At 39.0% G+C, this 1,153,433-nt stretch overlaps 2 protein-coding genes across 3 annotated transcripts; one reads left to right on the plus strand and one right to left on the minus strand.

Moving 5' to 3' along the window:
• Positions 1-208,293: 208,293 nt before the first annotated feature.
• On the plus strand, positions 208,294-638,372 carry LOC150088243 (suppressor of lurcher protein 1-like). Its single transcript, XM_090369404.1, has 8 exons — positions 208,294-208,565; positions 402,095-402,281; positions 467,688-467,878; positions 547,964-548,002; positions 568,434-568,602; positions 597,321-597,520; positions 602,681-602,728; positions 637,885-638,372. The coding sequence occupies exons 1-8, from the start codon at positions 208,406-208,408 to the stop codon at positions 637,971-637,973; spliced, it is 1,083 nt and encodes a 360-aa protein (XP_090225530.1). The 5' UTR covers positions 208,294-208,405; the 3' UTR covers positions 637,974-638,372.
• Positions 637,965-925,383, minus strand: LOC150088244 (frizzled-10-like). 2 transcript variants are annotated; one of them, XM_090369403.1, is made up of 2 exons: positions 923,177-925,383; positions 637,965-638,016 (listed from the first exon to the last, which is right to left on the minus strand). In XM_090369403.1, the coding sequence occupies exon 1, from the start codon at positions 925,122-925,124 to the stop codon at positions 923,274-923,276; it is 1,851 nt and encodes a 616-aa protein (XP_090225529.1). In that variant the 5' UTR covers positions 925,125-925,383; the 3' UTR covers positions 637,965-638,016; positions 923,177-923,273. The 2 variants fall into 2 exon arrangements, with proteins under 2 accessions (XP_090225529.1, XP_090225528.1); XM_090369402.1 differs by lacking the exon at positions 637,965-638,016 and adding an exon at positions 783,848-783,955.
• Positions 925,384-1,153,433: the final 228,050 nt, after the last annotated feature.

Raw genomic sequence — 1,153,433 nt, forward strand, 5'->3', positions numbered from 1 at the left:
TTTCCTGTCGTGGAAACTAGGTGCTCCCATGTACGCTGTTTTCTTTCTCTGATTTTTGCTGTGTATTGATTCCTTGCAGTTCCTTGATTCCTCCTATCGTGTCTGGGCAGAATTGCAGACACTTTCATATTCAACCCTATTTCACGGCTTTTTTTCAACAGTGACCTGTACTTGTTGAGTAATTCCGCCGGTCTCCTACTCTTAATATCATTAGTGCCAACGTGTACAACTATATCACCTTTTGTGCCCTTGAAAGATGATATCCGCTCTACAACGTCATCAACCTTTGCCCCTGGCAGACATACCCTGGTCCTGTTCCACCTATCCTTTTTACAAAGCATGTTCCCCGTTTCCCTGACAATAGAGTCACCAACAACTACTAGTTCCTGTGGGACCAGCGCATTCTGCCTTAGGGGTTGCCGCTATGTTGCGTGATGACCAAGTGCAAGCTCTGGCGTTGATGTGGGCAGCTGAGAGCCTGATGGGCCCCTCAATTTAGATCTTTCGAGGGCATCCACCCTGTCCTTCAAACTCTCATATAGGCCCATAACAACGCTGAGTTGTCGCCTGATTTCCTTACACTCCTTACATCGCGCACACACAAAGACATCCCCCATGGCAATATCATGTTCCGTTCCAGAGAGTTCGGCAAACATTTCACAAGTTGCACATTTTTTTAGGCTGTGATGCGTTGGAGAATTGCCCCCCTCAGTTCTCCCCCGAGTCACAGCACTCCTGCCACTTTGTGCCCGTTGCTTTGCTGCTCTAGTCTGGGGCATGGTAGTTTAAATTAATAAAATCAATAAATTAAATGTCAATAGTATTTGAATAGAAACTATTAAATAGAAACAGTGAAGGGTATTACTATATAATTATGCGTTAGAGCTACCTAGCTACCTCAATTAAAAAATTTGAATTCCCTACCACTATATCCAAAAACAATGGCTACAAAAATGGAACGAAATAACGGTTTTACCTATCGTAAGTAAAATCCACAAAAACTCTTTATCTAAATTAAAAATAAAAAATAACCAGCGTAACTATAACTATATGACTACGTATTAAGTACAATATAAAATAACAATCATGTAAATAAAAGGCAAACACATCGTTTTTGCGGAGCCTGTAACTGACAGCTGTAACTTTTAAAGAGATTCAGCGCCCTCTCCCGGTATGGCAGAGTGTCCTGTGGTAGTGCTACCCATGCTTTGCTCAAGTGTACGGTAATGCCAGCACATTGTCAGATGGATGGTCGTATCATCGAAATGTTTTTATCCAGTAGGTCCCAAACATGCGCAATTGGGTCGAGATCGGTGAGTTTGGGGCCACGAGAGAAAGGAGAATTCACTGTTATGTTGCTGAAATCAGTTAGCAACCTGCCGGACCTTGTAGTATGGCTCGTTGTCTTGTTGATAGACGCGGGGGTCGTTTGGATATACTGTCATCATGAAGGGATGTACTTATTTGGTAACGACAGAAAGGTAGGCATGCTCATTGAACTGTTGATCAGAGGACCCAAGGCACGCCACAAAAACAGTTCCCAAACCAATTTCTATATCAGCAGTGTATTTGGCAACAGAAAAATCTGACTGGAGCTATAAGTTAGCGTGCGAGCAGTGCTGTGTTATTACAGTCCCCGCCCCCACCGCTTTCAATCTGCCGAAGGCCATAGCACCTGGATGCTATGGCCTCATATTGCTTTCTCTAAATGCTGATAAGCTCATCAGCACGAAAGATTTGGAAACTGAACTGGATTCATCAGACCACTGATAGATTTCCATATGTCGGTGGTCCCAATGGTGCTGACTTGCCCATACAAAGTCCAGGTTCTTCGTCTCGAACTGAGCGTGGGTACCTAATGACAGTCGTCGTTAGCATGAACGAGCTCGTGTCCGGCGCATAGTTCATGTGGGTATTGATCTTGCTATTCCTACGTTGTTCTGGGATGTTAGCTGGACCACTGTGCTGTGTCGCTGCTGTGTTACGAGACGAGACACACGGCACTCACCACAGGCGTTGACCATATGTGGTTGCCCTACGTGTGACCTTTGGCTGGTTGTTCAACAGCTGTTAAACCAGTAATAGTATACGTGTAGTTTACTATTACTGTCGTAGTAATAGTATATTCGTAGCACCACAGAATACTTAAAGGACAATTAATGTTGGCAGTTGTCGAAATATTGGTATCTTAACATTGTGCCCACACAATCATTCCTCGTTCAAAGACCGAAAGATCTCGACGTCGACCGATTTTTCCTCACAGCCACTCAACTGATCGCCACTTGTGTGAACTATAATTTTATATCAGCCATTTACAGCTTTGAGTCTTCACCAGCATCACAGACCAGTTCATTCCTAAACAAGGAGGGAGGGGAGTAATTGCACATGAAAAAATCCAACTCAGTTTCTCTCCCTCATTTATATTAATTTTTGTTCAAAATAATAAAAGAATAGTTAGGGAGAAAAAAAAAAAAAAACGTCCAAGTCTGAATTGCATCACGTGTGCAGTGCAACTAGTATTTGTGTAAATGCATCAATTATTTGATTTCGCATTTAAAAATGAACTCTTTAAATTCTGGTTAATATAATCTCGATTCTTTTTGAGACTTTTCGAATGATTTGTAGGTGGAAAATTCGAGGCAATATCGTGAAGAAAATATTCAACAACAGTTTTCATAATATATGAAATTCATAATACATTGGAATATCGGCAGCGTATTTGGCGATAGAAAAATATGATTGGAGCTATAAGTTAGCGTGCTAGCAGTGCGGTGTTATTACATCACGTACTATTATTATTACTCATTAAATCAAGAGCAATGACGGTTCATCAACTTGGTAAAGATTCAGGGTACAACTATATCGGCGCGGTTAATACAGAAATTGAGACAATTCGGCCGTCTGCCAGAAAGAGACATCGGAGATAAATTGCCCAATAAAGTGGACAATGTGTGAATCTTACTGAATGAATTACGTTTCCCCCTAAGGGAAACGTAATTCTACACAAATTACGTCTCAGCGGTTTGCACATTACGTAGTTAGACAAAAATCGGCTCTGGCAACTGCTTTCATTTCTCGATTCTGAGAGGCGTTAATTCTAACTAGAGGTGACTAAATTTATTATTTCATGAATAGGGATATGGAAAAGCGCTTTGTTCATGTCTGTTCAAAAAAGGATTATCATAGATCACAGAACGGATGACAGCTATTCCAGGCATAATTGAAGTCCGCATATTTTTTCGTCGGGTTAATCAAAATAAATCCCAGTAAATATGACTGTTTAGAAGAAAGCTCTGATGAAGAAGATTGCTCTATAGTAGGGCCGTCTTTATCAATCTTTTTCACAGATGACAAAACAAACAAACAAACAAAAAATCATCAGAGCCTTGTTCTAAAAGCGTCATATTTACTAAGATTTATACTGAATAACACGTCGAAGAATATGCAAACTGAAATAAATGTTCAAATCATAAAAACTTAAACGCTAAAAAAAAGGTTAAAGGAATTAGATAATTTGACATAAACCATGGCAGTGTAGGTTCCGACTGAACGGCGACTATAAATCAGAAACTGATAGTTTTTGAAACAAATTTACAACACAAATGAAAAACATCCCAACAATTTAAAATAAGCATTAATGCACTTAAGTTAAAAATCAGCAATGTGTTTGTGTGTAAGGGGGTAGAGAGACTCCCGATGACGAGTGATAGCGAAACAATTCATCTAGAAGTGGTGTGGAAGCTTTTTGAGGGATAAATTTAATATTAAATCACTATATAATTTTATACTTTTCACTTCACCTGCTGCTCACTCGTTTTTAATGTAAATTGCGCCCACCATAATTTTTTTCTAAAGCCGCGTTATGTCTTTTCTCCCAGTCTCTGTGTAGTGTACACCCACACGTCTGTTCGCTGATAAAACGGCATTCCCTCCAAAGGTGGTCATAGTGGCACTCCGAAACGGTGAGAGTTCCTGTAAATAAATAGCAAAACCTTTCCCATTTGGAAAGTGCTGTATATTTCAATATAGTGATAAAGGGTCAATCCGAAAGTGAAAAGCCGCAGTTCGACACCGGGTGAGAGAAGCAAAATCATGTCAGAAAGACTTTTTTTTTTTTTTTTTTTATATTTTCAGGCTAGAACAGGAATAAACTGGGGATGTTCTTTATATTCTACATAATTCCTCAGGTTTAGCTTGGCAATAAATAATCATTTATTGCCAAAAATACAGGCAAGACCATCACGGCCATGTGTGGCTAAGAGCAGGAATTTACGAAAGTTACACATGCTATTAAAAAAAAAACAAAAAACACAATGTTAGAATCAAGGATTAATAACAAATGAGCAACCTTTGGTACGTTAGTTTTATTAGGAGACAATATTTTATACACAGAATTCAGTTGTATATTTAGTTGAACTTTGATTAATATGTAAATCAATAATTATCTGTGTAAATATTTTTTATAATTATTCATTCGAATTCTCTTACTTGATGTTATGTCACACCAACTGCAGGTACGTGCGCTTGTTTCTGAGCTATAAGCGTGACCTGGGATTATTAATTTTCGTAGTTTTGAGGACCTCAGCGAGGGAGTGGTTTCGGGATTTTTAAAATGTTTGAGAACTTATCGAGTTTGTAGATAGACCTCCTCTGTGTCGAAGACGTGTCACGTTCATTGCACCTCCCCACCCACATGGTCCTGGCTATAAATCTGTGTCAGTCGTCCACTTTTTGTTAATTTTCAACAACACCACTTCTAGATACGTGTATCAATCGATATCCATTTATGGTTCAACTTTATGAAAATTTGCGAAATTAATAAACTGAGGACCATCCTGTCCTTCTATGTTTTGTTTCTGCCAGCAGATTTCCAAGAGCATTGAGATGATGTTGTGGTTTTAATACTCAGAACGAACTTTCTTATCCACGAGCTGCTTGAAGCTGCACTACTTTTAAACAAACGCAAATGGCATCACATAAACACACTATCCTGTTATTTTTTGTTTTTTTTCAAAAAAAGAAAAACTCCGCTATGACACCCTGCTTCGAGATTTACTGGTGAACTCCATTAGAGAATTTTTGACGAATTGTATGTCGTGACGTTCGGCGAGGCATCGCTTTAAAAAGAAGGTAGGAGCGCGCACTGTAGTAATTTTTAGTGTGAAAGCACACCAAAAGGTGTGAAACTGATTTCGTTAACTAGAAAAACTAAAAGTCTCCAAGTGGCGCGACTGAGCAGTCGTCTCTTAAATTCCAAATTCATAACGAGCCACAAAATGAGTTCGAAACGTTTTCTAAAGTTGAGCGAATTGCTGAGTTATTTACCTTGGATCAATGAATGAAACAAAAATGCACAAATTGTTTTAATTTTCATGACTGTATTTATTTATTCAGTTTTAACCCCCGTACAGTGTTTGCGCTAGGAGCATTACAAACTTGATACCTATTTTGATTAGCTAATTGGATTACATTAACGCAAATAGATAGTATACACATGGGATTACATACAATAACATTAAGTTAACCATTTAGAAATAATATAGCATAAAATTATACTTAGTTGGGAGGAGTACCCGTTTATTTTATAATTAGGCAATGATAGTTTTTCAGTTAGGACATATGGTGAATTTATCAACAGACTAGAACTCGTATCAAAATGACAGGCCTTCATTAGACTTATATATGTTGAAATGTTTGTGACAAGGACTGGCTCTGTATATCTTACTACTGCGTATCTAATTCACATTTCGGCAGAAGATGTTGCACAGAGGAATTGTATTAACTGGGAAGAAGTTTCGACGTAACCACGGTTATTACGTTTAGAGCGCGATTGGTTGTTATGGGTATAGTGTTTCGTTTCTCCTCCTTAAGGTCTGCCAGATACACAAAACTGTTTGAAATTTCGTTTATCCTAAGATAAACGCTCTTCATAAAAGACAGGAGCATCTTATACGAACTGATTTTCAAATTTATGGAAAATTTGTTGAACAGATCATCAGGGAAATTAAGTTGCAGAATGTTTCTCGCAATGACACATCGCGAAACGAGATCTAAAACCTTAATGGATATTTCCAATAGCCTTGCCCATGAATTAATGTTTAAATGACATTGTTGCGAAATGGCTGCTTCTCGATAAAAGAGAATCATCAAGAGATAATCCTCATACTTTGAGTGCATTTCCTTCTCCAAGAGAATGCCCAAGTACCCATTTTATTACCCGGCCGTGCCGTTAGTTTTGCACTTCAAAATGACCCAGTATCCGTAGACAAACTTAGGAGTGAGCGACAGCAGATATCTGCCCATTATTATTATGCGTACAATCAATATAAATAAATATTCATTTATTGCAAATACAGCAAGCCCATCACAGCACATGGCTAGGGTAATAATACAAAGGGAATAACATAAAATAATCGAATATATGTACATAGCAGATTTCATACAGACATTAACAATGACTAGGAATTATAGTTATGAGTTAAAGAATTTGCAGAACAGGACATTTGGCTTTCAGTCGCAATTACTAGGTTGGATTATTTTTCCTCATTTTATCGGAGATCTGACTCCTGTGGGCTTCAGAGTTGGTTAACCTGTTGCAATCAATGTTGTGATGATTTATGAGGTGAAGGGATAATTTGTAATATCAGTATAGTATTAAAGTATTATCAATATAATAAAATCATAATGAATGAATTTTTATTGCCAAAAGTAAAGTAAGTACAGAAAATAAGAAAATTAACATTGTCCTGAGATTGTAACTTATAGGAATTCACAGAAATACAATAAATTATACAATTGTATATTTTATTCCTGTTAGCCCTTCTAAAATTCTCATCAGATATCAACAAGTTTATCTGTGTTTCGGACAAGGAATATCGGGGCGGACAACCTTTCAAGCGGAAATAATCCGTTTTTTATGAGGACAAACGAAATGAGTGGTGTTGAATAAACCGGTAGTTCAGATCCTTTCAGAAAACGTAAGTGGTGCCTGGAGGATTGTAAATGGAAATTAACATCAATAATACATTATTGATATTTGTGCTATGAGGCTAATAAGATATTGTGTGTCCACTAATCAGCGAAACAGCATCATAAAGTTTGAAAAATAAAAATAGTTTCAATTTATTCGCCTAGTTTAGAAATTGTGCCATTAGAAACTCGGCGGAGAGCGAGTGATTGACAGATAAATATAATTATATATGCTATTTCTCTTATACATGTGTATAAGGGAAAACTCGCTGTACGTTAACAAAACAAGACGTTTCAGTGCAATCAATAAACAACAGGTATTAAAGCAAACCTGTTAACATTGAACAAAAAAAAAAAAAAAAAAACACCAGACACGCTTTTATGCGAGTATACCGTAATCCCAGTTTCTGCTAGTTTCGTCAATAGAATAAAAGACAGACTGAAATTACAGCCATATTGTCAGTGTACAGTACAGAGTAACTCACTCGACGTATTCTGTGCACTCGATGGCCACAAAATAAGGTAATATTATTGCAGTCCCGATCTTGTAAACACCTATTACTCTAGCTGGAAGGATCGAATTATGAACAGAGAATTTATTTAGTTTTATTTACTGTTTAATTAATTAATTTAAATAGATGAAGTCGGTTCACATTGGTGGCTAGGATTGAATATCTTTTTTTCTGCTGACTGTCAGCCAGGCAGATTTTCAAGGGATCCGTCACTCCTAGGACTTGCGTCATCATTCGTAATGGAGTGCTGTTGTCCAGAACAGCGGGGGGAGAGCATGTCGTTGGAGCAGTGCCCCCTTCAATAATAGTGGCAGACGAAAAGGAGAGAAGTGGCACCTCCTTCAAGCGAAGGCCACGAAGGTCCGATCCGGTGGTTGGGTTGTTACTGTCGCTGATGCCCAATATGTTTTAGTGGAGCGTTCCCGGGAGCAACCTAGGCCGAGAGATTGCTGGAAGCCCAACCGGTTGATGAAGGGATTTGTTAATATCGTCACCAAAAATGGAAATCCGTTCTATTTTGATGGTAATCATATCAGTATAGAAATCTTGATGAAGGTGAAAGAGGTTCTTTTTGAATGCCCTACATTAGAAAAATTCCTTTATAGAACTTAGGCTATACAAATTCTCTCTAGTCTGCACTCTTTGAGTCAGAAATAAATTTTGATCTGGCGTGGCAAGCATGTCCTTCTGTACGTTTTTTTGGCCCAGTGGCAAGATTGGTCAATGCATACAGCATTGCACTGGTTAAAGAGAGAGGGAAGAGGAAAGGATCTGTTTTAGTTTCTTTCCTGACGCAGTCGAATGCTCAGCGCAGGAAAGCAGTAGTACTTTGAGTTAATAGTGGTTGGAACTCATGTGACTGCTAAATACGGTTAATGATTGCCAAAATTAACTCAAAATAATGGTTATAACCTACTCCAGGACGTGGTCGTGCCGGAATATAAACAGAAAATAACTGATGCAACTAAGTGATATTTGCTTCAAAAGTATATTTATTAAAACCAAACAGCAGTGTGTGCTGTTTTGGTTTTAATTTAATAAATAGAATTAATAGGTGAAGCACATAATTCCTGAAATATGTAGAATTAGCATATATGTATTAGCAATTACTGTATGTAGAAATATGTAGATTCATGCATATTTGAAAATGAGTATCTAGACATGGAGGATTAATAGGGGTATGATTAACTCTTACAGCCAGACAACAATCAATGGATTCTCGTTATGTTTTGACTTATATAATTAGAATTAGCAAAGGCACATGATACAAGAAAACAAGCAAGCTTTTATAGCATCAGCCAAAAAAAAAAAAAACAAAAAAAAAACACACACACGCCCTCTTTCTCATTTCACCCATCCAACTAGCTCCAATTGTTTGTCTAGTTCTGCCCTGAATCTGTTTAAGCTATCGACTTCTGCAACGACAGATGGAAGTTTGTTCAAGCAATCAACCACCCGCTGGCTAAAGGCAAACTTCCGCACATATATCCTACAACCGTCTTTCCTCAATTTGAATTTATGCCCTTTCAGGCAAGTATTCTGAGCAAGAGGAAGAATCCCACCAGCATTGAGCATACTCAAACCATTCAAGGCTTTATACACCTCAATCAGATCACCTCTCAGGTGCCTATGCTCCAGACACTGTAATTTGCAAAACTTAAGCCTTTCTTTGTAAGAGCAACCCTTTGTTCCATTCACTAATCTTGCTGCCCTTCTCTGTACGCGTTCCAACAGCTCTACGTCGTTCTTAAAAGGAGGCCTCCAGACCAGTATACAGTACTCAAGGTGTGGCCTACCATTGCCTTATACAAAGGAATAATCACCTCCTTATCCCTGCTAGAAAAATTCCTGTATGTCATTGACAAGACACCATGAGGTATTCTTGTAGACCGTCTGCACTGCTCAGAAAACTTCATATCTGTCTGCACAATTACCCCCCCCCCCCAGGTCCTTTTCACTCTCTACCACTGTCAGTGTAGTACCACAGAGTTGATACTTACTCTGGGGCTACTGCTTCCCACATGCAATACTTTGCGTTTGTCAATGTTAAACTTCAGTTGCCACCTCTCAGCCATTCTACTCAACTTTTCTAGATCCTGTTGCAGCAGCGTACTGTCATTAGTGTCATTAACAACCTTGCCGACCTCCGTATCGTTTGCAAACTTGGACATTAAGCCTGATATACCATCATTAATGAATACAGAAAACAACAATGGACTAACAATAGACAGTAATGAATGCAATAAACTTGTTGATCCACACAATACATGTGAAGTTATTACTAAATCTGTTAAAACGTGCAATGCGATGTACTTGCATTCTCTAATATGTGACTAACTGCGAAACTTTAAAAAAAATGACCGAAAACTTTCGTACGTCTCATTCAATTATGTAATTTCCGTAATTAAATTATTTTATTTAATTCTTTTAAATGCCGGTTAAATAAATTAACTGGAATTAATTTATGTAAATCTGATTAATAACACGAACTCTGTTTCACTCATTCATAATATTAAGCTCTTCCAAATCATGTCTTTTTAGATACAAAACTCGATGGCAAGTTCATGGATAAACATGTATTCAAGGAACAGTTCAACACATTCTGAATTGGCCGACTACATGCAGTAAACAAAAATGAAAAAAAAAAATAAAAAAAAATTGCCACTGCGTATTCTTATATAAAATACTTATTGACAGAGTTCAAACTCACCGGAATTCTTAAGGCACGCTGCTTGTTAACTTCGTGTTCTCGATATCTCTTTGTGATCTTCCATTGTCATTTATTCTTGTTCGGTGTTGTCTCGCTAGAGTTAAGTTTTGCCAAGACCGAGATTTGGCCGATATCAGGTGTGTGTGTGTGTGTGTGTAGAAGTTCCGTAAAACAGCTTGGAAACCCATGAGACTCCACCTCAACACAAATGGCAAGCGATTGTCTCAAAAAAAGAAGAAAAAAAAGATAAGGAAATAAAACACCAGTGAATTCTTTGGTAGAAAAAAGATTTTTTTGGTTGCTGCTCCTATCAGAGAGAAAAAAAAAAAAAAAAAAAAAAAAACCATCAAAATCCAGCCACTTTTAAGCTATCTTTCCTGAAACAGAGTACATCTTGCTGTACTGTCATAATTTAATAAAACTTACAATTTTTTCCCTTATTCTACAAAATTTGACTAGAAATGAATGCTTTGAACTCTGTATGTCCGGTCTCTCGTCAGAGCGACGAACCAAGAATTGGCATCTTAACTCCTAATTCTTGGTAGCATCACTTTCTTTCATCTCCTATTGGATGTTTCCTGTCTCTATCGGTTACTTTTGCGATTTGAAAAAAAAAAAAAAATCACTTAGCCGTGGCATCCTGTTTGATGTAAGATTGCTTTCTTCAAGATGTTTATATGTGACTAAACATCTTGCTTTCTTCAAGGTGTTTGGTCGCATATAAAATGCTAACTTGGGAACCGTGATGTTTTTACATTTATTTATTTAAATCAAGATGAAGTCTAAAATTCTTCCTGAAACGGCAAATAGTATACTCGTATATCAGGTTTTGTTGTTATTTGGCTTCAGGATGATTTCCCTCCTTCATTTCTCTGTATTTCGGGACCTGATATCACTAAGAGGTTGTTGTTGAAATCAGTTGAGTAGTTTTAAAACTAGTTACTAGCAACGTGTTTCCATTTCACATTTATAAACTCAGAAGTGTTGAATATTCTTTCTGGGCTACTGAATTTTAATTCACAGCGATAGTCCCGAATGCCCTACGTACGAAGAACCACTTCAACGATCAATTAGTATATCTCACATATGTCTTATTCATTCGGTCAGTCAACAATCAGTTAGATGCTGAAGTCATGGAATGTCTTCCTGGTTCACTTATAGAGATCAAAATAATCATATTTGAGATCAAAATGGATGTAAATAGACATCATTAATAAAAAACTTCTTTCAGTTGTAGTACTGGAAAGTAGATGCTCGTCTTTTGACGAGCTAAATTGCGCTTCTGCTGAACTAATCGGGAAAGCCTCTGGCGAAGCATAAGCTTTTGAAGATATATCAACTGATATTTGTTTTATATATATACTATGAAATTTTTGATTGAAGTTGATGTTGAAAATTATGCTGGACCAGACAACTCGTTTCAGTAAGCAAGTCACAGGATAATTCTAGTGAGTGGGGGCGGATTGGAGGGAAACTAGCGTTATTTCGTTTACGTACTATGTAACTAAACGGATAGACACACTATGTGAAAAGACATCAACGATTTGCAGATACCGAAATTATAATGTTTGAAAAAGCGGGTGGAGCGAATCAGGGTTAAAGGCTAAATAAAGTACGCTGAACGCCATAAATTTACTTTCTTGTTGGCTGCCGTTGCGTTGCGCAGTAAAACCTCCAACAACAACCTTACTTTCTTATTACTAGTTTCTCTATCTTTTTGCATTTTTGGTTTATCAAAGTTCGTAGACAGCAGCATTTTAGCTATTGTTATTTGGTTTTTTTTAGGAGCATTAGCAACTAAGGCCATATTGCTCCGGGATATGCGGTGGTCATTCCCTGACCTTTCCGCATCCTCCGTATTTGGTGGTGACGGGCTCGAACCCCGGTCTAGTCAAGAAGCGTGTGCTACGCACTGCTGCTGCTCCTTCCCACCTGGCTACGGAGGCGCCTCAGCATTTTAGCTTATCGGTCAAATAGTCATGGGTCACTTATTGGCAACTGTTGTCTCCCATCATCCCTGACAGCATGTTTTCAATGTATGTACTCGTAAATCGTTGGGCTTTCATAAGATGCAGATTTCATCATAAGTTTTGTTATAATGAATTCGCAACATACATCGTAATAAAACAGCACTTCTAGTGTATGAACTCATTCTATTAGTATTATCTTATTAATGTTTCTTTTTCAAAATAAGGACACAACAATCATGTGCGTGTGATTAAAGAATAAAGTTAATGCGTGACGTGTACCATTCACCAGAGGAATGTAATATTCGAGATGCAGTGATTCATACATTACAAAATGTGCAGCGTGTAACAGTAAGAACTAATTCACCCGGTAAATTTTCAAGATGCAAAGTAACACCGAACGGTGGAGCGGTACATTGATGCAAACCTATGCGTTCAACAAACATTCGAGTTGGTGATGGACTTCAGTGCTTCCACTCGAATGTTAACCAATTAATATTTTTTATCTTTATGTAGTCGAACCCAGTTTTTTCTCCTCATCTTTAGCTCATAAAATGCAACAGAAATTTAATAACCTCCTTCCCAATGCACTTAATATAGACGTGTATAGTCCGTAAAGACGTTTGCGCACCTGAATGAAAAAGAGAAATAATTTCACCTTCCCCGCGAATATAGAAAGATCTGTGTTCATTCTTCTGCCCCCGAGAGAGATAATGCTTGGATACGGCCACCTCCAGGCTTCCGTGTTAACACGGCCCTTAAAAGAATGGGAATGAGCAAATAACTCTGTGCCTCATGTGAAATACTCCCGAAACCGTGGCATAGATCTCAGCTCCCTTTACTATGTTCTGGTGCCTTCTGTGACCATATGATGGATTCGCCATTTATAACTTCTTTAGGGAGATCTGGGTTCGATCCTGTCAGAGATTGGAGAAATTCCTAAAGCCTTTTTCATTCGGAGTTCTAATTAGCCCATCTCAGGGGTTTTTCCCTGTGAATTATTCTAGAATTATCACCCCCATAACATACATATTCTTATCAAAACTAAAGAACTGAAATGGACTTGGGCACGACACATAACTCGAAGACATGATGACAGATGGATTAAGAAAATAACAGAATGGTGCCCGAGAGGAGCTAAAAGAAAACCTGGAAGACAACAACGGAGATGAAATTCAAGAGTTCCTGGGTAGCAAATGGATGGCCATTGCACAAAACAGAAGGAACTGTAAAGTAGCTGGAGAAGCCTTCATCCTGCAGTGGATTGAAAATGGATGATGATGATGATGAACATATACATGCACGCTTGTACAGATATAATACTCAATAAATCATATGAACCGGCACGCTAAAACCAAAACCAGTTGATGCGCTAAGGCGTCTACAAAAATAACTACACCTTTAGCTCCTACCAGAACACTCAACAAAAATGCTCGTAATTGTAACAAGCGACCTGAAGGAACTGCTGCATGAATAAATGTTGGGGGAGAGAAAAACAGGAGTGAATCGCAGTGAGAGAGTTAGGTAAGCAATAATATACAACAAGAAACTTAATCGTTTTTACAAGTTATTCCTATTATGTGGGACACTTTAAAATTAGAAAATTTAAATGTCATACGCGGGATTTTTTGCAGGCTGGAACGTCTTGTATTAATGAAATACTGGTTATATATTAAATGTTCAATTCGCTTGGAATGACTAAACTTTTAGATATTTGCTAGAATATACTTAAATGCGCATAAATCTTAACAGGTTACTGAAAATTTATGTTTCTATAGAAATTGAAGAATCACTATTAAAAAAAAAAAAAAAAAAAAAAGCTACCGCTTCTTGGGATAAGCACAACAAAGGTGAGCACTTTTGTGTCATCAGAAAATATGCCTACTGTAAAGAAGCCAGTTCACGCCTTTATGTAAATGCCCTTCTTCCTGTTACCCTTCCACTTTTATTACCTCGCTTCGCCAACTTTGAAGGTCCATACGTCAACTTGATATCTGATTCGCTTTTTTGGAGCTGAAGTTAGCGATGCAGACTTCAAAACGGTTAATATGATTAATGGTTAAATAAAGATTTCAGTAGCTGACACTTATGCAACCGCTAGAGAAATATAGGATATGTCGAAACTCCAAGAATAAATATTAATAGTATTATTCCGAAATATAAATTAGATAATATGTTCGCAAAATTTTTTAATATTTGTTTTCTGGGTGCAGAAAGCAAAGTAAACAGGAAAAAATATTTTTCTGTACACAACGCTTACAGAATAGTAAAACGAAATACTGAATATTCCTATCTGAGTACTAAATAAACAATTCTGTGGAAGGAGAAACATTACTAAGTGTATATGGATGTGGTAACACTTAAATAAATGCATTTTAAAATACATTCACGTAGTATAAGTGTACTTAGTTTTTTTTATCAAAACCACAAGCACGAAAGGTATTAGGACTTCTTTCAGAATTAAAATCTATTTCAAACCCACGTACGGTACTAAGTGCCGTGCATGGGTTGAAGGTTCGAAAGACGGAAAGAGATTGCTGTTGACATTATACTTGAATTTTTGTAGATTTTAATCTTAAGGAAATGATGTGAAGGGATATTGTTCCAGAAAAGAAGTTGAAGGGATAAATGAGGAAGAAGAGGAAAAGTTTGTTCTGAGAGTTTGAAGTTGGACAGTAAATGGATGTCGACTGATTGAGGCACGTGTTCGGGTTTGGAAGACAGAGAGGAGGAATTATAGAAGCCAGTTCAAAATAACAGTGCCCATGGGAGTGTCTATAGAAAAGGTACGCCACACAAACAGAACTTCTATGAGACAGAGTGGAGAGACTTTGTAAGAGAGGGATCATTAATTAACCTAATTTCCCTCTTTTGAATTACTTCTAGAATGAGAAAGGTGATGGGGCATCTCCCCAGATGTAAAAACAATATTCCATAGTAAGGCGGATTTAAGATTTGTACAGAGTGAGTAGCTGTTTAGAAGAAAAGTAATATCCAACAACTGCCGTGGCCAGCACGATCACAGACTTAAATCCGATTGAACAAGGGTGGAATGCCCTTGGACGTCGCATTGCACACCCACTGCCAGCTCCTCGGTCACTTGGTGAGCAAAGGTCTGCGGTGATGGAAGAAGTGTAAAGTGTATTCATGTCTAGCGGCACCAGGAGTTTCTCCCATCTCCGCGTTGCTTTCATTGTGGGTGTAACAGTTCACTGTAAAGGCCAGAGATTTAAAAGTGTATGGATTTTGTAAGTGCAGTGTTGTGTATCGTTGTTCTTCTGACCATTTAGCCGCTAGGCCCCTGTTAGAGCCCAACGCTGCCCACACTTAGCCTCGTGGAGGCAGACCAGGTACCCAGTGGTCGATATTTTACTCTGGCAGGTCCTGCCACCTAGTTTCCTGAGATTTCAGTGACTAGGGCCTTAAAAAAAAAAAAAAAAATGAGGGAATAATCACTGAAAAAGGTTTAAGCCGAAATAGTATTGTATTTTAGTTATTAGCACGCGTCTGTGTTCCTCATACACTTATTCGTGCATAATATGACGCCATATTATGGCGTCATATCAGGCTCGCCGCTGCTGCAAGTTAGTTCCTCCGTTATACCCAGCATGTTCAATTTTGCCTTGAATGGGCCATGGCCCGTTAGTCAGTAGGTTGCATTTAATCCTGGGTTAAACCACCGGGGGGGGGGGGTGGATACGTCTTGGCAATCAGTGGTATGAATCTCTTCGTCACTTCGCCTTTGTTTGATGCTGTCCATCTGTTCTGCCACAGCTGTAGCAGATGAGCCACGATTCTATGCTTTTCTGCTTTGCGGTTGTTGTTTGGTTCTAGGGTGAGTCCACAGATGGGTGTTCCCTTAGACAGGTGATACATCAGCCCACAGCGGTGATGGAATAAAAATGTGTAAAGTGTATTCGTGTCTAGCGGCACCAGGGGATTCCCCCATTTCCGTGTTGCTTTCATTGTGGGTGTAACGGTTCACTGCAAAGGCCAGAGATTTAAAAGTGTATGGATTTTGTAAGTGTAATGTGTATCGTTGTTCTTCTGGCCACTTAGCCACTAGGCCCCCTGCTGGAGCCCAACGTTGCCCACACTTAGCCTCGTGGAGGCAGTCCAGGTATCCAGTAGTTGATATTTTACTCTGGCAGGCCCTGCCACCTAGTTTCCTGAGATTTCAGTGGCTAGTGTCTAAAAAAAAAATTGTAGGGGAATAATCGCTGAAAAAGGTTTAAACCGAAAGACTTTTGCTTGCGCGGTTTAAATTTGGACATGTTTTAATTTTTGACATTGTGCGGGACATGCGCTGGTGTATATAGACAAAGTAGGGAGGAGACTGAATACTGGGGGAAAAGTCAGAAGAATGGGGGCAATAGAGTAGGGTCCCCAAAAGCATTGGGGCAGCCCCATTCCCCACCAGGATTAGAGAAGTGGTGAGTGGCAGGAGGGGGAGGAAACAGGAAACCGTTTCTCACCCTGCCAGGGGATTGGGGAATAAAGATGGATAGGGCCAGGGAGTCCTATTCAGACCGCCATATGGCATACCGCAGTTAGTTCCTGCATTTATGTCCAGTCCGAGATTTCGGTGATGGAAGAATGGGATTTGATGCCACGAATCTTATAGACACCCATATATATAGAGCATAGTTTACATCTGTTTAGCAGTTCAAGGGGATCATTCGCCGTACTGATATCATGTGACCATATTTTCGAGCATCTTGTATCAACTTCTGTAATGTGATCTTTTTGGTAATTCTTATACAATTCCTATAAATATCCCTTATAGCTGTCCTAAGTTCTAGTTGTCTCCTAAATTCATCGTTATTCCATGGTACACAACCATGCCAAATTTTGCCCCGCTTCATCGCAAGCTGCACCAGTTACACCATTTTTCTACGTGTATTGTTTATTTTGTCGAGCAGTGTATAAAAAGCTTGGTAGCTTCTATCATTACTTCCCAGAATGCATCCACATTTAGAATTTGCAGTTGGTAAACATCATCAGTTGGTTTCGCTGAAAGGAATTTAAAAACTAAGACCACTGGAATCGTTTTATGTAACAGTTATATCTTTAAGTATATCTCACATCAATATACACCGATGAGCCAAAACATTATGACCACCTACCTAATATGATGTTGGTCCTCCACGTGCAGCCGAAACAGCTCGTACCCGGCGAGGCATGGACGCTGCAAGATTTCTAAACGTGCCTGTGGTATCTGTTACCAACACGTAACCAGCAGATCCTTTAACTCCTGTAAGGTCCGTGGTTGAGACATCGGAGGTGCTGTTCCAACACAAACCACAGATGCTCGATGGGATTGATATCTGTGGAATTTGGAGGCCAGGACAATACCTAGTAGTCTTCCTCATGTTCCGCGAACCAGTCTCGAACAATCCGGTCGGTGTGGCTTGGCGCATTATAAATAAACCTGCTGAAAGACGGCACCGTCAGAGGGGAAGACCGTTGCCATGAAAGGGTGTACCTGCTCAGCAATGATGTTTAGAGAGGTATAGATATATTTGGGTCTAACGGCTCCTGGGATTTCTCCCATCTCCGCGTATGTACACTGAATCGGACAAGCCAGGGATTTAAAAGTGTATGGGTCATGTAGTATGTAGCATTTTTTGGATTCCAGCGTTGGCATTCGAGGTGAGCGGGCGAGCTTCGTCAGGGCTCCTCAGTTAAGTGGATTGTTGATTCGTGCTTTTAAATATTTGATTTATTTAGATATTGATGGATTATTTTGTTATACGTTTTCCTGTAACAGTTTGATTTTAATAATATTATAGATATAATTTTTTAAAGTTAATTTTCATTGATATTTAGCAAATTTTATAATGGTAGTTACGAGATCTGCCTTAAACATGTCACAGGGTATCGTGGCTCACACGGAAATAGCCGATGGCAATTTACGGGTGAGTCATGATTTAACCGTTGCGGAACATGTGGAATGTTTTCCAAGGTCCACCTGGTGACTAATCATAACTCACCTGGGGATTCTTTTCTGTGATCGATATAAGGAGTGCACCGATCTTAAATTACAATTTTGTGCACTGATGGAACAATTTGAGTACCTGAAAAAATGGGTGCTTGCCCTCGAGAATAATGCATCTGGGAGCTCGTCAGGGACTCAAGACTCCAGCAATCTACCAAGTGATGCACACCTGATTCGGGCCTCAAAACACAAAAACCAAGTGCAAACTACTCTATTTAAAAAGTACATTGTTCTATTAGGAGACTCCATTGTCAGGGAAACGGGGAATATTTTTCGTAATAAGGATAGGTCGAGTAGAACCAGGGTATGTCTGCCGGGAGCAACTATTAATGATGTCACCAACAGATTGTCAGATTTTAAGGCGGAGAAAGAGAATATTATTATTCATGTGGGGACTAATGATATTAAACGTACATGATCTGACGATTTGTTGGAAAAATACAGGACCATGCTGAGGAAATGCCGCGAGCTAGGCCACAATGTCTATGTGTCTGCAATTCTGCCCAGACACGATAGGAGGGATTATGTTAAAAGCCTTTTTAACATAATCCTTGTGGATTAACTCAAGACTTGGACTCTGCAAGGCTATAGGGGGGGAAATTTCTATCAGCTTGGCCCACACTTGCAGGTAGAAAGAATTTGTTTTGTAGAGACCGGATACACTTAAACAAAGGTAATGCAAATATTTTGCCAGTATTATTGAGGATACTTTAAAGGTTCAGAGAAACTGTTAGTTAGGGGGGGGGATGTGGGTAATACTGACACGTGTTTATCTGATAATATTGGTCAAAGTAACTCTTGCACCCCTAACTGGACATATTATCTAGATGTTCTGGGGACAGAAACGTTTCAGGTGAGCGGGTAGCTAATGCCAGGGAAGAGAGCCTAAAAAACGTCAAGGGTTGTGTTAAGGTTGTTAAATATACAAGTACAGTAAGTCTTAATTGTTTATATAGTAATGTTAGAAGTGTCGTCAATAAAATGAGCGAATTCGAACTGCTGGTTAAAACAAGTAACGCGGACATAATAGGGCTTACAGAGACGTCGTGCCACCCGGATATTGGGGATGATGAGTTTCAGTACGGCTTGTATAATGTATTTAGGAAGGATAGGATAGATAGAAGGGGTGATGGGGTAATGCCTTTTATCAGAAGCAGCCTGAGTGCGACGATAGCTTTCCCGGATTCAGACGTTTCACATGCTACTATAGAATCTGTTTGGTGTGAGATAGTTGGAAACAAAGGTATAATGCGAGTAGGAGTAATCTACAGACCAGGTGATTGTGAAGATTATGATGAAAGCCTCTACATGCAAATGAAATGGGCAAGTAAGCGTCAATGTCTTATTATGGGTGATTCCAATTTGCCTCTAATTGATTGCAGTAAATGGGAAGGAAACTCGACATGGGGAACAAAATTTTTAAATCAACTAGATGACTGTTATTTGTGTCAACATTTCAGGGAAAGTACTAGAGAAAAGAATATCTTAGACCTCATCATCGCCCATGAATCAGATAACATAACAAGGCTGACAGTAGAGGAACCAGTAGCAGGAAGTGATCACGGAGTTTTACGGTGGATGATGACGAGAGAGGTAGCAGAAGTAAAAGGCAAAGGTTTTAATTTCAGGAAGGAAATTACGATGCCTTAAGGTGCTACATGGCCCCTATTAACTGGGTAGATATCGCGCAGAGAATGAATACATTTGAACTCTGGTATGCTTTTAAAACATTAATCACAGATGCCTTGAATGCGTATTTACCATTAAAAAATACTCCACGAGGACCTCAGTAGGGGTTCAGCGGCTAAATGACCATATGAACAACGGTACACGACAGTACACATGTTGAATATCCATACACTTTTAAATCTCTAGCCACAACAGTGTTCTGTTTCACATGACAATGTGTACTACGCGGAGATGTGGGGAAACCCCTGGTGCCGTTTGACACGAATACACTTCACACTTTCTCCACGAGGAGGGTTCCAAGTTGGATGAATAGTGAAGTTGCCACATTACTTGAGCAGGAAAAGGTGGCATGGAAAGGTTACAGAGCAATAAAAAGTACTGAAGCCTATAAGAGCTACAAGGTGATCTGTAATAGAGCCACAGAAAAGGTTCGACAGGCAAAGGCAGTTTATGGGAAATCACTAGCAAACAGAGTAAAGAGGGGGGGGGGATAAGGAATTCTTCACATATATAAATGCCAAGAAGAGCAGGACAAACCAGATCGGACCTTTACGTAAGGGAAAAGGGATTGTATTAAATACACCAGCTGCGGTTGCAGATGAATTCAACAGTTATTTTGCATCGATATTTACAGATAATGAAAAACCTTTTATATTGCATCGATAATGAAAAACCTTTTGTGGCAATGGGAAATTGTGGGAGCGAAGTTTAAAAATATGTAATTAATGATATTGAAATTTCCGAAGATCATTTAATGAAAAGCCTTTCGAGCCTACAAGCCATTAAGGCTCCTGGAGTTGATGGAATATACTCTATAATCTTAATGGAGGCGGCAAGTGAGTGCATTGAACCATTGCGGCTAATTATGTGAGCATCACTAGACTCTGGGGAGATTCCCTTGGATTGGAAAAGTGCCAATGTATCTCCAATACATAAGGGTAGCTCTAAGAGTGAAGTGGGAAATTATCGACCTGTGAGTCTGACTTCAGTTGTAGAAAAAATCATGGCGGCAATGATCAAGGGTGGAATTCAATATCATTTGGATCGAATTGAAATTCTGAAGGGTACTCAGCATCGTTTTTTAAAGGGAAAATCATGTTTAACAAATCTGGTTCGCTATTTTGAATTGGTCACTCACGAGCTGGATTTAGGGAATAATTTCGACATTGTTTATTTAGATTTCCGCAAAGCTTTTAACTCAGTCCCACATGAGCGGTTGCTTTATAAGCTGGAACAGGTTGGAATCACTGGGAAAATCCTTAGATGGATAGCTGGATGGCTTCAGGGCAGGAGGCAGAGGGTTGTGATAAATGACTATTCCTCAGATTGGGTTGATGTAAGAAGTGGGATTCCCCAGGGATCAGTATTAGGACCACTGTTGTTTTTAATATTCATAAACGCTATCGATGAAGGGATAGAGGGCGTGATGTCTAAATTTGCAGATGATGTTCAAATTGGTAGAGTAGTTAATGATCACTGTGAAGCTGAGCTTCTTCAGGGAGACCTAGATAGACTTCAGGAATGGTCAGAAAAATGGCAGCTATGCTTTAAACCAACAAAGTGTAAGGTATTACAACTGGGAAACAGTAATCCCAAAATAACTTATTCACTTGGTGGAGTTCAACTAAACCCAGTACTGGAGGAAAGAGACTTGGGTGTTACGATACGGTCAGACATGAAATTCTCTGAGCATTGTAAACAGGTTGGAAGGAAGGCCCATGATGTCCTATTAATGATCTATCGAACTTTTTCAAGTATAGATAGGGACGTGATAATCCCATTATATAAGGCTTTTGTTAGACCACACTTGGAATACTGTGTTCAAGTATGGAGACCGCACCTAAAGAAAGACATCGAGCTTCTTGAAAGGGTGCAAAGACGGGTAACTCGCTGGTGAGATCGGCAAAAGGGTGTCCTTATGAAGAAAGACTTCGAATATGTGGGTTGCAGAGGTTGGAAACTAGACACCTTAGAGGAGATTTGATTGAGGTGTTTAAGGCTCTGAGAGGTATCAGTAAAATGAATGAGGACGGAATTTTCAAGGTTATAAATGATGCTGGAAGTAGGGGACATAAATTCAAGTTATGGGGAAAATGTTTAGATTGGACTGCAGGAAGTTTTATTTTAGCCAACGAGTTAAAAATTACTGGAATAAGTTGCCTACATGGATGGTAGAGGCTGACAATTTGGGGAAATTTAAAGGTTATCTGGATAGTACCTTCGGGTCAAGGAAGCCCATAGGATGATAGGTTTAATTTCCTTTTCTTTTACTAATTATTATTTATTCATTTTATTTTATTATTTTTTTATCATTGTTTTATTCTGTGTGTTTTTTTTTTTTTTTTTTTTTGGCCGGTGCAGCATAAGCCATAGGCTTTCTTGCACCATGCGGCCGATACTAATACTAGTACTGTGCCCATGGCTCATCCCTCCTGTTAGCCGCCGGGCCCCTAATGCGACCGGACGTTACCATACCTTGCAATGGGGAGGCCGGGCCCGAGTGTTACTTGTAATATATAGTACTCTGGCTGGTCCTGCCACCTCCTTTCCTGGGATTTCAGTGGCTAGGACCTGAAAAAAAAAATAAATAAAATGCTGCGGTTAGTCATTAAGCGTTTATTAGGATAATTTAGAAGAAGCTTGCGAGAAGAAGCATACGCTGAAATAATATTTTCCATATGCGTAAATGGGTCGGGCAAGAAATTTTGATGTAATTAAATTTGGACGTGTAGGGCTGAAAACGTGAAAGTCAACAGTAAAGGGGTGGGAAGACTGAAGACTGGAGGGAAGAAAAGGAAGTAAGGGGCCGATAGAAAGGATGGCCCCGCGTTTGTAGTGGAGCAGGCCCGTGCCCTACCAGAGGGAAGAGATTTGGGGAAGGGGAGAAGTACGGGCGACGAAGTCCCCCTCTCCTCACCGGAAGGGAAAGAAAGCACCGTTCAAGAGAGAAACAGTGTATGATTAGTCATATGACTACCTTGGATGTCCTTTAGTCCAGGTGCCCAACAAGGCGATATGAGGTTCTTCTGTGATGTGTTGATGAGTTGAGTCACAGTGGAGGACACTGATATGTCCTACTTCGTCTTTATTGGTGTGTTTTCTTTTTCTGTGGTAAGAAAGTCGCTCCCATGTTTTGGTCCATTCATATCGTAGCAGTTTGTTGTCGTTTTGAAGATCAACCTACACCCGGCTGCCTCTCAGTTTGGGAATCCATTCCTGTTGTCAATCGCTTAGGAGGTCAAGGGGGAAACCAACTACCTGATCTTTATCAATGGGTTTCTTTTCAAAGTAGTATAGACAGATTATAATCTCATCCCTGTTTTGGACCATATAGGTTGTATAAGATTTGTTGTCACTAAGGTGTTGAACCAGATCCTGGTTGCCTCGCAGGTTAAAGCTCCATTCCAGTGATACAGTGAGGTGTATAGTTTTTCCTTGGTAATTTCCCGACCTGTGTGAAATATCCGGAGTATATTTCGGACATTATTTCTGTTGTTCCTTAGAGAGCGGTTTCTCTGAATTTAGTGAGGTCTTAGTTGGATTTCCGTTACTCTGAGCCATTCAGGGATTGAGTGTCCTCTTCGTGGATTTATGAACTTTTGGGATACCTCCACTCACGGGGAGGGTAGGGTCCGTTGTCTTGTGAATAGATTTTGTGCAAAAAGTGCGAATGCTTTGTAGGTCTCTTCCTCTTGCAGAACGATGTCCTCCAGGTTTCGAAGAAGCTAATAAATCCTCGTGTATAGTTGACATCTGAGATCCTCATAGTGGTCACATTGGTAGACCAGGTGCTCCCAGGACTGCTATCCACAGGAGCACTGCGGAGTAGCCGAGACTTCGAAGTCATATAGTCTCTTTCTAAATGAGCCATGTCCAGTCAATAGGTAGGTAGTTTGGAGTCTGGGCGAAAACCATGCTAGAGAGAGTGGATAAACTTGTTCGACTTCCAGTATAAACCTCTTAGTAATTGGAGCTTTTGTTAGTGAGGTTCCAGCGATTTTGCCATAGTAATTTCATATGTTGTACAATCCGTATGTTCTCCGCGGTTTTGGAGTTTGCTGGGTCTGTGGTGAATCCTATGTGGGAGATTATTTTTCCTTTGGAATGTTGGTACAGCAACCCCCACTGTGCAATCTCCAAGTCCAGGGAAGGCATACCACCTGGACCTGGAGTGCGTGGTTGCTCGCAGCAGCTTAGATTAAAACAAAAAACAAACAAACAAACTATTATTTTTAGGCCACCTGAATAATTAAATTCATCTGCTGTGCTGTGTGTCTTATGTTTGTTAATTGCGTGTATTCTATGGTCGATTTGTCTGTTTTGCTGGACAAAAAAATTCTAGTTTCAGGTGGGGAGACCTTTCTATCTTCGCCTGAGACCGACTAACTCAGCCACGGAGTGAAAAAAGCCCATTAAAGTTCCTCGCGTTATCGACGGGATTCGAACCCGGGGCTTTTCCACCCGGTGTTGGGAGGACGGTGACGATACCACTGTGCTATCCGCGCAGACTTGCAACTTAGATAGGTGGTAGACGTCAGAGTGTCCGGCACAAGGATGACTGGACCCGGGGTATCCCAACAGAGCATCGCCCAAAGCAACACACCGCTGCCACCGACTTGTTTTCGTCCCATGGTGCATCCAGGCGCCATTACTCCCCCAGGTAAACGACGCACACGTACCCGGCCATCCACATGGTGCAACAGAAAACGTGATTCATCGTACAGACGACTTTCTTCCAATCACTCAAGGTCCAGTTTCGATGCTCGCGTGCCAATTGTAGGCGCTGTCACCGGTGAACCATGGTTAGCATGGGCATTGGGATCGGCCTGCGGCTAGGCAGCCCAATTTTCAGCAGGGTTCGATGTACTGTGTGTTGTGACACATTATTCCCGTCACTAGCATTGCAATTACCGGCTAGTTGCGCACAATCGCTCTTCTGTTGCCACGTACCATCCCTTCGCTCACCTTGAGCATCGATGAGCCGTGGCAAACCAACACCTCGCCGGGGTTAGTGAGTTTCCCCTCGTCGGACCACTTTCGGTAGGTACTACCATAGGTGACCATGAGCATCCCAACAGCCGTGACGTTTCGGATATGCTCTAACCCGTGGGGGCTATTATACAAAATTATGAGAAACAAACTTAAAACTAAAGAAGTCCTTTGGACTATTGTACCTAATGGTGTCGAGACTAAAAACTGGTCTGAGTCTGTATGTGTTATACTTGACTACTTGTTTCCGATTGAAGCAAATTCCTTGTACATATTAAATTCTTATTCTGAACCATTTACTGCTGCAGAGTTAGAGACAGTTACAAAACAGATCAATATAGGAAAATGTCCGGGTATAGATATGCTGGAGAATATATTTATTGTGGAGACTGCAAAACGTAAACCTGAAATTCTATTACAGTTATTTAACAAATGCTTGGAGGAAGGACACTTTCCAGAGCTCTGGAAAACTGCTCTTCTGAGATTGATTAAAAAGCCCAACAATTCCCCAGACGAGCCCAGATCTTATCGGACAGTTGCACTGCTGACCAATTTGGTGAAATTGTTGGAACGCCTAGTTGCCATAAGGTTGAACTCTCTTTTCCTTGAAAAAGATCTTCTTGCGTCCAACCAGTATGGTTTTTCACCAGACCGATCTTGTGAGGATGCCATTGTAGATTTTATTTGCCATGTTGAAAACTCTCCGTTCAAATACACATTGGCTATATTCATAGACTTCGAGGGTGCCTTTGAATCCCTTTAGTGTGATAGCGCCCTCGAATGTCTGCGTTCTGCAGAATGCCCTAAACAGTTATATCTTCTTCTCAAGAGCTGTTTTACAAACCGACTCGTAACAGTCAGATCCAAGCATGACCAGATTCTACGTCAAATTTCTAGAGGGTGTCCTCCATCTTAGGACCATTATTCTGGTACGTAGTGTTACAGGACTGGATAAAGAGAACATTTGAAAATACCAAGCTAATGGCTTACGCCGATGATCTAACAGTACTTCTTAGCGGCAACTCAAGATCTACCTTGGAAGTATCAGCTAGAATAGTCCTAGAAGACCTACAGATTTGGACCCACGAAAATAAATTGAAGATAAGTCCTCCCAAGACCAAGATCATGGTTCTTGGGGGTAAACCTGACATCCAGCGTCCACCTACGTGTAAAATAGGCAATGTTCAAATCCCTATAGTAACGGAAACTAAATTGCTGGGTGTTATTATTGATCAAAAATTGAATTTTGAGGCACAATTTTCAAGCTTTGGTGCAAATTTTAAACGCTTTGCCAATGTTGTAGTTAGAGTTTCTCGAAATGAGTGGGGGCCTGTCCAGACGATCCTTGAGGTGGACTATGCTGCAGGCGCATGGTTCCATAGGGTCAAAATTGTAAAGTTCAACAATTTTGGCAACATCAGGTGGATCAGAGTCTCGAATTGAGACATCACGAGCACTATTGGGACTGGTCCACCTTCCCGTGGTGTGGACGAGTACCCAGAATCATCTGTCCAGGTGACTGATGCTTCTGGGTAGCCAAGTGGCCAGAACAGAACACACAAACCTCCGTCACACACGTATCTGGTCCATTTGTAGTGATACTGTTCTTCATAGAGATACGAGGCGGAGATGAACCGCCTCGTACAAGGAGTCGCCCTTTACAAAAACACATGACATGGCCATTACAATTTGGGCTTTGTCAAACTCACTTAAGTCCACTGCCTTTACCTTCTGAACAACAAGAGTAACACTGATTAACGGAGCTGAGTATCAGGTGTTTTTTATACTGTGTCCCGACCCGCGCACGCGCCGTAGTTCACCTGCAGTTGCTTCGATTTGCATAACGACTCTCTGGTCATAATGTTTTGGCTCATCGGTGTATAATGATCATCCTTAATTTTTAACCCATGATAATTCACAGCTGATAATCAGATCAAGAGTATTGCTTTCTCTTGTTGCCTCTCTAATATGCTGCTGTAGAAAACATTCATCCAACAAATCCACAAAAGTCTTACTAGTATGAACAACCCACTAGTTCCAGTCAATATCTGGAAATTTGAACTCTCCCATTATAATATTTTTTGATTTACTGACCCAATCTATTTCTCTGTATACGTGTATGTTTTTCTCATCAGACCATTACGCCAATAACACTCTCTTGCTCTCATTTTAATTTTCCCAGTGCTTAACAGTGCAATAACATTGCACTGTCCACCCTTATCATCTCGGTGCGCTGTCAGATTCTGTGTGCGTCTTAACTAAGAGCATTAGTTGTTCTCCCCACCCTTCTGTCCCCCTTGTCCTTTCTGTACACATTGGACTCACCAATTTCAACTTTCGTATCGCTTGTGTTTGGGAGCCACCATGTTTTCGATATCCCTAATAGGCTTTCATTTGTGGACTTAATTCGTATTTCAAATTCATCAGATTTGTTTACTGTACTACAATCAGTATATATGCTCCTGTTTTTGCTTTTAGTAACCGTCACAAACCCATCTATTTGCTTGTTTCATGACGATTTCCAGTAGGCCTTGTAATCCACAACACCTCGCTTTTTAGGCATATTGTATATGCCAAGAGAAGCATCGCAAGAATCTTTCATCTGTCTGCGGCTACTGTTAATTTATTATTATTTTGTGTCCCCCCCAGGGTATTGGTTTTCTAACCCTCCTAACACTACCTCAATAGCACCAGCAAATATTCTTACACTTATAATATTTAAATGCAAAAACTGTCTCTCCTGCTAACAAGCACACCACGCTGGGAAAAATTCTACCCCTTGAGCCTTTTCTAGTCAGTCAATTGGGCTAGTCTTTCTTTAGGCTCCAATTCACTGATTAGGTTCTGATCATGTACTCCTATCGTGTGTGGGCAGAATTGTAGACACTCAATTTTTTCCTAGCGCGTGGCTTTTTCTCAGCATTAGTCTGTACTTCGTGAAGCAATTCCTCAGATGTCCTGCTCTCATATCATTAGTCTCAAGGTGTACAACAATGTCATCTTCTCTGCTTTTAAAAGATGATAGCTTCTCTACAGCATCATCAAATTTAACCCCATCAGGCATACTCTGGTCCTGTTCCATTTAGCCTTTTTGCAAAATATGTTTCCCGTTTTCCTGACAGTAGAGTTATTGACGTCTCACTGTTCTCAAAAAAAATCTGTCCACATTCTCTAAGCTGCTAACCCTTCAGATTGATGCCCCATCGATAGAGGATATTATCTCACTTCCAAAGGCAAATAATAGAAACCACCAGAGCGGGAAACGTCCACTTAGAATTAAGCTCACTACCTTGGACTCCGACCCGCGGAACGTTCCCGTGTAACATGATCCAACACTTCAACACCTTCTCAATAGATCCAAATAAGTTTGGAGAAAACAAAACATACAGAAGCCAAATTATGGACGAAATCTGGACCAAATCACCAGAACTACTAAAAAATCTGAGCTTTATACAGGGTGTTTCAGTTAAACGTTTCAGAACTTCTAAGAGGGGTAGGGTACATCCTGACAACTCGAAATCATATAGCAATGTGGGGTCGGAAATGCTTTCCTGAAGCGGTGTTGTACACAGAATCACCATAAAAAGAAAAGAGACCGTAAGTGAGAAATCGTTTTAATAATACATGAAAAGAAGCAAAAGGTACATGGATTAAAGTAAGTGTTCGAAGTTTCTTCAACCTCGTATTGCTTTCGCACAGTGGTACCTTGGAAAATGTGCTACAAATCCCCTTTTTCCTGCTGAAGTGTTGTTTTCCGATGAGGCATCCTTCACAAGGGAAGGAATTTTCAACACGCATAACGACCATATCTGAGCGGTCGAGAACCCGCATGCAATACGACGTCGTGCAGCACAGATTCGATTTTCGGTCAATGTATGGGCCGGTAGTATGGGAGATCACCTCATCGGACCTTACCTGTTACCGTGTCGTCTAACCGGACCTATCTACTGGATCTTTCTGCAGCAAGTATTGCCACAACTTTTGAGAGATGAACAGATTTCTGCATCGACGCAACAGACAATGTGGTTCCAACACGATGGAGCCCCTGCCCATTATAGCGGAGATGTTCGTAACTACCTGGATGTCACATTTGGTCAACAGTGGATCGGACGTGGTGGTCCCGTGCGTTGGCCTGCTCGGTCATCCGACCTATCATGTCTTGATTTTTATTTCTGGGGTCATATGAAATCGCTAGTTTATGACACCCCTGTTGACAATCCTGAGGAGCTGGTTGCAAGAATCGCAGTAGCTGCCGAAGAAATTCGAAATTCGCCTGGAGTATTCCAGAATGTTCGGATGTCCATGCATCGGAGATGTGAGGCGTGCTTGTAGCCCGTGGAAGAAACTTCGAACACTTACTTTAATCCATGTACCTTTTGCTTCTTTTCATGTATTATTAAAACGATTTCTCACTTACGGTCTCTTTTCTTTTTATGGTGCTTCTGTGTACAACACCGCTTCAGGAAAGCATTTCCGACTCCACATTGCTATATGATTTCGAGTTGTCAGGATGTACCCTACCCCTCTTAGAAGTTCTGAAACGTTTAACTGAAACACCCTGTATATATGAGAAATGTAAATAATTTAACGTAAAAATATTTGTAAAAGCTAAACAAATTGTAATGACAATTACAGAAATGAAATGAAATATAGGTCAAGCTGTATATATAATTACAATTTTAATTTAATATCAATTTTATTTTTAAATTAATCGTTACTACTATTAAGTAAATATAATTTTATAAACAATGTCACATTTTAAATATCGAAAATTTGTATAAAATTGTATGCTATGTATAAAATATTTACAGTATTTATATATTTATACACCCTTCTAGCCCATTGGCTGTTCACAGAGTGAACCTAAGGTGAATAAACAGATGATGATAATAATAATAATACTTACTGTGCGATCAGAGATCTCTGCCATCGAAAATCTCGTATTGTTCGAGTACCATACGACCCTCCCGTGAAACCAAATAACTGAAACCTTTGTGAAAAAGTCCATATTGCCTCGCGTCATTGAAGAGATTCAAATTCATCCCTTTTCCAGTCGCTGTGGCTGGACGCTGATTATAACCTCAGTGCTACTTGCGAGGGCGCCTCTCGATTTTGGTAGATTCTGTATGAATCTAGAATATTCTAGACTGGGTTTACAAGAAGCACCTCGATATATTGTCCTTCTTTAATTCACGAGAGGATCAGGTTCTATTTACGAACAAAAGGAACACTAAAAGTGAAAACATATGTACAAAATTATAATACAACGAAGTACAGTAAAATAAAACTATTAAAGCTAGGAGTAGAATATGAATAAATAAAAGTATTACAATCAGCGAAATAGCCAAGATTCAAAACGATAGTTAACTTAAAAGGCGGACGTCAGCAGTCATAATCAGCTGAATGTTTTAAAATAAATAATTTGTGCCGTGTTGACCTGCTAAATACGCCCAAAATGAACAAACTACAGCATTTTATTTCGTTTTCAGACTTTTTTCCGTTATTACTGAACGGACGTCAGCTTATTCATAATAACAAAGAGGTTTTTCTGCAGAGAAAAAAATTCCCACTTAAATGAGGAAAATGTTTATAATTCGTGAACAGATAAAGCTGTCTTCAGTTTGTTCATTTTTTACCTCATCCATATCCCAAATTTGATCGTGCTTCTTCCAACGAGTAAGTACGCCACTTGCTACGAAATATCAAAACCATTTCAATCGCAATTAAAACTTTCTTCTGATCGGTAACTCAAATGATCCTGTATTTTTTTTTTCTTGTCACGCATAATTGGTGAACCTTGAACGCACACTCTCTCTGGCTGTGCAATATACTTCATTTCACCTTCAGATGCTCGCTCCTTCTCCGTTAAGTTTCAGCACCTGAGCATGTATTTAATCTTCCGAGTGATTTAGTACGTTCATTCGTTCTCATGCGCCATTTCCAATATTTATATGTTCTTTATCGTGCACTTTATCATTACCCACCTGAAATGTAGAGCTGAACACTACATTTAAAGTGCCACTTTTATCTTTCATCCTCGTCTTTTACTTTGAAGCCAATTCACGAAATTTCCATTTATCTTGCCATTACTATTCCTGCTCTTCGTTAGCGATCGGGTAAACCTTCCTTATTTCATTTTTTTTTGCGAAACTCTCTTCTTTAGGATATATTTACTATAAAGATTTTTCTTATCTGTAGTTGATTTTACCTTAAATTAATATTGTTTTCTTTGATATTGTTACGGTTTCAATTTCTTTCATGGTATTTTCCAAGATAAATTGCTTTTTTATAATACACTGCTTCGATTGGTATCAGTCGTACTTCTTTTCAAAAACAAATTGTCGTTATTGTTTTTGAAGTAGAGCTTTAGGAGCGTCTGCAACTAAGGCCACGTTGCTCCGTCTATGTTATCTGTAAATTGCGTATGTTCTGAGGTCGATTTTCCATTTTCTGGACGAAAAACCCGAGCTACCAGGAGAAAAAACCATGCTACTCCCGGCTGAGACCGACTAACTCAGCCACCTTGTGACAAAGGCCCGTACAAATTCCCAACGTCATCGACGGGACTCAAACTCAGGTCTTTTCCACCCGGTGTGGGGGAGAACGACGATTCTACCAACGAGTGCTGACCACGAGGACGAGTAGATATATGTGAGTTGAACAGTTTATATACAAAAAAAGTACTGTTGAGTGTACGAGAATGTATGAATGCGAATAAGGTATAAGGTATGTTAGTGTCTAACGGCTCCTGGGATTTCTCCCATCTCCGCGGGTGTACATTGTATCGGGGCCAGAGATTTGAAGTGTGTGGGGGTCATGTGCTGTATATTGTGTTGTGCCCTTTGTTCCTCCGGTCTATTAGCCGCCGAGCCCCTAGTGGGACCCGACGTTTCCACACCATGCCACGGGGAGGCTGACCGGGTGTACCACTGTAGCTAGAGTACTCTGGCGGGTCCTGCCACCTACTTTCCTGGGATTTCAGTGGCTAGGACCAGATTTGAGAATGAGATGATCGTTGTTTCTTGAGCAACGGTTGTAATTTTAACAGAGCGTAGGGTTGTTCGCTGATAACTTGTTCTAGGGCCAAATAGGTCGGGCAGTAATTTTGATGTTTTTAGATTTAGACCTGTGGGGAATGCGTGTGTGTGTGTATATATAAATATATGTATATACACACACACGCACACACACACATATATATATATATATATAAACTAAATAAAAAAAAAAAAAAAAAAAAAAACGTTGTGCAAGAGAAAAGTAAGGGAGGAAGGCAGAAGACTGGAGGGTAGGAAACAGAAGAAAGGGGCCAATAGGGAAGGTGGCCCCTGATGACAGTGTGGCAAGCCCAGTGCCTCACCAGAGAGAGGAGTGGGGTGGCGGGTGGACGAAAACCACCACCCCACAAAAAAAAAAAAATAAATAAATCATTCTGTAAGAGAAAAATAGGGGGGGGAGTAAAAGAACGGATGGCAGGAAACAGAAGAAAGAAGCCGGAAAAAAAAAAAAAATGAGAGAGAGATATTTTTTATTTATTTATTTATTTTTGATTTGGTAGTTGTTGGCGCATCGGCTTCTGTGGCCATATTGCACCTCCCAAGGTTTTTGCAGTACTTTGATCCAAGCCCGAGGCGAGAATCGAACCCGCGACCTTTGGGTTGCCGGGCAGGTACTTTACCCACTCGGCTAGCCCGGTCGGCAGAGAGATATACTCCGCAAGTTCAGGGTAGGTAACAGCTAGCACGGCCAGTCAGTTGGAGCCGACAACTTGCTGGAAATCCAGCAGTGTGAGTGCTGCTATGGTGGATGGGTCATGTTCAGTAAGGTCTAGTTCAGGTGCCGTCATTAGGACTCCATTTGGTGAGTCTGTGTCGCATCCAGACTGAAGGCTGGTCCAGTAGTCCATCAGAACGAACAGTGGGGGGTGGTCAAAACCGGGAGTCCAAGATTGATGGTCAAGTCCAATGATCGATGCTAGGCCTCTTCTTGATGAGATGTGTCACATCTGGTCGAGAGAAGTTTGTCCAGAAATCAATGATGAGGAATTTGTCAAGGTATGTGCGGACCATGAATGCGAATGTGTGGCCGTGCATCTGGTGTATGTGCTCGACAAAATTAAGAGAACAAAATGTTTTTCATAAATATTTTATTGTGAACAGTGTCGCCGAAGGCGCATATTTGATATACAGGCATCCTGGCATGCAAACTCCGAATATCCAATTAAAATCGATTTACTACGTTACAGAGCCACACATCATTCAAATTATGCATGCCTATGAAAATACGAGTTGCGACCACATAACTTCATTATCATTTTTTGGCTTGCTCAGTGGGATAGCCACATCTACAGTACTCAGGATGGCAAGTCATCGACGTTTAGATGATTCTTTGAGATGTCGGGCCGTTGGACCACTTGAAGCTGGGAAGTCGCAGGTGGAGGTGGCACGTTGGCGTAATGTGTTATGCAGTGTCGTCTCAGCACTACAGAAGCAGTTGGGTCGCCAATATGGCCCCCTTACTGTTCGGACGTGCTATTCATCACTCCGTGAACTTCGCTTTTAAATATGTGGTTTAAGTGTATTTTATCTCCGGAAAAGTGCTTTTAGCTAAAGAGTAACATCAGTGGACTCCTCCGGTGAGATACTTTTGGTGTTTTACTGGGTTTATCACCAGATATTTACGTTAGTATCTATTTACTTTGTTGTGAGACTGCACTGGTCACCATGTGGCACACAACATTTTTATTTTATTTTTATTTATTAACACACAACTGTATATACATTCTCAAGATATCTTAATCAATTTATATACAATATTAATCAATTTATATACAATATTTATATACAGATTTTATATACAAGCTCTTATATATACTGTAGTCTTTCTGTACATTGATTGTGTGTGTCCTGATATGAAGGGTGGCTCCTAGACACAAGCCCATCTCCACCTTTTACTCCTGAGAAAGCTCAGAACGTCTGCAAAACAGGCCTGAAAAAAAGAGCATTATGTCAGGCCATTTCGCCACCAGGGATTAACTAACACCTGGATCCACCATTCTCTATGTGTGCTGTAATGCACAAATCCTGCACCTACCGGAAGTAGTGCTATACTGGTAGGTGCCAGCAATCCCGCCCCCAAGGCTGTCCAAACTTGGAGGCCAGCGAAAAAAAAAAAAATAATAAAATAAAAAAATAAATAAAATAAAATAAAAAATTTTCCAACTAAGAACAATGTACACTTGTTGAACAAAAGCAACATTATACGATTATCTACATGTAAATAGCAAATACATACACTTAGAATGACATTAACTTAACACTTAGAAACATTAACATTAACATTATCTCCACTTTAGAGTCCATCCACAAATGCAAGCCTGCAATTGGGTGTCCAGGAGCAGAAGATCATCTCGCTGTAAACAAGAAACATCCTATAAAGATGACATTACATGAAGTGTTCTGTCGTCAAATGTGCAGCACTTCCCTTAATTGTTATCCTGCAATAGATTTCTTAGCTCCTGTCTTCTTTTAAAAACTTTGGCCGAGAATTCCTGAAGCAAAGCAAAGATGTCCCACCTCTGAACCAAGAGAGGTAAATTATTCTCCGTGAGGTTTGGCAACCTATTTAGTAATTCCTGCCTGTCTGAAGTATACAGTCCGCATTCAAGGATGACATGTCTCCAAGATTCCACCTCACCGCACGAACAGTAGGGGTCAGGTTCTAATCCTCTTTCAAATAGTTTGGCCCTTAAGCCATGTCCAGTGATTAAGTAACTCGTTGTCATGGTGGGAGCAAACCAAGACGACACCCTCCTGTCCATTGCAAAGCTTACGGCTGGAATGAAGCCTCTTGTAATGGTTCCATACTCACTCAAATCCCAACGTTGCTGCCAGCAATTCACAAGCTCGCCCCAAATTCTACGTTTTTCCTCCTTTATGTTGTTATTTGGATTAGAGGTGATATTCAATATTTGTAACGCCCTTCCCTTCTTTAAGTTATATACAATACCTCGGAAAATAATGTGTAAATCCAAGGGGATGGTACCTGCAATAACCTGTAAGGCATTTGTCGACACTGTCCTTGGAGCGCGTATTACTGTAAGCAACATTGTACGTTGCAGGGACAGAAGCTTGGCTTTAGTTGTAACCTTGGTAGCAGCCGCAAACCAAATACCAGCACCATAATCTACAATGGGAAGAAATATCGTCTTGTAGTACAATACCAGAGTTTTTTTGGATAAACCCCATTCCTTGCGGGAAATTCTAACAACTGCAGCTACGAACTTTTTGATTTTTTCATTGATTTTAGTGACATGTACATGAAACCTGAGACGATCATCTAAAGTTAAACCCAAATACTTGGTGTTCTGTACATATGGAATTTGAGTACCATATAGGGTTACCTTTGGCGGCCTTCCATAATCGAAGTGGTGTTTAAACACCATGAAATTGGTCTTGGTGACAGAAATCTTTAGTTTATTCAAACCCGCCCATGCCACTAAATTATTCAAAACTGACTGAATTTTTTGTTCGAGAATTTGTCTTGATCCTCCCTGCACCGCCACCACCAAGTCATCTGCATATGCAACTTTGATGAACTCATCGCTATCCTTCGTGAGCCACTGGTCTAGCACTGCATTCCAAAAGAGAGGTCCCAAGACTGAACCCTGAGGGCATCCTCTTGAAACGGTAGTCGTGTATGATAAATGCTTTGCACATACTCTAATTTGTCGATCCTTAAAGTAAGATCTGAGGACTCTGAACAGGTAGTCATCACACTTTGCCAGTTGCAGTGACCTGAGAGCACTCTCCCACCAAAGGGAATCGAAAGCGCCCTCAAAGTCAATAAAAACAGCAAGAACATATTTGCTGTTTGCCTCCTGAATGTAAGTCAGCAGGGTTGAGATTGCGTCCTCAGTGGAACGTCCTTTTTTGAATCCAAACTGGCAATCAGAGGAGAGTTTACGTTCTGTAAATAATTTAAAAATCCTTGGGGCAATCATCCTTTCAAATAATTTGCCAAGATTTGCCAATAAAGAGATTGGCCTGTATGCTCTGGGGTTTGTTTTTGGCTTTCCCGGTTTATGCAAGATTTTTAAGAGCGCAAGCTTCCATTCGAGAGGGAATGTGGCACACAACAGGGAAATAGAGAGGCACAGCCGACCGGGCTAGCCGGGTGGGTAAAGTGCCTGCCTGGCAACCCAAAGGTCGAGGGTTCGAATCCCGCCTCGGGCTTGGATCAAAATACTGCAAAAACCGTGGGAGGTGCATTATGGCCACAGAAGCCGATGCGCCAACAACTACCAAAAAAAAAAAAAAATAATAATTGAGAGGCACCGATATAACGCGGGGGCCACGTACCTATCTCTTCACTGGGGTAATGTTCAGTGAAAGTAACTTTGGACAGTGATCGTGTCCCGACTAACTCCTATCAACTTAGTGAACTTCCAACCGGAAACAATGATTTTTTGTTTTCCCCTCTTCTCTACCATAAACTGACCATGGAGAGAAGCTACTTCGTTTCCGATGATCTTTTCAACAAAATAACACCACCAACGTCTTCGCTGATATCAAATACCCAATAGGAAATTAACCCCGTTCTTCTAGGGGCATTTCCACATCTGGCTGTCCCCCACCCAAGTGATAGAGGGGGATAACCCACAATCTTCGCTGAAGGACTATTCACCTCCAAATTCAGATACTAGACAAAGGTGGCTTCTTGCTCACCTCCACGAGCTCTTTCCCGCGGGACCTCATAAACTCCGATTATCCGTAAAAGTTCGATACTTCTCGTTTGTTACAAATGTTTAATTTATGGTCACTCTGCAAGAAACTGTCGTCAAACGGAACATACATGTGGTCACTGTGGTGAGTTAGGACATCAAATAGATGATTGTACAAAGAAAGATTCCCCTGTGGTTTTCCCAAATTGCAAACTGAGGAAGAAGCGTGCGGATCATTCTTATCGAGACATAAAATGTCCCGAATATATAAGGGCACAAGAATCAACCAAACTTTGGACTAGTTATGTATGATAACGGCATAACTGGGAAACTGTTAGTGTAAAAGTTAAAAGTGCTGCAGTTAAATTGTCAGAGAAGTGTCTCGGTAATGCATTGATCTCTCAAAATTGATTGATAAACATTACATTTCTGTCCTAAATTTACAAGAACCCTACTCGTACAAAGGAGTTATTAAGGGTTTACCTTTTAGATCTAAGATTGTTCAATCCAATACTGAGACAACTGGGTGGGAGGAAATGCAGTGGCTAGGGTCTGGGCAGCCTTGGCTGTTCTGGATACTACCATCACTGTAACTAAAATTGTGGGACTTTGTTCAACTCATTCGGCATGTGCTTGCCTTTAAGGGTCTTTCGGGCAGATTTATTTTATTTCAACTTACTTTCAACGTAGCCAGTATCACCAACACATCGAACTTTTCATAAACTGTTTGGAGAATGCCCTTCAGAGGCTTGCTGGAAGGAGGGTGATAGTGTGCATGGACGCTAACGATTCTTCCAGAATGTGGAATAGCCCAGTGTCTAACCCGAAAGGTGATCTGTTAGAGGAATTTATTCTGACCAAGAATCTTACCCTTTGGAATACGGCAGGACACCCACCAACCTGTGTTACAGTTAATGGATAATCGTACATCGATATCACTGTTTCGAACAGTGCCTTTGGTAGACACATTAGCGATTGGAGGGTACATACCTCCTGGCTGTCAAGCGACCATAATGTTATAACTTTTAACGTCAATACTGGTACTACTAATTCCCCTGTTTTTAGGTCATCACATGATTTTCCCAGATATAATACTCAGGGCACAATACTGGAAAATTTTGATAGGAACCTAAGAGAGAAAATAACACCTGAGATTTCAAATTGTCTCTCCCTGTTGCCGGCACAGTCCCAGGCGGAAGAAAATCCAAATTCTTATAAGGGAAGTATGCGATGCATCGTTTAAAAAGAAGGAAAAAAACAGGAATTATGTACCATGGTGGTTATTAAACCTTTCAAACTTGAGAAGAAGTATTAAGAATGCCAGGAGAAACTTTAAAAGGGCTAAACGGAGTAACAGACCTGCCGACGAAGTGGGCAGTTTGGCCGAACTCTACAAGTCTGCTAGACGTCTATATTTTAACACAATATATAGAGACTAAAAATCGGCTTAGGAGCGAATGGTTGAGCAGACACTAAACAGCAAACCCTACAGCATGGCTTAAAAAATAGTAGCTGAGAAAATTCACCCCAGCGATGTATTTTCATTACTGTTAACGATTGATAGAAGGGAGACCTTTTCCTGGGCTGATTCTATTAACACTGTATTGGATAATATCATCTATCAGGATAGCACTCTTCCGAAAACTACACAACACACAGATATGAGGATTGAACACTAGACTTAGTCACTTGAAGAGCCTTTTACTTATGAGGAAACTACGCAGGCTATTGATTCAATGCGGAATGGGAAATTCCCCTGATTGGATCTTATCGAGGTTGTGATTTTGAAAAGAATTTGTCCCGTGTGCTCACAGCTCATTTTAAATTTATTAAATTCTTGTCTAAGGGATGGTTTTTCCTAGTATTTGCAAACGAGCGGATCTCAAAATACTGCTTAAGCATTCGAACAGGTATTCCAATGATGCATCGGCCAATTGCCCTCTTGCCTATGTTGGGTAAGGTGTGAGAGAAGTTAATCATAGGCAGATTTTTGGTATACTATCAAGACAAAAATTTACAGGTGCAATCCCAGTATGGTTTTAAAAGGGTAAATGCACGGTTGATGCTATCAGACACGTGATCGATTCTGTTTCATCTACGGAATCAAAATGTGTCTTCGGCCTCTTCGCGGACTTCAAAGGGCTTTTTGACACCTTATGGTGGCAGTGCCCTGGCGAGGTTCCGGGAGGCCGGGGTCTCTGCTCCTATCTATAGGAGCAGAGACTACTTTAATGATAGACATATTTTGGTCTCATCAGGCTATTGCTTTGTATGTATACCTGTTACTAGGGGCTGCCCTCAAGGATCTGTACTTGGTCCAATTTGTTGGATCGCGGTCTTTGATGGGTGCCTGGCTGTTGAGAATGAGGTCCTGAAAATATCGTATGCTGATGACCTTGTGGACTTAGTATTTGGGGAATCTAGACCTGAGTTATAAATAAGAGAAAATGATATACTAAGTCATTTACGTTGTTGGTCCAAAATTCATAAGCTACAAATTTCGACATCTAAGACAAAATAGATGCTTCTGAAGGGCTATTTAAACTTGAATATACCACCAAATATTAGACTCAATAACAATGATATTCAAATTGCAAGATCTTATAAATATTTAGGGATTATGATGGATGACCTTTGCACTTATAGGGCACTTTTTAAGGTACTTACAGGGAAAATAATTAGAATTTCAAAATGTGTCTGTGGTGTAAGTCTGCTACTTTAAAGCTTTATTAGAAATGTATCTTTATTCCTATAATATGTTAGGCTGCAGGTGCGTGGGGCTATCGTTTCACAAATTGTCAAGTCAAAAAATATATAATACAAGCAAAACGCTTTTTTTCTACTTGCTATATCTAGAAATTGTAGAATTATCTCCACTTTTGCTCTGTAAGTTGTAAATGGAAAGCTACCAATAAATTATGAAGTTATGTATCACTATCTTCAGTATTTCAGGCGGAAAGCCTCGCCGACTAGAGTCGAGAATTTCTTTATTGATTTGGACACACTAAAGGAAGGCAATGTTAGAATAAGAACAGACTTTATAAATGACTGGAAAATGGTCTGGTCTGGTCAACTGCTGAACAAGGTAGAGTAACTAATAAATTTATCCCAAATGTGAGGGAATATACTAAACATGATATTGCTTTGTTTAACCGAAGTATGAATGTGTCTTTTTTACTGACTGGTCATGGTAGCCTTAACTCTAAGCTATACAAGTTTGGGTTGGCTGCCACGCCATTATTAAATGTGGAGCTGAGGAGACTGTTGTCCATTTAATATTTGAATGTTATTTGTATTTAGATTTATGAAATAGTCTACAACTCCTCACAAATGTGTACAACGAAGATGATTTGCCTCAGCTTCTTGGTTGCAAGGAAACTTTTTTTATGCTTTTTCAGATTTAGCAGATAAATTGATTAGACGAAGAAAGCGAATTAATGATAATGAATTAGATGCAAATGGTTAACTTATAGTAAGTAAATTTAATGCTGAATAGTGTTCAGATTTATGTTTTACTACGTCAAAAGTTGTAGCAAATGTAAATATATACGGAAGTCCTTATAAGACAAGGCACTATACTTGTTAAAAATTGTAAGGAAATTTTTTGTGTTGGTCTTGGTGATGGGAGTTTTTCTGGTTTACCTGACAAATTGAGTCAGAATGAGACTTTTTGAGCTAGTGTTTTTTGCTAAATTAAAACACCATTGGTCTTGGGTTGTATATAAATTATGTTCTTTAAGTTATAGAACTGTTAAATTGCAGATCTTTATGTTTGTATCTGAACTGGAGACTATAGGTTCAAAGGCTCCTAGTTGAGACTGTTGCACTGATTATTAATGTAGCAGTGATTTGGTAATTTGACAAGAACTAGATATTTTATTGGACAATAGAAATGGGTTGTATTGAAGTCTAACTATTCTGTCAACTGAGTGGAATTGGCTTTGAATACCGGTAAATTGTTTGCAGTTGGATAATGATGTGACAGCTGTTTTGTCATGAGTGCTGAAATGAGATATTGTGACTGTTAGACTGGTTGATGGTCGTTCGGGTTGAGAACGTTTAAAAAAACAACTGACTTAGGGAATTCTAACATGACGCATAGCACAGTTCTTAATGAATATTTAGATGGTTTGACATCTTTGCCTGATGGATTGTTGGATAATGATAGAGAGAGAGAGGCTAACGTTGATGATGTCTATTTACACTTGAAAATAAATTGTCAGTGTCTTCTGCGTCTTTCTAGGAGCTTGGGCTGCACCTGGACTGTTTGCCAGAAAAGAATGGGTTTTGTTGGTCTATAGAGCTTTTAGACAACTGGTCGTCTGTAAAGTGTAACTTGTGGCCTAATATAATGGTTTATTCTGGTGGTTGGCAAATTATATCAAATGTATGGATTCTTTTGGTTTGTTCAACTGATCGGGAACTGTGTGGACTGAATGCCCATGTGTATTGAGTTTGCTTGGATTCATTCTTCTAAGCTGTATTTTGATTGTGAACCATGTTTTAAGTTGACAACAGGTTGTGTTGTTCTTGTAGTCTAGAAATGAGTTAAAAGAGAATTTCTGACTCTGTCTGCAGTTGGCAGACTGGAATAATTGTATATATGTAAATAGCTATGTTGCTAACTATGTACCATAACACATTGTAGTTTTAGTTTTAAGGTTTTTGGGTGTATATATGTAAATAACTATGTTGCTGGCTCTGCACCATAAAACATTGCAGTTTTAGTTTTAAGGTTTTTAGGTGTTTAAGGCTGTGTTAAAATTGATCCACTATATGTTTATTTTCTGTAAACTTTTTCACACTTCTCTCTTATTATTCAGAGGATGTCTTTTCTTTCTTCCACTTGCTTTCTGTCCACTTTCCTTCCCTTCCATTTCCCATACCATTCCAGCTACATCCTATTTCCTTTCCTTGAATACCTTGGGGCTCCCCGGCTTGACTGATCGCTCCAGTAAGAGTCTACTTTTTGCTAGTTGATCCTGGATGCCTCCACGTGGCTTGGGATGGGAGTCAGGGTGCGGGGACCAGGTGTCCTCTGCCCCCTGGCTGCGAAATGCCAGGTGCTGGCAGTCAACATTCAACACAACCCACACATACACTGTACATACATACACGTACTTGCTGGCATTGGTGCTATGTCTTGTCACATGCATCAGCTGCTTATAGGCGAAATCCTGGAGACTGCCGTACAAATACTTTAAAATCCCACTGTCTGTAACGCACTCGGAGTAATAGAAGAGTCCACATGCACCTGTGGAGAACCTGAAACCTGGCAGCATATTATGCACGACTGTGAATGCTACGAAGAGCACAGAAGTAGACTTATAACTGAGATTCAATACTTTCCGAAAAATCAAGAGTACCATATATTGGATACAGAATATGAATACAAAGCCCTCAGCCGATTTGCACTTGACGTTTTCAATAGACGACGAACAGAAATAGCCATCCACAACGAATAGATGACCACAAATAATAAATAAAGGCAAACTGATAAAACATGAACACGGAGGAAAGGATCGCAAAATACCTAAGGACAAACGGCGTAATATGCAGTAGAATAAATGAAACAGCATCGACCTAGGAACCAATGGGAGTGGCTCCAGCCAGGATGTCGTCGCTCCCAGGATGAACCCACACACCTAGAAAAGGACCAAACCCCACCAACGAGTCATCATCAGACTGCACTTGCTGGAGGGCACTGCAAATTGCAGCTATGGCGAACTGGGCAGGGCTCCCTTGCCCAGCCCACTTTCTCTCCCTATCCCTGGTGGGGTGAGGGGAAGGACTTTCTGATACCTCTCCACCCCACCACCCCCTCATTTCCCTCTGGTGGGGCAAGGGCATGCCCACTGATATACTTGGGGTCGCCTTCCCTATTGACCCTATACTTCTGTCTTTTCCCCCCAGCCTTCCGTCTCTCCCCCCTACTCTACCTATATCGCCAGCGAAAAGCGAATGCCCCACACAACGTAAAAATTTTATATGCCAAACTCGACACACTTGCAACCTCTTTCGGCCTAATTAAATTCAAGCGTTTATCCCCCCCCCCACATTTTTATATATATATAGGTCCTAGCCACTGAAATCTCAGGAAATTAGGTGGCAGGACCTGCCAGAGTACTTATCTAAAAATACTGGTGTACCTGGTCTGCCTCCACGGGGCTAAGTGTGGGCAACGTTGAGCCTCAGTAGGGGGTCCAGCGGCTAAACGGCCAGATGAACAACAGAACACAACACTACACATGTACAATATCTATACACTTTTAAATCTCTGGCTTTCCCAGTGAACTGGTACACCCACAATGAAAGCAACGCGGAGATGGGGGAAACCCCTGGTGCCATTAGACACTAAATACACTTTACAATTTTGTCTGTAAGCTTTGTCCACTAATATCTTTTAATCTTTAATCTCTTGCTGACTTCCTCTTCTGGGGATATCTATTTCTTTCATCCCTTTGCTTTCCTTTTCTTTCTCATCCATACCATTACCCCTACTTCTCACGCTATGATCCTTCTTTTTCATTTTTCATTATTTATTGGGATAACAAGTTTTCTTGTTATCCCCACTAAGAGTCTTTACCTGTTTTTGGTCCCTCGCACGCCTCCACGTGGCATGGGATGGGAGTCGGGGGCAGGGGACCAGGTGTTCACGGCCCTTTTGCTGCGAAGTTGCCAGGTGCCGGCACTCAACATTCAATATAACACACACATAAACTTTACACACCAACGCTTATTCCCACTTTCTGCCTTTGGCATATTTGGTTTTCAGGCGCTACTGCGGTACATAGGCCTCCGTAGCCAGTTGGGAAGGAGCAGCAGTGCGTAGCACACGCTTCTTGATTAGACCGGGGTTCGAGCCCGTCACCACCAAATACGGAGCATGCGGAAAGGTCAGGGAATGACCACCGCATATCCCGGAGCAATATGGCCTTAGTTGCTAATGCTCCTAAAAACCAAATAACAACAATAACAGCGGTACACAGGGGAAACGCGGAGACCGCCTCAAAAAACACAAGAATACCTTAAATACCTTAAATCTCACCATAGAGCTCATCGAAACCGGTGCCATGAACATGTGACTTGAATCCCTGCCAAATATGGTACGGTTCTGTTAACTGATGAGTCCCATTTTAGCCTACAAGCAGATTCTAGACATTATTTCGTCTGGAGACAACGAGAAATGCGGTACCATCCTCCAATACGGGTCTGCTGACGGGGTCTGCTGACGAGGCTAGTACGGGCCAGACGTGTTCAAAGCCTCTAAGTGGATTTTTCTTATTTATTGATTTGAAATTATTGTTTTTCTAAAACTTTTGATTTAAATTTAGTAGTATAGCATTATTTTGTGATATTTCTGATTAATCTGGTGTATTTATTTTTTACTCGGCCTTGTAATTGCATAAAGTATCGGTAAGGGTATCAAATCCACGTGTTACAAGTTACAACTCCGCTGAACGAGAAGTTTTTTTAGCCAAATTTAGCCGCTTATTGAATATCTTTTACATCAAATTATTTTTTGTAAGTAGCTTATAGACCTAGTAAGGATCGTTGGTTTATTCTGAATTGGGACAGCGAGATTTGAAAGTTAATTAATACTTAAGTGTCCATAGATTACCGTTCGTAACTTCCGCCTTTGTCTTTGTTATACGATCGTTATACAGGGTGTTTCAGTTAAACGTTTCAGAACTTCTAAGAGGGGTAGGGTACATCCTGACAACTCGAAATCATATAGCAATGTGGGGTCGGAAATGCTTTCCTGAAGCGGTGTTGTACACAGAAGCACCATAAAGAAAAGAGACCGTAAGTGAGAAATCGTTTTAATAATACATGAAAAGAAGCAAAAGGTACATGGATTAAAGTAAGTGTTCGAAGTTTCTTCCACGGGCTACAATGCACGCCTCACATCTCCGACGCATGGACATCCGAACATTCTGGAATACTCCAGGCGAATTTCGAATTTCTTCGGCAGCTACTGCGATTCTTGCAACCAGCTCCTCAGCATTGTCAACAGGGGTGTCATAAACTAGCGATTTCATATGACCCCAGAAATAAAAATCAAGACATGATAGGTCGGGTGACCGAGCAGGCCAACGCACGGGACCACCACGTCCGATCCACTGTTGACCAAATGTGACATCCAGGTAGTTACGAACATCTCCGCTATAATGGGTAGGGGCTCCATCGTGTTGGAACCACATTGTCTGTTGCGTCGATGCAGAAATCTGTTCATCTCTCAAAAGTTGTGGCAATACTTGCTGCAGAAAGATCAAGTGGATAGGTCCGGTTAGACGACACGGTAACAGGTAAGGTCCGATGAGTTGATCTCCCATAATACCGGCCCATACATTGACCGAAAATCGAATCTGTGCTGCACGACGTCGTATTGCATGCGGGTTCTCGACCGCCCAGATATGGTCGTTATGCGTGTTGAAAATTCCTTCCCTTGTGAAGGATGCCTCATCGGAAAACAACACTTCAGCAGGAAAAAGGTGATTTGTAGCACATTTTCCAAGGTACCACTGTGCGAAAGCAATACGAGGTTGAAGAAACTTCGAACACTTACTTTAATCCATGTACCTTTTGCTTCTTTTCATGTATTATTAAAACGATTTCTCACTTACGGTCTCTTTTCTTTATGGTGCTTCTGTGTACAACACCGCTTCAGGAAAGCATTTCCGACCCCACATTGCTATATGATTTCGAGTTGTCAGGATGTACCCTACCCCTCTTAGAAGTTCTGAAACGTTTAACTGAAACACCCTGTATATCGAACCTAGATAGCGTTAGTATAATATACGTTATAATATTTTCAGCGATCGGTAAAATCCATTAAACTTGTTCAACTTCGTTGGGATTTAAATTGCACTTTTAACTAAATACATATACCGACTTAGATTACAAACGTAATCTAATAAATACGTATAATTAATTAATACATAACTGATACGGAAGTTATATAAAGGGAACTCGGAGATAATTAATACTCGACTGATAGATTAATACTTCACGCTAAAAATATATATCCCGTTATAGCTGTGTTGGGAGATAAGTTAGGGTTATAAACTGAAATTGAAATTTTATTTAAATTAAAAGTAATCATGACTCAGACCAGAGCAGCAAAACAAAAGGCTCAAGCTAATGGAAGTGCTGTGGCTCAGAGGAGAACTAAGGGGTGCAGTTGCCTCCTGAGTCACAGCCTTCTAAAATGCACAGCTTGCATGATGTTTGTGGAGCATTCAGGTACAGGACATGATATTGCCATGGGGGATGTCTTTGTGTGTGCACGATGCAAGGAATGTATCGAAATCAGGCAACAACTCAGCGTTCTTATGGGCCTATATGAGAGCTTGAAGGACAGGGTGGATGCCCTCGAAGGAACTAAATTGAGGGGCCCATCAAGCTCTCAGCTGCCCACATCAACGCCAGAGCTTGCACTTGGTCATCGTGAAACACAGCGGCAACCCCCAAGGCAGAATGCGCTGGTCCCAAAGGAACTAGTAGTTGTTGGTGACTCTATTGTCAGGGAAACGGGGAACATGCTTTGTAAAAAAGATAGGTGGAACAGGACCAGGGTATGTCTGCCAGGGGCAAAGGTTGATGACGTTGTAGAGCAGATATCATCTTTTAAGGGCACAAAAGGTGATATAGTTGTACACGTGGGCACTAACGATATCAAGAGTAGGAGACCGGCAGAATTGCTTAACAAGTACAGGTCACTGTTGAAAAAAAGCCGTGAAATAGGGTTGAATTTGAAAGTGTCTGCAATTCTGCCCAGACACGATAGGAGGGAGTATATGATGAGAGCCTTGTCAATCAATTCGGCCCTGGAAAGATTATGCAAGGCTCAAGGGGTAGAATTTTTTTCAGCCTGGACTGTACTTGTTAACAGGAGGGATTGCTTCTACAGGGATGGGATACACTTAAATAGAAAGGGTGCAAGAATATTTGCTGATGCTATCGAGGCAGTGTTAGGTGGGTCGGAAAACTGCTAGCTTGGGGGGATACAAAGACAAGTAGATTAACAGTAGCCACTGGCAGAGGTGAAAGAGATTCTTGCACTGCTTCTATTGGAATGAGCAGAAGCCTGAAAAACAAGATTCAGGATATTTCAGAGACTGCTGGGAGTCATTGCGGTACAAGTAAACACATGGGTTGTGTTAGGGTAGCTAAGAATAGAAATAGGTGCATGTATACTTGCTTGTACACCAATGCTAGGAGTTTAGTAAATAAATTTGATGAATTTGAGGTATTGCTCAAAACATCAAAGGCAGATATTGTTGGGATATCAGAGACTTGGTGTCACACAGATATAAGGAATGCAGAACTGGAATTTGGGGAGTACAACGTCTACAGAAAAGATAGACTGGATAGGAAGGGAGGAGGGGTTATGCTATTAGTTAAGAAATACATAAAATCCAAGGAAGTGAAGCCAGTGGACATCGCTGGACAGTGCAGTGTTGAGTCAGTTTGGTGTGACATAAGCATTGGGAGATCAAAATTGAGAGTAGGAGTGTGCTATAGGCCTAATGACTCTGATGAGTGTAATAAGAAACTGTTCAGGGAAATAGAGTGGGCCAGTAAATCAGAGAGTCTTATAATGGGAGATTTTAATTTCCCAGATATTGACTGGAATTTGTGGGCTGGTCACTCACACACTAGCAAGGCTTTTGTGGATTTATTGGATGATTGTTTTCTACATCAGCATGTTCGGGAGGCAACTAGAGGGAGGAATACTCTTGATTTGATTATCAGCAGTGATTCTTCATGCATTAAGAATCTGCAGATAAATGAACCACTAGGTGGCAGTGATCACAGTGTGCTGAAGTGGGATTTACTCAAAGAGGTAACTACCATTATGGGTAAAGGGAAGGGTTATTGCTTTCGTAAAGGCGACTACGATGGACTGAGACAGTATTTAAATTCTATACAGTGGGACCAACTGATGATGTTACCAACAGTAAATGCAAAATGGGAAGCATTCAAAGAACTTATCTTGGAAGCTACCAGACTTTACATACCAACTAAGAAATATTGTTCACGGTTTAGGCCTAAATGGATGTCAGATGAACTGATGAGGCATATGGCAGAGAAGAAACATGCATGGGATACATACAAATTAACACATGACACAGAAGCCTATGATAGATACAAGTTGATCTGTAACCAAGTTACAAAGGAGGTTAGGCAGGCGAAGGCAGATTACCAGAAATCTTTGGCAAGGGATGCAAAGAAAAACAGCAAAGAGTTCTTTACTTATGTAAACTCTAGAAGGAAGGGGATGAATCAGATTGGTCCACTTGATATCGATGGGTCAACTGTTGATGATCCTGCTCAGGTAGCTAACAAACTAAATGAATATTTTGCATCGACATTCACACATGAGGAGTTATTTATCGAGGGGAATGCCAGAGGTGTATTCAACTCTAGCAGTAAGCTAGAGATCTTGTAATAACTGAGAGTAAAGTGGAGGAGAAATTGTTGAAGATAAACACAAGAAAGGCACCTAGGGTGGATGGGATCTATCCAGTTATATTAAAGGAGGCAGCAAAGGAAGTAAGCAAACCCTTAGCCATAATTATGAGAGCTTCCTTGGACTCAGGGGAGGTACCCATAGACTGGAGATGTGCAAATGTGACCCCAATTCACAAAGGAGGAGCAAAAGCTGACACAAGCAATTATAGACCTGTGAGTTTAACTTCTGTTCCAGGAAAATTAATGGAGGCACTAGTTAAAGAAGCACTGCAGGATCATTTAGACAAGACTTCAGTTATAGCTCGGACACAGCATGGTTTTGATTGGATACTATGATGTAGTTTTGATTGGATACTATGATGCAGTCACAAAGGAACTGGATGCAGGGAATAACTTTGATATTATATACTTGGATCTTAGAAAGGCTTTTGATACTGTTGCACATGGAAGACTGCTGCACAAATTGGAGCAGTGTAACATTGGAGGCAAATTGCTGCTGTGGGTAAAGGGGTGGCTGAGGGGGAGAAGACAGAGAGTGGTAATCAATGGACACTGCTCGTCGTGGACTAATGTTATTAGTGGAGTCTCTCAGGGCTCAGTGTTGGGTCCATTATTGTTTTCTGTATTCATAAATGATATTGATGATGGTATATCAAGCTTAATGTCGAAGTTTGCAGATGATACAAAGGTAGGCAGGGTTGTCAAGGACACTACTGACACTATGCTGCTGCAACAGGATCTGGAAAGGTTGAGCAGATGGGCTGAGAAGTGGCAAATGAAGTTTAACATTGACAAATGTAAAGTACTACACATGGGAAACAGCAACCCCAGAGCAACGTATCAACTCTGTGGTATTACACTGACAGTGGTAGAGAATGAAAGGGACCTGGGGGTGGTTGTGCAGGCAGATATGAAATTCTCTGAGCAGTGCAGACGGGCTGCAAGAGTAGCTCATGGTGTATTGTCAATGATATATAGGAATTTTTCTAGCAGGGATAAGGAGGTGATTATTCCCTTGTATAAGGCAATGGTCAGGCCACACCTAGAGTACTGTATACAGGCCTGGAGGCCTCATTTCAAGAAGGATGTAGAGCTGCTGGAACGAGTACAGAGAAGGGCAACAAGATTAGTGAATGGAACAAAGGGGTGCTCTTACGAAGAAAGGCTTAAGATTTGCAAATTACAGTGTCTGGAGACTAGGCACCAGCGAGGTGATCTGATAGAGGTGTATAAAGCATTGAATGGTTTGAGCATGCTCAATGCTGATGGGATTCCTCCTCTCGCTAAGAATAATCACCTGAGAGGGCATAAATTCAAATCGAGGAAAGACAGATGTAGGATAGACGTGCGGAAATTTGCCTTTAGCCAGCGAGTGGTTTTTTTTTTTTTTTTTGGCTGATGCTGCATAAGCTTGCTTTCTTGCATCAAATGCCTCTACTAATGCTAATGCTAATGCTAATACCTTAGAAGAGGACACTTACGGTGGAGGCGATGTTCTCATGTTGGGTAGAATAATGATCAATGGCTACAACCCTCTTCATGTTTTTAAAAGGGGTATCGTGACTGCCCAGACCTACCGAGAACAAATCCCCAAACACTATGTGTGACTTTTTAGAGGTGTGGTTGGCTCAGATTTTCTTTTCATGCATAACAATGCTACTGCATATAGAGCTCAAGTGGTGGAGGAATATTTTGAAACTGAAGAAATCCAACGACTGCCGTGGTCAGCACGATCACAGACCCTTGTGTGTCGCATTACACGCCGACAACCACCTCCTCTGTGATTTGGTAAGCTGACATCTTCGCTGGTGGAAGAATGGATTTGCTGCCACAAAATCTTATAGACATCCTTATATTGGGCGTCGGTCATCGCTGTCAGAACTGTTTAGCCGTTGGAGGGGATCATACGCTGTACTATGTTCTGTGATCATATTTTCGAGCATCTCGTATCGACTTCTATAAAGTGAGCTTTTTGGTAATTTTTATACAAAACCTATAAATGTCCCTTATACCGGCCTGGAGTTTCTCGATGTCTCCTCATTTCATCGGTATTCTATGGTACACCACCACCACACCAAATTTTGTCCCGCTTCATCGCAAGCTGCACGAGCTAGACGTTATTCCACGTTTTCTACACGTTCTGTTAATTTGGTGGAGCAGTGTATTACGTGCTCTGCATCGAAAAACTAAGTTTTCTTTTTTTCTCTAGGAATTACTTTTCTTCTAAACAATTACCGAACCGTGTACAGATCTCAAATCCACCGTACTTGAATATTGTTTACACATCTGGAGTTGTACCTCCTAACACTTCTGTGCTCCTAGACTGTATCCACAAAAGAGCAATTAAGTTATTCCACATCTTTTGCAGCCAATCCTGTGTTTTGTCGTTTCTTTCTTTCCATCACAGAGAATCTGTTTCTGCTAAATGCCTTTTCTATAAAATTTCCAGGGACACTCTTCCTAATTTCTAACTTCCTAATTACCTCGCGGGTTGCTAGCAAGTGGATGTAGTCACCGTTCTCTTCACACCCAGTAGAAAAGGCCTGAGTTCAAATTTCATGAATAAATCAAATAAAGGGAACTTTTTTTTTTTTTTTTTTTGGATTTTTTTTTTCACGACGTGGCTGAGTTATTCGGTCTCGGGCGAAGATTACAGCGTCTTATATTTGGGTTTTTCATCCAGCACACAGTTAAAGCAACCACAGAATACATGAAATTTACAAATGTGTGCTTTAGTTGCTTTTGTGCATAAAACAAATTTATTCATTCATTCTTTCGAATTTGTGCCTGTGATTCCGCTCCTCTCTTCCATCACATTTCGGACACATTCCTCTATTAGTCAGTATCCATTGATTGTTCGGTTCCGAACTCGTAAAAGTAACCTTTGCTTTGTTATTTTTGTTCTGTAGAACAACCTTCTTTCATATGTATTTCTTGAAACTTATAATCTAGATATATTCAGATCCAACGTCAAGCCCCTTCAGTCTTTTCAACTTTCACCCCCATACATAGTACTAAATTACTATACTGTAAGTTTTCAGACCTTCGAGTTTGGGGAGGTCACCATAAAAACGAGCTTGACACCGGCTTCCCCTAGCTTTCTACTGAAAATATTTCCTAAGGTGATTATTTGCAGCGGAAGTCAGACTCTGGCAGAATGCACATTATATGTGAAACAGGACCATCGTTTTGTTATATAAGGGTCTGTTCGCAGCATGTTTATACTCCTCCAGGGTATACTGTGTAGTATACCCTGGGCGGAGACCAGCTAGGGAGGTTATCTCTACTGCCTGACTCACCTTCTAGTGGTATGTACGGGCAATGTGGAGTCCCATCAGGGGCCCCGCGGCTAAGTAGCCAGAAGAACAACAGAGCATGACACAATCTACATAAACCGCACACACACACACTTCTGGCATTTATAGAATACTGTACTGCTTTCCTCACAAGAGTACTAAAGGCGCCCCCACAAACACTGTGTTCACTGTAGCATATGTGAAAATGTTAAAAATATGAAGTGCCGCTTAAGTTTTGAAACTAATTCCTGCACATCTATACCCACCCAGGTATAACACTGGTTCAAACAAACAACAACAAAAAAAAAAAAAAAAAACTTTGCCCACTCAGCTGGTGGGTGGGAAAAGTTAAATGTAATCGTCAGGCATTTAGGAGAAAATGTGAGTCATAATTTTCCAACAATATTTGGGAAATTATTCTGAATTCACTACACTCCTCCCATAGTTCATGAAACTCTCGTGGTAAGAACACTCTTGCTGAAAATAATGAAGATACGCACAAATATATGACTCGACTTATAATTTCAGATAAGGCAGCGAATGTGGTGACAATGACATTGAAAGATGAAGCACTCCGCTCTTATTGATTAAGTTGGATTTGGTACCAATTTCTCTTATTTATACTGTGAATTGTGTCCTGAAAATCTGTGTCATCCATTTATTAATGACTGGAACAACCAGTGGAAAAGAAGACTGTTTCATCTGTCTGTAAACACTTAAAATGTCTCGCTGGTGTGCGATATGCAGAAAGGACTTGTAAATCTATGGCACTGCTTATTCGATTATTTATTCATAGCAGCTGACTAGCACTTTGTCCATCGAAGTTGAATATGCTGATTGTCTTTCTGGCGTGCCTATTGTATGTGTACTTGGAAGACTAAATGCCTAAGAGGCCTATGGCCGTTATTGTCCAACGTATGAAGACCACAGCTTACGACAAGATTGCTTCATTATTAAAGGCATATCGAACACTTAGCTAGACGTTCAATTTTACAAGTGAGAATGCTAGTTCCATAGGGGCAAAAATATATACTGTCGAAAAAGTAAATCGGTATCGGACTCATTTGAAGAAGTTTTAAGTTCGCATTCCGTTAGTGAGTGTAGGAATTTCTTAGAGCTGTTTTCATGCCGTGGTTAAAGTTAGCTGGTCTTTGGGGCGGTGCCGTGTTCTTATCATATTTATTCTCACAAAACAGGTAAATTGTGCAGCGTATTCATGTATTTTCATTACTCACATTGCCAATGGTGTATACTCTATAATGGGATGTTCTTGTCATAGTGAATTACGGTCTCCCCAGCCACATATCCATTAAGAAAATTATTGTTATAATTAGCAAATCGTTAATATTTTATGTTCTTCTGAGAAAGGGATGTATTCGAGCTCTATCAATCACCAGAGGCCAGCAACAATTTTATAGTTCATATGTCAACCAATTATGTATTCAGTTTTTATATGAATTTACATTCTTTCATAAGCAACATTTTAAAAACATTTTATAGGTGCACTTGTAGTGTTTTAAAGAAATAAGTTTTCAGTTAAAATAGACTTTTAATTAAAATCATTAAAGGCATATTATAATAATTGCATAATTATAATATTAACCGTCACACGTCATTACACGATTACATTATAATTATCTTTCTTTTTAATTTTAAAGATTCGATAATAAAAAAAATATATTAAAATATGAATTTGCAGCTCTTATTAAATAATAGAAGTTGGTTTCATGCAAACAGAAGTTCTGTGTGGAATCAGAGAAGGCCGACCGGGCTAGCCAGGTGGGTAAAGTGCCTGCCTGGCAACCCAAAGGTCGCGGGTTCGAATCCCGCCTCGGGCTTGGATCAAAGTACTGCAAAAACCTTGGGAGGTGCATTATGGCCACAGAAGCCAATGCGTCAACAACTACCAAAAAAAAAAAAAAAGAAGCTGAGAGATCAAAGCCATTTTTTTTTCGCTTCATTTTTAACATTTTACCATTTTTTGAAAGATGGGTGGAATATTAGATTTAAGAACCTGTAAAGTTAGATTGACTTTGTCTTAGCGTAAAAAAATCGCAAAAGCTGACTAGTGATACAGTGCGGGATGAAAGTTTGAATTTGAAATATTCATGCAGTTTGGAGGTCCCCTATAATCCCTGACTTGAAGAGAAGAAAATCTTTTTTCAGGTTGTTTTTATTTTAATCAGAAGAAAGCGTTTAGTGCTTTAATGTAGCTCTTGCGGCGATGCACATTTCCTTGTTAGAAGACTAAGAGATAATTTTGTTCTTCCATCTCATTTCGCGATGTCCTTGTTGCGATCTACTTTTTCGTGTAATTTATTTCGTTGTGCTTTCTGTGTTAGGAGCCGGTATAATCTTCGAATTCACCATGGGGCTTATTTACATCCTTTTAGGAGATTCCGTTGGTCTCCTCTTTTGTAACAAAAGAAAAACTAAACGGGCCGGTATGACGGAATGTGTAATGAGCTGCGAAACAAGGGAGTGTATCCAGCAATGGAGGAAAATCTTGTAATAAAGAAAACTTGTCTTCCTGCAAACGATAAGTCCAGAAAACAACAAGGAAATTCATAACGTGCGTTAACTTGCATGGAGACAAAGAAAGAAAACTAGGGATGTTAGCGTATGAAAAAATCCATTGGCAACGAATGCTGTTTTCATATTGTTTGCTCCCAGTTACTAACACTGACTTTTATCGTTATTTCCCGACAAGTAAGAAACTATTGCTTATGGAATACCTTCCAAGACTGTACTTATATGAATTGTTGAGTGTTGTTTCGGTAATATTCCTTACTGTACTTTAAATGAAAGCGATCATTACATTTTGTGAATTCGTTTGTCTTAGAATCATATTCGCACCCTCTGGGCATGCTGGGGGTGTGATCCCAAATATGCCTCGCTTCCCATTCCAAAACGTCCTATAGGCGTTCAATTGGACTGAAGTCAGGTGAATTTGGAGGCCACTCAAGATGGGTAAATATCTTTGCTGTAGCCCATTGCGAGCCCTGTGACACTGCGCATTATCGTTTTGGATGATTCTGTTTCTGTCCGGGAAAAAAATGCAACATGGCAGGGTGCACATCGTTTCCTAAGAGCTGCCGGTAAAAAAAAAAAAACTATTTATTAGAGTCACCTGGAGATGTAATTTCAAATACCCATGTGTATTGTGTCTGTAAATTTCCTGAGTTCTCTAGTCGATTTGTCTGCTTTGCTGGACGAAAAACCCCAGGTTCCAAGGGGGGGAAACCTTGCTATTTCCGCCTGAGACCGAGTAACTCGGCCAACATAGTGAAAAAAATGCCCATACAAGTTCCTCACGTCTTTGACGGGATTCCGAACGTGGGTCTTTTCCACCCGGTTGGGGAGGACGGTGACGATGCCACTGTGCTACCGCGCAGATCAAGAGCTGTCGGTGTAAGACGTATTTAGTGTCAGTGACGTATTTAGTGTTAGCACCAGGGGTTTCCCCCATCTCCCCCTATTTTTCATTGTGTAGAGAGCTGTCGGTAGACATAACCAATGAAACGTTCGTCCATACGCAGCAGGGGTCCTAGTCCTTGCTAGGAAAACATACCCCATATTACGCAACCACCGCCACTTGCATGGACAGTGTGCACAATGCACGATGTATCCATGGACTCGTTTTGCTTACACACACACGGTGTCCGTCGGATTGTTTTCTGACTCATGTTGCAGCAGAAGGAAATGTGGACGAAGAAGAAATGTTTCTTTTTTTTTTTTTGTTGTATTACCTGGGTATCTGCCCGCCCACTGATGATGAAGCCTCACAGCTTCGAAACGATCGTCTGGGTGGTGGTACCGCTGAAAATAAATAACAGTAGTCTTCTCTACTAGAGAAGCGTTATTTATTTGAAGTAGTGCAATACCAGCTATATCGTTGTGAAGGCAACCACAATATGAGATACTATTAAAACGATGTCTTTTACAATACATACGTAATTCAAATACATGGGTTAACTATGGTGTATTTACACCGATACTATACAGGGTGTTTCAGTTAAACGTTTCAGAACTTCTAAGAGGGGTAGGGTACATCCTGACAACTCGAAATCATATAGCAATGTGGGGTCGGAAATGCTTTCCTGAAGCGGTGTTGTACACAGAAGCACCATAAAGAAAAGAGACCGTAAGTGAGAAATCGTTTTAATAATACATGAAAAGAAGCAAAAGGTACATGGATTAAAGTAAGTGTTCGAAGTTTCTTCCACGGGCTACAATGCACGCCTCACATCTCCGACGCATGGACATCCGAACATTCTGGAATACTCCAGGCGAATTTCGAATTTCTTTGACAGCTACTGCGATTCTTGCAACCAGCTCCTCAGCATTGTCAACAGGGGTGTCATAAACTAGCGATTTCATATGACCCCAGAAATAAAAATCAAGACATGATAGGTCGGGTGACCGAGCAGGCCAACGCACGGGACCACCACGTCCGATCCACTGTTGACCAAATGTGACATCCAGGTAGTTACGAACATCTCCGCTATAATGGGCAGGGGCTCCATCGTGTTGGAACCACATTGTCTGTTGCGTCGATGCAGAAATCTGTTCATCTCTCAAAAGTTGTGGCAATACTTGCTGCAGAAAGATCAAGTAGATAGGTCCGGTTAGACGACACGGTAATAGGTAAGGTCCGATGAGGTGATCTCCCATAATACCGGCCCATACATTGACCGAAAATTGAATCTGTGCTGCACGACGTCGTATTGCATGCGGGTTCTCGACCGCCCAGATATGGTCGTTATGCGTGTTGAAAATTCCTTCCCTTGTGAAGGATGCCTCATCGGAAAACAACACTTCAGCAGGAAAAAGGGGATTTGTAGCACATTTTCCAAGGTACCACTGTGCGAAAGCAATACGAGGTGCATAATCCTCCGGTTGCTGTGTCTGGACACGCTGCACGTGAAACGGATGCATGTCTTGTTCTCGGAGAATCCTCCAGAAGCTGCAATGGGAAACCCCGACTGCGTTTGCTAGACTTCGTGTACTCGTTCTTGGATTCCCCTGTACATGCTGCAGCACATTCTGTTCGACGGCTGGAGTCCGTGCTGTTCTTACCCTGTCCCTGTCAGCTCTTTCAAATGAACCTCTCTCAGCTAACCTCTGGTGCAGTCTTGCAAAGAAATTATGACTGGGAATACGCCTCGTCGGATATCGTTCCGTGTACAAACGCTGTGCGGCTGGCCCACTACAATTTGCAGCCCCGTACGCCAAATGCATATCGGCTAACTCTGCGTTCGTGTAATCATCCATCCTACTAACTTGGCGTTCTTGTTCAAGAAATTCGAAATTCGCCTGGAGTATTCCAGAATGTTCGGATGTCCATGCGTCGGAGATGTGAGGCGTGCATTGTAGCCCGTGGAAGAAACTTCGAACACTTACTTTAATCCATGTGCCTTTTGCTTCTTTTCATGTATTATTAAAACGATTTCTCACTTACGGTCTCTTTTCTTTATGGTGCTTCTGTGTACAACACCGCTTCAGGAAAGCATTTCCGACCCCACATTGCTATATGATTTCGAGTTGTCAGGATGTACCCTACCCCTCTTAGAAGTTCTGAAACGTTTAACTGAAACACCCTGTATAGTTTTTTTTGTATAGGTAACCTTCGTATATTTTTTGTAATGTAATATTTGATTTGGCGACTTTTTATGGGAAAATGTGAACTTTTAACTGCTTTTGACGACTTATTAGTAGCGAGAGTTGGAAACGCTCGTTTACGTTGATCACTTGTGTTGCCTGATCTTGCATTCAGGAATGTTGCAGTTGAGCACGTGAACAATATTTACCAGAGGTTTTGAGTTTTTAGTTTTTTTTTTTTTTTTTTCAAATACGGAAAAAAATGCATACCCATCAAAATGAATTTCGATAAATCGAAAGAAAATTGGAAAAGTGATGAATATATTATGGCAGTTAAAAAAAAAAAAAAAAAAAAAACATGCTAAAAGAAATCGTTTCGTGAAATACAAAATCTAGCTACTGAAGAGAAAATTGGTGCCGTTCAGTGCATAAAATGCCATTCTCTTTTAAGCTACTCTGCCAAATAAAACTGGATCATTAATTAACATTAATCGTAATTCTTGTAAAACCAGTGCTGGGCATAGCAACATAGAGAAACACATCCACCTTCTTTACGTGTACCACAGAGAGTAAAGGACGAAGTGTCTAAACTTGTGTCTCGCTATGTCGCAAAGATATTAGACCCTTTGACATTGTGACTGGTTCTGCTTTATAGAGTACATCCAGTTTTTAATGCAAGTAGTGTCGCTGCACGGAAATCTGAATGTTAGAGATTTGTTACCTCATCCTACTACAATCTCCCGCAATTCACAAAAGGAAGCTGAAAAGTTGCGCAAAACACCCATTCCCAGTATACAGATTATTTGATGTACGTCAAGGTAATGTGTCTACCATGTCGACAGATGACTATAAGCACATATCCTATATAACGCTAACGTTGCACTGTATTGATGACAATTGGAAGCTGTGGATTAAAGTACTGTTCATGTGTGAATTTCCTGACGATCGTAAAACTGCCACTAATTTCAGAAACGAGTTCAGTCGTAGGCTTTTGAAATTAGGTCTTCAGCTTGACGTTCTCTCCAAGTTAATTTTGTAACAGATCAAGGAGGTAAAATTGTATGAGTCCTTGAGTTGTGCGTCAGGCTAAACTGCAGTCCAAATATGATCAATACCGTTCTAAGAAACATCTTCAAAAGGGAACTCCTGGAAGCAAACTTACCTCGTGTTAGCTTATTAACACTCGAGGTTAAAGTTGTTGTGACATACCTTAAACGTCTGGTCTTTATAAGACCCGACTGTTTCAGGGTTATCACGTCTTGAAAACTACTGGGTATATTTGAGGTATATCATGTCGCCTAAAAACTACTGGGTATATATCACAATCCTAAAACTGTCCACTTCAAAACCACCGTTCATCGAGGGAGCGAACCACGTTGGCATAACAGAATAAACATGCATGAATCATTTGATGTTAATTATCAAGATACTGAAACATTCTAATAAAAACGAGAAGTTGGAAGGTTTCACGTTCAACATTAGACCCTACAGACTCTGGTGAATGTCCATATACAATTCAAGGGTGCTTCAGGTCTTGGATGGAATCCTAACCAATAGGGTACTGCTGGTTTATCAAGTTGTAATTATTAGCATATACCAAAAAATTAGCATATACCCATTTTCTGACAAGAAAGGTTCAAGTGCTGCTGTAATATTTCCTCAACACTGTTTCCAGCAGCACTTGTACCTTTTCTTGTCAGAAAATCGTAATTTTTTGGTATATGCTGATAACCTGAAACTCCTCGTTCCTTCAAACACTCCGGATTTTGTTAAAATAAGTCAACCTGGAGGTTCAAAAAAAGTAATGCTTGACCTAAATAATTATCGACATTCTATTGGACTCCACCTAAATAAAGAAAAATCGGCATAAGTCACATTCTCGTAGAAGCGTGTAGGAAATGACATCTGCGTCAGCGACCTGGAGCAAATCCACAAGGTAATTTTCCATAAGGATCTGAGTGCAACGAGGGACTAATAGTTGGATAATTTTGTTATATAATGTAATTAACAAAATTACAATAAAATCTTCGAGCTTAACGGTATAGCCTAATATATATAACGCAAACTTGGTAGCGTGTTAATATTATTGCTGCGTAACTGGTGAATTGGAGTAGGATTATTATTGCATTTAACTTTTCATTTAGAATTAGAAGTACTGAATAGTTTATTATCTGTGATTCTCTGATCACGTTGGTGAATATATGTTACTTATCGTTTATAATTGCTTAAGGAACAACATTCGACTTCTGCCACCATTTTTTATATCGATGAGAATATTCGAATTTTAATTGTATATAATTAATAACGTAATCTTCATAGCATAATCGGTGCATAGTGTTTTTGGTTGAATTAATGTTATTAAATAAATAAATCTTTATTGTGAAGTAGAGTTACAGCACAATATCCCATCACGGCGACGAGCGCCAGGGGTTCACACATATAGATAAGATAAGTACCGCGTACAAATACAAAAGGCTACAAAATACAGCGAACACATACAAAAAGGCTACAAAATACCGATCACAAATGCAACAGAAATACAAATACAGCATAAAAACACAGAGCTAGACACAAATACAGAAATCAATACATAAGAAATGCAAATAAATAAATATCAGGGTTCAAGGGCTTTGATAAAGTTGTGTCTGTCCTTCTTGTTATTTATTATGCTGTCGATGTCGGCGTCCACACGGTTGAGGGCAGCGAGCATCTGCTTGGGAAGAAATCTCTCAGTGAGTACAAGCCTGTTGTGGCGAACAACGAGTGCTGGTACCGACTTTAGGCTTGGCTGTGGAATCCTCCAAGAGCAAGCGTTCCAAATATTTGGAGATGATATCTGGCCTGTGATGAGTTTGGCTGTGAAGACCAGCCTCTTTTCCACAATCAGGAACTTCATCCTCGTGATGTCGAGTGCTTGTGCTATCATGGTGGTTGTGGTAGCTGGAGGTAGCCGAAGCTTGTTATTGGTCCATTTCAGTAACCAGTATTCAGCGGTGTACACCCGCTTGAGGTTTGTATGTGCAGCAGAGGCCCATATTTCTGCACCATAGAGAATGGCGGAGTAGACGGTGGAGGTGATGAACCTTTTAACAGTGACAGGATGTCGGACGTGTAGCAGCTGCTGTTTTGAGATCCACCGTAGACGAGAAAACCTGGTACTGATTTTGTCGATCTGGTTGACAAAGGACATCTTTTGGTCAAACATAACGCCAAGGTCTGTGTGCGAGGGTACGTTTGGTATTCGTACCCCTGCGAGTGAAACGTTGAGTACTGTCGGCATGGATTTAAGGGAGAATATAACCTGAGCTGACTTCAGTGAGTTTATTTTTAGATTGAAGTTTGCCAGGTACAATTCTAGATCCTTAAGTTGGGAATTGATCCTGTTGCTGAGATGAACGAGGTTGTCGCCAGGGTTAATTTGAGTCAGCAGTTTGAGGTCATCGGCATAGCATAGGAGACCATTCGTTGAGGCAATAATGAGCACGATGATAGCTGTGAACAGGACACCAGATAGGATAGCCCCCTGCGGTACTCCAGCAGTAATGTCGCAGGATAGGGTATGTTGCTGCCGATAGAGAATAAGTATTCTGTGACGGAGAAGAGATTCCAAAAAGCACAGCATATCACCTCGAATGTGAAATTTCTCCTTAAGTAGGAGGAGAAAGGCCGGGATCGACACGGCATCAAAGGCTGTGCTTATGTCGAGATATATGGTTGCTAGCTCAGCTCTTTGTTCGAATGCTGAGAGAATGCGTTCTGTGGTGGCTGCCAAGTTAGTGATTGATGATTTTCCTGCGATGGCATAGTGGATTTCAGGTGGTTTCGTCTGGAGGATATGTTGAGTGATTGTGGGTAGCAAAGCCTTTTCAAGAGTTTTTAACAGTGGAGTCCCTCGGGGTTCGGCGTTGGGCCCAGTATTTTTTTTTTTTTTTTAATATTTATATGATATTGATTAAGTCATATCAGGCTCAATGTCCTAGTTTGGAGATGATACCGAGGTTGACAGGGTGGTTAAAGATGGGAACGACGGTATGTTACTACAACAGATCTAGAAAAGTTTGGCAGATGGACTGAGAAATGGCAATTGAAGTTTAACATTGACATATGCAAAGTACTGCATATGGGTAGCAGTAACCCCAGAGTAAGGTATCAACTGTGTGGTACAACGGCCTCCGTAGCCGAGTAGTCAGGAGCGGGAGTGCAGTAGCACACGCTCTTTGAGTAGACCGGGTTTCAAGCCCCTGACTGCTGAATACAGTTGATCTGCCAACCCGCACATGACCAGAGTGGCAGATTATGGTCCATTTCCCTCAGCATGAATTGTTGAGGAGGCTTCTGTGGGGGGGGGGGCGGTTTAGTTTGTTACTTTACTTTTATCTTTATTATATATATTTTATTTATTCAGTTCCTTTATTTATATCTTTTCCTACTTTATAGTCTTATTTAATTAATTCTTCACTAAACTCTACTATGCCCCCCTTTTAATCCCCTCCCACATAGCACCTGACTTGTTAACTTCCAGAAGATTCTAGGCCCTAGGGGGATTCCGTAATAATGTATTCCTCTCACGGACTATTGGCTCAGTTTTCAGAAGGACTGATACAACTCATATATGAACTATATACAAATTTGTTTATTAACAAATTTTCTGTATATAATAAAGAGTTCTTCTTAAAGGAAAAAAACTAATTTGTTTATCGGCCGGAGATACATTATTTCTCAAAGAAATTTTCAGCTGTTCGTGTGGTCAGCTCCATTTAACAATTCTAAACTGACACGATTTCTATAGCCTAAGGAGATTAGTATTCTCCCTTTCAACTGTCAAAGTAAATGCCAACTTTCTTTAGATAAAATGAACCTGAAGCTTATTTTCCCGTCTGCTGACTACAAACTGTTCACCTCAAGTTACTACTTCAGTATTGCCTACATTCATACGAGTTATCATGCCTATACCACTATTTGAGATACCTTATGCAGTCTGTATGTCTAAATATAAGTAAACTTTCAATTCTATACCCTCGCGCTTGACCATTCGGCTCCTGGGAAACGTCACTGTCATTTAGTGGCAGCTATTTTGAGGAAGAACAGAGACCCTATGACATATACTAGGATAACTGAACAGGATTCATAATAAAATTTACCTCGATTGTATTGTGCTATGCTGAAGTCCTCGCTGGTAACTGAGTAGTTATAAAGACCGTCCTCCAAACCGTTAAGAAAGGTCTGGGTTCGAATCCCTCAATGAGGCGAGGAGCGTTATGGGCATTTCTCACACCGTGGCTGAGTTAGTTGGTCTCAGGCGAGGACAAGAAGGTGTTTTATCCAGCCCTCCAGAAAAATAGCAAATGACCAGGGAACATACGCATTTTTGGAGATAATACACATAGGTGGACGAGCTTGTTCTCGTGGGTAATCACCCTAATATGAAATATTTATTTATTTTAAGCTAAAGCATGTATTAAATTTTTATTGTCCCAGACCATCTCGATAATAAATATGTACGTTTTTTACTATTTGTCACATATTATATAAAATTCAGAAAGATTCAGTAAAACAATATATAAATTAAATGACAAACTTATTTTTTTTTCCTTCTGTGCCGTTATATTTTGAGGAAGAGATTACTTTTTAACTCCGTTTTGTATCTGGAGAGTTTTTCTGATTGCAAAGACGATGTAAACAGGCAGTTTAAAAAAGTTAGGCAACTGGACAGCCGAAAGGTCGATCATAAAGCAGACAGGAGAAAGAGCGAGGCAGTAGAAACTCGTATAAAGAACGTAAAACAGTATATAAATTTAGTTCAGTATTTAAAAACGGAAAGTTTCTTGTAGTACTTGATCGATCGAAGAAGCAAAAATTTTAATAAAATCGTTATATGTGACAGGATTGGATCACTACTGCAGTTTCAGATTGGTATCTATAAGTCAGTAATATTGTTGAAGCAGCCTTAACGAGTCCTACAAACTTTGGAACTACCCTTTAGAAAGAAATAAAACCAAAAATGTTTAGGTCATTCAGAAAACAGAATTCACCTTTGTTTGCAATAGCAGCACCTGTAATTAGCAAACTAAATCTGGAACTTCAGTATCAGGAAGAAACAAAATTTTAAATTACACATACACTTATAATTATCTTTCATCATTTGGTGAATTTTTGTTCTGTATTACTAAGGTTATGAAAATAAACAGGGATTCCTAGGCTCTATGTGATAGCAAATCAATTACACTGAACAACAATAAAAAAAAAATCAGTAGAAATATAACGGACTTGGTGTTTTATTTTACTCTGATTTCGAATGTGCAATCACATTTTTTATTAGCAACCTCAGTTCTCAAATATTTCATATTTTAGCTTTAACGTACTTTAATTTTGGCGTAACTTTTCATATTAAAATAAATAACAGTAGTCTTCTCTACTAGAGAAGCTTTATTTATTTGAAGTATGCAATATCAGCTATCTTGTTGTGAAGGCACCCACAATATGAGATACTATTAAAACGATGCCTTTTACATTACATACGTAGTTCAAATTTATGGGTTAACTATGGTGTATCTACACCGATATTATATAATATCTATTTATGTACTAGCATAAATAACACAGTATATATTTCAACAAACTCTATATTGTAACCAATAACTCGGCAGGGCTACTGTTTTGAAGGATCGGGTCTGAATTTGTCGACTTCGCCGACCTTTGATCCATTACTGACACCGTATGAAACCTCTGCCCCAAACGAGCAACAAATAACGAAACTATTAGGTTATCACAGAGGACTCGTGTCCATATGTCCACACCTATGTGACCATATAGTCGTACCTCGACTTAAAAGACTTTTGATTTTGCGTACTTACGATCCGATTCAACTGACACCAGGATTCGGACTTTTGCGAAATTTACTAGCGATGCTTGTTCTCCCTCCCTTTCCTAACTGATGCCCTCGAATAGTCGTTCGCATTGCATTCATTATTCTTTAACAGGAGTGCTATGGACTGCATGTGAGATTTAATTGCGCAATCACGGCATGCAGTACCGCCGTGGTATGGTAGGCACCTAGGAAAATGCCTAGGGTGCTTTGGGTAGGGGCCCTTCGCCGTCGTGCGGATTTTTTCATTTTATGGGTAATGCATCTGCCCAAATGCTTTTGCCTAGGGCGCAAAAATATCTCACGACAGTACTGACCAGATGGCATAACAAAAGCTATCTGGTGAATTAACGTACTAACGGACAATTAAATGGACTGCCTCCTCAATCAGGTCCAATTAAGAGAGTACCACCACCCAAACGATCGTTGCGAAGCTAGTGGGCTTCATCATCATCAGTGGGCCGGTAGGAACCCTGTTTATTTGAAGTAGTGCAATACCAGCTATCTCAAATTTATGGGCTAACTATGGTGTATCTACACCAATGTTATATAGTTAATTACCAAAACCCGTAAGGATTATGCCTTGTGTATTTCGTTTTCAAAATAAATAGATATATTCATCTCTTGTTTATTATAGTATAAACCAGAGCTCTAATGCTCAATACGTTCTACGTTGATATCAATATTTGTAAAAAAATAAGAGAAGTTTACCTCAATATGATACGTAGAACACTTCCGTGTAATACTCTCCAGAAATTAAAACGAAAACAATTAAAAAATCGAAAATCTTACATTACAGTAAAAAATAATTAAAAATAAATTGAATACAATTAAAAATCAATTTAACGCAATTCAAAATAATTTTTTTTACTGAATGAGCATATAAGGAAAATAATTCTAAAATCCTATGTTTGGAACACGGCCCTATATGCATCCAAAACCTGGACGATAAACAAACGAGACGGACAGAGAATTAAAGCATTTGAGATGTGGTGCTGGAGAAAATTCAAGTAAACATGCTGGACCGAAAAAAAAAAAAGACCAATGAAGAAGCCTTAGAAGAGCTAGGAGAAAAACGAAAAATGATAAACCTAATCAAGGAGCGAAGAGGAAGGTGGTTCGGACACAACCTAAGACACAGTGAAATGTTAAGCCTGATTATAGAAGGAAAGATTAATGGAACTAGACCCAGAGGGCGACCCAGAAACAGTTTCTTAAAGCAACTGCAAAGGGATACAACAAGATCATACCAGGACTTGAAGAAGCTGGCACTCAACAGAGAGATGTGGAAAAAAGTCATCAGTGCTACCAACCAGTCGTAGAGACTGAAGGAACCCATGATGATGATGAATTTTGAATTGCGTTAAATTTATTTTTAATTATTTTTTTACTGTAATATAAGATTTTCGATTTTTTAATTGTTTTCGTTTTAATTTCTGGAGAGTATCATACGGAAGTGTTCTACGTATCATATTGAGGTAAACTTCTCTTATTCCATTACAAACTTGTTTATTATAATAATTTTAACAGACCTCTTATACACGTTATCGTTGTAATTTTATAAATGTAAAAATGCTTCTTTGAAATATATATTGCCAGTTTTTAATACAATGAGAATTTCTTCCATGGACATAAATAAATAAATTGACGATTTCGTCCATCATTATATTTTATCTTAAAATAAATTATGGGGTCAGCGTTCTGTACGGACATTTCTCAAATCTGGCACTGGTCTGGGTTAGAATATCAGGAGTTCTTATATAGATTTGTTCAGTGGAAATTGTAGTTTATTGGTCTCAAGCGGAGAAAACTGGGTATTTTCCTGTGAATTATTCCTTGGGTTTACCACCGCGTAACATTCAAATCGGCCTGTGAAATTCTCACGGGCACACACATAAGGATTGGGGAAAGTACTCGAAGCCCAAAAGTTCCCAACAACAAAAATCAAATGCGTTATGGCGGAAGGGTTGATAGCAAAAATTTAATAAACTATTAGACTTAATAATTCGTATGCTGAATTTATTTTTTATTTTAGAATCAGGATTTGACAATCAAATATGTCGGTTAGCTTACCGGTTAATGATAAAAAGCTGAAGTTGATATAGAAAATAAAATCTGAAATTATAAATTTTTCAGTCATTTCCATAAAGTATGGCCCTTTCGTGATTTGGATATTGCTGTGTTTGCTTCAATTGAGCACAAATATCGCTTCTTAACCTGTTCAGCTTTTCTGATCAATCTAAAACGTCTGTCGTTTTATCTAGAAAAAGCATTAAATAAAATAAAGGAGCATGCGTGAATAGTAATAAAAGAGATTTTTGATTATCTGATTAATTTTAAAATACGGGTACGTTAACGATTGATGGCACATCACACGGGATAGAGAGAAATGCATAATTTGAAACTTTTACGAGTTTAGCCTCTATTTGGTATTCAGCGATTGGTTTAAACTGCATTGTCTGTAAGAGGCCTGTATGTAATTATGATCTCGAATTCGCTTGAAACTATCATGAAAGCTGTTACAAAAGCTCTAAAAAGTTCATTCTTTCGCAGGCTCTAGAGATAAGAGGCAGTTTCGGCTCTGCTAAATGGAGTGAATTTAATACATAAAACTTTGCTGATCTATAACGGCGTATAATATTATACGCTTAAACATTTCCAATTCTTATCTAGAATGCTGAAAAAGAATTGCCGCTTTCTGAACTAACTCTCTCTGAACATGTGAAATGGCTGAGTAAATTGTCTTTTTACAGATATTTTTCATTACCTTTTCGTGTTGCTAATATGGCACATTCCCAGTGAGCGTAACTGTCAAAATTTGAAATAACTGAAAATATTTAAAAGAAATGTAGTAGGTGTTTTAAAACATTTTTCGCAGTTGAGGAACACGTATATGCCGAATGAGTTTTATATGTATTATTATTATTGCTCTTATATTATTTGGCGCCTCCGTAGCCAGGTGAGAAGGAGCAGCATGCGTAGCACACGCTTCTTGATTAGACCGGGGTTCGAGCCCGTCACCACCAAATACGGAGGATGAGGAAAAGTCAGGGAATGACCACCGCATATTCCCGGAGCAATATGGCCTTAGTTGCTAATGCTCCTAAAAACCAAATAACAAACAAACAAACAAACAAACTTATATTATTTCTCCCTGATTGGGGTTTCCACCTCGTGACGGGTATTGCTAGCAAGTACACAGAGTGGTTGTTGTTATGTCTGGTGTTACTGTTGGTCGAGGAACTTTCTGACTATCCTACAGGTGTTCAGGATTGCGACTTTTTGGAGTTCCTTGTAGGTGTTCGCTGGGAGACCTATTGCTGCTAGATTGTTATGTAGGGTCTTTGGCACCATACCGATGATCGGGATCGTCGTTACTTGTTGCATATGCCACATCTCTTTGATCTCCTGTCTTAGGTTCGTGTACTTCCTGATTTTTCCCCATGGGTTTACTGTAGATTGACAGTGTTGGGTACCACTATGTCAATCAAATAGGTAGCCTTTTCCTTCTTGTCCACAAGGGTTATGTCCGTTCTGCTGTGCGGGATTGTCTTATCCGTTATTATGGCGCGGTCCTCGTACAGCTTGTGGGTTGGGGTCTCTAGTACTGGCTGGGATTCGTACTTGTAGTATGGTACACTTTGTTCGATCAACTGCTACTATTATTATTAGCCATATGGTGCAAGGAAGCCTGAGGCTTTTGCTGCACCAGCCAAAAAAAAAAAAAAAAATTCTGAGTTACCCTGAGAGAGAGAGAGAGAGAGAGAGAGAGAGAGAGAGAGAGAGAGAGAGAGAGAGAGAGAGAGAGAGAGAATAACCAAGAAAGAGAAGAATGAAAGAATGATGATATCCTACCCTTGGGTGTGCCAAGCCCCAGATGTGAGCACCTTGGGTTATATACGTGTTCTCAAAAAAATCACAAAACAAATGAAATTCGGAAGTAATTTTTAATACTTTCTGAAATATATACCGGAATTGCATAGTTTAGCATGCTGGAAAAACAATAAAAAACCAAGTAAAAAGAAGTTTGATAATGGATGCAGTGCATTATTTTTAAGACCACTCGATTTTTTGTTAAACTGAAATAAAAAGTAAATAACTAATCATTTTTTTTTTCAATTTTTTTTTTTTTGTAATACTTTACTATTTCCTCCTGAATTCACGCATTTCTGGGGTCTCCTTTAATTTAATAAAATAAACGAATAGAAACACCTACGTGTACCTCTGATTGTAATACGGAGTCAACTTTTTTGTAATATACTTTATTTATTTCCTCCTGGATATTAATGAAAATTTAAATATAATACGAATTTCCCATTTCTGCTGTGATTAATATAATAAGCAAATATTATAATTCATTATTTATATATATTCAGTAAATTGACGTCCAAATTAAACGAACTCTTCAAAAAGCAACGAGTTTCATGTGCACATTGCTCAAACTGAAAACGTTCCCCTTTCTCAGCTTTTGCTATATGTCCAGTAATTTCTCCAATAAGCTCATTGTAACAACATAATATCGAATGCTTCAGCTGCAATATATGTACAGTATATGGATAAGCTACGTGATGCGTATGAATAAAAGATATAATACTTGCGGAATTTATATCTGTTCGGTTTTAATGAGACGTGTGATAGCAGCAAAAAATCTTTCTAAAGAAGCCAAATACAAAATTTCACGTCTATTAACAGTTAAGTTGCCAGATGCAGACGAACGTTGGAAAGATAAAGGCCTAAGTCATTCTATTCCTGTCTCAGAGTGCTGTGGAAAAGCTGCAGAAATCGATCACTACACAGAGAAAATATCACATTCCCATACAAAAGGCAATTATATACCTGCAACGCAATCCTCAAAATGAAAAGGTAAAAATTCCACCGAGTGAGCATTCCACGTCTCTTCCAACCAGCCGTAGACCAGCCATCGCGAGTGCCTCACAACCTATACACGGGCACAACTCATCAGTCCCATTCATGCAGTCGTCAAGAAAGTCCAGAAATTATGCCATCGGTACACACGAGAATTGCACCAAGAAGTGACATCATACTACGGAACCGCTAGTTCACGACGCTGAAATTCATTTTAATAGAGAGGCCATCAGAACAACATGGGCAGGCATTGTAGCCAGAATTGAGCCCCATCCCACTCACAATACTCCATCACCAAATGTCAAACAGTCACAGAAACCAGGTGCACGGATGAAAAACGCATGTGTAATAGGCACGTCAAATTCTTCTAGGCTCAGAGCCATGACGCCACATCCAAACAAAACCTCTACGAATTTTTTAATTTCGAGGCTGCATCCCCTAACAACTCCTGAACAAATAGCTAACGTCCTCCTTCAAGACCTCAACGTCAGTGCAGAAGTCACTAAGCTACCTACCAAGAGCGATAATTACTCTTCATTCAAGTTATCCTGTGAAGCAACGTCCGTCGAAGCTATCAGTAACCTCTCTTCCTGGCCGATTGGTGTTATCGTCCGTACGTTCTACCCAAGCAGCAGCGTTAGAAGGAGAAACATCGTGGAGTACGCATCAAACACTCGATTGAATAGAAGCTGACTCAAGATCCAGACTCAACAAAGGTCGCGCCCCTTATGCCATACGGAAAACAAGATAGTCGGTTCTACCATCTCAGTAGACAATGGCTTGATTTTATCCCATAGCACAAATTCTCCGAGCAAGCAAGACAAGTTACGCTGGCCGGTCTCAACAGTGATCACAATGAGACACCCACGACCTTATGTGGTACGTCCTCTCTCGAGGTCTAAAAATTTAATGCAAGTACCAATAAAGACTACGGAGCAAATCCTGCTAGCAGGCGAATTCGATATCTTAGCTATATCCGAAACATGGTTTGAGCACGAGCAACAGAACATAGTGATAGCTACACCAGCAGGCTATGTGGCAGAGTTCATCTCCAGGAGGAATAGAAAGGGAGGTGGTGTTGCTATGTTCTTCAAAGACGCGCCCTTCAAATTGATCGACACTAACTCCAGTAACTCACCAAATTTCGAAGCCCTAGCCATCACACTACTCAGAAACGCATCCATAATAGATATCTGAGTACATATCCTGCCGGTACCCATAATTGATATCATTACTGAGGCAGCCAACTGGGCAATAACCCACTTTCATCCCTCAGTTCACCATATCGTCATCGGCGATTTCAACTTCACTCCACAGCCCACAAGAAGATCCTCGTTGACTACCTGAAGTCAGCAAATATACATCTTATCGATCACTGCCCTACTAGAGGAGAAAACCACATTGACTTGCTTTTTTCTCCTACCATGTGTGATTGAAGAACCACCTGAGACGCACTACAAATCGGATCACCAATCTATCTACGCAAAATTAATTATTCCTACTCGTGGACCACCTGCCCGAAAAAAAACTTTCAAACCGCCGTCATCGTCATCCCCAAGCTCCTTAACGTCCAAAAATGCCTGCAAGCTGCCACTCTTATACCTTGGCATGTCCTTTGAAACGTGTGACTTCTCGCTTGCGGTAACACTATTAACAAACTGGGTAAACACCATTGCACAATATTACGCATCAAAGAAGATAAGGATCTCGTCTCACTACAAAGCCTGGTGGAATCCAAATGTACACATGGCCTTCCTATTAAAGCAGCAGCTACACCAGATCTGGAAAATAACTCAACGAGTTTCTGACCGGATATCTTATGCAACACGTGTGTGTGTGTTTTACCTGTATCAAGGGTGGCTCCTAGGCCTTAGCCCATCTCCACCTTGCACGTCTGTGGTGGTGCAGAAACTCAGCAAGCTTTTTATCGCTTGTGTATGTCCACCCTGCCATCAGGGAGCAGCCAACACCCAGGCAGCCGCTGCCTGCCCCCAGGCACAAGCAGCCAAGCCTGGGTCTACTATTACCTTAAGTGCCATGGGCACAAATCCCACACCCACCGGAGATAGTGCAATACCGGTGGGTGCCAGCAATCCCGTCCCCAGGTTGCCCAAACCTGGAAACCAGCAAAAAAAAAAAAAAAAAAAAAGTAAATATTTACATATGTACAAAAGATAATAGGATTTTGACTCTAAATCCTAGTAATACAATTCAATTTTACATATCTGACAAGTCATCCTATTTATATTTAATGGGATACCAACATTTATATTAACTGCTCAGCTGTCAGATTTATACTCGATTTTGGATTTGAGTTCTTAGTTGAAGTCTTTTCTTGAAGACCGATTCTGCAAAGGTCTGGAAAGTCTCAAAGTTTGTTTTGTTCTCAACTAGTATTTTCACGTTGTCCTCAGCTAGATCTGGAACCTGATTAAGTAGCAATACTCGTTGGTCTGTATATTGCGGACAAAACAGTAAAACATGGATCCAGTCCTCCATTTGACCACAAGTGCAAAAAGGATCCGGCTCCAAACCTCTGTCGAAAAGTTTGGCCCGCAGAGATCCATGGCCTGTTAATAAGTACGTTGTAAACATGCTTGGTGCAAACCACGAAACAGAAGGTTGAGTAGAAGCAAACTCAACATTTTCAATATACTTCTTTGTGACTTCGCCGTGCACAGACGCATTCCATCTACTTTGCCAAATACTAATCATTTCACTCCATAATCTTTTCCGTTCTGTCTTTAAGTTACTTATGCAACAGCACGAGCGCAATTTAATAGGGAGAAATCAAGAGCAATAACAGCACACCTGGGCGCCCAACTCCAAAAAGTGAAAATCCCATACCGCTTCAGATCACAAAGATTTCCTAGTCATCTAGACCCAGCTCAATGGCTAGATCATATTACCTGATTCAGTACGCCTGCAGGTCAACTAAACTTTCTTTTATGTCCCTACAATGAATTACAACAAGACATCTTGCATTCCATCACCATCTCTACACACCAACTGACAGCAGCGATAAACTCCCTTCCAGCGACAACAACCGCGGGGCCCGACAAAGTGCCACAATTCATGGTAAAATGCCTCGGTGCGTTCATCCTCCAATTGCTCAGGTCCATCTTCAACGGAATTCTAACCACAAGAATCTTTCCTAAAGCGTGGAACAGCTACCTTGTCAGACCACATCCAAAAGTTCGAAACCCCACTCTACCTAAGCACTTTCGGCCGATACCTGAAAATCCTGGAAAAAATTATGCTGCCCACCTTAATGATCAGATCCTTGGAGATAAGTCGCCACAGAACCACTACGCCATCTGAAACCGATCCACAGTGACTAACCTCCTTGCAACCACAGGTTAATATATTGTCTGCCTTTGAACAGCAAGAGGAACTCGCAATCACGTACCTGGATATTGAAGCTACCTTTGACGCCATCAACGTGTCGGCGCTCCTCCGTTTACTGGAAGATCACCTATCTGATCCAAGGAAATATCCTCTGGTTCATAGCATCACTCCTCTATGATAGGGTATATCACCCTAGCAACTAGGAACCTGGCGAACCACGTGACCGACTGGAGGGTGGAAGACGCTTGGACCACCTCGGACCATCGGGTAGTCACCTGCAAAGTAACAAGAACGCTGCCAAGAATAACACCAAATATACAAACACCTCACAGATACGCAGTTGCCAAGGCAGATTGGCCCCAATACAAAGAGCTACTAACTACAGCGGTTAACAACAAACCTCCGTCCCTAGATCCACAAAATAATCCGAACGAACTGCAGAAGGCAACTACTGAATTGATGATAGACATCAGCAACCAAACTATCAGGAAAAAACACCCTCGACTGGGCGCAGTCCCCTGGTGGACCCGGGACATTGCCATGCTCCGGCGACAAATGAACAAGAGTAGGAAGGACTTCCAGAGGGCCCGAAGAACATGGCCAGCAAATGAGGTTGAAGCCCTGAGGCAAAGATATAGACAAATAAGAAACCGGTACACTGACGCCATAAAGACAAGTAAAAGAGGCTCTTGGGAGTCCTTGTTATCCACAGCAGGGAACAATGACCCCTGGGGCATTGTCTCAAAGGTAACAACCAATAGACTGCCTAGGGGTCGGAGGTGATTGCTACCACTAGGACTCGGCAGGGAGATCTCACCACAACCTGGGAGCAGTCGATGAATAACATACTCGAGACAATATATCAAAAACCAGATATGCTAACTATGCCAGCTCAGCAACAGACATGCGACAGAAACGATAACTACAGAAACCAGGCAACTGAGCCCCCTTCACCCTGGATGAACTCAGCGTGGCCGCTAGTAGGATCAGAAATAGAAAATGCCCGGGCCTCGATCTTATTGAGCCTGAAATACTCAAGAAAACCGTGGAATACAAGCCACACCTACTCCTCACACTATACAATAGATGCTTGGAAACAGAACATTTCCCAACTGCATGGAAAACAGCAAAATTTAAAACTAATACTGAAAAATCCTACCAAAAATCCAGAATTCCCGGATTCATATCGATCCATCGCACTGCTCCCAGTGGCAAGCAAATTGTTTGAAAGATTATTCCATGTGAGAGTTAAAAAAACACTATGAAGCGGCAGGCCTACATGCCAGAAATCAGTATGGCTTCAGACCAGGATCCTCAACTGTGGACGCCCTGGGAAACTTGCTAAGGATATTCCAGGATTGTAGACGAAAGTATCTGCTGCTCATCTCTGTTGACTTTGCTGGGGCGTTTGATTCACTTTGGTGGCCAAGCGTCCTGGCAAGGCTGAGGGAGGCTGAGGTGCCTCTTAACCTCTACAAAGTAATTGAAAGCTATTTAACGCAAAGAAGAGTGGAAATCAACGTACACTATCAAAAAATAACAAGAGAGGTACACAGAAGATGTCCTCAGGGGTCGGTGCTCGGGCCGCTCCTGTGGACAATGGTCTTCGATGAATTCCTGACGACGGACCTGGGTTCTGTGGCAGCACACGCCTTCGCGGACGACTTGACATTGACAGTAGAGGCGGACTCCAGGGCCCAATTGGAGATGCTGGCAAATCAGGCACTGCAGCGGCTGCAGCAATGGGCATCAAAGAACCAGCTGAAAATCTCGTCAGACAAGACCTCATCGATCCTCCTAAAGGGGACTCTACAACTACGACGACCCCCACAAATTAAAATCAGCAATGCAATAATCAAATTTGTGAGCCAACTGAAGTATCTGGGCGTTATCCTAGATAAAAACCTGACGTTCCAGCCGCATCTGAAATACATCCGAAAAAAAATCAGAGAATACTGTGGACTGGTAACCAGAATCACAAGGAAAGATTGGGGACTCAAGAAAAAAACACTGATCCTTTACTATAAAACAACCTTCCTGCCAGCAATCACCTACGCAGCAGCGGTGTGGTATCCAAAAACGACACTGGTAGTTAACAAAAGAACACTAGAAATGACCCAAAGGACCATACTGCTATCAACAACGCGCGCTTGCAGCACGGTAAGTACTCCAGCATTGCAGGTACTTGCTGGAGCACTCCCTCTGGACCTGGAGGCAGTTCGGGCGGGGCTACTGTTTTTGCTGGCCAGGGGAGTGGCCGCTACCTACCAAGGATACTGACCCGGCGGGCAACCTAAAACACGAAAAAATTAGGCTACAGACCCACCTCCTAGATATTTGGCAGAGAAGGTAGACAGAGACTACAAAAGGTGAAGTGACAAAAAGATTTCTGCCAGCCCTCTGGAAAATACACCCAAAGCAGCAACCGTGGACTTCCCAGGGTACCATATGACAACACTATTAACCGGACATGGACCCTACAAGGAGAAGCTGTTTGGCTTTGGACTCGCTGAGGATCCCAACTGCATATGTGGGGAAACTACTCTATTGGCCCCATATTTCTGTCTTTCCTCCCAGTCTTCGGTCTCCTTCCCCTCTCTACCTTCATCATAGCGAAAGCCCCACACTTCAAAACCTTAAAATGATAAAATTACCTTACGCCCAAAACTCGGCCTAGCAAATCAAAGCGATATTATCCCTACGATAGCGGAGATTTTTCACTTATTCATATTTTTTCTTTATTTATATATATATATATTTATTATTATTTTTTTATTTTATTTATTTGTTTTTATTATTTATATATATATATATATATTTTTTTTTTTTTTTTTTTTTAAGGTCCTAGCCGCCGAAATCCCAGGAAATTAAGCGGTAGGACCTGCCAGGGTGAATCTACAGCTACTGGGTTCCTGGTCTGCCTCCACGCGGCGTAAGTGGGACAACGTTGGGCTTCAATAGGGGTCCAACGGCTAAATGACCAGATGAACAACGGTAGAGAACACAACACATGAACAATTCCCACACACTTTTAAATCTCTGGCATTTCCCAATGAACTGGTTCACCACAATGAAAGCAACGCGGAGATGGGGGGAACCCCTGGTCCCGTAAGACAACAACACACACACTTACACTTACGAGTCGATGCCCTGCGTGGGTAGCACACTGGTATCGTCACCGTCCTCCCCACACCGGGTTCGAATCCCGTCGAAGACGCGAGGAACTTTAACGGGCTTTTTTCATTCCGTGGTTGAGTTAGTCGTTCTCAGGCGTAGATAGCAAGGTTTTTCGTCCAGCAAACAGACTAATCGACCATAGCACACACGCAATTAACAGATATAAGACACACAACACGGTAGATGAATTTAATTATTCGGGTGGCCCAAAATATAATAATTTTGTTTTTTACAAGTCGATGCCTAATAACAATCGCACAAGAAGGCGATCTCTGCTGGTATTCCGCAAGAAGGAGTCTTATCTGCCTTATTATTTACAGCCATCATTGTGCCTCTTGTCCGTGAGATGATAAAAAAATTCTAACGCCTATTGCTTCCAACAATCACTTTGAGGGTACAGCGTGTGTCAATAATAGTCTCATCAACGTCGCCTCTTACCTCAAACAGTATGGACTCTCAATCAACCCCCAAAAAACAAAACTAATGGTGTTCTCTCTCCGACCAACCACTACAATAATAGCCCCAACACGCGATGGAATTTTAATATCTGCCACTCCACCTATGCGGATTTGGGAATAGTATTTGACCCAAAACTTCGGTTTCACGCTCATGTAGACAAGCTCACGTCCAGAGCAGCCTTTCTCCGATGGGCAACTAAACAACAACACTCCTCTACTTTGCTGAAGTGTGGGCATCATCAACTACTACAACGAAGAAACCAATCCTCGCTGCAGAATTCTAGCTACTTAAATGGGCTAACCGGAAGGCCTGTCTCCCACCACAGGACAGCACTACTGCCTTAGCTACTTCACTGGGGATGCAGCGAATGCCTGATATAATCGAAATACAACGACTGATAGCTACAGTTAAAATGATCACAGGTCAGATCTCAACACCGTCCATTTGGGATTCGTGTTACTGGCGAATACCCAAGCCAGAACTTTGGTCAACCCTGATGCTCTGTTCGAGGAATCGGAGGCTTCATATCTCAGACCGCTTCCTCCCAAACCAAATGCTACCGGAAATACAGTACCTCGACGCTGACTTGCATAGGTTTTTGCAGCAATAAAACCTACAGGAAAGAATGTATGGGAAGAGCTTCTGGAAGTATTTAAGCCGGATGCCCCCTCCCTAGGATGGATGGCAGATTTCTGCTTTGTAGGGATCGCGGAGTGGATGGCTGAATAAGGATTTCTGCCATGGAAGGATACTTCCATTCTCTGTGAGGGACGTGGACGTTAGTCTTAGCAGAATCTTCCAGGAGAACCAGCCTATCGAAGAGCAGAGGATGCATTTTGAAATGGAGAATAGCCTTCTTGGCCAACCAAGGATCCAATATTGTTTCATCGCTTTTTTTTTAACACCATTTATTGCGCTTTTTTTTTAACACCGTGGCTGAGTTAGTCAGTGTCGAGCAAGAGTTTCACAGTTTCTTAATCTCGAAAACTTCGGATTTTTAACCAGCAGAACAGTCAATTCGACGATAGTCTATATACAAACACGCAATGTACAAACGCGAAACACTGACGCCACCAGCCTTAGTTTGTTGATGAAAAAAGAGGTGCAAAAGATAGACTACCCTCTCCATTTGACTAAAAAAATAGCAATCGCTATATCGATTTATTTATTGCTAGGAGTTATTAGACTTAATCCAATGAAACTCGTTCGTGACTATATATACATGTACGAGCTATCCATACATATACGCTTTAAGGAAGTATTCTCCAGGAGTGTTTACTTTTGAAAGCTAACAAGCAGAGGTGTATTGCTAAAAAAAATAGTACCGGAACGCTCGTTCTCCAGAAGACTATATGATAGCGCCACATCGACTGTACCGTAACTGAATCAGACTTCAGACTCACGGTTCATAGAACAATCAGTTCTAGCGTTCAGCTTATGGCGAATCAAAATGCAGCATTCGCACGCATCATAGTATATCTCATTCGTTGGATCTCTTTATATAACACATTGTACTCTAGTAAGAAACGTTCAAATTTCATTGTGAAATTTATATTTTTGTTTTTAAATACATTTTTAAAGAAATCTATTAATTTTAAAGATTACTATTAATATATATTTTATTAATATAGTAATATAATATATTAATATAGATTTTTAGTAGCAATGGGTAAAATAGATATTTCCCCCTCCCCTTTGATTATGCCATTGTTTCATAATGATATTTTCTATTATGACATTTAGAAAAAGGTACCGGAACGTTGTTCCGGTGCGTTCCAGCCCGAATACACCACTGCTTACAAGTTGCAATCAGAGCAGGCATCAAAACCGAATTGATAGACGCAAACGATACAAACTTTGCTGTACAATCTTCGACAAAACTCTGGACGAGGATGGCTTGACACCACGGTTTGTTTTTAGTGACGAAGCCACTTTGCGCTTTATTGGGAAAGTAAATCGCCACGACATTCGCATGCAGGGACAGTGGCTATTCTGGTCGAACTAACACTTATTTCTCCCATGATCCTTTGCGCGGAATGACCTTATCAGTAGGAATGGGAATAGTGTAAATTTTATGTTTTATTTTATTTTATATTATTATTGTTCTTAATTTCATTTAAATTTTTTGGCTCATGCAGAAAAAGTCCACTTCTTAACGTCATTTGCTCTTACTGTTGCTGATATTGATTACCACGGGGACATTTCTTATAGAGTTGTGTATAGTAATAGCAGTAATAAAGTCTTATGTAGTTGTAGCTTATGACTTATGTAATAAGTCTTACTGGAATTGGGCGCATGGTTCTCTCTCTTGTAAATTATAGTTTCTATTTTCCCCAAGCTGAGCGAGCCCTCGTGGGTAGTACAGTTGGTAGAATTGCCGTCCTCCCCACACTGGGTGAAAAGGACTTGAGTTCGAGTCCAGTCGATGACTTGAGGAACTTTTACGGCCATTTTTTACAAAGTGGCTCAGTTATTCGGTATCAGGCAAGGCATAGTTTTTCTCCCGGAAATTTGGGTTTTTCGTCCAGCAAACAGAAAATCCACCGCAGAACGCATGTAATTTACAGATAGTATGCACGGAGCAATATAGTCTTAGTTGCTGATGCTCCTAAAACCCTACAACAACAGGCAAACTGATCCGAGAATATAGAGATTGTTCTGTAAATCGCGTGATTTACAGACACGATACGCTAACATCTCTTGTAATAAGATGTTTATGATAAATTCTACTCGATAAACCAGTATCTGCTTCCACAGTAACTGTCCCAGAATGTTAAATAAACTCGGAGGCTTGTTTGTTTGTTATTTGGTTTTTTGGAGCATTAGCAACTAAAGCCATATTGCTCCGGGAATATGCGGTGGTCATTCCTTGACCTTTCCGCATCCTCCGTATTTGGTGGTGACGGGCTTGAACCCCGGTCTAATCAAGAAGCGTGTGCTATGCACTGCTGCTTCCACCTGGCTAAGGAGGCGCCAAACTCGGAGGCAGTTTTAATGTTCAGAATACGTTTCTATTCTGATTCTAAATATAAAAAAAAAAAAACGTATATTTGGAACACGTTTTTATATTTAGAATTGGACATCACAATGGTTTCATTCTTTAAATCGCAGTTACTGTGGTTGTTTAGAAGTGCGGAGGACACTAAAGCCAAATGCTTTAGTAGGTCGTACCTACAAATTATATGAATTTTACGATTGTTTTATCCACCATGTGTGCGTGTGTTCACACACACATGGTGGATGAAAAATAAAAGTAACCTGGGAACATGCAACTGTCGTGTGATACCGAACGGCTGGGCCACAATGTGAAAAAAAAAATCGCATGTAAAAGTTTGTTTCTTTGTTTGTCTGTTATTGGCGTATCAGCGACTTAGTCCATATTGCGCCGCATAGATTATGCCTGTAGATTGCATGTGTTCTTTGGTCGATTTGCCTGTTTCCTGGCGAAAAACTGCAAAGAAAAAAAAATCATACTATCCTCGTCTGAGACCAACTAACTCAGCCACGTTGTGAAAAAGGCCCAACAATTACTTACAGCATCAACGGGATTCGAATTCATGTCATTTCCACCTTGTCTAGAGGACAGCAATTTTATCAACTGTGCTATCCGCAAGGCGCCACATGTGAAAGATGGACATCATTTTCTCCAGAGATCGTGTAGGAATGCATTAACGGTTTTCTGAAGTGCGGCAAGATATTAGCAATATCACTCACTTTCTTTCACCTCGTTTAGAAAAGTTCAGGTTTGAACTTCGTTGATGGTGTAAGAAATTTTACTGTGGTCTCTTTATGGACAGGAGCTGATTCAGCTGGTGTTAAACGGAGGTGTAAAAAGGGTTTATCCTTAGATTTGTTTTCCCGTTTTTAATCCTAAAAACAAGCCCACCAGACTTAGAACACGCACACAATTTCAGTACCTCAAATTCTGTGCGTTCTAATACTACAAACAAACACACATAATTTGGGGTTCTGATTGCTCATTTGGTAGTTGTTCGTATCAACCTTAACATTGATCCAAACCACTCCCAAAGCTTGTCATATATTTCCTCAGACGAGAGAGTCCGAATTCATCCTATAATCGTACTCGGGATGTTTGACTTTTCTGTATTTTTATTTGTTTTTCGTTCCCATCTGTTCTTTTAAAAAACCTAAAATGGAAAATGCGAGCCATGAAATCTGCGTGGTGCTTAATTATCCAGAAACGACATACGTAGGATGTGCTAGTTTTGACCTGTTAGATGGTATCCTAATGTGCGTTCTTATTGCTACGTCTCTCTCTCTCTCTCTCTCTCTCTCTCTCTCTCTCTCTCTCTCTCTCTCTCTCTCTCTTGATGGGATTGACAGAGACGACGACATCCTGATGTTGAGATTAGCTAAAGGCAGTGACTGAGAGCCGCAGCACATTCGCTGTCGATACGATGTGACGACTTCCATTATAGTCTGCACCTTTACGCGAGGTGCTTCCGCTAGTAGGAAGTGTATGTGGGATTTCTTCGAAGTTTTGTTCCTTGTCTTATAAGACGTCCTCGTGCGAAATTTCACGAAGAAGGTTGACGGCACCTTGAAGTAATCAAGACAGTCGTGTCAGTTGACTTCCACAACAAGTTTGTTGCTCGACAGACTTGCTGCTGATTTGGTCTTGACAATTTACTTTTTTTTCCTTCATTTTTACTTATTTGTTCGTTTTCCATCGGTAGTAAATAATCGATATTTCAGTTGTACAAGATTCAAATATCATTATGGAAATTTAAATTTGTAAAGTTTTTTTAATAAGGGATGCAGTCCAATCTCTGTAAGATATGTCACCAATTAAATTTTTTTTTTTTTATGTGACTACTGCTCTCGAGGTGGCAAGTGGTTGTAATTAATGGTTATATCCCGTACCGGGTAGAGAAGGCCTCAGTTCGAATCTCGTCAATAATGCGAGGAACTTTTATGGGCTGTTTTTTGCAACATGACTGAGTTAGTCCGTCTTAGTCGAGGATTACATGGTTTTTCACCGACCGGGCTAGCCGGGTGGATAAAGTGCTTGCCTCGCAACCCAAAGGTCGCGGGTTCGAATCCCGCCTCGGGCTTGGATCAGAGTAGAAAATGCAAAAACTTTTTAGGAGGTGCAATATGGCCACAGAAGCCGATGCTCCAACAACTAAAAAATAACAATAACATGGATTTTCTCCCAAAAACTCGAGCTTTTCGTCAAGTAAAGAGAAAACCGACCAATTTATGTACGTAATTGCAGATACAGTATTACTGGTGACCATCGCCTTAATTGTTTGGCGCATAACACACTTCTGCTTTATTAAAATATTTTCGCAGTTCACACGTTGAAAGGTTTTAATCTATTTTGTTTTGACCTAACTGAATGTTGACAGCTAATTACTAATATTAAATTGCTGGAATATAATAGTAAAATATATCTGCTTCTGTGTTGATATTGCGATGGGCTATTTTCTGCTTAGTGCTTTAAACGATCAGTACCTTGAAAGATATATTTTCCGCTTAATGATCGGAATTGATCATTAAGATCCGAAAGAGCTAAATCAGTATCAGAAATTTCTGCTTGGGCAAAAAATTTAGAGAACACTGCGATACATCCGCAAGCATTTACAGAGTGATGTCAGGTGTCGTAATTTCTTTCGGAACATGATTAATTGGAATTAATTGCTTTGCTCATTAATGATGGTATAAAGGAGTATTATTAATATTCTTTTCTATCATGTTCTGTGCGGTAAGTAAGTGGCTACCCAATTCCGCCTTAAAATTCTCCAAACTCTCAACTGCGGCGATCCTGGCACGTAAATGCATTCCAGTAATTGACGAGGGATAAACTTTCTGCGATCCAGTGTATTGTTACTCCTATTCAATCTACATGCATCCTAACGTTGAAAATATGCTACCTTCATTCATTTCATCGATCCCCTTTTGGTCAAGTCCGGTACGAAACATAATCCAATTAAAAAAGGGTAGATTGAAAGCAATTAATTCTTATATAATTACATTCATATTAATTACCATAATGATAAGTGTAATAATGAAGAATTCAGAAACCCATCAAAACGAAAAAAAAATCTTCTTCAAAAATATATGTTGGTTGGTGCGCTTGGTAGTGCAAAAGGACGCGTGTCTTTCTCTTAATTATGTTTTTTCTTCTTGTACAATTTACCAATTATTTAACCTCTTCCATTCAGCACTTAATATTACCAATCACTGAAAAGAGTTATTGACAGTTCGTATTTTTAATGATATTCGTTCTAAGTGTCGAAAACGTCTTCATAAAATATTTAAAATCATATCATCAAGCTGGATACTCTTTAAATACTGATTAAAAAGCAGTAGCTACGGCCGTAATGGTTATTATGCAATAATCATGTCATTACAGATATGATATGATTAATTACAATTACCGTTTACATAAGTTAGAATAATCTAGCTGCATCATTGTTCCTAAGATTTCATTCATCTGGAAAAATGATTTCAAAAATTGCATTTGCTTTTCTAAAATGATTCGCCACTTACTGGAATAAATCTTGGTGTTCGAGCAGAGAAAAGAGTCAGTCCCTTCCCACGCCCCCGCCATTACGATAATAAATTGACAGCAAAAACCATTTGGAAAAGCGAAATCTCTGAAACATCATGTAGACTTTGTAAGGGCCACTCAGTACTCTTCATGGGGAAAAATAGTGAGTTGAGAGAGAGAGAGAGACCTTGAAGATAAGAGATATTGTACATTGCGAAACAGCCATTCTTGTACACGGCAACCGGCCATTACGTTCTATATCATCAATGGAGGCAATATCCTGCAAAGTTTGAAAAATTAATGGAATCAGGAAAGGATATTGATATCTGTCAGAAACTACAACGTTTAAAAGAAGGTTTCAAGAAGAAGCATTTATGTGACTTAATAAAGAGTCACACTTAATAAAAATTCACGTTATTTAAAAATACAAAAAACAACACAAATTATTGCTTGGCTCCACTCCTTTTGTGAAAGACGAAATTATATGTAAATGAATTTGATGAGTGTATTGCCGTATACACATAAGCAAACTACGAATTGCCATCAAAGCAGTGAATGCAAGGGAATTCACATTTGCTAGTTTATACAGCTCTGAAATTGTTTTAAATTTATTTAATAACTGTGATATGGTATTGGGATCATTTCACGGATTAGTTAGTTTAGTACAGTTGGTAGCATCTATCGTTTGTTCCATCGTTCAGTTTATATTTCAGTACTACATAATACTGCAGGGTGCCTTCACCGCTTCGCTATTGAGCGGTGTGGAACCAACATTAAAACACGTGACTTTGATATAGGGATAGTTAAAATGCGAACTGTTTGAATGCAATTGACTTCTGTTATTTATGCAGCTCAAATTTTCTGTTGTTAACAATTCTACAATAAAGAGCTTCTTTTTGTATTGACACTTAATAGCATTCCTTCTATAAAAGGAAGAAACAATTACACGAAACAATAAAGGCTAAAATCCTCAGAGTGAAAACGGTTATAAATAAATAGTATATTTATTGACTCTACTGCTCGGAATGTACTGGAGTGCACCAGGACGCCATTCGGATTCGTCATACACGTTGCAATTATTGTGTTCATATTTGTTTTGTTTTAGCCGGGTGGGTAACGTGCCTGCCTGGTAACCCAAAGGTCGCGGGTTCGATTCCCGCCTCGGGCTTGGATAAAAGTACTGCAAAAAAACCTTGGGAGGTGCATTATGGCCACAGAAGTCTATGCGCCAACAACTACAAAAAAAAAAAAAAAAAAATCATATTTGTTTTATTACTGAGCATTCCGGTTCGTTAAATTTTCTATTTCCAGCTCTGAGTTCAACAAATATCTTAAAAATGAACTTCAAATTACTTCTAATTAAGAGAAAAGACGATCAAAGCATTCCTCTGCAAAATGATTAGAACTCATTTTTTGCTCTCATTTTTTGTTTTAGGAAAACTATAGCAGATAACAACACTTACTCAATCCAGTGTACAATTCGAATACTTTAATATTTAATAATAGTACGATTAAAGCTTGTAATTTAAGAAAATGCGTGTAGTAACAAGATAATAAAAATATTCATGTTTACATTTAACTTTTTGATATGTGATGAATCTTATGGCGCCATTGGTTTTTCTCTTTGGTGGCAGTTAAAGGTTTTCTGATTTTGTAATATTTATAGGTATTACACATAGTTGCTTACTACAGTAAGTACTATAGGCGTATAAAAGCTTATAGTATTCTTATAATACTTTTTTTTTTTCAGTTGAAGCTTAGTTCACATTGTATATGTCAATATGTCTTTCCACATGGGTACTTCGAATCATTTTCATGGGTTTCGTATATCATAATACATCCTATACTTGTAGAACTGTTATAAAGTTACAAATATTTTGTCAATTTTTATGACAAAATATGTCATGAAATATGTCAAGGTGGGGAGATCGTTGATCATTTGTGATTAGGGCTTACAATACCGGTCAAAAGCTTAATACCGGTATTTTTAATTTATGAAACCGGGATACTGGTATTAATATCTGTATTCCAAAAACAAACGTTTTTTTCTCAATAAATTTTGATGACAATTAGGCGCAATAAAGTAAGGAAAAAAACAAGTACTGTAATTACTTGAATTCATGTTTTAAATAAACTTTTATTGCAATAATAAATATTGTGAAAAAAATCATTAAAAATACAGTTATTCTAAAAACAAAAAAATACATATTGTTACTGCAAAGTTTAGTGATGTTTAAGCACCCATGCTACCTGTCCGAATAAAGTGAGCTCTTAAAAAACATACGCAATCAACAGTATGATCCTTTAAAATGGAATTTTCTGGGATACACAGCACAGTTTTGTAAAGGTTTTTTTATTTTTTTTTTTGTAGTTGTTGGTGCATAGGCTTCTGTGGCCATACTGCACCTCCCAAGGTTTTTGCAGTACTTTGATCCAAGCCCGAGGTGGGAATCGAACCCGCGACCTTTGGGTTGTCAGGCAGGCACTTTACCCACCCGGCTAGCCCGGTCGGCTTTTTGTAAAGGGAAAATCATGTTTAACAAATCTGGTTAGCAATTTTGACAGATCACTCGTGAACTGGATTTAGGGAATAATTTCGACATTGTTTATTTGGATTTCAGCAAAGCATTTGACTGAGTCCCACATAAGTGGTTACTTTATAAGTTGGAGCAGGCTGGAATCATGGGGAAAATCCTTAGATGGATAGCACGATGGCTTGAGGGCACCAGGCAGAGGGTTGTGATAAATGGTTATTCCCCAGATTGGGTTAATGTAAGAAGTGGGGTTCCCGAAGGATCAGTATTGGGACCACTGTTGTTTTTGATTATCTTAAATAACATCTATGAAGGGATGGAGGGCGTGAGGTCTAAACTTGCAGATGATGTAAAAATCAATAGAATAGTTAATGATCGCCGCCAAGCAGATCTTCTTCAGAGTTACCTTTTTTTTTTCCTTGTTAGTTGTTGGCGCATCAGCTTCTATGGCCATAATGCATCTCCCAAAGTTTTTTTGCATTTTATTGTGATCCAAGCCCAAGGTGGGAATCGAACCTTTGGGTTGCCAGACAGGGACTTTACCTACCTGGCTAGCCCGGTCGGCCAGAGTTACCTAGAGAGACTTCCGGGATGGTCAGAAAAGTGGCCGATATGCTTTAATTCAGCAAAATGCATGGTCTTACACCTGGGGAACAGCAACCCTAAAATAACTTATACACTTGGTGGAGTTGAACTAAAGTCAGTAGTGGAGGAACGGGACTTGGGAGTTACGATACGGTCAGACATGAAATTGTCCAAGAATTGTGGACAGGTTGCAATGTTGCATGGTGTCCTATCGATGATTTATCGAACATTTGCTAGTAGAGATAACGACGTCATAATCACATAAAGTTGATTTTATAACCTTTATGTGATTAAATTATAAACTGTTATTTTTTTTTAATTAGTACCCAAAAACCGGTATTTTTTTGTATCAATACCGGTGTTTCAATACCGGAAAAAAATGACCGGGATCCCGGTATTGTAAGCCCTATTTGTGACCCTGTACAAGATAAGTTTGATAGGAGCATTTGCTGAAGGTTAACGTGTTAACTTCATCCCGTGGATGTACGCCTACACTATGCTCGCCTACACGATACATATACAGTACCTACATATAACTATTCTGTGTGCCTATACTAATCATTTAAACTGTAAATGATTAGCATGAATACTTTTTTTTTTTTTTTTTTTCGAGTCAGCAGCTAAAGTTTGCGAATTTCTGAAAAGGTTCAGATGAGTTGTTAATATTATTTTAAAAGGAATACAGGTTGGAAATAGGGTGATGAACAGTTTATTTAGTGTGTCTGAGAATAAAAGTAATGAACGTCATATGAGAATAAACATATATCAACATTAAGATGCTGAATCAGTTTGAGCGATGAGGAAAGAACCTATCGAGAGAAATGATTCGATTAGAGAGAGAAAAACGAATTAATAAAGCCTAGTACTCCTCGGGTGGGGAGGGGAGAAAATTCCATTCAGCCTTATCCTAAATAGAAGGATCTTGCCAAGCAAAACAGAACAAACCATTATTCCGCTTATGTTGATACATTTAACCAAGTTTTGTACAGCCACTGTCACAATAGACTTTTTTTTTTTTTTTTGAAAATCAGTAGAAATTTTTTTTTTCCGTAATCGTCGTTTCTATAAGCTACTCTCTCTCTCTCTCTCTCTCTCTCTCTCTCTCTCTCTCTCTCTCTCTCTCTGCAGATAATGTGTATTTCTCGTTTAGGGCCTTGCGATATTTTACGCAGAGCACAATATTCATAGGAGTTATGAGCTTTGCTAAAAGAGGTAGAAAAGTGGAACTATTTTCGAAATTCTGTGTAAAGCTGCACTGATTACTTTGTGCAGCTAAGTGTAAAACAGGTAAGCGTTTCTTAGGCCGATTAAAAGTAAATGGTGCATTATTATTTTGCATTACAGTTCATGCCGGATTAGCCGCGCGTATACTTCATTTTGTAATTCACAGTCAGCTGACCTCCACTTAATGAAAAGTGGGCTGTAAACCAAGACTCAATTTTTATAATGCGTAGTCCTGTTGTTACAGTGTATTATTTGCTGGAAAAACAGAATAAATTTCACATTCGTTACGCGGCCACACAAAGAATACGAAAGTAGAATGGCCATTTATGGTTCAGACTTGTGTATTTGGTTCGTAACTTATTAAAAGATATAGCATGATATTACTCTGTCTCACACAAAAAGGTTTTCATCATTGTATCCTCCCTATCCTAACGTATGGTTATGAAACATGGACATTGAATGCAAAATCTTTTCAAAGACCGGGGGTCACACAGAGAAGGTATGGAGCGCCGAATTTTGAACATAACCAAAAGAGATCGAAAAACATGTGCATGGATTCGCTAACAAAATAAAGTCTGTGACATCACTGAAAGAACAAATTGATTAAAAATGGAAATGGACAGGTCACATATCAAGAAGAAATGACGATAGATTGACCAATCAAAATTTTGAAATGGAAACCACTTGATTCTAAATGACCAAGAAAAAGACCAGAGATAAGGTGGAACGATGAAATAGTGAAATTTGTTGTTTACAATGGCGCAAACAGAAAGCATGTGGCCGCAGTTGCTGGAAATGTGTCGAGGAGGCCTTCATCATTTAGTGGATCGACAATGGCTGAAGATGATGATGATGATAGCGTGATATTAAAATGATTGCATTTCTCCATTATTTTTATAAGTTAAAGTTGATAAATGCAATAAACTAAGGTAATGCTTTCTTTCTCCGACTACCTAACAAATATTAGAGAGTGTAGTTAATAAGTTATTAATTAAATTTTAGGATAGTATAAAGAATACTATTAACTATGAAAGATTTAAAATAATACGCTTTTCCACGTGTATTTTAATTAATCTGTCAAAATACTTCAGAAATTAATTTTAAGCTGTAATTTAAAAGTCTGTTAACTGGAGAATTGGATTCATGATGTGTATTGTTTGCTTTTGTTAACTTCTCTTTGACATAATTCTACAGAACATAAAACACGTAGTCCTGAAGACGAATTTCGATTCTGAAATTCGAAACGTAGCCAATTCTACTTTAGTTGTTGGAATTGTTTGGGATCTAATTATAATAATTTGATCCAAAACTGATCATCACAACATCAAACTGATTTGTCAGTACATTGATAGGCATCTCACTCCGATACCTCTATGTACCTCTGAAATATGGTCTTCCGCACCTGTGCCTTAATCCGAATTTGGTCTACCACCGCACGAGCCTTGTATGCATTGATTTGAATAAACTTGATTTCTCTAGTATTAAAACGTTTATGCAGAGTACCCATAGTCAGTTCTTGTTTGTTAAATACTCTTTTGTTTTAAGTAGACCAGGGCGCTTACTCTCCCGTATGGAGTGGTTATGATCCATGTTCTGTGCCTTGCAGTTTGCACAGACAGGCTTGGCTGAGTTGTTGGGGCATGTATTGTACTCATGTCCTTTCCCTGCGCGATGCCCACAGGTTGATGTTGCCTGGGCGCACTTGTGCGTGGTATGTCCATATCGGTAGCATTTAAATCATTTAGGGACTGCTACATGCTCTTTAAAGCGGTAGCTTCCCCATTTTATATAAACTGTTTTTCGTGGAAATCTTTTGCTAAGCAGGGGGGGAAGCTCTATTACCCAGTTGGTAGCTCCCCCATTTCTTGATTTTGTCTTGTATTTTGGCATGATCATGCTCTCTTTTTCCGCGTTTGGGAAGTCAGTCTGGAGACTTCTATGGTGTATTTCTTCTTTTAATATATCCGGAGTAATAACTTTCTCAACTTCAAAAATGATGATCGCTTTCGCTTGGGTCTCTCCGCAACTAGCCCGAGCGCCTATATCCGTGGATTCTCTAGGATTTTGGCAGCTTCCTCCTGCGTTTCAGTTTCTATAATGACTCCGACTGTCCGAGTTTTTCGAATGGATTTAATCTTCATGGTCCTTAAATCTTCTTTCAATTTCGTGATTACAGTTGTTTTAACTCCCTCGTTGGTTTTCGGAGCGTCTTCAGATGCTGGTTTCACAATCACTATGTTGGGTTGTTGGATTAATGGTCTTTCTTTGGTGCAGTTTGTTTGGCGGGGGCTGGCAGTTTGTCAGCCGGCTTCCTCAGCGTGTCGGCATAAGATAGGGTACGCTGTGGCATTTGTTCTGCCCTATCCAGGAGGATATCCATGATGCCTCTTCTTGGGCCTCATACTCAAACTGTTGTTTCTTTCTCCTTTTTCTAACTTGTTCTGTCTCAAAGTTTGATGATGTCTCTAGCTCTTTTGTAATCTCAGCAGCATCTATTAAAACTTGTTAAACTCTCATCACATCTGCAGCCCACAAGGTTATTCTTGGTCACTTGCAATTGGCATATAGCTGAATTTAAATTAGCTATCTTATTTTGTAGTAGCTTGCTTGTAAGATTGACTTCAAAAAGGATGTTATACCATGTAACAAGGGATACCACAAACTTTAACTTACAAATTGCATCAGCAAGGCCCTTCAATTCGGGAAGTATTTCCAAATGAACCTCTTAGGCTTGTGTCACAAAGATCTCTATTAAAGCATCAAATATATTACCAAGGTGATATCTCAGTGGTTTCAAAGCATCGATGCCATCTTGTTTCACTCAATGGCTTAACAGTTATGTCTGATACATGGCTAGTCAGAATTTGTCAACGCTGAGTCGATGCAGAGAAATAATTATAGATCTGTTGAACCAAACTTAGTAATTAGTTGCTTTCAGAAAACACTTAGCGGCATCATTGACTACTAAGTTTAAAGAGTATGCATTTGTAGGGCACAAAAAAAAAGTCACATGGGTTTATGTCCTGGACTCTCTTTTTTTCGTAATTTTCTTTGCCTTTCATGTTACTCTCATTATCATACCATTGACCACGCAGATTCTCAATTGGTAATCCCATTTGCCCAAACTGTCCAAGAAGAGCTTCTGTCATAAAGGCTCCTTTAGTGGAACAAATCCCAAGAAATGTTCTCTTATAATAAACTCAGGCTCAATCATCTCATTATCTGATGGTTTGATTACATCAACAAAACGTACAGTCGTTGTTATTTGTTCAATATGACTAACATCAGGCACACAGTCCAGGATAATTGAGTAGTATTTGGTTGAGTTGCATGTGCTAAAATTTTCTGCTTGATAGCACCGCTTATTTTAGATATCTTTTCCTAGGTAGTGAACCTTTGTTTCTTATAAACAACACATGTTGCCAACTAAGAAGAATAAGAGATTTTTTTCTTAGCCAAAAATATCACTAAATTTCAAAAAGAAAAATAAACAACATATAAAAAGGATAAATAAAAAAACAGAGTATAGAAATTTTTTTATAAGACTTTATAATTAATTAAAATTCATTGCACTGTTGTGGCATTTATCTTAAAATAAAAAAATATAAACTGTCAGTTGCATCTTTTACATGGGTTAAAAAACTAATCTGTATAAAACTGTGCTCCTCAAAGGTCAGTACTGCGCCCCTCTGAGGTCTACGCCATAGGCGGCTGCCTAGTTTGCCTAATGATAGCACCGGCCCTGAGTGTAGCGTTGGTCGATACCCTTAATCTGAGTCCTACCAGAGACTCCTCTCCCAAATTTGCAGTTTTTCTGACCGTTTAAGTTTTGCTTTATGCCATCAGCATTGACCATAGGACTTCTCCTGTTCCTTTGAATTATATCCTTACAAAACGAATCCCTTATTTTAATCAGGACACACCAAGATGCGAAAAACTTCCCTCCATAAGATTTGCAGAGTTCCCCATTATTTCGTTAGAACTTTATACAATGATCACAGAAGCTGGCACTTAATATTTATTAATTACACGAAAAGACAAAGTATAGCTGTTCTTTCTAACGTGACTGCTGAATACGTTCTTGTATCCCGAAGTATAATTAGAATTTTTTTTTCATTTATTTATAAAAGCAACAAATAAAAACACTGAGAAAACCAACTAGCAGACTTATAAAACACCACTGAAATTGTCTTTTTACTTTAGAAAAAAACAGTTAAAGTACAGCAGGCTGGATTTCTTCGTTTACTTTCGTGTATTTAACCAAAGTTTCATGAACATTAGTAATGCTGCGTTCGTGATTCTCTCCCTCTTTTTCTCTGGAACCAAATCAACCAGGACCATTTTTTTCTCTAATGCTTGATGAAATCTATTAGTGACTATGTCCCATTCTCTCTCAGTGTCACCAAGTAATGAATAACGGTGATATCAAAAGGTACCATATATTATTCAAGTCTCCGTTGCGTGGCACGACTCAGTGAATAAAACCATTAACAAGGCTAGCACAATGGGTGTATATCTCCACAGAATAACGGTGCCCTATTAAGACCAGGAATGTTTAAGTAAGTAATTATGTTTTTATATCAAATGTCGCGGTCAGCGTATTGAGAAAGGCAAATTGGAAAACAAAAAAATAGAAATCTTTCGATGTAACGTTTCTTATTATAATACTTCGACACTCGATACAATAAAATGTTCCGACAAATGCTTCTAGGAAAAAAATATTTTAATCGTAAATATTATTAGGACATATAAAGTGCGTGGGAGGTATCTGCAAGGCAGCAGCAGCATGCCTTGCAGAACAAAATATTTGTATGGTGGGCAGGTTCTCCATACTATACAGAGAAGAGTTACGGGTACTGTGAAAAGAAATCATTGTGCAATTCAATTACGTTTATGAGCAGACTGAGGACATTTCGTTTCTACGCATCCACCGTACTGCCCATTAATTTCTCCAATGAACGCTTGGCAGCAAACACTGCTCAGTGCCTCAGTTACAATATGTTAACTGTAGGGAGCTGCATGAAATTTTACGGAAGAGATGCAGTACAGAAACAAACATACATCGCAGCACTTAATGTACAGTGTTGCCGCACAAACCATCGTAATTGGTTCCTGGAATGGTGGAAAGTTGTGTAATGGAATGACGAAACACAGTACACGGTTTTTCCATCTGAAGGCCGTCTTTAGATCTAGGGAGTGGTGAGAAAAAGTTATTTATGATACACCTGTCGTCCTACCTTTGAAGTTTAGTCGAGGCACTCTCACCGTCTGGTTGTTTTTAATCGTACGGACCACTGGTTGTTGTTCCTGAAAGCGGAATGTCAAGAGATACATTGATATTCTGGACAGTTCCATTCATCCTATAATATGGGAGCAGTATGAGGAGGGATCTTCTCTCTTTCAGCATTACAATGTACCACGTCATACTGTACAGCCTACGATGACTCGGTTTGAAGATATGTAGGCGAAAGAGCGTATTGGCTTACCGGGCGTTCCAATCCTTTGTCTATTGCAATTCTTGGGATTAACTGAAACGACGGCATCGGGCCAAGCCAAAATTCTCTCGACCAATAGCTGAATTGCCTACTGTGTTGAAGAAAGAATGCGCCAAAATTCCGGCTTCTGTTATCAAAAATAGGTTCAGAGATTACAGACGTAGCTACAGTGAGGCCAAAATTAATGGAAGCCAAAGATGGGCAGACTCGTTATTAAATATTGTATCAGTAAAAAGTTATTACTGAAGATTTACTATTATTATTTTTATTCTTTGTTATTTTTTTATTTTATTTGTTGAAACCCTCTAATATGTCAGGGATTAGAACTTAGTGCTTTATTTAGGTTGAAGACTGAGTTGTTGTTGTAGGATTTTAGGAGCATCAGCGACTAAGGCTATATTGCTCCGTGTATACTATCTGTAAATTGCGTGTGTTCTGTGGTCGATTTTCTGTTTGCTGGACGAAAAACCCGTTTTCGGGAGAAAAAAAAAATGCTACCATCTCCTGAGATCAACCAACTCAGCCACGTTTTGAAAAAGGCCCATTAAAATTCCTTCTAAACTGAGGGACTCGAACTGATTACCGCACGGTTTGAGGAGGACGGCGATTCTACAAACTGTGCTAGACACAAGCGCTGAAGACTGAGAAGACAAAAGATGGTTGTTGGCATTACACTTGAATTCCTCTGCATTGTAATTTTCGGGAAATGTATGAGAAGGAAGGTTCTTCCAAAACAAAGGGTTTTTTTTTTTCTTTTTTTTATTGCTCCAAAACAGCCTAAGCCTTACAGAGGAGAAACAAATTTTGTTTCTGATATTATTGATATTAGATTTATATGAGTATTGTATTATTATATATTTTGTTTCTCCCTACAGAGGAGAAACAAAATATATAATAAAAAAATAAAGAAATTTACATTTAAATTGAAAGCACTATAAAAAAATAAATGATTTTCTAAATAATACATTTGTCACTTTTATCTAAACAATTCATATTTACTCCTCATTAACAGTGATTAACTGATTAAATGTTTTTAGTTTATTTTAATTTATGAGGTCATTATTATTTTTTTTCAATAGCTTATATATTTTTATTTTTTAAATAAATTTATTTAGTTATTTATTATTTATTTTTTTATTTTAATTTTTCTTTTTTTGTTCACTGGACTACTCCATCCTGATTACATACATAATAAATGTATAGCCATATCTTATTAAATACATACATATTGAAATCATAAACGTATCTATAGGCAAAGTTCTGAAATAAAAATTACTTCTTTTCCATTTGCTCATAGAACCTTTTAATTTCATTTTTAATATTGATATGCTTATTTAAAATATCAATATTAGATTCATTTAATAATCTAGCAGTCCTATTGAAAAATTCAACTTTAAGTGATTAGTTTTGAATGGCCCTTGTACAAATAAATCATGCCTTCTCAATATTCTCTGTGGGCATCCAAATGTATGAGGCAGAGTAGCTCAGGTGCATCCAACTTACCATTAATTAAATTCATAAAGTACTTGCACTCAGCAACAACCCTACTTTGATAAAATGGTAACATATTGAAATGAGTGCATCATTCTTTATAAAACTTTTCTGAAAATTCTAATCTTGATTTGCACACTAAAAATCTAATCATGGATCTCTGAATATGTTCCAACTGTTTGATAAGTATTAAAATATGGGGGTTCCAAATCTGTGAAGCATATTTAAGAACTGATTATTAACCATCATACATGCAGTTTTTATTAGTTCTATGCTGGTGAAGTAAAAAAAATAATCTTTTTAATAACCTACGGGACTTAGAAGCTTTTGCAGTAATCCTTTTAATATGTAAGTTTGAGAAATAATCGAAGAAGAGAAAAAGTTGGTGCACTCAGTCTGGAGCTCTACAGTGAGCGCACAGAAAGTATTCAAACCTCGTTCCAATTACATTCAATAATAATAATAATAATAATAATAATAATTTAAATCTAAGTGTTCCAATATTGTACAACTTAACTGTGAGAGATCTGCCTCTGTAATTAATGATGTTACTAAAATTATAGTAGATAAGAAAGTCAATATTCTTGGCGTGCAAGACGTATATGCTTACAAAGGCAAGGCTAAGGGTCTTCCCTTTAATTGTCGCTGGGTTCAATCAGATACACATGTTATTGGTCATGGAGGAAGTAATGGTGCTGCGAGGGTCTGGGCAGCCCTGGTTATTGCGGACCCTTCCTTAGTTGTCACAAGGGTTAATATCCTCTGTTCTGCTCATGCTGCTTGTGCTGGATCGAGGGAGATTTTGAAACATTTTTTGCCATCTCCCTTTATATTCAATGCTCCCAGGACCCTTTAGCCAATCTGGAATTTGATTTTCAACACCATTCTGGCCATAAAATTTTGGTAATGGTAGATGCTAATGCTTTCTTTCCTCTTTGGTCTAGTTCCTCATTAGACCCCCAAAGGAGAAATTCTTGAGGATTTTATAACCTCCGATGATCTCTTAATTTGGAATTCCCCTGGTAGTCCTCCAACTTTCCTTTCTTCTTCTGGACAGTCTTGGATTGATATCACTCTTATCAACAGGGCCTTTGGTCTTTGTATAAATTCTTGGATGATCCATCCTTCCTGGTCAGGGAGTGATCATAATGTCATTACCTTTGAAATTAATTTTGGTACATATGTGGGTCTTCCCAAACAAAACTTAGACTTTCCTTGATATAAAACAACAAATATTGATTGGTCTAAATTTGATGGTTTTCTATTACGAAGTTTTAACCCTGACTCTATTAACCACTTAGGTTTACTGAATATAACTGAATAACTTGCTGAATTTATAAAACTTATAACTGCCGTCTGTGACTCCTCTCTCTAGAAGCGTCGAAGGCATTCTGCCTCAGTTCCCTGGTGGTCATCAGACCTTACTTTACTAAGGAAAAATATGAAAAATGCAAGGCGGAACTATCAGAGATCCAAAAGATTCCATAGACTTCTGACTGATATTGATTATCTCAATGAGATATATAAAAATGCTAGAAGAACCTACTTCAATAAAATATATAAGTGTAAACGTGTTGCCTGGGGTAACCTGGTGAAGCGTTCTGTGGATAAAGAGCATTGGGGGCTCGTCTACAAACTAATTGCCGAGAAAATACATCCTGGTGCTATTGCTTCCTCTGTTTTAAAGTCTGGTGACACTGAATCTCTTACTTAGTCAGATACAATGAATACTATACTTAATGAAATCATTAAACTTGATGTTTCTGTCCCGGAAAATTCTGGACAGACTGCCATGCGAAGGAGTCACCTTACTAATGTTGGTTTTAGTCATGAAGATCCTTTTTTATTTCCTGAAATTTCAATTGCCGTTGATTCATTGAATTCTGGAAAATGTCCTGGTCGCGACCTGATGGGGGCTTCAATCTTGAAATGAATTTGGCTTAAATGTCCTAAAGTTATTCATAATCTCCTAAATTCTTGTCTTAATAGTGGTTTGTTTCCAGCTCCCTGGAAAAAAGAAAAATTTTAAAAATTCTTCTTAAAAATCATGACAAACCTCGTAATAAACCTTCATCTTACAGACCAATAACACTTCTTCCAGTTCTTGGTAAGGTCCTGGAAAAACTTTTTGTATCTCGCTTTTTGTATCTCTGGATTTTTTTGTATCCAGAAAAGTTATTTTGACCTCCGTCTTCAGGCTCCAACACAATTTGGTTTCTTGAAGGGTAAGTCGACAGTTGATGCTATCAAGCACACTGTTAACTCTGTGGCTGCCACTAATAGCAAATACGTCCTTAGCGTCCTGGTGGACTTCAAAGGGGCCTTTGACACCGTTTGGCGTCAGAGTGTCCTGGAGAGGTTCAGGGAAGCTAGGGTGTTCGCTCCAATATATCGACTAATCTTCAGTTACTTCTCTGAGCGGTTCTTCGTTGTCTCTTCTGGCACTTGTGCTGTCTAGAGACCGATTATTCGTGGCTGCCTTCAGGGATCTGTTCTTGGCTCTCTTTGCTGGAACGTGGTCCTTCACGGGTGGCTTTCAAAACATTTTGACAGTATTACCAAATCTGCGTATGTCGATGATTTGGTTGGCCTCTTTCATGGTAACTCCAGATGGGAGTTAGAGAATCGAGCCAATGAGGTTCTTCTAGATCTCAACTGTTGGTGCCAATTGCATAAACTTGAAATCTCAATTGAAAAAACTAAACAAATGCTATTCAAGGGGCGGTTTGACCTGAACAGACCTCCAATCATAAGAATTCAAAACCAATCAATAAAAATTACAAGGATCTATAAATACTTAGGTGTTATGCTTGACGACAAATTTAGTTTTGTTCAACACGCAAAATATGTTTTGCAAAAAATTAAAACTATAACAGGCAAACTTATTAACATTACAAGAAATTCTTTAGGTTTAAAGCCAAGTACTTTGAGATTATATTATAAATGTATTTTCATTCCCATAGTTTGTTATGCCTCTGGTGTTTGGGGGCTGCAGATTCATAAATATCGTATTAATAAATTCCTTTTGCAAGCTCAACGTTTTTTCCTTCTAGCTACTTCGAGGGCTTGTAGGACAATATCCATCTCTGCTCTGCAAGTCCTGCTCGGTAAGATACCTATAAAATTTGAAGTGATTCAACTCTGCCTAGTGTACTCTAGAAGAAAAAATACCCCTCTTATTCTTGAACATTATAACATTGATTTGGATCTGTCCCTTAAGGATGATCTTGCCAGGTTGAGGAGTTTATTTCTCCAGACTTGGCAACTAGATTGGGATAATAACTTAACAGGCAGACTCACTCATAAATTTATTCCTTATGTACTAGAATTTAATAAAACGTACTCCTTTGGTTCTCCCCAGGGTTGTTTCAGACCTTTTTTTCAGGTCATTGTAGTCTGAATGCAAAACGTCATGCACTTGGCCTGGTTACCTCCCTAAATTGTGGGTATGGTGCTCTAGAGACGGTACTACATTTATTTTTCCATTGTCTTTATTATTTAGACCTTAGATTGGAATTACAGCTTCAGAGTGATGTTTATCAGGAAAGTGACTTGCCTGTTTTGATTAACTCTAAAGAAAACTATTTATCTTTTGCTGAGTTTGCTGATCGTGTCTGCAAACGAAGAAAGAGATACGTGGCTACTGGCTTTCCTTGATGTTTGAACCTGCTATGACAGTGAACTAATTGTTATTGTCTTGGTAGTTGGTAATTGTCAAAATAACTTATGAAGATGCTTGCTATGTCTACCTGTTTGCTTATGAATTTGAAATTCACTGCTCTGTTGGTGCAACTTGAATATTGACAATCAGTTGATTTATCTATGCAAATGAACTAGTATACATATAATTAGCTGACTTCATGGAATTCAAATTCACTGTTTTGAGGGTGCAACTTGAATATTGACAATCGGTTGACTTATCTATGTAGATGAACTAGTATACAGATAGTTAGTTGACCTAATTCAAGGTTATGCACTGATCTTACCTTTATAGGTATTGACATTCTAAATGTGTAAAACTTAGTGGTTTTCACATTGACTTGTCTGATAACAATTGTAAATATGTAAATGATTTCTTGGGGTTTGCTTTCACTCACATAGCTTTTAAGTACCTAAAATTCATATGGAATCTTATTGTGTTTTTGGTTCAACCTGAATTATCATTATATATATGGTTACTTTTAATATCTTTGATTAGTCATAGCTTACTTTTGGTAAGCAAATATGACATTTCCTATTCGTAATTCTTCATGCATTCAGAATCTGCAGATAAATGAACCACTTGGTGGCAGTGATCACAGTGTGCTGAAGTGGGAGTTACTCAAAGAGGTAACTACCATTAGGGGTAAAGGGAAGGGGTATTGCTTTCGTAAAGGCGACTACAATGGACTGAGACAGTATTTAAATTCTATACAGTGGGATCAACTGATGATATTGCCAACAGCAAATTCAAAATGGGAAGCATTCAAAGAACTTATCGTGGAAGCTACTAGGCTTTACATACCAACTAAGAAATATTGTTCAAGGTTTAGGCCTAAATGGTTGTCAGATGAACTAATGAGGCATATGGCAGAGAAGAAAAATGCATGGGATACATACAAATTAACACGTGACACGGATGCCTATGATAGATACAAGTTGATCTGTAACCAAGTTACAAAGGAGGTTAGGCAGGCGAAGGCAGATTACGAGAGATCCTTGGCAAGGGATGCGAAGAAAAACAGCAAAGAGTTCTTTACTTATGTAAACTCTAGAAGGAAGGGGATGAATCAGATTGGTCCACTTGAGATCGATGGGTCAACTGTTGATGACCCTGCTCGGGTAGCTAACAAACTAAATGAATATTTTGCATCGACATTCACACATGAGGAGTTATTCAGCGAGGGGAATGCCAGAGGTGTATTCAACTCTAGCAGTAAGCTAGAGAATCTTGTAATAACTGAGAGCAAAGTGGAGGAGAAATTGTTGAAGATAAACACAAGAAAGGCACCTGGGGTGGATGGGATCTATCCAGTTATATTAAAGGAGGCAGCAAAGGAGGTAAGCAAACCCTTAGCCATAATTATGAGAGCTTCCTTGGACTCAGGGGAGGTACCCATTGACTGGAGATGTGCAAATGTGACCCCAATTCACAAAGGGGGATCAAAGGCTGACACAAGTAATTATAGACCTGTGAGTTTAACTTCTGTTCCCGGAAAATTAATGGAGGCACTGGTGAAAGAAGCACTGCAGGATCATCTAGACAAGACTTCAGTTATAGCTAGGACACAGCATGGTTTTGTTAAGGGGAAGTCTTGCCTGACCAATTTGATTGGATACTATGATGCAGTCACAAAAGAACTGGATGCAGGGAATAACTTTGATATTATATACTTGGATCTTAGAAAGGCTTTTGATACTGTTGCACATGGAAGACTGCTGCACAAATTGGAGCAGTGTGGCATTGGAGGCAAGTTGCTGCTATGGATAAAGGGGTGGTTGAGGGGGAGAAGACAGAGAGTGGTAATCAATGGACACTGCTCATCGTGGACTAATGTTATTAGTGGAGTCCCTCAGGGTTCAGTATTGGGGCCTTTATTGTTTTCTGTATTTATAAATGATATTGATGATGGTATATCAGGCTTAATGTCCAAGTTTGCAGACGATACAAAGGTTGGCAGGGTTGTCAAGGACACTACTGACACTATGCTGCTGCAACAGGATTTGGAAAGGTTGAGCAGATGGGCTTCGAGGTGGCAAATGAAGTTTAACATTGACAAATGTAAAGTACTACATATGGGAAACAGCAACCCCAGAGCAACGTATCAACTCTGTGGTACTACACTGACAGTGGTAGAGAATGAAAGGGACCTGGGGGTGGTGGTGCAGGCAGATATGAAGTTCTCTGAGCAGTGCAGACGAGCTGCAAGAGTAGCTCATGGTGTATTGTCAATGATATATAGAAATTTTTCTAGCAGGGATAAGGAGGTGATTATTCCCTTGTATAAGGCAATGGTCAGGCCACACCTAGAGTACTGTATACAGGCCTGGAGGCCTCATTTCAGGAAGGATGTAGAGCTGCTGGAACGAGTACAGAGAAGGGCAACTAGATTGGTGAATGGGACAAAGGGGTTCTCTTACGAAGAAAGGCTTAAGTTTTGCAAATTACAGTGTCTGGAAACTAGGCACCAGCGGGGTGATCTGATAGAGGTGTACAAAGCCTTGAATGGTTTGAGCATGCTCAATGCTGATGGGATTCTTCCTCTAGCTCAGAAAAATCACCTGAGAGGGCATAAATTCAAATTGAGGAAAGACAGATGTAGGATAGATGTGCGGAAATTTGCCTTTAGCCAGCGGGTGGTTGGTGGGTGGAACAGACTTCCATCCCTTGTCGTGGAAGTTGATAGCCTAAATAAGTTTAAGGCTCAGCTGGACAGGTATTTCGAACGAACAGAGGGGTGAAGTGGAAGTGGTTATTTTTATTTATTTATGTTACTTTTTTTTTTTTTTTTTTTTTTTTTTTTTTGGCTGATGCTGCATAAGCTTGCTTTCTTGCATCAAATGCCTCTACTAATGCTAATGCTAATGCTAATGCTAATGCTAATGTTTAAAAGTTAAAATGACAATGACTCTTTTGATTGAAACTCATGCTTATTGCTTGGCAATAAGGTCTTACTGCTATGTTTATTCAGTAACTTATAATGCTCAACAAATTAAACTTGCTGCTGATTTTATAGATTCCCGTTGTTTGTCTGTCCCAGAGGGTTCTCTATGAAATGTTATGTTTATAATTCCAGCTTTATAGTTGTTTGGATTAATTTAAATCTCTAATTTATTATGATCCAATGTTCAGGTTCTCTTTAGGGCTTAAATAATTTCCTAGCTTAGACGCATGTTTGCTCTGTTTAAATTTATTAAGATGCATTGCAAGATCATTTAGACAAGACTGCAGCAATAATTCACACACAGCATGGGTTTGTTAAGGGAAAGTCTTGTCTGACAAATTTGATTGGTTATTATGATGTGGTCACAAAGGAACTGGATGCAAAAAATAATTTTGATATCATATACTTGGATTTCAGGAAAGCTTTTGACACTGTTGTGCATGGAAGACTACAAATTGGAGCAGAATAGTATTAAGGGTAAGTTGCTACAATGGATAAAAGGATGGTTGAGTGGGAGAAAACAGAGGGTGATAATCAATGGGTACTGCTCTTCGTGGACTAATGTTATTAGTGGAGTCCCACAGGGTTCGGTGTTGGATCCACTGTTGTTTTGTATGTGCGAAAATTTATTTTTATTTTGTTACACAGAGCATTAATAAAACTACAATAAATAAATTATTTATTTATTTATTGTAGTTTTATTAATGCTCTGTGTAACAAAATAAAAATAAATTTTCGCATTATGAATCCAGAGCACGTAGGCCTGTTTTATTATGTTTTGTATATTTATCAATGATGTTGATGAAGGTATATCAGGCTTAGTGTCGAAGGCTGGACGAAAAACCAAGTTTCTCCGGGAAACTTGGTTTTTCGTCCAGCAAACAGAAAATTGACCTCAGAACACAAGCAATTTTCAAACAATATAAACAGAGCAGCGTGGCCTTAGTTGCCGATGCTCCTGAAACCCAATAACGATAACAATAACCACATTTGAAGCCGAATGAACCATACAGTGAATATTTATGGTTTCATTAACAAAGTAATTGTATATTTGATTGTACACTGACGTCTATCATGCAAGATAAGATGTTATCTTTGATAACACCAAAAGTTAATTTTTGTTTTCAGTGACATAAAGGAATGTGCTTCTTTGTCATACTTTACTATTAAAATAATGGTAATAACAAGCTTCGAAACTGCTTCTAAAGTATGCCTCTTTCTGTATCTCGCTTTCTCTCTCTCTCTCTCTCTCTCTCTCTCTCTCTCTCTGTCTCTCTCTCTCTCTCTCTCTCTCCTCGAAACTGAACCTCTCGCTAAAGTGGCTATCTTAGATATCTGAACTGGATATCCAACGACCTTAACTTGCGAAGAAGATTAAGGAAACCGTTATTGCGTAAATCACTTTGGTACCACATTGGCAGGCGATGAGTAATGTGGGGAGCACTTGTAGTGCTTAAACAGCAGGTGGAAGTAGACTGAAAACCACAGTTTCTCAGCGAGAAAACCCGAAGCCATTTTTCTTTATAACAACAACAAAAAAGGTTCCTCCGTCACCGTTGGGATTCTAAGCTATTCTGGAAAATGACAAACTCCTTGTAAAAGAGATGCTCGTGGTGTTGCGACTTTCCTATTTCACGACAGGAGGAAAAATTTTAGTTCTGCTCACATAACATGCATTCCATCAGTGTAGATTCACTGGTAATATATTCGCTTATGTTACTCATCTGTGGGCAAATTCAATGGAAAAGTTTGATGAAAATAAAGCAGTTGTGACATTTCTAAGGCTTTTGATCGTGTTTGGCATAAAGGTTTTCCATCTGTTTTCGAAATTGGATATCCAGTTTTCTGTCTGACCGCTCGCTGCGGGTAATGGTAGATGGCTTCTGTCTTCTAATTTCTCCACTACTACTGGTGTTTCACACTGTTCAGTTCTTTCTCGCACTCAATTCCTATTGTGCATTAATTACCTTCCTCCACTGACTGAAAACCCTAGTATAGATTTCTGATGATAGTACCCTACAATAAACCTTTCAGTTTAAGAGACCTTTTCCTGCAAAAACGGCCTCAAATTCTTGAATATCATGCATCAGTTCCTTGAATGTTCTCTCCATAAAATTCTCCAACTGGAGAAGAAAACTTAGTCAATCAATCCTTCTAAAACTCAGTCCTGTCTTATTTGTCCCCCAAAAAGAGTCTATTGTTACTATGCTCAACTTCAATCAGACTGAGATTTCTGGACGATATCACATATCTCTATTAGGGATTATGCTGTCTTCTAATCTCTCTTGGCATAAGCACATAATTCACAAATATTGCTTCCTTTGCATCTAAAAAACTGAGTTTTATCTTTCGCTCTCGGTTTGTAACACCGAGAGCGAAAGATAAATCATTCACTCTGTACAAATCTCAAATCCGCGCTACCATGGAATATTGTTTCCATAACTGGGGAACAATTCAGACTTCTAGATTCAGACTTCCATTCAAAACAGGACAGTCAGGTTAATTAATGACCCCTCTCTTACAAAGTCTTTCCTCTCTCTCTCTCTCTCTCTCTCTCTCTCTCTCTCTCTCTCTCTCTCTCTCTCTCTCTCTCTCTCTCTCTCTCTCTCTCTCTCTCTCTCTCTCTCTCATGGAAGTTCTGTTTATGCTGAATGCTTTTTCTATATATATTTCCATGGGCAGTGTTCTTTTGAATTGGCTTCTATAATTCCCTCTTTCTCTCTTCAAAATGATTGTGAAAACGTGCTGCAACCAGTCAACAACCATTTACTCTCCAACTTCAAATTCACAGAACCATATTTTCTTCTTCGTCATTTATCTCTTCAGTTTCTCTTCTTTGGAACCACCTTGCTTCACATGAATTTCATAAAAATTGCAATATACAGGAGTTTTCATAAAAAACAGAATGCCGTCGTGCTGAACGGTCACAATAATTTTGTTCATATCCAGCTGTTCTGAGAGACACCGTATCATTTAAAGTCGAAATAAAAAGCACATTTCGACATCAAAGGGTGTGTGATCTTTCAGAATTGGAGAATGTGAACTGATACACTTTCACAAGGAAGTCACGTGCGACTTTTACATTTTTCTAATATCGATGTATTTTGAGATTTCATGGAAAACTTCATTATGACTCTATATTTCCCTAAAGAAAAGGTGACCGACTCGCCAGCAAGTTATACGACCTTCTTAGTACTCAAACGATTCCATAAAATGACGTTTATGCTTTGAGAATATGCTCGTGCATGATTGAACTTCCTCGAAGTTTTATTAGGGACGAACGTCCTTTACGTCTTCGAGTCCATGCAAGAAGGCCAAGGTTTGATTGCCATCGATGACTGAAGTTACAAAATTGTTTCTTCTAAGGATGAAAGAAACTGTTATGGGAATTTTTTTTTGGTTGTGGTCATGTTAATGACATCAGTAGATGATGCATGTTTTTGCTCGATAACTTCAGATCTGCATCAAGAAAACTGACCACAGAATTCAATAATAGACACTAACAGTAATGCACAATTTACAGATTCGATATTTTGCTGCCTCATGATCATAGCTGCTCTAAACCACAACCTTTACTCATTAAGAATCTTCCATAGAAAATTTACTGGCGACACATCGTGAGATAAATTTGTTTCATACTCATTGATTTGCCTTCTTGTTTCCCGGTCACGAGTTTTATTTTCCGGAAAACAGACAAATTTTCCTTAAAGTATAATTTACAGATAATCACATACTGACGCCCCTTGATCGCAGTTTCCTTGTTGTAATTTTAACAGCTGAAAGTTTGCTTGCTTGTTCGATTTAAAATCATAACATCACTCTTGATTTTTGCTTATGGGATTTAAAGATGTGCGTTTAATACAAATATCACCGATTTAAAAGAAAGTATCACGCAAAATTTTAGCAACACTAACCTGAGCATGGGACACTATTTTGCAGATCATGCAAAGATTTAGTTTCAGGTTTTGTTAGACCGAAAGGTAAGAATAATTTTTTTTTTAAAAAGGTCGAAAAAATTCTAAATTTTGTATAATTTACTACGTGGTTTTATCTGCTCTGAAGGAATGTCGAAGCAGGCTGTTTTTAATTAGGCTGCCTGGTACAAAGCAAATAATACCCAGCATACACAGAAGAAGGTTATATAACTCCTAATCTTATTTGCGCATTCCAATTACTGAAAATATATCAAAATAATGTTGAGGCAGGATACGGTTTAAGTGGACATTTGCTGCGGTTCATGTATATTTTAACATCGTTGAAATGACGAAATTAACTGAATTTACATGGTAGTTTAATAGTATTTTGTTATAATATGCCTGTCTCAGCTTCGAATTATTACTAAATAGCTTCATTAAAACTTGTAGAGCGGTACACCTAATGAGAAATACACTAGCAATGTTCAAACATTGCAGCATGATAAGATGATAAGTAAATTTTTCACCATCTTGTGCATATTACTTAAGATTTTCACAAGGTGATATTCATCTGCTTTATGTTGAATACGGCTCCTTCACGCCTGTGAAAGAATACCCAAGTGGTGCGGGGCATACAGCATATCAAGATGACAAATAAGTTGTAAAATAATTTGAAGCGGGTTTTGTGAGCTCCTTCTGGATAGGTTTAAAAGTTCCTGACAGAGAAGAGTTTCTTTCTCCTCCTTCCTTACCTCCACCTCACTATGGTGATAGATGTATTTGACATAGAAGGAGATACGCGAGGTGGCTAAAAACATTAATGAGTGATGTTCAAGCTCTCTCCAATTAGTGAGAAGTGCAAAACTCGGATTTTTAGGTCAAGTGATGTCCAAAGTTTTCTAGGGCTCTGAGGGGTCAGTCATGAAGGCATCAAGAGCAAGCAGCAATTACCAAAGCTGAGGATACTGCAACAGTTTACATTAAATTTGAAATTACGTTTCAAAACAAGGGAGACCAATCTCTCTTTCTCTCTCTCTCTCTCCTGCCGATTATCAAGTATACAAACCATCAAAGGAGGCCTAATGGGATTGTGGATTCTCATGCAGCAATCTTGCAGAGGCATGGACAGAATTATCAAAGCAGTCCTTCGGAAATGATGCACAGTAACTATATTAAAGGAATATGATGAAAACTTTTCTAGCAAGGGATCATCAGCTTCTCATGCGTATGCTTTTCCGGTTGTAAATGTACACACCGGGCAGAATGACTACAGTTGAACAGCATGCCTTTTTTCTTATTTTATTTTATGTAATCTAATTAATTCATAGCATAGAGGAAAATGTTTTTATCTCTCGCAGCGTTTATTTATTTTAAGCCTCTGATTTTTCTCATAGCTTAACAAGCACACCATGAAGCTACCTACACGAGGTATAATTTTAAAATAATGAAAGTGAATTTCGAGTGCGACTTGAGGAATCAGAGAAGGAGGAGCAGCGCGATCATAGCTGAAATGTATATCCATTTGCAGAATGAGAAATTTTAACGTAACCCGACCAGTCTTGTGCTGACTGCCGTGGTAAGTAGAAGTAGAGGGTTGTTTTATGTAGGCGTAAAAATGGCTGACCATTATTTACGGCAAAGAATTAATATCAATATTTTTTTGAAATTAAAGAGGTGAGACAATTAAGCGCAACAGAAGAAGCATATAGGAATGAAGTAATGTCACGAGGAAGTTCTACGATCATATTTTCGTGTGGAAAAGTTCTTCAGTTCTCTCCTAACATGCATGACTTTCTTAGAATATTGTTCATAAAATTATACGGAGTGAAATTTGAAGTTGACAGCTTGACTTTCTGTGATTGGCACCCACGCTCCATTACTTCAGAGTCCGTGGAGACCTGCATATGGAGCTTTCTACCGTTTGCTAGAAAGGCGTTCATCGACAGCTTCAAGATTCTACAAATCCAACATCCGACCGCGAGGAAAGTGTGCTGATTTGAAACGTCATCTAAAACGGTGTTATTATCATGGGATGCAACAAGATTTCATTTTTGTCAATGAGATGTAATGCATAGAAAGGACGGCTACGAAACAGTAACAAAAAGACAGAAAGTGGCAAGCTTAAGAAATGCATCCCAAAGAAGTCTTTAATTTATATGTAAAGCAAGGTAGTAACATAAACAACTTTCTTACTTTGGATTTTTTCACATTACGGGAAATTAAATTTTTTTTTTGTTTCCTTTTTTATAATTATAAAACAGGATATAAACAATAATATTTATAATTATAAATAGAAAAATTCATTCTTATAATTACATATCGGCTTGCGAATGCGACACTTCCGACCTTGCTTAATGTTCTTCGTTTGAGACTTTCATCTGCCATTACTCAAAGTTACGTCACAGTAAGTCAGATAGAAATGCAATAATGAAACATTCCACAGCTCCGGATAGCCAATTAGAGAGAGATTACATTTGATCTTTAGCCTTCCATCGGCAAAGAGGATGGCGAACAGCGTCTAATGTAAATGCGCTCCACAGCGCATTTAGTTGAGATAATAGTTAAACTTTGATTATGCACGTGTTTCGTTGTACGGAGTTTCATCAATGCCATAAAGTGATGGTTGTATTCCCTTGTGTAATGTTAAATAGCTACAGGAAAGGGGAATAAGGGCGTAGTAGCATTGTCTTCTGTTAATTCTAGTACTTCGATCAATATTCTACTGCGAGTAGCTCTTCAGCTACAGTAGGAATGCTCAGGAGGTTTAATTACTCTGCTGTTACAGACACGCTTAATAGAATCCTCAATATATTTGGAACCACAAAAGGGTTTGTGCATAGCTACGTTTGGCTGTTTAGAAAAGCTATAATTTCAGCTAGAATTCTTAAATGTTAGAAAGAAACTTCTTTGTGAACTATAAAACTGAATGAACCTTTGGACATTCAGGTGGCTGATGATGATTTCCATATTCTTGATGTCATAAATATCTCTGAAAATGAATGTAAACTAACTAAAAGAAAATGAGTACAAGCTGGTGTTTGACCATGATATTTTGATATACTGTGACTTACTTTATGAACTTTTAATGCAGGGGAATCACATTTCAGCATTTTTTACTATTTCTGTGACTGGCACAAGAAATCATTTGACTATGAGCGATGACTGGAATGTATGCACCCCAGTCCGCTACATTACTTCTGATTCCGTGACAACCTACACGTTTAATCTCTATAGACTCGTTCCAGGTCTGCTGGAAACCGAAAACGTTTCGGAATGAACTATTGATCTGTTACACAGATCCACTTGTAACACAACTTTCAAACTCAATCCTTCAGCTTATACTATTTAGTATATTCTGAAGAACTGACCTCTGGTGATAATAATAATAATAGACGACTTTATTAACAGCACATCAGAAATTTTTCATAAAATGACCAGAGGAATTTTACAGAGAACAGACAATGTATAATTTCAGAAAAAAATTCGCAAAATAAACAAAATGTACCAACATAGTCGATTCGCGATAAACAATATTAAAAATTGATAATAATAATAATAAATAAACAAAAGATAAAATAATATAGAAATCATTCAGTAGATGGAGGAAACAGCTACGACTGAAGCTGGCCTGGCGGATAACGGCCAGGTATAATACAGCCGTTCCGAGCTTCAGCCATTACGGCCCTTTGCATTTAGTAAGAGATTCCAGAAAGGCATCGGGATAGCACTTCTCAATCGACCATCGGTCGATTGCGAAGTGCTATCTTGGTCCATGCTTATTTGACTCTGGAAACACTCAACTAAGCGAACTGAGTATGTCCAGAGTCTCATTAGTCTACTGAGGCTTTGTAACGTGTGGCTCTTTAACGCATAAGCGAAGCGTCAAACAGACATAGGCATTTTCAGGTATAGGCATTTGCAGCATATGCATCAAACAGGCATCTGCACAGACGTGTTTGACTTCCAGGAATTCGCTACCTAGTAGTGTACCAAATTTTTGTGTGATCGTATTTGGTCTAGCACAGGTGCAGGAAAGCCTTGATCGTCGCACACATAAGTTCTGTAAAGTTGGAACAGAATTCAGTCATAGATGTAGTGTAAGGAATTCAGGTATTTGTGTTTCCATACGTATTATCCATTCGTAAGACGTACCTAATAGTTTACAGAATTCCAATGAACTGCAAGTAAAAAAAAGGTTTTTATCTCAAAATTTTAGCGATTTTATCAGAATACATTTAACCGTTACAATAACACTCGCTACGGCTTTAGGGATATGACGATAGCGTTACTTATTTTTGTTATCTTTATTTCTCCTAGGAGACACCCGGTTACAGCTACTGGCCAGAGGGCGAAGATAATACATATTTAATTATATTGCAGAATATAAGACTATATACAATTTTAAAATACATATAATACAGTACTTTTTATTTGATTTATACAATATTTGCGAAACTAAATATATCTGGATTATACAATATAAGAATATGCTTAAGGCTTAACACTTAATTAATATCAACGAGTAAAACTTTATATTGTTACATTTAAAGCGTACCTTCTGAGTTGACCAACGTAGTGGGAGATTCACCGTATTTACATCAGCACAAATATTTACAGCTGAACAGCGTACAACACGAAACAACGAAACTACAGGTGCGACAGTGACAAGTATTCAAAGTATTTTATTATTTTCTGCGGGCTCCAGGGTTTCCCCTGTCCGCCGCTGAAGAGTAACTGTACTTTATTTACAATCTGCGGTTTAGCAAAACATCTTTGATCCAGCATCTTCACAGGAATAATTACAAACAATGTCTCTTGCCTGAGACTAATGTAGTATAGCCGCACATTTGACCATATTGTATATCCATAACACTTGCAACTCAGTTATTACAATTGTTGAAGGCACCAATTTCTATATTAACCTTCACAACTTATACAACTATACAGATAGTTAGGACCTACCAGTTCGGTTACAATGAGGTCCGACATATATCTCACAATTTATACAATTTATGCACCTTATTAGAGGCCGAAGTCCCAGGACACTGCCCACCCAACAGTGATCCTGGCAGATCGACTTATATATTCTAAACGCTAATATTTCCTTCCGGCAGTAAACACAAATAAATTTTCTCATCAGAGGTCCTGTAACAATTCGATTAATATCAAGGCAATATATACAGTGGTGGTACGCTTATTACATAATTATTCTCAGTCGTCAAGTCCTTTCCTACTGCGGAAAGCCTTGTCAGCAAAGTTAGCCAGTGCCTGAAAATTTTCCTTACATTCTAAAAACTTGGTGAAGTTATTTACATCATAAACTTCTGTCAATCTCTACATAATATCGACATTCTAAGATGATATGTTGTACTGTCTCCTCTGAGTCACATTTACGTAGAGGAGACGCAGCCAAACACAGAGTAAATAACTTTGAGTTTAGGCTGCCATCCCCGGATAGAAGGAAAGTTAGGTGAAGACTTGGGTTAAACCTGGGCCAATGTTTTTTGTCAAATTCGGCAACCTGAGGTTAGTAATTATAAGGATAGTAATTATTCCAGTGTTGGCATTAGTCCATTCGTTTTGCCATTCATGGAGGAACTGGTTTCTTATTCTAGTGTTGTCTTCTTTCACTGGCACGTCCAGGTTAGCAGAAAACTGGTTGAACTATGTTGCAGTACTCTTCCTTTTACAATACTGAGGGTAATTGTACAGTACTTTATATTTAATTGGCAATTTGCCGTTAATTACTTGTAGTGCCAACGTTGAAATTGTGCGACAAGCTCTTGAAGTTGCAATCAGGAAGAAGCGCTGGGCTTGAATCAAGATTTTTTTCCACCATGACTCTGCGTATACTGGGACCCCAAGCGCCCGCAGCATAACAGAAAATAGGAATACATAAGCATTTGTAATACAGCTTGAGAGTGGAGGGTTTCAGACACCAAGAACCTTTGGTAATTCTGATTATTTTGCCTGTCAAAGTCTTGATTTTGTTTAGTACATATTTAGCATGGGTAATGAATTTAAGTTTGTTATCTAACATAATTCCTAGGTATTTGTACGAGTTAACTAATTTTATTGATTGTTCTTTAATCTTAATATTTAGAGGTCTATTTGGGTCTAATTTTTCTTTGAGAAGAATTTGTTTTGTTTTGGGAACAGAAATAGTTAATTTATGTGTACTACACCACTCATCTAGGTCTGATAGGACTTCATTAGCACGGATTTCAAGTTGTAGTCTGGAGTTTCCAGAAACAAGGATAATTAAATCGTCTGCGTAAGCGATCTTAGTAGTGCAATTATGTTCAGTAGCCAGCCACTCATCAAGGACCACGTTCCAGCATACTGGTTCGAGAACTGATCCCTGAGGGCAACCGAGAGTCACAGGTCTCGCAACAGAGCAAGATCCACTGGAGACCACAAGTGAGTGATTCTGAAAATAATCCGTGATGAGACGATGAATAGGCACGAAGACCCCGGCCTCTCGGAACCTCTCCAGGACATTTTGCCACCAAACAGTGTCAAAGGCCCCTTTGAACTCAACGAGGAGGTCGAGGACATACTTTTCATTGGAGGCTGAAACATTATTAATAACTAGGTTATGGCATCCATTGTAGACATCCCGGCAGTGAAGCCAAACTGATATCTGTAGTTTAGGTTTCTTTCTTTATAACGCTTTTGGAATCTCGCTACAATCAGCTTGTCTAGTATTTTTTCGAAGACCGGAAGTAAAGCGATTGGGCGGTATGAATTTGCCTGATTTGCTGTTTTGTTGGGATTCTTAATGAGTAATTTAAGATTTGCTTTTTTCCAAGGAGAGGGGAAGGATCCATATTGTAGGCAGGCATTAAAGAGATTCATCATCAGTTGGGGGCAGGTGCTCCAGATTCTTTTAACAATGGTAACTTCTAATAGGTCCAGTCCAGGGCATTTTCCATCACGCAAAGTCGCAACAGCAAGACCTACCTCGTGTCTGTCAAAATCATCTTCGTGGCTTTGGCCTACGTAGGAAAGATGTTCTAAACGAATGACTGTTTTAACGGACTTTCAGGTACAGTTTCATCCTGCATAATCAGTTCATCCAAAATTATTTCCATAGTCTCGGTCCATGTCAGAGTTTCGGAGTTATCAAGTCTAAGTACAGAGGAGAATATTTCCCCCCGGATGAATTTTGTCTAGAGTCAGCTTGTAGATCAAGCCCAGGGCTCCTGGTCCATAGTTTGTTTAACTAAGCGTTTCCAAGCGGAGCGTTTTTCTTCTTAAATATTGTTGAAATATGCCCTTCTCGCATTTTTGTATATTTCATTCAATTGGTTTATCTGATCTTCAGGTCTACCAGCTCTCTGAACATCTCGTCTTGCGCTCTTTGTATGATTCCTTAGAGTAAAAAGGTTCTGGGATCACCATGGACAAAACATGTCTTCTCTGTTTCTTCTTAATCGTATCGTTGCTTATTTCGGTGATGATTGCCATCAATTCTTTTAGATGTTGGTCCAAATTAAGATCTGTCAGATTTATCAGTTTTTCATCCGTAAAATTTTCCTTAAGTAGTTTCTCAAAAGGATTCCAATTGACGTGTCGAGTTTTGTATCTGGGGAAGTCATCAGTGACTCTCAAAGCTGCTGCGTTTTCATTTGATATTGTCAAAGGTTATTACATTGTGGTTACTTACCGACCAAGAGGAGTGAACAGTCCAGTTTTCTATGCATCTCCCGAATGTTGCATTCGACAGAGTGACCTATGTAAGACTGACCAGAAGGCGATGAGTAAGTGGGCAGATGCCCAGGGGAGTTCCAGACAATCAATCCGTTAGTTATTATGAGTTCCTCCAGTAATTCACCTTTATTATTCGTTATGGGGCTGTTCCACATGGTGGAAGAAGCATTTACGTCGGTCATAATAACTATCTTTTTGCCTAATAACCTAATTAAAGCTGTCTCAAGGAAGTTTAGATAAGGCTCAATTTTTTGAGAATGCTGTGAGCACTGCATGTAGATTGAGATGAAGAATATTTGTCCAAAACTACCTTCCAAGCATGCACATGCCGCATGCTCGGAGCAGAGACCATTTACCCTTGTGATCTGCTTGTCCGCTATAACAAGAGCTGTCCACACCCTTGCCACAGCATTTGCACCCTGTCCTGTAATAGATACATTAGATTGAACCACCCTACAGCCGTTTGGTAATCCTTTAACTTTGCCTTTGTAGGAATATAATTCCTGAAGTCCTAGAATGTCAATTTTGTGATACGTAATTAGTTTGGAGATATCACTCATTGCAGGTGCAGAACGTTGCCAGTTTAACTGTAATATTTTTAATCTCGGACCATGCTGTACATTTTTTATCTTACTGAATGTAATTTGTGCGACATTTGGTGACCTCCTGAGCTCGCAAGAACTCAAGACACTTCGAGTCACGATATGAGTGATCTGATTTCCTCTTTTTTATTTTGCAGTTTGGGCATGTAACGGTTGATTCAGGAATGGGACACGATTGCGATTGATGACCTTGCAGTCCACAATGCCCACGTGTGTAGTCCTGCTGTCTACAATATCTAGCCGAGTGGCCATAAGCCAAACATTTAAAACAACGTAAAGCGATAATAAAATCCTTCACGTTGTGAACCGACCAGCCCAGGTAGACGCGAACGTCATCTTTTAATATGATTCGCCTGATATAGGCAGGAACTTCAATTATCCAGAATTTGTTGTTTTTGTTTTTAGCGTTAATCTTAAACCTCGCCTTAACCCCCTTTTTGAACTCTTCCTCACTAACATTGTGCTTGCCCAAATTTTTGACCTACAGATCCTTCAAGAATTCTTGGTCTGACATATCTTTTTTTGTATGTCATAGAGTATCACAGTCGGGTTTAGTTTTCTGGGCAAGTCTACAATTAATTTGTGTTCCCCGAATTTCGGGCGGTTCTTTAATTTAGTGATGTCTTCGTCAGTGGCAGTTTCAATTGCAACGCCTTTTTCTCTAACTTTTGTGATAGATTTTATTTGAATCTGTTTTAAGTTCGGATTTAAAATTCATTGCAATTACTTGTTTAACTTCTTCACTCGTTTTTAATTCACATTTTTCATTAGATTTAATCAATACTACATGCTTTGACTGAGTTCCCGCGGGAATCAGTCCAGCAGCGGTCTTTATGCCTGCGCTCGCTGCAGCAACCTTAGCATAAGTGGCCACAGGGGTGGCCACTTATGCTAAGGTTAGGCACTTAGGCAAAACTCTTAAATATATATTTGGTTTTAACCTCTCATTATCAATGGTGAGATCAAACATCAATCGTTCCATACTGTTCCAGATTTTACCAGCTTTCACCATCATCAGGGGGGTAACGGTGGATCCTGACTTAAAAATATCTAGAAAATTATTTTTCAGGATACTATCTAAATTAAGCGTACAGTTCGAATGCCCCGGGTTATTTACCGATTGAGAATCAGCTGTACCTTCAGGTGATCCCAATTGGGGTAATTCCTTCCCTAGCATATCTATAAATTCATCTAAAAGTTCTTTCAACCCAGTATTTAGAAAGTCTGGAGCTAATGTTAGATCTCCAGGCATGTCCGATAAAGAATAATCATCAGACATCGTTACACTGGTTAACAGTTTTCCTGTTACAAAACTAAACTACGCCTGGAAGAAACACCTGACTTTAACTTAGTCCAGTTAGCCGTGAGAGTTTTCGTTCACATCAGGAGCAGTCCACAAGGAGAATTAGGATTAAGCGATTTCTGGCTCCGCTGTACAGCAGTCACTGTCTTTATCCTTGCAATTAGTCCAGCAAGGTAAGAACAGTTCGAGTATGGCTAATTGAGCCACATGCATTTGCTTGGCATGTTAATCTGGATATGGTTCGTTTTACAGTAGGAATGTACTACAATTGTCTTTCCCATACTGTTTCAAATTCCTTATTTATGTGAAGGCAGTGGAGAAGCTTCAGGCAAAGATTAACCTGCAGGGGTCACTTCCATGGCTTCTCCTTGAGAGGCTCGCGGCCTTGACGACGTACCTTGAGCAGTCTGACTATGCCAATATAGTCATTTATTAACAGAATTTTCGAAAGCAATTATTAAAAATTTTACCTGTTGTACATGTCCTAGAGGATGGAGATTAACATTTTATGAACTGTGCGTTGCGCCCTCACGATAGGCAAACTTTCAACACCGTTGGCGACTTAGATCCGACCAGAAAACTATGTTGAACAAAGAGCATAGTAAAATGTGATCCACAACACATATACAACTTCAACCGACCCGACTGTGATACAATATAATACAATTTAATTTCAGGGGATATTCAGGGGGGGGGGTATTCATGTGTTATTGAGGCGGATCCCAGGGGTTCCCCCATCAGCCGCCGTCGTACATCTTGTGTAGAAGCTTACGCCCATACCGGCCATTTTATGTAGTGCGTTGGATGTGTAAGTGTAGTGATATGGTGTGTTGTTATGTTTTCGGCCGGTACCTGGCTCTCAGCAGATGGGAAGTAGCAACACCTGGTCACCACGTCCCAACCTCCATCCCCACCACGTGGAGGCGGCCAGGATCTACTATCACCTGTTGGATTAACCCAGGGCAAAATACCGGAGAGAGCCCAAATTAGGGTGAAATGAAAAGGCTATAGAAGGAGGAGTTTGGGAGCTGGAGAGGTAGGAAAGAATAGAAGAGAGGAGGATCAAACAGAGGAACCCTCCAATAGTTAGAAGGTAGAAGAAATAAAGCAAGACTAAAGGAGATAGAGGTGGAGAAGTGGACTGACTTTTCATGCTATGGGAAATAATGCCATGGAGGATCCCATCCTAGAAGCTAGGATCAGCAAGGTTTCTTGAAATATAATTATGTCTAATCTCTTGTAGACAATCTCTAATCTCTCCAAGCACTTATATATATATATATATTTTTTTTTTACCCCAATCACGCTATAAATAGGTTCCACGTCTTCAGAAGAACACCAAGAATATACACACACTAGATACAGGAACACGTTCAATGTCCAGCAGGGTATATTTGATTACAATGAATGCCCAATCATCATCGACTTCTGATAAAATTATCCCAAAGTAGCAAGTCTAAGCTCCTATCTTCTTTTAAAAGCACGTGAGTACAATACAGTTTAATACCAAATAAAAACTTGAAAGTTCATTTTACTGTTTCCAGAAGCCGGTTTCTTCTGTGGGTGAGGGATTCCTAGAGCCCGCCGGCTTATTCTGTTACAGAAATGATGAGGAAAACTTCCGTGTCTTGTGGGGAAGTTTTGCGGTGGTGTCTTTCTACATCGAGGCAACGGAACGGCACTGTGGTTATTTTTCGCATATTGTGTTTATGTAAAGAACTATCATTACTCAGTTCGTTTTGACTTGTTAAAGGACTTTCAAACTGTGATTAAATTATTTCAGCCGTGATTAACTTAAACATTGTTTAAGTTAATCACGGCTGAAATAATCACAGCTTAAATAAATTCCTCCGTTTCTGGAGGAATTTATTTATTCGCTATTTGCCACTTTTATTCCAATGCCTATATTAGAAATGTGACTGCTAAACACGGTGCTGTTTCTTGTATTCTCTCTATCTTGTGAACTCCTCTGACTGTGTGGCGTTCCAAAGTATAAACAGAAAATTTATTTATTATTTCACCAAGACGTTCTAGTTTTAATTTGTCATCGAAACGTTAGCTTCTACTAAAGGAGATTAAATGTTATTTTTTGATTACACAAGAACTCTTTCCGTTTTTATTCTCAAAAAAGTTTTATCAAAAGAGATCGAAACAAGGAAACTTGAAAACCCATCAAAGTTAATACGTGATTTCACAATTCACACTGAATTGTTGGCCTCTTATGAATCCACCTACTATTGAATCCAATCAATTTCCATATTTTAGTATTTGCTTTCAGAGGTTTCGTATTAATTAAAATGTAAATTCTCACGAATTCCAACGGGTGGAGTTAATCAACATATTTTAATAAAAATATCCTTTAAAGCTTCTCACGCCAGGAAGATACTAGTGTTAAGAAAATTAGATTAAGAAGAGAAACGAATACGCCAATGACTCACACTTTGTTGGCTCTTAAACCAAAAATAAGAAGTCAGACGGGAAAGAGTAGTGGAATTGTAAAAAAATGTACCTTGTAGCCAGCCAAATAAATTCTGTTTTTTTTTGTCGATATTAAAAGAAGAAAGAGTACCTGACTGTAGATAAGTTCAAATTGAATTAAAGAATTGTTATTATATCGGTTAGAATTCTGTAGCGGAGTGAGGAGTCCATGGTATTAATGGACTTAATTAATTAATTATAACAGGAAATTAATTTTTATTTTAATTTATTACAAAGGCCGGAGCATATTTTAATTTAAGAGTAATCCCCAAACGGGAGAAGTGCTCTAATGTTTGCAATGTTTCACGCCTCTTCTAGTATGTACATTGTAGCTATGGTGATTAGCATCATCATATTCTCTGTGCCACATGCCAAAGGACTTGGGTCAAAATGAAAATGATAAGAGAACCGGATGAAAGAAGAAGAAGATGGGATAAAAGGAAATATAGAGCGTACAGTAATAGATGAAGAAGAAGAAGAAAAGATGATGCTAGAGAAGAATGTCTAAGGGAAGAACGGCTATTGTTAGTAACTTTTAAAACCACTGTTTAGAATGGAACCATTTTGATGATCAGGTAAATGTATAAGAAATTTGTCTCATTGATATGGATATTTCCCCATGAATTGCATCGAACTCTTGAGGGTTTCGCCTTCTCTAACAAATTTTTATTTCGTGATTTAAAAACGCTTAATAAACAGAACACGATGGCTTAAAACAAAATTCAGAGAAATAGTTTAAATTAACTTGCATTTAAAAGGTTCGGAATTAGACTACCGAAAACTTTACAGAAAAAGACAATCTCCCCTACTCCATGGATAATGTTTGAAATTTTATTTAAGCTAGAATTACGAAAATGGCGATATGGGGCCTAAAAGAGAGTTAACAACTGTGGTGATACTCAGCCAGATGGACAGACAGAAGCCCACTGTTAACAGTAGATGTCGTAAGGATTCAAAGATGCGACATACAGAGTTATGTAACTTCTCGTTCAGTACTTGGCCACAGCCGGCCAAATAAATTGTGTTTTTGCTCCAGGACTACCATTGCACATGAGGTTTGCGACTTCAGGATGTTTCAGCTACTGTTGGAAATGGACCGCGTTTGTCGCATCGTGTTGATGCACGAATTGAATACAACTCTCTACCTGCACGCTAATCACTAGTCCATTTCCCTACCGGTGAGCTATTAACCTCATAACTTACTCTATTTTAGATGGATCAATCAGAGAAAACAAAATTCTCATATTCTTTTAAAACTCTCCTTTTAACATATAGAAAGTTTTAATGTCACTCAAATTTATTTTAATAGTATGAAAATTTCTAAGAATATGTGTTATGATCTTTATCTTTTTCATATAGCGAAAACAGTATAAAAAACATCATTAAGATTCTTGAAAAATTCCTTTGCTAAAATGTGTGATTAGCGTCTCACAAGTAATTCATGTTTTTCACAAACACATTTATGGATTTTTGTTTTAAGCAGTCCAAAGTGAAAGCTTGGAATTTTATTACGTCACTGTGGCGTACATAATGAGGCAGCATTACTTCCAATAGCGGGTTGGTATAGCTAAAATTTCAACGAGCATACATTCCATTAAAAAAAAAAAAAAAAAAAACACATTTACTTAAAGAAGCGCAGTTTGTTTCATTAAAATTTTCCTTTAAGTTTCCATTGCTCTCTTTCTTCTTCCAGTCTTTTAGATTTTGTCCATTAATGTCTGAGCACCAACTTCTAAGTTCCTCCATACTTAACCCACAAAACTTCGGTCCGATGCTTACTTTAAACGTTCTGCCCTTTCTGGAAGTGCCTATTTTATCGAACGTTCGCCACCCCACTGGCATGAGATATGTGGAGACGAAGTTTCACTGATAGAGTTTGTCATTAGAGCATGACACAGAGGCTCATTAAATGGTTGACTCTGATGCACTTTGGCCTGCAGCCAAGCTTAATTTAACTTCCTTTACCTTTTTAGAATTAGAGAGGAACAAATTAGCTTTATGTGTGATGGTGGGAGATGATTTGCCTCGACACATAACCCAATTATTAGTGCCATTCATTTGTTTTTATGTCTCTGTGTAGTTGGCGTCGGAAGCAGACATCTAGCGCTGCCTCACAGGTCATTATTAAAGATTCATTGATATGTGTTAGGTGATTAAGATCTGAGGCATTGAAACCTTTGTACTTGTGATTTCCAGTTATATCACGCCGCATTCAGGGTCGAAATATCTGAAAGAAAAAATACCTTGCTGTGATACTTTTTTAATTATGATCTTTGAATACCAGTCAAGAAGAATGCTATTAGTTTTTGAAGAGGATCTAAGTAGAGAGGATAAACTCAGTTTCGTAGGACTTCCGTAAAACTCATTTCATTTTTATATCGTAGACAGTTAGTGTGGGAAACTCTTAATTGTCTGATTCCAGTTACTTGACACGTTATGAATAAACAGTTATTTTTTTTTGTCAAAAAAGTAGGATCCATTATAAGAGCCACAAACACATACAAATTTTTGTGATTTTTTAAGTTCTTTATTGAAGCATTTTAAGCATTTCTGTTTGAACTCGCTGGTTACATTTTAAACCTAAGATGACGACAGCTGTTCAATAGGACACATCCACAGTTACAGGGGATAGAAATTAAAAACTTGTTATAGACATTAAATATTCTAAAGGTATTTAATACCTTCTAAAGGTATTAAACGAATATCTCTAGAACGAATACTGATAGGCAAAAATATCCAGCAGTACGCTAGAACATGGAGAAACAATTACATTACAACTTTTGGAGGAAAAATAAGTTAACAATGAACTGAACAAATGAATGTTTTATATATTTAAGCGTATAAATAATATACTCAATTTAGATTTAAATGTAATATTTTATATTGTATTAACTGGCATTAAATAATATAAAATACTAAAATAAAAATTACCTGAACCAAGGATTAACTGGTCATAAGCCATTACACCATCAATTTATATTATTTTATTTTAGTATTTTATTTTCCTTGTTCTACCTCATCCCTCCTAATGAGGTAGAACATGCATTGAAGAAAATGAAGAAACAGAAAGCCCCGGGGGAAGATGAAGTTACAGTAGAGTTATTAAAATTCGGAGGAAGAGACATGGCATAAAGGCTGGCAAGACTCTTCACAAAGTGCATTAGAAAAGGTGTGATGCCTAAGGAGTGAAATAATGCAATCATAGTTTTGCTGCATAAGAAAGGAATAAATCAGAAATTGGAAATTATAGACCAATTAGCTTGTTATCCCATATCTACAAGTTGTTCACAAGGGTCATTACTAACAGATTAGAAAGAATACTTGATGAGAATCAATAGAAAGAGCAAGCTGGCTTTAAGACAGGATTCTCAACTGTAGTTCACATTCACGTAATGTCACAGCTAATGAAGAAAGCAAATGAATATAAAACACCATTATTCCTGGCATTTGTGGATTTTGAAAAGGCATTTGAGTCCATACAGCATAAGGCAATGTTTCGGGCACTGGAAAGACAAGGCATAGATATCCCATATATTATGATTTTGAAGAAAATATATGAGAACGCTACCTCCTTTATTAGACTTGACAAAGACAGTAACAAATTTAAAATTGAGAAAGGAGTTCGACAAGGAGACACAATATCCCCGAAGTTGTTTACTGCTGCCCTTGAGGAAGCTTTCAGAAGATTAGACTGGTCGCAGAAAGAAGTCAATGTGAATGGAGAGTACCTAAACCATTTAAGTTTTGCAGATGACATTGTGGTCATAAGCCACGATCCCAAAGAATTAGAGAAAAATCTTAATCAGTTATTTGATGTTAGTTTATTAAGTGTTATTTCGATCCTGTTCGTGTATTCACTCAGATTCAAATTATGCATTTTCGAGGGTTCATCCCGTTGCTTTCAAACTTAAAATTTATTTTACTGGTATTTATGAAAGGTGACAAGTATGCTGTGGGGGGGAATATATTTGAATTTAATTTGCATTTCCACCTTACTGAAGTCTCAAACCCACCCCACAAACGCATATCTGACCGCAATTCATAGAAAATTCTAGATTCTAGGGTGTGTAAAGCGGGTGTTAGCAGAACATTAAAGACATACATTTATTTACAACAATTTATTTTAAAATTGTAATTTAAAAAAATTACAACCTTTAATAAACACTATATACACTATACAGCATTTACACAAAATAAACAAATAATTAGATACAAACATACCAATTTCCATATAAACCATACTATAGTACAATACACTATCTCTCTCTCATCAACTATTATCAATTTACAAATTATTAACATCAGTTTGTATCAGGTGTATCTTACTAAATATGAATCCTCGGTGATTATTCAATCATTCTCTTATATTACCAAGTTTTATCACTTACATCAGTAACTCATTTCAACTCTTATTACTCTTTTTGTATATTTGTTTCTAGCCTTTTGCACATGAAGTGTATTAAAACTGGTATCCTCTTACCTCAATAATGTTCACTATAAATCACTCATTCTACCTTAGCTGCTGTCTTGTTTTCATCTTAGTCATCCCTCTTTACTCATAAGGTTTCTCTAATAATAAACCTTCTTTCTGTTTACACCTCATCTTGTATGTTATCCTGTGTTGGCACCTGGCCTAATTTAATGATATAGATTAACAGTATGATACAGTACAACTCTTATAAATATAATTTCTTTACTAATTCCGTTATATTATCACTTTCTTTTTATTATCCCTGTACCACCCTTACATTATTTCATTAACATTCATAACAAATTGCCTCAACCTTAATAAATAACTTGCCTAATACAAGAGCAATGTACCTTTTTTAAAAGGTACACCACTCAATTCCTTACAGAACTAGGTTATGAGTCCTTGAGTTCAGAATTCGAGAAAAAAAAAACAGGAACAGTCTTACTTTCCGAAATGGCCGCTACTTCCAATTTCTTTGCGTTCAGGCTTTCTTCCATTTCTTGGGCACTCTGCTTTCCTTAATGGCAGACGGGCTTTCTTTCTTTTTTTGGCTCACATATCTGCACAACTGGTCATGATCACTGCCTTTTGATGTCAGACCAGGCTTTCTTTGTCTTCTTGGCTCACTTATCTTTAAACTTAACCACCGCCTTCACTGCCTTCCGATGCCGGACAAGGCTTTCTTTCTCTCACGGTTTTTTTTCTTTTTCTTCTTCATCTTGCTACCACGAAATGTGAACTCCGACCACCAAAAAATTTACTTCACTTCAACCTGCAAACTCACGACTTTCGACCATACAGAAGTCAGATACAGAAAGGACACTTTCTCAAATTACTCCCTCCGAACTTTACTCTTTCCCTCAAGTTTGGAACGCCTCCCCCAAGGACCCCAACCAATCCCCATACTGTTTAATTTTTTTCATTCCTTCCTATTTGCTAAAACAACTCACCCCAGCTGTCGCCCTAGCGCGCAAACCAACCCTTCTCTAGAAATTTCTTATTTTTTGTCACATAGTATGACCTTTTCATGTTTGCCAGGTCACCTCCAAAACACCCATTTTCGTGTTCACACCTCTGCTAAATATATTGAACTTAACCGAAATATCAGTTACCCTGACGCCGTTTTCTTTGGACGCGAACACTGGACGTACATCTCATTTCCTGTTTGCTTCTTAACGGTGGCTTAGATCAAAAGAGACGCTTCGTAAATCCTGTTTCACGATCCTATTGTTCTTGCCCTCAGCAACCCTTTCATGCCTGTTCTCAAATGGAACCCCTTCCTTAGTACTTTCCCTGTTTTCTCTCTATATTACTGGAAATGACTTGTTTCCATTTATCCGCTATTTAACATATACGTCTATAACTGTCCATTACTAAATCCAGTGTTCTTCAAACTTTAACCTTATTTACATTAAAACTAAATATCCAATCTTAATACTTACTATCTTTAACTTAATACTCGGGCATTAATGATAATTCTCACTTACCATTGCTCTTTCTGGATTTATTTTAGCTAAACAAATATTTCTGTTATATTTGTAAAATCTAAATCTTACACTGCCTTTCACGGTTACAGATTTATCTAAATTTTATATCTGTAAGACTAGAGATATTCGAAAACTTATTTTCGTATGTAAGCGCAGAATCATTTGCTGCGTTTCACATTACTAGTAACCAGTTTGGCGCTGTGCGCTGCCTTACCAATACTGATGAGACATCAAAGCATTCTACTAATGCACGTTCTGTAGTTATTTTCCAATTTCATTCGGTATTGTTCAGATCACAGTACCCAAACTGATGTAGCAAGAATTTGAGTGAGTCCATTTTTTTCAAGATATTGGATATATGGTAAATTGCAGAAATCGTTTTTACGGTATTGAAGACTTTTCAAACCAAACAGCATCACTGAGATCAAAGACTCCTATTCTTAGACTACTACCTCTGAAAGACACTTCTTTCAGAGGTAGTAGTAGTAGTGGCATGTGATGCAAGAAAGCAAGTGTATGAGCTTATGCAGCATCAGCCAAAAAAAAAAAAAAAAAAAATTTACAAAACAAATCCCTCTAAATGTTTGTCCAGTTCCTCCTTAAATTTATTTAACCTATCAACTTCCACAACGACAGATGGAAGTTTGTTCTAGCAAAATTGGCACTGCCAATAGTCCCCCCTCCTCATGCTCATAGACACGGTCTTCCAACTTTCCGTCAGGTTCACCAGCGTAACATACCTCACAATCAGGGCACTTGATGCGGTAAATAAACCCGCTTTGCACGTACGAAGGGACGGGATTTTTTACGTTAGTAACGAGAGATGGCAACTTTCCGTCAGAGAATTGCAGGTATCTAATACAGTAGTTTCGCAATACCTTGGCAAGGCGTTCGGAAACACTAGGATAGTGAAAGGCTGTATGCAGTATATAAAAATTAATTATTAAAATTAAGTACAAAAATTAAAATTTTCGAATTGATTGCTTCGAAAAAAAAATTATATTTTACCTCTTTCAGTATAACTTATTTTTAATTCTTTTTGCCATATATATTTTAATAAAATTCGGTCGGTTTGTGCTGTTTTATGTCTAAATAAGCGTGTGTTCAGGGTCCAGATGCATATAATGAAAATTTCTTATCGTAACTGATCGGTCTGCTTTGAACCGTGAGGTTATAAATATCGATAAATTTTAATTCTCTCGTTTTCATTCCTCTCGTACAAATCTACAACAAACCATTTCCAATGAGTATGTGCAATAGCATGGTAACGTGTAAGCATAAATATTTTTTAAAGAGGTCGCTTCACTTTCGAGCATAAAAATTAATTTTTTTTAAAGTTAAAAGACTAGTCTAGCTCCCTTTTTGAACTTAGAGTTATACATAAGTTTAGAATTTGATGAATAAAATAAAACAATTTAGAAAGTACTGGCCGTAAGTTGCGTGATATTTTAGTCGTTCTTCTAGTGGCTGAAACAAAGTGATACTATTCCTTTCACAACACATACTTAATCATAAGTTTGTTACAACACAACACGGATCAGAATCTGAAGGGATTTTATTCGCCAAACTGGACTTTGATTAAATAACCTAGTCAAATTTCCTTTCTTGTCTTGTCTTTTGGGTGTCAAGAGGGAACCAACCAAGGAACCAAGGTTGGTAAGACCTGGAAGGGATTATGTAAGCTATTTTTCAACTTTTTCTTGGTTTATGGGAGGTCTGAAAAGCAAAGGTTGCGTTCGATCGATATTTTTCATCTGCTTGACTTTCGCTTTAAAAATTCTAAATTCAAATATCAAGCTCAGTGAATCAGTTTTCTTTGAACTTAATTTTATTTTTCAGGTCGAAAACAACACACGGAAGTAACCTCTTTCAGACTATACCTTTTTATGATTAAAGCATGGCTACAATTAACTTTGTTTTAATCATAGTACTGTAACTGTTTACTATAAAATTAGTTGGTGCTTATTAAAGTATCGATAATTAGAGCTTATTACTGATTAGTGGAAATGGGCCCTTAGAGGATCCTGGCTCACCTGCTGGCAACACCAGGTGGACCAGAGTCTCTTTTGAGACAGTACGTATTTTACTGGGACCGGCCCACCTTCCCGTAGTGTGGAAAAGTACCTAGAATCCTGTCGTCTCTCCAGGTGATTGATGCTTCTGGGTAGCCAAGCGGCCAGAACAGAACACGTACAAACACACTACATACACAAACCTACACCAACACATTTCTGGCCCTTTTACAGTTGATTCTGCTCTTCACAGTGACACGAGGCGGAGTTGAACAGACGTTCTAGTTACCGCCCTCCACAAAAGCACGTGTTAACATGTTATTCACTGACTAGTGAATAATCTGCAGAGACAGCTCAATTTTCTTGAAGAGTGAAATGTAGACATCCACCCATCTCCAAGCCTCCAGAAGGAGCTTGTTGTTTATAACTTTTGCTGTTCTTCGAAATTTCTAAAGGAATTCCAAAGCTGCAACAGAGATTGTTTTTAGAAAGAATATTTAGATATCGGTGAAAGACAAAGACGCGTCACATGAGTGTACGGTACCCCATATCCAAATACTTTTTTGTGTTTTTAAAAGTATTTATAGATACAAACCAAATATTAATTGAATAAAGAGGTGTGTGAAGGTACTAGGTGCCTTAACGAGGGGGGGCGGATATTTCGAATTCCATCGGCCATCTGGTAAAATGTTTGTTATTCAAATTAGTGGCGGCGCCTCCGTAGCCAGGTGGGAAGGAGCAACAGTGCGTTGCACACGCTTCTTGATTAGACCGGGGTTCGAGCCCGTCACCACCAAATACGGAGGATGCGGAAAGGTCAGGGAATGACCATCACATATCCCCGGAGCAATATGGCCTTAGTTGCTAATGCTCCTAAAAACCAAATAACAAACAACAAATTAGTAGCCAAACTGGTTTAACTCATATTCTGAGCAGAGTATTTATAACCTTTTAAATACTTGTTTACAGTCACAGCAAACTAAATTTACAGTAGGCTGCATATAAGGAAGGGAGCTGAGTTAACCTCGGTGGTTATTGACTCTTGATATTTTAAGGAGTCCTTATGTGCTGCGATGCAAAATAGCTTTGCTTAATTTTTTTTTTTTTTTTTTTTGAGTGCTGAAAAATTAAGCTAAGCTATACCTACGACCTCGGTGGTAATTTTAATTTCGATACACCACCTGGAAACAAGATTGAAATAGGGTCCATTATTTACTATGTCCAAGAATGAAAAAAAGAAACTCCATTAGTTCTACTTAGAACTATATTTTTTTAATTAACTAGCAAATGCGGAGGTTAATAAAATAGAATTAATGTATATGCATTTTTTACTCTCTATTCCATATATACGTATCTATTTTACCATTCACAGATATCCATAACAAGTAAAAACACACCCCAAACTTCAAGAGAAAATCAAAAATTTAACACACACAAACACGCACACACACATCATTTTATTTTCTCAGTCTTATTCTTAAGGTTATACTAAGGATAGCACTTTGTAATTTTCTTCTTCAAATTAATACAGCACAATCTTTCCCAAGAGTAGATGTGTTATTCACATTTAAACCATAGTCCTAGAAGTTCTGATTTGTGTGCATGTGTCCTTCTAATTATAATGAATCACCTATGTCTGTAATATAGTCAATTTAGACAAACTTTTAAGGCTGTTTCCTTTATAAAGTCATCAGGCCTTCTCCTCTGCCTATTATTTGCTTAACAAAATTCCCAGTAGAATAATTTCCACAGGGAAGAGAATTTTAAGTGCCCAAAATTTTCTTAAAAGGCGAGCTGAACTCTACATTGTTTCCAAGGGAATGAAACCTGTTTCAAAACTTTACTTTTATATAAACAGTGCTGCATTATGGAAGAAGCTGCAAGTTTCATACATAAAGACCATGTTGTTGTTGTTGTTGTCTGTAATAGGGTTTTAGTAGCATCGGCGACTAAGGCCATATTGCTCCGTGTCTTTAAATTGCGTGTTTTTTGAGGTCGATTTTCTGTTTTGCTGGACGAAAATCTCCAGTTTCCGGGAGAAAAACCATGCTACCCTCGCCTGAGACCGACTAATTTAGCCACAGAAGGAATAAAATTTATAAAAGTTCTTCGCGTAATTCAGGGGATTCGAACCCAATCCTTTTCCACTCAGCGTAGAAGAGGACGGTGCTTATAACCACTATGCTACCAGGGCAGACCAATGCAGTTGCGTATAGATAGTCTGGAGGCTACTTAACTTCGTCCTGAAATTCCGTTTCTTGAAATATCTTCAGTGACTGGGGAGTCTGATCGTCCTGTCAGGAGGTTTGACATGGATTTGTTGGTTCTTTGTTGTACGGTAATTTGATATCGCTAAGAAGATGATGCTCAGATTTGATAAGAGGATCCTCTTGATATTGCAAACATTTTACCGAAATGCCAATTCACCATCTCTAGCGTGGTCAATGTTAGTATGACGATTACATGAGAGTGACTGGGGACATACATGTATTATTTTGGATAACAGTGATCACATTCCAGTACGTAGTGGTGTTTTATCCATGGTAGACTACGTCATGGGACAACATAAACACGTCCATATAAACATCCACAAAAACTTCTTCCTCAGCCGAGAAATAATTCAAGCATTATGAATTTTTAGCATCTCCAAAAATTCACAAAGGTAGAAACTGCGAATATTCAGTTTGAATGGAAACAACCAGCACTGTTTGATATAAAATGACAATTAATCAAAAAAAACAAACAAACACTCCCTCCTTTTTTAGTTGATAACTAGAAATGTTAAAAGGAAAACAGTTTTTTAAATCTGTTTTCTAATGGTACACTTCAGAAAAAAAGTATTCTGGCATCCCTGTTTTATAGTCAACCGGACCTTCTCGATAAACAAGTTACTTAAACTAGTACATGAGAACGCTGTTTGAGCCACTTTTTTCTTCATGGCATATAGAACCGACCTGACCAATTTCAAGCGGAACGTTATTGTCGTATGTTACATTGCCGACTTGTTGATTTTCGCAATTTCTTGCACCCTACACCTTCCAAAGTCGACTATCGGTGATATTATCATGAAATGGAAGTGCGATGATCAGGGAATACTCGGAAGGGTTGTACGACCATCTTGTCAGCCACCTCTGCAAATATTAACAAGGCGTTTAAGGCGTCAACAGGGAATTGAGGTCTGTGCGAACACACTACGAATCTTTGTTTTCATGGGAGAATGGTGGCATAAACCAAACATCACCAACAACAATCAGCGGTCTTCCTCGGTTCTATGGAGTGCCGAATTCTGGAGATCATCTATTGCAGAGTACTGCACTGTGCTGCCAATAATGAAGTTTTGTGGAGGTTTGTTATTTGTTATGATGTGAAGCTATTTCTCGTGGTTGTGTGTGGGAACCATGAACACCGACGCCTATGTTAACATTTTGTAAAATTCCACGCTTCTTACGATGTAGTAGTTCTTTAATATAGACTTTTTTGTTTAAACAGCATAATTCCCTATGCCTTATTGCCGGTGCTCTTCGAGAATGGTTCCTGGGCATGAATGTAAAAAAGTTGAATGTCTTGTGCAGAGTCAGATTTGACCTTATGGAACGCCAATTGGATGAACTTGTACGGTCTAATGAGGAACAGACCTCATCCGACCGTTCCAGTCATTTTGGCATGTCCCAGACACACCAAATAGGACACAACTGGATAATGTAGCGTCCTCACGTGATAGCAAAGTGGATTTATTTGTTTGTTTGTTTGCCACACATTATAGTTTGATACATTTCCGATGTGTGAGACTATGGAAATATCAGTTATGTATTAGTCAATTACATAAGCTAATAAAGAGAATATAAAATGAATATTGTATATTGAATATAGAATAATAAACAAATAAAATTAAACTGTTTGAATACATAATTTGTTTAGGGCAATAGCCTCAAGTTACGAAGAAGTTAATTAACGTATAGTGTACAAGTTAGCGCAATTGCATCATTTCTGTACGTAGCCAACTAATTAAATAGCTGGCTACGTACAGAAATAGAAACCTAAAGTAAAGGTTTGTGCTATATAATCATGTTATACGTAGCCGACTAATAAGTAGTTGCAAAATTGGCATCGTTTCTATTACTGTATACCATCAGGCATCTCTCATATTGTGCAGTTATACTTTGCAACACCAGAGTACAGTAACAGACAGTACAGTAATTGACATTAGACTGTTGGTTCGAGGTGAGCGGACGCGCTTAGACAGGGCTCCTCACTTAAGTGGTTTACTTTTGGATAGTGCTTTTAAATATTTGATTTATTTAGATATTGTTGGATTATTTGTTATAGGTTTTCCTGTAACTGTTTGATTTTAATAATATTATAGATATAATTTTTTAAAGTTACTTTCATTGATATTTATTTAATTTTACAATGGTAGTTACAAGATCAGCCTTAAACACGTCACAGGGTATCGTGACTCACACGGAAATAGCCGATGGCGATTTACGGGTGAGTAATGATTTAATCCGTTGTGGAACCTGTGGAATGTTTTCCAAGGTCGACCTGGTGACTAATCCTACCTCACCTAGGGATTCTTTTCTTTGTGATCGATGTAAGGAGTGCACCGATCTTAAATTACAATTTGGTGCACTGATGGAACAATTTGAGTCCCTGAAAAAATGAGTGCTTGCCCTCGAAAATAATGCATCTGGGAGCTCGTCAGGGACTCAAAACTCCAGCAATCTACCAAGTGTTCCACACCCGATTCGAGCCTCAAAACAGAAAAACCAAGTGCAAACTACTCTGGTTAAAAAGGACATTGTTTTATTAGGAGACTCTATTGTCAGGGAAACGGGGAATATTTTTTGTAATAAGGATGGGTGAAGCAGAACCAGGGTATGTCTGCCGGGAGCAACTATTGATGATGTCACCAACAGATTGTCAGATTTTAAAGGGGGTAAAGAAAATATTATTATTCATGTGGGGACAAATGATATTAAACGTACATGATCTGCCGATTTGTTGGAAAAATATAGGACCATGCTGAGGAAATGTCGCGAGCTAGGCCATAATGTCTATGTGTCTGCAATTCTGCCCAGATACGATAGGAGGAATTATATGTTAAGAGCCTTGTGGATTAACTCAAGACTTGAAGGAATCTGCAAGGCTTTAGGGGGTAAATTTCTGTCAGCATGGCCCATATCCGTAGGTAGAAGGAATTTGTTTTGTAGAGACAGGATACACTTAAACAAAGGTGGTGCAAACGTTTTTGCCAGTATTATTGAGGATACCTTAAAGGTTCAGGGAAACTGCTAGTTAGGGGGGGTGTGGGTAATACTGAGATGCGTTTATCTGATAATATTGGTCAAAGTAACTCTTGCACATACCTTAAGAGTTCTTATCTGTTACCCCAACTGGACGTATTATCTAGATGTTCTGGGGGCAGAAACGTTTCACGTGAGCGGGTAACTAATATCAGGGAAGAGAGTCTAAAAACTTCAAGGGTTGTGTTAGGGTTGTTAAATATACAAGAACAGTAAGTCTTAATTGTTTATATAGTAATGTTACAAGTGTCGTCAATAAAATGAGGGAATTCGAACTGCCGGTTAAAACAAATAACGCGGACATAATAGGGCTTACAGAGACGTGGTGCCACCCGGAAATTGGGGATGATGAGTTTCAGTACGGCTTGTATAATGTATTTAGGAAGGATAGGGTAGATAGAAGGGATGGTGGGGTAATGCTTCTTATCAGAAGCAGCCTGAGTGCGACGATAGCTTTCCCGGATTCAGACGTTTCACATGCTAGTATAGAATCTGTGTGGTGTGAGATAGTTGGAAACAAAGGTATAATGCGAGTAGGAGTAATCTACAGACCAGGTTATTGTGACGATTATAACAAAAGCCTCTACATGCAAATGGAATGGGCAAGTAAGCGTCAATGCCTTATTATGGGTGATTTCAATTTGTCTCTAATTGATTGGAGTAAATGGGAAGGAAACTTGACATGGGGAACAAAATTTTTAAATCAACTAGATGATTTACTGTTATTTGTATAAACATGTCACGGAAAATACTAGAGAAAAGAATATCCTAGACCTCATCATCACACATGAATCAGATGACATAACAGGACTGACAGTAGAGGAACCAGTAGCAGGAAGTGATCACGGAGTTCTACTGTGGATGATGACGAGAGAGAGAGGTAGCAGAAGTAAAAGGCAAAGGAATGGGTTTTAATTTCAGAAAAGGAAATTACAATGCCTTAAGGTACTACATGGCCTCTATTAATTGGGTAGATATCGCGCAGAGGATGAATACAATTGAACTGTGGTACGCTTTTAAAATATTAATCACAGATGCCTTGAATGAGTATATACCATTAAAAAAATACTCCACGAGAAGGGTTCCAAGTTGGATGAATAGTGAAGTTGCCACATTACTTGAGCAGAAAAAGGTGGCATGGAAAGGTCACGGAGCAATAAAAAGTACTGAAGCCTATAACAACTACAAGGTGATATGTAATAGAGCCACAGAAAATGTTCGACTGGCAAAGGCAGTTTATGAGAAATCACTAGCAAACAGAGCAAAGAGGGGGGATAAAGAATTCTTCACATATATAAATGCCAAGAAGAGCAGGACAAACCAGATCGGACCTTTACGTAAGGGAAAGGGGATAGTAATAAATACACCAGCTGCCGTTGCAGATGAACTCAACAGTTATTTTGCTTCGATATTTACAAATGAAAAGCCTTTTGTGGCAATGGGAAATTGTGGGAGCGAAGTTGAAAAATATGTAATTAATGATATTGAAATTTCGCAAGATTATTTAATGAAAAAACTTTCGAGCCTACAGACCAGTAAGGCTCCTGGAGTTGATGGAATATACCCTATAATCTTAAGGGAGGCGGCAAGTGAGTGCATTGAACCATTGAGGCTAATTATGCGAGCATCACTAGACTCTGGGGAGATTCCCTTGGATTGGAAAAGTGCAAATGTATCTCCCATACATAAGGGTGGCTCTAAAAGTGAAGTTGGAAATTATCGACCTGTCAGTCTGACTTCAGTAGTAGCGAAAATCATGGAGGCAATGATCAAGGGTGGAATTCAGGATCATTTGGATCGAATTGAAATTCTCAAGGATACTCAGCATGGTTTTGTAAAGGGAAAATCATGTTTAACAAATCTGGTTCGCTATTTTGAAAGGGTCATTCACGAGCTGGATTTAGGGAATAATTCGACATTGTTTATTTAGATTTCAGCAAAGCTTTTGACTCAGTCCCACATGAGCGGTTGCTTTATAAGCTGAAACAGGTTGGAATCACTGGGAACATCCTTAGATGGATAGAAGGATGGCTTCAGGGCAGGAGGCAGAGGGTTATGATAAATGGCTATTCCTCAGATTGGGTTGATGTAAGAAGTGCGGTTCCCCAAGGATCAGTAATTAGGACCACTGTTGTTTTTAATTTTCATAAACGACATTGGTGAAGGGATAGAGGGCGTGATGTCTAAATTTGCAGATGATGTTAAAATTGGTAGAGTAGTTAATGATCACTGTAAGAGCTGAGCTTCTTCAGAGAGACCTAGATAGACTTCAGGAATGGTCAGAAAAATGGCAGCTATGCTTTAATCCAACAAAGTGTAAGGTATTACACCTGGAAAACAGTAATCCCAAAATAACTTATTCACTTGGTGGAGTTCAACTAAACCCAGTACTGGAGGAAAGGGACTTGGGTGTTACGATACCGTCAGACATGAAATTCTCTGAGCATTGTAAACAGGTTGCAAGGAAGGTCCATGGTGTCCTATCGATGATCTATCGAACTTTTTCAAGTAGAGATAGGGACGTGATAATCCCATTATATAAGGCTTTTGTTAGACCACACTTGGAATACTGTGTTCAAGTATGGAGACCACACCTAAAGAAAGACATCGAGCTTCTTGAAAGGGTGCAAAGACAGTAACTCGTCTGGTGCGATCGGCAAAATGGCGTCCTTATGAAGAAAGACTTCGAATATGTGGGTTGCAGAGTTTGGAAACTAGACACCTTAGAGGAGATTTGATTGAGGTGTTTAAGGCTCTCAGAAAGATCAGTAAAATGAATGAGGGCGAAATTTTCAAGATTATAAATGATGTTGGAACTAGGGGACATAAATTCAAGTTACGGGGGGAAATGTTTAGATTGGACTGCAGGAAGTTTTATTTTAGCCAGCGAGTTATAAATTACTGGAATAAGTTGCCTTCATGGGTGGTAGAGGCCGACAGTTTGGGGAAATGGGGAAATTCAAAGGTCATCTGGATAGTACCTTCGGGTAAGGGAAGCGCATAGGATGATAGGTTTAATTTCCTTTTTTTATTAATTATTATTATTTAGTTATTTATTTATTTATTATTATTTTTTTATTTTATTTATTTTTTTTATTATTGTTTTTTTTTTTTTTTTTTTGGCTGGTGCAGCATAAGCCATAGGCTTTCTTGCACCATGCGACCGTTACTAATACTAATACTAGTACCTGCCCACCCACTGATGAGGAACCAATAAGCTCTGAAACGGTGCCGTCTGTGGGGGTGGCCTGATGGCCATGGAGTTTCCGAGAATAGGTAACAACAATCTTCTCTACTGGGGAACCGTTGCCTATTCGAGGAATTTTTGAGTGGTGTAAGTTGGAGTAACTGTCCCTTTCTTTCTTCGACGGCATTTCTTCCTCTCCTACTATCATCTTCCTACATCTTTTTTGCTCTCCTAAATCTAATAAGGATAGTATGAGCATAACAGAGATATTTATCCCATACTATATTTCAAACGGTGCCGTCTGGGTGGTGGTATCCGCCTGGAATGAGAGTAGTCTTCTCTATTAGAGAAGCGTTACTTATTGGAGGTAGTGCAATATCATGACAACTTGTTGTGAAGGCATTCACAATATGAGATATACTTAAACGTTACTCCAATTTTGTTACTTAGAGTTCTGTTACAATACGTATAAACATGCTGCTGCAGAACCAACCTGTACATTGTTTGAATGCTTGTTGAATTTTCAATTGAAATAATGTACAAAATAGATAATTTTAATATATATAAAATTACTGATTAATCTTAAAATTAATGTGATAAAATAAAATCTATAACACAGCAATTCTGCTGGTAGCATTGCAATAATATGGATTTGATTAAATAAATTAATGGGAAAATAAATTAAACCTAAAAAAATTAATGGGAATAAAAGGGTCATTATCATTTTTATTTAAAATATTTAGTAAATAGAAGATTGGGCTGCGTTTCCCATAGTCTGTTCAATACTTTAATAAAAAAAGTCTTTTCTTTTTGTAATTAAAAACTGGAATGCAAAAGGAAACGTATTGCAATAATGAGTTGGTACATGGACTTATCCTAATTGCCATCTTCTCTGATGAAGGGATAGATAAGGGCTTTTAATGATATATCTTCAAATAGTGGTCGTTATCTGCTCTGTAATAATGCCAAGCCTGCCATGTCTAATTAAATACTTGATTATTTTTGTTTGCACGTTTTCTAATTTATTGACGAGAGAATCAAAGTTTTGATACCAAAGAGGACGTGCGAACATTGTTATAGGAAAATAAAGAATTCAGAATTCTGAATTCTTTATTTTATCTATGGAATCCACAGGTACCACAGGACTCTTCAATTTTATTATTATAGGAAGTACTAATGTGGTAAATAATAGTTTTTGTTACTTGTGTTTCGAAAAAGATGAATAACGTCTGATGAAACCTACTATTTCGTCTGTCTAGTTAGGTGATCTACTTAAGAGGAAAAAGAACAGTCACTCGAAAATATTACACCTAGGTCTCTAATATAGTTTTCTTTATAATTGATAACTTCTGTTGTTGAATTGTGTAGGCGAATATTATTCCTTTCTTGTGAGGATCTTTGTAAGATACTACATTGAATTTTTGTGCATTATGATCAGATTATTATGCTTAGTCTAATAATAATTGGATTATAAGAAAACTGGAGTTTAATACAGTCATTTAGGGAATTACAGGATTTGTATAGTTTAATATCATCGGCGTATATCAAAAGTTTATCTGTGGTCTGGGAATATATGTTATCGTTTATATAGATATTAAAAAGAAGAGGATCCATAAGGAATGCCTATAGGAAAACATGCTTCACGAGATGTTGAGCCATTCTAAATAATTTGATATGTACGATCTTCAACATAATCCTATATCTAGTTTAGAAGTGGTGTAGATCACTTCTGAACATCATAATTAGAAAGTTTTAAATGTAAGCATTCGTGATCCCCACGAATCACATCAACCCAGTTGTTTCGATCAATCTCTATGGTGGCAAATTGCCAAATTACAATCTGATTGGTGATAACGAATCCTTCAGGACGAAAGCCATGTTGGTCTTCAGTAAAAATAGGAATGAAGCATGATACCAATTTACACTGAAATGTTGTGCCTAATAGTTTTGCTATTATGTTAATTTGTGTAATTAGTCGTTAATTATTTACATGGAAGTTTTGATCCGCGTTTGTGTATGGATTTTATATGAGCTTTAAAACAAGCAAGGTAAATGCCATCTTTTAGTGATTTATTAAAAATATGTAATAAAGGAATTTACTGGAAGTAGTGACTTGATCAGGTTGTTGGTAACTGATCAGAGCAGTACTTCCAGAAAATATGTGGAATGTCGTCTGGTCTTCTAACGCAGTGGAACCCAATCTTTTCCCGTACAGGGGCCATATTCAAAGATCAATAATTTCAAATTGCAAGCTGGGATTGTATTTTTCAGCCATAGAAATAAATGGGTTCTCAAACAAGCTGATGTCTTTTTCACGGGATCTTATATCAGAAAATCGACTTTCCGACTCGTCAAAAAGTAATTTAATAACGAGAGGCAATGATTTTTTTGAAATGTGTTTCTCCTTTAGCTCGGCACAACATTCAAAGTGAACTAAATCGTCTTGCTCAATTTGGGATTAAAATAATAACAACTAATTCTGAAATGATTTGATGTCACCAAACGAATTAGATCAATTTTCTTTTCCCTTTTAATTTTAATTAAGAGCGTTTAAATGACTAGAAATGGCTGTATGAATTTGACCTTGCAATTCATACTCCTGGCATGAATTGCAAGGCCAAACAGCTTTGGGCGCCTCCGTAGCCAGGTGGGAATGAGCAGCAGTGCGTAGCACACGCTTCTTGATTAGACCAGGGTTCGAGCCCGTCACCACCAAATACGGAGGATGCGGAAAGGTCAGGGAATGACCACCGCATATCCCGGAGCAATATGGCCTTAGTTGCTAATGCTCCTAAAAACCACATAACAAATAACAAGCCAAACAGCCACTCCATATTTGATAGTTGTTTTATTGGTTTCCCTTTTTCTGTCATAAAAATATCAATTTCACGACATAGTTTAAAGAACCGATGTAATACTTTGCTACGACTAAGTCATCTCACTGCACAATATAAAATTACATCTTCGTATTCAGCTTCAGTTTCTGAAAGAAACTGTTGAAACATTCGGTGATTAACGCCATGTGATCTTATAAAATTTACATTCGAAATAACCACATTCATAACGTGTTGAGATCCAATACTTTCCCATAAAGAGCTTCTTGATACAGAATGCAGCGAATTCTAATTGGAGTTTCAGCTCCGATATCTATCATTTTCTTGGTTATGCTACATATAAGCCCAATGTTTTTACCAATCATATTTATTGCGCCACCAGTTCTACTTGGTTTTTAATATTTAATCCTAACTTTTCAATAGAGTGGCAAAAATTTTCAAAAAGATTTTCATCTGCAGTTGTTCAGTGCATCTGTAGATCATCTAAACCTTCAACAAGTACAAAATTACCATTAATTCCACGCATGAGGATAAGCAGTTGGGATGTGGTCATTTAAATCAGTACTGTCAATTCAGTTCCCCACTAAAATATTTCATTTGTTTTATGTTTTCAAAAAATTGTTCGAACAAATTCTTTTCTATATCTTCTACTCTTCGCATAATTGTTTGTCGAGACAAACTAATGTCTTGCATCATTGTTTGTTTCTCCGTACACATTATTCCACAACTTTTAACAAACAACGCTTAACAAATAAATCATGACTGAACGGTTTACTTTCAAAAGCGATCAAATGTGCAACTTGATAACTGGCACTTACAGCAGAGAAATTTCTTGACTGATACATTTTCAGTGTGTTTTTTTTTTTGTTTTCTTAATTCCTTTTGTAACTCTGAACACTCTGTTGCAATCTCATTGCAACACCCTTTATGTTAATCATAAGATTTACGCTTGAAATCATAGTGTCGTTTTAAATTACTGTATATTCTTTAAAAAAGCACACAGTCTCCTTACACACAAAACACACAGCTTTTCGTGGTAATCAACGTAGAAATACAGTAGTCTTCAGTCTCCCTTTGATTAAAAACACAACACTCCAAATCGACTTTCCTCTTTTGGAACATTTTTAAAGATGATTTTTTTTAATTCAATACAAATTAATAATAATTCAATACAATGAACAAGTTATATCAAAATAGTAGAATTTCACAATATGAAAAGATTGATACGTACATGATTGTATTTAGCGTTCATTAGCATTAGTAGAGGCATACGATGCAAGAAAGCAAGCTGATGCAGCATCAGCCAAAAAAAAAAAAAAAAAAATCCTCCCATTTCATCCCTCCATCGTTCCAAATGCCTGTCCAGCTGAGTCTTAAACTTATTTAGGCTATCAACTTCCACAACAAAAGGTGGAAGTCTGTTCCACCAATCAACTACCCGCTGGCTAAAGGCAAATTTCCGCACATCTGTTCTACATCTGTCTTTCCTTAATTTGTAACTGTGCCTCCTCAGGTTCTTAATCTGAGCAAGAGGAAGAATCCCATCAGCATTCAGTTGCTCAACCCATTCAAGGCCTTATACACCTCAATCAGATCACCTCGCAGGTGACTACTCTCCAGGCGCTGCAATTTGCAGAACTTAAGCCTTAAGTACGCGCGTGAGCGTATAGTGTGTGGCAATGAGCTCCGATTAAAGTTAATAACTTGTACATTTATACTATTTTGATTTTCGAGAAAGATGTACTAAAGAATTCATCTGTCCGGTAATGATGCCAACTCGCCTGCATCTTCCTCGGGTAATGTTTTATTGTACATAATTATTTTGGCTGATTGTATCAATACGACACAATACTTCCGTTACCTGACTATAGAACAAAAGCAGTTGGCTATTGACAATTCCCGATGGACCCACCAATGAGAAATCCTTCCTTTCCAGTGTTTTACGACTGTGAGTGCTCCCACCTCGTGGTATCTAGGTCATTGCTGACGAGGCTAGTGGGAATCAGACGTGTTGAAAGCCGCTAAGTGGATTTTCTTATTTATTGATTTGAAATTATTGTTTTTCTAAAACTTTTGATTTAAATTTAGTAGCATTTTGTGATTTTCTGATTAATCTGGTGTATTTATTCTTTACTCGGCCTTGTAATTGCATAAAAGCATCGGTAAGGGTATCATATCCACGTGTTACAAGTTGCAACTCCGCTGAACGAGAAGTTTTTTAGCCATATTTAGCCGTTTTATTGACCGAGTGTTACATCAAATTATTTTCTATAAATAGCTCATAGACCTAGTCAGGATTCTTAGTTTATTCTGAATTGAGACAGGGAGATTTGGAAGTTAATTAATACTTAAGTGTCCGTAGATTTTACCGTTCGTAACTTGCCGCCATTGTTATACGACACAACGTCATATTCCGAACTAGATAACTTAAGCTTAACTTAAGCTTAAGCTTAGTATATAATATAATATTGTCAATTAATCAGTAAAATCTATTAATTTTGTTAAACTTCGTTGTCAATTAAATTGTACTTTTTAACTAAATACATATAACGACCTAGATTTTACAAACGTAACATAATTAATTAATACATAACTTGATACGGAAGTTATATAAACGGAACTCGTAGATAATATTTGATACTGAAAAATATATATACCGTTGTAACTGTGTTGGGATACAAGTTTATGGTTATAATTTTGTACTAAAATTGAAATTTTATTGAAATTAAATCGAAATCATGACTCAGACCACAGCACCAAAGCAAACAAAAGGCTCAAGCTAATGGAGTGCTGTGGTTCAGGGGAGAAATGAGGGGGCAGTTGCCCTATGAATCACAGCCTATTAAAATGCACTGCTTGCATGATGTTTGTGGATCAATCGGGTACGGGACATGATATTGCCAAGGGGGATGTCTTTGTGTGTGCGCGATGCAAGGAGTGTAACGAAATCAGGCGACACCTCAGCCTTGTTATGGGCCTATATGAGAGCTCGAAGGACAGGGTGGATGCCCTCGAAGGATCTAAATTGAGGGGTCCATCAAGCTCTCAGCTGCCCACATCAACGCCAGAGCTTGCACTTGGTCATCACGCAACGATACAGCGACAACCCCCAAGGCAGAATGCGCTGGTCCCACAGGAACTAGTAGTTGTTGGTGACTGTTGTCAGGGAAACGGGGAAGATGCTTTGTAAAAAGGATAGGTGGAACAGGACCAGTGTATGTCTGCCAGGGGCAAAGGTTGATGACGTTGTAGAGCGGATATCATCTTTTAAGGGCACAAAAGGTGATATAGTTGTACGCGTTGGCATTAATGATATTAAGAGTAGAAGACCGGCAGAATTACTTAACAAGTACAGGCCACTGTTGAAAAAAGCCGTGAATTGGGGTTGAATTTGAAAGTGTCTACAATTCTGCTCAGATACGATAGGAGGGAGTATATGACGAGAGCCCTGTCGATCAATTCGGCCCTGGAAAGATTGTGCAAGGCCCAAGGGGGTAGAATTTTTTTCATCCTGGTCTGTACTTATTAACATGAGAGACTGCTTCTACAGGGATGGAATACACTTAAATAGAAAGGGTGCAAGAATATTTGCTGATGCTATAGAGGCAGTGTTAGGTGGGTCGGAAAACTGATAGCTTGGGGGGATACAAGGACTAATAGATTAACAGTAGCCACTGGCAGAGGTGAAAGTGATTCTTGCACTGCTTCTATAGGAATGAGCAGAAGCCTGGAAAACAAGATGCAGGATGTTTCAGACACTGCTGGGAGTCATTGCGGTACAAGTAAACACATGGGTTGTGTTAGGGTAGCTAAGAATAGGAACAGGTGCATGAATACTTGCGTGTACACCAATGCTAGGAGTTTAAGTAAATTTGATGAATTTGAGGTATTGCTCAAAGCATCAAAGGCGGATATTGTTGGGATATCAGAGACGTGGTGTCACACAGATATAAGGAATGCAGAACTGGAATTTGGGGAGTACAATGAGTACAGAAAGGATAGACAGGATAGCAAGGGAGGAGGGGTTATGCTATTAGTTAAGAAACACATAAAATCCAAGGAAGTGAAGCCAGTCGACATCGCTGGACAGTGCAGTGTCGAGTCAGTTTGGTGTGACATAAGCATTGGGAGATCAAAATTGAGAGTAGGAGTGTGCTCTAGGCCTAATGACTCTGATGAGTATAATAAGGAACTGTACAGGGAAATAGAGTGGGCCAGTAAATCAGAGAGTCTTATAATGGGGATTTTAATTTCCCAGATATTGACTGGAATTTGTGGGTTGGTCACTCACACACTAGCAAGGCTTTTGTGGATTTATTGGATGATTGTTTTCTACACCAGCATGTTCGGGAGGCAACTAGAGGGAGTAATACTCTTGATTTGTTTATCAGTAGTGATTCTTCATGCATTAAGAATCTGCTGATAAAGGAACCACTAGGTGGCAGTGATCACAGTGTTCTGAAGTGGGATTTACATAAAGAGGTAACTACCATCAGGGGTAAAGGGAAGGGTTTTTGCTTTCGTAAAGGCGGCTATGATGGTCTGAGACATTATTTAAATTCTATACATTGGGACCAAATGATGATGTTACCAACAGCAAATTCAAAATGGGAAGCATTCAAAGAACTTATCTTGGAAGCTACTAGGATTTACATACCAACTAAGAAATATTGTTCAAGGTTTAGGCCTAAATGGATGTCAGATGAACTAATGAGACATATGGCAGAGAAGAAAAATGCATGGGATACATATAAATTAACACGTGACACAGAAGCCTGTGATAGATATAAGTTTATCTGTAACCAAGTTACAAAGGAGGTTAGGCATGCGAAGGCAGATTACGAGAAATCTTTGGCAAAGGATGCAAAGAAAAACAGCAAAGAGTTCTTTACTTATGTAAACTCAAGAAGGAAGGGGATGAATCAGATTGGTCCACTTGATATCGATAGTTCAACTGTTGATGATCCTGCTCAGATAGCTAACAAACTAAATGAATATTTTGCATCGACATTCACACATGAGCAGTTATTCAGCGAGGGGAATGCCAGAGGTGTATTCATCTCTGGCAGTAATCTTGTGATAACTGAGAGTAAAGTGGAGGAGGAATTGTTGAAGAAAAACACAAGAAAGGCACCTGGGGTGGATGGGATCAATCCAGTTATATTAAAGGAAGTAAGCAAACCCTTAGCCATAATTATGAGAGCTTCCCTGGACTCGGGAGAGGTACCCATAGACTGGAGATGTGCAAATGTGACCCCAATTCACAAAGGAGGATCAAAGGCTGACACAAGTAATTATAGACCTGTGAGTTTAACTTCTGTTCCATGAAAATTAATGGAGGCACTGGTTAAAGAAGCACTGCAGGATCATCTAGGCAAGACTTCAGTTATAGCAAGGACACAGCATGGTTTTGTTAAGGGGAAGTCTTGCCTGACCAATTTGATTGGATACTATGATGTGGTCACAAAAGAACTGGATGCAGGAAATAATTTTGATATTATATACTTGGATCTTAGAAAGGCTTTTGATACTGTTACACATGGAAGACTGCTGCACAAATTGGAGCAGTGTGGCATTGGAAGCAAATTGCTGCTATGGATAAAGGGGTGTTTGAGGGGGAGAAGACAGAGAGTGGTAATCAATGGACACTGCTCATCGTGGACTAATGTTATTAGTGGAGTCCCTCAGGGTTCAGTGTTGGGTCCATTATTATTTTCTGTATTTATAAATAATATTGATGATGGCATATCAAGCTTAATGTCCAAGTTTGCAAACGATACAAAGGTTGGCAGGGTTGTTAAGGACCCTACTGACGCTATGGTGCTGCAAGAGGATCTGGAAAGGTTGAGCAGATGGGCTGAGAGGTGGGAAATGAAGTTTAACATTGACAAATGTGAAGTACTATATATGGGAAACAGCAACCCCAGAGCAACGTATCAACTCTGTGGTACTACACTGACAGTGGTAGAGAATGAAAAGGACCTGGGGGTAATTGTGCAGGAAGATATGAAGTTCTCTGAGCAGTGCAGACGGGCTTCACGAGTAGCTCATGGTGTCTTGTCAATGATGTACAGGAATTTTTCTAACAGAGATAAGGAGGGGATTATGCCCTTGTATAAGGTAATGGTCAGGCCACATCTTGAGTACTGTATGCAGGTCTGGAGGCCTCATTTCAAGAAGGATGTAGAGCTGCTGGAACGAGTACAGAGAAGGGCAACAAGATTAGTGAATGGAACAAAGTGTTGCTCTTACGAAGAACGGCTTAAATTTTGCAAATTACAGTGTCTGGAGACTAGGCACCGGCTATAAAGCCTTGAATGGTTTGAGCATGCTCAATGCTGATTTGATTCTTCCTCTTGCTCAGAATAATCACCTGAGAGGGCATAAATTCAAATTGAGGAAGGACAGATGTAGGATAGATGTGCGGAAATTTGCCTTTAGCCAGCGGGTAGTTCTTTGGTGGAACAGACTTCCATCCCTTGTTGTGGAAATGGATAGCCTAAATAAATTTAAGGCTCAGCTGGACAGGTATTTCGAACGAACGGAGGGGTGAAGTGGAAGTGTTCTTGTTTTTTTTTTTTTTTTGGCTGATGCTGCATAAGCTTGCTTCCTTGCATCATGTGCCTCTACTAATGCTAATGCTAATTGCTTCCGGCTGTTCAAGACTGCGCCTGAAATAAACTAGCTATGCTACGACAAACAACTTGCCTAATCCCTTTATAGCAATTATCAGAAAGTGTTCTGCTTCGCCTTCCGTTCCTCCCTGGTAACCACCAAAAGTCATTATTGTCACTTTCCGTCATACTGCAATGCCGTCTAGGAACACCAAAAATCAACTAAAGACACATACTGTCGTTTTCAGCCGCTGCAACGAGCAAGTCAGTGAAGATGTCTCACGTAAATTATGTTCCACCTTGCTTTGCGAATCATGTTCAGGCCTAAAATCCCTACATAAATTAAATGCCCTGCGTCGCAAGAAATTGACATGTATTCCTTGCAAGAACAACCAGCCGAAAAAATATAGGTCCTGGGAGCAGTTTACCAGTTGCACAGACAAACAACTTGGTGAAGCGATCGCAGTCCCATTCGTAGCTAATAATGATACATCAACAACCTCCATCTCCTCAGCTGCTGATACATTTCATCCAACTGACTGCTTCCCAGATATAAGTTCCGGATCCATGGATCGGCTTATTTCCAATTGTGATATCAGTAATACTGCAACCTGTTTGGTTGACCATGATGATGAAAATTCTAGCTTCTCTAACAGAAGCGAAAGATAAGCCCCACCATCGCAGTGTCGCCACTATAGCGACTCAAACAGAAGACTTCGCCAATATCCCGCATGCACAGCCAAGAATGCATGCGGATCCCCAAAGAAGAGACTCCCCACCTTCTATCACGTTTACTAATGTATCTACACAAACTGATTTTTCGCTGGCTGAATCTCTGTCTCCCATTCAGGGAATGACCACCGCATATCCCGGAGCAATATGGCCTTAGTTGCTAATGCTCCTAAAAACCAAATAATAACAACTAACAACATCTGTCTCCCAACTCCTCCACGTGCCTCTTCAAGGACCGTAAATCACTTGAAATTATAATAACATCAATCCTTGAAGATATCAAACATCGCATGCTCTGAACTACTAATAACTACGTAGATGACTTTCATCAACCGGTGAAATACCACCACTTTGCTTATTGGAGGCTTGAAGTGGTGAAACTCATGTTTAGTCTCTAGGGCAAAGTTTCCGGCATCTCCCCTCTCCCCATACTTCTCCTTCAACCCATGCACGGTACTAAGTACTATAGGTTTTGATACCTTTCGTGTTTGGGGTTTTCATAAAAAAAAAAAAAAAAAAAAATCCTCCATAGCTGATAATCTTTCGCAAGACCTAAGTTTGTGTAGATGTAATGATGGTGGCCAAGCTATTAAATGCGCTAAGACACAGACCTGCGGTACTCATCAGGCTCACTATAACCTATCCTACAGCACTACTGTTTTGAATTCAGGCCAAACACTAAATTGCTCTGAGATCCAGATAGCCGAAGAACTTCCCTGCCAGGACAACCAGACCAGAAACCTTGCCAATCCTACGGAAGAATCAGCTAACCCAGATAAACCACTTAGTGTCCCACTCCACAAATCACAGAGTCCCTCCACCAAATTACAATTGAAACCCAACCCTGAAACTATCGTCGAGCCTTACTCGTACCCAAGCCGGGTGTATAAACCTACAATGCCGAAGAAACCTGAAATCCACAATTGCGGCCCCTCGCTGCTACCATTGCAACCATCCTGGGCGGAAGTTGTAGCTGCACCTCCTCCACTTGTGGCCTGCAGTAAGCGTCGCCCCCCTGAAGTGGGTATTAAATCAAATTAAATTACTATATTAGGGTTACCCGTAAATGATTACATTAACCAGTATTCGTGTCTGTAAATTGCGTGTGTTCTCTGGTCGATTTGCCTGTTTTGCTGGACGAAACAACCTCGGTTTCTAAGGAAAAAAACCTTGCTATCTACGCCTGAGACCGACTAACTCAGCCACGGAGTGAAAAAAGCCCACTAAAGTTCCCCGCGTCATCGACGGGATTCGAACCCGGGCCTTTTCCACCCCGTGTGGGGAGGACGGTGACGATACCACTGTGATACCCACGCAGACCCCCTGAAGTGGGTAAATTGGGAACCCCAATGTACTAAAGAAAAGGCGACCATTTAAAATGGGCACCTTGGCCACCTCCAAGCTGCAGGATACGATGCACCCGCCAACTGTCTGTCTTCGACGAAGTCTATTCGTTTCCCGCCTGGTCCCAAATACAACTCCAGATGATATCGAATCATACATAATGCATGAGCTGCACCTTAACGTGTCTGTCACACTTCTTAAGAAAGCACCCCTCCATACATCGTTCAAAGTCGAGTGCGATGCACAGCATTTCATGTCCATATCACCGACTGCCCTTTGTCCGTCTAGATCACTGCTCAGGCCATACTACGGATCTAAATCCAGTATTATCTCCACGTCCAGCCATGGCTAATCCGCTATCCCACCAAGACAACTTCCAATCGTGGCTCCATGATAGACATTCCTATTCTTATCGTGTGACCCTGTTTCCAAAATCTAGGAAACAGGATCACACGATGATGAGCCCTATACATACCCTGATGACAGAACCTCTGATCAATCTCTGAAATACCACAGCTCCAATGAAATCCACCCTCAGCTGATACCAACTATTATAACCAACCGTGCTAAAAAGCCAACGAAGAAAAAATCCTGTCTTCAAATCACCACTCCTGAAGTTTCGTGTCACCTTCCACTCAAGATTTTTACCCAAATGTTCGCAGTATTCGAATTAAGCTTGAGACACTTGAGCAGATACTCCTGTCCCAAATGGCTGATGTCATCTGCACGTCTGAAACCTGGCTGGAACCACAACAAGAATCAATTGCCTCCGCCCAAGCTGCCAGTTACAAATCTTTCTTCACCTCCCGATCTCACACCTGTGGTGGAAGTGTTGCTGTTATCATAACTGCCAGCAGACTTGGGTTCGTACATGTAGTATCCAGAAAATCCAATCTGTTCGAAGCATTGATTGTAACGGTCAAGATCAACTCCTGCTTATTAGATCTCGGCGCAATATATATACCCCCAACACCCGATGGTCATTTTTTTCATTCATTTATTAATTACACACAATATAGTCTCAACATTATGTACATAAAAGTATATACATGAATTATATACAAGATATAGTTACATATAATTATATGCTCTGACAAACATTAAACTCTCGTGTGTGTGTGAAAGTGTGTTCTTATTCAGGGTAGCTCCCAGGCATAAGCCCAAATCTATCTTGAGAACTTGGGAATATGTAGTCTTTACAAAGCAGTCCTGAAAAAGTATGTTAAATTACCTGAGTCTGATTTTACTGTAGCGCAATTCGCACTTGAAATCCCGCACCCACTGGAGGTAGTGCAATACCACTGAGTGCCAGCAATCCCGCGCCCCGGGTTGCCCATACCAGGGAGCCAACAGGAAAAAAAAAAACATATAATAAAACAGTCTGGATGGCACAACTATAAACTTCAAAAATCACAGTTCAACTAAATATTTCCTCAGTTGCTGTTTCACATGCACTGGAACCTCCAAAACCAACAACGGTACTATCCGACAAATCTCCAACTTAACGCCATGGATAATAGAACCTTTAAACGACCAGACCCGACGCAATGAATCAGATCAAGCACCCCAGAATCCATAATTGAGTATTCATGATCGCAGCACAAAAGACAACTAACCAGAGCACCAGACCCAACACCATGAATCAGGTCCAGCACCCCAGCTGCTAGCCAGATGTAGAAACAAATAGTGAAAGTCCATGAAGACAATTAAGTCACTAGGTTTGCCTCTCAAGAAAGGCTCTGAGAACAGTTCTTCTTGCAAAAACAGCAGCTGAAAACTCCTGAAATAAATTAAAACAGTCACGATTTGCAATAAGCAAATGCACTGTATCAAATGTGTCAGGAATATGCGCCATCAATTTGGTCAATTTGGCCTTTGGTCTTCATACTCCCGACATAAAAAAATTACATGCATCCAAGTCTCCTGCTCGCTACATGTACAGAAAGGATCTGTCTCCAACCCTCTCTCATATAGTTCTTCAAATAGGCCTCTGGGGTTGGGTATATTCATACTATGATTTTTTAGTGTTTTTCACCAACCATTGAAGTAAAAAAAAACCGAAAGACGAAAAAACCAAATTCTTAAAATTTTAATATTTACAATAAATTTATTTACAAAACAAAATACCATATTACTGATGATAGCAATTTTAAAATAAGACAACTATGATAAACAGTAAATATACAAGGTGATAATACAAATACCGAATTTAAAATACAATAAAATATATTAGGTTAAAAGCACTAAAATACTAACTGAAGCTTTCAAAGGCTTCTGCCTTCTTTCTCAACAGTGTACTTCTATTCTGCGGTGCATCATTAAATACCAGCAGGTTCGCAGTGCGTCTCACGTAAACGTATACTGTTCCCGTCGGAACCGGATGTGGCTCGGGAGCGTTTCAGGCAAAAACGTTCATCCCCTCCAAGGATTACCGCCTCAAAGAGGGGATGAATGCGTGTGCCCCTATCTCTATTTATAATATTCTCAATAGAACTAATTCGTAAGCTCTCGAGCCACTTGCGGTCCCAAAATCTATGCGCCCGATCAGTGATGACAGCTTCGTCTGGGGAGATTTGATGTTGCTTCTCCCAGAAATGTTCAGCTACGGCGGATTTACCATAGTCTGCATTTCGTATCGCATTTGTGTGCTCCCCCAGACGATCTTTGATCTTTGAGACGCCGTTTTGTTTCTCCCACATAACATTCCCCACACTCCGGGCATTTAATACTATATACGACCCCACTTATATTTTCATTTAAGACAGGGTCCTCTCTCTCATATAATTTGGCCCTAAGTGAGCCGTGTCCTGTTAACAAATAAGAAGTGTACATAGAAGGCGTAAACCAAGATGCCACGGTTTTTGCCAATGCATAGTTCACCTGGGGAATATATTTCCTCGTCACAGCTCCAACATCACCACTTTCCCATCTGGTCTGACATAAATCCATTAATTTGTTCCATATTCGTTGTTTTTCTTCTTTAATATTATTCTCCAAATCGATTGTAATATCCAAAAACGTTATTGATGTACCCTTTTTCAATTTGTACAAAAACCCTCTGTAGACAATAAATAAATCCAAAGGCATATGGTACCAGCAATTACCTGTAGGGCGTTTGTAGACGCTATTCTAGGTACTTTCAATAAAGTTAATAACATAGAGCGCTGAAGCGATAAGAGTTTCGATCGAATCCTAGTTTTAGTTACCATATAAAACCAAGCAACAGCCGCATATGCCACTATCTGGAGAAAAATAGTCTTATAATACAATGACAACACCCTCTTATTCAATCCCCACTCCTTACGAGAAATCCTAGCAATGGAGCCAGTAAAGTGTCTTACTTTTACACCCGATGGTCAGACAATCAATGATATTGCGTCCTAGCTAATAAATACGCTCTGCACATCTGCCATCCATGTCATTTGCGAAGATTTTAACTTACCGCCAAGTCTCCAAAATCGTCATGAGTCACTTATGGCTAAGATTGCACCTAGTGGCCTCAGGATCATAAATGAAAGCCCAACTAGAGATCTTCATCGCCTCGACCTCATATTATCGTCTGGTTCCTGTAGCGTCGACATTAAACCTGAAACTCACTTTGAATCCGATCATGAACCTATCGTAGTCCTATTGCAGCTCCCAGCGCCCAACTTTAATGTCTCCAACAACGTGAAAAGGAGAATAATCATCTCTCCCACCTTCCTACAACCGAACAGATGCCGTGATGCAGCAAGATTAATTCCCTGGGGAGTTCTTTAATCAGGAGACCCGGAACAGGCCCTAGACATATTAACTAGGTGGTTGCACACTGTTACCATGTTCTCAGCAGCTAAACAGGTCGCTATCTCTGCTAGAACTAATGTTTGGTGGTCTTCGTAGCTAAATTACAGTTTCAAGTGCAAACAGTCCATCCATAGAGAATGGAAACAGTCTGGTACAGCATATGACCGAATTCAGTACTCCAAAGCTAGAGCACTGTTTAACAGACTGAAGTCTCAAGCCATTAAAACATATACTGACAAGACCTTATCCAAAGCCAAAGTGCCATTCTCTACATCTAACTCTGAACCAGATTCCAACTTAAATCCAGCTGAATGGATCAACTATGTAGCCAGATTTCAAGACAACACCACACAACTATGTGATTACCAACTAGATTCCATTTCTGGTCCAGATGATGAGCTGTTTTCCATTCAAATGGATCGACAGCAGCTCCTGTATCAACCTACAATGATCCTTCAAGCTCCTTCAAGCCATCAACTCGCTGCGTACGTCATGCACTGCTGGCGTGGATAAAGTCCCGCATTTCATCGTAAAGTACCTCAGTCCATGTACTCTTGTTCCTCTGCTCTACTTGTTCAACTCTATCCTCTCTCATAGTGTTTCCTGCATCCTGGAGCAAATACACTCTCGCCCCACTACCTAAAGTTCAACTACCAAGCCAGCCAAAGCACTATAGACTGATATCCACTACATCCACACTCCTAAAGCTACTGTATTAAGTCCTTCCGCATATAACACGCCATCTTCTTCCACAACCACCAAAGCAACTCCATTATGTTCTCCCTAATAGATCAACTGTCTCCAACCTTCTGCCAGTCCAAAACGGCAATTCTAAATGCATTTGAGGCCAATCAGAAATGGCGGTTGTTTATGCCGATATCGAAGCTGCTTTTGAGAACTTCAATATCACAGCCCTTCTGAATCTCCTAACCAATTCCTTCCAGATAAAAGGTGACGTTTTAACTTTTCTGCACTCACTTCTCTGGAATAGAACAGTGTACCTCACTCATCGCAACCTCTCCTATACCCGATCCATCAATGAAAGTGTGCCGCAAGGTGGCGTTTTATCGAGGCTACTTTTTACCGCCCTCCTTTTTCCGTTTGTGTGTAACAGAGATGATGTTATTACCTACGCCGACGATATAAAGTTCCTAACCGAAATACCACCATCAGCCGAGAGAGGCGTGATCACATCGGAAATCTGTAATAAGATCACAGCTTTCTCTAGCCATGTCAACCAATTCGGTCTTAAACTGAACCCCCAAAAATCCGTTATTATGGTTTTCTCTCTGAAGAAGTGTCCCACATTCATAGAACCCTCACTGGAGGGTACAATGATTCCAAGTGTAACTAAACAGAAAGATCTCAGTGTAAACTTCCACCGAAACCTTAGGTTCAACTGTCACATCGAATGTGTTCTACGCAATATCAGCCGAATACGCTGGATTGCCGTCAACACCATCTTCATAACACAGACGCAAGAACTACAATCAGTTATCTACAAACCGTTGTGTATCCCACCTTTCTGTATGCCTCTCTGAAATATGGGCCTCCGTGGTGCTTTCTCTCATGAAGCCCATCCTCGCCAGCGAATACTGGATGCTGAAGTGGGCAACCCGTAAATATCGACTTCTCCCCCCCCCTCCCCCAACAAAGGCCACCAGCATGGCCGATCAACTTCAAATCCCACGGCTGCCTCAAATAATCCGCATGAGGAGAACTGTGACCAGTATCGAAATGCTGGTTGGCAAGATCAACTCCCCTGACTTCTGGGATATATGGCAGTGGCATGTCCCACTACCTTCCCTAAGAGCCACCCCTCTTCTTCAACTACAGCGGAACAAGCTGAAGATCAGTGCAGATTTCTTCCCGGCCAAGTACTTCCTACAATACAAGCCCTGCTAATGATCGGAGTTGACCTCCAGAAATTCGCTTCGGATCGCAATTACAGGCCGAACTTATTCCACCATTCAGATAAGTAATTATAAATGGTTATGTCTAAAGGAACTATTAATAAGATTCAAAATAATCAGCAAGTCATTCGACTACTTCTTTAGTGGTTGACGCTTTGACTTCATTCTAGTTCGATGATGTTATTGTGTAAGATTTGTAATGTTTAATTGACCTTATGGTTCCAGAAAGGACTCAGGTCATTTACTTTTGAAATACTTTCTATCTGGAATCAGTGTATTTTCCTTTCAGTAAGCCAATCACTTTTTTTTTTAATTTCCTTACATAAGGTTGAAAATTACCTTTTATCCGAAAACAAATTGTAATCATTGTGTAATTTTTGTTTACTTTTCAGTATCCGTTTTAATTCACTATTGAATCATACAGGATATTTTTTATTCCTTTTGATATTAGAGGAACAGTACTATTTATGACCTGATCTATTATTATATAACGGTAGTTGAGACATTTAAGGATTGTTCGTATAAAGACAGAATTTATGGGATACCTGGTTCCTGAGCAACGTGACGCTGTCACCCCTCTCGCTAGTGGACGAACCCACTGCTTGGCACGTATATGGTTACATTGCACCACTGCATTCACTTAGACTCTAATTCGATGTCAGTATGGGTAAACGTCGTGAGTTAACCGACTTTGAAAGAGGAACAGTGGGGTCCGACGCATGGGTCACTCTATCGCGGCGGTGGTACAGAAATTGCACTATCCTCGTTCGACAGTATCAAGAGTGTATCGAGAATATGCCATTTCCTGAATAACATCTCATCGTGGACAGCGCTGTGGGCGGAGAAAGGTGGTGGAATAACGTGGCCGTCGACGTTGTTTTAGCCAACTGGAGAGAGAGACAGTGGCACAAATCACTGCCGCCCGCAGATCATGGCCAGAGGCTGAAGTAGAAGCCCTCAGGCAGCAGTACGGGGAAGTTCGGAATACCCCGCATTAATTAGGAAGCGCAAACGAAAATCATGGGATGGCCTTGTTTTTACTTTTGGCGACTCTGATCCCTTGGGGGGGGGGGTAGTCTTCAAGGTCACCACCAACAAGCTCCCCAGAGGTGAAGGGATTCCATCCACAAAAACCCCTCTTAGAACTATGACCACGAGTTGGCAAGCATCGATAAATAACTTACTTGGTATAATATTCAAACAGCCAGCTGCCCCATCCACTCCGCAGCAAATACAGCAAAAGTTATACCACGCAACAGCAGGAGCCTCCATTCATAGCCGAAGAACTCAGTATCGCAACATCAACACTGAGAGACAGAAAATCACCGGGACTAGACTTACTAGAACCGGAAATTGTGAAAAAAGGTGGCGGAGTACAATCCAGAGCTTCTCCTTAATCTTTTTAACCATTGTCTCCAGCGTGGATGGTTCCCAACAGACTGTAAAATGACGAACATCAGGCTAATTTTGAAAAATTTTAGCAAACACCATGACCAACCAGATTCCTATAGAGTCTAGACTCATCGCTCTCCTGTCAGTAATAAGCAAGTTGTTTGAGCATCTTCTAAGGCAAAGAATAAAAACATATTACAACAATGCAAACTTACTGTCCCCAAATCAATATGGATTCAGAAAGGGTCGTTTCATTGTTGACCCCCTGGAGAACATGATTGAGGGTGCAAAGAGCACGGGCGTCTCCGTAGCCAGGTGAGCAGGAGCAGCAGTGCGTAGCACACGCTTCTTGATTAGACTGGGGTTCAAGCCCGTGACCACCAAATACGGAGGATGCGGAAAGGTCAGGGAATGACCACCGTATATCCCCAGAGCAATATGGCCTTAGTTGCTCATGCTCCTAAAAAAACCAAATAACAATAACAACAGCAAAGAGCACGGACAGAAAATATTTCTTAGCCATTTCAGTGAACTTTGCTGGGGCGAGTAATGCACTCTGGTGGCCAAGCTTAGTCGACAGACTCCATACAGTAAATCTCCCTGGCAACCTGTACCAATGCATAAAAAATTATCTATCACAGCGGACATAACCGTCAGGACACCATCTAGCAAAGTTACGCTCCAAATCTACAGAAGATGTCCCGGGGGCTCTGTCTTGGGCTCCCTTCTGTGGAATATCTTACTTGATGAGTTCCTGAACATAGACTTGCAGAATGTCCAGTGTCAAGCATATGCAGACGACTTAGCCCTTACCCTTGCCGCTGATAGTAGATCCCAACTGGAAGCCGCAGCAAATAGAGCACTCGGCACTTTACAGCACTGGGCCTGGCACAACTACCTGGAAATCTCACCAGTAAAGACAAATTCCATCCTACTTAAAGGCTCTCTGAACGTAGCGAGGCCACCACAAATCAAAATCCGAGGGAGAACTATCCGGTTAACAACCGAGATGAGATATCTTGGAGTGATCTTGGACAGGAACCTATCTTTCACACCACACCCGAAATATCTACGTACCAAGATTCGAAAATATACTGCACTCGTGGCAAGAATCGCATGTCGGGACTGGGGGTTGAAGCGACGCGCGCCCACCCTCTTCTATAAGGCTATGTTCACCTCCATAATCACCTATGCATCAGCTATCTGTTTTTCAAAGCCCACCACAGCAGTTAACAAGAGGAAACGACTCGATTCAGCTCGTCATCCTGCTCACCATCACCCGGGCCTGCTGCACGGTCAGCACCCATGCCTTGCAAATGTTGGCTGGCGTGCTACCTCTAGATTTAAAATAGTCAAATGTGGTTTGCTTTATATGCTTTCCAAAGGTAAAGCCATCTCCTGTCTGGATTTTATCCCCGATCCCTCAAATAACATCAAGACCGAGAAGAAGCGCCTCACTGCATACTTGCAGCAGGTCTGACAAGCTAGGTGGACACAGTATACAAAAGGAGAAGTCACCAGAAAATTCATTCCTACAATAGCAACAGTATACCCGAAATCATCCACATGGTTCTCCATTAGCCTATACGTCACCTTTTTGTTAGCTGGCCATGACTCTATCAGAGCAAAGCTCACTGCACTCGGGTTCACCGAAAATCCACAATGCCTTTGTGGTTCCTTCGAAAGTTGGGACCACCTGATGTACGAGTGCGAAATATATGAAGACTTGAGATGCCTCCTCCTGACTAGGTTACATTACCTTCCTAAAAACTAAGAATTTGGTTTTTAGGAAGGTACATCCTAGAAAAAGAAGGCAAATCCTCTAAAAAGAAGACTATGTCGCCTTTACACGCTATGCACAAGACTTATTCGCACGACGGAAGACTCTACCATGGATATAGTCACTATTTGCATCATCATCTAAACCAAGAGAAGACAACCACCTATATTTTGGGAATCAATGCAGAGGCATACCAGCAAATGAGACTACACCACCAAAAAATCCGAGAAGATCCAGTATAGGACAGCCACAGCTGCATTCCTATTTATATTCCTACTGACTTAGACACAAATAACCGGATAGGACTTTACTACCTCACCACTGAAATTGACATCACGACCGGACCTCAATGAGAGGAGTAAGTAGATTGTGTCAAATGGCGATCACGCTTGTGCTCATTTACACGGCAACTTTCTTATCCCATCCCGTATTTTCGCCTGATGGATATATTCCATTATACCAGGGGGGATGCCTTCTTCTTCATCCCCCCTTTCTTGACTCTAAAGCCCACACCCTCTTACTTATGTTACATTGGTCTCTGTCATGAAGCTTAGGCGACCTTGGCAGAGACTAGCCAGAGAATAATGGGCAGCCTGGCTAGCTCCTAGCGGTGTGTGCGGGCAACATGGTGCCCACCAGGGGTCCTGCGGCCAAATGCCAGGACACCCAATAGAACCCAAAACAGTACTACGTATTCAACACGAACACTTTTTTGGCATTTTCAGTAGTTCTGTATTTCTTCACAGTGTACATATTACGAAGATGTGGGAAACAGAGGCGGTGCCTGACCTTAATACTATGCACACTCTGCCGACTTCAATGAGTGAGGTGCCAGAAACGTTTCCACCAAGACCATCAGTCGATCATTAGTCGCAATAGGTTATGGGAACCGCCGACCCACTAGAGTCTCATTGCTAACACCAGGACACAGGACTCTATGCCTCAACTAGGCGAAAGAACATTGAGACTGGACCTTGGATGATTGGAGATGGGTCTCCTGGTCCGATGAGTTTCGTTTCCAGTTTTTCGAGCGGACGAGAGGGTGCATATCTGGCGGATACGGCAGGAAGCTATGCACCCGTAATGTCAACAAGGAACTGTTCAGGCAGGTGGACGGTCAGGAATGGTCTGGGAGGTGTTCAACTGGCACACGTTCGGACCTCTTGTACATCTAGGTGCATCACTGAACGGGCCAGGTTACGTGTCCATCCTTGCACACCATCTGCATCGCTTCATGGTCATTGTGCACCCAAAGGGCAATACAGTATACTTCACCAGCAGGACAATGCGCCTCCCACAGAGCCGTGGTGACTAAAACATGGTTTGAAGGGCATTCCGCAGATTTTACCCAGGGAATGGCCTCTCCGTTCATCGGACATGAACTTTGTATTTCATTTTTGGGTTGCTGTGGAAAGATCCATTCGAGCTTTGGATCCTCCACCCAGGAATGCTACGGAATTATGGGCAGCGGTGTAGCAAGCATGGAAGGAAATACCTGTGGAACGTTTTCGTAAAATAGTGGATTCAATGTTTGCCGTGTGACTGCCCTTATCCTGGCGAAAGGTAGGCCTACCCGTTACGAGGTAGGTATTTCACGATTTCTGTCCACTCAGTGTTCTCCTATTGATGAGTAATTTTAATTTTGGTCAATCTTCTTTATGACAATTGGCTCTAATTTCTACAACGTTGGCTCTAAGTGTTCCATTAACTCGTTTAGGGTGGGTTAATTTTTTCTGACACTGATCGTATATTACCATACATTTTACGTGAGTATTACCTCATTGGCGGAGACGTGCTCTGGTTCATTCGGACAATGCTTGAGAACAGGACTATTATTGTTCGCGATGCCAATCGGCGCTACACCAGAACTATTACAGCTGGAGTCCCACAAGGTGGGGTCCTCTCTGGTATTTTGTTCTCAGCTGTTTTTCTGCCTTTCGTGACGGGCCGAACTGATATTATCACCTTCGCTGATGATATAAAGCTGTTCACTGCTGTCAACCCTGGAGATACTGCTGACTACACAAATGTCTTATAATCGTACAGAAAATCCAGAACCTCAAGGCCTTCCTCTCCGGTTCCGGCCTTCACATCAATCCTGAGAAGTCGAAACAGTTGACTTTCTCGCTCAAACGGAACCCGACAATGGTGCAACTAAATATAAGAGGATCCGCGATTTCAGCTGTTCAGCAACACACCGATCTGGGCGTTATTTTTGACCAGAAGCTCTCCTTTCTACTACGCATAGACCACCTGCAAAAAAAATTCTGTCGACTCCGGTGGATGCTAAAGCAACGACTTATGCATGTCCATGACAGGCCGTTGGGTGCAGGTATATTAAGACAGGTGTCTATCCGGTCATTCCTTATGGAGCAGAAGTCTGTACCTCAACTGCCGCAACGCGTCTGAGACGGATATTTGCAGGCGAATTTTGGCTATTGAAGTGGGCCATATGGAAATTTCGGCTTTTCCCTGCACCAAGGACCACCCAGATGGCAGCAGCTCTAAACATCAGACGTCTTCCTGCCATTATCCATGAGAGAAGACTCGTCTTTGCTGTAAAAATGATGGTTGGCATTATTTCGGACACAGACTTCTGGGCTAACTGCGGTTGAAGGATCCCAGTCCCAAGCCTTCGAGCCAATCCAGTCCTTCAGGTCACCCCAAACCTGTTAAAGTTATCCGATCGATTCTTACCCCTGCAAATGCTGCAGTACATATACTTCTTGGATGGCGACCTCTACAAGTTCGCATTGGATAAAAAATACAGACAGAACTTACTCCATCCACTTCCTTCTCAGGACCACGTCACAGGACATTAGAACCTGCTCCCAAGGATTGTCCATCACTGCCATGGATCCCTCACTACATTATTTCAACTTTCGGCGCCTGCTGAGATGATTCCAGCACTGTAAAAGGACTGCTCCCTGGAGAATAATTTAACATGAAAACATGCTGTTGTGTGTATATGTTCATATGTAAATTTTTAATTTGCTTTCGTACACTTGTATAATTATTAATAATATTTTTTTTTCTCCTATCTCATCCTTGTTTATTACATCGTATTAACCTTTACTGTAATATTGTATTAGCCTTTACTGTAAACCCTTGGCTTGTAGCCGTGAAGGGTATTGTGTACGGCATGTGCGTTTTGTATGCAATAAAGAGTTCTTCTTCATATATAAATTAGAAAGGAAACTAGAGTGAAAGAGGTTTTGACGACCTCTCCGTTCTTGTTGTACTAAGGTTTTAGGAGCATCAGCAACTTAGGCCATATTGCTCCGTCTACATTGCTGTGAAAAACTTAAGGAACAACACTATTTCTAAAGGTTGCAACCACAAAATCTTTACTTAAGGTATTCTTTACTGAAGAGAGTACATTCAGTCTCAGCAGCGATTCTGGGCGTCAGCTAATCTGACGAGAGGTTGGCACACGGTATCACCCCGCAAACTTCATTGAAAGGGATCGATATGGTGGTCGAGGTGTTCTCATCTGGGGAGGCGTTATCTTGGATGGACATACACAACTCCAGATATTGCAAGGCGGTATTGTAACCGGTACACGCTACTGTATTGAGGTAATCCCTCCCCATGTGCATCTGTTCCGAGGTGCTATTGGCCCCGAGTTCGTGTTTATGGATGATAACGCCACACCCCATCGCACTGCAGTTGTGATATGCTTTTGGAAAGTGAGGACATTGTTCGTATGGATTGGCCTGCCCGTTCCACCGATCTAAATCTCATCGAACACATATGGGACGCTCTGGGGAGACGCCTAGCGGCACGTCCACACCCATCAGAAAATATTCACCAGCTGAAGATGGCGATGACAGAGGAATGGACGATGTTACCGCAAGAACTTATCAACAACATTGTTCTAGGTATGGACAGGCGGTGCAAAGCCTGCATCGACATTAGGGGTGGCCATATCTCCTACCGAGGACCACCTTCCCTTTGCTCCATCTTTGGCAGTGATGCATCTGTAACATGGCAGCCAGTGCTATGTTGCAATTTTTGAATAAAGTCCATCTGTACCATTTTTTTCCGTTGTTGAGTCGGTGTTGTTTCCTTCATCATTTCTGTACCTCACAAAGTTCCTTTGGTATGCTTTTCCCATATCCAGGCCACTCCTATGAGAAGCTACAGGTGAAAACCTGACTGGTCCTTAAATTTTGCACACTAGTGTATATTGTCTATAAATTACGCATGTTGTGCGGTCGATTTTCTGTTTTCTGGACGAAAAACCTGAGTTTTGGGAGAAAAAAAAAGTGCTCATCCGAGACCGACTAACTCAGCTACGTTTCACAACATGGCTGAGTTAGTCGTCATAAGCCCCATAAAAATTCCTTACTTCATCGACAGGACTCGAACTCGGGTCTTTTCCATCCGGTTTGGGGAGGACGGTGATTCTACCACCTGTGTTACCCACGAGGGCACGCGAATGAAGGAGTTGGATTAGGAGCATGTTGCAACTGCTCACACTGCATTGCCTGACCTAGCGGGTGCTAGAAAATTTTCCGTTCTCGTCTGTTTGCATGTTGTATTTCTGTGCTTGCAGCCGGATTAATTGATGGGATAAATATTTGAAATGAATCAGTTAAGAACTCTGTCTGGATCTGTTACAGCCTCTCTGCGTGGCTACTTTAGATTTCTAAGGCGCCTTATGCCGCGTGAAACTGCAGCGGTGCACTTTGGATACTTGGGGAAGCTGGAAGCGCTGTGCAAACCGTTAACTACCCTGCTGCAGCACTGGTGATCCGTGAATGTGAAATTATCGATTAATAATTATGGTTAGCAGGAATGCTTCATTTTTATAGTGGAAGACTTGCAATCGAAGGTAACTTGGATGTAATTAACAGTCGCGCAACTTTTAGCTTAATCGAACCAGGGAACACAAACATTCCCGACAGCTGTTCGCTTTCTTGGCTTTCTGCAACCGTGTAATGTTAAGTATTAAATGCACTGGCTCCTTAGGAAGAGGTGAAGATAAACCAATTGATAAATTGTGCTCGTTTCAGTCCACCTTGCAGTTTAAGTTTTGTTCTCCCGCTATATTGAGTGTCTGCCGTGTTATTTATTAGTCTCATCCTTGGACAGCCGCTCTTTCCCTGCCAGAGGGACTTAATGGATGAATTGCACCCATAATGTCTGACCATTTTCTATCCTAAACAGCGTGATACTGCTGTTGTAAATATCGTTAGCGAGTAAACAAAATTTTTTATGTTCCCATCCATGCAGGAGAAAGGATTAATTTAACAGCATGCTATTTATTTCGACTTTTACTCGAAGGTGGTGTAAGAATGAGTTCTTTTGGTTTGAGAAAGGATGTGATTATGATTTTCACACTTGAGAAAGGTAGACAGAGACGTTACCACATTTATCCGCAGAATCATCCCAACCTCATCCCCAATGTCCAATATTTTTGGGAAGAAAATTAATTTAAAAATTATTTTCTCCTTTCATTTTAATAATGAAAATCTTTCAGTAAGCAATATCAGGCATGAATTGTTGTTATTATTTGCGTAGAGTACTACTTAGATGTCAATCACTCTTTACTTTTTCCAAGCAATGTGAAGAAAATCATATTGAAAAGCTACCTTAAGGCCTAGACTCAAGTTACCTTCTCAAGAGATACTTCTGTCCCTTACTGCTTTCAATTTGCAGTGCCTTCACTAGCGCGTATTGGGCTAGTTCGTGCAGGCACTGCCTGTTGCTAATGGGGAATGTGGAAACGAGAGCACAACATGGAAATCACGACTTCCAGTATTCCCACGTACGCAATTTCAGTCGATGGAAATCTGCAGAAAATAATTAGCGTTGTCTTAATATATTTATGCTGAAATTTTCCTATAAATAGGCTATTCTAATTCTATGTAAAAGCAATTTAATCTAACTAATCGATTTGTACACAGCTTCAAATTATCGAGATCGTTTGAAGCTCTTCACAAATTCTTACAAGAATTTCTAGTACTTAGGTAGAATTTGTACCACTAGTAGCAGTAGTAGTAAAAATTTAAATATGCGTATTACTTTCTAAGAATCAAGATCTCGATTTATGATCGAGACTTCATTTTCACTGAAATCCGTTCTGGCTGATATTTAATTACGCTGAATATCACATAAGTGATGAAATGGTGGGAAAACTGGTAAGCGGAATTTTGTTCTCCGTCCCTTAGAATATGATGAAACTCATTTGAACCAACAAAATATTTTTTGATAATTTTGTACTTTTATAGTAAATAAGAGATACACTGTGCCGCCACTTTATTAGGTACCCCTACCTAGTAGCGTGTTGAGCCTCCTTTAGCCTTCAAAACAGCCTGAATTCCTCTAGGCATGGATTGAACAAGATGCTGAAAACGTTGTGCAGGAATGGAGTACCATGCAGACATGAATGTGTCACGCAGTTCCTTGCGATTCGACGGAGGTGTAGGCCTTCAGCGAACAGCCTTTTCCAGCTCATCCAAAAGGTGTTTAATAGGATTGAGATCCGCAAACTGAGCGGCCACTACAGCAAAGAAAAGTCATTGTCATGTTCCTGGAACCATTCCATAGTGATTCGGGCTTTCTGCACCGGCGCATTATCCTGCTGGAAGTAACCATCTGACTGAGGATAAACTGTCAACATGAACGGATGTACTTGATCAGCAACGATGTTTAGGTATAATGTGGCATTTAGACGTGAATCTATGGGTATCAATGGACTCAACGTGTGCCAAGAAAATATTCCCTACACCATAACATTGCCCCCATCACCTTGCACAGTAGTCGTCAGACATGACCGGTCCATGGATTCATGTTGTTTTCGCCAAATTCTGAGCCTTCCATTAACATGATGCACCAGGAATTTCGACTCGTCAGACCAAGCAACTGTTTTCCAATCCTCAATAGTCCAGTGCTGGTGGTTCTGTGCCCACAGGAGGCGTGCTCTCTTGTTCTTCATTGATAACAAAGGTACGCCATGTGGTCGTCGGCTGTTGTAGCCCATTCGCGACAAAGTGCGACTAGTGGTCCGTTGCGATATGTTCTGCGCACCAAGGTTGTATTCTGACGGGTTGTGCGACATTGTGGCCCGTCTGTTTGCTTGCACAATTCCAGTCACCCTCCTCTGACCTCTCTCATCAACAAGAGATTTTCTTCCACAGGAGTGCTGCTGAGAGGATGTTTTCTGTTCGTTATACCATTGTCGATACACTCTTGAAACTGTGGTGCGTGAAAAGTTCGGGAGAACTTCCGTTTCAGAGATGCTTTGTCCAGCACGTCTTCCAGCTACTACCGTGCCACGTTCGAAGTCAGTTAGATTACTCCTTTTCCCCATAGGCGTCTCCGTATTTTTTGATTTTGATTTGGTAGTTGTTGGCGCATCGGCTTCTGTGGCCATATTGCACCTTCCAAGGTTTTTGCAGTACTTTGATCCAAGCCCGAGGCGAGAATCGAACCCACGACCTTTGGGTTGCCGGGCAGGTACTTTACCCACTCGGCTAGCCCGGTCGGCGCGTCTCCGTAGCCAGGTGGGAAGGAGCAGCAGTGCGTAGTACACGCTTCTTGATTAGACCGGGGTTCGAGCCCGTCACTACCAAATACGGATGATGCGGCAAGGTCAGGGAATGACCACCGCATATCCCGGAGCAATATGGCCTTAGTTGCTAATGCCCCTAAAAACCAAATAACAAACAAACAAACTTTTTTTCCCCCATTCTTGCTACGGTTTGTACGCTTAACTGATACTAGAAAGGTTGTTCTGTTGCATTTATATCCACAATTGGTGGTCATGTGACTTGCAATGGTGTGGGACAAACCATTTGTGTGCACAGCAGGGGTGTACCTAATTAAGTGGCAGCACAGTGTAAGTATTTATACGCATACGCATAAACCCACAATTATAAAAATAATAAAATTCAGTGCAGTGAAAGATATTCGATAGAGTTATCCGATAATGTTTTTCCTGAATACAGCTTAAAGTAAGTATCTTAAAGGGAAAAAAACTTAATATTAAAATCTCAATATTCAACAAAAGATTAGCACATCTTGCTTCAAAAAGAAAAGTTTAATGTCTGGATGAGAACTAAAATCTTTCGGAAATCGTGGCGTCGTCAGAAGTCAGCAGTTTTGTTCCCTCCCATGGGGTGAGCAAAATCAGAATAATTAGCACATTCAATTCTAGTCAGTGAGTTGTGTTATTAGTCGGTAAGAAAGGCGAGGATTGGGAAGGTGACGCAGTCCTAGTTATTTCTTCATTAAGCGGCGAACAGCAGTTAGCTTCTCTCATAAAGCTCCTGCAACAACACTCGTCCTTTCATTCAGCGTGCGTTAGAAACTTTTAATGGGCAGCGCCACCCCTCTTAGCATGTGCAGTTTTATAATTAATTTGCTCTCTCGTAACACTTTGATTACCACCTGTGTGCGTTTGCTAACTCCGTTAGGTTTCCGTACGTGACAGCATTAATTTAATGGCAAACTGCCGCAAATATGAGTGGACAAATTCTAATTTGCGACTGTCATCGTTCTGATCTCTTCGTATTGGCCGACGACATTGCACGTAGCGATCTTCTACCGCTTGAAAGAGCCGGTAATTGTTGTCAACTCAGCTTTGCTAAAGTTGCTGAAACGCAGTTTAATTAAGGACAGAATGAAAAGTAGGCCGGGAGACAATGAAGGGGAATATATATACATGCTAGCATAGGTTGAATACAGCTAAAATAACACTATTTACCAAACTACGATAATTGATCTTCAACCAACAGGGATGTGGCAGGTCAGAAGCTGCAGTCGGGAGAGAGAGAGAGAGAGAGAGAGAGAGAGAGAGAGAGTTCCAGTCTTGATCTGAACCGTAGCAAAATGCTTGAGTTCAAGGTTTATTCTACATGAGAATGGTGGGGCTTCTGGTGGGTTGCTTTTTGATAATGAAAATTTGCTGAGAAAGGGGTGCCAGAGACAAACTTAAAGGCTAGGATAGCATCATCAGTGAGGCGACTATTTGCGTCGCTCCATCTGCCGATCAACTGGAAGAACTAATTGTAATTCCGTTTAAGGGATTCTGCCGGATGGCCTCTGGAAGCCGGTTATTATAAGCAAGGATAAATATCATCATAATAATAGCAAAGGTAAATATTATCATAAAGGTCAACAGAAAAAGAAGTTATTCGAAAGACATTTAAGGAAATGATGTGCCTTTCCCGATCATCTATCGACGACTGCAGGAGTTTAGTATTAGTATTAGCAATGGCCACATGGTGCAAGAAAGCCTATGGCTTATGCTGAAGCAGCCAAAAAAAAAAAAAAAAGAAAAGAAAATATAAATAAATATTCATTTATTGCAAATACAGCATGCCCATCACAGCACATGGCTAGGGGCAGATAATAATACAAAGGAAATTACATAAAATAATCGAATATATGTACATAGCAGATTTCATATAGACATTAACAATGACTAGGAATTATAGTTATGAGTTAAAAAAGAATTTGCAGAACAGGACATTTGGGTTTCAGTTGCAATTACTGGGTTGGATTATTTTTCTTCATTTTTCGGAGATCCGACTCCTGTAGGCTTCAAAGTTGATTAACCTGTTGCAATCAATGTTGTAATGATTTATGAGATGAAGGGATGCATTGGGGAACATTCTGTCCATTTGTTTGAGCCTGGAGAGGTTAGATTTGAATCGCTGGTTTCTTGAATTTTCCCTGTTGGGGGCAGCTATTATATTGGCTAAGTTTGGTGAATCGCATGCAGAAGTGATTAACTTTGCAAGGAGCATGACTCCAGATTAGTTGATCATCTGTTGCAGAGGTTTTGTTTTTTGGTTTTCATAAAGCTGTTGCCTGGATATGGGGAAAACGAAGCTTACTGTTGAGCCATCTAAGAACCCTATATTCTAGGGCAAGGAATTTCTTGACGGTTACTTGAGGAGTACCAGACCAGATTTCCGAAGCATAGGACAGAATCGGAAAGATGCATCGTTGAACATGCTAATGACTGTTTTTCTATCTTGAATCGCTGCTGTTTCTTGTTTGATTAACCATTTTGCTTTTTGAATTTTTGAGCAACATATAAATAATGGGCATCAAAGGAGAGATTTTTTATCATAAACAACTCCAAGGTCTTTGTGAGCATAGACATTTGGGATTGGGACATCTGCAATTTTTATTTCTTTGTGGTTTGGTTGTTTGTGAAGGGAATAAGTAATTTGAGCAGATTTGCTTGCATTTATAGTCAGACCGCGATCTTTCAGATACTTTATGATTTCACAAATCTGTGAATTCGCATCATTGATAACTTTGGGAATATGATGACTGGCTTTGGAGATTATAAATAACTTTAAATTATCGGCATATGCCAGTAAATTTGAATTTTCTTGTAGAAGTGGTTGAAGATATGCTGAAAATATAGTACTGGAGAGAACGGCTCCTTAAGAACGCCTGTTGAGGTTGTGGCGAGAATCTTGTCGGTACTAGTGGGGAAGAGGAGAAAACTGCGATTTAGGCTGTATTGAAGATAGGAAATAATCATTGTGTCAATCGAGAAAATGATTTTTTAGTATTTCAAAAGCTTTTTGAGATCTATGTTGTCGAAAGCACCTTTGATGTCAAAATAAAATACATCGCATTGTGCCTTATTTTGAAACGCAGTTTGGATGCGTACAATGGTGTCAGCTAGGCTTGTTGTTGTGGAGCGCCTTCTAGGACCAAAATGAATATTGACAGGTGCATTAGCGAAGATTGCATGTTGAAGATATGGGAGCATAATTTTTTCCATAATTTTAGTAATTATTGACGAAACAGCAATTGGTCGATGGCCGGGATGGTTATTTCCGCAAGCTTTTTTAGGAATCAGCGTAATCCTGAAAGTTTTCCATTGTCTTGGAAGGAATGGCTGGGAAATGTACCTGGAAATGATATGCACTAACGAATCAATGATGTATACGCTGGACAATCTAACAATAAAACCAGGGATGCAATCAGGACCTTCACTACTATTAGGGCGTAATTGGTTAACTGCACGCTGAACAGTTTCGCTGATAATTAATCAACCTATTCACAAGTTGGTTAATTAGCAGGCAAACTGTCGCAAATAGCTTCACCCGGACACATATCATGTTGCATGTTGTCTGCTTGTTTATTAAATGCTATAAATCTGTTTTGTATACCTTCAGTGCAAATGTCAGAATTGCTTGTTTCCGTATTGCATCTTATCCATTCAAAAACTAGATCACACTGTAAGGTTGTTTTTGTAGAAAGTGCTCTTTTATTGTGCTTTAGCGTGGACATGACAAAACATAACATTTGTATGACTGAATTTTTTTGAGTTGAAACAATGCTCTGCTCTTTATATTTTGTGTGCTGATGAAGTGCCGTATTTCTTCCACTGTCTGTGGTATTTTTGCTTACACTTAAAGTATGGTTTCAGGTGGGATTTGAACCAAGGTTTGGACTGAGAAGATATTCTAACAAGTTTGGATGCCGACTCTGTTTTCACTTAATTCAGCCATTTTATAAGAAGAAAGATGACGTCCTGTATAAGAATATTTTTAAGAGAATCCCATGGGTAGTATTTTAAGAGCTGTAAAAACTTTTCTTTCTGAAGGAATTTAATTGATGATATTCTTTTAGTGATTTTCGAAGGGGGGGGGGGGCAGGATTCCGCAGCAAATTGTTGCTTTTTTTTTTTTTTTTTTTTTTGATTTGGTAGTTGTTGGCGCATCGGCTTCTGTGGCCATATTGCACCTCCCAAGATTTTTGCAGTACTTTGATCCAAGCCCGAGGCGAGAATCGAACCCGCGACCTTTGGGTTGCCGGGCAGGTACTTTACCCACTCGGCTAGCCCGGTCGGCGCAAATTGTTGCTTGCAGTACTATATTTTTGTGGTCAGATTTAAATGTAATGTTGCTGGAAGTTTTTCTTGCAGTGGAAAATTAGTGCATACAAGATGAAGCGCTTAATTACCTCTTGTAACAGGAAATATAATAATAATAAAATAAATAAATAACAATAATAATAAATTAACAAATAAATAAATTAAATTAAATGATAAGAATAAAATAATAATAATAAGAAGAAGATAATTAAAAATATATAATAATAATAAATAAATAAGAGAAAAGGAAATGGACACCTAAGCGCTTCCCTCTTCCCGTAGCTGACCTTTGAATTTCCCCAAACTGTCAGCCTCTACCACCGGTGTAGATAACTTATTCCAGTAATTTATAACTCGCTGGCTAAAACAAAACTTCTTGCATTTCAGTCTAAACATCTCCTCCCGTAACTTGAAGTTATGGCCCCTAGTTCTAGAATCATTTATAACCGTGAAAATTTCGTCCTCGTTGATTTTACTTATGCCTTAACACCTCAATCGAGTCTCCTCTAAGGTGCCTAGTTTCCAAGCTCTGCAAACCACATATACGAAGTCTTTCCTCATAGGGAGGCCCTTTTGCCGATCTCACCAGGCGAGCTACCCGTCTTTGGACAATAATAAGAAGCTCGATGTCTTTCTTTAGGTGCGGTCTCCATACTTGAACACAGTATTCCGAGTGTGGTCAAACAATAGCTTTATATAATGGGATTATGACGTCCTTATCTCTACTAGCGATTGTTCGATAAATCATCGAATGGACACAATGGGCCTTCCTTGCAACCTGTCTACAATGCTCGGAGAACTTAAAGTCTGACCGTATCGTAACACCCAAGTTCCTTTCCTCCGTTATCGGCTTTAGTTCAACTCCACCAAGTGTATAAATTATTTTGGGATTACTGTTCCCAGGTGCAATACCTTACACTTTTCTGGATTAAAGCATAGCTGCCATTTTTCTGACCATCCCTGAAGTCTATTTAGGTCATTCTGAAGACGTTTGAAAAGTTATATATATATATATATATATATATATATATACACTGAGTGATCATTGAATGATGACCACCCCTATGAAAACTAAATGCGACCCGTTGACCACTTGAGGTACGAGAGTGCGCAGTTAGTCGACCTACGTAGCATAGATAAGGTGTCAGTGGTTCAGTAGGTAGTAAAATTCCGAGTGTGATGAGTAAAAGGAAGGGTTTGTCGGACTTTGATAAAGGACATATTGTGGGAGCTCGACAAGCTGGCACCTCGATTTCCCAAACGGCTGAACTGATGGGGTGTTCGACAGCCGCCATTGTTAAAGGGTACCAGGAATGGCTTCAAGATGGTCAAACAACGACCCGACGGCAAAACTGCAATGCTCAGCGAAAGGTCGATGTTAGAGTTGAGCGCCGGGTCCGACGACTCGTACAGGCGAACAGGCGCGGCACTGTTGAACAATTGACTACCCAATACAACATGTGACCACCCAGAACCATATCTAGCATGACCATGCGTCGCACGCTCGGACGTATGGGCTATACCAACAGATGACCCCTACGGCATCCTCTCCTAACCAAGGTTCATCGGCGTAAAAGTCTTGCCTGGTGCAAAGCACATGCAAGTTGGACGTTAGAAGACTGGAAGAAGGTGTGCTGGTCAGATGAGTCACATTATTTACTCCACACCATGGATGGTCGGGTACGGATTTGGCGTCATCAACATGAGGCTCTTCATCCATCATGCATGGTATCAAAACTGCAGGCCGGTGGAGGCGATTGTATGGTGTGGGGCATATTTCACTGGCAGGAACTTGGACCCCTGGTGCATGTGGAACAACGTATCAGTGATCTCCGCTATCGGCAACTGCTTGCTGACTGTGTACACCCCGCTATGTTGCACACTTTCCCGAATGGCGATGGTGTTTTCCAAGATGACAATGGACCGAGCCATCGGGCACTTGTTGTGCAGGAATGGTTTGAGGAACACAGTTTTGACGTACAGCATATCGACTGGCCTCCGAACTCCCCTGATACTAATCCCATAGAGCACTTGTGGGACATTATGGAAAGGCATATTAGGCGTCTGAATACACCAATCACCTCCATACCCGGATTGCTGACCGCATTACATACACTGCTTCGTTGGCCGTACCTCCCGAACACTTCCGACATCTTGTTGAATCAATGCCACGTCGGATAGCTGCTGTACTGAGGGCAAAAGGAGGACCTACAAAGTATTTGGTAGGTGGTCATAATTCAGTGATCACTCAGTGTATGTATATATATATATATATATATATATATTATATATATATATATATTATATAAGAATACTTGATGAGAATCAACCGAAAGAACAAGCTGGCTTTAGGAGGATTCTCAACTATGGATCACCTTCATGTAATATCACAGCTAATGGAGAAAGCAAATGAATATAAACACCATTATGCCTGCCATTTGTGGATTATGAAAAGACATTTGAATCCATACAGCATAAGGCAATGTTTCCAGCACTGGAAAGACAAGGCATAGATACCCCATATATTATGATTTTGAAGAAAATATATGAGAACGCTACCTGCTTTATTAGACTTCACAAAGATAGTAGCAAATTTAAAATTGAGAAAGGACTTCGATAAGGAGACACAATATCTCTGAAGTTGTTTACTGCTGCCCTTGAGGAAGCTTTCAGAAGATTAGACAGGTCGCAGAAAGGATTCAATTTGAATGGAGAGTACCTAAACCATTTACGATTTGCAGATGACATTGTGGTCATAAGCCACGATCCCAAAGAAAATCTTAATCAGTTATGCAGCGTTAGTAAGGATTTTGGACTAAATATGAATATGGCTAAAACAAAAGTAATGATGAACAAGTATGCCACAGAAAGGGAAATAATGATTGGAGGAGCAGTAATTGAAAAGGTGGAGGCATATACTTTTCTAGGACAAGTTATTAGCTGTAATAATGATAAATGGCTGGAATTCAAGAGAAGAATAAATTTTGGATGGATAGCATTCAGGAAATATAGTCACATAGTGAGGAGCAAAATCCCAGTTTGTCTGAAACGTAAAATAACGAACCAGTATACACTCCTCACAATGACTTATGGAAGTGAAACTTGGGCACTCACCAAAAGAATGGAAGAGAAGCTGAAAACTACACAGCGAAGAATGGAACGAATTATAGTAGGAATCAGACTTTAGATAAGAAGAGAAACACATGGATTAGGCAGCAAACTCAGGTAAAGGACATTCTTATCAAAACTAAAGAACTAAAATGGTCTTGGGCAGGACACATAGCTAGCTCGAAGACATGATGGCAGATGGACTAAGAAAATAACAGAATGGTACCCAAGAGAAGCTAGAAGAAAACCTGGAAGACAACGACGGAGATGGACAGATGAAATTCACGAGTTTGTGGGTAGTAAATGGATGGCCATTGCACAAAACAGAAGGAACTGGAAAGTTTCTGGAGAGGCCTTCATCCTGCAGTGGATTGAAAATGGCTGATGATGATTATGATATTACATAATAATAATTTGTGTGTATATATATATATATATATATATATATATATATATATATATACGAGATATGTATTTTTATTTAAAACTATAAAGCTTAAGAAAAAGGTGTAACCATAACCTACTAAGGGCCCTAATAAAGTTTTAGACGGCATAAATCTAGATCAGATTCTAAATCATTTTAACTATGCACTGCCGTTATCTAATTCTAGTATTGGAACTAGATTCAGCTCGTTAAGCCTATTGAACTTAATATACAGTATATATACACACAATATATACACACAATTAATAATTAATTATGTATACATTATATATTTAATAATTAATTAAATTAATTATTAAGTATTAATAATAGGTATATATTAATAATTAATTTTATATATATATATATATATAATACAGTGTACACACACACACATATATATAATTATTTTGTAATGGCTTTCAAGAGTTCTGTTTGATTACATCTTATTGGGATAAAAAAAAAAAAAAACCCGAATAATTCAGGTTTTTTTTCTCGTTTGAGAGCAACTAACTGCAGCGTCAACGACTTGAGAAGTTCCTTCAGTCATGAACGGAAACGAAGCCAGACTATGTATGTAAAATATACTACAACGATTGAAAATTGCATAAGACAGCTGCCTATCCGATATTGTACGGAACAACATTTTGGGCTACCACCACACTTAAAAAATGCATGCAATGCAATTTTTGCTATTAAAGTAGGCAAAAATAGATGTCATTAAAATAAACCAATATTGACGATCATGCGGCTAGTGAAACAATTTTGTTCGGACTACTAGGCTTAATTGACCAAGAAACGTTGGCCGAAGTCACCTTGCTTTTTGGCAGCTATATGAGTGGCACATCTTACTTCCAACTTACTATGTGCTAAATCCTCGAGGATTAAACCAAGAGATTGAGGACTGCGGATAGATTCCGACCAGCCAGAGTCCTTAACTGAATTCATGGGCTGTTCGCTATCAGAATTAACCTTCAAGAATTAACAACAAATACTCTACAGGAAATCCGCTATCACGTGTTTGGCCCAATCCGTAATTGCCTGGCTGTGTGTCTGAAGCCTTTTCCAACGTTCAGGCTTTTGCATGTTTCAAAAATCTGTATTATCGTAAAATTCCGAACGTCGCCCATTTATGCGTAGTGGCCGTGTAAATTCACTACGAAAATCAGAAGAATTTCTTTTTCTTCTTCTTTTTCTTATTATTATCAGTTTATTTATGTAACACCCCTGTACAGACATTATCTAGGAGGGTGGCTAATACAGACATCCTACAACAAATTATACGGCAACATAGAAAATCAGAAAATACATAAGAATAAATAAATCAATAAATGCATAAGAATAAATACAACAACAGTCACTTGACACAAAATCGTTTATTACAGATGATCAAGAGTTCATAGTTCCACAGAAATGTACACTCTCCTCTTCATTAAATTTGTAGTGTAGTATACAAGTTTGCTGCTATCAGCTTCCTGTAGGCTTTGTCATGGCAGTACCTGTTCGGGTCGATTTCGAAGTCTCTAAAGAGCTTCAGAGTATTGGCAGGAAACATCCGCCTTAATCCCTCTGTGTGATGTAGACCGCTTTGGAGACTATGAGGGTAGTAGAGCCTGGTCCCAGGCGTGGTCTGACCACAAGATTATCAATTTGTGGGGCATCTAAACTCCCAGTCAGAAGTTGTGCAAGAGTGCTGATGTTACGCATGGTGAACATCTGTATCCATGGAGCTACGTTTAAGTTTGTATACAGTATGGATTTTGAAATCGTAAAGGGCTTCCCGGCAATCCTATTCAACCACCGGAGCACCCAGTCTTCTATGCTGAGAAACTTCCTAATATAGGTATTTGGGGCAGAAGACTCTCATCATACCTTGAACAAAGAAGAGCATTTATATTAGAAAAACCCTGGGACAGTATAAACTGCATGCTGAAGAGACATGTCCACAAACTCTGGATAAATTCGGGTTTGCCGGGGTACTGTTAAGCATATATAATTTGTATAACGTGAACACCGCGATCACTCTGTGTTTGTGGTGTTACCCGAATTGTAATATCATAACCGGGATCTAGTGTACTGCTGTGCTTAAATTTATATTTATTTTAATTTATAATTTTTTGTTGTATTATTGGTTTCTCTGATTACTTTTTTCACTATTTTAGTCTATATTTATTTCCTGGCTTTGTACTGTAGTGAGGTGAATTTCTCTCTTACCAATACTATCTCATTAGTGTAACTCATTTAGTAGGACAAATAAATATTATTTATGTATTCATTTATTTAAATCCATTATTAGCAAAACTATTATTCTGCGGGTCATAGAATAATAGTTTTCGACTCCCAGCAGATGGATTTTGGCAATAACTGTTCATATTTGTTGTCAAACATGTGGTTAATCCAATTTTCTACGTCGTTTATAACTCCAGAAAAAAAATTATATTTGGGCATTTTAAAACGATTTGGAGAGTTGTCTCAAATTTGATTAATCCAACAGTTATTATTTTTTGAAATCCGACGATTATTACTTTTTGCCCGTTCATCCGCATGTAATAAATGGACTTCCATTGAATGAATTTCCATGAAATTTCATATATTTCGTTTTTTAGAATGATTTGTGGATCGTTCCCAAATTTCATTAAAACATCTGACCAAGAGAAATCCGGCTATTATTATTTACCTTTCATGTATGTCATAGGCTATCCATGAGCCGTAAATGTAGCTGAAGCACTGGATAATTTGTTTTTTCCTTGCTGAAGAGCTGATTGGAGGAATGTGATAAAAGAATAAAATTCGTTGTTTTTTTTCCTTTTTTTTTTATATATAAATCATGAATTATTACTATTTGCTAATGATTAATAGAATTTTTCTTTTTCTATTAATCACAGAAAAAGAAAAATTCATGTAATGGAAAAAATAAAAATCTAACGCGCCTGAACGTAATGCACCACATACATTAACTAACTTGTTTAATTGATCGTGCCATCGATTTCTTGTACCTCTTATTATAATCTCTTAATATAATCTCTTTCTAAGTAAATGACTCTTTATTCAAATGTGACAGGAGACGACTCTATTCAAACGTGTTTTGTTTTTTAGGTTAGCTGTTTATGATTCAGATGTCTGTTTTGAACAATGTCTGATAACCCCTACCCAGTTCAAGATATATCATTTATTTTGTTTCTATTTTGCGCGCGGGTGCTAGCTGTAGTATGGCTGTTTCTGTAAACTCCCTGGACTCGTAAAAAATAGAAAATAGTGTGGTTATTCTTGATGATTTATTTTTCCATTGTAACTTTACCTTAACAGACATTGTTTAGTCTGTTTACAATCTCATTTACGTTTTTGTGATCTGTCAATGTTTTGTGTCAGTAAAATCCTATCTGCGCTGTTATGTTGGTCCGATTACTACGCTATACAATAACTTAGAGGAAAAAAAGATGATTTTTTTTTTCTGAAGTTATAAAACTACGTAGAAAAATGGATTAACCAAATGCGTGACAACAAATATGAACAGTTATTGCCAAGGTCTGAAATTTTTCACTCTTTAAATTGACTTTCCAATAGTAAACGCATGGTACTTTGAAATTTTTTAGCCATTACCGTACAGTTTTAGTTGCCATGCTCGACTTGATTCTATGTTTTATCCTGATAATGATTTTATGTGTTATCTTGATTCCGACAATCTTGATTCTGTGAATAATCCTGATTTGCACAAAATCCTGATTCTGAGGTAGGTATCCGTTCAGTAAATCTTTTAATCGCATAATATTTTTTAAAACTGTTTAGAAAGGGATACTTTTTTTTTTGCCTTAATTCGTTTATAGATGCAGCCTTCTCTTCCCGTACCTTCGCTCAAAACAGAGTCCAAATTTAATTTAAAAAACAAAATCTAAATCCAAAATATCGAAATCGATTTTTTTGTTGTTTAAAAGGTTTTCACAAAAGAAATAACTTAAAGACAGCTGCTGTGACAGTAATACCCGAAGCATGAACAATAATAAAATTGTACTTTGATAATTGAGAATCAACTGACTTAGAGACATCCTGGAAATCTGATGGTCTCGAAAGTGTGTGTGGGTGTGTCAAAGAGAAGCGACCCCTGTTTTTTTTTTTTTTTTTTTTTTTTGATTTGGTAGTTGTTGGCGCATCGGCTTCTGTGGCCATATTGCACCTCCCAAGGTTTTTGCAGTACTTTGATCCAAGCCCGAGGCGGGAATCGAACCCGCGACCTTTGGGTTGCCGGGCAGGTTCTTTACCCACTCGGCTAGCCCGGTCGGCAACGCGACCCCTGTAGCAGTGGCAGATGCACCCTAAAGGAGAGAACTACTTGCCAGTTCTGTTACATGTCAGGTACTCCCTCTGGGGTGATTAGATTCCCTAAAGAGAATGGGGTAATCTCCGAGGTGGGAGAGACAAGAACTATTTCGTGGAGTACGTGAGAGAAATTTCATTCATTGGTAACTGACAGTCCGAAAGGATTCAGTGGCATAGTCGAAAGCGATACTGTGAAGGAGAAATCAATCAGAGCGTGACTCGGTTGCAGTTATAATTTGTAGGAAAGTTGGACAAAAGTTTTTCTCAAACACAAAAGAAAATAAATGTTTTCCATAAAATAAGTTTGCAAAACACCAAAAGTTTTACTTGATTAAGTGTGCCTTTGTAATAAAATATTTTTTGGTGATTTACATGAAGTACTTACTATATAGACGATTATGGTTGTCTCTGAGACTACTGTGCAAAAAGAGATTCTAATTACACCACGAAAATAATGCGACGAACCGGCTGTATTTGGAAAGGCACGATTTGGTTACCTGAGGAATAAGACTCACTCCAACAATTAAATTAAAATAAAATAAAAAAACTAACTGAATTGTAATTATTATATTAATTTTAAGCATTTGTCTCGTAGCATGGTTAGTGTTTTTTTTTTTTCCTACAATAAATTAGTTTCAAACCGTTTTCGATGTAGACACTGTAGCCGAATTCATTGTTTACCAAACATAGATTGCAAGACATTGGTGGAAAATATTTGCGAAATTTGCATGCTGGCAGAGTTTTGAATAAATTGTTAGCTGAAACAGTTCAGTGGCATATCACGCCAAACAGTTAAAAAAAAAAAAAAAGTTGTAAGCACAAAGAATTTTCTTTATGTTCAAAAAATATTACTAAAATAAATCAATTACAAACTTCAATTTGTATTAGTGTTCTATATTAACTTCGTTATTTAGGAAGTTCATTTCACTTCATTTATATATTATTATTATTATTAACATCATTTTATTTCTATATCAGTGGGCACCCCCAGAACAGCCTGGTTCGGCTAGAGGGGTGTACATAATAAATATTCAAGTCAATTACAGGTTACATTGAGTTTAAAAAATAGGAAAACACATTGCATTTACAAGTAAGCTGACATAAAATAAATTTGAAGTTTCGAAACTGTGAAGGTGGTACAGTCAGTAGTTCTACTTTGTACAGTTGTTTCAGGGTGTCCTGTCTGTAGCGCTTCGAGTTGCAGAAAGCTGAGGCATCGATTCCGAGGGAGTTATATGGTCCGACCGTATTTGTAGGAAACACTGATCCTAGGTATTGGAGGTTTTGTAGAGAAGATCGTGGACAAGGAGTTCGTTGGATGGTCCGAGAGTTTATCGTCACTTCTCAGATGTCGGGCGAATTCATTCGTCCACAAAGGAGTTGAGCCAATATGTGCAGGTTCCTCTCCTTGATGAAGGTTTCCCATGGTTTCAGGCCGAGGTTTGCATAGAGAACGCTCCGAGAGATGGTAAAAGGGTGGCCCATCACCCTGTTTAACCTCTCAGGAGCCAGTACTCGGTCCCAAGGAATCTCTTGAGTTGAGCAGGGGAGGCCCCTGATAAAAGCACAGATGCATAGAGCGGTACAGGGATCAAATTTCTTTGAACGTGATCCAAAAGGAACCCTCGAGGACTAAGACCGACCAGCTCCTGTCGGATTGCCCAGAAAGCAGTAAGCGTTTTCTGCCTGACCATATTGAGGCGGTCTTTGAAGGTTAGTCTGTCATCCCACTTCAACCCCAAATCGCTGTGAGAGTTAACCTTTTCAATGACGGTCCCGTTGATTTTTAGTGCAATTTAATTCTTTGTCTTCCTTTTTGTGAAGGTCATCTAGGCTGCTTTCTTGAGGATTTAACTTTAACCCGAGAAATCGTAGATAATCCTGAAGTTCAACCAGGACATTCTGTGTTTCAAAGGCGACTGCATCTACTTTTGCTGGATCATCTAATGTGAAAAGCATCTTGAGATCGTCAGCATATGAGAGGAAGTTTGGGTGTTTCGCAAGGAAGGGCTCTAAAGCAGTGGCAAAGAACCACGAGGAAAGAACTCCCCCCCCTTGCCGACAGAGGTCGTGATGGTGCTCTCCAGTGTATGGTTATCTTTGATAATAATTTTCCTGTTGTTAAGAAGTTGATTTAGAATAGCAAGTAAATCCGTCGATTCTGGAGTAATATTTCAAAAATTTCACCAGCTCTCTTGTGCAACGTATGTTAAAAGCTACGTGTATATCCAGGAATACGATTTCGAGTTGTTTCTTATCATTTAGGGCTTTTTGGATTGCCCAGCTGGTCATTAAGAGATTAGACAGTGTGGACCTTCTAGGAATAACAGTATGGAGATGCTGTGGTGGTCCGTTGAAACTGTGTTCGACTAAGATGGGCTGGATCGTTTTTTCAAAAACTTTTAACAGCCCGCAGGATATGGAGATTGCTCTGTAGCCTTTTAGGACATTCGGTTTGCTAGTTTTCGGTACTGCTAGGGAGTGATAGGGGTTCCACATTGTCGTTGTGAAACCAGACTGGAGAATGTCGTTGAATATGTCGTGCAAAAGGTCGATCACGTAGATACTGCAAATTTTGAGAATAAAGAGCGGAAATCCGTTAGGACCAACTGTAGTTTTGTTAGGTAGGCTGTTAATTGCTTTCATTATCATATCTCGCGAGATCGGAGCATGCGAAAGTGAGGTCCTGACTGTATCTGTTATGACTGCTACAGGGAGGGGTGGAGGATGTTCCAGATCAGGGTGGAAGGTTGACTGTATCCACTGTTTGAAGGATTCTTCATCCATTACCACCTGACGCCCACGTGTAGTAGCGATGCGTTTAGAATGCCTGAGTCTTCTTTGAATATACTGAAGTTGGGCTCTCCTCCTTACGCGCAGGAAATTCGCTCTTTGTTTGCTGTAATTGATGTGGTCTTTACATAGAGTACTGATGCAATACTAATAACAACAATAATTCCAGAGGTTTAACATAGAATTATAATGAAATGATAATTATAAAGAATAGTTATTTACAGAGGATAGTTATTTATGTGATTTCTTTTAACCACGATGGTCATCACAGTTCATGCTTGCTTGGCATCGGCAGGGTCGCCGGGTAATTTCTGGATTACTTTGGAACCGCATATGCACCCACTTAGCTTATTTGTTTTAAACATATAAGCAATCCAACCAGGTCGGTCCTTGAAGGGAAAGGGACGCAGTGGATGCGATAGCCGAACCCACTATTTAAAAGTTAAATAGTCGGTCGGGTACATGAGACCCCAGTTAGGACCTGTCCTGAATTTCACGCATCCTCAACGAGCCTCAATATTCGGCTTAACATACACAAATATATAGATAAATAGAGGCCTCCGTAGCTGAGTAGTTAGGCACGCGATTGCAATAGCGCCTTATCGTGGTTTTTATTATTATTATTATTATTATTATTATTATTATTATTATTATCAGTTTATTTAACAAACACCCCTGTACAGAAATTTCCTAGGAGGGTGGCGCATACATACATCACTTATTAGAGTGTAACAGGATTAAATATCAGCAAATACATAAGATATATACACATAGAGGAAGAATTACATACAGACATCCTGCATTCACAGAAAAATTACATACCAATATATGTACATAGAAAAATTACAAAATTACAAAACAATGTACATACATAGAAAAATGACATCGTCATTTACACTATGAATTGGTCCTCATTTTTATTCTCTGAACAAAAGGAATACCCTCAGTCCTATAACAGTCTTTTGGAAACACAATATATCGTTCATTTAAGATTTTTATGAGTTCGGCACTTGAAGTCTTTCTTCAATTACTTTCTTTATCATATTTGTAGTTCTGTGTACAGATCCTCTGCAATGAGCTTCCTGTAAGTTTTCTCGTGGCAGTACCTGTCCGGGTCTATTTTGAGATCTCTAAACAGCTCCAGAGTATTGGCAGGAAACATCCGCTTTAATCCGTCCGTGTGGTGGAGAGCGCTTCGGAGACTATGAGGGTTGAGGAGGCGGGCTCCAGGGCGGGGCCTAACTACAAGATTTTCAATTTGAGGGGCATCTAAACTTCCAGTGAGAAGTTGTGCTAGAGTGCAGATGTTACGTATTGTGATCATCTGAATCCACGGAGCTATGTTCAAGTTTGCGTACAGTATGGATTTCGAAATTGTAAAGGGCTTCCCGGCGATCCTATTTAACCACCGGAGCAACCAGTACTCCAGGCTGAGAAATTTCCTGATATAAGTATTTGGAGCAGAGGACCAAATTGTCGAAGCATATAAGGATACAGGAACGATACATCTTTGGATATATTGGGTCACTAGCTGCTGGTTTCGAATCCCAGTTTAGTCCTCTGGCTGCTAAATACGGTCGATGTGCCAATCCGCATTGGACCAGCATGGCAGATTATGGTCCATTTTCCTCAACATGACTTGTTGAGCAGGTCTCTATCCTGCAGTGGATTGACAATGGCTCCAATTTTATTTACTTATTTTATATAGATCAAACAAATAATAATTAGCACAAATATGTTTTCGAAAAATATGCTCACTAACTGTGGGGTTGAAGATTAAAACTGTGTGACTGGCCTAGTTGAATCAATAGTTTGTTCATTAAAGCAGCACTAGCATTTCAGTGTATGATAGCGGCTCAAAAGTTGGACTTTTTTGTTTTACGACTATAAAAACCGGAATTTTATTTTGGAAAATCCCGTGTTCTTTACACGGTTACGAATAATTCGATACCAAACAGAGAAAAAAAATTCCAGTCATCGGATGGATTAGAAACCCAGACTTTTTCATTCGTCAAACACAAGTCATCCATCACCGCTCCACTGCAGCCATGCAGTAACTTAGCTGGAAAATCATCACTCCATTATGATTATGACCATTGTCCTTTCACTACATATGAAAAAGGTCCGGTTCAAATCCCGTAAATACTAATGAAGCAGTACATCAAAATGGGCCTTATCCCCATACCTACGTATGCATCACAAATCCAGTCTTCACCACCAGTCTCGAACATCAACAAGTTTCCTAGACTCTAATATCGGATTCGTAGGTGGCTGAGAAGAGTCACAGGAAACTTTTTACCATTTCAAAATTCGTCTTATATGCAACTTTACTCGTAATATTCATGCAACCTCGCATCTCTGATAAATATATGGGTTGAGAACAAGACAAGAACGTGCAATGACGAGTCACCTACTCTAAGTTGTGTACTGAAAAATATGAAAGAAAAGAAAGTCGGGGTGGACCGAGGTGCAAAAGCGTAGTGAAGACATTAGACAACGAAGTCTGGTTAATGCTCCCCATCCAATATCTCGTTCGTGGAATTTACGCAAAATCTCAAGACCGACGTGCCCAGTTAGGGTTCGGTTATAGTAGCAACTGAGAAACAATGTGAATTCATGAAAAATATAATGAGAGACACTATAAGATCGATGTATTATGCATCTTAATTTATTTATATGCAAATACTTCATTTATACGAGGTGTCCACAAACCTCCTTTACAAAACTAAAACTTTTGTGAATAGCGTACATAATACAAACCTAAAACTACTTCCAAGTGATAGAAGATATCTTACAGTTTTTATTCACTAATCTGAATATGTGTGCGCTGAGGTGGATGGCAGCTAATCGTAAGACTGCAGTCATGGCGGAATTCATTTACAGAATTCCATCCTCTTCGTTTTTTTGTCGATCACAGCTTCTGTAGCGCTAAAATTTGTATGTTTCATCCTGAGACGGAGACGTAACCAGTTACACACTGGCCACGACATGTTAAGATTACGATCAGCACGTCGTATGGATTTCTCTCAGCTTTGTCAAAGCTTCCTCGAACAGGCTGCCCGGCTACCACCTCGGCCGGGATTATTGCACAAGCATTGATCGATTTTCCGAACCATTGCAGGTACGGAACTGTAGGTATACTCGGCGGCTTCATTTTAAACCGTGTTCGAAATTTACGCATTACGCATAACACCTGTGGCAGATTGCCACCGCTATGAAGGTTGAATCAAATTATGCACTGTGGCCGCCGTTCCGTCCGGACACATTATTTTGCGCTCTTGATATTGTGTGGAAATTACTAGTGTAAAATGCGTAATCAGTTTAAAAAAGTGTTCTACCTGAAAGAGCTTATCTGGCGGATTCTCTAGTTGAGATTAGTTTTACTATCTACTGGGAATTTAGTAAATTATCTGTGTCCTTTGTTGTCAGACTACAATGGTCACCATTTGGCTGGCAGAATGGCCATAGAGAAGCACTGATATAAAGCGTTGGTAGTTTACCCTTGACTGGGGAGTTTCCCAAACTGTGTTTAAAACTGAGCTGAAAGCCCGCTCCACCGAACTCGTATAGAATCGTGTGTTATCTAAACCAGAAACAATGACTCTTTGTGCTTCCCCCCTGCAATAAAGAAGAACTCTTTATTGCATACAGAAGGCACACACCATACACAATACCCTTCACTGCTACAAGTCAGGGGTTTACAGTAAAGGCTAATACAATGTAATAAACAAGGATGAGATAGGAGAGAAAAAAAAACCAATATTATTGCTAATCATACAAGTGTAGGATTTAACATTGGAAAAAAAATGAAAAAAAAATTACATATGAAAATATATACACAACAGCATGTTATCAAGTTAAACTCTAGGGAGCAGTTCTTTTACAGTGCTGGAGTCATCTGAGCAGGCGCAGAAAGTTAGAACACTGTGGTGATGGATCCATGGCAGTGATAGACAGGTCATTGGGAGCAGGTTCTAATGTTCTGTGACGTGGTCCTGAGAAGGAAGTCGATGGAATAAGTTCTGCCTATATTTTTTATCCAATGCGAACTTGTAGAGGTCGCCATCCAAGGAGTTTATGTTCTGCAGCCGTCCATGGTGAGTTCAAACTTTTTGCCTGTGCGACCAATGAAAAAAATACTGATCCTGAACGCACAGACTTGTGTGATACCTTGTTTTATTCAGAATTTTAGTTCCTACAAGAAGGGGGAAACCTTCTACCCGATTATCCGGATACTCGTAAATCCGAAATGAGAAAATCAACCCGAGAGCAATGGCAGGAAGGTACCAGCAGGCAGCCTGAAATCCTGCAACTGGATTCCGACCGTGAACTGACAATCACAGATCACCAAGGAGTCCCCGAAGACCCAAGGCCGACCCCCTAGCCAAAAAAAAAAAAAAAAAAAAAATCGCAAACAACCAGTTCCAAAGAGAGACAGGGAGACCAGACGCCAGAGTGAATCTAACGATCCTCTGGACGTCACTGGTAAATAACTGATTGGAGAGTTCAGGACGCTTGGACCACATTTGACCACAGGGCCCTGACCTTAAAATTAAACCGAGACTACCAGAGACAGCACTCTACAGGAAGCATGCTTCTTAGATATGCCATACAGCTGATTGGAATCATTTCCAAAACATCATCATCACTGAAAATAATGTCCGCAAACCAGACATGGACGCAACCCAGGATCCAGACGAACTGCAAAAAACAGTTACGGCAATCATCACCAAAGCGGCAAACGCCGCAATCAAAAGAAGGAAGCCTCTGCCAGGCGCCGTCCCTTGGTGGAACCCCGTACTTCAAAGACTTCAGAAAGAAGTACAAAACAAAAGGAACGTGTTCCAGAGAGCCAGACGCTCGTGGCCTTCCCCAGAAGTAGATGTGCTTCGTGAATCTTACAAGGAGGCAAGAAATGCATATACCCTACCCATCCGCCGAAGTAAGCAATAATCCTGGGAAAACGTCACAGCTATGGGAAATTCCGACCTCATGGGGGATGGTCTATAAGGTGACGACTAACTAGCTCCCCAGATGGGAGAGAACTCATGGGAGGAATTAATTAACAAAATATTGGACGTGACGTACCACCCACATGTAAACCCACAAACGCCAGAACAAATCACTATCTGCCAGGAAAACGACAAATACCGGAAAGACTCCAGGGAACGAGCCTTTGCACTATAGGAACTCCAAGCGGCTGCATGCCTCATCAAAGGGAAAAATGCCCGGGTCCGAATCTTCTGGAACCGGAGATTGTGAAAAAAGTAGTCGACATAGCCCCTGACCTTCTCCCATTGATACTGATTTTGTAGAGGTCGCCGTCCAAGGACTGTATGTCTTGCAGCATTTGCACGGGTAGGAACCGATCAGATAGCTTTAACCGGTTTGGAATGATCTGTAGGATTGGATTAGCCCTAAGGCTTAGTTGATGGGAAGGTATTAAAAATAATTATAATGATTGAAAAGAGCCGAAACTGCACTGAGTGTGTAAAAATAATGAATGAGAGTATTCTTAATATTTAAGTCAATTTAACATTAGTATTAGGTGATCCAGCAAGCAGAAATGTATCTAAATTCAACCTTGTGATGTCTGGTTATTCCTGTTATACAGTTGTATTAATGAAATCATAATTGTGCAAAACTTTATAATCAGTTACACCAAATGGGTAATCACATTTTCAACTGATTGATGTTGCAATCTTCAATACGTAGTTTTTTGAATTGAATTTTGATTTTCTTTCGAAGATAAAACGGAGTTATCTAATTCGCTAAAGAAGTGTACTATGGATTGTGAGAGAACATGTTTACCCAAAATATATATAAATCAGACAGTTTCATTGACCACAAAATCACATTTGTAGAAAACAATTTCACCTCCTCATACATAATTTCATATCAGAGACAGAAGTGTCCAACTTTCTCAAATGAATTTTGTAGCAAATTACGAGCCCTCGCGGTTAATACAGTGGTTGTAATTTCCATCCTTCTATGCCAAGTGAAAAGACCCTACTTCCAATTCTGTCACGATGGCTAGAACTTTTATGACCTTTTTCACACCGTGCCGAGTTAGACAAAGATAACACGGTTTTACTCACAGGAACTCGAGTTTGCACATCCATCAAACAGACAAACCGACTATAGGGTATATGATGTAGTTAACAGACATGAAGGGAATTTCTTAGTTGCTTCCGCACAAACCCAATGTAGCAGCTACAGCTACATTGGGTTTGTGCGGTTAAAATTCTGTTTGATGACAAACAGAATTCTTAGCGATGAGGCGCCATTCTATTTCGATGTTGTTTCCATTATTGATCAATCTTCATTGAACAAGTGAATCAGACATTCAGAACGATCCTACGATAATTGCGTGGTCTCAAATTCATGAGATCAAACTGATCAGACCGTACTTGTTTTAATAGAAGTAATCCAATACAATTAATGGAAAATGTGACAGGTGTGATTGGTATCACACGTAGATGATTTTGCCTCGCCTCATCTTTTAATATCTCACCCTTTTTAATGAATAATAATGTTCTTTCACAGTTTGAACTAGTAATAAATGTTCACAACTGGATGGACAAAACAAAACAACGGTAGGAAAATGTAATGGACAACCCATTGAATGGCATCTCAGAGGCATAAACCAGATTCAATTGGGGTTTTTTTACCTCCTTTGGGACAGTTTAAAAAAATTTCGTTACGTCTACAGGCAGAAAACGCTTGAGCGGAAATCAAAATCCGATAGGTGTGTAATACACTGGTGTGCCAAACTTAAGGATCAACACTATTTCTAGAGGTTACAACCACAAAATCAAACGAAACAGCCTGTGACGATTTGCATAACTGTGGCCGTTCAGTAGAAAGCTGGTGCACATGCAAAAATTTGAATCGTCATGAGAGGGGCTCACATAAACAGATAAAAGCAGCAGTTATATGCAAATTACCGAATGGTGAGCACGATTGTTACAGACGTTCGATTGGTTTCATGCTACAGACAACTAAATGGCCAGAAGACAACATCTCGATTACTTTACCCGGGGTCGGATAATTGGGAAGCTCGAGGAAGGTCGAAGTGCGAGGAGTGTGGCTGCAGAATTCGGTATCGCCCATAGCATCGTCTCACGTGCGTGGTTGGCCTTCAAAACGACAGGTACAGCTGTTCGAAAAATAACTCCCAATGACGACCACTATATACTACTACAGGCCAAGAGGAACAGACACCAGGCAGCGGGATCCATTGCAAGCCAGCTATGTCCCTTTAACATCTGCCCATCGAAGACATCGTTTACAGTAGTGCATCGAACAAAAGGACTGGACAGTAGCGCAGTGGGATAAAGTACTCTTTACTGATGAGAGTAGATTCAGTCTCAGCAGCGATTCTGGACGTCAGCTAATCTGGTGAGAGGTTGGCACACGGTATCACCCCGCAAATATCGCTGAAAGGGACCGATATGGCGGTCGAGGTGTTCTCGTCTGGGGAGGAGTTATCTTGGATGGATGTACACAACTCCAGATACTGGAAGTCGGTACTGTTGCCGGTACATCTTTCCTTAATGTAGTCTGTTCCGAGGTGCCGTTGGCCTCAAGTTCATGTTTATGGATGATAACGCCACACCTCATCGCACTGCAGCTGTTGATATGACTTTTGGAAAGTGAGGACATTGTTCGTATCGATTGGCCTGCCCGTTCCACTGATCTAAATCTCATCTAACACATATGGGACGCTCTGGGGAGACGCCTAGCGGCATGTCCACACCCACCAGAAAATGTTCACCAGCTGAAGATGGCGCTGACAGAGGAATGGACGATGTTACCTCAAGAACTTATCAATAACATTGTTCTATGTATGGACAGGCGGTGCAAAGTCTGCATCGACATTAGGGGTGGCCATATCTCCACTGAGGACCACCTTTTCCCTTTGTTCCATCTTTGGCAGTGCTATGTTGCAATTTTTGAATAAAGTCCCTCTGTACCGTTTTGTTTCCCTTGTGTTGGTGTTGTTTCCTTCATTATTTCTGTACCTCACGAGGTTCCTTTGCTATGCTTTTCCCTTATCCAAGCCACTCCTATGAGAAGCTACAGGTGAAAACCTGACTGGTCCTTAAATTTCGCACACGAGTGTAGCGTCACTCAAGCACACTTACAAGCTTTACTGCGTCTTTAATTGGGACAATCACTGCGAGTACAGTGGCTATGACCCTGTGTTCGATTTCGGTTAGAACGAGAGAAACGTCTATGGGCTCTTTCATATTGTGTGTGTGTGTGTGTGTGTGTGTGTGTGTGTGTGTTATAGATCTTTTTTAGAGCTGGAGTTTTCCACTCAGGTTTCCCATCCTACAGATCTTTAGATGCGAAAAAGTCCAACTTCAGGATTTGTTCGAAACGACCAAATCAAAGCCAGTATGCCTAAAATCAGAATTTAGAACGAAATTCGAATATTTTATAATAAATATGTGGGAACGAAGTTTATGGCATATATTGTATTTTACGTTAAGGTGTTCTCAGTCTTTTAAGACTCGTAAAATAGATAAAATAAATTGTCGGTTTATACTCCAGGACGATGCAGTCAGAAGTTTCCACAAAACAGAATATAAGAAACAGCATCGTATTTAGCAATCACGCATGCTTGAACCACGGTCACTCAAAGCACGTGCACTTATGCACCGTTAATCTTGACCAGTAGGTGGCTGTTCCATCCATTAACGGTTTTCGCTTTAAATTTCTTAGATTTGATCATCATGAAGTTCAGCGATATTTATTTTGATTTGTAAATTGTTTCTCATACATGTAGGCAACATGGAGGGAAAAAATTGACATTTACATTTAAATGAGCTCTGTCAAAGAGAAGAAGGTGTTGTCTTATTTAAAGGGCAGAGGCGAATTAACGGTTGCATTTATTAACTTGTTTGGCTTACTTTTTTAAAAATATAATGTATATTTGGCTAATTTTGAATTATTTGATGATAAATAAGCATTGAGGGGCACTTCTGTGAGCTCTGCAGTGTGAAACTCTACAAAGAATTTTTGAAAGCCAACTGATCACCGATTAAATCTTTGTTTTCTCTCAGCAAATTAGTTCTTAATATTTTTATAAATAGCAATATCCAGCTGAGAAATAATGGACTTTATGGGGAGAGCAGCTAAAAGGAAGTAATATAAGAAATGTATGTGCGTTGAATTGACCAGGACGTATTTAAGGTACTCACAAAACAGCAACCAAACCCTTTCAAATATGTCACCTCCATCTGCCAGCCTCGTGGCCAACTACACAAAGGAATAAAGTATTGCTACAAAAACTTTCTACTGAAACTTCTCGGCAGTCATTTGAACACATTGCCACTGGCAGCTCGCGCAGTTCAGTGCTCACTAAATTGCCTGCCAAGAGGAAGTTCTGGACGCTAAAAGGTCCGATGAACGCGTGCGATTAAAGTCATGCTGAGGTTACGTTCGCGGAATCGTACTTGATATAAATTACGGAATTCTTTACGCTCCTCCGCTTCTCGAGTGAAAAGTTTATTTTTCCCATTCGTAGTTTTGTTTTTATTATATTGTTTTTACAGCTACAACGTAAGCTTGTTAATTACTTCAAAGCATCGTAATTAATGATGACGATTAAATTAGAGGACTGTAGCGTTCGAGTCCATGTTATCATTCTCCTCATCACATCAGTGGATATTATTATTACAGCTGCGTTACCTTATGCTGTTTTGTTTCTGCTCAATATATTCTATACGCAAAGGAGGTGACATCGCAAAATACGTGTTAAGCTATTTTGAAAAAGTGTCATTCCGCTAACGCTACTTCTTCAATTGCTAAATGTAGCTTCTGACATCATTTGCTATGGAATCTGCGCGTTTAACTCATTTAAGTACCAGATGAAGTGAACGCTAGGGTCCTATTTTACCAAAATGCATTTTAGATACGCTAATGTAGCTTATAGAAACTTAAATCGCACGAGTAGTTCGATTTCTTGTGAGCTGTCTTTCGATATGAATACCATCTATCTACGTTGTCTGCTCCATCTGCTTTTATAGCACTTTGGCTCGCTGGAAGGAAAAGCAGAAAGTGAAGGCTTTTAAGCAACCATGAGAGACAAAGCTATTTACGCAGCTTCACTGAGAGCGAAGTTTGTCTCGCCTAGAAAGCCAAATGTGACTGTTGTCAATAGTGGAATTAGTTACTGATGCGCGAAAGGACTTCATTAGGATGGCCAAAACATTAGTCATGTGGAATGAAATAAATAAGCGAACATATATTTTTTAAATTTCTGAAATTAAATCGTGGTTACACTTTTTGGTAAGCGTCACTTATTCCTAAGCACCTGATATATTTTTGACATTCGTTCATTTCAGAATGCTTCTGTCCACGCTTGTACAGCTAAAAGTTTGAAATATGCTATGTGTAATATATCAATTAGTTATCAACGTCGTTGTGGAAAGACGCTTTTGTTTTTTATACCACTGTAACGTAACATGAAAATCCAGTTTTAAAAATGAAATGTATCCATTTCAAAATCCAAAAGGATTGCATGTCGTTTTGGAATTTCTGACATTACTTACTAACAGTTTATTAACACAAGATTCACCCCCTGTACAGCAAGTGGGCTAGGAGGGTGTACAGAAATTTTAAAATATACATTATACACTTTTGTACAAATTTTCAGATCTTTACAATATAATTATTCTATAATAATAACTATTAAATAGATACAAAGTATATACATTTGCTTAATTGTATTCACTTTGAAATAACATATATCTTGATAACTGAACAGTTAAATACACAGGTTGACTTCTTTATCAGCAACCAACATAACAGATTTATTTATATTCATTACATTATTGCATTTAATTGTTCATATCAGCAATCCTAGTGATTTAGTCCAGATTTGGTCTATAATTTGGCTTCTGTAGGTTTTATTGACTTCAAACTTTACCGAATCAATGGAGAAGGTGTTGAAGTGTTCAATGGTATTACATGGGAACGTTCCTTTTAGGGAGTCCAAGTTTGATAGCTTCATCCTAAGTGGGTGATGGCTTCTATTTCTTCCTCTTGTTAGTGCGATGATATCTTCTATTGATGGGGCATCAATATGGCGAGTTAGCAGCTTGGTAAGCGTTTACAGATTTTTTTTTTTTTGAGGACAATGAGCTTCCAGTAGGTCATGCCTAGGTTGACTAGGAGAATGGATTTCGAGATGGTGAAGGGGTTCCCTCCCAGACGGTTCAGCCACTGCAGAATCCAATATTCCATTGACAGAAATTTATTACATCGAGAGGTAGATGCAGAGGACCAGATCTCTGAGGCATATAGTGGTATGGGTGTGAGACATCTATTAATGTATTGTCCAATCAGTTTGGTGTTGTGACAGCCTGCGAGATCCTGGCGGATAGCCCAGAAAGCAGCATAGGTCTTCTTCTTTGCCTTTAGGAAGTGTTCCTTGAAATTTAAGTCTTCTTCCCACGTCATTCCCAGGTCAGTATGAGATGAAACTTTGGGGACTGACTCACCAATAACCTTAACTCGCATGTCATTCTTGACCTTCCTCTTCGTGATTGTCATGTGGGCTGATTTGGCATTGTTGAGTTGGAGTCCAGCTCGCTGTAAAATGAAAATTAACTGTTGAATTTGCATGGAGGTTTCATTATTAATTTTTTGTATCTGTTTTTTGAGTCTTTTGAATTGATAAAGAATTTTAGATCATCAGCGAAGGAACTAAAATTTGGATTTTTTGCGAGGAATGGTTCAAGTAGGATTGCAAAGAGGGTTGTCGACATCACCTCACCTTGAGGTACACTCCTCGTTGTATAGGTTGTTTTCTGGTGAGTTCCGTTGGCTATAATTAAGTGTCTCCGCTGTAGTAAGGACTTCAGAATGCTGACAATTTGGTTAGATACTTTGAAATATTCTATTAAGATGCCTATAAGAGTAGGAATGGAGACAGTATCGAAAGCAGATTTGATATCGAAGAAGATTATGTCCAGTTAGTCTCTGTCATTCAAGGCTTTTTGTGCTCTGAAGAGAGTATCGAGGAGATTAGAGGTCGTGGACCTATTATGGTGCAGGACTGTGTGGAGGTAGGGTGGTCGGTGAGCAAAACAGTGTTGAATAATCACCGGGTGTATGAGTTTTTCAAATATCTTTAATAATGTGCATCCTATGGAGATTGGAAAGTCTTTAGGCATCTTGGGATTTCCAATTTTAGGGACTAGTTTGACATAATAAGATTTCCAGATTTCATACACAAAGACATTAGATCTACCAATCGCTTGTTGCATGCGTTCGGCAAAGGCACTGAGACATAATAGATAGAAAGACTAAGGGGTCTTGGGGGTGCTGGGAGTTGACCCAACGTACCTCTTGGACGTCCTTGTTCGCAACGAATTTATCGAAGCTCAATTCCTGAGCCAAGAAGAGCGTGTGTGTGTGTGTGTGTGTGTGTGTGTGTGTGTGTGTGTGTGTGTGTGTGTGTGTGTGTGTTATGGAGGTTTAGGGGTGCATAAGCTGCCGGGGCTATAGTGCGCCTATTCATAGGTAAAAGCTAAAAACAGAGTTCAGATATAACTCATTTTTATTACCAAGATCTTTTAGAATTTATGGTATAGTCCAATTTTTTTAGGAAAGAGAAAAATTCATTGATGTTTGCATCCTCGCCAATAATATGTCGTAGTGTCATCGGTTCTCGTAGATTTGTCAAAGAAAACAGGATGGATGTTCTGTCATGTAGATAGTGCGGACATTCAATCAGGATATGTTTCACTGTCAAAAGTGCTGAACAGTGTGGATACTGAGGAGGATCCTCTCCTGTCAGTAGATGGAAAGTGAGTCAGATATGTGTGTCCTATTCGTGCTCGTGCAAGTACCGCTTCTTCTCTTCGCACTGTTTTCGCGCTAGAGCGCCAAAACTTTGGTTCTTGTTTTAATTGGTAGAGTTTATTATTGGTTTGGGTGTGCCATTGCTCTTTCCACTGTACGAGACATGCGGTTTGTATGATGTGATTATAGTCATAGGATGGGACTGGGGCGGAGGTTAAATGAAAGGTTGTTGGATTTTTGGCGGTTTTGTCATCTAGTTCATTCCCCTTTATCCCCGAATGTGCAGGGATCCAGCAAAAGGTCACTGATTGTTGACTTTCTTAAATTTTCAGGAGGAGACTTCTGATTTGATTTAAGACAGGGTGAATCTTGTAAGAAGAGTTTTGCACTGCTGTAATTGAGCTCAGTGAATCTGCGTGTAATACGTATTTTACAGAAGGGTAGTGATTTACGTTTTCTAAGGCTAATTTTATTGCATAGAGTTCTGCTGAGAAGCTGCTATGCTCGGGGTGGAAGAGCAGCCGAAATGATTGTACAAGGAAGTACTGCCGCTGCTCCAACGGCTGAATGTGATTTGGAGCCATCAGTAAATATTGGCAAAAAAATCAGGATATTTTTGAATATGGCTTGTATGGAGTTGCTTCACATTGATTATGGGTAGGTGATTCTTTTCCCACTTGTAAGTATCGATAAGTATCGCAGGTTAGTTGCGGAGGGGGAGTCCACAGTGATTGAGAGTAATTCATTACTTGTTGCCTATTGACAATAGCAACATTCCAACTCTGTGTTAATTCAATCAGGTGTAAGCCTGCTGATCTTATTTTAGTGGGTTTCTTTCTATAGAGATTTTGCAGTGGTGGATTAAAGAGGTATGGCTCAATAGGATGCTGCCAGCAACTTTGTATTCGGGCTGGATACTTAAAAGCAGCGTTTTTCTGCTGAGGTAAAGAGGGAGGCTGCTGTTGTTGTTGTTGTTTGGTTTTTAGGAGCATTAGCAACTAAGTTCATATTGCTCCAGGGATATGCGGTGGTCATTCCCTGACTTTTCCGCATCCTCCGTATTTAGTGGTCACGGGTTCGAACCCCGGTATAATCACGAAGCGTGTGCTACGCACTGCTGCTCCTGCCCACCTGGCTACGGAGGTGCCATAAAGAGGGGGCTCATTAGCTTCGATATACAAACTATGAGTAGGGGATGTCCTGAAAGCACCAAGTGCAATCCACTATGCTGTGTAGGATCCAGACATCGTAGTATATTCTTACGGGCAGAATCATAAAGTGGAGCACCATAATACAATCGGGATCTGATCAATACTCTATATAATAGAAACAAAGATGTACGGTCTGCTTCCCAAGACAAGGCAGATGAAGCTCTTACTACGTTCAGCTTTTTGAGGCAGGATGTACACACAAATTTAATGTGCTCAAGGAAATTTAATTTCCTGTCAAGAATTAATCCTAAGAATCTGATGTTGTTAGTCACTGGAATGGTAAAGTTTGACATCTAAAGTTCAGGATTTGTATGCATTTTCCGTTGATTACAAAAGTGGACTGCAACAGTGTTCTGCTGTTAAATGGCTATAGACGATAGCCATTTAACAGCAGAACACTGTTGCAGTCCACTTTTGTAATCAACGGAAAATGTTAAATGGCTATAGACGATAGCCATTTAACTCTGCCCACCTTTGGACTTTATTCAAAGATATTTGCAGTTGCCATTCAATGGATCTCATGTTCTGAGAATGGCAAGAAACAGATCATCGGCGTAAAGGTAGGTCTGAACGGTATTTGGAAGTTCTTTTGTGATGAAATTGATTCTAAGGGCAAAAAAGGGTTGCACTCAGTACAGACCCTTGTGGCACTCCTTCTTCCTGTAAAAATGTCATAGAAAGCGAGTTGTATCGAACTTGGAACGAACAACTCTGGAGAAAGTTCCTGATGAATATAGGAAGGTTGCCTCGTCGACTTAGAGCATGGAGGTTACTGAGAATGTCGCGACGCCAGGTAGTATCAAATGTCTTCTCTATGTCTATGGAAATCATAAAAAGATGTTCATTTTTTACAAAGGCATTATGAATTGCAGGCTCAGCTTTGATCATGAGATCTAAGGAGAACCTGTTCTTTCGAAAGCCATGCTGATTATTACTAATTAGTTTTTGCGTTTCGATGATCCAAACAAGACGATTATGGATCATTTTTTCAAGTAATTTACAGAGGCAACTATAACGGTTAGGATCTTTACCAGGTTTCAAAAAGGCAAGAACTGTGGCATGATGCCAAGAGCCGGGATAAAGGTTTTCCATAAATATCCGGCTATAGTAAATCAGCAGTATTGGTAAATTTTTGTCACCAAGGTTCTGTAACATAATGTAAGATATTCCATCTGGCCCAGCGGCACTGTTGCGTGTTGTTTTAATGACATGTTGAAGTTCGTGATATTGAAGAGGCTTGTTATATGGAAGGAAAACTGAGGTTCGAAAGTTGATGGCTCGTTGTTCAGTCTTGATCTTTATTTTCTGAAAATCCTGAGAATAAGTTGATGCCGCTGAAACCTGGGCAAAGGTTTTGCCCAAAGCATTTGCTATGTCCTCGGCAGCAGAGAGTTCCTACCCATTCCATGAAAGAATTGGTGAAGGGGTGGTTGGAAATTTTCCAGAAATCTGCCTGATTTTCTTCCATATTAACCTGGAGTTAGTGTTTCTGTTTATGGTAGATGCAAACCGAATCCAAGAATTCTTCTTGGCTTGCCTTTGAATAAGACGTGCTTTCGCTCTTAGCTTCTTGTAGTTGATAAGATTAGCTGTGGCTGGAGATCTACGAAATAAATTGCACGCTTTATTTTTTAACTTCTTTGCTTTTGTGCAGTCTTCATTCCACCAATAGTTAAGGTGCAGTCGGAACTGGGGATTTGACAATGGAATTGAACATTTAGCTGCAGATAGTAGGTGTGAAGTGATGTAATCTGTGGCCTCATCTATCGACTGGGTTCGTATATATATATTGTTCATCAAGGGTGACAACTGATTGAAATTTGAACCAGTTGGCTTGAGAGAACTTCCATTTTCTGCAGGGTTTGGCTAATGGTGGTTGTGCAGTGAGCAGATCACAAATAATCGGAAAATGGTCACTGCCCAAAGGATCGTCCCCAACAGACCATTCTATGATTGGAAACAGAATCGGGGAGCATATTGATTGATCGATTGAAGACGTTTGTCCAGTTAATAATTTGTTGACTCGAAAAATATACCTTCTGTAACAGTTATGTAAATATGTAAGTTATATATGGAATTATTAGTGAATTGTAAATATATGATTTGTATAATGTATGTACAGAATCATTAATGTGTAAATACTGCATATATTAAATATAAAATGTCTATATAATATTTCGGGACGAGACTACATGTTCAGTATATGTAACCCACTGCAGGTAGTATCTCGTACCCTGATATGTACTTAGCACCCTCCTGGCACTTTGCCGTCCCGGGGTGGTTTCCTTATGGAAATAAACAGATAATAATAAAAAAAAAAATAATAATAAATAATTGTATGTGAGTAGGTGCACCTGCATCAAGCTACTGTAGTGTGAATGATATCATTTATCCAACATCGAATAACTAATATAATAGGTGCTACTGAGGGATATCTCAAAATAAACCTACCAACTGCACCTCATCGACACCATCTAACTCATATGGGAGAACGCATTGGCATATACACAACTAGTAATCCAGCGGCACAATGCCTTAATGAAGGCTTTACTGAGTGGCCGTATCTTGAAGCTAATACTTCATGTACAACACATTGAAATCTGCGTGATTTTCTCCCGGTATAGAATGCTGCACAGTGTGTCAACACCACAACGCCAAGTTGACTGAATAGTATATCATATGATAACAGAACTAATGCATCCAAACAGACATATGCTGAAGGACATCCCTTGCCTGCCTGCTCATTTAGCCGCAGAAGGACCAGTCGCTACAAATACCTTAACAACAAGTACTGCAGTGGTATGTCATGTGCATTAGTCACCTCTTGAATAAAACCCATGATCGCATGACTCAACCAGCACTCAAAAACCATCTCAAAAACTCCAGACCAAATTATGTCAGAATGCCTACGACTCATGAATATAACTGTAAGAGTCACCCTTCTGAAGAAAGCATCCACATATGCGTCCTTCAAAATTGAATGTGATGAAAGAGATATTAATAATGTTGCTGCCACCTCCTTCTAGCCTACACGAGTTCTAATCAGGCCATTTTATCACAACAACCGTCCGAGAATTAAACCACCACGCTTTTTATTTCCCAGTAAGACAACCACATGAATCTGAGCCATCACAGAATATCCGTGCATGGTCAGTTTTGCAGGATAATGAACCTCTGCCTGATTGCCAATCAAATGTCAATAAAATTCATACAATTGTCACTACCCGACACGAAATTATTTGAACAAGTGTATATCTCGCATAGCAGATGTCATGTTAAGCTGAACGTTTTACTACAACTGACAGGACTCTACACAGAAATGTAGTGATGAGACTTTTTATTTCATTTTATGTTAATCCTCTGGAATTTTCTGCTGTGAAGGGAATTTGTCTCATACCAATGTACTACTATATTTATATTTTGTAGGACAAATAAAGTCTTTCTTTTTTGACTTAGAAGCTGGAAAAGTTACATCTGGAAGGAAATATCTTGTAACGGCTCCTTGTGGGGGGGAGGGTGTCCCATCGAGTCTTTCAGCTCGTTGTAACAACGGGCCTTCTCCGTGTTTGGACCTGTGTTTACGTTTAGTTCTAGGCTGAAGATAGTGGTCGGTATTTTCTTTTTGATGCGGAAGGTGAGGCCTCTATAAACAATGTGCAGATCTAGAAGAAGGGTACTGTCACACTACAGCAGCAATCACTTGAATAGCTGCTGTAGAGACAGTACGGCAGATTCTGTGGGTTGTGAGAAGCATGGTCTGCTGTATAGAGTTGAGCTTGTCCCGCATTTTGACCAGTCCAACACGATGGAACCAGACCCCCGTCGCATAGGAGACGATGAGAAGAAAGATCGCCTTGTAATAAAGCGAGAACTTTCGCTTAGACAACTCCTACTCGTTCCTGGAGACTTTCAAGATGGATGTGGAAAATCTTTTTATCTTGGTACTAAGATTCAGTAGGTGAGGAAAGAAACTGAGTTTATGGTCAATGACCACACCCTGGACATTGGCCTGGGAAGTCGGAAGCTAGGGATTTTGACCTACGGAGGCCTCCTGAGGTCCAATTTGTTTTTGAAAAGCAAAAACAAATTGGGCAAGCCATTGAGAACAATCCCAATGGCATTGTTCTCACTGGCTTGCCTTGATTTACCAGAGACCACAACAGTAAGTTCATCTGCAAAGGCTATAATCTTGGTGCTATCTAAGGTGCGAGGCAAGCCAGTCCTGAAGACCATGTTCCAAGCAAGGGGCCCCAGAACTGAGCCTTGAGGGCACCTCCCCCCAAAGATGGGCCTGGTAACAATGTGAAACTTAGATCTGACAAGAAGAAGTACGATCGGTGAAAGAGCTTTGGTAGAGTTTGTATAACTGGGTGGAGCATCTGACAAGGTGAAGGCGTACCAGGACACTGTCCCACCAAACATTGTCGAAGACTTCCTCAAAATCTTCGAAGATAGCGAGTTAATGCAGTCTGAGCTTTCAGTATGAAGAGTAAGTTCAAAGAGGGCCTCCTCGCAGGATTATCCTGGTGTAAACCCATATTGGGAAGGAGAAAAGAGTCCCTAAGTTTGGAATAGGGTCTTAGTTCTTATTGCTATGAGGTTTCTTGGATTTTGCCGAAATTAGTCAGAAGAACTATTGGCCGGAAAGAGCGAGGATCTGTTGGCGGTTTATGTGGTTTTTTTGATAAGGCGTAGGATGGCAGCTTTCTAGGTCTTGGAAAGAGACTTTGCAATAAGAATTTATTTTAAAGTAATAGGATATAGAGTTGTCTTATCTTAAAGAGATGAACGATGAAGCTGTCCCCCATTAGTCTGCAGTGGGAGTAACGTATCAGGAAACCTCCCCCAACCTTGCCGACGTCATGCCCTCTGCTCTGAGGCATAGCGTGAGATCTGCGGACACTGGTTTCAGCAGGCCTGGCAGTGTGGGATTTGAAACAGAGAAGTACTGTAAAGTATGTTTGCATTGCGATCTTATACCCCAATCTATGACTTTAGTTCCCTTCAAAACCTGTATTCCTTCCCCACCTCTCATTCAAACCTTTCGCCTAGTGTACCCTACCACCACAAATCTTTCTCTCTTCGTAACAGTCCCCACCCTGTGAGGCATGGGCTCCTTCCACAGGGGGTACCCCCTCTAATCCTTTAGCTTTCGTTTTCTAGGTGGAAGCTTTCCTATTATTCACCTTCTTGAACTTCACCTTTTCTCCAATACTCAAATTATCATCCCCGCGCTCCTTTTCCAATAAAAAAATTTCCAGAATATTTTAGGGGCCCTTCCCTAGCAAGCTCAAGCAATGCCCAGAGTTTTCTTCAGCCTGAGACTTTATCTACATCCTACACCCGGCCTACTTCCTCGTAGTGATGGACGGGCAACTGGGATCCCACCAGGGGCGCCGCGACTAAATGGGCGGAAGAACAACATACCAACACACCCCAACGCTAAAACCCAACACTACGCTAAAACTCACACTACCTTTAGCCTTTATAAAGTTTGCATTGCGACACAGCGTATATTACCCGGAGTTGGGGGTGGGACAGTGCCGCTTGACAGTAAACACTATATGCTATAACCCCGTTGCCGATATTTCAATAAATAAATATATTATTAGCATTCGCAATAACTGGTGGATTTGCAAATGTAATTATTAAATGTAAAAAAAAAAAAACTGTAAATACAAATGTAAATAACGAAAATTAAATTTTATTTCGAAAAAAGCATAATTCGTGGTAAAGAACTGGTCTTGTGGTCCGTAACCCGCTTGCTGCAACTGGGAGGAATTTTTATGGGTCTTTTTCACAAAGTGGCTGAGTTAGTCAGGGGATATTCAGGGATATTCATGTGTTGTTGTGGCGGATCCCAGGGTTTCCCCCATAAGCCGCTATTGTACTTCTTGTGTTGAAGCTTATGCCAAAACCGGCCAATTGTATGTAGTGTGTTGGACGTGTAAGTGTTATGATGTGTTCTGTTGTTATGTTATCGGCCGGTGCCTGGCTCTTAGCAGATAAGAAGCAGTAACACCTGGTCACTACGTCTCACCCCCCCATCCCCGCCACGTGGAGGCGGCCAGGATCAATTATCTCCTGCTGGGCAAGCCCAGGGCATAACACCTGAGAGTGCCCGAAAAAGAGAGTGAAGTGGAAAAAGAGGAATACAGAGGGAGAAGTTTGGGATCTGGGGAGGTAAATGGATAGAATAGAGGAGAATCAACAGAGGGACTCTCCAATAGTTAGAAGTGAGAAGAAGTTAAGCAAGAATAAAGTAGGAAGAAGTGGAGAAGTGGACTAACTTCTCTAACCATGGAGACCTATCTCATGGAAAATCCCATCCTAGAAACTAGGATCAGCAAAACATCTTAATTACAGTTTGCCTAACCCCTTGTAGGCAGAACGTCTTCAGTTGTTGAAGAAGGCTGAGTTAGTCAGTCTCCGGCGAGAATTGCATGGCATTTTCTTCCGGAAACTCTGGTTTTTCGTCCAGCAAACAGAAAATTGACCTGAGAACATACGCCATTTACAGACAATATACACGGAGCAAAATGGCCTTAGTTGCTAATGCTCCTAAAATCCAACAACAACAGCGTGCTGCAACAACCCATGCGGCCCGCGACCTTCAGCAATTTATCTATTTTGGTCCCTAGCCTAAAACGATTGGACGCACCTGGTTTATCTTGTACAATGGCTATTGGAAACCATGCGTAATATTTTGATTTTACGCTCCCAGAAACAGAAATTTTCAAACTTCTAACCCAAGATCAATGATACCATATTTTTCTGTGTGCTGTTCCATTCTCACTTCTCTCCTCTCATCAAAAGCTAAGAAAATAATAGAGGGCGCCTTCTGTAACGTAGTTTGTGTTGTCTGATTTCTCAGATCTCTAAACTATCCAGGTAGCATACTCCCCCAAATACTACTGCGTGTCGCGTGAATTCGTGTGCTCCTTATCGTAACAACCCAATTCGGAAACTTTTGGAAGGAGCGAAACTTGATAAGAATTTCTTGAATGGAATTCTTAGAATAGCAATGCTGTGCCACGTAGACGAAAAACTTGTTTTGCATTGTATAATCATTTACGATACCAGCTTTGTGCTCTGAGATTAAACAAGTTTTTTTTTTAATAACATTCTGTTTCGAAGTTATTTGAAAAATGCTCGGCCAGGCACTTTCATTCTTGGAATACAGTTTCGTTACTGGTTGGTGGTAATTATCCCGTGAGATAAGTTTTAGCCTTATTCTGACATTATTAATAACTGCAGGGATTTGCTTTCAGCATCTTCTTAGATAAACAGGGTACCATTTTTCAGGACTCCGTGAATAATTTAGGTCAAGGAGATCGTTTGTCGAGAGCGTGCTACACGTTCGTGGACCACGCATCGGATAATTTTTCTCAGAAGAAATAACCCAACAATGAGGTGGAGGTCGGTGGGAGGAAGAAATTGCAATTTTCTCTGATGCTCTGAATTCTTTTACGTGGTTCGGAAATTATGATTAGACATTCCAAAGTAGCGTGATGTCCATGGTTGAAGCAAATGGAAGTTCCCGTAATACTGATTTAATTGCATCGCAGTTTTTCAAGGTAAGATATTTCTTGATAAGCCATTATCTGCCTTGATCTGCAATTAAAATTCAAATTAATACCAAACATAGAGCATTTTATAAGTCAAAAGTCAAGTTTGAAAACTCAATGTACTATGTGACGGACATTAGTCACGTTGCACTTTTGAAATTGGTCACTTTCTGTATGTTACATTTAAAATTTAATACCATACTATTAAAATTAATATATTGTAATAATGAGGTGTCAAACTTTTGTCGCTTCAGAGTTTATTGTGCGGCTTAGAAGTTGACTTTTGCGCCATAGAAGTTCACAGCGTTAAAATTTTACTTTTGCTGTCAGTTTTTCAGATTCATGGTGTTTACTTTTTATGAAAATAATGATAGATAGCGATACTTAAATTTGGAGAGACTCAAATCTTATAAAATTCTAATAAAATTAATAAATAAGGGGGATCTTAAGTTTTGCTAGTCACCGGATCGTGTGATTATATTCACGGGGGCGGGTACAGTACGCTAGAATGTTTGGTTATACTCCAGATTATGGGTACACCTCCGGAGGAAGTGACTTTTTCTAATCCGTCCCAAATTACTGGCGTAAACTAACATAACCTTTTTCACTAGCCAAAAATGAAAGTCTATTAAAAAATCCACACTTCTTTTGCTTGAATCCATCCCGAATTTGGCTATGCCCGCAAAGCGGTGACATGGTGTACCCATAATCTGGATTCAGCCGAACGTTTAGCGTATTTTCCCCCAAGCGGCAATTTGACGTGGAATACGCATTACTTATGTATAAAATACGTTAATGTGTCATAACATAGTATGTTTTGTGAAAAAAAACAAAACAACCCGTTTCATGTGCTTCAAAGGAGCGAAAAGATTCAGTTGGAATTAGAAATGTTCCTTCTTTGATAATGAATGATATCAAAGGACTGCTAAGTAAAAAAAAAAATTCAGCTGCACAAGAATGGGAAAGAATGGATAAATCTACTCTAGTATATAAGTGTTTAATGCTTCTAATGGATTTAACGTAATGTAATTTCCATTTATCGATGCATCCAAATGTTTATTGCAGAAATAGTTTGTCTTTAAATAATGGAAGCTGTTCATGTTTCGTTTTCCTTTGCGTTTTTTTAACAGTGGCAGTCTAGCCAGGGACTATAGACTCTCCTTTAATTTTTTTTTCTTTTGTAGCAGACACATGATGATTAAGGGTGTCCCCTAAACACTTTATTCCCTCCTTAAGAAAATCCTGGGACTATCATTCTTTTTTTAGTCACTTTTGAACTTCTGACGATCTATGACAAGGGCAGTGGATCTTTTTCTGACTCTTGTTCTTTGGTGACACGTTTTCCACTACTCTTACACTAATCAACTCGGCTCTTGTAATTTTAATAAATCGCTGTGACTCATGGGACCCCAGTCTTATCAGCATACACACTATCGAATCTCCCATTCAAACTTAAAGCGAATCACTTTTCAGGTGTTATCAAAGACCATCGTGAAACTGAAATGCTGTTTCTCCCTAAAACTGGTATCCATTAATTTATGTGCGCGGTGTACAGTGGTCACAATTAATGGAATGGCTAATGATCAAAAGAACTCAGAGTTTGAGCTGAAGTGAAATTCGGAGGCCGTTTTCAGGTTGAAGTTCCTACTTAAGATTCTATCCAATTCCAAAGAAATACGGCGAATCTTATATAGAAAGATACATTAATTACCAGCCGTCGTAAATGAGATTCAACAAGACTCGCACAGTTTGGTTTTGCAATACAATAAGATCGTAGTCATCAGTTCACTTTCGCGTCACCACCTTGTTCTACATCAGTTTCACAGCCTGACAGACCTGAATAATTCAGAAACGATTGCCATGGGAGCGATTAATCTACGCTTTGTGGTGGGTAGTAACACATACTGCACTGTTTACACTTTACATCTAACAGTAGCTAGTCATGTTTTCCTCACTATGTAAAGTAAATTGTGCTTCATTAGACTTCAGAGTTAATAATGCAATAAAAGCTAGACACCAGATTTCGTCGTATATCATTGAATGTGAAGGGATGAAGACGACAACCAGTACAATGATACACTGAAAACACAAATTTCCATAGCCCATTTATAAACATCTTTTAAAAATGGTGTGCAAAAGTGGCTTTAATGTAAAGATCATGTGATTGTAATATCTTTTTAAAAATCAGTGTTTATATTTTAAAACTATTCCGCTGTTATTTAAAAAGCGTACTGTAATTACAAAGTAAGTGAACTTCTTAAAATAGAATTAAGAAGCTTCATTTTAAAATTAAATTATAAAACAGGCACATTTTTGTTACACATTTTGGAACGATATGTTATCGGACCCGGTGGCACCACCTGCCACTCATTTGGAGAGGTCTGAGTCTCGTCTGTGATTGTAGGAATTCTTTAGTCTTCTTCAGACGGAGCTATAGTTAGCATATCTCAGGAGAAGGAGCAGGGTTTCCCATGTGAGTCACTGTATTTTTCCGCTCGAACAACATGCAAAATCGGCACGTGAACACACTTGTACGGTCAAAAGACACATGGCTCGTATTAGATAAGTTACGCGATATGGTTGGTGGAGAATGAAGTGGAGTTGACTGCAAAACGAAGGGAAGTGCTTCTCTACCGATAGCTGTGCTTGTGAGGTCACCATATTGGGATAATAAAGAGAAATCATCTCGTGGACCACCTCCTACTTAGGGGATGTCATTGGGGGTTGATTCCTGTTGTATCGTTTTCAGTGTCTCTTTGCAAAATTCCTGGTCTGGAGGTACTGCTCCCAACATGACATCACTTTCATTCCTACTTATGAATATTTGGCGCATTATAGCCCTAGCAGCTGATGCGCCATTAAAACCCAAACAATCAACCAACTTATGAATATAATATAACAGTATAATAAATATAATACTATATTTGGAGCAGTATGTCGTGAATTTTCATAATTCAGTGCTTTTACAGATGATTTGTGGAGATTCTGGAAATCAAGCTTATGATTAAACATTGAAGCGAACTTTGAAGAAAATAACGAGACCCTCTTTGGTAGGGAACGATGATGAATACGTTATAAAACTCGAGTATAATTCCAACCTATAACTAAAGAAAGGTTATATTCATTAGCTTTCCGGATGTATTCTATCGCTTTAGCTTGCTTTGGAAGAAGGGGTGTCAGATCTGAAATCGTTCTGATATAAATAAATCAGGAAGATTTGAGATTAATACCAGTTTTTATCGGATTGAGAAAAAAAATCCCTCTTCTGTAAATTAAACATCTGTCATGATCCAGAAAGCCATAGGATGTGATACACTGCGTATCCCACAAACAAAATACATTAAGTTCTTAATGAATAATGCGCAGGAGGAGACCATCCAAGTTAATTCACACCTATTGTAAATGTACTGTACCTGCAAGTGTTATAGAGATATGCTGTAACTCCTTGGTACAGACAGTGGTAAGTCGCTTTCACTACCAGATGTTGATTGATTCCGCGTTTTGGTTATTGAAGGCTCCATTGGATCAAACCGATGTGTATAACAGAATTAAATTCTGTAATTTCAGCTTTCTATTATTTCTACAATCGAGTATGAGTGATTACTTCAAAGGGTGTGACAGGCGTTACAAAAATGAGACGTTAAAATTGTTACTGCTTTCAAGAGGGCGATGTGTGTGTGTGTGTGTGTGTGTGGAGTATTTTGTGAAATAATCAGTGCTGTGGATACCAAACATTGTTAAACTTAGTTTAATTAATTGTATGTTATGTTAATTTTTGTTTTGAGCCAAGAAAACTAAGGTCATTAGTAGTTAGTACATTGTATCTATGATCCAGTGTATTCTATAATCGGTGTGCCGGATATAAAATTTGCTTTCCAGGGAGAGGTGGGAGGAAACATGGAACCGGAACGTCAACCAGAGACCGAATAATTTGACTACAACGATGCCAAGAAAGCCAATAAGGCTTCTTTTTCGTTTTGAGGGATCACAGTCCATCATTGTTCCGTTTTCAATGTAAAGCTTATTAAAAATATATATGTATGCATACATATATAAAATATAATAGTTCCAAAGGACTATTTCTTCCGAAATAGCGAATTATGCTAATTGGTTAGTAATGCTAATATACAACCTTATTTTTCATTAATCTTTTGGATGAGACATAAATGCATGAATATCAGGGCCCAATGGGAAACAAAAATGGAAACGATTATAATATCAGAATTATTAGTGGGTGCTCCTGATAATAAAATTTCCCCATTAACAAAAAACTGTTTTTCTGTTAACCTACATTACTTTGAACTAGTTTTAGTACAAAATGGATGTCGTGATTATTTAAAATAGGCTCGCAAGCAGCTAAGGACATGTGTCGCTACTATATGGCGTAATAAATCGTGTATATTTTCTGGACGGTTTTGTGTATTTAGAGGGATGAAAAAAATTATTTCAGGGATATTTCATATATGGGGAAAAAAAACCCCATTTAGCTTGCTCAATCCATTCAAAGTCTTAAACCTCAATCAGATCTCTCCTCCCAATTGCCTGGTCTCCAGGAGCTGCAATTTTTAGAACTAAAGCCTTTCTCGGTAAGACCACGCTTTTTCCCCCTCACCAATCTCGTTGCCCTTCTCTGTGCCATTTCCAGCAGACTCATATCCTTCCTAAAAGAGGCCTGCAGACCTGCATGCAATACTCAAGATGCGACCTAACGATTGCCTTATAATGAGATGATCACCTCTTCCATCGCTGCTGGAAAAATTCCTGTATATCACTTATAAAACCACATGAATTGCTTGGTGTTTAGTCCAAAAACTATCCCCCCATAGTTTTCTTCCTTCTGCACTAACCGGAGTGTCAGTTGTCTGACGGCACCAGGGGTTCGTCCCATTTCCGTGCACTAACCGGAGTGTGGTACTACAAAGTTGGTATGTTAATAGGGATTACTGCTACCCACATGTAGTACTTTTCATTTGTCAATGTTAAACTTCAACTGCCATTTCTTAGCCCATCTGCCTAATTTTTAGATCTTGTCGCAGTAGCATACCTTGATTTCTGTCGTTAACCACCCCGTCAATGTTTGTATCATCTAAAAATTAGATATTAAGCCTGATATACCTTCATCTATATCATTAATAAATATATTTAATGTGTCCATTGATAACCACTCTGTCTTCTACTTCTCAACCATCCCTTTATCCATAGAAGTAATTTTCTTTTAATGCTACATGCTCCAATTTGTAATGTGCAACGGTATCAAAAGCTTTCCTGAAATCCAAATATATAGTTATTTTTTGCATCCAGTTCCTTTGTCACTGCATCATAGTGTCCAATCAGTTTGGTCAGACAAGATTGCCCCTTAACAAATCCATGCTGTTGCAGTATAACTGCTTTCTTCTCTAGATGGTCCTGCATTAATTTTAACTAGTGTCTCCACTAGTTAAATTACTTTTATTTAGTGACTCCATTATTATCCCTGGTTCTGTAATTATTCATGTTTGGGATACATCTGCAAATCTCCAGTGTACAGGAACCTAGCCTGAATCTAAATATGCTTTCATAATTATAGCCAAGGGTTTGCTTGCCTCCCTTAATATAATTGGATAGATTCTATCCACCTCAACAATTTGTTTTCAACAATTCCTCTTCCACTTTCCTCTCAGTTATTTCAAATATCATTTATTTCCTTGTTAGTTTGATAAACTTCTGGCATCTCCCTCTCCTAAGGAATTCCTCACCTGTGAATGTAGATGTAAAATACCTATTCAGTTTGTCAGCAACCTGAGCAGGATCATCAACAGTTAAACCTTTGGTATGAAGTGGGCAAACGTGATTCATCCTCTTCTTTTTGTTGTTTACATAAGTGAAGACTGTGCATCCTTTGCCAAATACTTGTGCCTTTGCTTTCCTAATCTCCGTGGTGAGGAAAGTTAGGGAAATTAACATGATAATTGCATAATCTGATAATTTATATCCGCCCCATACATTTATTTCCTCTGTAACGACTTTCATTACTTCTTCTTCTGACATCTTAGGTCTAAGCCTTGAACAGTATTTTTAATTGGTATAAAAAAGCCTTTTAGCTTGTGCAATTACTTCCCTGAACGCTTCCAATTTAGAATTTGCTGTGTACACCGTCATCAGCTGGCGCATTGTATAGAATTTCAAAGGTCACTGCTTCCTAGTGGCACTGATCAAAGTATATTGATGTTGCACTTTCTTTTACCTGCAGGGTCTTAATGCATGAAGAATTGTTTCTGATAATCAGATCAAGATTATTGCCTTCTCTTGTTGCCTCTCTAACATGCTGCTGTAGAAAACAGTCATCCAAGAAATCCAAAACTCTTGCTAGTGTGTGTGAGTGACCAAACCACAAGTTGTATTCGATATCTGGAAAATTAAAATCCCCCATTATAAGATGTGTGTTACTATAAAAGCTTGCAATTCAGAATCTTCGGATTTACCAAAGTGAATTGGTAAATATTTGATTGGTAATTAATTGGTATATTACTGTTAAATCCTAAAATTTACCGACTTTTACAGTAACATATACATAGGCTAACACCGTAAGTTGGTAGTACATCGCAGATCTTCGCAAACAGTTTCCAATTTTGTTATGCTTATCTTCTTTTTTAACAAGCATAAATCTGGCATATCAATTTCCTTACTGTAGAGTATTAACGTCATTTGCAGATATTATGGGAAAAAAATAATATAAATCACTAACATGAAATAATTTATAAAAAAAATCATTTATATTCACTAGGAATAATATTGCTATCTAGAGTCCAAATTAAACACACTGCGGTTAAAAACTGTCAAAACGATATTAACCTCAGTAATTCTATTATTTAATCCCAAACCAATCACGCTCCATTTAATGATCCATTTGGAATGTTTGAAAACTTGTCTTAGTTCTGTAATGCTAGAACATTTCCATATAATCATGAGGGAATTTTTCCAGTTTTTGAGTAAGGCATTTAACTTTTTGATTCGACTCGTGTGTTTCCTACTCCATTGAACTTTGCATATATTCTGGCAACTGAGTAGCAGTGATTTCCAGCCCCCTCGGGTGGGGAGGGGGTGACTGGGTAACAATTCTCTTCGATTCAGTTATCGTACTTGTATTTCTCCATTACTTAAAATAATGAAGAAATGCATTTGCTACCAACATCAACTACAACACTATCTCGAAACCGCCAATCATATTAATGATCATCGCTATGGAATTCCACCTGTGTTGATACAGATTTTGCATGTTACCGCTTGTCTTTATAGAAATTCCATGGAAATTTTTTTTGAGAAAAAAGTAGCTCTAAACCGTAAGGGATTTAATTGCGTTTTGGATAGGATTGGTTCGATCTTTTGCTTTTTGCGATTGGGTTGCTATAGCGGACTGTGACTCCTCAATGATTACAGATAACTCTCTGCTTTAAGCAATGTTGGATTCCCTCAAATTCTGATCCTTCGTTTGTTCTTTTTCTCTTATATATTACTGACCCTCTCCCATTTAAAGTAAGTCCTACTCATAGTTTGGGTAATAATAATAGTATAACACTGAATTTCACCGAGTTTTCCCTGACAAGCTGCTACTCAAATATTTATTGCCAGTTCCTTAAAATACTAATATCCAAGAAATTACTAGCACTCAAACTTACCTTTCAAAACACGATGCAGTCTTATTTCTGGAAGATCGTCACCTCACTTGTCTGAAGAAGTCTGGGTTCGAATCCCGTTGAAGACACGAAGGAATTCCCTCGTGTGTAGCATAGTTGGTATAATCACCGTTCTCCCCACACCGGGTGGAAAAGACCTGAGTTCTAATCTGGTCAATGACGCGAGGAATTTTTATTGCTGTTTTTAACAATATAGCTGAATTAAACGGGCGTGGGCAGCAGGGTTTTTTCTTCCGGAAACTCTGGTTTTTCATCCAGCTAACAGCAAATCGACCACAGAACACGCAATTCAAAGACATTATACATGGCGCAATATGGCCTAAGTTGATGCGCCTAAAATCTCAACAACCAAGCAAACCAATCATGGATTTAATTAGCCGATCTGAGTCGAAAGGGAGTAGGTGTTTCTCCCATGAGTTATTCCATGTGTTTCTGTCTAGAGGGCCTAGAAACTGCGCTTACACAGGCATAATACATGATACGATTTATAGAGCCTTTGACAGTAAGGAGGACGTCATTGTCCCACTTTCCAAGGTCATAGACTACATTTGGAATATTGTATGCGGGTCTGGAGACCGCACCCGAAAAAAGAAAACTATTGGAGAGAGTTTATCATAGAAGGGCGACCAGATTGGTGATGAGTGCGAAGCGATGAATATATGAAGACTGTTTAGAAGATGTGGATTGTAACGTTTGGAAACTGGATATCTAAGGGAAGATTTCGAAGGGGTTGAGTAAAATGAATGAGGAAGGCTTGTTTTACCTTGTGGGTGAGATGAAACAGACGACACAAATATAAAATCTCAGAGAATAACAGCAGATTGGATCCCACGAAGTTCACTAATTGGTACGTGTTGAACATTGAAATAAATTGCCTCCCAATGTGGTGGCGGAGGCAGTAAGTTTGATTACGTTTAAAGCAGAAATACCTTGTGGGAATGAGAATAACGAATATTGTTTTATTTTAATAATAATTATTATTAAAAATTTTACTTCTGGCTGTGTCGAAAAAGTTTACTTTTTTATCATTTATTCTTACTAACGCGAAAATACGAAAGTCACTCCACTCCCTATTGCATAAAATTTAACCTTTTGCTGCCAGCTTTTACGCGGGTATTTCTTTGGGTACGATGCCTATGTGCAAGTATATAAAAAGTTTTTCAAACGGTCTTACGTACACGTAGATCCGTGTGGATTATTTGCAGTGGACTTTATAACCGTTGTCAGGGAATTAGTTTTAGCTTCTATGTTACCCAGTATGATTCTTGCTTCAAGAAGACAACTTCGATTTGCTTAGCGCTTTCTCTGCAGTGTGATGATAAAGCACGGACAAACACGCCAACTACTCACCAGGTGCGGTGAAGTGGAAGATATTGGATAGCGAAAAAATTCGCTATCGAATCGGGCCGCCTTTGTTTCGAATAACAGCAGATGTTGTTGTTATTTGGTTTTTAGGAGCGTTGGCAACTAAGGCCATATTGCTCCGGGATATGCGGTGGTCATTCCCTGACCTTTCCGCATCCTCCGTATTTGGTGGTGACGGGCTTGAACCCCGGTCTAATCAAGAAGCGTGTGCTACGCGCTGCTGCTCCTTCCCACCTGACTAGGGAGGCGCCCCAACAACAGCAGATGTGCGGCGCGGCATGGATTCTACAATGTGTTTTAGTGCGTTTTGGTCTAGTTGTAACCATTCTTCCAGCAAAATATCGAGTTGCTGCAGAAACGTTGAGTGAAGAGGACTTCGTTGTCGAATAGCTGTCTCCAGCATATTCCACATTCTCAACAGGCTTGTAATCAGATGATCGTGGGGACCAAGGATGTTGAGAACGTGGAATATGCCGGAGACAGCCATTCGACAATGCTAGATGATCGTGGGGACCAAGGATGTTGGTGGAAATCCGTGTCATGTTATCCGAACCATTCTTGCACGTTGAGCTGTTGCATTGTGATTCATAAAATGGACATCACCTTCGGGAATCAAGTGTAACGTTGCAAGATACAAAATTCAGGCGATCTCTGGATGACATTCTAACCCTCCCCCCCCCGTATCAACGTACTCGCCCGTGCCAAAAAAAAAAAAAAACAAATTCCTAGCCGTGATATTACCTTCACATGCTTGAGTTGTCTTAACAAGGCAAGGAGAATCCATGATTTTCTTCCACTGTTCAATCACAACGTTCTCGACATCGCTGCAAGAGGATTTTTCTGCTTTTCTCTGAAACAAGTGGCTTCGGAATAAGGAGGCGTTTGCCTATATCCGATTTCTTTAATTCCTTGCGCGTGGGTCCTTTAGTTCTGGGCCTCACGATAAGACTTTAAGTCTGATACATTATGCAGTTTCCCCATTCAGGCTTCAGATTACTGCAGTGCATGTGCTATCTATATACTCAACGAGGCAACACATGATCACACCACGTTAGTTTTCTTTGCATCTATTTGCATTTATTTGTATTTCTTCTGTCTGTGACTGTCTTAATAGAAAGGTTCATATTGTTTTTACCAATGTTTGCATTTTGCTATTTTAATATGAAAAAAAAATCGATAGAGAGCATCAGAAAATTTCTGCTTCGTATTTGAACGACACCGAAACAGTCCTTTTAACTAACTCCATAAGAAATTTATCATTTTGCATTATTATCCAAATGGTGCCTACCGGATTTGGCATTTTGTACTATTTTTTTTCGGAAAAATAATACAAAATGTCAGAAGTATAAAGCATTGAGCTTTGTTTCCGCTTTATATCTCAACTTTATCATTTGGTCTTTTGCAATGAACACTGTGCGTCGAAGTTTTCATGGCAATGGATTTAGAGTACATTCCGCGTTGAAATTCTTCTTCCCAGAATTCACGACGCCCGTTTCCGGGCGTCGTGTATTATTCACGTCACGTAATTTTTTTATTATTATTTATTTTTTTTTTTTCACATTTCATCCCTTGCACCGATTTCCTGAATCACGCATCAATCCAACCGCGTCCTTCTTCCCATTTATTTCCTTCATATTTTTCTTCCTACTGTTTACACAGTGACATTGAACATTTCCATTATCTACATTGTTTGAACTGCGTAATTCCTGATGAAATGAAAGTCCCTCAATGGTAGCAAAATACACACATTGGCCTTACGTCCATCTATTTGATATATTGATTATATTATTGGCCTTTGTAGGGAACCATAAACTGAGTAATATCGGACATGCGTCAGTCTTTGAATTATTTCTGTTTGCTTCGCTTTATGAATGTCATCTCTCTCTCTCTCTCTCTCTCTCTCTCTCTCTCTCTCTCTCTCTCTCTCTCTCTCTCTCCTCCCCCTCTCCCCCCCGCAACACACAAATCACATCATACCTCTAGTAGCATCACCCTTCTCTTATCCTCGAAATCATATGCTGCTGGCGCTTGAACTAAAACCTTATTAGCGTCAGGTAGGCAGCAGGTATAAGGAGGCAAGAAAAGAAACGCATCATCCGCTGCTCTGAGATCCCAGTACTCATCAGCTACGCATGCGTCCTTAGTTCCTCTGGCTATGTGGTTCTGTATGTAGCTGGCATCAAACGTCTCGCTTCGGTGGAAGCCAGTGGTGGTGTATGAGTGCAACAAGATCACCACGAGCTTCTGCGCGTTCCTCGGCGTTGGGTGTTTCGTCAGTATGGCTACGATGGCCTCCTTCTGTCTCCATGCTGACGCCAGAAACGATGCTACCCCTCCTGGCCGAAGAAGACGAGCGTCCAGCTATGCTACTGCCATACTGCTCATCGTGATGTTGTGGGCATCTGGCGGCGAGTGCGGAGATCGCGCCGTACATGGCGGTAAGTGGCTCCGTGACTTTTCGCATAGTAGGAATTACGTGTTTTTTTCTTTACGGCCATCCTTTCTAGTATTTGGGCACGTGAAAATTAGACGGTCATGCTTGGAAATGGTACGGCCGTCAGGTCAGTTGTCTGTCACGTGCGATATTGCATTTCATACCGGGGAGCTTAGCACACCTTGTGGTATTAATACCTGTGCAAGACTTACGATGCTGTAAATGTATGGGTAAGGTGGGATATCTAGGGAAGTGGATGAAGGGTTTGTCATTAATTTGCACATAGGTTCATTGTTTGTTGTCAGATGATAAAACTGAATCCTATGAAGTTTATAAAATTATTGTAGCCACACAACTATGATTCATCGTGCAACAGGGTATAAAAGCAGAATGCAGAGAGGGATGAGGAATTAATTTCGTTGACGCTGTGCATCTGATGTTGGTCCATTTCAGATCAGAAAGAGACCCAAGCAGAAAATGAGCTACTCTCAAATCTTAAGGTGGGATTAAATAATTGACCCGGAACTCCATAAGACACGAGACAGAATTAAGAAATAATTTAGATTTAGGTGTTCATACTTTAATACGCGTTATGAGAATCGAATATACAAACTTTTAAAAAGATAATGAAAGGAAAACTCTTAGTGTACATACGCTAATCATGATAAGCTCTAGTGTAATGATCAGCGTAGGTAAAGTGATCATTACATGATAAATTCTAGTGAAATGAACAGTGTACCTACGCTGATTATTACATCAGAACATATCATCTACGCTAAATCAGTTTTCTGTTTAATATTCAGCACGAATGATAACACATCGATAAACATCGATAACCTGCTGAATGCCAAATAGCTGTTAAACATTGCTAAATGAAAAATACTAATTATACCAATGTATGCTCGGTTTCTGCTTTCGGTTAAACTGGGATTATGGTTGATTTCAAATATAGGGAAGTTGCATAGTTATTTGACTGGATTCTTCAATAATTTTTAAACCAATTGTTCTGACTCTCAACTTACCTTATATGCTTTTTCGAGTAGGGATGTGTAGAGAGAATATTTAGAAGCGAAATGGAAATAATTTGGAAATCGAGTCAGGGTATTCTTGTCTATTAAGCACCAGAGAGATTCACTGAGTGAAACTTTGAAGCTTTGTCTCACTCTTTTATTTAGGCAATCACTCATGTTCAGATGGGCATCGAAGTCAAAGTGATGTGTGGCTGTAACGGGAAACGACCCTGATCTCTTGGTGTATCGTTTTACATACTACTATAGTATAAATTAAGATTGACAACAACCGATGATATTGTACTCCATCGGAATGCGGAAGTTTCTTGCAGTGGAGGATTTCTACGGCTGTATAGTAGAGATCATTTTCCAACAGATTGGAAATATTCGAGTTGAAAAATATCGATGAATTGAGGAACTTAATGAAGCATTGGCAGGTGGAGCTGAATTGACCGATCTCAAGTAGAGATACAGGATTTCGTTTGGACTCTTTCCCCCTTTTTTTCGTCCTTGGAACGGATAATTTAGCCTTGGAAATGCAGGATATTCATGAATGCGAATTATGGATGTCTTATTGCTATTCAGTTGTCTTTTACATTTATGAAAAACAGTCGAACCATTCCTGCAGAGATCCTCCATTAATACTGACACCTGGTGGTCTCTAGCTGTTAATGTCATGTTTGAAAGACGAAGGAACTACTTCTTGGTTTGTTTTAGTAAAGATCTCATTAAGAATCGGCTTTGATCGCCCTCTATATGATAAAATCACTAGGAAATTAAGTTCAGAATTGTTTACTCCATTTTGCTTTTTTATAAATTGTTCTAAGTTTTAGTAAAGCCCCCTTTATACTAAGCCACACGATCTACGGCAATCTTTCAAAGCAGACTTCACATTCTCTCTCTCTTCGACCAGTCAGTATTTTCGTAATGGAGATCGCATTAAGGCAAAAACTCCTCATTGCTGGCAAATGGCGTTCATTAAATATAAACAAGGTTTTTTTTTTTACAAAAATATTGATTATTAAAATAGAGATTCTTATAAGCATTGTGTAGACTCCATTCTGCAATTTCAACAGTAATGGGAGAATCTTAACTACAAATAATTCTGTTTTAAATATAGCAGGAAGTTCCGTGAAATATAATACCACGTTTTGTAAAATCACACTTTACCACGTAAATATTGTTTTATATGGCTTAATATCCAGTGTGTTGAAATAAAAAAAATAAAAAAAAAAAAAAAAGCGGCTACGTTTCTGAATTCCTTAATTCATCAAGTATTGGATTATAAAGTTACTTAAATAAGACCGATACCAGAACTTCATCGTGTACGCCAACAGTGGTCTCATTCAGTAACTTTAGAGCCAAAAACTTCTCCCGATTCAATAGAATTTCAGAAATGCAGCTGCTTTTTAATTTGCCCGAAGTATTTTGTCAAAATACTTCAGGTGTAGCTGGTCGATATTAGAAAATTGTTATAATACTTTCAGGTAACGCGAGATGCAGGTTCTAGGCAAGCTAGAGAAGGAATTCACCAGACGTGAGCACAAATTTTACTCGTACGTTGTTCACTGTTACTAGCATTAGTGGTCTTGTGTATATCACATTCCTGCACTTACATGTGCAAGAGTGTAGGGGTGGGGTACAAAGAGAACAAACCGCTAAACGCGGCGTAGCACCCACTGAACAATATAGATGCAGATGGAAAAATGTCATGGACGTTTTTACTTTCTGAGAATTGTTTCTGGAACTTATCACACTTGTGCGCGGTAACGCAAGCGGCTGGGTAGTGGTAATCTGTGCTGTTTAGAATTTTAAAAGGGAAAAGAGAAATATCGTGTACTGAGTACGTCACTTTGTCTGTAAAGAGGATCTAAGTTGGAATTGTGTTGCCGATGGATCGAAGTTTTCTGAAACTTTTATTTTATTTTATTATTTTTTTTTCAAATGAGATTCAGCTAATTTATTTCAGGCCGAGGTTTCGAGATTTATTAACCGGAAATTTCGATTTTTCTCACTTAAAGTAGACAATTTCCTAATTTTGTAGCAACTTAATCTGCGAAATAATAGGATTCCAGCAAAAGCAAACAAACAGAAAATCAATCTGGGAAAAAACAGTTAACTAGTCTTAATGTGTAATTTATTTTCTAAATTCGCTACACAAAAATCTTCCATTACATCATGAATTTAATCAATGCCACGTGATCATGGAAAAAGGCTGATGAAACAGTTCGTGGGCATTACATTTAAGTATGCTTGAGGGGCAACATTTATCTGACGATTTTAAATGAAGAATTAAAATTAATGCTGGAATTATTCAATAACTTCGAAACAGAGTTGAGATTGCTAGAAGCGTCGTTGCAGCCACAGAACAGGGACGAAAAAGGACTATAACTGTACTTTTAAACCCCTTTTCTGGAAGGTCACTCAAGTAAACAGTGTCTTGTTGAAAGAATTTCAGGGGATGCACAAAGATCATACATGTCTCATCCGAGAACGCTTTCCCCGACGGAAATATTATGTCATGAAGGAAGTGCATGAGCAAAGAATCACCACTTATTTTGACTACCATGTACTTCGGGGACCACTGGAACCATTATTTTATAGGACAGACTTCAGTCCTATAAAATAATGGTTCCAGCGGGTCCCGAAGAATGACCTAGAGATCGCCCTCCATCAAAATTAACTACGGTCTCGAATTCATTATCTTAGTTCTAAAAGAACTGAAAGAATTAATCTTTATTGTAAAGTACATAGTGTATAGTGTTTCTTGTCTAGCGGCACCGGGAGTTTCCACTACAAACGGCAAGGTAAATATTGTGACGCAATACAAACTATAAATGCCAGAGACAGTGTGAGTATTTGAGTAGTGCAGTGTGTGAGGTTATGTTGGTTTATTGTTCCTACGGCATTTAGCCGCTAGTGTCTCCTAGTGGGACCCCGCGTTTCCGTCCACTGTCTCGGGGAGACAGCCAGGTATTGCAGGAAAAAGAATCTGGCGGGGGTGAACCCTAGATTGCGCATGAGCTTTCTAGGGAGGGGCCCCATTTATAAAAAAAAAAAAAAAAAAAAAGATTCTGGAAGGAGAAGACGTGAAAAGGGGTGACAGTGAAAAGCAGGGACCAGAGCAAGAAGTTATGGATGATAGGTAGGTTGTCCACTAGAAGTAGGAAGTTAAAGGAATAGAGGTCCTCTGGTGGGAGGAGCCCATCCTGCACATGGGGACTGACAAGAAATGTAAACGTTTTTTTGGTGATAAGAGCCAGGCGAAGAATAGGGGAGGTGGGGGAAGGGAGTGCTAAATTAGGAATAAAGCATAGTGCCTGTGTGAGGGAGAAATCGCATTGCTGACAGTGGTTTTGTGTTTAAGCCCTGACCAGCTATAGACGGTGTCAGTATATCACGCCACAATGAAATGGATGACGTCATATAGGCCCCCCATGCAGTCCAGTTTTGGGGAACCTGCTAGAACACACTAACCATTTTTTTCTTCCCGAGTACACCGCTATCATACTTACAATTACAGTACTCAAGTGCACATTTTTTTTTTAATATAATACTTATTGAAGGGCAGTCTGGTTTTGACAATACATGACACGCACTCATTTACCGTGTTTCATCCATCGTCAACACTCACAGGACGCAGATGCTGCCTAAACTGGACAGTTATATTTATTTAGACACTTACTATACTTTTTTTTTTATTTAAGAACAATCTATATTACATATACGCTGTCGCCGCATAGTTTACACAGGTGACCAATCTTTTCATTGCAAATTTTACTGCTTAACCTTTGAAGGTAAAGCATAATTTTTTTTTATATATATTTAACACATTCAGGGTACAGCAATCAGCATGAACAGGACATGCTGATTGCTGATTTTTTTTTCTCCCACGGTAAATTGGACGCTTTTCCCACTCAGCAGTTTGCATGTTTGGATACCTCATACATACACTCATACAGTTATTCTCTCAAGCACACATACTCACCTACTATGATACAAAAAAATAAAATGCTTACACACATTTACATCTACTCATTTATTTACACATATAGATTCATCTACATACATACTTATTGTGACACACACACTCGAGCCGACCGGGCTAGCCGAGTGGGTAAAGTACCTGCCCGGCAACCCAAAGGTCGCGGGTTCGATTCTCGCCTCGGGCTTGGATCAAAGTACTGCAAAAACCTTGGGAGGTGCAATATGGCCACAGAAGCCGATGCGCCAACAACTACCAAATCAAAAAAAAAAAAAAAAAAAGACACACACTCTCATAACCACACATTCAGACGCCCTCTCAGGCAGATAATTGTTTGCACCGATATACATATATACCCAGACATACTTTTTTATACTAAAAAACACACTCACATATACCATTAAAGCATCTAGTGATGTTTTTTAATGAACATACATAATAAATTAAAATAAAAAAAATATCTAGAGAATATTATTACTACAGTATTGAGTAACAGTCTAGAAAACATGTACATCAATAACAATATCTTGAAAAGAAATGAGCTAGCTACTATAATAGCTAGCTCACTGAATTTTAACCTTTCTCAAGGCTATTGCCTTCTCAGCAATCTTTATCTGGGGAGGTCGGTCTTCGAATATTCAACTTACTTTTTAATAGAATAGATTTAGTCTTTGTTACTAGTAATAACCAGTTTATGGGTTTTTGCCCAGTCCCATAGAAAGTTCAGGGCATTGTTTGCATTTTGTTCCGAGGCTCTTCTGGTATTGCCTTTTTCAAGGAGAACCAGATCATCAGCAAGGGTGAGCTTGTCCACCTGGCCTTTGTACTCTCCCAGGAACTCATCCAGCACCAGGTTCCAAAAACAGTGACTCAGCACTGAATCCTGCGGGGCAACATTCTTTTGTATGGATTGAAATCTTGTTTGCACTATTATTTTTCTGTTGTGAAGGTATGTCTATAAACAGTTGTAGGTTTGGGATATTCCAGCACGTAGTATTCTGTTGAGAATGCCGGGCCACCACTCTGTCTCATAGACTTACTGTTTCTGCTGCATGCCTCTTCTACAGATACTTCCATGGGCACTGTTCTTCTGAATTGGCTTCTATAATTCCCGCTCTTTCTTTCAAAACAATCCGAACACGTGCAGCCAACATCCATTTACTGTCCAACTTCAAACTCACAAAACCAACTTCATCTTCCTCGTTTATTCATTCAACTGCCGTTTTCTGGAACAACCTTCCTGCATACGTATTTCCTGAAAATCCACAAGTCCACAGAAGTTCAAGTCTAATGTCAACAAATATCTTCTTTCGTTTTCTCAACCTCCAACCCATGTACGATTCTAATACCTCGTGTTTGGGGTTTTTATAAAAAAAAAAATTCTCATCGCATATTTTGGTTTATTTTGTAGTGAGTTTTAACTTTGTTTGGGAACAGAATCAAGGATATTATTGACTGTTCCGTCCCATGTGTAGGTTGTTTGTCCAGTCGTGGTATCCATGGCGTGTACCACATCACATTTAGGCAGCTTATGGAGACTGAGGTAAACAACACTCAGGGGTCTGCATTACCAGAAGCAACTACAAGGGTCCTACTTGACTCCTTTTCCTTCAGCCTTATCGGTTTGGTGTAGTTATATCTTAGGGAGCGGTATGTCTCCCTCCGAGCTTCAACCTCTGCTAGTGGCTAGCCAGATCTAGATCTCTGAAAATGCTTTGGAGCATGGTGCACCCTTCGCCGGAGTGTATCGAATTCAGGGCACTACCAGTGGACTACACCTCCGGGGGGATTTTTCTTTTTGAATGTGGTTCGTGTAGCTATTCGGATTAATTTAGAGAATTTGAGACCTGATCGTCCGTCAGGAGGTAACTTTATGTATTATATAAACTGATCATTATCATTTTTAATGCTTCTGTAAATTTTTTCCAGTCTTGTTTGTTTGTTATATCTGGTAATGTCATATATTGTCAGGGGGGATCCAGTTTAGCTGCCAAACCAGTTGAAAAGTTATGGCTCAGTCTCCAGTCTGTAAGTTTATTTGCAATGGCATAGTGACGTAAATTTGTAAGTTCATTTGCAGGCACAGTGACGTCAATTGCAATGCAACGTGGAGCCTGTACGTTTCAAGTTTGTTCAATGATTTAAGATTCTGATTTTTGAGGCGACTATGAACGCCAGATCTCGCTCATTTTGAGTGCTCGCTTTGTCTGGGCTGTTTGATGTGGCTATATCATAATGGTGACCTGTTTGCATCTAGAGATACCAGAATTTTATTTCCAGGTAGGGTAGTGTGGCAGTATGTAAATACTGTAGATATGGGTCTATATCTCGCCCTGGTTTGCAATATAACGAGATTGTGTGGAAACTTCCCAAAGATGCAGTAATTTTGTTAAAGGCTGCTATTGGTGTATGGAGATTACTAATTCTGGTTACAGCGAAGGTGGTATTTCTTTTTATTAAGATAGCCCACGTAGTATCAGTGGTCGCCTCAGCAATTCTGTAGGATTCTGGATGTCCTTGAACCCTACAACCCATGGGTGTAGGGCTCTTGGATGCAGACGCTATTTCTTTTTCTTCCATAATTAGCTTGCGTTGATCTACAACTGCACGAGATCTCTGGGCATTGAGCTGTAGGAAATTCACAGCTTGGTTATTATTCTAATCCATATTTTTTTATTTATTTTTTGTTTTAGCTGGTGACAGCTTTTATATATACGGGTCATTTTGGTTCTCTAACTGAATGTGTATAGGAGAGCTCAGCAGTTTTACGATTGGCACGTTTGCCCTCCTGTTCTTTCGATAAGACTGGGACTTCTGCCTCGGAGGCATGAAACGCACGTGCACCGAAGATCAATCACTTATCGCTCTCGCCGTCTTTGTGTGTATATTCATATTCCTTAACAGCATAATGGCCACACGTGGTTTTTCTTTGGGTGCAGGTGTGAGATGTGTGCCCAAATCTCAAGCACCTGTAACACTTAAATACTGGGAAATGTTCCCTATACCTATGGCTACCCCATGCTATATAGATATCTTGTTTTCAAATGATTTGTCAAGTTCTTGATGATAGTTCTACTATCCAATTACATGTTTTCTTGGACCTTGCTCTGTTATTATATTTTAATTGAAATTCATTGTACGGTTATTCCACAGTCATGTAGTTCTGGAAATTTTTTGCATGTATTTCTCCAACAATTCTTTCTTAGACTTGTCTGGGTCTAAGTCATATATCATTATATTAGGCTTTGTCTAATTTTATCAGCTTCCTTCTTGTTAGCTGTTTGTATTACAATTCCTTCCTGTTTGGTTTTCCTAATTCACTTGTATTTTCACATTTTTGAACTGTTCTTCAACTTTGTTGGGTACAGCCTCACTTGAATCAGTATTAAATGCTTCTGTAGGTCTAACATTAAGAATCCTGTCCTCTGTGTTGCTTCATGACTTGTTCTGGATTTTTTTTCTTATTTCCAGGATGGTTAGCTTTTAAGACCTGAGCATATGTCTCATTTTGATTCTTTTTGGTTTCAATTTTAGTTTCGTTGTTCTCTAATTTGTTCTTAAGAATCTGATTTTCTAGGTATGTTACTGTTTGCTCTAAGACAGTCCAGTAACCTACAATGTCTTTGCGCACAGCAGCTTTAATTCTGCCTTTTTGTTTTTCATTTAATGCCTCTAATTTTAGTCTCACTTGACTATTTTGTCCAAAGCAGAACCAGCTGCCTGGATAGTGCCTGTTATATCCTCTGCGGTTGTTTCTTGGATATTACTGTCCTCTTTATTAGGCAATTCATGTCGCGATCTTAATTTTTTCTTTTTGACTTGAGATAGAGCCTTATTATTATTATTATTATCATCATCCTCTAATGTGAATAGGGTTTCATTGTTTTAGTTCTTATTATACGAACAGAGGGTTGAAAATTTTGACTCAGAAGCTGAGGTCGTTTTCTTTGTATTATTTGCATTGCTATCTTTGTTTTTATGACTTGCAAAGTACAATGGTACACGCGCAGGTATCTTGACTTTACATTATGAAACTCTTCGTGGCAACAAGCCAGGGTTTAACAAGAGGCAGAGGTGGCACCTCGCCAGAAATATTATACAGGATAACACAGGCGCTATAATAAAATAAAAATAAATGGAAAATAATAATAAAATAGATTAAAAAAAACTTAAAAGAGAAGAGTCCGAACTAGTGTCGTAATTTATATCTAGCAAACTACTTAGGTTAAATCAACTTTTCTCAATAAATTAATTAGAACAGAAATGATGATGCAGCAAGCTAAGCAACCCTATTCCCCCCCTCCTCTTTTAACCTCTAAAAAGATATTTCTAAAATTAAGAAATTGCCTTGTTTGGCCGCGTTGGGTTACCCTAAAACGCAAACAGGTTGAGGAACCGTGGTATTCTCTGAAAAGACATGTCAGGTGTTTTTATATTGAGTTTCGGTAATAATTAAACAACTCTTTTAGAAAAATAAATAAGTAGGTATATTATCTCTAATAAATGTATATTTCAGAATGTATCACAGTATTTCAAGATAAAATTAAAAACTGTTTAATTTATTTTAATTCAATTTATTTATTTAATTCCTTTCAATTCATTTAATTTATTTATCTAAATTTTGAATGCTTCCTGCTAAAATAATTTTTATAGCATCTAAACTAACTTTTTGAACAACTAAATTCTATATTTTGTTCAAAGAGAATAGTTAAAATTAACAACATTCGGTGTTTTTTATTGATTTATTATTTTTTAGTGTTCCCTTGTATGGCTACCTTTTATTAAAAGTTTTATTTTCCTAGGTGGTAACTTGAATGAAGAAAACACTTTTTCCTGTCTATAAATTTTTATAATAATCTTGATGACTTATTTTACTTGGGAGAAGATGTTCACTAAATAACCATTTTATTTGCATGTATAATAATTCCATCTGTAAGAACGCCGAATTCTGAATTTCCAAAATGCGAAGTTTGCCTGTTTTTAACTTAACTTTTATGAAAATGAATTGCAGTAGATCAAGAACAGCTCATTCCTTTATAATCTTAACTGATTTGGAATAACTGTCGTTTAGAATAAAAACATCTTTCTTCCGTTTAAACTTTTCCAATAACATAAATAGTAGCATATCATTTGTCTTTCTATTCTCTTTTACACACTTTTGTTATCAGCGCCATTGGTGTTCAATTGCGTATCATAGCTTGCTTTCACATGAAAGCAAACTGACGTGGTCTGTTATGGTAACAATGATGAGGGAAAAAGGTAAAATTAACGTTAAATAAAAAAAACACATTTTTACTAAAACAAAGCTGCATTTTAGAAGCTAACTATGAAAATTTGTGAAGTTTTGATTATAACAAACATGATCGTTACAATAATTTCAACGAAAAGCATGTCTTTTCAGTCTTTGCTACTACTCCATTTGTAAATGAAGTTACTAACATTAACATTCTATACTAGTACATGACAGTTCCTTGAATTGTTTCTTTGACAAATTCTTTCATATAATACCTTTGCAGAGACGGTAAGATCTCAATTCAGTTGATAATTGTGGTGGATATGTGCGATCAAGAATGTGACGTCTATATCTTTTTTGTCATCTGTGAATTTTCAGAGATCAGCATCCAAGGATTGAGCTAGTTGAAGGTCTTTATAAAGGAGGAAGCGGTCCATTAAAAACTTATTTTAATACGGTGTTGAAAATTATTAGCTGGAGATCAATTAGATACGGGCTCAAACTTTTAAATGACGAACTGCGGAACTTTGTCTTTTCTCTCAGTGAGTTGCAGTCAATTACTTAATGGGGTCGTGCCTTGATATTTGGATGGTGGCAAGCGCATCACATCATTCTCAAAGATGGAAGTATCCCTGAAATCCTAGTTGCTTCTCCGAAATCCTAGTTGCTTCTCCGAAATCGTGCAAAAAAGTCCAGAATTCTAATCAAACTGTGAGGAGAGTTCACAGTATTGTATGGATAAGGTGGGGCGCTCTTACCAAGTGCTATTTCAAGGTGATGTTTTATTGCTTGAGACGTGTTTAGAGTATGATATATTCGGTCTGATATTAATCTTGCGCTTTTTCATTGTTTGTTAGTTCTTGCTTAGGCTTAAATATATTGATCAGCTCTGGGATCCACTATCCTCTCATACGTTCAGAGATGGTTATTTTCTTCCAAGCTTCAAAATTAAAGATTGTGACTGGCCAGCGAGTTAAAAGTTATAACGCTGCTCGAGTGCAGTCCATGGAGTTGCAGTGTTCAAGATATTTGCTGATTCTGACAGTTTGGGGCTCGCTGTTACTTTCGTGCAGACCTGAGTTGAGACATCGTAGTCTGGAGTTGGAAAATACAAATTAATTAAAATTGGCATATGATCAGATAGAAAGACCTTTTCTACTATTGAATGAAGTTTGCAGTTGTTGATAGCAAAAGGTCAAGTTGGTTATTACCTTTGGTGAGATATTATTAAATATTTAATGGATTATTAAGAAGTAAATATTAATTTAATTTTTTTCTACTTTCGAGACGATATGTGTTGAAGATGGGTTCTGAAAAGGTAATCTTCCAACTGAATTTGATCCCTATTGTAAAATAACAAATGATACACAGAAATGTGATTTTTACATCTCTTGATTACTCGTTCGTTTTCGATCCCAAAAGGAAAAAAAAAAACAGATTATTGATAATTTTTCCCCCATTGGGAAAAACAATTTCCATTATCTTCAGTTAATTCCATATTAAGGGTTCTCGTATTGATACATCAAAAGCGCTATAGTTTCGATTCCCGTGAAGTGCAGCAGCTGCAATTACTGTTTAAATATTTTATGGAACCATGAATAAATTCTCTCAAATCCTCTTTAAAATAATGCCATTTAAACCACTTGCCGCAAATTTAGCGTGTTTCAACAGTTTCTAATCAAATAATGGGATTAATAATTAATCACCACACATTAATGGAGAAAACAGTATGCATAGAGGACAGTTTTCCTCACATCCAAAATTGAGTTCATTGTTGGTTTCCCTTCATTGTTGGTTTCCCTTCATAAAGTGAGCTAAATTAACCCTGTTCTCTAATCTTTGTTTTCTTACGATTTTAGCAATTTTTTAACAAACTAATCCTCAGTTAGCAAAACCCGTAAAGCAGTTCATTCCTTTGCTACAGTTACTGACGACCACAAATGATAGAAGTTGAAACACTCATTAATTCTTTCCGCCGAACAACAGTTGGGAAGTAAATATAAGTAAAAACCTCTTTCCTTTTAGTAATAACTGTCGATTCCTAGTAGATGTCTTTCTAGAGTTACAGTGGATTACTCTTGGGCATTTGGTTAACTTCTCTACTTAGATCATGCTCTTGGACAATCTTCAGCCGTTATCGGCCAATATCGTAGTCTTTCTACTTCACTAAGATTTAGATCGTGCTGCTTTACCCTTATGGGAATATATCTCTAAAAACTTCTCTTTCTAATGCTTCTGGAATGCCCAGAGCCATTAACTTTCTCATCTTGACTATTTTCCCTCATTTCTTGAGCTTTTCTCTGCTGCACTGTCCCCTCCCACTCAAGGATTAAATTTTGATCGTCTCTCTTCAAACGTTCGTTGTATTTCACTCCCTTTCCTTTTCCAGTGCCTTACTGTTTGGTATTTTTCATGTTTGCTAAACATGAAGATGATTCAAGTGATGGCTCTTTGAACTATGCGAAAGCGATTTTTTTTTTTCAGGTCTTATTTTTTCAGCAGAACATCTGACTATGCAGAATCAGGAGTAATACTTGTGAAATATTTTGTGGTTATTTCCATACCTATCATTGTCCGAAGGATTCCTATATCTTCTAAGGATAATTGGGAGGACTCAACGGAAACCAGAGGATTTCGGATTTCCGAATTTTAGCCATGTCTTTCCATATTCCCATTTTTTTTTTTTAGCTTTACACACTTACCATATGATGAGCTTAAGGTTTTAGAGGTGCTGAAGGCATATGGAGTTTATAGAAATGTTATACAAGTTAACGTCAAGGTTTCTTTCCTTCAGAAAAGCAATCGTTACACTATAATAATCAATATCAACTTATTCTTTATGTCAATTTCCTTTGGGAGAAAATCTGAATACCGCATAGCTGCGGTTTGATTCCAAGAAGTTTATATAGAACCTGGTGGCTAAAGTATTGCGAACAATTTCACAGGTAGCTACTTCCTGATGATACGGATTGCTTGGCGGAAGTCATAGCAGGACTTCTGTTTCCGTTATATTTTCTATTCCAAGCTCAAAACGACACGGATGGTGGCGGATGAATAACTTCGATAAGACTAGGACTTCTGCCTCGCAGGCATGAAACGCACGTGCACCGAAGATCGATCACTCATCGCTCTCGCCGTCTTTGTCCGCGCGCGTACACACACACACACACACACACACACACAAAGAAAATCCAAATACATGTAAACTGTACGTGGACACTTTCTTCCATTTCTTTGACATCAGTTTTCTTTTCATACGAATTCACATTATAATAATAACAGTGTAGTATGCTGCCTTGTCATTTCAATGGTTCTAGAGGTGCGTTGATTAAATTGCTTATAAATGCCCTTTGTGGGACTAGGAGTTGTTTTCATTGCATTCGACTTGTAGTTTGGCGACTGAATAATAAAGATCTAGTATAAGGCGACTTAACTTTGGTGTTTAGAGTGAAAGGATTCCCGATCGTTTTTAAACGGAGAAAAATGGGAGGGGATCTTGTAGCATTTGACTCTGAGAACTGCAAAATCATGACATTGGTATTTTAAATTGTTTAGTTTTAGAATGAAAATTTATCTTGATATAAACAAGAAAACTAAGCATTTCAAAATTCCATGAACAAAGTCAAAGAAGAATCAATGTACTGTGTGCGTAAATGGAATATATTTTTTTGGGATTGGTTTCTGAGGTTTTTATCCCTCAAAAGACGGACGAAACCCCCACAAACCGACAGTGCAAAACGTTGAAACTCTGGCAACCCTTGCTCGAGACCGATGGACTAGGCTAGAGTATGAAAAAAAAAGTTCCTTCCCTCCAGAAGGGAAATATTTCTCAACTTCGGCTGGAATTAGGAATTGAATCCATTCCATTTCTCACTTATGCACAGAGCATTAGCATTATTCAGTGTTGCTACCTGAGTGTGCGTGTGTTACGCCTCAAAAAATTAAGACGCCCCATATTAGTCTATGAAGCTTCAATATATTGTCTGCAATTGCATGTATTCTTCAATCGGTTTGCTGTACAAAAAATCCGAATTTCCAGAAGATAAAACCCTTACCCGAGACCAACTAACTTGGTACTTTATGAACAAAGCTCATAAAATTCCTCGAATCATTCACTGGATTAGAACTCCGGCTTTTCGATCTATTGTGAGAGGAAGGTGATTATAACCACTATGCTACCCGCGAGGGCTGTGATGAGCTATCATATTTATTTATTTACAAACTTCTCACCCACAGGGCACTCAGACTTGTAGGTTAGAGCTCAGTCCTTATCATTATATTATCGTGTGTGTGTGGGTTGTATTATCATATAATAGTATGAAATATACAATATATTAATAAAAATCATTCATTCAATCCGTCAGAGTCAATCATATTAATAAGAATAATTATGTATTACTATATATTGGTAAGAAATCTAAGCATTACAGTGAATCAATACAAAGCAATCATATCTAGTAAAATACAGTACATACAAAATTATAAATAATGAAACAGTAAAAAGTATTTGGGGATAAGAGTGTGACGTGGTGTTTGTTCAATACTTGGAGGAAACGGAATAAAAAAACTAGCAAGTAAATGTTGCGTACGAGGGACAGGCAGTGAGAAATTAGTTTTATAACGAGAATTCAAGCTGAGTATAGTGAAAGGTTCGAGAAGAGATGGAGAATTGATAAGAGAGTTTGGTATTGTAAACAAAAATAGAACCACAGTTGTCGTTTAGATCGAAGATAAGGGATTCTGAAGTGATGAATATGTGCTTCATAGTTTCGATGGTGAAAGGGAAGGACGATTTAGAAAGCACAAGGAATTTGATTTAATGAATTTTGATTTGAATTCTCAAGTCTATGGGTAAGACATTCCTGTTATGGAGACCAAATAATATCACAATAATCAAAAACGGGAAGTATAACCCTGTTGTAGAGAAGAATTATAACTTTGTCACTCTTAACAACAGAAGAATGCTTAATTAAACCGGGAAGTTTGGAAGTGTGAGATATGAAATCGAATGGCAAAAGGGATGAAGATCAAATCGGATTAAGACACCTAAGTCCTCAAATGTATCAGTACTTGCAATAGAATTTCCAATATCATAATCAGTAAAGATCAAATCGAACTGTACGATTCGAGCGGAAGCAATATAATTTGCTTCCGCTCGAAAGCAACATAATTTGCATTTCATTGGGTTATGTTTTAAATGGGTTATTTCGATTGACTATCTGGAGTCCAGGCGAAGTCCATGGAGATTCTCGAGAAGATAGACTCTCCACTCATTATGCAGTTTGAAAAGTTTGTTTTTTTAAAACTCCTGCACAAACACAGATTTCATGGTATAAGACAAAGCAAAACTGGCACTAAATCTTGAGTCGTCTTTTAAATGAAAAGATTTATAATGATCTACAAAATCCACAACTGCTTACACTAACATTTGTTGTAATGGTTGTTAGCTCTGTTGACTACAAATGAGTCTCTTGATGCAGCTTCCTTTTATCATCTTTTTTGATACGTAAAATTAATTTAGTTCCTGTTTTCTTTTCCTTTTTTCTTGTTTGGTTAATATTTCCTGTGGATGGCAGATGATTGGATTTACTTTAATTTTCCTTTTATTTGCTCTTTTATAACAGTTAATCTGAGTTGAAGGCAAATAGCCAGAATACGATTTTCTTCCATTCATTTTCATATGATTTATTTAGGTCCAATATTATTGACGGTTCTGTCTAATTTTGGCTGAATTTTACTTTACTACATATGAATTACATACATCACGCATAGTTGTAACTTTGTCATTTCAACATCAATGTAACTGTTAGACTTTACAGCTCGTTATTCATGGCATGGGGAATGAATTCCATCAGGAATATTATAACGATTCAATAGTCTGGTTGCAGTGCTTTCGAATCCTCTAACTTTACTACCTACCGTTGCAGCTCTGTACCAAGCTATAGCACACAATTCTCCAAATCGAGACTTGGAGAACGGAGAAAGAAGATTGTTGCCCAACCCGATGATAAAACGTTGTCAGCTGTTTAAATTCACGCAGTAAAGAGTTGGAGAATATGAACTGTATATGGTAGCAAGTAAAGAAATTCAATTTGACTTTCTTAGCAGCATTTTAAGGCTGAGGAAGGATGATTGATGTCCATATATAATCAACAAACTTTTGCCTGACTTTTTTGTGCTTGGAGAAATTTTCAACCATAACAGAAAGATATTCCCATTAATGTAATCAGACTGTGTAATCAAATTGTTTAGCTACTATAAATTATATCATCATATATTTTTTTTAAATGTTACAAAATGGATTTTGATCCATTTTACTTTAGTTTCATTCAAATATGATGATTTTTATTATTTTGATGGGACAGAGGACAGACGAAGAAACGAGCCAGTACTGCTAACTTGAAAAAAAAAAAAAAAATAGGTTATCCATCCTCCTCAACTTCAATCTTTACATTTTCGGCACGATTTATAGACCCATAGTCGCTTAAATAACAAGCTTTATTCACAGAAAGTTCTTCAAATTGCCTCTATGGAAGATTTTTCTCTAAGTTTCAGAAATGCTTCAATAATGCATTACATCTTTTAATTATATATAAAAGGAAGTTTCTTGTTTTGTTTTGTTTTTCATTATGTGTATTTAAAGATGAAATGCCCGAGGCATAATTATGTGGCTTTTGTTTAAGTAATTAACTATATAATATCGGTGTTTACCCATATATTTAAACTACGTATGCAGCTTAAAAGGCATCGTTTTAATTGTATCTCATATTGTGGCTGCCTTCACAACGAGATACCAGGTATTGCCCTACTCTAAATAAGTATCTCTTCTCTAGTATAAAAGACTACTGTTATTTATTCTCAGTGGATACCACCACCCAGACGGCGCCGTTTCAAAGCTGTTGGTCTATCATCGGTGGGTGGGTTTAAATTTATGGGTAAACTATGGTGTATCTACGCTGATATTATATAGTTAATTACTTAAAAATCCATATCTAATTATGCCTTGTGCATTTAGAGAGAGAGAGATAATCTTTAATGCCCTTCACGGCCAAAATGCCAGGGGTTTACATTTTTACAGAATCCCGAAACGTCCAGGAAAATAGAACAATTAATTTACAAAAACAGGTAATTTTACAAAAGAAAACATATTTTGATACAAAGGAGAGAACTCCTTACGAGAGTTAGGTCTGATTGAGCTGGCTTAACATCGAGATAAGAGCACCAGCTCAATCAGACGGGAACAGATGCAAGGTACACATGTCATTGCTGATTAGTCCTAGTAGACATAATTTTTTTCCGGTAAGTCCGGTCAGCAGCGAATTTGTTCAGGTCGGCGTCCAGTGCCTGGGTTTGCTTGAGCATCTGCTGAGGAAGGAACCTGTCCGAGAGATGGAGTCGTGCTGAATGCGAGTGGAGCTCGGGACTGGCCCTAAGGGCAGCAGGGGGGATCCTCCAGCCACAGGTATCCCAGAATGAAGGTGTTGCGATTATGCCTGTTATCATCTTGACTGTTGCTAGGAGGCGTTGGTCGTCGATTAAGGTGGGAAGCCGTGGAATCCCGAGAGAGTTAGCAAGCTGCGTGGTATGAATCAGAGCTGGAAGGTTGTGCTTCCTGTTGGCCCACTTTAGGAGCCAGAATTCTGTGGCAAAGAGTGGTTTCTTTATTGATGGTACCGCTGACGCCCAAATTTCAGCAGCATAGAGTAAAGGTGGAAAGATGATTGTTCTTATGTATCTCACGGTTGTCTTTTTATCTCTGATATGAAGGAGATGTTGTTTTTCTATCCATCGGAGTCTTGAAGCACGTGTGAGGAGCATGTCATCTTTAAATACATTATCTGTACACTATTTGGCATCTCTCATATTGTGGAAATAACTTCGCAACTGTGATGCGAACGTGCATCACAGTTGATTACCGGGATGCCTGCCCACCCACCGAAGAGGAGCCAATCAGCTCCGAATTGGACCCAGCCGGGGTGGGGGATGATGGCCACGTAGTTTCCGAGAATAGGTAACAACAAGGTTATTCGAGGAATTTGAGTTTTTGAGTGGTGTGAGTTGGAGTAACTGTCCCTTTCTTCTTTTAAAAGCATTTCTTCCTCTCCTACTATCACCTTCCTACATCCTTTTTGCTTTCCTAAGTAATTGGGATAGTATGAGGATAACAGAGATCTTTATCCCATACCATATTTCAAATGGTGCTGGCTGGTTGGTGGTATCCACTGAGAATAAATAACAGTAGTCTTCTCTACTAGAGAAGCGTTATTTATTCAAAGTAGTGCAATACCAGCTATCTCATTGTGAAGGTAGCCACAATATGAGATAAAATTAAAACGATGCCTTTTAGGCTACATGCATAGTTTAAATTTATGGGTAAACTATGGTGTATTTACACCGCTATTATATAGTTAATCATTGTGTATATACTTTTCCCACTGGTGCAACAGAGCAGTAACGCTATTTAATGTGCTACTGGAGTGTGTGTGTGTGTGTGTGTGTGTGTGTGTTAAGTGACACATTATATTGAATGTAATGATCACTTGACTGATCATTGCATTCTTTCTTCATGACTTATGGCAGACTAATAAACCTTAATTCATATCAAAAAATCTGTTGAAGGAAACTATTTCTGCGAATTCTTTGTAGTTTTTTAAAGGATAAGTTGATTCTTTTAAAGAACATGCGGTTATGGATATTGCATTCATTTTTAATTTAACTAAGTTCTGGTCATCTATGTGCATTTGTTTTCTAAAATATAGATCGATTTTTAGCCGCTTTGATGCAAATATAGTTGACAAGTATTTTAATTCTTACACAGAGATCTCATCTCCCCTTTCACCGTTAAAGTTAACGGGCGAATTACGAATTCTGAGAAAGAGAAAAATTCTATTTTTCTTTTTTGGAAAAAGTAAGATGAGGGATTAATTTTTAAGGTGAAATAAGAATGGTAGCTTACGGCGAACCTGCCTTTAAAAATGTTTTCCTTTAAAACAGTAGAGAAAGGAGACTCGACTTAATGTCATCAGCATACAACTGACAGCTCGGTAGAAATTCTATCAAACGCAAAAAAGAAGGGAAGAGATTTTCCCTCTTTTCACGGCACTTTTCTCACTGCTTTTTGCAGTGTAAAGAATGCCGCTTTATAGAATTCAACATTTATAGCCAGAGAAAGGGGAGTGCAAACTGAGAAAGGAAAAGCACTCAAAGATAAATCTAAGCAGGTTCCCAAAAACAAAAATGTAGCAAAATGTGCTAGTAAATGAGTTAACATAAAGATGTTGACAGCATCAATCAAAATACTCGCAAGGAAGTTTTTAAAAATTGTGATTTCTTCCGCCGAAAGGTTTGCTAGTATCGTTCCACCCCCCACCCCACCCCCCGGTTTTTGTCACAACTGTACAGAAATTTTTCGTATTAAACGAGGATGGCGTAATCAGGACTTCCGAAGTACACAAAAATCACGAAAACATCTTATAATTACTAATTATAATAATCATGCATAAATGCGCATGGAGAAATTGTTTAAGTGGAAACTTAGGTCTGCTTTTAAATAAACTACACAGAATTTATTTAAAATTGTAATAGAAAATTATAATGCGCAGTAAACATGCAGCGCGTATGTAAAATGCAAAAGATAATTTAAATATGAAAGGGCTACTAGTTATGTCTTCTTACCGATTTCTTTCCAAATTGAAAGAGGAGAAAGGGAAACGCATTGCGCTTGCAAAGAAATAAGAATGACACGAAATAATCTGTTCATCTCAAATAATAACGTGCGTTTAATTAGTGTATTATTTTGCATACAGCTGTACTTTTCATTCAGTTGCTATAATCATTAGGTACAGTTTTATATAAGTTGTCCCCTAAATTTTATACTGTTCAGTACAAAAATAGCGGATAATTCTTTCATAAAATTATGGGGAACTGTTGCAATATCGAGGTAACTCGGAATTCTCTTCGAGTTGCGCCGACCGGGCTAGCCGAGTGGGTAAAGTACCTGCCCGGCAACCCAAAGGTCGCGGGTTCGATTCTTGCCTCGGGCTTGGATCAAAGTACTGCAAAAACCTTGGGAGGTGCAATATGGCCATAGAAGCCGATGCGCCAACAACTTCCAAATCAACCAACCAACCAACCCTTCGAGTTGCATGTTTTTCGCCTATAACCGCCATAATATTACGCTGGAGTGGAATTGTAGTTTTTAATCTGGGAAACTAGAAACTTATGCTTACCTGTATTAAACACATATAGCATATTTTATAAGGATTTTAAGTAATTATAAGACCGCATTTTAAAACCCATTTGTAAAATAACAAATGCAATTTTTTAAAGGTTGAAATAGTGCAACACTGAGACAGCCTATTGTGAATGTGACACATGCACTGTATGAGAATAAAGTTAAATGTTTTAAAGAATTAAGCTTAAATTTTAAATACAGTATTTCGTTTGATTCAACAAAACTCGGCGAAGCAAGGTTATTAATTCATCACAATTTAATGTAGCCAGGTGGGAAGGAGCAGCAGTGACTAGCACACGCTTCTTGATTAGACCTGGGTTCGAGCCCGTCACCACCAAATACGGAGGATGCGGAAAGGTCAGGGAATGACCACCGCATATCCCGGAGCAATATGGCCTTAGTTGCTAATGCTCCTAAAAAACCAAATAACAAACAATTTAATGTAAGAGTGCACTGGATATCGGATAAACCTGACTCCGAAGATTATTTAACTGACTTATTACGTTAATTGGCTTAACCATTGGCTTCTTCCTTTGGCAAGTCATGCGATTTATGGAGATTTTAACCTATTCTCACGAATTGTGCAATCTAAACAACCATTGTCCACTGGAAATCCACTGAAAGGAGAGAGAGAGAGAGAGCGGTAAAGACCTCAAGAAGCGTCACAAGTCCAATCAACGGAGAAAGAAAAGAGAAAAACCAGGAGGAATGGAGTATTGAGTCTCATTTAAAGAAAATTTACCGCAAAATTACAGAAATAGAAACTATAAATATGTCACTTTATCAACGGAGTTCTTTGACCACTAAAGGGCTGAAGACACATGCGAAAGAAAGATCTGGAAACGAAAAATTTTATTCCCGCAGCAGTGAAGACAAGTTTTTTTTTTTATTTTCCGTCCCTGATCTTTATGGTCTTAATGTGTATCGTGTAGTGAAATTTCCCAACAGACCTGCACCTGAAAAACGGTCGAGTCTTCAGCAAAACATGAAGACTGACTAACAAGGCCCATAAAATTTCTTCCAAATCTGACGAAAAATAATTCTCAACGTCATTCGGAAACTGGAATCGAACTCAATCCTTTATGTTGCATTCATTATACTGAAATACATTGTGTTTAAAAATAGTGTTTATGCTGTGAATTTACCTCTTTCAGCTTTAAGAATCCGAGTTTCCAGAAAAGAGAGACAAACAAACAAACACCATGTAACTTACGTAGAACACCGACCAAATCGTACAGGAAACGAAAAGTCTATAAAAATCCCTTTCATTGAGTTGGAACCATATTGGAACCAGAACTTTTCTATAGTAACCATAGCTACCTTGTACCCTTGAGAGCGATTAAAATTTTTCTTGTAGGTGAGAGTCATAATGCAGTAACTTCGCCAGAAGTCTTCCATTGGAGCAGCTGCAAACTTTGTTTCCACTAATATTGCGTTGAAGCAAAAGGAATGTTTCTTTTGATGCGTAGCTGTAGAAACAAACTATATATATATATATATATATATAATATTAATTTAGAATATAAAGGAAATAAAATGCGAGGAGACAATGTAAGAGGAAATTGAAAATGAGCCTATAAAGAAGCAGGGACTAATATAGCCAATTATAAAATATTAGGACAAAAAAGTTTTAAGTATAATAAGAAATATAAAAATATAATATAGTGATCGTCAAACCGTAAAATTTAAATAAATACAAATATTTAAGGAAAATGCCAAAAACTAACAAATAAGACCAAAAGAAATAAATTTAGAAACCACTGAAAAGACTAACTGTAGATCCGAGCTCGCGAAATACGCCAAAGCTCAACGATAAACATTATACTTGTACTTCGAAATGTGTAGAATCTAACCATGGAAAGTGATGTAGCGAAATTAATAGAATTAAAAAGACCATGGTTGAAATAATTTAAAAATTTAAGTAACTGAAAGCCGGAAAAAGGCTGTATAAATGTCAAAGTAAACATAATTTTAAATGAAATCGTCACGTAATACCGCTTGGGACAGAAAATGACTTAAAACGCAAGAAGTCAGGTTAAATCCGTCTAGTATATTCTTCCAAATATCTAACAAAGCACTGAGGACGAAGAAAAAGCATCCTTCATTTCTTCTAAAATAAACATAAATCTTTAGAATTTTCCAGCCAGTACCAAATAGCAACTTCGATTTATAAAATTCTTACCCACTGCTCACATACATGCATGCCAGCGTACACGTTGAAACGCTAGAAAGTTCATTCGCCCACTATCTAAGGGGGATTATGAAAGGTTGTTCTAATAGAAACATTATAAACGAAATTGGGGGCAGCAAGAAAAATAAATTTGTGAATGGACTAGGCCCTGGTTCTCCAAGCAAATGAAATCATCTTTCAATGAAAAACAAAAAGCCTAGCGAGAATGGCGAAAAACACGCACCCCAGAATTCTATACATTTTTTTTTCAAAATGAAAAGAGCCATATTCAACAGGATAAGAAGACAAGCCCATTATAAAATCTGAGAAACTTGTAGTAGGAAAGAGAATCTGTAACAACTCGAAACAACGCTTCCACATGACTTTGGGAGCCTTTCAAAGAATGGAGAAATCACACTTTTAGTAATTAAGGTAATACACCACCTTGCTTAAGTCAACCTCTTAACCCAATAACCAGTCGGGGCCCCCCATTGGAGAAGCTATCCATCTTTATTAGAGAAATAGCAGCGGTCATCAGGGACCTACCGAACAAGTGCACCACAGGCCCAGACAAATTCCCTCTTTTAATTATTAAGATATGTTAGCCCTTACTTGCTGGACATACTGTCCCATACTTTCAATAGAATCATTGAAACAGCCACTCTCGCTAATGCCTGAAAAGCTGACTACAAAAACCAGTAGACCTAAAACCTGCAAAGGCTACAGACCTATCTTCATAGGATGCAACCTATTAAAATTTTTTGAGAAATCCATAATCAAACAAATAAATAATCAATGTTTTTGCCATCGCCCATCCTATCTCCACTCAGTCATTGAAAACAGGTCTACTACTATTAACCTCCTAGAGACAAGTTGCAGGATCCAAACCGCCCTGAACAGTAAAAGTCAGATGGATATCCTATTCCTGGACATCAAAGCCGCTTATGAAAGGATAGCGATCCAACCCCTCCTCCACTTCCTGGAATTTCACTGTTGCATTACAGGAAACTTACTTACAGAGAGAATCATAATGGTAAAGCATGAGGATTTTAGCATCAATTACACAGTAAATAGAGGAGTTCCCCAGGGAGGGGTGCTCTCTTCGACACTATTTGCCGCAACCCTCGATCCTTTACTCTCACTGCAATAACGTCATAACCTATGCGGACGACCTGAAAATATTCTTCCCATCCAGCAGTAATGACAGTGAGCAAAACGTTCTCTAGAAGCCGCACAGCAGTTAACTAATCCGGCCAACTTCCTTCTCTAGACTGGGCTTGAAATTAACCCTCTAAAAACTGCCCAGATATCCTTCTCCAGAAAGCATAAAATACATAGCATGACCATTCTCTTAAATGGCCAACCCATCAAAAAAGTCGATCATCGCAAGGATCTGGGAATTACCTGGGACAACAAGTTATCCTTCACTGAGCTTTTCACTACCACCAGGAAGAAAACACTAGCCGCCATCTGGCGCTCAATATAAGAATTAGCTGGGTTGAAAATACTCAACTGATGAAGGAATACATTGTTAGGTGCATTGCCTTATACGCTTCTGTCATCTGGTCCTCAGCTCCTGAAACGTACGTTAAAACCTTCCTAAACATAGAATATTGGATACTCGGATGGCTAAACAAGATTTTCCAATTCTCCTTCACTGTATCCAGAGGCATTTTGTATGCAAATATGGAGTGGACACAGTGGAAAGTTTGTCATTTGGACAAATATTCATATACTGGCCAAGCTATTGACAGGAAGATATGATGCGCCAGTACTTACAGGCATCATCTCGAACCCACGAAGTCAAAGGCAATCGTGCAGCCTGCAAATTAAGCCACTTCGCTCTAATCTAAAATCCTTGAAAAGTTTAAACAGGATGTTCCCACTAAATACTATAGAAACCCCTAAACTTGTTTCAGGTTAACTGTGAAAACTGTGCTCTAATAAGGCCTACAGAAAGACTACCTGCCAACAAACAACTGAGTTGCAACACTACTAGCTGGGACCCACAGTCTTTTAGAGTTATGCTGTCATTACGACATTCGAGTAAGAAGTTAATAACGTTTAGTGTTGTGAATCTCTACGAAGACATCCAGAAATGACGAACAATTTTTTTTTATTAATATACATTTCCTTTTATCTGTAAAGATTTTTGTAAATTTATCCTCTGCATTGTAAATATAACCCCCTGGCTTGCACGCCGTACAAGGGGCGGTTGTATCTTACAATCAACTGAAAAATAAATAAATAAAACTGGAAATTGATGTAAAACAGCGTATCAAAATCAAGGCTGCACTTCGAATGCGTATAAATCTGTCTTCTTCCAACAATATAAATGTCATGGCCTTCACCATCCATATGAAATTCAGTTGCAGACGCCTCTTCTCTGACATTTAGAAACCGATTTCTGTACAACGCTGTGAACTAGGTGCACACCTACGATTATTTCTGTAGCCACATTGCGGGTTTTCTGCCTCTATTCGTGAATATATTTCCACCAACAGTCATTTATGATTTCTCACACAAAAGGAATTCTTGGCGATGATTGAAATCCGTTTTTCTGCTTTTCTTCCACAAGTTATTTCCGCATTGTGCTGAGTCCGTTGGATAAAGAAACTTCTATACAAAACCTCCATCCTCTCTATATGGAAAATTATCAATTTTAACTCTATATAAAGTCTAGAAGATTTATTTATTTTTTATTTATTTATTATTATTTTTTTCTATACATCAAGAAACTCTCGCATTATTCAGCGTTGCTAAACGTGATCATACAGAAGCGTTTCGCTCCAAATATCTCTGGAAGGAGTCTTTCACTGCATAATGGACTACCCTTACAGTGAAGTTTAGTGTTCGTTCTAAAAGATTTCTCCATTAATTTTCTGACCTACTTTGGTCGCGTTTCTGTATGGAAGGCGCTAGTTTTCAGTGATATGAAACATCAAGACCGTACTGCAGGAGATGGAACGATGATCGCATTGCTGCCGGACAGAAGGTGGTCCTATAACATTTCGTTTATTTTTAAACGGCGATCCATGGAAAATAAACAAACAAACAAAAAAGAATGCAACTGTGACCCCTCCTGTCTTAAGCAACGGTTTTATTATTTACCAACTGTTTATTTATTTATCTATCCGTCCATAAATCCACAGGATCGAGTCCTACGAACGGATGTAATCATCTCATTTTACAAAAAAGAGAATGCAGTACAATAATATACCAGAATACATATAAAAACAGTGTCACAGTAGATCTTCACGTAATACCATCGAATATCATATTAGAAAACAGAAATATATAAAATTAATCTACAAAATAAATAAATATATAAAATGAATAGAATGTAAAACTTTGTTTGCTGTCACAGCATATCGAAAGATGAATTCACTAAATCACAGTAATAAAGAAAAATAGTTTCTTATTAATCTTAGGACAGGGCGATAAAGCCTGAGTCGCCAAGCTCTGGACAGGCGATAATTCTCAGGCATTGGTTAGCAACAGAAAAATCCTTGAGTAATCCACTAAGGTCTGGGAATCAGGAAGCAGGCGTATAATATCTAGAACCAGACATGAATCCAGAGGGGAGGTATATCTGTAAATTATTCTTTTTCTTTCCCTCTCTGTGAATGAAATGGGCATTGGGGTTTGTTGGCTTTGGAATGTAATGACGGTGTTACCTTAATAACTTTTTTAGCTAAAATAAATCGTTGCATTACCACTGATAATAGACTTCTGAAATATTGTAACAAGAAGCCTCCATTAATTGTAATATTCTTTAGTGAGAAGGAATCTTTGCTACAAAATACGTACCGGCCACGCGTGTAGAGGAATCGGAACTTGTAGATAATTAATTAAAATGAGAAACGATCACAATAACCCAATAATGGGGACAAGAAGTTGGTTGTTTGTAAGCCATCTATGTTTAACTTTTTTCCAGTCTGTGCCAAAAATAAGTGGAAACAAAAATTTAAATGTTTTTGCGTGCCATTAGAAAAAAATTGATTAGTAAATACCTTATTAAACACAGCATCTGTTTAGTAACGTAAGCTACTAAACAGGTGTGTTTCCCCCTAAGTTAACATTCAGTTTTATTTCAGACTATTATCATATCTGTCCCTAGTCTGTGTTGCGTAAGTGATGAATGATTACTTTTATTTACATTACTGGTTTTTAAATGGTTATTTATAAGTTAATATTTATTTAACTTGCAGTCAAAGAAAGTTACAACTTGGAACGCGTTTAGTTCAATTTATAACAATTCCTAAATTCAACTTCACATGAAATACAAATAGTGCAGTACCTTCGTTTCTTAGTGGTAAAAATGATTTTTTTGAGAAATCCTTGCATTTATTATTAATCGATAATTTATTATAAATTAATTCGCGAAAGAATATTTTCAAATTTCAGTTAGTTTTGAATTTTGTTAATTCACCCTGTGTTAGAAATGGTTTCGTAGTGGTGATAACCCATCATTAAATTAGTAATTAGAGAAGTAGTTTACATTAAAAGTTCTAAGAAACTTCATGCTTATGGGAAATTAGTTTAAAGTATTTCCTTTGTTTTAATTAGTATTATTAATTAAAATAAAGGAACGAAATCCAAGTTTCGTAATGAGTATCTACAGAAACGAAAGAAGTGTTAAAAGTTTATAGTTAGCTTTTCCGTTCTAACTTGGTTAAAGACAGTAGTGGGATATACTGTTAATTTCCGTTGCAGGATTTGAGGGAATTTTCAGGGCTTTACATACCTCGAGATAATTTGACGAAAAAGTTAAACCGGCGGCTGATATGAATCGAAACTTTTGAAACTGGAGCGAAAGAGTTTTGTACTGATGATCCAATTAATAGATATTCGATTTTAAAATTATAGATGAGAGAAATACAGTACTTGAAAAATATTATAGTCACTTTGTTTAAAACAGAAATAAACAAGCGTCATTAAGAAGCGTTCCACTATCCTAAAATTGTTCTAAAGTATGATACCAATAAAGAATTCCCTCGACTACATTGATAGTTTAGTTGTCTTTCTGATTAAATATATTTTTCATCCCAAAGTTACTTTGAGCGTGTTTATTCAAGGAAATCTCGATTTTAGCTTCACGCCACCTCTTCTTGCACTTCTTAAATGGAAATGGCACGTAGTAATGGATGCATAGTCAGCTAGTCGATGAGCAATGAGGTTTTGTTGTTAAGTTTAATCATTCGGTTGGAGTTGCATAACTAGCGCTTTCTGCGCCGAGATCCGGTCAGTGACTCAGCCAAACAGTTTCAGTATCAAACTGAAGCAACAATACTAACTTCAATTTGGCATGCAATTTTCAGCCCTCTAACTTTTGACACGTATTCTTTCTAATAAGAAACGGAGTTTGGTCCTTTCCACTGATTCTTTCCATTATCTTGTCTATCGATGCCATTCAGAAAAGATAAAGTTTCTCTCCCTTAGGAATAAAATTGTTAATCTCTTGCCGAAAACACGGAATCCAAGGATTTTTTTTTTTTTTTTTTTTTTTGCTTTACCCTGGTTTGATGGAAAGTTTAATGGCCGTGCAGCGAATAATGTAAAGCACAGAACAGAAACGATTTATATACTGAAACGTCTTTTATTGGGATTCTCCTACGTGTAAATTATGTAGGAGTCTCAACGCTAATCATAGATTTTGGATGCATTAACTTTAAATGTTTTTGTTGGCGGAGTGAAAGAATACTACCTTACATTTGTAAGGCAGTATTGGAGTCTCCAGGTAATTATTATTATTATATATTTAGTATGGATGTACGCAATCCTGCCAAAAGTTATGGAAACCCCTCTGATTGTAGGAAATTTGGTATAACTAGGAATATGCAAATAATTTAGCCTACAAATGTGAGAAGCAGTTCGTCTCAAATTCGTTTTAAAACGTGCAATCTGAGCAATGAGCACATGGAAAGAGCAGTTCAGAGGGGCAGTATGATCGTTGTATGTCATCTGGTAAAAGTGTCTGAAGATAGATGTTTGCTATTGCTCAGTAAATAAACATTCTCAAGTTGACAATTGATACTGTGCTGAAGAAACGGGAGTCCAAGTGAGACCAAAAAAAAAAAAAAACACCAGATAGGAGTAAAATAATAAACGACATATGTCAACGCGCTTTGAGTTGGTAGGTTATATGTTATTTGGTTTTTAGGAGCATTAGCAACTAAGGCCATATTGCTCCAGGATATGCGGTGGTCATTCCCTGACCTTTCCGCATCCTCCGTATTTGGTAGTGACGGGCTCGAACCCCGGTCTAATCAAGAAGCGTGTGCTACGCACTGCTGCTCCTTCCCACCTGGCCACGGAGGCGCCGAGTTGGTAGGTACAACACTCATGTAGTAAGGGGATATTGGAATACAGAGTGTGTTTTAACCTATTAGCAGCTGATCCTCTCACTGGGTAACCTAAAACAAGTAGTTAAAGATACAGTAGCAAAGGCAGGTCCCCTCTCAGAAGGCCTGAGAGGCTTGGCCATTGTGTAGTTTTTATGTAAAATTCTTTTAGTCATATTTGTGCAAATGCACAGTTATTGAGCATTTATTTTAAATCCATTTTAAAAACTATTTGAGGTTCTTTTGATCTGGAGATCCATGTAAAATGTCCCCTTGAAGACCATTTGGACTGAGCCTCCCCTCAGTGGAATATCCATTGTCCATGGGTGAGTAAACACCGATACCGAACACTGGAGTGGGAAAAAAGGTTGCCTGGTAGTATAAATCCCAGTTTCTAGCTATTCCATACAAACGACAAGATCAACAAATGGTTACAATGGCATGAATTATTGTAACCACTATATCAGCTTGTTGACACTGCAGGATGATTATGGTTCCAAGAGCGCATGAATATCAATGGGATGGGGTGAAATTAGCTGTTCACAGTAATTAGCTGTCCAACGCCGTCTAGTCTGAGGCAACTGCGAAATATCGAATCTCCATGGGTCAGCATTCGTGTAGAATTCTTTGAGCATTTCGTGTAGTCCGTGTACCAACTTATGGCCATTTTGAGAACTAAAGGATTTGCTATTCATTATTAAGTTGGTATATAATGAAATAACAACTGAGTTTGAACAATATACTTGTAAATAAATGCATTTCATCCATAAATTTTGCTTTTTGCCAATTCCATTTTTTTTCCGATTCGCATACAGTCGACTTTGAAAGACCTACCGATCGCAACATGTGCAGAAGACCAACTGGGTTGAATTTGATTCCTGTCATTATTAGCTGAACTCAGGGAAAGGAATTGATTCGGAAATCAATCTGTCTGGTCCCAAGTAACCAGACTAGAGAGACTTGTTTCTGCATGATACGGCCGTCGTAGCCGAGTTGTGAGTCGCCAGGGTGCATAAATACACGTTCTTTGAGTGACGGAGGTTCAAGCTAGTGACTGCTAAATACGGTACTGTTTCTTGTATTCTGTCTTGTGAACTCCTCTAACCGTGTGGTCGACCCCGAGTATAAACAGAAAATTTATAATACTACTGAACTGTTCGCCAGCAGCAAAATAGACTGCGACCAGATGTGTGATCCAGCTTCCCAAAGTTGATGCTCCCAGGTGTTCCATGCTCACCAGACAACGCCTGCCTGGTTCTCTAATGTGTGTGCTGAGTTGAAAAGTGAACTGATTGTTGTGTAGATAAGAAGTCATCAATCTTTGATCGTAATGTGCTGTTTTTAACTGTTCACTTTCTTTCCCCAACGGTAAGCTCACATTACTTATACATGCGTAACTTCATGTCTCATTATAAATTAATAAAATCATTACTTGACACTCAGATTTGAATGAGAAGTATTAGATGATCCACTTGAGAATTACTATTTTCACATAATCTGCAAACTACATCAAATTCTCCCCAAATGGAACATCATATGAAATGGAAATTTCCAGAAAAGGTTTAGCATTAACATCAACGTATCGATTATGTCGCAGTACATAAAAACTGCAAGCAATGCTAAGCAGTGGTGGAGGGTAATATGGAAAGTTGTCAGACTATTACTATAGCACTCTCAAATCAACAACGAGCTTTTCCATACAGGACGAAAACCACGTCAGTGAATATATTGTATAATATCCTGCTCAGTAGAAAAGAGAGGTCATACTTGCCAGGGCGTGCAGTGGTCATAACTACCTGATACATATCTCTTTGCTTATTGGTGAGGACCCATGCCTATATTCACACTGCCGCTCTCCACTAGGGTAAAGAATATGCTTTGCTGGTAAGCACTGTCATAGATTGTACTTACCTGCAAAGCAATAGGCAAATATTGTGCAACCTCCCTTAGTATGGTATAATATTCACATGTCCTCTTTAGATATATGAATATTATACAATATTCATATCCAAGGAGCTCTTATACTTCAACAGATAACAAGAGAAGATGCAAACCTAACAGAATTCCTTACGTTTCTTAAAAAAAAAATTTTATACTGTGTTTATTGTGAACTTCACACACACACTTTGCAGTAAAACTGCACCAAGCACGTCGAAAAGCATAATATGACCACAGCAGCCCTTGTGCCACTAAACACCTAATACAGTAACAATGATACCAACATATAGTGTGGTTATAAAGTACTTTCCAACTTTTAAAAATTAATAACTCGAAAACTATTAGCCGTATCGAAGAACAATTTATTTTGTGCATTGCTATATGTGGAGGTTATTCTATAACATTTATTCCAGTAAACAAATTCACCGTTGCATTAGTGGTCATGTACTTCGTCATGATAAAAAGCTTACACCGACATGTCCGCCACTACAGAATCTCCGAGGGACTCGAGGCCCCGGGTGCCAAGCGATTGTGACTAAGCGATTTCTCAGTACTTCCAGTGCAATTTCCAGAAAGCGATTTACAGTTATTTTTGTTCTTATCGTTAAAAAATCTACTCATTTTACAACAGTTCTCGTAACAAAAGTCCCTGTACAGAGCAAAGGAAGGAAAGCCACCTTTCTTTTTTCTCATAGTATATTACTAATCCCTACTAATCTTCGCTTGGTCACACCAGGCACTGCTCCTACCTCCCCGTGGCGGGGCCGGAAATCTTGGCAGAAAAGTCTCTCCGCCAAGGGCTAAAAGTAGCAAAGATGGAACATACCAATACTGACTCTTGCGGGATCAATGCCCCATCACATTCTAGAGAGCAGGAAGATTATAACCCTTCCTTTGCTAAGAGACAAAAGAAGGATACAGACCAGAATATCTGGCCTCATTTCCTCATAATACATTCTTTGACTGACCAGCGAGTCAGCAAGCTTTCTCCTTTTCTGATCCAGTAAAGTTTAGAGAATGTCGCTGGCTCACCAAAAATGGTTCGCAGACTAAAATCAGGTGACCTGCTTGTTGAAACAACACAATCCAAGCATTCTGACAAGCTACTTAAATTGAAAACACTTGGAAGAACTCCCATAGAAGTGTCACCTCATGCCACCTTAAACTACTCAAAAGGAGTTGTAACAGAATGGGATCTCCTACATGTATCCGAGGAAGAAATTAAACAAGAGCTTTCAGAACAAAATGTTATTCAGGTAAAAAGAATACTAATCAAAAAGGATGGTTCACTACTTCCAACCAGAAACATTATACTAACTTTCAACTTGCCAAATCCACCAACATCTGTAAAAGTCGGATACTTGAACTGTCATGTCCGACCGTACATACCGAACCCAATCAGATGTTTTATAACATCTGATTGGGTTCGGTAATGTCATAAATATCAAAAATTTGGGCATTCACAGACAGTATGTCGAGGGACTGCTGTATGTGCTTCATGTGGATCTAAAGACCATATCCATACCGAATATTCTGCACAAACCTTGCAGTGTCCAAACTGCAGAGGCAACCATTCCGCTTACTCCAAAGACTGTGAAACATGGAAAAAAGAAAAAATGATTCAGAAGTATAAAACCGAGCACAGTTTCCTACCCTGAGGCAAAAAAACAAATATCACCAATTACAATAACACGCTCATATGCAGCAACTGTCCAACAACATAAACAGATAACTGCTGCTACCACCACTACCACTCCAGTTCAAACCAACGTTACAGTCAGACCAAACATCTCTATTTCTGATTGGGCTCACTCAATCCTAGCTCCATCAGCAAAATCATCTTCAACCTCAACTTCTAATCAAGCCATAAATACACCTGATACAATTCCGCCAAAATTCCTTCTATGTCACGGCCAATCATGAATACTAAAAACATAGATAAAGATGACAAACCCCCTGCCCATGATCATATGGATACATGTGAAAAATAAGTCCCAGAAGAACCAATCTTAGAGATACATGCTGAGGAAGAGATGGAAGTTCGCCCAATCTTCCCCAGAAAAGAGAAAAAGCCTGAGCGATCCAAGCAGACCCCCATTCGTAAAAAGTCAAAGACAAATACAAAGCCAATATAATGCGCACAATAATACAGTGGAATTGTCGAGGTTTCCGCAGCAACCTGGATGACATTCGCAACCTAGTTGATAAATATCACCCGGTAGGCGTCTGCCTTCAAGAAACTAACCTAACGCCACAAATAAACGCAGCAGTAAACCACTACGGTACCTATAGACAAGACCGAAGATTTTCCGGAGGAGCTCATGGTGGAGTTTCAATCTTAATTGATTGCAAAATTCCGTGTAAACGCCTCCAACTACAAACTCTCTTGGAAGCAGTTGCAGTTAGAGTCTCAATACATTTTACTTTATCGTTGGTCTCACTCTACCTTCCCCCAGATGAAGAATTTTCATATTCAGATTTGGAAGCGTTAGTAACCCAGCTTCCACCTCCGGTCTGTATCATGCGAGATTTAAATAGTCACCATCCCACGTGGGGATCCCGTCATCAAGACAAACGTGGTAAATTGATTGAGAAATTACTGGAAGAGCAAAATCTCTCTCTCCTTAATACTGGTACTGAGACATACATCCATTTGCCCACTGGAACAGCCTCTGCAATTGACGTATCCATATGTTCACCTGTCCTATACCCATTGATTGAATGGTCAATATTGAAGAATCCACTAAATAGCGACCATTTTCCTGTGGTCTGCAAAATACTAACAAATGATGTTGCACATCACGAATGCCAAAAAAGATGGAGATTCCATAAAGCTGACTGGACTAAATATAAAACAATTGCAGAAATAATGAACAAATAATCACCACTCAGCCCATAGACAATGCTACAGCTCATGTCACAAACCATATTTTAATAGCAGCTGAAGCTACAGTTCCTCGGTCATCTGGAAAATGCCATAAACATGACACAGCATGGTGGACTGAAGAATGCAGTGTGGCCAAAAGAGAGAAGAACAAAGCTTGGAATCTCTTCCGAAAATATCCCATTTTCATCAATCTCATAAATTTTAAAAAAGCCAGAGCCAAAACTAGATATCTCCAGCGTAAAAGTAGAAAGGAATCATGGATACGTTTCGCCTCCATAATTAACAAAAATACAGATACCCGTGTCATATGGAACAAAATCAGAAAACTAAATGGGAAATTTCTTTCAGTTCTAACTCCACTAATAATCTGGAATGGACAGGAGATAACAAACCCCAAGGAAATCGCAAACTTACTAGCAACTACTTTTGCAAATATATCAGCAGTATCGGCATATACTCCATCTTTTCAGAAAACTAAACCTGTAGCTGAAAAATACAGATTAAATTTTAAAACCAACCAACAACTCCCATATAACCAACCTTTCAACATAGAAGAATTACAAAAAGCTCTGGCTAAGTCTAGGAAAAGTGCAGCAGGACTTGATGGAGTTCACTAGTTCACTATGAAATGATTCAACAACTTAATCAAAAATCTCTAAAGGCATTGCTTATGCTGTACAATAGAATTTATACGGAAAACTACTATCCAAATTCCTGGCTTCACTCCCTTATAATTGCCTTACCAAAACCTGGCAAAGATCACACGATGCCTACAAATTATCGACCAATAGCGCTAACAAGTTGCCTTGGGAAAATCCTCGAGAAAATGGTGAACAACAGATTAACCTGGTTTCTGGAAACATATAACATACTTAACATAGCTCAATACCGATTTCGAAAAAACAGATCATCTCTGGACCCCATGATAAAAGCAGAAGCAAATATCCGCAATGCTTTTCTAAGGAATGAGCATCTAATAATGATCAGTCTTGATATAGAAAAGGCCTTTGATACTACCTGGCGATACGGCATTCTTAAAGATCTCCACAACATCGGTTTGCGAGGAAACTTACCACTCTTGGTAAAAAATTTTCTGAAAGATAGAACCTTCCAGGTAAAATACCAAAACGATCTGTCAAAAATATACACACAGGAAGAAAGAGTACCCCAAGGCTCAGTGCTGAGTGCAACCTTATTTGTCATCAAAATAAACTCTATTATAAAAGACCTGCCAAAAAGAGTTGAAACATTCCTTTATGCAGATGATGTTACTATCTCGTGCCATTCACAAAACATGAACATGATTCATGAACAAAACATGAACATAAAAGACAATTACAAAGCGCAGTGAACAAAATAGAACTGTGGACTAAAAACAATGGCTACAGATTATCAGAACAAAAAACAATAGCTGTACACTTCTGTAGAAAACGAAAAACGCATCTAGATCCAGAAATAAAACTCGAAAACCAGCTGATACCTCTAACAAATAGTATACGTTTCCTTGGCCTGATTCTTGACAAAAAACTTAACTTTTTGGAACACATCAAATACCTTCGAACAACCTGTCAAAAAAAAACTAAATATTCTCAGAGTTCTTTCTGCAATGAAGTGGGGAGCCGATCGGTTCACACTTCTTCACCTATACCATGCTATAATCAGATCAAACTAGACTATGGAGCCCCTGTGTATAGTTCGTGTAGACCAAGTGTCATCAAATGGCTCGATTCCATACATCATAGTGCCTTACGAATCTCTTTAGGTGCATACAGAACATCACCAGTACAAAGCTTATATGCAGAGACTCATGAGCCCTCATTATATCTCCGGAGGCAAATGCTGCTATTAAACTATGCAATTAAAATCCGAAGTCTTCCTCACCATCCTACTTGGCAGTATCTTTTCAATCCACAGTGGGAAATCCTCTACAGCAATAAACCCACAGTAAATAAACCAGCCGGAATACGACTAAAAGAAATAGTTTCAAAATGGGGCCTAAGCTTTGAAAATGTACACGAGGATAATAGCATAAGTATTCCACCATGGCACACTTTCATACCAAACTGTGACACTTATTTTCAACAATGGGGAAAAAGCACTCTGGCAAATGTCAACATAAAACAGATGCATGCAGCCCACGCATCACAGTTCTCGGAATACCTTCATATATATATATACAGACGGCTCTAAAACAGACACCAAAGTTGGTGCTGCAGTGGTATTTCCACACACTGTTCTCTCACAACAACTTCCAAACCAATGCAGTAGCTATTCCGCTGAACTATTCACCCTAGAAATGGCCTTAAAATACATAGATTCTTCCCCTCTTCTAAAACATCTCATCTACACAGATTCATTGAGTGCAATACAAGCTCTCCAACAAAGACTCCATCACATCCCATTCTCTATCAGATACAAGCTCACCTTGTGAAACTTAAAAGCAAAATGAGGCAAGTAAAATTCTGTTGGATCCCAGGACATTCAGGCATTGAAGGTAATGAAAGAGTTGATCGAGTAGCAAAGAATCCTACAAACACAAACCAAAGGTTTTGCAAAGTTCCATATACCGATTACAGACCAATCATAAAACAGTTTCTCCACAATCAGTGGTCACAAATGTGGCAAAATGAATTAAACAATAAACTGTTTCAAATAAAACATGAGCTACAGCCATGGAAATCGAGTCTTCGCAAGAATCGGCATGAAGAAGTCATATCCAGATTACGCATTGGACATACACATCTTACGCACAATTATTTACTCACCAAAGCAAATTCTCCAGAATGCCTTCACTGTTCTTGTCAACTCACTGTAAAACATTTCCTTATAGAATGTCCACAATACCACATGGCGCGACAATCAGCATTCCATCTGCCTATAAATTTCCAAGATTCTCTGACCTTATCACAAATCCTAGGCGATAACTCCAACATGAAAATATGTTTACATATTTAAAATTAATAGGATATTTTGACCAGATATAAATCATATTTAAGAAATATAAATGTCCTTGTCACTAAACATTAATAGATAGGCGCAATATGGCCAAAGTTGCTTTTGCGCCAAAAAAACCCAACAACAACCAACCCAACCGAGGGACTCGACGAATGAATTGGCATGATTGTAGAGGATGGTTTTGGGAGATAGTTCAGCAGTCTAGCGGAAGGAGGGCGAGGTGGAATCTAGTTTCGTCACAGAGTAACAGATCCAGTCAAGTTCGTTTTGGAAATCTTTTCTGAAGATAATGCAGTTTCGTCAAACTTTATTACAAGATTGGCGATAGTGCTATTTCAGGAGTCAGAGTGTAGGAAAGAGAGAAAAATGTTTCAAGGCCTCCTTAGTTGAGAAAAACCATATTAAATGTTGTAAGGCGTTTCGAAGTAAGTTACATGATTCTAAACACACATAAACGTAGAAGTGATCGTCCGTCAGCATCACAAGATGTACTGGACGCAGTTCATCCGGAAGGCAATGCATCGGAAAAGAACCAAAACTCTATCCTTGCATATTAGAAAATGATAAATAATAATAAATGTTAGTATTAACGGACCCCCATTCCCCAAGAGTACATTATAACTAAGTGTATTTGTGTCTTTAGAAGCGTATTTTGGTGGACTGATTCGCATAATATAGGAGCTCAAAAAAAACGTAATAACTCACGGATTGGGACACGTATTTCTTCCGCTTAAGATCCGCTAAATATAGTTTGATTGAAGAGGATTTGAAAAATTCTTCTCGTCGGAGGCTATTAGACTATGATGGTGGGCACGTGGAGATTTGATCGCCAATTAAAATTTGTGAAATTTACGTTTGTGTTATTTTTAACAAAAATGATTTTGTGCATCACTGGTGGTTCAATTTGTAACTCATTTATTATTGTTAAAAAAATGCTTACATATGATAAAATCCTTTCCCACTTTTTAAAAGTGTAAAAGGATTTTAGATATCAGTTTTCTTCAAAAAATGTTTAATCTGAAGCATTTTTTTTTTTTTCAATCTATCTACATCATCAGTTTTGTCATAATTTCAAAGCCACCTTTCACAAATTTCCTTACGCTGATTGCACTGTGGAATATTTTATAACTAGATGTCACGTGCTTTTAAAAAACAAAATCTTGCATTCAGATAATACCATCCTGCTCATCTACTGATTACTAGTAAAATTTAATAACCGAAGTGTAAAAGAATCGGAAGATTAATTACGACTTTTCTTAATTATTTTTGTTACAGTTCTTAACGCTAAATCCCTAATGTTCAATTATTTTTCTCTCTTTGCGTCCCTTCAATTATCTCCAGTGCGTCGTATTAATTTTTTATTATATTAGGTTAATCTTCACTGAACACTCCGTGATCAGCGCGTGCTTCGTTAGTAGTTGCAACGTGGAAGCGAGTTAGTTTCGTTTGTCCGGCGGAACGAGAAGTCGCATTTCTTTAATAGCGAATATTTGCTTGTCTTTAAGTTTCACTCATTCTTGGTTTAAAACATAGGTCTCTTCATTCGGATGCAATAATGAACAGAAATAGCTATATTTTACAAAAGTCCTATTTATGAGACTCAAAAAACCTCTTCAAAATAAAATCACTTTCCACGGCGACCAAAGTGCAGCCTCTGTATTATAAAGCATATTTCGCACTACGCGAATAACGCATACAGTGTATTTATAATTTCTATATAGAAATAGTATGAAAAAAAGCCACACTGAAAACATTTTAGTGGGCTATTGTTGTTAGCCCAAAGGCAACTAGGAAAGTAATGCGTGCATATGCTTATGTAAATTTTATTCTCAATACCTTTCATTAGAAAAACTGATTTCGTGGAGAGAGAGAGAGAGAGAGAGAGAGAGAGAGAGAGAGAGAGAGAGAGAGAGAGAGAGAGAGAGAGAGAGAGAGAGAGAGAGAGAGAGAGAGAAAATTAATAGTACTTCCCATTGCTTTTAGACAGAAATTGGGTTTCTACTTTGCTCTTGATATATAAAATTATATACGCACACATGGAGCCTCCCAGAGTTGGCACCATCTTCAGTCACTGTAAAGTGTGTTCATGTAAAACGGCACTAGGGGTTCTCCTCATTGCTTTCATTGCGGGTGTAGTACAGTTCACTGCAAAGGCCAGAGATTTAAAAGTGTATGGATATTGTACATGTGTACTATTGTGTGTCGTTGTTCATCTGGCCATTTAGCCGCTGGATCCCTGTTGGGGCCCAAAGTTGCCCACACTTGGCCCGTGGAGGCATATCAGGTACCCAGCACTTTAAGTTTTATTCTGGCAGGTCCTGCTACCTAATTTCCTGGCATCTCAGGGGTTAAGAAAAGTGACTAGAAAAGCCGAATGAGGTTATTATGAACGCAATTAAATTTAGTCGTTATTAAATTTTGCAACTTACGTGGGGTATACGCTAGTGTATTAGGTAGAGTGGGGGATCAGACAGAAATATGGGGACGATAGAGAAGGCGACTCCCGATAATCAGTGGGGCAGGCCCATACCCCACCAGGCGAAGAGAGGAACGACGTGAAAGGGAGGGGACGGAAATATCGTCCCCTCCCCCACGCCGGGGGAGAGGGGAAAAGATAGGAGCATGGTTTGAGGGCCAGCATGGCTAGCAGGAAGCTGCAGTTGGTCTTCAGTCGTGTTAGTGTTCCCATTTGGGATATCATTCATGGGACCAGGTCCCGTCTAGTTCAGTCAAGTCAGTGAAGTCCTGTGTTGAAAATGTAAGTCCGGTGGTTTGTCACTGTTGGCAAGTCCTGTCCAGTTAGTACAATGTCAATTCCAGGTTTCATAACAAGTGCAGTGATCACGTTCCTTCAGGGCCAAGTTGCATTCGGGAATAGCAGTATCTGCTAAGATTTCAGGAGTGAGGGAAAAAAACTGTCTTTTCCTTATTCTTTAGACCGGCAACCCTCTGTGCCTTTGTCACAGAGGGTTGCCGGTCGTTGTCAGGATTGCTGATATATGGCCAGTTCCGGTGGAATTTGCTTGTTCCAGTTACGGTCCAGTCCCTTGCTCAGTTTGTGCCGCTAGCTGGTATTTCTTCCATTACAATAGACTTTGTCATTTGCTAGGCCTGTTCAGTTGTCGTTCCTGGTTGTCATGTGCAGGGTTCAGTTGCGCTCCATCGCAGTGAACACTCGTCTTCTTGCGAAGAGCTCTTGGGTGTAACAGGGGAAAGCCTGGTACTCCTCCTTTATAGCCAGTATGTTGTGCTCGTCCTCTGGGACAATATAGAATCTTTGTTATTAGGATTTTGCGGAGGTCGTCATAAAGCTGACAATCATACATTAGGTGTTGCCAGCTCTCTAGATGGCTGCAGACACAGGTAGGGTCCTCTTCAATTCACAAAAGGAAAAGTTTGGCATTGATGGTGCCATGTTCGGTGAGTAGGTATGCCGCATGGAGTCCAGATGAGAACCAGGTTCGGAACTTAGGGTGTACACCCTGCCAATGTTAGGTATAAACTTTCTGGTTATCTCCCCTGTGTGGGAGTTCGTCCATCTCTCTTGCCGCACCTGCAGCAGGTGAGCGTAGAGCCTCTTCTTTTCGGCGGCGCGGTTATTTGCTGGGTTAGTTGTATGTATGTCCGAGACAAGTCCTTGATGTGCCCTTTGCCAGGTGGTAAAGTAATCCTTTGCCCACATTTTTATTATTATTTTTTACTTTCTGCTGGTACTCAGGACTGGGCATCCTGAGTACGGAATTGCTGGCATCCACTGGTATTGCACTACATCCAGTGGACGCGCGATTTTAGCGCACTATTGTGGCGCATATAGTAGATTATGCCCGGCTCCACGTGCCTTGGGACAGGCATCAGTTGTTCAGGTGTTGGCTGCTCACATTTCAGGCCCTGTTTACACAGATTCTGTAGTCAAGACAGACAATTTGCGGAGATGGACCCAGGTCCTGGAGCCGCAACAAACAGGCCACATACATACGCACATACATAAATGTCATTGAGTGTGCATACATGTATTTCTTTTACTTTTGAATCTTTCAGAGTTTTGTTGCGTTTTCCAAATTTTGTAAGAGAAGCTCCATTTTCTGCTGGAGTTTCTTACACAGGTTCGAATGATTGTAAATAGTGTTTGTATTTATATAAATAAATATAAAAAAAATCTGCAGGTCAAGGGGGAGAACCCCAGTTAGGACCTGTAAAGCGTGGGTGCTGATCGTGCTTCAGGCGTGAGAAGTAAATAATAGAATCGATCTTTGGGTTGAGTCGATGATACGTTGGTTGACTGCAGTGGTAGCCTTGTGATACCATACACCAGAGGCATATGTGATGATAGCTATGAATCCGGCTTTGTAGAAGATATGTAGCGTATGCCGGCCAAGGCCCCAGTCCCTTCGAGCCACCCTAGCAACGAGGGCAGCGTATTTCCTAATCTTGGTTCGGATGTTTTGTAAGTGGTCTTTGAACGATAAGTTGTGATCTAAGATGACCCCTAGATACCTGAGTTGTTTGGAGAATTTGATTGTCGTCTGATTTATCTTAATTTGAGGAGGTCGTTGTAGGTTCAGGATCCCTTTCAGCAAGGCTGAATTGGTTTTTTCCGGTGATGTTCTCAGGCGATTCTGTTTCGCCCAATTTTGCAGTAGCTCCAAGGTCAGTTTGCAGATTCTTCCAGTTTTTCCCTTGAGTTCGCCGAGTCTGAGGTCATCGGCAAACGCTTGAGCTTCCACTTCTCCGAGGTCCGAGACGAGGAAGCTGTCCAAGATGACGTTCCATAGGAATGGTTCCAGGACCGAACCCTGCGGGCAGCCCTAGTGATGCTTCTAGACAGGGTCTGATAGGGCGAATTCACTACTAGGAATCTGTTGGATAGGTATTTCTGTAAGGTCTGGTAGAGGTTTCTGGGAAGATTTGCCGCTCTAAGTCTGGCCAGGACTCTCGACCATCAAAGGGTGTCGAACGCCCCAGCGAAGTCCACAGAGATTACTTAGAAGTATTTTCTGTTGCAGTTCTCCACCTTCCGCAGGAGGCAAAATGACCCTATCGAAAGCCGAACTGGTTGGACTTTGTTAGTCCTGCAGTATCGTAGTGATGTTGGAGACAAGCATGTAATATGCGCTCGAAGAGCTTGCTGATGACCGAGAGCAAGGCTATAGGCCTGTAAGAGTCTGGGAGAATAGGCGGCTTGGAAGGAAGATTTTTTAGATTAAGTTTGACGTTTGCGAATTTCCGTCGTGTTGGAAAGACTTCAGTCACTGTATCCGAAGAACAGTTTATTAATTTGAATGCTAGTTTTAATACTGCATAAATTCATTGACATGTAATTTTTCACTGAAACCGAAACCTCCATCAAAGGAAGAAACAGTACAGGAACTATGTTATTTGCTAAAGTAGCAGTGTTTTGTGAATCAGTTATTTTCGCAACAAGAATCCTTAGCTGTTAGGTAGTTTTAATGTGCAATGTAGCTACAACGTCATTTCCCACTTTTATGAATTAGTAACTCTAAAACTGTCATATCGAAAAATGTGTTTTTGCACTGTTTTGTGGGATTTTTTTAGACAATAAATTTTTTCTTTGAGGTTTGGTGACCAGGGAGTTAAGAAATTAATTCAATAAACAATTTTTTATTATATTGGTACTGGTGTGAATAAACAAATTAGGTTTCGCGTTCGTTATAGAAAGGAATGACTCTGGGGATTGGACAACTCGAATTTTTGCTTGTCGTGGTGGTTTTTTCTATGAAGACAGAGCTTGAAGCTGTAGACCTTTCGCCATCCTTCACACACCAAGTGGAAAAGACCTCAGTTATAGTCCCGCCAATGACGGGATGAATTTTTATGGGCATTTTTTCACAACGTAGTAGAGTTAGTCGGTCTCAGGCGAGGGTTGCATGGCTTTTTCTCCGGGAAACTTGGGTTTTTCGTCTGGCAAACAGAAAATAGACCCCAGAACATACGCAATTTACAAACAATATAAATGGAGCAACATGGACTTAGTTGCAGATGCTCCTAAAACCCTACGACAACAGTAATGATTAATAATATAAGTAACCAAGTTCATGCTTTTTGTCTTGAAGCGCTTTACATTAAACTTTATTACAAAAATGACAATCATATTATAGCACCCAAAGTGTATCAAAGACAGAAAAAATTCTCAAGATCTCCTTTTTCCATGAGAATCATGTTAAATATTATAAGGCGTTTCGAAAAATGCTACTTAAGGCCTAGAAGTGGCTATCCCTCAACGTCCCAAAAAGTGATTTAAAGAAATAATCTGGGCAACATGAATAAGCACGATCAAATTATTTAATATTATCTGGTGCTTGCTATACATTTCGTATGATGACTAATATTCCCTGCAGTACGTGAAGCTTTAAATTGGGCCTCCGTCTGCTTCCCTATAAAGTCAAACATCTGAATCAATTGTAACAAGAAGACTGTTAAAGCTGGAATGAGTTTGTGGATAAATAAACAAATAAATAAATCTATTTTTATTTGTCCTACCAAACTAAAAGTGTTACATTGGTGAGTGACAAATTCCTTTCACAGCAGTAAATGCCATGGGATTTACATATAGTACAATATAAAGGAATAGAAAATATAGTGATTACACTTACACTGCATTTCTCTCTAGAGTCCTGACAGTTAACTTGCAAGTTGCTCAGCATACCAACTATAGACAACTTGACACTTGTTCACTATACACACCATTGCGTACACACAGTTGTTCAAAAAAACGCACGGAACTATTAGGCGAGAGTAGCCTCGGCGAACCACATCGCCGTTTTTTTTTTTTTTTTTTTTCGGTATTTCGGATCCTCTATTGGCCTTTCGAGGTTAATTCCAATTTGAGATAAGCAGCAATTTGATTCCAACTCCCTGGCTGATATGAACCTATCAGCCATCTTCAGTCCGTTTGCTTTCATCCTCAGGGATTTGATGCCTCTTAAGGCAGATGGCAAGATGTGCCACTCACAAATCTGCCAGAAGCACGGTGAGGGATACTACGCCTGTCATCATCTTTATTGTAGTTATCAGTCGTTTCCAGGCAATTATGTCTGGAAAACACTGTAATTTCAGCAGTTCAGCTAGCTGCGTGGTCCTTAACTTATGGGGGGGGTGCTTATTGTTGTCCCACTTCAGCAGCAAGAATTCAGCTGCATGTATTCTCCTAATGTGGATAGGGGTGGTTGACACCTACAATATAGCCAAATACACCGTTCTTCTTATATATCGTGCGGTTGTCGTCGCTTGTCTCACGTGCAAGAGGTGGTGTTTGCATGTCCAACGTAGATAGTTCATCCTCTTTACAAGTAAATCAATATGCGACGTGAACATAAGTTTGGTGTCAAATATTATCCCCAGTTCTTTGAGCTGTGACAATTGGAATATACATTCCATTTATTTTTGGATGTACAAGCGTTGGTGATTTTTTGAGAGAGTACACCATCATCACAGTCTTTTGCGATTTAGGGCCAGGCCAAATTTATCTAACTGCTCGAATAACTCCATAAACATATGATTGATCTGGTCATGTTGACACTACTGGATACAAGGCCTACTTCAAATCGAGAATTAGAACTAGGGGTTGGAGGAGTAGCCCTGTTTGTATGTGATAACGGATTTCAGATGATCTCAGATTCAGAGCTTAATAAGGCAGTACTTGTCACATTAAAAGTTCACATTGCACTCTTGGATATATATATATATATAGTTTTATTTATTGAGTAGAGCGGCCCTTAGCCCACAAAAAAAAAAAAAAAAAAAAAAAAAAAAAAAAACCTGTAAAATCCGCCATACATATAGAAATGGTACAGTACAGTATACAATTGTTAACAATACAAATTTCAGATTTACATTACAAAACTATACTGTGCAATGGTCATTCCCTCAGCTACAGCACAACAACCTGCCAAGTAGGCTACAGCAGAGACTGATGAAGAGAGACTGTCCACAGATGAGCACAAGCATTAAAACCTAGAGACTGATCATCGCAGCCATCTACCAGCAGTGAGAGAGCTCGACAGAAGTTACTCATATTAACCAGCAAAAAAGCCAAGCTGGAAGGTGTTATTGCATGATCAAATCCAAGAAAATATATATCAGTCGTCTACATCCCTCCTATCCTTAATCTACAACTGATAAATAACGTAGTATACTGGCTTCTCAACAACTGCATGTGTCAGCCACCTATATAATGTGGAGATTTCAACCTTCCACCACAATTCAATAACCTGCTAGACACCATGTTAAATCCGCTGCAGCCATGCTCCATCTCTCTCTCTCTTATCAATGACCAACCCACAAGAGGTGAAAATAGACTAGACTTGATTGTATCTTCCGATAAATGTCGCCAGAAAAGTTATTTCTATCCGATCACAGTCCAGTTGCTATGCTCATAATGCTACCCTATATTGACTTCAATGTTAAGGACAAATGCGAGAGCCAGCTTTTCTGGATCCCAATGAATCCGTTTCTGCTGATAGCTGTATCCCACGCAATTGTTTACTCACATGTGACGCCTTTCTCGTAACATCGCTCTTAACCCAGTTGTTTCAACTCTGTTGCAGAATTTGCGGCTACCAAACTTGTAAGGATCTAATCAAGATCGAGAGCCTGGTGGAACTCGAGCCTAACTGTCCTGTTTAAATTAAAGCAAACTCTGCGCAGAAAATGGAAACTATCAAACAATATACAAGACAGAATTAACTACTCATTAGCCAAAGCAACGTTTAAAGCAATCAACTGCTACATGAAAGATACACTTGACAAAGGAAAGCTGCCCCGATGCAAGCATAGGAATGACACATACTAGCTAATTTACGATTAAGCTTGGATTGATCGCATCAGTAAATTCTCCAGCATACATCAGTTGGTTGGTTGGTTGTTGGGCTTTATTGGCGCATTAGCAACTAAGGCTATAATGCGCCAGGATACATACATCAGTCACAAGTTATGGAGTTTCATTGGGTACCGTTAGTTGATAATCACAAAAGAAGAACTGATACAGAGTATTAGCTCTCTGAAGGCTACTAAGACAGCTAGAGTCCATTGGATTGCTCACTTCATCGTAAAGTGTCTCAGCACATATCCAACTGAACCACTGCAAGCTCTTTATAACCTTGCTAATAAGAGTTTTCCAGGAAAACTGGATCATGGCCAGTCAGCCTCAACGAATTCATTGTGCAATATCTAACAGATCAACAATTACGAACCTCGATATTGAACGCTTTCCAAGCCGGAAATGACTTTGCAATAATATATGCTGACATAAAGGCCGCCTTCGATAGTGTGAATGTATATGCCCAAAACGTCTGCTGCAACACGCCTTCCAAATGAAAGGAAATATGCTGAAGTTCCTAAAGTCCCTACTACCTTGCCGTTCCATTTACATCCATACAGACAGTTTGATCCTCCAACAACCAGTCCATGCAGAAGTTCCACAAGATGGTGTCTTATCTGGACTTGGGCCTCTTGGTGTGGCTGCAGCCAGGTCTCGATGAGACACACAATATCAGCAGAGCACGACAAGAGCATTTATTCCAACGTGTCTAACTTGTTACGTATGCTTCTAATATTTTGATAGAATATCTTCCCCATGGCTGTTGGTTTTATGTGTGCCCTCGTAGGTCTTCTAAGAGATATTGTCTTACGATGTATCAAGCGTCGTTCCATGACTACTGTAGTAATTTTATTGACGTTTGACTGACGATCTGACAGAGGCTACTCATCCAGCATAACTGACAGGGCATGGATATTCAGCGATGGCTCAGTTTCATGCCTGTTGCGTCATTCTTGCGAGTTTATGGTTGTTTTACTAGGAAATACATAGCGTGGTGGTTTAATTCTCGGAGGGCCGTTGTGATAAAATGGCCTGACGAGAGTTACCTCTGACCAGAAGGAGGGGGCAGCAACATTATTAATATCTTCTGCATCACAAATAATTTTGAAGGACGCATATGTGGATGCCCTCTTCAAGTAGGGTGACTTTTACGGTTATCTTCGTGAGTCGCAGGAATTCTGACCTAATTTCGTCTGGAGTAGACTGAGGGTCGATTCGGGAAACAAATGGCCAAAGTTTGCCGGATGGGTCTTGAGATCATTGTTTTTATTCGAGAGGCGACTAGTGAGCCTGGTATCCTACCGCAACTGCTGTTGGTAGAGTGTTGTATAGTGGAGGATGATTGACAAGGTTGCACAGGATCCCGAATGGTTATTTAGCATCCTGCGTACACGTTCACTTTAACCTTTCGGGATCTAATGTCGAATTTCGGCTAGAGAAAACCTACATGTGTTTGAGGAATTATTCTATCCATTGACGTCAGTTTGGTGTGGATTTACGGCATACTCTATTATTTGAACCGTTTTCTTTAAAAAAACTAAAAATCGAGGACAAGATGTTCTCTATTTTTAAACAAAATTTGTTGAGACAGGTACATTCAATCGCATACGGTATCTTTAGCCAAAATTATCCCAGAGATAATTTTGGTCTTCAATGGACGTGGGTTACATGGAAGCATAATATGCAGGATGGTGTTACACCCGGAAATGACAATGTCAACATCTACAAGAAATTTTCACGGAAAGGAAAATTATCAGTCTTCATTTACCGCATCACTGGCAGCATTCTAGATCGGCCAATCTAACTCCAGTAGACTTTTGGTTGTTGGAATACCTAAAACACCATGTTTACAAAGAATTCTCTTCAGCCTATTTCAGATTTGAAATTCTAATCCATTGGTAACCAGTGAACAGAAATTTTGAAGACAACTGTGAATAACAATGCCCTGTCTTGACTGCTTATCAGAAAATAATGGTCTCTATGTAGAGAGATTTGATAATCAATAAAGATCGGCGAAAAATTTGCATTTGTGTTTTTTTTTTTTTTTTCTAAATTAACACAATTAAAAATCAATTTAACGCAATAAAAAATTAAAAAGAATCTAACGAAAATATTCAAAAGGTTTTGAATATTTTCGTTAGATTCTTTTTAATTGTGTTAAATTGATTTGAATTGTGTTAAATTGGTTTTTAATTATTTATTTTTTACTCTAATGTAAGTTTTCGATTTTTTCGTTTTAATTTCTGGAGACTATCAGACGGAAGTGTTCTACGTACTATATTGAGGTAAACTCCTCTTATTATTTTACAAATATTAATATCAACGTAGAACGTATTGAGTATTACATCTCTGATTCACACTATCTAATACTGATTATAATAAAAAAATAAGTTTTTCGATATGACCTACAGATTTCGATTGTTTAATTTTTAAATCCGGTGAAGGACTTCATAACCATCCAGTACATGTTAATCGGAAGAGGAGAAGATAATTACAAATGTAGCCTGTAATTTTTGCTGATCCGACCTTGATTCTTTGTCTTTTATTGTGTATAACCTATCTGAAACGTAAGTTACTGTTTATTTTGCAGAGAGGGAGAAATCTGTGCAACCCTCTGCCTACGTCGTCTAGCTCGGCCACAGTGTTAAAATGCCTAGAAGAGGCCATTTTGAAGGATGGGAATTTTACCACTGAACCAGCCACGTATATGAGGTGACTGCTTACATGTTTGTATCTGGGACTGATTTTGAAACAATCAAGATATAAAGATGGCGTAAAATCTTTAATATTGTTGGGGTGTGGAATATGATAAAGACATCGATAAAATCTATCGGATCACGATCGGAACTATCAAGTTGGTTGTCTGGGCCTTTATCATTTTCAAAAAAAATTCTGTAGGAAATAAAATACTGCAATTATTCATAAATGTTTTAAGTTTATTTCACTTCAGTGAAGTTGAATAGGAGAGTTTCAGCTTTTTTATCTCTCTCTCTCTCTCTGACACACACACACACACACACACACACACACACCTGTTGCGCCAAAATCCACTTATAAATCCTTCTCTTTTACTCATTTTTTCTTGCTTTCTCGTACTTTCTGTAGATTCTGATGAACGTGCACAGATGAACCAGGAGCCACCATAGATCTTCAGAGAGAAACGCACCTGCCAGGAATCTATTACCCTAACGACTTTACATACTGCAGAAGAGATTATGTTCCCATTTTCAACCACATTCTTCCTTTAACCACCCGGGTTCCCTTGTCGTCGCTGTTTGACCGGATAATAGGCAATTTGCCACTACCCCTTAATTATTTTTTGCTTTTTGTCAACTGTTGTTCATGGAGGCATCGTGGTCGTTGTCATGGTGATATTGACAAACCATCGTTATCGGCAAGAGTCACGAGACGTCTTAGTAATCGAAATACATTCTTTAATGCAGCTGTTTATTATGATCTGAATTTGTTACCCTCTGAGAGGATGAATAAAAGAAGAAGAATACATTAGTACTACAACTGGGGACAAAATTATAGGAGGCATAATAAAAACTAAAATTTAAAAATTGCATGATTATACTTCAGAAAGCGAATTTCTCATCAAAATAAGCGCAGACAAGCTACTACGTCGAATATTTATCATACTGGCCGCATCAGAAAATAAGCAAATTCGAATCTCAGTGCAGCAAATGACTACATAAAGTGGACAAATTAAGAAAGCATGTGCTTTGTCATTACTGCTTATTGAACATCTTGTTTCTGGATAGTTAATTCCCATCTGTATCCTGTTATTTCTTCTGTAACTTGATTTCAACTCTCCTTTCAAGAATAGTTTTAAATAAATGATTTTCCTTTTGCACTTGATAGGACACCGATTGGCCAGATGAGTTTATTGCACCATTTTAACTGATTAAAGGCTGCTGATATAAGAAACCCTCCAGTTAACAGTGGACCGTGTATAGTTTTTTTTTTTTTTTTAGTAGGGATATACGGATGGACTTACAACAGGCACGTAAAGTACGTGATCATGGTCAACCCAACTGTTTATACTTTATACTCGTAACTGTCATTCCACAGCAGTTTCTCGTATTTATTTTTTATGAAACCCCCAAACATGAAGGGTATTAGAACCTGTAGTGCTTAGTACCGTCCGTAGGTTGAAGGTTGAGAAGACATTATTCTTGTTAACATTGAACTTGAAATTCTGCAAATTGCAATTTTCAAAAAATACATGGGAAAAGTTTCTCCATAAAACACAAGTTGGAGCGATAAATGAAGAATAAGAAAAGTTGGTTCTGTGAGTTTGAAGTTGGGCAGTAAATGGATGCTGAATGGTAGCGAACGTATTTAGACTGGTTTTGGGAGAGAACGGTGGAATTGCAGATGCTATTTCAGAAGAATAGAGTCCGTAGAAATACCTAGAGAAAAGGCATGGGGCAAAAACAGTATGAGACAGAGTGGAGAGAAGTTGTAAGAGATGGGTCATTATTTAACCTGACTGCCATCTTGTGAATAGTCTAGAAGCCTAGGGAAGGTTTCGTTCGGGTGGGGCATCATCCCTGATGGGGGAACAGTATTCCACGGTAATGCGGATTTGAGATTTGTACAGACATTTTTTAGAAAAAAAAGTACGCTGAGAGCGAAAGAGAAAACCCAGTTTTTTTTTTTTTTTCCAGATGCAGAGACAATATTTGTGATATTCTTATTCTAAAAGAGATTGAGAGGATAGTACCTAATAGAGATGTCTTGGCTAGAAATCTAAATGTCACTAAAGATAAGTATAACCCCTGGCTTTTAGCCGTGAAGGGTATTGTGTACGGCATGTGCGTTTTGTATGCAACAAAGAGTTCTTCTTCATAAGAGCTTATCTTATGATTTTATTTAATAAAAAATGGAAGGCGACTTATACGCCGAAATAAACGATAGTTAAGTATATTTAAATGTTTATCTTAAATATGGCAGTTATTACAATCTACGCGTAATTTTTATTTTTTCAACCGAGCACCTTTGTTAGTATTTAACTAATATATTATATTATGTAATACTCGTACATTAGATATTTTTAATCTCTTCCATACATGTTTCATGACAAGGAGAAATTTAGTCCAGTACTTCCTCCTGTGTCTACCGAACACGGCGAAAGATTAGCAGGAGACTGCAGGTTTGTGCTGCTGCAGTCTTCTCATCATTGAGCTTTTTAATGGCGCTATAAATGTTGCAAGAACTCCAGCAGGAGTAGGAAGAAGATCATCTGCTACCTCTGTGATGAAAAAAAAAAAACATATTTCCTAACATTTTATCACATCAAATGTTTGATGAAAATCTCTGCCGATGCTCTCAAAATACTCCCATGAGTCAGAAAATCGGGAGCAATAAGCATCTCCTGGGTATTCGGAGGTTTATTGCATTTTCTTCTCTTTACTTTTCATTAGTGTAACAATTTTTATTTCCGAGTTTTCCCTTTATACAGCAAATTAAGCATCAAATATGACTATTTTCAACTAAAAAGACGGCCTGCAGTATTTTATTGAGAGAATGAAGATTTTCCTTCGGTCTCTGTTGCAATGAGTGCGAGTTGTCCTGGTCGGCAACAAGAACCACGAACGAAGTCTGGTTGTATACTTTATTGATTTTTCTTAGCATTTAAAATGATCGACATTCTCTCGCAAAATATGCACTGTCTACTTAAAATAAGCCAAACTCTGCGCACATCCGCACTATTTTTGTATTCAATCGCCGCATCAAACCGCACGCATTCTGCAGGGTAGTACGAGAACAGAATTGACTATTACGGGGGGGGGTTCTAAAAAGAAAGAGAATACAAAAGCGAAAAGAATATTCACTACTTATTGTTATATTATGAGATTAAAGATATTTTTGACGTCACGATCTTCATCTTTCTAATAGAATGTTCCAGCAGAAGAACTAATCTCAAATCGAATTTCGCAGCGTTTATTAAGTATTTAGGTCATTTCGTCTGGTTATGATTTTAGTGTTCAGGGAACGCACTAAATGAGCAGAGCGATGTCTAGATTCATCAGGCTGCCGTAGCCGGGTGGTCAAGTGAAAGAGGACGTAATACACCTTGCTGTTTATTATATTTTCTCCATCTTGTGAACTGCTCTGTGGGCGTTTCGGACTATAAACAGAAAATTTATTTTACTTGATTGACGGATTATAGGACTGGCCTTTTTGTGTTGTGTTTTTTAGAAGCCAGTTGTGACATATGAGTAACTTTATCAAATTAAAATGTATATCCGCTCAACTTTGTCTCGATAACGTATGGCCAAAGTCGGATCCAAAACGGCGATAACAACACTGTATTATTTATTATATCGGGCTTGTCTTTTGGTAAGAAATAGGTTTAAGTTGCTCATCTAATTTCCACTTTGGGAACTCAAAAAAAAAACATTTAAAAATAGTGTAAATAACGTAGAGCCAAGTGTTTAATTTTTAATAAAAATATATTAAAGTTTGACGTTTACACTAGATCTGCCGGCTATCGAAAAATGCCCGAAACTGCCGTTGCCGGTCATTTTGACCGCTTTGCATAAAATAGACTTAAATTGTGTTTTTAATATTTTATTATAAGCATTGATATAAAGTAACTTTCAACAGTACACAATGTTGTGCTTATGGTAATACACGTAAAAGTAATATTTCTGATAGCAAAAATTTGAAAATAAAACTTTTTTTTTTTTTGTTTAGGAAATAAACTGAAATTTAAAAATTAATTCGCACAATTTAAACAAATGTACACTTTCTTCATTCATACTTTTTTGCACACAGTGCACATTTCTGTAGTTTTTGTTTGCCTTGCATCGCCTAATTTCGCATTGATGCCTTTTGAGAGGTTGACATGGCCGCCATTGTAATTGGTTTCACCTGCTGCTTTCTGTGTGAATCTGTATATTATTTTCTTCAGCTAGATTCAATATAAAATCTCTTCTCTTCATAATTTACCTTGTCACTTTATAAATATACTCCGTAAAGGCCAGATATAGTGCAAGTTTTAGTGTAGTCTGCGCAGGTTAGTGTTGGTATGTTGTTTCTTTGGCCACTTAGTCGCGGATTGCCAAGAGGAGTTGGTGCTGCAATTATCTGTCTTAAGTGTTACACTTTTTGCCATTACAGTAAACTCCATTACCAAACAACTTCCTCCAACTGTAAACAGTACCCTCTATGTTAATGACTTCAGCATATTTACTCAATCATGCAATATGAGGGTCATTAAGAGACAACTGCAGTAAGGCGCCTCCATAGCCAGGTGGGTAGGAGCAGCAGTGCGTAGCACATGCTTCTTGATTAGATCGGGATTCGAGCCCATGACCACCAAATGTGGAGATGCGGAAAGGTCAGGGAATGATCACCGCATATCCTCGGAGCAATATGGCCTTAGTTGCTAATGCTCCTAAAAACCAAATAACAACAACTTAGTCGCGGGTCCCCCTGGTGGGACTCCTGTTTCCGTCCGTCACCACTAGGAGGTAGGCCGGGTGTAGAGTGCAGATAAAGTCTCTGGCTGGGGCAAACCCTGGGCATCGCCTGAGCTTCTCAGAGAGGCCCCTAAAAAGAAAAAAAAACGAAGTTTTTAATCAGATGAGGAGCGCGTGAGTTTAATTGTAAAAGGAGAGTGTTCGATTATTCTAGAAAAAGTGAAGATAAAGAAGGTTGGTGATAGGAAGGCTTCCAACTAGAAAACGAAAGTTAAAGGGACAGAGGGCACCCCTGTGGAAGGAGCCCATTCTTCACAAGAGGGGGGGGCTATTAAGAAGAGGGAAAGATTTGTGGCTGTAGGATCCACCAGGGAAAAGGTTTAGATGGGAGGAATACAGGTATTGAAGGGGGAGTGAAGTCAATGGACCAGGGCGTCCTGTGTGGGAAGGGAAGAAGATCGCACTGTAAACATAGTTTACAGTACTTCTCTATTTCAAATCCCACACTGGCCAGGCCAGCTGAAACCAGCGTCAGAAACACACTCAGACTAAGGCTGCGGGATTTCCTGGTAGGTTTTGCTCTCACAGAGTCTAATGGGAGAGCCTCTCAGAACAACACACACTCTACATGTAGTCAAACCGTCTGCTGTCATACTTACCCATACATAAGTACAGGTTTTTTTTTTTTTTATTGGTCTACATCTTTTTATAATGTAGACCAATGTCTATATTGTTTTATATCTGCGGGGATGGTAATTGGGACAGTTGTATAGGACATGGTCCAATCCTCATCAACTCCACAGGTATATTTAGGATCCTGGGTGAGTCCCAGTTGGCAAAACTTTGCATTCAGGGACCCATGCTCAGTAAGTAGAAACGTGGCATAGAGTCCTGTGGAAAACCAAGGCCGTAGTTCGGGGAAACTAGGGTTACCTTAGGCAGGAACTTCCTTTTGACTTTCCCTTTGGTTGTCAGATCTCATCTGCTCTGCCATTGCTTGCAGAGCGAGGATAGAATTTTTTTTCTTTTCTGTTTCGGGTGGGCTTCAGTGTGTATTGTGATCCGTAAGATGTCAGTGGAGATTTGCCTCGAGCCTGTAGTTGAGGCTTGACCTTTAGGTCAAGGGAAGTTCCCCTGTCAGAGCCTGCAGAACAGGCGTACTGACAGTACGGCATGCCCTTGTTATGGTCAATAATATGATTTGCTGGATGGAGTCTAATTTTTTTTCTGCCTTTAACCAAAACAGACCTAGCTGTTTGTTTGGTCTTTAGGAGCATATTGCAACTAAGGCCATATTGCTCCGGGGTTATGCGGTGGTCATTCCCTGACTTTTCCGCATCCTCCGTATTTGGTGGGCACGGGCTCGAACCCTGGTCTAATCAAGAAGCGTGTGCTACGCACTGCTGCTTCTGCCCATCTGGCTACGGAGGCGCCACAGACCTAGAGAACCAAGCATTGTCATCATAAGTGGTAATTGGGATGAATATTGCTTTATAGATAAGTGTCCTCCTTTTTAAACCTCAGCCAGATCGACGGAGCAGCCTACAAACACGAAAAAGAAAATGTTATAAAACATAAGAGGAATACCTGAGATGTGAAGATACAAATTGGTAAAACTGTTGAGAGAGAGAGAGAGAGAGAGAGAAAAAGAATGTGTTTCAGTCTTCTAAGTTTTTTTTCACTTTATTTCAGTTTTATCGAAAGAGGTGAGCGAGAACCTCTTCTGTCAGTCTCGCAAGCGAATGACGTTCATAACATAAGGAAAGCGAAAGTCTCTCCAAATATTCACTTTATCTACTTTTGCAGTCATCGTGCACGATGGCCAATAAGGAGGTGATGCAGCTGATGTTCTTCCTTCGTCTTATACTTTACGGCAAAATCGGCCATAAAATGGTTGAGTAGAAAGAAAGCGGTAGAATGCATACATGTTAAACGCTTCCTTTAGAAGTCAAAATTTGGATGCCTTTAAATTTTCTACCTTTCTTGGTGTACTTGAAAGGCAAATTTTCGGAACTCCAGTAGCTTAAAAGTTTCGTTTTTGTTGTTGTATCGGCCTTCTTGATGTGTGTTTGTCAATCTTAGTTCCCTATCATCTCTATTTTTTGTCATATTTCTTCAACTTTTCCTGCTGCCCCTCTTTTTCTCGGTATTTCAACATATCATATGCTTTAGTCATCCATTTATCAAAACTTGTTTATATTTTTAAAGATAAATTATTCGGTCTCCTAGCTTCTACAAAACAAGAAGGCAGTCGAATTCATAAAATCTTCTCGATACAGACACGAAACTGTTGGATGAAAAAGTGGTCTGTAGATAAAGTAACTTCCTGGAAACTGCATTTTTCTATTGATTCTATTTAGAACGCTCATCTTTCAAGAATTATTTCAGATAGTTGATATCACTTTCCAAAACTTGTTTTAAGATAACGAAATTGTATGAGGATGTAACGCCAACCTTCACCAATGACTGCTAAAGACGTTTTCAGGTTAAAAGTGTGCTTTCAATTTCGCTTAGATATACAGTACAATAATGCTTTTCTCTTATCGTTTTTAAATGTAAAAAAAAAAAAAAAAGGATAGTTGTAGTATGGATATGCGAAAATTTATTTTCAGACAGAGTAATTGATTGTTGGAACAAACTTCCATCTGGTGTTTGGAAGTGGGTAATTTTAATAAATTTAAAGAAGAAGAAAAACTATTAGAGAGGATAGGCAATTGATATGGGTAACTTTTTTTTTTTTTGCTATTGCTGAATGAACTTGCTTCCTTGCACCATATACTCTACTAATACTAAAAACACCTACACTGAGTGATCACTGAATTATGACCACCCCTATGAAAACTGAATGCGACCCGTTGACCACATGAGGTACGAGAGTGAGCAGTTAGTCCACCTACGTAGCATAGATGTGTCAGTGATTCAGTAGGTAGTAAAATTCTGAGCGTGATGGGTAAAAGGAAGGATTTATCGGACTTTGATAAAGGACAGATTGTGAGAGCTCGACGAGCTGGTGGCTCGATTTCCCAAACGGCTGAACTGGTGGGGTTTTTAAAGTGTACCAGGACTGGCGTAAAAATGGTCAAACAGCTATCCGACGGCAAAACTGCCAAGGTCAGCGAAAGGTTGATATTAGAGTTGGGTGCCGGGACCGACGACTCGAACAGGCGCAGCACAGTTGACTACCCAATACAACATGGGCCAACCCAGAACAATATCTGGCATGACCATGCTTCGCACGCTCGCACGTATGGGTTATACCAGCAGACAACCCCTACAGCATACTATCCTAAACAAGGTTCATCGGCGTACAAGACTGACCTGGTGCAAAGAGCATGCAAGTTGGACGTTAAAAGAATGGAAGTTGTGCTGGTCAGATGAGTCACATTATTTACTCCACACCGTGGATGGTCGTGTACGGATTTGGCGTCAACAACATGAGGCTCTTGATCCATCATGCATGGTATTAAAAGTGCAGGCCTGTGGAAGCGGATGTATGGTGTGGGGCGTGTTTCACTGGCAGGAACTTGTACCTCTGGTGCATGTTAAACAACGTATCAGTGGTCCCCGCTATCGGCAACTGCTTGCTGGCTGTCTACACACTGCTGTGTTACACCTTTTCCCGAATGGCGATGGCGTCTTCCAAGATGACGATGCGCCGAGCCATCGGGCACTTGTTGTGCAGGAATGGTTTGAGGAACACAGTTCCGACTTCCAGCATATCGATTGGCCTCCGAACTCCCCTGATATCAATCCCATAGAGCACTTGTGGGACACTATGAAAAGGCGTACCAGGTGTTTGGATACACCAATCACCTCCATACCTGCATTTCTGACCTCATTACACACAGCTTGGTTGGCCATACCTCCCGAACGCTTCCGACATCATTGTTGAATCAATGCCACGTCGGAGAGCTGCTATACTGAGGGCAAAAGGAGGACCTAAGAAGTATTAGGTAGGTGGTCATAATTCAGTGATCACTTAGTGTATATTGTATGCCTCCAAGTGCATAGCACATTGATTACAGTTGCTGTCATTCCACACCGCCTTAAAAAGACTGGTTCAAATCCCATAAAAACGGGAAGAATTTTTTCGGCTTTTTTATCAGGCTGTGGCTGAGATAGTTGGTCTCGGGAGAGCATTGACCCCACCCTTCAGGAAACTCTAGTTATTTTTCCAGAAAAATAAGCAAACCGACTATAAAATAGGCGCAATTTACAAACACAATGCACTTATGCATCACAGCTTTACTTGAATTCTCACAAAATTTAACATGAGCGCATGCCTTGAAGCAAGTAACTGTTTCTGCCAGAAATCGCATTCAAAATATGTGATATTAAAAAAATTAACGTTTTCCTTTCTGTATTGACTTTGCACGACATCATCATTTAATACGTACGTGCAAAACGAATGCATATTGGCAAATGGGGATTTGCATTCGTTCTGCATTCAACTGATTTAAAATAAGACTTTCTTCTTTCCAAATACCTTCGTTATCATTTTGACTTAATCTGGATTTCAGCAGCCGAGAAAATCTCATTTAGGCATTATTTACTACGAAATCCTTACTTTTTTCCGTATTTCATCTGATTAAACATAAAGCCACATTCTAGCAATAAGAGAACATTTCCATAACTATATAAAAAATTTATTGTGGCATCCTTCATTTTGCTGTATAAACAGTCGTTTCGAAAGTGAGAATTTAAGCTTCCACTATTAGCAAATATAAATGTGTAAAATTTATATTTTCCTGTATTAATAAATGCAAACCAGTACGAGTGCGACGACATCTTAGAAGGGAGAAGAAAACGCTTTGAGTCCAGTTCTCCTCAGAAACGATTTCGGTTGATAAGGTATTGTTGTCCATCCTCAAATCAGATGACATCAAAGAAACAAAGAATAAGGGAGAGAAAAAAGTCTTAAACGAAATGTAAAAAAAGATCCGTCTCAATAACTTTCTCCTTTTCAGAGAGTAAAGTTTGATTAAGAAAAACCGACTATAGGAGAGGAAAAAGAAGTGAATAATCTAAAAATTATCTATAAAAGAGACGGGGATTTGATTGAGCTGTTTAGTGTAAATGCCGATGCAACTTAGGCCATGAGGCAGTATATAGTATCTGGTAAAGCCCATACTCAGTAGTCGTACTGCGTGTTTTGGGCGTTGATGGAAACAAAAGCCACCCACTTCTGAAAATTGAGGAACTCTATCACGGCTCAAGGGCAAGAATTCAGGTAAGTGGGTAATTACCCACCCTGATTATTCCAAAAGCATGTTTTAGCATGTCATAAACAACGATATTCACATGTAGTTACTTACCTTGATTTTCTGTATTCCCCCTCGCAATACAGATATTCTGGGGCTTATTGATAGGCACAACTGCGACGTGGTTACGGGACTTGCATCCAACCTTTCAGGGCGAGAAGTTATTTAGAATTTCTCCGATCGTCTTCTCGTCCAAATCCTTTCAATACTACATAGGAATGATTTCCCAGCGAGGTAAGCTACAGCATTTCTTAATTGCGGCATCCAAAGGATAGTATAAGAAGTGCACAATAATTCCATAAGAGAGACAGAGACGCATATCCTTTTTTATTAGTGTAAAAATTCCTTAAGAAGTAATTTTATAACAAATCGTCATCACCTTCACGTGCGTGATTTTCCCATAACTTTTCTTTACAAAAAAATAATGAAGCATTGCCTTTGCGTTCCTGGACAATGTACCGTTATTCTGCCATGGAATAAATAAATAAAACGCGAAACAATGTCAACATAAGCAGAATTTATCGTCAGCCTCCCCACCCTGAGAAACTACTCCCCGGTTCCCTCCTTGTCTTTATTTTCTCCCGTGTGTATCTGTCAAAACTTTCTATGCAATTATGTGCTTTCTAATTCAACGGGTATTATTTACTGACATTCATCTTATTACTGAAACCCTTACTAGCCCCGAGACTTTCCCTCATCATTATCTATTTTGCTTTATCTTCAGATTTATATCCAGAATTTATAAGCTACAAACGCAATCCCCATTTTAACTACGCCACTTTATATTGCTTGCCTTTGTCTGGCGCTTCCGTTAAGCAAATTAAAGAGTTTTTCCAATCCAGCTGGGAAGAAGAGATAATACTTTCTTGGTGAGAAAGCCTGCCTCGGTAAATAAATCCCACACTTTCTTACCGAGGTCTCTCCGCCAATGAAATGCTTCACCAACAAGGAGGCAGAAAATAAATTCTGTATCGCAATGGCGAACGCCCACTGTAAGCATTTATTTAGTTTTACTCTTAAGTTATCAGAACTGTATAGGCAATAAGAGATCAGTGCTGTCAGCTATTACTATGAAAGCATGGGCTTAGGTAGCAGGCTTCTAGTTTTTAATTGGGAAACTCTGCAGTTCGAATGTCATTAATGATTAGCGCAAGTTTTTCTTGGAATTTTCTCCTTATATTAAGTTGGTGAACTTGGCTAGATGGGTTTAAGAAACTGCAGGTCTTCATCTTGCAGCGCATCATAGGCATAATTACCTTACCAGCAATTTAAACAAAACACAACCGCCTGAAGTGCTTGTAAAAAAATATTGGTTACCCAAAAAAAAAAAAGTATTTCCATCTATTTTCATATGGTTCTGTGATCATAACGTCTTTGTAAAATATTTACAAAATGTAGCATGCTGTTCCCAATCGTCGAAAGATAATATGCACAGGAAGTGATTTGGCTTATCAGTAGCAGCCCACCATAGAAGAGGGAAACCATTAATTCTCTCTTAATGAGATTCATTATATAACGGGCAAGAAAGAGTACGCAATATGAAAACAGAACATCCTTGAAGTAATCTGATTGCAGATGGCCAATCATGTTTTTTTTTTTTTTTTTTTTGATTTGGTAGTTGTTGGCGCATCGGCTTCTGTGGCCATATTGCACCTCCCAAGGTTTTTGCAGTACTTTGATCCAAGCCCGAGGCGAGAATCGAACCCGCGACCTTTGGGTTGCCGGGCAGGTACTTTATCCACTCGGCTAGCCCGGTCGGCGGCCAATCATGTAATTAAACTGAAATCGTTTATTACGAGCACTAGATTCAAAAGAGTTTAACTTTGTTGAGTTACGATGTCGCTGAGATTAGGGAAGTCGTGGTTATTTAAAATCGAATAGGGATAATGATAACAAAAAGACTTGATAATAAAGACAAGAAGAAAATCGCGGAAGTGGGAAGGCGAATGAAATTAAGAAGTGTTTTCAGTGGTATGCGTACATTACAAATAATTCTGGAATAATATTAATTAAATTAAATAAATGTGGAAGAGTTGCCACCTCCTCCCCCATAAGAACCGTATGTTTATTATTACTGTATTTTGTGGAATCCCGTGGATTCGGACATGCACCATGAATAACTTTGTACTTTTGCAGTGAATACCCAGCTGCAATCTTACCTCTGTCGCAGTAAGATCCCACTGTATCGGCCACAACAACCTGACCGACGCTAAAATTATATATACAAGGTGTTTCAAAAGTGATGGTCAATAATTTAAAGGTAAACTGCACAGACTACAATATGCAAAAAAAAGTTAGTAAACATGGGTCCTTAAGTGAATCGTTTTCGAGATATTGCACATTTCTAGTTGTTATTCACTACTAACAAGGTGAACTGTACAGAGTTGGGATCCACCACTGACTTGTTTGTTTAGGTTAAGTTATGTTCATTCTCTCCGTTCCCCTCTCTCAATGCTCTGAGACGTAGCAGGCATACTAGTACCTGTCAAAGGATAGTCAACATGGAAAGAGGTTACAGCAACGAAGTTTCTGCGGACATGCACTTCATATATGGCCGACCGGGCTAGCCGGGTGGGTAAAGTGCCCGCCTGGCAACCTAAAGGTCGCGGGTTCGAATCCCGCCTCGGGCTTGGATCAAAGTACTGCAAAAACCTTGAGGTGCATTATGGCCACAGAAGCTGATGCGCCAACAACTACCAAACAAAAAAAAAAAAAAAAAAAAAAAAAACTTCATATATGGCAATGCACTCGGGGCTGCACGTTTGTACCAAGAAGCATTTCCCCTCCGATGCAGCCCAACAGGCGCACATTCATCAGGGTACATCAACGCCTTAGAGAACATGGGCGCTTCGCACATCGAGTACCAGCAGGTAGGCCAAGAAGCATAACACCTGATGAAGAAAGGCTGTTAGAAAGAATAGAACGAAATTCATCAATTTCGACTAGGAAGGGTGCTTTGCAAGAGCGTGTACTCAGTCATAGCAGTGTGTGCGCAAATTTTACATCGCCAATTACTGTACCCCTACCATATCCAGCGTGCACAAGGTCTCAGCAATACAGACTACTCTCCCAGAGTGAACTTCTGCCAGTGGATGCAACAAGTGTGTCCTGAACCCCCAATTTTTAAATTCACAGCTTCGTCAGTGATCAAAATGTTCACCGACGGAGCTGGGTTTACTCGTGATGGTATTTTTAATTTTCATAACTGTCACGTTTGGTCCGACGAAAATCCTAATGCAATTCACGAGTCACGACATTTAACGAGAAACGTTGCTGATGTCGTGACTCGTGAATTGCATTAGGAGTCACGACATTTGCAACGTTTCTCGTTGAATGTCTAGGCAGAACTACTAGGAGACCGTCTAATAGGACCACACTTTCTGCCAAACAGACTAACAGGAGAGCTGTACCTTCAGTTCCTGCAGAATGTTCTTCCAGACCTTCTTGATGATGATAATGTTCCACTTCAGCAAAGCCAGAACACGTGGTTTATGCATAATGGTGCACCGGCACATTTTGCTCGAGTTGACTCGGTATCTAACTAGAAGGTATGGTCAACGGTGGATAGGTAGAGGTGGGCCTGTAATGTGGCCTCCCAGATCACCAGACTTAAATCCTATGGATTTTTGTATCTAGGGTCATGTTAAAAAGCTTGGTGTACACTTCTGACATTAACACAGGTGAGAATTGCAGCGTCGGGTTGAAGGAGCCTTTCAGCAAATCAGAAATGACCTAGGAATGCTCGAGAGGATTCGCAACTCAATGCAGAGAAGACTACAAAGATGCAAGGACAGCATTTTGATCACCTTTTGTAACATCTGTAAAATCCTATGGTGTTGAAACAAAAAATTAAAAATATATCTTATATTTAATAAAACTACTTTTAGCAAAGGATTCACAGCTTTTTGCTAAACTAGTGCTCCCACAGTCAGTGGCAGATCTTAACAGAAAATGTGCATTATCTCGAAAAAAAAAAACGGTTCATTTGCCCCCCGATGCTCACTGGGACTTTTGTGCTTATTTTTGTTTGTACTTTTCACCTTTAAATTATTGACCAAACGAATAAAATATAAGATAACTAGGAACAGAATACACAAGTTTCACTTCTTTTATATGTATATGTTGTTTTATATAACATAAATTCTTCATATAAGAAGAATTCTTTATTATATACAGAAAGCACATTGCTGTATACAACTCCCTTCACGGCTACAAGCCAGGGGTTTACATAAAAGAAATCATATAATACAATAAACACACAAAAAAAAAAAAAAAAAAAAAAAAAGAGCATTATGACTCCTGAAAAGTTTGTACACTGTGATGATGGATTCAGGGCAGTGATGAATAGGTCTCCGGGAGCAGGGTCTACTGTCCTCTAACGTGGTCCTGGGAAGGAAGTCGACCGAGTACTTTCTGCCTATATTCCTTGTCGACTGCGAATTTGTAGAGGTCGCCGTCCAAGGACTGTATGTCTTGCAGCATTTGCACGGGTAGGAACCGCTCAGTTAGCTTTAACCGGTTTGGAATGGCCTGTAGGATTGGATTAGCCCTAAGGCTTGGGACCGGGATCCTCCATCCACAGTTAGCCCAGAAATCTGGCACTGAAATAATGCCGACCATCATTTTGATGGCAAAGACGAGTCTTCTCTCGTGAATGATGGCAGGAAGACGTCTCATGTTGAGAGCTGCCGCCATCTGGGTGGTCCTTGGTGTAGAGGGAAGCCGAAATTTCCATATGGCCCACTTCAGTAGCCAGAATTCCCCCGCGAAAATCCGTCTAAGATGGGTCGTAGCAGTTGAGGTCCAGACTTCGGCGCCATACAATATTACCGGATAAACACATGTCGTAATATATCTGCACCCCACAGCCTGGTCATGGACGTGCATTAGTTGTTGTTTAATCATCCACCGGAGTCGACAGAACTTTATTTGCAAGTTGTCTATGTGCGGTACAAAGGAGAGCTTTTGATCAAAAATAACGCCCAGATCTGTATGTTGTTGGACGGCAGAAATCGCGCATCCTCTTAAAATGGGTTGTACTATTGTTGGGCTCCGTTTAAGAGAGAAAGTCAACTGTTTTGACTTCTCAGGATTGATTGGAAGTCCGAAACCGGAGAGGAAGGCCTCAAGGTTCTGGATTTTCTGAAGGATTAAGGTATTGATGTATTCAGCAGTGTCTCCAGGGTTGATAGGAGTAAACAGTTTTATGTCATCGGCAAAGGTGAGGATGTCAGTTCGGCCTATCACAAATGGCACGAGAATAGCTGAGAACAAGATTCCGGACAGGACCCCGCCTTGTGGAACTCCAGCTGTAATAGTCCTGGTATAGCGCAGATTGCCATCGCGAACAATTAATGGTCCTGTTCTCGAGCATTTTCTGAATAAACCAGAGCACGTCTCCACCAATGAGGTAATACTCACGTAGTAACCTTGCCAATGCGTGAACGGATACGGAATCAAATGCTGCCTGGACGTCGATATACGTAACGGTGATTTCCGAACGGTGCTCAAATGCCTCGAGGATCTTGGTAGTGGTGGTGACTAGATTTGTAGCGGTGGATCTTGACCGGGTAGCATAGTGGATCTGCGGTAGCTGTTGTGGAATAATTTGGATGGTTAATGTTCTTAGAAGAGCTTTTTCAAAGAGCTTTAATAGGCATGATGCAGAGGAAATTGGACGGAAGTGACTGGGCTGAGAAGCAGAGCGTGTTTTCGGCAGCGGTCTTACTAGATAGACAGGCCACGTAGGCGGGAAGAAGTTTTGATTAAGGATCTTGTTAAATAAGGACAGGATTGGATCAACAACAAATGTACTGAGGCATTTCAGCATAAACTGAGGAATTCCGTCGGCACCTGATGCGGCCGTAGGTGCTAAGCTATTCATTACGTCGATCAGCTGGTCTCTGGTGAGGTGAACTGAATTTAAAGGGTCTATCGAAATCGGATTGATTGGGAATTCCATTGGTGTAGTGGATTCTGGCTGAGCAGCGAACCTAGTTATATGGTCGAGCCAGCTCCTCATATTGAGTGAGTCAATGGCATCCTCTGATTGGATTCCATGGAAGGGCTTCCCCTTATTTATGGTATCCTCTAGGTGAAGTTTTATTGCCTTCCTCTTGTTCCGAATAAAAAGCGCCCTAGCTCGGGAATAGGCAGTTCTGTCCGAAGGTGAGCCGGAGTTTTTCCACTTTTTGTGCAAATTCTGTTTAACGTGGAAACTTTCAGAGACTTCTGGGTTCCACCAGGCCTTTGAATGCTCTGTGATGGTTAGTTTCTTCGTTGCAGCATAAAGAGAAACAGTGGCTATCCATCTTGTCATCAAGTCAATCCCGAGTTCGGGATCACATTCCTCAAGGACAACCCATGGGATTGCTTGAGCCGCATAGACACACTTTTCAGGATTAAGGTATTTGGGCGCTGTAATTGTTTTGGTTGTGACTTTCCTTCTTCCAGAAATGATGGGCATTTCTATTTGCACAGAGAGAATGATGGGGTTGTGATCAGACTGTATGTTGCTTGTAGGATTTTGATTAGCCACACAATTTGCTGACACGAACGCAAGGTCTAATGTGCTTTCGCCCCTCGTGGGTGGTGTGCTAACCAGTTTGAGACCTAATATACCTAGATGCTGATTCAGTCTCCTCCTGAGGTTTCCCTGAGTATTCGGGAGATTGAAATCCCCACACACGACGTGTTTCAGTGATGAATGGAGATGGTTAAGCAACCAATTGAGGAGTTCATCAACTACTTGTGCGTCTGGAACCGGTGGGATATACACTGCGACAATGTCGAGAGAATTGTTCTGGCTGTTATTGTTTTTAGGTTTTAGCGTAACTAGAACTGCCTCGAAAGAGTCGGACTGGCTCGATACTGAGTGGAGGATGACGTAGAAGAGGACTTAAAGATCATGAGAATAAGAAGTTGGGCTTACAGGTGGAACATCGTCGAGAAGACGTTATAATTCCAGTGTGGTTATAACGTCCATATAAAACAATATGAATTCTTCATATTGTTTTATATGGGTTTTTAAAAGTCAAATTATACATACTGCGTATAAATATTTATATAAACAAAATATATTTTGGAATGCAGTTAAAAAAAAAAGTGCCTAATAGTTCTGCCATTTGGTATTCAATTATGAATAAATAGTGGACTAATAAAACGGTAATTATTAGTATATTAATGTAACAGTATGGTTATAACGGTGTAATCGATTTGATTCTCCAAATAAATTGACTTTTCTCGTTCTGGATGTTGTTTTGACTGTTTTCCCTTTTTCCTTCCTTTAAGCTCACTGAACAATGTAAAATATACTCAGGATATTTGAGAGCATTTAAAGAAAGCGAATTTTAAAGTGGCTGACTCAGATGCAGAAAACTTACTTAGAAAATCTGACTGGTTCGGAGATTTCGCTCTAAATAAGAAGCTCTCACGGAGAGTAAGGACCGATCGTTCGGACACGTAGTAGTGACACCGCCTCTTCAGGTTCGTGAGTGCATTTCTTTCTCTCCCCACGTGTGCGAGAAGCAATTCCGACAGGAGGTAGAAAGTGCGGTGTTATCAGCGGCTTTACATCTTAATCTTGCAACGCACATCGGGTCTCGGTTATTTACTTCTCCATAAAGTGTCCGTAACTACTCCAACGGAAATAACGGAACCGGTCGTTTCTCTCCAGTTCCTCCTATCTCTTAATCTTCACGTAGCTGGAACGATATTTATCAGGAAACATCGATTGCTCCGGGGAGCTTTTCTCAAAACTTTTCGCACTTTAAGTAGTCTTAAAGGGAACAAAACTCTCTCTGCGTATTGAGCACGAGTGCTTTATATTATGGATGTGCGCTCAGGTGGTTTTTAACTGGATTATGGGAAGTCGCAGGTGCCAAGGAATTATCGTTAGTCTAGCTAGGGGTGGGAAAGAAAAGTTTTTTTTTTTTTTTATTTTCTCTTCTCAGACCGTCTCTTGCTTTACTACAACATCGCCTTATAAGACACGCTAAATATCCTTTGTGATAAGTTCAGGAAATAAGTCAAGCGAAGTAATTAAATCCTTCTAGAAATATCTATGTACGTATCTCAATTATTTCAGGAGTTATTATGGGGAATAAGGGATTTTTGGAGGAGCGACATTAAGAAGTAAATTATTTGTATAAAAGCTGGTAATCTGCACACGTCCATGTCCGAATAATAATATAGGTTTGGATGTATAGTAATTTGTTAACTAATCCCATAGTGAATTTAGCCAGGATCAGACGAGGGCTTCATGTATCCGTCTTTCCAGAAACTAGCTTTTTATCCTATCAACAGGCAAAAGAACATATGCAATTTACAGACTACAAGACAGTGGATATCCTGAACAAATAACTGATTATATTCTTATAAGTAAATATAGATAATTTTCATGGATGGGATTATTACAGAATAAATATAGTAATTTCGTTTTGTCACTAGATGTGCATTTACGTTTCCGGCGAATATTTGGGCCGTGCGGTTTATTACCTTGTAATTTTATTACAAAGTAATTAAAACCGTCCTGGCAGCTAATAAGAGCCATTTAGGTTTTCACACTTCGACGATAATGCAAAACTAACAAGGATACAGTTTGATTTCAGTCGCATACATTTCTAGACAGGATACGACATAAATTGCGTCCAAGTGTTGTCATTAAAAAAAGCCACAACAATGAAACCAAACCAATAACAGTGTATGTTTAATAAAGTTTTGCATATTTAAAAGTGAAAATTAGTTTATCTATGCGTCCTATTTGGCATTAAGCAGTTCACAGACGCCCAAACGGATATTTCTGGTGAATTTCGATAATTGGCATTGTGGTAGGCTGCCCTGCACGCAGGAACATTGGCAGTAACTGCACTGCTCAAAGACATGTGTGAGCATTTTGTTGAAGCTTTCGTGGCACTTGCCACGAAAGTGTGAGTAAAATAAAATATCAGAAAGGACTGAAGTTTTCACGTGTTCATTGCTGTCAGATTGATTTTTGTCGGTTCACAATGAACTAGTAATAAAATATGATGGAAACTGTGGTCAATATTGTTCCCTCAACCCTGGTAATCATTTTCGTAGCTCACGGCTCTTAATTGCCACCTCCAGGATTTAATCTTCCCATGCCGAATACGTCACTAGCGATGAATGTTTCAGCGATTGGAAAGTAGAGAAGAAAATAAAATCTGTATGTGTCGATATATTAAGAATACTTGCTGCTGGGTGGTCACAAATACGCTTCGATGTGTACGACGGAGTATTTCAGAGTCCTGTGACGGAGACGAGTGTTCTTGACTGTGCACCTTAACTAGCACGAAGATATTAAGTTCGAAGGTTTGCGCGTGTGCGAGAACCTGTGGGCTCGGACAAATAGCAGCTAGCTATCTTATGGAGGTTAACTATGACAACAGTGTTTCACTATCCTCTGATAGCAGGAGCATAGATTTTTATCATCAGGTTTTATTACATTGCAGTGTGGAGGAAACTAGAAAATGACACTGAACTGCAGAGCTCTGTCCATATTTTTCTTTTTCCAGCGACTTGAAATTTTTTTTTATCGTATGATGTGAGCAATACACGAAGGGACCAGTTTTTTCCTGCTTTCTTCGTGTATCGTGGCCGTGAGATTCAACCGGATAGTGCGGCACCATCGTGATATCCAAGCCCGAGGCGGGATTCGAACCGCTACCTTTGGTTGCCAGGCAGGCACTTTACCCACCTGGCTAGCCCAGTCGACTGACTTGAAAGGATTACCATATCACAGGCTGGAACCTTGCTACCTTTGAATCTAAAATACTGATAACATTGATACTCTGATCCTATTTTCAGGTCCGGTGAACGGAATTTCGGTTGTAAAATCTGATCGTTGTGCGAAAACAAACCCTCTACTTGCACCTTCACGATGGTAGGACTGTTAGTAACCTTGAGTGTACTGCACCTAGTATACCGGAGGTGAGTATCAACGTCTAAACCAACATAAGCAGAAGTTGAGGTGTGGCGTCCACATCACGCGAAGAAATGCCACCCATCTCTGCTACCAAGCAATACTAGGTAGTATTGCTTGGTAGCAGAGATGGGTGGCTACTAAGTATTGCTTGGTAGCAGAGATGGATGGCTACTAAGTATTGCTTGGTAGCAGAGATAACGCTCAGCATACAGTGCAACGTTACGAATGTCCTTGTTTGAAGTAGCAAAGCCATGTTTAGTCTCCAGAGCAACGCTCTAGCAAATCCTGTCTCTTCCATCGTGTAATAAGAGTGATGTCTTTTGAATTATGATTGGCACCCCAGTATTCCTTACATTTCGAGAATATAGCTCTAAAATGGTATTCATAGGTTGGAAGCTTGAGAGTCCTATTAAGAGCTCTCTAGAAGACACCCGGATCAACTTGTATATATTACTGCTGCCTCTACTCTGCCAGCTAGTGACTGCAGGAAGTCCGAGGAGGGCATTGTCGAGGGGCCACGTTATGTCAAGGAACAGTGTATATTCTTTTTGTGTGCATACCATATCGAAAACTTTCATTAATTGCTACAACGTATTATCCCCCCCCCGAACTTATCTGCGAAAAGGGCTAAATCTCCGAAAATCTTCCACATATATTTCACAAATACGTGGTCTCGGTTCACAACCTCAATGATATACATTTCCACCTACAAACTGTCAAACTCCACTTACTTTTTCTGACACAATCTCAATTATTAGTCTCAATACTTTCCATCCGATTTGACCTAACTATTCGTTTTCTGATACCTTTCTTTTCAAAGGTGGTACTTCTGCTTACGTCCGTTCTTATATTTTTGTCGGAGACTTCTTAATTTGGAATATCCTCTTTTTCTTATCGCACCTGCCTTAAAATCTCGCTGCCCCACTCTGTCAAATTCATCTGTTGCTTGCATCCCTCTTCGATCTCTACTAATCACTTGGAATTCTTGAATTTCCTTTCTTTGAAACTAGACTTTCTCCATTCTAACGTTCATAACAGTAAGTTAATTTTTTCTTTGTGATTTTAATGTTCTCACAACTGTAGTTGCCTTCAGTTTTCCAGTTGCTCGGACTCAGCTAGTGAAGATGCAAAGGCTTTTGCAATTACTAATGTCCTCACACTGCTTGTTCATTTGCCTACTAGAATACCTGCCAATGCTAACCACACACACACACACACCATTCGATCTTTTTCTCACTAACAATCCTTCGAAGTACACACATGCTAATGGTTCCCTAGGCACTTCAGGTCACATGGCGATCTCTTCGCCAATGGAATCGCTCTCTCGCTCATAACCGTTTTCAGACTCTTGTTTCTTTGCATTACAAAAGTGCAAAATGGGATGATCTGTATGATGATTTCTGTTCTTATTTTCCTCTGTTGGAGTATTGTTTTAAACCTTCTGAAACCAATGCTTGTTCAGATCATGCCAGTGAAATTATTCTTGTAGGGATGAAATCGTTTATTCCTCATTCCAAACTTCTAGCTCCTTTTTTAAAATTTTGGTTTATACATATGTTAATACTTTTAAAGATTAGAATGGAGCATATCACAATTGACTAGCATCGGATCTCCAGCTTCATTATTTGCCTATACTAAAGCTTTCAATAATTGTAAATCAATTACAACTTAGTTACAACCTACAGCTACAACTTCTGTCTATCAGTACCACCCCCACCTCAGTTACAACTTGATGGTTCTATTGCATCGTCAGTTACAGACAAAGCCGACTTGATCCTGTTATAATCAACACACTTCACTCAGTCTCTCGTGATCTTTTGACAGAAATGCATTGTCGTGATATAGATGCAGGAGCTTTAAGGATTGCTCCTGTATTTATATCGCCTTTCTAGATGTTCTTATTCTACTAGTGTTTACTTCACCTTAAAAATTTGCTCATATTCAGCCAATTCCTAAAAAAAAATGGACAAATTCTCCCAGCACAATTATCACCTCATTGTTGCTCACTTCTACTCTTTCCATGTAATGGGGCGATAATTGGATGGGAGGGATTTGTCCATCTGTTCAGCAATTGGTTGGGCATGAGCAACCCCTAAGAGAAACCTCAGTTCAAAACCTTCCATCTGATCAATGATCGTCACTATGGATTCCGTAAGCGTCCATCCAAATATTTTGATCATTTTATGGTCTGTCTACTGTTTTTGCAATTGAATTTTCTCTCTGAATGCTATCTGCAGGTGATAGTCGACAGTGCTATGTCTTCTAATTTCTCCACTAATCCTGGTGTTCTCAAAGGTTCAGTTCTTTCTCCCACTATTTTCCCTCTTGTATATTAATTGCCTGTTTCCATTGACTGGAAATTCCTCCCTAGTTTTTCTGACGTTAGCGTAATTTACATTCCACCTTCAAGTTTGAGAAACTTGCCCTGCTCAAACAGCTTCAACTTCTCGAATAGCCACTACCAATTCCTTAAATGTTGATATTCAGGTAATTTTTCAATCGAGCGAAGAAAATGCAGTTTAAATCCTGTTAAATCTTAGTCCTATTTTTTTTGCAATAAAAGAGATCTTACTGCTCCTTATGTTCATCTTCGACTTCTAGACAAGATCACATATCTCTATTAGGGATTACTCTAAATTCTAATTCCTTTCGGGACATCACAAATATGATGCGCTTTTGCCAAGCACAAATATTGTTTCCTCTGCATCTGAAAAACTAGGTTTTCTTTTTCGCTCTTGGCGTTACTTTTCTTCAAAATAGCTATAATGTTCCCATAGCTTGGGTAGTGACCCTAAGACCTTTCAAACAACTTCATAACTCCACTTAAGAGAGAGAGAGAGAGAGAGAGAGAGAGAGAGAGAGAGAACAGTCAGGTTAATTAATGACCCTATTCTTACAGTCTCTCTCTCATACACTGTTTCTGCTGCATTCCTTTTCTGTAGATGCTTCCATGAGCAAGGTATATACAGTTTTTCCATGTGAAAAAGGGTTTTAATGTTACATAATCTAATCATGAATTGGTAAGTTTGGATTGTACTGTATTATCATTAAATTTATAATAGTTAAGATGTCACTTCGACTCATTAATGATTGAATTATATTAAGATGCATTTAGAAAACTGATCATTTTAAATGCATGCCAAGTGCCTGTTAAAGGCAGTACCAATGAAAAGCAATGTGTTTTGCAGGTAACAATTGCAATGTCTTTTATCATGGCCTTAGATTTGGAGTATGGCAGACAACAGTGTGGGTTTACCGTACCTAGTTGCGAAATAGCATGCATGGCAATCTTTTTGCGAATCTCTCAAGGGGACAGATAGAATTTTCAGTTTCACTGCTGGTAGAGTGGTTTAAAAATGGGAGCTGAGATGCGAAGGTTATCAAGATATTAGCTATTGGAGGTCCAGTAATAATATGAACATAAACAAAAGGACGAAGAATTGCTAAATAACATTTTGCTTAAATTCAAAAGCTACACACACATTACTTTATAAAGAGAATATTAAATTACATGATATGTATACAAACGAAACATTAAAAAAATTGATGCATTGCACGTTTTGTCGACAACATGTGCAACTGCATTAATGATTACACTTAAATAGCTTGACCAATATGGGAGATTTCCACTTGCTTGCAATTTGGATACCCGCTATGCAATGCATCAGCCGGGAAGAGTGTAATTTCCAGCACGCAGCGCTTGTTTTTGACAAATTTAATTAAGCTTTTATATAAGCCCTAAGCGAAGAATATCTGAACTAAGGGAAAGTTATCGGCCTGCCACGGATACAGCATAGCTCTCTCCAGGTAGAAGATTTTCCACTTTCCTGTTAGCATTGTAATAAGCCTTTTTTCAGCAATATAATGGAGAACTGGTGTTGGGAAACCCACTACAGCACTTCGATGACTGTAGCAGAATTATCACTTCTCATTCAATATGGGATGTCTAGGTTGGAATTCTAAATAATTCTTTATTTCTCTTACCATAATTAATCAGATATTAATGTCCAGTCTCCCATTATGTTTTTTATCTAAACAACTGTCGACTGGAGATTTTCTGAAAGGCCTCCTTACCAAGGAAATAACCTACTCCTTTTGCCAGTCAAGGCAAATGGTGTAGGTTATTTCACAGTTTAATCTAAGACCAGTTAAAATTTCTGCTTTTATTTATTATTTTTTTCCCAACCAGTGCTGTTACTGCGTTTCTGTTAAAACTAAGGCAAGTGGAAACAAGCAAATAATTATTATCATTTATGATAATTCCTCTTTTATGAAAAGATCACATAAACAGTTGTGGAATTCAGCAAGTTCATTTAGCAGCAACAACAAATTCCCCACTGTATATACAGTACAGTATATTGTGAACGTAGCTGCAATCTCCCTTAAACTTTTATATTCCCTTCAAAATAACGCATTAACGAACGTTGTTCTCTGATATTTCTCTTGTCGGGATTAATGTCTTTTCTCTTGACGAACTTATAACTAATATTTCGGCTCTTCCACGAAATAAATATTGGATATTAGCTTTGCTGATTCCTTATGTTATGAGCATCAAAATCACATTGCATTCAGGAGCTGTATAGTGTGCACTAAAATTCAGATGGGGTATGAAAATTAATAAACGAAATTCTTATGCATATTTTCATAAATATCATTTTCTTATGTTTCCGGTATAATTAAAAAAACATTTTATTCCAGATTTCTACTGTTCTTTCTATTGGGCAACAGGTATGAAATATGCAGTTGGCAACGAAATATTTCATACCTGGGGATCAAAGTGCAAGAACAACATTAAGCACATTGTGTTCCTCTCCACAAAATACAGTAATGTCCTTATAAATCCTTTGATCCTATATATGACTCTCGGGTTACAAAAAGAAATTTTTTTATATATATTTTTACTTATACAGTACTTGTATTCTTTATAATTATGGGGGAAAGTTTGTTTTTAACTTTACTCCATTACTCCATTACACAGCCAAATGTTTTGCCTTTATTTTAAATATTAGGAAAAAATACACGAACGATAAACACTAGCTCTCCTGTATTCCACGCATTTATCATTGCGATTGATGTGGGTATTTAAATCGCAATTCTTTCAACCACTTCTGTAGTTCGAAATTGTTCATTTTGTTCAACCGCTTAGGGGTTTCCTCGCCAAACGGTGATGGAACTTCGCCAGTTATTTTAAACCAAGGGAATCCAACCATCTGAGCGCATAAATATCCGAACTACTTAGGCGCATGTAGATTCCAAACTTTCTTGTGCGTTCTATATGCAAAATATATCAAATTATGTGGGAGAATATTTCAAGAATGTAGAATCTTCTGGGTGGCTTTCCTTTGCACCACTCTTTGAATATCGCTTCTAAAGAGAATGCATTTATTTGTTTTTGCGATGCAAAGGACCTTTAATTAACGAGTCGAATAAATGGAATACAGGAAATAAAATAATCATTTAGTCGGAAATACCGTAATGAGATCACATTGCCTCTGGATTCCATTTTTAAACAGCTACCCATTCAACTTTACAGCCCTCTAACGGTCAATTCCACGTTATGTCTCTCGACCTGACGTGCGGTTGTGTTCCTTGGATTCTATCAGATGGTGCACGTGTGTGGAGCCACTATCTGCCATTTTTCCGATTACTCCTCAGATGGAGTGGATGTAAGTTGGCCGAATGGATGAGCTGTTATAGTTCGATTTTTTATAAGAATAAAACTGGTAAGTTTTCGTCAGATTTCATATGTTGAAAGGGTACGATATAAGAATCATAGCATCCTTTTGGCATTAAGTATCGGTATTAGTATCGTAAAGTGTGTTGCCGTTGTTAAGCAGTTATGTTGATTTTATATTGAGCCTTTTATTTCAGAACAAAAAGTGATTTATGCATTGAATCTTATCTTTGTTAATTTCTGTTATCAATCTTATGAGGTCACACATTTCACTTCTTCATAAAGGGTATGTTTTGCAAAGAGACAATAGAATGTGCGTTTCGGATATTATAGGCAAAATCCCTAGTATGTGCCATAGTGAGTGATTTCTAATAGCATATCAGATCACCTCTGTACAAACATATGCAATATATTACATGTGGAAATTAAATAGCTGATTGTTCAACAATTTTAATTTTATTTTTCGTAAGCTGCTATTAAAATTTAGGTTATTGACGTAAGTTATCACAACAGCTTATGATTTACATGAGCGCCTATATATAGGCTGTATTACATAAACTATTTACAATACTTATAGTTCTGATTAACTTACAAATATGCATAATTACAATGCATTCAGATCCTGCTTCCGTGTCTGTGCTGGCTGTTACTGGCCCATTCGATGGCAACGTTTTATATGATATTAAATGGAATACTAACACATCTTGCTATATATATTTGTATACCTCGAACTGGGGAGGACATTTCCATTTCCTAGCGTCTGTGGGCTTTGTCCTCACCTACCTCTCAGTATGAATTTGAAGGAAAATTCTCCATGTGTTTGTCCAGTGTACTTCGAAAAAATTGATTCATATTTACATACACTTTCACTATGTGACGAGTGCAAGGGCAATGCCAGTGGTCTTGGGAGCATCCTTTTTGTGGGGGGGGAGGACTTAGAAGAGGAGCTGAGCTAGTGTTTCAATATTGTGGCCCGTGATGAATTGCTTTTAGAGCGTAACTTTTTTGTTTGTGTGCATCGTGGATTTGTTTATTATATTGCTAACATAGCAGGATATGCATCTCTTACATAAGAGGATTGCCCACTGGCAACTCAGGCTTAGGAACAATGCATTTTTTACACATTATGAAATTGCCAATTGATTCCCGTAGTTCTTGTTTAATGGCCCACGTTAATTATGTTTTTGTTTTCAACTTGGAAAAATGCTGTTGGAATGTGACACCATCCCCAGCGAGCCCCTGGATCTGTGTCTGTGTGTGTAATATCATATTTTTGACTTTTGTTGCATTTTACTGATGTATATTTAAATATTGTTTCTTATTTTATTTTTGATAAGTTATTTGGACTGTTTTTTCCGGTTCATTTAGCGGTCTAGAAGATAGTTATTCTTTTATTTTTCATACACACACTAGGGGGCTTCGTCCCCTGCTCGCTTTTCTACGTAAAATAGAGGTATGACGGAGTAAGTCAAATCTTTCTACGCAAAAGACGCACCTGTCGAAACGCATTGATCGATATCTAATCAGGAAATGATTGTAATTATTTACACGTGCATTTGTAGTGACGCAATTTTTCCGCCAACTTGTATCACGTAAACCTCATCCTCTTCTCCCATTGGCTGTCCCATCCCCTCACCACGCGGCATTCTCAAGGTCGAATAAATATCACTTATGTAATTATTTGCCTGCGTTTACATACGTAACTTAGGAAAAAGTATTTTGCTTCGGGTTCAATAATGAAGGAGGAATATTGTTGCATACGAAAGAGCAGGGCGAAATTATTTACAAACTATAGCAATATTTAAAATATTTACAAAATACTACACTATTTACAAATATACAAACTATATCGGGTCCCTTCATCAGCTGATATTACAATGGAACATCATATGATGCTGTGCGTGATCATATTTTAAAGAGTGAAGCACGAGGTTGGTGAACGTTATGGAGGCAGCTGTCTTTCAATGGAGGTCAACAATGTAATTATTTACCTGCGCATTCTCCCATTTGCTCGAATAAATATCACTAGGAATAAAACATTATTTTTTTAATGTATAGAGAGATATATCTTTACGTATTGCATTTCCTGTTTGTTGGGAGGCAGATCCTGCACAGAAATTCTTAATTTCTGATTTTGTAAAATGTTATATCTACTCGCAAGGTGAGATTAGTTGACCTCAAACTATGCCTAAGATAAAAATAAAATTTTAAATGTGTGAGTTCACCTTCCAGTATAATAAAAGTGCTTATCTGATGATTTTATTCCTGAAATGCGTGGAATTTTTTTGCAATTTGAGTCACCAGTATTCTGTATTTTATTGAGTTAAATCATCCTTGGCGATTATGGTTGTTGTCGTGGTTTTATTGCTCCTCACCCCAAGAGATATAGATTGCGATGAACTGTAACATGTCATATGGTTTGCGCATTCGATAAAGTATTTCCATGTTTTGTTTTCTAGATCTAATTTGGAAGCGTTTATACAGGGTGTTTCAAAAATTATGGTCAATAATTTAAAGTTGAAAATTACAAACTAAAATAAGCAAAAAAGTTCCAGTGAACGTCGGGCCGCAAATGAACCGTTTTTGAGAAAATGCACATTTCCTGTTAAGATCCGCCACTGACTATGGGAGCACTCTGGGAGGGTAGTCTCTATTGCTGAGACCTTGTACACACTGGATATGGTAGGGGTACAGTAATTGGCGATGTAAAATTCGCCACACACTGCTATGACTCAGTACACTCTTGCAAAGCAACCCTCCTTGTCGAAATTCCTGGATTTTATTTTATTCTTTCTTAAATTCATTCAATACAAAAATCCATGCTGCCAACTATTTTAAGAGTATGTAAAACAGTATCCACAAATGCGTTGCAAGTCATTGCCGATGCCTTACCTTTAGATTGGTTTATCGTACATAGGGCATTTAGTTATTTTTGAAGAAGAGGTAAACAGATCACATTTATGGGTATAACAAATAATATTTTGGTTGGTAGAAAAACTGAGGGAAAAACATATTGTTAAAATTACAAGAAATACGGCAAGACTGATGGAATACAAGTGATACTGGAGCAGTCACCAGGTTGTTCATTCCACATGTAGGTTTTAATGTGGGTAAAAGTAATAAATGGTTTTATCCAACGATGTAAACCTCGTACTTGCTTACTGGGCATGGTTCGTTAAAATCCAAATTGTGTGACTTAGGGTTGGAAACAGATCCCCTGTGTTCTTTCGGTCTCCAGAAACTTGGGAGCACGTCTTGTATGACTGCCCGATTTATGAGGAATACACAAGTATTTTGATATCTAGTTTTTCTGAATTTAACAGGGGTACTGAAACAATGGATGTCTAGTTTTGACAATTTTGCTTTAGGATTATTGTAAGAGTATTACATAAACGGAAACAATTGTCTGTATTAATTCATGTTTAAAATTGGAGTTTCATGATCAGACTTATTGGGTGTCTGTCTAGGGGAGGGGTTGTACCCCCAGATTGATGACCGACTCTTTGGGGGTAGGAGAGTTTTTGTTGTTGTTTTGTGTTTAACGGATTTGCACGAGTCTTTATATTCTTAAGTATCAGGAAAATAATACTGATATGATTTGCACTCTTGCGGGCATGTATGTTTTTTTTTTTTCCCTGCAGGCGTCGGGCAGATTTTGCAGATGCGGGTTATCGGTCTTGCGGGTTTGTTAAACACTTTTTTTTTTTTTTTTGCTGGCTCCTTAGGTGTGGGCAGCCTGGGAGCGGGATTGCAGGCACCCATCAGTATTGTTTCTAATGGGTGGGTGCGAGATTGTGTGCTTACAGCACAGAAAGTTTAGTAGACCCAGTTTCGGCTTCTCATGCCAGGAAGGGGCGCCAGGTAGCGGATGTCCTGGTGGCGTCTGCTCCCTAGTGGCTAAGTGGCCTGCAAATTATACTACCCTACACTTACACTGACACTGCATGCCTATATGTGTAATATCCACTCGAATAAACAAGATACAAGATGGAGATGGACATTAACCTGGGTGCCGCCGAAGACAAGTTCGCATACAATACGATACGATATTCTTTCTAACATGAACTTCTTGGAGCTCGCGCTTAACTTCCTCCGCTCTAGGAATAACCTCATTACCTAGGATGTCAATGCAAAGTGACATTTCTGGCTCAGTGCTGTTTCTGACCCCCGAGGTCTTCTTCTTGAGGACTTCATTTTAAGTCACAATCTTGCAGTCCGTAATCAAAGTCCAACTCTCCACCAGTTGCAGCTCAACTGGTGAGTCGAACATTGACGTTACACTCACCACCAGTGACTTAAATTCACGGATCAGTGGCTGGGTTACAATCCCAGATTAGACAATCAGCGATCACAGAGCCATTGTTTCGCATCTCTGTCGATGCACCTACCAACTGAAACTCACCTAGAACACCAGACGTCGTCCAGTTCTGCACAAAAACTGTTGACTGGGACTCTTGATGCCTCCATCACTAATGGCTTTCCATTAAACGCTCCAGACAGCTCCAGCTTAACTTCTGAGGCACCTCCGTAGCCAGGTGGGAAGGAGCAGCAGTACTTAGCCCACGCTTCTTGATTAGACCGCGGTTCGAGCCCGTCACCACCAAATACGGAGGATGCGGAAAGGTCAGGGAATGACCACCACATATCCCGGAGCAATATGGCCTTAGTTGCTAATGCTCCTAAAAATCAAATAACAACCTAGCTTAACTTCTGCAGAAAATCTAGCCGAACGTATTCAATAATCTCTTATTAAAGTCTCCTCTAAATCAGCAAAGAAGAAGACCATCCGCTCTAAAGTCCGCTCCTGGTGGTCCCAGTACCTTACTACGCTTCGCAAATCAGTTCACCGCGCTCGACGGTTATATCAGCGACACCGCAACTGGCCGGCTGACGACGTTATGGGATTATATAATGACTACATTGGCAAAAAGAATGCCTTTAGTAAAGCAATTGCAACGAGAAAAGGAGAAACCTTTGTCTTCTTTCAAAAGAGTCTTTGTAAAATAATCCAAGAGAAAATCCATAGGGCCTCATTTACAAGACAGCTCGTGAGAGAACATTTACCTCTGATGTCCTTGCCCCTGTTACTACTGAGTTTCATGAAACCTCTGGCTGGACAGACTATCAACCAAATTCTTGACAACTTATTTCCTATGGATAATCCTTCTGAAGATTCTCCAGAGCATATGGTAATTCGGGAGGCAAATAACAAGTACACCACGACTGAAGAACGTACTGAGCCATTTACTTTAGAGGAACTTACCTTGGTGGTTAAGAAGATCAACGTGAAGAAGTGTCCAGGAATGGATATGATTGAATATGTGTTCATTCTCCGGTTGTTAAAATTAAGAGCTCTCTACTTGCTCTTGCTCTTCAATAAATGCCTCATGAAAGGCATCTTTCCCTATGTTTGGAAGGTTTCTTTGCTCTGTTTTATCAAAAACCCAGATAAACCTGCCTCAAATCCACGTACCTACAGACCAATCGCGCTGCTTGCTAATTTTGGGAAGATCTTGGAGCACATTATGGCTCTTCGACTAACAGCTCTGTTTCAACAACAAAATCTTTTCTTCCTGTCAATATGGCTTCACCCCAGGTCATTCTTGCGAGGTGGCCTTGTCTGACACATTGTAAATTCTAAATCCAAATTTGAACTAGCTATTATGGTCGACTTCGAGGGCGCCTTCGACACTGTTTGGTGGGACAGCGCCCTTGAACATCTGCCAGATGCTCCTTTCATACGTACAAATTAATTCAAAGCTGTCCCTCCGACCGCTCAATAATTGTCAAGTCAATTTCTCCAAGTCTCTAGGAAGGTCTTTCGAGGATGCCTCCGAGGTTCAGTCCTGGGACCTCCTTATCTGGAACATTGTGCTTCAAGACTGGCTGGACCGCTATCTCCAGAATTGTAAAATTTTTGCTTTCGCCGATGACCTGACAGTTGTGGTCTCAGGCAGTTCTCGTGCGGTGTTAGAGGTGAATGCAAACCGGATTTTAACTGACCCTTCCACTTGGTCATTAGCTAACAAACTTAATTAATCCAGTGAAAATAAAAATGATGCTTTTTTGGATCTCAGACGGCGTCCTCAAGTCAATTTTTGGCAAGCGGTTCCTTATAGTCACTGGGGCAAAACTCTTTGGAGTCATTATTGACCATAAGCTTTCCTTCTATCCTCATCTGATTCTCATAAGTACTAAAATCAAAAAATTTCACAGGGTCAATTATTAGAATTTCCAGAGGGGAGTAGAGTCTCTCCAGGAAGTCATTCTTTCTCTCCATAAAGCATAGTCGCCTATACAGCAGGAGCTTCGTTTCATCGGGCCACCAATTCCAAAATGAGGTTAAAACTGAATTCCATCCAGCGGAGCATGCTCCTCTCTATTCTCAGACTCTGTAGAACAGTTTCCACCGCTGCAGTGCAAGTTATTGTGGAGATCCCTTCCGTTGGATTTATTTGTTATCTATCGTGGCCTCTGCTTTCAGACACAAAAAAAACAAATACTTTCAGAATTACTTGGTATCCAGCTAAATTTAAATTAAGATCCTAAAAAAGAGAAATCCAAATGCTTTAATTAGCATCTGGCAAACCAGGTAGGACACCACCCCACTTGGAGTGGCCAGAATAAAATTCCTGCCTGATGTGGCCTTCTTACTCTCTAAATCGGTTAAAACCTAGTGCTCCTTAACTACGTAAACTTCTTTTCTGGTAACTGGACATGGCTCTCTCGATCAAAAACTCTTTCAGTTTCACATGCATCACACCGATCTCTGTAGCTGCAGGAATACAGAAGATTGGAGTCACCTGCTCTTTAACTGTGCAATCTACGACGATCTTAGGGTGAAGCTCCGAACTGACGTTCCAGATCTCTTTCCAGGGTGGGAGGAAATGCTTCTGAACAATAAGAATCATCTCTCAGCTCTTCAGAACTTTGCCTCCAAGGTGTTTGCACACAGAAAGAGAAGCAACGCCGGAGTAGCGCACCAAAACAATTCACCAAATACACCTGTGTAAGCAGGACAATAGTTTGCTTCTCTGCTATCCCGGATGACAAAACATGTACTTTCAGGGAACACTCAAATTTCTGTGCAGTGCTGAGCTACTCATGAATTAAGCACAATCGCATCACAGTTCGATATATTTTCTTCTATGGCTCATGTACGCAAGAATTTTCATTGCAGTGATCCTAAAGGTCAACAGTTCCACATCTGATTTATCCTGGAGAGTACATATTGAAGACTGCTTTTCTCTTTTTTTTTTCATCCCGCACCAGTCACTTTTTTTTTCTTTTTACCAGCACCAGCCTTTTTCTTTTTTATTATTTGTTTATTATTATTTTAATTTTATTATTTATTGTTATTTATTCTAACTAGTTTTTTATCCCGTGTTTTTTTTCCTCCTCTCTCGCTCCTTTCTTTTCCTCTGGTATGGTCCCCAGAGGATCATGGCCCACCTTTTATCATCATTAGGTGGGTCAGCGTTTCTTTTGAGATATTACGTGCTCTACTGGAACTGGTACTCATCCACACCTTCCCGTGGTGGGGACGAGTACCCAGAATAATCTGTCCAAATGATCGATGCTTCTGGATAACCAAGCGGCCAGAACATAACAAAACACACACACAGAATGCACACAACCCTACACCAACACGTTTCTGGCCCATTTACAGTTGATTCTGCTCTTTACAGAGACACGAGGCAAAGTTGAACAGACGTTCTAGGTGCCGCCCTATACATATCCACATATTCTTTCTAACACCCTTGCCTCAACATCAGGTGTTATGCGTCTGGACCTACCTGCTTGTACTCCATGTGCGATGCGCCCATGTTCTCTAAGGAGTTGATGCACCCTGATGAATGCGCGCCTGTTGGGCTGTCTTCGGCGGGGAAATGCTTATTGGTACAAACGTGCAGCCTTGAGCACACTGCCGTTGGCTTTACCATACATGAAGTTCATGTCCGCATACTCTTCGTTGCTGTAACCTCTTTTCATGTTGACTATCCTTTGACAAGTACTAGTATAAGTGCTACATCTCTCTCTCTCCCTCCCTCTCTACTCATTCTCTCCCTTTCCCCTCTTTCTCAATAGAAAGGGGAAAGGGAGAGAATGAGCCTAACCTAAACAAACAAGTCAGTGGTGGATCCCAGCTCTGTACAGTTCACCTTGTCAGTGGTGGATCCCAACTAGAAATGTGCAATATCTCGAAAACGATTCACTTAAGGACCCATGTTTACAAAGGTTTTTTTTTTTTTTTGCATATTGTAGTCTGTACAGTTCACCTTTAAATTATTGACCATCATTTTTGAAACACCCTGTATAAATTCATTCAACCAGTTCCGATAGAAGACGAATAGTGTAGCCATTCATCAAACTGTACTAGAACATTTAAAGGTAAATAAAATGCGTGACGTTCAGAAAGTAATTAGACGGGTGCTTCAACTCAACCGAGCAGCTGTGTATAGCAGTGTGCACTTCTGTCAATGCTTCATTGTGTAGAAAGATGGATTTCCGGACTCGTCTTGTGGGCGCGTACGTTAACTACACAAACATTTACGCAACGTCATCTGAAGTCTGAGAAACGAACTGCCTTTGAAATTGAACCTCATACCGTGATACAGAGGGCTTTTAAGGAAAAGTTGTATTATAATGGCTAAATGATGCAAGGAATAATAATTGCAATGATCACAGGATACTGATGTGGGATTTACTCAAAGATATAATTACCATCAGGGGTAAAGGAAGGGGTTTTTGCCTCCTTAAAGGTGACTACAGAGGTCTCAGACAGTTTTTAAATTCTGTACAGTGGGATCAACTGGTGATGTTACCAACAGCAAATTCTAAGTGGGAAGCATTCAAGGAATTAATCGTGGAAGCTACTAGGCTTTTCATGCCGATTGAGAAATATTGTTCAAGTGTTAAGCCTAAATGGTTGTCAAATGAACTAATGAGACTCGTGGGATGCATATAAATTATCATGCGACAAAGATGCGTATGGTAGATATAAGCTAGTCTGTAATGAAGTCACTAAAGATGTTAGGCAGGCTAAGGCAGATTACGAGAAACCTTTGGCAAAGGATGCTAACAAAAACAGCAAGGAATTCATTACTTATATAAATGCTAAAAGCAATGGGATGAATCTGATTTGTCTACTTGATATCGATGGTTCGACTGTTGATGATCCCGCTGAGATAGCTAGCAAACTGAATGAGTATTTTGCATCCACATTCACATAAGGCAGGAAAATTCCAGACAGTTTATCAAACTGTAACATGGTGCTTAATGATTTTGTAATAACTGAGAGCAAAGTGGAAGAGATTGTTCAAGTTAAAAATAAGAAAAGATCCTGGGGTGGACGGGATCTATCCAGTTATATTAAAGGAGGCCGCAAATGAACTAAGCAACCCCTTAGCCATAATTATGAGAGCATCCTTGGACTCAGGGAGATACCAACGGACTGGAGATGTGCAAATGTATCCCCAATTCACAAAGGGGGATCGATGGGTGACACGACTAATTACAGACCAGTTAGTTTAACTTCTGTTCCGGGTAAAATAATGGAGTCACTGGTTAAAGATGCATTGCAGGATCATCTAGACAAGACTGCAGCAATAATTCAGACACAGCATGGGTTTCTTAAGGGAAAGTCTTGTCTGACAAATTTGATAGGATATTATGATGTGGTTAGAAAGAACTGGATGCAAAAAATAATTTTGATATCATATATTTGGATTTCAGGAAAGCTTTTGACACTGTTGCGCATGGAAGACTATTGTACAAATTGGATCAGAATGGTATTAAGGGTAAGTTGCTACAGTGGATAAAAGGATGGTTGAGTGGGAGAAAACAGAGGGTGGTAATCAACGGGTGCTGCTCTTTGTGGACTAATGTTACAAGTGGAATCCCATAGGGTTCGGCCCACTGTTGTTTTGTATATTTATCAATGATATTGCTGAAGGTATATCAGGCTTAGTATCGAAGTTTGCAGATGTACAAAGGTAGGCAGGGTTGTTAATGACGGTAATGGCAGTGTGTTACTGCAACAGGATCTAGAAAATTTGGGCAGATGGGCTGAAAAGTGTCAACTGAAGTTTAACATTGAAAAATGCAAAGTACTGCATGTGGGTAAAAGTAACGTACCAGCTATGTGGTACTACACTTAATGTGGTAGAAAATGAAAAAGACCTGGGAGTAATTGTGCAGGTAGATATGAAGTTTTCTGATTAATGCAGACAGGCTACCAGAGCAGGTCATGGGATTTTGTCAATGATATACAGGAATTTTGCTAGCAGGAAAAAGGAAGTGATTATCCCTTTGTATAAGGCAATGGTCAGACCACGCCTTCAGTACTGCGTACAGTTCGGAGGGGGGGGGGCTCTTTTAGGAAGGATATAAAATTGCTTAAACGAGTACAGAGAAGGGCAACTAGATTGGTGAGGGGAACGAAGGGATCCCCCTCTTAAAGAGAAGCTTAAATTCTGCAAACTGCAGCGGCGGGAGACTAGACACTTGCGAGATGATCTGATTGAGGTGTATAAGGCCTTGAATGGGTTGAGAACGCTGCATTCTGATGGGATTCTTCCGCTTGCTGAGATTGCGAACCTGAGGGAGCATAAATTCAAATCGAGGAAAGACAGCTGTAGAATATATGTGCGTAAATTTGCCTTTAGCCAGCGGGTGGTTAATTGCTTGAACAAACTTCCATCTGTCGTTGTGGAAGTTGCTAACTTAAATAAATTCGAGGAGGAACTGGGCAAACTTTTAAAGGGAATGGTTGTTGAAAATTTTTTTTTTTTTTTTTTGATGATGCTACATAAGTTTATACGCTTTCTTTCTTGCATCACATGCCTCTATTACATCTCAGGGGGCTGTCATGGGTGCTGATTTATGAGTATTATAAGCTTATAAGTAGCAAAAATACTAACGAGGTAAGGGAGGTGAAAGCTGAGGACGAGTAATCCCTGGCGGCTATCTCACAAGAGTATGCAAGTATATCCCAGGATTTTTTTTTTTTTAAAGCTGAATTATATCTTTAGCCTCTTTTTTTTTTTTTTTGCGAAACGCAATATGCCTATAATAGGTTCTCCATCATATGCATGTCAAACTCTATCGGACAAACTACGTTCTTAACGGGTTTTGAACGTCCCATTAAATCGAGAACCAAGAGAAAATAGACTAAATGATTAAAGATTGCCCAATAACCTTCTGTCAAATTGCAGATAAGCTGGACATTCACCAGCGTCTTGAAACCGCTTGTTATCCCCCTGCTATCGCTGTCAGATTGCGCAGATTACGATTGGGAAATGAGAAGTAGACTGATAATCCACCCATCCCGTTTATTTTCATCTTCAGAAAACGGGCAAATAATACCTGTTTATGCACGGATGTGGAGGCTGATACAGTTCAGTCCTGTACATGTGAGTCAAATGCTTATTGAGTCTTCCGTGAAAATAAATTGGGCTCGCCACTGGTTACTCGGTTGAATGCAGTCGTACATAGAATGAATTTTTGTTTCCTCTTCAATCGAGACTAGTTAGCTGACTTGAGAAGCAGGGAATTGGGCTTCCACAGGTATTTATTCGGACTTTTTAGCCTGCTCAGTATTCCAACTGGCACATGAACGAACATATATCACCGACATAATACGCAAGAAACAATAAGAACTATTGCCATATGACTTGGTGTAATGAGCAAATAGTCACGCATCAAAAATTCACAAAACAGCAACCCCTGTGGAGGTTAACAACTATTTAACTGATCTCCAGCAGTCTTCGTATTGGATAAACTTTGCCTCGAAAACAGGATGAATATGTATGGTTCCTGTTATGTGTTACTTTCAGGATCCAGTCACGATCTATTGATTAAGATCAATACAATGATCAATCATTTAGGTATACTCGGTTAATAATAATTTAATGTTAATACGGTTAAATTATTAAGTTAGGGCGGAGTGGGCGAGGTTAGCCGTACTTAAGGCCGTTTTATGCCAAAATATGCAGTTTCCTTTTGTAGTAAATTATCCTCCAATTCGAGAACCCTAAGTGATAGCCTTTTTTTCTCATAATATGTCGAATGTAGAGGGGGTTTTTGCTTATCTTAGCAAAAAACAGATAGATAAATTCCCCTTTATTTTCGATACGGCAGAGGCCAGAAGAGTTCCGTGCTGGTGTCACACACCTGCAGTGAACTTGGGAAGAAAATGTTTTTGTAGACTATTGGAATAGCCAAAAGTACTGTACTATTTGCCTCTTTCATAACACATCACCGTTCCGTATATTCAATATGAATCTGTTCCTCTGTAAGTTGATTTCTAACGAATAAACTGTGATAACCGTAAAACTACTAAATATGGGTCGTAGTTAAGCTTACTATCTCTCCTGGATTCGGATTAAAGTTCCTTTTGCGTCTAGTTACAGATTTATTTTCAATCACTTCAGCAAACCGTGAGTTGTTTTCGCTGTTTGCTAGCGACCAACGTATAAAATGCAGTAAACAGCAAAGCGGAATTTGTTACAGAAGTAATTCGAAGTTCGTTGATGTAGATGTCGCTGAGTATCAAGAGACCTTCGTCCATCCATTGTTCGAGAAGCTAGAATTTGCCGGTTGTAACTTTTGCAGCGTTAGGTACTCGGTATCAGATCCTATCCCGATGACAACCCATTCATCATTCAACCACACGAGGCAAACTCTTCCCTTCACCACTCTGATAGGTGGAGGAGCTGAATAGAACACAAGTGAATTGATTAATTAGGCTAAAGTTTGGTGTTTAATCTACTGAAACGCGTTAACTGATTCCTTCAAAAGATCAGCTATCCATTAACGGTGTAGATCGCAACTCGGCTTAGTAGATAGTCGAGACATGCACAGAAGTAATCTAGCACTTGTCTTCTGCTGATAAAGGGAAAATATCTCGTGTCGCAACCGCTCTGTATTGCGTGTTAACTTTTCTCATGTAGTCAGCATAATTATGACCATTCAGGAAACGAATTCGTATGGCTCGATAGGACTTGGACCGGAAGATGGACGCGCCGTCTCATTATCTAATCTCTCCCTTCTTTCTTATACTTTTTGCATTGCGGACGCTTATTTTTTTCACTTAGAGCTTATAGTTTATTCATACACCATGTGGATAAACTATAGGACAAAAAGTTTTCATTTTGAATGTCTTAAAATGTCTCGGGCTGTAATTTAAAATTGCCTCGCCAAAGTAGTCTGTGGTATTGTTTACTTGCTTTAAAAACAGTGCATTGCATTTTGGCGAACATATGCTGTAATAAACCACTTTTCGTGTTAAATAAAGAAATTTTACTTTATTTCTTTCTCTCCTGGAACTTTCTAAAACTTATTTATATTTCTTTGCCTTTTGTTGTTTTATATTTCTATTTCTTTCTCTACTTCGGAGTCTTCTGTGTTTTGTTTGTTATCACTGCAGTTTTCTCTCTCTCTCTCTCTCACACATTTACATATTGTATATAACTCTTCTTTCTGCTTCTTTCAAGCGTCGTTTGTATGATACTTTTCATATGTAAGCACACTCGGACTATATTTAATACTTTCAACACAAAGATACAACAATTCTCTCCAAACCCTTTTACCGGTTTTTCTATAACAATCTGATGACTGAAAGAACGGAGTCAAACAGAACCAAGCATTATTGCTAGACGTTTGCTCGCTAGATTGTTCTGCTGGACCCCTAAGCGATGGAAGCGTACAGAGAATGAGTGGCAACATGTAGGAGGACAAAGAACAGCAAATAACGAACACAACTGAATGCGCTCCTGCTCGCGCGCGCTTGCACACACAGAAGCAAGACGGTGAAGGAATGAACGAGCAGCATCCGAAGAATTTAATTCAGCTCACGTTGCTTGTGCAATTTCCACAGCAGAGTATACAAGTGGACTTGATTGCCTCAGCGGGAAGGTCACGAACTGAAAACCGTGAGTGCGGAAGGCAATCAAGATGAGTCCAATGACCAAGCGAGGGAAAAGTGACCAGCACTTTCGGTTACTTCCTTCCGAAACATCAAAGGTAAATAACTTTGCTGATGGCGCGCGATACAGGAAAACGTTTCCGACTGTTCCCTTATGACAAATGATGATTTGTTGAACCGGAGCATATTTGTCATTCCACCGTTCTGCGGAGAGGCAGCCGACTACAAAACTTTTATGGAATGTGCGATTCTGATTCAGTAGTGGAAAATGTCTAAAGAACTGCGAGAACAGTAAGGCTTTCTCAAAAAGTGAACAAACGCCGTCGAGACTTGTTACATGACAACAGAAGGGCCTTCTACGCTAATCATCTTTGTTCTCAAGAATAGTTAAATGAATAAACATAAAGGTTTCCTGAGCGAGAGGGGCCATTACTCCATGTACACTGCATAACGAGAAGGCGCCTCCGTAGCCAGGTGGGAAGGAGCAGCAGTGCGTAGCACACGCTTCTTGATTAGACCGGGGTTCGAGCCCGTCACCACCAAATACGGAGGATGCGGAAAGGTCAGGGAATGACCACCGCATATCCCCGGAGCAATATGGCCTTAGTTGCTAATGCTCCTAAAAACCAAAACAACAACAGCATAACGAGACCAAATACGGCTTCCGCTTGTTTCAGATTCTCAGTATTTTCATTAGACTTAGTTCATCATTTTGATTTAAATATAATCTTTTACAATATTATTTATTTAGTTTTAGCTTTGTTATAAATAGCTGATCAGTATTTAGTAATGCCGAGTGATTCAAATGAGAGAAACCAGGTTGCTACTATCTTTAAACGGACGTTTGTTTTTACTCTGTTGGTATTTCCATTAAGAACTTAATTTTTATCGTAGTATAATTGTTTTGAAGCTATACCGGTTCCTTTATCACATGGCTGACCTTTTTAGTTTATGAAAGATGGTAACACTTAAGGGCGGGGAGCCGCACAAACAGCAAAGGGTCTACAGCATCCCAGAGTAAACCTCGGATGAACTTAATAGATTCTTTGAATACAATTGTTGGGTGGTGTGGAAGCACTTGATTCCACTTAAAGGTGAGCATGTTGAGATAATTTGTATCGTATTAAAAGGACCGGATTCGACTAGGAGTGAATATGGTAGAGTAACATGACGTATTTATGAAGAGAAAGAAAAAAAAAAATGTTAATTCTATCCACGTGGACAGGAATCGCCATATTGTAAGTAGAAACTTCAAACATTAGGAATGTTATCAGTTTTCTCTTATTTTATCACTGGATATACAGAAAATTAAAACAAAGTTACAGTCAGCTGTTTCTTTTCTTTACTTGTGCTATGCGATGGATGCGAGCACTGGAGTTAGCATTTCCAGTGCTAAAAAGAGCACTGGAGATGCTAACTGCAGTGCTCTTTTTAATTGATATAATTGACCATTAGGAATTACTCTATATGTTGGAAAGAATGAAATGAGAAATAAATAGTTCTAAGTATAAAAAAATGCGTTCGTTCACGTTGAAAACAAGAGTTAATGAATCTTCTTTTTGTCTTTCATGTTTCTTGTAAAATAAAAGTTGGACACTCTCCTTTAAGCATAAATAGGAGTTTCTGCGTGAAATTCACTTACGAAAATACATGCTCTGTGAGTTAAAGAAGGGTTTAAGGGCTGTTCTAATGGTTCGACAAAATTGCTATGAAAAAGATACCTTGGATGCTCAGAAGTGTTAGAGGCAAATTTGAAAGTCATCATCATAAGCCATTTTCAATCCACTGCAGGAAGGCCTCTTCAGCAACTTTACAATTCCTTCTGTTTTGTGCAGTGGCAATCCATTTACTACCCACGAACTCGTGAATTTCATTTGTTCATCTCCGTCGTTGTCTTCCAGGTTTTCTTTTAGCTCCTCTTGGGTTACCATTCTGCTGTTTTCTTAGTCCATCTGCCATCATGTCTTCGAGCTAGCTATGTGTCCTGCCCAAGAGCATTTTAGTTCTTTAGTTTTGATAAGAATGTCCTTTACTTGAGATTTCTGCCTAATCCATGTGTTTCTCTTATCTAACAGTCTGATTCCTACTATAATTCGTTCCATTCTTCGGTGTGTAGTTCTCAGCTTCTCTTCCATTCTTTTGGTGAGTGCCCAAGTTTTACTTCCATAAGTCATTGTGAGCAGTATACATTGGTTCGTTATTTTACGTTTCAGACAAACTGGGATTTTTCTCCTCAGTATGTGATTATATTTCCTGAATGTGCTATCTATCTAAAATTTATTCTTCTCTGGATTTCCAGCCACTTATCATTATTACAGCTAATGAATTCTCCCATATCCACATTTTCACTTAGTATTCCGTCAACCATTATTTCCCTTTCTGTGGCATACTTGTTCATCATTACCTTTGTTTTAGTCGCATTCATCTTTAGTTCGAAAGAAATCCTTACTAACTCTGCATAACTGATTAAGATTTTCCTCCAATTCTTTAGGATCGTGGCTTATGATCACAGTGCCATTTGCAAATCGCAAATGGTTAAGGTTCTCTCCATGCACATTGACTCCTTTCGGCGACCACTCCAATCTTCTGAAAACTTATTCAAGGGCTGCAGTAAACAACTTCGGGGTTATTGTGTCTCCTTGTCGAACTACTTTCTCAATTTTAAATTTGGTACTGTCTTTGTGTAGTCAAATAAAGGAGGTAGCGGTCGCATATATTTTCTTCAAAATCATAATGTATGGGTGTCTATGCCTCGTATTTCCAGTACCCGAAACATTGCCTTATGCTGTGTGGAGTCAAATGGCTTTTCATAATCCACAAATGCCAGGCATAATGGTGTTTATATTCATTTACTTTCTCCATTAGCTGAGACATTGCGTGAAGGTGATCCATAGTTGAGAATCCTGTCTTAAAGCCAGCTTGCTCTTTTGGTTGATTCTCGTCAAGTATTCTTTTTAATCTGTTAGTAATGACCCTTGTGAACAATTTGTAGATGTGACACAACAAGCTAATTGGTCTGTAATTTCTAATTTCTGATTTATCGCCTTTCTTATGCAGCAAAATTATGATTGCATTATTCCACTCCTTAGGCGTGACGCCTTTCGTAATGTATTTTGTGAACAGGATTGCCAGTTTGTGTCATGTCTTTCTCCTAATTTTAACAACTCTACAGTAACTTCATCTTCGCCCGGGGCTTTCTCATCTTCAATTTTCTTCAATGCATATTCTACTACATCAGGAAGGATATCGGGTTGTTGTTATTTGGTTTTTAGGAGCATTAGCAACTAAGGCCATATTCCTCCGGGGATATGCGGTGGTCATTCCCTGACCTTTCTGCATCCTCCGTATTTGGTGGCTCACGGACTCGAACCTCGGTCTAATCAAGAAGCGTGTGCTACGCACTGCTGTTCCTGCCCACCTGGCTACGGAGGCGCCAGGATATCGGATAGGTTTTACCTGTTGCTAATTTGTGATCCATCTTCCCCATTGCTTGCATCATTTCCCCACTCCTTATATAATTTTTTATAGTAGTCGTCTGCTATTTATAAGCACACCATCACTATTCTTCAATTTCAATATCATTTGTCTTTCTGTATTATTGCTCATTTAAGTCTTCTGTTTTCCCTTAATGGTTGTTCTACTTTTCTTGCGTTAGATCTTCTTATGTCTTCCCTGAGTCTCTTTCTAATGGCTTCGCATAACTCAGTATACTCAATTTTGTCTTTGTCAGTGTTTATCTTGCTCTTCATTTGTCGTCTTCGCTTCATCATAAGTGTTTCTTGACTAATTTTTTCGTCTTTGGATTTCTTTTTACCAATAGGTTTTTCGGGCTTCATCACTTTAAGAAAACTATTATATTCCTTGTCGATATCTTGGTCCTGAAGGGTCTTCAGAAGATCAAACTTCTTAAGTTCCAGTACATACTGTTTTTTTATCTTCTGTTATCTAAAAAACCTTCGTATTATTTACTCGAGTCAGTTTTTTCCTTTGTTTTCTTACATATATATCAAGTATGCACTTTACCATTCTGTGATCACTACCGACATTTGTATTGTTCAAGACGGTAACATCGTTCACAATATATCTTCTGTTAGTGAGGATGAAGTCGATTTCATTAGTTGTTAATCGATTTGGGCTCTTCCATGTCCACCCTATTCTTGAAAAAAAGTGTTCAATACCGACGTTCCTCGTGATTCTGCAAATTCCAAAATTTCCTATAGTTTCCCTTTCTGTGTTGTTTTGTCTCTTTCAGACCTTAGCATCGAAGTCTCCCATAATAAGGTGTAGTGAGTTTTCTGTTCATCTATAAGTCTCAATTTCGGTGTACATTTATTCAACCTGTTCATCATCATGACTTGATTTTGGTGCATATATCATTAAAACCTTTAGTTTGTACCTCTTAGAAATCCTGAGTGGTAGTTTTGACACCCTTGGTTGTATATTTTTGAATTCTAAAATGTTGTTTTTTTATATCTTTATGGACCAGAAAGCCAACTCCATCTTCGCCCTTTTCATTGTTTCCATCGGTGTACAGAAGGTTTCCACTTGATAAACTTATAAGTGATTCATTTCTTCTTCTTTAAGCCCAGCTGATGATATTCCAATTCACATTTTCTAATTCCTTTTCCTGTTCTAATATCCTATCTTCACCGATGAGGGATCTTACGTTGTACCAGGTCAAGTTCAGTTTCCGTACATGGCAACCTGGTCGTACCCAGATATTTTTAGCACACTGCTTCTGCTCTGATGCCCTCGCTGCTGTAAGAGGGAGAGTGAAGGCTGCTGGGGACTGAGGGCCATTTGTCTCGTCGTGTTATATGCTGGAGGGTTCGTTCTTTTCTTCTTCACGCTGGCCAGGCGTCTTGAAGAAACACCTCTACATGTTCGCTGTCACCAAAGTGACGTAACAGGGCTTACCATCAAGAAGGTGTGCATGAGTGTATTTTAGTGAGGAAGGCCAACCGGAATTTTCCTAAATCTTCTAAAATGGAAAGATATTGGATCCATCAGTGTTTTAGACTGAGTGTCTGATAACACGCAGAATGCCTGTGTGTCATCTAAGCCTCATTTCAGAAGCATGATCTGTCTAATTGATCTAGCTTTAATCGATCGACTGAGATCAATATTGCTGATCCTCCAGCTATGGTGAAAGCCGATCCCCGGATTAATTCTGTAAGTTGTCAGAAGCTAAAAACAGTACATATGATTTTTAGTACTCAACAATAAATCATAAAAAGCCCCGAATTTTGATATTCTAGTTCCACATGAATTTATGGAAACAACAGTGCCCAACGAATCTCAGTTTTCTCTCTCGGCAAAAGACAAGTCCATGAGGCATTCTGATTGGAGAGAAGTATGTAGTACATGAAAACATTCTTCGCAAAAGGCATTTGCAGAGTCCATTGTCTAATAGGCCAATGTATAACCAAACATGATACAAAAAAGCTTATATACTTCACCAATCAACCACAAAAGGCAATTTCTAACCACAGTAGGTCACACTTTACATATAAATAAATGAATTTTATACGCCGAGACGGCATTGTAAGATCAAAGAAGTATACCAAATAACAGTAAAAGTGTTTTTTTTTTTTATTCATCATACTATTTCTTTTCTTTGCAGTTTCGCACGTTTCCAATTTTTCGTACCAACGGTATCATCATCATTGTGTAGAGAAAGGTTTGGAGATTTGCATTTGGTTGGCACATTACACTGCAGGCATTGTCTTTTGACAAGTAGTTTTTAAGCGCTACCTTGAGTTGTGTGGCAGAGGGATGCCATGGCCTCCAGTGTTCACTGATTTAAATCCATGTGACTTTATTTTTAGGGTTATATCAAAGACAGTGTTTCAAAAGAATCCACGAAGCATTCCTGCCCTTAAGAAAGGGATTGGAAATAATGTTTTCTGAGTTGAATGAAATGTCTGAGTTTTTTCTTAATTTCACATTTCGACTACCCCAGGTGCCATATGCTTCTGTGGCCAAGCGAATCTTGTGTGTTTAAAGAGCGTTTTTTGTTCCTCCGAATGTTTTCCTTATTTTTCTCTTAATTATTAAACTTTTCTGTTAAGCAGCTCTACTTTCTTAAAAGCACTAACAAGAGAGCCTGTAAAAAGGAAAATACTTTTTTGTTTAATTTTATTAGTCCTACTAACTATACTAACCTCCGCAATAGGCCCCCAAGCGGCACTGCTCTTCCCTTCCCTTGGATCCTAGTAGGTAGCACTGTTGGTAGTGCCGACCGAGCTAGCCGGGTGGGTAAAGTGCCTGCCTGGCAACCCAAAGGTCGCGGGTTCGATTCCCGCCTCGGGCTTGGATCAAAGTACTGCAAAAACTTTGGGCGGTGCATTATGGCCACAGAAGCCTATGCGCCAACAACTACCAAAAAAAAAAAAACTGTTGGTAGGATTGCCGTCCTCCCCACACAGGGCGGAAAAAGACCCGATTTCGAATCCTGTTGATGACTGAACGAATTTTATGGGTCTTTTTCACAACGTGACTGAGTTAGTTGGTCTCAGCGAGGGTAGCATGGCTTTTATTCCCCGAAACTCTGTCCAGAAAACCTACTTCAGAACACTCAATTTACAGACAATCACACGGAACAACATGGCCTTAGTCGCCGATGCTCGTAAAACCCATAAACCAACCAACCAGCCATCCCGTGGTGGGGCCAGTAACCAGGGTGGTAAAGATAAATCCCCAGTGCCAAAAGGAGCCATCATGGATACAGAGTTATCCACCTATATAGCTTTCAAGACCAGAAACTTCTGACAGCGACCATGATTCCAATCAACCCAAAAGGGTACGAAGAGAAGCATAGTGTCATGATGACATACCAAATTTCCTGGTAATACGTTCTCTATCCACCCAAACTGTGGGCAAGTTATCCCCATTCTTGATCCAGAAATATTTGGAATGTATTGGTTGATCACCGAAATTAGTGAAAAGATTACAATCCGTAGACCACCTGATTGAAACAGCCACCTAAAAACATTCTGAGCGCCTGTTAAAGACAAAAACATTTGGTGGGTTGCAAGTATCAATTACTCCCCACAAAACCTTTAATTCATCAAAAAGTGTCATCAACAAGTGGGACCTAATTACAATCTTCGAAGAAGAACTTTTCTAGAAACTCAGCATTTAAAAATTAATAAATGTGAAACGGATCATGACTAAAAAAAGATGTAAATTTCGCTCCAACTAGATCATTCAGGACTCCAACCAATCTGGAGCCCTAAATATTAAAATGATTCATCATTTTAGCTTTCGAGACTCCAAATTTACCATTCTCAATTAAAACTGTCTATTTAAACTATAAGGACTCCGTAGCCGAGTGGTCAGGAGCGGGAGTGCAGTAGCACACGCACTTTGAGTAGACGTTCAAGTCCCTGACTGCTAAATACACGGTCGATCTGCCAACCTGCAGTGGACCAGTGTGGTAGATTATGGTCCATTCCCATCAAACATGAATTGTTGAGGAGGCTTCCATCCTGTAGTGGGTTGATAATGGCTGCAGCTTACTTTACCTATTTAAACTATTGGATTCGATCTTGCATTTCGAAACCCGTTCGTTGTTTTAAATATCAGAAATACGGTCATTCCGAGCAGGCATGTCGAGGTGACATCTTATGTCCCATCTGCTGATCTAGAGTACATTCAAACAGATTGCACAATCACTGTTTATCCGAACTACAAAGGAAAGCTACCTGGCCTTTTTCAAAACCTGTGAACTATGGATAACTGTAAAGAAAATACAAAATAGAAAATGGAGTCACGTTTCTTGAGACACGTATGCAAGTTAAGTTGAGCATGCCTAGTAGTCTTCCTATGTAGCCCGTACTTGAAATTTTGTTTCTACTGCCGCACAAATGGATGTATCAATTTCGCCTAACACCTCTCTAGTGAAAGAGTCTACTCTTTCAATATCTAAAAAAGGTATCATCCAAAGAAAACTAGCGAAGCTACAAATACCGCAATCAGCATCCTTAGTGATACTCCATCAGTCCCTTCCTCCAATAGTATGGATGTAGACGAGATTTTAGATAATAATAAGCCATTTTAGAACTCCATGCAAATGCACCATGGATACTGGACGCCTCTTTTCCTGAAAAATGACAATAAAACGAGAGAGAAATGCTCCACTTTCAAAAAACAGTCGTATAATCTACCACAATTAAACCTAAATAATGTCTAATGATTTACAGTGGAACTGCAGGGGACTAAGCAGCAGTTCTGACGGCTTAAGAGATTTACTAATTCAATTCAATCCGATAGGAGTATGTCTTCAGGAAACTTTCTTATCACAAGCTCCATAAAAAAATTTTCAAATTGCACGATGTATAGAAAATACATCTAGAAGCCGTGGCAGCGCGTATTTCAATCAGTATCTCAATAACACTAGCTTCTATATATACTGTATATTCCACCTACTTAACCATTTTCCAACACAGGACTTGATAATCTTATTATGCTACTCCCATCGCTTTTGTTGTGACTTCAATGGTTACCATCCATGATTGCATACGATTGATACAAGGGCAAATTGATCGAAACATTCATGAATAATAACAACTTAACTATATTACACTTTGGATCTCCCACTTATATTCACCTACCTACAGGATCTGCCTCTGCAATAGTTTTATCAATCTGCTCACCATCAAGTTTTCCAATATGACAGGTCTGAGATAAACCATCCTCCAAACAGCGATCGCTTTTCAATCATTTGCTCGTTACAAACACGGATAACTTCAACTCTCGATCCACCTGGAAATTCAAGAAGGCAAACAGAGACAGTTAATCCACCCAGGTCCAGTTAGACAGAAGTTTTGTTCAACAACAACTGATTAGCGATGTAACTGCTTTAATTACCAATCAAATAGTAACTGCAGCTAAAGATTCCATTCCGAAATCACGACCTCCCAAGTGCTTCCACCATGACAACCGTTGGAATACAGATTTCTCTGATCAACGCGAGAAAAACTGTGCTAAGAACAACTTCTGTAAGTTTCCTACCACCAGTAATCTTATCGGATATAAAGAACTTAAAGCCAAAGCAAGGCAGATTAGGCGAAAAGGCAAACGAGACCCCTGGATCGCGTTTGCCTCAACTACTAACAAAGATACTGACCCACATATCACAATTTCATCTGGAGAAGAATACAAGCGCTAATTTGAAAATTCTTTCGATCACCCTCTCAAATACCTCGCTGGAATGGGAAAGATCTGTCTGCACCTAAAGCAATCGTCAATGCGTTAGCACAATCACTCTGTACAATATCTGCTTCCTCTTCCTACTCCGTCTCCTTTCAACGGATCAAGGCAGATGCAGAACGCCACAAAATTAACTTAAAATTAATCTCCTGAAATTTTCTGCTGTGTAGGGAATTTATCATGTACCAGTGTATCAATATATTTATATTTGGTAGGACAAATAAACGTCTCCACACATCTCTTACTTTCATGCAATTAACCGTTTAATTTAATAGAACTTAAGGATTTCTTGAATAAAGCTTAGCATGAATTGTTGAGGAGGCTTCCATCCTGCAGTGGGTTGATAATGGCTGCAATTTATTATTATTTTTTTTTAAATAAAGCTTCAAATAGAGCGTACCAGCACTATTTCAACATTTCCATCCCAACATTCAAGAACAACTTCAAATTTTGCCACATGCGAGACTTACATGGATCTCAGAAACAGAATCTTTTATCAGATCAACAGTGTGGCTTTCGGAGAAACATCCATTCTCGACTTACTCATCAAAGCTGAATCCAGTATTCGCAGTGCCTTTGTCATTAACCAACATTTAGTCATGGCCAATAAAAAATTAGCTGTACTAGCCAAAAAAATAAATCAATAAATAATTAACAACAACGGTACGCCAGTGCAAATATGACCGAGCGCCTTAATGGCACGACCGAAAAGTTTCTTTTATTCCGACATAATATGGAAAAGACGTTTGATTTTACCTGGCATTATGGTATTATTATAGACCTTTACCATCTAAGGCTAAGGGGTATTTCCCTCAGATAACTCAATTTTATTCGCCTATTCTCTTTTCGTATTTGCTTTCAAAACATACTTTTTGGATCCCATATTCAGGAAGAAGGGATATCAACAATTGAATGTTGAAATTCAAACTTAGAATGTTTGAAGAGCCTCGCCGACTCTACCTGTTCCACCCTGGTTTCATTCTCCTGCTTCTCATGATGACTACTTTCGCTAATGGGGAGAATGTTTTATCTTCCTCCAGTATCAGACAATTGCACGCACCTCACGCTACCCTGAACTGCAATGCCCGTACAATATACGCAGATGGATCGAAAAATGAAAATGCGGTAGGTGCTGCGGCAGTCTTTTCTACATTCACATTTACCGCTTCATTACCAGCTGAATGCAGTATCTTTACTGCCGAACTCTGTCATTTGACCACATTGTTGAATTTTCCATTTCATCTGCACTGACTCTGTGTGATCTTTGCCATAAAGGAAAATTTCTCTTCCTCTAATTTTACACTGAAAGCCATCCACTATCAGTTACTCTCCTGCAGCGAATCCAATCAATCAGTAACATTTTGTTGAATCCTGGAACATTCCGGAAAATGAGTGTGTCGATCTTGCCGTTAAACAACCTATTCCCATTATTTGGATTTGGCGCATTATAGCCTTAGTTGCTAATGCGCCAATAAAACCCAAATCAAATTAAAACCTATTCTCACAACAACTCCAGGTTCGTTATATTGAATACAAACCTATAATTCACAAGGCAAGTTACCATAAAATTTGTTTTTCTCATGTGTATCTCTTTTGTAAATATGTTTTGTTAACCCCTGGCACCACCATGCCGTGACGGGACTAATTGTATGTATCATTGCTGCAATTAAAGATTCTATTCTATTCTATAACTGATCACAGATCTGGCAAGCAATACCACCAACAAATTTTACCAGATAAACCAAAATTCAGAGTTGTGGCTCTTCGGATTCAGATGGAACAGATGAGAATAAGTGGTATTGGCAATAACTGATAATTGGGCACACTCGTATGTCTAATGATGATCCCATTAACATTTCTAAAGGCATGATGCGCTCACATACAGCTTTTTATACTTTAAGAAGATGTATAACATCCACGCCTGGGACCTTTCCTTTGCTCAATTTCAGTAGTTTCCCTATTAGACTCTTCTACGAGATTGATATATCAATTTATTAAAACAAGCAATCTTGACTTCTTGCCACTGTACGCTCGTGGTTCCGTTTTTCGGACACACACCCAAGGAATGTAAAACTGTAAGTGCTGATTCAGATACTGTTCGGACTCCATAGGTCCGATAAACGGGGGGGGGTGGATTTGCACTAGAGCGAACGAGGCCATCGTGGCGTCCATACATTGTATTTGTAAAATTCTAAATTATTCAGATTTTAAATTATTATTACAGTTTCTGAAATCAAAAGTTAATTTTAATAGCAACAGTGAATCCTCGTTGTTTGTAACGATTTGATTAAAATACCAGAGCGCCTAATCTACGGGAATCGAATTTCATGAAAATGCCGATTCTGTAACAGAAAATTGTTTCTTTCGTACATGCGTGGGTATCGAGTTGGAGGATTTCTCTCACTTTAGCGTTGTGCAATTGCGTGTGAAAGCGTGAATGAAAAACTAGGTTAACGTCATCGTACCTTACGTATAACCTGCCAGAGCAAATTTGCATCAACAGTTGCAAAACTAGCAAGTATTGTCTCGCTCCCGTAGCACCAGGAATTTAGCGACGTTATATGTCGTTAAATTTCTCGTGCAACACAATTTCTGTTTTCCGAAATTGCATTGCACATTACTGAACTGATGTTCAGGAAGTCACGGGGAGTGCGTGTGGGGGGGGGGGGGGAAGTGCAGCGGAGAAGTAACGTAATAAATTATTACATGGAACCATAATAACTAGTTGTTCTGTGCATGAATAATCCATTTTGAAGTTACTATATTGCACGGTCAAAATTAAAGCGAGATCACTAAAAAAAAAAAAAAAAAAAATTTTCTCTACTACAAAAATGTTTGTTTAAAATTTATGGTTCGGTATTATGTCGGAATAAAAGAAACTTTTCGGTCGTGCCATTAAGGCGCTCGGTCATATTTGCACTGCCGTACCTTTGTTGTTAATTATTTATTGATTTATTTTTTTGGCTAGTACAGCAAAAGCCTGTGGCTTCCGTGCGCTATATGGCGGTACTAATGCTCTCAGAAGCTCAACTAGAAGTTGAAGTTTATAATTTTTTTTTTTTTTTTTTTTTCATCAGACTTTGTCTAAATTACCTTTATAGGTAGCACAGTTTTACAGAGACCGTGTGGAAAAGGCCTAGGTTGAAATCCTGCCACACCCAGTGTATTTATGGACATTTTTCGTGACCTAATGCCAGTGGTTTCGGACTCGTGCTGCATATCCTCTTCTTCGAAACTGATTTCTCTTATCCGGTAAACTGACCTATAGACAGTACACGGAACTTAGAAACGCAACATAGGGACTCCTCATAACCTTCTGCAGTGAACAAAAAAACACATTGTCGAAATTTAGCCAGTGGTGTATTTACTTTGCTTATTTATTTTTTGGGTTATGCTTGGTTTGTTTGATGTAATGTGGAGAAGACTGGAAAGCCTTCCGTACACAACGTATTTGAAATCAACCTTTCTTTGTGTGGGATAGAAGCTCCTTTGGCTAATTTAACGCTTTCGGAGCTTTAATAGCAACATTTCTTCGGAAAGGGGGGATGAATTTGTGCGTAAATGCACAATTGAATTCTCTGTACACAAAGCCTAAACGCGCCTTTCATACTTTTTTTTTTTTTTTTTTGAAAAGAACAAAATCAATTTAATGTTAAATTTAGAATCACTTGAAACATTTATTTAAAATACGTTTTCTATTTATACTCCAGGAGTGTCACGATCAGGAGTTTTAAGAGATACAGAAAATAAAATAACAGCACCGTATTTAGCAATCATGGGCTAGCGGCATGGTTAGATCTATAGCATGTGCTGTGGTGCCCTTGTATTTGGCTACAGCGAATTTCACAGTCAGTGCCATCTCTGTATTCTAAAATGCAGGATGGTGGCAAATATACTCTTTTGTTCAATGCAAAATCGTTTTTCATTAATTCGTGGTAATTTGTATTTGCTAAGCGAAATGTTTTTTCCTGACGTAATAAACTTTGGAAATAAATTGATATTACTAATAAAACTTTTAATTAGTCAATTTGAGTTGAAGGAATTAATTCGAATAATAAAGTGAGGAATAATTGCAGAAAGCAAATAATCCAAAAAAAAAAAAAAAACGCATTCATTCTTTAATGGTGAAATTCATATCTTCCAGAAGCATTTGGGTGTGTTTCGCAAACATGGTCATTCAGTGACAAGAACGGAGAGATTTTTGTAGCAGTGCTGAATGGGGAGTTGACTTCTACTGACATAGCTAAAGAAACTGCTTGATTATCCATACGGTTTACTACATCGAGATCCCCTTATTCGTTGAAAAACGTAGTCCAACGAACAGTTTGTTTGATTTGTTGTAGCAAACGAAATTGTACTTTTTAAGTCGGTAATGTTTTAAATGAATTGAAGTATAATTATCGCACATCAAGTGACTATCCTCTTCTTATAATGCATCGTTAATTATGAAGGAAAGGAGATTAAGCAGGAACTTTAAATTACTGCGAGTAAGAATGAAAAATACAAACAATTAAGCTTTTAAATCGTGAAAAGGAACATCAAATATCATTAGCAACAGTTTTTAATTTTGTTGCCTTAGAAGCGCGTGATTAATGTAAAATAACGACAACGCTCATTATTATAATGAGATAAGATGAGAGCTTAATGGAAGTTTAAAAAAAAAAAAAAAAAAACGAGTGAAATTTTAGCATTCTTAAAATGGGAACTTGAATCTCTGTGAGTGAAATCTTTCTAACCGGGCATAAAGGGCGTGCGATCATTGCTTACCATTAATACTCCTCCGATGATAGTTGGTTACTACCTACCCAAACACCACGTGTCAGACACAAGTAACAATATGATCGTAACTCAAGGGGACAGTAGTACTATTGGGAGTGAAAGATGCGGGGAATGATAATAATGCCACATGAGCAATCGTTACATGACATTTCAACAGCACTCACGATCCCTAGGTCGAGATTTGTTGTGCGCTGAGGTCAAAGCCACAGTTGTGATCGACCCATGGGACACTGCATATGTCTGAAAGATTTCTACCCACACAAATCTTAACGACGATACAATCGCTAGATGTGGATCCGAACCGGTTTGCCTGTGAGAAGCAGTACAGGAGAATGATCCTAACGAAAGCACGTGGTTTTTCTTACCCACCCAGTAGGATGACAAAAATCTAAACTGTAAATTTTATCTGTTAACTCTGAAAAAAATCAATCTGTGCCACTGTATTCTGTGAACCAAGAATCCTGTAATCTAGACGTATGGAGTATTGGTTCACATGATATCTGTTCGTGGATTTTATTTTATTCATTCAGTTTTGCTATTTTATTATTATCATTATTTACTTTATTTTATTATGTTACTAACCATGTTGAAACCCCTGGCAGCATGCCGTGATGGGTGCATTGTATCGTGTCTTTACGTTCAATCAAGACTAATACGGTGATATAATCTACAAATAAAAGCGCACTGGTTCCGAAACCATCACGAAATGCCCGAAAAACCTTGTAGGATGACGGAACTGACAAGAGACCTAAGAATCATCCGCTCGAAACGCAAGTCGACGTTATCTCAGCGCACACAAATCCTCAGTGAGACGATCGGAACGTATGTCAGCACCAGGACATTGCATGATATGGGCTACTACGATCGTAGCAGCCGTTCGCAAGCCACTCATCACCCCAATTCCGGACACCCTCTGAATTGTAATGGCTGCTGTTCTTGAACCGTATGTGGACCCGTAGCAAGCTGTGCCTTTGAGCGATGAGTCACGGTACGTGACCTTACAGTCAGACGGTCATGCCTGGATGTGGCAGATGCCCGAAGAAAGCTACCTACCGGACTACATCGTGGCAGCCGTTCGGACAATTAAGTTAGACAGGGGCAGCGGAGCTGTTTTTCATGGTTTGCCGTGGGATCATTGGTTGTTTTGGACAAAACCCTGAATGCTGGCGTCTATATAGACGTCCTGGATATTAATGCGTTACCTGCATTATGACAGCACGTCGGAGAAGCTCGGAGTTTCCTATAAGCAGGGTAACTCTCGATGTCATTGTACAATTCATCTCAGAGGCCCTAACCTCTGAGATGAATTGTATCGTCGCGTGCTTGTGAGGAGAGACTGTCCAAAAAACATAGTTGAACTGGTTGCTGTTTTGAATGGCGAAAAATGTCTCAGGAAAAAAAATATATATTGGTGGACAGTGTTCCACGGACAGCAGAGGCTAGCATTGAGGTTAAAGATTTCAACGCATATTATTAGTTTTCCTGTAAATAAAGTATTTGCAGATATGCAAGTGTCTCGATATTAATGGTAGAGCAGCATATACAAATTTGTATGTTTCCCGCGTTATTAAATAAATGCAGTATAGCGTGTAGAACCAAGAAACCGTCTTCAGTAAGTTTTAATTAAATTCCATCAGTTTCGCGAGCTGCATTAAGTTGCTAAGAACTTTTGTGCAATTCAGCTTAACCAAAGCAGTTGTAATCTTTCCCTCCTGTGGAAAGTATCCTACAGTTCGTACTTTCCCCTCTCAACTACAAATGTTGAATAGAAAACGCAGAAGGAATCATATTTATCTTTTATAATTGTTGAACAGCGGAATAATTAAATTAAAACGGTGAAAAATTAATGAAGCCGGAAGGATTTAACATCGAAATAACAGCTTTTGACTTTTCTGTATCTCTCTAGCGGAATCACCGTGAGGGGTGCTGGACTGCTATGCGAAGACAACAAAATGTTGTTACTAGTGGATTACATGTTAATACTGTAAGATTTATTTAATATGTTAGACATCTTTCTTGAGAGAAATACCAAGGCTAATTAAGTGCATATGCTGTGCTGTTGTTTAAATCGTAAATGCGTTCATTAGACAGACGAGGAAACTCATTGTAAGCTACGGTACAAACAAACTTAATTATCAGTGGCTGAAAATTCTCCGAATATATAATTAAGATTGCTATTCGCAGTAAAGCAATTTCTACACAGAAAGCGCTTATTATAATTTCATAAGATCAACTTCGGCGGAGACCTGAATTAAGAATTCGCTCTCAGCCAAATGCTATGGATTAATGAGCCAACTTGGAAATCCATAACCGGAGAGTTAATGTTTCAAAATCTACATCTCATAACAGGATTCCGTTGAAAGCCATTGTCATACTAATTATTTCCTGGAAATAAGTCTCTAGACTTCATTCAAATCCTTTGTGAAATGCCTGCAAATAAATATCCCCTCCATAACTTTCAGTTCACTAAGAAATTAAAATTCTGGAAAGAAATGCTCTTCTTACAGCTTTTTAAATAATGGACATGTAAGAAGTTGCATTCTTAACGGTTTGTAGTCTATTTCTAAGAGCTCTCTACATGGAAAGAATTTCTGTTAAATTATGTGCAGCTAATTGTTAGTACTCCACTTAATTGCAATCTGGTCAAGGAGATGTCGACAGGTCTACCATTGTTCGTTTCTCTGCTTCTGACTTTATTAATACAGCTGTTAAAACGTTACAAACAGAAAAAGCCTGGCTGACGCTATATTTACTAGGGAAACCATATTTTCTCCTAATGTCCCTCGTAAGAGAATTGCAAAGGTGAATGGACAGTGATCCTGCCAGGTTGCCCTTCAATTAGGAGAGAGTATGGTTGTAGAAGACTGCTACGTTCTGCTGGTGCAGGAGCCGTAATGTTGTGGCCTGCAAAACTAAAAGATTAGCATTAGCATTAGTAGAGGCATTTGATGCAAAAAAGCAAGCTTATGCAGCATCAGCCAAAAAAAAAAAAAAAAAAACCCACTTCTACTTCACCCCTCTGTTCGTTCAAAATACCTGTCCAGCTGAGCCTTAAACTTATTTAGGCTATCAACCTCCACCACAAGGGATGGAAGTCTGTTCCACCAACCAACCACCCGCTGGCTAAAGGCAAATTTCCGCACGTCTATCCTACATCTGTCTTTCCTCAATTTGAATTTATGCCCTCTCAGGTGATTTTTCTGAGCTAGAGGAAGAATCTCATCAGCATTGAGTATGCTTGAACCATTCAAGGCTTTATACACCTCTATCAGATCACCTCGTTGGTGCCTAGTCTCCAGACACTGTAATTTGCAAAACTTAAGCCTTTCTTCGTAAGAGCACCCCTTTGTTCCATTCACTAATCTTGTTGCCCTTCTCTGTACTTATCCAAGCAGCTCTACATCCTTCTTGAAATGAGGCCTCCAGACCTGTATACAGTACTCTAGGTGTGGCCTGACCATTGCCTTATACAATGGAATAATCACCTCCTTATCCCTGCTGATAAAATTCGTGTATATCATTGACAATACTCCATGAGCTACTCTTGCAGCCCGTCTGCACTGCTCAGAGAACTTCATATCTGCTTGCACAACCACCCCCAAGTCCCTTTCATTCTCTACCACTGTCAGTGTAGTACCACAGAGTTGATACGTTGCTCTGGGGTTGCTGTTTCCCATGTGTAGTACTTTACATTTGTCAATGTTAAACTTCATTTGCCACCTCTCAGCCCATCTGCTCAACCTTTCCAGATCCTGTTGCAGCAGCATAGTGTCAGTAGTGTCCTTGACAACCCTGCCAACCTTTGTATCATCTGCAAACTTGGACATTAAGCTTGATATACCATCATCAATATCATTTATAAATACAGAAAACAATAATGGACCCAACACTGAGCCCTGAGGAACTCCACTAATAACATTAGTCCATGATGAGCAGTGTCCATTGATTACCACTCTCTGTCTTCTCCCCCTCAACCACCCCTTTATCCATAGCAGCAATTTGCCTCCAGTGTCACACTGCTCCAATTTGTGTAGCAGTCTTCCATGTGCAACAGTATCAAAAGCCTTTCTAAGATCCAAGTATATAATATCAAAGTTATTCCCTGCATCCAGTTCTTTTGTGACTGCATCATAGTATCCAATCAAGTTGGTCAGGCAAGACTTCCCCTAACAAAACCATGCTGTCTGAGCTATAACTGAAGTCTTGTCTAAATGATCCTGCAGTGCTTCTTTAACCAGTGCCTCCATTAATTTTCCTGGAACAGATGTTAAGCTCACAGGTCTATAATTACTTGTGTCAGCCTTTGATCCTCCTTTGTGAATTGGGGTCACATTTGCACATTTCCAGTCTATGGGTAACTCCCCTGAGTCCAAGGAAGCTCTCATAATTATGGCTCAGGGTTTGCTTACTTCCTTTGCTGCCTCCTTTAATATAACTGGATAGATCCCATCCACACAGGGTGCCTTTCTTGTGTTTATCTTCAACAGTTTCTCCTCCACTTTACTCCCAGTTATTTCAAGATTCTGTAGCTTACTGCTAGAGTTGAATACACCTCTGGCATTCCCCTTGCCTCATGTGTGAATGTCGATGCAAAATATTCATTTAGTTTGTTAGCTACCTGAGCAGGATCATCAACAGTTGAGCCATCAATATCAAGTGGACCAATCTGATTCATCCCCTTCCTTCTAGAGTTTACATAAGTAAAGAACTCTTTGCTGTTTTTCTTTACATCCCTTGCCAAGGATTTCTCGTAATCTGCCTTCGCCTGCCTAACCTCCTTTGTAACTTGGTTGCATATCAACTTGTATCTATCATAGGCTTCTGTGTCATGTGTTAATTTGTAAGTATCCCATGCATTTTTCTTCTCTGCCATATGCCTCATTAGTTCATCTGACATCCATTTTGGCCTAAACCTTGAACAATATTTCTTAGTTGGTATGTAAAGCCTAGTAGCTCCCAAGATAAGTTCTTTGAATGCTTCCCATTTTGAATTTGCTGTTGATAACATCATCAGTTGGTCCCACTGTATAGAATTTAAATACTGTCTCAGTCCACCGTAGTCGCCTTTACGGAAGCAATAACCCTTCCCTTTACCCCTAATGGTAGTTACCTCTTTGAGTAAATCCCACTTCAGCACACTGTGATCACTGCCACCTAGTGGTTCATTTATCTGCAGATTCTTAATGCATGAAGAATCACTGCTGATAATCAAATCAAGAGTGTTACTCCCTCTAGTTGCCTCCCGAACATGCTGATGTAGAAAACAATCATCCAATAAATCCACAAAAGCCCTGCTAGTGTGTGAGTAACCAGCCCCCAAATTCCAGTCAATATCTGGGAAATTAAAATCTCCCATTATAAGACTCTCTGATTTACTGGCCCACTCTATTTCCCTGTACAGTTCCTTATTATACTCATCAGAGTCATTAGGCCTATAGCACACTCCTACTCTCAATTTTGATCTCCCAATGCTTATGTCACACCAAACTGACTCAACACTGCACTGTCCGGCGATGTCGACTGGCTTCACTTCCTTGGTTTTTATGTGTTTCTTAACTAATAGCATAATCCCTCCCCCTTCCTATCCTGTCTATCCTTTCTGTAGACGTTGTACTCCCCAAATTGCAGTTCTGCATCCCTTATATCTGTGTGACACCACGTCTCTGATATCCCAACAATATCCGCCTTTGATGTTTTGAGCAATACCTCAAATTCATCAAATTTATTTACTAAACTCCTAGCATTGGTATACACGCAAGTATACCTGCACCTGTTTCTATTCTTAGCTACCCTAACACAACCCATATGTTTACTTGTACCGCAATGGCTCCCAGCAGTCTCTGAAATAACATGCATCTTGTTTTTCAGGCTTCTGCTCATTCTAATAGAAGCAGTGCAAGAATCTTTCACCTCTGCCAGTGGCTACTGTCAATCTATTGGTCTTTGTCTCCCCCCAAGCTAGCAGTTTTCCGACCCACCTAACACTGCCTCGATAGCATCAGCAAATATTCTTGCACCCTTTCTATTTAAGTGTATCCCATCCCTGTAGAAGCAATCTCTCCTGTTAAAGATATCCAATTGGTTTTAGAGTAGCGCAGCATGATGAAGGATGTCATTATTAGGAATGTTGATATAGCAGTGACCCAGGTGTCCTCTCTAACTTTCACGCATCGAGTTGATTGGAACGTTTGGAAGGCTGTATGTCTATTGTCAGTTTAGGGTGGGATCAATATTATACCTACAGTATATTGACAAGGTGTCAGTAACTGCTGACTAAGCATTTTTTATTATTGGATTTGATTCGAATGGAATCTCAGTTTTATGGGGCGGAATTGAGACAGGTGATCGTCGAGGATTATTTGAAGATTGTATAACTTCAAATAGATTAGAGATTTTGAATAAATCTGGACAATTACCCACGTTTGCCTCTACACCGGGGGAATCATTCATTGGTGTGACTGTTTGCAGTCAATCCATGGTGAATAAAATGCATAACTGGCGTATGGTGGATGATTGGTCTACCAGTGACCACAGAGTAATTTTATACCAGGTGGTTAGATGTGAGATAGATATAACCTTAGAAGATATGGAATGATATCTGGTGTCCTCGGCTGACTGGCAGAAATTTGATGAAAAATGAACAAAATCAGTTCAGAATAAGTGGGACAGCAGCTTGGCTCCTGAGAGAGTGAGAATACTAACTGATATTTTAATTCGAATTTCTGATGGATCGATGAGGAAGGGCAGGAAAATTTGCATCTCAATACCCTAATAGGAATGTAGAATTGGCTAGATTGTGGAAATGTGTCCTAAAGGCCAGACACCGCTTAAAGAGGGCAAGAAGGAACAGTACTAGTGAGGAAATCGAAGAGTATAAAAGGGATATATAAATATAAAAAGAGATTATGTTAAGAATATAAGTAAATGTTAGCAAGTTTTTCTTCAACAAGAAGGAAACCAATTTATGTGGTTTACCTTATAAAATGGAAAAAATGAAAATAGAGAAAGTGCTGAGCACTGTCCAGTTGAAAGGCGGCGCGACGATAGGCTGGAGGGGCACAATGCAGCAAATTCTGAGAGAATTATTCCAAGATGATAATGAAACTGGGTAGCAAGTCAGTATTAGAAGAGAAAATGAAGATTATTCCTGTGAAGATAATATTGAACCTTTCACTATGAGCTCATGTCGAGAAATGTAAAATTAAGAAGGCACCTGGAAAGGACAAGATTGTTTTTGAAGTTGTAAAACACCAGGCTAAACAGATGCCTGAGCTCTTGCTTGATACATATAATGTTTGCAAGAGTGCATGTTTCCAGTATGCTGGAAGGTCGCTGAAATCAGGTTATTACTAAAAAAAGGCGGATAAGGAATCAAGTTCATATAGACCAGTGGCACTCTTATCTGTATTAGGAAAGATTTATGAAAGACTTTTGTTATACAGAAATAGGTTTGCATTTAAAAAGGGCAAATCTGCTGAGAATGCGATTTTTGAAGCTGTGGAAAGAATAAGGCTTTCCTTAAAAAAAAAAAAAAGTACGTCGTTGAGGTGTTTCTTGATTTTCAAGGAGCCTTTGATGATTGTGGTGGGAGAATGTTCTAAGAAGACTATGGAAAGTCGGGTGTCCGAATAATTTGTATTGGATAATCAGAGATTAATTAGAGGAGCGTGAGGTCATGGTTCGAACAAAATAAATAAAAGTTAGTAAAGAAGTAACAAAAGAGACAGGATTCCATTATGGGACCTTTTATGTGGTGCTATATGATTGATGAATTGCTACAAGACTGCAAAGCAATGACCTCATGGCATATGTGGATGATATAGTTATCCTGGTGTATGCAAATTGTAGACTTGCCTTGGAACAGAAAGCTAAATGGGTTCTAGATAAGATTGTAAAATGGACAAAGACCCATAATCTGATCATCTCTCCTACCGAGGCTCTAATGATAGGGCAATCTAAGGAAAGGGGAAATTTAGTGCAACAGAATTTCCTACGATTAAATTGGAAGAAAAGACCGTCGGTTTTGTTACGGACATGAGGTACCCTTCGGTACCCTTCATATTTGGAGAGAGGCTGAGCTAGCTTCATCCCACATTTTGAGTTTTTGAGGAACAAGGTGAACATTATATATGCTAAAATTAAGAGAATAATCAGAGTAAAATGCGGACTAAACGTAAGAGGGCTGGATGTTCTTTACAGTGTATGCTCATTCCCATTGACTTCTGAGAATGGTGCTTGGGGCTCAGCGGTTCAGAATTCACATATGAAAAGGAAATTGATATCAGCTCAGTGGTTTGCTCTGACGAAGACTAGTAGAACTGTCTTGAATGATGTGCTGCAGATTATTGCAGGCAAGGAGCCCGTTGGCTTGGTTGTTGCTGTAAAGAGTTTGTTGTGTATAATTGGGCGGAATCATTCAAGAACAATTTTTGGAATAAGATCATGCCCATTAATTTCAAGAGAGTATACTAAGATGAATATAAGAAGAAAGAAAGAGGTTTTAGAAATAAGGCAAAAACGATGGAATGATTCCGAATTAGGACTTATAAAATGATACCAAAAGTAGATATGCAGAGGATGAAGTGGCCAGGATTAGAACTTGAACAGACTAAGATTATCACTGGTCATGGTATGAATGTACACCTAACTCAGCTGGGTGTAGAGCAGGAATCAAAGTGTATGTGTGGTGAGGTAGAGGACAGCCTTCATGTCCTCCTGGGTAGTGTGGCTTTTGATGATTTGAAGCAAGTAGCTTTTTAAAAAATGGACTGCCCTTCCTTAGAGTGTCTGTCGGATATATTCGAAAATAAAGAATTTTATATGGAGTTATTAAACGAGGCTTTAAAACACTGAGAATTTTAATGAAGAAACAGTTTTAAATTATACTGTATTGTATATTTGTAAATATGATTGTATATATGTATACAGTTTCATGATGGAGCTTTAGACAAATTGCAATGCAATTATTTAAGTTTTAAATACTATGATAGTTGAAACCCGCCTCCAGCAGGGGCAAAGATTAATTCAAAATTTTATTGTTTTAACCATCTATGAGCTTTAGCTTGGGTGATGCTATATGTTTAAAATGATGATGATTATGTCCCTCATAATTAGCAAGTGATTATAATTGCTGCCCTCCTACACTAGATGGTAAACGTCTGGGCTATAAAGCGAGAAATTCTTATGGATTTTTTTTTTTCGCAATGTGTTGCATATTTTTTTTCCTGCCAGAAACTTGGGTTTTTCCATCAAGGAACCCTACTACAAGCAATATGCTGACATCGCCTATCCTTACTTGCTTTGGTGCTTAACACACACGCCTAACATTACCTGCTCCTAATAATTTAAGTAATAAAAAAAAAGAAAAATTGCAGTTATTATATCAATATATCGATTACACGGTATCATGCTATTGATCTACTGTTCCCAGAATATCAAACAAAACAAGAAATTTAAATAATTGGCATTTTATTTTGCTAAGTACAGATATGATGCTGCTTCTTGGTATCACAACTACAGAAAACAATTGTTTTAAGTGGTTTTATGCTTGAAAACTGCAGACGTCGAGCGAATATTTGTTAAAACGTTCCTCATATTCTCGAATGCTCCTGTGGTTCCAGGGAGATTTTCATAAGGTATGTTCTCCGAAATATCCTTAGCAAAGTTCTTGTAGTCTGGCAGTCGGTTAACTTCGTTAGATGTCAAAACAATTTGTGTTCCCAAATGTATTCCGGTGGATTTGCATTCAAGACTTGTAGATGGAATCACTGGAGTTTCATCTGTTATTAGAGTATCATTTAAGGTTTGAGAAATGTTTGAACAACCTTTCTTAGAACTGATGAGAGAATCAGCTGGGGCATCTACAGGTTGATTGTTATGCATGCTGCCAGATTTAGAACACAAGGGTAATCCTGCTGCATCGGTAAGCATTTCAGTGTGGCCTTTTCCAAATTGATTAGAGTTCTTCAGGTCAACTTCTTTTTTTCTTCCTTTTTCTTCATATTTTTGAAGTGCGTGTGAATAACATGATTTCTTAAAAGTCTTATAAGATTTCAGATGGTGGCCGCTAAGCATTGGTAGCTGAAATCTTCTGCACTCATCGCTGACTCCACTGGGAAGGGGTACATTAAAGCCGGGATAATCGATCAACTTATTGGGATCGTAATTTATCAGATTATTCGGTTGATGGAGCCCCTCTTTGAAACTTTTGTCTTTACCGTCGTATAGGACAATCCCTGAATCCCTGACTTCGGCTTCCTTTAGCCAACCAGGAGGATAGCCAATGACCCTCATGCGGTATATAAACATTGGAACTTGGTTGGGGTTTAAGTTAAGTGCTTCACGAAGAGTGTTGCTAATAACCCCTGCTTTTGCACAATGCAAATCATTACTATGTTCATAGTAGCGACAAATTTTCTCGCTGTTTGACATGAAATTTTGGCGGTTCTGATAAATCCTCTTCCAGTCCAGCTTCTCTTGACATTCGCGCAAATTATGAGGACCGTCACAGTTGAAACACCTAATCTGAACTTTCTCATTAAGCTGTTTGCTGTTACCAGATTCGGATTCCGTTGATTTTGATTCATTTTCCTCTTCAAGAATCTCATCATAAATTTTATTGTAAGTTGGAACAGTAGTAGACGAAACTGCAGTTTCATCCAGATGATAATTTATGTTGTCAGTGGAAAATTTGTTCCGTGAATCCATACTTTCATCTGCATTCATCAGTGAATCCATACTTTCATCGGCATTCATCAGTGAATCCATACTTTCATCAGCATTTATCAGTGAATGATCCATACCAGGAAATAAGTTTTGCGCAACTTGACAACTATGCAGAGATTCTAAAGAATAAATATGGAAAGGTTTATTCTATTTATTAAAAAGATATACAATGAAGATATTGGATGATACATGGATAAAAAAGAAATTTAAAAAGGTAGTTAACTTTTCATGAATAAAAAAAATTTAACTAAATTAGTGATTGTTGAGCAGATCCGAGGCAAATAATGCAATATGGTTTATGTATGTCATGTCTGTGTTGTCTATGATCAGACTGCAGAATAAAAAACTTCAGCTGCTACGATTTAATAGAAAAAAAAAACACGTTTCTCCCGTCCGCTGGAAAGAAAATAAGCCTTTATTAAAAAAAAAAAAAAAAACGTAGGATAACAGCGGTATGGTCACTGTCACGAGTACGCCACTTAATGGCAATGCTGTATCTAAATGAAGGTAAATTGTAATGTAATGTTTACCTACATTGTATTCAAAATTAGAGATAATCTCAATGTTCGAAAATGAAGCTTAGCAAAGGAGTTCAACACACCATCCGGAGAGAGCAAAATCTTTCTTCATTCTGAATAATTCTAAGTTTTCTCAATCAAACGGTTTTGTGTTATGATAATAACACAATACCGATTATGATCACAGTCACAATTGTGATCACTTTTCCCAATCAAACGGAATTGTGTTATGATAATAACACAATACCTTTTATGATCACAGCTGAGCTACTGTCCGAAGAAAAAGGGTAATGTGGTAAAAAGTCCACTGAACAATCGCCTCCATTTTAAAAACTGATATACGATGGGACAATTTTCATTTCTTTGATTTTCTTCCAGATCCTTCTACTTTACCGTCCCTCTTCAGCATTGAACAATAGTCAGCCATCGTGTTGACATTCCACTTCCCCTGGTACCTCACCTTTGTCTTTAATGTTCTTGTGAAACCTCTCACACTGTTCTTCACTAACACTTCCTAGATCTTCGGGAAAATAGTCGATGTAGGAGTGTGAAGATTCTTGAAGTTTGCCAACGTATTTTCAACTTTTATCCTTGTTGTTTCCTAAGAAGTTCTCAACAACTGACCTGAAGCTAATCCATTCCTGTTTTGCACATTTATTCATAGTTCCCTCAATCTCAGTCCCTCATCAGTTTACGAATTTGAGGTCCAAAAAAATACCTTGTTTTTGCTTCTACTGGGCGATCGATGGGAAACGTCTACCTAAGGTAAAGCTTTAACAAACTGTTTAATCTAACACAGTTTGATATGAAGGAGAGCAGATTTTGCGGTCTAACAGTGGTTTATGAAGTATGGTCTTTGATCCAGAGAAGAAAATGCCCACTTTGGTCAGACTTTTGACATCTCAGAGCTAAATCCTTGCCCGACTGCTGTCCAAGTAACAAGTCTAAAAGCTACTTTAAATCCCAACTTCTTATGAATTAATGGATGAGATTGACTAAAGGGGTCTGGATATTAAAACTTGTTAAAATTAAATTGCATAGAGGAAAGTGCAACTTTATGAATGCTTCACATACACCGATGAGCCAAAACATTATGACCACCTACCTAATATGCTGTTGGGCCTCCACATGCAGCCAAAACAACTCATACCCGGCGAGGCACGGACGCTATAAGATTTCTAAATGTGTCTTGTGGTATCTGGTACCAACACGTAACCAGCAGATCCTTTAACTCCTGTAAGGTCAGTGGTTGAGAGGCCGCAGATCAGAGTTGCTGTTCCAACACAAACCGCAGATGCTCGATGCGATTGATGTCTGCAGAATTTGGAGGCTCGGGCAATATTAGGTATTAGGTATGTTCGGGGTCTGACGGCACCTAGGATTTCTCCCATCTCCGCGTATGTTCTCTGTATCGGACAAGCCAGAGATTTAAAAGTGTGTGGGATATGTACTGTGTAGTTTGTTGTGCGCATTGTTCATCCGGCCTGTTAGGCGCCGGGCCCCTAGTGAGACCCGACGTTACCAATACCTGCGACAGGGAAGGCTGGCCGGGTGTTACCAATATTTGTACTCTGGCTGGTCTTGCCACTTACTTTCTTGGGATTTCAGTGGCTGGGACCAAAAAAAAAAATAAAAAATAAAAAAAATAAATAAATAATAATAATTATAATAAATAAATAAATCGAGGTTGATATTAGTGATACTTAGCAAGTTAGTATTAATAGTACGCGACGTGGGGCTGTGCGGTGAAAGTGAGTTTTAAAAACCAAATAGGCTCGGGCAATACCTGGAAGTCTTCCTCATGTTCTGCGAACCAGTCTCGAAGAATCTTGGCTGTGTGGCATGGAGCATTATTCTGCTGAAAGACTGCGCCGCCAGAGGGAAAGGCCGCTGCCATGAAAGGGTATACCTGGTCAGCAATGATGTTTAGGTAGGAGGTGAGGTTTCCATGGTCGATGTTGAGCCTACAGTAGAAGTGAAAGCAGCCATACAATCCCTGAAGAATGGCAGGGCACCAGGAGTGGACCAAGTCACCACAGAAGCGATCAAAGCCGGGGGAGATGTACTGCTTCGCCGACTACACTCGCTCCTCAAAACCATCTGGTGCACTGAACAAATTCCGCTAACATGGAGGAAAGCCATTATCGTACCGATCCACAAGAAAGGTGATAACCGGGACTGCAAGAACTACCGTGGCATCAGCCTCCTTTCCATCATCGGAAAGGTCTTTATGAAGATCATCCAGTCAAGGCTGCAAAAACATCGCGAGCAAACCAGTCGAGAAGAACAGGCAGGATTTAGACCCGGGCGAGGATGCTGTGATCAAATCTTTGCCATTCGTCAGCTGATGGAGGAGAGGATCCGGTGTGGACAGCGAACCGTCATTGTTTTCATTGACTTTAAGTCTGCTTTCGACTGTGTCCACCGGCCTGCCTTATGGAAACTACTAGAGGTTGAACATGTACCTCGAAAAGTCATCACACTCCTCCAAACTGCATACAACGGTTTAACCAGCCAGGTTCGCATCCAGAACGATTTATCTGAGGAATTTACCATCCAAACTGGAGTCCGCCAAGGGGATGTAGCCTCCCCGTTGCTTTTCAACATCGTGGTCGACGCCATTATGAGGCAAGCATTCAGAAATAGACAGGGCATACAATATGACAAGGATCACTATGTGACTGACCTGATGTTTGCTGATGATAGTGCTATCCTTGCCAGTAACGACGCTGAAGCCACGGACATCCTCTACGACATTGCCCGCATTGCCCGGCCATACGGTTTGAAGATCAATGCTGGTAAGACAAAGGCCCTGACAACAGATGGGTAGCAAGCCACCATCTATCTCGAAGGCGTCCAGATCGAGCAAGTGCAGGACTTTAAATACCTTGGGTCGCTGGTCCAGGAGAAGAAAGTTGCATCCACCATGGAAATCCACAGCAGAATTGGACAGGCGGCCACTGCGTTCGCCTCGCTCAAATGGTGTCTGTGGAAGAGGACCAACATTTCCACAAAGACTAAAATCCGACTCTTCCGGACTTTGATCCTGCCCATTCTTCTTTACGGATCGGAAACATGGATTTTTCTCAAGTTAGATTTGAACAAACTTGAGGTATTCCAAATGCGATGCCTGCGGCAGATCTTGGGCATCTCTCTTCGCGACCGCATCACTAATGATACCATCCGCGCCAGATGCCAACAGCAACCAACCATTGCCGACCCAAATCCAGAAGCGAAGGCTTAGATGGTTTGGCCACGTATGTAGAATGGGCACGAACAGAATACCATCCAGACTCCTTTGGAGACAACGACCCACACAATGGAGCATACAACGGACCGCGCCTAGGAAAACGTGGGCCAAGCAAGTGGAAAATGACTTGAAGAGCCGACGTCTCGACCTTAACCAGGCCAGGACTGACGCCATTGATCGTAAGGTATGGAAGAACATCACAGAGCAAGTCCGGAACCCTGCGGCACCTACAGCAGCATACTGGTTGCGTGGTCAACCGCCTCCCCCAGCTGCCAGCTAAGGACCAAAGAAGAAGAAGGTAGGAGGTGGACGTAAGAGTGCCAGGCACATGGATGACTGGGTATCCCAGCAGATTACCGGCGAGTTGCGCCATAGTCGCCCTTCCCTTGCCACGTACCATCCGGGAGAGCCTTCGCACCCCTCGGACCACTTTCGGTAAGTACTAACCACGGCTGACCGTGAGCATCCCACCAGCCCTGCTGTTTCGGATATGCTCTGACCCAGTCGTCTAGCCATTGCAATTTGTCCTTTGTCAAACTCGCTTAAGTCCGCTTCCTTTCTCATCTGAAGAACAAGAGTTACACTGATTAACGGAGCTCAGTATCAGATGTTTTTTATACCGTTTCCCGACCCGTGCCGTAGTTCACCTGCAGTTACTTCGATTTTCATAAGAATTCGGTGGTCATAATGTTTTGGCTAATCGGTGTATGTATTTCACGATATAAGATAACTGATCTTATATAGTGAAATATACAGTATTCCAGTGATCTGGTTATGTATACAGTAAACCCTCACTAATCCAGATCGAAATATTAAAAACTCTGCTCACAATTAAGTACTGTACTTCGAAAGACACATGAGATTTAGGAAGGCAGATGAGTAACTCTTACTGCTCGTAATTGACTGCGCGCACACAGAGAGAGAGAGAGAGAGAGAGAGAGAGAGAGAGAGAGAGAGAGAGAGAGAGAGAGAGAGAGAGAACGTATATTACATTGTCTTGCGTGTTGTTCAGCACCGTTGTCGACTCTGAGTCGGACGGATGTTGCTGCTTAAATCGCTTCATTTGCGTACTTCTTTATACGTATGTACATAAGTTAACATATTTTATATAATTAGGAGTTCTAAAGAATTAAAATGTAAAATAAAAAAAAAACATTTTACTTTAACTATCATTAACAAGTTCAAAAGTGATAAAACGACTTAAATGGTGTTCCTGGGGATAAAAAATTGCCGAAGAATTTGGTATTGGCCAACAGGCTGTGTCAGATATTATTAAACAAAAAGAATCTATAAAGACATTTCCTTTAAACTTCGATGTGGGAGGGATAAAAGCAGTCTATCAAATAGACAGACGTTAAAAAGCCAAAAGAAGTGTTGCTGGAAGAAGCTGTATTTAAGTGGTATTTCTGTTCACAGAACGATCAAGTGGCTTGGCGTGCAACATATCATTAAATTTTCCATTTATTTGTGTTCTGAGTTTTTTTTTTTTTTTTTTTGTCTTGTAGGGCTATCTTTTGCTTCACTAATGCGGATTATCGCTTAATCCGGATGACCTCTCCCCCAATTACTCCGGATTAGCGATGGTTTACTGTATATGTACATGTTTACTGTATATCACTATAACCACATTATAAGCAACATGTGGTGGATAATGCATTGCAGCCATTGATGTTTCATATACTAATTTTCTTTCTTTCTTTCCCTTTTTCTATTCTCTTGCATATTTAGTTAAAGTTTATTTTATGTTATACGTTTAGTATTGAGTAATGTAGCGCTCATACTGACATATATACCCATACATGCCCTAATTTTTTTCGGGATATATTCTTATTTAACATTGATTGGTTGTGTTGTTTGGTTGCAATATGAGTGCTTGGATCTCTTCTATTGTAATTTTTCTCTGTATAAGGGCCACCATTATTAATCAGGTTCATTGTATTTACGGGTTGATCGGTGTATCATATCGGCGATGCATGGATTGTCTAATGTTCAAAATGCAGTGATTCCCTGACCATTATTAGCCTTGTGGTCCTCCGACGAGAGGAGGCATTATGGTCAGTCTATTTTGTTTAATTTTATTGGTTACATATTGCAGTTGGTTTTCGTGTCTTATTTTGGTAATAATTCGCGTAATTTGTACTGGTGCTATCTTCTGGGAGCCCCTAAATTTGAATTAATTGGCATTTTATAAATGTATGTTATTTGGTATTTTTTTTCAATTGGGTTTTTCTAAATTAATTTATGAGCGTTCCTTCTACAATACCCTTTACTTGATTCTCCTCCCCTTTTTGCTTTATTGTGTATTAGTTTTTTTAATTTTCGCTCTACCGGTTTGCAGTGCCATTGGAACCTGTTTCATTTACTTTTATTATAAGCAACATGTGATGAATAATGTACTACAGCCACTGCTGTTTGCTACACTAATTTTGTTTCTTCTCCCTTTTCTGCCTCTTGCATATTTAGTTTTAAAGTTTATTCTATATGTGTGTGTGTGTGTGTGTGTGTGTGTGTGTCAGTGATATAGTGTTATTTGAAATATATATGTATAAGATCATTGATCTTGTATAGTGAAACCCATACGACGAGCATTGAGAAGGGTGCACTTTCCTATATGCAATTTAATTTTAACCAGTTTTAATGTCCTTACTCCTTTAACTAAAGGATTATCGACAAAATTAATATTGTCTAAGATTATTATTATAACTGCACTGCACTGTTTTGTTTCGTTTAAAATTTAAAGCTACTTCAAAACGGAATAACAAAGAACATCACTTTCAATTTTAAGTTCTTCTCCGCCGAAGAAAGATAGATATCTGGATCTTTCTGCGTATGACACTAAAAAATCTACGCATATTAGCCGAAATAGGGAAATTAAGTGTAATGCAGTAAAGGATTTACTGCATTACTTGCAATAATTAATTAATAAATTTGTTCAGTTTATGCAGATGAATAAAATATTGAGAAATGTGCTTAAATATTTGTGTTATCCGTTTCTAAATTAAAAGTTTATAAACGGATTTAGAATTCATTAAAATTTTAATTAAATTAAAATTTTAGTGAAAATATAATATCGAACATTAGCAATTAGTACAAACTACTAATTAAAAAAACAATGCGTATAGGTATCGATAATTAAAAATAACGGAAATTTTTTTTACCTTATTATAAGAAAAAAGTAAAATAGAGTAACAATAAGTAATAGTTAATATAATATCAATGTATAATTATTTTAATAATCCGTAATTCCAGTGATATTGGACTTACTAGGTAACGTGTTCCTGGCCAGATTCTGTACAATGTACTGTAGTTACAATACGATAGCCCCCTCCCCTTCTCCCCCTACGCATTTCAATGCTATTTACTGTTCGGCTCACCCGTCTTCCATGACTGTTTGTGTTCGAATTTCGTCGAAGAGAAAAAATAAAATAAAATCTTGAAGCTTCTGCAGTTAACCAATACATTATATAACTTGAGATGCGCTAAAAAAATCCACACCAAAACTCATTTCCGTCATCCTAGGGATGGACAGGCCGTTGCGATCCAATAGCCGGGCTAGTCAGATCGCCTAACTAAATCCTTTAGATCTTTTCTTAAGCTTGGAAGAGTTAGGTTCTCGGCTCCATGCAGTCATAACAAACTGTGGAGGTTCTTTGCTCAAAATGTGTACATGACAATCAGCATCGCCATTTTATGATGTAACGTTATCAATCTTTAATTGAAAATATCTAATCACATAAAAGTCAGATCGATAAACAATATGAATTTTTTTTTTTTTTTTTTCGGCCAAAGGATCCTGTGCCGATTTTGCATTAACACCACACCTTGTATATCACCGGCTCAATACGTGCTGGGAAGGTTTTAAGTCCAACCCCCCCCCCCCTACAGAAAGGTTGCTATAAATTTGGAACAGCTGCTCAATTCTTTAAAAATACTTGGACTCAGAATACTCGCATAGATTCTTGTATTAATGTAGACAAGTTAACTATTTTCATTCACCCATCCCCGCTAAGAAGTACTCCCATACAAAACGTATCTCACGAGCACCCATCACATAGTGAAGTATACATTACTTCACAATGAAGTACTGTATACAGTTTACTCACCCATATGTAAGTCATTTTAGCTATGTTCATTATATTTATTCTTATTTTCTATTAAATTGATATTTTTAAGTAAAGTATAAGCGTGCCAGTTATTTCTTGTCCCTCCCAGTATGAAATTTTCAACAGGAACTAAGGTTTTAAGGCTTCAGAAATATGTAAAAGATAAACAGAGACCTAATGTATATTAGACGATAATACAAAATATTACCTGTAAGAATTCTGCTTGGCATAAGTTTATGAAAGTAAGACATATGCTGCTGCCATTTGGATTCTTAAATAGAATAACTAGCCTAAAAATAAGTTGTGAATGCGGTGTTTCATAAAGCATTGATGTTGTTACTCTTGAGTTAAAAACGAAACTTATTCCGAAATCGTTCGATTCAGCAATGAACGTTCTTACGTGGTCTGATAAATGCATAGTTTTCTGGTTGAAGAAGTAGTTAAAGCTATAGGACCCACTACTTTAGGTAACATTATTCTTTATTAATATTTCTATTTTTATATACATACACATACTTACTGTATTTAATTATTGGTAATTTATCCAGCATATGGAAGGATAAATTGATACTACTAGACCCAAACAGTTTTTCAGCTCGACATGCTTGTTTGGATCTAATTGTACCAATAAATCAATTAAAGTGTTTTGTTAAATTCTTTACTTAATAGTATTAAAACAAACAAAAAAAATACTTACATGTCTTTAGTTTTACCTTTTTGAAGAAAGTCGTCTGTTCACAATAGTCCCTTCTTGCAGTATGCTGGAGAACTGAGAGGTGCAAGTGTAAGGTGTTCTGTGGATGCACTCTCATTGGACGAATTTCGAAATGTTGTGGTGGAGAGTTCAAAGTTCCCGGGGTTTGAGATTATCTCTGTGGGATTAATTGTCTGCCTGGAGCTAAAATAACTGTTATTAAAATGCCCAGGGCACGTTAAGATCTTTGTTGGATTAACTGGATAGGTTGGATACTAACCATGGATCCCTCTTTTCAAGGTTAACAAAAAAGGTTCGTCTCATAATTCCTTTCACAATAAGAAATGTCTTAGGACAGACTTTTATTTCAAAATTTAAAGTTAATTAATTACTGTTGGTTAACACATTTAAAATTAACGAATTATAACTATGAATTCATTTATTTTAATGTTAATGAACTTAATTAATTAAAATTGGTTAATAAATTTAAAGTTAATCCAACAAAGGGAATCTCAAAGCCAGCACCCCAAACACGTAGCATATGGTAATCTGGAACCAAAGCACATTCATGGAATACTTCCCAAAATTTGTATAACTCAGTTTCGAGCCATCGTAGAAACAACCAATTCCACTACGGTATAGTGCATGGTTATTCTAAGCAGGAGGGATCATTTACGTCAGCAAACCTAGCAGTTTAACAAATCGGAAGTAAAATCATAAGATTTGGCCGCCGTAAGTCGACAGTTAATTTCTAGGCTAAGTATAAATGGGCCTGTTGTGCTGGGATCCATGGTACAATGAAATAAGTGTAAATCCAGTAAATATCTTTAATTATGAATACTTTGGAATTATGAATGCTCCAAAGTATTCATAATTAACGATATTTGCTGGATTTACACTTATCTTATTTCATAATGTCTAGGTTTTTGTTGGAAAAAAAAAAAATGATGATATTTTGAAAACCTCTTCTTTGAGGAAGTTTCATGTGGAAACGAGTTGCTTGGAATTCAACGACTTTGCCGTGTCTGGCTCTTAAGGTTATCGTTGGCAAATATAGTCATGATTGTCAGTTAGAAAATCCGAAGAACTGGCAGTAATTTTTTATTTTATTATTTTTTGAAGCGGGCGAAAGACTTTTTTTTTTTAATTAGAATTTGGCCCCCCCGACTTACAAAATGATTGTGTTTGTTACATTTCCACATATATATCCTGAATAATTTATCGATATTGGGGGAGTTTTAGATAGTTTTTCTCCGATGACAAGTGTTTTTATTATAAAAACGCTTTTATTAAAAAAAAACCCACAATCCAACCAAAAATTACCTTAATTTAAATGTTAATTTCAATTAAATCATAAAGAGGGTTCGCGAGACAGTTTGGTCATTAGAAGTATCTAGCAAAGAAAAACAGCATTGGTCCACTAGATATGAATGCTTTCACTGTGTTCAGGTTGCTAACAAACAGAGTAGGTGTTTTGCATCCACGTTCATACGTGAGTGAACGTGGATGCAAAAGTAATTCAAGACCATCTATATAGAAAGGCAGTTATACTGCAGTCACAGCATGGATTTTTTAAGGGGAGATCTTCTTGACCAATTTTATTGGACCATGACACAGCAACTGCATGCAAAGGATAATTTTGACATTCAGATTTCAGAAAAGTCTTTTATATTTTTGCACATAAAAGGCTGCTATACAAATTGGGGCAGTGTGACATTAAGGGCGACTTACTGCTTTGGATAAAGGAACGGTTGAGTGGAAGAAATCAGAGTGGTTTATCAATGGACACTGCTCTTCTAGGATATTCTGGTGCATATTTTTAATCAAATGGTTACTAGCGCGAATCCCCCAGAAATTTGGAACACATACTTTTTGCGCCCAATACCAAAATATAAGCATCTGAAGGACTACAGGCCCATCGACCTCGCCTTTGTATACTTCAAACTCTTTGAGAAGCCATTCACTCTGCGCTAACAGAACATTGCTTCGACCACAGGTCTCCTACCAACCTGCTGAACACACAAGAATACAAAGAACCCTTACGGCCGAGCGTCTGGAGTTCATCTCTTGGCGTCAGAGTGATCTGTAGGTAAATATATTAAACAGAACTGAATACACATTGTGGTACTTAATGATCGCAGAGACGACTTCAAATTCATGTGACTGACTCACTGCCACTTTAGTTGTGTTCAGTGCTCAGCGACAAATAGTTGGACATCACCTCTTACTGACCCTTGGATTCCCCATACGCTTATAGGAAGAAGTTTGTAAGATCAAGTTGCGTCTCCTCCTTCAGCCAGGTCTCAGTGAGGCAAATAAAGTCAAATTTATTAAGAAACGAAAGTCTAGAGTGGGTGTAGTTTATTAGATAAGCTACACACATTTTGTAAAAAAAAAAAAAAAAAAAGTGCAACTGGGTAGAGTTCTTATCTGGGCAGAGGCTGCAGATTGACTACTATGCAGCCTGTTGATTGGTAGTCCTGACTTGTTGGTGCCACCTAGCACTGAAGGGTTCTACGAGGGTACCTGGTGGCCACCAATTCAAATCTAAGACGACGTGCCTAAAACTATTAGGGCATGTGAATGACATGTAAGTTGGGTGTTTTGTTTTCGACGCCCTGACAACAACAGTTATCCCGTACTCCTTTTCAAAAAGACTGTCTTGGTACAAAAATCTTCTCTGGTTTGTACCGTAGTAATGTTGTAGACGTCGTCTAGTTTCTTAACTTGCCTACTGCGAGTCGTGTTCGGTCTATATTTATGGGTGGTTTCTATTTCTGAATGGCTCTCTTAAGTTGTGATCTGGATCACAGTAAGATTGTCATTCGGACATTGGTGGTTCCAAGGGCCATGACTATGTTGGAAAGATGCCACTTGAGCGTAAGTGGTTCTTCTACTTTGGGTTTGATCGATAGGCCCTTCCATACGAACGTCCGACCAAGGGTAGGGGACAGCCCAATTGGGCCTAAATTTTCCTCTGCAGGAGGAAAGTCGTCGTGGTTTCGAGAAGGGATATATCCCTTTTCTAGAATTGCCAGATGAAACTTGAGCACTGTGAGACAGTGGTATTTCTTGGTTCACATGTTTTGGAATGGGAAAAGTAATCATTAATATCTATAATAATACTGGACACAGGCAAGAGATTTGATTTTCACTGATGAAGTGAAGGATGGACCGTCAGCCAACCCAGTAGATTCTGCGAGAGAGGGAGAGTAACACAGTACCTGGGTTGTCTAGAAGGTATTCCAACTTCGCTGATGAACTGCTTAAGGCCATGCAGGTGGGTTTTCATGCTCTGTTGGACGACTTCATCCATGCTCTGTTGGATGACTTCATTTTGATTTCCGAGAGAGAGAGAGAGAGAGAGAGAGATTTTAGAGACGCCATTGGTCTGCATTCTGGTCACAGGTTATTTTTAATGACTATGGAGATTTCGGTTATGAAGGAATCTTGCACAGGATCAAAGTGGGTCTGGCAGTCTTGTGTTTCCAAATTCTTGTACTGGTAGGTGATAAGTTTCATCCAGTCGTTCTCTATCTAATGTGTCGTAGCTTTTGCCACAGCAGAAATGGTTTCGTTGGTTATCGAGTTGGCATCCTCTCGTTTTTTCTGTTGACCGTGTTTGGTCATAATTGATATTTGAAGATATAGAGTTCTTTTCTGCGCTTGTGGGATGTTCTCGTCACTTTTTTTCCCGACAAGTTGGGCACTGCCATTTTTTGCTTCGTTGCTTCCCGATCTTTTTAATGTTAGACAGGATTCACAGAAAGATCTACAGCGGAAAATGCACGTGATGTGGATTGCCGATTCTTTACGGCAAATTAATCAGATCGATAGCTTCACCTGCTCTAATTTATCTTGCATTCTCTTTGGTTTATTGATTTTAGAACTCAGTATATAAACGCTATTAGTGAGAAGGAGCTTGTTCTGGTGACCTATATTTGCAAGAGTAAAAGCAGTTCAAGGGGTTAAAAATCGCCTTAAGGTGGATTGCGAGCTCTCAGCAACTTTGACTTGGTATTGTTTGCACTTCTGTAGGCAACCTTTAACTTTGTTTCACAAGACAATATAGAGATCATTTATCATGGGAATATTCAGATGAATATTTACCTGATGTGCACGTGGAATGCGTATCGTTTTATTCAGTTCTTCGAGAGGAGTTTTGCGGTACTAAATACTAAGCATTACAAAAGTATACTAAATACTTAGTAATACTAAGCATTTTTTTTTTTTTTTTAATAAAAACCATGGAGCACAATCATTTTTGGACGCACACGAGAGTGCAACGATGAACACATCGGTGTCTCATAGCTTACCTAACTTGACGTATTAAAACAGTTGGTATTTGTATCATATTTTTCAGCGATTTTGGATAATTACTTTATTTAAGTGAAATAACCATCCTAAATTTCGTTTTGCATACTTGGTTCTACTCGTTTTTGTTTATTGTAATATCAATATACACGTATTACTTAGTTAATTTACCTGTTGTTAATTTACCTCGTTTCTTGCAATAAAATTTAAAAAAAATCGTTGTAATATCTTCCCTTAGTAAAAATATTTAGAAAAGAAAACGTTCATAAAACACTGTCACAAAAAAACGGCCCATTGTTGATTGTGGGGCTGAAAATCCGGCTATCATTAATAATTCAACATGTATGCAGTCGCGATGAATTTAACTCAATTGGCCTAGGCCGTCTAGAGAATAAATGAATATTTATTTATTTATAATACTAATAAATTAAATTACGAAAGGAACGGTGAAAAAAAAATGAGAAAATTATTAGTCGATAATGTTCTCCCCGGTTCCATTTATCAGTTAAAATGTCATCAAGCGCTCCGTGTTCTTCGACCAGACATCATTGAAAGGAGACGCTATAAAAAGGTCTGCGTTTACGTGAAAACAAACATATTTTGCGATATGCTACTGGTCACCATTTACGTGCACTTTTTAATTACAAGGCTTACGCGATATTAAATTCTTAAGGTGTTTAATGCCCATTTTTGAATATATATAGAAGGGATTAACTCTGGTGAAAGATTATCTGTGCTCTGCAAGCACATTAATTATTTTATAACTAGATACAGTGGTAAACATTATCTGCAATCTCTGATCAATTTCCTTAGAACCTTCGCTTATATTCTGGGATAAAATTGGAGATAAATATTTAAAACTGATTCTTAAATATGAGTGTGTTTATCTAAATGGATATTTTTGATTTTAAACTGTCATTAATAGTCATAATTAGCTTAATCAAGGTTTGAACAGGCAACCGAAATCAACACAAAATGAAAAGATATCAGTATTATACCAAATTCATAAGAAAACATTTTTGTGGGTCAGTAATCCTGACAGAAAATGCACGTGACTGTGAATGGCCGTGTGCTTGCGGTTACAATTTTATACGAATATTTCTAAAAATAATCCAATCCGATTATTATCCGTTAATTTTCCTTCGTTGGTCTGTCTTTCACCGTTAAGATTAGGAAACAATAAGCTTTCTCTACGGGTGGTAGAGAACTTTAATAAAATAAGTAAATATTTTCAGAGATTTGTGGAACAATAATAAACGAGCTTTCGTTATGAGGCTGTGTTCGAGATTATTATAATTATCCACGTGCCCATATTTAATTTTGTGCGTGCAGTTAATCCGATTAATCCTTTACATTGTATTTGGCGATTTACATCTCTCAAGTGGAAACGTGTTGGTCACGAGATTATTTCCAAAGAAAGTAGGAACAATCTAGAGGTAACGTCACATTATTCTAGAACCCATTCGCTTTCTACTTTGTGATCTTTACACAGGGTTACCTGACCCCCTCGTTTCCGAGGACATGTCCTAGTTTAAGGCCTCCTCGTGGATTTTACACTTGATTCCTACTTTTTTGTAATTAACATTCATAAAATGAATGTTCATTAAATATATTACGTGCTTTGCACCTTCGGTAAATACAACAGAATAACTAAAAACAATGCGATGGTTGCATTAAGTGGACTTTATTATCCCAAAATTACACTAGTGGACTGTATCATCATCAATTGTCTAATTGAAAATCGATGAAAGTAGATTATTTTCCCAATTTATGAAATTTAAGGAATTTGTTTCTGAGAAAAAGAAAATTGATAATTGGGAAAACTTATTAGCCGATTGAAAGTGAGCAGAATATTTTAATCAATGCAAGAGATCAGAGGATTGTTCCCAGCTTTTAAAAATTGCTCAATATACACTCTTTTTTTGCCCACAATGGGAATGTAAAGCGTGTATTTTCATTAATTAGCAATCAGTGGAACAACATTAGAAATAAAATGGAAACAAATACTGTGAATATTATTTTGTTGGTTACTTATAATTTGAAAATGGATTGTAAAACAATTTTACAATTGCTTACTTTGTACTCCAAACTTACTGAAAATGATTGGCAATAACGATAAATATGTATTGGGATTTTTTAGTAATAAATTTAATTTTTTAAATGTCCTCGTTTTTAAAACTAAACATGTCCTGGTTTTTTCCTAGTTTCAGTTCTAGATCTGGTAACCCTATCTTTACACAATAATAATAAATAAGCAATAAAATATAAAGAAACAACTGCTTTTTTATTTCAAATTAATTTTAATGTATATAAATCAAACGAGGAAATCTTTCTGTTATTCAGTAATACAAAAATATACGCATTTGTTTAATTGGACTATCAGAGTTCAAATTTAAAGCTAGCATTAAATAGCTTTTAGTACATTTTGTATAGTAGCAAACGGCATCTTTCTGGAATCTTTGAAAACCATTTTTAATATTTTAAAAATGATTAAAATCTCTAAACACTATACATATATAAAACAATGAAAATTTCTTGAAATGGGTTTCTTGCAATTAGCAAAGATGCGGAGTTTGTCGAGAATTTTTTTTTTTCTCAGCTTAATGTTACGTGCATTCAGCGGGGAACAGTATTGGCAGCCACACTGACTCTTCAGTTGCAGTAATACTCAATTTTATATTCTGCAATACAAATACAAAATTCTTAGTGTACACACCACTTAACGAAGCATCATTTTGTATTGCCAAATCCCTGACAATAAGCTGTTTGACCCTTATACTTACGTATTCGAAGATAAGAGATACATCCTTTACTTATTCGAAGATGAGCTATTATGAAGGATTTCACCTATAAGACGTCTAACGCTGCCAATAATAAATTTTGGTTTGTTTCAGCTATGTACAGAATTGTTGCAAATACGTCACTTGTACGTCAGTTGAAAATTTATATCTGGGCCTTTACAGCACTAGAAATGTACGGTTTGCATAAAATATACCCAGGATGCCGGAAATCAAAATGATAATAAAGAAGAGTAAATAATATAATATATGGTAAATAATATTATTAATGTGAGGGGAAAGCCTTAATAAATTTTCTGTTTATACTCCGGGACGACCAAATGGGCTGAGGGGTTCACAGGATAGACGGAATACAAGAAACAGCACTGTATTCAGCAGTCACCGGCTTGAAACCCGGTTACCCAAGACACGTGTGCACCCGCGCGCCTGACCACTAGGCTAATGTGATAGATAAAGTACAGGTAAAGTTGCAGCCATTATCAACCCACTGCAGGATGGAAGCCTCCTCAACAATTCATGCTGAGGGAAAAATGGACCATAATCTGCCACGCTGGTCCAGTGCGGGTTGGCAGATCAACCGTAGTCAGTAGTCAGGGGCTTGAACCCCAGTCTACTCAAAGAGCATGTGCTACTGCACTCCCGCTCCTGACCACTCGGCTACGGATAACGTTTTCCATTCGAAAGCATTTCAGTTGTCCAAACTGGTTCATCTGTTTTGACGATCCCCTATTAAGAGGACATTTTGTAGGTAGGTGACATTACGTTCGGTCTACATTTCTAAGAAATGAAACAAAAAATCATTACGGATAGTTATTACAATTAATTAAGGAGTATTCGGAATCATTTTGCTAGGAATAGCAATTTTAATACATTGAGACTATAGTGTACATCGCTTAGGATAATCATTTCGGGACTGAGTTGCTTGATAACATTAACCGATGAAACAAGTATGCAGCTGTTCAGCTTTTTTATTGATACATGGCGGAAATGTGTACACATGTGGTGCACGTGTACAGAAAGAACATTTAAAGTCAAGAAATATAAAATACTTTGATTTGACTGTCCACTCTTTCTATGAGAACGTCATCATTAAAAATGAATCGGTTATTTCTGGTAATCCGTACCATCCATTAAAAACAAAAGAAGAAAATATTAAAATCAAGAATTAGAGGATGCTCTACTGTAAAACGGTATGATTGGTAAGGGTAGAGATACAGTACTATCTTTCACGGAATAACGACATCGACAACCATGCAAACTGTACGAAGCAACAGCAATAACCGGCCACGCAATATGGCGGAGTCCAAGACCAGATCAGGATGTTACTTCTGCGCATGTGTAAACTGCAATAAGGCAAAAAAAAAAAAAAAAAACTGATAAAATCCGAAGCACCGATTAAAATAATCAACGTTCCTTATATGTATTAGTATAAGTCTGGTCTTTTCTTATCTGATTTTTTTCTCTACTGATATGAGTGAAAAGTATTGCTCTATAGTCCTACTGCTAGGTAGCAGCACAGGAAATCCCAGTTAGGTTCCCCATATATCTGATAGTTTCTACCAAGTGCGTGCGCAGTTTCGATATCATCTCGTAGGAGGTGTAGCTGGCTGACTAAAGCCAATTGTCGATATCCCTATCACACTAGTTATTTGTGTGAAAAGGCTGCCTTCCTAATTTAATTCATTTTCAATTAGCGCTTGAGGCTCCTGAGGAAATTCCAGTTTTGAAGAAAACAGAGTAGGATGAAGAAACTTACTCTAGACACAAGTATAATTTAAGAAAAGTTTAATTTAATATTTTCAGACATAAATTATACAATACAACATATGAGCAATTTTGTCCTCAGTAAAACTTATATATGTATAAGTAATTACCCCCTTGAGTAAAGTTAAGCATACTAACATCTATAATTAACATAATAATTATTCATAATAATCAAAATCTTACTTCCATCAACCAATAAAATGAAGTTTCTATATTTCCAATCTCAGGATAAAGTGTTTTCAATCTCAATTAGCGTACATCTTTTTACCAGAGTTCAGATAATTATCCTGTAGAATTAACTGCAATAAAACGTAATGAGTTCACAGGAACACTGAACTCATTACGTTTGCCTTCTAGGGATTCCATTAAATGCTTATTCTGGACATATTTTGGGAAGGAAAACTTTATACGGAAACTTGCTACTTACGGTTTCCGTCAGGTTGGGCTAGCTTACTTAACAAGGATATTGCTTCCATTATGGATTTCCTGCAACCTTTTTATGCTTTCTCCACTTGCCTCTAGACCTCCAACTTGACTCAGATACTATTAGGCTTCTAATTGTTCATAATTTTTCGTACACCTTTGGGCAGTGACTTTTCGACCACACTTCCCAAAATGTTGATCCTACTTTCCTCACACTCCGCTGTACTCTGTCACTAACTAAACAATACTTCCGCCTTCCCCCCCAAAAAAAAAAAATCTCTCACGCACTACGTCTATACACGACTGCACTTCCACGCACCACTCCAACACTCTCTAACACTCACCCGGTGATTCGGACATCCCCTTATATATGTATGTATATGAAACCGCTTTCCATTTCTCTCCCTCCCCCGGTTAATCCTTAATTTTTTTTTCCGGTTTTCCCTTGTCCATCTAAAAGCTTTGCTATATTTGGCTTTCAAAAAAAGAAATACGCCTTTGACCCTTCCATTGCCTTTATCCTACTGATACTGCTCTACTTCGCAGAATTTGTCCGACTCATGTCTAACTCAACTCTAGGTATAAAATTTTCCCTTTACGAATGGGGGTAATGGCGAAAGCTTACAGAGGTAAAAAATTTCAACATGTACGCTGTTTACACTGCACGCTTATGGTGTGAGTTGGCTTGGCACAAGTTCAAAACAACCTGATTCAAAGAGATTTGTGAATTGATTGATGACAAACTCACCTTTGTACCTCCCTTCACAGATGCGAACGAAAAAAAAAACCTTTTTGTATCACTGTGACATGTTAGACAAGGATACAAAGTTCTACTCTTGTAACATGCTTTACTTTGAGATGTTTGTTCCCACTTGTCCTGTATGCTTCCCTGTCTGGGCCTCTGTCCAGCCGTTAATCCCAGGGTATTCCTATATACATTTATCGTTTTTTTATATTATTTTGTCTTCTAAACCTCAGTAGTAGAAATGATGTGATATAAATAATGTAAAATTTGTGTCTATAACCTCTTGATAATGTAGGCCTTTTGTTTAACTTATTGGTTTGTAACTTATAAGAAAATATCGAAGACCCAAAGCATTCCATCCCTTCCTGTAAGAAAAACTGACAACGTCCATAATGTATTACAGTTGAAATTAATCGCAAAATGTTTCAAGAATCAAAGAAATCTAATGGCAGTGCTATACGAGCTTTTAGCATCCAGTGATTAGATTCCAGAGGATAAGACGCCACGTGTACACGCGCCGTCTTACCTGCTGGAATCTATCCAGTGTATTTCTTTGTGGCAGTCAAGAAGAGCGTTTTGAACGTCGCTTTGGATGAGCATTCCTTTCGGCGTGCGCAGGAGGAACGCTGCATGTGACATTCTGCCCACGCATGCTGACGCATTTATTTTTGAAACTAGACGAGAGGTTGATATATTTTCTCAAGTGAGCAGCGGAGTGGTTGTGTGAACTAGTTTTTGATACTGAAAAATTTACTAAGTACCCCGACTTTTTTTTTTTTCTTTATTTCTCTTCTGTATGTTATTTATTTCATCTAGGTGTTATTTTATGCGATAACTGAAAAATACACAAAACTGTAGAGATATAGTCTCTTTTTTTAAATTAACTGTGCAGAGTTAGAGCTTCAAAATTATAAAATAGTTCATATTAATATAAAGGCCAAATAATATTAAGTCTGGAAGACTGTATTTCCCTTTCACGTGTTTTATTTTTTTTTTCGGTCCTCAGGACTTTTAAACTGTGCAATGGTTTTATAGCTCACGGTAGCCAGATCCCGAATCGAAACTAGACAGCCAACTAATACCAGGACATGGGCAAAAGCAGAGCGTTCCTGTTTTAGCCTAAACAGGAACTCTCTGCTGCCTATTTCTTCACATTGTGCCTTCCGCAACCATGTAGGCAGCTCTTATGCGTCTCCTGAGTTTAAAATTGGCGTGTCACCAAATAGTTTTCACATTTACTTTTGAAAATCGTTTTCGGTAATATTCAATTTTTCTTTATCAATGCATCTTGCTTAGCATGCATCTTCCTTAGTATTTAACATTGTTAACGGTTTAATAGAAATTTATATGATGTAAACAATTAAATGCAAAAATATAATGAAAAATAAGTAAATTTGTTATGTCAGTTGCTGAAGAAAAGATATAAAAGTGAATGGTAAACTTGCAATTAAGTAAATGATTATCTATTTAATATCATTATTGTAAATATCTTGAAAATTTGTGTGATGTATATTTCAAAATATCTGTACACTCCACTAGCTGCACAGGAAGTGAACCTAGGGTAAATAAACATGATGATGATAATAATAAGAAGAATGTTATCAGTGTTATGTAATAATTGTTAATTTTGTATTTAATTATTAAGTGTAAAAAATTAAACTGTAAATATTCAGTTTATAAGCTTGATTTCACCACCGGTACAGCTGGTTGGCTGGAAGAGTGTACATAGAAGTTAAAAATACATATATTAAAAAGACAACAGATAATGTTTGACAATACACTTGCCTATAGTATAGGTAAAAATATTACAACAGGGAGAAAACTTAGAATTAATTAAGTTTACAATCTAATAAAAAGACAGTTTTAAAGAAAGTCTTGAAATGCAGAGAATTTTATGCGTCTATCGATGGCATGTGATGGACTTGTATATCGCGTGACTTGATCATGTTGGTCAGGATTCACTGGAGGTCGGTGCTTCGATGCAAGTCTTCCGGGATATTCTTCCTGTATTTCTTTTCATCCAATAGTTTGTTCCGGTCAATTTGCAGATTGTTGAAATGTTTCACAATGTTTTCTGGGAACATATCTCTAAGGCAAGTAAGGTTGGTAAGAGTCGACCTATAACGTTGTTTATGTCGCTCTCTTGGATGGGTACCTGAGGCTAAGATGATTTCGTACACGTTGGGGGAATCAATCCTATTAGTTAATAGTATGGCAAGAGTGATGAAGTTCTTTTCCAGAATTTAGATTTTCCATGGTGTCATGTTTTCATATAGAATAGATCTACAGATGGTGAATATGAATGTTGACAAGATAAAAAATTAAATTCTGTTGCCGACCGGGCTAGCCAGGTGGGTGAAATGCCTGCCTGCCAACCCAAAGGTCGCGGGTTCGACTCCCACCTCGGGCTTGGATCAGAGTAAAATGCAAAAAACCTCTGGGAGGTGCATTATGGCCACAAGAACCGATGCGCCAACAAAAAAAAAAAAAAAAAAAAAAAAAAAATTCTGTTTGTTAAAAAGTAAATGTCTAATAGTGGTAAGGAATTGTTCTTTCGGCCTGTGACTTTTAGCATTTTATATGGTTCGGCCCTTAGCCAAAAAAGGCTGCGCATCCCTGAAATAAATATTTCTTATATCAAGTGAATAATTCAACTTATTTTATTAAGTGCTTATGAAGTTGACGTGGAACGATGTTCCACGTCTACTTCATAAAGCTGCTGAATTCACCTTTAAATGTCCACCTGCCTGAGTTATAGACAACGTTTTCCTTTTTTTTTAATGCTTTGGAAAAACAAATTATGCGAAAATGATATAATTTACGTAAGTGGTGAAAGACTAAACACATACTATTTTGTCATTGTTTTCATTTTATCACTGGAATAATCCGAGAACTGGTATGTCTAGGAAAACATACCAGTGAACATTCCAGCTGCAGAAAACTTCGCCTATAAACCAGATCTGCTATTGACAGATGGAAGCTGTTGTAGACATCTTTAGGAATGGTTTAAACATGCAGCTGACATGCTTTGCGTTCTTGGAGCACAACAGTTTTTTTGTAAATAAAAAGAGAGCACGCAATTAAAAAGAACAGAATAAACCCACAAATGAAGTTTAGCAAATACTACAACTATTAGAATAATTACTTCATAAGCACTTAATAAAATAAGTTGAATTATTCACTCGATATAAGAAATTTTCGTTATATAATTAATTTACGAACCATTACTTCTAGACATCGCGTGTAAAATTTCTTCCGGTCATTCTTTTGTATTTTATATAGGCGGAATTTATCTTCTTTAGCATTAAGTTGTCAAACTCTGTCAGCATATAGAAAAATACCACCTTGGTTGACTTTTCCAATGTCATCTCTCCGTTCGATCTGTGCGGCATTCGATAGAATTTAAATGATATTTCTCTTTCAAAACTTTCCCTTTTTTGAAAAGGAAATATAAGGAACGCTAATTTTTTTTTGTAAACCAAAAAACAGGGTTCATAATCGAATTATTGAATACCACTGTTTAAAGGACGCCCCTTTTGAAGAATTGCTGATGTGAGGTAGTATCGAAATTGAAATAAACTTCGTCTTACTTCAAGCATGCAAACGAGTAAGTCGCCGTTCTCGTATAGTGAAACACTTATACGGGTGAATTCCAGTGTTCTATATTTTAATGTATAGTAAGGAGTTTGTGCTTAAAAGATAATCACAGAAATGTAATGTAATCCTGCTGCAGAACTACAGTCCAAGCTGCTTGCTCCTTTTAATTACATGTTCAGAAGGGCACATTGTAATGCTTCTGTGGTTCTACGATGCGAATAACAGCTGCACGTGCACATTTTCATTTAATGTATATTTAATGAATATGATGCAAACAACGCAATTCGTGTTGAATTCCTGATAATAGGGTCGAATTCCCCACAACTGATGTTGGTATGGAAGTACATTTGGATAGTGGTAAAATACCTGGCTAAGTAGCTTTCAACAGCTCTTTGTATACATCGCCAAATTGAGACCTGGAATGTAATTATTTCAAAAGCCTTGCAGGGAAAATTCCAACACAAAGTTTTAGCCCTTCTGAAACAATCGAGGGCACAACAAGATTCGAACAACAGATACATTGTCAATGGAATTTCCGAGTCGCCATCAATGATCTTCACAATCTAATATCTGAACATGCACCGATAAACCTCTGCCTACGAGCGACATATTTAAATCCAATGGTGCACAAATATAACCACTTCAGAAAAGACAGAATTCAGCGTAGTACGTTTCATGGGAAAGCTGCAATTCTCATCAATCATCACATATCCACCAAACGAAAACAAATATTGATATTAACGGTTCCCATGCGTGCTGTCATAACCAAGTATATTACATCTATAGAAGTGGGTTTGTGTTCACGGGCTAATTTGCATGCTAAGTGGGCTAACTCACAGGTAGGAAACCCTATTCTCCGCCTGAGATCAGCCAACTAAGAGCCTCGAATGAAGAGGACTTGAGTAGGCATTCCTCGTCGTCGACGGGAATCGAACTCGGACCTCTTCAAAGATTGCGATGTATTGTGCCGATTAGGCTGCGCGAAGGGCTAATACACACCCAACAACAACAAAAATGTCATATTACGGTTTCTCGAGAACAACCTCAACTACTCACATGTATTATGTCCATAAATTGCGTGTGTTCTCTGATCGGTTTGCTTGTTATCCTGTACGGGAAACCGGAATGTTTGGGAAGAAAAAACTTTGCTATTCTCGCTTGAGACTAACTAACCCAGCCATGGGATTTGAACTTGGTATTATCCACTCTGTGTGGAAAACGGTGTAGCACACGCGAGGACTTACCCACCCAACAGATAACACGCTAATAAAGGCAGTGGCCGTCCAACATGCTGTTGGTATGTGTATCACAATCTGTTATTTGTATGCACCGCCAAATTGGGACGTATAATGCAAAGATCTAATAGATGTTGGAATTGCAAAGATCTAATCTTTGCAATAATATAATGCAAAGATCTAATAGGTGTTGGAAATTGCCCTGCAATTTCCAACACCTTACAGTATTTTATAATAAATCGTAGAGGCCAACTATAATTGAAAAATTCCAAGATGACAATCTCTCTCCTCAAGGATTGTAGAGATGAACCTTGCACATTTCTTCGGGCGCAAACACTCCAGTAGATTTAACGATATCTTTCCAGTGCTGTTCCCAGTGCTTAAGTTGAAAGCAATCAGTAATTTTCTTCACAGTGAATACTTTCAGATAGTAATTAAACTGTTAGATGAAACTCCAACTCATCCTCACAGAAACCAAGATGGAAAACCGGAGAAAGCTGATTGGCAATAATATTAAACAAAATATTGTATGCTGATGACAGCGCTTCCCCTAGAACATCCACGAAACTGCTAATGCACATTGTTAATGCAACTAAATTAGGCTTCTACATGTACGCTAATGACAGGAAATATAGTAGGGAAGGCCAACAAAGCAATACTCAAGAAGGATGCCGAGAACTGGTAAAAACTTCAGGAAGAATACTGTAACTAGAACTCGCAATCCTGGTTATTTTATGACAGTTGTGTGTCTCTAATATCCTTAATCGCGAGATCTCTAATATCCTTTGTTTATATGAGGAACTCTTTATTGCATACAAGAGGCACACGCCGTACACAATACCCTTCACGGCTACAAGCCATGGGTTACACACACACACACTGAGTGATCACTGAATTATGACAACCTACCTAATACTTCGTAGGTCCTCCTTTTGCCCTCAGTACAGCAGCTATCCGACGTGGCATTGATTCAACAAGATGTCGGAAGCTTTCGGAAGGCACGGCCAACCAAGCTGTGTGTAATGCGGTCAGCAATGCAGGTATGGAGGTGATTGGTGTATCCAGACACCTGATATGTCTTTCCATATTGTCCCACAAGTGCTCTATGGAGTTGATATCGAGAGAACTCGGAGGCCAATCGATATTTTGGAAGTCAGAACTGTGTTCCTCAAATCAATCCTGCACATCAAGTGCCCGATGGCTCGGCGCATTGTCATCTTGGAAGACACCATCGCCATTCGGAAAAAAAGTGTAACATAGAGGAGTGTACACAGTCAGCAGGCAGTTGACGATAGCGGAGACCAGTGATACGTTGTTCCACATGCACCAGAGGTACAAGTTCCTGCCATTAAAACATGCCCCACATCATACAACCGCCTCCACCGGCCTGCATTTTTGATACCATGCATGTAGGATCAAGAGCCTCATGTTGTTGACGCCAAATCCGTGCACACCATCCACGGTGTGGAGTAAATAACGTGACTCATCTGACCAGCACACATTCCATTCTTGTAACGTCCAACTTGCATTCTCTTTGCACCAGGTCTGTCTTTTTGGCCGATGAACCTTGTTTAGGAGAAGATGTCGTAGAGGATGCGAATGTGCGATTCATGGTCATGCCAGATATTGTTCCGGGTTGTACCATGTTGTATTGGGTAGTCAACTCTTCAACAGAGCTGCGCCTGTTCGACTGTAGGAGTCGTCGGACCCGACGCTCACCTCTAACATCAAACCTTTCGCTGTTTTGCCGTCGGGTCGTTGTTTGACCATTTTGACGCCAGTCCTGGTACACTTTAACTACGGCGGCTCTCGAACACCCCACCAGTTCAACCGTTTGAAAAATCGAGGCACCAGCTCGTCGACCTCCCACAATCTTTCCTTTATCAAAGTCCGATAAATCTTTCCTTTTACCCATCACGCTCGGAATCTTACTACCTACTGAACAGTTGACACCTTACTATGCTACGTGGGGCGACTAACTGCGCACTCTCGTACCTCACGTGGTCAAAGGGTCGCGTTTAGTTTCATAGTGGTAGTCATAATTCAGTGCATATATAAACAGTATTAACTGTTTATATAATCTTCATTTAATACTGTAGAGAAACACTATTAAATAAAGATCTTATATGTTGTACCTCATTTTTTTTTCTGTAAATCGGTTTGTAATATAACTGATGTTTAAATTCTTGTTTTTAAACTGATGTTAAGTAATGTAATGTACTATGAACCATATTAGCATTTTTCTGTCCCGGGGTTCTCTCTAATTGAATAAAACAAAATAAATAGGTGTTGAGGGAATACCATTGCCTGCTTCTTAGCTTAAGAACAAAACAAACACTGAAACAATTTTCCTCGCACCCCAACCACGGCGAACTACCTTTAATCCAAATTAGCTGGCAAAGGAAAGATATATTAGACACCCACACCAAAAGGCCTGCTGGATATGATTCTCTTCAACAATAAACCATAGGATACCCTCCAAAAATCTAAAGCAATCAGCAAAATGAACAGATAAAAATATATATTGATAAAAAACAAAAAATAAAAAAATAAGTAAATAGACACCATGACAACCCTTGGAAAGTGCAGAACGCCCTTGGAGAAACTACTGCCCAGGTCTCAGCAATAGCATCATATCCACCAATTTTCCAGGATCACAAAATAGTACCGGAATAACATAATCACAACTAATCCTCAGAAGGAGATGAATAGTGGAACCAGATCTTCAGTTTATGGTCCTCGTGGGTAGCACAGTTGGTTGGATCGCCGTTTTCCCCCCACCGGGTGGAATAGACCTGAGTTCGAGTCCCGTTGATGATGGGGGAATTTTAATGTTTTTTTTTTCCCCCGGAAACTCGAGTTTTTTGTCCAGCAAATAGAAATCGGCCTCAAAACACACGGATTAATATGCTCTTAGACGCTGACGTTCCTAAAACCCTACTGTAAAAACATAACAGGTCATGAGCTATCTGAAGTCAGGGCTTCGAGAGAGAGAGAGGGCTAATGTGACCCCGATAAAAAGAAAAAAAAAAGAAGGAAAAAGTGCATGATGGGTGCCTCTTGTATTTGTGTGTAATGCAAGCCGTGTGCAAAGTGCGTGAAAGTGTACTCCCTTCTGTTTGTGTATACGTGTGTATGTCTACATGTAATGTGAGTGTTAAAAAGCAACAAATCAATTCTAACATAAATCACTGAATAAAATAATAATAAAATAACAATACGTTATTGTTATTTTAAATTTGTGGAATTTTTTTACGATAATTAAAAATGAATTTAATTACTTAAATGTGATATAAGATCTCTGCTGCGCCACTTTGAAGAACTGCGAGCCCAAAAACTATAATTTCCTTCCTTGATGAGTGAGATTTCATTACAGTCTCTTTTAGTTGTACAATAACATATATTCAGAAAATTCCTTCTGAATAAATACTAGATCGGTACAGAGCAATAACACTATTGTGCTATTGGAAAAACTTGCTAATCAAATTCATTAGAAACCTTTAACACCAAATTCATGAGAAACCTATTGTCTTGACCAGATAGATGCCTTTGTAAATTATTCGAGAAAATGGTTAACCGCATTCTTATGTAGTATTTGGAAAATTATGATATCATCCACAATAATCCATAGTGGGATGAGAAAAAATAAGTAAACATTTGACACTTTAGTAAAGTCACCATACTTCATCATAAATGCTTTCAGTCAAAATTATAATCCTACCTTTTAAGATACGGAATCCAGCGCGATTTGCATCTCCATGGACTCTATGTACTCGTGCCTATTTTCATACAAAACTTTCTGCAACGGCGCACGTTTTAAGTGTACATTAAATCCCCAATGTCCAGAGTATGTATTTTCGCAGGAAGAGGGCATTCTTAAGGAATCAGTGATACTTTATTGAAACAGAACTGTGATACTGCAGTTATACATTATTAAATCTTTGGATATTTTAAATCTGTATGATTCTGTTTGCGAGGTATTGTACCGCATTGTTTGTATTTTCTGTATGATGTTCTAATTATTAATCTGTATGCTGTTGTCTAATATACAGCGGGGTTGCCAAAGGCCGCAGCGACCGCCTAATACTTTAAATAATAAAACAACAACAAAAGAAAAAATAAAATAAAAATACTGTATTCATTATTACAATAAATGCATCTTCCAAACAGAGTGGACATAGCATTGTTTGTTGATGATCTTAGTATTTCTTGTCACTATTAAAATATGAGAACTATAGTTTCAAGGAATATAAGAACTCTGCAAGAATGGGAATTCACAAAAGCATGTATATGGGGGGAAAAATCAATGGCTTCAGATTTTCTTTGGTTTGCCTGATTTGGTGGAATATCAGGCAAACCAGAGAAAATGGGACATAAAAACACGAGTATTCCTACGAGTATTTCCAAATACAGTACCACATAAGAATGCGGTTAACCATTTTCTCGAATAATTTTACAAAGGCATCTATCTGGTCAAGACAATAGGTTTCTTATGAATTTGGTGTTAAAGGTTTCTAATGAATTTGATTAGCAAGTTATTTCAAAAGCACAATAGTGCTATGGCTATGTACTGATCTAATATTTATTCAGAAGGAATTTTCTGAATATATGTTATTGTACAACTAAGAGAGACTGTAATGAAATCTCACTCATCAAGGAAGGAAACTATAGTTTTTGGGCTCGCAGTTCTTCAAAGTGGCGCAGCAGAGATCTTATATCACATTTAAGTAATTAAATTCATTTTTACTTATCGTAAAAAAAATTCCACAAATTTAAAATAACAATAACGTATTGTTATTTTATTATTTTTTTATCTTATTCAGTGATTTATGTTAGAATTGATTCGGTCTGCAATGTAAACTTCTTCTCGACCCAGAATTGCTATTAGATGGACGATTAAAAGCAGTTAAAATCAACAAAAATGACTGCGAAGAACGTTCCGTTCTTCGCAGTCATTTTTGACCATACGCCAAATTTCCGTGAACAAGTCAAACAAATGAGAACCATTAGCCTAAAAAAAAAGCTCGAGTTCTCTTAGTGACCAGTTGTGGGAGGCAGAAACTCGTCATCTCACTTTATTTATGATATTGAGATCTCTGAGTTGGTCAGAAATCGACTATGGAGCACCATTTTATGAATCTGCAAACCTAGCGTCTGGTGTCGCATTAGGAGTCTTTCATACTTCTCTCAGTTACAGTTTATATGGTGAAATACACTAGCAACCACTGTCCAATTAGGAGATAACAGCTGATTGGTGTTGCAATATGCACACAGTCCATCCTTTGCCTGAATTGGCCGATATTATTTTCGTTATGGTGGAGAAGCTCCGTACCACAACCACTCTTCCTTCAATCGCCAGATTAGTATGAGACCCAAGGAACTGTTACGAAACTTAAGTCTCTCACACTCGACAACATTGCAACCATTTCAAAGCTTCTTCCACCACCACCACCATGGATTTCAGCCTGCCAAAATGCGACCTTTAGCTCCAAAACTGGTACAAGAAGTTTATTGAGAGAATAACAAAGAGAACATTCTTCAGCTACATGTCAATATTAAAGCTATATATATATATATATATATATATATATATATATATACACACACACATACACTTCAGAATTTGCAGCAACGCAAATTTATAGAACGCATTAAGTCCATCGGTACAGAATTACCGATGTAATTAATATCTTGATTAATTAATTTCAGAATTGATATCTTGTGGAAATTAAAGTGTTTCCGAATACTTTTTTTGGGGCAGTATGTATGTATATATATATATATATATATATATATATATATATATATATATATATATATATAATCAAAATTAATCTATTTCTAGTCTGAATCTCTTTCCCTTCCGAATATTTCCTATTGACTCTTTATGTACATCTTACTTGTTTAAGTTTTCCTTGGCCTCTGAATGTCTGATAATTGGCGAAGGGAAGAGCGCGGTATATACACTGTTGAGGAATATCACTGGTATTGAGAATCGATTACCATCTTAAATTGAAACGCGACACTTGGTTTAATGATTTACTGCTATCTTGTTTGAAGAATTCTTATTGCATAAAAATGAATGGCACTTACCAATTAAAGCATAATACCAATATTTGCTTGAGTTTCATGAGTATTGATAACTATATTTTTTGCTTTGTACTCGAATATTAGCATTCGGCTTTAATTAAACATTTCTCTGCAGATGAGCTGGGGGAGAGATTTGCTATTTTCCCAATAATATGGACATTTTCTGCTAACCTATGCAATGGAATGCTGTAATGAAATAAATATTTGTACAGGCTGCACCATAATTGAATCCATTTTCCATTTAAACACCTTGTTGGCTAAACCTGTTCTAGATTAAAGTTGAAACATTCAAATCAAATGCTCAGTAGGTGTGACCTTTTGAGTCATCATATCAATTCGTTGTCTTGAAAGTATTTGATTTGTATCTTTTGTTCACAAACCACAGCACTCTGTTCGGTCCAAAAGAGAACTTTGATTTCGCGGACTCAGTTGATAGACTTTCAAAATAGATGAAACGGCTGTAATGCCATCTTACACGGTAATGATACACATTCAAAGATGAACGCAGTTGTTTTAAGACTGAATTCTATTTGCCTTATGCGAATCTGATGGAAGTTTATTCCAGCTCGCAGAAGTCCTTACTACCATAGAAATAGTTTGCAAATAAGCAAAGTGTTCTCTGGCATAACGTGTTCTTTTGATTAAGCTATTTTATTAAGCCTGCCTGGACATAATTTGAAGGGTGAACACTTAATCTCTGAATATCAGTAGAAAAATGTTAAATGTGTTGCTGTGAGCTCGAAAAGGATTCCGCTCTAGTACTTTACAGAAAGCAAAAATCAGCCTAAATTTTTTATTCCTTTTTGATGAAAGGATTCGCTGGCAAAGCAACCAGGTAAAAACTTTTGACTTGTTTAGGAGCATTTGCCCTGCGATATTGTAGCTATTTGGAGGTATATAGTTCTCCCTTCACAAGCCATATGCCTTATTATCTCTGCTTTTGCCTCTTTCCATGTTTACTTTTTTATATAATTCTTTTATGTTTTCGGTCGCACTGAAGTCTCCTGATTTCCTCTCATCTATTTTTATTCTGGTGATGTATTTTTTAAACCATCAATTTTCTTATTTTTTTTTGTTTATTCCTTAAACCTTCCATTAGATTTTCTTTATGGTTTTGACGAAGTAGTTCTTTATTTATAGCTGCGAAGCTGCTTTCGTTTATTGTTTAAAAACAGAATTTTATACTTAATGGGAAAAAATGAAATAGTGGTTGGAACCAGGATACAGTAGATATTCCTCAAGGCAGTTTATTATCTGCTCCGCTTTGCTTTTCATTACGATTTTAGTGCTTTATTGTCGCCAGGAGACAATAGTTGCCTTGTTCCTGTAGATGATGTTGTTTGCATCTTATATAAAATACCAGGGTTCAAAACAGAAGAAACTTGTATGATTATTTTGATGTTTTTTTTTTTTTTTTTTTATAGAAAATAGAGAAACCCGCCCGCAGTAGAATACATTCAGTTTACAACTATAATACTTTGGTCCAAAACAAACAACAACCAAACAACCCTCTAATTCCTCTCTCATATCAAGAAATCACGCCAATGTTAACGATTGAATTAATTCCGTTTGGTCATGTATCTTAATTTCGAAAATTAAAATTTTCCTTATTCCATAATCTCAGTTTCCTAGAGACGTTGTCTATGTTTGATCGTCATTCGGCTTGTGGGCACTTTTTATCTTCTTACAAGTAACTGGGGATGATAAATTGAGTTTCAATACCGAACTTATCTGTTTCAGAAGCACTTATTGGAACTTTTCGGGCCAAATAATACAGGCATTTGATTTTCAAAATAAAAGTCCTAGCAGACTATTATTTTGCATTTTTTTTAAATTGTTATATATTTTATTTTAATTTATGTCCCAGTTTCTTCATATGTTATTCTACTGTAGATTCAAGTTTCCTAAAGACGCAAAGAAACTGCACCTTTTTGAACCCAAATTGGTGAAAAGCAAATTGAAAATCCAACCTTAGGAATATCGAGTCCCATTCTGTCATTATTCGTCGCCTTAAAATAATCTATTCTGCAAAGAATTATTATTTTCAGGATTAAATTTTAATTTGTCTTTATACTGGTGATGCACCACCATGTAATTTCCCTTTTCCCTGAATGGAACGAAAGCTTCGTTTGATACTGCCAAGGAATCTCCTAGAATCAAAAAATACTTCTAATTTTGTGCTTTCCACTACCCGTCTTAAAATCGAGCTCCTTTTTCATTATCTTTTTTAGTTATAGGAAAACATGTTCTGGATATATTTTTGCAGCGGTTCATTAGGGTTCCCCTAAACCCTCTCTTTGATTCTGCAAAGCTAATTGTGTGTTATGACGTGTTCTTCTTGATGTGTTGTTGGACTGGGCTCTTAGCAACCAACCTGAAAAAGTCACCTGGAAATCTGCTGGCTGGCTCCCGTCCTTGCCTATATGATTGTTATTTGGTTTTTAGGAGCATTAGCAACTGAGGCCATATTGCTCCGGGAATATGCGGTGGTCATTCCCTGACCTTTCCGCATCCTCCGTATTTGGTGGTGACGGGCTCGAACTCCGGTCTAATCAAGAAGCGTGTGCTACGCACTGCTGCCCCTTCCCACCTGGCTACGGAGGCGCCTTGCCTATATGAAAACCGTGTTTTAGTATTAGTATTTTAATGGCTATATGGTACAAGAAAGCCTAGGCTACCAGCCAAAAAAAAAAGTAAAATAATAATAACAATAAAATTAAACAAAATAAATAATAAAAGAAAAGGATATAGACAACCTATGCATTTCCCTCATCCTTTAGGTAACTATCCAGCTGTCCTTGGAATTTCCTTAAACTGTTAGCTTCGACTACCTATGTAGATAACCTATTTCAGTAATTTATAACTCGCTGGCTAAAATAAAACTTCCTGCAATCGAGTCTAAACGTCTCCCCCTGTAATTTGAAATTATGGCCCCTAGTTCTAGAATTATTTATAACCGTGAAAATTTCGTCCTCATTCATTTTAATTTTGCTTCTCAGAGATTTAAATACCTCAATCAAATCTCCTCTAAGGTGCCTAGTTTACAAGCTGTGCAACCCACTTATTCGAAATCTTTCCTCATATGGACGCATGGCGAGACTGGAGGCGAGTTACCGTCTCTGCTCCTTTTTCAAGAAGTTCGATGCCTGTCTTTAGGTGCGGTCTCCATACTTGAACACAGTATTCCAAATATCTAACAATATCATGACATTATGACGTCCTTATCGCTACTAGCAAATGTTCGATAAATCATCGATAGGACACCATGGGCCTTCCTTGCAACATGTCTACAATGCTAGGATAATTTCATGTCTGACCATATTGTAACTCCCAAGTCCCTTTCTTCCGCTACTGGCTTCAGTTCAACTCCACCAAGTGTACAAGTTAATTTGGGGTTGCTGTTCCCTAGGTGGAGACGTTGCATTTTACTAAATTAAAGCATAGGTGCCACTTTTCTGACCATCCCTGAAGTCTATCTAGGTCACGCTGAAGAAGCTCTGCTTGACGGTGATCATTAACTACTCAACCGATTCATTACATCATCTGCAAATTGAGATATCACGCCCTCTATCCCTTCATCGATGTCATTTATGAAAACCAAAAACGGTGGTCTCAATACTGATCCTTGGGGAACGCCACTTCTTACATCAACCCAATCTGAGGAACAACCATTATCACAATTATGTTTTAATCATGTATAATATTAAAACAGTTTTTGGGCATCCCAATATAAACCTGAGGTTGCAGTTGAGAGCCGAGCAAAGGAAAGGCTGGGGATAGTAAGAATGGAGGAGGGAGCGTAAATAGGTGGGCTGAAAACATAGTAAGATTCAATATGAAAGTAGGATGTGCAGAGAAAAGATATCTCAGAGATAAAAATTGTGTTTAATGCTACTTGGAGTACAGTATAGGGGGATGATAGAGGAGACATCTCTTGTAACACTGGTTTCTGATTGATACATCAGAAACCAGTGCTAGAAAACTGTAAAAAACGAGAAAAAAATTGACCCAAGAAAGGGGAAGTGTATATTTCCCAAGAAATAGAATATGTACACGTATTATAAATATACAAAATGCTGTATGTGAACGCAACTGTCTGCAAAGAATGTTTTCTTTATTGCATGTAAAGAAAACAGAAAACATTCTGGTCTGCTTTTAGAAAATTGATCTGGATGTTCTCTGCGTTTCTCTAAAATTCATAATATATTTTCTTTCTTCCGAACATGTTGCTTCCCTAAAGAAATTTATACTCCTTTATTCTGTTTTTTTTTTATATCTTTTTATTGTAGGCTTTATCCATATGACCAGTTTTTCAAAGACTTTTACAACTGATTTAATGGCCTTCCCTTTCGGTTTTTCATTTCAATTTCAGAAATGAAGCGAGGAACGCCTTTCCTTTTTGCTGTCACCTTACCTTTTCATCAAGATGCAGATGACGGCTGTGAAAAAAAAAAAGGTAGGCCCTCGTAGAAAATGCTGAATGAGACGGCAATTAGAGCTTTGATCCATTGTCTGAGCGCGGTGGGTGGGGATAATTGGTTGAAATGAACTTACCACAGTAGCTACTTAGAAATGGCGTGGTTAATGATGTTCCCACTCTTTTTCATACCTCATTTGCTTGCAGCATTCTCTCTCTCTCATCTTCATATCCGATCCCTCCTCGTCTGCTCGTGACGGAGATGAGAGATGAGCTGCGGAACAATCAATGGGCTGTGTCGTGTCGCGTGTCGGAGAGATTACTGCTGCGATGATGGGAAAGACAGAAGCGTTACCCTACCAAATATCGTGAGTGAGGGCAAGTTTCCTCTGGTATCACGGGGCACCTAGACTTTTTATTACATTTGTCATTGTAGGGCATCGTCACTTTGTCGTAATGTTTGCAATGGGACTTAGTGACATATCCTTATCTACAGCAGGCGATGATGTCAAGGTTTAATTTTCGGATCGACAAGCTGGTTTCGTTGTGCATTTTCACTAACATCGTACTTCTGTTTAAAACACATAAGCATGCATCGTGATCAAAATAAAGACTGGCGTGCTTTTATACTGGAAACTACAATAATTAGAAAAGAAAGTAAACAACTGTTAGTGGTAGCGTTGTTTGTAGCCCGTCACAACAGAGCTCAGTCACATATATGGACTGTTCCTCCTTAGGAACAGTTGAACTGTCAGTTATTATCGAATGCAGTACAAAATAATTATCTTCGCGATTCTGTGCAGAAAGCTTAATTATCAGAAAGCTATATTCTGCATAAAGTCCTTGAACCTATATACGATTTGCTGCATAACAACAAATGGTGTATGCATAGGTGGAATCTGATGGTCATAAAGTTTTAGCAACAAAAAACTAAAAGTCGTTTAGTTCACATTGTATAATGATTTTATTTAAATAATCATGTCAAAGTTTAAATGTAAGTACAAAATAAATACAGCTCAAGCAAATGATTTTCTAATAAAAAAATCTCGTTAAATTGGAGTTTAGACTGGGAGAATTTCATAAATTTCCTGTATTGCAACTCGAGCATACAATTGATTGTATTATTGAATTCCCTGTAAGCGTGAAGCTGGCATCCATATTAAAGACCATCCATTGTATACATAAAAGAAAGTGAAGACAGCGCGAAGAACCTGTGGACCATGAAAACGTGCAAGCGGGTTTCACACCGGGCAGCGATTAAGATTTGTGTTAGTGCAACTCTATGCGAGTGTCGTAACCTGTTGGAAAGAAGAAAGACTTAGTTTCTTCAGCCTGCCTTCAACACGTTAAAACACTCTCATGGAGTTCCTGCTAATATATGTCCTCGAGGACAGCACAGTAATTATAATCTCTGCCTTTCATGCTGTGTGGAAAAGGCCTGGGTGTGCATTATATATGCATACTTTATTGCTATTTCAAAATAAATTATTAATTTTAAAATTACTATCAAATCCAACCGAGGCTCGAGGAATGGATACTTTGCGCACCTTGATAACTTATTTTTTCGGGATAACGGTTAGATGGTTCTTTTCTTCAGAAATTCAGGTTTTCATCCCGCAGAACAATAAACCAATCATGGGAAGAACACAATTTATAGACATGTTGACGCCGCAATGCATTGTTGAAACTGTTTTAATTAAGAGGTAGAAGATCACAATTATTTATTCTGACTTGCCAGAAACAGTACAAGGAGCTCTAATAATCTTGACTTGGTTCTCATCAAGAATCCAAAATATAAGTAAAGGGTAAACTGCAGCCATTATCAACTCACTACAGGAGGGAAGCCTCCTGAACAATTCATGCTGAGGGAAATGGACCATAATCTGCCACGCTGGTCCAGTGCGGGTTAGCAGATCGACCATATTTAACAGTCAGGGTTTGAACCTCTGTCTACTCAGTGTGTGCTACTGCACTCCCATGCTCCTGACCGCTCGGCTACGGAGGCCTTAGTAGGTGACTGAATCCTAAACATGGAGGGTGGTTAACCGATAGCGGGTAATGATCAGTGTCATGAAATAAGTAGCGTCCAAAGAAATTTCTGTGGTCTAAGGGAAAAGGCAAGTGCTTCAATTTCAAGAAAGGGGAAATTGAGGTATTTCTTGGACTCTGGAAATTCGAATACTAGAAATCACTAATAAAAAGAGATAAAACTGCAGATAGAGTTCTTCTTTTGTATGTGAATACAAAATAGAAGAGAATGAACCAGACAGGCCGCTTACGGAACGGAGACGGAAAAGTCATAGAAAGCCGAGCAGAAGTGGCAGACGAGTTGAATATGTACTTTGCAACGATATTTACAGATGAACGAATTTCTAACTAAGAGCGAAGTGGCAAGGAGTCAGATTGCTTATTTTAATAAGTTGATATATCAATCTCGTAGAAGAGTCTAATGGGAAAACTACTGACATTGAGCAAAGGAAAGGTTCCAGGCGTGGATGTTATACATCTTATACTATAAAAAGCTGTATGTGAGTGCATCATGCCTTTATGGATGTTAATGGGATCATCATTAGACATAGGAAAAATCCAGGGGATTTTTCCCATGTCTAATGATGCTAATGACTCCCCATTCCACAAAGGCAGGGAATTTTTATTTTCTGCGCATCCGCTATGATACCGAATAATCTAATCGCAAAATGTGCGTCTTCACTGTTGCATCTGTACATTATTTTCTTCGAATATTTGAATTTTCGTCCAGCAAAACAGGAGAACTGGCCATAGAATACGCGCAATTTACATATACAATACAGTGACGCTTCAGAACAAAATCAGCCACCAGTACTGCATCTGCAAAGTTAACTAGAGATTCATCATCAAGAATGCTGTGTGACCGATAAAAGTTTCATACATAGCAAATTGCTTGCAAATGTTGTCAGTTATCCGACCTACTAACTTTAACGGTCGGTAGATATTTTATGCATGTAGCCCTAAGGCTGAACTCTGAATGCAGTCCAAAGAAATTTGCCATCCTCTGCGTTTAGTTACTTCACTATTAGGTATGTTCGGGGTCTGACGGCACCTGGGATTTCTCCCATCTCCGCATATGTTCTTTGTATTGGGCAAGCCAGAGATTTAAGCGTGTGGGGTATGTACTGTGTAGTTTGTTGTGCCCATTGTTCGTCCGGCCTGTTATTTCAGTGATGGAAGTGCCTGCAGTGGGGATGGTTGGTGCGAGCATGTAATTTAATAAAGGAATTATTTAATAGCAAAATATGAGTATAACGCTGTTTACTTTGATTTTAAACATACATAATCACACACCATACAAGAATGATGATAGGGGTCGATTAGGTTAGTATCATTTTCTTCTGAATTTTCAAAAGATAAAATGTCATCATGTCCAAGCTAGTCCACACGGAGATGTCATGTTGATGTTTGTATGCTCCAAATATTCAAGAGACGTTACAAACCCTACCATTAAGATACATACACACGTATATTCTTTGTTAGATTGTGTGGGGTTTGCGCTAGGGTTTGAAAAGTCGAAAATTGGGCGTAACATATTTTAGAAGTATTTAAATTTCAACGTGTGGGGCTTTCGCTTGTGTACAGGTAGAGTGGGGGCAGGAAGACTGAAGGCTGGGGGAGAAAGATAGAAGTATGGAGTCGATAGGGAGGGCGACCCCAGGTTTCAGTGGGGCATGCCCATGCCCCAGCTAAACGTGTGTAGTGTTACGTTTGTGCAGTGCTCGCGCATGTTGTTTAGTTGTTTCTGCCCATTTTGTCACCAGGAAGGCGATCACATAGAAAGCCCGCCCGGTGTCCGTCTACACCACGGGGAGGTAGGCCACAACTGCGCATGTACCGTAGCGACCTCAACAGTCACTCACTGAATGTCCAAAGCGAGTTTGGAACCATTCAAAAGACCCCTTTCCAGCAAGCCGGCATCAGCGCGCACGGTGTTGATGGTAAGGTGCCACCGGTGGTTTCCCACATCTGCACCATCTGTTCTCTTGTCTTGAATACAGACTGTAGATGGCGGAAGTGTGAGTGACGTGTGGTTCGTGTAGTGTTATGTAATGTTATTTTGTTTTTCTGGAATTTGGGCGCAGAGCCCCTGATGGGATCCCACGTTATCATACATAGACACGGGGAGGCAGCCAAGTCAGTAGGGATTGGCTCTGACTAGCCTCTGAGCTGCCTGACAGACAAAAGTTAAAAAAAAAAAATTGTTGAAGTGAGGCCGTAGATAAGAGAAGAGCGGTCAGAAAATGAGAGGAAAAAGCATGTGTGGACAGATAGGGGAGATTGCCCACCCTAAATAGGCAACATTTGGATTTAGGGATAGGATGAAAAGGTACAGGGGACAAGTGCCCCTGTATGATCGCCAGAGGCCCAAGCATTCTGTATCCTGCACCATACTGTGTCAGCAGTATCCTACCCTATGCGAGTTTGCAGCTGTATCCCTCACTCAAGAGAGCGCCTCCGATCCCCCACCAAGACGGTGCCAGTAAATCCTACCCTATATGGGTTAGCACGTGGATTGTTGGTAAAAACTTCTGCCCCGATCAGGGTTTGTGTTCAGGGATTATTTTGTTGTCCTCAGTTCGGCTGAGGGCTGATGATACTCCTATGTGTGAGTCCTGTGGCATTTATCAATCAGACACATTTTAATTGACTGTCCTGATTTTAGCAATATCCATTTTACAGCTTTTAATCATCTGACTGAGCCGTATACACTCAGTCAGATTTTATTGGACAATGATCATGTGTCTGCTATTTTTATCTTTTTGAAACCAGTAAACGTTTTTACTGATATTTAAAAAAATTGTTACTTGTTTATTGATATTTGTCTTTTACAGTTTATACTTGTTTTTATACCTTGACTTAGTGACCTAATTCATTAGGCCACTGAAAGTTTTATCTTTTTTATGACCAAGTTTTGGCGCATTATAGTCTTAGTTGCTGATGCGCCAATAAAACCCAACCACCCAATCAGTTCGGCAAGTTTGTTCCTTCTGGTGGTAAACACTGCTTGTGCAAAGTTGGGTAGGGCGTTGTAGGTGTTCTCGTCGAGAAGAAGGTACTCTGATCCCGGGGGTTGCTTTGGATTTCTGTCATAAATTTAAGTCTGCTGTCGTCGTAGGTGGAACACTCATAAATGAGACATGTCCATGATTCTTGTTCGCCACAAGTGGCAGAGGGGGTACTCTTCGATCTCCATAGCTGTCAGCTTCTGTTTTAAGGGTCCGTGACCAGTGATTATGAAGGTGGCCTGCAGTCCAAGAGAATACCAGGAAGGGGCTTTAGGGGGCATCATATTTTCATGTGGGAGGAAGCACCTTTTGATCTCACCCTTTGGTGTTGTTTCCCATGCTTGCTGCTTTAAGAGCCGATCTTAATTGTGGTTCACCTGTACACCGATGTACATGTAGAATATGCCCTAGACCCAATATGGGACCTTATCAATGATCAGACAATTAGTTTAAATATGTAAAATTTACCCAGAAATAATATATTCTATTTGATTAAATTCCTTATACAAACCAATTATATTTATTTTATTTCCAAGCTAAAATATACAAGCAAATATTCGGTTTACTAATGGGGCTTAACTTGAGTGGATTGGTTACTGAAATCTTATCTGAATAAGATCGAACAGGTATATTTAACGCCACGTCTCCCTAATATAAAGTTTTACCGTAGTTGTCTGGATGATATCTTAATAATTACTAATAAACATATAGTACAGAATGTCCTGGATATATTTAATAACATACATACCAGACTTAAGTTCACTTTAGAAATGGAAATCCCGCAGAATACATCCATAATTTTTCTAAATTTTACTTTAGAATGTATGTTTCTATAATTTTACTTTAAAATCTATTTTATTTTAGAATGTATGTTTTTTAAAATGTATGTTTTCACTAACCAGGGTTAGTGAAAACTTACATTTTAAAATTTATAGTAAGCCGAAAAATACCGGAAAATTTTTGCACTGTTCGAGCTATCAACCTTTCACATTTATAAACGGAGAATTATTTTTAATCAGTTTCACAATGCATATAGATACAGCTCCATTCAGGATTCCTTATTGTATGGGCTTATGGAACTTACAAAAAGATTTTTAAATTACGATTATTCATTAGGTACCATCATGAAAATTAGTCAACAGGCAAAATATAAATTGGAGACAGGTACAACAAATTACAGAGCGGATCAGAAACATTTTTATTAAAGTTCCATATATACAGCATTGGTACAGACAATTCATTAACATTTTTAAGAACACTGAATTTAAGATTGCACAACCCATGAATAAACTCCAGGCTGTCTTGAAACATAGAGCGATTGGTGTAGTTCCAACCATGGAAGCTCACAACATTGTTTACAATATTCCTTGTGGTGGGTGCAATTCCGCTTATATTGGCTCGACCCAAAATTCGCTTTCGATAAGGATACAGCGGCATCGGTTAGGGCAGGCGCCTCGGAGCTTGCGTTTCATGCGATCAATGATGGGCACGTGTTCCTTTTTAATGAATCGAAAGTCCTTAATACACAGCAGGAATATTAATTGCTGAAACATTAGAAGTGAGATTAAATGCTGACTCTATTAATATACGCTGACCTTATAATATTTCGGACTCGTGGACTCTAACGCGCATGTATGAACATTAATTCATACGTTGGTCTATATAAATAATCTCGTGTCGGGTTTCGATAAGTTTATATAAAACGGGGGGAGGATACATTCGCGAATGGCTTTTTACTTCTTGTGAACACGGAAACGATCCGAATAAGTTGGTCACTCAAAAGAAGTTTTAGATAATCTTAAAGTTTCAATTATTTGTGAATTGATGTATATTTATTTCGTGGTTTTAAGATTTTTTGACACAGACAATTGTTTTTCAATTCTCATGGTAGCATGCGATATTGATTGGTTTTTTTTTCAATGATATGAGAATTGAATACATGATGATTTTTATTAGCAACTATTTTTAATTTGATTTATTTTATACTAAGCACGTGGCGTGGGTTCATATAATAATACATTCATCCGCGATTGAGTGTCGAGAGAATTACAGTCCTATTAAAAGAGGTTTCCTCTTATATTTTTATTTTAAGATTAATAATAATAGGACATATTGGGCTTCATTGCTCTTTCCAGTCTAATTAGAATAAATGAACAGAAGCTTGATCTTTATTATGTGTGCTTTTTGTAAGATGCATGTTTTAAAATAAAATAAAAAAAAAATCAGCACAAAAATATCATTAACTTAGATACAGTTCTACAAAGGTATTTTGTGTTTACTTCAAAATTAAATTTTTGTCGTAACCGGTATAAAGGACACTTAATATTTTAAAATGTAGTAGGGTCCAGAATTCGATGTATTTTTCCGCCTGAAGGAACTTTTGGTACGATTTTTCCCCTTATGATACGTCACTGACCTTCGGCAGAATGTAAGAATTTATTCTGGTAAAATATTGTTTTATCCCTCAAGGCAGAAAAGCTGTTTTGTGGAGAACACACCCGGGTATGTCTAAGAGAATATATATACTCTGAGATCAACCCAAAGGGAAGCCGTAAGATTAGAAAAAAAGTTAAATTCTGTAGCAGGTACATAATGTGTCCTGTCGCTAGCATATTGAACGTGTTTCACATTTAAGAGTCATCGGCAGGCGTTAAACACGTTTTAAATTTCAGATATTAATAAAATTCATGGATAATAATATAATGTTTTTATTTTATTAATAATGATTAACCGATAAAACATATCGGTTACTGAAAGTATTGGTCTGTGATGACTAAAGTAGGATATATAATTCTTGCATCGAAGAGATTTTAGTTCATGACTAAATACACCATCTATAGTTGTTCCATTTCGTGTAGTATTTATCGAAAGATCTGATGAATGTCCAAGTTGAAGAATATTTTCATAAATTTGCAGAACTGTTTTCCAGCCTCACAGTTTAATTGTAAAGAAAAAAGTACATTCAGTCTATAAACATGTGACTTGAAACCAGGTGCGTTTTCGAATTAACGCATTTCCATGCTTCCGAAAGTGTTTTTTTTTTTTTTTTTTTTTGCATCTTAAAACCTTAATATTTCTGTTTCTAAATTCCTTAGCTTTCCAACAATATGCTATACGTCCACATTATCCCGTTTATTACGGGAGAGAATTTCCTTGATCACATATTCATATTTTCTACTATCCTGGAAAAACTACTGCAATTTTCAGAGGTTCAAAAATTTTTTCTCCATTATAGATGAAGTTCCGTACAAAATTTCATTAAATTTGGTCCAGTAGAAGATAAATTAAACTGGAATAAATTTTCGTAACGCTTTTCGCATGACGGTTTTTCGTTATAATTTTTTTGAAATAACGCCAGTAAAAACGTTTTTGACGTCAAAGTGTAGCTGTTCGCCTCCATTATTCTATCAAGTGAATTGATATATTTAAGATGAGGGACAGAAACGATTTGACTGGTTAGGCAAGCGTAAGTGTTTCTGAATTAAGTTATGCTGCAAATGTAGGCTTCCCAATAAATTACACATTTGCCTCTAGTATACTGGCTACGTATTCTTTCATATGGGGAAAAAGTGTGCATTCGATTAGAACTTTTTTTCCCTTTTCATTACACCGTATCCGAGTTAGTCGGTCTCTAATGAGGGTTATATAGTTTCTTTCCCGAAAACGTGTATTTTTCGCCCTGTACGCCTGGCATGATCTGCAAGCATACAAATCCCCTAGTGCCTCACGACCTTAATTCCCTAAACGCGTATTATAAACGACTAAACTCAATCAATAACCTGCTCGAGTAAACTCAAAGTAAAAAAAAAAACATGTGAAAGTTAAATTCTTACTCTGATATGTGATGAGATTTGCTAATTAAACGAATAGAAAATTTATCTATTCTTAATCGTGTACGTAAAGCGAGTTAAAGGAAGGAAAACTTAAATAAGTAATGCGAAGTCCGTCTGCAGAGATTTTCAGGTTCCACAACAGTAGTTTTTTGGCAACGATTTCGTACAATGTTGGGGGGCGGGGAACGTTTAGGGCTGCTTCGAAAATAAGTTAATGCACTTGATGGAGTTTAATTGGAACATTGGCGCTGAAATGCAGGCACTTGGCGCGCAGACAGACAGACACTCACTCAGAAAGTTCTTTCACAAAGCAGTTTCTGCTACAGTAACCATCAGGAGCTTAATTTGCACGAGGCGTGACGAGGATAGTTTGTGTTACTGCTCGAGTCTGAAGATTTACAACAGGAATTTTGTGTCGGCATCATTTTCTGATGATGCAGTTTGCGTCGTGGACGTGCAAGGTGGGTGGTTCATTCTGACATCGCTCCGTTTCTTTTAACTCTGTTGAAGATTCCAGAACAAAGCACGAACAGGTCCCCTTAACTAATGACCTCTCAAGAGACCCGAGAAAAATAATATTAGTTTTCATTTCGAGAAATAATTTGGTGCGCTCCTGTTTAACATGCTGCTTGTTTTCAGTGCTGCAGACGTTTAGCATAGCGAGGTGTTCAGAATCTCGGAGGAGCTTCTTATGCAAGAAGTAAATGTAAAGTAAGCCTGCTCGCTGCAAAACACGACAAAAGAAATATGAGCCTCGTTGTCTTCTAAGAACTTATTATTCTCCTCTCTAATGACATTAGATTGAATTGCCGCTACTCGTTCCGAGGCTGCTAGATGAGAAGGGACTAATTATGGCCTAATTAAGAGGCGAAAAAAGCGTGTGCGAGATGAACCGCAAGGTGGAAATTGTTTTAAAACGGATTCGCGTAACCCAAATGTGTAATTTAAGTTCTTTTTTGGAAAGTTAAAACTTTCTGCTGTTTTTCTAACGAGCAAACTTTGTCTACGTGATGAAACCAGCAGCACACTAATGATTTTCCTCTTGAGGATTGCATTTTTGTTTTATTTGTTTATTTTGTTATAATTAAAGTTACAATAACTACTAAAGGATTTTAGAGCTGGGTTTCTTCGCAGTTTAGTGGATCGGTTAGAAATATATTTTAAATGCTCTTGGCAGATGAAAAGTGGAACTAAATAATGCAAAAAATAATAAATAAAAAATAGCGATACTTCTTGTTCGATTTTGATTTTGCTTTGCATTTGTAGTGCAATAGCCCTTAACATCAAGGAAAATGTTTGAATGAAAAACAGAATCTGAGACGTTAAATGCGCTACATTTCACTTCTCTAACTTTCTACTTTAAAATGTATTCGTAGAGCTTCACTCACATTACAGAAAACTGAGAGGAACCAGGTTGTAACTTTCCTTCATTTGAAGGCAAGTTAAAAAGATAGCTCCTCCCAGTATTTTTTTAATGAAATTATTCAGTCCATCAGAATTCGCATTGCTTGGGGGGATAAAATATTTAGCTTTTTTAAAGGCTCTTTGGAATAAAATGTTTTGAGAAACTGGGGAGCTCGAAAAGATAAGAGATTCATACAACTAAGAATATCTCTAAATTGATAAACTATATCCGTACATTGATACCAAACTGAGTGTATAACATATCTCCTGTATGTGCGTGCAGAATTCAGAAGATATTGGGTGTTATAAAAATAAGTAATATTGCAAAGGAATATGTAGAGGCAGTGTTTAATAATAAATTTATCAAAGGAATGTCTGATTATTTATCGAGGAGATGTGAAAGAAGATTGTGTTGTTTAGTAAGTCGAAGCCCGAAAGGCTAAAATAATATTTGTTTGCTATTATTATACGAGAAGCATTTTTAGATGGCATAATCTTTATTCTGGGATATTATTTCCAAATTGTTGATTAAAAGAGAAAAGTGATAAAAGCATTAGGGTGACAGATAATCCCACAGGTTACTGCGAATGAGAAAATTTACCGGGATATCCGATTTAGTATTTAATCCCCCAGTTAAATGCGCTATCGAAACGAAGAACTACGAAACGCATAAATGTGTATGATCACAGGTCGATTTTGTATATTATGCGGACAGAAAATACCCAATAACTCGCAAAGGAATTCTACTCTTTCTATCAGCCTACTACTGCCCTGATTGAAGAGGCCGTTAGAAATTTCTTCAGTGTATGATGCGGTTTGAATCCATACTTGAACGAATAAGTGGCGAACCCACTCTTTTGTCTCTCGGAGGAGGATCTCACAGGAAACGTTGAGGATCTGGGTTGGATTGTTCATAATTTTTGCATCGAGGTAAATTCCATACATTCTATGGACAGTTCGTTTTTCCTAGGAATAAAATAAAAATAAGCTTTGGGAGGAAGAAAGTAACGTGCTACTCAAACCGCCGACGTGAATCGAACTTGAATGTCTTTAGGATGAACTGAAGGAAGTGTGGGGGTTGCGGTGGGTTCTCGCCAATTGTGAGGGCGGGTATTATTGTTTTTCTTGGTTGCCCTAATTTTCTTTATATTTTAATTATTATAATTTATCCCCTTTTTATATGTATATCCCCGTAGTCCAATCCTCCCACTTAGCATCTGACTTGTTTGTTCTCAGAAGATTACCTGACTCGTAGGGGACCTTAATTATTTTAAGTATTTCTCCACAGGATTGGCTGAGTTTCGGAATGACAGACTCCAACACTTGAATGTAAAATAAAACAATGTTTATTAACATATCATACAGAAATTAGCAATAGTATTTGGTCAAACTATATTTGGCTGGTGACTTGTTAATTCATTAACCTTTATATGTGTAAATATCTTTTCAAACTCAATTGTTTCATCATCAGATATTCTATTCTAATACACATTATTATTCATTATGACATGGTGTCTCTTCATGTTCTTTACAGGGACTTCAATAGGTCGTGTCATACACTTTACATAGATTCTTCCCACTCTTCTTCCGAACAGTCTGTATAATAAACCAACTACTACCTGCCAATGAACTGGCTCACAAAAACCTTCAGAGTTCGTGTCTCAATTTGTAAGAAAATTTCATTTATTCAATAAGACACCTTTTCTGCAATCAGGTCAACAGGAAATATTAATCAATTCAATTTAACATTACCCTTCTGAACAGTTAATCCTCTATACCTTTATAATATCACTTATTAATTAGCCCCTACTTAAATCAGAAATACTCCCCACAAATCAACTCATAATAAATTGAAATTTCAACCTTCAATTTCATACATATTATAAAAACCTTTCCCAACTTTAAACAATTCTTAGTTATCTATTATACCCTCTCCTTCCAGCAAGCATTTATATGAGGAGCTTCACTTCAAATTATAGGCTGCGTCCGTCTTAAATACATTACCCGTTTATTCATATATTCATTACTTAAATATACACATTTTTCTCCTAAAGTCCTCTCCTTAATAAATAAGTACACCTATTTCGGTAAACTCTCTAGCACTTACGTGTTTGGCCTGGAACTTCCCTCTCTGCTCGGCTTCCTTTCATATCGGTCATTCAGGTACTGGAATGCGGGGGCGCTCATTTGGGGATCTCGGTGATTTATGGTGTTTCCCTACCGGGTACTGCACGGCTGGAATCAATCAGTGTTGCATACTCTTTACAGGTCAGCATTTCTTCTTCCGTGGATAGAGGGGTTTTTGCGTAGGTCAATGGTTCGACCACTCATTCGACTGGCTTTGCCTATATAATTCTCAGGGTGTGATTCTTCCTCACTATGGCTTCCATGTTTACAGGTGAACATTCCTACTGGCTGTCGGGATATGCAGAATTTCTATCACTGCTTCCATCTACCTCAGGTCTGCAGCTATCACCCAAACTAGACTGCTGCTCTGCTTTGTATCGTTCTCCAACTCCTTCAAATCATCCTCCAGACCGCTCCGAAAACTTCTTCCGAATCTCACGAAAACTTTTCCAGAATGCCACGAAAACCTTTTCAGAATCTCCCTCTCAAAATTCCCTCTCCTTTCTTCCTGGCCAATAGGAGATCTGCACATCCCTTTTCCTGTGTTCTCATTTGTCTCCTCTCCTCTTCCGTGGACGGGTCTTCTTTACTCTTTGTGCCCCAACTTCCGTGGACCTCGAACATACCAGAACAATCTAGAAAGCGAGGCGGAAGTTCCGGTCAGCTGAGAAGCGTCACAGCTCCTCCCGTGACCTCACGCGCGCACACCTGGTGACGTCGCCCACCTCTAATGGCGTTTCACCGTGAAATTTTTTTAAAAGGGCCAGCTTAAGCACTCTTGGCCCTTTCTATGGTGCATCTGCCTCTGTCTTAATGGGGGATTTGTCATGGTATATTACTTTCACTCACTCGTCAAAGAACTTCTATACAAACAAGCTACTACTAAACAGAGAGTGACTGGAAGGTATTTTTGAATTCCAGTGTTTCTTAATCCATGTTGTTTGTACCAGAAAACCACTATTCGTACTACAGTTAAATTCTCATAATATTTAACAATTTTTATTAATTAATGTAAGGACGGGTCCTTACAGAAGAATTAGGACAAGGCCGAGACTGTCCTCGGTACTACTGGGGCGCCGTATACCATTTTTCTAGCAGAAATAAATAGCAAGTCTTCTACAACGCATTGAAGGAGTTATTAGTCAAAGGCCATGGGTCAACACGTTATTAATTTCTTTGAATAAATGCGTGGTTTGCTTATAAGTATCCGATGGCGTTTGGTAAGAAAGTATGTTATCTAGTCTGTAGCTAATTCACCATTCTCATGACATGGTTTTCTTTCTTTTGTTCTCACAAGATGTTTCCTTCGATAACTTAATTATTAATAATAAAAAAAAAAAATTATCCATATGATATACTAGAGAGAGTCAAGTGATTAAGTACATGGGCACCTGTCATCTCGTCGTGACGAAACACCAGGTGCCCACAATAATGTACTAATTCAACCATATCATGAGTGCTTTCCACGTTTGGGAAGATACTTCAAAATATATTAAAATCCTACAACTTTGTTAAAAAAAAAAAAAAAAAAAAAAGAGCAGTTATCTTTAATCAGTCCCCATCGCCTTTTTTTTTCCCACGGGTTTTCCTGTGTGTCTTTTCTATGGATATTTCCGTAGACACTATTATTCTTTACTGGCGTCTGTAATTCACCCTTTATCCCCCAAACTAGTTAGCCTATTTGAGCCATGCACCCAGGGTCCATGCATGGTTCAATTTCAAAGTTATTGAATTAAATTTCATATATTCGTTCCCTCTACTTCTATTCCTCAGCATATACTTCCTCCTTGTTTGCTGAATTTACAATAACAGAAATCCAATCCCTAAATTGTTTCATTTTGCTTCTGAATGAGGGGTTGCTGAAATGGTTACCCAAATATTGACGGGAATTCAAATTATAAAATCATTTGCAGGAATAGAGGATTGCTGAAAGTTTGAAACCGGTATGAACTTGATTCATAAAATAATTAGATCCCAGTGATTGGATTACCTTGAATATCTTCTTGAAATGGTGACTATTGCGAACATGGGGTTCACCCTTAAGCCAGTTTCTGTGACTTTAGGAATACTCATGATTGTTGTCCCTATTCTCCAGTATGTACCCTAGAGAATACGGATAACGATCTCCCTTTCAAAAGCAGGATTAATTAGAATATGAAGTATATTCAGAAAAATTTTGTACAATATTCGTATTTCAGGGCCAACTTGTTTATGGGACTCGTTCTTGCTATGAACACTGCAATAATTTTAAACTTTTTAAAAACTCTAACTATAACCAAAACCCCTTTTAAATTGCCTTTCTGGAATAGGAGGTAATTATAATTTAGCAGCATAGTTTTTTAGAATTTTTAATGATCATGATTAGCTTGTTCGGTACTAATATTAAATTTAAAACATTTTAGAAAAAAAGTACTTTTAAATAATTATTTCCAATTGTAATTTTATTTTTTATTTTTATGATTCTAGTATTAGCGAATTATATATACAGTATATATAATTAATTTTAAATTATCGTTGATTATTGATATATTTATTTCACTGTAAAAATAAGACTTTTAACCATATTGTTTTTAAATTAGAAAGGTCTCCATAAATAATACAGCACTCTTATCTTTTGTAACCTCTCAGTCTGACTTTTCCACCCATTTTGAAATATTTGGGTTCGATTCAGAACAACTTTTAACACTTTTCATTCGGACTGACCGGTGGGGTACATGCTGCGTGCAACTGCGAATACCTCACTCCCAGGCGCAGTGAGTCGGATACAAATCCAGTCAGGAAGAGTGTGGACTCGATCAGAACCGACTCTTTCAATTTTAACGCTCAGGCGTACCATTACACAGCAGTTACATTTATTAGGGCAACCTGGTGTATTATAAATGCTTACTAAACTTTCATATTCTGCGTTTTCTATAGGCCTATTTTGTTTAAACTTTTATATTTTCAAAATTGGTTCTCCCGAATTTATTTTTTTCCACCTCTGTTTATGGCAAATCTCGCAAGTGTCGTGCAGCCGTCCATGTCCTACTCCGGGACATATAAACAGATGGGCGCTTGTATTAATGACCTGGCATCATTAAGGTGAGATTCTTTTCATGCAAGCCTGATAAATGAGTTGAAATTCTAGAAAGAAAAAGTACTCCTTGTTATTCAGTCAGCATGTCCTAAAACTTCGTGAGTGCCCGCACTTAACATAACGGAGATCCAATTATGTCTAATGTTCGCGGCAGCTCGTTTTATGAGAGCCACGTTTCTGGCAAGTAAATATTTAAATCCGCTCTTGTTTTTCTACGCTTTTGAATTCACAGATATCTGCATCACCTCAATGACTCGCTGTTCAACCAACAAGGAGAAGAAGAAGGGAAAAAACATCGATTTATTCTCCAGTGATTATTTTCTCGGCTTGCGGGGTGAAAATCTGCTTGATATCAGATATTCAGTTTTCCTGCTGGGGTTCTTTGTATTCCGCTTATATCCATCGGCACTAGAAGATTTTGGTAAATATCTCTTTTAGTATTTTTTTATTGGAAAACTTTAAGGGTGATTAGTTCTAGATCGAAGAACCTGCTCCTTTTATACCTATTGACAATCACTTTTTACGCTCTATACTTACCAAAGGAATTAGTTTTTGGCGTTTTTTCTGTGGGCGCAAAAGGCATGATTTATTCGGAAGGCAGGCGTCAGGACCGATGAGTCGATATTCTTCACTCCCGTCTAATCGATAATGTAGAACTCTCTTGTCTTATCGAGTGCTTTGCTTCTTTTAAGAGTCACGCTGAGGAATGCAACGGGAGAAGGTCGATTTTTCTCGAACGTAACATGACGGAAGAAGAAAGGAAGTCATAGAGCTGCTAGACTACAAGAATGCAGCCTGAGGTCATATTTTTTGATCCTTATGTTGATAAAAAAAAAAAAAGAAAAGTTCCGTTTCTCTTTCTTTGGGGAAGGGAAAGACGGTGAATAGACGTCGCAGGTGCAACCTAGATGCCATTCCTTGTTCATCATCGCCCATATGACCGTTGAAGATTTCCTGTTTTCCATGAAAAAGTAAATCCTGTTAAATGTATCAGTGTCTGACATCGTTGCTTGTTATGGGCGTTAGCAGTCCTGACAAAAGCACATTACATTCAGAAGGAAGGCTGAAAGTGGATTGCTGTTCTCCAATGAAACTATAAGACATCTTCAGAGCTTCATTTTCCGAAATCTATGCTATATTTTTGATAAACGGATTTGAGTCACCTCTTTTATTGAATTTTTTTATATTTGATGAAATGTTATAACAATCGAGTGATATTAAAGTTTTTATACAGGAGAAAGATAATATTGTGTATATTCTTTCGAACATTATTTAATAAACTGGAAAATAATCATATTATAAAAAAAATAAAAAAAATACGATTATATCCAGTCCTACATGGCGATCATGATGTAAACGAGAAATCATGTATAATCGAAATTGCAAAGCCTCTGTGTGAAATACACTGTGCTGCCACTTTATTAGATACACCGCTGCTGGGCCACAAATGGTTTGTCCCGCAACGTTGCAAGTCACATGACCACAGTTGTGGATATAAATGCAGCAGAACAACCTTTCTAGTATCCGTTAAGCGTACAAACCATAGCAATAATGGGGTAAAGGAGTGATCTAACGGACTTCGAACGTGGCATGGTAGCAGGTGCAAGACGTGCTGGACAAAGGATCTCTGAAACGGCAGTTCTCCTGAACTTTTCACGCACCACAGTTTCAAGGGTGTGTCGAGAATGGTGCAACGAACAGAAAATATCCTCTCAACGACACTCCTTTGGAAAAAAATCGCTTGTTGATGAGAGGTCAGAGAAGGATGGCTAGAATTTTGCAAGCAAACAGACGGGACACAATGTCGCACATCACAATACAACCTTGGTGCGCAGAACAAAATATCGCAACGGACCACTAGTCGCACTTTGTCGCGAATGGGCTACGACAGCCAACGGCGACATCGTGTACCTTTGTTATCAATGAAGAACAAGAGAGCACGCCTCCTGTGGACACAGCAACACCAGCACTGGACTATCGAGGATTGGAAAACAGTTGCTTGGTCTGACTAGCCGAAGTTCCTGGTGCATCATGTTGATGGAAGATTCAGAATTTGGCGAAATCAATATGAATCCATGGACCCGCCATGTCTGACGACTACTATGCAAGGTGGTTGGCAGTGTTTTGGTGTGGGGAATGTTTTCTTGGCACACGTTGGGTCCATTCATACCCATAGATTCACGTCTGAATGCCACATCGTACCTAAACATCAGTGCTGACCAGGTGCATCCATTAATGTTGGCAGTTTATCCTCAGTCAGATGGTTACTTCCAGGAGGATAATGCGCCGGTGCACAAAGCCCGAATCACTATGGAATGGTTCCAGGAACATGATAATGACTTTTCTTTGCTGCAGTGGCCCGCTCAGTCTGTGGATCTCAATCCTATTGAATATCTTTAGAATTAGCTGGATAGGGCTGTTCGCTGCAAGCCTACACATCCGTCGAATCTCACGGAATTGCGTGACACACTTATGTCTGCATGGTGCTCCATTTAACGTTTTCAGCATCTTGTTCAATCCCTGCCTAGTCGAATTCAGGCTGTTTTGAAGGCTAAAGGAGGCTCAACACTCTACTAGGTAGGTGTACCTAATAAAGTGGTCGCACAGTGTATATCGTACTGCGTGGAACACGTTAATAGAAATATTCGCATAATTGTCCCAATATTAACTATGTATTTAATTATATTATTTTAATGCATTATCAAGTTGACTTTCTTATTTATCTTCATGCGCAGTTTATTTTACTTTAAGAAGAAAAGATGGCAAAAACATTTGATATTTTGTTATCTCATGGAACTAATGTGTTACTTCTTTTCGGTTAACTTATTCTGCCTCTTAGACTAATCTTTTGCGTAGTCTACATATCTATAAAGATGTTTGTTACCTTTCCTTGTTATTTCACTTACTACAGTATAAGCGTATCTTCTAAAGCTAAACACTTGAAAAAACGTAGGAAAACCTCAATTTTGTAGTTCTCACAATGAAATACTACAGAACATTCACTCCCTTTCTCCCCACCTTTTTCATTTAAAAACTATCGGAAATCCTTTCGCTCTATTTTTGCGTGTGATGTGTGTGTGTATATATATTTATTTATTATTATTATTTATTTTTATTTTTTTTAATTGAGCCTCGAAAAGCTAAGTCTAATGAAATAAACTAACGTTTAGCAAACCTTGCAAAATAAAGTCGTTATTAAAGGACTGGTTAAAATTATTCAATCGGAATAGTAGTAACTTGTGAGGGAATATCTTTGCACATGTGCCCCAACTCCGATAATCAAAAATTATTTATTTACATAATTTCGATGTTGTTTCATGTATAATGTTTCAAAACTGGTCATTCAGTATAATTAGGTTGTATGTTCATTTTACTAATTTTGCCAAAAGGGAATTTTCCTTTTGGCAATATAAAAAGGACGGGGAAATGATGTGCAGATTCAGAAGCTCCTGGCCTATTAGAAGAAGTAGCAATTCACAGCGTTATTCATGTCTGTCATCTAAAATGCATTCACTGGAACCTTGGTACGAATACAGCACATAAACTGTATTAGGTACAGTTTATCTGCTGTAGATATGCTGAATGTGCCTAATTTATAACAATTAAAAATAAACAAAATATAATAGATGCAGTCAGAGTCGCCAGTTATTGTTAGCACTAACTTACTTTCTAAATAGTTTTTCTGTTAATGAACTGGTGCAAAAGCTTCATGCCACGAGAGCTATAAAACATGTCAGTACAGAAAGGGTAAGCATCAGTCTGTACGCAACATTGAGCAAACTAAGTTTGCTACTGAGTGCATTGATCTCATATTGTCGAGGCACTTCAAGTTTATCCAGTATTGAATTACGTATGCTAATTACAAGGTACTGCTCCAATGGAAAAGTATGTCGTCATTTATTTATATGGCGTTCCAAAGACCTATTTTTCGGGCGCCTCCGTGGGCAGGAGCAGCAGTGCGTAGCACACGCTTCTTGATTAGACCGGGGTTCGAGCCCGTGCCCACCAAATACAGAGGATGCGGAAAGGTCAGGGAATGGCCACCGCATATCCCGGAGCAATATGGCCTTAGTTGCTAATGCTCCTAAAAACCAAATAATAACATATTTCAACCCTAGTTGGTGTTACATCGGTGTGAAAGTAGGCACCGTAAGTCAGTGGCTTGGCCATATTGTGGTTTATAAATTCATGCCTTGCCTGAGTTAAAATGTAGATATTTTTCATTCACTGGGTGGGTTGGTAGACACTGTAAGTGAATGCTAAGTCATTCACTTAGAGTGCCTATTTCCTAATACTTCTGTACTTCTCCATTGGTTCAAATCGAATCCAGACCTCTCCAAGCTAGTGACATACACACAACAATGTCACCGAGAAAGCAATTTACAGACACAATATATTGAAGCCTAATCATCTTAAAATTTTTGTTTAGAGCATATTTCACTGATTTAGGTTTTTTTTTTTTTAATAGTAAACCTTACACTGTCATATTTAATTTTTAAAAAAAATAACGAAAATTGTCATGCGCTGTTGACAACGTGAAGGATCTAAATGATATATTCGGAACTCAAGGTAATAAAGTTTATTTTGAAGGCGACCAAGACGACCAGAGAATGTTCAAAGGTAAAACTGTCCGTGAATACACTGCTTCTACCAGTTAGCACCATGCATAGTGTTCTGTGTTCGCTAATCCGACGTTGTTCTTTACATTTCTGTATTCGTTTTCGGAAGCAAATATAAGCTGTTTGGTTAGTGGTATGAAGCCTCCTTTGAAATGGGCCTCCTGGGAAAATGTCGGAGTGTTTATGAAAACTGTTTGCCGCTAAAGTCCCAACTGGAAAAGTTCGGTGGCGTTAATGATTGATATTCCTTTATAGAGTGACGCATAATACGGCGCGGAGAGTGAACTTATCTCTGTACCCTGCGGCAGTCCGAGTAAATTTCCTTATCGTTCTCCACATTGCTAAACGAGGAAAGATGGTTTCAGCCACAGGAAGGAATCTGCCTTATTCACACAAAGATGCAGTCGCTATCACACTGTTGTTTTGAAATCGGTTCCCTGCCTGTGGAATATAGTGATCTGAGCAAGATAAATAGGTCATTACTAGTCTTTGATACACTGATTTAAATATACCCTCTGGCGTTCGCATCGTTGTAACGAAGACATCAGACATATATTCAAATATGAAGAATTCAAAACCATTAAAGAATTGGTATCTTTGTCAGTTCTCGTTAAAGATTTCTCTGAAAATAAGAATCCAACAAAATTGAATAGATGGAATAAACTGTATGCATTGCTAAACTAATTCGGTTCTGCCATTTGGAATTTTGAACTTAAGCTGTCTTGAGCAATTATTTTAATCCAAAGTTTTGTATATTAATTAGTGTAAATTTTACATATTAATGCAGTACTCGATACTCAGAACTGGTCCACTAATGTATAACTGCTACCCTGGATCTCTTTCTGATCAGTGAGGAAACTCCACTGAATTGCAAACAATTTTTCCTTATTTTTCCTTACCGAAAGAGCCTCAAGGAACTTATCAAACACGCCGACCTGCGATATACTACACGCAGTTTACACGTACGATATGATACACTTACACTAGTGGTATTAACTACTTCGGAGTTCATTGAGTTTATTCAAAATGACTCAATTCAATAGGAGAGAGAATTATGTTAGGATGTTTGCAATAACTCGTTTTCGCTGCTAGACTTTTGAATCCCTCGCCCTCCCCTCCCTGTATGAGCCATACGAAGAGGTCATACTGATCAGAGCACGAATTAACTCATCAATGAGTATTTTTACTACTACGGAAGGATCCTTTACACTGCCACCCTACACTTATTATAAGGCATATTCTTATCGAATGTGCTTATTCCCATTCTGCCAGAATCCCATCTTTCCGATCATTGTCTCACCTACAAGAGCGATTACATGTACGTCGCGTTATTGGAGATGACGCCAACATAGCAGAATTTTCCAAGTATCTAAAATAATAAATCTAATTTCTATACCTGTTTGTATCACTTCGCAATAACAGGCGCTTTTGGGCCATAATATTTGCGCAAATAAATCTCCACTCCAACAACATTAGGTGCAGCCGTCGAGTCCTGACTTTCTGGAACCCAGCACTGGCTGACCAGGCAGCATAGTAATGAAAATTTATTTTTACTCAGAGTAGTTTACAGCATGGGTGCTCAATTATACTAAAATGGACAACCCATCAAGCTCTCAGCTCCCCAACTCAACGCCAGAGCTAACTCTTGTGCATCAGGCAACAAGCGGCAATCTCCTAAGCAGTATATGCTGGTCCCACACGAGTTACTTATAGTCGGTAACTCTATTGTCTGGGAGATTGAATCGGACCAGCGTTATGTCTGCCAGAGGCAAAATTTTATGATGTTGTAGAGCAGATATCCTTTAAGGGTACAAAGGATGATATTTTTGAACACGTTGACATTAAGAGTAGGAGATCTGCAGACTTACTTAACAAGTACAGGTCAATGTTGCAATAAAGTCGTGAGTTAGGGTTAAATTTGAAAGTGTCTGCAATTCAGCCCGGACACGATAGGAGGGAGTATATGATGAGGGCCTGGTCAATTAATTCTGTCCTGGAGAGATTGTGCAAGGCTCATGGGGTAGAATTTTTCGCAACGTGGTCAGTGCTTGTTAACAGGAGAGATTGCTTCTACAGGGATGGGATAGGCTTAAATAGAAGGATTTCAAGAATATTTGCTGATGCTGTCGAGGCAATGTTAGGTGGGTCCAAAAACTGCTATATTGTGGAGATTAACAGACTAAAAGATTAGCAGTAGGCAGAGGTAAAGTGATTCTTGTACGTCTTCTATTACAATGGAAGGCGGGCTGCTGGAGTTTAGAGGGAATGGTGGGGGTCATCACGAAACAATTCAACACTGGCTATGTTAGGGTAACTAAGATTAAGAATGTGTGCATGTACACCAATGCTAGTAGAATAACAAATAAAATTGATGAACTCGGAGTGCTGGTCAATACTCAAAAGCGGATGTTGTTGGGATATCAGAGACGTGGTGTCACACAGATGCAGAACAATGTAGAATTGGAATTTGGGGAGTATGTGTACTGGAAGGATAGACAGGTTAGGAAGGGAGGAGGGGCTATGCTGTTAGTTAAGAAACAAAACCTAAGGAAGTGCATCCAGTTGACATAGATGATCAGTGCAATGTTGAGTCAGTTTGGTGTGACATAAGCACTGGGAAAGCTAAAATGAGACGAGGAGTGTGTTATAGGCCTAATGACTCTGATGAGTACAACGAAAAACTGTACAGAGAAATAGTGGGCCAATAAATCATATTGTCTAATAATGGGGGTTTTTAACTTCCCAGGTTTGACTGGAATTTGTGGATTGGTCACTCGCACACTAGCAAGAGTTTTGTGAATTTACTGGATGATTGTTTTCTACAACAACACGTTAGAGAGGCAGGCAGCCAGAGAGATTAATACTCTTGATCTGGTTATCAGCAGTGATTATTCATGCAATAAGAATTTGCAGATGAAGGAACAACTAGGTGGTAGTGATCAGAGTGTACTGGCGTGGGATTTACTTAAAGACGTAACGACCATCAAGGATAAAGAGAAGGGTTTTGCTTTCATAAAGGTGATTACAGTTAGAGGGGTGGTCTCAGACACTTTAATTCTGTACAGTGATGATGTTACCAACAGCAAATTCTAAATGGGAAGTATTCAAGGAATTAATCGTGGAAGCTACTAGCCTTTTCATACCGATTAAGAAATACTGTTCAAAGTTTAGGCCTAAATGGATGTCAGATGAAATAATGAGACACGTAGCAGAGAAGAAAAATGCATGGGATGCATATAAATTATTAGGTGACACAGAAGCCTATGGCAGATATAATATAGTCTGTAATCAAGTGACAAAAGAGGTTAGACAAGCGGAGGCAGCCGTTTATTCTGTAAATCCCCGCAAGTTAGCAGTTTTCCGACCCACCTAACACTATCTCGATAAAAATCTTAATGTCATTAGTGCCAAGGTATACAACAATATCACCACCCTTTTTTGGTGCCCTTAAAAGATGATATCTGCTCTACAAAATCATATTTTTTTCCTTGCAGACATTCTCTGCTCCTATTCCACCTATCCTTTTTACACAATATATTACCTGTCTCCCTGACAATAAAGTCACCGACAATAACGAACTCCTGTGGGACCAGCGCATTCTGCCTTGGAGCTTGCTATTGTGTTGCCTGATGCAAAAGAAAGAGTTTGAGTTAGGCAGCTGAGAGCTTGATGGGCCCTCCACTTTAATACCTCCAAGGGCATCTACCTGACTCTTCAAACTCTCATAAGAGTCAGGTAGACGCCCATCAGAAGACATCCTCCTTGGCTAGATCATGTCCTGTTCCAGAAGTTCCGCAAACATTTCAAAAGTTGCACATTTTTTTTTAATCTGTGATGCTTTGGTGAATTATCCCTCCTCGGTTCTTCCCTGAGTCACAGCACTTCTGCTACGTTGTACTCGTTGTTTTGCTGCTGTAGTCTGGGAAATGATATTGAATACAATTGATTAATGAGATTCGTTAGATATACTATTGATTAACAATGAAGATTAATACATTTAACTACACTATCTAATAGATTCCTAAATGCAGTGATATGTATTACGCTAATCTAGGAGGCGCCTCCGTAGCCAGGTGGGAAGGAGCAGTAGTGCGCAGCACACGCTTCTTGATTAGACCGGGGTTCGAGCCCGTCACCACCAAATACGGGGGATGCGGGAAGGTCAGGGAATGACCACTGCATATCCCGGAGCAATATGGCCTTAGTTGCTAATGCTCCTAAAATCCAAATAACAACAACAGCTAATCTAGGTTTGCGTTAGAGCAACCTATTTACCACAATTAAAATTTTGAATTCCCTGCCACTCACTCTGTATTATAACAATGGTGGCAAGATTCGAACGAAACAACGGTTTTACGTATATTAAGCAGTAACCTACAAAAATCTCTGTCTAAATTAAAAATAAGTGTAACCAAAACTATAACACTTCTTATAAAGTAGAACATAATCACAATTAAGTAAACAGAATGGCAACACAATTGATTATTTTGGAACTTGTAACGACACACGTGGTCCGGATAAAGGGACCTGGAAGTATCCAGAGCACAATAACGAACTGGAAATGAGATTCGTTAGATATACTTAAATGACAGCTTAACGCTGTTATGTAATATGCACCGGTCGGATCAGGTCAGCATCCGTAATTTGGTTGCCCCTAGTATACAAGATAGAGAATACGAGACTATTACTTTATATTGTAGTCGAATACGCAATGTTTTAACTCTGTAATTGCACCCAATCGTTCAGCCACTGTCGTGCTTTAGTTTTGTCGCTGATCCTTTAGTACTTTTCATCCAGTTCAAACCAAGGTGGTCAACAGATGGTGAAAGGCAAGCCACTAATTTCATAATGAAAGGACAATATTGTAATCAGTGTGTAACAGGATGAATAATAATTGCTGGTTCAGAAATACGACTGTCATAAAAAATTTGCTCAAATTTTCCGCACATTCCATTCTCCGACCTTCTCAGCGTTTTGTCGAAACCTAAAAGGAAAACAGCTGCTTTCCCTTTAGGAGGTGTAGAATAAATAAATAAGTTAATTTAAAAAAAAAACTTTGGTTGGAGCCCATTTGGTATCACTGCGCTGTTTACGCAGTAGACTTGATGATCGAAACAGTTCTACGCCTTCATAGATAACTTCTGTAGTAACCCAAAAGTGAAAGAATACAAGTCCCGGGAGCAATTTATTCGGCCCTGAAATAGCCCATCTACTCCTAAAGCAGAATACAAGAGTTATCTCTCCCAGAGGAACGCATTGCCTGCTCGGAAGTGTTCAGCTCGTCTAAAGGCACCAAGAAGAGTGAATTATGTGGCGCTTCTTGGGAATGGGTAGCGGTGATGTACGAAACACATCCCAGCACACTCTTTATCCGAATCAGCTCTCTTGGAAGAGGGATTATTTCCTTTTGTCGATTGCTACGTCCTACAGGTCTCTTCTTTACATCTTTCGCTTCAGTTAGGATTTGGCTGACACTTTTAACTAGGCTAATGAAGCATGTTCTGATAGTGGGTGCAACATGGTGAGCCCGAATATTGCACTGATTCTGATTTGATCAATGTGCTACTCAGTTCAGTTAGACAAATAAGTTCTTTGCTGTGGTATTTTAAAGAATTTTTTGAAAGTTATTATTAAATCTATTTTGTAGATGGAACCCTCTCACGCTGTGACAAAGTAATTAAACTGAAATTATATCTTGAGTTAGTTACTTAAGATATAGTTCCAATTTTAACGTTAGTTTGAGAAAACTTGTGAACAAATTTTATGTAAATTTTGATAGAGGCAGTAAGTTGCAAGTGTGTGTGTGTGTGTGTATATATATATATAAAATCTCTATTTCTATAATTCAGAATACAGCAGTATGTATAGTAGAAATATATGAATATTCATCACGACCGTTATTTCTAGAGGTTTTATGTTAACTACCGATACAATATAAATTGGCTATCATTACGACCAGATAACATCACACGGTTGACAATGATGGAACTATTAGCAGAAGATAATCACGGAGTTTTAAGTTGATGATGAGAGAGAGAGAGATAATAGTTGTTATAGAATGTGTTTTAATTTCTGGAAAAGAGCTAAAGGTGCATGGCCTCTCTCAACTGGAGAAATTTCTCACAGAGCGTAAATACAAGAATTGTGATTTACCTATTAAGTCACAGTAGCATATCATTAAGAAAATTCAGCAAGGAGATGATTCCGAGATGAATGAATAATGAGCTAGCCAGTTTAATAGAGAAAAAAAATGATGGCATGGAAAAATAACAGAGCGATAAAAAGTACTGAACCTTATAAGAACTGTAAGTTGATCTGTAAAAGTTCGGCCCAGCAAAGGCAGATTACGAGAAATCGCTGGCTAAGAGAGGAAAGAACGGAGACAAGGAATTTTTCGTGCATGTGAATTGAAAAAAAAAAAAAAAAAAACGAATTAGATCGGTGGTTATAATAGGGTTTTAGGAGCATCAGCGACTAAGGCCATATTGTTCCGTGTATACTGTCTGTGATTTGCATGTGTTCTGTGGTCGATTTTTGGTTTGCTGGAGAAAAAACCATACTACCCTTACCTGAGACCGACTAACTCAGCGACCTTGTGAATAAGGACCATAAAAATTCATTACAGCATCGACGGGACTCGAACAACTCGGGTCTTTTCCAACAGGTGTGGAGAGGATTTCCGTTCTAACAACTGTGCTACTCACGAGGGCTGAATCAGATTGGACCCTTATGTAATGTACCCGAGAAAGTCTTAAATACCAGCTGATACTGTGGACGAATTGGACAATGATTAAACTTTGCATCTCTGTTTACAGAAGAAAGATCCTTTCTAGTGAGAGGAAGCTTTACCAGTGAAGCTGAAAGTACACTTCCGTTTCAGTGTGCTTTCCTTTATTTATAAGAAAACTAATAACGTGCACTAAAACCACATAACGTGTTTTCAGCATTATGTGGTTTGTCTTTTCCTTGATGACAGACTTCAGTCTCCGTGGAACACTCTCCACCAATATTTTGAATGACCTCCTCGTCCGATATTATTCGCCATTAGGCCTTCAAAGTGATAACCAGTTCGGCTTTGTTTTCTTGAACGGTCTCTCCTCACACGCACACGACTTTCCAATTCATCCCAGATATCATCTAATAGGACTCGCCAGTACTATTTTTCGAACTCAAAAGTTTGAGGACAATCATATCCTCAAACTGTCTGTCACAACGCAAGCACAATGACATGGAGTGTTGTCCTGCTGATATAGATACTTCCCAAAAGTGCTCCCACAACGAGGGGCAACGTTATTACCGTCCAGGACGTCTACAAAGACTTGGGCATTCTTGGATTTGTCCAAAACAATCAATAGTCCCAGGCCAAACCATGGAAAACAGCCTAAGACCATCACACTATCTCCGCCAAATTTCATTGCTGGAACGATACAATCCGACAAGCAGCTTTCTATGGACATTCGCTACACTAGTCGGGACCGTCAGATTATTAGATCGTGTAACGTGACGCGCCACTCCAAAGCACAGCTTTCCTATTTCTATTTGTCTATGGTCCAAGAATGGCGGGCTTTGCACTAAGCTAGGCGGTAGGATTAGTCAGGTGATTAGTGGCTTGTGCACGGCTGCACGAATGTGGTGACTCATATCATGCAAGATCCTGAACATTGTACTAATACTGGCATGTGTACTAATCGTCTCACTGCAATCCCCCTTTCAGTTTGAGAAACCTTGTTCTGCACAAACAGCTTCAATTTCTCGAATATCCACTACCAATTCCTTATTCTGATCTCCAGCTAATTCTCCAGTGGGGCAAAGTTAATTTAGCTGAATTTCAATCCTGTCTTACATCTTTCAAGATTGATTTTTATGAGACTCAGATTTCTAGACAAGATCACATATCTCGAGTAGATAATACCCTGACTTCTAATTTCTCTTAACATAAGCGCGCGCGCGCGCGCGCGCACACACACACAAGTATTCCTTCCTCTGCATTAAAAAAAAAAAAACCTGTTCATTCTACAAATCTGAAATACGATCTACCATGGTTCTCAGGATTATAGACTCCATTCAAAAGAGGGTAGTTAGGTTAATTAATTACCCATATTTTACAGTGTATCTGTTTCATAGATGTTCTGTTCCTTCTGCATATCTTTTTTTATAGATATTTCCACGGGCACTGTTCTTCTGAATGTGCTTCTATAATTTCCCCCTATTTCTACCAAACCAGCCTAAACACATTCCTCAACCAATTAGCACAACGTTTACTGTCCAAGTTCGAACTCGCCCAACTAGTTTTTCTTCTTCATTTATTTTTTTCAACTTTCGTTTTTTTGGAACGACTTTCCTTTACAGGTATTTCCTGAAAATTACGAACTATGAAAATTCAAATCTAATGTTAACAAGTATTTTCTTTCATCGTCTCAACCTTCAGTCCATACATGGTACTAAGTACCATTGGTTCTAATAAATTTTGTTTTTGTGGTTTCGTAAAAAAAAAAAAAAAAAGAAGTGTTCTGAAGTATGTTTATTTTATATTCATCGTACGAATACGATGACTATAAAGTAAATATTTAGGCAACATACTTCCAAACCTGCAAATTTAGATTTGCAATAATTAAAAGGTGATTTGACTAGTAGACAGCTTACATTAAGATTACTTGACTGCCATCGAAAAAGATCGACTGATAACAGATTGTTAGTCAACAACAACAACATGAATAGATTATCCAAATATTATTCAGCTTTTGATTTTTTAAATTGTCCTTTAGAATCATATATCGGAAATCCCAAATTTGGGTTTATAAAGTTCTTAGAAGTGCTCTGATTGACTTGGAACAGATTTCCACCACGGCTCCACTTCCTTAACCAAGAGTTGTGCATTCCGGTAATTTAATTTTATAGTTTATTATTGATGTTTCGGTAGTTTCCTGCGAATCCAACCATTGATTATTTGCAGTCCACAACATCCCGATAAAAATGTAGAAACTCGTTTGAGGGTAATATTACCCTCAGACGAGTAATAAATTGTGTTTAACGTTATAATAATGAAATTCCACTAGAAATTTGTCCAATCATAGCGAAGATAAAACTCACAGGTTATTAACTTTAATGCAATTTCTATATATTTCTTATTGGACATTAGGGGACTTCGACTAATACTTAGGAGAGGAATTACCATTTAAATGTAAATAAGATACAAGATTCTTACTTAAAGGTATTCTTCTCATATGTAGTGTTATCAATTCTATAGAATAACCTGATTATGTTTATATAGATGAGGTCTTTCAGCGTTGAAATTCTCTGGATGATTATTAATTATCAATGTTATTCTAGGCAGCTAGCTGTCGGTATGTAGAATGGCAACTTTCTTAATTCGCGATATATTTGGCTAATTTAAATGCCAGAATGCTCTTGAAACTTTCAAGGAGATAAAGCGAATTTTTGCATAAATTTTCGAAAATTTGCTAGATGGCAATTGCATATCATCAGAAAACAATGGCGGAAAGGCACCACCATTACCAACTAACCACAAAAAGTTTCCAAAAAAGGTCAGTGCACTCGCATTCCACATGTTCCTTTACTTATTTCGTATAAAACTATGGCTACTCGTTTAATTCCTGCTAGTGATTGTCTCTTTGCAATTAGTTTTGATACGAACTTTTTTACTATTTTGTGACTTTTCTGTATTGGAAAAGTATCAGATCGTCCAAAAAGTTCTGTTAAAATCATCTTTAATACTGTATAAATTATTACAGATCATTTTTTATCGACGATTTTTGGGACGATCTGTTACTTTTACAAAAATTAAGAATCACAAAAAAGTACGTGCGTTTAGCGTACGTGCCATTTGCCTTAACTAAAAGTCTGAAACTGTGTGCTAGGCTATTAACCTGGATTAGGGACTCTGATGGGTACAAAACTTGCGCGCTGCCATTATATTTTCACCTGGATGGTCAAGAATGTCAGGATTGCCAGTTCCTGGGTTAGTTGACTGCAATGCACATTCACAATCCCTTGATCCTCCTTCATCCAACATTGCGCATAATTTTATCATCGATTAAATTTGTAATTAATTTTGAGATAATCACTTAGCTTTAATTTTCTTTCTTTGAGGAGTTTTTGTCAGGGACGACAGAATAAATCAAGTAAACGACTGTTTTTACATCATTTTTGAGCCATGAAATTACTTTTCTAAAGTACTGAACACATCGATACACAATACATTAGAAAGCAGTAATATTTAAGACATCGGCTTTAATCAACGATGCCGATATACCACATATAAAATCAATTTCAATTTTGTAGTTAATGAAAAAATATCTAAATAATGTTTCTTATAACAGATAGCCCATAAAACGTACACATAAATGACATCTCTCTATACTTAAAAACGTTTTCTTCCTAGTAATATTTATTCGAGCCAATGGGAGAAGAGGGCGAGGCAATTACGTCACTACAAATGCAATTAATTATTGACAACTGCCTCCATAACGTTCACCAACCCAGTGCATGTGCTTCGTTGTCTAACATTGTAACGTTTTTTGTATATTAATGAATATTGCATATTGGTAAATAGTTTAGTCATTTGTAAATATTTTAAAATTTGTATAGTTTGTAAATACTTCAGTTAAATATTTTAGTCCTGGCTTCCGGATGCAACAGTATTCCTCATGCATTGTGGAAACCCGAAGCAAAAGGCCTTTTCCTAAATGACCTATGTGAACGCAGATAAATAATTATAGTGATATTTATTCGACCTTGAAAATGCTGCGCATTACAAATGGACAGGTAAATAATTACATATATAATTTCCTGTTTAGATATCGATCACAGTGACATAGTGTTTTTTTTTTTTTTTTTTTGTCTGGCTGCTCCGGTGGTCTCCCCAACTCCGCGTATTTACTCTGTGTAGGATAAAATACTCTACATAAGGCCAGGATGTGTGTCAGTGTGTGTTTTGTGAAGTATAAGTGTGGACAGGTTGTGTTGTTCCTCTGGTCATTTTCTGGGGGGGCTGCTGTAGAGAGCCACTAATAACCCCAGTTTCCATCATTTCCGCCACGGGGAGGCAGTCCAGCTCTGGTGGGGCGAACCCTGGAGTAGGAAGCACTCGCCTGATTTAAAAAGGGGGGGGGGCTGAAAGGGTTGGAGTTGAAATTGAAATTGGGTGGTGGGGTGAGCCACCAGGCAAAAGAGGGTAGGGCCACACAGGGTGGGGGATGGAGACTCAACCACCCCACGTGGCAGGAATAAAAGAACATAGGCTCCACCATAGGAATCTCTTTTCCTGCTTTTTGTGCTCTGTCCCACACTGGCCTAGGGGTTACCCTAATGACCAGTGTCAGCATCTCACACCATGCCAGCTAGGAAAAGCTACAGCATGGTGTCAACTTGGATAACCATGAGGCCCCTGAGGGCCTGAATAGCCATCAGTCTCTCCGGTGAAGAGGCTAAGACAGAACATGCAATTAATAATTTTCATTCACTCAACATTCACACAATTTTACTTTTTATAGTTTTTTTAATTCTTTCTATTTTCTTTTATATATTACATTAGATATCGATCAGTGCGTTTCGTCAGGCGTGTCTTTTAAGTAGAAAAAATTTGACTTACTCCGTCATGCCTCTACATATTACATAGAAAAAGTGCGCGGGGGTTGGCGAGCAAAGAGAACAGGTGGGCAGAGCCCCCTAGTTTATATTATGTTTGAAGATGACATAATCAGTTTCAATTTCTCCAGTCTTAAAGTATCTTTAATATTACAACAGAATAAATAAAACAAAACAGTTGTACAAGTCCTTCACGATTCGAAGGAAATAGATGTATGTTAAGCGCCAAAGCAAGTAAGTTATGAAGTCTCAGTATATTGTCAGTAAATTGAGTGTATTCTATGGTCTGTTTGCTTGACGATAGATGCAAGTCTGAGGAAAAAAAAAACGCGCTTGAGACCGACTAACTTAGTCATGTTACAAAAATAGGAAAAAATTTTCGCAACAATGATGGGATTTGAACCAAGGCATTTTCTATCCAGTGTGGAGCGGACAGTGATTATATCCACTGTGCTACTACGATTATCACTGCCAAGAGACCAGGGATAAGCTGGGTTATCTACAGATGTAATAAACAAAATATAAATCAAATAAAACAGTTGAGAATTACATAACAAAATTAAAGATGAAAACAGGAATTGATGGCTGGCAGAATAACGTAGTAGTAGTGGCATGTGATGCAAGACAGCGAGTGTATGAGCTTATGCAGCATCAGCCAAAAAAAAAAAAAAAAAAAAATCATACCATTCCCTCCAAATGCCTATCCAGTTCCTCCTTAAATTTATTTAACCTGTCAACTTCCACAACGACAGAGCGAAGTTTTTCCAGCAATTAACCACCCGCTGGCTAAAGGCAAATTTCCGCACATCTATTCTACATCTCTTTTCTTAATTTGAATTTGTGCTCCCTTAGGTTCGTAATCTGAACAAGTGGAAGGATCCCATCAGAATTCAGTGTGCTCAACCCATTCAAGGCCTACAACGTACAACACATCAGTTTCGAAGAGTCACGCCCAGCTCTAGTTTTGCCTAACTTGGGGGTAGAGTAGGCGGAAGAATCATTTCATGATATTGCTTATCCGTGACGAATCTATTGGGATTAGACTTTAGGCCCAGAATGATGGGAGAAAGTTGCTAGGTATGCGAAGCCTGTTGCTGCCTATTACTGCGACAGATAAGTGCAGGTTTTGATCTCAGTCCAGGTGGCGGTAACCGCCATGAACACTGGTCCTAAATTTTTGGTTCTGAAATTGCGCCAACAAACATTTTATTTGTACATCTAAGAACAGATGTAGGCCTCCGTAGGTCAGGAGCGGGTGCACTAGCTCTTTGAGTAGATCGGGGTTCAAGTCCCTGGCTGCTGAATACGGTCGATCTGCCAACCCGCACTGGACCGGCGTGGCAGATTATGGTCCATTTCCCTCAGCATGAATTGTTGAGGAGGCTTCCATCCTGCAGTGGGTTGATAACGGCTGCACTTTACCTTTTTTTACCTTTTAAGAACAGATGTACGATGACCAGATTTCGGTGTTGTTGTAGCGTTTTAGGAGCATCAGCGACTTAGGCCATATTGGACCGTATATATTATGTCTGTGAATTGCGTGTGTACTGTAGTCGATTTGCTGTTTGTTGAACGAAAATCTCAAATTTCCGGGAGAAAAACCATGCTACCTTTTGTCTGGGACCAAATAACCCAGCCACGTTGTGAAAAAAAAAAAAAAAAAACGGCCCGTAAAAATTCCTCGCGTCATTGACAATATACGAACTCTAGTTCTGAATAATTGTGCGACTCAGGTGAAGAAGCTCTTTAGCATGTGCTGGAGTGGGCGAAGCCGATGAAAATTTAAGTAACCAGAATTCGGAGGAATATATGGTTTTTAAGTTCGTGGGAGCTGCGGAAGCCCAGATTTCACTGGCGTAGATTGCTGGTGAGAAAGTGCCACTAATGAAGTTCCGTAGACAGATCATGGACATGGAGAAGTTATGTTATTTAGAATTCACAAACGTTGAGGATCACCAAACCTTAGCAAACCTTGACTGTAGAGCATGATGGGTACTGTTAAAGATGACTCCCAGATCTATGTGGGTAAGCACACTTGGAAGAACAATTTACTTGATGATAATGAGATTTCAAGATTTGTAGCATTCAGTTTTAGAGAGTAGGCAACTTGTGTCGACTCATCTGCATTTATGGAGAGGGCCTAGGAATTTATTATCATTAATAATGATTATTATTTTTATTATTTATTATTAGTTATTATGTTATATATAAAAATATTATATATATATATATAATATTTTTTTTTTTTTTTTTTTTTTTAAGTTATGTTACATAACTTATACACTATATATAACGGCTTTAGTACATAATAATTTATTACAAGCGGTTCAAAGAGAGCATTTTGAAATGTTTAAAAATATTAAAAAAAAAATTAACACTAATAGAAAACGATCTTTCTCAGTTTTAAAGAAGAACATTTCTGGATAACAGTTTTGAAATTAATATTCCCATTGATATTTAAGCAGCTTGATTCTCTTTACAAGGCAATTCACCTTTAAAATATGTAAATCACGAAATTTAAATCTTTTAAAGAGGCATCCCCTCCCTGTAGGGAGGTTTTTTTTTGCCAAAGCGTAGTCAGGGAAAACTCATTTGTGTGTATATATATGTATATACAGTATATAAATAATGGCTTAAAGTTTGAATTATCGGATATATATATATATATACACAAACACATTAGTAGGAGGGGAGGCACTTTGAACCAAACTGACCAGGGGGGGCGGTCTGTCAAGCCTCCCTTCCCCCACCCCGCCAACCCTCCCCTCTCAGAGCTTGCGGTCTGCCTCCCCCCTCCCTCCCCTACCCCCGAAACACTTTGAACAGAATTGCACAGCGGGTGGTCTGGCGACTTCCCCCTCCCTCCCCCACCCCAAAACACTTTGAACAGATTTTGTCAGCGGGTGGTCCGTCGCCCCACCCCCGAAACATTTTGAACCGATTTTGGTTGCGACGGTCGCCGCTAGGTGGCACTGCCATAGAAACACTTTTAAGCTAGCTGACCAAGGGCTGTATTCCACCCTCCCCACCCCCACATGTTGAATCTTTGATTGTGATGACATCACCAATCACGTGAATCCTTCCCATGATAATGTTATTTTTAGGCAATAAATTAATTATTTTGAATTGTTTTTACTTCAAAGTATTCATGAACAAATCAATGGTATTTTTAAAGTATTCATGAACAATATTTTTAACCAATGGTATTTTTAAGTACTCATAACCAATATTTGTAACCAATTGTATTTTTTAAAGTATTCATGAACAATATTTTTAACCTGTTCCCCAAACACGGTGTAACAAGTCTTAAAACGTCATAATCCTTTGGTGTAATCCCAAGAGAGGATTTTGTTCCCCCATGCATTTGAAGGTGATTTTTTAAATTTTGCGGGTGGTTGGCAACAGATGTATATTTTAAATATGAAGACTATTTTAAACAACAGGCAATAAATTAAAGTATTCATGACCGATATTTTTAACCAATGGTATTTTTAAGTACTCATAACCAATATTTTAAACATGTTAATTTTAAATTGTTGTTTTTACTTTAAAGTATTCATGACCAATATTTAACCAATGGTATTTTTTAAAGTATTCATGTACAAATCAATGGTATTTTTTTTAAAGTATTCATGAGCAAATCAAAGGTATTATTTGAATATTCATGAACAATATTTTTAACCAATGGTAGTATTTTGTCAGTTGAAAGTGATTTTAAATATAACTTTTAAGGAAGACACAGAATTATAATGAACGAAGTCTTTTATTGAACACTGTTAACAAAATTATTTACAAAGGAATCATTATTCTGATAAAATCTTGACACAGCTCTCTTTTCAAGGACAGTCCACAATTCTCCCATTACAAAAAGTATGAAAAGTACTATAAAGGTAAGTATCTTCTGTTCCAGGGTTAGTGTTGTTTTACCTGCAATAAAGAGAACATGTTAGAAGATTATTATAATCCCACTGTGGTGGGGAGCTTTGCTAGTGTTAATGCTTTACAAAAACATACAAAATTACCCAAACATACTGTGAAAGAATGGTTATCGGGACAGCCCACATATGTGAGACACAGACAGCAACGAAGAAATTTTCCTCGTAACCAGATGAAAGTTCCTGGTCTTCACCATACATTTCAATGTGATTTAGCCAGCATGTCAAATCTTGCTAAAGCAAATAATGGTGTTCATTTTCTTCTCGTGTGTATTGATTGCTTTTCACGATATGGTTGGGTAAGACCATTAAAATCTAAACATTCACAAGAAGTAGTTAAAGCTTTCAAATCTATTTTTAAAGAAGAAGTACCATTTAATATTAATAGTGACCAAGGAAAGGAATTTACTAATAAACAAGTGCGTGCATTATTCAAATCTAAAAATATCCACTTTTACACCACTAGAAGTGAAAAGAAAGCTTCTATGGCAGAAAGATTTATTCGAACATTAAAAGAAAAAATAAACACAATCGTTAGTATGAACTTATTTTCTCTCTCAATAATAGTACTAAGACACAGATAAAATTCGAAAAAGAATATTCTATTTTATTCTTAAAAAAAACTAAAGAAAGATACAAAATACTTACAACTAAAAGATTCCCTAATCTAAATAAATCAAGCTACTGTAACAACCATCTGTTGTTAAAGCATCGTTACTCCAATCGCGCGAGATGATGGGCACGGTGGAAGCACCGGACGTGGAAAAACCGCTCTCGTCAACGGCATAGGGATTCCGAGGACCACCAACATTTACATTGTCTTCTTCATACTCCCTGACAATAATTATGTCCGGTGAATGAACCTCACGATCAACGTATGCCGATCCTATTGATACTTCCGATGCCGACCGTGAGGAGTTGGATGCGGATATATCACCATCGTATGAAAGATGCAAACTTGCAGAGGTTGAAAATTTCATAGACACTTCCCATGAACAGAGGCTATCATCCTGCGATAGAGATGAATTGGTGTAATCGATACAGGACTGCCCCGTACTAATGGGAGTTGAGCTCCGTGTTTTTGGAAAATATGTCGAGGCATTCCAGTCAAAGACCTCATAACGGTTAGCAACGTCCGAAAGGTCTATGTCGTCGCAGGAATCGAAGGGAGTTGAACTCCGTATTTTCGGAAAATATGTCAAGGCGTTCCAGTCAAAGGTCTCACAACAGTCAGCAACTTCCAAAAGGTCTGCGTCGTTGCAGGAAACCCACGGGTCACAACACTCTGAACTTTTATCATAACAGACACTTGACCCTGAACACAAACGTGAGAGTAGCATGAAGAAATAAAAAATTTAGAACATATTTTTCTGATATAATTTTAAAACTTCATGAGTGAACGTTCTGTTATGGTAATAGAAATGAGAAAATGCAGATATATACGCCTAAAAATTAACAGATTTTATAATTTTCACAACCTATTTGTATGTGTCAAATGTATATTTTAGCCGTTAGGGGATAGCACAGCTTGGAACTTCACAAATTTTACGAAAGATAGCCTTTGTTTGTCCATAAGATCTTCACTGAAAATGGGGAAATTTGAGAAAAATCACATGTCACCTTTAGATATTTTGCGTGTCCAACCGGAAAATTTGTCCCGTTATATTATTTTCAATTGCTAGAATTTGTAAAATCGAACTTTTTGTGACAGTTTCTCTTTCGAGATAGAGAAATTGTCCTTAAACGATTTCGCCCACTTTTCAATCCAACCCTCAGGTTTTTTTATGCATTCCAACTCAAAAAATTACGCAAAACGACTGTAAAACGGTTCGCATCCGACTAGTTGGAATTATTAAAATTATGAAAAATAAATATCGTAAAGCTACATTGACTGGTAGTTTGAAATCAACACTTGTTGACAAGCTGATGGAGGGGAAAAATAACATTCAATCTCAGCAACTGCGAATGGATCCAAAACAGTTAAAAGCTGAGATTTTTAATAAATTTTCAGTTATCCATCAACACTTTGTAACCTTTTCAAAACAAACATGAAAAAATCAACTTAAAATTCTTAATTTTAAGCATTTTTCATGTACTATAAGATAAATTTTAACCTGAACAGCTCATTCAAATCATAAAAAAACATCCCCAAATAGCGTAAAACTCCAACAAATACAGCCAAACCTCGGAAAATCTAAGAAAAAATTATGTAAAAAATCTTAGTAAAATGTGTTTTAATAAATTTTCAGTTATCCATCAACACTTTGTAACCTTTTCAAAAGGTTGAAACGTGAAAAAAGCAACTTAAAATTCTTGATTTTAAGCATTTTCCGTGTACTATAAGATAAATTTGAACCTGAACAGCTCATAAAATAATATAAGATAAATTTGAACCTGAACAGCTCAAATCATAAAAAACATCCCCGAATAGCGTAAAACTCAAACAAATACACCCAAACCTCGGAAAATGTAAGAAAAATTATGTAAAAAATCTTAATAAAATGTTTTTCAACATTTATTTAAGATCGAGACGCCCCACCACCCACACAAGAGGATTACGGTGTCCCAGCAGATTAAAGCCTCATGATTCAAAAATATATAGAGCGTCATCATCAACTCAAGGGGATTAATAATGATTATACCGTTCTCGGGTTTTTTCTCAGAATTCCAATAAGCTTACACATTAACATGAAAAAACAACGGAAACTGTGTACAAGTAATTAATGGACCCTTTAAAATTGGTGAAAATGGTCAGAAAGAGAGAAAATAATCGGCTTTTTCCCATGTACCCAAGAGATGTGTTTGTGAGATTTTAAATTAAAAATTTGCTTACACATTACAACATTTTTGTTCTGTCAAAACATAAAATTCACTCATCACAGTAAAAATCAGGGTAGAAACACGCAAAACAAACACTGTCAAGAGACAGAAATATAAGAAAATTAAGTAAAAATATCTTAAAAATACAGCTTCAACATTTATTCAACCCTCAGACCCCAGCCACAACTTCACAGGTTCTTAAAAACCCCCCTCAAAACGATTATGGTGTTAAGACACGCCTAAGGTTAAAAAAATATTAACCGTTATCATTGAAATAATCACATTTTAGATCTTTTGTGTTTCCAGGAATTCCATCATCACTCAAAATTTCAGAAATTACACATTTGGAATCAAGGGAACATATTAGAAATAGTGAAAAATAATAGGGTTTTTTCAAATAAAAAAGCGTTTTTTTTTCTTATTTACAATCAAAAGTTGAAAATTTGCATGTGTGCGACATACAGACAAATAACTTTGCTGGTTTTTACCTAGGAAAACAGTAAAAAGATGATATTTTTAATAATAAAAAAGACTTTTCAAAGTACTCTGAACAGTTGAAATGTTAACAATTTTTGGATCTGTTGTTGCAGCAGAAACATGAATATACACACACCACACTGTAAAATTATCAATGACAACAGAAACTATACTTTTATGAATCTATCGGTAACAACTGATGAATTTTCATATGCACACACTCATACAAAAGATGAGCAAAAGTAATTTGAGACAAAAATCTTGATTTAACAAAGCTAGACAAAAAACAACATACTGGATGAGGGCAAAACACCATACATGTGTTCATACAATTCTAAACTACCATATTTAAAGTGCATGCTACAATAAGAAAAACCAGCAGTGTGTTACAAAAGGAAAACTCACCACAATTTTCCAGAAACATAAGTAATTTTGAATCTCAAAGCAAACAAGAGTTCTGAAAACATGGTAATAGCAGTAATAATCACCGCTGTTACAATCATTTCCTTATTGATGTACCAGCAGATACGTGTTCATTATATAATTCGTCATTTACCAATGTAACGCCTTACTTTATATTTGAAAAAGGAAAAATTCGAAGCAAACGCATGAAAATTTAAGATAATTTTCACCGGAAGCGTATACATTTGAATCGTCACACTTTTAATTTCATTATTTCGACTGAATTTTCATTTAACCCTGATCACCGTGGGACCACAAAATAGCTCGTCGCAAACGAGCTATTTTATTTTATTTAATAAAATAGCTATTTTGTGGTCCCACGGTGATCAGGGTTAAATGAAAATTCTTAAGCTTGTCGCAAAGGAGCATTGTTAGTGGGTGTAATTTTCCCGTTTTAAGTTTGTTCCTTATGCACCCCATCTTTTCACTAAATCAAACGTTTTGATTTAGTGAAATCTTTGACTTAGGTTGGTGTTGTTCGGTCTTATCGTGTGTAAAACAGCCGGTGATCTGCAGCTTTTTTTTTTTTTTTTTTTTTTTTTTATTTTTCAGGTTTATTTTGGTTCAATGTGAATGTGAAAATAGCATGCACAGTGTGTGTGTGTTAACCTAATTGCCTTCGGCAGAAATTTTCGACTTCTGCCGAAGGCAATTAGGTTAACACACACACACTGTGCATGCTATTTTCACATTCACATTGAACCAAAATAAACCTGAAAAATAAAAAAAAAAAAAAAAAAAGCTGCAGATCACCGGCTGTTTTACACACGATAAGACCGAACAACACCAACCTAAGTCAAAGATTTCACTAAATCAAAACGTTTGATTTAGTGAAAAGATGGGGTGCATAAGGAACAAACTTAAAACGGGAAAATTACACCCACTAACAATGCTCCTTTGCGACAAGCTTAAGAATTTTCATTTAACCCTGATCACCGTGGGACCACAAAATAGCTATTTTATTAAATAAAATAAAATAGCTCGTTTGCGACGAGCTATTTTGTGGTCCCACGGTGATCAGGGTTAAATGAAAATTCAGTCGAAATAATGAAATTAAAAGTGTGACGATTCAAATGTATACGCTTCCGGTGAAAATTATCTTAAATTTTCATGCGTTTGCTTCGAATTTTTCCTTTTTCAAATATAAAGTAAGGCGTTACATTGGTAAATGACGAATTATATAATGAACACGTATCTGCTGGTACATCAATAAGGAAATGATTGTAACAGCGGTGATTATTACTGCTATTACCATGTTTTCAGAACTCTTGTTTGCTTTGAGATTCAAAATTACTTATGTTTCTGGAAAATTGTGGTGAGTTTTCCTTTTGTAACACACTGCTGGTTTTTCTTATTGTAGCATGCACTTTAAATATGGTAGTTTAGAATTGTATGAACACATGTATGGTGTTTTGCCCTCATCCAGTATGTTGTTTTTTGTCTAGCTTTGTTAAATCAAGATTTTTGTCTCAAATTACTTTTGCTCATCTTTTGTATGAGTGTGTGCATATGAAAATTCATCAGTTGTTACCGATAGATTCATAAAAGTATAGTTTCTGTTGTCATTGATAATTTTACAGTGTGGTGTGTGTATATTCATGTTTCTGCTGCAACAACAGATCCAAAAATTGTTAACATTTCAACTGTTCAGAGTACTTTGAAAAGTCTTTTTTATTATTAAAAATATCATCTTTTTACTGTTTTCCTAGGTAAAAACCAGCAAAGTTATTTGTCTGTATGTCGCACACATGCAAATTTTCAACTTTTGATTGTAAATAAGAAAAAAAAACGCTTTTTTATTTGAAAAAACCCTATTATTTTTCACTATTTCTAATATGTTCCCTTGATTCCAAATGTGTAATTTCTGAAATTTTGAGTGATGATGGAATTCCTGGAAACACAAAAGATCTAAAATGTGATTATTTCAATGATAACGGTTAATATTTTTTTAACCTTAGGCGTGTCTTAACACCATAATCGTTTTGAGGGGGGTTTTTAAGAACCTGTGAAGTTGTGGCTGGGGTCTGAGGGTTGAATAAATGTTGAAGCTGTATTTTTAAGATATTTTTACTTAATTTTCTTATATTTCTGTCTCTTGACAGTGTTTGTTTTGCGTGTTTCTACCCTGATTTTTACTGTGATGAGTGAATTTTATGTTTTGACAGAACAAAAATGTTGTAATGTGTAAGCAAATTTTTAATTTAAAATCTCACAAACACATCTCTTGGGTACATGGGAAAAAGCCGATTATTTTCTCTCTTTCTGACCATTTTCACCAATTTTAAAGGGTCCATTAATTACTTGTACACAGTTTCCGTTGTTTTTTCATGTTAATGTGTAAGCTTATTGGAATTCTGAGAAAAAACCCGAGAACGGTATAATCATTATTAATCCCCTTGAGTTGATGATGACGCTCTATATATTTTTGAATCATGAGGCTTTAATCTGCTGGGACACCGTAATCCTCTTGTGTGGGTGGTGGGGCGTCTCGATCTTAAATAAATGTTGAAAAACATTTTATTAAGATTTTTTACATAATTTTTCTTACATTTTCCGAGGTTTGGGTGTATTTGTTTGAGTTTTACGCTATTCGGGGATGTTTTTTATGATTTGAGCTGTTCAGGTTCAAATTTATCTTATATTATTTTATGAGCTGTTCAGGTTCAAATTTATCTTATAGTACACGGAAAATGCTTAAAATCAAGAATTTTAAGTTGCTTTTTTCACGTTTCAACCTTTTGAAAAGGTTACAAAGTGTTGATGGATAACTGAAAATTTATTAAAACACATTTTACTAAGATTTTTTACATAATTTTTTCTTAGATTTTCCGAGGTTTGGCTGTATTTGTTGGAGTTTTACGCTATTTGGGGATGTTTTTTTATGATTTGAATGAGCTGTTCAGGTTAAAATTTATCTTATAGTACATGAAAAATGCTTAAAATTAAGAATTTTAAGTTGATTTTTTCATGTTTGTTTTGAAAAGGTTACAAAGTGTTGATGGATAACTGAAAATTTATTAAAAATCTCAGCTTTTAACTGTTTTGGATCCATTCGCAGTTGCTGAGATTGAATGTTATTTTTCCCCTCCATCAGCTTGTCAACAAGTGTTGATTTCAAACTACCAGTCAATGTAGCTTTACGATATTTATTTTTCATAATTTTAATAATTCCAACTAGTCGGATGCGAACCGTTTTACAGTCGTTTTGCGTAATTTTTTGAGTTGGAATGCATAAAAAAACCTGAGGGTTGGATTGAAAAGTGGGCGAAATCGTTTAAGGACAATTTCTCTATCTCGAAAGAGAAACTGTCACAAAAAGTTCGATTTTACAAATTCTAGCAATTGAAAATAATATAACGGGACAAATTTTCCGGTTGGACACGCAAAATATCTAAAGGTGACATGTGATTTTTCTCAAATTTCCCCATTTTCAGTGAAGATCTTATGGACAAACAAAGGCTATCTTTCGTAAAATTTGTGAAGTTCCAAGCTGTGCTATCCCCTAACGGCTAAAATATACATTTGACACATACAAATAGGTTGTGAAAATTATAAAATCTGTTAATTTTTAGGCGTATATATCTGCATTTTCTCATTTCTATTACCATAACAGAACGTTCACTCATGAAGTTTTAAAATTATATCAGAAAAATATGTTCTAAATTTTTTATTTCTTCATGCTACTCTCACGTTTGTGTTCAGGGTCAAGTGTCTGTTATGATAAAAGTTCAGAGTGTTGTGACCCGTGGGTTTCCTGCAACGACGCAGACCTTTTGGAAGTTGCTGACTGTTGTGAGACCTTTGACTGGAACGCCTTGACATATTTTCCGAAAATACGGAGTTCAACTCCCTTCGATTCCTGCGACGACATAGACCTTTCGGACGTTGCTAACCGTTATGAGGTCTTTGACTGGAATGCCTCGACATATTTTCCAAAAACACGGAGCTCAACTCCCATTAGTACGGGGCAGTCCTGTATCGATTACACCAATTCATCTCTATCGCAGGATGATAGCCTCTGTTCATGGGAAGTGTCTATGAAATTTTCAACCTCTGCAAGTTTGCATCTTTCATACGATGGTGATATATCCGCATCCAACTCCTCACGGTCGGCATCGGAAGTATCAATAGGATCGGCATACGTTGATCGTGAGGTTCATTCACCGGACATAATTATTGTCAGGGAGTATGAAGAAGACAATGTAAATGTTGGTGGTCCTCGGAATCCCTATGCCGTTGACGAGAGCGGTTTTTCCACGTCCGGTGCTTCCACCGTGCCCATCATCTCGCGCGATTGGAGTAACGATGCTTTAACAACAGATGGTTGTTACAGTAGCTTGATTTATTTAGATTAGGGAATCTTTTAGTTGTAAGTATTTTGTATCTTTCTTTAGTTTTTTTTAAGAATAAAATAGAATATTCTTTTTCGAATTTTATCTGTGTCTTAGTACTATTATTGAGAGAGAAAATAAGTTCATACTAACGATTGTGTTTATTTTTTCTTTTAATGTTCGAATAAATCTTTCTGCCATAGAAGCTTTCTTTTCACTTCTAGTGGTGTAAAAGTGGATATTTTTAGATTTGAATAATGCACGCACTTGTTTATTAGTAAATTCCTTTCCTTGGTCACTATTAATATTAAATGGTACTTCTTCTTTAAAAATAGATTTGAAAGCTTTAACTACTTCTTGTGAATGTTTAGATTTTAATGGTCTTACCCAACCATATCGTGAAAAGCAATCAATACACACGAGAAGAAAATGAACACCATTATTTGCTTTAGCAAGATTTGACATGCTGGCTAAATCACATTGAAATGTATGGTGAAGACCAGGAACTTTCATCTGGTTACGAGGAAAATTTCTTCGTTGCTGTCTGTGTCTCACATATGTGGGCTGTCCCGATAACCATTCTTTCACAGTATGTTTGGGTAATTTTGTATGTTTTTGTAAAGCATTAACACTAGCAAAGCTCCCCACCACAGTGGGATTATAATAATCTTCTAACATGTTCTCTTTATTGCAGGTAAAACAACACTAACCCTGGAACAGAAGATACTTACCTTTATAGTACTTTTCATACTTTTTGTAATGGGAGAATTGTGGACTGTCCTTGAAAAGAGAGCTGTGTCAAGATTTTATCAGAATAATGATTCCTTTGTAAATAATTTTGTTAACAGTGTTCAATAAAAGACTTCGTTCATTATAATTCTGTGTCTTCCTTAAAAGTTATATTTAAAATCACTTTCAACTGACAAAATACTACCATTGGTTAAAAATATTGTTCATGAATATTCAAATAATACCTTTGATTTGCTCATGAATACTTTAAAAAAAATACCATTGATTTGTACATGAATACTTTAAAAAATACCATTGGTTAAATATTGGTCATGAATACTTTAAAGTAAAAACAACAATTTAAAATTAACATGTTTAAAATATTGGTTATGAGTACTTAAAAATACCATTGGTTAAAAATATCGGTCATGAATACTTTAATTTATTGCCTGTTGTTTAAAATAGTCTTCATATTTAAAATATACATCTGTTGCCAACCACCCGCAAAATTTAAAAAATCACCTTCAAATGCATGGGGGAACAAAATCCTCTCTTGGGATTACACCAAAGGATTATGACGTTTTAAGACTTGTTACACCGTGTTTGGGGAACAGGTTAAAAATATTGTTCATGAATACTTTAAAAAATACAATTGGTTACAAATATTGGTTATGAGTACTTAAAAATACCATTGGTTAAAAATATTGTTCATGAATACTTTAAAAATACCATTGATTTGTTCATGAATACTTTGAAGTAAAAACAATTCAAAATAATTAATTTATTGCCTAAAAATAACATTATCATGGGAAGGATTCACGTGATTGGTGATGTCATCACAATCAAAGATTCAACATGTGGGGGTGGGGAGGGTGGAATACAGCCCTTGGTCAGCTAGCTTAAAAGTGTTTCTATGGCAGTGCCACCTAGCGGCGACCGTCGCAACCAAAATCGGTTCAAAATGTTTCGGGGGTGGGGCGACGGACCACCCGCTGACAAAATCTGTTCAAAGTGTTTTGGGGTGGGGGAGGGAGGGGGAAGTCGCCAGACCACCCGCTGTGCAATTCTGTTCAAAGTGTTTCGGGGGTAGGGGAGGGAGGGGGGAGGCAGACCGCAAGCTCTGAGAGGGGAGGGTTGGCGGGGTGGGGGAAGGGAGGCTTGACAGACCGCCCCCCCTGGTCAGTTTGGTTCAAAGTGCCTCCCCTCCTACTCACATTTTTGTGCATTTTTATATTTTGATTACCATAAAAAAAACCTTGCTGACATTGCCTTAATAAATTTGTAAATTATAAAAAAATATTTCAACAGCGAAAGTCATCAAGAAAGTAGGATTCGGTAAATTGTTTTATAAAAGATAACCCTTGTATGTCAAAAACTTTGAAATAGCACCAGTCAATGTTCATCTGCTATTCATAAAGTAAAATATTGTATATATTTTTTTAAAAAAAATTGTAAATTTAAATAAATTTATGCATGTAGCGCGAGGATACCATATATTAACCGCATATTCCAATATAGGTAAAATTAAAGATTTATAGATTCATTTCTGAATTTACAGAGAATCGTAAAGGAGAGATTTGTTTGAGAAGATATTGATCACTCATCTACAGGGACAATTTACCATGACTAGTATTTCTTTAAAGAGAAACGTTAATGGTACCAATTAACTTTTAATTAGCATAATTTTTTATGGGCATGATACTTCTTAGAATCTCTTTTCTTTTTAATTGTTTACGATATTTATATTGGAACCACTTGATGAGCGTAATTAACTCCTTGATTCCTTCCGGAAAGATGCAACAAGTGAGATCGCCGTGAAAGGAAGAGACATAATTAGCGCAATCAATCAAGCAAGCATCATTACTCAACTGGCCATAATGCGCTTAAATGTCTGAAGCAGGTTTGCTTTGTAGAACAAAACAAATTTCTCAAAAGAACATAGCTGGGAAATAGTTGCCACTTAGTAAAAGAACTAAATACAAGGGACATACCAGTCCGAAATTTGAAGCATAACATTAAAGTGGCCTCAATAAGAGAGAGAGAGAGAGAGAGAGAGAGAGAGAGAGAGAGAGAGAGAGAGATGAATAATAAAAAAATAAATTCTTTCTATAAAATAATTTTCTATATAATAATTTTAATATAAATTATTTATTGTAAAATACATTTTAAAGACTATTCAAAGTACCATTTTAAAACATTTAAATATTTTAAATTATGCTAAAATTTAAAATACTTAAAGTTTTTTTTTTTTAAATTAAGTAGAATCCTAACTCAAATATGCACCACCTATTGCTAAAATGCTTTTCATTCTTCAATCACAGGAAAAAAATTTACTTAACATAAAGGAAACCGTCATGAGATGTCGGTGTACAAATGCATATGAATCTATGAGGAATAGCTTGAAACGTAGGAAACAATTTTTTTTTTTTAATTTTATTTTGTTTCTGCTTTTTTACGTATGGTGTTTTTATGATGTGCCTTGATTTATAATTTTTAGAGAATTGCATAATGTATAATTAGCTTGGTGTAATTTAATTTTACTGATATTTAAACACAGATCCTGTTGTCTCTCTTCCTTACAGGTAACAGTTGTGATCAGTGGATCGTTAGTAGCCAATCAAGGAATGGCACATTCAATAGTCCCAATTATCCAGATCCTTATCCAGACAATGTTTATTGCACCTATCATTTTATTGGCAAGGAAACAGAGCGTGTCCAGGTTCTTTTCACGGATTTTGACCTCTTTCTTCCTCCCGATGCTCCAAAAGAGTGAGTATTCATTTAGATTTTTTTTTTTTTTTTTCAAGTTTGTCAGGGATTTTGCTGTTTGACAAGGGGCAACTGCAGTGCCCTGCAACCATAACAAAATTTCAACAGCTACTGAAAAATATCATCAGTCACATCAAAAAGCAGCCACACCCAGAAACAACAAATGAATAAAGATTTAAATCCGTATTCAATTTTTTTTTTTTTTTTTGCTCCCTGTTAAAATTCAAGGCGATCCTTGTAGATTTGACGTCGCTGGATTCAAATATGTCAACCGTATTGCTATAGCACCTACGACTTTAAAGGAGAAGGGTTTAAAGTCAAAAACTAAGTTTCTAGTAAAAAAGATTTCATATGTATTTTAAGAAAATGTTACTTATAGTACAGTAAAGTTAAAATACGAAAATTCTTGCTTGGTGTGGAAACCACTCGTATACATACCGGTAGAGTAATTTCTGGAAAGCTCTATGTTTGTAAAGAAACATTGCGGATTTAGAAAGTTCTAGAGCCTTCCAGAAACTTTCCGACCTTTCTTCCCCATGCAACAATATTGTAGAATGTTGTAGAAAGCTCCGAATGATTGAGAAATCTTCCGAATGTTCTAGAAAAAAAAAAGATTAAATCATTGGAAAAGATGATTAAACCAAGTACAGGTTTTGGTTTCCGGTCATTAATCTAGGCTATTTGAAAACTGAGGATGATAACTTTTTAAACCACACATCTGAGATTTTGAATACATTTCCTTGGAGAATCTGTCGAAATTATTTCAGGAAGAAAATTGATGTCGACCAGTGAATTGTGCACTTTTCAAATGGTAGAGGTGGTATATGATCCTATTTGGCTGTCTCGGAGTATACGCAGAAAACTTACTTTTTTATTTTATTTTGATTTACATCCAGAATCATAAGATTTAGCATTGTCCGGAGGGTTTCTCTTATTATTTAAAGCGGACTGATATTATTAGCATTACTTGGACCTTTTGTAAAGCCGATGTAGTGGCAACAGTATTAAAAAAAAAATTGTAATTTAATATTTTGATGTTTCTCACTGAAGGAAACACTCAAAAATCAGACAAATTATTGGCTTCAGCCTCTTATTTTTGATGTTGGGCGTCTTCGTCCGAGACCAACTAACGTTACCACGATGTTTTTTTTTTTTTTTTTTAAAGAACAATAACAACACCGCTAGCCACCGTGCTATCCGCGTGGGATAGCACAGTGGCTTGCAGTGTACAACATAACGCGGCGTGACGAGTTATGTATAGCCTGCGAATTTTAGAACTTCCATTGAAGCTTACACGAATTCGATATCTCCATTTTGCTTTAATCTCATCTCCAAGAAGCTTCTTTTCATCATAAATTTTTATGTAATACGGTTGTTATTTTGAAACTTAACCATGTGGATCTGTTGACAATTTTCTGAGACGGCCAACGAAAAAAAAATATTTTGAAAAATCCTTATACAGTTATCAATTTCTCCGACACATCTGACCCTAGTTAGGTGTTCTATTTGCATAGTATTCTCCGAAGAAAACCGTTCAGTAATGATTAACGATATTTTTTTCACGAACTGTGAATAGGATTGGGTACATTTGACTTCCATGTTGTAGTGTAATCTGAAAAAGATTCCATTAATCCACGCTGCTGGCATATGAGAGACGTCCTTTGCCTGAAGAGTTATATCTTCAAAGATAATTTATTTAAAGTCCTTTAGTCCTTTCTATCCGTGTTTCTTGTCCTTGAGTGCTTCCCATACTGACTAAAATAATAATAATGAAATTCTACAAACCTGAATGTTTTGCGATAAACGCGAACATCCCTTCAGAAAGTTGATTTTATTTGAGCTGAATATGTGATGTATATAAACAGCCCCAAGTCACTTAGTTGCCTTTCGTAATGACAAGAGATGTACAAACCTGCATTGATTGCAATATATGATTTAAACAAATCTTTTATCTTACATTTTTAACTATCGCTACGCACCAATAAAGAATATTTATTGTCATTGATCGCAAATTTACAGGGAGGTTTATTCATCGTACTGTGCTGCCATCTAACGAATACAAGGGACATTGCTTTTACTGTAGTTTGGCCATATCGGAATTTTGTCTACAGACACAATCCAGCGAATTATATTGGGACGTGGAGAGAAGCTAGGCAGGCCAGTTGTCTCGGGCGTGGGCGTCGTTTAGGAGGATCTCAGTACTGGAAGGAAAAGACTGGTCCAGTGAGGCTCTTTGTTTCGGACCATGTGTCTGATTTGGGCGCCCATGCATAAGCAGTATACAGTATATCATTTTACACGCACACGTATACACACGCGTTTTTTGATTTTTTTTTCAGTTTACCTTCTTTTTGTGTTTTTAACTCAGGGAACGGATTCTTTTGGTTGCAACAGCGAATGAACATTTTAGAACAGCTTCATCATTATAAAAACAAATTTATTAGTGAAAATTTTTCTTTCCCGTGAGTTAAAATAAAATCATTGCCAAAAGCTCCTTTGAAATTACCGTAAAAGGAGGCAAAAATTAGACGTTGAACATGGCGGAAATTCAATATGATTGAGGAAAAAAAAAACAAAGTGAAACGAGATAAAGATGGCTGTAAAAGAGACAGAAATTGTGTAAAATATTGAGTTGGCAGGAGCACTAAATGGCACTGTATGCAGCTCAGACGGTCAAACAGCTGTCGGCCTCAGTAGTTTAGATTCTTTTCATTCGTTACATTTAATTCTGAACTCTAAGGACGATGGTCAGAATTAAAATGCACCTTACTTTGCGTCATGTCGAACTTGTGATCTGTTGCATTACCGCTGTGTATGTGAGAGAGAGAGAGAGAGATAATAAATAAGGGAAAAAAATTAGGATCGCTTTAGGGATGGTAAGTATAATGCTAATAAAAGGAAAGCTCTCCTGTTTGTATTAGATGGCCTGCAAGTAGAAGATATCACGTGAAGTAAGTGTCTTATAAACTTGTGCTGTGTTGGTTCTTTTCAGAATTGGCACCCAGCCAATTTCCGTGAACTCTGTGGATATGAAGGAGATGTTTTTGACTTCTGGGAAAAGAAGATTACATGGTTTATTATATTCTCTGAAGACAGTTCTTGAATGGCATTTAGAAAAAAAAAGGAGGAAAATTGCGCATAAATAACAGGGCTACCATGTATGTATATAAAGAATTTACGAAAAGCTTTTCGATTGCATTTTTTAAACTCAGATGATGGCAACTGAGTGATGGACACCAATAAACCGAAGGATCCTTCGCCTTGTCCCGTACAGCAAACAAGACAGAAACTCGGGTGATTGTATCTTATACAATAGTAATGGAGAGGGCGCGAAACATATCAAGGTGGTATTTTCTGCTAGCTTTAGTCAACAGAATTCAGCTGGAAAGATCATGATGAGATTTCAAATTGCTCAAATCTCATGTTCAGTCGAATATTATTGAAGGTATTAGCTATTGTTGGCCTAGATAGATTCTAATCCAATATCGTTGTTTCATCATCATCTCTCTCGTCGTATTCGACGATTGGCGGTAGCGAAAAGAATTATATAGTATAATATCTAAGAAAGTTTAATTACACTGAAACACTAATGATGACCTTCGTACTCCTATTGTCCACGTTTCGGGGAATAAAAATCGATCTTTTCACTATATTGTCATAAACACATGCATATATACTAGTATACAAAGGCTTGTCCATAGGAACACAATGTAATACTCATTGCAGTAATAATTCCTTTTCTGCTGGAACAGAGCATGAAAATCAATACATCCCAACAGAAAACATGTCTATCGTGCACGCCCCGAGTGCGAGCGATTTTCGTTCTGTGATTATAGAGTGCTCTCCAAAGTGATATAGTTTTGTTTCTTTTATAGTGTGCTTATTCTTTTGTTTACTTAAAGTGGTTCTGGGATTTAGACATCAAAAGTAAGAAATAAGAAAATAAATCCGCCTTTCTTTTCTTAGTCTTTATATTTATTACTAACCAACTCTACTAATTTAAACAACCGCTTGGTCACTGATGGCACCGCTCCTGCCTACACGTGCACGGCCGGTAACCTTGACGTTGTCACAGACATTCTCTTAGATATGACAGACAAGCTATACTTACTACCTGGAAGTCTAAAACGCTGATGGAGCTGATATTCGGGTGACACTCAAGTCAAGTAGACCCAATTTCGGCGAAGTACGGACGGTCTGTGACAGCCAAATGCTCTGCTTGCACCTTTACGATGGTAGGACTGTTAGTAATCCTGGGTATAACCTGCATGCACACGGTGGGTGACCACCCAGGTGTGAACCAACGTAAGCAGGGGTCGAGGTGTGGCACCCACACCACATTGAGAAATGCAGCCCCTCTGTGTTACCAGGCAATACTAGGTGGTAGATGACTCTCATAAACCGGTGCAATACCACCACTTTGCTTATTGGAGGCTTGAAGTGGTAAAACCCATGTTTAGTTTCCAGAGCTACGTTCCGGTCAACCCTCCCCCATCTCTTCCAACATGCAGTGTAACTGATTACTTTTGAGGTAATGATATACATCATGGCGAGATCCAATCTTCCTTACATTTCGAGGGTACAGCTCTAAAACGGTGTTTGCAGGTTGGCCGCTAGTTAGTACACCTCACCGAACCTATTGGTAACTCATAGGAGGCTTCTGGATCAGCTAGCTTCTGAATCTTGCTACCTCTACTCTGCCAGATAATGACTGGAGGGATCTGAGTATATTCTAACCATGTGTACGCCATATCCAAAGATTTCATTACTTCATACAGCATGTCCCCCCCACACTTTTTCTTACTATCGAATACACCATGAATTGTCAAACTAATAGAGTAAGCTTATCTGCGAAAAGATCTAAACTTCCCAAACACTTTAGCATTAGTAGAGGCATTTGATGCAAGAAAGCAAGCAGCATCAGCCAAAAAAAAAAAAAATAATAATAATAAATAAATAAATAAAAAATAACCACTTCCACTGCACCCCTCTGTTCGTTCGAAATACCTGTCCAGCAGAGCCTTAAACTTATTTAGGCTATCAACTTCCATGACAAGGGATGGAAGTCTATTCCACCAACTAACCACCAGCTGGCTAAAGGCAAATTTCCTCACGTCTATCCTACATCTGTCTTTTCTCAATTTGAATTTATGCCCTCTCAGGTGATTATTCTGAACTAGAGGAAGAATCCCATCAGCATTCAGCATGCTCAAACCATTCAAGGCTTTATACACCTCTATCAGATCACCTCGCTGGTGCCTAGTCCCCAGACACTGTAATTTGCAAAACTTAAGCCTTTCTTCGTAAGACCACCCCTTTGTTCCATTCACTAATCTTGTTGCTCTTCTCTGTACTCGTTCCAGCATCTCTACATCCTTCTTGAAATGAGGCCTTCAGACCTGTATACAGTACTCAAGATGTGGCCTGACCATTACCTTATACAAGGGCATAATCACCTCCTTATCCCTGCTAGAAAAATTCCTATATATCATCGACAATACACCGTGAGCTACTCATGCAGCCCTTCTGCACTGCTCAGAAAACTTCATATCTGCCTGCACAACCACCCCCAGGTCCCTTTCATTCTCTACCACTATCAGTGTAGTACCACAGAGTTGATACGTTGCTCTGGGGTTGCTGTTTCCCATATGTAGTACTTTACATTTTTCAATGTTAAACTTCATTTGCTACCTCTCAGCCCATCTGCGCAACCTTTCAAGATCCTGTTGCAGTAGCATAGTGTCAGTAGTGTCCTTGACAACCCTGCCAACCTTCGCATCGTCTGCAAGCTTGGACATTAAGCTGGATATACCATCATCAATATCATTTATAAATACAGAAAACAATAATGGACCCAATACTCAACCCTGAGGGACTCCACTAATAACATTAGTCCACGATGAGCAGTGTCCATTGATTACCACTCTCTGTCATCTCCCTTTCAACCACCCATTTATCCATAGCAGCAATTTGCCTCCAATGCTACATGCTCCAATTTGTGCAGCAGTCTTCTATGTGCAACAGTATCAAAAGCCTTTCTAAGATTCAAGTATAAAATAGCAAAGTTATTTCCTGCATCCAGTTCTTTTGTGACTGCATCATAGTATCCAATCAAATTGGTCAGGCAAGACGTCCCCTTAACAAAACCATGCTGTGTCTGAGCTATAACTGAAGTCTTGTCTAGATGATCCTGCAGTGCTTCTTTAACCAGTGCCTCCATTAATTTTTCAGGAACAGAAGTTAAACTAACAGGTCTATAATTACTTGTGTCGCCTTTTGATCCCCCTTTGTGAATTGGGGTCACATTTGCACATCTTCAGTCCATGGGTACTTCTCGTGAGTCCAAGGAAACTCCCATAATTATGGCTAAGGGTTTGCTTACTTCCTTTGCTGCCTCCTTTAAAAAAACTGGATAGATCCCATCCACCCCAGGTGCCTTTCTTGTATTTATCTTCAACAATTTCTCCTCCACTTTACTCTTAGTTATTATAAGATTCTCTAGCTTACTGCCAGAGTTGAATACACCTCTGGCATTCCCCTCGCTGAATAACTCCTCATGTGTGAATGTCGTTGCAAAATATTCATCAGTTTGTTAGCTACCTGAGCAGGATGATCAACAGTAGACCCATCGATATCAAGTGGACCAATCTGATTCATCCCCTTTCTTCTAGAGTTTACATAAGTAAAGAACTCTTTGCTGTTTTTCTTTGCATCCCTTTCCAACGATTTCTCGTAATCTGCCTTCGCGGCCTAACCTCCTTTGTAACTTGGTTACAGATCAACTTGTATCTATCATAGGCTTCTGTGTCACGTGTTAATTTGTATGTATCGCATGCATTTTTCTTCTCTGCCATATGTCTCATTAGTTCCTCTGAAATCCACTTAGGCCTAAACCTTGAACAAAATTTTTTAGTTGGTATGTAAAGCCTAGTAGCATCCAAGATAAGTTCTTTGAATGCTTCCCATTTTGAATTTGTTGTTGGTAACATCATCAGTTGGTCCCACTGTATAGAATTTAAATACTGTCTCAGTCCATCGTAGTTACCTTTACGAAAGCAATAACCCTTCCCTTTACCCCTAATGGTAATTACTTCTTTGAGTAAATCCCACTTCAGCACACTGTGATCACTGCCACCTAGTGGTTCATTTACCTGCAGATTCTTAATGCATGAAGAATCACTACTGATAATCAAATCAAGAGTATTACTCCCTCTAGTTGCCTCTCGAACATGCTGATGTAGAAAACAATCATCCAATAAATTCACAAAGCCTTGCTAGTGTGTGAGTGACCAGCCCCCATATTCCAGTCAATATCTGGGAAATTAAAATCCCCCATTTATAAGACTCTCTGATTTACTGGCCCACTTCCCCGTACAGTTTCTTATTATACTCATCAGAGTCATTAGGCCTATAGCACACTCCTACTCTCAATTTTGATCTCCCAATGCTTATGTCACACCAAACTGACTCGACACTGCACTGTCCAGCAATGTCGACTGGCTTCACTTCCTCGGAAGTATTTCTTAACTAATAGCATAACCCCTCCTCCCTTCCTATCCTGTCTATCCTTTCTGTAGACGATGTACTCCCCAAATTCCAGTTCTGCATTCCTTATATCTGTGTGACACCACATCTCTGATAGCCCAACAATATCTGCCTTTGATGTTTTGAGCAATACCTCAAATTCATCAAATTTATTTACTAAACTCCAACATTGGTGTACATGCAAGTATACATGCACCTGTTCTTTTTCTTAGCTACCCTAACCCAACCTATGTGTTTATTTGTACCGCAATGATTCCCAGCAGTCTCTGAAATATCCTGCATCTTATTTTCCAGACTGCGGCTCATTCCAATAGAAGCAGTGCAAGAATCACTTTCACCTCTGCCAGTGGCTACTGTTGATCTATTAGTCCTTGTATCCCTCCAATCTAGCAGTTTTCCGACCCACCTAACACTGCCTCGATAGCATCAGCAAACATTCTTGCACCCTTTCTATTTAAGTCCCACTGCAAGTGTATCCCATCCCTGTAGAAGCAGTCTCTCCTGTTAACAAGTACAGACCAGGTTGAAAAAAATTCTACCCCTTGAGCCTTGCGCAATCTTTCCAGGGCCGAATTGATCGACAGGGCTCTCATCATATACTCCCTCCTATCGTGTCTGGCAGAATTGCAGATACTTTCAAATTCAACCCTAATTCACGGCTTTTTTTCAACAGTGACCTGTACTTGTTAAGTAATTCCGCCGGTCTCCTACTCTTAATATCATTAATGCCAATGTGTACAACTATATCACCTTTTGTGCCCTTAAAAGATGATATCCGCTGTACAACGTCATCAACCTCTGCTCCTGGCAGACATACCTGGTCCTGTTCCACCTATCCTTTTTACAGAGCAAGTTTCCGGTTTCCCTGACAATATAGTGACAAACAACTACTAGTTCCTTTGGGACCAGCGCATTCTGCCTTGGGAGTTGCCGCGGTGTTGCGTGATGACCAAGTGCAAGCTCTGTCATTGGTGTGGGCAGCTGAGAGCTTGATGGGCCCCTTACTTTTAATCCTTCGAGGGCATCCACCCTGTCCTTCAAGCTCTCATATAGGCCCATAACAATGCTGAGTTGTCTCCTGATTTCCTTACACTCCCCCCTCGACGTGGGCACCTGTACGTGGTGAGGGGACCTCCCAGGGACGCTGCTGGACTTCCAGACTAGCATCACTGGGATCCAACGCCCACAGCCTAGGTTCCAGGCTTACATCAATGGAATCCGGCGTGTTTGCCGTGCGCTGCGACCCGTGGAAATTCGGAAAGGGGGATCCTGGTGGTTGAGGGGCCCAGCTTCAATACACCACTTTGGCCCCTGCTTCGACAAGACGGGTGGTCCTGGAAGGCCCGGCTAGGATCAATCGGCTAGTAGGTTCGCCTGCGAGGGTCAACCGTGTCAATGCCACGCCCCTACCCTCATGGTCCGAGGGACAGGATTCAGGCTGGCGGCGGTGCGGGTATAGTGTCTGGGTAGCCCTGGCGTCCCACTCCCGAGCGCATTTATTGCATGCCGGGTAGTGGGCGTCCCTTTGGGCTCCGTGGTGGGTGGGGAGCCCGGGCACTGAACAATTAAATAAACTCTATGAATCCTGATAAACTCATTTCTTCAGGGGCCCCAACCCGGTCCCTATCTGCAAACATCGACGACGATCCAGATAGTACTATTAGTACAAAGAGGCAGCGAACAGAGGTAACATCAGGGCCTGTTCCAAGGTTCCTGATTATGCACTCAACCGGTGAAAAACCGATTGGTAAAATGTCGCCCTTTTTTATCCAAAAAGGGTTAGATGGGTTAGTAGGTTCACCCAAATCAGTTAAGAGGCTCCGCTCTGGTGACCTCTTAATTGAAACTAAAAATGACAGGCAATCCGACCATCTACTCCGAGTAACATCAATCGGAGGAATCCCTATAACGGTGACACCACACAGAACACTCAATTCATCGAGAGGTGTCATTTCGGAGTGGGACCTTCTCGACGTCACCGAGGAGGAAATCTGCTCCGAATTAAAACCACAGGGAGTCATTGCCGTCAAGAGAATCACTGCGCGAAGGGATGGAAAAATAGTTAAAACCAGGAGCGTTATCCTGACTTTTAACTCTCCTAAACCTCCTGATGAGATCAAAGCTGGATATATCAACTGTTCAGTGCGTCCATACGTTCCGAACCCTTTACGGTGTTTTAAATGCCAGAAGTATGGACACTCTCAAATGGCCTGCCGTGGAGTCCTTGCATGCGCACGATGCGGTGCAAAGGACCACGAAACAACAGCATGTTCAGCCGCAAAACCCACCTGTATTAACTGTGAGGGCGAACATCCGGCCTACTCACGAGCATGCCAGAGGTGGAAAGAAGAAAAAGAAATTCAACGGCTGAAGGCAGAGCTAAATATATCATACCAGGAGGCAAGGAAATCGGTCAAACCCCTGAATATCAACAGACCTACCTACGCCCAGAAGGTAGCAGGGAGATGTTCCGTCGGAACTCAGACGGACATGACCATTCCTCCCAAGGAGTCTTTCACTCCTATCGCGCGGTATCTCTTAAGTTCGCAAAAACCTACACAGAAGGACCAATCAGCTGCCACTCCTATATCGGTACCTCCTAATGCTCCACAAGTTCCAAAGGTAATTACGAAAGAAAAGAATAAGAACGGGGAAGTCCCCTCTAGTACCCAAGAAAAAATGGATGTCGAGCAAAAGGAGGTACCCGAAGAATCAGTCTTGGAACTCTTTGCGGAGGAAGAAATGGACACGGGACAGCGTCCATTCTTCCCCAAAAAAGACAAATCCAAGACTGATAAAAGTAAGCCCTCAGCACCTCGGAAGCCGCCTGATGGACCCACCAAGCCAAAATAATGGCTAAATTCCTACAATGGAATTGTCGTGGATTCCGGCGAAATATAGATGACATCAAGGCCCTCCTGCAAAAGCACGAGCCAGTTTGCTTTTGCTTGCAGGAGACATATCTAAAGGCAAATGATGATCCCACCATGCACAACATCACAGTTTTCCGAAAGGATAGAATTGCGGATGGCTCTGTACATGGGGGAGTGGCTATCCTTGTGGGTAACCATACCCCAGTGCAGCCCTTGCTAATTACAACCAGCATGGAGGCTGTGGCAATTCGCCTTTCAGTGGGATTCTTATTAACTGTATGCTCTATATATTTGCCACCTGGGACTGACATCTCCCAGGCAGACCTTGATGATCTTCTAACGCAGCTGCCTCCCCCTTTCTTACTTCTTGGGGATTTTAATGGACATAACACCCTGTGGGGTAGTGCTAACATCAATCGAAGGGGACGAGTCATAGAGCATATGCTCAATGACAATGACCTTTCCCTTCTAAATACTGGAACAAACACCTTTTTCCACATGCCTACCCGTACTTTTTCTGCCATTGATCTCTCTATCTGCTCCCCTACTCTACTCCCTTCACTCACCTGGGAAGTGGAGGAGAGTCCATACGGTAGTGATCACTTCCCTGTGATAACCTTGTTACACAGTGGGAGACCATGTCTTCCTTTTAGGTTACCACGGTGGAAGATTGATCAGGCTGACTGGACTGCCTTCCAACGCCAGGCAAATTTTGATCTTAGTACAGTCAGTCAAGAGCCTATCAATGATGCAGTTAAGTACATCACAGAAAATATTGTCCAAGCAGCTGCTAATGCTGTCCCAAAAACATCAGCCCGGTTTCCACCATTTCCTAAACCTTGGTGGAATTCACAATGCACAGCAGCAAAAAAGGCTCAAAACAAAGCGTGGGGGATATTTCGCCGATATCCTACCACGAACAACCTTATAGCCTTCAAACGTGCACGAGCCAAAGCACGTTACATCCGTCGTCAGAGTCAAAAGGAATCGTGGATCCGTTTTACATCATCTGTTAACCAGTCTACCAACTCTAAGGTAGTCTGGGATAAAATCCGGAAAATGAAGGGAAAATATACATCCCACCCTTCTTCAATCCTAGATTATAATGGATGCGCTATTGCAGATCCAACTGCAATAGCTAATTCTCTTGGGGAAACATTCTCCAAGATCTCTGCAACATCTTCGTATTCCCCAGAGTTTCTGGTCCTGAAATATAAAATCGAAAAACAGGCACTTAGCTTTAAATCTAAGAGCATTTATCCCTACAACGGGGATTTCACTATTCTGGAACTGAAAAGGGCCCTCGCTCTTTCCAAAGCAAGTGCCGTTGGACCAGATGGCATCCATTATGAAATGATTAAACATCTTTCATCAAAATCTATGGATTGTCTGCTCCTTCTGTATAACAGAATCTTTACTGAAGGGCAGTTTCCGGACTCCTGGCGAAAGGCTATCGTTCTTGCCTTTCCTAAGCCAGGAAAGGATCCGAAAGTCACCACCAATTATCGTCCTATTGCTCTGACTAGCTGTCTGTGCAAAATCCTGGAGAGAATGGTTAATTCTCGCTTAATATGGTATCTTGAAACAAATGACCTTCTCTCCAACATCCAGTGCGGCTTCCGAAGGTACCGGTCCACCTTGGACCATCTTATTAGATTGGAAGCATCCATCCGGGATGCTTTCCTAAAACGCGAACACTTGGTGTCGGTGTTCTTTGACATGGAGAAAGCGTATGACACAACTTGGAGATTTGGCATATTAAAAGATCTGCATAGCCTAGGCCTTAGGGGGCAACTCCCCATTTTTATTAAAAACTTTTTGGCCAATCGATCTTTCCAAGTTCGTGTGGGATCCTCACTCTCTCTTCCCTTCAGCCAAGAGGAGGGAGTACCACAAGGATCAGTATTAAGTGTCACGCTTTTTGCCATCAAAGTCAATTCCATCACAGAACAACTTCCTCCAACTGTAAACTGTGCCCTCTATGTTGATGACTTTAGCATATTTTGTCAGTCATGCAACATGAGGGTTATTGAAAGACAACTGCAGAAAGCCATTGATCGTCTTAATTCCTGGGCACTTGCTAATGGCTTCAGGTTCTCGCCGGAGAAGACCGTTTGCGTACACTTTTGTCGCAAGCGTAATCTTCATCCTGAACCTGAATTAAGGCTCGGACAAAATGTTATTCCAGTAGTGTCAGACACAAAATTCTTGGGACTTGTGTTTGATAAAAAGCTGACCTTTCTCGAACATATTCTTCAACTTCGTACAAAATGCACGAGGGGACTCAATATTCTCCGCTCTCTCTCCTCAACGCGTTGGGGAGCAGATCGATGCACCCTACTGCGGCTTTACCGTGCACTTGTACGACCCAAATTAGACTACGGGTCCCAGGTATACTCCTCAGCTAGAGATAGTGTCCTCCGATGGCTGGACCCTGTCCACCATCAGGCTATCCGTATCGCTACTGGAGCTTTTCGAACATCTCCTGTCCAGAGCTTATACGTCGAAGCAAGCGAACCATCGTTATCCCTTCGACGTAAGCAGTTGTCTTTAAACTATGCTTTAAAGTTGAAATCCCTGCCAGACCATCCTACGTGGGTATCCGTTTTTGAGCCACGTTGGGAAAACTTGTACAATACCCGTCAGACTGCCAACCGACCTTTTGGTATTCGTGTCCAAGAGCTAATCAGAGAGTTTAACATCATGGTAGACAAGGTGGCACAAACACCAAAAGAAACTCTTCCACCCTGGCATGCTCATCCCCCACCGTGCGACTTTTCCCTTAAGAAATGGGTAAAGTCTGAGACCTCATCATCTGTCTACCAGCAGCTCTACTCTGCACACCAAGCTGAGCACTCAGACTTCCTGCCCGTTTACACAGACGGCTCGAAGTCTGAATCGTGCGTAGGATCTGCTGCTGTCTTTCCGGACACTATAATATCTCAGCAGATTCCTCCCGAATCCAGCATATACACTGCAGAGCTGTATGCTATAGAGCTAGCCTTGGATCACATTCGAACTTGTCAATTCCAAAGGTCAATAATATATTCCGATTCTTTGAGTGTATTACAGGCTTTATTATCTCTGAGACACAATTCTCATCCAGTTCTTTGTCGGATTCAGCAGAAGAGACATTCTCTTTATGAATGCAAGTTTGATATCCGCTTCTGCTGGATTCCTAGCCACATTGGGATAAAGGGAAATGATTTGGCTGACGCTGCAGCCAAATCAGCAACACCCACTCATAATCGTTGCCTGTTAGTCCCCTATACAGACTACAGGCAAATAATACGCAAAAAGATATATTCCCAATGGCAAGAACTATGGCACAGACAGAGAACAAATAAATTATATCAAATAAAGCCTGTAATAGAAACATGGCAGTCTAGTCTGCGCAGGAATCGGAGCGAGGAAGTTGTTCTTGCCCGACTCCGCATAGGACACAGTCATCTGACACATTCGTTTCTGCTGAGGGCGGATGACCCTCCTATGTGCGAGTCTTGCGACACCATTTTATCAATAAAGCATATTTTAATAGATTGCGTTAATTTTACCCATGTTCGCAATATATATTTTACCGCTTTTACTCATCCGACTGAGCCTTATACACTCAGTCAGATTTTATCAGACAACGACCACGTGTCGGCAGTTTTTAAGTTTATACAAGCTATTAACATATACACACATATATAAATAACAATTTGACGAGGTAACCTTTTTAAAGGTTACCAGAATTTCTTTGTTGATATTTTAATCGTTTCCTGGCGCAATATAACCGTAGTTGTTTTTGCGCCATTAAAACCGAAATCAAATCAAATCCTTACACTCCTTGCATCGCGCACACACAAAGACATCCCCCATGGCAGTGTCATGTCCCGTACCTGACTCCTCCAGAAACATCAAGCAAGTAGTGCATTTTAATAGGCTGTGATTCAGAGGGCAACTGCCCCCCTCAGTTCTCCCCTGAGCCGCAGCACTCCCATTAGCTTGAGCCTTTTGCTTTGCTGCTCTGGTCTCAGTCATGATTTCGATTTAATTTCAATAAAATTTCAATTTCAGTACAAAATTTAAACCCTAAACTTATATCCCAACACAGTTTTAACGCTATATTTATATTTCAGTATCGAGTGTTATCTACGAAATCTCTTTATATAACTTCCGTATCAAGTTAAGTATTAATTATTTATTTTTTACTAATTATTTATTAGTCGTTATATGTATAGTTAAAGGTACAATTTAATTGACAATGAAGTTCAACAAGATTTAATTATCTGATTAATTGACAATATTATTTACTGTACTATACTCTATTAAGCTTATGCTATCTATTTCGAGATATTATGTATCGCGTAACAATGGCTGCAACGGTAAACACGTGGATTTGATACCCTTTCCGATACTAAGTAATACCTACAAAATCTCTATCTAAGTTACTTTAAACTCAGTATCGTAAATAGGAATATAAAGCTACTCTAGAAAATAAGTTAATATGCCAATTTAAGCTAATAACACAAAAAATAAATCAGAAAAAACTTCTCTGTTCCAGGAACGGCAAAAATGTACGTCCGCATAGGCTACACACGTCCGTACTTCCTAGTTCATTTCACAAATATACGTTGTCTCAATTCTAATCTCAACGACGTCCATTTCCACTTGCAGTCTGCCAAACCCCATGTACTTTTTCTGACAGAATCTCAGTTATCGATTGATTGAACTACTCATCTCACTTGCCCAAATTATTCGCTGTATGACTCGTTTCGCCTCATAGGTGGTACTTGTGCATATGTCTGTTCCGATGTTCCCCGTCAGTGACTTGGTAATTTGGAATCTCCTCTTTTCGATCTTCTCTGGCCTAAAATCTCTCTACCTCATTGTGTCAAATTCATCTGTTGTCTCTACCGTTCTCTCAACTTCACTAATCACTTGGAGCTCTTTGACTTCCTCTCTTTGCAACTAGACTTTCTCCACTCCAACTTTCCTAACAGTGAGGTAATTTTCTTGGGTGATTTTAATGTTCACAACTCAAGCTGGTTTCAGTTTTCTAGTCACGCCGACCCAGCTGGTCGAGATGCTGAGTCTTTTGCAATTACTAATTTACCTACAAGAATACCAGACAATCCTAACCATACAGCCAACACGCTTGATCGTTTTCTCACAAACAATCCTAAGTACACCGTCGAAGTGAATTGTCCTTTAGGCACCTCTGATGACAACTTGGTGATTGTCCCTTCTCCAATGGAGCCTTTATCTCATAGCTATTCCCAACCTAATATTGTTTGGTATTACAAGAATGCAAAATGGGATGACCTCCGAAATTTCTTTTCTTTCCCTTGGTCAGATTACTGTTTCAAACTTCTGATGTCAGTGTTTGCTCCCATCGTGTCAGTGAAATTATTCTTGCAGGAATGGAATCCTTTATTCCACACTCCACTTTAAAATCTTGTCCTTTATCTAAACCTTGGTTTTCCAATAAATGTGCTAAGGCTGTTCAAGACAAGAACGTTGCAAATCGTAAGAGGCTTGTTTCCAATTCTTCAATTTCATTTTCAGCCTACAGCAAAGCTTGCAACAATTGTAAAGCAGTCATTAATCAGTCCAAACTAGATTTTGAACAGGCTAAGAGTAGAAAAGTTGCTTCTTGCCCTAATGGTAGCTGAACATTCTGGTCTCTTGCCGAAGCTATTTGGCCGCAACTTTTGCCCATCTCTGCTCCCACCTCTGTCAAAACCTGATGGTTCTTTTGTCACTTCAGCGAAGGATAAAGCTGACCTGTTAGCATCCCATTTTTTCCAACTCACATATTAATGATCTTGGGAAAACGCCTCCCACCATTCCCAACACGCTCCATTCAAGGCCTCTTGTGGTCTTCCGACAAAAGGATGTCAGAAGGATTTTGACGAATCTTGATGCTAAGAGATCTCCAGCACCCGATGGTATTTCTCAACTTGTTCTCAAAACCTGTGCTCCTGAACTTACTCCTGTTCTTTGCCGCCTCTTTTTACTTTCTTATTCCAAAGGTGTTTTTCCTTCTGCTTGGAAATTTGCTCATATCCAGCCAGTTCCTAAAAAGGGTAACAAATTCCTCCCATCCAATTATCGTCCCTTTGCAATTACTTCTACTCTTTCTAAAGTAATGGAGAAATCAATTAACAGCCAACTCTTAAACTACCTAGAAACCTTCCGTCTCATCAATGATCGCCAGTATGGATTTCCGTCAGTGTCGATCCACTGGTGATATTCTGGCTTATGTTACCTATTTATGGACAAATTCAATGGTAAAGTTCGGTGAAACACAAACAGTTGCTCTTGACATCTCAAAGGCTTTCGATCGTGTTTGGCATAAAGGTCTTCTAAACAAGCTTCGATCTTATGGTTTGCCAACTGTTTTTTGTAATTGGTTATCCAGTTTTCTCTCTGATCGGTCAATGAGGGTGATGGTAGAGGGCTCCGTCTTTTAACTATTCCACTAATGCTGTTGTCCCCCAAGGTTCAGTTTTTTCTCCCACTCTTTTTCTCTTGTATATATTAATGACCTTCTTCCATTGACTGGAAATCCTATCCATAGTTTTGCCGATGGTAGCACATTGCATTCCACTTTCCGTTTTGAGAAACTTTGTCCTACTTAATCAGCTTCAACTTCTCGAATATCCGCTACCAATTCCTTAAATGCCCATCTCCAGATAATTCTCCAGTGGGGCAAAGACAACTTAGTTGATTTCAATCCTTTTGAAACTCAGTCTTGTCTTATATCTCGCAAAAAGGATTCTTCTGCTCCCATGCTTATGTTTGGTGACACTCCGATTTCTAGGCAAAATGATATATCTCTTTTGGGAATTACCCTGGCTTCTAATCTCTCTTGGCACAAGCACATTACAAATATTGCTTCCTCTGCATCTAAAAAACTTGGATTTCTCTTTCGATCTAGGCGTTACTTTTCTTCCAAATAGCTGTACAAATCGCAAATTCGGCCTACCATGGAATACTGTTCCCACATCTGGGGCGGTGCCCCCAAAACCTGTCTCAAGCTTCTTGATTCCATTCAGAAGAGGGCAGTTAGGTTAATTAATGACTTCTATCTAACACAGTCTCTGCATTAGCTGTCTCATAGACGTACTGTTTCCGCTGCATGCCTTTTTTACAGATACTTCCATGGGCACTGTTATTCCGAATTGGCTTCTATAATTCCCGCTCTCTCTTTCAAAACAGTCCGAACACGTGCTGCCAGCATCTATTTACTGTCCAACTTCAAACTCACAGAACCAACTTTTCATCTTCCTCGTTTATTCATTCAACTGCCGTTTTCTGGAACAACCTTCCTTCATACGTATTTCCTGAAAATTACAGTTTACCTAAATTCAAGTCTAATGTCAACAAATATCTTCTTTCGTCTTCTCAACCTCCAACCCAAGCACGGTACTAAGTACTATAGGTTCTAATAGCTAATGTTTGGGGTTTTCATAAAAAAAAAAAAAAAAAAAAAACCTGAGAGAGAAACCCTCAGTTTTAAAAGGGCTAAAGGAGAAGAGATGGAAACAAATGAATTTCCACGTTTAGAACCAAAGAACTCTCAAACCAAATGACAATCATGACACTAACCATGACTTTTCTCGCTCTCCCTCGAAGAGAATGAAGAAAACACTGCAGACAGGAATTACTAGCATTTCTGATAATACATTCTCTGTCAACACAATCTGTCGGCAAACTGTCCCCATTCATCATTCAGAGATGTCTTAAACATGCCTCAGTGCCTCATGTTCACCAAAAATGGTGAAACGCCTCCAATCTGGAGATTTATCAATGGAGAACATCTCGACACTCTGAACTATTATTATGTCTGACATCCTTGAGTGGAATCCCAGTTCAAATCATACCACCTTCAATTCTTCAAAGGGATTGATCACTGAATGGAATATATTGAACGTTCCTGAAGATGAAATAGTCCAGGAACTTAAAAATCAAGAAGCCATTCAGGAAAAATGGCAGTTTAATCCCTACCTGGAGTATAATTTTAACTTTCAGTTCTCCATTTCTCAATTACCAGCTTAGGTCAAAGCAGGATATTTAAACTGTCGCGTTCGGCCATTATATCTCTAACCCCCTAAGATGTTTTAAATGCCAAAAATTTAGCCATTCCCAGACAGCATGCCGTGGAGACGCAACATGGGCAAACTCTAGGTGTAAAACTCATACGCAAACAGAATGTAAGACACCAACTTCACAATGTCCTAATTTCAAGGGCAACCATCTGGCATACTACAAAGACTGTAACCTCTGGAAGTTGGGAAAAAAAATGCAAAAATATAAAATTGAAAATAGTTTCCTACCAAGAGGCAAGAAAACAAGTAAAATTGAGTATACCAAAATGCACTTATGCTTCTGCCACTTAGTCACCAATCAGTAGCACGTCAGACAGAAGTGTCCTTACATCCAGACACATTGATCTCAGACTGGGCTCGATCAGTCCTCTCGGTCCAGCATCTATCTCCACCAAAGGTAGTAGACCAAAGAAGTAATACACCACTGACAGTTCCATCCCAGAGACTTCTCCATTGTAAAGCAGTGGAGAATTTGCAAAATTCAGATCCAGTCGAGCTGAAGCAATCTCACCTATCAAGCATGGGCCCAGATTACACCACCGACTCAGAAGATCTGCTTTAAATACATACAGATGATGACATGAAAGAAAGCATGACTCAGGACGCCGAAATTTTCAAGAAAAGAAAAATCAAAACTCGACAGATATAAACAAAGCCACTCATAAAATAAAAAAATAAAAAAATAGAACAAATCATATAATGGAATTGCAGAGGTTTTCCCAGCAATATTGATGATATCTGTGAACTAATTCACCGTTACAATTCTGCTTCCATATGCTTACAAGAAACGAATTTAACAACAAAAATATCCGTTTCTGTCAAAAATTATACTTTCTTCAGACAAGATCGATCTGATACTTACAGCCCCCATGGAAGAGTAGCCGTACTCGTGGACTCACGAGTCCCCTCCAGACGCATTCCATTGCAAACACAATTGGAAGCTGTTGCCACACGTAGTAATTGGCATCACTCTGACACTGGTCTCAATTTACCTTTCGCCGAACCAATCGTGTACAATTCAGCAACTGGAAAATCTTATTTCTCAATTCCCATCTCCTATTTGTTTATTAGGAGATTTTAATGGACATCATCCATTATGTGGTTCTCTGGTCTCAGATGTGGGTCTCTGGTCTGCAGTCTGATACCAGTAGTCCGAATTGTTCTGATTTATTTGCATAGTGAATTTAAATAAGCTCATCACGGACGTGATGAGCTTATTTAAATCTTACTGAACAGAGCGAATTTGACACTATTGAATACTTGGCTTACCCACTTACACCCATTTTTCTACTGGATAAACCACTGCAATAGATCTCTCAATTTGCTCTTCGATCCTCTTTCCAACTATATAGTGGGCAGTACATGACAATCCTTTAAACAGTGACCACTTATCCGCTGATCTGTAGTATTCAAACCACCCATTCCAAGCAAACTGATACGAAAACTAAACGGAAATTTTCTAAAGCAAACTGTACAAAATTTAGTAGTCGTATCTTTTGATAATGACACCATAGTCTTCTGCTATTTGACACTGTCACCGATCACATCACAATGAAGATATTAACAGCTGCAACAGCGGCCATCTCACAGTCTCAAATAAGAAACCATCGGCATACCAATCACTGGAATGGTGATTGTAACAAAGCGAAAAGAAAAAAAAAACGCAGCATGGAACACCTTCCGAAAATATCCCACCACTGCCAACTTTATTAACTTCAAGAGACTGAGAGTCAAAGCTCGTTATATCCGGCGGTTGGCGAAAAAAGACGCGTGGATAAAATTTGCTTCTCAATCAATGAGGACACTGATACCCGAATAATCTGGGAAAAAATAAAGACGGTATATATCATGTTGCCTTATCCTATTATTAATTGGATGGGAAGATCTCATCTGCTGAGGAAATTGCCAATGCCTTAGGAACGGTGTTCTGTGAATTGTCCGCCTCAACTGCATATCAACCATCTGTACAAAAAAAAAATGAAGCTGATAAAAGGAAACTGAACTTCTAAGCTACATGCCCTTTACCCTACAACCAACCACTCACAATATCCGAACTGGAAGAATCCATATATACCTCAAGAAATAGTTCTCCTGGCCCTGATGGAATCTACAAAATAATGCTTCAACACCTCAATCAGAAATCAGTATCGCTATTGGTAAACTTTTACAATAGGATATTCTCAGAACATATATTCCCCATTTCCTGGTGACATTCTGATGTAATAGCTATACCTAAACTTGAAAAAGATCATTCGATTCCTAACAACTATAGACCAATTTCTCTAACTAGCTGCCTGAGTAAGACTTTGGAAAAAACGGTTCACCATCGACTCACCTGGTGAGTCGATGGTGAACCTGAGTTGAACTTGGCCACTCATCCTCTACCAATTGTGAACAATATTCTCCCTCCTAGAGCTAGGTTTTGATAAGAAATTAAACTTCCAGGAGCACATAAAATATCTAACAACCACTTGCACGAAGAAAATGAATATACTCCGGGTTATCTCAAGTACATCTTTGGGTGCAGATCGTTATACTCTGCTCCACTTATATAAGTCCCTAATTAGATCTCGGCTAGATTACGGAGCACCTGTTTATGACTCGGTTAGGGAGAGCACCTTGGTCCGTCTTGCGCCCATCCAACATTCTTCTCTAGGTGCATACAGAGCATCACCAGTTCAAAGTCTTTATGTTGAGGCTCACGAACCTCCACTTAGCATCAGAAGAAAGATGTTGTTGATGAACTACTCAGCTTAAATTGGAAGCCTGCGTACTCATCATATTAAGCCACTACTGCATGATCCTAGGTGGAAAATTCACTATGCAAATAAACCAGAACAATTGGGACTACTGGTATCAGACTGCAGAATCTAACAGAAAGCTAGAACATTCAACTTGATAATATCCTCAGAGAATCAAAAATCCGGATCCCCCGTGGACTACCTTTTACAGTTTATTGTGATGAATACTTTGAGCAATGGGGTGAAGGCAAATAATGGGGCAAATATTAACATCCAGAAACTATATTTTGCTCACACACAAAAGTATTCCCACTTTATTAAGATCTACACCAGGGAATCGGCAACCTTTTTTGAGCAAAGAGCCATTTTTGATCTAATTAAAAAAGAAAAAAAAGAGAATCCGACGAGCTGCACCTGAGCTCAACTGGGGAGAGGGGTAGGGAAGTTTTTTTAAGAAATGGAATAGTGGGAAGGTGTTTTATCAAAAAAATATATTTTGAAATATTATTTATTAATACTAAAAAAACGTAAAAAACACCCAATTAGGTACGAATTAATGTGACTCTTTGCTGCTGAACTTCTTGAGCAAGTTCTCAAGAAGTTCAACAGCAAATATGCTGAGACTCACACATCGTTCAGACGGCTTTTTTTTTTATTTATTTTTAATGCAGTTCATGTTTGAAAATATTTGCCCGTAGAAATTCGTCGAGCCAAAAAACTGAGAGAAGTCGAAACGAAAATATTTTCCAATTTATATACGCGTTCCGTAAGCTACTCCACGCATCGAACACAATTTGGTCTTGCTTTTTTTTTTTTTTTTTTTTTTTTTCAACTCATCTGTCGCCGTCCATTTGTGAGAAAATACAAGAGCAGCCTTTTGCCTCTCCAAATCCTCAATTTCAGTTTTAAGGCATTTTATTCTTGCACTCCATATGCCCTTGATTTTTTTTTTCATTTCAAATTGTGTTTCATTTGGGTGAAATTTAGGGCCGCAGTTGCATGCTCAAAGAGACACATGCAGCTCGCGAGCCGCAGTTTGCCGACCCCTGATCTAAACTGATGTTTCAAAGTGTGACAGTCAAGTAGGCGCAGCCACTGTCTTCCCGAATATAACTGTGTCAGTGTCACTTCCGGCCGAATGCAGCAGTTATACTGAGGAGTTCCATGCCATCAAGCTCGCCCTGAAAAAGACGTCACTCACTCCTGTCAATAAATAAAAGCATAATATATATCGATTCACAGAGTGCTCTTTTAGCTTTGGAAAGCAGTTCGTGGGTCTTTTGAATCCTTATTAAACCTCGTAAAACATGAGCTAATGCGTCTTCGTGAGCATCAGAAAACAGTTGTCTTCTCTTGGATCCCAGGTCACAGTGGTATTCTATGAAATGAATATGCAAATGATGCTGCAAAGCATCCCTCCAGCATAGCCTCAACAAATGATGTCATGTTCTGATTACAGGCACAACGTATGGAACAATGGACACTTTTGTGGAAAACGCAAACAAATAAAGCTATTTCAACTAAAACCTGAACCACAAGTATGGACATCTAGCATTCGTAAAAATAGAAAAGAAGTAATCTTAGTCAGAACCCGAATAGGTCATACTCTCCTCACACATTTCTACCTGCTTACAGGAAATGATTATCCGCAATGTGTGCACTGCTTGCAACCACTTACAGCAAAACATATACTCCTTGAATGTAGCTTGTTCAACAATGCCTTTTAGTTTCATTTCAGATCTGCAACAACCTCTGTCTCTCAATAGCATCATAGGTAAAGAAGAAAATCTCTCTGAATTCTTTCTGTATTTAAAACAAATTCAAATGTATGACCGTTTCTAACTGCTCCCCGTGCAGTTCTCATAAGTGAACTAAATTAATTTGGGAGGTGCAATATGTCCTAAGTAGCCCTTGCGCCAGAAAATACCACTATCACAACAACTCCATCGTGCAAGCTTCCTAATTCATATTTTGTCTTCTTTATATGTTTGTAATTCATTATGTCAATCTTCTTGTTCTTACCCATGACTAATGATATATGAATGTCGCCACACTTCTACATTGAAAAACGAAATCAACTTCGCTACCGTTAACCGCATTGCGAACTATTTCTCATTGTTGCAAGAAGTCAGGCCGAAAGATCTTAATACAGTAATAGAGATACAACGCAAAGAATGCTTCGCAATTTTCTTCGCTTACTGGAATGTCTTAATTCATCTGTCACTCTTATCGAAGAGTAAACCGAGCGTTCGTTGTTTCCTAGTGGGTTATTGCACCTGCTTGAGGAATTTTTCAACACCAAATAAATTATTTGAGGGAACCAGTTGACGCGTACTGCAGAAAATGTTATAATTTTTTTTTTCAGTATGTGACTACCTGGTTTATTATTTCGACGCGTTCATTTGAAGTACCTTAATAGCATCTTATATTCATGGAAATAACGTAAAGAACTCGTACTTTTTTTTATTTTTTTTTGGATCGAAAAGTAATTTTATCTCACTAGTGAAGCCTTGCAACTCAAAAATTTTCATTTCTCCTTCGTTGCTCTTTACATCTGCGCTCTGAATAAAAAAAAAAAAAAATAATAATAAATGATATTTGATTCCATGTTTTACCTCCTTCGACTGCTCCCTGCAGAACTACACAGTTTCCCAAGAAACTGAGTCAGCCTGAGAGCGATGATCGATTCAACATTTGCTAATTTGTAGTTAGCTGTTTGTCCACATTCTGCAAGCACGTTTGTTTGGCTCTGCTTTTTTTTTGAACAATATTAAGCTGAATAAAAGAGATGAGGGGACTTCACAGTGATGGTCCGTTGCTACGTATGATTCCATCCGTCACTTTAAACAGACTTGTTTGACATTAAGAGACAGACAAACAATCTCGATCTGTCTTCAGAACGCCGTTTTTTCTAGTTTCGAAAGAATGCCGAGTACTGTAGGCTATAAAATATCACGTGATCTTTCCTTGACATAGAATCTATCATATATATTACTTAGCATTGATACCTGAGCGTACCTATATTCGACTTTCTTGCCGAATTTGGAATTTATCCAAAGTGAAATTCTAAAAGATACAAACCAGAGATTAAAATACATTTTAACGTATTTTAAGTCAGGATGATATCCTCATTTATACTAGCAATAAATATTATTCTTATTTTAACAAATACAACTAAAGCCTCTTTTAAAACGTGGAGAGAAATTAAATTTTATCAACAAAATTTAAAATTTTTATAATAATTTTATTCTTTTATTAGAGATTTGTTTGTGTTCTTATGAAAAATACCGGCAAATTATCTTAATGTATAGTAACTGCCAAATGACAAATATAGTAGTTTTTATTATCTGATGATCATTAGACGACCGTGAATTAGAGCTAGCCTACGCTTGTCTGAATATTTACTTGTACTTTATTTTAAGTTTTAATCAGGAACAAGATCTTTTTTTTTTATCCTCACTTTATATTTTCTGTTTTTAATTTATTGCTGATACATTCTATTTTTATTCAAATATTTCTGTTTTATAATTAATGATATGTACAATAGAATATTGTCAAAACTGCTTTTGAATGTTTGTTCACAATTATGGCCTTCAGTTTTGCATATTCAAAGATAAATCAAACATTATTCGAAAAATCTTAACCGGGAATCGAATTATGATATCAATCATAATTTAATGATGTTTTAAATACGAAATTAAGTAATTTATGCATTTGTGCAAATAAACTGACTTTGTAAATTTAGGGTATTGTATCCGAAACTAAACGAGTTGAATCAGTTTTGCAATGGGCGAAACAGTTTATTACTTCGGGTTTACGTGATCAGATCCGCCGTAGGTGATTTTATTTTTTTTCTAACCACATCTTCATTCTTTTGACAAAAAACAAAAAAAAGTGATTAGTGTGTATTGAGAAATACAAATAAAAAAAAGCGTGTCACCTGGAAAGTAATTTTCTGATCAAATAGACTAACCATTGAACGTCAAAATGGAATCCTATTTTTTTGCCATTATGACCAATCTTCACGTTGGATCACGATCAAGTCGATCACAGAATCCAGTATGCCGCCAAGTAAAGTAAAATGACGACTTTGCATAGGTGTTGTTGAAGTATACTCACTGCGTAATCATAGTACTCTTAATATTTATGACATGTCGACTTTACAAAAATATTTATTAGCAGATTGAATTAAATCATCACAAAACAGTATTTTAAATGTTACCGCATTAAAGTATATAACAAATTAGGTGAACTTGTACACCTATTGCACATTATCACTGTCGCCTGTTATGTGCTTGTGAAAAAATAATCATCTCATTAGATAGACCTGCTTCGTCTCCTTGCCCTTTTGTTAACATTTGCTCTGCTTCTGGAGCTTCGTTTTTATCTTAACTACAACTTTTAATTCTACAAGTCAGCAGAAGCTAAATAAGTCCTCGCATTAAGCGCTGCTAACTTTAAGCAACAAATTCTGTCATGGTCTTCGTAAGTATTCAACGCTCAGTATAATCTCGAAAAATTCACTCAGTACTCAGACTTCGTGTGGACGCAGCATCAAAAATACCTCGCATATCTCTAAGAATCTCTCCATATGGCTTTAATCTCATAAACCTTGGGACCCAGACGTAATTTACTAGCTCTCACTGCTTCTTGTTCTTGCTCAGATTGATCATTCGCCAAACGGCTACTTAGTACAGATAATATGTAAAACAAATTATTTTGTCCAAGACATACAAATACTGCACTTCAAATTTTGACGCCTTTCTTCATCCATTCCTCCAACCCGAAAAGAGCTAACCACAATCTAGAACAGTTTTAGTATTTATATTTTCTGTAATTTATTTATTTACGATCGCTTTCTGTGATACTTTGAACTTTATTATACATGAATCTTATTGAACTTTGCTTCTATAACCAGAACTTTTAATATCAGTATGAATGGAGGTATATCAGACTTCTTATAGTTACCGAAACATTTGGGTCTGTTGGACGAGAAAATTTAATTTTTTTGTTTACACTGCATATACACGATAATCGAAAAGAGATGGAGGTAGACAACATTAATATCTCGGTAATTGTGTTCTCGGGCAAAAATAACGAAATCAAAAAATGAAATAAATGTCTCCGGTAATTGTTTCCTGTGCTGCTGATGTGTTCCAAATTCCCTTCCGAAGTTTGTCCTCTTCTTTTTTTCAAAACCCGTTCCTCTTTCTATAAACTGAGTAATATTGACGAATTGTTTCTTAGTGAAGCTTCTCTGTATGTATATCGAAAATAACGTTGAACCTCAACGATTGACTTAATTTCAGTATACCATATGACTCATTGTATTTTCTACAGAACAGTCTTAATTTTGCGAATTTGAGATGGTCATGTAACGAAGCTGTCATTTTTAGGTAACACACTAAACTGAGAGTTGAAGTTACCATATCGCCTGGTTCGCTACCGCGGGAGGACCTGAAGAATAGGGGAGAAGACAGTTAGTTTGGTATGGTTGTTGAAGAGCACAGGGAAGAGTGACACACTGTAGGACTTAGTGCTGGACAGAGTTCGGAGGTTTTGCAATTCCCGCGGTTCGCTATATAGAATATCACACAATGGTCTGTGCAAATTAAAAATGAAAAGTGATACGAAGAGTCCGACCAATATTTTGGAAGGAAGAAGTCTCGGGACGGACAAACGTGTTGCCAAACAAAATCATCACTGCATTTGCAGGAAATTGCCCAGGAAGTCTTGGAGTTCAGAGGGAGAGACTGTCAGTGTGATTACCGTATGCAGTAGACGGGCAAATTCTTGATCACAAATTCAAATGCCTGGAAACTGTTACAGTGCTGCATGCTCGCAGAAATGGAATTTTTTGATCAAAAGGGCTCAGAGGAGTGAAATGCGCTTTCTGGGGTGAATAATGCGGTAAACGCTGTTTGTTTGATGGAATAATCTAGTTATATCGAGAGCCAGTAAAAGTTGTTTAGGGACTGCATCGTCCCAGCTGTAGAGGATGTTTTTTTATGATATTGCGTTGGATCACTGATGTTTTTTAACCCGATGAATGCAATGTTACTATGCTGATGGAACTTTACTGTAAAGACCAATACAGGTTTCAGTCGGACAGTGCTCCATGTCATAAAGTGTAATGCGTAATGACTTGCACTGATCGATAAAAAAGTGTATGTATATATATATATATATATATATATATATATATATATATATATAATAAATAAATAAATAACAGAACACGTAGAAAATGTGGTGTAACTCGTGCAGCTTGAGATGAAGCGACTCAAATTTTAGTATGGTGGTGTATCGTAGAATAACGATGAAATGGGGAGACAGCAAGAAACTTCCAACAAGTATAACGGAAATTTACAGCTGTATAAGAATAACCAAAAAGGTCACATTACAGAAGTCTATACAAGATGCTCAAAAATATGGTCACATGACATAATTACGGCATATAATCCCCGCCAAGGACTAAACAGGCCTGACAGCTGATATAAGGGTATCTATAAGATTCCGTCGAAACATCTCATTCTTCCACCAGCGCAGGCCTTAGCTCATCAGGTGACCGAGGAGTTGGCTGTCGGCATGCAATACGATGCGCACGGTCTTCCCACACATGTGGAAAAACCTTGCGGATCGGATTTCAGTCTGCTGATCATCACGGACAAGGCCGTCGTTGGATATCATTAGTTTCAAGATATTCCTGCACCACTTGAGCTCCATGTGCAGTGATGCTTTCGCGCATGAAAATAAAATCTGGGTCAACCGAACCCCTAAAATGTCGCACATAGGTTTCCTAGGATATGTTCTCTGTACCCTATAAAAAAAAAAACATGAAAATGGATGCGACCATTTATCATTATTCCGCCCCACACGAGAACGCCACCTCCATCGTAAGTGTCCCTTTTTCTAATTTTGGAGGGATAGTACTGCATTCCTCATTGTCTCCAGATGAAATAATGTCTAGAATATGTTTGTAGGCTGAAACGGGACGTCAAAGAACAGAACTGTCAGGGCTCCAAGTCACATGTTCACGGCACCAGTTTCAGCGAGCTCTGCGGTGGTTTGGGGTTAATGAGATACAAAACTACTGACTTCCTTGCGTAGAGTCTACATTAATCGAGCTTTCTTAACACAGTCCAGTTGTAAATGTTTTCACCTGTGTCCACAGCAACCTCAAGAGACAGTTGATGACAGCACAGTGTAGGGTTCCCGTCTTGCTGTTAGCCAGATAGTGGTCTGTTGTGGATGACATAGCCCTCGGACGACCCTGGCCAGGTCTTCTTGTGATGGTCCCTGTCTCCTGAAACTGCTTCCATGTGTCGAGACAACACTGCTTGACACATTAAGCCAACGTGCCACCACCGTCTGTGACTGCCCGGTTTCAAGTCGTCCAACGGCCTGCCATCTCAAAGAATCATCTAAACGATGATAACTTGCCACCCTGAGTACTGGAGATGTGCTGTCCCACTGAGCAAGCCCCCAAAAAAAACGGGAATGAAGTGATATGGTTGCAACCCGTATTTTTATAGGCATGAATAATTTGTACAATGTGTCTCTCTGTAAGGGGGTAGATCTATTTCTATGGGATACTTGGAATTTGCATGCCAGGATGCTTATTATATGAAATATTCCCCTTTTGTGACACTGCTCACAATAAAATATTCATGAAAAACATTTTGTTCTGTAAAGTTCGTCGAGCAGTGTAGTTTGATTTAAACCTCAGCCGTTGGCAAGCTCGGAGCCTAAACTATTGAGTATCTGCGAGATTAAGTGTGCGAAATAAATCTGGGAGACTGACTTTACAAGCTATATTAAGATATTTTCTGCGTGATGCGTGTAAAAATATTTTTCCCCCCATCACGAAACTTGTTACTAATTACTGAAATTTGTTGCGTAACCCGTCCTCTTCAAAGTTTTAATTTTAAACACAATTATAAAATTGTGTTTTTAGTGACTTTTATTAATATCACGTGGTTTTCCACTAAATTCAATAGCAAATATATTAATTGAAATGACATAAAGAAAAATCAGTTGTAAAAATTAATTGATATCTTATAGGTAATTGGCTAATACCCAATTTATTTACTAATTTGCAACTATAATTCAATAATAAAGATAAGAACCGAAACAAGACAATTAAAAATCTTAAAATATTTTAAATGTGCTATATTTCCTTCAGGTTTTCTGGTTAAAAAAAGTTTCAAACTCTTGGTAGCAACTCCAGCATTATGAATTTGACAGCGGAAAAGGCAATAACAAATTACACGTTTAAAGCTCACAGAAAAGAAAAAAAAGATAAACATTGTTCTATCAGAACAATTAATTAATTCGCTGCCATCTTGTAATTAATGTACAGGATAAATTAACGGTACTCATGGCAAAAGAAGATAATCGCAAACTGGTTATAAATAACCGGGCGTACTGTTAAAAAATGTGCTTGAGATGTAAGTTGATGACGGGATGAATTATGAAAAGCTGCTTCTACATGCGAATTCTTAACAGACCAAGGAACACGATATTAAAACGATGTCATTCCTTTCTAGGTTTTATCTTTCTTTTTATTTATTTATTTTTTCTGAGTGCACCAAGTTCAGTGTCTTGAAAAAATTAGAGGCGAATTATTTCTATTCAGGAATGCCATTACGCCTGCAGACAAGTAGTAGAGACCCGGACGAGTAGTACAGGATGATGTTTTACAATTCCTGACTCGAAGCGGAGGAATACCCTCAAATCTTCAATTCCTCATATGAAATTTCCTTTAATGAGGATCATGTTATGGTCATAGATAGCTAGATTTGGAATAGCATCAGTGGCAGTTCGAAATCCATGCGACTTTGTGAGGGGAAGGTGTTTTTTGTTAGAAATCACTGGGCAAACAAAACTAAAAAAATCGTATTGCTTTAAAAAATTAGTAATTTGCTCATGCGTTTTAAAAAACTTTAATTTTAGAGTGGTGAGATTGGATATAATGGAGACTGTCTGCACTGTTGAGTTATTCTTCGGTGATTTATAGATTCTCCCACTCCCAAAGGGGGGATTTGTTACTTATTTATTTGTATTTTGCTTGTTTTTTTCTCTAAAATCTGTTTCCAAATTCTTGAACCTGGAACCCCCTGCCGTACCCTGCAAAGATGTTAATAATCAAGATTTACATGACTTATTTCACATGAATTATTATTAATTTTTGGATAATTTATCGAGGGATCCCATGAGATTGACTTTGCTGTTCAGTTGTTTAAGGATTTTTAAAATGTTCATTAATAATCAGTTTCGCGACTGATAAAGGTAAATTAATCACTTTTATCAGAGTGTCATCCAATGCACGTAAACTTACCTTACTACAGTAATCTGTTATGTCGATTTGATATACTTAGGCTTTATGTAATTTCAAGGAGTGACACTTGCTCTCGTAGCAAATCAGATCATAGATAAATGCATTATCTGCTGCTAACCAATCAGTCACTTTCTGTTGGATGCCAGGTCATGTAGGCATCAAAGGAAATGACCATGCACATCAAGCCGCTAAACATCCAATCATTACAAGTTCTCCTAACTACCAAGTGCCTACTATACAGACTACAAATCAATCATAAAAAACGTGTGTGAAGAGCAATGGTCGCAAATCTGGCAGACTCAGGGCAGCAATAAGCTGCTTCAATTTAAACATGAGCCTAAGTTGTGGCCATCCAGCGTGAGATCAAATAGGCAAGAGGGGGGGTGATCCTGGCTAGGACGCGTATTGGACACACGCATCTAACTCATATTTATCTACTCATGTGGGAAGATCCGCCTATTTGTACATTTTGTCAGTCTACACCTACAGTGAAGCATATTCTAATAAATTGTAACCATTATAATAATTATCGAAACAAAATGTTTACATCGCTTTCACATCTGCAAGAACCTTTAACATTACCTCATCTGATTGGAGTCGATGCAAATCTAGCCGAGCTCTTTGTTTTCTTGAAACAAACAGGATTATTTAACATTTTAACTGCTAATTGCACTACGGAATAGAATTAGGCACACTATGGCCTTAGTAGTCCTTGTGCCATTAAACAACAATCATATTAGTATTTCTGATATGAATTTGGTTACGCTAACTTGAAATATAATAGTTATAATTGTAAAATCCCAAACCTCATCATATGAAGTAGTGCCCATTTCTGAATTTAAGTGTATTTTTTGTCAGTCCAGTCAGGAGATTCGTCGAAAGATTAATGTAGAATTGCGACGCTCAAACTGAGGCCACTCATCGTACTGTGTTTTTATTTTTTATTTTTTTTTTATTTAAACTTTTGATTGAGTCTTCTTTTCACTTCTTTGAACATGGTGAAAAATTTAGCCAATTTCACTCTTGTTCCAAGAATGAGGATCGAAATAAAGTCAACTGCAAAAAAATACCAGGGACTCCTTCCAGCCATTTACTTTAAATTTAGATCACATTGCAAACTTGACTTATTGAGAAAGCAGCACAGATCTCGTAAGCAAACCTAAGTTAGGAAAGTAGAATGCCTATCCTAAAAAGAAATGGAATAAGTGCTTTGCCTGTTACTAAAAAAAAAAAAAAAAAAAAAAAAAGAGAGAGAACCTTTGCTTTCCTTAAGCACCATCCTCACATGTTCTTGTACTGCTTCGACAACTACACTTCGTTATTCTGAACGGTAGCAGGGCGAAAAACAAAATTTCGAACTGGAAATATTGGCATATTTAGTTAATAATCTGATAACAGCAAACGGCAGCCACTCAACGACTTTTTTACCCATTAGTCTAAACTGGCTGAAGAAGCTTCTACCGTAACTGATAGTGCATAAAGTAAAAGAACAGTTTCACAGTTTTTGTGATAAAAGCCCTAACTACAAATTCTAAAAACTAGTACAATCATTATGTATAATGTTCCATCTAAGACAGTGAATTAAATTTTGTGCAAAACTTCTAATGATACTTTTACAAAGTGGATAACTCTACTTCCCCACAATTAAGGTCATGGCTAAGTGAATATTACGAAGTAAATATCTATAACTGATATTTTATACCGAACGAATAGATAAGATTTCTTAATGCACATTTCTTTTTCATATGTAAAGAAAAGAAACGGGTGCAGTGGCAAGCGCCTGATAGTTCTTTGACCTTCGGGCTTGTCTTTTGTAACGGTACATTTTGATTAATGGAAAAACCAGCCTGGAGGAGACTTTCCTTTTGCAACGAGTAATATGTGGAAAAAAGCGAGAAATGACGAGTTGTGGCTGACCTCCCATTAGCGAAACCATTAACGTAGAGAACAAGTGTGGCTAGGGATCGACTCCCACAGCACCATTAAGGTTCATCATCCGCTAATGGCTACAGAGTTGAAATGATAATCTTCCCCATCAATTCTTTGCAGAATCGCGGCATTCATCCGTATTTATACTGTTGTCGCTATTGTCTTCTGCGATCTCCCCCCCCCCTCCGCCACATTTGATGCCGCACTCTTTTTCTATATTTGCCTCTTTCTGTTTTTGTCTTTTCATATAATAGAAAGAAAATAAGAAAAAAAATAAATAATCGAACTGGTTGGTCATAAAAGTGACTGGTCAATTTTGCAATTCAGAAGCAGAGAGTAATGTACCGGACACCGGTTGGCGACATCAGAAATCTTTATCTGGCTACCTTCTTTCTGGTCAACGATGCCAAAATACACCTAAAATACTGTACAATATATGCATCATTTAGACTCTGTTCAGAAACTGTTATAATATGTTCCTATCTGATAAGGGGCAGTATCGGTATCTGAAGTATATTCTTCAAGTGAGCATTCAAATGTATAAATGTGAAGTGGTAGAAAATGCCAAAAGTGAAATAGGGTTGAAGTTCTCTCTTTTTTTTTAACTTGTTAAATAGTCTTGCTCTGAAATAAAGAGAAGAGCTCTTTATTTCAGGAAGGAATGAAGAAAGAAAGAAAGAAAGAAAGTTAAATCGAGGGAACAATAAAGAGGTAGAGGTTTTGGGAACCGGGGTTTTCTTAATTTTATCTTATTTAGTTCTATGGCTTTATAATATCCCCCATCCAGCTTACCTTGGAACCTCAATGGGCTGTTGCTCTAAGTTAAATTCGCAACTGGGGTCCTCACTCCCTTCCAAAGCTCACAAGCTATCTGACTGCTGTATTTATTTTTTTCTGTCACAGAAGATTCTGGGCACTGAGGATTATCTTATTCTCCTTGTACAGGTTTGGACTTAGTGTAAGTTTTTTTTTTTTTTCTTTTTTTTTTTTTTTGAGGGCAGTGTATATTTCTCTTAGAATAATGAAGCACTTATTTAAATTTCTAAACATAACAAAATTTTATTTCCATATCAAAATTTACACAGTATTACCTCAATTAATGTTAAGAAATAGTATCTCCACCTTCCTTTTGAAATCTGTACAACTCTACTTTTAATTAAAATTAACTATGGGATCAATAAAACTTCCTTCTACCTCCTTTTTACATTTTCATCATAATTTTTTTTCAATTAATCTAAAATTTTTTTTTCTTTCAAATATTTTTGTACGCACAACACCTTTCCTCTAACAATTTCAGACTATACAACTCTCTGAAAACAATCATTTTACCCTTACAAAATACTACTCTTCTAGCCAATTATTAATCCAATACTATCCCTTTTTTTTTCTCTTCACAAACATATACAACTTTGGGATACATATATTCTGCCTAGAGCACTTATACAACGTAATTCTAACAATTAACTTATATAATTGTTGGGGACTTACTTTTTCTTGCCCTTTCTTTATTTCGAAGCACCGGTAGATTGATCTTCTTCTTCTGCTCTTTTTTTCGCGGCCGTCTTCCTTGTACCTGGCTTACAGATTTTTCAGGCATTTCTTTCCTAGATTCTCCTTTCGAGAAATCGATGAGCGACGGTCTGCATCCATTTATTTGCTTAATATAAAGAGGATTGGACTTCTTAAGCATTCATCAGGCCATTCACCAGACGCACTTCTCATTTTTGGCGACTATCTTCACTCCTTCCACCTTTACATCAAACACAGACATTTCCACTTGGCCATTCTTCCGGACACGACATTACAACATTATTTTTCAGACATTCACAAACCAAAATTTTTTTCCGACGACCCCCCCTTTCTACTCGCGCTCCTGCTTTTTGTTTACATGCTCCCGCCTTCTTATTAACCAATCAAAATCATCTTCTTTTCCAGCATCTCTACTGTAATTCGTCCTTCATCCGAAATCTTTGTTTTTTCTGGTGCTGTATGGCTGGGCATCTTTCACCCCTAAGTACAAGGGTTGCGGACCCACTTCGTTCTGGATTTTCTCCTAACTGTACTTTCCCTTATTCCGGTTCGTTCCCCTCATAGTTAGAAACAGACGCCCTTCTGTTTCCCAATTGCATTCTAGGGTCAGTTTCATTGTATGTACCAGAAGCTTCAGTTATTTTCCATTGCTCTACATATGCATAGGGTTAATGGCTAATTTGGGACAGACTTTATTCCTTTCCCAACATATGTTCCTGCCATCACCTGCATTCCGAACTATTATTGTTAGAAATCAAACTTTGCCATCCATTGTCACATTCCAACTGTTCTGTACTTGCTCACATTGGCATAACTAATTAGCAATCTACTTCAAATGAATATTTGTGCGGATTTAGATGCAAAAGCACTTAATTTGCCCTATCTTAGATTTTTTGTAGTTAACCACAAAGAAGAATTAGAAAATGTTATAATTTTTTTTTTATATAATTAATTTAAAATTATTTATACTTGGGATCTTACAAGGTAAAAAGGCGACAATATTGGAACATGAGTTTATGCACTATTTCAATAACGGGAAAATGAAGGACACCCAGTTATTCGATTTGTGCCAGAAAACCGAGCATTAAATGGTTTGAGTAGTGTTTGTGTAAAGGTCAGGTCAGAAAACAAGGCCCTGCACTGTTTCTGCGTACGAGAGTGGTTGCAGCGTTAAAGCCTAATTTACACGTGTTTAGTAGACAGGTGAATTACAGGAGCGAAGTGGCTGCTACTCTCATTCTTGAAGAAGACAATCATTCCAGTGATGCTCCATATAAACAGCTAAAGGTTTGATTACACTGAATTCGCCACGCTTGAACAATATTTGCACTGGTTTAGTTGACAGACAAGTCGTTGAAAAGAGTTACTAGAGACGTATACAGTACAGATTCATGGAAATGTTTTATTTCCAGAAGCGAGGTGAGTCAAGTGAAGAAAAACACGTCCTCTTCTCTCATCTCTTTGCTTCCCTTCACTACTCAAATTTCTGACGTGAGCATCTACTAAACACATGGAAATATTCATTCTCGTAGCATTACCAATTCGGTGCTTGTTACCCATGTAACTCTAGTAAAAATAAAGCTGGCACGACACGTTTCTGCCAGAGGAAAAAAAAAAAAAAAAAGAAAGATAAATAATAATAAAATAAAGTTTCAGTTTATACTTCGGGACGGCCACATATGATCACATGCGTTTTAGATGGCGTATAGAATACAAGGACAACACCGTATTTAGCAGTCACGCGAGCTAGAACCACGGTCAGCTCAATTGTGTGTATAATTCTTACCCTCGCGTTTGGTCAATCGGACGAGAGGGAGTGTCTGACTGCAATGGGTAACCACAATGAAATGTTAATGCACGAATGTACCTTTCGTTTTATTGTTCTACGATTAAATGTGTTTTCAGAAAAACATCGATTATCTTACTTTACCTCTTATTATACGAGCTGCACTGTATATTAGACTCACTGATTTTTATATGCTCAGTGATCGCTGAATTGTGACCACCCCCATCTGTAATGAACTATGCCGCTAGCTCGCAAGCAGGTGGCGTTGGTTGCTTGATATAGTGCATGTTTTGCTGGCGAGAACTAGAACCCCTGGCTCGTAAGGACCAACGTTTCGCTAGTGAGGTCTACCGGCAGCTCTTAGGAGATCATGTGCACACTGCCATGTTAATTATATTTTTCCTGGACAGAAATGACATCTTCCAAGACGATAATGCGCCGTGTCATCGAACCCGCACTGTGCACGAGTGGTTTGAGGAACACAGTAAAGGTGCTATCCAATTTGATTGGCCTCCAAATTCGTCTAATCTCCATTCAATTAAACACCTATGGAATGTGGAGCCATAGAACTAAATAAGATAAAATTAAGAAAACCCCGGTTCCCAAAACCTCTACCTCTTTATTGTTCCCTCGATTTAACTTTCTTTCTTTCTTTCTTTCTTTCTTTCTTTCTTTCTTCATTCCTTCCTGAAATAAAGAGCTCTTCTCTTTATTTCAGAGCAAGACTATTTAACAAGTTAAAAAAAAAGAGAGAACTTCAACCCTATTTCACTTTTCGGCATCTTGTATAATTGCGAGCCTTACCCTCGTATATTCAGCTGAAAAAAAAAAAAAAATTCCAGATGACCGATTACTATTCAGATACGTGGATGATTTGTGTTTTTAACTGTCCACATTTATATTCAGAAGATCTTAATCTGGTAAAAACTAACACCTTAAATAACATGGCCAATTGCTTGGATTTAAAAATAGAAATCTCCACCAATACAAAAGATATAAATGCCTATAACAAAAGAGATGAATTTAATTTCAATGTAGTCAGCCTTGCACACTGGAAATTCAATAATTCTAAATATGTAGTGACAAATGGGCCTGGAGTACTGGGGTCCATAGTTTAATAATTTCAAATAGATATTAATAAATAGTAAATATCTATTTGAAATTCTAAATATGTACATGCCAATATCCTTCTATCCAAATGCCTCAGGATTGCTTCCATCTGCATTAAAAGTTCAACCTGTGTAATAAATTTGTTTGTAATAATTTCCCTATCCCATATCTGAAATATCACTTCAGAAGGTCCATAAATATTATAAATTTCAAAAAACTCCTTCCAGAACTTATTGCACCAATTTAGTAACTTTAAAATAAAATGACCGTTAGATTCAGAACAGGTCCTAGAGCTGTGTACGAGGTGGGGTGATCATTTAATTCGAGGACTGGTGCAGGATTTTGTTTTTAGCACGCGAACTTTCTCCATAACTGCTGCTAGAGGCACTCTCCCTGATCGCTACTGAGCAAACTCTGTTTGCGCATGCCAGTACTGGTCCAGCTAATGTTGCACGAAGAAGAGGGTTTTTAGCCACGTATCACTGACGATCGTTTCGAAGCAGGCGTTATATTTGACATACAGATTGAATAGCAATGTATGATTCGCTATTGTGTCAGAATGCATCGGAAACAATTAAAGAGATGAATGAAGCGTATGGAAATGAGTGTCTTGGTAGGATGGCCATATTGCGGAATGCCAGTCCCCCATACGGCTAATATATTGTTCAGGCAGTGATCACTGCCATAGGTGCCGAGGTTCTGCCACATCCCCCTCATTCATCGGACTTAGCCCTTCGTCATTTCTTCCTGGTTCTACGTGTTGTCTGAAGAAAGCTCTGAAAGGCAAGCGTTTAGCGTCCGACACAATGATGCCCGTAGAGCCACAACGGAAGCACTTCGCAGTTGTTCGAAAAATGGCTTGCAAGAAGCATTTAATGCGTGGGAACGACGGTGGCGAAAGTGTGTAAAGTTTAAGGGAGAGTATTTCGAGAAGGAAAAATCCACAGAAGATTCAGACGATGACAATTAAGATAAGATCTTGCACCAGTCCGTGAATTAAATGATCATCCCTCCTCGTATATAGTATACACTATGCTTTCTTGGTGTATTGCGGTCTGAAAAACTTGTACTCACCTGCTAGCAACCTATAGTGTATTTATTATAACATTTTTATTTATTCTTTAGTATTCTAACGTTGCTCTAAATTCTATTTCAGCTTGGTTTTTTTTTTTAATTATCGCTGTATATACATCACCCCACTTGAGTTCACGTACAATGGCTTGCAAATTCAGCTCAGGGTCCTACTATAAGAACAGGCTTACCCGAGCTTTATCTTTTATCTTGCATCAGACTTTAAGCTATCCTATACTCTTCGTTTTTATTTTTCCGAAATTATTAGGGCAATCCGAGGACGGAGCAGAAACTACTTCTAAGCATTCTGATATATGTCTTCGTGGAGTTCAGGCGTTGCCACTCCATTAGCCATTTATCTCCACCTCTCAATCGCCAATTTTCGTTATTCGTGAACTTAATATACAGGATGTTTCAAAAATGGTCAATAATTTAAAGGTGAAAAGTACAAACAAAAATAAGCAAAAAAGTCCCAGTGAGCATCGGGCCGCAAATGAACCCTGTTTTTTCGAGATAATGCACATTTTCTGTTAAGATCCGCCACTGACTATGGGAGCACTAGTTTAGCAAAAGCTGCGAATGCTTTGCTAAGGGTGGTTTCATTAAACATAAGATAATACATTTTTAATCAGGTCATTTCTGATTTGCTGAAAGGCTCCTTCAACCCTACTCTGCAATTCCTCAACTGTGCTAATTCAGAAATGTACACCAAGCTTTTTACATGACCCCAGATACAAAAATCCATAGGATTTAAGTCTGTTGATCTGGGAGGCCACAGTACAGGCCCATATCTACTTATCCACCGTTAAAGCTAGAGCACTGTTTAACAGACTGAAGTCTCAAGCCATTAAAAAATATACTGACAAGACCTTATCCAAAGGCAAATTACCATACTCTACCCCTAACTCTGAACCAGATCCCAACTTCAATCCAGTTGAATGGATCAACTATGTAGCCTGATATCAAGACAATGCCCCACAACTATATGATTACCAACTAGTCCATTTCTGCTCCAGATGATGAGCTGTTTTCCATTCAAATCGATGGACAGCAGCTCCTTCAAGCCATCAACTCGCTGCGTCTGTCATGCACTGCTGGCGTGGATAAAGTCCCGCATTTCATCGTAAAGTGCCTCGGTCCATATATTCTTGATCCTCTGCTCTACTTGTTCAACTCCATCCTTTCTCATAGAGTATTTCCTGCATCCTGCAGCAAATACGCTCTAGCCCCACTACCAAACGTTCAACGGCTAAGCCAGCCGAAGCATTATAGACCGATATCCACGCTCCTAAAGCTACTGGAAAAAGTCCTTCTTCCGCATATAACACGACATCTTCTTCCACAACCACCAAAGCAACTCCATTATGTTCTCCCTAATAGATCAACTGTCTCCAACCTTTTGGCAGTCCAAACGGCATTTGAGGCCAGATCAGAGATGGCAGTTTTTCATGCCGATATCGAAGCTGCTTTTGAAAGCCTCAACATCACAGCCCTTCTGAATCTCCTAACCAATTTCTTCCGGATAAAATGTGACGTTTTCGCTTTCTGCACTCGCTCCTCTGGAATAGAACCAGTGTACCTCGCCCATCGCAACCTCTCCTATACCCGATCCATCAATGCAGGTGTCGCAAGGTAGCATTTTATGACAGAGATGATGTTATTATCTACGCCGACGATATAAAGTTCCTAACGGAAATACCACCATCAGCCGACGGAGGAGAGATCACATCGGAAATCTATAATAAGAACATAGCTCTCTCTCTAACCATCCCAACCAGTTCGGTATTAAATTGAACCCCCAAAAATCCGTTATTATGGTTTTCTCTCTGAAGAAGTGTTCCACATTCATAGAACCCTCACTGGAGGGCGCAATTCAGCTACAACTTCAGATCTCGGTGTAACCTTCGACCCAAACCTTAGATTCAACGGTCACATCGAATGTGTTCTACCCAATATCAGCCGAATACGCTGGATTGCCCGTCAACATCTTCTTCATAACACAGACGCAAGAACCACAATCAGATATCTGGAAACCGTTGTTGTATCCTACCTTTCTGTATGCTTCTGAAATATGGGCCTCCGCGGTACCTTCTCTCATGAAGCCCATCCTCGCCAGCGAATACTGGATACTGAAGTGGGCAGGCTGCAAACAGACTCCTCCCCAACAGAGGACCACCAGCATGGCCGACCAACTTCAAATCCTACGGCTGCCTCAAATAATTCGCATGAGGAAAACTGTGACCACAGTCAAAATGATGGTTGGCAAAATCAACTGCCCTGACCTGACTGCTAGGATGTTGTTGTTATTTGGTTTCAGGAGCATTAGCAACTAAGGCTATATTGCTCCGTTCTAGGACATATATCAGTGGCATATTCCCCTACCTTCCCTAAGAGCCACCCTTTTCTTCAGCTACAGTGGAACAGGCTGAAGATCAGTGACAGATTTCTACCCGGCCAAGTACTTCCTACAATACAAGCCCTGCTAATGATCGAAGTAGACCTCCAGAAATTCGCTTCGGATCGCAATTACAGGCATTTGTTGGCTGAACCTGTTCCGCTTTTGTTTGGCCCCTGATGTCGACTCATATCGATATCTTTACCTGCTGTCTGCTATGAAGCGCAGAACGGCACGTCGCAGGTACACCAAGAACTTTTTTTTCACAAGGAAATGTGAAACCGTATACCGAACAACTTAATGCACGCCTGTGAAATATTCTGACTTCTGTGAATATTCTGAAATATCTGCTTTGTACATATGAACGCGCACATACCTTGGTGTACTGTCTGCCTCAGAACTATGTATATACATAGTTCTGAGGCAGACATATCATATATCTATAGCATGGTTTAATGCCACGTGTTTAAGTTAATTTCAAGTTATGTTATCTTTTTGTTATACTCTGCATGTTTTTATATTACCACATAACTTTATTAAGCTCCTGGTTGTGGCGGGCACATTATTGTATCTTTACTGTACAATAAGATTTCTTCTTCTTCTAGTTAGATGTCAAGTCACAACTCGAGCAAAATGTGCCCGTGCACCATCATACATAAACCACATGTTCTGGCGTTGCTGAAGTGGAACATTATCATTATCAAGGAGGTCTGGAAGAACATTTTGCAAGAACTGAAGGTACAGCTCTCCTGGTAGCCTGTTTGGCAGAAAGTGTGGTCCAATTAGACGGTCTTCTAGTAGTCCTGCCGAAATATTGAACGAGAAACGTTGCTGATGTCGTGACTCGTGAATTGCATTAGAATTTTCATCGGACCAAACGTGACGTTATGAAAATTAAAAATACCATCACGAGTAAACCCAACTTCTTCAGTGAACAAAATGTTTAAAAATTGGAGGTTCACGACACACTGTTGTTGCATCCACTAGCAGACGTTCACTCTGGGAGGGTAGTCTGTATTGCTGAGACCTTGTGCACGCTGGATATGGTAGGAGTTCAATAATTGGCGATGCAAAATTCGCCACACATACTTCTATGGCTCAATACACGCTCTTGCAGAGCAACCCTCCTTTTCGAAATTCCTGGATTTTATTCTATTCTTTCTAACAGTTTGCGCATGTAGCACAGTGGTATCGTCCCCGTCCTCTCCACACCGGGTGGAAAATGCCCGGATTCGAATCCCGTCGATGACGCGAAGAACTTTAGTGGGCTTTTTTTCACTCCGTGGCTGAGTTAGTCGGTCTCAGACATAGACCCCTCCCTCCGTCCCCTGGAAACTGGGTTTTTTTTCGTCCAGGAAACAGACAAATCGAATAGAGAACACACGCTTTTTACAGACAAAATAAATATGGGTAGATGTAATCATTTTACATGGGACCCTAATATCATAAATTTTACTCTTTCTAACACCCTTTCCTCACATCAGGTGTTATGCTTCTGGGCCTACCGTACATGAAGTTCGTGTCAGCATACTCTTCGTTGCTGTAACCTCTTTCCATGTTGACTATCCTTTGACAAGTACTAGTAAGCCTGCTTCGTCTCAGAGCATTGAGATAGGGGAAACGGAGAGAATGAGCATAACCTAACTTAAACAAGTCAGTGGTGGATCCCATCTAGAAATGTGGAATATCTCTTAAGTGTTTCACTTAAAGATTTACTAAGTGTTTACTAAGTTTTTTTGCATATTGTAGTCTGTATAGTTCACCTTTAAAGTACTGGCCATCACTTTTGAAACACCTTGTATAACTAATTGGCTAATTACCTGCATTTCAATGCACTTTTTACCGCTTCCAACACACAGGGGTCGCCACTTTCCAATTCTCACTAAAGAGCCACACATTGTACACAACTCCATTTCCTTTTTAAGTACAGTAAAGTCTACACGTGGTTCTTTTGCTTAGACACGGTAAGTTTGTTTTTCTTGCTTTAATTTTTGACATTGCCCTTCGTCGGGTCAACGATAATCAATGTGTGCTGTGCATTATATGATTTCTATTATTATATTTTATGTAATTCAAAAGTGTCAGATTCTACAAGAACTTTTACTGAAACTATAGCGTCATGTCCTTAATGTATTTTCCGAATTTTTATAAGATTAATAACACAGAAATCGAGACAAAGAATGTTTTCTGTGTACTGGAGTAGGAAATTTTCTAGGATGTGGCATTGCCTTAAAACTCCCTCTGAAGTAAGTTGTAAGGAAGTTTTAAATGTCTTGTACACTACACTCATTTTAGGTAGTTTTTCTTTTTCGGTCCCATAATTAGTCTCATTAATCTCTTTAGATAAAATGTCCTTGTGTGAGGTTCCTTTCAGAGTCCATTCCCCTACCCAGTATGTGTGTTTGGTTGTTGTTATTTCTTCATACGACAGACAGCTCATTTTACCGGAAACTTTTCTTAATGCAACGAGACAGCTGCCACGGAAATCTGTTTCCCTTCACGACAGCGTGAAGGAATTCACCTTTTGTCTGTCCACCGGAAGATTTACTAATGACAATGAGTTATGAAAAGAAGCGCCGTTTATTACGATGGCAGCTTGTTTTCACGAAGCTACACGCCCATTTCTTCCACCGGTGACAGTTCACAATAGTTTAACGTATGATCGGTTAAAGTAAAACCGACGAGCGGAAGACAGCCGAAGATGAAATTCGCTTATTAATCAAGACGAAGCGAAGCAGTTTCGAAAACGTAAAACTGAAATATGCGCGCAACACACTCCCACCAGGAAACGCTATTACATTCGCTTACACTAACAGAATAACTGTTGGCTCGGTATCCCCGAGTTATTCGGTGCCACCGCGAGAGACCGGAATACACCTGAAGTCAATAAGTGTCTTGTTCCTCTGGCATGTTACACGGCACGCTTTCTCGGCCAGTTGTTACGTGTTCTCACAAATGTCTCTCTCTCCTGTTCCGTTGCAGATGCGTGCCCAGTGACATTGTATTACCGTATGCGAAACAGTTGTCAGTCTTCATCAACGTGGCTGCGCTCTTCTTACTCTACAGGAAGTCTAGCTTTGAATGACGGAAAGAAAGTTTGCGCTGCGGATTCTCGAACGTTGTCTTTGATCCTTTTGTGGTAAAGAAATAGTCTCGCTTGCTCTCCCTTCAGGATGTGAATTTCTGCGAGGAAGTTCGCTTCGGCAAGCAGAAATACGAAATATGCCCAGCAGTATAGAATAGCGATGTTTGTGGTGGGGGGATGGCTACAAGGTATCGAAGAGAGTGCAGACGACGTAATAGACAGTAGTCCAGAGCGGAGAAATATGATAATATAATTCTAAATTGGTTAAGTCACTTGGCATAAAGTAACGCTGCAAAATTCCCATCTAGTGGGTGTGAGGTTGCCGGAAGGAGACTGAATTATGGATGAAAACATGCATTGCAGAAAATGCAGCGAGTTAAATTTTGGCCAGATCCACTTTCCACTAAAACCATTGAGAAAGAACTGCGTGCTTTAAAGCATGTAAAAAGAAAGCATCACTCTGACATGAAATTTTAACAATGAACCTGCTTAAAAAATTATCCATGAAATTAAAAAGATTTTATACGCTTGGTTTAGTTCTTAATAGAAATATTCCAGACATAAAGACATATCTCTGCATATAATTTGGGTTATTTGTGTTAGATAAATATATATTTTTTAATTCTTTATTACGGCGAGAAGAATTAACGTTTATGGTAATTGTCTGAAAATATTGGTTGCACTTTCCTGGACTGAGTATTTGTGGTGGTGCGCGAAATTCTCTGCACGCAAAATTCTAATTCTCTTACTCCCCCCCCCCCCCGCTATTAAATGCAACCATTTTTACTGATTTTCAAATGAATGCTTTGAGATAAAGGATTACATCCAACTGTGAAGGTGCAAACCTGAAACAAGCTATGCGAATGAGAGAAGGCAACGAGTAGGAAACAGATTGAGGGTGGCGCACTCAGGCCATAGTTGCGGATGCGCCTAATAAATCCCGAAAGAAACAGAGATTGAGGACAAAATGTAAATTGGGTCAAAAATTTACAAGAATTTCACCCCATTTTGTGGCGTCACGTGTATTCAAATAGGGGGTGTGCGTAACTGTACTTAACAACTTGGTCTCGAAAATGTCACTACACTTCAACTTATTTATTTGCAACATAATATATTGTACATATAATAACTACAACACACTGCACAAACATAATATTGCACACATTTCTGGTCTGTTAGAGTGCTCTGTAATCGTCATGTACAAAGGCGGAGTTCATCTTTCGTTCAGGTGTCGTCCTACATAAGATACTGTACATGTCTGCATACACATGACATATACTAACTACTCAGAAATTAACCACATGGGCGGTATTACGCGAGTACTGGATTTAGGAGAATAGTTTTATAACCCAAATGACTTATACTGCAGGAATCAATATTCCTCACTCGGGTATATTATTTCATTGCAATATTTATTCAAATAACATTTAAATTATCGGCTGTAAAACCATTTACTATGCGGTCATTCCCTGGGGTTAATGTCATCTTGCTTTAATAACCGTCAAAATTTTAATATTCTGTCTACAGGGCTGTGCAAAGGTACTTGGGTGGCCCGGATGCAAAAGGGGACTCTTTTGCATTCGGGCCTCGTTTATTTATGTTGACACAAAAAAAATACACTTGGGCTCCTAGATTGGAGGCCCTGGTGCGGCGTATCCAGTGCACCCCATTTTCACGGCCCTGTTCCTGGAAACATACGTTTCAAGCCTTTGAGGTTTTTGATAGTGATTCTGAGTGGGATCCTTGGGTCCACTTGACTTCAGGCAATTCAGGAAATTTTTATCAGGTCAGTGATATTAGGGGCATCAAGTCGTCCTGTGATTAGTTTGGCCAGTGCAAAAAAGGTTAGCTGCCACAATCTGTTCTTTCCATGGGGTAACTTCGAGATTAATGTAGAGTTAGGCCCTAGAAATAGTGTATTGGTTGCCATTTCAGGAATCAGTATTCCAAGCTGAGGAACTTTTTGAAATGGGTTGTAGGGCAGAGGACAAAATAGTTGCTATATAAAGAGGAATTGGATAGAGACAGCGAAGAACGCATTTCTTTATAAACTCAGCGTCGTGAATCCCCGTTAGTTTCTGATGGATCGCCCACATATCAGAGTGCATTTTTGTTTTTGTGTTCAGGAGGTTACCCTAGAATGTCAGCCCCTCATCCCATACTAACTATATCCTTGTGTGCGTTATATTTTTGAATAGGTGATCCATTGATGGTGACATTTATATCATTCGTGACTTCTTCCAGGTAAAAGACATTTGAGCTGTCTTGGCTTGATTAATTTGTAATCCGAATTAGGCCAGATATTGTTCAAGCTGATGAATCTTTATTTGCCAGCAGAGTAGTGCTAAGAACCTGATTTTGGTTTGAATATGTGATGTAAAGTTTCATGTCATCAGCGTATGACTGGAAGTCAGTGTGGGTTGCCAGGAAGAGCTCTAGAGCTGAGGCAAATAGGGTTGATGATAGAATGTCCCCTTGTCAGACACAGCTATTAGTAGCTTGTTGTCCGAAAGCTGCGAAGTGAGATGATAAGTTTGTCTATGCTTCAGGACTGATTTAATGATGCTGAGAATATTTCCTGTAATGTTGAAATTATGCCTAGAGCTTTTATATCAAAGAAAATGACATCAAGCAATGTCCTGTCGTTGAGGGCTTTCTGGATTCTGATAAGGGTTTCCATACTATTAGTAGATCTTTAGTAGACCTTAATCACGGTATGGAAATACGGGGACCTGTTATTGAAACAGTGGTCTGCAATGGAAGTCTGAATTGCTTTTTCAAATATCTTAATGAAGCCACCGCTGATGGCAATAGGCCTGAAATCTTGTGGTCTCTTGCATTTAGGGACTGGGCGGACAAAGTAGGAGTTCCAGATATTTGGGATCTTTCTACTTTCTAGGATTTTATTGAAAATATGGACTAGGAGGTGTATAATATATGTACTACAGATTTTTTATTATAAACAGAGGAAACCGGTCGGGAGCCCTCTACAACTTTCAATGGTAGTTTTTTGATTATCTCCATCAGATGGCTTCGGGTTATAGTTAGGAGTAATATTGGAAGTTTGCAATCAGGGCCAAAAAAGTGTAACAGGGAGTTATGAATGTGATTAGTCAAGTCTTTTGAAAAGTTGAGCTCAGTCCAAGAATGAACTGAGCTCACTATATCCTTAAAAAAAGCTTTCTTTCCACAAAAAGCAAATCACTATGAAGGAAGAAATATTTCGTTAAATATTTCTTTCCTCATAGTGATTTTATTGTGGCTCTGTTTTTTGAGTTTTTTTTTTATACAATTGGATAATCACCTCTTTATCCCAACTAGCAAAATTCCTGTCAATTGACAAAACACTCGGGAGCTGTTCCGGCAGCCTAACCTGCATTGCTCAGAGAATTTAATAAACGCCTGCGAATTATCCCCAGGTCTTTCATTTTCCACTAACCTGAATTACTCTGAGGCTACTGTTACCCATATGCAGTACTTTGTATTTGTCAATGGTAAACTTCAATTGCCATTTCTCAGCCCATCTGTCTAACGTGCAATATCTAGAAAAGTTGATTTGCGCCATAAAAACGAAAGCATACCGTAATCCTGTCATTAACCTCCCTGCTAACCTTCATATCATCTGCAAACTTGAACATTAAGTCCGATATGAATTCTTCAATATCATTGATAAATATAGAAAACAACATGGAGCCAACACCGAACCCTGTAGTCCACGAAGAGCGGTATCCATTGAACACCAATCTGTCTTGTTACACTCAACCATCCCTTTACCTATAGTAGCAACTTTCCCTTAATACCACACTGCTCTAATTTTTATGTTAGTCTTATGTACAACAGTAACCAAAGATTTCCTGAAATCTCAGTATATGGTATCAAAATTATTTTTGCATCCGGTTCCTTTGTGCCCACATTCTAGTATCCAATCAAATTGGCCAGACAAGATTTCCACATAAAAAAAAAAAATCTTGCTCTGTCTGAAGTAATTGCAACATTTTCTAGATGATACTGCATTACTTTTACTAGTAACTCCATTATTTTTACTAAACAGAAGTTAAACTAACATGTCTGGAATTACTCGTGTCTCGCTTTGATCCCTCTTTTGGAATTTTGGGATATATTCCCACATCGAGGCAGTGGGGACCTCTGCTGAATCCAAGGATGCTCTCATAATTATGGCTTTCTGTTTGCTTACTTCCTTCATTTCTCTCTTAATATAATTGGATAGGTCTCACCCACCGCAGATGCTTTTCTTATGTTTATCTTCAATTTCTTTTCCACTTTCCAAAATCGTTTAGCTGTCTGCTAGAGTTTGATAAACTTTTGTCATCCTCTTCCCTAAAGAATTCTTCATGTGCGAATGTAGATGAAGCGAACGTGGACCATCAGTTGGTCTCACTGCATAGAATTTAAAAACTGTCTGAGACCATTGTAGTCATTTTTACTGAAGAAAAAACCCTTTTTCCTTTGGTGGTAGTCGAATCTTTTAAGTAAATCCCAAATCATTACACTGATCACTGCCACCTAGTTCTTTTATGTGACTTGGCGCATCAGAACCATAGTTGTTTTTTTGCTCCATAAACGAAAACAAACAGCTTTTTTTTTTGTCGATTCTTAATGCCCAAATAATCACTGCTGATAATCAGATCAAGAGTATTACTCCCTCTTGTTGCCTTATTTAACATGCTGCTAAAGAAAACAGTCATACAATAAATCCACAAATCTTGCTAATGTGTGAGTGGTCAATCCATAAATTTCAGTCATTATCAGGCGCCTCCGTAGCCAGTTGGGAAGGAGCAGCAGTGCGTAGCACACGCTTCTTGATTAGACCGGGGTTCGAGCCCGTCACCACCAAATACGGAGGATGCGGAAAGGTCAGGGAATGACCACCGCATATCCCCAGAGCAATATGGCCTTAGTTGCTAATGCTCCTAAAAACCACATAACATCAGTAATTATCTGGAAAGTTAAAATCCACCGTTAAATTCCACTGGTCCACTATTTCCCAATAGAGTTGTTCATCGTACTCATCAACGTCATTAATCCTATAACACACTATATATAGGCATAAATCCAACAAACAAACAACCTATCTTGGTAAAAGGACCCCCTTCGTTCCCCTCCCCAACAATATTCGTGAGGGGAACGAAGGGGTCCTCTTACCAAGAGAGGCTTAAGTTCTGCAAATTGAAGCGGCTGGAGACTAGGCACCTGCGAGGTTATCTGATTGAGGTGTATAAGGTCTTGAGTGGGTTGAGCAGGCTCAATTCTGATGGGCTTCTTCCTCTTGCTCAGATTACGAACCTGAGGGGGCATAAATTCAAATTGAGGAAAGACAGTTGTAGAATAGATGTGCGGAAATTTTCCTATAGCCCACGGCTTGTTGATTGCCGGAACAAACTTTCATCTGTCGTTGTGGAAGTTGATAGTTTAAATAAATTCGAGGAATTGGACAAACCTTTAGAGGGAATGGATGTGTGATATATATATATATATATATATATTTTTTTTTTTTTTTTTTTTTGGCTGGTGCTACATAAGCTTTCTTTCTTGCATTACATGCCTGTATTACTATTGTCCTATATATATATATATAGGCCAATCAACGTAGCAGTGGAATTGTATCGTAGTCTTATGTTGGATTATTTTGTTTGTGTTGAGAGGCTGGACAGAGATATACTTCTTTAGCGTTCCTGTTGCATGCCGACCGGGCTAGCCGAGTGGGTAAAGTACCTGCCCGGCAACCCAAAGGTCGCGGGTTCGATTCCCGCCTCGGGCTTGGATCAAAGTACTGCAAAAAACCTTGGGAGGTGCAATATGGCCACAGAAGCCGATGCGCCAACAACTACCAAATCAAAAAAAAAAAAAAAAAAAAAAAAAAATTCCTGTTGCATGTAGTACTCGAGCTTACTCCCTGTATAGAAAGAGAGGAATTTAATAGTGTTCTGTAAGGCGTTAGTCTGTCTTCCGAGATGCATTTATACGTCACTTAATAAAGCAAGTTAGTGCAATTGCATCATCTGTAATCTAAACGTCACTAAATATTCAGTACTGAGCATTCTTGATTTCGTTTTAACCGTATCGTCCAAAGAACGCATATTAATGATATCGTCCAGAGGCAAAAACGACCCTATTTGTGGCAAATACTCTGGGCTCTCTAATGGAAATACTTCATACTGAGTACGATGAACAACGATTCACACCTTGAGAATTTGCAGTTTGGTTTCTGATCCTTTCTGGGATTCCTGATATGGGTGTCCCCTTCTTTCAAAATTGTGAACACGCAATCTCTTTAGTAAAATGTCCTACTGTATGTCCACTGCAAAGACACCTATAAAAAAAAAATTGTCGCACGATAAAATTTATCTAAGACTGACTTCTGCGTCATGAGAAGAAAAAAAAAAGTTATATTAGGTTCCCTCGACAACTCATCTGCAGATGTGTAATATGTTATGAATTGCGTGTATTCTCTGGGCAATTTTCCGGACGAAAAACAATAGAAAACATTGCTATCCCCACCTGAGACCGACTAACTCAACTACGGAATGAAAAAAGCCCATGAAATTCCTCGTGTCACTGACCGTATTCAAAAACGGCCCTTTTCCGCCCTGTGTGTGTGTGTGGGAGGAAACAATGATTATAATCACTGTGCTACCGCGCTAAGTTCAATATGAGGACAGCCCCAACAGGTCTTGGAGAGAGAGTTGACAGTTTTTTGATACTGTTTCCCCCCCGTATGGTATTTCCACCATGATAATTATCTTAAAATCTACAGTGCGAGGGGAAAATAGATTCTGTGGTTTCCTGATTTATATATTGTAACAAGAGTGTTGCTACTTTGCTTATTGAGTCAAGCAGAGATTGTTTCATAAATGACGACGAATATTTGCTTTTATTTTTATTTAAAGAATGTTCTTGTTTTTTTTTAATTTATTCCTTAACTTTTAGGAATAAGTTATAGCTTTTGTCTCTGGCCCTTCACTCGCATTATTTCTTTCCAGTTAACAGAATTAGCACATCAATGCGTCTTTTCTCCACCAGAATAATCGAGCGCACATCAAAAATTTTCTAAGTTTTTCTTCCATTGGCGAGTAGCAACAGCCATCTGATCAATGTACCTTACACAATCCCTTTAGTTCCGTCACAGCTCGCGTTTGGGAATGGGTCTCTGAACTAGGATAGTAAATGTATATCCGACACTTTTTCTTTCATCTTCCTTCCTAGTATAGGGAGAGGACGAAACCACAGTGGAGTGACAGCATGCACCCTCTGTTGTCTTATGTAAGGCGGCCCCTAAACATTAGCTCATCTCCGCCATGGTTCTCTGTGATGATATACAAAACTCTGTACAATGGCCAGAAATTAGCGTAGTGCTGTTTGCGTAGAGTGTGTTGTTTAGTTGTTTCTGTCCACTTAGCTACCAGGAAGCAGCGATCACCAGGAAGGCTGCTTCCCAGAACCCGTCGATGCCACGAGGAGGCGAGCCCAATTATAAACGTATAAAACAATGTATTATTGCCAGCACCCATAGGAAGAAGCGCAAGTCGTATGGGTGCAGCAGTATCCCATAATCACGTACCGTGGTTATGGGATACAAAGAATCCCGCAAAGAATCCCGCATCCACTGGAGAAAGTATAATACCATACCAATGGATGCCAGCAGTTCCCGTGCCCAGGAAGCCGAAATCTGGGTACGAGCAGATGAAAATCCGGTTTTTTTTTTTTATGAAAACCCCAAACACGAAAGGTATCAAAACCTATAGTACTTAGTACTGTGCATAGATTGAAGGAGAAGTATGAGGGGAGGGGGGGGGTGCCGGAAACTTTGCTCTAGAGACTAAACATGGGTTTCACCACTTCAAGCCTCCAATAAGCAAAGTGGTGGTATTTCACCGGTTGACGAAAGTCATCCAATAAACTGGAGACTAGAGAATACTGCTCCCGAAGGAGCTAGCATAAAAAAAGTCTCCAAAGGGACCAGCATAATTAACAATTTTAGAATAACATTTAAATTGACAAAATAATATTTTAAGTTTCAATTTTCAATTATTTTATGTTATTTACTTTGTATTATTATCTGCCCCTCGCCATGTGCTGTGATTGGCTTGCTGTATTTGCAATAAAGGAATATTTATTTATTTAAAATAATAAAAAAAAATTAAATAGATAAAATGTTAAAATAATTATTGAAGAAAAAGAATTAAATGTGCGTATATATGATAAACCGGGTAGAAGAATAAGACATGACTCCAGTCTTCAAAGGTGCCGCAGAAACAGCTACCTGACGTAGCTAGAATGAATTGAAGACGAGCGTTCAAAGAACCATGGCCATTTAAAAATGTATGAAGTAAGAATGCTTGGGTAGAACCAAAGCTGATTAATTTTTGTGGTAGTGAATTTAATATAAGGTATAAAACATTTGGTCACTGCTCCTTTGGTCGAGGAATTCAATCTCACTCGTTATCTTTTATGTAGCTCTGTGCAACATTTCGCTTTTTCATTCTTTGGATCGGCGGTGGAACCATTGGTCAAATCAAGAAACGTTAGAAGATAACTTTTACGAATATAGTAAGCAAAGCCTTTTGTATATGAGATACAGATCTAGAGGTAATAATCCTGCGATAGCTTGCAAATATGTAGTTGAAACTCTTCTACAAGTTCTCAGAAGAGCAAGCAAAAAGGTCCGTTGTACACTGTCTAGTTTGGTTTGAACTGTAATAAGTTTTGTGCTGTGAAACCATATGCTGGCTGCATATGTAACGATTGGAATGAACACTGTGTAGTATAGAATTCTGAGAGTTCCCTTTTTTAAACCCCAATCCTGCCGAGAGATTTTGAATAACATAGCCCTAAAAGTTCAACTTTTTTGGAAAGAATCTGGATGTGTGGTAAGAATGAATTTTTCATCAAAAATGATACCAAGATGCTTGAGTGGTAACAAGTGGCAAAGATACTCCATTAAACTTGACACCCGGAGGTCTATTATGATCTAGTATTCCGTGAAATGTCATCGTCTTGGTTTTAAGTTGGTGATACCCTGAATTTATTTTTCAGAGCCCAATCCAGCAAGTTATCGAGTACAGAGTTAGTCCGTTTTTCCATTTGGTATCTGGAATTACCAAGTACTAAGATGGAGAGATCGTCAGCAAAGGCAATCATTTGCACATCGGCCATATCAGAGGTAGAAGACAGCCAATCAGCGAGGACGAGGTTCCACTCAAGAGGGCCAAGAATGGAACCCTGGGGACACCCTCGAGAAACAGCTTTGGATACCGACTGATGTTTGGTTTGAATGTAGACAATACGTTCAGCAAAGAAACATTTGAACAGAAGGAAGAGATATCTAGAACGATGAGCGGTTTTAAGGCGCCGTAGGACACTCTCCCACCAAACATTGTCGAAGGCGCCTTCGAAATCAATAAAAAATGACCGTGTATATTTGTAAGTAGAGCTATCAATTTTCTTTTTCAATTAAAAAGAAACGCATCTTCGCAACTGCTGCAGCCAGGCTTAAATCCGCACTGAAGAGAAGAAGATATTTTATTTTACAAAAGAAGTTGATTACATCTGTATGCTATGAGTTTTTCTAATAACTTGCCTAAGTGGGATAATAAAGCGACAAGCCTGTACGATTTAGGATCACTTAGTAGTTTACCTTTGTTTTGGGATTATTTAATGAGAGCAGCATGCACCCTCTGTGTGGTTTCGTCCTCTCCCTATACTTATTTCGTAACACACTGCAGGCTTTTCAAAAAATTCGTAGCATAAAAAGGAGAGCCAGGTCCGCAATAGTGATGAATGAACTTTAGTTTCGAGAAGCATTCTCAAAAAAAAAAAAAAACGCATCTTGTTGCCGTCTTTATTAGTAATCTAGCGCATTAGCATCTTAGTCCATATTCTGTTGTTTGTAGAAGGGTGTTTACGAGCCGATTGGCATGTTGTGTTGTGTGAAAAACTAGAAATAATTTACGTTTAAAATTACTTTCGTGGAGAAACCTACTCCCTCCACCTGAGATTGGCTGACTACAATCCCGATGAAGAGCCCTTCAAGGATTCCTACAGTTTCGATGGGATTATTAACCACTCGAACTACAAGTGGCGAAACCCTTATATTGTCACGGAGGGTGCTTTTGCGGTAATTTGGCTGCCAATGTTTTTCGCCAAAACTTGTTAATATATTGCAGACCATTAGTAGGAATAATTTATATACTCGCCCGATTGAGACGCAGATCTGTTACTGAGAAGTGAAATGATTTAAGCAAGCAAGACTGCGTACATTAAATAGAAAAAAAAGCAGAGGTCTAATATCATTTCATTATGACTACGATCTAAATTTATTGTAATAGGATTTATAGTATAAAGAGCATAATATGTGGAGCAACCCTGTTCCCACCCAAAAAAAAAAAGAAAAACTATGCTAACCTAATAGCACTTTGGATGCAAATTATAACAATTAGAAACAGTGACAAATGGGCCTGGAGTACTGGGGTCCATAGTTTAACAGATATTTATTTAAAGTATACCCAGTAAAATAAAATAAAATAAAATATTTCCAGAAGCTTTCGGAACTCGTGTCCCTTTCTCAACTGACAGAATTTTTAAATACATTACAAGCAAACTGTGGCACGTTACTCATTCGTCATTGTTGTAGCACGGACGTGTGCTGCCTTGCGCCAGTGATCATCCATCAATAAAACGGTTGTCTCCAGGATTGGATGTATACGCATGCCTTTCTGGCGATTTAATGCCTTAGGGTTGTTCATTATGTTTAGTGACTCTAGCCATAGGCGGTGGCGAAAGTGTCGCGCGTGGTCCACTATCTCAAAGTCGCGCTTGGGGTCAAGATCGTGGTTGGTAGCCCAAAAATGTTCTGCAAGCGCGGACTGGTCAGTTTCGGCAAGCCGGATTGCTCTGTCGTGTTCCGTGAGGCGATCCTGGAGACGTCTCGATGTCTCACCTACGTAGCAACTGTTACAGGCCCTACAGGTGATACGGTACACTACATTGCTGCGTAAGACAGGTGTGACAGGGGTCTTCACACTGGAGACAAGTGAACGTAGGTTCCTACCTGGTAATTGTACACATTTTATGTTGTAACTTCTCAGGATCTTCGAGATACGTCCTGACACTCCTGGATAGTACGGAATGTAGGCGGATGATATGCCGACTTGCTTCGGAGGTCTTGGGTTGGAAGTAAGCTCTTGTGCCTGTAACAAGCATCTGTTTAGTACATGGGATGGATAACCGCATCTGGTTAAGTCCGCCTTCACACGGGAGATCTCGTTACGTCTAATTGTGTCGGTGCTGGAATGGCTCCAGGCCCTGGAGAACAGGGTGCGGGCAGTGCTATTGAGATGGCTTGGAGCGTGGCCGGACCCGTAGTTGGTGAATTGACCGCACCACATGGGTTTGCGGTATACTGAGGTCTCTAGATGTGGGCCTACGCGATGCACTAGCACGTCCAGAAACGGGAGCGAACCGTCCACCTCTGATTCTATGGTAAACTTGATGAAATTGGATAGAGAGTTGAGGTATTCTAGTAGTACCGTTTCAGAACCACGTGGTATTATGGTAAAAATATCGTCGACATATCTACACCACGTTGTAATAGGTGTAGGTGGGTTCTGGTGTATCTGCTTCTCCAGATCTTCCATGGCGATGTTAGCTACTACGGAACTGACAGGGGCACCCATAGCAGTGCCATGTACTTGTTTGTAGAGTGAGTCTTCAAAGGTGAAGATGCTGCTAGAGAGGCATAGGTTGAGGGCGGTACAGATGTCATCAGTGGATAGTGACGTCCTGGATTGGAGGCTTAAGTCGCTCTCAAGGAGCCTTCTGGCGCAGTGCACGGCCTGTTGGACGGGAATCGAGGTGAATAAAGAAACCACGTCAAATGATGCCATGACAGAGTTATCAGGGATTGAAATGTCCTTAATGGTGTTAATGAATTCACTGCTGTTTTTAACGGTGTGAGATGTATTACCTATAAGAGGCGAGAGGAGGCTCGCGATGTGTTTGGACAGTTCATACGTTGGGGCACTGCAGCAAGACACTATAGGTCTGAGAGGAATACCCGGTTTATGGATCTTTGGTAATCCGTAGAATTGTGGTAGTTGACAGCCAGTACCACGCAGAAGATTCAAGACTGCCGCAGTCCTCCGCAACACTCGAAAAACGTGCTCAAACCTCAACCACCGCCAACGTGCCGCCCTGTCATCTATAAGAAAAGACAACTCCATCGTTGTACTTCCTGCGGATAAAGGGCGCCGGACTGTTGTGCTGGACCGATCAGCCTACCGAGAGAAAGCCTTGGCCCTATTACTCGATCCTAACGTATATGAACCTCTACCTGATCCTCCCGTTAAAGTCTTGAAACGTCTGGAAGCAAATGTTAATAAACTTGTCCACGCATGGCTTAAAGATAAGAAGATCCCGACCGCGACTCACCATCTTCTGCGTGGTACTGGCTGTCAACTACCACAATTCTACGGATTACCAAAGATCCATAAACCGGGTATTCCTCTCAGACCTATAGTGTCTTGCTGCAGTGCCCCAACGTATGAACTGTCCAAACACATCGCGAGCCTCCTCTCGCCTCTTATAGGTAATACATCTCACACCGTTAAAAACAGCAGTGAATTCATTAACACCATTAAGGACATTTCAATCCCTGATAACTCTGTCATGGCATCATTTGACGTGGTTTCTTTATTCACCTCGATTCCCGTCCAACAGGCCGTGCACTGCGCCAGAAGACTCCTTGAGAGCGACTTAAGCCTCCAATCCAGGACGTCACTATCCACTGATGACATCTGTACCGCCCTCAACCTATGCCTCTCTAGCAGCATCTTCACCTTTGAAGACTCACTCTACAAACAAGTACATGGCACTGCTATGGGTGCCCCTGTCAGTTCCGTAGTAGCTAACATCGCCATGGAAGATCTGGAGAAGCAGATACACCAGAACCCACCTACACCTATTACAACGTGGTGTAGATATGTCGACGATATTTTTACCATAATACCACGTGGTTCTGAAACGGTACTACTAGAATACCTCAACTCTCTATCCAATTTCATCAAGTTTACCATAGAATCAGATGTGGACGGTTCGCTCCCGTTTCTGGACGTGCTAGTGCATCGCGTAGGCCCACATCTAGAGACCTCAGTATACCGCAAACCCATGTGGTGCGGTCAATTCACCAACTACGGGTCCGGCCACGCTCCAAGCCATCTCAATAGCACTGCCCGCACCCTGTTCTCCAGGGCCTGGAGCCATTCCAGCACCGACACAATTAGACGTAACGAGATCTCCCGTGTGAAGGCGGACTTAACCAGATGCGGTTATCCATCCCATGTACTAAACAGATGCTTGTTACAGGCACAAGAGCTTACTTCCAACCCAAGACCTCCGAAGCAAGTCGGCATATCATCCGCCTACATTCCGTACTATCCAGGAGTGTCAGGACGTATCTCGAAGATCCTGAGAAGTTACAACATAAAATGTGTACAATTACCAGGTAGGAACCTACGTTCACTTGTCTCCAGTGTGAAGACCCCTGTCACACCTGTCTTACGCAGCAATGTAGTGTACCGTATCACCTGTAGGGCCTGTAACAGTTGCTACGTAGGTGAGACATCGAGACGTCTCCAGGATCGCCTCACGGAACACGACAGAGCAATCCGGCTTGCCGAAACTGACCAGTCCGCGCTTGCAGAACATTTTTGGGCTACCAACCACGATCTTGACCCCAAGCGCGACTTTGAGATAGTGGACCACGCGCGACACTTTCGCCACCGCCTATGGCTAGAGTCACTAAACATAATGAACAACCCTAAGGCATTAAATCGCCAGAAAGGCATGCGTATACATCCAATCCTGGAGACAACCGTTTTATTGATGGATGATCACTGGCGCAAGGCAGCACACGTCCGTGCTACAACAATGACGAATGAGTAACGTGCCACAGTTTGCTTGTAATGTATTTAAAAATTCTGTCAGTTGAGAAAGGGACACGAGTTCCGAAAGCTTCTGGAAATATTTTATTTTATTTTATTTTACTGGGTATACTTTAAATAAATATCTGTTACAATTAGAAACATTTTCACTTTAACTCGATTATTAACATGTAGACTGGATGCGTCTAAAGTGGAAAGTTGGGTACTCAACCTCGGGTGATGCAAAGGAAAATAACTAGTGGAGAACAAAACCTGAAGTGCAGCATGACACTGTTGATCCCACTTGGGGTGATTTTCTCGGAAAAACTTAGTTTTTTTTTTTTTTCTTTTAGTAATCTGAACATCGTCCTAGAAAAACTATGTACAGACGAAATATACAGGAAAGAAGTCTTCGGGAATATGTACCAGCAAGAAAAGGACAATTAGACAACTTCCTTTTAGATGAAAAGAAAACCTTTTTACCTTAATGTTCTATTTTTTTATTTTAATGCTTAAATTGTTTGCTTAATTTACGAATGCAATAATTAAGTAATTTTTAAAATTTTAAATGTAACCACATGCTCCGGTGAAAGGCTGTTATAGGGTGTCTTGAAAGAAAACTAAATAGATAATAGCATTTTATTCAGTTAGTGTTCAAACACTAACTGAAAAAACATTTTCTTATGAAAAAACGTTTTCTTTTTATGTCAAGTAAATGATTTCCATGAACTTTATATCATTAAGTTCCCCTGGAGGACGCTTTCCCTACGTTTTTTTTTTAATGTGGAGGACTATTCTCTTGAGGATGCGGCTACTTGCCCCATCCTTAAAAGGATTCAGTTCGGATTATTGTTCTCAGTTGTTATTCCAACACATCCATCATAAAAAAGGGCCAGTTGGATTTAGATTTGAGCTCTAGGGTATAAATGGCAAGTTCACGTTATCCTCCTCAAACCACTGTTGTACTGACCGTACTGGCTCTTTGTGATAAAGAGCGTTGTCATGCTAATAAAAAATATACGGCTGGCCCTCTCCAAACAACTTCCGCAGTGTAGGTAAGGTAGGATTATTAAAAATGTTAATGTTTACATTCATAGTTTCATTGATGAACGAAGTTTATATCATGGTTTTTCGTTCATTGGTGCAGCAAACTCAGGTGCGCCCATTTGATTCCCTTCCTTGATTCATCCCTTCGCATTACATTCTTCTGTTACTTTTGTAATGTCCAATACTTCTTTTTTCTGTCTTCATTACGGGTAAAATAGATCCGGATTGCTGCATTTACTAAAATGTTTCTGATGATTGTTGATCCTACACTCGTCCCAATTCTCTCAGCTGTGTCTCGAGTCAGCTCATTGAGAGGGCGCCTTTGCAATTTCCTCTTTTGCTATCAGTTTCAAACGTTGACATGCTTCGAGAGTTATTAATGGTGGTCTACCTGACTTGGAATGAACGATCCCGTTATCTTCTGTCTTTCATTCGTGTACAATGTTTCCAACAGTTTCCGCTATTATAAAAACTAACTTACTAACATTAAGTAACTTCTCTATACTTTGATTTTTGATCTGCGTTTATAAACCTTTCTCTCTCCGCCAGTGCAAGCCAGCTCTTAATAACCACAACATATTGTAATGGCACGTTTTAATTAATTTCATTGTGATATTACTACTATAGCTGAACAATCACTAATTATTACGCAGGATTAACCTTTATGTTCCTCAGGTAATGAGGTGTATGTAATTGCTATTACTGACATGTTATCATCAGGAACTAATGTGGTCAATACCCTTATTAATTAAATTCCAGATGGGTAAACTTATATTTATCCTTGGAATTAATGACATCACCTAGCATTTATATTAAATCATGACAAGAGATCATTATTTCAGATAAATATAGTTTATTCAGTTAGACACATACACTGAATAGCCACTTTATTAGATAATAGCAAGTGGAGTGCTTTGACATTTCCTTTCACTGCCCAAAACTGCCTGTATTCGTCATGGCATGGATTGTACGAGTGGTTGAAAGCGTGCTACAGGAATATGGATTCGTGTTGATTCAGCTATTTTCCAGTCTTTGTAAATTAGATGGGTATGGATCTCTACTCAGAGTAGCTCGCTCCACCTTATCCCAGATGTGCTCAGTTGGATTGAGATCTGATTTTTGGGGAGGCCATCACAGTAGACATGCGGAGTATCTTATGCATGGCGGCACCTGAACGTCGTTTAACTCCGCCTTGGTACACTAATAAATACAGATCTCTGTGAAAGGCCTGCAATGTGTGTAGTGTTATTTTTGGTAACTTTGTCACCAGGAAGGCAGTCCTCCTCAAACAACTTATACTCTTCCTCAAAGTTTGTCTAGAAACCTGGAAAGTTTGTCTAGAGTCCGTCTACAGCAGAAGAGGTGGGTGGTAACAACTAATTGTGAGCCGTTGTGGCCCTAACAGTCTCATACTGAATGCGCAAAGCGAAATTGAGATCGTTTAAAAATAATAATAAAATAAAATTAATTGATTAAAAAATGATAATAAAATAAAGAAATAAAGTAAGTTTCGTATCCACTGGTGGAATGCTAACCAATGGATACCAACTATTTCATACCCAGGCAACATAGTCTGAATTCACTCGTGTTTCCGGAACCAGTTCTGTTCAATTCTGGACTTGTGACATTGTCTGGTCTTGTTGGACGAATCTACATTTTTTACATTTATTTATACACACAATTCTATATACATTCTCAAGATTTATATACATCCATTTATATATACATGATACAAGATTTATATACAATTTATATACATTTTCACATATATATCCATTCGCGACATGTATACAGATAAAGTGTATTTGTAAGTTATTAGCGGCTTCCAGGGTTTCCCCTATATCCGCCGTTTGTTAGGCTTTTTGCCATGTTGCCGGCTTAGAAAAGAACTTAAAAGAGCATCAAAATTTCACGTATATATTTAACACAAAAAAAAAAAAAAAAAAAAAAAAAAATTCTTTAAATTTTTTAAGTTTTTTGAATTTTGAGAAGAAAAAAAAAAATGCATCTGATAGATGAAATATGTAATTAGGTGTGCATTAGTGTTGTGTTTGCGTTGTGTGTTAGCCGGCACCTGGCATTTAGCAGTAGGGGGCTGTGGCAGGTTTGTGTCACAGCCCCTCACTCCCATCCCTAGCCACATGGAGGCAGCCAGGATCTACTTTATCTTAAGAGGACACGGACTGATCCGGTCCTGTGGTTAAGTTTTTGGACGTCTGATGTCCCATCAAGTTAATCCTGTGTGGCCGGGTAATGCATCAGGGAAGGTCCCCTCAGAATTACCAGGGCACACTTTTTTGGTTTTATTTCCCCTTAGATATGAAATAAAATAAAATAAATAAAACAATTAAAGTAAAGTAAAATAAAATAAATAAAACAATTAAAGTAAAATAAAATAAATAAAACAATTAAAGTAAAATAAAATAAATAAAACAATTAAAGTAAAATAAAATAAATAAAACAATTAAAGTAAAGTAAAATAAGATAAATAAAATAAAGTAAAATATATTAAAATAAAACAATTAAAATAAATTAAACTATAATAATATAAGGACTATCATTTACTTTTCGATATCCCTATACCCCATCTCTCACAGGGCTCAGTCCTGGCCAAGAGTGGGAGGGATGTACTATTCCATCTCTTGCAGGGCTCAATCCTACAGCCACGAAGAAATGCATCTGGTCGGAACAATTTCGACATAATCCACGGCATCCGAACGTTCATCCCACTGGCCATGGATTCATTCTGTTTTCGCCATATTCTGGTCCTTCTAACCACGTGAAACCGCAGGAACCGAGCTTTTTTCCAGATTACACAATCACACACTAGTGGTAGTGTTCCTGAGCCCGTACCGTCTTAATATTTGCGGAGGGAATGGAAACTGTATCAGTCATCGGTTGCGATATCCCTATATCTATGATAAGGTACGACTTGTGCAGTCTGAAATGTCTCTTTGGTTACGTTACCACTGTTGTACTGGGTTGTTATTTAAATGAATGCAGCCTTTCTGTTAGCCTGCATAAGACTTGTGAGTCTGTCTCTCGCTTTTTTTTTTTTTTTTTTCCGAATACAGGATTGCCCTTGGTATCGATATTGGTAATTGGACCAGTCTCGATAACAATACACAACAGAACGTGAAATACCAGCAAGGTTGCAGTTTTCGAGATACTGGTACCAGCTCTGTGGCGACGATTACCATACCAAGTTCAAAGCTACTTAAATCTTTGGTCTTGCCCATTCTCGCACTGAATTGTACAAATAACATCCCTACATATATGGCCACTTACTTTATATAGCGTGATACATATGCTGTTACTGAAGGAACGTCCCATTTCATGAAAGGGTAGGTATATTTAATAAAGTGGTCGCTCCTTGTATAGTTTCTGTGACACTGCCTGTAATATCACAGTATATAATTATTTTCAGACATTTGGTCGTATTACAAAATATCTTCAAGAGTCTCACAATTATTCTATTCGCATAAAAATTTTTCTACAAACACTTAAGTACAACCATCTGTCTTGTACACTGGTAAAACAGAATAAGATCGGACAAAAACGTATATCTCCTACGCATGTTTGCTTGCAGCCCGAATCCACAGAGTATAACGTTAACTAGTTTCCTCTATTTGCTGTAACTGAAAAAGCAAGGGGTTTCCATCTCGAAAGTTGTGGCGAAGAATATATTCTATTGAGTGGTAAGGAGGAGAGATAGCATTTGGCAAGTCTAAAGGACATCCTGTTAAAGAAGTAACTGTATTTGCTGGTGTTTCAGAAAGAACAGTAAGAATTTTTTTTTTCAATGAATGGTTGAGAGTCGAAATCACCAAAAAATCTGCGGCAGAATTATGGTCGAAAGTCTGGGTTAAGTGATCGCGAAATTGGCTCAATAGCCAATTTCTGGGAACACTGCGTAGAGAATCAGGTAACCTGCAGATCTGGGTAAAGTATCCCCGATAAAGACTTGTTATCACCCTCGCTTAAAAAGCCGGATATGGGAAAAAAGTTCATAAAATTGAACTGTTGATGGGATCTGATGAATGCAAATTTTGACTATATCCAGTGATGCCAGGAAAGGAGTTCGCTGAAGAAGCAATGAGGCTTTTCATCCAGATTGTGTGCAAGTTGTAGTACAAGCTGGTGGTGGATCAATGATGCTTTGGGATCTTTTAACTAATATGAACAAGATTCCCTAATTGAAATGCCAATCATGATGAATCAGGCTGCCTACACATATTCTGGGTGATCAGGTTGTGCCATTTGCTAAATATTTGATGGACCCTCACGATTTCAATACTCCTGTTTTCCAGAGTAACAACTGTTCTGCTCACGGGCACAAGGAGGGAATTATAAAGCATTTAAATTAGCCAGCCAAGTTTAGATTTAAATTCTATATAGAACATATGGGAGTATCTGGAACGTAAACTGAAAACACAACACCATTCACAAAACCTGAAAGAATTACGGGCTCATCGTCAGAATGGCCTAATATTAATATAAATTATTTAAGGGGTCTAGTTGAATCCCTACAAAGGAAAATTCATGAATTGGTTAGTTTGCGCATTATTAACTGAAAAAATACAGAGGTGACATTTTTTTTGTCAAGGGTAATTATGGTCGAAATCTTGGCGGTCTTCTTGTACAAAAGGACTGCCACGATTTACTGAATGCAACTTTATAAGATTATTCCTTAAAATTATTACTTGATTTACTAGTCGTAATTGAAATCATTACGGGGGGGAATTTTTATGAGATTTTTTTTTTCTCGCCATGATCTAATTAATTGGGCGAAGGCTTCATTTTCCGGTTCCTCCCCCTCTAAAATTAGTGAATTTAATTCAGCAAGACACGAAATACGCCTTAGCTGCTTAAACGCAATAACCAAACAAGTGAACTTATGTTTACCTTGGCGTTTTTTCAGTTTTTTTTTTTTTTATCAGTAATGCTTCGTTTTGATTACGTGTCAGTTAGCAAATTATTGGCTCCAGCGATTTCATCGGTTAAAGCTGGTGTCTTGTTATTCCGATAGCACATATCGAGGGAGGTGTTAAGCACCAAGGCAGCTAAGGCCATGAGGAGCAACGTTGTATATTGTCTCTATATGGTTTTTAATTCAGTCAGTTTTCCTGGAGACAAAACCAAGCAACTCTCGCCCGAGATTGACTACTTCTACACTTTCTGTTATGAACTGTTTCAACCCAATAAAACGGTCAGAGCTGAAGTCTGCCAGAAACATCAAAATGGAGCGCCTCGTTGCGATCAAAACGTCATTCTTTGCGCAATCTCAAGGATGTTCCTGTGGATGCGCTCCTGATGTGTCTTAGCAGGAACACCTTGCACCCTCGTACTGTTTGGATCGTACCAATTGCAAATTTAGGAGCCTGTATTTGCTTGACCATGTCATCAGATTGCCACAGCAGTCTAAATGATTATCTGCAAGGGAAAGAACTTAAAAGTTCAAGACCGTCAAAATATTCGTATTCTCTGCTTCAGGTGAAAGAGTTCTGTAGAGAACTAAGGAAAATTACTTGCTTAAAACTGGATTCGGTATAGCTATGTTTATATTTCGAGAAATTAAAAAACAGCATTAGTTATCGATTATCTGATATAATGCAATTCACATAGTCATAAACGTATAATAACGTATAATAGATCTGCATATTATAATAGTATAATATGCAGATGTATTTCTCTCTAATGAATTATTCAATAAATGCCAATTAAGATGGTGCATCGATTATAAATGAATGTTCGAATTCAATGTGTGAAGCCGGGAATGGTGAGTGCAACCATTTTTTTTTTTTTTTTTTCTGAAAAATCTTGTGCAATCTACAACTTGTTGAAATTGGCCGGATATTTTTAATTCCTTTTATTTTTTATGGTTCTGATCATGTAGAGGGAAAATAATCTGTTAAAAGGCATTATTTATAAGTATGATTGTATGTTGCAGATAAGCAGATCGATTTAGTTTGAATACTACAAGTATGTATATATATATATATATATATATATATATATATTTTTTTTTTTTTATTTTTTTTTTTTATTTTTTTGTAGTTGTTGGCGCATCGGCTTCTGTGGCCATAGTGCACCTCCCAAGATTTTTGCAGTACTTTGATCCAAGCCCGAGGCGGGATTCGAACCCGCGACCTTTGGGTTGCCAGGCAGGCACTTTACCCACCTGGCTAGCCCGGTCGGCACTACAAGTATATAGTGTATATGCTTGTAGTATTCAAGTGTATATATTTAGTATATACTTAATATTGGAGTATTACTTCAGATTTTGCGTCTTTGGAAACAAGTTCACAAAAATAACATCTGTCGGGTGCCATTTCCGTACCAATTGTATCGTGAAGAAAACTCCAGTTCGTTCTGTTTCGACAGCAATCGAACTTACGGTGTGGAAAGACATCGTAACACAGATTTGTCCAGTAGCTGTAGCCACTGTGAAAATCACGAGGGCTACCTTATAGCGATCGCTGCTATAGAAGCCATTTGAATCGTAGGCCTAGCGTAGTTAATAATTCCTTCTTTACACTACTCAGATTCAAAAAAAATTCCTACATTACACTATTTGGAAATTATTTGATTATAATGTTTAAAATACGTTTAGTTGGCTTCAGATTGTCGGGGAAAATGCTTCGAGAGAGCGAAGATTTTGAACTGCATTTGAATTGAGGCGAGAATGAGGATTTAGAAGTACATTTGAAATTTTTAGTTTATTTTAACTCTGCTATGATATTATTGTCGCTGAGGTTCATGTAACTGCTCGAACGTCAAAAATAATAAAAGATATTTAGGTGCATTATATATATTTTTTAATTTTTTTTTTTTTCTGGTAACCAGTAAATTATAAAACTGCACACAAGCTTTTCATGGAAAAAGCTTTTCATTAATTGTTTTATTTCTGGTCTTCTGCAGTTGTGATGCTGTTGATGCTGTTATGGTTTTTATCGACATCGATGATCACAAGGAACGCGTCGATAATTTCTGTGGGAACAAATTGCCAGCGCAGCTCATGTCAAGTGGACCAAACATGACGATCGAATTCCGCACCTTCCATTCGTCATCCGATGTCAAAGGTTTCCGGGGAATCTTCCGATTCGTTACAAGTAAGTGCTCCACTTGACAGAAAACGTATTTGAGTTAATGGGGTAGCACGTTATTGTCGACGACACCTGCAACTGTGGCTTGTACGGAAACACTCTTTACTTGACTGATGCACGCTATTATGTACTCGCGATGCGCTGAATTGGAGAACGGGAGAAGTTTTCCATGCTCTTGTTCACATCCCATTCATAACCAGTTTTCGGGTATGACAGCGACCACGAGTGATCAATATTAAACTTATAAGTGAAGGAAATTGTATTAAAAGATGTGCGAAATGAAAATAAAAAAGCAACTTGTACAGTAGCTCAGTATTTCCCAACGTTTCTCGCAAAGATGACAACTGTCATTTTTTTTAAATATATTACTATAGTCAGCGATCACCTTACGCAATTAGGCGCACTATAGCCCCGGCAGCCTTATGCGCCCATAACACACACACACCCTTACGCAATGGCATTTCATAATCCAAAGCCACTTTTTATTTTACTCCGGTTACGCAGAAACGTAAATTATTCGAAAGACGTAGGCTAAGTACTGTACTGTCAATACCTATTCTGTTGGGAGCAATCAGTTGTGACATTGCATTTAATGACTCATTGTTTCAAGAGCGCTATCGTACTTCATCCAGTATCATGATTTCATTGACAGCGTTTAGTTTCGAATTATCGTTCATCGCCTAGTCACATATTTCTAATATCTTTTCAGAACATAACAAAATTTAAACTGTACCTAATAAAATGATAGATGGAAAAGCTTAATGTGATGAGCATTAGTCATTGAAATGACAGAATGCAAAGAAGCAAAGCTTATGTAGCATATACCGTCAAAAAAAAATAACATACGTATTCTTACAAGGTGTGATAACTTGGCCAGGAGCTCATTAGTGATGCAGTTACGTATATTTCAAAATACGGCCGATTCCACTGAGTGTAGAAGTTCCATTCAAATATATACAGATGTATCCAAGGCTGGTAGTTAAAATTGGTACTGCTATAGTACTACTAAATGCCACCATCTCCAGACAGCTCTCGTCAGAATACAGTACTTATACCTCAGAATTATATGGTATTCTTCTAGCCCTGGAGAATATAAAAGAAGCCTCGTATACTAAATCCATCATATATACTGACTCGTTAAATGCTGTTAATATTCTACGGTGTCAATTCTTCCCTAGTCATCCTCTGGTACAGAAAATTTGATCCCAGTTACTAGAACTTCATGGACAGCTCGTAATATTTTGTTGGATCCCTGGACACGACGGAATCCCAGGAAACGAGCAAGCAGATTTAGCTGCTAAATGTGCTACAAATTTGATACCATCTCTAACTTCCGGACTCCTAATATTGACCATAAACCCATTATCAAACAGACGTATAAAGAACAATGGACACGCATGTGGAAAGATAAAACAAATAATAAACTTTTTGAAATCAAGAGAGAACCCAAACAGTGGCAATCTAGCCTGAGATAAAATAGAAAGGAAAAAACCAATTTAACCAGATTACGCATCGGTCATACATTGCTAACTCACTGCTACCTACTAACAAACGATGATCCCCCACAATGCAGTAACTGCTTATGCTCATTAATAGTAAAACATATAATCACAGAATGGCCGTTATATCTGAAAGAACGGAAAACTTTTTTTCTCCCATTTTCATAATTGCAACCAGTTATCATTACAGTGTGTTATAGGAGATTGCGAGGACGTGGATGACATTTTTCTCTTTTTAAAATTGATAAATAAATACCACAATATATGAACCATATCACTTGTAAGAAAAACAAATAAGATATTAGAGAGTAATTAGTTTTTTTTTTTTTTTTTTTAGGAGCATTAGCAACTAAGGCCATATTGCTCCGGGAAATGCGGTGGTCATTCCCTGACCTTTCCGCATCCTCCGTATTTGGTGGTGACAGGCTCGAACCCTGGTCTAATCAAGAAGAGTGTGCTACGCACTGCTGCTCCTTCCCACCTGGCTACAGAGGCGCCGAGTAATTAGTGCATTATAACCAAAGTTGCTGAGGCACCAACAAATCTAATAACAAGTACATTGCAAAAGGTCCGCGCACCAGCAGTTCCAATTACAAAAACGTCTACACTGTTTCCACCATTTCCAAAACCTTGGTGGAATTCAAAACATACAGCAGTAAGAAAAGCCCAAAACAAGGAGTAGGGATATTCCGTCGATATACCAAAACAAGAAGTAGGAGATATTCCACAGAAAATACGATATCCTTTAAACGCAGACATGCCAAAGCACGCTATATCCAACGTCATTGCCAAAGGGGACCTCCAATCTGTTTTACCTCCTCCATAACCCAGACTTTTAATTGGCTTACCAGCTCAGCCTATAATTTGATTTAATTCATCATATCATATAGGATATTTTCATTCTTTCTATCTACCTTCCACTTTCAATATTTTTTTTCTTCGATCCTACTCCTTTTAGTTTTTGGCATTTTGTGTAATTTACATCTACCTGCTTTTCAACAGTTTTATTACTTCTATCATATATAAATAAAGCATACATTTTTAGAATACACCGCCTTTTAAACATTTATATAAGTTTTGACCAAGTAACTTCCTTTAAAGTTACCAGAATCTATTTTTACCTTGTCTTGGTGCATAATTGCCATTGTCAATAATGCGGCAGTGAAATCGTATATTAAACCCTGAATTGCACTCTTAATCATCGCCTCTAAGATTTTTCCTACCTCTGAAGTCAGACTAACCGGGCTGTAGTTACCAACTTCACTCTTAGAACTGCTTTTATGCATTGGCGATACATTGGCACTTCTACAATCCAAAGGAATCTCCCCTGAGCCCAAAGATGCTTTCATAATCAACCTCAATGGTTCAATACACTCCCTGGCGCTCCCTAAAAATTACTGGGTGGGTATATATTGTGCACTTTGATGGTTAGATTCAGTTCACCACCAGATTATCCGCAGTGCTACTGGAGTATTTCTTATCTCTTGTCCAGAGTCTTTACGTTAAAGCGAATAAGCCATCTCTTTCTCTTCAACATAAGCAGTTTTCCTTGCAGTACGCTTGCTTTTAGATTAAAGTCCCTGCCCGATTACCCCACGTGAACCTTTGAACCACGATGGGAAAATCTATACAACAATCGTTGTACTGTCAATCGATATTTTGGTATTCGAATCAAGGGCTGTTAAATGAACTAAACATGACGTTATGGAACGTTGCCCATTAACCGAGGCAATTCCCTTCATCTTCCAACTTGACTTCTCCCTCAAGATCTGGGCGAAGGCTGCCACACCACCATCTGTCTACCAGAAATATTCTGGCTTTCTATTAGTATACACAAATGGTTCTAAATCAGAATCATATGTGGGGTCAGCTGCTGTCCTTCCACATGAAATAATGTCCATCTAGCTTCCACGAAAAAGTAGAATATATATCTCAACGACATATATTCTACTTTCTCGTGGAAGCTGGATAAAACAAAACTAGCCTTATATCATATAAAAGTTAGCAATAATATACACATATCCGTAAAATGTGCTACAGGTTTATCAACAGTGGGTAAATTCTGATCCAGTCCTGTCCCGGATTCAGGAGATGTTCCCCCCCCCCTTTAACTTGAATTTGACATCTGCTTCTAATGGATCCCAAGCCACGTTATAATCAGGGGAAACAATTTAGCTGATAACGCTGCACACTCAGCAGTCCCCCTTGAATAACTGTTGCCTACAAGTCCCTTATACAAACTACAGGCAAACAATACATGATAAACTGTACTCGCAGTGGCAAGAATCTTGGCACGGACAAGTTGCAAAGAAACTAAAGCAGATCAAGTCTGTAATCAAGCGATGACAATTTCAGATCCATAGTGACCTATTAACAACCTAAAAGACGGTGAAATTAAAATTTATCTCGCTTGAGCCTGTATAATCCTTATTTTTGATACTCACCCATCCTCCTTTGACTTTTTCATTTCCAGAAGAGATGCTTGAGTACGTTATGTTTAAGTGTATGTATTTTAACATCCCTAACGGTATTGGTAATTGTATTAGAATTAGTAATTTTAAAATCTTTAGTGCTAGTATTAGCTGCGAAGCAAAATTTATACTGTTCTTTCTTTTTAGCAATAGTTAACTAAGAGGGCATCAGCAGTTCCTCGTAATTATACGTGATTTTATTTTCAGTTCTTACACACAGATAAAAGAAGTAACAGCTTTCATATAGAGAATGCTTTTACTCTGCCATCCGAGTAAGCTGATTTTCCATTGGAAACACATCTTTTAAACACGGTTGTAATATTATTTGTTGAAATGAACTCTGAATTTGAGTCCATTTCCTCAGGAAAAGTTGAAGACGAATGTTTTTCTTAAGAGCGATCCCTCGAAAACCGAAAGCACAACTTATTTATGGTTTTTTTCCCTCTTACATGAATGCTACAAACCGACGCGTAATGAGCATAAATTATTTGTCATCCTGTTCGTTTCTCCAGGTGTCTTTATATCCGGTTTTGTTCCGTTTAATGCTTCTTTAATACTCTGCGAGATTCTGAATCTCCGCTTTATTGCGAACTTTATTGCATTTTGGCAAATCGAATTCTGTACAGAAGCGAGTTGATCACCTTTGGTAATATCCTTCTCCCAGTAATCTTATTTTAAGACGGTTGTTTTGGCTCTATCGCTTCGTTTTATCTGGACATTAGAGAATATAATTTTGTGGCAGACACCAGCTTCGTCTCATACCCGTATCGATGTTCCCTTCGTTTATTATCTCAAAGTGTAAGCAGTTAATCTCTCACTTCCTTTTCCAGATAGTCGTGTATTTAATCTAGGCTAGAAGTAAATATCACCCAGTCATTCTTGTTTGGGATCGACCGCTCTCTCGTACACTAAAAGTAAATTTGGTATATGTTTGTCGTGTTTATTTGGCATGCCTCCTGCCATTTCTTCGGTACTGTATACGTTCCCGTATTAAATGTACTTTAATATTAAAGAACATGAATGTAAGATACACTTAAATGTTTAAGGAACATTTTTCAATGCATCATTTGATTAAATTTACTCATGAACGATTCTGCTAACCTTCTACACCTAGAAAATTTCTGTTTCGGTGTTTCGTGGAAAGTTTCGAGAAAAATTGCCTTCCGAACAATTTTATGAGTAATTTCTTTCTCCTTACTATTACATTTTTTATGAAGATAGCCGCTTATTTAATGAACATTTGAAATAGGTTTCTTTCTCTAAATAGGATTCTGTTTCAGCCTTTAAAGGATATCCTCTGTCCAGTGTGTCAACTTACAGTGATGTATCTGGTAGTAACGGACTTTGCAAAAAGACATAAATCAATAGTGAATTAAACACTTTTGGGCCTTAATCGGAAATAATTTTGAGGCCCATATGATTCTAAACTTCATAATTACATACATTTACTTGCTCAAAACAGATTGTTTGGAATTAATTTATGAACTTTAAAATGCACTGAAAGCCAGTGAACTCAGTTTCAAGGGTTCAATGAACATTGATTTCTAACTCAATGTTAGCTTTTTAAATTTGTCTTAAATGTAATGTTTCTCTTAATTTGGATCTAAAAAAATCGCGTACGACCTTTATGATGTGTTCGTTATCATATTTCATCGTTTTATAGAGATGATACAACTTTTTTTTAATTAAAAATAAATTATAGTTTGACGAAGTGTGTATTTAGCCAAACTTAGTGCGTGTCTACAGCTGTGCAAGAATTAACAAAGCATAAAGGCCCATAAACGGTCAGGTATAGCTATATGGTCTGCCCCCATAATTTTTCTATAAATATTATAGAAAGAAAGCTATATAAAATAAAGTTATTACTAGGGGGCTCCGACTCCTACTCGCAAACCCCCCGCACGATTTTCTACATAAAATGTAGAGGTATTGACAGTAAGTCAAATCTTTTCTATATACAAGACACGCCTGTCGAAACGCACTGATCGATATCTAATCAGGAAATGACCTGTGTAATTATTTACCTGTGCATTTTAGTGATGTAATTTCCCCGCCCACTTGTTACACGTGACCAGCATCCCTCTTCTTCCATTGGCTACCCAAACACGGCATTCTGAAGGCCGAATAACTATCACTATGCAATTATTTACCTGCGTTTACATAGGTTACTTAGGAAAAGGTCTTTTGCTTCGGGTTCCATAATACATGAGGAATATTGTTGCATCCGAAAGAGCAGGACTAAAATATTTATAAAATACTAAGTATTTACAAATATACAAACGATATCAGGGCCTTTCGTTATGAAGGCAGTTGTCCCACAATGCGTCCCACTTTCGCGCTCAACAATTTCAGCAGAAAATGTCTGATTTTGCGTGCCTTCCATTTAACGTTCACCAACCTCGTGCACGTGCTTCATTGTCCAATACATGACCACGTTAAGCATCATTTGATGTTCCGTTGTAACGTTTTTTTTTTGTATGTTAATTTCAGCTGACGAAGGAACCCATCGTTCCGATATATTAGAGGTATGATTGTAAATAGTTTATTTTTTTGTAAATATTGTATAGTTTTGTATTGCATAATGTTATCACTTGTATAATAATAACATTTATAACGCTCTGATCGAAATGTAATCAGGAAACGACCTATGTAATTATTTACCTGCGCATTTGACGTAATTTTCCCTCCCTCTTATCCCACTGGCTCGAATAAATGTCACTAGTCACCGTTAGCATATGTTGTTCCCAATGTTCTGGTAACGGTGACTAGGGTTTAAAGGTTTAGAAAATTAAAAATAATACAAATGCAAAAGTTCTGAATGACAAACCAGATATTGAACATTAAAAAAAAAAAAAACAAAAAAACGCACACACCCAAAATACGCCTTAAAGAACTAATTAGTGAGTTTGCAAAAACAAGGCCATGAAATTTTAAATAAGAATCATATTTATATTAACTCGATTATAATGTTATAGACTGAAATGAAAAATTATAATTCCTCAGAGCGGTTAATACTAGAATATACATATAGAGAACGGTTAGTATTCAAAAGAGCTTTCTGCTGAGTAGACAGCCTTCTTCAATTAGACATATTGAATGGCAGTTAGAATGGAGATGTGCACTGCCAAGTTGGTGCGTGAGGCGCGTGGCTAATTGCTTGAGGTTGAAGTTTGTGGCTGTGACGTATGGTGGTGACGCGACCAGCGTTTGTCTATGGACAGAATTATTTTATTTTTTTTTATTTACTATCAGTTTATTAACACAAGGTTCACTCCCTGTACAGCAAGTAGGCTAGAAGGGTATACAGAAATTTTAAAATATACATTATACACTTTTGTACAAATTTTCAGCTCTTTAAAATATAATTATTGTATAATAAAAACTATTAAATAGATATATACATTTACTAAATGTATTCACTTTGAATTTTGCTTCTGTGATGGGGTTAACTTGACAACCACTGTTCCTGTTCAAAGAGGTATCCGAGCATTTTATGTTTAACGATTCCAACCAGGTGCGCCGTAGGTAATGGTGGGACCTGTCCACAACCACGACATCGCGGTGTGGGTCAATGTTCGTGGTAGGTTGTCCAGACATGCTTGTTATAATGTTATAGATTATTGAATTATGGGTTTTAATGTACCAGCTTTATTAACAGTTTATTATAATTTACGTTTGTTGAATGTTGCATTACGTGCAAGGCATCGTCGTTTCAAGTTAATAAAAACGGAGAGAAACGTGGGGGTAACCTTAGGCATTCTTTGCATAGAGGCAAAAAAATTCTAGCCACGCCATTACAGCAGTTACTCTGAATGTCTAGGAACTGTCAAGCAAAGTTAAAACAACTCCTAAAAACTTCTAGGGTAGGCATCAACAATATATTTATTGAAGAGGGTTTTCTGCTGCTAAGCTTGGATAAATGAGTGCAGAGTAAATATGTACTTAGTATATATAGTACACTGAGTGGACAGAAATCATGGGATACCAACCTTAGTAACGGTGAAGCCCACCTTTCTCCCGGGTAAGGGCAGTCACGCAGCGAACCATCGAGTCCACTGGTTCACCACAGAGTTCCACGGGTATTTCTATCCATGCTAGCTACACCGCTATCCATAATTCCGTCGCATTCCTGAGTGGAGGATCCAAAGCTCGAAAAGATCTTTCCACAGCATGCCAAAGATGCTCCACAGGGTTCATATCCGGTGAACGGGGAGACTGTTCCACGGTGACAAAATCTGCTGAATGCTCTTCGAACCATGTTCTAGTCACCTCGTCTCTGTGGGGAGGTGCATTGTCCTGCTGGAAGAGTTCATTGCCTTGTGGGTGCACGATGACCATGAAGGGATGCAGATGGTGTGCCAGGATGGACACATAACGTGGGCTATGTGTCCATCCAGAGATGCGCCTAGACGTACCAGAGGTCCCGATGTGTGCGACTTGAATAGGCTCCAGACCATTACCTACCTTTAACTTGCCAGTTCCTTGTTGACATGACGGGTGCATAGCTTCATGCGGTTTCTGCCAGATATCACCCTCCCGTCCGCTCGAAATAACTGGAAACGGGACCCAGAGACCCGTCTCCAATCATCCAAGGCCCCAGTGCCGATGTTCTTCCGCCCAGTTGAGGCGTAGTCATGTGTCGTGGTGTTAGTAATGGAACTCTGGTGGGTCGGCGGCTCCCATAACTTATTTCGGCTAATGATCGCCTGATGATCTTGGTGAAGACGTTTCTGGCATCTCCCTCGTTGAAATGACCGGTGATTTGTGCCACTGTCGCTCCCCCGTTGACTGAAACAATGCGAGACAGACGTCGACGACCACGTTCATTCACCACCTTTCTCCGCCCACAGCGCTGTTCACGATGAGATGTTATTGCGGAAATGGCGTATTCCCAATATACTGTTGATACTGTCTAACAGGGATAGTGCAATTTCTGTACCACCTCCGCGATAGTGACCCATGAGTCGGGTACCAACTATCATCCCTCTTTCAAAGTCTTAACTCACGACATTTATCCATACTGACATCGAATTACTGTGTACGTGAATGCAGTGTACCTATATACCTGCCAAGCGGTGGGTTTGTCCACTAGCGAGAAGGGTGATAGCGTCGCGTTGCCCAGCCTGGGTCGCTGCGACCCTATGTGCCGCTGCCAGTAAACAAAATCCAGTTTGCCGCCCCAAAATATAAGATAATATGTAAATAATTATTTTTAATTTATGGAAAAAGAAAAAACAGATAGTGGCGATAGCTAAGCAACACAAGCTGGGATCTATTCGGCTGCAAGGTGGTTACGGCAGTCACAACGTTAGCTGGGAATCTAGATTTCTTCAGGCCTACGGGATAGGAGAGTGCTCGAACTCCATGTGTTTATGGAGGTGCTCGCTCACAAGTATAGTGCGGAATATTGGCCTGTTTGTCTTTACTTTGGGCGACGACGTGCTTCGCTGATTACGACGAATTTTTCTGAACAGTTTACCCGTTATGTAATGGCCGGTCTCATCTTATTTCTGTTGTTAACATAACTTATTTGTTGAAGTAGCCGGTTAAGCTTCCTCGGACATGAAAAGCAGAACTACATGGCCTTCAATGGTTGAGGGCATACATTTGAATTATGTACATCCCATTTGTTCGCTTGACAGTAGGTCTCTGGCTCGGGTCACCCGAGAGGGATGGTAACTAACTGGTGGCGCAGGATAATATGTGCCAATTTTATTTGAAAATACAGAAAATAGTGGCGGGGTTGCACGAAAGGCTGGTTGGGACCCCCTGATTTAGTAAAAAAAAAAAAAAAAACACCTATTCGAAGATGACGCTAATCTAGTAAGTTATACTGCTTTTTATTGCAAAAAATATACTTTTTTTTTCTTGGAATGGAAACATACTCTATTAACAATGATCAAGAAGTTTAAAACTGTGCGTTTTGTTGAAAAATGTGATGTTGAAGCTTACTTCTGGACTTCACAATCGTTCTTTAATAACGATTTTGGCATGCCTCGTTATTAAAAAAAAAGTAATGAAATCATGCATGGAGAGAAGCTGAAATTTGCTATTCGCGTTTTTTTTTTTTTTTTTTTTTTTTGCATCATGCGATAGTAGAGACCGTTGAAATTATTCGAAAATTGAAATTCAGACATCTTCCTGGCAGGGTGTGCAGTAGTTTCAATCTTTTTCCATATACCTGTCGCATTTTCGAATTACTCAATGAAGTGGACAGTGTTATTGCTATGCTATTCCTGTGGTTCCTCAAATCCACGTTAATTACTCTGATGCTGCGAAACATTGCAGAGCCAGTCAATATGGGTTGTATGACAACTCAAAGAAATGTTACATTGCACACTGATTTCCAACTGATAAAGAGGGGGAAATGAATGCACACTGCTTCAGGTGCAACCAAATACTTTCTTCGCAGATGGCATCGGGAAATGCCAGATCCATGCAACAGTGGTAGTTTGTTTTCCTTTCGTAGTTTATTAAAAATAAATTCTGTTTACTTTATGAATTGTTCAAGTAGCTCTCTATGCAGATGATCTTAAGATCTACTCCGCAGTGAAGGAGATTACCGATTCTCAACAGCTTCAATGTGCTCTCAATAAATTCTCTCTCTCCGTGGCTATCTCTGAATGGCTTGTCTGCTAACCCCTCGAAGTGCAAAGTAATCTCTTTCACATCTTGCAGATCTCCACAACTAATGAATACGGAGTACACTTAACTCTGTGATCATCGAAAGGTGTGACCAAGTTAACGACTTGGGTTCTCTTTTCCAGCAGTGCTAAATTCGATGCCCATGTCCTTAAAATCACCAGCAAAGCATTCAAAACACTGGGATTCATCAAACGGAACACATACAAGTTCAAAAACTACAGATATGCGTTTATCCTCTATAAAACTATTGTTCTACCAATCCTTGAATTCAGTTCACCCATCTGGAATCCTCACACAAAGACTTTAACTAACAAAATTGAAGCAGTGCAAAAAAATTTTGTCCGTTACCTTACGTACCGCAATCCTCTATTCTATCACTCAGTGTATTATGAATCGCTGTGTGATTACTTTAATCTGAGGCCTCTGTGCACTAGAAGAGTTACTGCTGACATCGCCCTTCTAGCCAAAGTAATCACTGGAATTTATGAAGCATCTGATATCCTGAGTAAAATAAACTTCAATGCTCCTTGTAGACAAGTCAGGAACCTTACACCGTTTCGCCTTGACTCTGCCAACACGGACTTTATGAAGTTCAGTGCACTGAACAAAATCAGCAAATGACTCTCTCATTAACTTCTTTGACAACTCCCAATCACTGATGAACTCCATCCACAAGTTTGCCTCTTCTCTTAAACTGCAAAGTGATTAGCTCACATCTAATTATTGTAGCTTATTATTTGTTATATTATTTTTCTATTCTCTAACGGATTGATTATTACTTGTTTTACCGGTAACTTAACTTAATACAATCCTCTTTTGTACATATGCTTTTATTGTTTGAATCTATATCAAAGTTTATCGTCCTGTTGGATTTCATATTATTGTTATTATGTTTATTGATCTGATCTCAGATACACTGTTAATGGTTACCTGTTGTGTATCTTGCTATTAATAAAATAAAAAATAAAATTGCCCTCATATTTAAACCTTTATCTAAAAGCTCCTTTTATTATTTTAAAATTATTTTCTGTTGTCATAAATATTTGTTATGAAAGGTAAAATTAGATTGTCACTAATACTTGATAGATATATGTACACACACACACACCGATGAGCCAAAACATTGACCAGCGAGTCGTTATGCAAATCGAAGCAATTGCAGGTGAACTATAGCGGTTGCGCGGGTCGGAACAAGGTATAAGAAACACCTGATACTGAGCTGTGATCGCTGTTACTCTTGTTCTTCAAATGGGAAAGGCAGCGGACTTAAGCGAGTTCGACAAAGGCCAAACTGTAATGGCCAGACGACTGGGTCCAAGCATATCCGAAACGGCACAGCTGGTGAGATGTTCACGGTCTCCCGTGGTTAGTACTTACCGAAAGTGGTCCGAAGAGGGGGAACCTACCAACCACCGACGAGGTGTTTGGACGACCACAGCTCATTGACGATCGAGGTGAGCGAAGGCTCTTCCGGATGGCACGTGGCAACAGAGGGACGACTGTGGCGCAACTCGCCGGTAATTGGAATGCTGGTGACGGCAGTAATGTGTTGTGACACATTACTGCCGTCAAAGATAAAATCAGATAGGCGCCTCCGTAGCCAGGTGGGCAGCAGCAGTGCGTAGCGCACGCTTCTTGATTAGACCGGGGGTTCGAGCCCGTGACTACCAAATACGGAGGATGCGGAAAGGTTAGGGAATGACCGCCGCATATCCTCGGAGCAATATGGCCTTGGTTGCTAATGCTCCTAAAATCCAAATAATTAACTAATTAACTAATAAAAGCAGTGTCGCCTTCTGCATCTTCGAATATTTCGACGTATTTTATTATTACTTTTCAAGCTCTCCAAAATTAATTTGGCATTTCTGTACCAGGCGCCTTATTTTATAGCGCTTCGGTTCCATTACCATTTTTCCTCAATCCGCAAGTGTACATTTCCTTTTGGTCTACTAGTAATTCAGTGTCTGTCCCATATATTTCCATTTCGTTGTAAATATAAAGTAGAAGTATTTCCAGTTCTTTTATCTCCATACTTGTCATTTCTGTTAATTAAAGGAGCTACAACATGTAAATGCTACTTGACATTGTTCAGCGTTTTGGTTTAATAATGCCTGTTGGGACTGTCTTCATTTTAACTTTCTCTGTTTTATTGCACTATTTCATTTAGATTTTCTGAGTGAATTGTTTTGCTTTTCTTTTTCCTTCATATTTCAAGTGCCATTATTTGCAAAACGTCGTCCTATTAACGTTTCTGTCAATTGTCAAAGATATCTTTGTCATCATGTGTTGTCTTTTTCCTCATGAAAGGCTAATTATCTCTGTTCTTATTTGTTTTGTATTGCTGCTAGTAAGTTCGTACTGGGGTTTTAGATAAGCCTGTATGATAGCAGTTTTGTTTTTTTCTGATTTTTCTGGAATTTTATTTTCATTTCTGAAGAGTGGCTCATGTGTATCGAAATCTGCAAAAAGATATTGGCGTTGTCTTCTTATCAGTATACAAGATAGTAATAATTCAAGTGCATCACATCACTTAGATCCTGTATGTGGCAAATTGTGGCATTCATGGAGATGAAATTTGTAAGACAATATATAGCGGCCCCGAGTGCCAAGCGAGTGACTATAGCGATTTCTAAGTGATATTAAAGCGATTTTCTCAAAGAGCGGCTGATAATTATAGTAGTATCCTTCGTTTCCCACAGTTATTTAATTTTGCTGTTCTAAAGTAAAGAATTTAGCGTACCTAACAGAAAGGAAAGACACCTTTCTTCTTGTACATAGGATTATTTATCAAAGCACTAACTACTAACCTTCCTTTATCGCTTGGTCACTGGTGGCACCGCTCCTGCCTCCACGTGGCTGGGCTGGAAATCTGGGAGAAGAAAGCCACCCTCCCAGGGCAAAAAGGAGCAATGATGGACAAAATTAAACAGTCCACTTATGGATCTTTTGATCCAGACCTAGATAGACATGATCGAGATCATGATGACACAACATCTTATGCTAAACGACAAAAAAAAGAAGGAACGGATAATACCGTACCTCTCTTTTTAATTCTACACTCCTCCACAGACCAACCATTGAGTAAGCTTTCCCCATTTTTGATACAAAAATGTCTTGAAAATGTGGCTGGCCCTCCAAAAATGGTTAGGCGACTGAGATCCGGAGATTTATTAATTGAAATGACCGAACGTAGACACGCTGAGAGACTGTTAAAAGTAACTACCTTTGGTGGAATTCCCACGAAGGTTACCCCACATGCCACCTTAAACTCCTCTAAAGGGGTAATATCAGAGTGGGATCTTTTACACGTATCAGAGAATGAACTCGTCCAGGAACTACAAGATCAAAATGTGACACACGCAAAAAGAATCGTCATCAAAAAAGATGGAGAGTCTGTCCCTACTCGGACAGTGATACTCACATTTAAAACACCGAACCTGCCTACCACTATAAAAGCTGGCTACCTTAGGTGTCAGGTAAGACCTTACATCCCGAACCCAGTCCGGTGCTTTAAGTGCCAAAAATTTGGCCATTCGCAAACTGTATGCAGGGGAGTTTCTGTCTGCCCAAATTGCGGGTCCTCAGATCACAATCAGAGTGAGTGTTCTGCTGCAAAAATGACGTGCGCGAACTGCAAAGGTGACCACCCGGCATATTCCAAAATTTGTGAAAAATGGAAAACTGAAAAAAAAATAGTACGATACAAGATCGAAAACAAAGTCAGCTACCAAGAAGCAAGAAAACTAGTTTCACCTATTATAAACAAAAATAGTACCTATGCTAATGTAGTAAAAAAATTCCAAACAGTCTCCACTCAAACAGATGTCACAGTTCCCATTACCAAGTCAATTTCTGATTGGGCTAGAACTGTCCTCTCTGAGCAACAACCAAGTGTGCATAAACAACAACCCAAACTCTCAGACCAGGCAAATAACACTCCACTGACAATACCAGCTGCATCTCCTCCTCAGATATGTGCTAATACGTCCGATATTACAAACCCAAAATCAAAGAAAAATACCAAGGATATAATCATGGATACAGATGGGACAACTATACATGAAGAACCAATTTTAGAAATCTACGCTGAAGAAGAAATGGATACTGGTTGACCAGTTTTCAAAAAAGACAAATCAAAATTGGAACGAAATAAGGCAGTCACCCTCAAAAAGCAGTCAGATACAGCTCCAACTAAACATAAATAATGGCCTGTGTTTTACAATGGAACTGCAGAGGCTTTCGTTGCAACACAGATGACATCAATGCTTTAATTAACCGGTATTCTCCAATTGCTCTTTGTCTTCAGGAAACTTACCTAACCTTACAAATTTCTCCTTCGATAAAGAATTATTGCCTTTATCGAAGAGATCGTAATAGAACAAATGCTACCCATGGTGGTGTAGCAATCCTAATAAATTCAAATATCCCAACTAAACATATTCCACTTCAAACTGAAATAGAAGCTGTCGCTGTTCATATAACTCACTGTATTTCAATGACAATTGTCTCAATTTACCTACCACCAAACCATACTTACTCCTTAAAAGACCTTGAAGATCTCTTCATACAGATACCTCCACCCCTCTGTATATTAGGAGATTTTAACGGGCACCACCCCTTATGGGGCGATCCTAAACTAGATAGACAGGGTCGACTAATTGAAAGCTTTCTAGAGTCACAAAATCTTACCATACTCAATACTGGTGCACACACTCACATACAACTCCCAACTGGACACACCTCAGCAATAGATCTCTCAATTTGTTCTCCAGTCCTGGTCCCAAGCATAGAGTGGCATGTTTCAAATGATCCTATGGGCAGTGATCACTTTCCAATCATATGTAATTTTTTAATATCAAAGACTCCTTCAAACAAACCCCGCAGGAAATGGAAATTTGTTCGGGCAGACTGGGCAAAATTTCGGATATCAATCTCTCTTGATGAGGAAAAAATCCAGCTCCAGAATATTGATAATGTGACAGACTACATCACGTCACATATTCTAAAAGTGGCCAAGGAGACAATACCATTATCAAATCCCCCTGGTCGCAAGCATTACAATTACTGGTGGAATGAGGAATGTACAAAAGCAAAGAAAGCAAAAATTAAAGCCTGGAATTTATTTCGGCGATGTCCAACCACAACCAATCTCATTAACTATAAGAAACTAAGAGCAAAAGCACGATTTGTAAAAAGGCAAGCCAAGAAAGAATCCTGGACCCGTTTTGCATCGACCTTTAACAGAAACACTGATCAGAAAACTATATGGAAAAAAATTAGACAGTTATCTGGTAAGTTTCCTACTATACCTTCTCCAATTCTCTCCTGGAAAGGACAAGAACTATCCAGACCCTTAGATATTGCCAATGCTTTGGGCAGTACGTTTGCTGAAATCTCAGCAGCATCAGCCTTTTCTACATCATTCAAACGAATTAAAAACACCAAAGAAAAGCATTCTATAAACTTTCACACTGCCCGCCTTCTTTCATATAACAAACCTCTGCAATACTCTGAACTTTTGCATGCTATTAGAACAGCCCACAATGGTGCTGCAGGGCCAGATGGGATTTATTATGTGATGCTACAACATCTTGATGACAAAGCTTTGCGCTTGCTGCTGGTTTTTTACAATCGTATATTTTCAGAAAATGTTTTTCCAGCTTCCTGGCATCACTCTACTGTTTTGGCACTTCTAAAGCCTGGAAAACATCCAACCAACCCCCATAGCTATAGACCGATATCTCTCTCAAGCTGCCTCAGCAAAATCCTAGAAAAGATTGTCCACAGAAGACTCGTCTGGATCATTGAGTCAGAACATCTAATGAGCCATAGTCAATATGGCTTTCGTAAAAATAGGTCGTGCTTAGATCTTATGGTCAAGGCTGAATTCGCTATTCGAAATGCCTTCGTTAAACGTGAACATCTTGTAATGGTTTCAATAGACATAGAGAAGGCTTTTGACACTACCTGGCGGCATGGCATACTTGGTGATCTATACGCCCTTGGTCTGAGGGGCAACCTTCCTATATTTATTCAAAACTTCCTATGTACTAGATCGTTTCAAGTTCAGTACCAACATGCTCTCTCTACAACGTTCAAGCAGGAAGAAGGTGTTCCACAAGGATCAGTACTGAGTGCCACTCTGTTTGCTCTTAGAATAGATTCTATTACAAGAGAGCTTCCAAATTCAATCGAGACTTACCTTTATGCAGATGACCTCTCCATCTCCAGCCATTCCCAAAATATGAGGTCTATTGAACGGCAGCTTCAGATATCACTAAATAAAATACAACAGTGGGCTAGCATCAATGGCTATCGGCTCTCGCAGCAGAAAACAGTTGCAATTCATTTTTGTAGGCAGCGCAAACTTCATCCAGATCCCGAACTTCAAATTTCTAATGTCTCCATCCCGGTCACTAATAATATCAGATTTCTAGGATTAATCCTTGACAACAAGTTAAATTTTATAGACCATATTAAAAATGTACGTACTTCCTGTCTAAAAAAGTTAAACATTCTCAAAGCTTTATCTGCCCAAACATGGGGTGCAGATCGTACTTCTCTGCTTCGGCTATACAGGTCATTAATCAGATCCCGCCTTGATTATGGAGCTCCCATCTATGATTCTGCCAGAATGAGCGCATTACGTTGGCTTGATCCCATTCAACACAGTGCTTTGAGGATTGCACTTGGTGCTTTTAGAACGTCGCCCAAACATAGTCTCTATATTGATGCTCATGAGCCCCCATTATCGTTACGTAGAAAAACACTGTTACTAAAGTATTCCGTTAAGATACAAAGCTGTGCCTCGCATCCGATTCAGTCATACTTGTTCATTTCACCACTAGAAAACCTCTTCAGAAATAAACCTAGCATAGTAAAGCCAGCTGGTCTTCGTCTCCTTGAACTGATGGAAGTTTGGAATCTTTCCGTTCATTCCGTACAACAGGTAGCAACCTGCTGCCAACCACCATGGGCTTCTCTTCCTCTGGTGACTTGTGACACTTATCTCTGCCAATGGGGAAAAGACATTTTATAAGCATCTAATATCATACAACTTCATGCAGTTCACACTCAAAGATATAGCGATTTTTCCCCAATTTATACAGATGGGTCTAAATCAAATTCAAACGTTGGAGCAGCTGCAGTGTTTCGGAATACCGTTATTTCAGTATCCCTTCCATCTGAATTCAGCATCTTTTCAGCTGAAATATATGCAATTAAACTGGCCTTACAAAATCTCTGTGCTGATCGATCTTTAAAATCAGTTATTTACACCGATTCGCTTAGTTCAATCATGGCTTTATGTAATTTCTCAGATAAAGTTCACCCTGTTATAGAAGAAATACGAAGCATATTACTAAAAATTGAAGAACGCCATCAACAGGTCATCTTCTGTTGGATTCCAGCACATTCTGGTATTTTGGGCAATGAACTGGCTGATAAAGCCGCAAAAAATCCAACTAGCTTAGACTTAACTAATACCCCTGTTCCGCCATCAGACTTTGCATTAGCTATTCAAGCTGCATGCTTGTCAGAATGGACAAAAATCTGGCACTCTCAAACAAATAAATTCTTTCAATTTAAACACGATCCAAAAAATTGGCGCTCCAGTATCCGTACATCACGACGAGAAGAAGTAGTCCTATCAAGGGCAAGAATAGGTCATACCCATCTTTATTTACTTAGAGGAGACGATCCACCACAGTGTTCACATTGCTATATAAATCTGACTGTTAAACACATACTCATTGACTGCCCCTACTATAGACAAGAGGGAGCATCAACCCTGCTATCACTGGTAAATCTTAATAAACTAATAACTTTAGAGAATCTCATTGGTGACAAGGCAAATATTTTCGAATTTTTCAACTTTCTGAAGCAGATTGGACTTTTTAATCTTTTCTGATTTTATAAAAATTTTTTGATTTCCCTATATAAAAATTGAATAGGCGCATTATAGCCATAGTAGCTTATGCGCCATTAAACGCCCATAACAACAACAACAATATATAGCATTAGCATTAGTAGAGGCATATGATGCAAGAAAGCAAGCTTATTCAGCATCAGCCAAAAAAAAAAAAAAAAAAACGACCACTACTCCCATTTCACCCCTCCATTCTTTCGAAATACCTGTCCAGCTGAGCCTTAAATTTGTTTAGGCTATCAACTTCAACAACAAGCGATGGAAGTCTATTCCACAAACCAACTGCCCGCTGGCTAAAGGCAAATTTCCGCACATCTATCCGACATCCGTCCTTCCTCAATTTGAATTTATGCCCTCTCAGGTGATTATTCTGAGCAAGAGGAAGAATCCCATCGGCATTGAGCATGCTCAAGCCATTCAAAGCCTTATACACCTCTATCAGATCACCTCGCCGATGCCTAGTCTCCAAGCTCTGTAATTTGCAAAACTTAAGCCTTTCTTCGTAAGAGCAGCCCTTTGTTCCATTCACTAATCTTGTTGCCCTTCTCTGTACTCGTTCCAGCAGCTCTACATCCTTCTTGAAATGAGGCCTCCAGACCTGTATACAGTACTCAAGGTGTGGCCTGACCAATGCCTTATACAAGTGAATAATCACATCCCTGTCCCTGCTAGAAAAATTCCTGTATATCATTGACAAGACACCATGAGCTACTCTTGCAGCTCGTCTGCACTGCTCAGAGAACTTCATATCTGCCTGCACAATTACGCCCAAGTCCTTTTCATTCTCTACCACTGTCAGCGTAGTACCACAGAGTTGATACGTTGATCTGGGGTTACTGTTTCCCATATGTAGTACTTTGACAAATGTAATGTTAACTTCATTTGCCACCTCTCAGCCCATCTGCTCAACCTTTCCAGATTCTGTTGCAGCAGCATAGTATCAGTAGTGTCCTTAACAACCCTGCCAACCTTTGTATCGTCTGCAAACTTGGACATTAAGCCTGCTACACCATCATCAATATCATTTATAAATACAGAAAACAACAATGGACCCAACACTGAACCCTGAAGAACTCCACTAATAACATTAGTCCACGTTGAGCAGTGTCCATTGATTACCACTCTCTGTCTTCTGCCACTCAACCATCCCTTTATCCATAGCAGCAATTTGCCTCCAATGCCACACTTCTCCAATTTGTGCAGCAGTCTTCCATGCGCAACAGTATCAAAAGCCTTTCTAAGATCCAAATATATAATATCAAAGTTATTCCCTGCATCCAGTTCTTTTGTGACTACAACATAGTATCCAATCAAATTGGTCAGACAAGACTTCCCCTTAACAAACTCATGTTGTGTCTGAGCTATAACTGAATTCTTGTCCAGATGATCCTGCAGTGCTTCTTTAACCAGTGCCTCCATTAATTTTCCTGGAACCGAAGTTAAACTAACAGGTCTATAATTACTTGTGTCAGCCTTTGATCCTCCTTTGTGAATTGGGGTTACATTTGCACATCTCCAGTCCATGGGTACCCCCCTGAGTCCAAAGAAGCTCTCATAATTATGGCTAGGGGTTTGCTTACTTCCTTTGCTGCCTCCTTTAATATAACTGGATAGATCCCATCCACCCCGGGTGCCTTTATGTTTATCCTCAACAATTTCTCCTCCACTTTCCTCTCAGTTATTAGAAAATCATCTAGCTCACTCCCAATGTTTACTTCACCTACGACATTCCCCTTCCTGAATAACTCCTCATGTGTGAATGTAGATGCAAAATACTCGTTTAGATTGTTAGCCACCTGAGCTGGATCCTCAACTGTTGAACCATCAACATCCAGTGGACCAATCTGATTCATCCCTTTCCTTCTTGAGTTTAAATAGGTAAAGAACTCTTTTCTGTTTTTCTTTGCATCCTTTGCCAAGGATTTCTCATAATCTGCCTTTGCCTGCCTAATCTCCTTTGTGACTTGGTTACAGACCAACTTATATCTATCATAGGCTTCCATGTCACCCATTAATTTGTATGTATCCCATGCATTTTTCTTCTCTGCCATATGTCTCATTAGTTCATCTGACAACCATTTAGGCCTGAACCTTGAGCAATATTTCTTGATTGGTATGTAAAGCCTGGTAGCTTCCAAGATTAGTTCCTTGAATGCTTCCCATTTTGAATTTGCTGTTGGTAACATCATCAGTTGGTCCCACTGTATAGAATTAAATACTGTCTCAGACCATCATAGTCGCCTTTACGAAAGCAAAAACCCTTCCCTTTACCTCTGATGGTAGATACTTCCTTGAGTAAATCCCACTTCAGCACACTGTGATCACTGCCACCCAGTGGTTCCTTTATCTGCAGATTCCTGATGCATGAAGAATCACTACTGATAATCAGATCAAGAGTATTACTCCCTCTAGTTGCCTCCCGAACATGCTGGTGTAGAAAACAATCATCCAATAAATCCACAAAAGCCTTGCTAGTGTGTGAGTGACCAACTCACAAATTCCAGTCAATATCTGGGAAATTAAAATCCCCCATTATAAGACTCTCTGATTTACTGGCCCATTCTATTTCCCTGTACAGTATCTTATTATACTCATCAGAGTCATTAGGCCTATAGCACACTCCTACTCTCAATTTTGATTTACCTATGCTTATGTCACACCAAACTGACTCGACACTGCCCTGTCCATCGATGTCGACTGGCTTCACTTCCTTGGATTTTGTGTTTTTTAACTAATAGCATAACCCCTCCCCCCTTCCTATCCTGTCTATCCTTTCTGTAGACGTTGTACTCCCCAAATTGCAGTTCTGCATCCCTTATATCTGTGTGACACCACGTCTCTGATATCCCAACAATATCTGCCTTTGATGTTTTGAGCAATACCTCAAATTTATTTACTAAACTCCTAGCATTGGTGTACACGCAAGTATACCTGCACCTGTTTCTATTCTTAGCTACCCTAACACAACCCATGTGTTTACTTGTACCGCAATGACTTCCAGCAGTCTCTGAAATAAAGGAAAGATACAAAATGACTCCAAAAATCAATCAGGTAGTAGTCGTAATGGAGGCATGTGATGCAAGAGTATGAGCTTATTGCAGCATCAGCCAAAACGAAGGGAAAAAAACAATTTCACACATCCATTCCCTCTAAAACATTTAATTTATTTAAGCTATCAACTTCCACAACAACAGATGGAAATTTGTTCCAGAAATTAACCACCCGCTAGCTCAAGGCAAATTTTCGCACATCTATTCTACAACTGTCTTTCCTCAAATTGAATTTATGCCCCTTCAGGTTCGTAATATGAGCAAGCAGAAGAATCCCATCAGAATTCAGCGTGCTAAACCCATTTCAAGGCCTTATACACCTCAATCATATCACCTCGCGAGTGCCTAGTCTAAAGACGCTGCAATTTGCAGAATTTAAGCCTTTCTTGGTAAGAGGACCCCTTCGTTCCCCTCACCAATCTTTATTGCCCTTCTCTGTACACGCTCAAGCAACTCTACATCCTTCCTAAAATGAGGCCTCCAAATCTGTACTCAAGGCGTGGCCTGACTATTGTATTATACAAATAGATAACCACCTTTTCCCTGCTAGCAAAATTCCTGTATACCATTGACAAAACCCCATGACCTGCCCTGGCAAGCCTGTCTGCATTGCTCAGAAAAACTTTATATATGACTGTGCAATTACCCCCAGACCTTTTTCATTTTCTACCAACCTTAGTGTAGTATCACACAATTGACAAGTTTTTCTGTGGTTACTTCTACCTATATGCAGTACTGTGCATCTGTCAATGTTAAACTTTAGTTTCCATTTCTCAGCCCATCTGCTCAAATTTTCTAGATCCTGGTGCAATAGTGCACTGTCATTAACAACCCTGCCAACGTTTATATATCTGCAAACTTCGACATCAAGCCTGATATACCTTCATCAATATCATTGATAAATATACAAAACAACAGTGGACCGAACACCGAACCCCGTGGGACTCCACTAATAACATTAGTCCACGTAGAGCAGCACACATTGATTACCACTCTGTCTTCTCCCACTCAACCATCCTCTTATCCAGTGTAGCAACTTACCCTTAATATCATACTGCTCCAATTTGTGCAGTAGTCTTTCACGCGCAACAGTGTCAAAAGCTTTCCTGAAATCCAAATATATGCTATCAAAATTATTTTTTTGCATCCAGTTCCTTTGTAACATCATATTATCCAATGAAATTTGTCAGACAAGATTTTCTCTTAACAATCCCTTGCTGTGTCTGAATTATTACTGCTGTCTTGTCTAGATGATCCTACAGTGCTTCTTTAACCAGTGACTCCATTATTTTCTCCGGAATGGATGTTAAACAAATTGGTCTATAATTACTCGTGTCACCCTTTGATTCCCATTTGTGAATTTGGGATACATTTGCACATATCCGGTCCGTGGCGACTTCCCCTGAGTCCAAGGATGCTCTCATAATTATGGCTAAGGTGAAACGGAAAATCGCATCAGTGTGTTCGGCACTTCATACAGCACACAGAACAATTTATTTCGTTATGTCACAATACAACATAATAAAGCTACAAGTTGCTCGATATGAGCACATTTATACAGTAAATGTGCCTCAAGTACACAGTACAGCATAGTAAACTGTTACTCAATGCATGACGCTGGAATACTAGCAACACCCCTATCTGCTTTTATCCTTATGAGGGCGAATATTTCCTAGAACAGCGGTTCTCAAACTTTCTGAGCCCACGCCTCCCTTGACCAGTAAAATTTTCCCGGCGCCTCCCTTGAAATAAAGCATCTATAATTGTCCAATTTCTTATTTTTAATATGTTAATACAATAATTATTAATACAGAAATAGTGATCGGGATGTTATTTTATTCTTAAAAAACATTAATGTGATGTTTTTGCTTGCTTTTTATTGCATAATTCATCAAACCTAGGAGTCATTTTCGAAATGGCGACATTTCTTTTTCAACATTTAATTTTGAGCTGTACTTAGATTTTCGGCATTGGCAGTCATGAAATCTAACTTCATAATACAGATCAATAGTAGTAGATATCTAATAGTAAAAAAAATCATTCTTAATACATTTTTAATATTTGCCATCGAAATCTTACAAAAACTACTATATCGTCCGCCACGCCCTGGTAAATCATCGCGCCTCCCCAGGGCGTCGCGACGCACAGTTTGAGAACCGCTAGCCTAGATCCTTTGGAACTAAACGTCACAAAGTCCGCAGGACGAGGTGGCTAGGAATTATCAAATGTGACTCGGGAACTGTTTTACATTCCGAGAAATGTGTGATGGGGCTCCATTCTACATAAACAGTTATGCCCAAGCATCCTCTATCGAAGCGTAGGAATCATACGGTACAAGCTACGTGACCACGAACTGGAACCCTCGAAGACAAAATTGGTTTGATTATGAAATCTGCAGTGAATCCATGCCAGACGGGCATCAGAGAGGAAATTTGTTGATAACACGTTAGATAGATGCTTCTGATACCAGAAAACTAGTTGGAAATGAACCCCATCGGTTCATAACCTTGTCAGTCACTTGGCCAGAAAACGTAGAGCGAAGTCGACGCGTTGTTCATTATCACAGATTTAACTGGTGTACTACACGGATCTTGAAAGAACACCATTTCAGGTTGTATAAAAGTACTTCGCGTACCAATAGAGTTATAGTTGTCACGACAGTTGTGGCACTAGCGGACTAGTGTGCGTTTCATACCAACGATTTCATCAATGAGAGAAGTCACAGTGGATGGCTTGTTCTGGCGGGAGCTGTAAGCAAAGCATGATCTTTCTTCATCTTCCTTCGTATGTAGCAATTCATTTTAGAAAAATGGGATCGTAAGTTTTTATTATTATTTTTTTTTTAATGGCCAGCGTGGAACTATGCTAGTTTTGCTACTGTAGAACTCTTTTTATTAAAAAAAAAAAAAAAAAAACACTTTTTTTTTTTTTCTCGTCTAGCAAACGACCGAAGAATATACGCAGTAGTTACAAATGCAATATTCGCTTCATGGTCCCAGTAGCTTTAGGCGCTTATCACACATTATCTGCACCCTCACTGCATACGGTGTTTGTGCAGTCGCATGCACCATTGTGTTACACTCTGGAACCAGTTTTGTTTGCTTTTCCTTTCTGGATGCTTATAACATTAGCAGTACAGTTCGTTGTAGAGTTTATTGCAAATTCTCTTGCCGATTTTAAAATTTCATTTCGAAATAAAATAACAAAGACGGTGTGAAGTAATCTATCCCGATTAAAAAAAAATGTTCTTGTTTATACTCCGGCAAGAACGCTAGGTCAGTGGAGTTTACAAAAAATCATCAATACAAACGTTATTTGCATTTTAGTAGTCAAGGGCTTAACCCCGGTCAAAGAGCGCGTGCTACTGCACACGCTCCTGATCACTAGGCTACTAGAGTTATATTTTAAGGTATTCATTGTACCTCCTTATAGACATAAGTAGCACTTGAGATATATTTTTCATGTCATAGCGTGTTGAAAATTTTCATTAACTTCATGCATCATTTGTATTAACTTTTCCAAAATTATTTTCATTGGTCGAGGAAGAATTCTAATATAGTTTTAGAGGGAAAAAATCAATTTCTTTTGCGAAAGAAGCAAAGGAATCAGCTCACTTCACCCTGTTCAACAATTAGCTAATTACTCGTTGAGGAATACCATTGTGCTGAAACTACTTCCGATTTTAGCTGAAGCAGCCGGGGAATCGGTCTTGATTCCAGCATATCACGTTAAATGATACTGTTTGATTGTTGGTTGGTCAAAAGAGGCCATAAACTGAATAGGTAAAACACGTTTTATAACACACGAACCGAATTACTAGCTACAGGAATGTGCTTATTCATTATATTTAAAATATACTTCATTCTTGTTCTTCACGAAAGTTTATCAGAGCATCCATTTGGCATTCATCTGATTATGAACGGTAAAATTTCAGAAAAAAATTGCAATTGGCAATACTCCACTAATTATAACTATACGTTTAGTATTTACACTTAAATGAATTTAATACATTAGTATTAATATATTTCCAATTTATACCATTGAACTTTATCTTAACATTGTTCGATTTATTAATACAGGTATTTCATACAGGCCTTGGATACATGTCCCATTAATCTCATACAAAGCGTTTCAAAATTGCTCGGAACAAATGTAAGAGCATATTTTATAGCTGTAAATAAGAAATAAAAGCCCCTATAAACATAAGTCTCAAAGATTATTAGTCATAAATTACAAAACGTAAAATATTACAATATTGAACTTTTGTGACAAATATTAGACCTCTAATAAATGAGTTTATTGAAACTCATATTTATAGATATCTTCTGAAGGTCAATTCCAAGTCGCTGGAGTGCCTGGGCAGTTCAGAAACGATAACAGTTTTGGATTATTTTGTTTCAGGAGGTGTAGGAGTAGACCACAAGGATGGCTGAGGTTGGACCATTGATAGACATCCCAGATGTTCGAGAGATCATGTCTGCGAATACTTTTGCTGTACTAATTAAATGTCTGATGTCAGTTAACTTTGGGAGCCTGGGCTGCTCAGCCATATCAGTGATTCTCAGTTGTGGAGTTTGGCGATGCTTATGGGTGGCCCGTTTCGAACAGTATTCACATGCATGCACCGGTTTCTGAAGTGAGAGCGAAGCAGATGCCCAAATTTCAGCAGAATATAAAATTACGGGATAAACTGTGGTGGGGCAGCGGTCGCAGCATCGTTGATGTGGAGTAAGTGCTGTTTCATTCTCCAGCGTAAGGTGTTAAATTGCTTAAGGAGGTGTTCTGTGTGAGCATCAAATCTCAAATTAGAATCAAAATAAACGCAGAGGCCCTTATGGCTACTAAACTGAGGTGAGAATTGCACAAACTATGGTTGAATAATTTGTCGACGTTTGAGTGAATAGATCATTATTGCAGATTTAATTGGGTTAAGATTTAACTCAATCTACAAGTGAGTTGAAAGTACGGTTAATCTCTCGGTGACGGAAGGAGCTGTTTCCATTGGATTTTGTTTTAGTTAGTATTATGGTAACTAACTATATCATCTAAACAGAAAATCAATTATAGTACCGTCACGGGTATATATAAAAGGGATAAGAATGGCTGAGGACAGACGACTCCACCTTGTGATACTCTTACAGTGATTTTCCCGGTATAGTGGGACTTCCTCAGTGCGAGGTGAACACTTCTTCTTTATCTTTGCCTTCTTCCCACGTTTATATGGGGTCAACGAGGTGAACACTTCTATTCTTCAATAATGTGGTGAAGAAAGCAAACAGATCGCCATTTATCCTGAAGGATGGCAGAAGGCAGATAAGGGTTGTAACGTCTAGGCTGTAAAAAGCAGGGTTAATGTCAACGTGCTCAATACCTAATTTAGATTTAATTTCGAAGGCTTGAAAGACTGCTTTCTGTACTACCAAGAGGTTTGTCATGGTTGATCTATTTATGACTGCGAAGTGAAAGTGATTCGGTTTCTGAGGCATGAGCTTCTGGAAGGAGTGCCTTTTCTATTATTTGAGGAGGATAGAAGATATTGAAATAGGTCTGAAATCTTTTGGGCTTGATAGCACCTGAATGTTTGGTAGGGAATAATCATTTGGAGAGGACTGAGTTATGGATTGAGAACAATACACCTAGGATGTAGAGACTAAAGCACTTGATGCAGAAATGAGGTGTCTTATCTTTTCTGAAGGATGCAAGGTGGTTGACCTTTGTGGATAACACAGTTGGTAGAATGGCTATTCTCACCACACCGGGCGGAAGAAACCGGTCTCAAGTGAGGACAGCACAGTTTTTCAGAAAATCGATCATAGAAAACACTCAATTTACAGACAGTATATAGAGAGCAATATGGTCTGAGTCGCTGATGTTCCTAAAACTTACAACAGCAAGATTACCATCTTGCTTTTGTTCTAGTATGTAGAGTAGTATGTATATGGTAATGAGCAAAGCTAGTTTGCTCATCGCTATGTACATGTACATAAATCGGCTATGTCTATTGCTATCCTTGACGTGTTCAAAGCAATCGTGGAATTTCAGTACCTCATACACAAACCAAACTTTTTCTCAACCCTTCCACTGAGAAAAAATCCTGTATCAGATTGTGACAGGTAGATGCTATCATTAGAAAGTGAGGTTCAGTTCATTATCTGACAGAAAAATTCATTGCGTCTCACTTCTTCGTTCTATTGAAATTTTATCTTTTGAAATAAACGGAAAGTGAATAAACAAAATGTTCAGTATAACTTTAAACACACACACTCATACACAACAAAATTTAATTAAATAATAAAAGGAAAAAAAAGACCGGAAAGGAATGGAAAAATGAAAAAGTATGGCATACATTAGGTAGCTGCAAAGCATAACCCATAAGTTTTGCCGCAAGGAGCGATTGTTAAAAAAAAAAAAAATCAAATCAGCATTAGCAGCAGCAACAAATAAGAGCATGAAAAGTCGTACAAATCTCACGTGCGTGTGTGTGTGTCTTTTCAACCCATTTTTATCCTTATATATTTATATATAAATCAATACAGAATTAAAATAACAATGACTGATATGGACAAGAATAAGAATTCCCTATAACAATTTTAAAAAGTTTTTAGGGGACGATTTTTCGAAACTTTTCATACATTTAAATTCACAACTGATATGACTCATAATTTCCACTCGTACATGGTGAATGGACCTGCCAGTGACGCTGCAGATCCTCCAGTTAGCATCACTGGGACTGAACGCCCACAGCCTAGATTCTAAGATTCTAAAGATTCTTTAGAATCTTTAGAATTGACGATAGCTTAGAATCTAGAATCTAGATTCTAAGAATCTAGATTCTAGATTCTAAGCTATCGTCATAAAGAATCCGGCGTTTTGGTCGTACTCTGCAACCAGTGGAAACTCGGAAAGGGGGACCCTAGTTATTGAGGGGACCCAACTTCAACACAACTTTGGTTCCTGATTCGACAAGACGGGTGGTCCTGGGTGTCTCAGCTAGGATCCATCGACTAGTAGGTTCGCCTACAAGGTTAACCGTGTCGAAGTCATGCCCCTACTCTTAGTCCAAGAGATAGTATTCAGACTGGAAGAAGTGCGGGTATAGTGTCAGGGTAGCCATCGCGTCCCGCTCCCGAGCGCATTTATTGCCTAAATGGTAGTGGGCATGCCATTTGGGCTCCGTGGTGGGGGAAAGTCCATGAGCTAAACAAAATCCAATATGAATCCTGTTACTCTAAAGTTTTCTTCTGGAGCCTCAAGACGGCCCCTACCAGAAAAAAATGAAAGAGAAAGATACCCATCATTAATCCAAGAACTCCACTTCAGGAAAGAGACCCGAAACTGAAACAATATCAAGTCCTACATTTTAGATACTTGATAATCCAATCTAATGGAGAAAACCTATAGGTAAAATATCACCTCTCTTTATCCAGAACGGTTTGGAAAGGTTGCAGGCTCCCTAAATCGGTAAAATGACTACGTTCTGAGGTCATCTAAACCAAGTGTGACAAAAACTCTGAACAGCTCTTCAGAGCATCATCTATCAGGGGAATGCCAATTACGATAACAACCCTCAAGATAGTTAACTTATCCGAGGCGTGATCTCCGAATGAAATCTTATTGAAGTGTCTGAAGAGGAGATCTGTTCAGAACTAAAATACCAAGGAGTGACAATGGTTTCATGTCTAACTGATCGGTATTTTAATTTGTTTCTTTGGTATATTTTTAAATGTATACCTTTAGAATTATTCATTTTATATGGTTAAACGGAGTACAATATATGGATTTCCGCGCCGTCCTTAGTCATTTAATTGGGGAAATGAACTTAATGGGCAATATTCTTTTAACCAGGAGGGTTATGACTTTAAAAATTCGGACGATGCATGTTTAGTTGGTGCACTGTGGCCATAGTTGCCGATGCGCCTAATAAATCCCCAAACAAACATCATATTTAGCACTAGTTATCTGAAGTAAGATTCAGCAACCTTTCGGAATGGAGTGGAGTGGGTTCACTCTGATTGGCCAGAGCCCACTTGTTTTCAAACAAGAAGTCTTTGACTCATCATTAATACAAGAAGTGTTTGTGTCATTCAATATTATCCATCGGTATCCCTCCCCTTCCTAATATCTGATCTTATAAAATGGCTACCACTGGTCAGTACTGTACATAATGAGCTTATAGTTTCGTGGTATAGTCTACTTTCATTTGTGTCACCATCAGCATGATGAAAACGTCCCTATCCAAGTATTACACTGTCCAGTTTAGGCCACAGTAGGAGAAGCTACAGTGGCCTAACTGGACAGTGCCCGACACATATATCAATAAAATAGTTGCCGCAGTATAGGTGAACTGTTAATTGGGTCACGTGTCCTGTAAATCTACCTAGTAACGGGTAGGCCCACCTTTCGTCTCGATAATGGCAGTCACACAGCGAGGCATTGTCTACTAGTTCACGAAAGCGTTCCACAGGTATTTCCATCCATGCTTGCTGGGCCGCTGTCCATAATTCCGTCGCATTCCTGGGTGGAGGATCCAAAACTCGAACGGACCTTTCCACAGCACCTTTCCGGTGAACGGGAAGGCCATTCCATGGTGGTAAAATCTGCAGAATGCTCTTCGAACCATGTTCTAATCACCACGGCTGTGTGTGTGTGTGTGTGGAGGCGTATTATCCTGCTGGAATAGTCCATTGCAATCTCTTTGATAACGTTGTGCGTGAATATGTTACTAAGGCCAGTTACTATGGTATCTGGTATTAGTCTTCCAGTTTGCAACTTTATCTCATGTTCAGAACTCTTTAGCCGTGGCACTTTTCCGTTTTGCCGCAGAAAAGCTGTTGGTTTATATACACAGTCAGACACAAAGTACAGCGAGACTTTCGATTTATTTGAGGGAGTAATTTCTGTAATAAATTGTCCACTTATTCACTTTAATATGCAGTATTCATAATTACGATGCTTTTTTTTCGCTCCGTTCATCCAACATGGATTAAAGTAATATTTACATTTTTCTTCTGACTTGTTGCACTTTAACAGTTTACCAAATTGAGCTAGGGAACAGCACATCTTTATCTGAACCACCTTCAGCCCACCAAAATGCGGCGCGAATGCAGTCTGACTATTAAGTAGTGTTTTAATGTGCCCTTGCGCGTTCCACATTTAGCGAGTGAACGTCTACAGTCAGAGTAAAGCATAATTTATAGTTGCGAGTGAAATGGATGAATTCCTGGTTTCCCGGAGGGTCCCGGCGTAAAGCCATTTTCATAAATCATGTCAGCAATAAACATCGCAACTTTTCTTTTAATATTCGCGTTTTTTGTGACTACTGTTTTCCCCGGCGGAAGTAATTTGCTGGTAGTGGTGGAAGCGGGAAAAGGTATCCCTGTTGCCTGTTGTGTTTTAATTAGAAGCCAGCCATGAATAACAAACTGGCTTAATGAGAATCGTTGCAGCGTGTTGCTGATGACAGAGGTCGCTGCTTTGGGGAACGGGAGTAGGTATGTATTGATCGAGGTGTTCCATGGCTCGTTAGAGGTCTATTCGGCAGATAAAACTTCATTTTGACATCACTGGCAGACGTTACGATGCTTCTGATATTATGAGGGGTTGTCGCATTGCGCTGTTATCAAAGGAAGTATACGATAACAAACAATTTACACACTGCAGTTTTTATATGATGGAAACTGCAAATAATTCGGTTTGTTTATGGTAATTAAGGCTGGTTTATCAATTCCGTGCTTGCATAAAACAATTTTCTGAATTTCGTTCGATGTGAGCAGAAAAATTAATTTCAGAAATACTTTGCAAGTGGTACTAAATTGAAATATTGAGGTGAAGAAACATTTGAAGAGAATATTATTAAGGTGAAGGGGAGGGTGGAACAACTATTTCCATGGTTAAGCTGTGTAGGTTTAGTGATGAACGCACACTGGTGAAATAACTTATGCTCATATATCTTTTATCTACTGTGGGAATACGGTAATGTTATTACAAAAATAATGGAATATTTAGATTTGGTTTTAATTTCAAACTTGAAGCTTCATTTTCACGTTCATTTCTTATGCTTCTTTTCATCACTTCACCATTTGTAATTTTACTATATCACAAGTTGACCTAACCCAGCGAACCTTTGGGCAAGTTTTAAAGTACTGCCTTGTAATTGTTCAATTTTGATGATCATTCAGTTTTTGAAAGGGCCGACTGTATTCAAAGTTACTTGAGGATGCGTATACTTCTGCAATACTTGTACAAAGTAGTAATTTTACTTTGCTCGTCGTTGTTGCTGCATTCTGCGATAATTATGATCCAAGTGGATTTCAGAATGCTGTGAAAATTGGTTATAAAGGGCAAAAATAAGGTTCCAGTTTAAACGTTTAGTAGTTAATTTAATTCCTTTCTCGATTGACATACGTTTTAATTTATATTTCTCATTTGTAATGTCCCTCCGTTCAATTTTTCTGTCGACAGAATAAAGGAATATATGGGGTCAAAAAAAAAAAAAAAACATTTATGCCTGGATCTGATCACGTTTATCCATTTCATTGCCGTTTCAACTGTTAGTTTATGATATTAACATATGTTCTCCAAGCAGCTGGAATTTGTTTAATAACATTATCGTTTTCGAAGTGTTGGTTGGTTCGTTACTAAAGTTGGGGAGAGACAAAATCCAATACGTGTCAGTCATGACAATTCGACCCATCGTGTAACTCCCTATTATTATTTTATTTATTATTATTTTTTTACCTCCTTGTATCTGCATTCCGTGTCGATTCCTGAATGAAAAATTTGAACTGTCGGGTTGAAAATGATGCACCCCTTGCCCTAAATGAACTAACCAATCACGGAGAAAATTGCATGAAAATATAAATAATTCCGTTTTTGGATGGGTAGTTTCTCTCACATTCAGGTGGGTGATTTTCAGGCCATTTCCAGTCATCTGTGTGTATGAGAGAGAGAGCGCGTGCGGAGCAACCCTATCCACTACATTACCTGCGAAGGGCTTGCAGAATATTGCACTTAATATAATATGCTACTTTAACTTATCTTTAGGCCTGTATTTCCATATATAGAAAGCTATCTGTTACAGTTAATGGGGTCCTTCAGCAAAGTCTTCGATATTCTTTAAAATGCTTTATTAATTAGCTATTTGTTTGCTTCTTTTGTTTTTCCTATTCATATGGAAGATTTAAAACATATAATCATAATCTGTATTTTTCTTAAAAACAGTTTCTCTTAGGAGAATTACGAATGAGAAATGTATTTAAAGGAATGCACAGCAATAAATTTTAATGGTATACCCATTTTTTCTAGTCGGAACATTTATTGCATTACTGCTATAACTGTTTTACGTACACCCAAAGTGAAGTGGCTGAACACGCCTAAAATTAACATTCACAAAAATCATTGATCCTATTACTTATCACTATTCCACAGAATCGTTCATTCACCTAAAGTAACTTTTGTTTAGAATTGGTTACAGCAACCGTAGAGACATGTGTAGACATTGCAGATACTCTTTCATCATAAGAGTTTGCTGCATTTAATGTCCTACAGAGAATTTTTGATAAACTAAAACTTTGTCACAGAAATAAGTGATAGATACTTTATGGCACATGTCGGCTGTATTTTTTTTCTTTGTTTGTTTATTTTAATCTTAAGCTTATTTCTCTCATGGTATATTTTTGGACAATGGTTGCTCAATATGGATTTTCAATTTAACACTAGGTAACTTTTTGTTCCATTGTTCTTGTAATGATCTGTGTGTATTTTATGTAGAGCAACATAAAGGGTACCATTACAAGAACAGGTTACCTCCTTTGATACCTTAGCTGACCTACATTTCAGTTTTTTTTTATTTTAAAGCATAAATTCCCATAATTTTTTTTTGAGCTGGCATAAGCCTTTATCCAAGAAAGAATTTGTATATTATTTATTGGAACATGTTTAAGTTTAGTTTTCAAGAGGCTTCAACAAATAATCATAATAAATAAATATTAAAAACACACAGGGAAAAGGATTTCAAGGTGTGTTGAAATCGAGAGAGAGAGAGAGAGAGAGAGAGAGAGAGATCTAATTAACGCCATTCAAAAGAATTACGTTAGTGATCAGTTAATCTGTCTTATAAGTTAAACCTTCTCGGTCATTAATTTAATTCCAACATCCTCTCCACTCTGCATACGCACTAAAGTTCCACGGTACTAAAGATCTTATAGTCGAACGTGTTCAAATTCAGTATCCTCTTAACCTTGACAGATCTTGGAATTTTCCTAATTTCGAGCGGTCATATTATCATAAAAAAAAAAAGCTGCGTAAAATGTTGCATTTCTATACTGCAGCTTATTTTATTAAGCTAAAAAAAGTTTGTACGGCTTTTTAAAGGTTAATATTTCGACAAAAATGACTTGAAAGCCATTATAAATGGCGATTATCTATCGATGCACTTCGAAAGCAAATTGACTTTGAGTCAGTTGATGCATAACAAGCGTCAAGTGTGGCAAAAGGGACGAAAATCCAATGGTCGCTCCAGTTACGGTTATTCGCAGTTGACAAAAATATGAACTGGGCACAAAAGCTACATCAGCAGAACGTAAGATGTTCACAGCATTCAGAGAAGATAATACAGTAAGTGAATGCACAACCCAAAAATAGTTCAAAGAATTTAATCAAGTGATGGATCACTGCTTGCGGGATGACCGACTACCATTGACGACGTAGAACTAAAACACGGTATAGAGTCGGATTAAAGTCAAGCAACCCAATTGCTTGCAAAAAAGATTCCGTGGAAGCGATAAAAAAAGTCATTTGCACCAACTGTACAAATTCAAATTGAACGGGCATACAATCTCCAATCTTCCATTGGAAAGGGCAGGACGTTTTTGCAACAGAGCAGATATCAGAAATTTTGATATCTGCTCTGTTGCTTTCGCTTTCATATCAGCAGTTACAAGCTACAACACTGACTTGCAAAAATATAAAAAGCAAGCTGAACGGAGTAAGTTGAATTTCTCTACCAAGACATCTCATCCCTATAATCTACCATTTCTAAAAGAGGAATTATTTACAACCATTAAAAAATTGCCTAATAGCGCATCAGGTCTCGATGGCATTTATTATACTATGATCCAACACCTAAACTCTGATTGTCTGGAAATGCTACTAGCACTATATAATAGAATTTTTCTGAACAACCTGTACCCATCCATATGACGGCATGCAATTGTCCTTGCATTTCCAAAACCCGGAAAAGATCCTTCCTCTACATATAATTATCGCCCGATTTCACTGACCAGCTGCTTAGGGAAAATCCTTGAACAAATGGTGCAAAATAGCTTAAGTGGTTGCTGGAAAAAGATAATGTTTTATCACCCCACCAATATGGATTTAGAAAAAATAGATCGACACTTGATCTACATGTCAAAGTGGAAACAAATATTAGAAACTCATATATAAGAAAGCAGCATATGGTGATGGTAAATCTAGATCTTGAAAAAGGTTTTGACACAACATGGAGATTCGGAATTCTACGAGATCTATTTCAATTAGGATACAGAGGACAACTTCTACAATTTATAGAAAAATTCCTTGCTGACAGAACATTTCAGGTACGATATAAAGGCTGTTTATCTACAACATATATACAACAGGAAGGGGTTCCCCAGGGCTCAGTATTAAGTGCAACCCTGTTTGCACTGCGTGGGAACAATATCACAAAGGTTATACCACCATCATTAGAAATCTATATGTATGCAGATGATCTCTCCATTTCATTTCAATCACAAAGCATGAACACAATAAAACGACAGCTGCAATTATCCATAAACAAAATAGAAGTATGGACTAAAAATAATGGATATAGATATCTGAGAAAAAATCAGCTGTTATACACTTCTGTAAAATGCGTGGTCTTCATCCTGAACCGGTCTTATACTTAAATAAAATTGCTCTACCTCTTGTTCAAAATTTTTCCTTCTTGGGCTTAACATTAGATAGAAAACTAAACTTTCATGAACATATACTAAGACTTCGAACTAGTTGCCTCTTAAAACTTAATATCTTGCGCACAGTATCTTCAATGGCCTGGGGAGCCGACAGGTCCACATCATTACTATTATATAAAACTTTGATTAGATCTCGTTTGGATTATGGATCTCCTATATATGCTTCAGCAAGGAGGAGCATCTTACGTCGCCTAGATACCATTCACCATAATGCTCTCCGCATAGCTCTAGGAGCATTTAGAACTTCACCAATTTACAGCCTGTATGCGGATGCATCGGAACCCTCGCTGCACCTTCGACAAGATTATCTACTGTGCATGTGTGCGGCAAAAATATACAGTCAGCCATCACATCCAAATTGGTCCATTATTCACGATCCACTATGGACAAGGAATTATGGTTACAAGCCAAACGAAAATAAACCAGTAGGACTGCGTCTCAGACACTTAGCTCAATTTTGGGAAATACATTTCCAGCACATTTCTGCAGTAGATATAAACTCAGAAGCTCCTTGGATTCCGACTCTGCCTTTGTCCATATCACATCTTACAAACAGGAATAAAAAAGAATCTTTCCAATCGTTATACAAAACCTTCATGCACTGCACAGGTTTGAAAATAGAAACAGTCATCAGATTTACACGGATGGTTCAAAATCGAACAGCTCAGGAGGTGTCGCAGTAGTTTTACCGGAATATATTATATCTGTCTCCTTGGATGATATTACCAAGCATCAACTTCTACCTACTCTAATCTTTACTGACTCCCTTAGTGCAAGCTTTACAGAACAGCAGATATTCCTCAAATTCTTTGATTCGGCATATCAAAAAACAAATCGGGGTTTTACATAAAGCAAGAAAACAAGTGTCTATCTGTTGGATTCCCAGCCATGTTGGAATCCCAGGAAAGAATCATGTAGACCAAGCTGCAAAAACTTTCAGTTTGTACCATTTACAGATTATAGGGATGTATTTCGTACAAAATATACTTCCATCTGGAAACAACTTTGGAGGGACCAATCGTGCAATAAACTTCGCAGAATAAAAAAATATCTATGTTCGTGGCGTTCTAGCTCACGTACAAATAGACAAGAGGAAGTTATATTAACAAGATTGCGCATTGGGCATACCTTCCTCACTCACAAACATTTACTTTTAAGAGAAGATGCTCTGCTCTGTCTGTCAGATACAACTTACAGTAAGGCACAATCCTGATTGATTGTCCAACCTATTCAGCTGTTCGTACTACATCCTTCCAATCATTAGCAAACTTGCAAGCTCCTCTAACCCTCTCATGTACTTAGTGACAAAGCAAACCTAAGTGAGTTCTTTATATATATTAAACATCTAGGAATAATAAATACACTCTGATATATCCATCCTAAATCATTAAAATTAACGTAATGACGCTGACAGACACATATTGGCCACAGTTACCCTTGTGTCGTGAAACTTTCATACTAACAACAACTGAATCGCTTATTGATATTCAACTAAAAATACCTTATACAAAGTATAAGGTATTTTGTATATAATAACACCAAACGATCACATCATCAGTTATCCGCCTGTGATCCCGTGCAACACACTGGAAGTCCACCTCACCAACAGATCTTTCTATGTTTGGTACTCATAGAATACAGCTAGAATCATCTAGTAAGAGCTTCTTTTTTGATTACACTGTTTTTGTTGATTTTTACTCATGTTTTAATTTTATCCTAAAATTGTGCTTCTCAACAAGGGCTTGGCCCCTCACACTTCCTGCCTTTTCCTTTCTGTAGACATTGTATCACCATATTCACATTCTACCTCCCTTAGTGTCACTCAGTACCTGATATGCCTCTATTGTCTTCATTTGATGACAACCAATATTTCAAATTTGTGCACAAGCAAATATACGAGTGGCTGCTTTTATTTTTGGCAACCCCCAGCCAATATATTTTCTTGACTCATGAGGATCCCAAACAGGACATGTAATCCCTCACACCTTGCTTTCCCGACTCTTGAGTATATCAATAGGAGCACTGCAATGATTTTTTTTCTCCCCTCTGATTGCGGTTGATGTTAAACTTTTAGTCTGTATCATCCGTCCAGCTAAAACTAGCAGTTTTCCGACTCGCATAATACTGCGTTGACAGCATTGACAAATATTCTTGTACCCCTTCTATTTAAGTACATTCCATTCCGGGAAAAACGATCTCTCCTGTTGACAAACGGAGACCACCCAGAGAAAAATTCATTCACATGAGCCTTACACAATGTCTCCAAGGCCGAATTGATTGACAAAGACTGGTATCATGTACTCTCGCATATCGTGTCTTGGCAAAATTTCGGACGTTTTCAAATTTAATCTTAACATGCGGTTTTTTCTCAACATTGCCCTGTACCCGTTAAATAAATTCTCATACCTCCTATTCTTTAGTACCAACGCATATAACAATATCACCTTTTGTTCCTTTAAAAGAACTTTTGAAACATCGTTAACTTTTGCCCCTGACAGAAATATCCTGGTCCTGTTCCATCTGTCATTTTGTACAACATCGAAGTGTCGCTAGTTTTGTTTATTAATAATAGACAGTTGCATGACCCATGAAGTTTGTCTGTGTTGATTTGTGGGAAAAACTCCTTTCGCTATGGTAAGATTTCCATTCTAATATTGCTTTTAAAATTTGCTTCTTAACCAAGCGTATTTTATCGGATTTGTCATTGCCCCCTAATCAAAACTGGAAGTGGATGGCGCTGTATAATAAATTGTCAGATTTGGAAGGAAAACCAGATATCCAGGCACTTGGTCTCTTAAAGATGCTTTTTCAGTTTTATAAAAAATTAAACTTCGTTGGGTGACCATTCTAGTTTGTGTGGAAATTTTTCTTTAACCATTTTCCCTAAGCGAAGTTTTAATATAATTTTAATCACTCATAAAGGAGCTCAATTTCCCAGAGAAAAATCTATTAACCTGTCTTTATGGCGATTTTTATGGCTAATATGCCAATTAAGTTGATCGCTTGTAGAATCCATGATGTCCGACTACGTTAATAGAATTTTTCCGTTCGTGATCGCAAATTGAATTCTTAATGTCAATACTTTTATATTTTAAACGCATTTCCATAATCTCTTCTCTCAGAATAAAAGTTTGTTCCACTTCATTTCAGTTTGCATCCACTTCATTTCAGTTTGTATTATTCCTAATGGACTGAAATAAATGAACAAAATGAAAAGTAAATTAAGGCATAGGTAAGGAACAAAGAATTCGGAAATGGCTATCAACTCTCATTAATAAAAGTCTAACTTTTATTATTGCAATCTGCTGTTTTATTCGCAATGCCTTAGAACGGAAAATCCAACCAAAGTAAACAACATCTCTATTTTGGATGACCTTAATATGAGAAATTTAATTAATTAGAATTTCACAACAGATTTATTCTTTCTCAGTGGTTAACTTTGCAGACTACCGAAAACAAGCTCATTAGACTGTTTCAAAAAAACAGCAATTTGATGTTATTTATTATCTCTCTATACATTAAAAAAAGTTCCTCCTTGTAATATTTATTCAAGCCAATGGGAGAAGAGGGCAATGCAATTGCGTCGCTACGAATACAATTAATTATTGACAGCTGCCTCCATAACGTTCATCAACCTCATGCACGTGCTTCACTGTCTAACATTTGATATTCCATTGCAACGTTTTTTATATATTAATGGATATTGTATATTTATTAAATAATTTAGTATTTTGCAAATATTTTAAGTATTTGTATAGTTTGTAAATGTTTGTTTATAAGTCCTGCTCTTTCGGACGCAACAATATTCCTCATGTATTATGGAACCTGAAGCAAAAGGTCTTTGGCTAAAATCTATTATTTGGGTACCACTTGTATCCACGCAGTGGGCGCGTGGTCGTAAATCGGAATGATTGTTCCTCGAGTTCTGTGATTGGGTGATTATTGTGAATGCGTTTTGTGTCATGGAGGAGGGGGGTGCCTAGGTAGGGAGTTTATACCCCCGTCCCGCTGTTTTAAAATCGGAAAACACGTTCCCGATTTTAAAACAGCGACAAGTTGGGGGATAAACACCCTAGGCATGTCTTTTACGTAGAAAAGATGTCTTACTGCGTCATACCTCTATAAATTACGTAGAAATGGGTGCGCGGGGTTTAGCGAGCAAAGCAAGCAGGGGGCAGAGTCCCCTAGTTATTATTATTAAACTAATAAACACGATATGGATTTCTTACTCAGCCATTCAGCTTTCTTGCAATCACATATATAATATGAGCTCTAAGCACTCATAACATCAGACACATTGACAAATTGGCAACCAATTATTACTTGAAAGGCAACAAACTCACTGACGTACGTTTATATGCATACAAACACTTACATACAGTATACTGACATGAACATTTCACATACTCGGCTAATTGGCAGGATTTATTTGGTTTTGTGTATATTACAGTAACTGAGTTTATAAGTTAGGGAAACGAATTAATAACAACTGACGGGAGAGCAAAACTCAGCTATACATTAAAACTGTTGCATTGTTTCGATAAAGTAATCCGGCTACAGAAAGTTTTTACCGAAATTCATCAATGCTTAACAAGCACATTTACATTAAATTATTATATATGATTTTGTATATTTTTTGAACTTACTGTATGTTTCAGCTAAGCAAATAAACGCATCTGTGACGGTATATGATTAAGTTGAGCATACGGTGAACTTGGAGTGAATTCAGTTAGCCTATTTCTGAGGTAAAAATCTCACAGCGGGATCATTGTGAAGGTTTTCTCTTTTTTTTTTTTTTTCTCTATTTTTTTCTCAAAGAAACTCGACAAGCCGGATTGTGTTTCTCTGGAAACAATTTATTCGAGTAAGATTGCCTTGACTCTACACCAGTGTTTCTCAACCGCTGGTCCCGTCTGCGAAATCCTTTTGAAAGTTTAAGAAAATTTCAACGACTTTGAAGTCTTTACTTTAAAGCAGAACGAAAACTCTTTCTGTCCTTTTGACTGCATCATTCGCAAGCCCCCAACCCTTCCCTCCACTCCCTTAAAGTTTTGAACATGGTATTCAGGGAGGTTTTCCTCACTACTTACCTTCTCAACCCTTTTTCAGTGTTAGGTACCTTCCTCTCCCCTTTCCGTGCCTTTCTGACTTTGGCATTCACAGAATGCCCTTTTCCCCAAGTGTGAATGCACACTAGAAAACTGCCACCGTAATAAATTTTGCTTATCTAGCGTAAAGCGCCTATCTAGTGTAAAGTGGCTTCTTTTTTTAACAATCATTTTATTTGTGGATTTTTCCTCCGCTCTTTTCCATTGTGCTTTTTCTTATATTCGTCTTTTGCGCAGATTTGGTTTCGTGGCGATCTATTCAAACAACTAATATTAGAAGTTATTTGATAAAAATATTTTCTAAATGGGCAATAAAATGTATAAACATTTTTATTATTTTTGAGAAAATATTTAACCACTGGAGTGAAACAGATTGTTACCGATATCAGAGGAATAAGTATGTATAAAAATATTTAATTTCGACAGTATGTTCAAAATAAAAGATGAATTCAAATTGATTCATTTTTAGTGTACACTTCAAAGACATCATGGAAACTGAAAAATTTCTAGATAAATTACCCTTATGTTGGGGATGAGAAATCACCATCCACGTGTGAAGTAAATGTACTCCAAATCTTTTAATTTTTAAATTTTCTTTAGTGCGATTTTTACGATTCATATCATGGGAAATGAAATTGGTCATCTGTAGTATTTAAATATGTACGTAATTTTGGCTTATAAGCTCACCTTTAAAATGATAATATATACCTGTTTTTATTGAGGTGACTTCTTACAAATTGAAGTTTTTTTTTTTTTATAAATACTTATGTTTATAAATAAAATAAATATTGGCTGGATTGTATGATAATTTTAGAAATTCATACTTTATATATCCATGCAACCTATGCATCCGAAGTCAGCGTGCTTCAAGATTATTTAATTTTATTATTTTTTTCATTTTTAAATAGTTATTGCTCGAACATCATTAGTGGAATTTCTTTGACTTAAATTAAAATTGTCTATAAAATAAAAAAATTACCAATATTTAATTTACTGTAAATATTTATTTACAGTAAATTTTATAAAACTTCAATATTTATAAAACTTCAATTTTTTATTACTTATAATAAATTTTAATCAGAGGCTTGCTTTTTTTTTTTTAAGTTTTGGAACTTCCCATCGAAATGCAGAAGTGTAAAATACAGTAATTGATAATTAAATACTGATGAGTGGAAGACGAAGTCCGAGAATAGAAAAATTGATAAACGAGAAGGTCGAGTAGCAATCACACTGATTATCCGAAAAAAAATGATTTTTTTTTAAAAATGTAAAATGTTATTAGACTGTTTTTAATCTTATGCATTGCAGTGTCTTTGCGCTTAAGTTTAATAGAATGATAAAAACTTTTTATTTAAAGAGATTTCTTATATGCTTTTGTTTTGAATTGATCAAGACAAGGCTTGAAATGAAGTTTTGATATGATCAAAATCTTCTACGACATGTATTAATGAAATTTAAAGTTTTTTGAAATAGGATTATTAAATACTTAACGAAGCTTATGCTTGAATTCTAATTATACAATAAAAAATTTTCAAAAGAAATGGGAAAATACAATTCTTTCAAAATAAGAGAAAAAACAGAAATAAAAATCCTTCAAAACTCAATAAATTAACCTCCATTTTCGTCGTAATTGAGAACTTGTGAGCAGGTGCCTGATTGACATTAAATCTGTCCATTTTATTAAGAGTTACATTAAAAAAAATTCTTGAATGTTTTTTTACCCTTCATTTTACAATTTTTGAATGTTGTCTTCTCTGTGTGCCATCTCCTAACGGGGGTCGGTGACCACCACGGCAAATGTTTCTGGTAGCTCTGTGTTCAGCCCTGTCCAATGTTATCAAGCCACGATGTACATCTTCTCCCAGGCTTTCTTCTTCCTTCCATTCTCCCCTCAATAATTAGCTGTGGAATTGCATATTTGTTGTTCCTCATCAAATGTAAAGTGTTATTAGTTGTCTGACAGCGCCAGGGGTTTCTCCCATCTCCGCGTTGTATTCTTTGTGAGTGACAAAACTCTGGAGGCCAGAGATTAAAAAGTGTGTGGGGAGTGGTCTGTTGGGTAGCGTTATGTTCTGTTGTTTCTCTGACCATTTAGCCGTTGGGCCCCTATTGGAACCCACCGTTGCCCACACTTTGCCACGAGGAGGCAGGTCAGGCACCCAGTAGATTATTTAAGCACTCTGGCAGGCTCCACCATCTAATTTCAAGGATTTCAGTGGCAAGGCCTTAAAAAAAAGAAGTGTACACTAGAATTTGGCCAAAAGAGATTTACAAGAAAACTAAATTTAGACGTTGACTAGAATCTGACGGCATTGTTAAGGGGTGTACTCGGTCGGTTTAGTGAGAAAGGGGAGACTGAAGACTGCAGGGAAAACAGAAGTATAGTGAAGATAGAGTAAGCATCCCCAAAGAGGGTCAGGGTAGACAAGCCCCACCAGGCCAAGTATGGGGGAGGCAGGGAGGAGAGAAGACAGACCTGTCTCCTTCCCCTTCTGCCCGGGGATGGGGTTTTAAAGGGAACCGGGTAAGAGTACCCAGTTCAGATCGCAAATGGCGTGTCGGCAGCAAAGCCGCAGAATGTCTTCGTCGGTGATGGTTGTCAGGTCCAACGAGTGTCGAATCCGGTAGGAAGGTCAAGCTGCCCATCCCTCTCCGGGGTTGGGATATTAGCTAGCAGTGGGGAACTCACCAGGCGGAGGGGTGGGAGAGACATGTTAACTTCATTCATAATCTGCATTCTCACTCTACTTGCATTCTATTTTTTTTTATATACTTTTTTCTTATTTTATATATATTTTTCTTTATTTGTTCTATCTAGTCATTTCAATATTTTAAACAGTACAAAACCATAATTTTAATACGGTTGGTGTATGACGGCATAATGAGTGAATATTCCCAACCCCAGAGGCCTATTTGAAGATTCATATATATATATATATATATATACACTTTTTTCTTTTTTTTTTATCTTACTCACTCATTCATATTTTTCTCACAGCAGGGGGATGCAATGATGTGTATTGTAAATTTAAATACTAATTAAAACTAGGGTTAGTGTGTACTTTTTCTCACACACTTACACTTTCATTCATCAGGTGTCCAAGATACGCCTTCAGCAATTCCCGGATTTTTCCAGTACTCTGCAGAACACTCATTGGTCTCTCTTGCTGTCCATGGTATCTTTAGCATTCTTCTTTACGTCCACATTTCAAATGCTTCTAGGTTTTTCGAGGTGTTAGTTTTCAGTGTCCATGCCTCTCCAACATACGACAAAACTAACCAAACGTAACATCATCCAGATTCTAAGGTGGAGATCCAGGTTTCCATTGCAGAATGCAGGTCTCATTTTAACTGCCTGGCCATTTCAATCCTTGCTTTTATTTCCATATGGGGTTCGTTTTTGTCATTGATCAAACATCCTGGATATTTGATCTTGTGAACTCTCTCTATCGGCCTTCCGTTTAACATGTGGAGGGGAGGGGGGTATTGGCATTGACCTATTAAGGACTATGAGCTTAGTCTTGTTGATATTAATCCCGAGGCCCATTATTTCACTTTCTTTACTCACACGACTGAAGAGTATAAGTCATTTTTAATGTAGTTTGCTAAATTTTAACAATCCTCGGTTGGAATGTTTATAACTTTCACCGGTCCACCACTGGTTTTCTGTTGAACACTTTTACACCAGTTTGAGGCCCTGGGTGCCAAGTGTTGTTCCGCGCCAAGCGATTTCTAAAAAGAGTTTCAGCGAACAGATTCTACTTTGTTTCAAAAACCGTTTTCTTGATTTTATTTGTATATATGAGAATAGCACTTTCGCTCTACAAGAAGTAGGCAGAGGCCCAGAAAGGGAAACCATCTTTCTGTTTCTCTTTTCTATAAATACTAATTTATTAACTTAGCCGCTTGATCACATCGTGGTACTGCTCGTGCTTCCCCTTGGCGGGGCCGGTAACCTGGATGGTAAAAATAAACCCCTATGGGCCAAAAGGAGCGATCATGGATTCTGACAATTTTCCAGCCTTAGCCTTCAAGCTCAAGACAAGAATCCTGTCATGATAACAACACTAGTTAACCAAAAAGACTTCGAACAGAAGGACAGTGTCCAGACATTCCAAATTTTCTGGTGATATACTCTGCCCACGCAGTCTGTGGGAAAATTATCGCCATTTATGATTCAGACATCTGGAATCTACTGCAGGATCACTAAAAATGGTGAAACGACTACAATCAGGAGATCTCCTGATTGAAACAGCCACCTCCAAACATTTGAGTGGCTATTAAAAACAACGACACATTGATGGGTTGCTAGTATCTGTTACTCCCCACAATACCTTAAATTCATCTAAAGGCGTCTCATAGAATGGGACTTAATTGCAGTGTCCGAGGAGGAATTAGTTCAAGAGCTTAGCCATCAAAAGGTTCAGTGCTAAAAGAATTATGACAAAAAAAAGATGGAAATTAACTTCCATCATTAACTTTTAACACTCCTGATTTTCCATCCTCAGTAAAAGCTGAATATTTAAACTGCCGAATTCGCCCATACATCCCGAATCCTCTTCGCTGTTTTAAATGCCAGAAATATGGCCACTCACAGCAGGCCATCTGACCTATTTGTGGTTTAAAAGGTCATACACAAGCAGATTGTTAAGCCGCAGTTCCCATTTGCCCCAACTGCAAAGGCAGTCACCCTGCCTTTTCTAAATCATGTGAAATGTGGAAGACACGTAGGAAAATTCAAAGTAGAATAATAAAGTAACGTATCCTGAGCCACGCAGACAAATAATATTCACCATGCCTAGTCCATCTTATGCCGCTCGTACCCGAAGTTTTCATACAACTGCAATTCAAACAGATGTGTCAAAACCGCCCAACGTCTCACTAGCTATTTGGGTAAAAGCAACTTTATCAACCACTAGAAAAGATAACTCTAAAACCAGCAATGCCACCAACACCCCAATTAGTATCCCAACTGATACTCTGACTGTCTCAAATGACACAGAAAAATTGAAACCTACTAAAGACTGTAAGGAAACTGAACCACCCACCAACACTATGGAAGTGGATACATACCCAAATTATGAAGAACTCCATGCCAACGACACTATGGATACCGGACGCTCCTTATTCTCAAAAAAAAACCGAAAAAAATGCCTTACATACAAAAAACAGTCAGATGAATCATCCTCAGCCAAACCAAAATAATGCCTAACATCATACAGTGGAACTGCAGAGGACTGAGCAGTCATTCTGATGAATTAAATGATTTAATCCCATAGGTATATGCCTACAGGAACCATTCTTGTCAACCCATGTTTCGCCGAAATTCTCAAATTATATGATATACAGACCAGATAGGAGACCAGAGTCTCCTGCCCGTGGAGGAGTAGCCATTCTAGTAAATTCTAATATACCATCCAGACCGATCCAATTAAGAACTACCCTAGAAGCTGTGGCAGCTCTGATTGCAGTTGGTATTTCAGTTACCATTGTTTCGATTTATATTCCACCATCTCTACTACTTCCCCATTCAAAACTTGACAACCTCATTACACAACTCCTAACTCTAATTTGCCTTTTCAGTGACCATAATGGACACATCCATTCTGGGGATCAGCTACGATGGACAGAAGAGGCAAGTTGATTGAGGAATTTATAAATAATGATCTGAATTTATTAAACTCTGGATCTCCTACCTACAGGATCTACTTCTGAAATTTACTTGTCAATTTGCTCACCATCTATCTTTCCAATCATGTCATGGTCTGTATTAACCGATTCTTTTAACAGTGATCACTTTCCGATTATTTGCTCCTTACAAACAGGAGTTACTCCAGACTTCCAAGTGGATCGTTGATCCACTTGGAAGTTTAAAATGGCGACCTGGGATGGTTATTCTGCTCAAATACTTCTAGACAGACTTTGTTGAAAAAGAACCTACTGATGATGTAACCTACTTACATCACCATTCATATTCTGACTGCCGCTAATACCTACATTTCAAAATCCAAGACATCGCAATCACCGAAATCACTGGTGGAACACTGATTGCTTCATTGCCGAATATGGGAAAAAACCGAGCTTGGAATAATTTCCGTAAGAATACCACCACTAGTAATCTCATTGCTTATAAACGGCTTAAAGCAAAAGCAAGACAAATTAGACGGGATGCGAAACGAAACTCGTGGATTGCTTTTGCCTCAACAATTACAAAAGACACCGACACACGCCTCATCTAGGAAATAATACAGGCACTAAATAGGAAATTTGCTCGTCTGCCCCCCTCCAATACTTCATTGGAAAGGGAAAGACCTATCTACTACTGAAGAAGTTGCTAATGCACTTGCATAATCATTTGCTAAAATCTCTGCTTCTGCCTCCTATGCGTCCAAATTTCAGAACATCAAAGTTGGTGCAGAACGATATAAAATCAACTTTTTCACGCACAGCACATTCCCGTACAACCAACCATTTACGTACATTAATAGAACTTCAAGAATCGTTAAAAAGATCTTTAGATAGTCCATTAAGTTATGCTGAAGCATTTACTTAAAGGATTTGAGTATTCATGTTAATCTTTTATAATCGGATATTCTCCGAAAATGCCTGTCCTTCCTGGTGTCATTCTTTCATTATTGCCTTACCAAAACTAGGAAAAGATCATTCCTCTGTTGAAAATTACAGGCCAGTATCTCTTACGAGCTGCATGGGTCAAGTTTTCGAGAGGGTGGTTCATAATAGGCTCCCTTACATCCTGGAGTCACGGAATCTGCTTCCAGATCATCAGTATGGTTTATGGAAGAATAGTTCAACGCTGGACGTGCTTATCAAAGCTGAATCTCATATCCGCAATGCCTTTGTCATGAAACATCTAGTCATGGTCAACCTAGATCTTGAAAAGGCATTTGACACTACATGGCGACATGGGATTATTATGGGTATTTACTATCTGGGACTTAGGGGCCATTTGCCGAAAATAATTCAATTTTCTACAATTGCGTTCTTTTCAGGTGCGATATAAAAACGTACTCTCTGCATCTCACATTCAGGAAGGAGAAGTCCCGCAGAAATCGATACTTAATCCAACACTATTTTCAATCCGAGTTAGCAGCATAACACGAGATATCCCAAAAACTGTTGAAACTTACATGTACGCAGATCACCTTACAATTGCCTGTCAGTCTCGAACGGTAGCTCCAACTTGCCATTACCAAAATACAATCCTGGACTTCACGAAATGGCTACCGACTATCAGAAAACAAATGCACTGTCACTCACTTTTGCAAGAAACGAGCTCTCCATCCCGATCCGGAGCTACAAATAAACAATACTCCAATCCCGCTTGTTAGTACCGTTAAATTTCTTGGGCCGATATTAGACAGCAAGCTGAACTTCCAAGCTCACACCTCTCATTTAAGAAATACGTGTCTAAAGCATCTCAATATACTGCGATCAGTCTCGACTTTGTCATGGGGCGCTGATCGGTATACCCTACTGCATCTCTATAAAACTTTAATCCGTTCACGGCTAGATTATTGTTGTTCGGTCTGACTCTGCAAGGACCACTACTTTACAACGTCTGAATGTTATCCAGCACAGTGCTCTCAGGACTGTGTTGGGCGCTTTTAGGACTTCTCCAATCCAAAGTCTTTATATCCGAAGCACATGATCCTCCATTACATCTTCGTAGGAAATCATTACTGCTCCACTACGCTGCTAAGATCCAAAGTCTTCCATCGCACCCCAGTGGGGAATATCTTTATAATACTCGGTGGAATTTGTTCTATGAGAGCAAGCCAAATGAAAATAACCTGCTTCGCTCAGAATTAGAGCTTTCTCAGAGTTGGAATATCAATTTAAGCCATATTTTTCAGGAAGCAACTGCACATATTTCACCTTGGACATACGTTTCTGCCCCTCATGATACACACTTTCTTGAGTGAGGGAAGAATACTGTACCTCCCTTTAATATCAGGCAGTTGCTCTTCGCTCACACTACTCTGAACTCCCATGACTGTAAAATCTAAACTTACGGATCCAAAACAGCCAGTACGGTTGGTGCTGCTGCAGTTTTTTCTTCTCTTACGGTTACAACCTCACTACCATTAGCCTGCATCTTCTTCACAGCTGAATTATATGCCATCAAATTAGCACTTAGTAAAATTATTGAACTTTCTATCTCACTTGCCATAATTTATACCGACTCTCTCAGTGCTGTTTCTGCCATAAGGAAGTATTTCTCATCTTCTCGTCCTACATTGAAATACATTCGTTCTCGGCTATTTTCCTGCAGGTTGTCTAGTCAGTCAATCAGTTTTTGTTGGATCTCGGCCATTCTGGTATTCCGGGAAATGAAAGTGCGGATCTCGTAGCTAAACATCCTCAACCCGCTCTCCCACAACATCCTCAGATTACTTACACTGATTATAAGCCTGTTATTCGCAAAGAAAGTTTACGACAATTGGTCACAGATTTGGAAAATGAATACCAACAGTAAACTTTACCAGATAAAACAAGAACCAAAGTTGTCTCTCAGGCTTTTGACGAAAACAGACGAGAGGAAGTGGTGTTGGTAAGGCTGAGAACTGGACATAACGCATCATACCCAGCTCTTCCTGTTATTGGGAAAAAAACCTACTCCAGCGCTCATTCTGTAGCAGTCAACTTACGGTTAGGCATTTTCTGTTTGATTGTCCTTTATATTCAACCATACGGTCAAACACTTTTCAGTCGGTCTCTAGGCTGAACGTCTCACATGATTTAACTCATTTTCTGGGAAATGATTCAAACATAGAACTTGTAATCTATTTAAAATGTATTGGTTTATACAAGAGTATTTAATTTAACATCTACAGCGGTGTATTACGACTAAATAAACTGAGCGCACACAATTTGGCCTCGGTAGCCCTTGTGTCGTTAAGCCAAATATCAACCAACAACAACACCATTTTCAAGAGTCGTGGTCAGCTCGGTTACGTCCTGCTATTATATTGTAAATGCCTTGACAATGTCGCGATTCTAGACATACCAAATTTACGGTTATGAGTTGTAATACTGCGCGGATATATTGACTGAAAATTTGTTGTTCTTTAAGGTTAGTTTTTTGTTGTTCTTTTAGCCTATCCAGTTAAGCTAATAAGGAGCTAAATTAAGGAATTTACTTAAATAGGCTTCGGGAGCTGAAAACCAAATAATGAAAGCATATAAAGGTTTGGGATAAAGGCAGCGTCGTACCTTCTATTTGATTAACTCAGTCGTGCATTCCTGTGAACTTTTTATTTACCGTCCACATTGCTGCAAAGGGCTTTCTGTCGAAGTTGAGATGCTGATAATAAACCACTTCCTCATTCCTCGAAATGGTTGAGGAATCAACTACTTCATGAGATGAGAATGATTGTGCTGGTGAGTTTGATAGCATCAGATGGTGATGATAACGCTGAAGGCAGTGGCAAGAAAGGCCATTCTGGATTTCTACAATTTAGCAATCGCTGGCAATCTCCTTGCTACTTAATTTTGAATGAAATATTGTTTAAAGATGTCTAATTTCTTCAAACCAAAAATTGATTGCTTTTGAATGTATTAGTAATGGCTGCATAGTGCAAGAAAGCCTATGGCTTATGTTGCACCAGCCAAAAAAAATGAATAAAACAATTATAAAAAAAAAATAATAAATAAATAATAATAATTAATAAAAGAAAGGAAATTAAACAAACCTATCATCCTATGCGCTTCCCTGACCCGAAGGTACTATCCAGATGACCTTTGAATTTCCCCAAACTGTCAGCCTCTACCACCCATGAAGGCAACTTATTCCAGTAATTTATAACTCGCTGGCTAAAATAAAACTTCCTGCAGTCCTACATATAACAAGTACAATGCAACTTTATGTATGGGAGGGGTGAGATCTAAATAAATTCCTCGCTCCCCCCACAATGTTCAGATTCTTTGGGTTCGTTCTTACACATTGTGTAGGGTGGGGGGACCCTTAGTTTGAATCCTGTCTCTACCGCCAAGTTGGGGCGTCTCCGAGGAGAGTTGCATAGTTTCATCAGCCAGAAACTCAATTTTATCTTCCACCAAACCAAATAACACACGCTATTATAGATACCTATTGCCTTAGGTGCGTTATACACACCACCAAACAAAATTTTTTGATTCCTCAGAAATGGAAAGTTTGAAAGAATTCTGAGAGATCTATAAACTGTATTCCTAATTATTCTTTTTGAATGCAAAAAACTCAGAAATTTAAACTTGATTAAACTTGAAGTAAAAACTTCTGATATTGCTACTTGTGGACTCATTTTCAATCCATTATTACTTCGCTGGACGTAATTAATGGCTCATAACCGAGACATTCATTGACTCGTATCATACTTAAGTAACACACACTTGCGTTTATTAATAAACATTATTTGATGAACCGAGAACAGTTGCTCCAGTTTACTCCACCACTGACAAAGAAAACGTTTGTATCCAGTGAAACCTGCGAAGAACTGAAGTTTGGAATATGATAAAGGCATTCAGGTTAATACAATAAGTGGGAATGCATTAGCTGTAATTAGTTACGTCAAAGTGGTTTTGACTAAGCGGATGTGGGAACGAATATTACATTGGGAAGGCGTGGACGGGTTAAATAAAATGACGAAACATTAATTTGCACTTGCCCTCCAATTCCACTCCCCTTCCCGCATCAGAGCAGAAATGCTGCGCCGGATGTAAAAGCTGTAATTCAGAATAATCTGAGACTGTCGGGACTGCTGGAAACAAAGATATTATATACGCACGGGCACGCACATCGGTACCATTTCCTTCCGACACGCACAGAAACTTGTTAAGGTGACCGAAGCTTTATCTTCGGTTCTGTGCTGGAGCGAATTTGAAGACGCGCATTTCTGGGTAATTAACCACCACTGATAATTGAATTTTCTCTTATTGCGCCCAATACTCTGTGCGCATGGCTTGGTTGCATAATGGTCGGTTGGAGCAAGGAAGAATGTTGACAGCCTTCCTGTTACAAAGGTGAGTGTTTAATAAAGAAATAAAACACAGCTGAATGTCCTATGCCTTGTATGGCAACAGACAGTTCTTGGAATAGGAGGACTTGGCTCCCGCACGCGTGAGGAAGTGATACTTCATGATCAAAAATTTCCTGAAGGTGGCAAGAATAGGTTTCCTTAGCCAGATGAAGGTAACGCTAATATTAAATCAGTTGGTATGAATAGCGGAGGAAGGGGGTGGAAAAATGACTCGGGTGTATGACCAAATCTATTTAGGCAGATTGCATGGGTTAACAAGTACGATTGTCTTATCATGGTCAACTGTAACCTACCTCTTATAGACTGGAATATGCGGACCGTAAATACACTATATGGTAATTTTTCTTTAACAAAATATTCACTTATTTCAGCAGGTCATAGAGAGAGAACAAGGGGCGCAATTATTCCGGGCCTCCTGTTATTGGTTCCCTTACTTGTCAGCGGGGATTCCAACAGCAGGTAATAATCACAATAGGAAAAAAATCAGGGGTGTAGTGGAGGATACCCTCTGAATTTTTTTTTAGGTGAATAGCGTATACCTTATGGTTTTTGAAAGACTTGAAAAAAACAAATATTATTAAAATATTTACTGAAAATTAAAACTAAATTTATTAGGATTTGATTCTTAGGCAATACTTAGTTTATCATTTTTAATTTATATGCCGTATATATATCCAAATTATTATTATTAGCCATATGGTGCAAGGAAGCCTGAGGCTTATGCTGCACCAGCCAAAAAAAAAAAAAAAAAAAAATTGAGCCCCTGGGGTAAATTAAATCGAAGAATAAACAGCTAAAATAAAGATAGTAAAGCAAGCATCGGTGGCGGCAAAAAATGCACAAACCACTACATGTTGCGCGTGATAAAAGGAAAAATAAAATATATGCCAGCAACATGGCAAACCAGTAGAGTGAAAATGAACATAACCAAGAAAACAACAAAAGAAAAAGAGGGGGGGGAGAAAAAATGAAGAGGAGAGTATTGTTGTCGAAACGTTCCTAAATAATTTAGAAAATGAAGGCTAAATACAAAGAAATTTAATGGCACCCGTTCTCGAACTGAGATAGATATATATAATGGAAATATACAAGTGATTGTTCTCGAAGCCACATATATTCGTACTAGTGATCGAGATACGTAAACATAAAATGCCAAATGGATGAGAGGCGAAGTTGAGGGTTTACTTGAGCAAAAGAAACAGGCGTGGGACAGTAACAGTTCCTCCTTAATGGTCAGATGGGCGAAATTTGTTTTCAGTAATGTACTGAATAACTAAGTACTGGGATAGGGAGTTTTCGTATGAGAACACAAAAAAAGAAAAGTAAATCAAACAGATCCTTTAATTGGTTGCGGGGGAAGTTCATGGAAAGCCGAGAAGAACGGCAAATGAGTTAAACAGATACTTCTCAACGATATTTACACTGTAAAGAAAAATAATTGATATAATTTTCTATAGAGCGATTGTTAGAAAAGCTATTGAGGTTACAGACGGTCAAAGCCCCACAGGTAGCTTGTATATATTTAGTTATAATTAAACAAGCTGCATCTGAGTGTATCAAATTGAGAATGTTAATAAGAGCGTTGTTAGATTCTGGAAAGATCCCCTTTGGTTAGAGAGATGCTATTGTCTCCACGATTATTTTAGAATAAACCCACACACGAAAGATATTTAGTACCATTCGTGAGCTTACGGTTGAGAAGATAGAAGAATATACTTGTTATTATTATTAGACTTGATTTTCTGAAGATTGTTTCAGGACATGTGAAGGGAAGATTTTCAGAAAACGGAAGTTGAAGAGAAAAGTGAGGACAAAGAGAAAGTTGGTTCTGTAAATTCGAAGTTAGACATTAAATGGATACTGAACTTCTTCAAACTGTTTCAGAAGATAGAGGACTTAACGATGACACTTCAGAAGAACAATTCCCATGGAAGTATCTATAGAAAAGGTATGAGACAGATAGAGGAGATGCTTTGTAAGAGAGGGATCATTAATTAACCTTACTGTCTTTTGAATGGAATCTATAAACTTGAGATACGTCTTGGGTAAACTACCCCGGATGTGGAACAATATTCCATGACAGGGCTGCTTTGAGATTTGCACGGAGCAGGTAGTTTTTTAGAAGAAAAATAATGTCCAAAGAGAAAGCAGTTTTTTAGACAGATAAAGCAATATTTGTGATGTATGTTTTGCCAAGAAAGATTAGAAGTTAGAGTAATCCCTAATAGAGATGCGTAATTTTGTCTAGAAACCTGAGGATAAGCAAAGGAGCAGTCAACTTTTTCTGCGAGTTATAAGAGACGACGGAATTTTAGAAGGATTGAAAGACTTGTGGAATTTGCAGAATCTCAAGGATTGTTAGTAATGAACCCTTTTTTTCCAAGAAAAGGGCGAAGAGAATTTGAGCATAGTGAGTTATGCAAAGCCACTAGAAAGAGACTCAGAGGACATAAGAAGATTTAACACAAGGAAAGTAGAGAACAAGCATTAAGGGAAAACAAAGGGCTTAAATCAGCAGCCATGAGTAGTAATACAGAAAAACAAATGAAACTGAAGAATAGCGATGGTGTACTTATAAATAGCAGAGAAGGCATAATTCAAATAGCAGAAGACTACTATAGAGAATTATACAAGGAACGAAGGAATGATACCAGCAGTGGGGAAGATGGATTGCAAAATAGCAACACATACGACATACCCGATATTCTTCCTGATGAGGTAGAACATGCATTGAAGAAAATGAAGAATCGGAAAGCCCCGGGGGAAGATGAAGTTACTGTAGATTTGTTAAAATGGGAGGAAGAGACATAACACAAGAACTGGCAGTGCATTAGAAAAGGTGTGACGCCTAAGCAGTGGAATAATGCAATCATAGTTTTGCTGCATAAGAAAGGAGATAAATTGGAAATTATAGACCAATTAGCTTGTTATCCCACATCTACAAGTTGTTCAAAAGGGTCATTACTAAGAGATTAGAAAGAATATTTGATGAGAATCAACCGAAAGAGCAAGCTGGCTTTAGGACAGGATTCTCAACTATGGATCACCTTCACGTAATATCACAGCTAATGGAGAAAGCAAATCAATATAAAACACCATTATGCCACTTCATACAGCATAAGGCAATGTTTCGGGCACTGGAAAGCAAGGAACAGATACACCATATATTATGATTTTGAAGAAAATATATGAGAGTGCTACCTCCTTTACTAGACTAGACAAAGACAGTAGGAAATTTAAAATCGAGAAAGGAGTTCGACAAGGAGACATATCTCCGAAGTTGTTTTCTGCTGCCCGTGAGAAAGCTTTCAGAGGATTTGGCTGTTCGCAGAAAGGAGTCAATGTGAATGGAGAGTACCAAACCATTTACGATTTGCAGTGACATTGTAGTCATAAGCCACGATCCCAAAGAATTAGAGGAAAATCTTAATCAGTTATGCACAGTTAGTAAGGATTTTGGACTAAAGATGAATATGGCTAAAACAAAAGTAATGATGAACAATTATGCCACAGAAAGGGACATGATTGAAGGAGCAGTAATTGAAATGGTGGAGTCATATACTTATCTGGGACAAGTCATTAGCTGTAATAATGATAAATGGCTGGAAGTCTAGAGAAGAATAAATTTTGGACGGATGGCATTCAGGAAATATAGTCACATACTGAGGAGCAATATCCCAATTTGTCTGAAACGTAAAATAATGAACCAATGTATACTCCACACCATGACTTATGGAAATGAAACTTGGGCACTCGCCAAAAGAATGGAAGAGAAGCTGAGAACTACACAGCGAAGAATGGAACGAATTATATTGGGAATCAGACTGTTAGATAAGAAAAACACATGGATTAGGCAGCAAACTCAAGTAAAGGACATTCTTATCAAAACTAAAGAACTAAATTGGTCTTGGGCAGGACACATAACTCGAAGCCATGATGACAGATGGACTAAGAAAATAACAGAATGGTACCCAAGAGGAGCTAGAAGAAAACCTGGAAGACAATGGCAGAGATGTATAGATGAAATTCATGAGTTTGTGAGTAGTAAATAGATGGCCATTGCACAAAACAGAAGGAACTAGAGTTGCTGGAGAGGCCTTCATCCTGCAGTGGATTGAAAATGGCTGTTGATGATGATGAAATTATCTTTGCCTCGGTGGAAAATTACCTGAAGATCAGCATTCAAAGAATTGGTTGGTAGGTATTCGAGAAATTGAAGCTTTTGTAGGGCAAGGTTTCTCAAACTGGAACACAGAATGCAATGTGCTATTTTCAGCAAAATTATGGACAGCGTTTTCAATCAGTGGAAAAGGTCATTAATATACAAGATGAAAAGAGTGGGAGAAAGAACTGAATCCCCCGGGGAACCCAAGGATTAGTGGAGAAATTGGTAATTGGATATACATTTTTCTCTGACTTCTCGCTGAGGGGGATGGCAGATGGCTTTTTGTCGTTCAAAGTCAGTCGGCAATCCATAAGATGGAGCTTGTTTAGTAGACCTTCATGCTAAACACAATCAAGTGGTAAAAATGTCAAGAGCAATTTGAGTTTCGCCAAACGTTTTCCATTGAATTTGTCCGTAGATGGGAAACATAAGCCACTATATTACCAGTGGGTGGGCACTGACCAAATCCATATTAGCGATCATTGATCAGATGGTTTGAGATATTTTAAGAGTTGGTGTTGTATTTCTCTCTCGCTTTGGATAGAGTAGAGGAAATTGCAGTAGGACGATAATTGGATCCAATTATCGTAAGGATTTGTTACCACTTCTTAGGAAGCGGCTGGATATGAGTAAATATACAGGCATAATGAAAAACACCAGTGGACTAAGAAAATGTAAAAAGGTGACATAGAATATGAGTAAGCTCAAGAACGCAGGATTTGAGAATAGCTACAGAAATGCCAGAGATTGTCCAAAACACATGTGACATACAAAAATAGCTTTGGAAGAGAACAAAATGCTCGACTACTGTTTGGATAAGAAATTTTTCTACTCTTAGGCTGTTCAACATCCAGTTTTAATTGATTAATAAGTGCTGTATAATTGTTGCGAGGTTTGGTGTAGGGAGAAAATGAATCTGCAGATATGGATGCGAGCCAATTGCAATTATGCAACGTTCTTGTCTTGAACAGTCTTAGAATATTGACTGGAAAACTAAAGTTTAAACTTTAGGAAAGGTTTAAAAAAATTTTAGGGTGGAATGTGGAATAAAGGATTTCATCCTTGAAAGAATAATTTCACTGAACAGTTATAAGCAAACATCGACATCAGCAGATGTGAAACAGTAATCCAATAACAAAAGATTGTATCTCACCTTCCAGCACGGATTTTGAACAATGAAATAAGTTTCCTCCAAACTTGGCGGATACAATGAGTCTGACTAAAATCAAACCGGAACCATTTTGTGGAAATGGGTACGGTATGAATATTCTGTTTAATGTAATTTTTATTATATATTCCTTGCTTTATGTGATTTTACTAAATACAAATTCGCAGTTGCGTTTTCTTAATGATAAGACTCCCATAATTTATTCTTCCTGTTTTTTTCCCTGCAGCCTTCCTTTTGTAATTTCGATTTAAGAAAAATAAACCTTCCATTGATAAATAACTGCCCGATTTACAGACGATGAATCAAAATAGTGCGTAGATAAGGGCACATTGGACTTAAGTCCATCAGTATGCAGACAGCATAGTCATAATTTACGAGAATGATCTTGAATCTTTCTGGAACTTTTGAGAGAATATAGACTTTCGTCGTGAGAATATAGACTTCCGTCGTTTGAAGAGAAGAATGTTAAAAGCTAAATTACTAATAAATCATCTATTTTGTTATGAGTCTTTAAATTAATTCGAAATTCTTATGGGGAAAAAATCTGCACATTTAAGAAAAGAGAATAATATATAGCTGGCATCCCAGCCAAGCACCATGTATGATAGTCTTGGGTGCTATCATGGTTGAAGAAATGTTTTCCCCTATGGCTAGATCGATCTACTGAAATGCACGCATGTGCTGGTAATGAACCTTGAATCTATATATCCCGAGAATTACTAGCAAGCAAGAGAATGAAGTAAAGAAGAACGTAAATTGCAACACAAGAACAAAAAGAGTTGATATCACACGAAACAAACAAGTGGGGATAACAAACCGGCTCAAAGCACTTGTAAAAGTCGATGTTGGAAATATCCGTTACAGCTGAATAAAAGAAAGGCGGATAGCAAGGTGCGTAGAGATCTGTGTAAACATGCAAAATCATTATTTTTTAAGAAATTGCCGTTTTCATCATATTCACTCACAGCACGCACATTTAATTGAAATTATGAGCTATTCATTCACAATTTTTTATTGTTGGAAAGGACTGTCTTCTTCAGGAGAGATTGAAAAATCGATTTCCATGCCATAACTATGAATCGTATATAAAACTTTAAGTGCCCACCTTCAAGTTATCTGTTTCTGAATTTGGATTCATATCTAATACTTTTATCCCTGAAATCTGTTTTTCCTCATCAAGGCGAAGTATGCGATACTCTCTTCATAACTTTTCGTCTAGGCTTTGGCAGAGTAAATTCTAACCGATGGCGTCTCTCACTTTCAATTTATTCGGAATGGTACAAAACATCTTCATTAAATCGGACATTTCCTAGCGTTACCCCATGGGTCCTTTCTTTTTATTTTTTCATTTGTTCAAGCATGGCCCACTGTTTTCAGGTCTAAATCGAGCATATCCTAACCATTATTACTTCAACTAATAGTGCTTCGTTATAGTACTGTGAGGATTCAATGCCTGAACTTTGGCTAAATGCGAACGCTGCGGATTCAGTACCAGACCTAAACAGGATTCTTTAACTCTGATTACTTCATTCAATGATAAAACTCTAAACCAAAGTAGACTGCTGTCCCTGTAATTAGTCTGGCCAGTGCAGGAAACCTCCCTGCACTGTCCAGGCTAATTACAGGACGACTTGACGCTCCTGATATCAGTGACCTAATAAACTCCCCGAATTGCCGGATGAAGTCAAGTGGACACAAGGCAGTCGCTGAGTGAGTATCAGTTTCAGCAACCTCAAAGGCCTGAGACGCATGTTCCGAGGAAACACGGTTGATTTGATAAACAGTCTAACCATCAACCTCGATAAATTCTGCTAGCAGCACACCTATAGACGCCAGAAACTAATGGACACATACATAAATCTACGGTTATGACTCACAGGGACACCACCAGAAGGAAAATATGGACTGCCTCAACTAAGAAATACCTGCTTCACGTTTTATCCAGCACTTTTTATCAAATGCTATCTTGCTTAGTTTGGAATACTACGGTATTCCACAATTTTCAAGTATGTAATTATAGAATTATGTAAATACTGTTCCTTTCAGGTTAAGCACACACGTGGCTCCATGTAACCCCTGGCACATGTCTCTGCCTTAACCTGTGAAAGTAATAATCACCCCCCCCCCAGCTTATTGCTGTCCGGGGGGTGGCTCTACAGCAGAGCAGTAAACAGATGATAATAAGAAACTTGTCTTAAGATTAATAAGTTTGTATATAGATGCCAATGAGCCTCCACTAAATCTTAGGAGAAAAGTATTGCTTCTTAGCTATGCAGCCAAATTACGTAGCTTCCCTTCTCACCCCATCTGGACATCTCTTTGAACCTCAGTGGGAAAACTTATAGAGAAACAAACCCAATGAAAATAAACCTGCAGGCTACAAGAGATAACAGAAGACCGGGGCATCTATTTTGGAAATATCTCCAGATGCAGTTCACGCACCATGGGCAATATACCTCTCTGCGATAACTATTTTCTTCAGTGGGGAAAACACTCCCTATCAAAGTACAATCTTAGACAGTTACATACGGCTCACGCATTGGCCAATGCTCGCAGTCTCCAAATATATACAGATGCCTCCAAAACTGATATCCGTGGGAGCTGCAGTAATCAGTCCTACAACCACAGTTTCTGTCCAGTTACCATTTGAATGTAGTGTTTTTACTGCTGAACTGTATGCAATAAAAATGGCTTTACATGTCCTTAACGATCCTCTAAACACCCTGATCATAATATACACATTCTTTAAGTGCTGTGAATGCCCTACGGAATAAATCACAATTTTCATTTCCATCCACTATCCCATAAATTAGATCTCAGTTATTATCACCTTAGTGAAAATAAGCACACCGTCACGTTTTGCAGGATACCCAGCCACGTTGGAATTCCAGGAAAATAGCGTGCAGATGAAGCAGCAAACACCCTCCTTGCTTCAATTATATCCCATTTCCTTATTCTGACTACAAACCAATCATACGGCGGATATGCTCTGAGATATGGTTTGAAATGAGGTATAACCAAACGGGTAACAAGCTTCTTCAAATAAAACAGAATCCACAGCTATGGAGATCCAATTCCCGATTAAACGGGCAGGAAGAGGTTGTGCTTGCAAGAGCACGAATTGGTCATACACATTTAACACTCCTATTTTTACTGCTAGATGATCCTCCAATTTGCTTGTATTGTAGTTCCATACTTACCGTGAAGCATATTATCATAGTGTGCACATTACCATTCAGCTAGAATTGCATGTTTCAGATTTCTACTGAATTCACAAAAACCACTGCAACTAAGACATATATACTTGGAGATGATGCCAATGTATCAGAATTTATTTATTTATCTAAAACTTATCAATGTATACAACCACTTCTAGACCTATCTCTAATGTATTGATGAACACTAAAGTAACAGGCGCAATTTGGACATAGCAGCCCTTGCGCCAATAAATACCACCACCACTACAACAACTTAAGTTTAAACTGCATGAATCTGTCAGGTTCTCTAGGTCTAATCGAAATTTCATCTAGTCCCTGCAAGCTTTCGATTCTCTTTTTCTAATCGAACCATTATATAATGCATTTTTCTACACCTTGTTCCCTTATTCTTTACAAACAACTGATTCTCCCCGTTCTTTATTATTTTGATGTAATGTCGTATTCCATCTCAATTGTTTGATAAGTAAGATAGAAATTGTTTTATTATATGGATGTGAAACTTGGACCTTAAATGAAAGACAAAAGTAAACTACTGGCTGTTGAGATAGATTTTTGGCGAAGATCGGCAAGAAAGTTTAGGAGTGAAAAAGTTGGAAACGACGTAATAAAGAATACAATTAACATCCAAAAAACCATCATTAATAAAATAGAAAAGATTGGAGTGGTTTCGCCATATGAAGAGAATAGAGGACAACAGATTGCCCAGAGGAGCTATGGAATGGATGCCATGGAGAAGGAAAAGAGGAATACCAAGTAGGACGTGAATAAATGGTATGAGAGCAACTATGAATAAAAGAGGACTGGTGGAAATACATTAGGAAGATAGATGAAAATGGAAAACAAAATAAAGGAATGATTTTTCGATGTTAGGTTGAGGAGAACCGTTGTAATAACGGAATAAATCCTAAAAAGAGATAGATAGAAAATGCCATACGTAATTTTAAATGCCATGGCTTATTACCGTTAGCTGCGCAAGGAGCAGATTGGAGCATTTTTGATATATACTTGTAAAATTCTTCCTTTCATGTCACTCCGCATTTACTCTATCTTACAGTTATCTGTTCCAAAAGTTAACTAACGTAGACATGTTATTTCCAAAATTTCATTCTATTGCTCGAACCAATTTTCAGTCGTATTGGTTATAACGAGATCACGGCTGTAACGAGCAAAAAGCCATAATTTTAATTCACGAGTATTCCCATACAGTCGCTCACTATTATAACAACCCTACTACACGGATATACAGAACAAATTTTGGTAACTATGCAAACATCCTTAATTGCTCGGTTAGTCAATAAAACCCAATTCTTGGAATAGACAAAAATGAAAAGGGCGACTTAGCTTTTATGAAGACTAAGAATTTCAAAGAACTTTGTATGCAGATTACTTTACTGTCATTTAAAATAAAATCAGTTATAAACGAACCCTTCCTTCGGAAACATGTATAATAATAAAAGAAAATGTCTCTCGATTCGCGAAAAGGTCGAAATTATTTGTGTGTTAGAACCAATGTGGTGGAAAAAATGTAGAAGTGTGTAAAACGTTGGAAGTGGAAACTACTAAAAGTTTCATACCTATTAAGAAATATTGTTCAAGGTTTTGGCCTAAATGGTTATCTAATGAGACTCGTAACAGAGAAGCAAAATGCATGGGATGCATATAAATTATCAAGCGACTCAGAAGTCTATGGCAGATATAAGCTAGTCTGTAATCAGGTCACAAAGGAGATTAGGCAGGCGAAGGCAGATTACGAGAAATCCTTGGCAAAAGATGCTAAGAAAAACAGCAAGGATTTCTTTACTTATATAAACTCTAAAAGGAAGGGGATGAATCTGATTGGTCCACTTGACATCGATAGTTCGACTGTTGATGATCCTGCTCAGATAGCAAACAAACCGAATGAGTATTTTGCATCTACATTCACACATGAGGAGTTATTAAGGTTTGAAAATGCCAGAAGGTTATCAAATTGTAGCAGGGTGCTTAATGATTTTGTAATAACTGAAAGCAAAGTGGAGGAGAATTTGTTGAAGTTAAACATAAGAAAAGCACCTGGGGTGGATGGGATCTATCCAGTTATATTAAAGGAGGCGGCAAAGCAACTAAGCAAACCCTTAGCCATAATTATGAGAGCATCCTTGGACTCAGGGGAGGTTCCCACGGATTGGAGATGTGCAAATGTATCCCCAATTCACAAAGGGGGATCTAACGGTGACACGAGTAATTACAGACCAGTTAGTTTAACTTCTGTTCCGGGTAAAATAATGGAGTCACTGGTTAAAGATGCATTGCAGGATCATCCAGACAGACTGCAGCAATAATTCAGACACAGCATGGGTTTGTTAAGGGAAAGTCTTGTCTGACAAATTTGATAGGATATTATGTGGTTACAAAGGAACTGGATGCAAAAAATAATTTTGATATCATATATTTGGATTTCAGCAAAGCTTTTGACACTGTTGCGAATGAAAGACTATTGTACAAATTGGAGCAGAGTGGTATTAAGGGTAAGTTGCTACAATGGATAAAAGGATGGTTGAGTGGGAGAAGACAGAGTGGTAATCAATGTGTGCTGCTCTTCGTGGACTAATGTTATTAGTGGAGTCCCACGGGGTTCGGTGTTGGGTCCACTGTTGTTTTGTATATTTATCAATAATATTGATGAAGGTATATCAGGCTTAATGTGGAAGTTTGCTGATGATACAAAGGTTGGCAGGGTTGTTAATGACAATAATGGCAGTGTGCTACTGCAACAGGATCTAGGTAATTTGGGCTGATGGGCTAAGAAGTGGCAACTGAAGTTTAACCTTGACAAATGCAAAGTACTGCATATGGGTAGAAGTAACCCCAGAGAAACGTACCAACTGTGTGGTACTACACTTAATGTGGTAGAAAATGAAAAAGACCTGGGAGTAATTGTGCAGGTAGATATGAAGTTTTCTGAGCAATGCAGACAGGCTGCCAGGGCAGGTCATGGGGTTTTGTCAATGATATATAGGAATTTTGCTAGCAGGGAAAAGGAGGTGATTATTCCTCTGTATAAGGCCACGCCTTGAGTACTGCGTACAGGTCTGGAGGCCTCATTTTAGGAAGGATGTAGATTTACTTAAGCGTGTACAGAGAAGGGCAACAAGATTGGTGAGGGGAATGAAGGGATCCTCTTACCAAGAGAGGCTTAAGTTCTGCAAATTGCAGTGGCTGGAGACTAGGCACCTGCGCGGTGATCTGATTGAGGTGTATAAGGCCTTGAATGGGTTGAGCACGCTGAATTCTGGTGGGATCCTTCCACTTGTTCAGATTACGAACCTAAGGGGGCATAAATTCAAATTAAGGAAGGACAGATGTAGAATAGATGTGCGGAAATTTGCATTTTGCCAGCGGGTGGTTAATTGCTAGAACAAACTTCCATTTGTCGTTGTGGAAGTTGATAGGTTGAATAAATTTAAGGAGGAACTGGCCAGGTATTTGGAGGGAATGGTGTGATATTTTTTTTTTTTTTTTTTTTGGCTGCTGCTGCTGCATAAGTTCATACACTTGCTTTCTTGCATCACATGCCACTACTACTACGTTTTTTTTTTTTTTTTTGTCCTCTTCAACATTAATGACATTGTGGAAGAATAAACATGTTTGGTTAAAATCCATTATTTGGGTAACACTTGTCTCCCCGCAATGGGCGTGGTCGTAGAACAGAGTGATTTCTGGTCGATTATTGTGAAGGCGTTTTCTTTCTTATTGTTTTGTCGTCCGGGAGGGGGGGTGCTTAGGTTAGGTATGGTGTTTATCCCCCATTAAGCTGTTTTGAGATCGGAAAGCAAGTTCCCGATTTAAAAACAATGGCAAGTGAGGGGGATATTCCCCCTAAGCATATCAACCTGTTGGAAGTGGGGGGAAAGCAGTGAGTGGCACTTGCCAATCACTGCTTTGTTCCTGTCCGTTTGTTGAAATATGGACTAGTACCCAAGATCTGGAGTTTTACCACATGTTTACATATCGGCACTGGAAAAGAACATAATTATAAAGTGCGAGGTGACAAACGCCGAAGAAGCATTGTTTCAATGGTTCACTACACCTGAACCTAGGAAGATGACAAAGACCTAGCACAGCCCTGCTGTCGACCATATTGGCCCTCCGAACTACACTCCCTTGGTGTCCCTATCATCCATTTCTTCCCTGGTGGAGGAGAGACAGTTTTCGGTCTCTTGCCCTCCCTGTCGCCCCACTCTTCGTCTGGTGGGCATGGGCCTGCCTCACTGACCATCTGGGGTCGTCTTTTCTTTCTCTCTCAGCCTTCAGTCTCCACCCCCGTACTCTGCCTGATACGCCAGGTATGCCCACACAAGCTATCAATATTCCGAGGCCTTAACCACCCTTCTCTTTTTTTTAAGGCTCTAGCCACTGAAATCTCAGGAAACTAGGTGGCAGGGCCTGCCAGAGTAAATATAAATCTACTGGGTACCTGGCCTGCCTCCACGGGTCAAAGTGTGGAAATGGTGGGTCCGAATAGGAACCTAACGGATAAATGGCCAGAAGAACAACGGTACACAGCCCACACATTTTAAAAGCTTCTTGCCTTGACATAAGAGCAAAATCGAATGGAAGTCTGTATGCTGGAAATGATTCTACAAGTAGCAAATGATTATGGATTAGCTTGTTTGAAAATTAAAACTCTATATTAAAACAGAAAATCTTCTTCTAAACAAAATTGGATCTAATGAATAATATGGTGGCTAGTAGTTATGAATAGGATTACTGGGCATTACAAGACAGTATTTGCTGTAGCTGCTGTGCTCCTGGCTCATCATTCCAACATGGATCTAACACTGGAGTTGTTAATGCACCTCAGGCACTTGTAGAGTCATTTGTAAATGAAACATATACGGGAAGATTTAATGAAAATCCGGATGAACAGACCATAAAAATCATCTTTTCAATTATGAAAAAGGGAGGAAACCGCTGGTGCCATGATACCCTAAACGCACTTTACACAAAAGTGCTGGATTTTCTATAGATGGTCCGATCTTGAAGGCTCATTTTGGACACGTCGATTTTGTATGTAACAACAGTTGGCTGGATCGATTTAAAAACCGAATACAATCATATTAATACAAATAATATGTATATACTAATAGTGTATTATTTTTTCTCTAATATTTCTTTTGTTTTTTGAATCTCTTTATCAAGTTTATTAGAATTTTAAAAAAATAGGAGGTAGTTTAACTCTTCACGGATATAGTGAAATTTTGTCGGTCCCTTGATGCTCGTTATAACCACGTTCGACTGTACTTCAAGGGCAATAATTGGGGTAATTCTTTCCTTCAAGTTCATTCCAAAAGCATGGTCTACTTTTGCGTTATCTATAAGCAGAATAATTTTCCTATATCGTTACCCTCTCCTCTTCTTCCTCCCCGCTTTCAAAGGCTAGACACATTTCTTGTATTGTTGTCTCTTCAAAAAAATATTAAAACTTCACCCAATCTTTATTACTGCGAACAATGTCAGTTTTGGAATCTTAAGCATTTTCTATTGTTCATATAATTTAATTCCTTTACTATTTTTCGCATTTACTTTTAGTTCTTTTTATTTTATTTTTGCATTTACTATTTTACATTTGTCATTATTTTTCGACATAGCAACTCGCGAACTACTACTTCCTCAATATCACACACTCGTTTGAGTTTGCCGCTTCTTATGGCCCCGAGTGCCAAGCGATAGTGTCCAAGGGAATTTTCCTGAGTGATATATGTTCTATTTTCCCAGTGATTACGTTCTGTTTTATTTATAGTTCCTTTCGTATCCTCAGTTCTTTGTAAGTGGTTCTCTATTTAACAGGCTTTGAGTAAGAACCCGGAAAGGAAAATCCTTTCTTTTCTTAGTATACATATTTATAAATCTATTCACTAAAAAACTAACTTCTTTAGCCGCTTGGTCACTAGGTGGCACCGCTCTTGCTTCCACATGGCGAGGTAGAGCCGATAACCTGGGCAAAAAGGAGCAATGATGAGAGACATCACCCGATAGTGACCTGAACCAACCTAAAAGACTTCGCAGGGAAGTCTTTTAGCACGGTGCCATGATTTGCTAATTTTTTTTTTTGGTAATACACTCCCCATCCACCCAGCCTGTGGTCAAGTTATCACCATTTCTAATTCAAAGATATCTGGAATCCATCGCTGGATTACCGAAAACGGTGAAACGACTGCAATCAGGAGACCTGGTCGAAGCAGCTTCCTCACAACATTCTGAATGGCTGCTAAAAACAGACTTTTGGTGGGCTGCCAGTATCTGTCAGCCGCCACAACACCTTAAATTCATCAAAAGGCGTTATCACAGAGTGGGACCTGCTTACAGTCTCTGAAGAAGAATTAGTTCAAGAACTCAGCAATCAAAAAGTGATGTGCCAAACATATGACAAAAAAAAGATGGAAACCTCATTCCTACTAGATCCATCATTTTAACATTCAGCACTCCAGAATTGCCATCCACAGTAAAAGCTGGCTATTTAAATTACCGAATTCGCGTTTACATCCAAAAACCGATTCGTTACTTTAAATATCAGAAATATGGGCACTCTCAGCCGACATGCAGAGGGATGCCATCTGCCCAATTTGTGGATCAAAAGACCATAAAGAAACAGATCGTTCAGCCTCAGCTCCCATTTGCCCCAACTGCAAAGGAAGCCACCCTGCTTTTTCTAAATTATGTGAAATGTGGAAAATTGGGGGGTAAAAATACAAAACTGAACATAGTCACATATCCTGAGGCATGCAGGCAGATTGTTGAACATGCCTAGTCGATCCTATACGTCTCACACCCGGAGCTATTCGTTAACTTCAGTTCAAACGTGTGTCAATTCCGCCCAACACTTCACTTGCTAAATGAGTTAAAGCAACCCTATCAACATCTGGAAAAGACACTCCTAAAACTAAAACCAGTGAAGCCACTAACACTCCAACAGAGATACTCTAACAGTCTCGAATTTTTTTTTGTCCTCGCCTTTTCCCATTATTATATGGGGTCAGCGTTTTTTTTTTTTGTTTTGGCATGCAATTTTTACGGCTGGATGCCCTTCCTGACGCCAGCCCTCGCCGGGCTGGGAATATCCGGTGGTCATTCCCTGACCTGCCGCATCCTCCGTATTTGGTGGGTACGGGCTCGAACCCCGGTCTAATCAAGAAGCGTGTGCTATGCACTACTGCTCCTGCCCACCTGGCTACGGAGGCGCCACTCTAACAGTCTCGAATGACAAAGAAAAATTGAAAACTGCTAAAGACTAAGAAAGCTGAAGCCCCTGCTAATAGTGTTGGAGGTGGATGAACACCATAGTTATGAGGAACCCGCCCTGGAACATTATGACAATGGATACTGGACGCCCCATGTTCGCAAAAATAAAGACAGGAAATGCACCGTACGAAAAAAAAAAAAAAAAAAAAAGTCAGATGAATCTTCCTCAACTAAACCCAAATAATGCAAAACATCATCCAATGGAACTTCAGAGGACTAAGAAGCCATTCAGTTGACTTGAAGGATTTCTTCACGCAATCTGTGGTACTACGCTGACAGTGGTAGAGAATGAAAAGGACCTGGGGGTAATTGTGCAGGCAGATATGAAGTTCTCTGAGCAGTGCAGACGAGCTGCAAGGGTAGCTCATGGTGTCTTGTCAATGATATACAGGAATTTTTCTAGCAGGGACAGGGATGTGATTATTCCCTTGTATAAGGCATTGGTCAGGCCACACCTTGAGTACTGTATACAGGTCTGGAGGCCTCATTTCAAGAAGGATGTAGAGCTGATGGAACGAGTACAGAGAAGGGCAACAAGATTAGTGAATGGAACAAAGGGGTGCTCTTACGAAGAAAGGCTTAAGTTTTGCAAATTACAGAGCCTGGAGACTAGGCATCGCCGAGGTGATCTGATAGAGGTGTACAAGGCTTTGAATGGCTTGAGCATGCTCAATGCCGATGGGATTCTTCCTCTTGCTCAGAATAATCACCTGAGAGGGCATAAATTCAAATTGAGGAAGGACGGATGTCGGATAGATGTGCGGAAATTCGCCTTTAGCCAGCGGGCAGTTGGTTTGTGGAATAGACTTCCATCGCTTGTTGTTGAAGTTGATAGCCTAAACAAATTTAAGGCTCAGCTGGACAGGTATTTCGAACGAATTGAGGGGTGAAATGGGAGTAGTGGTTGTTTTTTTTTTTTTTTTTTGGCTGATGCTGAATAAGCTTGCTTTCTTGCATCATATGCCTCTACTAATGCTAATGCTAATTTAATTCCATAGACGTATGCCTACAGGACACATTCCTGTCACCTCAGATCTTGCCAGAATTTTCGAATTTCGGAAAGATCTGCGGTGACAGGAATATTTCCTGTAGAATTGCCCCTAAACATCCTCGATCTGCTCTCTCACAACATTCTCAGGTTCCTTACAGCGAATATAGCCTTGTCATTCGCAAAGCATGCTACGAGAACTGGTCACAGATCTGGTAAAGTTTGTTTATTTTCTCTAGCTTCCGACGAAAAAGAAGAGAGGAAGTGGTATTGGCAAGACTCAGAATTGGATACACAATCATACATATCTCTTCCTACTATTGAGAGAAGAGCCACCTCAATGTTGTTCATCCTGGCAGACGCAACTTACGGTCCATCATTACATTCAACCATCCGCTCTAACACTTTTTAATCTCTCTCCACATGGAACATCTCTTATGATTTATCTCACTCCATAGGAAATGAAGAAAACATAGCAGAACTTTTGATGTACATAAAACATTGACCTGTACAGGAGCATATAATTTAATAGCTATATGTTTCCTGTAAATGTACAGACACAATTTGGCCTCAGTATCCCTTGTGTCGTTAAGCCCAATAACAACTACTACTACTTATAACTAAGCGCGACGACCAAGATTGGTTAATTAATGGCATGCAGTTAATAAAGTGGAGTATCATTCGAACTGCCCAGTGGGGGCTTTTCGTTTATACCATCTTCAAAGGGATGCGGGACCTCGATGCAGTCGAACTGTTTAGGTGTGATAAACAGAAACGGTACTATCATGTTAAACATGATTTTAACACACCCACTCGCCGACAAGGCACAGAATTTTTGTTTGAACTTCGCTTCTTATTTTTGAGCAAAGATGCTTGTACAAGTGGCTTCAGACAGATGTCGACAAGACTCATCCAATCAACAAATTTCCTTAAAGAAGATTCCTATAGTTGTTTCCACTTCTTTTGTCGCTTTATAATCTTTTTTATTAACAGAATGAAAGTACTGATTTTACAGTAATGCGGAATACTTCTCTAAGTTACTGTTTCAGAAAATTCGGTAGAAATACGATTTCATACGTTCATAGAAGGAATACCAGAAAACATTTATTTCAAAGTTTTCACAAATTGATCTAGGATAACAAAAGTCGGAGGTAATACCAAGGATTGACCTTGGTATTACCCCCCGACTTTGCTAGTGCCCTTGTTGTAGCACAGTTTGTAGAATCCCCATCCACCCCCAACGGTGAAAAACTTTTATGGCGTTTTTCACAACGTGGATGAATTAGTCGGTCTCAGGAAAGGGTACCATGGTTTTCTCTCCCGGAAACTTTGGTTTTTCGTCCACCGCTACACACTACTGCATTTGTGCTATGCATTACATCGGTCAATTCTACACTACGGCCCTACAGTCTATAGCTCTATAAGACGAACGGTGGATTTATCCTGTACAGCACAGCGCTCTTCGCCTTGAACTAGTGGCATACATCGCCAGTACAGAGCCTATATGCCGAAGAAAATGAAACCATGCACCTATGCAGACAAATGTTTTTTTTAAATTATGCAACAAAACGCAAAGCGTAACAAAACCACCCAACTTGGAATGGGCTGTTCTCTTCCAAGTGGGAAAAGTTTACACCCACATGTGCTGTGCAACGTTTCACAGCATGGGGGGGAAACACACATTATCCCAACAGAACGTACTGAAAATTAAAGCCGCATTGAGAACTCAGCATGCGCACAATACACCAATCTACACGGATGGATCTAAAACTGAGTGTCATGTTGGTGCAGCAGCACTATTCCCCTGCTGAATGTAAAAGTTGTTTTGCAGAACTCTGCGCTGTGCACATAGCGCCCTCGTGGGGAGCACAGTTGGTAGAATCGCTGGCCTCCCCACACCGTGTGAAAAGGACCTGGGTTCGAGTCCCGTCGATAACGGGACTTTTTTATTAGCCTTTTTCAAAACGTGGTTGAGTTAGTCGGTCTCAGGCGAGGTAGCGTGGTTTTTTCTCCTGGAAACTCTGGTTTTTCGTCCAGCCAACAGAGAATCGACCACAGAACACACGTAATTTATAGACAGTACATGCGGATGCAATATGGCCTTAGTCGCCGACTTCTAAAACCCTTCTACAACAACAACATATCCACATAGCCTTAAATTTTATGCTCTCAACAATCTTATTGCACACTGTTATACCTTTAGACTGCATTAGCAGAATACGAAGGAAGATAACCCGTTATTCAGACAGACCTGGAATACCCTGACTTAATTAAATTAGAACAAAATAATAGGTCATCTTTTGTTGGTTCCCTGGTCACGATGGAGTTGCTGAAAACAAAACGTGCCGACCTAGCTACCAAAAAATTGCAACAAATCCTATTGACCAACATTTTTGTACACCGGTCTAGGACTTAAAGTTCATTATAAAGCAGCGATGTCTTGAACAATAGACATATATCTAGCAAAATCAAGTCAATAACAAGCTATTCCGTATAAAAGAGATCGATTTCCTTGAACAAACATGAAGTTTTACTAGAACGACCACGGATAGACTTCAAATACCTAACATATCTTTATATTCTTGAGGCCAATAGTCGACCACGGTGCACAAACTGCTACACCCGACTTGCTGTCCAGCATGTGCTCATTGGCTGTCCCATATACATTAGTGAAGAAAATATTTTTGCCTCATTTTCCACGACAACCCCCTTTCTCAATATTGCTCACATTCTAACAGACACGCACAGTTAGCCATTTTTTTCCCTTTCCTTCAACCATACAACACAGTAAACTTCAACCACAATTCATCTTGAAAAATTATGTCCTTTGTTGCCCATGTACACGGTAACGCCCATAAACGAACTTGCGTGCAAGTAATGCTGCTTTTATTTTTTCATAAATGTGTGGACAAAATTCAGTAGACTTTCCTGATCTTGTTAATGGTAGGTGATATTAATACTGTACTCAGAAATGAAAAATATGGTCCTCGTTTTAATAAATTCTTAACTATCAGCAAAATATTAACAAGCTTAATTTTGTGAAATTTAAAGACTAATTTATAGTGATATAAATCATCGGGGACAGTGATGGACGGGAAGCAGAAGATAGAGAAAGAAGAAACGAATGAAATTCTCAATGAAATAAACATCGAATAGATAAAAACTACAGTCCTCCGAACAAAATAATGACTGGGGAAGGCATTGGTCTTAGAATCCCAAAAGGGAAATAAAAAAAATGAGAGAGAGAGAGAGAGAGAGAGAGAGAGAGAGAGAGAGAGAGAGAGAGAGAGAGAGAACCCGGACTCTACAGAGGAATTGCAAATGGTAGTCGAGAACGTCTAAATCCGGGCTATGATAAATGATTGGTCTACTGTATTTTTCATCTGATTGTGACAGCGTCACAAATGAAAGGGTAATATGATGAACGACTTAACTTGTCAGTTCACCATATTGACTCTATTGTATTGGAGGTCAGGGCAAAAGCACGAGGAGCCAGGAAGCTGTAACCGAGTAGGCAGGAAATGTTCATTGATTATTGAGTGCCATCATTAATTACCGATGAGTTATGACAGTCTAATCATCAAATATTTCCGTTCATCGCGCTGCCTTCCAATAATAGACGAGTTATTAATTTAGTTGTCAATCGATTTGCGAGATGGAAGGATATTCTTATTACTGCAGCAGACGTAGCGCCATCTGAAACTTCTCAACACAACTAAAGTTAAGATGTTGGAATTTTCAAATTTTTTTTTTTTTCTATTTTACAATGCATAAAGTTTCCACGAATTCGTTTTGGGATTCAAAATTACGTTCTTCCAAGAAGATTAATAATCTAAAATAAGACTTTTAAAAAAATGAATCTTGCAAGAAGATTCGTTTTGTTAAATACTTTTTTTCCCCATTTTTTTTAAACAAAATGTCTGTGGTACTACTTAAATAAAATAATTGACTTGCTATGTGCCCTTATATAACAACCTAACTGGTTTTGATGATTAAGTTCAGCGGAAACTGTTCATCCGAGAATTCTGCCCATAGTTGATATAAAAGTATTTACATCAGTCACTAAAGAATAATGTCACTCTGCATCATTCCACTGTTAAACGATCCACTGGAAAATCATTACTATGAAAGAAACGGAACTTAAATGCAGTATAGATTATATCATACTTTTCTCCATTTATTTCTTAAAATCTCTGTCTAAATAAATTGGCCCAGTTATTCACAAGCCCAGCTTTATTCTTTTGTTCTTAAAAAACCCTTTCATTAATTATTTAGTTTGAAAATATTATTATTAAATTGGTTTATGACCATTTTCGGTAATTAATGCGATGTGATGTTACAGACTAACAATATTTTTAGTCAGTAATACCGAATAATTCAGTTTATTGTCACGTTATTTCAGTAATCGGTGCAGCATAAATATTCAATTTTTTTTTATTTGAATTCGTTTTTATCATAAAACTTGGATTTATTATTATTTTTTTTTTTATTTCATTTTCCGCGGTACATGAACACGGTTTGTTTTCAGTGCTATCTAACTCAAGGAAAAATCTATTGTAATATCTATTGATTTTTCTAATTTTCATGTCATTAGCTATGTGGGCATTTTCGATATCAATAGGATCTTTTCCTCGCTGCTAATTAAATGGACATTACACTCCATAAAAGCAGGAAGGGGATAACTAACAATTAATGTCTAAAAAATAAGTTAAATCAGGCTTGTTAAATGAAAAAAATTCTGAAGGAATTTCTTATTCTGATCTAATTAGAGGCCATTATACGATTTTAATAAGTACCGTTTTTTTTGTGGGTTAATCCAATTTATTTTAAGTAAAATTGGAGAAGTCTAGATTCGATTCCTGCGATGACTGTAGGAATGCCTCACAGTTATTCCCATATAACACCTAACTGAATCCTGTAGTGTCATTGCCGATTGGGATCTCATGGAAATGCCAGAAGAGGAAATCAGCTGTGAATTAAAATCCGAAGGAGTGAGAGCTGCGAAACAAATATTCATGCGTAGGGATTGGAAAATAATTGTTCCCACGAGAAACACAATCCTAACATTCAATTCATCAACGTCTTCTAGTGAAATCAACGCTGACTATCAATTGTTCAGCACATCCATATGTCCGAAATGCTCTAAGGTGTTTTAAGTGCCAGAAATATGGACGCTCGCAATGGCCTGACGTTGGAGCTTTGGCATGCGCTCGACGTGATGCAGTGTACCACGAAACATGTACAGCAGCAAAACTAAAGCATCTGTATTATTAACTGGCAAGGCGAATAACCTGTTTACTCGCGAGAATGCCAGAGGCGGAAGGAAGAAAAATAAATTTAAAGACGTTCTTTTTCTTCCTTATTGAGAATTTGGGCAGAGCTGAACATATCATATCAGGAGGTAAGAAAAGCGGTACAAGTCATAAGTACAAACAAACCTACCTACGCAAAAGCTAACAGGGAGGTGTTCCATTGGAACTCAGACTGAAATGACATTCCCACCAACAGTCATTCACTCTCACTGCACTATACTATATCTGTGCCTTCTAATGCTCCACAGTAACAAAAGAAATTGGTGGAGAAAAGAATAAGAAGCCTGAAGCAACTCCTAGTTCTCAAGAGAAAATGGATGTAGAGGAGGAGGTACATGGCAAAAATTCTTGTAAATCTTTGCTGAGGAGGAAATGGACACAGGGCAGTACTCATACTACCCCAAAAGAGAAATCCAAGACTGACAAAAGTAAGCCTTCAGCAGTTCGGAAGCCGCCTGATGCACCCAGAAAGCCAAAATAAGGGTCCTGTAGTGGAATTGACATGGATTCCAAAAAAAAATACTACTGACAACAAATCCCTCCTGAATAAACGAGTCTTTTTTTTTTTTTTTTTTTGCAGGAAATATATTTCAAGGCGAACGAGAAATCCCTTCCTTTCATAATACTACTGATACGTAAGTATCGAACTGGAGGTGGATCTGCCCACTGAGGAGTTGCCATCAGAATGGGGTAACCAGACCCCATTCAAACCTGTACCACCAACTTAGAAGCGGTAGCTGTTCGCCTTACTGTTGGTTTTAACAACAGTATTTGATTTACTTGTCACCTGGGGCTGACGGCTCCCAGAGAGACCTTGATAATAATAATAAAATTCTTTATTCATAGAAATGTAGGACATGATTCCCGCTACAGGCAACCAGAGGAATCTTACAATTAAGTGGACACATTACATTCAGTACATAAAAACTACGTGGGTACACAACAAATACATGCAGTGCAATATACACTGCTAATATTGCAACAAATGGATTTTATAGTTATTATAATTGATTATATAGAGCTTATATTCCATTATAGTACATAGATTTTATAGTTATTATATATAAGCTGCAACACATTGAGAGAGTATGGAGACTTTCACTGGGAGTTGACTAGTTCCGCTGACAATGCAGGAATGCTGATACCGCAGCTAATACGTTGCCTTTCAGTCCGCTGTACCGACTACACAAGAAGATATACTCCCAATGGCAGGATTCAAGAACAAATAAATTACATCAGATTACCTATGAGCTATTGTTGACGCCGTTTTTAACGATACCTATTTTAATTGAGTGTGATAATTTTACCAGTGAACGAAATGTTTTACTGCTTTTACCCCTGTTCTATAAACACTTAGTCAGATTTTATCGGATAATGACCCCGTGTCAGATATTTTACAAATGATTAATCTTTACAAATGCAAGTAATGTTGTGCATTTATTTTAGTGAAAATGTTTTTTTCTCGTTGCTCTTGGCAGGAGAAAATCAGAAATCAAATCAGAGGTTACCATAATTTATTTTTAACTCAATCTAAACTTGTCTAGGCGCATAATAGCCTACGTTGCCAATGCGCAAAAAAAAATCGTAAACCTACGTCGTATCTATCTGTCATCGATGACTGGAGGAATTTACAAAGTCATCTTCAATCGAGTCTCTTTAGTTTTCCGATCTCGGATTGAGGGAGTAGGGCACAAACATAATAATCACTATAACGCTTGGCACCCGTCCCGGGTGCCAAGCGTTACAGTGATCAAGCGATTTCCGAGTGATTTATAGAACGTTTACTCAAAGCCACAGTTCTTCAGTTTGAAAATTTTTTTTGCGTTCTCGTTAATCATTAACAAACTTAGTCTTACAAATTGTAAGCAAGTTTAAGAAAGGAAAATCACCTTTCTTTCTTTTTCCTTTAGACTAACACTAACTTTTATACCGTTTGGTCACTCTAGCGGCACTGCTCCTGCCTCCCCGTGGCGGGGCCGGTAACCTGGGAGAAGAAATCTACCCTCCCAGGGCTGAAAGGAGCAAAGATGAGAAACAGTTCATTCCCACCTTTAGAGCAATCGAGCTCAAGACTAGCAAATGAAAATGAATATTCTCAATCCAAGAGGTTGAAAACAACACCTAAAGAGGAGATCAGCCTTCCTCATCTTCCACTCTCTATCAGATCAGCCTCTACTGATCTGACAGAATGAGACTTATTATTTGTATCAGAGGAGGAAGTTGTCCAAGAATTACGTGATCAAAAAGTCATCCAAGCAAGGAGAATCATGACCCCAAAAGACGGTACTCTCGTTCCAACAAGGAGCATAATTCTTACTTTTAGCACTACCAACATCTGTGAAAGCAGGCTACCAGCATTGCCGTGTCCGAAAATACATTCCAAATCCCATCAGGTGCTACAAATGCCAAAAATACGGACACTCCCAGACCTCATGTCGAAGCGAGGCAATATGTCCTAACAAATGTCCTAAGCAAAAATTTTTTGCTTCCATAAAGGAAGGGAAAAAATTTCAAAAATATAAAGTAGAGATCAAAGTGACATACACAGAGGGAAGACAGATAATCAAAACAGAGACAAAGCGAACATATGCCACAGCAGCTCAACCTTTACAGTCTGTAGGGATCCAAACAGAAGTATCGGTTCCTCCGAATGTATCAATTGCGAACTGGGCACGTTCGTTGCTTTCTGTTTCAAAACAGTGTCCTACAAAAAAAAAAGTGAGCAGTCCAACAGAGCCTCAGTATGTAATGCTATACCATAATAAACCTAATGAAAACTGCCCTGCGGGTATTAGATTGCAAGAACTGATGCTTAGTTGGAATATTAACCTCCAGCATATCCTTGACGTTGCTCCTCTTGAGCATCCCTGGATTCAATACTCGCCTATCTGTGATAATTTCTTTCTGAGAGGGAGAAAAGGTTCCCTGCCAAACAACTACCAGCAGCTGCATGAAGCGCACGCCTTAGAAAACGCAGAGAAATTTCATATTTATATAGATGGCTCCAAAACAGATGAAGCTGTAGGTGCTGTAGCAATTTCTTCTGCTTTTTCAATAGCTGTCTCTTCCTACAGAATGCAATATCTATACCGCAGAATTGTATGCAATAAAACTAGCTCTAGATAATAACCAAGCAACAATTCAAGAAAGCTCTTATATACAGACTCCTTAAGTGCCGTCACTGCCATTCAATCTACTACTTTTTCCGAACATCCCATTCTGAAACAGGTACGGTTTCAATTATACCAATATCAAACATCCCAACAGTTGGTCACCTTCTGCTGGATCCCTGGGCATGTCGGCATCCCAGGTAATAAAAGTGCAGATCGTGCTGCTAAACATAACAGTGGATCATTCTGCCGTCTGAAAGTCCCATACACTGATTATAAATTCACTGTTAAAACAGCATGTAGGCTTCAATGGACTGATCTCTGGCAAACACAAGCGAATAATAACTTATTTTAGCTTAAGAAAGAACCTCAGTTGTGGACTTCTAGTTTCAGGAAAAGCAGACGAGAAGTAATTTTGGCAAGACTCTGTACTGGTCACTCTCATACAACTCATTTGTTTTTGCTTATGGGAGAAAACCCACCTCAATGTTCATTCTGTCAGACCCAGCTAACAATCAACCATATTCTAATAGAATGCCCTAAATACTCAAGTAACCGGAAATCCAGTTTTATTCTCCGTCCAATCTGCCGCAACCTTTAATTTTATTACACAAACTTGGAAATAATGCAAATTTCGAAGCACTGTTTAGATACTTGAAAAGCATAAATGTATATAATCGCCTCTGATAACCAACATATTAATTATTCAGTCATAAGTTAATAATGAAAATGCACAATATGGCCTTGTGCCAAAAAACCCAGACATAATACTAAAAAGCGCAGTGTGGTCTAAGTCGACTTTGATGTACCAAATAGCAACAAAAAGAATAGGTGAAATTACGTCGTGTTGAACTTGTTTCGATTTTATTTTCTTATTTAGTGAAGTTACCTTCTTTGTCCATGTTTACAGAAAGTTAGCAATATGGCAGTTGCAGTTAAATGGATTAGCTTTGTTAAAGTTATATACAAGGTGATATGCCTGAAGCGCAGGCCATCTTTAAGTGATCAGAATAACCATGAATCGCCAAAGGTGAAATTTGGAACACAGTATCTAGACCAATCGGAAATAAAAGGCATACCAAAAAAAAAAAAAAAAACCTCCAAAGATTGACATAGTGCGCGCGCTACATGCGGTCACACTACTGCCATGCAGAATATTATTTATTTATTTTATCAAGTTTCAATACAATATGAAGACGCTAGAAATTGTGAAGATAAAATTGCTCGATATCATTAGCACATTTGTATTGAAGATGTGCTGGAAATGCAATACAACAGGATCAACTGTTGCCCAAAGAAGATCATGGGGAACGCGGACAACATGCCCTACGATGATTTCTTTCAAGTCAACCTGAGACTGAGTATTGCCTTCATATTGTTATTGGTTTTCCTTAACACCAGAATTTTCAGTCTGTATTTGAATATTGTGCGGACGAAAATCTCGAGAAACCCTACTTCTTCCCCCAGGGATCATCTAGTTACAGCCCCGGTTGAAAACCCCCTTTAATAATTTCTTCAGGAGCGAAGTCGATGTGATGTTGATATCACATGGATTTAACTGGTGCATCACATGGATCTTGTAAGGAAACCCTTTCATGAAATGAGCATTATTAGGTATGTTCGAGGTCTGACGGCACCTGGGATTTCTCCCATCTCCGCGTATGTTCTCTGTATCGGACAAGCCAGAGATTTAAAAGTGTGTGGGATATGTACTATGTAGTTTGTTGTGCCCATTGTTTGTCCGGCCTGTTAGCCGCCGGGCCCCTAGTGAGACCCGACGTTACCAATACCTGCCACAGGGAAGCCGGCCTGGTGTTACCAATATTTGTACTCTGGCTAGTCTTGCCACTTACTTTCCTGGGATTTCAGTGGCTAGGACAAAAAGAAAAAAAAAAATCGAGGTTGATATTAGTGATACTTAACAAGTTAGTATTAATAGTATGCGACGTGGGGCTGTGCGGTGAAAGTGAGTTTTAAAAACCAAATAGGTTCGGGCAAGAATTTTGATGTTCTCTTTTGATTTTGAAATGTGGTGCTGAACGCTGTGCAAGACAAAAGGCTGGGGGGGAGGATGAGGACTGGGGGAAAGAAATTGGAAATAAGGGGCCGACAGAGTAGATAGCCCCTGCAGGTAGTGAGGCATGCCCGTGCCCCACTAGCGTGAGAAAATTGGGGAGCCAAGGAGAGGCAAACCTCTCCTCCCCAGGAGTTTGGAAAGAAAAATCCGCTCAAGAGTGCGAATTTGGGTCGCCAATAGGCTGTTCCGGCGGGAGAGTGCCACCGTATGTCGTTTCCATCAGTTTGCAGGCCCTAAAAAGCTGGCCGTTGAGTCTCATCTAGGTGGGACACTAATAGGGGGTTAAATCTGAAATGTCATCATTCCAGACTGCATGTGGTCTGGGGCCTATTTTCTGGTCATTATCTTGGATGGATTGCCATCTACGGTAATAATGCTTTACTTTTATGAAGTCATCTGGGATGCACGTAAGAAACGAACCCTAAATGTAGTTTATCGGAATGTGCCCTGCTGCGATCGGTTTTCACTACTCTTCAGAAGGTACTGCCAATGAATTTTATTCATTGTTCAAAATGCGGATTGGTGTAATTATGTATTATGACCACATTAGTCCTTAACCACAGGCAAATTCCGAAAATTAAAACTACACAGCAATTAAAAAATGAGCTTATCTGTAAAAGTAAGAATGATATTTGCAATACAATGTTTGAAACTCGCTGTTGTTAGCTGAATAAATCCATTTTTGCTTACCTGTAGTTGAACTGTAACATTGAATCGTGAAAAAGTTAATGCACTGAAGAACAAAATCAAATAACGAGACATGACTACTCCTTTAACAACACGATGTGCATTGAGATGGTACGATAGGCTTGAAAGAATGTTCATCTACTCATGTCCATTTAGAGTACAGTTACCCGCTGTGAAAACATTAATCAAAACAAAAACAAACAGGACTAAAAATGTGTATCGCTAATTTTACGACCTTAAAAAAATAACAGTTCCATTTTCATGAATGACCCTATATATCATGTTACTCTTTAAAATTTTTTGTGAGAGAGAGAGATAGATATTGATGCCAAAAATCGAAGTTTTCTGCTTCTTTCAGATTTCGGCATCGTGTCAGGACGCCAGGATCTCGACAAAGGTGAGTCCAAAAGTCCATATTTCATTTCAGTCATAATTTTTCTAGATTAGTATTTTGTACGATAATCAATAAAGGCGAATCATACAAACTGAAGCATTTATCTTTTTTCATATGTTTCTGCAAGCTCTTTCTATTTTTCGACCTAGACGAAATAAATATGGTAGAGTTGTATTTTTATTAATTTCAAATAACAAACTCTTCAGAAGGTACTGCTAATTAACGCCTATAGAGTTTATTGTACAAAATTCTTTATATACGTGATCTTAATAATATTTTAAGAAATCACATAGTCCAATTAGATGTAAAATGTTTTCCCATTGTTCATTGATTTACTGAATTAAACTTCTCCGGTATCTAAATTGATTGCAGTGAATTCTTTCCCTATTGACAGATCGGTCAGCTTATAACGTACAGAACAAAGCTACAGAGGTGGTCTTTATTAAACACCAAATTAAAGACTAAAATTTCAAAATAAATTTGAAGGTAAATTCATACCATCTGTAACTAAAATGGGAAACCTCCATGCTTTATCCATTTGCAGCCTTCGCTTTTTAGCTGGTTTATTCTGATTTGAGAGCAACCGATGGGTCGTATATAATATTCCAAATAAGAGTTCATTTCCATAAAACTTCTAAATAACGTCAATATAATTAAAACCTAAAGATAAATTTAAAAAAACAAGTTTATTTTAATTTAACTTTAAAGCCATAATGACTAGGAAAGCGAAGATTCTACGTTGTTTACAACAAACTACAAATGTTAACAAACAATTTCTAGGAGGTACCAGTTAGTAGAGAAATATTCGAAAACAGCTTACAGACCTCATAAATTGAAAAATATACAAGTAAATTCATTTTTATATCTTAGTTGTAAATATCCATTTATTTTTCTCGCCAAGCCAAGCGAATACATAATTAACTGTAGGCAATGTACCCGACATGGCCGAGGACAGAAAAGTTTACATCAGATCCCAGTGATACATAAACAGTAACAAAAGACCTCATTTATATCAAGAATCATATATAATATTAACAATAACACATCTAACCTACAGGTTAGAAGAAAGGATAGCATGAACAATTTCCTTGCGTATTTGTGGTCTACAGAGAATACGAATATCTCAACATTGAACCGCTGAATAAGTTTGATCGATGAAAGAACCCATCAAGAGAAATTATTCGATTGGAGGAATTCAAAACGGCTTCTGTCTAGTATTCATGTTGGGAATGTGCCAGCCAACCTCCTTCCAAATAGAAGCCTGCCAAGCGTTTGAGAGGACTTTGGAAACTGCCTGTGATGATTTAATGTGAATCAACTTCTTGAGTGGAACCAAATTTAAGTTTCCATCATTGTAGCTCAGGAGATGACGTGTTTATGGTTAGTTTTCAGGTTAGCCCATCTTAGTATAGCCGATATTTCATCGAGAGGAAACTTTTAATGTGGAGCGCAGCGGCTGACCATATTTTGGCACGTTGCTCAGACTGCACATAAGAGGGGGCATAAATACAAATTGAGGAAGGATGGTTGCAGGATAGATGTGCGGGATTTTGACTACAGCCAAGTGGGTGGGTGGTTGGTTGTTGGGAAAAAAAAAAAAAAAAAAAAAACTTCCATGTGTTATTGTGGAGGAATTGTCGAGGTTTCCGCAGCAACCTGGATGACATTCGCAATCTAGTTGATAAATATCACCCGGTAGGCGTCTGCCTTCAAGAAACTAACCTCACACCACAAATAAATGTAGCAGTAAACCACTACGGTACCTATAGACAAGACCGAAGATTTTCTGGAGGAGCTCATGGTGGAGTTGCAATCTTAATTGATTCCAAAATTCCGTGTAAACGCCTCCAACTACAAACTCTTTTGGAAGCAGTTGCAGTTCGAGTCTCAATACATTTTACTTTCTCACTGGTCTCACTCTACCTTCCCCCAAATCAAGATTTTTCATTTTCAGATTTGGAAGCGTTAGTAACCCAGCTTCCACCTCCGGTCTGTATTATGGGAGATTTAAATAGTCACCATCCCATGTGGGGGATCCCGTCATCAAGACAAGCGTGGTAAATTGATTGAGAAATTACTGGAAGAGCAAAATCTCTCTCTCCTTAATACTGGTACTGAGACATACATCAATTTGCCCACTGGAACAGCCTCTGCAATTGACGTATCCATATGTTCACCTGTCCTATACCCATTGATTGAATGGTCAATATTGAAGAATCCACTGAATAGCGACCATTTTCCTGTGGTCTGCAAAATACTAACAAATGATGTTTCACATCACGATGGCCAAAAAAGATGGCGATTCCATAAAGCTGACTGGACTAAATATAAAACAATTGCAGAAATAGATGAACAAATAATCACCACTCAGCCCATAGACAATGCTACAGCTCATGTCACAAACCAAATTTTAATAGCAGCTGAAGCTACAGTTCTCGGTCATCTGGAAAATGCCATAAACATGACACAGCATGGTGGACTGAAGAATGCAGTACGGCCAAAAGAGAGAAGAACGAAGCTTGGAATGTCTTCCGAAAATATCCCATTTTCATCAATCTCATAAATTTTAAAAAAGCCACAGCCAAAGCTAGATATCTCCAGCGTAAAAGTAGAAAGGAATCATGGATACGTTTCGCCTCCACAATTAACAAAAAATACAGATACCCGTGTCATATGGAACAAAATCAGAAAACTAAATGGGAAATTTTTCAGTTCCAACTCCACTAATAATCTGGAATGGACAGGAGATAACCAACCCCAAGGAAATCGCTAACTTACTGGCAACTACTTTTGCGAATATATCAGCAGTATCGGCATATATTCCATCTTTTCAGAAAACTAAACCTGTAGCTGAAAAATACAGGCTAAATTTTAAAACCAACCAACAACTCCCATATAACCAACCTTTCAGCATAGAAAAATTACAGAAAGCTCTGGCTAAGTCTAGGAAAAGTGCAGCAGGACTTGATGGAGTTCACTATGAAATGATGCAACAACTTAATCAAAAATCTCTAAAGGCATTGCTTATGCTATACAATAGAATTTATATGGAAAACTACTATCCAAATTCCTGGCTTCACTCCCTTATAATTGCCTTACCAAAACCTGCAAAGATCACACGATCCCTACAAATTATTGACCAATAGCGCTAACAAGTTGCCTTGGGAAAATCCTCGAACAAATGGTGAACAACAGATTAACCTGGTTTCTGGAAACATATAACGTACTTAACATAACTCAATACGGATTTCGTAAAAACAGATCTCTGGACCCCATGATAAAAGCAGAAGCAAATATCCGAAATGCTTTTCTACGGAATGAGCATCTAATAATGATCAGTCTTGATATAGAAAAGGCCTTTGATACTACCTGGCGATACGGCATTCTTAAAGATCTCCACAATATCGGTTTGCGAGGAAACTTACCACTCTTGGTAAAACATTTTCTGAAAGTTAGAACCTTCCAGGTAAAATACCAAAACAATCTGTCAAAAATATACACACAGGAAGGAGGAGTACCCCAAGGCTCAGTGCTGAGTGCAACCTTATTTGTCATCAAAATAAACTCTATTACAAACTCTATTTGTATAAAAGACCTGCCAAAAACAGTTGAAACATTCCTTTATGCTGATGATGTTACTATCTCGTGCCATTCACAAAACATGAACATGATAGAAAGACAATTACAAAGCGCAGTGAACAAAATAGAACTGTGAACTAAAAACAATGGCTACAGATTATCAGAACAAAAAACAATAGCTGTACACTTCTGTAGAAAACGAAAAATGCATCTAGATCCAGAAATAAAACTAGAAAACCAGCTGATACCTCTAGCAAATAGTATACGTTTCCTTGGCCTGATTCTTGACAAAAAACTTAACTTTTTGGAACACATCAAATACCTCCGAACAACCTGTCAAAAAAAACTAAATATTCTCAGAGTTCTTTCTGCAATGAAGTGGAGAGCCGATCGGTTCACACTTCTTCACCTATACCATGCTATAATCAGATCAAGACTAGACTATGGAGCCCCTGTGTATAGTTCGTGTAGACCAAGTGTCATCAAATGGCTCGATTCCATACATCATAGTGCCTTACGAATCTCTTTAGGTGCATACAGAACATCACCAGTACAAAGCTTATATGCAGAGACTCATGAGCCCTCATTATATCTCCGGAGGCAAATGCTGCTATTAAACTATGCAATTAAAATCCGAAGTCTTCCTCACCATCCTACTTGGCAGTATCTTTTCAATCCACAGTGGGAAATCCTCTACAGCAATAAACCCACAGTAAATAAACCAGCCGGAATACGACTAAAAGAAATAGTTTCAAAATGGGGCCTAAGCTTTGAAAATGTACACGAGGATAATAGCATAAGTATTCCACCATAGCACACTTTCACGCCAAACTGTGACACTTATTTTCAACAATGGGGAAAAAGCACTCTGGCAAATGTCAACATAAACAGATGCATGCAGCCCACTCATCACAGTTCTCGGAATACCTTCATATATATACAGACTGCTCTAAAACAGACACCAAGGTTGGTGCTGCAGTGGTATTTCCACACACTGTTCTCTCACAACAACTTCCAATGCAGTAGCTATTCCGCTGAACTATTCGCCCTACAAATGGCCTTAAAATACATAGATTCTTCCCCTCTTCTAAAACATCTCATCTACACAGATTCATTGAGTGCAATACAAGCTCTCCAACAAAGACAGACTCCATCACATCCCATTCTCTATCAGATACAAGCTCACCTTGTGAAACTTAAAAGCAAAATGAGGCAAGTAAAATTCTGTTGGATCCCAGGACATACAGGCATTGAAGGTAATGAAAGAGCTGATCGAGCAGCAAAGAATCCTACAAACACAAACCAAAGTTTTGCAAAGTTCCATATACCGATTACAGACCAATCAAAACAGTTTCTCCACAATCAGTGGTCACAAATGTGGCAAAATGAATTAAAAAATAAACTGTTTCAAATAAAACATGAGCTACAGCCATGGAAATCGAGTCTTCGCAAGAATCGGCATGAAGAAGTCATTATATTCAGATTACGCATTGGACATACACATCTTATGCACAATTATTTACTCACCAAAGCAAATCCTCCAGAATGCCCTCACTGTTCTTGTCAACTCACTGTAAAACATTTCCTTATAGAATGTCCACAATACCACATGGCGCGACAATCAGCCTTCCATCTCCCTATAAATTTCCAAGATTCTCTAACCTTATCACAAATCCTAGGCGATAACTCCAACATTGAAAATATATTTACATATTTAAAATTAATAGGATATTTTGACCAGATATAAATCATATTTAAGAAATATAAATGTCCTTGTCACTAAACATTAATAGATAGGCGCAATATGGCTAAAGTTGCTTTTGCGCCAAAAAAAACCCAACAACAACCAACCAACCACCGGAGAGCAGGCACTCGGGTAGACGTCACCCTTCTTCATCCAGAAAGGATTAGAAGGGCTGACAGAATCTCAAAAATCTGTCAAAAGGCTGCGTTCTAGTTGAGACTGCAAGCCAAAAACATGCACAGCAATTTCTGAAAGCCACATCTATAGGGGGAATACCCATCATCGTTACCCTCCATAAAAACTTGAATTCTTCACGATGTGTCATATCAGAGTGAGACCTTCGTTTTTTTCATGTTTCTGAAGAGGATATCTGCTCTGAATTGAGAGACCAGAGATTTACGTCTGTCAAAAGAATATCGATGCAGAAGGATGGAAATCTCGTCCCCACTCGAGTTCTCATCATAACGTTCAACGCCCGACGGCCTACAAGTTCTATAAGGGCAGGATATTTAAACTGCCCAGTGAGCATTTATATTCCGAACCCACTGAGATGTTGTAAATGCCAAAAGTACGGCCACACTCAAACAACTTGTCGTGGCTCCCCTACCTGTGCTTGCTGTGGTGCTAAAGATCACGAGAGCAAGGAATGTTTAGTACTTCTAAGCCAAGCTGTACTAACTACCAAGAACACCCTGCATACTCTCCAGCATGCCTGACGTGGAAGGATGAAAAAGAAAACTAAAATCAGAGTTGAACATCTATCAAGAGGCCAGAAAACGCATCCAACCAATAAATAGCACCAAACTCTCATGCGCCAAGAAAGCTTCTGGGAAAAGTACCATCGGCACTCAGACTGATATGACTATTGTACCAAGGAAGCCATTTACTCTCATTGCGCGCTATTTATTAAGTTCCCAAAGGACCCCCAAAAATCAGCCAGTCGCCACTTCTATATCCGTACCTCCTTGTGTTCCATCACTTCCAAAACAGTGCCAAAGAAACTCTAAAGAAATTGGAACAGCCACCTACAATCCAAGAAATAATGTATGCAGAAGACAAGGAGGTACAGAACGAGTCTATCCTGGAACTCTTTGAGGAAGATATGGATACAAACCAACGCCCAGTCTTTCCAAAGAGGGAAATCCAGAACAGAAAACGAAGCCCCCAGTCCTTCGGAAGTCACAAGACGAACCCAAAAAAAAATATATAAAATGGAATTGCCGTGGATTCCGTAGAAATAGTCATGACATCAAGGCTCTCCTGAATAAGCATGAACCAACTTGCTTTTGCATACAGGAGATGTGTTTAAAGGCAAATGAGAATCTTTACTTACGTAACTATTCAGTTATTCGTAAAGACAGAGCTGGGGATGCACCTGCACACAGGAGTCTCCATCCTTGTGGTTAACCACACCCCCTTTCAAGCTATGCCACTTACCACTAACCTAGAGGCTGTAGCAGCTCATCTTACAGTAGAGTTCCTCTTAATTGTTTGCTCCATCTATTTGGCACCTGCGAACGACATCCCCCAGGCAGACCTTGATGATATCATTAAGCAATTGCCACTCCCTTTACTATTATTAGAGAATTTCAACGGACATAATACTCTGTGTGGTAGTTCTGACATAAATAGAACAGGTCGAATTATCGAGTGATTGTTTGAAAACAATGATCTGGCTTTGTATAAATTTGAAATCGAACACATTTTTCGACATAGCTACGAGTACATTTGCTGCCATTGATCTTTCCGTCTGCTCTGCTTTTCCCCCAACCTTTGTGTACATGGGAGGTTGAAGAAAACCTTTATGGTATTTGGTATGTTGAGTGTCTAGCTGCTCCTGGGATTTCTCCCATCTCCGCGGGGGTTCTCTGTATCGAGTGACAGTATCCTGTCAAGCCAGAGATTTAAAGTGAGTGGATCGTGTATAGTGTAGTCTGTTGTGTCCATTGTTCATCTGGATTATTGACCATCGAGCCCCTGATGGGACCCGACGTTGCCCATACCGTGCCACGTGGAGGCTAGCCAGGTGTTACCAGTAAGGAATCAGGTCTGGCAGGTCCTGCCACCTACTTTCCTCAGATTTCAGTGGCTAGGACCTAAAAAAAATTGCTTTAATCACTGTTGGTGCTTTTGTTTTGTCATGGAGATTTACCTTAAGAGCGAGAAGGGATCGTACGCTGGATAAGTTTTATTTTTGGCCGAAAAGGGTCGGGCAAGCAATTTGTATAGCTACAATTTGACATGTGGGGCTGTGCAATGTTGAAGGTAGACAGATTTGGATGGGGAGAAGGAAGGCTGGAGGGCAGAAAAGGAAGAAAGGGACCGATAGAGAAGGTGGTCCCCAAATGTTCAGTGGGCTTGCCCATGCCACGCTAGAGGGAAAGTGGGTTTTGCAGGGAGAGGAGGGGACAGGGGTGTCCCCCCGCTGGAAAAAGAAGATAAAGCAGGCCCAGAAAGGTGTCGGACCTGGGTCGCTAGTTGGCAGCAAGGCTGCAATCTAAGTCGTTCACTTTGACTCTCCAGGTGGTGGACTTAGTCTCGGCAGAGGCCAGGATGCGTTACCTGCACGTGACAGGCCAGCTACATCTAGGTCCCAGTGTTTGGTCGCATCCAGTTAGGACTCAGTTGTCTTTCAGTTGCTGTAGGTTGTCCCCACCACTTGTGTTCATGTCCTGTAGTCACTCAGCTGGTCGTTAATGGCTAGTTGTGTTCATCGGTGGTCCAAAGTCTGAAGTTTGTTTCAGGATGGTTGAAGTGCTCTTTGCCTCGCGAAGAGATTTTGAGCGAAAAGCGTGAAAGCCTTATAGTTTTCTTCTTCCTGCAGTACTATGTCCTCCTGATTTCTGAGGATGGAGCGTAGTAGGTGCTCTCATGTTTCTTCTTGTCCGCATCTACAGTGCGCTATGTCCGAGATTCCAAAATCGTGTAGCTTCTTCCTGAAGGAGCCATTCCCTGTCAGCAGGTAAGTGGTATGAAGTCCAGGAGAGTACCAGGTCGGGAAAATAGGGTAAACACGTCCAATGTCTGGTATGAAGCTTCTAGTTATGCGGCCTTTAGTGGAGTCATTCCACTGATTCTGCCACACTGTTCTCATGTGGTCTGTAAGATGTCTTTTTTCCCTGTGGTCTAGTCAGAGTTGGGTCCGTAGTGTATCCCAAATGTGTGATTACGCTCCCTTTGGCTTGTTGGTGCAGCAGCCCACGGGCGACAATCTCCAAGTCCAGAGGGAGACATCCCGCAAGGACCTGGAGAGCATGGGTGCTCACCGTGCAGCATGCTCTGGTTGTTGTGAGGTGAATTATTCGATGGATGGTTTCCAGTTTCCTTCTGTTAACAGCAGAGCTTGCCTTAGCGTACCAAGCTGCCGCTGCATAAGCCAGTGCAGAGATGAACAATGCCTTGTAGAGGATGGCGAGCGCCCTCTTCTTCAGACCCCAGTCTCTGCGTGTAACTCTAGCGAATAGACCGGAATATTTCCTGAATTTTACTCTGAGGTAACTAAGATGCGGTGTGAAGTTGAGGTGTTTATCGAGGATAATGCCAAAATACTTGACTTCTGTTTGGAGTTTAATGGTTGTTCCATTTATCTTGATCTGTGGAGGCCTCCTGGGATCAAGGGAGCCCTTCAGGAGTATTGAATGTTTTTTCCGGTGAGATGTTCAGTAGGTTCCCATTGGCCCATCCTTGCAGAACAGAAATGGCATGATTTGCATGGGTCTCCAGCTGTGTCCTGCTATTAGCCTGCAGCATCAGTATAAGATCATCGGTGTATGCCTGCGTTCTTATATTAGGGATTTCCATATTGAGGAACTCATCCAGCACAAGGGTTCACAGAAGGGGGGCCCCAGAACTGATCCCTGGGAGCAGCCTCTGTGGACCTTCCTGGAGTGAGTGGCAAAGGGAGTAGTCACTGTAATCCTTCTGTCTTCCAAGTATGATCTAAGGCAGCAGAACAGGTTGCCTGGAATTTCGGTGCACCGAAGTCTGGCCAGGATTCCGGGCCACCAGAGAATCAAAAGCGCCTGCAAAGTCTACTGATATCAGGAGAAAATACTTCATGTCGCAGTTTTTTGCTGCCTCATATATTATGTTTTCCAAAGCGTCTGCCGCTGAGCGTCCTTTTCTGAAGCCGAACTGGTTCGGCGACATCATGTTCACTTCCTGGAAGTGAGTCTCTAATCTATGGTATAGAAGCCGCTCAAAAAGTTTGCTCAAGGTAGAAAGCAAAGCTATGGGTTTGTACGATGTTGGCTTATCCTGGGGTTTGGTTGGATTCTTAACTATAAGTCTTATTCTTGCTGTTTTCTACTTATTAGGGTAATAGCCTTCTAAAAGACAGCGATTGAAGAGATTTTGAACTATGTCTGGTATCTTCTCTACTGCCTTTTTGAGCATCTCTGGTTCAATCCTGTCATCGCCAGGGGCTTTCTTGTTTTTGATGTTTGCTGCTGCTATGCTCAGCTCCATGATTGTAAAGGGGGACTCAACTGCCGTGGTACAATAAGAGGAGTTTTCATTTAGTTTTCTCTGTTCCTCAGTCTGGGGTTCAGTTTGAGGTAGGAAGATGTGGTCTAATATGTTGTCAATTGATGATTTCCAGGTTCTGGTATAACTTCCCGGTGCAGTTTCAGTGGCCGTAACCACTTCCCCTCTTGGGAGCTTGTTAGTGACAACTCTATAAACAATTCCCCATGGGTCAGCATTGCCATTTGCACTGACCAGAGTTTCCCATGTTTCTTTTTTCTTCTGCTTAATCTTGGCCGTGCAGTTTATTTCTTGCCTCGCGATACCTCTGCCTTAGCTCGTTCACCTCCGCCTGTGGCCAGGTTCTGCGTGCTCGTTGGAATGCTTTTCGGGTTCTGTTTGCTCTGTCGGTATTAACTGATCCCTTTAACAGTGATCACTTTCTAATTATTTGCTCGCTACAAACGGGTAACTCCAAATCCCGATCAACGATCCACTTGCCAGTTTAAAAAGGCAAACTGGGGTGGCTATTCTGCCCAAATACTTTTAGCAGATTTTATGTTCAAAGATAACATTGATGATGTAAACACTTGCATAACCAATCAGATTTTGACTGCATCTAAAGCCTCCATTACAAAATCCATGCCATATCGAAAACATAGAAACCACTGGTGGAATCCGCAAGTATCCCACCACTAGTAACCTAATTGCTTTTAAAAGGCTAAAAGCAAAAGATGCAAGTTGGGCGGAAAGCGAAACGGGATTCGTGGAATGCTTTTGCCTCAACCATCACCAAAGACACGAATACACAATGGTCATCTGGAAAAGAATACAGGCATATAAATGGCAAATTTTCTCTGCTGCCCACTCCGATACTTCATTGGAAAGGGAAAGACATTTCTACACCTCAAGTAGCTGCAAATGCATTTAGCAGAATCATTTGCAAAAATCTCAGCTTCTGCTACACCTTACAGAATATCAAAGCAGATGCAGAACGGTATAAAATCAACTTCTTTACGCGCCGCTCATTCCGGTACAACCAACCGTTTACATTAAGAGAACTTCAGGAACCATTAAAGAGATCTTCCAATAGCGCTGCAGGTCCGCCAGGAGTTTATTACATTATGCTAAACCACTTACTTGGAGAAGACTTGAACCCTATTTTTTTTTTTTTTTTATAATTCGATCTTCTCTGAAAATGCCTATCCTTCATGGCGCCATTCGTTCATTATCTATCGCCTTACCAAAACCTGGAAAAAATCCTTCCTGTGTTGAAAATTACAGGCCAATATCTCTTACGAGCTGAATCGGAAAAAAATTTCGAAAGAATGGTCCATAGTAGGCTCACTTACATCCTGGAGTCAGAGAATCTCCTTCCAGATCATCAGTATGGCTTTCGAAAAAATAGATCAACCCTAGATGTGCTCATTAAAGCAGAGTCTCATATCCGCAATGCCTTTGTCATGAGATCTTGAAAGGCATCTGATACTACATGGCGTCATGGTATTATTATGGACCTTTACCATCTGGGGCTTAGAGGCCATTTGACGGAAATAATTTGATTTCCTGCAATTGCGTTCTTTTCAGGTCCGATGTAAAAACGTACTCTCTACATCACATTCAGGAAGAGGGAGTCCCGCAGGAATCGATACTTAGCCCAACACTGTTTTCAATCCGAATTATCAGCATCACACGAGATGTTCCAAAAACCGTTCAAACTTATGTATGTAGATGACCTTACCATTTCCTGCCAGTCTCAAAGTATTAATACTATCGAAGGACAGCTCCAACTTGCCTTAACCAAAATAGAATCCTGGACTTCACGGAATGGCTACCGACTATTAGAAAAGAAATGCACTGTCACTCAGTTTTCCAAGAAACGAGCTCTCCATCCCAAACCTGAACTGCAAATAAATAATACTCCAATCCCGCTTGTTAATACCGTTAAATTTCTTGGACTACTATTAGTCCGCAAACTAAATTTCCAAGCACTCATCACTTATTTGAGAATTTCTTGTATAAAGCGTTTGAATATACTTCGATCGGTCTCATATATGTCATGGGGAGTTGATCGGTATACTTTGCTGCATCTTTACAGAAGTTTAATCCGTTCACGGTTAGGTTATTGTCCGGTCTGACTCTGCCAGGAGCACTACTTTAAAACGGCTTAATATGATCCATCACAGTGCTCTGAGGACTGTGCCGGGAGCTTTCAGGACGTCTCCAATCCAAAGTCTATATATTGAAGCGCATGATTCCCCATTACATCTGAGTAGAAAAACACTATTCTGCTAAGATCCAGAGTCTACCATCGCACCCAAGTTGGGAGTATCTTTATAATACTCGTTGGGAATCCTACTATGAGAGCAAGCCAAATGAAAATAGACCTGCCTCGCTCAGGATCAAAGAGCTTGTTCAGACTTGGAATGTCAATTTAAATAATTTTCCAAGACACAACTACACCTGTTGTTCTTTGGACACATGTGTCTGTCTCTCAAGATATACACTTTCTCCAGTGGGGGGAAAATAGTATACCCCCTGCAATATCAGACAGTTACATTCAGCTCATGCTACTATGAACAACCATGCCTGTAAAATTTATACGGATGGTTCCAAAACTGAGAGTATGGTGGATGCTGCGGCACTTTTTCCTTTATGTACAAGTTCAGCCACACTACCGCTTACTTGCAACGTCTTCACAACTGAATTATATGTCATCAAGTTAGCCCTTAGTAAGATTATTGAGCTTTCCATCTCATCTGCCATAATTTACACGGATTCTCTTAGTGCTGTCTTTGCCATAAGGAAGAATTTCTCTTCTCATCCTACATTGAAACAGATTCATTCCCAGCTGTTCGCTTGCAGTGTGTCCAATTAGTTTTTGCTGGATCCCTGGCCATTCAGGCATTCCGGGAAATGGAAATGCTGACTCTGCCGCTAAACATCCTCAGGTTCCTTACTCTAAGTCTGTCATACGCAAAGCGTGCTACGATAAATGGTCTCAGACCTGGAAATGTGACACCAACAATAAACTTTATCAGATAAAAGCAGATCCAAAGCTGTGGCTGTCTGGCCTCAGACGAGAGGAAGTGGTACTGGCAAGATTTAGAATTGGGCACACTCATCATACTCATATCTTTCTATTATTGGGAGAAAACCCACCACAGTGCTCATCCTGTCAGACGCAACTTACGGTCCGTCATTTTCTGGTTGATTGGCCTTTACATCAACCATCCGGTCAAACACTTTTCAGTCACTCCACGTTTAATATATCACCTGATTTATCTCGTTTCTTAGGAAATGAAGCAAATATTGAACTTTTATTATATCTAAAACATATTGGCTTGTTCTAAAACACATTCAATTACAGCAATGCAAAGTTCTTGCTATTAGGTTCACCCTGTTTTAAGCTAAATCAGGTGTTTTAAACCAAATCCGTCAACTTTAGATTTAACCTCCGTCCCTATTCCATCCTCTTACTATAATCATATGATATATGCAGCACGCCGCACACAGTGTTAGGGCTATTGCAAGTCGAAACCAATAATAAACTTTACCAGTTAAAACAGAATCCAAAGCTTTGGTATTCTAGTATTAAGACAATGCTACAAGAAGTAGTGCTTGCACGGATAACAATAGGTCATACTTATTTGATTAACCTCCATCTACTCACAGTGAGGATCTTCTTCAGCATCCACACTAATTGACTGCCCTCACTATCAACGAGAGAGAACATCAGTTCCGCTTTCTCAGATTAATCTTCGAGAACCAATGACACAGAATATTATTGGTGACGAGGCAAATATTAACGAATTTTTCTGTTTTCTGAAACGAATAGGAGTATATTACCAATTCTGAACAGGTTTGTGTAATAAAAAGAAGTGGTTGCACTTAGTTTATAGCATAGTCCTAATGAATAGGCGCACTACAGACACCAGCGTATGCGCCATTAAACCTCCATACCACACTCTCCTTCTGTAAGGGGACATATTTCCCTTGGGGTGTTTTGGCGATTCTCATGAAAGCCGGTTTGCTATATTTTTCTTCTTTGTCTACGAATAAATACGCTTTTCGTGTCTTCCTTTAAAACTTTTCTCAATTTTTATATTTTTCTTTCTAAAAATTCTTCCTTTACCGAAGTCCATAATTTCTAAAATTTAGAAATGTCAACAGAAAGAGCAAGCACGTGGACCATTCTTGAACCTGACAAAAACAAAGGAAACTACTTAAAATAATTGAACTGCGCAATTAATTAAATTGGTATTTTATATTCCCTGGCCGAGTCGTTAAATCTTCAATCTTTCGGGCAAAGCGGCCGAATTTGTGCCGCTTTTTATCGCTCACTTATCAGAAATGTTTAATTAAAACTTCACGACCGAACACTAATTCACAATCACTCGCTCACTCCACAGGTAATTTGTAAAATTGAACTTTCATGACACTGCGGGAATCGATTTTGCGGAGGAATTTGGGATAGGAGCTGTCTGAGATGAGTGATGTCGAAAATTTATCTCTTCTCGAGGCTCCGCTGTCTTACTAGAATGAAATATAAATCGAGTTTACGTATTTATTCCGCAGCTCTCCATTAGTCATAAACATATTTCAGTGTCATTAATCTCATCTTCCTTCGTCGTTATCCACTGCTGCTCACCGGAGTGTTATGATCACATCTCAATCGAGTAATATTTACTCGAAGAAAGCGCGCAAACAGCTGGAAAATTACATTTTATGAGGAATCTTTCTTTCTATGCCTATCTTTCTGTTATGTGCAAACTTTCGTGTGATTGCCGATCGATGCGGAGAAATAATTTTAAAAATTGCAAGTGTCAGTAGCTGATGTGCTTGAAAAGAGGGGGATAGATTTCGTAGAATCCAATTACTGCTAGCAACTATTAGTCCCAAAGGTTCAAAATCTTCAATAACTTAAATTAAATAAATCTTTATTGCACAAAATGCTAAGAACAACTGAGTCCTTCACTACGATTTTTTTTATTTATTAATTTAAAACATCAACAAGCGGCTCCTAGCCAGAAACTGGCAGATCCACTATATACATACATACATATTATATACAATGATATACATAGAATCATGTTAATTACAATGCCATAAGTGAAATTAACACGTAACATGTCTACGCAGCAAATCACATCACGCAACTAATCAGAAGTATAAATTGTGGCACAAGGAACCACAAGACAGTCTTTGTCTGTCCTAGGAAGGAAGAAAACCACACCCACTTCAGGTAATGCTAAATCGGTGGGTGCTGGTTAATCCCGTACCCACAGCTGCTCAAACTAGTGTACCAGCTAAGAAAAAAAAAAGCAGGTGATATCAGTTTTTAGCGATATCGATAGACATTGCTGATGTTGGGTTGGTTCCATGTTGAGATGATGATAGACTCGAGAAGAGTTACTCTCTTTTGGTGAAAACAGCAGAGGAGAATTGTTGTAGACCTGAGAACGATAGAGAATTTTCAGTCAGTGCCACTTCATTTCCATCCAAAAAATTGCTGACAGCAGTTTGTAGTGTAGATCTGTCGTTGTGGTACAGGTTGCAGCGATACAGAATGTGCGTCCAAGTTTCCTCAGCACCACACAAGCAGAGATTGGCGTCAGACAAGCTAAATTGAAATAGTTTGGAGTTGATGGAGCCATGCCCAGTAAGTAAATATGATGTTGTTAAGCTGGGAGAAAACCATTGGTGGACGTTCTTGTTGAGAGAGAAGGTAACTGCAGGAACAAAAGAGCGGGTGACTTGACCAGTAGTACTGGAATCCCATCGTGAGTGCCACGCATTGAGTTCATTCCAAATTCTCCGTTTCTCGTCTTTGATGTTAGCAGTTAGGTTACATGAGATGCCGAGAATCTCGCCAGGAATTCCGTGCTTTAGACGACAGTATAATCCTTTGAAGATGACATGCAGGTCTAGTCGTAAGACTCCGGCAAGGCTGTGCAGAGGAGACTGTCCTGCAGGCCCGAAGCATGACAAGCACTATAATCCGTTGAATGGAGCTGAGCCTAGAACAGAGTTTAACATTAATTGTTCTATGGAACTAGACTCCCGAAGCATGTGTTGTTATTGAGAATACCGCTGTATAATATAGTAAGAATCTTCCTATTTAGTCCACAATCCGATTTGGAAATGTCGATAATTGCTGCACTGAACTTCTTAATCTTCAAGTCCAGGTGATTAATGTGAGAGAAGTTTAACCTGTCATCTAAAATTACGCCAAGATGTTTTAATTCAGGTACAAAAGTGATTTGCTATCGGTCTATCTTTATATTAAGAGGTCGTCTGTAATCTAACTTGCCCTTAAAAATCATCAGTTTTGTTTTTTGGCAGATATTCGTAATTTATTTATAGTAGACCACTTGATTAGCACAGAAAGAGTTATATTGGCTGATTGTTCTAGTTGAAGACGCGAACGACCTGGAATTAGAACCACCAAATCATCGGTGTATGCGAAGGCAAAGATATTTTCAGATTTTTCATGAGCCAGCTGTCCAAAACTATGTTCCAGAAGAGGGGTCCCAGAACTGATCCCTGGGGGCATCCTCTTGAGATGATCCTTGAGAGACGACTGTTTCGAGATTACTTGGACGAGTTTATTTTGGAAGTAGCTTTTAATAACTTGGACCAGTTTCTGAGAGCACTTGGCTTTGGTAAGACAATTGAGAGCGCCCTCCCACCAGAAGGAATCGAAAACTCCCTTGAAGTCAATGACTATGGCCAACTCATATTTAGCCCTGGAAGCTGTTATGTGGTTACCTAAAGAGACAAGGGCATCTTCACAAGATTTCTTTTGAAGCCAAATTGGGATGGAGTCATCAAGTTTTGACCTTCAATTAAATCTGCTACTCTGTATGCTAACAATCTTTCAAATTGTTTGCCAAAAGCGAGAGGAGTCTGTATGCTTCTGGATCAGATTTATTTTTGTCAGGTTTGTGAATAATTTTGATCAAAGCTACCTTCCAGAGGTTAGGAAAAATCCCCTCGGTAAGACATTTGTTGTACATAGAAGTATTTCTGGAAAGATTTCAGCAAATTTGAGAATTACTGCATTTTTCACAAGGTCTAAATCTGGACATTTATGGATATTTAATTTGCTTAGGGCCAGCTTTAGCTTGGAAAGAGTGAAGAGGTCCTTTTCATATGAGGAGTGGTAGGTTGACTTGTTATTCTTAATAGATAATTGTTCTGAAGTTTCTGTGGTGAGATCGTCTAGGGGAAGCATGCGATCCAGGATGGCATTAACTGAGTCATTCCAGTTAGTGGTTTCTGTATCATTCACTACAGTGTTATTCACATCATGAGAGTGAAACTTATTTTTGTTAATTTTATATAATAGACCCCAGCGATCAGAATTTCCTGTGGAGTGAACTAAGTATTGCCAGGAGCAAGTTTTTGTTTTGCAATTGCATTTACATATTCTTTCCGCTGGCCGTTATAGCCATTTTTTTAGTCTGGTGACATCTGGTTTAGGCCAAGGACTTTCTCCGTTGAAAGTCTCTCCACTTGCGCAAAAATTACGCAAAGTATGCAAAGTTCAGCTGTCCGCCACGGAACTGTAGTATGCTAGCTAATTTTTTTTCTTAGCAGAGCGTTCTATAGCACGAAGGAAGTAAGGCAGCCTGTACGTAGAATACATATTCTGAGGCATTGAACTGATTCAAAAAGCGACGAGTGTCAATATTAAAATCCTGGAGACCAATTTAAAATTGACAAGGTTAAAATTGAAGACAAATGAATTTATGCCATTTGATGGTTTTGATAGAAAATCTAAGATCTTTTGGAGGAGGAGGGTCGGCCTGTAGTATATGGAAGGAGAGCTACATTAAAGGTGATTGCTCGGTAATCTCTGCTTGTGTAGTATGTATGTACGGTCCAATCAGAAATCCTCGAGGAAATGGCAGGTGTTGAAAAGGTTAAATCAATGTTTGAGAAGGTATACGGTTGGTTGGGTAAATTGTGCAGATTTAAGTTGTAGAGGAATAAAAATTCCTGAAATCCTACCTCTGCTGTCAAAGACACTGCGGGAACCATAAGAAATTTTGAGTTAGACCAAAAATATTGGTTCTTAAATTTTGCACAGCAGTGTATTATCATGGTTGCTACGATTATAGGGGTTTTATATGATAAAATACATGTACAAACATAACACACAACAATTAAGCAAGAGAGTGTTAAGTTGTATGCTTTCGCTGTTAATTAGTGATTTTAGTCAGTGGCTACAATGGTAAATGGTTAAAACAATTGAACATTATATGCAGGAGATGTGATTCGCCATTTCTTCATAATTCGAAGCAGTGGGGCTCCCGACTTATATTCTAGAAAAATTTGATTTGATCATAGAGATATCTGGAAGTAATTATTATCGTGCACTTTGTGTATTTCATGCAATGTTTATTAAATTTACGATTTATTTCTTCCCCGCACCTCTCCTTCATACGCCGGATGAAATTCCTAACTCTTTTAGGAAAACTTGGTACTGTAAGATATAAGATCTTAAGGTTAGTTAAAATAAAGATATCAGGATTGTTTTTGTGCAAAGTAAGATATTAATAAAAAAAAAAGTTAGATGTGGTGATGGTATAAGATGAAAAACGTTACAAATTAAATAAAGTAAAAGATAGTGGGGTTTTTTTAGCAAGGTAAGAAAGATTAAATCAGAGGAAGGTTAAATTTAATGAGGGGATGGGTATGACGTGAGAATAAACAGTAGCAAGGGATGAACTATCAACCCCCAACATATGCGAGAACAAACAGGGAGAGCAGGACTAGATAGAGGGGGTTATTTGTAGATAGGCGTGAGAAGGGTTGCTCGGGAACAAACAAAGGGACGGGAGACCGGATTAGTCGAGGCGTTTCCTTTGATCTGTTACACCGTCAGAACAAACAGGAAGTGGGTGCACTTTCCAGTAATCGGCTTGAAATTAAAAGCGGCGTCAGACTGACCGATATGTGTGTTTTCGGAAAGCAAAGTACGAGATGAAAAAGGGTGTTGGTGAAGGTGGTCGGTCAACATCAAAGGGTCGTCGGCCTGGGAAGAAACATTCAACCTGCAGCCGTATACTGCAGCACAGTATACGGCTGTGTGGATGGCCTTCAGTTTTGCATCGGTGTTGTCGAGGCAATGTGGTATTATTTGCCGATTGAGGTTGTCTGACTCTTCACAGGATTCGATTTGGTCTCTGCTTCGGTATTATGTGGGTTATTTTGTGGTCCATTCCTTAGAATTCTGTTAGGGACTTCTTCCACTCGTCTTCTATTCTGGATATCATGACCTCGTCTCTTTCCACTTCAGCTGCTATGGGTTGTTTCTTCTCGTTCTTTCTCTTGTTCCATGTTGTTCATACTCATTGTTGTGTGCAGTTTGTCGCTAACGTCCTTGATTTTTTCCGAGATTGCAGGAGCTACAGGTTTTTCGTGACGATGGTCCTTCTCTGGTCCCTATTCGCAGTTCAGTGACTTGAATATCCAGGAATTGATCCAACCACTTGGTATACAGTCTCGACATCGTCATATCGGTCTCTAGCATGGTTATTTCGTAATATGTTCGCATTATGTACGTATTAATTTAGATGCTCCACTTCATGCGTTGGCGTTTTCTTTCTTCCTTCCTGGGTGGTTACTAGAGAAGTTGCGCATGAAGCACTTCCAGTTGGTGGGGGTGGATGGCCTTGCTCTTCCCTTGTGGTAGCCATACTCATGAGTAATTGGATCTCAGAAATGAATTTTTATTTGCTAGTCCTAACTTGCTCACTTGACTGAGGGCGACGACGCTCAATTAATTATGACTGAATAAGATTTTCAGGCTTTTTAAAAATTTCCAAGAAATTATTTCAGAAAAGATCAGTAGAAGGCTTTATAGACAATTGACATATATTATTTCAGAATAGATCAGTAGAAGGCTTTATAGACAATTGACATAAATTGTGTAACAGTTAAAGATGCCGAAATAAACAGTATAATTGATCTGGTAGTTAATGATCATTGTGTTCCTTTGTAAACAGACTGATCTTATTGAATAATTCATGTAGTTACTTGTGGCCATATTGTTATTTGTCTTCATCTCATGTTGTCTTCGTAAGATCAGTGGCTCCTGGCGCCACGTTTTGTCTTATTTCATATGGCTCATTGTGCCATGTGTTTTCCTGTAGTTCCTTGTGCCGTATTTTATATTTCTGATTTATATTTCTGTATATCATATGAATCTGTATGCATATAGCGGATTTTCCAGTTTCTGGCTAGGGGATGCTTTTTAATAATAAAAAAAAGTTGTGTCCATACATGGGACAGTGCTGTTTTCTACAATGTCTTCTTCAGGAGACTGTCCCCGACTTTTCAAACCGAGCCCTCTTCCTAAGGCCTGAACGAGAGTGACTTTATCCTGCGATACACTCGATTCAGTACGATTATTACCTCTCTTCAACTTCAACATCATCCATCTATGGAGGTGATGGATTATAATTATTATTATTGACTTTCTCCTTATGAGATTTTTTTCATTCCGTGCGGGTACTGGTACTTGCGTGAGGTGGTTGTTATTGTTGTTATTATTATTGTTATTATTATTTATTTTATTATTATAAGCACTATTGTATGATTATCATATATTTATTAATTTGGTTTCCATTCTCACAGCTTGTTCGTTCGTCTTCAACAGCACTGAACGCTCAAATGGTACGTTCACTTCTCCTAACTGGCCTGGCTACTATCCACGTGCAACTGAATGCCACTATTTATTCTTCGGAAGGAATAGCGAACGCGTACATATCACCTTCGCATATTTCGATGTGGATGGAATTCCACCGTAAGTAACATCGAATAAAATTTGCAACTAGTTTAGCAATTGGATTATTATTCAATACGTATGTTAATTATGGAAAGGCAGAAGTAACATGGAAACGTAGTCTTGTGATAATTTTATGTTTACTGGATTTAATACTCTAGAGAGAGGAGTCATTAACGTGTATATTTTGAGATTTAGATAAGCCACTGTAAATAAAAAAAAAATCATCTTAATAAGAAGCAAATTTCAAATAACTTAATTACCTAGATATAAATAATAATTTTAAAAAGACATGAAAATAAAACTACTTGTTCATTAGGATCGTCAGATGGCATATTGGTATTTTTTATATTCCGCACAACTTTAATAAATTCCAGAAAGGTGCGGCTGAACGCAGCAATCGACCCAGCACTGAGCCCTGGGGAGCTCCATTAATAACATTAGTCCCCAAAGAGCTGTGCCCATTGATAACCCTCTCTGTCTTCATCCACTTAACCATCCCTTTATCCATAGCAATAACTTGCCCTTAGTGCTACATTGCTCCAGTTTATACAGCGGTCTTTTATTTGCAACAGTATTAGAGGCCCTCCCGAAATCCAAGTGTATCAAATCAGAATTATTTTTTGCATCCAGTTTCTTGGTCATGATATGAAATAACACCAAATTTATAAATATATTCCTTATGCACCCTCAACAAGTGAATAGAAAGCCAAAATTATTAAGAAAAACACATAACCAGATTTTTAGGACCAAAAACACAAAAAATCTGAAGTTCAAGGAATAAAAAGTCAGCTTGTAAAGAAAGCACTGGGGGGGGGGGGTTCTTTTATAAATGAGATCAAAAAAACAGAAAATAGTTTAATAACATTCTGTCAACTATTTTCAAATGAATGTTACAATAACTGTATAAGAAATGTTGCTTGTTTAGAATATGCACTATGGCACTAAAGCCATGAGGCTACAGTATACAGTCCATAATTTTTTCATTCTGTGTGCTTGTCTGTTTTTGAATGACTACGTGATGGTTGAAAGAGAAATTAAAATTAGGAGACTATTTATATGGGGAATAAAAGGATGATCTTACCAAGAAAAACTTAAGTTCTCAAAATTTGTCTAGAAACTAGGACGTGCGAGTAGATCTTATGGAATAGACTGGAACCAACAAATGGATTGGGTCTTAATGATGATAGATGTGCAGAGGTTTTCTTCTACCAGTGGGGCGTTGATAGTTGGAAAAGGGTGTTTCATCTGGTGTTGTGAAAGTGGCTAGCCTGAGTAAATTTAAGGAAGAATTAGAAAATTATTATCAGGGGCAGACGTACGATGTTTGAAGGTGTTTTTTTTTTTTTTTTTTTTTTTTTTGGTGCTCTAATCTTGCTTTCTTGCATTGTTTGCCACTACTTGTACTAATCTCTGAAAATACACTTTCAGATAATGATGGATGGCCCAGCGTTATATAAGCTTCTCCACAAGTATTCTTCTGACGCAACCTTCTCTCAACTCTTTATTGAAAATTACAATAGCGAAGCTACAGATACAATGGCTATAAATTCCTCTGTGATACCAAAACAAAACGCCAACTCCTCCGGGTTGTTTTTTTTCACCTCATCAGTGAGAGATTACAAACGTAAATGGCTGTCTAGAGGAAATGTTTTGAATCGACCGCATTACAAATCATACTATGCGTCTTTAGAAAACTATTTGCTATTTTTCTGTGCTGCAAAAATTTGAATTTCCTTAAGACATGAAAGATCAGTGACTTGATTTTTTCATAAACTGTGATGTTTTTCTAGTAGTCTATTCCAAAACACGTAAACTCAAATCCCGTGAATAAATTTCTCAAGCAGCGAGGAAAAGAGGTAACACATTTCTCAATTTCATGCATATTGGTATAAGCATAATATAACTGTACAGTAGCCCAAATTATCTTTGTGTTATTTTCGCTGTCATAAGGTTTTAGCGACTTAAGAGCTTCAGCGACTAAGGCCATATTTCTCCTTATGTACTGTTTGTAAACTGCGTGTTCTGCGGTCGATTTTCTGTTTGCTGGACGAAAAACCTGAGTTTCTGAGAGAAAAAGAACCATGCTACCCTCCTGAGATCGACTAACTCAGCCACGTTGTGTAAAAGACCCATAAAAATTCCTCATATCAACTGAACTCGGTTTTTCTTCGTCCGGTATGCGCAGGAAGGAGATTCTACCAACTGTTGATACCCACTAGGGCTAATATTTGTGTAATAGAATAGCTGTTTGCATATTGACTGGTAAAAGAGGCACTAATATATTTATTTTCTGACATCTTTACAGAATGATATCACGAAGATCTTCACATTTGTTGACTAATAAAGTGATATTTTATTAGTCCCGGTTCGAAATCCTGTCTCTGATACGAGGAACTGTTATGGGCTTTTTTTCGCTCAGTGGCTGAAGTAGTCGGTCTCAAGCGTAGATAGCAAGGTTTTTCGTTTAGCAAACAAGAAAATCGACCAGAGAAACACGAAATTCACGAACTTAATACACTTTATCAGATGAATGCATATTCTGGGTGGTCATAGTGTGACATTCGTCGACTAATAAAGTGCTATGTACATTGTTTTCTCAAAATTATTTGGACAGGCCTCTGAAGGTACTTCCAATAAGGAGCAGGTATAAAAATTCACAAGAAACATCTAGACTGCATCAGTAACTGCTAATATGGGTAAAGGTATGGGGACTTCTGATATTCCAAAGAGGTATGATTATCGATTTCAGTATCAGTAATTTTTCAAGTTCGCTGCACCATATGAGCTTTCGAAAGCAGTGGTCGATGTTCTGAAGTTGAAAGAGTGAGGGTGATACATCATTTAATCTGCGATCCAAACAAGCCAAGAAAATTGGCGTTAGGAATTTGAGAATCCCGAAGGTGATTACATGGATCCTCGAAGGCGTCGCAACGAAAACTTAATGTTAAATAGCAAGTTGTCGACAGGACAGTCCTTAAGCAGTAAACTGTCTATAGGAGTTGCATTGGTTTGATTTTCATGCGGGAACTGAAATCGAGCATTCCTCGCGTGTGGCACAGGTGATAGAATCGCCATCCTGCCCACACTGGGTGGGAAAGACTTGAGTTCGAATCCGTCAATGAGGCAAGGAATTTTTATGGGCCTTCTTAACAAACTGGCTGTGTTAATCGGTCTACGAGGAAAATATCAGGTGTTTTCCTCCCTAAAGATCCTGTTTCTGTTCAGAAAACAGGAAAATCAACCACAGAATATACACAATTTACAAACATACAATACACTGACACCTCATAACCTCAGTTTCTTTGACGTTTAACACAAATTGCAATCAAGCTCCGCATATTACCGAAAATAATAAGTGTGGTGCATTTTCCATCGTTCATGCACTCTGAAACGAAAGCCTGTGGAAGAAAAGTGGTGCGTCACGATGTTCAGCTCTGACAATTTTGGTTTTGAAAATGCCTGAGCGCAACCTACCGTCCCCCCAACGATGAGATCCACAAGAAGAAAAGTCGCGTTGCAAGGTGGGACTGTCGGTCATAGTTCCAAAATTACATCTTTAGAATGGGCTGGAACGAGATCAATAAGAAGTACTGTAATGAGATCAATACTATTACTGAAAGAGCCAAAATTACAAATAACTGTCTTCGCAACATGATCTCGAATTTTCTTTGAAGAATCAGTACCACAATCATACCGCAGCTGAGCTGGTCCACGAGCTATTTCTTCAATAAATCGATTTTCTTCAACATTATCTGCATCCGAATACTTTCGAGAGAATGGTGCTGTAAAAAAGACCACCCTGCCTATGCTAGAATATGTGAACGTTGGAAAAATGAAACTTATTCAGAAGTATAAAACAAGCCATAATATTTCCTATCAAGAAACAAAGCGGATCACCTCACCACCAACCCATCCAAACAGACCACATCATCATCATCATCAGCCATTTTCAATCCACTGCAGGATGAAGGCCTCTCCAGCAACTTTCCAGTTCCTTCTGTTTTGAGCACTGGCCATCCATTTACTACTCAAAAACTCATGAATTTCATCTATCCATCTCCGCCTTTGTCTTCCAGGTTTTCTTCTAGCTCCTCTTGGGTACCATTCTGTTATTTTCTTAGTCCATCTGTCATCATGTCTTCGAGCTATGTGTCCTGCCCAAGACCATTTTAGTTCTTTAGTTTTGATAAGAATGTCCTTTACTTGAGTTTGCTGCCTAATCCATGTGTTTCTCTTCTTATCTAACAGCCTGATTCCCAATATAATTCGTTCCATTCTTCGCTGTGTATTTCTTAGCTTCTCTTCCATTCTTTTGGTGAGTGCCCAAGTTTCACTTCCATAAGTCATGGTGGGGAGTATACATTGATTCATTATTTTACGTTTCAGACAAACTGGGATATTGCTCTTCAGAATGTGACTATATTTCCTGAATGCTATCCATCCAAAATTTATTCTTCTCTTGACTTCCAGCCATTTATCATTATTACAGCTAATAACTTGTCCCAGATAAGTATATGACACCACCTTTTCAATTACTGCTCCTTCAATAATTATTTCCCTTTCCGTGGCATACTTGTTCATCATTACTTTTGTTTTAGCCATATTCATCTTTAGTCCAAAATCCTTACTAACTGTGTATAACTGATTAAGATTTTCCTCTAATTCTTTGGGATTGTGGCTTATGACCACAATGTCATCTGCAAATCGTAAATGGTTTAGGTACTCTCCGTTCACATTGACTCCTTTCTGCGACCAGTCTAATCTTCTGAAAGCTTCCTCAAGGGCAGCAGTAAACAGCTTCGGAGATATTGTGTCTCCTTGTCGAACTCCTTTCTCGATTTTAAATTTGCTGCTGTCTTTGTCTAGTCTAATAAAGGATGTAGCACTCTCATATATTTTCTTCAAAATCATAATATATGGAGTATCTATGCCTTGTCTTTCCAGTGCCCGAAACATTGCCTTATGCTGTATGGAGTCAAATGCCTTTTCATAATCCACAAATGCCAGGCATAATGGTGTTTTATATTCATTTGCTTTCTCCATTAGCTGTGATATTACGTGAAGGTGATCCATAGTTGAGAATCCTGTCCTAAAGCCAGCTTGCTCTTTCGGTTGATTCTCATCAAGTATTCTTTCTAATCTGTTAGTAATGACCCTTGTGAACAACTTGTAGATATGGGATAACAAGCTAATTGGTCTATAATTTCCAATTTATCTCCTTTCTTATGCAGCAAAACTATGATTGCATTATTCCACTGCTTAGGCATCACACCTTTTCTAATGCACTTTGTGAAGAGCCTTGCCAGTCTTTGTGTTATGTCTCTTCCTCCCAATTTTAACAACTCTACAGTAACTTCGTCTTCCCCCGGGGCTTTCCGATTCTTCATTTTCTTCAATGCATGTTCTACCTCATCAGGAAGAATATCGGGTATGTCGTATGTGTTGCTACTTTGCAATCCATCTTCCCCACTGCTGGTATCATTCCCTCGCTCCTTGTATAATTCTCTATAGTAGTCTTCTGCTATTTGAATTATGCCTTCTCTGCTGTTTATAAGTACACCATCGCTGTTCTTCAGTTTCAGTATCATTTGTCTTTCTGTATTACTGCTCATGGCTGCTGATTTAAATCCTTTGTTTTCCCTTAATGCTTGTTCTACTTTTCTTGTGTTAAATCTTCTTATTTCCTCTCTGAGTCTCTTTCTAATGGCTTTGCATAACTCAGTATACTCAATTTTCTCCCTGTCAGTGTTTTTCTTGCTCTTCATTTGTCGTCTTTGGTTCATCATGACAAGTGTTTCTTGACTAATTTTTTCTTCTTTGAATTTCTGTTTCCCTATAGGTTTCTTGGGCTTTATCACTTTCAGAAAGTTGTAATATTCCTCGTCGATATCTTGGTCCTGAGCAGTCTGCAGAAGCTCAAACTTGTTCTTAAGTTCCAGTACATACTGCTTTTTCTCCTCCTCTGTTATTTCAAAGACCTTTGTATTATTTACTTGAGTCAGTTTTTTCCTTTCCTTTCCTACATCTATATCAAGTGTACATCTTACCATTCTGTGATCACTTCCAACATTAACCTTATTCAGGACGGTAACATCATTCACAATATGTCTTCTGTTAGTGAGGATGAAGTCGATTTCATTAGTTGTTAATCCATTTGGACTCTTCCATGTCCACTTTCTGTTCACCCTTTTCTTGAAAAAAGTGTTCATTACTGACATTCCTTGAGATTCTGCAAATTCCACAAGTCTTTCACCTCTTTTATTTCTTTCACCAATTCCAAAATTTCCTATAGTTCCTCTTTCTGCGCTGTTTTGCCTTTTTCCAACCTTAGCATTGAAGTCCCCCATAATAATAGTGTAGTGAGTTTTCTGCTCATCTAGAAGACTCTCAATTTCGGTGTACATTTCTTCAACCTCTTCATCATCATGGCTCGATGTTGGTGCATAAATCATTATAATCTTTAGCTTGTACCTCTTGTACCATCCAAACAGACCTACGTACGCCCAAATCACCAAAAGATGCCAGTCAACAGCTACTCAAACTGAATTATCAATACCCCCCAAAAGAGTGTTTTTCAAATTATCTCAAAACCTTGTACAGTGCAACCCAAACTCAAGCAGTCAATACACCAATATCGATATCAGGCGAAAAACTTCAACCCCCGTACGAAGAAAGCAAAGAAAAACAAATCAAAACTTCCAGAAATTAAGAGGAAATGGATATTAACAAAATCTGCAGATGATAGTGTCCTAGAAATTTTTGTCGATGAAGACATGGACACGGAAAAGCCTTACTTTCCAAAAAAGATAAAAACAAGAGTTGAAAAACAATTTCAACAAACGAAAACGTTCTGAAAGCCTAACAAGAAACTAATGATGAACAATAATTCAGTGGAATTGTGGTTTCCGAGCCAATATTGATGACGTATATGATCTTACCTCTAAATATACTCCAATATGTCTCTGCCTTCAAGAGACATATTCAAAACCAAGTTACACCAAAACTGTCTCAGTATAATAGCTGTTTTAGTTAACTCGCATGTTCCCACCAAGTTTATCTTACTGAATTCTCCACTTGAGGCAGCAGCCATCCGAGAAGCTGCTAACATTCACATTACAATATGCTCATGTGCATTCCACCTAATTATAGCTTTCAACAAAATTATCTAAATAGTCTTATAGCCCAGCTCCCCACACCTTTCCCCCTTCTGAGAGATTAAAATGGACATCATACACTATGGGGTCACAACCACATTGATCAAAGAGGAAAACTAATGAAACAATGTTTAGATGACAACAACCTTCTCCTAAATGATTGATCACCAACATATGTTCGCCTTCCTTCTGGGCCCACCGGGTTAGCCGGGTGGGTAAAAGTACCTGCCTGGCAACCCAAAGGTCGCGGGTGCGAGTCCCGCTTCGGGCTTGGATCAGAGTACTGCAAAAACCTTGGGAGGTGCATTATGGCCACAGAAGCCGATGCGCCAACAACTACCCAAAAAAAAAAAACCCTTCCTTCTGGAACTAATACTGCAATAGACTTGTCCATATGTTCAGCAACTCTGTATACTACTCTCAAGTGGATAGTAAACAATCATCCAATGCATAGTGATCATTTTCCCATACTAATTGATTTAATAAACAAGCCCTCTTATCAACTTACAAAAATTCCGCAGTGGCTCACTGATAAGGCAGATTGGCAGACGTATAAAAAAACTGGCTAAATTTGACACGGAAATAATCCAAGAAATCCCAGCAAATGAAGTGGCTGAGTAAGTCACAAAAACAATATTACATGCAGCAGAAAAAAACCATACCGATACACCCAAAAATCTGGTGGAGTGACGAATGCCGTGCGGCTAGAAAAGAGCAAAAGAATTCGTGAAATAATTTTCGCCGCAGTCCAACTACACTAATCTTATCCATTTTAAACGTGTCAGAGCAAGGTATGTTAGACTTTGTGATAAAGTCAGTGAATTTTTTATTCGCTTTACTTCGAAAATCAATCAATCAATCAATCAATCAACTCCTACACATAATTTGGAAAATAATCAGAAAAATAAGCGGCAAATAACAGACGACTCCTGTGCCTATCATGGAATGGAGAGGGCAGAACATTTCTGACCCTATTCAATTTGCCGATATCTTAGGGGAAACGTTTTTCCAAAGCATCATCAATGGAAAGTTATACACCAACTTTCAAGAGATTTAAAACAAATACAGAAAAACAAAAATTAAACTTCTCGTCAAAACGGAAAGAACAATATAACCTACCATTTACTATCCACGAACTATGTAGAGCTCTGTCAACTTCTAGACGCAGCGCGGTAAGACCTGATAATATCCACTATTCCATGATGCAGGAACCAAGTGCTTAATCATTACAGTCACTCCTCGATCTGTTTAATATACTTTACCAAGAAGGTACATTTTTTAAACAATAGCACCATGCTACAGTACTTGCCTTCCTTAAACCAGGAAGATACCCAAAAAACCCTACTTGATATAGATCCATTGCCTTGGCTATTTGCCTCTGAAAAATTCTTGTAAAGATGATAAACCGTCGATCGACTGATATGGTACCTAGAAAACTTGAATCTCCTACATCCTGCGCAATTCGGCATTCGACAAAACAGATCAACACTGGATATACTAGTAAGACTAGAGAATTCCATTCTGAATGGTTTCCTTAGATCGGAACACCATGCAATGGTTTACTTTAACATCAGTAAGGCATATGATTCCACGTGGCATTATAGAATACTGCGAGAATTACATCGCCATAGACTTCGGGGCCATCTCCTGATTTTCAAATGGAACTTCCTAGATAAGCGAACATTCCAGGTTCGATTTAAAACTTCGCTGTCCCAACTATTTTTCTCTAATCTCCTACATCCTGTGGAACTTGGTATTTGCCAAAACAGATCAACCCTAGATATACTAGTAAGACTAGAGAACTCTATTCGGAATACATTCCTCAGATCAGAACATCATATAATAGTTTGCTTCGATATCAGTAAAGCATATGATTTTACATGGAAGTATGGCATTCTCCGCTAATTATATCAAAATGGCTTCGGGGTTATCTCCCTATTTTCATTCAGAACTTCCTGTACAAACGCACATTTCAGGTTCGTTTTAAAAATTCATTATCCCAAGTGTTTTTACAAGGAACCCCCAAAGCTCTGTACTCAGTGCTACACTTTTCATAATTGCAATAAACACCATTGCCGAACACAATTTCGAACGCTATTGATACACCATTTTGTCGATGACCTTAGCATTTCGTGTCATGCAAAAACCATTAATACTGTTGAAAGACAGTTACAAGGAGCAATAACTAAGATCAGTTCATGGACACAAACTAATGGCTTCCAACTCTGTCCCAACAAAAAGGTGCACATCTATTTTTGCAACCAACGTAAACTGCACCCACATCCCGAACTACTACTGAACGGACAGCCAATAGCAGTTCATCCCACGAATACTGTTCTTAGGAATCACATTCACGATGGTGGGACTGTTAGTAATCCTGGGTTTAACCTCCATGTACAAGCACACTGTGGGTGACCACCAACGTAAGCAGGGGTCAAGATGTAGCGCCCACCCCACATTCACAAATACCGCCCCTCTGTGTTACCAGACAATAATAGGTGGTAGATGACTCATAAACCGGTGAAATACCACCACTTTGCTTATTGGAGGCTTGAAGTGGTGGAACACATGTTTAGTCTCCAGAGCTAAGTTCCGGTCAACCCTTCTCCATCTCTTCCATCATACAGTATGATTGACTTTTGAGGTTATGAGGCACATCATGGCGAGATCAAATCTTCCTTACATTTCTAGGGTACAGCTCTAAAGCGGTGTTCGCAGGCCGGCTACTAGTTAGTACACGGGACCGAACCTTTGTTAATTCTTTAGGAGGCTTCCGGATCAGCTAGTGTATAATCTTGCTACCTCTACTCTGCCAGATAATGACTGAAGGTAGTCCGAGCAGTGTGTATGCGGGAGGCATTGTTGAGGCCACGTTATGTCAAAGATCTGTGTATATTCTTATTATGTGTACGCCATATCCAAAAGTTTCATTACTTCATACAGCATGTTTTTCCCGCTCACTTTTCCTTAATATTGAACACACCATGAATTTTCAAACGAATAGAGTAAGCGAAACGATTTAAACCTCCCAAAGACTTCCTCGTTCATTTCACAAATATATGTGGTTTAAATTCTAGTTTCAACGACGTCCATTTGCAGTCTGCCAAACCCCGTGCACTTTTTCTGACTGAATCTCAGTTATCGGTTGATTCAACTACTCATCTCAGTTGCCTAAATTATTCGCCGTGTGATTCCTTTCGCCTCAAAGGTGGTACTTGTGCATATGTCCGTTCCGATGTTCCCTGTCAGAGACTTGGTAATTTGGAATCTCCTCTTTTCGATCTTCTCTGACTTAAAATCTCTACCTCATTGTGTCAAATTCGTCTGTTGTCTCTACTGTTCTCCCAACTCCATTAATCACTTTGACTTCCTCTCTTTGCAACTTGACTTTCTCCAGTCCAACTTTCCTAACAGTGAGGTAATTTTCCTTGGTGATTTTAATGTCCACAACTCCGGCTGGCTTCCGTTTTCTAGTCACGCCGACCCAGCTGGTCGAGATGCTGAGGCTTTTGCAATTACTAATGATCTTGCACAGATTGTTCATTTACCTACAAGAATATCGGACAATCCTAATCATACAGCCAACACGCTTGATATTTTTCTCACAAACAACCCTTCTAAGTACACAGTCGAAGTGAGTGGTCCTTTAGGTACCACAGATCACAACTTGGTGATTCTCTTTTCTAATGGTGCCTTTATCTCATGGCTATTCCCAACCTCGTATTGTTTGGAATTACAAGAATACAAAATGCGATGACCTGCGCGATTTCTTTTCCTTGGTCGGATTACTGTTTCAAAACTTCTGATATCAACATTTGCTCAGATCATGTCAGTGAAATTATTCTTGTAGGAATTGAATCCTTTATTACACACACCACTTTAAAATCTCGTCCTTTATCTATACCTTGGCATTCCAATAAATGTGCTAAGGCTGTTCAAGAGAAGAACGTTGCATATCGTAATTGGCTTGTTACCAATTCTTCAGTTTCATTTTCTGCCTACACCAAAGTTCACAACAATTGTAAATTAGTTATTAATCAGTCCAAACTCGATTTTGAACAGGCTAAGAGTAATAAACTTGATTCTTGCCCTAATGGTAGCCGAACATTCCAGTCTCTTGCCAAAGCTATTGGCCGCAACGTTTTCCCATCTCTGCACCCACCTCTGTCAAAACTAGATGGTTCTGTTGTCATTTCGGTCAATGATAAAGCTGACCTGCAAGCGTCCAATTTTTCTTCCAACTCGCGTATTAATGACCTTGGTGAATCACCTCCCACCATTCCTAGCACGCTTTATTCAATGCCCCTGTGGTCTTCCGTCAAAAGATGTCAGAAGGATTTTGACGAATCTCAATGCTAAGAAAACCCCAGGTCCCGATGGTATTTCTCCACTTGTTCTCAAAACCTGTGCTCCTGAACTTACTCCTGTTCTTTGCCGCTTTTTTCACTTTCTTATTCCAAAGGTGTTTTTCCTTCTGCTTGGAAATTTGTTCATATACAGCCAGTTCCTAAAAAGAGTGACAAATCCCTCCCATCCAATTATCGTCCCATTGGAATTACTTCTACTCTTTCTAAAGTAATGGAGAAATAAATTCACCGCCAACTCTTAAACTATCTAGAAACATTCCGCCCGATAAAAGATCGCCAGTATGGATTCCGTCAGTGTTAATCCACTGGTGATATTCTGGCTTTGTTACCCATTTATGGACTAACTCAATGGAAATGTTCGGTGAAACACAAGCAGTTGGTCTTAACATCTCAAAGGCTTTAAATCGTGTTTGGCATAAAGGTCTTGTAAGCAAGCTTCCATCTTATGGTTTGCCAACTGTTTTTTGTAATTGGTTATCCAGTTTTCTCTCTGATCGCTCACTGAGGGTTATGGTAGATGCCTCTCTGTCTTCTGACTTCTCCACTAATGCTGGTGTTCCCCAAGGTTCAGTTCTTTCTCTCCACTCTTTTCCTCTTGTATATTAATGAACTTTTTCCATTGACTGGAATTCCCATGTATAGTTTTGCCGATGATAGCACATTGCATTCCATTTTCCGTTTTGAGAAACCTTGCCCTGCTCAATCAGCTTCAACTTCTCGAATATCCGCTATCAATTCCTTAAATGACTATCTCCGGATAATTGTCCAATGGGGCAAAGACAACTTAGTTGATTTCAATCCTTCTAAAACTCAGTCTTGTTTTATATCTCGCAAAAATGATTTTTCTGCCCCCTATGCTTATCTTTGGTGACACTCCGGTTTCTAGGCAAAATGATATCTCTTTTGGGAATTACCCTGACTTCTAATCTCTCTTGGCACAAGCACATTACAAATATTGCTTCCTCTGCATCTAAAAAACTTGGTTTTGTCTTTCGCTCTCGGCGTTACTTTTCTTCCGAACAGCTGTACAAATCGCAAATCCGCCCTACCATGGAATATTTTTCCCGCATCTGGGGTGGTGCCCCCAAAACCTGGCTCAAGCTTCTAGATTCCATTCAGAAGAGGGGCAGGTTAATTAATGACTTCTCTCTAACAGAGTCTCTGCACTCGCTGTCTCATAGACGTACTGTTTCTGCTGCTTGTCTTTTCTACATTCATTTTTCATTTTCATTTATTTGTACACACACATATATATATATATATATATATATATATATATACACACACACACACACACACACACACAATTTTATATACATTTAACATTCTCGTTACACATATATTATATTATACCTACTGGTGCACTTCGTACGTGTAACCTTAAGTCAAGAGTGGCTCCTAGGCAAAAGCCCATCTCCACCTAGTTCATCTGTTTTGGCGTATAACCTCAACAAATCTAGCCTAAAAACATGTGCGAGATATTTTACCAATATAAGACAGCTGTTTCCCGGTGCCCCTCTCTAAGCCGGGGTTTACGTTATGTATTTGTGCCGAATGCACAAGTCCCGCACCACCGGATGTAGTGCAATACCAGTGGGTGTCAACAAATGAATTACTAGTGGAGAACTTCCACAAATTATCCTCACTTCCACCCACTAATTATTATATTAAAAAGATATATATATATATATATATATATATATATACTTTTTTTTTTTAAATATGCTCAATCTGAATTACTGAGAACCAAGAAAACAATTAATAACATACATCTTTACAATAACATTTGACATAAATCTTATCAATAACAATTGGCAAAATCAATGCAACATTAATTAACATAAATCAACACAATAGCAATCCATATAAGTCAACACAATAACAATTAGCTTAAATCTTCTATTTACACTAAACCTTTTTGTCTTTTGGCCATTTGGGATTCAGTTATTCCCAGAAGAAGCTGAAGTTCTTAGCTGAGTCCTCAACATGAAAACTGATCTTGAGGTTTGCAGAGCAGTATAGTTATTATGGTCTCAACCAAGATATTTACATTGTTCTCCAATAAGTGTGGACCCGCAGACATTAAATCCGTTCTAAGTTGAGAGTACAATGGAGAGTTCAGAAATACATGAATCCATATTTTTTTCATATTCATGTGGGGAAATTTCATATTCCCCACATGTGCAGTACGGATCAGGCCACGCTCAAAAAGCTTAGCCCGGAGGGACCCATGCCCTGTTAGCAGATAAGAAGTTGTCATAGAAGGTCTAAACCACGAAATAACTCCAGGGGTTGTTGAGAATTCCACTTGCGCAATATACTTCCTTGTTACAAGCCCAAATTCGCTTTCATTCCATCTTTTTTGCCAGACAACAGTTAATTCCTTCCAAAGCCATTTTCTTCCCCGTTTTAAAGTCGCTGGCTGGGTCAGTCGTAATTCCAAGCATCGTCTTAGACTCTCCTTTTTTTAGGTAGTAAATCAAACCCCGAAAAGCAATATATAAATCTACAGGAATCGTACCACCAAGTATTGGAGTGCGTTGTTTGAAACAGTCCTTGGAATATTATTGATCGTCAAAAACACTGATCTTTGTGTGGAAATAAGTTTTTTTCACTTTTACCTTTGATACTTTTTGGTACCAAACACTTGCTGCGTATGACATAATTTACTGTTGTCAAGCAAAAATATGGTTTTATAGTAACGGTTTAAGGTTTTATTTGATAATCCCCACTCTTTCCTTGAAACTCTGATAACTGAGGTTGTGAAAAAACGGATTTTGTCCGAGTTTTGATACATGAGGCAGAAAACTAAGTTTATCATCTAAAGTGATTCCCAAATACTTAGTTTGGGGTACTTATGGTAATTGGGTATTATTTAGTCGGATTCTGGGAGGTCTGTTCTGGCTAAAATGGTTCTTAAAAGTCATAAAAGTGGTTTTACTTGGGGGATATTTTCAGTTTGTTGACTGTAGCGCATGACATCGTCATCCAAGATAAGCTGTATTTTATCTTCAGTTATTCTCCTTGTGTTTCCATCAGCAACGATCACCAAATCATCCGCATAGTATATCTTACTGATACCATTGTGTTCCCGCGTTAAACATTGAACCAGCACAACGTTCCCGAGGAGAGGCCCCAACACTAGTCCTTGGGGGCATCCTCTTGAAATCTGAGCCCAGTACGTAAGGTGTTTTGCCACCACCTTAATGTCTATCGCTAAAGTTCGATCGCATAAGACTTTAGATATACCCTCAGGAGCTTGGATTTTGCGGATCTCAAGCTCCTGAGGGCACTTTCCCACCGTAAAGTCTCAAACGCGCCCTGAGAGTCCACAAACACAGCGAGAACGTATTTAGCAGGTGAGTTGGACACATAGTTGGTCAGAAGATTTATAGCGTCTTCAATCGACCGTCCTTTCTTGAAGCCGTATTGTGCTTTTGAACATAACTGATGATGTTTTAGAATTTTTGGATTCTTGGGGCTAACATTCGCTCAAACAATTTCCCCAGGTTTGCTAAAAGCGAAATAGGTCTGTAGGCCCGTGGATCTGATAATTTCTCAGGCTTGTGCAGTATCTTTAGTAGAGCTATTGTCCATTGACGAGGAAATATTCCTTTTAGTAAACACTTATTCATCAAATTTAAAAGAATGTGTGGAAAAATTCAAAAAATTTATCTGACTGTGTTTTCAATCAGGTCAATACCGGGGCATTTCTTACCACTGAGCTTTGCCACGGCAGATCCAAAATCCAGAAGTGAAAAGGGTTCAATGTCTGATGGTAATTCGTACTTTTCATTATCATGACGTATTTTCATTTGTTCAGGTGAATCTAGATTCGATATATCTTTGGGGAATAGGTTGTTAATTATGGAATCCACCGTAGACATCCAGTCTTGAATCTCTTGACCATCTACTTCAACTGTGTTATAAACATCTCCGCAAGCCATTTTGTTCCTTAATATCCGGTAAAGCAAGCCCCATGGTTTTTTATTTCCTATAGCCGTTACAAAATTTTTCCAACTTTCTTTTGAGTTGGAAATTGCCTTTTGATGGTTTTTCCTTAGAGTACTGTAAGCTTCCCTGAAGGTCCGAACATCCTCGGCAGAAAGACGCCTGTGTCGCTGGAATTCTTTTCTAGCCTGTAGAACTTGCTTTCGCAGGTTACCTAAGTCTGAAGACCGCCAAGGAACAGAAGTTCTTGTCTGCTTTCTTTTGCCTAAATACTCCATTGCCAAATACAGGTGGGTCTGGGCGAAATTTGTAATTTCCATTGCCGTCGTCATAGCGTTTAAACTATCTAAAACAGCTTCAGAGAAAATAGTGAGAAGATAATCTCTGAATTTGTTCCATTTAATGGTATTCATTGAGAAACGTTTAAGATCGTGTAACTGTGAATCATTATATTGCTGTCGTGGCTTCAAACCAAATACAATAGCGCAGTGGTCGCTATTCACAAGGTTTGGAATAATATCCCAGTTAGTTAGAATTTCATCTATTTTAATCGTGGTAAGAGTGACATCTATGTTTGATTCGCCATTCACAGTAGAGAATGTGAACGGCTTGTCAGGCAAAGTTTGCACACTAAAGTTGTAGGATGAAATTAAATCCGCTAGAGCTATAATCCTCTAGGGGCGGTAAAACCGCTGTGCCAGAAGTTGGATTTGGCATTTAGATCCGCTGTTATAAGATTTTTAGAAGCGAAATTAGTACATATATTGTCCAAACGATGACGAGTCAATTGTATGTCTTCACTAGGCGGACAGTAAACAGATGCAATGTAAAAATTTATGAAAGGTGTAGAAATCATTAAACAGGTCGGTGTCCGTGCACAGACCTGTAATGTTGGTAACAACCAGATCATTGTTTATAACAACTATGGCACTTCTTGGAGGTTTGTCAAGCGAATGAATAATTCTTGCTGACGTGGGAAAACCCATAACTTTGTGTGCCCTACCCCCTACCTGCAAAGAATGAAAGGGTTCCTGTATGCAAATAATATCAAAATTATTTTCAAATGCTGTTATTCTAATCTCATCCATTGCCACTCTACATTGCTGACCAGTTATCTGAAGAACTTTTATCCCCTCATATATAATATTACCTAAAATTGGATTCTTATAGGCGAACGCTGTTGCTGAATTTGAACAATTATCACTCATGTTCTGCTGTCCGTAAGTTGTACTGCTTTTAAGTATTCTGGACATTTGGCATCCCTTACAGAATGATTGTAATCTCTACCACGTCTCTTGCAGTTGATACATTTTGGAGATTCTTCTTTATGGGGACAATCTCCGTAGACATGACCACCCTTTGTACAGTGTCCACAAGAAACTGCCTTATGCGAACAAAATTGTGCCGAGTGGCTATACCCCAAACAACGGAAACATTTGCTTACAATCGTGAACTTACGGAATCTGTGTGTAAATCCTAGATCGATTCTATCGCTATCTAAAATATACCGCATCATGCGACGACTGAATCCAATCACCCAATTAACCACCTTTGCACCCGATCCAGAACTAAATCTGAAAGTCACCTCGTCTTTAACTTCATCTTGTGAAGTTAAAGACGAGGTGTCATAGTGTCTTAAGTTTTTAACGAAAATATCAATTCCTCCTTAGCATATTCACGAGGGACACCATATATTAACGTTGTTGGATCAGATAACCGAAGTTTCTCCATTGTAAGACCTCTCTTTCAAAGCAGAAGCAGAATAGATCCTATTAGCATCCACCGAATTGGTGGTCTCCACAAGGAGATCCCCCTATTCCTAAGGAGATGGATGCATTTTACTTTCATCTCCTTGTGGTCACGCTTAATGACGTGTGTCACCTGCTTTATATCCTGACTGGAACTCAAGGAAGAGTCCTCAGTAGGCCTAAAAATAATTAGATTTTGTGGATCAGCCACACCTCTAGGAAATGATAAGGATCTATCCTGATTTGCACAGTCAGTCCTCTGTTTTGATCTTGGTTTATTCTGGTTGATAACAGGATCAACCAACTTGAGATCCTGCCGCACTACCTCTGCATAAGACTTCTTATGAAGTTCAATCTGGCAATCTAACATTTCTTTTATCCGAGAAGAACTCTTCCCCCATATCCCTAGCGCGTACCTTAAGGCGCTCATTGTCCACAACCAAAGCTGTAGTCACCGCCTCGACGGGGCCCCCTCCGTAGCCAGGTGGGCAGGAGCAGCAGTGCTTAAGCACACGCTTCTTGATTAGACCGGGGTTCGAGCCCGTGAGCCACCAAATACGGAGGATGCGGAAAGGTCAAGGAATGACCACCGCATATCACCGGAGAAATATGGCCTTAGTTGCTAATGCTCCTAAAAAAAAAAAAAAAAAAAAAAACAACCGTCAGCACAGAGACCATAAATTCTATTACACGTTGGTTTTGTTATTTTACTTCTATCTTTAGACATTAGGAAAAATAAAGCCCATATCTTAGTCAATGATATGGTGAGGGGGGCCAAACCGAGGTTCCAACCATTATTAAAAATCTCTTGGTCCTCCCTACTACAAACATTAACTATGTTCTTCCCTGTATCACTTGGTGAATCAAGAACTGCATAGCCCTCACTGTTCTTGGCTGTACTAGCTCCAACTTCTTTAACGAGAGACTGGCTGTTCTTATCTTCTTCATCTTTCAAAGTCTTATTTTTAGAAGCGAATAAGAATGTCGTGGTAAGACAAAATTATCCAATTTTGTTTTAAGTTTAGTTTTGACTTTTTCCCCTTTTGTAACAGTTTTAGGGGTCTTTGATTTCCTTTTACCTTTACGCTTTACTAGTGTCTGAAAAGATCCTTTGTTAGGAGACACCTGTTTTGTTGCAAAATCAACAGAAGAAGAATATGCATCAGAAGAAAATGAATATGCTTGAAATTCCTGGGACCAAGTAATATCTCGGTCTTCTTCTGACATTGTTTATTAAACGAGTAATTCAGAACACAACAAATTAATTTCAACAGTTTAAAAATATATGTCTATATAAATGCTTTACCCGACCCGGGATGAAATCTGCATAAGTGTTGAAGAATTCATCAAGGTCGGTTTACGGGTCTCAACCTCTAACGGACAGGGGGCGCCACAAAATTATTTACAAAATGAGTAATTTCAAGTAGATTCTTTTCCTCCAAAGTAAGATGCTCCACTCCAAAATTAAGAGAGTTATAGCCACTTTAAATTTCTTTAAAAGTAGCCCAAAACGAGCCCCATGTTAACCAATGGGACATTTTCCGAAATTTAAATGTGAAATCTAGCTAATAAAGACTGATATATTCTCAGTATATAGGGACATATAAATATTTAATCTCTTCTCCCTAAAGGGGGGCTACCCCAAAGCCAGTAAATTTCCAAGGCAATAAAATAACGTCTCCATTTTGCGTAATGTTATTTCAACGGGACTATACAAAGTCTATGGGAATTTTCCCAAGGGATAATCCTCTATAGTGAGGCCATGGTCTATATATGTCGCTATTAGAGTTCGATGACAATTTCCAAACACCGATATCTTCTCTTCAATACCGACAATAAAATTTTATCCTATGACTCACCGAAGTTATCTATATCCATGTCATATATTTTATAAACGTAACTGCTCTTTAAACCACTCTTATATATTAAAAAAAAGTAAATTCCATAAGCATTTAAGACAACCATCACTAGGCCACCCCCCTCGACGTGGGCACCTGTACGTGATGAGGGGATCTCCCAGTGACGCTGCTGGTTTTCCAGATTAGCATCAATGGGATTTAACGCCCATACCTTGGTTCCAGGATTACATCGTTGGAATCCGGCGTGTGCAGCCGTGCGCCGCGACCCGTGGAATTCGGAAATGGGATCCTGGTGGTTGAGGGGGTCTAGCCTTAATACACCACTTTGGCCCCTGCTTTGACAAGACGGGTCGTCCCTGACCGGCCCGACTGGGATCAATCGGCGGGTGGTTCTTACTGCTAGGGTCAACTGCGTTCCAATAAGTCTCCCTCCCTTTAGTCCTGGGACAGGATCAGGGCTTATTGGAAAAGTGGGTATGGTGCTTCTAAGCGAACTTGGCATCCCCTTCGTGTGCACAGTACCTGCTAGTTCACGATCGGGCGTCTCCTCGTAGGGCTTCGTGGTGGGTGAGGTACTTAGGGCATCCGAAATTATCTTACTCCCATGAATACTTTAAATCCTTCTTCATGACACCATGACACCAATTCTGTCAAATGACTTCATGATAATGACATCAATTCTGTCAAAAGAGCCAGAATCGAGGAGAAAACACCATCTGTGACACCTCTTTTCCCTCATACTCCATTCCACCGGAGCGCAGTCAATTGGGAATTTGTCACCTTTCTTTATCCAGAAAGGATTAGAAGGGATGGCAGGTTCCCCCAAATCGGTAAAACAGCTGCGTTCTGGAGATATTTTATTCGAAGCATCAAATACAAACCATGCTGAAAAAAATTTTGGAAGCCACGTCTATAGGGGGAATACCCATCGTAACCCCTCACAAAACTCTGAACTCGTCACGAGGTGTCATATCAGAGTGGGACCTTCACGTTTCTGAAGAAAATATTTGCTCTGAATTAAAAGGAGTGACAGCTGTGAAGCGAATATTCATGCGAAAGGATGGGAATCTCGTACCTACCCGAGTTCTCATTCCTAATATTTAACACTCCACGGCCTCCAAGTTCCATCAAGGCAGGGTATTTGAATTGCCCAGTGAGGATTTACGTTCCAAACCCTCTGAGTTGTTTTAAATGTCAAAAGTACGGCCACTCACAAACGGCTTGTCGTGGTAACCCTGCCTGTGCTCGATGTGGTGCTAATGATCACGAGAGCAAGGAATGTCTAGCTCCTAAGGCTAATTCTACTAACTGCCAAGGAGAGCACCCTGCAAACTCTCGAGCATGACAGCGGTGGAAGGACGAAACGGAGATTCAAAAATTAAAAACGGAGCTGAGCATCTCCTACCCAGAGGCCAGAAAACGCATCCAACCAATAAATAGCGGGAAGCTTTCATACGCCCAGAAATTTTCTGGTAAAATTACCATTGCCACCCAAACTGATATGACTGTTCCCACAGGGACTCTTTTACTCCCATTGCCCGCTAGTTATTGAGTTCACTAAAACCCACCCAAAAATCGCAGTCAGTTGCCACTCCAATATGGGTACCTCCCAGTGCTCCAGCGTTAACAACAGCGAGCACTAAATTAGTATCACAGAAAAGTGAACTGTCCACTTCAGGGCAAGAAATAATGGATGTCGAGACCAAGGAGGTACATGATGAGTCAGTCTTGGAACACTTTGCGGAGGAAGAAATGGACACAGGACAGCGTCCATACTTCCCCAGGAAATATAAATCCAAGACTGACAAAATTATGCCCTCAGCACCTCGGAAGCTGCCTGATGGACCCAGCAAGTCCAAATAATGGCTAAATTCCTACAGTGGAATTGTTGTGGATTCCGACAAAATACTGATTACATCAAGGCACTCCTGCAAAAGCACAAACCAGCTTGCTTTTGCATACAGGAGACTTATTTAAAGGCAAATGATGACCCCCGCTATGCATATTTCATTCGTAAGGATAGAATTGTGATGGTCCTGCTCGTGGAGGAGTCGCAATCCTCGAGGGCCACGAGATACTATTTCAGCCTTTGCAGCTTACGACTAGCATTAAGGCTGTAGCAATTCGCCTTACAGTGGGGTTCTTATTAACTGTCTGCTCTATTTATTTGCCACCTGGCATTGACATCCCCCAGAAAGACCTTGATCTTATAATGCAATTGCCTTCCCCTTGTTTAATTCTTGGGGATTTATGAACATACTAAAATAAAAATAAATTTTCTGTTTATACTCCGGCACGACAACCAAGTCAGTAGAGTTTACAATAAATCGTCAATACAAATTTTTATCGTATTTAGTAGTCACGGGCTTGAACCCCGGTCCACTCAAGGAACGCGTGCTATGCATTCTCGCTCCTAACCACTGGGCTACGTCAGGCCTACTACTCTGTGGGGTAGTGCAGACATCAATGGAAGGGGACGAGTCATAGAGCATATGCTCACTAACAATGCCCTCTCCCTCCTAAATGTGGGAACAAACACCTTCCACATGCCTGCCTGTACATTCTCTGCCCTCCTCTCCTTCCTTCACTTACTTGGGAGGTAGAAGAAAACCCATATGGAATCACTTTCCCATGACAACCACTAACTATTGGTAGACCGTGTTTGCCATTTAGTTTACCGCGGAGGAAGATTGATCAGGCTGACTGGAATGCCTTTCAACATCTGGCAAATCTTGACATCGCTACAGTCAGTCAGGAGCCAATCAATGATGCAGTCATGTATGTCACAGAAACTATTGTCCAAACAGCTGCAATTGTAATCCCAAAATCATACAGCCGGTTTCCACTATTTCCCAAACCTTGGTGGAATTCAGAATGCACGGCAGCAAAAAAAGCACAAAACAAAGCCTGGGGGATATTCTGCCGATATCCGATGACTGAAAATTTAATATCATTTAAACATGCACGTGCGAAAACGCGTTATGTACGATGTCAGAGCCATAGGAAATCTTGGATTCGTTTTACATCGTCCATAACTCAGGCTGCTAGCTCAAAAGTAGTCTGGGATAAGATCCGGAAAACGAAGGGAAAATATCCACCATGTCCTTTAGTGATCCTCGAGCACAACGGATGTTCAATTGCAGATCGAACTGCAGTTGCAAATACTCTAGGGAAAACATTTTCAAAAATCTCTGCAATAACATCTTTTCCCGCAGAGTTTTTGGCCCTGAAAAAGGAAAGTGAGAAAAACCCACTGAACTTCTATTCAAAAGGGCTTGAATCGTATAACAAGCCCTTCTCACAGGAAGAGTGAAATGCAGCATTCTTTCTCACGCATGCAAGTGCTGTGGGGCCCGATGACATCCACTACGAAATGTTAGAACACCTCTCACCACAATCTAAGGATCACCTTTTAATTTTGTTTAACAGAATTTTTATTAACAAACAATTTCCGGATTCCTGGCGAAAGGCTATTGTTCTTGCTTTCCCAAAACCAGGAAAGGATCCTAGAAATCCAAGTAAATATCGTCCTATCGCCTTGATACGCTGCTTGTGCGTGTCAGAGCGATAAGTCCTGGAAATAATGGTTAATGCGCGCCTTTTATGGTATTTGGAAAGAAATTGTCAGCTTTCCAGGTCTTGTCGTGGTAACCCTCAGTGCGGCTTCCGAAGAAATAGGGCCACTTTGGAGCATTTAATCCCATTAGAAACGTCCATTCGTGATGCTTTTATTAAATCCGAGCATCTGGTAGCAGTTTCCTTTGATATTGAAAAAGCGTACGACACAGCCTGGCTATTTGGAATATTAAATGACCTCTATAACTTTGGTCTTAGAGGTAATCTTTCTCTTTTTATTAAAAACTTTCTTTCGAATCGCCAATTTCAAGTCCGTTTAGGAACCACCCTCTCGCGAGTATTCTCTCAGGAAGAGGGAGTCCCACAAGTATCCATTCTAAGTGTCAGTTCTCGATAACCAGCTAAACAGTGATCACTTACCGATTCTTTGCAATATTCAAACATAAGTAAACTTGACTCCATTGCAGCGATCTACTTCGAAATTCCGTAAGGCAAACTGGCATAAATATTCCTCCCTAATCCAGATTGATGAGATAGTCCATTCCCAGCCCATATATCCATATATAGTGTCACTGATCATATAACGAATCAAATATTACAAGCTGCAAATTCTGCATTACCTAAATCTTTACCTGGGAAACGCAAACAGATCCATTACTGGTGGAATCAGGAATGAACACAAGCTAAACAGACAAAAATGGAGCTTGGAATTTGTTTCGCAAATTCCCTACAACTGCTTGATTTTAAGACTCAAGGCCAAATTCCGCTAAATAAGAAGAAAAGCAAAGAAAGACGCCTGGATAAGTTTTGCTTCCACCATAAACAACGACACGGACAGCAGAGTCTTCTGGAAGAAATTTAAAGCACTTAACGGTAAATTTGTTAAGTCTCCAGCCTCAATCCTGAACTGGAAAGGGCAGGAATTGTCCGCTCCAACAGAAATAGCAAACGCATTAGCTGAGTCATTCGCTAGTATATCAGCAGTGTCCATATACAGCCAAACCGTCCAAAAAATTAAGGCATCTGCAGAACAACATAAAATAAATTATTATACTAAGGCATCTCAACCGTACAATCAGCCATTAACGCTAAAGAAACTTTTGGAGTCTCTCAACGAAACATCAAGTACTGCTGCCGGCCCGGATCGAGTATGCTATATAATGTTAAAAAAGTTAAATAATAAAGCAATAAGTTCCCTATTGAAATTCTACAATTGAATATATTTAGAAAATACTTATCCACACTCATGGCGTCACTCAATTGTACTGGCCTTTCCGAATCCATTGAAGTATCATACCATACCGAATAATTACAGGCCGATATCGCTGACTATCTGTTTAGGCAAAGTCTTAGAAAAAATGGTGCACAGGCGGCTAACGTAGCTTCTGGAAACAATCTGCCAAACCGAAATCAGTATAGATTTCGGTAAAACCACTCAACCTTAGGTGTGATGATTTTTTTTTTTTTTTTTTTTGGTAGTTGTTGGCGCATAGGCTTCTGTGGCCATAATGCACCTCCCAAGGTTTTTGCAGTACTCTGATCCAAGCCCGAGGCGGGAATCGAACCCGCGACCTTTGGGTTGCTAGGTAGGCACTTTACTCACCCGGCTAGCTCGGTCGGCGGTGTGATGATTAAAGCAGAAGCAAACATCTGCAATGCTTCATTAGGAGACAACATCTGGTTATGGTCAATCTCGATATTGAGAAAGCCTTTGATACCACTTGGCGATATGGTATCCTCCAGGATCTTTGGTCTGAGGGGGAAGTTACCCCAATTTATACAAAACTTCCTACACTACAGAACGTTTCAGGTCAGATATAGTAAGTGTATCCAAATCATTTGAACAAGAGGAGGGTGTACCGCAGGGTTCCATCCTGAGTGCAACACTATTCAGAATAAGATTTACAAATATGACACAAAACATACCAAAAACTGTTGAATCATACATGTTTGCCGATGTCCTCATCTCTTTTCAGTCACAAACTATGAATGCCATTCAAAGGCAACTTCAAATATCCATAGCTAGAATCGAATTGTGGGCGCAATGGCAGGGCTATTCATTAGCAGAAAATAAATCGTCTGCAATTCTTTTCTGTAAAATACGAAAATTACATCCAGATCCTGAAATATATTTAAAGAACAGTCTTATTCTTCTTACCAACAATTTTCGTTTATTAAGTTTATATCTAGACAGTAAACTTAATTTTTCCAATCACATAGCCTACCTTAAAACGGCCTGTCTAAAGAAAATAAACATCTTAAGAGCTGTTTCCTCTAACTCCTGGGGTGCTGATAGACACTCCCTCTCACATCTTTATAAAACTTTAATCCGGTCCCGCTTAGATTACGGGTCACTTGTCTATGACTCTGCAAGAAACAGTTCCTTGTTACGTCTGAATACTGTTCAACATAGTGTTCTAAGGATAGTCACAGGAGCTTTCAGAACGTCTCCAATCCACAGCCTGTATATTGACGCAAATGAACTGCCATTGCACATCAGAGGAAAATCCTTACTATGTAGCTATGCTGCAAAAGTTAAAAGTATTCCATCTCATGCTTGCTGGGAATACCTGTTTGACCATCAGTATGAAATGCTATACCGTAATAAACCTAATGAAAACCGCCCTGCGGGAATTAGATTCCAAGAACTGATGCTCAGTTGGAATATTAACCTCCAGCATATCCTTGAAGACGTTGCTCCTCCTGAACATCCCTGAATTCTATACACGCCTCTCTGCGATAATTTCTTTCTGAGATGGAGAAAAGGCTCCCTGACAAACAACTTCCAGCAGCTGCATGAATCCCACGCCTTAGAAAACTCAGAAATTTCTTATTTATATAGATGGCTCCAAAACAGATGAAGCTGTAGGTGCTGCAGCAATTTCTTTTGCTTTTTCAATAGCTGCCTTTTCCTACAGAATGCGGTTATCTATACTGCAGAATTGTATGCAATAAAACTAGCTCTAGATAATATAACCAAGCAGCAATTCAAGAAAGCTCAGATATACACCGACTCCTTAAGTGCCGTCACTGCCATTCAATCTACTACTTTTTCCCAACATCCCATTCTGAAGCAGATACGGTCTCAATTATACCAATATCAAACATCAAAACAGTTGGTCACCTTCTGTTGGATCCCTGGGCATGTCGGAATCCCGGGTAATGAAAGAGCAGATCGTGCTGCTAAACATCCTACCAGTGGATCATTCTACCATCTGAAAGTTCCACACGCTGATTATAAATCCACTGTTAAAACAGCATGTAGGCTTCAATGGACTGATCTGTTGCAAACACAAGCGAATAATAAACTTTCATATTAAAAAAGAACCTCAGTTGTGGACTTCTAGTTTCAGGAAAAGCAGACGAGAAGTAATTTTGGCAAGACTCCGTATTAGACACATACAACTCATTTGTTCTTGCTTATGGGAGAAAACTCACCCCAATGTCCTTTCTGTTAGACTCAGCTAACAATCAAACATATTCTAATAGCATGCCCTAAATACTCAAGTAACCGGAAATGCAGTTTTTATTCTCCATCCAATCTGCCGGAATCTTTAATTTTACTACACAAACTTGGAAATAATGCAAATTTCGAAGCACTGTTTGGATTCTTGAAAAGCATGGAAAGTTACAATATGGCCCAGGAGGCCCTTGTGCCAAAAAACCCATAACTCCTATATATAGTTTACATGCCGTAGCATACGAACCTCCTATCTCCATCAGAAGACAGCTGATACTACGCTATGGATATAAAATTAGATCTATACCAGAACTGGCAGATTCTTTTCGCATCACAGCTGAGTAGGTTATACAAAACCGCCGGCGCCTCCGTAGCCAGGTGGGAAGGAGCAGCAGTGCGTAGCACACGCTTCTTGATTAGACCGGGGTTCGAGCCCGTCACCACCAAATACGGAGGATGCGAAAGGTTGGGGAATGACCACCGCATATCCCGGAGCAATATGGCCTTAGTTGCTAATGCTCCTAAAAACCAAATAACATAACATAACATAACAAAACCGCCCTACTGCAAATCGTCCTTTGGGTATGAGAATAAAACTCCTCTTAGAAGAACTAAATTTAACCTTAGACAATGTGGCGCTTACCCTCCCATTCTCTCTTACTCCTTGGAACATCACTCCACCTCCATGCGACTTGGACCTTCATGAATGGAATAAATCTACTTTACATAGAGAATTTCTTGAAACTATACCATGCAGCAGTGGACCAGTTTTCCGACTTCGTCATAATACATACTGATGGAAGAAAGAACGATGCCCATGTTGGAATCGCCAGTTTTCCGAAACACCACATTAGCATAACAATTGTCATGTGAGGTCAGTATATTCTCTACCGAACTAGTAGTAATTCAGGTTACGCCGAATTACATTGAGTCCTCCGATATTTAAAAACAGCGTGGTTTTCTCAGATTCTTTAAGTGCACTTCAAGCACTAATCACCATGAACATTACTTACCCAGTTGTGATATAAATAATCACCTCTTTGGGAATGAACTAGCGGACAATGCTGCCAAATTTACTAATTAACCACCCGACAAGTGGAAAGTCCCTCATGAAGACTATAGACCAATAATCCAGGAAAACTGCATGTGTCAGTGCCAGTTATCATGGCAGCAACAGCTTAACAATAAGCTTCGAAGTATTAAACTAAATCTTGAGGGATGGCCTTCAAGCTTCCGTTCAATTCGACAGCAGGAGATTATATTAGCTCGTTAGAGAATAGGCCACATTCCATTCATAACCTTACTCATTGTTATCTCTTAAGAGGAGAGACTCCTAATCACTGTAACACTACACTTTCCTTGAAACATATTTTTGTCGAATGCACAAAATATTCAAGAGAACGCCAGAACTTTTTCACTACTGACATAACGAAGGACCCTCTTACACTTGCTTCAATCTTGGGTAATAAAATGTCTCAAGCACCATTACTTTTCTCAAAATGATTAATATATATCACCTCCTTTAGATAATAGAAAATAATTTAAATAAATAAATTTTCTGTTTATACTCCGGAACGATCAAACGGTCAGAGGAGTTCACAAGATATACAGAATACAAGAAACAGCACCGTATTCACCAGTCACGGGCTTGAACCCCGGTCACTCAAGGCACGTGTACTTATACACCCGCGCGCCTGACCACTAGGCTACGGCGGCCTAGTTATGAAATTAACTCTACCTGCAAGAAATAACATCTATACTTACCATTGTATGGCGCGCTATTGCCACAGATGCCGATGCGCCAAAAAAAAAAATCCCCAATCAACTCAGCACATTGCCACACAGCAAAATTGGCAAACTTTATGCTATTTAGGTTTAATGATGAGTTTGTCTTGTCTCACAAGGCTTAAAACATACTTACACCAATGTTTTCCCTCGTTTTTCTCCTTAATGTGCAGTCATACCTCAGAAATGCTGGCATTACAGTGTTGGACTGGCCCGGTTACGGTGCAAATTTGAACCCTATTGAAAATTGCTAAGTACAGAATGTCGTCTGTAATTGCTCGGAAGAAGCCTACAAGTAAGATTCAGCTGCAGGAGAGCATTGTAAGGGTGTGGTACCACGAAATTGGGCAACCGTATATGCAGAAGTTGATTAACTCTATGCCAGATCGCTGCAAGGCTGTAATTGCAGCTCGAACAGGAATAAAAAAATATTGAAGACTTGTTTTTCTGATTTACAGTACATAATACTATTACGTTTATTTGTTATTTCAGTTTGTATACGTAAATTCAATAAAATGTATGTTTGGTTGTCACGATTTCCATTAATTACGCATTTTACCCTTTGGGAAGATATTTATGGCAGTTAGGTTTATCAGGTGGAGTCTTTTTATTGGATTTCATTCACAGAGATATGTATTCCATCTAACAAATGCATTTCGAACATTTCTGCAACCCATAATGCAGCGCAAAACACATTATGTGCAAAATTCACAAGTGATGCAGTTTTTTTGTTCTCCATTGTATGTATACAATATAAATTCACTCAAACTTATTCGTTATAAAGTGACAATCTGTAGTTACATTTACGAATTTTACTGTCTTTTGTGATGTTCCAGGTGCACAAGGGAAACAGCCAGTGACTATGTAGAGTTCTCCAACTTTCGGACTGTGGACAGGAAGATTCCACGACATTGTGGCACCAGGTCTCCTAAAGTTATAGAATCTGATGGGGATTTTTTTAGAGTTACTTTTAAGTCCAACGATAAGTTTGATGGCACAGGATTTGAGGCTTTCTATCAGTTCAGAAATTATGTAGGTAAGTTATCCACTTTCTGTTCAACACTACTGTTTTGTTTTTTTACCTAAAACGAAATGAATCCTAAAATTTCCGGAACAGATAATTAATATAGGCACGTGCATGATAAAGGAGTAATGATTTCGTTTAAAGTTTGAGATATATATAATAAAATAAAAAGTTAGACTAAACTCTTAGAAATACGAAAAGTGGCTCCTGCCCCCCATTTATGTTATAATTTATCATTTTATGAAAATTATAAACACAAGTAATAGAACCTACAGTGCTTAGTATCGTGCATGGATTGAAGACTGAGAAGACAGATGATATTTATTGATATTAGACTTAAATTTTTGTAGATTATAATTTTCAGAAAATAGAGAAACGACGATTGACCCAGAAAAAACTAATAGAATGGATAAATGAGGAAGAGAAAAGTTGAGTTTGGAGTTGGACAGTAAAAGGATGTTGGCTGTCTGAACAGTGCCTATGAGAATATCTATAGAAAAGACATGCAGCAGAAATTGAACGTCCATGAGACAGAGAAAAGAGTGATTCCGTAAAAGTGGTCATTAATTAACTTGACTGCTCTCTTTTGAATAGTCTTCAGTGGGAACAGCCATAAATCCCATGATAGGTTGGATCTGAAATTTGTACACATTAAGTAATTGTTTAGTAAAAAAAAGTAAGGCTGAGAATGGAAAAAGAATATCCATTTTTTTGGTGCAGAGGAAGCAATATATGCGATTTTCTTATGTCATTAGAGAGATACTCGAATTAGAAGTTAGGGTAGTCCCTAATAGAGATATGTGACCTTGTTTGAATCTAAATGCCACCGAATACCAGCATAGGAGCAGTGGACTAAGTTTTCTTAGTCCACTCCAGGCTATTTCCTCATTGTGAAATTGCCTACAGATTGGAATTTAAGGAATTGGTTATTCGATTAATTATAGCTGTTTATGCAAGGTAATGTCTCTCAAACTAGAAGATAAAACTTAGTGTGCTGTTATCAGCACAACTATTAATAGGATTTCCAGCCAGTAGAAGGTCATTAATAAAGAAGAGGAACATAGTGGAAGAACCTTGAGATACACCAGCATTAGTTGAGCTGGAAGATAGAGCCATCAGACATCACCCTCAGTGAGCGGTCAGAGAGAGGACTGGCTAATCAATTGCAAAAGAGACAGACTGCAGCCAATAAGATGATTTCACATTTTTGCCAAACATGATCAAAAGCTTACAATTGTCAAGAGAAACTGCTTGAATTTTGACCAAATTTTTCCATTAAATTTATCCGAAGGTGAAAAAATGAGACAATATATCACTAGTGGATCGACACTGTGGAATCCATATTGGCGATCCATTGATCAGATGGGAGGTTTGAGTTAATTTAAGAGTCGATGATTGATGGAATTCTTAATTTCTTTTGAAAGAGTGGAGGTTGGGTGCAGTGGGAAGGGTTTTTCACACTTTTCAGGAACTGGTCGAATATTAGCAACTTTCCATGAAGAAGGAAAAAGACATTGTATTAAGAAAGTGCCGAAAGTCGACACAACAGAAGCGCAGGTTTTGAGAACAAGAGGAGAAATGCTATTAGTACTTGCAGTTTTCTTGGCATCAACATTATTCAAAAATCTTCTATCTTCTGTTGAAAGACCAAGGGGACATTGAATGGAGTGCAATAGGGCATGGTGGAAAGTGATTTACCAAGATCGTCGATACAAGAATTAGAAGAAAAGTAGGATGCTAGAAAGTCAGCTGAGGATGCAATAGAACAATAAGGTTGTAACAGAAGTGGGAATATATGGGGATAAAAGTTATCTATTATTTTGGAAAGGTATCGGAATGCTCGACAACCATTTGGATTAGAAAAAAAAATTTTTTTTCTAATTGGAGCCTGTTCAAAGTCGAAGTTTGGAGTGATTAGTAGAATCGAAAAAATGAGAGAGGCAAAAGTTGAATTTAAGTGAATGGGGAAGAAAGATTAAGATAAAAGATCAAAAAAGAGGTTCCAGATGAGGAAATCTTTGACAAGGAAAAGCAGAGCGGGCGTATGGACACGTGCCACGTTTAAAGAGAATGGAATGAGAAAGAGTATTATTAGTAATGGCAAATGATACAAGGAAGCAAACCCCCCACCCCCCAAAGTAAAATTGCCCACCTCTTTCGCTCATCTAATGTAACAATTTATCTAAATCCTTCGAATTTATTCAAACTGCCTCCTTTCACAATACTCAGATGGAAGTTGCTCCAATAATCAGTTACTCTTTAGTTGAAAGCAAATATACGCACATCCTGCACCCATCCTTTTTCAATTTAAATTTGTCCCCGTTATGTGTGTTGTCTAAGGAAGAGTAAGAATGCCATCAGTATTTAGTTTACTGAATCCATTTAAAAGCTTAAACAGTCAGTTCTCCTTGCTTGTGCCTAGTTTACAGATGCTATTATTTGCAGAAATGAAGTATTTTGTGGTATTGAGTACCCTTTTGTTCCCTTGAACTAATCTAATCTTGTGGCTTTCCTCTGCATCTGTTTTTTCCCAATTGAGGCTTCCAGACCTTATATGCAGCACTCAGAGTGCGGTATAGATTATTGGTTTGAAATTTCCTTTCCCAAGAACCTCATATTCTTCAGATATTTTGACGACGTGTGTTTAATTATCTTTAATTTCTTGAAGATTTTGGCTGTCTATATACCAAAGAACTTTTGTTGGAAAAAAACAATTCCTGTGATAACGCAAAATCTGAATATAAGTATTAATGATGAGTCTACTATTAACATTTACACTAAACGTGATACATTAAATTTTAATGTGGTCAACTATCTATCATTGGCTATCAAATATTTCTAAAAACGCCCATTCTAACATCATCTCTCTGTGTTTAACAATTGCTACTCTTTATGAGACGATTTTAATTTGTCGATTAATAACACTAGAAAATTCTATCTTAAACTGATTTGAAAATTCATTTCTCCTATCTTACCTACAATATGATTCATAAGGCACTCAATATTATTAATTTAAAAAAATATTTCGTAATCAGATTTGTGTTAATCAAATTCTCCACTAGCTTACATCTTATCATTGTCCAGCAATGTTGAGCGTCTTATTTTCTTGAAGAAAATTTTTCCAACATCCTTTGTTTAGATGTGTATCTTTTGTAAGTAATACACCTAGTTGTTACTGTATTCTACGGTGGAAAACATGTACATATGAGTGAAATTTGCAGATTGCTTGTACATGAATAATGATCTTTGTAAAATTATCCACTGGGTGTCTTCCTTTTAATTTTTAAATTGGTTTTTTTTTTAATTCTTTATTTTTTTAGTGGTAGGATAATGACACATTATCGGTGATAAGTCACTAATTGGCCAAGACGCCGATCTAAATTATCTCTCCTATTCGACTATCATTTCAGAATACTTTTGCCTTTTTTTTTATTTTATTAAAAATTTCAATTTGGTTATGTTTTCCTCCCACGCACATTTTTTACCAGCTGAGATTGCTACATCTACATCCTTAAATGGCATTCTTTCTCCCACGTGATTCTTTTGACTCTTTTTCCCGTCCTATGGTTAGTCTCAATCATGCTATTTAAGTTCGCTTCTATAACCATACAATCCATATTTTCTTTAGTTTTAATTATCCATTTCACTGTCTTATTTACACATTCAATCTACCACGCTGTACATAATTTTGCTGTAGTTTTCATTTGTCTTTGTCTCAGTAATGCCTACATCTACCAGATGCTGCTTACTGTTTTTACTACCACGTGCTCCGTACCACTATTCCCACCACTGCTGCCTGTTACTCTGGGCTCTATCCGATATTAACAGTTCTTTGTTTTAATTTAGTTTCTGAGCGGTACATATATATATATTTTCCTTCTGTATATTTTCCCCTCTGTCTTGTCAACCGTAAATTACGTCTGCTTTCTATGTATCCTGCCTTATACTCTTATTTTTCATATATTTTGACGTCTCTTAATTTATTCCCCCATTCTTTCCCTCAATTCTGCTTATTAATTTTACTTTGCCATGGCACATTCTTTGTTAGAAACAGGACGCTATTGTCGTTTTGTTTTATTTTACTTTTCACCATTTTTAGTAATTATACTAACAACTTTCATCTTTCCTTTTTTGTCTTCCCCTTGTTATTTTATTTTCTCAGCAACTATTATTTACTACATAATACTTAATTTAAAAAATATATATATATATATATATATATATATATATATATATACGCATTCCTAATTACATTTTAGGTCAAATCTGTCTATTTGTGCTTGTTCTTAAACTTGTGGGGGCGTGAAATTTATGAAAAACTTTAAGGGAGGACCCAAATGTGAGAACCTCTGGCCTGTAACATGCACCTACTCTTATTTTTGTGTTCCAAGTACATAAGTTCTAGAAATCAGTCACAGTTATTCAACATTGCATTGCACTCAACTGGGTGCATTGCCTTACAGTTACCGAACTAAGACGAGTCAAATAAGTGGAGCTTGACAATTTGTAGGCGCAAATGGATACTTTTGAATTTGGAACTGAGGGTGGTATATTTGTTAAATGAAAGAAATAGTTTTTGAGAGATTTACGCTTGAAAGAGATCAGTAAAATGAACGACGAAGTTATATTTTCTCTGGCCCGAGAGACAAACTACAAAGGCGCAAACGTAAAATTATAGGGAGAAATAAGTGTCATGAAGCTTACCTTTGTGCAGCGTATTTTTTGATTACGTAAAAAATCGTCTGCTTTTGTGGTCGAGATGGAGAGAGTGGGTGAGTTCGAAGCTGAATTGGATTGCATCTTTTTTTGATGAGGAAAATATAAGTGAATAGAATTAATATTATTATTTATTATTTTTTCTGTCATATGTAGTAAAAAAAAAGTTCTCTTCGTCATTTAGCCATTAACATTAATTTCTCCTGGGTTGTTCTACCACGAGATCAAAGAAGGCTGGATTTATTGTTATCTGAAATTCGGTTTGCAAATTAGAATTTGAAGTTGTCTTACATGCCAAGTGAACACGACCATTCAGTAATCAGTCTTGAACCATACATATATATATGCATATTTGTGTTTTCTCTTTATAGTATATTTTTAATGTGCCAGATTAAATCTGTAGAAATAAAAAAGTTCTCGCATGTTCATTTAAAATTAATTTTTTTGTTTTTCCAGATCCATTTACTGTGAAGCGAGTGTCGGCGACTGCTACTTCCACTAGAGGTAAGACAATATTCCTTAAATGAGTATTGTTTGAATAGTGATTTGTGAAATTAAAACACTGTTATTCACGTTGAAGGGGATCCCCTCCATGTATAACAGTAAATGGTATTCGTAAACTGCAAAAAAAAAGGGTGGGCTGTCTATACTCAAAGTGCTGTAATGACAGCACTTTGAGTATAGACTGTACTAATGTTTGACTGTTGCACTTTGTATATACAAATAAATAAATAAAAATAATAGGAAAACCAAATTCTTTAGCTGCTCCTTTGCAGGTTAAGGTGTTTAACTGCGGTATGAATGTTTCGGCCATGTGTGTAAATGAAATAGGGCAACTGTGGGAGTGTGTGTGTGTGTGTGTGTGTGTGTATATATGTGTATATATATATATCCATCCTATGTACTCCTATAATAGTAGGGGTGTGTATAGAAATGTGTCGCACTTCTCTTGTGCGGTCATTTTTTGTTGGGGGGATACCAAAATGACCGCACTTGGGGATGCACCCAAACTGACTGTTCCCCCACTGCCTGCTCAACCCTTAGGTCGCGTGGCGTGGGATACTGACACTGGCTGCAGCTGGTCTGGCCAGTGTGGGATTCTTTAACCTGAAATTGCCTGATCGAGCTACCATCCTTCCCACATAGGATGAGCGTGTTTTACTGGACTGTTCTAACTGGATCTGTGTTTTAAATATATGCATTTATATATATTGAATAAGTGTAATGAATCATGAATCTATATCTCTAAATACGGTATCGAATAATATGACGGATGCCAGTTTTTGGCAGGGAATATTTAGGCTTGTTCCACTTTCCGAACGATCGAACAGTTTTCCATTCCACCTTCCTTCGTTCAGAAAGTGAAAAACTGTTCCTTTAACGGTTTCTGTTCCACTTATGAAGAGTTTTCTGTTCCACTTTCCTTTGTTCATTCGGAAAGTGGAAACTATTCGTTCAACAGTTTCCACTTTCCTAACGAAGGAACAGTTTTCCGTTCCGCTTTCGAGCAGTTTTCCGTTCCACTTTCCTTTGTTCGGAAAGTGGAAAACTATTAGTTTTCTGCTTTCTTAACGAACGAACAGTTTTCCGTTATACTTTCGAAAAACTTTCTGTTCCAATTTCCTTCATTCGTTCAGAAAGTGGAAACTTTCTGAACCTCCTTGTCCCTGATAGCAAAATTCCTATATATAATTGACAAGACTCCATGACCTGCTCTGGCCGCCCACCTGCAATGCTCAGAAAACTTCATATCTGACTGCACAATTACCCCCAGGTAATTTTCATTCTCCACTTCCTGAGTGTAGTAGCACACGGTTAGTACGTTTCTCTTGGAATACTGCTACCCATATGCATTACTTTGCATTTGTCAATGTTAAACTTCAGTTGCTACTTCTCAGCCCACCTGCCTAATATTTTTAGATCCTCTTGCAGTAGCATACTGTCTTTATTGTCATTAAGAACCCTGCCAACCTTTGTATCATCTGGAAACTTGGCTTGGCCATTAAGCCTGACATAACTTCTCAATATAATTAATAAATACGCAAAACAACAATGGGCCCAACACTGAACCCTGGGGGATTCACTAATAACATTAGCTACCAAGAGTCTCTGTCGTCTTCCACTGAACCATCCCTTTATCCATTGTAGCAACTTTCCCTTAATGACATACTGCTCCAATTTGTGCAGCAGTCTTCCATGTGCAACAGTATCAAAAGCTTTCCTGAAATCCAAATACTGCATATGATATCAAAATATTTTTTTACATACAGGTCCTTTGTGACCACATTGTAGTATTCAATTAAATTGGTCAGACAAGCCTCCCCTTAACAAACCAATGATTGTCTGATCTATTAATGCAGTCTTGTCTAGATGATCCTGCAATGCTTTAACTAGTGGCTCCGGTTGGACCCTGTACACCATAATGCACTACGCATAACCCTAAGAGCGTACCGTACTTCTCCAGTTCAAAGTCTGAAACCTATGAACCACCACCTCATCTCAGAAGGCAAGTCAACTTTTATCTTATGCAGCTAAAATGAAGTGTATTCCAAATCATCCGGTGTACAAAACATTACCTACACCTAATATTGGAAAATATGTACAGAATACATCCAACATCAAACAAATCAGCAAACATGCGCATCAAAGAGCTACTTGCAATTTGGTCTCTTGATTTAAACAAACTAGCTGTCATTCAAAACACACCAAGACATGAATACAATGTCACCAGTCTGATACCTACTTCCATATTTGGGGGAAGACATTCTTTACCAGGAAACAGCTTTCAACAACTACATGCTGCATATCTAGATACATATCCACAATATACGCAAATATACACAGATTGATCAAAAACCATGCAAAAGTAGGCGCGGCAGCAGTTTTCTGTGATACCACCATAAGACAAGTTCCCCCAAAAATATGTATCTTCAGAGCTGAACTACAAGCAGTGAAGTTAGCCGTGGACCAAATATGGCAGCAAAAGTTACACGGAGTCTGATCCTCACAGACTCCCTCAGTATAACACATGTAATACAGTGAGGCTCAACGAATTTCCATCGAACTCTGAGACACTCAAGTAACCCTGAACATTTCCTTAATAGAAAACGAAACGTTACCTTAGGTTGGATTCCTGGACATACAGGAATTAAAGGAAACGAATAAGCTGATCATGCTACAAAACTGCAATAGATACCATATCTTCAACCATCAAAATACCATATACAGGCTACAGACAACATCAAAGAGAACAGCAAGAAAGTGCCAAAAAATAGAGCGAGCAAACTAATAATAAACTTTTTCAAATTAATCCGGTTTTAAAGCAATGGAAATCCGGTGAAAGATGTCCGAAAAGAAGTAACCCTTGCCAGGTTAAGGACAGGGCACACATACCTAAATTATTCCTGCCTACTTAAAGCCGAAGAATCACCTCAGTGTAGTCAATGCCATGTACAGAAACATTTACTATTAGACGACTGTCCAGGCTTTGTGTTCCGCTTTCGAAGAGATGTGTTCCATTCCATTTTCCTTAGTTCGTTCGGAAAGTGAAACTGTTCGTTCAACAGTTTCTACTTTTCAAATGAACTAAGTTTTCCATTCTATTTGTGCTCCAATTTCGAACAGTTTTCCATGCCGCTTTCGAACCGTTCTGTTTCGCTTTCGAATACTTGTGTTCGTTGCCACTTTTGTTCGTTCGTTCGGAAAGTGGAAACTGTTCTTTCAACTCTTTTTTTTTTTTTTCCATTTTCTGAACGAAGGAAGTTTTCCGTTCCACTTTCTTCCGTTCCTTTAGAACATGGAAAACAGTTAGTTCAACAATTCCCATTATCTGAACGCACAGTTTTCTGTTCTGTTTTCGAATATTTGATTCCACTTTCCTTCCTTCGTTCGGAAAGTGGAAAACTATTCGTTCAACAGTTTTCCACTTTCATAACGAACAGTTTTCCGTTCCACTAGTGTTCCTCTTTCGAACATTTTTCGTTCCTCTTTCCTTTGTTCGGAACGTGGACATTGTTCGATCAACAGTTTCCCACTTTCCGTTCCACTTGTTGCACTTTTGAGGAGTTCAAGTTCTTTCGCTTCCTAATCAACTTTGTTCCAAAATTCGTTCTACCCTAGAACAGTTGTTCTGCTTTTGACCATTTTTACGTTCTGCTTTTGAATTCTCATTTCGCTTTTGAACAGTTTTCAATTCACTTTCCTTCGGTGATTCAGAAAGTAGAAAACTGTTCGTTCAACAGTTTCCACTTTCCGAACCAAGGGTTTTCCGTTCCACTTTCGAACAGTTATACATATGAAAAACTTTACGTTTCACTTTCCATTGTTCTTTCGCAAATAGAAACTGTTTGTTCACATTTGAAGAGATTTTTCGTTCTACATCTGTTTCACTTTTGAACTGTTTCCATTCCACTTTCCTTCATTCTTTTGGAAAGTGGAAGCTGTTTGTTCAAAAGTTTTCTGCTTTGCGATAGATCGAACAATTTTTTTTTTTTTTTTTTCGGTTCCACATGTGTTCCGCTTTCGAACAGTGTTCTGAACCAAAGAATAGTTTTCCGTTTCACTTACGAACAGTTAACCATTCCACTTTCAAACAGTTGTTACGCTTTCGAACAGCTTTCCTTTCAACTTTCCTTCATTCGTTCGAAAGTGGAAAATTGTTCGTTCAAGATTTTCCGAATGAGCGAACAGTTTTCTGTTCCACTTGTTTCACTTTCCTTTTCACTTCCCGTAGTTCGTTCAGAAAGTGGGAAACTTAATTCAACAGGTTCCACTTTCCGTTCCACTCGTTATGCTTTCGAACAATTTTCCGTTCAGCTTTCTATTGCGTTCCGCTTTCGAACAGTTTGTTTCGCTTTCCCACACTTATTTTTCGCTTTCAAACTCTTGTTCCGTTCTTTACTTTGTTCAGAAAGTGGAAACTGTTTCCGTTCCACTTGTGTTCCACTTTCGAACAGGCCCCGAGTGCCAAGCGATTGTGATCAAGCTTTTTCTCTGTTTAAAGTGCGATTGTCTAAAAACGCTTTATAGTTCTTTTACGTTCCTGTCCTTAAGAAATTTATTTTTTTAATAACATCTCCTGTTACAAAAGTTCTTGTACAGAACAAGAAAGGAAAGCTACCTTTCTTTATTTCTCATATTTTTATCAGTAACGCGTACTACTTTACGCTTGGCCACACCAGGTACTGCTCCTGCCTCTCCGTACGGGACCGGAAACCTTGGCAGAACAGTTAATCTCCCAAAGGCCAAAAGGAGCAATAATGGAACGCAATGTGTTTCCTCCTCTAGAGCCGACAAGCTATCGGCCAGACATAGAAACCGATCTTGACAAGTTGCAACCCAAGAGGTTTAAAACCAACTCCTCAGCGACAGATTTTCCTCCATTTCTCATAATGCACTCTTACAGATCAACCTCTCACTAAACTGGCTCTGTTTCTTATCCAGAAACACCTGGAAAGTCTTGCAGGAACTCCTAAGTCAGTCAAGCGACTGCAATCAGGGGACCTATTAGTAGAACCAAACAGCAGAAAACATTTTCGGACCATCTACTGAAATTTAAAAAGACTGCTGGAATTCCAGTGAAAGTTTCTCCCTATGCAACTATAAATACATCTAAGGGTGTTATATCCAGCTGGGATCTATTAAATGTCTCGGAGGAGGAGAGAAGTCGAGCTTCAGGAGCAAAATGTAATTGCAGTGAAAAGAATCATGATTAAAAAGGACAATGCAGTCACACCTACAAGGAATATTATACTCACTTTTTTATAGTATGAACCAGAGCTATAATGCTCAATACTTTCTACGTTGATATCAATATTTGTAAAAGAATAAGAGAACTTTACCTTAAAATAGGATACGTAGAGCACTTCCGTATTGATGCTCTCCAGAAATTAAAACGAAAACAATTAAAAAAAGCAAGTTTTACATTGCAGTAAGAAATAATTAACAATAATTAAAAATCAAATGAACACAATTAAAAATCAATTTAACACAAATAAAAATTAAGTAAAAAATTAATTTAACGAAAAAATTAAACTATTTTCCTTCCTGAAGCCTACAATGCTTTTGGACGGTATGTCGTGATCACAGGAATAGGGGTGAGCATGGAACTTAAATAGGGATTATTTGTCTTCGCGCATGCCCGTAAAGGACCACAAGTTGGAGATTGGATATGGCCGGCGAACATTAACCGAATTCTCATGTAATTTAATTTCGAGGGTTTCTGCAATTAAGTCTCCTATAATTACGTTGGACACTAAGTATCTTGGCCTCGTTAAACAAAAAAAAAAGTGTTTTTCATTAACGGCATGAAAGGCTAATTCTGATGCTACTTAACGAGAAGCACGAACTGAGGCAGGTGTTGATTAACACAAATTCAGAGGAAATGACCTAGTATACAGCATTTCTTGCGTGATTGCGACTCGTCTTATTAGTGTTCTGCGCGGTTTAATCTGAATTTTCGAGTTAATCAACACCGGCCTCAGTTCATGCTTCTCGTTCAGCAGCATCAGAATTAGCCTTTCATGCCGTTAATGATAAACATACTTTTTTTTAACGAGGCCAAAACGTGTCCAACGTAATTATAGGAGCTTATACGTAATTATACATCTGTCTTTCCTCAATTTGAATCGTAATCTGAACAAGTGGAAGGATCCCATCAGAATTCAGCGTGCTCAACCCATTCAAGACCTTATACACCTCAATCAGATCACCTCGCAGGTGCCTAGTCTCTAGCCGCTGCAATTTGCAGAACTTAAGCTTCTCTTGGTAAGAGGTCCCTTCATTCCACTCACCAATCTGTTGCCCTTCTCTGTATACGCTCAAGAAAATATACATCCTTTAAAAAAATGAGGCCTCCAGACCTGTACTCAACTCGTAGCCTGACCATTGCCTTATACAGTCGCTGGTTAAAGATGCATTGCAGGATCATCTAGACAAGACTGCAGCAATAATCAGACATAGCATGGGTTTAAGGGAAAGTCTTGTCCGACAAATTTGATAGGATATTATGATGTGGTTACAAAGAAACTGGATGTAAAAAATAATTTTGATATCATATATTTGGATTTCAGGAAAGCTTTTGACACTGTTGCGCATGAAAGACTATTGTACAAATTGGAGCAGACTGGTATTAAGAGTAAGTTCTTACAATGAATAAAAGGATGGTTAAGTGCGAAAAGACAGAGGGTGGTAATCAAAGGGTGCTGCTCTTCTTGGACTAATGTTATTAGTGGAGTCCCACAGGGTTCGGTGTTAGGTCCACTGTTGTTTTGTATATTTATCAATGATATTGATGAAGGTATATCAGGGTTAATGTCGAAGTTTGCAGATGATACAAAGGTTGGCAGGGTTGTTAATGACAGTAATGGCAGTGTGCTACTGCAACAGGATCTAGATAATTTGGGCAGATGGGCTAAGAAGTGGCAACTGAAGTTTAACCTTGACAAATGCAAAGTACTGCATATGGGTAGAAGTAACCCCAGAGAAACGTACCAACTGTGCGGTACTACCCTTAAGGTGGTAGAAAATGAAAAAGACCTGGGAGTAATTGTGCAGTCAGATATGAAGTTTTCTGAGCAATGCAGACAGGTTGCCAGGGCTGGCCATGGGGTTTTGTCAATGATATATAGGAATTTTGCTAGCAGGGAAAAGGAGGTGATTATCCCTCTGTATAAGGCAATGGTCAGGCCACGCCTTGAGTACTGCTTACAGGTCGGGAGGCCTCATTTTAGGAAGGATGTAGATTTACTTGAGCGTGTACAGAGAAGGGCAACAAGATTGGTGAGGAGAATGAAGGGATCCTCTTACTAAGAGAGGCTTAAGTTCTACAAATTGCAGTGGCTGGAGACTAGGCACCTGCGCGGTGATCTGATTGAGGTATATAAGGCCTTGAATGGGTTAAGCACGCTGAATTCTGATGAGATCCTTCCACTTGTTCAGATTACGAACCTAAGGGGGCATAAATTCAAATTAAGAAAAGACAAATGTAGAATAGATGTGCGGAAATTTGCCTTTAGCAAGCGGGTGGTTAATTGCTGGAACAAACTTCCATCTGTCGTTGTGGAAGTTGATAGGTTGAATAAATTTAAGGAGGAACTGGACAGGCATTTGGAGGGAATGGTAATTTTTTTGGCTGATGCTCCATAAGCTCATACATTTGCTTTCTTGCATCACATGCCACTACTACTACAACAGAGGGACAATAATCTCCATTTCCCTGCTAGCAAAATTCCTATATATCATTGACAAAACCCCATGACCTGCCCTGGAAGCCTGTCTGCATTGCTCGGAAAACTTCATCTCTGACAGCACAATTACTCCCAGGTCTTTTTCATTTTCTACCACCTTAAGTGTAGTACCACACAGTTGGTACGTTCCTCTGGGGTTACTTCTACCCATATGCAATACTTTGCATTTGTCAATGTTAAACTTCGGTTGCCACTTCTCAGCCCATCTTCCCAAATTTTCTAAATCCTTTTGCAGTAGCTCACTGTCATTACTGTCATTGACAATCCTGCCGACCTTTCTATCATCTGCAAACTTCGACACTAAGCCTGATATACCTTCATCAATATCATTGATAAATATACAAAACAACAGTGGATCCAACACAGAACACTCTGGGATTCCACTAATAACATCAGTCCATGAAGAGCAGCGCCCATTGATTACCACCCTCTGTCTTCTACCACTCAACAATCCTTTTATCCATTGTAGTAACTTACCCTTAATACCATTCTGCTCCAATTTGTACAGTAGTCTTTCATGCGCAACAGTGTCATAAGCTTTTCTGAAATCCAAGTATATGATATCTAAATTAAGTTTTGCATTCAGTTCCTTTGTAACCACATCATAATATCCAATCAAATTTGTTAGACAAGGCTTTTCCTTAACAAACCTCATGCTGTGTCTGAATTATTGCTGCAGTCTTGTCTAGATGATCCTGCAATGCATCTTTAACCAGTGACTCGATTATTTTACCCGGAACAGAAGTTAAACTAACTGGTCTGTAATTACTCGTATCACCCTCCGATCCCTCTTTGTGAATTGGGGATACATTTGCATATCTTGAGTCCGTGGGGACTGGAGATGTGCAAATGTAAGAGCATCCCTGAGTCCAAGGATGCTCTTATAATTATGGCAAAGGGTTTGCTTACTTCCTTTGCTGCCTCCTTTAATATAACTGGATAGATTCCATCCACTCCAGGAGCCTTTCTTATGTTTAACTTCAACAATTTCTCCTCCACTTTGCTCTCAGTTATTACGAAATCATTAAGCACCCTCCTACAATTTGATAACCTTCTGCCATTTTCAAACCTTAATAACTCATGTGTGAATGTAGATTCAAACATTCCATTCCGTGTGAATGTAGATTCAACTATTCCATTCAGTTTGTTTGCTATCTGAGCAGGATCATCAACAGTCGAACTATCTATATAAAGTGGACTAATCAGATTCATCCCATTCCTTTTAGAGTTTACATAAGTAAAGAAATCCTTGCTGTTTTTCTTAGCATCCTTTGCCAAAGGTTTTTCGTTATCTGCCTTCACCTGCCTAACCTCCTTTGTGATTTGATTACAGACTAGCTTATATCAGCCATAGGCTTCTGTGTCGCCTGATAATTTATATGCATCCCATGCATTTTTCTTTTCTGCCACGAGTCTCATTAGTTCATTTGACAACCATTTAGGTATGAAACGTTTAGTAGCTTCCACGATTAATTCCTTGAATGCATCTCATTTTGAATTTGCTGTTGGTAACGTCATCATCAGTTGGTCCCACTGTACAGAATTTAAAAACTGTCTAAGACCACTGTAGTCAGCTTTACTGAAGCAAAAACCCTTTCCTTTACCCCTGATGGTAATTATATCTTTAAGTAAATCCCACATCAGTACATTGTGATCACGGCCACGTAGTGGTTCCTTTATTTGCAAATTCTTAATTCACGAATGATCACTGCTGATAACCAGATCAAGAGAATTACCCTCTCTGGTTGCCTCTCGAACACGCTGCTGCAGAAAACAACCATCCAATAAATTCACAAGTCTTGCAAGTGTGCGTGTGACCAACCCACAAGTTCCAATCAATATCTGGGAAGTTAAAATTCCTCATAAGACATTCTGATTTACTAGTCCATTCTATGTCTGTACAATTGGGCATTGTATTCATTCGAGTCAGGCCTGTAACACATTCCTACTCTTATTTTTGCTTTCGTAGTGCGTATGTCACACCAAACTGACTCATCAGTGCACTGTCCATCTATATCAACTGGATGCATTTCTTTTGATTTTGTTTTTCTTAATTAACAGCATAACTCCACCTCTTTTCCTATACTTTCTGTACACATTGTACTCCCCAAATTCCAATTCTGCATTCCTGATATCTCTGTGACACCACGTCTCTGATATCCCAGCATTATCAGCCTTTGATTTCTTGACCAACACTTCAATTTCATCAAATTTATTTACTATACTTCTAGCATTGGTATATATACTTAAGTGTACATGCACCTATTCTTATTATTAACCTAATACATCCCATATACCCACCTGTTTCACAACGACTGCCATCAGTCCCTGAAACCCCCAGCACCCCTCGCTCCAAGCTGCTGCTTATTCTAATAGAAGTAGTGCAAGAATCGCCTTCACCTCTGCCTGCGGCTACTTTTAACATTTTAGTCTGAAACCCTCCGCAACTAGCAGTTTTCCGACCCACCTAACACTGCCTCAATAGCATCAGCAAATATTCTTGCACCCTTTCTATTTAAGTGTATCCCATCCTTGTATAAGCAGACCACGCTGAAAAAAATTCTACCCCTTGAACCTTGCACATTTTCTCCACTGCCGAATTGATTGACAAGGCTCTCATCATGTACTCCCTCCTATCGTGTCTGGGCAGAATTGCAGAGACTTTCAAATTCAACCCCTAACTCACGGCTTTTTTGCAACATTGACCTGAACTTGTTAAGTAAATCTGCCGATCTCCTACTCTTAATGTCATTGTTGCCAACGTGTACAATAATATCACCCTTTGTGCCCTTAAAAGATGATATATGTTTCACAACGTCATCAACTTTTTCCCTTGGTAGATATACCCTGGTTCTATTCCATGTAACCTTTTTACACAATATATTCCCCGTCTCCCTGACAATAGTCGCCAACAATAACTAGTTCCTTTTGACCAGCGCATTCTGCCTTGGAAATTGCCGCCTTTGTTGCCTGATGCCCAGAAGTGAGCTCTGGTGTGGAGTTGGGTAGCTGAGAACTTGACGGGCCCCTCATATTAACTTATTCGAGCGCATCTACCCTAAAACTCTAGCTCTCATAGACGCCCATTAAAACGCTGAGTTGACGCCTAATTTCTAGACACTCTGCACCTGGCGCGCACAGACATCCTCCTTGGCTAGATCATGTTCTGTTCCAGAAAGTTCGGCAAACATTTCACAAATTGCACTTTTTTTTTAGGCTGTGATGCGTTGAAGAATCGTCCCCCCTCAGTTCTTCCCCGAGTCACAGCACTCCTGCCACTTTGTGCCTGTTGCTTTAGTCTGGGGTATGATATTTTAAATCAATAAGATTAATAAATTTAATTAATTAATTGCCAATACTACACTATCTAATAGAATCCTAAATGCGTGATGCGTATTACGCTATATAATTATACGTTAGAGCTACCTAGTTACCACAAATAAAAATTTGAATTCCCTACTACTCTATACAAAAATAATGGCTGCAAGATTCGAACGAAATACGTTTTACGCATATTAAGTAGTAATTTACAAAAACTCTTTATCTAAATTAAAAATAAAAATAACCGGCGTATCTAGAACTGTATGGCTACTTATAAAGTTCAATATGAAATAATAATTAGGTAAATAAAAAGGCGAACACATATCAATTTTTCGGAGCCTGTAATTCACAGCTGTAATTTTTAAAGAGAGTCAGCGCCCTCTCCACAGGAAGAGGTTTAAAATATAAATTTCAATTATTTTTAAAATTATAAATGGCGGCGCCAGACAGGAAAATGTGAGTAATTTGCGTATCACCCCCTCTATTTCCACCCCTAATGGATCTAAAAATTTAAAAATCACATTGGATATGCATTATTCGATGCTTATCAAGGGAAAACAATTCCGATTGAAATCTATCATTTACTTAGTGTTAAAACAAAAAAAAATTATTGCACATCGATTGCGCGCTACTTTGTACTAAGCACCTTTTGGTGACAAAGAGGTTGCTAAATAGTTAGTTAATAATTCTATAAAGGTGATTTATAAATTTTGCGACCAGAAGTATTTTTTAACGATTTTCAAAGCTGAAGTTGTCCCGCAAGGGACAACTTCAGGGTGGTGGGGAGGAGCCTGCGAGGAATCTTGCACAGCATACTAAAAAGTCTTGGGGAAGAAGTACTAAAAAAATTTAGTACTTCTTTCCCAAGACTTTAATCGCTTCTCCCACTCTTGTTATTCATAATAACTGGAAAGACTCAAATAGACAATGTTTTCGTTAGTTCCTCAGTTTTAGGACAAGCCGGGATACTATAAATTTTTTTTCGTTTACCTTTTTTTTTTTTTTTTTGATTTGGTAGTTGTTGGCGCATCGGCTTCTGTGGCCATATTGCACCTCCCAAGATTTTTGCAGTACTTTGATCCAAGCCCGAGGCGAGAATCGAACCCGCGACCTTTGGGTTGCCGGGCAGGTACTTTACCCACTCGGCTAGCCCGGTCGGCTTCGTTTACTATAAAGCTCTATTTGAGATACTACATGAACGACCATTCGTGATTACGGATCCTTCATACTGAGTACCCAGCACTCAAGTAGTTGACCGATTTTTAGTACTGGTCGCACCCACTCACGTACAATTACCAACTGGACAAACTTCAGCAATTCTGTTTCCAATCATGAAATGGTCTGCTATGGGCAAACTCATAGGCAGCGACTATATTCCCATTATTTCTGATCTGTTCACTGCACAACCACCAACCCAGTAGGAAATGGAATTTCTCTCAAGCCAACCCCCTCGACGTGGGCCCCTGTACGTGGTGAGGGAACTCCCAGTGATGCTGCTGGTCTTCCATATTAGCATCACTGGGATCTAACGCCCATACCTTGATTTCAGGGTTACATCGTTGGAATCTGGCGTGTGCAGCCGTGCGCCGCGACCCGTGGAATTCGGAAAGAGAGATCCTGGTGGTTAAGGGGCCCAACCTTAATACACCACTTTGGCCCCTTCTTCGACAAGACGGGTGGTTCCGGACCGGCCCGACTGGGATCAATCGGCGGGTGGTTCTTACTGCTGGAGTCAACTGCGTTCCAATAAGTCTCCCTCCCTTTGGTCCTGGGACGGGATCAAGGCTTATTGGAAACGTGGGTATGATGCTCCTAAGCGAACTTGGCGTCCCATTAGTGTATGCAGTACCTGCTAGTTCACGAGTGGGCGTTCCCTCGCAGGGCTCCGTGGTGGGTGAGGTACTTAGGGCATCGGAAATTTTTTATCTTACTCCTAAGAGTAATTTAAGTCCTTATTCTTCTGGGGTCCCAACAAGGCCCCTACCTAATCGATCATCAGATGATTGACAATTCTGTTAAAAGAGCCAGAACTGAGGAGAAAACATCTGATACCTCATCCTCCATTCCACCGGAGAGCAATCAATTGGGAAAATGTTACCTTTCTTTATCCAGAAAGGATTAGCAGAAATGTCAGGTTCACCCAAATCCGTAAAACGGCTGAGTTCTGGAGATATCTTATTTGAGTATCAAACAGAAAGCATGCTGAAAAAAGTTTGAAAGCCACATTTATAGTCGGAATACCCATCATCGTAACCCCTCACAAAACTCTGAACTCGTCATGAGGTGTCATATCAGAGTGGGATATTCACGTTTCTGAAGAAATTTTTAATTCAGATCTGCTCTGAATTAAAAGAACAAGGAGTGACAGCTGTGAAGCGAATATCCATGCGAAAGGGTGGGAATCTCGTCCCTACCCGAGTTCTCCTCCTAACATTTAATACTCCACGGACTAAGTTCCATCAAGGCAGGGTATTTAAACTGCCCAGTGAGGATTTACGTTCCAAACCCACTGAGGCGTTTTAAATGTCAAAAGTATGGCCACTCACAAACAGCTTGTCGTGGTAACCCTGCCTGTGCTCGATGTGGTGGTAATGATTACGAGAGCAAGGAATGTCTAGCTCCTAAGGCTAATTGTACTAACTGCCAAGGAGAGCACCCTGCAAACTCTCGAGCATGCCAGCGGTGGAAGGACGAAAAGGAGATTCAAAAATTAAAAACGGAGCTGAACATCTCCTACCCAGAGGCCAGAAAACGCATCCAACCCATAAATAGCGGGAAGCCGTCACACGCCCAAAAAGTTTCTGATAAAATTACCATTAGGACCCAAACTGATATGACTGTCCCCTCAAGGGACTCTTTTTCTCCCATTGCTCTCCCTCCCTTTGGTTCTAGGACGGTGTCAAGGCTTATTGGAAACGTGGGTATGGTGCTCCTAAGCGAACTTGGCGCCCCATTCGTGCACGCAGTACTTGCTAGTTCATGATCGTGAGTCCCCTCGTAGGGTTCCATGGTGGGTGAGGTACTTAGGGCATCGGAAATTATCTTACTCATATGAGTAATTTAAATTCTATTTCTTCTGGGGTCCTAACAAGGCCTATACCTAATCGAGACGATAATACAGACAACACCTCTGTCAAAAGAGCCAGAACTGAGGACCAAACACCATCTATAACACTGCTTTTCCTCATTCTCAATTCGACCGGAGAGCAGTCAATTGGAGAGATGTCACCCTTCTTTATCCAGAAAGGATTAGTAGGGTTGGCAGGATCACCTAAATCTGTAAAACGACTGCGTTCTTGCGACCTTTTGGTCGAAGCTACAACTATGAAACAGGCGTAAAAAATCTCGAAAGTAACATCAATACTGGGAATACCTACCACCGTAACCCCCCACAAAACTTCGAACTCTTCATGAGGTGTCATTTCAGAGTGGGACCTTCATGTCTCTGAAGAAGAGATCTGATCGGAATTGAAAGAACAAGGAGTGACGGCTGTCTAAAGAATATCAATGCTAAAGAATGGGAATCTTATTCCTACCCGAGTTCTCATCCTAACATTTAATAGCCCACCGACTAAGTTCCATCAAGACAGGGTACTTAAACTGCCCGGTGAGATTTTTATTCCTAACTCACTGAGGTGTTTTAAATGCCAAAAATACGGCCATTCACAAACGGCTTGTCGTGGTAACCCTGACTGTGCTCGATGTGGTGCGAAAGACCATGAGAGCAAGGAATGCTCAGCTTCCGAAGCAATCTGTATAAATTACCAAGGAGAACACCGTGCCTACTCCAGAGCATGCCAGCGGTGAAAGGATGAAAAACAGATCCAAAAACTAAAATCAGAGCTGAATATCTCCTACCCAGAGGCTAGAAAACGCATACAACCAATAAATAGCGGGAAGCCTTCATATGCCCAGAAGGTTTCTGCCGAAGTGCACTATCGGTATGCAAACTGAGATGACTGTACCACCAAGAGAGTCATTCACTCAGATTGCACGCTATTTATTGAGTTCACAAAAACCCACCAAATAAAAAAAAAAAAAAAAAAAAAAACAGTCAGCTGCCACTCCTATATCTGTTCCTTCTAGTGCTCCACCACTACCCAAACCCAGTGGTAAAGAGCCACCAGTAATAACAGAAACAATGGATGTAGAGAACAAGGAAGTACCGGATGAATCAGTCTTGGAACTCTTTGCGGAGGAAGAAATGGACACGGGACAGCGTCCATTTTTCCCCCAAAAAAATAAATCCCAGACTGACAAAAGGAAGCCTTCAGTACCTCGGAAGCCGCGTAATGGACCAACCAAGAAAAAATGGCTAAATTCCTACAATGGAATTGTCGTGGATTCCGACGAAATACTGATGACATCAAAGCCCTTCTGCAAAAACATGAGCCAGTTGGCTTTTGTTTGCAGGAGACTTATCTAAAGGCAAATGATGATCCCACCATGCATAACATAATATTTTGTAAGGATAGAATTGCGGATAGTTCTGCTCATGAAGGAGTGGCTATCCTTGTGGGCAACTAGACCCCAGTTCAGCGCTTGCTAGTTACAACCAGCATAGAGGCTGTTGCGATTCGCCTGACAGTGAGATTTTTATTAACCGTGTGCTCTATTTATTTGCCACCTGGGACTGACATTTCCCAGGAAGACCTTGATGATCTTGTAACGCAGTTGCCTCCACCTTTCTTACTTCTCGGGGATTTTAATGATAACACCCTGTGGGGTAGCGCTAGCATCAGTAGAAGGGCACGAGTCATAGTGTATGCTAAATGACAATGACCTTTCCCTTCTAAATATTGGAACAAACACCTTCCATATGCCTACCCGTACGTTTTCTGCCATCGATCTGTCTATCTACTCCCTTCACTCACTTGGGAAGTGGAGAACCCATACGGAAGTGATCACTTCCCTGTGATAACCTCATTACACAGTGGGAGACCGTGTCTTCCTTTCAGGTTACCACGGTGGAAGACTGATCAGGTGACTGGACTGCCTTCCAACATCAGGCAAATTTTGGCCTAAGTACCGTCAGTCAGGAGCCTATCAATGATGCAATAGCGTACATCACAGAAAATATCGTCCAAGCAGCTGCGAATGCCATCCCAAAAACATCTGCCCGGTTTCTACCATTTCCCAAACCTTGGTGGAATTCACAATGCACAGCAGCAAAAAAACTCAAAACAAAGCGTGGGGGATATTCCGCCGATATCCTACCACGACCAACCTTATAGCCTTTAAGCGCGCACGAGCCAAAGCACGCTACATCCGCCGTCAGAGACAGAGGAATCGTGGATCCGTTTTACTTCATCAATTACTCAGTCCACTAGTACTAAGTTGGTCTGGTATAAAATCCGGAAAACGAAGGGAAAATATACATCCGACACTTCTTCAATCCTAGATTATAATGGATGCGCCATTGCAGATCCAACTGTAATAACCAATTCTCTTGGGGAAACATTCTCTAACATCTCTGCGACATTTTCGTATTCCCCAGAGTTCCTGGTCCTGAAACATAAAATCGAAAAACAGGCACTTAATTTTAAGTCTAAGAGCGTTTATACCTACAACGGGTCATTCACTATGCAGGAACTGAAAAGACCTCTGATTCTTTCCAAATCAAGTGTTGTTGGACCAGATGGCTTCCATTATGAAATGATAAGCATCTTTCGCCAAAATCTATGGATCATCAGCTCCTTTTATATAGCAGAATCGTTATTGAAGGGCAGTTACCGGATTCCTGGCGCAAGGCAATCGTTCTTGCCTCTGCCATGCCAGGAAAGGATCCAAAAGTCACTACTAATTATCGTCCTATTGCTCTGACTAGCTGTCTGCGCAAAATCCTGGATAGAATGGTTAATTTTCGTTTAATATGGTATTTAGAATCAAATGGCCTTCTCTCCAACATCCAGTGCGGCGTCCGAAGGAACTGGTCCGCTGTGGACCATCTTATTAGACTGGAGACATCCATCCGGGATGCTTTCCTAAAACGTGAACATTTGGTGTCTGTGTTCTTTGACATGGAGAAAGCGTATGACACAACTTGGAGATTTGGCATCTTAAAAGATTTGCATAACCTTGGTCTTAGAGGGCATCATCTCCCCATTTTTATTTAAAACTTTTTAGACAATCGATTTTTCCAAGTTCGTGTGAGAACCTCACTCTCTCCTTCCTTCAGCCAAGAGGAGAGAGTACCACAAAGATCAGTATTAAGTGTCACGCTTTTCGCCATCAAAGTAAATTCCATCACAGAACAACTTCCTCCAGCTATAAACAGTGCCCTCTATATTGATGGCTTTAGCATATTTTGTCAGTCATTCAATATGAGAGTTATTGTAAGACAACTGCAAAAAGCCATTGATCGCCTAAATTCGTCGTCACTGTCTAATGGATTCAGGTTCTTGCCGGAGAAGACAGTTTGCGTACATTTTTGTCATAAGCGTAATCGTCATCCTGAATTAAGGTTTGGACAAAATGCTATTCCAGTAGCAGCGGACACAAAATTCTTTGGACTCGTATTTGATAAAAAGCCGACCTTTCTGGATCACATCCGTCTTACGCACAAAGTGCACAAGAGGTCTGAATATTCCGCGCTCTCTTTCCTCAACATCTTGGGGTGCGGATCGATGCACCCTACTACGTATTTACCGTGCGCTTGTACGATCCAGACTAGATTACGCGTCCCTGGTATACAATTCGGCCAGAGAGAGTGTACTTCGATGGCTGGATCCTGTCCATCATTAGGCTCTCCGCATCGCTATTGGAGAATATCGAACATCTGTCCAGAGCTTATACGTCGAAGCAAACGAACCACCGTTATTGCTCCGACGCAAGCAGTTGTCTCTAAAGTATGCTTTACAACTGAAATCCCTGCCAGACCATCCCACGTGGCCATTCGATTATGAGCCACGATGGGGAAATTTGTACAACACCCTTAAGACTGCCAATCGTCCTTTTGGTATTCACCTACAAGGCTACTCAAAGAACTTAAGATCAAGGTAGACAAGGTTGCCCATACACCAAAGCAACCCCTTCCACCTTGGCGGGAAAGTCGGGCTCTCCATCTGTCTACCTGCAGCTTTATTCAGCACACCGAGCTGAACATTCTGACTTCGCGACAGTTTATACAGACTGCTCGAAGTCGGAATCGTGTGTAGGATCTGCTGCTGTCTTTCCGGACACCACCATGTCACAGTAGACTCTCACCGAATGCAGCATATTTACTTCAGAGCTGCACGCTATAAAGTTAGCCTTGGATCACCTTAGCAAATGCCAATACCAACGGATCATTTTATATTCTGACTCTCTCAGCCTGTTACATGTTTTAATAACTGTGAGATATAATTCTCAACCAGTTCTGTCTTGCATTCAGTAGAAGATTCGCTCTCTCCATGAACGTGAATATGATATCCGTTTCTGCGCCGCCGTAGCCGGGTGGGAAGGAGCAGCAGTGCGTTGCACACGCTTCTTGATTAGACCGAGGTTCGAGCCCGTCACCACCAAATACGGAGAATGCGGAAAGGTCAGGGAATGACCACCGCATATCCCGGAGCAATATGGCCTTAGTTGCTAATGCTCCTTAAAAAAAAACAAAAAAACCGAGATATCCGTTTCTGCTGGATTCCCACCCATATTGGGATTAGGGAAAATGATTTGGCTGACACCGCAGCCAAATCAGCAATTCCCAATAATAATCGCTGCCTGTCAGTCCACTATACAGACTACAGGCAAATAATACACCAAAAGATACACTCCCAATGGCAAGATTCGTGGAATAGACAGACTACGAATAAATTTTATCCTATAAAGCCTGTAATTGAACCGTGGCAGTCTAGTCTGCGGAGGAATCGTAAGGAGGAAGTTGTTCTTGGCAGGTCCCGCATAGTACATAGTCATTTGACTCATTCGTATTTGCTGAGGACTGATGATACTCCTATGTGTGAGTCGTGTGACACAATTTTATCAATCAAACACATTTTAATTGACTGTCCAGTTTTTATCAATACAGTATACGTTTTACCGCTTTTAACCATCTGACTGAGCCGTATAGACTCAGTCAGATTTTATCCGACAATGATCATGTGTCTGCTATTTTTTGCTTTCTAAAATCAGTAAACCTTTTTACTCATATTTAAAAAAAGCTACTTTGTTATTGTTACTTTATTGATATTTGTCTTTTACAGTTTATACTTGTTTTTATACTTTCACTTAGTGACCTAATTCATTAGGCCACTGAAAGTTTTACTTTTTCTTTATGACCAGGTTTTGGCGCATTATAGCCTTAGTTGCTAAGGCGCCAATAAAACCCAACCAACCAACCTCTCTCCAGTTCACTCGGTAAATTGTTTGAAAAAATTATTCATAATCGACTTGTTTGGATTATTGAAACGCAACACATGCTGATTAATAATCAGCATAGTTTTCGTCAGAACAGATCCTCCTCAGATCTCATGATTAAAGTTATCTGCAATTCGTAATGTATTCGTAAAAAATTGTCCATCTGGTTATAGTTTCCATAGACATAGAGAAGACATTTGACACTACCTGGCGTCACGGCATTCTCTGTGACCTCCGTGTTCTTGGTCTACGGGCAGCCTGCCTAATTTGTCAGGAACTTCCTCGAGAATCGTTCGTTCTAATTTCGATACTACAGCTCACTTTCTATGACATTTTTAAAGAAAAGAGTACCAAAAGGGTCTGACCTAAGTGGAACCCTTTTTGCCCTTAGAATTGATTTCATCACTAAGGAACTTCCAAATACTATTGAGACCTATCTTTACGCTGATGATCTATTTCTTGCCATTCTCAGAATATGAGATCCATTGAACGACAATTGTAGATATTCCTGAATAAAGACCAAAGGTGGGCAGGGATCAATGGCTATCGCCTGCCACAGCAGAAAACTGTGGCTGTTCACTTTTGTAATCAACGAAAAATGCATATAGACGCTAAACTTCTACCATCACTCTTAGTGAGCGATCAGAGAGAATACTGGATAACCAATTACAAAATGCAGTTGGCAAACCATAAGATGGAAGCTTGTTTAGAAGACATTTATGCCAGACACGATCGAAAGCCTTTGATATGTCAAGAGCAACTACTTGTGTTTCACCGAACCTTTCCATTGAATTAGTCCATAAATGGGTAACATAAGCCAGAATATCACCAGTGGATCGACACTGATGGAATCCATACTGGCGATCGTTGATCAGACGTAAGGTTTCTAGGTAGTTTAAGAGTTGGCGGTTAATTGATTTTTCCATTACTTTAGAAAGAGTAGAAGTAATGCAATGGGACGATAATTGGATGGGAGGGATTTGTCACCCTTTTTAGGAACTGGCTAGATATGAGCAAATTTCCAAGGAGAAGGAAAAACACGTTTGTAACAAGAAAATGAAAAAAGGTGACATAGAACAGGAGTAAATTCAGGAGCACAAGTTTTAAGAACAAGTGGAGAAATACCACCGGGACCTGGAGCTTTCTTTGCATCAAGATTCGTCAAAATCCTTCTGACATCCTTTTGACGGAAGATCACGGGAGGCATTGAATGGAGCGTGTTGGGAATGGTGGGAGGTGTTTTACTAAGATCATTAATAAATGAGTTGGAAGAAAAATGGGATGCTAGCAGGTCAGCTATATCCTTGGATGAAGGGACAACAGAACCATCTGATTTGGACAGAGGTGGGAGCAGAGATGGGAAAAAGTTGCAGCCAATAGCTTTGGCAAGGGACCAGAATGCTCGGCTACCATTAGGGCAAGAAGCAAGTTTTCTACTCCTAGCCTGTTCGAACCGTAGTTTGGACTGATTAATAACTGCTTTACAATTGTTGCAAGCTTTGGTGTAGGCAGAAAATGAAGAATTAGAAACAAGCCAATTACAATATGCAACATTTTTCTCTCGAACAGCCTTAGCACATTTATTGGAAAACCAAGGTTAAATAAAGGACGAGATTTTAAAATGGAGTGTGGGATAAAGGATTTCATTCCTGCAAGAATAATTTCACTGACACGATCTGAGCAAACGTTGACATCTGAAGTTTTGAAACAGTAATCCGACCAGGGAAAATAAGAAAAGAAATCTCGCAATTCATCCCCTTTTTGCATTCTTGTAATGCCAAACAACACGAGGTTGGGAATAGCCATGAGATAAAGGCTCCATTCGAGAAGAGACAATCACCAAATTGTGATCTGAAGTGTCGAAAGGACCTATCACTTCGACGGTGTACTTAGAAGGGTTGTTTGTGTGAAAAAGATGAAGCGTGTTGGCTGTATGATTAGGATTGTTCGGTATTCTTGTAGGTAAATGAACAATCTGTGTAAGGTCATCTCGACCAGCTGGGTCGGTGTGACTAGAAAACGGAAGCCAGCTGGAGTTGTGGACATTAAAATCACCAAGGAAAATTACCTCACTGTTAGGAAAGTTGGACTGGAGAAAGTCAAGTTGCAAAGAGAGGAAGTCAAAGTGATTAATGGAGTTGGGAGAACAGTAGAGACAACAGACGAATTTGACACAATGAGGTAGAGATTTTAAGTCAGAGAAGATCGAAAAGAGGAGATTCCAAATTACCAAGTCTCTGACAGGGAACATCGGAACGGACATATGCACAAGTACCACCTTTGAGGCGAAAGGAATCACACGGCGAATAATTTAGGCAACTGAGATGAGTAGTTGAATCAACCGATAACTGAGATTCTCTCAGAAAAAGTACATGGGGTTTGGCAGACTGCAAGTGGAAATGGACATCGTTGAGATTAGAATTGAGACCACGTATATTTGTGAAATGAATTAGGACGTGCATGAGAGGTTTAGATCTTTTCGCAGATAAGCTTGCTCTATTAGTTTGACAATTCATGATGTATTCAATGGTAAGAAAAAGTGAGTGAGACATGCTGTATGTAATGAAATTTTTGAATATGGCGTACACATGGTAAGAATATATCCAGAACCTTGGCGAAACATGGCCTCGACAATGCCCCCGCATACACACTAGATCCGGAAGCCTCCTAGAGAGTTACCAATAGGTTCGTTCCGATGTACTAACTAGCGGACTGCCTGCGAACACAGTTTTAGAGCTGTACCCTCGAAATGTAAGGAATATTGGATCTCGCCACGATGTTCATCATAACCTCAAAAGTCATCAATCATACTGCATGATGGAAGAGATGGTGAAGGATTGACCGAAACTTAGCTCTAGAGACGAAACATGGGTTCCACCACTTCAAGCCTCCAATAAGCAAAGTGGTGATATTGCACCGGTTGATGAGTCATCAACCACCTAGTACTGCCTGGCACCATGAAGGGGCGGCATTACTCCATGTGGTGTGGGCGCCAACCTCGACCCCTGCTTACGTTGGTTCACACCTGGGTGGTCATGCACTTGTGCATGGAGGTTATACCCAGGATTACTAACAATCCCACCATCGTGAAGGTGCAAGCAGAGGATTTGGCTGTCACAGACCGTCAGGACGTTGCCGAAATTGGTTTCACTTGACTTGAGTGTCACCAGAATATCAGTTCCATCAGCGTTTTAGACTCCCAGGTAGCAAGTACAGCTTGCGTGGCATATCTGAAAGAATGTCTGTGGCAACCTCAGGGACCAAATATTTGAATACTTGTTTCATTGTAGTTTCCTTCGTTCATTCGGAAAGTGCAAAACTTCGCTCAAGTTTTTCTGCACGAGCGAATAGTTTTCTGTTCCACTTTCAGTTCCACGTGTGTTCATCTTTTGATTAGTTTCCCTTTCCTCTTACCTTCATTCATTTGGAAAGTGGAAAACTGATTGTTCCACTTTGGAAGAGTTATTTCACTTTCTATTCTGCTTTCGAACAGTTTTCCATTGCACTTTCCGTCATTCGTTCATAAAATGGAAAAAATTTGTTTAACAGTCTTCCGAACGATCGGACAGTTACCTTTCCGCTTGTGTACCGCTTTCTAACAGTTCTTCTTTCGAACAGTTTTCCAATCCACTTTAGTTCGTTAGTAAAGTGGAAAACTTTTGGTTCTACATTTTTCCGTTCCACTTTTGAACAGTTTATATTACACCTTCGAACCATTGTTCCACTTTCGAACACCTGTGTTCCGTTACACTTTCCTTTGTTCAGAAAGTGAAACTGTTTGTTCGGCAGTTTGGTACATTCCGAAGATCGTACGGTTTTCCACTTACCTTAAGCTCTACTTTTGTACAACAGTTTTCCGTTCCACTTGTGTTCAACTTTTGAAGAGTTGTGTTCCAATATCGAACAGTGGCCCGAGTGGTCAGGAGCGGTAGTGCAGTAGCACACGCTCTTTAAGTACACCGGTGTTCAAGCCCCTGACTGCTGAATACGGTCGATCCCGCCAAACCGCACTGTACCAGCGTGGCAGATTATGGTTCATTTCCATCAGCATGAATTGTTGAGAAGGCTTCCATCCTGCAGTGGGTTGATAACTTTACCTTTTTTTTTATCGAACAGTTTTCCGTTCCTCTTTCGTAGAGTTGCATTCCGCATTTGAACACTGTTCATTCCTCTTTCCTTCGTTTGTTCAGAATGCGGAACTGTTCGTTCAAGAATTACACTGGTGTTACCCTTCCCGTTCCACGTGTTTCACTTTCGAATACTTGAATTCCACTCCAGTTTCTTTTCTGTTTGGAAAGTGGAAAACTTCGTTTGTCTCCATTTTCCGATCTAGCGAACAGTTTTCCGTTCCCCTTCGATCATTCCAATTCTGTTCCATATATGAAGTTATCCGTTCCGCTTGTACCACTTTCAAACCGTCTTCCATTCCACTTTCCTTCGTTCTTTCACAGTCGAAAACTGTTCATTCAATAGTGTCCCACTTTCTGAATGTATGAGGGCACTTTCTGAAGGTGCTAAGAATCTCTGGGTACGACCAGGCTACCATGCACTGGAACTGAACTTGGCCTGTTATAACTTAAGATCACTCATCGGTGAAGACAGGATATTAGAGCTGGAAAAGGAATTGGAAAATGTGAATTGGAATATCATCGGTTTGGCTGAAACAAGAAGAAGAAATGAATCACTTAAGTTTATCAAGTGGAAATCTGCTGTACACCAATGGAAACAGTGAAAGGAGTGAAGGTGGAGTTGGGTTTCTGGTCCATAAAGATTTTAAAAACAACATTTTGGAATTCAAAAGTACATCACCAAGGGTGTCAAGACTAATACTCACGATTTCTAAGCGGAACAAGCTAAAGGTTATAATGATTAAGCACCAACATCGAGCCACAATGATGAAGAGGTTGAACAAATGTACACCGAAATTAAGAGTCTTCTAGATGAGCAGAAAACCCACTACACCATTATTATGGGGGACTTAAATGCTAAGGTTGGAAATAGAAAAAAAAAAAAAACAGCGCAGAAAGGGGAACTATAGGAAATTTTGGAATTGGTGAAAGAAATAAGAGGTGAAAGACTTGTGGAATTTGCAGAATCTCAAGGACTGTCAGTAATGAACACTTTTTTTCAAGAAAAGGGTGAACAGGAAGTGGACATGGAAGAGTCCAAATGGATTAACAACTAATGAAATCTACTTCATTCTCACTAACAGAAGATATATTGTGAATGATGTTACCATCCTGAATAAGGTTGGAAGTGATCACAGAATGGTAAGATGTACACTTGATATAGACGTAGAAAAGGAAAAAACTGACTGGAGTAAATAATACAAAGGTCTTTGAGATAACAGAGGAGGAGAAAAGGCAGTATGTACTGGAACTTAAGAACAAGTTTGAGCTTCTGCAGACTGCTCAGGACGAAGATATCGACGAGGAATACTACAACTTTCTGAAAGTGATAAAGCCCAAGAAACCTATAGGGAAAAAGAAATCCAAAGAAGAAAAAATTAGTGAGGAAACACTTGTCATGATGAACCGAAGACGACAAATGAAGATCGAGAAAAACACTGACAGGGAGAAAATTGAGTATACTAAGTTATGCAAAGCCATTAGAAAGAGACTCAGAGAGGACATAAGAAGATTTAACACAAGGAAAGTAGAACAAACATTAAGGGAAAACAAAGGATATAAATCAGCAGCCATGAGCAGTAATACAGAAAGACAAATGATACTGAAACTGAAGAATAGCGATGGTGTACTTATAAACAGCAGAGAAGGCATAATTCAAATAGCAGAAGACTACTATAGAGAATTATACAAGGAGCGAGGGAAAGCAGTGGGGAAGATGGATTGCAAAGTAGCAACACATACGACATACTCGATATTGTTCTTGATGAGGTAGAACATGCATTGAAGAATCAGAAAGCCCCGGGGGAAGATGAAGTTACTGTAGAGTTGTTAAAAGTGGGAGGAAGAGACATGACACAAAAACTGGCAAGGCTCTTCACAAAGTGCATTAGAAAAAGTGTGACGCCTAAGCAGTGGAATAATGCAATCATAGTTTTGCTGCATAAGAAAAGAGATAAATCAGAAATTGAAATTATAGACCAATTAGCTTGTTATCCCACATCTCCAAGTTGTTCACAAGGGTCATTACTAACAGATTAGAAATAATACTTGATGAGAATCAACCGAAAGAGCAAGCTGGCTTTAGGACAGGTTCACAGCTAATGGAGAAAGGAAATGAATATAAAACACCATTATGCCTGGCATTTTTGGATTGTGAAAAGGCATTTGACTCCATACAGCATAAGGCAATGTTTCGGGCACTGGAAAGACAAGGCATAGATACCTCATATATTATGATATTTGAAGAAAATATATGGGAGTGCTACCTCCTTTTATAGACCAGACAAAGACAGTAGCAAATTTAAAATCGAGAAAGAAGTTGGAAAAGGAGACACATCTCCGAAGCTGTTTACTGCTGCCCTTGAGGAAGCTTTCAGAAGATTAGACTGGTCGCAGAAAGGAGCCAATGTGAATGGTTTAGGTACTCTTCGGAGAGTACCTAAACCATTTACGATTTGCAGATGACATTGTGGTCATAAGCCACGATCCCAAAGAATTAGAGGAAAATCTTAATCAGTTATGCACAGTTAGTAAGGATTTTGGACTAAAGATGAATATGGCTAAAGCAAAAGTAATGATGAACAAGTAGGCCACGGAAAGGGAAATAATGATTGAAGGAACAGTAACTGAAAAGGTGGAGTCATATACTTATCTGGGACAAGTTATTAGCTGTAATAATGATAAATGGCTGGAAGTCAAGAGAAGAATAAATTTTGGATGGAAAGCATTCAGGAAATATAGTCACATACTGAATTGCAATATTCCAGTTTATTTGAAACGTAAAATAATGAACCAATGTGTACTCCCCACAATGACTTATGGAAGTAAAACTTAGGCACTCACCAAAAGAATGGAAGAGAAGCTGAAAACTACACAGCGAAGAATGGAACGAATTATATTGGGAATCAGACTGTTAGATAAGAAGAGAAACACATGGATTAGGCAGCAATCTCAAGTAAAGGACATTCTTATCAAAACTAAAGAACTAAAATGGTCTTGGGCAGGACACATAGCTCGAAGACATTATGACAGATGGACTAAGAAAATAACAGAATGGTACCCAAGAGGAGCTAGAAGAAAACCTGGAAGACAAAGACGGAGATGGATAGATGAAATTAATGAGTTTGTAGGTAGTAAATGGATGGCCAGTGCTCAAAACAGAAGGAACTGGAAAGTTGCTGGAGAAAGTCTTCATCCTGCAGTGGATTGAAAATGGCTAATGATGATGATGATTCTGAATGTATAAACAGTTTTTAATCACTTCTGTTTCACATTCGAACATCTTTCCGTTCCACTTCCCTTTTCCCATTTAGAAGTTAAACTGTATTTACAGTTTTCCACTCTCCGAATGAAGGAGATTTTCTGTTCCACTTTTGAACAGTTTTCTGTTCGAGTTGTGTTCCATTTCTCTTTCCTTCCTTCATCTGGAAGGTTGGAACTGTGCAACAATTTCCCACTTTTAGCATAGAGAAACAGTTTTCGGTTCGATTTATATTCCAATTTCCATTACATTTGTGTTCCCCTTTCAAAAGGTTTTCCAGTTCCTTCGTTCGATAAGTAAACTCTTCGTTCAACGTTCTGAAGGAACAAAGTTTTCTGTTCCGCTTTCGAATATTTGTGTTCCGTTTCATTTTCTTTTGTTCGTTCGGAAAGTGGAAAATTGTTTGTTCAATACTTTTTCACTTTCCTAACGAAGAAACAGTTTTCCGTTCCAATTGTGTTCCACTGTCAAAGTTGTGTTCCACTTTCTAACATTTGTGTTCCACTACCGAACAGTTTTCCTTTCCGCTTTCTGAAGGAAAGTGGATACTGTTCATTCAGCAGTGTTTCCCATTTTCCATACTGTTCCTTTTCTGTCTACTTTTGAATTTTTCTGTCCCACTTGTGTTCCAATTTTCAAGTTTTCTGTTCCACATTTTAGTTTTCACTTCCAACTTTTCACTTCTAACTTTTGAAGAATTGTATAAAATATATTATAGTTTAGTTTTCTGTTCTAATTGTTTTGCGCTTTCCGTTCCGCTTCTGTTACGCTTTCGAACAAAATTTTCCGTTTCACTTTCCGAAAAAATGAACAGTTTTTCGCTGCACTGGTGTCATATTTGTTCCACTTTCTGTACCACTTGTGCTCTGCTTTCTAACTGCTTTTCATTCTGCTCGTTTCGATCAGTTTTTCGTACATTCGTTCCGATAGTGGATCAATGTTGAACTGTACGTTCAACAATTTTCCAAACGAACGGTTCAAGAGCGAGACTTGTTTCCACATTCGAACAATGTTTTTTCTTCTTTCGGACATTTTTCCATTCCAATTCCAAACGAACGGTTTTCCATTCCACTTGAGTTACACATTCAAATAGTTTTTCGTTTCACTTTTGAACAGCTTTCCATTATAATTTCCTTCTTTGCTTCACTTTCAACTGTTGAAAGAACAGTTGAAAGTGTTCCTATTCGTTCAACAGTTTCCACTTTTCGAACAAACAGAATAATTTTCTGTTCCAACAGTTTTCCATTCCACTTTCCTTTTTTCTTTTGGAAAACGGAAACTATTCGTTCAACAGTTCCCACTTTCTGGATAGTTTTCTGTTCCACTTCTCTTTCAGTTTCCATTCCAATATGCATCCCATTTTAGAAGAGTTGCTCTATTTTCGAGGAGTTTTTTATTCTGCCTTTGAACACTTGCTTCACTTTTGAACAGTTTTCGATTCACTTTGTTCATTCACAAGGTGAAAAACTGTTAGTTTACCACTTTCAGAACAAACCGTTTTCCGTTCCACATTTGAACAGTTGTGTAAACAGCCTTGTTCCACTTTCGTTGGTTTGTTCGGAAATGAAAACTTTTCGTTCATTTTGATTTTAAAAAAAAATTCTGTTTCGCTTATTTCCGTTTTCCATTCTATTTGTGTTCTAACTTTTGATCAGTTTCACTTTCCTCCGTTTGTTCAGAAAGTGGCAGTGTTCGTTCAACAGTTCCACTTTCCGAAAGAAGGAAGTTTTCCGTTCCACTTTCTATTCTTATTGTGTTCCACCTTCCAACTGTTAGTTCGAGTTTCCACTTCCGATCGAGCGAACAGTTTTTCGTTCCACTTTGCCTCGTTCGTTTCAATTCTATTCTATTTATGAAGAGTTATCCGTTCCACCTGTGTTCCGCATTTGAACACTTGTTCCGTTTCGTTTCCCTTGTTCAGAAAATGTGAAACTGTTCATTGAACCGTTTTCCACTTTTCACTGGAATAAATTTTCCATTTGTCAAAGTGGAAAAATTTTCTACTGGAACAAGTTACTTTGTTCCACTCTTGTTCTGCTTTCGAACTGTGTTCTGTTCCATTTTGCTTCGTTCGTAAAGTGGAAAACTGTTCATTGAACACTTTTCAATAATATTCAATAGTCATTCAATAGTGTTCCACTTTCTGAATATACAGATTTTATTTCACTTTCGAACATCTTTCCGTTCCACTTTCTTGTTTTTATTTGTAAGTTGGAAACTGTTTACACTTTTCCACTCTCCAAACGAACACTTTTCCGTTTCACTTGTGTTCAATTTTTTAAGAGTTTTTGTTCTGCTTCCTTTTTCTTCCATCATTTGGAAAGTAGAAACTGTTCGATTTTCTACTTTCTGTACAAAGAAAGTGTTCTGTTTAATTTGTATTCCATCTGTTTCCATGTTACTTTCCATTACACTTGTGTTCCAATTTCGAAAATTTTTGCAGTTCATTTATCTTCGTTTTCAATTCCACCTTGTGTTCCACTTTCGAATACTGGTGTTCAGTTCCACTTTCTTTTGTTCGTTCGGAGGGTGGAAAACTTTCACTTTCTGAACAAAGGAACAGTTTTCCGTTCCACTGTCAAAGTTGTCAAACTTTCCATTTGTTTCATTATTGAACAGTTCACAGTTGAACATTCTATTCATCGTTCCTTTGGAAATTGGAAAACGGTTTGTTCAACAGTTCCATTTTCTGTTCCACATTTTGGTTTTCTGTTTACTTGTGTTCCACCTCTTATGCTTTCGTACATGTGTTCTATTATATTTTCCTATGTTCATTCAGAAAATGGAAACCATTGATTGAACAATTCCCATTTTCCGATTAAACAATTTTCCGTTTCACTTTCCTGTGTTTGGACACTGTACAGTTTTCCACTTCCGAACAAAGGAAGAATTTTCCGTCCTGCTTTCGAACAGTTTTCCAATATGCTCATTTCGAACTGTTTTCTGCGCGTTTGTTCCGATAACGGATAACTGTTCAACTGTTTGTTCAACAGTTCCACATTCCAGTTCCACATTCGAACAATTTTTTTTTCTTTCTGACAGTTTCCATTCCAATTTCCAAACGAATGGTTTTCCGTTACATTTTCAAACACTTGTCTTGCTCTTTCGATTCCAATTTCCTTCGTTCCTTCGGAAAGTATTAAACTGTTCAACAGTTTCCAGTTTCCAAACAAAGGAATAATTTTCTGCTCCACTTTTGAAGAGTTCTCTGTTCTAATTTTGTTCCGCTTTCGGACACTTTTCCGTTCCGCTTTCAAACATTTGTGTTCCTTTCCACTTTCCTCCGTTCATTAAGGAAATGGACAATTATTCGTTTAACAGTTCCCACTTTCCGAACGAACAGTTTTCTTTTCCACTTCTCTTTCATTTTTCAATTACTTTGCGTTCCAGTCTAGAACAGTTTCTCCGCTTTCGACCATTTTATTCATTCTGCTTTTGAAAACTTGTTTCGGTTCAGTTTTCATTCAGAAAGTGGAAAATTGTTTGTTTCAGTTTTCTACTTTCCGAACAAACCATTTTCTGTTCCAATTGTGTTTCACTTTTCGAACAGATGTGTAACAACTTTCCTTCCTTCGTTCAGAAATGGAAACTGTTAGTTCATTTTGATAAAAAAAAAAAAAAAAAAAAAAATTCTGTTCCACTTGTTTCCATTCTACTTGTGTTTTACTTTTGATCAGTTTCACTTTACACTTTCCTTCGTTCAGAAATTGCAAAGTATTCGTTCAACAGTTCCCACTTAGTGGAAGAAGGAAGTTTTCAGTTCACTCGTGTTCTGCCTTCGAACAAGTTTCTATTCCGATTTCCCACTCCTTTTTCGCTTTCGAACACTTGCTCTATTTTTCTTTACTTTTTGTTCCGATAGTGAAAATATTCGGATTTTTCTACTTTTCAAATGAGGGAACAGTTTTCCGTTTCGCTTTTGTTTCACTTCAGTTTCAAACAATTTTCCATTCTATTTTCCTATGTTCGGAGAGTGGAAATTGTTTGTTCAACAGTTTTTCCATTTTCCAAACAAAGGAATAGTTTTTCAACACACTTGGCTCACTTTCCGTTTCACTTTCTGTACCAATTTTGTTCTGCTTTCGAACGGTTTTCCGTCTGTTCGTGAAATAGTGGATAACGGTTGAACTGTTCGTTCAACAGTTTTCCACTTTCCGAATAATAGAATTTTCTGTTCCTCTTTTGAAGAGTTCTCTTCCAGTTGTGTTCCACTTTCGGATAGTTTTCCGTTTCGCTTTCACAAAGTTGTGTGTTCCATTCTACTTTCCTTCATTCGTTCATAAAGTGGAAAACTGTTCGTTGGTTTCCACTTTCTATACAAAAGAACAGTTTTCTGTTAAAATTTTGAACAATTCTCGGTCGTTCGTTTGGCAAGTGGGAACGTACTGTTTCATTTCACTTGTTCCACTTTCCATTCCTCTTCTGTTCCAGTTCACTTCCACTTTGGAATAGTTGTGTTCAGGTTTCGAAGAGTTTGTCCCTTTCCGAATGAACGAAAAATTTTTCGTTCCACTTTGCGTACCATTTTGTGTTCTGCTTTCAAACAGTTTTCCTTTCTGATTTTGAACTCTTGGGTTCCATTACACTTTCCTTCGCTCTTTTTGGAAAGCGGAAACTGTTCATTCAAAAGTTTCCAATTTTAAAAACGAGCGAGCAGTTTCCCGTTCCACTTGTGGTTCACTTTCCTTTGTTCGTTTGGAATGTGTGAAAATTGTTGGTTCAACACTTACGCTTTCTGAACGCAGGAACAATTTTCGTTAAATTTTCCGTTCCACGTTCTCTCCTGCCTTCGAACAGTTGGGTTCCACCTTCGAACAATTATCCGTTCTAGTTTCTTTCTTTTGGAAACGGGAAACTTCATTCAACAATTTCCAACTTTCTGAACGAGCGAGCAGTTTTACATTCAACTTGTGTTAAACCTTCAACCAGTTCTGTTCCACTTTCCTTTCTTCGTTCACAATGTGGAAAACTGTTGGTTCAACACTTTCCGAATGCAGGAACAGTTCCATTCAACTTGCCGTTCCCCGTTCTGTTCCACTTTAGCTTGAAAGGGAGAACTGTTCATTCTACAGTTTCCACGTTCGGAGAGAATGAATAGTTTTCACTTGTTTGGCTATTAAAGGGTTTTCTGATCCCTTGTTTAATTGTAGTTTCCTTCGTTCATTCTGAAATTGCAAAATTTCAAGATTTTCCGCATGCGAGAACAGTTTTCCGTTTCACTTTTGCTTAACTTTTGATCAGTTTCCTTTTCCACTTCGTTCATTCGTAAAAGTGGAAAAACTGTTCTTTTAACAGTTTGCCACTTTCCGAACGAACCAACAATTTTCTGTTCCACTTTTGTTCTGCTTTCGCACAATTGTTCCATTCCAGTTTCCTTCATTCTTTTGGAAAGTGGAAACTGTTCGTTCAACCGTTTTCCGCCTGAACGAATAAATAGTTTTCCCTCTCACTTGTTACTTTCCGTTCAACTTGTTTACCCGCTTTCCGACCTTTGTTTCATTGTAATATCCTTTATTCGTTCATGATTTTCCACTTTCGGAACAAGCGAATGGTTTTCAGTTCCACTTGTGATCAGTTTCCCATTCCACTTTGCTTCATTCTTTCGGATTGTAGAAAACTTCAAGGTTTTCACTTGTTTCACTTTCTGATCCATTAATGTTCGACTTTGGAACAGTTTTCATTTCCACTTTCCTTTGTTCGGATGTTGTGGAAAAATAGAAAACCGTTCAACAAGCAGTTTTCCACTTCCCAAATGATCGAACAGTTTTCCGTTCTGCTTTCGAACACTTGTTTCGTTTCTTTTTCCTTAGTTCATTTGGAAACCGGAAATTGTTCAACAGTTTCCACTTTCCGAATGAATTTTCCATTCCACTGGGTTTCTCATTCCCTTCCACTTGTTTCACTTTCCGAACGAAGGAAAGTGGAAAACCGTTTCTTTCTACAGTTTCGATCCGTACCATTAAACTTTTTTCTGTACCGCTTGTTTTCCACTTTTGAACTAATATCCGTTAGTTCAATAAGTGGAAAACCGTGAAAATCAATTTTCTATTTACCGAACGATCGTATGGTTTCCACTTGTTCTCCTTTCGAACATTTGTTCCGTTTCACTTTCATTTGTTGAGAAAATGTTAAACTGTTCGTTCAACAGTTTTCCACTTACTAACGTGAAAAACTTGTTTCCACTGGATAAAGTTCCACTCTGTTTCACTTTTTTTCTGCTTTCGAATAGTATTTCGTTCCGTTTTTCTTCGTTTGAAAATTGAAAAACTGATCATTCAGCATTTTTCCATTTTCCGTTGCACTTGATCCACTTTCCTTCGTTCGTTCGGAGAGTGGAAAGCTGTTCATTCAATGTTTCATCTTATGAATAGTTTTTCATTTCACTTTCGAAGATCTTTCCGTTTCACTTTCCTTTTTTTTTTTTTCCATATGGAAGATGGAAACTCTTTTCAGTTTTTCACTATCTGAACGAATGAACAGTTTCCTGTCCCAATGTTCCACTTGTCTGTTCCCCTTTCCTTCCTTATTTCAGAAAGTGGATAACTGTTCAACAATTTTCCACTTTCTGCATGAAGAAAATTTTTCCCTCGATTTCTTGTCCACTTTCCATTCTACTGTGTTCCGCTTTCGAACTGTTTTCTGGTTCACTTTCCTTCATTCGTTCGGAAAGTGGAAGGTCTTCGTTCAATTTTCCGAAGGAAAGAACAGTTTTCCGTTCCACTTGTTGGTGGTCTACTTTCGAACAGCATAGCATTACGTTCCACTCTCCATTCAAAAGTGGAAACGTTCATTCCACTTTTGAATAATCAGTTCTATTGTATTTCACTTTCCATTTCGCTTTCGAACTGATGTTCTACTTTATTATGAACAGTTTCCGATCCAAATTCTGTTCCATTGGTGTTCCAATTTCGAACAATTTTCCGTGCTGCCTTCGAATTCATGTTCCATTCCACTTTTCGAAGGAACGTGGAAAACAGTTCCTTCGACAGTTCCCATTTTCCGAACAAAGTGATTTCCGTTTCGCTTTTGAACATGTGTTCCATTCCACTTTCCTTCGTGCGCTCGGAAAGTGGAAAACCCTTTATTCAACAGTTCCCGTTTTCCAAATTGATTTCCGTTCCAGTTCTTTTACGCTTTCGAACATTTGTGTTCTATTCCACTTTCCTTCATTCGTTTGGAAAGTGGAAAACTTTGTTCAACAGTGTTCCACTTTCAGAACGAACAGTTTTCCGTTCCACTAGTGTGAGAGTACATTGAACCTAGTTACATGATTTTGTCTTCGGTATATTAGGTACACTCCTCTTACAAGTTTAGAATCAGCGTAGGAAAACTATTTTATTTATTTTTGATTATTTATTATTATTTTTTTTAAATCAGCTGCGACAATGTAAGGTTTAATATATATAAACTACAAAGTATTTTAAGATTTTTTTTAAGCATTCAAAATTTACATAAAAAAATATTGAAATGATTAATATTAACAATTATACTGATTTTTATCAATGCCTTATACTACGTTTAATTGCATTTAATTTTATAAAAAGGTCTTGAATAACAATATTCAAAGCCATCTGCAAGGTTCCCATAATTTTTTTTCGAAAATGGGCAAGTCTTCAGACTTGACTGACATAAAAGCTCTATTGGGTTAAAGTCGGGCGATTCGGATGGCCACACTATACTTTTGTAATACTCCTCCTGCTGTTTGTTCTAGAAAGTTCCTGCACAGCTTAGAGCTGTGTTTCTCGCTTTTTTTAATATAAAATTTCTACCGCACAGTCGGAGTCCAGAGGGTATTGCATTATGTTCAAGAACGTTTTTATAGCCTTCGTTTCTTAAAATTCCTTCAATTCTGACGATTTCTCTCACTACAGAAAAACAGAAGCAACCCTAGATCATGATGGAACCACCATCTGCTTTATTGCGGTTACTAAACATTGTGGCACAATTTTTTTCTTCAAGTTGATCGTCTCACATAAACTTTACGCTTGAACTCCAAAATTTCAAATTTGGATTCATCCGTCCACAGTGTTTTTTCCCTCTTCAACTATCCAAAATTGATGGCTCAGTCCAAACCAGCCATTTCTTTCGGTTTCGGTTTTTCTAAGGGTTTACGACCATAAAGTCCTAATTTTCTTAGGACTATAAAGTCCTAAGAAAATAAATCCGATACAAAAAGCTCGTTTGGCTTAATTATTTATTTAGGTATGTTTATAATTATTTGTACAAAGTTGTGCATTTACCCCTTTTATAAAGCATTATAATTAAATATAGTATTTTATTATCAGGGAAAAATTTCTTATTATTATTTAAAATGTTATAATTTGAAGACTACATAAATATGATTTTTATTCCTCGAATTCCTTCTAGTGTCTCCTGCTTCGCGCCAGATGGCAGCACTAGTAGTTTTCAGCGAGGCGCTACATCTATTAATGGCAACTAGATTCGGTATTCTTTAATGGAGTAATTTCAAGTGGAGGTATGCGGCGTACTGGACCATCTCTGTGTGAGAAAAAATAAAAGAAGAAAAAATCAGTGTAATACTAACGATAGCAAAATTAAGCTCAAGAATTGTAAGAGAATAGTAGCCTTTGGTCGAAATTTCTACCATATTTGATAAGTTTTATTATTCACGAACATTCCATGATTTTTGATGCACATAGTGTACTGCATACGACTTTCATAGCTCGATAAAACACTTGTAGTTTACTTTACCGTGTTTTAAGCTGAATATTTGTTGTTCCTGAAGCATGATGTAGAGATAAATAAAATATACTAATTTTTCAACGAGGTTCTACGCTAAATGTACACGACATATATATTTAATTTTTTTTTATTTAAGACTTAACTGCTGCATTACAGGACGATATCCGCATGTATGTTCATTTCCTGGAGTATAGTTGAAGTGCTTTAAAAGCACAATGAGTTTCTATTTATCTGTAATGTTGTACAGATCTTTCATTAGCAATCATATTGATTTTAGCATTGCGGAATAAATAGTTTTTGCGTTTTATATTGTTACCTATTATGGTATGATGTACATCATGTATTATTATAACAAGAACTTGTACACATGCTCCTTAACATTGTTAAGTTGAATACATACCAGTAGATTTTATATCATAGATATTAATTGTTATTGAAATGATAATTTTTAAAATAAATTATTTTGATTTCTATTTGGATGTAAGTTTTTTTGCATGAAACGAAGAATAAACAGATATAATTTTATTCAGTCTTGGAACGTTTATAATGAAAAGGGGAAAATAAAAGTATTAGCTGTATTCCATGTTAATATTACAGTGACGAATCCTGGATAATCATTTTATAATACAGTTTGAACAAATGCGCAGCTTTGGGAGGTTCAGGTAATTCGTGCAGAATTCTGAAAGTTTATGGATTTCGGCTAGTCCTGTTATAGCCGCAAAACAAAATATTGCATTTTTATTCTTCAACTTATATATTGAGAAGGTAACGTACTGTACACGGGGGGAAAAAAAAAAGCAGTGTATTGTCAATTATTTAGCCTTCCAAAATATGCTGAACACAGTTGATGAAACATCTTTCACCTAGTCTTTTCACTGAACTCCACTGTCATATTTATTTTTACAGGGCAACATTTTACCATGATAAGTTGCATTTTGAACCGCTGAAATATTCTTTTGAGCCACTTTCTTTTCTTTTATTTGAGGCCTCATAAGGACAAATACAGTGACAAAATATAGCGCTTCTTTTAAACGTTCAGTGCTCAAAGTTTTAAATAATAATTTACTTACAACTTTTAGATATATTAGTAAATTTAACACAGAGGACTTTAATTTACTTCCCATAAGTTTTATGTTAGCAATCTGCAACAGCGTGAAATTATAATCACTGTAATAATAATAGAAAAAACCCAATTTGGAAATTCAAGTGAAAAAAGTTATTCATAGTTTTTCGTTGTGTTATCATCAGTGAATTTTAAAATAAAAGAATAAGAACTTCGGTGTTCCTAGATGAGTTACCTAAACAGAACAATGTGTTGATGCACATTCTTTGGAAATCAACGTATTTCTATTCAGAGCGCTGAATAGAAATACTTTGACCAAATATTGTTAAGTAAACTTCCAGCGTGCTTAAATAAATCTAATAGATGTTTGTTTTTATAGAAACCAAACACAATTAAGAAATGAAATGCTATTATCGTATTGAGTTTTTTTTTTTATTTTTTTTTTATTTTAGAATTATTGAAATTTAATTTGTTGCAGTGAATCTAGAGAAGCGTGTCGGTTGCAGTTGACGCGATGACGGCAGGAACTTATCTTTGCACAGTTAGTTTGCATATCCTATATTTCCAAAACGCCAGTTTTGTTATGACTTTCTTGCTGTCAGCACGACTGTCAGTCTTTTCTGAAATGGGGTTTCTAATAAATTGTTAGAAATAGCGCTGTCTTTGTGTTGGATTATTTTGACAGTCATATGATAATAATGTAATATCAGACGTCACACTATCATTCACTTCGAAAACAACTTGAGATGAAATAAAGGAAAATAAAAATTGACAAACAGACAGACGACCGGATTAAATAATAATAATAATAAATGCTTTTATCTTAAAAGCAGGGGAAACGACATTTCTTCTTGCCTATGGCGAATTTGAGTGTGACAAAACACAGAAAGAATATCCTGGAAGACTTGCATCGAAGCCATTGCCTACAGTGAATCCTGACACGATTGTGTCGCTCCATCTACCAGTCATCTATGGACGCATACATTTAGGAACTCCTTTACTTGAACACTTTGGCTGTATTTTTAATAACTGAATTCATATTGCAAACTTAATTTTCCTGTGTATAAATGTTTAAACCTAAGTTATCTCCCTCATGTTAATATATATACTTAAACTATACCAACTAAAGCAGGCAAGTGCATTTCAGACAGGCAAGTCAAACACTATCAATCGTCCTTTTAGTGTATGTGTTTTTTTTATTATTATGTTTTTAAATTTCTATGTACACCCTTCTAGCCAACCAGCTGTACAGGGGCGAAAGCAAACTTAATAATAAACCGAATAATAATGATAAATTGCTATTATTTTTGTTGATTGTTATAGAAACTCTGATCTAACCCATTTTATGAGTTTAACGCATCAATTTTTAGCGACTTTTTTTTTTTTTTTTACTAAGGAATCGCTAGTGACGATGTGACATTTAAAATAAGAAGTAAGATTTACTTAATGTAAGTTACGTACTTCATTAAGTAAATATGTTGTTCAGTATGGCTGCAGCTATGGTCTCACTTGTTTTAATTCAATTCGAGCGACCCTTTCATAAGCAGGAAATCGTAATATTTAGTATCTTATTTAGATAACGACGTGCAACTTTTTTCGTTTATATAGTTTTAAAATGCTCAGATGAGCGACGCATGTATATGAATAGACTTTTCATATGACTAGATTTCATCATTGCATTGGCTTTCGTATTAAAGTATATCTTAGGGAACGAAGTACCCTACCAATCTTGGGAAGTGCAACTAAGAAATTTCCAGCAAGGTGTATTTATTAAATTACACCTTTCTGTAAGCGGATTATTACGATATTGTGCTCCAAAAGAGTAATTAAAAACGTGCGCACACGCACAGGATGTTTTTAGCCGAGTTTAGGAAAACTGTTTAAATTTGCAGAAAGTTGTTCTGCTCTGCACCGTTTTCATCAGATCCACATCCTTCCTAAAGTTGCCGATGCGTCAATAAACGCAACAACAGTACTTAAGATGCGGTCTAATGATTGCTTTATAAAATAGAATAACCACCTCCTGACTTATGACTAATCGTCTGACTTAATCCCAATAGAGCTTTTATGGGATCATCTAGATTCTAGACAGTCGAGTCAGTGAAGTCTTTACAATTTTCACAAAATTGATGAAAGCTTTTCAGATCCTTTAGAGTAATGCTAGTCAAGACATTATTATAAAATTAGTCGCTCGAATGACGCGTCTATGTAAGGAAGTGCTAAAATCTCGCGAAAGATATTTTGATGAAAAACCAATATTGTTGTTAATATTAATCGTTTCAATACGTTCATTTTTGCTGTGAATTTTTCAATGCTTATTAAAAAGAATCTTGAAATACTTTGTAGAGTGTTGTTTTTTCTTTTATATTAAACGATGTCGCATAAACGATGTTTTATATTAAACTGTCATAGCCAATTTCAAAAAAATAAATAAAATACAATAAACGAAAACATATCTGAACTATTCGGAGCAGATTCTCCGAATAGTTCAGATATGTTTTTTCCTATCTCTGGAGTTGTCCATATATTTATGATTTTACTAACAGTGATTGATTTAAAAGAATACATTTCAGCTCTCTTTATGATTATGAGAAATGCGAGCGAAAACAACTGCTAGTAAATGGTTTTATTCGTGTCAAAAAAGTGCGAACAGGTTATTTGGCGTTCTATCGAAGCTTACAGTACAAAGTTTTTAATTTGATTCTGAATATATTCAGCATAGGTCCCCATCCCCAAATAGGTCCGCCTCTGATTAAAGCTGTAAAATTCTAGTGCATCTTGTTTAACCTGTTCTTTCCGACTAACTGCTTTCAAAATTTGCCAGTCGTTGCAGACTGAACTGCTGATCCCGTCCATTACCAACCCTTTCTTTGCCGATTACTTTGTTTAACTAGCCGCCCGTTTGCCCTTACTGACATCTCCTGACGCCTTCCTTTTAGAACCACCTCTCCTGCTAATTTCTCATACGAAATACTCCGCCTACCTCTCTTATTTTGCTTTGTAATACCTCTTTTCTGTAGTGGGAACACTACATCTTTTTCTTGACCTCTTATTACTGTCCTCTCATTTCAACTAAATGTTCACTTAAGTTAGATTTTATTTCTATAATTGCGCATATTTGCGGAACGTGTTTGATGTGCCATGGTTACGAGAATTGCACACCTAGTCCATTAATTTAAGAAACTCATTCAGCCTTCCTTTTTTAGGATGTTATTATTGCAGAGTTTATCAAGACAAGAGAGTGAGAAATAGGGAGGAAAATCGCTAACAAATATAAGTAATAGTAATAGGTAATAAGTAATAAAAAGTTTATGACATTGGAATTATGGTAGGATGGGCCAAACTGCACTTAGGGGAATGAAGCTGTTGCTAGCACACACGATCATAGAAAATATGCTACTTTCGACGGACGTTATTTTTTTTTTTCTTTTTGAATCTGCCTGGACACTTCCACGACTGAAATGTTGAAGGAGATCATGTACAGTTTAAGCTTCTTGTAATTGCAAAAGAAAGAGCATTACTATGGAGCCGGTGCTTCAGTCTATTTCATTAAGTGACACTCAGGCGCTTAGGACATTCCCGACACAGAAACGTTTAGTCATTTCTGCCATCCTAATTTTGCTGCATGATTTCATGGTTTACGTATGATAAACACAAACTCTCGAAGCAAATTTTCTAATTTCAAGAAAGTCATAATTTACTGTAAAAAAAAAAAAAAAAAAAAAAATCATTCAAGTGAAACACTTGTCCATAAGTATCAAGGGTCCTGGTTCTTTCCAACAAAATATGCTCCATATTAAGCAACCTCTGCCGCCTGCCAAGACAGCGGGCACCATGCACGATGGGGTAATGAACTTGTGTTGCCTACACCGCACACGGCGTCCGTCCGCGTGATGCACCAGGTATTTTTAACTCATCCAACCAGCCTGTTGTTGACACTCCAGCATTCGATGACGATTAGCAGAGATCTTCGGTCGTCTGCTGTGGAACCCCATACGTCTGAGTGGGCGATGCATCGTCCTGGTGATTTGGTCCAGATTTCGTCCATAATTTGGTTTCTGTATATTCTATTTTCTCCAAACTTATTTGGATCTATGGAGAAGATGTTGAAATGTTGGATCATGTTACACGAGAACGTCTTTTAAGGAGTCCAGGGTAGTGAGCTTCAACCTAAGTGGACGTTTCCCCCTCTGGTGGTTTCTATTGCTAGCCTTTGGAAGTGAGATTATATTCTCTATGGATGGGGCAGCAATCTGATGGGTTAGCAGCTTAGAGAATGTGGACAGATTTTTTTTGATAACAGTGAGCTTCCAAGGGCTAATGCCTAGATTTGACTAGACATTACCCCTTGATTTTCAAGATGGTGAACGGGTTCCCTCCCAGACGGTTTAGCCACCGCAGAATCCAGTATTCCAAATCTGTTACACAGAGAGGCAAGTGTTGAGGACCAGATTTCAGATGCATAAGAAGGGATAGTAGTAAGACACCTATCAATGTATTCACAAATTAGATTGATGTTGTGGCATCCTACGAGCTCCTGGCGGATAGCCCAGAATGCGCAGCAACTTTAGCACTTTTGACTTGCATGACCAGATGCAAATTACTAGGCCCCGAATCCCAAGCGATCTTTCTAGAGTTTTTCCTAGGGCGAGTACTAGTGCTTTCATAAACCCTCCACCGCTCGCAACGTTACTGCTTCCCTCGCTGAGCAACGTCACTGCTATGGCTAGCATCGTACTGCTTTCCTCTTGTGCTGATCGCTTGGTCACTGGTTGGCACCGCTCCTGCCTCCACGTGGCGGGGCCGGTAACCTGGAAGAAGGAATTCCCTCTTCAAGGGCTAAAAGGAGCAACGATGGATTGCAATGAATATCCATCACTGGAGCCTACAGGTGGCAAAGTTATTAACTCTGTCTCAGATCATGAGTCGTCCGAAGAGACTACGGACGGATAAACAGAATTCAGATATGCCAGCATTTCTTATAATGCACTCACTGTACACACAACCTGTCGGCAAGCTATCGCCTTTTCTAATACAAAAATGTTTAGAATCGGTTGTTGGATACCCTAAAATGGTAAAGCGTCTCCAGTCTGGAGACCTAATTGAAACATCAAAAACATCTCATTCAAAAAATTGTTAAAATTAACGACCTTTTAACAATATTCTAGTGTCAGTTACGCCCCATAACACTCTGAACACCTCTAGAGGCGCTATCAGCGAATGGGACTTACTGTTTCTGATGAAAAACTAGTACAAGAGCTTAGCGAGCAAAAGGTAACACATGCACGGAGAATAATGACTAAGAAAGATGGAAACCAACCAGGTCCATCATTTTAACGTTCAGTACTCTGACACTTCCATCTTCTGTTAAAGCAGGTTAATTAAACTGCAAGATTCGGTCTTAACATCCCGAATCCAATTCGCTGCTTCAAGTACCAGAAGTACGGGCATTCTCAGACGACGTGCCGAGACGATGCCATGTGTCCTATTTTTGGCTCCAAGGAGACTGTACCGCTTCCACTCCCACTTGTCCAAACTGTAAAGGAGGCCATCCTGCATTTTCTAAACCTTTGGAAAACAGGAAGAAAAATCCAAAGTATAAAGTAGAGCATAAAGTCACATACCCTAAAGCATATAATGCTAACCATGCCTAGCCGATCACAATATGGCTTTAGTTGCTAATGCTCCTAAAAAAAAAAAAAAAAAAAAAAAAGCCTAGCCGATCATATCATCGGTCTCCAAAAACAGCCGCTCAGCTGCACTTCAAACAGATGTCTCCATAGAACTGAATATTTCCTTTGCCACCTGGGCCAAAACTGTACTAACATGCAATAACAAAGCTACAGTCAATGAAACCAGAAACACCCCAATCAGTGTCCCAACTGATGCTATATCAACCTTACCAAAAAAAAAAAAAATCGGCTACTGTTGAAAATCAGAAAAAAGTGAAACCACGAAACAACATGGAAATGGAGGTTCAGTCAGAAGATGACACAGTACTAGAGTTATATGCTAATGATACCCTGGATTCAGGACGCCCAACCTTTCCCTGAAATATAAAATCAAAAGTAAACAGACAGAAACCTCAGAAAAGCAGTCAGATCAATCTTCCTCAAACAAGCCCAATCAATGACAAATTCCTACAATGGAATTGCAGAGGATTACGTAGTAATGCAGATGACCTGAATGATTTACTCATACAAACTAATGCAGTAGGTGTATGCTTACATTTTTATCACCAAAAGTCTCTCAAATTCAAAAACTATGCTGTGTTTAGGCGAGAGAGGAAATCTGGCACTGCTGCTCGTGGAGGGGTAGCTATTCTTGTCGAAAATACCATACCATCAAGACAACTCCAAATACACACCCCCTTAGAAGTTGTGGCAGTTCGGATGACAATGGGGATATCGTTAACCCTTGCATCCATTTATATCCCACCGAATTATCCTTGCTCTCAGACTGAACTTGATAATCTTATCACACAACTACCACCTCCTGTCTGTTTACTCGTTGATTTCAACAGTCACCACCCATTGTAGGGATCTTTCACCATGGATATGAGAGGCCAATTAATTGAAACATTAATTGATAACCACATATTTGATAACAATGATAACCACAACCTGACTGTTAAATTCTGGCTCTGCAACTTTTATTCAACTACCTACAGGAGCTACATCAGCCTTAGACTCATCCATGTATTCAGCATCTGTTTATCCAAGCATGGAATGGTCAGTGCTGAATGATCCATTTCACAGTGATCATTTTCCAATCATCAGTTCAATTCAAACACAGGTCGTGTCATGTCCTAAAGGCCGCAATTCTTGGAATTTTCATAAAGCAGACTGGGAAAACTATTCCACTTGTCCTACTTGACAAACTATATGTACAGAAACAGCATATCGATGACGTAACTGATCACATTACCATCCATATATTATCAGCAGCAGAAATTTACATCCCAAAATCTGACCAGCGCAAGCGTGTACACGAAAATCCGTGGTGGAATGAAGAATGCTCTAAAGCAAACGAGAAAAGAACCGTGCTTGGAACCAGTTTCGGAAATTCCAAACTACCATTAACCTAATTACTTACAAAAACTTCAGAGCAATAGCAAGACAAATTAGGATGAAAGCAAAACGTGTTTCCTAGATTAACTTCCCCTCAACTATCAACAAAAATACTGACACTCGAATTATCTGGAAAAAATACAAGCTCTCAATGGGAAATTTCTACCGGTACAATCTCCGATAATAGAATGGAATGGGCATGACTTATCCTCTCCAACTGATATTGCAAATGCTTTAGCAGAATCTTTTTATCACATTTCTGGCTCCTCCTCTTATGTGACCTTTCAACGCATTAAAACTGATGAAGAATGACATAAACTAAATTTTTCAACTAGACTGTCACTTCCATATAACCAGCCCTTTACTTTATCTGAACTCAGAGATTCCTTAAATAATGCAGCCGGACCTGATGGCATTCACTATAGTATGCTAAAACATCAATGCGAAGTTGATCTCTACATACTATTACTCTTTTATAATCGGATCTTTTCAGAAAATACATATCCTCTGTCATGGCGTTATTCCTACATTTGTGCTATCCCAAAACCAGGCAAAGATCATTCTCTAGTTCAGAATTACAGACCAATATCATTGACAAGCTGTTTGGGCAAAATCTTTGAAAGGATGGTGTATAAGTGGATTCTGGACTCCCAAAACCTTCTTTCTGATCAGCAATATGGCTTCCGTAAAAACAGATCTATCCTAGATTTACTTGTCAAAATTTTTTTGTCGAACTTTACTTGTCAAAATTTACTTGTCGAACATTCATAATGCCTTCGTCATGAGGCAACATTTAGTGATGGTGAACCTAGATATTCAGAAAGCATTTGATACCACTTGGCAACATGGTATTATTAAAGATATGCATCGGTTTGGGCTCAGAGGCTAGGTTCCTCAAATCATTCAGAACTTTTTTAAGATTATGCACCTTTCAGGTCCGATATCGAAACATGCTGTCAGCATCTCACATTCAAGAAGAGGGTGTCCCGCAGGGTTTCATATTGAGTGCCACCCTATTTGCGATTCGGGTCAACAACAAATTGGAAGATCTTCCAAAAACTGTTCAAATATACATGTATGCGAATGACCTTACCATATCGTGCCACTCACAAAGTACAAATACTGTTGAAAGACAGTTACAAATTGCTCTGTCCAGAATACAACCTTGTCCTTACGTAATGGATGCGTCTTGCTGAGCAGAAATCCACCACTACTCACTTCTGCAAATTACGGTCACTCCATCCTGAGCTAAAGATCAATAATGTTTCAATTCCACTTGCTCACATTGTCCGTTTTCTTGGCCTGGTACTAGATAGAAAACTGAACTTTCAAGCGCATGTGGCCTATCTTCGAACCATCTGTTTTAAGAAGTTGAATATACTCCTGTATGTGTCATCCATGTCATGGGGCGCTGATCGACATACCCTGATCCATCTTTAGAGGGCTCTCATCAGGTCCCGCCTGGACTATGGTTCTCTAGTGTATGACTCTGCCAGGAAAAGTACTTTAGAGCGGCTAAAAACCATACAGCATAGTGCTCTGAGAATTTCTCTATGGACTTTCAGAACCTCCCCACTTCAGAGACTTTAATCGAAACCCACGAATCTCCGTTACATCTCCGCAGGAAAACATGACTTCTCCTGTATGCTGCAAAAATCCGCAGTCTTCCTTCACATCCTAATTAGAGATGCCTATACAATACCGAATGGGAGTCATTTTACAATAGCAAACCTAATGAAAACCGACCTGCTCCCCTTAGACTTAAAGAACTAGCTGAACCATGGAACATCGAAATTGATAATATATATCAGTACATGACACCATCACATCCACCACAAATATCTCTTCAATTTATGACTATTTTCAACAATGGGGAAAGAACACCTATGTATGTTCTTTCCACCCACATACTCACTTATTCGCAGCAATCAGAAGAGATCGGACGAACGTGAAACTCCATATACCGATTATAAACATATTATCCTTCCAAAATCGTACAGTTGCATGCAACTTACTCTTTCTAACTCAAAGGCATGTGAAGTCTATACAGATGGGTCAAAAACTGATATCCAAGTAGGTGCTGCGGCAGTCTTCCCGGCATTCACCACTTCTGTCTCGTTACCAATCGAATGTAATATCTTTACTGCTGAGCTTTATGCTATAAACTTGGCTCTGGATCATATTACTGAACTTCTAATTTCGTTATCCTTGATATACAGTGACTCACTCAGTACCGTCTGTGCTATTATTATTATTATTATCCGTTTATTAACCACAAGAAACTGTGGATCACCCCGGGACGGCAGTGTGCCAGAAGGGTGCCAAGTAGTAATACGAGCACATCTCACCCTGTAATAAAACAAATACATTCTGAGTTACTTGCCTGTACGGAATCGAATCAAACTGACATTCTGCTGGATTCCAGGACATTGTGGAATATCAGGAAATGAAAGAACAGATCTTGCAGCCAAACAACCAGATACTACTCTTTTGCAGACGTTTCAAACTCCATATACTGATTATAAACACATTATCCGTAAAGCATGTTACAAAAGCTGGTCACTAATCTGGAGAGGTTATCCAGGAAACAAACTATACAAAAGAAAACCAGAACCAAAGCTGTGGCTCTCCAGCTTCCGAGACAATGGACGAGAAGAAACAATTTTAGGAAGGCTAAGAATCGCACCTCACTCACCTGTATCTATTAACAAATGAAAACGCTCCCCAATGTACATGTACAACTGACCATTCGCCATTTGTTAGTGGACTGTCCCCACTTTCAAAATATCCGGTTAACACCTTTTAAATCGATTGCTAATACACAGTCATCAATAAATTTATTGCAGATTCTTGGAGTTGATCCGAATAAAACAGAACTATTTACTTTTCTAAATCGTATAGGAATATATCAATAAATATAGTTATTATTTCATATTCACCATTAGAAACAAACAATTTGGCCCTAGCAGCTTAAGTGTCGTTAAACTCAACAACAACAGCAAATTACTACTGCTCTAGGGTACGAAGCTGTTCGGGTTTCTATACTGGGAGCTATGAGGCACAATCCATTACAAATGGGGTGGTCACAAGATACAACTTCGACATGATTTACTTTGACTTCAGTAAGGCTTTTGATACGTTTCGGCATGAAAAGCTATTATATAAAATGGATCAAATCGGAACTACTGGTAAGACTTTTGAACAATCGATGGAAGAAGTGCTCTGAAATGGTGAATTATTTGCGCATTGTGTGTGTGTGTGTGTGTATATTTTACAGAACTCTTCCGAAGGTTATGTTAGAAATTCGTATCGTCTCCTTAAAATTAATGATCCTCTGTATATCTCTTACATTTTTAACCTCACATAACATAAGTTTACTGACTGCTTTCAGTGTGTGTGTGTGGGTGGGTGTTTTTTTTTTTTTTTTTTTTTTTGAGCAACATATAGGAAACACTAGTGCGTAAATAATATGTATAAAACTGCTTTATACGAAGCAAAGTCAGACACTCTACTCGTACTCGTAAGATCTTAAACTGGCTTGCTTTTAAAGATACACTGTATTTCTGTTTCCAGCATTATCGTGTTGGGGTCACATTTGCTTTTTATGAAGTTCATTAATCGGCACATTTAAAAGTTCCGCTACGTATTAATAATTGCATGCCTACGTATTAATAATATCGCCTCCTTTATCGGCGAATTGACTCATCGCCAGTTTTCTCGAGGACGCAGAGTCCTTCACATAAAGAATTGCATATCGTGCCCTTAACTGCATACAGCGGCACTGTTTGGGATGAGCCAGCTGACTGCGGCACCCAGACAGTCGACCACCCACGTACTAACTTAATCGCAGCAATCAGAAGAGATCGGACGAACGTGACTGGAATGGCGACAGAGCTACGGTGACATTTCTTTATTCGCAACCTCACCACTCCCTCACTCAAGGGAAGGCTTGCATTTGTCAGTAGTGTTAAGTCCACTTCGCTGAACTCATTACTAAGATTGCCTTGAACCTTTCTTAAGTTTTCTGGACTTTCTTGGGACAGTTCTGCGGAGTTGCCGTAGGATTTTCTTAATTCCTACTGCCGCGCAGCTTATCTCATTCTGCGGTGAACGGTGCGTGCATAAGCGTAATAATTTTGTGACAAGAGAGAATTCTCTTAGTGTGAAGACAAGAATAATTACCTTATTATTTCTCCTCCTCTCTTTCTCTCCCTCCCTCCTTTCCCTTGATGTACAGGGTGAGCAATATACTCTTTTTTTTTTTAAGGTCCGAGTTCTAACTCTCCCCTTCAATTATAACCACGCCTAATAACTTAATTGTGGTGGTTCGTATTCTGCCTGTAAAATTTCGCGTGAGGTTAATCTGTTCGTGAGGGAGCGCCCGGAGGAATAACCACGATATGACGCTGCTTGCTCGTCTGGCTACTGTGTTATAGGAGGAATGATTACCCTCTTAATATGCCTAAATTTTGGTTATTTCCCGCCCTCTTCTTTTCATTGCAGCCGCAGTCAAGGGAATGTAAAGGTCATCTGCACGAGGTGTGATGTGAAGAAGGCCGAGACACCGCGCGTCTCCAACTGTTCGATGTTGCCGACGCTGCTCTGCTTATACGTGTTCATCAGCTTTAACAAAAACCTTATAGTCTACAAGGCCCCCTTTCGTAAGTATTAACCCCCCATCCCGCATCCTCTCCATCCTTTTCTTGTTATCGCCCGAAACGAATTCCTCGTCTTCTCCGCTTCTCTTTGTCGGCTGCGTCTCTATTGTCAACGCTGTCAACTAAATATGACTTCCCCGAGGTGTCGGACGTGATGTGTTGCAGGCACACGCAGAGGGATGAAGAAAAAATCTGCTGTGCACGATGGCAGTCGCTACCGCCTCTCTGTGCTCACCTTGGCGCTACCTTTCGTGCCTTGCCAGCTGCACAGAATGGACGGAGAGGGGTGCGTCTGACACGTCGATCACGATGAGTGTTCCGAAGCCGGATCGTAAAGTCGATTGGAGAAAAGCATCTAGGTATTCTCTCTCTTGAAAGTACGACTGCAGCAGTGTGTTTAATTGAACCGAGAGTGCTTCATGATCTGCTGCTGCAAGGCAAAACAAGAAAGTGGGCAGACTGCCGAGGAGTGAGCGAACACCACATTGCTCATCGTGCGGGAAGAATGGACTTCCTGTCTCAGGAGATGTGCGCTGCGCAGTATATTCGGAGTTTTCTGGTGGTGAGTGTTAGAAACGTCTACATCACGCATAAGTGGGCCGCGAAGTTTAGTAGAAAATGGCATAGGGCCGCTTATTATGAAATACCGATTATATTATAAATCTGCGACCCTCGTTTCCAAGGCGATGTGTACCGTATTTACTGTACCGATGTAAAGTGCCTTCTTATTCAAACTTTTGTTTGGAGATATATGCAGATTTCGAGCTAGTTCAGTGGTGCCCATAAAGGAACTGGCGTGCGGTTATGTTCTCTCTCTCTCTCTCTCTCTCTCTCTCTCTCTCTCTCTCTCTCCTGAATACTGGGAAAACTAAAAATTTCATTATCAGCGGTGATTCGTTCACTCATATGTACATTAGACACGCGCCTAACGGTCCCACAGAGTGCCAACAGTTTTACAGCAGAGGGAGGCCGAAATCCCACAGTGCCTTAGAGCCATGCAAAAAACTTGCTGCTAGGCATGCACCGCAACTGAAGAATAACAGTAAGTTGAGGTGCCCAGAGAGTGCAGCGCAGAAAGCAAGAGTCGAACAAATGAAATGAAAGCCAGAAGAATGAATGAGAGTGTAAATGTGTGAGAAAAAGAATACAAACCATAAATGTTAGTGAAGTTCAACCCTAGTTTCATTTATATTCTTACTTATTTAACTATTATGCATTAGTATTTAAATATACATACACACCATTGCCTTCCTCCCTCTCTGGTGTGTGAGAGAAAAAAGATGAATGAGTGAGTGAAAAAAAAATATATATATGCACACACATATAATCTAACAGGAAAAAAAATAATATAAAATATAAGATTTCTCTGTGCTATTACTGCGATTTCCCAAAAGTGATTTACAGTTATTTAACGTTCTTGACGTTAATAAATTTATTCATTTAAAAACAGCTCTTGTTACAAAAACACTTGTACAGAGCAAGAAAGGAAAGGCACCTTTATTTCTTCTAGTTTACTCCTAACACTTACTACTTTTCGCTTGATCACACCAGGCACTGCTCCTGCCTCCCCGTGGCGGGGCCGGAAATCTTGGCAGAACAGGCAATCTGCCAAGGGCCAAAAGAAGCAAAGATGGACCTTAATGGTTTTCCTCCTTTGGAGCCGACAAACTCTCGGCCACACAAGGAAACAGAACATGGAACGTCGCAACCCAAGGGGTTTAAAACCAATTCCTCAGCGACAGATTTCCCAGCATTTATTATAATGCACTCTCTTGCCGATCGATCCCTCAGTAAGCTGTCTCCGTTTCTTATCCAAAAACACCTGGAAAGTCTCGCAGGATCTCCTAAGACAGTCAAGAGACTGCAATCAGGAGACCTACTAGTGGAGACAATAAACCATGTACATTCGGAAAAACTGCTAAACCTTACAAACTTTTGTGGAATTCCAGTAACGGTTTCTCCCCATGCAACCCTAAATACATCCAAATGGGTTATATCCAGCTGAGATCTGTTGAATATCACGGAAAAGGAGATAACGCAAGAACTTCAAGACCAAAATGTCATTGCAATCAAAAGAATTATGACTAAAAAAGACAATACACTTACACCTACAAGGAACATTATTCTCACTTTCAATACGCCAAATCTACCATCATCGATAAAAGCAGGCTATCTACTTTGTCGCATTAGGCCCTACATTCCTAATCTATTGAGATGTTTTAAGTACCAAAAGTATGGCAACTCTCAAATGGCATGCAGAGGAAATCACGTTTGCCCCAATTGTGGGTCCTCTGACCCCACTCAAAGTGATTGCTCAGCAAAAGAAATGGTCTGCCCCAATTGTAAAGGCAACCATCCTGCTTATTCAAGGTCATGCGACATGGAAAGCTGAATGTAATGGAAAACTCAAAGGTAATGGAAAACTGAAAAGAAAATTGTGAAATATAAAATTGAAAACAAAATAAGTTTCCAAGAAGCAAGGAAAGTAATTGCTCCCAGTATGACTAATCGTACATATGCCAGTATTGGGCAAAAGTATCAATCAGTGGCCACCCAAACTGATGTTACAGTCCCTTCAAACACTTCAATCTCTGACTGGGCTCGGGCTGTCCTCTCCCAACAACAGTCCAATATCCCTAAGTAGTTGAACCAGGCAAATAATACTGCACTTACGGTACGAGCAACATCATCTTCTCCTCCCACAGTGATTGCTTCTACATCGAATAATCGAAGCTCACATTTAAAAAATAATATCCAAGAAACATCTATGGATATACTCGACTCATCCAGACAAGAAAAACCTATCTCAGAAATACATGCGGAAGAAAAATGGATACCGGTTGACCATTCTTCTCCAAAAAAGACAAACCAAAGCCTGTAGGTCACAAGTCAGTCACATTAAAAACACCGTCAGACACAGCTTCTTCTACTAAACACCAGTAATGCATTATATTCTACAGTGGAACTGCAGAGGATTTTGCAGCAACCTTAATGATATTCAAGTCTTAATTAACCGCTACTCTTCAGTCAGTTTCTGTCTACAGGAAACCTATCTAACTCCTCAAATTTCCACCAACATAAAGAACTATGCCATCTATCGACAAGATTGTAATACTTCAAATGGTGCTTGTGGAGGCGTGCCCATCTTGGTCAGCTCAAAGATCCCGACCAAACAAATTGTTTTGCAAACTGATATAAAAGTTGTTGCCGTACGTTTGATAACCCAGATTGCGTTAACACTAGTATCAGTCTATCTCCCACCAAGTCATACCTTCTCTTACCAAGATCTTGAAAACCTGCTAATGCAATTAACACTCCCTATTTGTCTGTTGGGTGATTTCAATGGCCACTACCCCTTATGGGGATTAACAAAATTAGATACACGTGGCCGCCTAATTGAAACTTTTCTAGATAAGCAAAACCTTACTGTTCTTAATAGTGGTGCACCCTCACATACAATTACCAACTGGACAAACGTCTACAATCGATTTATCAATATGTTCCCCGATTCTGTTTCCAATCATAGAATGGTCTGTTATAAATGACCCTTTGGGCAGTGATCATTTTCCGATTATTTGTGATCTGCTCACTGCACAACCACCATTAGTCAAACCCTGCAGGAAATGAAAGTTCTCTCAAGCCAACTGGGTCAAATTTCAATCTTTTGTCACCCTGGATGAGCAATATATACGAACACAGTCGATAGATGAAGCCACAGATTACATCACTTCACACCTGCTATCTGCAGCTAAATGTTGAATTCCATTGTCGAATCCCCTGTCCCGACAGTGCCTTAACTATTTGTGAAATGAAGACTGCACAAAAGCAAAGAAATTAAAAAATAAAGCATGGAATTTATTTCGTAGATAATCAACCACGGCTAATCTTATCAATTACAAGAAGCTAAGAGCGAAAGCATGTCTCATTGAAAGGCAAGCCAAGAAGTATTCTTGGATTCGGTTTGCATCTACCATAAGCAGAAACACTAACTACTCCAGGTTAATATGGAAGAAAATCAGGCAGATTTCCGGAAATTTCCCAACAACCCCTTCACCAATTCTTTCATGGAATTGGCAGGAACTCTCTGCTCCTGAGGACATAGCAAATGCCTTGGGCACAACCTTTGCTGAAGTTTCAGCAGCCTCAACTTATTCTTCGGATTTTCAGAAAATAAAGACCAAGATTGAACAACGAGCGATCAACTTTTTCGAACCTCAGTTTTCCTTCCGTATAACCAGCCTTTTTAATATCATGAACTTCTGCATGGTATTAAAACAATACGTAACGGTGCCGCTGGGCCTGACGGAATATCTTATATCATGTTTGTTTGTTTGTTATTTGGTTTTTAGGAGCATTAGCAACTAAGGCTATATTGCTCCGTTATATCATGTTACAAAACCTTGGTGACAAAAATTTACAAATACTACTTGTCTACTATAACCGAATATTTATGGAAAACATTTATCCCAGCTCTTGGCATCATGCCACAGTTCTTGCCTTTTTGAAACCTGGAAAAGACCCTACCAGGCCATACAATTACCGAACAATTTCCCTCTCCGGTTGCCTCGGTAAATTACTTGAAAAAATTATTCATAATCGACTTGTTTGGATCATCGAAACACAACACCTAACGAGTAATAATCAGCATAACTTTCTTAAGAACAGGTCCTCCTTGGATCTCATGATCAAGACAGAGTCTGCAATTCGCAATGCCTTCGTAAAAAATGAATATCTTGTTTTGATTTCCATAGACATAGAGAAGGCATTCTCAGCGACCTCCATGCCCTTGGTCTACAAGGCAACCTTCCTATATTCATCAGAAATTTTCTCCAGAATCGTTCGTTCCAAGTTCGATCCCACAACTCGCTTTCTATGACATTTTTACAGGAAGAAGGAGTGCCACAAGGTTCTGTATTGAGTGCAACCCTCTTTGCCCTTAAAATTGATTCTATCACAAAAGAACTTCCAAATACAGTTGAGATCTATCTTTATGCGGATGATCTCTCCATTTCTTTCCACTCTCAGAATATCAGATCCATTGAACGACAATTGCAGATATCCTTAAATAAGGTCTAAAGGTCGGCAGGACTCAATGGCTATCGTCTATCTCAGCAGAAACTGTTGCAATCCACTTTTGTAATCAACGAAAAATGCATACAGATCCTGAACTTCAGCTGTAAAATTTTACCCTTCCAGTGACCAACAATATCAGATTCTTGGGATTAATCCTTGACAGAAAATTAAATTGTTTTGAGCACATTAAATCGGTGCGTAGATTCTGCCTCAAGAAACTGAACATACTCAGAGCTTTATCTGACCTGTCTTGGGGAGCAGACTGTACATCTTTGCTTCTCTTATATAGAGCATTGATCAGATCCCGTTTGGATTATTGTGCTCCAATCTACGATTCTTCCCGAAAGAGTACACTACACTGGTTGGACCCTATACTGCACAGTGCATTGCGGATTGCCCTTGGTGCATTCAGGACATTTCCTACCCATAGTTTATATATTGAAGCACATGTGCCCCCTCTTTGTCTCCGCAGGAAAACACTATTTCTGAAGCATGCAGCCCGAATACAAAGTTGCTGTCAGCATCCTATTGAGCCATACCTCTTTAATCCACCACTGCAAAACCTCTATAGAAATAAACCCAGTAAAATAAGACCGGCAGGCTTACGCCTAATTGAAATAACTCAGAGTTGGAATGTTCCTAATGTCAACAGGCTACAAATAGTGAAATGCTTTCACACACCTTGGGCACCTGCTCCTCAATTATCTTGTAATACTTATCTTCAAAAATGGGGAAAGAATTACCTACCGTCACTCAACGTGAAGCAACTCCATGCAAGCCATATTCAGAAATATGCTAATTTGTTGCCCATAAATACTGATGGCTCCAAATCACATCCAGCCGTTGGAGCAGCAGCAGTATATCCCACTACAATCATTTCTGCTTCCCTTCCACCTAAGTATAGCAGGTTCTCTGCAGAACTTCATGCAATAAAGTTAGCTTTAGAAAACCTGAATCTCTACTCATCTCTAAAATATATTGTATACACTGACTCTCTAAGCTGAATTACAGCAAACAAAACTTTTCTTACAAGGTGCATCCTATGTTAAACCAAATCAGAAGCCTCTTATTAAAAATTGAGGAACGTCATCAATCAGTGACCTTTTGCTGGATCCCAGCCCATTCGTTTCCAAAATTCCTACGTGTAACACCGTCCCCTTCTCTTGGCACCTTCCCTCATTATTCCTATTTGTTTTGGTGTTCTTATTTAATTCCCATTTGTTTTGTGTAACCAGAACTTTATTATCTGTGCTTGCCTTACACCCTTCTAATTCTTTCCCACTAGCTTCCTTTGGAGTTTCCCCTTTCTCTGGCTCATACTGGGCTCTGCCGCCTGCCTTTCGCCTCCTGTCTACCTTTGGACTCGCCTGGGTATTACTGCCGAAGGTAATGCGGCCATTTCTCACATCTATCTTGGCTCTCAATTTCCTTAGGAGGTCCGTGCATAGTATTGCGTCGTGTCGACGACTGTTTATTCTGTTTGCCACAAAATATGAATGGGCCACCAAGTTATCACATCCCTGTATTCTTACCTTGTCTCTGACAATATAATCGGTGTGAATTTCTTCAGCACCTACCCCCTCCACAAGAAAATCGCGGCAACATCTTATATCTCCCTTATTCGGCCTTTTGCAGTATCTAATGAGGTAGTCCCACATTAAAATAGACCTCGAGGCTCCTGTGTCCACCAGAAACTTACCTGGTACCCCTCCTAAGCTGCCTCTCACATATAATAGGTCGTTTCTACTGCCATTAGCACTTACCGCACCTAAAGATATGGCCTTTCCTTTGGCGGTGTTTAAGTGTAATGATGGCCTCCCGCAGCGGGCATGTCTAAAAGATCCATGTCTCTTGACTACGGCATTGTTAATGCGCTCTTGTTCATTCCGATACCCCCCTTGTTTTGCGCAATGCCTTTCCTCCCTATGCTTGTCCATGTTTCTGGGGTTTTTTACGTGTGGGTACCTGTCTCGTTCCCAATACTCTTCCCTTTCCCAGCTTTCTTTAGCACCCTGTTTCACTTTGCAGTAGCGGGTCCAATGGTCTGAGTTCTGGCACTTATAACACCATTTTCGACCACCGTCCTTGTCTCCCCCCTCGTTTGTTTGTGAAACTGTACCCAATCTTTGTTTCACTTCCGTTTGTTGCTGATTTTCTCTAGCATCATTGCTTAAAGAGAGCCTTTCCATCACCCACTCCATCTTTCTTTCGATGCTATTTAAATGTTTAGCTAACCCTTCGATCTCGCTTCCCCATATGCCCACTTGGTCTTCATGTTCATCACTGTGGCCCCCAAAATTTTCGCAGTCCTCGCCGCGTTTCCTACCCTTTCTTGGCATTTTTTTTTTATTTATTTTTTTTTTATTTTTATATCTATTAATCTCTAGCTATCAACCTTAACTAATTAATATGTCTGCCGATTAATCTTTCTACAATTCTTTAACTATATTAGATAATCTAATTCAATTTACCATTAACTCAATTAGTAAAATTTCAACACCCAATAATTATAAAACTTATTAAGTTTTACCTATTTATCCTTGAAGTTTCCCTGTCCGGTCTCACTAATTAATTCAATTGTACATAAATAATAATTTCCAGTTCAACGCTAAATCAATACTTGTCTCTAAAATCCACCGTTATTTACCTGTTCCATCTAAAATTCATTCAACAATAATCAACTCAGTAATACATATAATTCTAACTTATGCTTTCTGGCTCGCCAGCTGAATTTTTTCTATCAGTTTCAGCAACTGGATTGCATGTATATATACATGTATATATTTTCCTGTCGTTCTGAACTCAGCCTTCCATTGTGCAGAATTATCCTGGCTGGCTCGCCAATTGTGGGGGTGGGGTTCTTGTTTATTCTGTGGGGTGTGGGTATTATTGTACTATATCTTTTTTTTCTTAAACTATCTAGCGCTATTTATCCCAGGTTGGGGCGCCAATTGTGAGGGCGGTATTATTGTTTTTCTTGGTTGCCCTAATTTTCTTTATATTTTAATTATTATAATTTATCCCCTTTTTTATATGTATATCCCCGTAGTCCAATCCTCCCACTTAGCATCTGACTTGTTTGTTCTCAGAAGATTACCAGACTCAAAGGGGACCCCAATTATTCTTTGGGTATTCTTCCACAGGATTGGCTGAGTTTCGGAATGACAGACTCCAACACATGAATGTAAAATAAAACAATGTTTATTAACATATCATACAGAACTAGCAATAGTATTTAGTCAAACTATATTTGGCTGGTGACTTGTTATTTCATTAACCTTTATATGTGTAAATATCTTGCTCAAACTCAATTGTCTCATCATCAGATATCCTATTCTAATACACATTATTATTCATTATGACATGGTGTCTCTTCATGTTCTTTACAGGGACTTCAATAGGTCGTGTCATACACTTTACATAGATTCCTCCCACTCTTCTTCTGAACAGTCTGTATAATAAACCAACAACTACCAGCCAATGAACTGGCTCACAAAAACCTTCAGAGTTCGTGTCTCAATTTGTAAGAAAATTGCATTTATTCAATCAGACACCCTTTCTGTAATCAGGTCAACAGGAAATATCAATCAATTCAATTTAACATTACCCTTCAGAACAGTTAATCCTCTATACCTTTATATATCACTTATTAATTAGCCCCTACTCAAATCAGAAATACTCTCCACCAATCAACTCATAATAAATTGAAATTTCAACCTTCAATTTCATACATATTATAAAAACCTTTCCCAACCTTAAACAATTCTCAGTTATCTATTATACCCTCTCCTTCCAGCAAGCATTTATATGAGGAGCTTCACTCCAAATTATAGGCTACGTCCGTCTTAAATTCATTACACTTTTATTCATATATTCATTACTTAAATATACACATTTTTCTCCTAAAGTCCTCTCCTTAATAAACTAAGTACACCTATTTCGGTAAACTCTCTAGCACTTACGTGTTTGGCCTGGAACTTTCCTCACTGCTTGGCTTCCTTTCATATCGGTCATTCAGGTACTGGAATGCGGGGGCGCTCATTTGGGGACCTCGGTGATTATGGTGTCTCCCTACCGGGTACTGCATGGCTGGAATCAATCAGTGTCGCATACTCTTTACCGGTCAGCATTTCTTCTTCCGTGGATAGAGGGGTTTTCGAGTAGTTCAATGGTTCGACCACTCATTCGACTGGCTTTGCCTATATAATTCTCAGGGTGTGATTCTTCCTTCTTCCTCACTACGGCATCCATGTTTATAGGTGAACATTCCTACGGGCTGTCGGGATATGCAGAATTTCTATCACTGCTTCCATCTATCTCAGGTCTGCAGCTATCACCCAAATTAGACTACTGCTCTGCTTAGTATCGTTCTCCAACTCCTTCAATTCATTCTCCAGACCGCTCCGTGAACTTCTTCAGAATCCTCCGAAAACTTCTTCCGAATGCCACCAAAACTTTTCCAGAATGCTCCAAACTTCTTCAGAATCTCCCTCTCAAAATTCCCTCTCCTTTCTTCCTGGTCAATAGGAGATCTGCACATCCTTTTTCCTGTGTTCTCATTTGTCTCCTCTCCTCTTCCGTGGGCGGGTCTTCTTTACTCTTTGTGCCCCAACTTCCGTGGACCTCGAACATACCAGAACAATCCAGAAAGAGAAGCGGAAGTTCAGGTCAACTGAGAAGCGTCACAGCTCCTCCCGTGACCTCACGCGCGCACACCTGGTGACGTCGCCTACCTCTAATAGCGTTTCACCGTGAAATCTTTAAGAGGGCCAGCTTAAGCACTCTTGGCCCTTTCTATGGTGCATCTGCCTCTGTCTTAATGGGGGATTTGTCATGGTATATTACTTTCACTGACTCGTCAAAGAACTTCCATACAAACAAGCTACAACTACACAAGGAGTGACTGGAAGGTATTTTTGAATTCCAGTGCTACTTAACTGATGTTGTTTTTACCAGAAAACCACTATTCGTATTACAGTTAAATTCTCATAATATTTAACCATTTTTATTAATTAATGTAAGGACGGGTCCTTACAGTTTCTTAGCTTCTTACGACTTTTCAACCAAGGACCCCATCCAAATTTGTGGTGGTTCTCCCTGTTTTCACACAGTAAACAAATTTCGGGCGAGGGCCGAAATTTGTCTACTGTGTGATTTTTTATTAATTTTGTATACAGTTTTCCCCTCCACAAGAAACTTTGGTTTTTAATTCCGCAAAACAGAGAAACTAAGAATATACCATATCGCACTCAATTTGCCAAAACAACGTACTGAATTCTTACCGTGTTAGCTGCATCTGGGAAAATTCTAAACGGTCCAACCCAAACCTATTTCTTCTGTTGGCACCACTGCATCTCGAATTCAGCCATCTCCTTCGAGGCCTTCGTAGCTAACACGGTGGTTACAATTACTGTCCTTCCATAGAATTTATAAAAAACCTGGGTTCGAATCTCCTTTAGAGGGGAGGAACTTTTATAGACTTTTCACAACGACCGAGTTATACTGTCTTGAGCGAAGGTGCCATGCATTTATTGTAACTCAGTTTTTCATACCACAAATTAAGAGAAACGTACTGTACAAAACGCTCAACTTATACTCAAGATATAATGCTTCGTCGCAAATTCAAAAAATAAAACCATACACTTGTGCCTTTATGATTTGTAATTGATTACCAAACGTCGTTGAATCCTCAAGATGGTTTACTAAGCAAACGCTAACTTCGTGATTTTTTTTCTCTCTAATTTTTTTCTTCTGGCTGTTGTATTTTTTATTAATTTATTAACACAGTGGTGCCCAGGTATTTATTAGCTAATTCGTGCATAATCGTTTTGTTTTCTTCTCTATTTCCTTCGCTGTTCTTGAATTAAGCTTCGTTATAAATATGGGCCTCGTTAATTATCAGAATAAATGTTTGCAGCTGAATCAATATCAACGGTTTTAGTACCGCATGCCCAGTGGAAGGGACAATGGGAAACCTCTCGAGGAAAAGGGACTTGATTCATGGCTCATTTGAACCATTCATGTTAACTATCTGAGAAAATTATTCTGTATTCATTGCCAATAAAATGGAGAATAATTCTCTCGAGCGTCATACGATGCACTGTTATAGCGGACGTGATGTGGATGCGAATGTGACATAAGAATTAAAGCTACTAGCCTGCAGGTTAGGGGATGTGTTAATCGATCAGTGCTTGGGCTTATAAGATGCTGATGTGAAGCTCAACCGCTTAGCACACTGCTGAAATTTAGTTTTAACTTTATAAATTCATTTAGCTGTTCTATAGTATTCACTGTTATATGTCATTCGTTCTCTTTCCACACGCATTTCATTATTTAATTCACTTTTATTTTGACTAAAAATTTCAGAAGTTTTACTTTTCAATTTTGTTCCAATTGATATAAACAGAAGCATTGTATTATATAAAATAAAAGCAAAGCTAGGTAATCAAAACGCTAAGAGAAAGTGTTTCCCATTAGCTTAATAGGGGAAAAACAATCAATAACAACACACAGCAAATAATATTATATAATTCAAACATCCAACCTCCACATTAAATTCGCAGTAATATGTCATGTTAGTCAATAATTGAAGTTCATCTGTACAAAAATAATATATTGTTGAACCTGGACACGAAATGGTCTTCAGAAATACAGAAATCGTTGAATATGACAAGAGAGAAGGGAAACCCCATGCCAAAATCTTGAACTCTAGTGGCAAATTTGCCTTTGAGGCTAATGGCCCAAAACCAGTAGATTGTTAGGTCCTTGTTTTCCTTTCTATTGTGTTTTGTGTTTCTATTGTGTTTATTTTGTGCTTTTTTTCATGAGATTCTCTGTTAAGCCTACTGATTAGTATTACCATCAATATGCACTTTTTGCAATAAATGATGTACTGTTTTTTTTTTTTTTTTATGCCATGTCGTATAGCGTTAGAGTTCGATCGCAATCAGGATGGGAAAACCATGCTTATGCTGCATCAATAACAACAAAAATTTTATGCAACCTATATTTGCGTATTCACTCTCACCATACGCTTCCCATTGCCAAAAGACATTCATCAAGCTTCCTCTTAAATTTCGATAGACTGTAAAACTTCCTGAGGTTCAATCAGTTTTCTGAATGCTAGAACAGAGGAACACCAAAAAGTGTCGAACTGTGGAATTTAGGAGTGTAAAATAGCAGTCCATTGCCGTTTACCACTTAAATGATTTTGTGTACCTTAACCTACATCGAGCAAGTATTATCTGTTGAATTCTCCTTTGGCAGGTGCTAGCTTTCAAACATTCTTATCAAAAATAGACTTTTTTTCTACAAAATACATAAAAATAAAAATATAATGTTATGCTCTCTTAATTCGATTAATTGGGATGAAAATGCTAGCAGCCACCAATGAAAAACACTGGTGGCTGCTAGCATTTTCCCAACCTGGGTACAGCGAGATGTTCTGAAGGGTATTGCGAAAATTCTACTGCTTGCCATTGTTTTACCTTCTTTTTGCATTTAGAGATAAACTAACATTTTCGGTATTAGCGTTTTGAAGAATAAGTTTAAGGAATAAAATAGCTTTTAATTCTAATATTCTTTCTTAGTTTGGACTATAGAAATTGGAGGTAAAAGAAAGACTATTTTTCATACTAATTGAGTTATTTTCGCCTTTAAGCGCGTTGGATTACATTGTCATTATACTGAATTGTCTGTGAGCGATGCAACTCCAGTGTGTTCCAATTTACCGCGAAAGGCTGTTAATCAAATATTACAGGCTACTACCTCTGCAATGCCAAAATCTTTGCCGGGGAAACATAAACACAGTAATTACTGGTGGAATCAGAGGATTGTACACACACCAAACATGAAAAAATAGATCTTGGAATTTAGCGTGTGTCGTCAGAGGCGGATTTAACGGCGCAGGGCGCGCCCTGGGCCCCGACTTCTGAAGGGCCCACGCAAAACCCCAACAAATTAGTTGAACGTATTAGTTCAACTAATAGTTAAACTAATATGTTGAACTATTAGTGGCCCCGGGTGCCAAGCGATTGTGATCGAGCGTTTTCTCTGTGCTTAAAGTGTAATTATCCAAAAGCGATTTAGAATTCTATGAAGTTCCTGCCCTTAAGAAATTTATTTATTTAATATCAGCTACTGTTACAAAAGTACTTTTACAGAGCAAGAAAGAAAAGCTACCTTTCTTTATTTCTCATATTTCTTTTACTAACACTTACTACTTTAAGCTTGGTCACACCGGGCACTGCTCCTGCCTCCCCGTGGCGGGGCCGGAAATCTTGGCAGAAAAGCTAATCTGCCAAGGGCCAAAAGGAGCAAGCATGGACCAAAATACATTTCCGCCTCTAGAGCCGACACGCTCTCGGCCAGAATTAGACCCTGACCATAACACGTCGCAACCCAAGAGGTTGAAAACCACTTCCTCAGCGACAAATTGTCCTGCATTTCTTATAATGCACTCTCTTGCAGATCAGCCTCTCAGTAAGCTCTCTCCGTTCCTTATCCAGAAACACCTGGAAATTTGGCAGGATCTCCTAAGACAGTCAAGAGATTACAATCAGGCGACCTTCTATTGGAAACAGTGAACAGTAGACATTCAGAGAAACTGCTAAAACTTACAAGAATTGCTGGAATTCCAGTAAAGGTTTCTCCGCATGCTACCCTAAATACATCTAAGGGTGTTATATCCAGCTGGGATCTATTGAATGTCACGGAGGAGGAGATAACACAAGAGCTTCAAGAACAAAATGTCACTGCTGTGAAAAGAATTATGGTGAAAAGAGAAAATATACTCACACCTACAAGGAATATTATTCTAACTTTTAACACGACAAATCTACCACCATCGATAAAAGCAGGCTACCTACTCTGCCGCATTAGACCATATATTCCTAACCCATTGAGATGTTTTAAGTGCCAGAAGTATGGCCACTCTCAAACGGCGTGCAGAGGAAACCAGATTTGTCCTAATTGCGGGTCCGCTGACCACACCCCAAAGTGACTGCTTGGCAAAAGAAATGACTTGCCCCAACTGTAAAGGAAACCATCCGGCCTACTCAAGGACATGTGACAGATGGAAAACTGAAAAGAAAATCGTTAAATATAAGATTGAAAATAAAGTAAGTTTTCAAGAAGCACGGAAAGTAATTGCTCCCAGTATGACTACGCGTACATACATACGCCAGTATTGCGCAAAAATATCAATCAGTGGTCACCCAAACCAAAGTTACAATCTCTTCAAACACTTAAATCTCTGACTGGGCTTGGGCTGTTCTCTCCCAGCAACAGTCCAATATCCCTAAGCAGTTGAACCAGGCAAATAATAATGCACTTACAGTACCAGCAACCACTCCTTCTCCTCCCACAGTGATTGCTTCTGCATCGAATAATCGGAACTCACATTTAAAAAAGAATATCCAAGAAACATCTATGGATACACTCGACTCATCTAGACAAGAAGAACCTATCTTAGAAATTCATGCGGAAGAAGAAATGGACACCGGTCGACCATTCTTCTCCAAAAAAGACAAACCAAAGCCTGAACATCACAAGCCAGCCACATTAAAAAAAACAGTCAGATACAGCTTCTTCTACTAAACACCAGTAATGCCTTATATTCTACAATGAAATTGCAGAGGACTTCGTAGCAACCTTAATGATATTCAAGTCTTAATTAACCGCTACGCTCCAGTTGGTTTCTGTCTACAGGAAACCTATCTAACTCCTCAAATTTCCACCAACATAAAGAACTATGCCATCTATCGACAAGATCGTAATACTTCAAATGCTGCCTGTGGAGGCATGGCCATCTTCGTCAGCTCAAAGATCCCGACCAAACAAATTGTTTTGCAAACTGATATTGAAGTTGTTGCCGTACGTTTGATAATTCAGATTGCGTTAACACTAGCATCAGTCTATCTCCCACCAAGTCATACCTTCTCTTACCAAGATCTGGAAAACCTTCTAATGCAATTACCACCCCCTGTCTGTCTGTTGGGTGATTTCAATAGCCACCATCCCTTATGGGGATCAACAAAATTAGATACACATGGCCGCTTAATTGAAACTTTTCTAGACAAGCAAAACCTTACTGTTCTTAATACTGGCACACCCACTCACATACAATTACCAACTGGACAAACTTCTGGAATTGATCTATCAATATGTTCCCCGATTCTGTTTCCAATCATAGAATGGTCTGTTTTAAATGACCCCTTAAGCGGTGATCATTTTCCGATTATTTGTGATCTGCTCACTGCACAGCCACCATAAGTCAAACCCTGCAGGAAATGGAAGTTTTCTCAAGCCAACTGGGTCAAATTTCAATCAGTTGTCACCCTGGATGAGCAATATATACGAACACAGTCGATAGATGAAGCCACAGATTATATCACTTCACACCTACTATCCGCAGCTAAATGTTCAATTCCATTGTCGAATCCCCAGTCCCGACAGCACCTTAACTATTGGTGGAATCAAGAATGCACAGTAGCTAAGAAGTTAAAAAATAAAGCGTGGAATTTATTTCGTAGATCCCCAACCACAGCTAATCTTATCAATTACAAGAAACTAAGAGCAAAAGCACGTCGCATTCAAAGAGAAGCCAAGAAAAATTCTTGGATTCGGTTTGCTTCTACCATAAACAGAAACACTAACTCGAGGTTAATATGGAAGAAAATCAGGCAGATTTCAGGAAAATTTCCAACCACCCCTTCACCAATTCTTTCATGGAATGGGCAAGAACTATTTGCTCCTGAAGACATTGCAAATGCCTTGGCCAAAACCTTTGCCGAAGTTTCTGCGACATCAAATTATTCTCTGGTTTTTCAGAAAATAAAGACCAAGACTGAAGAACGAGCCATCAACTTTCAAACCTCAGTTTTCTTTCCATATAACCAGCCTCTTCAATATCATAAACTTCTACATGTCATTAAAACAACACGCAACAGTGCCGCTGGAGCAGACGGAATATCTTACATTATGTTACAAAACCTTGGTGACAGAAATTTACAAATACTGCTGGTCTACTATAACCGGATATTTATGGAAAACATTTATCCCAGCTCTTGGCATCATGCCACAGTTCTTGCCTTTTTGAAACCCGGTATAAAGATCCTACCAGTCCTAACAGTTATAGACCTATTTCTCTATCCAGATGCCTTGGTAAATTACTTGAAAAAATGATCCATAATCGCCTTGTTTGGATCATCGAAACACAACAACTAATTAGCAATAATCAGCATGGCTTTCGAAGGAACAGGTCCCTCTTAGATCTCATGATGAAAGCAGAGTTTGCAATTCGTAATGCCTTTGTAAAAAATGAACATCTTGTTATGGTTTCCATAGACATAGAGAAGGCATTTGATACTACCTGGCGTCGTGGCATCCTCAGTGACCTCCATGCTCTAGGTCTACGAGGCAACCTGCCTATATTCATCAGGAACTTCCTCAGGACTCGTTCGTTCCAAGTTCGATACCGCAACTCTCTTTCTATGTCATTTTTACAGGAAGAAGGAGTGCCACAAAGGTCTGTACTGAGTGCAACCCTTTTTGCCCTAAGAATCGATTCCATCACAAAAGAACTTCCAAATACTGTTGAGACCTACCTTTATGCCGATGATCTCTCTATTTCTTGCCATTCTCAGAATATGAGATCCATTGAACGACAGCTGCAGATATCTTTGAATAAAGTCCAAAGGTGGGCAGAGTTAAATGGCTATCGTCTATCACAGCAGAAAACTGTTGCAATACACTTTTGCAATCAACGGAAAATGCATACAGATCCCGAACTTCAGATGCAAAACTTTACCGTTCCAGTTACTAACAACATCAGATTCTTAGGATTAATCCTTGACAGGAAACTAAATTTCCTTGAGCACATTAAATCTGTCCGTATATCCTGCCTCAAAAAGCTGAACATACTAAGAGCTTTATCCGTATTGTCTTGGGGAGCAGACCGTACATCTCTGTTGCTTTTATATAGAGCATTGATCAGATCCCGATTGGATTATTGTGCTCCACTTTATGATTCCGCCCGTAAGAGTACACTACGATGGCTGGATCCTATACAGCATAGCGCATTGCGGATTGCACTTGGTGCTTTCGGGACATCTCCTACTCATAGTTTGTATATTGAAACACATGAGCCCCCTCTTTGTCTCCGCAGGAAAACACTACTTCTTAAGTATGAAGCCCGAATACAAAGTTGCTGCCAGCATCCTATTGGGCCATATCTCTTTAATCTACCACTGCAAAACTTTTATGGAAATAAACCCAGTAAAATAAGACCGGCAGGCTTACGCCTTATTGAATTAACGCAGAATTGGAACGTTCAAATTTTCAACAGGAAACATGTAATGAATTACTCCCAACCGCCATGAATTCCTCCTCCTCAGTTATATTTGGATACTTATCTTGACAATTGGGAAAGAATCGTCTACCAACACTCATCATATTACAACAGAGTTAGTTGTGTGTGCCACCTGGGCAATATGCCCATATGCACAAATTATTACTTAAAATTTTGAAAATTTTCTTCTCCAAAAGATTTATTATTTAAACGACAAACAAATTTGTTAGTAAGTTATAAAACATTTAAAATCCTAAAAACTTCTAACTCTTTTGTCGTATGATTTACAATTGATCGGTCTTTAGCCTGTCACCATAGGGAAATAATTCAATATCCCCTATGGCTCCAGTTCCCGCCCCTTCCACGGGGAGGAAGACCACTACTTAAGTGTCAAAGACTAGCAAGTCTTCTAACAAACACTTTATCAATAAAATCATTAAAAACCTTAAAATTTTCTTGAGTTAAAAACAAAGTATACAAGGTACTCTGATTAACACTGAGAGCCACCTCAAGCATCAATCTAAAATCAGAGTAGATAGGACAATGTAACATGACATGGAGGCCAGTCTCCAATTGCCCACAAGCACATAAAGCTGTGTCAGATAATCCAAGCTCACTCAGCCTGGCCCGTAATCCGTGACCAGTTAAAACGAAGCATGTCTGTAGACCGAACTGCAGCCAAGGTCTTGTTCTAAAATTTACTAGTTGAACGGAGGGGAGAAAATGATATGTTTCTCGGCCTTTATTTGAATTTAGCCATCTATTCTGCCAAAGTTTTACAATATCATCATCAATCCGCCTCCGCTCGACCGCTAACAGTCGCCTCTCAGACACCACTTCGCCAACCGCACAGGACCGGATGCCGAGGATCTCCTTGGCAATGCCTCTCTTCAAACAATAATATAAGCCAGAACGGACCACTAAAAGGTCCGCCGGCATTTTGCCAGCAATAACTTGTGCAGCATCAGTCGAGACTGTTCTGCATATCCGGGTTATCCCCAGAAGAGCAAATCGTTGAGCTGACAGCAGTTGTCTCATCACTGCAGAATTGGTTGTTCTACTGCACCAAGCTCCAGCTCCATAGGTTATAATGGGTACAAAGACACTCTCATATAACATGTTAAGGGCTCGGCCCTTAATCCCCCATTTAATTCGTACAACCCTGCGGAGCTTTGCGTACAGGAGCTTAACCTTCTGCTTCAGAAATCTTGCGTGCTCCGTAAAAAACAATCGCTCCTCCAGGAACAACCCCAGATACTTCAGAGTCTTAACATACTTTAAAGTGACATCACCACTCCTCACTAATGGGGGCCTTGTGAGACTTAGTCTACCTTTTTAACAACATTATTACAGTTTTCTTTGAGGACACTTCCAATTTATGCTTTTCGCTCCATGTCAGTAATTTTTCTAAAATTTTACTTGATTTTTCTTCCAAGTTTTTCCTTGAGTTTCCATTAATTATGAAAACAAGGTCATCAGCATAAGCCAGAACTTTTACGTCCTCCATATCACAGTTTAAAAATCATCCAAGACCGTGTTCCAGACGTAAGGACCCAGGATAGAACCCTGTGGACAGCCGCGTTCAACTTTATAACTTTCTTGTTCAAAGCTCATTCTTACTTGCACACAGCGATCCGAAAAATAACTCTGAAAAGCTTTATACAGATTCATGGTAAAGAGTGCAGCTCTAACTCTGCGGAGGACACTACCCCACCACAGAGTGTCGAATGCACCTCTGAAGTCCACAAACAAAGCCCAACACATATCGAGTCTGTGCTTCTTCTACATGGGTCATCATTGTTCTAATAGCATCCTCAGTTGAGGATCCTTTCTTAAATCCAAATTGCTTATTAGAACTCAGTCCCTGAGCCTCATAATTACTTCTCAATCTAAACGAGAGAAGTCTTTCATAGATTTTTCCCAAAATCGGGAGCAAAGCAATAGGTCGATATGACGTAGGCTCGTTCAGGGACTTTTCTGGACTTTTCAGAATCACTCTAAGAACCGCTGTTCTCCAAGACTTGGGAAATGTTCCTTCTGCTAGACAAGCATTATACATGTCTAGCAGAATATCTTTATGCTTGGAGTAGAATTGCTTTATGACCACAGCCTCCAAGAAGTCCACACCGGGTGCCTTACCATCCTTCGTCTGATCCAAGGCTAAATTTAACTCTTCATGAGTGAAAGGACTCTCAGTATCATCAGACTTGTATGACAAATTTTCTTCTAAAATACATTCTTGATAAAAATTTAAAACACCTTCTCTTGGAAAAAGGCTTCTTAAAATTTCCTTAACAGTTTGACTCCATGTCAAGGTTTCTCCCTAACTCTCTTCATCAACACTATATGAGACATCTGCAAGATATATTTTTTCCGTGATAATTTTGTAGATAGGATTCCAGGGGTCTTGGTTACCCTGTATTCTTACATAATCCTGCCAAGCTTGATTCTTTTAAGTTCTAATCTTTTGAGTATATGTCCTTCTCAACTGTAAATAGTTATCTTTCAGCTCCTGACTTGTAGCACTATTCCTTCTTTCTCGCTGAAAACGTTTCCTCGCCTTTCTCACCAACCTCTTAGAACTATCCAAGTCATTGTTCCACCATGGAACCTTTCTGACACTTTTCCTTTTCCTTTTAATAGCTTTTTGTGATGCCAATTGTAGGACACTTGTTATAACGTTCACTTTCCTTTCGGCGTTCACTTTGTCCCAGGTACTGATTTTTTGCAACTCAGTGTCCACTACATTATGGAAAAAATCTCATCTGGCTGTTTTAACCGCATATCGATTTGTTTCCCTCCAAGTTCGTTTTGGTTCACAAACCACATACTCAAAGGAGATGCATCTATGATCACTTGTGGTAGCTGCCGAGTGTACCTTCCAATTTCTTATTTTAGATATAGAAGCCCCAGAGCAAATAGTAACATCTATATATTATATTATTGAATTATATATATATTATTGAATTATGGAAATAAACCCAGTAAAATAAGACCGGCAGGCTTACGCCTTATTGAATTAACGCAGAATTGGAACGTTCAAATTTTCAACAGGAAACATGTAATGAATTACTCCCAACCGCCATGGATTCCTCCTCCTCAGTTATATTTGGATACTTATCTTGACAATTGGGAAAGAATCGTCTACCAACACTCAGTGTGAAACAACTCCATGCAAGTCATATTCAGAAATACGCTGATTTTTTGACCATATATACTGATGGCTCCAAATCACATTCAGCCGTTGGAGCAGCGGCAGTATTTCCCTCTACTATCATCTCTGCTGCCCTTCCACCTGAGTATAGCAGCTTCTCCGCAGAACTTCATGCAATAAAATTAGCTTTAGACAATCTGAATCTCTACCCATCTATAAAATATGTTGTATACACAGACTCTCTCAGCTCAATAACCGCAATCCAAAACTCTTCCTACAAGGCTCATCCTGTGTTAAATCAAATCGGAAGACTCCTATTACAAATTGAAGAACGTCATCAATCAGTGACCTTTTACTGGATCCCAGCACATTCAGGGATAAAGGGTAACGAACTTGCTGATTAAAATGCTAAAAATCCGTCAACCTTTGATTTAACCTCCATTCCGGTTCCAGCCTCTGACTACTGTCACATCATACAAACAGCATGTTTCGCGAAGTGGAAAGAACTATGGCACAAACAAAAGAATAATAAACTCTACCAGTTGAAACAGGATCCAAAACATTGGCACTCTAGCACCAAAACAGTGCGAAGAGAAGAAGTGGTTCTTGCACGGGCACGTATTGGACACACATATCTGACCCACCTCCATCTGCTCAGAGGCGAAGATCCTCCTCAATGTCCATACTGTTCAGAAAATTTAACAGTCAAACATATTCTGATTGACTGCCCTCACTATCAACAGGACAGAACATCCGTCCTGAGTTCCCTGAGAAATCTACGAGAACCAATGACATTACAACATATTATTGGAGATGATGCAAATATCAACGAGTTTTTCTCTTATCTGAAAATAATTGGATTTTATGATAAATTTTAAATATCTCTGTAAACGTAACCAAGTTGTTACGCCTAAATTATGTTTTTAGCTTTTTCATGTGAATAGGCGCATTATAGCCACAGTAGCTTATGCGCCGGTAAACACCCATAACACACACGCACACTCAACTATTAGTTCAAAACTTTGTGATTATTATTATGCTATTATTAATTAAATTATACATATATTATATTCAAATTTTATTGGAAATAAAACATTAATAGTACATAATATTTTTTACTTATTAAAAAAAATGGTTAAAATGTATTTTTATTTTCCTGTCTCTCTCTTTTTTTTAAGGGGCCCAATATTTTCTTCTGCGCCCGGGGCCTCAATTGACCTTAATCCGCTCCTGTGTATCGTAAGATTGGTAAATCGATTGTACCATGTCGTAAGATTGGTAAATCTTACGACATGGTACAATCGATTTACCAATTGTACCATGTCGTAAGATTGGTAAATCTTACGACATGGTACAATCTTACGACACGGTAGTGATGGTGTCCTAAAAGTTACGTCGTTGTGTTCAAGGGTTAATGTTACAATTTTAAAGTGGCAGCTTGTCAATAAGCTTCTCTTGCTTTAGTCATCTTGTTTTTGTGAATGTTTAAATTGTACGCTTATTTAAAAAATATGATGTACTTAAGTTTGCCTTCAGCCAGCGATTGGTTTCCATTTGTTGTTGTGGAAGTGGATGTTTGAATAAATTCCACGATGAACTAGACAAATTCTTAGAAGGTAAGGACAGGTGAAGTGTAAAGTGTATTTAGGGTCAGAGGGCACCAGGGGTTTTCCCCATCTCCGCGTAGTTTACTTTGTGGCGGATGTGCCAGTTTGCTGGAAATGCCAGAGATTTAAAAGTGTATGGATATTGTACATGTGTAGTGACGTGTACCGTTGTTCATCTGATCATTTAGCCGCTGGACCCCTACTGAGGCCCAACGTTGCCCCACTTTCGCCCCGTGGAGGCAGGCCAGGTACACCAGTATTATAATTATTTACTCTGGCAGGTCCTGTCACCTAATTTCCTGAGATTTCAGCGGCTAGGACCTAAAAAAAAAAAAAATTAGTTTCATTTCAATTGTAAAGGGTGATGTCGCTTGAATAAAAAAGGGCCTAGAATATGGGCGAAAGTTAATTTGAACGGATTTAAATTTAGGTGTTTAGGGTATTCGCTTGCGTTAAGAGAGAGAGGGGGAAGACTGAAGACTGGGGGTTGAAAGGCAGAAGAATGAGGTCGATAGGGAAGAGGACCTCAAATGAATATCAGTGGGGCATGCCCATGCCCCACCAGGAGGAAGAGTGGGGATGGCGAGGAGGGGAGGAGGCAGAGAATCCGTCATCTTCCCCACCCCGCCAAGGGAAGAGGGAAGAAAGCAGGTCCGGCAAGACACCCAGCCCGGATCGCCAGTATATGCTGGGTGAAGTATGTGTGTGTTTTAGGCTGATGAGACATGAGCTTGTTTTCTTGCAGCATTTGCCACTATTACTACTACTGCATCATCAAAGTTTCCGCCAGTTTCTTAATAGCTGCCTCTCTTTCCACTGAATGCAGTATCTATACTGAGAATTATTTGCAATAAAACTGTCTTTAGATAACATAAACAAATATCATATCAAACAATCTCTGATATATACAGACTCCTTAAGTGCAATCATTGCCTTTCAATCTACTTTGCTCCCTCTCATCCCGTTCTTAAAGAGATCCAGTCTAAATTATTTTACCATCAAACAGTCAACCACACGGATTCCTGGTCATGTCGGCCTCCAAGGTAATGATCGTGCGGATGAGGCTGCTAAACATCCCGACTCTGAATCTTACAGTCAACTGAAAGTTCCCTACACCGACTACAAATCTGTTATTAAAAAAAAAAAAAAAAAAAAAAAAAACATGTTAGAAACAATGGTCTTTCCTCTGGCAATCTCAAATGATTAATAAACTGTTGCAAATAAAAAAGAGCCACATCTGTGGACATCTAGTTTTAGAAGAAGCAGGCGACAAGAAGTAATTCTGGCAAGACTTCACATCGGTCATTCACATCCAACTCATCTGTATTTGCTTTTGGAAGAGACTCCTCCTCAGTGTTTCTTTTGTCAATCGCATCTAACAGTAAAACATATTCTCATTGAATGTCCCCAACTTTCATCTGTCCGAAAATCCAGCTTTAGCTCCCTCTCCAACTTGTAGGAACCTTATCACATATTCTTGGGAATGAAGCAAATTTCGAGGATCTGTTTTAGTATTTAAAACGCATAAATTTGTATAATAGCATCTAATCATAATGTGTGATACCTAAACCATGAACAGACATAATATTGCCCAAGAGGGCATTGTGCCAAAAACCTTAAATACAACAACAATATCATCAAAGAACTGATTTTATAACAAAGAGGAGTTTTTGCCCCTATAATATCAGGCTACAATGATTTCTTATTCATTAATTCTTCATCAAAGTATAAGAAAAATGAAAAACGAGTTTTTCGCTTTTCTTATGATTATGTTTTTCGTTATGCTTTCGTTGTCGTTGTTACTAAACTAACAATGACAGGAAATACAAAATTTAGAGTCCTCTGTAAATACAGTCAGAGTCTTTTGGAAAGGCCTGAGTTCGAATGCCTACAAATATTTAAAGAATTCTTAGCAGCCTCTTCACTCAATACCGAAGTCTTACATAGAGAGTAGGTGTTTCTTCGTGCGCTATTCCAGATTTTTCAGTCAGGACAACGTGCAAATCGGCCTGTAAATGCACATATTTGTATAGACATAATAGCATCTTCTGAAGACTATGTAAAACGGCGCACTGACTAAAGGAATCGAATCCATTTCAGCTGGTTCATCTTTCTTACCAAATAGTTCATTTTTTTTTTTACCAAAATGGAAGGCGTGTTCGTAGTGATTTATGGCCTGAAAACATTAATTCAGTAAGCAAAAGAAATTATTCTCGGTTCCCCACTTATTTCTGCAAACACATCATGGAACGAGGAAAGTTCAAAATTGAACAGTCTGTAGAAAATGTCATAGCCTTGAAACGTACAAAAAGGACGCTAAGAAATACTGTCAGTGGCTTGACTTCGAGCTCTCTCTCTCTTTCTCTCTCTCTCTCCATTCATGTCATGGTGTGAAAGCGACAAACCACAGCAGATAGAAGTCGCATAAGAAATGACGTGTACAGAAAAGTATTCATGGCAAGCCTAAGAAATTGTAAAATTGAACATTTCCTGTTCGTTGCGTGCGTCACAGGGCTGATATTGGTCCAGACAAAATACGAATGAAGTTACTGTGTGAGCCTGCCATAATCATCCTTGATTTATAAATAATTCTTGTTTCTCACCTCTCACAATTCTTTGTATAAGTTTTTTCTTTCCTTCATTTTGTTTTAAATTTCAAGTTTCTTTTTTATTTTACACTATGGCAGTGTTTTTTCTTGTTTCCACTTGGTTATTCTCTTTTATTTTTATTCCTCCCCCATTTAATTCATGTTAATCTTAAATATACTTGAATACTATAGGAGATAAGGAGTGAAGACGGACTCTAACATAATCTAACTAAAGTACTCTCTTTCCTTTCAGTGTTGTTTTTAAGGACCTTGAAGTTCTGAAACATCAGTTTAGAATTATAAGTCAAGAAGCGAGGTTACTAAATGTCTTCGTTATGGCAAAATACGACCGATGACTAATTAAAAGCAGGTTAATTCGGTCGAGACAAGTCGGTGGGTGCCATTCTGGGGCGGTTTTGACATTGTTTCTTCTAATTCATGCTTAAAATAAAAGTGGTAAATCTTGGAAGTAAAATGGGGTGGAAAAAGTAAAAATAAAAGTGATGAATCTTTCATTAATATTTGATTAGTTATTTGAAGTAAACAGCGTAAGAAAAAAGATTTTGGTAACACTGACGTTTTAAAGATGATTGCAGTACTTCTTCAGAACGACTCAAGTGATATACAGTATTTTGCCATTATCGCTCTGCCCCCTAAAAAAGATGCGTGACCATATTGGATATTTCACTGTTATTAATAAAACTGTTCATTTTACGTAATGTGTGATGTTCTTTTAATTAGTTCATATTTTCCTGTCTAATGTTATTCAATAATCGAATTACAGCTGCAGACCAACCTTTCCACTGAATGATGCTGACTCTCAATAATCTCATATTTCAAGAAGTATCTTTGGTATACTGTATATCCTTCGAGCCTAATACTGATGCAGTCGAGCCACCGTTCTCTTTATTGTGTGAGTCTGTCCTTGACAATGTGCCACAAAAAAAATTGCAATCGGGATCTTTATCAACAGTCACTGAACACATTCTTCTGATGTGGTCACAAATATACGTCGAGGTGTACGATTGGTCTGTTAGCATCCTCTGACGGAACGGAGCGCTCTTGTCAGAAACAAGGTCACTTAATTGCTCCAACTTGTGTGCACCTAACTGACAAGAAGGTGTTAATTATAAACTTGATTCTCAGTTTAAGTATATGTGACGGGCCTTATGTAAGGGTGGTGGTGGTGGTGATGGTATATGGCTGTTCTAATGAAGTTAGACTAAAGGTAATAATAAGGTGGGTAACTCTCTCTCTCTCTCTCTCTCTCTCTCGTGTGGAGAGAGGAATGTCACTATCAGAGATACAAGAAAACAAAGCGTATATATATGCCTAATATTTTCGAGAGAAATATTATCCAATATTTCTCTAGTTGTATAATTTGGAAATACTAAATGAATTGCGTTTTTTTTTTAAAGATATATGCTTAATTACCATTAATTAACTAAAAATTTGGCGCTAACGTTTCTCCATGAGTCGAGAAAGGAGCTCAAAAAATCAAAGTCACCTCGGGTGTAAAATACCCCAATTACAACCAAACATGCCTGGACTGGGCCATAAATCTTTTGTTCGGACAGCTATTGTAAGTGGATGGAATACAAATTACAGTACATTGTTGAGAAAGCGGTAATCTATTACCACTCACGGTTTCGGAAATAATTACATATTTTCATCTGAGAGTGACTGGAGGATATTCAGGGTTGCAACAACTCTTTGTAGTCGACACAGGTAGTGAGTGTACAGGTACACGAAGAGTCAACTCACTGTCAGCCACCGGTACTCTCAGGCGTCGACTACATGTTCTGTGCCGACTGCTCGCCTTCTCGGTTGCCATAAATGACCAGGGTTATCTTTGCAATGTGGTGATATTAGCATCTAACCTTTGCTCCCACTTACCCACCCACTAATTACTCTGCATTTAAAATCGGTTAGGTCGCGTTGCTTGCCCGCTTTACTGCCACATAAGTATCAAATTATGATATTAGGGTCCCCTGTAAATGAGTACATCAACCCATATATTTATTTATTTTGTCTGTAAATTGGTGTGTGTTTTCTGGTCGGTTTGCCTATTTGCTGGACGGAAAAACCCTAGTTTCTGGGGAAATAAATCTTGCTATCTACGCCTGAGACGTCTAACTCAGCCACGGACTGAATAAACTCCACTAAAGTTTTTTCGAACCCGGGCCTTTTCCACCCGGCGCCACAGAAGTATCAGCCAGTTCTTGAGTTATAGAGAAATGAAAAAGCTTAAGGGGTAAATAAACCGTGTCAGAATTTTTTTAAATTAAAATAATTAACAGGCATGAGAGAGAACGAGATTACCTTCACATACCATGTGGAGGCTTCATATTAATCCAAATTTACTGTGATTTCTAACTTTTTCCCTCTGCACTAATGCCTTATTTTCTAGCATAAATGTCGCAGTTAAGGGGATATTATTAAAGGGAGCCTTGAAAATCTGTTCAAGTTAGCATCCGCGATCCAGAACGAGGATAGACGTGAGACCATTTTAGGTTATTGCCGTTGACATACATGATACATCTGAAAAGGAATGATACAAAATTTCTAAATAAAAGACAAATGTTTAGAAAAAGAATTTATTATGAAAATAAATCATGCAAAATATTCTCCAAGGGATCTCTGTGCGCTTGTTAAACCTCTATTTTAATCGTTGAAAGCATTCTTGAAATTTTTTCAACGTTATCTCTTTGAGAGGTGCTCGTTCACATTTTTTGGATGTTTTGAAATCGTTTCTCCTTCCATCTTCATTTTTAACTGCAAATGTGAAAGAAATGAGCACGAGCCAAATTTGGTGAATACGAGAGGTGACCGATCTTAGTAACCCTCTTTTGCAAAAAAAAAATTCTAATTAATGCAGAAGTGCATCGTTTTGCAATTAATGCGGTAGTGCATTATTTTGATCTGACAATTGAATTCTTGAAACAAAAGTTCCACCTCTTCTAAACACAACCGTTGCAAAGAATTCAACTAGTCGAACTATCATAAAAAACAACTGGTTTTTGTTGCATGACAATGTGGCCCGGAGTGCCAAGCGATAGTCCAAGTGATATATAGAGTGATTTTTTCCCATTTATTTCGTTCTGTTTAATTTCAGGTGGCTTTATTATTATCAGTTCACTGCAGAGGCGGATTTAACGGCGGGCGCACCGGGCGCGCGCCCTGGGCCCCGACTTCTGAAGGGCCCACGCAAAACCCCAACAAATTAGTTGAACATATTAGTTCAACTATTAGTTCAAAACTTTGTGATTATTATTATGCTATTATTAATTATATTATACATATATCATATTCAAATTTTATTGGAAATAAAACATTAATAGTACATAATATTTTTTATTTATTTAAAAAATATGGTTAACATGTATTTTTATTTCCCTGTCTCTCTCTTTTTTTAAGGGGTCCAAAATTTTCTTCTGCGCCCGGGGCCTCAACAGACCTTAATCCGCTCCTGGTTCACTGTTAAGTAGTTCTGTACTTAACAGATTTTTAGTGAGAACCCAGAAAGGAAAACTACCTTTCTTTTCTTTGTGTATTTATTAGCTTTTACTAACAACTAACTTCTCTAGCCGCTTGTTCACTAGGTGGCACTGCTCCTACCTCCACTTGGCGGGGCCGGTAATCTGGGGAAAAAGTTATCATCAAGGGCAAAAAGGAGTAACCATGGATATAAATGAGTATCCATCTCTAGAGTCTTCAAACTCAAGGCCAGACACATCAACAGATAATGACTTGAACCAATGGCACTGTCCTTCCCTTCGAAAGACTTCGAAGGGAAGGATAGTGCCATGACTTGCCAAACATTTTGGTAATATACTCCTTATCCACTCAGCCTGTGGACAAGTTATCATCATTTCTAATTTATTTGTAAAGATATTTGTAATCCATCCCCAGATTATTGAAATGGTGAAACGACTGCAATCGGGAGACCTCCTGATCGAAACAGCTTCCGCTAAACATTCTGAATGGCTGCTAAAAACAAAGCCGTTTGACGGGCTGCCAGTATCTGTCACTTCCCACAACAATTTAAATTCATCTAAAGGTGTTATCACAGAGTGGAACCAACTTATAGTTTCTGAGGAAGAATTAGTTCAAGAACTTAGCAGTCAAAAAGTGATCAGTGCTAAATGAATAATGACAAAAAAAGATGGAAATCTCATTCCTACTAATCATAATCTTAACATTCAGCAGTCACGCACATCACAGAAAATATCGTCCAAGCAGCTGGTAATGCCATTCCGAGAACATCCATGCGGTTTCCATGTTTTGCCAAACCATGGTGGAATACACTGTGCTCAGCAGCAGCAAAAAAAAATCAGTCAACTACTAAGTGCTGGGCACTCAGGATGAAGGGCCCGTAGTCACGAATGGTCGTTAGTGTAGTATCTCAAATAGAGAGCTTTATGGCAACTGAAAAAAAGTTTATAGTACCCTGGTTTGGTCTAAACCTGAGGAACTAACGAAAACGTTGTCTATTTGAGTCATTCCAGTTGTTGTGAATGACAACGGTGGGAGAAGCGACCTCGACTTCTTCCTGGAGAAGCAATTAAAGTCTTGGGGAAGAAGCGACTGGCAGATGAGGGCCGTACGAGACTCCGCGCAGGCGCTTCCCCACCACCGCCGCCTAAACACTGACTCTCTGAGTACCTCCTTGCCACGACAACTCCAGCTTTGAAATGAGTGAGAACTCATTTTAGTGAGAACCCAGAAAGTACTTCTCGTTACAAAATTTATAAATGACTTTAAAGAATTATTACCTAACTATTTAGCAACCTTTTTGTCACCAAAAGGAGAGTTATTTAGTACACAGAAGCGCGCTATCGAAGTGCAATAAAAATAGTTTTTTAATTTTAACACAAAAAGTAAATGATATATTTCAATCGGAATAGTTTTCTCTTGACATCGAATAACGCATAGCTAAGGTGTAGGGTGTATTTAGTGTCAGACGGCACCAGGGGTTACCCCCATCTCCGTGTTGCTTTCATTGTGGGTGTACCAGTTCACTGGGAAATGCCAGAGATTTAAAAGTGCGTGGGCTTTGTATCTTGATGTCGTGTACCGTTGTTCTTCTGGTCGTTTAGCCGCTGGACCCCTGCTGAGGCCCAACGTTGCCCCACCTTCGCCCCGTGGAGGCAGACCAGGAACCCAGCAGTTTTAGTTTCACTCTGGCAGGTCCTGCCACCTAATTTCCTGAGATTTCAGAAGCTAAGACCTTAAAAAAAAAAAAAAAAAAAAACGCCCGCGCTCTTTTATATGCACGTACGTACAGACAGATACATATATCCATCATCGTCGGTTTGATGATCGTTAGGTGAGGGGGATAATGCTTGCATAATAAAGGCCGAAAGAATGGGCGAACGGGAATTTTGACATAATTAAGTTTTTGTGTGGGACATTCGCTAGCATAAAGATAGAGTGGGTGGGAGACTGAAGGCTGGGGGGTTAAGGCAGAAATATGGGGATGATAGAGTAGGCAACCCCAGAAGTCAGTGAGGCATGCCCTTGCCTCACTGACTTCTGGGTTTGCCTACGCATAGCTAATGTGATTTTAAAATTTTTAGCTCCATTAGCGACGGAAATAGAGAGGGGAGCACGAAAATTACTGACATTTTCCTCTCTGGTGCCGCTAATTTTAATTTTAAAAATATTTTAAACCTACTCGTTGAGCTCTTTCCAACGGTGTATAATAAGCTATAGGTTGTCGACAACATGTTTGTCCCCCCCCCCCATTTCTGAAATAAATTTTTGTAAACAACGACCAATATGGCGTTATGTTGGCCCACATGATGTACAAACCCGTGCAAAATTTCAAGTCAACGGGTTGAGTGGTTCCAGAGATAAAATGCTGTGACAGACGGACGGACAGACAGACAACCTAGTAACTTTATAATGGTCCTTCGTTAGACTACGACCCTAAAAAGGCTCAAAACAACGTTTGGGGATATTACCCCGATATCCTACCACGGTCAATCTAACAGCCTTTAAACGGGCGCGAGCTAAAACACGTAATATTTGCCGTCAGAGTCAAAAGGAATCATGGATCCGTTTTGCATCATTGCATCAGCTATTTCTTGTCAATCGTCAAGCATGGGTACTATTGAAAGACAACTACAATTAGCAATAACTAAAATTTAAACTTGGACAAAATGTAATGGATATCGATTAACCGAGGGGAAAACTACAGAAATACCGTGACGGATTCGATAAGACTATTGAGTTTGATTTTAGACACCAAACTAAATTTTCACAAACATACACTGTGCTGCCACTTTATTAGATACAATTACCTAGTAGCGTGTTGAGCCTCCTTTCGCCTTCTAAACAAAAAAATCAAATTATTATTTTAGGGTTGCTCGTAATTAAATACATTAACCGGTATTTGTGTCTGTAAATTGCGTGTGTTCTATGATCGATTTGCCTGTTTTGCTGGACGAAAAAACTTCAGTTTCTGGAGAGGAAAAACCTTGCTATCTACGCCTGAGACCGACTAACTCAGCCAAGGAGTGAAAAAAGCCCATTAAAGTTCCTCGCGTCATCGACAGGATTCGAACCCGGGCCTTTTTCACCCAGTGTGGAGAGGACGGTGACGATACCACCGTGCTACACGCGCAGAATCGCCTTCTAAATAGCCTGAATTCGTCTAGGCATGGATTGAACAAGATGCTGAAAACGTTATGCTGGAATGGAGTACCAGGCAAACATGAGTGTGTCCTGCAGTTCCTTGAGATTCGACGGGGGTGTAGGCCTGCAGAGAACAGCCCTTTCCAGCTCATCCCAAAGATATTCAATAGGATTGAGATCTGCTGACTGAGCGAGCCACTGCAGCAAAGAAAAGTCATTGCCATGTTCCTGGAACTATTCCATAATGATTTGGGCTTTGTGTACCGGCCCTTTGTCCTGCTGGAAGTGACCATCTGACTGAGGATAAACTGTCAAAATGAACGTATGCACTTGGTGAGCAACGATGTTTAGGTATGATGGGGGGATCTGACTATATCCCCCCAGTCTTCAGTCTCCCACCTCACACTCTAACTATACGCAAGCGAAAGTCTCATACAATCCAAATTTAACCATCAAAATAAATTTTCCCCCAAAACTCTCAGCTTCAGATTCTAGCGCCTTCACCACACGAACTAACCTATATCAGTTGATGTGTATGTACATGTACACTCTCTCACTTTTTTTTTTTTTTTTTTTTTGGCTATTGCTGTCGTGGATTCATCAAGTCAATCTCTATGTGGTAGCTCAAGTGTGCCAGCTGTTTCTCGTGAAGTGGACAAGCCGTATTCCACTGTAAGGCTAGTAATGGGTCAGGTGTTGCAGAACTATGGGCAAGTTTTATGGTCAAGAACTATGAATACGTCCAACTGTCGCATTTGGGCAACAGAAAACCCTCGAGTAATCCAAGAGGTCCTGTTGTATTCTCCAAAAGTGAGAGTGTGGTGTGGATTTACGGCCACATTCATGATTGGGCCATATTTGTTTTGAACAGGTAACACCGACTGGACCCCTCACCTGTTCCATCACTGGACAGCGATATTATGAAATGTTGGAAAATTTCGCAATACCAGAGCTGCAACAACATGGGTGCCTTCAGGATACCATATTCATGCAAGATGGTGCGCCACCCCACATCCACCGTTGTGTCCAAAGTTTGCTACCACCGTTGTGTCCAAAGATTGCTAAGGCAACACTTTACATACGAACGGGTCATCAGCCTTTGTTTCCAGACATCTTGGCCACCCGATCACCCGACCTCACCCAATGCGACTTCTGATTGTGGGGTTTTTTGAGGAACCAGGTGTATCGGGAAGGATGTCAAACTCTGACAGATCTGAAGGACAGCATTAGACGTCATTTGTTTGCTGTTCCAGTTGACATGTTACGTTCTGCTGTAGAAAATGCTGTTCTTCGAATAGAAACTGTTGTCGACCAAAATGAAGGACATATTGAACAATTGTAGGGACGTTCAAGTGATTTGTATTGCCACAGCGCCATATAGTGACAAATTTTGTGACAATTTTTTTTCCAATAAATGGCGGGTGCATTCATTATTGTACCTATTGTCCAAATTTCTCCTCAGTACGAGCCTTAGAATTCGCTCCAGAGCCCTCTACATAGGGATACTTTAATTTTAACAACCATGTACCAGCTAATGAAAATTCCCCTCTCTGTTTTCAATGCCAACTTTAGATTACAGGGAAACACATCCTTTTAGTATGCCCTCGATTCAGAAATTCCGGATTTCTTTGCTTCCAGAGTCTGTGCAATAATCAGAATCCACTTACCCTTCAACAGATTTTTAGATAACTCTGCAAATCTCGATGAACTGTTTAATTTTATTCGGCAAATGCACATTGACAAACGAATAAAAAAAATTGATATACATTATAAAAAACCTGTAAAGACATATATTGGCCTTTGATGCCCTTGTGTCTTAAAACCCTTAAACAACAACAACTACCTTTCCTCTCTACCCAGCCCTTGCCCGTTCTAAACTCGATTATGGGATCTCAGGCTTTTCTAGAGATAGTGTACTTCGGTGGTTAGATCCAGTCCACGATCAGACCATCCGGATAGCCTCTGGAGCATTTCGTACATCTCCTCTCCAAAGCCTTTAGTTGAATCAAATGAACCATCTCTGTCTCTTTGACGTAAGCAGTTGTACTTACAGTACGCCTTTAAATTGAAATCCCTACCAGACCATCCCACGTGGGCATTCGTTTTTGAGTTACGTTGGGAAAACCTCTACAACACCCGTCGGACTGCCACAAAACCTTTTGGTTTTCGGAGCTAAGGGATGTTAAACTGTACAAGATGGTAGACAACATTTCCCAGTGACCAAGGCAAATCCTTCCACCCTGGCATGCCTGTATTCCAACTTGTGACTTCTCCCTTAAGATCTGGGAGAAGGCTACGACGCCGCCAGCTGTCTACCAACAACCCTTTGCATCACAAAGAGAGCAGTATTCTGACTTTCTGCCAGTCTTATACAGATGGTTCGAAGTTAGACGGGTATATGGAATATGCTGTTGTGTTCCCTTACAAAACGTTATCCAATGAGATCCCAAAATAAACTATAGCATTTATACTGCAGGGTTACGTGCAATAGAAACAGCCTTTGATCGCATTAAAAATAGCGATTACCAAAGGTATATGATTTATAGTGATTCCAAAGATATATAAGATATATAGGCTTCCAAAATTACTTAGTATTCCGTTAAATTGGACGGCGCATTATGGCCTCTGCTCTGCCAATGCACCATTAAACAACAAATCAAAATCAAGCCACTTGCCATTAAAATTGAGTGAGAAAAGCAGGTGTTCGACTAGGCTCTTTTTTTTTTTTTTTTTTGGCAGAAAGATTTCTCTGGAGAATAAACTGCTTCACTTTCCATTACTTCAGCAGTACAACCGAGAATACTTAATGAATTCATTGAACCTATTAACTTGACTTGTTTCAGTTCATTGGATACTGGTGATAAAATATGGCTCACTTTTCGTGTCTCTTTTTATATATAAACAATTAATCCTTATCGGTTCACGAAGCACCGTGATAATTTGCTTCTTTGCCATCAATTATGATAGCTTTCACTGTATTTGCTAATTTTATTTGCTTCATCAAATCAAGTCTATGCTGTCAGTATAAACACTAGATGTATTCCGGCTGCCAATTTTTCATATTACACTTGGTTAAAGGGATAGTTCGTGTCCTAGGGTGCCTGTTTTCGATTCTGCTAAGGAGAGTGTTTTATCTCGCCTCAACCCTATTCAACATTCAGCTCTTAGAACAGCACTAGGTGCGTTCAGAACATCTCCAGTGCAAAGTTTGTATATTGAAGCACATAAACCTCCTTTAAACATCAGGAGAAAGATGTTGCTGTTGAACTATGCAATCAAGATCCAAAGCCAGGTGACCCATCCTAATTGGTCAGTACTTTATGATCCGCTGTATATGACCCTGTATAGAAACAAACCACAGACAGTTCGGCCTGCTGGTATTAGGCTAAAATATCTAGCAGAAGATTTGGATATACACTGCGATAAAATCTTGCAAGATCCTATAGATCCCGACCCTCCATGGTCTGTTATCATGCCATGTTTTTTGACAATTATTTCCACCAGTGGGGAAAACACTCTCTATCAGACTTTACCATTCAATAGCTACACATTGAACATACTCAACATTATCCCGACTTCGTTAAAATATCTACAGATGGATCGAAGTCTAAGGGTGGATCGGGTGCAGCAGTGGTACTCCCTGATAACATCATTTCTCTATCTCTTCCGACAGAGTGCAGTAGCTACACAACTGATGCCATAAAGCTTGCATTAGAAAATGTCTTTCATATGTCAATTCAAAAGAGTATAATATACACAGACTCGCAAGGTTCTGTATTAGCATTGAAAAACAATTCCCGCCTACTCACCCGTTATTAAAGCTCATCAAAACACAGTTGATACGTCTTAGAGAGCATCAGCAAAAGGTTATCTGCTGCTGGATCCCAGGCCATACCGGAATACCAGGAAATGAAATTGCAGATGATACTGCCAAAAATCCATCTAGCTGAGCCCCAATGAATTCCCTAGTACCTGTCACAGATTATAAAATGAATATACAAAGAATATGTAAAGATCAATGGACTCTTCAGTGGCAAAGGCAATTTCATAATAAACTACTCCAAATAAAACCTTTACCAAAATTATGGGCTTCTAGCTCCGTAGCAAACAGACAAGAAGTAATTCTAGCCAGAGGCAAAATCGGCCATACTCATTTAACCCATCTGTTTCTTTTGTCAGGAAATGATCATCCCCAGTGTAGTCATTGTCATACACCACTCACAGTCAAACACATACTTCTGGACTGTACTCTATATAATAATGCTCGACTAATGTCTTTCAGTTCTCTGTCAAATTTAAAGGAACCTTTGTCACTTAGCCATATCATAGGCCAAAATTCAAATCTCGCAGAATTCTTCTCCTTCCTAAAACGAATAGGATTGTACAGCCGTCGTTTTTAACTGCTTCTACATCAAAAAACGCAGGCAGTATGCGCCACTTCCATTTTTTTTTTTTTTTTTTTTTTTTTATGTGAACCCCCAAACACGAGAGGTATTAGAACCTAGAGTACTTAGTACCGTGATTGGGTTAAGTGCAATATGGCCTAAGTAGCCATTGCACTTAAAACCCAAATAACAACAAGTTCGTGTTCTATGGGGCATGTGGATTACGATTCAAATGTTTTTGCATTCGAGCAATTTAGAATATTACCATCGACGAATATCTCTTAATTATAAATTAACTATCCACGTAGATTCAGTGCTTCTTTAGACTATTTCGTGTGCGATGTTATTAAGCCATGCAATTCTTGCACGTTCTCTGGCAACTCAACCGAAACCATTAAATTAGCGAAGAAAAAAAATTAAAATTCCGACCCGACGAGTGTCCGCGGCTTACTTCTCTAATAGGTTCATTACAGGCCATTACCATGCAGCCCCAGGGTACGGCGTTTCATTGGGCACACGCTGCAGTGGAGATTTATGGCAGTGATAAATGCAGCTAAAGACTTATGTCATGTGGCATGGAACTCATGAAAATCCATTGCCCAGGTCGGTCGCCATAACTCTATCGCTTCCTGTCCGTAATTATCGCGCTGAATACGCTCCGCTACGAAACAGAGTTCCGACCTTCAACGTTGATTAAAGTGTAATCTAGAGAACGAGTCCCCGCAGCCAGGCGTGATTGTCGGTTGGATTCATAGTGGAATTCGTGAATGGTATTTTTCCTTTCAATTTGCGTAATAGGTTTTTTTTTTTTTTTTTTTTAAGCTGGGCCTTGGACTGTATTGCCTTTCTTGGATAAACTATTATTTTCCTATATCTAGATTCTCTGTAACATTTTTTTCTTTATATTAATGACACAGAACAAACTATACCCTAAACAGATGTTTATGCAACTGATGAAGTCTTTTTTTTTTTTTTTTCTAAACATTTTTCTTTATTTTCAACCTGCCAAATAATACGCACATGCATGCATGCATCACGGCGATCTGGCAACCGTGCTTCAAAGTCACTACTACAGTGGTACCAAGCATTAATACGGTCACGTCTAGACTATGGTTCTGTAGTTTATAGCACTGCTACACCAAGCGCTTTACGTTGGCTTGATCCTGTACACCACAATGCTCTTCCTCTTGCTCATCAGTATACGGCCTATAAGCTGAAGCACATGAAACCTCCCTGCAACTACGCAAACAAATGATTTTATTAAATTATGCAGCAAAACTCAAAGGACATCCAAACCATCCCACTTCGAATGGACTTTTCTCTCCTAAATGGAAAAACTTATACAGAACCTGTCGGCCCCAGGAACCAAGCGATTTATTAGTGATTAAGCGATTCCCAGCGATTTATAGAACATTCTGAAAAATATACCAGTTTCTTCAATTTTCATCGTTAACTTCCTTTTATTTTTGTGAAATAGCTCTTCTTCTTAGAGTCAGTACGTGAAGACACAGAAAGGAAACTCACTTTTCTTATTTTTTTCTCTTATTCTCACTTTTACTAATCTAACTTACACAGAAGACGCTTGGCCACTAAGTGGCACTGCACTTGCCTCAACGTGGTGTGGCTGGTAACCTGGGAGAGGAAAGTAACACACTCCCAAGGCCAAAAGAGCAAACATGAGTAGTAAAATAACTACAAATAATACAGAGCTTCAAGAGAAAGCCCTATCAAGTAGTGATACAGAAAACACAAAGACAAAAAGACAGATATGGACCCACCAAAAATAAAGACATACATTGTCATACATGCGACAGAAGATCAAACATTAGGACGTGTGTCTCCGTTCGTAATACAGAAAACATTAGAGGGTCTGGTAGGATGTCCCAAGTCAGTTCAACGCCTGAGATCCGGGGACATGCTAATAACGCTGCTGGAGCAGGTGGAATCTTTTACGTAATGCTGAAACATCTAAACAACACAGATTTGAATTTACTAATGACTTTCTTTAACCGAATCTTTCTTGAAGGTTCGTATCCTCTACCTGACATCATTCTGTTATTTTAGCCTTTCCCAAACCAGGAAATGATCAATCACTCCCACAAAATTACCGACCAATCTCCCTCACCAGTTGTCTTGGTAAAAGTCTAGAAAGGATGATACACAGACGACTTATCTAGATTCTTGAAACTGAAAAGCTGCTAAACAACAATCAGTTTGGATTCCGACAAAATAGCTCCACTTTGGATCTCATTGTGAAAGCAGAGACTACCATCCCTAATGCTTATGTGAAAAACGAACATCTTGTAATGGTAAATTTGGATATTCAAAAGGCTTTTGATACAACTTGGAGGTATGGCATATTTTGAGAACTTTACTCCCTAGGATTACGAGGACATCTACCGAAATCCATTCAAAACTTTCTTCAACGCAGAACCTTTCAAGTACGTTACCAAACAGTGCTTTCTCGGGAAGAAGGGATCCCACAAGGATCAATACTTAGTGCTGCTCTTTTTTCACTTAGGGTGAACACTATAACCCAGAACATTCCCAATATTGTAGAACTATATATGTACGCCGATGATTTCACTATATCTTGCAGTTCAAAAAATATTCATACCATTGAAAGACAGCTACAACTGTCCCTAAATCGTAGCTAAGAATAGAAACAGGTGCATGTATTCTTGCATGTACACCAATGCTAGGGGTTTGGTAAATAAATTTGATGAATTTGAGGTATTGCTCAAAGCATCAAAGGCGGATATTGTTGGGACATCAGAGACGTGGTGTCACACAGATATAAAGAATGCAGAACTGGAATTTGGGGAGTACAACGTCTACAGAAAGGATAGACAGGATAGGAACGGAGGAGGGGTTATGCTATTAGTAAAGAAACACATAAAATCCAAGGAAGTGAAGCCAGTCGACATCGATGGACAGGGCAGTGTCGAGTCAGTTTGGTGTTACATAAGCATTGGGAGATCAAAATTGAGAGTAGGAGTGTGCTATAGGCCTAATGACTCTGATGAGTATAATAAAAAACTGTACAGGGAAATAGAATGGGCCAGTAAATCAGAGAGTCTTATAATGGGGGATTTTAATTTCCCAGATATTGACTGGAATTTGTGGGTTGGTCACTCACACACTAGCAGGGCTTTTGTGGATTTATTGGATGATTGTTTTCTACATCAGCATGTTCGGGAGGCAACTAGAGGGAATAATATTCTTGATCTGATTATCAGTAGTGATTCTTCATGCATTAAGAATCTGCAGATAAAGAACCACTAGGTGGCAGTGATCACAGTGCGCTGAAGTGGGATTTACTCAAAAAGGTAACTACCATCGGGGTAAAGGGAAGGGTTATTGCTTTCGTAAAGGCGACTACGATGGTCTGAGACAGTATTTAAATTCTATACAGTGGGGCCAACTGAAGATGTTACCAACAGCAAATTCAAAATGGGAAGCATTCAAAGAACTAGATCGTATGTATAGCTTAGCTTAATTTTCAGCACTCACCTCATGAGGTGAGTGCTGAAAATTAAGCTAAGCTATACATACGATCTAGTTATTACATTACAGCACATAAGGACTCCTTAAAAAATCAAAAAAGCATTCAAAGAACTTATCTTGGAAGCTACTAGGCTTTACGTGCCAACTAAGAAATATTGTTCAAGGTTTAGGCCTAAATGGATGTCAGATGAACTAATGAGATATATGACAGAGAAGAAAAATGCATGGGATATACATAAATTAACACGTGACACAGAAGCCTATGATAGATACAAGTTGATCTGTAACCAATTTACAAAGGAGGTTGGGCAGGCAAAGGCAGATTACGAGAAATCTTTGGCAAGGGATGTAAAGAAAAACAGCAAAGAGTTCTTTACTTATGTAAACTCTAGAAGGAAGGGGATGAATCAGATTGGTCCACTTGATATCAATGGGTCAACTGTTGATGATCCTGCTCAGGTAGCTAACAAACAAAATGAATATTTTGCATCGACATTCACACATGAGGAGTTGTTCAGCGAGGGGAATGCCAGAGGTGTACTCAACTCTGGCAGTAAGCTAGAGAATCTTGTAATAACTGAGAGTAAAGTTGAAGGGGAAATTGTTGAAGATAAAAACAAGGAAGGCACGCGGGTTGGATGGGATCTATCCAGTAATATTAAAGAAGGCAGCAAAGGAAGTAAGCAAACCCTTAGCCATAATTATGAGAGCTTCCTTGGACTCAGCGGAGGTACCCACAGTCTGGAGATGTGTAAATGTGACCACAATTCACAAAGGAGGATCAAAGGCTGACACAAGTAATTATAGACCTGTGAGTTTAACTTCTGTTTCAGGAAAATTAATGGAGGCACTGGTTAAAGAAGCACTGCAGGATCATCTAGACAAGACTTCAGTTATAGCTCGGACACAGCATGGTTTTGTTAAGGGGAAGTCTTGCCTGAAAGATTTGATTGGATACTATGATGCAGTCACAAAAGAACTGGATGAAGGGAATAACTTTGATATTATATACTTGGATCTTAGAAAGGCTTTTGATACTGTTCCACATGGAAGACTGCTGCACAAATTGGAGCAGTGTGGCATTGGAGGCAAATTGCTGCTATGGATAAAGGGGTGGTTGAGGGGGAGAAGGCAGAGAGTGGTAATCAATGGACACTGCTCATCGTGGACTAATGTTATTAGTGGAGTCCCTCAGGGTTCAGTGTTGGGTCCATTATTGTTTTCTGTATTTATAAATGATATTGATGATGGTATGTCAAGCTTAATGTCCAAGTTTGCAGAGGATACAAAGGTTGGCAGGGTTGTCAAGGACACTACTGACACTATGCTGCTGCAACAGGATCTGGAAAGGTTGAGCAGATGGGCTGAGAGGTGGCAAATGAAGTTTAACATTGACAAATGTAAAGTACTACATATGGGAAACAGCAACCCCAGAGCAACGTATCAACTCTGTGGTACTACACTGACAGTGGTAGAGAATGAAAAGGACCTGGGGGTAATTTTGCAGGCAGATATGAAGTACTCTGAACAGTGCAGACGGGCTGCAAGAGTAGCTCATGGAGTCTTGTCAATGATATACAGGAATTTTTCTAGCAGGGATAAGGAAGTGATTATTCCCTTGTATAAGGCAGTGGTCAGGCCACACCTTGAGTACTGTATACAGGTCTGGAAACCTCATTTCAAGAAGGATGTAGAGCTGCTGGAACGAGTACAGAGAAGGGCAACAAGATTAGTGAATGGAACAAAGGGATACTCTTACGAAGAAAGGCTTAAGTTTTGCAAATTACAGTGTCTGGAGACTAGGCACCAGCGAGTGTTGGAACAGACTTCCATCCCTTGTCGTGGAAGTTGATAGCCTAAATAAATTTAAGGCTCAGCTGGACAGGTATTTCGAACGAACGGAGGAGTGAAGTGGAAGTGGCTTTTTTTTTTCTTTTTCTTTTGGCTGATGCTGCGTAAGCTTGCTTTCTTGCATCATATGTCTCTACTAATGCTAACGCTAATGCTAAATAATCTAGAAATTTGGACACTGCAGAATGGATATCGTATGTCTGAATAAAAAACTGTTGCAATTCACTTCTGCAAAAAACTCAAGCTGCATCCAGAACCAGAACTTCGGCTAAATAATCACCTGATCCCTCTCACTAGTAACCTTCGTTTCGTTTCCTAGGTTTAATGATAGACACCAAACTCAACTTTGTCCCACATGTAGAATACCTCCGAACAATATGTCTGAAGAAACTTATCATGCTCAGATCTGTTTCTGCCATGAAATGGGGTGCTGATAGATTCACTCTTCTACATCTGTATCAGGTCTCGTCTAGATTATGGTGCTGTTGTCTATGACTCGGCTAGGAAAAGTGTGCTGACTAGACTCAATGCTATCAAACACAGTGCCCTACGAACTGCTCTAGGAGCGTTTAGAACATTCCCTGTCCAAAGCCTTTATGTAGGGGCACATGAACCTCCACTTCACCTTAGAAGGAAAATGCTGCTTCTCAATTATGCAGCCAAAATTCAAAGTCTTCCAGCCCATCCTCTACGCCCAATGCTTTTTAACCCTGAATGGACAACATTCTACAACAGCAAACCGTCAGAAAATAGACTCACTGGTATTCGTCTAAAAGATTTATTACATGCCTGGAACATACCATTCGACAATATACATCAAGAGACTGATGTAGTTGGTCCACCCGGGTTTGTAAATCTCATTCACTGTGATAACTATTTTGATCAGTGGGGTAAGAAATGTCTGGAAAATGAAAGTATTAAACAACTTCATTCGAGCTACCTTTCAGCGAATTTTCTAGCGTACCGATTATCATAAAGAGCTCATTTTTTTGTATGAGTTTTTTCAATCTCCTTAAACTCCTACTGCATACATTAATAACTTTTAGCACATTAAAACTTACTAATACAGAAAGGAAAGTCACCTTTCTTTATATTAATCACTTACTAACATTTTTTTTCCGCTTGGTCACTAGTTGGTACCGCTTCTGCCTCCACGTGGCGGGGCTGGAAACCTGGGAGGAAAAGCTCTCATTCCCAGGACAAAAAGGAGCAAACAGCATGGATTCTGACAACAAAGTCACAAAATCCTCTAATATGGCCCAATCAACTCAAGAACGTGAAGAAATTAGTACAAACATGGCCAAAAGACAAAAAACCGATATATATGAGATACCCGCTACAAAGTATCTCATCATCCATTTTACGGGCGAACAGTCCACAGGAAAATTATCCCCGTTCCTGATACAAAAATGTCTGGAAAGCATAGCTTGAACTCCAAAAGCAGTAAAAAGATTAAAATCAGGCGACCTACTAATTGAGACAGCCAACATACGACAGTCATAGCAACTAACGAAAACGCCCACTTTTGGCCGAATTCCAGTATCAATTACACCCCATAATACTTTAAACACCTCGAAAGGAGTAATCTCTGAATGGGATCTCCTCAATATAACAGAAGAAGAAATAAAGGCGTCATTCATGTTAAAAGAATAACGGTCAAAAAAGAAGGAATAATCATCCAGACCAGAAATATCATTTTAACTTTCAGCACTCCAAGTCCACCACAGCACGTGAAAGCAGGAAACTTGCTTTGTCAAATCCGACCCTACATACCAAATCCTATTCGAAGCTTTAAATGTCAAAAATACGGACATTCACAAACAACATGCAGAGGAAGAGCATGTGCCAAATGTGGTTCCCGAGAACACACCATTCATAAATGCAGAACCGAGCACCCTAAATGCCCAAACTGTAGTGGAAGCCAAACTACAGTTTGGGCATTTAGGGTGCTCGGTTCTGCATTTATGAATGGTGTGTTCTCGGGAACCACATTTGGCACATGCTCTTCCTCTGCATGTTGTTTGTGAATGTCCGTATTTTTGACATTTAAAGCTTCGAATAGGATTTGGTATGTAGGGTCGGATTTGACAAAGCAAGTTTCCTGCTTTCACGTGCTGTGGTGGACTTGGAGTGCTGAAAGTTAAAATGATATTTCTGGTCTGGATGATTATTCCTTCTTTTTTGACGGTTATTCTTTTAACAGCCAAACTGTCTACTCTCGAGAATGCGAAAGATGGAAACAGGAAAGGAAAATCCAAAAATACAAAGCAGAACACAAAGTTACATACCAGAAGCCAGAAAGATGATTCAACCAGCCTACACAAGGAAACCTACCTACGCACAGATAGCTCAAGTAGTATAAAACCCAGAACCAACAAACAAACAACGGGATCACAAACCGAAGTTACAATCGCACCAAATGAATCGTTGTCGGATTGGGCACGCAAATGGCTCATGCCCCAAAAACAGCAGAAACGAGAACAGGCGGCAAACACCCCTATCTCAGTTCCACCAACAGTAATTTCACCGCTGCAGGGAAAAACCAAAGAAGATACCTCCATAATAATGCACCATGCTGCTGAACAAATGGACACAGCAGAAAAAACACAAGAAGAAGAACCCGTTCTAGAAATATTTGCCGAGGAAGAAATGGACACTGGAAAGCCATATTTCCCTAAAAAAAGACAAACCACGGACAGAAAATTTTAAAACAGTAACGAGAAAACAACCAGAAAACTCATCTAAAACAAACAGTGAGTAATATCTTTATTCAATGGAATTTCCGAGGTTTAGAATGTTCACGATGTTCGTGATTTAATTTCTTAATATCACCCGATATGTTTCTGCTTACAAGAAACGTATCTAAAACCTGACGATACAAACTTAATCAAGAACTTCACTATACATAGACGAGAACGAATAAATAATTCTATAGCCCACGGAGGAGTAGCAATCCTTGTCAATTCTTACATACTAGTCAAAGCAGTCCACCTACAAACCACTCTTGAGGCAATAGCAGTACGTATAGCCAACAAGTAGTTTAATAACAATAGTATCAATATAATTACCCCGAACCAAGAAATAAATTACGAAGACTTAGAAGAACTAATAGATCAACTACCCCCTCCTTACTGTATAATGGGGGATCTGAATGGACATCACCTTTTATGGGGAAATATTGATTTTAATAAAAGAGGACATCAAATAGAAAAAGTAATAGATGCCAAAAAGCTAATCCTCCTGAATAGTGGAAAACACGCCTTCCAACAGGAATCAGCTCAGCGATAGACCTTACTTTATGCTCCCCAGCATTATATCCTGTTTTAGAATGGACAGTTCATGAAGATCCATTAGATAGTGACCACTACCTCATTATTATAATTTTAACAAAAGACACCCTGTGTCAAGGGGCGCCTCCGTAGCCAGGTGGGCAGGAGCAGCAGTGCGTAGCACACGCTTCTTGATTATACCGGGGTTCGAGCCCGTGACCACCAAATATGGAGGATGCGGAAAGGTCAGGGAATTACCACCGCATAACCACGGAGCAATATGGCCTTAGTTGCTAATGCTCCTAAAAACCAAACAACAACAACAACCCTGTGTCAGTCCAGACGAAAGCCCAAATGGAATTTTCACAAAGCAGACTGGGAAAAATTCAATAATTTAGCAGTAATCGAACAACAGGGATTCCGACAACTAACAATTGACCAAGCAGTACAATACGTAACGAATAAAATTAGCCAAGCAGCAGAACAATCAATACCAATAACGTTTAGCAAACTTCCTCTATTCCCAAAGCCTTGGTGGAATGAGGAATGTACCCAAGCAAAACGAGATAGAAACAGAGCATGGAATATTTTTCGCAAAAATCCTACCACAGACAATCTAATACATTTTTTAAAAAATGAGCGCAAGATATGTCAGACGGGCATGCAAGAAAGTCTCCTGGATACGTTTCGCCTCAACCATAAATAGAACTACAAATACTTAAACAGTTTGAGATAAAATAAGAAAAATGAACAATAGATACCAAAATTTAGTACATCCAATTATCAATTGGTAAAGACAAGACATCGCTGATCCAAAAGAAATAGCAAATGCTTTAGGTGAAACATTCGCCAAAATATCTGCCACCACATCCTATTCACCGAAATTCCAGAAATATAAAAATCATCAAGAAAAATACAACTTAAAATTCTCCACAAAATATGTAGAACAATATAACCATCCACTAACCATAACGGAACTCCATAAGGCACTGTCACAAACAAAACAAAGTGCAGAAGGTCCAGATGGCATCAATTATATAATGATAAAGAAACTCAGTGAAGAATCATTACAGTCTCTACTTCTTTTATACAACAGAATTTATATGGAACAAGAGTTTCCTAACATGTGGCATCATGCAATTGTCCTCGCTTTCCCAAAACCTGGCAAAGATCCTGCTAATCTAAACAGCTACCGTCCAATAGCACTCATCAGCTGCCTAGGAACGTTAATGGAAAAGATTATAAATGCAAGACTCATGTGGTACCTAGAAAACCATAACCGTTTGTGCCCAGTGCAGTGTGGATTCAGGAAACATAGATCAACCTTGGAACTCCTGATTAAAATAGAAAACAACATACGAAATGCTTTCATTAGAAAACAACATTTAGTCATGATATGCTTCGATATCGAAAAGGCATATGATAGAGCCTGGCGCTATGGCATTCTCCGGGACATATATAACTTAAAGCTAAGAAGACATCTCCCTGTTTTCATCCAGAACGGCCGGGTGGGTAAAGTGCCTGCCTGGCAACCCAAAAGTCGCGGGTTCGAATCCCGCCTCGGGCTTGGATCAAAGTACTGCAAAAACCTTGGGAGGTGCATTATGGCCACAGAAACCGATGCGCCAACAACTACCAAAAAAAAAAAAAAAAAAAAAATCATCCAGAACTTTTTACAGCACCGAACTTTCCAAATACGAATACAAACTACACACTCAAAGGCCTTCCTACAAGAAGAAGGAGTACCACAGGGATCAATCCTCAGTGCCACCTTGTTTGCAATAAAATTAAACCCTATAACCCAACAGATACCATCCTCCATAAATACAGCTCTTTACGTAGATGATTTCAGTATCTTTTTCCAATCCCAAAACTTGAGAACAAATAGAACGCCAGTTACAAGGTGCAATAAACAAGGTCAGCAACTGGGATCAGGAAAATGGTTTCACGATCTCCAAACAAAATACTATACACATGCACTTCTGTAGGAAAAGAAACCTTCATTTAGATCCGGAATTAAAACATAATGGACAGTTAATCCCAATCAAGCCAACCATAAAATTTCTTGGACTTATTCTTGATAAAAAAATTAACTTTTTTGGAATATACAGGGTGATTCACTACCAGTGCGACAAACTTGCAGGAGGTCTAGGGGACACAAAGACGAATCGGAATCACATAGCATTGCAGGGTCCGAAATGCCTTCGTCATGCGGTAGAGGACGTTGAACGGAAGGTCGCGTGAACAGCGATCCCGCTAAAAGTCAGCATTTGCGAACCGTTTCTGTTGAAGAAACCAAGTAGCAAGAGTTCTCCGGAGTGGATAATCCAATGATTGGACGCGTTGCAGATGGTATGAACTCATTTGGTTTGTTGACAGTATCCTCCACACAGTGGATTGGGAAATACCCAATCGTTGGCCTATCGCTCGAGTACTCGTACTCGGATTGCCTTCTGCAAGACGTAGGACATTCTTCTCATTGTCTGGCGTCCTCGTCGTTCGCTCTCGATTCATGGTATCTCTCGTGAAACAACCAGTGTCACGTAACCTTCTGTGCAGACGTGCGAAAATCGTATGATGAGGAGCACGCCTGTGCGGGAAACGTTCCTGGTACAAGCGCAGAGCGGCGCGCCCGTTACAGTCCGCAGCTCCATACGCGAGGTGCATGTCGGCCAGTTCAACGTTTGAATACTCGTCCATCCTACTGCCTCGGGAACCGGTTCGCAAATGCTGACTTCCAGCGGGATCGCTGTTCACGCGACCTCCCGTTCAACGTCCTCTACCGCATGACGAAGACGTTTCGGACCCTGCAATGCTATGTGATTCCGATTCGTCTTTGTGCCCCCTACACCTCCAGCAAGTTTTTCGCACTGGTAGCGAATCACCCTGTATAAAACAACTAAGAACAAACTGCCTCTAGAAACTAAACATTTTGAGAGTCTTGTCCGTAACGACCTGGGGTGCAGATTGCGATTATACTGTTGCGATTATACAGAACCCTCATAAGATCTCGATTAGACTATGGAGCCTCCGTGTATAACTCAGTCAAACCTAGTGCCCTGAGGTGGCGTGATCCAGTGCACCACAGCGTTTTACGAACAGCATTAGGAGCATATCGTACCTCACCAGTCCACGGCCTATATGCAGAGGTTCATGAACCACCACTACAACTCCGCAGACAAAACCTTCTGTTATACTACGGTACAAAGATAAAATCAATACCTGACCACCCGACATGGACAATCCTACACGAACCAAGTTTGGAAAACTTATTTAGAGCACATCCAAATGCTAACAAACCAGCAGGCATATATTTAAGAGACCTAATCCAGCAACGCAATTTAGATCTCAATCAGATAGCAATTTCTCCTAAAATTCCATATCCATCTTGGAATACCATTCAAACGATATGCGATCTCCATATGCATAAATGGAACAAGGATTCCCTACCTACATAAAATTTCCAACAATTACACGCAGCCTACAGAGACCAACATTGTAATTCTACCCAGATATATACAGATGGTTCTAAAATAGAAACCAAAGTAGAAATAGCAGCCAAATTCCCGAATACCATCATTTCCAAACTACTTCCAACTGAGTGCATCATTTATACGGCAGAACTGGAGGCCATACAACTAGCCATGAACCATATATAGCTAACGAACATCGACAACAGTATAATATTTACAGATTCGTTCAATGCTCTGCAAGCCTAAAAGGATAACACCATAAATACCCATCCGACCGTATGTAAAATACATAACACCCTATCAAAACTAGCAAAGCGAAAGCAAAACATAAGTTTCTGCTGGGTTCCCGGACATGTAGAAATAGATGGCAATGAACCGGCAGACCAAGCAGCAAAACAAACAGAAAGCCCAATCAATAATACCAAAAAATACCATACCTGGACTATAAAATTACAATTCGAAATAGTGGCGAAAAACAGTGGCAACAAAAATGGCAGTAACAGGCTGGTAACAAATTATTACAGATAAAACCGTTGTTACAACAATGGAAAACCAGTAAAAGAATCAACAGATAAGAAGAAGTTATACTTAGCAGATTAAGAATAGGACACACCAATGTTATCCCCTTCTATCTGCTCCGAGCCGAATCTCCGCCTCAGTGCTCTGACTGTCACACAGTGCAAACCGTCCAACATATTCTACTTGACTGCCCTAACTTTACACGAGAACGTCAGATTACCTTTAAATCCTTAAAAGGAACGGACACATTTTCATTTCGAACAATATTGTCAGATAAATCTAATATATCCGAAGTCTTCCAGTTTCTGAAACGCATAAACTACTATAATTCGATATAAAAATCATAACAAAAGACATCATTGAATAAGCCATAAATCATAGGTTTGGCGCATTATAGCCATAGAAGCTGATGCGCCAGTAAAATATCCAATCCGACCAACCTAATATATACAGATGGTTCAAAAACAGACCCTGCCGTTGGTGCCGCAGCCGTCTTTTCTTCTTTTACAGTTTCCATATCGCTACCTGTTGAATGTAGCAGTTATACCGCAGAACTATACGCAATAAAATTAGCCTTAGAGAATATTAACACTTTCTACACAGTTAGCAGTGCAATATACACCGATACCATGAGTGCAGTATCTGTATTAAATAATAAGTTTTCAACATCGCATCCCATCATAAAACAAATCTTATCCCCTTTAAAATACTCAGTGAAATTTTGCTGTATCCTAGGCCATTCTGGTATCAGAGGTAATGAGAAAACAGATCAGGCAGCCATACAACTAAACAGTACAACACCGACAAATTACCAAATACCATATACAGACTATTTGAAGCATATAAAAAAATCTGTACATTTCAGTGATCCGAAACCTGGAGTCACAAATGAACAACAAATTGCTCTAAACCAAAGAGGAAGCAGCATCAATTCTAGCTTCAGGAATTCTAGCTTCAGGCAAAGCAGACAGGAAGAAATTGTACTAGCAAGATTACGCATAGGACTTACACACCCAACTCATACTCGTATGTATCTTCTCGTGGCGGATGTTCCACCTCTTGTATGCATTGTTCATCACCGCTAACCATCAAGCATATACTCCTTGACTGTATGTGCTATCCCCATATCAGAAAAAGTAGTTTCTAATCACTATCACAATTGTGAGGATCTTTATCATTTGCCCATGTTATTGGAAATAATGTGAATCTAGATGGACTGTTTACCTTTCTTAAGCAAATATGAATGTATGATTTCCTCTGATGCTAAATTGAACGGATTTATTACATAAAAGTATAATGTACGAATATGCATATTTTGGCCTCCGTTGCTCTTGTGTCCTAAAACATCAATACCAATACCAGAACTGTTAATACGTGGCATGCGAAAACATCAGGCATATTTTGGAAAAGAGAGGAAATAATCATCTTGAGCAGCGCTTTTTGTTAAGAGGAATTCATTGTGCATAGAAGAGCGAGATCATCGGCAAAAAAAAAAAGCTTTTTTTTATATTATTCTCGGCTGATGAAGACTGCATTAATTAAGAGCTTTTGTTATTCAGATATGATTCGTATTTCGATCTTATTTCTTGGTACTGTTTTATTGTATGTAAGTTAGTTTTGAATTGTCCATAAATATTTCTCGTATAGCCGTTGTTTTTGTTGTAGTAGGGTTTTAACTGCATCAGCGACTAAGGCCATATTAATCCGTATATATTGTCTACAAATTGCATGTGTTCTGTGATTGATTTCCTGTTTGCTGGACGAAAAACCCGAATTTCTCGGAGGAAAAAACCATGCTACCATCGCCTGAGATCAACTAACTCAGCCACGTTGTGAAAAGGCCCATAAATGTTCATTCATTCTGTCATCGACGGGACTCGAACTCGGGTTGTTTTCACCCGAAGTGGACAGAACTGTGATTCTTCCAACTGTACTACCAACGAAGGCTCATATAGCTGACACAGAATCCAAATCTCTATGTCTTCAATCTTGTTAGATTTAAAGAACAGGATCTTCAGTCTTATTAGATATCGCCGCATCTGAAAATTTACTGAAGAACGATAGATTTTTTGGAATTGCGTTAGTAACAGAAATGGAAACTGCGCATGCACTTGAATAAAGTTGTTTCTGAGGAGGTCGCAACTTCTTATTTTTAAAATTAGTTTGAAATTATCTGGTCGATACTGCCACAACAATTTATGATGCTTTTGCACCGTTGAGCTACATTCTCTCAGAATATTACAAGTTAATACCCTTCCCATCCCTCAAATTATTATCAGGAAAGAAGTGTGGTCTTAAATCGCTGAAATTAACTTTACCTTAGAGGGAGCTGCGCATCCGTGGTATCTTTCTTAGGCGGGCTTTAACTGCCGGAATATAAATAATGCGGATGAGAATAATCTGTTGGTTTCGCTCACGTGCTAAGCGATAATTCCTTTTTGCAATTTGGCTGCCTACCCCCGCTTCTGATAGATTTTCGCAAATCTGCGATAAACTTGAAGAATTGGCCCCTTCTTCTTATTATTGCTGAAACAGTTGCGATAAAACTCAGGAAATGTGCATATTAAGGTAATAGATTTGAGCAACAAATCTCTCACTCCAGATGTGACTGCCAGCAAGCGCGAGGAAAGAGGGATCACTTATAAATATGGATGAAACGCAAACTTTCTAGAACTAATAAAGTTCTTTATAACCAGTGATTTTATTTTCACCCCCTCTCCCCACTCCCTGCTTGTCTCACGCAAGACATGATTTATGCTCATTGAGCTCACAATGGCGTGGCAATTCGTCCGTCAGAAGATACTTAACATTCACCGAACATGGAAAGTTGTTATTGTCTTATGTTGTTTGACCCTCTCTGGTGGGTCATCAGTACAACTTTTTTGACGATGAGCAAATATTCCCACCAAACCGATCGATGATATGTAAAGCAACGGTTCATTGTTTGCATAAGTGGAGGTTGACGTTTGCCTTCCACAATAAAAGAAAACAAAGTGAGATTTCATGAAAAAAGTCACTGCACATTCAGTGAAATCTTCTTGAAGTAAGTATTGCTGTTTTAGTGAAGTGTTTTATATAAATGAGAGTTATTAGTAAATTAATAAGAGGAGTTTACCTCAATATAGTACGTGGAACACTTCCGTATGATACCCTCCAGAAATTAAAACGGAAAAAACGAAAAAATCGACAACTTACCGGTACATAAAGTAAAATATAAATAATTAAAGTAAAATATAAATAATTAAATTAATTCAAAATCAATTCAAAACAATTAAAATTCAAATTAACGCAATTAAAAGAATCTAACGAAAATATTCAAAACGATTTTCCTTCCTTTCTATTTATATTTTATTTATATTTTACTTTATGTACCGGTAAGTTGTCGATTTTTTCGTTTTTTCCGTTTTAATTTCTGGAGGGTATCATACGGAAGTGTTCCACGTACTATATTGAGGTAAACTCCTCTTATTAATTTACTAATATTATTATCAACGTAGAACATACTGAGTATTACAGCTCTGATTCATACTATCCAATTAATTTTCAAACTCTTATTGACTATTTCATTCACTTCCTGTCTAAGGAAGGAAAATCGTTTTGAATATTTTCGTTAGATTCTTTTAATTGCGTTAATTTGAATTTTAATTGTTTTGAATTGATTTTGAATTGTGTTAAATTGATTATTTAATTATTTATATTTTACTTTAATTATTTATATTTTACTTTATGTACCGGTAAGTTGTCGATTTTTTCGTTTTTTCCGTTTTAATTTCTGGAGGGTATCATACGGAAGTGTTCCACGTACTATATTGAGGTAAACTCCTCTTATTAATTTACTAATATTATTATCAACGTAGAACATACTGAGTATTACAGCTCTGATTCATACTATCCAATAAATGAGAGTGTGCAAACAAAAAGCAACAGATATTAGGGAGTAATGTAGCACTCAGTGACATTGTTAGTGATGTACTGCCAGTTTAATAACCACAACGGGTTCACTACATATACAACAAGTTGTATGTATAGAATAACTTGTTGACCAAAAACGTTCATATTGTACGAAGAAGACGTATTTTATTTTGCGAAGCCTTATTACCCAGGACTATTTTATACTGCGAACCCAGGACTAAAAGGAGTTTAAAATGGATCAAACTAACAACACAAGATTGGAGAAAGTTAACTTCAATAAATCTGATGACTTAGAACTGAACATGTCTCACGCTAAGAGAATGAAAATCAACAGCTCTCAGCCGACTATTCCTTTCTCTTTGTTGATATATTCGTTATCAACGCAACCTGTTGTGAAATTATCCCCATTCTTAGTCCAGAAGGCTGTAGAGTCCATAGTTGGATTACCAAAAATGATAAAACGATTACAGTCAGGTGATCTCTTAGTAGAAACCTCGCAAGTCATCAATCTGAGAAATTGCTAAAAACAAAGGCTTTTCCGGGACTGCCAGTTGAAATTACCCGCACATAATTCCCTGAATACATCGAAAGGTATTATTACTGAATGGGACCTTTTGACTGTTTCAGAGGAAGAGTTACTTCGCGAGCTAACAGAACAACAAGTGATACATGTTAGGAGGATAATGATAAAGAAAGATGGCATTCTCACTCCAACCCGATCAGTTATTCTCACCTTTAACAATCATCCTCTTCCCTACTCAGTTAAAGCAGGATATTTAAATCGCAAAACCCAACCGTATGTACCCAATCCAATAAGGTGTTACAACTGTCAGCGATACGGAAACTGTCAGGCGATATGTCTCAGTGATCCCATCTGTCAGCTTTGCCGATCGAAAGAACACAATCGAGCAAACTGCACCTCCTCTACACCACTCTGTCCAAACTGTGACGGAAATCACACTGCTTTTTCGAAAACATGCGAAATGTGGATATTGGGAAAACAAATACAAAAATACAAAGTAGAAAATAAAGTGTCTTATCCGGAAGCTAGAAAAGAGATACTTGCATCCAAACCTTCACGTTCCTATGCTTTAGTAGTGAAACGACAGCAAATTATAGCCACTCAAACGGAGGTAGTAATGCCTCTAAATCAAATTATAGACTGGAGTAAAGTAATATTAATGACAAAAAAAAACACAACTTAACATGAAAGATCCAGTGCTAAAGAGCAGGATATTTCCGTGCCTGAAATCAGAATTAACATCATCAAAAACAAAGCAAACAGCATCTAGTAAACCGTGTGAAAAAAAAAAAACAAACATAGACGAAATGGATACTGATGAAAAGACAGAGAACGTACCAGAACTACACCCTGCAGAAGATATTGAACGAAACGATAAACAAAAAAAAAACTCAAAACCGCAGTCAGATTCAACAAATAGTTTCGAGACCAAAATAATGCAGTATATTATTATACAATGGAACTGTCGTGATTTACGCGGAAAATTGGATGAAATAAAATATATTATTCAGCAGTATAAACCAGTCTGCATTTGCCTTCAGGAGACCCATCTAACACCTCAATCTTCACCCACTTTTCAAAACTATACACTTTTCCGGAGAAACAGAAATGATAATACAATTGCCAAAGGAGAAATGGAAATTTTGGTGAATACTATTATACCAGATAAGCAAAAAACATTAAAAACCAACTTAGAAACAGTAGCAGTGAGAATAGCCATCGGGATTTCTATCACATTTCATCCCTTTATCTTCCACCAAATCTTCCTCTCTCTCCAGATCTTTCAATGCAGCTTCAACCTCCCTATTGCCTCGTGGAATATATGAATGCTCGTCATCATCTGTGGGGATCTTCTCACATGGCCAAGTAGAGGTAACTTGATGGAAACTTTCCTAGATGATCAAAAAACTGAATTTGCTGAATACTGGATCTCATACTTATATCAGTTTTGCTTCAGATATTACTTCTGCAATAGACTTAACAATATGTTCTCCATAAATTTATCCCAATATCCTGTCAGTCTCAGAGTATGAATACCATCGAACGGCAGCTCCAGCTTGCCATAACCAAAATAGAATCCTGGACTTCATGGAATGGCTACCGACTATCAGAAAATAAATGCACTGGCACTCACTTTTGCAAGAAAGGAGTTCTCCATCCCGAACCTGAACTACAAATAAACAATATAAACAAATCCCGCTTGTTAATACAGTTAAATTTCTTGGACTACTATTAGACCGCTAACTAAATTTCCAAGTACACATAACTTATTTGAGAACTTCTTGTATAAAGCATTTGAATATGGCCCCGAGTGCCAAGCGAGTTCCTCTGATATATACAGTGTGCTATTTCTAAGCGATAAAGTTTAATTTTATTTCTAGTGTCGTTTTCTCTTTTGTTTACCTAAAGTGGTTCTGTGCTTCAAGTGTTAAAGTAAGAACCAAGAAATTCCAAAAATCAAGAACTATACTGTATATCAGTATAATAGAAATAACAATACCACCGTTCGTGAAGGTGTGGCCATTCTAGTAAACTCAAGAGTCCCTACTAAACACGTTCCACTGCAAACTTCCTTAGTAGCAGTACGTGTCTCTTTAGGAATCATGTTAACAGTAGTTTCAATCTACCTATCACGAAACAAAGAATATACTTATAATGACCTAGAAGTACTTCTGCTATAGATCCCTCCTCCATTTTGTTTATTTGGATATTTAATACACACCACCCAATCTGGGGCTCCCCACATACAAACAGACGAGGAAAAGTTCTGGAATCGCTGCTTGACAAACACAATCTAACACTGTTGAATACTGGTGCTGATACTTACATTCATTTCTCCACTAGAACAACTACAGCTATAGACTTGACAATCTGCTCTCCAACATTGTATCCACTCATCCGCTGGACAATCCGCTAAACAGTGACCATTATCCGATAATTCGTGAAATCCAAACAACTAGAATCCCTCAGGCAAATAATTCCCGCTTAAAACGGAAAATCTCCAAGGCCGATTGGAAGTTATTTGCTTTCAGTATCTCATTCAACGATGAAATTATCAAATTCCAATCCATCAATGATGCCACACAGCACATCACATCTCAAATTCTAAATGCTGCAACCTAGGCCATACCAAAAATCCGTACTGGTTCGTTTAAACATGCCAATCTTTGGTGGAGTGAAGCGTGCCAAATTGCCAAAAAAGAGAAAAACAGGGCACGGAACCTGTTTCGTAAACACCCAACTACTGAGAACCTTATAAATTTCAAAAAACTGAAAGCAAAAGCGCGATTCGTAAGGAAAAAGTAAAAAAAGAAAGATTCTTGGATCCAGTTTGCCTCTGCTATAACGAAGAACACAAACAGCAGAATAATCTGGAATAAAATAAAAAAAAACTGAATGGTAGATTTCTCCGAGCATCCTCTCTAATACTGAGATGGAATGGACAAGATTTATCATCTCCAGTTGAAATAGCTAATGCTCTGGCAGAAAACCTTGCCAAAATCTCAGATACAGCTGCATACGACCATCTTTTCACAACATAAAGGAAGGACTGAGGACTGAGCAAAGCAAATTAAATTTCAGTACAAGAATAGCACTCCCATATAATCAACCCTTTACAATTTTGGAGCTACAGGAGGTTCTAAACAAATCAAGAAATGGGACATCAGGACCTGATGGTCTTTATTACCTCATATTGCAACATCTAGACAAAAAGGCACTAAATTCCCTATTGCTTTTTCTGAATCGAGTCTTCTCCGAAAACTATTATCCTCGCTCATGGTGTCATTCAACAGTGCTAGCTTTTCCAAAACCTGGAAAAGATCAGACGAATCCATGCAACTATAGACCGATATCCCTTACCAGCTGCTTGGACAAGACATTGGAAAAGATGGTACACAATAGACTTGTATGGTACATTGAATCCCACTCAGTCATCAGTTGTAATCAATACGGCTTTCGCAAAAACTGATCCACATTAGACCTTATGGTGAAAGCTGAGTGTAACATACGGAACACCTTTATTCGAAAAGAACATCTTGTCATGGGGTGCCCGGATATTGAAAAAGTCTTTGATACCACCTGGCGCTATGGTATTCTGCAAGATCTGTATGCCATAGGACTCAGAGGTCGACTCCCAATGATCATGGAGAGTTACCTTAAAAATAGAACTTTTTAAGTGAGTTATGGTAATGCTGTTTCGCAAGCTCTTATCCAAAGAGAAGGTGCACCACAGGGATCGGTACTCAGCGCTACACTCTTTGCTCTTAGGATAAAAAATTTAGCGCAGAACATTTTGGGTAACGTAGAAATCTATCTTTATGCTGATGATCTTGCAATATCTTGCCATTCACAGAATATGCGTTCCATTGAACGACATTTGCAGCTTGTATTAAACAAAATAGTATTATGAACTTCACGTAATGGTTATCGTCTATCAACAACAAAACTGCATCCATTCACTTTTCTAAAAAATGCCAACTACATCTAAAACTTGAATTATCACTGAGAAATCAACCGATACCAATTACCAGCAATATCCGATTTTTGGGCATAACCCTTGATACTAAACTGACATTCCAGAAACACATACTACCAACACGAAGTGTCTGTATGAAAAAGCTGAATATACTTAAAGTCATCTCATCTATGACATGGGGAGCTGATCGCTATACTCTACTCCACCTATACCGAGCCTTAATCAGATCTCGATTAGATTATGGTGCCCCTGTTTATGACTCTGCCCGAACGTCTCTGTTACCCTGTCTGAACACAATACATCATAGTGCGCTCAGGATTGCTCTTGGGGCGTTCAGGACTTCGCGGGTGCAAAGCTTATATGTAGAGACCAATGAACCTCCACTCCACCTTCGGAGAAAGATGCTCCTCCTCAATTATGCGGTTAAAATATATAGCTTTCCTTCTCATCCTATCTGGTCATACCTCTATGATCCAAAATGGATAAACCTTTTCAGAAATAAGCCTCTTGAAAACAAACCTACAGGAATCCGTCTACGAGAACTGATTCAGCAGTGGAATATACAGTTGACCAATTTACATCCAGACAGAGAAACTGTACAACCTCCATGGAAAGTGTGTAGACCTTCATGTGATGACCACTTCTGATGTTTGAAGAAGCACTCCCTGAACAATCCAACCATTTAGAAACTACATGCAGCTCACTCTTTGGCAAATGCAGACACATTGCAAATTTATACTGATGGCTCCAAAAGTGACACACTGTGGGAGCTGCTGTGGTGCTACCAACATCAACAGTCTCTGTTTCATTACCACAAGGACGCAGCGTTTTCACTGCAGAAACTCTGTGCCATTAAGATGTGTTTGACCTTACTTACTCATGTTTTCACTCCGAAGACTATGATCTATACAGACTCTTTGAGTGCAGTGACAACCCTCCAAGGCAATTCTCGCTCTCCACATCCATTGATAAATCAAATAAGAACTCAGATATCCGAATTTCATAGCAATAGGCAGACTGTCACATTTTGTTGGACTCCAGGGCACACTGGAATACCAGGAAATGAGAGTGCAGATTAGGGCTGGCAAACCGGTTTTATAAACCGGTTAAATCTGGTTTTCATATTGAGTTGTTAAAACCGAAACCGAGCTTCTAAAACCGGATTCAAATATTTATATTTATTACTCTTAATGTCTAAGATGAAATCAAATGTATGGAATTATTTTGCTCGGAAAAGCAAAGATGAAGCACAATGTTCGAAATGTCAGAAGATAATGAAGTCATCTGGAGGATCTACATCATCTTTGATGTTGCATTTAAAGAAAATTCATCAGATTGACATTAAACAAGATAACAGAGAACCTCCCGTAAAAATGGTAAGAACAGAAAACTTTATCGTTAAAAAACTATGGAAGAAGAGATTTCAAAATTACCTGCTTTAGATGGATTTTCTTTTAATTCAATTGCCAAGACTGAGTTTATACAATCAAGCCTTCACCTTCAGAGAAATAAATACGATAAATTACCACCAGCCTCAGTGAATGGAGTTAAAAATATGGTTCTGAATTATTATAAAACTAAGAAAGAAGAACTCATTCAGCATTTCAAAAATTCATTGGTTTTGGGTGCACGGTATTCCTTGACTTTAGACGAATATACGTCTATACAAAATAAAAGGTATATGAATATAAAAGTGCATTCAAAAGACAATTATTGGTCGTTAGGTCTTATTGAGATTAATGGTTCACTTGATAGCAGAAGAACTGAGCAAATTGTGAATGGACACTTGAAGGAATTTTGTTTGAACTTGGATGAGGATATTGTTGCCTGTACCACCGATTGAGCAGCAATGATGATTAAGTTTGGCAAGAAAATTACGCCTAATCATCAACGATGTATAGCCCATTGTATACATCTGTCAGTTATAGATGTATTTTATGAAAAAGCAATCAATTATGGTGCCACAGTCTCTGAGTCTCCCAAAGACAATGAAGAAAATGAAAATAATGAAGAAAGTAGTGAAGATGAAGAAGTTGAAGGAAGACAGAAAGGCATGCTTTATCAAACCGACTTTACCGATGAGTTCATTTATTTCTTCAATCCAATGGCCAATATTGCACAAACTATTAACAAAGTCAGAAAAATTTGCAAGCTTTTTCGAAAATCGCCTACCAAAAATGACATATTACAAAATTTTGTGGCCCCGGGTGCCAAGCGTTCCCGTGGCCAAGCGATTCTCGTGCGATTGAAAAGCGTTTTTCTCTAAGCGACTAGGTTCTCTTTTGTTTTCTCCCTTGATTATTAAACTTTTTCGTTAAGTAGCCCTTTTTCTTAAAAGCACTAAGAAGAGAGCCCAGAAGAAGGAAAGAACCTTTTTCTTTAATTAAATTAGTCTTACTAATTGTACTAACCTATACGCTTGGCCACAAGCCGCACTGCTCCTGCCTCCCCGTGGCGGGGCCGGTAATCTGGGTGGTAAAAATATACCCCCAGGGCCAAAAGGAGCTAACATGGATACGACTAATTATCCACCTTTAGAGCCATCAAGCTCAAGGTCAGAAATTCCTGACAATGACCGTGACACCAACCAGCCCAAACGGTTTAGAAGGGAACCTGAATGCCATGAAGAATTACCAAATTTCTTGGTGATTCATTCCTTATCCTCCCAACCTGTAGGCAAATTGTCACCATTTTTGATTCAAAAATATTTGGAATCAATTACTGGATCACCAAAAATGGTGAAAAGACTACAATCCGGAGATCTCCTCATTGAAACTGCCACCGCTAAACATTCTGAGCGGCTCTTAAGCACAACATCATTTTGTGGGCTCACAGTATCAATAACTCCACACAGAACCTTAAATTCATCAAAGGGTGTAATCAGTGAGTGGGACCTAATTACAGTCTCCGAAGAAGAGCTACTTCAAGAACTAAGTAGTCAAAAAGTTACAAATGTGAAACGGATTATGACTAAAAAAGATGGAAATCTCACTCCAACGAGATCCATCATTTTAACATTCAGTACGCCAGACTTACCATCCTCAATTAAAGCTGGCTATTTGAATTGTCGTATAAGACCATTTATCCCGAATCCCGTTCGCTGCTTCAAATGCCAGAAATACGGGCATTCGCAGCAGGCATGTAGAAGTGAGGCCATATGTCCCATCTGCAGTTCTAAAGATCACACTCAAGCGGATTGCTCTGTCAAAACCCCTGTTTGTCCAAATTGCAAAGAAAGCCACCCAGCTTTTTCCAAAACATGTGAGCTATGAATTACAGGAAAGAAAATTCAAAAGTACAAAATAGAAAATAAAGTCACGTTTCCTGAGGCACGTAGACAAGTTATGTCGACCCTGCCTAGTAGTCATTCCTATGCAGCTCGCACTCGGAACTTCGTTTCTACCGCAGCTCAAACAGATGTATCAGTTCCACCTAACACCTCTCTAGCGAGCTGGCTCAAATCTACGCTTTCAACCTCAAAGAAAGATAATCCTCCAAAAAGAACTAGCGAAGCCACAAACACTCCAATCAGCATTCCTACTCATACCCCATTAGTCCCAGTTGGAAAAGAACAATTAAAATCTGAATCAGTCTCTAAAAAAACGGAATCTCCCTCCAAAAGCATGGATGTAGATGAGCTGCTAGACAATGAGGAACCTATTCTAGAACTCCATGCAGAGGACACCATGGATACTGGACGCCCCACATTCTCAAAAAAGGACCGGAAAAAATGTCCCACGTACAGAAAACAGTCAGATGAATCACCCTCAGGTAAACCTAAATAATGAACAATATCATACAATGGAATTGCAGAGGACTAAGCACTCATTCTGATGACGTAAGAGATTTAATAGCTCAATTTAATCCCATTGGTGTATGCTTACAGGAAACATTCTTGTCACCCAAAGTTTTGCCAAAATTTTCAGGTTATACCATTTACAGACGAGATAGGAACTCGGTATCACCTGCACGTGGAGGAGTTGCTATTCTTGTTAACGCTAACATGCCATCCAAGCCGATTCAATTGAGAACTACCCTAGAAGCTGTGGCAGCTCGCCTTGCAGCTGGAACGTCATTTACCATTGTTTCTATTTATATTCCGCCATCTGCACCACTTCTGCTTTCAGAACTTGACAACCTAATTGCACAACTGCCAACTCCAATTTGTCTTTTCGGTGACTTTAATGGACACCATCCAATGTGGGGATCGGCCACAATGGATATAAGAAGCAAATTGATGGAGGAATTCATGCATAATAATGATCTTAATTTATTAAATTCTGGATCTCCTACCTATATCCACTTAGCAACCGGATCTGCTTCCGCAATAGACTTGTCAATTTGTTCGCCATCCACATTTCCAATCATGACATGGTCGGTATTAACCGATCCCTTCAACAGTGATCACTTTCCAATTATTTGCTCGCTACAAACGGGGGTAACTTCAAATCCTGACCAACGATCCACTTGGCAGTTTAAAAAGGCAAACTGGGATGGCTATTCTGCCCAGATACGCTTAGACAGATTTTATGTTCAAAGTCAACATATTGATGATGTCAACACTTACATAACCAATCAAATTATGACTGCAGCTAAGGCCTCCATTCCAAAATCCACACCATATCGAAAACACAGAACTAACTGGTGGAATACAGATTGTTTAATTGCCAAACAGGATAAAAACCGCGCCTGGAATCATTTCCGCAAGTATCCCACCACTACTAACCTAATTGCTTTTAAAAGACTAAAAGCAAAAGCTAGACAAGTTAGGCGGAAAGCGAAACGGGATTCATGGATTGCTTTTGCCTCCACTATTACCAAAGACACGGACACACAAGTGATCTGGAAAAGAATACAGGCACTAAATGGCAAATTTGCTCGGCCGCCCTCTCCGATACTTCATTGGAAAGGGAAAGACATTTCTACTCCCGAAGAAGTTGCAAATGCATTAGCAGAATCATTTGCAAAAATATCAGCTTCTGCCACCTATGGCTCCACCTTCCAGAATATCAAAGCAGGTGCAGAACGGTATAAAATTAACTTCTCCACGCGCCGTTCATTCCCGTACAACCAACCGTTTACGTTAACAGAACTTCAAGAATCATTAAACAGATCTTCCAATAGTGCTGCAGGTCCAGATGGAGTTCATTACATTATGTTAAAGCATTTACTTGATGAAGACTTGAGAACCCTATTAATTTTTTACAATCGGATCTACTCTGAAAATGCCTATCCATCTTCATGGCGCCATTCGTTCATTATCGCCTTACCAAAACCAGCAAAAAATCCTTCCTGTGTTGAAAACTACAGGCCAATATCTCTTACAAGCTGCATGGGAAAAATTTTCGAAAGAATGGTTCATACTAGGCTCACTTACATCCTGGAGTCAGAGAATCTCCTTCCAGATCACCAATATGGCTTTCGAAAAAATAGATCAACCCTAGATGTGCTCATTAAAGCAGAGTCTCATATCCGAAATGCCTTTGTCATGAAACAACATCTAGTCATGGTAAATTTAGATCTTGAAAAGGCGTTTGACACTACATGGCGGCATGGTATTATTATGGACCTTTACCATCTGGAGCTTAGGGGTCATTTGCCAGAAATAATTCATAATTTCCTGCAATTGCGCTCTTTTCAAGTCCGATACAAAAACATCCTCTCTACATCTCACACATTCAGGAAGAGGGAGTCCCGCAGGGATCAATACTCAGTCCAACACTGTTTTCAATCCGAGTTAGCAGCATAACCCGAGAAATCCCAAAAACTGTTCAAACTTATATGTATGCAGATGATCTTACCATTTCCTGTCAATCCCAAAGTATGAATACCATTGAACGGCAGCTACAACTTGCCATAACCAAAATAGAATCCTGGACTTCACGGAACGGTTACAGACTGTCAGAAAATAAATGCACTGTCACTCACTTTTGCAAGAAGCGAGCTCTCCATCCTGAACCTGAATTACAAATAAACAATACTCCAATCCCTCTCGTTAATACCGTTAAATTTCTTGGATTAATATTAGACCGCAAACTAAATTTCCAAGCTCACATCACTTATTTGAGAACTTCTTGCTTAAAGCATTTGAATATATTTCGTTCGGTCTCATCTATGTCATGGGGAGCTGATCGGTGTACTTTGCTGCATCTTTATAGAAGTTTAATCCGTTCGCGGTTAGATTATGGTTGTCCAGTGTATGACTCTGCTCCTGGCAGAGTCATACAGCACTACTTTAAAACGGCTAAATATGATCCATCATAGTGCTCTGAGGACTGCGCTGGGAGCTTTCAGGACTTCTCCGATCCGAAGTCTATATATTGAAGCTCATGACCCCCCATTACACCTGCGTAGAAAAACACTACTGCTTCACTACGCTGCTAAGATCCAGAGTCTACCATCGCACCCAAGTTGGGAATATCTCTATAATACTCGTTGGGAAGCCTTCTTTGAGAGCAAGCCAAAAGAAAATAGACCCGCCTCCCTCAGGATCAAAGAGCTTGTTCAGACTTGGAACGTCGATTTAAACGAAATCTTCCAAGACACAACTACACCTGTCTCTCACGATACATACTTCCTCCAGTGGGGGAAAAATATACCTTCCTGCAACATCAGACAGTTACATTCAGCTCATACTACGGACAACCATGCCTGTAAAATTTATACGGATGGTTCAAAAACTGAGAGTATGGTAGGTGCTGCGGCAGTTTTTCCTTTATGTACAATTTCAGCCACACTACCGCTTGCCAGCGCAGTGGCATTCCCAAACGAACAATAAACTCTTTCAGATTAAACAGGTTCCGAAAATCTGGCCCTCCAGTGTCCGAACATCAAGACGAGAAGAAGTAATTCTTTCAAGAGTAAGAATAGGTCATACTTACCTGACCCACCTTCATTTACTTACAGGAGATGATCCACCACTGTGTCCACATTGCTATATAAATATGACAGTTAAACACATTCTCATTGACTGCCCCTATTATAAACAAGACAGAATTTCAACCCTGCAATCACTGGTTATCCTTCAACAACCAATAACCCTAGAGAATTTGATAGGTGACAAGGCAAATATATCTGAATTCTTCCGTTTTCTGAAGCAAATTAGAATTTTTAATCTTTTCTGATTAAGGACATCTCAGACAGTATGATTCTTTCCCTTTTCCTTTAATATAAATGAATAGGCGCATTATAGTCAAAGTTGCTTATGCGCCATGAAACCCCCACAACAACAACAACAACAATCAACCCGCTCTCTCACAACATCCTCAGGTTCCTTTCTCTGATTTTAAGTCTGTCGTACGCAAAGCCTGCTACAATAAATGGTCACAGACCTGGAAAAGTGACCCTAACAATAGACTTTACCAGATAAAAGAAGATCCAAAGCTGTGGCTGTCTGGCTTCCGAAGAAACAGACGAGAGGAAGTGGTACTGGCAAGACTCAGAATTGGTCACACTCACCATACTCATCTCTTTCTATTATTGGGTGAAAACCCACCCCAGTGCCCATCCTGTCAGACGCAACTTACAGTCCGTCATTTCCTGGTTGATTGTCCCTTACATTCAACCATCCGGTCAAACAATTTTCAGTCTCTCTCTAAATTGAATATATCACCTGATTTATCTCGCATCTTAGGAAATGAAGCAAATATTAAAGAACTTTTATTATATCTAAAACATATTGGTTTATACGGAAGCATATAATGTAATTTCTCTAACAATATGCTTTTTGCCAATTAACGCTGAAGAGACACAATTTGGCCTTAGTAGCCCTTGTGTCGTTAAACCGAACAACAACAACTACCGCTTGCTTGCAGTGTCTTCACAGCTGAATTATTAAGTTGGCGCTTAGTAAGGTAATTGAGCTTTCCATGTCATCTGCCATAATTTACACAGATTCTCTTAGTGCTATCTCTGCCATAAGTAAGAATTCCTCCATTCCTCACCCTACATTGAAACAGATTCATTCCCAGCTATTTGCTTGCAGTGTGTCCAATCGGTCAATTAGTTTTTGCTGGATCCCTGGCAATTCAGGCATTCCGGGAAATGAAAGTGCCGACTTTGCCGCTAAACATCCTCAACCCGCTCTCTCACAACATCCTCAGGTTCCTTTCTCTGATTTTAAGTCTGTCGTACGCAAAGCCTGCTACAATAAATGGTCACAGACATGGAAAAGTGACCCTAACAATAAACTTTACCAGATAAAAGAAGATCCAAAGCTGTGGCTGTCTGGCTTCCGAAGAAACAGACGAGAGGAAGTGGTACTGGCAAGACTCAGAATTGGACACACTCACCATACTCATCCCTTTCTCTTATTGGGTGAAAGCCCACCACAGTGCCCATCCTGTCAGACGCAGCTTACAGTCCGTCATTTCCTGGTTGATTGTCCCTTACATTCAACCATCCGGTCAAATACTTTTCAGTCTCTCTCTAAATTGAATATATCACCTGATTTATCTCGCATCTTAGGAAATGAAGCAAATATTGAAGAACTTTTATTATATATAAAACATATTGGTTTGTACAGAAGCATATAATGTAATCTCTCTAACAATATGCTTTTTGTCAATTAACGATGAAGAGACACAATTTGGCCTTAGTAGCCCTTGTGTCGTTAAACCAAACAACAACAACAACAACAAAATTTTGTTAAAGCAAAATTTAATGGGAAAGAATATAAACTTATATTAGATTTCCACTTTGCTTATTGGAGGCTTAAAGTGGTGAAACCCATGTTTAGTCTCTAGAGCAAAGTTTCCGGCATTCCCCTCCCCCCATACTTCTCCTTCAACCCATGCACGGTACTAAGTACTATAATAGGTTTTGATACCTTTCGTGTTTGGGGTTTTCATTAAAAAAAATAAAAAAAAAAAAAGATTGCAAGGCTAGATGGGATAGCACATTCTATATGATTGAGAGATTTTTGAAATTGAAAAATTGCATTCCAAATGCTCTATGTGCAGTACTGTCAACTGAAGCTGTGTCTGACGATGACTGGAAAACACTTGAATTGCTATGTGAAACTTTGCGACCAGTTGAAATGATTCTGAAAGCTATAACCTCAGAAGATACAGACTTACTTAAAGCAGAGTCTTCGATAGAATTTCTGCTTGCTAAGCTTGATACAGCAGAAAACCCATTTGCTTTAAAGTTTCACCAAAGCCTTTTGCAGCGTTACAATGCAAGACGAAATTGCCAAACTGTGGCTTTGCTGAGCTATCTACACAACCCCAAAAAGTTTAGGAAAGAAGATTCAGGTTCAAGAACTTTTGATTTTCCAAGTAAGCAAGTTTTTAAAAAGCATGCTGAAGAGATTTATCAGAGATTATTTGCAAAACATTCCGAAGGAGTCTTAGCGTTGAATGAAGAAACTGAAAATAAACGAACTGTTCTTTTAGAAGAAAACAAAGACTCGTCTAGTTTCGATGTTGGAGATACACTCATGCGAGAGTATGATAGTGTAATAAAGAGATTAACTGAAGAGCCTTCAAAATATCTGAGTGAATTGGAAATCAGCAAAGAATTTAAAATTTTGGAGGCAACTAGCAGTAGAAGTGAAAAGGTAGAGAAAGTTTATAGAGCACTGCTGACCATTAAACCAACAAGTGTTCAATCTGAGAGAGTGTTTTCGATCACTGATCTCTTTAACACAAAAATAAGGTCAAGTCTATCAGGAAAAATGCTTAATATACTGTGATTTTTAAAGGATCATTTTCAGAAAAAAGCTGAGCAATAAATAGTAAAGTAATTTCCCCAAGCTGTTTTTTTTTTACATTATTTTTATTTATTTATTTATTATTATTATTATTATTATAGGGCTTATTATTTTTTTGTTTACTATACGAGAAGATAGTTTTTATTCAAAGGATTTGACTACAATTTGTAATTTTGTATAATCTCAAGCCGGTTACTTTTTTGGAGCATTTTAATTTTTTTATTTTTTTTTACTATAAGAGGTGGTAGATTTTGTTTAAAAGATTTGATTACCATTTGTACAATCTACCCAAGATAAAATAAATATCTGTGTTATAAGTTTTTAATTATTTTCCCTAAGTCTGAGAAAATCGGTTTTAAAACCGGTTTTATGAGTAAACTTCGGTTAAACTCGGTTTTGAAATTTCTCGGTTTTATGCAAACCCTAGTGCAGATAAAGCAGCAAGAAATCCCACTGATAATAACCACATCCAGATTCCTTACACAGACTATAAATCAATCATACGCCGAATTTGCAGTGAAAATGGAGAGAAATTTGGCATAATCGGGTAAATAACAAGTTACGAAATATAAAACAGAATCCACAGCTATGGAAATCTAGTTTCCGCTCAAAGAGACACGAAGAGGTTGTGCTTGCCAGAGCACGTATAGGTCATACCCATCTTACACATCAATATTTATTGCGAGGAAATAATCCACCACTATGCTTCCACTGTGATTCAACACTAACCGTTTTTTGTGCCATATAGAGAGTACTCTTACTCAGCGAATATATTATATTTATTTTAGTGTCTTTTCTTCCTGCTTTACTTAAGTGATTCTTTACTTAAAAGCTTTCAAGTAAGAATCCAGAAAGGAAATTCACCTTTCTTTCCTTATACATATATATTTATTTAATTCATACTAACCCAACTAACTTCCTCAACCGCTTGGTCACTGGTGGCACAGCTCCTGCCTCCACATGGCGGGGCCGGTAACCTGGGAGAAGAAAGTTACTCTCCCGGGGCTAAAAGGAGCAAAGATAGACTTAAATAATTGTCCTCCTTTAGAGCCATCAAGCTCAAGGTCAGAAATGTCCAATGAAAATGACTCAAACCAACCTAAAAGACTTCGAATAGAAGTAGAGTGTCATAACCTACCTAACTTCTTGATGATACTCTCTCTGTCTGCTCAGCCAGTGGGTAAGCTGTTACCATTTATGATTCAAAAATATTTAGAATCAATTGCAGGATCCCAAAAATGGTGAAGAGACTACAATCAGGAGCCCTCCTGGTTGAAACAGCCACCGCCAAACATTCTGAGTGGCTATTAAAGACAAAAACATTTGGTGGGTTGCCAATATCTGTTACTCACCACAATACTTTAAATTCATCGGAAGGCGTCATCACAGAGTGGGACCTGCTTTCAGTGTCTGAGGAGGAATTAGTCCACGAACTTAGTAATCAGTGCGAAGCGCATAATGATTAAAAAAGATGGAAATATCGTACCATTATTTTAACCTTCAGCACTCCTGATTTGCTATCCACTCTAAAAGCTGACTATTTAAACTGCCGAATTCGACCGTACATCCCGAATCCTCTTCGCCGTTTTAAATGCCAGAAATATGGCAATTCTCAGCAGGCATGCAGAGGTGATACCATCTGTCCTATATGTGGCTCTAAAGACCACACACAAGCAGATTGCTCAGCCTCAGCCCCCGTGTGTCCCAACTGCAAAGAAAGTCATCCTGCGTTTTCTAAATCATGCGATATGTGGAAAACTGGAAAGAAAATTCAGAGATACAAAATAGAACATAAAGTAACATATCCTGAAGCACGCAAACAAATTATGTCGACCATGCCCAGTCAATCTTATGCGTCTCGCACCCGAAGCTATATTTCAACTGCAACTCAAACAGACGTGTCAATACTACCGAACACCTCTTTGGCAAACTGAGTTAAAGAAACCTTATCAACCTCCAGAAAAGATACTCCAAAACCTAAAACCAGTGAAGCCACAAACACCCCAATTAGTATCTCAAGTGATACTCCAATAGTCTCGCAGGACACTGAAAGAATGAAAACTACTAAAGACTGTAAGAAAGCCAAACCTCAAACAAACAGTATGAAAGTGGATGTACGCCCGGATTATGAGGAACCCATCCTAGAATTGCATGCCAATGACACTATGGATACTGGTCGCCCCACATTCCCAAAAAAAGACCGGAAAAAATGTTCCGCATCCAAAAACCAGCCAGATGACTCATCCTCAAATAAACCTAAATAATGCATAACATCATGCAGTGGAATTGCAGAGGACTAAGCAGCCATTTTGATGACAAAAGATTTAATAGCTCAATTCAACACCATAGCTGTATGCCTACAGGAAACATTCTTGTCACCCCAAGTTTCGCCAAAATTCTCCAATTATATGATGTATAGACGAGATAGAAACTCAGAGTCCCCTGCACGTGGAGGATAGCCATTCTGGTTAATTCTAACATGCCATCCAAGCCGATCCAGTTAATAACAAATCTAGAAGCTGTGGCTACTCGCATTGCAGTTGGTACATCAGTTACTTGGTTACCGTTTATATTCCACTATCTCTACCTCTTCCCCATTCAGAACTTGACAATCTCATTATGGCGCCTCTGTAGCCAGGTGGGAAGGAGCAGCAGTGCGTAGCACACACTTCTTGATTAAACCGGGGTTCGAGCCCGTCACCACCAAATACGGAGGATGCGGAAAGGTCAGGGAATGACCACCGCATATCCCCGGAGCAATATGGCCTTAGTTGCTAATGCTCCTAAAAACCAAATAACAAACAACAACAATCTCATTACACAACTACCAACTCCAATTTGTCTTTTCCGTGACTTTAATGGAAAGTCACCGAAAATGGACAGAACACTACAATGGACAGAAGACGCAAATTAATTGAAGAATTTATGAATAATAGCGATCTTAATTTACTAAACACTGGATCTCCTACTTACATACACCTACCTACAGGATCTACTTCTGCAGTTGACTTGTCAATTTGCTCTCCATCCATCTTTGCAATCCTGACATGGTCGGTTTTATCCGATCCATTTAACAGTGACCACTTTCCAATTATTTGCTCAATAGAAACAGCGGTAACTCAAAATCCTAACCAACAATCCAATTGGAAGTTTAGTAAGGCGAACTGGGATGGCTATTCTGCCCAAATGCTCTTAGACAGAATTTATAAATCCAACAGAAACATATTGATGATGTAACTACTTACATCACCAATCAGATTCTGACTGCGGCAAATGCTTTCGTACCAAAATCGAAGACATTTCGTGCTCACCGAAATCACTGATGGAATGCAAAGTGCTCTATTGCCAAACAAGATAAAAACCGTGAATGGAATGGTTTTCGGAAGTGCCCTACTACCACTAACTTAATTGCTTATAAAAGGCTTAAAGCAAAAGCAAGGCAAATTAGAAGGAAAGCAAAACGCGATTCGTGGATTGCTTTTGCATCAATCATCACAAAAGACACTGACAAACGGATCATCTGGAGAAGAATGCAGGCGCTAAATGGCAAATTTGTTCGGCTACCCTCTACAATACTTCACTGGAAAGGAAAAGACATGTCTACGCCCGAAGAAGTTGCCAAATGAATTAGCAGAATCTTTTGCCACCAACTCTGCTTCTGCTTCGTATGCAAGCTCCTTCCAGAGCATTAAAGATCGTGCAGAACGGTTTAAAATTAACTTTTCAACGCGCCGCTCCTTTCCGTTCAACCAACCCTTTACATGAATAGAACTGAAAGAATCATTAAATAGATCTCACAACAGTGCTTCAGGGCCAGATGGTGTTCATTACATTATGCTAAAGCATTTACATGAAGAGGACTTGTGTACCCTGTTGATTTTCTACAATCGGATCTTCTCTGAAAATGTCTATCCTTCGTCCTGGCGCCAGGGTAGGATCTTTGCCCTGGTTCGAAATTATAGGCCAATATCTCTTACCAGCTGCGTAGGGAAACATTTCGAAAAGGATGATTCATGCAAGACTCACTTACATCCTGGAGTCACAGAATCTCCTTCCAGACCATCAGTATGGATTTCGGAAGAACAGATCAACGCTAGACGTGCTTATTAAAGCTGAATCTCATATTCGCAAAGCCTTTGTCATGAGACAACATCTAGTCATAGTCAATTTAGATCTTGAAAGGCATTCGACACGACTTGGCGCCATGGTATTATAATGGATCTTTACAATCTAGGTCTAAGGGGACAGTTGCCTGAATTAATTCAAAATTTCTTGCGACTTCAGTATTTTCAGATCCGATATAAAAACGCACTCTCTACATCTCACATTCAAGAGAAAGGCGTACCACAGAGTTCGATACTTAGTCCAACACTATTCGCAATTCGAGTTTGCAATATGACACGGAACATCCCAAAAACCGTTGAAACTTACATGTATGCAGACGATCTTACCATTTCCTGTCAGTCAAAAAGTATGAACACTATTGAACGGCAACTCCAACTAGCCATAAACAAAATAGAATCCTGGACTTCACGGAATGATTATCGACTGTCAGAAAATAAATGCACTGCCACTCACTTCTGCAAGTTACGGGCTCTCCAATCTGACCCTGAACTGGAAATAAATAAAACTCCAATCCCACTTGTTGATATCCTTATTGGACAGTAAGCTAAACTTCCAAGCTCACGTCACTCATTTAAGAACTACTTGTCTAAAGCATATGAATATACTTCGATCAGTCTCGTCCATGTCATGGGGAGCTGATCGGCATACCTTACTACACCTGTACAAATCGCTAATTCGTTCACGCCTGGATTACAGTTCTTCAGTATATGACTCTGCTAGGGTAAGCACATTAGAACGGCTGAACGTCATACAGTACGGTGCTTTGAGGACAGCCCTAGGAGCTTTTAGGACTTCTCTGATCCAAAGTCTTTATATTGAAGCGCATGATCCTCCATTACACCTGCGTAAAAAAACACTACTGCTCCAATAGTGGACATAGTGTTTTTTGTTATGCGGTTCCCGTGGTTTCCCACAAATCCGCGTTAAATACTTTGTTAACATAGCAAAGCCAGACAGTGTGAGTAGTGTGTTGTTTGTGTTGTTTGACTGGCCTCTTCGTTACTGGGAGGCGCGATCACCAGGAAGGAGCCTCCCAGCATCCGTCACTGGCACGAGGAGCCGGACCAGGGAGTAAAAGACATCTGACGGGCCGTCCACACTCTTGCAGGAGCGAGAGTGGGGAGGGCCAAGGAAAGAGCGGAGAAGAGACAGGAAAGTGGAAGACAGACAAGATAGCGAGGATGACAGAGCGTAGGCATCCTCCCAGGCGAAACGGAGCAGGAAGAGTGCTAGGTGCAGTTGTGGGAGTCCTGGAGAAAGACTGTGGGTAGGAAGAAGAGAATAGGTAAAGTTCAAATTAAAGAGTCCAGGATCGTCACAATGGAGAATCACGGAGCGGCGTCGACAGGGCTGTCCGCCATTTGCAGTTTCATGTCTGGAAGTTTCCGGTGCTGGGTATCAGTTGCTGTCTAGAGTAGGTTATCCAGGAGTAGTGTTCGGGAGTTGCAGGTGATGCTAGCGACGACGAAAGACCTCGTTGGCATAACTGGTCAGTGCATGGAAGGCATCATTAGATTCCAATAACTTGGTTTCTGGCCGAAGTGATGTAGTGTGGAGGTCTAGGAGTAGTTGGTTTCTTAGATCTAAGTATACGTTGCATGAGTGCATCACGTGATCCCACTCTTCAGGTTCTCCGCAGGTACAGAGGGCATTCTCGACTAGGCCGAACTCTAGAAGGCGTCTCTTGAAGGACCCGTGGCCAGTTAACTACCGCTCCAATATGCTGTTAAGATCCAGAGTCTCCCATCGCACCCCATTTGGGAGTATCTGTATAATACTCGGTGGGAATCGTTCTATGCGAGCAAGCCAAATGAAAACAGACCTGCTTCACTCAGGATTAAAGAGCTTGTTCAAAGTTGGAATGTCAATTTAAATGAAATTTTTCAGGACACAATTGCACCTGTTCCACCTTGGACTTATGTGTCTGTCTCTCACGATGTGCCCTTTCTACAGTGGGGGAAAAATATTATACCACCCTGTAATATCAGACAGTTACACTCAATTTATGCTACTATGAACAATCATGCCTATAAAATTTATACAGATGGTTCTAAAACTGACAAAATTGTAGGTGCTGCTGCAGTTTTTCCTTCATGTACGATTTCAGCCACACTACCGCTAGCTTGCAGCGTCTTCACAGCTGAATTATATGCCATTAAGTTAGCGCTTAGTAAGATTATTGAGCTTTTCATCTCACCTGTCATAATTTACACCTACGCCTTCAGTGCTGTCTATGCCATAAAGAAGTTCTCATATTCTCATCCTATCTTGAAACAGATTCATTCCCAGCTATACGCTTTGATTGAAAATAGTTGTCAGCCGTGATTAACAGCGACCAATGAAAGACGAATATCACACAGTGAGATTGTCAAGCTGTTGACCTATCGTGTGGAAGATACAGGTAAGTTGCCGGATAGAGTTCGCTGTTTTTCCATTCTTGTATTTTCCCTCAAGTTCATTCGTAGCAAGGTTCAAACCAAGAGAGCATTGGTGAAGGACATAAATGTGTTTTCGGCGAACGTTAAACTGTCGAAACCTGAACGACGAATAGCTGTGAATGATCGTTCGTGTTCATCTGCGGGCAAATGTACGCGCATTTACTTTAAAAATATATATAATAAATAAATAGATAATAATTTTAATACTGGAAGCCAAAAATCTACTTTTTTCGAGAACACAGAGAACAATTACTCGTAATACAGTACTCCTAGAGATTCGCCCCTCACCCATCTGTTACGCGTTGTACTGAAGAGTGAACATTTGCTAATAAACGTTTCGACCAGCCTCGTAAAATGCACGATACTCGCTGGTCACGTTTACAGCGGCACTTGTATATAAACAAGGCTTCACCGTGAGTCACTGAGAAATGATACACAATTGATCACTAATGGCTCCTGAAGCCGGTTTTACGCAACTGTTGATGGGGGGGGGGGGGAGTTGCTAACAAAACTGCACAAGGATACGCTGTTGCTAACATACATAATAGTCTGGCAAACCTGTTTGTGTGTCTCTCCCCTTGGCACAGTCCTCACGCCGAATGACACAAACGCTTTATTGACAAAAAAAAAAAAAAAAACGAACTTCGCACTGAATGTAAAGGCGAAAGGGATTAGCATGCCAACCAAGAACAGCGATTTTAATCCAAATAACAGAATAATCCATTTTGTGGGGGAACTCGATTATTACAGAGAATTTTCGCTGTGTTGGAAGGTTTAAATAAGCCAAAAGTTGCAATAATTAGCACCAAGAATGTTAATCACAAGAATGTTAAGAGTAGTGAAGATGTGAAAGTTGATTTGATTAAAAAGGTAAGACCAGCCTTGCAAAATGTAAAAGTCCATAATCTTAAAGCTGCGAGAGACAAGAAAGTTGTGATTGAAGCGGAGACGGACAAAGATATTGATGATATAATGCAATGGGAGAAATTTAAAGAACTGAAGCTGTGTGTTGACAAAGTAAGGAAACAGAATCCAAAAGTTCTCATATATGACGTAGAGCAGGATGTTGACAAAAATGAATTGTTAGAACAGTTGTGGTTGAAGAATCTAAAAGATTACGGAGTGGAACAGAAACTATTCCAAGAAAGTGTAAATATTATTTCCGTAAATAAAGCCAAGAATAAGAAGCTAAATAATTGGATTCTTCAGGTGGATGGTTTGATCCATAAGCAACTAGTGAATGCTGGAAGAGTGTTTGTTGGTCCGCTTGTCGAGTCCGCGATATCATCACTGTTACGCAGTGTTATAGGTGTATGACTTATGGCCATATTGCTAAGTTTTGTAAAGGTGGCGCATGTTGTGGGTACTGTTCGGAAGAAGGTCACTCGTACAAAGAATGTTCGAATAAGGAGAAAGCTCCTCGCTGCATAAATTGCTGGCGTAAGAAATTGCCCAGTGAACATACTGCAGTTGATCGAATATGTCCCGAATATAAGAGGGCAAAGGAGCTAAGTCAAAAGCGAACAGATTATGAGAAGTGAAGAGTTCTTTCGACAGTAAACATGGATGCATAGCCTGAGTGGGTACTGTGGCGATTGTTGCGGGCTTGACTTGTGGTGACTTCTATGTAAATATTGTATAAAGTTAATTTTGGGAAGAGACTCATGTGAGACCAGTCTTTTGAAAGTTAGACAAATTGAAAGTTAGTATTTTAAAGTTTTACCTTCTGAACGAGTAGAGGTCTTCCTCCTCGAGGAAGGGGCGGTAACTGAAATCACATGGAATATTAATTTATTTCATGTGACGACAGGCTAAAGACCGTAAAAATTGTAAGTCATCTAATTAACAGAATGAGTAAAAGATATTTTCGGCTTAAATATCATAGTGGTGATCGATCACTAAAAATAAAGAATGGTAAGTTTTCAAAAATATTTAGTCATTAGTGCATATGGGCATATTACCTAGGTGGCACAATGGAGTTCTGTTACTTATATGATGTGTTGGAAGGCCTCTGCAAATGTCAAATTGGTCCGGTTCTTTCCTTCTTACTGGAGAACGATCTTACAGCGAGATAGATTTGAACAGTATATGCCGGTCACGGAAGAAGTCCAGGGTGGTTCCCAAACTTTCCACTATCTCTCTTCCCTTTTAATTGATTAATTGACTAATTAATTACTTATAATATACTAATTAGATTTGTAAAATTGTGTAATTATTGTAAATTGGTTATTGTATATCGTATAGTATTATATATTGTAAATATAGTAATTAAGACTCATAATAATGTCGAATGTTATCAAGTTACCCAAAAAGAATTATTGTATAATCCAAAATTAAAACCAGGCAATAGCAATCCTATCGGTAAGTGCTTCAACTTTAATTAATTAATTTAATATATTTACATTACTAATGAATTTTGTAAAATTTTTTTTTTTTAGAAATTGTTCCTCAAAATCTTCTAACCCCACAGTCCTTAAGTGAGTTTTAACGAGTTTTAGCTTTGAGGTGTTTTAATCGCTCAAATTATAGCATTTCAGTAATAAATTACTCAAATCCACCACGTGATATAATAGTGTAGTCTTAATTAATATAATTTTTAGACTTTTTTTTTTTTTTTTTTCATTTGTTTTCTTTTCTAATCAGTGAATAATATTAAACAGGCCTTCAGCTTACCAGCCATCAAATTTGTTCTAACAATAGATAATCTATCCTCAACATCAACAAAATAGCAGGCTATTAAATATGCATCCTTATCAACAGTGATTTCGTCAACTTGATACTTTCATATGAAACTGACTACTGTGCAGTTGAGTTTAACACTTCGTCAACCTGATAAAAAATATCAAGCTGAGGTTGCTAAACCAACCGCACATTGCTAAACCATACCTGAGGATACGGCGCTTTACAGCAGAATATTATTCAATAGTTATACATCGCATATCTTAAATTACATCCATTTCTCCAGACCATGAAACGACCAAAATATTTGTGAATTTTCTTTTCACGCTTAACAGTTCTATAAGAAGAAACATTCTGAAGGATGCAAATAGAACTTTAGACGGAGATTTTTAATTTTTATGAAATTTCTCTTCTGTTCTCATATAATTGTTTAACTTCGTGACAAAATAAGTCACGAGGCTTACCAGAAAGTTGAGCATGTTTCGTTCGAAATTAAAATGATGTCGTCTGGATCCTTCTTTTCCAGACGACATCTTAATTTATTTCATCTGATGCTATCCGAAACAAGAAACGTGTCAAAAAAACATTGAGAATCTCCTCACCATCTGAACCGTAATTGGGAAGCCATAACTAGATAAATAGCCATCATGATCAATGACGACCTAGAAATTTCGACATATGACAATATAATTATATAATATAAAGCAAAATGTTCTTTGAGGATTTAGCTCCTCGTTATATTTTTTAGTTTCATCACATTTATTTCATACAATGCCGATTTTCGAGAAAGTCCTTCACGTTTCTTTTTGTGTTTTGAATAATTATATATTTCTTCTTCCTGACAGTTATTCAAAAGCTGGTTTCTTTATAATATTGGGCAACACTATAACCACCCGATGTCGTATCTTCCAACCAAACCCAAATAGATAAAACGCTAACCTGGACCGTGATTGGTCCAACTGTTATATATTGCACATATTTTACTTCAATAAGTGATTCTCCCTCTCTCTCTCTCTCTCTCTCTCTCTTTAATTGTACAAACAAATCGGATTCAAAATTCGCCACCCATAATCGATTATGGATTTTTGATAACTGAATTTTTTGAAAGGCACAATATAGCCAAGCAGCGTTTAAAAACTACAACAACAACAACAAGCAATTGCAATGATGTGCGATGCAGGGTAAAAAACATAGAGAGAGAGAGAGAGATATGAACCGACTATTGATTATGAATATTCCGTTATGTCCATCACTACTAAAATCTAAAATACAGTTCTCAAAACTGCAGACGCAGAACGTTATAGACTCAGTTATCCAAGGCAGATTCTGTTTGTTTGCATTCGCTTTTACAAAAAGGGTATTTTCAGTTAAACGTAGCATAAATAAAGAAACTAATAATTATTTGAATTGAATCAAGCCACCCTAAGAAAGATTCGCGCATCTCCAGGAGGAGAACGCCCCACACTGTGAGAAACACTATAAAGGTTTAAATAGTAGTAAATGCATTTTATGTGAAAACCCGAAAATAAATCTTTTAAAAATCGATGAATTTGCTTTATTATTAAATCATTGTTTTTTTTTTTTTTTTTTTTTTGACAAATTTTAAAAAGCAGTGAAATCTTTACTTTTTCTAAAGTGTAAGTCTTTTCACAAGACTCGTGTGCTTGGGTTTAGTGACGGCTCTTTTAGTGTGCTGTACGCTTTGTAGGAATATTTATCCGCATTATGTTGTTTTAAATTTAGGCCAAGGCAATTCGGACCAATCTGCTTGCCAGAAAACAAAGCTGGGGGAAATTCCTGCTCCTGTACCCCTCCTCCTAAAGGGATACCATCAATTGAGTAGAGACTGGCCAACTCATTCCTCCGTGTAAACTTTTATTGTGTTCCTTACCTCATTTACAAGATTGGAATACCAATGCTGTGAACACGCCAACATTCTTCTTAATTATGGAGATTAAGTTTGATTCCGAAACCATATGAATTATCTATCCAGTACTCAGCAATGAAATCTCTTCCACTATACAGAACTTTGTATCAGTTCATATTTTTTGTTGTTGGTTTTTTAAGGAAACGAAGACGAAAATCTTTATTGCACGCTAAAGATACAATAATGTGCCCGCCACAGTCAGGAGGCCACGGGGTTCTCCATGTCTTTAGTCAACTCAACTGGGCAGTGTTTAGCGTAGATGCTCAAAGCTGTGTCACAATGAAAAAAAAAAAAAAAAAAACTGCTTTTATTTTATTATTATGTTTTTTTTCCATAATTAAAAATAAAATCTCTGCATGAGTACTAGGCTGATTTAGCCGAATAATTGAAGACCATACTAATGATACTTTAATCGCTTTGATTCTTTAGATTTCTATAACATAAAAAATCAACTTGTGGATTTTTTTTCCCTTTTTATAAGTGCGAGTTACTGCACATTGAACTCGTTCACAACTAGCAATTTTCCTCTGACAGTAACACAATACTCCATTGTTTATGGTTGAATTTAATGCGCGATTTGGGTAGGACACGTTGCACGAGCGTGCTACGGTTCCAACGTCAGGTTTGCGTGACAACAGGGGATTTCCATTGTTGTAAATTGTCGAAGCCTGCTTATTAAGAAAGAAGAATGGGAGACTACGAAAATACGTTCGTTGATTCAGTAATGAGTTTGAACGCATTGTACAATACGCAGGGAGGAGGAGCTCCGACATTTGTAGGAATTAATTTATTTTTTTGTTTCTTTGCTGGATATATGCTCTAATAACACTACGAGCAGACGAAGAGTAAGTGATTGGCAGCATTAATTTTTTATCAAACTGTTGAGCGTGCTGTCTAGACTACAACCCACTTTGTGCCGCTGTGTCCTTTGTCAATTGATCAACTGGATAGGTTGTAATTAATAGTTTGTCCCTCGCCCAAACAAAAATCTGTAAAGATATGATGTTTTCGTTTTCAAGATTTTTCACTTCAGAAAACATTCATCATCATAAAGATTATTTTAAAAATTCTTCATTGTGAGTTACTTCTTGCTCATATTGAATTTTCTTGTAAAAACAACAAATAGTAAGTTTCATGTTGGGGACCAGGGAGGAAATAGTTGAAGTTCCATATACTTATTCCCTACAGCTGGAAAAGCGTGCCTTTCTTCATCAACAACCACAAAATGCATGCTTTTCTTTTTACAACTTGTTTTAATACCCTGTCAATGTTTCATACCTTCTCTCTGTGCAAATCACTGTTGGCACATTGTGTCATTGTCACAGGTACACATAAACTTTTTTTTATGGGGACCCAAATGAAAGGTTCTCAAAAACACAATACTCTAATCCTGTGGATGGATTGAGAGTTCAGATGTGAGAAGAACCTTGCTGTCTGTTTTCCAATAAAAAAATTTTGTTTGTTCTGTTGAGCGTGGAGTTGAACTGTGTGGGTGGGATCGCCGCCTCGAATTAAAAAACTGTAGATGCTGTAGTACTTGTTTATTATCTTTCCACCAGTAATTACATCACCACTCCAGCGCTGAAACTTTCGTCGCCATTAAACTTATGTACGAACTACAAAAAATAAATGCGTACACACACGTATGCATGGATATAAACTATACATACATGTACATGGTGGGAAGATACCTAAACACTGAGCCTTGGCGGGAGATAATAGACAAGTACATCCTCTTAGCCGTAAGTGTTATTAATAATTGATTATTATTATTATTATTATATCATAATAATTAAATATTCATTGAGGTCTGTTTTTTAATCAATAAATAAAACAAGGTTTTTTTTGTTTTTTTTTTTTTTTGACCTAGAAAAATATCCAGAAATTAACTCTTCACTAGGTCGAAATTGTAGGTACTCGCCATTTAACTGACGTGTTGGGACTGGTTTTGAAGACGGATGCCAGTTCAAAATTATAGTTCCATGGAAATATCTTCAGAAAAGAAGTGTGCACAAGAAATGAGAACATCCATGTGATAAGGAATAGATATGTATAGTATGTAATGTAGGGGAACTCCCGAACTCCGGTTAAATTCTGCCATGTAACACTATGATTATACAGAATGTAGAAAGGGCAAAGGTGTGCAGTGTTATTTTTGTGCAGCGTGTGTATGTTGTTATGTTATTTAGTTTTTCTGGCCACTTAGATATCAAGAAGCAACAAGCACATTGGAGTGCATCCTGGTACTCATCTACACCACGAGGAGGCAGGCCACAACTAACCGCGAACTACTTCTAACCTCGAGTAACCAATACTGATTTTCCAAACCGTGTTTTGGACCATTAAAAAAAGCTGATAGTAAAGCTTCCAACAAATCCCGTACCAGTACGAGACTGGCGCCAGTAAGGACAAACACAACAGAGGAAAGGAGAGCAGAAAAAGGATGAGGTAGAATAAAAAGTAAAAATTAAACCCCTGACAGAATACATGAAACAAAAAAGCAAGAATTAAAAGGAAATCCTGTGCCCATAGATGTCTATACCGAAGACACTAGCAGATCCCACCAACATCAAAAGTTGATGGGCCATCAGAATAAAAGGGTAGAGGAATAGGACACAGTAAAGGATCCCTAAAGGGAATTCGGTGATTCCGTTCTTGAAGAAATCTAATACGTCGAAAAACTTGTTAGTGAAAGTGAAAATGTTACTGAAAGTAGTGGCAAGGTGTTTGCAGCCATCGTAACAGCAAGAGGGGGGGGGATTCTCCATAACAAATATTATAAAATTAATCGCGTTAAATCTCATATTTTGACTGCCTTCACAAATAGTTGCCATGGTATTGTGCTACATCGAATAAATAACACTTCACCAGTGGAGAAGACTTGTTATTTATTCTCAGCGGATGCCACCACCCAGACTGCACCGTTTCAAAGTATTCTCCACTGGTGAAGTGTTATTTATTCGAGGTAGTATAATACCATGGCAACTCGTTGTGAAGGCAGTCACAATATGAGATATAACCATCATTACATCAGCCATTTTCAATCCACTGCATTATGAAGGCCTCTCCAGCAACTTTCCAGTTCCTTCTGTTTTATACAATGACCATCCATTTACTACCCATAAACTCTAAATTTCATCTATCCACCTTCGCCGTTGTCTTCCAGGTTTTCTTCTAGCTCCTCTTGGGTACTATTCTGTTATTTTCTTAGTCCATCTGTCGTCATGTCTTCGAGCAATGTGTCCTGCCAAGACCATTTTAGTTCTTTAGTTTTGATAAGAATGTCCTTGACTTGAGTTTGCTGCCTAATCCACGTGCTTCTCTTCTTATCTAACAGTCTAATTCCCAATATGATTCGTTCCATTCTTCGCTGTGTAGTTCTCAGCTTCTCTTCCATTCTTTTGGTGAGTGCCCAAGTTTCACTAACATAAGTCATGGTAGGGAGTATACATCGGTTCATTATTTTACGTTTCAGACAAACTGGGAGATTACTCTTCAGTATGTGACTATATTTCTTGAATGCTATCCATCCAAAATTTATTCTTCTCTTGACTTCCATCCATTTATCATTATTACAGCTAATGACTTGTCTTAGATAAGCATATATGACTCCACCATTTCAATTACTGTTCCTTCAATCATTATTCCATTTCTGTGACATACTTGTTCATCATTACTTTTGTTTTAGCCATATTCATCTTTAGTCCAAAATCCTTACTAACTCTGCATAACTGATTAAGATTTTCCTCTAATTCTTTGGGATCGTGGCTTATGACCACAATATCATCTGCAAATCGTAAATGGTTTAGGTACTCTCCGTTCACATCGACTCCTTTCTGCGACCAGTCTAATCTTCTGAAAGCTTTCTCAAGGGCAGCAGTAAACAGCTTCGGAGATATTGCGTCTCCTTGTCGAACTCCTTTCTCGATTTTAAATTTGCTACTGTCTTTGTCTAGTCTAATAAAGGAGGTAGCCTTCTCATATATTTTTTTTTCAAAATCATAATATATGGGGTGTCTACGCCTTGTCTTTCCAGAGCCCGAAACATTGTCTTATGCTGTATGGAGTCAAATGCGTTTTCATAATCCACAAATGCCAGGCATAATGGTGTTTTATATTCGTTTGCTTTTCCATTAGCTGTGACATTACGTGAAGGTGATCCATAGTTGAGAATTCTGTCCTAAAGCCAGCTTGTTCTTTCGGTTGATTCTCATCAAGCATTCTTTCTAACCTGTTAGTAATGACCCTTGTGAACAACTTGTAGATGTGGGATAACAAGCTAATTGGTCTATAATTTCCAATTTCTGATTTATCTCCTTTCTTATGCAGCAAAACTATGATTGCATTATTCCACTGCTTAGCCGTCACACCTTTTCTAATGCACTTTGTGAAGAGCCTTGCCAGTTTTTGTGTTATGTCTCTTCCTCCCAATTTTAACGACTCTACAGTAACTTCATCTTCCCCCGGGGCTTTCTTATTCTTTATTTTCTTCAATGCATGTTCTACCTCATCAGGGAAAATATCGGGAATGTCGTATGTGTTGCTAATTTGCGATCCATCTTCCCCACTGCTGGCATCATTCCCCTGCTCCTTGTATAATTCTCTATAGTAGTCTTCTGCTATTTGAATTATGCCTCCTCTGCTATTCATAAGTACACCATCGCTATTCTTCGGTTTCAGTATCATTTGTCTTTCTGTATTACTGCTCATGGCTGCTGATTTAATTCCTTTGTTTTCCCTTAATGCTTTTTCTATTTTTCTTGTGTTAAATCTTCTTATGTCCTCTCTGAGTCTCTTTCTAATGGCTTTGTATAACTCAGTATACTCAATTTTCTCCTTGTCACTGTTTATCTTGCTCTTCATTTGTCGCCTTGGGTTCATCATAATAAGTGTTTCTTGACTAATATTTTCTTCTTTGGATTTCTTTTTCCCTATAGATTTCTTGGGCTTTATCACTTCCAGAAAGTTGTAATATTCCTCGTCGATATCTTGGTCCTGACCAGTCTGCAGAAGCTCAAACTTGTTCTTAAGTTCCAGTACATACTGCTTTTTCTCCTCTTCTGTTATCTCAAAGACCTTTGTATTATTTACTCGAGTCAGTTTTTTCCTTTCCTTTCCTACATCTATATCAAGTGTACATCTTACCATTCTGTGATCGCTTCCAACATTTACCTTATTCAGGACGGTAACATCACTCACGATATATCTTCTGTTAGTGAGGATGAAGTCGATTTCATTAGTAGTTAATCCATTTGGACTCTTCCATGTCCACTTTCTGTTCACCCTTTTCTTGAAAAAAGTGTTCATTACTGACAATCCTTGAGATTCTGCAAATTCCACAAGTCTATCACCTCTTCCTTTTCTTTCACTAATTCCAAAATTTCCTATAGTTCCCCTTTCTGCGCTGTTTTTTTTTTTTTCTATTTCCAACCTTAGCATTTAAGTCCCCCATAATAATGGTGTAGTGGGTTTTCTGCTCATCTAGAAGACTCTCAATTTCGGTGTACATTTGTTCAACCTCTTCATCATTGTGGCTCGATGTTGGTGCTTAATCATTATAACCTTTAGCTTGTTTCGCTTAGAAATCGTGAGTATTAGTCTTGACAGCCTTGATGATGTACTTTTGAATTCCAAAATGTTGTTTTTTAAATCTTTATGGACCAGAAACCCAACTCCACTTTCACTCCTTTCACTGTTTCCATTGGTGTACAGCAGATTTCTTATTGATAAACTTATAAGTGATTCCTTTCTTCTTCTTGTTTCAGCCAAACCGATGATATTCCAATTCATATTTTCTAATTCCTTTTCCAGCTCTAATATCCTGTCTTCAACGATGAGCGATCTTACGTTGTAATAGGCTGTTCAGTTTCCGTGCATATAACCAAAACGATGCCAATTTAATAGAGATATAACCAAAACGATGCCAATTTAATTAATTTAATTAATTAATTTAACTACTTTGGTAGATGGCTATGTTAAAATGATGCATTTGCACTAACTTACATATAATTAGTTTAGTTATTCTACCTCGTAGCATGAGACCTTTGCCCTTAAATACTTTATAGTAATAGATCTATTGATGGTGGAAAGACAGGATATGCAGTGGCATCCAAGAGGTAGAAAAATTCTCTATTCCAAAGGCTAATAAGGAGTGGAGCAGATAAGAGCAGTCTGATAAATTCTGATTAAAAGCAGTCAGATAAATCCTGATTTATGCTTTGTTCTGAATGCATGCGCAGAGTCTTAGAGAGATTCTGGGAAATCGTCTCCGGTTGTAGAAAGATTCTTGATCTTTCCGATCGCTTTGCATTGCGGATATAATACAGTAATAGACTTCTTTTTTTTTTTTTTTTTTTTTTTAGAATTTAATTTAGTGAAGTTCTCTGTAAAACCATGCTTAAGTTTCTAGTCAATATAAAGCGGCCATTAACGTTGAGAATGGAAAAAGGAGCTGAAAGAGAAGAACCTCAAGGCACTTCAGAATTTGTTTAGAAGCTGGAAGTCTTTCAACATTACAATTAGTGATTGGCCTGTAAGGAAATTCACGCCCCCCCCATTGAAAAATGCACAAGTTTGACTACATGATGGGAGTTTACTTAGAAGGTCTTTATGCTAAACAAGTTCGAATGCATTTTTAATTTTTTTCAATAGATTCCCTGTAAATCGACACTCACGATCCATATTGGCGATTGTTGATCAGTTCTAGTACTGTGTGAGCCAGTAAATAGTTAATGAATTTCTCCGTAAATAAATGATGATATCTAGAATGGACGGGTGTGCTATCCTTCTTAAAAAATAGCAGGATATGGGCCAATTTCCATACAAATGGAAAAATACCAGTGGAATAAGAGATTGCAAATAGTGATAACAAGAAAACAGTTAACTCGCACAGGCTTTTAAGCCTACATTCCTCAGTTCATTTCTATTTTCTCTTTTAAAAGCAAATAGAAAAATGTCATCTGAATTTGGAAACTTGCTAATATCAAGATTTATATAGGTCTCTCCTTGATCGTTTTCTGTAGAAAAACCAAAGCAAGCATAGAATACGGTGTGTTCAGTATGCATTTTTGTATGGCAGGAGAAAGTTTACCACGATCATCAGTGTACATTGTAGTGGGTTAGAGATAAAAGTTGCTAATAAGTCAGTCAGTTTTATCTTTAGAGGAAGATAAAAAAAATAAGGATTCAGGGGCCACTCGTCCATATAATTGAACTAGGCAGTCGCCTAGAGCGTTAAAACCTTAGCATATCTCTAATTGGGGTTTTGGAAAAAAGAGTAGGCTAATTGTATGATTCGTCCAAAGGGTTTGTTGCTGCTTGCCATGACAGTATAGTGGTTTGGAGAGGTGTGGATTCGATTCTTGGTAACAAATGGACGAATTTCTAAACTACTCTTCAATCGAAGCTGTAGTTAGCCGATCTCACGCGGAGGGTAAGGTTTTTTTCTCGTGAACTATTCCCAGTTTTTCTTTCCAGCACAACATGAAAATTGGCTCGTGAACACACACTTCTACAGGCATATAACACTTATACGGATATAATTTCTGCTTGGGAGCCGTTAGAATAACAATTAAAGCAATTTCTAGGAGCTAAATTTTAAAGTAATCATGCTTATAATTAATAGATTCACAGTGAATAAATTTGAGAAATCCTGCGTTTATTCCGAATAGCTGGAAATATCTCCCGCAACAAAGCAGGCTCCAAAATAAGCATTTTTTCTTGAATTCTAATTGCTAATGAAGTTTTCATCCTTAATCTCTTCTTTCTTTTGAAGGCGTCTTCTCTGCTTAGCGGTTGCCTTGCCCATTGTGAATGGTCGTCCCAGGAACTTGTTTGTTAATAAAAATATTTAATTCTGACAAGATTTGTGAGAAAAATTAAGAGTATATTTTATACATATGCATGCCTTCTTGCTCGGAAAAGGCTTTACATTAATTGAGGCGGACCCTCTGCAACAACATTACACGAATGTGCCAATGTGCGTGTGGTCCTGGTTCGCTGATAGTGTGGTTGCAAAGTTCTTCAGTTAATGAGGAACCCCTATCCCGGTATGAATGCAGAATTCCAGAAATAAATTCAAAACCTTCTCCATTATTACTTTATCCAGGTACTGCGCGAGATTGAGAAATATGTAAATAAATTTTTCACATTATTCTTTCGAAAAATTTTATTTTTGTCAAGTAGAAAAGTATCTTATTTAGTTATAATGTATTCATAAACATTTAACTATTTCTTTAACCAGAAGACCTTACAGAATTTACTCGATTACAATGAATAAATATATTTCATTAGAGCAAAATATATTTCAATTGTACCTTAAAATAAAAAGGAATAAAACTTTTAGGTAACAATGGAAAATATAATTTAAATTGCTAAAATATAATGTCATCAAATCGAGAGCGTAATATAAAAGTATGCCATTGCTTTCCTTTAGGCAGAAAACTATCTTCTTATAATCCAAACGTTTATACCCAGTATATATAAAACAATGGATTAATTTATCTGTATCCTCTTCTGTATTTCAATATTCTTAATTTTTTTGCTGAAACGGAGTTATACTGCATATTACAAATAACAAACTAAAATAAATAAACTTAACAGTATTTTCTGGGAAAAATCTCCCCAAAGTTTCCAACTGTGTCATGCTGCACTTGAGTTTTGGTTCTCCACTAGTTATTCTCCCTTGCATCACCAGAAGTCGAGTTATCCAACTTTCTACTTTAGGTGCATCCAGTCTATTTGTACTCAACTCACAACACACCATGCCACAGTTGCTTGGCTTAAAAACTAATCTTAGACGATAGATCTGATGTGAATGCAGTTTCATTTTCCTAAAAACAAATAGTGCTATGACAGTATTTTATGCTAAATCCTACGTAATCTGTACATGTGACCTTTAATACCTTTAATATCTGTTACTTCTTACTTTTTTTTTGCGCATTATGGCCTTTAGTTGCTGCTGCTCCCAGAAGCCTCCAATAACAACTCACTGTCCTTTGGCCTGGAATATATTTTAGCACATTTCCTGTTATAGATCTTCATATTACCATTAAACAATCCCAAAAAATTATGAAGTTATTTCGGTTCGATTACTGATATTACGCGTTATGAATTTTGATGCCTGCGGCCAAAATTCTTAGATTATCACAAATGAGCCTTTGTTTTCATAAATGGAATTAAATTATAATATAAAATTATTACCTAATTATTGTCCATAAAATGATACTTTTATATAATGATGACAGATTTTTTTTTAAAAATATATTTTAATAAAATGGCTATCATATTTTGATAATAAAGTGTAATTTATTTTTAAAATATGCCAGGCGTTATTATTAAAATCAATTATTTCTATTATTCTGATTAGGCTACCCGCACACAGAGGATATTTTTTATTATTTTTTTTTTGTACTATTGTTGAGTCGTAGGGATAAAATCCATTACATTAACTGCAGTTACGTTTACATGTTCGACAGGCCTGTGACAGGACAAAAGTGTCGCAACCAGTCCCAAATTCTCTACGACTAAATAGTCGCAGGACAACAGCTAGGCACAGAGCTTCTAATGCAGGCGCGCGCCCACAGACAACAGCACCGTCATTGAATTCAGCCTTCACTCTGCTTTTCCTTCATTCCCTCTCAAACATCCTTGAACGCAGCTTCCACTCTCTGCTTTCCGTCTTCGTTCTTTATTCCCTCCAAATTTCCCCGCTGTTAAAAATTAACTCTCCTCAACGTTTTAGATCTACATGGATGATAAAGAAAGTATTAAAAAGTTGAAGTGTAGGAGAGATCGGCATCAATTTAAAAGAAAAAGAATTGTAATACAGTATTTTTAAAAATAATTCCGGAAAATGGTTTAAGGGTATTTAGTAATTCATCAAAGTTAGTAATGCTCAATCTGAAGCACGAAGAGAACTTGGGAAGATAATCTCAAAACTCATTATACATTGTATGAAATTTAACTTTGATGAGCCTCGCGCTGTAAAGTGGATGAGCCCAGCAGTCTCTTCTCTTTCTCATTGGTATTATAAAAGCGCTGACGATTAGAGCTTCATCGATTCCATCTCTAGTCTAGGGAAATAGAAAACATTTTAGTCATTGGTGTGCGGAAGAAGAGCAACAAAACTATTTTGTCGTACTGCATCCGTTGGCATTAACAAGACGACAGAAAGTTCTCTGTGTGCGGGGGAGCCGAAGTGTTTAACTCCATTTGGCGCCTGTGGCTAGGGTCACATTCACCATACCCTAGTTATGCCTCCGTTCTACATTATTCTGTTTTATCTGTATTCCTGCCAATCTGATTGTCGTAAAGTACAGCATTAGCCTTCTTCTCATATTTGATTTTAATATTTTCTTTATATGTTTTTGTACAGATTCCCAGAAACATTATGACATTTTTATTGATGACTTTCGCGAAGAAATAGCGGAGGGTAAAATAAAAGTATTTTATATTACTTGATTGTAGTGTTTTCTTTCTCTCTACTTCTACCTTTTTATGTACACCTTTCGGCTCTCCGCATCGCTATAGAACGCTGAACAGCTGCATTTTTGTTTCTTCGGCTGTTGCTGTCAATTAAGCTGTGTCCCGAAGTGATCACAATGAGTGGCATCCGCTGTACATTCAAATATTTCACTTCTTCTATCCTGTTTGTTTTCATGTATCGCCATATATATATATATTTTTTTTTTAATTTAAAGGCCCCTAAGACCTGGGCCCACGCAGTAGCCTATGCTGCTCGAATATCGAACTGGATATCAACCAGGTAATTGACCTAATTAGCAATAGCCGTGAGATACATTATGAAGATATCATCTACACAGATTACTAAATTTGTGTGTACTTCAGATTTCTAAATTATTCGAATATTGCCGTGCAATTCTAATTCTTGTTGCCTTCATGGACCTTGCCTGAACCTGTTTTTTGTTTTTATCGCCTCAACCCATTCATTTTGAGGAATTATCATATTTTTTCGCTCCGCAATAATTATATCATTTTGTGCTTTGTTTTGATGCACGTGCACAGATATTTAAAATATTAAATTCAGAAAAGTCGTACAATAGTTCAAATACACGCACTCGAGATCAAAGAGGTAAACATACATTTTTAAACTTTATTTCAAAACAACAAGCCCTCAATTAGGATATAATACGTAACACGAGGGAAAAAAAAAAAAAACACGCTATACGCTTTGTTCGAAGAAGGAAAGTCGTAAGATTTCATGTTTCTAGCTCCTACTCATTCTTTTGGTTACTACCTACGCAATTCGATGCTCAACTGGACTGGCTCGTTAAAACCTAAGGTGAACCTAGGACATTTATTTTGACCATCGCTTTTGCAATTCCACTCGAAGTATAGCATCGTTTAAATCCCGTGGTTTAAAAGTCCAAGAAAACTCAACACTTGGCCACTCAAAGCAGCTGTTCCAAAAGTACCCCCTCGTTTTTTTTTTTTTGCAAAGAGGCATCTGTTGTCGGTTCTGTCTTGTCATTTTTTATGTTAAAGAAAAAATGGAAGCTGGGGGGGGGAATAAACCGCGTCCTTCACGCCGTTGACAAAGACTGATAGTTCTCTCCGCAGTTCTCTCTATCTGTAACCACCGGTTCCAGCCCACCAACCAGGTATAGCGTGCCGACAGCGGCACAGACACCCCTAGGCTGCCGACTTTTATTATAGTTTTAATTTATTGCTGTAGCGCCAACAGAAACACATTTTACTGTCAAATCGCGTGACGCTTGAGCTTTTCGTGCTTGCTGGGTGATCATCAACCAAACCAAATGTGACCCATTTTCGTTTACACTCTCTACCGTACTTCCGGCAAAAGGGAACGCGAGAGAGAGAGAGAGAGAGAGAGAGAGATAAGGGTAGCTGAAGAGTTGCAAGTTCATTTTGTCATTCTCATTCCCAACGCGTACTTGCATACTTAAATTGGCTAACTTTTTGAAGGCACGTGCGAATACACACAACCGTGCGCACATTGCAGGAACTTTTGTTTTAATAGTTTCACTACTTGTGGGAACTCATGCAGTGCTGCCATACTGTACTGTCTATACATAAGTGGCGAATCCGCTAATTTCGTTTTCTTTAGTTTTTTTTTTTTTTTTTTTTTTTTGGAGTGGGCGTTTAGTACAGTGAATAATCTGTTTTGTGCTGAAAGCCACTTCCTCCTGATCCTCCTAATAGAGGATAGAATGCTCCCTTTGAAGCTGCAGCTGTCTACTGAATCCACCATCAATGGAGATTATTGAAACTGAGCTGCTTCCTTTGATGCTACTCACTTGTGTTCAGATCGGAAAATAAGGACTGGAACGATCGCCACAACCGGTGGTGGTGATTCGCCGGGTTTCGGTAGAATCCGTTAATAAGAAATTCTGAGTCCGGCGAACCCACTAATCTAGTGGATTCAACGATGGATCAGTGTTTTAGCCGCATTAGTATATATGCGTAAAGCGGCTATTGTCTTCAACTGCTGTTTGTCCACATGTAATAACTCGATTTCTAGTGGATGAATTTTCATTAAATTTTAAATTTGACCCTTTCAGAAAGAGTTCTTCTGCTTTCCCAAATTTTCTTAAAATTGGAGCAATGGAAATCTGATAATTATTATTTCTTTTTTTTTTTTCATGCATACTACACATCCATTCATATACTGTATATCTTACGTGACCCACTGAATATTATGTTTGTTGACATCTCTTATTGGGGGAGTAAATGGCACATAAAAGTTGTTGCTTGGTGATCTTTTTTTTTTGATAAAGCACGAAATTATTACTATTTACAAATGCGACTGAAATGTAAGGCATTGAGCACATTAATCACCTTGTTAATTTACTCAAAAGATAGGAGTGAGCCATTGCCCACAACACTACCGCAGAAAATACTTCCATACCTCAAAACTTTACGCTTGCAAGACCCTGTGAAAGTGGAATTAGCGAGAAAGAGAGATCATTTTAGTTTATGAAAATGATCTTCTATAAGAATGGGTCTCGCACCTGACAATAACCTGAAAGAGTCACATATTAACAAGCTGTGTATCTATGCATTTAGAAGTGAACACTCCACTTAACAGGCAGATAATCATCCGACAGCAGCTGGTCGGTCTTAGGCCTCGAGGGTTCCTCTTGGATTACGTCCAAAGAAATTTGATCCCCCACACCACTCTATGCATCTGCGCTTTGGTCAGGGGCCTCTTCTGCTCAACTTAAGAGATTTCTTGGGACAGAGTATTAGCTCCTGAGATGGTAAAACGGAGCGTGCTCTATGCAAACCGCGGCATGAAACCATGGGAAACCATCATCAAGGAGAGGAATCTGCACACATTGCCACAACTCCTTTGCACCCAAATGGGTTCTTGATATCTGGGAAGTGGTTTCACAGGGCACGGCTCAAACACTTCATTACAAAACTCGCCTCATTGCAGAGAACCATTTTGCGGTGTTTAGTTAAGGCATGCAGGACAGTCTCGACGCAAGCTCTGCAAGTACTAGCCGGAACATTACCTTTAGACTTGCAAGTTACTTATAGAGGCTTTTTATACAGACTGAAAAGGCAGATTGAGACCGAATTTCTTGGAATAACCATCAACCTTCAAGATGATGCTAAAAGAGAAAGAAGGAGACTGTGGAACGAGTTAGTAAACATTTGGCAGTCTCGATGGGATACAGCTCCCGTTGGTGCAACAACGAGAAAATTTATACCACAAGTTTCATTTCTCCTTGATAAACGTGTTCGGTTGTGGTTCTGCATGGACATATTCACGTCGTACATGTTGACAGGACATGGATCGATGAACCAGAGTCTTCTTAGGTTCAATTTATCACAAACAGACCTCTGTTCGTGTGGATCCAACTCTCTGATCGCCAGAGAGTTGGAATCACATCTTGTTTCATTACTCCCTGTATGACGATTTCAGACTTCCTCTTCAAGCATTTACTAATTTTCAATCAGGACAGGAGTCGTCTCTGCTTCAAAGCTCGGAGTCATTTCAGATTCTTCAGACTTTCGCTCAAGGCGTATTTCTTCGAAGGCGTTCAGTGTCGACAGATCTCAACAGGATGCAGCACAACGGTCCTGCTGATGCATAGCTGGCTAGATCTCTTTTAATAATACATAAACTCAAATCCTCAAGAAATGAAATTTTCCTCGGCCTGCAGACAAAATTAAGTGCTTTCTTTCTTTTTTTTTTTTAATTTTATTTATTTATTTATTTATTTTTATTTTTTATTTATTTATTATTATTTTTAAATTTTATTTTATTTATTTATTATTATTTTTAAATTTTATTTTATTTATTTATTATTATTTTTAAATTTTATTTTATTTATTTTATTATTTATTTATATAAATGTTTTATTTTAATAATTTTGGTTCCAAATCCAGCACCACGGGTGATCATTTTTTTTTTTTTTCTCCCTCTGGAATGGGCCCCCCCAGAGGATCCTGGCCTACCTTCTGACAACATTAGGTGGGTCAGAGTCTCTCTTGAGACAGTACGTGCTTTACATGGACTGGCCCACCTTCCCGTGGTGTGGACAAGTACCTAGAATCATCTGTCCAGGTGACTGATGCTTCTGGGTAGCCAAGCGGCCAGAACAGAACAACAAACACACACATAATACACACAAACCGACGTCACACACATATCTGGCCCATTTGTAGTGCCACTGTTCTTCACAGAGATACGAGGCGGAGTTGAACAAACGTTCTAGGAGCCGCCCTTTACATATACACATGTCCACACATGTCCACATCTGGGAAGTGATGACAAACCTTCGGCCATCGAACGAACCCGGTGCAGTGCAACACCTTGTCTTAGATCTTTACTAAAAAAGAGATTAAAAGTCCAAGACACCTCATCTAACCTGTAAATATGCAATTCTAACTTTTATTCTTGTGGTGAGAAACAAAATGTCTAAGTTAATGCTGGTAATTTCCACTTTAACATCACATCTTATGTGAACAACTAAAACCACAAAATTAGAGAGAGAGAACCTGATGGCTCGAACTTTCCATTTATGTTTTTCATTGTAATGCGATTTCATAGTGTCGCAAGGAATTTCTTTCATAATACGAAGAGCCACATTTTGTCGTTTTTCTCTGATTTCAATAGTGTGGATTGAGCTTGAAATTATATACGAGCAGGAAGCATACGAACTTTTCACACAAGAACAGTTGACAGAATGTAAGTTGACATTGTCACAGTGTTTTCTGAAAATTTAAAATTTCCAAAGTTTGACATATCAGACTAAGTTTACTTTGTGAATCACTTTAAACACTTAAGTTTATTTTCTTTAGCAGTTCATTTTTAAAGTTTTATTCTATCAACGATTCTTATCCTTAAAAATAAAAAAACAACACAGATACATAAAATTTTCAAAGTTTTATCGACTATCTATATACCCGTTAAATGGAATTAAATTCGTTGTGTGAATATGCCGATTGGCTAGTTTCAACGTACTGTGTGAGTGTGTTGTGCATTTAGAATTAAGCTACAGACAATAAGTGAATTAATTGAGGCTTTTGAATTCGGACAGTGAAGTACGAAAGTCTGTCTAAGTAAAATTTCAACGGTGGTTAGTTCTTACATCTTTGAACTTAGCAATAGGAAGTTTAATTCTGAAACAGACACGTCACTATCAGATGAGTGAAGCTGATATTCTGAAAAAAAAAAATACAACGTGATAGGCCTGTTTGAATTTTTGTAAATTTCTATATTTCCCCGTGATTCCTAAATATAAGTGCAGAAGGCCGGTGGTGGTGGCTGCCTGATATGCACAAATCATACCCAAGAATAAAATGTATATCAACAAATAAGTATGATTTCTGAAGCAAAAAAATTTCCAAAGTTTGAAAAAACATACTTTCTATTTTCGGAAACAAGAGGCGGTATTCTAGTTTTAAATAAACTTGATGTTTGGAAGTATACAGCGTGAGAAAAAAGTGTACATGAAACGTCGTAAATTTTACAAATAAATGCACTCACTCATATGTTCCCCCAAAATCTGTTGTTTTTTTCTTTTCCTGACTCCCTCAGCCCAAGGGGGGAAAAAAAGATGTAAACCAAACACAGAGTTTGATTTGTTTTAAAAAACTGACCAATCAGTGTTCGTCTTCAAGGTTCAGTTCAGGATCGAACTTTCGTTAACCGCCATCGTTACAAATGATGAGACACTTTGTCTATTCATTACACAGAATAAAACGAAACCATCAGGAATGAAATTTTATCCCTTGAAATGAGAGTTTTTCATAATTTTCTGAGCGATAGTTATAGCGTGATTCATGATAGTAGTATTTCTGAATTTCGACAAGTATCAGTTCCAAAGTCACAGTTCTGAGGACTAGCTCCGGGAATGTGCAAGCGATATATGGGTTTAAAAAGCTGTATTTCTCTATTTGTGTGTGGAGTTTAGAGTATATGTTGTTACTATCTGTTTCTTGGTAGGCTGTAAAGATGTGTGAATAGTTAAAATAGACCCTCGTGTTTGTTTCCGATATAAACGAGCATGTTTTACAATGAAAACTCAGGCGAAAAATAAGAATTTTCCCACTCCAGCAAGTGGCCATTTTCTGCTGGATTCCAGGTCATGCTGGGATACCAGGAAACGAATGTGCGAACTATGCCTCTAAACATCCATCCAACAGTCAATTGTCACAGTATTATGTTCCATATCTTGACTACAAAAGTAACATAAGAAGAATATGCAGAGAACAATGGAGAATTCAATGGCAAGCCCAAACATATAATAATTTTCATCAAATAAAACCTGAACTGCAATTGTGGACTTCCAGTTTCCATATAAACAGCAGGGAGGAAGTAATCTTAACCAGAGCACGAATTGGCCACAGTCATCTTACACACCTTTATCTCCTCACAGGTATTAGGTATGTTGAGGGTCTGATGGCACCTGGGATTTCTCCCATCTCCGCATATGTTCTCTGTATCTGACAAGCCAGAGATTTAAAAGTGTGTGGGGTATGTACTGTGTAGTTTGTTGTGCCCATTGTTTGTCCAGCCTGTTAGCCGCCGGGCCCCTAGTGACACCCGACGTTACCAATAACCACCATGGGGAGGCCAGCCCAGTCTACCAAAATTGTATTCTGGAGGATCTTGCCACTTACTTTCCTGGGATTTCAGTGGCTAGGACCAAAAAAATTTATAAAAAAATCGCGGTTGAAATTAGTGATACTTAAGTTAGTATTAATTATATGCGACGTGGGGCTGTGCAGTAAAGTGAGTTTTAAAAACCAAATTGGTTTGAGCAAGAATTTTTATATTCACTTTTAATTTTGAGATGTAGGGCTAAAAGCTGTGCAAGACAAAAGTTTGGGGGAGAGGCAAAGACTGGGGGAAGAAATTGGAAGTAAGGGGCCAACAGAGTAGATGGCTCCTGCAGGTAGTGAAGGTAGTGAGTCATGCCCGTGTCCCAACATAGTGAGAAAACTCGGGAGACGAGGAGGGGGAGAGAGGCAAGCCTCGCCCACCTCCACAGGAGTTTGGAAAGAAAGATCTGCTCAAAAAAGTGCAGATTTGGGTCGCCAATAGGCTGTCCCATTGTCGGTAATATTCCTCTTGTGGTTAGACAATACAGGATGTCTCAAAAATATTGGTACAAACGTTTAGGAGAGGTATGTAACATCTAAAGGAATGTGAATCGCATAGGAACTCATAACCGGAAACGTCACCTAGAGTCGGTACACGGTATTGTTCATCAGTTTGCGAGAGAGAAAATTTCTGGTTTACTCATCAAGCAGTAGTCGCCGCACAAAGAGCATGCATCAATATACGAACTGTGAGCTGGCAAACATGCTGTTGTTGTTATTTGGTTTTTAGGAGCATTAGCAACGAAGGCCATATTGCTCCAGGAATATGTGGTGGTCATTCCCTGACCTTTCCGCATCCTCCATATTTGGTGTTGACCGGCTCGAACCCTGGTCTAATCAAGAAGCATGTTCTACTCACTGCTGCTCCTTCCCACCTGGCTACAGAAGCACCAGGCAGACATGCATGGATTAGCAGAGGGCTATGGACGAGCCGCTCAACGAATTTATGGAGAACGCTTCTCGGACAGACATTTGAAGTCATCTAGCGTGAATAGTGTTTCATAGTAGTCAGTGGTGTACATGTCATTTTCTTGGCATATTCTATGCTGTTCAAGTGAAGTAGGCATGGCAGTCCCTGGGAAAATAGCGCCCAGAATATTTGTGATTGAATGATGCCATGTGGTGGTTTGGCTCCCCTGTGGTGTCAATGTGGTAGAAATAACTTCCCCCCAGGGAGTTTGTTTGTAATTATCCTAAAGACTACCCCCCCCCATGGCTCATTATTTCCTGTTATGCATGCCAAGTTTTCCCAGGCTCTTTGTTTGCTCTTGTTTATCGCATCCGTGTATCTGTTTCTAAATTCTCTATAGCGCATATACAGTATCTGGACCTCAGCAGTAGGACATGTGCGTCTTGCCTGTTGAAAGCGTTTTCTTCTTTTCATGGTCTCCCTCCTGAGTTGCTGGATCTCGCGAATCCACCAAGGGACTGCTCCCGGTTGGTTTGAGATTTCTCATCTTCATTGATGCTTCACTCACTGCAAGTATTATTTCAGTTACCCTCTTTTGATTCTCGTCTGGGTCCCCATTCTGGTTTGTAGTTTCCAGGTGTTGGAGTACAGTGGGCATTAAGACCTCTCTGAACCTTTCCCAGTTCGCCCGGCGGATGGCGAAGCGATTTGGTGTTTGTTTAGGTGTCGGTAGTCTCTTTAATGATCTTCTCATTTGGCAGGTAATCACCCAGAGGTCAGAAGGCCCCGGATGCCAAGCGTTTTCCGTGGCCAAGCGATTTTCTGAGCTCTATAAAGCAATTCAAAGCGTTCTCCTTTAAAGGAATCACTCTTCTTTTAAGTTCCCCGTTAGTTTCTCTTAAGTTCTTAAAAAAAAAGCACTGTAGACTTCATCTTACAAGTTGTAAGTTAAGTCAGGAAAGAAAAGACAACTTTCCTTTTAATTTTATTAGAGTTACTAACCCAACTAACCTAACAACCGCTTGGCCACTCGTGGCATTACTCCTGCCTCCCTGTGGCGGGGCCGGTAACCTGAGTGGGAAAGCCAACCCTCAGGGCCAAAAGGAGTACAAAATGGACAAAGAAACCTTTCCCTCACTTGATCAGTTGAGATAACCTACTGATCAAGACCAACCCGATCATGACTCTTATCAAAATCAAAATAAAAGACAAAAAACAGACCTATGTCAACAAGATCACCCAGCCTTTCTCCTTATTCATTCTGTTTCAGATTCTCCTGTTAGCAAATTATCCCCATTTCTAATCCAGAAATGCTTGGAAAATGCTGCAGGATCACCGAAGATGGTAAAGCGATTACAGTCTGGAGATCTGCTGGTAGAGACAATGAAGCCAAAACACTCAGAAATTTTATTGAAACTGACTACTTTTGGTGGAATCCCCGTGAAAATAACGCCTCATGCCACTCTGAATACATCAAAAGGAGTTATAGCAGAGTGGGATCTGATTAACATCTCAGAGGATGAAATTGTACAAGAATTGACAGATCAAAAAGTAATACATGCAAAAAGAATATTAATCCGGAAAGATGGAGAATTAAAGCCAACAAGGAACATAATACTGACCTTTATTACCCCAAACTTACCAACAATGGTTAAAGCAGGGTATCTGAATTGTCGTATACGTCCATATATACCGAATCCCATCAGGTGTTACAAATGCCAGAAATATGGACACTCCCAGGTAGCTTGCCGTGGCACTATGATTTGCCCAAACTGTGGTTCAACAGAACACACTCAAGCTGATTGTACCGTAACCTCCTTCACCTGTCCCAATTGCAAAGGTAACCATCCGGCATATTCAAAAAATTGTGAAATGTGGAAAGTGGGGAAAGAAATACAAAAATACAAATCAGAAAACAAAGTAACGTATCAGGAAGCCAAAAAGCACATCATGCAGTTTATGCCAAAACGCACGTATGCACATCAACCAAACACAATCACTCTATTGCTACTCAAACTGACATGGCAGTCCCTCCAAACATTTCTTTTGCAGATTGGGCCAGGTCCGTGCTTAATGCTAAGCCAACAACCTGCCAAACACAAGCAACTGGAACAAGCAATTAATACACCAATTTCAGTTCCTCCTAACGTGCCTGAAACTACAAAAAAAGCAGAAAAAATAGTACCTACAGATCATGCTCAGACCAAGAAACAGTTCCCTATACATATGGATGTTGACAAAAAAACTGACCAAGAAGAAACTATATTAGAACTTCATGCAGAAGAACACATGGATACAGAGAGACCGGTTTTCCCCAAAAAAGACAGAAATAAATCAGATCGTTATAAACAAACTGCTTCAAAAAAAGAGACAGATCAAAACACAACTCCTAAAAGCAAGTAATGCAGCACATACTTCAATGGAATTGTAGAGGCATACGAGCCAATATTGATGATATATATGACCTGATTAATAAGTACAATCCAGTGAGCGTTTGTCTGCAAGAAACAAATTTAACACCACAGGTAACCCACTCAATTAGAAACTTCACAATGTACAGAAAAGACAGGAATACTGCAAAATCCGCACATGGAGGAGTAGCAATACTAGTTAACTCTAAAATCCCAGTTCGACATATCTCTCTACAGACTGACTTAGAAGCTGTTGCTGTGCGTATTGCGCTTGGAATAACACTAACTCTTGTTTCAATATACCTCCCACCAAACAGACTTTTCATGCTTAAAGAACTAGAAGATCTTATAGCACAATTGCCAAAACCTTTCTGCCTTTTTGGAGATTTCAATGGGCATCACCCGTTGTGGGGATCTTCAAGCATGGATAAAAGAGGACATATGATAGAGACATTACTGAATCAACAGCAGTTAACCTTGCTAAATACTGGCCATCACACTTATGTCCATCTACCCACAGGCTCCACTTCAGCAATTGATCTGTCAATCTGTTCTCCCATACTGTTCCCCAGTATGGAGTGGTCAACCTTATATGATCCACACAACAGCGATCATTTTCCAATTATATGTAAAATTCAAACAAAACAATCCCACTCTCCAGATTACAGAGTAAAATGGAAATTCACAAAAGCGAACTGGACAAAATATTCATTCTGTATTAATTTTGATGATCAATTTATTAAAACCCAACCAATAGATAAAGTCACAGAGCACATCACCGCACAAATTTTGGCAGCAGCTTCTGAGGCAATTCCTCAATCCTCTGCAAACCAAAAAAGACATGCAAAACACTGGTGGAATGAGGCCTGTAAGAGTGCAAAACGAGAAAAAAAATAAAGCTTGGAACCTATTTCGTAGATTTCCTACAACAGCCAACCTCATTTTATGTAAAAAACAAAAGGCAAGGGCACGACAAATCTGGAAACAAGCCAAAAAAGAAGCGTGGATAACATTTGCCAGTACCATTACGAAGGACACCAGCAGTCGGCTAATATGGAAGAAAATCCAACAATTAAATAATAAGTACATTCCCTTCTCTGCTCCAATCTTGATTAAGAATGGACGAGAACTGTCCTCTCCAAAGGAAATAGGCGATTTCCTTGGAGAGACCTTCAGTCAGATATCATCAGCTTCTGCGTACGACAATCCTTTTCTGAAAATCAAAACCTGTGCAGAAAAATATAAATTAAATTTAACACCAACCAAATCCTTATAATCAACCATTCATCCTAGCTGAACTTCAAGAAGCTCTAAACAGATCAGCAAACAGCTCAGCAGAACCGGACGGAATCTATTATATAATGCTTAAACACCTAAATAATGTAGCTTTAAGATTATTACTAGTATTCTACAACCGGATATTTCTTGAATGTGTTTATCCTTCCTCATGGCATCATTCTGTAATTCTTGCCTTTCCAAAACCAGGAAAGGATCAATCGCTTCCACAAAACTACCGACCAATTTCCCTAACCAGCTGTTTGAGTAAAACACTAGAAAAAATGATACATAGGGGATTAAAATGGATACTAGAAAGCAAAATGCTACTAAATATCAACCAATATGGTTTCAGACAAAACAGATCCTGTTTGGACCTTATGGTAAGAGCAGAAACTAACATTCGGAATGCATATGTTAAAAATGAACATCTGGTAATGGTGAGTCTAGATATTGAAAAGGCATTCGATACCACATGGAGGTACGGCATTCTTCGAGAGCTGTATACCCTAGGGTTGAGAGGACACATACCTCAATTCATCCAGAACTTTCTCAAGTGCAGAACCTTTCAAGTTCGTCACCAGAATGTACTTTCACAATATTTTATTCAAGAAGAAGGGGTGCCTCAAGGGTCCATACTTAGTCCTACCCTCTTCGCAATTAGACTAAATAACATGACGCAGAATATCCCCAAAACCGTAGAAATATATATGTATGCCGACGATCTTGCTATATCATGCCATTCACCAACCATTAACAGCATAGAGAGGCAGTTACAACTTACCATAAATAAGTTAGAGACATGGACTGTAGAAAATGGTTATCGCCTGTCAAAACAAAAGACAATTGCAGTTCATTTCTGTAAAAAGCGCAGATTACATCCAGAGCCTGAACTTAAGTTAAAAAACCAACCAATCCCTCTTGCCAGCAATATCCGATTTTTAGGTTTAATATTAGATACTAAACTTAATTTTTCCATGCACATAACTTATCTCAGAACTCTCTGCTTGAAAAAACTCAATATACTCAGAGCCATCTCCGCCATGGCATGGGGTGCAGATAGATGCACTCTCCTGCATTTGTATCGTTCGCTCATCAGGTCTCGTCTAGATTATGGTTCAATAGTATACGACTCAGCTAGGAAAACTGTACTTACAAGACTGAATACAATACAGCACAGTGCTCTTCGCACTGCTCTTGGAGCTTTTTGAACATCTCCGGTCAAAAGTCTCTATATAGAGGCATACGAACCACCACTCCACCTCCGAAGGAAAATGTTACTCCTCACCTATGCAGCCAGGATTAAAAGTCTTCCAGATCATCCGAATCAACCGCTGGTTTTCAATCCTGAAAGGGTAACATTCTATAACAATAAACCCACTGAAAATAGACCAAACTGGTATTAGACTACAAGATTTGATGCATTGCTGGAATGTTCATTTTGAAAACACGCTCAAAGAAACCAAAATATCTGATCCGTCTTGGTCCTCAAACCCACCTTACTGTGATACCTATTTCCAACAATGGGGAAAAAAGTCCATAGAAAGCTGTTACATCAAGAAATTGCACGAAGCACATGCCGCTAGCAATGCGCAGAGCTGCTTAATGTATACTGATGGCTCAAAATCAGATGATGCCGTAGGTGCTGTAGCAGTCTTTCCCACATTTACAGTATCTGTATCTCTCCCGACTGAATGTAGCAGTTATACTGCAGAACTTTATGCAATCCACCTAGCTACAAATCTGTCTCAACACTAATAGTTTAATTTATACAGACTCTATGAGTGCGCTTTCCGCAATAAGTAACAATTTCTGAACCCCACATCCCATAATAAAAGAAATCCAGTCTCGTCTAAATCATTTGAGGAATGTGAATCATACCGTAAGTTTCTGTTGGATTCCAGGGCATGCTGGAATCACAGGTAACGAAACAGCAGACCAAGCAGCTAAGCACCCAAAGAGCAACGCACCTCCATCTTACCAAGTACCCTATATAGATTTATTAAAACATATCAGACGTATCTGTAGGGAACAATGGTTAAACATTTGGAAGACACAGACAAACAATAAATTATTTGAAATTAAACAAGAACCACAAATATGGAGCTCGAGCTTGAGGAAAAATAGGCATGAAGAAGTAATACTGGCAAGATTGCGCATAGGGCACACACACCTGACCCACTTGTTCCTGCTCATGGGCGATGACCCTCCTGTATGCATGCATTGTTCATCACAACTTACAGTTTGACATATTCTGTTAGATTGTTCGTATTACTCCCATATCAGAAATACTACCTTCCTTTCCCTGACACAAATGCAAGAACCTTTATCACTAACCCACCTATTGGTAAACAATGCCAATCTGAATGAGCTTTTCGCTTATCTCAAACAAACTAGACTTTATGAATGTATCTAATAACAAATAAGGCAAACTCCGGTACCATTCCAAATATTTGAATAGGCACATTTTGGCCACAGTTGCCCTTGTGCCGAAAAACCTCTACACCAACAACAACAACAGAGGTCAGAAGCCGTCCACGAGTCCTGACGATCCAATCCTCAACGTACCCTGCAAGGTTTCCCGTGGACAATGCGACATCAACAGTCGCCTTCCACAGGGTATTACAAAACGTAGGCATCTGGTGTGGTCTATTCAGGACAGTGAACCGGGAGTTCGAGCGAAAGTCCTCTAAAATCTGTCCATTTCTGGTACCTCTGCTGTCTGGGGTCAGACTGTGCCAGGCTGGGGAACGGCAGTTTACATCTGCCCCAGTTATGATTCTTTGATCAGGGAGCATGTCGGTCAAGGCCTGCAAGTACCTGGTGATAGGTGCGATGTCCTCGCCTGGCCTGCTGCAAAGGGCCACAGCATAGATTTGGCCCAAAGGTGTTAAGATGTGAGCAAATGCCGTCCAGGGTGCACAAAGCTGTGATAATTTAGTCACAGTATAATTGGGATTGCGGACCACAACCGCAGCTCATGGGGTGTCACTCTCGTCATGGACTATTTTGTATGCTGCCGGATATCTGCACACTCGTTTTGAGTAGGTATATGGTTCCTGTAATTGTAGGACGTCTGCTGCTTCCTCGTCCGCTATGACACTAAGTTGCTGGGCCACTGCTCTAGCTCTCTGCGTGTTATGCTATATTATTGCAATTTTGGATCTGTTGTACTATTTAGGGCGTCTCTCCATAGTCGGTTCATGACTGGTATAACCCTTTTACTTTAAGATAAACTGGACAGTTCGGGTCTCTGATAGAATGCGAATGGTCCATTTTCCCTGCCTTACAGTTTGTACAGATTGGATCTTGCTCCTTGTTTGGACATGTTTTATATTCATGTCCCCTTCCAGAGCAGTGACCGCAAGTTGATTCCGTTTGTGTACACGTATGGGTTGTGTGGCCGTATTTACAGCACCGGAAGCATTTCGGGATTGTCACGTGCTCCAGGAATCGGTGTAATCCCCATTCAGTGTAGATTCTCTCTTGGTTCTTTAGTTGCTGCCAGACAGTCAGGACCAGCTCTAGAACCTAGTTTCTGTTTGGTCCTGCCCTAGATCTGGTGGAGTATCTGGGCTGCACCACGATTCGCTGTTCCTGTAGTTGCTGGGGGAGTCTCTCTCAGATTTCTGTTTATGATCTCTGTGGCTAACTGTTCGGGAGTTAGGTCCTTGTCTATGTCAAAGGCAATGATAGGAGGTCCTTTCTTTTTTGGAAATTCTGCAGTCAAACCCAAGGTGACAATTTTTGGGTTATCCATTGTCGTCTGTACGTCTTCCTTTCCCTCCGCTTCAATAACGAGTCCTACATTCTTAGTTTTCCGGATGGACTTTATCTTAGTAGCTTTCAGGTCATCCTTTAGTTCCTTCATCACAGTTGTCTTTATTTCTTCACTGGTTCTCTTTTCCTGGGGCCACCTGTGGCCACAGGTCTAAGCACAACCAAGTTGGGTGTCATCAAGAGAGGTTGCTTCCTTTTTTGGGGAAGCAAACAAGGAAGCAAGAGAAGTTGCTTCCTTGTTTGTTTTCCCTGATTTTGGTTACCCCTCAGCGTTTCGGCATATGTGGGAGCACGCTGTTGCATTTTATTTGCCCCATAGTCTTTATAGGCCTGCAGCCTCGCGGGGACCTTTTCATTCTCAACATAGGTCTTGAAAAGGATAGTCTCCATCTTGTTAAAGATTGTGACGATTGATTCCAGTGCTGTTTTGAGTGCCAGCGACTTTTCATGTACAGTGTCCACCAGTAGGGAGAGATCCTTGGGGGGGGGGGAGTATCTCCTGCTGCTTTTCGTCGTTTGTTTCTTTGTTCGCATTGACATTTTCCTGAGGGTCCTTATTCTCAGTTTGGGAGCGTGTTCCCCACTTTATTTTCGCTGCTGATGGCTTTTTGTTTTTACGCTTGCTTTACTTTTGGTGGGTCCCTGGACAGGCGTATTCTGTGTCCTCCTGTTGTTCTGTGGGGGTTATCTCATCGTCCTGCCCTTTTGGCTGAGTTTCTTTCAGTTTGTCATTTCTACTATCCATATCAGCAAAGATTCCGGATAATCGGGTGTGCGGATTATCCGGGTTGCCAATCCTTTTTATCAGTTTGTAGTTGTAATATGCTTACGAACAATACCTGCTACACGTATTGGTGATTAAGGTTCAAATTTAGAGTTTAAGGGTTGGAGAGGCTTAAAATTGTGGGGCATGTTTAGAGACAGATAAAACCTCCAATATTTGTCTTAAATTTTTCTGAGTGGTTCCTTTAATAGAGGAGCCATCCTCCTTTTTTTAATGATATTTGCTGAATCAAGATCCGATGATTTTTTCCCCTGAAAAAGTTTCCCGAAAATCTTTCGTTTTTGTGGTTTGGACAGCACTAGCGTCAGTTACGACCACGTACTCCCAACGGCTTTTCCAATTTCTGTAAATACTGTATTTCATATTATACTGAACAAGGGGTTTATGCAAGTATTCCTGCGTCTTTATACATTGAGTGTCAGACTTAGTTGGCAATTATTTTCAGCTAGCATACGATATTAAACAGCTTTGAAGCAATTCACTCTGTAAGACACAAAGTCTTACAAATTAAATTAAATGTCTATATAATTTATGATAGAACGCTAGATTGAGTGATCTTATAGACCTTACAAGAAAACACTTAAAGTCACAAATATTGTTTAAGATAATGGGTCTCGCGCTAATGGAATTAATTCAAGAGAAGGTTAAATTTAATGTACAAGCCAATATACCTTGAAGATAAACATTAGAAACAGATATACGATCAGCGCCCACTTCCTGAAGCAGCAAGTGAAGATAACGAGACGGAACAGTGGGGGGTTAATTGGTGGCATGGCAAAAGGGATGGAGTGCTCCAGAGATTACAATAGGGGTAACAGGTGTAAGCGTTTTTGTTTACTGCAAACAGAGCAGGTGTGGTCATTTTATAATAAGGCGAGACGAATCAAGAAAATGGACGCAGATGTTTTCCGGATGGATTCTGAGCTCCGAAATTTCTGGTCATTTCCAGAATATTCGAGAATTCTCTAGAAACGGAAGTTCTTTCTACACCGGAAGGAACTCGGCCTTACTGTCATGTGTCATAGACAAATGAGAATGGAGGCGATGATGGTCAGATAGAAGTGATTGGTTGAGGAAAAGGAGGGGCATTACTAAATTTTGGGAAATAAAAGGGGAAGAGCGCGCGCAAAAGAGATATGTGATAAAGTTTTTTTGGATGTGATAAAGTTTTTTTGGATGTGATAAAGTTTTTTCGGAGATGATAAAGTTTTTCGGGATATGATAAAGTTCTTCGGAAGATGATAAAGTTTTCTTCGAGGGTGATTAAGTTTTTTTGGGAATGACAAAGTTTTTTTTTGGAAAGATAGGCCCAGGAAACAGTCCCCGGAAGCGATCCACCAGTAGAACCAGTTATGGTGAGTTCACTAAATTCTGATAGCTTTAACAAAGTGTAGATAAGTTACGGAAAGGGAAACTTTCTCGAGATGGAACATTGAAGTCCGAAAGCGTCCACCGAGAAATATATTTGAAAGGAGGACAGCGAGATAATGCCAACAGAAGAACACCGTACCGTCCTGTAGAAATAAAGTGATGAGAAGCGACTCCTACTGAATGATCCGGCACAGCAAAGAAGGATACGACACCAGGATGATCGGCAAAGCGAATAGTGTCCTGGCAGAAGTTAGCAGTCCGGAATCGGAGAAGAGCATTTCCAAACCAATGGTGGACCCCGATGCAGAGCGGAAAGTCACAGGCCAAACATTGTATTAGCGGTAGGATCCAAATCCCCAGAAGTAAGTGGTTAAACAACGAATATACCTCTATGTAATTGCAAAGGACTGCAGGGAAGATTATAGATAAATATTAAGTGAGATTTAGGGAAACATACAGTTAACTCAGTGCATATTGTATAGATAAGCAAAGAAATATTGTAGAATTAGTTTAACGAAGGATTGATTATAGTTATGGTTTATTTGCTAATTAATTAATGGCAGAAAGTAATAATTTTGGATGGGTTAGCCTATAGAGCAGGTACAGTTGTATGTTACTTATATAATGTCACTGAAGTAGAGAAATTAGTCGCTAAATGCTGGAGTTTACCTGAGAGGATGAAGAAATAAATAAATCAACGTATATTTCATTAACATGTAATTTTAATGTGTTAGGGTGAGAATAGAATAGAATAATGTGTAAAGTGGACATTAAATTCCAGAAGAAGAATTGTGTTAACCATGAAGAAGAATGTAGGATTGTGCTAGATAAGTATGATTAATAAATAAAAAAATGTCAATTGTATTTAAGAAAGAGTTAGGTGAAACTGATCGTAGGAATGTGTTAGTTGCCGAATATTAAGAAGATGATGATAGAAGAGCCTAATGACCAGGAACGTAATCCATGCCATGTACCTATATATGAAGTGAATAATGTGTAATGAATTGCTTGATCTTTTATTTGTAATTATGTATAATAAACTAATTGTATCTAACTTAATGCCAATAGTGTTTGGTCATTTCTGAACACACAGCAAAAAAAATCCAAAGGAGGAGTGCGCTAATATAGGAACTCCCACAGAACCGGAATTCTTCTGTGAGATAAGTCAGATGCAAAGTGGGGATTTTTAAGAATATAAATAATAATAAATACTATAGTAATAATATAAACAAAAAAAATAATAATAATAAATAAGTATAAAACGCCACCCCCACAACTCGTTCCCGATCCAAGATGGCGTTGCTATTGTTAAGATAACAAGGGATCGGAAACGCGAGAAAAGAACATATATCTCTAGACTATGTAAAATAACTAAAATAAATAACGGGTAATAACTACAGAATCCTATGAGGGTAATAAAGAGAGATTATTTTGTAGGTTTTTAGGGCTTCCCAAAGTTTGGTCCGCTCTAATCAAAACGAATATTCTCAGCATATTGCTGTGGTGGTTTACATAGAAAAAAAATTTAAAAACGTTCATATCTCTAAAAATAATTGACGAAAAGTCACAAAAAGTCACCAGTACATCCATTACAATTTCCTCTTTCTTCCAACACCATTTGCGATCAGAAATTCATTGTTTTTCAAATAACTTTATTCCCACGGTGCTCACGATTTGCGTGACTACACTGGTCCAGGTATTATTAGGTATGTTCGGGGTCTGACGGCACCTGGGATTTCTCCCATCTCCGCGTATGTTCTCTGTATCGGACAAGCCAGAGATTTAAAAGTGTGTGGGATATGTACTGTGTAGTTTGTTGTGCCCATTGTTCATCCGGCCTGTTAGCCGCCGGGCCCCTAGTGAGACCCGACGTTACCAATACCTGCCACAGGGAGGCCGGCCGGGTGTTACCAATATTTGCACTCTGGCTGGTCTTGCCACTTACTTTCCTGGGATTTCAGTGGCTAGGACCAAAAAAAAAAAAAATAAATAAATAAAATAAATAAATAAATAAATAAAATAAAATAAATAAAATAATAATTATAATAAATAAATAAATCGAGGTTGATATTAGTGATACTTAGCAAGTTAGTATTAATAGTACGCGACGTGGGGCTGTGCGGTGAAAGTGAGTTTTAAAAACCAAATAGGTTCGGGCAAGAATTTTGATGTTCTCTTTTGATTTTGACATGTAGGGCTAAACGCTGTGCAAGACAAAGTATTTTATTTTCAAAGTATTTTATTATATTTTTTTGGCGGGCTCCAGGGTTTCCCCTATTCACCATCCTCCACGATGCACACAGTGCAATTCTTCACTTACAATTAAGCATATTCTTGTTGAGTGTACTTTATACACCACTACCCGCCAAGTCTCTTTTAACTTTCTGCCAAACCTTAAAGAACCCTTGAAACTCTGCCACATCATAGGTAACGACGCTAATCTGCTGGAGTTCTTTCACTTTACGAAACAGATAAAATTATATGATCGTTTTTGAGTAATGCCATAACAGTTACCATGCATATGTAACATTCATAACGGTGATAAATGCAATATGGCCTAAGTAGCCTTTGCACCAAAAAACAACAATAACATTAACTGGAGTTGGTGGAATGTACAGCCATGTTTGTGAAGATGAAATCTGATGATATTCAAAATAACCAGTGAAAATAAACAAGAAAAAAGAATTTGCATTATATCGTTTCAATATGTAAACGGCTTGTGTTTCCCAAAAATTTTATACTTTGCTAACTGCAATTATCTCTTGTGACGATGTAAATTCGTATTCTGTTGAAATTAAAATAATCTTTTGTGTGGTTCTTTCTGGAAAAACTGTAAACAACCACTTTCATTACACTTGAGAAGTTCATTTCCACTCGGCAATGAGAATAGGACAGAAATCTTGGAAGGTTCTTTGCTATGTTCTTTTCAACTCAGTTAGAATCGATAGTGGCTGGTTCTTACAACTCGTCGGCTGCATTTTTCAAACACGGGCAAAAGTGTAGCTCCGGGCAGATTGAATTTATGTTCTGCTGTTAATATGTAAGTAAACTCATTTACATTCAATCGACTGAAAAAAGACTAAAATCTTAGAGAGGAAAATAACCTTTTAAGAGTTTAATTTTAAATCTTACCCTGGAATATATTTCGCACATCTATTCCAAGGTAAGATTAATATATAATATATAATATATAATTAATAATTAAGTATATACAGAGGTTACAACCAGCAGAAGGGATGATATTCACCCCTTCTGCTGAATGTGAGAAAGGTTAACTTTGCTTTTGAAATTTTATCAGTCCTTATAATTTCTAAACATAATTACTGTGGGTAGAGACATGGGAGTAAAAATAAACTGTTGACGATAGAAATATATATTCTGTATAGCTTTCTCAAGGGGAAAATATCCATTTTAATTCCAAAGAAAAGCAATATAACCAGAATAAAATCGAATTTTCTAGTTTTCGATATTCACAAATTACAATTTTTGAGAAAAAAAACGTAATCATTGCAGATAAAACTTTATAAGAGCACGCACAGAGGTTTTTTCATCACACAAGGTGCCGCGTCTGTGACGCGGAGGCCCTTCCCATAACCACTCCAAAATAAACTCTCCCAATTAACACCCACAATGCATTGCCACATAATTAACGCTAAAAATATTCACAAAAATTCACTATGACGTCACAATTGATACATTTAAAATCTACATCTAACTCAAATTTAACGGGGGCACCCGCACAGTCGCGAGGCAACTTCTCCGCTTGGATATACCGAGCTCGCACCCATAACGATCGCAGATCGCCCCTCGAAAAATAAATTCGGAGGTGAAATTACAACTAACGACATCTACTGAGAGAATAAACAAACTTTTTATTCCCAAAATACCATTTCCCGCCAAATCGGGACCCGCCTCCGTCCTGCAAAATCGGTTCATATTGTCGGGACCCACATCCTTCTGGGAACCCGTCCCAGTGAAATCGTTTCAAATCCTATTCCGTTATTACTAATGAAGCAAATATTCAAGAATTTTTATTGTATCTAAAACAAAAATGGCTTGCACAGAAGCATATAATTTAACATCTCTAACGATGTTAATAAAGAATCTTATTATTATTATATGCTTATTTTGAATAAACGATGAACAGACGCAATTTGGACTTAGTGGCCCTTGTGTCGTTAAATCCAATACCAACAACAATAACCAATGCTAGCAGTGTAACACACTCAGATTCCATGAGTGCTATGTCTGCACTGGACAATAAATATTCAGTATTTCATCCTATTATAAAACCAATCCTTTCCTGTTTAAACCATCTACGGAATAAAAATCATTCGGTGAAATTTTGCTGGATCCCAGGACATATTGGTATCACAGGTAATGAAAGAGCAGATCAGGAAGACAAAAACCCAAATAGTACAGCACCAGCAAATTACCAAGTACCATACGTGGATTATTTGAAACAAATAAAAGACGGATGTACATTTCAGTGGTCAGAAATATGGAAGTCACAAAGGAATAACAAATTGATCCAAATCAAAAAGGAACCAGCATTATGAAATTCCAGCTTCAGACAAAACAGACAGGAAGAAGTTGTACTATCAAGGCTCAGGATAGGACATACACGCCTAACCCTTATGTTTCTTCTCATCGGGGACGAACCCCCTCGATGTATGCATTGTACATTACCCCTTACAGTCAAACATATACTTTTAGAATGTACGCACTTTTCCCTTTTTAGAAAAAATACTTTCCACTCTCAGTCACGATTGCAAGAATCGCTATGGCTTACACACACATCATTGGAAATAATGCTAACCTAATTGAACTGTATACCTTCCTTAAATAAATACACTTATATGAATCGATCTGATGCAAAACCGAACCAAATTATTATATAATTATAGAATGAAAAAGTAGGAAATGGCACATTTTGGCCTAAGCTGCCCTTGTGCCCTTTAATACCAATACCAATATCAATAATATCAATCTACAAAGACGAACGGAAATTTAGTGGACCTTGTTAACACATTGTGTGGATTGTGAATCTCTATTAATATTATGTATAACCTTAAGTTCTAGGGTTTAAAGGACAAGAAAAAGACTCGGAATACCAAAATTTCCGGAACTTACCTCTTTGAATTATGAATCTGTAAAAGTAATAAATACTTAAAAAATAAATAATAAATAAATATACAAGTATAGTTGCGTTCAGAAGCTACATCCAAAAAGTACTGGATGTAACTTCTAGATGAGTTAGTATCGTGTTTCTAGACACCAACATTAACAAAATAACAATAATAATAAAAAAAAACACCCACTGTCTCAAAAAATTTGCTAGTATAGAAAACTAAAAAAAAAAAAACTGAAGTAACCAAAGCTAGGAAACACAGTCTGATCTCTTAGTGTAAGGGTTCTTAATCAAGGAGATTAGTTGCATTAGGAAAGGAGAGGCTTGGATCAAGAAGTAAGAAAGGTTTTCCAAAATGCACTTTTTTTTGTTCTTTTATAATTCGTCTTTTCATTTTCATGTTGTTATGCTTAGAATGCTTTAAAAATAAAGTTTTAAAAATTAAATATTCTGACCACGTATTTCGCTTATAAGTTTTGAAACTAGAATAAGGGAGAAGAGGTGGCAGGGAAAATTGCAAGGGAGGTGACGGTATAAAAAGGTTAACAGCATCTGCCTTAGAGATTGTTGAAAATAACCGAATCAAGGACGGATGTAACGTGACTAACTTGGTAAATTTACCGACTATGATCTAACAACAAACGAACGGGAGAGTTTCCAGGTCATTTCTGAAACACTTCATTGTGAGAAGATTGCTTCAAAACACCTTCAAAAGCAGGGCGGATTTCGTTATGGTGTTATAAGCGCACACACAGCAAGAAGGGTGAAAAGCTTTTCCCTGAAGTTATCATATCGTTATGTGAATGTGGAACGTCGGGGCAAACAGGTTTTACAGGATTTTTGTTCGTCATAAATGTGGAAAATATTAATGATAATCTAATATGCTTTCTCTCTTCAATGAGATTTCATTTTCCATATGCAGACGTCCTCCGTGGCATCTTAGTAGGAAGGATAAATCATTAATCTGCTACTGCTTTGTAGGGGCTCGCCTTCTGTCGATGACTGGACGAATTTTTGAACTGCTCTTCAATCAAGGCATTAGTTACCAGATTTCAGTCAGGGGGGAAGTAGGGTTTCCCAATGAGTTATTTCGAATTTTTCAGCCTGCACAACATGAAAATCGTACCGTGAACACACGAAAAACCGTCTGCGTATACCTTTGTCGCAAACGAAACCTTCACCTTGAATCAGAACTTAAACGAGGAAAAAACATCATTCCAGTAGTACCCAAGACAAAATTCTTCAGGCTCATTTTAGATAAGAAGTTCACATTTTGCCCATATATCCGTCAGCTGCGGACAAAGTGCACGAGAGGGTTGAACCTCCTTTGTGCCATCTCCTCCAATAAATGGGGAGCAGACCGCTTCACTTTACACAACCTTTATCGTGCGCTTGTCCGATCTAAATTGTGAACCCTATGTGAACATCCGTTTTCAAGCAATGATGGGAAAATCTATATAACACTCGTAAGACTGCCAACCATCCCTTTGGTATCCGTGTCCAAGAGCTGCTCAGAGAGCTCGACATCATGGTAGACAATGTTGCCCAGTCACCATGGCAATCACTTCCACCCTGGCATGCTCGCTTATCATCATCATGCGACTTCTCCATTAAAAATTGGGGTAAAGCCATAACTCCATCTTCTGTCTAACAACACTATGCTGCCCACCGAACCGAATATTCCGACTTCTTGCCTGTCTTCACTGATGGCTCGAAGTCGCAGTTGTCTGCGGGATCTGCTGCTATCTTTCCAGGTCGTACTATATCTGGGAAGAATCCCCAAAAATGCAGGCCCCGAGTGCCAAACGATAGGGACCAAGCGATTTTTCTTAAGCGACATAAAGAGTGATCTTTACAAGTGATTTCGTTCTGTTTCTTTTCTAGCGCCTTTCTTATTCTCAGTTCACTGTAAGTGGTTCTGTCCTTAACAGATTTAAGTAAGAAGCCAGGGAGGAAAACCACCTTTCTTTTCTTAGTACATTTATTTCTTCACTAACAGACTAACTCTCCAGCCGCTTGGTCGCTAGGTGGCACTGCTCCTGCCTCCCCGTGGCGGGGCCGGTAGCCTGGGTGGAAATACCACAAATTGGTATGACTCGGATCATGGAAATGCGCAAAACAAGCGCTTAAAAAAAGGTAATCACCAAACAGAGTATCCAACTTTCCTCATTATCCATTCTTTAAGTAGTCAACCGGTGAGCAAACTCTCTCCATTTATCTTACAGAGATTTTTAGAAAATGGTCAAAAGATTACAGTCAGGGGATTTACTCGTTGAGATAACAGAATCCAAACATTCGTAACTGTTGTTAAAGCTCACAACATTTGGAGGAATTCATGTTAAAATCTCTTCCCATACCACCCTAAATAGCTCCAAAGGTGTTATTTTATTTCTGAGTGGGATCTGTTGAATGTAACAGAAGACGAGCTTGTACAAAAACTAAAAGATTAAAAGGTCATACAAGCTAAGAGAATTTTGACCTGTAGGGATGGCAATCTCATTCCAACCCCCTAGTGTAATACTCACATTCAATACTCCAAACTTACCAAATACTGTTAAAGCAGGTTACTTAAATTGCCATATCCGCCCTTATATTCCAAATCCAATACGTTGTTATAAGTGCCAGAAATTCAGTCACTCTCAGAAAACATGTCGAGGAAACACAATATGTCAAAAATGTGGATCCGAGGATCACACTCAGACAGACTGTACTGCAACATCTCTAGTTTGCCCTAATTGCAAGGAAGATCATCCTGCATATTCTAAAAATTGCGAGTTATGGAAACTTGGGAAAAAAATTCAGAAATTTAAAGTTGAACATAAAGTGACCTATCAGGAAGGAAGACGAAAAATACTGAAAGATACTCCAGCTCGCACATATGCAAACGTTACAAAAAAATATCGTTCTGTTGCTACACAAACCAATGACTCCGTTCCGCCTAACATATCACTTGCTGAATGGGGTAAAGCTCAGATTTCAGCTCCTAATCTATCTTTGAAGCAAAAAACAGAGACCAGACTTGTAACACACCAATTTCCATCCCCTCTACTAGTGGCATCCAGTCCGAAAGTGAGACCAGGATGGCAAAAAATGAATCTTCTTCTAAGAGTCAAATTAATACTGCAAAAATGGATATAGATCACAAAACTCAAGGAGAACCAATATTAGAAATTTATGCTGAAGAAGATATGAGCACTGGACGGCGTACCTTTCCTAAAAAAAGATAAAATTAAAATAGATTGCTGTAAGCCTACTTCCTCTAAAAAGCAACCGGATCATCATACCACTAAAACTAAATAATGCAGTTCATTTTACAGTGGAATTGTCGAAGACTTCGTACTAATACAGATGAGCTCTATTACCTAATCCGAGATTTCAATCCAGCAGGCATTTGTTTACAGGAAATATATTTAACTCCACAAGCAAGTAACCCCCTCGATAAAGAAATATACTTTGTACAGGCGTGACAGGAATGCAGCAACTGCAGGGTCCGCTGACCACACCCAAAGTGACTGCTTGGCAAAAGAAATGACTTGTCCCAACTGTAAGGGAAACCATCCTGCCTACTCAAGGACGTGCGACAGATGGAAAACTGAAAAGCAAATCGTTAAATATAAGATAGAAAATAAAGTGAGCTTTCAGGAAGCACGGAAATTAATTGCTCCCAGTATGAATAAACGTACGTACGCCAATATTGCGCAAAAATATCAATCAGTAGCCACCCAAACCGATGTTACAGTCCCTTCTACCACCTCAATCTCTGACTGGGCTCGGACTGTTCTCTCTCAGCAACAGTCCAATGTCCCGAAACAGTTGAACCAGGCAAGTAATACTGCACTTACAATACCAGCTACAACTCCTTCTCCTCCCCCAGTGATTTCTTCTATATCGAATATTCGTAACTCAAATTTAAAAAAGAATATCCAAGAAACGTCTATGGATACTATTGACTCAACCAGACAGGAAGAACCGATCTTAGAAATATATGCGGAAGAAGAAATGGACACCGGTCGACCATTATTCCCAAAAAAAGACAAACCAAGGCCTGAACGTCACAAGACAGTCACATTAAAAAAACAGTCAGAAGCAGCTTCTTCTACTAAACATCAGTAATGCCTTACATTCTCCAATGGAATTGTAGAGGATTTCGTAGCAACCTTAATGATATTCAAGCCTTAATTAACCGCTACTCTCCAGTTGGTTTCTGTATACAGGAAACCTATCTAACTCCGCAAATTTCCACCAACATAAAGAACTATGCCATCTATCGGCACGATCGTAATAATTCAAATACTGCCCGTGGGGGCGTGGCCATCTTAGTTAATTCAAATATCCCGACCAAGCAAATTGTTTTGCAAACTACAATTGAAGTTGTCGCCGTACGTTTGATAACACAGATTGCTTTAACACTGGTATCACTCTATCTGCCACCAAGTCATACCTTCTCTTACCAGGACCTTGAAAACCTGCTAATGCAACTAGTACCCCCTGTCTGTCTCTTGGGTGATTTCAATGGCCACAACCCCTTATGGGGATCGACAAAATTAGATATACATGGCCGCTTAATTGAAACGTTTCTGGATAAGGAAAACCTTACTGTTCTTAATACTGGTGCACCTACTCACATACAACTACCAAGTGGACAAACCTCTGCAATCGATCTATCAATATGCTCCCCGATTCTGTTTCCAATTATAGAATGGTCTGTTATGGACGATCCCATGGGCAGTGACCATTTTCCGATTATTTGTGATCTGCTCACTGCACAGCCACCATTAGTCATACCCTGCAGGAAATGGAAGTTCTCTCAAGCCAACTGGGTCAAATTTCAATCAGTTGTCACCTTGGATGAACAATATATACGAACACAGTCAATAGATGAAGCCACAGATTATATCACTTCACATATAATCTCTGCAGCTAAATGTTCAATTCCATTGTCAAATCCCCAATCCCGACGGCACCTTAACTATTGGTGGAATCAAGAATGCACAATAGCTAAGAAGTTAAAAAATAAAGCATGGAATTTATTTCGTAGATCCCCAACCACAGCTAATCTTATCAATTACAAGAAACTAAGAGCCAAAGCACGTCGCATTCAAAAAGAAGCAAAGAAAAACTCTTGGATTCGGTTTGCATCTACCATAAACAGAAACACCAACTCCAGGTTAATATGGAAGAAAATCAGGCAGATTTCCGGAAAATTTCCAACCACCCCTTCACCAATTCTTTCATGGAATGGGCAAGAACTATCTGCTCCTCAAGACATTGCAAATGCCTTGGCTAAAACTTTTGCCGAAGTTTCTGCGGCATCAAATTATTCTCCGGATTTCCAGAAAATAAAGACCAAGACTGAACAACGAGCCATCAACTTTCGAACCTCAGTTTTCTTTCCCTATAATCAGCCTCTTCAATATCATGAACTTATACATGTCATTAAAACAACACGCAACAGTGCCGTTGGGCCAGATGGAATATCTTACATTATGTTACAAAACCTTGGTGACAGAAATTTACGAATACTGCTGATATATTATAACAGAATATTTATGGAAAACATTTTTCCCATCTCTTGGCATCATGCCACAGTTCTTGCCTTTTTGAAACCCGGTAAAGATCCTACAAGTCCTAACAGTTATAGACCTATATCTCTATCCAGTTGCCTCGGTAAATTACTTGAAAAAATGATCCATAATCGCCTTGTTTGGATCATCGAAACGCAACAACTAATTAGCAAAAATCAGCATGGCTTTCGAAAGAACAGGTCCACCTTAGATCTCATGATCAAAGCTGAGTTTGCAATTCGTAATGCCTTTGTGAAAAATGAACATCTTGTTATGGTTTCCATAGACATAGAAAAGGCATTCGATACTACCTGGCGTCGTGGCATTCTCAGTGACCTCCATGCTCTAGGTCTACGAGGCAACCTTCCTATATTCATCAGGAACTTTCTCAGGACTCGTTCGTTTCAAGTTCGATACCGCAACTCGCTTTCTAGGACATTTTTACAGGAAGAAGGAGTGCCACAAGGGTCCATACTGAGTGCAACCCTATTTGCCCTAAGAATCGATTCCATCACAAAAGATCTTCCAAATACTGTCGAGACCTACCTTTATGCCGATGATCTCTCTATTTCTTGCCATTCTCTGAATATGAGATCCATTGAACGGCAGCTGCAGATATCTTTAAATAAAGTCCAAAGGTGGGCAGAGTTAAATGGCTATCATCTATCACAGCAGAAAACTGTTGCAATCCACTTTTGTAACCAACGGAAAATGCATACAGATCCCGAACTTCAGATGCAAAACTTTACCGTTCCAGTGACTAACAACATCAAATTCTTGGGATTAATCCTTAACAAGAAACTGAATTTCCTTGAGCACATTAAATCTGTGCGTATATCCTGCCTCAAAAAGCTGAACATACTAAGAGCTTTATCGGCCTTGTCTTGGGGAGCAGATCGTACATCTTTGTTGCTCTTATATAGAGCATTGCTCAGATCCCGATTGGATTATGGTGCTCCTCTTTACGATTCCGCCCGTAAGAGTACATTGAGATGGCTGGATCCTGTACAGCATAGCGCATTGCGGATTGCACTTGGTGCTTTCAGGACATCTCCTACTCATAGTTTGTACATTGAAGCTAATGAGCCCCCCCTTCACCTCCGCAGAAAAACACTGCTTCTAAAGTATGCAGCCCGAATACAAAATTGCGGTCATCATCCTGTTCAGCCATACCTCTTTAATCCACCATTTCAAAACCTCTATAGAAATAAACCCAGTAAAATAAGACCGGCAGGCTTACGCCTCTTTGAGTTAATGCAGAGTTGGAATGTTCAGATTTTCAACAGGCAACATTTAATGAATTACTCCCAACCGCCATGGATTCCGCCTCCTCAGTTATATTTCGATACTTATCTTAACAAATGGGGAAAGAATCGTCTACCAACACTCAATATGAAACAACTCCATGCAAGCCATATTCAGAAATACGTTGAATTTTTGCCCATATATACTGATGGCTCCAAATCACATTCAGCCGTTGGAGCAGCGGCAGTATTTCCCTCTACTATCATCTCAGCTGCCCTTCCACCTGAGTACAGCAGCTTCTCCGCAGAACTTCATGCAATAAAATTAGCTTTAGAAAACCTGAATCTCAACCCATCTGTACAATATGTTGTATACACAGACTCTCTCAGCTCAATAACTGCAATGCAAAACTCCTCCTCCAAGGCTCATCCTGTGTTAAATCAAATTGAAAGACTCCTATTACAAATTGAAGAATGCCATCAATCAGTGACCTTTTGCTGGATCCCAGCACATTCGGGGATAAAGGGTAACGAACTTGCTGATGAAAATGCTAAAAATCCGTCAACCTTTGATTTAACCTCCATTCCGGTTCCAGCCTCTGACTACTGTCACATCATACGAACAGCAGGTTTCGTGAAGTGGAAAGAGCTATGGCACACACAAAAGAATAATAAACTCTATCAGTTGAAACAGGATCCAAAGCATTGGCGCTCTAGCACCAAAACAGTGCGAAGAGAAGAAGTGGTTCTTGCACGGGCACGTATTGGACACACATATCTGACCCACCTCCATCTGCTCAGAGGCGAAGATCCTCCTCAATGTCCATACTGTTCAGAAAATTTAACAGTGAAACATATTCTGATTGACTGCCCTCACTATCAACAGGACAGAACATCCGTGCTGTGTTCCCTAAGAAATCTAAGAGAACCAATAACATTACAACACATTATTGGAAATGATGCAAACATCAACGAGTTTTTCTCTTATTTGAAAATAATTGGACTTTATGATAAATTCTAAAATATCTCTGTAAACGCAACCAAGCTGTTATGTCTAAATTATGTTTTTAGCCATGCTTAAATTTTGTGTTTAGCATTTTCACGTGAATAGGCGCATTATAGCCACAGCAGCTTATGCGCCGATAAACCCCCATAACACACACACACACAGCAACTGCAGCCCATGGAGGTGTAGCGGTTTTAGTATCCACTACTAATCCATCTAGGCAAATCCCTTTAAAACCTAATTGAGAAGTTGTTGCTGTTAAAATAAAACTTGGAATAATTTTATCTCTTGTTTCTATTTATCTTCCACCCAATCAAACATATGTACTCAGAGACTTTGATGAGCTCCTTGCCCAGATACCACCTCCTATTTGTTTGATGGGTGACTTTAATGCACATCACCCATTATGGGGTGGTCTACATATGGACAAAAGAGGGCAGCTAATAGAAACTTTACTGGATACCAATAACCTAACTCTGCTGAATATAGATGCACATACCCATGTGCATTTTCTCACAGGAAATACTTCTGCCATAGATCTATCTATCTGCTCCCCTGCTCTGTACCCAAGTATACATTGGGCCGTATTGGATAATCTACACAATAGCGATCATATCTTCCAATTACTTCTAAATTTCAAACTACCTCCTCCAATCCGGAACTTCGCAGAAGATGGAAATTTACAAAGGCAAACTGGATAAAATTTTCTTTAAGTACGGCTTTAGACAAAAAATTCAGTCAAAATCAGTCAATAGATGAAGCTTTTGACCATATCACTAAACAGATTCTAGCAGCAGCTGAAAAAGCTATTCCTCAGTCGTCAACTCGTCCACGCAAGCGCAAAAACTACTGGTGGAATGATGAATGTAATATAGCGAAAAAAGAAAAGAATAAAGCTTGGAATATTTTCCGCAAGCATCTCACTACTATTAACCTTATAAACTATAAGAAACTCAATGCTAAAGCACGACAAGTAAGACAAAAGGCCAAAAAAGATTCATGGATTCAATTTGCATCCACTGTTACAAAAAACACCGATACCAGATTAATCCGGAGGAAAATCCAACTTCTGAATGGCAGATATCCATTGTCATCCTCTCCTATATTGATCTGTAATGGTAAGGAACTATCTTCCCCCAAAGACATAGCAAATGCTTTCGCTGAAGCTTTTGCTAAAATTTCAGCAGCAAGCTCATATGATGCTCCATTCCAACAAATTAAAGATGCAGCAGAAAGGCAGAAGTTAAATTTCAACACCGGCCTCTCTCTTCCATATAATCAGCCTTTTACAATATCCGAGTTAAAGGAATCTCTTAACAGAGCACCCAATTGTGCGGCTGGCCCTGATGGTATATTTTACATTATTCTTAAACACCGGAACGACACAGACTTACAAATTTTACTGATTTTTTTTTTAACAGAATTTTTCAGGAGCATGTTTATCCTCACTCTGGGAGGCATTCACTTGTATTAGCCATTTCAAAACCAGGAAAAGATCTTTCTGATCCAGTAAATTATCGTCCAATTTCCTTAACTTGTTGTTTGGGAAAAATACTGGAGAAACTAATTCTCAAGCGCCTCACCTGGTTTTTGGAGTCACGTGACATCTTGCACAAAATCAACAGGGCTTTCGGCAAAATAGATCTGCGTTGAATATGATGGCTAAAGCAGAATCGAACATCAGAAATGCTTTTGTCAGAAAGGACCACCTAGTTATGGTAAGTTTGGATTTAGAGAAGGCCTTTGATACAACATGGCGTTTCGGTATTTTACGGAATCTTCACACCTTTGGACTACGTGGCAGGCTTCCCTTGTTTATTCAAAACTTTCTCCAGTGCAGAATGTTTCAAGTTAGTCATCTAAATGTTCTTTCTAGAATCCATATACAGGAGAAGGGGGTCCCTTAGGGATTTATTTTGAGTCCTACGCTATTTTTAATAAGAATAAACAATCTTATCCACGATATTCCAAACACAATAGAATTATATCATTATGCAGATGACCTCATGATCTCATGCCAAGGGAAAAACATGAATTCCATTGAGAGGCGGCTTCAGATCTCAATTAACAAAACAGAGCTCTGGATGTCTCGCAACGGCCACCGCTTATCAGCACAAAAATCCAACTGTATTCATTTCTGTAAAAAAACGTAAATTCCACCCTGAGCCTGAATTACAACTTAAACATTTCACCATACCCGTTTTCAGTAGTATCAGATTTCTTGGCCTAATCCTGGACAATAAATTAAACTTCATTCAACACATCACATATCTGAGAACTAGTTGCTTGAAAAAATTAAATATAGTCAGACCGATACACTCTGCTTCAACTAGTCAGGGTGCTGACCGATACACTCTGCTTCAACTATAACGGGTATTAATCAGATCGCGCTTGGACTACGGATCACCAATCTATGATTCTGCTAGGAAAAGTGCACTAATTCGGCTAGACACTATCCATCACAGTGCTCTAAGGATTGCCTCGGGGGCATTTAGAACATCCCCTGTTCACAGCCTGTATACAGTATAGAGGCACTTGAACCTCCACTCCATCTGCGGAGGAAAATGTTGCTACTCAACTATGCAGCAAAAATACGGAGCTTCCCATTTCATCCGATTTGGCCATACTTATTTTGGCCTGAGTGGACCACCTTTTATGACAACAAACCTAACGAAAATTAAATCAATTGGAATAAGGCTATTACAGTTAATAGAATGCTGGAATTTACATATGGATAATATATTTCAGGACACAAGCACTTGTGACCCTCCATGGTCTAGTCATACGCCGGTCTGTGATCTCTCTTTCCAACAATGGAGGAAAAAACAAGCAGCAGATCTCACCATCAGGAAACTCCATGCTGCACACGTAGCTAAATATTCTCAGAGTTTCATATATATACTGATGGCTCAAAAACAAATATAGCGGTAGGCGCAGCAGCAGTTTCTACTATCTTTTCAAGTTCTGTCTCTCTTCCGAGGGAATGCAGTGTCTATACTGCCGAACTGTTTGCGATAAAGATAGCTCTAGATCATGTGACTGGTCTGTCCTATAAGAAAACAATGATATATTCTGACTCTTTGAGTGCAATAACAGCATTAAAAAATTCATCCAAGCCAATCCACCCTGTCTTGAAGAAAATCAGATCACAGATAAATGCATTATCTGCTGCTAACCAATCAATCACTTTCTGTTGGATACCAGGTCATGTAGGCATCAAAGGAAATGATCACGCAGATCAAGCTGCTAACCATCCAATCACTACAAGCTCTCCTAACTACCAAGTGCCGTATACAGACTACAAATCAGTCATAAAAAACGTGTGTGAAGAGCAATGGTTGCAAATTTGGCAGACTCAGGGCGGCAATAAGCTGCTTCAATTTAAACATGAGCCATCCAGCCATCCAGCCATCCAAGTTGTGGCCATCCAGCGTGAGATCAAATAGGCAAGAGGGGGTGATCCTGGCTAGGACGCGTATTGGACACACGCATCTAACCCATATTTATCTACTCATGGGGGAAGATCCGCCTATTTGTACATTTTGTCAGTCTACACTTACGGTGAAGCATATTCTAATAAATTGTAACCATTATAATAATTATCGAAACAAAATGTTTACATCGCTTTCACATCTGCAAGAACCTTTAACATTACCTCATCTGATTGCAGACGATGCAAATCTAGCCGAGCTCTTTGTTTTCTTCAAACAAACAGGATTATTTAACAGATTTTAATTGAAAATTGTACTACTGAATAGAATCAGGCACAATATGGCCTTAGTAGCCCTTGTGCTATTAAACAACATATCAACATCAACCAAAAATGTAGCATATATACAGCTGAGTCGTATGCTATAGAGTTAGCCTTGGGCCACATTAAAACCCATAAGGATCAAAGGTGTATGGCGTACGCTGACTCTCGAAATACACTGCAGGCTTTATCGGGGATGAGGTATAATCCTCATCTATTCGTGACCCGGATTCAGCAGACGTTACATTCTCTGTCTGAGTGCTCATTCGACATTCGTTTCTGCTGGATTCCAAGCCACATTGGGATCAGGGGAAATGAACTGGAAGATGCTGCGGCCAGATCCTCAGAACTCCACAACACTTATTGCCTGTTAGTCCCCTCAACAGACTACAGGCAGCTAATACACGCTAAATTACTCTCCCAATGGCAACAGCCTTGGCATGAACAAGTCACAAACAAGCTCTATCAGATAAAGCCTGTAATTCGATACTGGTAGTCTAGTCTGCTCAGGAACCGCAGAGAGGAAGTTGTTCTAGCTCGCTTCCGCATAGGACACAGTCATCTTACACAAGCATTTCTGCTGAGGACAGATGACTGTCCTATGTGTGAGAACTGTGGCACCATTTTAACTCTTCGTCACATTTTAACCGAGTGTTCACGTTTTACACACGAACGTGATTTATATTTTACTGCTTTTATTCATCTGGCTGCTGAGCCTTATACACTCAGTCAGATTTTATCCGACAATGACTATGTGTCCGCTTTTTTTTAGCTTTTTAAAATCAGTTGTGGGAGGGGGGGGATAATATAATGTTATTAACTGTAATTCACAGAAGATTACTACCTTTCCTTGTATATCTCTTATTTAGATTTTTCTTAGGTGCCCTCACACCTACCAAGGCCCCACCTTTTGCCACCTGACTGCTATACACTGTATATCTCACAGAAGATTTTCAGGATCGTGAGGGTAATATCCTTTGTTTTCCCTTAGTCAGTTTCCAGCATTCTCTCGCCAAATTGTGGGAGAGCAAACTCTTAACTAGAAAAGCAAGGCATGTGTTATTTAGAATAAAATAACTCAAAGTGAAAATAAAACATGAAATTTATTACATACATATATACAACATAATATACAACTGAACTAGAAAGCATACGATCATAATATACAAAGTTGACTCAGAGATACCTTGCATATATTATTCTTATTACAGTTTCCCTTCTCTAGTTATTCTGATTTGACAATTATATAAAAACACATGCTTCATTCTTTTTGCCTTATTCCCTAATTAACTCCTAACACTTGAACATTCACTATATCTATTTTGTTTACTCCTGGATACAATACTGTTTCATTTAGTAATAATCAAATATGCTACATTCATCACTCAGCTCTTTGTTCTCACCACACTGTTACAATACTTGTAGACCAATTTCAGTATTTTAAATCCCTACATGTTACTAATCATTCAGATAAGCCAATTGTACACAAGTCTTCATCAATTAAAGCACTATATTCAGAGCTGCTCATATAACTTAATTATCTATCATTTAAAGCATATTCAGAATCTTTCTTAATCTCTTTACTTCCCTTTCTAACACCTTATAGCTATTTGTACATCAATTTCATCTATTAAAACACCATATTCAACTTTGCTCATATACCATTTTAACATAATAAACTCTGTTAGTATATCTACCTCAGAGATAATTTATCTTTCACTTTACTTTCTAGTGCTATCCCCTTTTCATTAATTACCCTACTATTTCACTAACAGTCCTTCTTGTTAACTTAGAATGTACTTAATATATGGCTCACCTACTTCTATCTTTTTCTTTTCTTCTCCAGGGAGGTTTCAGTCTCTTCAGGCTCTCCAGGCTGTCGTTTAGGGCTTTCCCTTCTGGTTTCCTTCATTTGCTTCTTCCTGACTCTGCTTCAGACAAATTTCCGGAACTCTTGGAGGCTTAGGTCTGGCATTCTTGATCTCCTGGACTACCTGCTTTGAATACACAACTCCTCCTCTACTACGGATCAGTCAGATGTATATTCTCCAAGAGGGCGTTACCTTTCCTGGCTCGCTTAACCGTCTTTCGTAACTTTTTTTCTTATCGTACTGGAACTTCCCTGTTCGTACTACTCAACTATTTTCCCCCCTACTGTCTAGGGCCCCTTTTGCACTCCCTACATTTCTGCACTGCCTGACTTACTTTTTTTCACTCTCCACGCTCACTCTTTTAGCAACTTCTCTGTTTTCTTCACCCTCAAGACCCCAACTTTTTCTCCGTCGTTTGAACCACCACCCATATGACTCGCCACCAATCTCAAGAATTCTCCTAACTTTCCCTCTTTTTCTATTTGTTAAATATTTACCATAACCCTTTTACCCCGTGTGAAAACCAAGCCTTGTTCCCGTAATTTTCTTGTGTAGTTCTCAGGGCAGCACAAACCTTTCATGTCTGCCGTCGCCTCCCAGGATAGACATTTTCGTGTTTTCACATTTGCAAAATGTTGTCAACTTACCAACAAAATGTTATTAATGATTTTATTATTGAGGTTTGTAAGATTGACATGCTGCTCGATTTTTCATAGGAGAACAGTAAAATAATAAAAATCGGAGATCTTCCATGCAATGTAGAGTGTTCTCCGTTGTATTTGAAGTGACTTATTAATGACTCTTCCTGGCTAATGATGAGCATTGCCGTTTGTTCCTCTGAAGTGGTTAGCTTTCATTTGCTCTTCGAGGATGCTTAAGTATAGCATTTTGGAGAAAGAAGCCGTGCTTCCCTTCTCTTTTAAAATTTCTACTTAGAGAGAACTGAAATTATTTACAGGAGCATGGAAGTTCGGAGGCAAAAGAAAGATATTCTGTTTTTATAGATGAGAATGTTGTGATGATATCAGCAGCAGAAGGCAGAAGTCGATGATACTTTAGTTGATTGGAACACTAGAACAGCTCATTCAAAATAACAAAATAATAATAATAAATAAAAAACTATCTCAATAACGCGACATCTCAAATGAAGTATCGTCTGTTTGGAATTATAGAAACATCAGTAATGGATATATTATATCAGTAATTAACTAAGGGTATCGTGTGCTTGACTGGAGTAGAATCTGGAGCCTTCTTTCTATTTGAAACAGTCTCGGTGCACATCGCTGCTGCTCTTAAAGAAATATGGGCGTGTTGCGTGCTATAACAGACAGAGCGAGCACCTGAGACGAACAAATTTTTGAGAGGTGCTCATAGTCTGGGCTCATAAATTGTCCTTTATGCAGCGACATTTGTGACTTAATGGCATTCGTATAAATGTTGCAATTTTTTTAATGAATTGATTGTCGTCGCTGAGCTCTACTTTTATGGCGATCTCATTAAACAGGGTTGACTCCGGACTCCGTCTTTTTCGGATATGTATGAGCAAGCGTGTAATACGACCTTTGAAGCGATATTTATTGTAATCAGTAGTCCTTCGTACAAAGCGTAGTTGATAACGGCCCGTGCTTGCCTTTCGATGAGTAAAGCATTTTCTGTAGAGTTTGTTTAATCATTAGCCTACCTAGTTAGCAGTCTCAGCTTAAAGCAATTGGATTTCTCCAAAAAAAAAAAAAAACGAAAATACCAGTTTTGTCACCCTGCAAAACCAGCAAACTGGCATATGTCCCCGAAAAAGTTTAGGACTGCTGCCAAATTACAAGCAGTACATTAGTAAATTAAGTACGGTGGACTGAGAGATAGATCGGATTTCCTTCCCCTTAATATTTTATTAAGACTGTGTTGCACTGTACACTCTGCTCTAAGCTAGGCATAGGTGTGTTTTAAAGTTTTATTTATTTAAATAACAAGCCCATTATGCATAATGGGAACCACAACAGAAAACGTATTGCGAATTCACAGAAAAATAACACTTTAACAAAAATAGCATTAATTAATCTATACAGATATGTATGCTGCTATATGGAGGGGGGGGGATTAAGATTTTTTTCTGAACTGCGTCTTTGTCAGTCTAATTTTCGACTAATAAGCCAATGAATAAAGGAATTTTCCTATGGTATTTGATTAATAATTTTCAATGATGTTCTTTTTCATTTAAGGCAGTAATTGCCCTTTCACCTGCCTCAGTGGTTTGCAGCCTGTTCTGCTGATCCTGGAATCTCAGGAATTCCGCAGTTGCTCTGTAGTTTGCTTTATTGGAATATGCATATACGTGTGAAAATATAATACAGGCTGTATAATACTTTCTGAAGATACCGAAATTTTGGTTTGCAAAAGGACTCCGCGGCAGAATAAGATTGGATATATGTGGCGTATTTAGTAGGTCTTATAGAGAAAGTGCAGAAAGGACAATAGATATCCAACAAGCAACAGAACTCCTTTTCTCCCTATAAAAAAAATGTTCTACGGCTTCAAAATATGATGCAAGGTCCTGCAGCTCAACTTCTTTCAGTGTACCAATATATACCAGTATGTATATATTTCAATTATTGTTTTTTTTTTTGTTTTTTTTATGTTTATTTCTGTGTATACGGAATATGTCGTACATTTTCATGTTAAGTCATTTAAAAAGCCTTAGAAATATTTGTTTGTTTCCACGAGACAAAACTGCTGTTATTTCCACGCGCTGTATGTTCACTTATTTCTAATCTGTAGACATTTATAAGATGTTGCTCCTTAGCTTTTATTACCTTTGGAATGTACTTCATTTGCTCATCGAAGTTGTTTCTCTTTGTTATGTCTTTCTGTCACCAAGATAAGAGGAAAAACTGGAGCGGCCACTTTTTTATTTATTTATCTTTTTATTATTATTTTTTTCGATATTCTGACAACGCATTACTGCCATAGTTCGGGCTCTGCGGTGGCGCCACCGTTGTGCGAGATATGGTAATGGAATTTTATGCCACATGGCTACAGATAACGAGACTGCTTTAAGCAGATTCCTTGATGGTCTGTATTTCAGGGTTATGCGCGCCGAACTTTTTTTTTTTTTTTGTCAGTTTGTTTTGTCGTTGAAAAGTTGTGTTTTAATGTTTAATAAGCATCCACTGCCTACTTTATCTTTGCCATGATAATTTTTCCTCTTCGAAGACTGTAAGTTTTGCGAAAGAAGCACTTTCCAAAGTAGCCATCCTACCAACGGAGGTAAAAAAAAAAAAGAAAATAGTCTTTATGAATGCAGCAGTGAAACGGGAGCCGGAAGGTGATTACTTGCATGCGTTGTCATGTAATAGCGGCCCCGGGTGCCAAGCGTTCCGTGACCAAGCGATTTCTTTGCGTATCTCAAAGCGTTATCTCTAAAGAGCCTTCAAGTGATAGATTATATTTTGTTTCAACAACCGTTTTCTTTATTTATTAATTAGTGTAGCTCTTTTGCACTAGAAGAAGTAGGCAAAGGCCCAGAAAGGAAAGTTACCTTTCTGTTTTTTATTTCTAATAGTACTAACTAACTAACTTAGCCGCTTGGTCACCTTGTGGCACTGCTCCTGCCTCCCCGTGGCGGGGCCGGAAATCTGGGTGGTAAAACCAACCCCCAGGGCCAAAAGGAGCAAAACATGGACTGTGACAATTTTCCACCGATTAGGACTGCAAATCCAAATACACTGGATTTGCACATACCCGATAATGACTTATCCAATCCAAAGAGACTGAGGACGGATGCTCCCCGAATGGAAAACCCAAGTTTTCTGATTCTGCATTCGCTAACTAACCAATCGTTGGGTAGTTTATCACCATTCCTCATTCAAAAATGTCTTGAGAGCGTAGCTGGCTCCCCTAAAATGGTACGACGACTGAAATCTGGCGACCTGCTTGTTGAGACCACCAACTCAAAACACTCTGAGTCTCTACTCAGACTCACCTCATTTGGTGGAGTTTCAGTTAAAGTGTCCCCACATGCCACACTTAATTCATCCAAAGGTGTTATTTCTGAATGGGACCTAATGAATGTATCAGAAGAAGAAATTGTTCAGGAACTGCAGGACCAGAAAGTCACACAGGCAAAACGAATTATGATGAAAAAAGATGGAGAACTCCTTCCAACTCGTAGCATAATTTTGACATTCAGCTCACCTAATTTACCTTCATCCGTAAAAGCAGGGTATTTGCATTGTCGCATTCGCCCATATATCCCGAACCCAATAAGATGTTACAAGTGTCAGAAATTCGGACACTCACAAACAGTCTGTCGAGGAGATCCCGTATGTCCTAACTGTGGTTCAAAAGATCATTCCCAGGCTGAATGTAAAGCCCAGGCTCCACTCTGCGCCAATTGTAAAGGTAACCATCCAGCCTTTTCTAAAAACTGTGAACAATGGAAATATGAGAAAAAAATTCAGAAATATAAAATAGAAAAGAAAGTTTCATTCCCAGAAGCCAGAAAGCAAATACAACTAATCACACCTAGACGCACGTATGCTGAAGCCGCTAAAAAGTTTCATTCAGTATCGGTGCAGACTGATACATCAATACCTCCAAATACCTCTATTTCAGAATGGGCTCGTTCCCTGCTCAGTTCTGCACCTCAACCTTCAAAGCAACAGATTTCTACTAGAGCTAACAATACACCAGTCACGATACCACCTTCTGCCGGTGCAGATCCCGTAAGATCCGTCCAAGCAGATAACGCAGATTCTAATCGAAAACAGACATTTGACTCCTCCCTTATGGATACTAATGAAATTTCCAATCAAGATGATACCGAAACCATTCTGGAGATCCATCCAGAGGATGAAATAGACCAAAGACCGGTTTTCTCAAAAAGAGAAAGGATTAAAATTGACCGTGCCAAACAGACTTCCAAAAAGCAGTCAGATTCAGTTCCTTCATCTAAATTGAAATAATGAACAACGTTGTCCAATGGAATTGTAGAGGCTTTAGGAGCAACATTGATGACATATACGACATAATTAAGCAGCATAAACCAGTGGGCATCTGCCTACAGGAGACATATCTGACTCCTCAGGTATCTCCTTTGATAAAAAACTATACTCTTTTCAGACAAGATAGACCTATTGCAAATAATGCTCGTGGTGGAGTAGCCATACTCATAGATTCGCGAGTCCCATGCAGACGCATTTCTTTACAAACCTCTATAGAAGCCGTTGCTACCCGAATAGCAATTGGCATCACTCTGACTCTTGTTTCGATCTATCTACCACCCAATCATCCGTGTACTATTCACGAACTTGAAAATCTTATAATGCAGTTGCCAACCCCTTTCTGTTTATTGGGCGACTTCAATGGACACCATCCATTGTGGGGTTCTCCCAATGCAGATGGACGAGGGCAACTCATTGAAATGCTCATTGACAGACAAAACTTAACCATCCTAAATACTGGTTCACCCACTTACATCCATCTCCCAACAGGAACAGTGTCTGCAATAGATCTATCAATATGCTCTCCGATCCTCTTTCCTAATATTGAGTGGACAGCTCTAGATGATCCACTAAACAGTGACCACTACCCATTGATCTGTAAGATCCAAACATCACGCTCTTCAACTGCAAAAAACCAAATAAAATGGAAATTTACCAAGGCAGATTGGGCCAAGTATACCTCTCATGTTTCATTTGATAAACAGATCATTGAATCCTTCCCAATTGACACAGCTACTGATCATATCACCAAAGAAATTCTAGCAGCTGCATCCATTGCCATCCCACAATCACAATCAGTCACCTACAGACCCATAAATTATTGGTGGAACGATGAATGTAAGAATGCCAAAAAAGAAAAAAACCGAGCGTGGAATATATTTCGCAAATACCCTACTACCAACAACCTTATAAATTATAAGAAACTAAGAGCCAAAGCCCGACACATCAGAAAGGAAGCTAAAAAAAACTCTTGGATCCGATTTGCGACTTCAGTAAATAAAAATACTGATGTAAGAACAATATGGAAAAAAATAAGACAGCTAAATGGCAAATTTCCTCCATTATCCTCGCCAATATTCAACTGGAATGGACAGGAGCTCTCTAGTCCTGCAGAAATTGCGAATACTCTAGGGACAATATTCTCCCAGTTGTCTGCCTCGAACTCGTATGATCCGTCATTTCAGAAGATCAAAGCCTCAGCCGAAAAATCAAAACTTAACTTCAAAACCGCTGCTTCTCTACCATACAATCAGACACTTACTATGATTGAACTTCAAAAAGCTATATATTCCTCAAAGAACAGTGCTGCTGGTCCAGACGGAGTATATTACATAATGCTTCAACACTTAGACAATAAATCACTGTCATTGCTGCTGACCTTTTACAACCGTATATTCATTGAACATTCATACCCCACTCGCTGGCATCACTCCTATGTAGTGGCAATTCCCAAACCAGGGAAAGATCATTCTATCCCTCACAATTATAGACCCATCTCTCTTACCAGTTGTTTGAGTAAAACATTAGAAAAAATTATACACCGCCGATTAACATGGTATCTGGATTCAAAACATCTAATCTCTGATAACCAGTTTGGTTTCAGAAAAAATCGCTCATCCCTAGATCTTATGGTTAAAGCTGAAACAAATATCAGGAATGCATTTATACGAAATGAACATCTTGTCATGGTCTGCCTTGACATAGAGAAGGCCTTTGACACCACCTGGCGTTTTGGTATCTTAAAAGATCTTCATTCCCTTGACCTGAGAGGTCACTTACCATGCTACATACAAAACTTCCTTCAGTATAGATCTTTTCAAGTTCGCTATAGAGAAGTCTTCTCACAAATCTATATACAAGAGCAAGGAGTACCACAGGGCTCAGTTCTCAGTGCTACTTTATTTGCATTGAGAATAAATCATATTACCAAATGTATTCCCAAGACTGTGAACTCATATCTCTATGCTGATGATCTGACTGTTTCCTGCAGTTCGCCGAATATGAACTTCATTGAAAGGCAACTACAAATCTCACTAAACAATATTGAACTATGGATGACACAGAATGGTTACAGACTATCTCATCAAAAATCGAGTGCCATTCACTTTTGTAACAAACGAGGGATGCATCCTGACCCAGAGCTACACCTAACAAATCATCCTATCTCAGTTATGAGTAGCATTCGCCTCCTCGGTCTAATTTTTGATAGGAAACTTAATTTTTTAGAACATATCAAATATCTCCGGACAACCTGCCAGAAAAAAATGAACATTCTCAGAGTTCTTTCTTCTACAACATGGGGTGCTGACCGTTACACCTTACTTCACCTGTATAGAACTCTAATTAGATCTCGTCTTGATTATGGAGCCCCGGTGTATGACTCTGCTAGGGAGAGTGTGCTAGTACGGCTTGCTCCTGTTCAACATTCTGCCCTTAGGATTGCTACAGGTGCTTATAGAACATCGCCAGTACAAAGTCTCTACGCCGAAGCCCATGAAATTCCACTCTGCCTCAGAAGGAAGGTGTTACTTTTGAATTATGCCGCTAAAATTCAAAGCATGCCTACCCATCCAATTTGGCCTATACTTAGTGATCCACAGTTTAAAATGTTCTACAGAAATAAACCCAGAGCAGTCCAACCTACTGGCATCAGATTGCAGGCTCTATCTGAAAGCTGGAATGTGCACCTTGAAAAAGTCCTCCAAGATCCAAACACTTCAGTTCCCCCATGGTCCTGGGTTAATCCATCCTGTGACAATTACTTCCTGAACTGGGGAAAAGATTCCCTTGCAAATATTAACGTGCGACAACTTCATACTTCTCACACACAAAATCATCCGCATTTCATGAAAATATACACAGATGGATCAAAGTCTGATAGTGGAGTAGGTGCTGCAGCAGTTTTCCCTTTTAACACCATCTCTGTATCTCTGCCTACTGAATGCAGCAGTTATACAGCTGAGTTATTCGCCATTAAACTTGCCCTAGAAAATATTATTCATTGCTCCATTAAAAAAAGTATAATATATACCGACTCGCAGAGTACACTAGTAGCCCTACAAAACATCTCCTCACCAACCAATCCTTTAATACAAACCATAAGAAGTAAGATGATTCTTATTCAGGAACGCCAGCAAGTAGTCATCTTCTGCTGGATCCCAGGTCACACTGGGATCCCAGGAAACGAATGCGCAGACCATGCTGCAAAACATCCATCTAACCCATTATCTTCAGGCTTTTGTGTTCCATATGTTGATTACAAACCTATGATACGAAGGACATGTAAGGAACAATGGACACTTCTATGGCAAGCTCAAACGGGTAATAAGCTATTGGAAATAAAATCAGAACCACAGTTATGGACCTCTAGTTTTCGCACTAACAGAAAGGAAGAAGTCATCTTAACCAGAGCACGAATCGGCCACAGCCAGTTTACTCACCTATTTCTCCTCACAGGAAATGATCCTCCACAGTGTTCTCAATGCAACTGTCAGCTAACAATGAAGCACATTCTTGTTGAATGCACTCTGTACAAACATGCTCGGCAATGTTCATTCAGCTTCCTTCCAAATCTAAAAGAACCTCTAAAACTCTCTCATATCATAGGCAACGATGCTAATCTCTTGGAGTTATTCTGTTTTCTTAAACGAATAAAACTATATGATCGTCTCTGACTGTTTCCATAACAGTCACCATTGATAACTTTCATATCACTGATAGGCGCAATATGGTCTAAGCAGCCCTTGCGCCAAAAATAACAATAACAACAACAATAACAACATGTAATAGCTCTGTTTGTTACCTAAACGGAAATGAAAAGCGATGTTATCGGAGCAGAGCGTATTTTTATATTCGAGATAAAAGAACTTGACAAAATATATTAATAATTTTTGTTGGAAGAAGAGATTTTTCAAACTTACTTTGGTCATATCTTGAATCCTCAGCCCGTCGATATTGATTAAGAAAAGACACCCCTCTAACGAGTTGAAAACTGACTTCTTGAAGTCTTCTACATCACGGCGAGATTATTTCTTTCGAGATTACTAAACGAACGATTTAATTTAATTTTGAAGTCTTTTATATATGCGGAAAATAAATAAATGCACAAAATAATGTTTGGAACAAAAGTCTTCGTGGTGAAAATCTTGTAAAGTAAATAATTCTTTATTTCAGTTAGTGACAAACTCAAGCAACTTACAGCACTGTGTGTATTTGGCACCAATTAAAATCAAGGCGGTAAACTTGAATTTCATTATTTGCGCTTTACTAAAGAATTCAAACTGTGTGCGCGCACAAATGCAGTAATCGCCACTCTTGTTCTGTTAATTTTCTACTAGAAACCCATAGAGAAGTAGAAGACTTAGCATAATCGTCACTCTAAGCAAGAATTCTTTCCGGTGCCCACGCTGTAAAATACGCATTACATACTGTGGCGTTTCATAACAAACTTTGGACCTGATGGAACGCAATTTATTTATTTATTTATTATTATTTTTTTTATGTAACTTTTTCTCCTTTCCTCTTGGGCTCCCCTGAGCTCAGGGCCCAAGTGCATCTGCACCGGTTTCACCATAGACGTAACCACTGATTACACACAAAACGTAATAACGATACACCACTAATTGCACAAGACATAAAGCAATGATTTTTTTTTAATGAATTAGCTTTTAAATATTGAAAACAAATGTCTCATTGTCACTTTAGCTTTTGATATTGCCATAGAAATAATAAATTCTTCTCTTTTCCCCTCAACCTCTAAATTGTGCTGTCCTTAAACGAACACCGACTCCACATAGGATTAAATCTGATACTGTCACAGATGACATAACAGGCCCCGAGTGCCAAGCGACAGGGACCAAGCGATTTTCTTAAGCGACATATAGTGATCTTTACAAGTGATTTCGTTCTGTTTCATTTCTAGCGCCTTTCTCATCCTTATTTCATCCTCATTGTAAGTGGTTCTGTCCTTAACAGATTTAGATTTAAGTAAGAACCCAGGAAGGAAAACCACCTTTCTTTTCTTAGTACATTTATTTTCTTCACTAACAGACTAACTCTCCAGCCGCTTGGTCGCTAGGTGGCACTGCTCCTGCCTCCCCGTGGCGGGACCGGAAACCTGAAATGAAAAATAATCCTTTCAGGGCAAAAAGGAGCAACAATGGACTCGACAAACCAGGCTTCACCTGGAACTATGGATCTAACTGATCATAATCGGCAGCAAGATGATCCTAATCTATCTACTTCCAAAAGACAAAAGAAAGATGTGACCCAAACCATCTCTCCACTCTTTCTAATTTTCCACTCCCTAACAGACCACCAGCCTATTAGTAAACTTTCTCCCTTTGTAATACAAAGGTGCTTAGAACATATAGCTGGTCCACCGAAAATGGTTCGCCGCTTAAAATTTGGTGACCTGCTAATAAAAACAACAAATCATCGACATTCAGAGCTTCTTCTTAAAACTACGGATTTTGGCGGAATTCCCATCAAGGTCACTCCACACGCCACCTTAAATTCATCAAAAGGGGTATTGTGGAATGGGACCTCTTAAACAACTCTGAAGAAGAAATTGTACAAGAGTTACAAAACCAGAATGTCGTACATGCAAAAAGGATCTTTATTAAAAAGGATGGAAATCTGATACCAACCCGATCTGATTGGAGATATACAATCAAATCGGGTTGGTATCAGATCGGGTTGGTATACAATCTGATATCACACTTACTTTCAATACTCCTACTCAACAAACATCAGTCAAAGCAGGATACCTGCACTGACAGGTAAAGCCATACATCCCCAATCCCATAAGATGCTTCAAGTGTCTATATGCAGATCTCACTATTTCATATCACTCGCAGAATATGCGGACAATCGAGAGACAGCTTCAATGCGCTATAAACAAAATACAAAGTCCTGGTCTACCTATAATGGCTATCGATTCTCAGTACAAAAGACAGCGGCAATACACTTCTGCAGAAAACGAAAGATGCATCCTGACCCAGAACTAAGAATAAGCAATCAACCAATCCCACTGAAGCATAGTATCCGACTACTAGGTGTAATCATGGATCATAAACTAAATTTCCTAGAACATATAAAATATCTAAGCAGAGTGTATGTAAACAAATTAAACATTTTATGAGCAATATCTGCCATGACATGGGGAGCTGATCGTTATTCACTATTGCATATTTATCGAGCAATGATAAGATCTAAATTAGATTATGGTTCTCTCATCTACACCTCAGCGAGGAAAAGTGTTCTAAAATGGTTAGATCCTATCCACCACAGTGCATTACGTGTTGTTTCCGGAGCATTTCGTACGTCACCTCTATACACAGAGATTTATGAACACCCACTCAACCTTCGTAGACAACTTCTTCTGAACTATGCTTCAAAAATTCAAAGCCTTCCCGAACATCCAACTTGGCAATATCTGTATACTCCAAAATGGGAAACTTTATATGAGAAAAAATCTAGCATATGCAAACCTTCTGGCATACGGCTAAAAGAAATACTTTCACAATGGAACTTAAATATGGATAAAATCTACCAAGATACCCCCACATATCTTCCTCCGTGGGAAATAATTTCAGCCGACTGTGACGTGGACCTCATAAAATGGAAACAAAATAACATCCCAAATCAGTACATAAAACAGCTGCATTCCTCTTATACAATCCAATTCTATGATTACTCTCATCTGTGCACTGATGGCTCCAAAACCGATACACACGTTGGTGCTGCTGTGGTCCTGCAAAATAGTATAATTTCTCAGTCCCTTCCAGTAGAGTGTAGTATCTATAGTGCTGAACTGTTTGCAATAAGTCTCGCACTAGATCACATTGCCAAAAATTCCCTCGTAAAAAAGTATAATTTTTTGAAGACTCATTAAGTGCAATATATGCTTTACAGCTAAAAATCAACCATCTCACCCGTATCTAAGAAAAATTCTTTCCAGCTTATCGCTTCTTAAGACTAAAAACCAAAAAGTCAGATTCACTTGGATTCCCGGACATGTTGGAATACTGGGTAATGAACGTGCTGATCAAGATGCCAAACATCCATCAAATGAAAATTCTCACCTACATAAAATTCCACACAATGACTTTAAAAATGTCATTCGAAAAGCCTCTGAAAACGTATGGACACAGACCTGGAAATCTCAAGAAAACAACAAACTATACCAAATCAAACAACAGCCGAAATCAAGTTTTCGGTCAAACAGGCATGAAGAGGTTATCCTCGCCCGCCTTAGCATTGGACATTTAACACACTCTTATCTCCTAATGAAAAATGATCTGCCACAATTCCCTCAGTGTTTAACCATACTAACAGTGAGTGAAGTACGTCATCATAGAATGTCCACGTTACCAAACTGCCCACCAATCAGCTTTCAAATCGCATGCAAATGAACCATTAAGCCTTGAACTCATTATAGGAGAAAATTCAGAAGTAAAGGAACTCTTTACATACCTCAGTCTAATAAACCTTATCAATTGCATCTAATATTCCAACGTTAGTGTTAACATAACTGAAAATAACAAAACTTGAACAGGCGCAATATAGCCAAAGCAGCTTTTGCGCCACAAAACTACAAAAAACAACAACAGAGGACATAACACTTCATTTATTCACCCGAGTATTTCTAGCTCTCGTAACTAGCGTCGCCGAGCGGTCAGGGTAAAAGTACACAGCTTTGCACGTCGAGTGTTCGAATCGAACTAATATCACAAAATGCGGCAGTACTGTTGAAGTATAGACGTCACGGCGTATAAACAGCAAATTCACTTAACGTTAGATGCGTTCCAGTCAGATGTTTACTAGGATTATTCAGTAAGCCCTCGATTTAACGGAATTTGAAAATTACGGGTGGCATCCACTCAGACGTAACTGTCTCAGTCTGCTGATATTTACCTTCAGTTAAAATATTTTTATAATAAAGGTGATAGGGAATCAAAGTTTTCCTCACACCATCTTTTTTTCAGTCTTCTGAGCGTGTCAGAAATCAATAGAGTGTCCCCAAAACTTGGGGTGTGCTGAAATGGGCTCTCCCAATGATTAGCTAACTAATAATAGGTGTCACGCACCTAATATTAAATAAATTTTCTCTTTAAAGCTGGGACAGCTATCGAAAGTCAGAGGAGTTTGCAACATGGAGAATATAACAGAGCAGTGGCATTTCGTTTCTGTTACTAGAATGTTATTTTTCGAAATATTCTGCCAACTTCGGAGACTATGTATTTCTTGCGAGTTTAATGGACTTGGCGGACAGCCCTTATTCCAATATAGTCCCTTAAATAGAGGTTTTACTGTAATTTATTATTATATTATTACTCCGGGACGATCACACGGTCAGAGGAGTTCACAAGGTAGAGAGAATACAAGAAACAGCACCGCATTCAGCAGTCACGAGCTTGAACCCGGGTCACTCAAGGCACTTGTATTTTGCACAGCTTAACCACTCGGCTACGGCGGCCTCATAAATTTGGAGGCACCGGGTATCGATCCCAGTACCCCTCGCATACTAAACCCCTGGCATGATGCCGTGAAGGGTATTGTAAGGTCGTGGTACCTGCGTGTACCGATGAACTTTACAATAAAGATCTTATTTATAAACGAACGCTCTGCCATCTGAGCTACGCCCTCAACGTATGACGAAGGAAACAACAACGGAAGCAAAACTGTACAGAGAGACTTTATTCAAAAATGGCAACAGAGCACTGGCTGCCTGGATACAGATGCATCACTGCCAAAGATGGGACAAAGACAAGAGGTGGTCCTCAGTAGGAGATATGACCACCCTTAAATGTTGATACAGGCTTTGCATCGCCTGTCCATACTTAGAACAATGCTGTTGATAAGTTCTTGCGGTAACATCGTCCATTTCTCTGTCAGCGCCATCTTCAGCTGGTGAGCATTTTCTGGTGGGTGTGGACGTGCCGCTAGGCGTGTCCCCAGAGCGTCCCACATGGGCTCGATGGGATTTAGCCAGATGGAACGGGCAGGCCAATCCATATGAACAATGTCCTCATTTTCCAAAAGCATATAAACAGCTGCAGTGCGATGGGGTGTGGCGTTATCATCCATAAACACGAACTTGGGGCCAATGGCACGTCGGAACAGATGCACATGGGGAAGAATTGCCTCAGTACAGTAGCGTGCACCGGTTACAGTACCGCCTTCCAGTATCTGGAGTTGTGTACATCCATCCAAGATAACGTCTCCCCAGACGAGACCACCTCTGTAGCCATATAGATCCCTTTCAGCGATGTTTGCTGGGTGATACCACGTGCCAACCTCTCGCCAGATTAGTTGACGTCCAGAATCGCTGCTGAGACTGACTCTACTCTCATCAGTAAAGAGTACCTTAAGTAACGATTTTGTGGTTGTAACCTTTAAAAATAGTCTTGGTCCTTAGGTTTTGTACACCAGTGTAATACCTAGTGCACAGGGTGGTTGTTATGTCCGGTGTTACTGTTGATTGAGGAACTCTCTGACTATACTGAACCCCAGAAAGTCGCATTGCGACTTTCTGGGGTTCAGTATAGGTGTTCTCTGGGAGACCTATTGGTGCTAGGCTCTTGTGAGGGTTTTTAGCTCCCATACAGGTGGTTGACACAATGATCGGAATGGTCTTTACACGTTGCATATGCCAGTCTCTTTGATGTTGTTTTTGTTGTTGTTATTTGGTTTTTAGGAGCATTAGCAACTAAGGCCATATGGCTCCGGAGATATGCGGTGGTCATTTCCTGACCTTTCCGCATCCTCCGTATTTGGTGGTCAAGGGCTCGAATCCCAGTCTGATCAAGAAGTGTGCTACGCACTGCTGCTCCTGCCCACCTGGCTACGGAAGCGCCAGTCTCTTTGATCTCCTTCTCAGTCCTATGTACTTCCTGATCTAAAACAAAATTTATTTCATTTTATTTATCGTTTCCTCGTTGGGTTTCTGGAGATGCTAGTGTTGGGCACCGTTATGGCGATCAGAATGATAGTCTTTTCCTTCTTGTTGACAAGGATTATGTCAGACCTGTTGTGCGGGATTATCTTGTCCGTTATTATGGCACGGTCCCAGATCAGCTTGTAGGTTGGGGTCTATAGTATGGCCTGGGGTTCGTACTTGTAATACGATACACTTTCGATCAAATAGTATTTCCTCGCTAACTTCTGATGTATTATCCTGGGTACCTGGTGGTGTCTGCGGTTGTACTCCATCTAGATAATCACACTCCATCCTGCAGTGATGTGCCGGATCGTTTCTGAGGGTAGGTGGCATCGTCGACATGCAGGGGCGTATTCAGGGGTGGACAGAAAGGTCATATGCTCCCCTTAACCAAAAATTTGAAATAAAAAAAGAACGCAGTGGGCGTTCTGAAAAAAAAAACAAAAACTCAAAAGCCTGGTCAGCATGTCCTCCTTACGATGGTCCCTGGACATGGTCGCATATCCCCATTAGGATAATACCTGGTTACGCTACTGTCGACATGTGTCATGTGTCACTCCGGTCCCTTGGCAATGTATTATCTATAGCTCTTGGTGTTCATTAACAGGTCTTGGATGGTGAGCATGAAGCCTTCAGTCTCAGGGAAGAGCGTCCCCCCTTGTGAGCCATGCAGTGGTAGCCATTTTATCTATGTGGTCGTGATGGCGATCATTGTAGTATCTGCCGAGGAGTGTCTTCTTTGCCAAATCTTTCTAGCTTTGCTTGTTCTGTCTAGGTCGGAGGGTCGTCCTCGCTTAGGCTGTGTGAAGTATGCCGCTTTACTGTCTTCTTTCTTATGGCCTGATACACTGTGTTTTCGGCCCCGGGTGCCAAGCGTTCCGTGGCCAAGCGATCTCAGTGCGTTTTCCAAAGCGAGCTATCTAAAGAGCTTTTGCCATTGTATATATTCTGTTTATTTCTGAATACCGTTTTTTCTCATTTTATATTTAAGTAGCTCTTTTGTTCTACAAGAAGTAGGCAAAGGCCCAGAAAGGAAAGAAACCTTTCTGTTTCGTTTTCTTTATTACTAACACAACTAATAGCCGCTTGGTCACCTCGTGGCACTGCTCCTGCCTCCCCGTGGCTGGGCCGGTAACCTGGGTGGTAAAGACAAACCCCCAAACCCCCAGGGCCAAAAGGAGCCGACATGGATATAAGTGACTATCCACTGTTAGAGCCCTCGAGCTCAAGGTCAGAAATTCCTGACATTAACCATGACTCCAATCGTCCAAAGAGACTAAGGACGGAAAATCAGAATAATGACGTGCCAGCATTTCTTATAATGCACTCATTATCCACGCAACCTGTGGGCAAACTATCGCCTTTTCTTATACAGAAATGTTTAGAATCGGTTTGTGGATCTCCTAAAATGGTTAAGCGTCTCCAATCTGGAGACCTTCTAATTGAAACTTCTAAGACAACTCACTCAGAGAAGCTGTTAAAATTAACATCATTTAACAGTATTCCAGTGTCAGTTACGCTTCATAACACTCTTAACACCTCTAGAGGCGTTATCAGCGAATGGGACTTACTATCAGTGTCAGAAGAAGAGATAATACAAGAACTCAGGGAACAAAAAGTGACTCATGCGCGGAGAATAATGACCAAAAAAGATGGGAACCTACTACCAACCAGGTCCGTCATTTTGACATTTAGTACTCCGACTCTTCCATCTTCTGTTAAAGCAGGTTATTTAAACTGCAAGATTCGGCCCTACATCCCAAATCCCATTCGCTGCTTTAAGTGCCAGAAGTATGGCCATTCTCAGACGGCATGCCGAGGCGATGCTGTGTGTCCTATTTGTGGCTCTAAGGAGCATTCCCAAGGAGACTGTACAGCTGCCACTCCTAGTTGCCCTAACTGTAAAGGAAGCCATCCTGCCTTTTCTAAAGCATGTGACCTTTGGAAAACAGGCAAACAAATCCAGAAATATAAGGTAGAGCATAAAGTCACATACCCTGAAGCAAGGAAGCAAATACTGTTAACCATGCCTAGCCGATCATACGCATCGGTCTCTAAAAACAGCCGGTCAATTTCAACTCAAACAGATGTCTCCATAGAACCAAACATTTCATTTGCCACCTGGGCCAAAACTATGCTAACGTGCAATAAAAAATCTACAGTTAATGAAACCAGCAACACGCCAATCAGTATCCCAACTGATGCCATCTCAACCTTGCCCGAAAGAACAAAATCTGTTAGTGTTGAAAATCAAAAGACAATGAAATCATGCTATAGCAACATTCAAATGGAAGTTCAGTCAGAGGACGAAGACACAGTCCTAGAATTACATGCCAATGATACCATGGATACAGGACGCCCAACCTTTCCCAAAAATGAAAAATCAAAACTGAGCAGGCAGAAACCTCAGAAAAAACAGTCAGATCAATCTTCGTCAAATAAACCCAAGCAATGAACAAATTCCTACAATGGAACTGCAGAGGATTACGCAGTAATATAGATGACCTGAATGATTTACTCACACAAACTAACGCATTAGGAGTATGCTTACAGGAAACATTTTTATCACCAAAAGTTTCACTCAAATTCAAAAATTATACTATGTTTAGGCGAGACAGGGATTCTGACTCTTCTCGTGGAGGGGTAGGTATTCTTGTCAAAACTACCATACCATCAAGACATCTCCAACTAGAAACCTCCCTAGAAGTTGTAGCAGTTCGGATAGCAATGGGAATATCATTAACCCTTGCATCTGTTTATATACCACCTAATTATCCTTGTACCCAGACTGAACTTGACAACCTTTTAATACAACTGCCACCTCCTGTCTGTTTACTCGGTGATTTTAACGGTCACCATCCATCGTGGGGATCCTCCACTATGGATAAGAGAGGCCAATTAATTGAAACATTCCTAGATAACCATAATCTGACTGTATTAAACACTGGCTCTCCAACTTATGTTCAATTACCTGCAGGCACAACATCTGCCATAGATTTATCTATCTGTTCAGCATCTCTTTTTCCAAGTATGGAATGGTTGGTGTTGAACGATCCATTCCACAGTGACCATTTTCCAATCATCAGATCAATTCAAACACAGGTCGTATCATGCCCCAAAGCCCGTATATCTTGGAATTTCCACAAAGCAGACTGGAAAAACTACTGTACTTGTGTCCTATTAAACAAACAGTATGTACAGCAACAACATATTGATGAAGTAACCGAACACATTACCAGCCATATATTATCAGCAGCTGAAATTTCTATTGCAAAATCCAACCAGAGCAAGCGGGTACACCAAAACCAGTGGTGGAATCAAGATTGCACCATAGCGAAAGTAGAAAAAAACCGTGCTTGGAACCAATTTCGCAAATTCCCCACTACTGCCAACCTTTTAGCTTTCAAAAAACTGAGAGCCAAAGCAAGACAAATTAGGAAAAAAGCAAAACGTGACTCCTGGATTACGTTCGCCTCAACTATTAACAAAAATACTGACACTCGGATTATCTGGAAAAAAATACAAGCTCTCAATGGAAAATTTCTACCTCTACAGTCTCCAATAATTCAGTGGAATGGGCAGGACCTATCTTCTCCTACTGACATCGCAAATGCTTTAGCAGAATATTTCTATAATACTTCCGCCTCAACCACTTATGTGACTGCTTTTCAGAGAATTAAAACTAATGAAGAACGAAAAAAATTGAATTTTTCAACTAATCACCCACTTCCATATAACCAGCCCTTTACTATAGCTGAACTCAAAGAATCCTTGAGTAAATCTCCAAATAGTGCAGCAGGACCAGACGGCATTCACTACAGAATGCTTAAACATCTGTGTGAAGCTGATCTGTACATACTATTGCTATTTTATAATAGGATCTTCTCAGAAAACACATATCCTCTCTCATGGCGTCATTCCTATATTTGTGCAATACCAAAACCGGGAAAAGATACATCTCTAGTTCAAAATTACAGACCAATATCATTGACAAGCTGTTTGGGCAAGACCTTCGAAAGGGTGGTGCATAAGAGGCTCACCTGGATTCTTGAATCCCAAAATCTGCTTTCTGATCACCAATATGGCTTCCGCAAAAACAGGTCCACCCTAGATTTACTTGTCAAAATTGAATCCAACATACGTAACGCCTTCATCAGGAGACAACATTTAGTTATGGTCAACCTGGATATTCAGAAATCATTCGACACCACATGGCGTCATGGTATTATCACAGATATGCATCAGTTAGGGTTGAGAGGCTATCTCCCTCAAATTATTCAGAACTTTTTAAAGTTACGTACCTTTCAAGTCAGATATCAAAACCTCCTATCAGCATCTCATATTCAAGAAGAGGGTGTCCCACAGGGTTCTATACTGAGTCCAACCCTATTCGCAATTAGGGTCAACAATATATTGGAAGATCTTCCAAAAACTATTGAAGTATATATGTATGCAGATGATCTCACCATATCGTGCCAATCACAAAATATGAATACTATCGAAAGACAGTTACAAATTACTCTAAACAGAATAGAATCGTGGACTTTACGCAATGGATACCATCTTGCTGAACAGAAATCCACTACCACTCATTTCTGCAAACTCCGGTCATTTCATCCTGATCCTGAGTTAAAGATAAAAAATGTGTCGGTTCCTCTGGTTAACACTGTCCGCTTTCTTGGCCTGATTCTAGATAGAAAACTGAACTTTCAAGCACATGTGGCCTATCTTCGTACCATCTGCTTGAAGAAATTGAATATCCTTCGGTGTGTGTCATCCATGTCTTGGGGCGCTGATCGGCATACGCTTATCCATATTTATAGAGCTCTCATCAGATCCCGTTTGGACTACGGTTCTCCAGTGTATGACTCTGCGAGGAAGAGTACATTAGAACGATTAAATACCATCCAGCACAGTGCCCTTCGGGTTTCTCTAGGGGCTTTCAGAACCTCCCCAGTCCAGAGCCTTTTCATTGAAGCCCACGAACCTCCCTTACATCTTCGGAGGAAAACATTGCTTTTAATGTATGCCGCAAAAATCCGCAGTCTTCCCTACCACCCGAATTGGAGATGTCTGTACAACACCGAATGGGACTCATTTTACAACAGTAAACCAAATGAAAACAGACCTGCTGCACTTAGACTTAAAGAACTAACTCAAACGTGGAATATTGCAATCGACAATATATATCAGGACATAACACCTCCTGATCCACCGTGGACAAATATCCCTGCAATTTACGATGACTATTTCCAACAGTGGGGAAAGAACACCTTGTGTCCCTTCAATATCGCACAGTTACATGAAGCTCACTCTGCTTTTAATTCACAGGCCTGTAAGATCTATACAGATGGATCGAAAACTGAGACCCAAGTAGGCGCTGCTGCGATCTTTCCATCTTTCAGCACTTCTGTCTCATTACCTGTAGAATGCAGTATCTTCACTGCTGAGCTTTATGCTATTAACTTGTCTCTAGGGCATATTACTCAACTTCTAATTTCGTCTGCCATAATATACACTGACTCGCTCAGTGCTGTCTCTGCCATAAATAGTAATACCAACTCCTCTCACCCTGTAATAAAACAAATCCATTCTAAATTACTTGTGTGTAATGAGTCAAACCAAACTGTAACATTCTGTTGGATTCCAGGTCATTCTGGGATAGCAGGAAACGAAAGAGCAGATCTAGCAGCCAAACAACCAGATACTACTCTTTTGCAGACTTTTCGATCCCCATATACTGATTATAAACATATCATCCATAAAGCATGTTACAATAGCTGGTCATTAATCTGGAGAGGTTATCCAGAAAACAAATTATACCAAATAAAACCAGAACCAAAGCTGTGGCCCTCCAGCTTCCAGAAAAGCAGACGAGAAGAAACAATTTTAGGAAGGCTCAGGATTGGGCATACTTATCTCACTCACCTCTATCTATTAACTAATGACAGCGCTCCACAATGTACATCATGTCAAGTACAACTGACCATTCGCCATTTGTTAGTGGACTGTCCCCACCTTCAGAACATCCGCTTAGATACTTTTAAATCAATTGCTAAAACACAGTCATCAATAAATTTATTGCAGATTCTGGGAGATGATTCTAATAAAAAGGAACTATATACTTTCCTAAACCGGATACAAATATATCATAAAATATAGATATTATTTCATATTCACCATTAGAAGACACAATTTGGCCCAAGTAGCCTATGTGTCGTTAAACCCAACAACAACAACAACAACAACAACAACAACACTGTGTTTTCCTTCACCAAAAAAAAAAAAAAAAACAAACTAATATTTTTAAGCCACCCGAATAATGAAATTCATCTGTCGTGTTGTGTGTCTTATGTCTGTTAAGTGCGTGTGTTCTATGGTCGATTTGTCTGTTTACTGGACGAAAAACCACAGTTTCTGGGGGAGAACCTTGCTATCTGCGCCTGAGACCGATCAAGAAGTGAAAAAAGTCCATTAAAGTTCCTCGCGTCATTGACGAGATTCGCATCCTGGCCTTTTCCACCCAGTGTGGGGAGGACCGTGACGATGCCACTCTGCTATCCGCGCAGACAAAGTAATCCTTCACGTTAGTAGTGTGTGTGTGTGTGTGTGTGTGTGTGTGTGTGTGTGTGTGTGTGTGTGTGTGTGTGTGTGTGTGTGTGTGTGTGTGTAGCTGAATTACTTGTATCAGTAATTGGATGTTATCTATTCCTGGAGTTCGCCACTTCTTGCCTTCCTGATCAGCTGTTGTACTTCTTCCTCCCAAATTTCCCTTTCTGTCATCCCTTGTACGTTCTTGGTGTTCTTCCTTTATAGATCTCTCCAGGAGACACTGCCGTTATGGCTAATTTCTCTGCTCCATAGTTTACCCCTGAAATCCTCGAATACTTTCTGATTTGGAGTTGTGGGTTCCGTTGCCTCCTCTTCTATGATTTTCCTGTAGAAGGCACTCTGATTTAATCAAATATCCTGTTGTCTGTTTTCCACTGGGCACTTTCCCTGTAACAGCGAATTCTCTTGCTGAGATCCAGGGGTTTCTGCTTGTGGGTGTCAAGGTATTCTTCGATCCTCTGGTTATAGATCTCGTATTTGCTGTGGATGTTTTCATTTTCTTATCAGCTTCTTACTTCTGTTTACCCTGTTGGTACTGGGTCAGTTGGCCTATTTTCACTCTTATGTCTCCTTTCTTTTGCTGTAGCCTTATTTCCCTGCTGGTGGTTCCTTGTCTTTGCGGTTTTTTTTTTTTTTTTTTTTTTTTCTGTTATGTTTTTCTCTGGTTTCCATTTCGTTCTTCCTGGTGTTTCCTACAGCAGCATAGTAAATGGCTGTGCAGATGGTGTCTATGATTATTTCGTTGTTGTTGAGATAATCCGGAATCAATCGACTATTGGGGTGGTTCTCTGCTTTGCCACAGGTTTCTTTAAGGTATCTGCTGAGGTAGGGTGTGGGTCTTTGTGAAGTGTATTCCTTCGAATTCTGCTAGGGCTTTCTTCCACTCTCCTCCTATTCTGGATATCGTGATCCTGCCTGTTTCTACTTCGGTTGCTCCATTTGGTAGTTCTTGTATTTGCTGTTTATCCTTGAGTTCTGGTTTCGTTATGTTCGTATTCGTTGTTCTTTGTTGTTGATCGCTGACATCCTGCTCGATTTTTTAAAAGAATGCAGGAACCATCAGTTTCTTCTTGAAAATAGTCCGTCTCTGTTCTGCTAGTCGCTGTTTAGTGACCTGAACAGTTGATAACAGTTCCAACCACTTGGTGTGTAATTTCCTCCTGTACGTTTTCATGTCTGTCTCTAGCGTCGTTACTTCGTAGTATGCTCGCATTTGTATTCATTTCGATGCTCCACTTCATGCGTTGACTTCTTCCCTCTTGGGTGGTCTCAAGGGGATCTCAGGGAATCTTAACAAGAAATAAGGGGATCTTATTTCTTGTTAAGAACAGTATTGGGGCAATTGCTGGTTCTCCCAAAATAATTAAAAGACTTCAGTTAGAGGATTTCATCTTTTGATAGAGATAGCAAATTCACGACTTCAGAACAGTTGTTAAAAAATGATTTTTACTGGACTTTCTATCAATAACTCCTCATGTTACCCTAGACTACCTTGCTAGCAGCTTTGAAGAAATTTACAAAACAGATACAGCAGATGACGGGATGGAAGGTAACGAAAATTTTCCTCCCAACTACATTGATACCCTAACAGTATTTGAAATAAACCAAGCAGAATTATTGAGCACAATCCATAGTATGAAAAAGGACCTCACACGAGGCCCGGACGGTATCCCTACTGTCTTATGGAAAAAATATGGAACTACACTTATAAAGCCATTATTTCACTTAATAAAATTGGTATTTGAGAGTGGAATCTATCCAGCTCAACTGAAAAAGGCCTTTGTTACCCCTCTTTACAAAAAATGAGACCCATCCTCACCCAACAATTACAGACCAGTTTGTCAATTGAATACACTCTCAAAGATAATTAAATTCATTGTAATGAAGCAGCTATTTAACTTTATGAAACTTAATTTGTCAGATTACTCTCACGGATTTATCAAGGGTCGTTCCACCTGCACAGATATGATTTCATTTGTTTCGAACATATCCAGGCGCTTGACGAAGGAAAACAAGTCGACTCCATCTTCCTTGATTTAAGCGAAGCCTTCGACAAGGTAGTCCATCAGAGACTAATCAACAAACTGCATCACTATGGGCTCAGAGGACAAGCACTAAACTGGATTAAAAACTACTTGGAAGGTAGAGAAATGTCCGTGACATTTAAAGGTAAAACCTCATATCCTTTTAGTCCTGAAATTGGTATCCCACAGTGTTCATCCTTAGGCCCACTATTATTTCTTATCTACATCAATGACTGGCCAAGCACCCTTGGAGACTACCAAATCAAAATCAACGTATTTGCAGACGACATAAAAATCTATAAAGCAATTCGCAGTACCAATGACTGCATCATCCTAAACGAAGCTCTTCAACGAGTTATTCAATGGCTGAAGGAGAACAAAATGCCAGTCAATGAAAACAAGTGTGAGCTGATGAGCTTTGCTAATGCACACAAGAAAAACAAACTTAATTTTTCTTATTGTATCAACAACAAGGCAATCAAAAAAGTTAGTACAGCCAAAAATTTAGGTATCTTTATTAAAGAATCATTTTCCTTTGATGTCCATGTCTCTAACATTGTTAAGGCAGCTAGCAAAAAACTAGGTTTCCTGAAAAGAATTAACCGAGACTTCAATCAGTTGGCACTTTGGTCCTTGAGGTTGGTCACAGACATTCTCTCAGATATGACAGACAAGCTGTTCTTGCTACCTGGAAGTCTAAAACGCTGATGGAACTGATATTCGGGTGACACTCAAGTCAAAGTGGACCCAATTTCGGCGAATTCCGGACGGTCTATGACAGCCAAATCCTCTGCTTGCACCTTCACGATGGTGGGACTGTTAGTAATCCTGGGTATAACCTTCATGCACAAGTACATGGTGGGTGACCACCCAGGTGTGAACCAACGTAAGCAGGGGTCGAGGTGTGGCGCCCACACCACATGGAGGAACGCCGCCCCTCTATGTTACCAGGCAGTACTACGTGGTAGATGACTCTCATCAACCGGTGAAATACCACCACTTTGCTTATTGGAGGCTTGAAGTGGTGGAACCCATGTTTAGTCTCTAGAGCTAAGTTCCGGCCAACCCTTCCCTATCTCTTCCATCATGCAGTATGATTGATGATTTTTGAGGTTATGATGAATGTCGTGGCGAGATCCAATATTCCTTACATTTCGAGGGTACAGCTCTAAAACGGTGTTCGCAGGCCGGCCGCTAGTTAGTACACCGGACTGAACCTATTGGTAACTCTCTAGGAAGCTTCCGGATCAGCTAGTGTATAATCCTGCTACCTCTACTCTGCCAGATAGTGACTGGAGGGAGTCCGAGTAGTGTGGATGCGGGGAGCATTGTCGAGGCCACGTTATGTCAAGGATCTGGGTATATTCTTACCACATGTACGCCATATCCAAAAATTTCATTACTTCATACAGCATGTCCCCCCCCCCCTTTTTTCTTACTATTGAATACACCATGAATTGTCAAAATAATAGAGCAAGCTTATCTGCGAAAACATCTAAACCTCCCAAGGACTTCCTAATTCATTTCACAAATATACGTGGTCTCAATTCTAATCTCAACGATGTCCATTTCCACTTGCAGTCTTCCAAACCCCATGTACTTTTTCTGACTGAATCTCAGTTATCAGTTGATTCAACTACTGCTCATCTCAGATGTCCAAATTATTTGCTGTATGATTCCTTTCGCCTCAAAGGTGGTACTTGTGCATATGTCCGTTCTGATATTCCCTGTCAAAGACGTGGCAATTTGGAATCTCCTCTCTTTGATCTTCTCTGGCTTAAAATCTCTCTACCTCATTGTGTAAAATTCATCTGTTGTCTCTACCGTTCTCCCAACTCCACTAATCACTTGGAGCTCTTTGACTTCCTCTCTTTGCAACTTGACTTTCTCCAGTCCAACTTTCCTAACAGTGAGGTAATTTTCCTTGGTGATTTTAACGTTCACAACTCCAGCTGGCTTCCATTTTCTAGTCACACCGACCCAGCAGGTCGAGATGCTGAGGCTTTTGCAATTACTAATGACCTAGCCAATACGTTTGATCTTTTTCTCACAAACAACCCTTCTAAGTACAAGGTTGAAGTGAGAGGTCCTTTAGGCACTTCAGATCACAACTTGGTGATTGTCTCTTCTCCAATGGAACCTTTATCTCATGGCTATTCCCAACCTCGTATTGTTAGGCATTACAAGAATGCAAAATGGGATGACCTGCGAGACTTCTTTTCTTCTTTTCCTTGGTCTGATTACTATTTCAAAACTTCTGATGTCAACGTTTGCTCAGATCGTGTCAGTGAAATTATTCTTGCAGGAATGGAATCCTTTATCCCACACTCCACTTTAAAATCTCGTCCTTTATCTAAACCTTGGTTTTCCAATAAATGTGCTAAGGCTGTCCAAGAGAAGAACGTTGCATATCGTAATTGGCTTGTTTCTAATTCTTCAGTTTCATTTTCTGCCTACACCAAAGCTCGCAACAATTGTAAAGCAGTTATTAATCAGTCCAAACTAGAGTTTGAACAGGCTAAGAGTAGAAAACTTGCTTCTTGACCTAATGGTAGCCGAGCATTCTGGTCTCTTGCCAAAGCTATTGGTCGCAACTTTTGCCCATCTCTGCTCCCACCTCTGTCCAAACCAGATGGTTCTGTTGTCACCTCAGCCAAGGATAAAGCTGACCTGCTAGCATCCCATTTTTCTTCGAGCTCATGTATTAATGATCTTGGTAAAATACCTCCCACCATTCCTAACACGCTCCATTCAATGCCTCCTGTGGTCTACCGTCAAATGGATATCAGAAGGATTTTGATGAATCTTGATGGTAAGATTCATCAAAAGAAAGCTCCAGGTCCTGATGGTATTTCTCCACTTGTTCTCAAAACCTGTGCTCCTGAACTTACTCCTATTCTTTGCCGCCTTTTTTCACTTTCTTATTCCAAAGGTGTTTTTCCTTCTGCTTGGAAATTTGCTCATATCCAGCCAGTTCCTAAAAAGGGTGACAAATCCCTCCCATCCAATTATCGTCCCATTGCAATTACTTCTACTCTTTTTAAAGTAATGGAGAAATCAATTAACCGCCAACTCTTAAACTACCTAGAAACCTTCCGTCTGATCAACGATCGCCAGTATGAATTCCGTCAGTGTCGATCCACTGGTGATATTCTGGCTTATGTTACCCATTTATGGACTAATTCAATGGAAAGGTTCGGTGAAACACAAGTAGTTGCTCTTGACATCTCAAAGGCTTTTCATCGTGTTTGGCATAAAGGTCTTCTAAACAAGCTTCCATCTTATGGTTTGCCAACTGTTTTTAGTAATTGGTTATCCAGTTTCCTCTCTGATCGCTCACTGAGGGTGATGGTAGATGGCTCTCTGTCTTCTAACTTCTCCACTAATGCTGGTGTACCCCCAAGGTTCAGTTCTTTCCCCTACTCTTTTCCTCTTGTATATCAATGACCTTCTTCCATTGACTGGAAATCCTATCCATAGTTTTGCCGATGATAGCACATTGCATTCAACTTTCCATTTTGAGAAACCTTGTCCAGCTCAATCAGCTTCAAGTTCTCGAAAATCTGCTGCCAATTCCTTAAATGCCGATCTTCAGGTAATTCTCCAGTGGGGCAAAGACAACTTACTTGATTTCAACACTTCTAAATCTCAATCTTGTCTTATATCTCGCAAAAAGGATTCTTCTGCTCCTATGCTTATCTTTAGTGACACTCCGATTTCTAGGCAAAATGATATATCTCTTTTGGGGATTACCCTGACTTCTAATCTCTCTTGGCACAAGCACATTACAAATATTGCTTCCTCTGCATCTAAAAAACTTGGGTTTCTCTTTCGCTCTCGGCGTTACTTTTCTCCCAAACAGTTGCTCACTCTATATAAATCGCAAATCCGCCCTGCCATGAAATATTGTTCCCACATCTTTGGTGGTGCCCCCAAAACCTCTCTCAGGCTTCTTGATTCCATTCAGAAGAGGGCAGTTAGGTTAATTAATGATTCATCTCTAACAGAGTCTCTCCACTCGCTTTCTCATAGACGCACTGTTTCTGCTGCATGCCTCTTCTACAGATACTTCCATGGGCACTGTTCTTCTGAATTGGCTTCTATAATTCCCGCTCTCTCTTTCAAAACAGTCCGAACACGTGCCGCCACCAGCCAACATCCATTTACTGTCCAACTTCAAACCCACAGAACCAAGTTTTCATCTTCCTCATTTATTCATTCAACTGCCATTTTCTGGAACAACCTTCCTTCATACGTATTTCCTGAAAATTACAATCTACAGAAGTTCAAGTCCAATATCAACAAATATCTTCTTTCGTCTTCTCAACCTCCAACCCAAGCACGGTACTAAGTACTATAGGTTATAATACCTCTCGTGTTTGGGGTTCTCATAAAAAAAAAAAAAAAACTTTTCATGTCTCACATGTCCGGTCCCCACATGTTGCTTACCAAAAATTAGAAATTGAAAATATTCAAAAAAGAGCAATCCAATACTTTTGCTTTAAAAGTGGCCTTGAATACAATGAGAAATCCTACCAAGAGTGGTGTGTATTCTTTGGACTCGAAACGCTGGAAAAAAGAAGAGATAAAGCGGACTTACTCCTTCTTAACCAGCTGTTAAATGGTACCCTGAATTGCCCTCATCTCGTCTCACAAATAAATTTCAACGCTCCGACAAGAGCGTTAAGAAATCATTCACTGCTGAAACCATCCTATGCGAGAACAAATTATGGATACTACAACTTCTACAACAGGATTGCAAGATCAATGAACAAAACAAATATTGAGATATTTGACACCCCCGGACACTTCAAGAGGCAACTGAAATTGCTAACTTAATCCGGTACCTGACTTAAAATGGACTCTTCTTGCAAGTTCTAAGACTCTGATTGTGTAATGTGTGTGAAGAAATACCAGTGCTCTGCCTTACTCCTACCTGCTCACTTAAATAGGACGGATGAGTCCTACTTTTATTTATTTAGTTTTATTTTATCTGTACATTTATTTTTTCTTTACTTTGGGAAATGCATGCTCCAAGCTTCTGCTTTGAAGCTGTGTAATAATGCCTTGTAGCTGCACCCTCAGGCACGTTTGTTTGCTGTTTTGTAGCTGTTAACAATAATAATAATAATAATAAACATTTTCAAGGGAGTAATAAGTGAATGAGATTTGTTAACTGTCTCAGAGGAGGTCTCAGAAGTCTTAGAGACCACAAAATGAACAGGCAAAACGCATCATTAAAAAAAAAAATAAAGATGGAAACCTAATTCCTACACGGAGCATAATACAATTAGAATTTAAATTCTACCACAAACAGTTAAAGTAGTATATTTGTCAAGTGGAATCCGTTGTGCATAAACCCTGTATGGTGTTTTAAATGTCAAAAATACGGCAAATTTGCAAGCCACATGAAGAGGTGATTTTTTTCCCCGAAAACCCGAGTTTTCAGGAGAAATATCATCACATAATCATATCCATTTACCAACAGGCACTGCCTGTTCTCTGGACCCCTTAGTATTCTCACCCTCTCTATCTATTTGAGTACGGAGAAGGGTGCTGAGAGATGTACACAACAGTGATTACTTCCCTATTGCCTGTAAAACCGAAACGCGCTATCAACCTCTCACCCGTCATATCACATTACCCGGAGCTTTTCTAAAGCAGACTGGAATAATTACCAAAAAAAAAAAAACCGTATCCAATTTGATGATCAGATAATTCGTTCTTAGCTAGCCCATTGAAGTGGTTACATTATGAACATCACTAATCAAATATTAGCAACTGTTACTACAGCGATACCAAAACCAGGAATGAACAATTACAATTCTGCAAACCCTGGTAAAATATTGACTACTCTCTTGAAAATCGAGGAAGATTAAGGAATGGAATCAATTCCGAAAATGTCCCGCTACAGTTATCAGTTAACTTCATCACATTACAAGAGAATAAAAGGTGAAGCACGACGAGTGACTAGAAAAGCTAAATATGATTCTTGGAAAGCATTTGCTTCCCCTGTTATCAAAGACACAAATCCAAGACTTATCTGGAGAGGAACACAGGTTATACAAGTTTATATAGAACAAATATCAAAAGAACCCCTCACCGATCCTTCATTGGAGAGTATTAATCTATCCTATGCTGCTGAAACAGCAACAGAAGTCCTGGCAGATTCGGAAATATCAGCTTCTGTTATATTTTAAGAACATTAAAATTCATGCTGAAAGGTGCAGGATCAGTTTTCCTCTCACCACTTCTTATCCATACAATAAATTCTTACGCAGTAGATGAATCCAAAGATTCGCTACGAACAATCTCTAGCAGAGCTGCAGGACCGCAGCATATGTTACATTGTGCTGCAATACCTGCAGAACAAGGCCTTAAGGTCGCTTCTGATTTTCTACAACGGTATCTTTAGGAGAAAATGACTACTCGCTGTCTGGTGTGATTTGTTCGTGTTAGCAAAGCCAGAAAAAAAAGATCCCTCTTTGCTAAATAAATACAGATCAATCCCGCGTTAATAGCTGCTGAGTCAAGACTCGCCCTTCTATCTACCAGTTCCAGCAGATCCTCATCCTTCCTAAAATGAGACCTTCAGTCTTGTATGCAGTACTCAAAGTGTGGCCTAAATATTGTCTTATGCAATGGGATAATCATCTCCTTATCCCTGCAAATATTCAATGGGATAATCACCTCCTTATCCCTGCAAATATTCAATGGGATAATCACCTCCTTATCCCTGCAAATATTCAATGGGATAATCACCTCCTTATCTCTGCAAATATTCCTCACCTCCTTATTCCTTGTTTTTGTAATGATAAAAACGAATTCGACCTAATTTGTTTTCACATTGGTTATTGAGAAAATGAACACTTTTGTTTTACTAGTTTATTAACAAATCATTTAACAAAATTCACGTTCCATTTCGCTTCATAAAACTTCTATGAGCTTGAAATGATTTGAGCCATGATTTCTCAAGCAAATAAGTTCAGACTCGTTTTTCTGTGTAAGAAATGTCCTGGTGAAATCTTTGCTCATGTTCATCGCTGACATCACCCAAATTCAGAGGAAACGTATTAAGGGGCGAATAAAAAATGAAGTTTTAAGCTCACGTTATAACCCACTTCTTTGCAAGATTTGGTCAACAAGCTATTCATTTTTGCTGATCATTAATTTCCTAAAAGTTTTTGGCGGATTGCCTTAAGACAATTCCAGGCTGCATTTTCGTGTACGTTGATGGGAATAAAGATTTATTTATTTATTGACAACATCATCAGAAGAATTGTCTTCCATTAGCATTTAAATGAATCCAATGTTAGGTACTGAATCTTCGTTCTACTTTAGTTAGGTCTTTTACGAAGTATTTCATTAAATCCAATTTAATAGGAAGAGGGAGGATAAATTCTTTCACCCATACACTATGGTGAATAGAGAATCCCTTTTGGATAGAGTCGAAGACGGAGGTTCCAGCGTTCTTCTGTCCAGCAGTATACGCTTTAAAGTCTATCCTAAAGAGGTTGGTCATGTTAGTTACTGATCTCTCACAAATTCGCACCACTCCCTGTAACACAGACGTTATGTTTCTTCTACGTTTTTTTTTTTTTTTTTTTCCCTGCAGAAATTTCTATGAGCACTTTTCTTCTGACTTGCATCTATAATTCTACCACTTTTTAAATTTATTTATTTTTTTCTCCAGACGAAAGTGAACCCGTGCCTCAACTATCAACATCCAATTAAAGTTCAGACTCATCAAACTAACATTTCCTTTTCTTCTTTTATCCCGCGAACTTTTTTCTTTGGAACTACTTTCCTTCATATGGTATTTTCTGAAAACTGTAATCAACAATTGAGCCTGATGCCAATAAGTGTCTTCTGTCTTTCTCCTCAATCAAAACACGATGCTTTCTCCTCACGATAGGTGTCAATATCTTACATTAAAACACAGGGTTACAGTAAAATATAAAAAAATAAAAATAAATGAAACTGACATGGTTACTACAATGAGTCCATTTCTATAAATAATTTAAGAGGATAAGTATCATTTTATGTCTTACGACGACTCAATTTTTACAGCCATTGCGCAGTTCCTTTCTTACACGAATGCTCCCTTCAAATGCTAGGCGTTTCGGCTTTTCTTGTAACTAGTACTCTAAAAGAGACGGTTATAAGAATCATCGTGATAGTGGCGATGCATTTCTTTCCTGATTCTTACTGCTTTTGTCGTAAACAAATGACAGCTTTATGACGAGTAGTGGAGGATACCTCAGTCTTCTAGAGTCAATCTGCTGTAACCGGAACTTCTATTCATCCTTGTTTACGATTTCCGATAACAGTTCTGCGCCCATTGAATTAGATGGGTCATTATGCCATCCGCCGATTTAACAGCGTCGTTTTGTGAACAACTTGTAACGAACCCCTGCTAGTTTATAATTCTAGTAAATGACCACACTATTCATAAAGCATTTGAGTTTGAAGGCGCCAAATGTCTATGAACAAACACTGCGTAAAATCCGATGCCCGTGAGAACCTGCTGGTGTCTGGCACTCCGCACATTTATAGTGCTCCGAAATACAAAACGAATCCTTTTATTCTTTTCTAGGCCTTGTGCTCTTGTTCTTAGATGAACTTGTGTTGCAAAAATATTTTGAAATAACACATTAGAGACACAGTAGAAGTAGTTATTCTCTTTCCCAACACTTGCACTATTAGAATGAAAGTAAAGCTTCAGGATGTATCATCTGTAATTAGCGATACAGATTCGTACATTGATTAAACATGCATTATAAAACACATAGATAGACGCGTAGGAATGCTGGTATATGTGCAGTTCAGTGCACGAATACAAACGAAAGATTTAAGTGACTTTAAAGTTGGCTCCAGACGCACTGGTATGATTATCTCGAAAACTGCAACTCTGCTGTCCTTTACATGAGGGAGTGTTTCTCTGGTGTATGGGCATTTGTCCAATAAGCAGCGACTGGTATCACCCAGAATAATAAATTTAATTACAGGTCAAACTTAATATTTCCATTCCAATTTGACTTCAAGAAGGGAAAATCCTGTGAAGATGCCTTGGTCTGTTTAGTTAACCACATATCAGCTTCCAGGGCTAAATATGAGCTAGCCATATTCATTGACTTCGAGGGAGCTTTCGATTCCCTCTGGTGGAAGAGCTCTCTCAATTGTCTTACCAAATCCAAGTGTTCTCAGCAACTTTTCCAAGTTATCAGAAGCGATTTTTCAAAATAGATTCATCCAAGTAATCTCAAAACAGCAGGCGCCGGGTGCCAAGCGTATTTCGAGGTCAGACGATATTCTTGTGATTCATAAAGTGCTCTTGATAAGCGATTGAAATTATATTTTAAGTTTCTGCATTTCTTTGAACAGTCTTGCTTTAAAAACAGTTCTATACTTAAAAGCCACAAGTTAAAACACAGAAAAGAAATACACCTTTCTTTACATTTTCCTATATTTCTATTTTTACTAATTAACTAACCCTTCATCCGCTTGCCCTCCGAGCGGCACTGCTCCTGCCTCCCCGTGGCGGGGCCGGTAACCTGGGAGGAAAAGTTATCATCCAGGGCTAAAAGGAGTAACCATGGATAGAAACACCTGTCCACCTCTAGAGTCTTCAAACTCAAGGCCAGACAAACCCAATGATGATGATTTGAACCAACCGAAAAAACTTTCTAGTGATACACACACTCTCTCTCTCTCTCTCTCTCTCTCTCTCTCTCTCTCTCTCTCTCTCTCTCTCTCTCTCTCTCTCCAACCAGCCTTTCGGCAAGTTATCACCGTTTGTTATCCAACGATATTTGGAATCCATTGCTGGAACACCAAAAATGGTTAAACAACTGCAATCCAGAAACCTGATTGAAACAGCTACCTCAAAACATTCAGAGTGGCTGCTCAAAAAAACATTTGCTGGGCTACCGCTATCTATAATTCCCCACAATACGTTAAATTCGTCCAAAGGTGTCATCACAGAGTGGGTCCTCATTACGGTATCTGAATAGGAATTAGTGTAGGAATTGAGCAACCAAAAAGTAATAAGTGCAAAACGTATAATGACCAAAAAAGAGGGAAATCTTATTCCTACTCAATCCATAATTTTAACTTTCAGCACCCCAGATTTGTCATCCTCAGTAAAAGCTGGCTATTTAAACTGCCGAATTCGGCCTTATATCCCTAATCCCATTCGTTGTTTTAAATGCCAAAAATATGGACACACCCAACAAGGATGCAGAGGTGATGCCATTTGTCCTATTTGCGGTTCCAAGGAGCATAGACAAGTAGACTGTTCAGTCTCAAGTCCCATTTGCCCCAACTTCAAAGAAGGTCGCCCAGCCTTTTCCAAATCTTGTGAAATGTGGAAAACAGGGAAGAAAATCCAAAAATATAAAATAGAGCACAAAGTCACATACTGTGAGGCACACAGACAGGTTATGCTGACCATGCCCAGTCGTTCATATGCATCTCACACTCGAAGCTTTCATTCAAAAGCAGCTCAAACAGATGTATCAATACGTCCCAGCATATCTCTAGCTAGCTGGGTTAAAAATACATTATCAAACTCTGGAAAAGACACACATCAAACAAAACCAGTGAAGCGACCAACATTCCAATCAGTATTCCAACTGATAGATACTCTGAGAGTCCCGCATAACAAAGAAAAATTTAAAACTACTAAAGACAACAAGAAACCTGAATCATCCGCCAATAGTATGGAAGTATATGTACACTCAGACCATCAGGAACTCATACTAGAACTTCACGCAAACGACACTATGGATACTGGACTCCCCACTTTCCCAAAAAAGACTGTGAAAAAATGCTCCTCAAAACAGTCAGATGAATCATCCTCAGCTAAATCTAAATGAACCATAGCATCTTACAATGGAATTGCAGAGGCTTTCATTGCAACACAGATGATAGCCATGATTCAATTAACCAGTTGCTCTTTGTCTTCAAGCAACTTACTTAACCTCGCAAATTTCTCCTTCTATAAAGAACTATTGCCTTTATCGAAGAGATCGCAATACAACTAATGCTGTGCATGGTGGTGCGGCAATCCTAGTAAATTCGAAGATCCCAACTAAACATATCCCACTGCAAACAGAAATAGAAGCTGTTGCTGTTCGTATAACTCTCCATAGTGCAATAGCACTTGTCTCAATCTACCTGCTGCCAAATCATACTTACTCTTTAAAAGATCTTGAAGACCTCTTTATACAGATACCTCCACCTCTCTGTATATTAGGGGACTTTAACGGGCACCACCCCTTATGGGGCGCTCCTAAATTAGATAGACGGGGTCGACTAATTGAAAGCATTTTAAAGGTACTAAATCTCACTATACCAAATACTGGTGCACTGACACACGTACAGCTCCCAACATGACACACCTCATAAATAGATCTCTCAATTTGTTCACCAGTACTGGTCCTGGTCATCGAGTGGTATGTAATAAATGATCCCATGAGCAGTGACCACTTCCCAATAGTATGCAACTTTTTGAAAACACAGACTCCTTCAACTCAAGCCTGCATAAAATGGAAATTTGTTCGAGCAGACTGGGCAAAATTTTGGTCATCAATCGCCCTTGATTAGGAAAAAAACCCGCCTCCAGCATATTGATAACGTGACAGATTACATCACGTCGCATCTTCTAAATGTGGCTAAAGACACAATTCCATTATTAAATCCCCTAGGTCGAAAGCATTATAATTACTGGTGGAATGAGTAATACACAAAAGCAAAGAAAGAAAAATTAAAGCCTGGAATTTATTTCGACAATGTCCAACCACAGCCAACCTCATTAATTATCAGAAGTTAAGGGCAAAAGCACGTTTCATACAAAGGCAAGCCAAGAAAGAATCTAGGACCCGTTTTGCATCGAGATTTAACAGAAACACTGATCCCAAAATAATATGGAAAAAAATTAGACAGCTGTCTGGTAAGTTTCCTACCATACCTTCTCCAATCCTCTCCTGGAATGGGCAAGATCTATCTAATCCCGCAGATATAGCTAATGCTTTGGTCAATACGTTTGTGAAGTCTCAGCAGCATCAGCCTATACTACCTCATGCCAAAGAATTAAAAACACTTCAAGCTGAAATCCTGACCAGACCACCCCACGTGGACATCCGTTTTTGAGCCACGATGGGAAAATCTTTATAACACACCACGCACTGCCAATCGCCCATTCGGCATTCGTGTTCAAGAGCTACTCAATGAGCTTAACATCTCGGTAGACAAGGTTGCTCGATCACCAAAGGAGTCCCTTCCACCCTGGCATGCACAAACACCAGCGTGTGACTTCTCGCTCAAGATTGCGACGAAGTCTAATACTCCGTCTTCTGTCTACCTTCAGCTCTATTCACAACACCGTGCAGAACATTCTGACTTCTTGCCAGTTTACACAGACGGCTCGAAATCAGAATCGTATGTAGGATCTGCTGCTATTTTTCCAAATAATACCCTATCAGAGCAGATACCCCTTGACTGCAGCATTTACACTACAGGGCTGCATGCTATAGAGTTAGCTCTAGATCACATAAGAAAACACCGATACCAACGGTGTATTATATGTTCCGATTCAGTGAGTGCACTACAGGCTTTATCAGCGGTGTCACGCACTAATCATCCAACCCTGTACAAAATTCAGCAGATAATATACAGCCTCCATGCAAGTGGATTTGATATCCGCTTCTGCTGGATCTCCAGTCACATTGGGATTAGAGGAAATGATTTGGCTGACACTGCAACCAAATCGGCAGCCCTGACGGATAATCTTGACCTGTTAGTCCTCTATACAGACTACAGGCAAATTATCCGTAGTAACCTACACTCTCAGTGGCAAGATTCGTGGCATCGCCTGGTTACTACAAACAAACTATGTCGGATTAAGCCTGTGATCCATCCTTGGCGATCCAGCTTACGCAGGGATCGCAAAGAGGAAGTTGTTCTTGCTCGGCTCCGCATAGGACACTGTCATGTGACACACTCCTTTTTGCTGAGGGCTGATGACCCTCCTATGTGCGAGCAATGCGGCACCATTTTATCCGTTCAACATATTTTGTGCGATTGTACCAGTTTTAGAAATGCTCGTTTCACTGCTTTTATCCATCTGACTGAGCCATATACACTCAGTCAGATTTTAAATGACAACGAAAATGTGTCAGCAGTTTTTAAATTTTTAAAATTGATTAATATATATACACTCATATGAAATATACATTTTGCTTTTATCATAGTATTGAATTTATTTACTGATATGCCTTTATATATATATATATATATATATATATATAAAGTGTGTGTATATATATATATATACACACACTTTCGACGAAGTAACTTTTTAAAAGGTTACCAGTCTCATGTTACTTGAATTTTCACCTTTTCATGGCGCACTATAACCTTGCTGTTTTTGCGCCACAAAATTCCAAATCAAATTCACAACTCAGACTAATAATAAAGTCTTTCAATTTAAACATGATTCGAAAATTTGGTGCCCCAGTGTCCGTACATCAAGATGGTCATACCCATCTAATCCACCTTCATTTACTCACAGCAGATGATCCACCACAGTGTACACATTGTTCAAACAATTTGACTGTTAAACATATTCTCATTGACTGCCCTTACTATAAACAAGAGAGAACTTCATCCTTGATCTCAATGGTTAATCTTCGTAAACCAATAACTCTTGAAAATCTCATTGGTAATAAGGCAAATATTTCTGAATTTTTTAACTTCCTCAGGCAAACTGGGCTCTTTTAATAATTTCTGATTTCAGAATTTCTTCTGACTTTACGTAAATCTATCGTCTCTTAATATAATAAGTGAATAGGCACATTATAGCCTTAGCAGCTTATGTGCCATTAAGCCTCCATAACAACAAGAACAATCGAAACAGCAGTGTCTCTCAAGTACCATTTCAAGAGCATGTTCTCAGAGAGAAGTTCTGAGACCCCTCTTCTGTAACATAAAGCTGGCATTTACAAAAACCTGACAATATCGCGGCCTTCGCCAATGCTGATAATTTGGTTCTACTAATTCCACGTCGATCTGGTCTTTAAAAAGAACAATCTGCCAATATAACTCTTTCTGAATTAATCAAGTGGTCTAGTTGGGTAGTTGTCAAAATCCATGGTTGCTCCTTTTAGCCCTGGAGGATAACTTTTCCCCAGGTTACAGCCCCTCAAGTGGAGGCAGGAGCAGTGCCACCAGTGACAAAGCGAAAAGAAGTTAGTGGTTAGTGTTATATAGGTTAACTCTATATACAAGAAGAAGAAACGTACCTTTCCGTTTTTTTTTTTTTTTTTCCGGGAAAGCTTGCTTCTTTATTTAGAAGACCTGAAATGAAGTAACTTTGCAAATAAACACTTGAAATTTCTCTGAAACCTGCTAATTCTAGAGAAGACCCTTTGAAATTCGCTTTTAAACTTGATTTGATCACCCGCTTGGCACTCGGGGCCGTTACTGATGTATACAGTATTCGGAACATCATTTTAATCATTAAGCAGATGAACTCTGTTGCTTCGACAAAAGCAGTTTTCGCTGTAAGCATGCTTTTAAGTTGAACTCCCTGCCAGACCACCCGACGTCGAAATACATCTTTCTGTGTAATACTCGTCAGAGTCCTATAAAGAATTTCCAAATATCCACGCGTAAGTGTTCAAGAGCTGTTCATACGGTGGTGTTACAGAAAATATTGAACAAGGAAAAAAAAAAAAAAAAAAACAGTTTGTTAGACTTGTATTTTTATATTATGAATTAATATTTTATAAAAAAAGTAGATGAAAGGAACACCCAAACACTATCTCATCTCTCTGCCAGTCACGAAATACCCATTTTAATATTTTGTGTTCCTTCTTACAGAGGGGAGGGAATTGTCATCTGCGTGTTACCGAGAAGCTCTGCGATTATTGGATTTTCTTCAGATATGTTTGACATGTACGGCTGTTTTAGCTGTGGCTGCAGAGAATTCAAATATCAGATATCGAATTTAGTATTCAAATAGCATGAGGACCCCATCACACGCTTAATATTCTAAAGGGGAAGCCTCTTCGGATAGCTTCTGCTTTGAATGATCCGTTTTCGATGTGTGAGATCCTGTAACGCTTCCATCGTTGTAGTACGCGTCAAATCAAGACGACATCACTATGAAAATAATATTATCTTCGCATAGATAAACAAAATTCAAATATTTTGAATATAAAAACCCATTTTTTCATTTTTCTCTTTCTGTACTGTATTCTTTAACAAAGGAATGAAAATCCCATTTGCCAGACACAGCTAAAAATGTCACTTCATGTAGTTTGTCTACGAGTGCTTTTAAACTCCGACCCTAACTAAAATCTGAGTTTTCAAATAAATTTCCCTTTTTCAGACCCAAATTTCACAATGAACCTGAATATTTTTAAACACGGTAATATAAGTATACAAATTACACATATATATATAAAAAAATCAACGAAGAAATTGCTGACTCGAGATTTCTAGTAACACGATCGTGTGCAAGGATAAGTTATTCCATCATTCTACTGCTATTCTATGGCTCATCCTATTTATAAAGTGATGCAAATTTAAATAAAAATAAAATTAAATAAATATTAGGAATAATTTCCCGAAGTCTCAGTGGTGCAGTTAATTAAAAATAAAGGAAAGTTTGTCTATCATTCTTTTGAAATCGCCAACTGGTCTAATCTATGCAGTATATCACCACCAATATCTCTTTCCATTTCCCCCTCCCCTCTTATGAGGCTTATTTGCAAAACGGTTCCTGTCAGACCCACGATAATGTGCTGTTATCCACCATTTTCTGCTGTGACAGCGCCTTCTACCCACGTGCTGGTAACACGAATTCTGTGGCTTGTTGGTATCAATAACACTGTTTATCAGGTCGGTTATATGTACAGTACTGGATGAGCAAAATTTATTATCATTACTGAGATACATTTATAAGGTTTGAAAATAAAATTTCGAATCGTGTGTTATTCGGGTTAATCTTTTAGTATACTATATCTGTTCAGAAGCCCAGCAAACACAATCGAGTGCACGGTATAGACTTCCAACGTAAATTAAGTAAAAAAGGGATATACGCAGCCAATCACTATCAACGGTTGGATCAGCTCGCTATTATACTTACTGATCTGTGAGAGGAGTTATGCTTGCAAGTCACGGCTCGGCACAACCGATGCAACTGTATACTGTATTCACAAATATATGTGTGTGTGTGTGTGTGTGTCTTATGTAATTTGTATTCACAAATATTTGTATATGCTGTTGAGGGTACTGAAACAAACCGTTGAATTTTTAATCCCAACCCGCTGTAAAACTAAGGGAAGTTCTTCAGCAACCCGCCAGTTCATGAATTTGGAATAAACCGACTACTTCGTGAACAGGGCGAGTTTTTGCCCGGTTCTTGAAATGAGCAAGAGTAAAGGATTCATCATCATCATGGGTTCCTTCAGTCTCGAAGACTGGTTAGTAGCACTAATGAATTTTTCCCCATCTCTCTGTTGTGTGCCCCCTCGACGTGGGCACCTGTACGTGGTGAGGGGACCTCCCAGTGATGCTGCTGGGTTTCCAGATTAGCATCACTGGGATCTAACGCCCATACCTTGGTTCCAGGGTTACATCTTTGGAATCCGGCGTGTGCAGCCGTGCGCCGCGACCCGTGGAAGCGGAAAGGGGGATCCTGGTGGTTGAGGGGCCCAGCCTTAATACACCACTTTGGCCCCTGCTTCGACGAGACGGGTGGTCCCGGACCGGCTCGACTGGGATCAATCGGCGGGTGGTTCTATACTGCTAGGGTCAACTGCGTTCCAATAAGTCTCCCTCCCTTTGGTCCTGGGACGGGATAAAGACTTATTGGTAACGTGGGTATGGTGCTCTAAGCGAACTCGGCGTCCCATTCGTGTACGCAGTACCTGCTAGTTCACGAGTGGGCGTCCCCTCGTAGGGCTCCGTGGTGGGTGAGGTACTTAGGCATCAGACATTTTCTTTTTACTCATATGAGTAATTTAAATTCTTCTTCTGGGGCCCCAACAAGGCCCCTACCTAATCGATCGTCAGATGAGAGTGAAAGCAATTCAGCTAAAAGAGCCAGAACTGAGGAGAAAACAACATCTGTGACACCTCTTTTCCTCATTCTCCATTCCACCGGAGAGCAGTCACTTGGGAAAATGTCACCTTTCTTTATCCAGAAAGGATTAGAAGGGATGGCAGGCTCACCCAAATCCGTTAAACGGCTGCGTTCTGGAGATATTCTAATTGAAGCAGCAAATATAAATCAAGCTGAAAAATTTTTGAAAGCCATATTTATAGGGGGAATACCCATCATCGTAACCCCTCACAAAACTTTGAACTCTTCAAGAGGTGTGATATCAGAGTGGGATCTTCTTCACGTTTCTGAAGAAGAGATCTGCTCTGAATTAAAAGAACAAGGAGTGACAGCTGTAAAGCGGATATCCATGCGTAAGGATGGGAATCTTGTCCCTACCCGAGTTCTCATCCTAACATTCAACACCCCACGGCCTCCAAGTTCCATCAAGGCAGGGTACTTAAACTGCCCAGTGAGGATTTACGTTCCCAACCCACTGAGGTGTTTTAAATGTCAAAAGTACGGCCACTCACAAACATCCTGTCGTGGGAATCCTGCCTGTGCTCGATGTGGTGTTAAAGACCACGAGAGCAAGGAATGTCTAGCTCCTAAGCCTAATTGTATTAACTGCCAAGGAGAGCACCCTGCATACTCTCGAGCATGCCAGCGGTGGAAGGACGAAAAGGAGATACAGAAATTAAAAACGGAGCTGAACATCTCCTACCCAGAGGCTAGAAAACGGATACAACCAATAAATAGCGGGAAACCTTCATATGCCCAGAAGGTTTCTGCTAAGTGCACTATCGGTACACAAACTGAGATGACTATACCACCAAAAGAGTCATTCACCCCGATTGCACGCTATTTATTGAGTTCACAAAAGCCCACCACAAAAACACAATCAGCTGCCACTCCTATATCCGTACCTCCTAGTGCTCCACCACTACCTAAACCAAGTGGTAAAGAAAAGCCAAAAACTTTAGAAGAGTCATCCGTGACACCAGAAAGAATGGATGTAGAGAACAAGGAGGTACAGGATGAATCAGTCTTGGAACTCTTTGCGGAGGAAGAAATGGACACGGGACATCGTCCTTTTTTCCCCAAAAAAGATAAAGCCAAGGCTGATAAAAGTAAGCCCTCAGCACCTCGGAAGCCGCCTGATGGACCCACCAAGCCAAAATAATGGCTAAATTCCTACAATGGAATTGTCGTGGATTCCGGCGAAATACTGATGACATCAAGGCCCTCCTGCAAAAGCACGAGCCAGTTTGCTTTTGCTTGCAGGAGACTTATCTAAAGGCGAATGATGATCCCACTATGCATAACATCACAATCTTTCGTAAGGATAGAATTGCGGATGGTCCTGCTCATGGAGGAGTGGCTATCCTTGTGAGTAATCAGACCCCAGTTCAGCCCTTGCTAATTACAACCAGCATAGAGGCTGTTGCAATTCGCCTTACAGTGGGATTTTTATTAACGGTCTGCTCTATTTATTTGCCACCTGGGACTGACATCTCCCAGGAAGCCCTTGATGATCTTCTAAAGCAGTTGCCTCCCCCTTTCTTACTTCTCGGGGATATGAATGGACATAACACCCTGTGGGGTAGTGCTAACATCAATGAAAGGGGACGGGTCATAGAGCGTATGCTCAATGACAATGCCCTGTCCCTTCTCAATACTGGAACAAACACCTTCTTCCATACGCCTACCCGTACTTTTTCTGCCATTGATCTCTCTATCTGCTCCCCTTCTCTGCTCCCTTCACTCACTTGGGAAGTGGAGGAGAATCCATACGGAAGTGATCACTTCCCTGTGATAACCTTGTTACACAGTGGGAGACCATGTCTTCCTTTTAGGTTACCACGGTGGAAGTTTGATCAGGCTGACTGGAATGCCTTCCAACATCAGGCAAATTTTCAACTCAGTACAGTCAGTCAGGAGCCTATCAATGATGCAGTAACGTACATCACAGAAATCATTGTCCAAGCAGCTGCGAATGCTGTTCCAAAAACATCTGGCCGGTTTCCACCATTTCCCAAACCTTGGTGGAATTCACAATGCACAGCAGCAAAAAAGGCTCAAAACAAAGCGTGGGGGATATTCCGTCGATATCCTACCACTGCTAATCTAATAGCTTTCAAGCGTGCACGAGCCAAAGCACGCTACATTCGCCGTCAGAGTCAAAAGGAATCATGGATCCGTTTTACATCATCTGTTAACCAGGCTACCAATTCTAAGGTAGTCTGGGATAAAATCCGGAAAATGAAGGGAAAATATACATCCCACCCTTCTTCAATCCTAGATTACAATGGATGCGCTATTGCAGATCCAACTGCAATAGCCAATGCTCTTGGGGAAACATTCTCTAACATCTCTGCAACATCCTCGTATTCCCCAGAGTTTCTGGTCCTGAAACATAAACTGGAAAAAGAGGCACTTAATTTTAAGTCAAAGAACATCTATCCCTACAATGGGCCGTTCACTATTCAGGAACTGAAAAGAGCCCTCGCCCTTTCCAAAGCAAGTGCTGTTGGACCAGATGGCATCCATTATGAATTGGTTAAACATCTTTCACCATAATCTATGGATTATCTGCTCTCTCTGTATAACAGAATCTTTATTGAAGGGCAGTTTCCGGATTCCTGGCGCAAGGCAATCGTTCTTGCCTTTCCTAAGCCAGGAAAGGATCCAAAAATCACCACCAATTATCGTCCTATTGCTCTGACTAGCTGTCTGTGCAAAATTCTGGAGAGAATGGTCAATTCTCGTTTAATATGGTATTTAGAATCAAATGACCTTCTCTCCAATATCCAGTGCGGCTTCCGAAGGAACCGGTCCACTTTGGACCATCTTATTAGACTGGAAACATCCATCCGGGATGCTTTCCTAAAACGTGAACACTTGGTGTCGGTGTTCTTTGACATGGAGAAAGCGTATGACACAACTTGGAGATTTGGCATTTTAAAAGATCTGCATAGCCTCGGTCTTAGGGGGCAACTCCCCATTTTTATTAAAAACTTTTTAGCCAATCGATCTTTCCAGGTTCGTGTGGGATCCTCACTCTCTCGTTCCTTTAGCCAAGAGGAGGGAGTACCACAAGGATCAGTATTAAGTGTCACGCTTTTTGCCATCAAAGTAAATTCCATCACAGAACAACTTCCTCAAACTGTAAACAGTGCCCTCTATGTTGATGACTTTAGCATATTTTGCCAGTCATGCAACATGAGGGTGATTGAAAGACAACTGCAGAAAGCCATTGATCGACTCAACTCCTGGGCACTTACAAATGGTTTCAGGTTCTCGCCGGAGAAGACCGTTTGCGTACACTTTTGTCGTAAGCGTAATCTTCATCCTGAACCCGAATTAAGGCTCGGACGAAATGCTATTCCAATAGCAGCGGATACAAAATTCTTGGGACTCGTATTTGACAAAAAGTTGACCTTTCTGGATCACATCCGTCAACTCCGCACAAAGTGCACAAGAGGGCTGAATATTCTGCGCTCTCTTTCCTCTACATCTTGGGGTGCGGATCGATGCACCCTACTACGCATCTACCGTGCACTTGTACGATCCAGACTAGATTACGGGTCCCTGGTATACAATTCGGCCAGAGACAGTGTACTTCGGTGGCTGGATCCTGTCCATCATCTGGCTCTCCGTACCGCTATTGGAGCATATCGAACATCTCCAGTCCAGAGCTTATACGTCGAAGCAAACGAACCGCCGTTATTGCTTCGACGCAAGCAGTTGTCTCTAAACTACGCTCTAAAACTGAAATCCCTGCCAGACCACCCTACGTGGCTATCCGTTTTTGAGCCACGATGGGAAAATTTATACAACACCCGTAAGACTGCCAATCGCCCTTTTGGTATTCGTGTCCAAGAGCTACTTAAAGAACTTAATATCAAGGTAGACAAGGTTGCGCAAACACCAAAGCAACCCCTTCCACCCTGGCATGCTCATGTCCCGGCATGTGACTTGTCCCTTAGAAATTGGGGAAAGTCGGACACTCCGTCATCTGTCTACCTGCAGCTTTTTTCAGCACACCGAGCTGAACATTCTGACTTCGTGCCAGTCTACACAGACGGCTCGAAGGCGGAATCATATGTGGGATCCGCTGCTGTCTTTAGAGACAGCACTACATCGGAGCAGATTCCCTCTGAATGCAGCATATTTACTGCAGAGCTGCACGCTATAAAGTTAGCCTTGGATCACATTATTAAATGCCAATACCAACGGTTCATTTTATATTCAGACTCTCTCAGCGTGTTACAGGCTTTAATATCTGTGAGATATATTTCTCATCCAGTTCTGTCTAGCATTCAGCAGAAGCTTCACGTTCTCCATGAACGTGAATATGATATCCGCTTCTGCTGGATTCCTAGCCACATTGGGATTAGGGGAAATGATTTGGCTGACGCCGCAGCCAAATCAGCAATTCCCAATAATAACCACTGCCTGTTAGTCCCCTATACAGACTACAGGCAAATAATACACGAGAAGATTCACTCCCAATGGCAGGATTCGTGGAATAGGCAGACTGCGAATAAATTATATCGTATAAAGCCCGTAATTGAACCGTGGCAGTCTAGTCTGCGCAGTAATCGTACTGAGGAAGTTGTTCTTGCCCGGACCCGCATAGGACACAGTCATTTAACGCATTCGTTTCTGCTGAGGGCTGATGACCCTCCTATGTGTGTGTCCTGTGGCACAATGTTAACGATCAGACACCTTTTAATTGACTGTCCAGATTTTAGCAGTACCCGTTTTACCGCTTTTAATCATCTGACTGAGCCTTATACACTCAGTCAGATTTTATCCGACAATGACAATGTGTCTGCTGTTTTTAGCTTTTTAAAAGCAATAAAGGTTTTTAATCGTATTTAAAATTTATATGTTATTGTTGTTTATTTATGTTTTCAGATCTGGACATGGTGGCCTAATTAATTAGGTCACCGAGATGTTAAATTTTTTAGATATTACCTGGTCTTGGCGCATTATAGCCTTAGTTGCTAGTGCGCCAATAAAACCCAAATCAATCAATCAATCAATCAATCTGTTGTGTGCCAGCTTCTTAAGGTCCTGGTATGATCTTGTTGTTGTATCCCTTTACAGTTGCTTTATGAAATTGTTTCTCAGTCGCCCTCTGGGTCTAGTTCCTTTTCTTTCCTTCTATAACCAGGCTTAGCATTTCACTGTTTCTTAGATTGTGTCCGAACCACTTTCCTCTTCACTCCTTGATTAGGTTTATCGTTTTCGTTTTTCTCCTAGTTCTTCTAAGACTTCTTCATTGGCCTTTTTTTTCGGTCCAGCTTATTTTCTTGTATTTTCTCCAGCACCACATCTCAAATGCTTCAATTCTCTGTCCGTCTCGTTTGTTTATCGTCCAGGTTTCGGATCCAGATAGTGCCGTGTTCCAAACATGGGATTTTAGAATTCTTTTCCTTGTATGTTCATTCAAATATTTTGTTGTCAGAATTTTTTTTTTTTTCCTGAAAGCTGGTTTTGCTTGCCCAATTCGTCCTTTTATTTCATCGGTGCATCTTCCATCTTGGCTCAGCATTTGTCCTAAATATTTAAATTTTGCTACTTGTTCAATATTATTGTTTTCTATTTTGATGTTCATAGCTTTGGGGTGTTTTGAGAATGTCATGCACTTCGTTTGATTTATATTAATTTTCATATCATAAGCCTCGGCTGTGTGGTTGATCAGCTGTAGCATCTCGATAAGCTCACTCCTTCTGGTTGCTACAATTGCTTGATCATCCGCATATTTTATTGTTTTTATTTGTTCTCCATTTATGGTCATTCCTAACAGTGAGGTAATTTTCCTTGGTGATTTTAATGTTCACAACTCCAGCTGGCTTCCGTTTTCTAGTCACACCGACCCAGCAGGTCGAATTGCTGAGGCTTTTGCAATTACTAATGACCTAGCACAGATTTTTCATTTACCTACAAGAATACCGGACAATCCTAATCATACAGCAATACGCTTGATCTTTTTCTCACAAACAACCCTTCTAAATACACCGTCGAAGTGAGAGGTCCTTTAGGCACTTCAGATCACAACTTGGTGATTGTCTCTTCTCCAATGGAACCTTTATCTCATTGCTATTCCCAACCTCGTGTTGTTTGGCATTACAAGAATGCAAAATGGGATGACCTGCGAGACTTCTTTTCTTCTTTTCCTTGTTCGGATTACTGTTTCAAAACTTCTGATGTCAACGTTTGCTCAGACCGTGTCAGTGAAATTATTCTTGCAGGAATGGAATCCTTTATCCCACACTCCACTTTAAAATCTCGTCCCTTATCTAAACCTTGGTTTTTTAATAAATAAATTTTCTGCCTACACCAAAGCTCGCAACAATTGTAAAGCAGTTATTAATCAGTCCAAACTAGAGTTTGAACAGGCTAAGAGTAGAAAACTTGCTTCTTGCCCTAATGGTAGCCGAGCATTCTGATCTCTTGCCAAAGCTATTGGCCGCAACTTTTGCCCATCTCTGCTCCCACCTCTGTCCAAACCAGATGGTTCTGTTGCCACTTCAGCCAAGGATAAAGCTGACCTGCTAGCATCCCATTTTTCTTCCAGCTCATGTATTAATGATCTTGGTAAAACACCTCCCACCATTCCTAACACGCTCCATTCAATGCCTCCTGTGGTCTTCCGTCAAGAGGATATCAGAAGGATTTTGATGAATCTTGATGCTAAGAAAGCTCCAGGTCCTGATGGTATTTCTCCACTTGTTCTCAAAACCTGTGCTCCTGAACTTACTCCTATTCTTTGCCGCCATTTTTCACTTTCTTATTCCAAAGGTGTTTTTCCTTCTGCTTGGAAATTTGCTCATATCCAGCCAGTTCCTAAAAAGAGTGATAAATCCCTCCCATCCAATTATCGTCTCATTGCAATTACTTCTACTCTTTCTAAAGTAATGGAGAAATCAATTAACCGCCAACTCTTAAACTACCTAGAAACCTTCCATCTGATCAACGATCGCCAGTATGGATTCCGTCAGTGTCGATCCACTGGTGATATTCTGGCTTATGTTACCCATTTATGGACTAATTCAATGGAAAGGTTCGGTGAAACACAAGTAGTTGCTCTTGACATCTCAAAGGCTTTTGATCGTGTTTGGCATAAAGGTCTTCTAAACAAGCTTCCATCTTATGGTTTGCCAACTGTTTTTAGTAATTGGTTATCCAGTTTTCTCTCTGATCGCTCACTGAGGGTGATGGTAGATGGCTCTCTGTCTTCTAACTTCTCCACTAATGCCGGTGTCCCCCAAGGTTCAGTTCTTTCCCTCGCTCTTTTCATTTTGTATATCAATGACCTTCTTCCATTGACTGGAAATCCTATCCATAGTTTTGCCGATGATAGCACATTGCATTCAACTTTCCATTTTTGAGAAACCTTGTCCTGCTCAATCAGCTTCAACTTCTCGAAAATCTGCTACCAATTCCTTAAATGCCGATCTTCAGGTAATTCTCCAGTGGGGCAAAGACAACTTAGTTGATTTCAACCCTTCTAAAACTCAGTCTTGTCTTATATCTCGCAAAAAGGATTCTTCTGCTCCTATGCTTATCTTTAGTGACACTCCGATTTTTAGGCAAAATGATATATCTCTTTTGGGAATTACCCTGACTTCTAATCTCTCTTGGCACAAGCACATTACAAAGATTGCTTCCTCTGCATCTAAAAAACTTAGTTTTCTCTTTCGCTCTCGGCGTTACATTTCTTCCAAACAGCTGCTCACTCTGTATAAATCGCAAATCCGCACTGCCATGGAATATTGTTCCTACATCTGGGGTGGTGCCCCCAAAACCTCTCTCAGGCTCCTTGATTCCATTCAGAAGAGGGCAGTTAGGTTAATTAATGATTCATCTCTAACAGAGTCTCTCCACTCCCTTTCTCATAGACGTACTGTTTCTGCTGCATGCCTTTTCTACAGATACTTCCATGGGCACTGTTCTTCCGAACTGGGTTCTATAATTCCCGCTGTCTCTTTCAAAACAGTCCTAACACGTGTCGCCACCAGCCAACATCCATTTACTGTCCAACTTCAAACCCACAGAACCAACTTTTCATCTTCCATCTTCCTCATTTATTCATTCAACTGCCGTTTTTTGGAACGACCTTCCTTCATACGTATTTCCTGAAAATTACAATCTACAGTAGTTCAAGTCCAATGTCAACAAATATCTTCTTTCGTCTTCTCAACCTCCAACCCAAGCACGGTACTAAGTACTATAGATTCTAATACCTCTCGTGTTTGCGGTTCACATAAAAAAAAAAAAAAAAAAAATCCTAAATTGCTCTTTTCAAGGGCTTCTCCCTCATTTCCTCCGTATAGATGTTAAATAGGCCTGGTGAAAGAAGGCAGCCTTGTCGAACTCCTTTTCCTATTTTTGTTGGGCCTGTTTCCAATTTGTCAATACAATATATACTATGGCTTTCTGGTCTTTATACAACATTTTTATTAAGTTTAGTATGTTTTCTTCTACTCCTATTTTTTCCAGGATTGAGAAGAGTTATGGCCTTGGTGTTCTATCGAAGGCTTTCTCGTAATCAATGCAGCAAATATAAAAGTTTTTTTCCAAGATCAATAAATCTCCCTCTTGTGCCCCTATCTTTCCTGAAACCAAATTGGTCAAGTGCCAAATATCTGTTGATTTTTCATTGATTCTCTGTTTTTTTATTTTTAATAAGATTTTGGATACATGTGGGATAAGACTGATAGTCTGGTGTTGGCTGCATTCCTTGGTATCGTGCTTTTTGGGGAATGTGATCATGACCGCTGTGCAATGATTTGCAGGCCATGAACCTTCTTTGTACACCTGGTTTGTTAAGGTGAAAATAAATCCATGTAGCTCATTACCTCCCTCTTTAATGAGTTCAATGGGCAAGGAGTCAATTCTTGCTGCTTTTCAATTAGACACTGCTTTTAGTGCTGCTTCAAATTCTTCTTCGGTTATTGGCAGGTCTTCTGAGTCACTCCTTTTGATTTGTGTTTCTTACGGGTGGTCTTTTTGGTAGAATTCGGTGATGTATTCTTTCCATCTTGTTTTTATTTTTTCAGGTTCTTCAAAAGTTGCCCATGTTTGTTGTTTATAGTGCTGGATCTTATTTTACCTTCTTCCTTGTGAAGTGTCTAATTTCGTTGAAAGCTAGATCTCATCTATAATCACAATGTCTGAACTCCATACCTTTGATAGGCGCAATATGGCCCTAGTAGCCCTTGCGCCAGAAATAACAATACCAATACCAATACCAAGATCTCATCTGCCTTTTTTTTCCCCCTGGATCTTCAATGATTCCACACCTCTCGCTCCACCACGCTTCCCTAGCTTGCCTACACTATTTTTGAAGTTCATTCCTTATAATTTGCTACACCTTCGTCAGTGTTGATGTTTTTCCATTTCCTTTTTTTTTTTTTTTCTATTTTTGCCCAAATTTGATGTGAGATCCAGGGTTTCCTCGCTTCTGTTCTATTGAAGCCTACAATTTCTGTTGTAGCTCTGGTGATGGTTTCTTTAATAAACTTCCATTTTTCTTCTATTGTTTTGTTTTCGTTAAGATTTTTTTGTACCTTCGCCTATTGTGTATTTGAATTTTTGCTTTACTTCTTCTTGTCTTAATAATTCTAAATTCCACTTCTTTCTGCTGCTCCTTTTCTTTAATGTTTTAAATTTTAGTCTGCTCTTTAACATTAATATATTGTGATCACTATCTGCATCTGCACCTGGGTAAGCTATGGACTTTCTACCTTGATTTCGACATCTTTCTTTTACTAGGATATAGTTTAGCTGATATCTGTTTTAGTATCCTGGGCTCTTCCATTTATACCTTCTTCTTTTGGGAACTTTGTACCATGTATTCGTGATAATAAATTTCTCTTGTCTGCAGAAATCTACAAGGCGCTGTCCTCGTTCATTTTGGTTTCTAAGTCCGTGATTTCAAGTTGATCTTGTTCTCTTTTTCTTCTCCTACCACCGCATTCCAATCTCCCATGATTATCACATTGAGATTTGATGGTGTGTCCCTAAGTATTTCTTCCAGCTGTTCATAGAGTTCTTCTACTTCCTGGTCATCGTGGTTTGACGTTGGCATATAAACCTGGACGATTAGCATGTCTGTTGGTACTGTTGCTTTCTTGCTGTTATTATTCTCATTCCTATGACTTGTATGTCGGTTATTGCTTTTCCAATTTTTCTTTCCATAATTAGTTGTTTGTTATTTGGTTTTTTTTTTTTTTTTCAGGAGCATTATCAACTAAGGCCATATTGCTCCGGGGATATGCGGTGGTCATTCCCTGACCTTTCCGCATCCTCCGTATTTGGTGGTGACAGGCTCGAACCCATAATTAGTGCTACGCCTCCCTTTTTCCATTGGCCCCAAGTGCCAAGCGATTCTGTGATCAAGTGACTTTGCTCTGAATTAGCGCTCTTTCTTGAAGTAGAAATTGTTTCCTTATTTAAAGCATTTACTAACACACAATTAAATAATCTATAGTAAAGAAAGCAACTTTACTAGATCAAGAAGGAAAGCCACCTTCTCTTTCCCTTTTATTTTCATGTTATATCTTAATTACTAACCTCCTAGTGTTTGGTCACAGGGTGGCACTGCTCCTGCCTCCACTTGGCTGGGCCGATAACCTGGAAGGGAAAAGCCCTCCCTTCCAGGGCGAAATGGCGCGAACTGACTCCAATACCCAGGAATTAAAAGAATTACTGGGTCAACGGACTCGAATAGAACTGACCCAAGATATGAGAAATCTAGTTCTTTCGGAGACACCTCTAAGGCAATCAGAAGTGGCGATAGAAATGGCTCTCTCTCCAAAAAGAGATAAAAAACTGACGTTAAAGCTTTAAATTCTCCAACATATATTATTATACATTCAAATACTGAGAAAGCGGTAGTCCAATTTTCACCCTTTCTCATACAAAAGACTCTTGAGAATTATATCGCCAAAACAAATTAAAAGACTAAAATCAGGCGACGACATTTTGGTAGAAACAGCCAATGCTAAACACTCTGAAAGATTATTACAAATGACAACCTTTGCAGGAATACCAGTAACGGTATCCCCACACAATACATTAAATACCTCAAAAGGTGTCATTACGGAATGGGACCCTCTAAATGTGCCCGAAGAGGAAATTCAAATGGAGCTTCAGGAAAAGGCGTCATCGGTGTTAAAAGAATTACAATTAAAAAATAAAGGATAATCACCCCCACCAGGAATCTGATACACACTTTCAACGCACCTAAATCACCCAGATCAGTAAAAGCTGGATATCTACACTGCAATATAAGACCGTATATCCCGAATCCTCTCCGTTGTTTCACCTGTCAGACGTTTGATCACTCACAGACAGTATGTAGAGGAAAATTAACATGTGCAAACTGTGGTTCACAAGAACATGCCACTTCTACTTGCAGAGCTGGAAACCATAAATGTGTAAATTGTAAAGGGGAACATACTGCATATTCAAGGGAGTGTGAAATTTGGAAGAAGGAAAAAAATTATACAAAAATACAAAGCAGAAAATGGAGTTTTATATGAAGACGCTAAAAAGGCGATTGCAATAAATATAGCAAACAAATCTTCTTATGTGTAGATTACCACAATCAAAAAGAAATTAAATTACCCAATTCAAAATGTTGTGGCACACAAACGGATGTTACAATCCCTCCAGGAGAATTCATCTCAGAATGGGTTCGTGAGTTTTACAACCCATCTTAATCACAAAAACAAGAAAAAATTATCAATACCCCTTTATCTTTCCCACCAGATAATTCAGGAAATGTAAGAAGAAAAGTAAATAAAAAAGGATAGGTAGTACAGGAAAAAAGATGGCAGAACAAATGGACACAGAGGTAAGAAACCAAGGAGAGGAACCAGTTCTCGAAATCTTCGCTGAAGAAGAAATGGATACGGGTCGACCATGTTTTTCAAAGAAAGACAAAACCAAGGTAGACAAAGTGAAAACAGCCCCCAAGGATGAAATCCGAGGGAATATCCAACCCCAAATGACAGACACGATTAACCAGTGGAATTGTCGAGGTTTTCGTTCAAACACTAATTATGTTATAGACCTCATCACCCAGTACCACCCACTAAGTATCTGCCTACAAGAAACCAATTTAAACCCACAGGACAATAGTATAATCAAAAATTATACCACATATAGAAAGGATCGCATAACGAATGGAACAACGAGAGGATGAGTCGCAATATTAGTTAACAGACATGTACCTTCCCAAACAATACCATTGAACACACCATCAGAAGCAGTTGCACCCCGTCTAGCAATAGGCCTCAATATTACCATAGCCTCAATATATCGGAGGTCATCCCATTTTGCATCCTTGTAAAGCCAAATAACACGAGGTTGGGAATAGCCATGAGATAAAGGCTCCATGGGAGAAGATACAATCACCAAGTTGTGATCTAAAGTGCCTAAAGGACCTTTCACATCGACCGTGTACTTAGAAGAGTTGTTTGTGAGAAAAAGATCAAGCGTGTTGGCTGTATGATTAGGATTGTCCGGTATTCTTGTAGGTAAATGAACAATCTGTGCATGGTCATTAGTAATTGCAAAAGCCTCAGCCGACCGGGCCAGCCGGGTGGGTAAAGTGCGTGCCCGGCAACCCAAAGGTCGCGGGTTCGAATCCCGCCTCGGGCTTGGATCAAAGTACTGCAAAAACCTTGGGAGGTTGGGAGGTGCATTATGGTCACAGAAACCGATGCGCCAACAACTACCAAAAAAAGAAAAAAAAAAAAAAAAAAGAAAAAGAAAAGAAAGCAAAAGCCTCAGCATCTAAACCAGCTGGGTGACTAAAAAACGCAAGCCAGCTGGGTGACTAAAAAACGCAAGCCAGCTGGAGTTGTGAACATTAAAATCACCAAGGAAAATTACCTCACTGTTAGGAAAGTTGGACTGGAGAAAGTCAAGTTGCAAAGAGAGGAAATCAAAGAACTCCAAGTGATTAGTAGAGTTGGGGGAACGGTAGAGACAACAGTTGAATTGGACACAATGAGGTAGAGAGATTTTAAGCCAGAGAAGATCAAAGAGAGGAGATTCCAAATTGCCAAGTCTTTGACACGGAATATCAGAACGGATATATGCACAAGTACAAAATTTGAGGCAAAAGGAATTATACACGAATAATTTGGGCATCTGAGGTGAGCAGTAGTTGAATCAACCGATAACTGAGATTCTGTCAAAAAAAGTACATGGGTTTTGGCAGACTGCAAGTGAAAATGGACATCGTTGAGATTAGAATTGAGACCACGTATATTTGTGAAATGAATTTGGAAGTGCTTGGGAGGTTTAGATCTTTTCGAAGATAAGCTTGCTCTATTAGTTTGGCAAATCATGGTGTATTCAATAGTAAGAAAAAGTGAGTGCGACATGCTGTATTAAGTAATGAAATTTTTAGATATGGCGTACACGTGGTAAGAATATGCCCAGATCCTCGACAATGCCCCCCGCACAACTCGCATACGCACTACTCGGACTCCCTCCAGTCACTATCTGGCAGAGTAGAGGTAGCAAGATTATACACTAGCTGATCCGGAAGCCTCCTAAAGAGTAACCAATTGGTTCGGTCCGGTGTACTAACTAGCCGCCGGCCTGCGAACACCGTTTTAGAGCTGTACTCTCGAAATGTAAGGAATATTGGATCTCGCCAAGATGTTTATCATAACCTCAAAAGTCATCAATCATGATGGAAGAGATAGGGAACGGTTGACCGGAACTTAGCTCTAGAGACTAAACATGGGTTCCACCACTTCAAGCCTCCAATAAGCAAAGTGGTGGTATTGCACCGGTTGATGAGAGTCATCTACCACCACCTATTACTGCCTGGTAACATAGAGAGGTGGCATTCCTCCATGTGGTGTGGGCGCCAACCTCGACCCCTGCTTACGTTGGTTCACACCCGGGTGGTCATCCACCATGTACTTGTGCATCCTGGGGAGCAGACAAGATAATTCTGCTACGTTTATATCGCCTTCTCATTCGGTCTAAGCTAGACTATGGTGTCCCAGTCTATGACTTGGCAAGATCTAGTGCCCTGAGATGGCTCGACCTTTCCGCACCTCACCTGTGCAGAGCCTGTACGTCGAAGCTCAAGAACCTCCTCAGCAAATCAGAAGACAAAATCAATTACTTTCTTATGCAGCTAAAATAAAATCCTTACCAGGTCACACCTTACAGAAAACTCTTTTTGCTTCTGAATTGGAACAACATTATCAGCAACAACAAATAATCAATAAACCTGCGAGTGTGAGAATAAAAAACCTTCTTCTCAGTAGAGAGCTTAACCTGGATAACATAACTCCGCTGACGAAGCAGTCTACACCACCATGGATAATCAGACAGCCTTTATGCACTACTCCTTCCACATTTGGAGCAAACAAACCCTTTCTCTTATAAACCATCAACAGCTGCATGCTGCTTATAAGGCGCAATTTTCAGATCATTGCTTTCTATATACAGATGGATCCAAAACTGATTCTCATGTGGGAGCGGCAGTTTACTTTTCTGACATCACATTAGCCCAAAAACTCCCAAAAGAATGTAGCATTTACACTGCAGAGCTGCAAGCCATTATTGTTAGAACTAAACGAAATCGACCATTCAAGTTTCCAAAACAGCATCAATTTTACTGATTCCCGTAGTTCCATGATGGCAATACAAAATATCAATTCTAACAAACATCCACTACAACAGCAAATTCAATACAGAATATCAAAAATCCTTGAACAACGTCGTAACATTAGATTTTGCTGTATCCCTAGTCATGTCGGAATACATGGTAACGAGGAAGCAGACAGAGTTGCCAAAGAAACCAACAACAACAATATTTCTGCATCAGAATATATCCCTTTTTCAGACTACAAACACGTTATTGATCACAGTGGAATACATCACTGGCAGCAGCAATGGCAAGTACTAACCAATAACAAATTGCATCAGATTAAAAGATTACTCCAACCGTGGAAATCCAGCATTCAGAAAAATAGACACGATGAAGTGATACTTGCAAGGTTAAGGATAGGACACACGCATTTCAGTCAGTCTTATCTTTTGCGAGGAGAGGATTCCCCCACATGCCCTATCTGTCACACACAACAAACAGTATAACATGTACTGATTACTTGTCCAGCTTTTGCAGATGAGCGCCGAAACTCCTTCAAAGAGCTAAACAAACATCACTCCCTCACTCTCAAAACCATACTGGAAGATATAAAAAATATAGCAGATGTTTTTCAGTTCCTCAAGAAAATAAATTACTATAATCAAATATAAAACCAAATATTATCTCTAAAGCAAGCTACGGGGTGATTCACTACCAGTGCGACAAACTTGCAGGAGGTGTAGGGGGCACAAAGACGAATCGGAATCACATAGCATTGCAGGGTCCGAAATGCCTTCGTCTTACGGTAGAGGACGTTGAACGGGAGGTCGCGTGAACAGCGATCCCGCTGGAAGTCAGCATTTGCGAACCGTTCCTGTTGAAGAAACCAAGTAGCAAAAGTTCTCCGGAGTGGATAATCCGCAGGCTCCAATGATTGGACGCGTTGCAGATGGTATGAACTCATTTGGTTTGTTGACAGTATCCTCCATACAGTGGATTGGGACATACCCAATCGTTGGCCTATAGCTCGAGTACTCGTACTCGGATTGCCTTCTGCAAGATGTAGGATATTCTCCTCATTGGCTGGCGTCCTCGTCGTTCGCTCTCGATTCATGATACCTCTCGTGAAACAACCAGTCTCACGTAACCTTCTGTGCACACGTGCGAAAATCGTATGATGAGGAGCACGCCTGTGCGGGAAACGTTCCTGGTACAAGCGTAGAGCGGCGCGCCCGTTACAATCCGCAGCTCCATACGCGAGGTGCATGCCGGCCAGTTCAACGTTTGAATACTGGTCCATCCTACTGCCTCGGGATGGATCTAACTATTGCGAATCTAACTTCCTGAATTAACTTCCTTAATGTCATTGCATGACTTCTTCCAGGTGAAGGACATTTGAGCTATCTTTGCTTGATTAATCTGTAGTCCGATGGAAGCCAGATATTGTTGGAGGTTATGTATGATTTTACTTGCCTGCAAGGTAGTGCTAAGAACCTGAGCTTGGTCAGAAGATGTGATATAAAGTTTCAAGTCATCAGCATATATTTGGAAGTCAGTTTGGGATGCCAGGAAGGGCTCCAGCGCTGCGGCAAATAGGGTTGATGATAGGACTCCCCCTTGTGAGACACCCCTATTAGTAATGCAAGTTGTCCGAAATCTGCGATGTGAGATGATGAGATGTCTATGCTCCATGATTGATTTAATGATACCGAGAGTCCTTCCAGTGATGTTTATTCCTTCTTTAATGTTAGAATAGTTATTTTTTGCTTTAATAATAATAATAAAGTATTGCTGGAGAATGGTGATTAGAGCTGTTAGTCTATTTTGTCATAGGCCGCTTTGACAAATAAAATAACATCAAGGTGTGTCCTGTTGTTGAGTGTTTTCTGGATTCTGGTAAGGGTGTCCAGGAGGTTGCTGTTAGTAGATTTCCCCTTAATCAAGGTGTGGAGGTACGGAGGCCTGTGATTGGAACAGTGGTCTGCAATGGTGGGCTGGATTGCTTTTTCAAATATCTTGAGGAACCCACAGCCGATTGCAATAGGCCTGAAATCTTGAGGCCGCTTAGGGTCCCTACATTTAGGGACTGGCCGAACAAAGTATGTATTCCAGATATTTAGAATCTCTCCACTTTCTAAGATTTTATTGAAAATATGGACTAGAGGGTCTATAATATATGAACTGCAGATTTTGATTAGAAACAGAGGAAACCGGTCGGCACCCACAACAGCTTTCAGTGGAAGTTTTTTGACGATCTCCATCAGATGGTTTCGGGTTATGGTTATGAGTGATAATGGAGGTTTAAAGGGAGGGCCAAAAAGTGTAACAGAAGGTGGAGCATGTGACTGGTCGGTCTGTTGAAAAGTCAGCTCAGTCCATTCTTTAAATATTTCTTCCTTCAAAGTGATTTGCTAATGGCTCTGTTTCTGGGGTCTCTTAGATCTTTTCGGTTATCCAGGGCAAATTGGTTGCAGACAAGTTGTTTTTGCCTTAAGAAGAGAGCCCTTGCCTTTTTATAGGCGCTGAAGTTTTCGGCGTTAGCTGATTTTCTCCATAGTCGGTAAGCCTTCTGCTTCTGGAGGAAAGTTTGCTTGATTGTTTGGTTAAACCATACAGAAGTTCTGGAGGTGATGCGTATTTCTTTTGCAGCTCCCTCTTTGGCTATTCCATAAATCTCTTCGGCTAGGTGGCTTAGGGCTACGTCAGGAGGGACAGTAAACAGGTGTGTCCAGTTGAATTCTCTGAGACGTCTGAGGACGATTTCTGGTTTCAGGTATTTTGTAGAAAACGTTAGTTCTCTCTCAGGTTGGTTTTCTTTCCTGGGCAAGTGATGATTGTGATTTTTTTGAAAGGCGATTTCACATGTGATAGGATTGTGGTCAGAGTAGAATTTAAAAGAAGAGGTGATCATAGAGATGCTGTCAAGATTATGTAATACGAGGTCGAGTGTGCTATTACCTCTGTTTGGGCTCGTAATAATTTGCACGAGGCCTAGGGAAACAAATATGGCATCCATTTCTTTCGTGGCTCCTTCATGGCGTGGTGTAGGCATGTTGAAGTCACCAGTCACTATGGTTTTGAGGTTTGTTTCTAAGTTTGTGGCTATCCAGTTGTGTAGCTCCACTCTTAAACCTTCAGTATGATCTGGGGTAAAATATATTACACAGACTTGAATCTGGGTATCATTGAACGATAACACTGTGGAAAGAGATTCAAAGTTAGATGTTTGGCTGGTTTTAGTTTTAGTGGGTTGAAAATGTTCTCTGAACACTAGTGTGATTCCATCTCCTCTTCTGACGTCTCTGGAATTCTCTAGAGATCTGTACTTTGTTGGCTGTGTGAGTGTATCTAGGTGATTGCTCTTGGGTAACCATGTTTCTGTGATACATATAATTTTACATATTAGTGGAGAGGGGTGCCAGAAAACAATAGGTTATGAGATTGCTAGACACTGGATAGAGACGCTTCTTACCACTTGGTGTCAGCAGTCTGAGAAAGACAAATCCGTCGTGTTTGTTCTTACTCATTGTGCACGTAAACAAGAATCGGATCAAGGATTTGTGGTGGTGCTCATTTATTAAAAGTACAGTATTTATCGTGGTGCATACAGCGTTAGAATAGTTTATTCCTTCTTTAATGTTAGAATAGTTATTTTTTGCTTTAATAATAATAATAAATGCAATACAATATTTATTTGTTACCAACAATTTTATTACATCATGAACTTATTATAAAGATTTTAAAACCTTTATCAACAAGTTATTGAAAATTTGAAAAAGAATTATCAATTATAATAAAATTTTTAGAGAACGATTAAAGAACCATTTAAAAGGAAAATAATTCACTAAGATCAGTAACAGCAGTAATAATGTGAACGACGCTATTTGCCTTAATAATTTCTCCAGAATTACTGCTGCTGCCGATCTTAGTGAATTATTTTCCTTTTAAATGGTTCTGTAAAAATGTTATTACAATTGATAATTCTTTTTAAAATTATTTTAAACGACAAATACTCTTGAAAAATAAATCTCCAAACGACTGTTTCCTAAATAATTTTAGATATCCCTTTAGGATAACAAAAATAAATTTTGTTACTCTCAGTATATTTATTGTTGTATTTAAGGGATGTCCCTTTCTACTTCCTTAGTAGCCGACCGGGCTAGCCGGGTGGGTAAAGTGCCTGCCTACCTAGCAACCCAAAGGTCGCGGGTTCGAATCCCGCCTCGGGCTTGCATCAAAGTACTACAAAAACCTTGGGAGGTGCATTATGGCCACAGAAGCCGATGCACAAACAACTACCAAAAAAAAAAAAAAAAAAAAATTTCCTTAGTAGGCACCAAAAGGCTCGATATATTGGATTGTGTGGAAATATCTGGGCGAAATCTTACTTCTTTGGAGGGGAAAGAGAGAGTAAACAAACAACACGTATTCGGTTTATGTAAATTGCTTAGTTAGACATCTTGACTGATATTCTGATCTCGCTGGTTTAAACGTTGATGACAGCGGGTTATTTTTAGCACTTTTTATTATGCATAGATAAAGGAAGGTTTAGTGTAGAACTTCCTTTTCTCAAATAAAAATAAGGTAAGGTATTATCATCAGGGTTGATTATATTAACACAATTGATTATTTATCTCAGAAATCAGTTCTGTAAACTTCTCGTTTAGCACAGCTAAATGAAAAGAAGTCGTATAAGTTTCTGAATGCCTACAACGTATGTCAAATGATGGTTGATCAGAGCCGTTCTTTGCAGAAATTAACGATACTCTAGTAGATCATCTGACCACAAACTCGAGTGAAAGCTGAGATTTGAGGACATTTCTGATAACAATGACGAAGTTCAGCTAAATGCATCTTTCTTTCTTTCTGGCAGTAATATGAAGCTCGACGGTCGCCGTTCCCTAATCAAAGCAATCAAATTCCGTTGAGAACTTCTGCCAGTCAGCGATCGCAGCAACAACAAACAGTAGCGGTAGTTCTCTTATTTTTGAAATTCAAAATAGATCTGGAAAGGGAGGATAACGGCTGTGTAAGGAAAGAAAACGCAAACAGCGGAATAAATCAATGTCATGTATGACTTGGACAAAAATAATTATTAAGCTTTAACTGTCGAAGACGAGCGAGTCTTATTTCATTGATCCGGGACCGTATCTGAGATCCAGACTTATTTTGAAGGCGGTCCCCAAAAGTCAAGACATCCGATCACCTGCGCTAAAATAAAGGACGTATTATGATTTCAGAACGGAATGAAATTTATGCCGTGGTGCAGCCAGAATTCAGTGATCCCTTTGTACTCGTGAGCCAAGAAATATATGCTGCGCATGAGAACAACGGATCGGGAACCTTTAGTGAGCCAAGAGTTACAAAAAAAGGGGGGGGGGAAGGCAAATATTTGGAGCCACAACGTATTATACAGGATTATTTTAAAAGAAGTAAAAGCAACAAACAACACAGCAGAAAATAACATTTTAGAAGCATCATAGAAAGCATACATGGTTTATTGTGTTGTTTGTGGTTATTCATTTGTATTGATGATTCAGAAAAGAAAATTGAGTTGTTATTATAGTCAACGCGAAAATGAGAGCCGCAGCTTTGCTTTACCGGAGCCATGCAGTTCCGACTCCTGAATTAAAGATTATTATTTTTTTTTTTTATGAAAACCCCAAACACGAAAGGTATCAAAACCTATAGCTTAGTACCATGCATGGACTGAAGGAGAAGTATGGAGATGGATGCCGGAAACTTTGCTCTAGAAACTAAACATGGGTTTCACCCCTTCAAGCCTCCAATAAGCAAAGCGGTGGTATTACACCGGTTGATGAGAGCCATCTACCACCTTATGTTAATATCAATACCAGCAAGTATTAGTATTATACATTATAGTATATTGTATTATTAGTGTTATTTTATATTAGTAATAGTCACTGCATATATTTAATACGTTTAAGTATACTTCTCGAAGCGTATCATTCTTAGAGCGTATGAAAGACAGAAACCTTTTTATGTCTCTGATACGCTCTAAGAGCTGCAATGTGAGTATCGCCATTCTTGTCGACGAGCAAATAATCGAATTTCCTCCGATCCCAGAGTAATTCCTTTTTACAATGCACGTTAAAGCAAATTTGTACAGCAAACTGCCATTATAAACAGCCCACATGGCAATAGCCAAAAGCTAACGTTAAAATATGAGGATACGTAACGAAACTGAGTCGAACTTGATCCGATGAGAAGTATTAGCGGATTCCTCGACAGCACTACATGCATGGACCTTCAAAGAAATTGGCAGGAGATGAAGATCAGTCACGGGAGATATGACTGTGATGACCATGGCCAACGATTATACTGAGGACACTCTGCCTGTATATTCGTCGATCCTCACCAGAATTTTTTCGGTCGCCATCCAGATCCTGGACATGCAATACTATCTGCTCTGAGAAATGAAATTGTGCATGGAATGTTCATTGCACCATTCGTTCTGCATGACGTGCCGTCGAAGGATCCGCCAATTATTAATCTCCGATCCCAGTTCGACTGTACGGTTCTCCTTCGTCTGATAATTTATTTAAATAAATAAATATATTATAGCTTCAATTTTCCCTTAATGCCATACTGCTCCAATTAGTACAGCAGTCTTCCAGGCGCAACAGTATCAAAAGCTTTCCCAAAATCCAAGTATAGGACATCAAATTATTTTCCGCATCCAGCTCCTTTGCAACTGGCCCCGAGTGCCAAGCGAGTGATCATAGCGATATTTCCAAAGTGATTTGAAAGCGTCTTTTCTCTAAGTGATAGATTGTAGAGATTGTTAAAACCTTCTTTATTTCAAGTTATTTAATTTTGGCTTTTTCTAAATAAAGAACTAAGCTTAGTATCAAGGAAGGAAATACACCTTTCTTTTTTATATATATATATAACCCATTTCTCTAACAAACTAACCACTAATCTCGTATCGCTTGGTCACTGGTGGCACCGCTCCTGCCTCCACGTGGCGGGGCTGGTAGTCTGAGTATTAATATAATACTCAGGGCGAAAAGGAGCAATTATGGATCCATTAATATCACCGACTGTAGAGCCTACGTGCTCGCATGAACTTGAGTCATCTCAAGCAAAAAGAATCAAAAAAGATGATTCTTCACATGACCTACCTGCTTTTCTAATTGTACACTCGTTATCAACGAAACCTCTTAGTAGCTTATCGCCATTTCTTGTGCAGAAAAGCATAGAGGCTGTAGCAGGTACTCCCAAAATTGTCAAACGCCTTCGCTCAGGAGATCTTCTTATAGAGACTTCCAATCCCAGTCATTCTAGACAACTCCTGAAGCAAACGACCTTCGGAGGCCTTCCCATTTCGGTAACCCCTCACAGAACTTTAAACACCTCAAAGGGAGTCATCTCGGAATGGGACCTCCTTAATGTTTCTGAGGAAGAAATTGCCGAAGAACTTAAAGCACAACGTGTTGTCGGAGCTAAGAGAATTATGACCAAACAAGATGGTGTCCTTACACCCACAAGAAATGTTATCCTTACCTTCAGCAGTCCGAATCTCCCAGAATCAGTAAAAGCTGGCTACCTTTCCTGTAAGATCCGACCCTATATACCAAATCCACTTAGATGCTTTAAATGCCAGAAGTATGGCCATTCTCAAACAGCATGCCAAGGTAAAGCAATCTGTCCCCTGTGTGGCTCATCAGACCATTCCCAAACTGAATGTACAGCTGCAACGCCAAAGTGTCCCAATTGCCAGGGTACTCACCCCGCATATTCTAGAACTTGCGAATTATGGAAAACGGGAAAGAAAATAATGAAGTACAAGGTAGAGAAAAATGTATCTTACCAAGAGGCACGTAAACAGATATTAAATGTGATGCCTGCCAAAACATACTCCAATGCAGTCAAAAACACTAAAGAATTTTCTACACAGACTTATATTACTATTCCTCCTAAATTATCTCTGATTCAATGGGCTAGATCCATCCTTGCGGAGGGTGAGACACTAACAGCAACAAAGACAAAGAGTCCATCAAATTCTACTAATACAAAGCCATCCAAGCCACAACAAGACATTCCAAACTCAGGTACATTATTAAAAGAGAAAGATGTTCATCGTACACAAAACAAACCAACTGAACGAACCATGGAAATCGATGAGAAATTAGACAATGATGATGCTGTTCTCATGCTTCATGCTGATGATGAGATGGATATCACTCGCCCAGTGTTTTCAAAACGAGAGAAATATAAACAGGATCGAGGGAAAAACAAACGATCAGACCAATCCATCTAACCTAAACCCAAGTAATGCAGAAAATTATTCAATGGAATTGTAGAGGACTAAGAAGCAATCTTGACGAATTAAAATACCTAATGCACCAGCATGATCCTGCATGTATTTGTCTACAGGAAACTTATTTATCATCAAATTATAGCCCACACTTCTCACGGTATACACTATATAGACGTGACAGATGTTCTGATTCTCCAGCAAGAGGAGGAGTAGCAATATTAGTTCGTAGTAATGTACCATCGAAACCCGTTCAGCTTTCCACTAATCTAGAAGCAATAGCCGTTCGTATTGTTCTTGGGATTAATCTCACTCTTGTCTCCATTTATATTCCACCAAACGTTTCATGTTCCATTGCAGAACTTGATAATTTACATAATCAACTACCCCAACCTGTATGCTTTCTGGGTGATCTAAATGCTCATCATCCTTTGTGGGGTTCCCCGAACATGGATCGTAGAGGGAGGATGATCGAAACTCTACTTGATAACCATCACTTAACACTACTGAATACCGGTGTGCATACTTATATTCACTTGCCTACAGGTTCTAGCTCTGCTCTGGATCTGTCCATATGTTCCTCGTCCATTTATCCTAGCTTTGATTGGACAGTATTAACTGACCTTCACAACAGCGATCACTTTCCTATAATTTGTGAAATACAGACGGATATAAACTATACACCTAACCAAAAAATTACGTGGAATTTTCACAGAGCTAACTGGGAAAAGTTTTCGAAAACAGTGCAATTTGATAACCATTTGATTCTTTCTGCATCTATTAATAATGCCACTAAACATATAGTAGAACAATTACTTGGAGCTGCTACCAGCGCAATACCGAAAGTTAACCTTACGAAACAAAGGTATAATAATTGGTGGACAAGGGACTGCTATCTTGCGAAAAGGAAACAAAACAAAGCTTGGAACACCTTTCGCCGAAATGCTACAATGGAGAACCTTATAAACTATAAACGGCTGAAAGCTGAAGCACGCCGAATTCGTCGAAAAGCTAAACAGGATGCGTGGATTCGATTCAGCTCTACCATCTGCAGAAACACTGACCCCAGAATAATTTGGAGAAAGATCCGTATCCTCAGTGGAAAGTGTCAACAAACCAAAGCCCCAATCTTTTCCTGGAAAGGAATAGATATTTCTTCTCCAACTGATATTGCAGAGGCTTTAGCACAAACATTTGCAGTCACTTCTTCATCTCAATCTTATGAAGACTCATTTAGACGCAAAAAAATTTCCATGGAAAAATATAAAATTAACTTTGTTACAAAACAATCTCACTCTTATAACCTTCCGTTCACTATGAATGAACTCAACGAAGCTCTCCAGAATTCTAGAAATAGTTCTGCTGGACCAGATGGCATTTTCTATATAATGCTTTGCCACCTCAACTCAAACTCAAAATCTATACTACTGAAATTTTACAATAGAATCTTTGAGGAGAATGTTTACCCTGATACATGGCATCAGTCAGTTGTGGTAGCCATAGCGAAAGCCGGGAAAGATGCTTCCTCTCCCAATAGTTATCGTCCTATATCTTTGACCAGCTGTTTAGGAAAGATAATGGAAAAGATGGTACACAAGAGACTTGTCTGGATTATTGAAGATCAAGATGCTATATCATGCCATCAATTTGGTTTCCGCCGTAATAGATGTACAACTGATGTCCACGTCAAGGTCGAAGCTCAGATTCGAAATGCTTTTCTTAAAAAACAGCACATGGTAATGATAACTTTCGATATTACCAAAGCATTCGATACAACCTGGAGATATGGAATCCTCCAAGACTTATACAAACTTGGACTTAGAGGTAACCTGCCTAGATTCATTCAGAATTTTCTTCACCTCAGGACCTTTCAAGTAAGATTCCAGAATGAGCTGTCCAAAATTCACACACAAGAAGAAGGAGTACCTCAGGGATCGATTTTAAGTGCCACACTCTTTGCATTACGTACCAGTAGCATTATAAGAGACATCCCATCCACGGTAGAAGTTTATATGTATGCAGACGATCTTGCTATTTCCTGTCAATCATCGAACATGGCTACCATCGAAAGACAACTACAGATAGCAATAAACAAAATTGAAACTTGGACAGAAAGCAACGGCTATCAATTAACTGAAGGAAAAACAGCAGCAATACACTTCTGTAAATTACGATCGCTTCATCCGGAACCTGTATTAAAACTGAAAGGCAGAGAAATACCGATGACAGACTCCATAAGATTATTGGGTCTGAATTTAGACACCAAATTAAATTTTCGTAAACATGTGACCTATCTACGAACTACGTGCCTCCAGAAACTAAACATCCTTCGTGCAGTATCCTCAACATCTTGGGGTGCAGACAGACAGTCATTGCTGAATTTGTATCGTGCTCTAATCCGGTCACGATTAGACTATGGAGCTATAGTATATGCATCAGCTAAAAACAGCATCTTACGGTCTGTGAACACCATTCAACACAGTGCCCTTCGATCAGCACTAGGCGCCTACAGAACCTCGCCTGTACAAAGCTTGTATATAGAAGCACACGACCCTCCGCTTTATCTTAGAAGACAACGCCTACTCTGCCAATACGCTGTCAAAATTAGAAGCTTTCCAACTCACCCCTGTTGGGTATACCTCAACCAACCTTTATGGCCAACACTTTATGAATCCAAGCCTAATGAACCCAGACCTGCTGGGATTCGTCTTCAAGAAGTAATCAAAAAGTGGAAACTCGATCTCAATAAAATTGCGGAAAGTGAAAATATGCCTTTACCTCCATGGAATAGACATCATATAAAATCTGATCTTTATTTCGCTCAGTGGCCAAAAAATACCATTCCACTATGTAATATCCGACAGTTGCATGCCAACTATACTTCGCAACACAGTGGGAAACTCATAATCTATACGGATGGATCTAAGACCCAATCACATGTAGGTGCAGCAGCCGTTTTCCCTTCGCATGTAATTTCAAAATCCCTTCCAGTTGAGTGCAGCATTCTATCTGCAGAACTCTATGCTATACAGCTTGCATTAAGTGAAATATGTCAACAGTCGTCCCTCTCTGTCTTAATATATTCGGATTCACTCAGTGCTATTTCAGCCATACAGGGTAAACGACATTCTCGTCATCCTCTCCTACAAGAAATTGACTTTCTAATCAACCTCTGTCACAAGAAACAATCTGAAATAACTCTTTGCTGGATCCCAGGACACTGCGGAATAGAAGGCAATGAAAAAGCAGACATTGCAGCTAAGTCAGCATCAGAACTGCCAAATAAAATAATGATAGTTCCACACACTGATTTTAGTCCAATCATTATTAGAGAAAGTGAAAATGAATGGGCTCAAATATGGAAAAATGAAATCAACAATAAACTGCAGGAAATAAAACCTAATCCAGAAATATGGAACTCCAGCATCAGAGAGAGTCGCAGGGAAGAAGTAATACTTGCCAGACTGAGAATTGGCCATACTCATCTTACTCATTTTTATCTATTGGCAAACAAAAATCCCCCACGCTGTGTCCAATGCCAAGTTCAGCTTTCCGTAAAACACATTCTTTTGGTATGCCCTCGATTCAGAAATTCCAGATTCCTTTGTTTTCAGAGTTCATGCAATAACCATAATCCAGTTACCCTTCAACAGATCTTAGACAATTCTGCGAATATAGATGAATTACTTAATTTTATTCGGCAAATCAGATTCGATAAACAAATCTAATGTTTGATTTCCATCAAAAACTTGGAAAGACACATCTTGGCCATTGATGCCCTTGTGTCTTTAAACCCTTAATCAACAACAACAACCTTTGCAACCACATCACAATATCCAAACAAATTGGTCAGACAAGACCATCCCTTAACAAACCCATGCTGTTGTCCCAACCATAACCCCATTACTTCTCCAACCAGAGACCCCATTAATTTCCCCCGAACAGAAGCCAAACCAACAGGTCAGCAATCACTTGTGTCGCCCTCCGATCTCCCCTTGCGAATCGGAGACACATTCGCCCAGCTCCAGCTTGTGGAGACCTCCCATGAATCTAATGATGCTCCCACAACTATGGCCAAAGGCTCGCCTACTTCCCCCCCCCGGCGCCTCCCTCAATACAACTGGACAGATTCCATCCACCCCAGGCGCCTTTCTTACGCTCAACCTCAACAACTTCTTTCTCACGCATTACAAAATCATTAAGCTGCCTACCAGAGCTTGACAAACCTGTGGCCTTAGTTCAACCTAAAGTGCTTCGTTTTAGTATACTGTCTTAGGGGATGCTATCAGCTTTACTTGACTGTATAATTCAGTTGTTAAATAATAGGCCAGAAAAGGTCATTTCGAAGGAACTTCATCTTTCCCTCTTTCTTCCTCTTGTGGAGAACCACAAGGCTCTCCTTTGGACACTCTGCTGTTCATCATATATATAACAATGACCTACCAACTGCGCTCCAAATTTTCGATGTCAAATAGCAAATATTTGCTGATGACCATAACTTCTCTAAGGTTATCGATTCAATCTCCACCCCTCGACGTGGGCACCTGTACGTGGTGAGGGGACCTCCCAGTAATGCTACTGGACTTCCAGATTAGCATAACTGGGACCTAACACCCATACCGTGGTTCCAGGGTTACATCATTGGAATTCGGCGTGTGCAGCCGTGCGCCGTGACCCGTGGAATTCAGACAGAGGGATCCTGGTGGTTGAGGGGCCCAGCCTTGATACACCACTTCGGCCCCTGCTTCGACAAGATGGGTTGTCCAGGACCGGCCCGACTGAGAACAACCGGCGGGTGGCTCTTACTGCTTGGGTCAACTGCATTCCAATAAGTCTCCCTCCCTTTGGTCCTGGAACGAGATAAAGGCTTATTGGAAACGTGGGTATGGTGCTCCTAAGCGAACTTGGCGTCCCATTCGTGTACACAGTGCCTGCTAGTTCAAGAGTGGGCGTCCTCTCGTAGGGCTCCGTGGTGGATGAGGTACTTAGGGCATCGGAAATTTTTATCTTATTCCTATGAGTAATTTAAATTCTATTTCTTCTGAGGCCCCAACAAGGCCCCTGCCTAATCGATCGAAAGATACTGATAACTGTAGCTCAAAAAGGCCCAGAACTGAGGATAGACCACCTTCTGTGACACCGCTTTTCCTCATTCTCCATTCCACCGAAGAGCAGGTACTCGGGAAAATGTCACCCTTCTTCATCTAGAAAGGATTAGAATGGTTGACAGGATCACCAAAATCTGTCAAAAAGCTACGTTCTGGAGACATTTTAGTTGAGACTGCAAGCCAAAAACTTGCACAGCAACTACTGAAAGCCACATCGTTAGGGGATTACCCATCATCGTTACCCCCTATAAAATCTTGAATTTCTCACGCGGTGTCATATCAGAGTGGGACCTTCTTCGTGTTTCTGTAGAAGATATCTGCTCTGAACTTAAAGACCAAGGAGTGACGGCTGCCAAAAAAAAAAAAAAAAAAAAACGATGAGGAAGGATGGGAATCTCGTCCCTACCCGAGTTCTCATCCTAACGTTCAACACCCCATAGCCTCCAAGTTCCATAAAAGCAGGCTATTTAAACTGCCCAGTGAGGATTTATATCCCGAACCCACTGAGGTGTTTTAAATGCCAAAAGTAAGGTCACTCTGAAACAGCTTGTCGTGGCACCCTTGCCTGTGCTCGCTGTGGTGCTAAAGACAACGAGGGCAAGGAATGTTTAGCTTCTAAGCCAAGTTGTACTAACTGCCAAGGAAAACACCCTGCATATTCTCTAGCATGCCAGCGGTGGAAAGATGAAAAGGAAATTCAGAGACTAAAAACAGAGCTAAACATCTCCTATCAGGCCAGAAAACACATCCAACCAACAAATTGCGCCAAGCCCTCATACGACCAGTAAGCTTCTGGGAAAAGTACCATTGGTACTCAGACCGATATGAGTATTCCACCATGGGAGTCAATTTAACCCCATTGCGCGCTATTTATTAAGTTCCCAAAAGCCCATCCAAAAATCACAGTCAGCCGCCACTCCTGTATCCGTACCTCCTAGTGCTCCAGCACTTCCAAAACACAGTGCTAAAGAAATTCCGAAGAAAGGGGAACAGACATCTACAATCCAAGAGGCAATGGATGTCGAAGATAAGGAGGTAGAGGACGAGTCTATCCTGGAACTTTTTGCGAAAGAAGAAGAAATGGATACAGGCCAACGTCCAGTCTTTCCAAAGAGAGATAAACCCAGGACTGAGAAAACTAAGCCCTCAGCCCTTCGGAAGTCACCACATGGACCCAATAAATCTAAATAATGGATACATTTAAATTTCTACAATGGAATTGCCGTGGATTCCGTAGAAATAGAGATGACATCAAGGCTCTCCTGAGCAAGCATGAACCAACTTGCTTTTGCTTACAGGAGACGTATTTAAAGGCAAATGAGGACCCTTACTTACGTAACTGCTCAGTTATTCGCAGAGACAGAGCTGGGGTTGGACCTGCCCACGGAGGAGTCGCTGTACTTGTTGGTAACCGCACCCCATTTCAAGCTATGCTTCTCACCACTAATCTATAGGCTGTAGCAGTTCGTCTTACAGTAGGGTTCCTTTTAACTGTTTACTCCATTTATTTGCCACCTGGGAACGACACCACCCAGGCAGACCTTGATGATCTCATCAAGCAATTGCCATCCCATTTTCTATTATTAGGGGGTTTCAATGGACATAATACTCTGTGGGGTAGTTCTGACATCAAAAGAAGAGGCCAGATTATCGAGCGATTGCTTGAAAACAATGATCTGTCCCTTTTAAATGTGGAATCTAACACCTTTTTCCACACGGCTACCCGTACATTTACTGCCATTGATCTTTCCATCTGCTCCGCTTCCCTCCTGCCTCTGAGTACATGGGAGGTTGAAGAAAACCTTTATGGTATAAAGTGTATTGGGGTCTAACGGCACCAGGGGTTGCCCCCATCTCCGCATTGCTTTCATTGTAGGTGTACCAGTTCACTGGGAAGGCCAGAGTTTTAAAAGTGTATGGATTTTGTATAAGTGTAATGTTATGTATCGTTGTTCATCTGGCCATTTAGCCGCTGGAACCCTACTGAGGCCCAACGTTGCCCACACTTGGTCCCGTGGAGGCAGACCAGGTGCACAGTAGGATGAAGCTTTACTCTGGCAGGCCCTGCCACCTAGTTTCCTGAGATTTCAGTGACTAGGGCCTATGTAAAAAAATAAATAAAATAAAATAAAATAAATTTTAATGCAACACGCGGCGATGTTCAGGGTAAGACGCTAAAGGGATTATTAGAGGCCAAAAGGGCATACGTGACTTGATTTGAACAATTAAAATTTTGGTAGTGTAGGGCACACGCTATGCTATGATACCTAGTCAGAGTGGGGAGGAGACTGAAGGCTGGGGGGAAAGTCAGAAATATGGGGGCAATATGGAAGAGCCCCCAGAGAAGGTCAGTGGGGCATGCCCATGCCCCACCAGGAGGAAAAGAGGGGGTGGGTGAGGGGGAGAGTAAACAGCAGAGCCGTTCCCTCTCTCCCCCGCACAGGAAGTGGAGTAAAAGCCCTGTGCAAGTGAGCACAGGTGTAGGATCGCCTTATGACGTCGGCAGCAAAGTTACATGTAGTCACAGTAGTTGAAGTGTCCAAGCCATGAAAGTTTGTCATACCTAGGACAGTCCCGACCTGTCTAGCAGTTAGTATATCCATTTTATGTGAAGGCGATGCACGAGTGGGTATCCTCACACGCGTCATATGGTAGTGATCACTTCCCCGTGTTATCCACCATTTCTAATGGAAGACAATGTCACCAGTCGAGGATACCACGTTGGAAGATCGATCACGCCGACTCGAATGCCTTTCGCCATCTGGCAACGTTCAATGCCACTACAGTCGGCCAGGAGCCAATTAATGAGTCAGTAAAGCACATCGCAGAAAGTATAGTCCAGGCAGCGGCAGCTGAAATTCCAAAGACATCTTCATGCTTTCCACATTTTCGAAAACCAGGGTGGAATGGAGAATGCACAGCAGCTAGGAAGGCTCAAAACAAAGCATGAGGAATATTTCGTCATTACCCCACCACAGATAATTTAATAGCCTTCAAACGTGCACGTGCCAAAGCACGGTACATCAGACGTCAGAGCCAAAAGGAATCTTGGATCAGATTTTCATCTTCCCTTACACGTGTCTTCAATCCCAAAGCCATCTGGGACAAAGTTCGGAAAATGAAGGGTAAATACACCTCTCACCCTTCATCGATCCTGGAACATAATGTATGTACAATTGCAAATACTCTCGGGGAGACTTTCGCTAAAATGTCTTCAGAAACATCTTACCCCCAGAGTTCCTCGCGTTCAAACAAATAGAAAAACATCACCTGAAGCTGTACTCTAACAATTGCGAAGAATACAATCATCCCTTTACACAGTGGGAGCTGAAAGCAGCAGTCTCACTATCCAAGACGAGTGCTGTTGGGCCAGACGACATCCACTATGAAATGATTAAACACCTTTCATCGGAATCCATGGATCCTTTGCTCTGTCTCTATAACAGAATCTATATTTAAGAGACATTTCCGGACTTTTGGCGTATGGCTACCGTCCTTCCCTTTTCGAAACCAGGAAAGGATCCAAAAATACCAAAAAATTACCGTCCTATTGCTCTGACGAGCTGCTTGTGCAAGATCCTGGAAAAAATGGTCAATGCTCCTCTTTTGTGGTATTTAGAAACTAACGACCTCCTTTCCAGGATACAATGTGGCTTCCGAAGGAACAGGTCAACACTTGACCATTTAATCCGCTTGGAAACATCTATACGTGATACTTTCCTGAAACGTGAGCACCAGGTGTCGGTTTTCTTTGATTTGGAAAAAGCGTACGACACGGCTTGGAGATATGGAATTTTAAAAGACATATATAACTTGGCCTTAGAGAACACATTGCCCTCTTTATTAAAAACTTCCATGCAGACCGGTCTTTCCAAGTTCGTGTAGGATCCACCCTCTTCTGGCCATTCTGCCAAGAAGAGGGAGTTCCACAAGGATCAGTTTTAAGTGTTACGCTTTTTGCTATCAAAGTGAACTGTATAACTGAACATCTTCCTCCAACCGTAAACAGTCTTCTTTGTAGACGACTTTAGCTTATTTTTGCAGTCATGCAATATGAGGGTCATTGATAGACAATTGCAGCATGCCATTGACCACGTCAACTCTTGAGCAGTGACTAATGGTTTTAGGTTCTCGCCAGAGAAGACTGTCTGCGTACACTTTTGTCGCAAACGGAACCTTCACCCTGAACCAGAACTTAAACTCGGGCAAGACATCATTCAAGTAGCCCCCGAGAAAGAATTCGTGGGGCTCATTTTCGACAAGAAGTTGACATTTTTACCCTATATCCGTCAACTGCGGACAAAATGCACGAGAGGGTTGAACCTCCTACGTGCTATCTCCTCCAATAAATGGGAGCAGACCGCTCCACTTTACTCAGCCTCTATCGTGCGCTTGTCCGATCTAAACTAGACTATGGGTCCCAAGTGTACGCATCGACTAGAAATTGCGTACTTAGGTGGCTGGACCCAGTTCACCACCAAGCCATCTGTATTGCTACTGGAGAATTTAGAACATCCCCTGTCCAGAGTTTATATGTTGAAGCAACTGAACCACAACTCATAAAGCAGTGTAAAGTGTATCTAGGGTCAAACGGCACCAAGGTTTTCCCCCATCTCCACGTAGTTTACTTCGTGTGGTGATACGGTTCACTGTAAAGGCCAGAGATTTAAAAGTGTATGGATCTTGAAATGCGTGGTGTCATGTACCGTTGTTCTTCTGGCCATTTAGCCGCCAGGCCCCTGCTGAGGCCCGACGTTGCTCCACTTTCGCCCGTGGAGGCAGACCAGGTACCTAGTAATTTGCATTTACTCTGGCAGGTCCTGCCACCTATTTTCCGGAGATTTTAATGGCAAGGACCTAAAAAAAAAGAATTGCACGTTGTATGTTGATCACATACATGTTTCCCGGTTTGAAGGGGTTGCGTTTGAAAATTTAATGGCCGAGGAGAGGTCGAAATAATTTAAAGAAGCTAGAATTTTGGTGTGGGTCTTGCGCTGGCATAGAGATAGAGAGGGGAGGAGACTGAAGGCTGGGGGGGAATAGCTAGGAAAGACTGCGATCAATAGAGTAGACGACCCCAGCATATGCCAGTGGGGCATGCCCATGCCCCACCAGAGAGAAAGATGTGGGATGGCAGGGGGAGGCTACAAGAAGGCTGTCGCCTCCCCCTCTGCCAGGGGAGGGAGGAAAGTGTGCCCAGCAAGGGAGCCGGCACAGGTCGCCGTATGGCTTGGCGGCTGCATGTCTGCTTGAGTCAGGTCTTTGGTTGGGTCCTAGTTGTCCAATTTGTGTGTAGGTTCCTGTCTGTGGTTGTCACTTGGCAGCAGGACAGGTGCCTTAGTCAGGTCGGTAGTTATGGGTATTTAGTCCAGTCTGTGGTTACCTATGTCTCTGTCTGGAGCCATGGTCATTAGTTATTGGATCCTAGGTCCATTTGTTGGATCCGAGTTTGTCGAGTCCGGGTGTAGGAGCCTGTCCGTAGTTGTCACTTAGCACCAGGAAAGGTCCATTAGTTAGGTCTGTGGTTGCGGGTGTTTGGTCCAGTATGTGATTTCTTCAGTTTATGCTGTTTCTTCCTGGGATGCAATCCCTTTGTGGATTGTCTTGATGGTGCCTGTCTGTGCACCTTATATGGTTGTTTGCAAAGTCATATGTTGTGGGCCTGAGAATCGCTATTGTGGCTGTGGAGGCGGAAGAGTATGCCTTCTGTCAAAAAGATCTTGTGCAAAATTTGGCAGTGCTTTGTAGCTGTGCTCCTCCTCCAGTAAGCGTTCCTCTTGCTTCTCTGGTATATAATGTAATTCTGTAATTAGTAGGCATCGGAGGTCTTCATAAAGCTTGCAGTGGTACATTAAATGCTCCCACGTTTCCACTAAGCCACAATGTCAGAGGGCAGTGTTGCTCAGTCCAAAGGTCAACAGTTTGAATCTGATGGCGCCGTGGCCAGTTAGGAGGTACGTGGCCAGCAATCCTGGGGAGAGCCAGCTTGGGTATTTTGGGTATACGGTCGAGACAGTTGGGAGGAATTTTCGCGTTATTTGCCCTTTTGTTGAGTTTTGCCACCGTGTTTGCCAGGTTTGCTGGAGATGTACAGTTAGTCTTCTTTTCTCTATTTTCGGCTCACTGGCTACATTTAATGTGAAATTTAGGCAGGTATCCGGTATGCCTCTGGAAAGGCTGTAGAGGAGTCCACTGCGTATCACTTCCAGGTCCAAGGGGAGGGCACCCGTGAGCACCTGAAGCGCGTGTGTACTCACTGTGTTGCAAGCTCGTGAGATAGTCAGCAAGATGTACCTCTGTATGGTTTCTAGTTTTCTTTTATTAGTTGCAGTGGTTGCTTTCTTGTATTAGACACTCGAGGCATAGAAGATGACTGGCAGGAACACAGTTTTGTGAAAAAGAGCAAGAGTTTTCTTCTTTATGCCCCAGTCCTTGCGGGTGATTCTTGCAAATAGTGACGAGTAATTTCTGATTTTATTTCTGAGATAGTTAAGGTGGGGAGTGAAGGATAGGTTTCTATCAAGGATAACCCCGAGAAATTTCATTTCTGTGGTCCGCTGGACGGTAGTTCCTTGTACTTTTATTTGGGGGGGGGGTCTCCTGGTGTCCAGGGTTCCCCGAAGTAGGATAGAGCTTGTCTTAGTGGATGATATCTTCAGGTTATTTTCGTCAGCCCATTGTTGTGGAGTGGCGAGCGCCCGGTTTGCTGTGTTTTCCAGCTGTGCCCTGGAGTTTTCTGCCAGTGTCAGGACAAGGTCATCCGCATACGCCTGGGAGGCTGCATTTCCGAGGTTGAGGTTGAGGAATCCGTCCAGGACCACGTTCCAGAGCAGTGGGCTCAGGACGGAGCCCTGTGGGCATCCTCTGTAGATGCGTCTGGTTATTGTACAGTAAGGAGAACTGACCTTTACTGACCTGTCGTACAGGTAACTGCTGATGCAGTTGTATAGATTACTTGGGAGTTTGGCCTCACGGAGCCTGCTGAGGACGCTTGGCCACCAGAGGGTGTCTAACGCCCCGGCAAAAAGCAGTGTGTGGCCACTGTGCTGGGATGGCCACTTTCTGAAGGATTGCCCTAAAAAGGCGGAGCAGCCTACCTGTGCGAACTGCTTGAAGCGCGAAGGCGCTACTGACCATTCTGTTCGTAGTAGGGATTGCCCTCTCTACAAAAATTATCTAGATGTGATAAAAAGCAAGGTTGTCTATGGATAATTTCCATAACAACTGACTCTTGGTACAGCTTTCTCCTGGTCAGTCTCTCCTGCTGCTCAGCAGACAGTGTTGGGCTGCTTTTGACTGCTGGTCTCCCCCGATGTGAATAGCTCTTGGCAATAGCCAGGCTTAGTTCCTAAGTGTTGTAAAAATGTACAGTACTGTATATAAGTGTGTTGTGCTTGGCACACTTTAGTCGATAAGTGATTATTCCCGCGTGTTGCGTATGATAGTATTGTGATGCAACTGCTTGTCATTGCTTGTATAAATGTGTATATTTATAAGTATTTATAAATATTATTGTTAAATATGGTGCAATTGATATCTGTTTTGAATCATTATTTTTGTTGACTCATAAATTGATTTAGAGTTTTGATTGTCATTGGATCAAAGCAATCAAGATCCTTATATGAATAGTGTATAAAGTTGTAAATTTAAAGGGTAGTAGCGACCTGCCTCCACGGGGCTAGGGATGGTAAACTTCCCTGTTGGAATTCAGCAGGGAGGGCTAAATAGGTCGATATAAATAGTTAATTGCGTTGTTGAGCTTAGTGCGCCAGAAACGCATCAATGAGTGTACATATGATGATGAACCACCAGTGTCATTCTGACGAAAGCAATTGTCTTTAAAATATACCTTTAAAATAAAATACCCGCCAGACGTGAGCATCCGTTTTCAAGCCACGATGAGAAACCTATATAACACTCGTCAGACTGCCAACCGGCCTTTTGGAATCCGTGTCCAAGAGCTGCTCAGAGAGCTCGATATCACGCTAGACAATGTTGCCCAGTCACCAAGGCAACCACTTCCACCCTGGCATGCTTGCTTACCATCATGCGACTTCTCCATTAAAAATTGGGGTAAGTCCATAACTCCATCTTCTGTCTACCACCAACTCTACGCTGCCCACCGGACCGAATATTCCGACTTCTTGACTGTTTGCACTGATGGCTCGAAGTCGAAGTTGTTTGTTGGATCTGATGCTATCTTTCCAGGTCGTTCTATATATACAAATATTCCCAAAGAATGGAGCATATATACAGCTGACTTGTATACTATAGAGTTAGCCTTGTGCCACATTAAAACCCATAAGTATCAAAGGTGTATGGTGTACACTGACTCTAAGTACACTGCAGGCTTTATCGGGTATGAGGTATAATCCTGATCCATTTGTGACCCGGATTCAGCAGACGCTACACTCTCTGTCTGAGTTTTCTTTCGAAATTCGTTTCTGCTGGATTCCAAGCCACATTGGGATCGGGGGAAATGAACTGGCAGATGCTGCGGCCAGATCACCAGAACCCCACAACGCATATTGCCTGGTAGTCCCTTATACAGACTACAGGCAGCTAATACACGCTAAATTACTGTCCCAATGACAGCAATCTTGGCATGAGCAAGTCACAAACAAGCTATATCAGATAAAGCCTGTAATCCGACACTGGCAGTCTAGTCTGCGCAGGAATCGCAGAGAGGAAGTTGTTCTAGCTCGCTACCGCATAGGACACAGTCATCTTACACATGTATTTCTACTGAGGGCAGATGACTGTCCTATGTGCAAGAACTGTGACACCATTTTAAGTATTCGTCACATTTTAACCGAGTGTCCACGTTTTAGACACGAACGTGATTTTTATTTATACACTCAGTCAGATTTTATTCGACAATGACATGTGTCTGCTGTTTTTAGCTATTTAAAATCAATATACGTTTTTACTCGTATTTAAAATTTACCTTTTATTGTTATTTCTTTGTTGATATATGTTTTATACCTTTTATACCTATGTTATTATATATCTCGACATGGTGGCCTAACTACTGAAGGCTTAACTTTTTATATATGACCTGCTTTTGGCACATTATAGCCTTAGTTGCTAATGCGCCAATAAAATCCAGATCAAATCAAAAATTCAATCTCCGATTTTCATATTTTACAGTCTTGTCTTGAATTCATATCATATTGGCTCAGAAAATATGTCTTTAAATTTAAATACGTGTATGCTACTTTGGTTTTTCCTAGACACCGGCTGAAAGCTTTAATACTTTCGAATTATCATGTTGATCAGAAAGAGGTCAGGGTTGTTGATCATTTTAGAGATTTTGGTGTTACCATAAGTGACGAACTTCATTCATCGGGCCTATATAAATAGCATTGTTCTAGCACTTCGGCTTCTTGTTCTCATTAAACGCCTTCCCTCTGCTTTCAATATTTAGGCTGCTATTCTGACCCTTTTCAAGAAACTTAGTTTGCCTGTCGCTGACTATTGTGCCATTATTTGGTCTCTCTACCAGAAATATCTGTCCCACCTACTCGAACGTAATTAAATCAAATTTATTTTACAACGCTCTAAGCAACAAATTTCATTTAGTACCCTTAATTTATGACATAATCTTCAGTCTTGCTGTTTCATATATAATCTAGTTGACAATTTTATTGACTCCCGCTCTTCTCTTATTCCTTGGCAAGTTCCTCGTGTAAATTCCCGTCATCAATACACGTTCTACTTGCCTCTTAGAACTTCTTAGCTCTTCTTAGAACGAATTATTCAACTACGATTCCGGTATTTCATAGTATGAAATTAATTAATCTACAGGACTGATATATTTGTTCTCAAAAATTCGTTGAGAAAGCCGACTTTTGGTGTGCTAAAATAACTATTTTTTTTTATTTTATTTAAAATCCACTATTAAAACCTGTCATATTTAATTAAGACTAGACAGGAGTATCTAGACTCTCAATATTTGCATTTTTATTCATATATCTCATTGTATGTTTTTAAAGCTGTGAATAGTTGAATATTATTGATTGTTGTACATTCATGTTAATTCCTATTTTGTATTTCTGGATACAGGTGAAATAGAGTTCAATCACTATAGATAGATGTACTATTCCAAATAAATGAATAATGTATGTGGTGTTTTATACACTTGTACAGGGATAGTGTACTTACTGATCCCGGTTTTTTTTTTTTTGTTTTTTTTTTCGCTTACCTTCTTGAATTTGTTAGATTGCATTTTCCAATCTTCGCAGTACGTCTGAATTGCTAACAAACCCAATGTCTCGTTCCTCCACAGCAGGTAATCTGTTAAGGGAAACGAAGAGGAAATGAGGGCCCATTAAAATGGACAGTAACGAGATGATTATTTCATGCATAATTTCCCACCTCAGGTGAATGTACGGTTGGCTAAGCAGTGTGTCCTCCTGTAGAGAATTTCTGATGAGTCAACTTGATGAGAATCACCTCCCGTCACCTTCCACTCCTAATTAGTTCAGTAAAAACCAGAGTCTCTAGGAATAACCTAATTACAACTTTCAAAGGCATGAATTCGTTCCAGCATAAGGTAGGCGTACTACATTCTGAATGGAGTCAGTTATGACACGTAGCCAGTTGAAGCGTTCAATTATGGCAGAAATGAGTCACGGTTGTGATACTTATCGAAAATATGGTTGATAAACGGCAGAAGTAACTTTTTTAAGAATCTTAATATAAAATTTATTTTAAATATCCATTCAATCCATCTGGCAGGCAGTCCTCTCAAAAGATTCTCAAATGGATCGGATGAGACGAAAAGGAAAAGACAGCGGCAAAATGATTACGCCTAAATATTTGTTGACGATACTACTTTACTTTTGTTGCTGCTACGTGCATTCTCAAGTCTCAACTATATTTTTCTAGAACATTTTGGTTTGTTCTGCCTCCCGAATAACCACGAAATAATGTAATACGGTACCTGTATATTACACTACATCGCTTCCGAATTTTTTTTATTTATTTTCTGTTGTCATTTTCGTCCCGGTTTTATAAAAACTGAATATCATAAGACAATACAAATCAACGGACTTTAATTTTGTTTGTTCTCCCGTAACGCGTGTTTTAGGAGCATGCTAATTTCGATGAGTTCATTTCAAATTGTCCCGCTCATTTTATGGGAGTAGCGTAAAAATATGAAAGAATGAAAATCTCCGTTTATGCACACGGCGATAGTCTGTCCAATTACTCGATAGATTCTCAGGACTGTCTATGTAAAGTCCTGCGTAATAGACGTTTTTATTATGGGGAACCTGCTTCTCTGACAGGCAACAAACTTGCTACCTTTTCTGCGTAATTTTCACTTTCACACCAATTTGAGTTTCTGTGAAAGTGAACATTTTCATTTCATCTTTGAGCCAGGTTTCATTAAGATTAGGAAGTCGTACTCTGTCCAAGATTGAATATGCCATCTATATATTTTGGCGCTCCTGGCGTTTTGGAGGAAATAGTGAATCTTAATTGACCTCGAAGCTTGTATTCTATGATATTTGTTTCTGGACTTATAATTTTGCGGATCTTACAAATCTTTAGTTTCTTATCATTTTCCATCTTACATTAGTGTCTGATCTTACAATTCCCATTTTCAGTCTGAGTTACAAAATTCTGCTTCATTGGCTTTGTTACTAGATATTCTTACTGTGGCCCTCGCGGGAGCACAGTGGATGTAATCACAGTCCTCCTTCACATGGTGAAAAATACCGAGGCTTGAAGTCCGTCAATGACGCAAATATTTTTATTGGCTTTTTCACAACATGGACGAATTATTTGGTTTCAGGCGACAGTTGCATGCTTTATCTTCTCCCGGAAATTCATATTTTTCTTCCTGCAAACAGGCAAATCGACCAAAGATTACAGACACATTAAACTAACGACTCATAGCTTTAGTTGATTTGATGCCTAACACGGCACACTCATGATCGTACTAAAAACTAACTCATCGGATGAGCATCGATGTAAGTGACCACACATTGCTACTTATTCTAGATCTATGAAGGTATAGCTTCGTTGAAGTCATAAAGCAATGCAGTCATCGGTATACCTTGTGATTAGTTTACAGTTATCTCTAGATGGGTTTTCAGCCATCATGGTCTGGAGGTCTTCATGGTTATTGGCCTGAAGATCTGCTGCCTCTTCAGTTTCCCATACTACGGGAAACTGAAGCGGCACCAGATCTTCAGGCCAGTAATCAACATTGAGGTACTTTTGGTAATTATGTCCATCACCTGTTAGGTATTGGGCCCTTCTACCAATACTGCATGTGCACCAAGAAATTTGGCTTCCTTTTATCAAAGTCAAGAAATTGTTTTATCAAAGTCAAGAAATTGTTTTATCAAAGTCAAGAAAATTTAACTTTCCAGTCTAGTGGCAGAGTGTAGAAAGTTCAATATTTTAACTTTTTAAATCCAACCACTTATCGATATTTTGCGCTCTCGACGTACTCTGACTTTTAGAATTTAGTCAAGTATTCCAGAAATATTTTCCTAAAGAACGTTACCAAGCACTAACCCGATTGTTGGCAACTAACGAGTTGATGTCCTCCAATCATTTCGAATAGAGTCATCAATCTTTAGAAATGGTGTCAGAATTCGCAAACGGTTTCGCTTGCCTGGCATTGGATGTGTATTTCATAAAGGGCTTCTTAGCATTCATTCACTCGTAGATTAAGTTATATTTATGAATTTTTTAATCATTCAATAACGCAAATAGTGATTCCATTGGTAAAGATTTTGACTATGCTCCTATATTTGTTATTATAATTTGAGGGAACTGTTGTAATTTATTTGAAGAATCTAGTAATCATTCGCTTTATTGCGATCGAAGAGTTAGCCTTATTTTAAAGTAACGCTAGTGTATAAGTCTACTGGTTGTTGTAGGGTTTTAGGCGCAACACCAGCTTAGACCATATTGCGTTATATTTATTATGTCTGTTTTTTTGTCCATTAGGTGGACGAAACACCGAAGCTTTCAGAAAAAAAGCTTGGAACCCTCACCTGGTATCGACCTAACTGAAAAATCTAATAAAATTCCTCGCGTCATTGAGTCCACTGAGCTCTATAAATAAAATAAGACAATTGTTTGTAAAGCGTAAGTTTGTGAATAGTTTCCAGAAAGTGGTTCTTGCAATTATGTAGCGCGAGATCTGTAAAGGTGCGAGGATGAAAATTTGTAAATTAAAATCATATTTCAATTTACAAAAATATGGATTTAATATTGTGCATTAATGAGTGAAATTCAGTTATTTAAAAACTTTTTTATAAAGTCGAATTTAAAAAAAAAAACAAAAAAAAAAACGATCAATACGATGAATACGGAAAGTAAAGCCCACATAAACGTATTTACAAATTTTAAAATAATCATATAAAAAAAGCAATAAATAAGTACTTCATGCTGCTGCTATAAAAAATGTCTGTGCTTGGATTATAATGTAAAATCAATTAAAATAATATTATAATAATATTTATTTTAAGCTGAGCAGGCCAGTCCAATCATTTTAATTAAACATGGTCTAATAAGTAAAAAAAATTCTTCATCCTTCTGTGTTCGCAAACGTTCAGATGTTGAAAATGCCAAATTGCCATAATGTTGCTTAAAAATAAAAGATTTTATTATTATTTTAATATATATTTAAATTGAAATATCAATTTTTTAAATATGTTTATCATTGAAAATTTCTTTCGATTTAGGAGGTTTAACTTCTGTCCCACCATATGCCATTAGTCTGAGATGGGTTTAACACCTAATTTTACTTTTTTTCTTTAAGATCAGAAGTTGGAACAACTTCTGATCCTAAAGAAAAAAAGTAAAATAAGGTTTGCAAATGGCAGTTGACGAAACGCATGAAATGCGCACATCCTTATTTATGCTGCGATCTCGAGTGTGTTTAGTTGGAGGCTGCAGGATCTTCTTTATCTTGCGTGTAAAACAAAAATAATAACAAATTACTTCTGCAAAATTCCTCAGCTACTGCGCTATATCAATTCGTCATGGTGCCAATAAGACAATCCGATTTACAAATGGCACGTCACGGTGTTCAGGAAGAAAGTTTGGGGTGTCGGGTGGGAGGGGGAAGCGGAATGTAGGTTCGGGTGTCAGTTTTCCTATTCGAAATCGTTGGAAAAATCGATCGCAACTATCAGCGGCCAAATGTTCACGAGTGATAAATGAGGAGGGGTCGATATCTTGCTGATTAAATTGATTCCTAAGAATGTGGAACGGGAAGAATAAAAAGATGAGAAGAATTTGACGCACTATTACAGTAGATGTTTCCTACGGCATATTATATCGTTTAGTGCCCGGGGGAAAACTAGCGCAATATAAATTTAAGAACAAGCGACATTGCGGAAAGATAAATCTCTAAAAAACTACTGCAGCAGCTTTAGAAATGCATTTTTTCCCTATGGTATACAGGAATTAAATCCCTGTTTCCTGAGATTAGAGAGAACACTTACGGTCAAAAGTTGATTTCTGTTTTACGTGCTGCACGCTCTAAATTAATGAATCTCAATCAGGCGCTAATTGCCAGTTAAAGATTTTTTTTATCAGAAGAATACGCTGATGAGGTGTTCTTTTTATATACAGTTAATTACTGGTTTTATTTTTTTGCCAGCCAAGTGACAGTGTTAAAATGGCCTTGTAATATGCAAACGAAAAGTGTTTACTGAAGGAGCTTCTCACGTCTTGCTTATTAATTAAATGTGCCATATCGTTTTTTTTTTTTTGTTTTTTTTTTTTAAATTCGTGAATAGGGAAATTCATATGAGTGGTTGTTACTTGAATCCTAAAGGTATTTGGTCATGTGTGTGAGTATTCACGAGCTGAGAGAGAGCTTGGATCAATGTTTTCGTGATGTCTCTTCTGGTCACATTCCAAATGTTAGGAACTCGATTTTTCCTACTGTGAGTTTTAGTGGAGGTTATCCTTTTTGTTGTTGTTTCTTTCGTTATACAGTCCAACATCACGCAACAGACATGGCAGTTGTGCAGAAGGAACGGAACTTACACTTCCAAATTGCAATACCCAAAACCCTCCTGTATAAAGCAGTTCTGTACGGTTACCAATGAACCATAGGGTGATGCCATAGTAAATGATGGTTTAAGTGTATTTAATTCATTTGATGGGAGAGGCGTTTTTATCGTACACAAAATTCGGATGCACATATCATATTAATATGCGCACAGGTAGCTTTTTGGTTTAACCGCAGCTTTATGAGATCAACCATCACTCCGAAGTCATCGAGCTACTCAACCGCTGGGATGTGCAGTCCTTCCAATATGTCAGGGATCTATTGGAAGGACTGCACACCCTTTGTTTTAAAAAAAAAAACAGATTGTATTCTACGTGGATTACATTCAAATAAAACTTGACCTGTCTTAAGAAGAATTGGACAATTCTTCATGGAGGAATTTTTCAAGCTCCTTGAATGATGACGGCGGAGGAAATCTGCTTCTGATTGAGTATGCCCACAGTATAATGTATGTCCAAATATGCCCACAGTTGCCGAATGCTAAAGGAAGCGTATCATTCTGAGTGTCTTATGCCAACCGTCAAGCACGGAGGATCAACAATGGTTTGGGTAGCAGTATCTTGGTATTGTTTAAATATGGTGATTGTGCAAGCCATGGGAAATGTTTAGCTTTAGTTTCATGCTCCTTGAACCAATACTAGACACCTCTGTCTGTGTGTATTGGAGCATTATCATCTTTAAACATGGCATTGTTTATGGACAATGTTTGCACCATGGGATGAACCTGGTCATTCAGAATATCAAGGTAATCAGCGGCAGTAATCCGCCCGTTCAGGATGTCGATAGGACCTAAACAATACCAAGATACTACTACCCAAACCATTGTTGATCCTCCGTGCTTGACGGTTGGCATAAGACACTCAGAATGATACGCTTCCTTTAGCATTCGGCAAACGTAAACTCTCCCTCATGTTGGGAAAAGTGTGATTGATGATCCGTCTGAAAATATGAAATGTTTCCAACCGTCATGTGTCCGATGTTTATGCTCCTTATACCACTGCATCCTCTTTCTAGCATTACCATCAGTTACGAGTGGCCTTGGAATATCGGCTCTGCCATAAATTTCAGGTTTATGAAGTTCTCGCTAAATTATTTTGCTAAATAATGGATTGCTGAGACTCACTCACATTACGTTCTGCAGTTATTTGTGAGACAGTAGTTGTATGTTTTCAGGCTACAGTCCTTTTCAGTGGCAGGTGATTTCTTTCAGTCAACTTCCATTTTCTATCACAATTCGTCCTATCAGATTTTGGTTTTCCATACTTGGTGAATGCAGACATCACCCTCAATATAGTTTCCCTGGATACATTAAACAAATCAGCAGTTTTAGTCACCGATGCCACTGCTAAACGTGCACCAACAATTTCGCATCTTTAGTTCCTGTTTCAACTTCGCACAGTTGAAACAGGAACCAAAATTTTGGCACTCAAGCATCCAACCAACTAGAAGGGAAGAAGTAGTACTTGCACGGGCAAGAATAGGACATACTCATCTGACCCACCTCCATCTACTCACAGGTGATGATCCTCCTCAGTGTCTACACTGCTCAATACATCTAACAATCAAACATATTATTGTTGATTGTCCTCAATATAACCAAGACGAGCATCAGTTCTGCTTTCTCTGAATAAACTACAAGAACCAATATCACTAGAGCATATTATAGGCGACAAGGCAAACATTAATGAACTTTTCTGTTTTCTGAAAAAAATTGGAATTCATCATCCTTCTGAATAGTTTCTAAAATGAAAATTGAAATGCCTTCGATTCTGAATTATTTCCCAACACATCTCTATGGGCAGGCGCACTATAGCCAGTGTAGCTTATGCGCCATTAAACACCCATAACACACACACACACACACTGCCAGTTAACATGTCCCACCCCCAGAGTGGGATGGACAGTTTAACCTTTCTACCGGATTCGACACTACATGGACCTGACAACCATCACCAACGAAGACATACTGCGGCTTTGCTGCCTACACGCCATTTGGCGATCTCAACTGGGTACTCTAATCCGGTTCCCTTTAAAACTCCATCCTAGGGCAGGGGAGGGAGGAGACAGGTCTCTGTCTCCTCCCCTCACTGTTTCCCCCATACTTCGCCTGCTGGGGCTCGTCTCCACTGACCTCTTTGGGGATGCCTACTTTATCGTCCTCATCGTTCTACCTGTTTCCCCCCAGTCTTCAGTCTCTCCCTCTCACTAAACTGACCGAGTACACCCCTAACAATGTCGCCAAATTCTAATCAACGTCTAAATTCTACTGCTTTCTTTAAATCTCTTTCGGCCAAATTCTAGTGTTTATTCTCTCTTCTTTTTTTTTTTTTTTTTTAGGCTTTGTAACTGAAATCCTTGGAAATTAGGTGATGGAACCTGCCAGAGTACTTAAATAATCTATTGGGTGCCTGACCTGCCTCCTTGTGGCAAAGTGTGGGTAACGTTGGGTTCCAATAGGGGCCCAACGGTTAAATGGTCAGAGAAACAACAGAACATAACGCTACACAACAGACCACTCCCCACCCACTTTTTAAATCTCTGGCCTCCACAGAGTTCTGTGTCACTTACAAAGAATACAACATGGAGATGGGGGAACCCCTGGTGCCGTCAGACAACTAACACACTTTACACTTGTACAACTCTTTGTTACATGGAAAGGATTTTTAGTAAGTCTTCATCGTTGTCGGCTCGTGGTTCATTCCTCCCCGACCATATTTAAATTTAGAATAAATTTTAAGTAATCATTTTAGCCACCGAGAATTCAGTTTCTAATGTATTCCTGAATTGTGTAACTTCACTAACTGATAATTTGGGCCTCGTTGTTCTGAAACTATTAAGAATGGCCTCCCTCACCCTTTTTTCAATACATGTGAAGGCGAATACAGCGACCAGCACGCGTACGGCAATTTAGCATCTGAGGAACATTAATCATTGTGTATATGGCAGGGTATATGGGTAAAATGACTGTAATAGTCACATGACAGAGCAAATAAATGATCCAGAGTAGGGAGTGGGATTTTTTATTATCTTTGAAATGAAATTCTCCTGTCAAGAGAACCGTGATCGCGCGAGGGAAAGGATGTTAGCTAACCAACTGACTGGACCTTTGGCTGGAACCGAGATCGCAGTCTGGGATGTGGCTAATATTATTAAATTACAGAGAAGCGGATCCCAATGTAACAATAATATACGAGCAGATAGCGAGTTTCCTTCCTGACCTGCCAATGGGTTAGGTCATTCTTGGAAGATTTGAGGTAATTCTCATTGTACTAACGTGACGATTATGTGCGATAATTCTTGCCGTTAGACGTGAATGGTGTGCATCCCTGCGAGTTTTCATTGCTCAATGTGTCTGGGGCATTCTTAGCTTCCACGCTGTTGTGATTATGGCGCAAGAATTATTACTGGCATATTTCTCAGTTAGAAAGACGGCCTGATAGAAGAAAATAGCAGTTCTGTGTATTACAAGTTAACACAGGTTATATTATGTGATCACAAGACACGAAAACCGGTCTTAAATTGTAGATCCTGTCATCCAGAAGAGTTCTAGACATTTTACAACCTAAGAGATTATTGGGAGGGGGGGGACTGAGGAAAGTAATTGTACACACCTTTTAGAATCAGGAAAACGAGAATTTTTTGTGATCATTTGATCATTCAGCAAGTATATTCTCGGAAGGATGGCTTTTACAACTCTTTCTTTACCAGCGTTGTTTCTGAAGAAGCACGCTTTATTCATCTAAACCGTAAATAAAGTGCTGTCACGGCTTTCAAACGAACATTTTGTTAGATAAAATCTCGCTAAAATAAGAAGAAAGAGATATCCACTTCTAGTGTCACCCCTTTTCGAGTTTTAAAATTTCGAGACCTCGAGTATCGAAACATATCTATTAATTTAAAACCGGTTTAACCATAATGCAAGTAGAGCGGCACTTTATCTCCCTCATGTTTTTTTTGTAATCTGTTTTACATATTTTGAAGTAAACATTATTTTTACATATTTTTCCTTTATACATTCGAGGGAGAAATTATACTCACAACTCGTTTAAAATAGTTTCTGTTAAGGAAATTTTGTATTAGCGTAGATGACCAATTAGGGAAAAATTCAAATAACGAGGTTCGTATTTAACATTTACGAAGTTTAGAGAATGCTATTTGGATGCCATTTGGAAAATGTTCACCTGTTTCTATTAATTAGCGTGATAACTTAACGGTGACTAAATACAGGTAAAGGCCTGTATTAGGCTACAAAACATAAGCAGGTTCTGTGGAACGATAAGGCGTTGCATCCTTCCCTCAGATTTGCTCGTACTGCCCTCATTTTCAGGCTTTATTAATACCAACAAAAAATATGCGCAACAGAGAAATAATTCCATTTACAGCGCATATTACAAATATATGCCTTCGAGGTTAACGCAATGGCTACAATCACCGTCCTTCCACAGTATGAAAAAGGTTTAGATTCGAATCCCATTTCCACGGAAGGAACTTTTTATCGGCTTCATTAAACAAGGATGCCGAGTTGTTTGTCTTGGACGAGGACTGAATAGTTTTGCCTTCCGGAAATTCAAATAAATTTTTTCGTCAAAAAAAAACGCATTTGCTGATAAAATATATTGACGTCTCATAGCTTTAGTTGCTTTGGCGTTAGAACACATCTAACCTAACTATTTATATCTTTAAGTTAAAGACATAAATAAAAGTAAAAAAGTATCTAAACGTAAATAAATAGTGTAATTTATTTATACCGGGCAGCTGCTCCATGCGCTGGCTGCATGAAACCGGAAGCATACACAGCACGCACAGGTTCTGGTGAATTGGGGAAAGCAATTGAAAGGACGCAAAAAAAGTAAAAAGTAGATAAGAAAATACAAATTATGCTCTTCCCTCTTCACGTAGGTAACTGTACAGTTGACCTTTGAATTTCTTCAAACTGTCAAAATTGACTACCTGTGGAAGCAACTTGTTCCAGTAATCAACAACTCGCTGGCTAGAAGAAAAATTCCTGCAATATAGTCTTTTCCCCTGTAATTTTAATTTATGGCCCATACGTCGAGAATGTTTTATAACAGTAAAAATTCCGCCTGCATTCATTTACTAACCCCTCTCAGAGCCTCCTTATAAACCTCAATTAGTTCACTCAGTTACCAAATTCTGTACCCCTATAACATGTAGATCTTACAAATTAAAATAGAAATATTTGTTTTGCTAAAATAAATCCAGGAAGGCAGATCGAAAGTGAGAATTGGCATTAATGCCCGAGTATTAAGTTAAAGAGAGTAAGTATTAAGATTAGATATTTAGGTTGAATGTAATATAAGTTAAATTTGGAAAAACACTGGATTTAGCAAAGGACAGTTTTAGACGTGTGAATTAAAATAGCGGCTAAAGGTAAACAAGTAATTTAAATAATACAAGAGAACAAACAGAGACAGGCAGGACTAGGTGTAGGGTGCCATTTGAGAACAGGCGTGAAAGGGTTGCTGAGGGCAAGAACAATAGGACCGTGAAATGGGATCACGAAGCGTCTCTTTTGATATAAGCCACCGTTAGGAAGTAAACAGGAAATTAGTGGACGTCCAGTGTTCGCGTAAAAAGAAAACCGCGTCAGGGCGACGCGGTTTTCTTTGAGGCCAACACGCTAAATATTTCCAACTAATTTGGATAAGTTGGAAATATTTAGAAGAGGTGTGAACACGAAAATGAGTGTTTTGTAGGTTACTGGAAAACACGAAAGGGCCAGACTGCCGTGTGAAAAAAAAAAAAAAAAAGAAATTTCTAGAGAAGGATTGGTTTGTGCGCTAGGGAGACAGCTGGGGAGAGTTGTTTTAGCAAAATAGGAAGGAATGAAAAAAATTAAACACTGTGCGGATTGGTTGGAGTCCTTGGGGGAGGCGTTCCAAACTTGTGGGAAAAAAGAGTAAAATTCGGAGGGAGTAATTTGAGCAAGTGTCCGTTCTGTATCTGATTTCTCTGTGGTCAAGGGGAGAAGGTCGTGAGTTTGCGGGTTGAAGTAGAAGTAGATTTTTTGGTACTCAGAGTTCACATCTCGTGGTAGCAGGATGAAGAAGAAAAAGAAAAAGAAACCGTGAGAGAAAGAAAGCCTAGTCCAGCATCGGAAGGCAGTGAAGGCCGGGAAGGCGGTGGTAAAGTTTAAAGATAAGTGAGCCAAGAAGAGAAAGAAAGCCTGGTCCGGCATCTGAAGGCAGTGATAATGGCCAGTTGTGCAGACAAGTGAACCAAGAACAGAAAGAAAGTCTAGTCAGGCATCGGAAGGCAGTATGCCCAAGAAATGGAAGAAAGTCAGTTTGCCTCGAAGGAAGCCTGAAAGCAAGAAAAGTGGAAGTAGCTGCCATTCCGGAACGTAAGTCTGTTCCAGTTTTTTTTTTTTTTTTATTGAGCCCTAAACTCAAGGAATCATAACCTAGCTCTGTAGGCAATTGAGTCATAGTCGTTTAAAAAAAATAACATTCCTGTTGTATTAAGCAATTTAGTTACTAAGATTGAAATCATTTGTTATGAATGTTAATTTTTATGAAATAACGAAAGGGTGGTAAAGGGGGTGGAATCATCGTCTTAGTTACTCTCTAGTCATTAAGGTGATAACTAGAGGGTAACTAAGGTAGAATGAGTAATTTACTGAGGTAAGAGAATACTAGTTGTAATACACTTCATGTGTTAAAGGGCCCCGGGTGCCAAGCGTTCCGTGGCCAAGCGATTCTAGTGCGTTTTCCAAAGCGTTTTTCTACAGAGAACATTTGAGCGAACAGTTTCTATTTTAGTTTGAAAAACCGTTTTCTTGATTTCTATTGCATAGTAGCTCTCTCGCACTACAAGAAGTAGGCAGAAGCCCAGAAAGGGAAACCACCTTTCTGTTTTTTTCTATTAGTACTAACTTACTAACTCAGCCGCTTGGTCACATCGTGGCACTGCTCCTGCCTCCCCGTGGCGGGGCCGGAAACCTGGGCGGTAAAGATAAACCCCCAGGGCCAAAAGGAGCTATCATGGATTCAAACAATTTTCCACCCTTAGAGCCTTCAAGCTCAAGACATGAATCCTCTCATGATATTAATCAACCAAAAAGGCTTCGAACTGAAGCACAGCGTCCAGACATCCCTAATTTTCTTGTGATACACTCTCTGTCCACGCAGCCCGTGGGCAAGTTATCACCATTTATGATTCAAAGACATCTAGAATCTATTGCAGGATCACCAACAATGGTGAAGCGACTACAATCAGGAGATCTCCTGGTTGAAACAGCCACATCCAAACATTCTGAGTGGCTATTAAAAACAACTACATTTGGTGGATTACCAGTGTCTGTCACTCCTCACAATACCTTAAATTCATCTAAAGGAGTCATCACAGAATGGGACTTAATTACAGTGTCTGAGGAGGAATTAGTCCAAGAACTTAGCCATCAAAAGGTAATCGCTGCTAAAAGAATTATGACAAAAAAAGATGGAAATCTCATTCCAACTCGTTCCATCATTTTAACTTTTAGTACTCCTGATTTGCCTTCCTCAGTAAAAGCTGGATATTTAAATTGTCGAATTCGTCCATACATCCCAAATCCTCTTCGCTGTTTCAAATGCCAAAAATATGGCCATTCACAGCAGGCATGCAAAGGTGACGCCATCTGTCCTATTTGTGGAGCAAAAGATCATACACAGGCAGATTGTCCAGCCGCAATTCCCATTTGCCCCAACTGCAAAGGCAATCACCCCGCCTTTTCTAAATCATGTGAGATGTGGAAAACAGGTAGGACAATCCAAAAATACAAAGTAGAACATAAAGTCACATATCCTGAGGCACGCAGACAAATAATGTTGACCATGCCAAGTCCATCATATGCCTCTCGAACTCGCAGTTTTCATACAACTGCAATTCAAACAGATGTCTCAATACCGCCCAACGTCTCGCTAGCTAATTGGGTTAAAACAACCTTATCAACCACTGGAAAAGAAAATTCTAAAACAAAAACCAGCCATGCCACCAACACCCCAATTAGTATCCCAACTGATACTGTGACAGTCTCAAATGATGCAGAAAGATTGAAACCCAATAAAGACTCTAAGGAAACTGATCCACCAACCAACACTATGGAAGTGGATATACACCAAAATGATGAAGACCCTATTCTAGAACTCCATGCCAATGACACTATGGATACTGGACGTCCATTATTCCCAAAAAAAGACCGAAAAAAATGCCCTGCACATAAAAAACAGTCAGATGAATCATCTTCAGCCAAACCAAAATAATGCCTAACATCATACAGTGGAATTGTAGAGGACTAAGCAGCCATTCGGATGACATAAGAGATTTAATCTCTCAGTTTAACCCCATAGGTATATGCCTACAGGAAACATTCTTGTCACCCCAAGTTTCGCCGAAATTCTCAAATTTTATGATATACAGACGAGACAGAAGCCCAGAGTCTCCTGCCCGTGGAGGAGTAGCCATTCTTGTAAATACTAACATACCGTCCAGACCGATCCAATTAAGAACCAGCCTAGAAGCTGTGGCAGCTCGGATTGCAGTTGGTATTTCAGTTACCATTGTTTCGATTTACATTCCACCATCTCTATCACTGGCCCAATCAGAACTTGACAACCTCATCGCACAACTTCCAACTCCAATTTGTCTTTTCGGTGACTTTAATGGCCACCATCCATTGTGGGGATCAGCTACAATGGACAGAAGAGGCAAGTTGATCGAGGAATTTATATATAATAATGACCTAAATTTATTAAACTCTGGATCTCCTACCTACTTCCACCTACCTACAGGATCTACTTCTCAAATTGACTTGTCAGTTTGCTCACCTTCCATCTTTCCAATCATGACATGGTCTGTATTAACTGATCCTTTTAGCAGTGACCACTTTCCGATCATTTGCTCCTTACAAACAGGAGTAACACCAAATCCTGATAAACGATCCTCTTGGAAGTTTAAAAAGGCGAACTGGGATGGCTATTCTGCTCAAATACTTCTAGACAGATCTTACGTTAAAAAAGAACCTATTGATGATGTAAATACTTACATCACCAATCAGATTCTGACTGCAGCAAATACTTACATTCCAAAATCCAAGACATATCACAATCACCGAAATCACTGGTGGAATGCAGATTGCTTCACTGCCAAACAGGAAAAAAACCGAGCTTGGAATAATTTCCGTAAGAATCCCACCACTAATAACCTCATTGCTTATAAAAGGTTTAAAGCAAAAGCAAGGCAGATTAGACGGAAAGCGAAACGAGACTCGTGGATCGCTTTTGCCTCAACAATCACAAAAGACACCGACACACGCCTCATTTGGAAAAAAATACAGGCACTAAATGGGAAATTCGCTCGTATGCCCTCTCCAATACTTCATTGGAAAGGGAACGATCTATCTACAGCTGAAGAAGTTGCTAATGCACTTGCTGAATCATTTGCTACAATCTCTGCTTCTGCCTCCTATGGGTCCACATTTCAGAACATCAAAACTAGTGCAGAACGATATAAAATCAACTTTTTCACGAACCGTTCTTTCCCTTACAACCAACCCTTTACATTCATAGAACTTCAAGAATCGTTAAACAGATCTTCAAACAGTGCTGCAGGCCCAGATGGAGTTCATTATGTTATGCTGAAACATTTAATTCAAGAAGATTTGAGTACCATGTTAATCTTTTATAATCGGATATTCTCCGAAAATGCCTATCCTTCCTCCTGGCGTCATTCTTTCATTATTGCTTTACCAAAACCAGGAAAAGATCATTCCTGTGTTGAAAACTATAGGCCAATATCTCTTACGAGCTGCCTGGGTAAAGTTTTCGAAAGAATGGTTCACACTAGGCTTACTTACATCCTGGAGTCACAAAATCTCCTTCCAGATCATCAGTATGGCTTTCGGAAGAATAGATCAACGCTGGACGTGCTTATCAAAGCCGAATCTCATATCCGCAATGCCTTTGTCATGAAACAACATCTTGTCATGGTCAACCTAGATCTTGAAAAGGCATTTGACACTACATGGCGTCATGGGATTATTATGGACCTTTACCACTTGGGGCTTAGGGGCCATTTGCCGAAAATAATTCAAAATTTTCTGCAATTGCGTTCTTTTCAGGTCCAATATAAAAATGTACTCTCTGCATTTCACATTCAGGAAGAAGGAGTCCCGCAGGGATCGATACTTAGTCCAACACTATTTTCAATCCGAGTTAGCAGCATAACACGAGACATCCCAAAAACTGTTGAAACTTACATGTACGCAGATGACCTTACAATTTCTTGTCGATCTCAAAGTATGAACACCATCGAACGGCAGCTCCAACTTGCTATTACCAAAACACAATCGTGGACTTCACGTAATGGCTACAAACTATCAGAAAAGAAATGCACTCTCACCCACTTTTGCAAGAAACGAACTCTCCATCCCGATCCGGAATTACAAATAAACAATATTCCAATCCCGCTTGTAAGTACCATTAAATTCCTTGGAGTGATATTAGATAGCAAGCTGAATTTTCAAGCTCACATCTCTCATTTAAGAAATACATGTCTAAAGCATCTGAATATACTGCGATCAGTCTCGGCTATGTCATGGGGCGCTGATCGGTATACACTATTGCACCTTTATAGAACTTTAATCCGGTCACGGCTAGATTATTGTTGTCCGGTGTATGACTCTGCCAGGAGCACTACTTTACAACGTCTAAATATTGTCCAGCACAATGCTCTCAGGACTGCGTTGGGCGCTTTTAAGACTTCTCCAATCCAGAGTCTCTATATCGAAGCACACGATCCTCCATTACATCTTCGTAGGAAATCATTATTGCTCCACTATGCTGCTAAGATCCAGAGTCTTCCATCTCACCCCAGTTGGGAGTATCTTTATAATACTCGGTGGGATTTGATATATGACAGCAAGCCAAATGAAAACAGACCTGCTTCACTAAGGATTAAAGAGCTTTCTCAGAGTTGGAATATCAATTTAAGCGATATTTTTCAGAACACAACTGCTCCTGTTCCACCTTGGACATACGTTTCTTCCTCCCACGATACACATTTTTTGGAGTGGGGAAAGAATACTGTACCTTCCTTTAATATCAGGCAGTTGCACTTAGCTCACACTACTCTGAACTCCCATGCCTGTAAAGTCTATACTGACGGATCCAAAACAGCTACTGCGGTTGGTGCAGCTGCAGTTTTTCCTTCTCTAACGGTTACAGCTTCACTACCATTAGTCTGCAGCGTCTTCACAGCCGAATTATATGCCATCAAATTAGCACTCAGTAAAATTATTGAACTTTCCATCTCACCTGTCATAATTTACACTGACTCGCTCAGTGCTGTTTCTGCCATAAGGAAGAATTTTTCATCTTCTCATCCTACCTTGAAACACATTCATTCTCAGCTATTTTCCTGCAGTGTGTCTAATCAATCAATCAGTTTTTGCTGGATCCCTGGCCATTCTGGTATTCCGGGAAATGAAAGTGCGGATCTTGCAGCTAAAAATCCTCATCCAGCTGGCCCAAAACATCTTCAGGTTCCTTACACTGATTATAAGCCTGTTATTCGCAAAGCAAGTTACGACAATTGGTCACAGATCTGGAAAAGTAACACCAACAATAAACTTTACCAGATAAAGCAAGAACCAAAGCTGTGGCTCTCAGGCTTTCGACAAAACAGACGAGAGGAAGTAGTACTGGCAAGACTCAGAATTGGACACACTCATCATACTCATCTGTTCCTGCTACTGGGAGAAGATCCACCCCAGTGTTCATCCTGTGACAGTCAACTTACTGTTAGGCATTTCCTCTTCGATTGTCCCCTATATTCAACCATACGGTCAAACGCTTTTCAGTCAGTCTCTAGGTTGAACCTCTCACATGATTTAACTCATATCCTGGGAAATGAAGCAAACATAAATGAACTTGTAATATTTTTAAAACATATTGGACTATATAGGAGTATTTAATTTAACGCCAACAGTGCTATATTTCGACTAAATAAACTATGAACAGACACAATTTGGCCTCAGTAGCCCTTGTGTCGTTAAGCTAAATAACAACAACAACAACATGTGTTAAAGGCTAAAAACAAATACTGTATACAAAAGAGTAATAAGAGCTGAAATGAGTTACTGATGTAAGTGATAAAAATTGGTAATGTCAGAGAATGATTGAGCAATCATTGATGATTCATGTTAAGTAAGATACAACTGATACAAACTGATGTTAATAATTTGTAAATTGAGAATAGTTGATCAGAGAGAGATAGTGTAGTGTAGTCTGGTTCAAATATATGGAAATGGTTAGGCATGTATGTAATTATTTCTTTTTTATGTAAATGCTGTATATAATATTCATTAAAGGTTGTAAATTTTTTGTAAATAAATGTGTATCTTTAATGTTCTTCTAACACTCGCTTTACACACCCTAGAATCTAGAATTTTCAGTGAATTTCATTGAAGATTTGTGTAATGTGGGGTGGGTTTGAGACTTCAGTAGGGTGGAAGTGAATTGCAGTTAATAACACTTTTTATATTTTTCATTCCCCCCCCCCCACCACCAACCCACGTAACCGAACTCTTTCGTCGTGCGGTCGCCTTTTGCCGATTTCACCATGCGAGTTACCCTTCTTTGGACCCTTTCAGGAAGCTCAAAATGAGGTCTCCATACGTAGACACAATATTTCAAAGCCTTAAACATTGGGATTATGACCTTCCTATCTCTACAGGATATTGTTAGATAAATCATTGACAAGACGTCATGAGATTCCCTGGCCGCCTGTTTAGACTGCTCAGAGAACTTCATATCTGCCCGTATCGTAACTACCATATTCCTTTCTCCCTTTACGGATTTTAATTAAATCCCACGAAGTGTATAAGTTATTTAGGAGTTGCTGTTCCCCAAGTGTAACACCTTCATTAGCTGCATTAAAATATAGCTTCCACTTTTCTGGCCATTCTTGAAGCCTGTTGAAATTGTCTCGAAGGAGCACTGCTTGGGACTGATCATTAACGACTATTCTAACCGTTACTTTGTATACAAATTTTGACATTACTCTCTATCCCTTCGTCGATGTCGTTTACAAAATTGGCCCCGAGTGCCAACTCAGTGACTACAGTGATTTACTTAAAAGAGCGGTTGAGTATAGCATTGCGTTATTTTCGTAAAGTTATTTAATTTTGCTCTTCTGAAGTAAATACTTGACAGAAAGGCAAGACACCTAACTTATTAACACACTAACAACTAATCTTTCCTTATTGCTTGGTCACTGGTGGCACCCCTCCCGCTCCACGTGGCGGGGCTGGAAACCTGGGAGAAGAACTCCACTCTACCAGGGCTAAAAGGAACAATAATGGAAAAACAAAACAGTCCATCTGCGGATCTTCTGATCCAGATCTAGATAGGCATGACCCAGACCATGATGAATTAAACACATCCCATTCCAAAAGACAAAAAAAAAAGAAGGGATGGATTATTCTGCTCCTCTCTTTTCAATATTACATTCCTCCACAGACCAACCACTGAGTAAGCTATCTCCATTTTTAATTCAGAAATGTCTGGAAAATGCGGCTGGCCTACCAAAATGGTTCGCCGACTAAGATCTGGAGATTTGTTAGTGGAGATGAATGAACACGGACATGCTGAGAGACTCTTGAAAATTTCTACCTTTGGTGGAATTCTCACAAAGGTTACCCCACATGCCACCTTGAACTCCTCTAAACTGGTAATATCAGAATGGGAGCCCCTAAATGAACTTGAAGATGAACTGGTCCACGAATTAAACAACCAAACTGTAGTCCATGCAAAAAGAATATTTATCAAAAAAGATGGAGAGCTTGCCCCTACTCGAACAGTCATGCTGACGTTTAAAACACCAAATCTTCCCACAACTATAAAAGCAGGATACCTCAGATTCCATGTTCGACCATACATTCCCAATTCGGTACGGTGCTTCAAGTGCCAAAAATTTGGTCATTCGCAAACTATGTGCAGAACTGTGACTACACCTCTTGGACGAAGACATTCAGAAATATAAAATAGAGCATAAGGTATCATATCAAGAAGCAAAGAAACACTTTGCAATTCCAACTAAATCATCTGCTTACGCGTCAGTTACCAACGACTACGCTCAGTATCAACTCAAACTGACTGCTCAGTCCCTCCAAATATCTGTATACCTAGTTGGGCGAAATCAGTACTTTCTTCATCAAAGGAACAATCTCCCTCCAAATATGTAAGTCAAGAAGTAAATACACCGGTAACAATATCTCCAGATAAGAACCCCAGTCAGTAACTGAAAGTACAAAGCCAGAGCTCTGAAAGAACTGATACACATACATTCAAATCTGATACCATGGAAATCGATGAAAAAGCAGATGAAGATGACACAGTTATTGAAATTCGCCCAGAAGGTGACACTGACATGGACAGACCAGTCTTCTCAAAGAAGGAAAAACAGACAGGCGTAAGTAAACTACCTGACGGAAGTTAGCAGACACCAGTTAAAACCAAGCAATATATACAATTATTCAGTGGAATTGTCGTGGGCTTCGTGCTAACTTAGATGACTTTTACGATCTCCTATCTGAATATAAGCCTGTTGCAGTATGCATTCAAGAAACCAATCTCAAAAATACAATATCTATGACAATTAAACATTATATTATATATAGAAAAGATAGAAGTCCTTCTAATCCAGCTAATGGAGGAGTAGCAGTCATGGTGAACTCTAGACCTGTCCCCATGCAAACATCTTTAGAAGTGATTGCAGTTCGTGTCACCATTGGTATAACAGTAACATTAGTTTCGTTATATTTATCACCAAATCATGCATATACCCTTGCTGATTTAGATAATATAGTAAAGTAAATACCTGCTCCCTCTTGTATTATGGGTGACTGGAATGGCCATCGTCCCCTGTGGGGTTCTTAACACCTTGACTCCAGAGGACAGATAATAGAAAAATTTTTAGATAAACATAATCTAACTATTCTAAACATTGGTGATCACACATACGTACATTCACCATCTGGCTCAAGTTCAGCTATTGAACTTTCAATATGCTCTCTAACGATATTTCCTATCATAAACTGGACTGTTCTGATAACCCTCGTGGTAGCGATAACATTCTGTAATCTGTATTTTCAGTTCAAGTTTTCCTCACAACGACATTAGGACAATCTGGAAATTTGACAAGGATAACTGGACTAAATACCAGGAAATAGATCAAATATATACGTCCGTCATTGCAACCCTCACAATTTATTCTGCAATCAGCTGCATTACACAAAATATAATGAAGGCATCCGAGTCTGCTATTCCGAAAATCATCATCCAAAATACGGCTTCATCCAAAAATGTGGTGGAATGAAGCATGCAACAATGCTAAAAAAGAAAGGAATAAATACTGTAATCCGTTTCGAAAACATCCAACCACAGCCAACCTCCTGCTGTTTAAGAGAGCCAGAGCTAAAGCTCGTCATATAAGAAGAGAAAGTAAAAAAGAAGCGTGGGCTCTTTATACTTCCACCGTAAACAGATCCATGGATACTTCGGCAATCCGGAAAAAAAAATCAAACGAATTAATTGTAAAAACTCGCAAACAACTTCTCCTATTCTACTTCTAAAAGGGAAGGAAATTTCTGAACCGGTAGAAATTGCCAATGCCACAGTAAAACACTTGTTTTACTGTGATAAAACAAGCTAAAACAGAAACTTGTTTTACCACAGTAAAGCAAGCTTCTATTACGTATTTTAGTATTTGTTACGTATTACCAAGTAAACCGCATCCCTCTTCTCCCATTGGCTGAATAAATATCACTAGGAGGAAAATTATTGTAATGTATAGAAAGATAACTAAAATATACAGATACATTTATAATGGGGCCAGCAAACATTTTTTTTTCCCTCCTGAATCGGCCCTCTTGGTAAAAACAGGTTGCACAACGCATAAGGTAATTTGACCACCACGTCTTCAGAGAAGTTAGCCGCTTATTTGGGTACCGTGAAAAATTTAAACCGCGCTGCATGAAATTTTACTACAGTTCAGAGCCGAATAGTAGTATTTCTGCACCGGAAGTAGTTGTTCAGGACACTCTCCCCCCTCCCTCTCCTTAGCAAACCATATCATATGAACTGATATCATTAAATTCCTTAACTCTCTTTTCCCTTCCACCCATTTCCCAGAGACAGGTGCCTCAGTCGTGATATCCTCGCCCTGAATCCGCTACAGTTCCAGAAAGAAAGAGAAACTTAGAGAATTAAAATATTCCTATAGTCGGATTGTTTCCCAAGCATCAGTTTCTTTAACATACCTTCAGATATATTCTGATTCTAGCCTAGAAGAAGAAGCCTTAGAAGTTCTAACTGATTCTAAGTACATGTAAATGTGCTTAAGATACTGTATAATAAGTTAAGAATAAGTTTCTTCTTAAGATACCGCATACTTTTTAAAGTACCAGTTAATATTTTTTTTTCGAGAGAGACTCGAAGCGGAAACATCCACCGTCGTTTAAACCTTTGGGTCAAAACAGGAAACATGCCGCGCCATTTCCTGATCTCCAGGAAGTAAGGACGTTCGCTTTAGACTCCTTCAATTCTCCCCCCCCCCCTCTTTTCTTCTATTTCCAGTCGGATGAACATCTTTAGATTGGACTAAAGACGAGAGTTTTATTTTCAGGGTTTATGCGATAAGATTCTTTGGCATATTCTGCTCTCACGCAAGAAATATTAATGTGCGGAAAGAATACAAGGCTGCTAGGAATGAATCCATCTTGCTTGTGACCTCCTAGATGGCTTTTCTTACTACTGTATAAACTTTGCCTTCCGTGTTTCTTTTTTCGTTGCTTTCTGTGATATTTATCTAGATTTTTCAGCGGCAGAAAAAGCGTGAGATAGCAGTAGAGATTTCACACTCTTCGTAGTGATGCCGGTCTGGATTTATTTCCAGTTATCGTTCATCTCTGTCGACAGGCAAAAACAGGTCTCAGGAGTTCATACTCTAGAGTGTATCTCATGACTAAATATGCCAGTGCATTTCGGTTGTTATGCGCTTGACGTTGAAGGAACATCTGAAACTCGTGCAAAATAGATCTTTAGGATTATTTTGACAATCACGACTCTACTAGATGATTACAGTTCTCCTCGCCACCCCCTCACCAAGGCAATATGCAAGGCTATGTACAGCTGTAAGCTATTTTTAAGTGTTCTGACCCAGTGATTCTCATTTATTTTCCTGAGACTCGTAACGCCACCACAATTTCATTGAAAACCGCTCTCTTGGATCACAACTTTTTTTGATTTTTTGTACGTAGTCTTCAACTCGTAACAGCGAAATAGTAAAAAGAAGGCCTTTTGCAATTATTTCGCAATTGAGACAGCCTGGACTTTTTGATTTTTACATTGAATATGCTTACAACTCTAAAATTCAAAATCATACGAATACAGATATAAAATAAAGATATCTAGCATCAAGAGGTTCCCTACTTAAAGTGAATTTAGTTTTGTCATTTTATTAATTGAGTCATTCTGATTTTATTGGCTGTGGCGCTGCTGATCATGAGCATTGCAGGTGCCAGCAAGATCTTTAATGTTATCTCACCTGTTGGTTATATTCCTTTTAACTCTGGTGGTCACGTGTACGTTATACCCCGTATGTTTGTCGGCAGAGCGTAAGCATGCTCCTGCCTTCTTATCATTTCTGAGGATTCAAAGTTACTTGCAATATACGAAATGATCCGGGTCCTCAATTGCTACCGTTATTATTATCAAATACAGTAAAATCCGACTATAGGGATCACTGTTTTTGATGGAAATTTCGCTATATTATTAATAATGGAAGTCATTTCTGACTTTAAAAATAATTTTAAAAGATCTGTCAAAAGAATTCAGTTTCACACCTTGTATTAAGTTTCTACATTTTTGAATGATTATTCAATAGTTAATAATAATTGGTAATAATGATTTTTCACGAATCTGATTGGTATACTGGACATCCTCCCCTTATTCCACTCTCCACTCCCAAAAAACAAAGAAAAAAAAACGCTGATGATGTAAGATGATGAATTCGGACTTATTCATATCACCCGTATGCTGAATGTTCGCATTAATTTACGAAGAAAAAAAAAGGGAGTTAAATATTAACAAAAATTGACCTTTCAATACATGCAAAATAACGACAAGTTATGCTTATTGTACCATATTTCTGAAACTGTGGGTTATTAAAATTTTATCCGAAGCAGCATATGCTTTCAAAACGATCATTTGAGAACAAATATTTTTACTTTTGAAGTATGTTTAGTCATTTTATTTACTTATTATTATTGATTTTAAAGTTGATGCTAAGGAAAATTGATGCTAAGGAAAAGAGACGGTCGTGTTCCAAGCCGCTAAGTGGATTTTTCTTATTTATTGATTTGAAATTATTGTTTTTCTAAAAATTTTGATTTAAATTTAGTAGTATAACATTATTTTGAGATTTTCTGATTAATTTGGTGTATTTATTCTTTACTCGGCCTTGTAATTGCATAAAAGCATCGGTAAAGGTTTCCACGTGTTTCAACTCCGCTACCGTTCGTAATTTTCCCGCCATTGTGATACGATAGTTGTATGCCGTACTAGATAGCGTTAGTTGAACTTCGTTAGCAGTTAAATTGTACGCTTAAATAAATATATATAACGACTTAGATTACAAACATAATATAATTAATTATATTTAACATAATTAATAACATAACATAATTAATTATAATTAATTAATAAATTAATAGAATCATGACTCAGACCAGAGCAGCAAAGCAAAAGGCTCAAGCTAATGGAAGCGCTGTGGCTCAGAGCAGAACTGAGGGGGGCAGTTGTCCTCTGACTCACAGCCTTATAAAATGCACTGTTTGCTTGATGTTTGCAGAGCAATCGGGTACGGGACATGATACTGCCAAGGGGGATGTCTTTGTGTGTGCGCGATGCAAGGAGTGTATCGATATCAGGCAACAACTCGGCGTTCTTGTGGGCCTATATGAGAGCTTGAAGGACAGGGTGGATGCCCTCGAAGAAACTAAATTGAGGGGCCCATCAAGCTCTCAGCTGCCCACATCAACGCCAGAGCTTGGGCATCGCGTGACACAGAGGCAACCCCCCAAGGCAGAATGCGCTGGTCCCGAAGGAACTAGTAGTTGTTGGTGACTCTATTGTCAGGGAAACGGGGAACATGCTTTGTAAAAAAGATAGGTGGAACAGGACCAGGGTATGTCTGCCAGGGGCAAAGGTTGATGACGTTGTAGAGCGAATATCATCTTTTAAGGGCACAAAAGGTGATATAGTTGTACACGTTGGCACTAACGATATTAAGAGTAGGAGACCGGCAGAATTACTTAACAAGTACAGGTCACTGTTGAACAAAAGCCGAGAATTAGGGTTGAATTTGAAAGTGTCTGCAATTCTGCCCAGACACGATAGGAGGGAGGATATGATGAGAGCCTTGTCGATCAATTCGGCCCTGGAAAGATTGTGCAAGGCTCAAGGGGTAGAATTTTTTTCAGCCTGGACTGTACTTGTTAACAGGAGGGATTGCTTCTACAGGGATGGGATACACTTAAATAGAAAGGGTGCAAGAATATTTGCTGATGCTATCGAGGCAGTGTTAGGTGGGTCGGAAAACTGCTAGCTTGGGGGGAGACAAAGACCAATAGATTGACAGTAGCCACTGGCAGAGGTGAAAGAGATTCTTGCACTGCTTCTATTAGAATGAGCAGAAGCCTGAAAAACAAGATGCATGGTATTTCAGAGACTGCTGGGAGCCATTGCGGTACAAGTAAACACATGGGTTGTGTTAGGGTAGCTAAGAATAGAAACAGGTGCAGGTATACTTGCGTGTACACCAATGCTAGGAGTTTGGTAAATAAATTTGATGAATTTGAAGTATTGCTCAAAACATCAAAGGCAGATATTGTTGGGATATCAGAGACGTGGTGTTACACAGATATAAGGGATGCAGAAATGCAATTTGGGGAGTACAACGTCTACAGAAAGGATAGACAGGATAGGAAGGGGGGAGGGGTTATGCTATTAGTTAAGACACACATAAAAACCAAGGAAGTGAAGCCAGTCGACATCGCTGGACAGTGCAGTGTTGAGTCAGTTTGGTGTGACATAAGCATTGGGAGATCAAAATTGAGAGTAGGAGTGTGCTATAGGCCTAATGACTCTGATGAGTATAATAATATATTGTACAGGGAAATAGAGTGGGCCAGTAAATCAGAGAGTCTTATAATGGGAGATTTTAATTTCCCAGATATTGACTGGAATTTGGGGGCTGGTAACTCACACACTAGCAGGGCTTTTGTGGATTTATTGGATGATTGTTTTCTACATCAGCATGTTCGGGAGGCAACTAGAGGGAGTAATACTCTTGATTTGATTATCAGCAGTGATTCTTCATGTATTCAGAATCTGCAGATAAATGAACCACTAGGTGGCAGTGATCACAGTGTGCTGAAGTGGGATTTACTGAAAGAGGTAACTACCATTAGGGGTAAAGGGAAGGGTTATTGTTTCCGTAAAGGCGACTACGATGGACTGAGACAGTATTTAAATTCTATACAGTGGGACCAACTGATGATGTTACCAACAGCAAATTCAAAATGGGAAGCATTCAAAGAACTTATCTTGGAAGCTACTAGGCTTTACATACCAACTAAGAAATATTGTTCAAGGTTTAGGCCAAAATAGATGTCAGATGAACTAATGAGGCATATGGCAGAGAAGAAAAATGCATGGGATACTTACAAATTAACACATGACACAGAAGCCTATGATAGATACAAGTTGATATGCAACCAAGTTACAAAGGAGGTTAGGCAGGCGAAGGCAGATTACGAGAAATCCTTGGCAAGGGATGCAAAGAAAAACAGCAAAGAGTTCTTTACTTATGTAAACTCTAGAAGGAAGGGGATGAATCAGATTGGTCCACTTGATATTGATGGGTCAACTGTTGATGATCCTGCTCAGGTAGCTAACAAACTAAATGAATATTTTGCATCGACATTCACACATGAGGAGTTATTCAGCAAGGGGAATGCCAGAGGTGTATTCAACTCTAGCAGTAAGCTACAGAATCTTGAAATAACTGGGAGTAAAGTGGAGGAGAAACTGTTGAAGATAAACACAAGAAAGGCACCCGGGGTGGATGGGATCTATCCAGTTATATTAAAGGAGGCAGCAAAGGAAGTAAGCAAACCCTTAGCCATAATTATGAGAGCTTCCTTGGACTCAGGGGAGGTACCCATAGACTGGAAATGTGCAAATGTGACCCCAATTCACAAAGGAGGATCAAAGGCTGACACAAGTAATTATAGACCTGTGAGCTTAACTTCTGTTCCAGGAAAATTAATGGAGGCACTGGTTAAAGAAGCACTGCAGGATTATTTAGACAAGACTTCAGTTATAGCTCAGACACAGCATGGTTTTGTTAAGGGGAAGTCTTGCCTGACCAATTTGATTGGATACTATGATGCAGTCACAAAAGAACTGGATGCAGGGAATAACTTTGATATTATATACTTGGATCTTAGAAAGGCTTTTGATACTGTTGCACATGGAAGACTGCTACACAAATTGGAGCAGTGTGACATTGGAGGCAAATTGCTGCTATGGATAAAGGGGTGGTTGAGGGGGAGAAGACAGAGAGTGGTAATCAATGGACACTGCTCATCGTGGACTAATGTTATTAGTGGTGTCCCTCAGGGCTCAGTGTTGGGTCCATTATTGTTCTCTGTATTTATAAATGATATTGATGATGGTATATCAAGCTTAATGTCCAAGTTTGCAGATGATACAAAGGTTGGCAGGGTTGTCAAGGACACTACTGACACTATGCTGCTGCAACAGGATCTGGAAAGGTTGAGCAGATGGGCTGAGAGGTGGCAAATGAAGTTTAACATTGACAAATGTAAAGTACTACACATGGGAAAAAGCAACCCCAGAGCAACGTATCAACTCTGTGGTACTACACTGACAGTGGTAGAGAATGAAAGGGACTTGGGGGTGATTGTGCAGGCAGATATGAAGTTCTCTGAGCAGTGCAGACGGGCTGCAAGAGTAGCTCATGGAGTATTGTCAATGATATACAGGAATTTTTCCAGCAGGGATAAGGAGGTGATTATTCCATTGTATAAGGCAATGGTCAGGCCACACCTAGAGTACTGTATACAGGTCTGGAGGCCTCATTTCAAGAAGGATGTAGAGCTGCTGGAACGAGTACAGAGAAGGGCAACAAGATTAGTGAATGGAACAAAGGGGTGCTCTTACGAAGAAAGGCTTAAGTTTTGCAAATTACAGTGTCTGGAGACTAGGCACCAGCGAGGTGATCTGATAGAGGTGTATAAAGCCTTGAATGGTTTAAGCATGCTCAATGCTGATGGGATTCTTCCTCTAGCTCAGAAAAATCACCTGAGAGGGCATAAATTCAAATTGAGGAAAGACAGATGTAGGATAGACGTGCGGAAATTTGCCTTTAGCCAGCGGGTGGTTGGTTGGTGGAACAGACTGCCATCCCTTGTGGTGGAGGTTGATAGCCTAAATAAGTTTAAGGCTCAGCTGGACAGGTATTTTGAACAAACAGAGGGGTGAAGTGGAAGTGGGGGTTTTTTTTTTTTTTTTTTTTTTGGCTGATGCTGCATAAGTTTGCTTTCTTGCATCAAATGCCTCTACTAATGCTAATGCTAAAATTAAGCGGAAATTGCTACTTCTATATAAAGTAAACTCTTCGAAATCCAGCACGCTCTTGGGGATTACAAGGTGACGGATTTTAAAATTTTCCCGATTTTAGAAAGGTATACGTAGCGGTTGAGCAATTTTGAAGGATAAACATTTTAATGACGATTAACTACATACGGATAAGCTTATTTGCATCTATAAACATTTTGATGACTATCTTGTGCTTTCATTTGCTTCTGCTGCCAGCAGGATTTAAATTGCGCGGATGACGCAATGATCTTAATTCTAACAGCAGAATAAACTTGCTTGCGTAACGAGTTTTCCTTGATATTGCACTACTTTCGACAGCTAGCTTTTACATATATTACAACTTTTAAAACTTATTTCCTATATCGCATGACATCGAACAACTTCTTTAAAACAGTTTTGTCTGCCTGTTTGCCACTAGAGACTACCTGTTTTCTAATTAGGGACAATTAGTCCAGAAAGAAGATGCCACAGCAATCTAATCTTTTAAACAAATGGCCGATTATGCTTTGGAGAAGCCGACTGTTTGAATGAAGTGCAATACCTGGGCAACCCGTTGCCAAGGCAAGTTTGTTCTTTTGTGAAAATTAAATCAATTTTATTATCAATGCAGTTTCAATCCTGTTGGATTTAAACTGCATCGATAATGCAAAAATAGATTAAAGGACAAGAGAATCCTGCAGGCATCTACAAAGAAAGAAATTATCACTCTCTTTTGCAAGGATCCTTAAAGACAAACTCAATCTTTGATAAGAGTGCCGGATTTCTTTCTTAATATTCCAGATTATGAAATTTTGATTTTTTGTAAAATGTGCCGAATTTTAATGAATTCTGGATTTTTAAGAATTCCGATTGTAAAGTTCGGCGTTTTACAGAGTTTGTTGTATGAGAAAAATGTAGCAGAATTTATTTGAACAAATAATGGTTGTTTTGAAATAATTTTAAGCGATATTCATATTATTTGTAAAATGCAGAGCACCGATTGGTCTGTTTTGTCTTGATAATACTATAATGTCCGAAATGATAAATAATAATAATAATAATAATAATACAAAGTATTATATATTAATTTAAAGTGCTCAGGGATGGCACTCTCATTCTGACATTCCTTTACCAGCAAACCAAAAATTGCAACTGGAGCTGTACCGATATTAACTTTGTCGTTATCAGCGGGTTATCATCGAGAGCTTACAGACCTGGTGCAATGAATGTAACTTATTTATTTTTTATGTAATTTTCTCATTTTTATCTTCTCCTTTTACTCACCTCAAGGTCAGGAAAGGGCAGAAGATAAAAAAAAAAGAATTACTTGGTGCATATGAGGCCTAAGATAACACGCCACTGGATATAATGGTTGAAAAACTTTGTATAGTTGAGAGATAAAGCAGTTTTACTTTATCATTACAGAAGACTAGGTCAGTGCTTTTAAAACGTCACTAAGAAGTCCTTCTCTACCTCTTGAACAAAGTAATAATCAACTTCATTGATTATTATAACTGGACTATGAGTGGTCTGCATTCTGCTCACTGGGGGCGTGTTCACATACTCGCAATTAAAGTTTAACATATTAATTTACCTTCAAACATAAAGTAAATTTTCATATTACAAAAAAAAAAAAAAAAAAAAAACCACAATACGATTGAAATCTAAAAATATCTCCGAATAGCTTGACTTCAACAACTTCTTCTTTAGCGGTCTTTTCCCGTATTGATTTTCATCCTTTCGCACAAGGTGCGTATGACATTTTTATCATATCTGTCGATAACCGATTTCTATCTGACAATTACTGACCAGAGACCGCCTTCTGTAGAGATTATCACGGATTAATCAAATTATCTACTCGCCTTACAAAGCAGGTAGGTTCTATATCTTTCTTGGAATTTGAAAATTTTAAAGCTTCTTATTTCAATCCTGTACAAAAACATCTTAATATTTTTAACGTTTCAATAACGTACGGTCATTCGCTTCACGAAAACAGGGTTTGATGATGGAATCCGATAAGCATTGCAGGGAAAGCCTGTGGTTGGACATCGTAATAATTTAAGTTCATTTGCTTAAGGAAAGAGTAGATGCTATCCATTTTTTTTTTTTGTTTTGTTTTTGTTTTTGTTTTATTTTGTGCGCATACGCTGAAGGGAAAATATTCCGTTCTCATTTGACATTTCGAGTGTAAATAAGGCACCAATTAGCCTAATAACAATGTATGGATACATGGCTGTGCGTTACGCAGTTCAAAATACAGAGTTACGATCCAGTTGATCAGCTGGAAAACGGCAATTACACAACTTTGATACAGAAATTCAAAATACCAAACACTCAAATTCCTTTTTCAATACGGGAATAATCGATTAGCAGCTCATTATGTCATCTGCTATATATTAATATGTGTCACTTTTTTAAACAGCATCAGAATTTCAGTTTTTCAGAATGTCTCATTTAAACTTGCATTTCTGAACATATTTTAAGGAATTCAATATCTACGATATGCCAACTTTTGTTTTGAGTATTCGATTTTGAAGTGGTCTATACAGTTGAAAATGATCCTGTTGATTGCGTGTCAATATTTTTAGTTAGCATTAGTAGTGGCATATAATGCAAGAAAGGAAGCTTATACATCATCAGCCAAAAAAAAAAAAAAAAAAACATTTCACCTATCCATTCCATCCAAAAGTTTGTCAAAAGTTCTTCCTTAAATTTATTTAAGCTATCAACTTCCAAAACGACAGATGGAAGTTTACTCCGGCAATCAACCGTTCGCTGGCTAAAGGCAAATTTCCGCACATCTATTCTGCAACCGTCTTTCCTCAATTTGAATTTATGCCCCCTCAAGTACCTAATCTGAGCAAGACGAAGAATCCCATCAGCACTAAGCTTGCCAAACCACTCAAAGACTTAAATACCTCAATCATATCACCACGCAGGAGCCTAGGCAACAAACGCTGCAATTTGTGGAACTGAAGCCTTCTTGGTAAGAGCATCCATTTGTTCCGCTCACCAGTCTTTTAACCAGCTGTTAAATGGTACCACAAATTGCCTTCACCTTGTCTCAAAAATAAACTTCAAGGCACCGACACGAGCTTTAAGAAACCATCCACTGCTAAAACCATCCTATGCAAGAACAAATTATAGATACTACAACTTCTATGACAGGACTGCAAGATCAAACAACAAAACAAATCTGGAGATATTTGACACCCCTGGACACTCCAAGAGGCAAATTAAATTGCTAACCTCATCCATTACCTGAACGTTAAAATTGACTCTTCTTACAAGTTCTAAAACTCTGATTCTATATTGTGTGTGAAAAAATACCAGTGCTCAGCCCTGAGTGCCAAGCGATAGTGACAAGCGATTTTCTTCCTGCGAATATATAGTGCTCTCTCTCTCAAAGTGTTATAGTTTTGTTTCTTTTCTAGCGTCACCTGTTATTTTGTTTACTTGAAGTGGTTCTGTACTTTAAAGGACAAAAGTAAGAACCGAGAGAGGAAATCTACCTTTCTTTTTTATTCTATATATTCATTACTAACCCTTTACTTACTTCAAGAACCACTTGGTCACTGGTGTCACCGCTCCTGCCTCCACTTCGCGGGGCCGGTAACCTGGGGGATAAGACAACCCCCGGGGCTAAAAGGAGCACAGATGGAAACAAGTGATTTTCCACACTTAGAGCCGAAGAGCTGTCAACCAAATGACATTCACGACACTGACCATGACTTCTCTCTCTCGAAGAGAATGAAGAAAGACATTGGCAGACAGGAATTACCAGCATTCCTGATAATACATTCTCTGTCAACACAACCTGTTGGCCAGCTCTCCCCCTTTATCATCCAGAGATGCCTCGAACATGCCGCAGGTTCACCAAAAATGGTGAAACGTCTCCAATCTGGAGATTTATTAATAGAGACCACCAGTTCTCGACACTCTGAACTATTATTAAGTCTGACATCCTTGAGGGGAATCCCAGTTAAAATCACGCCACATACCACCCTCAATTCTTCAAAGGGAGTGATCACTGAATGGGATCTATTGAACGTTCCTGAAGATGAAATAGCCCAGGAACTTAAAGAACAAAAAGTCACTCAGGCAAAAAGGATCATGATTCGAAAAGATGGCAGTTTAGTTCCTACCCGGAGTATAATTTTAACTTTCAGTTCTCCAAACTTACCAGCTTCAGTCAAGGCAGGATATTTAAACTGTCGCGTTCGGCCATATATTCCGTTCGGCCATATATCCCTAAGATGTTTTAAATGCCAGAAATTCGGCCATTCCCAGACAGCATGCCGTGGAGACGCAACATGTGCAAACTGTAAGTGTAAAACTCACACACAAACAGAATGTAAGGCACCAACCCCACAGTGTCCAAATTGCAATGGCAACTATCCGGTATACTTCAAAGACTGCGACCTCTGGAAGTCGGGGAAAAAAATACAAAAGTATAAAGTTGAAAATAAAGTTTCCTACCAAGAGGCAAGAAAACAAGTAAGATTAAGTAATCCAAAATGCACTTATGCCGCTGCTACTTATAATCACCAGTCAGTAGCATGTCAGACAGAAGTGTCCATCCCTCCAGATACATCGATCTCAGACTGGGCTCGATCAGTCCTCTGGGTCCAACATCCATCAATCGCAGTCGATCAATGCAGTAATACACCTGACAGTTCCATCCCAGAGACTTCTTCATTGTCAAGTAGCGGAAAATTTGCAAAAATTAGATCCAGCTGAGGTGAAGCAATCTCGCCCCTCAAGCATGGACACAGATGATACTACCAACTCAGATGATCTGCTTGAAATACATGCAAATGATGATATGAAAGAAGGCAATGACTCAAGACGTCCAAATTTTTCAAGAAAAGAAAAATCAAAACCCGACAGATATAAACAAGCCACTCACAAAAAGCAAACAGACTCCTCTTCTGTTCACAAAGCCAAATAATGGATCAAATCATACAATGGAATTGCAGAGGTTTTCGCAGAAATATTGATGATATCTATAAACTAATTCACCGTTACAATCCTGCTGCAAGAATCGGCACATAATACCGCATTACCTCGACAGCAAGGGTACAACACTGAAGACCATCCACAGAGCCGTGTATTATGCTGCGGTAGCAGCCAAGAGGATTAATAGAAGAGAAGCGAGAGACCAGCAGAAGAAGAACCAAAAATAGAAGGAACCACCAGCTTCGGAAAGAAGACTTCAGCAGAAGATAGAAGAATTAATAGTCAAGATAGGCCAATTGACCCAGTACCAACGGAACAATAGGAGCAAGAAATTAATTGGAAAACTCAAGAGCATCCTCAAGAGAGAGACAGCGTCCACAGCAAACATGAAACAAAAAATCAGGGAATAGGAGATTACTTGAACACATTGAAGCAGAACCTCCTTGCACTTAGCAAGAGACAACGCCGATACAAAGAGACCTCCCAGAGGAAAATAAACAACCGAATCTTCGATGAAGACCAAAGAGGCTTCTACAGGAATCTCGGAGAAGACGGGAAAGAAGGGAACGGGAAGTAAGACATAACAGCCGAGCCACCTGGATAGAAATAGAACGCAAGAAAACCAAGGACGTACAAGAAATGAGAGGGTGAGAGATTCGAGAAGAAGAAGTAAAACATACGATCAAAAGCTCTCACAACTGGCGAACTTCAGGAACAGATAACGTCCACAACTACTGGCAGAGCAGTTCACTCGAGTGATAAGGTACTCAGAGAGAATCCCGAAGTTTCTCACTCAAGGAATCACATAACTGAAGCCTAAAGATGAAGATACAAGAAACCCGGCGAAATATAGGCAATCACCTGCCTCCCAACAATGTACAAGACCTGGCCAGCTGCATAACCAGGAAGATATCAGGCTACTTGGAGAGCCAGAACATAATGGCCGAACAGTAGAAAGTATGCAACCAGGCTGAGCAAAGGATGCAATGAGCAATTAACCATAGATGCCGCGGTTATGGAGCAAGTCTACAAGAAGCGATGTAACATGTACACAGCCTACATCGATTACCGCAAGGACTCCGTACCTCATAGCTGGCTAATAGAGGCGCTGAACATCAACAAAGTCAATCTGATAGTGACAAACCACCTTGCAATATCAGGCAGTTGCACTCGACTCACGCTACTCTGAACTCTCATTCCTGTCGGATCTATACTAACGCATCGAAAACTGTCAATATGGTAGGTGTTGCTGAAGTTTTTCCATCATGTAAAATCACAGCAACGCTACCGGTAGAATGCAGCATCTTCACTGCTGAATTATACCCTATAAAGTTAGCATTTAGTAAGATTATTGAACTCTTCATCTCACCTGCCATAATTTACACCGACTCCCTCAGTGCTCTTTCTGCCATAAGGAAGAATTTCTCCTGTTCGCATCCTACATTGAAATACATTCATTCCCAGCTGTTCTCCTGCAGCGTGTCCAATCAGTAAATCAGCTTTTGCTTAATTCCTGGCCATTCTGGCATTCCGGGAAATGGAAGTGCTGACTTTGCCCCTAAACATCCTCAACCCAGTCTCTCACATCCTCAGGTTCCTTACACTACCTATCAGTTTGTCATACGCAATGTGTGCTACGATAAATGGCCAGAGATCTGGAAAAGAAACACCAACAATAAACTTTACCAGATAAAAGAAGATCCAAAGCTGTGGCTCTCGGGCTTCCGACGAAACAGACGAGAGAAAGTGGTACTGGCAAGATTCAGAGTTGGAGACGCTCATCATACTCATCTCTTTCTATTATTGAGAGAAAAACCCGCTTCAATGCTCATCCTGTCAGACGGAACTTACGGTCCGTCATTTTCTGGTTGAGTGTCCCTTACATTCAACCATTTAATCAAACACTTTCCTGTCTCTCTTGACGTTGAACATCTCATATAATTTATCTAATTTCTTAGGAAATGAAGCCAATATAGAAGAAAATTTCCTGTATTTAAAACATATTGGCCTGTACAGGAGCATATAATTTAACATTTTGTCTGTTCACAGTTTATTTTAAACTGTGAACAGACAAAATTTGGCCACAGTAGCACTTGTGTTTTAACCCCAGTTCCAACAACAACAACAACAACAGCAGTCATATGGGGGTAAAGAAGACTTTTCTATCATTAAGGAAAAGTGATATCAAGCTGCTAGGTATCTTCTTTGACTCGGGGCTTACCTTTCACCACCAGCAAAAGGTCAGCAGGGAAAACTGGGGGCTGAAACACAAGGCCCTTAACCTCATATGCCAAGCGGTATTTTGAAAATTGTGTACTATTGTGCCTCCATTTGGTACCAACAAGCCATCCTAGCAAGAAACAAACGTAAGCTGGGTTCAATCCAGAGGTTCAAGCGCCTTTCAATTTGCAGTGCGTGCCGCACCGTCAGCACCCTTGCTCTGCAAGTAATAACTGGGTGCCAGCCAGTATACTTAGAAGTAATTAAAACAGGGCTTTTTTATTACTTAAGGAAGTCTGCGAGTGTAGCACAGTGGTATCGTCACCGTCCTCCACACACCGTGTGTAAAAGGCTCGGGTTCGAATCCCGTCGATGACGCGAGAAACTTTAATGGGCTTTTTTCACTCAGTGGCTGAGTTAGTCGGTCTCAGACGTAGCCAGCAAGGTTTTCTCCCCGGCAACTCGGGTTTTTCGTCCAGCAAAACAGACAAATAGACCATAGAACACGTGCAATTTAAAGGCATAATATACAATGCACGGCAGATGAATTTAATTATTCTGGTGACCTAAAAATAATAAATATTTGTTTATCACTTAAGGAAGGGAGTTCCAACCCAACTGCTTAATCTTCAACTTGGCATCGCAAACGACCCCAGGCAGGAAAGAAGCCGAATAACCCAACATCTAGAAGATATATGGCAACATATAAAAATCCATGTGACCTTTATCTTCACCGGGCATGGATCCTTTCAACAAAACTGACGGCCATGGGAATCGAGAATAATCCACGTTGCCACTGCGGCGAAGAGGAGTCCTGGGACACTTCATGTACGAGTGCCCCAGCTACGACATCAGGCTTAAATTTCTCACCATAGTACAGAGAAACTCGAGCAATCAAGAGTTTTTTTTTTTTTTTATTATTATTTTATTAATAACAAGATACACAACAGGTAACCATTAACAGTGTATCTGAGATCAGAAAAATAAACATAATAACAATAATATGAAATCCAACAGAAAGATAAACATTGATATTGATTCAAACATTAAAATCATATGTACAAAAGATGATTGCATTAAGTTAAGTTACCGGTAAAACAAGTAATAATTAATCAGTTAGAGAATAGAAAAATAATAAAACATAATAATAATAAACTACAATAATTAGATCAGAGCTAGTCACTTTGCAGTTTAAGAGAAGAGGCAAACTGCTACTCGAGGAAGATACCTATAAGGCATTAACCACCTACGCACAGGAAACATTTGCACTCAGGCAAGCTAAGACTGCAGAACTCAGAGCTCAAGAACTAACCCAGAACGGTGTGGGACAACTCTCCCCTTTCCCCCAGAACAACACAGACAGCACAATGCTGACCCGAATAGAGCAGGATATATTGCAGGCACTGTCCTAGGTGCGGAATGCTGGCACTCCTCAGCGTGAGAGATTTTAAAGATACAGCAAACCCGAAGTGGGTAGGATATACTGCTGGTACTGATCTAGGTGCGGGGTTGCTGGCACTCAGAACAGTGCGCGATTGCTGGCACTCACCGCAGTGCGGGATCTACAATGGAGATCACACAGGGGCGCCTGCCCCCTGCGACTTTTAAACCCTCACCCTTTCCCTTATTTCGCCTAAACTAGGGTAGATTAATTCCCCCCTGTCAATCCACCCAAACTCATCCCCCTGTCAATCCACCCAAACTCAAACTCATCCCCCTTTCAATCCTTTCTTCTTCTATATCCCACTCTTCATGCTCTCTTTTTCTTTTCTTTTCTTTTTTTTTTTTTTTTTTTTTTTACTTGGTCTCCGTCAGGAAGCTCAGGCAAGCCTGTCGGAGGCCAGCTTGAGTTTAATGGGCAGCCTGGCTCATCTCCCAGTGGTGGTGGCAAGCAACGCGGGGTCCCAATAGGGGCCCTACTGCCAAGAAGCCAGAGACCGAATAACAGAACATAACATTATTCTTTCACAAACCAGACGTTACACTTTTTCTGGCTTTTACAGAGATTCTGTACTTCTTCACAAAGTACCATGGCGCAGATGTGGGAAACCACCAGTGGCGCCTTCCACAAAACGCTATGCCACTATGTTCAGCCATTATGCTCTGGCTCACCAAATGGTCTGATTTATTCTTGGTTATGCAACTGGTTAGGATCTTATACATCGTTGGGAGACAAGTGATTGGCCTGTATTTCGCCGGGTTTCTTGTACCTTCATCTTTAGCCTTCAGATATGTGATTTTTAGTAAAAATACTGGAAAGATGGTTCACAGGAGACTCCTCTGGATTATTGAAGATCAACGTGCTGTAACACGCCTCCAATTTGGTTTCCGCCGTAACAAGTCTACAACTGATGTCCACGTCAAAGCTAAAGCTCAAACTCAAAACGCTGTTATTAAAAAAAACAACACTTGGTAATGATAACTTTTGATATTTCGAACGTATTGACAAAACCTGGAGATATGGAATCCTCCAAGATTTACACAACCTTGGACTGAGGTTAACCTGCCTCGATTCATTCAGAATTTTCTCCATCTCAGGACCTTTCAAGTACGATTTCAAAATGAGCTGTTGACAATTCATATGCAATGAGTGCCTCTAGGACCAATTTAAATGCCACACTTTTTGTATTACCTGCCATTGGCATTACTCGAGACAACCCAGCTACTGTGGAAATTTATATGTATGCATGCGATCTTTCTATCGGTTGATATTTCCTATCAATCATCGGGCATGGCTACTATTGAAAGACAACTACAATTGGCAATAACCAAAATTGAAACAGGGAGAAAATGGAACGGCTATCGACTAACCGAGGGAAAAACTACAGCAATACACTTCTGTAAATTGCGATCACTTCATCTGGAACCTGCACCTCCTGATCCGCCTTGGAAAATATTTCTGTTAATTACGACAACTATTTTCAACAGTGGGGTAAGAACGCCTTGTCCCCATCCAATATCGCACAGTTACATGAAACTCACTCTTCTAACTCAGAGGCCTGTAAAATCTATACAGAATGTACATCAAAAACTGAGACCCAAGTAGGTGCTGCAGCAATCTTCCCTTCATTCACCATTTCTGTTTCATTACCAACAGAATGCAGTATCTTTACTGCTGAGCTCTATGCTATTAATTTAGCTCTTGATCGGACAATTGAATTTTTAATTACGACCACTTTAATATACACCGACTCACTCAGTGCTGTCACTGCTATAATAAGTGGTAACAACTCTTCTCACCCTGTAATAAAACAGATTCGTTCTAAGCTACTTGCCTGTAAGGAATTAAACCAAACTGTGACATTCTGCTGGATCCCAGGACATTCTGGAATAGCTGGCAATGAAAGAGCGGATCATGCAGCCAAACAACCAGAAACCACCATTTCGCAGAATTTTCAAGTTCCATATACAGATTACAAACACATTATCCGTAAAGCATGTTATAATAGTTGGTCATTAATCTGGAAAGGTTATCCAGGAAATAAACTCTACCAAATAAAACCGGAACCAAAGCTATGGCAATCCAGCTTCAGAAAAAACAGGCGAGATGAAATATTTTAGGAAGGCTAAGGATTGGGCATACTCACCTCACTCACCTATATCTATTAACTAATGACAGCGCTCCACAATGTACATTCTGTCAAGTACAACTGACCATTCACCATTTGTTAGTGGACTGTCCCTACTTTCAAAATATCTGCTTAAACACCTTTAAATCAATAGCTAATACACAGTCATCAATAAATTTATTACAGATTCTGGGTGATGATTCTAATGAAAAAGAACTATTTATTTTCCTAAATCGTATAGGAATATATCATAAAATACTATTAGAAAGACACAATATGGCCCTAGCAGCCTATGTGTCGTTAAACACAACAACAACAACAACAACAATCTGAAACCTGTATTAAAACTAAAAGGCAGAGAAATGCCGATGAAAGATTCCATAAGACTATTCAGTTTGAATTTAGACACCAAACTAAATTTTCATAAACATGTAACCTACTTGCGAATTACGTAAGTGCCTCCAGAAAATAAACATCCTTCGTGCAGTATCCTCAACACCTTTGGGTGCTAACAGACAATCATTGCTGAATTTATTTCGTGTTCTAATCCGGTTACGGTTAGGTTATAGAGCTATAATATACCATTATGTTACTATCTCTGAACGCCATCCAACACAGTGCTCTTCGATCTGCACTGGGTGCCTTCAGAACCTCTCTACTTCAGAGCTTGTACGTGGAAGCACATGAGTCCCCCGCTTTATCTTAAAAGACAACACTTACTCTGCCAATACGCTGCCAAAATATGAAACTCTTCATTCCATCCTTGTTGGGTATACCTCAACCATCCTCTTTGGCCAACACTCTATGAATCCAAGCCTAATGAACCCTGACCTGCAGGCATTCGCCTTCAAGAAATAATACGGAAGTGGAAAATTCAGAACAAAATTGAGGAAAATATAATCCGCCACTTACCATCCAATGCCTACATGCCAACCATACTTTAGAATACTCTGAGAAACTCATAATCTATACGGATAGCTCTAAATCCCACTCACATCCCATTGCAAACAGACAAGAAGAAGTAATTCTGGCCAGAGCCAGAATCGGCCATACTCATTTAACTCATTTGTTCCTCCTGTCAGGGAATGACCCTCCTCAGTGTAACCATTGCCATACACCACTCACAGTCAAACGCATACTTCTGGAATGTAATCTGTATAATAATGCTCGACTAGTGTCATTCATTTCTCTGGCAAGCTTAAAGGAACCTTTGTCACTTAGCCATATCATAGGCGAAAAATCAAATCTCTCAGAATTCTTCTCCTTCTTAAAACAAATAGGACTGTATAGCCATTTCTAACTGATTCTACATGAACCAACACAGGCAGTATGAACCACTTTTCTAAGTGCAATATGGCCTAAGTAGCCATTGCACTTAAAACCCCATCGACAACAACAACAACCCACTCACATATGGGTGCAGCACTGTGTTCCCTTCGCATGTAGTCTCAAAATTCCTTCCAGTTGAGTACAGAATACTTTCTGCAGAGCTATAAACCGTACAGCTTGCATTAAGTGAAATGTGTTAGCAGTTATCACGTTCTGCCCGAATATATTCTGATTCTCTTAGTGCTATCTCAGCTATACAGGGTAAACATCATTCTCAGCATCCCATTCTACAAGAAATTGGCTTTCTAATCAATCTCTGTCAAAAAAAAAAAAAAAAAAAAAAATTTCTAAAATAACTCTTTGCCAGCACATTCCGTAATAGAAGATAGAAGGCAATGAGAAAGCAGATAATGCAGCAAGGTCAGCATCAGAATTGCCAAACAAAACAATGATAGTTCCATACACTGATTTTTAGCCAATTGTTATTACAGCAAGTGAAGATGAATGGGCTCAGATATGGAGAAATCAAACCAACAATCAAACTACAGAAAATAAAAGGGAATCTATAAATATGGGACTCGAGCATCAGAAGAAGTTGCAGAGAAGTAGTAATGCTTGCCAGACTACGAATTGGCCACGATCATCTTACACGTAATCACCTATTAGAAAATGAAAATTCCTCCCATTCTGTGTTGAATGCCAATTTCAGCTTTCAGTGAGACACATTCTTTTGGTATTCGGCGTATGCTCTCGATTCCGAAAGTCCACATTCCTTTACTTCCAGAGTTTTTGCAATAATCAGAATCCACTTACTCTTCAACAGATATTAGGTAACTCTGCAAATCTAGATGAACTGTTTAATTCATTCGGCAAATCCGATTTAAAAAAAAAAAAAAGAACCCGAACTGTTAAGATGGTCATTGCCAAGTGCAAGTTCACATTCTGCTGTTTATTAGAGCACTGGGATGAACTGAAATACATCTCAACTCGGAGTATTCGGGGAATTCGGTGGATATGCTCTTTTATGTGATTAGTTCGTTTTCTTAAAGGAAGCTGTTTGAATTGACTAACAGTCAAAAATTAGTTCTTTTACCCTAAGCTGTTTCCACGTAAATGGGTATTCCCAAACGGTACCCCAAACCTGTACCAATCAAGACGGTCCATGACTAGTCTCAGCTATTCTCTTGACACCAGTTCAGCTGCACTGATTACCGATCCATAATTAGATAACCCAGTTAGGAAACAAGATTTGCGGAAGGAGCACCTGACCTAGTTACCGTCAGGTGAGTGAAGCTTATTATTCGTGCCGCTGTTTACGACTTCTTAATGGTGAAATTGTGATGCTTACCGAAACCGGAAACGTGCTTATTTATTTATTTATTAAATCTGTTTACTGCTCTGCTGAAGAGCCAACCCCTGCGAGCAGTAAGCTGGGGGGGGGAATGATATTTATATTCAGAGGTTAAGACAGGGACATGTGTCAGGCGGTTACATAGAGCACATGTATGCTTAACCTGAATGGTGCAGAACTTACATTGTTTATTATTTTACATACCTCAAAGTTCTGCAATATCGAAGTGTCCTGAATTAATGGATATTATTTTATCAAAAGAGTTTTATAAATTACAAAACCATGAAAAATATGTACAAAAAAAAAAAAAAAAGGATTGGAGCAGTCCTTCACCGGTTGTAGCCCAAGGAATCTCTTCAGCCTTGAGAGTCTTAGTATTCGCAGCCAGGCGTCTTTGAGGTAATAGATTCTAAGAGAGAGGACCAGTGACGGCTTCACTTTATTATATTTTTCATTCATCTTGTCATGGAATGCATTGTCGTGACAATTTTCGTTCTGGTGGCGTCTCATAATTGTAAGTTTGTATATGTGTCCGTTAGCTTCTGACGTCTGTATGTATGCTGCTCGCAGAATTCATCCAGGTCGATGGCTAAATTGTTGATCAAATCTACCGTGTTTCCTGGGAACATGCGTCTCACGCCTTTCAGGTTGTTCAAATTAATTCTGAGTGGGAGCCTTGGGTCCATTTGATTTCTTCCGGCAATGCGGGGAGTTTTTATTAGGTCAGTGATGTCAGGGACGTCGAGTCGTCCTGTGATTAGTCGAGCAAGTATAAGAAGATTTGCTGCCACAATCTGTTGTTTCCATGGGGTAACTTTTAGTCTTATGTAGAGTTGGGCCCTAGAAATGGTGTACTGGTTGCCAATCCTCCAGTTAAGCTATTTCAGGAGCCAGTATTCCAGGCTGAGGAACTTGTTAAAGTGTGTTGTGGGAGCAGAGGACCAAATGGTTGCTGCACAGAGGGGTATGGGATATTGACCACGGACAAAAACAGTAACTCCTCCAACTCACATCACTCAAAAACTCATAAATTCCTCGAAGCAATGCTTCCCCAGTAGAGAAGACTGTTGTTACCTACTCTCAGAAACTCCGTGAATATTAGGTTCCCTGGAGACCGTTTCAAGGCTTGTTGGCCTTTCATCGGTGGGTGGTCAAGTACCCTGGTATTGCAGACATGACGACCCAGTTGGGAAGATAATCACACAGTATGAGGCATGCCAAAAGATTTATATGATAATATTTAAAATAACAAATTGCAGCAAGGCATAATATGTTAAGAGTAAGAGTTTAATATCTATATAATATCGGTGTAGATACATCATAGATAACTTTTAAGAAAAACGACGATAGTAGTGTGGGAGGCATCTTTTCCATTATCTCATATTGTGTTCCCACACTACTATCGTAGTTTTTCTTAAGAGTTATCTATGGTGTATCCCCACCGATATTATATAGACATTAAACTCTTATTCTCAACATATTATGTCTGGTTGCATTTAGTTATTTTAAATATTATCACATAGACCTTTTGGTTGTTGTTGTTGTCGGGGTTTCGTGGCGCATAAGCTACTTTGGTTATAATGCGCCTATTCATCTACAATAAAAAGGAAATGAAAAAGTACCGTACTGTCTGAAAAGTCCTCAATCAGAAAAGATTAAAAATTCAAGTTTGCTTGAGGAAGCGGAAAAATTCAGAAATTTGCTTTGCGATAACCAGTGATTGTAGGGTTGAAATTCAGTCTTGTTCATAATAGCAGCAGTCAATGAGAATCTGTTTAACAGTCATATTTATAAATCAATGTGGACACTGTGGTGGATCATCTCCTGTGAGTAAATGAAGGTGGGTCAGGTGAGTATTTCTTGCTCTTGAAAGGATTACTTCTTCTCATCTTGATGACCAGACTCTGGAGAGCCAGATTTTCGGAACCTGTTTAATCTGAAAGAGTTTATTATTAGTTTGGGAATGCCATAATGCTGTCCATTCTGATAGGCATGCAGCATGAATCATTAGCGCATAGTCTGATGCTAGAATAGTGATATTGGTTAAATCTAAACTAGTTGGATTCTTTGCAGCTTTATCAGCCAGTTCATTGCCCACAATACCAGAATGTGCTGGTATCCAACAGAAGGTGACTAGTTGGTGGTGTTCTTCAATCTGCAGTAATAATTTTCTGATTTCATTTATAACAGGGTGAAATTTATCTGAGGAATAACCCAATGCCTTAATTAAGCTGAGGGAATCAGTGAAAATTCCTGATTTTAAAGACCAGTCAGGAGAGAGATTTTGTAAAGCTAGTTTCATTGAAAATAATTCAGCTGAGAAGATACTGAATTCAAATGGAAGGGCTGCTGATACAATTGTATTCGGAAACACTGCAGCTGCTCCAAGTTTTGAATTGTATTTAGAGCCATCTGCGTACATCGGTAAAAAAATCAATATAACTTTGAGTGTGAACTTCATGAACTTGTCTGACATTTGATGCTTGCAAAATATGCTTTCCCCATTGACAGAGGTAAGTGTCGCAAGTCGGTATAGGAGGTGGAACCCATGACGTTTCAGTACAAGTTACTACCTGTTGTACGGAATGGATGGAAACATTCCAAACCTGCATTAGTTCAAGAAGGTGATGACTAGCTGGTTTTACTATGCTAGGTTTATTTCTGTATAGATTTTCTAATGGTGGATTGAAAAGGAATGACTGAATGGGATGCGAGACACAACTTTGTATCTTGACAGAATACTTCAGCAATAGCAATTTCCCACGTAAAAATAGCGGCGTCTCGTGAGCATCAATGTAAGTCTGTGTGCTGGCGATGTTCTGAATGCGCCAAGTGCAATCTTCAGTGCACTGTGTTGAACTGGATCAAGCTAGCGTATTGCGCTCTTTCTGGCAGAGTCATAAATGGGAACTCCATAATCAAGACGGGATCTGGTTAATGCCTGTATAATCGAACGATCTGCACCCTACGTTTGAGTAGATAACGCGCTCAGTATGTTTATCTTTTTTAGGCAGACGGTAGCACTTTTTTTAATGTGCTCTAAGAAATTTAGCTAGTTGTCCATGATTAATCCTAGAAATCTGATGTTACTAGTGACTGCGATGGAGATATTAAAGATGTGAAGTTCAGGATCCAGATGAAATTTGCGTTGTCTACAAAAATGGATAGCAACTGTTTTCTGCTGCGAAAGCCTATAGCCGTTAAGGCTGGCCCATTGCTGTATTTTATTTAGTGATATCTGAAGCTGTACCATCTTCCTAAATGAAAGTTGCAGAAAGGGCATGTTGGTATCGAACTTGAAACGATCTAGTGTGTAGAAAATTCTTTATAAATATAGGAAGGTTGCCCTGCAGACCAAGAGAGTAAAGATCTTTTAGTATGCCATGCCGCCAGGTAGTATCAAAAGCCTTCTCTATATCTATGGAAACCATTACTAGATGTTCATGCTTAATAAAGGCATTAAGAATGGTAAATTCAGCCTTAACCATAAGGTCCAAGCATGACCTATTTTCACGAAAGCCATACTGACTATTGCTCATTAACCGTTCTGACTCAATGATCCAGACAAGTCTATAGTTGACAATTTTTTCTTGGATTTTGCTGAGGCAGCTTGAGAAAGATATATGTCTATAGTTATGGGGATTGGTTGGATCTTTTCCAGGTTTTAGGAACGGCAAATCAGTACAATGATAAGAAGCTGGATAAACATTTTCTAGAAAAATAAGGTTGTAAAAGGCCAGAAAGAGACGCAAAGCTTTGTCATCGACATGTTGTAGCATGACGTAATAGATTCCATTTGGTCCGACACCATTGTGGGATGTTCCAATGGCTTGCAAAAGTTCTGAATATTGTAGAGATTTGTTATATGGCAGGATGGCAGTTTGGAAGTTAATAAAATGCTCTTCAGCAGTGTTTTTAATTCTCTGGAATGGCATAGTGGCATAGGGTTTGGGTAAGGCGCCACCTGTGGTTTCCCACATCTGCGCCATCAGTACTCTTGTGATGTATACAGAACTCTGTAAAAGCCAGAAAAAGTTTAGTGTGTTGTATGTGAAGAGTTTTGTGTTGGGTTCTGTTGTAATGTTCTGGCTTCTTAGCCACAGGGACCCTAGTGGGACTCCACATTGCCGGCCACCACCACTGATTTGGTATAAGCTGATGCCGCTGAGATTTCAGCAAATGTGTTACCCAATACTTTCGCAATATCTAAAGAATTAGATAGCTCTCGCCCATTAAGGACAGAATTGAAGAATGTACGGTAGGAAACTTACCAGAAAGCTCTCTAATTTTTTTTCCATATTATTTTGGTGTCAGTGTTTTTGTTGATAGTTGATGCAAAACGGGTCCAGGATTATTTCTTGTCTTGCCTTTGTATAAAACGTGCTTTTTCCTTTAGTTTCTTAAAATTAATGAGAAATAAATTCCAACTTTATTTTTGGCTTTCTTTCCTTTGGTGCAATTCTCATCCCACCAGTAGTTATAATTCTTTCGGCCTGGGGGATTTGATAGTGGTATTGTGTCATTAGCCACATTTAGAAGATGCGACGTGATGTAATTTGTCACATTATTAGGCTGGAGGCGGATTTTTTCCTCGTCTAGGGCATTTCATGACTGAAATTTTGCCCAATTTGCACAGACAAATTTCCATTTTCTGCAGGGTTGAGTTGAAGGAGTCAAAGCCATCAAAATGTTGCATACTATTGGAAAGTGGTCACTGCCCATACGATCATTTATTACATACCACTCTATGGTAGGGACCGGTACTGGAGAACAAATTGTGAGATCTATTGCTGAGGTTTGTCCAGTTAGGAGCTGTACGTGCGTGGGTGCACCAGTGTTAGGTATGGTGAGATTTAGTGCCTCTAAAATCTTTCAATGAGTCGACCCTGTCTATCTAATTTAGTAGCGCCCCATAAGGGATGGTACCCATTAAAGTCCCCTAATATACAGAGAGGTGGAGGTATCTGTATGAAGAGGTCTTCAAGATCTTCTAAAAAGAGTAAGTATGGTTTGGCGGTAGGTAAATGGAGACAAGTGTTATTGCAATATAGAGAGATATACGAATAGCAACAACTTCTATTTCCGTTTGAAGTGAGATATGTTTAGTTTAGATCTTTGAACTTACTAGGATTGCCACACCACCATAGGCGGCATTAGCTGTATTTCGATCTCTTCGATAAAGGCCATAGTCTTTTATCGAAGGAGAAATTTGCGAGGTTAGGTACGTTTCTTGAAGGCAAAGGGCAACTGGACAAAACTGCTAATTAGATCTTGGATATCGTCTGTTTTGCAACGAAAGCCTCTATAGTTCCATTATAAAATACAAGGAATTATTTATTTTTAGTTGATGGAGCTGATTCTGATTGCTTTTTGAAGGAGACTGGTTTATGAGGTTCCAATTTCTGTCTGACTTTTTTTAGGAAAACGTGCCTGTATTCAGTAAGGTTAAATCATGTTTGTCGAAAAAATTAATTCAATAGGTTTCCCTTGTCTCTCTCAGTATGTGATGAGCCCCATACAAAGCTCACTTACATCCTCGAGTCACAGAATCTCCTTCCAGACCACCAGTATGTAGTTCGGAAGAACAGATAAACGCTAAACGTACTTATAAAAGCTGAATCTCATATTCGCAATGCTTTCGTCATGAAACAACATCTATTCATGCTCCACTTATATCTTGAAAAGGCATTCGACACTTCTTGGCGTCATGGTATTATAATAGATCTTTACCATACAGGTCTAAGGGGACAGTTGCTTGAAATAATTCAAAATTTCTTGAGGCTCCTGTATTTTCAGGTCCGATAGAAAAATGTACTTTCTACATCTCACATTCAAGAAGAAGTACTTTCTACATGAATGTACTTTCTGAATGTGTGATGTACTTTCTACATCTCACTTCAAGGCGTACCACAGGGCTCAATATTTAGTCCAAAATTATTTGCAATTCGAGTTAGCAATATGACACGGGACACTCCAAAAACAGTTGAAACTTACATGTATGCAGATGACCTTACCATATCCTGTCAGTCTAAAAGTATGAACACCATCGAACGTCAGCTTCAACTAGTCGTAAACAAAATAGAATCCTGGACTTCACGGAACGGTTATCGACTGTTAGAAAATAAATGCACTGCCACTCACTTCTGCAAGGTGCGTGAGCTACATCCTGATCCTGAATTAGAAATAAACAAAATTCTAATCCCACTTGTTAATACCGTTAGATTTCTCGGAATGATATTGGACAGCAAGCTAAACTTCCAAGCTCACATCACACATTTAAGATCTATTTGTCTAAAGCATTTGAATATACTTCGGTCGATCTCGTCCATGTCATGGGGAGCTGATTGGTATACCTTACTACACCTGTACAAGTCCCTAATTCGTTCACGCCTGGATTATGGTTCTCCGGTATATGACTCTGCTAGGGTAAACAAATTAGAACGGCTGAATACAGCACGGTGCCTGAGGACAGGCTCTGAGTGCCAAGCGAATGATCAAAACGAATTTCAAAGCGCCTTCTCCAAAATTAATAGAGTTCAGAGAAATTTCAAGTGTTATTTACAAGTTATTTATTTTCAGCTCTTCTAAATAAAGAAGTAAGCTTTTCAAAAAGAAAGGAAAGGTACCTTTCTTCTTCTTGTATATATAACTAACCTACATAACACACTAACCACTAATCTCTAATCGCTTGGTCACTGGTGGCACCGCTCCTGCTTCCACCTGGCGGGGCTGGTAACCTGAAGGAAAAGTTATCCTCCGGGGCTAAAAGGCGCAACCATGGACTATGAGAACTATTGAGCACTTGAGCCTAGACGCTCATGTTATGACTTAAATGAACCTGAACGTGACGAATCGCAATCTAAGAGACTACGCAAAAATGAGAATCAGCAGGAAAATCCAACGTTCCTCATATTACATTCTCTTTCTGCCAAACCTGTGAGTGCATTTTCACCATTTCTAATGCAGAAATGTTTGGAAAGTGTGGCTGGTTCACCGAAAATGGTGAAAAGACTCCGATCTGGAAATCTGCTAGTCGAAACGACTAAGCACCAGCAATTCTCAGGCTCTACTGAAATTGCCAACTTTTGTTGGAATACGCGTACAGGTCACCCCTCATGCTACTTTAAATAGTTCCGAAGGAGTAATAGCAAAGTGGGATCTGATGAATGTCACTGAAGATGAGATAGTGGAAGAACTACAAGATCAAAAATTAGTTCAAGCACAACGGATAATGATTAAAAAAGATGGTGAACTTGTTCCCACTAGGAATATTATCCTCACATTTAGTACACCAACCTTACCATCATGTGTCAAAGCTGGATACCTTAATTGCCGAATACGTATCTACATTCCGAACCCAATCAGATGTTTAAAGTGTCAAAAATTTGGACCCTCGCAAACAGTATGTCGAGGAGACGCCATCTGCCCGAACTGTAGCTCTAAAACTCGTGCAGAAACACCACAATGCCCAAATTGTAAAGGACAGCATCCAGCATACTCAAAAGCATGTGAACTCTGGAGGGTAGGAAAAGAGATTCAGAAATACAAGTTTAACAAAAGGTTACCTATATGCAATCAAAATGGCTTTAAATCTCCTTAACGATGTTCCAAACACCCAGGTAATAATATATACACACTCTTTAAGTGCTGTGAATGCCCTACAGAATAAATCACAACATTTGCATCACTTCTCTCACAAATTAAGTTTTGTGAGAGACGTGGATGCCATCTCAATAAAAATAAGCTGACTGTCACGTTTTGCTGGATACCCAGCCACATTGGAATTCTAGGAAATGAGCGTGCAGAGGAAGCAGCAAAACACCCTACTTGCTTCGATTCTATCCCAGTTCCTTTTTCTGATTATAAACCAGTCATCCGGCGGATATGTACTGAGATGTGGTCTGAAATGTGGCATAATCAAACAGGTAACAAACTTCTTGAAATAAAACAGAATCCACAGCTATGGAGATCCAGTTCCCGATTTAACAGGCAGGAAGAGGTTGTGCTGGCAAGAGCACGAATTGGCCCTACACACCTATTTTTACTGCTAGGAGAAGATCCTCCAGTTTTCCCGCATTGTAGTTCCATACTTACCGTGAAACATATTATCATTGAGTGTGCACATTATCATTCAGCTAGAATTGCATGTTTCAGATCTTTAATTAGCTCACAAAAACCTCTGCAACTAAGCCATATACTTGGAGATGATGCCGCTTTATCAGAACTGTTCACTTGTCTAAAAATGATCAACGCATACAATCACTTCTAGAATAGTCTCCTTTCATATATTGACCAACACTCTAAAGTAACAGGCGCAGTATGGTCATAGCAGCCCTTGCGCCAATAAATCCCACTCCAACAACAATAACAGCCTAAGGACAGCCCTAGAAGCTTTCAGGACTTCTCCAGTCCAAAGCTTTTACGTTGAGGCACATGACCCTCCATTACATCTTCGCAGAGAAATATTGATCTCTCTATATGGTGCTAAGATCCGAAGTCTCTCTTCCCATCCTAGTTGGGAGTACCTATATAGTACCGGGTGGAATTCCTTTTATGAGAGTAAGCGGCATGAAAACCGACCTGCGTCGCTCAGACTTAAAGAACTTCTTCATACTTGGAATGTCGATCTAAGTGACATTTCTGAGCACACCACTCTTCCTCTATCACCTTGGTTACGTTTTCATACCTCTCATGATGACTACTTTCCCCGATGGGGAAAGAATGTTGCATGCAGCCCATGCCAATCTCAACTGCAATTCCTGTGCAATATACACTGACGGATCGAAAACTGACAATGCTGTAAGTGCTGCAGCAGTTTTCCTGTCATTTACCGTTACAGCCTCACTACCAGCCACATGCAGTATCTTCAGTGCTGAGCCATGCCATAAAGCTTGCACTTGAACAGATTGTTAAACTTTCCATTTCACCAGCCATAATCTATACTGACTCTCGTAGTGCAGTCTTTGCCGTAAGGAGAATTTCTCTGCCTCTCATCCTATATTGAAAATTATTCACTATCAGTTACTTTCTTGCAAAGGATCCGATCAATCAGTAACATTTTGTTGGATACCGGGACATTCAGGAATTCCGCGAAATGAGTCTGCTGATCTTGCCGCTAAACGACCTCTTACCACATTCTCACAGCGCCTTCAGGTTCCATATACGGATTACAAGCTTGTAATTCTCAAGGCATGTTATGAAAACTGGTCACAAATCTGGCAAAGTAACACCAACAACAAACTTTACCAGATCAAAGAAGAACCGGAGTTGTGGCTGTCTGGATTCAGAAGAAACAGATGAGAAGAAGTGATATTGGCAAGACTGGCAATTGGGCATATTCATATTACACACCTGTTTTTATTATTGGGAGAATATCCACCCCAGTGCACATCCTGTCAGATTCAACTTACAGTTCGCTACTTTCTTGCAGACTGTCTTCTTTACGAATCAATTCGCTCTAGCACCTTTAGGTCATTCAGCAAATTAAGCAGATCCCAGATTTTATCCCATCTTCTTGGAAATGCGCACATAGAACTGTTAACATACTTAAATCGTACTGGCCTATACGCAAGTATATATATATATATATATATATATATATATATATATATATACACGAATGGCACTCATACTTTCTCTGTGGATACGTATCGATACTCTCTTGTTTAAAGACGCGTGGAGGAGTACGGGATTGTTCTTATTGGCTTCTGGGATTCGAGCGAGCTGCTAAGACTTCTTTCGTATAGATTTTATTGGTGCAAAACTTATTCACGTCGGCATCTAGATGATGTACTTCCGTTAGCATTTGATTTGGGCGGAAGCGATCTGAGATATGAAGTCTTCGATGCTTCGAGCAGAGCATCGGGGTTGACCGAAATTCTGACTTGAATATTCGAATTCCAAATGAACGGTGCTGAGATTTGGTCTGTGACCATCTTAACTGTGGCTACCAGTCGATGTACTTCAGTAATATCAGGTAATCACCGCATCCCCAATGACGTAGCTAAGGTTTGTTCTGAAAGCACCCAACAACTGAAAACCTGAAAATTTAAAACAAAAAAAAAAAAAAGCTGAGGCACGACTCGTCAGGAAAAAGACTAAAACAAAGACACATGAATTCAGTTTGCCTCTACCATAACATAGAATATATAGACAGCAGAACAATCTGGAACAAGATTAAAAAACTGAATGGAAGATTTCTGCTACCATCCTTTCCAATTCTGAGTTGGAACGGACAAGATTTATCATCTCTATTGAAAAAGCAAATGCTGTGGCAGAAACGTTTTCAAAAATTCTAAATATACCTACATATGAACCATCTTTTCAATAGAACAAAATAATGACTGAAAAATGCAAATTAAATTTCAGTACTAGAGTACTATTTTTATATAATCAGTCTTTCACAATACTGGAAATAAAGTAAACCCTAAACAAATCTAGAAACGGCGTGTCAGGTACTGATGGGTTTTATTATCTCATGTTGCAATATCTAGATAACGAAGCACTAAATCTTCTGTTGATGTTTTATGAATTGGGTCTTCTCTGAAAGATACTATCCTAACGCATGACGTCATTCAATACCCTTAGCGTTCCTTAAACCTGGAAAAGATCAGACAGATTTGCCCGATATCCCCAAATAGCCCGATATCTCTTTCCAGCTGCATAGGCAAGACATTAGAAAAGATGGTCCAAAATAGACTAGTATTCTGGAATTTCATGCAATCATGAGTGAAAAGCAATATGGCCTCCGAAAAAAACAAAACACGTTATATTTTATGTTTAAAGCTGAGTCGAACGTACGAAATGATTTTATTTGGAAAGAACGTCGTGTTCTTTCCTTGTACTGGATATTGAAAAAGCCTTTGATACCATCTGGCGCTATGAAACCTTTCAAGACTTATATTCCATGGGCCTTCGAGGTCGAAAACCGATGATCATGCGGAACTTTCTTAAAAGCAGACCTTTCAAGTGCGTTATCGCTATGCAGTTTACAAACTTTTGTCCAGGAAGAAGGTGTGCTGCCGGGATCGGTACTTTGTGCTACGTTCTTTGGACTCAGAATAAATAACATAGTACAGAAATTTCCGGCTTTGTTGATATCTACCTCTACACAGGCGACCTCAAAATACCGTGCCATTCACAGAATATGCGTTCTGTTGAGTGACAGTTACAACTTGCAATAAACAAAATGGTGTCGTGGACTTCACATAATGGTTACCATCCGTTCGCTTCAAAAACCAAAGCTGTTCATTTCTGCAAAAACCGTCAGCTTCATCCAGAATCTGAATTATTGCTGGGAACTCAGCCACTACCACTTACCAAGAACATCCGATTCTTAGGTCTAGTACTCGATGCCAAACTCACATTCCAGAAACATACATTGGAAACACGCGTTGCCTGTATGAAGAAACGTAACATACATAAAGTTATCTCTTCTATGATATGGTGGGTAGATCGCTATATGCTCCTTCATCTGTACCGAGCTATGATCAGATCACGATTAGATTACGGAGCGCCAATTTACGACTCTGCACGCAAAACTGTATTAAATTATCTCAGTCCAGTACAACTGTGCCCTCAGGATTGCTCTTGGAGCATTTAGTACTTTGCCAATTCAAAGTTTCTATATAGATGCCAATGAACTTCCACTTCACCTTAGGAGAAAGACGTTTCTTAATTGAGCAGTTAAGTCGTAATTACTTTTTTACTCCCTTACCATCCCATCTGGAGACACCTCTATGATCCTCCATGCATAAACCTTTACAAAAATAAACCTCATGAGAATAAACCTGCAGGAATGGAATATGCAACTGATCAGCATATTTCAATACTCAAAATCAGTGCAAACTCCATGGAAAAAATCTCAGCTCCACATAGGACATTGTCACTTGACACATTGCTACCTGCTGAGAGCAGACGATCGTCCCATGTGTAGTAATTGTGACACCATTTTATCAATCATCCATAATTTAACTGAATGTCTGTGTTTTAATAATGATCGTCCTTTATGTTTTTGCCATCTCTCTGAGCCTTTTTTTTTTTTTTTTTTATGAAAACCCCAAACACGAAAGGTATCAAAACCTATAGTACTTAGTACCGTGCATGGGTTGAAGGAGCAGTATGGGGGGGGGGAGTGCACTCAGACAGATTTTATCGGACAATGACAACGTGTCAGCTATATTTAACTTTGTATAATGTATTAATTTCTTAAATTTTATCTAGAATCTTTTATTATTTTATGCCTTTTAACTGTTTTAATACGTATACTCTTTTAACAATAATGTAGTTATTATAATATTGTATTTTTACATTTTTCCACCTCTTTGACTTTGCGCATCATAGCCACAGATGCTAATGCACCATACCATAAAACTTAAGCAAACAAACCATGGAAAATAAGAATACCACCATGTGATAGCTACTTCGGTCGTTGGGTGAAACATTCGCTGGATAAACAAACTTTTCAAAAGTTGAATTCAGCAGCCCATGCCTTATCCAATGCACTAGCTCTGCATATCCATACTGATGGCTCAAAAACTGATGGATTCGTGCTATAGCGAGACTGATTGTAGCTTTTTATTTATTTATTCAGTTGATTCTATTTACACTCGCCCCTTGTACAGAGTGCAAGCTAAAGGGGATCAAAAAACTACAACTCACAGAGAATAAATTTACAAAAAAATTGACAGTTTAAAAATAAAAAAGGTCTTTCATCCTGAGAGATCCATAACATGCATAGCTCGACAAACTACGAGCACGAACTGCTTGATAGCAGCATGTTGTATGGACCACTGCAGCTGTGGGAGATGCAGTGGTCCTTTCAACATCTGCCTTCTCAATCTCGCTGCTGTATGAACAAAGTGATTTTACAGAGGAACTTTACGCTATTAAAATGGCTTTAATCCTACTTACTAACCTCTCTAGCCCACAGACTATAAATTTATTCAGACTCACTATAGTGACGGCGCTGGAAAACAATGTTTAAAATTCACGTCCACTATTGATACAAATCAGATCAAGAATATTTCAACTCCAATGACAACAAACAGACCATTACATTTTGCTTGATTTCCAGGCACGTTGGAATATCAAGAAAATAACATGCAGATCAAGCAGCACGAAACTCTATAGACATTGACCCCATTCCGATTCCTGCACTTTATTACAAACTGCTCATACGACGACCATGTAATGAAGCGTGGGCCCAAATGTGGAGCACTGAAACTGGCAAAAAATTATTACAAATAAAGCAGAAACCGCAATTATGAAAATCCAGCTTCCGACATAATAGTCATGAAGAAGTTGTTTCGGCGAGAACAAGAATTGGCCTTAACACATTGCTTCTTATTGCTGGGTTAACACATTGCTTACATTGCCATTCTCTGCTTACTATAAGATTTATCCTTCTGGAATGTGCTCACTCTCGTGCTGCTAGAATCTCCTCATTCCGATCCCTTGCTGACATAAGAGAACCACCTTCTCTAAGCAACATTATTAGAGATGACACCAGTTTAAACGAGCTGTTCACCTATCTAAAAGCAATCCATTTATAAAACTAATTCGGAATTATTCCCCTTACCATACTGATGGTAAGGAAAGCAATTCAGATATTTCAAAGTTTGAGGCGCAATCTGGCCATACAATAGTAGTCCTTGCACCGTTAAACCTGCACTCCAACAACAACAACCTCACACCTTGTGGTAGTGGACGACCAACACTATCCAAGATGTTCGCACTTTAAGTACTGGCGTTTTTTCGACAGTTTATTAGAGTGTGTATATATATATATATATAGGCCAATTTCTGCAAGATAAAACTGAAACAAAAACAAAAACTTAAGCATTTTTATTATTCATTTAACAATTTCAAGCTTGAATTTTGCTCAACCACAAGCCTTTTATTCAAAAAAAAAAAAAAAAAAATTAACGCCGCAGCATTAGTGACAAGTTTTATCTGCATCTACGTCGGAATTTTCTTTAATTACATATACCAGGTAGGGGAGTGTGGCGATTTTAACTGAGAATAAAAACAGAAGCTACGAAAAACTGCTGATTATTGTGTAACCGAAACTCAGAATGTATTTAATAGAGAAAAAAAAAAAATTAAAATTAAATGGTACGGTGGTATGGTAGCGGTGTATGAGATTTATTTGACCTTCGAAAAACGGGAGTAAGCCCATCAATTTAGGAAAGCGCCTCGGCTTTTCCATCATAAACAGCAACATTCAGGTCATGGTGGATTGACTTCCCTTCGACTATACCGCTGCCATCATCAATACGCGGTCATCAAGAAAAGGTGCAACAGTTTTTAATACCTCTATTTTTGACGTATGTTCAGAATAAGGCTAAGAATATAATCGCAACCACTTAAAATCGTTTCTTTCTTCACCGCAAGCGAATTATGTCTTGAGCTACGTGAAATAAAATGCAAGGGGGGAAAAAAGATATGAAAGACAAATAAAATACGAAACTGTCTTGTAATTTGTTTTGGAAGGCATTAAGCATTCTAAAGATAGTTTGCAGCAGTGGTCTTTCTTACTTTACTTCATTAATAAGACGTTGGCATTCGAGGTGAGCGGACGCGCTTAGACAGGGCTCCTCAGTTAAGTGGTTTACTTTTGGATAGTGCTTTTAAATATTTGATTTATTTAGATATTGTTGGATTATTTTGTTATAGGTTTTCCTGTAACTGTTTGATTTTAATAATATTATAGATATAATTTTTTAAAGTTACTTTCATTGATATTTATTTAATTTTATAATGGTAGTTACGAGATCTGCCTTAAACACGTCACAGGGTATCGTGACTCACACGGAAATAGCAGATGGCGATTTACGGGTGAGTCATGATTTAATTTGTGATCGATGTAAGGAGTGCACCGATCTTAAATTACAATTTGGTGCACTGATGGAACAATTTGAGTCCCTGAAAAAACGAGTGCTTGCCCTCGAAAATAATGCTTCTGGGAGCTCGTCAGGTACTCAAAACTCCAGCAATCTACCAAGTGATGCACACCCGATTCGAGCCTCAAAACAGAAAAACCAAGTGCAAACTACTCTGGTTAAAAAGGACATTGTTTTATTAGGAGACTCCATTGTCAGGGAAACGGGGAATATTTTTTGTAATAAAGATAGGTGGAGCAGAACCAGGGTATGTCTGCCGGGAGCAACTATTGATGATGTCACCAACAGACTGTCAGATTTTAAAGGGGGTAAAGAAAATATTATTATTCATGTGGGGACAAACGATATTAAACGTACACGATCTGACGATTTGTTGGAAAAATACAGGACCAAGCTGAGGAAATGTCGCGAGCTAGGCCATAATGTCTATGTGTCTGCAATTTTGCCCAGACACGATAGGAGGGATTATATGTTAAGAGCCTTGTGGATTAACTCAAGAATTGAAGGAATCTGCAAGGCTTTAGGGGATAAATTTCTATCAGCATGGCCCACACTTGTAGGTAGAAGGAATTTGTTTTGTAGAGACGGGATACACTTAAACAAAGGTGGTGCAAACGTTTTTGCCAGTATTATTGAGGATACCTTAAAGGCTCAGGGAAACTGCTAGTTAGGGGGGATGTGGGTAATACTGACACGCGTTTATCTGATAATATTGGTCAATGTAACTCTTGCACATACCTTAAGAGTTCTTATCTGTTACCCCAACTGGACGTATTATCTAGATGTTCTGGGGCCAAAGACGTTTCACGTGAGCCAGTAGCTAATATCAGGGAAGAGAGCCTAAAAAACTTCAAGGGTTGTGTTAGGGTTGTTAAATATACCAGAACAGTAACTCTTAATTGTTTATACGGTAACGTTAGAAGTGTCGTCAATAAAATGAGCGAATTCGAACTGCTGGTTAAAACAAGTAATGCGGACATAATAGGGCTTACAGAGACGTGGTGCCACCCGGAAATTGGGGATGATGAGTTTCAGTACGGCTTGTATAATGTATTTAGGAAGGATAGAGTAGATAGAAGGGGTGGTGGGGTAATGCTTCTTATCAGAAGCAGCCTGAGTGCGACGATAGCTTTCCCGGATTCAGACATTTCACATGCTAGTATAGAGTCTGTATGGTGTGAGATAGTTGGAAACAAAGGTACAATGCGAGTAGGAGTAATCTACAGACCAGGTAATTGTGAAGACTATGACAAAAGCCTCTACATGCAAATGGAATGGGCAAGTAAGCGTCAATGCCTTATTATGGGTGATTTCAATTTGCCTCTAATTGATTGGAGTAAATGGGAAGGAAACTCGACATGGGGAACAAAATTTTTAAATCAACTAGATGACTGTTATTTGTATCAACATGTCAGGGAAAGTACTAGAGAAAAGAATATCCTAGACCTCATCATCACACATGAATCAGATGACATAACAGGGCTGACAGTAGAGGAACCAGTAGCAGGAAGTGATCACGGAGTTTTACGGTGGATGATGACGAGAGAGGTAGCAGAAGTAAAAGGCAAAGGAATGGGTTTTAATTTCAGAAAAGGAAATCACGATGCCTTAAGGTACTACATGGCCTCTATTAACTGGGTAGATATCGCGCAGAGAATGAATACAATTGAACTGTGGTACGCTTTTAAAACATTAATCACAGATGCCTTGAATGCGTATATACCATTAAAAAAATACTCCACGAGAAGGGTTCCAAGTTGGATGAATAGTGAAGTTGCCACATTACTTGAGCAGAAAAAGGTGGATGGAAAAGTTACAGAGCAATAAAAAGTACTGAAGCCTATAACAGCTACAAAGTGATGTGTAATAGAGCCACAGAAAAGGTTCGACAGGCAAAGGCAGTTTATGAGAAATCACTAGCAAACAGAGCAAAGAGGGGGGATAAAGAATTCTTCACATATATAAATGCCACGAAGAGCAGGACAAACCAGATCGGACCTTTACGTAAGGGAAAGGGGATAGTTATAAATACACCAGCTGCCGTTGCAGATGAACTCAACAGTTATTTTGCATCGATATTTACAAATGAAAAGCCTTTTGTGGCAATGGGAAATTGTGGGAGCGAAGTTAAAAAATATGTAATTAATGATATTGAAATTTCGCAAGATTATTTAATGAAAAAACTTTCAAGCCTACAGACCAGTAAGGCTCCTAGAGTTGATGGAATATACCCTATAATCTTAAGAGAGGCGGCAAGCGAGTGCATTGAACCACTGAGGCTAATTATGCGAGCATCACTAGACTCTGGGGAGATTCCCTTGGATTGGAAAAGTGCAAATGTATCTCCCATACATAAGCGTGGCTCTAAAAGTGAAGTTGGAAATTATCGACCTGTCAGTCTGACTTCAGTAGTAGGGAAAATCATGGAGGCAATGATCAAGGGTGGAATTCAGGATCATTTGGATCGAATTGAAATTCTCAAGGATACTCAGCATGGTTTTGTAAAGGGAAAATCATGTTTAACAAATCTGGTTCGCTATTTTGAAAGGGTCACTCACGAGCTGGATTTAGGGAATAATTTCGACATTGTTTATTTAGATTTCAGCAAAGCTTTTGACTCAGTCCCACATGAGCGGTTGCTTTATAAGCTGGAACAGGTTGGAATCACTGGGAAAATCCTTAGATGGATAGAAGGATGGCTTCAGGGCAGGAGGCAGAGGGTTGTGATAAATGGCTATTCCTCAGATTGGGTTGATGTAAGAAGTGGAGTTCCCCAAGGATCAGTATTAGGACCACTGTTGTTTTTAATTTTCATAAACGACATTGATGAAGGGATAGAGGGCGTGATGTCTAAATTTGCAGATGATGTTAAAATTGGTAGAGTAGTTAATGATCACTGTCAAGCTGAGCTTCTTCAGAGAGGCCTAGATAGACTTCAAGAATGGTCAGAAAAATGGCAGCTGTGCTTTAATCCAACAAAGTGTAAGGTATTACACCTGGGAAACAGTAATCCCAAAATAACTTATTCACTTGGTGGAGTTCAACTAAACCCAGTACTGGAGGAAAGGGACTTGGGTGTTACGATACGGTCAGACATGAAATTCTCTGAGCATTGTAAACAGGTTGCAAGGAAGGCCCATGGTGTCCTATCGATGATCTATCGAACTTTTGCAAGTAAAGATAGGGACGTGATAATCCCATTCTATAAGGCTTATGTTAGACCACACTTGGAATACTGTGTTCAAGTATGGAGACCGCACCTAAAGAAAGACATGGAGCTTCTTGAAAGGGTGCAAAGAAGGGCAACTCGCCTGGTGAGATCGGCAAAAGGGCGTCCTTATGAAGAAAGACTCGAATATGTGGGTTGCAGAGTTTGGAAACTAGACACCTTAGAGGAGATTTGATTGAGGTGTTTAAGGCTCTGAGAGGCATCAGTAAAATGAATGAGGACAAAATTTTCAAGATTACAAATGATGCTAGAACTAGGGGACATAAATTCAAGTTACGGGGGGAAATGTTTAGATTGGACTGCAGGAAGTTTTATTTTAGCCAGCGAGTTATAAATTACTGGAATAAGTTGCCTTCATGGGTGGTAGAGGCCGACCGTTTGGGGAAATTCAAAGGTCATCTGGATAGTACTTTCGGGTAAGGGAAGCGCATAGGATGATAGGATTAATTTCCTTTTTATTTATTTTTTATTTCATTTTATTATTTTTATTTATTTATTAATTATTATTTATTTAATTTTTGTTTTTATCATTGTTTTGTTCGGATTTTTTTTTTTTTTTTTTTTTGGCTGGTGCAGCATAAGCCATAGGCTTTCTTCCACCATACGGCCGTTACTAATACTAATACTAATACTAATAGATTTTAAGTGCGTCTCGCTGATTTTTCTAGACTTACCGAGATTTTTATTTACGTCTTCACCTCTGAGAACATCTCTGCAGTATAAAATACTGCTGTGAAATAAAATGCCGAATAAATACTGTAGAGATGTTGTTAACGGTTAGTTAAATTTTTTAAAAAAAATGGGGTTTTATTGACTTGATTTCCATTCTTTAGCCAGAGGCTGCGTTCCAACCAAGGTTTCCCCCCTCGATCTTTACTGGAAGGAAACGTTCACTATGAAATCACTTTTAAAGCGTTGTCATCAGCTAATAATATAATTGGGAAAGGACGTTACATGGTTTCTATCCATACTGTAAATTTTATATATATTAATATGTTTGAGGGTAGAAAGCCTCAAACTATGACATTAATGCATTTGCATCATTACTACATAGTTGAATATTTCAGACAAACCAAAGTTTGTACACTGGCATCATTGTGAAATCCCTCAAGATTCCGCTCACTGATGAGAAGCAAATACCTTCGAAACAGACGTCTGAGTGGTGGTGATGATAATGCACCGAAAATAAATACAGTAATAGTATTCTTCTCTAATGGGTTACTTATTTGAAGTAAAATGAAGAGGGGAAACTTGTTGTGAAGAATTTCACAATAGATGCAATTTACACAAACTTCGGTTTGTCTAAAAAATTCAGCTATGTAGTAATGATGCAAATGCACTAACTGCAAAAGCACACTATTATAACGTACATGAATACTCCACTAATTTGTTAGCAGGTACCTGCTGACAAATTAGTGTAGTATTGAGCTTGTGTTATGTAATCTATTTGTTAAGAATTTTCACGTAGTATAAAAGCGTTATTTTATTATACGCAGGTAACCCTCGTATAACACGGTAGTTAGGTTCCTGTAAAATGTCGTGTTGTGCGAAATCGTGTTACACGGGGCTAAGGAAAAGTACAAAAATGGGGATTACGTTCCAAAAGCTAACAAAAATACGCTATTTCGTTAACAAAATGTTAACCAAACTAACAAAAATACACCATTCTAGATTTCGTGTATCTTCTGCTCTCTTTAAAATATCAGTAATCTGGGTTTGTTTGATAAATCTTTGTGAATTTCGTCGTATGCAACTACGTATTTTAAAGCTCCCTTTTGAACTTTGGGCTCCTTTCATTCAAGAATCTGCATTCAAAAAATAAGATTTTAATTGCTCGGCTAAATTTATGCCTTCCCGTATGCTTTTCTAGTGTAAAATTTGGAAGTTTAGAATTTTCATCTGCGCTATCATCATCTGAATTGATTTTACCTCCGATGCCATTTCCACCAAATCCGTTCGCCAGCTGCTTTTTCTACCAGTAATTCTTGAACGCCTTCAGTAGTCATATTTTTTTTTTAGAGCATCGGCGTCTAAGGCCATGTTACTCTGTGTTTATTGTCTATAAATCACGTGTGTCCTGAGGTCGATTTTCTGTTTTGCTGGACGAAAAACTCGAGTTTGCGGTAGAAAAAACCATGCTACCCTCGCCCGACTAACTCAGTCACGTTGTGAAAAAGCCCCATAAAAATTCCTCCCGTCATCGACGGAATTCGAATTCAGGTCTTTTCCACCCAGTGTGGAGTTGAGGGCGATTCTGTCAACTGTGCTACCCACGAGGGCTTCAGGTATGGTCGGTGACTGCTAAGTCGGTCCATATCTGTTACCATCCCTCATGAACTCAGCTAAATATCGGATCTTTCTTGAACAAGTTCTACCAGGGTTACTTGACGATGTTCCAGCAAATGTGAGACGCAACATTTGGTTTCAACATTTGGTTATGACGGGGCGCCTACCCATTATGGAAGATGTGTTCGTGACCATTTGAAGAGGCGTTTTGGGCGTCGATGGATTGGCCGTGGTGGACCCGTTGCCTGGCCCCCCACGCTCACCTGATTTATCGAGCCTTGATTTCTTTCTGTGGAGGGCCCTCAAATCTATCGTGTATGAATCGCCGGTGGACACGGAAATGGATCTCGTGGCGAGACTTGTCTGCGCTGCTGCTAGTGTCAAAGAAACTCCAGGTGTGTTCGACTGTGTCCGCCAATCCATGCTGCGTCGGTGTCACGCATGCATCGCACATGTCTCATGGTGGAACCTTCGAGCATCTGTTGTAACATTATGAAATGCATCCATCTCGTACTCCATTGTTAATATTATCAATGTTTGCCACTAATTATTGTGTTGTGTCATTTCTGCTTCGTGTGTCTCTGCTACTACTTTCCCGTGACGTTTCCGGTTATGCGTTCCTATGCGATTGACATTCCTTTAGATGTTACCTACTTCTCCTAAACGTATGTACCAATATTTTTGAGACACCCTGTATATAGTATAGATTTTACCAGCTGTCATCAGGTTAAACTATAGCGATTGATAGCATGTAATAGATGTATGAGGATAGATCTAATTTTGTGTAGTTTGGTTTATTGGTGGACACATAAATGCAACAATGCTCATTTTAAGTTCGGTCAATTTGGATTCTCCCAAATTTTAAAACACCTGAAAAATGGAAGACTATAGTCGTACAGGATAGAAAAATTGCTGAGACATCAGAGAAGAGTATCTTTACAAGGTTGGTGGGATATTTGCCCCACGACAACAAAGAAACTAAAGTCACGGATACAGGGAATATACAATATGAACAATAGTATCATAATCAGAGATAATTCGGAAATGGAAACAGGATATCTATTTATTATTATTATTTTCTATTTTTACACATCTAGCAGAGAGAGAGAGAGAGAGAGAGAGAGAGAGAATGAACAATAGCTAATAGTTTTATAGGTTTAAAAATATAAACAAATTTAGAATCAGGTTACACAATAAAAATACGACGCAAAGAACAACCTGATTATATAACAAATGTTACTTAGAAAAAAATAAACTAATACAAAAAATACAAAAAATAATAATAACTTTGAGTTATTTTTTGTTTTATCATATTAAATTAATTTGCATTCAAATTGTTTGCGCTCCTACATCCGGTTGGGTGCCCGCGGGTTTCTGCAGGTACCCAACCCAATGTATGGCTCTATTGTGCAGTAACAATTAAACCAGCATAGCTAGGTTTCTGAATCCCTATGGAATTCTGTCTACGGGCTACAAAGGGGGGTGGGGGGCTCCTCATCGACTGAAGAGAACACAAAACGCTTAAGCACACGAGAAAAAAATATTGTGTGTGATTGGAAAGAATGTGTTCTTCAACGATGAATATCCTCAGTACCGACTCCAAGATAGAATAAGCCACACTACTTTATAGAGTACTGCACAGGGGTAAGAGATCTGTTTTACAAAAAATAAATAAAATAATCACCTCTTGCTGTACCAAGGGACTATAATTTTATCACGGGGAAAAGCGTCATATTATTTATATTACAAGTAGTATTTGTATTGTATGCTAATTAACTTATTTCATCTGTTCTTATTAAATTTATTAAATGTCCCTAAACCCTCGATATTTGTTCTCTGCACTGGTAAAACTTAGCAACTATTGCCAATAGCGAAATATTCTGTTCAACTGAGAAATTTTGTGGGCTTATATGGATCGCTAATCTATCAATCTTATTGGCTTCCTACCTCCCCTCCTTCAGAAGAGCGGTAACTTAAAATAAGATAAACCCATAAGTTGGAAAGTTGTATGAGAATGACTCATAAAGCATCCATGCCCACAGACATTTGGTGACAGAGGTTGGTGCCTCTATCTTACAAAGTTGCGCTGCTTTGAAATCTGATATTATAAGCTTCAGAAGGGAGTGCTAGTTTATGTATTGTATGGGTCAAAGTTGAGACAGTTTTCGAATGACTTGTAGAATGTGTTGTCTTGATAAACAGAATTTGAATTGACTCTTAAGTAAACCTTGGTTTACTGTCATGTGGTGTTTTAGGCATCAGAAGCCCTTGGTTTGAACTATGGGTACACGTTTCTAATTCTTTCATGTCCCCATTTCGTTTTATTATTATGATGTTTGCATTTTATGTAATGTACTTTAACATATAACATTTGTAATTGTAATAGTATCATTATAGAGCTTTATGCTTCATTATTCAGTGTTAACCCTGGCTACTAGCCATCGTGGAATATTGTACATCTGCTTCTGATTACAGTAAAAGGATCATTTTATTATGAAATAAATTGCTCAAGTATAAAAAAATTTTCTTTTTATACTCTGGATCCACATAAAGTCAGAGGAGTTTACAAGAGAGAGAGAGAGAGAGAGAGAGAGAGAAAGAGAGAGAGAGAGAGAGAGAGAGAATACGAAAACATTGTCATTAGCAGTCATGCGAGCCTAAAGTATGGTCAATAATTAATATATACTGTCCCAGAACTAACTATGGCACGACCGCAATGTGGGCTGAAGCTTTTGTAGTTTTTCCAATTCAAGCTCTGTTCTTCTTGGTAATACACGATACTGTAATATTCACAGGATGTCATTTAAATATTGTAAAATCTAAACAGTAACTTGTAGTCCAATTTTAACAACAAATTCAAAAATTTTAGCATAGATATGAGAAAAAATTATCCAAATGAAAAATAGTCTATACCTACAGAGTACAAGAAGGTACGATCTATTAGGAAACAGAAATTGTTATTGCATGTTAGTCAGCTTAATATTATAATATTGTCTTCCAGGTTTCTAGAAGACAATGTTATTCATACCGTCATGTAGTCTTGTGTGACAGTATAGTAGTTTCGCCATTTGCCACTCATTTGGAGGTGTGGGTTCCAATCCCGTCGTTGACTGGAGAAATTTCTAAAGGCCTCTTCAACCTGTCCTGTAGTTTGCCGATCTCAAGCAGAGGGAGGTTCCCGTGTTATTCAGCACTTTCAGCGAGTACAACATACAAATGATCCCATGAACACGCACTTTACAGACAACGCATGGCGCGCAATATGGTCTAAGTCGCGGTACATCTAAAAATCAACAGCAACTGCCATGTAAAATAGTAGAATTACACCTTGCTTTTTTTGTTCGATCCGATGATTCTCAGAAGCTTATGACTGCTTTGATTTATCTGATTGTTTCCTCTGTCTCATAGGAACAATCATAAGAAATTAGTTAGAAGTACAAGATTTTTTAGTATATCTATTGGAGAAATGTGTTAGCCATGTTCAGATTTATACAGTATAATTGCACTTTACTCAGCTGATTTCATGCACAATAAATCAAGTAATTCTGTTTTACACATTAAAAAAATAAATTAATTAAAAACATTCTAAGTCGTAATCCCCAGTGTATTATGGATCATGCTCTCGCTGGTAGTACAGTGGTTATAATTACCGTTTTGCCACACCGGGTGGAAAAGATTGAGTTCGGATCGTGTCAATTTTTCACCAGCATTTTTATGGGCTTTTTTCACAGCATGTCCATGTCCGAGTTAGTCGGTCTCGGGCGAGGGAGGATCCTTCTCCTCTGGGAAACTTGGGCTTTCGTTCACCAAGTAGCAAACAGACCGAAAAAAATACATGCGAATTATAGGCACATATATTGAAACCTCATAGCCTTAGTTGCTTTGGCTCTTACCACCTAACTGGTGCTATGGATCATGCTCAAATACCTCCTTTTGTATAAATATTTTGTCCCACGTATTCGATCCCTGTGAATTGCAATTGGTTTTCTTCAGCAAGAAAACCAATTGCAAAACTTAACTAATTTGTGATTAACCTGCAATGAAGTTTAATTGCTTCCTCGAATTTTTTATAAGTGTTTTCACTTTTTGTAATTTTTTGTCATTTTTTCACCTGCCTTGGTTTTAAAATTATTTACTAAACATCCTGCACCATTGTTTCAAATATTTTGCAGTCAACTGTGTGCAGCATTTATTTAAAAAAAAAAAAAAAAAACTTTATAAATATTTTGTGTTAATTAGAGAGTGCGACTGTTTGCATTTTAATCACTTCGTGCTCACTGTGTACGAAGTTTAGTTATCAAAGAACACACTACACACAGTGGATATTCACTTGACTGGCTTTTAGTAAACGGCTCTATTTCATAACATTCGTTTTATGAACAATTAAAAACAGATTTATAACAGCAAAGCAGTAAATAAGAAAGTGAGACATACATGATGAAATATTTACAGATGTAATGACTTAACAATGCATAATTACACATGTAATGACTTGAGTTATTCACAACCAGGCAAAACTGGCTTGCTTATACTATATACATAATGTTCTAATCCTAAAGAACGAGGTGACAATTACAAATATACAGCGATACATCGATGGAAATAATCCATTTAATGATGCAAGATAAACTAAACCATTGATGTACTTTTATGATTACATTAACTCTGAACTCTTAGGGAATTCCTGCAATAGATTTCAACAGCAACTTGTGAATCATTTTTATATTTATTAAGTTGTTACCGTTAAATTGCCTTCTATATATAAACACACACACATACGCTACATGGCGCTTCTTTGGTGGGCTATTTTAAGGCTAGGCACTTTAAAAATTCAACAAGAACAAGATTCATGCTAACATGAATTAAATACACACTACATTGCAGTTGAACCACTGCAAGAATCCTTGCTTAAAAACTGTGAATTAACTACTAAATATTCTAATTAACACCAGTGGTTCTTCTTTCAACTAATACACTCTGGTTTTGTACTTTATTAAATATTTTTTCGTATTTCAAACGGATATTTTCAATTGGGTTTTCGTTTTACCAATAATGTATTACATTTGAGTACATAATTTCAGCATTCGGAGTAGATGCGCAGATATTTCAATTAATTTTATGAAATCTGGTTAAACTTTACATTTATAAACACGAATCAATTCGATTATGCAAATGTAATAATCTATTATTTCGATTATGGCTCATAACCGGTAATTCCATTATGATTTCTTGATTATGTAGTTTAGTGTGTCGCAAAGATGTTGACTTGAAAACCGAAACAAGTGGTGAAAATATACACGTCTTTTTGCATGAGAGCTGGGTTTCAGGGATGTTGCGAGATTATGATTCAGCTGTGTTTCCAAAATAAAGTTATTTTGAATGAATGAAGCATTTATTGGAAGTATTATTTTCTTATCATTTGCCACTAAGGAATCTATGACCTTAATCTCGTTTATCATCCGTTAACTTTCTTTCTTCAGCAGCATACCAACATGCCACACATTTTTCATTCAAAAAGTATCCACATTTATCCTTTAAATACAAATTAACATGAATTCAACAATTTTAAACGATACTTGCCACAGTTAGTAATTCCCGTCAGTATATTTTCAAGTTATTTACGACGATAACATTTTTGATAAGTTGTAATCATCTTTTAATATCTCGCTCTTGGCTTTTTTTTTTTTTTTTTTTTTGTTTTTGTTTTCTAGTAAAAAGCAGGTCGATTTATTCTCACATCGGCATTAGTCGAAACATACTATTTTCCAAAATGTATTTTTTGCTGTTACGCCTAAAATCCAGGGGTCTGCCCAGAAAACAGTCAAAATCAAAGATATCCTACTGACAGTCTTAGCTTTTATAGTAAAGAACTAGACAATGTCCCTCTGTGGGAGTTAAATAAAAGCACAAGATAGAGGCTTAGTTGGCTTATCACTACTGAAAAAGGAAGTGAAGATGAGGCAAAACACGGGGTTAAACAGAAGTAGACCGCGTAACATGGAAACCATAGAACTTACAAGATTCTTCAACAGCTTGTTTGCCATTTACGAAACATTTGGAACATTATTGATTATGCTTTTCTTTTTTTGTACTAAACTCTAACATGACAGAAACCTTTCAGGTAATTCACTTAAGTTAAATTATTAAAAGGCGTTGTTTATAAACCGATATTGTTTCTGCTAAGTAAAATACAGATGTGAAAAACGAGCATTTCTATACAAATCATTAAAACGATTAATATTTATATTTAATTTTTGCTGCTTTCACGACTGCTAACTTACTAGCTGATAAAAATTATGTTAACGAAAATATTGGTTCACTTATAAAGAGAAAATAGGAGTTTATAAGTTTTCACTGTTCAAGAAAACCACAGATATACACTGTGTTTATATAATTTCGCAGGAATAATTTGAACAGTACGCCCTTTAAATATAAAACGATGATAGTCGGCAAGAACTGACCAACAATCGTGGAATGTTCTGAATTTTTTGTCTAAGGAAGTTCATTTAAACTTACAAAAATATTAATGTATTACCCAGAAACTCAAAGGCACAGATAACTAGCGAAATAAGTTACCTATTAAGTTAAATAATATTACTACTCATAATAATAATGTAAACGATCCAGTCATATCCAGAGAAATCTTTACTTCGATTGGGAACTCGGCAATCTGAAAACAAGCGTTTTTAGGTTTCGAAATACAATCTCCTTGGACTAACCATTACTCTGGCACGAGTGAGCGATTACCAAACACATTAAATGGAGTCCCGTCACAAGAAAAAGACATTTACTTCTCAAAGTGTTTCGCGGTAATGATACTCGTAAGGGAAAAGATTGGGCAATTGAGGAGGAAGCGGAATTTTAAAACAAGTTTTCCTTTTAAATTAAAATCATAAAACTTGTGCATGTTCCCAATACTTTTCATTTGGTTTTCTGGCGTGGAATATTAAGATTGAAATACCAGCCTTCTGCTATTCCGAGGTTTTACTTGCTTCGAAATAGGCAGAGTATACAGTATATTATTATACAAGGAACGATTCTTTTATTCATTAGACCATTTCATAATATAAGCAGCTGAAACGAGTTGATGAATAAAAAATAAATCAGCCCGTAATTCACAGCCCTTTTGTATCCTCGCAGTGAGCTTTATGATAATTTTTCCACCCTTATGTTATTTGCATTTGTAAGTAAAATGATTTCAATCTTAACAAAGAAAAAATAAAATAAAGTACAGTGTGTTTGGACTCAGTTCAAAGCGTTCATCCTATTTAATATATGACCATCGACGCATGCTCCAAGGCTTGAAGCAACTGATGACCTTTGGTGGGTAACATACGCTGTGAGAATGGCGCTATTATATATAAGGACATAAGAAATAAAATTGCCTTAAACTCAAAAAGGTACCAGTATGTGGTCTGGTACAGCGTATTTAATTAAAAATTTAATATATTTTTGTTTATTAGAAATTTAATTAATTACCAGCAAAACAGATTATAAAACTCAAATGCAAAAATCCGCAATCATCTCTTTCAGGTTTTTTTAAATTTTTTTTATTGTTAACACTGAAATTTGCAACTCCGAATGCTGATCACAAAGTTTAATGTGCTTAAGTTCTAATTAAAGAGGCATCTCCAATACTTAACTCTCCACTTAATTATTAAAACACTTTTTGAAAGTGTTAAGATTCATAAATCGTGCTCAAGACACACCTGCTGACAAGTACAGCTTAGTTATTCTATCACGGATTTTTAGTGGATATGGAGAGATACCTAGGATATTTATAAGCGAAGGGAACTTTTGAGAAAAACTACGTCTAGCTGTTTTTTCGTCGCATATTTTAATAAGACTAAATAACATCCTTAGTCTTGATTAAACTACATTCTATCAAAGTTACGAGCTCGCGTTGTAGAAACCACTTACTTTTCACCTTCCTCCTCGGGATGATTTGATCATTGAATGACACTGTACAAGGGAAATATGTACACAAACAACGCAGAGGAAGAAGAAAAACAATCCCTCACACTCGAGTCAATTCACTGGGGAACTTGTGATGGTGGGAGTACACCTTGGCCACAGCTGTGGCGACAGCGGGATGATAGACGGCATTCGGAGCCTTAGGGCCCCTCCGCTGTTTCCGGCCTAACCTGTTATTAAAGAAACGGCCCCAGGAGTTCCACGTCTTGCTGCTCCACACCCAGACGCCTGTGGTGATACCTAAGAGTAAAGATGCGAATATTTTCACCATAAAGATCTCGTCGGATGGGATGCTGTCTCTTAAACGACAGCTGTTGTCTGCAGCTCGAAGTTGGCATTCCACACCGGTTACTATAGCAACGCCTTTCCACTGCGTTCGATTGCTGTATTCATACCAGTGACAGGCCATAACACACACGGCGGGAACGCTGTACAGCACGGAAAACACTCCTATTCGCACCATTAGCTTTTCTAGTTTGTCGATGTTTCGACCAACGTGCTTCATCACCTTGCGAATCCGAACCATCGAGATGAACCCGAACATGATGAAGACAGTGCCTGTCACAAAGAAAACACAAATGGGAAGGATCACAAACCCCAACAAGGCATCCGGATCCTGGTTGCCTACATAGCACAGTCCCGTTAATTCCTCTCCGTCCACTTGACGCATTGTCAGTACCACAATAGTGAGGATGGCCGGTACCGCCCAGGCCACCATATGAAAGTAACTGGCCTTTGATTCAATGGCTTCGTGACCCCACTTCTTCCCGGCAGCCAGATACCACGTGATGGTCAAAACAACCCACCACAGAGCAGCCGCCAGTCCAAAGTAGTAAAGTAGGAGAAAGACGACGATGCAGCCCGTACTGTCTAGTCCTTCGACGATCAAATGAGGGTGTTCCTCGTCAGTTCGATCACATGTCACAAATTCGGCTCCTGCAAAAATTCGCAAAAGATAAGCGACACTGCTGACGCAGAAACACATGCTCATGAAGATTATTGGACGTTCCGGATATCGGAACCTGGAAGTATCGATCCAGAAGGTGCTTACTGTAAAAAGGGTTGACATAAAACACACCGCCGCCCAGATGCCCATCCAGATTTCTGCGAAGTTCTTGTCCTCCCTGGAGAACATCATATCCTGCCCACATCGAGGCACGCAGCTGTCACCTCTATTGGGGTTTCGGGAGGGAACAAGGAAGAAAGTTTTCACACACGCATTCGGCGGGGGCTCTTCGTTGGTGGTGTCAATGCGCCCCGGACCGTAGCTGCCGCCGCTGCCACCACCGTTGTCTTTTTTCGAGTTCACGTCACCTTTAAAAATTGTAGGGAACTTACCAGACCTGCCGGGAGAGTAGACCGATGCGGGTAGATTGAATTTATGGGGAAAGTTGGAGTTCGCACCGACAGAACTTTCGGTGTGCTTCACTCGCTGCCTTTCATCGGTGATGTTCGGGAATTCCATGCACAGTCCGTTCTTCTCTGGCACTGGAAGTCGACTGCAGTTCAACATATGAGGCCAGTTAAAGTTAAACCTTTGGAGTACCGGAAGACATCTGGACTTGACTTCTTCGCAGATCGATTGGCATGACGGAATGGGTATATCCACCTGCTCCGTACACATCGGGGCGTACAGAGAACACAGGAAGAATTTCAAATGCTTCGAGCAACCGATTTCAACTAGCGGAAGAAATTCGTGCACCTGAATCGCTGCCTCTGCCTGATCCGTGTGACCCATAATATTCGGCATTCGGGTGAGGTTGTAGGGCATGTCTTGGCACATGGGGATGGTTATCCGTTCACACTGGCTGCGTCGACTGTCTATGCTGCTGGAGAAGCGCGGTACTGATATCAGTAACACCACGGCACTCAGCACCCGTTCCGGTAATCCCATCTCTCCGATTGATACGAGTGAAGGTCAAAAATCACCGACAGGCAGACAAGAAGGGATTAACGTTCATCTCTTACTGGCCCACCGCGATTCATTGTATGAAGAAATCCACCGACATAAACCAAACACTTGGCTGTACGCCAGCACCGCCACTCTGAACTGAGATACTGCGTTCGTTCACCGCTACAAGCACTTGTCTAAATGGCAGGATGGTTATTCAGCACGAGAGAGCATTGTCCACGGCATTCCCCCTTCCAACTGCCCAGACCTCCACACACGCCACCTCTCAATAACGCGGTGTAGATGTGCTTTCGAAAATGACAATCGCTTCGGCGGAGGCGGAGCACAAAAGTTCACGTGGATCCTTCCGCCTGTGATAAGCGCGACCTTGAACGCTTCGCTGAGCACGCGCGAGAAATCGACGAACTCGTTGAATGTCTCGGCAGTTGATACTTCAATCGTCGAAGTTGTTGTAGCTTAAACTTCTTCGCGAGCGAAAAACATTTTCGCGCTTAATATCCTTTAACTCCTCGGGGAACTATGTTCTGTTGCGCATGTACTCATTGCGTTTCAGTCTGAAAAGTCAACTGCCCACCAGGAACAGAGCGGAATGTTTCTATCGCTTTTGAACTCGCCGCCAAAGCGAGTGCGCGTCCGTGGCGGCTTGTCACTCAAGAGCGCCGTAGGCAGTGATAGCGCCTTCGTGGGCCCCTCCCAGGCGAGGGGGCGCGCAAGATCATCCATCAACTCGAACCCCATGTTCTAGTGTAGTAATTAGTAGCTGAGCCTGCTACTACTTTGCCAAGATATCAAGCTGTTTGCAACTGGTTGGCCAGGAAAAGTGCTCACACACACGGCTCATTTTGACTTCTTCCATTGAGAGGAAGAGTGAAGAAAAGCCTCGTAGCCAAACCGAGTGCTGCCTGGTACAGGGATTGGCGAGTACAATTTGAAGAGCAAAGTTTTTTCTCACGCAAAAAGAAAAAAAGTAACACAGTCGGACACAACAAAGTACACCGGACTGCTTATAGAGTGAAGTACGCAGTGTGCAGATTACATTACTAATGAGCATTTATGTTAAGAGTAATTTTGTTTTGTTTTGTTTAGTACCTGCTTCGAATAACTTCTCAAAGCTGTCACGGAAGAACGGTGAAGAATGCAACAAAAGCAGTAAAGACGAGATATTAGTATTGGCATTAGTAAGGCCAAATGATGCGAGGAAGCGAAATTTTTTCTGCATCTATAAAAATGCAAACAAATAAAATAAAAGATAATAACAATAACAAACAGAATATGCGTAGTATTCCCATTTCCACAAGGTAACCATCTAATTCCACTTTAATTTATATGGACATATAATTCAAAACAACGTACTTACAATCAAGACAACAGTAAAGCATGCGGAGAGTCGAAATTTTTAAATTTTAAAGTAAATTAATATTTATAACAATCAACAAACAATAGCGCTCTAGAAATCAGTTCGCAGTCGACAGCGTAACAACCTCAGTAATACAAAAACGCGTTAAGTGAAAATGTCTTTAATAAAGAAATAAAATAAAAAACAAAAGAGAGAAATCCGTAGAGCGAAATCTCATTAAACTTAAAGGAAGGAAATACAGTATATGTCAGGGCTGTATTTGGTGGTGGTCGTAGGTACTCTTCGTTGGGATGCTCGTAGGAATTGGGTACTCTTCATTCCGAGGCCTTATACTACATTACATCAAACATATTAAAATGTCTTTGAGTGAAACGGAATTCATTGTTTTTAAAGAAATTCTGAAGCGTTTCTATAAATTTGGTTCCAAGTTATTTCAACAACGCTTATTTCAGCACTAGCTTATTCGCAGTACGAATTTTGTTTATGTTGTGATTTTCTAAAAGAAAAAGCCAAAAAAGAATTTATCTTAAAAATCTGCGGTTAAAAATTTGTTTGTAGAACTTCGCTGTTGTAAAAAAATCGTTGAGTTGAATTCCATTTGAACTGTATTTTTCGTAGGAGCTAGGTACGGCGTGTACAGTGTCTAATGGAAAAGTTAGTAGAGAGAAAGTCTGCACTTTCTCTCTACTAACTTTCTAATGTTAACAATTCATTTTGGCATGAACTCTTCTTGTCGATATTTCTGATTTGGAAAATGGCGCTTGCGTTACATACTGTCCCTGCATCCCACGTTGCTTTATAAACAAAGCACGCAGACACAAAGGAACATCTGAAGAGATTCCAGCATTTCATTTCTGCTGGTTTAACGTAATCCTCCTCAGTCTTCTGTGAGCTTCTCTTAAGATTCACGACAGCTTGGCCATTGGCTATTCCAAAACGCGAGGAAAAAAAAGTTTTCTTATGTCTGACTGTTGAAGAATGTGAAATTTTCCAATTATAGTAAGCACACACGCATACTGCAGCATTGAGAGAGAGAGAGAGAGAGAGAGAGAGAGAGAGAGAGAGAGAGTATTAAGTAATAGAATGAATATTTTGGTCGGTAACTTCTGGCATTTGTCTGATTGGAATGAGTGCGAAATGGGATATTCCACGTGAATAGCGTGGTCTAGGAATGTCTTTAATTCTCTCCTTGATTCATTTCCCAATTTACAACGCGGTTTTAAAAGCACTGACATCGGTGAATGCATTTTTGAGTTTCGTGACGGCACGGATACCTTTGCTGGGAATTGGCGTAGATGACGTGCACACATAACATTGACAATCAGGCAACGGACGGACTGGGATTATGGTATGAATGCGAGCGTTGTGTGGATGCTGCGGGCTCCTCGTGACCCATGCGTAGGCACACAATTACTGTAATGAGGCTACACGCACGGAGTCTGCAGCTTTTTCAGAAGAACGTAAGGCCGCTTTTATTTTGTTTATCGCTTTGCTTCCTCTTTTCTTCCCGCCGGGGAACGTTTATATGTGCGGTATTAGGAACAATGGGACACGAAGCGTGACGCAGCTGAGGACGTGTCTGAGCGGCGTGCTTTGATGATAGGTTGTCGAGGCGAAATACACCTGGTCGTACTGGTTTGCTCGCTTTTATTAACGCGCCTGTCCTCTTGACAACTTGTATGATTTCCTTGATCTTTTCTTTAGCCAAATCACGTTTACATTTCACGAAGACGTCTCTCGACTTTCAAAACGACACACGTCACGTGATCTCTCGATAGTTCCCACGCTAAATGTGTTCTGCAGCTCGGGGCTCGAAAAGGACACCGGAACTGCCCTCAGCACGTATTATCCTGACGAGCGTCCCGTTTCGTAAAATATTTCAATTGAACTCCTCGTGCAGCGTCTAGGTTTAATTCCCCATTTCCTAAAGTACCTTTGTCGGAATACTCAGTTACTGAGTAAGATTCTTTTATTATCCTACAACATTGTTCTAACAACTAACTTAAAACAAACAAAGGGTATTTTATGTTTATTAACAAATATAATATCGGTGTAAATATACCATAGTTTACCCATAAGTTTAATTACTTACGTAGTGTAACGGCATCGTTTAGATTTTAACTCATATTGCGGCTACCTTCGCAAGATATGGCCTTAGTTGCTAATGCTCCTAAAAACCAAATAACAAACAACAACAAACACAAGATATCGGGTATTGCGCTACTTCAAATAATTAACGCTTCTCTAGTAGAGGAGACTACTGTTATTTATTCTCTGTGAGCACCACGACCCAGACACGTTTCGGAGCTTGTTGGCTCACTCATTAACAAAGTAAAAGCTTCAATGAGAGTACTAAGTCTCACCCAAAATTGTATCTTGAAATTTCTGCAATACCATTAATACATTACTACTGTATATGTATTAATGCTATGGACCGTTAAAAATATGAAAACTATAATTAAAAAAAGCGCAGAACGGACTTGAGGTCTACGAAATATGGAACTGCGTTGAGATGAATGATGACGATGAAATCTACAGACAGAATCGCAAACAGCTCAATCTTTCAAACTAGTTGGCACAATTAATAAATAAAACACAAAATTTAACTAGTTCTGGAAGAAAATCCGAACAGTAAACGACCTAGTCAATCTCAAAGGAATGGGGACTGAGCTGAGAAGAAACCATTCCCTTAATGCAGAGACATATCTAGGATTGTCTATCATCGGAAATGGAATAACAAATGAAGAATTTTTCCAAGAAGTTAGAAATCGAACTCTTAGATTAGCTATAAAACAACCATTGCAAAAAGAATTTTAGCTAAATCTGGAGACAGCATCAGGAATGTATAATAAAACAGAAATAAAAAAACGAAAGAAGTAGTGGCTTGTAATGTGATGAAAAAAAAAATCTTTCCAATAACAACCATGTACTGCGAATAATGAAGCGGCATTCTGTTATTACGTTCTACAAAACACATTGCTTATATCTTGAATCAAAAATGGCGGACGGAAACATTGTCTGTTCAAAGACTGGCTGGCAAAACTAGCAGCTAATAAAAATCGCATACTGCTTCACGTTGACCGAACAAGTTTTATTCTACAGTTAAAAACAAAGTAGAGGAATGCAGTCTGTGACGTAGAGCACACAAGGAAAATGCTGCAGCATGGGTGTTATTACCGTAAATAAAGTGTGCATTGGATATAAGAAAATCACTTATATTCAACCCGTAAATTTAAGATAAGCATAAGAAAGTATGCTTATCTTAAATAACATTGTCTCAATCACATTTTGATCCTACATTCTCCTAGAACAGGGGCGTATTCAGGGGTGAGCAGAGGGTGCATATGCCCCCTCTGCTCACCCCCGAACCAAAAATTTGAAACTAAAAAAAAAGAACGCAAGAGGCGTTCTAAAAAAACCTCAAAAGCTTGGTCGCCATGCCCCCTCTTACGATGACAACTGGATACGCCACTGTCCTAGACCAGTCTTATGTTAATCCCCATCCGTATTTACCTTTAATGCTTTTCTTCCATTTTGCTGTTTCTGTCTGCAAATTCATTTAAATAGAATTCCTTCTATAAGCATCACAAGGAACTGCATCGTAACCGACTACCACCTTTTATCAGTATGCACAGACATAATGAACTGTTCATCCTATAAACACAGCACCATGAGCTGAATCCATACGAATTCATGATCCATATACTGTATTACCATCAATGGGGCCCCCAGTAGCGATGTTAGCAAGAGCGCAAGACTGTACTGAGTGGAGTGTGCGGGGTTCGAGACCAGATGTTGGTAGTCGTGGATTTCCTCCTCAGTATCACAGAGAAGTAAGATATGTTACTACTCTGTGCTCAGATCTTGAGTTAGTCAATCTCAAGGCCGAGTGCTATTAGCAAGTCAAATCCAAGGATCCTGACTAGGAATGCATTCGAAATAAATAAATAGATTACCATCAATTCATAATACATTGTACCATGAAATGTGTGTCGAAGGAATTATAATCCACGCTGAATTCTTCTACAATCGTCGCCATATTCCTTTACTTTCCAATGATGTTTTCCAACAAAATTCTTGTGCCATTTAGCTTAAGCAATCTTTCCTAACCAAACTAATTTACAGGAAGCCTTCAAATATTCTTCCATTTCAGATCACCTATATACCAGCCAGAGCGACCACATGTGAATGTCTCCCTAACGCAATACGTTTGCATATTTTATTCCTGAAATCCAATTCTGCAAAGTCCGAGCACAGTTTGTATGTGTATATTTTATTTTTTGAAATTAAATGAAAACGCCGACGGACAAGCATCCCACCTTTTAACTCAGAATTTTACTGCACATCCCCATGTCCTGCATAAACTATATTCCATTCTGAGTTTTCAACTGTTATGGTTTTTCTAGCTGGCTACGTTTTCACTACCAAAAAAAACAAAAAAAAACCAACTATTACATTAGAGTTACCCGAAAGTTAATTCACATATCCATATTTGTATTGTGTCTGTAAATTGCATATGTTCTCTGGTCGATTTGCCTGTTTTGCTGGACGTAAAACCCCAGTTTCTGGGGAGAGAAATCTTGCTATCTACGCCTGAGACCGACTAACTCAGCCACGGAGTGATGGTTTTCACTACCATATGATGTAAAGACACTTCTTATTCTAAACCCTGAAGCTGCAGTAGTACTCTGAACCCTCGTGGGTAGTAAAGTTGATATATCACCGTCCTCCCCACAATATTTCCTAAACTGTCGTTTCAACATGTTGTTGCTTCACTTTACTTCTTCTTCTTCTTGTTTTTTTTTTTTTTTTTTTTTTTTCCTATCACCTCCTTCCTCGGAAGACAACGTGAGGAATATTTATGGACCTTTTTTCACAACGTGGCTGAGTTAATCGGTCTCAGGCGAGGGTAGCGTGGGTTTTTTTTCCGGAAAATCGGGTTTTTCATCCAGCAAGCAGAAAATCGACCACAGAACACACGCAGTTTACAGACAGTATATATAGAGCAATATGGCCTTAGCCGCTAATGCTCCTAAAACACAAGTACATACAGTACAACGACAGTAGTACATATTCTTCTTCTTTTGAAAATTTCAACTGCCATATACGGAAATTACTTGAATGTCTCTTCTGTTTTCAATGCGCACTCCTCTTTGCCCTCTTTCCATATGATAATTTCTTTAGTTGATTCTTGAAGTTACATTCTGAGATGAGGACAGGAGCGGATTAAGGTCGGTTGAGGCCCCGGGCGCAGAAGAAAATATTGGGCCCCCTTAAAAAAGAGAGAGAGACAGAGAAAATAAAAATACATGTTAACCATTTTTTAAAATAAATAAAAAATATTATGTACTATTAATGTTTTATTTCCAATAAAATTTGAATATAATATATGTATAATATAACTAATAATAGCATAATAATAATCACAAAGTTTTGAACTAATAGTTGAACATATTAGTTCAACTAATTTGTTGGGGTTTTGCGTGGGCCCTTAAGAAGTCGGGGCCCAGGGCGCGTGCCCGGTGCGCCCGCCGTTAAATCCGCCTCTGGATGAGGTCAGTCAAGATGGGTGATATCTTCAGCGTGTCACTCAAACCACTCGTGCACAGTGTAGGCCCTATGACACTATATACATATATATATTTATTTTTTTTTCTAATTATTATATTAGGGTCATCCGTAATTCATTACATAAATCCGTATTTGTATCTGTAAATTGGTGTGTTCTCTGGTCGATTTTCCTGTTTTGCTAGACAAAAAAAACCCCACTTTCTGGTTGTAAAAGCTTGCTATCTACTCCTGAGACCGACTAACTCAGCCACGGAATGAAAAACGCTCATTAAAGTTCCTGTCGTCATCGACAGGATTCGAACCCTGGCCTTTCCACTCTGCGTGGGGAGGATGGTGACGATACCACAGTGCTACCCGTGCAGACGATGAAATACATATGCATAATCTGAGGCCTTAGGTGTTCCATCTATTGGAACTGTTTTGCAGAGTCTGTATATAACGTACAACGAAACGAGGCTGATTTGAACGGACGTTCTGGGAGCAGCCCCTATATATAAAAAATATTTTAAGTATAAAATATTGTAGGTAGAATGTGTTAAAGAGCTTTATGTATAGAATTAAAACTAATGAATATACCGTATACCCTGGGAGCGATATATGTTGTGAAAGAAGGGGGGGGGGAATGAACCGGAAAATAAAACGATAAGAATTGCAAAAATTGAAAAGAATTGAAAAATTACCAAAAATTTTTTGAAAAAGCGACCAAGGTGAAAATAACATTGCAGTGTCTTTCATAATGGTCGCTTTTTCAAAAAAATTTTGGTATTTTTTCAATTTTTGCAATTCTTTTCAATTTTCGCAATTATTATCGTTTTATTTTCCGGTTCGTTCCCCCCACCTTCTTTCACAACACGTTCTTTAAGAACGTGTTGTGAAAGAAGAACGTGTTTAAGAAGAACGTGAAAGAAGAACGTGTTTAAGAACGTGTTTCACAAAGCTCTTTAACACGTTCTACCTACAATATTTTATACTTAAAATATTTTTTATATATACATATACACATTATGGCTGAAGGGTACGTTTTGCTATAGCAGTGTCCCTGATCCATAAGTTATGTTATTGTAATTGAGACTTATCTAATTTCAAACTTAATTTCCCCCCCTCATATCATATAGCTTCTCTATATCATTATTCTTGATATATATATATGGGGGGGATGGTGACGATACCACTGTTGTACCGTGCAGACGATGGCCAATTTGTGATTTCAGGAAGTAATTTTAAAATAAGCCATTTTGTGGTTTCACGAAGTAATTTTGAAACTTTCTTGTCTCTTATATAGGCTTATATATGAGAAGAGAACCACGTCTATCGCCATCACCGCTGGGTGAATGTTAAGCTTCAGACTGCTTTTTCAAACTCATAGTATTAACAATATTTCCTAAACTGTCGTGTCAACATGTTGTTGCTTCACTTTACTTCTTCTTCTTCTTCTTATTTTTTTTATTTTTTTTTTTTCCTATCACCTCCTTCGTCGGGAAATTCCTCGGCCGTTGAATCTTTAAGGAACAGCCTCAGAACGTAATGCCGAAGCATCAACTAGCCTCAGGTTTTTCGAAGTTTATTTTCAATTACTTTACCCGATAGCGAAAAGCGGAAGTTACCCTGAAGCACCACCTTCTCTCGCTTGTTTAGCAGCACGTCAACGAGTGCACACGATAGACTATTTCTGACCCAGTCCTGCAGCAACTGAAACGTATAATCAGTTCTGATAACGATCTGTTTCACTCTTTACGTACCGGGCCTTAAATTTATCTGTTGCGAGTGTTCATTTGCAAAGTTTTCGCTGGGTTATTTCAGAGAATTTCATTTAAGAACCTGCGAGGTGTGTATGTTTTATTACCACTGTTACCTCAATGGAGTGGATGTTATTGATACCTGCTATACATTAGAATCATGATATAATGCATGCCATGCGGAACTGTTATTGTTTGCTAAAAACAAAACATTTCCAATAAACATCTAAACATACCATAACTCTCCTGAGCAGTTCCCGCTAATAATCTTCAGTTTGCAAACTTTTCGGGAGCCAGCATCGCAATCAATAAAGACGTCTGGCTTCGTGCCAGTTCTACAGCTGAGATGTTAGAACCAAATTGGTATTACGATTGGGGAACAGAGGAAGGGTAGGGGGAACAGTGAGAACTATTTCGGTGAAGAAAAGCCTGTGCGGGCGAGTGAGATCGATGTAGTGATTGTTGTAAGATATGTTCGACAGTCCAATCAAGTTATTGACCTTGTCTCAACAAGTCAATAAATTTGCTCGTCCATCTTCGAGAAATGCAATCTGGTTTTTAAGGAACTGGCGCAGATACTAAATGCGACATTTTTTTCTAACTTTCTTTCTTTAAATAATTTTCATGGTATGAAAGTAATAACAGAGTTACTATGCTACAGTAAACAAATCAATTGTCTCTTTTGGTTATGTTTTAAGTTTAAAAATTATCACATCACTGTGAGTTAACGTAGACTAATCAAAAAAGTTTACAGGGTAGAGAACACAATAATACTATGATTTTTCATGGTATGTCGCGTGGATTCGAACACGCGATATGAGTAACTTTGTGGTGGTACATTCACCACTCGTTTATGTCATGCACTTACTGAATTCGTTTCACTTTTCGAGTAAGATTTTAGAACCTCTCTTCCACTCTGATAACTGTTACAAATCGTACATATCGTCGGGCTTCTTGGTTTACCATCCCCTCTCTCCTGTGATGGCGAACCTCTTTGCATAATGATCTCGCCAATTCTCCAGATTCGATTCACACGTCTGCTACCTCATGATGAAATTTTATGTCTTTTCCTGCCTCAAAACTGAGTTATTTTTCCGAGGCACCTAACAGAAACTTTATGTTCAGTTAACCGGCTGTGTCTTCACAAACAAGAAATGCAGGCCTTCGGCCCTCGTGAATAGCACAGTTGGTAGAATAGCCAACCTCCCCACACAGGATGGAAAAGACCCGGGTTCGAGTCCCGTCGATGACTTGAGGAATTTTTTGGGGTTTTTCGCAATGTGGCTAAGTTAGTCGGTCTCAGGCAACGGTAGCATAGTTTTTCCTCCCAGAAATTCGGGTTTTTCATCCAGCAAACAGAAAATCTATACACAGTATACACTGAGAAATATGGCCCTATTTGCCTATGCTCCTAAAACTCTATAACAATAACAGGCCTTGGAACATACGCAACATAATCAGCTCTGTTTCCCCATTAAATGTTTTTGATACATTCAAACACACATCCATTCACAATTTCAGGGCTGAATTTACAAGTCAGAACCTCAAGGCACACACTTTCTGTTCCATCTGATAAAATTCTAAAAATAAAACTATAGTTCTTCTGTTCTGCTCTGTTCTTCCATTGTTTTCTCTATGTGCCTCCACCATCATTTGCCTAGTGGCACTCAGGGAAACGAATAATTAATTAAATAATTTGTTCTCAGACTGTTCTTGTTCTTATATTTCATAAAACATTTGCTTTACTTTCTCAGCGTGTTTGCGACCAAAGGTTTTAAGTGTTACTGGTTCCATGTGCTAGAGATAGTTATTTTTTTAAGGAATGCCTCTTAAATTAAGCAGCAAATGGCTACCTGTGTTAATTGTAAGAGAAAAGATAGAACGGACCATTCTGTGAGAAGTCGTGACTGTTCGGAATGTAAAAATACATAGAACTAAGTAAGAATCGAATGAATTATGGAAAGTTCAAATAATGAGATTTCGCGATCAGTTTTCAGGCTGCTGTCGTTGTTTATAATTAGTGTTTGGAGACTGAATTGCATTCCTTGAGTTTTCCACACGGTGTGTGTGTGTGTGTGTGCTAAGATTTTATGACACTTTGGGGACAATATTTTTAATTAGTATTTATTTCTAGTTTATGAGGAGCCGCAAATCTATTTGGAACATACATAAAGTTTGTCATTTGTCATCCCCTCGACTTCGGCACCTGTACGTAGTAAGGGGACTTCCCAGTGATGCTGCTGGCCTCCCAGATTAGCATTACTGGGATTCAACGCCCATACATTGGTTGCAGGGTTACATCATTGGAATCCGGCGTGTGCAGCTGTCCACCGCGACCAGTGGAAACTGGGAAAGGGAATCCTGGTGGGTGAGGGATCCAGCCCTAATACACCACTTTGGCCCCTGCTTCGACTAGACGGGAGGTCCCGAACTGGCCCGACTGGGATCAATCGGCGGGTGGTTCTTACTGCTAGGTTCAACTACATTCCAATAAGTCTCCTTCCCTTTGGTCCTGGGACGGGATCAAGGCTTATTGGAAATGTGGGTATGGTATACCACTGCCATCAATACCTAGATCTTCGACAGAACCTTCTTCTCTCCACCAGTATCACTGTCCCCGGAAATGAGCCGGACTTCCTGAGCACAAGAGAAAATTTCCAGTCCCTGCAAGAATTTGGTCGTCATGCTTTTGATCGCCGGAGACGCCTTTTCACTCAACTATGGAATACCTCCTAGCCTTCCTAGTGGAGACCCCTGCTGGCACTGGCTTTTGGCCAGTGCGGGATCAGATATATACAGTATATCTTCCCCCTCCCCGACTCTTTTTTCTTTTCTCTTTTTATTTTTTTCAATTTTATATTTTATTTATTTATTTTTATATTTTTTATTTTATCATCTTTTATTTTTTATTTATTTTATTTTATTTTTTTTTTATTATTTTTTTATTTTATTTATTTATTTTTATATTTTTTATTTTATCATCTTTTATTTTTTATTTATTTTATTTTATTTTATTTTTTTATTATTTTTTTATTTTATTTATTTATTTAATTTTATTTAATTTTATTATTTTATTTTTTCATTTATTTTTCTTTTTTTTTCTTCTTCACTTTTTATTTGTATTTATTTACTTATTTATTTTTGCTGGTTTCCTGGGTTTGGGCTGCCCGATGGACAGGATTTTATTATCTAGTTTTTATTATTTTCTTACACACACATATATATATATATATTTTTTTTTTTTTTAATATTTTTTTTATTTATTTATTTATTTATTTTTTTTTTTTGTTTGTTTGTTTTGCTCTGATATTAGGGCAATAAGAACTGGTAAACCAGAGCGTTCGGAGGGCGGTCGCGATACATGCGTAGTTGTGGCCTACCTCCCTGTGGTGTAGACGGACACTGGGCAGGCTTTCCAGGTGATCGCCTGCCTGGTGACAAAACGGCCAGAAACAACAAAACAACACAACAACACACACACTGCACGAACATAACATTACACACATTTCTGGCCTTTTACAGTGCTTCCTGTAATCATCACAGTGTACAAAGGCGGAGATGAATTGACGTTCAGGTGCCGTCCTGCATAAGATACTATACATGTCTACATGTGGGTATTGTGCTCTTAAGCGAACTTGGCGTCCCATTCGTGTACGCAGTAGCTGCTAGTACCCCAGTGGACGTTCTCTTGTAGGGCTCCGTGGTCGATGAGGTACTTAGGGCATCCGAAATTTTCTTTTTACTCCTATGACTAATTTCAATCTTTCAAACCCCTCTGTGGCCTTTACGAGATCCCTACCTGAAATTGATGAAGATAATATGGCATCAAAACAGAAACACCGAACAGAAGCTGCACCACCTCATGTACCTCGATTCCTTATTATACATTCTACCGGTTAAAAGGAAATAGGTAAAATGTCGTCCTTCTTCATTCAGAAGAGCCTTGAAGGGCTGGCAAGGTCCCCGAAGTCGGTGAAACGACTTAGATCGGGTGATCTTTTAGTAGAAACTTCCTCCGTGAGGCAGTCAGAATTGCTCCTCCAAGCAACGTGTCTTGGGGGATTCCAAACATCACGTGGAGTAATTGCCGAGCGGAATCTCCTTGAAACATCTGAAGAGGAGATATGCACGAAACTGACAGATCAAGGAGTACAGCTATTAAGAGGATATTTGTACGTAAGGAGGGAAAACTAGTTCCAACTAGGATTCTTATCCTTAGTTTTAACACTCCTAAACCGCCTAATTCCATCAAGGCTGGTTACCTGAACTGTCCTGTAAGGCTTTACATTCCGAACCTGTTGCGATACTTCAGATGCTAAAAATATGGCTACTCTCAGATGGCGTATCGTGTATCACTGCTTGTGCCCTCTGTGGAGCTAAGGAACGTGGCACAAAGGAATGGTTTGCCTCGAAACCGGCACGCTTGAATTGTGGCGGTGAACACCATACATATTCAAGAGCATGTCAAAGATGGAAAGAGGAAAAACAAATTCAAAAAACCAAGACGGAGCAAAACATACCATATGCTGAAGTAAAAGAACAGGTAATATCAGTAAATAGTGAAAAATCTTATGCACAAGCTGTTCTGAGAAAGGTTTCCATTTCAACGCAAACTGATATTTCCGTCTCGCCACGTGATTCTTTTACACCACAAGACCGATACTTATTGACACAAGCACATCGAGGTAAAGCAGTCACTACTCCCATCTCAATACTAACCAAGGAAGTAGTACCTAAAGAAAAACCTCCTCCCACTAAAACCCAGCCTGTCATTAGGAGGTAAATGAAGAAGAAGAAAGTGTGGAAGAATCTATTTTGGATCTTTATCCTGAGGAAGAAATGGATACTGGGCGCCCTCAATTTCCCAAAAGCAGAGGAAAATCCAAAGCGGGTCAATCAAAACCCGCATAACTTCGGAAACCGGCCAACGGTTCTACTAACTCCAAGTAATAATGGCTAAATTATTACAATGGAATTGTCGTGGATTCCGACGAAATATGGAGGATATCAAAATGCTCCTGCATAAATACGAACCTGTTTGCTTTGTCTGCAGGAAGCGTACTTAAAGGCAAATGATGACTCCATCTTGAGAAGATTTACTGCTATTAGTAAAAAGACAGAAACGGGGATGGCCTGGCCAGTGGAGGAGTTGCAATCCTCGTGGGCAACCATGCCCCTTTTTCACGAGTTCAATTGAACACTAACTTAGAAGCAGTAGCCATTCGCTTAGCAATGGGTTTTTTTCTCATAATGTGTTCTATGTATTTGCCTCCTGGGACACACATTTCCCAGACAGATCTCGATTATCTTATTACGCAATTGCCCTCTCCACTTTTCCTTCTTGGAGACTTTAATGGACAGAGTACCCTGTGGGGTAGTGCAGAAACAAATGAACGAGGTCGTATTGTTGAACGTGTGATCGACAATAACGGCCTTTCCTTACTAAATATGAGAATCAACACCTATTTTCTATATGCCTACCCGTACTTTCTCTGCCATCGATCTCTCCATCTGGTCACCTTCTTTACTACATATGCTTTCCTTGGAAGTGGAACAGAAACCTTATGGAAGTAATCACTTCCCCGTAATATCTACCATAGTGGATGGACAACCTTATCATCCATTTAGAATCCCACGGTGGAAGTATGATCAAGCAGACTGGAGTTCATTCTCACAGCTTACGGAATTTGATCCTGCAAAAATTCAACAGGAATCAATTAATGAAACAGCGAAGTACATCACAGAGTGTATTATCAATGCAGCGGCAATCACAATTTCAAAAACATCCTCCCGATTTCTACGTTTTCCAAAGCGGTGAATCCAAGACTCTAAAGAAGCAAGAAAATCACAAAATCGGGCATGGGGAAAATTCCAATGTTACCCTATCACCGAACATCTTATAGCCTTTAAAGCACGAGTTAAACACCGACAGTGCCAAAAGGAATGCTGGGTCAAGTTTACATCCTCAATTCACCAGAATACCAGTGTCAAAGTCGTGTGGGATAAAATTCGGAAAATGAAGGGCATATAAACATCACTTCCCTCATCTCTGTTAGAGTATATTGGGTGTACATTAGCAGACCCAATTACCATCGCCAACGGTCTAGGAGAAGTATTCTCCAGCATATCTGCTGAAACCTCATACCCTGCAGAGTTCCTAATTTTAAAGAAGAAAGTTGAGAAACAAAAATTTAACTTTTCTTCAAGCAAAGTCGAGCCTTATAACCTGCCTTTCAGTCAAGTGGAATTAATCATTGCACTTGTTACCTCAAAACCAGTGCTGCGGGACCAGATAATATTCAGTATGAGATGATAAAGAGCTGTTGCTCTAGAGAGTGAGATTTTTGGAGGATCAGGTTCCCGATTCTTGGCGTAGGGCAATCGTTCTCGCATTCCCAAAGCCAGGAAAGAACCTCGAAATTCCTAACAGCTATCGTCCTATTGCTCTGACCAGTTGCTTATGTAAGGTTTTGGAAAAGATGGTGAATGCCCACCTTATATATTACCTTGAGACAAATGACCATTTGAACAAGATTCGGCCCACTTTAGATCATTTAATCCGATTGGAAACGACGATTCTCGATGCGTTTATAAAACGAGAGCACTTGGTATCAGTTTTCTTTTACATGTAAAAAGCTTATGACACAAACTGGAAGTATGGTGTTTTAAAAGACCTCTATTTATTTGGTCTTAAAGATTACTTCCTATTTTTGTTAAGAATTTTTTTTATCAAAACGACTCTTCCATGTTCGATTTAAATCCAGTGCGTCTCGCTTCTTTTGCCAAGAGGAAGGAGTTCCCCAAAGTGTTACGCTGTTTGCAGTCAAAATGAACTCAATTACAAAACAGCTTCCTCCTTCAGTAAATAGTACTCTGTATGTCGATGATTTTAGTATTTTTTTTGTCACTCCTGCAGCATGAAAGTTATTGAAAGACAACTGCTGCAAGCAGTTGACCACCTTAAATCCCGGGCATTAGCCAATGGGTTTAGGTTTCCTGCTAAAAGACCGTTTGTGTGCATTTCTGCCGCAAAGGGAATCTACATCGTGACACGGAACTCAGACTTAGACAGAATCCAATTCCTGTGGTAGCAGAAACAAAGTTTTTGGGACTCATCTTTGATCAAAAGCTCCACCATATTCTTCAGCTCAGAGTAAAATGCACGACAGGTTTGAACATGCTCAATGCTATCTCCTCCAACTTTTGTGGAGCAATTAGAAGCACATTATTGCGTCTTTACCGAGCACTCGTCCGTTCTAAACTTGATTATGGTTCCCAAACTATTCTTCCGCTAGAAATTCTGTACTCCGATGACTTGATCCAATCCACCATAGAGCCATCCGGACTGCCACAGGGGCATTTCGTATTTCGCCTCTCCAAAGTATGTACGTGGAAGCCAATCGATGCTTCGACGTCAGCAGTTGTCGTTATAATATGCTATAAAAATAAAATCCCTACCTGACTATCCTACGTGGACATATATTTATATGCCACGGTGGGAAAATCTATATCAAATGCGTAAAACTGTCAGTCGGCCCTTTGGTATCGGGATTCAAGATCTAGTTCATGATATTAACTTTAAGTTGGATAATTTATCCACTTCAGCCAGGCAACTCCTTGGAATATATAATTTTCGTCTTGTGACTCTTTAGGAGCTGGCTGACAGCTGACACATCGCCATGTATATATCGGCAACTCTTTGCAGCACATTGCGCTGAAAACCCAGACTTCTTTCCGGTATATACAAATGGCTCAAAATGCGAAGAGTTTGCGGGAACTGCTTGTGTTTTCCCAAGCAAAACAATCTGTAGTCGTACTCCGTATGAATGTAGTATATACACTGCAGAGCTACACGCAATAGAACTGGCCTTGGATCATATAAAATACCATGGGTTCCAAAGGTGCATGTTATATGCCGACTCTCTAAGCGTATTACAGCTCTTATCCAATGCGAGAAGCACTCACCCAGTATTGTGAGGGGGTGCAGCAAATTTTACACACCCTCTCAGGCTTAAACTTTAATATTCATTTATGCTGGATCCCTAGCCATGTTGGTATCAGAAGCAATGGCTTGGCAGATGCAGCAGCAAAATCAGCAACGCCACAAAGTCGCATCCGCTTGTCAGTCCCCTATGCAGACTGCAAACAACTAATCCACAAAAAACTATGCGCACGTTGGCAAGAATCTTTCAATGGGTGCCCTGTCAACAAGCTAAATGAAATTAAGCCTGTAATAATGCATTGGCATTCTAGTCAGCGCAGGGTTTTAAACCATCAAACAAGATAAAGATCCATAGGATCCGAGATCCTGTAGGTAGCATGCCATCCTAAACTCCTCAAAGGGAGTAGGCCGCCGTAGCCTAGTGGTCAGGCGCGCGGGTGCATAAGTACACGTGCCTTGAGTGACCGAGGTTCAAGCCCGTGACTGCTGAATACGGTGCTGTTTCTTGTATTTTGTCTATCTTGTGAACTCCTTTGACCATTTGGTCGTCCCGGAGTATAAACAGAAAATTTATTTATTTATTAATCTCCGAATGGTTGTTGTTGTTATTTGGTTTTCAGGAGCATTAGCAACTAAGACCATATTGCTCCGGGCATATGGGGTGGTCATTCCCTGACCTTTCTGCATCCTCCGTATTGGTGGCCAACGGGCTCGAACCAAGAAGCGTGTGCTACGCACTGCTGCTTCTGCCCACCTGGCTATGGAGGCGCCAACTCCGAATGGGATTTATTATCAGTATCAGAGGGTTTTTTTTTTGATTTGGTAGTTGTTGGCGCATCGGCTTCTGTGGCCATATTGAACCTCCCAAGGTTTTTGCAGTACTTTGATCCAAGCCCGAGGCGGGAATCGAACCCGCGACCTCTGGGTTGCCGGGGTATCAGAGGGGGAAAGAGCTAAGTGAATAAAGAGTCATCCAAGCAAGAAGGATCATGACTGGGAAATATGGTATTCTTGTTCCAACTAGGAGCATAATCTTCACTTTTAGCTTGCCCATCCTACGAACATCTGTCAAAGCAGGATATCTCCATTCATTGCCGTGTCCGTCCTTATATCACAAATCCCATCAGATGCTATAAGTGCCAAAAATACGGACACTCCCAAACTGCATGTCGTGGTGAGGCAGTGTCTTAATTGTGGATCAAAGGAACACAATCAATCCGAATGCACTGCTACCACTTTCTCATTGCCCAAACTGTAAGGGTAATCACCCGGCTTGCTCCAAAACATGCGATCTATGGAAGTAAGGGAACAAAAATCCAAAAATATAAAGTGGAGAACAAAGTTACATATTCAGAGGTCAGAAGACAAATCATAAAAACAGAGGCAAAGCGTACTTATGCCACAGCTGCTCAACAATTTCAGTTCGTAGCTATTCAAAGAGATATTTCAGTTACTCCAAATATATACATCGCTAATTGGGCACGTTCCATACTTTCTCCTTCCAAACAGTGTCCTCTACAAAAAAAAAAAACAGAACAAGCCAGTAACACCCCAATTACCATTCCAGCCGATGTTCCTCCAACAGTAAAATCAAAAGTGACAGAAACCACAAAACCGCAACCTCCGATTTCAATCGGAATGGATTTTGATCAACAAAATGAAGCCGATGATGGAATTTTGGAACTTCATGCAACCGATGAAATGGACACGACACTTCCTTTCTTTCCTAAGAAAGAAAAAGCAAAAGTATATAGATACAAACAAGCTACAACTAAAAAGCAGTCAGAAACAAAAACAACCAACAAAACCGCTTAATTGAAAGAATACTTCAATGGAATTATAAAGACTTTCGCAACACAAAAGCTGATTTATATGATCTCATCGAACGCTATGAATCAGCAGGCATATCCCTTCAGGAAACTTATTTAAATTCACAAGTGTGTCCTACCATAAAAAATTACACTATTTTCAAACGAGACAGGAAAGACTCGCCAGCTCGTGTAGGGGTGGCGGTTCTTATTAGAGTGCTCTTCACACTTCTTTTGAAGTAGTGGCAGTGCGCGCTGAAATTGGGACCACTCTTACAATAGCATTTATATATATATATCCCTCCTAATTTCTCATTCTCTTCAGATGACCTAGAAAATCTAATAGACCAGCTACCACACCCGTTCTGCTTGCTTGGAGATTTCAATGCCCATCATTCTCTGTGGGGATCTCCAAAAATTGACAAAAGAGGTAAACTAATAGAATCACTTCTTGATGTTTGTCAACTTACTCTTTTGAACAGTGGCGAACCTACCTATATTAATTTTTCTACAGGCTCCATAAGTACAATAGATCTATCAATCTGTTCTTCCTCTGTATATATATCAATACGAAGTGGTTTGTTCTTGAAAATTCAATGAGTTTGCAGCTTGCAGAGGATCTACCGACCCTCTGCAAGCTGCAAACACTGGTAAACCCCGCTTCACTGCTTCGCTCCACTTGGAAATTTCTAGAGCACATTGGAACGAATATGCCTCTCATATCCAATTTAATGACGAAATAGTCCATTACCAGCCCATAGATAATATCACAGAACACATAACTGAGCAAATATTGCAAGCTGCCACTTCTGCAATACCAAAATCTTTGCAGGGGAAGCGCAAACACAGTAATTCCTGGTGGAATCAGAATTGTAAACACGCTAAACAGGAAAAAAACAAAGCTTGGAACTTGTTTCGCAAATTCCCCTCAACTAGTAATTTAATCACCTTTAAAATTATAAAAGCCAAATTCCGCCAAATAAGACGAAAAGCAAAAAAAAAAAAAAAAAAAAACATCACTCGCTTAGCTCTTCGTCAAGTGTAAACAAGGACACGGACAGTAGAATCATCTGAAGGAAAATACAAACGCTTAATGGCAAATATGTTCCGTCCCCAGCTACAATATTAAACTGGGAAGGGAAGGAGTTGTCATCACCGGTAGAAATAGCAAATGCTTTAGCGGAATCATTTGCCACTACATCAGCAATATCCACCTACAACACAACCTTTCAACGAATTAAAATAATCTGCAGAACAGCAAAAGATCAATTTTTTTACGATACAAGATTACAAGAAGAAGAAGATTTTACAAGAAGAAGAAGAAGAAGAAGAAGAATTCTTTATTATATACAGAAAGCACATTGCTGTATACAACTCCTTTCACGGCTACAAGCCAGGGGTTTACAACCAACCATTCACAGTAACAGAACTTTTAGGGGCACTCAATAAAACATCCAGTAGTGCTGCTAGTCCTGGTGGGATCTGCTGCATAATGTTACAATAACTTGACAACAGAGCCAAAAGAACATTGTTAAAATATTAGAATTAAATATTCTTAGAAAATACCTACCCAGTCTCCTGGCGTCACTCAATTGTTCTAGCCTTTCCGAATGCAGGAAAGGATCGCTGCTTTCCACATCACAACCGTCCGATTCCACTGATTAGTTGTTTAAGCAAAGTCCTGGAAAAGATGGTTCACAGGCGGCTAAAGTGGTTCCTGGAAATGAACAACTTGCTAAACAATAACCAGTATGGATTTCGGAAGCATCGATCTACGCTAGATGTGATGATAAAAGCAGAAGCAAACATCCCTAATGCCTTCGTTAGGGGACAACATCTAGTCATGATTAATCTATATTGAGAAAGCGTTAGATACCACCTCGCGATACAGTAACCCCAATTTATTCAAAACTTCCTATGCCACAGAATGTTTCAAGTTAGATACATGGACAATTTATTCAAATCGTTTGAACAAGAGGAAGGTATACCGCAGAGTTCCATTCTCAGTGTGCAACATTATTTTCAATAAGAATTACAAACATGACACAGGGTGTATCAAATACAGTAGAATCATATATGTTTCCGATGATCGCATTATCCCTTGTAAATCCCAAACTATGTACACCATTGAAAGGCAGCTTCAAATTTCCATACCTAAATTAGAATCATGGGCATTGCGGAATGGTTTCTCTCTAGCAGAAAAGAAATCCACTGCAATTCATTTTTGTAAAAAAACGCAAACTACATCCGGACCCAGAAATATATTTAAAAAAATGCCTGATTCCTGTTACCAACAAGTTCCGTCTATTGGGGTTATACTTGGACAATAAACTTAATTTTGCTTCTCATATAGCTGATTTTCGGACATCTTAAAAAACTGAACATCCTAAGAGCTGTCTCCGCTATGTCCTGGGGTGCTGATAGAAGCTCTCTCCTACATCTCTATAGAGCTTTAATAAGATCACGCTTGGATTATGGATCAGCGGTCTATGACACCACAAGGAAAAGTTCCCTATTACGTCTGGACGCAATCCAGCATAGCGCCCTTAGGATAGCTGTGGGAACCTTCGGAACATCCCCAGTTCACAGCCTGTCCATTGAGGCAAATGAACCTCCTCTTCATCTTAGGAGAAAAATTTTATTGTGTAACTGGGTAGCAAAGATCAAATGTAATCCATCCCACCCCAGCTGACAGTACTTGTTTGAACTTCACTTCACCATGCTATATCACAATAAACCCAATTAAAACCGCTCCTCATGGCTTCGATTGCAAGAACTCGTACTCAATTGGGATATTAACTTTCAGAACATATTCCAAGACCTTGCTGCCCCAGAACCTCCCTGGACTGATTTCTCACCTCTCTCTGTAACAATTTCTTTTTAAAATGGGGAAAATCCTCCCTGGCAAATATCATCTTTCAACAGCTGCACAAATCGCATTCCTTGGCCAACTCAGAGAAAGTACATATTTATACTGATGGCTCCAAAACGGATGCAGCTGTAGGTGTTGCAGCAGTTTCTTCCACCTTCTCAGTAGCTGTATCTCTTCCGACTGAATGCAATATCTATACCGCAGAATTATTTGCAATAAAACTGGCTCTAGATAGCATAAACAACTTTTATATTGGGCAATCTCTTTTATATATACAGACTCCTTAAACGAAATCACTGCCATTCAATTTGCCTTTGCCCTCTCTCACCCCATTCTTAAAGAGATCAGGTCTAAATTATTTTACTGTCAAACAGACAACCAGAAAGTTACCTTCTGCTGGATCCCTGGCCATGTCGGCATCCCAGGTAACGAACATGAGGATGCCGCTGCTAAACATCCCAACTCTGGATTTTCCACTCAACTGAAAGTGCCCTACACTGACTACAAATCCATTATATAAAAATAAAAAAAATAAAAAAAAAACATGTAGGAAACAATGGTCTCATCTCTGGAAAACTCAAATCAATAACAAACTATTGCAGAGTAAAAAAAAGAGCCACAACAGTGGTCATCTGGTTTCAGGAGAAGCAGACGACAAGAAGTGATTCTGGCAAGGCGCCGCACGTGTCATTCGCATCCAACTCCTCTGTATTTGCTTCTGGGAGAGAATTCTCCTCAGTGTTTCTTTTGCCAGTCGCACCTAACAATAAAACATATTCTCGTTGAATGTCCCGAATTTTCATCTGCCCGAAAATCCAGCTTTAGCTCCCTATCCAACTTACAGAAACCTTTAACCTTATCACATATTCTTGGTGATAAAGTAAATTTGGAGGAACTGTTTCAGTATTTAAAACGCATATCTAATCATAATAACGTGAAATTAGTAATAACTAAATCATGAACAGGCACAATATGGCCCAAGAGGCCCTTGTGCCAAAAAACTTCAAATACTACTACTACAACACGAGTCCATGGTCCCATCATGCATGTTGCCTACTGTCCAGACAGGTGGCAGTGGTTTCTCAATATGTAGCATGTTTTGCTGGCTGAAACGAGGACCTATGGACCAAGGTTTCATTGGTGAGGTCTATTGGCAGCTCTTAGCCATATGCATCTCCGTGTTGCATTTTTCCTGCACAGTAACAGGTTCTTCGAAGACAATAATAGGCCATGTCATCGGGCCCGCACTGAGCATGTATTCGAGGAACGCAGTGAAGATACCACCCATGCTGATTGTCCTCCATATTCGACTGACCTCAATCCAATTGAACACCTGTGGGATGTTTTGGAACTGAAAGTGAGGCCTCCAACTAGCTGAATCCTTGAATCCTGTGAAAATTTCACATGTTTGTTCTGCATATTCTCCCCCCCCTGTCCCCCCCACTCACACATAAAACCATGAATTTATCTGATATCGTATCGGCTCGGCAAGAATTTGTTAAGAAAACCCAATTCAAAAAAGCTGTCATGTCTCAGCTCGGATTTGTTTGGGTTTTCGTTTACCCCCGTCCCCTTCTTGTTTTAATTAATTTATTTCCTTTTATTTATATTAATACATTACATTTTCTTTCTTTTTATTTTTTATAGCTCCTGTATATTATCCTGCATAATATTTCTGGCGAAGTAGCATCATTTGATAACCTATGGCTTGGTGTCAGTTTTTTTTTCAAAATCATGGCACTTGCGTGCACCTTAAACTTTATATTTTATAGTACACTTTATTTTCAAATAAAGAACGTTTATTTATTTATTAGAAAAGAAATAAATATTTGTTATTATTATAGTATACGCCAGAATAGTAATATAAACAGAAGAACTTAAATTATAATTCTTCAATAATTGTTTCCTATGTTATAATATAATATAATCACGAAGCTAAAATTTTCCAAAATCACGTGTCCTCTTTGATGCACTTTAACTGCGCAGGTTCGCTAATGGCATTAATAGTAAATATAGTACTGTATTACAGTGCTATATTTGCAATTACACAGGAAAATAATAAAAATAATAAAGAAAATAATAATAATAAATATAAATAAATCTTTATGCACCATTCCTAATATGATGTATGAGGAGGTGAAATCGTGATTTTAAAGTAAACTTTATCAAGACAAAGATGGAAGCGAATTTTTCGTGCGTTTGATCACGTGCATTATGACGCAAGTGCAGTGGAGTGCAGCTCTCCCGCTTTTTTTGTTTTCTAATACGAGTTATGCCATTTTTAACGTGGGAATGTGTGTTACAGCCGTAGCGAAGAATATGGGTGAGAGTTCAACATCTAAAAGTGAATACGCTTTTGTTGGTTCCTTTGTGTACTCTTTTAGACAAATGGCGTGCATGCATTAAAAGTGGATAGTTTGTTGTCACCTACTGCGGACGACCAAGAATTTGTGCAAGTGTTCATCAGGAACGAAAGCCGATGGTATTTTTTCTTGGAGAACTTTCCCCTCGAAAGAAGTGATGGAATTCAACATGGCGTGTGTTGAGTTTGACCTGAAGGTAGAATGCGTAGTGCTAACTTGGAGGTAGGTTTCAGATTTCCTCTTTTGATGTGGTTCTGCTGCTCAAAAATATAAATTTTAAAGCAGATTCAGATTAACATAATGTGAATCTGCTTATATGATCTTTGGAAATTAGGTTAGCAAACAAATTTTTTATTGTTAACTGACATGATATTAAATCCGTGCACGAGTCTCTTGCTAGCAATTGGTGTCCGATATTCCTTTTAATATCCTGAGGAAACCTATGCTAAACACTTTAACAAACAGCCAGTGAACTTAACATGAAAAAAAAAAAAAAAAAAAAAAAAATCCCCCTCCCAACTAGCTGAGCTCGTGAAAGTAGTCAGGCTACAGTCGTTTGTATTATGTTCACCAATTCTCTGTTTGCAACGGCAAACTTGCAGTACTGCGTTGTAGCTGTGGGATTTTGTATTCCCTCAATTTTGTCTAATAAAACCAGTAAAATATATTATTGCTTGAAAAAAAGTTCTGGCGTAGTATTCAGTTTTTGGACTTGGGGATTGTTTGTTTCATGCTATGAGCGTATTTCAGTACAGTGCTTGGTTTCCTTCAAATTAAAGCTCTAATGGCAGCCGTATAAAATAATGGTCATAGCGTGTACAGGTATATCGAGAAATTCAAGATTACTTTTTTTTTAGTAAAATGAGAACATTTGACTACTTTAATGAATATTTGTAGAATACTGCCCCTTAATAGACCTGATTTACAGCTACAGAACATATCATTATTTTTCATGGCCTCCGCCTTGTTATAGATTTATTAATTTATTACATTTCTCAAGCTTAAGGGAGGCTCTACTGAATCAACCATTTTGCCTTCTCTCACATCAGTCAAACACAGCTACTGCCACCTGCCTATATTGAACATGCTGCTAACTAAATGGAAATTAAATAGAAAATTTTATTACTTTTCCGTTTAATTTCTCATCATCACCATCTATTATCGTTCTACGGGTCGACGTTAGAAGCCTAGCCGTTCGATTTCTGTTTGTTTTAATTAATTTTAATTTGTATTTATTTTTAATTTGTATTTATTTTAATTTTTGATTAATTTTAATTTTTCAGTAGTACCTGAAAAATTTTACGGTCTATACTTTATATAGGTACAACTGCAAGAACTATTAATGAACAGTAATTGTGTATCCAAATGAATAAGAACAACACATTGGTACGAAATGGGGGAATGGACTTTGTCAAATCCATCAACAGCCTATAGTTGGGGCTGATGCATATGTGAATTCTAGTAGGAATAACTTGTCACCAGGAACACGTGTAGTCAAAGGATTTAAGATGGTTTTCCAAAACCTTATTATTGTTTCAGGGGATGTTGGTACGTCAGATCGTCCTCCTGATTGCGAAGCATAAAGGAGCTGGTATCAAGTGCGTTTTGGATAGTGAAGATAATGAATGCAAATTTAAGTTTTTTCTTGAATATGCAGATTAATCTACAGAAAAAAGCTCTCGCAACCCCCCCCCCTTCTCCCCATCAGCAGTATGATTGATGTCGTTTGAGGTTATGATGGACATAATTGCGAGATCGAATCTTCATTACATTTCGGGGATACAGTTCTAAAACTATGTTCGCAGGCCGGTTGTTGATAGTCCATCGGACCGATCCTCCTAACTCTCTAGGAGGCTTCCGAATCAACTATTATATAATCTCGCTGCCTCTACTCTGCCAGTTAGTGACTGGAGGGAATCTGAATAGTTTATATGCGAGGGGAAGTATTGGCAAGGCCATGCTATGTCAAGGAGCTGGGTATATTCTTCCATGTGTACGCCATGTCCAAAAATTTCATTACTTCATACACCATTCCCTCCTCACCTTTTCTTACTATTGAATAGATCGTGAATTGTCGAACTAATAGAACAAACTTATCTGCTAAAATATCTAAACTTCTCAAACACTTCCTCGTTCATTTTACAAATATATATGGTCTCAGTTCTAATCTTAGTGACACTCATTTACACTAAGTCTGTCAAACCCTATGTATTTTTTCTGACAGAATCTCAATTATCAGTTGATTCAGCCACTGCTCATCTCAGTTGTCCGAATTATTCGCTGTATGATTCCTTTCACTTCAAAGGTGGCACTTCTGTGTATACTCTTTCTAATATTCCCTGTCAGAGACTAATTTGGGATCTCCTCTTTTCGATCTTTTCTAGCTTAAAATATCTCTACCACATTCTGCCATTAATCTGTTGCCTTTATCGTTCTCCCAACTCCACTAATCACTTGGAATTCTTCGAAACTTGCTTTCTCCAGTTTAACTTTCCTAACAGTGAGGTTATTTTTCCTTGGTGATTTTAATGTTCACAACTACAGCTGATTTCCGTTTTCTAGTCACATGGACCCAGCAGGTCGAGATGCTGAAGCTTTTGCAATTGCTAATTACCTCGCATAGATGGTTTATTTACCTACCAGAATACCAGACAGTCCTAACCATGCGGCAAACATGCGTGATGTTTTCTCACAAACAATCCTAAGTATACGATCGACTTGAGTGGTCGACCGTATACTTATATTCTAAGCGCCTCAGATCACAACTTGGTGATGGTCTCTTCTCCAATGAAGCCTTTCTCACTTGTCAGTTCTCAACTTCCTGTTGTTTGGCATTACAAGAATGCAAAATGGGATGATCTGCGCGATTTCTTTTCCTTGGTCGAATTACTGTTTCAACTCTTCTGATGTCAACACTTTCTCAGATCATGTCAGTGAAATTATTCTTCTACGGATAGAATCATTTATACCACACTCCACCTTAAAATCTCGTCCTTTATCTAAACCTTGGTTTTCAAATAAATGTACTAAGGCTGTTTAAGATAAGAACGTTGCATATTGCAATCGGTATTGTACACAAATCAGATTAATTTTCTACCTACACCAAAGTTCCCAACAATTGTAAATCAGTTATTAATCAGTCCAAACTAGATTTCGAACAAGCTAATAGTAGAAAACTTTCTTCTTGTCCAAATGGTAGTCGAGCATTCTGGTCTCTTTCCAAAGCTATTGGCGGCAACTTTTGCTTATCTCTGTTCTGACCTTTGTCAGGCGCCTCTGTAGCCAGGTGGGAAGGAGCAGCAGTGCGTAGCACACGCTTCTTGATTAGACCGGGGTTCGAGCCCGTCACCACCAAATACGGAGGATGCGGAAAGGTCAGGAAATGACCACCGCATATCCTGGAGCAATATGGCCTTAGTTGCTAATGCTCCTAAAAAAAAAAACCAAATAACAAATAATAATAATCACCTTTGTCAAACCAGATGATTGTATTGCCACTTCAGCCAAAGGTAGAGCTGACCTGCCAGCATTCTATTCCAACTCATGTATTGATGATCTTGTTAAACCACCTCCTACTATTTCCAGTACACTGCATTCAGTGCCTCCTGTGGTCGTCCATCAGAAGGATCTTGAACAATCTTGATGCTAAGAAACTCCAGGTCCTGATGGTATTCACCACTTCTTTTCAAAATTTGTGCTCCTGAACTTTTTCCTGTTTTGTGTTTTTCATTATCTTATTTCAGAAGTGCTTTCCCTTCTGCTTGGAAATTTGTTCATATCCAGCCATTTTCTAAAAAGGATGACAAATTTCTCCCGTTATTGACTCATTGCTCTTCTGCTCTGTATAAAGTAATTGAGAAATCAATTAACTGACAAATCTTGAACTATCTAGAAACCTTCCATCTGATCAAGGATCTACAGTGTGGATATCATCAGTGTCGATCCACTGGTGAAATTCTGACTTATATTACCCATCTATGGACAAATTCAGTGGAAAAGTTTGGTGGAACTCAAGTAATTGCTCTTGACATTTCAAGGGCATTTCATCGTGTTTGGCATAAAGGTCTTCTAAAGAAGCTTCTGTCTTATGGTTTACCAACGGGTTTTTGCAATTGAGTATCCAGGTTTTTCTCTGGCCGTTCATTGTGTGTGTGTGTGATGATAGATGGCTGTTTGTCTTCTAATTTCTGCACTAATACTTTTGTGTTCACCCAAGGTTCAGTTCTTTATCCCACTCATTTCCTCTTTTATATACAGGGTTGTTAAAATTAAAGTATCCTTATGTAGAAGGCTCTGGAGCGAGTTCTAAGGCCCGTACTGAAGAGAAATTTGGACAACAGGTATAATAAAGAATGCGCTCGCCAAAATGTACTCCGCTATGTGGGCGATCAGGTCGCGGGGCCGAATCCCGCCTCGGGCTTCGATCAAAGTACTGCAAAAACCGTGGGAAGTGCCATATATTATGGCCATAGAAGCCGATGCAACAACTACCAAAAAAAAAAAAAAAAAGGTGGGGGGGGGGGCGATCCGCCAGGAACTAACGGGAATTCATGAAGCCGTAAAGAAATATGTTGTCCGATGTGTCTATCCTATACCTCTCTATGCCGCAACCATTTGGTCCTCTGCTCCCGCAGCACACCTCAACAAGTTCCTCAGCCTGGAGTACTGGCTCCTGAAATGGTTCAACTGGCGGATTGGCAACCAATACACCATTTCTAGGGCTTAGTTCTACATAAATCTGGAAGTCACCCCGTGGAAACAACAGATTGTGGCAGCAAACCTTCTTACACTTGCCAGACTAATCACAAGACGACGACGCCCCTGACATTACTGATCTAATAAAAACTCCCCGCATTGCCGGAAGAAATCAAATGGACCCAAGGCTCCCACTCGCAATCATTTTGAACAACCTGAAAGGATTGAGACGCATGTTCCTAGTAAACACGGTAGATTTGATGAACAATCTAGCCATCGACCTGGATAGATTCTGCAAGCAGCATACAGACATACGTCAAAAGATAAAGGACACATATGCAAACGTACACTTATGAGATGCCACAACAATGCATCCCGTTAAAGATTAGGTGAAAAGGAAAATAAAATGAAGCCATCACTGGACCTCTACTACTCCAAAGACGCCTGGCTGTGAGCACTAGGACAGTCAAGATTGAAGAGATACCACGTGCAACAACCGGTGAAGGACTGCCTAATTTCTCTATATTTTGTACATTTCTCTCATGATTTTTTAATTTATAGCACTTTTGATAAAATAACATCTTATAATTCGAGACACTTCGGTATTGCACAACTTTCAATTATGTAAAATAATAAATACTATTAAGTTCTGTACCTTTCGGGTTAAGCATACATGTAACCGCCGGACACATGTCCCTGTCTTAACCTCTGTATGTAAATATCACCCCCTAGCTTCCTTCTGTCCAGGGGGTGGCTCTTCGGGAGAGCAATAAACAGATTTAATAAAAAATAAAAAATTTACTGGGAAAAAAAATAGTTACAAAATTTGTAATTGTATGTCGTTGTGTCACTGTGTGGCGCGTAACTTAGTTACGATTATGCAAATAACTTACGTTATTTGCATAATGCCGCCGTACCCTAGTGGTCAGGCGCGCGGGTGCATAAGTACACGTGCCTTGAGTGACCGGGGTTCAAGCCCGTGACTACTGAATACGGTGCTGTTTCTAGTATTCTGTCTGTCTTGTGAACTCCTCTGACCGTTTGGTCGTCCCGGAGTATAAACAGAAAATTTATTTTATTTATTTATAATCGTAAGTTATTGCCACAGCACCACTACTCAGCTCTACTGTACTGTATAAAGGGCAGAGATGGGGGAAACCTCTGGTGCCGTTAGACATGAGCACACTGTACTGTATGCTCGTGTCTAAAAGCAAAGCAGTCTCTTCAAAATCATACAGTAGATGTTTGCCTGCACTACAGCAGCAATGCCAACAACGTTGCAGGAAAATGCGCTATTAGTGAAGATGTACTATCAGAACAGCAGTAATGCAGCTGCGGCTATCAGAGAATTCCGGCGTCAGAAGCGCATAAGGCCCACGTGGACCTATGACTGTTTGTGCTGTCCGCAAAATGATTGCGAAATTTGAAGCGACAGGACATCTTGGTATTTAACCAGGTAGATGTCGAAAACGAGTGGACCCCTCTCATGTTGGAGATGTGGCTAAGGCTGTCGTGGATTTATCGAGTCAATCTCCATGTGGTAGCGCAAGTGTGCCAGCTTTCTCGTGAAGTGGACATGCCGTATTCCACTGTAAGGCTAGTAATGCGTCAGGTGTTGCGGTACTATCCTTACAAGATGCACATGCTACAGCAGCTAAAGCATGGTGATGCAGATATTCGTTTCACATACGCACTTCAGTTTCTTGCGCGAATGACAGTGGATTCACTTCGCCATGGAACATCCTTTGGAGTGATGAAGCCCACTTCTGCTTAAATGGGCAAGTGAATTCGCACAACTGTCGCATTTGGGCAACAGAAAACCCTCGAGTTATCCAAGATGTCCCGTTACAGTGTGGTGTGGATTTACGGTCACATTCATGATTGGGTCACATTTTTTTTGAACAATTAACACCGACTGGACCCCGCACCTGTTCTGTCACTGGACAGCGATATTATGAAATGTTGGCAAATTTCGCAATACCACAGCTGCAACAACGCGGGTGCCTTCAGGATACCGTATTCATTCAAGATGGTGCACCACCCCACACCCACCGTTATGTCCAAAGTTTGCTAAGGCAACACTATACAGACGAACGGATCATCAGCCTTTGTTTCCAGACATCTTGACCACACCGATCACCGGACCTCACCCCATGCGACTTCTGGTTGTGGGGTTTTTTGAAGAATCAGGTGTATCGGGAAGGATGTCAAACTGTGTAAGATCTGAAGGACAGCATTAGACGTCATGTGCTGGCTATTCCAGTGGACATGTTACGTTACTGTAGAAAATGCCATTCTTCGAATGGAAACCTGTTGTTGACCAAAATGGAGGACACATTGAACAATTGTAGTGCTGTTTGATTTGTATTGCCACAGCGCCATATAGTGACAAATTTTGTAACTAATTTTTTTCCAATAAATGGCGAGCGCATTCTTTAATGTACCTGTTGTCCAAATTTCTCCTCAGTAAGAGCCTCAGAACTCAGTCCAGAGCCCTCTACATAGGGATACTTTAATTTTAACAACCCTGTATATATGACCTTCCATTGACTGGAAATCCTATCCACACTTTTGCTGATGATAACACATTGTATTGCGCCATCCAATTTGAGAACCCTTGCCCTGCACAAAGAGTTAACTACTTGAATATCCCATACAAATTCCTTAAATGCCGATCTTCAGGTAATCCTCCAGTGAGGCAAAGATAACTTAATCGAGTTCAATCCTTCTAAAATTCAGTATTTTCTTATATCTCGCAAAAATGATTATTCTGCTCTTGTGGTTATCTTCAATGACACTAATTTCTAGGCAAGAACATATATCTCTATTAGGGATTAACCTGAATTCTAATCTCTCTTGGCACAAGCACATTACAGATATTGCTTCCTCTGCATCTAAAAAAAACTGGGTTTTCTCTTTTGATCTCGGCGTTAATTTTCTTCCAAATAGCTGGAAGAAAATTAACGCCGATACTCAGTGCAAATCCGCCCTACCGTGAAATATTGTTCCCACATCTGGGGCGGTGTCTCCAAAACCTCTCTCAGGCTTATAGATTACATTCAAAAGAGGGCAGTTAGATTAATTAATGACTTATCTCTAACAGAGTTTCTCCACTCTTTCATAGACGTTCTGTTTCTGCTGCTTCCCTTTTCTATAAGATATTTTCATGGGCTAAGATATAAGATATAAATAAGATATTTTCAGAAGATATTTCTTCTGAACTGGCTTCTGTAATTCCCGCTCTCTTCCAATGCAGTCCGAACACCTGTCAATAACCTTTCACTGTCCATCTTCTAACCCAGAGAACCCACTTTTCTTCTTCCTCATTTATTCATTCAGCTTCCGTTTTCTGGAACAAACTTCACTCATACGTAATTTCTGAAAATTACTATCTACAGAAATTTAAGTCTAATGTCAACATGTACCTTTTTTTTTCATATTCTAAACCTTCAGCCGATGTATGGTACTAAGTATTATAGGTTCTAATACCTCTCGTGTTTGGGTGTTCATAAAAAAATAAAATAAAAAATTGTCGTTCCCTAAGATTCTGCTTTCCATAAGTCTGTTAGTCTTTGGAAGCAGGAGAAGAAATTAAGATTTATAAGGTGTAGTATATTATAAAGATGGAGTAACGAGTTCAGGTGGACGAAATGATTATGGCGATACCTTACCTGCGCAAGGAAGAGTAAAAAGATCAAATGGACAGAATTATAATGGGGATACCATGTCTGCAGCTTGTGTTTCCTTAAAGGCATGTCCTCTTGTGGAAGCTGGTATTACGAATAGTACAAACAAGCTCTCATTTAACGATAGTGGGTGTAATGAAACAGAAATAGGATGTGAAAAGTCTGATAAATCAGAACTAAAAGGATCAAAATCTACTGAAGCGCATTCCATTGAATCACTTTCATACGCTCGGTTCTACACGAAGCGGAGAAAGGATGCGAACAGTCTGCGAAATCTGAACCGATTACATCAGATATATGGTCGCTTGATCATATATTACAATCACATGACTTGGTTTTACAGAGTGTGCGACTGGATCTGATGCACTGAAGAATATTATGGATTTACTGAAGCAGAATGATGTCTTTCCTGACAGAGAGTTTCCTCTAACTGAGCCGTCTCCTCACTGTGTTGATTCTTGTGATACGGAGGAATACAGTTGAAGAGAATGGATAGCAGATTTAAAATGGAATGTATTAGAACTAATAGTATCAAGCTGGATCTTGTTATAGTTTTACGTTCACTGCATTCTGTGTACATTGACTATGGGCATATTTTAGAGGAGGAAAAGAAAATGCGTGACTACGGAATGAAAATGCACTGGACTGTAAGGATTTAGATGATCTTCCTCTGAATAGGGTATTGAATACATTGCAGGATAATGCGATGGCTTTCTTGAATAGTGATGAATCGAAGCTGAGCAGTTACATTTATGGTTTGTTGGGCAGATGGAACTTTTTGATGAGTTTCCCTCTCGGTTGTTCCAATTTGAGAGGAATCGTACTGATTTGGACAGTTCGTACAATCAGCATGTAAAATGTGCGAATGGTTATATAAATTGGTGTTCTAAAAGCGAAAGAGGATATTCTATATGAAAATTGGACAGTAAAAACTTTGAGCGCTTAGAGCTGGTGCGAACAGATGTGAAATGCAGTCCGACTATTCAAAATGGGCTTGCAGCTCAAGATGGAAAACAATCCTTGGTTAAAGAGGCCTCCTCATCCGTGTTGGCTTCTTCATCCTCTCCAACGGCTGGTGGACAGGTTTCGTCAACAGTCGAGTCTCAAGATTTCATTAAATCACGTTTAGAACAATCTAATGAGGTTCTTGCTAATTCTGTGAAGAGAATAGTGAATCTATTGAAAGAGAGCAAGACGATTTTAGAGTCATCTGCTGATACAGATCAGGTGAATACATCGTTATGTTACGTAAGCTCAGTAAACTAAGAAAATTGTTCAGTGAGGCTTTGCATAGTCACAATAATGATCTTCGGAATGCGGTTACTTCCGCTACGGTCGTTAAAGTAGAAAATTGAGGGTAATTCTGTTGCAAGAATCCAGGTCATCCCTATGTACATTGAAAGTAACGAGTGCATGGGGTAATTAGGTAATCATGCAGGTTAGTACGTATAAGGATGCTCAGTTGCTTGAATCCAGTGTACATTAAAAAAAAAAAAAAAAAAAAAAAAATTCAGGCCTCTAGATGACTGAACCTTTGTGACCACCATCTGTATTATTATTTTTGATGTGAATCAAGATACTAAAGAGTACGACTTAGTAAAGGAGTTATATGAGCGGAATTTAGCTGAGTACGACCTTAAAGAGGAGTTTGCTGAAGCATGTGGAGTTTATTTCTCAAGAGTTAGTAGATCTAATAATAATAATAGAAATTGGATACTGACCGTCAGTCTTAGGATTAGAGATTTTCTAGAGCGTTCTCAGCATATTTACTTGGATTGTAAAAGAGGTGTTCAAGAGTATTATTTAACTGCAATGTGCTTTAGACAGGGTCGGATTTAAAATTGTTGTGACCCTAAGCTAGAACATGTATGAGGTCCTTTCCCCTTACAGTTCACCTTTAACAATATGTAGACGTAGCCGAGTGGTCAATAGCGCGAGTGCAGTAGCATACGCTCTTTGAGTGGACCGGGTTCAAGCCCGTGACTACTAAATACGATTAATATTTGTATTGATTGATTTATTGTAAACTCTAATGACCTGGTGGTCGTGCCGGAGTATAAACAAGTGTGTATGTATATATATATATATATATATATATATTAAAAAAGGATTTTTTTTAAGATGGAGTGGGGTCCCTTGTAATGTGAGGCCCTAAGTTATAGCTTGTTTAGCTTATGTGTAAATACGGCCCTGGCTATAGATGCCTTCACTACGGGCATACGACCGGATGTTGTTATGTAAAGAAAACGGTTTGTTCTCATTGTGCAAAAGCGGATACACTGTACTCTTATCAGGAATGTTCATATACGAACATGAAAGCTACTTGTGCGACTTGCTCAGCTACGAATCATCCTCCATCGTTTTCTGTTCACTGCGCTTGATCAGGAGCACGACAGAGGCTAGTTTTTGCTTTAGGATGCATGGATTTACTGACTGATGTTGCTCCAAGCTCCGTACCGAATTTATTTTCCTCTCCTACTTCTTTCTTCTTCTACTCTCTTTTCTCTTTCCTGTTCTTGCTATTCTTTTCTTTGTTTGGCATTATCGGTATGCAGATAGTAGATCCCTGGCCGCCTCTGCGTGTCAGGGATGGATGGTAACTGACTAGTGGAAGTGTATGTTCGATATCTGTACAGTATTGTAAATAAGTGGGCCGCGTTGCCAGGAAAGCTGCCTTGTAGTTTTCCTGGCAACGCCGAAGAATTACAAGGCAGCTTTCAGAAAAGTACTGAAGTAGGGGAACTTCCTACATTGCATGACTAGTCTGTGTTATAATAACACTTCACTACAAAAAATGACTGGGTCTGCTGAGAGCGATAATTACTATTCTGAAGGTAAATTAATTTTTTAATTGACGAAACTTTAGGTTTGAAAGAAAGGAGTTTTATCATATAATATAAACTTTATCATCCTTGAAACTAGAAATATTCATGATGTTTCAATGTAAGGAGAGCGGCACCAGTCATGTATCAGTGGAATAAGCTTCCCCCCCCCCCCCCTTTTTATATGAAATTATGTCATAGTATAAGGGAGAGGTTCCAGACGCACTTGGCAATTTGGGGGATGTGTGTTATTTCTATGAAGTACCTTTAGTATTAGTAACGGCCGCATGGTGCAAGAAAGCCTATGGCTTATGCTGCACCAGCCAAAAAAAAAAAAATAATAATAATAATAAATAAATAACTAAATAATAAAATTAATTAAAAAAAAAAAAAAAAAAGGAAATTAAACCTATCATCCTATGCGCTTTACTTACCCGAAAGTACTATTCAGATGACCTTTGAATTTCCCCAAACTGTCGGCCTCTACCACCCATGAAGGCAACTTATTCCAGTAATTTATAACTCGCTGGCTAAAATAAAACTTCCTGCAGTCCAATCTAAACATTTCCCCCCGTAACTTGAATTTATGTCCCCTAGTTCTAGCATCATTTATAATCTTGGCCCCGGGTGCCAAGCGATTGTGACTGAGCGATTTCTCTGTGCTATTACTGCGATTTCTCAAAAGTGATTTATAGTTATTTTGAGTTCTTCACGTTAATAAATCTATTCATTTAAAAACAGCTCTTGTTACAAAAACACTTGTACAGAGCAAGAAAGGAAAGGCACCTTTCTTTATTTCTTCTAGTTTACTACTAACCACTTACTACTTTTCGCTTGGTCACACCAGGCACTGCTCCTGCCTCCCCGTGGCGGGGCCGGTAACCTTGGCAGAAAAGTTCATCTGCCAGGGGCTAAGAGGAGCCAACATGGAACAAAGTATGTTTCCAACTCTAGAGCCGTCGAGCTGTCGGCCAAACACAGAAAATGACCATGATTCGTCGCAAGCAAAGAGGTTGAAAACCAATCCCTCGGCGACAGACTTACCTGCATTCTTAATCATGCACTCGCTATCTGACCAGCCTCTCAGTAAGCTATCCCCTTTTTTAATCCAAAAACACCTGGAAAGTATTGCAGGGTCTCCCAAGACGGTTAAGAGACTGCAATCAGGGGACTTACTTATTGAAACTATAAATGGCAAACACTCTGAAAAATTACTTAAAAAGACAACTTTCGCTGGTATTCCAGTGAAAGTAACTCCACATGCAACCCTAAATACATCAAAGGGTGTAATATCTAGTTGGGACCTGATGAATGTGACGGAGGAAGAAATTAAAGAAGAGCTTCAGGAGCAAAATGTAATAGCTGTAAAAAGAATTATGATAAAAAAAGACAATATTCTCACACCTACCAGAAATATCATTCTTACATTCAACAGTCCAAGCCTACCCACATCAATAAAAGCTGGATATCTACTTTGCCGCACTCGTCCTTTCATACCCAATCCGTTGAGATGTTATAAATGCCAGAAGTATGGCCACTCTCAAACAACGTGCAGAAGCAACCCAGTTTGTCCCAACTGTGGATCCTCCGATCACATTCAAAGTGATTGTTCGGTGAAAGAAATGATCTGTCCCAACTGCAAAGGCAACCATCCGGCCTACTCTAAGACATGTGAGAGGTGGAAAACAGAAAAAAATTGTGAAATATAAAGTTGAAAACAGAGTTAGTTATCAGGAGGCTAGAAAATTAATTGCACCGAGTATACCTAACCGTACCTATGCCAATATTACAAAAAAATATCAAACCATTGCCACACAAACCGATGTTACCGTACCTTCAAACACTTCCATCTCTGACTGGGCTCGGGCTGTTCTCTCTCAGCAACAGTCCAGTGCCGTTAAGCACTCAGACCAAGCAAATAATACGCCTCTCACAATACCAGCAAAATCTCAATCTCCGCCAGTGAATGCCACTACAAATAGTAATAGTTCGTCTTCGAAAAAGATTATCCAAGACAAATCGATGGAGGCAGAGTATCCATCCAAACAGGAAGATCCAATCCTGGAAATATTTGCTGAAGAAGAGATGGACACTGGTCGCCCTTCCTTTCCGAAAAGAGAAAAACCAAAGCCAGAACGCCATAAGACAGCCACGTCAGGTACAGCTTCTTCCTCTAAATTCAAATAATGTCTAATATCTTGCAATGGAATTGCAGAGGCTTTCGTGGAAACATTGATGACATCCGTTATTTAATTAATCGCTACTCTCCAGTTGGTTTCTGCCTGCAAGAAACCTATTTAACTCCTCAAATTTCCATTTCCATCAAAAACTACTCGATCTATAGACGCGATCGGAATACATCCGATTCTGCTAGAGGTGGTGTAGCAATTTTAATTAGTACAAGGATTCCAGCTAAACAAATTACTCTCCAAACCCAAATCGAAGCTGTCGCTGTGCGTCTGATTACTCAAACTGCATTAACTCTAGTCTCACTTTATCTCCCACCAAACCATGCTTACACTTATAATGATCTTAAAGAACTTTTACTGCAGCTACCCTCCCCTATCTGCCTGCTAGGGGACTTCAACGGCCACCACCCTTTATGGGGTTCATCTAAATTAGACAGACGCGGCCGACTGATTGAAACTTTACTGGAAAAAGAAAACCTCACTCTTCTTAACAGTGGCTCGCACACCCATATACAGTTACCCAATGGACAGACTTCTGCCATTGACCTATCGATTTGCTCCCCAATACTGTTTTCAGCTATGCAATGGTCCACCCTGGATGATCCCATGGGTAGTGATCACTTTCCAATTGTTTGTAATCTGTTGACTACCCAACCATAATTACAACATCCCTGCAGGAAATGGAAATTCTCTAAAGCCAATTGGGCGAAATTTCAATCAGCAATCACTCTTGACAAAAAAACTATTCAACTACAGCCCATTGATGAAGTTACTGATTATATTACATCCCGCCTTTTAGTTGCATCTAAGTACTCAACTCCGTTATCAAATCCCCCGTCCCGACGGCATTTCAACTACTGGTGGAACGAAGAGTGCACAAAAGCAAAGAAGGAAAAAAATAAAGCATTTAATTTATTCCGTCGATCTCCAACCACAGCTAATCTAATTAGCTACAAGAAACTAAGGGCAAAAGCGCGTTACATTCAAAAGCAGGCCAAGAAAGATTCTTGGACTAGGTTCGCATCAACTATCAATAGGAACACTGACTCCAGACTAATATGGAAAAAAATTAGGCAGCTTTCTGGGAAGTTTCCAACTGTTCCATCTCCAATTCTCTCCTGCAATGGGCAAGAACTCTCTGCTCCTATAGATATAGCCAATGCCTTGGACAAAACTTTTGCTGAAATATCGGCTGCATCAAACTACACTCCAAAATTCCAGAAAATTAAGACTGCCAAAGAACAGAGACCTATCAACTTTCGAACCTCACTGTCACTTCCATATAATCAGCCTCTGCAATATTGTGAACTTTTACAGGCCATCAGAACAACGCGAAACAGTGCCTCTGGGCCAGATGGCATATATTATGTCATGCTGCAGCATCTCGATGAGAAAAGCTTACAAATGATTCTAATCTTTTTTAACCGGATCTTCCTGGAAAATATTTATCCAACCTCTTGGCACCACGCTACAGTTTTGGCGTTTTTGAAACCTGGAAAAGATCCCTCCAGTTTTAATAGTTACAGACCAATATCTCTGTCAAGTTGCCTTGGTAAAATTCTTGAAAAAATGATCCATAGTCGACTCACTTGGATCATTGAAACTCAACATCTACTGAGTAATTGTCAACATGGCTTTCGTAAAAACAGGTCATCCCTAGATCTGATGATCAAGGCGGAATCTGAAATTCGCAATGCCTTTGTGAAAAACGAACACCTTGTCATGGTCTCCATTGATATAGAGAAGGCATTTGATACTACCTGGCGGTATGGCATTCTCAGTGACCTATATAATCTTGGTCTACGAGGCAACCTACCCATATTTATTAGGAACTTCCTCAAGAGCCGATCTTTCCAGGTGAGATATCAAAATTCCCTTTCTGCTACATTCTCGCAGGAAGAAGGAGTACCACAAGGATCAGTTTTGAGTGCAACCTTGTTTGCCCTTAAAATTGATTCCATTACAAAAGTACTCCCAAATACTGTAGAGGCTTACCTTTACGCTGATGATCTCGCTATTTCTTGCCATTCTCAGAACATGAGATCTGTCGAAAGGCAATTGCAGATGTCCCTCAATAAAGTTCAAAAGTGGGCTGAGCTCAATGGATATCGTCTTTCCCCAGATAAAACAGTTGCGATCCACTTTTGCTGTCAACGCAAATTGCATGCAGATCCTGAACTTCGGATTTCAAATTCCACCATTCCGATTGCCAGCAATATGAAATTCTTGGGACTAATCCTGGACAGTAAGCTCAACTTAGATCATGTTAAATTAATACGTACTGCCTGTCTCAAAAAGATCAACATGCTAAGAGCTTTATCTGCCCTCTCTTGGGGAGCAGATCGTACAACTTTGCTGCTCTTATATAGAGCACTGATTAGATCCCGTTTAGACTATGGTTCTCCAGTTTATGATTCTGCCCGAAGGAGTGTGCTACGCTGGCTGGATCCTATTCAACATAATGCATTGCGGATTGCAATTGGTGCATACAGGACATCTCCAACTCAGAGTCTATACATTGAAGCTAATGAGCCCCCTTTGCATCTTCGTAGAAAAATGTTACTACTTAAATATGCAGCCAAAATACAGACTTGCCCTTTGCATCCTATTCAGCCATACCTTTTTAATCAACCACTAGTTAATCTCTATAGAAATAAACCAAGTAAAATCCAACCGGCTGGCCTACGGCTCCTTGAAATATCGCAGAACTGGAATGTTCCTCTCTGCAATATGCAACAGATAAAGAATTACTCTCATCCACCATGGACCACCTTTCCTCAACTGACCTCTGATACCTATTTTCTTCAATGGGGAAAGAATTGCCTGCCGGCAGTGACTGTGCAACAACTCCATGCTAGCCATATTCAAACTTATGCCGACTTCTTACCGATATATACGGATGGTTCCAAATCTCTGTCAACTGTTGGAGCAGCAGCAGTGTTTCCCTCTGCTATCATATCAGCTTCTCTTCCACCTGAGTATAGCAACTTTTCAGCAGAACTGTATGCAATACAGTTAGCTCTAGAAAATTTGAATTTACATCCATCTGCAAAATATATAGTTTATACTGACTCTCTCAGCTCAATCAAAGCAATGCAGAATACATCTCAAAAGAATCACCATATTGTAATGAAAATCAGGAGTTTGTTATTGCAGATTTATGATCGTCAACAACTAGTGAAGTTTTGCTGGATTCCAGCACATTCAGGCATAAAAGGGAATGAAGTGGCTGATACATCTGCCAAAAGTCCAAGTTCAGACCTAACTTCTGTCCCTATTCCAGCGCCCGATTATAATATCTTAATTCAAGCAGCATGCCATGCACAGTGGACAGAATTATGGCATAACCAAACGAATAACAAACTTTTCCAGCTGAAACAAAACCCAAAGTTCTGGCATTCCAGCAATCAGACAGTGCGGCGGGAAGAAGTGGTACTCACACGAATGAGAATAGGACACACCCATCTGACTCACCTCCATCTACTAATGGGCGATGATCCTCCTCAGTGTCCATACTGCTTAGAACATCTAACAGTCAAACACATTCTGATTGACTGTCCGCAGTATCAACAACATCGAGCTGCAATACTTCAAAATCTGGCTAATCGTTCAAAAACATTGACATTACATCATATCATTGGAGAGGACGCAAATGTTAACAAACTTTTCTGCTTTTTAAAACAAATCGGAGTGTATCATCTTTTATAAATAGGCTACAGAACTGAAACTAATTTAAACTGGATTATTTTTTAATATTCCTACGAATAGGCGCACTATAGCCATAGCAGCTAATGCGCCAATAAACACCCATACCACACACACACATTTATAATCTTGAAAATTTTGTCCTCATTCATTTTACTGATGTCTCTCAGAGCCTTAAACACCTCAATCAAATCTCCTCTAAGGTGTCTAGTTTCCAAACTCTGCAACCCACATATTCGAAGTCTTTCTTCATAAGGACGCCCTTTTGCCGATCTCACCAGGCGAGTTACCCGTCTTTGCACCCTTTCAAGAAGCTCGATATCTTTCTTTAGGTGCGGTCTCCATACTTGAACACAGTATTCCAAGTGTGGTCTAACATAAGCCTTATATAATGGGATTATCACGTCCCTATCTCTACTTGCAAAAGTTCGATAGATCATCGATAAGACACCATGGGCCTTCCTTGCAACCTGTTTACAATGCTCAGAGAATTTCATGTCTGACGGTATCGTAACACCCAAGTCCCTTTCCTCCAGTACTGGGTTTAGTTGAACCCAGTACTGGAGGAAAGTAACTTTGTTGGATTAAAGCACAGCTGCCATTTTTCTGACCATTCCTGAAGTCTATCTAGGTCTCTCTGAAGAAGCTCAGCTTGACAGTGATCATTAACTACTCTACCAATTTTAACATCATCTGCAAATTTAGACATCACGCCCTCTATCCCTTCATGAATGTCGTTTATGAAAATTAAAAACAACAGTGGCCCTAATACTGATCCTTGGGGAACCCCACTTCTTACATCAACCCAATCTGAGGAATAGCCATTTATCACAACCCTCTGCCTCCTGCCCTGAAGCCATCCTTCTATCCATCTAAGGATTTTCCCAGTGATTCCAACCTGTTCCAGCTTATAAAGCAACCGCTCATGTGGGACTGAGTCAAAAGCTTTGCTGAAAGCTTTACCGAAATACGCTTCATATCTGGACGGTCAAGTGGGTCGGACAAACTATCCTATTAAGGTATCAAGCCTTTTTTTGTTTCAAAGTTTGATATTAATTGTACTAGTATATATTAATTTTTATATACTGTATAGCTAAATTTTCTCTCAGATTAACAAACAGTTAGCTGTTATGGAAGGGGGAACGAAATTTATGAAGTACAGTATATTGGGGGAGCGCATGATATATCAGTTAGGGAACCTCTGACATCAGGGGATCTCATACTCGATAGTGTAGGTTCGTTTCAGCAGCTACTCTTATAATGGGTGGAAAATGGACAGGCGGAACGCCGACATTGCCCTCTAAAACAGGGACATAGAGGAGAGATTTCAATTAATAAAAGCTAACCTTATTGACAATGTAAATATATAAAAATAAATCTTTGACCACTCGGCTGCTTACGACAACTCGTGGTTAAGGCAGAGTTCTGTCTGTTAGGATTTATGCTGTTAGTAAATGGTCTTAAGGCCATTTACTAAAAGTCTATAATCCTTTGGGGGGGAAGGAAACTCCTCCTGCCTTTGAGAAATAAAAACTTCTTAAAAATGTATCCTGATTGTTCGGACATATAAAATGTAGTATACTTCACCAAAGGTTAGCTTTTTTTTTTAAACCAAGGGAGAGTCCTGATCAGTTTTAGAGGTGCCTCTTTTTGATCAATTTTACAATGTCCGTGATTTTCCGCTACCCTACTGGGAACGGGACAGAAAGCGGCAGCTGTTATTTTGTTGTATCATACAATCATCTTTGAGACTGTCCAGAAATGTTTCAAATAAATGACGGATTCTGTGATCACCGATTCCCGTTCACCAGAATAACCGCCTGTACCGTAAATCTGGGGGCGTAACTCTGGTACCACACAACCACGCAGCGGGGGAGGCTTTATGTTTCCTTTCATGCATCCGGTCGGCTAATCCAGTCACCAGTAGAGATTACAACTGCATTGCTAATTAGCAATGGACAGTGCAGTTTTCTTTTTTTTGGTGTATGTATCATACATACATACATACATACATCATAACTCCTGGAGCACAGCTCAAAACAACCGTTTAAAATTCTTAGGACACCAAAAATCGAAGTTAGGCTCTGAGCACACACGTACTATGACTTTATGGCAGAGATATTTTCACTTTCATTTTTTGTTAGTTATTTCATATTTATTTAATCTATATTGTAAGTTTTATTAAAATGGCATATGTGACCTTATTCTTTTTCCAAAAAAGGCAGATTTGTGTGTGGAGAAGGAAGAGGACAAGCAGATTACATACTGTATATGCATTTGTTAAGAAATACTGTATCATCCTAATATAGAAGCACGGACAATATTTTACTTATAGTAAAATAGATAACAGCAACATTATTACAAAAATTTAAAGTGGTCAAAATATAATAATATCGAAAATAAAAATATCAAAAATATAATAATCTGTTCCCGTTTGCTAGCAGGTATTCTCATGTTCGTTTCCCATTCCGATAGCATCGATACAGCTTGTAACAAACTGTTCATTTGATTATCTTCGCTGCGGATAGAGTTAAGCTTATGCTATTTCCGTGTACGGCAAGACTTAATCTTATTTCAATTTAGTCTTGTACAGAAAATGGCTTGACAGTCTCCATTATGTTCATTTCCAGTTTTATGTTTTCAATTTTTAAATTCCATCTATGTCTTTGTGCCCGTGAAGGAAATATGTCAAATGCGCGCAATTAAGGGGTGACACCAGAAAGAAGAAAAATCTCTTCTAACTCTTAGTACATTGACCGACTGTTTTGTGTCTTTGAAAACTTTTCTTTCATTTTATCCTTCAGACGGCATGAGAACGACGATGCTGAGAGGCCTTAAAAAAAGCTGACTTACAAGTTTCAGTGTGAAAGAAGTGCCCTATGGGGTAATTTTCACCCCTAACTTATAATTCAAGGACACGCGGAACATCACAAAGAACGTCGCTCCAAATCACACCAAGAGCCGACGTCAGAGTCTTGAAAAGGCGCAGTAAAAACTAGCAGCCCCGCTAAAACACAGCTTCCCACTCCCCTACCTGCAGAACGCCGGACATAATGAGCCCAGAGGTCAGCGAGGCGCCTACGACAGACCCTCATTTAAGTGGGTACGAGAGAACACTTACGATGTGGATAGAATAAAACGGTAATTTCAGCAACAATGGAGAGAGACTTTCTGCAATCCTCAGTTCCTGGGATAACTGGGAGGAGAGAGGCAATAATTTGCTCCCAACAGTTCCCTCGGGGACGTTCAACTTTGATCTTCCGAGGGTCGTGTTGACATTCCAAGTGTACAATTAGTTGCTGTAAAAGTCAGGTGTTCCGTGTGGTTACGGCGTTTCTTTTCCAACTGTCCTGGCCTGATAACACGATAAGCTGATTACAGACCCCCTCCTACCCTTAGCAATAGAGGGACGCTTTACGACACCGTTGGCAAACAGATTGCCATAAGGTCACACACAGCGCTGTTTCCAGCCAAGCAAACGAAGAGTAAAACGGCGGTGCATCGAAATCCGATATGGAAGACCATTAATTTTTGTAGTTTTATCCAGACCAGCATTTTACGACACTTTTGACACAACTGGGGCTTAGCCCTTCTTGCATTAATAATAATAATCGCCTAAAATGCATGCCATAAAAAGAAATATCTTATTGACAAAATGCGTCCCTTTTAAATTTAAGCGTCTGATAAAATTGCAGGAATATGCGTTCATTACTATTATAATTACTGATAAAAATTAACCTAAGGAACATGAGTATCTTCGAAGTTTTCTAGAAGAAATTAATAATAATCTCATACGTTCACAAAAGTAAGAACCGGTTTAAACTCTGAAATTCATTTTTTAAAAATGCAATAAAATGCACTAATATCACAATTCATTTATTCAGTGTTCAAGGCACGCACTCACTTAATTAAAATATTTATCTGCATAGCGATTAATAATATAACGAATCTAAAACAATTTACAAATATGGAAATATAAATCTCCAAATTACACATTTCAATTACGAAATCCAACTTTACAGGCTGTTTTTATTGCTAATAGAATAAGCAAGTGAACACAAAGATATCTTAAAAACGTGGCACTTAAAAGAGCGCTAAATAGGAAATTATAAACACCCAGTTGAAATCGAACCCAATTTCCCGAGGATGATTTATATATCTTCGGAAAATTCGTTTAATCGGTCTACATTCAGCACTATTCACAAAGAAAATATGCAACTGCCAGAAATTTTGAAATGTTACTGAAAATGATTGCAATTCATGGTTTAGTAGCCCATTTTTATATAAAATATGATTGTTATTATTATACGGATGCGCAACATGTGAGTTAGGTAAAACATGCAAATAAAGTTAATTTTAATTACTTCTTAAAGTGGTCAACAAAATGGGATCATAAATTTAGATACCGAAAAAAAAAAAAATACTGTTTTATAATTTAGGTCTTTGAGGATATGAAATGAGTTTCATTAACTCAGTACATAGACAGAACATAACTCAGTACATGACAGATATATCCACGGCTCATGGTAATCTCATTGCTTCTTTGTTTTCATTGAATGGACCAAACTTTCTCTCGTGTTTAGGAAAAATTTTCTCATAAATTATTTGCCTTTAATTAGAACTTTATTGTTGGCTGTGGCTGAGAAAGTCTGTGGGTTGGATTTTAAAATCTTCTGTACATTCGCAATGCGATTTAAATCGTGTCACTTAGGCACCCACTCAAAAACATCTTTCATTTTATTGAAGCCACCCATTTGTGCTGTTTAAAGTGAGGATAGGTACAGTACTAAATTATGTTAAAAATGAGAGGCCTCTGTCCTTTGTTTTCTGAGAAAAAAAAAAAAAAAATCTTCGTTGAGAATAGCCACATACATAAATTAACGAACTCTTCAACAATATGCAAGGATCCTAATCCACTTGAAGTCATATAATATAGTCCTGGATATTAAACGCACCCTTTGGTAAGACTAGGCTGAAATTTCTCGGGCTTCTTTTTCTAGACATGACCCCTTCTTACCACGATCTCTTTTGGTAACTAACTGTTTCCAAAAGCCGTTATAGGTTTTCATAAATTTCTTCGTTGTGCTAACGTTATTCTTCTTTACTAACTATCTGTTTTTGCTGTGAATTTTATGCACGACTGACCAGCTTGGTGGAAATTGTCATTTACCATTCATTTTGAATTGTTATGATGGTTTAAAGACGATTTTTCTTTATAAAACGTGCAAAGTGCTTGGAACTCTATTTCGCTTCTAGAACGAGGACGTGTACTTAGGGATCATGAGCCGTCCGATGAGAGGGGGATTAGGAATCTACAGTACCCAGGTCAGCAGTTCTTCAGTGGGGGGAGCGACTAGAGTTTAATATTACGTATTAAATAATTCAATTAAATTTTACTAATCAGCAAAAAAATATATAAATTCACAATTTGTTTCTAAAGTTTTATATTATTGATTTGATATACGTTAGAATTAACCTATTGCTTTTTAACCCTCACGTTCTGTTTGCATGTGTCCAGCAGACACATACAAACAGAATGTTGTGGGGGGGTCGTCATGCATTTTTCACAAGGGACCCGTGTTATCTCGTCACCCCCTGATAACAGAAAATCATTCTTGTTATGTCGGCAAGGAATCATTGAACAATTGAGGCGTTGCTGCGCTATTTTTTTTTTTTTTTTTTTTTCGATTCATCCAAGTTCATGTAGTAGAATGTTTTAAACTCGAATAACAAAAATTTTTTTGCCCCAATTCGAGACTGCTTTATCATTCTCTTTTTACTGGTAGGCTATATGCCAGTCATATTGATTTCCATATCGAGTTAGTTCTGACATTTTAAAATGAAATTCAATAAATATTCTAAATTCAAGAAACAGGTTTTTTTTTAATATTCAAAGTTTGACATTTTGTTAATCTATTTCTTAAATTAAAAACTGTATTTGCATATCGACCTAGTATTTTATGCAAAAATACTGCAAACACTTCACTAATATTCTAAATTTTGGAAATGGAGGTACGGTGAGCAAAGCTTCATTTGTTTAAGTAGCTGAACGAAAAATGCTTTTTTCTAAAACTTGAATCCATTTCATATAGTGATGGCTTCCTTCAAAAATGAGATTGGCACGTTTTGTAGCAAACTTGGTTTGTTATTAGCAAATGATGCTTTTGCCAATTCATTCACACTGTTTTATAGTTTTCGTACGAAAAGCATATAGTCTGAATTTACTTGAGTTTTATTTTATAAGCAGAAGACTATATATATACGAGCGGTGGCCAAAGTTTTCTGAGAAAGGAGTACAAAAGGAATTGGTACAAAATTCAATTTTTTGTTATTTTTAAATGTATTCACCCTAAAGTTCAATACACTTGTATTGAATACAACAGGCCGCTTTTCGGGGTCTGCAAAACTGACGGAGACCATATACGGTGGTGCTCACCAGCCGGGACAGCCTATTGGCGACCCAAATCCGCACACTCTTGAGTGGATCTTTCTTCCCAAATTCCTGGGGGGGAGGTTTCCCCCCAATTTTCTCACTCTGGTGGGGCACGGGCATGCCTCACTGTCTGCAGGGGCCATCTACTCTATCGGCCCCTTACTTCCAATTTCTTCCTTCCAGTTTTAATTATTGACGTGTCCCTACACGTCAAAAATTAAAAAAAAAAAAAACATAAATTCTTGCCTGAACCTATTTGGCATTCAAAACTCACTTTTTACCGTACAGCCCCATGTCGCATACTATTAATACTAACTTGTTAAGTATCGCTAATTCCAACCGCGATCCTTTTTTTTTTATTTTTTGTCCTATCCACTGAAATCTCAGGAAAGTGAGTGGCAGGACCCGCCAGAGTACATATATTGGTAATACCCGGCCGGCTCCCCGTGGCTGGTATTGGTAACGTCGGGTTCCACTGGGGTGGCTAACAGGCCGGACGAAAAATGGACACTACATAGTACATACCCCACACACTTTTAAATTCCTGGCTTGTCCGATACATAGAACATACACGGAGATGAGAGAAATCCCAGGAGCCGTCAGACCATCAACACCTCTGGTATTGACAGTGTTCTGTTTCACACCCACAATGTATACTACGCGGAGATAGGGAAATCCCTGGTGCCGTTTGACACTAAACACACTCTACACTTTTATTTAATCTGCGGGGTTTCCACAGCCGCTTGAAGTTCATCATTCTAAAATGAGTTCCACGAAGATGAGACCTGACGTTTGTGAACAAATAATAGTCACTTGAGGCGAGATCTGCATTGTACTTGGGAGGTGTGGGGGGGGGGTGTTAATTGTTTAAATCCAGAAATCCACATTTCACAAATTTAACCCCTGAACAAAACCCAGTAAATCCTGGGTTTTGCTTTGTGTCCGAGAATATTAAGACCAACATTCTTCCAGCCGATGGCTGCGTTAGCAACTTTTTCAGGATTGGAGCTCGCTTATACTGTCACTGCATGCTTTTCAATTTTGTTCAGGATCATAAAAATGTAGTTAAGTTTTATCCCCAGTTAAAAGAAATGCATTGTTATGGTTATAAATAATATCGCGCGAACAATTTAAATATGCTTCAGAAAACGTGTACAAAAATAGACATGACGATCCAATTATGCCTTTAATTGCAAAGCTATTGGAAGTTGCTGAATTGCTAAGTCAGGTGTGACACAAGTGATGAGAAAGCAAAGATGAGATTGGGTGTGCACCCAAATGAGTGATGAATACGATGGAAATGTACATGGGCAAGTAGATATGAATGTATTATGGGGAACTTTAGTTTTCCAGAAATAAACTTGGTCTTGCTGTTGTCACTCTCACGGTATATTTGCACATGTTAGAGTACACAACTATAAATGTCCTTTATCGGGGTCAGGAGTAAAATACACGTTACAGTACGTATGTTACAGAAGTTAAATGTGAAAACAGCATACTGTACTTGAACTGTTTTTACCAGCAGACAATCGTGTGATCTGAAAGTGTATTGGTAGAGAAATTCTCATGCTTTGGCACGAGAAGCTGATGTGTTTTATTCATTGATATCAAAAGAAGCAGCAGGCAGTCTGCCAAACCCTTCTCTATTATAAGCAATCTCTGAACTCATGAAGTTCTGTCAGATTGGAAATGTGTAGCTGTTTCACCAGCTAAAGGTGGTTCCAAGGGTGAAATGGATAATTACAAAAGTGCAAGTTTTAACTTCTAAAATAAAATACACTATTTATTTAATACCACCGAATCCGTATCGGTATTTGTAGACATCGGTGTCGTGGGCCGATTTCCATGTTGTGCAGACAAAAAAAAAAAAAAAAAAACGGAATATATCACTGGGGGGGACACTACTCCCTCCTCCAGCTTAAACATTCCTCTAATCATTGGCGCCTCCATAGCCAGGTGGGAAGGAGCAGCAGCAGTGTGTATTCTTCTTGATTAGACCTGGGTTCTAGCCCGTCACCACCAAATACGGAGGATGCGGAAAGGTCAGGGAATAACCACCGTATATTCTCGGAGCAATATGGCCTTAGTTGCTTATGCTCCTAAAAACCAAATAGCAAACAAATCTCTAATCATTGACGGGAATCGAACGCCAAATGAGTGGCAGATGGCAATGCATAATGCAGACTAAGCAGTTACAGTGGTAAGGTTATCACAGAATTAATTGAAATTATACTTGTATATTTAGGCTTCAGTGAAACTTTCAGTACATAATGCCTTTTACATAACTGGAACGCTAAAAATGTACTACGGTAGTGAGGTGCTACGGTGAATAAAAGGTAGTGGAATGGAAGAATAAGTGATCGGAAACAATGGTTGGTGGTGATAAATAGTTTTCTCTGACCGGGCCAGAGTGAAATTCCACGGGGTTCAGTACTCGGTCTCTTTTTTTTTTTTTTTTTTTTATATATTTTTTAGACACAGTGAAGGCATAACAGGCTTGATGTTATAAGCTGCTAGTGATGCGAAGCGTGGCTGGGCGATAAAGGAGGATAGTAACCAAGGTGTGGTTCGTCAAGAAGATCAAGATGAATTGTTCATTGTGAAAAATAGCCAAGTACGATATTTGGAAATGTAGGTAAGGATCTTCATCTGAGTACTGGTATTCCCAAATTATCTTATTACTTGGGAAGCAACAAGTTGAAAAAGAGACTTGGGAGTGGAATAATTGTGCAATCCGACATGACGTTCTCTCAGCGGCGTAGGCAGGCTCTTAGAATAGAAGTAATTATTTCAATGTATAAAGTGTTCGGTAGATCACGGCTAAGCCACTTTCCAAAGTCGTCTAGTGTACGACTTGAGAAAGTGGCTCACTGGGGCAGTCATCTTTTTCTCGTGTAACGTAACCAAACTTCTCAATAACCGGCTCTTGCTATTATTAGAACGAGGCTGTTATTGAAAAAGAAAACCACTATCTTTAATGAAAACATTATCAGTATGAAATAGGTGATATTTATGAAATTTCGGTGTTTACTTTCAGATTTTTTTTTTTTTTTTTTTTTAATAGCATAGTTGTAAACTCGAACTTTCTAATAATTCTGTTCTCCAGTTTTCTTTTAAGCCGGTTACATTCTTTTATGTGTTAGCGTTCTGAGGCAGTGGATCTCCAATTCTTTTGTTGTGTGCTGATCGTGAATATTTTTAAAATTAATTCCGAGCTGATTTTGAACTGCTGAATTCATCAAATATCTTGACTGTCATATTCACTAACCCACATCACTCTCACACCACCCACTACTCAAGAAATTCCACTCATACGTATATTGAATTCCGGTGACTGGAAAATTTAATAATACAGAAGGAGTAATAAAGTTTTACTTTTTTGCTTACTCTTTTCTTTTCAAATATCAGATAACTATCCGCACGATGCCGACAATATTTAACGCACAAGGTCACGCTGCGATATTAAGACGAACAGTCCACTGTACGCGAGCAAACTTAATATTCAATTCATATAACGAGTGAGCGTAAACACCCGTAGCCATAGCAACTGCCGCTCCGCGTGAGTTGTTTGTTATTCGTGACCGTAGGAGAACCCCTTTGAATTTATACAATAGGGTAGCAACCATTTATGCTAGCGCTTTCTTCATTTTGTGCACAGAAGAGAGTACCAGCGATGGGGGAAAAATTAAGATTTTTTGCATTTAAAAGTTAGAACTTGAGGATAGCGTGGCGCTGTCTTGTGTTCCACGACACCTTATCGAAAGTTCAGATTACTTTTAAATGTGCGAAAACTTGTGGCAGCTTCTCGACATTAGTTTTTGTATCGACGTATATAAAATTTCTTCATTGATTCAAACAGTCTGCACGGAAGTATCATGGCTACGTTGCCTTGACACCTGTTTTCAACGGATGGTCGCTCGGTTACCATTTAAATTTATGCAATTCAGGCTAATCATTATTGACCAGTAGTTTCTGTAAGAGCGTTTTTTTTTTTTTTTTTTTAACTCCTATTTCCACTCGGAGATTGTAGTTATTCCACTTCATGCGGTGTTCTTTGTAAGGATTCTATATTCAAACTTACAGGCAAGCCTAATCTATACATAGCTTAGAGACAGAATGCACAAAACCTTAGCTTCAGTTTCCCAGCATTCACCTTAAAAGAGTGGTTCTCAACGGTGAGAGTCTACCTGTGCTAATAAATATCTACGTTTGATACGACCATATCGACTGTATGGGACCCATAGGACTTCTTGAACTTCTGCCTGTTGAGCCGCCGATGCCGAATGGTCATCAGCGAGGGAGCATAAGAATACAGTACTGGCTTTGCTTTGATTGTTCGGAGTTATAGCCCGTGAAAGCTAAACACGGTGTTTTGTTTCTTGTGTTCTCTGTCTCTCTTGTGAAACTCATACTCTGGTCGTCCCAGAATATAAACAGAAAATTTATTTATTAGTTTTATTACACTAAGGATAGAACGAATACAGCTGTGGCTCGGTTCCTCGTGGCGTGGATGAGTACTGGGAAACTGCCTTCTTGACGATCGCTGCGTCCTGGAGCAAAGCAGCAAGAAACAACAAACAGTACACCGAACACACCTAGCACTACAGTAATTTCTGCTTTCCCTTGTCGGTGAGACAGTAACCGGGAGGGAGGGGACGCAAATGCAAAATTTCAGGGAATAACAGTAGACTCGATCTCAAGAAGTTCACCTGAAGGCAGCGGGTAGTTGAAAACTGGTATAAGATGCTACCCACAGCGGTAAAAGTAGTGTGTCTGGCTAAATTCAAAGCCCAAATTTATGGGAATGAGTATAGTTTGAACTTTATTATGTGTGTGTGTTTTTATTTTAATTACGGTATTTTTATTTGTTATTATTTTTATTTTGGCTGAGGTTGATGTAGAAAATGTCCGATTTTTTGCATCATTTGGCCCTATCAACGCTATTGTTCCCCCCTCAGTATCAACGTACAACATACCGTAATGAATGGCATAGTATTTAGGGTTAGGCGCCACCTGTGGTTTCCCACATCTGCGCCGTATGTACTCTGTGATGGAATGCAGAACTACTGCATAAACCAGAAAAACGTGTAGTGTCTGGTTTATGCAGTATTATGTTATATATTGTAATAAGGTTATTCAGAAATCTACATTAGGTAGTTCAATATGAAACTACATATTTGAGGATTTGCTTACATTTGACTGAAAAGGCGGTCCCAGCCAACCTATGGCAACCTCGCCGTCAGCTTCATTGATAATACTACGTATTTAAGCAGCTTCATGAACCCCCAGGAGTGACGATGTCGTTGAGGCAAAATTTAATCCCTGCACCGAGATCTGTTTTGCTATCACTTTTCCTGCTATGTGAGACTGTTTCGAATGACGTCATGTAATTACAGGAGATACGTATGTCGTGGACCTCATGGTGTATGCATGATTTCGTTTATTGCATAATATCACAGTGCTGAAGATGTTGTTTCGTGGCCTGGGATTGATAAAGATTACAATCCGGAATTTTAAAAAGTGAAAATATGAAGTTAAATGCGGAATTCGAATTTATTTGATGCTGGAAGACAGAGATAAACTATATTAGAAGAAAAAAAAGTTATGGTATAGATAACAAATTTGTCACAGGTTACATACGCTAATCCCTACTACTGACCTTGGTTGTTTACAGAATTCTGTATTCGGTATTTGATCAAGAGTTACGGATTCTTAAGAGCAACTAAAAATAAAAAAGAAGGTTGATTAGTTGGGCACTCCAGTTTGATCATCTGATTGATGAAGAGGTTAAAGATCAAGCCTTGAGCAACTCTAACGAGAATTGCTCAAGGCTGTGGCAGCGCAGCTCTGTAGCCCTCCAGCTTTACATGCAACGCTTTGGCTGCGTGGGTCTTGTTCATAGCGAAGTAAACAAAGAGTTTACAGTAAATAATAAAAATGATGTCTATGGATACTGATCGAAATCTTATATAGGTTAACAAACACCTGAACTGGGAATGCTAATGGTCAATTTGTCGTTTTCTCTAAATGGAAACTCGACTATCTCTATCTACCATAAAACTTATTTGTCATAAGCGATTTACCTTTACACAATGTTCATGGAAATTATTTTCACATTTTCCACCTTGAATTTTCATGGTTTCGGCATTATTAGCAATGTAATTGAAGAGACCTTTTTCGCAAGATAAGAAATTGTTCAAGACAGTGCGTAGATTTGTCCTATGCTTTGTAAACTACTATTCTAAAATGAAGAGTGAATATTTTTGTTCAAGCTGTGTAGAATGAAATCGTAAAGTATTTATCTGAAAGAGGCAATTTAGGGCATGAGACTTAATTACGTGTCTTTAGTTTCCCGAAGGCTACAATCGGTGTTGAAAATTTTCTTCCTTGTTTGTCAGAGTAGCAGGGTTCTCGAGAGGACTCAAGAAAAATCTCTTACATGCTTGCGTTCAAGTTATGACGAGAATGTTTACACACTGAAAATCGTGACAGCGTGTTCAACTATCTACGTTATCACGAGGCGGTGAGATTTGAGGAAAACATGTCCCTGCATGTTTGCTGCTCGGAAGTTATTATGTACTCGCAAATACATACGACGAAATCAAGTCAAACACACTCAGCGCCGTGTATTTGTTCATTTCTTCGTATCAAGACGATTCTGTGATATTTAAGTTCCAACGAATCCGTTCTTTATAGAAATAAACTCCACTTCACGTGCAATGAGTTAGTTGCTTTGTTCGGGTTAAGTTGTAAGAAGAGCTGTGTGAATATAGAAACTAGTTGTCTCAGTATTGTAGCGGGAATGATTGAATTTTTCTATCTCCCCACCCCACCCAAATAATATTTCATTCTACTTCTTCGTTAGGAAGAATTCAGTTGATTTGGTAATTTCAGGAATTCATGAATAAATTATTCATTTTACGGAGCACCAGCATCCGATTTATATTTTTGTGGGAGGCTTGAAAATTCATATTAAGTCACGGGAAATCGTACTCTTTCTGTCCGAGATCGGCTAACTCCGATTGGAGAAGCCTTTAAGAATTTCGTAGATAAGTTTCGAATGCAGCCCTCTCTAAACGAGTCACCAGTGGCAACACCACTCTACTGTCACATAGGACTTTCAGACAGTTGCAATGTAGGACCATCTTTTGGTGTTCGTAAACCCTAGGTCAGGAGTGGCGAACCTATGGCACGCGTGCCCAAAGTGGCAAGCATATACAGTTTTTGGACACGCGGAATTCAGGGCGTTCCAAAAAAATTTCAAACTTCGAAACCATATCACTCCAGGAATCCACCTTGAGTTGTGACCTGCACACGCCCGTTTTCTCTGCCAGGCATGTAGTGACGTCACACCATTCGGTAAATCACAGAAAAGTAAGATGCAGAGTGGACAATTGCTCAATTACTCCCAGCGCCCTCACTTCCAGGACTTGAAACTAACGCGGCGATCTGTGGCCATCAAAACTCACTGAGTAATAACGCGCATGCACAACGCTAATAAAGTTGCTACCACGTGGTTGCTTCTGTGTCTCGAGTTCTAGTGTTCGTTGGACGTAGAAATTTTGTTTTACGTAGTCTTTTTTTACTGTTGTTATAATTTGTGTATTTGTTTTTCTATTAGTATAATCTGCTGTCATGCACAGAAATTCTGTCTAATCTACATCGCTGGTGTTGACCCTGCTGCCCACATGGTAGATATCTTATTCAGCCTTATATACAGTGTTTATTTTTCCTCAGTGTAAGTTAAATCTAAATTCAGTAACATTGCTTTATACTATTTGGCCTGCTTCACACTTGTACAACACCACAGGAATCGGAGATGAGTTGGGGAAGAAACGTGAAGAGTGATTCTACAACCTACCGTATATGTACTCGCTAGCTGTCGAATGAAGCAGTAAATTTTAACAGCAGTTTTAAGAGGAAGCAGGGAAATTCTTAGGTTCTAGTTACATTATTGAAGTCCATCTCTTGATGTTATTAATGCAGTCAGTAACTGCTTCTTCCAGGATTTTAGATAGTCTGTTTCTTTCAACGTTTCCACATATCCAACTGAGTTAATGGTGAATTTTGATAGTGCTATTCCATCGGCTTTTTATTTGTTTCGGGGTCACAATGGTGGACCCAGATTTCGCCACTTGTGAAAGAAAGAAAAACCTCTCCTTCACCACGCTTTGCTTGATACGTATATCTGTAACATCCGCCATGTTGAACTATCCGTGTGATCCTCTCACGAGACCAATCACAGCGCCACTCATTATGGTGAAACTAGAGACCTCTAATGATTATTCAGTGACACGCGAAATAGTCTACGAAGCCACATTTAAAAAATCAAAAAATTAGAAGGCATTACTTTCGTACCGGGCCTTGTATTTTGTGTAATTATTCATTCTAGTCTGTTAATTGTTAAGAAACTTTCTTATAAAAACACTATTAATTGTATAGAAACTTTCCTACAGAAAATTTAAGTACACGGCTCTTTATCTAGAGCCGTGTACTTAAATTTTTATATATTACCTGGTCTTGGCGCATTATAGCCTTAGTTGCTAATGCGCCAATAAAAAAACCAAACCAAACCTAGAGCCGTGCTTACTGGAAAACAGACAAGATAAAACTGAATGAATGATACCATTCATATTATTGCGATCTTCCAGAAAAATTCTGTAAATTGAAATAGAAAAACTAATTTCATTTAGTTTGGTAATTCACCACAAAAACTAGCCAAGTATGTGCATGGAATTAAGATATCAGTCAACGCGTTTAATGAAATCATGTTTCAAATATTTGGGGCTTTAAAAGAATAAACTTTCTGTTTATACTTCGGGACGATAATACAAGATAGAAAGAATGCAAGAAACAGCACCGTATTTAGCAGTCACGCTGGCTTGAACCACCGATACTCAAAGCAAGAGTGCTTAGGCAACCCCGTACCTGACCACTCTGCTACGGCAGCTTTTTACTTGATAAGGAAACAACAGATTGACAAATAATTTTCTGTTTGTTCCTGGAATGGCTTCGTTTACCCCCCCCCCCCAAATTTCAAGGCTGATTTAATAGCATTCTTCGCACACGCTTCTTGATTAGACCGGGGTTCGAGCCCGTCACCACCAAATACGGAGGATGCGAAAAGGTCAGGGAATGACCACCGCACATCTCGGAGCAATATGGCCTTAGTTGCTAATGCTCCTAAAAAACAAATAACAAACTAACAATAGCATTCTTCGGGACCTGTATCGATATTTTCAAACTTATTTATATGAGCAATAAATGATTATTGTATGATTTGTGAATGTTTGATGGATATAAGATTTTATGTGAAATGGAATGGAAGAAATATTGGATTGATAATACTTATACTTTATGCCAAATTAAAGCAAGAATTATCATAAATCTCGAACATTTCAGTTGTAATCCCAGCATTATGTGTAGTTTCTATGGCGCCTGACGTCCTAACGTAACGATTGCAAAGTGTAAAACGCTTATCACTTTTGGCATTCCTTGCTGTTTCTTGTGGGTAACGCGTGGAAATGGAATTTTGTTTATTTATTTATTTTATTTTATTTTTTGGCAATATGCTTTACTGTGGATACAATTCTAAATTTGTGTGCGACCTCATTTAAATTGGAGCATCCTGGTAAATAAATGCATGTTCTAGCTACATCTTATCTAAGGCACTCCATCTTAAACCAGGTTTCACACCTTTCAAATTATACTCTTTTTCGTAATTATTTTTACAGTAATACTTAAAAATATTCGTTTTAAACGAAATTTGTTTCATATATTCTCATTATTTATTTCATAATTATTTTTAGAAACTTAAAAATATTCGTTTTAAACGAAATTTATTTTTAAAATATATATCATCCTGAAAATTCTCTCCAAACCAGTTGGCCTATAGATATCCCAAACGCATATCGTTCATCAGTATCAATTTCAGATGCGCATATAGTCATGAATTAAAACTGGCATTATATGAGGAACTTTATTCACATTGTTCTAATGAAATTCATAGAAAAAGCTATTAGAAGATATAAATCTTCAGAGAACGGTTGAACATAGCAGAGACACCTGCTGGGTATTCTTGGCGAATCACGCATCTAATGATGACCTAATACAGCAACCGTGTACCTGTCAAACCATCGCGGGAACCGAGTCACCTGTTACATGAAACTGGAAATCAGAGGTCAGTAGCAATTAATTGGCCTTGACATTGCTCGATGACCTGTAGCTCACGTGTGCCTCTGCCGGCGTTCTCGACGCTTGTCGAACGTGTAAGCTCCACCTCCTTGCAGCTGCACATCGGTGGAGTTTACCGTAAGGAAAAGAGGGTGCTTCTGAACATTTACCTCACTGTTCTACTCAGTAAAACAAAGCGAATCAAAGGAGAGGAAGACCACTAGCAATAAGAAAGTGTTTTGCCATTATTACTTCCCCTCCTATTTTATTAATGAATAAATGAAATGGTTTGTAAATGACGAATACGCAACTGTAATCAGTAACTACCCAATCAAACTGAACTGAGAAATTAAAGAAATTCAAAGATACTAACAGGACAGATAAGAAATGCAATGAACGTCCAAAAAAAAAAAAAAAAAAAAAACATCATTGATAAAATAGAGGACAAAAGATTGGAGTGGTTTGACCATGTGAGGAGAAAGGAGGACGATAGATTGCCCAGAGGAGCCATGGAATGGATGCTGTAGAGAAGCAAAAAGAGAGGTCTTGGTCCTCTCGAAGACCAAGAAGGATGTGAATAGAGGGTGTGAGAGCAGCTATGAATAGAAGAGCACTGGTGGACGGAGATTGGGAAGATAGAAGAAAATGGAAATAAAGGAATGACTTTTCGATGTTGGGTTGAGGAGAACCGTTGTAATAACGGAATAAATCCTAAGAAGAAGTAACAGGACAGAGATGGCGAATCAATGGCAGAGCGCCAAGAATAGCAAATTATACGAGCGCGCGGCCACCCATAAATAGTTTATAATATTAAAAGACAAATTGTTTTTTTGTTTAACAGTCTTTCAGCCACAACTGGTAGTGAGAACCGTAAGCGTAAATACAGGCGGTCGGAACCGGCTCAACCCGTTTACTAAAAGTGCGACGGACGTCGAAAAGGTATATGGTGCTTGCGACAATAATATGCCAACCCTTAATTAATTAATGCTCGGCAGGAGGCTAGAATTTCATCTAGTACATACCAAACTGATACCTCAAGCCGATACTGTCTCAGACAGTACTAGCTTGAGGTATACAGTATATCTGAGTGCTTCATATACAAAGAAAACTTTGAGATGCTCGTGAGAGCAGTTACTAGCAGAATACCGAAATTCTGTTAAAATTAAAATTAACCAAGAATTACATCAAGGCAGGAGGAGTCTTTCTCTCTAGGTTCTGCTTTGTCGTTGCGCTGGAACCTTCTTTGAATGTCAACAACAGCGTACTAACATCGTGGACGACCCCAGTCTTCATGCATTCAAATAAAAAAGTCGGATAGAGAAGAACTGCAAGATCAAACCAACAAAATAGCTTTTTTATTAAATAAAATAAAATAGCTCGTTTGCGACGAGCTATTTTGTAGTCCCACAGTGATCAGGGTTAAATGAAAATTCTTAAGCTTGTCGCAAAGGAGCATTGTTAGTGGGTGTAATTTTCCCGTTTTAAGTTTGTTCCTTATGCACCCCATCTTTGACTTAGGTTGGTGTTGTTCGGTCTTAGCGTGTGTAAAATAGCCGGTGATCTGCAGCTGTTTTTTTTATTTTTCAGGTTTATTTTGGTTCAACGTGAATGTGAAAATAGCATGCACAGCGTGTGTTAGTCTAATTGCCTTCGGCAGAAATCGGCTATTTTCAGTCGAAATAATGAAATTAAATGTGTGACGATTCAAATGTATACGCTTCCAGTTAAAATTACCTTAAATTTTCATGTGTTTGCTTCGAATTTTTTCTTTTTCAAATATAAAGTAAGGCGTTACATTGGTAAATGACGAATTATATAATAAACACGGTATCTGCTGATACATGAATAAGGATGATTGCTTTGAGATTCAAAATTACTTATGTTTCTGGAAAATTGTGGTGAGTTTTCCTATTGTAACACACTGCTGGTTTTTCTTATTATAACATGCACTTTAAATATGGTAGTTTAGAATTGTATGAACACATGTATGGTGTTTTTCCCTCATCTAGTATGTTGTTTTTTGTCTAGCTTTGTTAAATCAACATTTTTGTCTCAAATTACTTTTGCTCATCTTTTGTATGAGTGTGTGCATATGAAAATTCATCAGTTGTTATACCGATAGATTCATAAAAGTATAGTTTCTGTTGTCATTGTTAATTTTACAGTGTGGTGTGTGTATATTCATGTTTCTGCTGCAACAACAGATACAAAAATTGTTAACATTTCAACTGTTCAGAGTACTTTGAAAAGTCTTTTTTATTATTAAAAATATCATCTTTTTTTTTTTTACTGTTTTGCTATGTAAAAACCAGCAAAGTTATTTGTCTGTATGTCGCACACATGCAAATTTTCAACTTTGATTGTAAATAAGAAAAAAAACGCTTTTTTATTTGAAAAAACCCTATTGTTTTTCACTAATTCTAATATGTTCCCTTGATTCCAAATGTGTAATTTCTGGTTGGACACGCAAAATATCTAAAGGTGACATGTGATTTTCTCAAACTTTCCCATTTTCAGTGAAGATCTTATGGACAAACAAAGGCTATCTTTCGTAAACTTTGTGAAGTTCCAAGCTGTGCTATCCCCTAACGGCTAAAATATACATTTGACACCTACAAATAGGTTGTGAAAATTAGAAAATCTGTTAATTTTTAGGTGTATATATCTGAAATTTTGAGGGATGATGGAATTCCTGGAAACACAAAAGATCTAAAATGTGATTATTTCAATGATAACGGTTAATATTTTTTTAACCTCAGGCGTGTCATAACACCATAATCGTTTTGAGGGGGGTTGTTAAGAACCTGTGAAGTTGTGGCTGGGGTCTGAGGGTTGAATAAATGTTGAAGCTGTATTATTTAAGATGTTTTTACTTAATTTTCTTATATTTCTGTCTCTTGACAGTGTTTTGTGTGTTTCCACCCTGATTTTACTGTGATGAATGAATTTCATGTTTTGACAAAACAAAAATGTTGTAATGTGTAAGCAAATTTTTAATTAAAAATCTCACAAACATATCCCTTGGGTACATGGGAAAAAGCCGATTATTTTCTCTCTTTCTGATCATTTTCTCTAATTTTAAAGGGTCCATTAATTACTTGTACACAGTTTCCGTTGTTTTTTCATGTTAATGTGTAAGCTTATTGGAATTCTGAGAAAAAACCCAAGGGGGTTGTTAAGAACCTGTGAAGTTGTGGCTGGGGTCTGAGGGTTGAATAAATGTTGAAGCTGTATTATTTAAGATGTTTTTACTTAATTTTCTTATATTTCTGTCTCTTGACAGTGTTTTGTGTGTTTCCACCCTGATTTTACTGTGATGAATGAATTTCATGTTTTGACAAAACAAAAATGTTGTAATGTGTAAGCAAATTTTTAATTAAAAATCTCACAAACACATCCCTTGGGTACATGGGAAAAAGCCGATTATTTTCTCTCTTTCTGATCATTTTCTCTAATTTTAAAGGGTCCATTAATTACTTGTACACAGTTTCCGTTGTTTTTTCATGTTAATGTGTAAGCTTATTGGAATTCTGAGAAAAAACCCAAGAACGTTATAATCATTATTAATCCCTTGAGTTGGTGATGACGCTCTATATATTTTTGAATCATGAGGCTTTAATCTGCTGTGACACCGTAACCCTCTTGTGTGGGTGGGGGGTCTCAATCTTAAATAAATGTTGAAAAACATGTTATTAAGATTTTTTACATAATTTTCCTTAGATTTTCCGAGGTTTGGTTGTATTTATTGGAGTTTTACGCTATTTGCGGATGTTTTTTTATGATTTGAATGAGCTGTTCAGGTTCAAATTTATCTTATAGTACACGGAAAATGCTTAAAATTAAGAATTTTAAGTTGATTTTTTTCACGTTTTGTTTTGAAAAGGTTACAAAGTGTTGATGGATAACTGAAAATTTATTAAAAATCTCAGCTTTTAACTGTTTTGGATCCATTCGCAACGGCCTCCGTAGCCGAGTGGGCAGGAGCGGGAGTGCAGTAGCACACGCTCTTTGAGTAGACCGGGGTTCAAGCCCCTGCCTGCTGAATACGGTCGATCTGCCAACCCGCACTGGACCAGCGTGGCAGATTATGGTCCATTTCCCTCAGCATGAATTGTTGAGGAGGCTTCCATCCTGCAGTGGGTTGATAATGGCTGCACTTTACTTTTTTTTTTACTTTTTCGCAGTTGTTGAGATTGAATGTTATTTTTTCCCCTCCATCAGCTTGTCAACAAGTGTTGATTTTAAACTACCAGTCAATGTAGCTTTACGATATTTATTTTTCATAATTTCAATAATTCCAACGAGTCAGTTGCGAACCGTTTTACAGTCGTTTTGCGTAATTTTTTGAGTTGGGATGCATAAAAAAACCTGAGGGTTGCATTGAAAGGTGGGCGAAATCGTTTAAGGACAATTTCTCTATCTCGAAAGCGAAACTGCCACAAAAAGTTCGATTTCTTACAAATTCTAGCAATTGAAAAGAATATAACGGGACAAATTTTCCGGTTGGACACGCAAAATATCTAAAGGTGACATGTGATTTTCTCAAACTTTCCCATTTTCAGTGAAGATCTTATGGACAAACAAAGGCTATCTTTCGTAAACTTTGTGAAGTTCCAAGCTGTGCTATCCCCTAACGGCTAAAATATACATTTGACACCTACAAATAGGTTGTGAAAATTAGAAAATCTGTTAATTTTTAGGTGTATATATCTGTATTTTCTCATTTCTATTACCATAACAGAACGTTCATTTATGAAGTTTTAAAATTATATCAGAAAAATATGTTCTAAATCTTTGCAGTTCACAGATCCAACAAAATGTGTGTTAACAAATTATGTAAAGAGGAGCACGTTAACTAATAAGTTGTTTTTAGCAACAGTATTATATACGATGGTTCCGGTACGTACATACGTACACGCGGGCGCGTACTCACGTTCATGAACGCATCTCATTGGTTAAATTTTCAGCTTTCCCTACCAATCTGATTGGTTGTATTGGGTTAACATTTGAACCTGCTTGAGATTAAAAGGGCTAGTTTTGTGTTTATTTCTTCATGCTACTCTCACGTTTTTTTCCGTCCTTACAATGTTGTGTAGGTAGAGTTTGTGCATGTGTTCAGGGTCAGGGTCTGTTATGATAAAAGTTCAGAGTGTTGTGACCCGTGGGTTTCCTGCAACGACGTAGACCTTTCGGACGTTGCTAACCGTTATGAGGTCTTTGACTGGAATGCCTCGACATATTTTCCAAAAACACTGAGCTCAACTCCCATTAGTACGGGGCAGTTCTGTATCGATTACACCAATTCATCTCTATCGCTGGATGATAGCCTCTGTTCATGGGAAGTGTCTATGAAATTTTCAACCTCTGCAAGTTTGCATCTTTCATACGATGGTGATATATCCGCATCCAACTCCTCACGGTCGGCATCGGAAGTGTCAATAGGATCGGTATACGTTGATCGTGAGGTTCATTCACCGGACATAATTATTGTCAGGGAGTATGAAGAAGAAGAAGAAGACGATGTAAATGTTGGTGGTCCTCGGAATCCCTATGCCGTTGACGAGAGTGGTTTTTCCACTTCCGGTGCTTCCACCGTGCCCATCATCTGGCACGATCGGAGTAACGATGCTTTAATAACAGATGGTGGTTACAGTAGCTTAATTTATTTAGATTAGGGAATCTTTAGTTGTAAGTATTTTGTATCTTTCTTTAGTTTTTTTAAGAATAAAACAGAATATTCTTTTGTAACTTTTATCTGTGTCTTTGTGGTTCCTTAACATTATTATTGATAGAGAAATAAGTTTTTATTCTTTTGCGAATTTTATCTGTGTCTTAGTACTATTATTGAGAGTGAAAACAAGTTCATACTAACGTCTTAGTGTTTTGGGAAAAACACAATCGCAGGATCACAATAAATATTATTGCGTTCATATAGACATGCAATTACAGCAATTTCTATTGGCTACAGAGACATATTACAATTATGTAAAAAATATGTTGTTTAATTGGGAATTGTGTTCCTGGAATTAAACCAAAGGATTATGATATAAACGGAGGTTTATGGCACTGCTGTTTTGGGGGTTTTTCTCAGAGTTCTACCTATTTTACGTTTTCCAGGCTTATGGACATTCAGTATACAGATTACGTTTCGCACGTTGGCAACATTTTTGAAAAAATATTGTGGATATCACTTAATTTTTTGCTTGTTATTGTGAAAAGCTGGTTTATGATCGGTTAAACTCCCACGTGATAATTATAGCATTTCAGTTGCCTTTAGCCGTGGGGTTGGTGTCATTACAATTTTTGTATCTTCAAATGGATTGCTCGTGTTGGTTTTGTGAATTTTTCAACCCTCCATTCAGGTTTTTGTGTTGTAGTTATTAAAGTGGAGAAGAAACGTCCTGAATTGATAAAATATTCGCAGCAAAAGGAAGACAACGTGTCAAGGATTGTGGCTCTGGGTAACATACAATTTCAAATTCAAACCATTCTCGTTCAGCTATGTGTGTGTGTAAAAATTTCGCTCACTGGAAAGACAAAATGTGAACTCTAATAAAACTAGGTGAGTGGAAAACTATGTAAATAAGTTAAATTTAATTGCTAAGTACTTGAACTTAGCATCACCGGTCTATTTTTGTGGAGCTCGAAAATTTTTTCCATACTGTAAATGCTGAACACTTTCTGGAATTATGCTTGAAAACTTCATACGGGAAAACAAAAAATGGATTGTTCTCATAACAGTATGCAATCTGAATTGAGATTTTATTATTAGTAAAGACCTGTGCGGTCTCTTTAGAATTCCGATAAAAGCTCGTTTAACCCGTGTCTGCAATGAAGATTTTAAAATTTTAACCAGAATAATAAGAATGTTATATAGCTTGGGAGTTACGATGTTTACCTTGTAATTTTCACACAACTTGTGGTAAATTTATTTTAACTTTTTAAATTTCCCCTTAAACTTCAACCATTTTAAATTAATTTCGAACTTTATAATTATGAAAAAACACATTAATTGCATTCAAGTAATAACACTAATCAAATTATAACTGTGTTCGAAATAAAGAGAACCAGTGAAATCTTGCCATGAATGAGTTTGACTGTTCGTTATACGGCAAACAACAATATTCACGAGGATGTTCATGTACAAATTTATTCAAATCTATTCGAAAGCAACTGTAGTTCAGTATTCCAAACAAAAAAGGTCATCCGTTAAAATCTGTCTTCATTAAAAATTATATTGAAAATCACTTTCAAATCACAAAATACCATTGATTTCTTCATGAATACTTTAATTATGTTCAAATAATACCATTGATTTGTTCATGAATACTTTAAAAAATACCATTGGTTAAAAATATTGGTCATGAATACTTTAAAAATACCATTGATTTGTTCATGAATACTTTAAAGTAAAAACAATTCAAAATAGCACTAATTAATTTATTGCCTAAAAATAACATTATCATGGGAAGGATTCACGTGATTGGTGATATCATCACAATCAAAGATTCAACATCTGTGTGTAGGGGTGGGGAGGGTGGAATACTGCCCTTGGTCAGCTAGCTTAAAAGTGTTTCTATGGCAGTGCCACCTAGCGGCGACCGTCGCAACCAAAATCGGTTCAAAGTGTTTCGGGGGTGGGTCGACAGACCACCCGCTGTGAAATTCTGTTCAAAGTGTTTCGGGGGTAGGGGAGGGAGGAAGGGAGGGGGAGGAAGACCGCGAGCTCGGAGAGGGGAGGGTTGGCGGGGTGGGGGAAGGGAGTATGGACAGACCGCCCCCCCTGGTCAGTTTGGTTCAAAGTGCCTCCCCTACTACTGGAATAATTTCGACATTGTTTATTTAGATTTCAGCAAAGCTTTTGACTCAGTCCCACATGAGCGGTTGCTTTATAAGCTGGAACAGGTTGGAATCACTGGGAAAATCCTTGGAGGGATAGAAGGATGGCTTTAGGGCAGGAGGCAGAGGGTTGTGATAAATGGCTATTCCTCAGATTGGGTTGATGTAAGAAGTGGGGTTCCCCAAGGATCAGTATTAGGACCACTGTTGTTTTTAATTTTCATAAACGACATTGATGAAGGGATAGAGGGCGTGATGTCTAAATTTGCAGATGATGTTAAAATTGGTAGAGTAGTTAATGATCACTGTCAAGCTGAGCTTCTTCAGAGAGACCTAGATAGACTTCAGGAATGGTCAGAAAAATGGCAGCTGTGCTTTAATCCAACAAAGTGTAAGGTATTACACCTGGGAAACAGTAATACCAAAATAACTTATTCACTTGGTGGAGTTCAACTAAACCCAGTACAGGAGGAAAGGGACTTGGGTGTTATGATACGGTCAGACATGAAATTCTCTGAGCATTGTAAACAGGTTGCAAGGAAGGCCCATGGTGTCCTATCGATGATCTATCGAACTTTTGCAAGTAGAGATCATCATCATCAGCCATTTTCAATCCACTGCAGGATGAAGGCCTCTCCAGCAACTTTCCAGTTCCTTCTGTTTTGAGCACTGGCCATCCATTTACTACTCAAAAACTCATGAATTTCATCTATCCATCTCCGCCTTTGTCTTCCAGGTTTTCTTCTAGCTCCTCTTGGGTACCATTCTGTTATTTTCTTAGTCCATTTGTCATCATGTCTTCGAGCTATGTGTCCTGCCCAAGACCATTTTAGTTCTTTAGTTTTGATAAGAATGTCCTTTACTTGAGTTTGCTGCCTAATCCATGTGTTTCTCTTCTTATCTAACAGTCTGATTCCCAATATAATTCGTTCCATTCTTCGCTGTGTAGTTCTTAGCTTCTCTTCCATTCTTTTGGTGAGTGCCCAAGTTTCACTTCCATAAGTCATGGTGGGGAGTATACATTGATTCATTATTTTACGTTTCAGACAAACTGGGATATTGCTCTTCAGTATGTGACTATATTTCCTGAATGCTATCCATCCAAAATTTATTCTTCTCTTGACTTCCAGCCATTTATCATTATTACAGCTAATAACTTGTCACAGATAAGTATATGACTCCACCTTTTCAATTACTGCTCCTTCAATCATTATTTCCCTTTCCGTGGCATACTTGTTCATCATTACTTTTGTTTTAGCCATATTCATCTTTAGTCCAAAATCCTTACTAACTGTGCATAACTGATTAAGATTTTCCTCTAATTCTTTGGGATCGTGGCTTATGACCACAATGTCATCTGCAAATCGTAAATGGTTTAGGTACTCTCCGTTCACATTGACTCCTTTCTGCGACCAGGCTTATATCTGCTACAGGCTTCTGCGACGCAGAAGCCTGTAGCAGATATAAGCTAGTCTGTAATCAGGTCACAAAGGAGGTTCGGCAGGCAAAGGCGGATTACGAGAAATCTTTGGCAAAAGATGCTAAGAAAAACAGCAAGGATTTCTTTACTTATATAAACTCTAAAAGGAAGTGGATGAATATGATTGGTCCACTTGACATCGATGGTTCGACTGTTGATGATCCTGCTCAGATAGCAAACAAACTGAATGAGTATTTTGCATCTACATTCACACGTGAGGAATTATTACAGTTTGAAAATGGAAGAAGGTTATCAAATTGTAGCAGTGTGCTTAATGATTTTGTAATAACTGAGAGCAAAGTGGAGGAGAAATTGTTGAAGTTAAACATAAGAAAGGCACCTGGGGTGGATGGGATCTATCCAGTTCTATTAAAGGAGGCGGCAAAGCAACTAAGCAAACCCTTAGCCATAATTATGAGAGCATCCTTGGATTCAGGGGAGGTTCCCACGGACTGGAGATGTGCAAATGTATCCCCAATTCACAAAGGAGGTTCGAAGGGTGACACGAGTAATTACAGACCAGTTAGTTTAACTTCTGTTCCGGGTAAAATAATGGAGTCACTGGTTAAAGATGCATTGCAGGATCATCTAGACAAGACTGCAGCAATAATTCAGACACAGCATGGGTTTGTTAAGGGAAAGTCTTGTCTGACAAATTAGATTGGTTATTATGATGTGGTCACAAAGGAACTGGATGCAAAAAATAATTTTGATATCATATACTTGGATTTCAGGAAAGCTTTTGACACTGTTGCCCATGGAAGACTACTGTACAAATTGGAGCAGAATGGTATTAAGGGTAAGTTGCTACAATGGATAAAAGGATGGTTAAGTGGGAGAAGACAGAGGGTGGTAATCAATGGGTGCTGCTCTTCGTGGACTAATGTTATTAGTGGAGTCCCACAGGGTTCGGTGTTGGGTCCACTGTTGTTTTGTACATTTATCAATGATATTGATGAAGGTATATCAGGCTTAATGTCGAAGTTTGCAGATGACACGAAGGTTGGCAGGGTTGTTAATGACAGTAATGGCAGTGTGCTACTGCAACAGGATCTAGATAATTTGGGCAGATGGGCTAAGAAGTGGCAACTGAAGTTTAACCTTGACAAATGCAAAGTACTGCATATGGGTAGAAGTAATCCCAGAGAAACGTACCAACTGTGTGGTACTACACTTAAGGTGGTAGAAAATGAAAAAGACCTGGGAGTAATTGTGCAGTCAGATATGAAGTTTTCTGAGCAATGTAGACAGGCTGCTAGGGCAGGTCATGGGGTTTTGTCAATGATATATAGGAATTTTGCTAGCAGGGAAAAGGAGGTGATTGTCCCTCTGTATAAGGCAATGGTCAGGCCACGCCTTGAGTACTGCGTACAGGTCTGGAGGCCTCATTTTAGGAAGGATGTAGATTTGCTTGAGCGTGTACAGAGAAGAGCAACACGATTGGTGAGGGGAATGAAGGGATCCTCTTACCAAGAGAGGCTTAAGTTCTGCAAATTGCAGTGGCTGGAGACTAGGCACCTGCGCGGTGATCTGATTGAGGTCTATAAGGCCTTGAATGGGTTGAGCACGCTGAATTCTGATGGGATCCTCCCACTTGTTCAGAATACGAACCTACGGGGACATAAGTTCAAATTAAGAAAGGATAGATGTAGAATAGATGTGCGGAAATTTGCCTTTAGCCAGCGGGTGGTTAATTGCTGGAACAAACTTCCATCTGTCGTTGTGGAAGTTGATAGGTTAAATAAATTTAAGGAGGAACTGGACAGGCATTTGGAGGGTATGGTGTGATTTTTTTTATTATTTTTTATTATTTTTTTATTTATTTATTTATTTATTTATTTTTTTTTTTTTGGCTGATGCTGCATAAGCTCCTACACTTGCTTTCTTGCATCAAGTGCCACTACTACTACAGCTTCGGAGATATTGTGTCTCCTTGTCGAACTCCTTTCTCGATTTTAAATTTCCTACTGCCTTTGTCTAGTCTAATAAAGGATGTAGCATTCTCATATATTTTCTTCAAAATCATAATATATGGAGTATCTATGCCTTGTCTTTCCAGTGCCCGAAACATTGCCTTATGCTGTATGGAGTCAAACGCCTTTTCATAATCCACAAATGCCAGGCATAATGGTGTTTTATATTCATTTGCTTTCTCCATTAGCTGTGATATTACGTGAAGGTGATCCATAGTTGAGAATCCTGTCCTAAAGCCAGCTTGCTCTTTCGGTTGATTCTCATCAAGTATTCTTTCTAATCTGTTAGTAATGACCCTTGTGAACAATTTGTAGATATGGGATAACAAGCTAATTGGTCTATAATTTCCAATTTCTGATTTATCTCCTTTCTTATGCAGCAAAACTATGATTGCATTATTCCACTGCTTAGGCATCACATCTTTTCTAATGCACTTTGTGAAGAGCCTTGCCAGTTTTTGTGTTATGTCTCTTCCTCCCAATTTTAACAACTCTGCAGTAACTTCATCTTCCCCCGGGGCTTTCCGATTCTTCATTTTCTTCAATGCATGTTCTACCTCATCAGGAAGAATATCGGGTATGTCGTATGTGTTGCTACTTTGCAATCCATGTTCCCCACTGCTGGTATCATTCCCTCGCTCCTTGTATAATTCTCTATAGTAGTCTTCTGCTATTTGAATTATGCCTTTTCTGCTGTTTATAAGTACACCATCGCTATTCTTCAGTTTCAGTATCATTTGTCTTTCTGTATTACTGCTCATGGCTGCTGATTTAAATCCTTTGTTTTCCCTTAATGCTTGTTCTACTTTTCTTGTGTTAAATCTTCTTATGTCCTCTCTGAGTCTCTTTCTAATGGCTTTGCATAACTCAGTATACTCAATTTTCTCCCTGTCAGTGTTTTTCTTGCTCTTCATTTGTCGTCTTTGGTTCATCATGACAAGTGTTTCTTGACTAATTTTTTCTTCTTTGGATTTCTGTTTCCCTATAGGTTTCTTGGGCTTTATCACTTTCAGAAAGTTGTAATATTCCTCGTCGATATCTTGGTCTTGAGCAGTCTGCAGAAGCTCAAACTTGTTCTTAAGTTCCAGTACATACTGCTTTTTCTCCTCCTCTGTTATTTCAAAGATCTTTGTATTATTTACTCGAGTCAGTTTTTTCCTTTCCTTTCCTACATCTATATCAAGTGTACATCTTACCATTCTATGATCACTTCCAACATTTACCTTATTCAGAACGGTAACATCATTCACAATATATCTTCTGTTAGTGAGGATGAAGTCGATTTCATTAGTTGTTAATCCATTTGGACTCTTCCATGTCCACTTTCTATTCACCCTTTTCTTGAAAAAAGTGTTCATTACTGACAGTCCTTGAGATTCCGCAAATTCCACAAGTCTTTCACCTCTTTTATTTCTTTCACCAATTCCAAAATTTCCTATAGTTCCTCTTTCTGCGCTGTTTTGCCTTTTTCCAACCTTAGCATTGAAGTCCCCCATAATAATAGTGTAGTGGGTTTTCTGCTCGTCTAGAAGACTCAATTTCAGTGTACATTTCTTCAACCTCTTCATCATCATGGCTCGATGTTGGTGCATAAATCATTATAATCTTTAGCTTGTACCTCTTAGAAATCTTGATTATTAGTCTTGCAAGTAGAGATAGGGACGTGATAATCCCATTACATAAGGCTTATGTTAGACCACACTTGGAATACTGTGTTCAAGTATGGAGACCGCACCGAGCTTCTTGAAAGGGTGCAAAGACGGGTAACTCGCCTGGTGAGATCGGCAAAAGGGCGTCCTTATGAAGAAAGACTTCGAATATGTGGGTTGCAGAGTTTGGAAACTAGACACCTTAGAGAAGATTTGATCGAGGTGTTTAAGGCTCTGAGAGGCATCAGTAAAATGAATGAGGACGAAATTTTCAAGATTATAAATGATGCTAGAATTAGGGGACATAAATTCAAGTTACGGGGGGAAATGTTTAGATTGGACTTCAGGAAGTTTTATTTTAGCCAGGAGTTATAAATTACTGGAATAAGTTGCCTTCATGGGTGATAGAGGCTGACAGTTTGGGGAAATTCAAAGGTCATCTGGATAGTACTTTCGGGTAAGGGAAGGGCATAGGATGATAGGTTTAATTTCCTTTTTTTTTTATTAATTATTATTATTTTTTATTTTTTATTTTTTATTTTTTTGTTTTTATCATTATTTTGTTCGGATTTTTTTTTTTTTTTTTTTTTTTTTTTGGCTGGTGCAGCATAAGCCATAGGCTATCTTGCGCTATGCGGCCATTACTAATACTAATAACGACTGTAATATCAATACGAAATTTTTAGAAATCTTCAAGTACCGTGTTAATGGACTAGAAAGGAATAGCGAAAGCTTAAAAAGCGGTACTCACCTTGAAATTAATCTGCGATGGTTTACTTAGGAAGCGTGGTTAATGTTTAAGTTGAATTGTTGAATTGAAAATTAAAAGGGAGGGAAGTAGATAAAAGTTGACTGAGTTAAATAGGCGCAAGGAAATAGAAGTGTACACATCCAATCCTTGGTTGTCATCGAAATAAAGAGAAGAAGGAATGATTAAAAACTATGTAAGTGAATCCGATGAAGCCAATAGTCTTTACGAGGACTTTCGTTAGTTAGAGAACGTCTTCAGTTGGCAATGTGTGGGGAGAGAACGCGCGTGATATTTTAAGAATAAAAAATTATACTCTCGTGATGCCTTTTTTGACATGTGGGAACTTTAATCTCGAGAGGTTCCAAATTGGGGAAAGATTGAAGGGGAGTTTAGAATTTAGAATTTTGAGGTTAGAGTGGTGCTTGTACCATTCAATAACTAGGGCTTCATATTGGAGTATTCTGTAACTGGATTTTAGTTTAATGATTGAAATGGCAGAGTCGATGAGCGGGTTGTGGTTGTGAGTCTGGGCATGAGTTGTAAGTTCTGTGACAGATTGGTTGGACATGAGACTATGAAAATGGTAGTATGCACGGGTATTGGATGTTTTTGATGAGCCAAATTTAGTAGTGGTACTTCCGATATAACATGTGTTGCAGTTTGGTTGACAATTGATGAGGTATATAATATTATTAAGGTCGTTTGTAGGATATTTGTATGAGTCTTTATAGGTGCTGAAGAAGGATCCTAATTTGTTGTAGGTGGAAAAAACAAGGGAGATATCAGTGTTGTTAAATAGGCGTCGGAACTGTCCTGCTAGTTCATTGTGGTAAGGGAGGACTATGCGGATGTTTGTTTTATTTTTGTCTTTGGTTGGGGTGTTAGATTTAATTTTATTTTTAGCGTTAAGGATTGTATTTAAAATAAGTTGGTGGGGGTAACCTCTGGATATAAATTTGTCGGTGATATACTGTATTTCATTGTGAAGGTCAGTGGGTAAGGAACTGTACTTTAGTGCATTGTGAATTTGGTTATATAAAACTGCCTTTTTAGTGTTTAGAGGGTGATGAGAAGCAAAATGTAAGTATTTACCGGTGTTTGTATTTTTCCTGAAAATTTTCGTATTTAATTTTGTGCCTGTTATATAGATAGTAAGATTAAGGAAATTAATCTGATTATTTTGTCCAATTTCAAGGGTGAATTTAAGTCTATCGTGTACAGAGTTAAGTTTTATGAAGAGGTTATCAATAATGGATCTGTTGCCTATTACAAGAATGTCGTCGGCATAGCGCATGTATAGTTTTAGTTCAGGGGGAAAGGGGTGTAGAATTTGGCTTTCAATGGCGGCTAGGTAGATTTCAGATAATGGGGCTGAAATCCCTAGTCCCATTGGTAAGCCAAATATTTGTTGAAAGATTTTTTTGTTGAATCTAAAAAATCTTGCTTCTAATAGAAGGGTGGTGAGTTCAAGGATATGGTCTATAGAAAGGGAGGTACGTTTTGTTAAGGTATCGTCTGTTTCTAAGAATTTGCGTAGGGCTTGTAAAGTAAATGGGATATGGACATTCGTGTAAAGAGAAGTAACGTCATAGGAAGCTAGGATGTCTGTATCGGATATTGTGATATTATTAATTTTTTGAAAAGCTTGATTGGTGTTATTGATCTTGAATGTGGAAAATTTAGTAAGGGGGGTTATGATTTTAACCAGGAAGGAGGATAAATTAGCGAAAGCTGAATTGCTGTATGATACAATTGGTCTTAAAGGGTGGTCAGCTTTGTGTAACTTGATAATCCCAAACATGTGGGGGAGGATGTTATTGCGAATTCCAATTTGCTGTAGTGTGGAAAGGTTGATTTCCTTATTTTGCCTGAGTTTCCTGAGAATTATATCGAGTTTATTTTTGAGTCTTGTGATGTTATGGTTATTAACATTTATGTATGTGTTTGGGTCTGCTAAGATGGATTCTAATTTTTCGGTGTAGATGTCTTTATCTATTATAACGATCGTATCACCTTTATCAGCTTTTTGAATAATAACGTTAGAATTTTTACTGAGTTTGTGTAAATCCATAAGCTGTTGTTTTTTTATATTAGAGCAGGAAGAAAGTTTGGTATTAATAATACTATTTGTTTGGTGCATTAGGCGCCATTTATCGGGATGATGTTCGAGTTTGGACTGGAGTTCAACGATGCAGTCTTTTATAGGGTAATGTTGATTTTTGATGGCAAAATTAAAGCCATATTCCAGGCCAGAAAGTTCAGCGGGTGTAAAGGATTTGGAAGAGAGGTTAACAGTGGTGATTTTTGTGGGGGAACGAGTCGTAAGGGAATTCCATTTTTTATTATGTCTTTGTGTTATTTCTTGGTTGGTAGCATTAATACGTATATTGTTTTTGTTGGTGAACTCGATCCAGGCATGAGGGGTCATTTCTTTTTTAAGGTAAAATCTGAGTTGGTGTATACTATTTAAAAGGCTATATTTTTTGTTATATCTCTTCCTGATTTCTTCACGGATGATCATAATAGATGTGCGGTGTATGATATGGGGATATTTTTTGCAATTATTTTTAGGAAAAATGCGGGCAAATTTAGGGATGATATTGTGGTGGAGGCATTTTTGTAAAAAGGCAATGTGTAACTTATTGGAAAAATATTTGATGAGTATACTGGTTAGTTGAGTTTTTTTATTATGATTATTAGACATGTCTAAAGGCATCAGAGAGAATAAAGAATGTGAAAAAATTAAAATTGGAGGGGCGGTGCAGATAAGGTGTCGGTTATTACCGTTAAAAATATCTTATTAAATTTGACAATACGAAATTTTTAGAAATCTTCAAGTACCGTGTTAATGGACTAGAAAGGAATAGCGAAAGCTTAAAAAGCGGTACTCACCTTGAAATTAATCTGCGATGGTTTACTTAGGAAGCGTGGTTAATGTTTAAGTTGAATTGTTGAATTGAAAATTAAAAGGGAGGGAAGTAGATAAAAGTTGACTGAGTTAAATAGGCGCAAGGAAATAGAAGTGTACACATCCAATCCTTGGTTGTCATCGAAATAAAGAGAAGAAGGAATGATTAAAAACTATGTAAGTGAATCCGATGAAGCCAATAGTCTTTACGAGGACTTTCGTTAGTTAGAGAACGTCTTCAGTTGGCAATGTGTGGGGAGAGAACGCGCGTGATATTTTAAGAATAAAAAATTATACTCTCGTGATGCCTTTTTTGACATGTGGGAACTTTAATCTCGAGAGGTTCCAAATTGGGGAAAGATTGAAGGGGAGTTTAGAATTTAGAATTTTGAGGTTAGAGTGGTGCTTGTACCATTCAATAACTAGGGCTTCATATTGGAGTATTCTGTAACTGGATTTTAGTTTAATGATTGAAATGGCAGAGTCGATGAGCGGGTTGTGGTTGTGAGTCTGGGCATGAGTTGTAAGTTCTGTGACAGATTGGTTGGACATGAGACTATGAAAATGGTAGTATGCACGGGTATTGGATGTTTTTGATGAGCCAAATTTAGTAGTGGTACTTCCGATATAACATGTGTTGCAGTTTGGTTGACAATTGATGAGGTATATAATATTATTAAGGTCGTTTGTAGGATATTTGTATGAGTCTTTATAGGTGCTGAAGAAGGATCCTAATTTGTTGTAGGTGGAAAAAACAAGGGAGATATCAGTGTTGTTAAATAGGCGTCGGAACTGTCCTGCTAGTTCATTGTGGTAAGGGAGGACTATGCGGATGTTTGTTTTATTTTTGTCTTTGGTTGGGGTGTTAGATTTAATTTTATTTTTAGCGTTAAGGATTGTATTTAAAATAAGTTGGTGGGGGTAACCTCTGGATATAAATTTGTCGGTGATATACTGTATTTCATTGTGAAGGTCAGTGGGTAAGGAACTGTACTTTAGTGCATTGTGAATTTGGTTATATAAAACTGCCTTTTTAGTGTTTAGAGGGTGATGAGAAGCAAAATGTAAGTATTTACCGGTGTTTGTATTTTTCCTGAAAATTTTCGTATTTAATTTTGTGCCTGTTATATAGATAGTAAGATTAAGGAAATTAATCTGATTATTTTGTCCAATTTCAAGGGTGAATTTAAGTCTATCGTGTACAGAGTTAAGTTTTATGAAGAGGTTATCAATAATGGATCTGTTGCCTATTACAAGAATGTCGTCGGCATAGCGCATGTATAGTTTTAGTTCAGGGGGAAAGGCAGTTTTATATAACCAAATTCACAATGCACTAAAGTACAGTTCCTTACCCACTGACCTTCACAATGAAATACAGTATATCACCGACAAATTTATATCCAGAGGTTACCCCCACCAACTTATTTTAAATACAATCCTTAACGCTAAAAATAAAATTAAATCTAACACCCCAACCAAAGACAAAAATAAAACAAACATCCGCATAGTCCTCCCTTACCACAATGAACTAGCAGGACAGTTCCGACGCCTATTTAACAACACTGATATCTCCCTTGTTTTTTCCACCTACAACAAATTAGGATCCTTCTTCAGCACCTATAAAGACTCATACAAATATCCTACAAACGACCTTAATAATATTATATACCTCATCAATTGTCAACCAAACTGCAACACATGTTATATCGGAAGTACCACTACTAAATTTGGCTCATCAAAAACATCCAATACCCGTGCATACTACCATTTTCATAGTCTCATGTCCAACCAATCTGTCACAGAACTTACAACTCATGCCCAGACTCACAACCACAACCCGCTCATCGACTCTGCCATTTCAATCATTAAACTAAAATCCAGTTACAGAATACTCCAATATGAAGCCCTAGTTATTGAATGGTACAAGCACCACTCTAACCTCAAAATTCTAAATTCTAAACTCCCCTTCAATCTTTCCCCAATTTGGAACCTCTCGAGATTAAAGTTCCCACATGTCAAAAAAGGCATCACGAGAGTATAATTTTTTATTCTTAAAATATCACGCGCGTTCTCTCCCCACACATTGCCAACTGAAGACGTTCTCTAACTAACGAAAGTCCTCGTAAAGACTATTGGCTTCATCGGATTCACTTACATAGTTTTTAATCATTCCTTCTTCTCTTTATTTCGATGACAACCAAGGATTGGATGTGTACACTTCTATTTCCTTGCGCCTATTTAACTCAGTCAACTTTTATCTACTTCCCTCCCTTTTAATTTTCAATTCAACAATTCAACTTAAACATTAACCACGCTTCCTAAGTAAACCATCGCAGATTAATTTCAAGGTGAGTACCGCTTTTTAAGCTTTCGCTATTCCTTTCGACTGTAATATCATAAAACACAGTTTCAGTTTACTCACACTTTGGAGGTGATTAATCTTTCCTGGTTCCGCCGCTGTCCCTGGAGTTAAGCGATTAATGCGTTTCTGGAAATCATCGCATAAGACTGAAAAGCGCATCTGTTCATACACACAGTGGCGACTACATCAATCTCATGATCCTCTTAGAGTGTAATCTGTCCTTAATAACAACCTCTATAGGTAAATTCGTGTCACCTCAAGCCACTTTTACATCATTTTGTAAAACTATCGTGATATTGCATCATCTTCTTTAATAATCATTCACCTGCTGCCATCTGTCTGCACTTTGCATTCAGCAACGGTGTGGCATATACTCAGTCAACTCCAAGGAATAAAGCGCATTTATTGCTCTTGATGTGGAGGGCTTTTCCAGTGATTTATAGATGCAAAAGTTAGCTGTAGTGTGTCCACTGTATCAAAGGTACTTAAAAAGAGATATGTAGATGTGAAAAAAAAATATATAGAAACGGACTGAAACCGAACTTCAAATTTCTACCCCGCAACACCGGACAGAATTTTAAAGCATCCATGCCGCTGTGATCTGCGCGCATGTACTACAAATCTAAATCCATTTGGAATGAACATACTGCGGTAAATGCAAGTGATACAACTCTACGACAAAGACTTACGAAAGTATATCGACCTGGTAAAATTCCATTATTAAATATTAAAATACACGAGGAAACGATTAACCTGGGCTAAGGAACATGCTACCTCGACAATTGAGCAACAGGAATCCGTAATATTCTCTGATGAATCCCAATTTAACCCACAGGGATCGGATGGTAAATGCTGCATTCGAAGTACTGTACATCCAACGAAGCTTATCCTGACTGCATTCAATCAACAGTAGTTTTTATTGAGCCAGATAGTTTGGGGATGCATAACTAGCAAAGGGGTGGGCAGAACACATTTTATAAATGGTACTGTTAATGGTAACTACTACACAGAAAGTTTAAAGAGACCCTCCTCATCGGAGACCTCTTTCAAAGGAGAAAAATTTGTTTTCCAACATGACTCTGCGCTTTGCTTAGGGTTAGTGCAACATTACATAATCACTTAATACAATTTCTAGTATGTAATTTCCTCTTACACACTGTTTTATCATTGTTTTTTTAAAACTTTACTTGAAGTTCATATAATACTGTAATATCCGATCCTTATCATAGCGGCCAGGAAATAGCTCCAAATTAAAAAAAAAAAAAGAAAAGAAAAAAACCTCCTGGAGTGTTATGGGACAGAAAATTGCTGCTAAAAACCATTATTTATGTCAGGTATCATGGAGTAAGCAGCGATTATATCAAGATCTGATGCGCTCCATGCCAGACAGGTGCAAGGCGATAATTAAAGCTCGTGGTGGGCCAACAAAATACTGATATCTATTATAGAAAAGCTAATGGTATCACAACCATATTTGTTTCCTGCTGGTATATTCTTTTTATCTTGTTACATTACATTAATTTCAAGCATTGATCGCAATGAAAAGGCATCTTCTGGTGCCCGACAGTGTATTTCTCAGATTATATGATAATGAATATGTCCGAGTAAATTTTTTTGTTTTCTTATTAATAAAATGCACAATCATTTTATATCCGTGTATAACGAATTTGAAGGTCAGTAATTTCAATCGTAATGCTTTTTTTTTGGAGAAAATTTACAGTGAAAAATGTGTGGCCGCCATGGTGTATAAACTAAGTAAATTGCTCAGCACATATTTAAAAACTCTTGGAACCCTACACAATACTGTATTTCTAGTAAAATGCTTATGAGACATAACTATGAAGTACACTTGTGAAAAACAAGCGGACTAGTCTGATGCCGCATTTATTACATTTTTTTTTTTTTTGCAAAGACTTCAAGAAGCACATCGGGAGTTTAATAGTTTAAAATTATAAAAATTAAAAATGAGGATGAATTTATCATTTTTAATAAACATTTAATTATACTGTCTATGATACATTTAAGTAATATATCATAAACATTACTTAAGTTTCAAATCCATTAACTAATCCTTTACAATTTTTATTCAGTCGTAATTATAAGAAACAAAATTATCAACATGCAGTTTTTTGTGTTAAGTGTTAGAATACACTTAACACAAATTTTTTTTTTTCTTTTTAATTTAAAAATGTTTTGTTATTTGTACATTAATCATTCTTAAATATTATTTCCTAATGATTAAGAATGATTAGGAAATGTTAAATCTTGATTTGGCCATCTGCCTGGCCTCGAGGGCTCCTGAATAGGCCCTTTTTTCATTAGCAGCACAGTGAAATGCTGCATGGTCACATTAAGGGTACAAGTAACCCAACTAGCTGACTCAGCTAGTTGGGTTACGTTGCACTACGATTTCCGTGCACAATACACAATTCCTATGAGGATATCCCAAAGATTCATCTCCAGAATAGATAGAAACAGACCACAGAGGCAGAAAGTACTAAGGAAGATCTCCAGATATAATAGCCTAGTCCTCTTCTATCAGAATGCCCGTAGCATCCGTATGAAACTCGAAACTGTAGAAGAGCTTTTACTCTCACACAATTATGATGTGTTTTTCATAACAGAAACTTGGCTTTACCATATTGAAGAGGATTTTCCATTTGCAGTTTCGGTTTGTTATAATATGATTCTTTGCTCCCGACAGGAAAAAGAGGAGTTTTCTATAAAACACCACACATGATTGTAACTAAGAATTGTAAAAGCCATTCCACTAAGTTAGAAGGCCTAATTGCGCCATGCCAATTTAAACCAGCCCGCATTGATGTTGGAGTTATCTATACACCCCCCCCCCCCCCAGGACCCAATGCTCAAACCATCGATGAGATACCTAATTGGCTCATTCGTGGGCTTCGTCCGTCGGCAAGGCACGTAATCTGTGGAGATTTCAACTTATCCTCTCAACTTGTGCATCTTCAGTCCAGAATGCTAAATAACCTTTATCCATTAGGAATCTCTAATTAATCCGCTCCGGACAAGGATGACAACTATCTTGATCTTGTGCTATCACCAAGCGACTGCGAACTTGATTCAATAGCAGAAATTGCCTTTCAATGCTAATCATATGCCAATTTTTATTAACTTGTCTTTTCCGACTCCAAACTACAATGTCTCGACTAAGGCCACACAAAGGTAATAATCAGCTCGAAATTAATCAACACTAGTAAATGCCTTGAAGTAGCCACTGCAATTCCTTGGAATGCACTTCAGCAGGGTGATAGTCAACTTGCCTTGGATCTGTTAACTAGCTGGCTCATCACAATTTTTAAATATGCAGCCTCAAAGAAAATAAGGATCTCGAACGCACGAAAGGATGGTGGACCCCTAAGCTCAGCAACAGCTTTAAGATTAAACAGCAACTCTGCAAACAATGGAAAATAACAGGACAAATCCCAGACCGTATTGCATACTCTAAAGTACGAGCAAGCTTCAATCGACTCAAGTCTCAAGCCATAAAACACCACGTTGAAGTCCCACTATGTAAGGGTATACCCATAGAAACATTGTGATCTCTCTTCACAACTCTATCGCGATGTCTAGATGGACTTTATTCCACGATTTCAGCGAAGTAATCATGAGTCCAGTGATATTCGTCTGCTTGATAATGATGTGCCCAGAGATGCACTTGCAACCATCTTAATCACAAGACACGACCATATATCTGCAATTAATCAATTACTTGCAACTGGTACTGCAGGGATTGACGAAGTTCCACAGTTTGTCACAAAATGTTTGAGTCCATATCTAATTGATCCCCTCTTAACAATTTTTAATAACATATTAAAAGGAGAAAATTTCCCTCCAACATGGAATGTGTATTCTGTTAGGCCACTCCCAAAAGTCTCCCAGCCAATTGAAGCCAAGCACTTTGGGCCCATCTCTCGCTCCTCGTGTTTACTGAAGATGCTTGAGAAAACTACTGAAAACGCTTACCACGCACATCCTCCTGCACAGGCCACATCATATTCATTATGCTTTGCACGACAGATCAACAATTAGTAATCTGCTTATGACCAGCAATGCCATCCTTGGATCGTTTGAGGTGATAGAAGAAATTGCTATCACATACCTGGATCTACAAGCGGCGTACGATAGTGTCAACATCCCTGCCTTGCTTAAGCTCCTTCAAATTACTATCATATCACAGGCCAAGTACAGAAGTTTCTGATATCCTTTCTTCAGAATAGAACCATCAAAATGTCCATAGGAAAGCAGGCGTGCCACAAGGAGAGTCCTGCTTAGAATTCTTTTCGCAGCTATAATTAACCCGCTAGCACACAACAGACCAGATATGTCATCATATGCGGATGACTTGAAGCTCTTAACAAAAATAAAATCAACCGATAAAGCAATAAACCAAGTTTGAAAGGATGTTTTATCAGAAATAAAGCAGTACCTCATGAGATTTGACCTGCAAGTTGATCCTGCAAAATCCACCATCATGGTCTTCTCACTGAAATCTACACCAACCATAATTCAGCCGGCGATAGATGGAGTCTTGATCCCCTGCGTCGAAAAGCAGAAAGACCTGGGTGTGACCTTTGATCGAAAATTAAGATTCCATCATCACATTGAAGAACTCTATGCTAAATTCAACAGGAAACGGTGGATTGCCAAACAGCACTTGTTACATATTCATAACACAGATCTGCTAAGAACATGTATAGTGTGTTCGAGTCTAACGGCACCAGAGGTTTCCCCATCTCCGCTTTGCTTTCATTGTAGGTGTAGCAGTTCACTGTAAAGGCCACAGATTTAGAATTGTATGGATTTCGTAAGTGTAGTGTAGTGTATCGTTGTTCTTCTGGCCATTTAGCCGCTAGACCCCTGCTGCAAAAATTGTAGGTAACAATTTGTGAATGATTTGATTCCATTCAGACAAAAACAGTATTAGCTACTATAGGTTTCTCATGGCAAACATAGTAATTTCTAAAGCGACCTAAGTCCAAGCTCTCTTCTGTCGCAAGAAGGACAATATGATCCCTAGGTATTATTTTTTTTCAGTTTCTCTACTGAAATGCTGCATTGGATCATTTGCCCCACTTACACCCCGTGGAGACAGATCAGGAACCGAGTAGCTTATATATACTCTGGCAGGTCCTGCCACCTAATTTCCTGAGATTTTGGTGGCTAGGACCTATATAAAAAAAAATATATATATATACGGGGGACACTTAAGTTTAGAAAAAGCCAGGAGAGGTTAATGTGGTTCAGGTTTGAATTTAGAAATCGTTAATTTTTATTAGTTGCGTGGAGTGTACGCTGGCGTATGAGTCTGAGTAAGGGGAGAGACTGAAGACTGGGGGGGTGTGAAAGACCGAAGTATGGGGTTGATAGGGAAGGCAACTCTAGGTGGTCAGTAAGGCATGCCCATGCCTCACCATGGGAAGTATATGGGGTGGCAGGGGAGGGAGAAGACAAGAAAACCATCTCCTCCCCCCCCCCTGCTGGGAGAGGAAAAAAAGGTACCAGGCAAGGGAACTGGAACAGATCGCCATTTGGCTACATGGCAGTGAGACTGCAGCAGTAGTAGTGTAGTCATGTGCGGTAGTAGAGTCTCTCGTGGGACAGTATCCTGTCTAGGTTGAATGGCTTTGTCTTTGGTTCCCTATCTTCGATGATTACATTTGTCAGTCTCACTTAGGTCTCATATTTGTTGGTACATAAACAGGTATTTTGGTTCGTATCATTGCAGGAAGTGCACCGTCACTATTCCTAGGGAAGACAGCTAGTATCTTCCACATAATTATCATTCCAGGGTGTGTCTGAAAGGATGTTTTGATTTGTTATCTGGCTGGTCGTCTTTCACTTCTGGTGTATTGCATTTAGCGTTCTCCTTCTTGAGAAGAGTTCTTGAGCGAAGTTGGTCAGGTCTCTGTATTCCTCCTCTGAATCCAGTAGGTGAAACTCTTACCCTTTCGGAAGGTATCTTATACTTGTGATTAGGATACACCTGAGATCCTCGTATTGCGGACAGTCGTACATGAGGTGTTCCCAGGTTTCGATCTCTCCACATGTACAGCATGGGTCCTCTACAATGGCGAAGTTCATTAACTTTGCGTTGAAGGGGCCGTGTCCAGTTAGCAAGTATGTTGTTCTTAACCCCGGAAAGAACCAAGCAGGCGATTTTGGATAATGTTTTTCAAGTTGCGGTAAGAACTTATGGGTGATGGCTCCTTTGGTTGTTTCTGCCCACCTGTCCTGCCACACCCGCAGCAGATGAGACCGAAGCCGGATCTTTTCTTCCTTATGGTTGTTTGTTGGGTCTGTTGTAAATTCCAGGAAAGTGGTGGTTATTCCCTTAGATAAGTAGTAGAGGAGTCCTGTTCTTGCGATTTCAAGATCAAGTGGAAGTACTGCTGCTATCACCTGCAGCTCTGGGTTACTCACCGTTCTGCAGGTGTGGGTGGTAGTGAGCAGGGTGATGCGTTGAATTGCACCCAAGGTTCGATAAGAACGTATATCATGACGATGATCTTCGGAGGTGTACTGCATGGGAGAGAGTTGTGGGGCTCGGCCACAGACACAGCAATCAAACCATTGAACACCGCTGAATACTGGCTCCTGAAGTGGGCTTCCTGGAAGTGTCATCTCCCACCACAACTTCACACAACACCGATGGCTAAAGCACTGAATTTAACCAAATTTGCAGCCTTAATGAACGAAAGAAGACTAATCTTTACCATAAAAATGATCGCTGGAAGAATTTCAGCGCCCAACATTTGGGACACCGTGTACTGGAATTCCTCAACCAGTACTCCGCTCCACTCCCACTCTTCTTGCTCTTCCGTCGAGGTTACATTTTAAAGATCGGTTCCTCCCTTATCAGAAGCTCCATCTAGTTCAGTCCTTGGACGCCGACCTGTGCAAAACCGTTGATGACAAAACGTACAGTTGGCGCATCTTAGATCTGCACGTGTGTTCCACAACCACAAAAGATGTAAGATCGCTCCGGCTCGGCAAGGATTTCAGGAAAACTTGAATTCAAGAAAACTGTCCTGTATTATTTTAAATTATTTTATTATTTTCATTTGATGTATTATTGTTATTATTGTATTTTATTTTAAACTAAATTCAATCTGCTGTATGTTATTTATTTATCGTATTATTTATTTATTACATTTCCGGCGAGATGATATCTCTGCCGCTTGTTAACCCCCTGGCTTAGTGCCTTGAAGGGTTTGTAAAGGTAGGGTACCTGCGTGTACCTGGGAACCTTACAATAAAGATCATGTCATTAATCATTGGGAAATAACTGCCAACAATTATTTATTATTATTTATTTTGTAGGAGTGGGGACTGCCCGATACGTTACTCTGCACAAAGGCGCCTATAACCATGCAGGGTTCCCGAGCCTGAGTACTTTTTTTTTTGAAAATCCCAAACACAAATGGTATTAAAACCTATAGTACTTAGGTTTTTTTTTTTTTTTAGGAGCATTAGCAACTAAGGCCATATTGCTCCAGGGATATGCGGTGGTCATTCCCTGACCTTTCCGCATCCTCCGTATTTGGTCGTCACGGGCTCGAACCCCGGTCTAATCAAGAAGTGTGTGCTACGCACTGCTGCTCCTGCCCACCTGGCTACGGAGGCGCCATACTAGTTTCTGTTGTTCTGGTTTGCTTGTGTGAGCTGGGAGTCGGGTTTACCCAGATTGCTAATAGCTTTTCACTTACCGCTCCCCTTGTATAGACGTTGTCTAATTTAATCCCTTGGCTTGTAAGGTTCGCTCCCCCATATTGCCATATTATAAGTTTTACTTTAAATAAATCCCACTTTTCTATAAAATAATATTTTTGTAAGATTTTACATCTTACAGTATACTCTTTTAACAAAAATGTAGTTATTATTATATTATATTTTTACATTTTTTCACCTCTTTGACTTAGAGCATTATAGCCAATGCTGCTGATGCGCCATAAAACTTTTAAGCAAGCAAACAAACAATCAACAAAGTTTTCTGTTGAATTTTTCTACAGGTTGAGTAATATAAGGTAATAGTGTCAGTTGTCCACCAGCATTGGACAACTGACAAGTGTATTGAACTGCCCTTAATGTATCTCCTGCAATCCTAGAGTCGCTTCAGAAACTGCATTGTAACGTTGCATTAAGAATCGTTTGAGTAATCAATTTGTCAGAATGTTAGAGATTTTATCAAAAAAAAACTGTTGAATCCCTGATTTACAGAAGTGCAAAAACTTGGAACAACGTCAACCTTCTTGTAAATATCAAAAAATGTCAGTTGACAACCGATCCAAGATACTACTAATAGAACACATTATCACAGATGCCTGAATTAAAGTTACATTTCTATGAACTCCTGCACATGTGGATAACTTTTCTTGTCCTCTTCCCCAATTTGTAGCAGGAGGTGGTGATTAAAATTTTATAATATTCAAATGTGCATAAATGTCACAATTTATGCACGGTCCGTTTGTTGTAATACCTGCACAATTTCAGAGGCCCGGGTGCCAAGCAATTCGAGATCCAGCGTTCTATTTCGAAATAGTGATAAGTTCTTTTTAAGTTATATCGTTTACTATTAGCAGTTCATTATAAACCCGTTCTACACTTGAAAAGCCTCAAGTAAGAACAAAGAGGAGAAATTCACCTTTCTTATTTATTACATATATTTATTTATTTACTAAACAACTAACTTTTCTATCCGCTAGGCCTCCTTGTGGCACTGCTCCTGCCTCCCCGTGGAGGGGCCGGAAACCTTGGCAGATAAATGCTCTTGCCAAGGGCGAAAAGGAGCAAACATGGCAAATACAGACCATGTCGATACCGAAAAAGACAACTCTAAGAGACAGAAGACTGATCGGATGGAGCAACCCTGCCCATCTTTCTTAATCTTCCACACTGTCTCAGTAACCAGCCTATGAGTAAATTGTATCTCCCTTTGTTATACAGAAACATCTGGAAGATATTGCAGGATCTCTCAAGATGGTGAAGAGACTGCAATCAGGAGACTTACTTATAGAATCAAACAAAATGATGAATCAAACACATTCTGAAAAGCTTTTACAACTAACAAGCTTTGCTGGCATTCCTGTAAAAATATCTCCGCATGCAACCATAAATTCATCTAAGGGTGTCATATCTAGTTGGGATTTATTAAATGTCACCGAGGAGGAAATAACCCAAGAACTGCAGAGACAGAATGTAATAGAAGCAAAAAGAATAATGATTAAAAAAGATAATCAACTGGCACCTACCAGAAATATTATTCTTACATTCAGTACGCCTAACTTACCCTCCGCTGTAAAAGCAGGTTATTTATTTTATCGCATCCGCCCCTACATTCCCAACCATTTAAGATGCTATAAATACCAGAAGTAAGGCCATTCTCAAACTGTATGTAGAGGAATTCCTGTCTGCTCCAACTGTGGATCCTCAGACCACATACAAAATGACTTCACAGTTACAAAAATGACCTGTCCAAATTGCAAAGGTGACCATCCTGTATATTCCAAGACATGTGAAAAGTCGAAAACCGCGAAAAAAATAGTAAAATACAAAGTTAAGAACAAAGTCAGTTACCAAGAAGTGAGAAAACTAGTTGCACCAACTATAAACCAAAATATTAAATGCAAATGCTGTAAAAAATATCGAGCAGTCTCCGTTCAAACTGATGTTACAGTTCCTACTAATAAATCAATTTCTGATTGGGCAAGAAATGTCCTCTCTGAGCTCCAAAAAACTTCACGCAAGCACAATCCAAGACTACAGACCAAGCAGACAATACCAGTGGCATCTCCTCCTCCAGTGATTGCTACCACATCTCGTATTACAAACTCAAATACTGTGAAAAATATTCAGGACACAACCATGGACACAGATGGCACATCTATACAGGAAGATCCTATTTTGGAACGTCATAAACCAGTCACCTTTAAAAAGCAGTCAGAAGCAGCTCCATCATCTAAACACAAATAATGCTTTGTATTTTACAATGGAACTATAGAGGCTTTCGTTGCAATACAGACGATATCCAAGATCTAATTAATCGTTATTCTCCAGTTGCTGTCTTCAGGAAACGTACCTAACCATGCAAATTTCTCCTTAGATAAAGAACTATTGCCTTTATCGAAGAGATCGAAATACAGCTAATGCAGCCCATGGTGGTGTGGCAATCCTAGTAAATTCAAAGATCTAAACTAAACATATCCCACTTTAAACGGAAATAGAAGCTGTTGCTATTCGTATATCTTTCCATATTGCAATAACACTACCGCCAAACCATACTTACTCTTTTTAGAAGATCTTGAAGACCTCTTCATACAGATACCTCCACCTCTCTGTATATTAGGGGACTTTAATGGGCACCATCCCATATGGGGCGCTACTAAATTAGATAGACGGGGTCGACTCATTGAAAGATTTTTAGAGGCACTAAATTTCACCATACCTAACACTGGCTCACCCACGAACGTACAGCTCCTAACTGGACAAACCTCAGCAATAGATCTCACAAGTTGTTCTCCAGTACTAGTCCCGACCATACAGTGGTATGTAATAAATGATCGTATGGGCAGTGACCACTTTCCAATAGTATGCAACTTTTTGATGGCTTTGACTCCAACTCAACCCTGCAGAAAATGGAAATTTGTCCGTGCAAATTGGGCAAAATTTCAGTCTTGAGATGTCCTAGATGAGGAAAAAATCCGCCTCTAGCCTATTGATAACGTGACAAATAACATCACGTCGCACGTTCTAAATGTGGCTAAACACACAATACCACTAACTAATCCGCCTTGCCGAAAAGCATTATAACTACTGTTGGAATGAGGATTGCACCAAAGCAAAGAAATACAAAAATAAAGCCTGGAATTTATTTGGGCAATGTCCGACCATACCTAATCTTATTAAATATAAGGAATTAAAGGCAAAAGTACGTTTCACACAAAGGCAAGCCAAGAAAGAATTCTGGACTCGTTTTGCATCAACTATCAACAAAAACACTGACACCAAAATAATATGGAAAAAATTAGAGAGCTTTCTGGTAAGTTTCCTACCGTTCCTTCTCCAATCCTGTCCTGTAATGGGCGAGATCTATCTAGTCCTTTGGATATCGCAAATACATTGGGCAATACATTTGCTGAAATCTCAGCGGCATCAGCTTATACTCCATCGTTTCAAAGAATTAAAAACACTTCAGAACAGCATCCTATTAACTTCCAAACTGCCCTCCTTCTGCCATATAACAAACCCCTACAATATTCCGAACTCTTGCATGCCATCGGAACAGCCCACAATGGTGCTGCCGGACCAGATGGGATCTATTATGTCATTCTACAACATCTTGATGGCAGAGCTTTGCGCCTCCTGGTTTTTTACAATCGTGTTTTTCTTGTAAATGTTTATCCAGCTTCTTGGCATCATTCTACTGTTTTGGCATTCTTAAAACCCGGAAAAGATGCAACCAATCCCCATAGCTATAGACCAATATCCCTCTCAAGCTGCCTCAGCAAATTTCTAGAAAACATTATCCACAGTAGACTTGTCTGGATCATTGAGTCAGAACGGTTAATGAGCAATAGTCAATATGGCTTTCGTCAAAACAGGTCATTCTTGGAACTTATGGTTAAGGCTGAATTTTCCATTCGTAATGCCTTTGTTAAACACGAACATCTAGTAATGATTTCCATAGATATATAGAAGGCCTTTGACATCACCTGGCGGCATGGTATACTAAAAGATCTTTACTCTCTTGGTCTGAGGGGCAACCTACCTATGATTGTGAAGAATTTCTACATACTAAATCGTTTCAAGTTCGATACCAGCAAGCCCTTTCTGCAGCATTCATTCAGAAAGAAGGCGTTCCAGAGGGATCAGTACTGAGTGCCACTCTTTTCGCTCTTAGAATAGATTCTATCACTAAACAACTTCCAAACACCGTAGAGCAGTGATCCCCAACCTGTGCTCCCCCTAGCCCTAAGGGCTCCGCGGCCGCTCCAGGAAAATAAAATAGCTAAAAATTGAATGAAATTAAAGAATTAGAAAACTAGAAATCACATTCTGAACAAAATAACAAAAAATCCCATTCTGAACCAAAACAAAATACAGAAGTTGCTTAAATGCAGAACCAGACATTCGCCTACAATTATCATCAATTTAACCTGAAATAAGAAAACTATGCAAAAAAATATACCACAGGTGTCTCATTAAATATTTATACGTTATTTTATGTTATGTCTTAATTTAGGCTTACTGTAAATATAATTTTATTGCATGGACATTGCACAATTGTTTAAATATCTCTTTACTTTACACTCCCTTATTGTCTATCCTCTCTTCCCCCCTATAACACTACTCTTAAATGCCATTAGCTTGAAAACATAGGATAAGCCCAAGGGGCTCCTCCATAGAAATTGATTCTAAAAAGGGCTCAGCGGGTCGAAAAGGTTGGGAATCGCTGCCGTAGAGACTTACCTTTATGCAGATGACTTTTCCATCTCCTATCATTCCCAAAACATAATCTATTGATGAACAGCTTCAGATATCACTAAATAAAATGCAGCAATGGGCCTTAATCAGATTATACAGAGCATTAATCAGATCCCGTCTTGATTATTGAGCTCCCATTTATGGTTCTGCCAGAAAGAGTGCATTACGCTGGCTTGATCCAGTTCAGCACAGTTCATTGAGGATTGCACTTGGTGCATTCAGAACAGCACCAGCACACAGCCTTTACATTGATACTCATGAACCCCCACTATCTTTACGGAGGAAATCGCTATTGCTGAAGTACTCTGTCAAGATACAAAGTTGTGCCTCGTGGACATGTGTGGACATGTGTATATGTAAGGGCGGCACCTAGAACGTTTGTTCAACTCCGCCTCGTATCTCTGTGAAGAACAGTATCACTACAGATGGGCCAGATGTGTGTGACGTCGGTTTGTGTGTATTATGTGTGTGTTCTGTTGTTCTGTTCTGGCCACTTGGCTACCCAGAAGCATCAGTCACCTGGATAGATGATTCTGGGTACTCGTCCACACCACGGGAAGGTGGGCCAGTCCCAGTAAAACACGTACCGTCTCGAAAGAGACTCTGACCCACCTGCTGTTGTCAGCAGATGGGCCAGGAACCTCTGGGGGCCCATTCCAGAGGGAAGAGAGGAGAGAAAAAAAAAAAAAAAAAAAAACTACCCGTGGTGCAAGTTGTAAAAAAAAAAAAAAAAAAAAAACTACCCGTGGTGCAAGTTGTAAAAAAAAAAAATAATAATAATAATAAAAGTAATCCATTGTAATATATTATAATAATACAGTAATATATTTATGTATGAGAAAAAAAGAAATAAATAAATAAAATAAAATAAGAATTGATAGCATGGCAAATTTAGCAAAAAGAAATAAAAAAAAAAAAAAATTTAACAAAATTTTAATAAAAAAAAAAATAAAATAAAATTAAAAAATAATAATAAAAAAATAAAAAAAATAAATAAATAATAAAATAAAAATAAAATAAAATAAAATAAAAATTGATAGTATGGCAAATTTAGCAAAAAAGAAATAAATAAGAATAAAGTAAAATAAAGAAAAAAAAAATTAGAATTTAGCCTTTCCCTTCACAAGAGTGAAATCTAGACTGCAGAATTGCTTATTTGGTTTTGATTGGCATACAAGGTCTTTCGCCGGGTAAAGATGCCGGATGCAAAGGCCTGCAGGGAGGAAAGATTGTCTGGAGTCTGGATTAGTTGATCCACGTTGGTTGGGGAGAAGTTCAGAATTTTTATCCGAAGTTGATCTCTGAGATCCTCATACAGGTCACAGTCAAAAAGAAGGTGGTACCAGTTTTCCTTGCCTCCACAAAAGCATAGGTCGGTAGCGAGAAGCCCCAGTTGGTGCAGCTTTTCATTCAGGGAGCCGTGGCCAGTCACCAAGAAGGACGTTTCAAGGCTGAGAGAGAACCAGGATCTTGTAGTTTTAGTCATCGCAAACTTTACCTCGGAGAGGAATCTTTTGGTTACTGCGCCTTGTGGCGACGTATTCCACCTGGTTTGCCAGATGTTGATCAGTTCATTGTAACATCTTGATTTTTCACGTTTATCATCTGCAGTGAGATTAGGCTCAATATCCAGAATACAGGTTGGTATTTTTTTTCTGATTCTGAAGCAGAGCCCACGGAAGATTGTAAACAAATCAAGCGGGAGAGTTCCCGCAATTACCTGAATAGCTGCCGTGGAGACAGTCCTGCATATACGGTGAGTGGCCAGAATCATTCCTCTTTGGATGGAGTTCAGTTTGTTTCTCATTTTTATGATAACTGCACGGTGGAACCACACTCCGGCAGCATAAGTTACAATGGGTAGGAATACTGCTTTGTAGTATAGCGATAACGTTCTCTTAGACAAACCCCAATCACTTCGAGAGACTGAGGATGGAGGCAGAAAAACCTTTAACTTTGGTGCTGAGGTGTTGGAGGTGTGGGAAGAAGCAGAGTTTGTGGTCTATAGTGACTCCTAGGACCCTTGCTTGCGTAACTAAAGGCAGTTGCACACCAGAGATCTTGATTTGCGGGGGTCTCCGCAGGTCAAGCTTGTTCTTGAAGATTGTAAGAACAAAATTCTTACACTTATCCTAGCGAATGTTATGTTATAAATATTATAACATAACAAGAAAAAAAAGATGTAAATAGTAAATAATATTATTTACATAGGATGATCTTCAACCAGATTTCGATCGCTCTGTACCTTACAGTCAAGTAGGGGAGGATTAACGTAACAACGGGAGGTAGCAGGACGGTACACAAGACAATGGGAGCACTGGAACACTAGTACAAAGGGGGCACCGCAAGGCCAGTTCATGGTCGCATAAACAGAAAGTGAGCAGCTCTTTGGAAGGAAAGAACAAGGGAACCGACTCCCCCTTGTGGAGAGGAAGATTTTAAGAACTAGGAGGGTGAAGAAAACCCTGGATGCGATATACACTATGTAGAAATGGCTGCCGCTATTTGAAACAGACCGACTCCTTGAGCACTTACTAATTTCAAGGAGCGGTAGAGAAGAAACAGAGTGGACTAATGGCGGTAAGTGAATCGGGAATGATCACAAGGAAATATCTAGAAATTTCTAGACGCCCTGTAGTTCATCGAAGTTGATGAAAATTTCGTAAACAGGAAGTTACCCCAGTAGAGGGAGGGCCAAGAAAAAACGGAAGAAGTGGGAGAGAGCGAATGAGAATAATGAGATGATGGAGAACGAACGACGATTGGATTAAAATAGAATGAGCGGCTGAAACAAAAGGCAGATGCAAGAGGGAAGTGAGGAGTTTTATTGGGAGAGTTAGGAGTTTGTGGGAGAGTTGTGAGTTTTGGCAGTGTGGAAGTTTGGAGAGTTCCCGTGGAGATGCCTGAGTGATGTGCGGCTGGAAAGAAATCCCGAGAAGTGCCGGGAGAATCGCCAGAGTAATGAGTTGTGGGAGATGCTGTTTAAGAGTTGTTGAAATAGGAAGGAGATAATCCTTGAAAGATGGAAACACCTATGCTGGAGCTGAGTAAAAAAGGATCGAAAAGCCTCACCATAGAACGATAAGGAAGAGCTACATAGCCAGGCTTCTTAATAAAGCAGTAAGAAGAGTCCTGATAATCCTATTATGCTTCCCAGTTTCGTCGAACTGATCAGACGCCCAAAAAGCAGGCCGGAGCAACTTATTTAATAGCCGTATGGAAAGAAGAGCGAGTTCCTGAACGTAGGAGAATCCCTGTAGATGAACAGCAGTACTTTGCCGATGAAAAATTCCAGTTGGAGCCTGATGATGCCCTATGCTGTCGATGATGAGTCGCCCCTGAACTGAGAAAAGGTAGTGTAAAGAGTGATTCCCTAAGTTAATATGTAAGTACGAGATAATAATTTTAAGCTAGATTTGAAGAGAAGGACTTTAGAAAAATGTTTATTTAGTTGATAGTAGATTTGAAGAGAAGGACTTTAGAAAAATGTTTATTTAGTTGATAGTAGATTTGGTATTGATTAGTATAAAAGGAAGAAAAGGGTTCATAGATGTATGTACTTCATCTCAAGGATAAGTTAAAGCAAGGAAGAATTAGATACATGTACTTGAGACTGGTATGTTCTAAGTTAAGATGTAAAGGTGTTCTATGTACTAGAAACGTTACAAGATATTAAGATTGAATTATTTTGGAAGGGATAAATTAATGAAAGATTATAGCGGGGATTTATAAATCTAGGACAATATCCATAGAGGTGTTAAGCCCACTGAGGTAATTCCAGTTGGGAAGTTTAACTGTTAGAAAGTAAAAATAATGTTATGAGATGTAACCTAAACCAGAAGGAGAAAAAGCAGAAAGACACGAAGAGACATATTATATCATTTGCTATTAATTTTACATCTTAACACACATATAATGCCAGTTATTAACATTATACCAATTGATGTTGTATGATACAATTCTTTAATGTATATACTGTGAAATAAACAAATTTGTATATGGTTATCATGTGTAGTATTGAGTCATTCTGAATACTCAGCCAGTCCAGAGGAGACATACACGAACTATTATTCCCCCAGAATCTGTGATCTTCTGTGCAGTATACAAGTCAGGTGTTAACGTGGAGGGGAGGTAAATTAAGGGGGAAATTTAATTGAGAAATACAAAGTTAAAAGAGGTGGGTCTGGAAGGATAACGTGAGATAACGAGATTTATGATTACAGAAATAAATAAATAATAAATAATAAAAGAAAAAATATTATCCCCCCAGAATCTAACTTCCACAAACCATCCCCCACAATTGGCGAGCAAAGCCAGGATATATCCTCACGACGGAAGGCTGGTGTTCAGAACGACAGATTAAAAAGTAATTCAGTTGCTGAAACTGAGGAAAAAATTCAGCTGGCGAGCCAGAAAAAAGAATAGTAAGTATAATAGGTTGATTAATTTGAGGTAATGTGCATATAGTTGTGAATTGATTAAGATATATATAATTTTGGAATTAAAGAGGAATTAGATTGTTAGTTAAGTTAAACCCCCAAAGATAAGTCATGGCTACCAGGAGAGCGAACAGCAGTAGGGATAGAGAAATGGAAAATAATAATGGACGGGAGACATCAGTAGAAACTATTATTTCCAGTGTAGGGAACGATAGTAGGGGGACACTCAAACTAAGTAAGTTTTTAAAAACATTTAGGGGCGAGCCATCAGAAAGCATAGACTATTTTCTACGGAGACTAAAACTGATTAAAGAAAAGGAAGGCCTGTCTGAACTGGAAATAGTCATGATGGCGGAATTCAAGCTAGAGGGCAGGGCCCAGACTAAATATTTAGAGGAGACCCAAGCGATGGAGGTGGAAACCCTAGATGAATTTGAAAAGATATTAAGAAAGCTATTTTCCCCGAAAAACTCTTTTCTAGAAGGAATAGGTATATTAAATAACTACTCTCAAACAAGTCGGGAAACAGTAGAAGAGTATCATAAAAGATTTATAAATGTAAAATTAAATACAGAAGTATCGGAAAAAGAAAGTAGCGCTTTTGACAAAATCCTGATGGGGCAGTTTTTGATGGGGATCAGGGATGAATACAAAAAAGAAATTTTGAGGAGAAAACCAAATTCATTAGCAGAGGCCCTGGAACTAGCCGTAGAAGAGCAAAAATTAGATTTACAAAGTCAGGGGGCAATTAGAAGGGACATAAATATAGTATCAACGGGAGAAGAGACAAAACCAAGCAGTACTAAAGAAAAAGGGGGCGAAAATAAGCTAGAGGGGCTAGAGAGACAGATAGCTGGGATGGAAGTTAAATTAAATAGATTATTAGGAGAATTGAACACAAAAAAGAACGCTCAAGATCAAAATAATAGACAGTGGGGCGAAAACACTCAAACGGGGCAGATCACAAGAGGTGGATACAGCAGGGGGTGTAAAGGAGAAGTCAAAGAAGTTAGGCGAGAAAGATATGGAAAGAAATGCTATATATGCGGGCGAAGCAATCACTGGACTAAGAACTGCTGGTACAGGGATAGATATCACGGGGACAGAAATAAACACTGCCAAGACAGGGGCACAAATCAAGGGCAGCATATAAGCATGAATGCTCTGCATCTTAGACGCTGGAAAAATAATTCCTGTGGAAAAGGGGGGAATAAATCAGGCAGCACAAGGACGATGCCACACACACTTAGAAGTAAGTTTATGAATAAAGAACCAATAGTTTTGGCCACCCTAGAACATAAATGGAATCATCCAAGGCAAGTGAAGTGTTATAGGTGTAGCAGATATGGGCATATAGCCAGATTCTGCTGGACTCAGATGGTGGATCAGGGAGTCAAGTATGGGAATACTGATCCCAGAAAGTCATGGAAGATCAAGACAGGTCGATTTTATCCTTGGCGCTCAAGAAACTTCATATTTGGTCCAATAGAGTGCAAGGATAGGCCAGAAATGAGAGAGATGAATTATGGAAGTCCGGTAGGTGAGAGAAACGATAAGAGATCAAGCTCGGAAATTGAAAAGAAAGAAAAGAAGTGGAAAGAGACTGAAAAAATTGATGTGAAAGGGCGAAAGAAGGGACCCAGACGGCGGAATAGAACCAAAACACTACACGTAGGAACATTAGAAGTAAAGGAGAAAGATAAAGAGAAACATGAAGATAGCGAAATGTTAAATAAAGTGGAAGAAAGTGGAGGTGAAAAGAATGACAACTTGGTAAATGAATCAACAGAGCAGAAAAGAATCGAATGGCCATGGAACCACATAACTGAAACTTCCTATGGGAAAAGGGCCCTCAAGTTGAAAGAGACAAACAGGCTACAACAAATGTGTCTAGGAGCAGCATTTAATGAGAACATGGGATGGGAATAGTTTTAGTGAAGCCCAAAATATACACTTAAGTAGTGTACATGTATATTATAGTATTTAGGATAATCTAGAAGGGCAATTAAAGGTGTTGGCATGTACTTGCTTAAAGACAGATCAAAAGGGAATATAGAGTTGTTGTTAATAAGTAGGCCATGGAAGTAGACGCACAAGCAGGGAACCTGTAAAAAATTTATAATGGGGATATAAATTTTAGAGGGAGGCGGAAGGAATGTAAGAACAAAATTCTTACACTTATCCTAGCGAATGTTATGTTATAAATATTATAACATAACAAGAAAAAAAAGATGTAAATAGTAAATAATATTATTTACATAGGATGATCTTCAACCAGATTTCGATCGCTCTGTACCTTACAGTCAAGTAGGGGAGGATTAACGTAACAACGGGAGGTAGCAGGACGGTACACAAGACAATGGGAGCACTGGAACACTAGTACAAAGGGGGCACCGCAAGGCCAGTTCATGGTCGCATAAACAGAAAGTGAGCAGCTCTTTGGAAGGAAAGAACAAGGGAACCGACTCCCCCTTGTGGAGAGGAAGATTTTAAGAACTAGGAGGGTGAAGAAAACCCTGGATGCGATATACACTATGTAGAAATGGCTGCCGCTATTTGAAACAGACCGACTCCTTGAGCACTTACTAATTTCAAGGAGCGGTAGAGAAGAAACAGAGTGGACTAATGGCGGTAAGTGAATCGGGAATGATCACAAGGAAATATCTAGAAATTTCTAGACGCCCTGTAGTTCATCGAAGTTGATGAAAATTTCGTAAACAGGAAGTTACCCCAGTAGAGGGAGGGCCAAGAAAAAACGGAAGAAGTGGGAGAGAGCGAATGAGAATAATGAGATGATGGAGAACGAACGACGATTGGATTAAAATAGAATGAGCGGCTGAAACAAAAGGCAGATGCAAGAGGGAAGTGAGGAGTTTTATTGGGAGAGTTAGGAGTTTGTGGGAGAGTTGTGAGTTTTGGCAGTGTGGAAGTTTGGAGAGTTCCCGTGGAGATGCCTGAGTGATGTGCGGCTGGAAAGAAATCCCGAGAAGTGCCGGGAGAATCGCCAGAGTAATGAGTTGTGGGAGATGCTGTTTAAGAGTTGTTGAAATAGGAAGGAGATAATCCTTGAAAGATGGAAACACCTATGCTGGAGCTGAGTAAAAAAGGATCGAAAAGCCTCACCATAGAACGATAAGGAAGAGCTACATAGCCAGGCTTCTTAATAAAGCAGTAAGAAGAGTCCTGATAATCCTATTATGCTTCCCAGTTTCGTCGAACTGATCAGACGCCCAAAAAGCAGGCCGGAGCAACTTATTTAATAGCCGTATGGAAAGAAGAGCGAGTTCCTGAACGTAGGAGAATCCCTGTAGATGAACAGCAGTACTTTGCCGATGAAAAATTCCAGTTGGAGCCTGATGATGCCCTATGCTGTCGATGATGAGTCGCCCCTGAACTGAGAAAAGGTAGTGTAAAGAGTGATTCCCTAAGTTAATATGTAAGTACGAGATAATAATTTTAAGCTAGATTTGAAGAGAAGGACTTTAGAAAAATGTTTATTTAGTTGATAGTAGATTTGAAGAGAAGGACTTTAGAAAAATGTTTATTTAGTTGATAGTAGATTTGGTATTGATTAGTATAAAAGGAAGAAAAGGGTTCATAGATGTATGTACTTCATCTCAAGGATAAGTTAAAGCAAGGAAGAATTAGATACATGTACTTGAGACTGGTATGTTCTAAGTTAAGATGTAAAGGTGTTCTATGTACTAGAAACGTTACAAGATATTAAGATTGAATTATTTTGGAAGGGATAAATTAATGAAAGATTATAGCGGGGATTTATAAATCTAGGACAATATCCATAGAGGTGTTAAGCCCACTGAGGTAATTCCAGTTGGGAAGTTTAACTGTTAGAAAGTAAAAATAATGTTATGAGATGTAACCTAAACCAGAAGGAGAAAAAGCAGAAAGACACGAAGAGACATATTATATCATTTGCTATTAATTTTACATCTTAACACACATATAATGCCAGTTATTAACATTATACCAATTGATGTTGTATGATACAATTCTTTAATGTATATACTGTGAAATAAACAAATTTGTATATGGTTATCATGTGTAGTATTGAGTCATTCTGAATACTCAGCCAGTCCAGAGGAGACATACACGAACTATTATTCCCCCAGAATCTGTGATCTTCTGTGCAGTATACAAGTCAGGTGTTAACGTGGAGGGGAGGTAAATTAAGGGGGAAATTTAATTGAGAAATACAAAGTTAAAAGAGGTGGGTCTGGAAGGATAACGTGAGATAACGAGATTTATGATTACAGAAATAAATAAATAATAAATAATAAAAGAAAAAATATTATCCCCCCAGAATAATCATCCTCAAACAAACCATCCCCCACAAGATCATCATTTTGGATTTAGTTGGATTTATGTGCAGCTTGTTTAACCTGGTCCAGATGGAGAGATTGGACAAAACGTGCTGAGCATTAGCTTCCAGAGCAGAGCGTGAGTTTCCAGACACGATAATGGTGAGATCGTCCGCAAATGCTACAATTTTTGTGTTGTCAAAGGAGTTACCAAGCCAATTTTGGAGAACCATGTTCCAGACCAGAGGCCCCAGGACAGAGCCCTGAGGACAACCCCGGTAGACAGGCCTTGTGATCTGAAGAAATTTTGATTTAACTACTACAGAACGCTCTGAAAAGTAGTTCTGGAACAGCTTGTATAAATTGGAAGGGCATCTGGCGGCACGGAGACGTTCAAGGGCACTTTCCCACCATACAGTGTCGAAGGCTCCTTCGAAGTCGACAAAAATAGCTAATTCATATTTGGAGGTTGAGTTCTCCAGGTGCAAGATCAGATCAAATAGGGCTTCTTCACAGGAGCGGCCTGGTGTGAAGCCATACTGGGATGGGGAGATTAAATCCTGTGAAAGGAACAAAGTGGTAACTCTTTGGGCCATTAGCCGCTCTAATATTTTTCCGAGGTTAGCCAATAGTGCAATAGGCCTGAAGGACCGTGGTTCAGTTGAAGGCTTATTTGGTTTTTTAATGAGCCGGAGCAGTGCCTCTTTCCAACACTTAGGGAACTGGCTCTCTCGTAGACACTTGTTAAACAGCAGCAAAAGGTGTGATGGTCTTAATTTGTAGAACCTGAGGATGAAAACATATTCAATAAGGTCCATGCCCGGACATTTCCTGGGATTGATTTTTTTCAGTATTGTATCCAGCTCCAGCATGGTAAAGGGGTCAGCTAAGGACTGAGAACAGTAATTAGCATTTTGTGCTCGAAGATCAGCATGTTCGGGAAGGTCTTCCAAGGGGTCATCAGTTGGGAAAAGATTGTCCAGAATGAGATTGACCAAGTCGTGCCAATTAGTTGACTCATTCGTTCCTACGACCACAGACCCTAAGATGTCTGAGGTGAAAGTCTTCCCCCTTGTAATTTTGTAGAAGAGCCCCCAGGGATTTGCATTGCCAGAGTCCTTAACAAAGTTGGTCCACGTTTCTTTTTTCCTGTTTGCTATTGCTTTTGTGTACTGATTCTTTTTAGTGATGTAGTGATTATAGAGTCGGGCAACATCTGGAGGAGGCCATCCACGATGCCGCTGGTACTGTTTACGGGCGTGATGGACATCTTTACGAAGTTTACTGAGTTCCACTGTCCACCAAGAGCAGATTCTGGGAGTGAATGTCTTCTTCTTGGCTGATATGTATGAGGCTTTAGTTATGGATTGCTGAACGAGATCACATAGTTCGGTGGCCAAAGCTGTGTCAAGGTGGTCCAGCATGGAAAGTGGGAAGTCATGTTCAATTGATCCATCAAAGGCTGCCCAGTCAATTGATTTTGTGGAGAAACGGACAAAGTCAGGCATTCTGGAATGACAGGGACGGATGGAACTGTCAGGAGCAACATGAAATAGGATGACCCTATGATCACTCAGTGTCCAATCAGGGATAGTGGTCCAGTCAGTGATCTGGGACCTCAGGTCATTGGTTGTGATAGTAATATCTATGTTAGATTGTCCAGTAGAACTGCAGTATGTGGAGAGTTGGTTGGGTTGGTTGTGGACTGCCAGATTGCGGGTGAGAATGATGTCCTCCACGAGAAGCCCACGAGGATCTGAGGAAGGGCTGTGCCAGAATTGGGATTTTGCATTGACGTCCGAGGTTATAAGTACTGATTTAGATCCCAAAAAGTCCAATGCAAACTCAAGGTAGTTGAGAGATTCTTCTATGACCTTGGAAGGTGGACAGTAGAGGGAAATTAGATAAAACATAGATGAGGCATGGGTGATTTGAACACAGGTTGCATACTTATTGCAAAGGCCATGGATGACTAGGACATCCAACTGGCTGTTGAGGATCACAATACAGCTCTTTTGGTCATCGAGGGTAGGCTGAATTACCCGAGTGTGGATGGAGAATCCCATGACTTTAAATGAGTTACCAAGTTTCATCTTGGAGGCATAGGGTTCCTGGATTGATATTATATCTATAGAGTGCTCCTCCGCTGCACGTCGGATTTCATCAGCGACAGTGCGGGATCTGTGACCATTGATCTGCATGACTTTAAGTTTGGCATTATGGCTGTTGCTGGTGAGACTGTGGATTTGTGGATTGGAAGGAGAGGAATTGCCCTGTCCAGCTAGGAGCTGTGGTTGAATAGTTTGGGGGTTATTCATGCCTCGTATCCCATTCAGTCATACCTTTTCAATCCGGCATTAGAAAATCTGTACAGAAATAAACCTAGCATAGTAAAACCAGCTGGTCTTCGCCTTCTTGAACTAATGCAGGTTTGGAATGTTTCCATCCATTCCGAACAATAGGTAGCAACTTGTACTCAACCACCATGGGTTCCACCTCGTATACCGACCTGTGACACTTACCTCCGTTAATGGGGAAAATATATTTTGCAACCATCAAATATCAGACAAGTTCATGCAGTTCACACTCAAAGATATATTGATTTTTTACCAATATACACAGATGGCTCTAAATAAAATTCAAAACTTGGAGCAGCTGCAGTGTTTCCGAATACAAATTGAATCAGCATCCCTTCCATCTGAATTCCATATATTTTTTCAATCGAATTATTCGCAATTAAACTAGCTTTACAAAATCTCTCTTCTGACTGGTCTTTATAATCAGTAATTTACACTGATTCCCTCAGCTCAATCAATGCATTGTGTAATTCCTCAGATAGAATTCACCCTGTTATTAATGAAATTAGAGGATTATTACTGCAGATTGAAGAATGCCACCAACTAGTTACCTTCTGTTGGATATCAGCACATTCTGGTATTTTGGGCAATGAACTGGCCGATAATGCTGCAAAAAACCCAACCACCTTACATTTAATCAATATCCCTGTTCCAGCATCAGACTATGCACTAATGATTAATGCTGCATGCCTTTCAGAATGGGCAGCACTATGGCATTCTCAAACAAAATAATAAACACCTTCAGACTAAACAGGATTCGAAAATCTGGCACTCTAGTGTCCGTGCATCAAGACGAGAAGTAATCCTTTCAAGAGCAAGAATAGGTCATACTCACCTAATTCACTTTCATTTACTCACAGGAGATTATCCACCACAGTGTCCTCATTGTTATATAAATATGACTGTTAAACACGTTCTCCTTGACTGTTCCTATTATAAACAAGACAGAATTTCAACCCTACAATCGCTGGTTAATTAACATTCATAACTCGAGAGAATTTGATGGTGACGAAGCCAGTATTTCTGAATTTTTCCTCTTCCTCAAGCAGACTGGAATTTTTAATCTTTTTTGATTAAGAACCTTAATTACTGTACGAGACTTTTTTATTTCCTTTTTATAATAAACGAATAGGCGCATTATAGCCAAGTAACAAACCCCCCATAACAACAACAGTTTCAGAAAGTACAAGTTTCATACCGTTATTGCTGTCTCTTTCGTAAGGGACACCTAGTAATGAGCATAATCAAAAGGTGATAAAATAAATAATCGGGTATGGATTATTGATAATTAAACGGAAAGGTATAATCGGAATGTAGCTGATGGGGAGGATGAACAGTTGGGTGCGCGCGTACACACACACACACAGATTGGTTGTGTGGCGAACTTATGCTTTAGTTTTGATAACATCACTTCGATTCCATTCATTGACATTTATTTTTTTTAAATTTCATAATTGGTTATGACAATCATTCAATTATTGAAATAATCGAATGATTGAAATAATTTATTATGAAGAGAATGGTTAAAATCATTGTCGATCATTTGGACCATCGACCTAAAATGCCTTTGGCTTATGCGTTGTCCCTCCATTTTTTACTGTTATCTGCCGACAAATACATTTTTATTCCCATCACGGCAAGTTGCCAGGGGTTTCAGGGGTAACAAGAGTAAAAAAGAAAGGAACAAATTATAATCACAGGACGTAGGATATCCCATCTTGTCTCGAATGCTCCTCTCAATACACACATTTCTGCTGCTTTATATAGCAGCCATTGGATAGGTAGCAGAATTCATGGACTTCTATCTCGGTAATTGTATTAAGTATATGTTAAAAAGTGAAAACAATATAATCAACAATTCCTGTTTTTGTCGTTATATATTGCGTCTTTATATCTTTTTTATATTTAGCCTTGAATTCGCATCCGTTTTGATAATTACCGCATTGCAAATGACTTTGAAACGACCACAATTCAAGTCATATTTGGTTTATAATTATCATTCGTGTCACTGGGGAATATGTGGGAGAAGCTGCAATGGGAACGTTTGTTATTCACAAAGTAGGCGGCAGTGACTTCCTTTTGATTGTCGGAGACGAGAGGTTGACATCAATTAGAAAATTATTTTTAGTGGGTGATGTAATGATTCGCAATTTGGAGGAGGGAGACTGTTAGTCCATATTTACGGAAAGAAACCATAACAGGCTTACTTAAGAGCTATACCCACGCGCATTTGGCACAGGCAGCGTATAAAGTGAAAACATTAAATGCTAAACGTTCTATACGCAGAGGTTTTAAAAGAAGACGCAAACATCTTGAGTTTTCTGTTGATGGGCAAGTTCGACATAAGAGTCTTGCGTTTCAGGGTAGAGGAAAGACCAAAAATAACTTTTTTTTTTTTTTTTGTTTAAAGGAGCGGAACTGTGTTCTCTTTATTAGAGGTGAGATGCACAGTCGGCCAAAAGGGAAGAGACAGTTACTGCTTGTGTGGGGTTTCATGCCGACGGTAAAGAGACCAGCTGCTGCTGCTGTAGAGGACCTCCCTATGTCACGTGCGCAGCAGGTGTTACTAGGAATGTTGGCAAAGTTCCGAGACAACTGCGACACAAAAGACGTTGTTTTGCCGCCTATGTAACTGCGTGTGTGGTAAGAAGGGCAAATGTCTTTCCTTGGGGACCGGAGAAAGACCGCTGAGGAGGGAAGGAGGGGCTGTGGGTAATTTAGAAATGTAACATTAACCGACTTCGTGAATGTAGGTAGAGATTTATACGGATGCAGACTCCCACGAATTCAGAACTGTTGCCAGTGTATTTTTAGGGGGAAGGCAGTTGGACCGTTAGAGCTGAAGCTTCCAACGGTGGCTCCGCAGAAAGCGAATGGTAAGACGTAGTCGGAGGTAAAGTGTAGAATAACACTCTGAAGGAAACGTCCCTCATTTAAGCTCAGAACTTCGTTTCTTTTGAACGAAATTTATCCTGATACCGGAGTCGAATATTTCAAGAAAGCATTCAGGGTTTTCTTGGAAGTTGTCTATTTTTAGAGAAACGTTTAAAACCGTTACTTCGTTTTTGTGATTGGGTTAAAGTCCTTTTAAATTTTTTTCCCCAGGATTACGACGACTGCAAATGTTTAAGAAAGAATTACGTAGGCGTATTTATTAAAAAAAAGAGGAAGAAAAAATGATGCAGCTTCTTTGTAGGCAATCGCTTAAAAAATTCCTAGTTTCTAATCCTATTTCTCTTTCTACAGTTAGAAGGCTAAGAAGTGGTTCGTCAAGGATTCTAATTATTTTCAATCATGAAGCAAATCACCAATGAACGTTAAAGGTCACCGTAGCGTATCGCTTTCCGATTTCTGGCACGGTATTAAATTCCGGAGATATGATGCTGAATATCACTTTGCGAAGGAAAAGTCTTAAATTTCTTTCTTACACTAGTGTGCGGCAAAGAAATATCAGAAAGGGATGTGGAAATAGGAAAAGAGAGCGTTACGTTCTTATCTATTCACCTCGGCGTGTTATAAGTTCAAATGAAAAATGTGAGCATCTTACATTTCATTTCAAATGTAATAAACTTCAAGGATCTACTTCAAGCTCTCATTTATCTCTTGGAAATCGAGTACTGCAGCGCTGGACAGAGATGGACTCCTTTTTATAAAGGAATTTCCTTCTTAAATGATCATATCCTAGACGTGTTTTTCCTCGCGGCTTCTATCTCTTCTAAACCCAACTTCATTCACTCACGTTTCGAAACTCTCGGCCGTGCTGTGGGTCGTTTACGTCTTCTGTGTCACTTTCAAAAACGGAAAGGCAAATAAAAAGGCTCCAGATGTTCATTGAACTGCATGTCGGATCTTCGGATATGCGAGTGGCAGAAAAATAAATTTAAATGCTGTTCATAAGCCTGAAATTTACAATCACTCTCTTTCTCTTATTACTTTATGCTAGCAGTGTATAGCAACGTTATCTTAAACTGTATACTAGCAATCAAAGAAGCAAATTCAAACTGTAATATACTCACCTTGAATGTATGCACGCGCACACATTTATGCACAAGCGAGAGCGAAGTATGCACTGGTTTGTTCTTTAACAAAAGTTAAAGTAAAAACTCAAATATTTTATTATTTCAATTAAAACCATTAATGTAACCATTTTAATATGCTTTAACAATATACAAAGACTGCACAAAGTGCAATACTTCAGACAGCTGCAATAATCAAAGAGGTTTACAAGAGAGAGAATATACAAGGACAGCACAGTATTTAGCAACCACTTGTGCTAAAACCGTGGTCAACTCATACACCGTTTCGCCACTCCGCTACGGCGATAATCCTTGAATACATATTCTAATAAGGCATGTGAGCAGCAATGCAGACACATCGATTCCTCGTGCTGAGAACGACGCTGTGAATTAGCGCCGAAGGTATCTTCACATTCTTGCGTAAAGGCTGGTGCAAGCTGAGTAAATCCTCCGTGGATATAGTGAATTCGTCAATTGCCACTCGTTTGTGGCGGCCTGGGTTCCAGTCCTGTTATAAACTGGAGAAATTTCTAAAGGCCCTTCATTCGAAGATGTAGTTAGTTGATCTGAGGCGGAGGGAGTGAGGTTTTACCCCATGAGTTCCAATTTTTCAGTCAGCACATCTTGCAAATTGGCCCGTAAACACACTTGTGCAGACCAAATGCACAATGGGGCACAATGGTCTAAGTCGCAGGTAAGCTAAAAAGTGAAACAAAGCTAGTAAGGATTCTGGAAAGGAGGCTATAATAGGCAACTCTGCTCATAGGGGATCATGCCCTATTGAAATGAGGAGTAAAAGATCTGTATGAGCATAATATCCCGGCTATATACTTTTCGTCTGGTAAAAGTTTCAGGAATGGAATTCCAAACTTTTAATACTTCATTTTCTGCAGTTTTCTTTGCTAATCCCGTCGCTAATCGTTCCCTTTCAATATTTTATAAATCAGCTCTGAGATCGATAATTTTTTCCTCCAAATTGAGCTGCTCCGAAATCAATCAATTGCATCTCAAAATTATCCAGGTCGATCCACTGAAACATTTTCGGGTTCAGTTCGGCCAGTTTTACACTGTCTGCAAACTTATTGAATTTTGCAGTTTCTTCCAATTCTCTGAACTTGACAAATCTTGAAGAAAACTGTTCAATAGTTGACTCAGTGATGTTCAGACCATTTAAAGGGTCTGACGATCTGTTTTCTCGTCAGTTTCAAGATCAGTGATGTATCTTTTTAGGTTTGGGAAATATTTAAAATTTCCACTGTACATCGCGTTTAAGAACTCCCAGCTTAATTTAAAATGCCTTTATGTTATCGAACATAACCTTAAGGGTCATACCAGAGCCCTCTAATTTGGCGTTCCAGTCATTTAAATGCGAGCCGAAATCTGTATAGAACATCAGTTGGAGTGCAGGCTGGTTCAGAAACAAATCACTGCATAAATGCAGTATTTACTGAATGGTGTAATGTCCCTACATGCCTGGCAGAGAGAACGGGCGTGCGCGGGTCGCGGCTCAAGATGGATTCCTGGAGTGATGTTGTTCGAGGGTTGCAATTTTTTGTGGGACGCTCTAATGAATTCTGCGTGCCCAAAAAAAGTGTATGCGTGCCATTGTTGGCCAGCCCTGCCCTAGGCATTTATAAAAAAAAAAAAAAACGTCCGGCTGTACACCCGAAAGCTGGATGTTTATTATGATTTTTTTAAATTCATTTTTATAAATGCATTCCATAAAAGGATGCACCATCCAATTCACGGATATCATAAAATAAATGTTTCTTAAATGAAATGTCTCAAGAACTCCAAGTTCTGGTACTACTAATTTAAAGCATAGCTCCCTTAACAAGTGTAAAATAAAACAAGCACTGTATTTTAAAATATAAAAAAAATATATATTATTTTTCATCCTGCGCTCAGAAAACTTTTTCAGAGCCTGTTGGAAAATGAGGGTGGAGTTCACAATGGGCGAAATTTAGACTTGGATTTTTTTTTTCCCCAAGAATCATCAGAGTGCTTACATCAAGGTTTTAGTCTGTTTTAAATAACGCATTTATCGGCTTATAAGACGCACTTTCTTTCATTATAAATACCATAACAAATCGCCCTGCGTCTTAGAAGCCGAAAGTGGCCATACAGAACATGTGCAAAACCGAGAGTCAACGTGCAGTAGTTAACGGATAGTTAACTACACTGGTGTGCAAAACTTAAGGACCAGTCCGGTTTTCACCTGTAGCTTCTCATAGGAGTGGCCTGGATATGGGAATAGCATACCAAAGGAACCTCGTGAAGTACAGAAATGATAAAGGAAACAACACCGACACAACGGAAACAAAGGGACTTGATTCAAAAATGGCAAAATAGCCCTCACTGCCAGGATACAGAAGCATCACTGCCAAAGATGGAAGATGAAAAGTGGTTCTCAGTAGGAGATATGGCCACCCCTAATGTCGATGCAGGCTTTGCACTGCCTGTCCATACTTAGAACAATGTTGTTGATAAGTTCTTGCGGTAACATCGTCCATTCCACTGTCAGCGCCGTCTTCAGCTGGTGAACAATTTCTGGTGGATGTGGGCGTGCCGCTAGGTATCTCCCCAGAGCGTCCCATATGTGTTCGATGGGATTTAGATCGGTAGAACAGGCAGGTCAATCCATACGAACGATGTACTACTTTCCAAAAGCGTATCAACAGCTGCAGTGCGATGGGGTATGGCGTTATCATCCGTAAACACGAACTCTGGGCCAATGGCACATCGGAACAGACGTACATGGGGAAAGATTACCTCAGTACAGTAGCGTGCACCGGTTACAGTACCGCCTTCCAGTATCTGGAGTTGTGTACGTCCATCCAAGATAGTAGGCCTCCGTAGCCGAGTGGTCATGAGCGGGAGTGCAGTAGCACACGCTCTTTGAGTAGACCGGAAAGCCCCTGACTGCTGAATACGGTCGATCTGCCAACCCGCACTGGACCAGCGTGGCAGATTATGGTCCGTTTCCTTCAACATGAGTTGTTGAGGAGGCTTCCATCCTGCAGTGGGTTGATAATGGCTGCACTTTACTTACTTACTTTACTATCCAAGATAACGCCTCCCCAGACGAGACCACCTCGATGGCATATATATCTTTTTCAGTGATGATTGCGGGGTGATACCGTATGCCAACCTGTCGCCAGATTAGCTGATGTCCAGAATCGCTGCTGAGACTGAATCTACTCTCATCAGTAAAGAGTACCTTACCCCATTGCGCTGCTGTCCAGTCCTTGTGTTCGATGCACCATTGTAAACCGTGTCTCCGATGACAGGTGTTAAAGGGACACAGCGTACTGGCCGTCGGGCAAACAGTCCACATTTGTGGAGTCACCTGGCCACAGTAAACCGCGATGTCCTATGTTGCTTTGCAGCTGGTTTGCAATGAATCCCGCTGTCTGGTGTCTCTCCCTTTGCCCAATGATGACCGCTAATATATAGCGGTCATCATTGGGCGTTATTTTGCGTGGACGACCACCACTGGTCCTTCAAACAGCTGTACCTCTCGTTCTGAAGGCCCACCACGCACGTGAGATGATGCTATGGGTGATACCGAACTCTGCAGCCACACTCCTCACACTTCGACCTTCCCCGAGCTTCCCAATTATTGACTCCGGGTAAAGTCATCCAGATGTTGTCTACTGGCCATTTCTTTGTCTTTAGCACTCTATGAAACCAATTTAACATCTGTAACTATCGTGCTCACCATTCGGTAATTTGCACATAACTGTTGCTTTTATCTGTTTATGGGAGCCCTCTCATCACGATTCAAATTTTTGCATGTGCACCAGCTTTCTACTGAACGGACAGGCTGTTTCGTTTGATGTTGCGGTTGTAACTTATAGTGTTGGTCCTTAAGTTTTGCACACCAGTGTTCTGGTAAGGTTTAAAGTATTTAGTATCTGACGGCACCAGGAGTTTCCCCTCATTTCCTTATTGTGTGCATTGTTTGTGAGACATATTTCTCTGTCACGGCCAGAGATTTTGAAAGGTGTATGGGTTTTTGTTTTCTAATGTAGTGTTGTGGTGTGTTGCTTCTCTGACCATTTAGCCTTTGGGCTCCTATTGGGACCCACCGTTACCACACTTTGCCACGAGGAGGCAGGTCAGGTACCCAGTAGATATTATTTGTACTCTGGCAGGCCCTGACACCTAGTTTCCAAAGATTTCATTGGCAAGGGCCTATGCGAAAAAAAAAAATAATGATTTACACTCGCTGTTGGAATTTAGACATTTACTTAAATTTTGCGGTTTTGTGGGGGAGTATAGGTATATTTGGGTCTAACGCCTGGGATTTCTCCCATCTCCGCATATGTGCATTGTATCGGACAAACCAGCGATTTAAAAGTATATGGGTCATGTGGCATGTAGCATGTTGTGCCCTTGTTCATCCGGCCTGTTAGCCGCCGGGCGCCTAATGGGACCCGACGTTACCATACCTCGCCACGGGGAGACCGGCCGGGTGTTACCTGTATAGTACACTGGCGGGTCCTGCCACCTACTGTCCTGGGATTTCAGTGGCTAGAACTTATAAAAAAAAAAAAAAAAAAAAAAAAAAAAAAAAAAGTTATTAGCGTTTGCTAGAATAATTTAGAAGCTTGCGAGGGGCTATACGCTGAAATAATATTTTCTATATGCCTAAATGGGTCGGGCAGGAAATTTTGATGTAGTTAAATTTGGACGCGTGGTGCTGAAAACGCTGTGAGAGTCAACAGTAAAGGGGGGTGTGAAGACTGAAGGCAAGAGAAGGAAGTAAGAGAAGGGAAGAGATTTGGGGAAGGGAAGGAGTGGGGTAAAAGCCCCCTCTCCCCACGGGAAGGGAAAGACAGCACTATTCAAGAGAGAAACAGTGTATGTTGAGTCATGTGACAACCTTGGATGTCCTTTAGTCCAGGTGCCCAACAGAGCAAGATGGGGTTCTTCTGTGGTGTCTTTGAACAAGTTGACTCTTATTTGTGTTTCCATTACTCTGGGCCATTGAGGGATGGCTGTTGTCTCGTGATTGATATTGTCCTATTCATGGATTTGTGAACTTTTGGGATACCTCCACTCAAAGGGAGGATAGGGTTCGTTGTCTTGTGAACAGATTTTGCGCAAAAAGTGTGAATGCTTTGTAGGTCTCTTCCTCTTGTAGAACGATGTCCTCCTGGTTTCGAAGAAACGAGTGAATCTTGGTGTATAGTTGACATCTGAGGTCCTCGTATTGGTCACACTCGTAGACCAGGTGCTCCCAGGACTCCTCCAGTCCACAGGAGCACAGTGGAGTAGCTGAGATTCCAAAGTCATATAGCCTCTTTCTAAACGAGCCATGTCCGGTCAATAGGTAGGTGGTTTGGAATCCGGGCGAAAACAAGGCTGGGGAGAGTGGATAAATTTGTCTGACAACCGGTATAAACTTCTTAGTAATAGAGCCTTTGTTAGTGAGGTTCCAGCGATTTTGCCATAGTGATTTCACGTGTCGCAAAATTCGTCTGTTCTCTACGGTTTTTGAAATTGTTGGGTCGGTAGTGAATCCTATATGAGAGACTAATTTTCCTTTGGAATGTTGGTACAGCAACCCCCAGCACACAATCTCCAAGTCCAGGGGAAGGCATTCCGCCAGGACCTGGAGCGCGTTGATGCTCACAGTGCAGCAAGCTCTTGTCGTTATGAGTAATATCTATCGGTGTGTCATCTCCAGTTTTTTCTTGTTGACAGCTGTGCTAGTTTTTATATACCAGGCAGCTGCATAGGCTAGTGCTGGGATAAAGAATGAATTATAGTGAACGCCAAGGGCCCTCTTCTTCAGGCCTCAGTCTTTCCTAGTGACTCTAGCCAGTAGGCTCGCATATCTTCTTATTTTTATTCTCAGGTAGCAGAGATGTGGTGTTGAAGCTAAAGTTTCTGTGAAGTATCACTCCGAGGTATTTTATTTCTGTTAGCAACTTTATGGTTTTCCCGTTTATCTTAATCTGCGGCGGTCTTCTAGGGTCAAGGAATCCTTTGAGAAGTATTGAACTTGTTTTGTCTGAGGAGATAGTAAGGAGATTTGCACTAGCCCAATTTTGCAAGTTGCTAGTCGTGCCCGGCTGTCAGCCTGCAGCATCGGAACCAGGTCATCCGCATAAGCCTGGGTTTTAACATTTGGAATATCCAAATTAAGGAACTCGTCTAGGACCAGGTTCCACAAGAGCGGCCCCAGGACAGAACCCTGAGGGCAGCCCCTGTGGACCGGCCTAGAAACAGAGGCGTATGGAGTGGTAACAGTGATTCGCCTGTTTTCAAGATAGGATTTGAGGCATTGATATAAGTCTCTTGTGATATGAGCCTTCCGGAGCCTGGCCAGAACAGGAGGCCACCAGAGAGAATCAAAGGCTCCTGCGAAGTCAATCGATATTAGGAGGAAGTATTTTGTGTTGCAATTTTTAGCTGTTTCAATAATATTTTCCAGAGCCTCTACAGCCGAGCGCCCCTTCCTAAAGCCACATTGATTAGGTGACATGAGGTTTGATTCTTAGAAGTGGTTGTGGGTACTCTGTCCGTATACGGGGGGGGGGGTTGATTTAGCCTTTTGATAACGATTTTGACAGTCTTTTAAAACTACGAAATTCCGTGCCGCCGCCACCGGTTGTGTTCTATTTGTTTTCCCTGCTCATGGACTATCGCACGGCATCGCAGTTTCTATTGAAGTAAAGCCCGCTGCAAAACTGCCAAGTCGATCTTGTCCCATTCCTGTTGGCAGACTTTCCACAAACCTTCAACAGTTCTGGGGTGGCGGTTTCCGAGAGAGCTCTTTTCAAAAGCTCCTGTGCATATCCAGTGAAGGCTATGTATACCTTCTTGCACTCGAGGAGGTATTGCTCCTGGTCTTTGTGTGGACATGTGTTTTTGTAAAGGGCGACCAAGAACGTCTTTCAACTCCGCCTCGTATCTCCGTGAAGAACAGTATCACTACAAATGGACCAGATATGTGTGTGACGCAGGTTTGTGTGTTCTCTTTGGGAAAGAATTCTTGTTATAAATTGGCAGCAGAGGTCATCATACTGGGGACAGTCAAACATGAGATGCTGCCAAGTTTCATGTTCGCCGCGGAGGCAGTTAGAATCGTCAGATATTTCAACTGTTGTCAATTTTGCATTGAAGGCACCATGTCCGGTCAATAAGTAGGTAACGAATAGACCAATTCTTTGTCAGATTCCAGCTCCGCTCGCAAAGGCTTGCCAGCGGACCTCTCCTATATCCATGATCAGGAAATCATCCAACAGCAGGTTCCACATAGTTGGTCTCAGCACAGATCCCTGCGGACAGCCTCTGAAAATTTGTCTTTTTATTGTCTTGTAACGGTTGTTGACCATAATGGCTCTGTTAGTAAGGTAACTCTTGATCAGATTATAAAGGATACCAGGCAACCTGGCCCCCACCGATTGGCCCAGGTCGCTAGGCCACCGCAAAGTGTTGAACGCTGCGGCAAAGTCGACAGATATAGCAAGAAGATATTTTTCGTCGCACAAACATATTTCATATGTTTGTGCGACAAGGTTTTGAATGGCATTAACGGTGGATCGACCCTGCTTGAAGCCATATTGCTTGGGTGATGGTAGATTCGCTAGTTGATAGTGGTGTTAGATTCTTGCAAGCTTCCAGTCTCGTGGAAACGATCCAGTTAACATACACAGGTTGAAGAGTTGGAGCAGTAGGTCATGGTCGATTTCAGTAACCTTTTTGATAATTTTCGGCTCCAGTAGGTCCGGACCCGGGCATTTTTTTTGCAGTGATGTTCGAGGAAACTTGGAGGTGCTCCTCTTTAGAAAATTGTGGTTCCACATTGTTGTTTCATAGCTGTCATTTGCTCTGCAGGTTTGGATTTGTTCCATGGTTTGTGGGTCCACATGGGAGTGAAAAGCGATGTCTAGAATGTTATTTATTGATGCCTCCCAAGAGCAGGTTGTGGTTCCTTGCGGGATAACCGTGGATGTCACTACTTCGCCCCTTGGGAGTTTATTCGTGGTAACTTTGTACACCCCCCCTAGCGTTCTGGTATTAATCAAGCCCTGCCAATGATTATTTTTTATTCTTGCGTATAGGGGCGGAATATGCATTTCATGCTTCTCTGTACGGTTCTCTGGATGCATCAACCTCCTGTCTTTCTATTTTGGACTTCTTTGCGTAGTCGTTGCAGTTCACATGACAGCGCCTGATGCCGGTAATTTTTTTTTGATTGCTGTGTTTGCAGCGTTTGTGATAATTTCTGTGATGGTCCTTTGCAGTTTGTCAGGGGTTCTGGCGTTATTCAGTTCGAGTATTCTTCTGTTTTTGTTGGCTGTTAGAGTTTCCGTGAATAGTTCCCAGTTGGCTGTTTGCTGTGCATAGTGATACACATTCTTCTTTCGGTTGGTTGTCGATGGAGTTTCCTGTTTAATTGGAAGATTAGAACCCTGTGGTCTGGTGTGGTCCAGGAATCCGGAATCGTCCAATCAGTAATGCTATCAGCGATGTTGCGGATGGAAAGGGAGACGTCAATAGTTGCCACCTATCTGAGGTTACAGAATGTACGTAGCTGATTTGGTCTGTTTAAGATGGTAATGGATGCGCTCGCTATAAATTCCTCCAGACGCTGCCGTTTCTGGTACCCTGTCTGTCAGCAGTGTGACTATGCCAGGGAGGGACCTACAATTGGTATCAGCTCCGATGATGATTTTTTTCCAACTTGGACCGTGTTAGTTACGTAGTCCAGGTACCTTGTAGCCGCGATGATGTCTTCGCCAGGCCTGTAATATATTGAGACAATGTAGAAGGCACCAAATTCAGTGATAAACTTGGGCGCAGTCCGCCCAGGCTGGACATAAGTGAGAGATTTTTATGGCCTTTATATCCTGATTTCGTATGAGGATGGCACCAAGGTGTTTCCTCCTCCGTCTGTATGATTTTTGTAGGTTAGGGGATATCCCCTAACGAGCTTGGTGCTAGTTTTACTGCTATACACTTTTCAGTAATTACCAGGCTGTTGTTGGAGTAACAAGTGAATTCCGATTATACATTTAAGCCCTAATCAATGGCGCCTGTCATTGATTAGGCCATGACGAGGATAATTATGATGATGATCATATCTGTAATGCTTAATTGAATAATACTAAAATAATAAGAGCAATAATCCTATACCTTTCTTTATTGGATTTTATTTTTATTGAATTTTAAATTTCCATTGTACTTACAATACATTTTTTGCAAAAGTTTTTTTATTTTTTTTATTTACTGTTCCAAAATTAGGCTGCTTCTTCCACGCCGTAGGCCTTATAAGCCGACAAATACGGTATATCTTAAAGGATGACTGCACTGTAATTAAATTTATAGAATTCATATTAACCTCATTTCATGCGTGTCACATTTCTATAGCGGAATTGCGCCTCTCTCTCTCACTTGTATTAAGTCTGAAAATAATATCAGGGTTTCTTCGAAGTGCGCTAACTTAATGCATAAGTTATCTTACCTTCACGACTTGGTAGTGGATATTTGAGAAGTTGAAACTGATTGAGCATGGCACGGTTTTTCAAACTGGAAAGTGGAATGCAATGTGCTATCATCACAAAACTATGGATAGGAACTCCGGCCAATGGAAGAAGGTCATTAATATACAAGAGGAAAAGAGTGAGGCAAAGAACTGAACCTTGGGGACATCAGCATTAGTGGAGAAGTTAAAAGACAGCGCCATTTACCATCACCCTTAGTGAGCGATCAGAGAGAAAACTGGATAACCAATTACAAAAACACAGTTGGCAAACCATAAGATGTAAGCTTGTTTAGAAGACCTTTATGCCAAACACGATCGAAAGCCTTTGAGATGTCAAGAGCAACTGCTTGTGTTTCACCGAAATTTTTCATTGAATTAGTTCATAAATGGGTAACATAAGCCAGAATATCACCAGTGGATCGACACTGACGGAATTCATACTGGCGATCGTTGATCAGACGGAAGGTTTCTAGGTAGTTTAAGAGTTGGCGGTTAATTGATATTTCCGTTACTTTTTTCCCGTACCTTTCTTAGCATCAAGATTCGTCAAAATCCTTTTGACAGAAGACCACAGGAGGCATTGAACGGAGCGTGTTGGGAATGGTGGGAGTTGTTTAACCTAGATCATTAATACATGAGTTGAAAAAGGAGTAAAAATGGGATGCTAGCAGGGCAGTTTTATCCTTGGCTGAAGTGACAATAGAACCATCTGGTTTTGACAGAGGTGGGAGCAGAGATGGGAAAAGTTGCGGTCAATGGCTTTGGCAAGAGACCATAATGCTCGGCTACCATTAGGGCAAGAAGCAAGTTTTCTACTATTAGTCTGCTCAAAATCTAGTTTGGACTGATTAATAACTGTTTTACAATTGTTGCGAGCTTTGGTGTAGACAGAAAATTAAACTGAAAAATTGGAAACAAGCCAATTACAATATGCAACGTTCTTCTCTTGAACGGCCTTAGCACATTTATTGGAAAACCATTCCTACAAGAATAATTTCACTGACACGATCTGAACAAACGTTAACATCAGAAATTTTGAAACAGTAATCCGAACAAGGAAAAGAAGAAACGAAATCTCGCAGGTCATCCCATTTTGCATTCTTGTAATGCCAAACAATACGAGGTTGGTAATAGCCCTGAGATAAAGGCTCCATTGGAGAAGAGACAATCACCAATTTGTGATCTGACGTGCCTAAAGGACCACTCACTTCGACCGTGTACTTAGAAGGGTTGTTTGTGAGAAAAAGATCGAATGTGTTGGCTGTATGGTTAGGATAGTCCAGTATTCTTGTAGATAAATGAACAATCTGTGCAAGGTTATTAGTAATTGCAAAAACCTCAGCATCTCGACCAGCGGGGGTCGGTGTGGCTAGAAAATGGAAGCTAGCTGGAGTTGTGAAAGAGTTCTAAAGTCCGACACATCCTGACATGCATTCCAATGTGGTGGCACCTGGGAGTTCAACAACACTAGAATCCTCTCAACAAACAACCAAAACAACAGAAGGAAATTTAAAGAAGCCTTCCTCATAAAAACGTTTGGAGTCTGTAGTTTTAAATGAATTCTTTCTTAACAACATGAGTGAGAACTATTTGTGGTTGATACATTCATTGACGGCCATATTTCAAGAGAATATGGCAATAATGGAAAAGAAGGAGAATTCTGTGATGAATATATATCAGGCTGTACAAAAAATGTGCCGTTCTTTGCAAGGAAGATGTATAATAAGTTTGTAACTCAAAATTCGTTATTATTGCAAAAAAATTGTGAAAATGGAAAAGATTATGATATTGACAATTTAAAAATGAAATGGAAAGTATGTATACTCAATCATTAGCATGTATAAAAATAGGGACAAAAAATTTGGAACAGTTTAAAAGATGTTCCAAAATGGGATGATATACAGAGTTCTTTGGATTTTTTTTTTTTTTTTTTATGAAAAAGGAGTAAAAATCGCCGATAGTAGATTATTTGACCAATTTATGAATTTTAAGGAATTTGTTCTGAGTAAAAGAAAGATGATAAGTGGGAAAACTTATTAGCCCATAGAAAGTGGGCTGAATATTAGAATTAAAATCAAATTAAATTAAATTAACATTAGAATTAAATGGAAACAAATACTGTGAATAGTATTTTGTTAATTACGTATAATTTTGAAATGGATTGTACAACATTTTATGATTATTTACTTTTTAATCCAACCTTACTGCAAATGACCCCAGGGACTCGCATCTGGTGAGTATGGGCTTGGCACACCCAGGGTCCTGAGCTGGATATCACCATTCTTCTATTTCTTGGTGATTTCCTTCTCCTTTTGACACTTTCTCTCTCTCTCTCTCTCTCTCTCAGGGTAACTATTTTTTTTTTTTTTGGCTGGTGCAGCATAAGCTTCAGGCTTCCTTGCACCATGTAGCTATTAATAATAATAATAATTGACAGTAACGATAAAATATTGTAATTTTTTGTAATAAATATAATTTTTAAAATGTCCTCGTTTTTAAAACTAAAAAGTCCTAGTTTTTGAATTATAGATCTGGTAACCCTATATAAAAGACAATCTTCGCTTCTTAATTATTTAACATCGATTACCTTTGACAAATGTTAAAAATTCCGCAGTACGTGATCGCTGGTCGAACACGAGGGCACGCAAGTACATACTCTTGAATGACCACCTTTCAAACCTAACTAATAAATGCAGTTCTGATCTTGTGAACTCGTCTGAGCATGTGTGGTTGTTCTGAAGTAGGTATAAACAGAAAATTTATTTGCATTCTCATTTCGGGATATATTCAGTGAACTATTAGAACAAATAAAGCCCCTAAATTGTGCGTGCTGAATGCAGCGAACCGCCTTTCGACTGTTGTAGTTGTCCTGGACCAAAGTATTTTGCGCCTCGGGGATTAAAAATTTTTCGGCGCCCTTTACTAAGGATATATATATATTTTTTTGTCTGATTGTTCTTCTGTTTTTGGCGTCTCTTAAAGAATGGCGTTCCGGGCAATGTCCCTGCTAGCCCGCACCTTAACCCGGCATTGTAGTTATATCAAATTACAGAACATATTCCCTCTAAATAACTAGGCGTCCCTATTTTTATAGTTAATAGGACCTTCCCAGATAAACAAGCGACTCAGACGGAGATGTAAGGAATGATATGAGCTACAAAATTCAGTTATTCGCCTCATGCCATTTACATCCAACATGACTAATTTCGTTATGGACGTTATTGTCGGATGTTATATTGCTGGCTTGTCGATTTGGACAATTGCTTTGGACGGCCTACACCGTTCATCGTAGACGATGTATGCTTGAATTTCATTATAACATCATGAAATGGAAGCTTAATGGCAGTGCAACAGGAAGGTCAGTAAGCTCACTCCAAGTGAATACATGGCACTCGAAAAGGTAGTAGGGAAATCTTCAAAACGCATCCTAAAAAATATCAACCAGGGACCTTAAAGTATCAACAAGGGTTGCAGTCTGTACGAACACGCTACTTTCGGAGCTTCACATCCTCGGTTTTCGCCGCTATGACCATTCCATCTGGGTGTAGTGTCATTGATGGAATTCGAACTGAGGTCTTTTCCACCCGGTGTGAGAAGGACAGTAATTATATTAACTGTGCTACGTAAGGCTGGCAATCCTAAGTTTTTTTTTTCGTAAATGAATTTCAACAAAAGAAGTACAGTGGTCCCGGTTCTGATTCCGCTTATAATATATAAATTGGAAGGCCCTTGAGGCCTTTTAGAAGTAGTGTTGAGTCAGTCAGTATAGGGTCTCCCCTCTCTGTTTTTTAATCCTGTAAACAGATAAACAAAGAACAGTCAATATAACAAGTAACCTAATTACCTATCTAAACACACCAAATCAATACTTAAGGTCTGATTCAACCGTTTTGCACACGTTTAAATAAATAAATTTTCTGTTTATAATCCGGGACGACCAGAGGAGTTCACAAGGTAGAGAGAATACAAGAAACAGCACCGTATTCAGCAGTCACGGGCTTGAACCCGGGTTACTCAAGGCACGTATACTTATGCACCCGCGTGCCTGACCACTCGGTTACGGCGGCTTTGTGACAAGGCATTGATGATTTCAACTTCAGCATAAACCATTCTGCTGTGTGTAGCATGGCACTTCGATTATTGTTCTTAATCTTCTCATATCTGTAGTAGTTAATAAAATTGAATGCACCATATCACATAAGGTTCATTTCATGTTACTTCTTTCTGAGAATATAATTACCCAAAACTGAGGTGCCAGTCTGCATATTTCAGGCGTTTAACAACAGGGTCATGCCGGAGAGCATTTCACAATAAGAGCTAACAGTTTGAATCGCATACCCTCTACAACGGTAGATGTTCGCATATTAAAGGCTCTGCACGGAAGTCAGTTCATCTTATTTATTTTTCAGTTGATTGTAAGATACAATCGCCACTTGTACGGCGTGCAAGCCAGCGGGGTTGCACGCCTTGTAAGACTCAGATTTTCTCAATCGGGATGATGTCTGTAGATCTAAATGGCCATTCTATCCTGAAGGATATCTTCGCTTTATAGCTGATCATATGAAAAATGCCACGGACAATGAGGGTGGGTGGATATGGATGCTAAGCATCCCTGACACAGAAGGGCACCACCAAAACGTTTCTGAAATGGTTATAATAGCCATAACAAAAGAGAATGAGCCCTCATAATCAACCTTGCAGTAGGTCTCTGATTCCATTGCATGTTCCTGCACATGAAGAAGAGCATTAGTATTATTTTTAACAGACAGAAACAGAACTCCTAATAAAGTGTGATAAATTATACTCAAGCAAAAAATAACAATAATTACATTATGTAGGATAACATTTCAAATGAGTGAGTGGGTCTACGCAGATTTTCTTTTTGAGCTTAGAATATTTGAGCATGGGACTGAGATGTGAATGGTGTAACTGGCAAAATGGAAATTAAAAAAAGTTGCGCTGCCAAAATATTTTAGATTTCAGGTCTCGAAGATTAGCCAAATGTGAAGAATCACTGCGTTATTAATTTACTTTGATAGGAAAGAATCCAGTGGCACTTTCTAAATGAGAACAGAAGCAAAGCTGATTTTAATTATTCGATGGAAGATAATGTACCTACAAAACTTACAAACAACTAAGTACTTATGACTAATGATAAACTGTATTTATTATTTAGGCCGAGTGGTCAGCGCGAGGGTACATAAGTACACGCGCTTTAAGTGATTGCTAAATACCGGTTATAAAATGTGTCTGTTTTGAGAATAAAACTGTAGTTTCATCAATATCGATTTGTATAATTAAAACTCGATAAAAAGAAGAGCCGACTTTTGGTTGGGTGCATTGTGAGGAATAATCTTTTATTGCTGTAACTAATTTTCAAGATTTGTCCATTTATGACACCGCTGCGTTGAAAGCCTGCATTACAGGCTTTATCAATTGTTAGATACAATCCTCATTCCGTCCTGGCCAGGGTTCAGCAGAAGTTATATTCTCTTTATGAATGTACATTTGACATCCGGTTCTGCTGGATGCCAAGCAGGGCCGCCGCAAGTGGATAGGCAAAGTAAGCGTCGCTTACGGGCGGCAGTTCAGGAGGGCGCCAAATTTTTTTTTCTTACATATACAAGTCTGTTTAAAGAACTTCTTTATAGAGAAATTTGATATTTAGCGATTTTCAGTAGAACGAAGAAAATTTCCATATAACCGACGGATTACGAGAGACTTTACTGGGAACGCATTGTTCGCATCTATTCCGTTAATTGAGTCAATTAGTGCTGCTGCTAAGCACGAATTAAGAGCCAAAGGGATTACCATTCTGCAACTTAGTGTTACTTTTAAAATCTATCCAACTGCTTGTCCGACATACCATTCGCGCTGGTCATCTGATTGGTTTTATACAATCAGATGATCAGCCTGATTTTCATCGTTTACCAGTATTCAACAAGGCAGGCAAATAATTCATTTGAAATAAATACAGTACAGGAAATTGCAGGCACATTAATTTTCTTATCAGGATCTGTGTTTCATATTTATATTTTGCAGTTATAAAATCTTCTTTTTCTTCAAGTTCTCTGTCTTCAGGCAAGTTTAGGGCTTCATTGACGCCATGCTTCTCTATCTTGTGCTATACTTTTAAGTCCTGCATAATTTCCTCTTACCATCCAATCCATCATTCCAATTCTCCTTCTGCAAACAGTTCTCTTTCCACACATCTGCCTCTCAATCTCTTTCCTCAGCATGCTTTCTCTTTTCAATACATGTCCTATAAAGTTATTTTGTCTCCTTAATTCTTTACAAACATTCTCTCTTGTACTTTCCGCAAAATCTCATTCTCACTCTGTCTAGCCATTTCACCCTCCTCCACACTCACATCTCGAAAGTTTCTTCACATCACTCTCCCACACCCACATCTCGAAAGCTTCTAGGCATCTAATCTCCTCTTTCCTGGTGTCCATGTCTCGGAACCATATGGTACAACAGTCCATATTAATATTTTCATCATTTGCTTTCAAATTTCTTCTCAACAGTTCGTTTTTATTTGTTCCAAGCTTTTCCCAATTTCTGTCATTATGCTCCCCAAGTATCTGTATCTCTCGACCTGTTCCAACATTATTTCATTTAATGTTGTATTGATTCTTCTTCCTGGCCACTTTGAAATTAACATTACCTTGGTTTTATTGCTGTTAATCTTCATATTTTGTAATCTCCTTTATTGTACTGTTCAAGATGTTCAAAGATGTCTAATAATTCTTCATTATTAGCAATCAATATCTAGTCATCTGCAAATCTTATCGTCTTTATCTGCCCCTTCCAACTTTTACTTCTCCTTTCTGCTCTTCTTTGAACTCTTTCATCAGTGCTTCTGCGTATAAATCAAATAGTACGGGGTACATGGACCATACTTGCCTTAAACCCCTACCAATGGGAAATCATGGAATATTTTAAAGAAAATAGAACAGAGGAAGCGTTCCAAAATATTCTCAATTCGGCTAATAATATGGCTACTATCAGTAGCATTGCCGCTTCGTTTCTAGAAGTAAGCACTGTAAGTAAAATACGTACATGTATTGAAAAAACGTCATTTCGATTATGAACATAGAGAGGAAGCTATTCAGGATCCGCAACAAAATTTCAAATTTAATTTTTTCTTTCAAATTAGGGACACAATTTTCTCGTTAATTGAAAGGTTTAGAAATATGAAAGAACGTGTAGAAATATTTAAAATATTTTATAATATTTCTGAAATAAAAAAAAAAAGGTGATATAACGATGTCTTAAATCTTTGCAAAGATTTACGTAATAAATTAAGTGACCTTGATCATAACGAGTCTGATATCGATGGTTTAGAATTATTTGAAGAACTTAGAGTACTTAAAATTTATATTAAAGACAATAGTACTCCATTTTAAGTGTTAATATTTAAAAAAAAATTACAGATACTTTTTAAAATGTAACATTTGCATTAAAAATTTATGCAAATGAGGGGAACAAAGGGGTGCTCTTACCAAGAAAGGCCTAAGTTCTGCAAATTGCAGCTTCTGGGGACTAGGCTCCTGCAAGGTGATCTGATTGAGGTGTATAATGCCTTGAATGGGTTGAGCAGGCTCAATGTTGATGGGATTCTTCCTCTTGGTCAGATTACGCACTTGTGAGAGCATAAATTCAAACCGAGGAAACACAGTTGTAAAACAGTTGTTCGGAAATTTTCATTCAGCCAGGGAGTGGTTGAATGTGGAACAAACTTCCATCTGTTATTGTGGAAGTTGATAGCTTAAATAAATTCAAGCAAGAACTGGACAAACTTTTGGAGCGGATGGGGAGGTGAATGGGATATGGGTTTTTTCCTTTTTTTTTTTTTTTTTGTCTGATGCTGTATAAGCTTGCTTTCTTGCATCATATGCCACTATTAATGCTAATGCCAATTTTTCTGACAATTTTTCCAGTTTCAGTTGTCTCAGGTGAACGGAGTTTTTCAAAATTAAAATTAACGAAAAATTATCTACGATCGACAATATATCAGCAACGTCTCTAATTTGGCAATAATTTCAATGGAAAATGATCATTTGGAACAAATAAACATAAATGTAAAAATGAATAAATTCGCATCTCTTAAAGCAAGGGAACATAGATTTGTATAATTTTCCTTTTATTTTATTATTGTGATAGAGTACAATACAGTGATTTAGAATTTAAAGTTTATTTCCCGAATTTCAGAATGATTTTGTTATTTTTTATTGTTGTTTCATTATATGTGAGATGTAATTCTTTTCTTTTTCAATAAATTGATAATTATTATTTACGTGTTATTTTATTTTTTAATCCAAATATTTTGGGTCGGAAATTTGGATTTCTCTTACTGGCGGCACCAAAGGGTCGCAGCGACCCTGATCCCAAGCTACACTCGGATCAAGGGTAATGATCTGGCAGCTGCTGCAGCCCGATCAGTACAATCCCAGAAAAATATTGGCCTGCTAGTCCACTATGCAGACTACAGGCAAGTAATACGAAGTATATTACATTCCCAGTGGCAACAATCGTGGCATGGATAGGCCATAAACAAGTTGAATTAAATAAAGCCATAGAGAAACAGTTGTTCTTGCTCTCGCTCCCCTCCTGTGTGCGAGGACTGTGATACCATTTTACATTTGAGATGTTTTAATTGAATGTCCACGTTTTAGACACGAAGGTCATATATCTTTTACCACTTTTAACCGTCTGATTGAGTCTTTCATACACTCAGTCAGATACTGTTAGATAATGACCATGTGTCAGCTATTTTCACCTATTTAAAATTTATGAACGTATTTACATTTGCTCAAAATATACTCTTTTGTTACATATATTTTTATTGCTACTTTATATATTGTTTATATATATTTTTTTTTTTTTGACGACTTTTATATTGTATACAAATCCTTTTTCTAACGTACTGACCAATTTTCTTGGCTCACGGTAATCTTTTAAGAACCTTCCCTTTTTTACTTTTTATTAGTATTAGTATTAGTATTAGTAACGGCCGTATGGTGCAAGAAAGCCTATGGCTTATGGTGCAAGAAAGCCTATGGCTTATGCTGCACCAGCCAGAAAAAAAAAAAAAAAAAAAAAATCCGAACAAAACAATGATAAAAACAAAAATTAAATAAATAAATAATAATAATAATTAATAAAAATAATAAAATGAAATTAAAAATTAAATAAAAGGGAAATTAATCCTATCATCCTATGCGCTTCCCTTACCCGAAAGTACTATCCAGATGACCTTTGAATTTCCCCAAACTGTCGGCCTCTACCACCCATGAAGGCAACTTATTCCAGTAATTTATAACTCGCTGGCTAAAATAAAACTTCCTGCAGTCCAATCTAAACATTTCCCCGCGTAACTTGAATTTATGTCCCCTAGTTCTAGCATCATTTATAATCTTGAAAATTTTGTCCTCATTCATTTTACTGATGCCTCTCAGAGCCTTAAACACCTCAATCAAATCTCCTCTAAGGTGCCTAGTTTCCAAACTCTGCAGCCCACATATTCGAAGTCTTTCTTCATAAGGACGCCCTTTTGCCGATCTCACCAGGCGAGTTACCCTTCTTTGCACCCTTTCAAGAAGCTCGATGTCTTTCTTTAGGTGCGGTCTCCATACTTGAACACAGTATTCCAAGTGTGGTATAACATAGGCCTTATATAATGGGATTATCACGTCCCTATCTCTACTTGCAAAAGTTCGATAGATCATCGATAGGACACCATGGGCCTTCCTTGCAACCTGTTTACAATGCTCAGAGAATTTCATGTCTGACCGTATCGTAACACCCAAGTCCCTTTCCTCCAGTACTGTGTTTAGTTGAACTCCACCAAGTGAATACGTTATTTTGGGATTACTGTTTCCCAGGTGTAATACCTTACACTTTGTTGGATTAAAGCACAGCTGCCATTTTTCTGACCATTCTTGAAGTCTATCTAGGTCTCTCTGAAGAAGCTCAGCTTGACAGTGATCATTAACTACTCTACCAATTTTAACATCATCTGCAAATTTAGACATCACGCCCTCTATCCCTTCATCAATGTCGTTTATGAAAATTAAAAACAACAGTGGTCCTAATACTGATCCTTGGGGAACCCCACTTCTTACATCAACCCAATCTGAGGAATAGCCATTTATCACAACCCTCTGCCTCCTGCCCTGAAGCCAACCTTCTATCCATCTAAGGATTTTCCCAGTGATTCCAACCTGTTCCAGCTTATAAAGCAACCGCTCATGTGGGACTGAGTCAAAAGCTTTGCTGAAATCTAAATAAACAATGTCGAAATTATTCCCTAAATCCAGCTCGTGAGTGACCCTTTCGAAATAGCGAACCAGATTTGTTAAACATGATTTTCCCTTTACAAAACCATGCTGAGTATCCTTGAGAATTTCAATTCAAACACAATTATAGTTGTGTTTCTTCATTTATTATTGTTGACGCATTATAGCCTGTGTTGCTGTTGCGCCAATGAACCCCAAATTAAAAATAAATTAAAGTTGTTGAAGCTTCTTAAGATGTGAGTTCAATTTTGTATACCCAAGTCATATGTCTTAAGGAATTTTGATTCTTTGGTATTTGGAAGGCAAGCACCTGTAATAGTCTAGAATTTGTTCGGCAGTATATGATGATCATACCTGAATTTGAGTTGATAGAGGGGTAATGAATTCTTAATTAAGACAGCTGATAGTTTATTAATTACAGTTAGCTTCAAGTTTTAATTGATTGAACAAAAGGGGTCTTAAACAGTTAATGTCGAAATATTTCGCCATCACACGGGCTACAAGAGAGTACACGGAAGCCTTATTCCGATCATCGTGAGCTGTATCGGGGGAAATCAAACTATTACGTTAGAAGTGAAAGGAAATCTTTGTTTTTACTAAGCACGCCTCCTAGGAAAATCGAGTTTTCTACATCAGCCTACGGATTCTCCTCGGGGAGGGTTCCCAGCACGTGAGGCATTTGCCAATTAAGTGGTGACAAGGGAATGTCACGTAAATTACCCCTCGGTGTCTCCGGGTAGAGAAGAAAAACTGTTTTTGGCAGCTTAAATCGTAACTGCGACACTTTTCGCTGCGTTAATGGGTGTGGGTTTAGTGGCGTTTTTGTTTTTATCTTGGCACATGTGTCGTATAAAATGTGACTTTATTTCGGCAATATAAAAACCTGTGATGGGTCACAGTACCGCTCAGTACTTGCTTAGGCTGTCTTTTACTTGTCGCTTCTTCACAGAAATGTCTCCGAGGGAATGTTTTTTATATTCTTTCTTTAAACAAAATGTGGGATGTTTCAATCCTCGTTTCTACCATGCCATATAATTAGCGCAGAGAGAAGGAAGAAATAGTTCTCTCTCCCCTCTCGGTGTTTTTATGTGTGCGTCAGGAGGGGAGGGAGGAGTTATCCTTAAGTTAACACTTCAATGCCTATTTCATTATGTGAGAAAGACTGTTCCATTTGATGACAGACTTTACTTGGAAAGTTTACCTGCTTTTCAGTTGAGGCTCTACCCGTTCGAGGCTACTGGCCCGTTATTTCACTCAAACAGCAACCTCAGCAATACAAAGAAAATAACTGATTCTGCCTTATTTCCACGTGTGTTGCCTTGAATGCCCTTGGTGTGAGAGCTCTATTGTCTTTTTTCGATGGCAGATTAGTCTGTGGCTACGTATTCTCTTCGTGTCGAATTTCGGACTGGACTTTTATTTATAGCCAGTCTTTGGTAAAGTCAGAAGCGAAATAAATATTAACGGAGGTTAGCTTTCTTCCCGTACATGATCATATTACAAGATCAATAAACATGTCTTAGTTGAGACCATATACTGACAACAGAGAATTCCTTTTTTCATTTGAAGGGGAAGACGCACCCTCAGAAAACTTCGGACATTCCTTGCGTTATTCGTGACAGTGGTGATACTAGAGACGAGACCAAAATCGTTTGTAAAGTCTAATTTAAACTTCTTTGAATTGTTTTTCTTCTCTGCATTTTATAAATGCAGCGTTGATTTGATGAATTCCGGAAAAAATATCCACGAAATAAGAAGTCCGATTTTCTTTTCTGTTTCTTTTTTAATATACTGTATTTGACTTTTTAAAAAATATATTTGACTATATATTTGAACATCTATGTATGACGAGAACATGTGGTCAGCAAAAACGATCACAGTCATTTTCATTAGAGAAAATAAATAAATCAATATCAAATACTGTTGTTTTAAATTTATAACGTAGGTTCCAATTGAAAATGTCCTTGAATTTTTCTTAATAGATGCAATACTGAAGGAAGAAAAAGTAACTTTTTTTTCAATACACTAAGTTGTGCGCACGATGCGCTTTTTTTTAAAACTTGGCACACTAGATTAAAAAAAAAATCGCGTTATGAATAAAAAGAAAAAACAACACTCACAGTGGACTGCTTTTTTGAAATTTGTATCGTTAAAAAATCCACCTTTTTATATATATTTGACTGAATAACAAAATTTCAAGGAAAATTTTTCATTTGGAAACTTTGTTATAAACTTACAAAATCTAGTGATAAATCGAAAAAAGAAAAGCACGATGAAATGGAATAAATAGGATTTTTTAATTAACTACTGCGATTATTAATAATACATTTATAATTTATAATCTGGATAATATACTAATAACAAGAAAAAAAAAAAAAAAAAAAAAACCAAGCTAAGAAATTTTCATAAATGTGGGCGTAATGTGATTTTACCTTCAGATTTCCTTTTCTGGATAATCTATACCCCCAGGCGGAGCAGTTACATTACGATCACGTTGCGGGAACCACTCAGGGATTTTATATGCTATTCGTTGCTCACTTGGGGACCAACCCTTCATGGAATTCAATGGGTGATTTCCGGTGAAAGATTACAAAGACGTAAGCAATAAAGAGATAAGATGTAGGATAATGTAATCCCTATCTTCTAATTTGACCATCGCAGGACACGAAAAAAACAAACAAATTATAATTAGAACTTGAGCAAAAAGAAAAAAACATCGAAATTAATTCATTGTGCTCGAAAACAAAACAGAAGCAATATACAAAACGTTGATATTACTGGAGGGAAAAGTGTCGAAAACTTCGTTTGAATTTTTTTTTCAAATTTTGTGATTGCACGCAAATGAGAAAGACTAACAACGTCGTATTGGACTATCTGCCCAAATTCATCAACAATTGGCTGCAGCTTTCATCTGGGACCAACATGGCTTAAGAAAAATACGAAATCTAGGATTGGCATATCATTATAGAAATGAAGACAGCCAAGGTGTAAAATGAGTGCGTTGTTTGTCATTTTTACCTCCACAGAAAATTATGAACTGTTTCGTTTTTGATTTCAGGGAATTCAACCCTACGGTGAAACCATGTCTAAACTGTTCGATTATTTAACTGAAAATCATATAGCGAAAAATACCACTTTTCACCCCAGTACATTTGTAGCAGCAGATCCTTGGACAGAATATAAAAAAAATGCATGTGGAAATTTCCATTCTCGGTTTAATGTCAGCTTCTGTAAACGCATCCAAATTTATATCAGTTCCCTGAATTTTTTTATATATTTCCAACATCGGGATCAAATAAGTCATTTAAATACTGAAATTAAAATTCTGCCTGTGTTATTTGATTACACAATAAAAGGAATATTTGTTCCTGTTACCAGATTTGACTCTGCACTTTTTTCTGTTTTTTTTTTTATTTTATGTAAACCCCAAACACGAGAGGTATTAGAACCTATAGTACTTAGTACCGTGCTTGGGTTGGAGGTTGAGAGGACAAAAGAAGATATTTGTTGACATTGGACTTGAACTCCTGTAGATTAACTGTAGATTATAATTTTCAGGAAATACGTATGAAGGAAGGTTGTTCCAGAAAACGGCAGTTGAATAAATAAACGAGGAAGATGAAAAGTTGGTTTTGTGAGTTTGAAGTTGGACAGTAAATGGATGTTGGCTGGTGGCGGCACGTGTTCGGACTGTTTTGAAAGAGAGAGCGGAAATTATAGAAGCCAATTCAGAAGAACAGTGCCCATGGAAGTATCTGTAGAAGAGGCATGCAGCAGAAACAGTACGTCTATGAGACAGCGAGTGGAGAGACTCTGTTAGAGATGAATCATTAATTAACCTAACTGCCCTCTTCTGAATGGAATCAAGAAGCCTGAGAGAGGTTTTGGGGGCACCACCCCAGATGTTTGAACAATATTCCATGGCAGGGCGGATTATGCGATTTATACAGAGTGAGAAGCTGTTTGGAAGAAAAGTAACGCCGAGCGCGACAGAGAAAACCAAGTTTTTTAGATGCAGAGGAAGCAATATTTGTAATGTGCTTTTGCCAAGAGAGATTAGAAGTCAGGGTAATCCCCAAAAGAGATATATCATTTTGCCTAGAAATCGGAGTGTCACTAAAGATAAGCATAGGAGCAGAAGAATCCTTTTTGCGAGATATAAGACAAGACTGAGTTTTAGAAGGGTTGAAATCAACTAAGTCGTCTTTGGCACACTGGAGAATTACCTGAAGATCGGCATTTAAGGAATATGTAGCAGATTTTCGAGAAAATGAAGCTGATTGAGCAGGTCAAAGTTTCTCAAAATGGAAAGTGGAATGCAATGTGCTATCATCGGCAAAACTATGGATTTGCTACATTGATGGAATGGAATAGAATAGAATAGAATCTTTAATTGCAGCATGATAGACATACAATTTGTCCCGTCACGGCATGGTGGTGCCAAGGGTTTACAAAACATATTTACAAAAGAGATATACATGAGAAAAACATAAGTTACATCAGATTATTGGAAGGCAACAAAGCACAGTTTTACATTTTCAGTTCCACGAGGATTCCCTTCCTGTATTTTTTATTATTGACCACTTCTTGGAGGCCCCCGTCGATGGCTTGCAGTGAGGGCAGCATTTCTTTGGCAGGAATCTGTCGGTTTGTACTAGCCGGTTACGGTTTGCTAGCAGCTGTGCTGAAGACTGGAAGAAGGTCAATATACAAGATGAAAAGAGTGGGGGAAAGAACTGAACCTTGAGGGACACCGGCATTAGTGGAGAAGTTAGAAGACAGAGAGCCATCTACCATCACCCTCAGTGAGCGATCAGAGAGAAAATTTAATAACCAATTACTAAAAACAGTTGGCAAAACCATAAGATGGAAGCTTGTTTAGAAGACCTTTATGCCAAACACAATCGAAAGTCTTTGATATGTCAAGAGGAACTATTTGTGTTTCACCGAACTTTTCCATTGAATTAGTAGGTAAATGGTAACATAAGCCATAATATCACCAGGGGATCGACACTGACGGAATCCATACTGGCGATCGTTGATCAGACGGAAGGTTTCTAGGTAGTTTAAGATTTGCAGGTTAATTGATTTCTCCATTACTTTAGAAAGAGAAGTAATTGGATGGGAGGGATTTGTCACCCTTTTTAGGAACTGGCTGGATATGAGCAAATTTCCAAGCAGAAGGAAAAACACCTTTGTAATAAGAAAGTGAAAAAAGGCGGCAAAGAATAGGAGTAAGTTCAGGAGTACAGGTTTTGAGAACGAGTGGAGAAATACCCTCGGGACCTGGAGCTTTCTTAGCATCGAGATTCGTCAAAATCCTTTTGACATGCTTTTGGTGGAGGACCACAGGAGGCATTGAATGGTGGGAGGTGTTTTACCAAGATCATTAATACATGAGTTGGAAGAAAACTTAAGCTAAGATTAGCTCATCAGTGGTGTGTCCAAGTTTCTGCGGTGTAAAAGATAAACACGAGATAACAAATGTCCCCTCACCCCTATTATTCGTGGATCAGTGTTCACTATCCACTTTGCACGCATTGAAGGTACGATCTGGTGTATACTACGTATAGTCAAAGAGTGGCCTCGAACTGATGATGTTATTCAGCCCAGTCCACATGTGGCCTGCATCGGCTATTGATGCTTTATTCATGTACATAAATATACTGTAATTGAAAACTAATCTTGCCACGAAAAAGAGATACATATGACATTTTGAAGAAATTGAGTTCCCACCCCACTTGCACTTCAATTAAATCGCAATTCTATCTGAAGAGAATTTTTTTGCTATTTTTCGGGAGTTCCAATGCATAACACTTGTATCGTGCTTAATTTATACCTTTTTGGCACGTTTCATATTGTGGCAGTTCACTATAAATATATAAGTTTCCACTATAACTCATTGCTACATTGATGAAACTCAGTTTGGCTTTTCCTTGCAAAATCAATAACACCCTTATAGTTCGTAGCACTGGAATAAGTGTTGCTGAAATAACTAACCGCAAAACCAAACTTGTAGAAACGCTTTCCAATTTCTTTAAAATGCCCTTGCGTTAAATGGAATTCTTTGTTTGTTTTTAATATGTTTGAAGGACACAAAAAGAACAAAAAAAAAAAAAAAAAACGCAGCGGACACACACACACACACAAAAAAAAAAAAAAAAGACGCAGCTCTCACAGTTTTTGTGAAAACCTCTCCTGGTGAACCCTGTATCTGAGATCGGCTAAGTACAGCCTTGATTGAAGAGGACTTTAGAAATTCCTACAATCGAACCCAAGTCTCCCCAAACGAGTGACAAGTGGCGAAACCACTATGCTGTCTCCGAGGGCTTTTATTTCAGTGCCACAACTAGCGGAAGATTAATTCACTTTAACACTCACAGCGAACGCATAAAACCTGGCTGAAGAATTTGGATTTATTTTCTCTATGGAACAATATTCTTTTGGGTACAGGAGCTGATTTTTAATTGTTTTCAGCTCTTTCATACAAAGTGAATTACATAATGTAAAAAAAAAAAAAAATATATATATATATATATAACTTTGTAAACTAAAGATGTTAGAAAGCTGCTTTTCAACAGCTTTCTAATGATTTGTAGAATGTTACTCTTAATTTCTTGACCATCCAAGGTGCACACGATTTTGTTCCCTACACACCCTGCAATATTACCAATCATTGCGAGCAACGGTCACCATTTTCTCGTTGAAACGTGCGCTTACGGTAAGTGAGGTTTCCTTCGGTTCACCTGAATTTTCCCACGTATTTATGAGATAAAAATAGGGTGCATGTACGTATCCCATTTAGAGAGCAGTTCCTGTTATTAGCATTGGGGCAAGGCAGCTCACAGCAGCAGAGCAGGGACCCGCAGTGCATCCCATCCCATCCCACCTACAGCTACTCGCCGCACAACGCGCTCTGTTCAGTGCAGGCTCTCTCCCGTTTTATCGGCCCAAGGCAACTTTTGTAGGCCGTGACTAATTATAGAGTTCAGTGTCCCAACGCGTGCGAACATCCACCGTTACAGCACCACCGAACAGCTGCACTCAAAAGTGCCGACAACTTTCACATCTGAAAGGTGTCAATTGTACGTTAAACTTGTTCGCTTCAAGTGGAGGTTGCACATGCAGTTTCAGTAGACAGACGGTCTCTTGTCTGCTCCACACGCACTACACCGTTGGCGTATTCCCGTTTTAGCATTCCTTGTAACGCGCATTCATCTCTCCCTCTGTTCTATGCAAATTGGACACTCGAAGCAAAACAACCATCGCGGTTGTGTTGAACTATTTTAAGTGATTCGATTCGAGACCTAATTAAATCTACCCGACACATTTTTCCACGTTAAGCGAAGTTCATTCCTACTAACAAGCTTGAATGCGCGCCTACTTTAAACTTAAAACACGCTCATTTATTTAAAAAGCTCGCTCGGAGCAGTAATTAATATTTTCAGCCGAGTCTACCAGGCACTCCTTTGTAAACAAGTGCGATGGTGGGTATTTACAAAGTTTAATGAATGCAAATCCAATATTATTAAACCGTGATTACTAATAAGACATAATAAGTTTCGATTTTCCCCTCTTCTCTTTCCCTCCCTTTCTTCTAAAAACGTTAGGTAATTTTACCGGTATTGTTCGTGAATCTTCTCCATGGAAGAATGTTTCCATTTATCGCGCCACACGTCCTGAGTTTAACGATCTACTCGCTACTGCTTGATAGTTATTTTTCAGGGAGGTTTTACTGCACATCACTTTTAGTTTTGTAGCTCTAGCATTGCGGTTTCAATTTTTATCCTTTGCGATACTGGATTTCACAAATAACTCGTTTTATTTTCCTGAAGAGGGGAATTTTAATGTATTGGAGGTTATTGGATTTTTGGTTATTGGATGGTTCTATTGCTTGCAACGAGGGTTGCAAGCAATAGAACCATCCTTACGCCGATCAGTTGTGAAATCCAAACGCGTCGACCTGAGTTGCCTTGACGTTAATTGAGAGATTGTTTCCGATAAACTTTAAGGAAGAGTGTGCCAAAAAAAGGGGCGGTTTCGTTAAATTTCGAACTGCCAAGAATTGTTTGAATATTACTTGAATGTAGCAACACCCAAACAGTTTAAGCTGACTGGTTGTTGCGATGTCCTCTTAATAGGACTCAGGTATTGAAATATTCAAACAGAGGCACATACACGCTGACCTTATCATCACGGAACTAATTCCAACTGCTCCCGTCCCTCTTGTTTTCCCCCCATTCTCCGGTGATTACTACAACCGGAAGTGTCTCAGTCTAACTGAACCTAGGGGTAAGTTCTGAGAAAAGTGTGTCACTCGCCCACACCTAATTACGCCTCTGGCCTCAAAACTCGAATCCTCCAAAATTTACTCTGAAGTACTTGTTCTAATGCCGAATCGATTCGTGCGCGTTTGTGATTTCTTCCCTCTCCATCTCTTTATATTTTTATTCGTTCCACCCACGTGCCCTACGCGTTGGCAGCTTGGGTATTTTTGAATATTACTTGAATATTAATATTCCCGAACAAGACACTGTAAACAACCTGCTGTCCAAACTGTTTTGGTGTCCAGCTCGTTCAATGTAATCAAGACGGGTTCATGTTCAGATGCCAACGCTGTAATTTAGGAGTTGGCCTCCAAAGAAATTGCATTCAGAATGCCTTTGTTCGAATTATTCTTTCTTTTCTTATGCTTTGAAACTAAAGCATTTTCAGTAAACATGAGTAGTTTTAGATACAGTATTCAAGTTTTCATTTCTATTCATACTCCGGAACGACCAGAGGTCAGAAGAGTTCACAAGATACAGAGAATGCAAGAACATTATTCCGTATTTAGTAATCACGGGTTTGAATTTTTTTTAAATGTGACCCTAGCAACTGAGTCGCTAGAGTTTCATTTAATTGAGTTGCAGGTACAAATGTAATTTGAAGAAAGGAATGATAATATTCCCTTCAAAGAGCCTGAACCTCAAAAGTTTAAGAGAAATCACAATGAAGGTGAAAGAGACAACGGGGTCAAGGAGGATTCCGATCCAATTTTGAAAGAAACAGTAATGTCAGAGGCCTTCATAATGTCACCGTTGCTATAAGATTTTTTATAATGAAAAGAAAGAAACTCGACAGCTTTCTTTGAATGAATTATTTTTCTAACAGGTATATGCAGTAATTGAAGTTACTCATTTAGAAAAAAAAATCTAATTATTTGAAAATCTTCGGTAATATCTCAGTAAGTTATGTGGATTTATATGGACTTTAATAAGTTAACTTGCGGTTTTCCAGGAACGCGTTGCATACGTTAATCGAGTACATACATGCGGACGAACTTGCAAAGCGGTTCTGGTAGAGACATTCATTCTGCCTGTATTCATTCTGTGTACAGTATATAGAGACGAATTTTGAGAATTCTAATTGCGGTTACATTTGTTAACTGAAACTGCATTGTATTATTAACTGCGAACATTTAAAGGAGGGAAATAAAAAAGCAATTAAAATATATGAGATTACGAATTCAAATAAAGGAAAGTGATTGTTTATTTGCAATGGTTCCACATCCGTTTTGAGTGTCAGCCTTAATTGCTCATGATATATACACACTTCTGCCCAATATACATTTTTTTTATTAAAAAAAAAAACCTCGGCTCTTGGATGTTCTGATCCTGTTGAGAATTATACAACCTGAGAGTTATTTACTAGCCAGGAATCAGATTACGTTATGGGTTTCACTGCTTTGAAGGAAGATGTCAGATGTTGTTAATAATTGTCTGAGAGCGTTGTTATAGAGGTATTGAAGGAGAAGTAAGAGGTGATAAGATGAAAAAAGTATTAGGAAATAATAAAAATACATTTAAATATACCCCTCCTTCCACAAGTGCTTATAGAATAACCCTCTGTCTGAAACTTGGTGATCATCCACCTTTCATGTGTCCAAGTCCAAGTGACTCGACTATGACGAGGTGTGTGGTTTCTTTTACTGAAATCGGTTACATCTTCAAAGACAACAGTTGTAACTTGTTAGCACACTGTCGGCTCCCGAGGACTAATTGCGTTGGGCATGGCGCCTTTGGACCAATTTTATTAGCGTTCGTCTGCAAGAACACCTGCAAAGTGTCGAAATTTTGACATCATGTAGGAGGAAAGGATTAAATTTCCCTTGTGTCACTCGGTCTGAGGGGCTGCTAAGTGATGAAACACAGCGCCGCATATGGGGTGTCTTCTAAACCTAACCGACTATCTTGGTCAAACGACAATTTTTAAAATTTCAGCACGGTGGTTCTGGAGAAATAACTTTGATTATGGATATTTTCATTTAAAATCGTAAATAACGATCATTATTAGCAGTTGTAAATAACTTGGGCACCACTGCTGTGACTCATGGTGTAAATCCCAAAACTAGACAAATAGTTTACTGAAATACTTAGGTATTTTAGTAGGTATATATTTTAATCGAATTTGTATAAAAATCGTACTTAGAATTAAAACCACTCAAAAGAAAGCCAGCAATATATAAACTTTTTAGTAGATATTTCGATTCATGAAATATTTGAATGAGGATACAAGAAAACCACCTTTTGAATTAAATTACAAAACCATTAAAAATAAGAAATACTATTGGTTCAAGTTCAAGTATTTTCTTTTTTTAGTAGCTTGCTAAAATATTTAAAAATTAAAATTCGTGGGAATTTGAATTCCTCCCTTCCCCCCACAACATTAGCAATATTCTTTCAGGTTTAGCTGTATTTGAAATCACGTGACACCAACTTGATTTTTAGCCCTTGGGCGGTTCGGGTGAAAATGGCCTGAAAAATGTTTGCTCTCTAGTTATTAGATGGTGGGGACGAGTAACTCCCGCTTCCCCAGTGAAAATACTTTTGATATGCTTTAATTCTTGGTGTTTCTATCTTGTAAACTTTTGTAACTGTATAAACAAAGAATTTCATTTTTAAAATTAGCTACAGCGCTTTCAAAACACCTGTGAACTTTGGCGCATGGCGTCCTACACCAATATTAGAAGCATCCTTAGTGCCACCTAGTGGATGCTTCTAACTTGAAAAGAATTATACAGTTTTTAAATATAACAATGGAAGCTCTGAGTTTTGTTTCAATGAACGATGTCAGCAGAGCTTTCTTGACGAAAATGTCATGAAACGGACAGTTCATCTACTAAATGTTTTTAGACGTACATAACACGACATATCGGGAGGACGTCATAATAACGCGAGACGCAACTTGCGAGCTTCTTTACAGATTTCTTAAATTAAATGTGGGATCTGGGCTCGATGTTAAATAGATAACTATGATCTGAGAAACAACGCCTTCGTTATTTCTGTGGCGATGGTCAGAGGGTCTTTTGTGACGGCACACTTAGTGGAAGGGTGGACATTACGCTTTTATTTAACTTAATGGCTTACGGTTTATTCAGCTGGGGGAATCAGTTGTTATCTCTAGAACTAATAAACGGTCGTTGCCTGGCAACTAACTTTAAACGAAAAACTCCGTCAACAGCAAGTCATTAGGTTCGTCAGAAGAAGTGGAAAGTTATCGGACAGTTAAGTCTAGTGTCGGAAACTACTCAAGAAAATTTCATCGTCTACAGCAAGCAGTTTAGAAAGGCAATTTTCTTTCGGTCTACTCTGGGAGCTCAGTACAAAGGGCCCCGTAGCAAGTTGATTACTTATAAGGGATGCTAATGATCCCATACGTTTGTGACGTGATCCGAGAAAAGAAGACCGCGAGGAGGGGCGAGAGAAAGCTGTGAAAGAATAAAGAGCAGATGCAGGAAATACAGAAAATGGCTGTACTTACACGATGACTTGCTTACAGAGAAAAGAAGTTTATTTGAAATAGGAACAACAATATTCTAAATTCAAGCAAGTATTCTGCGTTATCATAACTGACAAAAAAAAAAAAAAAAAAGAGAGAATAAAATAGAAACCTACGAGTTGATCCTTAACGGACCATATATTGATTTATTCTCAATACTTTAATTCATCTTAATCGCACTGGTCTGCGCACTGTCTAAAGATCCATTACATCTACTTCACAAATTAGGGCAATTTGCCAGTTAAGTGTAGGGTCAGCAGGGGAAATGCCCTGGGTCCTCTTCTTCACATAGGGCACACGAAGTGGATCAAAATTGTGGCAGTGAGAAACAGAAAGAGCTATTGTTCTGAAATTATTTTTAAGAGCTGTAGAAGGTACAAAAGAAACATTAATTGTACCGAGAAACTAATGTAGCAGTTTTTATTATATAGTTAACTTTTCCCAACCTTATTTTGGTAACTTATGATTTATTTTATCTATACACGTTCTTTCCTATTTTTTAAATTTCTTCCTCATTTAATTCTTTTTCATTACTCTTATTTTCTTTGTCTTGTAATACTTGTAGTCTTTCTAAAATAGAAGAGCTACAAGTATAATTTTTTAAAATTATACTTAAATTTTTTTCGCTTGTATAATTTTTAAAGTATTTATATATAATATTTAAATTACCATGCGACTGAATTTGTGTTTATTATTTTCAATCATATAATTATTTTCTTCGATTCAGTATCTCATTTTATTCTTGCTGTACCGGTGCATCAGTTTTATTTGATAAATGTTTCTGAAATACGACGTCCTCTTTTATCTTAGCCTTTACTTTCACACTTCTCAAATAGCTGGATCATCATTAGGAGTCGTACATCCTCAAAATCAACTTGTTGCTCGCTATTATTACTGCGCACACCTCAGAAATGAAAGGAGAGCAGAAAGGATATTTATCTAAAAATTTTGAAAAATGTGGGGCTAATACAGCCAATATTATTAGCCAATAATTAATAAATTTAGAAAGGTGCCACCTGACTACGCCGAGGCCACAAAAGTGCAAAATATCACTAAAATGATACAATATACCAACATAAAAAAAAAAAAAAAGATCTAGGACAAACAAAATCAAAGAACAAAAATATTTATTTTTCTTTTGTGGTTGGTTTATCTATCATTTTAGTGATATGTCCACTTTTTTGGCTTCGGCGTGGTCAGGTACGCAGGTCTAAATTTATTATTTATTGGCTTACAACTTTGGCTGTATTTGCCCCATACTTAATATTTTCCAAAATATTAAGATACCTATTCCTTCCACTTCTACTTCTCTCTTCGTTATTTATTTATTTCTTCGCTAATTTTACGCTTTTTTCCCCATATTGCTTATATATATATATATATGAAATAACATAAAACAGAATATTTATACTATTGCCTATTCACTTAAGGTAACTTTGGTCAGCACTTTACCTTATCCAATTCCACTTTGAAGTTATCCAAATTCACTGTTTCTATCGTCATGTTGGGAGGCAGCTTATTCCATTATTAAATGAGCTAATTGAGATATAGTCTTCTGTTATTCCCTGAGATTTTATATTTGTCCTCCTGGTTCTTGTTTCACCTATGAGAGAGAAGAGACCTTCCTCATTCGTTTTACTCAACCCCTTCGGTGCTTTCTACACCTTAATCGGATCTCCTCTTAGCTCTCTGGTTGTCAAACTTTGGTCAGCACTTTCTAAGCCATTCTTCTTATGTGCATCTATTGCCATCATCATTAATCTGGTTTGGTCGCTCGATTCTCTCTCCAGAAGTTCTGTCAATTTTCAGGTGTGGTCTCCATACCAGAATACATTATTCCAAATGCAGTATAACCACAGTAGCCCTTCTCCCTATAGCATAGGTTCTGAATAGGACCTATGCTATAGAGAGAAGGGCTACTGTGGTTATACTGCATTTGGAATAACACGAGGTGTCCCATCATAAATAGGACACCTGGTGCCTTCCTAGCCGCCTGTTTACACTGCATGAAAAATTTTGTCAGATTGAATCGTAACACTTAAGGCTTTTTTTTATTGAATCGCTTTTAGCTCCTCTCCTACCCCCCAAGCTTGTATTTGACTCTAAGATATTTGTTCTCCAAATGCTTAACCTTACATTTAGAAGCATTAATCGTTAGTTGCCATTTTGCGGATCACATATGCAACCAATCGAAGGATTTGTGAAGCATCATGATTCATCACTTCTCTCAAATTATTAACCACCCTTCCTACCTTTACATCATGAACAAACTTTCACAGCTTCCCTTGTATACATTCGTTAATATTCTTTGATAATTAGAAATAAGAGGTGACCTAACACCGAGCTCCAAGGGGCCCCACTTGTTATCCCCCGAAGACTAGCCAATTATGACAAGTCTGTCTCATCTTTTAGCTGCTGCAATGCAGCTTAGGAATGACTTATTGGTTAGGTATGACTTGTCTAGTAAATTACAGACCTCCCCCCTTAACGAACCTATTCTAGGAACTTTTCAAGATACCACTGCTGTCTGGATGGTTCTGAGTCTCACCCTTAACGATAGAAGTCAAACTCTTTCCAAAGAAATGTAAATCAAACCACGAAATTTAAAAATTAATAGTCTTATGTAATCTAATAGTTACATAAGAAATGTATGTAACTATTAGAGTATCCAGTCATGGGTAAAACACTTTGGAACGTTTCCGTCCACACAACCACCATGGGCTCTTTCTCCTGCACCAACCTGTGACACTTACCTCTGTCAATGGGGAAAGAATATTTTAAAAACATCAAATGTCAGACAACTTCATGCAGCTCACATTCAAAGATACACTGATTTTTCTCCAATTTATACAGATGGTTCTAAATCTAATGCAAACGCTGGAGCAGCAGCAAGGTTTTCAAATATAAATATTTCAGCAACCCTTCCATCTGAATTCAGTATTTTCTCAGTTGAATTGTATGCAATTAAACTAGCTTTAGAAAATCTGTATTCTGACTGTTCTTTAATTATCTTATTCTTCAGATAAAGTTCACCCTGTTCTAGATGAAATTAGAAACTTATTGTTACAAATTAAAAAACACCATCAACTGGCCACCTTCTGCTGGATTCCAGCACATTCTGGTATTTTGGGAAATGAACTGGCTGATAAAGCTGCAAAAAAATCCAAATACCTTAGATTTGTGGACATGTGTGTGTGGACATGTGTTTATGTAAGGGGCGGGTCCTAGAACGTCAGTTCAACTCCGCCTCGTATCTCTGTGAAGAACAGTATCACTACAAATGGGCCAGATGTGTGTGACGTCGGTTTGTGTGTATTATGTGTGTGTTCTGTTGTTATGTTCTGACCGCTTGGCTACCCAGAAGCATCAGTCACCTGGACAAATGATTCTGGGTACTCGTCCACACCACGGGAAGGTGGGCCAGTTCCAGTAGATGGGACACCTATGGTCTCAGAGTATGAGACAAAAAAAAAAAAAAAATAATAAAAATAAAATAAAAAATAAAATTTTTTTTCCTTCTCTGGGGCCCAGAGGGAAATAAAAAATAAATAAAATAATAATAATAATAAAAAAAAAAAAATAAATAAAAAAACCCGAAAGGAAGAGAAAGAAATGAATAAAAATAATTAACTAAGATAACAAAAAAATAATAATAAAAAAAAAGAAAAAAAAAAAAGTAAATGAATAAATAGAAAAAAAAATAAATATATATACTAAGTATATATATATTGGTTTTTAGCATATATACGCAAACATGCATACGTATATATATCAAAAAGTGAAAAGGGAAAAACCAAGGGGGGGGGGGAGATCAAGAAAAGGGTAGATCTTCCAGTTGTGCAGCCAGTAAGAACGGCAGCATAAAAACACTTCTGTGCCTCCAGCCAGATGGATTTGATCAACCTCGTATCACTGGAATCATACTTTTCCTTAGTTCAAATACTTCTTTAGCAAATACCTGGAGCTTCTGAAACTTACTACAGTCTCTTAAAAATATAGCTTCTTCTCCTGGAGCAATACTCTCAAGAATTTCACGTATCGCTGTCCTGGCATTGTCATATATTCGACAATCATATAGTATGTGCCGCCAGCCTTGCCTGGCCCCGCAAAAACAAACGTCCGTGTTACTTAGTCCTAATGCATATAATTTCTCATTCATTGACCCGTGCCCTGTTAACAAAAATGACGACTGTAAACTACGTGTAAACCAATTGCGAACCTTTTTATCATTCAGAAAAGTCACGTTCGGGATAAACAAGTTGGTCACTCTTCCAGTAGTTATGGTATCCCATCTTGTCTGCCATAAATTGATTATTTCATTCATACATCTTTTCTTTTCGCCTCTGTAGTCAGAGCGAATATTCATCTCTATACCAAAAAGTTCTGTAGGAATTTCCCTCTTAATACGGTAGCAAAAACCCCGATACAACAAATGTAGATCCAAGGGTAGCGCTCCGGCCAACACCTGCAGCGCGGCAGTGGACACCGTTCTGCACACTCTTACAATACCAAGAAGCATGATGCGTTGTATGGAATTTAGTTTAGCCCGAAACGTAGCTATTTTAACTCTATGGAACCAGGCTCCTGCAGCGTACGTAGTTATAGGAAGGAATACTGCCTTGTAATACAGAAACAGTGTTTTATGTGATAGGCCCCAGTCAGACTTTGAAATTCTAATGATAGCACCAGAAAATTTTCTGATTTTATTGCTTAAATATAATAAGTTCTGGTGAAATGATAACTTACTGTCCACAATAATTCCCAGGTATTTGGTATCAAGGACCATAGGTAACTGTACACCATTCAACTTGATCTGAGGAGGTCGATTTATATCCAAAGCTGTTTTAAATAACATCATTTTAGTTTTGTAAGGACTAATAGCAAGCTTAAAGCTTTGAGCCCAAGAACTTAAGTCTGTCAGCACACTACTAGCTCTCTGTTCTTAGAGTGAGCGAGATCGTCCTGCAATTATAATTGTCAGATCGTCTGCAAATGCCAGCGCCTTACAATTAGGGAATGTGCGAACCAACCAATTCTGTAAAACTAGGTTCCAAATAAGGGGTCCCAAGACGGAGCCTTGAGGACATCCTCTCACAACCTGTTTTCGTAGCTCAAAGTGCTTGGACTTCACTAGCACATATATCTATTTGAAAAGTAACTGTTGAAAAGCATATATAATTCCTTGGAACAATCAGCGTTTCTTAACTGAGCCATCGCTGCCTCCCACCAAACAGTATCAAATGCCCCTTCGAAATCCACGTACATTGCTAATTCATATTTGGATGTAGAATTCTCAATATGCGTTCGAAATGCCACTAGACAATCTTCACAGGATTTCCCAGGAGTGAACCCATATTGCTGAGGCGATATCATATCCTGTTGCAATAGCAGGTCGGTTAACCGTAATGCCATTAACCTTTCAAGGATTTTACCAAGATTTGCCAAAAGAGCGATAGAGTGATATGATTTAGGTTCAGTTAGTGGCTTCCCAGGTTTTCTAACTAACTTCAATAATGCAATCTTCCACTGCGTTGGAAACAGCCCTTCTGTTAGACATTTGTTAAACATTAATAAAAGGATATTAGGTAACGACTTATAGAACCTCGTTATAAATATATTCTCGACTAGATCAATTCCAGGACATTTTGGGAGATTAAGCTTCTTCAAAACTCTTGTAAGTTCTTCCATCGTAAACTCCGCAGTATTTTCTCTAGCTACATAGAGCCGATTATCTCTACGTATACCAGTTTGATACTCAGTATCTTCCTTAGGATCGTCAGTTGGAAATAACTTACTTAAAATTATCTCAACGGAGTCCTTCCAACCAATAGTCACTGATATCCGTGGTTACAGTATTAAACACTTCCCCATACCTGAATTTGTCACGTGACAGTTTATATAATAAACCCCACGGGTTAGAATTTCCCGATTCTTTCACAAAAAGTGTCCATGTCCCCCGTTTCTGATACCACGATTCCTGATTTGGGCTCTACCTTAGATTTAACCAATATCCCTGTTCGGGCACCAGACTATGCGCTAGCCATTCAGGCTGCATGCCTGTCAGAATGGACAGCACTCTGGCACTCGCAGACTAATAATAAGCTTTTTCAGTTTAAACAGGATCTTCCTACTGTAGTTGTTTTTTTAACGACAAATACTCATCGTGCAGCCTTGCAACCTCGGAGGGGGACCAATGTCTGTGGCGTTGATACTGTCTTCTAGCCCTGTTTACTGCTCGCCTTAGTACTGTACTGTTAACTCAAGTCCACCAAAGACAGGATTTCGATGTAGCAACTTTCTTCTTACCAGCCTTGTACGCTGCTCTTATAATTGAATCCTGTATAAATACAGCAAGAGAGACAGCCGAATATTTTATTAGCTGACGTTGCCTTATCACAGAGAAGTCGATAAGAATTGATGCATCGAATGCAGACCAATCAATAGTTTTCAGTGAGAACCGAACAAACCCAGGCACTCGATGTTGACTAACTAAAGTTGTAACAGTTTTTACATAAAAGGAGATAACTCTATGGTCACTAGATGTCCAGTCAGAGATGACTCGCCAATCATAGATGTAGTGTCGTAGGCCAGAAGTTACTATAGTTACATCAATGTTGGACTGCCCCATAGGTCCAGAGAATGTGGCCGGCTGATTGGATATATTCATCACATATAAATTGTGATTAAATATAAATTCTTCAAGCAGACGACCTCTCCCATCTGTTGTAGAACTATGCCATAGACTTGATTTAGCATTTGCATCAGTAGTGATTATTACGTGATTAGGCTTCAGCATAAATAGTGCATGTTCTAGGTAATCCAAGGAGCTATTAAAATCCATTGATGGAGGACAATATAATGAAATAAGATAAAATTGCAATGTTTTTGTTGCAATCATCACGCATGTGGCACATTGATTACACAACCCGTGTATCACCAAAACATCTAAATCGTTATTGGTTACCACGATTCCTGATTTGGGCTCTACCTTAGATTTAACCAATATCCCTGTTCGGGCACCAGACTATGCGCTAGCCATTCAGGCTGCATGCCTGTCAGAATGGACAGCACTCTGGCACTCGCAGACTAATAATAAGCTTTTTCAGTTTAAACAGGATCCGAAAATTTGGCGCTCCAGTGTCCGTACATCGAGACGAGAAGAAGTAGACCTTTCAAGAGCAAGAATAGGTCATACCCATCTGACCCACCTCCATTTACCCACAGGACGTGATCCACCACAGTGTCCACATTGCTCTATAAATCTGATTGTGAAACATATTCTGATTGACTGCCCTTACTATAAAGAAGACAGAATTTCAACCTTGCTATCACTGGTTAATCTTTGTAAACCAATAACTCTTGAAAATCTCATCGGTGATAAGGTAAATATATTTGAATTTTTTTAACTTCCTCAGGCGAGGAAGTTAAAAAGTTAATTTATGATTTCAGATTTTTTTTTCTGTCACATTAAAAAATTATAATTTTATATAATAAATGAATAGGCGCATTATAGCCATAGCAGCTTATGCGCCAATAAACCACCATAACAACAATACTTTTTATTCCTAAAGTTCCCAAAAATTCAAGAATTTTTTTTCCATCTTGGACAGACATTACGAATGAGTTTTCGCTAAAAAGATTGATGTTTTGAACGCATTTGCTCGTAGAAACAATGTTATAAACAGTAGTTGGTTATTAATTGGCGTCCGCGAAAGTCTATATTCGATCCATAATGCAAAGAAAAAAAATCAATACTATTGTAAATGAATATGCACAATTCCAGTCATTGTTGCAAGTGCTGTAAGAGGCTTCTCAAAACTGAAACTGATTTAAAAATCTATATACTGTATACGGTATATCTGAGGAGCATAAATGGCCCAAGAAAGATTGTGCTGACTTTCGGACATATTAAATGAAACAGCTGAAAGCATAAACTTGAACGAAGTGATTCAAATTTTTGCAAAAAGAAATGGAGTACTTATGATTCAGTTTAAAATTAATTATGAGTACTCCGTTGATATTTTACTGTATTATTATAGTCAAGATATTTTGCATTCTCAAAAATGCTCTTCGTGTATTAAATTGTAGCATACGAACAAATAGTTAAAGCCAACTAATATTATATTAAAAAAAGTATCCTCCTAATTTTGCAGTTGCCATTCCGTTGCTGATGTCCACTGCATTCCCATGCCGAGTGGAAGGAAATAAATTTCCAATTGTTCTGGTGGTTACGCAAGTCTCCTGAAGTGTAGGATCAGCCTTGTCAGAAGACGCTGCTATAAAACAGTTAGAAACAATTCCTTGCGATTTTTATTGCTTTACGGGCTGTTGTCATCCATTTGAGATTGGCTCACTGTTTTTAACTCCGAAACTGGGACTATTCGTCCGACAACAATTTAAACCTGCTGTAAAATGTACTTGGCACAGATGGACAGCCCAGAATCCGTCTGTTCTTCTTTCGCCCAAGAGTGGCATCGTTAACTAATGTGTCAAAAGTTAGTTATGATGGCTGCAGGTGTATATCTCAAACAAGCAGAAACCCGACTGCACAATATTTTTGTCCTCTGTACTGCGTTTGGATACCCATGACTTTCCCAATAATGCAAGTGGCCATATCGAAGAAGTCGCGTGCAGATGACCAGTTGTCCGCAAGAAACCATAAAAATAGATGTTGACAAAAATAGATGTTGAGATTTTTCTGTAATTAAGTGTATCTACTGGCCTATCTTACGACTGAATGCAAAGACAGCTTGGTAGTACAGTATATCTTATATACAGTGTATTCATTTTAGGTTCAAGTTGTGTTTTGTGGTCACATTCATGTTTATAGCAGTTTAGCTAACAGGAAACGAAATTAGATAAGGAAATAGAATAGAGATAGCCACTCCTGCTCACTAATAGCCCGCATTCTTGGCTATTAGTTTAAACACACTCTGGGCTATTAGTTTAAACTAATAACCCAGAGTGTGAAAAAAATTAATTCTAGGAAAGTGAACAGTACTCGAATGAAGAATATGCAAAGGCTGTTTACCCATGAGTAATGCATCTCCATCATTTCTACTACCCAGGTAGTATGCATGCATCGTTTTATTATATCTCATATCGTGAATACCTTCACAACGAGTTACTTATTCTCAGATGGGCACCACCACCCAGACGACGGCACCGTTTCGGAGCTGGTTGTATATGTGTGGGATAATAACTCTACTACTCACTTATCCCATTAGACTTAGAAAAGCAAAAAAGTAGAGGGAAGGTTATAGTAGGAGAGGAAGAAGAAAAGAAACGGTGTAGAGGTCCTTGAGGTTGTCACAGACATTCTCTCAGGTATGCCAGACAAGTTGTACTTGCTAACTGGGAATCTAAAACGCTGATGGAACTGATATTTGGGTGACACTCAAGTCAAGTGGACCCAATTTCGGCGAAGTCCGGACGGTCTGTGACAGCCAAATCCTCTGCTTGCACCTTCACGATGGTGGGACTGTTAGTAATCCTGGGTATAACCTCCATGCACAAGTACATGGTGGGTGACCACCCAGGTGTGAACCAACTTAAGCAGGGATCGAGGTGTGGCGCCCACACCACATGGAGGAACGCCGCCCGTCTATGTTACCAGGCAGTACTAGGTGGTAGATGACTCATATCAACCGGTGAAATACCACCACTTTGCTTATTGGAGGCTTGAAGTGGTGGAACCCATGTTTAGTCTCTAGAGCTAAGTTCCGGCCAACCCTTCCCTGTCTCTTCCATCATGCAGTATGATTGATGACTTTTGAGGTTATGATGACGTCGTGGGGAGATCCAATATTCCTTACATTTCGAGGGTTCAGCTCTAAAACGGTATTCGTAGGCCGGCCACTAGTTAGTACACCGGACCGAACCTATTGGTAACTCTTTAGGAGGCTTCCGGATCAGCTAGTGTATAATCTTGCTACCTCTACTCTGCCAGATAGTGACTGGAGGGAGTCCGAGTAGTGTGTTTGCGGGGAGCATTGTCGAGGCCACGTTTGTCAAGGATCTGGATATATTCTTACCATGTGTACGCCATATGCAAAAATTTCATTATTTCATACAGCATGTCCCACCCATTTTTCTTACTATTGAATATACCATGAATTGCCAAACTAATAGAGCAATCTTCTTTGCGAAAAGATCTGAACCTCCCAAACGCTTCCTAATTCATTTCACAAATATACGTGGTCTCAATTCTGATCTCAACGATGTGCATTTCCACCTGCAGCCTGCCAAACCCCATGTACTTTTTCTGACAGAATCTCAGTTATCGATTGATTCAACTACTGCTCAACTCAGATGCCCAAATTATTCGCTGTATAATTCCTTTCGCCTCAAAGGTGGTACTTGTGCATATGTCCGTCCTGATATTCCGTGTCAGAGACTTGGCAATTTGGAATCTCCTCTCTTCTCTGGCTTAAAATCTCTCTATCTCATTGTGTCAAATTCATCTGTTGTCTCTACCGTTCTCCCAACTCCACTAATCACTTGGAGCTCTTTGACTTCCTCTCTTTGGAACTTGATTTTCTCCAGTCCAACTTTCCTAACAGTGAGGTAATTTTCCTTGGTGATTTTATTGTTCACAACTCCAGCTGGCTTCCGTTTTCTAGTCACACCGATCCAGTGGTCGAGATGCTGAGGCTTTTGCAATTATTAATGACCTTGCAGAGATTGTTCATTTACCTACAAGAATACCGGACAATCCTAATCATACAGCCAACACATTTGATCTTTTGCTCACAAACAACCCTTCTTCTAAGTACACGGTCGAAGTGAGAGGTCCTTTAGGCACTTCAGACCACAACTTGGTGATTGTCTCTTCTCCAGTGAAGCCTTTATCTCATGGCTATTCCCAACCTCGTGTTGTTTGGCCTTACAGGAATGCAAAATGGGATGACCTGCGAGATTTCTTTTCTTCTTTTCCTTGGTCGGATTACTGTTTCAAAATTTCTGATGTCAACGTTTGCTCAGATCGTGTCAGTGAAATTATTATTGCAGGAATGGAATCCTTTATCTCACACTCCACTTTATAATCTCGTCCTTTATCTAAACCTTGGTTTTGATAAAGCTTCTAGCTGAGGCTGTTCAAGAGAAGAATGTTGCACATCGTAATTGGCTTGTTTCTGATTCTTCAGTTCATTTTCTGCCTGCACCAAAGCTTGCAACAATTGTAAAGCAGTTATTAATCAGTCCAAACTAGAGTTTGAACAGGCTAAGAGTAGAAAACTTGCTTCTTGCCCTAATGGTAGCCGAGTATTCTTGCTTTTGCCAAAGCTGTTGGCCGCAACTTTTGCCCATCTCTGATCCCACCTCTGTCGAAAACAGATTGTTCTATTGTCACTTCAGCCAAGGATAAAACTGACCTGCTAGGATCCCATTTTTCTTCCAACTCATGTATTAATGATCTTGGTAAAACACCTCCCACCATTCCCAACACGCTCCATTCAGTGCCTCCTGTGGCCTTCCGTCAAAAGGATCTCACACGGATTTTGACGAATCATGATGCTAAGAAAGTTCCAGGTACCGGTGGTATTTCTCCACTTGTTCTTAACACCTGTGTTCCTGAACTTACTCCTATTCTTTGCGGCCTGTTTTCACTTTCTTATTACAAAGGTGTTTTTCCTTCTGCTTGGAAATTTGCTCATATCCAGCCAGTTCCTAAAAAGGGTGACAAATCCCTCCCGTCCAATTATCGTCCCATTGCAATTACTTCTACTCTTTCTAAAATAATGGAGTAAGCAATTAACCGCCAACTCTTAAACTACCAAGAAACTTTCTGTCTGATCAACGATCGCCAGTATGGATTCCGTCAGTGTCGATCCACTGGTGATATTCTGGCTTATGTTACCCATTTATGGACAAAGTCAATGGAAAAGTACGGTGAAACACAAGCAGTTGCTCTTGACTTCTCAAAGGCTTTCGATCGTGTTTGGTATAAAGGTCTTCTAAACAAGCTTCCATCTTATGGTTCCCCAACTGTTTTTTGTAATTTGTTATCCGGTTTTCTCTTTGATCGCTCAATGAGGGTGATGGTAAATGGCTCTCTGTCTTCTAACTTATCCACTAATGCCGGTGTTCCCCAAGGTTCAGTTCTTTCCCCCACTCTTTTCCTCTTGTATATTAATGACCTTCTTCCATTGACCAGAAATCCTATCCATAGTTTTGCGGGTGATAGCACATTGCATTCTACTTTCCATTTTGAGAAACCTTCCCCTGCTCAATCAGCTTCAACTTCTCAAAAATCTGCTACCAATTCCTTAAATGGCGATCTTCAGGTAATTCTCCAGTGGGACAAAGACAACTTAGTTGGTTTCAACAACTCTAAAACTCAGTCTTGTCTTATATCTCCCAAAAAGGATTCTTCTGCTCCTATGGTTATCTTTAGTGACACTCCGATTTCTAGGTAAAATGATATATCTCTTTTGGGGATTACCCTGACTTCTAATCTCTCTTGGCACAACCACATTACAAATATTGCTTCCTCTGCATCTAAAAAATTTGGTTTTCTCCTTCGCTCTCGGCGTTACTTTTCTTCCAAACAGCTGCTCACTCTTCCATAAATCGCAAATCCGTCCTACCATGGAATATTGTTCTCACATCTGGGGTGGTGACCCGAAAACCTCTCTCAGGCTTCTTGATTCCATTCAGAAGAGGGCAGTTAGGTTAATTCATGATTAATCTCTAACAGAGTCTCTCCACTCGCTGTCTCACAGACGTACTGTTTCTGCTTCAGGTACTTCCATGGGTACTGTTCTTCTGAATTGGTTTCTATAATTCCAGCTCTCTTTTTCAAAACATTCCAAACACGTGCCGCAACCAGCCAACATCCATTTACTGTCCAAATTCAAACTCACAGAACCAACTTTTCATCTTCCTCGTTTTTTCATTCAACTGCCGTTTTCTGGAACAACCTTCCTTCATACGTATTTCCTGAAAATTACAGTCTACAGAAGTTCAAGTCCAATGTCAACAAATATCTTCTTTCGTCTTCTCAACGTCCAACCCAAGCACGGTACTAAGTACTATAGGTTCTAATACCTCTCATATTTGGGGTTTACATAAAAAAAAATATAGGATATTGTAGTATATAGTTGACTATGAAAAGGAGTAATTAGTTGTTGGTTGGGTTTTTTTTTTTTTTTGGCACATCAGCATCTATGGCCATAGTGCGCCAGAGTATATATTAGTAAAATAATAAGAGGAGTTTACCTCAATATAGTGCGTAGAACACTTCCGTATGATACCCTCCAGAAATTAAGTTATATTGAGGTAAACTCCTCTTATTGTTTTACTAATATTATTATCAAGGTAGAACATATTGAGGAGTACAGCTCTGATTCATACTAGCCAGAGTATATCGTAATATACGGTTAGTAGTTATACACCTAAAACGAGTAATGTATAGTGTATAGTTTTTACTACTAACATTAATTATTAACATTTAAGTGTATAGTTAACTAGGATTATAATGTTAGTAATAATAACTACTACCATTAACTGGCTAATTTTAGTAGGAATAACTATTAAAATTAGATAACAGCGAATAGGAGTAGTATTCGCTGGATCGCTAACAGTAGTTAGCAGTAATAATAGTTAATATATTAACTATTGTCGCTGGAAGGGTTAGTAGTAACAGTAGTCATTAACTGTAATTACTACTAACAACTCTTCCAGCGTTGGACTTCTTACTCCAAAGTTGGAGTAAGAAGTCAAAGAACTTGGTTGCCACTCGAGCATTGTCATCCATAAATTGGCCATCATCTTCAGGATAAAGAGTACTGTTATTGACATTCAACCTTCCACCGGTACCATCATCCAATAAGTAACGGGTTCACGCCCGCTACTTACTCTACCGAATCAGCGTTAGTGACTTCAATAGCATCACTTAGGAAGTGCCGTAATTTGCGCCATTTCCTTTTCACATTTTTGGCCAAAGTTGTTTTCACATTAAACATCTTTCGTGCGTACAGGGTGCACACGTGCCTTTTTTATGTACTCGTACTATTCACTCAGTCATCGTATAGTTTACACAAGTGACCGAGCATTTATTCACATTTCACGACTTAACATGCAAGGTGCACAGAATTTATTATTTTTTTTATAATAAATTATATATTCAGGGCATGAATTACATTGATGGGACAATCTTCATTCATTGCATTTATCTCACTCAGTACAGTACCCTGAATTAAATGTAGTAACACACATAACAGGTGCACGGCCACACATTTGCATTCATACATACACTCAACAGTACATCACACTTACACACATGAACTTCGTATACCTACTCATATACATATGGATTGACACTTTCATACCCCTATACACTGTCACATTCTTGTTATACGGATGTACTCTCCACTCTCATCTCCTTTTGCAGGAACGAACACCTGTCACGCGTCAAACACCTATGGTTACATATAAACATACAACACGAAAAATAACACAATATAATATAATTTAATATAGTAGCACTCTTAACATAAACACTCTTGTGGGGTAGGAAACACATTCTGACAGGCCAGTCTCGTTCGAGTTTGTCGTTATTGGTGATTGTCACTATCGGGGTTAGTATTCTAAGTAGGGGGTATCACAGTAAGTTTGTCACAGCATGATTTCTTCGCTTAGTGTCAAAAACTTTCCGAGCAAACTCAGAAACAGCCATGTAGTGTGTCTCGTCAGAGAAGAGTATTTGCTCATCTCTCCGGTTTATATAACCAAACTTAGTCATAAGTGATGTGGGGCTGGTAATTGGGGCAGTCATAGAAGAAATGGGCCAAATCCTTATCGGCTCCACATGTACATTTAGGACACTGAGTCAGTCCCAGTTGGCATAACTTTGCATTGGAAACCGTACCCTGTAAGCAAGAATGTGGCATATGTCCTGGGGCAAACGGATTGTTTTAGGGGATACTAGGGTTACCTTAGCTACCTCAGGTACCCCTAATATCTTAGGTACCTCACGTAACCATGGTCTCCCCTAAATATGTTCTATAGCTAGTGTTGGTAGAGGCATGTTAATATCTTTTTCCTCTCCCGTTTTGGATCAGCTTGGAGGACGTTTTGGATCAGCTTGGTCTTAAGTCTATAGTTAAGTCCTCTTTGGATTACTGTACTTCCAAATCAAGCGGCAGTGTACGAGCTTGTAATGCAGGTCTACTAACCGTGCAGTATGCCCTTATTATTGTTAATAATGTATTGCGCTGGATGGATCCCAGTTTATATCTGCTGTAAGCTAAAACCACGCTGGGGAACCAGATGCCAGCCCCATAGGACTGGGAGGAAGATTGCCTTAGAAATGAGGGTAAGAGTCTCCCTTTTTAAGCTCCAGTCTACTCGGCTGATTTTGACAATCTTACCGGCATAGCTTCTCACTCTTTTATCAACATACGTAAGGTGGGGTTGAATGTCAATTTGGAGTCAAACAGAACATCTAGGTATTTTAGTTCAGATGTCAGGGCTATATTTTTTCACGAAATTTTTATCTGCTGTGGCCTTCTGATGCCTGATTTGCCTTTCAGGAGGTTTAATTTAGTTTCTTACTAGAACAATTAGTTTATGGATTTTGACCCGTCTCTGATGCAGATTCAGAGTATGGTTGGCTTGTTTTTCCAAGGTTTTCTTAGTGTTTCCTTTCACGACGGGAACAAGGTCGTCTGTGAAGGTGACCTGTTCAACGCGAACAGTGTTAATTCCCAGGAATTCATCCAGAAACAGGGACCCAGCACTAAACCCTGAGGGCTCCTGCGAGCAACACTGCGCATAGGCATGATATCTGGTGTGCACTGCTATTTTCCTATTTCTTACGTAATTGTAATCTTCTATATTTAATTGTTGAAATTATGGGGCATCCCAGCCTGGCGTATTCTCCCGGAATGGTGGTCTGCCATAAGGTATCAAAGGCCAGTAAAGTCGATTGAGATAGCCAGCGGATTGGTTTCCTGAGTAGTCTGCACCGCTATCATGAGTTCATTCATTCATTGTATCCTCCGTCGAGCAGCCAGGTTTGAAACCAAACTGTCTGTGCGACCGGAGCTTGGCATTCTGGTAATGGGTATCCAGGCGGAATAGAATGAGTCTTTCCAACATCTTGCCCAAAACTGGCAACAAGGCTATTCGCTTCAACGATTTGGCGTCATTATGTGACTTTTCTGGATTTTTTAAAATTAACCTTAGATTATCCTTTAATCTTCCGAAGGAAACAGGGAGTCTAAAATGTTGTTGACTGTCCGTTTCCGGGTATAAGTAAGTTGTCTCGTCTGGGTGTCTGTGGTATGTGCCACTTCTCTTCTTGGCAGCTTGTTGGTAACAATGTTGTATATAACAGCCCAGGGGTTTGCATTGCTAGAGATACCAACAAGGGATTGCCAAGGTGGTTTTTTTCTTTTGTTTGGTTAGATTAGTGTAACTATTTCTCAGGGAGCGCTATATCTCCCTCCGGGCGTTCAATTCAGCGGGAGGCCAGCCAGATCTAGATATATGAAAAATTTTTCTTTGCCTGATGCACCCTTCGCCAGAGATCCTCCAGCTCTGGGCATCTCCAGGGAACAGCATTTATTCGGGGCTTGTTTCACTCATGGAGGCATCTGTAGCTTTTCTAATAGTTTCTGTAAATTTTGAAACCTGTACGCCATCATCATCAGCCATTTTCAACCCACTGCTGGATGAAGGCCTCTCCAACAACTTTCCAGTTCCTTCTGTTTTGTGCAATGGCCATTTACTACCCACAAACTCATGAATTTCATCTGTCCATCTTCGCCGTTGTCTTCCAGGTTTTCTTCTAGCTCCTCTTGGGTACCATTCTTTTATTTTCTTAATCCATCTGTCATCATGTCTTCGAGCTATGTGTCCTGCCAAGACCATTTTAGTTCTTTAGTTTTAATAAGAATGTCCTTCACTTGAGTTTGCTGCCTAATCCATGTGTTTCTCTTCTTATCTAGCAGTCTGATTCCCAATATAATTCGTTCCATTCTTCGCTGTGTCGTTCTCAGCTTCTCTTCCATTCTTTTGGTGAGTGCCCAAGTTTCACTTCCATAAGTCATGGTAGGGAGTGTACATTGGTTCATTATTTTAAGTTTCAGACAAATTGGGACATTGCTCCTCAGTATGTGACTATATTTCCTGAATGCAATCCATCCAAAATTTATTCTTCTCTTGACTTCCATCCATTTATCATTATTACAGCTAATGACTTGTCCCAAATAAGTACTGTATATGACTCCACCTTTTCAATTACTGCTCTTTCAATCATTATATCCGTTTCCGTGGCATACTTGTTATCATTACTTTTGTTTTAGCCATATTCATCTTTAGTCCAAAATCCTTACTAACTGTGTATAACTGATTAAGATTTTCCTCTAATTCTTTGGGATCGTGGCTTATGACCACAATGTCATCTGCAAATCGTAAATGGTTTAGGTACTCTCCGTTCACATTGACTCCTTTCTGCGACCAGTCTAATCTTCTGAAAGCTTCCTCAAAGGCAGTTGTAAACAACTCCGGAGATATTGTCTCCTTGTCGAACTCCTTTCTTAATTTTAAATTTATTACTGTCTTTCTCTAGTCTAATAAAGGAGGTAACGTTCTCATATATTTTCTTCAAAATCATAATATATGGGGTATAAATGCCTTGTCTTTCCAGTGCCCGAAACATTGCCTTATGCTGTATGGAGTCAAATGCCTTTTCACAATCCACAAATGCCAGGCATAATGGTGTTTTATATTCATTTGCTTTCTCCATTAGCTGTGATATTTCGTGAAGGTGATCCATATCTGAGAATCCAGTCCTAAAGCCAACTTGCTCTTTCGGTTGATTTTCATCAAGTATTCTTTCTAATCTGTTAGTAATGACCCTTGTGAACAACTTGTAGATGTGGGATAACAAGCTAATTATTATAACAAGTCTATAATTTCCAATTTATCTCTTTTCTTATGCAGCAAAACTATGATTGCATTATTCCACTCCTTAGGCATCACACCTTTTGTAAAGCATTTTGTGAAGAGTCTTGCCAGTTTTTGTGTTATGGCTCTTCCTCCCAATTTTAACAACTCTACAAGTTCAAGTGGTAGATGACTTTCATCAACCGATGAAATACCACCACTTTGCTTATTGGAGGCTTGAAGTGGTGAAACCCATGTTTAGTCTCTAGAGCAAAGTTTCGGGCATCCCCCTCCCCCCCCAATACTTCTCCTTCAACCCATGCACGGTACTATGTACTATAGGTTTTGATACCTTTCGTGTTTGGGGTTTTCATAAAAAAAAAAAAAAAAAAGTAACTTCATCTTCCCCCGGGGCTTTCTTATTCTTCAGTTTCTTCAACGCATGTTCTACCTCATCGGGAAGGATATCAGGTATGTCGTACGTGTTACAAATTTGCGATCCATCTTCCCCACTGCTGGTATCATTCCCTCGCTCCTTGTATAATTCTCTATAGTAGTGTCTTCTGCTATTTGAATTATGCCTTCTCTGCTATTTATAAGTACACTATCGGTATTCTTCAGTTTTAGTATCATTTGTCTTTCTGTATCACTGCTCATAACCAGTACATCTGGATGCAATTGATCGTTATCTTGTGGGGGAGGTTCCCAGAAATACAGAATTTAATACTTCAGAATATTTTTCCCAATTTGATTTTTTTTAAAATGTTATATCTTGTCCATCTGATCCAGCTGGCACCCAAGCTGAAATGTATTTGCACGGTGGTCGGACGTTGTTCATTCCTCCTGCACCTTCCAATTTGTAATTCTGTAGGCTGTGGCATTTGTAGACATTGTTATGTCTAAGTGACTCTCATGCAACGTACTGCTGTAAGTTGCACGATTGTGAGGCTGGTTTAGAACTTTAAATTGTGAGGTGACTATGAAGTCCTGCAAGTGTTGCCCACTTCGAGTGGTTGCATCTGATCTATGTGATGTTATGGCTATGCCAAAGGGGCTACCTGCAGTTGGCATACATGAAAACCATGTATGCCAACTGCAGGTAGGAGATTTATAGCTGCTGCAAGTATTGAATACTATATCCAAAGTTTTCTCCATGTCTGGAATGTAAGGATATGACATCGAAGATTCGTAAGGGGGGATTATCTGTGTTTGACTATCGATTTTAGTTACTGCTATTTGAATATTTCTAATTATCACGGCAGTCTACGTGGTATACATAGTGGCCTTAGTGATTCTGTAGAATCTTGGTGCTCTTGGGTAGATAGAATGTCTATATCTTTTTTTTTTTTTTTTTTCTTTCATTATAATTTTCGGTTGGCCAACTACTCCATAATCTTTTTTTTTTTTTTTTTGTTTTAGTTGGTTGATTGCTTTCATATAGATAGGACACTTGGGGTGACTAACTGATTGGCCCAGTAGCTTTACATTTGGCCTCTTGTTTCCTTTTATAGTCTTCATATACGAGGCCCCTAGCAGCGCAGTGGCCGGATGTCGTTTCTTTTTTGGGTACAAGTGTGTGAAGGGTGCCCGAACTTCAGATAGCTGTAGCGCTTAGGTACTGGGAAGTGTTTCCTGTACCTATGGCTGTCCCATCTTATGTAGATTCTCTGTTGTTTAAATGTTATATGGCATGCTGTTTGTGAAAGTTCAACAATCCAATTGCAGGACTGTATGGATTTAGATTTAGTACTGTATTTAAGTATAAATACATTGGCTAGTTCCTCTTTTGTCATATGTTCTTCAAAATTTTTGTCAAATTTCTGAAAGGGACAATTAGAATATCCCTTTTACCCTTTCTTTTATCAAGGTCAAATTTGGGCCTCTGGTTTTGGGCTTGTCTACTCTAAGGCCCATCTCAGCAACCATAATACTTGATGTGATGTTATCTGCTTCCGCTTTTGTTCTATACCAGTTTGTCTGGTTTTTTTTGTCCTTGTATTTTCACATTTTTGAATTGTTCGAATTTAGATCTTTCTGTGGGCCTTACAGTGACATTATATTTTTTGTCCTTTTTGGGTATTGAGTCCTCTTTCTTATGTTTGATGGAGGTTTGATTAATTTCCAGCACTTTGCATAAGATGTTGTTTGTTGCCTTTCCATAGTTTGGGGCTCAGTCCTTAATATTTCATTCTTGACATGCACATCAGTATTGGACAGTGCATTCAGGCACAGTCCAATATTGATGAGAGCAGGACAGCCGGGCCTGCTGTGCTTGCTTGTTCTTGGTATTCGAACGTTTTAGCTTAGCAACAAGGTTTAGTTCCTGTAGTTCAGGCCAAGAATCAGTAGAAACGTTTCCGTGATAATCGATCGCTTTTGTACCCTGAAACACATGATTTTACAAGGTTTTATGCCACAATTCACTAGTTTCAATAGACACTAGGTCTAATGATTCTAGTGGGAACGTAGAATAGAAGGTCCCACGGTTCAGTGATTTGTTGTAAATGAATACTAAGTTCAACAAATGGGGTAGAATCACCTTCTGAAATCTAGTCTAGCGTGTACGTACAAATAACACATATACATATATCATTAAATTTTGTGCTTCCACAGAGATTACAACAAATTTTATTGATATAACTTTTTATACTGTAGTTTCCATTGAGCTCCAGAAAAAGGTGGGCATAACAATAATCCGTTTTTCAAAACAAAGGGTTCCTATACTACAACAATGGCGGTTGTCGCTGATAGCGCCATCGCCTAGAAATCTAAAGTATTCAGATTTGGCTAGGAACTCAATAAAGATGAAAGTATTAATCTAAGTTTAAATACCTTATCTTCCTGCATTTAGTATATAACAGCAGCCAAATTTCAAATAATAATTACAATGAAAAACACTTATCTCACTGTCTTCAATATTTACTTTGTGATCGAAGTGTGGTCCTCAAACAAGGAAATCACCTATGAAGTCTCGCCGCCGTATACGATCAAGCGGATCGATGTTACTCGCGACGACGATGTCCACAAGCGAACCTCCTTTGTGACGAAGTTTTCATAGATAAATTTCTGAAATTTTATGCTGTTCCACACGTTGTACGTTTAAATGAATCAACCCAAGAACTCTCAGATTGCGCTTCCCATATTCGTCACATATATGGATTTAATACTATATTTTAATGACAGTATAGCTATTTGTTTATTTTATAATTAATTGTGGCGAAAATAATTTACGAAGCTTACCGAGTTCAGGCTAAAATAAATTTAATTTGAAACTTTTGCAAAGTCAAGGCTTTTAGAAATAGCGCGTCGGAAAACCCAAATGCGAAGTATTTTTATTCTCCTAAATACTAGTGATATAGTTTTTTCTGGAAAAATGTGAACTCAATCATGCAGCAGGTTTTCTGTTTTGAAGCATTGCTGGTTGCTTGAAACTGATGTTGCTCCCTTAGGAATTTTTATTACAAAATCGCAGTCACTTGCGCACTCAGAAATATTGTTTGAAGGTTCGTACGTTCCTCCATTAGTAGCTTTTATAACTTCAACACATGACTGTACAATTATGTAATATAAAGCAAAAGTCTGGGAGGGGAGACTTTAGCACCTCATTCATTTTATTCATTAATTTCCTTCAGTTCAAATAGATGTATTCTGGGGTGAAGCTACCTTTTCTTTCTCTAATTTTCTTGTTCATCCCCCTTCTCTTTTCACGTCGAGCAGAGAACGGCAAAAGGAATTTGTGGATGAGTTCGATTGCAACATCAAGGCTCTCTGCAACTCCTGGCGAATTATAAACGGATTACTTCTTCAGCAGTTTACAAGTGCCATGTTTCGTTCACTATCCGCCGAATAGCAGTATCACTCTGCGGTAAAACAGATGCCTCGGTCAAAGTCTTCCTCTTTCTGAAGCTGCCGCCAAACACGATGACCCTTTAATGTTTATTGTTCTTCTCTCGCGGCAAATGCCGCCACCATCTAACGTTACATATCGGGCCAGCAATCAGACCACTATATCGCTGGTCTCCGAAAGTGCCTTTCAGATAACTAAACCATTTTCTATTTGCCGGCATCTCTCTGACACTGACGCCGCCCAACCGACTCTAATCGCACGTGCCTTGCAGATGTTCCCTCGAGGATATATTTAATTACCCTTTTAAGATGTAGGTTTGCTAGTGCGGTGTTTACTTGAGCACACACAGAGGGAAGTTTATGATGCCTGTCCTTCTTTCTTGTACACACTGGGCCTTGTTTGTAGAAAAGAAACTTATCTGGCTGTCTGGGCAGGTCTGGTCCGCCATCTTAAATTCTATTAGGGAACCAGTGCGCTGTGTGTTTATGAAACAATATTTGACTTTTTTGCTGCCTGGATATTATGGCTAGGCAAACAAAGTCGCGTCCTTTCGCCTTGCATAACAAATCGACCACATCCCCACCCACCGACACGCATATCTTTATGGAATGGGATGGGATGCTAAATGAAATTTAGTGACTATATTTCTGAGTTAGAGAAGAACGTGGGTAGTTTAATTCCATATGCAGGGAAAGCTGGATGTGTTGTTATTTTTATATACCGTTTATGAAGATGAACAACACAAAACAGTGGTCTTTTTCATAAAGTTGTGTATTGTTTAGTTATTTTTATTTAATTCTACAAATTATTGATTCTGTGAGTTCTTCCAGGGAACCAGTTAAGAATTATGAACTTCTTAATACATTTTATTCAGTTTTTCCAAATTTTCCAAGATTAATTCTTGTATTTATGAGGAGAAAATCTTTACAACCAGCTCCTTCCTACCACACTATAAGTTTGGATAGTCTCTTACTAAGAGTCTCTCGTCTCTTACTTCATCATAACGCTGAGAAAATTCTCATTTGCGAATTCTGAACCTTGATACTACGGACTGTGGCACTTCGAACGGACTCCTGAATTGTGTTTTTTGGTTACAACTCTCTTTTTTTATATATTTTTAAATTAGTTATTCAATTTATTTCATTTTAATTAATCTTGTTTCGTTGGTTCCCATTTTAGGGCAGAATTTATTTTGCTGGCTTCTTCGCTCATGTGTAGGGATGGGATCTCTGCTGGTACCATTAGTTCAGCCCAAAATGTGTGTGTGTATATATATATATATATATATATATATATATTTTTTTTTTTTTTTATAGTATTTTATATAGGACGGCACCTGAACGAAAGTTCAACTCCGTCTTTGTACACTCTGATGGTAACAGGCCAGAAATGTGTGTAATGTTGTGTTCGTGCAGTGTGTGTGTTGTTTAGTTGTTTCTGGCCGTTTTGTCACAAGGCTGGCGATCGCCTGGAAAGCCTGCCCAGTGTCTGTCTACATCACGGGGAGATAGGCTATAACTACGAATGTACCATGGCCAACCTCAACAGTCATGCATTGAATGTCCAACGCGAGTTTGGAGCCATTCAAAAGAACCCCGTGTCAGCAAGCCGGCAACAGCGCGCGCACACAGTCATTCCCAAGAGAGAGCGCCAGCAGAAAACGAAAAAAAAAATAAAGAGAATAACATAAAGTAAAAAAAATAATAATAATTAATAAAATAAAATAAAACAAAAAAAAATAATAAATAAAATAAAACAAAAAAATAATAATAATTAATAAAATAAAATAAAACAAAAAAAAATAATAAATAAAATAAAACAAAAAAAATAAAAATAATAAATAAATAAATAAAATAAAAATAAATAAATAAAATAATAATAAAAAATAAAATAAAATCTTTATCCATATATTTGCCCACGTCTTTATGCAGTGCTACCCAAAGTAGACCACAAAGAGAAAAGGTGTACTGTCAAACAAAAGTAGTAATGTCATCCAAAAACAAGGTCAGCAGGAACAAGTTCTCGATGTAAATCTGATAATGTGGAGTAGTATCAGAAGTCGCTGGTTGATGACGGTATCAAAGTGCAAAGGAAGGATTTAGTTGTGGAGACTCTTAAAGAATGAACCAGAAAAATGCAGCATCTGTTAAAATCTTCGTGTGTTCTTGAAAACCAGCAACATTTTGGACATTACATCATCAGGACGACAAACGAGGCAACAGATTGTATTTTCATTTATGAAGTGTTTTCACTTTGATTGTTTGCATTAACAGTGAAAGACTTCCTGCGATTAAAAGCAGCATTGCAGAAGGTTTGAAGGGCCTGGAAATTGTTGACAGATATGAGTATCTTCTCACATCCGGGACAGCCCAAAATGTATGGGACTGATAGCACCCAAAGGAATTGCTTCCTGTGGGTGCTGGATTTAGTCAATTAAAGACAGTGCGTGTATAGCAGTGCTGCCTCCAAGTTTGGCACTATTCTGTCGCTGGGTGCAGACCTCCAATAAATAAAATTGTGCGAAGTCACTTCACTGTAGTCTTAGAATTTATTGATTACTAACAGACTTAAATCATAAGTTAAGCGGATGTTTTCTCGATTTTATTTATTAAATATTAAAATATAATTTTTTTAAGCAGTTGTTATCGGTTCGATATATTCTTTGAGGGCAGCACATGACATCAGAACATTAAGAGAACTTTTCAGCGCAGTTTATAGCTTTGCTTGGGGTTGATGAGAGGTATTCTTGGTTTTAGCAAGACGGAGGCCCCCCCCCCACCCACCCACTTGTATGACCATAGAATTATTTCGAAAAATTTTTGGAGAGCTGTTGATTTCAAAAGGCTTAGGCCTCTAAATAACCCAAACTGTCTCTACTGGATTTATTTTTATGAACCCATCTAAAAGGCCTTGTTTACCACAGAAACCCTCGCACCAAAGAACAACTGAACACGAACATCTCGGAGATTGCAAGAATAAACAACTCTTCGTCGAGTGGTACGAAATATGGTGAAACGAATGATTGTTTGCATTCAGCAAATTGGTGAACACTTCCAAATCTTTTTTAAACAGTATTTAAGTACTTCATTGTGTTTTACATATTTGGTTGTTATTATAATAAATATTATGAATTGAAACTCCGGTTGCATTTTAAAATGAACACTCTGAATAATAGCAATTGTAATGATACTTTTAAAATCAATAATATATTCAGTTAACACTTCCCGACTACAAAGCTGAGAGAGAGAGAGAGAGAGAGAGAGAGATAGTCTTTTATTGCATCACCTTCAATTGTGACAATTTCATGATTGGATCGTGTTGCAATGTCCCTTTACGGCCAAAAGGCCAGGAGTTAACACTTATAGAGATAGTAACAAGCAGATCTATTACAGAAATAAATAAATTGCCATTAAGTGATATAGGACATAAAACAAATTAAATGAAATGAAATAACATCAAGTGACATAAGACAATACCATGACTTCCATAATGACATTAGGTTACATAAAAATATTAAGATGATATAAAATTATATTAAATGAAATTACATTAAATAAATACTCGTGTAACGTAACATTTAGATTAAATTAACAAAATTCCTCTCAAAAGACAACTGAAAGTTCCGATTTTCTTCTTCACAGCTCGTGGGAGAGAACAGCATGAACAGAGGCAGTTGATGCACACACCGCTGGCTACTTTCCCGGTATGTTCAGTAATTAATTGGTGCATTAAAGTGGCGAGTGCAGGGCATGTTGGCTTGGATGCGATGAAGAGAAGGTTTTTCATTTTGCAGACTGTCCGGACAGTCGTTGACTATTCCTTACTGGAGGGAACCTGGGGTGAATTTACATGTCACTTCGAGGACTCCCTCTGTCTATGCTGAGTGATTGGAGGGCATGGGATGTGTGGGATTCAGAATCCTCTTCCTATAGTGTCGGTTAACAGCAAATTTCTCTTAAATCGGCATCGATGGCCTGGAATCTTCCCAGCATCCGGTAGGGTAGGAAGCGATCTGATAAGTGGAGGCCTGAGTGAATAGGGCAAGTTGTTGGGGTGGCTCGGAGCTGGGCAGGTGGAATCCTTCAGAATGAAGGAGATATGATGAGACCGGTCAGCATCTTTATCGTGATTTACCAGTCTCCTTTGCTCAATGAGAGAGGACAGCCTGGGAATTCCCAGGGCCAGGGCCATTTCAGTCGTATGGACTTGGGGTGGTATACTGTGTAGGTTACCCACTTGAGAAGCCAGTACTTTGCTGCCCAGATTGGTTTTGTGTTCGTGGGTGCTGCCGACTCCCAGATTTCTGCTGCATGAAGTATGATGGTCCTGACATATGTTTTTTTGCAGTAACCTTGTCTGATACGTAGTGAAGGTGCTGCTTCGCTCTTCATTTCAGGTGCGCCGCTCACCTGATGAGTTTTTCGATGTGATGGTTAAATGTCAGCTTTGTGTCAAAAAACCACCCTCAAATCTAAATAATATGAAACAGGAAGTATGGATACTGCATTAATCTTTGGCGAGGTGGTTGTGGGCTCTTTCTTCAAGGAGTAGAGCATGCCCTCAGACTTTGCTGGGTTGATATTAAGGCCAAATTGTTTGAGGTAGCCTACTAGTGTGAGGAGCACACTGTTAATTTCCTCTGTGATCGTATTGGGGTCTGCATTTGTTTGGATGGTGGTCAGTATTTTTAAATCGTCAGCATAAGAAAATATATCTGGTCTCTGGATTATAAAAGGGGAGATAATGGCAGTAAAGACGAGGCTGGAAAGGACTTCTGTGGTATTCCAGTAAATATTTGATTAGTATAGCTTTTGTCAGAATTATGGAGTATGATTGTACGGTTCTGAAGGCGTGATGAGAGGAAATGCAGTGCATTCCCGCTTATGAGTAGTGGTCTTCAAGCGATCGTAGGAGGGCAGGCAATGTAATCCTCAGCGGGTTCCAGTCAGGTCTCAGTGAGGCACAGCATATCAAATTCTTTAGATAGCAAAATTTTTTCAATGGTTTCAAGTTTATTCCTTAAACTAGGGGCATTCTGGTAAAGTAGTTTGACCACAGGGGTCAAGAGGACTCTCTTAATTGTCCTCCCTCTAGTCATTTGGTTGTTTCGAGGCTGTGCTGTTGCCCTTGCTGTGATTCTGGTTTTGATAAGCATCTCAGTTGGGTGGATTAGATTTTGGGGTTGTCAATCATGAGGGGATTTGCAATGAGGTGACTCGGATGGCAGGGAAGCAGGTGAGCGCATACTGGGGCATCCACTTTTGCGGTGAAATGATCGCTACTGCGGCTATAGGTGAGTCAGCTGCGTTTCATTCTGGGAAGGCTGTGCATTTCCTAGATTGTCATACTTACTACAGATTACAAAGCTTATATATTACAGTTTTGTATAAAACTTAGCTTTACTGTTCTGTTGGAAATTCATTCAATTAAATTACAAACACAATCAGTTTTGTACAGTCAAAAAAAAAATTGTATAGGGACACTGGCGCACCAAGGATTTGTTTTTTGAGGGGGGGGCGCTGCTTGGATCTAACAAAAAATGTAGCTGTTTATTCGTTTTGATCTGATTTGGAAGTGGCCGAAACCGGTAGATTTTTTTGAGTGCGTCTCCACAGAAATCGTAATTAGATAAGAGCAATCTTTTCATCGTTTCAGTTGTATTAGGATTGGATCATGGTCTTAGTTAAAATAACCATCTTGAGGAGTTAAAATAACCATCTTCACTATTTTAGCAAATTTAAACAAGGAATTAATTGTGGAATTTCTTACAATGAACTTTCTCTGACATTATCAGACCATTTAAATAAGCCATTTGTTAGTTTTGCATATGATTTTACTTTTTTATTTTTTATAATCGAGTTTGCATTCTAGGGATTTCGAAGATTTTGAAAAAAAAAAAAAAATGCATCTTTATCGATCTTGTTTTGGTCAGTAATTTGTCTTTACTGCTTTTGATTAACAGATGGATTACAAAATAAGCATACAAATACAGTTCAGATGATGTTAACTTATATACCTGTGACATGTGAAATAAACTAATTCCCCATATTGTACCTCATTTTTTTTCTTTATTTTTGGTGTGTATGGGAAGGGGATTGATGGAATATTCTGTTATTATCCTCACACACAAGTTGACGTATTTGATGTACCGATGGGAATGGAATGGAACGCTGCTTCCAGTGAGGCTCATTCATCAATTGTTATTACATATTCTTTCGGAAACCATATTCTTTGTGCCTTTGTTTCTTTTTCAAGGAAATTCATGTTATGGAAGAAACGGGACTTGCTGCTATGAGCAAAAGCCATCTGTGGTAAATAGGCTTCTCCGCTAACTTTCGGCATTTTGCCTTCTTGTGCTCTTCGGAAAGCAAACAAAAAGCATTTACAAGTCAATTGCGCACAGAAAGAAATACAATACTTGTCAGGAAATGCAATGATAGCTTATTTCTGAGAGGCATAATGTACAATCGGTAAGGAAACCTATGAATAATGAAAAAGTCAGCTCACGATCGTTTCTTTTAGTACTGAAACAAGCATTGCTGCATCTTCGAGGACTTAGTGCCCACGATAACGGATGCAAACATTTCCACAGACAGTGGGGAAAGCGGAGAGAAATCAAAATGGACTTGCAGTCTAATGGGAAATTTAGTAAAGTCCTGCTTATGACAATGATGATAACAAATTAATAAACAAATTTTAATTACTGTGCAACATATAAAGTAAATATTAATTTTCCCACATTACAGGATTCGGCAATTTTATTTATTTAAAACAGCACTTCATTTTTACAATTATAACGCGAATATTTCAATTTATGTACACATATGCTGCCCTCCAAAAGTATCCGGACATCTGCGTTTTAATAGGTCGTTTGACATTTCCAGATAAAGAATTGACCTAGAGGAAGTCGAATGAGCCACACAAACTAGTTATTCTCTCAATGCCACGTTAGAGCTGAGCCGGCTGATTTCGAGAATGGTCGGATGTATGGTTGGCTTGTTTATTAGTGCAACTGTTGACATCTAGAATATACCGTCAATGATGCTATCATGATGTGGAAGCATGACGGTATCACCCACTACCACCCAGCAACGCACAAAAAGACCACGAAAGCACGCCCGTCACTACCAAATACGGAGGATGTGGAAAGGTCAGGGAATGACCACCGCATATCCCGGAGCAATATGGCCTTAGTTGCTAATGCTCCTAAAAAAAACCAAATAACAAATAATAATAACAAAAACACGAAAGCACACTCCACGTAACCGAGGTACCTGGAACGATAATACAATAATCTCGTAAAATATTCCTGCAAAACATTAACCAGGTGTTAAAGACAAGGGGCTGAAGTCTGATTGAACGAACACACTACGTACGGAGCTCACAGCCTCTGTTCTTATTGGAGAGCTGCGGCACATAAGCGAAACCGCAGTCAACAGTCTCTCTTGACATGATGCAACCGTAACTGATCAGTAGAGCAGTGGACATCCGTTCTATGGAGTGACGAATCTTTCTACACCTATTGCAATCAGATGGACGGTTGTGGATGGATGATGTCTAGAGAACGTGTACTGCTGGAGTGCATTGTGCCAAAAAAGTTTGGAGGAGGTGGGATTAAAGCGTAGGCCGTTTCTCATTGTATATACTAGGACCGTTGGTGGTTGTGAGGAGACCCATGAACGTCGACTCCTACGTAACCTTTTAGACAGTTCTGTGCTTCCTATGATGTGCCAGTTTTCCATCTTCAAATGGGTTCTTCCAGCAGGATTTAGGTCACGGGGCTAGATTTTTACAGAGCCGGTTCTATTTACTCTTCTGCTGTGCCTCCTCAATCACTAGAGTTCAATCTTATTGAACATTTGTGGAACGCGTTTTTCCGAATAGGGATCTGCAACAATTAACAACAACAAGAACTGTGGGAAGCAGTGGAGTTACAATGGGCGTGCATCCTTGTGACACGCTTTCGATACCTCCATGCAGGAAGGATCTTGACTGTTCTGAGTGTTAAAGGAGAACCTACTCGTTATTAGTCAGATGCACGCAATACAGTAGATACTCAATACTGTATATATGTAACGAAATCTGCATAAACATTACTTTATTTATTTTTTAACCTGACACATCCCATTATAATTCTGTTTATTTAATCGAGTTATTTTTACATCCACAAGGTAATCGCGTGTAAATGTAATGGTGTAAATTTGTCGTAGACTTGTTAAAATGAATGAAAATTTATCGCCTTGAAAAGAGTGCAGTAACTTCAGAGAGAGAGAGAGAGAGACACAGACAGAGACAGAGAGAGAGAGAGAGAGAGAGAGAGAGAGAGAGAGAGAGAGAGAGAGAGAGAGAGAGAGGAGGAGGAGGAGGAGGGGGGGCTGGTTTAATCTCTGCTGCCTTCACTGAACTTGGAAGATACAAGTTGCTAGCTCATTTACGTAGTCGTAACCAGACTCTCTCTACTTGCGCTTGTATAACAGAACAGGTCATTCAGATTAGAATTGTAGGAAATTCTGGTGGAGGAGCTTATTGTCCACCCTGTCTATTTATTAAACAGACGAAGACCAGCTGCAAAGCGAGCTGCATACTTCGCGCAACTCTTCATTGTAATCAGTGTAATAAATTTAGACCATTCATTCAACATGGACTGCTGAGTCACTACATAGTGCAGAACGTTGGAAAGGGGCTTAGCACCAATAGATCTTGTTAATTTCAAGTTACTTGTAGCAAATATATAACCCGCCTTCGCTGTTTATCTCACGAGTCGTCATTAGAATAGGAATGTGGACAACAGTAGCATCCCTTATTCGTTAGCCAAAGTACGTATTTGTATTAGGATTCAGAGTGATTGAACGTGTTCAATGAGTGAGGTGAAATCGTCTTCGTCATAGGATACATTTTTCATAACAATTGGAAGGGGGAGGGGGGGTAACAGAGAACAGCTATGCAGCATTTTTACAACATGTAGAAAATAGGATTACGCTGGGATCCCAGTGTAACTAACAGCCTACTTCTGGCTTTCTCGCTCTTCAGGATATAAGACTCATGATGGGGTTCAGTTGAACCTCGAAATATCTCCCAAGTATTCACTTCAGTGAACAATTAAAAGCATCACGTGGTGTAACATTTTTTTAATTTCCTTTAAATCACAGTTCATGTTTCCTTTCCCAGTTGTTTGAAATTAGTTTCTTTCCAACACCATTTGAAAATTTTAAAACATAGTAATATTTCGTAAGCATATACAGTATAGTGACATTTCATATATATTCTGCTACAGAAATAACTACTATATAATATACACGCTTGATACCATTGTAATGACTTAAATTGTCACATTTATTGATGCAGTTTCCTTTGTTGTGATTTTCAATCGCGGTACTTTATTCCCAATTAATTTCAAGCAGTAATCACTTTATTTTGTGGTTTCCATTATATATAGTATCAGAAAGACAACAGATAATGTCATTTTCTTCTTCTTTGTTCATACGTGCTGGTATGTCTTTGCTATCATTTGTTTTCAATGTCACCATTGCATTTAATGAAAACTTTCTGTTGAGGAATTCCATGCTTGTCAAGTAACTCCTCAGGGACAGGCACGAGTCCATTTGTCTCTCTATGGTCCTTGAATAATGTATTAGACTTGGGTAGCTCTTGCTCTTTCTATATATATGTATGAACTTCTGCTCTTTCTTCACAGCATTTTCTTAAGTACTTTGTATTTTTGAAGAATTACAATCTACACAACTCAATCCATTTTTCAACAACGCTCAACTAGTCCGTTCAAGGTCGAATTACCATAGCACGGTGTAAAGTGTGTTGGTTGTCTGACCGCACCAGGGGTTTTCCCCATCTCCACATTGTGTACAGTACTCTGTTTTTGTGACAGTACTCTGTGGAGGCCAAAGATTTAAAAAGTGTTTGGGGACTGGTTTATTGTGTACTGTTATGTTCTGTTGTTTCTCTGACTATTTGGCCGTGGGGCCCCTATTGGGACCCACCGTTTCCATTTACCACGGCACAGTTGCTCAAAAGCAGCGAGGATCCCGGTTGGTTATTTTTTTATTATTATTTTTTTTTTTTTTAGGAGCATTAGCAACTAAGGCCATATTGCTCCGGGAAAATGCGGTGGTCATTCCCTGACCTCTCCGCATCCTCCATATTTGGTGGCTCACGGGCTCGAACCCCGGTCTAATCAAGAAGCGTGTGCTACCGCACTGCTGCTCCTGCCCACCTCGCTATGGAGGCGCCGAGGATCTCGGAACACTGCGATTACCGTTATTACAGCGGGGGGGGGGGGGGGGGCGGACTAAAAATACTTGCTCCAATACCCAGACTATTTAAATCAGGCACTGATTCCGATAGTCTTTAGTGTGGGGTACGATCATAATGATAATAAATATCAATTTATTTGTGTAGGCATTCCAAACTTACATGTCGTGAACGGCACCCAGTCCAGAGGTGTTTACATTAGCGAAATATAATAACATAACTTAATTTAATAATACAATACAAAGCAACTTACTCATAAAAGGATCTCATGCATAAAATAACATTACAGTGTGGGCGTATGAACTTAAAAAAAATAATAAAAATTTTAAAAGATAATAGATGATAAGAATCATTTGTCTAGGTTATTATGAAGGATTTTGTTACTAATATTTTCAACGAATTTTTATCTTGAGGTAGCAAATTAATACAATATTTTGCTGTTTAATTAACAGTAATGGGGATTCATTTCATTTTCATTTGAGTGAGCTGTCATCTCAGTTGCCACCCGGATTTTCATCCATATGCAACCGATTCTCATTTAATAATCAATCTTAACCGAATTTCAAAAGAAAAACTGTTAATATTAAAGACCAAAATTGGTCAACTCAAATCAAAATATTATGCAAATTATTCGACCATTCAGCCTTGTGGTGGGGATGGGCAATCACACCTCACACCACAAGTTACCATCCCCACCACGAGGAGGTAGGTCTCTACTACCATCCGGGCATTGCCCGACAGCGACCATATGCCAGTTTAACAAAATTCATAAAAGAACAAAAAATTTCATACCTTTCAAACATAAACTTTAAATTCATTTCAGTGAGAGCGAGCGTCCCTAAGTCCAACCTCACTCTCAAGTCCTCATATATAGGACAATATAACAAGATGTGAAGGCCAGTCTCGGTCTCTCCACACTCGCAAAACTCTGTAAGGGTCAACCCCAAACGAAACAACCTTGACCTCAAGCCATGCCCAGTGAGGACAGCAGCGGCCGCCACCCCAAACTGGAGCCAGGAACGTCGCTCCCTACTCACAGTATAGACCGAGGGCATAAAGGTGTACAAATGACGACATTTCTCAGAGTTTGTCCACTGGAATTGCCATATGGTACTCAACTCATCATCGATTCGCCCCCGCTCCTCTGTTATACCAGGAGAGACAGCCAACTGCCCCACTGGACACGACCGGACGCCTAAAATCACTCTGGTAATCCTCCGCTTAAGAGCGTAACGCAATGCAAACTGTGCCACAACCAACTCAGCAGGCATCTTTCCCGCGAGGACACACAAAGCATCCGTGGACACAGTTCTGCATGCCCGGGTTATACCTAAGAGAGCAAACCTCTGTGCCGAAGACAAGATTCTACGAACATGCGAATGTTCTATATACCCTCCCCAAGCCCCAGCAGCGTAAGTCAAAATCGGGGTAAAGATGTTATCATAAAGGAGGTGGAGGACACCCCCCTTTATACCCCAATCAACACGCGTCACTCGCTGGAGCTTGGCATATAATCGTTTCACCTTGTCCCGAACATAGGCAGCATGCACTACCGTAGAAAGTCGCTCTCCCAGGACAACACCCAGGTACCTAGTCTTCTTAACCACTCTAAGCGAAAGATCACCAGAACGACACAAAGGAGGTCGAGTCCCGCTGAGGCGGCCCCTCAGAAGAACTGCAACAGATTTCTCTGCAGAGACATCCAGCTTATGCTGACCTGCCCAACTCAATAATTGGTTCAGAGAAGCAGCTGTTCGCTCCTCTAACATCCAGCGGGATTCCCCACACACCAAGATAACCAAATCGTCAGCATAAGCTATGCTAGTTGTACCTTCCACACCTTGCATTTGAAAGAACTCATCGAGAACCCAAGTCCAGAGAGTCGGCCGCAGAACCGAACCCTGTGGACATCGTCTGTAAACTCTTCTCTCACACTTCATGAAAGGAGTACAAATGAGCACAGATCTCTCTCGGAGATAGTCCTCAAGAAGACGGTATAAATTTCCTGGACAGAGGGACGCCCTATCCCTGCGCAGGACACTGCCCCACCACAAGGCATCGAACACCCCCCCTAAAGTCCATAAACAAGCCCAGGACATATCGACCAGGCAGTTCATTAACATGATTGATCAAATTATAAATGGCATCCTCCGCAGAGGAGCCTGCCTTAAAACCGTACTGATTGTTGGTCACCAGCCCCTGAGCAGCATAATGAACTATCAGCCGCCCAAGGACCAGTCACTCCAACAACTTTCCAATAACCGACAATAGAGGTATTGGGCGATATGAACGAGGCTCATCTATGGGCTTCTCAGGACTCTTGAGAATAACCCTCAAGTTAGCCGTATTCCATATTGCCGGAAATACTTCCTCACGAAGACATGTGTTGAAGAGGTCCAGGTACACATCAGGACTCGCCTGACATGTCTTCCTCACCACAGTAGTTTCAATATTGTCCAGTCCCGGAGCACGACCTTCTCTGGTCTGTTGTAAAGCTAACTCAAGCTCAGCGGGGAACAAAGGGAGACTCGCTCCCAATAGTAACATAATCAGAATTCTCCTGAACAAACTGACTCTGCAGAAAAGTATCAGGAGAACCTTCAACTAAAATTGAATTAATCAAACAGGAGATAGAATCAGCCCATCCCAAGGTCACTCTGTCAGTAGCCACAAATGTGGACATAATTTCACCGCCATAGATCTTATCAGTAACCAACTTATATACAGAAGACCAGGGATCAGCAGAGCCCCTCTCCTGCACAAAGTTTTTCCAAGAAGCCCTTTTTAATAAAAACAATTTTATTCTTATATTCATTTCTTTGCATCTGATACTGCAACCGCAGCTCAAACGATTCCTGAGAGTAACACCTCCCCTCACGTTGATACCTCTTACGCGCATGCTGTAGATCTTTTCGCATACGCGTAAGCTCAGGTGTCCACCACGGTACCGATCTTTGCGGTCTTCTCTTCTTCCGCAAACACTGTTTACTTAAGTCCTGCAATATATAAGTCAAATTCCTAGCCTTCTCTGACGCAGTCAGATCATGCCACATATCAAATTTACCAATCTTAGAGTGCCATAGAGCAAGAAACGTAATCCAATTTACACCACGCATTGAATATCTACCTATATCACTCCAGTGCCTCATAGGCTCCCCAGTAGTGATATTGAATGTAATCACTCTGTGATCACTGGTCGTCAAATGTTCTCGCACTCTCCAATTCCTAACCATCCGCAAGATGGACCTAGAACAAGTGCAGCCATTATCAACCCACTGTAGGATGGAAGCCTCCTCAACAATTCATGCTGAGGGAAATGGACCATTATCTGCCACGCTGGTCCAGTGCGGGTTGGCAGATCGACCGTATTCAGCAGTCAGGGGCTTGAACCCCGGTCTAAGCAAAGAGCGTGTGCTACTGCACTCCCGCTCCTGCCCGCTCGGCTACGGAGGCCTACAACATCTATATAGGACTCACCAATTACAGAGGAGAACGTTGGCAGTTGTTCTGAATCATTAATCACTTCCATGTCTGCAGCAGCCAAAAACTCTTCCAGCTCTGTACCTCTGTCATCAGAGCTCTGGCCACCCCACAGAGTAGATCCAGCATTTGAATCCATACCAACAATTAAATGAACCGAACCAAGTGTACTCACAACCTGCTCAAGATATCTTATGAACACAGCCATAAGTTCTGATGGCCTACAATATAAAGACACAAAATAGACTCTACCAAATCCCCCTATAACTTCAACACATACACCATACGATGTAGTCAAGGAAGACACAACAGTTACTGTCAACTGTGGGTCAGCTATTATTATTGCAGCACAGGGAGATCTAGGAGCAGCTATAATTCTGTATCCAGATGGATAACAGACCACCTTATCTCTGAGCACATACGGTTCTTGAAGTAACACCAAGTCAGCTCGTTCCTCCTCTATAACTCGTGTCAACTGCGAGGCCACACTAATCGCTCTCTGACCATTTATCTGAATTATGGAGTAACTATTCTTACTCTCCATAATCTATCCTGCGTTTCAAAATATCCATTGCCCTAGCATATTCAGGACATATCTTGTCAACAGCAGAATGGTCAGAGGGTAGTTTTCTCCTCCAGCAGTTAACACATTTCGCGGAGTCCTCCCGCTTGTCACAATCCCTAAAAGAGTGCCCCTTCTCAGAACAGTGACCACAGAATGACTCACTCTTACAATGTTTGGCAACATGGCCAAAAGCCATACACCTATAACACTGTGTGGGAACTATAAGATCGCGCACTCTATGAGCACTCCAATCAACATAAACCCTTTCACGGGCGATCAGAACTCGCCTGATCAAGCCCGACGTCTCAATAATAAAATTATAGCCAGTTTTACCTCTAGCTTTATTTTTAGTCATCACAGCTGTCTCACTTCGAAACTGCTCCTCCGAAACCTCAGATCCACAAAGGTTTCGGGTCCAAAGCTCCTGCAGGAGATGATCTTGATTGACTTCCTGATCTAAGTCAAAAATAACAAGTTTCGGTCTGATCTTTAGAGACTTTTCGACCACCAGGCCTAGCTCACCAAGTCGGGAGCACTCTTTGATCTTACGAATGCCTTGTTCTGTGGCTGCCTCCAAGGCAACCCGACGATCACGAATAGGCCTCACACCTATTACTTTCGTGTCACTCAAGGCCGGACGGATAGTCTTCAGGAGCTCCAACTTCACGTCTTCACTGGTCCTGAATTTCTCCGTCGTAGCAGGCGCCTCCATAGCCAGGTGGGAAGGAGCAGAAGTGCGTAGCACATGCTTCTTGATTAGACCGGGGTTCGAGCCCGTCACCACCAAATACGGAGTATGCGGAAAGGTCAAGGAATGACCACCGCATATCCCGGAGCAATATGGCCTTAGTTGCTAATGCTCCTAAAAAACCAAATAACAAATAACAACAACTCCGTCGTAGCCTTAATGATCACAGTCTTAGTCGCAATTCTAGGTTCACTAGAAGCCTTCACAGCTTCAGAATATGTTCGTTCTGCTGGTAGTCCACCCGCAGTCCTCTCTTTCAATAAAACCAACACAGCATTATCTACTTGAGTTTTTTTGAACAACCTCCTCGAGGTGATCCCAAAGCGTTAGCATTTCATCTAACGCCATTATTGGCACTTTATACTTCAAAATTAAAGTTCTTAAGCTTTGTCGCGCTTGCTTGAGGTCCTCAAACCCATCACAGGGAGCACACTCATCCTTATATATTTCTTGGATATTATCTTGAGGTCCCACTTCCTCAACTATTCCTTTTTCTTTTGCCCGAGAGCGCAAGGATCTCTTAACACAAGTTTTACTCGTGTCCTCTTCATCTTGCACCTTTTTCTTAATCTTATGTTTTCGCTTTTTCTTAGAGAGAACTCCCACACTAGGCCCAGCAGCTTCTGTCCGTTCTTCCTGAAGCTGAGATTTCAACATAAGTTCTTTCCGCTGTATAAAATCACTTAATTCTTCATCACTATCACTATCAGAATCCCCACTCCGGGGATCTGAAGTTATTTTCTTTGAAGCCATAAGAAACAATACAAAACAATTCAACTAACTATATTAAACCTAATTAATACTAAATTTAATCACTAAATGATATAACAGCTCAAACAAATTTAAACCAAACAGAAAAAACCAAAAAACACGAAATTTTGAAATATACCTAACAAAGCTCACTCTGCCAGCTGGGGGAACCCCCTAGCTGTCAGAGTGAGCTCCACCTCCACCTCCAAGTGAAGCTCCACCTCCAAGTGGTCTGGGCCGGGCAGCTGGGGAACCCCCCAGCTGCCCGGCCCAGACCACTTGGAGGTGGAGCTTCTTCAGAACAATTGAACAGCAGGGAAAAAGCAAGAAATAGTCGAATAATACAACCAAAAAACACTCTAATCACCTTGCAAAAAACCAACTGCTATCAATAAACGCTCTGGCACCTGGGCCTAATGGGGATAGAGGAAGAACTTGTCAGTGGTGCCCTTCAGGTGATTTTTAATAGAAACCAAGCATAGTGTGATTCAGTATTTTTAGGGGTCATGCCACGATTTCCTTGTCCTAAAATTGAGAGTGAAAGCCAGCTACAAAAGAAACTGATTTTTGGAGTTTCGCTTTTCCTACAGCAGTTATCTCTTGTTTAAACACCAGTTATAACAAATGAAGGTTATTCGATTGAAAGTGTATGTTTTATATCGTACAAATTCGTCATGGATTTAAACATTTTGTTGCATCGTTGAAAATAAAATCTATTTTTCAGGTGTAGACTTCAGGCTACTGCTAAGAGAACCATTTCTTGACATTATTCCCAGTTAAATTGCTCTTAATGCCAGGGTTGCGAGTGGACGTGAAGATAGTGAACCTCAGCCAATCCGTTGGCCCCTTGGTGATCTCATTCAGCTAAGTATAGTCACCTAGGTATGCCGAAATATGTCAGGGGATCCTTTAATGCTCCATTCGTACACCAACCAAAGTTGTTTAGATAATCAGCTGTGGTGACCTCCTTTGTCGTTTTATTGAGGGTTTTTTTTTTTTTTTTTTTTTTGTATTGAACACAACTTTTGATGATGATCTGCTGTATCCAACACATCAGCACTGCTTTACTCTTAGATCTCTCTCTCTCTCTGTTTTGGTCTTTCATTGCGACGGATGTGTTGAGTAGATAAGTTAATGGTACGAACATTTGTTTTAGTATTTTTATCGGCAAAATGATGCAAAGAAACAAGCTTAATGTAGCACCGGTCAAATAAATAAATAAAATAAACCATAGTTAATTCCATGGTAAAACCTCAAGCTGTGAAAGCCATATTAGAGCTATTGTACATGAAAGGATTAATTTCTTTCTGTACTTAGCTATGAGCAAACTAGAATTTTTACTTAATGCATCGGTCTTATTATTGCAGAGGAGTCACTGTACCAGCAGTTGCCTTGGTATCGCACTATTCTAAATAAAAGGCATTACTCCAACGGAAAAGTATATTCCATTCCTGTTTATTTAAGGTGTATGCCAACACCCATAACGAGGTTTCAACTCTGACTGGAGTCTCATCGGTGGACAGGAATATGAGATCGATGTACTTAGTAGCAAACCTAGTTTGCTCATAGCTGTGTACAGAAAGAGGCTACTCTCGCCATGTAAATAACTATATAGCTTTCACAGCCTGACGCCTTTGCTCTAAGATCTCTACCATCTCGTATCTCGCATGTTGTGGATATATCTCGTCACTGGGTTGCTCAAGTTTTCATAATGCCAACTTGCCTAATGAGACACCAATTAGGGTTGCTGCTCTGGTCTTAGTAGCAGCGTACACTTTAAATTAAACACAATATACTCCTCCATGGTATCAATGACTTTTATTTAGAGTACGTAGTACAATACTAAAGTAAATCGTGGTGAAGTGCCTTCGTAATTTGAGATCGATGCACGAAGTAGTAAACCTACTTTACTCGTAGCCATGTACAATAGGTAAATCATTTAAATTAAATAAAGTTAAAGGAGGGAAGGTAACTATGTACTTATTTTAATAATAGAAATGCACTTTCAGACAATTAAAAAGAGGATCTGCAAGTACCTAACTCCAGAAATATACTTTTTGTTTTCTTAATAAATATTTCTGTAATAAGTATTTATTGAAATACTTAAGTAGGTTTATCTATAGGTTAATTGCATTTGAAAATGTCCATTGTGATGAACATTCCCAAAGTTACAAATTAACCGTAATTTGGAACGAAGTTGGGTGCAGAGCAGAGGCAGCGCGCTTGAATGAGATTCTAATATCAGATTTAATTAGACTATCAAGTATTTAAGGGCAAAGGCCACGTGCTACGAGGTAGAATGACTAATATGTAGGTTAGTGCAAATGCATCATTTTAACATAACTATCTACCATTGTAACACCTGGGTACCTGCCCACCCACCGAAGAGAAGCCAACAAGCTTTGAAACGGTGCCATCTGGGTGGCCGTATCTTCTCCACTGGTGAAGTGTTATTTATTCGAGGTAGTACAATACCATGGCAACTCGTTGTGAAGGCAGTCACAATATGAGATATAACCAAAACGATGCCAATTTAATTAATTTAACTACTTTGATAGATAGCTATGTTAAAATGATGCATTTGCTGTAACCCACATATCAGATTTAATTAGTTATTACATTATTCGTACAACATCTCAAGGTGTATCGAATACAGAACTACCCTATCGAGGGAAATTATAACTCGCCTTTGAAGGAAAGGGTTGGGATAATTTTTTTCAGATTTGTGGGTATTTGATTTTATGGCAAGTCTCATTATATTACTACGAGTTCTCTCATTCTTCATCGTTTATAGAATCCACCAGATGTACTGTGCATCACTCAGAGAAAGGAAAAACACGCTATTTAAAATTGAAAAAAAAAAAAAAAAAAACAATTGAACAAAGCAAGAATAAATGTACCGGTAATTCGTGTTATTTTTAATAATATGTTTTTAATTTCTAATGTGTACAGATTGCCACTATTTTATTCAGTGCTAGTTGTAGTCGTTATTTTCAAATATCAATAAAACGGGTGGTTCTGAGAAAGAAAGAAGTCATTGGTACGGTTATTCCTTATCTACAGAAACAAACTACTATAAATAAAATATCTGAGAAAACGAAGAGTTGGAAGGTGGGATGGAGAAGGCGAATGAAGGCTCGCAATAAAAGTGGTTCTCAACGGCAAGGAATTCTGGGAACTCCATGCACTTAGGTGTAATAAAACCAGCGAGTGCAGCCATAAACGAAATGAAAAAAAAAAAAAAAAAAAATATATATATATATATATTTATATATATACACGCGTGCGCGCGCGCGGTGCTTGGGCTAGTATCTTACTAGGAAACAGAAATGAATAAGTGAATGAACAAAAACCAGCCGAGCTTCCTGTGATAGAGCACGAAGGCCCATGAGCTCTTCTCTTTTGTCTATCTTAAGAGGAAGCTAAATTAACGAATCTGTTATTGGATAGCATCTACTGCAGTAAACCTACAAGAAAGATGGTATGAAAGGTTGCATCATTTGATAAGGAAAAACATTCTTAGTTGTAAATGCTGTTTGCATAGTGTCTTTCGTTTGTGAAAAGAACGGCAGAGATGAGAGATGGATAATGTGTTGTTCGAGTTTTTTTTTTTTTTATTATTATTAGCCATCACGTGTCTATTTAGTCACTGTTGTGATCAAGACGATGGTAGTCAGTCAGTCAGTTAAATGTTCTTTGGGATGGCGGTTTGTTTGTTTTTTAAAAATAAATTTCATCATAAGTCCGTAATATATAATTCCTGTGCAGTGAATACTACAAGATTTTTCTCACCATGCAAGATCGAGAGGCATTAAATGAATCCAGTGTAATGTGAATAATTTTAAATTATGATTGTGAAAAAACAGTGATCTGTAATTTTCTTTATAGAGTGGAATTATGTGCCCTGGAATATAAAGAGAGAAGTACGTACATCTTTTGAAGCATTGTTTAGTTTAGGCCCAATAGTCAGAAAAGGAACCTCTAGGTCAGGGGTTCTTAACCTTTTTACGATTGTAGACTCCAAATGGATTGCCAAATATGTTCCCATACCCCTTTCGCCAGATTGTCGAAATCATCACCATCACCAGTCCAATAAAGTACCAGTATGACTTCAAAAGATGTCAATAGCTTCGTTTTACTCTACATATGGATAGCTAAGAACAGAACAGCTGAAAGAAAATCATAAGTATTTTATCATATTTATTTATATAAAAACAGCAAATCACAATACACAAGCTAGCTACAACTAGTGAGAATTTTGCTTTACGGCATCCTCTCCCAGCACGATTTTAGCCATCTCCAGCGCACGGGGCTTCTTTTCTTTGGAAATCATGTACGGAACTTTGTAGGAGGCTTCCAGGAGGAGCAAATCCATGTGATGAAAGAGTTCTTTTCTGATCGTAACGAATTCTTTTCAACTTGAAAGCATCAATCGAGGTTTCAACATGATTACTGTGCTTGATTTCGAGATGTTCCCTCAGTCCTGATGGCTTCAAATTTCCATTGCTCATTGCCAAATTCCAAATCATGCATTGGGGTCTTTCAGTTCCATTTTGTTCTGTCACACAGGTGAAGCCAAAACCAACATATTCATCATTCCACTTCCGTTTTTTTACAGACGACATTTGACAAAATTCTGTAAAAAAATTAAAAAAATAATAAAATTAAAACACAAAATGGAAATTTTAAATTTCAAATGAAAAATAATTTTTTTATGAAGTAACAGCATCCTAAAAATATTATTTCGAAATAGACACTCACTTGTAACAAAAAGAAAGGTGTACGTAAAGGCTGGACGGAGGGAGCAATCTAATTCCGACCACGCAAACATCAACTGTGACAATACTGGGACGACTTCTGTGTTTGAGTGATCTGATTGGCTTGCGGCCTCGCAGTCTCAATTCGTATTGATAACGATGACAGTTAATAATCTAATCTAACAGTAATTTTTTTTTTTTAAATTGTTCAGAGATCGAGTCCCATTTACCCCCATCATTTGGTTCCCATACCCCCCAAGGGGTATGGATACCCCCGATTAAGAATTTCTGCTCTTGGTGCTGTTTTGGAGAGTGAGTTACTTATAGATCTGGTCAGAACAGAGCCGTTCACAGTCGAATTTTTGATTAATCAGGATTCCCTCAGTAACGGAAACATCCTTCGTAGGAAGTCGAGCTTGTTAAGTTAGAATTTCAGGATACTGAACTAAACTACCTTGATTTCTTCTGGTTTGGAGATAGGCACCATGAGCATCTTTTCTTGGGCGATTATTTTCTCCATGATATGTTCCTCGCTTCCAATTAAGATTGGAGTACAAGCTGCCTCTATAGATGATGAAGGGTTTTTCAAGGTTTTGTTAAGCTGTCGTGGTATATAATATTTCACTGCGAGGCGGTTTTTGAAATATGCTCATGGCCCTTAGTGGAGAGACCCGACTTCAGTGAGAAATACGGGTACAGTCCTCATCCACTTCTTATCCACTATGCTTACCGCAAACCAAACGATATGTTGGGACTAAGTTCATTTCTTTCAAATGAACATTGATAATTTACCATAATTTTATTGAATAAAGTAATAAGGATCAGAGGGTTTCAACTTTTTTTATTCTCTTTCTGGCTCAGAATTTTCAGTCCATGTGCTTTTTCGATTTTTATCCCGTTTTGAACGTTATCAATTGTTATATATTATAAAATGTGACAAATTGTTATATATTATAAAACAAAAAATAAATAAATAAAACAACGTACATGTTTTTTTTTGTCCTCACTTATTTCCCATTATATATGGGGTCAGCGTTTTTATTGTTTTGGCATGAAATTTTGCGGCTGGATGCCCTTCCTGACGCCAACCCTCACCCTTTATCCAGGCTGGTGATATGCGGTGGTCATTCCCTGACCTTCCGCATCCTCCGTATTTGGTGGTCACGGACTCGAACCCTGGTCTAATCAAGAAGCAGTTGCTACGCACTACTGCTCCTGCCCACCTGGTACATGTATGAGATAAAATAAGAATTTATTATATTTAATAGAAGACTAGTTTATTGATTTCTATAACAAATGCAAAATATGTACAAATCATGCTAATAATATTTCCATAAAGGTCAGAAGGTGCAAAAGATACTGGCGTTTCTAGTAAAATTTGTTCAATGGAAAGGTGGTCCGTAACTTAAGAATTCCCCCCCCCCCAACCCAAACCTCGGTGCCACCACTCTAACACTGTTCTTTCCGTGAAACATTTGAATCACAAAATATGCAAGAGAACTCCAGAATCTCTTCATTCCAGCTACAGCAGAATACCCTCTTACACTTACTTCACTTTTGGTAATAAAACAAGGCTCTCAAGCATTTTTACTTTTCTCAAAATGATTAATGAATACCACCATCTTTTGCTAGTTAAAAACAAATTTTCTGGTACTAGTTTTATAATTATGTCTATCTGACAAGAAATAGCATACATGCTTACCATACGTATGGCGCACTATGGCCATAGATAGCGATACGCCTAATAAATCCCCAAACAAACAAACGTAGCTTCTGAAACCTTGAAGAATCAGTCATCTCTATTAATGAATTTACTGTAAACTCTATATATTGCAGGGGCTATTTCCTGTAAATCGCCACGAATATTAAGACCAAAGCCTTATATGTGGAAAACGAGGAGATTAGGTGAACCTTTCTTATGGAAATCAAACAAACATTCGTGATAATGTTTGTTATAATATAAATAAATATTGTGAATGTTTCTTTATATTCAGTGAAGAATGTATGAAACATTCAGTTTAATGAACTGTATTCTTCACTGAACTTATTCACTTCAACATCTTCATAAATTGCTTTATGAGAGCGTTGTTGTTGCCATAGGGTTCTATATATTTTTCCGAATTTACTGTCTGTAAATTGCGTAAGATCTTGTGGTGAATTTGCCTGTTTGATGGAAAAAAACTCGATTTTTCGTAGAAAGCCATGCAGCCTTCGAGTGAAACAGATTAACTCAGCCATGTGGCTGAGTTAATCTCTCTAATTTCTCTCTCGTAATGCGAGAGAGAAAAAAAAAAAAAAAAGGCCATAAAAGTTCCTCGCGCCATTGACGAGATTCGAACCCGGCCTTTTACACTCCCATGTGGAGAGGACGATACTTATATGTAGTATGATACCCGCGAGGGTTTATATGAAGAATAAATAAAATCCAGGACCACAAAACACACCGGTGATGATGATGTTGAAAAGTAATAACGGTAGATGTGATATGGGGCAAGAATTAGAGGTAGGCGGGAAGGAGCAGCAGTGCTTAGCACACGCTTCTTGATTAGACCGGGGTTCCAGCCCGTCATCACCAAATACGGAGGATGAGGAAAGGTCAGGGAATGACCACGGCATATCCCGGAGCAATATGGCCTTAGTGGCTAATGCTCATAAAAACCAAACAACAACAATAGACGGGAAGGGGATTCCTGCTGAAGATCCGTCCGAGAAGTTGTTGTTTTTGCAGTAGGGTTTTAGGAAAATCAGCTACTAAGGCCATATTTCCCATTATATCCACTAAGTATCTGCCTACAAGAAACCTATCAAAATTATGTCACATATGCAGGGTGTTTCAGTTAAACGTTTCAGAACTTCTAAGAGGGGTAGGGTACATCCTGACAACTCGAAATCATATAGCAATGTGGGGTCGGAAATGCTTTCCTGAAGCGGTGTTGTACACAGAAGCACCATAAAGAAAGCAGACCGTAAGTGAGAAATCGTTTTAATAATACATGAAAAGAAGCAAAAAGGTACATGGATTAAAGTAAGTGTTCGAAGTTTCTTCCACGGGCTACAATGCACGCCTCACATCTCCGACGCATGGACATCCGAACATTCTGGAATACTCCAGGTGAATTTCGAATTTCTTGAACAAGAACGCCAAGTTAGTAGGATGGATGACTACACGAATGCAGAGTTAGCCGATATGCATTTGGCGTACGGGGCTGCAAATTGTAGTGGGCCAGCCGCACAGCGTTTGTACGCGGAACGATATCCGACGAGGCGTATTCCCAGTCATAATTTCTTTGCAAGACTGCACCAGAGGTTAGCTGAGAGAGGTTCATTTGAAAGAGCTGACAGGGACAGGGTAAGAACAGCACGGACTCCAGCCGTCGAACAGAATGTGCTGCAGCATGTACAGGGGAATCCAAGAACGAGTACACGAAGTCTAGCAAACGCAGTCGGGGTTTCCCATTGCAGCGTCTGGAGGATTCTCCGAGAACAAGACATGCATCCGTTTCACGTGCAGCGTGTCCAGACACAGCAACCGGAGGATTATGCACCTCGTATTGCTTTCGCACAGTGGTACCTTGGAAAATGTGCTACAATTCCCCTTTTTCCTGCTGAAGTGTTGTTTTCCGATGAGGCGTCCTTCACAAGGGAAGGAATTTTCAACACGCATAACGACCATATCTGGGCGGTCGAGAACCCGCATGCAATACGACGTCGTGCAGCACAGATTCGATTTTCGGTCAATGTATGGGCCGGTATTATGGGAGATCACCTCATCGGACCTTACTTGTTACCGTGTCGTCTAACCGGACCTATCTACTTGATCTTTCTGCAGCAAGTATTGCCACAACGTTTGAGAGATGAACAGATTTCTGCATCGACGCAACAGACAATGTGGTTCCAACACGATGGAGCCCCTGCCCATTATAGCGGAGATGTTCGTAACTACCTGGATGTCACATTTGGTCAACAGTGGATCGGACGTGGTGGTCCCGTGCGTTGGCCTGCTCGGTCACCCGACCTATCATGTCTTGATTTTTATTTCTGGGGTCATATGAAATCGCTAGTTTATGACACCCCTGTTGACAATGCTGAGGAGCTGGTTGGAAGAATCGCAATAGCTGCCGAAGAAATTCGAAATTCGCCTGGAGTATTCCAGAATGTTCGGATGTCCATGCGTCGGAGATGTGAGGCGTGCATTGTAGCCCGTGGAAGAAACTTCGAACACTTACTTTAATCCATGTACCTTTTGCTTCTTTTCATGTATTATTAAAACGATTTCTCACTTATGGTCTCTTTTCTTTATGGTGCTTCTGTGTACAACACCGCTTCAGGAAAGCATTTCCGACCCCACATTGCTATATGATTTCGAGTTGTCAGGATGTACCCTACCCCTCGTAGAAGTTCTGAAACGTTTAACTGAAACACCCTGTATAATACAATCAAAAATTATACCGCATATAGAAAGGATCGCATATCAGATAAAACAACACGAGGAGGAGTCGCAAAATTAGTTAACATGCAAGTGCCTTCCCAAGGGCCGCGGGTTCCAGGCGTTCCGTGACCAAGCGATTTCTGCAAAGAGCATTTGAGCGAACAGATTCTATTTTTTGTTTCAAAAACCGTTTTCTTGATTTTATTTGTATATCAGAGTAGCACTTTCGTTCTACAAGAAGTAGGCAAAGGCCCAGAAAGGGAATCCACCTTTCTGTTTCTTTTTTCTATAAATACTAATTACTAACTCAGCCGCTTGGTCACCTCGTGGCACTGCTCCTGCCTCCCCGTGGAGGGGCCGGTAACCTGGGTGGAAAAGATAAACCTCCAGGGCCAAAAGGAGCCATCATGGATTCTACAAATTTTCCACCCTTAGAGCCTTCAAGCTCAAGGCAAGAATCCTGTCATGAAGACAATGACAATAGTCAACCTAAGAGGCTTCGAACAGAAGCATACTGTTCAGACATTCCTAATTTTTCGGTGATACACTCTCTGTCTACCCAACCTGTGGGTAACTTATTTCCATTCATGATTCAAAGACATCTAGAATCTATTGCAAGATCACCAAAAATGGTAAAGCGACTACAATCCGGAGATCTCCTGATTGAAACAGCCACCACCAAATATTCAGAGTGGCTATTAAAGACAACGACATTTGGTGGGTTGCCAGTATCTGTTACTCCCCGCAATACCTTAAATTCATCAAAAGGCGTCATCATAGAACGGGACTTAATTACAGTGTCTGAGGAGGAATTAGTACAAGAATCAGTACTAAAAGAATAATGACAAAAAAAGGTGGAAATCTCATTCCAACTCGTTCCATCATTTTAACTTTTAATACTCCTGATCTGCCATCCTCAGTAAAAGCTGGATATTTAAACTGCCGAATTCGTCCATACATCCCAAATCCTCTTCGCTGTTTTAAATGCCAGAAATATGGCCATTCACAGCAGGCATGCAGAGGTGACGCCATCTATCCTATTTGTGGAGCAAAAGATCATACACAGGCAGATTGTCCAGCCGCAATTCCCGTTTGTCCCAACTTCGAAGGCAATCACCTCGCCTTTTCTAAATCATGTGGAAAACAGGCAGGAAAATCCAAAAATACAAAGTAGAACATAAAGTCACATATCCTGAGGCAAGCAGACAAATAATGTTGACCATGCCAAGTCCATCTTATGCCTCTCAAGCCCGAAGTTTTCATACAACTGCAATTCAAACAGATGTGTAAATATCGCCCAACGTCTCGCTAGCTAATTGGGTTAAAGCAACCTTATCAGCCACTGGAAAAGAAATTCTAAAACTAAAACCAGCAATGCCACCAACACCCCAATTAGTATCCCAGCTGATACTGTGACAGTCTCAAATGACACAGAAAAATTGAAACCTAATAAAGACCGTAAGGAAACTGATCCACCAGCCAACACTATGGAAGTGGATATACACCCAAATTATGAACAACCTATCCTAGAACTCTATGCCAATGACACTATGGATACCGGACGCCCCTTATTCTCAAAAAAAGACCGAAAAAAATGCCCTGCATACAAAAAACAGTCGGATGAATCATCCTCAGCCAAACTAAAATAATGCCTAACATCATACAGTGAAATTGTGGAGGACTAAGCAGCCATTCTGATGACTTAAGGGATTTAATCTATCAGTTTAATCCATAGGTATATGCCTACAGGAAACATTCTTGTCACCCCAGGTTTCGCCGAAATTCTCAAATTTTATGATATACAGACGAGATAGAAGTCCAGAGTCTCCTGCCCGTGGAGGAGTAGCCATTCTTGTAAATTCTAACATACAATCCAGACCGATCCATTTAAGAACCACCCTAGAAGCTGTGGCAGTTCGGATTGCAGTTGGTATTTCAGTTACCATTGTTTCGATTTATATTCCACCATTTCTACCACTTGCCCTTTCAGAACTTGACAACCTCATTGCACAATTTCCAACTCCATTTGTCTTTTCGGTGACTTTAATGGATACCATCCATTGTGGGGATCAACTACAATGGACAGAACAGGCAAGTTGATTGAGGAATTTATAGATAATAATGATCTAAATTTATTAAACTCTGGATCTCCTACCTACAGGATCTACTTCTCAAATTGACTTGTCAGTTTGCTCACCTTCTATCTTTCCAATCATGACATGGTCTGTGTTAAACTCTGGATCTCCTACCGACATCCACCTACCTACAGGATCTACTTCTCAAATTGCCTTGTCAGTTTGCTCACCTTCTATCTTTCCAATCATGCCATGGTCTGTATTAACCAATCCTTTTTAACAGTGATCACTTTCCGATCATTTGCTCCTTACAAACAGGGGTAACACCAAATCCTGATCAGCGATCCTCTTGGAAGTTTAAAAAGGCGAACTGGGATGGCTATTCTGCTCAAATACTTCTAGATAGATTTTACGTTAAAAAAGAACCTATTGATGATGTAAATACTTACATCACCAATCAGATTCTGATTGCAGCAAATACCTACATTCCAAAATCCAAGACAAATCGCAATCACCGAAATCACTGGTGGAATGCAGATTGCTTCACTGCCAAACAGGAAAAAAACCGAGCTTGGAATAATTTCCGTCAGAATCCGACCACTAATAACCTCATTGCTTATAAAAGACTTAAAGCAAAAGCAAGGCAAATTAGACGGAAAGCGAAACGAGACTCGTGGATCGCTTTTGCCTCAACAATCACAAAAGACACCGACACACGCCTCATCTGGAAAAGAATACAGGCACTAAATGGAAAATTCGCTCATATGCCCTCTCCAATACTTCATTGGAAAGGGAAAGACCTATCTACAGATGAATAAGTTCCTAATGCACTTGCAGAATCATTTGCTACAATTTCTGTTTCCTATGGGTCCACATTTCAGAACATCAAATAGATATAAAAGAACGATATAAAATCAAGTTTTTCACGCACCGCTCTTTCCCGTACAACGAACCCTTTTTACATTCATAGAACTTCAAGAATCGTTAAACAGATCTTCAAATAGTGCCGCAGGCCCAGATAGAGTTCATTACGTTATGCTGAAGCATTTAATTGAAGAAGATTTGAGTACCATGTTAATCTTTTATAATCGGATATTCTCCGAAAATGACTATCCTTCTTCCTGGCGTCATTCTTTCATTATTGCTTTACCAAAACCAGGAAAAGATCATTCCTCTGTTGAAAATTATAGGCCAATATCTCTTACGAGCTGCCAGGGTAAAATTTTCGAAAGGATGGTTGATGCTTTACTTACATCCTGGAGTCAGAATCTCCTCCCAGATCATCAGTATGGCTTTCGGAAGAATAGATCAACGCTGGGCGTGCTTATCAAAGCCGAATCTCATATTCACAATGCCTTTGTCATGAAACAACATCTAGTCATGGTCAACTTAGATCTTGAAAGGAATTTGACGCTACATGGCGTCATGGGATTATTATGGACCTTTACCATTTGGGGCTTAGGGGCCATTTGCCGAAAATAATTCAAAATTTTCTGCAATTGCGTTCTTTTCAGGTCCAATATAAAAATGGACCTCTGCATCTCACATTCAGAAAGGAGTCCCGCAGGGATCGATACTTAGTCCAACACTATTTTCAATCCGAGTTAGCAGCATAACACGAGATATCCCAAAAACCGTTGAAACTTACATATACGCAGATGACTTTACAATTTCTTGTCAGTCTCCAAGTATGAACACCATCGAACGGCAGCTCCAACTTGCCATTACCAAAATACAATCATGGGCTTTACGGAATGACTACACACTATCAGAAAAGAAGTGCATTCTCACTCACTTTTGCGAGAAACGAGCTCTCCATCTCGATCCGGAACTACAAATAAACGATATTCCAATCCCGCTTGTAAGTACCGTTAAATTTCTTGGAGTGATATTAGATAGCAAGCTGAACTTCCAAGCTCACATCTCTCATTTAAGAAATGCATATCTGAATATACTTCGATCAGTCTCGGCTATGTCATGGGGCGCTGATCGATATACTTTACTGCATCTTTATAGAACTTTAATCCGTTCACGGCTATATTATTGTTGTCCGGTCTATGACTCTGCCAGGAGAACTACTTTACAACGTCTAAGTATTGTCCAGCACAGTGCTCTCAGGACTGCGTTGGGCGCTTTTAGGACTTCTCCAATCCTGAGTCTTTATATCGAAGCACATGATCCTCCATTACATCTTCGTAGGAAATCATTACTGTGCACTACGCTGCTAAGATGCCGAGTCTTCCATCTCACTGCAGTTGGGAGCATCTTTATAATACTCGGTGGGTTTTGTTATATGAGAGCAAGCCAATTGAAAACAGACCTGCTTCACTCAGGATTAAAGAGCTTTCTCAGAGTTGGAATATCAATTTAAGCGATATTTTTCAGGACACAACTGCACCTGTTCCACCTTGGACATACGTTTCTTCCTCCCATGATACACATTTTCTGGAGTGGGGAAAGAATACTGTACCTTCCTTTAATATCAGGCAGTTGCACTTAGCTCACACTACTCTGAACTTCCATGCCTGTAAAGTCTATACTAACGGATCCAAAACAACCATTACGGTTGGTGCTGCTGCAGTTTTTCCTTCTCTACCGGTTACTGCCTCACTACCATTAGTGTGCAGCGTCTTCACAGCCGAATTATATGACATCAAATTAGCACTTAGTAAAATTTTTGAACTTTCCGTCTCACCTGCCATAATTTATACTGACTCGCTCAGTGCTGTTTCTGCCATAAGGAAGAATTTCTCATCTTATTTTCCTACCTTGAAACCCATTCATTCCCAGCTATTTTCCTGCAGTGTGTCCAATCAGTCAATCAGTTTTTGCTGGATCCCTGGCCATTCTGGTATTCCGAGAAATGAAAGTGGGGACCTCTCAGCTAAACATCTTCAACCAGCTGTCCCAGAACGTCCTCAGGTTGCTTACACTGATTATAAGCCTATTATTCGCAAAGCAAGTTAAGACAACTGGTCACAGATCTGGAAAAGTAACAACGACAATTAACTTTACCAGCTAAAGCAAGAACCAAAGCTGTGGCTCTCAGGCTTTCAACAAAACAGACGAGAGGAAGTGGTATCGGCAAGACTCAGAATTGGACACACTCATCATACCCATCTGTTCCTGCTACTGGTAGAAGATCCACCCCAGTGTTCATCCTGTGGCAGTCAACTTACTGTTAGGCATTTCCTCTTTGACTGTCCCTTATATTCAACCACTTTTCAGTTGGTCTCCAGGTTGAACCTGTCACATGATTTATCTCATATCCTGGGAAATGAAGCAAACATAGAAGAACTTGTAATCTATTTAAAATGTATTGGCCTATACAGGAGTATTTAATTTAACAGCTACAGCGGTATATTTCGACTAACACTATGAGCAGACACAATTTGGCCTCAGTAGCCCTTGTGTCGTTAAGCCAAATAACAACAACAACAGCTTTCCCAAGAAGTACCATTGAAAACAAACACCATTAGAAGCAACCGCAGCCTGTTTAGCAATATGCTTCAATATTACCATAACATCCATATATCTACACTCTAATCAAGAATTCTCATTAAAAGGTTTAGAAGAGCTGATCGCTCAACTACCATCTCCGTTCTGCATTTTAGGTGACCTTAATGGATATCACCCATTATGGGGCGATCCCAAAATAGACCAGAAGGGAAAGCAAATTGAAAAATTAATAGTTAAGAACAACCTCATGATTTTGAATGACGGCGCACACACATCTTTCCACCTTCCATCAAAAAGCAGTTCTGCAATAGACCTATCAGTCTGTTCCCCAACGCTGTTCCAGATGACACAATGGAGAGTGTACAAGACTCCATTGAGGAGCGAACACTACCCCATAATTTTGAAAATCATGAAGAAAACGCCAAGCCAAGCTAATAGACACCCCAGATGGAAAATATATGATGCAGATTAGGAAAGATTCAGGACACTAGCGAAATTAGACCGCAAAATCATTAAACAAGGATCAGTGACTTATGTCACAGATAATATTCTTCAAGCAACGGAAAGGACAATACCTAAAACATCTTCTAACATTAGAATATATCCAAAACCACGGTGGAACAAAGAGTGCCAGGAAGATAATCCTCTACATATGCTGTTTCCTCAGGAATCGGAACTTCTAAGTTCGAATGAACAGTACACTTTTCAAAGCATACTATCAGGAAGAAGGGGTTCCTCAAGGATCAATACTAAGTGCCAGACTTTTTGTCAGTTCACTTGAGCACAATAATAGAACATATACCAATCAACATCTGATTATTTCAGGATTTCTTATCAAGCACAACATATGAGGACAATAGAAGGACAATTACAAGTAGCCACAAAGAGTCATAAAATGGACAGAAAGAAATGAATACAGAATTTCTGTACAAATGACCGTATATATACATTTCTGCCGAAAAAGGAATTTCCATCCTGACCCCGAACTCACACTGAAAGAACAGAACACCACAGTTAAAAATAGTGTTCGTTTCTTAAGACTTGTTTTTGACAAAAAAATTGACTTTTCTAGAGCATATCAGTCACATAAGAGTCCACTGTCTGAAGAAAATGAATATCTTAAAGGTCCTATCCGCTATATCCTGGGGAATAGATAGAACAGTGCTACTACGTTTATATCGCCTACTCATTCGGTCTAAGTTAGACTATGGTTTCCCCGTCTACGACTCGGAAAGACCTAGTGCCCTGAGATGGCTCGATCCAGTACATCACTGTGCGCTCCGTTTAGCCGTTGGAGCATTCCGTACCTTGCCTGTGCAGAGCCTGTACTATGATGGGGTTCCCAAGAACCTCCTTTGCAAATCAGAAGACAAAATCAATTACTTTCCTATGCATCTAAAATAAAATCCTTACAAGGTCACCCCCTACAGAAAGCTCTTTTTACATCTGAATGAGAACAACATTATTAACAACAACAAAGAATCAATAAACCTGCGAGAGTGAAATTAAAAACCTTCTCTTTAGTAGAGATCTTAGCCTGAATAATATAACACCGCTGATGAAGCAGCCTACACCACCACAGATAATCAAACAGCCTATATGCGACTTCTCCTTCCACTTTTGGAGCAAACAAACCCTTTCTGATATAAATTATCAACACCTGCCTGCTGCTTACAAGGCACAATTTTCAGATCATTGCTTTTTATGTACAGGTGGCTCTAAAACTGAATCTCATGTGGGAGCTGCAGTTTACTTTTCTGACGTTACATTGACCCAAAATACTGCAGAAATATAAGCCATTATGTTAGCACCAAACCAAATCGAACATTCAAAAATCCCAAAACGGCATCATTTTCACCTGATTCACTGATTCCCTTAGCTCCTTAGATACAAAATATCAACTCTAACAAACATCCACTACAACAGCAAATTCAATACCGAGTATCAAAATTCCTTGAACAACGTCGTGACGTTAGATTTTGCTGGGCCCCAAGTCATGTCGGAATATATGGTAACGAACAAGCAGACAGAGCTGCTAAAGAAGCCAACAGCAACATTTCTGCATCAGAATATATCCCTTTCTCAGACTACAAACAAAACGTTATTCATCACAGTGGGATACATCACTGGAAACAGCAATGGCAGGTACTAACCAATAACAAATTGCATCAAATTAAAAGTTTACTCCAACTGTGGAAAACCCGCATACACGAAAATAGACATGACGAAGTGATACTTGCAAGGTTAAGAATAGGACACGCGCATTTCAGCCACTCTCATCTTTTGCGAGGAGAGGATCCCCCCCCCCCCTCTACATCCTACCTGTCACACACAGCAAATAGTAGAACACGTACTAATTGCATGTCCTTTTGCAGTTGGGCGCCGAAATTGCTTCAAAGAGTTGATAACCAAACATCACTTTCTCACTCTCAAAACTATACTGGAAGATAGGAAAAATGTAGCAGACGTTTTTCAGTTCCTTCCTCAAGGAAATAAATTTCTGTAATCTAATGTGAAACCAGATATTATCTCTGCAGTAAGCTGTAGTCATTCCGTGGCTCTTGGAAACTATTCGCAGCAAATTACGAATAAGAACAAAACTGTCGTATAAAACCTTCCAGGCGCATTTTACCCGCAGTAGCTCTTGTGCCAAGAATTCTTAAATCAACCAATCGAATGTCAAAGTGGCATATTTCACAAAAGCACAAACGTATAATCAAAATCGTGAGTTCACTTCTATGTATCTTGTATGGCTCTGCAATAACACATATCACAAGATTAAGAAAATACTCTGAATTCAATTTTTTTTTTTTTTTATTCATCACTTTAGTTAAATATTAAACTTCGTTACAACCGGATTCCACAAAAAAGGGATTTTATTGTGTTTAGCAACGGGATGCCTCATGTTCAAATAAAAGGCGTTAAATAACTTTCTGGTAGTGCATTCCTTTTAACACTTTCTGATAGTGCGTTCCTTGAATTGTGTGCGTGTGTAGCGAATCCAGAAATATAGTTGTTAAAAGCTTAATGGTTATAATTATTAGTGTTTCGGTATGAAATGTAAATGTTTGCAAAAAGTAGTTTGGCAAGCCGGCTAACTAATCTCCCTATTAGATAAGCATGGTTGCCATTTTATTTGTCTGTAATGTTTATGTATGAGAGAGAGCGCTATCTTTGTCCACGAAGGAAAGAAAAGAAATGGGTTAGAGAAAGGATGGCAGTGTGGCCGGAACGAAACCGCTGTTATTAATGTAAAGAAAAATATCCGGCTAGACGTCATCTTGTCCTTGCTGTGCCCTTAGATAATTAATTTCTTCTGTTATTGCTGTGTGTGGCGGCCCCTTTGATTTATTTCTCTTTGCTCTAACAGACTCAGTGGTATATTAATTCATTAAGATAAGTCCAGGCGGCGGGAGTTTGTAGAAAGAGGGTGTAGGCGGGTGGGAGTGTCAGGAACAAACGGTCATTATTTCAGCAATGGGCTGTGTCTCATATAAGCAATCATTAAAGGAGCATTCTAAACCATCGCCAGGTCACTTCATGGAGATCTGCTGCGTGGGGCTTTCCTTGGTCTCGGTGTGCATTCGGTTGTAACTGGCTAGCCCGTCTCTCCCGTTGGGCAGAAAGAGTAAAGTTTAGTATATCTGAAGGCGCCTCCCACCTTAGCGTGGGTGGAGACAATGCTCGGAGTTTGATGAGAAATTAACTACTCGTAGTGTGCAATGAAGCAGAAGCAGTGTCGGATTTCAGATTTTAATATCCACAAACGTTAAAATAAGAGGCACCGATTATTTTCCTGCAAATATACATGCATAATAAATTACTTTTTAAGATTATACTATACATAAATATGAAATATCGTTAGGTAATAAAGAGGTTGTAAGATGTAAAATCTTACAAATATAATATTTTGTGGAGGAGGGAGATTTATTTAAAGTAAAACTTAGTATTTGGGGGAGCGAAACCATACGTCAAGAATATTACTAAGATCACCCAAGGGATTAAATTAGACAACGTCTATACAAGGGGAGCGGTAAGTGAAAAGCTATTTAGCAAGCTAGGTACACTCGGACTCTCAGCTCACAGACAAATCAAAACAATAGAAACTAGTAGCAACGACTATTAGTAAAAGGTGTCAACTCTGGTAAACAATAGCGCGGTGGGCCATGTGCTGTCGGGACATTTCTTTAATCGGTTACTCCTGGACAGTAAAAACGGAACAAGTGCTGGGAATTAGATGGAAGTCTGGCTCTGGCTGTAGGTGATGGCAAGTTTTTAGATCGTGGGAAATTAGTCTGCTACAGTGTAACTATAAGCGGCTGACTTCAAAGGTACTGACAGCCTGAGAAAGTTTGCAGACTTCTTAAAATGAGAAGTTGGTTCTAGCAACAAGGAATCAGCTTGAGAAAATTAAAATTAGCGAATAAGAAGAGAGAGAAAGTTGATAAAATGAGTAAGATTGGTTAAACTGAAAACTAGGGTGTATTTGACATATGTAGGCGGTACAGAAATTGAGATGAACAAAAAGTGAGTGAACAGGGGAAAACGGAGAGAGAAACCACACTTGAGTTTATGTGGGTTTTATGAAAATGGGTTAGTGGGATTCTAAGTTGAGTTTTGTTGGTGATAGGGAAAATGAAATAGTCAGCGGACACAGCAGTCGAGATAAGTAAAATGAGTTAGTAACATGGACAGTTGAGGGTTCTGTTGTAGTAGGAAACATGTGTCAGTTAACAGTGGAGTGTTTGGTCATGGTGGGAAAAGAGCAGGGTAGCGCCCTGAGAAGTTTTCTTCTTGAAAGAGTTCTTAATAGGTGGAGCGGTAAAAACGAGGGTAGCACCCTATGAATTTTTCCTTGTGATAAGTTTTAATAAAGTGGAGAGGAGAAGGAGTTAGTGTGAGATTTCCTATGATTTTTTCTTGTGATAGGTTTTAATAAGGTGGAGAGAAAGGGAGCGAAATCCGCAGAATCAGTAGCTCAAGAGAAGGAGTGAAAATGCGGAATTAGTAGCTCGAGGAGAAGGAAGGAAGCAACGAATGGAAAAGATAGAAGTAGCCCGTATAAGGTGGAGAATGAACGCCAGTCCCATGCAGCAAAGAGTTCCTAAAAACTACCTGTAGCAAATTCAGGTGTAGCAGATGAAGGAGATCCTCAGAGAGCCAAAAATGGAAGGTTGAAACCGCCTCGGAAAGCAAACCAAAGAAATAAAGATAATAGTAAGTACTGTAGGTTAACAAGGACTGTGAGTGAAACAGTATAGTGATTAGTTAATGAAAAAGGGATAGCACTAGAAGTAAATTGATTGATAAATTATCTCTTAAGTAAATTATATATATATATTAACAGAGTCTAATTAATTCAAAGAGATTATTGTAAAATGCAAGAGAAACGAAAGTTAAGTAATAGATTAAATTGTTAAACAAATGATTATAATATGTTAGAAGGATAATAAAGTTTATAGTGAGAATCTTGGAATGTTCTAAGGATAGATAATTGAATATAGTAAATTTTATATGAGAATTTTTGATTATGTTTTAAGGATAGGTAATTGAATATAGTGTTTGTATTGATGAAGAATTGTTGATCTAACTGAAAGACTAATAACAAATAGAGACTTTAGGAAAGTTAAGATTGGTCTTCAGTGTATTGTAACAGAATGGCGAGAACACAGAGTATAATGATGGAAATAGCATATTGATAGTTAATATAAGAATAATATACGCAAGGTATCCTTGACTTAACCTTGTATGCATATTACATGTTTTTTATTCAATTGTATATTATGTTGTATATATAAGTGTAAATAAACTATGTTTGTTGTTTATTAATGTGTGTGTTGTTTGTCATACTGAACACACAGCCTTTCCGAAGGGAATTATAAATAATAGAGAAGTTCCCTCGAATCTGGAATTCTCCTAGGAAGTAAAGTCAGATGTGTACGTGGGGGTGTAAGAAATAGAGGTCTATAGTTATAAGGGAACAGAACAAATAAGGAATATTTAATAAACCATAATTATTATTAAAGTATTCAAAATAAAATTTAAAGAAAAGTAAAGACATAAATATATAAACAATCATCATCCATCTATTTCCACCCCCCACAAGGTGCACGTTCTGTTTCCCATCCGAAACGTGTTATATTGTCGCCATCTCTTGTCTTTCCTGCCTACGTTCATTGAAAGCGCGGAACTTATTTAGGGATACTGGAGGATACTTTTTAAAACTATAGCTGGCTAGCCATATTATAGTTAAAAACTGATAGCTAGTTTTAACCAATAACTTAAACTAATTAAACTTTTAACTAATATGAAGTCATGCTGAAAAAAATGTCGCAAGATAGACTGATGTTATTGTATCTTCACTTCTGCTCAGACATGATAGGAGGGATATGATGAAAGGCTTGTGGATTAACTCTAGACTTAAGGGACTCTGAATAGCTTATGAAGGGGAATTTTCTCAGTAGCATTCCCTGGTTTAATAAAAATAACAGAAGTACAAGGGTTTTAATACCATTTAGGAGAACTACTGATTCGGGGATCAGTTGAATGATGCAGGTTAGCGAAATCTGAGCATAGGGAAATTTCTTACTGAATTACCTTATCCCCCGAAATATTGAAATAGGTGCAAAACCACCAGCAGTCGCGTACAATCGGGAATAACGTTTAAACAGATTTAATGGATGCATCAGGGTTCTTAAATTCAAAAACTAAAAATTTTATTTGCCTATATAGCAATGCCAATATTTTATATAAATGAAGTCAATTTGAGCTTTTAATGAAGTCAAACAATGCTGATAAATTAGGACTAACTGACACATTGTACCATCCAAAAACAGGAGATAAACAAATCACTATGGTGAGTACATATGCTAAGGGAGATAGAGGGTCGAAGGGGATGAGGAGGACAACTATACCTCTTATCAAAAGCTCTCTGAAAGCCATAAGACTATACCCAGATTCAGACGAAGTTCACATGCACGTTGAGTCGTGTGTGCAAGATTATTATGGTAAAAAGAAGACAATAGTTCGTATATGTCATAGACCAAATTATTCAGCAAAGTATGACAAAAACACAAGCAACTTTAATGGGCTGCCAAGTATAATTTCTTCATTAGTGGCAATTTCAACCTGCCTCTTATAGATTGGAAAACATGGACTGGCAATGTGCCATGTTGAAAAAGATTAGAAAGTACAACGGGTTCTAATATCCTGGAGGTGGTTCTCATCAAGGATCTAAACTGCATCCAATGTTTAATAATGCAGACCAGTAGCGGGTAGTGTCTGAAGTTATTTCAAGCTCAAAGGGAAAGGTTACGGTTTTACTTTTTTATATAAAAATTTAAAGTAAAATATTCCAGAGAGGGGATTATAGTGGATGGACTTTAATACATGGAGAAACTATACGCTGTTGGATACGATTTGATTACAAGGGATTTATGGCCCCGGGTGCCAAGCGATTGTGACTGAGCGATTTCTCTTTGTGCTTTCACTGCGACTTTCTGAAAGGCAAAATCTAGTTCTTTTTACGTTCCTCTCTTTAGAAAATCCTTTTGTTTAATAGTAGCTATTGTATCAAAAGTACTGGTAGAGAGCAAGAAAGGAAAATCACCTTTCTTTATTTTTCATATTTAATAGACTAACTCCTACAAATTTCGCTTGGTTACTCCAGGCACTGCTCCTGCCTCCCCGTGGCGGGGCCGGTAACCTTGGCAGGTTGACTCCTTTTAGCCCCTGGCTAAAAGGAGTCAACATGGAACAAAATATGTTTCTCTCTTTAGAACCGACAAGCAGTCGGCCAGACACAGAATATGAGCATGACTCTTCCCAAGCAAAGAGGTTAAAAACCATTTCCTTTGCGACCGAGTTTCCTGCATACTTAATAATGCATTCATTATCAGAACAGCCTCTTAGCAAACTATCCCCCTTTATAATCCAAAAACACTTGGAAAGTATTGCAGGGTCTCCCAAGACGGTTAAGAGACTGCAATCAGGGGACTTACATGTATAAACTGCTGTATCATTGTACACTTCTGGTTTTTTTTTTACTGCTCTAATATTTTCTTTAAATGAACAGTAATATTAGCGAGTCTAGGTTAAAGAAATAGGTGGATTTGGTAGAGGAAACTGTTGGCTTTCTGGTTTGAATATTTTTTGTCAAGAATTGGTAAATATATAGAATATAGATACAAATTTAGGTCGCGGCACTTTTGAACGTTCTCAGAGCGTAACTGCCTTTTAATGGCTTCCTATGCTTTACACAGGTTTTGAAATTTTGAAATAAGAACTAATATGATTCAAAATTCTGGGACTGTTTCTTACTGACAGTCTTATCTTAGGTCACGGTATTAAACCTCTAGCATTAGCATTAGTAGAGGCATTTGATGCAAGAAAGCAAGCTTATGCAGCATCAGCCAAAAAAAAAAAAAAAAAAAAAAACCACTTCCACTTCACCCCTCTGTTCGTTCAAAATACCTGTCCAGCTGAGCCTTAAACTTATTTAGGCTATCAACCTCCACCACAAGGGATGGAAGTCTGTTCCACCAACCAACCACCCGCTGGCTAAAGGCAAATTTCCGCACGTCTATCCTACATCTGTCTTTCCTCAATTTGAATTTATGCCCTCTCAGGTGATTTTTCTGAGCTAGAGGAAGAATCCCATCAGCATTGAGCATGCTCAAACCATTCAAGGCTTTATACACCTCTATCAGATCACCTCGCTGGTGCCTAGTCTCCAGACACTGTAATTTGCAAAACTTAAGCCTTTCTTCGTAAGAGCACCCCTTTGTTCCATTCACTAATCTTGTTGCCCTTCTCTGTACTCGTTCCAGCAGCTCTACATCCTTCTTGAAATGAGGCCTCCAGACCTGTATACAGTACTCTAGGTGTGGCCTGACCATCGCCTTATACAATGGAATAATCACCTCCTTATCCCTGCTGGAAAAATTCCTGTATATCATTGACAATACTCCATGAGCTACTCTTGCAGCCCGTCTGCACTTCTCAGAGAACTTCATATCTACCTGCACAACCACCCCCAAGTCCCTTTCATTCTCTACCACTGTCAGTGTAGTACCACAGAGTTGATACGTTGCTCTGGGGTTGCTGTTTCCCATGTGTAATACTTTACATTTGTCAATGTTAAACTTCATTTGCCACCTCTCAGCCCATCTGCTCAACCTTTCCAGATCCTGTTGCAGCAGCATAGTGTCAGTAGTGTCCTTGACAACCCTGCCAACCTTTGTATCGTCTGCAAACTTGGACATTAAGCCCGATATACCATCATCAGTATCATTTATAAATACAGAAAAGAATAATGGACCCAACACTGAGCCCTGAGGGACTCCACTAATAACATCAGTCCACGATGAGCAGTGTCCATTGATTACCACTCTCTGTCTTCTCCCCCTCAACCACCCCTTTATCCATAGCAGCAATTTGCCTCCAATGTCACACTGCTCCAATTTGTGTAGCAGTCTTCCATGTGCAACAGTATCAAAAGCCTTTCTAAGATCCAAGTCTATAATATCAAAGTTATTCCCTGCATCCAGTTCTTTTGTGACTGCATCATAGTATCCAATCAAGTTGGTCAGGCAAGACTTCCCCTTAACAAAACCATGCTGTGTCTGAGCTATAACTGAAGTCTTGTCTAAATGATCCTGCAGTGCTTCTTTAACCAGTGCCTCCATTAATTTTCCTGGAACAGAAGTTAAGCTCACAGGTCTATAATTACTTGTGTCAGCCTTTGATCCTCCTTTGTGAATTGGGGTCACATTTGCACATTTCCAGTCTATGGGTACCTCCCCTGAGTCCAAGGAAGCTCTCATAATTATGGCTAATGGTTTGCTTACTTCCTTTGCCGCCTCCTTTAATATAACTGGATAGATCCCATCCACCCCAGGTGCCTTTCTTGTGTTTATCTTCAACAATTTCTCCTCCACTTTACTCTCAGTTATTATAAGATTATCTAGCTTACTGCTAGAGTTGAATACACCTCTGGCATTCCCCTCGCTGAATAACTCCTCATGTGTGAATGTCGATGCAAAATATACATTTAGTTTGTCAGCTACCTGAGCAGGATCATCAACACTTGACCCATCAATATCAAGTGGACCAATCTGATTCATCCCCTTCCTTCCCTCTAGCTCGAGATTACATGTGTAGAAGTAAAAAGATTTATAGGGGTGGCTAGTATTTAAATTACTTATAGTATTCCAGGCCCAACGGTTTTAAGTCAGATAGCCGTTAATAGTCTGCGTTAGTCGTGAAATAACTGTTGCGCCATCTCTTAAGGATGATTGCTAAAGAACTTGATGTGGAATGAGTAGCTTGTAGTTTGCGGACGGCAATTGTGGGTTGGAGGAATTATCGCGCTTTGTGCAAACATTTTGAATCAGAAGTTAAATAATCCAGGATTATTAAATGGACTCTTAAATTTTGAATTTCTTAACCATTTAGCGCTAATGATCGACATCCTGCAGGAGCTCTCTTACCTTTCAGAAGCTTTACAGAATCACTATGGTAAAGGCAGATAAGTTAATTATTCGAACTATTAATGCTATTGCTAATTTGAAAAATTCTGAAGGAATTATGAAGCTAAAATTGAGAGCACGTTGAAGTTGAACGAATTGGAAGGAATCAAAATCGAAAGTAAAAAAAAAAATTACCTCGTGACACGTTGTTAAATGCATTGTTTTATCCTTAAAGGATAAGTTATTAATGCAACAGGATGATTTTAAATTAAATAAAGAAAATAACGATACCATTGAAAGAAATTTTAAATATATCCTACTCGAAATCGTGGAATGTGGAAGAACTTTCGTCTCGATGGCAAGACTGTGAAAACCGAATAAGAAATTTAAGTTTTCTGATAAAATATGAAATAAAAATTAATGATTTCAGAGATTTTGTCGAAGACAGTTTTTCTTTAAAATCCAGCGAAATTTCATTTTCAATTAAAAAAGCCAGAAATATCTTTGAAACCTTTGCGATTAGCAGTGCTGAAGCTGAGTGAGCTTTCAGCGTAATGAATAATATTGAGTGAATGAATGAATAAATAATGTTGACAATTAAACACGTTGCACATTATGATGACCATACATCTAAATGGAAAACCATTGCTTCAATTTTGAATCAGATCGTTACGTCAAATCATTCCTTTGTAATCATCGCTCAGCTATTGAGCAAAGCAGATCGACAACAAATATTAATAAAGTAAATTGTATATAGCAATTTTCAGAATAAATTTTTCTTGAATATTTGTGTAATAATTTTTTATGTAATATTTGTGAAAAAAAAATAGTGAAATGTTTTGTAATAGTTTTATATTATTTGTGATACGGGAAATATTTCGTGTTATTTTTTATTCGCAATATTAAAATTCTATTATAAAAAATGTATCCATTATATTTTCCGAGTTGTTAAAAAAAAAAACGACGAATAAAAAAGTTGCGCATGTGCCGAGCAGGCGCGCTAGATGGTTTATGTGAAACATCCTTCGCATTTCTTTTAGGTATTACGAAATAAAAGAGCTTTTGTAATGTAAATATTTTATTGAACATTCGGATTTTTTCATAATTTCTGGAAGACAAGATACAATGGATTTATGATAACTAAAGTAAGAGATGTATACTTGCGATTGCAACATATCTAAATATCTCTGGAAAACAGCGTCGATTGAAGTACCAATCTTGTAGTTGAAGCGACATACGCAGCTGTTAGGGGAAACTAACAGTGGAATGTAACGAAAATGGGAGACGAAAAAGGAAATTGTTGACAAATATTTGTATTGTTACTGTCATATGACAAATACTTTTATTGTTGCTGTCATATGACAAATACTTTTATTGTTGCAATCATACTTACTGCAGTAGTAACTTCAAGAAGTATGATTGTGACGTCATACTATTCAAAAATTCTAAAAAGAACTCCAGACACTATCGTATTGAGGTATCATTGTAAAGGGAGACATGGCGACGAGGTTTTTACGTTTTTTTTTTTTTTTTTAGTAGACCTTATACACATACACTTCTTTGCACGGTTAAGGGGGTAACAGGCACATCTGTTCACCCTCCCCCAAACTGCTTCTGACTCCAGATATCATACCAGTCAGTCACGAAAAATGCGTCACACGCACTAATTACGCTACTAGTAGTGGGAACGTGGGAAGCGCCTCTGGTGGAAAACCGCGGATGACATCACTTCCGTGACCTATCAAAAAGTGAGCCCATTGTTAAATAGAAAACAAATTTAATGCAAACGCTCCCGAAACCATTTCAACCTAATCATACAAATCATAATTATTATTATCATCATCCGTGTTCTGCCAAGAAGAGTAAATTCCAGCACACAGCTCAACAACCAATTCTTCATATCTGTCTGTTCTCAGCCGTCCTCTTCATTGCTCTGTATTTACCATTCTTGCTCAATTCTTCAATCACAATTTCCATCTTGGCCTATTCCCCCTCTGTTCTTATAAAATACCGTGAATAATTAGGCTGTATAAAGGCGGTGAAAGCAAAATTTTGCTGATATAAACAAAGTAATAAAAAAAAAATTCACTCTCTCTCTGGTAAGGTTCAGATTAGAATTCCATCGGCGATTGAAACTTTGATAAATTCAAACTGGTCTGCGGTAAAGATATTGCTTTTTTTTTTTTTTTCATCTTGTAAGCAGACAAACTAGCCTTAGAACAGTGTTTTGCTAACAGTATACCTACGGATCGTGACTTCAATTGCCCCTGGCTCTTATCTATAATAAGAACAGTCCTTTTGGCACCATTAACGTGCCACGAGTGAGAGGATTTTCTGAAGAATACTTTTAACAAGAACCTTCCAGAAACTCATTTGTTCAGTGTAACCAAGAAACAGAGATTGTGCCACTCTTTAACAAGTTTTACTCGACTGGTCTGGGAACATCAAGGTTATTGTAGCTATTAGTTGATAATTAATGACGGCCGTCACACCTTTATTACTTCGTTTAATGACTCTGTTGTGTTCATTCTCGTTGCTCTCTGCCATGGAGGATTTGGATTCGGCCGCTTTTACGATCGGCAAACTCGTTGTTGAGGAAATGAAGTGTTTGCACATGACCAATATTGAGATACTTTTCTTGCAGTTTCAGACATGGTTCTCAGTTTTATTGGTATTTTATTCGTTGGTTGATTCTGCTTTTTTCCAGTAGGTATTTGTGGATTATTCGACTGCAGAAAGTGTCATTCTGTTTTCGTACATTTATTGCGCATCGGTCATTTCTTTGACTTGTTTTGGAAGGAAGACATTACAGATTGAGCCCTACTTTTCCAGCGTTTCGTTTTTGCAGCCAATAATCATCTTTATCGCAATATATATACTCATAGATGGAATAAATGGCCATCGAATAAATAGGTATAAAACATTGCAATATTGCCCTTCACAGGTAGCACGCCAGGAGGTTAACAGTGATAATATTCCAAAGAAATATAAGTTAAAATGAATAAGTAAGAATGATAATGGAATTGTAAAAGAACTAAATTGACAAGTAGTTACACCCTGAAGTGAAAATAAAAATAGCTGGTATATGTAGAACACATAAAATAACAATATATTTTATTACAGGCATTGATTGGTTACATGATTGCCTGATGCAATAATACCTGCAACAGCGACAATGCTAGGGGTTTAACATTTAAATAACTTATACAAGAAGAATTACTTAAAACATATTAAGACATAAAACGTATAATTACATATTTTACATATAAAATTAATATTAACATGTGAAATGAAGACACATGAAAGGACGATGACAGTTACTCGGTTGAAGACGAAAGCTGGTCCCTGATGATGCGTCTTCTGTAAGATTTGTCCTCTATGAACTTTTTGTAGTCCACATCTATCTCCTGGACGTTGTGGAGCATCTACATGGGCAGGAATCTATCCCCTATCCTGAGCCTCCACGCCACAGACTGCAGAGAGGGGAATCCTCGAATTGCACATCTGCCAAAAATTTGGCGTATTGACTTCACCCGCTATCATTTTAATTGACACAAGCAAGCGGAGGGCAAATATCCGTTTGGAGACTTTTCTGTAATTTAGAATTTGGGTGATATCTGAAGTATGTATGAGTGGTGGCAGTTTATGCTTGAAGAGGACCCACCGAAGAAGCCAGTACTCATCAGATGCAATGGTTTTTAGCGTGGTTTTCGTTGCCGACGCCCAGATTTCTGACCCGTAGGTGATGGCTGGCTGCAGAAACCGGTATATGTATTGGAGCGTGTACTCAGGCTCTGTGACATGAAGGAGGTGTTGTTTGGCAAGCCATCTTGCCCTGCAGACCTTGTTGTGAATGTCTGCAACATGGTGTTTGAAACTGAGTTTAGGGTCGAATATAACGCCGAGATCTTTGTGTTTGATGACTGGGGTAATGGGGGTTCCGTGGATTTCCAGGTTTAGTTGCGTTGGGTTTGATTTGAGGGAAAATACCATTTGTGCAGATTTTTTTGGATTTATCATAAGAGAGAACTGTGCCAAGTATGTAATGAGATTCTTGAGGCTGTTGATAATGTTTCCAGAAACAGAATCAGGTTGGGGGTCCCGTTGATCCGATAGAGGAGCTTTAAGTCGTCTGCATAACTGATAAATTCTGTTTGCTAACACAGGAATGGGTGGATGGCAGCCGTAAAGAGGAGCCCTGAGAGAACTCCGCCCTGCGACACACCTACACAAACTTTCCTTGTGAAAGATTTTTTATTCACAGTCAAGTGAAGGACCCTGGTCGTAAGTAGCGACTTCAAGAATTCCTGTATATTGCCTTTTATCTGGTATGCATCCTCACAAAGTTGCAGGAGGGGCTGGATGTCTATGCTGTCGAATGCAGACTGGATATCCAGATAAACAATTGCCATCTCAGCCCTATCTTGTAGAGCCCCCCGAATGGTGTTGGTGGTTTGCAATAGGTTTGTAATGGTGGACCTGCGTTTCAAGGCATAGTGAATGTATGGTGATTCACATAGCAGAACCTGGTTTGGTTAGGATGGGAAGAAGGCACTTCTCCATGACTTTGAAGAGACATGAGGCTTTCATTATTGGCCTTAATTGTGAAATTGATGTCGCTCCTTGTGTTTTGGGGATTGGTAGGACAATATATTGATATAGCTGGTCAACATAAGGAAATTCTTATAAGAATTTCCTTATGTTGACCAGCTCATTCGAAATGACAAGTACGTAACCTATAATATGGGCAGATATGAAGTTTTCTGAGCAGTGTAAACAGGTAGCCAGGAAAGCCATGGTGTCCCATCGACGATTTATCGAACATTATCATATAGAGATGTGAAGTTCATAATCCCGCCTTAAATAGACATCGAACTTCTTGAAAGGGTACAAAGAGGGGGAATTGTCATGGTGAGATAGGCAAAAGGGCTACCATCGAGGAAATACTACGATTTGTATGGGCTAAAGAGCTTGGCAACAAGGCAACTTAGAGGTGATTGATTGAGGTTTATAAGGCTCTGAGAGGGGTTTTAAAATGATTAAATGCGGAATTTCCACTGTGTTAGAGAATTTCCGAACTAGGGAGCATAAATTCAAATTACAAGGGAAAAGGTTTAGTCTAAGGTTGTAGGAAGTTTTCTGTTAGCCAACGAGTTGTCGATTGCTGGAACAGGTTGCCTTTGCAGGTAGTTGAGGCTGACAATTTCAGTGAATTCAGAGGTCAGTTGGATATTTTCCTATGTGAGGAGGTAAGCAAATAATTTGTATTTTCTTATATACTTGGGTTTTTTTTTTTTTTGTCAGCCAGCCCAGCAAAATCCTGTAGCTCATTGCACTATATGGCTGTTACTATTAGCATTAGTAGAGGCATACGATGCAAGAAAGCAACTCATATAACATCAGCCAAAATAAAAAAAAAAAAACCTTCCCGTTTCACCCATCATTCACTCCAAACGTTTGTCTAGTTCAGCCTTAAATTTATTTAAGCTGTCAATTTCCACAAACGACAGATGGAAGTTTGTTCCAGCAATCAACTACCCGCTGGCTAAAGGCAAAATTTCACTCATCTATTCTACAACTGTCTCTCCTCAATTTGAATCGGTGCCCCCTCAGGTATGGAATCTGAGCAAGAGGAAGAATCCCATCAGAATTGAGCGTGCTCAACCCATTCAAGGCCTTATACACCCTAATCAGATCACCTCGCAGATGCCTAGTCTCCAGACAATGCAATTTTTAGAACTTAAGCCTTTCTTGGTAACAGCAGCCTTTCTCTGTACTCGTTCCAGCAGCTCCACATATTTCCTAAAATTAGGCCTTCAGACCTGTATGCAGTACTCAAGGTGTGGCCTGACCATTGTCTTATACAAAGAGATAATCGCCTCCTTATCCCTGCTAGCAAAATTCCTATATATATCATTGACAAGGCCCCATGAACTACTCTTGCAGCCAGTCTGCACTGCTCAGAAAACTTCATATCTGACTGCATAATTACCCCCGGGTGTTTTTAATTCTGTACTACCCTGAGTGTAGTACCACATATTTGGTATGTTACTTAGGGGTAACTGCTACACATATGCATCACTTTGCATTTCTCAATGCTAGACTTCAGTTACCACCTCTCAGCCCATCTGCTCAACTTGTCTAGATCTTGTTGCAGAAGCATACCGTCCTTACTGTCATTAACAACTCTACCAACCTTCGTATCGTCTGCAAACTTGGACATTAAGCCTGATATACCTTCATCAATATCATTGATAAATACAGTAAACAACAATGGGCCCAACACGGACCCATGGGGAACTCCACTAATAGCATTAGTCCGCGAAGAGCAGTGTCCATTGATTACCACTCTGTCTTCTCCCCCTCAACTGTCCCTTTATCCATGCAACAACTTGCCCGTAATGTCGTACTGCCTCCACACAAACTGCAAAAACTTAACTTCGTCCAAATTAAACTGCATACACCTCAATTGGCTTTTCTAATTCCAGCGCTCACCCCTACCGAGTCTGGGTTTTTTTTTTTTTTTAGGCCCTAGTCACTGAAATCTCAGGAAACTAGGTGGCAGGGCCTGCCAGAGTTAAACTTCATTCTGTGTACCTGGTCTGCCTCCACGAGGCCAAGTGTGGACAACGTTGGGCCTCAGTAGGGGTCCAGCGGCTAAACGGCCAGATGAACAACGATACACAACACTACACATATACAAAATCCACACACTTTTAAATCTCTGGCCTTCCCAGTGAACTGGTACACCTACAATGAAAGCAACGCGGAGATGGGGGAAACCCCTGGTGCCGTTAGACATCAATACACTTTACACTTTACTGCTCTAACTTGTACAGTAGTCTTGCATGTGCAACATGCAAGACTGCTGTACAAGTTAGAGCAGTGCTAAATGCAAGACTACTGTACAAGTAGTCTTGCATTTAGCTTTCCTAAAATCCAAGTATATGATATCAGAATTATTTTTTGTGACCACATCTTAGTATCCAATCAAATTAATCAGACAAGACTTCCCCTTAACAAACCCATGCTGTGTCTGAACTATAACTGTAGTCTTGTCTAGATGATCCTGCAGTGCTTCTTTAACCAGTGACTCCATTATTTTATCCGGAACAGAAGTTAAACCAACAGGGGTGTAATTACTCGTGTCACCTTTCGATACTCCTTCGTGAATTGGGGATACATTTGTACATCTTTCAGTCCGTGGGTACCTCCCCAAGTCCAAGAATATCCTCATTACTATTAATAACCACCAGGCAAGTGATGGATGTTGCAAAAATGTCAAAGGGAATTGTTTTGACCATCATCAAAGACTGGTATACAGAAAAATCTGTTCACAGTGGGGTGGGTGCCTAAGTTTCTCACACGATAGATGATGGATGCGAGGAAAGAGATCTGCAAAAGGTTTTCTTTGAGTGGTTTGGTGCTCACGGTCCTGAGTGCGTTAAAGGGGTCATCACATGTGACGACCCATTATGACTCACAGACCAAAACATTGGTGTTAGAACTTTGATTTGAGGTACAATTTTCTAGAAAGTTTAAATTCTATCAATATTAAGTAAATATTTAATTAAAGTTATAGATGATATCGATGGGGTTACAACTGTTCGGTTTCAACTTTGAGGCTATAGAATTTACGTTACCTTGATAACATTCGACATTATTATGAATTTAATTACAATATTTACAATGTATAGTATACAATAATGTTTTGGCCTGACTGCTGGAAACCAATGAGTTCCTGAAACGTAACCAGCACTGTTTTAAGTGTTTGGCATTGAGGTGTTTCAATCGTTAAAAGTTTTGTACCATTTCAATTATAAAATAGTTAAATCTACCACGTGATGTAATATTATAATCTCAATTTATTGAAACTATACTATTACATCACTTTCTTCTGAATTCTATTCTATTTATGCCAACAAAAAAAAAAAAAAAAATCCTTTAATGCACTCTTGATCATTGCCTCCATGATTTTTCTTGTCACTGAAGTCAGACTATCCGGTCAGCATTTACCCACTTCGAACCACTTTTATGTATTGACGATATGCTGGCACTCTCCAATCCAAGAGAATCTCTTCTGAGGACAGTTGACACCCTCATAATTAACCTTAACGGTTCAATACACCATAGTGACAAATGGGCCTGGAGTACTGGGGTCCATAGTTTAACAGATATTTATTTAAAGTATACCCAGTAAAATAAAATAAAATAAAATATTTCCAGAAGCTTTCGGAACTCGTGTCCCTTTCTCAACTGACAGAATTTTTTTAAATACATTACAAGCAAACTGTGGCACGTTACTCATTCGTCATTGTTGTAGCACGGACGTGTGCTGCCTTGCGCCAGTGATCATCCATCAATAAAACGGTTGTCTCCAGGATTGGATGTATACGCATGCCTTTCTGGCGATTTAATGCCTTAGGGTTGTTCATTATGTTTAGTGACTCTAGCCATAGGCGGTGGCGAAAGTGTCGCGCGTGGTCCACTATCTCAAAGTCGCGCTTGGGGTCAAGATCGTGGTTGGTAGCCCAAAAATGTTCTGCAAGCGCGGACTGGTCAGTTTCGGCAAGCCGGATTGCTCTGTCGTGTTCCGTGAGGCGATCCTGGAGACGTCTCGATGTCTCACCTACGTAGCAACTGTTACAGGCCCTACAGGTGATACGGTACACTACATTGCTGCGTAAGACAGGTGTGACAGGGGTCTTCACACTGGAGACAAGTGAACGTAGGTTCCTACCTGGTAATTGTACACATTTTATGTTGTAACTTCTCAGGATCTTCGAGATACGTCCTGACACTCCTGGATAGTACGGAATGTAGGCGGATGATATGCCGACTTCCTCCGAAGGAAGTCGGCATATCATCCGCCTACATTCCGTACTATCCAGGAGTGTCAGGACGTATCTCGAAGATCCTGAGAAGTTACAACATAAAATGTGTACAATTACCAGGTAGGAACCTACGTTCACTTGTCTCCAGTGTGAAGACCCCTGTCACACCTGTCTTACGCAGCAATGTAGTGTACCGTATCACCTGTAGGGCCTGTAACAGTTGCTACGTAGGTGAGACATCGAGACGTCTCCAGGATCGCCTCACGGAACACGACAGAGCAATCCGGCTTGCCGAAACTGACCAGTCCGCGCTTGCAGAACATTTTTGGGCTACCAACCACGATCTTGACCCCAAGCGCGACTTTGAGATAGTGGACCACGCGCGACACTTTCGCCACCGCCTATGGCTAGAGTCACTAAACATAATGAACAACCCTAAGGCATTAAATCGCCAGAAAGGCATGCGTATACATCCAATCCTGGAGACAACCGTTTTATTGATGGATGATCACTGGCGCAAGGCAGCACACGTCCGTGCTACAACAATGACGAATGAGTAACGTGCCACAGTTTGCTTGTAATGTATTTAAAAATTCTGTCAGTTGAGAAAGGGACACGAGTTCCGAAAGCTTCTGGAAATATTTTATTTTATTTTATTTTACTGGGTATACTTTAAATAAATATCTGGTTCAATACACCCTTTTGCCACCTACCTCAAAATTACTGGGTGCATGCCACCAACTCAAGGAGCATTATTACATTTTAGACTCAAGTTTTTCTAATAAATAAATGATGATTGAAGCGGAGCTTAGATTTAAACAGACCCGGGATCTGTAAGTAGTGTACAGTTTGTTTCTTTTAGTGGAGCTAGCGAAGATTTCCTTCCACCTCTTCCTTGGCGTATGAAGGGGTTCTGAAAACGAGGGTAAGCTTAACTGAGAAATTTCCAAAGATCAGTGCTGTGAAAGTGAAAAAGGGAATCTTTGTGTGGCCTTAAATCAAAGAGCTTCTGTAGGATAAATGCTGTGAAGAATGCTTTAATGTATTATACCTAAAAGAAAGGCAGTCTTTCAAATGGCTTTGCGGAAACTTTTTGGTAACCTCAGGGCTCCAGCATACAAAGGAGGATTTCAGAAACTGCTCGATGCATATAAAGAAATGGGTTGTCGCTGAAATTTTATTTTTTGCATTCGCATTCAGTCTTCTTTCTTCGAAAACCTTGGCAAGGTGAGTGATGAGTGGGGTCACGACTCCATTAAGATATTAAGTTAGTGGAAAATCGCTATTAAGGTTTTTGGAACGAATATGTTGGCAGACTGCTGGATGTTGCACAGCGAAATTCTGGACAAAGTGTACCAAATAAACTGCAAAACATTTTTAAGTTGGACTTATCTTTTTTTTTTTTTTTTTTGACTGCGTTATTTTAAATGTGTATAAAGTGTGTTGGCTTTAAACTGTAAAAGTGATGAAAATATAATTGTAACCATCTCATGTGTTTTGTAATGAAATTGCGTTAGTTAACTTGTACTGATATATCAGCAGTCGTATTACGATAACTGCACGTGCTAAGGGAAAAAAAACAAAAAAAACAAAACGAGAACATATTTGAAATCAGCGCCTTCAGAAAAGTGTTTATATCTTTGATTAAAAAAAAATAATTTTGTGAATCACTGGTATTGGAAACAGGCGAAAGTTATTTCGGGAGAATCGATTATTTTCTTGGCATGGAACGAAAGCCATGAACTCAATTTCGGTAATCGTCGGCAAGTTCGCTGGTGTGAGGAACTCTAGATCTAAGGAGTGGGGAAAGGGAGGACCAGGTACAATCCAGGCCGCCCTCCTCGGAAAGGGCGGAGATAAGAACGTGCGCCGCGTAGAAAACGCATCCTTTCTGCAATTGCAGTGTTATTGAAATTCAACTTCTTAAGATTATTCTTAATTAATTTTCAGATTTGGCGAAAGGGACAGCTAAATTGTGTCATTGCATTAAAGTCCCCAGAACGTAACGTTTTCTTTGATTCCTCCAAATGATGATAAATAAGCATATCCATCTGTGACGTTTATTTTCACGCCTAAAACAGATGAAGCTATGAGGATTTTGCTGTAAGCAGGACACGTTACCGTTGGTTTTAATCTCGTTGTGAATAGCTTCTGTCTTGGCAATTTGGTTAATAAATTTGATTTTCGGCTGTAATGCGGGCTGCTAATCTTCACACTCGTTTCTGTCATTTGTTACAAAGATAGCCGTACCACTAATATTTCCTCGCTGATTTCACCATCTTTCTAGTTCCCTCCCCCTCCTTCCAAATACACACACATTATGGATTGATCAGCTCGCAGTATCAAACTGAACTTGAGCTGTAATTTTAACATTTAGCGCTTCACATGAAGAATGGCCGGGGTGTTCTCTTGAATAGTACCATTCATATCCACTGTCAGCCTTTAATTTAGGGACAGTAAAGTAAGAAGCTCGTGTAGTAAGTTCTTATCTGCATGATAAGTAACTTTTCGTTATATACAGTAATAACGGTGTTATCTCAATACTGACAGCTTAATTTAGAAAGATACAGTATTTCCAAATTTAATGTGACCTTCATATATTACTTCATAAAAATTACAGTAAATATTCAATACCAAATGCCATCGTACATTACTACATATTTTGTTTTATTTAAAAACATAAATAAACACGGATTATTTTATTGTCATTCTGAGCACAGAGTGTTTATTTCTGGTGTCTGTTACAGTCTCGAATCCTAAACCAGATGTTGGTTGTTGCTTCTATTCAGTGTTACCAGATTGTGCGTCAGGTTACGTAAAAAAATTCGATCAAAGTGATGTGCGTGGATATCCAGATTAACGAGCTGCATATTTGCAACGATAGGGAAAACAGTTACCCTCTACAGAAGGGATTTACCAGGTATGTTTCAATAATATATTTTGAAATATAGATTTACTTCATTATATCACGCCAGTGGTGTTTATATTCTGAAATGCCCGAGTTAATTCCCCAGCATTTGCTTAACGAAGTCACTCATAACTAGATGGAGATATACATTATAAAATGTTCTTAGGCCTACCTATAAAGGGAACCCTTTTAAGGGAAAAATGTTATTTCTTTTTAAAAGCATATATTAAATGATATTATGAATTAAGTGTTTGAATTCGGCGGGAACGCCTTTCAAGTTCTGAGCCTTATTATGTATATTCGTAATGTGTCGTCCAAATGTCAGAGAGAGAGAATGAAAATTGGTGTTAAATGTTGGCGTATATGAATTAAACTTTTGACAAATTATTATATTAAAAACTTATTCTTGTTCTAATATTAGTGTTCCAATTTGTCAACGTGAATTTTCCATTTCTTGTAGAGCTTGGAACCTACAATAATACAGTACTTTAGTGTTGCCAGTCGACTTGATACCCAAGTTCAGCTGCCTCATAACCCGTATTGCGTAACTCGACAATTTTCGTGTATCTTAACGATCTCTCCTTGCAGCTGTGAACTGTCAGCACTTGCCTGCCATCTACTGGCGTGAAGTTTAATTTAATTATTGAAATATTTCTACGCAAATCTTGCACCACCTGCGAAAGCTATTTCATAATAAAGGCTGTTTATTATTACTTTTTTCTCCGAATTTCTTAAGTATCAAGCGCACGAATACGTTTTATATTAACGCGTGCTTTCTAGGTTATTGCAGTTAAGGATGTTTAATAACTATTTTTGAAGCGGAAGGAAATTTTATGGCGATAGTTTTACATTTGCAAAAAGCATCCTTCAGAATGGACATTTTAAAAATGGCAGTTTTGAGTCGGAAATCTGTATCTGATAATGAATTGTCGTTATGGACCCATAAAAATTTTCTTCTCATTCCAATACACTATTAATTTCGCGGCTGTTTTTAGTTTAATTGAATGCTTTAAAATCTTTATGCCTGCTGCGTTTTTTTTAGCCTACCTTCCGAATTGAAAAACGAGCTTATAGGATTTCATCATGCACGACCTTCCCTCTCCACGCCAAGAAATCCAACTTTGCGTTTCCAATTCGATTCCAACTATATTAGTGTTGCCTCGAAACCTGTATTGCCGAACTCCAGCAGTTTTCCTGGGTCTTAACGATCTTCTGGCAGCTGTGAACCAATGTCGACCGAGTTGTCCAGTTATCCATTCGGCGTGTTTTTAGTCCTGATCCGCTATATTTAAACAATTTCCAAATAGGACGCATTATTCGCAATGTTGAAATAACCGAGAAGTAAGCTCTGTTGGTTGAACTTTTCTTTCCTACTAGCTTAGTAGGCACATGGTATATAACTCCCCCTCCCCCCTTTTCATTGGTTGGAGAGGGCTGAATTCGATTCTTATCGAAGACTGGAGGAATTTCTGAAGTCCTCTTTAATTGAGGCTATAGTTAGTCAATCTCAGGTAGAGGAAGGATGGTTCCCCTCCTTGAGTTATTTTGTGATTTTAAGCCGCACATCCTGCAAATCTACCCTGTAACAACACTTCTGCAGACAAATAAATAATACGAATATAAGAGAAAAAGCTCATGCTTTGTGGATAGTTTTCTTTTTTTCCCCCTCAAAATGTCGTGCCATTTAGATTCTCTAATCATTTTCTTACTGTGAAATAAATTTTGATGAATATTTTCTTTGATTTGTAATTAGGCTAAATTCCATTATTTGGGTACTTGTCTCCGTGCTGTGGGCGTGGTCGCGATTGTACGATCGAGTTCTGTGATCGGGTGATTATTGTGAAGGCGTTTTCTTTCTGATTGTTTGCCATCGAGGAGGGGGGTGCTTAGCTTAGCCTTAGGTAGGATTTTATTCCAAATCCCGCTGTTATAAAATCGGAAAAAGAGTTCCCGATTTTAAAAACAGCGGCAAGTTGGGGGTTAAATCCCCTAGAAGGACAGTGGGCGGGGAAAGCAGTGTGGTAGCACCTGCCAATCACTGCTTTGTTCCTGTCCTTTTGTAGAAATATGGACTTAGTACCCAAGATCTGGAGTTTAACCTGTAATTAGAGGGCAACTAATAAAGGAAATAAGGGAAACTTTAGAATATGGGGCGGAATCCCATGGATATTTGCGACGAGAACTGATTGGCAGGTCTAGCTCTACCCACCGATTGCTCTCATAGAGTGCTAATCACCGCTGTTTTCTGTTAGACTGAATGCTTTTTTTCTAACTTTTACCATAGCCGGAAGAAGTACGACGTACAGGCCAGTGATTTTTTTTTTTAATAGACAAATGAAGGAAGGTTAGGGTATTTTAAGCCACTAATTCGGAACAGATACATCATCATCATCAGCCATTTTCAATCCACTGCAGGATGAAGGCCTCTCCAGCAACTTTCCAGTTCCTTGTTTTGAGCACTGGCCATCCATTTACTACCCACAAATTCATGAATTTCATCTATCCATCTCCGCCTTTGTCTTCCAGGTTTTCTTCTAGCTCCTCTTCGGTACCATTCTGTTATTTTCTTAGTCCATCTGTCATCATGTCTTCGGGCTATGTGTCCTGCCCAAGACCATTTTAGTTCTTTAGTTTTAATAAGAATGTCCTTTACTTGAATTTGCTGCCTAATCCATGTGTTTCTCTTCTTATCTAACAGTCTGATTCCCAATATAATTCGTTCCATTCTTCGTTGTGTAATTCTCAACTTCTCTTCCATTCTTTTGGTGAGTGCCCAAGTTTCACTTCCATAAGTCATGGTGGGGAGTATACACTGATTCATTATTTTACGTTTCAGACAAACTGGGATATTGCTCTTCAGTATGTGACTATTTCCTGAATGCTCTCCATCCAAAATTTATTATTCTCTTGACTTCTAGCCATTTATCATTATTACAGCTAATAACTTGTTCCAGATAAGTATATGACTCCACCTTTTCAATTACTGCTCCTTCAATCATTATTTCCCTTTCTGTGGCATACTTGTTCATCATTACTTTTGTTTTAGCCATATTCATCTTTAGTCCAAAATCCTTACTAACTGTGCATAACTGATTAAGAATTTCCTCTAATTCTTTGGGATCGTGGCTTATAACCACAATGTCATCTGCAAATCGTAAATGGTTTAGGTACTCTCCGTTCACATTGACTCCTTTCTGCGACCAGTCTAATCTTCTGAAAGCTTCCTCAAGGGCAGCAGTAAACAACTTCGGAGATATTGTCTCCCCTTGTCGAACTCCTTTCTCGATTTTAAATTTGCTACTGTCTTTGTCTAGTCTAATAAAGGAGGTAGCACTCTCATATATTTTCTTCAAAATCATATATGGGGTATCTATGTCTTGCTTTCCAATGCCCGAAACATTGCCTTATGCTGTATGGAGTCAAATGCCTTTTCATAATCCACAAATGCCAGGCATAATGGTGTTTTATATTCATTTGCTTTCTCCATTAGCTGTGATATTACGTGAAGGTGATCCATAGTTGAGAATCCTGTCCTAAAGCCAGCTTGCTCTTTCGGTTGATTCTCATCAAGTATTCTTTCTAATCTGTTGGTAATGACCCTTGTGAACAACTTGTAGTTGTGGGATAACAAGCTAATTGGTCTATAATTTCCAATTTCTGATTTATCTCCTTTCTTATGCAGCAAAACTATGATTGTATTATTCCACTGCTTAGGCGTCACACCTTTTCTAATGCATTTTGTGAAGAGCCTTGCCAGTTTTTGTGTCATGTCTCTTCCTTCGAATTTTAACAACTTTACAGTAACTTCATCTTCCCCGGGGCTTTCCGATTATTCATTTTCTTCAATGCATGTTCTACCTCATCAGGAAGAATATCGGGTATGTCGTATGTGTTGCTACTTTGCAATCCATCTTTCCCACTGCTGACATCATTCCCTCGCTCCTTGTATAATTCTCTATAGTAGTCTTCTGCTATTTGAATTATGCCTTCTCTGCTGTTTATAAGTACACCATCGCTATTCTTCAGTTTCAGTATCATTTGTCTTTCTGTATTACTGCTCATGGCTGCTGATTTAAATCCTTTGTTTTCCCTTAATGCTTGTTCTACTTTTCTTGTGTTAAATTCTTCTTATGTCCTCTCTGACTCTCTTTCTATTGGCTTTGCATAACTCAGAATACTCAATTTTTTCCTTATCAGTGTTTATCTTGCTCTTCATTTTTCGCCTTCGGTTCATCATGACAAGTGTTTCTTGACTAATTTTTTTCTTCTTTGGATTTCTGTTTCCCTATAGGATTCTTGGGCTTTATCACTTTCAGCAAGTTATAATATTCCTCGTCGATATCTTGGTCCTGAGCAGTCTGCAGAGGCTCAAACTTGTTCTTAAGTTCCAGTACATACTGCTTTTTCTCCTCCTCTGTTATCTCAAAGACCTTTGTATTATTTACTCGAGTCAGTTTTTTTCTTTCCTTTCCTACATCTATATCAAGTGTACATCTTACCATTCTGTGATCACTTCCAACATTTACCTTATTCAGGACGCTAACATCATTCACGATATATCTTCTGTTAGTGAGGATGAAGTCGATTTCATTAGTTGTTAATCCATTTGGGCTTTTTCATGTCCACTTTCTATTCACCCTTTTCTTGAAAAAAGTGTTCATTACTGACAGTCCTTGAGATTCTGCAAATTCCACAAGTTTTTCTCCACTTTTATTTCTTTCACCAATTCTAAAATTTCCTATAGTTCCTCTTTTTCCGCGGTGTTTTGCCTTTTTCCAACCTTAGCATTGAGGTCCCCCATAATAATAGTGTAGTGGGTTTTCTGCTCATCTAGAAGACTCAATTTCGGTGTACATTTCTTCAACCACTTCATCATCATGGCTCGATGTTGGTGCATAAATCATTATAATCTTTAGCTTGTACCTCTTAGAAATCTTGAGTATTAGTCTTGACACCCTTGTTGATGTACTTTTGAATTCCAAAATGTTTTTTTCAAAATCTCTATGGACCAGAAACCCAACTCCACCTTCACTCCTTTCACTGTTTCCATTGGTGTACAGCAGATTTCCACTTGATAAACTTATAAGTGATTCATTTCTTCTTCTTGTTTCAGCCAAACCGATGATATTCCAATTCACATTTTCTAATTCCTTTTCCAGCTCTAATATCCTGTCTTCACCGATGAGTGATCGTACGTTATAACAGGCCAAGTTCAGTTTGCGTGCATGGCAGCCTGGTCGTACCCAGAGATTCTTAGCACCCTCTGCTTCCACTCTGATCCTCTCGCTGCCGTAAGAGGGAGAGTGAAAGCTGCTGGGGACTGAGGGCCATTTGTATTGTTGTGCTCTCATATGCTGGAGGGTTTGGTCTTTTCCTTTTCACGCTGACCAGGCGTCTTGAAGGGAACCACTCTACACGTTCGTTGCCAACTAAGTGACATAACAGGGCTTACCATCGAGAAGGTGTGCATGAGTGGATTTGAGGGAGGCAGGCCAACCGGACTTCTCATAAATCTTCTGTAATAGAGAGATATTGGATCCATCAGTGTTTTAGACTGAGTGTCTGTTAACACACAGGATACCTGTTCCCCTCTAAGCCCCAGGTACATACATACCGTAATCTTTAATTTGTCACAGTTTTTCGCTTGAATCCATCCCGAGTTAGCGGGGTAAACTAACCTAACCTTTTTTTTTTCACCAGCCGAATATGAAAGTATATATTACAGACACCCTTATCGCTTGGATCCATCCTGCGTTAGTGTTGTGAACTAACCTAACCTTTTTCCACTAGCCGAATATTATTCTTTAAACAAACAGGCAATCTAACAGAAACCACGTTGATTAGAAGACTATGAGAGCAGTCGGTGGGCGGAGGTAGATCTGCCAATCAGTTGTCGAAAAGATTGCGCCCCGTATTCTAAACCTTAGCCGAAATTAGCTCAACTGGATTTATCTTGCGCGTAAACCTGGATTCACCACAGATTAAGATTTAATGAATTCATGTCTTTGTATCCAAAGTTTATTATAGCCGTTGAATAGTATGCCACAAAATTGTCTTTGAGTATTTGTAATATTTAGCGCTACCCGTAGACGAACAACTAAAAAGTCACCAGCTGTATTTACAATCAAACTTAACGGAAATGGAATTTCGATTTCCGTTAGAATATGTGATCTTCTAGTTGAAGCGAACTAGAAAGTGGGCACAAAATAGTCATTTTATATGTGGCATAGTGCAAAAGTTTTTTTTGTTTTTTTTTTTTTTATCAGAATAATCCATCCGACATTTTTTTCAGAAATATACGAATTATATTCATTATTATTCCATTCAAACAACTTCTTTTGCGTTTCGCGCAATTAATTAATTGCCCGTATAGCTTTGAGTTTTATTTTATCTTTTCAATCCTTTACGATTATACTCATGCTACTAGATCTATGTAATTCAGAAACAAAAATAAACCAAACATCTGTAGCTGAAGTCGATATTTTAGCTGCAAATTTCGGTTTATCTGATTGAGAAAACACGTGAATAGGCGAATTTCCTTGTTTACCTCATCTAACTGAAGACAGGAAGACGCTGAAGTGAGAGAGGAAGTGCGGAAAATGCCAGCGGAGTTTCAAGTAAATTAAGCATTTTATTTGCATGAGATAAGGGAACCCGTATCAAAAGGACTTGGTCTCTGTCTGCTGCAGGAAGAAGAGCTTTCAAATGACTTTCACCAACACCTTAATGTTATTTAACTGGTGCGAAGTTGGACCCGTGTTATTTGATTTGGCTATTGTTTTTTCATTGAGCAATGTTTGCTCACGGCGCAATGGAATTAAAACAAGACAAACTTCTGGGAGAAGCTCGTAATCGAATTCGCGTCATTCCTCGGTGCCACTTATGTCAGGCTTTTATCATCTGTGATTCTGAAGTTTCGCAGCTACACACGTATTAGAACAGAGAAGCATTTCAGGACCAGTGGCGATGCCGAGACTTTTTTGAGGAGGGGGGAGATGGAAGGCACAGACGAGAGTTGTGGATAGAAAATATAGACATAGGTTGCACATAATCTAATTTAAAACCATTTTAAACCCAAACTGAAGAGTAGAGTGGGCAGAATGGGGCTCTAACTGGTACTGCTAGGGAGACGAATTGCTGTGCGTCCCTGTTACATAGGTATGTAACCTTACTTTGCAGTATATGCAGAATGTAATAACTATTTATTTATGAAATTTCTTTACAATAATGTTCAGTTACCGTAAGTTACAAGTTGTTATGAGTTACTAATAAAACAAATTTGATTGCGGTTAGGTACCAGATATCATCATTGCACATTAATATTTTATTAGATAGTTATTTAATAAATACTATTAAATAGTCATGTTTACTAACATGGATGCATTGAACATAGTATTACGAGGAAATTCAAGCGTAATACATAATTATGCTGAATGAGCTTGAAATGTAGTGTATAATTACAGAGTAATAATCTTCAAAGTTGAAAATACTTATAAGAGAACCCAAGAAAATGAAAGCGAGCTTAAAGATATGAAATCTACAATTAATATTCTTTATTTGCTGACATTCTTACTTGTCACAAAAATGTTAAAAATGATCGCCATCGTTGATCGTAACAACTGAGCACAACAGTCGATAAGTCCTTGAACATTTTCACAAACTTCCATATCAGAGATTTTGATAGTGCCTAAAAACACATCGAGCAGTTTTAAACACTTTGTTTTGAGGTAATATTCTAACATCAACACACGCTGTTCTATGCTGAACACCACGAATTTACTGCTTGCACTGCTCTGTCCATTCGTAATTTTGCAGGTTGTTGACAGATGAACACACCATGCATAGAATAATGGTACTTTCAAAATTCGTATCATTAGCACCCTTTTACTCAAAGTTATTCTCAGTTTCATGGGTCTCATTCAAAATGATCACCCTATATGATAAACAAAGGACAATCAATCTTCAGTTGTCTGCGCCATTTAATAGAAGCTTTCAGTCAGATTAATCCTCCGTTCTTTCAAGGTCGGCTGTTAGGATAACTTGGTTACTGTCTATAGGGCATGTATAATTTCATAATGTTTTTATTAATAAACTCAAATAATTTATTGCAAACGCCTAATTGTACAAACATTATTGTACAAATAGGGCATAGTGTATGTAGGATTGAGCCAACTAGGTTTATTATTTAGTACATCGACCTCGTATTATGAAAGCACTTTTTTACGAGTTGCCTTGGTTTTGCACTACTCGGAAAAAAAAAAAAAAAAAAAAGAAAAGAAAAGAAAAAAGAGCACTTCTCCGTTGGAGAAGTGTCAATATCTTGGCTATGGTTTCGACCCTGACCGGGAATCTCCTCGATGGATAGGTGGGTAGGTATTGTGAAGATCGAAAATCGATTGATAACCTTCCGCCTTAGTCGTTCTCGGACGTCTGCTCTCACGGCATTTTAGGCCTACTGATACGCTGTTTGTCTATTAAACAGCTAATTTAACAAAAAAAATTTAGTCAACTACCATACAGAAGACTTTTTTTATTTTTAAACTGAAGTGTCCTGAAATATTGTCTTTAATCCCTGTCTAAAGTTTTCAAAAGAATGGAGTTTCAAATATCACTCCACAATAAGACAACTGTATCATTGAGTTGAGTTGAGGCCATGACTTACTCAGGTAGTAAGTCATGACGGGTGTGACTTTGCATATTCCTTGTGAGCTGCGTTCTTTTATTAATCTTCCGACCTATTCGCTAACTTACTTATGTGTTATTCCCGCAAATATAATTGAAGACAGGAGGAGGGGTGGTCAATATGTCTTTACCCTCACATAGGAATATTTGTGTTAGGGATTTGAAACTTGGCTGGTAATTTCTTCCTTCTTTATGTAAGCCTACAAATCTAGAGCTACAAATTTTTACTAACGGTTAATAAGCTCTATTAGGCCTATTGGAATAGAACTCCTCACTTTTAGCAGAAAACCAAGCTTGCATTTTATTAATTACCTCATCAATCAGTCTTAAATATGTGGTCCCGTATTGGTTTCTTCATTGTAGAGAGAGAGAGAGAGAGAGAGAGAGAGAGAGAGAGAGAGAGTCTGAAGGCGAGAGGTCTGGAGAATAAGGGTGCTGTAGATTTCCTAAGCTACACCTGATTGCAAAGTCCATTGTGAGAGGAGCATTGTCAGCTAGGAGGCAGACATCTTTGGATAGCTTCCAGCGTCTGTTCAACTTGGTAGCTTCTCTTAACTTTCCCCAGGAGGTTTCTGTAGCATTTCCCTGTGATTGCTTTTTTTGTGAAATAACCTGTAAGAATGATACGTTTCGAGTTCCAGAAGGACTGACAATAGTCAGTCCTTCTGACTTTGTCGGCAGACAAGTTTCACCTTAGTTTCTCTTGGGAGGTTGAAGATCAACATTTCCATTGTCAGCTTATCTGTTTTGTTTCTGTGTCATAGTGATGTACCATGAATTCATCTATCATGATTATTCGGTTAGAAAACCATCGGCATTCTCTCTGCAAAGCTCCAACAATTGTGCTGAATGCTCTTCCCTGTGGCGCTTTTGAGGAGGATGTCAACAATTTCGGAAAATACCGGACTGCCATCTAAGACATGTGCAGGAACTCATGTATTACAGTGCAAACAGACCCACGACTAATGCTCGCACGTGTGATTACATGGTAGGGCAGTAGTCACATGTGTCTTAAAGGAATAACAAAACTGTTCCACGTTAGCTACAATGGAGAGGTCTGTGGCTGAGATCGGTATATATACACACACTTCGCCCACACCTGAGCAGCCTTTTCCACTTTTTTACTGTCTCATATGATGGACAGGCCTATACACAGCTTTCGTCTCCTCATGGATTTCTCTTGCTTATTTACCTTGCAAATTAAGATTTTATAACGGATCAGAGCTCAGTCTTCTCCACAATACTGGCTCGCTATATTCATGAGTTCAGTTTAGTAACCGATGGATCCAGAAGAACAATTCAGTATACACTGTGCTGCTACTTTTTACACCTACCTAGTAGCGTATTGAGCCTCCTTTAGCCTTCAAAACAGCCCGAATTCGTCTAGGCGTGGATTGAACAAGATGCTGAAAACATGCAGGAATGGGGTACTATGCAGACATAAGTGTGTCACGCAGTTCCTTGAAATTCGAAGAGGTGTAGGCCTGCAGCGAACAGCCCTTTCCAGCTCATCCCAAAGATGTTCAATAGGATTGAGATCCGCGGACTGAGCGGGCCACTGTAGCAAAGAAAGAAAAGTCATTCTCATGTTCCTGGAACCATTCCATAGTGATCCGTGCTTTGTGCACCAGCGTATTATCCTTCTCGAAGTAACCATCTGACTGAGGATAAACTGTCAACACGAACGGATGCACTTGGTCAGTAACGATGTTTAGGTACGATGTGGCATTCAGACATGAATCTATTGGTATCAATGGACCCAACGCGTGCCAAGTAAACATTCCTCACACCTTGCACAGTAGTCGTCAGACATGACGGGTCCATGGATTCATGTTGTTTTCGCCAAATTATGAGCCTGCCATCAACATGATGAACCAGGAACTTCGACTCATCAGACAAAGCAACTGTTTTCCAATCCGCGATAGTCCGGTGCTGGTTGCTATGCTCACAGAAGGCGTGCTCTCTTGTTCTTCATTGATAACAAAGGGGCGTGATGTGGCCGTCGGCTGTTGTAGCCCATTCGCGACAAAGTGCGATTAGTGGTCCGATGCGATATTTTGTTCTGCGCACCTAGGTTATATTCTGACGTGATGTGCGACATTGTGGTCAGTCTCTTTGCTTTCACAATTCTGTTAGCTATCATCCTCTGATCTCTCTCATCACCAAGTGATTTTCTTCCACGGGAGTGCCGTTGAGAGGATGTTTTCTGTTCGTTGCACCATTCTCGATACACCCTTGAAACTGTGGTGCGTGAAAAGTTCAGGAGAACTATCATTTCAGAGATGCTTTGTCCAGCACGTCTTGCACCTACTACCATGCCACGTTCGAAGTCCGTTAGATCATTCCGTTTCCCATCCTTACTACGGTTTGGACGCTTAATTGATACTAGAAAGGTTGTTCTGCTGCATTTATATCTACAACTGGTCGTGTGACTTGCAACGTTGTGGGACAAACCATTTGTGTGCACAGCAGGGGTGTACCTAATGAAGTGGCAGCACAGCATATATTATCTTTATATTATATTATATACACATTATATTGTATTGTATTATATTATATTATAGTATATACAGATGCACAGTATATTATATTATATACACATGTTATCATATCCCTATTTCAAATATTTATAGGTGAGGGTAAATACTTCCGCCCTGGTTAATGAGACTTTATGGATTCGTCAATTTTAAAAAAAGCACACTAATACTTTTTATTTCCATTTTTTCCACGTCGTAAAGTTGTGGAAATACGAAAAATGTCTCTTGATTAGACCGGCGTTCGAGCCCGTGACCACCAAATGCGGAGGATGCGGAAAGGTCAGGGAATGACCACCGTATATACCCGGAGCAATATGGCCTTAGTTGCTAATGCTCCTAAAAAAAAAACAAAAAAAACAAACCAATCTCTCCCTATCCCCACACAGAATAAATACATTTACAGATAGGCAACACATTTTTTAAGTGTTTGTTAGAAGTAATTTCTCTAGCTCAACCTCTGCGAAGCCTAACCGTATTTAATTAAATGGATATCAGGGGAAAAAAGTAATCCATGCGTGTGAGGTTACACTCAGTGATTTTTTTTTTTCACTTAATACTGTAAATACATATTTAGTGAGCATTTCACGAAACTAAGCTTTCTGCTCTGTGTATGCAAAATTTGACTTTAACTAGATGTAAAAAGTTGATGAAGATTGGAATGCAGAAAATTTCCTCCTAATGCAAATAAATCTATCCCAAAGAAATTCTTCCTGAGGCAGTTACCACGGCCCTGTGCAACATCATGCTGGCAGTAGAACTACCTGTTCTTAAACACTGCACATAGCAAATCAATAAGAATTATATTTTCACTGCAGAGTATATTTGGCATTAATTTTTTCGTATTTCAATGCCAGTATTAAAAGTGACATTGTGATTTTTTTTGACAATGGTGATGTTTTTTTTTTTAACAGGACGCAGACACAGAGCGGAACAGATTCTTCTAAAATTTATCACAGAGCACATTACATGAATCATTCATAACTGTAACGTTAACCTCACGCTCCGCTATATTTCTCCATAGAGAGCCCGTGGCACCTGTCACCTCCTCATTCATAGGCCGTGACAGCCAGCACGGAGCAGTGACTGGTGGAGAGAGATATCAGAATGCAGTCGTGGGAGACTTTGGGCCACGAACATTACTTACTGTTGTCCAGTATTTTGCGAACTGTATACTAGCGCAGGGACAGAGACATTTATTCCTGCTGCCATATTGCAGCTCGGTTTATTCCTATTAACTTTTTGCGCGAAGTAGTGCCAACCCACGGCTTATTCAGAAATCTTCCTCGTTGGGTACACATTTTTCATATAACATATCAGAGGCACGTATGTTAGTTGGAGAGGGTGTATATGCGAAAACAACAGTGCTTAAATAATGCGGCATTTGAACACGGTTTCTTAATTAATTAATTAAAGCCGCATATGCAGCAATAATCTAATTTAAAGACCGTTTCTTGCAGTGCTGGTGGAAGAGGTCTAGTACCTAGCTCCAGGCTCATAATTTGCATTGAGAGTTAATTTTAAGTTTATAATGAGTGCCTTGTTCATGAACTGTTTTCGTGCTCGTTATAATTGTGCTTAATCCGCATGTTTCCGGTTGAACGTACGCACCTTAAACCAGAAACAGGAGTAATGCATACTTTATTTCGGAAATCTAATATTTAAGCTTATACAGTAATTACACCTAAAATAACTTTCTCTCTTCACTAACCATTTCAAACTCGTTAAAGCTTTTGCCTCCCTTTGGAATATAAGACAAGAAGCTATCGGGATTACTGAGAATTAGCGCTGTGTGATCACTGTCTCATCCAGTCGAATCATATGTACGTCTTTATTCAGTCGTCCGCTTCTCTCGACTTACGTATTTCCTTAGTCTCTGGATATTTAGATCAGTGGTTTTCAACTGGGGTGCCGTGTAATTTAGATTTAAGCTAATTTAAGTTATTATTATTTTTTAATTTATATATTTATTTCATTATAAAAAGGTGTACGGTAGGTATCCATTGGTACTGTATCTTTTTAATTTTCTGATGATCTATAATTGATCTTTATTTTGTACCTCTATATAAAGAATAAAATTATTATACTGTATTATATTAAATATTAAAAGGTCGAAAACCACTGTGTTAGGTATTTATTTTGGCTAGGGGTGCCGTGAAAAAAATTACTGGGACACTAAGGGCGCCGTGAACCGAGAAAGTTTGGAAACCTCTGATTTAGATGGTTAAATAGAGTAACCGGATTCCCCTCCACTATCTAAATCTCTCCCATTCACAAAAGTACAGACCTTGGAAAGGTCAATTGGCACCCAGAAACATTGTTTTGAACAGCTATTTTCAAAAAAGAACCGATTCCCCAGATTTGAAAATGTGAAAAAGACTGCTGCACGAAGGCAGAGGAGGGGGCGCCAGCTGGGAATGAGCAGCTGTCAGCTTTAATGCAAACTTAAAAACAGCAATTATTTGCTAAATTACGATCGCGGATGTGAGAAGAGGAAATGTGAAACATGTATCTTTAAAGAAACATAACGAAAGGTCGAATTTTAACATTTTAAAGGATCTCGGAAGAAAACTGGCAGCTATTTCGGTTACCTTTTTCTTTCTTTTGAAGGTAGTTCCAGAGTTTTATAGTTCCAGAGCCTTACCCTCAATATTTGCAATGATTCTTCCCCATTTGAACGCTGAAGAAGTCAGGGCTGCATAGCCCCGATTCGTTCGAAATGATATTCGATATATCTGCGCGAGAATATGCGTATGGCAACGCTGTATTTTTTTAATGTAATTTCTTACAGCAGGGTAGACCGAGGAGACTCGAGTCACTCTTCCCCCCCCCCCTGAAATCATTCCGAAATGATGACTGAAAACAAAATAGTGAATACAGATATAAAATGTCTTTTGTATCACATGAAAATTATTAATTGAAAATTAATTAAAAATTAAAAATGAAAATTATTCGAAAATTATTAATTTAAAAAAAGAAAGCAGCGATGCTGAGAGTTGTTGATTGTTCTATTTGCCTCAAGTCGCAGCGCGGAAAGAATCGCAGCTGGAGTGAATGGGATATCTAATTAAACGAGTCACTTTTCTATAAATGCTTTTTTTTTTTTAACCATTCGCATTAACACATTTCGTGGTACCAAGTTCCACACTGCTGACATTGAATTCAATTCAGTATCTCATTTTATTAAGCACATCTTTCATCAGAGATTTAATTTTACAAAATACACAGTGATTTGACTGCTCTGTCTCAGACTAACGTTAAAGAATCGGTTAAATTTATTACCAAAATTCCTTTTTTTTTTTAATTAATTAAAGCAATACTTTCAGGAAATGTCATTAGTAACATTTGTGGTGCAGATTTTCTTTGTTGATTGTGGCTGCTTGAAAGGAGAAGATAACAATTTTCCTAGTTTTCTAGCTATTGGAATTCTTAGCTCTCCCCGAAATGTTACCACCTTGTCGCGGTGAGAAGGCTTGAGCATCCCGATGACCCAGAGAGCTATGCTGGCGGTAGCTAGACTACCGGTAGGGCCACCCTAGCCAGACAGATCAAAGGGTAAGGATCAGACGAAGAGTAACATACTGGTCTTTCAGGTCGGGGGTTGTGCGGGAGGCTGGTTCCTTCCCCATGTAAAAAAAAAAAATAAAAATTCATAAAGCTCAAAGAGGAAAACCGGACGGACAAAGGGATGCGACTCGGACTGGAAAAGGAATAACGGACATTTTAAATATTGTAACATGGAATATAAGAGTAGGATTAGGATATAAAGAAGTCGAACTACTTAAACGTTTAAAACAAAAGAAAGCAAATTAACAGTAATAACAGAAAAAATTAAAAGGTACGAAAGATTACGATTCTTATACAATGATATACAGTGGAGTAGATCAAAAGGAAAGTGCTAGTGGAAGGGTAGCAATATTAATAGATCGGAAATGGAAAACCAAAATACAGAGCTACACATTTATAAATAATAAAATAATAACAGTAAGATTTAAATTAGACAGAAGGTTATTTATGTATAATTGGAATTTATGCTCCAGAAGATGGAAAAGAGGAAGAAACAGAAATTTTATTTAGAGTTACAAAAAGAACTAGATAAGAATATAAAAAAGGCCATGTAGTTATTTTGGGAGATTATAATGCTCGGGTAGGAAATAAGCCAATAAAAAATATTATGAGATGTTATGGAGAAAATAAAGTAAATGGCCTATAAATTAAGAGATTTTGCAACATTTAATAATTTAAAGATAACAAATACATTTTTTTTTTTAGAAAACGTGATATACATAAATATTTCAGCATCTCTACAACCACTTCTACAAAAAAATCCAAATCTGCTGGCTTATGCCGATGATTTAAAGTTGTTTATTATTTCCAAATCCTGTGATGACATTTCCAAGGTTAGCCATGATGCGAATTTACAGATGTGCGGAATCATCAAGTTTCTGAAGAATCTCAATCTGACTATAAATACAAACAAATCTGCTCAAATAACTTATTCCTTACAGAAACAATCAAATCCCATAGAAATTAAAAATTGCAAATGTTTCAATTCCCAACGTATATGCTCACAAAGACCTAGGAGTTGTTTTTGACAAAAATCTTTCATTTAATTCTCACTATGTATATGTTGCTAAAAAAAATTCAAAAATCAAAATGGCTGATCAAGCAAGAAACAGTGGCGATTCAAGATAGAAAAACAGTCATTAACCATGTTCGGAGGTGCATTTTTCCCATTCTGTCTTATGCCTCCGAAATCTGGTCTGGCGCTCCTCAAGTTACCGTAAAAAAATTCCTTGCGCTAGAGTATTGGGTTCTTAGATGGCTGAACAATAAACTTCGTTTTCCCCGTACAATATCCAGGCAACAGCTTTATAAAAACTTAAAAACAAAGCCTCTGATACAGATGATCAACGAGTCTGGAGTCATGCTTCTTGCAAAGTTAATTACTTCTGCAACCAATTCACCAAACCCAGCCAACATAATAGCTCCCACCAACAGAGAAAACTCAAGAAACCAACAATTCAAATCCAAACTCTCCAGACTAAAACAAATGGACAAGATGTTCTACAATGCATCCCTTAACCTCATAAATTATCACAACATTGATTGTAAGAGGTTGCTCAACTCTGAAGCCAACAGGAGTCTCATTTCCAAACAAATTATGAGAAATACAAACAGCTGCCTGCCTGCAACCCAGTAACTACATCCGAGAGCCAAATCTGATGTTCTGCAATATATATTTTTGATCATTATAATTCATATTCGTTGTTAATGTGTATATATAGAATATGTATTTTTTTTGTTATATATATTCGTCTCCTTTGTATTGAATTTATGCTCCTAGCCTAGTGCTGTGATGGGCTTGCTGTAGTTGCAATAAATGAAAATTTATTATTATTATACATGGTAGGCAAGAGGTACGCAATCAATAATAGACTATGTAATAGTAAATCAAAAATTAGCAAAATAATATCGAGATACGAGGGTGTTTAGAGGATATGATATTAATTCAGATAATTTTTTAGTATACCACCACTTTGCTTATTGGAGGCTTGAAGTGGTGAAACCCATGTTTAGTCTCTAGAGCAAAGTTTCCGGCACCCCCCCCCCCCCCCATACTTCTCCTTCAAACCCATGCACGGTACTAAGTACTATAGGATTTGATACCTTTCGTGTTTGGGATTTTCATAAAAAAAAAAAATAATAATAAGAGTTATGGCTAAATGGAAGAAGAGTAAAGCTATTAAACAGGGGAAGGAGGAGTTGGTTTATAAAGTATATCTACTTCAAGAAGAAAGAATACAAAATTTATATGAAAAAAGGATTAAAGACGAAATAAGTAAAACATCGGAGAGAGAACAAATAGAAGAAGAATGGAATAATATACGAAATATAATTCAAAAGATAGCAAAAGAGACACTAGGACAATTCAGAAAAAAACTATAAGAAGAGGGGGGGGGTAGAGATATGGAATGAAGAAATAGTTAAAGCGTACAAGATAAATATCTTAAATATATACAAAACAGGACAAGTGAGAATGAAGAAATATATAAACAAGAACGCAATAAAACTAAAGATATAATAAGGAAGGCTAAAGCAGAGTCATGGGATAGATTTATAAGCACAATAGAACATGATGTTGATGGAAGACAAAATTTAGCATATAAAATGACGAAACATTTGAATCGCACAGAGAAAGACACTAAGAATAAATATAATAAAGGAAGAACAATGGAAAAAACATTATGAAGAATTGTGGAAAGACCCAACATATCAAACAGAAGAGATACAGTTAGACCCAGTTAGTGATATAGATCCGATAACCCAGTGTCACACGCTTCTTGATTAGACCGGGGTTCGAGCCTGTCACCACCAAATACGGAGGATGCGGAAAGGTCATTCAGGGAATGACCACCGCATATCTCGGAGCAATATGGCCTTAGTTGCTAATGCTCTTAAAAAAAACAAATAACAAATAATAACATAACCCAGTGTGATCACTGTAAAACAGTGCTTTCAGTGAAACATATCCTTGTGGAATGCACAAAATTTGCAATAGAACGCCAGAATCACTTCACTCCAGCCACAACTGAAGACCCACTAACGCTTAGTTCACTTTTGGGCAATAAAACAGATGTCTCAAAGATTTTTACCTTTCTCAAAGCGATCAATGTATACCACCTCCTTTAGCTAGTCAACAATCAGACTCTCGATCCATAAAGAAATAGCATAAATACTAACCTATGTATGGCGTACTATGGCCATAGACGCCCATGCGCCAAAAAAATCGCCAAACAAACAATAGATCCGATAACGAAGGAAGAATTGGAAAAGGCATTGAAAGCTACTAAAAATAGGAAAGCAGTGGGAATGGATGGTATAAATGCAGAACTGATCAAGTATGGAGGAAGTTTTTTAAAAGACAGGATACCAAATTTATTTAATAAATGTTGGAAACAATATAAAATACCAGAAGAATGGAAGATAGCAAAAATTATTTCAATATTTAAAAAAG

This window comes from Mastigoproctus giganteus, chromosome 3, assembly GCF_048544385.1.
Source record: "Mastigoproctus giganteus isolate SK-2022 chromosome 3, ASM4854438v1, whole genome shotgun sequence".
Taxonomy (NCBI): Eukaryota; Metazoa; Arthropoda; class Arachnida; order Uropygi; family Thelyphonidae; genus Mastigoproctus; species Mastigoproctus giganteus.

Bases quoted from the DNA above. Each gene is read 5' to 3' on its own strand.
- LOC150088243 (XM_090369404.1), top strand. From the start codon at position 208,406: ATGGCTACGATGGCCTCCTTCTGTCTCCATGCTGACGCCAGAAACGAT. The intron at 208,566-402,094 runs GTAAGTGGCTCC...TCTTCCTTACAG, and splicing joins AGATCGCGCCGTACATGGCG to GTAACAGTTGTGATCAGTGG. The intron at 602,729-637,884 runs GTAAGACAATAT...AATTCCTTCTAG, and splicing joins GACTGCTACTTCCACTAGAG to TGTCTCCTGCTTCGCGCCAG.
- LOC150088244 (XM_090369403.1), bottom strand. From the start codon at position 925,124: ATGGGATTACCGGAACGGGTGCTGAGTGCCGTGGTGTTACTGATATCA.